The sequence below is a fragment of the Scyliorhinus torazame genome, chromosome 2 (genome assembly GCF_047496885.1).
Source record: "Scyliorhinus torazame isolate Kashiwa2021f chromosome 2, sScyTor2.1, whole genome shotgun sequence".
NCBI lineage: Eukaryota > Metazoa > Chordata > Chondrichthyes > Carcharhiniformes > Scyliorhinidae > Scyliorhinus > Scyliorhinus torazame.
In genome coordinates this window covers 275,289,791-276,443,223 of record NC_092708.1, presented here as the reverse complement: position 1 = coordinate 276,443,223, position 1,153,433 = coordinate 275,289,791, and the positions used below count along the sequence as shown (strand labels likewise).

Genomic DNA, 1,153,433 nt, shown 5'->3' with positions numbered 1-1,153,433 from the left:
GTTCCCCCCATTCCCCTTCACACTCTACACTCTCCATTCCCCTTCACACCTTGACAGTCCCCTCATTCCCCTTCACACCGCAAAACTCCCATTCCCCTTCACACCTCGACACTCCCCATTCCCCCTCACACCTCTACACTCACCCCATTCCCCTTCACACCTCTACACTGCCAACATTCCCCTTCACATTCTATACTCCCCCTTCCCCTTCACACTCCCCATTCCCCTTCACACTCTACACTCCCCATTCCCCTGCACACCTCTACACCCCCCATGGTCCTTCACACCTCTACACTCCCCATTCCCCTTCAAACTCTACACTCCCCATTCCCCTACACACCTCTACATTCCCCCCATTCCCCTTCACACTGCTACACTCCCCCCATTTCCCTTCACACCTCTGCACACCCCCATTCCCCTTCACACTCTACACTTTCCCCTTCACATTCTACATTCCCCCCATTCCCCTTCACACTTCTACACTCACCCCATCCCCCTTCACATTCTACACTCCCCATTCCCATTCCCCTTCACACTGCTACACTCCCCCATTCCCCCTCGCACCTCTACACTCCCCCATTCCCCTTCACACCTCTACACTCCCCCATTCCCCTTCACACCTTGACACTCCCCCCATTCTCCTTCACACCGCAAAACCCCCATTCCCCTTCACACCTCGACACTCCCCATTCCCCCTCACACCTCTACACTCCCCCCATTTCCCCTTCACACCTCTACACTGCCAACATTCCCCTTCACATTCTACACTCCCCCATTCCCCATCACACCTCTACAGTCCCCATTCCCCTTCACACCGCTACACTCCTCCCAATCCCGTTCACACCGCTACACGCCCCCCCAATCCATTTCACACTCTACTCACCCCCATTCCCTTTCACACTCTACACTCCCCCAATCCCCTTCACACTCTACACTCTCCCCATTCCCCTTCACTTTCTACACTCCCCCCATTCCCCTTCACGTCGCTACACTCCTCATTCCTCCTACACCTCTACACTTCCTCCATTCCCCTTCACAGCTCTACACCCCCACACCCCCTTCACACTCTACACTCCCCCCATTCCCTTTCACACTCTACTCTCGCCATTCCCCTTCACATACTACACTCCCCATTCCCCTTCTCACCTCTAAACTCCCCCATTCCCCTTCACACCTCTACACTCCCCACCCCCCCCCCATTCCCCTTCACATTCTACACCCCCCCCAATTCCCTTTCACATTCTGCACTCCCGATTACCCTTCACACCGCTACACTCCCCATTCCCCTTCACACTGATACACTCCCCATTCCCCTTCACACCGCCACACTCCCCATTCCCCTTCACACTCTACACTCCCCATTCTCCTGCACACCGCTACACCCCCCATTGTCCTTCACACTGCTACACTCCCCGCCCCATTCCCCTTCACACTCTACACTCCCCCCATTTCCCTTCACATTCTACACTCCCCATTCCACTTCACACCGCTCCACTCATCCAATCCCCCTCACACCACTACACTCCCCATTCCCCTTCACACCGCTACATTCCCCATTCCGTGGGGCAGCACGGTAGCATTGTGGATAGCACAATTGCTTCACAGCTTCAGGGTCCCAGGCTCGATTCCCGCTTGGGTCACTGTCTGCACATCCTCCCACTTGTGTGCGTGGGTTTCCTCCGGGTGCTCCGGTTTCCTCCCACAGTCCAAGGATGTGCAGGTTACGTGGATTGGCCATGATAAATTGCCCTTATTGTCCAAAATTGCTCTTAGTGTTGGGTGGGGTTACTGGGTTATGGGGTTAGGGTGGAGGTGTTGACCTTGACCTTGACCTTGGGTAGGGTGCTCTTTCCAAGAGCCGGTGTAGACTCGATGGGCCGAATGGCGGCCTCCTGCACGGTAAATTCTATGATAATCTATGATTCCCCTTCAGAGCTCTACACTCCCAATTCCAGTTCACAGCTCTACACTCCCCCCATTCCCCTTCACACCTCTACATTCCCCATTCCCCTTCACAATGCTACACACCCATTCTCCTTCACACCTCTCCACTCCCCCCAATCCCCTTCACATTCTACAGTCCCCCATCCCCCTTCAGACCTCTACACTCCCCATTCCCCTTCACGCCTCTGCACTCCTCCCAATCCCCTTCACACCGCTACACGCCCCCCAATCCCCCTCACACCTCTACACTCCCCTATTCCCCTTCACACTCTACACTCCCCCCAATCCCCTTCAGACCCTACACTCTCCCCAGACCCCTTCACATTCTACACTCCCCCCCCCATACCCCTTCACATCGCTACACTCCCCATTCCCCTTCACACCTCTACACTCCCTCCATTCCCCTTCACAGCTCTACACCCCCCATTCCCCTTCACACTCTACACTCCCCCCATTCCTTTTCACATTCTGCACTCCCCATTCCCCTTCACATTCTACACCCTCCCCCATTCCCTTTCACATTCTGCACTCCCGATTACCCTTCACACTGCTACACACCCCACATTCTCCTTCACACTCTACACTTCCCCCATTCCCCTTCACATTCTACAATCCACATTCCCCTTCACACCTCTACACTCCCCCCATTCCCATTCACTCTTCTACACTCACCCCATCCCCCTCACATTCTACACTCGCCATTCCCATTCCCCTTCACACCGCTACACTCCCCCATTGCCCTTCACAACTCTACACTCCCCCATTCCCCTTCACACCGCTACACTCCACATTCGTCTTCACACCTCTACACTCCCCCTTCCCCTTCGCACCGCTGCATTGCCACCAATCCCATTCACACCGCTACACTCCCATTCCCCTTCACACCTCTGCACTCCCCCCATTCCCCTTCACACCTCGACACTCCCATTCCCCTTCACACAGCTACACTCCACCCAATCCCCTTCACACCGGTACACTCCCATTCCCCTTCACACCGCTACACTCCCATTCGCCTTCACACCTCTACACTCCGCCCATTCCCCTTCACACTCTACATTCCCCTTCACACTCTACACTCCCCCATTACCCTTCACACCTCTACACTCTCCCATTCCCCTTAACACCGCTACATTCTTCCCAATCCCCTTCACACCGCTACACGCCCCCCATTCCCCTTCACAGCTCTACACTCCCCCCATCCGCTTCACAATATACACTCCCAATTCCCCTTCAAACTCTACACTCCCCATTCCCCTTCACACCTCTACACTCCCCATTCCCCTTCACACCTCTACATTCCCCATTCCCCTTCACACCGCTACACTCCCCCATTGCCCTTCACAACTCTACACTCCCCCATTCCCCTTCACACCGCTACACTCCACATCCGTCTTCACACCTCTACACTCCCCCTTCCCCTTCGCACCGCTGCATTGCCACCAATCCCATTCACACCGCTACACTCCCATTCCCCTTCACACCTCTGCACTCCCCCCATTCCCCTTCACACCTCGACACTCCCATTCCCCTTCACACAGCTACACTCCACCCAATCCCCTTCACACCGGTACACTCCCATTCCCCTTCACACCGCTACACTCCCATTCGCCTTCACACCTCTACACTCCGCCCATTCCCCTTCACACTCTACATTCCCCTTCACACTCTACACTCCCCCATTACCCTTCACACCTCTACACTCTCCCATTCCCCTTAACACCGCTACATTCTTCCCAATCCCCTTCACACCGCTACACGCCCCCCATTCCCCTTCACAGCTCTACACTCCCCCCATCCGCTTCACAATATACACTCCCAATTCCCCTTCAAACTCTACACTCCCCATTCCCCTTCACACCTCTACACTCCCCATTCCCCTTCACACCTCTACATTCCCCATTCCCCTTCACACCGCTACACTCCCCCATTGCCCTTCACTACTCTACACTCCCCCATTCCCCTTCACACCGCTACACTCCACATTCGTCTTCACACCTCTACACTCCCCCTTCCCATTCGCACCGCTGCATTGCCACCAATCAAATTCACACCGCTACACTCCCATTCCCCTTCACACCTCTGCACTCCCCCCATTCCCCTTCACACCTCGACACTCCCATTCCCCTTCACACAGCTACACTCCACCCAATCCCCTTCACACCGGTACACTCCCATTCCCCTTCACACCGCTACACTCCCATTCCCCTTCACACCTCTACACTCCGCCCATTCCCCTTCACACTCTACATTCCCCTTCACACTCTACACTCCCCGATTACCTTTCACCTCTCTACACTCTCCCATTCCCCTTAACACCGCTACATTCCTCCCAATTCCCTTCACACCGCTACACGCCCCCCATTTCCCTTCACAGCTCTACACTCCCCCCATCCGCTTCACAATATACACTCCCAATTCCCCTTCAAACTCTACACTCCCCATTCCCCTTCACACCTCTACACTCCCCATTCCCCTTCACACCTCTACATTCCCCATTCCCCTTCACAATGCTACACTCCCATTCCCCTTCACACCTCTCCACTCCCCCCATTCCCCTTCACATTCTACAGGCCCCCCATTCCCCTTCAGACCGCTATACTCCCTATTCCCCTTCACACCGCTCCACTCGCCCATTCCCCCTCACACCTCTACACTCCCCCATTCCTCTTCACACCTCTACACTCCCCCATTCCCCTTCACACTCTACACTCCCATTCCCCTTCACACCACGACACTCCCCCCATTCCCCTTTGCACTCTACATTCCCCATTCCCCTTCACACCTCTACACACCCCCATTCCCCTTCACACTCTACACTATACCCTTCACATTCTACACTCCCCCCATTCCCCTTCACACTCTACACTCCCCCCATTCCCCTTCACATTCTACACTCCCCCCATTCCCCTTCACATTCTACATTCCACATTCCCCTTCACACCTCTACATTCCCCCCATTCCCCTTCACACTTCTACACTCCCCCCATCCCCCTTCACATTCTACACTCCCCATTCCCATTCCCCTTCACACCGCTGCACACCCCCATTTCCCCTCGCACTTCTAAATTCCCCCATTCCCCTTCACACCACTACACTCCCCCATTCCCCTTCACACCTTGACACTCCCTTCATTCCCCTTCACACCGCAAACTCCCATTCCCCTTCACACCTCGACACTCCCCATTCCCCCTCACATCTCTACACTCCCCTCATTCCCCTTCACACCGCTACACTCCTCCCAATCCCATGCACACCGCTACACTCCTCCCAATCCCGTTCACACCGCTACACTCCACATTCCTCTTCACACCTCTACACTCCTCATTCCCCTTCACACCGCTACACTCCCATTCCCCTTTACACCTCTACGCTCCCCCCATTCCCCTTCACATTCTACACTCCCCCCACTCCCCTTCACACCGCTACACTTCCCCCATACCCCCTCACACCTCCACACTCCCCCAATTCCCCTTCACACCTCTACACTCTCTCCATTCTCCTTCACACCGCTGCATTCCCGTTCCACTTCACACTCTACATGCCCGTCATTCCACTTCACTCTACACTTTCCCCAATCCCATTCACATTCTACACTCCAAATTCCCATTCCCCTTCACACCTCTACACTCCCCCATTCCCCTTCACACCTCTACACTGCCCATTCCCCTTCACACCACGACACTGCCCATTCCCCTTCACTCCTCGACACTCCCCATTCCCCTTCACACTCTACACACCCCCCATTCCTCTTCACTCCGCTACACTCCATTCCCCTTCACACCTCAACACTCCCACTTTTCCCCTTCACACTCGACACTCCCCATTCCCCTTCACACTCTACACTCTCCCATTCCCCTTCACACCTCTACACTCCCCCATTCCCCTTCACACCACTACACTCCCATTCCCATTCACACTTCTACACTCCCCCATTCCCCTTCACACCACTACACTACCCATTCCCCTTCACACCTCTACACTCCCCATTCCCCTTCACACTGCTACTCTCCACCCAGTCCCCTTCACACCGCTACACGCCCCCCAATCCTGTTCACACTCTACACTCCCCCCAATCCCCTTCACACTCTACGCTCTCCCCATTCCCCTTCACATTCCACACTCCCCCATTCCCCTTCACATCGCTACACTCCCCCATTCCCCCTCGCACCTCTACACTCCCCCATTCCCCTTCGACCTCTACACTCCCCCATTCCCCTTCACACCACGACACTCCCCCCATTCTCCTTCACACCGCTACACTCCCATTCCCCTTCGCACCTCTACACTCCCCCACTCCCCTTCGCACCTCTAAACTCCCAACATTCCCCTTCACATTCTACACTCCCCATTCCCCTTCACACCGCTCCACTCATCCAATCCCCCTCACACCTCGACACTCCCCCATTCCCCTTCACAACTCTACGCTCCCCCAATCCCCTTCACACCACTACATTCCCCCCATTCCCCTTCACACTCTACACTCCCCATTCCCCGTCACACCTCTACACTCCCCATTCCCCTTCACACCTCTACACACCCCCATTCTCCTTCACACTCTGCACTTTCCCCTTCACATTCTACACTCCCCCCATTCCCCTTCACACTCTACACTCCCCCCATTCCTCTTCTCATTCTACACTCCCCCCATTCCCCTTCACATCCTACATTCCACATTCCCCTTCACACCTCTACATTCCCCCCATTCCCCTTCACACTTCTACACTCCCTCCATCCCCCTTCACATTCTACACTCCCCATTCCGCTACACACCCCCATTCCGACTCGCACCTCTACATTCCCCCATTCCCCTTCACACCTCTACACTCCCCCATTCCCCTTCACACCTTGACACTCCCCTCATTCCCCTTCACACCGCAAAACTCCCATTCCCCTTCACACCTCGACACTCCCCATTCCCCCTCACACCTCTACACTCACCCCATTCCCCTTCACACCTCTAGACTCCCCATTCCGCTTCACAGCTCGACACTCCCCCATTCCCCTTCACACCTCTACATTCCCCCCATTCCCCTTCACACTTCTACACTCCCCCCATCCCCCTTCACATTCTACACTCCCCACTCCAATTCCCCTTCACACCGCTACACTCCCCCATTCCCCCTCACACCTCCACACACCCCGCCTTCCCCTCCACACTCTACACCTCCCTCCCATTCTCCTTCACATTCTGCACTTCCCATTCCCCTTCACACCTCTACACTCCCCCCATTCCCCTTCACACTCTACACTCACCCTATCCTCCTTCACAATCTACACTCCACATTCCCATTCCCCTTCACACCGCTCCACTCCCCCATTCCCCCTCAAACCTCTACACTCCCCCATTCCTCTTCACACCTCTCGACTCCCGCAATCCCTTCACACCACTCCCCATTCCCCTTCACACCTCGACACTCCCCATTCCCCTTCACACTCTACACTCCCCCCATTCCCCTTCACATTCTACATTGCACATTCCCCTCCACACCTCAACATTCCCCCCATTCCCCTTCACACTTCTACACTCCCACCATCCCCCTTCACATTCTACACTCCCCATTCCCATTCCGCAACACACCCCCAGTCCCCCTCACACCTCTACATTCCCCCATTCCCCTTCACACCTCTACACTCCCCCATTCCCCTTCACACCTTGACATTCCCCTCATTCCCCTTCACACCGCAAAACTCCCATTCCCCTTCACACCTCGACACTCCCCATTCCCCCTCACACCTCTCCACTCACCCCATTCCCCTTCACACCTCTACACTGCCAACATTCCCCTTCACATTCTATACTCCCCCTTCCCCTTGACATCGCCACACTTCCCATTCCCCTTCACACTCTACACTCCCCATTCCCCTGCACACCGCTGCACCCCCCATGGTCCTTCACACCTCTACGCTCCCCATTCCCCTTGAAACTCTACACTCCACATTCCCCTACACACCTCTACACTCCCCATTCCCCTTCACACTTGTACACTCCCCCCATTCCCCTTCACACTCTACCCTCCCCCCATTTCCCTTCACATTCTACACTCCCCATTCCCCTTCACACCGCTCCACTCATCCAACCCCCCTCACACATCGACACTCCCCCATTCCCCTTCACACCTCTACGCTCCCCCATTCCCTTTCACACCACTACATTCCCCCCATTCCCCTTCACACTCTACACTCCCCATTCCCCTTCACACCTTGACACTCCCCTCATTCCCCTTCACACCGCAAAACTCCCATTCCCCTTCACACCTCGACACTCCCCATTCCCCCTCACACCTCTACACTCACCCCATTCCCCTTCACACCTCTACACTGCCAACATTCCCCTTCACATTCTATACTCCCCCTTCCCCTTCACACCGCCACACTCCCCATTCCCCTTCACACTCTACACTCCCCATTCCCCTGCATACCTCTACACCCCCCATGGTCCTTCACACCTCTACACTCCCCATTTCCCTTCAAACTCTACACTCCCCATTCCCCTACACACCACTACATTCCCCATTCCCCTTCACACTGCTACACTCCCCCCATTTCCCTTCACACTCTACACTCCCCCCATTTCCCTTCACATTCTACACTCCCCATTCTCCTTCACTCCGCTCCACTCATCCATTCCCCCTCACACTTCGACACTCCCCCATTCCCCTTCACACCTCTACGCTCCCCCATTCCCCTTCAAACCACTACACTCCCCATTCCGCTTCACAGCTCGACACTCCCCCATTCCCCCTCACACCTCCACACTCCCCGCATTCCCCTCCACACTTCTACACTCACCCTATCCTCGTTCACATTCTACACTCCCCATTCCCATTCCCCTTCACACCGCTCCACTCTCCCATTGCCCCTCGCACCTCTCCACTCCCCATTCCCCTTCACACCTCTACACTCCCCCATTCCCTTCACACCACTACACTCCCCATTCCCCTTCACACCTCGACACTCCCCATTCCCCTTCACACTCCACACTCCCCCCATCCCCCTTCACACCGCTACACTCCCATTCCCCTTCACACCTCTACACTCCCCCCATTCCCCTTCACACTCTACACTCCCCATTCCCCTTCACACCTCTACACACCCCCATTCCCCTTCACACTCTACACTTTCCCCTTCACATTCTACATTCCCCCCATTCCCCTTCACACTTCTACATTCACCCCATCCCCCTTCACATTTTACACTCCCCATTCCCATTCCCCTTCACACTGCTACACTCCCCCATTCCCCCTCGCACCTCTACACTCCCCCATTCCCCTTCACACCTCTGCACTCCCCCATTCCCCTTCACACCTTGACACTCCCCCCATTCCCCTTCACACCGCAAAACCCCCATTCCCCTTCACACCTCGACACTCCCCATTCCCCCTCACACCTCTACACTCCCCCCATTTCCCCTTCACACCTCTACACTGCCAACATTCCCCTTCACATTCTACACACCCCCATTCCCCATCACACCTCTACAGTCCCCATTCCCCTTCACACCGCTACACTCCTCCCAATCCCGTTCACACCGATACACGCCCCCCCAATCCATTTCACACTCTACTCACCCCCATTCCCTTTCACACTCTACACTCCCCCAATCCCCTTCACACTCTACACTCTCCCCATTCCCCTTCACTTTCTACACTCCCCCCATTCCCCTTCACATCGCTACACTCCTCATTCCCCCTACACCTCTACACTTCCTCCATTCCCCTTCACAGCTCTACACCCCCACTCCCCTTCACACTCTACACTCCCCCCCATTCCCTTTCACACTCTACTCTCGCCATTCCCCTTCACATACTACACTCCCCATTCCCCTTCTCACCTCTACACTCCCCCATTCCCCTTCACACCTCTACACTCCCCACCCCCCCCATTCCCCTTCACATTCTACACCCCCCCCAATTCCCTTTCACATTCTGCACTCCCGATTACCCTTCACACCGCTACACTCCCCATTCCCCTTCACACTGATACACTCCCCATTCCCCTTCACACCGCCACACTCCCCATTCCCCTTCACACTCTACACTCCCCATTCTCCTGCACACCGCTACACCCCCCATTGTCCTTCACACTGCTACACTCCCCCCCCCCCATTCCCCTTCACACTCTACACTCCCCCCATTTCCCTTCACATTCTACACTCCCCATTCCACTTCACACCGCTCCACTCATCCATTCCCCTTCACACCGCTACATTCCCCATTCCGTGGGGCAGCACGGTAGCATTGTGGATAGCACAATTGCTTCACAGCTTCAGGGTCCCAGGCTCGATTCCATCTTGGGTCACTGTCTGCACATCCTCCCACTTGTGTGCGTGGGTTTCCTCCGGGTGCTCCGGTTTCCTCCCACAGTCCAAGGATGTGCAGGTCACGTGGATTGGCCATGATAAATTGCCCTTATTGTCCAAAATTGCTCTTAGTGTTGGGTGGGGTTACTGGGTTGTGGGGTTAGGGTGGAGGTGTTGACCTTGACCTTGACCTTGGGGAGGATGCTCTTTCCAAGAGCCGGTGTAGACTCGATGGGCCGAATGGCAGCCTCCTGCACGGTAAATTCTATGATAATCTATGATTCCCCTTCAGAGCTCTACACTCCCAATTCCACTTCACAGCTCTTCACTCCCCCATTCCCCTTCACACCTCTACATTCCCCATTCCCCTTCTCACCTCTACACTCCCCATTCCCCTTCACACCTCTACATTCCCCATTCCCCTTCACAATGCTACACACCCATTCTCCTTCACACCTCTCCACTCCCCCCAATTCCCTTCACATTCTACAGTCCCCCATTCCCCTTCAGACCACTACACTCCCCATTCCCCTTCACGCCTCTACACTCCTCCCAATCCCCTTCACAACGCTACACGCCCCCCAATCCCCCTCACACCTCTACACTCCCCCATTCCCCTTCACACTCTACACTCCCTCCAATCCCCTTCAGACCCTACACTCTCCCCAGACCCCTTCACATTCTACACTCCCCCCCCCCATACCCCTTCACATCGCTACACTCTCCCCCCCCATACCCCTTCACATCGCTACACTCCCCATTCCCCTTCACACCTCTACACTCCCTCCATTCCCCTTCACAGCTCTACACCCCCCATTCCCCTTCACACTCTACACTCCCCCCATTCCTTTTCACATTCTGCACTCCCCATTCCCCTTCACATTCTACACCCTCCCCCATTCCCTTTCACATTCTGCACTCCCGATTACCCTTCACACTGCTACACACCCCACATTCTCCTTCACACTCTACACTCCCCCCATTCCCCTTCACATTCTACACTCCACATTCCCCTTCACACCTCGACACTCCCCCCATTCCCATTCACTCTTCTACACTCACCCCATCCCCCTTCACATTCTACACTCGCCATTCCCATTCCCCTTCACACCGCTACACTCCCCCATTGCCCTTCACAACTCTACACTCCCCCATTCCCCTTCACACCGCTACACTCCCCCATTCCCCTTCGCACCGCTGCATTGCCACCAATCCCATTCACACCGCTACACTCCCATTCCCCTTCACACCTCTGCACTCCCCCCATTCCCCTTCACACCTCGACACTCCCATTCCCCTTCACACCGCTACACTCCACCCAATCCCCTTCACACCGGTACACTCCCATTCCCCTTCACACCGCTACACTCCCATTCCCCTTCACACCTCTGCACTCCGCCCATTCCCCTTCACACTCTACATTCCCCTTCACACTCTACACTCCCCCATTCCCTTCACACCTCTACACTCTCCCATTCCCCTTAACACCGCTACATTCCTCCCAATCCCCTTCACACCGCTACACGCCCCCCATTCCCCTTCACAGCTCTACACTCCCCCCATCCGCTTCACAATATACACTCCCAATTCCCCTTCAAACTCTACACTCCCCATTCCCCTTCACAGCTCTACACTCCCCATTCCCCTTCACACCTCTACATTCCCCATTCCCCTTCACAATGCTACACTCCCATTCCCCTTCACACTGCTACACTCCCGTTCCCCTTCACACCTCTACACTCCCCCCATTCCCCTTCACACTCTACACTCCCCATTCCCCTTCACACCTCTACACTCCCCATTCCCCTTCACACCTCCACACCCCCATTCCCCTTCACACTCTGCACTTTCCCCTTCACATTCTACACTCCCCCCATTCCCCTTCACAATCTACACTCCCCCCATTCCCCTTCACATTCTACACTCCCCCCATTCCCCTTCACATTCTACATTGCACATTCCCCTCCACACCTCAACATTCCCCCCATTCCCCTTCACACTTCTACACTCCCACCATCCCCCTTCACATTCTACACTCCCCATTCCCATTCCGCAACACACCCCCAGTCCCCCTCACACCTCTACATTCCCCCATTCCCCTTCACACCTCTACACTCCCCCATTCCCCTTCACACCTTGACATTCCCCTCATTCCCCTTCACACCGCAAAACTCCCATTCCCCTTCACACCTCGACACTCCCCATTCCCCCTCACACCTCTCCACTCACCCCATTCCCCTTCACACCTCTACACTGCCAACATTCCCCTTCACATTCTATACTCCCCCTTCCCCTTGACATCGCCACACTTCCCATTCCCCTTCACACTCTACACTCCCCATTCCCCTGCACACCGCTGCACCCCCCATGGTCCTTCACACCTCTACGCTCCCCATTCCCCTTGAAACTCTACACTCCACATTCCCCTACACACCTCTACACTCCCCATTCCCCTTCACACTTGTACACTCCCCCCATTCCCCTTCACACTCTACCCTCCCCCCATTTCCCTTCACATTCTACACTCCCCATTCCCCTTCACACCGCTCCACTCATCCAACCCCCCTCACACATCGACACTCCCCCATTCCCCTTCACACCTCTACGCTCCCCCATTCCCTTTCACACCACTACATTCCCCCCATTCCCCTTCACACTCTACACTCCCCATTCCCCTTCACACCTTGACACTCCCCTCATTCCCCTTCACACCGCAAAACTCCCATTCCCCTTCACACCTCGACACTCCCCATTCCCCCTCACACCTCTACACTCACCCCATTCCCCTTCACACCTCTACACTGCCAACATTCCCCTTCACATTCTATACTCCCCCTTCCCCTTCACACCGCCACACTCCCCATTCCCCTTCACACTCTACACTCCCCATTCCCCTGCATACCTCTACACCCCCCATGGTCCTTCACACCTCTACACTCCCCATTTCCCTTCAAACTCTACACTCCCCATTCCCCTACACACCACTACATTCCCCATTCCCCTTCACACTGCTACACTCCCCCCATTTCCCTTCACACTCTACACTCCCCCCATTTCCCTTCACATTCTACACTCCCCATTCTCCTTCACTCCGCTCCACTCATCCATTCCCCCTCACACTTCGACACTCCCCCATTCCCCTTCACACCTCTACGCTCCCCCATTCCCCTTCAAACCACTACACTCCCCATTCCGCTTCACAGCTCGACACTCCCCCATTCCCCCTCACACCTCCACACTCCCCGCATTCCCCTCCACACTTCTACACTCACCCTATCCTCGTTCACATTCTACACTCCCCATTCCCATTCCCCTTCACACCGCTCCACTCTCCCATTGCCCCTCGCACCTCTCCACTCCCCATTCCCCTTCACACCTCTACACTCCCCCATTCCCTTCACACCACTACACTCCCCATTCCCCTTCACACCTCGACACTCCCCATTCCCCTTCACACTCCACACTCCCCCCATCCCCCTTCACACCGCTACACTCCCATTCCCCTTCACACCTCTACACTCCCCCCATTCCCCTTCACACTCTACACTCCCCATTCCCCTTCACACCTCTACACACCCCCATTCCCCTTCACACTCTACACTTTCCCCTTCACATTCTACATTCCCCCCATTCCCCTTCACACTTCTACATTCACCCCATCCCCCTTCACATTTTACACTCCCCATTCCCATTCCCCTTCACACTGCTACACTCCCCCATTCCCCCTCGCACCTCTACACTCCCCCATTCCCCTTCACACCTCTGCACTCCCCCATTCCCCTTCACACCTTGACACTCCCCCCATTCCCCTTCACACCGCAAAACCCCCATTCCCCTTCACACCTCGACACTCCCCATTCCCCCTCACACCTCTACACTCCCCCCATTTCCCCTTCACACCTCTACACTGCCAACATTCCCCTTCACATTCTACACACCCCCATTCCCCATCACACCTCTACAGTCCCCATTCCCCTTCACACCGCTACACTCCTCCCAATCCCGTTCACACCGATACACGCCCCCCCAATCCATTTCACACTCTACTCACCCCCATTCCCTTTCACACTCTACACTCCCCCAATCCCCTTCACACTCTACACTCTCCCCATTCCCCTTCACTTTCTACACTCCCCCCATTCCCCTTCACATCGCTACACTCCTCATTCCCCCTACACCTCTACACTTCCTCCATTCCCCTTCACAGCTCTACACCCCCACTCCCCTTCACACTCTACACTCCCCCCCATTCCCTTTCACACTCTACTCTCGCCATTCCCCTTCACATACTACACTCCCCATTCCCCTTCTCACCTCTACACTCCCCCATTCCCCTTCACACCTCTACACTCCCCACCCCCCCCATTCCCCTTCACATTCTACACCCCCCCCAATTCCCTTTCACATTCTGCACTCCCGATTACCCTTCACACCGCTACACTCCCCATTCCCCTTCACACTGATACACTCCCCATTCCCCTTCACACCGCCACACTCCCCATTCCCCTTCACACTCTACACTCCCCATTCTCCTGCACACCGCTACACCCCCCATTGTCCTTCACACTGCTACACTCCCCCCCCCCCATTCCCCTTCACACTCTACACTCCCCCCATTTCCCTTCACATTCTACACTCCCCATTCCACTTCACACCGCTCCACTCATCCATTCCCCTTCACACCGCTACATTCCCCATTCCGTGGGGCAGCACGGTAGCATTGTGGATAGCACAATTGCTTCACAGCTTCAGGGTCCCAGGCTCGATTCCATCTTGGGTCACTGTCTGCACATCCTCCCACTTGTGTGCGTGGGTTTCCTCCGGGTGCTCCGGTTTCCTCCCACAGTCCAAGGATGTGCAGGTCACGTGGATTGGCCATGATAAATTGCCCTTATTGTCCAAAATTGCTCTTAGTGTTGGGTGGGGTTACTGGGTTGTGGGGTTAGGGTGGAGGTGTTGACCTTGACCTTGACCTTGGGGAGGATGCTCTTTCCAAGAGCCGGTGTAGACTCGATGGGCCGAATGGCAGCCTCCTGCACGGTAAATTCTATGATAATCTATGATTCCCCTTCAGAGCTCTACACTCCCAATTCCACTTCACAGCTCTTCACTCCCCCATTCCCCTTCACACCTCTACATTCCCCATTCCCCTTCTCACCTCTACACTCCCCATTCCCCTTCACACCTCTACATTCCCCATTCCCCTTCACAATGCTACACACCCATTCTCCTTCACACCTCTCCACTCCCCCCAATTCCCTTCACATTCTACAGTCCCCCATTCCCCTTCAGACCACTACACTCCCCATTCCCCTTCACGCCTCTACACTCCTCCCAATCCCCTTCACAACGCTACACGCCCCCCAATCCCCCTCACACCTCTACACTCCCCCATTCCCCTTCACACTCTACACTCCCTCCAATCCCCTTCAGACCCTACACTCTCCCCAGACCCCTTCACATTCTACACTCCCCCCCCCCATACCCCTTCACATCGCTACACTCCCCCCCCCCATACCCCTTCACATCGCTACACTCCCCATTCCCCTTCACACCTCTACACTCCCTCCATTCCCCTTCACAGCTCTACACCCCCCATTCCCCTTCACACTCTACACTCCCCCCATTCCTTTTCACATTCTGCACTCCCCATTCCCCTTCACATTCTACACCCTCCCCCATTCCCTTTCACATTCTGCACTCCCGATTACCCTTCACACTGCTACACACCCCACATTCTCCTTCACACTCTACACTCCCCCCATTCCCCTTCACATTCTACACTCCACATTCCCCTTCACACCTCGACACTCCCCCCATTCCCATTCACTCTTCTACACTCACCCCATCCCCCTTCACATTCTACACTCGCCATTCCCATTCCCCTTCACACCGCTACACTCCCCCATTGCCCTTCACAACTCTACACTCCCCCATTCCCCTTCACACCGCTACACTCCCCCATTCCCCTTCGCACCGCTGCATTGCCACCAATCCCATTCACACCGCTACACTCCCATTCCCCTTCACACCTCTGCACTCCCCCCATTCCCCTTCACACCTCGACACTCCCATTCCCCTTCACACCGCTACACTCCACCCAATCCCCTTCACACCGGTACACTCCCATTCCCCTTCACACCGCTACACTCCCATTCCCCTTCACACCTCTGCACTCCGCCCATTCCCCTTCACACTCTACATTCCCCTTCACACTCTACACTCCCCCATTCCCTTCACACCTCTACACTCTCCCATTCCCCTTAACACCGCTACATTCCTCCCAATCCCCTTCACACCGCTACACGCCCCCCATTCCCCTTCACAGCTCTACACTCCCCCCATCCGCTTCACAATATACACTCCCAATTCCCCTTCAAACTCTACACTCCCCATTCCCCTTCACAGCTCTACACTCCCCATTCCCCTTCACACCTCTACATTCCCCATTCCCCTTCACAATGCTACACTCCCATTCCCCTTCACACCTCTCCACTCCCCCCAATCCCCTTCACATTCTACAGGCCCCCCATTCCCCTTCAGACCGCTATACTCCCTATTCCCCTTCACACCGCTCCACTCGCCCATTTCCCCTCACACCTCTACACTCCCCCATTCCTCTTCACACCTCTACACTCCCCCATTCCCTTCACACCACTCCCCATTCGCCTTCACACCTCGACACTCCCCATTCCCCTTCACACTCTACACTCGCCCCATTCCCCTTCACACCGCTACACTCCCATTCCCCTTCACACCACGACACTCCCCCCATTCCCCTTCGCACTCTACACTTTCCCCTTCACATTCTACACTCCCCCCATTCCCCTTCACACTCTACACTCCCCCCATTCCCCTTCACATTCTACACTCCCCCCATTCCCCTTCACATTCTACATTCCACATTCCCCTTCACACCTCTACATTCCCCCCATTCCCCTTCACACTTCTACACTCCCCCCATCCCCCTTCACATTCTACACTCCCCATTCCCATTCCCCTTCACACCGCTGCACACCCCCATTTCCCCTCGCACTTCTAAATTCCCCCATTCCCCTTCACACCTCTACACTCCCCCATTCCCCTTCACACCTTGACACTCCCTTCATTCGCCTTCACACCGCAAAACTCGCATTCCCCTTCACACCTCTACACTCCCCATTCCCCTTCACATTCTACACTCCCCCTTCCCCTTCACACCGCTACACTCCTCCCAATCCCATGCACACCGCTACACTTCTCCCAATCCCGTTCACACCGCTGCACTCCACATTCCTCTTCACACCTCTGCACTCCCCATTCCCCTTCACACCGCTACACTCCCATTCCCCTTTACACCTCTACGCTCCCCCCATTCCCCTTCACATTCTACACTCCCCCCACTCCCCTTCACACCGCTACACTTCCCCCATACCCCCTCACACCTCCACACTCCCCCAATTCCCCTTCACACCTCTACATTCTCTCCATTCTCCTTCACACCGCTGCATTCCCGTTCCACTTCACACTCTACATGCCCGTCATTCCCCTTCACTCTACACTTCCCCCAATCCCCTTCACATTCTACACTCCCCATTCCCATTCCCCTTCACACCTCTACACTCCCCCATTCCCCTTCACACCTCTACACTGCCCATTCCCCTTCACACCACGACACTGCCCATTCCCCTTCACTCCTCGACACTCCCCATTCCCCTTCACACTCTACACACCCCCCATTCCTCTTCACTCCGCTACACTCCATTCCCCTTCACACCTCAACACTCCCACCATTCCCCTTCACACTCTACACTCCCCATTCCCCTTCACACTCTACACTCTCCCATTCCCCTTCACACCTCTACACTCCCCCATTCCCCTTCCACCACTACACTCCCATTCCCATTCACACCTCTACACTCCCCCATTCCCCTTCACACCACTACACTACCCATTCCCCTTCACACCTCTACACTCCCCATTCCCCTTCACACTGCTACTCTCCACCCAGTCCCCTTCACACCGCTACACGCCCCCCAATCCCGTTCACACTCTACACTCCCCCCAATCCCCTTCACACTCTACGCTCTCCCCATTCCCCTTCACATTCTACACTCCCCCCATTCCCCTTCACATCGCTACACTCCCCCATTCCCCCTCGCACCTCTACACTCCCCCATTCCACTTCACTTTCTACACTCCCCCCCATTCCCCTTCACATCGCTACACTCCTCATTCCCCCTAGACCTCTACACTTCCTCCATTCCCCTTCACAGCTCTACACCCCCACTCCCCTTCACACTCTACACTCCCCCATTCCCCTTCGCACCGCTGCATTGCCACCAATCCCGTTCACACCGCTACACTCCCATTCCCCTTCACACCGCTACACTCCCATTCCCCTTCACACCTCTACACTCCCCCCATTCCCCTTCACACTCTACACTCCCCATTCCCCTTCACACTCTACACTCCCCCATTACCCTTCACACCACTACACTCCCCCATTACCCTTCACACCACTACACTCCCCCATTCCCCTTCACACCGCTACACGCCCCCCAAACCCCTTCACACTCTGCACTCCCCCAATCCCCTTCACACTCTACACTCCCCCAATCCCCTTCACACCCTACACACTCCCCATTCCTCTTCACATTCTACACTTCCCCCCCCCCATTCTCCTTCACATCGCTACACTCCCCATTCCCCTTCACACCTCTACACTCCCCATTCCTCTTCACACCTCTACATTCCCCATTCCCCTTCACAATGCTGCACTCCCATTCCACTTCACACCTCTCCACTCCCCCCATTTCCCTTCACATTCTACACTCCCCATTCTCCTTCACACCGCTCCACTCATCCATTCCCCCTCACACCTCGACGCTCCCCCATTCCCCTTCACACCTCTACATTCCCCCCATTCCCCTTCACACCTCTACGCTCCCCCATTCCCCTTCACACCACTACACTCCCCATTCCGCTTCACAGCTCGACACTCCCCCATTCCCCTTCACACCTCTACATTCCCCCCATTCCCCTTCACACTTCTACACTCCCCCATTCCCCCTCGCACCTCTACACTCCCCCATTCCCCTTCGACCTCTACACTCCCCCATTCCCCTTCACACCACGACACTCCCCCCATTCTCCTTCACACCGCTACACTCCCATTCCCCTTCGCATCTCTACACTCCCCCATTCCCCTTCGCACCTCTAAACTCCCAACATTCCCCTTCACATTCTACACTCCCTCATTCCCCTTCACACCTCTACACTCCCCATTCCCCTTCACACCTCTACACTCCACCCATTCCCCTTCACACCGCTACACTCCCATTCCCCTTCACACCGCTACACTCCCCTCAATCCCCTTCACACTGCTTCCCGCCCCCCAATCCACTTCACACTCTCCACACCCCCATTCCCTTTCACAGTCTACACTCCCCCCAATCCCCTTCACACTCTACACTCCCCCCATTACCCTTCACATCGCTACACTCCTCATTCCCCCCACACCTCTACACTTCCTCCATTCTCCTTCACAGCTCTACAACCCCTACTCCCCTTCACATTCAACACTCTCTATTCCCCTTCTCACCTCTACATTCCCCCATTCCCCTTCACACCTCTACACTCCCCACCCCCACATTCCCCTTCACATTCTACACCCCCCGCCATTCCCTTTCACATTCTGCACTCCCGATTACCCTTCACACCGCTACACTCCCCATTCCCCTTCACACTGCTAACACTCCCCATTCCCCTTCACACCGCCACACTCCCCATTCCCCTGCACACCGCTACAACCCCCATGGTCCTTCACACCTCTACACTCCCTATTCCCCTTCAAACTCTACACTCCCCATTCCCCGACACACCTCTACATACCCATTCCCCTTCACACTGCTACACTCCCTCCATTCCCCTTCACACTCTACACTCCCCCCATTTCCCTTCACATTCTACACTCCCCATTCCCCTTCACACCGCTCCACTCATCTATTCCCCCTCACACCACTACACTCCCCATTCCGCTTCACAGCTCGACACTCCCCATTCCCCATCACAACACTACACTCCCCCATTCCCCTTCACACCTCTGCACTCCCCCACCATTCCCCTTCACGCCTCTACACTCCCCATTCCCCTTCACACCGCTACATTCCCCATTCCGTGGGGCAGCACGGTAGCATTGTGGGTAGCACAATTGCTTCACAGCTTCAGGGTCCCAGGTTCGATTCCCGCTTGGGTCACTGTCTGCACATCCTCCCACGTGTGTGCGTGGGTTTCCTCCGGTTGCTCCGGTTTCCTCCGACAGTCCAAGGATGTGCAGTTTAGGTGGATTGGCCATGATAAATTGCCCTTATTGTCCAAAATTGCTGTTAGTGTTGGGTAGGGTTACTGGGTTATGGGGTAAGGGTGGAGGTGTTGACCTTGACCTTGGGTAGGGTGCTCTTTCCAAGAGCCGGTGTAGACACAATGGTCCGAATGGCCTCCTTCTGCACTGTAAATTCTATGATAATCTATAATTCCACGTCACAGCTCTACACTCCCCCCATTCCCCTTCACAATATACACTCCTCATTCCCCTTCACACCTCTACATCCCCATTCCCCTTCACACCTCTACATTCCCCATTCCCCTTCACACCTCTACACTCCCCATTCCCCTTCAAAGTCTACACTCCCCATTCCCCTTCACACCTCTACACTCCCCATTCCCCATCACACCTCTACACTCCCCATTCCCCTTCACACCTCTCCAGTCCCCCCATTCCCCTTCACATTCTACAGGCCCCCCATTCCCCTTCACATCGCTACACTCCCCAATCCCCTTCACACCTCTACACTCCCTCCATTCCTCTTCACAGCTCTACACCCCCCAATTCCCCTTCACTCTCTACACTCCTCCCAATCCCCTTCACACCGCTACACGCCCCCCAATCCCCTTCACTCTCTACACTCCCCAATCCCCCTTCACATTCTACAGTCCCCATTCCCATTCCCCTTCACACCGCTACACTCCCCCATGGCCCTTCACAACTCTACACTCCCCCAGTCCCCTTCACACCTCTACACTCCCCCATTCCCCTTCGCACCGCTGCATTGCCACCAATCCCGTTCACACCGCTACACTCCCATTCCCCTTCACACCGCTACACTCCCATTCCCCTTCACACCTCTACACTCCCCCCATTCCCCTTCACACTCTACACTCCCCATTCCCCTTCACACTCTACACTCCCCCATTACCCTTCACACCACTACACTCCCCCATTACCCTTCACACCACTACACTCCCCCATTCCCCTTCACACCGCTACACGCCCCCCAAACCCCTTCACACTCTGCACTCCCCCAATCCCCTTCACACTCTACACTCCCCCAATCCCCTTCACACCCTACACACTCCCCATTCCTCTTCACATTCTACACTTCCCCCCCCATTCTCCTTCACATCGCTGCACTCCCCATTCCCCTTCACACCTCTACACTCCCCATTCCTCTTCACACCTCTACATTCCCCATTCCCCTTCACAATGCTGCACTCCCATTCCACTTCACACCTCTCCACTCCCCCCATTTCCCTTCACATTCTACACTCCCCATTCTCCTTCACACCGCTCCACTCATCCATTGCCCCTCACACCTCGACACTCCCCCATTCCCCTTCACACCACTACGCTCCCCATTCCGCTTCACAGCTCGACACTCCCCCATTCCCCTTCACACCTCTACATTCCCCCCATTCCCCTTCACACTTCTACACTCCCCCATTCCCCCTCACACCTCCACACTCCCCGCATTCCCCTCCACACTCTACACCTCCCCCCATTCTCCTTCACATTCTACACTGCCCATTCCCCTTCACACCTCTACACTCCCCCCATTCCCCTTCACACTTCTACACTCACCCTATCCTCCTTCACATTCTACACTCCCCATTCCCATTCCCCTTCATACTGCTCCACTCTCCCATTCCCCCTCGCACCTCTCCACTCCCCATTCCCCTTCACACCTCTACACTCCCCCATTCCCTTCACACCACTACACTCCCCATTCCCCTTCACACCTCGGCACTCCCCATTCCCCTTCACACTCCACACTCCCCCCATTCCCCTTCACACCGCTACACTCCCATTCCCCTTCACACCACTACACTCCCCCCATTCCCCTTCACACTCTACACTCCCCCATTCCCCTTCACACCTCTACACTCCCCCATTCCCCTTCACACCTTGACACTCCCCCCATTCCCCTTCACACCGCAAAACCCCCATTCCCCTTCACACCTCGACACTCCCCATTCCCCCTCACACCTCTACACTCCCCCCATTTCCCCTTCACACCTCTACACTGCCAACATTCCCCTTCACATTCTACACTCCCCCATTCCCCATCACACCTCTACAGTCCCCATTCCCCTTCACACCGCTACACTCCTCCCAATCCCGTTCACACCGCTACACGCCCCCCCAATCCATTTCACACTCTACTCACCCCCATTCCCTTTCACACTCTACACTCCCCCAATCCCCTTCACACTCTACACTCTCCCCATTCCCCTTCACTTTCTACACTCCCCCCATTCCCCTTCACATCGCTACACTCCTCATTCCCCCTAGACCTCTACACTTCCTCCATTCCCCTTCACAGCTCTACACCCCCACTCCCCTTCACACTCTACACTCCCCCCATTCCCTTTCACACTCTACTCTCGCCATTCCCCTTCACATACTACACTCCCCATTCCCCTTCTCACCTCTACACTCCCCCATTCCCCTTCACACCTCTACACTCCCCACCCCCCCATTCCCCTTCACATTCTACACCCCCCCAAATTCCCTTTCACATTCTGCACTCCCGATTACCCTTCACACCGCTACACTTCCCATTCCCCTTCACACTGACACACTCCCCATTCCCCTTCACACCGCCACACTCCCCATTCCCCTTCACACTCTACACTCCCCATTCTCCTGCACACCGCTACACCCCCCATTGTCCTTCACACTGCTGCACTCCCCCCCCCCCCCCATTCCCCTTCACACTCTACACTCCCCCCATTTCCCTTCACATTCTACACTCCCCATTCCACTTCACACCGCTCCACTCATCCATTCCCCCTCACACCTCGACACTCCCCCATTCCCCTTCACACCTCGACGCTCCCCCATTCCCCTTCACACCGCTACATTCCCCATTCCGTGGGGCAGCACGGTAGCATTGTGGATAGCACAATTGCTTCACAGCTTCAGGGTCCCAGGCTCGATTCCCGCTTGGGTCACTGTCTGCACATCCTCCCACTTGTGTGCGTGGGTTTCCTCCGGGTGCTCCGGTTTCCTCCCACAGTCCAAGGATGTGCAGGTTTGTTGGATTGGCCATGATAAATTGCCCTTATTGTCCAAAATTGCTCTTAGTGTTGGGTGGGGTTACTGGGTTATGGGGTTAGGGTGGAGGTGTTGACCTTGACCTTGACCTTGGGTAGGGTGCTCTTTCCAAGAGCCGGTGTAGACTCGATGGGCCGAATGGCGGCCTCCTGCACGGTAAATTCTATGATAATCTATGATTCCCCTTCAGAGCTCTACACTCCAATTCCACTTCAAAGCTCTACACTCCCCCCATTCCCCTTCACACATCTACATTCCCCATTCCCCTTCTCACCTCTACACTCCCCATTCCCCTTCACACCTCTACATTCCCCATTCCCCTTCACAATGCTACACACCCATTCTCCTTCACACCTCTCCACTCCCCCCAATCCCCTTCACATTCTACAGTCCCCCATTCCCCTTCAGACCACTACACTCCCCATTCCCCTTCACGCCTCTGCACTCCCCATTCCCCTTCACACCGCTACACTCCTCCCAATCCCTTTCACACCGCTACACGCCCCCCAATCCGCCTCACACCTCTACACTCCCCCATTCCCCTTCACACTCTACACTCCCCCCAATCCCCTTCAGACCCTACACTCTCCCCAGACCCCTTCACATTCTACACTCCCCCCCCATACCCCTTCACATCGCTACACTCCCCATTCCCCTTCACACCTCTACACTCGCTCCATTCCCCTTCACAGCTCTACACCCCCCATTCCACTTCACACTCGACACTCCCCCCATTCCCCTTCACATTCTACACCCTCCCCCATTCCCTTTCACATTCTGCACTCCCGATTACCCTTCACACCGCTACACTCCCCCCAATCCCCTTCACACCGGTACACTCCCATTCCCCTTCATACCGCTACACTCCCATTCCCCTTACACTCTACACTCCGCCCATTCCCCTTCACACTCTACATTCCCCTTCACACTCTACACTCCCCCATTACCCTTCACACCTCTACACTCTCCCATTCCCCTTAACACCGCTACATTCCTCCCAATCCCCTTCACACCGCTACACGCCCCCCATTCCCCTTCACAGCTCTACACTTCCCCCATCCGCTTCACAATATACACTCCCAATTCCCCTTCAAACTCTACACTCCCCATTCCCCTTCACACCTCTACACTCCCCATTCCCCTTCACACCTCTACATTCCCCATTCCCCTTCACAATGCTACACTCCCATTCCTCTTCACACCTCTCCACTCCCCCCATTCCCCTTCACATTCTACAGGCCCCCCATTCCCCTTCAGACCGCTTTACTCCCTATTCCCCTTCACACCGCTCCACTCGCCCATTCCCCCTCACACCTCTACACTCCCCCATTCCTCTTCACACCTCTACACTCCCCCATTCCCTTCACACCACTCCCCATTCCCCTTCACACCTCGACACTCCCCATTCCCCTTCACACTCTACACTCCCCCTATTCCCCTTCACACCGCTACACTCCCATTCCCCTTCACACCTCGACACTCCCCCCATTCCCCTTCGCACTCTACACTCCCCATTCCCCTTCACACCTCTACACACCCCCATTCCCCTTCACACTCTACACTTTCCCCTTCACATTCTACACTCCCCCCATTCCCCTTCACACTCTACACTCCCCCCATTCCCCTTCACATTCTACACTCCCCCCATTCCCCTTCACATTCTACATTCCACATTCCCCTTCACACCTCTACATTCCCCCCATTCCCCTTCACACTTCTACACTCCCCCCATCCCCCTTCACATTCTACACTCCCCGTTCCCATTCCCCTTCACACCGCTGCACACCCCCATTTCCCCTCGCACTTCTAAATTCCCCCATTCCCCTTCACACCTCTACACTCCCCCATTCCCCTTCACACCTTGACACTCCCCTCATTCACCTTCACACCGCAAAACTCCCATTCCCCTTCACACCACTACACTCCCCCATTCCCCTTCACACCGCTACACGCCCCCCAAACCCCTTCACACTCTGCACTCCCCCAATCCCCTTCACACTCTACACTCCCCCAATCCCCTTCACACCCTACACACTCCCCATTCCTCTTCACATTCTACACTTCCCCCCCCATTCTCCTTCACATCGCTACACTCCCCATTCCCCTTCACACCTCTACACTCCCCATTCCTGTTCACACCTCTACATTCCCCATTCCCCTTCACAATGCTGCACTCCCATTCCACTTCACACCTCTCCACTCCCCCCATTTCCCTTCACATTCTACACTCCCCATTCTCCTTCACACCGCTCCACTCATCCATTGCCCCTCACACCTCGACACTCCCCCATTCCCCTTCACACCACTACGCTCCCCATTCCGCTTCACAGCTCGACACTCCCCCATTCCCCTTCACACCTCTACATTCCCCCCATTCCCCTTCACACTTCTACACTCCCCCATTCCCCCTCACACCTCCACACTCCCCGCATTCCCCTCCACACTCTACACCTCCCCCCATTCTCCTTCACATTCTACACTGCCCATTCCCCTTCACACCTCTACACTCCCCCCATTCCCCTTCACACTTCTACACTCACCCTATCCTCCTTCACATTCTACACTCCCCATTCCCATTCCCCTTCATACTGCTCCACTCTCCCATTCCCCCTCGCACCTCTCCACTCCCCATTCCCCTTCACACCTCTACACTCCCCCATTCCCTTCACACCACTACACTCCCCATTCCCCTTCACACCTCGGCACTCCCCATTCCCCTTCACACTCCACACTCCCCCCATTCCCCTTCACACCGCTACACTCCCATTCCCCTTCACACCACTACACTCCCCCCATTCCCCTTCACACTCTACACTCCCCCATTCCCCTTCACACCTCTACACTCCCCCATTCCCCTTCACACCTTGACACTCCCCCCATTCCCCTTCACACCGCAAAACCCCCATTCCCCTTCACACCTCGACACTCCCCATTCCCCCTCACACCTCTACACTCCCCCCATTTCCCCTTCACACCTCTACACTGCCAACATTCCCCTTCACATTCTACACTCCCCCATTCCCCATCACACCTCTACAGTCCCCATTCCCCTTCACACCGCTACACTCCTCCCAATCCCGTTCACACCGCTACACGCCCCCCCAATCCATTTCACACTCTACTCACCCCCATTCCCTTTCACACTCTACACTCCCCCAATCCCCTTCACACTCTACACTCTCCCCATTCCCCTTCACTTTCTACACTCCCCCCATTCCCCTTCACATCGCTACACTCCTCATTCCCCCTAGACCTCTACACTTCCTCCATTCCCCTTCACAGCTCTACACCCCCACTCCCCTTCACACTCTACACTCCCCCCATTCCCTTTCACACTCTACTCTCGCCATTCCCCTTCACATACTACACTCCCCATTCCCCTTCTCACCTCTACACTCCCCCATTCCCCTTCACACCTCTACACTCCCCACCCCCCCATTCCCCTTCACATTCTACACCCCCCCAAATTCCCTTTCACATTCTGCACTCCCGATTACCCTTCACACCGCTACACTTCCCATTCCCCTTCACACTGACACACTCCCCATTCCCCTTCACACCGCCACACTCCCCATTCCCCTTCACACTCTACACTCCCCATTCTCCTGCACACCGCTACACCCCCCATTGTCCTTCACACTGCTGCACTCCCCCCCCCCCCCATTCCCCTTCACACTCTACACTCCCCCCATTTCCCTTCACATTCTACACTCCCCATTCCACTTCACACCGCTCCACTCATCCATTCCCCCTCACACCTCGACACTCCCCCATTCCCCTTCACACCTCGACGCTCCCCCATTCCCCTTCACACCGCTACATTCCCCATTCCGTGGGGCAGCACGGTAGCATTGTGGATAGCACAATTGCTTCACAGCTTCAGGGTCCCAGGCTCGATTCCCGCTTGGGTCACTGTCTGCACATCCTCCCACTTGTGTGCGTGGGTTTCCTCCGGGTGCTCCGGTTTCCTCCCACAGTCCAAGGATGTGCAGGTTTGTTGGATTGGCCATGATAAATTGCCCTTATTGTCCAAAATTGCTCTTAGTGTTGGGTGGGGTTACTGGGTTATGGGGTTAGGGTGGAGGTGTTGACCTTGACCTTGACCTTGGGTAGGGTGCTCTTTCCAAGAGCCGGTGTAGACTCGATGGGCCGAATGGCGGCCTCCTGCACGGTAAATTCTATGATAATCTATGATTCCCCTTCAGAGCTCTACACTCCAATTCCACTTCAAAGCTCTACACTCCCCCCATTCCCCTTCACACATCTACATTCCCCATTCCCCTTCTCACCTCTACACTCCCCATTCCCCTTCACACCTCTACATTCCCCATTCCCCTTCACAATGCTACACACCCATTCTCCTTCACACCTCTCCACTCCCCCCAATCCCCTTCACATTCTACAGTCCCCCATTCCCCTTCAGACCACTACACTCCCCATTCCCCTTCACGCCTCTGCACTCCCCATTCCCCTTCACACCGCTACACTCCTCCCAATCCCTTTCACACCGCTACACGCCCCCCAATCCGCCTCACACCTCTACACTCCCCCATTCCCCTTCACACTCTACACTCCCCCCAATCCCCTTCAGACCCTACACTCTCCCCAGACCCCTTCACATTCTACACTCCCCCCCCATACCCCTTCACATCGCTACACTCCCCATTCCCCTTCACACCTCTACACTCGCTCCATTCCCCTTCACAGCTCTACACCCCCCATTCCACTTCACACTCGACACTCCCCCCATTCCCCTTCACATTCTACACCCTCCCCCATTCCCTTTCACATTCTGCACTCCCGATTACCCTTCACACCGCTACACTCCCCCCAATCCCCTTCACACCGGTACACTCCCATTCCCCTTCATACCGCTACACTCCCATTCCCCTTACACTCTACACTCCGCCCATTCCCCTTCACACTCTACATTCCCCTTCACACTCTACACTCCCCCATTACCCTTCACACCTCTACACTCTCCCATTCCCCTTAACACCGCTACATTCCTCCCAATCCCCTTCACACCGCTACACGCCCCCCATTCCCCTTCACAGCTCTACACTTCCCCCATCCGCTTCACAATATACACTCCCAATTCCCCTTCAAACTCTACACTCCCCATTCCCCTTCACACCTCTACACTCCCCATTCCCCTTCACACCTCTACATTCCCCATTCCCCTTCACAATGCTACACTCCCATTCCTCTTCACACCTCTCCACTCCCCCCATTCCCCTTCACATTCTACAGGCCCCCCATTCCCCTTCAGACCGCTTTACTCCCTATTCCCCTTCACACCGCTCCACTCGCCCATTCCCCCTCACACCTCTACACTCCCCCATTCCTCTTCACACCTCTACACTCCCCCATTCCCTTCACACCACTCCCCATTCCCCTTCACACCTCGACACTCCCCATTCCCCTTCACACTCTACACTCCCCCTATTCCCCTTCACACCGCTACACTCCCATTCCCCTTCACACCTCGACACTCCCCCCATTCCCCTTCGCACTCTACACTCCCCATTCCCCTTCACACCTCTACACACCCCCATTCCCCTTCACACTCTACACTTTCCCCTTCACATTCTACACTCCCCCCATTCCCCTTCACACTCTACACTCCCCCCATTCCCCTTCACATTCTACACTCCCCCCATTCCCCTTCACATTCTACATTCCACATTCCCCTTCACACCTCTACATTCCCCCCATTCCCCTTCACACTTCTACACTCCCCCCATCCCCCTTCACATTCTACACTCCCCGTTCCCATTCCCCTTCACACCGCTGCACACCCCCATTTCCCCTCGCACTTCTAAATTCCCCCATTCCCCTTCACACCTCTACACTCCCCCATTCCCCTTCACACCTTGACACTCCCCTCATTCACCTTCACACCGCAAAACTCCCATTCCCCTTCACACCTCGACACTCCCCATTCCCCCTCACATCTCTACACTCCCCCCATTCCCCTTCACACCTCTACACTGCCAACATTCCCCTTCACATTCTACACTCCCCCTTCCCCTTCACACCGCTACACTCCTCCCAATCCCATGCACGCCGCTACACTCCTCCCAATCCCGTTCACACCGCTACACTCCACATTCCTCTTCACACCTCTACACTCCCCATTCCCCTTCACACCGCTACACTCCCATTCCCCTTTCCACCTCTACGCTCCCCCCATTCCCCTTCACATTCTACACTCCGCCCACTCCCCTTCACACTGCTACACTTCCCCCATACCCCCTCACACCTCCACACTCCCCCAATTCCCCTTCACACCTCTACACTCTCTCCATTCTCCTTCACACCGTTGCATTCCCGTTCCACTTCACACTCTACATGCCCGTCATTCCCCTTCACTCTACACTTCCCCCAATCCCCTTCACATTCTACACTCCCCATTCCCATTCCCCTTCACACCTCTACACTCCCCCATTCCCCTTCACATCTCTGCACTGCCCATTCCCCTTCACACCACGACACTGCCCATTCCCCTTCACTCCTCGACACTCCCCATTCCCCTTCACACTCTACACACCCCCCATTCCTCTTCACTCCGCTACACACCATTCCCCTTCACACCTCGACACTCCCACCATTACCCTTCACACCGCTACACGCCCCCCAATCCCGTTCACACTCTACACTCCCCCCAATCCCCTTCACACTCTACGCTCTCCCCATTCCCCTTCACATTCTACACTCCCCACATTCCCCTTCACATCGCTACACTCCCCCATTCCCCTTCGACCTCTACACTCCCCCATTCCCCTTCACACCACGACACTCCCCCCATTCTCCTTCACACCGCTACACTCCCATTCCCCTTCGCACCTCTACACTCCCCCATTCCCCATCGCACCTCTAAACTCCCAACATTCCCCTTCACATTCTACACTCCCTCATTCCCCTTCAGACCTCTACACTCCCCATTCCCCTTCACACCTCTACACTCCACCCATTCCCCTTCACACCGCTACACTCCCATTCCCCTTCACACCGCTACACTCCCCTCAATCCCCTTCACACTGCTTCCCGCCCCCCAATCCACTTCACACTCTACACACCCCCATTCCCTTTCACACTCTACACTCCCCCCAATCCCCTTCACACTCTACACTCCCCCCCATTACCCTTCACATCGCTACACTCCTCATTCCCCCCACACCTCTAAACTTCCTCCATTCTCCTTCACAGCTCTACACCCCCTACTCCCCTTCACATTCTACACTCCCCATTCCCCTTCTCACCTCTACATTCCCCCATTCCCCTTCACACCTCTACACTCCCCACCCCCCCATTCCCCTTCACATTCTACACCCCCCGCCATTCCCTTTCACATTCTGCACTCCCGATTACCCTTCACACCGCTACACTCCCCATTCCCCTTCACACTGCTAACACTCCCCATTCCCCTTCACACCGCCACAATCCCCATTCCCCTGCACACCGCTACAACCCCCATGGTCCTTCACACCTCTACACTCCCCATTCCCCTTCAAACTCTACACTCCCCATTCCCCGACACACCTCTACATACCCATTCCCCTTCACACTGCTACACTCCCCCCATTCCCCTTCACAATCTACACTCCCCCCATTTCCCTTCACATTCTACACTCCCCATTCCCCTTCACACCGCTCCACTCATCTATTCCCCCTCACACCACTACACTCCCCATTCCGCTTCACAGCTCGACACTCCCCATTCCCCATCACAACTCTACACTCCCCCATTCCCCTTCACACCTCTACACTCCCCACCATTCCCCTTCACGCCTCTACACTCCCCATTCCCCTTCACACCGCTACATTCCCCATTCCGTGGGGCAGCACGGTAGCATTGTGGGTAGCACAATTGCTTCACAGCTTCAGGGTCCCAGGTTCGATTCCCGCTTGGGTCACTGTCTGCACATCCTCCCACGTGTGTGCGTGGGTTTCGTCCGGTTGCTCCGGTTTCCTCCGACAGTCCAAGGATGTGCAGTTTAGGTGGATTGGCCATGATAAATTGCACTTATTGTCCAAAATTGCTGTTAGTGTTGGGTAGGGTTACTGGGTTATGGGGTAAGGGTGGAGGTGTTGACCTTGACCTTGGGTAGGGTGCTCTTTCCAAGAGTCGGTGTAGACTCGATGGGCCGAATGGCCTCCTTCTGCACTGTAAATTCTATGATAATCTATAATTCCACGTCACAGCTCTACACTCCCCCCATTCCCCTTCACAATATACACTCCCCATTCCCCTTCACACCTCTACATTCCCCATTCCCCTTCACACCTCTACACTCCCCATTCCCCTTCACACCTCTACATTCCCCATTCCCCTTCACACCTCTACATTCCCCATTCCCCTTCACACCTCTACACTCCCCATTCCCCTTCAAACTCTACACTCCCCATTCCCCTTCACACCTCTACACTCCCCATTCCCCATCACAACTCTACACTCCCCATTCCCCTTCACACCTCTCCACTCCCCCCATTCCCCTTCACATTCTACAGGCCCCCCATTCCCCTTCAGACCGCTACACTCCCCATTCCCCTTCACACCTCTACACTCCCCAATCCCCTTCACACCGCTACACGCCCCCCAATCCCCTTCACACTCTACACTCCCCCATTCCCCTTCACACTCTACACTCCCCCCAATTCCCTTCACACCCTACACTCTCCCCATTCCCCTTCACATTCTACACTCCCCGCATTCCGCTTCACATCGCTGCACTCCCCAATCCCCTTCACACCTCTACACTCCCTCCATTCCTCTTCACAGCTCTACACCCCCCAATTCCCCTTCACACTCTACACTCCTCCCAATCCCCTTCACACCGCTACACGCCCCTCATTCCCCTTCACTCTCTACACTCCCCCATTCCCCCTTCACATTCTACAGTCCCCATTCCCATTCCCCTTCACACCGCTACACTCCCCCATGGCCCTTCACAACCCTACACACCCCCAGTCCCCTTCACACCTCTACACTCCCCCATTCCCCTTCGCACCACTGCATTGCCACCAATCCCGTTCACACCGCTACACTCCCATTCCCCTTCACACCACTACACTCCCCCCAATCCCCTTCACACCGCTACACTCCCATTCCCCTTCACACCGCTACACTCCCATTCCCCTTCACACCGCTACACTCCCATTCCCCTTCACACCGCTACACTCCCATTCCCCTTCACACCTCTACACTCCCCCCATTCCCCTTCACACTCTACACTCCCCATTCCCCTTCACACTCTACACTCCCCCATTACCCTTCACACCACTACACTCCCCCATTCCCCTTCACACTGCTACACGCCCCCCAATCCCCTTCACACTCTGCATTCCCCCATTCCCCTTCACACCGCTACATTCCCCATTCCGTGGGGCAGCACGGTAGCATTGTGGATAGCACAATTGCTTCACAGCTTCAGGGTCCCAGGTTCGATTCCCGCTTGGGTCACTGTCTGCACATCCTCCCACGTGTGTGCGTGGGTTTACTCCGGTTGCTCCGGTTTCCTCCGACAGTCCAAGGATGTGCAGTTTAGGTGGATTGGCCATGATAAATTGCCCTTATTGTCCAAAATTGCTGTTAGTGTTGGGTAGGGTTACTGGGTTATGGGGTAAGGGTGGAGGTGTTGACCTTGACCTTGGGTAGGGTGCTCTTTGAAGAGCCGGTGTAGACTCAATGGGCCGAATGGCCTCCTTCTGCACTGTAAATTCTATGATAATCTATAATTCCACGTCACAGCTCTACACTCCCCCCATTCCCCTTCACAATATACATTCCCCATTCCCCTTCACACCTCTACATTCCCCATTCCCCTTCACACCTCTACACTCCCCATTCCCCTTCAAACTCTACACTCCCCATTCCCCTTCACACCTCTACACTCCCCATTCCCCAGCACACCTCTACACTCCCCATTCCCCTTCACACCTCTCCAGTCCCCCCATTCCCCTTCACATTCTACAGGCCCCCCATTCCCCTTCACATCGCTACACTCCCCAATCCCCTTCACACCTCGACACTCCCTCCATTCCTCTTCACAGCTCTACACCCCCCAATTCCCCTTCACTCTCTACACTCCTCCCAATCCCCTTCACACCGCTACACGCCCCCCAATCCCCTTCACTCTCTCCACTCCCCCATCCCCCTTCACATTCTACAGTCCCCATTCCCATTCCCCTTCACACCGCTACACTCCCCCATGGCCCTTCACAACTCTACACTCCCCCAGTCCCCTTCACACCTCTACACTCCCCCATTCCCCTTCGCACCGCTGCATTGCCACCAATCCCGTTCACACCGCTACACTCCCATTCCCCTTCACACCGCTACACTCCCATTCCCCTTCACACCTCTACACTCCCCCCATTCCCCTTCACACTCTACACTCCCCATTCCCCTTCACACTCAACACTCCCCCATTACCCTTCACACCACTACACTCCCCCATTACCCTTCACACCACTACACTCCCCCATTCCCCTTCACACCGCTACATGCCCCCCAATCCCCTTCACACTCTGCACTCCCCCAAACCCCTTCACACTCTACACTCCCCCAATCCCCTTCACACCCTACACACTCCCCATTCCTCTTCACATTCTACACTCCCCCCCCCCCCCATTTTCCTTCACATCGCTACACTCCCCATTCCCCTTCACACCTCTACACTCCCCATTCCTCTTCACACCTCTACATTCCCCATTCCCCTTCACAATGCTACACTCCCATTCCACTTGACACCTCTCCACTCCCCCATTCCCCTTCACATTCTACACTGCCCATTCCCCTTCACACCTCTACACTCCCCCCATTCCTCTTCACAGTTCTACACTCCCCCTATCCCCCTTCACATTCTACACTCCACATTCCCATTCCCCTTCACACCGCTCCACTCCCCCCATTCCCCTTCACATTCTACAGGCCCCCCATTCCCCTTCAGACCGCTACACTCCCCATTCCCCTTCACACCTCTCCACTCCCCCCATTCCCCTTCACATTGTACAGGCCCCCCATTTCCCTTCGGACCGCTACACTCCCCATTCCCCTTCACACCGCGACACTCCCCCATTCCCCCTCACACCTCCACACTCCCCGCATTCCCCTTCACACTCTACACTTCCCCCCATTCTCCTTCACATTCTGCACTGCCCATTCCCCTTCACACCTCTACACTCCCCCATTCCCCTTCACAATGTACTCCCCATTCCCCTTCACACCGCTACATTCCCCATTCCCCTTCACACCTCTACATTCCCCATTCCCCTTCACACCTCTACACTCCCCATTCCCCTTCAAACTCTACATCCCCCATTCCCCTTCACACCTCTACACTCCCCATTCCCCTTCAAACTCTACACTCCCCATTCCCCTTCACACCTCTACACTCCCCATTCCCCATCACACCTCTACACTCCCCATTCCCCTTAACACCTCTCCACTCCCCCCATTCCCCTTCACATTCTACAGGCCCCCCATTCCCCTTCAGACCGCTACACTCCCAATTCCCCTTCACACCTCTACACTCCCCAATCCCCTTCACACCGCTACACGCCCCCCAATCCCCTTCACACTCTACACTCCCCCATTCCCCTTCACACTCTACAATCCCCCCAATTCCCGTCACACCCTACACTCTCCCCATTCCCCTTCACATTCTACACAGCCCATTCCCCTTCACACCTCTACACTCCCCCCCATTACCCTTCACAATGTGCTCCCCATTCCGCTTCACATCGCTACACTCCCCATTCCCCTTCACACCTCTACACTCCCTCCATTCCTCTTCACAGCTCTACATCCCCCCCCATTCCCCTTCACACTCTACACTCCTCCCAATCCCCTTCACACAGCTACACGCCCCCCAATCCCCTTCACACTCTACACTCCCCCCATCCCCCTTCACATTCTACAGTCCCCATTCCCATTCCCCTTCACACCGCTACACTCCCCCATGGCCCTTCACAACTCTACACTCCCCCAGTACCCTTCACACCGCTACACTCCACATTCCTCTTCACACCTCTACACTCCCCCATTCCCCTTCGCACCGCTGCATTGCCATCAATCACGTTCACACCGCTACACTCCCATTCCCCTTCACACCGCTACACTCCCCCCAATCCCCTTCACACCGCTACACTCCCATTCCCCTTCACACCGCTACACTCCCATTCCCCTTCACACCTCTACACTCCCCCCATTCCCCTTCACACTCTACACTCCCATTCCCCTTTCCACCTCTACGCTCCCCCCATTCCCCTTCACATTCTACACTCCGCCCACTCCCCTTCACACTGCTACACTTCCCCCATACCCCCTCACACCTCCACACTCCCCCAATTCCCCTTCACACCTCTACACTCTCTCCATTCTCCTTCACACCGCTGCATTCCCGTTCCACTTCACACTCTACATGCCCGTCATTCCCCTTCACTCTACACTTCCCCCAATCCCCTTCACATTCTACACTCCCCATTCCCATTCCCCTTCACACCTCTACACTCCCCCATTCCCCTTCACATCTCTGCACTGCCCATTCCCCTTCACACCACGACACTGCCCATTCCCCTTCACTCCTCGACACTCCCCATTCCCCTTCACACTCTACACACCCCCCATTCCTCTTCACTCCGCTACACACCATTCCCCTTCACACCTCGACACTCCCACCATTACCCTTCACACCGCTACACGCCCCCCAATCCCGTTCACACTCTACACTCCCCCCAATCCCCTTCACACTCTACGCTCTCCCCATTCCCCTTCACATTCTACACTCCCCACATTCCCCTTCACATCGCTACACTCCCCCATTCCCCTTCGACCTCTACACTCCCCCATTCCCCTTCACACCACGACACTCCCCCCATTCTCCTTCACACCGCTACACTCCCATTCCCCTTCGCACCTCTACACTCCCCCATTCCCCATCGCACCTCTAAACTCCCAACATTCCCCTTCACATTCTACACTCCCTCATTCCCCTTCAGACCTCTACACTCCCCATTCCCCTTCACACCTCTACACTCCACCCATTCCCCTTCACACCGCTACACTCCCATTCCCCTTCACACCGCTACACTCCCCTCAATCCCCTTCACACTGCTTCCCGCCCCCCAATCCACTTCACACTCTACACACCCCCATTCCCTTTCACACTCTACACTCCCCCCAATCCCCTTCACACTCTACACTCCCCCCATTACCCTTCACATCGCTACACTCCTCATTCCCCCCACACCTCTAAACTTCCTCCATTCTCCTTCACAGCTCTACACCCCCTACTCCCCTTCACATTCTACACTCCCCATTCCCCTTCTCACCTCTACATTCCCCCATTCCCCTTCACACCTCTACACTCCCCACCCCCCCATTCCCCTTCACATTCTACACCCCCCGCCATTCCCTTTCACATTCTGCACTCCCGATTACCCTTCACACCGCTACACTCCCCATTCCCCTTCACACTGCTAACACTCCCCATTCCCCTTCACACCGCCACAATCCCCATTCCCCTGCACACCGCTACAACCCCCATGGTCCTTCACACCTCTACACTCCCCATTCCCCTTCAAACTCTACACTCCCCATTCCCCGACACACCTCTACATACCCATTCCCCTTCACACTGCTACACTCCCCCCATTCCCCTTCACAATCTACACTCCCCCCATTTCCCTTCACATTCTACACTCCCCATTCCCCTTCACACCGCTCCACTCATCTATTCCCCCTCACACCACTACACTCCCCATTCCGCTTCACAGCTCGACACTCCCCATTCCCCATCACAACTCTACACTCCCCCATTCCCCTTCACACCTCTACACTCCCCACCATTCCCCTTCACGCCTCTACACTCCCCATTCCCCTTCACACCGCTACATTCCCCATTCCGTGGGGCAGCACGGTAGCATTGTGGGTAGCACAATTGCTTCACAGCTTCAGGGTCCCAGGTTCGATTCCCGCTTGGGTCACTGTCTGCACATCCTCCCACGTGTGTGCGTGGGTTTCGTCCGGTTGCTCCGGTTTCCTCCGACAGTCCAAGGATGTGCAGTTTAGGTGGATTGGCCATGATAAATTGCCCTTATTGTCCAAAATTGCTGTTAGTGTTGGGTAGGGTTACTGGGTTATGGGGTAAGGGTGGAGGTGTTGACCTTGACCTTGGGTAGGGTGCTCTTTCCAAGAGCCGGTGTAGACTCAATGGGCCGAATGGCCTCCTTCTGCACTGTAAATTCTATGATAATCTATAATTCCACGTCACAGCTCTACACTCCCCCCATTCCCCTTCACAATATACATTCCCCATTCCCCTTCACACCTCTACATTCCCCATTCCCCTTCACACCTCTACACTCCCCATTCCCCTTCAAACTCTACACTCCCCATTCCCCTTCACACCTCTACACTCCCCATTCCCCAGCACACCTCTACACTCCCCATTCCCCTTCACACCTCTCCAGTCCCCCCATTCCCCTTCACATTCTACAGGCCCCCCATTCCCCTTCACATCGCTACACTCCCCAATCCCCTTCACACCTCGACACTCCCTCCATTCCTCTTCACAGCTCTACACCCCCCAATTCCCCTTCACTCTCTACACTCCTCCCAATCCCCTTCACACCGCTACACGCCCCCCAATCCCCTTCACTCTCTCCACTCCCCCATCCCCCTTCACATTCTACAGTCCCCATTCCCATTCCCCTTCACACCGCTACACTCCCCCATGGCCCTTCACAACTCTACACTCCCCCAGTCCCCTTCACACCTCTACACTCCCCCATTCCCCTTCGCACCGCTGCATTGCCACCAATCCCGTTCACACCGCTACACTCCCATTCCCCTTCACACCGCTACACTCCCATTCCCCTTCACACCTCTACACTCCCCCCATTCCCCTTCACACTCTACACTCCCCATTCCCCTTCACACTCAACACTCCCCCATTACCCTTCACACCACTACACTCCCCCATTACCCTTCACACCACTACACTCCCCCATTCCCCTTCACACCGCTACATGCCCCCCAATCCCCTTCACACTCTGCACTCCCCCAAACCCCTTCACACTCTACACTCCCCCAATCCCCTTCACACCCTACACACTCCCCATTCCTCTTCACATTCTACACTCCCCCCCCCCCCATTTTCCTTCACATCGCTACACTCCCCATTCCCCTTCACACCTCTACACTCCCCATTCCTCTTCACACCTCTACATTCCCCATTCCCCTTCACAATGCTACACTCCCATTCCACTTGACACCTCTCCACTCCCCCATTCCCCTTCACATTCTACACTGCCCATTCCCCTTCACACCTCTACACTCCCCCCATTCCTCTTCACAGTTCTACACTCCCCCTATCCCCCTTCACATTCTACACTCCACATTCCCATTCCCCTTCACACCGCTCCACTCCCCCCATTCCCCTTCACATTCTACAGGCCCCCCATTCCCCTTCAGACCGCTACACTCCCCATTCCCCTTCACACCTCTCCACTCCCCCCATTCCCCTTCACATTGTACAGGCCCCCCATTTCCCTTCGGACCGCTACACTCCCCATTCCCCTTCACACCGCGACACTCCCCCATTCCCCCTCACACCTCCACACTCCCCGCATTCCCCTTCACACTCTACACTTCCCCCCATTCTCCTTCACATTCTGCACTGCCCATTCCCCTTCACACCTCTACACTCCCCCATTCCCCTTCACAATGTACTCCCCATTCCCCTTCACACCGCTACATTCCCCATTCCCCTTCACACCTCTACATTCCCCATTCCCCTTCACACCTCTACACTCCCCATTCCCCTTCAAACTCTACATCCCCCATTCCCCTTCACACCTCTACACTCCCCATTCCCCTTCAAACTCTACACTCCCCATTCCCCTTCACACCTCTACACTCCCCATTCCCCATCACACCTCTACACTCCCCATTCCCCTTAACACCTCTCCACTCCCCCCATTCCCCTTCACATTCTACAGGCCCCCCATTCCCCTTCAGACCGCTACACTCCCAATTCCCCTTCACACCTCTACACTCCCCAATCCCCTTCACACCGCTACACGCCCCCCAATCCCCTTCACACTCTACACTCCCCCATTCCCCTTCACACTCTACAATCCCCCCAATTCCCGTCACACCCTACACTCTCCCCATTCCCCTTCACATTCTACACAGCCCATTCCCCTTCACACCTCTACACTCCCCCCCATTACCCTTCACAATGTGCTCCCCATTCCGCTTCACATCGCTACACTCCCCATTCCCCTTCACACCTCTACACTCCCTCCATTCCTCTTCACAGCTCTACATCCCCCCCCATTCCCCTTCACACTCTACACTCCTCCCAATCCCCTTCACACAGCTACACGCCCCCCAATCCCCTTCACACTCTACACTCCCCCCATCCCCCTTCACATTCTACAGTCCCCATTCCCATTCCCCTTCACACCGCTACACTCCCCCATGGCCCTTCACAACTCTACACTCCCCCAGTACCCTTCACACCGCTACACTCCACATTCCTCTTCACACCTCTACACTCCCCCATTCCCCTTCGCACCGCTGCATTGCCATCAATCACGTTCACACCGCTACACTCCCATTCCCCTTCACACCGCTACACTCCCCCCAATCCCCTTCACACCGCTACACTCCCATTCCCCTTCACACCGCTACACTCCCATTCCCCTTCACACCTCTACACTCCCCCCATTCCCCTTCACACTCTACACTCCCATTCCCCTTTCCACCTCTACGCTCCCCCCATTCCCCTTCACATTCTACACTCCGCCCACTCCCCTTCACACTGCTACACTTCCCCCATACCCCCTCACACCTCCACACTCCCCCAATTCCCCTTCACACCTCTACACTCTCTCCATTCTCCTTCACACCGCTGCATTCCCGTTCCACTTCACACTCTACATGCCCGTCATTCCCCTTCACTCTACACTTCCCCCAATCCCCTTCACATTCTACACTCCCCATTCCCATTCCCCTTCACACCTCTACACTCCCCCATTCCCCTTCACATCTCTGCACTGCCCATTCCCCTTCACACCACGACACTGCCCATTCCCCTTCACTCCTCGACACTCCCCATTCCCCTTCACACTCTACACACCCCCCATTCCTCTTCACTCCGCTACACACCATTCCCCTTCACACCTCGACACTCCCACCATTACCCTTCACACCGCTACACGCCCCCCAATCCCGTTCACACTCTACACTCCCCCCAATCCCCTTCACACTCTACGCTCTCCCCATTCCCCTTCACATTCTACACTCCCCACATTCCCCTTCACATCGCTACACTCCCCCATTCCCCTTCGACCTCTACACTCCCCCATTCCCCTTCACACCACGACACTCCCCCCATTCTCCTTCACACCGCTACACTCCCATTCCCCTTCGCACCTCTACACTCCCCCATTCCCCATCGCACCTCTAAACTCCCAACATTCCCCTTCACATTCTACACTCCCTCATTCCCCTTCAGACCTCTACACTCCCCATTCCCCTTCACACCTCTACACTCCACCCATTCCCCTTCACACCGCTACACTCCCATTCCCCTTCACACCGCTACACTCCCCTCAATCCCCTTCACACTGCTTCCCGCCCCCCAATCCACTTCACACTCTACACACCCCCATTCCCTTTCACACTCTACACTCCCCCCAATCCCCTTCACACTCTACACTCCCCCCATTACCCTTCACATCGCTACACTCCTCATTCCCCCCACACCTCTAAACTTCCTCCATTCTCCTTCACAGCTCTACACCCCCTACTCCCCTTCACATTCTACACTCCCCATTCCCCTTCTCACCTCTACATTCCCCCATTCCCCTTCACACCTCTACACTCCCCACCCCCCCATTCCCCTTCACATTCTACACCCCCCGCCATTCCCTTTCACATTCTGCACTCCCGATTACCCTTCACACCGCTACACTCCCCATTCCCCTTCACACTGCTAACACTCCCCATTCCCCTTCACACCGCCACAATCCCCATTCCCCTGCACACCGCTACAACCCCCATGGTCCTTCACACCTCTACACTCCCCATTCCCCTTCAAACTCTACACTCCCCATTCCCCGACACACCTCTACATACCCATTCCCCTTCACACTGCTACACTCCCCCCATTCCCCTTCACAATCTACACTCCCCCCATTTCCCTTCACATTCTACACTCCCCATTCCCCTTCACACCGCTCCACTCATCTATTCCCCCTCACACCACTACACTCCCCATTCCGCTTCACAGCTCGACACTCCCCATTCCCCATCACAACTCTACACTCCCCCATTCCCCTTCACACCTCTACACTCCCCACCATTCCCCTTCACGCCTCTACACTCCCCATTCCCCTTCACACCGCTACATTCCCCATTCCGTGGGGCAGCACGGTAGCATTGTGGGTAGCACAATTGCTTCACAGCTTCAGGGTCCCAGGTTCGATTCCCGCTTGGGTCACTGTCTGCACATCCTCCCACGTGTGTGCGTGGGTTTCGTCCGGTTGCTCCGGTTTCCTCCGACAGTCCAAGGATGTGCAGTTTAGGTGGATTGGCCATGATAAATTGCCCTTATTGTCCAAAATTGCTGTTAGTGTTGGGTAGGGTTACTGGGTTATGGGGTAAGGGTGGAGGTGTTGACCTTGACCTTGGGTAGGGTGCTCTTTCCAAGAGCCGGTGTAGACTCGATGGGCCGAATGGCCTCCTTCTGCACTGTAAATTCTATGATAATCTATAATTCCACGTCACAGCTCTACACTCCCCCCATTCCCCTTCACAATATACACTCCCCATTCCCCTTCACACCTCTACATTCCCCATTCCCCTTCACACCTCTACATTCCCCATTCCCCTTCACACCTCTACACTCCCCATTCCCCTTCACACCTCTACATTCCCCATTCCCCTTCACACCTCTACATTCCCCATTCCCCTTCACACCTCTACACTCCCCATTCCCCTTCAAACTCTACACTCCCCATTCCCCTTCACACCTCTACACTCCCCATTCCCCATCACAACTCTACACTCCCCATTCCCCTTCACACCTCTCCACTCCCCCCATTCCCCTTCACATTCTACAGGCCCCCCATTCCCCTTCAGACCGCTACACTCCCCATTCCCCTTCACACCTCTACACTCCCCAATCCCCTTCACACCGCTACACGCCCCCCAATCCCCTTCACACTCTACACTCCCCCATTCCCCTTCACACTCTACACTCCCCCCAATTCCCTTCACACCCTACACTCTCCCCATTCCCCTTCACATTCTACGCTCCCCGCATTCCGCTTCACATCGCTGCACTCCCCAATCCCCTTCACACCTCTACACTCCCTCCATTCCTCTTCACAGCTCTACACCCCCCAATTCCCCTTCACACTCTACACTCCTCCCAATCCCCTTCACACCGCTACACGCCCCTCATTCCCCTTCACTCTCTACACTCCCCCATTCCCCCTTCACATTCTACAGTCCCCATTCCCATTCCCCTTCACACCGCTACACTCCCCCATGGCCCTTCACAACCCTACACACCCCCAGTCCCCTTCACACCTCTACACTCCCCCATTCCCCTTCGCACCACTGCATTGCCACCAATCCCGTTCACACCGCTACACTCCCATTCCCCTTCACACCACTACACTCCCCCCAATCCCCTTCACACCGCTACACTCCCATTCCCCTTCACACCGCTACACTCCCATTCCCCTTCACACCGCTACACTCCCATTCCCCTTCACACCGCTACACTCCCATTCCCCTTCACACCTCTACACTCCCCCCATTCCCCTTCACACTCTACACTCCCCATTCCCCTTCACACTCTACACTCCCCCATTACCCTTCACACCACTACACTCCCCCATTCCCCTTCACACTGCTACACGCCCCCCAATCCCCTTCACACTCTGCACTCCCCCATTCCCCTTCACACCGCTACATTCCCCATTCCGTGGGGCAGCACGGTAGCATTGTGGATAGCACAATTGCTTCACAGCTTCAGGGTCCCAGGTTCGATTCCCGCTTGGGTCACTGTCTGCACATCCTCCCACGTGTGTGCGTGGGTTTACTCCGGTTGCTCCGGTTTCCTCCGACAGTCCAAGGATGTGCAGTTTAGGTGGATTGGCCATGATAAATTGCCCTTATTGTCCAAAATTGCTGTTAGTGTTGGGTAGGGTTACTGGGTTATGGGGTAAGGGTGGAGGTGTTGACCTTGACCTTGGGTAGGGTGCTCTTTGAAGAGCCGGTGTAGACTCAATGGGCCGAATGGCCTCCTTCTGCACTGTAAATTCTATGATAATCTATAATTCCACGTCACAGCTCTACACTCCCCCCATTCCCCTTCACAATATACATTCCCCATTCCCCTTCACACCTCTACATTCCCCATTCCCCTTCACACCTCTACACTCCCCATTCCCCTTCAAACTCTACACTCCCCATTCCCCTTCACACCTCTACACTCCCCATTCCCCAGCACACCTCTACACTCCCCATTCCCCTTCACACCTCTCCAGTCCCCCCATTCCCCTTCACATTCTACAGGCCCCCCATTCCCCTCCACATCGCTACACTCCCCAATCCCCTTCACACCTCGACACTCCCTCCATTCCTCTTCACAGCTCTACACCCCCCAATTCCCCTTCACTCTCTACACTCCTCCCAATCCCCTTCACACCGCTACACGCCCCCCAATCCCCTTCACTCTCTACACTCCCCCATCCCCCTTCACATTCTACAGTCCCCATTCCCATTCCCCTTCACACCGCTACACTCCCCCATGGCCCTTCACAACTCTACACTCCCCCAGTCCCCTTCACACCTCTACACTCCCCCATTCCCCTTCGCACCGCTGCATTGCCACCAATCCCGTTCACACCGCTACACTCCCATTCCCCTTCACACCGCTACACTCCCATTCCCCTTCACACCTCTACACTCCCCCCATTCCCCTTCACACTCTACACTCCCCATTCCCCTTCACACTCAACACTCCCCCATTACCCTTCACACCACTACACTCCCCCATTACCCTTCACACCACTACACTCCCCCATTCCCCTTCACACCGCTACATGCCCCCCAATCCCCTTCACACTCTGCACTCCCCCAAACCCCTTCACACTCTACACTCCCCCAATCCCCTTCACACCCTACACACTCCCCATTCCTCTTCACATTCTACACTCCCCCCCCCCCCATTTTCCTTCACATCGCTACACTCCCCATTCCCCTTCACACCTCTACACTCCCCATTCCTCTTCACACCTCTACATTCCCCATTCCCCTTCACAATGCTACACTCCCATTCCACTTGACACCTCTCCACTCCCCCATTCCCCTTCACATTCTACACTGCCCATTCCCCTTCACACCTCTACACTCCCCCCATTCCTCTTCACAGTTCTACACTCCCCCTATCCCCCTTCACATTCTACACTCCACATTCCCATTCCCCTTCACACCGCTCCACTCCCCCCATTCCCCTTCACATTCTACAGGCCCCCCATTCCCCTTCAGACCGCTACACTCCCCATTCCCCTTCACACCTCTCCACTCCCCCCATTCCCCTTCACATTGTACAGGCCCCCCATTTCCCTTCGGACCGCTACACTCCCCATTCCCCTTCACACCGCGACACTCCCCCATTCCCCCTCACACCTCCACACTCCCCGCATTCCCCTTCACACTCTACACTTCCCCCCATTCTCCTTCACATTCTGCACTGCCCATTCCCCTTCACACCTCTACACTCCCCCATTCCCCTTCACAATGTACTCCCCATTCCCCTTCACACCGCTACATTCCCCATTCCCCTTCACACCTCTACATTCCCCATTCCCCTTCACACCTCTACACTCCCCATTCCCCTTCAAACTCTACATTCCCCATTCCCCTTCACACCTCTACACTCCCCATTCCCCTTCAAACTCTACACTCCCCATTCCCCTTCACACCTCTACACTCCCCATTCCCCATCACACCTCTACACTCCCCATTCCCCTTAACACCTCTCCACTCCCCCCATTCCCCTTCACATTCTACAGGCCCCCCATTCCCCTTCAGACCGCTACACTCCCAATTCCCCTTCACACCTCTACACTCCCCAATCCCCTTCACACCGCTACACGCCCCCCAATCCCCTTCACACTCTACACTCCCCCATTCCCCTTCACACTCTACAATCCCCCCAATTCCCTTCACACCCTACACTCTCCCCATTCCCCTTCACATTCTACACAGCCCATTCCCCTTCACACCTCTACACTCCCCCCATTACCCTTCACAATGTGCTCCCCATTCCGCTTCACATCGCTACACTCCCCATTCCCCTTCACACCTCTACACTCCCTCCATTCCTCTTCACAGCTCTACATCCCCCCCCATTCCCCTTCACACTCTACACTCCTCCCAATCCCCTTCACACAGCTACACGCCCCCCAATCCCCTTCACACTCTACCCTCCCCCCATCCCCCTTCACATTCTACAGTCCCCATTCCCATTCCCCTTCACACCGCTACACTCCCCCATGGCCCTTCACAACTCTACACTCCCCCAGTACCCTTCACACCGCTACACTCCACATTCCTCTTCACACCTCTACACTCCCCCATTCCCCTTCGCACCGCTGCATTGCCATCAATCACGTTCACACCGCTACACTCCCATTCCCCTTCACACCGCTACACTCCCCCCAATCCCCTTCACACCGCTACACTCCCATTCCCCTTCACACCGCTACACTCCCATTCCCCTTCACACCTCTACACTCCCCCCATTCCCCTTCACACTCTACACTCCCCATTCCCCTTCACACTCTACACTCCCCCATTCCCCTTCACACCGCTACACGCCCCCCAATCCCCTTCACTCTCTGCACTCCCCCATTCCCCTTCACACTCTACACTCCCCCAATCCCCTTCACACCCTACACTCTCCCCATTCCCCTTCACATTCTACACTCCCCCCCCCCCCATTCTCCTTCACATTGCTACACTCCCCATTCCCCTTCACACCTCTACACTCCCCATTCCTCTTCACACCTCTACATTCCCCATTCCCCTTCACAATGCTACACTCCCATTTCACTTCACACCTCTCCACTCCCCCCATTCCCCTTCACATTCTACAGGCCCCCCATTCCCCTTCAGACCGCGACACTCCCCATTCCCCTTCACACCGCTACACTCCCCCATTCCCCCTCACACATCCACACTCCCCGAATTCCCATTCGCACTCTACACTTCCCCCAATCTCCTTCACATTCTACACTGCCCATTCCCCTTCACACCTCTACACTCCCCACATTCCCCTTCACAGTTCTACACTCCCCCTATCCCCCTTCACATTCTACACTCCACATTCCCATTCCCCTTCACACCGCTCCACTCCCCATTCCCCTTCACACCTCGACACTACCCATTCCCCTTCACACTCTACACTCCCCCCATTCCCCTTGACACCGCGACACTCCCATTCCCCTTCACACCTCTACACACCCCATTCCCCTTCACACTCGACACTTTCCCCTTCACATTCTACACTCCACATTCCCCTTCACACCTCTACATTCCCGCCATTCCCCTTCACGCTTCTACACTCCCCCCATCCCCCTTCACATTCTGCACTCCCCATTCCCCTTCACACCGCTACACTCCCCCATTCCCCCTCGCACGTCTACATTCCCCCATTCCCCTTCACACCTCTACACTCCCCCATTCCCCTTCACACCTTGACACTCCCCTCATTCCCCTTCACACCGCAAAACTCCCATTCCCCTTCACACCTGGATACTCCCCATTCCCCCTCACACCTCTACACTGCCAACATTCCCCTTCACATTCTACACTCCCCCTTCCCCTTCACACCTCTGCAGTCCCCATTCCCCTTCACACCTCTACACTCCCCACTCCCCTTCACACTCTACACTCCCCCCATTCCCTTTCACACTCTACTCTCCCCATTCCCCTTCACATTCTACACTCTCCATTCCCCTTCTCACCTCTACACTCCCCCATTCCCCTTCACACCGCCACACTCCCCATTACCCTTCACACTCTACACTCCCCATTCCCCTGAACACCACTGCACTCCGCATTCCGCTTCACAGCTCGACACTCCCCATTCCCCATCACACCTCTACACTCCCCCATTCCCCCTCACACCTCTACACTTCCCATTCCCCTTCACGCCGCTACATTCCCCATTCCGTGGGGCTGCACGGTAGCATTGTGGATAGCACAATTGCTTCACAGCTTCAAGGTCCCAGGTTTGATTCCCGCTTGGGTCGCCGTCTGCACATCCTCCCACGTGTGTGCATGGGTTTCCTCCCACAGTCCAAGGATGTGCAGGTTAGGTGGATTGGCCATGATAAATTGCCCTTATTGTCCAAAATTGCTCTTAGTGTTGGGTGGGTTTACTGGGTTATGGGGTTAGGGTGGAGGTGTTGACCTTGACCTTGATAGGGTGCTCTTTCCAAGAGCCGGTGTAGACTCGATGGGCCGAATGGCCTCCTTCCGCACTGTAAATTCTATGATAATCTATGATTCCCCTTCAGAGCTCTACACTCCCCATTCCCCTTCACACTCTACACTCCCCATTCCCCTTCACACCTCTACACTCCCCATTCCCCTTCAAACTCTACACTCCCCATTCCCCTTCACACGTCACACTCCCCATTCCCCTTCACACTCTACACTCCCCATTCCCCTTCACACTCTACACTCCCCCAATCCCCTTCACACCCTACACTCTCCCCATTCCCCTTCACATTCTACACTCCCCCCCCCCCATTCTCCTTCACATTGCTACACTCCCCATTCCCCTTCACACCTCTACACTCCCCATTCCTCTTCACACCTCTACATTCCCCATTCCCCTTCACAATGCTACACTCCCATTTCACTTCACACCTCTCCACTCCCCCCATTCCCCTTCACATTCTACAGGCCCCCCATTCCCCTTCAGACCGCGACACTCCCCATTCCCCTTCACACCGCTACACTCCCCCATTCCCCCTCACACATCCACACTCCCCGAATTCCCATTCGCACTCTACACTTCCCCCAATCTCCTTCACATTCTACACTGCCCATTCCCCTTCACACCTCTACACTCCCCACATTCCCCTTCACAGTTCTACACTCCCCCTATCCCCCTTCACATTCTACACTCCACATTCCCATTCCCCTTCACACCGCTCCACTCCCCATTCCCCTTCACACCTCGACACTACCCATTCCCCTTCACACTCTACACTCCCCCCATTCCCCTTGACACCGCGACACTCCCATTCCCCTTCACACCTCTACACACCCCATTCCCCTTCACACTCGACACTTTCCCCTTCACATTCTACACTCCACATTCCCCTTCACACCTCTACATTCCCGCCATTCCCCTTCACGCTTCTACACTCCCCCCATCCCCCTTCACATTCTGCACTCCCCATTCCCCTTCACACCGCTACACTCCCCCATTCCCCCTCGCACGTCTACATTCCCCCATTCCCCTTCACACCTCTACACTCCCCCATTCCCCTTCACACCTTGACACTCCCCTCATTCCCCTTCACACCGCAAAACTCCCATTCCCCTTCACACCTGGATACTCCCCATTCCCCCTCACACCTCTACACTGCCAACATTCCCCTTCACATTCTACACTCCCCCTTCCCCTTCACACCTCTGCAGTCCCCATTCCCCTTCACACCTCTACACTCCCCACTCCCCTTCACACTCTACACTCCCCCCATTCCCTTTCACACTCTACTCTCCCCATTCCCCTTCACATTCTACACTCTCCATTCCCCTTCTCACCTCTACACTCCCCCATTCCCCTTCACACCGCCACACTCCCCATTACCCTTCACACTCTACACTCCCCATTCCCCTGAACACCACTGCACTCCGCATTCCGCTTCACAGCTCGACACTCCCCATTCCCCATCACACCTCTACACTCCCCCATTCCCCCTCACACCTCTACACTTCCCATTCCCCTTCACGCCGCTACATTCCCCATTCCGTGGGGCTGCACGGTAGCATTGTGGATAGCACAATTGCTTCACAGCTTCAAGGTCCCAGGTTTGATTCCCGCTTGGGTCGCCGTCTGCACATCCTCCCACGTGTGTGCATGGGTTTCCTCCCACAGTCCAAGGATGTGCAGGTTAGGTGGATTGGCCATGATAAATTGCCCTTATTGTCCAAAATTGCTCTTAGTGTTGGGTGGGTTTACTGGGTTATGGGGTTAGGGTGGAGGTGTTGACCTTGACCTTGATAGGGTGCTCTTTCCAAGAGCCGGTGTAGACTCGATGGGCCGAATGGCCTCCTTCCGCACTGTAAATTCTATGATAATCTATGATTCCCCTTCAGAGCTCTACACTCCCCATTCCCCTTCACACCTCTACACTCCCCATTCCCCTTCACACCTCTACACTCCCCATTCCCCTTCAAACTCTACACTCCCCATTCCCCTTCACACGTCACACTCCCCATTCCCCTTCACACTCTACACTCCCCATTCCCCTTCACACCTCTACACTCCCCATTCCCCTTCAAACTCTACACTCCCCATTCCCCTTCACACCTCTACACTCCCCATTCCCCTTCAAACTCTACACTCCCCATTCCCCTTCACACCACTACGCTCCCCATTCCCCTTCACACCACTACACTCCCCATTCACCTTCACACTGCTACACTCCCATTCCCCTTCACACCTCTACACTCCCCACATTCCCCTTCACAGTTCTACACTCCCCCTATCCCCCTTCACATTCTACACTCCACATTCCCATTCCCCTTCACACCGCTCCACTCCCCATTCCCCTTCACACCTCGACACTACCCATTCCCCTTCACACTCTACACTCCCCCCATTCCCCTTGACACCGCGACACTCCCATTCCCCTTCACACCTCTACACACCCCATTCCCCTTCACACTCGACACTTTCCCCTTCACATTCTACACTCCACATTCCCCTTCACACCTCTACATTCCCGCCATTCCCCTTCACGCTTCTACACTCCCCCCATCCCCCTTCACATTCTGCACTCCCCATTCCCCTTCACACCGCTACACTCCCCCATTCCCCCTCGCACGTCTACATTCCCCCATTCCCCTTCACACCTCTACACTCCCCCATTCCCCTTCACACCTTGACACTCCCCTCATTCCCCTTCACACCGCAAAACTCCCATTCCCCTTCACACCTGGATACTCCCCATTCCCCCTCACACCTCTACACTGCCAACATTCCCCTTCACATTCTACACTCCCCCTTCCCCTTCACACCTCTGCAGTCCCCATTCCCCTTCACACCTCTACACTCCCCACTCCCCTTCACACTCTACACTCCCCCCATTCCCTTTCACACTCTACTCTCCCCATTCCCCTTCACATTCTACACTCTCCATTCCCCTTCTCACCTCTACACTCCCCCATTCCCCTTCACACCGCCACACTCCCCATTACCCTTCACACTCTACACTCCCCATTCCCCTGAACACCACTGCACTCCGCATTCCGCTTCACAGCTCGACACTCCCCATTCCCCATCACACCTCTACACTCCCCCATTCCCCCTCACACCTCTACACTTCCCATTCCCCTTCACGCCGCTACATTCCCCATTCCGTGGGGCTGCACGGTAGCATTGTGGATAGCACAATTGCTTCACAGCTTCAAGGTCCCAGGTTTGATTCCCGCTTGGGTCGCCGTCTGCACATCCTCCCACGTGTGTGCATGGGTTTCCTCCCACAGTCCAAGGATGTGCAGGTTAGGTGGATTGGCCATGATAAATTGCCCTTATTGTCCAAAATTGCTCTTAGTGTTGGGTGGGTTTACTGGGTTATGGGGTTAGGGTGGAGGTGTTGACCTTGACCTTGATAGGGTGCTCTTTCCAAGAGCCGGTGTAGACTCGATGGGCCGAATGGCCTCCTTCCGCACTGTAAATTCTATGATAATCTATGATTCCCCTTCAGAGCTCTACACTCCCCATTCCCCTTCACACTCTACACTCCCCATTCCCCTTCACACCTCTACACTCCCCATTCCCCTTCAAACTCTACACTCCCCATTCCCCTTCACACGTCACACTCCCCATTCCCCTTCACACTCTACACTCCCCATTCCCCTTCACACTCTACACTCCCCCAATCCCCTTCACACCCTACACTCTCCCCATTCCCCTTCACATTCTACACTCCCCCCCCCCCCATTCTCCTTCACATTGCTACACTCCCCATTCCCCTTCACACTCTACACTCCCCATTCCCCTTCACACTCAACACTCCCCCATTACCCTTCACACCACTACACTCCCCCATTACCCTTCACACCACTACACTCCCCCATTCCCCTTCACACCGCTACATGCCCCCCAATCCCCTTCACACTCTGCACTCCCCCAAACCCCTTCACACTCTACACTCCCCCAATCCCCTTCACACCCTACACACTCCCCATTCCTCTTCACATTCTACACTCCCCCCCCCCCCATTTTCCTTCACATCGCTACACTCCCCATTCCCCTTCACACCTCTACACTCCCCATTCCTCTTCACACCTCTACATTCCCCATTCCCCTTCACAATGCTACACTCCCATTCCACTTGACACCTCTCCACTCCCCCATTCCCCTTCACATTCTACACTGCCCATTCCCCTTCACACCTCTACACTCCCCCCATTCCTCTTCACAGTTCTACACTCCCCCTATCCCCCTTCACATTCTACACTCCACATTCCCATTCCCCTTCACACCGCTCCACTCCCCCCATTCCCCTTCACATTCTACAGGCCCCCCATTCCCCTTCAGACCGCTACACTCCCCATTCCCCTTCACACCTCTCCACTCCCCCCATTCCCCTTCACATTGTACAGGCCCCCCATTTCCCTTCGGACCGCTACACTCCCCATTCCCCTTCACACCGCGACACTCCCCCATTCCCCCTCACACCTCCACACTCCCCGCATTCCCCTTCACACTCTACACTTCCCCCCATTCTCCTTCACATTCTGCACTGCCCATTCCCCTTCACACCTCTACACTCCCCCATTCCCCTTCACAATGTACTCCCCATTCCCCTTCACACCGCTACATTCCCCATTCCCCTTCACACCTCTACATTCCCCATTCCCCTTCACACCTCTACACTCCCCATTCCCCTTCAAACTCTACATTCCCCATTCCCCTTCACACCTCTACACTCCCCATTCCCCTTCAAACTCTACACTCCCCATTCCCCTTCACACCTCTACACTCCCCATTCCCCATCACACCTCTACACTCCCCATTCCCCTTAACACCTCTCCACTCCCCCCATTCCCCTTCACATTCTACAGGCCCCCCATTCCCCTTCAGACCGCTACACTCCCAATTCCCCTTCACACCTCTACACTCCCCAATCCCCTTCACACCGCTACACGCCCCCCAATCCCCTTCACACTCTACACTCCCCCATTCCCCTTCACACTCTACAATCCCCCCAATTCCCTTCACACCCTACACTCTCCCCATTCCCCTTCACATTCTACACAGCCCATTCCCCTTCACACCTCTACACTCCCCCCATTACCCTTCACAATGTGCTCCCCATTCCGCTTCACATCGCTACACTCCCCATTCCCCTTCACACCTCTACACTCCCTCCATTCCTCTTCACAGCTCTACATCCCCCCCCATTCCCCTTCACACTCTACACTCCTCCCAATCCCCTTCACACAGCTACACGCCCCCCAATCCCCTTCACACTCTACCCTCCCCCCATCCCCCTTCACATTCTACAGTCCCCATTCCCATTCCCCTTCACACCGCTACACTCCCCCATGGCCCTTCACAACTCTACACTCCCCCAGTACCCTTCACACCGCTACACTCCACATTCCTCTTCACACCTCTACACTCCCCCATTCCCCTTCGCACCGCTGCATTGCCATCAATCACGTTCACACCGCTACACTCCCATTCCCCTTCACACCGCTACACTCCCCCCAATCCCCTTCACACCGCTACACTCCCATTCCCCTTCACACCGCTACACTCCCATTCCCCTTCACACCTCTACACTCCCCCCATTCCCCTTCACACTCTACACTCCCCATTCCCCTTCACACTCTACACTCCCCCATTCCCCTTCACACCGCTACACGCCCCCCAATCCCCTTCACTCTCTGCACTCCCCCATTCCCCTTCACACTCTACACTCCCCCAATCCCCTTCACACCCTACACTCTCCCCATTCCCCTTCACATTCTACACTCCCCCCCCCCCATTCTCCTTCACATTGCTACACTCCCCATTCCCCTTCACACCTCTACACTCCCCATTCCTCTTCACACCTCTACATTCCCCATTCCCCTTCACAATGCTACACTCCCATTTCACTTCACACCTCTCCACTCCCCCCATTCCCCTTCACATTCTACAGGCCCCCCATTCCCCTTCAGACCGCGACACTCCCCATTCCCCTTCACACCGCTACACTCCCCCATTCCCCCTCACACATCCACACTCCCCGAATTCCCATTCGCACTCTACACTTCCCCCAATCTCCTTCACATTCTACACTGCCCATTCCCCTTCACACCTCTACACTCCCCACATTCCCCTTCACAGTTCTACACTCCCCCTATCCCCCTTCACATTCTACACTCCACATTCCCATTCCCCTTCACACCGCTCCACTCCCCATTCCCCTTCACACCTCGACACTACCCATTCCCCTTCACACTCTACACTCCCCCCATTCCCCTTGACACCGCGACACTCCCATTCCCCTTCACACCTCTACACACCCCATTCCCCTTCACACTCGACACTTTCCCCTTCACATTCTACACTCCACATTCCCCTTCACACCTCTACATTCCCGCCATTCCCCTTCACGCTTCTACACTCCCCCCATCCCCCTTCACATTCTGCACTCCCCATTCCCCTTCACACCGCTACACTCCCCCATTCCCCCTCGCACGTCTACATTCCCCCATTCCCCTTCACACCTCTACACTCCCCCATTCCCCTTCACACCTTGACACTCCCCTCATTCCCCTTCACACCGCAAAACTCCCATTCCCCTTCACACCTGGATACTCCCCATTCCCCCTCACACCTCTACACTGCCAACATTCCCCTTCACATTCTACACTCCCCCTTCCCCTTCACACCTCTGCAGTCCCCATTCCCCTTCACACCTCTACACTCCCCACTCCCCTTCACACTCTACACTCCCCCCATTCCCTTTCACACTCTACTCTCCCCATTCCCCTTCACATTCTACACTCTCCATTCCCCTTCTCACCTCTACACTCCCCCATTCCCCTTCACACCGCCACACTCCCCATTACCCTTCACACTCTACACTCCCCATTCCCCTGAACACCACTGCACTCCGCATTCCGCTTCACAGCTCGACACTCCCCATTCCCCATCACACCTCTACACTCCCCCATTCCCCCTCACACCTCTACACTTCCCATTCCCCTTCACGCCGCTACATTCCCCATTCCGTGGGGCTGCACGGTAGCATTGTGGATAGCACAATTGCTTCACAGCTTCAAGGTCCCAGGTTTGATTCCCGCTTGGGTCGCCGTCTGCACATCCTCCCACGTGTGTGCATGGGTTTCCTCCCACAGTCCAAGGATGTGCAGGTTAGGTGGATTGGCCATGATAAATTGCCCTTATTGTCCAAAATTGCTCTTAGTGTTGGGTGGGTTTACTGGGTTATGGGGTTAGGGTGGAGGTGTTGACCTTGACCTTGATAGGGTGCTCTTTCCAAGAGCCGGTGTAGACTCGATGGGCCGAATGGCCTCCTTCCGCACTGTAAATTCTATGATAATCTATGATTCCCCTTCAGAGCTCTACACTCCCCATTCCCCTTCACACTCTACACTCCCCATTCCCCTTCACACCTCTACACTCCCCATTCCCCTTCAAACTCTACACTCCCCATTCCCCTTCACACGTCACACTCCCCATTCCCCTTCACACTCTACACTCCCCATTCCCCTTCACACTCTACACTCCCCCAATCCCCTTCACACCCTACACTCTCCCCATTCCCCTTCACATTCTACACTCCCCCCCCCCCATTCTCCTTCACATTGCTACACTCCCCATTCCCCTTCACACCTCTACACTCCCCATTCCTCTTCACACCTCTACATTCCCCATTCCCCTTCACAATGCTACACTCCCATTTCACTTCACACCTCTCCACTCCCCCCATTCCCCTTCACATTCTACAGGCCCCCCATTCCCCTTCAGACCGCGACACTCCCCATTCCCCTTCACACCGCTACACTCCCCCATTCCCCCTCACACATCCACACTCCCCGAATTCCCATTCGCACTCTACACTTCCCCCAATCTCCTTCACATTCTACACTGCCCATTCCCCTTCACACCTCTACACTCCCCACATTCCCCTTCACAGTTCTACACTCCCCCTATCCCCCTTCACATTCTACACTCCACATTCCCATTCCCCTTCACACCGCTCCACTCCCCATTCCCCTTCACACCTCGACACTACCCATTCCCCTTCACACTCTACACTCCCCCCATTCCCCTTGACACCGCGACACTCCCATTCCCCTTCACACCTCTACACACCCCATTCCCCTTCACACTCGACACTTTCCCCTTCACATTCTACACTCCACATTCCCCTTCACACCTCTACATTCCCGCCATTCCCCTTCACGCTTCTACACTCCCCCCATCCCCCTTCACATTCTGCACTCCCCATTCCCCTTCACACCGCTACACTCCCCCATTCCCCCTCGCACGTCTACATTCCCCCATTCCCCTTCACACCTCTACACTCCCCCATTCCCCTTCACACCTTGACACTCCCCTCATTCCCCTTCACACCGCAAAACTCCCATTCCCCTTCACACCTGGATACTCCCCATTCCCCCTCACACCTCTACACTGCCAACATTCCCCTTCACATTCTACACTCCCCCTTCCCCTTCACACCTCTGCAGTCCCCATTCCCCTTCACACCTCTACACTCCCCACTCCCCTTCACACTCTACACTCCCCCCATTCCCTTTCACACTCTACTCTCCCCATTCCCCTTCACATTCTACACTCTCCATTCCCCTTCTCACCTCTACACTCCCCCATTCCCCTTCACACCGCCACACTCCCCATTACCCTTCACACTCTACACTCCCCATTCCCCTGAACACCACTGCACTCCGCATTCCGCTTCACAGCTCGACACTCCCCATTCCCCATCACACCTCTACACTCCCCCATTCCCCCTCACACCTCTACACTTCCCATTCCCCTTCACGCCGCTACATTCCCCATTCCGTGGGGCTGCACGGTAGCATTGTGGATAGCACAATTGCTTCACAGCTTCAAGGTCCCAGGTTTGATTCCCGCTTGGGTCGCCGTCTGCACATCCTCCCACGTGTGTGCATGGGTTTCCTCCCACAGTCCAAGGATGTGCAGGTTAGGTGGATTGGCCATGATAAATTGCCCTTATTGTCCAAAATTGCTCTTAGTGTTGGGTGGGTTTACTGGGTTATGGGGTTAGGGTGGAGGTGTTGACCTTGACCTTGATAGGGTGCTCTTTCCAAGAGCCGGTGTAGACTCGATGGGCCGAATGGCCTCCTTCCGCACTGTAAATTCTATGATAATCTATGATTCCCCTTCAGAGCTCTACACTCCCCATTCCCCTTCACACCTCTACACTCCCCATTCCCCTTCACACCTCTACACTCCCCATTCCCCTTCAAACTCTACACTCCCCATTCCCCTTCACACGTCACACTCCCCATTCCCCTTCACACTCTACACTCCCCATTCCCCTTCACACCTCTACACTCCCCATTCCCCTTCAAACTCTACACTCCCCATTCCCCTTCACACCTCTACACTCCCCATTCCCCTTCAAACTCTACACTCCCCATTCCCCTTCACACCACTACGCTCCCCATTCCCCTTCACACCACTACACTCCCCATTCACCTTCACACTGCTACACTCCCATTCCCCTTCACACCTCTACAATCCCCACATTCCCCTTCACAGTTCTACACTCCCCCTATCCCCCTTCACATTCTACACTCCACATTCCCATTCCCCTTCACACCGCTCCACTCCCCATTCCCCTTCACACCTCGACACTACCCATTCCCCTTCACACTCTACACTCCCCCCATTCCCCTTGACACCGCGACACTCCCATTCCCCTTCACACCTCTACACACCCCATTCCCCTTCACACTCGACACTTTCCCCTTCACATTCTACACTCCACATTCCCCTTCACACCTCTACATTCCCGCCATTCCCCTTCACGCTTCTACACTCCCCCCATCCCCCTTCACATTCTGCACTCCCCATTCCCCTTCACACCGCTACACTCCCCCATTCCCCCTCGCACGTCTACATTCCCCCATTCCCCTTCACACCTCTACACTCCCCCATTCCCCTTCACACCTTGACACTCCCCTCATTCCCCTTCACACCGCAAAACTCCCATTCCCCTTCACACCTGGATACTCCCCATTCCCCCTCACACCTCTACACTGCCAACATTCCCCTTCACATTCTACACTCCCCCTTCCCCTTCACACCTCTGCAGTCCCCATTCCCCTTCACACCTCTACACTCCCCACTCCCCTTCACACTCTACACTCCCCCCATTCCCTTTCACACTCTACTCTCCCCATTCCCCTTCACATTCTACACTCTCCATTCCCCTTCTCACCTCTACACTCCCCCATTCCCCTTCACACCGCCACACTCCCCATTACCCTTCACACTCTACACTCCCCATTCCCCTGAACACCACTGCACTCCGCATTCCGCTTCACAGCTCGACACTCCCCATTCCCCATCACACCTCTACACTCCCCCATTCCCCCTCACACCTCTACACTTCCCATTCCCCTTCACGCCGCTACATTCCCCATTCCGTGGGGCTGCACGGTAGCATTGTGGATAGCACAATTGCTTCACAGCTTCAAGGTCCCAGGTTTGATTCCCGCTTGGGTCGCCGTCTGCACATCCTCCCACGTGTGTGCATGGGTTTCCTCCCACAGTCCAAGGATGTGCAGGTTAGGTGGATTGGCCATGATAAATTGCCCTTATTGTCCAAAATTGCTCTTAGTGTTGGGTGGGTTTACTGGGTTATGGGGTTAGGGTGGAGGTGTTGACCTTGACCTTGATAGGGTGCTCTTTCCAAGAGCCGGTGTAGACTCGATGGGCCGAATGGCCTCCTTCCGCACTGTAAATTCTATGATAATCTATGATTCCCCTTCAGAGCTCTACACTCCCCATTCCCCTTCACACTCTACACTCCCCATTCCCCTTCACACCTCTACACTCCCCATTCCCCTTCAAACTCTACACTCCCCATTCCCCTTCACACGTCACACTCCCCATTCCCCTTCACACTCTACACTCCCCATTCCCCTTCACACTCTACACTCCCCCAATCCCCTTCACACCCTACACTCTCCCCATTCCCCTTCACATTCTACACTCCCCCCCCCCCCATTCTCCTTCACATTGCTACACTCCCCATTCCCCTTCACACCTCTACACTCCCCATTCCTCTTCACACCTCTACATTCCCCATTCCCCTTCACAATGCTACACTCCCATTTCACTTCACACCTCTCCACTCCCCCCATTCCCCTTCACATTCTACAGGCCCCCCATTCCCCTTCAGACCGCGACACTCCCCATTCCCCTTCACACCGCTACACTCCCCCATTCCCCCTCACACATCCACACTCCCCGAATTCCCATTCGCACTCTACACTTCCCCCAATCTCCTTCACATTCTACACTGCCCATTCCCCTTCACACCTCTACACTCCCCACATTCCCCTTCACAGTTCTACACTCCCCCTATCCCCCTTCACATTCTACACTCCACATTCCCATTCCCCTTCACACCGCTCCACTCCCCATTCCCCTTCACACCTCGACACTACCCATTCCCCTTCACACTCTACACTCCCCCCATTCCCCTTGACACCGCGACACTCCCATTCCCCTTCACACCTCTACACACCCCATTCCCCTTCACACTCGACACTTTCCCCTTCACATTCTACACTCCACATTCCCCTTCACACCTCTACATTCCCGCCATTCCCCTTCACGCTTCTACACTCCCCCCATCCCCCTTCACATTCTGCACTCCCCATTCCCCTTCACACCGCTACACTCCCCCATTCCCCCTCGCACGTCTACATTCCCCCATTCCCCTTCACACCTCTACACTCCCCCATTCCCCTTCACACCTTGACACTCCCCTCATTCCCCTTCACACCGCAAAACTCCCATTCCCCTTCACACCTGGATACTCCCCATTCCCCCTCACACCTCTACACTGCCAACATTCCCCTTCACATTCTACACTCCCCCTTCCCCTTCACACCTCTGCAGTCCCCATTCCCCTTCACACCTCTACACTCCCCACTCCCCTTCACACTCTACACTCCCCCCATTCCCTTTCACACTCTACTCTCCCCATTCCCCTTCACATTCTACACTCTCCATTCCCCTTCTCACCTCTACACTCCCCCATTCCCCTTCACACCGCCACACTCCCCATTACCCTTCACACTCTACACTCCCCATTCCCCTGAACACCACTGCACTCCGCATTCCGCTTCACAGCTCGACACTCCCCATTCCCCATCACACCTCTACACTCCCCCATTCCCCCTCACACCTCTACACTTCCCATTCCCCTTCACGCCGCTACATTCCCCATTCCGTGGGGCTGCACGGTAGCATTGTGGATAGCACAATTGCTTCACAGCTTCAAGGTCCCAGGTTTGATTCCCGCTTGGGTCGCCGTCTGCACATCCTCCCACGTGTGTGCATGGGTTTCCTCCCACAGTCCAAGGATGTGCAGGTCAGGTGGATTGGCCATGATAAATTGCCCTTATTGTCCAAAATTGCTCTTAGTGTTGGGTGGGTTTACTGGGTTATGGGGTTAGGGTGGAGGTGTTGACCTTGACCTTGATAGGGTGCTCTTTCCAAGAGCCGGTGTAGACTCGATGGGCCGAATGGCCTCCTTCCGCACTGTAAATTCTATGATAATCTATGATTCCCCTTCAGAGCTCTACACTCCCCATTCCCCTTCACACCTCTACACTCCCCATTCCCCTTCACACCTCTACACTCCCCATTCCCCTTCAAACTCTACACTCCCCATTCCCCTTCACACGTCACACTCCCCATTCCCCTTCACACTCTACACTCCCCATTCCCCTTCACACCTCTACACTCCCCATTCCCCTTCAAACTCTACACTCCCCATTCCCCTTCACACCACTACGCTCCCCATTCCCCTTCACACCACTACACTCCCCATTCACCTTCACACTGCTACACTCCCATTCCCCCTCACACCTCTACACTCCCCCCATTCCTCTTCACACCTCTACACTCCCCCATTCCACTTCACACCCTACATCCCACTCATTCCTTCACATTCTACAAGCCCCAATCTCATTCCCCTTTACACATCTACACTCCCCATTCCCATTCCCCTTCACACTCGACTCTACCCCCATTCCCCTTCACACCTCTACGCTCCCCCCATTCCCCTTCACAATCTGCACTCCCCATTCCCCTTCACGCCTCTACACTCTCCCCATTCCCCTTCACAATCTACACTCCCCCCATTCTCCTTCACACTCTATACTACCCCCATTCCCCTTCACAATCGACACTCCACATTCCCCTTCACACCTCTACACTCCCCCCATTCCCCTTCACACCTCTACGCTCCCACCATTCCCCTTCACACACTGCACTCCCCATTCCCCTTCACACCTCGTCACTCCCCCCATTCTCCTTCACACTCTATACTCCCTCCATTCCCCTTCACATTCGACACTCCACATTCCCCTTCACACCTCTACACTACCGCCATTCCCCTTCACACTTCTACACTCACCCCATCCCCATTCACATTCCCCTTCACACCGTTATATTCCCCCATTGCCCATCACACCTCTACACTCACCCATTCCCTTTCACACCGCTACACTCCCATTCCCATTCACACCTGGACACTCCCCATTCCCCCTCACACCTCTACACTCCCCCCATTCCACTTCACACCTCTACCCTCCGAACATTCCCCTTGACACCTCTGCACTCCCCATTCCCCTTCACACCGCTACACTCCCCCCAATCCCCTTCACACCGCTACCCTCCCATTCCCCTTCACACCTCTACACTCCCCCCATTCCCCTTCACACTGCGACACTTCCATTCCCCTTCACACCGCTACACTCCCCATTCCCCTTCACACCGCTACACTCCCCCCAATCCCCTTCACACCGCTACACTCCCATTCCCCTTCACACCTCTACACTCCCCCCATTCCCCTTCACACCGCGACACTTCCATTCCCCTTCACACTGCTACACTCCCCATTCCCCTTCTCACCACTACACTACCCCAATCCCCTTCACACCGCTACACTCCCATTCCCCTTCACACTCTACACTTCCCCCATTCTCCTTCACATTCTACACTGCCCATTCCCCTTCACACCTCTACACTCCCCACATTCCCCTTCACAGTTCTACACTCCCCCTATCCCCCTTCACATTCTACACTCCACATTCCCATTCCCCTTCACACCACTCCACTCCCCCATTCCCCCTCACACCTCTACACTCCCCCATTCCCCTTCACACCTCTACACTCCCCCATTCCCTTCACACCACTACACTCCCCATTCCCCTTCACACTCTACACTCCCCCCATTCCCCATCACACTATACACTCCCCATTCCCCTTCACATCTCTACACTCCCCATTCGCCTTCAAACTCCACTCCCCATTCCCCTTCACACCTCTACACTCCCCATTCCACTTCACACCGCTACACTCCCCCATTCCCCCTCACACCTCCACACTCCCCCCCATTCCTCTTCACACCTCTACACTCCCCATTCCCCTTCACACTGCTACACTCCCATTTTCCTTCACACCTCTACACACCCCCCATTCCCCTTCACTCCTCCACACTCCCCCCATTCCCCTTCACACCTCTACACTCTCCCCATTCCCCTTCACACCGCTACATTCCCGTTCCCCTTCACACCGCTACACACCCATTCCACTTCACACTCTACATCCCCCTCAATCCCGTTCACTCTACACTTCCCCCAATCCCCTTCACATTCTACGCTCCCCATTCCCCTTCACATCGCTCCACTCCCCCATTCCCCCTCACACCTCGACACTCCCCCATTCCCCTTCACACCACTACACTCCCCATTCCGCTTCACACTCAACACTCCCCCCATTCCCTTTCACACCGCTGCACTCACATTCCCCTTCACACCTCTACACTCCCCACATTCCCCTTCACACTCTACACTCCCCATTCCACTTCACACTCCACACTCCCCCATTCCCCTTCACACTCTACACTCTCCCCATCCCCCTTCACATTCTACACTCTCCATTCCCATTCCCCTTCACACCGCTACACGCCCCCAATCCCCTTCACACTCTACACTCCCCCCATTCCCCTTCACTCTCTACACTGCCCCCATTCCCTTTCACACTCTACTCCCCCATTCCCCTTCACATGCTACACTCCCCATTCCCCTTCTCACCTCTACACTACCCATTCCCCTTCACACTGCTGCACATCCTCCCATTCCCCATCACATTCTACACCCTCCCCCATTCTCTTTCACATTCTGCACTGCCGATTACCCTTCACACTGCTACACTCCCCATTCCCCTGCACACCGCTACACTCCCCATTGCCCTTCACACCTCTACACTCCCCATTCCCCTTCACACTGTTACACATCCCCCCATTCCCTTTCACACACTACACTCCCCCCATTCCCCTTCACACACTACACTCTCCCCATTGCCCTTCACACTCTACACTCCCCCATTCCCCTTCAGACCTCGACACTCCCCATTCCCCCTCACACCTCTACACTCCCCCCATTCCCCTTCACACCTCCACACTGCCAACATTCCCCTTCACATTCTACACTCACCCTTCCCCTTCACACCTCTCCAGTCCCCATTCCCCTTCACACCGCTATACTCCTCCCTATCCCGTTCGCACCGCTACACTCCTCCCAATCCCTTTCACACCGCTACACACCCCCCATTCCCCTGCACACTCGACACCCCCCCCATTCCCTTTCACACTCTACACTCACCCCAATCCCCTTCACACTCTACACTCTCCCCATTCCCCTTCACATTCTACACTCCCGCCATTCCCCTTCACATCGCTACACTCCTCATTCCCCTTCACATTCTATACTCCCCATTCCCCTTTTCACCTCTACACTCCCCCCCCCCCCATTCCCCTTTACATTCTACACCACCCCATTCCCTTTCACATTCTGCACTCCCGATTACCCTTCACACCGCTACACTCCCCATTCCCCTTCACACCGCCACACTCCCCATTCCCCCTCACACTCTACACTCCCCATTCCCCTGCACACCGCTACACCCCCCATTGCCCTTCACACCTCTGCACTCCCCATTCCCCTTCAAACTCTACACTCTCCCCACTCCCCTTCACACTCTACACACTCCCCATTCTCCTTCACATTCTACACTCCCCATTCCCCATCACACCTCTACACTCCCCATTCCCCTTCAAACTGCTCATTCCCCATTCCGTGGGGCAGCACGGTAGCATTGTGGATAGCACAATTGCTTCACAGCTCCAGGGTCCCAGGTTCGATTCCCGCTTGGGTCACTGTCTGCACATCCTCCCCCGTGTGTGCGTGGGTTTCCTCCGGGTGCTCCGGTTTCCTCCCACAGTCCAAGGATGTGCAGGTTAGGTGGATTGGCCATGATAAATTGCCCTTATTGTCCAAAATTGCTCTTAGTGTTGGGTGGGGTTACTGGGTTATGGGGATAGGGTGGAGGTGTTGACCTTGGGTAGGGTACTAGAGCCGGTGTAGACTCGATGGGCCGAATGGCCTCCTTCTGCACTGTAAATTCTATGATAATCTATGATTCACCTTCAGAGATCTACACTCCCAATTCCCCTTCACACTCCACACTCCCCATTCCCCTTCACTCTCTACACTCCCCCCATTCCCCATCACACTATACACTCCCCATTCCCCTTCACACCTCTACACTCCCCATTCCCCTTCAAACTCCACTCCCCATTCCCCTTTCACACCTCCACACTCCCCATTCCCCTTCACACCTCTACACTCCCCATTCACCTTCACACTGCTACACTCCCATTCCCCCTCACACCTCTACATTCCCCCCCCCATTCCTCTTCACACTTCTACACTCCCCATTCCCCTTCACACTGCTACATTCCCATTCCCCTTCACACCGCTACACTCCCATTCCCTTCACACCGCTACACCCCCATTTCCCTTCACACCTCTACACACACCCCATTCCCCCTCACTCCTCCACACTCCCCCCATTCCCCTTCACACCTCTACATTCTCCTCATTCCCCTTCACACCGTTACATTCCCGTTCCCCTTCACACCGCTACACACCCATTACACTTCACACTCTACATCCCCCTCAATCCCCTTCAGTCTACACATCCCCCAATCCCCTTCACATTCTACACTCCCCATTCCCCTTCACACCGCTCCACTCCCCCATTCCCCTTCACACTCTACACTCTCCCGATTCCCCTTCACATTCTACACTCCCGCCATTCCCCTTCACATGTCTGCACTCACCCCATCCCCCTTCACATTCTACACTCTCCTTTCCCATTCCCCTTCACACCGCTACACTCCCAACATTCCCCTTCACACCGCTACACTCCCATTCCCCTTCACACTTCGACACAACCCATTCCCCTTCACACCTCCAAACTCCCCCCATTCCCCTTCACAGCTCTACACTCCCCATTCCCCTTCACACCTCTACACTCCCATTCCCCTTCACACCTCTACACTCCCCATTCCCTTTCCACCGCTACACTCCCCCCCAATCCCCTTCACACTCTACACTAATCAATTCCCCTTCACATTCTACACTACATCCATTCCCCTTCACACTTTACACTCTCCCCATTCCCCTTCACACCTCCACACTCCGCCCATTCCCCTTCACAGCTCTACACCCCCATTCCCCTTCACATTCTACACTCCCCATTCCCCTTCACACTCTACACTCCCCCCATTCCCCTTCACACACTACACTCTACCCATTCCCCTTCACACGGCTTCACTCCCCCCATTTCCCTTCAAACTTCTACACCCCCCCATTTCCCATCACATTCTACACTCACCATTCCCCTTCACTCCGCTACACTCCCCATTCCACTTCACACTCCCCATTCCCCCTCACACCTCTACACTCCCCCCATTCCCCTTCACACCTCTACACTCCCTCATTCCCCTTCGCACCGCTGCACTCCTCCCAATCCCGTTCACACCGCTACACGCCCCCCAATCCCGTTCACACCGCTACACGCCCCCCAATCCCCTTCACACTCTACACACCCCCATTCCCCTTCACACTCTACACTCCCCCATTCCCCTTCACATTCTACACTCCCTCCATTCCCCTTCACATCGCTACACTCCTCATTCCCCCTCACACCTCTACACTTCCTTCATTCCCCTTCACAGCTCTACACCCCCACTCCCCTTCACACTCTACACTCCCCCCATTCCCTTTCACACTCTACTCTCCCCATTCCCCTTCACATTCTACACTCCCCATTCCCCTTCTCACCTCTACACTCCCCCCCCATTCCCCTTCACATTCAACACCCCCCATTCCCTTTCACATTCTGCACTCCCGATTACCCTTCACACCTCTACACTCCCCCATTCCCTTTCACACCGCTACACTCCCATTCCCATTCACACCTGGACACACCCCATTCCCCCTCACACCTCTACACTCCCCCCATTCCCCTTCACACCTCTACCCTCCGAACATTCCCCTTGACACCTCTGCACTTCCCATTCCCCTTCACACCGCTACACTCCCCCCAATCCCCTTCACACCGCTACACTCCCATTCCCCTTCACACTTCTACACTCCCCCCATTCCCCTTCACACCGCGACACTCCCAATCCCCTTCACACTGCTACACTCCCCATTCCCCTTCACACCGCTACACTCCCCATTGCCCTTCACACCTCTACACTCCCCATTCCCCTTCACACTGTTACACATCCCCCCATTCCCTTTCACACACTACACTCCCCCCATTCCCCTTCACACACTACACTCTCCCCATTGCCCTTCACACTCTACACTCCCCCATTCCCCTTCAGACCTCGACACTCCCCATTCCCCCTCACACCTCTACACTCCCCCCATTCCCCTTCACACCTCCACACTGCCAACATTCCCCTTCACATTCTACACTCCCCCTTCCCCTTCACACCTCTCCAGTCCCCATTCCCCTTCACACCGCTATACTCCTCCCTATCCCGTTCGCACCGCTACACTCCTCCCAATCCCTTTCACACCGCTACACACCCCCCATTCCCCTGCACACTCGACACCCCCCCCATTCCCTTTCACACTCTACACTCACCCCAATCCCCTTCACACTCTACACTCTCCCCATTCCCCTTCACATTCTACACTCCCGCCATTCCCCTTCACATCGCTACACTCCTCATTCCCCTTCACATTCTATACTCCCCATTCCCCTTTTCACCTCTACACTCCCCCCCCCCCATTCCCCTTTACATTCTACACCACCCCATTCCCTTTCACATTCTGCACTCCCGATTACCCTTCACACCGCTACACTCCCCATTCCCCTTCACACCGCCACACTCCCCATTCCCCCTCACACTCTACACTCCCCATTCCCCTGCACACCGCTACACCCCCCATTGCCCTTCACACCTCTGCACTCCCCATTCCCCTTCAAACTCTACACTCTCCCCACTCCCCTTCACACTCTACACACTCCCCATTCTCCTTCACATTCTACACTCCCCATTCCCCATCACACCTCTACACTCCCCATTCCCCTTCAAACTGCTCATTCCCCATTCCGTGGGGCAGCACGGTAGCATTGTGGATAGCACAATTGCTTCACAGCTCCAGGGTCCCAGGTTCGATTCCCGCTTGGGTCACTGTCTGCACATCCTCCCCCGTGTGTGCGTGGGTTTCCTCCGGGTGCTCCGGTTTCCTCCCACAGTCCAAGGATGTGCAGGTTAGGTGGATTGGCCATGATAAATTGCCCTTATTGTCCAAAATTGCTCTTAGTGTTGGGTGGGGTTACTGGGTTATGGGGATAGGGTGGAGGTGTTGACCTTGGGTAGGGTACTAGAGCCGGTGTAGACTCGATGGGCCGAATGGCCTCCTTCTGCACTGTAAATTCTATGATAATCTATGATTCACCTTCAGAGATCTACACTCCCAATTCCCCTTCACACTCCACACTCCCCATTCCCCTTCACTCTCTACACTCCCCCCATTCCCCATCACACTATACACTCCCCATTCCCCTTCACACCTCTACACTCCCCATTCCCCTTCAAACTCCACTCCCCATTCCCCTTTCACACCTCCACACTCCCCATTCCCCTTCACACCTCTACACTCCCCATTCACCTTCACACTGCTACACTCCCATTCCCCCTCACACCTCTACATTCCCCCCCCCATTCCTCTTCACACTTCTACACTCCCCATTCCCCTTCACACTGCTACATTCCCATTCCCCTTCACACCGCTACACTCCCATTCCCTTCACACCGCTACACCCCCATTTCCCTTCACACCTCTACACACACCCCATTCCCCCTCACTCCTCCACACTCCCCCCATTCCCCTTCACACCTCTACATTCTCCTCATTCCCCTTCACACCGTTACATTCCCGTTCCCCTTCACACCGCTACACACTTCACACTCTACATCCCCCTCAATCCCCTTCAGTCTACACATCCCCCTCAATCCCCTTCAGTCTACACATCCCCCAATCCCCTTCACATTCTACACTCCCCATTCCCCTTCACACCGCTCCACTCCCCCATTCCCCTTCACACTCTACACTCTCCCGATTCCCCTTCACATTCTACACTCCCGCCATTCCCCTTCACATGTCTGCACTCACCCCATCCCCCTTCACATTCTACACTCTCCTTTCCCATTCCCCTTCACACCGCTACACTCCCAACATTCCCCTTCACACCGCTACACTCCCATTCCCCTTCACACTTCGACACAACCCATTCCCCTTCACACCTCCAAACTCCCCCCATTCCCCTTCACAGCTCTACACTCCCCATTCCCCTTCACACCTCTACACTCCCATTCCCCTTCACACCTCTACACTCCCCATTCCCTTTCCACCGCTACACTCCCCCCCAATCCCCTTCACACTCTACACTAATCAATTCCCCTTCACATTCTACACTACATCCATTCCCCTTCACACTTTACACTCTCCCCATTCCCCTTCACACCTCCACACTCCGCCCATTCCCCTTCACAGCTCTACACCCCCATTCCCCTTCACATTCTACACTCCCCATTCCCCTTCACACTCTACACTCCCCCCATTCCCCTTCACACACTACACTCTACCCATTCCCCTTCACACGGCTTCACTCCCCCCATTTCCCTTCAAACTTCTACACCCCCCCATTTCCCATCACATTCTACACTCACCATTCCCCTTCACTCCGCTACACTCCCCATTCCACTTCACACTCCCCATTCCCCCTCACACCTCTACACTCCCCCCATTCCCGTTCACACCTCTACACTCCCTCATTCCCCTTCGCACCGCTGCACTCCTCCCAATCCCGTTCACACCGCTACACGCCCCCCAATCCCGTTCACACCGCTACACGCCCCCCAATCCCCTTCACACTCTACACACCCCCATTCCCCTTCACACTCTACACTCCCCCATTCCCCTTCACATTCTACACTCCCTCCATTCCCCTTCACATCGCTACACTCCTCATTCCCCCTCACACCTCTACACTTCCTTCATTCCCCTTCACAGCTCTACACCCCCACTCCCCTTCACACTCTACACTCCCCCCATTCCCTTTCACACTCTACTCTCCCCATTCCCCTTCACATTCTACACTCCCCATTCCCCTTCTCACCTCTACACTCCCCCCCCATTCCCCTTCACATTCAACACCCCCCATTCCCTTTCACATTCTGCACTCCCGATTACCCTTCACACCTCTACACTCCCCCATTCCCTTTCACACCGCTACACTCCCATTCCCATTCACACCTGGACACACCCCATTCCCCCTCACACCTCTACACTCCCCCCATTCCCCTTCACACCTCTACCCTCCGAACATTCCCCTTGACACCTCTGCACTTCCCATTCCCCTTCACACCGCTACACTCCCCCCAATCCCCTTCACACCGCTACACTCCCATTCCCCTTCACACTTCTACACTCCCCCCATTCCCCTTCACACCGCAACACTCCCAATCCCCTTCACACTGCTACACTCCCCATTCCCCTTCACACCGCTACACTCCCCCAATCCCCTTCACACCGCAACACTCCCATTCCCCTTCACACCTCTACACTCCCCCCATTCCCCTTCACACCGCGACACTCCCATTCCCCTTCACACTGCTACACTCCCCATTCCCCTTCACACCGCTACACACCCCCCAATCCCCTTCGCACCGCTACACTCCCATTCCCCTTCACACCTCTACACTCCCCCCATTCCCCTTCACACTGCTACACTCCCATTCCCCTTCACACCTCTACTCTCCCCCCATTCCCCTTCACACCGCTACACTCCCATTCCCCTTCACACCGCTACACTCCCATTCCCCTTCACACCTCTACACTCCCCCCATTCCCCATCACACTATACACTCCCCATTCCCCTTCACACCTCTACACTCCCCATTCCCCTTCAAACTCCACTCCCCATTCCCCTTTCACACCTCCACACTCCCCATTCCCCTTCACACCTCTACACTCCCCATTCACCTTCACACTGCTACACTCCCATTCCCCCTCACACCTCTACATTCCCCCCCCCCATTCCCCTTCACACTTCTACACTCCCCATTCCCCTTCACACTGCTACATTCCCATTCCCCTTCACACCGCTACACTCCCATTCCCTTCACACCGCTACACTCCCATTTCTCTTCACACCTCTACACACACCCCATTCCCCCTCACTCCTCCACACTCCCCCCATTCCCCTTCATACCTCTACATTCTCCTCATTCCCCTTCACACCGTTACATTCCCGTTCCCCTTCACACCGCTACACACCCATTACACTTCACACTCTACATCCCCCTCAATCCCCTTCAGTCTACACTTCCCCCATTCCCCTTCACATTCTACACTCCCGCCATTCCCCTTCACAGGTCTGCACTCACCCCATCCCCCTTCACATTCTACACTCTCATTTCCCATTCCCCTTCACACCGCTACACTCCCAACATTCCCCTTCACACCGCTACACTCCCATTCCCCTTCACACCTCGACACAACCCATTCCCATTCACACCTCCAAACTCCCCCCATTCCCCTTCACAGCTCTACACTCCCCATTCCCCTTCACACCTCTACACTCCCATTCCCCTTCACACCTCTACACTCCCCATTCACTTTCCACCGCTACACTCCCCCCCCAATCCCCTTCACACTCTACACTAACCAATTCCCCTTCACATTCTACACTACATCCATTCCCCTTCACACCTCCACACTCCGCCCATTCCCCTTCACAGCTCTACACCCCCATTCCCCTTCACATTCTACACTCCCCATTCCCCTTCACTCCGCTACACTCCCCATTCCACTTCACACTCCCCATTCCCCCTCACACCTCTACACTCCCCCCATCCCCTTCACACCTCTACACTGCCAACATTCCCCTTCACATGCTACACTCCCCCTTCCCCTTCACACCTCTACACTCCCTCATTCCCCTTCGCACCGCTGCACTCCTCCCAATCCCGTTCACACCGCTGCACGCCCCCCAATCCCCTTCACACTCTACACACCCCCATTCCCCTTCACACTCTACACTCCCCCATTCCCCTTCACATTCTACACTCCCTCCATTCCCCTTCACATCGCTACACTCCTCATTCCCCCTCACACCTCTACACTTCCTTCATTCCCCTTCACAGCTCTACACCCCCCACTCCCCTTCACACTCTACACTCCCCCCATTCCCTTTCACACTCTACTCTCCCCATTCCCCTTCACATTCTACACTCCCCATTCCCCTTCTCACCTCTACTCTCCCCCCCATTCCCCTTCACATTCAACACCCCCCATTCCCTTTCACATTCTGCACTCCCGATTATCCTTCACACCTCTACACTCCCCCATTCCCTTTCACACCGCTACTCTCCCATTCCCATTCACACCTGGACACACCCCATTCCCCCTCACACCTCTACACTCCCCCCATTCCCCTTCACACCTCTACCCTCCAAACATTCCCCTTGACACCTCTGCACTCCCCATTCCCCTTCACACCGCTACACTCCCCCCAATTCCCTTCACACCGCTACACTCCCATTCCCCTTCACACCTCTACACTCCCCCCATTCCCCTTCACACCGCGACACTCCCATTACCCTTCACACTTCTACACTCCCCATTCCCCTTCACACCGCTCCACACCCCCCAATCCCCTTCGCACCGCTACACTCCCATTCCCCTTCACACTGCTACACTCCCCATTCCCCTTCACACCGCTACACTCCCCCCAATCCCCTTCACACCGCAACACTCCCATTCCCCTTCACACCTCTACACTCCCCCCATTCCCCTTCACACCGCGACACTCCCATTCCCCTTCACACTGCTACACTCCCCATTCCCCTTCACACCGCTACACACCCCCCAATCCCCTTCGCACCGCTACACTCCCATTCCCCTTCACACCACCACACTCCTCCCATTCCCCTTCACACCGCTACACTCCCATTCCCCTTCACACCGCTACACTCCCATTCCCCTTCACACCTCTACACTCCTCCACCATTCCCCTTCACACCTCTACACTCCCCATTCCCCTTCACACCGCTCATTCCCCATTCCGTGGGGCAGCACGGTTACATTGTGGATAGCACAATTGCTTCACAGCTCCAGGGTCCCAGGTTCGATTACCGCCAGGGTCTCTGTCTGCACATCCTCCCCCGTGTGTGCGTGGGTTTCCTCCGGGTGCTCCGGTTTCCTCCGACAGTCCGAGGATGTGCAGGTTAGGTGGATTGGCCATGATAAATTGCCCTTATTGTCCAAAATTGCTCTTAGTGTTGGGTGGGGTTACTGGGCTATGGGGATAGGGTGGAGGTGTTGACCTTGGGTAGGGTGCTCTTTCCAAGAGCCGGTGTAGACTCGATGGGCCGAATGGCCTCCTTCTGCACTGTAAATTCTATGATAATCTATGATTCACCTTCAGAGCTCTACTCTCCCCATTCCACTTCACACGTCCCACTCCCCATTCCTCTTCACACTCCACACTCCCACCATTCCCCTTCACACCTCTGCACTCCCCATTCCCCTTCACACTCCCCATTCCCCTTCACACTCCCCATTCCCCTTCACACTCTACACTCCCCCCATTCCCCATCACACTATACACTCCCCATTCCCCTTCACACCTCTACACTCCCCATTCCCCTTCAAACTCCACTCCCCATTCCCCTTTCACACCTCTACACTCCCCATTCCCCTTCACACCTCTACACTCCCATTCCCCCTCACACCTCTACATTCCCCCCATTCCCCTTCAGACCGCTACACTCTTCATTCCACTTCACACCGCTACACTTCCACATTCCCCCTCACACCTCCACACTCCCCCCCATTCCTCTTCACACCTCTGCACTCCCCATTCCCCTTCACACTGCTACATTCCCATTCCCCTTCACACCGCTACACTCCCATTCCCTTCACACCGCGACACTCCCATTTCTCTTCACACCTCCACACTCCCCCCATTCCCCTTCACACCACTACACTCCCATTCCCTTCACACCGCGACACTCCCATTTCTCTTCACACCTCCACACTCCCCCCATTCCCCTTCACACCTCTACACTCTCCCCATTCCACTTCACACCGCTACATTCCCGTTCCCCTTCACACCGCTACACACCCATTCCACTTCACACTCTACATCCACCTCAATCCCCTTCACTCTACATTTCCCCCAATGCCCTTCACATTCTACACTCCCCATTCCCCTTCACACTGCTCCACTCCCCCATTCCCCCTCACACCTCGACACTCCCCCATGCCCCTTCACACTTCTACACTCCCTCATTCCGTTTCACACCACTACACTCCCCATTACGCTTCACACTCGACACTCCCCCCATTCCCCTTCACACCGCTACACTCCCCCCATTCCCCTTCACAACTCTACACTCCCAACATTCCCCTTCACACCGCTACACTCCCATTCCCCTTCCCACCTCGACACAACCCATTCCCCTTCACACCGCTGCACTCCCCCCATTCCCCTTCACACCTCTACACTCCCCATTCCCCTTCACACCGCTACACTCCCATTCCCCTTCACACCTCGACACAACCCATTCCCCTTCACACCACTGCACTCCCCATTCCCCTTCAAACTCTACACTCCCATTCCCCCTCACACCTCTACACATTCCCCTTCACATTCTACACTCCCCCCATTCCCCTTCAGGCCGCTACACTCCACATTCCCCTTCACACCGCTACACTCCCCCATTCCCCCTCACACCTCCACACTCCCCATTCCCCTTCACACCGCTACACTCCCCCTTCAGAGCACAAAACTCCCCCCATTCCCCTTCACATTCTACACTCCACATTCCCCTTCACACCTCTACACTCCCCCCATTCCCCTTCACACTTCTACACTCACCGCATCCGCCTTCACATTCTAGATTTGGGGATTCTACAGTCCCCATTCCCATTCCCCTTCACACCGCTACACTCCCACCATTCCCCTTCACACCTCTGCACTCCCCATTCCACTTCACAGCTCTACACACCCCATTCCCCTTCACACTCTACACTCCCCATTCCCCTTCACTCTCTACACTCCCCCATTACCCTTCACACCTCTACACTCCCCCCATTCCCCTTCACACTGCTACACTCCCCCCATTCCCCTTCACACTCTACACTCTCCCCATTCCCCTTCACACTCTACACTCCCCCATACCCCTTCACACTCTACACTCTCCCCATTCCACTTCACACTCTACATTCTCCCCATTCCCATTCACATTCTACACTCCCCATTCCCCATCACACCTCTACACTCGCCCATTCCCCTTCACACCTCTACACTCCCCATTCCCCTTCACACCGCTACACTCCCCATTCCCCTTCAGAGCACTATACTCCCCATTCCCCTTCACACTCCACACTCCCCATTCCCCTTCACTCTCGACACTCCCACCATTCCCCTTCACACCTCTACACTCCCCCATTCCCCTTCACACCTCTAAACCCCCCCCATTCCCCTTCACACCTCTACACTCCCATTCCCCTTCACACCTCTACACTCCACATTCCCCTTCCACCGCTACACTCCCCCCAATTCCCTTCACACTCTACACTAACCCATTCCCCTTCACATTCTACACTACCCCCATTCCCCTTCACATTCTACACTCCCCCCATTCCCCTTCACAACGCTACATCCCAATCCCCTTCACACCTCGACACTCCGCCCATTCCCCTTCACAGCTCTACACCCCCATTCCCCTTCACACTCTACACTCCCCCCATTCCCCTTCGCTCTCTACTCTCCCCATTTCCCTTCACATTCTACACTCCCCATTACCCTTCACACTCTACACTCCCCCCATTCCCCTTCACACACTACACTCTCCCCATTTCCCTTCACATTCCACACTCGCCATTCCCCTTCACTCCGCTACACTCCCCATTCCCCTTCACACCTCTACACTCCCCATTCCCCTTCACACCTCTACACTCCCCATTCCCCTTCACACCTCTACACTCCCCATTGCCCTTCACACCTCTACACCCCCATTCCCCTTCAAACTGTACACTCCCCATTCCCCTTCACACCTCTACACTCCCCATTCCCCTTCACACAACTACACTCCCCTTTCCCCTTCACACCTCTACTCTCCCCCATTCCCCTTCACACCTCTACGCTCCCCCCATTCCCCTTCACACTCTCCACTCTCCCCATTCCCCTTCACACCTTTTCACTCCCCCATTCCCTTTCACACCGCTACATTCCCTTTCCCCTTCACACCGCTGCACTCCCATTCCACCTCACACTCTCCACCCCCCTCATTCCCCTTCACACTCTACACTTCCCCCCATTCCCCTTCACATTCTACACCCCCCATTCCACTTCACACCGCTACACTCCCCATTCCCCTTCACACCGCCACAATCCCCATTCCCCTTCACACCACTACACTCCCCATTCCCTTTCAAACTCTACACTCCCCATTCCGCTTCACACCCTACACTCCCTCCATTCCCCTTCACATTCTACACTCCCTCCCGCCCCCATTCCTTTTCACACCTCTATGACGAATGTGATATAGAATGGTTACTTTAGAGATATTAGTTAATGTAATGTAGAGATAGGCCAGTCTAATTCTGGTGAGTTCACAGACAAAGAATTTCAGACCGCATGGCAAAGCAAGGAGGAGGTGTGTCCACCAAAGGAGGAGAAAAGGATGCTGGGTAATAGGGGCCAGAGGAAGGGATTGGAAGTGAGCCAATCAGAATATATCAACAGGTCAGGAGGGATATAGGATGACCTATGGGAATCGTGTATGTGAAACCTGATGCCATTTGAATGTATCAGTACAGACTCCTTTGTTCTACAGCCTCACTTGATTCCAGAAGTGTATGAAGCAGGATGTGCTTTGTGCTCCTGAGAATTGAGGAAAGCTTGCAAGCTAAATAAAATAACTAATGCTGTACCTGCAAATCCATCTCGACTTTTATTGACGCAAGACTGACGGGTAAAGAAACTTGGGATTTAACAATTGGTGCCGAAACCCGGGATTTCTCATAACTGTTCTGACCAACTGCGAAATCAGAATTAGACTGATTATGAACAGGAGGATGGGGAAAAAGGGCCCACAATGTACAGCTGGAAAACGAGCACGCATTGATTTTCCCCCTCTTCTTATCGTCTGATTAGTCTGGTCACTCGCGGTTGGTACGGAAAGATCGTCTCGACGAAATCAAAGGTCAGTCTGGGGATTAGAAATGTAATTGATGGGATTTCATATTGTTGATTCGGCTTGGGTTAGGTTTTGGGTTGATGGGACATCGAAAATGATGATTCAATTCCAAGTATAAGTGTTTTTATGGCTGATGGTACTTCAGTAGTGAAGGTTCAGTCCAGTATAAGTGTTTTTATGGCTGATGGGACTTCAGTAGTGAAGGTTCAGTCCAGTATAAGTGTTTTTAAATCTGAAGATGATTCAATTCCATGTGTGAGTGTTTTAAATCTATAGTTGATTAAGCTAAAATTGTACCCTTGGACTGTAGTGGCGAAAAACGCAGTTCTGAGGACTAGTTGAGATTATGGGGAATTCCTTGGATAGCACAAATGATCCAGGCATGCCACTGCAAATATTATGCGATATGTATCCGGATAAAGCAAAGGATTTCAGGAAAATGTCAGCAATGTTAAGAAGCAAAATGGGGGATGAATGGCCACTAGGGGGCACCAAAGACCTAGAGATTATTAAGAAAATCCAGGGACACATCTGGAAAAAGAGTCAAAGTATGAAAGCAAAAGAATTAATTGGATTATGGAGGCAATATTGTCAAGAGGAAAGAGATAAGATCATGTTATCAAGTTGGCAGGACAATGCCCTTAAAATGGGAATTCCAATTCGTGAACAGGGTAACCAAAAAACATTACAGGTCTCGAAAAAGGAATGTGCATTCAAAAAACGCGCAAGTAGAGACAGGAAAGGCACGGGTCAAACAAAAGATGAGCTACGTAGTTCAATGGCTGGCCTTGAATTGACAGAAAATGATAAATTCAATAATTTAGAAATGTCACTAAAAGTTCCGACTGCACCTGTAGCATTGTCTGCACTAATTCCAGAACCACCAGAGTATAATCATTTATATCCAGTCACTGCTCCCCAGATTCCAATCATGCAAGTAACTCAAGCCCTTTTGGGTGATAGTGTGGGTCCTGATTTACCATCTTCACTATCAGTAGAGAAAGAGGAGCTCTGTTCCGCAGCCCAGTTAGCTCTAGGACCAGATCTCGGACAGCGAGAGAAGGGCTTGATCCTAACCAGAAACAATTAAGCATACCACCTAAATCCCTCCAAACCAAGGAGAAACCGCAAATTTCGAGAACAAAGGGAGCTGCAACAGATGATTTTGAAGAGAAAGAACTCCCTCTAGTGACAGGGAGAGACGTCGAAGTCTTGGAAGAACCAGAGGAAATAGCTAGAGTGCCCCCTGGTGAGATTCGGAGACAGTTGCCGATTAGAAAGATACCAAACCCGGACGCGGTGACTGCAGGGGCCCAACCCACGATAGACGTTTACTTCCCATGGACACCCAGTGAGATGATGGCTATTATGGCTACAATCCCAGATAGAAAAAAATCTCCTGCTGCTTTCGTGGATTCCTTGAGAACTACCATCTCAATTTATCAAGCTGATTCAAGGGACCTCTGGGCCCTAGTCCAGCAGGTTTTAACCCCAGCAGAGTACCGCAATTATCTTAATCACTTGAATTATGCTAGCCACGCCGCACTTCAGCAAGCCTATGCGTTAGACGACGATAGAAGGACACAGATCCTGAATGCGTTGAATAGCACATTTCAAAAGCCCATAAATCTTTCTGTTATCTTAGACCTAAAACCTAAGAAGATTGAAGAGCCAGAGGAATTTCTGGAGCGTTTTAATGAAATCTACTGTGGGCAGTCAGGCGACTTGCTATATCAAAATGGTCGGAATTCCCCTCAATATTGTGCTATGTTAATGCATTGCCTACCACCTTCTGTGGCTACTGCTGTGAAATGTAATAACATGAATTGGACAGAGAACGACCCTTCCCAGATGGCAAGGGCAGTCAGATTCTTTGGAAGGAGGGTGTAGGCCAGGAAGGAGGCTCAGTTACAAAGGTTAAGACTGAGTATGTAATGAAAAAGGATGATCTGCGACCCCAACAAGCGGCAGAAATGGTAGTTTACCAGCAGGAGCCCCAATATTGTGACTTTGGGTGGGTGGATCAGCGAGGGGGAGGATACCAAACCCACCCAAAGGGACCCTCAGCTCCTTTTTATGGCCCACCGTATGCATCAACAGCTTTACAACCGCTGCCCCCTCTGGGAGAAGAGGACGGGGCAGATACAGAGGGAGCAATGCATGTTTTAATTGCGGCTGTGCAGATCACTGGCAACAGGAATGCCCCTTTAAAAGACAGGCAGCAGAAGGAGATTATCCGACCCAAAGGAGGGGGTACCCACCAAGGGGAGGACAGACGAGATACACTGACTTCTCCCAGGCAAACACTTTCCCAACACAGGATTGACTAGCTAATTTAGTCATAAGGACTCTCCAATCGGACAGGGAACCTATTATCTCTCTGCAGTGAGGAGATCAACATCACTCATTTGTAATCGACACTGGAGCAGCCATGTCTTCTGTGCAATCAGAACTTCGACTACCACTATCCGACCACATGCAGAATTTGTCGTGGTTCCAAGGACAGGTGTGTGAGTATCCTATTTCTGAACCTGTGACAGTCACTTACGAGAATATGTCTGCAGATCATCGGTTTGTAGTGACTACTGGATTGGACTGTAACTTGTTGGCTCGAGATTTACTGTGTATCTTCCAGCTACAACTAGAGTGCGGAGACGAGGGGGTAACGGTTAAATCATGGAGGATGAGACAACAGTGCTATATTTCTATCACCCCACAGTGGTGGACGTTAGACATTGAACATTCACTGCATCACGTTACCCTGGCCTATGACAGAACTGGACAAAACAGGGAGTTGGAGGACAAATACCGGCCATTAATTGGGACCGAATGGCCAGTCAAGGTTACAGCCACAGTCACGGGAAAAGAAGGTACAGCCAATTTTGTTACAATATCACCACATTTATGGCCACAGTCAGCTTCGGTAAGCCCTCATATTACACGTCAGGTCCACGACCAGTACCATGCCAGGGATCTGGGGCAAATGGTAAGGAGGGCAGTGGATCATTCGGATCCAACAGAGTACGCACTTCAAGTCATGCCGGACGGCACTGCCATAAAATATTTTGAGGTCCCTGAAACAATTAACACTCGACTGCAGCATCACTGGGGACATGATGTTTTGGAATATGTCAATCCACAGGTCTGGGCGGAATACCCATCACAAGTGGGAAAGACAAATGTTACACCTATTAAGGTAACGATTAAGGATCATGTAAAGCTACCTTCCATTCGGCAATACCCCCTGAAATCCCAAGCTGCTCTGTTTATCGACAAATTAATTCAAGAGCTGTTGCAACAGGGTATTTTGGTCCCTTGCCAATCAGAATGTAACACCCCCATACTTGCTGTGCCTAAACCAGCCAAACCAGACCAGTACCGATTAGTACAGGATTTACGTTCAATCAATGCCATTGTACAGCCGTTACATGCTCTCGTCCCAAACCCTGCCCACATACTGGCTCAAATTCCAGCTCAAGCCCGGGTCTTCGCCATAATTGACCTTCAGCACGCCTTCTTTGCCCTCCCACTTGCAACTGAAAGCCAATATTTGTTTGCCTTCACTTACAATGGACAGCAGTATACCTGGACCCGACTGCCACAGGGGTTCGTCAACTCACCTACACTCTTCTCCAGATGTCTGCAGACCCAACTCCAGGCCTTGACATTGGAGCATGGTTCCACTCTAGTGCAGTATGTAGATGACATATTGGTGGCAAGTCCTGACAAGCCCAGTAATAGGGATGATGTGATCCAATTATTGAACCACCTATCCTCGTTGGGTTATGTTGTCTCACAAGCAAATGTCTTGGTGGCTCAGAGAAAGGTTAAGTTCTTAGGAGTTTTACTTACAGCCACAGAAAGAAGTCTCGAACCCAGTAGGATTGAACCAATATGCCAATTCCCCGCCCCTACAATAGCCAATGAGGTTCGTCATTGGCTGGGTATGGTGAATTATTGTCGGCAGTGGATACCAAACATCGCTGTCTATACAAAGCTGCTGACGCCTTACACTAGTGAAGAGGGGAACTTTACTCTCACCACCGAGGCACTCGAGGCCTTCCGTTGCCTGAAGCAGGCCTTGTTACAAGCACCGGCCCTCGGGAGGCCCTTGTACGACCGACCATTCCAGATATACTGTACTGTTCTGGAAGGATGTTCAACAGCGGTACTCACCCAGCAACATGGGGACAAGCACCAGTAGCATATTACTCTTCCAAACTCGACCCAGTGGCGTTGGGCCACCCTGTTTGCACCCAGATCTTGGCAGCGATATACAATAGTTTGCAGGTTGCTGCCAATATCACTCTCCAACAGGATATTACGGTGTATAGCTCCCACTCGGTAATCGCACTATTGGGGCAACTGCAGACTCAGCATCTTACCGCAGCTCGTCAGAATAGGTATGAGATATACCTTTTGAACATTCCACGTCTGACATTTAAATATTGTACCACTATCAATCCAGCCTGTTTTCTTAGCGGTCCCCCTGTCCATGAGGACGCACCTGGTCACGACTGTTTAGCCTTGATTCAGGAAACTACCACAATAAGGGACGATCTGAGTGATATTCCGTTAGAACAACCTGACATGTTGATGGCAGTGCATTAGTAAGCCCCACTGGCCGGAGACTGTCCGGTTATGCAATTGTAGAACAAGATGGTCTGATTCTAGAAGCGGCAGCTTTCCAGGCCCCTTATTCAGCTCAACAAGCCAAACTTTTTGCCCTCACCCGTGCATGTATACTTGGGGTAGATCGTCGGGTAAATATTTACACTGACTCCCAATATGCTTTCGGGGTAGTTCATGACTTCGGACAACTCTGGAAGAATAGGGGATTCCTTACCTCGGCAGGCACGGAAATATTCCACCGGGGTTTAGTTAATGACCTACTGCAGGCCCTCCTTCTGCCAGCGCAGATTTCCGTTATTAAATGCGCTGCCCACACAAATGGTAAGACCCCAGTTGACTTTGGTAATGAACGAGCAGATTGTGCAGCGCGGACAGCCGCGCAAATTCAGCAAGTGATGGTGCCTAAAATGTTAAGTCAGACTAAACGATCTACTATAAATATGTCTGCTTCTGACAAGTCAATGCCAACCATCCAAGACGTCATAAGGTTACAGGAGGACGCTCCTGAGAGTGATAAACAAATGTGGAAATGGTTAGGTTGTACATATGATTCTGTTTCCTCTTTATGGACCACGCCAGCACATCAGACTTGTATGTCTGATCTACTGGCTTTATGGGTCATCGAATGTGTACACTTTGCAACTCATTGTGGGGCTCGAGGGACTAGTGATTTGTTGCTGGACACTTGGTGGCACCCTAAAATGCAGGGGTTGGCCCAGAGTATCAGTAATCGGTGGTTGATTTGTCAGCAATATATCACCGGAAAAGGTATCCCTTGTGGGTTGGGGCAAACCCCGTTGCCCAGTGGTCCCTTTGAGACGCTCCAAATGGATTACATTGAGTTGGAAAGCTGTCAATGTTATAAATATATTTTGGTCATTGTGGATGTGTTCAGCAGATGGGTCGAGGCGTATCCGACTATCGATAATAAAGCTGCTACTGTGGTTAAAGCCTTGATGCGGGAAATCATTCCCCGGTACGGTATACCAGCTCAGTTAAGTTCTGATAATGGGCCTCATTTTATTGGACAAATTAACAAGGAGTTTTGCTCCCAGTTGGGCATACGCCAGCAGTTACACTGTGCTTACAGACCGCAGGCGGCCGGGTTGGTTGAGAGACACAATCAGACCCTCAAAACTAAATTGGCTAAATTAAGAGCAGACACGGGACTGACATGGCTTAAGTTGCTCCCCGTTGCCCTCTTCCAGCTGCGGGTTACACCTGCGGGACCAGCCCGGCTCTCTCCTGCCGAGATTCTTTATGGCAGGCCTCTCAGAACTCCCTGGAGCCTGTAGGTTCCCAGACTGGTTCAGTTTCACCATATGACTGAAGAGATGACCACCTAAGTTCTAGCCCTCACGCAGGTGCTCAAGGAGCTCCATGGCCAGGTCCGCGCGGCTCACCAGCCATCGCCCCCAGTACCTAGCTCACTTTCAGTCCAGCCCGGCAGTTATGTCATGGTCAAAAATTGGACGAGGAAGGGATCGGAGCTGCGATGGGACGGGCCCTTCCAAGTTCTCCTTACCACCCCCACAGCAGTTAAAGTGGAGGGGCGAAGTGCTTGGGTCCACCTTCATCACTGTAAATTGAGTCCATCTCCACTACTGTAAAAGGTTGGATACTAACCTGCCTCCCTTCTCCAGTGCTATTTTACAGGTGTGGAGCATGATGGGGTGGCTACGCACCGTCTGTGTGATATTTGGCCTCACTTCGTTTGGAGTGTTATTGGCGACGGACATGGAAAAGGGGAATATTAACTACATTTGTAACCCCAACCAATAGATTACATAGAACATACAGTGCAGAAGGAGGCCATTCGGCCCATCGAGTCTGCACCGACCCCCATTAATCCCTCACTTCCACCCTATCCCCGCAACCCAATAACCCCTCCCAACCCTTATGGACACTACGGGCAATTTTTAGCATGGCCAATCCACCTAACCTGCACGTCTTTGGACTGTGGGAGGAAACCGGAGCACCCGGAGGAAACCCACGCAGACACGGGGAGAACGTGCAGACTCCGCACAGACAGTGACCCAGCGGGGAATCGAACCTGGGACCCTGGCGCTGTGAAGCCACAGTGCTATCCACTTGTGCTACCGTGCTGCCCAATCTACAAGGATACATCACCTATGCAAAGGTGATGTTCTTCGCTGCCCCCATATACGAGGATATGGTATCGACTCATGGAAGATCGTCAAAGTTAAGGAGAATGCAGGACTCATGAAGCAATTGCACCGGTCCCGGCGATGGGAAGGGAACATTATATGGACATTGTCTTGTTTTTGGAATACATGTAAATTTGATTTTGGATGTGTTAAGATTGGTGCAATAAAGGTAACATCAGGCCGTCAGGAGAGCGTAGGAAGAGGCTATGAGAAAGAGAGAGGGGCTAGAGAGAGGACGGGGCGTGTGAGAAGGGAAGTACAGCTCGAACGTAGGTTACCGGGAGATACACTTAAGTTAGTTAAAGGCCAAACTGAGGAAAACCTGGGTAGTATGAATCTCTTCTACCAGATTTACCACCGCTTGTATGGCCACGGACGGGTTGTCTGCTACCCGAACCCCGCAGCGGTGTCTAGGTTATTTTCTGTTTCACCGCTTTGGGGCACTCCCCAAACGGTGGTTCATTGTCAGCATTCCGAGCCACTGCCCGAGCAAGTCACTCTTCCTTACGATCCGGGTTCAGCACCACCGGCTATTTGCCTTCCCCTTCCTCGGGATAATTCCCATTCACAGTATGATAGGCTGCAACGGTGGAGGGTGTAGATACCTAGCCACTTCACTCCCAATAGGGATTCCCGGTCGTACGAGAATTGTTTCAGCAGTGAAGGATACGGCTGTTTGCTGGTAGAGGTGGAAACGAATATAACATGTCTGTTCCCCACTTGTACGGACAGGAGGTGCCATATCACCCAGGCGTCTGGCCAATGCGTTTGTTACAACACCACTTGCGTTCCATTGAACGCCGGCCTCCAGCTCCTTTGTGGCTGGGCGAATGTCTCTCATATCACTGTTGGGACTAGGGCTTTCCGCATTGCTTGGCGGCCCGAATGAGCGTTTCAAAGCTGGATAAACTGGGCTACTGGGGGATCCTTACGCAACCGATATACTGATTGTGATGCTAGCCTGCACACGGAGCAAGGATACTACTTTTTATTTAATGGCACAGCGACCAATGTTTTGTCACCCCCATTTCCCCGCCAAATTGCTATTGGGACTCTAGTCCCTACCACAGTCCCCTGCCCTTCGGCGTGGATGCTGCATAATTAGTTAGCACGCCGGGCAGTCTCGGCTGAATTTTGCGAGAACTGGAAAAAACCTCAGGTTCTCGCACCCAACCGGGGCCACTCAACCGGGTGGGGGATTCTGAGCGTCTTGACACTGGGAGGTGTGGGGGGTTCCTTGGCTGTCAGCAGTAGGCATTATTTTATTTGTGGCCTTACCATCTTGGGAAATGAAACCTTGGGAGCCCTTGGGGCAATAACCAAGGAATTGTCTCAGCTACGGTTGTTTGCAATGCAGAACCGGTATGCTCTTGACTCTCTTCTGGCCCGTGAGGGTGGGGTATGCGCCATAGTGCAGGGCAAGTGTATCATGGGAGTTCAGGACTTGACCGCTAACATCACTAAATTTATGGATCACATACGGGATCACCTGGACGGAATGCAGTATCCTGGCTCTTGGGGTAACTGGGGATTTGGAGGTTGGAAGGACTGGTTGATAAATATGGCCATGTATTTAGTGGTGGCTGTCGGCTGCATCTTTGTGGGCCTAGCCATCCTTAAATATGTGATGGGTAGAATGCGGGGTGCACTGGAACAGATCAACGCCCCTAAAATCTTAACTGTTAAAATCCATGAGGGAACAGCAGATGATGGGGGGCTAAGCCAGGAATTGGAAATGCAGCGACGGATCTTTTTAGATGAGGAACCGTAGCTATGGATTAGATAGTTCGGTTATCATGGAATGATAATAGGAGGGAATGACGAATGTGATATAAAATAGTTACTTTAGAGATGTTAGTTACTGTAATGTAGAGGTAGGCCAGTCTCATTCTGGTGAGTTCACAGACAAAGGATTTCAGACCGCATGGCAAAGCAAGGAGGAGGTGTGTCCACCAAAGGAGGAGAAAAGGATGCTGGGTAATAGGGGCCAGAGGAAGGGATTGGAAGTGAGCCAATCGGAATATATCAACAGGTCAGTAGGGATATAGGATGCCCTATGGGAATCGTGTATGTGAAACTTGATGCCATTTGAATGTATCAGTACAGACTCCTTTGTTCTACAGCCTCACTTGATTCCAGAAGTGTACGAAGCAGGATGTGCTTTGTGCTCATGAGAATTGAGGAAAGCTTGCAAGCTAAATAAAATAACTAATGCTGTACCTGCAAATCCATCTCGACTTTTATTGAGGCCAGACAGACGGGTAAAGAAACTTGGGATTTAACACCTACACCCCCATTCCCCTTCACACCTCTACACCCCCCATTTCCCCTCGCGCCTCTACACTCCCCCCGTTCCCCTTCAGACCTCTACACCCCCCATTCCCCTTCACACTCTACACTCGCCCCATTCCCCTTCACATTCTACACTCCCCATTCCTGTTCACATCCTACATTCCCCTTCACCCCTCTACACTCCCCCATTCCCCTTCACACCTCTACACTTCCCCCCATCCCCTTTCACATTCTGCACCCCCGATTCCCCTTCACACCGCTACACTCCCCATTCCCCTTCACACTCCCCATTCCCCTTCACACTGCTACACTCCCCATTCCCCTTCACACTCACCATTCCCCTTCGCACTGAACACTCCCCATTCCCCTTCACACTCCCCATTCCCCTTCACACTGCTACACTCCCCATTCCCCTTCACACTCACCATTCCCCTTCACATTCTGCACTCCCCATTCCCCTTCACACCACTATACTCCCCATTCCCCTTCACACTCTCACTCCCCCATTCCTCTTAACACTCTACACTCTCCCGATGCCCCTTCACACTCTGCACTCTCCCCATTCCCCTTCACACACCCCCATTCCCCTTCACATTCTACACCCGCCCCCCATTCCCTTCACATTCTACACTCCCCATTCCCCTTCACACCACTACACTCCCCATTCCCCTTCACACCTCTACACTCCCCATTCCCCTTCACACCACTATACTCCCCATTCCCCTTTACACCTATACACTCCCCATTCCCCTTCACATCTCTACACTCCCTTCCCCTTCACACTCTACACTCCCCATTCCCCTTCACACCTCTACCCTCCCCCCATTTCCCTCCACACTCCACACTCCCCATTCCCCTTCACATTCTACACTCCCCATTCCCTTTCACACCTCTACATTCCCCCCCATTCCCCTTCACATTCTACGCTCCCCATTCCACTTCACACCTCTACACTCCCCTCCCCCCCATTCCCTTTCATGCTCCCCATTCCCCTTAACACCTCTCCACCCCCCATTACCTTCTCACTCTACACTCCCACCCCACATTCCCCTTCATCACTCTACACTCCCCCATTTGCCCTCACACATCTACACTCCCCCATTCCCCTTCACATCGCTACACTCCCCCATTTGCCCTCACACATCTACACTCTCCCCATTCCCCTTCACACCTCTACACTCCGCATTCCCCTTCACACCGCTACACTCCCCATTCCCCCTCACACCTCTACACTCCCCCATTCCCCTTCACATTCTACACTCCCCCCCCCCCCATCCCGCTTCACATTCTATACTCCTCCCCCCCCCCCCCCCATTCCCCTTCACATTCTGCACTCCCCATTCCCCTTCACACTGCTACACTCCCCATTCCCAATTCCCACCTCTACTCCCCCCATTCCCGGTCAAATTCTACACTCCCGCCATTCCCCTTCACAACTCTACACTCCCCCCATTCCCCTTCACACTCTACGCTCCCCCCATTCCCCTACAAACTCTACAGTCTTCCCATTCCCCTTCTCATTCTACACTCCCCATTCCCCTTCACACTCTACACGCCCCCATTCCTCATCACATTCTACACTCCCCATTCCCCTTCACACCTATACACTCCCCCATTCCCTTCACATTCTACACTCCCCCATTCAACTTCACACGCTACTCACCCCATTCCCCTTCACATCGCTACACTCCCCCATTCCCCCTGAGACCTCTACACTCTCCCGATTCCCCTTCACATTCTACACTTCCCCCATTCCGCTTCACACCTCTACACTCCCCCCCATTCCCCTTCACATTCTACACTCCTCCCCCCCATTCCCCTTCACCCCTCTACACTCCCCCATTCACCTTCACACCGCTACACTCCCCATTCCTATTCACACCGCTACACTCCCCATTCCCCTTCGCACTCCACACTCCCCATTCCCCTTCACATTCTACACTCCCCATTCCCCTTCACACCTCTACATTCCCCCCCATTCCCCTTCACATTCTACGCTCCCCATTCCACTTCACACCTCTACACTCCCCTCCCCCCCATTCCCTTTCATGCTCCCTATTCCCCTTAACACATCTCCACCCCCATTACCTTCTCACTCTACACTCCCACCCCACATTCCCCTTCATCACTCTACACTCCCCCATTTGCCCTCACACATCTACACTCCCCCATTCCCCTTCACATCGCTACACTCCCCCATTTGCCCTCACACATCTACACTCTCACCATTCCCCTTCACACCGCTACACTCCCCATTCCCCCTCACACCTCTACACTCCCCCATTCCCCTTCACACCTCCACACACCCACTCCCCTTCACACCTCTACACTCTCCCCTTTCCCCTTCACATTCTACACTTCCCCCATTCCGCTTCACAGCTCTACACTCCCCCCCCATTCCCCTTCACATTATACAGTCCTCCCCCCATTCCCTTTCACATTCTACACTCCCCATTCACCTTCACACCGCTACACTCCCCATTCCTATTAACACCGCTACACTCCCAATTCCCCTTCGCACTCTACACTCCCCATTCCCCTTCACATTCTACACTCCCCATTCCCCTTCACAACTCCACATTCCCCATTCCCCTTCACACTCTACACTCCCCATTCCCCTTCACATTCTACACTCCCCATTCCCCTTCACACCTCTACACTCCCCATTCCCCTTCACACCTCTACACTCCCCATTCCCATACATACTTCTACGCTCCCCCATTCCCCTTCACATTCTACACTCCCCATAGCCCTTCACACTCTACACTCCCCCCCCATTCCCCTTCACATTCTACACTCCTCCCCCATTCCCCTTCACATTCTACACTCCCCCCCCCCATTCCCCTTCACATTCTGCACTCCCCATTCAACTTCAAACACTACACTCCCCCATTCCTCTTAACACTCTACACTCTCCCTATTCCCCTTCACACTCTACACTCCCCCCATTCCTCTTCACACTCTACACTCTCCCTATTCACCTTCACACTCTACACTCTCCCCATTCCCTCATTCCCCTTCACATTCTACACATCCCCCCAATTCCCCTTCACATTCTGCACTCCCCATTCCCCTACACATCGCTACACAACCCATTCCCCTTCACACTGTTACAGTCCCCATTCCCCTTTACAATCTAAACTCCCCATTCCCCTTCACACCGCTACACTCCCCATTCCCCTTCACACCTCTGCACTCCACATTCCCCTTCAAACTCTACACTCCACATTCCCCTTCAAACTCTACACTCCCCATTCCCCTTCACACCACAACACTTCCCATTCCCCTTCACACCTCTATACCCGCATTCCCCCTCACACCTCTACACTCCCCCCATTCCCCTTCACACTCTACAATATTCCCATTGCCCTTCACACTCTCCACTCTCCCCATTCCCCTTCACACTCTACACTCTCCATTCCCCTTCACACCTCTACACCCCCCCATTCCCCTTCACACTCTACACTTTCCCCATTCCGCTTCACATTCTACACTCCCCCCATTCCCCTTCGCACTCTACACTCCCCCATTCCCCTTCACATTGTACACTCCACATCCCCTTCACACCTGTACATTCCCCCCATTCGCCTTCACACTTCTATACTCCCCCCATTCCCCTTCACATTCTACACTCCCCATTCCCATTCCCCTTCACACCACTACACTCCCCCATTCCCCCTCGCACCTCTACACTCCCCCATTCCCCTTCACACTCGACACTCCCCCCATTCTCCTTCACACCACTACACTTCCATTCCCCCTCACACCTCAACACTCCCCATTCCCCCTCACACCTCTACACTATCCCCATTCCCCTTCACACCTCTACACTACCAACATTCCCCTTCACATTCAACACTCCCCCATTCCCCTTCACACCTCTACACTCTCCATTCCCCTTCACACCGCTACACTCCTCCCAATCCTCTTCACACCGCTACACGACCCCCAATCCCCTTCACACTCTGGACTCCCCCATTCCCCTTCACACTCTACACTCCCCCCAATCCCCTTCACATCGCTACACTCCCCATTCCCCTTCACAACTCTACACTCCCTCCATTCCCCTTCACAGCTCTACACCCCCCATTCCCCTTCACTCTCTACACTCCCCCATTCCCTTTCACACTCTACTCTCCCCATTCCCCTTCACATTCTACACACCCCCATTCCCCTTCAAACCACTGCACTCCCCATTCCCCTTCACACCTCGACACTCGCCATTCCCCTTCACACTCTACACTCCCCCATTCCCCTTCACACCGCTACACTCCCATTCCCCTTCACACTTCAACACTCCCCCCATTCCCCTTCACACTCTACACTCTCCATTCCCCTTCACACCTCTACACACCCCCATTCCCCTTCACACTCTACACTTTCCCCATTCCCCTTCACACCTCTACACTTCCATTCCCCAGCACACCTCAACACTCCCCATTCCCCCTCACACCTCTACACTACCCCATTCCCCTTCACACCTCTACACTCCCCCATTCCCCTTCACACCGCTACACTCCCATTCCCCTTCACACTTCTACACTCCCCCCATTCCCCTTCACACTCTACACTCACCATTCCCCTTCACACCTCTACACACCCCCATTCCCCTTCACACTCTACACTCCCCCATTCCCCTTCACACTCTACACTCCCCCCAATCCCCTTCACACCGCTACACTCTCCCCATTCCCCTTCACATTCTCCACTACCCCCCCCATTCCCCTTCACATCGCTACACTCCCCATTCCCCTTCACACCTCTACACTCCCTCCATTCCCCTTCACAGCTCTACACCCCCCATTCCCCTTCACACTCTACACTCCCCCCATTCCCTTTCACACTCTACTCTCCCCATTCCCCTTCACATTCTACACACCCCCATTCCCCTTCAAACCTCGACACTCCACATTCCCCTTCACACTCTACACTCCCCCCATTCCCTTTCACACTCTACTCTCCCCATTCCCCTTCACATTCTACACACCCCCATTCCCCTTCACACCACTGCACTCCCCATTCCCCTTCACACCTCGACACTCCACATTCCCCTTCACACTCTACACTCTGCACTCCCCCATTCCCCTTCACACTCTACACTCCCCCCAATCCCCTTCACACCGCTACACTCTCCCCATTCCCCTTCACATTCTCCACTCCCCCCCCCATTCCCCTTCACAGCTCTACACCCCCCATTCCCCTTCACACTCTACACTCCCCCCATTCCCCTTCACACCGCTACACTCCCATTCCCCTTCACACTTCTACACTCCCCCCAATCCCCTTCACACTCTACACTCTCCATTCCCCTTCACACCTCTACACACCCCCATTCCCCTTCACACTCCACACTCCCCCATTCCCCTTCACATTCTACACTCCACATCCCCTTCACACCTCTACATTCCCCCCATTCGCCTTCACACTTCTATACTCCCCCCATCCCCCTTCACATTCAACACTCCCCATTCCCATTCCCCTTCACACCGCTACACTCCCCCATTCCCCCTCGCACCTCTACACTCCCCCATTCCCCTTCACACTCGACACTCCCCCCATTCTCCTTCACACCTCAACACTCCCCATTCCCCCTCACACCTCTACACTACCCCAATTCCCCTTCACACCTCTACACTACCAACATTCCCCTTCACATTCAACACTCCCCCATTCCCCTTCACACCGCTACACTCCTCCCAATCCCCTTCACACCGCTACACGCCCCCCAATCCCCTTCACACTCTGCACTGCCCCATTCGCCTTCACACTCTCCACTCCCCCCAATCCCCTTCACACCGCTACACTCTCCCCATTCCCCTTCACATTCTCCACTCCCCCCCCATTCCCCTTCACATCGCTACACTCCCCATTCCCCTTCACACCTCTACACTCCCTCCATTCCCCTTAACAGCTCTACACCCCCATTCCCCTTCACACTCTACACTCCCCCCATTCCCTTTCACACTCTACTCTCCCCATTCCCCTTCACATTCTACACTCCCCCATTCCCCTTCACACCACTATACTCCCCATTCCCCTTCACACCTCGACACTCGCCATTCCCCTTCACACTCTACACTCCCCCATTCCCCTTCACACCACGACACTCCCCATTCCCATTCACACCTCGACACTCCCCATTCCCCTTCACACTCTTCACTCCCCCATTCCCCTTCACACCGCTACACTCCCATTCCCCTTCACACTTCTACACTCCCCCCATTCCCCTTCACACTCTACACTCTCCATTCCCCTTCACACCTCTACACACCCCCATTCCCCTTCACACTCCACACTTTCCCCATTCCCCTTCACATTCTACACTTCCCCCATTCCCCTTCACATTCTACACTCCCCCCATTCCCCTTCGCACTCTACACTCCCCCATTCCTCTTCACATTCTACACTCCACATTCCCTTCACACCTCTACATTCCCCCCATTCGCCTTCACACTTCTATACTCCCCCCATCCCCCTTCACATTCTACACTCCACATTCCCTTCACACCTCTACATTCCCCCCATTCGCCTTCACACTTCTATACTCCCCCCATCCCCCTTCACATTCTACACACCCCATTCCCATCCCCCTTCACACCCCTACACTCCCCCATTCCCCCTCGCACCTCTACACACCCCCATTCCCCTTCACACTCGACACTCCCCCCATTCTCCTTCACACCACTACACTTCCATTCCCCTTCACACCTCAACACTCCCCATTCCCCCTCACACCTCTACACTACCCCCATTCCCCTTCACACCTCTACACTACCAACATTCCCCTTCACATTCAACACTCCCCCATTCCCCTTCACACCTCTACACTCCCCATTCCACTTCACAGCACTACACTCCCCCAGTCCCCTTCACAATATACACTCCCCGTTCCCCTTCACAGCTCTACACTCCCCATTCCCCATCAAACTCTACACTCCCCATTCCCCTTCACACCTCTACACTCCCCCCATTCCCTTTCACACCTCTACACTCCCCCCATTCTCCTTCACATTCAACACTCCCCCCATTCCCCTTCACACTTCTGCACTCCCCCCATTCCCCTTCACGCTCTACACTCCCCCAATCCCCTTCACACCTCGACACTCCCCATTCCCCCTCACACCTCTACACTCCCCCCAATCCCCTTCACACCTCTACACTCCCAACATTCCCTTTCACATTCCACACTCCCCCATTCCCCTTCACACCTCTACACTCCCCATTCCCCTTCACACCGCTACACGCCCCCCAATCCCCTTCTCACTCTACGCTCCCCCATTCCCCTTCACACTCTACACTCCCCCCAATCCCCTTCACACCCTACACTCTTCCCATTCCTCTTCACATTCTACACTCCCGCCCCCCCATTCCCCTTCACATCGCTACACTCCCCATTCCCCTTCACAACTCTACACTCCCCCCATCCCCCTTCACACTCTACTCTCCCCATTCCCTTTCACATTCTGCACTCCCCATTCCCCTTCTCACTGCTACACTCCCCACATTCTCCTTCACACTCTACACTCCCCCCCCATTCCCCTTCACATCGCTACACTCCCCATTCCCCTTCACACCTCTACACTCCCTCCATTCCCCTTCACAGCTCTACACCCCCCATTCCCCTTCACACTCTACACTCCCCCCATTCCCTTTCACACTCTACTCTCCCCATTCCCCTTCACATTCTACACACCCCCATTCCCCTTCACACCACTACACTCCCCATTCCCCTTCACACCTCGACACTCCACATTCCCCTTCACACTCTACACTCCCCCCATTCCCTTTCACACTCTACTCTCCCCATTCCCCTTCACATTCTACACACCCCCATTCCCCTTCACACCACTGCACTCCCCATTCCCCTTCATACCTCGACACTCCACATTCCCCTTCACACTCTACACTCTGCACTCCCCCATTCCCCTTCACACTCTGCACTCCCCCCAATCCCCTTCACATCGCTACACTCCCCATTCCCCTTCACAACTCTACACTCCCCCCATCCCCCTTCACACTCTACTCTCCCCATTCCCTTTCACATTCTGCACTCCCCATTCCCCTTCTCACTGCTACACTCCCCACATTCTCCTTCACACTCTACACTCCCCCCCCATTCCCCTTCACATCGCTACACTCCCCATTCCCCTTCACACCTCTACACTCCCTCCATTCCCCTTCACAGCTCTACACCCCCCATTCCCCTTCACACTCTACACTCCCCCCATTCCCTTTCACACTCTACTCTCCCCATTCCCCTTCACATTCTACACTCCCCCATTCCCCTTCACACCACTACACTCCCCATTCCCCTTCACACCTCGACACTCCACATTCCCCTTCACACTCTACACTCCCCCCATTCCCTTTCACACTCTACTCTCCCCATTCCCCTTCACATTCTACACACCCCCATTCCCCTTCACACCACTGCACTCCCCATTCCCCTTCACACCTCGACACTCCACATTCCCCTTCACACTCTACACTCTGCACTCCCCCATTCCCCTTCACACTCTACACTCCCCCCAATCCCCTTCACACCGCTACACTCTCCCCATTCCCCTTCACATTCTCCACTCCCCCCCCATTCCCCTTCACATTCTACACTCCACATTCCCTTCACACCTCTACATTCCCCCCATTCGCCTTCACACTTCTATACTCCCCCCATCCCCCTTCACATTCTACACTCCACATTCCCTTCACACCTCTACATTCCCCCCATTCGCCTTCACACTTCTATACTCCCCCCATCCCCCTTCACATTCTACACACCCCATTCCCATCCCCCTTCACACCCCTACACTCCCCCATTCCCCCTCGCACCTCTACACACCCCCATTCCCCTTCACACCACTACACTTCCATTCCCCTTCACACCTCAACACTCCCCATTCCCCCTCACACCTCTACACTACCCCCATTCCCCTTCACACCTCTACACTACCAACATTCCCCTTCACATTCAACACTCCCCCATTCCCCTTCACACCTCTACACTCCCCATTCCACTTCACAGCACTACACTCCCCCAGTCCCCTTCACAATATACACTCCCCGTTCCCCTTCACAGCTCTACACTCCCCATTCCCCATCAAACTCTACACTCCCCATTCCCCTTCACACCTCTACACTTCCCCCTATTCCCTTTCACACCTCTACACTCCCCCCATTCTCCTTCACATTCAACACTCCCCCCATTCCCCTTCACACTTCTGCACTCCCCCCCCATTCCCCTTCACACTCTACACTCCCTCAATCCCCTTCACACCTCGACACTCCCCATTCCCCCTCACACCTCTACACTCCCCCCAATCCCCTTCACACCTCTACACTCCCAACATTCCCTTTCACATTCCACACTCCCCCATTCCCCTTCACACCTCTACACTCCCCATTCCCCTTCACACCGCTACACGCCCCCCAATCCCCTTCTCACTCGACGCTCCCCCATTCCCCTTCACACTCTACACTCCCCCCAATCCCCTTCACACCCTACACTCTCCCCATTCCTCTTCACATTCTACACTCCCGCCCCCCCATTCCCCTTCACATCGCTACACTCCCCATTCCCCTTCACAACTCTACACTCCCCCCATCCCCCTTCACACTCTACTCTCCCCATTCCCTTTCACATTCTGCACTCCCCATTCCCCTTCTCACTGCTACACTCCCCACATTCTCCTTCACACTCTACACTCCCCCCCCATTCCCCTTCACATCGCTACACTCCCCATTCCCCTTCACACCTCTACACTCCCTCCATTCCCCTTCACAGCTCTACACCCCCCATTCCCCTTCACACTCTACACTCCCCCCATTCCCTTTCACACTCTACTCTCCCCATTCCCCTTCACATTCTACACACCCCCATTCCCCTTCACACCACTACACTCCCCATTCCCCTTCACACCTCGACACTCCACATTCCCCTTCACACTCTACACTCCCCCCATTCCCTTTCACACTCTACTCTCCCCATTCCCCTTCACATTCTACACACCCCATTCCCCTTCACACCACTGCACTCACCATTCCCCTTCACACCTCGACACTCCACATTCCCCTTCACACTCTACACTCCCCCCAATCCCCTTCACACCGCTACACTCTCCCCATTCCCCTTCACATTCTCCACTCCCCCCCCCCCATTCCCCTTCACATCGCTACACTCCCCATTCTCCTTCACACCTCTACACTCCCTCCATTCCCCTTCACAGCTCTACACCCCCCATTCCCCTTCACACTCTACACTCCCCCCATTCCCCTTCACACCGCTACACTCCCATTCCCCTTCACACTTCTACACTCCCCCCAATCACCTTCACACTCTACACTCTCCATTCCCCTTCACACCTCTACACACCCCCATTCCCCTTCACACTCTACACTCCCCCATTCCCCTTCACATTCTACACTCCCCCATTCCCCTTCACACCACTACACTCCCCATTCCCCTTCACACCTCTACACTCCCCCATTCCCCTTCACACCGCTACACTCCCATTCCCCTTCACACTTCTACACTACCCCCATTCCCCTTCACACTCTACACTCTCCATTCCCCTTCACACCTCTACACACCCCCATTCCCCTTCACACTCTACACTTTCCGCATTCCCCTTCACACCTCTACACTTCCATTCCCCTGCACACCTCAACACTCCCCCATTCCCCTTCACACCTCTACACTCCCCATTCCCCTTCACACCGCTACACTCCTCCCAATCCCCTTCACACCGCTACACGCCCCCCAATCCCCTTCACACTCTGCACTCCCCCATTCCCCTTCACACTCTACACTCCCCCCAATCCCCTTCACACCGCTACACTCTCCCCATTCCCCTTCACATTCTCCACTCCCCCCCCCATTCCCCTTCACATCGCTACACTCCCCATTCCCCTTCACACTTCTACACTCCCTCCATTCCCCTTCACAGCTCTACACCCCCCATTCCCCTTCACACTCTACACTCCCCCCATTCCCTTTCACACTCTACTCTCCCCATTCCCCTTCACATTCTACACACCCCCATTCCCCTTCACACCACTACACTCCCCATTCCCCTTCACACCTCGACACTCCACATTCCCCTTCACACTCTACACTCCCCCATTCCCCTTCACACCGCTACACTCTCCATTCCCCTTCACACCTCTACACACCCCCATTCCCCTTCACACTCTACACTTTCCCCATTCCCCTTCACACCTCTACACTCCCTCCATTCCCCTTCACAGCTCTACACCCCCCATTCCCCTTCACACTCTACACTCCCCCATTCCCCTTCACATTCTACACTCCCCCATTCCCCTTCACATCACTACACTCCCCATTCCCCTTCACACCTCGACACTCCCCATTCCCCGTCACACTCTACACTCCCCCATGCCCCTTCACACCACTACACTCCCCATTCCCATTCACACCTCGACACTCCCCATTCCCCTTCACACTCTTCACTCCCCCCATTCCCCTTCACACCGCTACACTCCCATTCCCCTTCACACTTCTACACTCCCCCCAATCCCCTTCACACTCTACACTCTCCATTCCCCTTCACACCTCTACACACCCCCATTCCCCTTCACATTCTACACTCCACATCCCCTTCACACCTCTACATTTCCCCCATTCGCCTTCACACTTCTATACTCCCCCATCCCCCTTCACATTCAACACTCCCCATTCCCATTCCCCTTCACACCGCTACACTCCCCCATTCCCCCTCGCACCTCTACACTCCCCCATTCCCCTTCACACTCGACACTCCCCCCATTCTCCTTCACACCTCAACACTCCCCATTCCCCCTCACACCTCTACACTACCCCAATTCCCCTTCACACCTCTACACTACCAACATTCCCCTTCACATTCAACACTCCCCCATTCCCCTTCACACCGCGACACTCCTCCCAATCCCCTTCACACCGCTACACGCCCCCCAATCCCCTTCACACTCTGCACTCCCCCATTCGCCTTCACACTCTACACTCCCCCCAATCCCCTTCACACCGCTACACGCTCCCCATTCCCCTTCACATCGCTACACTCCCCATTCCCCTTCACACCTCTACACTCCCTCCATTCCCCTTAACAGCTCTACACCCCCCATTCCCCTTCACACTCTACACTCCCCCCATTCCCTTTCACACTCTACTCTCCCCATTCCCCTTCACATTCTACACTCCCCCATTCCCCTTCACACCACTACACTCCCCATTCCCCTTCACAACTCGACACTCGCCATTCCCCTTCACACTCTACACTCCCCCATTCCCCTTCACACCACGACACTCCCCATTCCCATTCACACCTCGACACTCCCCATTCCCCTTCACACTCTTCACTCCCCCATTCCCCTTCACACCGCTTCACTCCCATTCCCCTTCACCTTCTACACTCCCCCATTCCCCTTCACACTCTACACTCTCCATTCCGCTTCACACCTCTACACACCCCCATTCCCCTTCACACTCCACACTTTCCCCATTCCCCTTCACATTCTACACTCCCCCCATTCCCCTTCACATTCTACACTCCCCCCATTCCCCTTCGCACTCTACACTCCCCCATTCCCCTTCACATTCTACACTCCACATTCCCTTCACACCTCTACATTCCCCCCATTCGCCTTCACACTTCTATACTCCCCCCATCCCCCTTCACATTCTACACTCCACATTCCCTTCACACCTCTACATTCCCCCCATTCGCCTTCACACTTCTATACTCCCCCCACCCCCCTTCACATTCTACACACCCCATTCCCATCCCCCTTCACACCCCTACACTCCCCCATTCCCTCTCGCACCTCTACACACCCGCATTCCCCTTCACACTCGACACTCCCCCCATTCTCCTTCACACCACTACACTTCCATTCCCCTTCACACCTCTACACTCCCCCATTCCCCTTCACACTCGACACTCCCCCCATTCTCCTTCACAGCTCAACACTCCCCATTCCCCCTCACACCTCTACACTACCCCAATTCCCCTTCACACCTCTACACTACCAACATTCCCCTTCACATTCAACACTCCCCCATTCCCCTTCACACCGCTACACTCCTCCCAATCCCCTTCACACCGCTACACGCCCCCCAATCCCCTTCACACTCTGCACTCCCCCATTCGCCTTCACACTCTCCACTCCCCCCAATCCCCTTCACACCGCTACACTCTCCCCATTCCCCTTCACATTCTCCACTCCCCCCCCCATTCCCCTTCACATCGCTACACTCCCCATTCCCCTTCACACCTCTACACTCCCTCCATTCCCCTTAACAGCTCTACACCCCCCATTCCCCTTCACACTCTACACTCCCCCCATTCCCTTTCACACTCTACACTCCCCATTCCCCTTCACATTCTACACTCCCCCATTCCCCTTCACACCACTATACTCCCCATTCCCCTTCACACCTCGACACTCGCCATTCCCCTTCACACTCTACACTCCCCCATTCCCCTTCACACCACGACACTCCCCATTCCCATTCACACCTCGACACTCCCCATTCCCCTTCACACTCTTCACTCCCCCATTCCCCTTCACACCGCTACACTCCCATTCCCCTTCACACTTCTACACTCCCCCCATTCCCCTTCACACTCTACACTCTCCATTCCCCTTCACACCTCTACACACCCCCATTCCCCTTCACACTCCACACTTTCCCCATTCCCCTTCACATTCTACACTCCCCCCATTCCCCTTCACATTCTACACTCCCCCCAATCCCCTTCGCACTCTACACTCCCCCATTCCCCTTCACATTCTACACTCCACATTCCCTTCACACCTCTACATTCCCCCCATTCGCCTTCACACTTCTATACTCCCCCCATCCCCCTTCACACCTCTACACTCCACATTCCCGTCACACCTCTACATTCCCCCCATTCGCCTTCACACTTCTATACTCCCCCCATCCCCCTTCACATTCTACACACCCCATTCCCATCCCCCTTCACACCACTACACTCCCCCATTCCCCCTCGCACCTCTACACACCCCCATTCCCCTTCACACTCGACACTTCCCCCATTCTCCTTCACACCACTACACTTCCATTCCCCTTCACACCTCAACACTCCCCATTCCCCCTCACACCTCTACACTACCCCCATTCCCCTTCACACCTCTACACTACCAACATTCCCCTTCACATTCAACACTCCCCCATTCCCCTTCACACCTCTACACTCCCCATTCCACTTCACAGCACTACACTCCCCCAGTCCCCTTCACAATATACACTCCCCGTTCCCCTTCACAGCTCTACACTCCCCATTCCCCATCAAACTCTACACTCCCCATTCCCCTTCACACCTCTACACTCCCCCCATTCCCTTTCACACCTCTACACACCCCCCATTCTCCTTCACATTCAACACTCCCCCCATTCCCCTTCACACTTCTGCACTCCCCCCATTCCCCTTCACACTCTACACTCCCCCAATCCCCTTCACACCTCGACACTCCCCATTCCCCCTCACACCTCTACACTCCCCCCAATCCCCTTCACACCTCTACACTCCCAACATTCCCTTTCACATTCCACACTCCCCCATTCCCCTTCACACCTCTACACTCCCCATTCCCCTTCACACCGCTACACGCCCCCCAATCCCCTTCTCACTCTACGCTCCCCCATTCCCCTTCACACTCTACACTCCCCCCAATCCCCTTCACACCCTACACTCTCCCCATTCCTCTTCACATTCTACACTCCCGCCCCCCCATTCCCCTTCACATCGCTACACTCCCCATTCCCCTTCACAACTCTACACTCCCCCCATCCCCCTTCACACTCTACTCTCCCCATTCCCTTTCACATTCTGCACTCCCCATTCCCCTTCTCACTGCTACACTCCCCACATTCTCCTTCACACTCTACACTCCCCCCCCCATTCCCCTTCACATCGCTACACTCCCCATTCCCCTTCACACCTCTACACTCCCTCCATTCCCCTTCACAGCTCTACACCCCCCATTCCCCTTCACACTCTACACTCCCCCCATTCGCCTTCACACTTCTATACTCCCCCCACCCCCCTTCACATTCTACACACCCCATTCCCATCCCCCTTCACACCCCTACACTCCCCCATTCCCTCTCGCACCTCTACACCCCCGCATTCCCCTTCACACTCGACACTCCCCCCATTCTCCTTCACACCACTACACTTCCATTCCCCTTCACACCTCTATACTCCCCCATTCCCCTTCACACTCGACACTCCCCCCATTCTCCTTCACACCTCAACACTCCCCATTCCCCCTCACACCTCTACACTACCCCAATTCCCCTTCACACCTCTACACTACCAACATTCCCCTTCACATTCAACACTCCCCCATTCCCCTTCACACCGCTACACTCCTCCCAATCCCCTTCACACCGCTACACGCCCCCCAATCCCCTTCACACTCTGCACTCCCCCATTCACCTTCACACTCTCCACTCCCCCCAATCCCCTTCACATCGCTACACTCTCCCCATTCCCCTTCACATTCTCCACTCCCCCCCCCCCCATTCCCCTTCACATCGCTACACTCCCCATTCCCCTTCACACCTCTACACTCCCTCCATTCCCCTTAACAGCTCTACACCCCCCATTCCCCTTCACACTCTACACTCCCCCCATTCCCTTTCACACTCTACACTCCCCATTCCCCTTCACATTCTACACTCCCCCATTCCCCTTCACACCACTATACTCCCCATTCCCCTTCACACCTCGACACTCGCCATTCCCCTTCACACTCTACACTCCCCCATTCCCCTTCACACCACGACACTCCCCATTCCCATTCACACCTCGACACTCCCCATTCCCCTTCACACTCTTCACTCCCCCATTCCCCTTCACACCGCTACACTCCCATTCCCCTTCACACTTCTACACTCCCCCCATTCCCCTTCACACTCTACACTCTCCATTCCCCTTCACACCTCTACACACCCCCATTCCCCTTCACACTCCACACTTTCCCCATTCCCCTTCACATTCTACACTCCCCCCATTCCCCTTCACATTCTACACTCCCCCCAATCCCCTTCGCACTCTACACTCCCCCATTCCCCTTCACATTCTACACTCCACATTCCCTTCACACCTCTACATTCCCCCCATTCGCCTTCACACTTCTATACTCCCCCCATCCCCCTTCACACCTCTACACTCCACATTCCCGTCACACCTCTACATTCCCCCCATTCGCCTTCACACTTCTATACTCCCCCCATCCCCCTTCACATTCTACACACCCCATTCCCATCCCCCTTCACACCCCTACACTCCCCCATTCCCCCTCGCACCTCTACACACCCCCATTCCCCTTCACACTCGACACTCCCCCCATTCTCCTTCACACCACTACACTTCCATTCCCCTTCACACCTCAACACTCCCCATTCCCCCTCACACCTCTACACTACCCCCATTCCCCTTCACACCTCTACACTACCAACATTCCCCTTCACATTCAACACTCCCCCATTCCCCTTCACACCTCTACACTCCCCATTCCACTTCACAGCACTACACTCCCCCAGTCCCCTTCACAATATACACTCCCCGTTCCCCTTCACAGCTCTACACTCCCCATTCCCCATCAAACTCTACACTCCCCATTCCCCTTCACACCTCTACACTCCCCCCATTCCCTTTCACACCTCTACACTCCCCCCATTCTCCTTCACATTCAACACTCCGCCCATTCCCCTTCACACTTCTGCACTCCCCCCATTCCCCTTCACACTCTACACTCCCCCAATCCCCTTCACACCTCGACACTCCCCATTCCCCCTCACACCTCTACACTCCCCCCAATCCCCTTCACACCTCTACACTCCCAACATTCCCTTTCACATTCCACACTCCCCCATTCCCCTTCACACCTCTACACTCCCCATTCCCCTTCACACCGCTACACGCCCCCCAATCCCCTTCTCACTCTACGCTCCCCCATTCCCCTTCACACTCTACACTCCCCCCAATCCCCTTCACACCCTACACTCTCCCCATTCCTCTTCACATTCTACACTCCCGCCCCCCCATTCCCCTTCACATCGCTACACTCCCCATTCCCCTTCACAACTCTACACTCCCCCCATCCCCCTTCACACTCTACTCTCCCCATTCCCTTTCACATTCTGCACTCCCCATTCCCCTTCTCACTGCTACACTCCCCACATTCTCCTTCACACTCTACACTCCCCCCCCCCATTCCCCTTCACATCGCTACACTCCCCATTCCCCTTCACACCTCTACACTCCCTCCATTCCCCTTCACAGCTCTACACCCCCCATTCCCCTTCACACTCTACACTCCCCCCATTCCCTTTCACACTCTACTCTCCCCATTCCCCTTCACATTCTACACACCCCCATCCCCTTCACACCACTACACTCCCCATTCCCCTTCACACCTCGACACTCCACATTCCCCTTCACACTCTACACTCCCCCCATTCCCTTTCACACTCTACTCTCCCCATTCCCCTTCACATTCTACACACCCCCATTCCCCTTCACACCACTGCACTCCCCATTCCCCTTCACACCTCGACACTCCACATTCCCCTTCACACTCTACACTCTGCACTCCCCCATTCCCCTTCACACTCTACACTCCCCCCAATCCCCTTCACACCGCTACACTCTCCCCATTCCCCTTCACATTCTCCACTCCCCCCCCCCATTCCCCTTCACATTCTACACTCCACATTCCCTTCACACCTCTACATTCCCCCCATTCGCCTTCACACTTCTATACTCCCCCCATCCCCCTTCACATTCTACACACCCCATTCCCATCCCCCTTCACACCCCTACACTCCCCCATTCCCCCTCGCACCTCTACACACCCCCATTCCCCTTCACACTCGACACTCCCCCCATTCTCCTTCACACCACTACACTTCCATTCCCCTTCACACCTCAACACTCCCCATTCCCCCTCACACCTCTACACTACCCCCATTCCCCTTCACACCTCTACACTACCAACATTCCCCTTCACATTCAACACTCCCCCATTCCCCTTCACACCTCTACACTCCCCATTCCACTTCACAGCACTACACTCCCCCAGTCCCCTTCACAATATACACTCCCCGTTCCCCTTCACAGCTCTACACTCCCCATTCCCCATCAAACTCTACACTCCCCATTCCCCTTCACACCTCTACACTCCCCCCATTCCCTTTCACACCTCTACACTCCCCCCATTCTCCTTCACATCCTACACTCTCCCCATTCCCCTTCACATTCTCCACTCCCCCCCCCATTCCCCTTCACATTCTACACTCCACATTCCCTTCACACCTCTACATTCCCCCCATTCGCCTTCACACTTCTATACTCCCCCCATCCCCCTTCACATTCTACACACCCCATTCCCATCCCCCTTCACACCCCTACACTCCACCATTCCCCCTCGCACCTCTACACACCCCCATTCCCCTTCACACTCGACACTCCCCCCATTCTCCTTCACACCACTACACTTCCATTCCCCTTCACACCTCAACACTCCCCATTCCCCCTCACACCTCTACACTACCCCCATTCCCCTTCACACCTCTACACTACCAACATTCCCCTTCACATTCAACACTCCCCCATTCCCCTTCACACCTCTACACTCCCCATTCCACTTCACAGCACTACACTCCCCCAGTCCCCTTCACAATATACACTCCCCGTTCCCCTTCACAGCTCTCCACTCCCCATTCCCCATCAAACTCTACACTCCCCATTCCCCTTCACACCTCTACACTCCCCCCATTCCCTTTCACACCTCTACACTCCCCCCATTCTCCTTCACATCCAACACTCCCCCCATTCCCCTTCACACTTCTGCACTCCCCCCCATTCCCCTTCACACTCTACACTCCTCCAATCCCCGTCACACCTCGACACTCCCCATTCCCCCTCACACCTCTACACTCCCCCCAATCCCCTTCACACCTCTACACTCCCAACATTCCCTTTCACATTCCACACTCCCCCATTCCCCTTCACACCTCTACACTCCCCATTCCCCTTCACACCGCTACACGCCCCCCAATCCCCTTCTCACTCTACGCTCCCCCATTCCCCTTCACACTCTACACTCCCCCCAATCCCCTTCACACCCTACACTCTCCCCATTCCTCTTCACATTCTACACTCCCGCCCCCCCATTCCCCTTCACATCGCTACACTCCCCATTCCCCTTCACAACTCTACACTCCCCCCATCCCCCTTCACACTCTACTCTCCCCATTCCCTTTCACATTCTGCCCTCCCCATTCCCCTTCTCACTGCTACACTCCCCACATTCTCCTTCACACTCTACACTCCCCCCCCATTCCCCTTCACATCGCTACACTCCCCATTCCCCTTCACACTTCTACACTCCCTCCATTCCCCTTCACAGCTCTACACCCCCCATTCCCCTTCACACTCTACACTCCCCCCATTCCCTTTCACACTCTACTCTCCCCATTCCCCTTCACATTCTACACACCCCCATTCCCCTTCACACCACTACACTCCCCATTCCCCTTCACACCTCGACACTCCACATTGCCCTTCACACTCTACACTCCCCCCATTCCCTTTCACACTCTACTCTCCCCATTCCCCTTCACATTCTACACACCCCCATTCCCCTTCACACCACTGCACTCACCATTCCCCTTCACACCTCGACACTCCGCATTCCCCTTCACACTCTACACTCCCCCCAATCCCCTTCACAGCTCTACACCCCCCATTCCCCTTCACACTCTACACTCCCCCCATTCCCTTCACACTCTACACTCCCCCATTCCCCTTCACATTCTACACTCTCCCCATTCCCCTTCACATTCTCCACTCCCCCCCCCCCATTCCCCTTCACATCGCTACACTCCCCATTCCCCTTCACACCTCTACACTCCCTCCATTCCCCTTCACAGCTCTACACCCCCCATTCCCCTTCACACTCTACACTCCCCCCATTCCCCTTCACACCGCTACACTCCCATTCCCCTTCACACTTCTTCACTCCCCCCAATCACCTTCACACTCTACACTCTCCATTCCCCTTCACACCTCTACACACCCCCATTCCCCTTCACACTCTACACTCCCCCATTCCCCTTCACATTCTACACTCCCCCATTCCCCTTCACACCACTACACTCCCCATTCCCCTTCACACCTCTACACTCCCCCATTCCCCTTCACACCGCTACACTCCCATTCCCCTTCACACTTCTACACTCCCCCCATTCCCCTTCACACTCTACACTCTCCATTCCCCTTCACACCTCTACACACCCCCATTCCCCTTCACACTCTACACATTCCCCATTCCCCTTCACACCTCTACACTTCCATTCCCCTGCACACCTCAACACTCCCCCATTCCCCTTCACACCTCTACACTCCCCATTCCCCTTCACACCGCTACACTCCTCCCAATCCCCTTCACACCGCTACACGCCCCCCAATCCCCTTCACACTCTGCACTCCCCCATTCCCCTTCACACTCTACACTCCCCCCAATCCCCTTCACACCGCTACACTCTCCCCATTCCCCTTCACATTCTCCACTCCCCCCCATTCCCCTTCACATCGCTACACTCCCCATTCCCCTTCACACCTCTACACTCCCTCCATTCCCCTTCACAGCTCTACACCCCCCATTCCCCTTCACACTCTACACTCCCCCCATTCCCTTTCACACTCTACTCTCCCCATTCCCCTTCACATTCTACACACCCCCATTCCCCTTCACACCACTACACTCCCCATTCCCCTTCACACCTCGACACTCCACATTCCCCTTCACACTCTACACTCCCCCATTCCCCTTCACACCGCTACACTCTCCATATCGCTTCACACCTCTACACACCCCCATTCCCCTTCACACTCTACACTTTCCCCATTCCCCTTCACACCTCTACACTCCCTCCATTCCCCTTCACAGCTCTACACCCCCCATTCCCCTTCACACTCTACACTCCCACATTCCCCTTCACATTCTACACTCCCCCATTCCCCTTCACACCACTACACTCCCCATTCCCCTTCATACCTCGACACTCCCCATTCCCCGTCACACTGTACACTCCCCCATGCTCCTTCACACCACTACACTCCCCATTCCCCTTCACACCTCGACACTCCCCATTCCCCTTCACACTCTTCACTCCCCCCATTCCCCTTCACACCGCTACACTCCCATTCCCCTTCACACTTCTACACTCCCCCCATTCCCCTTCACACTCTACACTCTCCATTCCCCTTCACACCACTACACACCCCCATTCCCCTTCACATTCTACACTCCACATCCCCTTCACACCTCTACATTCCCCCCATTCGCCTTCACACTTCAATACTCCCCATTCCCATTCCCCTTCACACCGCTACACTCCCCCATTCCCCCTCGCACCTCTACACTCCCCCATTCCCCTTCACACCTCAACACTCCCCATTCCCCCTCACACCTCTACACTACCCCCATTCCCCTTCACACCTCTGCACTACCAACGTTCCCCTTCACATTCAACACTCCCCCATTCCCCTTCACACCTCGACACTCCCCATTCCCCTACACACCGCTATACTCCTCCCATTCCCCTTCACACGCTAAATCACCCATTCCCCTTCACACTCTACTCTCCCCATTCCGCTTCACATTCTACACTCCCCCATTCCCCATCACACCTCTACACTCCCCCCCATTCCCCTTCACATTCTACACCCCCCCCATTCCCTTCACACCGCTACACTCCTCCCAATCCCCTTCACACCGCTACACGCCCCCAAATCCCCTTCACACTCTGCACTCCCCCCAATCCCTTTCACACCCTACACTCTCCCCATTCCCCTTCACATCGCTACACTCCCCATTCCCCTTCACACCTCTACACTCCCTCCATTCCCCTTCACAGCTCTACACCCCCCATTCCCCTTCACACTCTACACTCCCCCCATTCCCTTACACACTCTAGTCTCCCCATTCCCCTTCACACCTCTACACTCCCAACATTCCCTGTCACATTCCACACTCCCCCATTCCCCTTCACACCTCTGCACTCCCCAATCCCCTTCACACTCTACACTCCCCATTCCCCTTCGCACCGCTACACTCCCCCATTCCCGCTCGCACCTCTACACTCCCCATTCCCCTTCACACCTCAACACTCCCCATTCCCCTTCACACAGCTACACGCCCCCCAATCCCCTTCACACTCTGCACTCCCCCATTCCCCTTCACACTCTACACTCCCCCCAATCCCCTTCACACCCTACACTCTCCCCATTCCCCTTCACATTCTACACTCCCCCAACCCCCATCCCCTTCACATCGCTACACTCCCCATTCCCCTTCACACCTCTACACTCCCCCCATCCCCCTTCACACTCTACTCTCCCCATTCCCTTTCACATTCTGCACTCCCCATTCCCCTTCTCACTGCTACACTCCCCACATTCTCCTTCACACTCTACACTCCCCCCCCCCCATTCCCCTTCACATCGCTACACTCCCCATTCCCCTTCACACCTCTACACTCCCTCCATTCCCCTTCACAGCTCTACACCCCCCATTCCCCTTCACACTCTACACTCCCCCCATTCCCTTTCACACTCTACTCTCCCCATTCCCCTTCACATTCTACACACCCCCATTCCCCTTCACACCACTACACTCCCCATTCCCCTTCACACCTCGACACTCCACATTCCCCTTCACACTCTACACTCCCCCCATTCCCTTTCACACTCTACTCTCCCCATTCCCCTTCACACTCTACTCTCCCCATTCCCCTTCACATTCTACACACCCCCATTCCCCTTCACACCACTGCACTCCCCATTCCCCTTCACACCTCGACACTCCACATTCCCCTTCACACTCTACACTCTGCACTCCCCCATTCCCCTTCACACTCTACACTCCCCCCAATCCCCTTCACACCGCTGCACTCTCCCCATTCCCCTTCACATTCTCCACTCCCCCCCCATTCCCCTTCACATCGCTACACTCCCCATTCCCCTTCACACCGCTACACTCCTCCCAATCCCCTTCACACTCTACACTCCCCATTCCCCTTCACACTCTAAATCACCCATTCCCCTTCACACTCTACTCTCCCCATTCCGCTTCACATTCTACACTCCCCCATTCCCCATCACACCTCTACACTCCCCCCCATTCCCCTTCACATTCTACACCCCCCCCCCATTCCCTTCACACCGCTACACTCCTCCCAATCCCCTTCACACCGCTACACGCCCCCAAATCCCCTTCACACTCTGCACTCCCCCCAATCCCTTTCACACCCTACACTCTCCCCATTCCCCTTCACATCGCTACACTCCCCATTCCCCTTCACACCTCTACACTCCCTCCATTCCCCTTCACAGCTCTACACCCCCCATTCCCCTTCACACACTACACTCCCCCCATTCCCTTTCACACTCTAGTCTCCCCATTCCCCTTCACACCTCTACACTCCCAACATTCCCTCTCACATTCCACACTCCCCCATTCCCCTTCACACCTCTGCACTCCCCAATCCCCTTCACACTCTACACTCCCCCATTGCCCTTCACACTCTGCACTCCCCCATTCCCCTTCACACCCTACACTCTCCCCATTCCTCTTCACATTCTACACTCCCCCCATTCCCCTTCACACCTCTACACTCCCTCCATTCCCCTTCACAGCTCTACACCCCCCATTCCCCTTCACACTCTACACTCCCCCCATTCCCCTTCACACCGCTACACTCCCATTCCCCTTCACACTTCTACACTCCCCCCAATCACCTTCACACTCTACACTCTCCATTCCCCTTCACACCTCTACACACCCCCATTCCCCTTCACACTCTACACTCCCCCATTCCCCTTCACATTCTACACTCCCCCATTCCCCTTCACACCACTACACTCCCCATTCCCCTTCACACCTCTACACTCCCCTATTCCCCTTCACACCGCTACACTCCCATTCCCCTTCACACTTCTACACTCCCCCCATTCCCCTTCACACTCTGCACTCCCCCATTCCCCTTCACACTCTACACTCCCCCCAATCCCCTTCACACCGCTACACTCTCCCCATTCCCCTTCACATTCTCCACTCCCCCCCCCCATTCCCCTTCACATCGCTACACTCCCCATTCCCCTTCACACCTCTACACTCCCTCTATTCCCCTTCACAGCTCTACACCCCCCATTCCCCTTCACACTCTACACTCCCCCCATTCCCTTTCACACTCTACTCTCCCCATTCCCCTTCACATTCTACACACCCCCATTCCCCTTCACACCACTACACTCTCCATTCCCCTTCACACCTCTACACACCCCCATTCCCCTTCACACTCTACACTTTCCCCATTCCCCTTCACACCTCTACACTCCCTCCATTCCCCTTCACAGATCTACACCCCCCATTCCCCTTCACACTCTACACTCCCCCATTCCCCTTCACATTCTACACTCCCCCATTCCCCTTCACACCACTACACTCCCCATTCCCCTTCACACCTCGACACTCCCCATTCCCCGTCACACTCTACACTCCCCCATGCCCCTTCACACCACTACACTCCCCATTCCCCTTCACACCTCGACACTCCCCATTCCCCTTCACACTCTTCACTCCCCCCATTCCCCTTCACACTCTACACTCTCCATTCCCCTTCACACCTCTACACACCCCCATTCCCCTTCACATTCTACACTCCACATCCCCTTCAAACCTCTACATTCCCCCCATTCACCTTTTCACTTCTATACTCCCCCATCCCCCTTCACATTCAACACTCCCCATTCCCATTCCCCTTCACACCTAAACACTCCCCCATTCCCCCTCGCACCTCTACACTCCCCCATTCCCCTTCACACTCGACACTCCCCCCATTCTCCTTCACACCTCAACACTCCCCATTCCCCCTCACACCTCTACACTACCCCAATTCCCCTTCACACCTCTACACTACCTACATTCCCCTTCACATTCAACACTCCCCCATTCCCCTTCACACCGCTACACGCCCCCCAATCCCCTTCACACTCTGCACTCCCCCATTCGCCTTCACATTCTACACTCCCCCATTCCCCTTCACACCACTACACTCCCCATTCCCCTTCACAACTCGACACTCGCCATTCCCCTTCACACTCTACACTCCCCCATTCCCCTTCACACCACGACACTCCCCATTCCCATTCACACCTCGACACTCCCCATTCCCCTTCACACTCTTCACTCCCCCATTCCCCTTCACACCGCTTCACTCCCATTCCCCTTCACCTTCTACACTCCCCCCATTCCCCTTCACACTCTACACTCTCCATTCCCCTTCACACCTCTACACACCCCCATTCCCCAACACACTCCACACTTTCCCCATTCCCCTTCACATTCTACACTCCCCCCATTCCCCTTCACATTCTACACTCCCCCCATTCCCCTTCGCACTCTACACTCCCCCATTCCCCTTCACATTCTACACTCCACATTCCCTTTACACCTCTACATTCCCCCCATTCGCCTTCACACTTCTATACTCCCCCCATCCCCCTTCACATTCTACACTCCACATTCCCTTCACACCTCTACATTCCCCCCATTCGCCTTCACACTTCTATACTCCCCCCATCCCCCTTCACATTCTACACACCCCATTCCCATCCCCCTTCACACCCCTACACTCCCCCATTCCCTCTCGCACCTCTACACACCCCCATTCCCCTTCACACTCGACACTCCCCCCATTCTCCTTCACACCACTACACTTCCATTCCCCTTCACACCTCAACACTCCCCATTCCCCCTCACACCTCTACACTACCCCCATTCCCCTTCACACCTCTACACTCCCCATTCACTTCACAGCTCTACACTCCCCCAGTCCCCTTCACAATATACACTCCCCGTTCCCCTTCACAGCTCTACACTGCCCATTCCCCATGAAACTCTACACTCCCAATTCCCCTTCACACCTCTAAACTCCCCCCATTCCCTTTCACACCTCTACACTCCCCCCATTCTCCTTCACATTCAACACTCCCCCCCCATTCCCCTTCACACTTCTACACTCCCCCCCCATTCCCCTTCACACTCTACACTCCCCCCCCATTCCCCTTCACATCGCTACACTCCCCATTCCCCTTCACATTCTACACACCCCCATTCCCCTTCACACCACAACACTCCCCATTCCCCTTCACACCTCGACACTCCACAGTCCCCTTCACACTCTACACTCCCCCATTCCCTTTCACACTCTACTCTCCGCATTCCCCTTCACATTCTACACACCCCCATTCCCCTTCACACCACTGCGCTCCCCATTCCCCTTCACACCTCGACACTCCACATTCCCCTTCACACTCTACACTCTGCACTCCCCCATTCCCCTTCACACTCTACACTCCCCCCAATCCCCTTCACACCGCTACACTCTCCCCATTCCCCTTCACATTCTCCACTCCCCCCCATTCCCCTTCACATCGCTACACTCCCCATTCCCCTTCACACCTCTACACTCCCTCCATTCCCCTTCACAGCTCTACACCCCCCATTCCCCTTCACACTCTACACTCCCCCCATTCCCCTTCACATTCTACACTCCCCCCATTCCCCTTCACACCGCTACACTCCCATTCCCCTTCACACTTCTACACTCCCCCCAATCACCTTCACACTCGACACTCTCCATTCCCCTTCACACCTCTACACACCCCCATTCCCCTTCACACTCTACACTCCCCCATTCCCCTTCACATTCTACACTCCCCCATTCCCCTTCACACCACTACACTCCCCATTCCCCTTCACACCTCTACACTCCCCCATTCCCCTTCACACCGCTACACTCCCATTCCCCTTCACACTTCTACACTCCCCCCATTCCCCTTCACACTCTACACTCTCCATTCCCCTTCACACCTCTACACACCCCCATTCCCCTTCACACTCTACACTTTCCCCATTCCCCTTCACACCTCTACACTTCCATTCCCCTGCACACCTCAACACTCCCCCATTCCCCTTCACACCTCTACACACCCCATTCCCCTTCACACCGCTACACTCCTCCCAATCCCCTTCACACCGCTACACGCCCCCCAATCCCCTTCACACTCTGCACTCCCCCATTCCCCTTCACACTCTACACTCCCCCCAATCCCCTTCACACCGCTACACTCTCCCCATTCCCCTTCACATTCTCCACTCCCCCCCCCCATTCCCATTCACATCGCTACACTCCCCATTCCCCTTCACACCTCTACACTCCCTCCATTCCCCTTCACAGCTCTACACCCCCCATTCCCCTTCACACTCTACATTCCCCCCATTCCCTTTCACACTCTACTCTCCCCATTCCCCTTCACATTCTACACACCCCCATTCCCCTTCACACCACTACACTCCCCATTCCCTTCACACCTCGACACTCCACATTCCCCTTCACACTCTGCACTCCCCCATTCCCCTTCACACCGCTACACTCTCCATTCCCCTTCACACTCTACACACCCCCATTCCCCTTCACACCTCTACACTCCCTCCATTCCCCTTCCCAGCTCTACACCCCCCATTCCCCTTCACACTCTACACTCCCCCATTCCCCTTCACATTCTACACTCCCCCATTCCCCTTCACACTCTACACTCCCCCAATCCCCTTCAAACCTCGACACTCCCCATTCCCCCTCACACCTCTACACTCCCCCCATTCCCCTTCACACCTCTACACTCCCAACATTCCCTTTCACATTCCACACTCCCCCATTCCCCTTCACACCTCTACACTCCCCATTCCCCTTCACACCGCTACACGCCCCCCAATCCCCTTCACACTCTACGCTCCCCCATTCCCCTTCACACTCTACACTCCCCCCAATCCCCTTCACACCCTACACTCCCCATTCACTTCACAGCTCGACACTCCCCCAGTCCCCTTCACAATATACACTCCCCGTTCCCCTTCACAGCTCGACACTCCCCCATTCCCCTTCACACTCTACACTCCCCCCAATCCCCTTCAAACCCTACACTCTCCCCATTCCTCTTCACATTCTACACTCCCGCCCCCCCATTCCCGTTCACATCGCTACACTCCCCATTCCCCTTCACAACTCTACACTCCCCCCATCCCCCTTCACACTCTACTCTCCCCATTCCCTTTCACATTCTGCACTCCCCATTCCCCTTCTCACTGCTACACTCCCCACATTCTCCTTCACACTCTACACTCCCCCCATTCCCCTTCACATTCTACACTCCACATTCCACTTCACACCTCTACACTCCCCCCATTCCCCTTCACACTTCGATACTCCCCCCATCCCCCTTCACATTCTACACTCCCCATTCCCATTCCCCTTTGCACCGCTACACTGCCCCATTCCCGCTCGCACCTCTACACTCCCCCATTCCCCTTCACACTCGACACTCCCCCCATTCCCCTTCACACCACTACACTTCCATTCCCCTTCACACCTCAATACTCCCCATTCCACCTCCACACTACCCCCATTCCCCTTCACACCTCTACACTACCAACATTCATCTTCACATTCAACACTCCCCCATTCCCCTTCACACCTCTACACTCCCCATTCCCCTTCACACCGCTACACTCCTCCCAATCCCCTTCACACCGCTACACGCCCCCCAATCCCCTTCACACTCTGCACTCCCCCATTCCCCTTCACACTCTACACTCCCCCCAATCCCCTTCAGACTCTACACTCCCCCATTCCCCTTCACACCGCTACACTCCCATTCCCCTTCACACTTCTACACTCCCCCCAATCCCCTTCACACTCTACACTCTCCATTCCCCTTCACACCTCTACACACCCCCATTCCCCTTCACACTCTACACTTTCCCCATTCCCCTTCACACTCTACACTCCCACATTCCCCTTCACACTCTACACTTTCCCCATTCCCCTTCACACTCTACACTCCCACATTCCCCTTCACATTCTACACTCCCCCATTACCCCTTCACACCACTACACTCCCCATTCCCCTTCATACCTCGACACTCCCCATTCCCCGTCACACTGTACACTCCCCCATGCCCCTTCACACCACTACACTCCCCATTCCCCTTCACACCTCGACACTCCCCATTCCCCTTCACACTCTTCACTCCCCCCATTCCCCTTCACACCGCTACACTCCCATTCCCCTTCACACTTCTACACTCCCCCCATTCCCCTTCACACTCTACACTCTCCATTCCCCTTCACACCACTACACACCCCCATTCCCCTTCACATTCTACACTCCACATCCCCTTCACACCTCTACATTCCCCCCATTCGCCTTCACACTTCAATACTCCCCATTTCCATTCCCCTTCACACCGCTACACTCCCCCATTCCCCCTCGCACCTCTACACTCCCCCATTCCCCTTCACACCTCAACACTCCCCATTCCCCCTCACACCTCTACACTACCCCCATTCCCCTTCACACCTCTGCACTCCCCAATCCCCTTCACACTCTACACTCCCCCATTCCCCTTCACATTCTGCACTCCCCCATTCCCCTTCACACCCTACACTCTCCCCATTCCTCTTCACATTCTACACTCCCCCCCCCATTTCCCTTCACATCGCTACACTCCCCATTCCCCCTCGCACCTCTACACTCCCCCATTCCCCTTCACACCTCAACACTCCCCATTCCCCCTCACACCTCTACACTACCCCCATTCCCCTTCACACCTCTGCACTACCAACGTTCCCCTTCACATTCAACACTCCCCCATTCCCCTTCACACTCTACACTCCCCATTCCCCTTCACACTCTACTCTCCCCATTCCGCTTCACATTCTACACTCCCCCATTCCCCATCACACCTCTACACTCCCCCCCATTCCCCTTCACATTCTACACCCCCCCCATTCCCTTCACACCGCTACACTCCTCCCAATCCCCTTCACATCGCTACACTCCCCATTCCCCTTCACACCTCTACACTCCCTCCATTCCCCTTCACAGCTCTACACCCCCCATTCCCCTTCACACTCTACACTCCCCCCATTCCCTTTCACACTCTAGTCTCCCCATTCCCCTTCACACCTCTACACTCCCAACATTCCCTGTCACATTCCACACTCCCCCATTCCCCTTCACACCTCTGCACTCCCCAATCCCCTTCACACTCTACACTCCCCCATTCCCCTTCACATTCTGCACTCCCCCATTCCCCTTCACACCCTACACTCTCCCCATTCCTCTTCACATTCTACACTCCCCCCCCCATTTCCCTTCACATCGCTACACTCCCCATTCCCCTTCACACCTCTACACTCCCTCCATTCCCCTTCACAGCTCTGCACCCCCATTCCCATTCACACTCAACACTCCCCCCATTGCCTTTCACACTCTACTCTCCCCATTCCCCTTCACATTCTACACTCCCCATTCCCCTTCTCACCTCTACACTCCCCCATTCCCCATCACACCTGTACACTGCCCCCCCATTCCCCTTCACATTCTACACCCTCCCCCAATCCCTTTCACATTCTGCACTCCCGATTACCCTTCACACTGCTACACTCCCCACATTCTCCTTCACACTCTACACTCCCCCCATTCCCCTTCACATTCTACACTCCACATTCCCATTCACACCTCTACACTCCCCCCATTCCCCTTCACACTTCTATACTCCCCCCATCCCCCTTCACATTCTACACTCCCCATTCCCATTGCCCTTCGCACCGCTACACTCCCCCATTCCTGCTCGCACCTCTACACTCCCCCATTCCCCTTCACACTCGACACTCCCCCCATTCTCCTTCACACCACTACACATCCATTCCCCTTCACACCTCAACACTCCCCATTCCCCTTCACACAGCTACACGCCCCCAATCCCCTTCACACTCTGCACTCCCCCATTCCCCTTCACACTCTACACTCCCCCCAATCCCTTTCACACCCTACACTCTCCCCATTCCCCTTCACATTCTACACTCCCCCACCCCCCCATTCCCCTTCACATCGCTACACTCCCCATTCCCCTTCACACCTCTACACTCCCCATTCTTCTTCACACCGCTACACTTCTCCCAATCCCCTTCACACCGCTACACGCCCCCCAATCCCCTTCACACTCTGCACTCCCCCATTCCCCTTCACACTCTACACTCCCCCCAATCCCCTTCACACCCTACACTCTCCCCATTCCCCTTCACATTCTACACTCCCCCCCCATTCCCCTTCACATCGCTACACTCCCCATTCCCCTTCACACCTCTACACTCTTTCCATTCCCCTTCACAGCTCGACACCCCCCATTCCCCTTCACACTCTACACTCCCCCCATTCTCTTTCACACTCTACTCTCCCCATTCCCCTTCACATTCTACACGCCCCCATTCCCCTTCGCACCACTACACTCCCCCATTCCCCTTCACACCTCTACACTCCCCCCATTCTCCTTCACACCGCTACACTCCCATTCCCCCTCACACCTCGACACTCCCCATTCCCCCTCACACCGCTACACTCCCCCCATTCCCCTTCGAACCGCTACACTCCCCCCATTCCCCTTCACATTCTACACTCCTTCATTCCCCTTCACACCTCTACACTCCCCAATCCCCTTCACACTGCTACACATCCCCCCTTCCCCTTGACTCTCTACACTCCCCCCATTCCCCTTCACACTCTACACTCTCCCCATTCCCCTTCACACTCTACACTCCCCCATTCCCCTTCACACTCTACACTCTCCCCATTCCCCTTCACATTCTACACTCCACAATCCCCATCACATTCTACACTCCCCATTCCACTTCACAGCTCTACACTCCCCCAGTCCCCTTCACAGCTCTGCAGCCCCATTCCCCTTCATACTCTACACTCTCCCCATTCCCCTTCACACTCTACACTCCCCCAGTCCCCTTCACAGCTCTACACTCCCCCCATTCCCCTTCACAATATACACTCCCCATTCCCCTTCAAAATCTACACTCCCCATTCCCCTTCACACCTCTACACTCCCCATTCCCCTTCAGACCGCTACACTCCCCATTCCCCTTCACACCGCTCCACTCCCCCATTCCCCCTCACACCTCTACACTCCCCCATTCCCTTCACACCACTACACTCCCCATTCCCCTTCACACCTCGACATTCCCCTTCACACTCCCGCCATTCCCCTTCACACCGCTGCACTCCCATTCCCCTTCTCACCTGTACACTCCCCCCATTCCCCTTCACACTCTACACTCCCCATTCCCCTTCACACCTCTACACACCCCCATTCCCCTTCACACTCAACACTCCCCCCATTCCCCTTCACACTCTACACTCCCCCCATTCCCCTTCACACTCTACACTCCACATTCCCCTTCACACCTCTACATTCCCCCCATTCCCCTTCACACTTCTACACTCCCCCTATCCCCCTTCGCATTCTACACACCCCATTCCCATTCCCCTTCACACTGCTACACTCCCCCATTCTCCCTCACACCTCCACACTCCCCACATTCCCCTTCACACTCTACACTTCCCCCCCATTCTCCTTCACATTCTACACTGCCCATTCCCCTTCACACCTCTACACTCCCCCCATTCCCCTTCACACTTCTACACTCACCCCATCCCCCTTCACAGCTCTACACTCCCCAATCCCCTGCACACCTCTACACTCCCTCCATTCCCCTTCACAGCTCTACACCCCCAATTCCCCTTCACACTCTACACTCCCCCCATTCCCTTTCACACTCTACTCTCCCATTCCGCTTCACATTCTACACTCCCCCATTCCCCATCACACCTCTACACTCCCCCCCCATTCCCCTTCACATTCTACACCCCCCCCATTCCCCTTCACACCGCTACACTCCTCCCAATCCCCTTCACACCGCTACATGCCCCCCAATCCCCTTCACACTCTACACTCCCCCCAATCCCCTTCACACCCTACACTCTCCCCATTCCCCTTCACATCGCTACACTCCCCATTCCCCTTCACACCGCTACACTCCCTCCATTCCCCTTCACAGCTCTACACCCCCCATTCCCCTTCACACTCTACACTCCCCCCATTCCCTTTCACATTCGACACTCCCCCCCCATTCCCCCTCACACCTCTACACTCCCCCCATTCCCCTTCACACCTCTACACTCCCATCATTCCCTTTCACATTCCACACTCCCCCATTCCCCTTCACACCCCTACACTCCCCAATCCCCTTCACACTCTACACTCCCCCATTCCTCTTCACATTCTACACTCCCCCCCCCATTTACCTTCACATCGCTACACCCCCCCATCCCCTTCACACTCTACACTCCCCCATTCCTCTTCACATTCTACACTTCCCCCCCCCATTTACCTTCACATCGCTACACTCCCCAATCCCCTTCACACCTCTACACTCCCTCCATTCCCCTTCACAGCTCTACACCCCCATTCCCCTTCACACTCTACACTCCCCCCATTGCCTTTCACACTCTACTCTCCCCATTCCCCTTCACATTCTACACTCCCCATTCCCCTTCTCACCTCTACACTCCCCCATTCCCCATCACACCTATACACTGCCCCCCCATTCCCCTTCACATTCTACACCCTCCCCCATTCCCTTTCACATTCTGCACTCCCGATTACCCTTCACACTGCTACACTCCCCACATTCTCCTTCACACTCTACACTCCACCCATTCCCCTTCACATTCTACACTCGACATTCCCCTTCACACCTCTACACTCCCCCCATTCCCCTTCACACTTCTATACTCCCCCCATCCCCCTTCACATTCTACACTCCCCATTCCCATTCCCCTTCGCACCGCTACACTCCCCCATTCCCGCTCGCACCTCTACACTCCCCCATTCCCCTTCACACTCGACACTCCCCCCATTCTCCTTCACACTACTACACTTCCAATCCCCTTCACACCTCAACACTCCCCATTCCCCCTCACACCTCTACACTGCCCCCATTCCCCTTCACACCTCTACACTCCCCATTCCCCTTCACACTCTACACTCCCCCCAATCCCCTTCAAACCCTACACTCTCCCCATTCCCCTTCACATTCTACACTCCCCCCCCTCCCAATCCCCTTCACACCGCTACACGCCCCCCAATCCCCTTCACACTCTGCACTCCCCCATTCCCCTTCACACTCTACACTCCCCCCAATCCCCTTCACACCCTACACTCTCCCCATTCCCCTTCACATTCTACACTCCCCCCCCCCATTCCCCTTCACATCGCTACACTCCCCATTCCCCTTCACACCTCTACACTCCCTCCATTCCCCTTCACAGCTCTACACCCCTCATTCCCCTTCACACTCTACACTCCCCCCATTCTCTTTCACACTCTACTCTCCCCATTCCCCTTCACATTCTACACTCCCCCATCACACCTCTACACTCCCCCCCCCATTCCCCGTCACACCGCTACACTCCTCCCAATCCCCTTCACACCGCTACACGCCCGCCAATCCCCTTCACACTCTACACTCTCCCCATTCCCCTTCACACTCTACAGCCCCCCCAATCCCCTTCACACCCTACACTCTCCCCATTCCCCTTCACATTCAACACCACCCCCCCCCCCATTCCCCTTCACATCGCTACACTCCCCATTTCCCTTCAAACATCTGCACTCCCTCCATTCCCCTTCACACTCTACACTCCCCCCATTCCCTTTCACTCTCTACTCTCCCCATTCCCCTTCACATTCTACACCGCCCCCATTCCCTTTGACATTCTGCACTCCCGATTGCCCTTCACACTGCTATACTCCCCACATTCTCCTTCACACTCTACACTCACCCCATCCACCTTCACATTCTACACTCCACATTCCCATTCCCCTTCACACCGCTACACTCACCTATAGCCCTTCACACCTCTACACTCCCCCATTCCCCTTCACACCGCTACACTCCACATTCCTCTTCACGCCTCTACACTCCCTCCCCATTCCCCTTCGCACCGCTACACTGCCACCAATCCCCTTCACACCACTACACTCCCATTCCCCTTCACACCTCTACACTCCTCCCAGTCCCATTCACACCGCTACAGGCCCCCCAATCCCGTTCACACTCTACACTCCCCCCAATCCCCTTCACACTCTACGCTCACCCCATTCCCCTTCACATTCTACACTCCCCCCATTCCCCTTCACACCGCTACACTCCCCCATTCCCCCTCGCACCTCTACACGCCCCCATTCCCCTTCGCACCTCTACACTCCCCCATTCCCCTTCACACCTCTACACTTCCCCCATTCTCCTTCACACCGCTACACTCCCATTCCCCTTCACACCTCGACACTCCCCATTCCCCCTCACACCTCTACACTCCCCCCATTCCCCTTCGCACCGCTACACACCCCCCATTCCCCTTCACATTCTACACTCCTTCATTCCCCTTCACACCTCTACACTCCCCAATCCCCTTCAACCTGCTACACATACCCCCTTCCCCTTCACTCTCTACACTCCCCCCATTCCTCTTCACACTCTACACTCTCCCCATTCCCCTTCACACTCTACACTCCCCCCATTCCCCTTCATACTCTACACTCTCCCCATTCCCCTTCACATTCTACACTCCCCAATCCCCATCACATTCTACACTCCCCCAGTCCCCTTCACAGCTCTACACTCCCCCCATTCCCCTTCACAATATACACTCCCCATTCCCCTTCAAAATCTACACTCCCCATTCCCCTTCACACCTCTACACTCCCCATTCCCCTTCAGACCGCTACACTCCCCATTCCCCTTCATAACGCTCCACTCCCCCATTACCTTCACACCACTACACTCCCCATTCCCCTTCACACCTCTACACTCCCCCCATTCCCCTTCACACTCTACACTCCCCATTCCCCTTCACACCTCTACACACCCCCATTCCCCTTCACACTCAACACTCCCCCCATTCCCCTTCACACTCTACACTCCCCCCCATTCCCCTTCACACCGCTACACTCCCCCATTCCCTTCACACCTCTACACTCCCCCATTCCCCTTCACACCTTGACACTCCCCCCATTCCCCTTCACACCGCAAATCTCCCATTCCCCTTCACACCTCGACACTCCCCATTCCCCCTCACACCTCTACACTCCCCCCATTCCCCTTCACACCTCTACAGTTCCCATTCCCATTCACACCGCTACACTCCTCCCAATCCCGTTCACAGCGCTACACGCCCCCCAATCCACTTCACACTCTACACACCCCCATTCCCCTTCACACTCTACACTCCCCCCAATCCCCTTCACACTCTACACTCTCCCCATTCCCCTTCACATTCTACACTCCCCCCATTCACCTTCACATCACTTCACTCCTCATTCCCCCCACACCTCTACACTTCCTCCATTCCCCTTCACAGCTCTACACCCCCCACTCCCCTTCACACTCTACACTCCCCCCATTCCCTTTCACACTCTACTCTCCCCATTCCCCTTCACATTCTACACTCCCCATTCCCCTTCACACCTCTACACTCCCCACCCCCCCATTCCCCTTCACATTCTACACCACCCCCCATTCCCTTTCACATTCTGCACTCCCGATTACCCTTCTCACCGCTACACTCCCCATTCCCCTTCACACTGCTACACCTCCGCCCTAACCCCATAACCCAGTAACCCCACCCAATACTAAGAGCAATTCACACACTTTCCAAGAGCCGGTGTAGACTTGATGGGCCGAATGGCCTCCTTCTGCACTGTAAATTCTATGATAATCTATGATTCCCCTTCAGAGCTCCACACTCCCAATTCCACTTCACAGCGATACACTCCCCCCATTCCCCTTCACAATATACACTCCCCATTCCCCTTCAAACTCTACACTCCCCATTCCCCTTCACACCTCTATACTCCACATTCCCCTTCACATCTCTACACTCCCCATTCCCCTTCCCACCTCTACATTCCCCATTCCCCTTCACAATGCTACACACCCATTCCCCTTCACACCTCTCCACTCCCCCCAATCCCCTTCACATTCTACAGGCCCCCCATTCCCCTTCAGACCGCTACACTCCCCATTCCCCTTCACACCTCCACACTCCCCATTCCCCTTCAGACCGCTACACTCCTCCCAAACCCCTTCAAACCGCTACACGCCCCCATTCCCCCTCACACCTCTACACTCCCACATTCCCTTCACACCACTACACTCCCCATTCCCCTTCACACCTCTACACTCCCCCATTCACTTCACACTCTACACTCCCCATTCCCCTTCACACCTCTACACACCCCCATTCCCCTTCATACTCAACACTCCCCCCATTCCCCTTCACACTCTACACTCCCCCCATTCCCCTTCACACTCTACACTCCCCATTCCCCTTCACACTCTGCACTCCCCCATTACCCTTCACACCTCTACACTCCCCCCATTCCCCTTCATACTCTGCACATCCCATTGCCCTTCACACTCTACACCCCATTCCCCTTCACTCCTCTCCACTCCCTATTCCCCTTCACACCTCTACACTCCCCATTCCCCTTCACACTGCTACACTCCCCCCATTCCCCTTCACGCTGCTACACTCCCCCCATACCCCTTCACATTCTACACTCTCCCCATTCCACTTCACACTCTACATTCTCCCCATTCCCCTTCACATTCTACACTCCCCATTCCCCATCACACCTCTACACTCCCCCATTCCCCTTCACACCTCTACACTCCCCATTCCCCTTCACACCGCTACACTCACCATTCCCCTTCAGAGCACAACACTCCCCATTCCCCTTCACACTCCACACTCACCATTCCCCTTCACACCTCTACACACCCCCATTCCCCTTCACACTCTACACTTTCCCCTTCACATTCTACATTCCCCCCATTCCCCTTCACACTTCTACACTCCCCACATCCGCCTTCGCATTCTACACTCCCCATTCCCATTCCCCTTCACACCGCTACACTCCCCCATTCCCCCTCACACCTCTACACTCCCCCATTCCCTTCACACCACTACACTCCCCATTCCCCTTCACACCTCTACACTCCCCCCATTCCCCTTCACACTCTACACTCCCCATTCCCCTTCACACCTCTACACACCCCCATTCCCCTTCAAACTCAACACTCCCCCCATTCCCCTTCACAATCTACACTCCCCCCATTCCCCTTCACACTCTACACTCCCCATTCCCATTCCCCTTCACACCGCTACACTCGCCCATTCCCCCTCACACCTCTACACTCCCCCATTCCCTTCACACCACTACACTCCCCATTCCCCTTCACACCTCTACACTCCCCCCATTCCCCTTCACACTCTACACTCCCCATTCCCCTTCACACCTCTACACACCCCCATTCCCCTTCACACTCAACACTCCCCCCATTCCCCTTCACACTCTACACTCCCCCCATTCCCCTTCACACTCTACACTCCCCATTCCCCTTCACACTCTACACTCCCCCATTACCCTTCACACCTCTACACTCTCCCCATTACCCTTCACACCTCTACACTCTCCCCATTCCCCTTCATACTCTGCACACCCCATTGCCCTTCACACTCTACACCCCATTCCCCTTCACTCCTCTCCACTCCCTATTCACCTTCACACCTCTACACTCCCCATTCCCCTTCACACTGCTACATTCTCCCCATTCCCCTTCACGCTGCTACACTCCCCCCATACCCCTTCACACTCTACACTCTCCCCATTCCACTTCACACTCTACATTCTCCCCATTCCCCTTCACATTCTACACTCCCCATTCCCCATCACACCTCTACACTCCCCCATTCCCCTTCACACCTCTACACTCCCCATTCCCCTTCACACCGCTACACTCACCATTCCCCTTCAGAGCACAACAATCCCCATTCCCCTTCACACTCCACACTCACCATTCCCCTTCACACCTCTACACACCCCCATTCCCCTTCACACTCTACACTTTCCCCTTCACATTCTACATTCCCCCCATTCCCCTTCACACTTCTACACTCCCCACATCCCCCTTCGCATTCTACACTCCCCATTCCCATTCCCCTTCACACCGCTACACTCCCCCATTCCCCCTCGCACCTCTACACTCCCCCATTCCCATCACACCTCTACACTTCCCCATTCCCCTTCACACCTTGACACTCCCCCCATTCCCCTTCACACCGCAAATCTCCCATTCCCCTTCACACCTCGACACTCCCCATTCCCCCTCACACCTCTACACTCCCCCCATTCCCCTTCACATTCTACACTCCCCCTTCCCCTTCACACCTCTACAGTTCCCATTCCCATTCACACCGCTACACTCCTCCCAATCCCGTTCACACCGCTACACGCCCCCAATCCCCTTCACACTCTACACTCTCCCCATTCCCCTTCACATCACTACACTCCTCATTCCCCCCACACCTCTACACTTCCTCCATTCCCCTTCACAGCTCTACACCCCCCACTCCCCTTCACACTCTACACTCCCCCCATTCCCTTTCACACTCTACTCTCCCCATTCCCCTTCACATTCTACACTCCCCATTCCCCTTCACACCTCTACACTCCCCACCCCCCCCCCCCATTCCCCTTCACATTTTACACCACCCCCCATTCCCTTTCACATTCTGCACTCCCGATTACCCTTATCACCGCTACACTCCCCATTCCCCTTCACACTGCTACAGCTCCACCCTAACCCCATAACCCAGTAACCCCACCCAATACTAAGAGCAATTCACACACTTTCCAAGAGCCGGTGTAGACTCGATGGGCCGAATGGCCTCCTTCTGCACTGTAAATTCTATGATAATCTATGATTCCCCTTCAGAGCTCCACACTCCCAATTCCACTTCACAGCGATACACTCCCCCCATTCCCCTTCACAATATACACTCCCCATTCCACTTCAAACTCTACACTCCCCATTCCCCTTCACACCTCTACACTCCACATTCCCCTTCACATCTCTACACTCCCCATTCCCCTTCCCACCTCTACATTCCCCATTCCCCTTCACAATGCTACACACCCATTCCCCTTCACACCTCTCCACTCCCCCCAATCCCCTTCACATTCTACAGGCCCCCCATTCCCCTTCAGACCGCTACACTCCCCATTCCCCTTCACACCTCTACACTCCCCATTCCCCTTCACACCGCTACACTCCTCACAAACCCCTTCAAACCGCTACACGACCCCAATCCCCTTCACACTCTACACTCCCCCATTCCCCTTCTCACTCTACACTCCCCCCAATCCCCTTCACACCCTACACTCTCCCCATTCCCCTTCACATTCTACACTTCCCCCCCCCCATTCCCCTTCACATCACTACACTCCCCATTCCCCTTCACACCTCTCCACTTCCTCCATTCCCCTTCACAGCTCTACAGCCCCCATTCCCCTTCACACTCGACACTCCTCCCATTCCCTTTCACACTCTACTCTCCCCATTCCCCTTCACATTCTACACACCACATTCCCCTTCTCACCTCTACACTCCCCATTCCCCTTCTCACCTCTACACTCCCCCATTCCCCATCAGACCTCTACACTGCCCCCCCATTCCCCTTCACATTCTACACCCTCCCCCATTCCCTTTCACATTCTGCACTCCCGATTACCCATCACACTGCTACACACCCCACATTCTCCTTCACACTCGACACTCACCCCATTCCCCTTCACATTCTACACTCCACATTCCCCTTCACACCTCTACACTCCCCCCATTCCCCTTCACACTTCTGCACTCACCCCATCCCCCTTCACATTCTACAGTCCCCATTCCCATTCCCCTTCACACCGCTACACTCCCCCATTGCCCTTCACAACTCTACACTCCCCCATTCCCCTTCACACCGCTACACTCCACATTCCTCTTCACACCTCTACACTCCACATTCCTCTTCACACCTCGACACTCACCCATTCCCCTTCGCACCGCTGCATTGCCACCAATCCCATTCACACTGCTACACTCCCATTCCCCTTCACACCTCTACACTCCCCCCATTTCCCTTCACACCGCTACACTCCCATTCCCCTTCACACCGCTACACTCCCCCCAATCCCCTTCACACCGCTACACTCCCATTCCCCTTCACACCTCTACACACCCCCATTCCCCTTCACACTCTACACTCCCCCCAATCCCCTTCACACTCTACACTCTCCCCATTCCCCATCACATTCTACACTCCCGCCATTCCCCTTCACACTCTACACTCCCCCATTCCCCTTCACACTCTCCGCTCCCCCCAATCCCCTTCACACCCTACACTCCCCCCAATCCCCTTCACACTCTACACTCCCCCATTCCCCTCACATTTCTACACTCCCCATTCCCCTTCACACCTCTACATTCCCCATCTCCCTTCACAATGCTACACACCCATTCCCCTTCACACCGCTACACGCCCCCCAATCCCCTTCACACCGCTACACGCCCCCCAATCCCCTTCACACTCTACACTCCCCCATTCCCCTTCACACTCTACACTCCCCCCAATCCCCTTCACACCCTACACTCTCCCCATTCCCCTTCACATTCTACACTCCCGCCCCCACCATTCCCCTTCACATCGCTACACTCACCATTCCCCTTCACACCTCTACACGCACCCCATTCCCCTTCACAGCTCTACACTCCCCCCTTGCCCCTTCACAATATACACTCCCCATTCCCCGTCAAACTCTACACTCCCCATTCCCCTTCACACCTCTACACCCCCCCATTCCCCTTCACATTCTACACTCCCCATTCCCCTTCACACTCTACACTCCCCACATTCCCCTTCACAATGCTACACTCCCATTCGCTTTCACACCTCTCCACTCCCCCATTCCCCTTCACATTCTACAGGACCCCATTCCCCTTCAGACCGCTACACTCCCCATTCCCCTTCACACCGCGACACTCCCCCATTCCCTCTCACACCTCCACACTCCCCGCATTCCCCTTCACACTCTACACTTCTCCCCCATTCCCCTTCAGATTCTACACTGCCCATTCCCCTTCACAACTCTACACTCCCCCCATTCCCCTTCACACTTCTACACTCCCCCTATCCCCCTTCACATTCTACACTCCACATTCCCATTCCCCTTCACACCGCTGCACTCCCCCATTCCCCCTCAAACCTCTACACTCCCCATTCCCCTTCACACTCTACACTCCCCCCATTCCCCTTCACACTGCTACACTCCCGTTCCCCTTCACACCTCTACACTCCCCCCATTCCCCTTCACACTCTACACTCCCCATTCCCCTTCACACCTCTACACTCCCCATTCCCCTTCACACCTCTACACACCCCCATTCCCCTTCACACTCTGCACTTTCCCCTTCACATTCTACACTCCCCCCATTCCCCTTCACAATCTACACTCCCCCCATTCCCCTTCACATTCTACACTCCCCCCATTCCCCTTCACATTCTACATTCCACATTCCCCTTCACACCTCTACATTCCCCCCATTCCCCTTCACACTTCTACACTCCCCCCATCCCCCTTCACATTCTACACTCCCCATTCCCATTCCGCAACACACCCCCATTCCCCCTCGCACCTCGACATTCCCCCATTCCCCTTCACACCTTGACACACCCCTCATTCCCCTTCACACCGCAAAACTCCCATTCCCCTTCACACCTCGACACTCCCCATTTCCCCTCACACCTCTGCACTCACCCCATTCCCCTTCACACCTCTACACTGCCAACATTCCCATTCACATTCTATACTCCCCCTTCCCCTTCACACCGCCACACTCCCCATTCCCCTTCACACTCCACACTCCCCATTCCCCTGCACACCGCTACACCCCGCATGGTCCTTCACACCTCTACACTCCCCATTCCCCTTCAAACTCTACACTCCCCATTCCCCTACACACCTCTATACTCCCCATTCCCCTTCACACTGCTACACTCCCCCCATTCCCCTTCACACTCTACACTCCCCATTCCCCTTCACACCGCTCCACTCATCCAATCCCCCTCACTCCTCGACACTCCCCCATTCCCCTTCACACCTCTACGCTCCCCCATTCCGCTTCACAGCACTACATTCCCCCCATTCCCCTTCACACTTCTACACTCCCCCCATCCCCCTTCACATTCTACACTCCACATTCCCATTCCCCTTCACACCGCTACACTCCCCCATTCCCCCTCACACCTCCACACTCCCCGCATTCACCTCCACACTCTACACTTCCCCCCCCCCATTCCCCTTCACACACTACATTCCCCCCATTTCCCTTCACATTCTACACTCCCCATTCTCCTTCACACCGCTCCACTCATTTATTCCCCCTCACACCTCGATACTGCCCCATTCCCCTTCACACCTCTACATTCCCCCCATTCCCCTTCACACTTCTACGCTCCCCCCATCCCCCTTCACATTCTACACTCCCCACTCCCATTCCCCTTCACACCGCTACAGTCCCCCATTCCCCCTCACACCTCCACACTCCCCGCATTCCCCTCCACACTCTACACCTCCCCATTCTCCTTCACATTCTACACTGCCCATTCCCCTTCACACCTCTACACTCCCCCCATTCCCCTTCACACTTCTACCGTGGGCAGCACGGTAGCACAAGTGGATAGCACTGTGGCTTCACAGCGCCAGGGTCCCAGGTTCGATTCCCCGCTGGGTCACTGTCTGTGCGGAGTCTGCACGTTCTCCCCGTGTCTGCGTGGGTTTCCTCCGGGTGCTCCGGTTTCCTCCCACAGTCCAAAGACGTGCAGGTTAGGTGGATTGGCCATGCTAAAAATTGCCCGTAGTGTCCATAAGGGTTGGGAGGGGTTATTGGGTTGCGGGGATAGGGTGGAAGTGAGGGATTAATGTGGGTCGGTGCAGACTCGATGGGCCGAATGGCCTCCTTCTGCACTGTATGTTCTATGTAATCTATGTAATCTATACACTCACCCTATCCTCCTTCACATTCTACACTCCCCATTCCCATTCCCCTTCACACCGCTCCACTCTCCCATTCCCCCTCGCACCTCTACACTCCCCATTCCCCTTCACACCTCTACACTCCCCCATTCCCTTCACACCACTACACTCCCCATTCCCCTTCACACCTCGACACTTCCCATTCCCCTTCACACTCCACACTCCCCCCATTCCCCTTCACACCGCTACACTCCCATTCCGCTTCACACCTCTACACTCCCCCCATTCCCCTTCACACTCTACACTCCCCATTCCCCTTCACACCTCTACACACCCCCATTCCCCTTCACACTCTACACTTTCCCCTTCACATTCTACATTCCCCCCATTCCCCTTCACACTTCTACACTCACCCCATCCCCCTTCACATTCTACACTCCCCATTCCCATTCCCCTTCACACTGCTACACTCCCCCATTTCCCCTCGCACCTCTACACTCCCCCATTCCCCTTCACACCTCTACACTCCCCCATTCCCCTTCACACCTTGACACTCCCCCCATTCCCCTTCACACCGCAAAACTCCCATTCCCCTTCACACCTCGACACTCCCCATTCCCCCTCACACCTCTACACTCCCCCCATTTCCCCTTCACACCTCTACACTGCCAACATTCCGCTTCACATTCTACTCTCCCCCATTCCCCATCACACCTCTACAGTCCCCATTCCCCTTCACACCGCGACACTCCTCCCAATCCCGTTCACACCGCTACACGCCCCCCCAATCCATTTCACACTCTACACACCCCCATTCCCTTTCACACTCTACACTCCCCCAATCCCCTTCACACTCTACACTCTCCATGTTCCCCTTCACTTTCTACACTCCCCCCATTCCCCTTCACATCGCTACACTCCTCTTTCCCCCTACACCTCTACAGTTCCTCCATTCCCCTTCACAGCTCTACACCCCCACTCCCCTTCACACTCTACACTCCCCCCATTCCCTTTCACACTCTACTCTCCCCATTCCCCTTCACATACTACACTCCCCATTCCCCTTCTCACCTCTACACTCCCCCATTCCCCTTCACACCTCTACACTCCCCACCCACCCATTCCCCTTCACAATCTACACCCCCCCCCATTCCCTTTCACATTCTGCACTCCCGATTACCCTTCACACCGCTACACTCCCCATTCCCCTTCACACTGCTACACTCCCCATTCCCCTTCACACCGCCACACTCCCCATTCCCCTTCACACTCTACACTCCCCATTCTCCTGCACACCGCTACACCCCCCATTGCCCTTCACACTGCTACACTCCCCCCCCCCCATTCCCCTTCACACTCTACACTCCCCCCATTTCCCTTCACATTCGACACTCCCCATTCCCCTTCGCACCACTCCACTCATCCATTCCCCCTCACACCTCGACACTCCCCCATTCCCCTTCACACCTCTACGCTCCCCCATTCCCCTTCACACCACTACACTCCCCATTCCGCTTCACAGCTCGACACTCCCCATTCCCCATCACAACTCTACACTCCCCCATTCCCTTTCACACCTCTACACTCCCCCACCATTCCCCTTCACACCTCTGCACTCCCCATTCCCCTTCACACCGCTACATTCCCCATTCCGTGGGGCAGCACGGTAGCATTGTGGATAGCACAATTGCTTCACAGCTTCAGCGTCCCAGGCTTGATTCCCGCTTGGGTCACTGTCTGCACATCCTCTCACGTGTGTGCGTGGGTTTCCTCCGGGTGCTCCGGTTTCCTCCCACAGTCCAAGGATGTGCAGGTTAGGTGGATTGGCCATGATAAATTGCCCTTATTGTCCAAAATTGCTCTTAGTGTTGGGTGGGGTTACTGGGTTATGGGGTTAGGGTGGAGGTGTTGACCTTGACCTTGACCTTGGGTATGGTGCTCTTTCCAAGAGCCGGTGTAGACTCGATGGGCCGAATGGCGGCCTCCTACACGGTAAATTCTATGATAATCTATGATTCCCCTTCAGAGCTCTACACTCCCAATTCCACTTCACAGCTCTACACTCCCCCCATTCCCCTTCACACCTCTACATTCCCCATTCCCCTTCTCACCTCTACACTCCCCATTCCCCTTCAAACTCTACACTCCCCATTCCCCTTCACACCACTACACTCCCCATTCCCCTTCACAATGCTACACACCCATTCCCCTTCACACCTCTACATTCCCCATTCCCCTTCACACCTCTACATTCCCCATTCTCCTTCACACCTCTCCACTCCCCCCAATCCCCTTCACATTCTACAGTCCCCCATTCCCCTTCAGACCACTACACTCCCCATTCCCCTTCACACCTCTACACTCCCCATTCCCCTTCACACCGCTACACCCTCCCCAATCCCCTTCAGACCCTACACATCCCCAGACCCCTTCACATTCTACACTCCCCCCCCCCATTCCCCTTCACATCGCTACACTCCCCATTCCCCTTCACACCTCTACACTCCCTCCATTCCCCTTCACAGCTCTACACCCCCCATTCCCCTTCACACTCTACACTCCCGCCATTCCCTTTCACATTCTGCACTCCCCATTCCCCTTCACATTCTACACCCTCCCCCATTCCCTTTCACATTCTGCACTCCCGATTACCCTTCACACTGCTACACCCCCCACATTCTCCTTCACACTCTACACTCCCCCCATTCCCCTTCACTCTTCTACACTCACCCCATCCCCCTTCACATTCTACACTCGCCATTCCCATTCCCCTTCACACCGCTACACTCCCCCATTGCCCTTCACAACTCTACACTCCCCCATTCCCCTTCACACCGCTACACTCCACATTCGTCTTCACACCTCTACACTCCCCCATTCCCCTTCGCACCGCTGCATTGCCACCAATCCCATTCACACCGCTACACTCCCATTCCCCTTCACACCTCTACACTCCCCCCATTCCCCTTCACACCGCGACACTCCCATTCCCCTTCACACCGCTACACTCCCATTCCCCTTCACACCTCTACACTCCACCCATTCCCCTTCACACTCTACATTCCCCTTCACACTCTACACTCCCCCATTACCCTTCACACCTCTACACTCTCCCATTCCCCTTAACACCGCTACATTCCTCCCAATCCCCTTCACACCGCTACACGCCCCCCAATCCCCTTCACACACTTCACTCCCCCCCCCCCCATTCCCCTGCACATCGCTACACTCCCCATTCCGCTTCACACCTCTACACTCCCCCCATTCCCCTTCACAGCTCTACACTCCTCCCATCCGCTTCACAATATACACTCCCAATTCCCCTTCAAACTCTACACTCCCCATTCCCCTTCACACCTCTACACTCCCCATTCCCCTTCACACCTCTACATTCCCCATTCCCCTTCACAATGCTACACTCCCATTCCCCTTCACACCTCTCCACTCCCCCCATTCCCCTTCACATTCTACAGGCCCCCATTCCCCTTCAGACCGCTATACTCCCTATTCCCCTTCACACCGCTCCACTCGCCCATTCCCCCTCACACCTCTACACTCCCCCATTACTCTTCACACCTCTACACTCCCCCATTCCCTTCACACCACTCCCCATTCCCCTTCACACCTCGACACTCCCCATTCCCCTTCACACTCTACACTCCCCCCATTCCCCTTCACACCGCTACACTCCCATTCCCCTTCACACCTCTACACTCCCCCCATTCCCCTTCGCACTCTACACTCCCCATTCCCCTTCACACCTCTTCACACCCCCATTCCCCTTCACACTCTACACTTTCCCCTTCACATTCTACACTCCCCCCATTCCCCTTCACACTCTACACTCCCCCCATCCCCCTTCACATTCTACACTCCCCATTCCCATTCCCCTCACACCGCTGCACACCCCCATTCCCCCTCGCACCTCTAAATTCCCCCATTCCCCTTCACACCTCTACACTCCCCCATTCCCCTTCACACCTTGACACTCCCCTCATTCCCCTTCACACCGCAAAACTCCCATTCCCCTTCACACCTCGACACCCCCCATTCCCCGTCACACCTCTACACTCCCCCCATTCCCCTTCACACCTCTACACTGCCAACATTCCCCTTCACATTCTACACTCCCCCTTCCCCTTCACACCGCTACACTCCTCCCAATCCCATGCACACCGCTACACTCCTCCCAATCCCGTTCACACCGCTACACTCCACATTCCTTTTCGCACCTCTACACTCCCCATTCCCCTTCACACCGCTACACTCCCATTCCCCTTTACACCACTACGCTTCCCCCATTCCCCTTCACATTCTACACTCCCCCTACTCCCCTTCACACCGCTACACTTCCCCCATACCCCCTCACACCTCCACATTCCCCCAATTCCCCTTCACACCTCTACACTCTCTCCATTCTCCTTCACACCGCTGCATTCCCGTTCCCATTCACACCTCTACACTCCCCCCATTCCCTTCACACTCTACACACCCTATTCCCCTTCACACTCTGCACTCCCCATTCCCCTTCACACTGCTACTCTCCTCCCAGTCCCCGTCACACCGCTACACGCCCCCCAATCCCGTTCACACTCTACACTCCCCCCAATCCCCTTCACACTCTACGCTCTCCCCATTCCCCTTCACATTCTACACTCCCCCCATTCCCCTTCACATCGCTACACTCCCCCATTCCCCCTCGCACCTCTACACTCCCCCATTCCCCTTCGCACCTCTACACTCCCCCATTCCCCTTCACACCACGACACTCCCCCCATTCTCCTTCACACCGCTACACTCCCCCCAATCCCCTTCACACTCTACACTCCCTCCATTCCCCTTAATGCTCTGCAGTCCCCATTCCCCCTCGCACCTCTCCACTCCACCATTCCCCTTCACACCTCTACACTCCCCCATTCCCCTTTACACCTCAACACTCCCCCATTCCCCTTCACACCGCCACACTACCCATTCCCCTTCACACCTCTACACTCCCCATTCCCCTTCACACTGTTACTTTCCTCCCAGTCCCCGTCACACCGCTACACGCCCCCCAATCCCGTTCACACTCTACACTCCCCCCAATCCCCTTCACACTCTACGCTCTCCCCATTCCCCTTCACATTCTACACTCCCCCAATTCCCCTTCACATCGCAACACTCCCCCATTCCCCCTCGCACCTCTACACTCCCCAATTCCCCTTCGCACCTCTGCACTCCCCCATTCCCCTTCACACCACGACACTCCCCCCATTCTCCTTCACACCGCTACACTCCCATTCCCCTTCGCACCTATACACTCCCCCATTCCCCTTCGCACCTCTAAACTCCCAACATTCCCCTTCACATGCTACACTCCCTCATTCCCCTTCACACCGCTACACTCCCCTCAATCCCCTTCACACTGCTTCCCGCCCCCCAATCCACTTCACACTCTACACACCCCCATTCCCTTTCACACTCTACACTCCCCCCAATCCCCTTCACACTCTACACTCCCCCCATTCCCCTTCACATCCCTACACACCTCATTCCCCCCACACCTCTACACTTCCTCCATTCTCCTTCACAGCTCTACACCCCCTACTCCCCTTCACATTCTACACACCCCATTCCCCTTCTCACCTCTACATTCCCCCATTCCCCTTCACACCTCTACACTCCCCACCCTCCCATTCCCCTTCACATTCTATACCCCCCGCCATTCCCTTTCACATTCTGCACTCCCGATTACCCTTCACACCGCTACACTCCCCATTCCCCTTCACACTGCTAACACTCCCCATTCCCCTTCACACCGCCACACTCCCCATTCCCCTTCACACTCTACACTCCCCATTCCCCTGCACACCGCTACAACCCCCATGGTCCTTCACACCTCTACACTCCCCATTCCCCTTCAAACTCTACACTCGCCATTCCCCGACACACCTCTACATACCCATTCCCCTTCACACTGCTACACTCCCCCCATTCCCCTTCACACTCTGCACTCCCCCCATTTCCCTTCACATTCTACACTCCCCATTCCCCTTCACACCGCTCCACTCATCTATTCCCCCTCACACCTCGACACTCCCCCATTCCCCTTCACACCACTACGCTCCCCCATTCCCCTTCACACCACTACACTCCCCATTCCGCTTCACAGCGCGACACTCCCCATTCCCCATCGCAACTCTACACTCCCCCATTCCCCTTCACACCTCTACACTCCCCCACCATTCCCCTTCACACCACTACACTCCCCATTCCCCTTCACACCGCTATATTCCCCATTCCGTGGGGCAGCACGGTAGCATTGTGGATAGCACAATTGCTTCACAGCTTCAGGGTCCCAGGTTCGATTCCCGCTTGGGTCACTGTCTGCACATCCTCCCACGTGTGTGCGTGGGTTTCCTCCGGTTGCTCCGGTTTCCTCCCACAGTCCAAGGATGTGTAGTTTAGGTGGATTGGCCATGATAAATTGCCCTTATTGTCCAAAATTGCTGTTAGTGTTGGGTAGGGTTACTGGGTTATGGGTTAGGGTGGAGGTGTTGACCTTGACCTTGGGTAGGGTGCTCTTTCCAAGAGCCGGTGTGGACTCGATGGGCCGAATGGCCTCCTTCTGCACTGTAATTTCTATGATAATCTATAATTCCACGTCACAGCTCTACACTCCCCCCATTCCCCTTCACAATATACACTCCCCATTCCCCTTCACACCTCTACATTCCCCATTCCCCTTCACACCTCTACATTCCCCATTCCCCTTCACACCTCTACACTCCCCATTCCCCTTCAAACTCTACACTCCCCATTCCCCTTCACACCTCTACACTCCCCATTCCCCATCACACCTCTACACTCCCCATTCCCCTTCACACCTCTTCACACCCCCATTCCCCTTCACACTCTACACTTTCCCCTTCACATTCTACACTCCCCCCATTCCCCTTCACACTCTACACTCCCCCCATCCCCCTTCACATTCTACACTCCCCATTCCCATTCCCCTCACACCGCTGCACACCCCCATTCCCCCTCGCACCTCTAAATTCCCCCATTCCCCTTCACACCTCTACACTCCCCCATTCCCCTTCACACCTTGACACTCCCCTCATTCCCCTTCACACCGCAAAACTCCCATTCCCCTTCACACCTCGACACCCCCCATTCCCCGTCACACCTCTACACTCCCCCCATTCCCCTTCACACCTCTACACTGCCAACATTCCCCTTCACATTCTACACTCCCCCTTCCCCTTCACACCGCTACACTCCTCCCAATCCCATGCACACCGCTACACTCCTCCCAATCCCGTTCACACCGCTACACTCCACATTCCTCTTCACACCTCTACACTCCCCATTCCCCTTCACACCGCTACACTCCCATTCCCCTTTACACCACTACGCTTCCCCCATTCCCCTTCACATTCTACACTCCCCCTACTCCCCTTCACACCGCTACACTTCCCCCATACCCCCTCACACCTCCACATTCCCCCAATTCCCCTTCACACCTCTACACTCTCTCCATTCTCCTTCACACCGCTGCATTCCCGTTCCCATTCACACCTCTACACTCCCCCCATTCCCTTCACACTCTACACACCCTATTCCCCTTCACACTCTGCACTCCCCATTCCCCTTCACACTGCTACTCTCCTCCCAGTCCCCGTCACACCGCTACACGCCCCCCAATCCCGTTCACACTCTACACTCCCCCCAATCCCCTTCACACTCTACGCTCTCCCCATTCCCCTTCACATTCTACACTCCCCCCATTCCCCTTCACATCGCTACACTCCCCCATTCCCCCTCGCACCTCTACACTCCCCCATTCCCCTTCGCACCTCTACACTCCCCCATTCCCCTTCACACCACGACACTCCCCCCATTCTCCTTCACACCGCTACACTCCCCCCAATCCCCTTCACACTCTACACTCCCTCCATTCCCCTTAATGCTCTGCAGTCCCCATTCCCCCTCGCACCTCTCCACTCCACCATTCCCCTTCACACCTCTACACTCCCCCATTCCCCTTTACACCTCAACACTCCCCCATTCCCCTTCACACCGCCACACTACCCATTCCCCTTCACACCTCTACACTCCCCATTCCCCTTCACACTGTTACTTTCCTCCCAGTCCCCGTCACACCGCTACACGCCCCCCAATCCCGTTCACACTCTACACTCCCCCCAATCCCCTTCACACTCTACGCTCTCCCCATTCCCCTTCACATTCTACACTCCCCCAATTCCCCTTCACATCGCAACACTCCCCCATTCCCCCTCGCACCTCTACACTCCCCAATTCCCCTTCGCACCTCTGCACTCCCCCATTCCCCTTCACACCACGACACTCCCCCCATTCTCCTTCACACCGCTACACTCCCATTCCCCTTCGCACCTATACACTCCCCCATTCCCCTTCGCACCTCTAAACTCCCAACATTCCCCTTCACATGCTACACTCCCTCATTCCCCTTCACACCGCTACACTCCCCTCAATCCCCTTCACACTGCTTCCCGCCCCCCAATCCACTTCACACTCTACACACCCCCATTCCCTTTCACACTCTACACTCCCCCCAATCCCCTTCACACTCTACGCTCCCCCCATTCCCCTTCACATCGCTACACACCTCATTCCCCCCACACCTCTACACTTCCTCCATTCTCCTTCACAGCTCTACACCCCCTACTCCCCTTCACATTCTACACTCCCCATTCCCCTTCTCACCTCTACATTCCCCCATTCCCCTTCACACCTCTACACTCCCCACCCTCCCATTCCCCTTCACATTCTATACCCCCCGCCATTCCCTTTCACATTCTGCACTCCCGATTACCCTTCACACCGCTACACTCCCCATTCCCCTTCACACTGCTAACACTCCCCATTCCCCTTCACACCGCCACACTCCCCATTCCCCTTCACACTCTACACTCCCCATTCCCCTGCACACCGCTACAACCCCCATGGTCCTTCACACCTCTACACTCCCCATTCCCCTTCAAACTCTACACTCGCCATTCCCCGACACACCTCTACATACCCATTCCCCTTCACACTGCTACACTCCCCCCATTCCCCTTCACACTCTGCACTCCCCCCATTTCCCTTCACATTCTACACTCCCCATTCCCCTTCACACCGCTCCACTCATCTATTCCCCCTCACACCTCGACACTCCCCCATTCCCCTTCACACCACTACGCTCCCCCATTCCCCTTCACACCACTACACTCCCCATTCCGCTTCACAGCGCGACACTCCCCATTCCCCATCGCAACTCTACACTCCCCCATTCCCCTTCACACCTCTACACTCCCCCACCATTCCCCTTCACACCACTACACTCCCCATTCCCCTTCACACCGCTATATTCCCCATTCCGTGGGGCAGCACGGTAGCATTGTGGATAGCACAATTGCTTCACAGCTTCAGGGTCCCAGGTTCGATTCCCGCTTGGGTCACTGTCTGCACATCCTCCCACGTGTGTGCGTGGGTTTCCTCCGGTTGCTCCGGTTTCCTCCCACAGTCCAAGGATGTGTAGTTTAGGTGGATTGGCCATGATAAATTGCTCTTATTGTCCAAAATTGCTGTTAGTGTTGGGTAGGGTTACTGGGTTATGGGTTAGGGTGGAGGTGTTGACCTTGACCTTGGGTAGGGTGCTCTTTCCAAGAGCCGGTGTGGACTCGATGGGCCGAATGGCCTCCTTCTGCACTGTAATTTCTATGATAATCTATAATTCCACGTCACAGCTCTACACTCCTCCCATCCGCTTCACAATATACACTCCCAATTCCCCTTCAAACTCTACACTCCCCATTCCCCTTCACACCTCTACACTCCCCATTCCCCTTCACACCTCTACATTCCCCATTCCCCTTCACACCTCTACATTCCCCATTCCCCTTCACACCTCTACACTCCCCATTCCCCTTCAAACTCTACACTCCCCATTCCCCTTCACACCTCTACACTCCCCATTCCCCATCACACCTCTGCACTCCCCATTCCCCTTCACACCTCTCCACTCCCCCCATTCCCCTTCACATTCTACAGGCCCCCCATTCCCCTTCAGACCGCTACACTCCCCATTCCCTTCACACCTCTACACTCCCCATTCCCCTTCACACCGCTACACTCCCCCCATTCCCCTTCACATTCCACAGGCCCCCCATTCCCCTTCAGACCGCTACACTCCCCATTCCCCTTCACACCTCTACACTCCCCAATCCCCTTCACACCACTACACGCCCCCAACCCCCTTCACACTCTACACTCCCCCATTCCCCTTCACACTCTACACTCCCCCCAATTCCCTTCACACCCTACACTCTCCCCATTCCCCTTCACATTCTACACTCCACGCATTCCGCTTCACATCGCTACACTCTCCATTCCCCTTCACACATCTACACTCCCTCCATTCCTCTTCACTGCTCTACACCCCCCCATTCCCCTTCACACCTCTACACTCCCCCATTCCCCTTCGCACCGCTGCATTGCCACCAATCCCGTTCACACCGCTACACTCCCTTTCCCCTTCACACCTCTACACTCCCATTCCCCTTCACACTGCTACACTCCCCCCATTCCCCTTCAGACCGCTACACTCCCCATTCCCCTTCACACCGCTACACTCCCCCATTCCCCTTCACACCTCTACACTCCCCCCATTCCCCTTCACATTCTACAGGCCCCCCATTCCCCTTCAGACCGCTACACTCCCCATTCCCCTTCACACCTCTACACTCCCCCCATTCCCCTTCACATTCTACAGGCCCCCCATTCCCCTTCAGACCGCTACACTCCCCATTCTCCTTCACACCTCTGCACTCCCCATTCCCCTTCACACCGCTACACTCCCCCCATTCCCCTTCACATTCTACAGGCCCCCCATTCCCCTTCAGACCGCTACACTCCCCATTCCCCTTCACACCTCTACACTCCCCAATCCCCTTCACACCGCTACACACGCCCCCCAATCCCCTTCACACTCTACACTCCCCCATTCCCCTTCACACTCTACACTCCCCCCAATTCGCTTCACACCCTACACTCTCCCCATTCCCCTTCACATTCTGCACTCCCCGCATTCCGCTTCACATCGCTACACTCCCCATTCCCCTTCACACCTCTACACCCCCCCATTCCCCTTCACACTCTACACTCCTCCCAATCCCCTTCACACCGCTACACGCCCCCCCAATCCCCTTCACTCTCTACACTCCCCCATTCCCCTTCACACTCTACACTCCCCCCATCCCCCTTCACATTCTACATTCCCCATTCCCATTCCCCTTCACACCGCTACACTCCCCCATGGCCCTTCACAACTCTACACTCCCCCAGTCCCCATCACACCTCTCCACTCCCCCCATTCCCCTTCACATTCTACAGGCCCCCCATTCCCCTTCAGACCGCTACACTCCCCATTCTCCTTCACACCTCTGCACTCCCCATTCCCCTTCACACCGCTACACTCCCCCCATTCCCCTTCACATTCTACAGGCCCCCCATTCCCCTTCAGACCGCTACACTCCCCATTCCCCTTCACACCTCTACACTCCCCAATCCCCTTCACACCGCTACACGCCCCCCAATCCCCTTCACACTCTACACTCCCCCATTCCCCTTCACACTCTACACTCCCCCCAATTCGCTTCACACCCTACACTCTCCCCATTCCCCTTCACATTCTGCACTCCCCGCATTCCGCTTCACATCGCTACACTCCCCATTCCCCTTCACACCTCTACACCCCCCCATTCCCCTTCACACTCTACACTCCTCCCAATCCCCTTCACACCGCTACACGCCCCCCCAATCCCCTTCACTCTCTACACTCCCCCATTCCCCTTCACACTCTACACTCCCCCCAGCCCCCTTCACATTCTACATTCCCCATTCCCATTCCCCTTCACACCGCTACACTCCCCCATGGCCCTTCACAACTCTACACTCCCCCAGTCCCCATCACACCTCTCCACTCCCCCCATTCCCCTTCACATTCTACAGGCCCCCTATTCCCCTTCAGACCGCTACACTCCCCATTCCCTTCACACCTCTACACTCCCCATTCCCCTTCACACCGCTACACTCCCCCCATTCCCCTTCACATTCTACAGGCCCCCCATTCCCCTTCAGACCGCTACACTCCCCATTCCCCTTCACACCTCTACACTCCCCAATCCCCTTCACATCGCTACACTCCCCATTCCCCTTCACACCTCTACACTCCCTCCATTCCTCTTCACAGCTCTACACCCCCCCCATTCCCCTTCACTCTCTACACTCCCCCCATCCCCCTTCACATTCTACACTCCCCATTGCCATTCCCCTTCACACCGCTACACTCCCCCATGGCCCTTCACAACTCTACACTCCCCCAGTCCCCTTCACACCTCTACACTCCCCCATTCCCCTTCGCACCGCTGCATTGCCACCAATCCCGTTCACACCGCTACACTCCCATTCCCCTTCACACCGCTACACTCCCCCCAATCCCCTGCACACCGCTACACTCCCATTCCCCTTCACACCGCTACACTCCCATTCCCCTTCACACCTCTCCACTCCCCCCATTCCCCTTCACATTCTACAGGCCCCCCATTCCCCTTCAGACCGCTACACTCCCCATTCCCCTTCACACCGCTACACTCCCCCATTCCCCCTCACACCTCCACACTCCCCGCATTCCCCTTCACACTCTACACTTCCCCCCATTCTCCTTCACATTCTACACTGCCCATTCCCCTTCACACCTCTACACTCCCCACATTCCTCTTCACAATTCTACACTCCCCCTATCCCCCTTCACATTCTACAGGCCCCCCATTCCCCTTCAGACCGCTACACTCCCCATTCCCCTTCACACCTCTCCACTCCCCCCATTCCCCTTCACATTCTACAGGCCCCCCATTTCCCTTCAGACCGCTACACTCCCCATTCCCCTTCACACCGCTACACTCACCCATTCCCCCTCACACCTCCACATTCCCCGCATTCCCCTTCACACTCTACACTTCCCCCCCATTCTCCTTCACATTCTACACTGCCCATTCCCCTTCACACCTCTACACTCCCCACATTCCTCTTCACACCTCCACACTCCCCCTATCCCCCTTCACATTCTACAGGCCCCCCATTCCCCTTCAGACCGCTACACTCCCCATTCCTCTTCACACCGCTACACTCCCCCATTCCCCCTCACACCTCCACACTCCCCGCATTCCCCTTCACACTCTACACTTCCCCCCATTCTCCTTCACATTCTACACTGCCCATTCCCCTTCACACCTCTACACTCACCCTACCCCCCTTCACATTCTACACTCCACATTCCCATTCCCCATCACACCGCTCCACTCCCCCCATTCTCCTTCACATTCTACAGGCCCCCCATTCCCCTTCAGACCGCTACACTCCCCATTCCCCTTCACACCTCTACACTCCCCCCATTCCCCTTCACAATATACACTCCCCATTCCCCTTCACACCTCTACACTCCCCATTCCCCATCACACCTCTACACTCCCCATTCCCCTTCACACCTCTCCACACCCCCCATTCCCCTTCCCATTCTACAGGCTCCCCATTCCCCTTCAGACCGCTACACTCCCCATTCCCCTTCACACCTCTGCACTCCCCATTCCCCTTCACACCGCTACACTCCCCCCATTCCCCTTCACATTCTACAGGCCCCCCATTCCCCTTCAGACCGCTACACTCCCCATTCCCCTTCACACCTCTACACTCCCCAATCCCCTTCACACCGCAACACGCCCCCCTATCCCCTTCACACTCTACACTCCCCCATTCCCCTTCACACTCTACACTCCCCCCAATTCGCTTCACACCCTACACTCTCCCCATTCCCCTTCACATTCTGCACTCCCCGCATTCCGCTTCACATCGCTACACTCCCCATTCCCCTTCACACCTCTACACTCCCCATTCCCCTTCACACCTCTACACTCCCTCCATTCCTCTTCACAGCTCTACACCCCCCCATTCCCCTTCACACACTACACTCCTCCCAATCCCCTTCACACCGCTACAGGGCCCCCAATCCCCTTCACTCTCTACACTCCCCCATTCCCCTTCACACTCTACACTCCCCCCATCCCCCTTCACATTCTACATTCCCCATTCCCATTCCCCTTCACACCGCTACACTCCCCCATGTTCCTTCACAACTCTACACTCCCCCAGTCCCCATCACACCTCTCCACTCCCCCCATTCCCCTTCACATTCTGCAGGCCCCCCATTCCCCTTCAGACCGCTACACTCCCCATTCCCCTTCACACCTCTACACTCCCCAATCCCCTTCACATCGCTACACTCCCCATTCCCCTTCACACCTCTACACTCCCTCCATTCCTCTTCACAGCTCTACACCCCCCCATTCCCCTTCACTCTCTACACTCCCCCCATCCCCCTTCACATTCTACAGTCCCCATTCCCATACCCCTTCACACCGCTACACTCCCCCATGGCCCTTCACAACTCTACACTCCCCCAGTCCCCTTCACACCTCTACACTCCCCCATTCCCCTTCGCACCGCTGCATTGCCACCAATCCCGTTCACACCGCTACACTCCCATTCCCCTTCACACCGCTACACTCCCCCCATTCCCCTTCACACCGCTACACTCCCATTCCCCTTCACACCTCTCCACTCCCCCCATTCCCCTTCACATTCTACAGGCCCCCCATTCCCCTTCAGACCGCTACACTCCCCATTCCCCTTCACACCGCTACACTCCCCCATTCCCCCTCACACCTCCACACTCCCCGCATTCCCCTTCACACTCTACACTTCCCCCCATTCTCCTTCACATTCTACACTGCCCATTCCCCTTCACACCTCTACACTCACCCTACCACCCTTCACATTCTACACTCTACATTCCCCCAATTCCCCATCACACCGCTCCACTCCCCCCATTCTCCTTCACATTCTACAGGCCCCCCATTCCCCTTCAAACCTCTACACTCCCTCCATTCCTCTTCACAGCTCTACACCCCCCCATTCCCCTTCACACTCTACACTCCTCCCAAACCCCTTCACACCGCTACACGCCCCCCAATCCCCTTCACACTCTACACTCCCCCCATCCCCCTTCACATTCTACATTCCCCATTCCCATTCCCCTTCACACCGCTACACTCCCCCATGGCCCTTCACAACTCTACACTCCCCCAGTCCCCATCACACCAATACACTCCACATTCCTCTTCACACCTCTACACTCCCCCATTCCCCTTCGCACAGCTGCATTGCCACCAATCCCGTTCACACCGCTACACTCCCATTCCCCTTCACACCGCTACACTCCCCCCAATCCCCTTCACACTTCTGCACTCCCATTCCCCTTCACACCGCTACACTCCCATTCCCCTTCACACCTCTACACTCCCCCCATTCCCCTTCACACTCTACACTCCCCATTCCCCTACACACTCTACACTCCCCCATTACCCTTCACACCACTACACTCCCCCATTACCCTTCACACCACTACACTCCCCCAATCTCCTTCACACCGCTACACGCCCCCCAATCCCCTTCACACTCTGCACTCCCCCATTCCCCTTCACACTCTACACTCCCCCGATCCCCTTCGCACCCTACACTCTCCCCATTCCCCTTCAAATTCTACACACCGCCCCCCCCCATTCTCCTTCACATCGCTACACTCCCCATTCCCCTTCACACCTCTACACTCCCCATTCCTCTTCACACCTCTACATTCCCCATTCCCCTTCACAATGCTACACTCCCATTCCACTTCACACCTCTCCACTCCCCCCATTCCCCTTCACATTCTACAGTTCCCCCCATTCTCCTTCAGACCGCTACACTCCCCATTCCTCTTCACACCTCTCCACTCCCCCATTCCCCTTCACATTCTACAGGCCCCCCATTCCCCTTCAGACCGCTACACTCCCCATTCCCCTTCACACCGCGACACTCCCCCATTCCCCCTCACACCTCCACACTCCCCGCATTCCCGTTCACACCTCTACACTCCCCACATTCCCCTTCACAGTTCTACACTCCCCCTATCCCCTTCACATTCTACACTCCCCCCATTCCCCTTCACACCGCGACACTCCCATTCCCCTTCACACCTCTACACACCCCATTCCCCTTCACATTCTACACTTTCCCCTTCACATTCTACACTCCCCCCATTCCCCTTCATACTCTACACTCCCCCCATTCCCCTTCACATTCTAGACTCCCCCCATTCCCCTTCACATTCTACATCCCACTCATTCCCCTTCACATTCTACACTCCCCATTCCCCTTCACACCTCTACACTCGCCCCATTCCCCTTCACACGTCTACACTCCCCGCATCCCCCTTCACATTCTACACGCCCCATTCTCATTCCCCTTCACACATCTACACTCCCCATTCCCATTCCCCTTCACACTCGACTCTACCCCCATTCCCCTTCACACCTCTACGCTCCCCCCATTCCCCTTCACAATCTGCACTCCCCATTCCCCTTCACACCTCTACACTCTCCCCATTCCCCTTCACAATCTACACTCCCCCCCATTCTCCTTCACACTCTATACTCCCCCCATTCTCCTTCACATTCGACACTCCACATTCCCCTTCACACCTCTACACACCCGCCATTCCCCTTCACACTTCTACACTCGCCCCATCCCCCTTCACATTCTCGAGTCCCCATTCACATTCCCCTTCACAGCGCTACACTCCCCCATTGCCCTTCACACCTCTACACTCCCCCATTCCCCTTCACACCGCTACACTCCCATTCCCATTCACACCACGACACTCCCTATTCCCCCTCACACCGCTACACTCCCCACCCATTCCCCTTCACACCTCTACCCTCCGAACATTCCCCTTGACACCTCTACACTCCCCATTCCCCTTCACACCTCGACACAACCCATTCCCCTTCACAGCTCCACACTCCCCAAACCCCTTCACACCTCTACACTCCCATTCCCCTTCACACCTCTACACTCCCCATTCTCCTTCCATCGCTACACTCCCCCCAATCACCTTCACACTCTACACTAACCCATTCCCCTTCACATTCTACACTACCCCCATTCCCCTTCACACTCTACACTCTCCCCATTCCTCTTCACATTCTACACTACCCCCATTCCCCTTCACACCTCTGCACTCCCCATTCCACTTCACCGCTCTACACTCCCCCATTCCCCATCACACTATACACTCCCCATTCCCCTTCACACCTCTACACTCTCCATTCCCCTTCAAACTCTACACTCCCCATTCCCCTTCACACCTCTACACTCCCCACATTCCCCTTCACACGTCTACACTCCCCGCATCCCCCTTCACATTCTACACGCCCCATTCTCATTCCCCTTCACACATCTACACTCCCCATTCCCATTCCCCTTCACACTCGACTCTACCCCCATTCCCCTTCACACCTCTATGCTCCCCCCATTCCCCTTCACAATCTGCACTCCCCATTCCCCTTCACACCTCTACACTCTCCCCATTCCCATTCACAATCTACACTCCCCCCATTCTCCTTCACACTCTATACTCCCCCCATTCCCCTTCACATTCGACACTCCACATTCCCCTTCACACTTCTACACTCGCCCCATCCCCCTTCACATTCTAGAGTCCCCATTCACATTCCCCTTCATACCGCTACACTCCCCCATTGCCCTTCCATCTCTACTCTCCCCCATTCCCCTTCACACCGCTACACTCCACATTCCTCTTCACACATCTGCACTCCCCCCATTCCCTTTCACACCGCTACACTCCCATTCCCCTTCACACCTCGACACTCCGAACATTCCCCTTGACACCTCTACACTCCCCATTCCCCTTCACACCTCTACACTCCCATTCCCCTTCACACCTCTACACTCCCCATTCTCCTTCCATCGCGACACTCCCCCCAATCACCTTCACACTCTACACTAACCCATTCCCCTTCACAATCTACACCACCCCCATTCCCCTTCACACTCTACACTCTCCCCATTCCTCTTCACATTCTACACTCCCCATTCCCCTTCACACCTCTACACTCCCCCCATTCTCCTTCACATTCTACACTCCCCCAGTCTCCTTCACAAGTCTACACTCCCCGCATCCCCCTTCACATTCTACACTCCCCATTCCCATTCCCCTTCACACTCTACTCTACCCCCATTCCCCTTCACACCTCTACGCTCCCACCATTCCCCTTCACACTCTGCACTCACCATTCCCCTTCACACCTCGTCACTCCCTCCATTCCCCTTCACATTCGACACTCCACATTCCCCTTCACAGCTCTACACTACCGCCATTCCCCTTCACACTTCTACACTCACCCCATCCCCATTCACATTCCCCTTCACACCGCTACATTCCCCCATTGCCCATCACACCTCTACACTCACCCATTCCCTTTCACACCGCAACACTCCCATTCCCATTCACACCTGGACACTCCCCATTCCCCTTCACACCTCTACCCTCCGAACATTCCCCTTGACACCTCTGCACTTCCCATTCCCCTTCACACCGCTACACTCCCCCCAATCCCCTTCACAACGCTACCCTCCCATTCCTCTTCACACCTCTAAACTCCCCCCATTCCCCTTCAGACCGCTACACTCCCATTCCACTTCACACCGCTACACTCCCCCTTTTCCCCTCACACCTCCACACTCTCCCCCCCATTCCTCTTCACACCTCTACACTCCCCATTCCCCTTCACACTGCTACACTCCCATTTCCCTTCACACCTCTACACACCCCCTATTCCCCTTCACTCCTCCACACTCCCCCCATTCCCCTTCACACCACTACACTCTCCCCATTCCCCTTCACACCGCTACATTCCCGTTCCCCTTCACACCGCTACACACCCATTCCACTTCACACTCTACATCCCCCTCAATCCCCTTCACTCTACACTTCCCCCAATCCCCTTCACATTCTACACTCCCCATTCCCCTTCACATCGCTCCACTCCCCCATTCCCCCTCACACCTCGACACTCCCCCAATCCCCTTCACACCACTACACTCCCCATTCCGCTTCACACTCGACACTCCCCCCATTCCCCTTCACACCGCTACACTCCCATTCCCCTTCACACCTCTACACTCCCCCCATTCCCCTTCACACCGCTACACTCCCATTCCCCTTCACACCTCTACTATCCCCCCATTCACCTTCACACCGCTACACTTCCCATTCCCCTTCACACCGCTACACTCCCCCCAATCCCCTTCACACTGCTACACTCCCATTCCCCTTCACACCTCAACACTCCCCCCATTCCCCTTCACACCGCGACACTCCCATTCCCCTTCACACTGCTACACTCCCCATTCCCCTTCACACCGCTACACTCCCCCCAATCCCCTTCACACCGCTACGCTCCCATTCCCCTTCACTCTCTGCACTCCCCCCATTCCCCATCACACTATACACTCCCCATTCCCCTTCACACCTCTACACTCCCCATTCCCCTTCAAACTCCACTCCTCATTCCCCTTTCACACCTCTATACTCCCCATTCCCCTTCACACCTCTACACTCCCCATTCACCTTCACACTGCTACACTCCCATTCCCCCTCACACCTCTACATTCCCCCAATTCCCCTTCAGACCGCTACACTCCCATTCCACTTCACACCGCTACACTCCCCCATTTCCCCTCACACCTCCACACTCTCCCCCCATTCCTCTTCACACCTCTACACTCCCCCATTCCCCCTCACACCTCCACACTCTCCCCCCCATTCCTCTTCACACCTCTACACTCCCCCATTCCCCCTCACACTGCTACACTCCCATTTCCCTTCACACCTCTACACACCCCCCATTCCCCTTCACTCCTCCACACTCCCCCCATTCCCCTTCACAACTCTACACTCTCCACATTCCCCTTCACACCGCTACATTCCCGTTCCCCTTCACACCGCTACACACCCATTCCACTTCACACTCTACATCCCCCTCAATCCCCTTCACTCTACACTTCCCCCAATCCCCTTCACATTCTACACTCCCCATTCCCCTTCACATCGCTCCACTCCCCCATTCCCCCTCACACCTCGACACTCCCCCAATCCCCTTCACACCACTACACTCCCCATTCCGCTTCACACTCGACACTCCCCCCATTCCCCTTCACACCGCTACACTCCCATTCCCCTTCACACCTCTACACTCCCCACATTCCCCTTCACACTCTACACTCCCCATTCCACTTCACACTTCACACTCCCCCATTCCCCTTCACACTCTACACTCTCCCCATTCCCTTTCACATTCTACACTCCCGCCATTCCCTTCACACGTCTACACTCACCCCATCCCCCTTCACATTCTACACTCTCCATTCCCATTCCCCTTCACACCGCTACACGCCCCCAATCCCCTTCACACTCTACACTCCCCCATTCCCCTTCACTCTCTACACTGCCCCCATTCCCTTTCACATTCTACACTGCCGATTACCCTTCACACTGCTACACTCCCCATTCCCCTGCACACCGCTACACTCCCCATTGCCCTTCACACCTCAACACTCCCCATTCCCCTTCACACCTCTACACTCCCCATTCCCCTTCACACTGTTACACATCCCCCCATTCCCCATCACAATCTACACTCCCCCCATTCCCCTTCACACACTACACTCTCCCCTTTCCCCTTCACACTCTACACTCCCCCATTCCCCTTCAGACCTCGACACTCCCCATTCCCCCTCACACCTCTACACTCCCCCCATTCCCCTTCACACCTCTACACTGCCAACATTCCCCTTCACATTCTACACTCCCCCTTCCCCTTCACACCTCTCCAGTCCCCATTCCCCTTCACACCGCTATACTCCTCCCAATCCCGTTCACACCGCGACACCCCCCCCAATCCCCTGCACACTCTACACACCCCCATTCCCTTTCACACTCTACACTCACCCCAATCCCCTTCACACTCTACACTCTCCCCATTCCCCTTCACATTCCACACTCCCGCCATTCCCCTTCACATCGCTACACTCCTCATTCCCCCTCACACCTCGACACTCCCCCATTCTCTTTCACACTCTACTCTCCCCATTCCCCTTCACATTCTATACTCCCCATTCACCTTTTCACCTCTACTCTCCCCCCCCAATCCCCTTCACATTCTACACCATCCCATTCCCTTTCACATTCTGCACTCCCGATTACCCTTCACACCGCTACACTCCGCATTCCCCTTCACAACGCCACACTCCCCATTCCCCCTCACACTCTACACTCCCCATTCCCCTGCACACCGCTACACCCCCCATTGCCCTTCACACCTCTGCACTCCCCATTCCCCTTCAAACTCTACACTCCCCCCATTCCCCTTCACACTCTACACTCTCCCCACTCCCCTTCACATTCTACACTCTCCCAGTCCCCTTCACACGTCTACACTCCCCATTCCCATTCCCCTTCACACTCTACTCTACCCCCATTTCCCTTCACACCTCTATGCTCCCACCATTCCCCTTCACACTCTGCACTCCCCATTCCCCTTCACACCTCGACACTCCCCCCATTCTCCTTCACACTCTATACTCCCCCCATTCCCCTTCACATTCGACACTCCACATTCCACTTCACACCTCTACACTACCGCCATTCCCCTTCACACGTCTACACTCACCCCATCCCCCTTCACATTCTAAAGTCCCCATTCACATTCCCCTTCACACCGCTACACTCCCCCATTGCCCTTCACACCGCTACACACCCCCCAATCCCCTTCACACCGCTACACTCCCATTCCCCTTCACACGTCTACACTCACCCCATCCCCCTTCACATTCTAAAGTCCCCATTCACATTCCCCTTCACACCGCTACACTCCCCCATTGCCCTTCACACCGCTACACACCCCCCAATCCCCTTCACACCGCTACACTCCCATTCCCCTTCACACCTCTACACTCCCCCCATTCCCCTTCACACCGCTACACTCCCATTCCCCTTCACACCTCTACTCTCCCCCCATTCCCCTTCACACCGCTACACTCCCATTCCCCTTCACACCGCTACACTCCCATTCCCCTTCACACCTCTACACTCCTCCACCATTCCCCTTCACACCTCTACACTCCCCATTCCCCTTCACACCGCTCATTCCCCATTCCGTGGGGCAGCACGGTAGCATTGTGGATAGCACAATTGCTTCACAGCTCCAGGGTCCCAGGTTCGATTCCCGCTTGGGTCACTGTCTGCACATCCTCCCCCGTGTGTGCGTCGGTTTCCTCCGGGTGCTCCGGTTTCCTCCCACAGTCCGAGGATGTGCAGGTTAGGTGGATTGGCCATGATAAATTGCCCTTATTGTCCAAAATTGCTCTTAGTGTTGGGTGGGGTTACTGGGTTATGGGGATAGGGTGGAGGTGTTGACCTTGGGTAGGGTGCTCTTTCCAAGAGCCGGTGTAGACTCGATGTGCCGAATGGCCTCCTTCTGCACTGTAAATTCTATGATAATCTATGATTCACCTTCAGAGCTCCACACTCCCCATTCCCCTTCACACTCCCCATTCCTCTTCAAACTCCACTCCCCATTCCCCTTTCACACCTCCACACTCCGCATTCCCCTTCACACCTCTACACTCCCCATTCCCCTTCAAACTCTACACTCCCCCCATTCCCCTTCACACTCTACACTCTCCCCATTCCCCTTCACACTCTACACTCTCCCCATTCCCCTTCACATTCTACACTCCCCATCACACCTCTACACTCCCCCATTCCCCTTCACACCTCTACAGTCCCCCACCATTCCCCTTCACACCTCTACACTCCCCATTCCCCTTCACACCACTACATTCCCCATTCCGTGGGGCAGCACGGTAGCATTGTGGATAGCACAATTGCTTCACAGCTTCAGGGTCCCAGGCTCGATTCCCGCTTGGGTCACTGTCTACACATCCTCCCACGTGTGTGCGTGGGTTTCCTCCGGGTGCTCTGGTTTCCTCCCACAGTCCAAGGATGTGCGGGTTAGGTGGATTGGCCATGATAAATTGCCCTTATTGTCCAAAATTGCTCTTAGTGTTGGGTGGGGTTACTGGGTTATGGGGTTAGGGTGGAGGTGTTGACCTTGACCTTGGGTAGGGTGCTCTTTCCAAGAGCCGGTGTAGACTCGAAGGGCCGAATGGCCTCCTTCTGCACTGTAAATTCTATGATAATCTATGATTCCCCTTCAGAGCTCTACACTCCCCATTCCCCTTCACACTCCCCATTCCCCTTCACACGTCACACTCCCCATTCCTCTTCACACTCTACACTCCGACAATTCCCCTTCACACCTCTGCACTCCCCATTCCCCATCACACTATACACTCCCCATTCCCCTTCATACCTCTACACTCCCCATTCCCCTTCACACCTCTACACTCCCCATTCCCCTTCAAACTCTACACTCCCCATTCCCCTTCACACCTCTACACTCCCCATTCCCCTTCAAACTCTACACTCCCCATTCCCCTTCACACCTCTGCACTCCCGATTCACCTTCACACTGCTACACTCCCATTACGCCTCACACCTCTACACTCTCCCCCATTCCCCTTCACATTCTACACTCTCCCAGTCCCCTTCACACGTCTACACTCCCCATTCCCATTCCCCTTCACACTCTACTCTACCCCCATTTCCCTTCACACCTCTATGCTCCCACCATTCCCCTTCACACTCTGCACTCCCCATTCCCCTTCACACCTCTACACTCCCCCCATTCTCCTTCACACTCTATACTCCCCCCATTCCCCTTCACATTCGACACTCCACATTCCACTTCACACCTCTACACTACCGCCATTCCCCTTCACACGTCTACACTCACCCCATCCCCCTTCACATTCTAAAGTCCCCATTCACATTCCCCTTCACACCGCTACACTCCCCCATTGCCCTTCACACCTCTACACTCCCCCATTCCCTTTCACACCGCTACACTCCCATTCCCCTTCACACCTCGACACTCCCCATTCCCACTCACACATCCACACTCCCCCATTCCCCTTCACACCTCACCCTCCGAACATTCCCCTTGACACCTCTGCACTCCCCCTATTCCCCTTCACAACTCTACACTCCCAACATTCCCCTTCACACCGCTACACTCCCATTCCCCTTCACACCTCGACACAACCCATTCCCCTTCACACCTCTACACTCCCCCCATTCCCCTTCACAGCTCAACACTCCCCCATTCCCCTTCACACCTCTACACTACCCATTCCCCTTCACATTCTACACTACACCCATTCCCCTTCACACTCTACACTCTCCCCATTCCCTTTCACATTCTACACTACCCACATTACCCTTCACATTGCTACACTCCCCAATCCCCTTCACACCTCCACACTCCGCCCATTCCCCTTCACACTCTACACTCCCCCCATTCCCCTTCACATTCTACGCTCCCCATTCTCCTTCACACCTCTACACTCCCACCATTCCCCTTCACACCTCTGCACTCCCCATTCCACTTCACAGCTCTACACTCCCCCATTCCCCATCACACTATACACTCCCCATTCCCCTTCACACCTCTACACTCTCCATTCCCCTTCAACCTCTGCACTCCCCATTCCCCTTCACATCTCTACACTCCCCATTCCCCTTCACACCTCTACACTCCCGATTCACCTACACACTGCTACACTCCCATTCCCACTCACACCTCTACACTCCCACCATTCCCCTTCACACCTCTGCACTCCCCATTCCCCTTCACAATCTACACTCCCACCATTCCCCTTCACACCTCTGCACTCCCCATTCCACTTCACAGCTCTCCACTCCCCCATTCCCCATCACACTATACACTCCCCATTCCCCCTCACTCCTCTACACTCCCCCATTCCCCTTCACACCTCTACCCTCCGAAAATTCCCCTTGACACCTCTGCACTCCCCCTATTCCCTTCACAACTCTACACTCCCAACATTCCCCTTCACACCGCTACACTCCCATTCCCCTTCACACCTCGACACAACCCATTCCCCTTCACTCCTCTACAGTCCCCCCATTTCCCTTCACAGCTCTACACTCCCCATTCCCCTTCACACCTCTACACTCCCATTCCCCTTCACACCTCTACACTCCCCATTCCCCTTCACATCGCTACACTCCCCAATCCCCTTCACACCTCCACACTCCGCCCATTCCCCTTCACAGCTCTACACTCCCCATTCCCCTTCACATTCTACACTCCCCATTCCCCTTCACACTATACACTCCCCATTCCCCTTCACACCAATACACTCTCCATTCCCCTTCAAACTCTACACTCCCCATTCCCCTTCACACCAATACACTCTCCATTCCCCTTCAAACTCTACACTCCCCATTCCCCTTCACACCTCTACACTCCCCCCATTCTCCTTCACATTCTACACTCCCCCAGTCTCCTTCACACGTCTACACTCCCCGCATCCCCCTTCACATTCTGCACTCCCCATTCTCATTCCCCTTCACACATCTACACTCCCCATTCCCATTCCCCTTCACACTCTACTCTACCCCCATTCCCCTTCACACCTCTATGCTCCCACCATTCCCCTTCACACTCTGCACTCCCCATTCCCCTTCACACCTCGACACTCCCCCCATTCTCCTTCACACTCTATACTCCCCCCATTCCCCTTCACATTCGACACTCCACATTCCACTTCACACCTCTACACTACCGCCATTCCCCTTCACACGTCTACACTCACCCCATCCCCCTTCACATTCTAAAGTCCCCATTCACATTCCCCTTCACACCGCTACACTCCCCCATTGCCCTTCACACCGCTACACACCCCCCAATCCCCTTCACACCGCTACACTCCCATTCCCCTTCACACGTCTACACTCACCCCATCCCCCTTCACATTCTAAAGTCCCCATTCACATTCCCCTTCACACCGCTACACTCCCCCATTGCCCTTCACACCGCTACACACCCCCCAATCCCCTTCACACCGCTACACTCCCATTCCCCTTCACACCTCTACACTCCCCCCATTCCCCTTCACACCGCTACACTCCCATTCCCCTTCACACCTCTACTCTCCCCCCATTCCCCTTCACACCGCTACACTCCCATTCCCCTTCACACCGCTACACTCCCATTCCCCTTCACACCTCTACACTCCTCCACCATTCCCCTTCACACCTCTACACTCCCCATTCCCCTTCACACCGCTCATTCCCCATTCCGTGGGGCAGCACGGTAGCATTGTGGATAGCACAATTGCTTCACAGCTCCAGGGTCCCAGGTTCGATTCCCGCTTGGGTCACTGTCTGCACATCCTCCCCCGTGTGTGCGTCGGTTTCCTCCGGGTGCTCCGGTTTCCTCCCACAGTCCGAGGATGTGCAGGTTAGGTGGATTGGCCATGATAAATTGCCCTTATTGTCCAAAATTGCTCTTAGTGTTGGGTGGGGTTACTGGGTTATGGGGATAGGGTGGAGGTGTTGACCTTGGGTAGGGTGCTCTTTCCAAGAGCCGGTGTAGACTCGATGGGCCGAATGGCCTCCTTCTGCACTGTAAATTCAATGATAATCTATGATTCACCTTCAGAGCTCCACACTCCCCATTCCCCTTCAAACTCCACTCCCCATTCCCCTTTCACACCTCCACACTCCGCATTCCCCTTCACACCTCTACACTCCCCATTCCCCTTCAAACTCTACACTCCCCCCATTCCCCTTCACACTCTACACTCTCCCCATTCCCCTTCACACTCTACACTCTCCCCATTCCCCTTCACATTCTACACTCCCCATCACACCTCTACACTCCCCCATTCCCCTTCACACCTCTACAGTCCCCCACCATTCCCCTTCACACCTCTACACTCCCCATTCCCCTTCACACCACTACATTCCCCATTCCGTGGGGCAGCACGGTAGCATTGTGGATAGCACAATTGCTTCACAGCTTCAGGGTCCCAGGCTCGATTCCCGCTTGGGTCACTGTCTACACATCCTCCCACGTGTGTGCGTGGGTTTCCTCCGGGTGCTCTGGTTTCCTCCCACAGTCCAAGGATGTGCGGGTTAGGTGGATTGGCCATGATAAATTGCCCTTATTGTCCAAAATTGCTCTTAGTGTTGGGTGGGGTTACTGGGTTATGGGGTTAGGGTGGAGGTGTTGACCTTGACCTTGGGTAGGGTGCTCTTTCCAAGAGCCGGTGTAGACTCGAAGGGCCGAATGGCCTCCTTCTGCACTGTAAATTCTATGATAATCTATGATTCCCCTTCAGAGCTCTACACTCCCCATTCCCCTTCACACTCCCCATTCCCCGTCACACGTCACACTCCCCATTCCTCTTCACACTCTACACTCCGACAATTCCCCTTCACGCCTCTGCACTCCCCATTCCACTTCACAGCTCTACACCCCCCATTCCCCTTCACACTCTACACTCCCACCATTCCCCTTCACACCTCTGCACTCCCCATTCCCCATCACACTATACACTCCCCATTCCCCTTCATACCTCTACACTCCCCATTCCCCTTCACACCTCTACACTCCCCATTCCCCTTCAAACTCTACACTCCCCATTCCCCTTCACACCTCTGCACTCCCGATTCACCTTCACACTGCTACACTCCCATTACGCCTCACACCTCTACACTCTCCCCCATTCCCCTTCACATTCTACACTCTCCCAGTCCCCTTCACACGTCTACACTCCCCATTCCCATTCCCCTTCACACTCTACTCTACCCCCATTTCCCTTCACACCTCTATGCTCCCACCATTCCCCTTCACACTCTGCACTCCCCATTCCCCTTCACACCTCTACACTCCCCCCATTCTCCTTCACACTCTATACTCCCCCCATTCCCCTTCACATTCGACACTCCACATTCCACTTCACACCTCTACACTACCGCCATTCCCCTTCACACGTCTACACTCACCCCATCCCCCTTCACATTCTAAAGTCCCCATTCACATTCCCCTTCACACCGCTACACTCCCCCATTGCCCTTCACACCTCTACACTCCCCCATTCCCTTTCACACCGCTACACTCCCATTCCCCTTCACACCTCGACACTCCCCCCATTCCCCTTCACACCTCTACACTCCCCCATTCCCCTTCACACCTCGACACTCCCCCCATTCCCCTTCACACCTCTACACTCCCCCATTCCCTTTCACACCGCTACACTCCCATTCCCCTTCACACCTCGACACTCCCCCCATTCCCCTTCACACCTGGACACTCCCCATTCCCACTCACACATCCACACTCCCCCATTCCCCTTCACACCTCACCCTCCGAACATTCCCCTTGACACCTCTGCACTCCCCCTATTCCCCTTCACAACTCTACACTCCCAACATTCCCCTTCACACCGCTACACTCCCATTCCCCTTCACACCTCGACACAACCCATTCCCCTTCACACCTCTACACTCCCCCCATTCCCCTTCACAGCTCTACACTCCCCATTCCCCTTCACACATCTACACTCCCTTTCCCCTTCACACCTCTACACTACCCATTCCCCTTCACATTCTACACTACACCCATTCCCCTTCACACTCTACACTCTCCCCATTCCCTTTCACATTCTACACTACCCACATTACCCTTCACATTGCTACACTCCCCAATCCCCTTCACACCTCCACACTCCGCCCATTCCCCATCACACTCTACACTCCCCCCATTCCCCTTCACATTCTACGCTCCCCATTCTCCTTCACACTCTACACTCCCACCATTCCCCTTCACACCTCTGCACTCCCCATTCCACTTCACAGCTCTACACTCCCCCATTCCCCATCACACTATACACTCCCCATTCCCCTTCACACCTCTACACTCTCCATTCCCCTTCAACCTCTGCACTCCCCATTCCCCTTCACATCTCTACACTCCCCATTCCCCTTCACACCTCTACACTCCCGATTCACCTACACACTGCTACACTCCCATTCCCACTCACACCTCTACACTCCCACCATTCCCCTTCACACCTCTGCACTCCCCATTCCCCTTCACAATCTACACTCCCACCATTCCCCTTCACACCTCTGCACTCCCCATTCCACTTCACAGCTCTCCACTCCCCCATTCCCCATCACACTATACACTCCCCATTCCCCCTCACTCCTCTACACTCCCCCATTCCCCTTCACACCTCTACCCTCCGAAAATTCCCCTTGACACCTCTGCACTCCCCCTATTCCCTTCACAACTCTACACTCCCAACATTCCCCTTCACACCGCTACACTCCCATTCCCCTTCACACCTCGACACAACCCATTCCCCTTCACTCCTCTACAGTCCCCCCATTCCCCTTCACACCTCTACACTCCCATTCCCCTTCACACTCTACACTCTCCCCATTCCCCTTCACATTCTACACTACACCCATTCCCCTTCACACCTCTACACTCCCATTCCCCTTCACACCTCTACACTCCCCATTCCCCTTCACATCGCTACACTCCCCAATCCCCTTCACACCTCCACACTCCGCCCATTCCCCTTCACAGCTCTACACTCCCCATTCCCCTTCACATTCTACACTCCCCATTCCCCTTCACACTTCACACTCCCCATTCCCCTTCACAGCTCTACACTCCCCCATTCCCCATCACACTATACACTCCTCATTCCCCTTCACACCAATACACTCCCCATTCCCCTTCACACCAATACACTCTCCATTCCCCTTCAAACTCTACACTCCCCATTCCCCTTCACACCTCTACACTCCCCCCATTCTCCTTCACACGTCTACACTCCCCGCATCCCCCTTCACATTCTGCACTCCCCATTCTCATTCCCCTTCACACATCTACACTCCCCATTCCCATTCCCCTTCACACTCTACTCTACCCCCATTCCCCTTCACACCTCTATGCTCCCACCATTCCCCTTCACACTCTGCACTCCCCATTCCCCTTCACACCTCGACACTCCCCCCATTCTCCTTCACACTCTATACTCCCCCCATTCCCCTTCACATTCGACACTCCACATTGCCCTTCACACCTCTACACTACCGCCATTCCCCTTCACACTTCCACACTCACCCTATCCCCCTTCACATTCTAAAGTCCCAATTCACATTCCCATTCACACCGCTACATTCCCCCATTGCCCTTCACACCTCTACACTCCCCCATTCCCTGTCCCACCGCTACACTCCCATTCCCATTCACACCTGGACACTCCCCATTCCCCCTCACACCTCTACACTCCCCCCATTCCCCTTCACACCTCTACCCTCCGAACATTCCCGTTGACACCTCTGCACTCCCCATTCCCCTTCACACCGCTACACTCCCCCCAATCCCCTTCACACCGCTACACTCCCATTCCTCTTCACACCTCTACACTCCCAATCCCCTTCACACTGCTACACTCCCCATTCCCCTTCACACCGCTACACTCCCCCCAATCCCCTTCACACCGCAACACTCCCATTCCCCTTCACACCTCTACACTCCCCCAATTCCCCTTCACACCGCGACACTCCCATTCCCCTTCACACTGCTACACTCCCCATTCCCCTTCACACCGCTACACACCCCCCAATCCCCTTCACACCGCTACACTCCCATTCCCCTTCACACCTCTACACTCCCCCCATTCCCCTTCACACCGCTACACTCCCATTCCCCTTCACACCGCTACACTCCCATTCCCCTTCACACCTCTACACTCCTCCACCATTCCCCTTCACACCTCTACACTCCCCATTCCCCTTCACACCGCTCATTCCCCATTCCGTGGGGCAGCACGGTAGCATTGTGGATAGCACAATTGCTTCACAGCTCCAGGGTCCCAGGTTCGATTCCCGCTTGGGTCACTGTCTGCACATCCTCCCCCGTGTGTGCGTCGGTTTCCTCCGGGTGCTCCGGTTTCCTCCCACAGTCCGAGGATGTGCAGATTAGGTGGATTGGCCATGATAAATTGCCCTTATTGTCCAAAATTGCTCTTAGTGTTGGGTGGGGTTACTGGGTTATGGGGATAGGGTGGAGGTGTTGACCTTGGGTAGGGTGCTCTTTCCAAGAGCCGGTGTAGACTCGATGGGCCGAATGGCCTCCTTCTGCACTGTAAATTCTATGATAATCTATGATTCACCTTCAGAGCTCTACACTCCCCATTTCCCGTCACACTCCACATTCCCCTTCACTCTCTACACTCCCCCCATTCCCCATCACACTATACACTCCCCATTCCCCTTCACACCTCTAAACTCCCCATTCCCCTTCAAACTCCACTCCCCATTCCCCTTTCACACCTCCACACTCCGCATTCCCCTTCACACCTCTACACTCCCCATTCACCTTCACACTGCTACACTCCCATTCCCCCTCACACCTCGACATTCCCCACCCCATTCCTCTTCATACTACTACACTCCCCATTCCCCTTCACACTGCTACATTCCCATTCCCCTTCACACCGCTACACTCCCATTCCCTTCACACCGCTACACTCCCATTTCCCTTCACACCGCTACACTCCCATTTCCCTTCACACCTCTACACACCCCCCATTCCCCCTCACTCCTCCACACTCCCCCCATTCCCCTTCACACCTCTACACTCTCCTCATTCCCCTTCACACCGTTACATTCCCGTTCCCCTTCACACCGCTACACACCCATTCCACTTCACACTCTACATCCCCCTCAATCCCCTTCAGTCTACACTTCCCCCAATCCCCTTCTACACTCCCCATTCCCCTTCACACCGCTCCACTCCCCCATTCCCCTTCACACTCTACACTCTCCCGATTCCCCTTCACATTCTACACTCCCGCCATTCCCCTTCACACGTCTGCACTCACCCCATCCCCCTTCATATTCTGCACTCTCCTTTCCCATTCCCCTTCACACCGCTACACTCCCCCATTCCCCCTCACACCTCTACACTCCCCTATTCCTCTTCACACCTCTACACTCCCCTCATTCCCCTTCACACCGCTACACTCCCATTCCCCTTCACACCTCGACACAACCCATTCCCCATCACACCTCTGCACTCCCCCCATTCCCCTTCACAACTCTACACTCCCAACATTCCCCTTCACACCGCTACACTCCCATTCCCCTTCACACCTCGACATAACCCATTCCCCTTCCACTGCTACACTCCCCCATTCCCCTTCACACCTCCACACTCCCCCCATTCCCCTTCACAGCTCTACACTCCCCATTCCCCTTCACACCTCTACACTCCCATTCCCCTTCACACCTCTACACTCCCCATTCCCCTTCCACTGCTACACTCCCTCCCAATCCCCTTCACACTCTACACTAACCAATTCCCCTTCACACTCTACACTCCCCCCATTCCCCTTCACACACTACACTCTCCCCATTCCCGTTCACTCCGCTACACTCCCCATTCCACTTCACACTCCCCATTCCCCCTCACACCTCTACACTCCCCCCATTCCCCATCACACCTCTACACTGCCAACATTCCCCTTCACATTCCACACTCCCCCTTCCCCTTCACACCTCTACACTCGCCCATTCCCCATCACACTATACACTCCCCATTCCCCTTCACACCTCTACACTCTCCATTCCCCTTCAACCTCTACACTCCCCATTCCCCTTCACACCTCTACACTCCCCAATCCCCTTCACACCTCTACACTCACGATTCACCTACACACTGCTACACTCCCATTCCCCCTCACACCTCTACACTCCCACCATTCCCCTTCACACCTCTGCACTCCCCATTTCCCTTCACACTCTACACTCCCACCATTCCCCTTCACACCTCTGCACTCCCCATTCCACTTCACAGCTCTACACTCCCCCATTCCCCATCACACTGTACACTCCCCATTCCCCCTCACTCCTCTACACTCCCCCATTCCCCTTCAACCTCTGCACTCCCCATTCCCCTTCACACCTCTACACTCCCAACATTCCCCTTCACACCGCTACACTCCCATTCCCCTTCACACCTCGACACAACCCATTCCCCTTCACACCTCTACACTCCCCATTCCCCTTCCATCGCTACACTCCCCCCAATCCCCTTCACACTCTACACTAACCCATTCCCCTTCAAATTCTACACTACCCCCATTCCCCTTCACATCGCTACACTCCCCAATCCCCTTCACACCTCCACACTCCGCCCATTCCCCTTCACATTCTACACTCCCCATTCCCCTTCACACTCTACACTCCCCCATTCCCCATCACACTATACACTCCCCATTCCCCTTCACACCAATACACTCTCCATTCCCCTTCAAACTCTACACTCCCCATTCCCCTTCACACCTCTACACTCCCCATTCCCCTTCACACCTCTACACTCCCGATTCACCTACACACTGCTACACTCCCATTCCCCCTCACACCTCTACACTCCCCCCATTCTCCTTCACATTCTACACTCCCCCAGTCTCCTTCACACGTCTACACTCCCCGCATCCCCCTTCACATTCTACACTGCCCATTCTCACTCCCCTTCACACATCTACACTCCCCATTCCCATTCCCCTTCACACTCTTCTCGACCCCCATTCCCCTTCACACCTCTACGCTCCCGCCATTCCGCTTCACACACTGCACTCCCCATTCCCATTCACACCTCGACACTCCCCCCATTCTCCTTCACACTCTATACTCCCCCCATTCCCCTTCACATTCGACACTCCACATTGCCCTTCACACCTCTACACTACCGCCATTCCCCTTCACACCTATACACTCCCCCCATTCCCCTTCACTCCGCTACACTCCCATTCCCCTTCACACCTCTACTCTCCCCCCATTCCCCTTCACACCGCTGCACTCCCATTCCCCTTCACACCGCTACACTCCCATTCTCCTTCACACCTCTACACTCCCATTCCCCTTCACACCTCTACACTCCTCCACCATTCCCCTTCACACCTCTACACTCCCCATTCCCCTTCACACCGCTCATTCCCCATTCCGTGGGGCAGCACGGTAGCATTGTGGATAGCACAATTGCTTCACAGCTCCAGGGTCCCAGGTTCGATTCCCGCTTGGGTCACTGTCTGCACATCCTCCCCCGTGTGTGCGTGGGATTCCTCCGGGTGCTCCGGTTTCCTCCCACAGTCCGAGGATGTGCAGGTTAGGTGGATTGGCCATGATAAATTGCCCTTATTGTCCAAAATTGCTCTTAGTGTTGGGTGGGGTTACTGGGTTATGGGGATAGGGTGGAGGTGTTGACCTTGGGTAGGGTGCTCTTTCCAAGAGCCGGTGTAGACTCGATGGGCCGAATGGCCTCCTTCTGCACTGTAAATTCTATGATAATCTATGATTCACCTTCAGAGCTCTACACTCCCCATTCCCCTTCACACTCCACTCCCCATTCCTCTTCACACTCTACACTCCCCATTCCCCTTCACTCTCTACACTCCCCCCATTCCCCATCACACTATACACTCCCCATTCCCCTTCACACCTCTACACTCCCCATTCCCCTTCAAACTCCACTCCCCATTCCCCTTTCACACCTCCACACTCCTCATTCCCCTTCACACCTCTACACTCCCCATTCACCTTCACACTGCTACACTCCCATTCCCCCTCACACCTCTACATTCCCTCCCCCCATTCCTCTTCACACTTCTACACTCCCCATTCCCCTTCACACTGCTACATTCCCATTCCCCTTCACACCGCTACACTCCCATTCCATTCACACCGCTACACTCCCATTTCCCTTCACACCGCTACACTCCCATTTCCCTTCACACCTCTGCACACCCCCCATTCCCCCTCACTCCTCCACACTCCCCCCATTCCCCTTCACACCTCTACACTCTCCTCATTCCCCTTCACACCGTTACATTCCCGTTCCCCTTCACACCGCTACACACCCATTCCACTTCACACTCTACATCCCCCTCAATCCCCTTCAGTCTACACTTCCCCCAATCCCCTTGACATTCTACACTCCCCATTCCCCTTCACACCGCTCCACTCATCCATTCCCCTTCACACTCTACACTGTCCCGATTCCCCATCACATTCTACACTCCCGCCATTCCCCTTCACACGTCTGCACTCAGCCCATCCCCCTTCACATTCTACACTCTCCTTTCCCATTCCCCTTCACACCGCTACACTCCCCTATCCCCCCTCACACCTCTACACTCCCCCATTCCCCTTCACACCTCTACACTCCCCTCATTCCCCTTCACACCGCTACACTCCCATTCCCTTTCACACCTCGACACAACCCATTCCCCATCACACCTCTGCACTCCCCCCATTCCCCTTCACAACTCTACACTCCCAACATTCCCCTTCACACCGCTACACTCCCATTCCCCTTCACACCTCGACACAACCCATTCCCCTTCACACCTCCACACTCCCCCCATTCCCCTTCACACCTCTACACTCCCCATTCCCCTTCACACCTCTACACTCCCATTCCCCTACCCACCTCTACACTCCCCATTCCCCTTCCACCGCTACACTCCCCATTCCCCTTCAGAGCACTACACTCCTCATTCCCCTTCACACATCAACACTCCCATTCCCCTTCACACCTCTACACTCCCCATTCCCCTTCCACCACGACACCCCCCCCCAATCCCCTTCACACTCTACACTAACCAATTCCCCTTCACATTCTACACTACCCCCATTCCCCTTCACACTCTACACTCTCCCCATTCCCCTTCCCATTCTACACTACCCCCATTCCCCTTCACATCGCTACACTCCCCAATCCCCTTCACACCTCCGATCCAATTATTGAACCACCTATCCTCGTTGGGTTATGTTGTCTCACAAGCAAATGTCTTGGTGGCTCAGAGAAAGGTTAAGTTCTTAGGAGTTTTACTTACAGCCACAGAAAGAAGTCTCGAACCCAGTAGGATTGAACCAATATGCCAATTCCCCGCCCCTACAATAGCCAAGGAGGTTCGTCATTGGCTGGGTATGGTGAATTATTGTCGGCAGTGGATACCAAACATCGCTGTCTATACAAAGCTGCTGACGCCTTACACTAGTGAAGAGGGGAACTTTACTCTCACCACCGAGGCACTCGAGGCCTTCCGTTGCCTGAAGCAGGCCTTGTTACAAGCACCGGCCCTCGGGAGGCCCTTGTACGACCGACCATTCCAGATATACTGTACTGTTCTGGAAGGATGTTCAACAGCGGTACTCACCCAGCAACATGGGGACAAGCACCAGTAGCATATTACTCTTCCAAACTCGACCCAGTGGCGTTGGGCCACCCTGTTTGCACCCAGATCTTGGCAGCGATATACAATAGTTTGCAGGTTGCTGCCAATATCACTCTCCAACAGGATATTACGGTGTATAGCTCCCACTCGGTAATCGCACTATTGGGGCAACTGCAGACTCAGCATCTTACCGCAGCTCGTCAGAATAGGTATGAGATATACCTTTTGAACATTCCACGTCTGACAATTAAATATTGTACCACTATCAATCCAGCCTGTTTTCTTAGCGGTCCCCCTGTCCATGAGGACGCACCTGGTCACGACTGTTTAGCCTTGATTCAGGAAACTACCACAATAAGGGACGATCTGAGTGATATTCCGTTAGAACAACCTGACATGTTGATGGCAGTGCATTAGTAAGCCCCACTGGCCGGAGACTGTCCGGTTATGCAATCATAGATCAGGATGGTCTGATTCTAGAAGCGGCAGCTTTCCAGACCCCTTATTCAGCTCAACAAGCCGAACTTTTTGCCCTCACCCGTGCATGTATACTTGGGGTAGATCGTCGGGTAAATATTTACACTGACTCCCAATATGCTTTCGGGGTAGTTCATGACTTCGGACAACTCTGGAAGAATAGGGGATTCCTTACCTCGGCAGGCACGGAAATATCCCACCGGGTTTAGTTAATGACCTACTACAGGCCCTCCTTATGCCCGCGCAGATTTCCATTATTAAATGCGCTGCCCACACAAATGGTAAGACCCCAGTTGACGTTGGTAATGAACGAGCAGATTGTGCAGCGCGGACAGCCGCGCAAATTCAGCAAGTGATGGTGCCTAAAATGTTAAGTCAGACTAAACGATCTACTATAAATATGTCTGCTTCTGACAAGTCAATGCCAACCATCCAAGACGTCATAAGGTTACAGGAGGACGCTCCTGAGAGTGATAAACAAATGTGGAAACGGTTAGGTTGTACATATGATTCTGTTTCCTCTTTATGGACCACGCCAGCACATCAGACTTGTATGTCTTATGTACTGGCTTTATGGGTCATCGAATGTGTACACTTTGCAACTCATTGTGGGGCTCGAGGGACTAGTGATTTGTTGCTGGACACTTGGTGGCACCCTAAAATGCAGGGGTTGGCCCAGAGTATCAGTAATCGGTGGTTGATTTGTCAGCAATATAACACCGGAAAAGGTATCCCTTGTGGGTTGGGGCAAACCCCATTGCCCAGTGGTCCCTTTGAGACGCTCCAAATGGATTACATTGAGTTGGAAAGGTGTCAACGTTATAAATATGTTTTGGTCATTGTGGATGTGTTCAGCAGATGGGCCGAGGCGTATCCGACTATCGATAATAAAGCTGCTACTGTGGTTAAAGCCTTGATGCGGGAAATCATTCCCCGGTACGGTATACCAGCTCAGTTAAGTTCTGATAATGGGCCTCATTTTATTGGACAAATTAACAAGGAGTTTTGCTCCCAGTTGGGCATACGCCAGCAGTTACACTGTGCTTACAGACCGCAGGCGGCCGGGTTGGTTGAGAGACACAATCAGACCCTCAAAACTAAATTGGCTAAATTAAGAGCAGACACGGGACTGACATGGCTTAAGTTGCTCCCCGTTGCCCTCTTCCAGCTGCGGGTTACACCTGCGGGACCAGCCCGGCTCTCTCCTGCCGAGATTCTTTATGGCAGGCCTCTTAGAACTCCCTGGAGCCTGCAGGTTCCCAGACTGGTTCAGTTTCATCAGATGACTGAAGAGATGACCACCTATGTTCTAGCCCTCACGCAGGTGCTCAAGGAGCTCCATGGCCAGGTCCGCGTGGCTCACCAGCCATCGCCCCCAGTACCTAGCTCACTTTCAGTCCAGCCCGGCAGTTATGTCATGGTCAAAAATTGGACGAGGAAGGGGTCGGAGCCGCGATGGGACGGGCCCTTCCAAGTTCTCCTTACCACCCACACAGCAGTTAAAGTGGAGGGGCGAAGTGCTTAGGCCCACCTTCATCACTGTAAATTGAGTCCATCTCCACTACTGTAAAAGGTTGGATACTAACCTGCCTCCCTTCTCCAGTGCTATTTTACAGGTGTGGAGCATGATGGGGTGGCTACGCACCGTCTGTGTGATATTTGGCCTCACTTCGTTTGGAGTGTTATTGGCGACGGACATGGAAAAGGGGAATATTAACTACATTTGTAACCCCAACCAATCTACAAGGATACATCACCTATGCAAAGATGATGTTCTTCGCTGCCCCCATATACGAGGATATGGTATCGACTCATGGAAGATCGTCAAAGTTAAGGAGAATGCAGGACTCATGAAGCAATTGCACCGGTCCCGGCGATGGGAAGGGAACATTATATGGACATTGCCTTGTTTTTGGAATACATGTAAATTTGATTTTGGATGTGTTAAGATTGGTGCAATAAAGGTAACATCAGGCCGTCAGGAGAGCGTAGGAAGAGGCTATGAGAAAGAGAGAGGGGCTAGAGAGAGGACGGGGCGTGTGAGAAGGGAAGTACAGCTCGAACGTAGGTTACCGGGAGATACACTTAAGTTAGTTAAAGGCCAAACTGAGGAAAACCTGGGTAGTATGAATCTCTTCTACCAGATTTACCACCGCTTGTATGGCCACGGACGGGTTGTCTGCTACCCGAACCCCGCAGCGGTGTCTAGGTTATTTTCTGTTTCACCGCTTTGGGGCACTCCCCAAACGGTGGTTCATTGTCAGCATTCCGAGCCACTGCCCGAGCAAGTCACTCTTCCTTCCGATCCGGGTTCAGCACCACCGGCTATTTGCCTTCCCCTTCCTCGGGATAATTCCCATTCACAGTATGATAGGCTGCAACGGTGGAGGGTGTAGATACCTAGCCACTTCACTCCCAATAGGGATTCCCGGTCGTACGAGAATTGTTTCAGCAGTGAAGGATACGGCTGTTTGCTGGTAGAGGTGGAAACGAATATAACATGTCTGTTCCCCACTTGTACGGACAGGAGGTGCCATATCACCCAGGCGTCTGGCCAATGCGTTTGTTACAACACCACTTGCGTTCCATTGAACGCCGGCCTCCAGCTCCTTTGTGGCTGGGCGAATGTCTCTCATATCACTGTTGGGACTAGGGCTTTCCGCATTGCTAGGCGGCCCGAATGAGCGTTTCAAAGCTGGATAAACTGGGCTACTGGGGGATCCTTACGCAACCGATATACTGATTGTGATGCTAGCCTGCACACGGAGCAAGGATACTACTTTTTATTTAATGGCACAGCGACCAATGTTTTGTCACCCCCATTTCCCCGCCAAATTGCTATTGGGACTCTAGTCCCTACCACAGTCCCCTGCCCTTCGGCGTGGATGCTGCATAATCAGTTAGCACGCCGGGCAGTCTCGGCTGAAATTTGCGAGAACTGGAAAAAACCTCAGGTTCCCGCACCCAACCGGGGCCACTCAGCCGAGTGGGGGATTCTGAGCGTCTTGACACTGGGAGGTGTGGGGGGTTCCTTGGCTGTCAGCAATAGGCATTATTTTATTTGTGGCCTTACCATCTTGGGAAATGAAACCTTGGGAGCCCTCTGGGCAATAACCAAGGAATTGTCTCAGCTACGGTTGTTTGCAATGCAGAACCGGTATGCTCTTGACTCTCTTCTGGCCCGTGAGGGTGGGGTATGCGCCATAGTGCAGGGCAAGTGTATCATGGGTGTTCAGGACTTGACCGCTAACATCACTAAATTTATGGATCACATACGGGATCACCTGGACGGAATGCAGGATCCTGCCCCTTGGGGTAACTGGGGATTTGGAGGTTGGAAGGACTGGCTAATAAATATGGTCATGTATTTAGTGGTGGCTGTCGGCTGCATCTTTGTGGGCCTAGCCATCCTTAAATATGTGATGGGTAGAATGCGGGGTGCACTGGAACAGATCAACGCCCCTAAAATCTTAACTGTTAAAATCCATGAGGGTGCAGCAGATGAGGGGGGGCTAAGCCAGGAATTGGAAATGCAGCGACGGATCTTTTTAGATGAGGAACCGTAGCTATGGATTGGATAGTTCGGTTATCATGGAATGATAATAGGAGGGAATGACAAATGTGATATAAAATAGTTACTTTAGAGATATTAGTTACTGTAATGTAGAGGTAGGCCAGTCTCATTCTGGTGAGTTCACAGACAAAGGATTTCAGACCGCATGGCAAAGCAAGGAGGAGGTGTGTCCACCAAAGGAGGAGAAAAAGATGCTGGGTAATAGGGGCCAGAGGAAGGGATTGGAAGTGAGCCAATCAGAATATATCAACAGGTCAGGAGGGATATAGGATGACATATGGGAATCGTGTATGTGAAACTTGATGCCATTTGAATGTATCAGTACAGACTCCTTTGTTCTACAGCCTCACTTGATTCCAGAAGTCTACGAAGCAGGATGTGCTTTGTGCTCCTGAGAATTGAGGAAAGCTTGCAAGCTAAATAAAATAACTAATGCTGTACCTGCAAATCCATCTCGACTTTTATTGAGGCCAGACAGACGGGTAAAGAAACTTGGGATTTAACACCTACACCCCCATTCCCCTTCACACCTCTACACCCCCCATTCCCCCTCGCACCTCTACACTCCCCCCGTTCCCCTTCACACCTCTACACCCCCCATTCCCCTTCACACTCTACACTCCCCATTCCCGTTCACATCCTTCATTCCCCTTCACCCCTCTACACTCCCCCATTCCCCTTCACACCTCTACACTCCCCATTCCCCTTCACACCACTATACTCCCCATTCCCCTTTACACCTATACACTCCCCATTCCCCTTCACATCTCTACACTCCATTCCCCTTCACACTCTACACTCCCCATTCCCCTTCACACCTCTACACTCCCCCCATTTCCCTTCACACTCCACACTCCCCATTCCCCTTCACATTCTACACTCCCCATTCCCCTTCACACCTCTACATTCCCCCCCATTCCCCTTCACATTCTACGCTCCCCATTCCACTTCACACCTCTACACTCCCCCCCCCCCCATTCCCTTTCATGCTCCCCATTCCCCTTAACACCTCTACACCCCCATTACCTTCTCACTCTACACTCACACCCCACATTCCCCTTCATCACTCTACACTCCCCCATTTGCCCTCACACATCTACACTCCCCCCATTCCCCTTCACATCGCTACACTCCCCCATTTGCCCTCACACATCTACACTCTCCCCATTCGCCTTCACACCTCTACACTCCGCATTCCCCTTCACACAGCTACACTCCCCATTCCCCCTCACACCTCTACACTCCCCCTTTCCACTTCACACCTCTACACTCCTCCCATTCCCCTTCGCATTCTACACTCCCCATTCCCGTTCACATCCTACATTCCCCTTCACCCCTCTACACTCCCCCATTCCCCTTCACACCTCTACACTCCCCATTCCCCTTCACACCACTATACTCCCCATTCCCCTTTACACCTATACACTCCCCATTCCCCTTCACATCTCTACACTCCCTTCCCCTTCACACTCTACACTCCCCATTCCCCTTCACACCTCTACACTCCCCCCATTTCCCTTCACACTCCACACTCCCCATTCGCCTTCACATTATACACTCCCCATTCCCCTTCACACCTCTACATTCCCCCCCCCCCCATTCCACTTCACATTCTACGCTCCCCATTCCACTTCACACCTCTACACTCCCCCCCCATTCCCTTTCATGCTCCCCATTCCCCTTAACACCTCTACACCCCCATTACCTTCTCACTCTACACTCCCACCCCACATTCCCCTTCATCACTCTACACTCCCCCATTTGCCCTCACACATCTACACTCCCCCCATTCCCCTTCACATTCTACACTCCCCATTCCCCTTCACAACTCCACATTCCCCATCCCCCTTCACACTCTACACTCTCCCTATTCCCCTTCACACTCTACACTCCCCCCATTCCTCTTCACACTCTACACTCTCCCTATTCCCCTTCACACTCTACACTCCCCCCATTCCTCTTCACACTCTACACTCTCCCTATTCCCCTTCACACTCTACACTCTCCCCATTCCCCCATTCCCCTTCACAACTCCACATTCCCCATTCCCCTTCACACTCTACACTCCCCATTCCCCTTCACATTCTACACTCCCCATTCCCCTTCACACCACAACACTTCCCATTCCCCTTCACAGCTCTATACCCGCATTCCCCCTCACACCTCTACGCTCCCCCCATTCCCCTTCACACTCTACAATCCCCCCATTGCCATTCACACTGTCCACTCTCCCCATTCCCCTTCACGTTCTACACTGCCCATTCCCCTTCACACCTCTACACTCCGCCATTCCCCTTCACACCGCTACACTCCCATTCCACTTCACATTCTATACCCCCAATTCCACTTCACACCTCTACACTCCCCATTCCCCTTCACACCGGCACACTCCCCATTCCCCTTCACACTCTCCACTTCCCCCCCTTTCCCCTTCACATTCTACACCCCCAATTCCACTTCACACCTCTACACTCCCCATTCCCCTTCAATCTCTACACTCCCCATTCCCCTACACACCTCGACACGCCCCATTCCCCTTCACACTGCTACACGCCCCCCATTCCCCTTCACACTCTACACTCCCCCATTCCCCTTCACACTCTACACTCCCCCCATTCCCCTTCACATTCTACACTCCCCATTCCTCATCACAAACTCTACACTCCCCCATTCCCCTTCACACCTCTACACTCCCCCACCATTCCCCTTCACACCTCTACACTCCCCATTCCCCTTCACACCGCTACATTCCCCGTTCCGTGGGCAGGCACGGTAGCATTGTGGATAGCACAATTGCTTCACAGATTCAGGTCCCAGGTTCGATTCCCGCTTGGGTCACTGTCTGCACATCCTCCCTCGTGTGTGCATGGGTTTCCTCCCACAGTCCAAGGATGTGCAGGTTAGGTGGATTGGCCATGATAAATTGCCCTTATTGTCCACAATTGCTCTTAGTGTTGGGTGGGGTTACTGGGTTATGGGGTAAGGGTGGAGGTGTTGACCTTGACCTTGACCTTGGGTAGGGTGCTCTTTCCAAGAGCCGGTGTAGACTCGATGGGCCGAATGGCCTCCTTCTGCACTGTAAATTCTATGATAATCTACGATTCCCCTTCACAGCTCTACACTCCCCATTCCCCTTCAAACTCTACACTCCCCATTCCCCTTCACACCTCTACACTCCCCATTCCCCTTCACACCTCTACACTCCCCATTCCCCTTCACACCTCTACACTCCCCATTCACCTTCACACTGCTACACTCCCATTCCCCCTCACACCTCTACACTCCCCCCATTCCCCTTCACATTCTACACTCCCCCCATTCCCCTTCAGACCGCTACACTCCACATTCCCCTTCACACCGCTACACTCCCCCATTCCCCCTCACACCTCAACACTCCCCCCATTCCTCTTCACACCCCCCATTCCCCTTCACACCACCACACTCCCATTCCCCCTCACACCTCTACACTCCCCCCATTCCCCTTCACACTCTACACTCTCCCCATTCCCCTTCACACTGCTACATTCCCATTCCCCTTTACACCGCGACACTCCCATTTCACTTCACACTCTACATCCCCCTCATTCCCCTTCACATTCTACACTCCCCATTCTCATTCCCCTTCACACATATACACTCCCCATTCTTATTCCCCTTCACACATCGACACTCCCCATTCTTATTCCCCTTCACACTCGACTCTCTCCCCATTCCCCTTCACACCTCTACGCTACCACCATTCCCCTTCACACTCTGCACTCCCCATTCCCCTTCACACTTCTACACTCCCCCCATCCCCCTTCACACCTCTACACTCCCCCATTCCCCTTCACATCACTACACTCCCCATTCCGCTTCACAGCTCGACATTCCACATTCCCCTTCACACTCTACACTCCCCCCCATTCCCCTTCACACCACTACACTCCCATTCTCCTTCACATCTCTGCACTCCCCCATTCCCCTTCACACCTCTACACTCCCCATTCACCTTCACACTGCTACACTCCCATTCCCCTTCACATTCTACACTCCCCCCATTCCCCTTCAGACCGCTACACTCCACATTCCCCTTCACACCGCTACACTCCCCCATTCCCCCTCACACCTCCACACTCCCCCCATTCCTCTTCACACCCCCATTCCCCTTCACACCGCCACACTCCCATTCCCCCTCACACCTCTACACTCCCCCCATTCCCCTTCACACTCTACACTCTCCCCATTCCCCTTCACACTGCTACATTCCCATTCCCCTTTACACCGCGACACTCCCATTTCACTTCACACTCTACATCCCCCTCATTCCCCTTCACATTCTACACTCCCCATTCTTATTCCCCTTCACACATCGACACTCCCCATTCTTATTCCCCTTCACACTCGACTCTCTCCCCATTCCCCTTCACACCTCTACGCTACCACCATTCCCCTTCACACTCTGCACTCACCATTCCCCTTCACACTACTACACTCCCCCCATCCCCCTTCACACCTCTACACTCCCCCATTCCCCTTCACATCACTACACTCCCCATTCCGCTTCACAGCTCGACACTCCACATTCCCCTTCACACTCTACACTCCCCCCCATTCCCCTTCACACCACTACACTCCCATTCTCCTTCACATCTCTGCACTCCCCCATTCCCCTTCACATGTCTACACTCCCCGCATCCCCTTCACCTTCTACACTCCCCATTCTCATTCCCCTTCACACATCTACACTCCCCATTCTTATTCCACTTCACACTCTACTCTACCCCCATTCCCCTTCACACCTCTACGCTACCACCATTCCCCTTCACACTCTGCACTCCCCATTCCCCTTCACACTTCTACACACCCCCCATCCCCCTTCACACCTCTACACTCCCCATTCCGCTTCACAGCGCAACACTCCCCATTCTACTTCACACTCTACACTCCCCCCCCCCTTTCCCCTTCACAGCACTACACTCCCATTCCCCTTCACACCTCTACACTCCCCACATTCCCCTTCAGACTCTACACTCCCCATTCCACTTCACACTCTACACTCCCCCCATTCCCCTTCACACTCTACACTCTCCCCACTCCCCTTCACACTCTACACTCTCCCCATTCCCCTTCACATTCGACACTCCCCATTCCCCATCACAAATTCTACACTCCCCCATTCCCCTTCACACCTCTACACTCCCCCACCATTCCCCTTCACACCTCTACACTCCCCATTCCCGTTCACACCGCTACATTCCCCGTTCCGTGGGGCAGCACGGTAGCATTGTGGATAGCACAATTGCTTCACAGCTTCAGGTCCCAGGTAGGATTCCCGCTTGGGTCACTGTCTGCACATCCTCCCACGTGTGTGCATGGGTTTCCTTCCACAGTCCAAGCATGTGCAGGTTAGGTGGATTGGCCATGATAAATTGCCCTTATTGTCCACAATTGCTCTTAGTGTTGGGTGGGGTTACTGGGTTATGGGGTTAGGGTGGAGGTGCTGACCTTGACCTTGACCTTGGGTGGGGTGCTCTTTCCAAGAGCCGGTGTAGACTCGATGGGCCGAATGGCCTCCTTCTGCACTGTAAATTCTATGATAATCTACGATTCCCCTTCAGAGCTCTACACTCCCCATTCCCCTTCACACGTCACACTCCCCATTCCTCTTCACACTCTACACTCCCCATTCCCCTTCACACCTCTACACTCCCCATTCACCTTCACGCCTTTGCACTCCCCATTCCACTTCACAGCTCTACACTCCCCATTCCCCTTCAAACTCTACACTCCCCATTCCCCTTCACACCTCTACACTCCCCATTCCCCTTCACACCTCTACACTCCCCATTCACCTTCACACTGCTACACTCCCCCATTCCCCCTCACACCTCTACACTCCCCATTCACCTTCACACCTCTACACTCCCCCATTCCCCTTCACACCGCCACACTGCCTATTCTCCTTCACACTCTACACTCTCCCCATTCCCCTTCACACTGCTACATTCCCATTCCCCTTTACACCGCTACACTCCCATTTCACTTCACACTCTACATCCCCCTCATTCCCCTTCACACTCTACACTTCCCACCAATCCCCTTCACATTCTACACTCCCCATTCACCTTCACACCTCTGCACACCCCCATTCCCCTTCACATGTCTACACTCCCCACATCCCCCTTCACATTCTACACTCCCCATTCTTATTCCCCTTCACACATCGACACTCCCCATTCTTGTTCCCCTTCACACTCTACTCTACCCCCATTCCCCTTCACACCTCTACGTTACCACCATTCCCCTTCACACTCTGCACTCCCCATTCCCCTTCACACTTCTACACTCCCCCCATCCCCCTTCACACCTCTACACTCCCCCATTCCCCTTCACACCACTACACTCCCCATTCCGCTTCACAGCTCGACACTCCCCATTCCACTTCACACTCTACACTCCCCCCCATTCCCCTTCACACCACTACACTCCCATTCCCCTTCACACCTCTACACTCCCCACATTCCCCTTCACACTCTACACTCCCCATTCCACTTCACACTCTACACTCCCGCCATTCCCCTTCACACATCCTCACTCACCCCATCCCCCTTCACATTCTACACTCTCCATTCCCATTCCCCTTCACACCGCTACACTCTCCCATTCCCCTTCACACCTCTACAGTCCCCCATTCCCCTTCACACCTCTACACTCCCCCCATTCCCCTTCACAACTCTACACTGCCAACATTCCCCTTCACTCCTCTACACTTCCCCCCCATTCCCCTTCACACCTCTACACTCCCCATTCCCCTTCATACCGCTACACTCCTCCCAATTCCCTTCACACCGATATACTCCCCCATTCCCCATCACACTCTACACTCCCCCCATTCCCCTTCACATTCTACACTACCCCCATTCCCCTTCACACACTACACTCTCCCCATTCCCCTTCACATTGTACACTCCCCATCACAAACTCTACACTCCCCCATTCCCCTTCACACCTCTACACTCCCCCACCATTCCCCTTCACACCTCTCCACTACCCCCAGTCCCCTTCACACACTACACTCTCCCCATTCCCCTTCACATTGTACACTCCCCATCACAAACTCTACACTCCCCCATTCCCCTTCACACCTCTACACTCCCCCACCATTCCCCTTCACACCTCTACACTCCCCATTCCCCTTCACACCGCTACATTCCCCGTTCTGTGGGGAGGCACGGTAGCATTTTGGATAGCACAATTGCTTCACAGCTTTGATTCCCGCTTGGGTCACTGTCTGCACATCCTCCCACGTGTGTGCATGGGTTTCCTCCCACATTCCAAGGATGTGCAGGTTAGGTGAATTGGCCATGATAAATTGCCCTTATTGTCCACAATTGCTCTTAGTGTTGGGTGGGATTACTGGGTTCTGGGGTTAGGGTGGAGGTGTTGACCTTGACCTTGACCTTGGGTAGGGTGCTCTTTCCAAGAGCCGGTGTAGACTCGATGGGCCGAATGGCCTCCTTCTGCACTGTAAATTCTATGATAATCTACGATTCCCCTTCACAGCTCTACACTCCCCATTCCCCTTCAAACTCTACACTCCCCATTCCCCTTCACACCTCTACACTCCCATTCCCCTTCACACTGCTACACTCCCATTCCCCCTCACACCTCTACACTCCCCCCATTCCCCTTCACATTCTACACTCCCCCCATTCCCCTTCAGACCGCTACACTCCACATTCCCCTTCACACCGCTACACTCCCCCATTCCCCCTCACACCTCCACACTCCCCCCATTCCTCTTCACACCCCCCATTCCCCTTCACACCGCCACACTCCCATTCCCCCTCACACCTCTACACTCCCCCCATTCCCCTTCACACTCTACACTCTCCCCATTCCCCTTCACACTGCTACATTCCCATTCCCCTTTACACCGCGACACTCCCATTTCACTTCACACTCTACATCCCCCTCATTCCCCTTCTCACTCTACACTTCCCACCAATCCCCTTCACATTCTACACACCCCATTCCCCTTCACACCTCTACACTCCCCCATTCCCATTCACATGTCTACACACCCCGCATCCCCCTTCACATTCTACACTCCCCATTCTCATTCCCCTTCACACATATACACTCCCCATTCTTATTCCCCTTCACACATCGACACTCCCCATTCTTATTCCCCTTCACACTCTACTCTCTCCCCATTCCCCTTCACACCTCTGCGCTACCACCATTCCCCTTCACACTCTGCACTCCCCATTCCCCTTCACACTTCTACACTCCCCCCATTCCCCTTCACACCACTACACTCCCCATTCCGCTTCACAGCTCGACACTCCACATTCCCCTTCACACTCTACACTCCCCCCCCATTCCCCTTCACACCACTACACTCCCATTCTCCTTCACATCTCTGCACTCCCCCATTCCCCTTCACATGTCTACACTCCCCACATCCCCTTCACCTTCTACACTCCCCATTCTCATTCCCCTTCACACATCTACACTCCCCATTCTTATTCCCCTTCACACATCTACACTCCCCATTCTTATTCCCCTTCACACTTCTACACTCCCCCCATCCCCCTTCACACCTCTACACTCCCCATTCCGCTTCACAGCGCAACACTCCCCTTTCCCCTTCACACCACTACACTCCCATTCCCCTTCACAGCTCTACACTCTCCCCATTCCCCTTCACACTCTACACTCTCCACATTCCCCTTCACACTCTACACTCCCCATTCCACTTCACACTCTACACTCCCCCCATTCCCCTTCACACTCTACACTCTCCCCACTCCCCTTCACACTCTACACTCTCCCCATTCCCCTTCACATTCGACACTCCCCATTCCCCATCACAAATTCTACACTCCCCCATTCCCCTTCACACCTCTACACTCCCCCACCATTCCCCTTCACACCTCTACACTCCCCATTCCCGTTCACACCGCTACATTCCCCGTTCCGTGGGGAGGCACGGTAGCATTGTGGATAGCACAATTGCTTCACAGCTTCAGGTCCCAGGTAGGATTCCCGCTTGGGTCACTGTCTGCACATCCTCCCACGTGTGTGCATGGGTTTCCTCCCACAGTCCAAGGATGTGCAGGTTAGGTGGATTGGCCATGATAAATTGCCCTTATTGTCCACAATTGCTCTTAGTGTTGGGTGGGGTTACTCGGTTATGGGGTTAGGGTGGAGGTGTTGACCTTGACCTTGACCTTGGGTGGGGTGCTCTTTCCAAGAGCCGGTGTAGACTCGATGGGCCAAATGGCCTCCTTCTGCACTGTAAATTCTATGATAATCTACGATTCCCCTTCACACCTCTACACTCCCCATTCTTCTTCACACTCTACACTCCCCATTCCCCTTCACACTCTACACTCCGACAATTCCCCTTCACGCCTCTGCACTCCCCATTCCACTTCACAGCTCTACACTCCCCATTCCCCATCACACTATACACTCCCCATTCCTCTTCACCCCTCTACACTCCCCATTCCCCTTCAAACTCTACACTCCCCATTCCCCTTCACACCTCTACACTCCCCATTCCCCTTCACACCTCTACACTCCCCATTCACCTTCACACTGCTACACTCCCCCATTCCCCCTCACACCTCCACACTCCCCTCATTCCTCTTCACACCTCTACACTCCCCCATTCCCCTTCACACCGCCACACTGCCTATTCTCCTTCACACTCTACACTCTCCCCATTCCCCTTCACACTGCTACATTCCCATTCCCCTTTACACCGCTACACTCCCATTTCACTTCACACTCTACATCCCCCTCATTCCCCTTCACACTCTACACTTCCCACCAATCCCCTTCACATTCTACACTCCCCATTCACCTTCACACCTCTACACACCCCCATTCCCCTTCACACTCTGCACTCCCCATTCCCCTTCACACCACTACACTCCCCATTCCGCTTCACACTCTACACTCCCCCCCCATTCCCCTTCACACCACTACACTCCCATTCCCCTTCACACCTCTACACTCCCCACATTCCCCTTCACACTCTACACTCCCCATTCCACTTCACACTCTACACTCCCCCATTCCCCTTCACACTCTTCACTCTCCCCATTCCCCTTCACATTCTACACTCCCGCCATTCCCCTTCACACATCCTCACTCACCCCATCCCCCTTCACATTCTACACTCTCCATTCCCATTCCCCTTCACACCGCTACACTCTCCCATTCCCCTTCACACCTCTACAGTCCCCCATTCCCCTTCACACCTCTACACTCCCCCCATTCCCCTTCACACCGCGACACTCCCATTCCCCTTCACACCTCGACACAAGCCATTCCCCTTCTCCCCTCTGCACTCCCCCCATTCCCCTTCACAACTCTACACTGCCAACATTCCCCTTCACTCCTCTACACTTCCCCCCCATTCCCCTTCACGCCTCTACACTCCCCATTCCCCTTCATACCGCTACACTCCTCCCAATTCCCTTCACACCGATATACTCCCCCATTCCCCATCACACTCTACACTCCCCCCATTCCCCTTCACACATCCTCACTCACCCCATCCCCCTTCACATTCTACACTCTCCATTCCCATTCCCCTTCACACCGCTACACTCTCCCATTCCCCTTCACACCTCTACAGTCCCCCATTCCCCTTCACACCTCTACACTCCCCCCATTCCCCTTCACACCGCGACACTCCCATTCCCCTTCACACCTCGACACAAGCCATTCCCCTTCTCCCCTCTGCACTCCCCCCATTCCCCTTCACAACTCTACACTGCCAACATTCCCCTTCACTCCTCTACACTTCCCCCCCATTCCCCTTCACGCCTCTACACTCCCCATTCCCCTTCATACCGCTACACTCCTCCCAATTCCCTTCACACCGCTACACTCCCCCATTCCCCATCACACTCTACACTCCCCCCATTCCCCTTCACATTCTACACTACCCCCATTCCCCTTCACACACTACACTCTCCCAATTCCCCTTCACATTGTACACTCCCCATTCCCCTTCACACCTCTACACTCCCCCATTCCCCTTCACACCTCTACACTCCCCCACCATTCCCCTTCACACCTCTACACTCCCCATTCCCCTTCACACCGCTACATTCCCCGTTCTGTGGGGAGGCACGGTAGCATTTTGGATAGCACAATTGCTTCACAGCTTTGATTCCCGCTTGGGTCACTGTCTGCACATCCTCCCACGTGTGTGCATGGGTTTCCTCCCACATTCCAAGGATGTGCAGGTTAGGTGAATTGGCCATGATAAATTGCCCTTATTGTCCACAATTGCTCTTAGTGTTGGGTGGGATTACTGGGTTCTGGGGTTAGGGTGGAGGTGTTGACCTTGACCTTGACCTTGGGTAGGGTGCTCTTTCCAAGAGCCGGTGTAGACTCGATGGGCCGAATGGCCTCCTTCTGCACTGTAAATTCTATGATAATCTACGATTCCCCTTCACAGCTCTACACTCCCCATTCCCCTTCAAACTCTACACTCCCCATTCCCCTTCACACCTCTACACTCCCCATTCCCCTTCACACCTCTACACTCCCATTCCCCTTCACACTGCTACACTCCCATTCCCCCTCACACCTCTACACTCCCCCCATTCCCCTTCACATTCTACACTCCCCCCATTCCCCTTCAGACCGCTACACTCCACATTCCCCTTCACACCGCTACACTCCCCCATTCCCCCTCACACCTCCACACTCCCCCCATTCCTCTTCACACCCCCCATTCCCCTTCACACCGCCACACTCCCATTCCCCCTCACACCTCTACACTCCCCCCATTCCCCTTCACACTCTACACTCTCCCCATTCCCCTTCACACTGCTACATTCCCATTCCCCTTTACACCGCGACACTCCCATTTCACTTCACACTCTACATCCCCCTCATTCCCCTTCTCACTCTACACTTCCCACCAATCCCCTTCACATTCTACACACCCCATTCCCCTTCACACCTCTACACTCCCCCATTCCCATTCACATGTCTACACACCCCGCATCCCCCTTCACATTCTACACTCCCCATTCTCATTCCCCTTCACACATATACACTCCCCATTCTTATTCCCCTTCACACATCGACACTCCCCATTCTTATTCCCCTTCACACTCTACTCTCTCCCCATTCCCCTTCACACCTCTGCGCTACCACCATTCCCCTTCACACTCTGCACTCCCCATTCCCCTTCACACTTCTACACTCCCCCCATTCCCCTTCACACCACTACACTCCCCATTCCGCTTCACAGCTCGACACTCCACATTCCCCTTCACACTCTACACTCCCCCCCCATTCCCCTTCACACCACTACACTCCCATTCTCCTTCACATCTCTGCACTCCCCCATTCCCCTTCACATGTCTACACTCCCCACATCCCCTTCACCTTCTACACTCCCCATTCTCATTCCCCTTCACACATCTACACTCCCCATTCTTATTCCCCTTCACACATCTACACTCCCCATTCTTATTCCCCTTCACACTTCTACACTCCCCCCATCCCCCTTCACACCTCTACACTCCCCATTCCGCTTCACAGCGCAACACTCCCCTTTCCCCTTCACACCACTACACTCCCATTCCCCTTCACACCTCTACACTCTCCACATTCCCCTTCACACTCTACACTCCCCATTCCACTTCACACTCTACACTCCCCCCATTCCCCTTCACACTCTACACTCTCCCCACTCCCCTTCACACTCTACACTCTCCCCATTCCCCTTCACATTCGACACTCCCCATTCCCCATCACAAATTCTACACTCCCCCATTCCCCTTCACACCTCTACACTCCCCCACCATTCCCCTTCACACCTCTACACTCCCCATTCCCGTTCACACCGCTACATTCCCCGTTCCGTGGGGAGGCACGGTAGCATTGTGGATAGCACAATTGCTTCACAGCTTCAGGTCCCAGGTAGGATTCCCGCTTGGGTCACTGTCTGCACATCCTCCCACGTGTGTGCATGGGTTTCCTCCCACAGTCCAAGGATGTGCAGGTTAGGTGGATTGGCCATGATAAATTGCCCTTATTGTCCACAATTGCTCTTAGTGTTGGGTGGGGTTACTCGGTTATGGGGTTAGGGTGGAGGTGTTGACCTTGACCTTGACCTTGGGTGGGGTGCTCTTTCCAAGAGCCGGTGTAGACTCGATGGGCCAAATGGCCTCCTTCTGCACTGTAAATTCTATGATAATCTACGATTCCCCTTCACACCTCTACACTCCCCATTCTTCTTCACACTCTACACTCCCCATTCCCCTTCACACTCTACACTCCGACAATTCCCCTTCACGCCTCTGCACTCCCCATTCCACTTCACAGCTCTACACTCCCCATTCCCCATCACACTATACACTCCCCATTCCTCTTCACCCCTCTACACTCCCCATTCCCCTTCAAACTCTACACTCCCCATTCCCCTTCACACCTCTACACTCCCCATTCCCCTTCACACCTCTACACTCCCCATTCACCTTCACACTGCTACACTCCCCCATTCCCCCTCACACCTCCACACTCCCCTCATTCCTCTTCACACCTCTACACTCCCCCATTCCCCTTCACACCGCCACACTGCCTATTCTCCTTCACACTCTACACTCTCCCCATTCCCCTTCACACTGCTACATTCCCATTCCCCTTTACACCGCTACACTCCCATTTCACTTCACACTCTACATCCCCCTCATTCCCCTTCACACTCTACACTTCCCACCAATCCCCTTCACATTCTACACTCCCCATTCACCTTCACACCTCTACACACCCCCATTCCCCTTCACACTCTGCACTCCCCATTCCCCTTCACACCACTACACTCCCCATTCCGCTTCACACTCTACACTCCCCCCCCATTCCCCTTCACACCACTACACTCCCATTCCCCTTCACACCTCTACACTCCCCACATTCCCCTTCACACTCTACACTCCCCATTCCACTTCACACTCTACACTCCCCCATTCCCCTTCACACTCTTCACTCTCCCCATTCCCCTTCACATTCTACACTCCCGCCATTCCCCTTCACACATCCTCACTCACCCCATCCCCCTTCACATTCTACACTCTCCATTCCCATTCCCCTTCACACCGCTACACTCTCCCATTCCCCTTCACACCTCTACAGTCCCCCATTCCCCTTCACACCTCTACACTCCCCCCATTCCCCTTCACACCGCGACACTCCCATTCCCCTTCACACCTCGACACAAGCCATTCCCCTTCTCCCCTCTGCACTCCCCCCATTCCCCTTCACAACTCTACACTGCCAACATTCCCCTTCACTCCTCTACACTTCCCCCCCATTCCCCTTCACGCCTCTACACTCCCCATTCCCCTTCATACCGCTACACTCCTCCCAATTCCCTTCACACCGATATACTCCCCCATTCCCCATCACACTCTACACTCCCCCCATTCCCCTTCACACATCCTCACTCACCCCATCCCCCTTCACATTCTACACTCTCCATTCCCATTCCCCTTCACACCGCTACACTCTCCCATTCCCCTTCACACCTCTACAGTCCCCCATTCCCCTTCACACCTCTACACTCCCCCCATTCCCCTTCACACCGCGACACTCCCATTCCCCTTCACACCTCGACACAAGCCATTCCCCTTCTCCCCTCTGCACTCCCCCCATTCCCCTTCACAACTCTACACTGCCAACATTCCCCTTCACTCCTCTACACTTCCCCCCCATTCCCCTTCACGCCTCTACACTCCCCATTCCCCTTCATACCGCTACACTCCTCCCAATTCCCTTCACACCGCTACACTCCCCCATTCCCCATCACACTCTACACTCCCCCCATTCCCCTTCACATTCTACACTACCCCCATTCCCCTTCACACACTACACTCTCCCAATTCCCCTTCACATTGTACACTCCCCATTCCCCTTCACACCTCTACACTCCCCATTCCCCTTCACACCTCTACACTCCCCATTCCCCTTCACGCCACTACATTCCCCGTTCCGTGGGGAGGCACAGTAGCATTTTGGATAGCACAATTGCTTCACAGCTTCGATTCCCGCTTGGGTCACTGTCTGCACATCCTCCCTCGTGTGTGCATGGGTTTCCTCCCACAGTCCAAGGATGTGCAGGTTAGGTGGATTGGCCATGATAAATGCCCTTATTGTCCACAATTGCTCTTAGTGTTGGGTGGGATTACTGGGTTATGGGGTTAGGGTGGAGGTGTTGACCTTGACCTTGGGTAGGGTGCTCTTTCCAAGAGCCGGTGTAGACTCGATGGGCCGAATGGCCTCCTTCTGCACTGTAAATTCTATGATAATCTACGATTCCCCTTCACAGCTCTACACTCCCCATTCCCCTTCACACCTCTACACTCCCCATTCCCCATCACACCTCTACACTCCCCATTCACCTTCACACTGCTACACTCCCATTCCCCCTCACACCTCTACACTCCCCCCATTCCCCTTCACATTCTACACTCCCCCCATTCCCCTTCAGACCGCTACACTCCACATTCCCCTTCACACCGCTACACTCCCCCATTCCCCCTCACACCTCCACACTCGCCCCATTCCTCTTCACACCCCCCATTCCCCTTCACACCGCCACACTCCCATTCCCCCTCACACCTCTACACTCCCCCCATTCCCCTTCACACTCTACACTCTCCCCATTCCCCTTCACACTGCTACATTCCCATTCCCCTTTACACCGCGACACTCCCATTTCACTTCACACTCTACATCCCCCTCATTCCCCTTCTCACTCTACACTTCCCACCAATCCGCTTCACATTCTACACTCCCCATTCCCCTTCACACCTCTACACTCCCCCATTCCCCTTCACATGTCTACACTCCCCGCATCCCCCTTCACATTCTACACTCCCCATTCTCATTCCCCTTCACACATATACACTCCCCATTCTTATTCCCCTTCACACATCGACACTCCCCATTCTTATTCCCCTTCACACTCTACTCTCTCCCCATTCCTCTTCACACCTCTGCGCTACCACCATTCCCCTTCACACTCTGCACTCCCCATTCCCCTTCACACTTCTACTCTCCCCCCATTCCCCTTCACACCACTACACTCCCCATTCCGCTTCACAGCTCGACACTCCACATTCCCCTTCACACTCTACACTCCCCCCCATTCCCCTTCACACCACTACACTCCCATTCTCCTTCACATCTCTGCACTCCCCCATTCCCCTTCACATGTCTACACTCCCCGCATCCCCTTCACCTTCTACACTCCCCATTCTCATTCCCCTTCACACATCTACACTCCCCATTCTTATTCCCCTTCACACATCTACACTCCCCATTCTTATTCCCCTTCACACTTCTACACTCCCCCCATCCCCCTTCACACCTCTACACTCCCTATTCCGCTTCACAGCGCAACACTCCCCTTTCCCCTTCACACCACTACACTCCCATTCCCCTTCACACCTCTACACTCTCCACATTCCCCTTCACACTCTACACTCCCCATTCCACTTCACACTCTACACTCCCCCCATTCCCCTTCACAATCTACACTCTCCCCACTCCCCTTCACACTCTACACTCTCCCCATTCCCCTTCACATTCGACACTCCCCATTCCCCATCACAAATTCTACACTCCCCCATTCCCCTTCACACCTCTACACTCCCCCACCATTCCCCTTTACACCTCTACACTCCCCATTCCCGTTCACACCGCTACATTCCCCGTTCCGTGGGGAGGCACGGTAGCATTGTGGATAGCACAATTGCTTCACAGCTTCAGGTCCCAGGTAGGATTCCCGCTTGCGTCACTGTCTGCACATCCTCCCACGTGTGTGCATGGGTTTCCTCCCACAGTCCAAGGATGTGCAGGTTAGGTGGATTGGCCATGATAAATTGCCCTTATTGTCCACAATTGCTCTTAGTGTTGGGTGGGGTTACTCGGTTATGGGGTTAGGGAGGAGGTGTTGACCTTGACCTTGACCTTGGGTGGGGTGCTCTTTCCAAGAGCCGGTGTAGACTCGATGGGCCGAATGGCCTCCTTCTGCACTGTAAATTCTATGATAATCTACGATTCCCCTTCAGAGCTCTACACTCCCCATTCCCCTTCACACTCTACACTCCCCATTCCTCTTCACACTCTACACTCCCACAATTCCCCTTCACGCCTCTGCACTCCCCATTCCCCATCACACTATACACTCCCCATTCCTCTTCACCCCTCTACACTCCCCATTCCCCTTCAAACTCTACACTCCCCATTCCCCTTCACACCTCTACACTCCCCATTCCCCTTCACACCTCTACACTCCCCATTCACCTTCACACTGCTACACTCCCCCATTCCCCCTCACACCTCCACACTCCCCCCATTCCTCCTCACACCTCTACACTCCCCCATTCCCCTTCACACCGCCACACTGCCTATTCTCCTTCACACTCTACACTCTCCCCATTCCCCTTCACACTGCTACATTCCCATTCCCCTTTACACCGCTACACTCCCATTTCACTTCACACTCTACATCCCCCTCATTCCCCTTCACACTCTACACTTCCCACCAATCCCCTTCACATTCTACACTCCCCATTCACCTTCACACCTCTACACACCCCCATTCCCCTTCACATGTCTACACTCCCCGCATCCCCCTTCACATTCTACACTCCCCATTCTCATTCCCTTTCACACATCGACACTCCCCGTTCTTGTTCCCCTTCACACTCTACTCTACCCCCATTCCCCTTCACACCTCTACGCTACCACCATTCCCCTTCACACTCTGCACTCCCCATTCCCCTTCACACCACTACACTCCCCATTCCGCTTCACAGCTCGCCACTCCCCATTCCACTTCACACTCCACACTCCCCCCCCATTCCCCTTCACACCACTACACTCCCATTCCCCTTCACACCTCTACACTCCCCACATTCCCCTTCACACTCTACACTCCCCATTCCACTTCACACTCTACACTCCCCCATTCCCCTTCACACTCTTCACTCTCCCCATTCCCCTTCACATTCTACACTCCCGCCATTCCCCTTCACACATCCTCACTCACCCCATCCCCCTTCACATTCTACACTCTCCATTCCCATTCCCCTTCACACCGCTACACTCTCCCATTCCCCTTCACACCTCTACAGTCCCCCATTCCCCTTCACACCTCTACACTCCCCCCATTCCCCTTCACACCGCGACACTCCCATTCCCCTTCACACCTCGGCACAAGCCATTCCCCTTCTCCCCTCTGCACTCCCCCCATTCCCCTTCACAACTCTACACTGCCAACATTCCCCTTCACTCCTCTACACTTCCCCCCCATTCCCCTTCACGCCTCTACACTCCCCATTCCCCTTCATACCGCTACACTCCTCCCAATTCCCTTCACACCTCAACACTCCCCCATTCCCCTTCACACCACTACACTCCCCATTCCGCTTCACAGCTCGACACTCCACATTCCCCTTCACACTCTACACTCCCCCCCATTCCCCTTCACACCACTACACTCCCATTCTCCTTCACAGCTCTACACTCCCCCATTCCCCTTCACATGTCTACATTCCCCGCATCCCCTTCACCTTCTACACTCCCCATTCTCATTCCCCTTCACACCTCTACACTCCCCATTCTTATTCCCCTTCACACATCTACACTCCCCATTCTTATTCCACTTCACACTCTACTCTACCCCCATTCCCCTTCACACCTCTACACTCCCATTCCCCTTCACACCTTTACACTCCCCACATTCCCCTTCACACTCTACACTCCCCATTCCACTTCACACTCTACACTCCCCCATTCCCCGACACACTCTTCACTCTCCCCATTCCCCTTCACATTCTACACTCCCGCCATTCCCCTTCACACGTCTACACTCACCCCATCCCCCTTCACATTCTACACTCTCCATTCCCATTCCCCTTCACACCGCTACACTCCCCCCATTCCCCTTCACACCGCGACACTCCCATTCCCCTTCACACCTCGACACAAGCCATTCCTCTTCTCACCTCTGCACTCCCCCCATTCCCCTTCACAACTCTACACTGCCAACATTCCCCTTCACTCCTCTACACTTCCCCCCCATTCCACTTCACACCTCTACACTCCCCATTCCCCTGCACACCGCTACACTCCTCCCAATTCCCTTCACACCGATATACTCCCCCATTCCCCATCACACTCTACACTCCCCCCATTCCCCTTCACATTCTACACTACCCCCATTCCCCTTCACACTCTACACTCTCCCCATTCCCCTTCACATTCTACACTCCACCCATTCCCCTTCACATCGCTACACTCCCCAATCTCCTTCACAACTCCACACTCCGCCCATTCCCCTTCTCAGCTCTCCACCCCCATTCCCCTTTACACTCTAAACTCCCCCCATTCCCCTTCACACTCTACTCTCCCCATTCCCTTTCACATTCTACACCCCCATTCCCCTTCACACTCTACTCTCCCCATTCCCCTTCACACCTCTACACTCCCCATTCCCCTTCACACTGCTGCACTCCCCCCATTCCCCTTCACACTATTCACTCTCACCATTCTCTTTCACACCTCTACACTCCCCATTGCCCTTCACACCTCTACACCCCTCATTCCCCTTCAAACTCTACACTCCCCATTCCCCTTCACACCTCTACACTCCCCATTCCCCTTTACACCGCTACATTCCCCATTCCGTGGGGAGGCACGGTAGCATTGTGGATAGCACAATTGCTTCACAGCTTCAGGGTCCCAGGTTCGATTCCCGCTTGGGTCACTGTCTGCACATCCTCCCACGTGTGTGCATGGGTTTCCTCCCACAGTCCAAGGATGTGCAGGTTAGGTGGATTGGCCATGATAAATTGCCCTTATTGTCCACAATTGCTCTTAGTGTTGGGTGGGATTACTCTACTCTCCCCATTCCCCTTCACACTGCTACACTCCCCCCATTTCCCTCCAAACTTCTACACACACCCCCATTTCCCTTCACATTCTACACTCCCCATTCCCCTTCACACCTCTACACTCCCCATTCCCCTTCACACCTCTACACTCCCCATTCCCCTTCACACTGCTGCACTCCCCCCGATTTTGGCGTGAGAACAGCTGGTGAGTCAGTTTCAGCGGGAGCATTGCTGAAGTGGTTGCTGGGAGGTAAGTCTGTCCTTTAAAAGCACTTGTCTTTGCAGGGGCAGGCCAGTCGATTTCGGCGGGAGAACAGCTGGTGAGTGAGATTCAGCGTGAGCATTGCGGAAGTGGTTGCTGGGAGGTAAGTCAACCTTTAAAAGCACTTGTCTTTGCAGGGGCAGGCCAGTCGTTTTCGGCGTGAGAACAGCTGGTGAGTCAGTTTCAGCGGGAGCATTGCGGAAGGAGGTTGCTGGGAGGTAAGTCAACCTTTAAAAGCACTTGTCTTTGCAGGGGCAGGCCAGTCGATTTCGGCGTGAGAACAGCTGGTGAGTCAGTTTCAGCGGGAGCATTGCGGAAGGAGGTTGCTGGGAGGTAAGTCAACCTTTAAAAGCACTTGTCTTTGCAGGGGCAGGCCAGTCGATTTTGGCGTGAGAACAGCTGGTGAGTCAGTTTCAGCGGGAGCATCGCGGAAGGAGGTTGCTGGGAGGTCAGTCAACCTTTAAAAGCACTTGTCTTTGCAGGGGCAGGCCAGTCGATTTTGGCGTGAGAACAGCTGGTGAGTCAGTTTCAGCGGGAGCATTGCGGAAGGAGGTTGCTGGGAGGTAAGTCAACCTTTAAAAGCACTTGTCTTTGCAGGGGCATGCCAGTCGATTTTGGCGTGAGAACAGCCGGTGAGTCAGTTTCAGCGGAGGCATCGCGGAAGGAGGTTGCTGGGAGGTAAGTCAACCTTTAAAAGCACTTGTCTTTGCAGGGGCAGGCCAGTCGAATTTGGCGTGAGAACAGCTGGTGAGTGAGTTTCAGTGGGAGCATTGCGGAAGTGGTTGCTGGGAGGTAAGTCTGTCCTTTAAAAGCACTTGTCTTTGCAGGGGCAGGCCAGTCGATTTCGGCGTGAGAACAGCTGGTGAGTCAGTTTCAGCGGGAGCATTGCGGAAGGAGGTTGCTGGGAGGTAAGTCAACCTTTAAAAGCACTTGTCTTTGCAGGGGCAGGCCAGTCGATTTTGGCGTGAGAACAGCTGGTGAGTCAGTTTCAGCGGGAGCATTGCGGAAGAAGGTTGCTGGGAGGGAAGTCAACCTTTAAAAGCACTTGTCTTTGCAGGGGCAGGCCAGTCGATTTTGGCGTGAGAACAGCTGGTGAGTTAGTTTCAGCGGGAGCATTGCGAAGGAGGTTGCTGGGAGGTAAGTCAACCTTTAAAAGCACTTGTCTTTGCAGGGGCAGGCCAGTCGATTTTGGCGTGAGAACAGCTGGTGAGTCAGTTTCAGCGGGAGCATTGCGGAAGGAGGTTGCTGGGAGGTAAGTCAACCTTTAAAAGCACTTGTCTTTGCAGGGGCAGGCCAGTCGATTTCGGCGGCGTGAGAACAGCTGGCTGGTTAGTCAATTTCAGCAGGAGCTGAAAATTTTTCTTTTTTTTTTAAATTAGTTTTTTAGGTGGGAACAGGACGTCGACCCGCGGACGTCTGGGAAGACCCTCACCAATAAATTCTGGTGGAGAGGAAACCCGAGACACTACACGTGTAGTGTCTCCCACCCGCCTCCTCCTCTAACCTAATAATAAAACCCATTGGTCTGAGGTAAGTACCATATTTTATTATATTATTATTATTTTTTATAAAAATTTAATTTAGTTGTTAGCCAGATCTTGGTAGAAGGTTAGAGGAATGGCAGGGAAGGGAGTGCAATGTTCCTCCTGCAGGATGTTTGAGGTGAGGGATGCAGTTAGTGTCCCTGCTGATTTTACCTGCAGGAAGTGCTGCCATCTCCAGCTCCTCCAAGACCGAGTTAGGGAACTGGAGCTGGAGTTGGAAGAACTTCGGATCATTCGGGAGGCAGAAGGGGTCACAGATAGCAGCTTCAGGGAATTAGTTACACCAAAGATTGGAGATAGGTGGGTAACTGTAAGAGGGACTGGGAAAAAGCAGTCAGTGCAGGGATCCCCTGCGGTCGTTCCCCTGAGAAACAAGTATACCGCTTTGGATTCTTGTGGGGGGGACGACTTACCAGGGGTAAGCCATGGGGTACGGGCCTCTGGCACGGAGTCTGTCCCTGTTGCTCAGAAGGGAAGGGGGGAGAGGAGCAGAGCATTAGTAATTGGGGACTCGATAGTCAGGGGCACAGATAGGAGATTTTGTGGGAGCGTGAGAGACTCACGTTTGGTATGTTGCCTCCCAGGTGCAAGGGTACGTGATGTCTCGGATCGTGTTTTCCGGGTCCTTAGGGGGAGGGGGAGCAGCCCCAAGTCGTGGTCCACATTGGCACTAATGACATAGGTAGGAAAGGGGACAAGGATGTCAGGCAGGCTTTCAGGGAGCTAGGATGGAAGCTCAGAACTAGAACAAACAGAGTTGTTATCTCTGTGTTGTTGCCCGTGCCACGTGATAGTGAGATGAGGAATAGGGAGAGAGAGCATTTAGACACGTGGCTACAGAGATGGTGCAGGCGGGAGGGATTCAGATTTTTGGATAACTGGGGCTCTTTCTGGGGAAGGTGGGACCTCTACAGACAGGATGGTCTACATCTGAACCTGAGGGGCACAAATATCCTGGGGGGGAGATTTGTTAGTGCTCTTTGGGGGGGTTTAAACTAATGCAGCAGGGGCATGGGAACCTGGATTGTAGTTTTAGGGTAAGGGAGAATGAGAGTATAGAGGTCAGGAGCACAGATTTGACGTCGCAGGAGGGGGCCAGTGTTCAGGTAGGTGGTTTGAAGTGTGTCTACTTCAATGCCAGGAGTATACGAAACAAGGTAGGGGAACTGGCAGCATGGGTTGGTACCTGGGACTTCGATGTTGTGGCCATTTCGGAGACATGGATAGAGCAGGGACAGGAATGGATGTTGCAGGTTCTGGGGTTTAGGTGTTTTAGTAAGCTCAGAGAAGGAGGCAAAAGAGGGGGAGGTGTGGCGCTGCTAGTCAAGAGCAGTATTACGGTGGCGGAGAGGATGCTAGATGGGGACTCTTCTTCCGAGGTAGTATTGGCTGAAGTTAGAAACAGGAAAGGAGAGGTCACCCTGTTGGGAGTTTTTTATAGGCCTCCTAATAGTTCTAGGGATGTAGAGGAAAGGATGGCGAAGATGATTCTGGATATGAGCGAAAGTAACAGGGTAGTTATTATGGGAGACTTTAACTTTCCAAATATTGACTGGAAAAGATATAGTTCGAGTACAATAGATGGGTCGTTTTTTGTACAGTGTGTGCAGGAGGGTTTCCTGAAACAATATGTTGACAGGCCAACAAGAGGCGAGGCCACGTTGGATTTGGTTTTGGGTAATGAACCAGGCCAGGTGTTGGATTTGGAGGTAGGAGAGCACTTTGGGGACAGTGACCACAATTCGGTGACGTTTACGTTAATGATGGAAAGGGATAAGTATACACCGCAGGGCAAGAGTTATAGCTGGGGGAAGGGCAATTATGATGCCATTAGACGTGACTTGGGGGGGATAAGGTGGAGAAGTCGGCTGCAAGTTTTGGGCAGACTGGATAAGTGGGGCTTGTTCAAGGATCAGCTACTGCGTGTTCTTGATAAGTATGTACCGGTCAGACAGGGAGGAAGGCGTCGAGCGAGGGAACCGTGGTTTACCAAGGAAGTGGAACCTCTTGTTAAGAGGAAGAAGGAGGCCTATGTGAAGATGAAGTGTGAAGTTTCGGTTGGGGCGATGGATAGTTACAAGGTAGCGAGGAAGGATCTAAAGAGAGAGCTAAGACGAGCAAGGAGGGGACATGAGAAGTATTTGGCAGGAAGGATCAAGGAAAACCCAAAAGCTTTCTATAGGTATGTCAGGAATAAGCGAATGACTAGGGAAAGAGTAGGACCAGTCAAGGACAGGGATGGGAAATTGTGTGTGGAGTCTGAAGAGATAGGCGAGATACTAAATGAATATTTTTCGTCAGTATTCACTCAGGAAAAAGATAATGTTGTGGAGGAGAATGCTGAGCCCCTGGCTAATAGAATAGATGGCATTGAGGTACGTAGGGAAGAGGTGTTGGCAATTCTGGACAGGCTGAAAATAGATAAGTCCCCGGGACCTGATGGGATTTATCCTAGGATTCTATGGGAGGCCAGTGAAGAGATTGCTGGACCTTTGGCTTTGATTTTTATGTCATCATTGGCTACAGGAATAGTGCCAGAGGACTGGAGGACAGCAAATGTGGTCCCTTTGTTCAAAAAGGGGAGCAGAGACAACCCCGGCAACAATAGACCGGTGAGCCTCACGTCTGTAGTGGGTAAAGTCTTGGAGGGGATTATAAGAGACAAGATTTATAATCATCTAGATAGGAATAATATGATCAGGGATAGTCAGCATGGCTTTGTGAAGGGTAGGTCATGCCTCACAAACCTTATTGAGTTCTTTGAGAAGGTGACTGAACAGGTAGACGAGGGTAGAGCAGTTGATGTGGTGTATATGGATTTCAGCAAAGCGTTTGATAAGGTTCCCCACGGTAGGCTATTGCAAAAAATACGGAGGCTGGGGATTGAGGGTGATTTAGAGATGTGGATCAGAAATTGGCTAGCTGAAAGAAGACAGAGGGTGGTGGTTGATGGGAAATGTTCAGAATGGAGTACAGTCACAAGTGGAGTACCACAAGGATCTGTTCTGGGGCCGTTGCTGTTTGTCATTTTTATCAATGACCTAGAGGAAGGCGCAGAAGGGTGGGTGAGTAAATTTGCAGACGATACTAAAGTCGGTGGTGTTGTCGATAGTGTGGAAGGATGTAGCAGGTTACAGAGGGATATAGATAAGCTGCAGAGCTGGGCTGAGAGGTGGCAAATGGAGTTTAATGTAGAGAAGTGTGAGGTGATTCAATTTGGAAGCAATAACTGGAATGCGGAATATTTGGCTAATGGTAAAGTTCTTGAAAGTGTGGATGAGCAGAGGGATCTAGGTGTCCATGTACATAGATCCCTGAATGTTGCCACCCAGGTTGATAGGGTTGTGAAGAAGGCCTATGGAGTGTTGGCCTTTATTGGTAGAGGGATTGAGTTCCGGAGTCGGGAGGTCATGTTGCAGCTGTACAGAACTCTGGTACGGCCGCAATTGGAGTATTGCGTACAGTTCTGGTCACCGCATTATAGGAAGGACGTGGAGGCTTTGGAGCGGGTGCAGAGGAGATTTACCAGGATGTTGCCTGGTATGGACGGAAAATCTTATGAGGAAAGGCTGATGGACTTGAGGTTGTTTTCGTTGGAGAGAAGAAGGTTAAGAGGAGATTTAATAGAGGCATACAAAATGATCAGGGGGTTGGATAGGGTGGACAGTGAGAGCCTTCTCCCGCGGATGGATATGGCTGGCACGAGGGGACATAACTTTAAACTGAGGGGTAATAGATACAGGACAGAGGTAGGTTCTTCACGCAAAGAGTAGTGAGGCCGTGGAATGCCCTACCTGCTACAGTAGTGAACTCGACAACATTGACGGCATTTAAAAGTTTATTGGATAAACAAACGGATGATAATGGCATAGTGTAGGTTAGATGGCTTTTGTTTCGGTGCAACATCGTGGGCCGAAGGGCCTGTACTTCGCTGTATTGTTAAAAAAAAAAAATTCCCCTTCACACTCTTCACTATCACCATTCTCCTTCACACACAACACTCTCCCCATTCCCCTTCACGCTGCTACACTCCCCCCATTTCCCTTCAAACTTCTACACCCCCCGCCCATTTCCCTTCACATTCTGCACTCCCCATTCCCCTTCACATCGCTACACTCCCCATTCCCCTTCACACCGCTACAGTCCCCATTCCCCTTTACAATCTAAACTCCCCATTCCTCTTCACACCGCTACACTCCCCATTGCCCTTCACACCTCTGCACTCCACATTCCCCTTCAAACTCTACACTCCCCATTCCCCTTCACACCACGACACTTCCCATTCCCCTTCACACCTCTATACCCGCATTCCCCCTCACACCTCTACAATCCCCACATTCCCCTTCACACTCTCCACTCTCCCCATTCCCCTTCACATTCTACACTCCGCCATTCCCCTTCACACCGTTGCACTCCCCATTCCCCTTCACACCGCCACACTCACCATCCCCCTTCACACCTCTACACTCCCCATTCCCCTTCAATCTCTACACTCCCCATTCCCCTTCACACCACTACCCTCCCCATTCCCCTTTACACTCCACATTCCCCTTCACATTCTACACTTCCCCCCCCCGCACCCCGCCTCCATTACTCTTCACACCTCTATACCCCCATTCCCCTTCACGCCTCTAACCTTCCACCCCCCCATTCTCCTTCACATTCTACACTCCCCCCATTCTCTTTCACATTCTGCACCACCGATTCCCTTTCACACCGCCACATTCCCATTCCCTTTCACACCGCTACACTCCCCATTCCTCTTCACACCGCCACACTCCCCATTCCCCTTCACGACTCCACATTCCCCATTTCCCTTCGCACTCTACACCCCCCATTCCCCTTCTCATTCTACACTCCCTCCATTCCCCTTCACACCGCTACACCCCCCATTCCCGTTCACATCCTAGACTCCCCATTCCCCTTCACCCCTCTACACTCCCCCATTCCCCTTCACGCCTCTACCCTTCCCCCCCCATTCCCTTTCACATTCTGCACCCCCGATTCCCCTTCACACCGCCACACTCTCCATTCCCCTTCGCACTCTACACTCCCCATTCCCCTTCACCTTCTACAGTCCCCATTCCCCTTCGCACTCTACACTTTCCCCATTCCTCTTCACACTCTACACTCCCCCCATTCCCCTACATACTCTACACTCTCCCCAATCCCCTTCACATTCTACACTCCCCATTCCCATTCACACCTCTACACTCCCCATTCCCCTTCACACCTCTACACGCCCCATTCCCATACACACTTCTACACTCCCCCATTCCCCTTCACATTCTACACTCCCCAATTCCCCTTCACACCGCTACACCACCCCCATTCCCCTTCACATCACTACATTCCTCCCAATCCCCTTCACACTGCTGCACTCCCCATTCCCCTTAACATCTCTACACCCCCATTCCCCTTCACACCTCTACACGCCCCCCATTCCCCTTCACATTCTACACTCTCCATTCCCCTTCACACCTCTACACACCCCCATTCCCCTTCACACTCTATACTTTCCCCTTCACATTCTACACTTCCCCCATTCCCCTTCACACTCTACATTCCCCCCATTTCCCTTCACATTCTACACTCCACATTCCCCTTCACACCTCTACATTGCCCCCATTCCCCTTCACACCTCGACACTCCCCCCATTCCCCTTCACACCTCGACACTCCCCCCATTCCCCTTCACACCTCTGCACTCCCCATTCTCCCTCACACCTGTACACTCACCCCATTCCCCTTCACACCGCTACACTCCCCATTCCCCTTCACATTCTACACTCCCTCTTCCCCTTCACACCTCTACAGTCCCCATTCCCCTTCACAACTCTACACTCCTCCCAATCCCGTTCACACCGCTATACTCCCCCCAATCCCCTTCACACTCTACACTCCCCCATTCCCCTTCACATTCTACACTCCCGCCATTCCCCTTCACACTCTACACTCCCCCATTCCCCTTCACACCTCTACAGTCCCCATTCCCCTTCACAACTTTACACCCCCCATTCCCCTTCACACCTCTACACTCCCCATTCCCCTTCACACCGCTACACTCCTCCCAATCCACTTCACACCGCTACACACCCCCCAATCCCCTTCACACTCTACACACCCCCAATCCCCTTCACACTCTACACTCCCCCCAATCCCCTTCACACCCTACACTACCCCCATTCCCCTTCACATCGCTACACTCCTCATTCCCCCTCACACCTCTACACTTCCTTCATTCCCCTTCACACACTACACTCCACCCATGCCCTTTCACACTCTACTCTCCCATTCCTCTTCACATTCTACACTCCCCATTCCCCTTCTCACCTCGACACTCCCCCATTCCCCTTCACACCTCTACACTCCCCCCCCCCCATTTCCCTTCACATTCTACACCCCCTCCATTCCCTTTCACATTCTGCACCACCGATTATCCTTCACACCACTACACTCCCCATTCCCCTTCACACCGCCACACTCCCCATTCCCCCTCACACTCTACACTCCCCATTTCCCTGCACGCCGCTACACCCCCCATTGGGCTTCACACCTCTACACTCCCCATTCCCCTTCAAACTCTACACTCCCCATTCCCCTACACACCTCTACACGCCCCATTCCCCTTCACACTGCTACACTCCTCCCATTCCCCTTCACACTCTACACTCCCCCCATTCCCCTTCACACTCTACACTCCCCCCATTCCCCTTCACACCGCTACATTCCCCATTCCATGGGGAGGCACGGTAGCATTGTGGATAGCACAATTGCTTCACAGCTTCAGGGTCCCAGGTTCGATTCCCGCTTGGGTCACTGTCTGCACATTCTCCCACATGTGTGCGTGGGTTTCCTCCCACAGTCCAAGGATGTGCAGGTTAGGTGGATTGGCTATGATAAATTGCCCTTATTGTCCAAAATTGCTCTAAGTGTTGGGTGGTGTTACTGGGTTCTGGGGTTAGGGTGGAGGTGTTGACCTTGACCTTGGGTAGGGTGCTCTTTCCAAGAGCCGGTGTAGACTCGATGGGCCGAATGGTCTCCTTATGCACTGTAAATTCTATGATAATCTACGATTCCCCTTCAGAGCTCTACACTCCCCATTCCCCTTCACACTCCCCATTCCCCTTCACACTCTACACTCCCCATTCCTCTTCACACTCTACACTCGCACCATTCCCCTTCACACCTCTGCACTCCCCCCATTCCCCTTCACACTACACACTCCCCATTCCCCTTCACACTCCCCATTCCCCTTCACACTCTACACTCCCACCATTCCCCTTCACGCCTCTGCACTCCCTATTCCACTTCACAGCTCTACACTCCCCCATTCCCCATCACACTATACACTCCCCATTCCCCTTCACACCTCTACACTCCCCATTCCCCTTCACACCTCTACACTCCCCATTCCCCTTCACACAATTGCACTCCCCCCATTCCCCTTCACACTATTCACTCTCACCATTCTCCTTCACACCTCTACACCCCCATTGCCCTTCATACCTCTACACCCCCCATTCCCCTTCAAACTCTTCACTCCCCATTCTCCTTCACACCTCTACACTCCCCATTCCCCTTCACACAACTGCACTACCCAGTCCCCTTCACACCTCTACACTCCCCCATTCCCCTTCACACCTCTACACTCCCCCAATTCCCCTTCACACTCTACACTCCCCCCATTATCCTTCACACTCTACTCTCTCCCCATTCCCCTTAACGCTCTACACTCTCCCCATTCCCCTTCACATTCTACACTCCCCATTCCCCATCACACCTCTACACTCCCCCATTCCAATTCACACCTCTACACTCCCCCACCTTTTCCCCTTCACACCTCTACACTCCCCATTCCCCCTCACACCGCTACACTCCCCATTCCCCTTCACACTGCTACACTCCCCATTCCCCTTCACACCGCTACACTCCCCATTCCTCTTCAGAGCTCTACACTCCCCATTCCCCTTCACACTCTACACTCTCCCCATTCCCCTTCACACACTACACTCGCCCCATTCCCCTTCACACTGCTACACTCCCCCCATTTCCCTTCAACCTTCTATCCCCCCCATTTCCCTTCACATTCTACACTCCCCATTCCCCTTCACTCTGCTACACTCCCCATTCCACTTCACACTCCCCTTTCCCCTTCACACCGATACACTCCCCATTCCACTTCACACTCCCCATTCCCCTTCACACCTCTGCACTCCCCATTCTTCTTCACACCTCTGCACTCCCCATTCCCCTTCACACAATTGCACTCCCCCCATTCCCCTTCACACTATTCACTCTCACCATTCCCCTTCACACCTCTACACTCCCCCATTCCCCTTCACACCGCTACACCACCCCCATTCCCCTTCACATCACTACATTCCTCCCAATCCCCTTCACACCCCTACACTCCCCATTCCCCTTAATATCTCTACACCCCCCATTCCCCTTCACACTCCCAATACCCTTTCAGACCACGACACTCCCCAATCCCACCTCTACGCCCCCCATTCCCCTTCACACTATTCACTCTCACCATTCCCCTTCACACCTCTACACTCCCCCATTCCCCTTCACACCGCTACACCACCCCCATTCCCCTTCACATCACTACATTCCTCCCAATCCCCTTCACACCCCTACACTCCCCATTCCCCTTAATATCTCTACACCCCCCATTCCCCTTCACACTCCCAATACCCTTTCAGACCACGACACTCCCCAATCCCACCTCTACGCCCCCCATTCCCCTTCACACTCTACACTCGCCGCATTCCCCTTCACACCTCTACACTCCCGCATTCCCCTTCACACTCTAAACTCCTCCCATTTCCCTACATACTCTACACTCTCCCCATTCCCCTTCACACTCTACACACTCCCCATTCCCCTTCACATTCTACACTCCCCATTCCCCTTCACACTTCTACACTCACCCCCCCATTCCCCTTCACACCGCTCCACTCCCCCATTCCCCCTCCCACCTCTACACTCCCCATTCCCCATCACACCTCTACCCCCCCATTCCCCCTCACACCTCTACACCCCCATTCCTCTTTACACTCTACACTCCCCATTCCCCTACACACTCTACACTCCCCCATTCTCCTACACACTCTACATTCTCCCCAATCCCCTTCACATTCTACACTCCCCCATTCCCCTTCACACCGCTACACCACCCCCATTCCCCTTCACATCACTACACTCCTCCCAATCCCCTTCACACCGCTGCTCTCCCCATTCCCCTTAACACCTCTACACCCCCCATTCCCCTTCACACCCTACATAGAACATAGAACGATACAGCGCAGTACAGGCCCTTCGGCCCACGATGTTGCACCGAAACAAAAGCCATCTAACCTACACTATGCCCTTATCATCCATATGCTTATCCAATAAACTTTTAAATGCCCTCAATGTTGGTGAGTTCACTACTGTTGCAGGTAGGGCATTCCACGGCCTCACCACTCTTTGCGTAAAGAACCTACCTCTGACCTCTGTCCTATATCTATTACCCCTCAGTTTAAAGCTATGTCCCCTCGTGCTAGCCATTTCCATCTGCGGGAGAAGGCTCTCACTGTCCACCCTATCTAACCCCCTGATCATTTTGTATGCCTCTATTAAGTCTCCTCTTAACCTTCTTCTCTCTAACGAAAACAACCTTAAGTCCATCAGCCTTTCCTCATAAGATTTTCCCTCCCTACCAGGCAACATCCTGGTAAATCTCCTCTGCACCCGCTCCAAAGCTTCCACGACCTTCCTACAATGCGGTGACCAGAACTGTACGCAATACTCCAAATGCGGCCGTACCAGAGCTTTGTACAGCTGCAACATGACCTCATGACTCCGGAACTCAATCCCTCTACCAATAATGGCCAACACTCCATAGGCCTTCTTCACAACCCTATCAACCTGGGTGGCAACTTTCAGGGATCTATGTACATGGACACCTTGATCCCTCTGCTCACCCACACTTTCAAGAACTTTACCATTAGCCAAATATTCCGCATTCCTGTTATTCCTTCCAAAGTGAATCACCTCACACTTCTCTACATTAAACTCCATTTGCCACCTCTCAGCCCAGCTCTGCAGCTTATCTATATCCCTCTGTAACCTGCTACATCCTTCCACACTGTCGGCAACACCACCGACTTTAGTGTCGTCTGCAAATTTACTCACCCACGCTTCTGCGCCTTCCTCTAGGTCATTGATAAAAATGACAAACAGCAACGGCCCCAGAACAGATCCTTGTGGTACTCCACTTGTAACTGAACTTTACACTCCCCCTATTCCCCTTCACACTCCACACTCCCCGTACTCTTTCACACCGCTACACTCCGAAATCCCACCTCTACGCCCCCCCATTCCCCTTCATGCTCCCCATTCCCCTTAACACCTCTACACCCCCCATTCCCCTTCACACTCTTAACTCCCCCATTCCCCTGCACATTCTACACTCCCCCCATTCCCCTGCATATTCTACACTCCCCCCATTCCCCTTCACACTCTACACTCACCCCATTCACATCGCTACACTCCCCCATTACCCCTCTCACATCTACACTCCCACCCACCCCCATTCCCCCTCACACCTCTACACTCGCCCCCCCCCATTCCCCTTCACATTCTGCACTCCCCATTCCCCTTCACACCGCCACACGCTCCATTCCCACCTCTACTCCCCCCATTTCCCTTCACACTCTACACTCCCCCCATTCCCCTACACACTCTACTCCCCCCATTCCCCTACACACTCTACACTCCCCATTCCCCTTCACATTCTACACTGCCCATTCCCCTTCACATCTCTACACTCACCCCCCCATTCCTCTTCACATTCTACGCTCCCCATCCCCCTTCACACCTCTACGTCCCATCCGCCCCATTCCCCTTCATGCTCCGCATTCCCCTTAACACCTCTACACTCCCCCATTCCCCTTCACACCACTACACTCTCCCATTCCCCCTCACATCTCTACACTCACCCCATTCCCCTTCACATTCTACACTCCCCATTCCCCTTCACACCTCTACACTCCCCCATTCCCCTTCACACCTCTACACTCTCCCATTCGCCCTCACATCTCTACACTCACCCCATTCCCCTTCACATTCTACACTCCCCCCATTCCGCCTCACACCTCTCACTCCCCCCATTCCCCGTCACATTCTACACACCTCCCCCCTATTCCCCTTCACATTCTGCACTCCCCATTCCCCTTCACACCGCCACACTCCCCATTCAACTTCAAACTCTACACACCCCATTCCCCTTCACACCACTATACTCCCCATTCCCCTTCACACCACTACACTCCCCATTCACCTTCACACCTCGACACTCCGCATTCCCCTTCACACCTCTACACTCCGCATTCCCCTTCTCACCTCTGCACTCCCCATTCCCCTTCACATCTCTACACTCCCTTCCCCTTCACATTCTACACTCCCCATTCCCCTTCAAACATCAACACTCCCCCCCATTCCCCTTCACATTCTACGCTCCCGTTCCACTTCACACCTCTACACTCCCCCCCCTTCCCCTTCATGCTCCCCATTCCCTTTAACACCTCTACACCCCGCATTCCCCTTCACACTCTACACTCCCCCCCATTCCCCTTCACACTCTACACTCAACCCATTCCCCTTCACATCGCTACACTCCCCCATTTGCCCTCACATATCTGCACTCCCCCCATTCCCCTTCAACCTCTACTCTCCCCATTCCCCCTCACACATCTACACTCCCGATTCCCCTTCACACCGCTACACTCCCCATTCCCCCTCACACCGCGAGACTCCCCATTCCACTTCACACTCTACACTCCCCCATTCCCCGTCACACTCTCCCGATTCCCCTTCACACTCTACACTCTCCCCATTCCCCTTCACACTGTACACTCTCCCAATTGTCCTTCACATTCTACACTCCCCATTCCCCTTCACACCTCTACACTCTCCCCATTCCCCTTCACATTCTACACCCGCCCCCCATTCCCCTTCCCATTCTACACTCCCCATTCCCCTTCACACCTCTACACTCCCTTCCCCTTCACATCTCTACACTCCCTTCCCCTTCACACTCTACACTCCCCATTCCCCTTAACACCTCTTCACTTCCCCCATTTCCCTTCACACTCCACACTCCCCATTCCCCTTCACACCACTACACTCCCCATTCCCCTTCACACCTCGACACTCCGCATTCCCCTTCACACCTCTAGACTCCCCCCATTCCCCTTCACACCTCTACACTCCCTTCCCCTTCACACTCTACACTCCCCATTCCCCTTCACACCACTACCCTCCCCATTCCCCTTCACACTTTACACGCCCCCATTCCCCTTCACATTCTACACTCCCCCCATGCACCTTCACCCTCTACACTCACCCCATTCCCTTTCACATCGCTACACATTCCCCATTCCGCTTCACACCTCTACTCTTCTCCCCCCCCATTTCTCTTCACACCGCCACACACCCCATTCCCCTTCGCACTCTACACTCCACATTCCCCTTCACATTCTACACTCCCCATTCCCCTTCACAACTCCACATTCCCCATTCCCCTTCACACTCTACACTCCCCATTCCCCTTCACATTCTACACTCCCCATTCCCCTACACATTCTACATTCCCCCCATTCCCCTTCACATTCTATACTCTCCCCATCCCCCTTCACACTCTACACTCCCCCGTTCCCCTTCACATTCTACACTCCCCATTCCCCTTCACATTCTACACTCCCCCGTTCCCCTTCACATTCTACACCACCCCCATTCCCCTTCACATCACTACATTCCTCCCAATCCCCTTCACACCCCTACACTCCCCATTCCCCTTAACATCTCTACACCCCCATTCCCCTTCACACTCCCAATAGCCTTTCACACCACGACACTCCCCAATCCCGCCTCCACGCCCCCCATTACCCTTCACACTCTACACTCCCCGCATTCCACTTCACACCTCTACACTCCCCCCATTACCCTACACATTCTACACTCTCCCATACCCCTTCACACTCTACACTCACCCCATTCCCCTTCACACCTCTACACTCCCCCGTTCCCCTTCACACCTCTACACTCCCACCATTCCCCTTCACACTCTCTACTTCCCCCCCCCCCATTCCCCTTCACATTCAACACCCCCCATTCCCCTTCACACCTCTACACTCCCCATTCCCCTTCAAACTCTACACTCCCCATTCCCCTTCACACCACTACCCTCCCCATTCCCCTTCACACTAAACACACCCCCATTCCCCTTAACATTCTACACTCCCCCGTTCCCCTTCACATTCTACACTCCCCATTCCCCTTCACACTCTACACTCCCCCATTCCCCATTTCCCTTCACACTCAACACTCCCCCATTCCCCTTCACATTCTACACTACACCCCCCACACCCGCCCCCATTCCACTTCACACCTCTACACCCCCATTCCCCATCACACCTCTACACGCCCTCCATTCCCCTTCACTCCTCTACACCTCCCATTCCCCTTCACACTCTACACACCTCCATTCCCCTTCACACTCTACACTCTCCCCATTCCCGTTCACATCCTACACTCCCCATTCCCCTTCACACTCAACACTCCCCCATTCCCCTTCACATTCTACACTACCCCCCCCCACTCCACTTCACACCTCTACACCCCCATTCCCCATCACACTCTACACTCTCCCCATTCCCGTTCACATCCTACACTCCCCATTCCCCTTCACCCCGCTTCACTCCCCCATTCCCCTTCACGCCTCTATACTTCCCCCCCCCCATTCTCCTTCACATTCTACACCCCCCCATTCCCTTTCACATTCTGCACCCCCGATTCCCCTTCACACCGCTACACTCCCCATTTCTCTTCACACCGCCACACACCCCATTCCCCTTCACATTCTACACTCACCATTCCCCTTCGCACTCTACACTCCACATTCCCCTTCACATTCTACACTCCCCATTCCCCTTCACAACTCCACATTCCCCATTCCCCTTCACACTCTACACTCCCCATTCCCCTTCACATTCTATACTCCCCATTCCCCTTCACACCTCGACACTCACCATTCCCCTTCACACCTCTACACTCCCCATTCCCCTGCACACTCTACACTCCCCCATTCCCCTTCACATTCTACACTCCCCATTCCCCTTCACACCTCTACACTCTCCCCATTCCCCTTCACATGCTACACCCGCCCCCATTCCCCTTCCCATTCTACACTCCCCATTCCCCTTCACACCTCTACACTCCCTTCCCCTTCACATCTCTACACTACCTTCCCCTTCACACTCTACACTCCCCATTCCCCTTCACACCACTACACTCCCCATTCCGCTTCACACCTCAACACTCCGCATTCCCCTTCACACATCTACACTCCGCATTCCCCTTCTCACCTCTGCACTCCCCACTCCCCTTCACATCTCTACACTCCCTTCCCCTTCACACTCCACACTCCCCATTCCCCATCACATTCTAGACTCCCCATTCCCCTTCAAACATCTACACTCCCCCCATTCCCCTTCACATTCTACGCTCCCCATTCCACTTCACACCTCTACACTCCCCCACTTCCCCTTCATGCTCCCCATTCCCTTTAACACCTCAACACCCCGCATTCCCCTTCACACTCTACACTCCCCCCAATTCCCCTTCACACTCTACATTCACCCCATTCCCCTTCATATCGCTACACTCCCCCATTTGCCCTCACATATCTGCACTCCCCCATTCCCCTTCACACCTCTACACTCCCCATTCCCCTTCACACCGCTGCTCTCCCCATTCCCCCTCACACATCTACACTCCCGATTCCCTTTCACATTCTACACTCCCCATTCCCCTTCACACTCTACACTCCCACATTCCCCATTCCCCTTCACACTCAACACTCCCCCATTCCCCTTTACATTCTACACTACCCCACCCCCACTCCACTTCACACCTCTACACCCCCATTCCCCATCACACCTCTACACTCCCTCCATTCCCCATCACACCTCTACACTCCCCATTCCCCTTCACACCGCTACTCTCCCCACTCCCCCTCACACATCTACACTCCCGATTCCCCTTCACACCGCTACACTCCCCATTCCACATCACACCGCGAGACTCCCCATTCCACTTCACACTCTACACTCCCCCATTCCCCTTCACACTCTCCCGATTCCCCTTCAAACCTCTACAATCCCCCCCCATTCCCCTTCACACTCTACACTCACCCGACTCCCGTTCACATCGCTACACTCCCCCATTTGCCCTCACATATCTACACTCGCCCCATTCCCCTTCACACCTCTACACTCCCCATTCCCCTTCACACCGCTACACTCCCCATTCCCCCTCACACATCTACACTCCCGATTCCCCTTCACACCGCTACACTCCCCATTCCCCCTCACACCGCGAGAGTCCCCATTCCCCTTCACACCTCTACACTCTCCCCTTTCCCCTTCACATTCTACACTCCCACCATTCCGCTTCACACCTCTACACCCCGGACCCCATTCCCCTTCACATTCTACACTCGACCCCCCCCCCATTCCCCTTCACACTGCTACACTCCCCATTCCCACCTCTACACTCCCCATTCCCACCTCTACTGCCCCCATTTCCCTTCAAACTCTACACTCCCGCAATTCCCCTTCACACCTCTCCACTCCCCCCATTCCCCTTCACACTCTACACTCCCCCCATTCCCCTTCACACTCTACACTCCCCCCATTCCCCTTCACACTCTACACTCCCCCCATTCCCCTTCACACGTCTACACTCCCCATTCCCCTTCACACCACTACACTCCCCATTCACATACACACTTCTACACTCCCCCATTCCCCTTCACATTCTACACTCACCCCATCCCCCTTCACACTCTACACTCCCCCCCATTCCCCTTCACACCTCTACACTCCCCCCATTCCCCTTCACATTCTACACTCACCCCATTCCCCTACACAATCTACACTCCCCCATTCTCCTACACACTCTCCACTCTCCCCATTCCCCTTCACATTCTACACTCCCCCATTCCCCTTCACACCGCTACACCACCCCCATTCCCCTTCACATCACTACACTCCCCCATTCCCCTTCACACCTCTACACTCCCCCATTCCCCTTCACACCTCTACACTCACCCCATTCCCCTTCACATTCTACACTCCCCCCATTCCACTTCACACCTCTACACTCCCCCCCCATTGCCTTCACATTCTACACTCACCCCATTCCCCTACACAATCTACACTCCCCCATTCCCCTTCACACCGCTACACCACCCCCATTCCCCTTCACATCACTACACTCCCCCATTCCCCTTCACACCTCTACACTCCCCCATTCCCCTTCACACCTATACACTCCCCCATTCCCCTTCACACCTCTACACTCACCCCATTCCCCTTCACATTCTACACTCTCCCCATTCCCCTTCACATTCTAGACTACCCACCCCCACACCCGCCCCCATACCACTTCACACCTCTACACCCCCATTCCCCTTCACACCTCTACACTCCCTCCATTCCCCTTCACACCTCTACACCCCCCATTCCCCTTCACACTCTACAATCCCCCATTCCCCTTCACGCCTCTATACTTCCTCCCCCATTCTCCTTCACATTCTACACCCCCCCATTTCCCTTTCACATTCTGCACTCCCGATTCCCCTTCACACCGCTACACTCCCCATTTCTCTTCACACCGCCACACACCCCATTCCCCTTCACACTCTCCACTCCCCATTCCCCTTCACACTCTACACTCCCCATTCCCGTTCACATTCTACACTCCCCATTCCCCTTCACATTCTACACTCCCCATTCCCCTTCACATTCTACACTCCCCCGTTCCCCTTCACATTCTACACTCCCCATTCCCCTTCACAGTCTACACTCCCCATTCCCCTTCACATTCTACACTCCCCATTCCCCTTCACATTCTACACTCCCCATTCCCCTTCACATTCTACACTCTCCCCATCCCCTTCACACTCTACACTTCCCATTCCCCTACACAATCTACACTCCCCCATTCTCCTACACACTCTCCACTCTCCCCATTCCCCTTCACATTCTACACTCCCCCATTCCCCTTCACACCGCTACACCACCCCCATTCCCCTTCACATCACTACACTCCCCCATTCCCCTTCACACCTCTACACTCCCCCATTCCCCTTCACACCTCTACACTCACCCCATTCCCCTTCACATTCTACACTCCCCCCATTCCACTTCACAACTCTACACTCCCCCCCATTCCCTTCACATTCTACAATCCTCCCCCCCCATTCCCCTTCACACCTCTACACTCCCCATTCCCCTTCACACCTCTACACGCCGCCATTCCCCTTCACACCGTTACATTGCCATTCCCCTTCACACGGCTACACTCCCATTCCACTTCACACTCTACACCCCCCTCATTCCCCTTCACACTCTCCACTTCCCCCCCATTCCCCTTCACATTCTACACCCCCCATTCCCCTTCACACCTCTACACTCCCCATTCCCCTTCAAACTCTACACTCCCCATTCCCCTTCACACCAGTACCCTCCCCATTCCCCATTCCCATTCACACTCAACACTCCCCCAATCCCCTTCACATTCTACACTCCCCCCCCACCCTGCCCCCATTCCACTTTACACCTCTACACCCCCATTCCCCTTCACACCTCTACACTCCCTCCATTCGCCTTCACACCTCTACACCCCACATTCCCCTTCACACTCTACACTCCCCCCTTCCGCTTCACACTGTACACTCTCCCCATTCCCGTTCACGCCTCTACACTTCCGCCCCCCCATTCTCCTTCACATTCTACACCCCCCCCATACCCTTTCACATTCTGCACCTCCGATTCCCCTTCACACCGTTACACTCCCCATTTCTCTTCACACCGCTACACACCCCATTCCCCTTTGCACTCTACACTCCCCATTCCCCTTCACATTCTACACTCCCCATTCCCCTTCACACCTCTACACTCCCCATTCCCCTTCACACCACTACACTCCCCATTCCCATACACACTTCTACACTCCCCCATTCCCCTTCACATTCTACACTCCCGATTCCCCTCCACACTCTACACTCCCCCATTCCCCTGCACATACTACATTCCCCCATTCCCCTTCACATTCCAGACTCACCCCATCCCCCTTCACACTCTACACTCCCCATTCCCCTACACAATCTACACTCCCCCATTCTCCTACACACTCGACACTCTCCCCATTCCCCTTCACATTCTAGACTACCCACCCCCACACCCGCCCCCATTCCACTTCACACCTCTACACCCCCATTCCCCTTCACACCTCTACACTTCCTCCATTCCCCTTCACACCTCTACACCTCCCATTCCCCTTCACACTCTACACTCCCCCATTCCCCTTCACCCCTCTTCACTCCCCCATTCCCCTTCACGCCTCTATACTTCCTCCCCCATTCTCCTTCACATTCTACACCCCGATTCCCCTTCACACCGCTACACTCCCAATTTCTCTTCACACCGCCACACACCCCATTCCCCTTCACATTCTACACTCCCCATTCTCCTTCACATTCTACACTCCCCATTCCCCTTCACAACTCCACATTCCCCATTCCCCTTCACACTCTACACTCCCCATTCCCCTTCACACTCTACACTCCCCATTCCCCTTCACATTCTACACTCCCCATTCCCCTTCACATTCTACACTCCCCATTCCCCTTCACATTCTACACTCCCCCGTTCCCCTTCACATTCTACACTCCCCATTCCCCTTCACACTCTACACTCCCCCATTCCCCTACACATTCTACATTCCCCCCATTCCCCTTCACATTCTACACTCTCCCCATCCCCCTTCACACTCTACACTTCCCATTCCCCTACACAATCTACACTCCCCCATTCTCCTGCACACTCTCCACTCTCCCCATTCCCCTTCACATTCTACACTCCCCCATTCCCCTTCACACCGCTACACCACCCCCATTCCCCTTCACATCACTACACTCCCCCATTCCCCCTCACACCTCTACACTCCCCCATTCCCCTTCACACCTCTACACTCCCCCATTCCCCTTCACACCTCTACACTCACCCCATTCCCCTTCACATTCTACACTCCCCCCATTCCACTTCACACCTCTACACTCCCCCCCCTTTCCCTTCACATTCTACAATCCTCCCCCCCCATTCCCCTTCACACTGGTACACTCCCCATTCCTCTTCACACCTCTCCACTCCCCCCATTCCCCTTCACACTCTACACTCCCCCCATTCCCCTACACATTCTACACTCCCCATTCCCCTTCACACCACTATACTCCCCCCACAGTCCCCTTCACATTCTACGCTCCCCATTCCACTTCACACATCTATACTACCCCCATTCCCCTTCCCATTCTACCCTCCCCCTATTCCCCTTCCCATTCTACACTCTCCATCCCCCTTCACTCCTCTACACTCCCCCATTCCCCCTCACACCTCCACACTCCCCCATACCCCTTCACACCTATACACTCCCCATTCCACTTCACACCGCTACACGCCCCGTTCCCCCTCACACATCTACACTCCCCCATTCCCCTTCACATTCTACACTCCCCATTCCCCTACACACTCTACACTCCCCCATTCCCCTACACACTCTACACTCCCCCATTCCCCTACACATTCTACATTCCCCCCATTCCCCTTCACATTCTACACTCTCCCCATCCCCCTTCACACTCTACACTCCCCATTCCCCTACACAATCTACACTCCCCCATTCTCCTACACGCTCTGCACTCTCCCCATTCCCCTTCACATTCTACACTCCCCCATTCCCCTTCACACCGCTACACCACCCCCATTCCCCTTCACATCACTACATTCCTCCCAATTCCCTTCACACCGCTACACTCCCCATTCCCCTTAACATCTTTACACCCCCCATTCCCCTTCACACTCCCCATACCCTTTCACACCACGACACTCCCCAATCCCACCTCTACGCCCCCCATTTCCCTTCACTCTCTCCACTCCCCCATTCCCCTTCACACCTCTACACTCACCCCATTCTCCTTCACATCGCTACACTCCCCCATTCCCCCTCACACATCTACACTCCCCCTATTCCCCTTCACACCTCTACCCTCCCCATTCCCCTTCACACCGCTACACTCCCCATTCCCCCTCACACCTCTACACTCCCCCATTCCCCTTCACACCTCTACACGCTCCCCATTCCCCTTCACATTCTACACTCCCCCCATTCCGCGTCACACCTCTACACTCCCCCCATTCCCCTTCACATTCTGCACTCCCCATTCCCCTTAACACCGCTACACTCCGCATTCCCCTTCACACCACCACACTCCCCATTGCCACCTCTACTCTCCCCATTCCCCTTCACACTCTACACTACCCCCATTCCCCTTCACGCTCTACACTCTCCCCATTCCCCTTCACATTCTACACTCCCCATTCCCCTTCACACCAGTACCCTCCCCATTCCCCATTCCCATTCACACTCAACACTCCCCCATTCCCCTTCACATTCTACACTCCCCCCCCACCCCGCCCCCATTCCACTTTACACCTCTGCACCCCCATTCCCCTTCACACCTCTACCCTCCCTCCATTCGCCTTCACACCTCTACACCCCCCATTCCCCTTCACACTCTACACTCCCCCTTCCCCTTCACACTGTACACTCTCCCCATTCCCGTTCACATCCTACACTCCCCCATTCCCCTTCACGCCTCTACACTTCCGCGCCCCCCCCATTCTCCTTCATATTCTACACTCCCCATTCCCCTTCACACCTCTACACTCCCCATTCCCCTTCACACCACTACACTCCCCACTCCACACACTTCTACACTCCCCCATTCCACTTCACATTCTACACTCCCGATTCCCCTACACACTCTACACTCCCCCATTCCCCTACACATACTACTTTCCCCCCATTCCCCTTCACATTCTACACTCTCCCCATCCCCCTTCACACTCTACACTCCCCATTCCCCGACACAATCTACACTCCCGCATTCTCCTACACACTCTCCACTCGCCCCATTCCCCTTCACATTCTACACTCCCCCATTCCCCTTCACAATGCTACACCACCCCCATTCCCCTTCACATCACTACATTCCTCCCAATCCCCTTCACACCGCTACACTCCCCATTCCCCTTAACATCTCTACACCCCCCATTCCCCTTCACACTCCCCATACCCTTTCACACCACGACACTCCCCAATCCCACCTCTACGCCCCCCATTCCCCTTCACACCTCTGCACTCACCCCATTCCCCTTCACATCGCTACACTCCCCCATTCCCCCTCACACATCTACACTCCCCCCATTCCCCTTCACACCTCTACACTCCCCATTCCCCTTCACACCTCTACACTCCCCCATTCCCCCTCACACATCTACACTCCCCCCATTCCCCTTCACACCGCTACACTCCCCATTCCCCCTCACACCTCTACACTCCCCCATTCCCCTTCATACATCTACACTCCCCCATTCCCCTTCCCACCTCTACACTCTCCCCATTCCCCTTCACATACTACACACCCCCATTCCGCATCACACCTCTACACTCCCCCCCCATTCCCCTTCACATTCTACACTCTCCATTCCCCTTAACACCGCTACACTCCACATTCTCCTTCATATTCTACACGCCCCATTCCCCTTCACATCTCTACACTCCCCGCCCCCCCCATTCCCCTTCACATTCTCCGCTCCCCATCCCCCTTCACACCTCTACACTCCCCCCCCCCACCCATTCCACTAAACGCTCCTCATTCCCCTTAACACCTCTACACTCACCCCATTCCCCTTCACATCGCTACACTCCCCCATTCCCCAACACACCTGGACACTCCCCCCATTCCCCTTCACACCTCTGCACTCCCCCATTCCCCTTCACACCTCTACTCTCCCCCCATTCCCCTCCACATTCTACACTCCCCCCATTCCCCTTCACACCTCTACACTCCCCATTCCCCTTCACACCGCAACACTCCCCATTCCCCCTCACACCTCTGCACTCCCCCATTCCCCATCACACCTCTACACTCACCCATTCCCCTTCACACCACTACACTCCCCCCATTCCCCCTCACACCTCTACACTCCCCCATTCCGCTTCACACCACTACACTCCCCATTCCGCTTCACACCGCTACACTCCCCCCATTCCCCTACACATTCTACACTCCCCATTCCCCTTCACACCTCTACACTCCCCCCACAGTCCCCTTCACATTCTACGCTCCCCATTCCACTTCACACATCTACAGTACCCCCATTCCCCTTCCCATTCAACACTCCCCCCATTCCCCTTCCCATTCTACACTCCCCATCCCCCTTCACACCTCTACACTACCCCATTCCCCCTCACACGTCCACACTCCCCCCATACCCCTTCACACCTATACACTCCCCCATTCCCCCTCACACCTCCACACTCCCCCCATACCCCTTCACACCTCTACACTCCCCCATTCCCCTTCACACCTCTATACTCCCCCCATTCCCCTCCACATTCTACACTCCCCCCATTCCCCTTCACACCTCTACACTCCCCATTCCCCTTCACACCGCTACACTCCCCATTCCCCCTCACACCTCGACACTCCCCCATTCCCCATCACACCTCTACACTCCCCCATTCCCCTTCACACCTCTACACTCTCCCCATTCCCCCTCACACCTCTACACTCCCCCCCCATTCCCCTTCACACCTCTACACTCCCCATTCCCCTTCACACCGCTACACTCCCCATTACCCCTCACACCTCTACACTTCCCCCATTCCCCTTCACACCTCTAAACTCCCCCATTCCCCTTCACATTCTACACTCCCCCATTCCACTTCTCACCTCTACACTCCCCCCCATTCCCTTCACATTCTACACTCCTCCCCCCCCATTCCCCTTCACACCTCTACACTCCCCCATTCCCCTTCACACTCTACACTCCCCCCATTCCCCTACGCATTCTACACTCCCCATTCCCCTTCACACCTCTACACTCCCCATTCCCCTTCACACTCTACACTCCCCCCATTCCCCTTCCCATTCTACACTCCCCATTCCCCTTCGCACTCTACACTCCACATTCCCCTTCACATCTCTACACTCCCCCCCCCCCCCCCATTCCACTTCACATTCTACGCTCCCCATCCCCCTTCACACCTCTACACTCCCCCCCCCATTCCACTAAACGCTCCTCATTCCCCTTAACACCTCTACACTCACCCCATTCCCCTTCACATCGCTACACTCCCCCATTCCCCAACACACCTGGACACTCCCCCCATTCCCCTTCACCCCTCTACACTCCCCCATTCCCCTTCACACCTCTACTCTCCCCCCATTACCCTCCACATTCTACACTCCCCCCATTCCCCTTCACACCTCTACACTCCCCATTCCCATTCACACCGCAACACACCCCATTCCCCCTCACACCTCTGCACTCCCCCATTCCCAATCACACCTCTACACTCACCCATTCCCCTTCACACCACTACACTCTCCCCATTCCCCCTCACACCTCTACACTCCCCCCATTCCCCTTCACACCACTACACTCCCCATTCCCCTTCACACCGCTACACTCCCCCCATTCCCCTACACATTCTACACTCCCCATTCCCGTTCACACCTCTTCACTCCCCCCACAGTCCCCTTCACATTCTACGCTCACCATTCCACTTCACACATCTACAGTACCCCCATTCCCCTTCCCATTCAACACTCCCCCCATTCCCCTTCCCATTCTACACTCCCCATCCCCCTTCACACCTCTACACTCCCCCATTCCCCCTCACACCTCCACACTCCCCCCATACCCCTTCACACCTATACACTGCCCCATTCCCCCTCACACCTCCACACTCCCCCCATACCCCTTCACACCTCTACACTCCCCCATTCCCCTTCACACCTCTACACTCCCCCATTCCCCTCCACATTCTACACTCCCCACATTCCCCTTCACACCTCTACACTCCCCATTCCCCTTCACACCGCTACACTCCCCATTCCCCCTCACACCTCGACACTCCCCCATTCCCCATCACACCTCTACACTCCCCCATTCCCCTTCACACCTCTACACTCTCCCCATTCCCCTTCACGCCTCTACACTCCCCCCCCATTCCCCTTCACACCTCTACACTCCCCATTTCCCTTCACACCGCTACACTCCCCATTACCCTTCACACCTCTACACTTCCCCCATTCCCCTTCACACCTCTAAACTCCCATATTCCCCTTCACATTCTACACTCCCCCATTCCACTTCACACCTCTACACTATCCCCCCCCATTCCCTTCACATTCTACACTCCTCCCCCCCATTCCCCTTCACACTAATAGACTCCCCATTCCCCTTCACACCTCTACACTCACCCCATTCCCCTTCACACTCTACACTCCCCCCATTCCCCTACGCATTCTACACTCCCCATTCCCCTTCACACCTCTACACTCCCCATTCCCCTTCACACTCTACACTCCCCCCATTCCCCTTCCCATTCTACACTCCCCCCATTCCCCTTCCCATTCTACACTCCCCATCCCCCTTCACACCTCTACACTCCCCCATTCCCCCTCACACCTCCACACTCCCCCCATACCCCTTCACACCTATACACTCCCCATTGCACTTCACACCGCTACACACCCCGTTCCCCCTCACACCTCTACACTCCCCCATTCCCCTTCAAACCACTACACTCCCCCATTCCCCTTCACACATCTACACTCCACCCATTCCCCTCCACATTCTACACTCCCCCATTCCCCTTCACACCTCTACACTCCCCATTCCCCTTCACACCGCTACACTCCCCCATTCCCCTTCACACCTCTACTCTCCCCATTCCCCTTCACATTCTACACTCCCCCCATTCCACTTCACACCTCTACTCTTCCCCCCCCATTCCCCTTCACATTCTACACTCCTCCCCCCATTCCCCTTCACATTCTGCATTCCTCATTCCCCATTACCACCTCTACACTCCCCATTCCCACCTCTACATTCCCCATTCCCACCTCTACTCCCCCCTTCCCCTTCACACTGTACACTCTCCCCATTCCCGTTCACATCCTACACTCCCCCATTCCCCTTCACGCCTCTACAATTCCGCCCCCCCCCATTCTCCTTCACATTCTACACCCCCCCATTCCCTTTCACATTCTGCACCTCCGATTCCCCTTCACACCGCTACACTCCCCATTTCTCTTCACACCGCTACACACCCCATTCCCCTTCGCACTCCACACTCCCCATTCCCCTTCACAACTCCACATTCCCCATTCCCCTTCACATTCTACACTCCCCATTCCCCTTCACACCACTGCACTCCCCATTCCCATACACACTTCTACACTCCCCCATTCACCTTCACAGTCTACACTCCCGATTCCCCTACACACTCTACACTTCCCCATTCCCCTACACATACTACATTCCCCCCATTCCCCTTCACATTCTACACTACCCCCCCCACACCCGCTCCCATTCCACTTCACAACTCTACACCCCCATTCCCCTTCACACCTCTACACTCCCTCCATTCCCCTTCACACCTCTACACCCCCCATTCCCCTTCACACTCTACACTCCCCCATTCCCCTTCACACTCTCCACTCTCCCCATTCCCGTTCACATCCTACACTCCCCATTCCCCTTCACCCCTCTTCACTCCCCCATTCCCCTTCATGCCTCAATACTTCCTCCCCCATTCTCCTTCACATTCTACACCCTCCCATTCCCTTTCACATTCTGCATCCCCGATTCCCCTTCACACCGCTACACTCCCCATTTCTCTTCACACCGCCACACACCCCATTCCCCTTCACATTCTACACTCCCCATTCCCATACACACTTCGACACTCCCCCATTCACCTTCACATTCTACACTCCCGATTCCCCATACAAACTCTACACTCCCCATTTCCCTTCACAACTCTACACTCCCCATTCCCCTTCACACTTCTACACTCCCCCGTTCCCCTTCACATTCTACACTCCCCATTCCCCTACACACTCTACACTCCCCCATTCCCCTACACATTCTACATTCCCCCCATTCCCCTTCACTTTCTACACTCCCCCATTCTCCTTCACACCGCTACACCACCCCCATTCCCCTTCACATCACTACATTCCTCCCAATACCCTTCACACCACGACACTCCCCAATCCCACCTCTACGCTCCCAATTTCCCATCACTCTCTACACTCCACCATTCCCCTTCACACCTCCACACTCACCCCATTCCCCTTCACATCGCTACACTCCCCCATTCCCCCTCACACATCTGCACTCCCCCCATTCCCCTTCACACCTCTAAACTCCCCATTCCCCTTCACACCGCTACACTCCCCATTCCCCCTCACACCTCTACACTCCCCCATTCCCCTTCACACTTCTACACTCCCCCATTCCCCTTCACACCTCTACACGCTCCCCATTCCCCTTCTCATTCTACACTCCCCCAAATTCCCCTTCCCATTCTACACTCCCCATCCCCCTTCACACCTCTACACTCCCCATTGCCCTTCACACCGCTACACTCCCCCATTCCCCTTTTCAGCTCTACTCTCCCCATTCCCCTTCACATTCTACACTCCCCCCATTCCGGGTCACACCTCTACACTCCCCCCCCCCATTCCCCTTCACATTCTACACTCCTCCCCCCATTCCCCTTCACATTCTGCACTCCCCATTCCCCTTAACACCGCTACACTCCGCATTCCCCTTCACACTGCCACACTCCCCATTGCCACCTCTACTCTCCCCATTCCCCTTCACACTCTACTCTCCCCCCATTCCCCTTCACCCTCTGCACTCCCCCCATTTCCCTACACACTCTACACTCTCCCCATCCCCCTTCACATTCTACACTCCCCATTCCCCTTCACATCTCTACACTCCCCCCCCATTCTCCTTCACATTCTACGCTCCCCATCCCCCTTCACACCTCTACACTCCCCCACCCCCCTATTCCCCTAAACGCTCCTCATTCCCCTTAACACCTCTACACTCACCCCATTCCCCTTCACATCGCTACACTCCCCCATTCCCCCTCACACCACGACACTCCCCCCATTCCCCTTCACACCTCTACACTCCCTATTCCCCTTCACACCGCTACACTCCCCGTTCCCCCTCACACCTCTACACTCCCCCATTCCCCATCACACCTCTACACTCCCCCCATTCCCCTCCACATTCTACACTCCCCCCACTCCCCTTCACACCTCTACACTCCCCATTCCCCTTCACACCGCTACACTCCCCATTCCCCCTCACACCTTTACACTCCCCCATTCCCCATCACACCTCTACACTCCCCCATTCCCCTTCACACCTCTACACTCTCCCCATTCCCCCTCACACCTCTACAGTCCCCCCATTCCCCTTCACACCTCTACACTCCCCATTCCCCTTCACACCGCTACACTCCCCGTTCCCCCTCACACCTCTACACTCCCCCATTCCCCTTCACACCTCTAAACTCCCCCATTCCCCTTCACACCTCTACACTCCCCCCACTCCCCTCCACATTCTACACTCCCCCCATTCCCCTTCACACCTCTACACTGCCCATTCCCCTTCACACCTCTACACTCCCCATTCCCCTTCACACCGCTACACTCCCCGTTCCCCCTCACACCTCTACACTCCCCCATTTCCCTTCACACCTCTAAACTCCCCCATTCCCCTTCACACCTCTACACTCCCCCCATTCCCATCCACATTCTACACTCCCCCCATTCCCCTTCACACCTCTACACTGCCCATTTCCCTTCACACCGCTACACTCCCCATTCCCCTTCACACCTCTACACTCCCCCATTTCCCTTCACACCTCTAAACTCCCCCATTCCCCTTCACACCTCTACACTCCCCCCATTCCCATCCACATTCTACACTCCCCCATTCCACATCACACCTCTACACTCCCCCCCCCCCCATTCCCTTCACATTCTACACTCTCCCCATTCCCCTTCCCATTCTACACTCCCCCTATTCCCCTTCCCATTCTACACTCCCCATCCCCCTTCACACCTCTACACTCCCCCATTCCCCCTAACACCTCCACACTCCCCCCATACCCCTTCACACCACTACACTCCCCATTCCCCTTCACACCGCTACACTCCCCCATTCCCCTTCACACCTCTACACTCCCCCCACAGTCCCCTTCACATTCTACGCTCCCCATTCCACTTCACACATCTACACTACCCCCATTCCCCTCCACATTCTACACTCCCTCCATTCCCCTTCACACCTCTACACTGCCCATTCCCCTTCACACCGCTACACTCCCCATTCCCCCTCACACCTCTACACTCCCCCATTCCCCTTGACACCTCTACACTCCCCCATTCCCCTTCACACCTCTACACTCCCCCATTCCCCTTCACACCTCTACACTCTCCCCATTCCCCTTCACATTCTACACTCCCCCCATTCCACTTCTCACCTCTACACTCCCCCCCCCCCCCATTCCCTTCACATTCTACACTCCTCCTCCCCCATTCCCCTTCACACTGGTACACTCCCCATTCCCCTTCACACCTCTACACTCCCCCCATTCCCCTTCACACTCTACACTCCCCCCATTCCCCTACACATTCTACACTCCCCATTCCCCTTCACACCTCTACACTCCCCCCACAGTCCCCTTCACATTCTACGCTGCCCATTCCACTTCACACATCTACACTACCCCCATTCCCGTTCACATCCTACACTCCCCATTCCCCTTCACCCCTCTTCACTCCCCCATTCCCCTTCACGCCTCTATACTTCCCCCCCCATTCTCCTTCACATTCTACACCCCCCCCATTCCATTTCACATTCTGCACCCCCGATTCCCCTTCACACCGCTACACTCCCCATTTCTCTTCACACCGCCACACACCCCATTCCCATTCACATTCTCCACTCCCCATTCCCCTTCGCACTCTACACTCCACATTCCCCTTCACATTCTACACACCCCATTCCCCTTCACACCTCTACACTCCCCCATTCCCCTTCACACCTCTACACTCTCCCCATTCCCCTTCACATTCTACACTCCCCCCATTCCACTTCTCACCTCTACACTCCCCCCCCCCATTCCCTTCACATTCTACACTCCTCCTCCCCCATTCCCCTTCACACTGGTACACTCCCCATTCCCCTTCACACCGCTACACCACCCCCATGCCCCTTCACATCACTACATTCCTCCCAGTCCCCTTCACACCGCTACACTCCCCATTCCCCTTAACATCTCTACACCCCCCATTCCCCTTCACACTCCCAATACCCTTTCACACCACGACACTCCCCAATCCCACCTCTACGCCCCCCATTCCCCTTCACACCTCAACACTCCCCCCCCCATTCCCCTTCACATTCTACACTCAGCCCATTCCCCTTCAAACTCCACACACCCGCCATTCCCCTTCACACCTCTACACTCTCCCCATTCCCCTCACACCTCTTCACTCCCCCATTCCCCTTCACACCTCTACACTCCCCCCATTCCCCTTCACACCTATACACCCCCCCCCCCCCATTCCCTTCACATTCTACACTCCCCCCCCCCCCCATTCCCCTTCAGACTGGTACACTCCCCATTCCCCTTCACACCTCTACACTCCCCCCATTCCCCTTCACACTCTACACTCCCCCCATTCCCCTACACATTCTACACTCCCCATTCCCCGTCACACCTCTACACTCCCCCATTCCCCCACACACCTCCACACTCCCCCCATTCCCCTTCGCACTCTACACTCCCCATTCCCCTTCACATTCTACACTCCCCATTCCCCTTCGCACTCTACACTCCACATTCCCCTTCACATTCTACACTCCCCATTCCCCTTCACAACTCCACATTCCCCATTCCCCTTCACACTCTACACTCCCCATTCCCCTTCACATTCTACACTCCCCATTCCTCTTCACATTCTACACTCCCCATTCCCCTTCAAATTCTACACTCCCCCGTTCCCCTTCGCACACTACACTCCACATTCCCCTTCACATTCTACACTCCCCATTCCCCTTCACAACTCCACATTCCCCATTCCCCTTCACACTCTACACTCCCCATTCCCCTTCACATTCTACACTTCCCATTCCCCTTCACATTCTACACTCCCCATTCCCCTACACATTCTACATTCCCCCCATTCCCCTTCACATTCTACACGCCCCATTCCACTACACAATCTACACTCCCCCATTCTCCTGCACACTCTACACTCTCCCCATTCCCCTTCACATTCTACACTCCCCCATTCCCCTTCACACCGCTACACAACCCCCATTCCCCTTCACATCACTACATTCCTCCCAATTACCTTCACACCCCTACACTCCCCATTCCCCTTAAGATCTCTACATCCCCCAGTCCCCTTCACACTCCCAATACACTTTCACACCACGACACTCCCCAATCCCACCTCTACGCCCCCATTCCCCTTAACACTCTACACTCCCCGCATTCCCCTTCACACCTCTACACTCCCCCCATTCCCCTTCACATTCTACACTCCCCATACCCCTTCACACTCTACACTCACCCCATTCCCCTTCAAACTCTACACTCCCGCCATTCCCCTTCACACCTCTACACTCCCCCCATTCCCCTTCACACCTCTACACTCCCCCATTCCCCTTCACACCTCTACACTCCCCCCATTCCCCTTCACACTCTCCACTTCCCCCCCCATTCCCCTTCACACTCTACACTCACTCCATTCCCCTTCACACCTCTTCACTCCCCCCATTCCCCTTCACACCTCTTCACTCGCCCATTCCCCTTCACACCTCTGGGTGTGAATGGGGGGAGTGCCCCCCATTCCCCTTCATATTCTACACCCCCCATTCCCCTTCACACCTCTACACTCCCCATTCCCCTTCAAACTCTACACTCCCCATTCCCCTTCACACTCTACACTCACCCCATTCCCCTTCAAACTCTACACTCCCCCCATTCCCCTTCACACCTCTACACTCCCCCCATTCCCCTACACACACTCTACACTCTCCCCATTCCCCTTCACACTTTACACGCCCCCATTCCCCTTCACATTCTACACTCCCCCCATGCACCTTCACACTCTACACTCACCCCATTCCCCTTCACATTGCTACACATCCCCCATTCCGCTTCACACCTCTACACTCCCCCCCCCCCATTTCCCTTCACATTCTACACTCCTCCCCCCATTCCCCTTCACATTCTACACTCCTCCCCTCCCCATTCCCCTTCACACCGCTACGCTCCCCATTCGACTTCAAACACTACACTCTCCCTATTCCCCTTCACACTCTACACTCCCCCCATTCGCCTTCACACTCTACACTCTCCCTATTCCCCTTCACACCTCTACACTCCCCCATTCCCCTTCCGACCTCTACACTCCCCCACCCCCCATTTTCCTTCACATACTACACATCCCCCCATTCCCCTTCACATTCTGCACTCCCCATTCCCCTTCACACCGCTACACTCCCCATTCCCCTTCACACCGCTACAATCCCCCCATTCCCCTTCACAGCTCTACACACCCATTCCCCTTCACACTCTACAATTCCCCCATTCCACTTCACACTCTCCACTCTCCCCATTCCCCTTCACATTCTACACCGCCCATTCCCCTTCACACATCTACATGCCGCCATTCCCCTTCACACCGCTACATTCGCATTCCCCTTCACACCGCTACACTCCCATTCCACTTCACACTCTACACCCACCTCATTCCCCTTCACACTCTCCACTTCCCCCCCATTCCCCTTCACATTCTACACCCCCCATTCCCCTTCACACCTCTACACTCCCCATTCCCCTTCAAACTCCACACACCCGCCATTCCCCTTCACACCTCTACACTCTCCCCATTCCCCTCACACCTCTTCACTCCCCCATTCCCCTTCACATTCTACACTCCCCCCATGCACCTTCACACTCTACACTCACCCCATTCCCCTTCACATCGCTACACATCCCCCATTCCGCTTCACATCTCTACACTTCCCCCCCCCCCCCATTTCCCTTCACATTCTACACTCCTCCCCTCCCCATTCCCCTTCACACCGCTACGCTCCCCATTCGACTTCAAACACTACACTCCCCCATTCCTCTTCACACTCTACACTCTCCCTATTCCCCTTCACACTCTACACTCCCCCCATTCGCCTTCACACTCTACACTCTCCCTATTCCCCTTCACACTATACACTCCTCCCATTCCTCTTCACACTCTACACTCTCCCTATTCCCCTTCACACCTCTACACTCCCCCATTCCCCTTCCGACCTCTACACTCTCCCACCCCCCATTTTCCTTCACATACTACACATCCCCCCATTCCCCTTCACATTCTGCACTCCCCATTCCCCTTCACACCGCTACACTCCCCATTCCCCTTCACACCGCTACACTCCCCATTCCCCTTCACACCTCTACAATCCCCACTCCCCTTCACACCTCGACACCACGCCATTCCCTTTCACACCTCTGCACCCGCATTCCCCCTCACACCTCTACACTCCCCCCATTCCCCTTCACAGCTCTACACACCCATTCCCCTTCACACTCTACAATTCCCCCATTCCACTTCACACTCTCCACTCTCCCCATTCCCCTTCACATTCTACACCGCCCATTCCCCTTCACACATCTACATGCCGCCATTCCCCTTCACACCGCTACATTCGCATTCCCCTTCACACCGCTGCACTCCCATTCCACTTCACACTCTACACCCACCTCATTCCCCTTCACACTCTCCACTTCCCCCCCATTCCCCTTCACATTCTACACCCCCCATTCCCCTTCACACCTCTACACTCCCCATTCCCCTTCAAACTCTACACTCCCCATTCCCCTTCACACCAGTACCCTCCCCATTCCCCATTCCCCTTCACATCTCTACACTCCACCCCCCATTCCCCTTCACATTCTCCGCTCCCCATCCCCCTTCACACCTCTACACTCCCCCCCCCATTCCCCTAAACGCTCCTCATTCTGCTTAACACCTCTACACTCACCCCATTCCCCTTCACATCGCTACACTCCCCCATTCCCCCTCACACCTCGACACTCCCCCATTCCCCTTCACACCTCTACACTCCCTATTCCCCTTCACACCACTACACTCCCCCATTCCCCTTCACACCTCTACATTCCCCCATTCCCCTTCACACCTCTACACTCCCCCCATTCCCCTCCACATTCTACACTCCCCCCATTCCCCTTCACACCTCTACACTCCCCCCCATTCCCCTCCACATTCTACACTCCCCCCATTCCCCTTCACACCTCGACACTCCCCATTCCCCTTCACACCGCTACACTCCCCATTCCCCCTCACACCTCGACACTCCCCCATTCCCCTTCACACCTCTACACTCCCTATTCCCCTTCACACCACTACACTCCCCCATTCCCCTCCACATTCTACACTCCCCATTCCCCTTCACACCTCTACACTCCCCCCCATTCCCCTTCACACCTCTACACTCCCCATTCCCCTTCACACCGCTACACTCCCCGTTCCCCCTCACACCTCTACACTCCCCCATTCCCCTTCACACCTCTAAACTCCCCCATTCCCCTTCACACCTCTACACTCGCCCCATTCCCCTCCACATTCTACACTCCCTCCATTCCCCTTCACACTCTACACTGCCCATTCCCCTTCACACCGCTACACTCCCCATTCCCCTTGACACCTCTACACTCCCCCATTCCCCTTGACACCTCTACACTCCCCCATTCCCCTTCACACCTCTACACTCCCCCATTCCCCTTCACACCTCTACACTCTCCCCATTCCCCTTCACATTCTACACTCCCCCCATTCCACTTCACACCTCTACACTCCCCCCCCCCCCATTCCCTTCACATTCCACACTCCTCCCCCCCATTCCCCTTCACACTGGTACACTCCCCATTCCCCTTCACACCTCTACACTCCCCCCATTCCCCTTCACACTCTACACTCCCCCCATTCCCCTACACATTCTACACTCCCCATTCCCCTTCACACCTCTACACTCCCCCCACAGTCCCCTTCACATTCTACGCTCCCCATTCCACTTCACACATCTACACTACCCCATTCCCCTTCCCATTCTACACTCCCCCCATTCCCCTTCCCATTCTACGCTCCCCATCCCCCTTCACACCTCTACACTCCCCCATTCCCCCTCACACCTCCACACTCCTCCCATACCCCTTCATACCTATACACGGCCCATTCCACTTCACACCGCTACACGCCCCGTTCCCCCTCACACCTCTACACTCCCCCCATTCCCCTCCACATCTCTACACTCCACCCTCCATTCCCCTTCACACCTCTACACTCCCCATTCCCCTTCACACCGCTACACTCCCCATTCCCCCTCACACCTCTACACTCCCCCATTCCCCATCACACCTCTACACTCCCCCATTCCCCTTCAACAAAGAACAAAGAAATGTACAGCACAGGAACAGGCCCTTAGGCCCTCCAAGCCCGTGCCGACCATACTGCCCGACTAAACTACAATTTTCTACACTTCCTGGGTCCGTATCCTTCTATTCCCATCCTATTCATATATTTGTCAAGATGCCCCTTAAATGTCCCTATCGTCCCTGCTTCCACTACCTCCTCCGGTAGCGAGTTCCAGGTACCCACTACCCTCTGCGTAAAAAACTTGCCTCGTACATCTACTCTAAACCTTGCCCCTCTCACCTTAAACCTATGCCCCCTAGTAATTGACCCCTCTACCCTGGGGAAAAGCCTCTGACTATCCACTCTGTCTATGCCCCTCATAATTTTGTATACCTCTATCAGGTCGCCCCTCAACCTTCTTCGTTCCAGTGAAAACAAACCGAGTTTATTCAATCGCTCCTCATAGCTTATGCCCTCCATATCAGGCAACATTCTGGTAAATCTCTTCTGCACCCTCTCTAAAGCCTCCACATCCTTCTGGTAGTGTGGCGACCAGAATTGAACACTATACTCCAAGTGTGGCCTAACTAAGGTTCTGTACAGCTGCAACATGACTTGCCAATTCTTATACTCAATGCCCTGGCCAATGAAGGCAAGCATGCCGTATGCCTTCTTGACTACCTTCTCCACCTGTGTTGCCCCTTTCAATGACCTGTGGACCTGTACTCCGAGATCTCTTTGACTTTCAATACTCTTGAGGGTTCCACCATTCACTGTATATTCCCTACCTGCATTAGACCTTCCAAAATGCATTACCTCACATTTGTCCGGATTAAACTCCATCTGCCATCTCTCCGCCCAAGTCTCCAGACAATCTAAATCCTGCTGTATCCTCAGACAGTCCTCATCGCTATCCGCAATTCCACCAACCTTTGTGTCATCTGCAAACTTACTAATCAGACCAGTTACATTTTCCTCCAAATCATTTATATATACTACAAAGAGCAAAGGTCCCAGCACTGATCCCTGTGGAACACCACTGGTCACAGCCCTCCAATTAGAAAAGCATCCCTCCATTGCTACCCTCTGCCTTCTATGGCCTAGCCAGTTCTGTATCCACCTTGCCAGTTCACCCCTGATCCCGTGTGACTTCACCTTTTGTACTAGTCTACCATGAGGGACCTTGTCAAAGGCCTTACTGAAGTCCATATAGACAACATCTACTGCCCTACCTGCATCAATCATCTTAGTGACCTCCTCGAAAAACTCTATCAAGTTAGTGAGACACGACCTCCACTTCACAAAACCGTGCTGCCTCTCACTAATACGTCCATTTGCTTCCAAATGGGAGTAGATCCTGTCTCTAAGAATTCTCTCCAGTAATTTCCCTACCACTGAAGTAAGGCTCACCGGCCTGTAGTTCCCGGGATTGTCCTTGCTACCCTTCTTAAACAGAGGAACAACATTGGCTATTCTCCAGTCCTCCGGGACATCCCCTGAAGACAGCGAGGATCCAAAGATTTCTGTCAAGGCCTCAGCAATTTGACATTCTACGCTCCCCATTCCACTTCACACCGCTACACTCCGCCATTCCCCTTCACATTCTACACTCTCCCCATTCTCCTTCACACTCTACACTCCCCCATTCCCCTTCACACTCTACACTCCCGCATTCCCCTTCACATTCTACACTCTCCCCATTCTCCTTCACAATCTACACTCCCCATTCCCCTTCACACTCTACACTCCCCCATTCCCCTTCACATTCGACACTCGCCCCATTCCGCTTCACACCTCTACACTCCCCCCCCAATTACCCTTCACATTCTACACTCATTCCCCCCCCCATTCCCCTTCACATTCTGCACTCCCCATTCCCCTTCAAACTGCTACACTCCCTATTCCCACCACTACACTCCCCCATTCCCCTTCACACTTCTACACTCTCTCCATTCCCCTTCACACCTCTACACTCCTCCCCCCCCCCATTCCCCTTCACACTGGTACACTCCCCATTCCCCTTCACACCTCTACACTCCCCCCATTCCCCTTCACACTCTACACTCCCCCCATTCCCCTACACATTCTACACTCCCCATTCCCCTTCACACCTCTACACTCCCCCCACAGTCCCCTTCACATTCTACGCTCCCCATTCCACTTCACACATCTACACTACCCCCATTCCCCTTCCCATTCTACAATCCCCCCATTCCCTTTCCCATTCTACACTCCCCCCATTCCCTTTCCCATTCTACACTCCCCATCCCCCTTCACACCTCTACACTCCCCCATTCCCGCTCACACCTCCACACTCCCCCCATTCCCCTTCACACTCTACACTCCCCATTCCCCTTCACATTCTACACTCCACATTCCCCTTCACATTCTACACTCCCCATTCCCCTTCACAACTCCACATTCCCCATTCCCCTTCACACTCTACACTCCCCATTCCCCTTCACATTCTACACTCCCCATTCCCCTTCACATTCTACACTCCCCATTCCCCTACACATTCTACATTCCCCCCATTCCCCTTCACATTCTACACGCCCCATTCCCCTACACAATCTACACTCCCCCATTCTCCTACACACTCTACACTCTCCCCATTCCCCTTCACATTCTACACTCCCCCATTCCCCTTCACACCGCTACACCACCCCCATTCCCCTTCACATCACTACATTCCTCCCAATCCCCTTCACACCCCTACACTCCCCATTCCCCTTAACATCTCTACACCCCCCAGTCCCCTTCACACTCCCAATACACTTTCACACCACGACACTCCCCAATCCCACCTCTATGCCCCCATTCCCCTTCACACTCTACACTCCCCGCATTCCCCTTCACACCTCTACACTCCCCCCATTCCCCTTCACATTCTACACTCCCCATACCCCTTCACACTCTACACTCACACCATTCCCCTTCAAACTCTACACTCCCGCCATTCCCCTTCACACCTCTACACTCCCCCCATTCCCCTTCACACCTCTACACTTCCCCATTCCCCTTCACACCTCTACACTCCCCCCATTCCCCTTCACACTCTCCACTTCCCCCCCATACCCCTTCACATTCAACACCCCCCATTCCCCTTCACACCTCTTCACTCGCCCATTCCCCTTCACACCTCTGGGTGTGCATGGGGGGAGTGCCCCCCATTCCCCTTCATATTCTACAGTCCCCATACCCCTTCACACTCTACACTCACCCCATTCCCCTTCAAACTCTACACTCCCCCCATTCCCCTTCACACCTCTACACACCCCCATGCACCTTCACACTCTACACTCTCCCTATTCCCCTTCACACTCTACACTCCCCCCATTCGCCTTCACACTCTACACTCTCCCTATTCCCCTTCACACTATACACTCCCCCCATTCCTCTTCACACTCTACACTCTCCCTATTCCCCTTCACACCTCTTCACTCCCCCATTCCCCTTCCGACCTCTACACTCCCCCACCCCCCATTTTCCTTCACATACTACACATCCCCCCCCATTCCCCTTCACATTCTGCACTCCCCATTCCCCTTGACACCGCTACACTCCGCATTCCCCTTCACACCGCTACACTCCCCATTCCCCTTCACACCTCTACAATCCCCAATCCCCTTCACACCTCTACACCACCCCATTCCCTTTCACACCTCTACACCCGCATTCCCCCTCACACCTCTACACTCCCCCCATTCCCCTTCACAGCTCTACACACCCATTCCCCTTCACACTCTACAATTCCCCCATTCCACTTCACACTCTCCACTCTCCCCATTCCCCTTCACATTCTACACCGCCCATTTCCCTTCACACCTCTACATGCCGCCATTCCCCTTCACACCGCTACATACGCATTCCCCTTCACACCGCTACACTCCCATTCCACTTCACACTCTACACCCACCTCATTCCCCTTCACACTCTCCACTTCCCCCCATTCCCCTTCACATTCTACACCCCCCATTCCCCTTCACACTCTACACTCCCCCCATTCCCCTTCACATTCTACACTCCCCCCCCCCTCCATGATTCCCCTTCACACCTCTACACACCCATTCCCTTCACACCTCTACACCCCCCATTCCCCCTCACACCTCTACACTCCCTCATTCCCCTTCACACCTCTACACCCCCCATTCCCCTTCACACTCTACACTCCCCCCTTCCCCTTCACACTGTACACTCTCCCCATTCCCGTTCACACCTCTACACCCCCATTCCCCTTCACACCTCTACACTCCCTCCATTCCCCTTCACACCTCTACACCCCCCATTCCCCTTCACACTCTACACTCCCCCATTCCCCTTCACACTCTACACTCCCCCATTCCCCTTCACGCCTCTACACTTCCGCCCCCTATTCTCCTTCACATTCTACACCCCTCCATTCCCTTTCACATTCTGCACCTCCGATTCCCCTTCACACCACTACACTCCCCATTTCTCTTCACACCGCTACACACCCCATTCCACTTCGCACTCTACACTCCCCCCATTCCCCTTCACATTCTACACTCCCCATTCCCCTTCGCACTCTACACTCCGCATTCTCCTTCATATTCTACACGCCCCATTCCCCTTCAAACTCCACATTCCCCATTCCCCTTCACACTCTACACTCCCCATTCCCCTTCACATTCTACACTCCCCATTCCCCTTCACATTCTACACTCCCCATTCCCATTCAGACCTCTACACTCCCAATTCCCCTTCACACCACTACACTCCCCATTCGTATACACACTTCTACACTCCCCCATTCCCCTTCACATTCTACACTCCCGATTCCCCTACACACTCTACACTCCCCCATTCCCCTACACATACTACATTACCCCTATTCCCCTTCACATTCTACACTCTCCCCATCGCCCTTCACACTCTACACTCCCCATTCCCCTTCACACTCTACACTCCCCCCATTCCCCTTCACATTCTACACTCCCGATTCCCCTACACACTCTACACTTCCCATTCCCCTTCACACTCTACACTCCCCATTCCCCTTCAAACTCTACACTCCCCATTCCCCTTCACACCAGTACCCTCCCCATTCCTCATTCCCCTTCACACTCTACACTCCCCCCATTCCCCTTCACATTCTACACTCCCCCCCCCTCCATGATTCCCCTTCACACCTCTACACACCCATTCCCTTCACACCTCTACACCCCCCATTCCCCCTCACACCTCTACACTCCCTCATTCCCCTTCACACCTCTACACCCCCCATTCCCCTTCACACTCTACACACCCCCCTTCCCCTTCACACTGTACACTCTCCCCATTCCCGTTCACATCCTACACTCCCCCATTCCCCTTCACGCCTCTACACTTGCGCCCCCTATTCTCCTTCACATTCTACACCCCCCCATTCCCTTTCACATTCTGCACCTCCGATTCCCCTTCACACCACTACACACCCCATTCCACTTCGCACTCTACACTCCCCAATCCCCTTCACACTCTACACTCCCCATTCCCCTACACAATCTACACTCCCCCATTCTCCTACACACTCTACACTCTCCCCATTCCCCTTCACATTCTACACGCCCCCATTCCCCTTCACACCGCGACACCACCCCCATTCCACTTCACATCACTACATTCCTCCCAATCCCCTTCACACCGCTACACTCCCCATTCCCCTTAACATCTCTACACCCCCCATTCCCCTTCACACTCCCCATACCCTTTCACACCACGACACTCCCCAATCCCACCTCTACGCCCCCATTCTCCTTCACTCTCTAGACTCCCCCATTCCCCTTCACACATCTACACTCCCCCCATTCCGCTTCACACCTCTACATTCCCCATTCCCCTTCACACCGCTACACTCCCCAGTCCCCCTCACACCTCTACACTCCCCCATTCCCCTTCACACCTTTACACTGCCCCATTCCCCCTCAGACATCTACACTCCCCCCATTCCCCTTCACACCTCTACACTCCCCATTCCCCTTCACACCTCTACACACTCCCCATTCCCCTTCACATTCTACACTCCCCCCATTCCGCGTCACACCTCTACACTCCTCACATTCCCCTTCACATTCTACACTCCTCCCCCCATTCCCCTTCACATTCTGCACTCCCCATTCCCCTTAACACCGCTACACTCCGCATTCCCCTTCACACCGCCACACTCCCCATTGCCACCTCTACTCTCCCCATTCCCCTTCACACTCTACACTCCCCCCATTCCCCTTCACATTCTACACTCCCCATTACCCTTCACATCGCTACACTCCCCCATTCCCCCTCACACCTCGACACTCCCCCCATTCCCCTTCACACCTCTACACTCCCTATTCCCCTTCACACCGCTGCACTCCCCGTTCCCCCTCACACCTCTACACTCCCCCATTCCCCTTCACACCTCTACACTCCCCCCATTCCCCTCCACATTCTACACTCCCCCCATTCCCCTTCACACCTCTATACTCCCCATTCCCCTTCACACCGCTACACTCCCCATTCCCCCTCACACCTCTACTCTCCCCCATTCCCCATCATACCTCTACACTCCCCCATTCCTCTTCACACCTCTACACTCTCCCCATTCCCCTCACACCTCTACACTCCCCCCATTCACCATCACACATCTACACTCCCCATTCCCCTTCACACCGCTACACGCCCCGTTCCCCCTCACACCTCTACACTCCCCCATTCCCCTTCACATCTCTAAACTCCCCCATTCCCCTTCACACCTCTCCACTCCCCCATTCCCCTTGACACCTCTACACTCCCCCATTCCCCTTCACACCTCTACACTCCCCCAATCCCCTTCACACCTCTACACTCTCCCCATTCCCCTTCACAATCTACACTCCCCCCATTCCATTTCACACCTCTAAACTCCCCCCCATTCCCTTCACATTCTACACTCCTCCCCCCCATTCCCCTTCATACTGGTACACTCCCCATTCCCCTTCACACCTCTACACTCCCGCCATTCACCTTCACACTCTACACTCCCCCCATTCCCCTACACATTCTACACTCCCCATTCCCCTTCACACCTCTACACTCCCCCCACATTCCCCTTCACACCTCTACACTCCCCCCACAGTCCCCTTCACATTCTACGCTCCCCATTCCACTTCACACATCTACACTACCCCCATTCCCCTTCCCATTCTACACTCCCCCCCATTCCCCTTCCCATTCTACACTCCCCATCCCCCTTCACACCTTTACACTCCCCCATTCCCCCTCACACCTCCACACTCCCCCCATACCCCTTCACACCTATACACTCCCCATTCCACTTCACACCGCTACATGCCCCGTTCCCCCTCACACCTCTACACTCCCCCATTCCCCTTCACATTCTACACTCCCCCATTCCCCTTCACACCGCTACACCACCCCCATGCCCCTTCACATCACTACATTCCTCCCAATCCCCTTCTCACCGCTACACTCCCCATTCCCTTTAACATCTCTACACCCCCCATTCCCCTTCACACTCCCAATACCCTTTCACACCACGACACTCCCCAATCCCAGCTCTACGCCCCCCATTCCCCTTCACACTCTACACTACCCCCATTCCCCTTCTCACCTCTACACTCCCCCGATTACCCTTCACATTCTACACTCACCCCATTCCCCTTCAAACTCTACACTCCAGCCATTCCCCTTCACACCTCTACACTCCCCCCATTCCCCTTCACACTCTACACTCCCCCCATTCCCCTTCACATTCTACACTCCCGATTCCCCTACACACTCTACACTTCCCATTCCCCTTCACACTCTACACTCCCCATTCCCCTTCAAACTCTACACTCCCCATTCCCCTTCACACCAGTACCCTCCCCATTCCTCATTCCCCTTCACACTCTACACTCCCCCCATTCCCCTTCACATTCTACACTCCCCCCCCCTCCATGATTCCCCTTCACACCTCTACACACCCATTCCCTTCACACCTCTACACCCCCCATTCCCCCTCACACCTCTACACTCCCTCATTCCCCTTCACACCTCTACACCCCCCATTCCCCCTCACACCTCTACACTCCCTCATTCCCCTTCACACCTCTACACCCCCCATTCCCCTTCACACTCTACACTCCCCCCTTCCCCTTCACACTGTACACTCTCCCCATTCCCGTTCACACCTCTACACCCCCATTCCCCTTCACACCTCTACACTCCCTCCATTCCCCTTCACACCTCTACACCCCCCATTCCCCTTCACACTCTACACTCCCCCATTCCCCTTCACACTCTACACTCCCCCATTCCCCTTCACGCCTCTACACTTCCGCCCCCTATTCTCCTTCACATTCTACACCCCTCCATTCCCTTTCACATTCTGCACCTCCGATTCCCCTTCACACCACTACACTCCCCATTTCTCTTCACACCGCTACACACCCCATTCCACTTCGCACTCTACACTCCCCCCATTCCCCTTCACATTCTACACTCCCCATTCCCCTTCGCACTCTACACTCCGCATTCTCCTTCATATTCTACACGCCCCATTCCCCTTCAAACTCCACATTCCCCATTCCCCTTCACACTCTACACTCCCCATTCCCCTTCACATTCTACACTCCCCATTCCCCTTCACATTCTACACTCCCCATTCCCATTCAGACCTCTACACTCCCAATTCCCCTTCACACCACTACACTCCCCATTCGTATACACACTTCTACACTCCCCCATTCCCCTTCACATTCTACACTCCCGATTCCCCTACACACTCTACACTCCCCCATTCCCCTACACATACTACATTACCCCTATTCCCCTTCACATTCTACACTCTCCCCATCGCCCTTCACACTCTACACTCCCCATTCCCCTTCACACTCTACACTCCCCCCATTCCCCTTCACATTCTACACTCCCGATTCCCCTACACACTCTACACTTCCCATTCCCCTTCACACTCTACACTCCCCATTCCCCTTCAAACTCTACACTCCCCATTCCCCTTCACACCAGTACCCTCCCCATTCCTCATTCCCCTTCACACTCTACACTCCCCCCATTCCCCTTCACATTCTACACTCCCCCCCCTCCATGATTCCCCTTCACACCTCTACACACCCATTCCCTTCACACCTCTACACCCCCCATTCCCCCTCACACCTCTACACTCCCTCATTCCCCTTCACACCTCTACACCCCCCATTCCCCTTCACACTCTACACCCCCCCCTTCCCCTTCACACTGTACACTCTCCCCATTCCCGTTCACATCCTACACTCCCCCATTCCCCTTCACGCCTCTACACTTGCGCCCCCTATTCTCCTTCACATTCTACACCCCCCCATTCCCTTTCACATTCTGCACCTCCGATTCCCCTTCACACCACTACACACCCCATTCCACTTCGCACTCTACACTCCCCAATCCCCTACACAATCTACACTCCCCCATTCTCCTACACACTCTACACTCTCCCCATTCCCCTTCACATTCTACACGCCCCCATTCCCCTTCACACCGCGACACCACCCCCATTCCACTTCACATCACTACATTCCTCCCAATCCCCTTCACACCGCTACACTCCCCATTCCCCTTAACATCTCTACACCCCCCATTCCCCTTCACACTCCCCATACCCTTTCACACCACGACACTCCCCAATCCCACCTCTACGCCCCCATTCTCCTTCACTCTCTAGACTCCCCCATTCCCCTTCACACATCTACACTCCCCCCATTCCGCTTCACACCTCTACATTCCCCATTCCCCTTCACACCGCTACACTCCCCAGTCCCCCTCACACCTCTACACTCCCCCATTCCCCTTCACACCTCTACACTGCCCCATTCCCCCTCAGACATCTACACTCCCCCCATTCCCCTTCACACCTCTACACTCCCCATTCCCCTTCACACCTCTACACACTCCCCATTCCCCTTCACATTCTACACTCCCCCCATTCCGCGTCACACCTCTACACTCCTCACATTCCCCTTCACATTCTACACTCCTCCCCCCATTCCCCTTCACATTCTGCACTCCCCATTCCCCTTAACACCGCTACACTCCGCATTCCCCTTCACACCGCCACACTCCCCATTGCCACCTCTACTCTCCCCATTCCCCTTCACACTCTACACTCCCCCCATTCCCCTTCACATTCTACACTCCCCATTACCCTTCACATCGCTACACTCCCCCATTCCCCCTCACACCTCGACACTCCCCCCATTCCCCTTCACACCTCTACACTCCCTATTCCCCTTCACACCGCTGCACTCCCCGTTCCCCCTCACACCTCTACACTCCCCCATTCCCCTTCACACCTCTACACTCCCCCCATTCCCCTCCACATTCTACACTCCCCCCATTCCCCTTCACACCTCTATACTCCCCATTCCCCTTCACACCGCTACACTCCCCATTCCCCCTCACACCTCTACTCTCCCCCATTCCCCATCATACCTCTACACTCCCCCATTCCTCTTCACACCTCTACACTCTCCCCATTCCCCTCACACCTCTACACTCCCCCCATTCACCATCACACATCTACACTCCCCATTCCCCTTCACACCGCTACACGCCCCGTTCCCCCTCACACCTCTACACTCCCCCATTCCCCTTCACATCTCTAAACTCCCCCATTCCCCTTCACACCTCTCCACTCCCCCATTCCCCTTGACACCTCTACACTCCCCCATTCCCCTTCACACCTCTACACTCCCCCAATCCCCTTCACACCTCTACACTCTCCCCATTCCCCTTCACAATCTACACTCCCCCCATTCCATTTCACACCTCTAAACTCCCCCCCATTCCCTTCACATTCTACACTCCTCCCCCCCATTCCCCTTCATACTGGTACACTCCCCATTCCCCTTCACACCTCTACACTCCCGCCATTCACCTTCACACTCTACACTCCCCCCATTCCCCTACACATTCTACACTCCCCATTCCCCTTCACACCTCTACACTCCCCCCACATTCCCCTTCACACCTCTACACTCCCCCCACAGTCCCCTTCACATTCTACGCTCCCCATTCCACTTCACACATCTACACTACCCCCATTCCCCTTCCCATTCTACACTCCCCCCCATTCCCCTTCCCATTCTACACTCCCCATCCCCCTTCACACCTTTACACTCCCCCATTCCCCCTCACACCTCCACACTCCCCCCATACCCCTTCACACCTATACACTCCCCATTCCACTTCACACCGCTACATGCCCCGTTCCCCCTCACACCTCTACACTCCCCCATTCCCCTTCACATTCTACACTCCCCCATTCCCCTTCACACCGCTACACCACCCCCATGCCCCTTCACATCACTACATTCCTCCCAATCCCCTTCTCACCGCTACACTCCCCATTCCCTTTAACATCTCTACACCCCCCATTCCCCTTCACACTCCCAATACCCTTTCACACCACGACACTCCCCAATCCCAGCTCTACGCCCCCCATTCCCCTTCACACTCTACACTACCCCCATTCCCCTTCTCACCTCTACACTCCCCCGATTACCCTTCACATTCTACACTCACCCCATTCCCCTTCAAACTCTACACTCCAGCCATTCCCCTTCACACCTCTACACTTCCCCCCATTCCCCTTCACACTCTACACTCCCCCCATTCCCCTTCACATTCTACACTCCCGATTCCCCTACACACTCTACACTTCCCATTCCCCTTCACACTCTACACTCCCCATTCCCCTTCAAACTCTACACTCCCCATTCCCCTTCACACCAGTACCCTCCCCATTCCTCATTCCCCTTCACACTCTACACTCCCCCCATTCCCCTTCACATTCTACACTCCCCCCCCCTCCATGATTCCCCTTCACACCTCTACACACCCATTCCCTTCACACCTCTACACCCCCCATTCCCCCTCACACCTCTACACTCCCTCATTCCCCTTCACACCTCTACACCCCCCATTCCCCTTCACACTCTACACACCCCCCTTCCCCTTCACACTGTACACTCTCCCCATTCCCGTTCACATCCTACACTCCCCCATTCCCCTTCACGCCTCTACACTTGCGCCCCCTATTCTCCTTCACATTCTACACCCCCCCATTCCCTTTCACATTCTGCACCTCCGATTCCCCTTCACACCACTACACACCCCATTCCACTTCGCACTCTACACTCCCCATTCCCCTTCACATTCTACACTCCCCATTCCCCTTCGCACTCTACACTCCCCATTCCCCATCACAACTCCACATTCCCCATTCCCCTTCACACTCTACACTCCCCATTCTCCTTCGCACTCTACACTCCCCATTCCCCATCACAACTCCACATTCCCCATTCCCCTTCACACTCTACACTCCCCATTCCCCTTCACATTCTACACTCCCCATTCCCCTTCAGACCTCTACACTCCCAATTCCCCTTCACACCACTACACTCCCCATTCCCATACACACTTCTACACTCCCCCATTCCCCTTCACATTCTACACTCCCGATTCCCCTACACACTCTACACTCCCCAATCCCCTACACAATCTACACTCCCCCATTCTCCTACACACTCTACACTCTCCCCATTCCCCTTCACACTCTACACTCCCCAATCCCCTACACAATCTACACTCCCCCATTCTCCTACACACTCTACACTCTCCCCATTCCCCTTCACATTCTACACTCCCCCCATCCCCCTTCACACTCTACACTCCCCAATCCCCTACACAATCTACACTCCCCCATTCTCCTACACACTCTACACTCTCCCCATTCCCCTTCACATTCTACACTACCGCCCCCCCACACCCGCCCCCATTCCACTTCACACCTCTACACCCCCATTCCCCTTCACACCTCTACACTCCCTCCATTCCCCTTCACACCTCTACACCCCCCATTGCCCTTCACACTCTACACTCCCCCATTCCCCTTCACACTCTACACTCTCCCCATTCCCGTTCACATCCTACACTACCCATTCCCCCTTCACACCTCTCTACTTCCCCCCCCCATTCTCCTTCACATTCTACACCCCCCCATTCCCTTTCACATTCTGCACCCCCGATTCCCCTTCACACCACTACACTCCCCATTTCTCTTCACACCGCCACACACCCCATTCCCCTTCACATTCTACACTCCCCATTCCCCTTCACACCTCTACACTCCCCCATTCCCCTACACATTCTACATTCCCCCCATTCCCCTTCACATTCTACACTCTCCCCATCCCCTTCACACTCTACACTCCCCATTCCCCTACACAATCTACACTCCCCCATTCTCCTACACACTCTACACTCTCCCCATTCCCCTTCACATTCTACACGCCCCCATTCCCCTTCACACCGCGACACCACCCCCATTCCACTTCACATCACTACATTCCTCCCAATCCCCTTCACACCGCTACACTCCCCATTCCCCTTAACATCTCTACACCCCCCATTCCCCTTCACACTCCCCATACCCTTTCACACCACGACACTCCCCAATCCCACCTCTACGCCCCCATTCTCCTTCACTCTCTAGACTCCCCCATTCCCCTTCACACATCTACACTCCCCCCATTCCGCTTCACACCTCTACATTCCCCATTCCCCTTCACACCGCTACACTCCCCAGTCCCCCTCACACCTCTACACTCCCCCATTCCCCTTCACACCTCTACACTGCCCCATTCCCCCTCAGACATCTACACTCCCCCCATTCCCCTTCACACCTCTACACTCCCCATTCCCCTTCACACCTCTACACACTCCCCATTCCCCTTCACATTCTACACTCCCCCCATTCCGCGTCACACCTCTACACTCCTCACATTCCCCTTCACATTCTACACTCCTCCCCCCATTCCCCTTCACATTCTGCACTCCCCATTCCCCTTAACACCGCTACACTCCGCATTCCCCTTCACACCGCCACACTCCCCATTGCCACCTCTACTCTCCCCATTCCCCTTCACACTCTACACTCCCCCCATTCCCCTTCACATTCTACACTCCCCATTACCCTTCACATCGCTACACTCCCCCATTCCCCCTCACACCTCGACACTCCCCCCATTCCCCTTCACACCTCTACACTCCCTATTCCCCTTCACACCGCTGCACTCCCCGTTCCCCCTCACACCTCTACACTCCCCCATTCCCCTTCACACCTCTACACTCCCCCCATTCCCCTCCACATTCTACACTCCCCCCATTCCCCTTCACACCTCTATACTCCCCATTCCCCTTCACACCGCTACACTCCCCATTCCCCCTCACACCTCTACTCTCCCCCATTCCCCATCATACCTCTACACTCCCCCATTCCTCTTCACACCTCTACACTCTCCCCATTCCCCTCACACCTCTACACTCCCCCCATTCACCATCACACATCTACACTCCCCATTCCCCTTCACACCGCTACACGCCCCGTTCCCCCTCACACCTCTACACTCCCCCATTCCCCTTCACATCTCTAAACTCCCCCATTCCCCTTCACACCTCTCCACTCCCCCATTCCCCTTGACACCTCTACACTCCCCCATTCCCCTTCACACCTCTACACTCCCCCAATCCCCTTCACACCTCTACACTCTCCCCATTCCCCTTCACAATCTACACTCCCCCCATTCCATTTCACACCTCTAAACTCCCCCCCATTCCCTTCACATTCTACACTCCTCCCCCCCATTCCCCTTCATACTGGTACACTCCCCATTCCCCTTCACACCTCTACACTCCCGCCATTCACCTTCACACTCTACACTCCCCCCATTCCCCTACACATTCTACACTCCCCATTCCCCTTCACACCTCTACACTCCCCCCACATTCCCCTTCACACCTCTACACTCCCCCCACAGTCCCCTTCACATTCTACGCTCCCCATTCCACTTCACACATCTACACTACCCCCATTCCCCTTCCCATTCTACACTCCCCCCCATTCCCCTTCCCATTCTACACTCCCCATCCCCCTTCACACCTTTACACTCCCCCATTCCCCCTCACACCTCCACACTCCCCCCATACCCCTTCACACCTATACACTCCCCATTCCACTTCACACCGCTACATGCCCCGTTCCCCCTCACACCTCTACACTCCCCCATTCCCCTTCACATTCTACACTCCCCCATTCCCCTTCACACCGCTACACCACCCCCATGCCCCTTCACATCACTACATTCCTCCCAATCCCCTTCTCACCGCTACACTCCCCATTCCCTTTAACATCTCTACACCCCCCATTCCCCTTCACACTCCCAATACCCTTTCACACCACGACACTCCCCAATCCCAGCTCTACGCCCCCCATTCCCCTTCACACTCTACACTACCCCCATTCCCCTTCTCACCTCTACACTCCCCCGATTACCCTTCACATTCTACACTCACCCCATTCCCCTTCAAACTCTACACTCCAGCCATTCCCCTTCACACCTCTACACTCCCCCCATTCCCCTTCACACCTCTTCACTCCCCCATTCCCCTTCACACCTCTACACTCCCCCCATTCCCCTTCATATTCTACACTCCACATACCCCTTCACACTCTACACTCACCCCATTCCCCTACACACACTCTACACTCTCCCCATTCCCCTTCACACTTTACACGCCCCCATTCCCCTTGACATTCTACACTCCCCCCATGCACCTTCACACTCTACACTCACCCCATTCCCCTTCACATCGCTACACATCCCCCCATTCCGCTTCACACCTCTACACTCCCCCCCCCCCCCATTTCCCTTCACATTCTACACTCCTCCCCCCCCATTCCCCTTCACACCGCTACGCTCCCCATTCGACTTCAAACACTACACTCCCCCATTCCTCTTCACACTCTACACTCTCCCTATTCCCCTTCACACTCTACACTCCCCCCATTCGCGTTCACACTCTACACTCTCCCTATTCCCCTTCACACTCTGCACTCCCCCATTCCTCTTCACACTCTACACTCTCCCATTCCCCTTCACATTCTGCACTCCCCATTCCCCTTCACACCGCTACACTCCCCATTCCCCTTCACACCGCTACACTCCCCATTTTCCTTCACACCTCTGCACTCCACATTCCCCTTCAAATTCTACACTCCCCATTCCCCTTCACACCACGACACTTCCCATTCCCCTTCACACCTCTACAATCCCCACTCCCCTTCACACCTCTACACCCCCCCATTCCCCTTCACACCTCTACACCCGCATTCGCCCTCACACCTCTACAATCCCCCCATTCCCCTTCACCCTCTCCACTCTCCCCATTCCCTTTCACACTCTCCACTCTCCCCATTCCCCTTCACATTCTACACCGCCCATTCCCCTTCACACCTCTACACTCACCCATTCCCCTTCACACCTCTACACGCCGCCATTCCCCTTCACACCGCTACATTCCCATTCCCCTTCCCACCGCTACACTCCCATTCCACTTCACACTCTACACCCCCCTCATTCCCCTTCACACTCTCCACTTCCCCCCCATTCCACTTCACATTCTACACCCCCCATTCCCCTTCACACCTCTACACTCCCATTCCACTTCACACTCTACACCCCCCTCACTCCCCTTCACACTCTCCACTTCCCCCCATTCCCCTTCACATTCTACACCCCCCATTCCCCTTCACACAAGTACTCTCCCCATTCCCCATTCCCATTCACACTCAACACTCCCCCATTCCCCTTCACATTCTACACTCCCCCCCGACCCCGCCCCCATTCCACTTTACACCTCTACACTCCCCCCATTCGCCTTCACACCTCTCCACCCCCCATTCCCCTTCAAACGCTACACTCCACCCATTCCCCTCCACATTCTACACTCACCCCATTCCCCTTCACATTCTACAGCCCCCATTCTACTTCACACTATACACTCCCCCCATTCCCTTTCACACCTCTACACTCCCCCCATTCCCCTTCACACTCTACACTGCCCCCACACCCCTTCACACCTCTACACTCCCCCCATTCCCCTTCACACCTCTACATTCCCCCCATTCCCCTTCACACTCTACACTCCCCCCATTCCCCTACACATTCTGCACTCTCCCCATTCCCCTTCACATTCTACACTCCCCATTCACCTTCACACTCTACACTCCCGCATTCCCCTTCACATTCTACGCTCCCCATTCCACTTCACACCGCTACACTCCGCCATTCCCCTTCACATTCTACACTCCCCCATTCCCCTTCACATTCTACACCGCCCAATCCCCGTCACACCTCTACACGCCGCCATTCCCCTTCACACCGCTACATTCCCATTCCCCTTCACACCGCTACACTCCCATTCCACTTCACACTCTACACCCCCCTCATTCCCCTTCACACTCTCCACTTCCCCCCCATTCCCCTTCACATTCTACACCCCCCATTCCCCTTCACACCTCTACACTCCCCATTCCCCTTCACATTCTACACCCCCCATTCCCCTTCACACCTCTACACTCCCCATTCCCCTTCACATTCTACACTCCCCCCATTCCCCTTCAAACCTCTACACCCCCCATTCCCCTTCACACTCTACACTCCACCCATTCCCCTCCACATTCTACACTCCCCCCATTCCCCTTCACACCTCTACTCTCCCCATTCCCCTTCACATTCTACACTCCCCCCATTCCACTTCACACCTCTACAATCCCCCCCCATTCCCCTTCACATTCTACACTCCTCCCCCATTCCCCTTCACATTCTGCACTCCTCATTCCCCTTCACACCTCTACACTTCCCCCCCATTCCCCTTGACATTCTACACTCCCCCCATGCACCTTCACACTCTACACTCACCCCATTCCCCTTCACATCGCTACACATCCCCCATTCCGCTTCACACCTCTATACTCCCCCCCCCCCATTTCCCTTCACATTCTACACTCCTCCCCCCCCATTCCCCTTCACATTCTACACTCCTCCCCTCCCCATTCCCCTTCACACCGCTACGCTCCCCATTCGACTTCAAACACTGCACTCCCCCATTCCTCTTCACACTCTACACTCTCCCTATTCCCCTTCACACTCTACACTCCCCCCATTCGCGTTCACACTCTACACTCTCCCTATTCCCCTTCACACTCTACACTCCCCCATTCCCCTTCACATTCTACACTCTCCCAATTCTCTTTCAGAATCTACACTCCCCATTCCCCTTCACACTCTACACTCCCCCATTCCTCTTCACATACTACACTCCCCCCATTCCGCTTCACACATCTACACTCCCCCCCCCATTACACTTCATATTCTACACTCGTCCCCCCCATTCCCCTTCACATTCTGCACTCCCCATTCCCCTTCACACTGCTACACTCCCCATTTCCACCTCTACACCCCCCATTCCCCTTCACACTCTACACTCCCCCCATTCCCTTTCACACCTCTACACTCCCCCCATTCCCCTTCACACTCTACACTCCCCCCATTCCCCTTCACACATCTACACTCCCCCCATTCCCCTTCACATTCTACACTCCCCCATTCCCCTTCACACTCTACACTCCCCCATTCCCCTTCACATTCTACACTCTCCCCATTCCTCTTCACACTCTACACTCCCCATTCCCCTTCACACCTCTACACTCCCCCCATTTCCCTTCACACTCCACACTCCCCATTCCCCCTCACACGTCTGCACTCCCCATTCATCTTCACACCTCTACGCCCCCATTCCCCTTCACATTCTACACTCCCCCCATTCCCCTTCACACCTCTACACTCCCCCATTCCCCTTCACACTCTAAACTCCCCCCATTCCGCTACACATTCTAAACGCTCCCCATTCCCCTTCACATTCTACACTCCTCATTCCCCTTCACACTCTAGACTCCCGAATTCCCCTTTACATTCTACACTCCCCATTCCCCTTCACAGCTCTACACTCCCCCGCCCCCCCCAGTCCCCTTCACATTCTACGCATCCCACTCCACTTCACTTTCTACACTCTCCCCATTCTCCTTCACACTCTACACACTCTCCCCATTCCCATTCAAATTCTACACTCCCCATTCCCCTTCACACTCTGCACTCCACATTCCCCTTCACATTCTACACTCCTCGTTCACCTTCACAACTCCACATTCCCCATTCCCCTTCACACTCTACACTCCCCATTCCGCTTCACATTCTACACTCCCCATTCCCCTTCACACCTCTACACTCCCCATTCCCCTTCACACTTCTACACTCCCCCGTTCCCCTTCACATTCTACACTCCCCATTCCCCTACACACTCTACACTCCCCCATTCCCCTACACATTCTACATTCCCCCCATTCCCCTTCACATTCTACACTCCCCATTCCCCTACACAATCTACACTCCCCCATTCTCCTGTACACCGCTACACCACCCCCATTCCCCTTAACATCTCTACACCCCCCATTCCCCTTCACACTCCCCATACCCTTTCACACCATGACACTCCCCAATCCCACCTCTACGCCCCCCCATTCCCCGTCACTCTCTACACTCCCCCATTCCCCCTCACACCTCTACACTCCCCCATTCCCCTTCACACCTCTACACTCTCCCATTCCCCCTCACACCTTTACACTCTCCCATTCCCCCTCACACCTCTACTCTCCCCATTCCCCTTCACACCTCTACACTGCCCATTCCCCCTCACACCTCAACACTCCCCCATTCCCCTTCACACCTCTACTCTCCCCATTCCCCTTCACATTCTACAGTCCCCCCATTCCGCCTCACACCTCTGCACTCCCCCCATTCCCCGTCACATTCTACACTCCTCCCCCACCCATTCCCCTTTACACTCTACACTCCCCATTCCCCTTCACACCGCTACACTCCCCATTCTCCTTCACACCTCTACACTCCCCATTCCCCTTCACACCACTATACTCCCCATTCCCCTTCACACCTCTACACACCCTTCCCCTTTACAATCTACACTCCCCCATTCCCCTTCACAGTCTACACTGCCCCCATTCCGCTTCACACCTCTACACTCCCCCACATTCTCCTTCACATTCTACACTCCTCCCCCCATTCCCCTTCACATTCTGCACTCCTCCCCCACCCATTCCCCTTTACACTCTACACTCCCCATTCCCCTTCACACCGCTACACTCCCCATTCCCCTTCACACCTCTACACCTCTACACCCCCCATTCCTCTTCACACTCTACACTCTCCACATTCCCCTTCACATTCTGCACTCCCCATTCCCCTACACACTCTGCACTCCCCATTCCCCTTCACACCGCTACACTCCCCATTCACACTCGCGCCGCTACACTCCCCATTCCCCTTCACACCTCTACACTCCACCCCCATTCCCCTTCACATTCTACGCTCCCCATTCCACTTCACACCTTTACACCCCCCATTCCCCTTCACACTCTACACTCCCCCCATTCCCCTGCACATTCTACACTCCCCCCATTCCCCTTCACATCGCTACACTCCTCATTCCCCTTCACACCGCTACACTTCCCATTACCCCTCACACCTCTACACTCCCCCCATTCCCCTTCACACCTCTACACTCCCCCATTCCCCTTCACAGTCTACACTGCCCCCATTCCGCTTCACACCTCTACACTCCCACACATTCCCCTTCACATTCTACACTTCTCCCCCCATTTCCCTTCACATTCTGCACTCCCCATTCCCCTTCACACCGCTACACTCCCCATTCCCACCACTACACTCCCCATTCCCACCTCTACCCCCCCTATTCCCCTTCAGTCTCTGCACACCTCTACACTCCCTTGCCCTTCACACTCTACACTCTCCCCTTCACATTCTACACCCCCCATTACCCTTCACACTCTACACTCCCCCCATTCCCCTTCACACTCTACACTCACCCCATTCCCCTTCACATCGCTACACTCGCCCATTCCCCCTCACACCTCTACTCTCCCCATTACCCTTCACACCTCTACACTCCCCATTCCCCTTCACACCTCCACCCCCCATTCCCCTTCACATTCTACACTCCCCATTCCCCTTCACACCTCCACCCCCCCATTCCCCTTCACACACCACACTCCCCATTCCCCTTCACACCTCTAACCCCACCCCCCATTCCCCTACACACCTCTACCCCTCCCCGGATTCCCCTTCACACTCCACACACCCCATTCCCCTTCACACCTCTACACTCCCTTCCCCTTCAGACTCCACACTCCCCATTCCCCTTCACACCTCTACATTCCCCATTCCCCTTCACACTCCCCATTCCCTCTCACACCGCTACACTCGCTCCATTCCCCTTCGCACCTCTAACCGCCATTCCCCTTCATACTCCCCATTGCCCTTGACACCTCTACACCCCCCATTACCCTTCACACTCTACACTCCCCCCATTCCCTTTCACACTTAACACTCCCCAAACCCCTTCACCCCTCTACACTCCCCCATTCCCCTTCACATTCTACACTTTCCCCCCCCCCGCCCCCATTCCCCTTCACACCTTGACACCCCATTCCCCTACACACCTCTACACCCCCCATTACCCTTCACACTCTACACTCCCCCCCATTCCCCTTCACGCTCCCCATTCCCCTTAACACCTCTACACCCCCATTATCCTTCACACTCTACACTCCCCCCATTCCCCTTCACACTCTACACTCCACCATTCCCCTTCTCACCGCTACACTGCCCATTCCCCCTCACACCTCGACACTCCCCCCATTCCCCTTCACACCTCTACACTCCCCCCATTCCCCTTCACACCTCGACACTCCCCCATTCCCCCTCACACCTCTACACTCCCCATTATCCTTCACACTCTACACTCCCCCCATTCCCCTTCACACCTCGACACTCCCCCATTCCCCCTCACACCTCTACACTCCCCATTATCCTTCACACTCTACACTCCCCCCATTCCCCTTCACACCTCTACACTCTCCATTCCCCTTCACACCGCTACACTGCCCATTCCCCCTCACACCTCTACACTCCCCCATTCCCCTTCACACCTCTACACTCTCCCATTCCCCCTCACACCTCTACTCTCCCCCCACTCCCCGTCACATTTTACACTCCTCCCCCACCCATTCCCCTTTACACTCTACACTCCCCATTCCCCTTCACACCGCTACACTCCCCATTCCCCTTCACCCTCTACACGCTCCCCTTCACACTCTACACTCCCCCATTCCCATTCACACCTCTCCACTCTCCCATTCCCCCTCACACTTCTACTCCCCCCATTCCCCTTCACATTCTACACTCCCCCCATTCCCCTTCACACTCTACACTCCCCCATTCCCATTCACACCTCTCCACTCTCCCATTCCCCCTCACACTTCTACTCTCCCCATTCCTCTTCACATTCTACACTCTCCCCATTCCCCTTCACACCTCTACACTCTCCCATTCCCCCTCACACCTCTACTCTCCCCATTCCCCTTCACACCTCTACACTCTCCCATTCCCTCTCACACTTTTACTCTCCCCATTCCCCTTCACATTCTACAGTCCCCCCATTCCGCCTCACACCTCTACACTCCCCCCATTCCCCTTTCCACTCTACACTCCCCATTCCCCCTCACACTTCTACACTCCCCATTCCCCTTCACATTCTACACTCCCCTCCATTCCGCCTCACACCACCACACTCATCCCATTCCCCGTCACATTCAACACTCCTCCCCCACCCATTCCCCTTTACACTCTACACTCCCCATTTCCCTTCACACCGCTACACTCCCCATTCCCCTTCACACTCTACACTCTCCCCTTCACATTCTACACTCCCCATTCCCCATCACACCTCTACACTCCCCCCCACCCATTCCCCTTCACGCTCCCCATTCCCCTGAACACCTCTACACCCCCCATTACCCTTCACACTCTACACTCCCCCCATTCCCCTTCACACTCTACGCTCACCCCATTCCCCTTCACATCGCTACACTCCCCATTCCCCTTCACACCGCTACACTCCCCATTCCCCCTCACACATCTACACTCTCCCATTCCCCCTCACACCTCTACTCTCCCCCATTCCCCTTCACACCTCTACTCTCCCCATTCCCCTTCATATTCTACAGTCCCCCCATTCCGCCTCACACTTCTGCACTCCCCCCATTCCCCGTCACATTCTACACTCCTCCCCCACCCATTCCCCTTTACACTCTACACTCCCCATTCCCCTTCACACCGCTACACTCCCCATTCTCCTTCACACCTCTACACTCCCCATTCCCCTTCACACCACTATACCCCCCATTCCCCTTCACACCTCTACACACCCTTCCCTTTTACAATCTACACTCCCCATTCCCCTTCACACCACTACACTCCCCCTATTTCCCTTCACACTCCACACTCCCCATTCCCCTGCTCACTCTACACTCCACATTCCCCTTCACACCTCGACACTCCCCATTCCCCTTCAAACTCCACACTCCCCATACCCCTTCACACCGCTACACTCCCCATTCCCCTTCACACCTCTACACCCCCCAATCCTCTTCACACTCTACACTCTCCACATTCCCCTTCACATTCTGCACTCCCCATTCCCCTGCACACTCTGCACTCCCCATTCCCCTTCACACCACTACACTCCCCATTCCCACTCGCGCCGCTACACTCCCCATTCCCCTTCACACCTCTACACTCCACCCCCATTCCCCTTCACACTCTACACTCCCCCCATTCCCCTGCACATTCTACACTCCCCCCATTCCCCTTCACATCGCTACACTCCCCCATTTCCCCTTCACACCTCTACACTCCTCATTCCCCTTCACACCGCTACACTTCCCATTACCCCTCACACCTCTCCACTCCCCCCATTCCCTTTCACACCTCTACACTCCCCCATTCCCCTTCACAGTCTACACTGCCCCCATTCCGCTTCACACCTCTACACTCCCCCACATTCCCCTTCACATTCTACACTCCTCCCCCCATTCCCCTTCACATTCTGCACTCCCCATTCCCCTTCACACCGCTACACTCCCCATTCCCACCACTACACTCCCCATTCCCACCTCTACCCCCCCTATTCCCCTTCAGTCTCTGCACACCTCTACACTCCCTTGCCCTTCACACTCTACACTCTCCCCTTCACATTCTACACCCCCCATTACCCTTCACACTCTACACCCCCCCATTCCCCTTCACACTCTACACTCCCCCCATTCCCCTTCACACTCTACACTCACCCCATTCCCCTTCACATCGCTACACTCGCCCATTCCCCCTCACACCTCTACTCTCCCCATTACCCTTCACACCTCTACACTCCCCATTCCCCTTCACACCTCCACCCCCCATTCCCCTTCACATTCTACACTCCCCATTCCCCTTCACACCTCCACCCCCCCATTCCCCTTCACACACCACACTCCCCATTCCCCTTCACACCTCTAACCCCACCCCCCATTCCCCTACACACCTCTACCCCTCCCCGGATTCCCCTTCACACTCCACACACCCCATTCCCCTTCACACCTCTACACTCCCTTCCCCTTCAGACTCCACACTCCCCATTCCCCTTCACACCTCTACATTCCCCATTCCCCTTCACACTCCCCATTCCCTCTCACACCGCTACACTCGCTCCATTCCCCTTCGCACCTCTAACCCCCATTCCCCTTCATACTCCCCATTGCCCTTGACACCTCTACACCCCCCATTACCCTTCACACTCTACACTCCCCCCATTCCCTTTCACACTTAACACTCCCCAAACCCCTTCACCCCTCTACACTCCCCCATTCCCCTTCACATTCTACACTTTCCCCCCCCCGCCCCCATTCCCCTTCACACCTTGACACCCCATTCCCCTACACACCTCTACACCCCCCATTACCCTTCACACTCTACACTCCCCCCCATTCCCCTTCACGCTCCCCATTCCCCTTAACACCTCTACACCCCCATTATCCTTCACACTCTACACTCCCCCCATTCCCCTTCACACTCTACACTCCACCATTCCCCTTCTCACCGCTACACTGCCCATTCCCCCTCACACCTCGACACTCCCCCCATTCCCCTTCACACCTCTACACTCCCCCCATTCCCCTTCACACCTCGACACTCCCCCATTCCCCCTCACACCTCTACACTCCCCATTATCCTACACACTCTACACTCCCCCCATTCCCCTTCACACCTCGACACTCCCCCATTCCCCCTCACACCTCTACACTCCCCATTATCCTTCACACTCTACACTCCCCCCATTCCCCTTCACACCTCTACACTCTCCATTCCCCTTCACACCGCTACACTGCCCATTCCCCCTCACACCTCTACACTCCCCCATTCCCCTTCACACCTCTACACTCTCCCATTCCCCCTCACACCTCTACTCTCCCCCCACTCCCCGTCACATTTTACACTCCTCCCCCACCCATTCCCCTTTACACTCTACACTCCCCATTCCCCTTCACACCGCTACACTCCCCATTCCCCTTCACCCTCTACACGCTCCCCTTCACACTCTACACTCCCCCATTCCCATTCACACCTCTCCACTCTCCCATTCCCCCTCACACTTCTACTCCCCCCATTCCCCTTCACATTCTACACTCCCCCCATTCCCCTTCACACTCTACACTCCCCCATTCCCATTCACACCTCTCCACTCTCCCATTCCCCCTCACACTTCTACTCTCCCCATTCCTCTTCACATTCTACACTCTCCCCATTCCCCTTCACACCTCTACACTCTCCCATTCCCCCTCACACCTCTACTCTCCCCATTCCCCTTCACACCTCTACACTCTCCCATTCCCTCTCACACTTTTACTCTCCCCATTCCCCTTCACATTCTACAGTCCCCCCATTCCGCCTCACACCTCTACACTCCCCCCATTCCCCTTTCCACTCTACACTCCCCATTCCCCCTCACACTTCTACACTCCCCATTCCCCTTCACATTCTACACTCCCCTCCATTCCGCCTCACACCACTACACTCATCCCATTCCCCGTCACATTCAACACTCCTCCCCCACCCATTCCCCTTTACACTCTACACTCCCCATTTCCCTTCACACCGCTACACTCCCCATTCCCCTTCACACTCTACACTCTCCCCTTCACATTCTACACTCCCCATTCCCCATCAGACCTCTACACTCCCCCCCACCCATTCCCCTTCACGCTCCCCATTCCCCTGAACACCTCTACACCCCCCATTACCCTTCACACTCTACACTCCCCCCATTCCCCTTCACACTCTACACTCCCCCCATTCCCCTTCACACTCTACGCTCACCCCATTCCCCTTCACATCGCTACACTCCCCATTCCCCTTCACACCGCTACACTCCCCATTCCCCCTCACACATCTACACTCTCCCATTCCCCCTCACACCTCTACTCTCCCCCATTCCCCTTCACACCTCTACTCTCCCCATTCCCCTTCATATTCTACAGTCCCCCCATTCCGCCTCACACCTCTGCACTCCCCCCATTCCCCGTCACATTCTACACTCCTCCCCCACCCATTCCCCTTTACACTCTACACTCCCCATTCCCCTTCACACCGCTACACTCCCCATTCTCCTTCACACCTCTACACTCCCCATTCCCCTTCACACCACTATACCCCCCATTCCCCTTCACACCTCTACACACCCTTCCCTTTTACAATCTACACTCCCCATTCCCCTTCACACCACTACACTCCCCCTATTTCCCTTCACACTCCACACTCCCCATTCCCCTGCTCACTCTACACTCCACATTCCCCTTCACACCTCGACACTCCCCATTCCCCTTCAAACTCCACACTCCCCATACCCCTTCACACCGCTACACTCCCCATTCCCCTTCACACCTCTACACCCCCCAATCCTCTTCACACTCTACACTCTCCACATTCCCCTTCACATTCTGCACTCCCCATTCCCCTGCACACTCTGCACTCCCCATTCCCCTTCACACCACTACACTCCCCATTCCCACTCGCGCCGCTACACTCCCCATTCCCCTTCACACCTCTACACTCCACCCCCATTCCCCTTCACACTCTACACTCCCCCCATTCCCCTGCACATTCTACACTCCCCCCATTCCCCTTCACATCGCTACACTCCCCCATTTCCCCTTCACACCTCTACACTCCTCATTCCCCTTCACACCGCTACACTTCCCATTACCCCTCACACCTCTCCACTCCCCCCATTCCCTTTCACACCTCTACACTCCCCCATTCCCCTTCACAGTCTACACTGCCCCCATTCCGTTTCACACCTCTACACTCCCCCACATTCCCCTTCACATTCTACACTCCTCCCCCCATTCCCCTTCACATTCTGCACTCCCCATTCCCCTTCACACCGCTACACTCCCCATTCCCACCACTACACTCCCCATTCCCACCTCTACCCCCCCTATTCCCCTTCAGTCTCTGCACACCTCTACACTCCCTTGCCCTTCACACTCTACACTCTCCCCTTCACATTCTACACCCCCCATTACCCTTCACACTCTACACCCCCCCATTCCCCTTCACACTCTACACTCCCCCCATTCCCCTTCACACTCTACACTCACCCCATTCCCCTTCACATCACTACACTCCACCATTCCCCTTCACACCGCTACACTGCCCACTCCCCCTCACACCTCTACACTCCACCCATTCCCCTTCACACCTCTACACTCCCTCATTCCCCTTCACACCTCTACACTCTCCCATTCGCCCTCACACCTCTACACTCCCCATTCCCCTTCACATTCTACACTCTCCCATTCCCCCTCACACCTCTACTCTCCCCATTCCCCTTCACACCTCTACACTCCACCCCCATTCCCCTTCACACTCTACACTCCCCCCATTCCCCTGCACATTCTACACTCCCCCCATTCCCCTTCACATCGCTACACTCCCCCATTTCCCCTTCACACCTCTACACTCCTCATTCCCCTTCACACCGCTACACTTCCCATTACCCCTCACACCTCTCCACTCCCCCCATTCCCTTTCACACCTCTACACTCCCCCATTCCCCTTCACAGTCTACACTGCCCCCATTCCGCTTCACACCTCTACACTCCCCCACATTCCCCTTCACATTCTACACTCCTCCCCCCATTCCCCTTCACATTCTGCACTCCCCATTCCCCTTCACACCGCTACACTCCCCATTCCCACCACTACACTCCCCATTCCCACCTCTACCCCCCCTATTCCCCTTCAGTCTCTGCACACCTCTACACTCCCTTGCCCTTCACACTCTACACTCTCCCCTTCACATTCTACACCCCCCATTACCCTTCACACTCTACACACCCCCATTCCCCTTCACACTCTACACTCCCCCCATTCCCCTTCACACTCTACACTCACCCCATTCCCCTTCACATCACTACACTCCACCATTCCCCTTCACACCGCTACACTGCCCACTCCCCCTCACACCTCTACACTCCACCCATTCCCCTTCACACTCTACACTCCCCATTCCCCTTCACACACTACACTCCCCATTCCCCTACACATTCTACACTCCCCCCTTTCCCTTCACACCGCTACACTCCCCATTCCCCTTCAAACCTCCACCCCCCATTCCCCTTCACATTCTACACTCCCAATTCCCCTTCACACCTCCACCCCCCATTCCCCTTCACACTCCACACTCCCCATTCCCCTTCACACCTCTAACCCCACCCCCCCATTCCCCTTCACACTCCACACACCCCATTCCCCTTCACACCTCTACCCCTCCCCGCATTCCCCTTCACATTCCACACTCCCCATTCCCCTTCAATCCTCTACATTCCCCATTCCCCTTCACATTCCACATTCCCTCTCACACCGCTACACTCGCTCCATTCCCCTTCGCACCTCTAACCCCCATTCCCCTTCACAATCCCTATTGCCCAATCCCCATTACCCAAATCATATAAATGATTTGGAGGAAAATGTAACTGGTCTGATTAGTAAGTTTGCAGACGACACAAAGGTTGGTGGAATTGCGGATAGCGATGAGGACTGTCTGAGGATACAGCAGGATTTAGATTGTCTGGAGACTTGGGCGGAGAGATGGCAGATGGAGTTTAACCTGGACAAATGTGAGGTAATGCATTTTGGAAGGGCTAATGCAGGTAGGGAATATACAGTGAATGGTAGAACCCTCAAGAGTATTGAAAGTCAAAGAGATCTAGGAGTACAGGTCCACAGATCACTGAAAGGGGCTACACAGGTGGAGAAGGTAGTCAAGAAGGCATACGGCATGCTTGCCTTCATTGGCCGGGGCATTGAGTATAAGAATTGGCAAGTCATGTTGCAGCTGTATAGAACCTTAGTTAGGCCACACTTGGAGTATAGTGTTCAATTCTGGTCGCCACACTACCAGAAGGATGTGGAGGCTTTAGAGAGGGTGCAGAAGAGATTTACCAGAATGTTGCCTGGTATGGAGGGCATAAGCTATGAGGAGCGATTGAATAAACTCGGTTTGTTCTCACTGGAACGAAGGAGGTTGAGGGGCGACCTGATAGAGGTATACAAAATTATGAGGGGCATAGACAGAGTGGATAGTCAGAGGCTTTTCCCCAGGGTAGAGGGGTCAATTACTAGGGGTCATAGGTTTAAGGTGAGAGGGGCAAAGTTTAGAGTAGATGTACGAGGCAAGTTTTTTACGCAGAGGGTAGTGGGTGCCTGGAACTCACTACCGGAGGAGGTAGTGGAGGCAGGGACGATAGGGACATTTAAGGGGCATCTTGACAAATATATGAATAGGATGGGAATAGAAGGATACGGACCCAGGAAGTGTAGGAGATTGTAGTTTAGTCGGGCAGTATGGTCGGCACGGGCTTGGAGGGCCGAAGGGCCTGTTCCTGTGCTGTACATTTCTTTGTTCTTTGTTCTTTGTATTCCCCTTTACACCTCGACACTCCCCCAATTCCCCTTCACACTCCACACTCCCCATTCCCCTTCACACACTATACTCCCCCCATTCCCATTCACATTCTACCCCCCGCCCCCATTCCCTTTCACACTCTACACTCCCCATTCCCCTTCACCCCTCTACACTCCCCCATTCCCGTTCACGTTCTACACTTTCCCCCATTCCCCTACTCTACACTCTCCCCATTCCCCTTCACATTCTACACTCCCCATTCCCCTTCCCAACTCTACACTAACCCCCCCCCCATTCCCCTTCATGCTCCCCATTCCTCTTAACATCTCTACAACCCCCATTACCCTTCACAGTCTACACTCCCCCATTCCCCTTCACACCTCTACACTCTCCCATTCCCCCTCACACCCCTACTCTCCCCATTCCCCTTCACATTCTACATTCCCCCATTCCGCCTCACACCTCGACACTCTCCCATTCCCCCTCACACCTCTACTCTCCTCATTCCCCTTCTCACCGCTACACTGCCCATTCCCCCTCACACCTCTACACTCCCCCATTCCCCTTCACACCTCTACACTCTCCCATTCCCCCTCACACTTCTACTCTACCCATTCCTCTTCACATTCTACACTCCCCCCATTCCGCCTCACACCTCTACACTCCCCCCATTCCCCGTCACATTCTACACTCCTCCCCCACCCATTCCCCTTTACACTCTACACTCCCCATTCCCCTTCACACCGCTACACTCCCCATTCTCCTTCACACCTCTACACTCCCCATTCCCCTTCACACCACTATACTCCCCATTCCCCTTCACACCTCTACACACCCTTCCCCTTTACAATCTACACTCCCCATTCCCCTTCACATTCTACACTCTCCCATTCCCCCTCACACCTCTACTCTCCCCATTCCCCTTCACACCTCTACACTCCACCCCCATTCCCCTTCACACTCTACACTCCCCCCATTCCCCTGCACATTCTACACTCCCCCCATTCCCCTTCACATCGCTACACTCCCCCATTTCCCCTTCACACCTCTACACTCCTCATTCCCCTTCACACCGCTACACTTCCCATTACCCCTCACACCTCTCCACTCCCCCCATTCCCTTTCACACCTCTACACTCCCCCATTCCCCTTCACAGTCTACACTGCCCCCATTCCGCTTCACACCTCTACACTCCCCCACATTCCCCTTCACATTCTACACTCCTCCCCCCATTCCCCTTCACATTCTGCACTCCCCATTCCCCTTCACACCGCTACACTCCCCATTCCCACCACTACACTCCCCATTCCCACCTCTACCCCCCCTATTCCCCTTCAGTCTCTGCACACCTCTACACTCCCTTGCCCTTCACACTCTACACTCTCCCCTTCACATTCTACACCCCCCATTACCCTTCACACTCTACACACCCCCATTCCCCTTCACACTCTACACTCCCCCCATTCCCCTTCACACTCTACACTCACCCCATTCCCCTTCACATCACTACACTCCACCATTCCCCTTCACACCGCTACACTGCCCACTCCCCCTCACACCTCTACACTCCACCCATTCCCCTTCACACCTCTACACTGCCCATTCCCCTTCACACCTCTACACTCTCCCATTCCCTCTCACACTTCTACTCTCCCCATTCCCCTACACATTCTACACTCCCCCCTTCACACCGCTACACTCCCCATTCCCCTTCATACCTCCACCCCCCATTCCCCTTCACATTCTACACTCCCCATTCCCCTTCACACCTCCACCCCCCCATTCCCCTTCACACTCCACACTCCCCATTCCCCTTCACACCTCTAACCCCACCCCCCATTCCCCTTCACACTCCACACACCCCATTCCCCTTCACACCTCTACCCCTCCCCGCATTCCCCTTCACACTCCACACACCCCATTCCCCTTCACACCTCTACACTCCCCATTCCTTCACACTCCACACTCCCCATTCCCCTTCACACCTCTACATTCCCCATTCCCCTTCACATTCCCCATTCCCTCTCACACCGCTACACTCGCTCCATTCCCCTTCGCACCTCTAACCCCCATTCCCCTTCACACTACCCATTGCCCTTTACACCTCTACTGTCCCCCAATTCCCCTTCACACGCCACACTCCCCATTCCCCTTCACACACTATACTCCCCCCATTCCCCTTCACATTCTACCCCCCTGCCCCCATTCCCCTTCACACATCGACACCGCCATTCCCCTTCAAACCTGTACACCCCCCATTCCCCTTCAAACTCTACACTCCCCCCATTCCCTTTCACACTCTACACTCCCCATTCCCCTTCACCCCTCTACACTCCCCCATTCCCCTTCACATTCTACACTTCCCCCCCCCCGCCCCCATTCCCCTTCACACCTCGACACCCCCATTCCCCTTCACACCTCTACACCCCCCATTACCCTTCACACTCTACACTCTCCCCTTTCCCCTTCACATTCTACACTCCCCATTCCCCTTCACACCTCTACACTCCCCCCCCATTCCCCTTCATGCTCCCCATTCCCCTTAACACCTCTACACTCCCCCCATTCCCCTTCACACTCTACACTCTCCATTCCCCTTCACAACGCTACACTGCCCATTCCCCCTCACACCTCTACACTCCCCCCTTTCCCCTTCACATTCTACACTCCCCCCATTCCGCCTCACACCTCTACACTCACCCCATTCCCCTTCACATCGCGACACTCCCCATTCCCCTTCACACCGCTACACTGCCCATTCCCCCTCACACCTCTACTCTCCCCATTCCCCTTCACATTCTACACTCCCCCCCCATTCCGCCTCACACCTCTACACTCCCCCCATTCCCCTTCACACCTCTACACTCCCCCATTCCCCTTCAAACCTCTACGCTCTCCCATTCCCTCTCACACTTCTACTCTCCCCATTCCCCTTCACATTCTACACTCCCTCCATTCCGCCTCACACCTCTACACCTCTACACTCCCCCCATTCCCCTTCACACTATACACTCCCCATTCCCCTTCACATCGCTACACTCCCCCATTCCCCTTCACACCTCTACACTCTCCCATTCCCTCTCACACTTCTACTCTCCCCATTCCCCTTCACATTCTACAGTCCCCCCATTCCGCCTCACACCTCTACACTCCCCCCATTCCGCGTCACATTCTACACTCCTCCCCCACGCATTCCCCTTTACACTCTACACTCCCCATTCACCTTCATACCGCTACACTCCCCATTCTCCTTCACACCTCTACACTCCCCATTCCCCTTCACACCACTATACTCCCCATTCCCCTTCACACCTCTACACACCCTTCCCCTTTACAATCTACACTCCCCATTCCCCTACACACTCTTCACTCCCCATTCCCCTTCATGCCGCTACACACCCCATTCCCCCTCGCGCCTCTACACTCCCCGCCTTTCCGCTTCACACCTCTGCACTCCCCATTCCCATACACACTTCTACACTCCCCCATTCCCCTTCACACTCTACACTCCCCATTCCCCTTCACACACTACACTCCCCATTCCCCTACACATTCTACACTCCCCCCTTTCCCTTCACACCGCTACACTCCCCATTCCCCTTCAAACCTCCACCCCCCATTCCCCTTCACATTCTACACTCCCAATTCCCCTTCACACCTCCACCCCCCATTCCCCTTCACACTCCACACTCCCCATTCCCCTTCACACCTCTAACCCCACCCCCCCATTCCCCTTCACACTCCACACACCCCATTCCCCTTCACACCTCTACCCCTCCCCGCATTCCCCTTCACATTCCACACTCCCCATTCCCCTTCAATCCTCTACATTCCCCATTCCCCTTCACATTCCACATTCCCTCTCACACCGCTACACTCGCTCCATTCCCCTTCGCACCTCTAACCCCCATTCCCCTTCACAATCCCTATTCCCCTTTACACCTCGACACTCCCCCAATTCCCCTTCACACTCCACACTCCCCATTCCCCTTCACACACTATACTCCCCCCATTCCCATTCACATTCTACCCCCGCCCCCATTCCCTTTCACACTCTACACTCCCCATTCCCCTTCACCCCTCTACACTCCCCCATTCCCGTTCACGTTCTACACTTTCCCCCATTCCCCTACTCTACACTCTCCCCATTCCCCTTCACATTCTACACTCCCCATTCCCCTTCCCAACTCTACACTAACCCCCCCCCCCCATTCCCCTTCATGCTCCCCATTCCTCTTAACATCTCTACAACCCCCATTACCCTTCACAGTCTACACTCCCCCATTCCCCTTCACACCTCTACACTCTCCCATTCCCCCTCACACCCCTACTCTCCCCATTCCCCTTCACATTCTACATTCCCCCATTCCGCCTCACACCTCGACACTCTCCCATTCCCCCTCACACCTCTACTCTCCTCATTCCCCTTCTCACCGCTACACTGCCCATTCCCCCTCACACCTCTACACTCCCCCATTCCCCTTCACACCTCTACACTCTCCCATTCCCCCTCACACTTCTACTCTACCCATTCCTCTTCACATTCTACACTCCCCCCATTCCGCCTCACACCTCTACACTCCCCCCATTCCCCGTCACATTCTACACTCCTCCCCCACCCATTCCCCTTTACACTCTACACTCCCCATTCCCCTTCACACCGCTACACTCCCCATTCTCCTTCACACCTCTACACTCCCCATTCCCCTTCACACCACTATACTCCCCATTCCCCTTCACACCTCTACACACCCTTCCCCTTCACACTCTACACTCCCCATTCCCCTTCACACCTCTACACTCCCCCCATTTCCCTTCACACTCCGCACTCCCCATTCACTTTCACATTCTACACTCCCCATTTCCCCTCACACCTCTACACTCCCCCCCATTCCCCTTCACATTCTACGCTCCCCATTTCACTTCACACCTCTACACTCCCCCCCCCTCCATTCCCCTTCATGCTCCCCATTCCCCTTAACACCTCTCCATCCCCCATTCCCCTTCACACTCTAAACTCCCCCCATTTCCCAGCACATTCTACACTCCCCCCATTCCCCTTCACACTCTACACTCCAATATTCCCTCTCACACATCTACACTCGCCCCATTCCCCCTCACACCTCTACACTCTCCCATTCCCTCTCACAACCCTACTCTCCCCATTCCCCTTCACATTCTACATTCCCCCATTCCGCCTCACACCTCTACACTCACCCATTCCCCCTCACACCTCTACTCTCCCCATTCCCCTTCACATTCTACACTCCCACCATTCCCCTTCACATTCTGCAATCTCCCCCCCCATCCCCCATTCCCCTTCACACCTCGACACCCCCATTCCCCTTCACACCTCTACACACCCCATTTACCCTCACACCTCTACACTCCCCCCATTCCCCTTTACACTCTACACTCCAACCATTCCCCTTCACACTCTACACTCCCCATTCCCCTTCACATCCTACATTCCCCATTCCCCTCCACCCCTCTACACTCCCCCATTCCCTTCACAACTCTACATTCCCCATTCCCCTTCACAACTCTACACTCCCCATTCCCCTTCACACTCCACACTCCCCATACCCTTTCACACCGCTACACTCCCCAATCCCACCTCTACGCCCCCCATTCCCCTTCACATTCTACACTCCCCCCATTCCCCTTCACACATCTACACTCCTCCCCCCATTCCCCTTCACATTCTACGCTCCCCATTCCACTTCACACCTCTACACTTCCCCCCCCATTCCCCTTCATGCTCCCCATTCCCCTTAACACCTCTACACCCCCATTCCACTTCACACGTCTACACCCCACATTCCCCTTCACACTCTACACTCCCCCCATTCCCCTTCACACCTCTATACTTCCCCCCCCATTCCCCGTCACATTCGACACCCCCCCCATTCCCTTTCACATTCTGCACCACCGATTCCCCTTCACAACTCTACATTCCCCATTCCCCTTCACACTCCAAACTCCCCATACCCTTTCACACCGCTACACTCCCCAATCCCACCTCTACGCCCCCCATTCGCCTTCACACTCTACACTCCCCTCCCCATTCCCCTTCACATTCTACGCTCCCCATTCCACTTCACACCTCTACACTCCCCCCCCATTCCCCTTCATGCTCCCCATTCCCCTTAGCACCTCTATACCCCACATTCACCTTCACATTCTACACTCCCCCATTCCCCTGCACATTCTACACTCCCCCCATTCCCCTTCACACTCTACACTCACCCCATTCCCCTTCACACTCTACACTCACCCCATTCCCCTTCACATCGCTACACTCCCCCATTTCCCCTCACACATCTACACTCCCCCATTCCACTTCCCACTCTCCACTCTCACTATTGCCCTTCACACTCTACACTCCCCCCCCCCCACTCCCCTTCACATTCTCCTCTCCTCCCCCCCATTCCCCTTCACATTCTACACTCCTCCCCCCCTTCACATTCTCCACTCCCCATTCCCCTTCACACCGCTACACTCCCCATACACCTTCACACCGCCACACTCCCCATTCGACTTCAAACTCTACACTCCCCCATTCCTCTTCACACTCTACACTCCCCCATTCCCCTTCACACCGCTACACTCCCCATTCCCCTTCACACCGCTACAGTCCCCATTCCCCTTCACACCTCTGCACGCCACATTCCCCTTCAAACTCTACACTCCCGATTCCCCTTCACACCACGACACTTCCCATTCCCCTTCACACCTCTACACCCCTCCCCATTCCCCTTCACACCTCTACACTCCCCATTCCCCTTCAAACACTAGACTCCCCATTCCCCTTCAGACCTCTGCACTCACCCCCCCACTCCCCTTCACACCTCTGCACCCCCCATTCCCCTTCACACCGTTACACTCCCCATTCCCCTTCACACCGTTACACTCCCCATTCCCCTTCACACCGCCACACTCCCCATTCCCCTTCACACTCTCCACTCCCCCCATTCCCCTTCACATTCTACACTCCCCCCCCGCCCCGATTCCCCTTCACACCACTACACACCCATTGCCCTTCACACCTCTACACCCCCCATTCCCCCTCATACCTCTACACTCCCCCCATTCCCCTTTACACCTCTACACCCCCCATTCCCCTTCGCACTCTACACTCCCCATTCCCCTTCACGTACTAAACTCCCCATTTCCCTTCACACCTCTACACCCCCCATTCCCCTTCACGTCCGACACTCCCCCATTCCCCTTCACACCTCTACACTTCCCCCCCATTCCATTTCACATTCTGCACCCCCGATTCCCCTTCACACCGCTACACTCCCCATTCCTCTTCACAGCGCTACACTCGCATTCCCCTTCACACCGCCACACTCCCCATTCCCCTTCGCACTCTACACTCCCCATTCCCCTTCACATCCTACACTCCCCATTCCCCCTCGCACTCTACACTCCCCATTCCCCTTCACATTCTACACTCCCCATTCCCCTTCACATCCTACACGCGCCATTCCCCTTCGCCCTCTACACTCCACATTCCCCTTCACAACTCTACATTCCCCATTCCTCTTCACACTCTACATGCCCCATTCTCCTTCACACTCTACACTCGCCATTCCACTTCACACTCTACAGTCGCCCCATTCTCCTTCACACCTCTACCCCCCCATTCCCCTTTACATTCTACACTCCCCATTTCCCTTCACACCTCTACACGCCCCCATTACCATTCGCACTCTACACTCCCCTACATACACTACACTCTCCCCATTCCCCTTGACGTTCTACACTCCCCATTCCCCTTCACATCTCTACACTCCCCCCCCCATTCCACTTCACACCTCTACACTCCCGCCCCCCATTCCCCTTCACGCTCCCCATTCCCCTTAACACCTCTACACCCCCCATTCCCCTTCACACTCTACACTCCCCCATTTCCCTTCAAACACCCACATTCCCCTTCACATTCTACACCCACCCCCCATTCCACTTCACATTCTACACTCCCCATTCCCCTTCACAACTCTACACCTCCACCCGCCCCCCATTCCCCTTAGCACCTCGACACCCCCCATTCCCCTTCACACTCCACACTCCCCCCATTCCCCTGCACATTCTACACTCCCCCCATTCCCCTTCACATCGCTACACTTCCCCATTCCCCCTCACACATCTACACTCCCCTATTCCCCTTCACACCTCTACACTCCCCATTCCCCTTCACACCACTACATTCCCCATCACACTCTACACTCCCCCCATTTCCCTTCACACTCCACACTCCCCGTTCCCCTTCACACTCTGCACTCCCCCATTCCCCTTCACTCCTCTACACCCCCATTCCCCTTCACACTCTACACTCCCCCCATTCCCCTGGACATTCTTCACTCCCCCCATTCCCCTTCGCACTCTACATTCACCCCATTCTCCTTCACATCGCTACACTCCCCCATTTCCCCTTCACACCTCTACACTCCCCCCTTTTCCCTTCACACTCCACACTCCCCATTCCCCTTCACACTCTACACTCCCCCATTCCCCCTCACACGTCTACACTCCCCCCATTCCCCTTCACACCCCCACCCCCCATTCCCCTTCACATTCTACACTCCCCATTCCCCTTCACACCTCAACACCCCCATTCCCATTCAAACCTCTACACCCCCCATTCCCCTTCACACTCTACACTCCCCCCATTCCCTTTCACACTCTACACTCCCCATTCCCCTTCACGTCCTAAACTCCCTAATTCCCTTCACACCTCTACACCCCCCATTCCCCTTCACGTCCTACACTTCCCCCCCATTCCATTTCACATTCTGCACCCCTGATTCCCCTTCACACCGCTGCACTCCCCATTCCTCTTCACACCGCTACACTCCCCATTCCCCTTCACACCGCCACACTCCCCATTCCCCTTCGCACTCTACACTCCCCATTCCCCTTCACATCCTACACTCCCCATTCCCCTTCACATCCTACACTCCCCATTCCCCTTGACGTTCTACACTCCCCATTCCCCTTCACATCTCTACACTCCCCCCCCATTCCACTTCACACATCTACACTCCCGCCCCCCATTCCCCTTCATGCTCCCCATTCCCCTTAACACCTCTACACCCCCATTCCCCTTCACACTCTACACTCCCCCATTTCCCTTCACACCTCTACACTCCCCATTCCCCTTCAAACTCTACACTCCCCTTTCCCCTTCACACCTCTACCCGCCCCCCCATTCCCCTTCACACTCCACACTCCCCATACCCTTTCACACTCTGCACTCCCCCATTCCGCCTCACACGTCTAAACTCCCCCATTCCCCTTCACTCCTCCACCCCCCCCATTCCCCTTCACTCCTCTACACCCCCATTCCCCTTCATACTCTACACTCCCCATTACCCTTCACACCTCTACCCCCCCATTCCTTCACACTCCACACTCCCCATTCCCCTTCACACTCCCCCATTCCCACTCACACCTCTACACTCACCCCATTCCCCTTCAGACTCTACACTCCCCATTCCCCTTCACACCTCTACACTCCCCCAATTCCCCTTCACACTCCACACTCCCCATACCCTTTCACACCGCTACACTCCCCAATCCCACCTCTACGCCCCCCATTCCCCTTCACACTCTACACTCCCCCTATTTCCCTTCACACTCCACACTCCGCATTCCCCTTCACACTCTACGCTCCCCCATTCCCCTTCACACCTCCACCCCCCCATTCCATTTCACACTCCACACTCCCCATTCCCCCTCCCACCTCTACACTCCCCATTCCCCTTCACACCTCTACCCCCCCATTCCCCTTCACATTCTACACTCCCCCCATTCCGCCTCACACCTCTACACTCTCCCATTCCCCCTCACACCTCTACTCTCGTCATTCCCCTTCATACCGCTACACTCCCCATTCCCCTTCACACCACTACACTCCCCATTCCCACCTCTACACTCCCCATTCCCCTTCAGTCTCTGCACTCCCCCCATTCCCCTTCACACCTCTACACTCCCCCCATTCCCCTACACTACATTCTCCCCATTCTCCTTCACATTCTACACTCCCCATTCCCCTTCACACCGCTACATTCCCCATTCCCACCACTACACTCCCCATTCCCACCTCTACCTCCCCCCCTATTCCTCTTCAGTCTCTACACTCTCCCCTTCACATTCTACACCCCCCATTACCCTTCACACTCTACACTCCCCCATTCCCCTTCACACCTGTATCCCCTCATTCCCCTTCACTCTCTACACTCTCCCCTTCACATTCTACACCCCCCATTACCCTTCACACTCTACACTCCCCCATTCCCCTTCACACTCTACACTCCCCCCATTCCCCTTCACACTCTACACTCACCCCATTCCCCTTCACATCGCTACACTCCACCATTCCCCTTCACACCGCTACACTGCCCACTCCCCCTCACACCTCTACACTCCCCCCATTTCCCTTCACACCTCTACACTCCCCCCATTCCCCTTCACACCTCTACACTCCCCATTCCCCTTCACATCGCTACACTGCCCATTCCCCCTCACACCTCTACACTCCCCATTCCCCTTCACATTCTACACTCCCCCATTCCGCCTCACACCTCTACACTCCCCCCATTCCCCGTCACATTCTACACTCCTCCCCCACCCATTCCCCTTTACACTCTACACTCCCCATTCCCCTTCACACCGCTACACTCCCCATTCCCCTTCACACCTCTACACTCCCCATTCCCCTTCACACCACTATACTCCCCATTCCCCTTCACACCTCTGCACACCCTTCCCCTTTACAATCTACACTCCCCATTCCCCTTCACACCTCTACACTCCCCCTATTTCCCTTCACACTCCACACTCCCCATTCCCCTACATACTCTACACTCCCCATTCCCCTTCATACCGCTACACACCCCATTCCACCTCGCGCCTCTACACTCCCCGCCTTTCCCCTTCACACCTCTACACTCCCCAAACCCCGACACATTCTACACTCCCCCCATCACACCGCTACACTCCCCATTCCCCTTCACACCTTCGCCCCCCATTCCCCTTCACATTCTACACTCCCCATTCCCCTTCACACCTCCACCCCCCCATTCCCCTTCACACTCCACACTCCCCATTCCGTTCACACCTCTAACCCCACCCCCCATTCCCCTTCACACTCCACACACCCCATTCCCTTCACACCTCTACCCCTCCCCGCATTCCCCTTCACACTCCACACACCCCATTCCCCTTCACACTCGACACTCCCCATTCCCCTTCGCACCTCTAACCCCATTCCCCTTCACACTATCCATTGCCCTTTGCACACTATACTCCCCCCATTCCCCTTCACATTCTACCCCCCTGCCCCCATTCCCCTTCACACATCGACACCGCCATTCCCCTTCAAACCTCTACACCCCCCATTCCCCTTCACACTCTACACTCCCCCCATTCCCTTTCACACTCTACACTCCCCAATCCCCTTCACCCCTCTACACTCCCCCATTCCCCTTCACATTCTAGACTTCCCCCCCCCCGCCCCATTCCCCTTCACACCTCGACACCCCCATTCCCCTTCACACCTCTACACCCCCCATTACCCTTCACGCTCTACACTCTCCCCTTTCCCCTTCACATTCTACACTCCCCATTCCCCTTCACACCTCTACACTCCCCCCCCATTCCCCTTCATGCTCCCCATTCCCCTTAACACCTCTGCACCCCCAGTACCCTTCACACTCTACACTCCCCCCATTCCCCATCACACTCTACACTCACCCCATTCCCCATCACACTCTACACTCACCCCATTCCCCTTCACATCGCTACACTCCACCATTCCCCTTCTCACCGCTACACTGCCCATTCCCCCTCACACCTCGACACTCCCCCATTCCCCTTCACAACTCTACACTCCCCCCATTCCACCTCACACCTCTACACTCCCCCATTCCCCTTCACATCTCTACACTCTCCCATTCCCCCACACACTTCTACTCTCCCCATTCCCCTTCACATTCTACACTCCCTCCATTCCGCCTCACACCTCTACACCTCTACACTCCCCCCATTCCCCTTCACACCTCTGCACACCCAATTCCCCCTCACACCACTACACTCCCCATTCCCCCTCACACCTCTACTCTCCCCCCATTCCCCTTCACACTCTACACTCTCCCCTTTCCCCTTCACATTCTACACTCCCCATTCCCCTTCCCACCTCTACACTACCCCCCCCCCCATTACCCTTCACAATCTACACTCCCCCCCATTCCCCTTCACACTCTAGACTCACCCCATTCCCCTTCACACTTCTACACTCTCCATTCCCCTTCACACCGCTACAATGCCCATTCCCCCTCACACTTTTACTCTCCCCATTCCCCTTCACATTCTACAGTCCCCCCATTCCGCCTCACACCTCTACACTCCCCCCATTCCCCGTCACATTCTACACTCCTCCTCCACCCATTCCCCTTTACACTCTACACTCCCCATTCCCCTTCACACCGCTACACTCCCCATTCCCCTTCACACCTCTACACACCCTTCCCCTTTACAATCTACACTCCCCATTCCCCTTCACACCTCTACACTCCCCCTATTTCCCTTCACACTCCACACTCCCCATTCCCCTACACACTCTACACTCCCCATTCCCCTTCATACCGCTACACACCCCATTCCACCTCGCGCCTCTACACTCCCCGCCTTTCCGCTTCACACCTCTACACTCCCCATTCCCATACACACTTCTACACTCCCCCATTCCCCTTCACACTCTACACTCCCCATTCCCCTTCACACTCTACACTCTACACTCCCCATTCCCCTACACATTCTACACTCCCCCTTTCCCTTCACACCGCTACACTCCCCATTCCCCTTCACACCTCCACCCCCCATTCCCCTTCACATTCTACACTCCCCATTCCCCTTCACACCTCCAACCCCACATTCCCCTTCCCACTCCACACTCCCCATTCCCCTTCACACCTCTACCCCCACCCCCCCATTCCCCTTCACACTCCACACACCCCATTCCCCTTCACACCTCTACACTCCCTTCCCCTTCACTCTCTACACTCCCCATTCCCCTTCACACCTCTACATTCCCCATTCCCCTTCACATTCCCCATTCCCTCTCACACCGCTACACTTGCTCCATTCCCCTTCGCACCTCTAACCCCCATTCCCCTTCACACTCCCCATTCGCCTTTACACCTCGACACTCCCCCAATTCCCCTTCACACTCCACACTCCCCATTCCCCTTCACACACTATACTCCCCCCGTTCCCCTTCACATTCTACCCCCCGCCCCCAACCCCTTTCACACTCTACACTCCCCATTCCCCTTCACCCCACTACACTCCCCCATTCCCGTTCACGTTCTACACTTCCCCCCCCCCCCGCCCCCATTCCCCTTCACACCTCTACACACCCAATTCCCCTTCACACCTCTACACACCCCATTCCCCCTCACACCTCTACACTCCCCCCATTCGCCTACACTACACTCTCCCCATTCCCCTTCACATTCTACACTCCCCATTCCCCTTCACACCTCTAACCCATCATTCCCCTTCACACTCTACACTCTCCCCTTTCCCCTTCACATTCTACACTCCCCATTCCCTTTCCCACCTCTTCACTACCGCCCCCCCCCATTCCCATTCATGCACCCCATTCCCCTTAACATCTCTACAACCCCCATTACCCTTCACAGTCTACACTCCCCCCATTCCGCTTCACACTCTCGACTCACCCCATTCCCCCTCACTCTCTACACTCCCCCATTCCCCTTCACACTTCTACACTCTCCATTCCCCTTCACACCGCTACAATGCCCATTCCCCCTCACGCCTCTACTCTCCCCATTCCCCTTCACATTCAACATTCCCCCATTCCGCCTCACACTTCGACACTCTCCCATTCCCCCTCACACCTCTACTCTCCTCATTCCCCTTCACACCGCTACACTGCCTATTCCCCCTCACACCTCTACACTCCCCCATTCCCCTTCACACCTCTACACTCTCCCATTCCCCCTCACACTCCTCCCCCACCCATTCCCCTTTACACTCTACACTCCCTATTCCCCTTCACACCGCCACGCTCCCCATTCAACTTCAAACTCTACACTCCCCATTACACCACTACACTTCCGATTCCCCATAACACTGTACACTCTCCCCATTCCCCTTCACATTCCACAGTCCCCATTCCCCTTCACACCTCTACACTCTCCCCATTCTCCTTCACATTCCACACTCCCCATTCCCCTTCACACCTCTACACTCCCCATTCCCCTTCAAACTCTACACTCCCCATACCCCTTCACACCTCTACCCCCTCCATTCCCCTTCACACTCCACACTCCCCATTCCCCTTCACACTGCTACACTCCCCATTCCCCTTCACACCTCTACACACCCCATTCCTCTTCACACTCTACACTCTCCACATTCCCCTTCACATTCTGCACTCCCCATTCCCCTACACACTCTGCACTCCCCATTCCCCTTCACACCGCTACACTCCCCATTCCCCCTCGCGCCTCTACACTCCCCCCATTCTCCTTCACACTCCACACTCCCCATTCTCCTTCACACCTCTAACCCCACCCCCTCTACAGTCCCCATTCCCATACACACTTCTACACTCCCCATTCCCCTTCACACCTCTACACTCACGCCCATTCCCCTTCACACCGCTCCACTACCCCTCCCACCTCTACACTCCCCCTTCCCCTTCACATCTCTACCCCCCCATTCCCCTACACATTCTACACTCCCCATTCCCCTTCACACCTCTACACTCCCCCATTCCCCTTCACACCTCTACACCCCCCCCATTCCCCTTCACGTTCTACACTCTCCCCATTCCCCTACACACTGTTCACTCGCCCAATCTCCTACACACTCTACACTCTCCCCATTCCCCTTCACATTCTACACTCCCCCCATTCCCCTTCACACCTCTACACTCCCCCATTCCCCTTCACACCTCTACACTCCCCCCATTCCCCTTCACACCTCTACACTCCCCCATTCCCCTTCACACCTCTACACTCTCCCATTCCCTCTCACACTTCTACTCTCCCCATTCCCCTTCACATTCTACACTCCCCCCCCATTCCGCCTCACACCTCTACACTCCCCCCATTCCCCGTCACATTCTACACTCCTCCCCCACCCATTCCCCTTTACACTCTACACTCCCCATTCCCCTTCACACCGCTACACTCCCCATTCTCCTTCACACCTCTACACTCCCTATTCCCCTTCACACCACTATACTCCCCATTCCCCTTTACAATCTACACTCCCCATACCCCTTCACACCTCTACACTCCCCCTATTTCCCTTCACACTCCACACTCCCCATTCCCCTACATACTCTACACTCCCCATTCCCCTTCATACCGCTACACACCCCATTCCCCCTCGCGCCTCTACACTCCCCGCCTTTCCCCTTCACACCTCTACACTCCCCATTCCCCTACACATTCTACACTCCCCCCTTCACACCGCTACACTCCCCATTCACCTTCACACCTCCACCCCCAATTCCCCTTCACATTCTACACTCCCCATTCCCCTTCACACCTCCACCCCCCCATTCCCCTTCACACTCCACACTCCCCATTCTCCTTCACACCTCTAACCCCACCCCCCATTCCCCTTCACACTCCACACACCCCATTCCCCTTCACACCTCTACCCCTCCCCGTTTTCCCCTTCACACTCCACACACCCCATTCCCCTTCACACCTCTACACTCCCTTCCCCTCCACACTCTACACTCCCCATTCCCCTTTACACCTCTACATTCCCCATTCCCTCTCACACCGCTACACTCACTCCATTCCCCTTCGCACCTCTAACCCCCATTTCCCTTCACACTACCCATTGCCCTTCACATTCTACCCCTCTGCCCCCATTCCCATTCACACATCGGCACCGCCATTCCCCTTCACCCCTCTACACTCCCCCATTCCCCTTCACATTCTACACTTCCCCCCCCCCGCCCCCATTCCCCTTCACACCTCGACACCCCCATTCCCCTTCACACCTCTACACCCCCCATTACCCTTCACACTCTGCACTCTCCCCTTTCCCCTTCACATTCTACACTCCCCATTCCCCTTCACACCTCTACACTCCCCCCCCCCATTCCCCTTCATGCTCCCCATTCCCCTTAACACCTCTACACCCCCCATTACCCTTCACACTCTACACTCCCCCCATTCCCCTTCACACTCTACACTCACCCCATTCCCCTTCACATCGCTACACTCCACCATTCCCCTTCTCACCGCTACACTGCCCATTCCCCCTCACACCTCTACACTCCCCCCATTCCCCTTCACACCTCTACACTCCCCCATTCCCCCTCACACTTCTACACTCCCCCCATTCCCCTTCACACCTCTACACTCTCCATTCCCCCTCACACCGCTACACTGCCCATTCCCCCTCACACCTCTACACTCCCCCATTCCCCTTCACAACTCTACACTCTCCCATTCCCCCTCACACCTCTTCTCTCCCCATTCCCCTTCACATTCTACACTCCCCCCATTCCCCCTCACACCTCTACACTCCCCCATTCCCCTTCACACATCTACACTCTCCCATTCCCCTTCACATTCTACACTCCCCTCATTCCCCTTCACATTCTACACTCCCCCAATCCCCTTCACACCGCTACACTCCCAATTCCCCTTAACACCTCTACACCCCCCATTCCCCTTCACACTCCACACTCCCCATACCCTTTCACACCGCTACACTCCCCAATCTCACCTCTACGCCCCCCATTCCCCTTCACACATCTACACTCCCCATTTCCCTTCACACTCTACACTCCCCATTCCCCTTCACACTCTACACTCCCCCCATTCCCCTGCACATTCTACACTCCCCCATTCCCATTCACACTCTACACTCTCCATTCCCCTTCACACCGCTACACTGCCCATTCCCCCTCACACCTCTACACTCTCCCATTCCCCCTCACACCTCTACTCTCCCCATTCCCCTTCACATTCTACACTCCCCCCATTCCCCCTCACACCTCTACACTCCCCCATTCCCCTTCACACCTCTACACTCTCCCATTCCCCCTCACACTTCTACTCTACCCATTCCCCTTCACATTCTACACTCCCCTCATTCCCCTTCACATTCTACACTCCCCCAATCCCCTTCACACCGCTACACTCCCAATTCCCCTTAACACCTCTACACCCCCCATTCCCCTTCACACTCCACACTCCCCCCATTCCCCTTCACACATCTACACTCCCCCCATTCCCCTTCACATTCTACACTCCCCATTTCCCTTCACACCTCTACACTCCCCCCCCCGCCATTCCCCTTCACATTCTACGCTCGCCATTCCACTTCACACCTCTACACCCCCCATTCCCCTTCACACTCTACACTCCCCCCATTCCGCTGCACATTCTACACTCCCCCATTCACACTCTACACTCCCCCCATTTCCGCTTCACACCTCTACACTCCCCATTCCCCTTCACACCGCTACACTTCCCATTACCCCTCACACCTCTACACTCCCCCATTCCCTTTCACACCTCTACACTCCCCCATTCCCCTTCACACCTCTACACTCTCCCCATTCCCCTTCACAGTCTACACTCCCCCCATTCCGCTTCACACCTCTACACTCCCCCACATTCCCCTTCACATTCTTCACTTCTCCCCCCATTCCCCTTCACATTCTGCACTCCCCATTCCCCTTCACACCGCTACACTCCCCATTCACACATCTACACTCCCCATTCCCACCACTACACGCCCCCCCATTCCCCTTCAGTCTCTACACTCACCCCATTCCCCTTCACACCTCTACACTCCCTTCCCCTTCACACTCTACACTCCCCCATTCCCCGACACTACACTCTCCCCCTTCCCCTTCACATTCTGCACTCCCCATTCCCCTTCACACCTCTACACCCCCCCCCCCCATTCCCCTTCACGCTCCCCATTCCCCTTCACACCTCTTCACCCCCATTACCCTTCACACTCTACATTCCCCCCATTCCCCTTCACACTCTACACTCCCCCATTCCCCTTCACACTCTAGACTCACCCCATTCCCCTTCACATCGCTACACTCCACCATTCCCCTTCACACCGCTACACTGCCCATTCCCCCTCACACCTCTACACTCCCCCCATTCCCCTTCACACATCTACACTCCCCATTCCCCTTCACACCGCTACACTGCCCATTCCCCCTCACACCTCTACACTCCCCCATTTCCCTTCACACCTCTACACTCTCCCATTCCCTCTCACACTTCTACTCTCCCCATTCCCCTTCACATTCTACACTCACCCCATTCCGCCTCACACCTCTACACTCCCCCCATTCCCCGTCACATTCTACACTCCTCCCCCACCCATTCCCCTTTACACTCTACACTCCCCATTCCCCTTCACACCGCTACACTCCCCATTCTCCTTCACACCTCTACACTCCCCCCATTCCCCTTCACACCTCTACAGCCCCCATTCCCCTTCACACTCTACACTCCCCCATTCCCCTTCACACCTCTACATTCCCCATTCCCCTTCACACTCCACACTCCCCATACCCTTTCACAACGCTACATGCCCCCCCATTCCCCTTCACACCTCTACACTCCGCATTCCCCTTCAAACTCTAGACTCCCCATTCCCCTTCAGACATCTACACTCCTCCCCCCCCCCATTCCCCTTCACATTCTACACTCCCCCCCCATTCCCCTTCATGCTCCCCATTCCCCTTAGCACCTCTAAACCCACCATTCCCCTTCACATTCTACGCTCCCCCCATCCCCCTGCACATTCTACACTCCCCCCATTCCCCTTCACACTCTACACTCACCCCATTACCCTTCACATCGCTACACTCCCCCATTCCACCTCACACATCTACACTCCCCCGTTCCCCTTCACACCTCTACACTCCCCATTCCCCTTCACACTCTACACTCCCCACTCCCCTTCACACTGTACACTCTCCCCATTCCCCTTCACATTCTACACTCTCCATTGTCCTTCACACCTCTACACTCCCCCCATTCCCCTTCACACCTCTACAGCCCCCATTCCCCTTCACACTCTACACTCCCCCCATTCCCCTTCACACCTCTACATTCCCCATTCCCCTTCACACTCCACACTCCCCATACCCTTTCACAACGCTACATGCCCCCCCATTCCCCTTCACACCTCTACATTCCGCATTCCCCTTCAAACTCTAGACTCCCCATTCCCCTTCAGACCTCTACACTCCCCCCCCATTCCCCTTCACATTCTACTCTTCCCCCATTCGGCTTCACACCTCTACACTCCCCCACTCCCCATTCCCCTCCACATTCTACTCTCCTCCCCCCCCATTCCCCTTCACATTCTACACTCCTCCCCCCCTTCACATTCTGCACTCCCCATTCCCCTTCACACCACTACACTCCCGATTCCCCTTCACACCGCCACACTCCCCATTCGACTCCAAACTCTACACTCCCCATTCCCCTTCACACCACTATACTCCCCATTCCCCTTCACACTCTACACTCCCCACTCCCCTTCACACTGTACACTCTCCCCATTCCCCTTCACATTCTACACTTTCCCCCACCCCTGCCCCCATTCCCCTTCAAACCTCGACACCCCCATTCCCCTTCACACCTCTACACACCCAATTCCCCCTCACACCTCAACACTCCCCATTCCCCTTCACACCTCTACACTCCCCCCCCCATTCCCCTTCACGCTCCCCATTCCCCTTAACACCTCAAGAACCCCCATTACCCTTAACACTCTACACTCCCCCATTCCCCTTCACACTCTAGACTCACCCCATTCCCCTTCTCACCGCTACACTGCTCATTCCCCCTCACACCTCTACACTCCCCCCATTCCCCTTCACACTTCTACACTCTCCATTCCCCTTCACACGGCTACACTGCCCATTCCCCCTCACACCTCTACACTCTCCCATTCCCCCTCACACCTCTACTCCCCCCATTCCGCCTCACACCTCGACACTCCCCCCATTCCCCTCACACCTCAACTCTCCCCATTCCCCTTCACACCGCTACACTGCCCATTCCCCCTCAAACTTCTACTCTCCCCATTCCCCTTCACACCGCTACACTCGCTCCATTCCCCTTCGCACCTCCAACCCCCATTCCCCTTCACACTCCCCATTCCCCTTTACACCTCTACACTCCGCCAATTCCCCTTCACACTCCACACTCCCCATTCCCCTTCACATACTATACTCCCCCCATTCCCCTTCACATTCTACCCCCTGCCCCCATTCCCTTTCAAACCTCGACACCCCCATTCCCCTTCACACCTCTACACACCCAATTCCCCCTCACACCTCAACACTCCCCATTCCCCTTCACACCTCTACACTCCCCCCCCATTCCCCTTCACGCTCCCCATTCCCCTTAACACCTCAAGAACCCCCATTACCCTTAACACTCTACACTCCCCCATTCCCCTTCACACTCTAGACTCACCCCATTCCCCTTCACACCGCTACACTCCACCATTCCCCTTCTCACCGCTACACTGCCCATTCCCCCTCACACCTCTACACTCCCCCCATTCCCCTTCACACTTCTACACTCTCCATTCCCCTTCACACGGCTACACTGCCCATTCCCCTTCACATTCTACACTCCCCCCATTCCGCCTCACACCTCGACACTCTCCCATTCCCCCTCACACCTCTACTCTCCTCATTCCCCTTCACACCGCTACACTGCCCATTCCCCCTCACACCTCTACACTCCCCCATTCCCCTTCACACCTCTACACTCTCCCATTCCCCCTGACACTTCTACTCTACCCATTCCCCTTCACACTCTACACTCCCCCCATTCCTCCTCACACCTCTACACTCCCCCCATTCCCGTCACATTCTACACTCCTCCCCCACCCATTCCCCTTTACACTCTACACTCCCCATTCCCCTTCTCACCGCCACGCTCCCCATTCAACTTCAAACTCTACACTCCCCATTACACCACTACACTCCCCATTCCCCTTCACATTCCAGACTCCCCATTCCCCTTCACACCTCTACACTCCCCATTCCCCTTCAAACTCTACACTCCCCATACCCCTTCACACCTCCAGCCCCTCCATTCCCCTTCACACTCCACACACCCCATTCCCCTTCACACTGCTACACTCCCCATTCCCCTTCACACCTCTACACCCCCCATTCCTCTTCACACTCGACACTCTCCACATTCCCCTTCACATTCTGCACTCCCCATTCCCATACACACTCTGCACTCCCCATTCCCCTTCACACCGCGACACTCCCCATTCCCCCTCGTGCCTCTACACTCCCCCCATTCCCCTTCACACCTCTACAGTCCCCATTCCCATACACACTTCTACACTCCCCATTCCCCTTCACACCTCTACACTCACCCCCCATTCCCCTTCACACCGCTCCACTACCCCTCCCACCTCTACACTCCCCATTCCCCTTCACACCTCTACCCCCCCCCCCCATTCCCCTTCACACTCTACACTCCACATTCCCCTACACACTCTACATTCCCCCATTCCCCTACACATTCTACACTCCCCATTCCCCTTCACACCTCTACACTCCCCATTCCCCTTCAAACTCTACACTCCCCATACCCCTTCACACCTCCAGCCCCTCCATTCCCCTTCACACTCCACACACCCCATTCCCCTTCACACTGCTACACTCCCCATTCCCCTTCACACCTCTACACCCCCCATTCCTCTTCACACTCTACACTCTCCACATTCCCCTTCACATTCTGCACTCCCCATTCCCATACACACTCTGCACTCCCCATTCCCCTTCACACCGCGACACTCCCCATTCCCCCTCGTGCCTCTACACTCCCCCCATTCCCCTTCACACCTCTACAGTCCCCATTCCCATACACACTTCTACACTCCCCATTCCCCTTCACACCTCTACACTCACCCCCCATTCCCCTTCACACCGCTCCACTACCCCTCCCACCTCTACACTCCCCATTCCCCTTCACACCTCTACCCCCCCATTCCCCTTCACACTCTACACTCCACATTCCCCTACACACTCTACATTCCCCCATTCCCCTACACATTCTACACTCCCCATTCCCCTTCACACCACTACACTCCCCCATTCCCCTTCACACCTCTACACCCCCCCCATTCCCCTTCACGTTCTACACTCTCCCCATTCCCCTACACACTGTTCACTCGCCCATTCGCCTACACACTCTACACTCTCCCCATTCCCCTTCACATTCTACACTCCCCCAATCCCCTTCACACCGCTACACTCCCAATTCCCCTTAACACCTCTACACCCCCCATTCCCCTTCACACTCCACACTCCCCATACCCTTTCCCACCGCTGCACTCCCCAATCTCACCTCTACGCCCCCCATTCCCCTTCACACACCACACTCCCCCCATTCTCCTTCACACCTCTACACTCCCCCCATTCCCCTTCACATTGTACACTCCCCATTTCCCTTCACACCTCTACACTCCCCCCCCCCCATTCCCCTTCACATTCTACGCTCGCCATTCCACTTCACACCTCTACACTCCCCCATTCCCCTTCACACTCTACACTCCCCCCATTCCCCTGCACATTCTACACTCCCCCATTCACATTCACACTCTACACTCACCCCATTCCCCTTCACATCGCTACACTCCCCCATTTCCCCTTCACACCTCTACACTCCATATTCCCCTTCACACCGCTACACTTCCCATTACCCCACACACCTCTACACTCCCCCATTCCCTTTCACACCTCTACACTCCCCCATTACCCTTCACACTCTACATTCCCCCCATTACCCTTAACACTCTACACTCCCCCATTCCCCTTCACACTCTAGACTCACCCCATTCCCCTTCACACCGCTACACTCCACCATTCCCCTTCTCACCGCTACACTGCCCATTCCCCCTCACACCTCTACACTCCCCCCATTCCCCTTCACACTTCTACACTCTCCATTCCCCTTCACACGGCTACACTGCCCATTCCCCTTCACATTCTACACTCCCCCCATTCCGCCTCACACCTCGACACTCTCCCATTCCCCCTCACACCTCTACTCTCCACATTCCCCTTCACACCGCTACACTGCCCATTCCCCCTCACACCTCTACACTCCCCCCATTCCCCTTCACACCTCTGCACTCCCCATTCCCCTTCACACCGCTGCACTGCCCATTCACCCTCACACCTCTACACTCCCTCATTCCCCTTCACACCTCTACACTCTCCCATTCCCCCTCACACCTCTACTCTCCCCATTCCCCTTCACACCTCGACACCGCCCATTCCCCCTCACACCTCTACACTCTCCCCATTCCCCTTCACATTCTACACTCCCCATTCCCCTTCACACCTCTACCCCATCACTCCCCTTCACACTCTACACTCTCCCCTTCACATTCTGCACTCCCCATTCCCCTTCACACCTCTACACTTCCCCCCCCATTCCCCTTCACGCTCCCCATTCCCCTTAACACCTCGACACCCCCCATTAACCTTCACACTCTACATTCCCCCCATTCCCCTTCACACTGCTACACTCCCCATTCCCCTTCACATTCTACACTCCCCCCATTCTGCCTCACACCTCTACACTCCCCCCATTCCCCGTCACATTCTACACTCCTCCCCCACCCATTCCCCTTTACACTCTACACTCCCCATTCCCCTTCACACCGCTACACTCCCCATTCTCCTTCACACCTCTACACTCCCCCCATTCCCCTTCACACCTCTACACCCCCCATTCCCCTTCACACTCTACACTCCCCATACCCTTTCACAACGCTACACTCCCCAATCCCACCTCTATGCCCCCCCATTCACCTTCACACCTCTACACTCCGCATTCCCCTTCAAACTCTAGACTCCCTATTCCACTTCAGACCTCTCCACTCCCCCCCCATTCCCCTTCACATTCTACCCTCCCCCCCCTTCTCATTCACCTTCACACCTCTACACTCCCCCCCCATTCCCCTTCATGCTCCCCATTCCCCTTAGCACCTCTACACCCCCCATTCCCCTTCACATTCTACGCTCCCCCGATTCCCCAGCACATTCTACACTCCCCCATTCCCCTTCACACTCTACACTCACCCCATTCCCCTTCACATCGCTACACTCCCCCATTCCACCTCACACATCTACACTCCCCATTCCCCTTCACACCTCTACACCCCCCCCATTCCCCTTCACGTTCTACACTCTCCCCATTCCCCTACACACTGTTCACTCGCCCATTCTCCTACACACTCTGCACTCTCCCCATTCCCCTTCACATTCTACACTCCCCCCATTCCCCTTCACATTCTGCACTCCCCATTCCCCTTCACACCTCGACACTCCCCCCCCCCCCATTCCCCTTGACATTCTACGCTCGCCATTCCACTTCACACCTCTGCACCCCCCATTCCCATTCACAGTCTACACTCCCCCCATTCCCCTGCACATTCTACACTCCCCCCATTCCCCTTCACACTCTACACTCACCCCATTCCCCTTCACATCGCTACACTCCCCCATTTCCCCTTCACACCTCTACACTCCCCATTCCCCTTCACACCGCTACACTTCCCATTACCCCTTCACACCTCTACACTCCCCCACATTCCCCTTCACATTCTGCACTTCTCCCCCCATTCCCCTTCACATTCTGCACTCCCCATTCCCCTTCACACCGCTACACTCCCCATTCCCACCTCTACACTCCCCATTCCCACCTCTACCCCCACCCCCCATTCCCCTTCAGTCTCTACACTCGCCCCATTCCTCTTCACACCTCTACACTCCCTTCCCCTTCACACTCTACACTCCCCCCATTTCGCTACACTACACTCTCCCCATTCCCCTTCACATTCTACACTCCCCATTCCCCTTCACACCTCTTCCCCCTCATTCCCCTTCACACTCTACACTCTCCCCTTCACATTCTGCACTCCCCATTCCCCTTCACACCTCTACACTCCCCCCCCCCCCATTCCGCTTCACGCTCCCCATTCCCCTTAACACCTCTACACCCCCCATTCCCCTTCACATTCTACTCTCCCCCCATTCCCCTGCACATTCTACACTCCCCCCATTCCCCTTCACACTCTACACTCACCCCATTCCCCTTCACATTCTACTCCCCTCCCCCCCCATTCCCCTTCACATTCTACACTCCTCCCCGCCTTCACATTCTGCACTCCCCATTCCCCTTCACACCACTACACTCCCCATTCCCCTTCACACCGCCACACTCCCCATTCGACTTCAAACTCTACACTCCCCATTCCTCTTCCCACTCTACACTCTCACTATTCCCCTTCACACTCTACACTCTCCCCATTCCCCTTCACACCGCTACACTCCCCATACCCCTTCACACCGCCACACTGCCCATTCGACTTCAAACTCTACACTCCCCATTCCCCTTCACACCACTATACTCCCCATTCCCCTTCACACTCTACACTCCCCACTCACCTTCACACTGTACACTCTCCCCATTCCCCTTCACAGTCTACACTCCCCATTCCCCTTCACACCTCTACACTCCCCCATTCCCCATCACACTCTACACTCCCCCCATTCCCCTTCACACTCTACACTCCCCCCATTCCCCTTCACACTTTACACTCACTCCATTCCCCTTCACATCGCTACACTCCACCATTCCCCTTCACACTGCTACACTGCCCATTCCCCCTCACACCTCTACACTCCCCCCATTCCCCTTCACACCTCTACACTCCCCATTCGCCTTCACACCGCTACACTGCCCATTCCCCCTCACACCTCTACACTCCCCCATTCCCCTTCACACCTCTACACTCTCCCATTCCCCCTCACACCTCTACTCTCCCCATTCCCCTTCACACCTCTACACTGCCCATCCCCCCTCACGCCTCTACACTCCCCCATTCCCCTTCACACCTCTACACTCTCCCATTCCCTCTTACACTTCTACACTCCCCATTCCCCTTCACATTCTACACTCCCCCCATTCCGCCTCACACCTCTACACTCCCCCCATTCCCCTTTACACTCTACACTCCCCATTCCCCTTCACACCGCTACACTCTCCATTCTCCTTCACACCTCTACACTCCCCATTCCCCTTCACACCACTATACTCCCCATTCCCCTTCACACCTCTATACACCCTTCCCCTTTACAATCTACACTCCCCATTCCCCTTCACACCTCTACACTCCCCCTATTTACCTTCACACTCCACACTCCCCATTCCCCTACACACTCTACACTCCCCATTCCCCTTCATACCGCTACAAACCCCATTCCCCCTCGCTCCTCTACACTCCCCGCCTTTCCGCTTCACACCTCTACACTCCCCATTCCCATACACACTTCTACACTCCCCCATTCCCCTTCACACTCTACACGCCCCATTCAACAAAGAACAAAGAACAAAGAAATATACAGCACAGGAACAGGCCCTTCGGCCCTTCAGCCCGTGCCGACCATACTGCCCGACTAAACTACAATCTTCTCCACTTCCTGGGTCCGTATCCTTCTATTCCCATCCTATTCATATATTTGTCAAGATGCCCCTTAAATGTCCCTATCGTCCCTGCTTCCACTACCTCGTCCGGTAGTGAGTTCCAGGCACCCACTACCCTCTGCGTAAAAAACTTGCCTCGTACATCTACTCTCAACCTTGCCCCATTCCCCGACACATTCTACACTCCCCCTTTCCCTTCACACCGCTACAATCCCCATTCCCCTTCACACCTCCACCCCTCATTCCCCTTCACATTCTACACTCCCCATTCACCTCCACACCTCCACACCCCCATTCCCCTTCACACTCCACACACCCCATTCCCCTTCACACTCCACACACCCCATTCCCCTTCACACCTCTACACTCCCTTCCCCTTCACTCTCTACACTCCCCATTCCCCTTCACATTCCCCATTCCCTCTCACACCGCTACACTCGCTCCATCCCCTTCGCACCTCCAACCCCCATTCCCCTTCACACTCCCCAATCCCCTTCACACCTCTCCACTCCACCAATTCCCCTTCACACTCCACACTCCCCATTCCCCTTCACATACTATACTCCCCCCATTCCCCTTCACATTCTACCCCCCCGCCCCCATTCCCTTTCACACTCTACACTCCCCATTCCCCTTCACCCCTCTACACTCCCCCATTCCCCTTCACATTCTACACTTACCCCCCCCGCCCCATTCCCCTTCACACCTCGACACCCCCATTCCCCTTCACACCTCTACACACCCAATTCCCCCTCACACCTCTACACTCCCCCCATTCCCCTACACTACACTCTCCCCTTTCCCCTTCACATTCTACATTCCCCTTCACACCTCTACACTCCCCCCCCCCATCCCCCTTCACGCTCCCCATTCCCCTTAACACCTCTAGAACCCCCATTACCCTTAACACTCTACACTCCCCCATTCCCCTTCACACTCTAGACTCACCCCATTCCCCTTCACATCGCTACACTCCACCATTCCCCTTCTCACCGCTACACTGCCCATTCCCCCTCACACCTCTACACTCCCCCATTCCCTTTCACACCTCTACACTCTCCCATTCCCCCTCACACCTCTACTCTCCCCATTCCCCTTCACATTCTACACTCCCCCCATTCCGCCTCACACCTCGACACTCTCCCATTCCCCCTCACACCTCTACACTGCCCATTCCCCCTACACACTCTGCACTCCCCATTCCCCTTCACACCGCTCCACTACCCCTCCCACCTCTACACTCCCCATTCCCCTTCACACCTCTACCCCCCATTCCCCTTCACACTCTACACTCCACATTCCCCTACACATTCTACACTCCCCATTCCCCTTCACACCTCTACATTCCCCCATTCCCCTTCACACCTCTACACCCCCCCCATTCCCCTTCACGTTCTACACTCTCCCCATTCCCCTACACACTGTTCACTCGCCCATTCTCCTACACACTCTGCACTCTCCCCATTCCCCTTCACATTCTACACTCCCCCAATCCCCTTCACACCGCTACACTCCCAATTCCCCTTCACACCTCTACACTCCCCATACCCTTTCACACCGCTACACTCCCCAATCCCACCTCTACGCTCCCCCCCATTCCCCTTCACATTCTACACTCCCCATTCCCCTTCACACCTCTACACTCCCCCCCCATTCCCCTTCACATTCTACGCTCCCCATTCCACTTCACACCTCTGCACCCCCCATTCCCCTTCACATTCTACACTCCCCCCATTCCCATGCACATTCTACACTCCCCCCATTCCCCGTCACACTCTACACTCACCCCATTCCCCTACACACCGCTACACTGCCCATTCCCCCTCACACCTCTACACTCCCTCATTCCCCTTCACACCTCTACACTCTCCCATTCCCTCTCACACTTCTACTCTCCCCATTCCCCTTCACATTCGACACTCCCCCCATTCTGCCTCACACCTCTACACTCCCCCCATTCCCCGTCACATTCTACACTCCTCCCCCACCCATTCCCCATCACACGTCTACTCTCCCCATTCCCCTTCACAATCTACACTCCCCCCATTCCGTCTCACACCTCTACACTCTCCCATTCCCCCTCACACCTCTACGCTCCCCATTCCCCTTCACACCTCTACACTCCCCCCCCATTCCCCGTCACATTCTACACTCCTCCCCAACCCATTCCCCTTTACACTCTACTCTCCCCATTCCCCTTCACACCGCTACACTCCCCATTCCCCTTCACACCGCCACGCTCCCCCTTCAACTTCAAACTCTACACTCCCCATCTTCAAACTCTACACTCCCCATTACACCACTACACTCCCCATTCCCCATAACACTGTACACTCTCCCAATTCCCCTTCACATTCCACACTCCCCATTCAACTACACACTCTGCACTCCCCATTCCCCTTCACACCTCTACGGTCCCCACTCCCATACACACCTCTACACTCACCCCCCATTCCCCTTCACACCGCTCCACTACCCCTCCCACCTCTACACTCCCCATTCCCCTTCACACCTCTACCCCCCATTCCCCTTCACACTCTACATTCCACATTCCCCTACACACTCGACATTCCCCCATTCCCCTACACATTCTACACTCCCCATTCTCCTTCACATTCTACACTCCCCCATTCCCCTTCACACCTCTACACCCCCCCCATTCCCCTTCACGTTCTACACTCTCCCCATTCCCCTACACACTGTTCACTCGCCCATTCTCCTACACACTCTGCACTCTCCCCATTCCCCTTCACATTCTACACTCCCCCATTCCCCTTCACATTCTACACTCCCCCAATCCCCTTCACACCGCTACACTCCCAATTCCCCTTAACACCTCTACACCCCACATTCCCCTTCACACTCCACACACCCCATACCCTTTCACATCGCTACACTCCCCAATCCCACCTCTACGCCCCACCCATTCCCCTTCACAATCTACACTCCCCCCATTCCCCTGCACATTCTACAATCCCCCCATTCCCCTTCACACTCTACACTCACCCCATTCCCCTTCACAATCTACACTCACCCCATTTCCCCTTCACACCTCTACACTACCCCCATTCCCTTTCACACCTCTACACTCCCCCATTCCCCTTCACACCTCTACACTCTCCCCATTCCCCCTCACAGTCTGCACTCCCCCCATTCCGCTTTACACCTCTACACTCCCACACATTCCCCTTCACATTCTACACTTCTCCCCCCATTCCCCTCCACATTCTGCACTCCCCATTCCCCTTCACACCGCTACACTGCCCATTCCCCCTCACACCTCTACACTCCCTCATTCCCCTTCACACCTCTACACTCTCCCATTCCCCCTCACACCTCTACTCTCCCCATTCCCCTTCACATTCTACACTCCTCCCATTCCGCCTAACACCTCTACACTCTCCCATTCCCCTTCACACCTCTACTCTCCCCATTCCCCTTCACACCTCTACACTCCCCATTCCCCTTCACACTGCTACACTCCCCCCCCCATTCCCTTTCACATTCTGCACCCCCGATTCCCCTTCACAACTCTACATTCCCCATTCCCCTTCACACTCCACACTCCCCATACCCTTTCACACCGCTACATCCCCAATCCCACCTCTATGCCCCTCCATTCCCCTTCACACCTCTACACTCCCCATTCCCCTTCAAACTCTAGACTCCCCCCCATTCACCTTCACATTCTACACTCCCCCCCCCCCTCCCATTCACCTTCACACCTCTACACTCCCCCCCCCCATTCCCCTTCATGCTCCCCATTCCCCTCAGCACCTCTACACCCCCCATTTCCCTTCACATTCTACACTCCCCCATTCCCCTGCACATTCTACACTCCCCCCATTCCCCTTCACACACTACACTCACCCCATTCACCTTCACATCGGTACACTCCCCCATTCCCCCTCACACATCTACACTCCCCCGTTCCCCTTCACACCTCTACACTCCCCATTCCCCTTCACACCACTACACTCCCCATTTCCCCTCTGACCTCTACACTCCCCCCATTCCCCTTCACATTCTACTCTCCTCCACCCCATTCCCCTTCACATTCTACACTCCTCCCCCCTTCACATTCTGCACTCCCCATTCCCCTTCACACCGCTGCACTCCCCATTGCCCTTCACACCGCCACACTCCCCATTCGACTCCAAACTCTACACTCCCCCATTCCCCTTCACACCTCTACACTCCCCCATTCCCCTTCAGTCATCTACAACCCCCCCCATTCCCCTTCACACTCCCCAGACCCTTTCACACCGCTACACTCCCCAATCCCACCTCTACGCCCCCCCATTCCCCTTCACACTCTACACTCCCCCCATTCCCCTTCACACCTCTACACTCCCCCCATTCCCCTTCACATTCGACACTCCCCATTCCCCTTCACACCTCTACACTCCCCCCATTCCCCTTCACATTCTACGCTCCCCATTCCACTTCACACCTCTGCACCCCCCATTCCCCTTCACACTCTACACTCCCCCCATTCCCCTGCACATTCTACACTCCCCCCATTCCCCTTCACACTCTACACTCACCCCATTCCCCTTCACATCGCTACACTCCCCCATTTCCCCTTCACACCTCTACACTCCCCATTCCCCTTCACACCGCTACACTTCCCATTACCCCATACACGTCTACACTCCCCCCATTCCCTTTCACACCTCTACACTCCCCCATTTCCCCTTCACACCTCTACACTCCCCCATTTCCCTTCACACCGCTACACTTCCCATTACCCCTCACACCTCTACACTCCCCCCATTCCCTTTCACACCTCGACACTCCCCCATTCCCCTTCACACCTCTGCACTCTCCCCATTCCCCTTCAGAGTCTACACTCCCCCCATTCCGCATCACACCTCTACACTCCACCACATTCCCCTTCACATTCTACACTTCTCCCCCCATTCCCCTTCACATTCTGCACTCCCCATTCCCCTTCACACCGCTACACTCCCCATTCCCACCTCTACGCTCCCCATTCCCACCTCTACCCCCACCCCCCATTCCCCTTCAGTTTCTACACTCGCCCCATTCCTCTTCACACCTCTACACTCCCTTCCCCTTCACACTCTACACTCCCCCCATTCCCCTACACGACACTCTCCCCATTCCCCTTCACATTCTACACTCCCCATTCCCCTTCACACCTCTACCCCCTCATTCCCCTTCACACTCTACACTCTCCCCTTCACATTCTGCACTCCCCATTCCCCTTCACACCTCTACACTCCCCCCCCCCATTCCGCTTCACGCTCCCCATTCCCCTTTACACCTCTACACCCCCCATTACCCTTCACACTCTACATTCCCCCCATTCCCCTTCACACTCTACACTCCCCCCATTCCCCTTCACACTCTACACTCACCCCATTCCCCTTCACATCGCTGCACTCCACCATTCCCCTTCACACCGCTACACTCCCCATTCCCCTTCACACCACTATACTCCCCATTCCCTCTCACACCTCTACACTCCCCATTCCCCTTCACACCACTACACTGCCCATTCCCCCTCACACCTCTACTCTCCCCATTCCCCTTCACACTCTACACTCTCCCATTCCCCCTCACACCTCTACTCTCCCCATTCCCCTTCATACCTCTACACTCCCCCCATTCCCCTTCACACCGCTACACTCCCCATTCCCCTTCACACCGCCACGCTCCCCATTCAACTTCAAACTCTACAATCCCCATTCCCCTTCACACCTCTACACTCCCCCCCCCCCCATTCCCCTTCACATTCTACGCTCCCCATTCCACTTCACACCTCTGCACCCACATTCCCCTTCACACTCTACACTCCCCCCATTCCCCTGCACATTCTACACTCCCCCCATTCCCCTTCACAGTCTACACTCACCCCATTCCCCTTCACATCGCTACACTCCCCCATTTCCCCTTCACACCTCTACACTCCCCATTCCCCTTCACACCGCTACACTTCCCATTACCCCATACACCTCTACACTCCCCCCATTCCCCTTCACACCGCTACACTGCCCATTCTCCCTCACACCTCTACACTCCCTGATTCCCCTTCACATTCTACACTCTCCCATTCCCCCTCACACCTCTACACTCCCTCATTCCCCTTCACATCGCTACACTCCCCCATTTCCCCTTCACACCTCTACACTCCCCATTCCCCTTCACACCGCTACACTTCCCATTACCCCATACACCTCTACACTCCCCCCATTCCCCTTCACACCTCTACACTGCCCATTCCGCCTCACACTTCTACCCTCCCCCATTTCCCCTTCACACCTCTACACTCCCCATTCCCCTTCACACCGCTACACTGCCCATTCCCCCTCACACCTCTACACTCCCTCATTCCCCTTCACACCTCTACACTCTCCCATTCCCTCTCACACTTCTACTCTCCCAATTCCCCTTCACATTCTACACTCCCCCCATTCCCCGTCACATTCTACATTCCTCCCCCACCCATTCCCCTTTACACTCTACACTCCCAATTCCCCTTCACACCGCTACACTCCCCATTCTCCTTCACACCTCTACACTCCCCATTCCCCTTCACACCTCTACACTCCCCATTCCCCTTCACACCTCTACACTCTCCCATTCCCTCTCACACCTCTACACTCCCCATTCCCCTTCACACCGCTACACTGCCCATTCCCCATCACACCTCTACACTCCCTCATTCCCCTTCACACCTCTACACTCTCCCATTCCCCCTCACACTTCTACTCTCCCCATTCCCCTTCACACTCTCCACTCCCCCCATTCTGTTTCACACCTCTACACTCCCCCCATTCCCCGTCACATTCTACATTCCTCCCCCACCCATTCCCCTTTACACTCTACACTCCCAATTCCCCATCACACCGCTACACTCTCCCATTCCCTCTCACACCTCTACACTCCCCATTCCCCTTCACACCGCTACACTGCCCATTCCCCATCACACCTCTACACTCTCCCATTCCCCCTCACACCTCTACTCTCCCCATTCCCCTTCACACCTCTACACTCCCCCCATTCCCCGTCACATTCTACACTCCTCCTCCACCCATTCCCCTTTACACTCCACACTCCCCATTCCCCTTCACACCGCTACACTCCCCATTCCCTTCACACCGCCACGCTCCCCATTCAACTTCAAACTCTACACTCCCCATTACACCACTACACTCCACATTCCCCATAACACTGTCCACTCTCCCCATTCCCCTTCACATTCCACACTCCCCATTCCCCTTCACACCTCTACACTCCCCATTCCCCTTCAAACTCTACACTCCCCATGCCCCTTCACACCTCTACCCTCTCCATTCCCCTTCACACTCCACACTCCCCATTCCCCTTCACACTGCTACACTCCCCATTCCCCTTCACACCTCTACACCCCCATTCCTCTTCACACTCTACACTCTCCACATTCCCCTTCACATTCTGCACTCCCCATTCCCCTACACACTCTGCACTCCCCATTCCCCTTCACACCGCTACACTCCCCATTCCCCCTCGCGCCTCCACACTCCCCCCATTCCCCTTCACACCTCTACACTCACCCCCCATTCCCCTTCACACCGCTCCACTACCCCTCCCACCTCTACACTCCCCATTCCCCTTCACACCTCTACCCCCCATTCCCCTTCACACTCTACACTCCACATTCCCCTACACACTCTACATTCCCCCATTCCCCTACACATTCTACACTCCCCATTCCCCTTCACACCTCTACACTCCCCCATTCCCCTTCACACCTCTACACCCCCCCATTCCCCTTCACGTTCTACACTCTCCCCATTCCCCTACACACTGTTCACTCGACCATTCTCCTACACACTCTGCACTCTCCCCATTCCCCTTCACATTCTACACTCCCCCCATTCCCCTTCACATTCTACACTCCCCAATCCCCTTCACACCGCTACACTCCCAATTCCCCTCTACACCCCCCCCCCCATTCCCCTTCACGTTCTACACTCTCCCCATTCCCCTACACACTGTTCACTCGCCCATTCTCCTACAAACTCTGCACTCTCCCCTTTCCCCTTCACATTCTACACTCCCCCCATTCCCCTTCACATTCTACACTCCCCCAATCCCCTTCACACCGCTACACTCCCAATTCCCCTTAACACCTCTACACCCCCCATTCCCCTTCACACTCCACACTCCCCATACCCTTTCACACCGCTACACTCCCCAATCCCACCTCTACGCCCCCCCCATTCCCCTTCACATTCTACACTCCCCCAATCCCCTTCACACCGCTACACTCCCAATTCCCCTTAACACCTCTACACTCCCCATTCCCCTTCACACCTCTACTCTCCCCATTCCCCTTCACATTCTACACTCCCCCCATTCCGCCTCACACCTCTACACTCTCCCATTCCCCCCCACACCTCTACTCTCCCCATTCCCCTTCACACCTCTACACTCCCCATTCCCCTTCACACCGCTACACTCCCGATTCCCCTTCACACCTCTACACCCCCCATTCCCCTTCACACTCTACACTCCCCCATTCCCCTTCACACCTCTACACTCCCCTCCCCCCATTCCCTTTCACATTCTGCACCCCCGATTCCCCTTCACAACTCTACATTCCCCATTCCCCTTCAAACTCTAGACTCCCCATTCCCCTTCAGACCTCTACACTCCCCCCCATTCCCCTTCACATTCTACACTCCCACATCCCTCCCATTCACCTTCACACCTCTACACTCCCCCCCCATTCCCCTTCATGCTCCCCATTCCCCTCAGCACCTCTACACCCCCCATTCCCCTTCACATTCTACACTCCCCCATTCCCCTGCACATTCTACACTCCCCCCATTCCCCCTCACACATCTACACTCCCCCGTTCCCCTTCACACCTCTACACTCCCCATTCCCCTTCACACCACTACACTCCCCATTTCCCCTCTGACCTCTACACTCCCCCAATTCCCCTTCACATTCTACACTCCTCCCCCCTTCACATTCTGCACTCCCCATTCCCCTTCACACCGCCACACACCCCATTCGACTTCAAACTCTACACTCCCCCATTCCCCTTCAGTCATCTACATCCCCCCCCATTCCCCTTCACACTCCACACTCCCCATACCCTTTCACACCGCTACACTCCCCAATCCCACCTCTACGCCCCCCCATTCCCCTTCACACTCTACACTCCCCCCATTCCCCTTCACACCTCTACACTCCCCCCATTCCCCTTCACATTCTACACTCCCCATTCCCCTTCACACCTCTACACTCCCCCCCATTCCCCTTCACATTCTACGCTCCCCATTCCACTTCACACCTCTGCACCCCCCATTCCCCTTCACACTCTACACTCCCCCCATTCCCCAGCACATTCTACACTCCCCCCATTCCCCTTCACACTCTACACTCACCCCATTCCCCTTCACATCGCTACACTCCCCCATTTCCCCTTCACACCTCTACACTCCCCATTCCCCTTCACACCGCGACACTTCCCATTACCCCTCACACCTCTACACTCCCCCCATTCCCTTTCACACCTCTACACTCCCCCATTCCCCTTCACACCTCTACAATCTCCCCATTCCTCTTCACACCTCTACACTCCCCCACATTCCCCTTCACATTCTACACTTCTCCCCCATTCCCCTTCACATTCTGCACTCCCCATTCCCCTTCACACCGCTACACTCCCATTCCCACCTCTACACTCCCCATTCCCACCTCTACCCCCACCCCCCATTCCCCTTCAGTTTCTACACTCGCCCCATTCCTCTTCACACCTCTACACTCCCTTCCCCTTCACACTCTACACTCCCCCCATTCCCCTACACGACACTCTCCCCATTCCCCTTCACACCTCTACCCCCTCATTCCCCTTCACACTCTACACTCTCCCCTTCACATTCTGCACTCCCCATTCCCCTTCACACCTCTACACTCCCCCCCATTCCGCTTCACGCTCCCCATTCCCCTTAACACCTCTACACCCCCCATTACCCTTCACACTCTACATTCCCCCCATTCCCCTTCACACTCTACACTCCCCCCATTCCCCTTCACACACGACACTCACCCCATTCCCCTTCACATCGCTACACTCCACCATTCCCCTTCACACCGCTACACTGCCCATTCCCCCTCACACCTCTACACTCCCCCCATTCCCCTTCACACCTCTACACTCCCCATTCCCCTTCACACCGCTACACTGCCCATTCCCCCTCACACCTCTACTCTCCCCATTCCCCTTCACATTCTACACTCCCTCCATTCCGCCTCACACCTCTACACTCTCCCATTCCCCCTCACACCTCTACTCTCCCCATTCCCCTTCACACCTCTACACTGCCCATTCCCCCTCACACCTCTACACTCCCCCATTCCCCTTCACACCTCTACACTCTCCCATTCCCTCTCACACTTCTACTCTCCCCATTCCCCGTCACATTCTACACTCCTCCCCCACCCATTACCCTTTACACTCTACACTCCCCATTCCCCTTCACACCGCTACACTCCCCATTCCCCTTCACACCTCTACACTCCCCCATTCCCCTTCACACCTCTACACCCCCCCCATTCCCCTTCACGTTCTACACTCTCCCCATTCCCCTACACACTGTTCACTCGCCCATTCTCCTACACACTCTGCACTCTCCCCATTCCCCTTCACATTCTACACTCCGCCCATTCCCCTTCAGATTCTTCACTCCCTTAATCCCCTTAACACCGCTACACTCCCAATTCCCCTTAACACCTCTACACCCCCCATTCCCCTTCACGCTCCAGACTCCCCATACGCTTTCACACCGCTACACTCCCCAATCCCACCTCTACGCCCCCCCATTCCCCTTCACACTCTCCAGTCCCCCCATTCCCCTTCACACCTATACACTCCCCACATTCCCCTTCGAATTATACACTCCCCATTCCCCTTCACACCTCTACACTCCCCCCCCCATTCCCCTTCACATTCTACGCTCCCCATTCCACTTCACACCTCTGCACCCCCCATTCCCCTTCACACTCTACACTCCCCCATTCCCCTGCACATTCTACACTCTCCCCATTCCCCTTCACACTCTACACTCACCCCATTCCCCTTCACATCGCTACACTCCCCCATTTCCCCTTCACACCTCTACACTCCCCATTCCCCTTCACACCGCTACACTTCCCATTACCCCATACACCTCTACACTCCCCCATTCCCTTTCACACCTCTACACTCCCCCATTCCCCTTCACACCTCTACACTCTCCCCATTGCCCCTCACAGTCTACACTCCCCCCATTCCGTTTCACACCTCTACACTCCCACACATTCCCCTTCACATTCTACACTTCTCCCCCCATTCCCCTTCACATTCTGCACTCCCCATTCCCCTACACACCGCTACACTCCCCATTCCCACCTCTACACTCCCCATTCCCACCTCTACCCCAACCCCCCATTCCCCTTCAGTCTCTACACTCACCCCATTCCTCTTCACACCTCTACACTCCCTTCCCCTTCACACTCTACACTCCCCCCATTCCCCTACACTACACTCTCCCCATTCCCCTTCACATTCTACACTCCCCATTCCCCTTCACACCTCTACCCCCTCATTCCCCTTCACACTCTACACTCTCTAAAGAGAGAGCTAAGACGAGCAAGGAGGGGACATGAGAAGTATTTGGCAGGAAGGATCAAGGAAAACCCAAAAGCTTTCTATAGGTATGTCAGGAATAAGCGAATGACTAGGGAAAGAGTAGGACCAGTCAAGGACAGGGATGGGAAATTGTGTGTGGAGTCTGAAGAGATAGGCGAGATACTAAATGAATATTTTTCGTCAGTATTCACTCAGGAAAAAGATAATGTTGTGGAGGAGAATGCTGAGCCCCAGGCTAATCGAATAGAAGACATTGAGGTACGTAGGGAAGAGGTGTTGGCAATTCTGGACAGGCTGAAAATAGATAAGTCCCCGGGACCTGATGGGATTTATCCTAGGATTCTATGGGAGGCCAGGGAAGAGATTGCTGGACCTTTGGCTTTGATTTTTATGTCATCATTGGCTACAGGAATAGTGCCAGAGGACTGGAGGACAGCAAATGTGGTCCCTTTGTTCAAAAAGGGGAGCAGAGACAACCCCGGCAACTATAGACCGGTGAGCCTCACGTCTGTAGTGGGTAAAGTCTTGGAGGGGATTATAAGGGACAAGATTTATAATCATCTAGATAGGAATGATATGATCAGGGATAGTCAGCATGGCTTTGTGAAGGGTAGGTCATGCCTCACAAACCTTATTGAGTTCTTTGAGAAGGTGACTGAACAGGTAGACGAGGGTAGAGCAGTTGATGTGGTGTATATGGATTTCAGCAAAGCGTTTGATAAGGTTCCCCACGGTAGGCTATTGCAAAAAATACGGAGGCTGGGGATTGAGGGTGATTTAGAGATGTGGATCAGAAATTGGCTAGCTGAAAGAAGACAGAGGGTGGTGGTTGATGGGAAATGTTCAGAATGGAGTACAGTCACAAGTGGAGTACCACAAGGATCTGTTCTGGGGCCGTTGCTGTTTGTCATTTTTATCAATGACCTAGAGGAAGGCACAGAAGGGTGGGTGAGTAAATTTGCAGATGATACTAAAGTCGGTGGTGTTGTCGATAGTGTGGAAGGATGTAGCAGGTTACAGAGGGATATAGATAAGCTGCAGAGCTGGGCTGAGAGGTGGCAAATGGAGTTTAATGTAGAGAAGTGTGAGGTGATTCACTTTGGAAGGAATAACAGGAATGCGGAATATTTGGCTAATGGTAAAGTTCTTGAAAGTGTGGCTGAGCAGAGGGATCTAGGTGTCCATGTACATAGATCCCTGAAAGTTGCCACCCAGGTTGATAGGGTTGTGAAGAAGGCCTATGGAGTGTTGGCCTTTATTGGTAGAGGGATTGAGTTCCGGAGTCGGGAGGTCATGTTGCAGCTGTACAGAACTCTGGTCCGGCCGCATTTGGAGTATTGCGTACAGTTCTGGTCACCGCATTATAGGAAGGACGTGGAGGCTTTGGAGCGGGTGCAGAGGAGATTTACCAGGATGTTGCCTGGTATGGAGGGAAAATCTTATGAGGAAAGGCTGACGGCTTGAGGTTGTTTTCGTTGGAGAGAAGAAGGTTAAGAGGAGACTTAATAGAGGCATACAAAATGATCAGGGGGTTGGATAGGGTGGACAGTGAGAGCCTTCTCCCGCGGATGGATATGGCTGGCACGAGGGGACATAACTTTAAACTGAGGGGTAATAGATATAGGACAGAGGTCAGAGGTAGGTTCTTTACGCAAAGAGTAGTGAGGCCGTGGAATGCCCTACCTGCTACAGTAGTGAACTCGCCAACATTGAGGGCATTTAAAAGTTTATTGGATAAACATATGGATGATAATGGCATAGTGTAGGTTAGATGGCTTTTGTTTCGGTGCAACATCGTGGGCCGAAGGGCCTGTACTGCGCTGTATTGTTCTATGTTCTATGTTCTATGTTCTCCCCTTCACATTCTGCACTCCCCATTCCCCTTCACACCTCTACACTCCCCCCCCCATTCCCCTTCACGCTCCCCATTCCCCTTAACACCTCTACACCCCCCATTACCCTTCACACTCTACATTCCCCCCCATTCCCCTTCACACTCTACACTCCCCCCATTCCCCTTCACACTCTACACTCACCCCATTCCCCTTCACATCGCTACACTCCACCATTCCCCTTCACACCGCTACACTGCCCATTCCCCCTCACACTTCTACACTCCCCCCATTCCCCTTCACACCTCTACTCTCCCCATTCCCCTTCACATTCTACACTCCCCCCATTCCGCCTCACACCTCTACACTCTCCCATTCCCCCTCACACCTCTACTCTCCCCATTCCCCTTCACACCTCTACACTCCCCATTCCCCTTCACACCGCTACACTCCCGATTCCCCTTCACACCTCTACACCCCCATTCCCCTTCACACTCTACACTCCCCCATTCCCCTTCACACCTCTACACCCCCCATTCCCCTTCACACTCTACACTCCCCCATTCCCCCTCACACCTCTACCCTTCCCCCCCCCCCCATTCCCTTTCACATTCTGCACCCCCGATTCCCCTTCACAACCCAACATTCCCCATTCCCCTTCACACTCCACACTCCCCACACCCTTTCACACCGCAACACTCCCCAATCCCACCTCTATGCCCCCCATTCCCCTTCACACCTCTACACTCCCCATTCCCCTTCAGACCTCTACACTCCCCCCCCCCATTCCCCTTCACATTCTACACTCCCCCCCCCTCCCATTCACCTTCACACCTCTACACTCACCCCCATTCCCCTTCATGCTCCCCATTCCCCTCAGCACCTCTACACCCCCCATTCCCCTTCACATTCTACACTCCCCCATTCCCCTGCACATTCTACACTCCCCCCATTCCCCTTCACACTCTACACTCACCCCATTCCCCTTCACATCGCTACACTCCCCCATTCCCCCTCACACATCTACACTCCCCCGTTCCCCATCACACCTCTACACTCCCCATTCCCCTTCACACCACTACACTCCCCATTTCCCCTCTGACCTCTACACTCCCCCCATTCCCCTTCACATTCTACTCTGCCCATTCCCCTTCACACCTCTAAACTCCCCCATTCCCCTTCACACCTCTACACCCCCCCATTCCCCTTCACATTCTATACTCTCCCCATTCCCCTACACACTGTTCACTCGCCCATTCTCCTACACACGCTACACTCTCCCCATTCCCCTTCACATTCTACACTCTCCCCATTCCCCTTCACATTCTACACTCCCCCCATTCCCCTTCACATTCTAGACTCCCCCAATCCCCTTCACACCGCTACACTCCCAATTCCCCTTAACACCTCTACACCCCCCCCATTCCCCTGCACATTCCACATTCCCCATACCCTTTCACACCGCTACACTCCCCAATCCCACATCTACGCCCCCCCATTCCCCTTCACACTCAACACTCCCCCCATTCCCCTTCACACCTCTACACTCCCCCCCATTCCCCTTCACACCTCTACACTCCCCCCCATTCCCCTTCACATTCTACGCTCCCCATTCCACTTCACACCTCTACACCCCCCATTCCCCTTCACACTCTACACTCCCCCCATTCCCCTGCACATTCTACACTCCCCCCATTCCCCTTCACACTCTACACTCACCCCATTCCCCTTCACATCGCTACACTCCCCCATTTCCCCTTCACACCTCTACACTCCCCATTCCCCTTCACACCGCTACACTTCCCATTACCACTCATACCTCTACACTCCCCCCATTCCCTTTCACACCTCTACACTCCCCCACATTCCCCTTCACATTCTACACTCCTCCCCCCATTCCCCTTCACATTCTGCACTCCCCATTCCCCTTCACACCGCTACACTCCCCATTCCCAACTCTACTCTCCCGATTCCCACCTCTACCCCCCCCCATTCCCCTTCAGTCTCTACACTCCCCCCATTCCCCTTCACACCTCTACACTCCCTTCCCCTTCACACTCTACACTCCCCCCATTCCCCTACACTACACTCTCCCCATTCCCCTTCACACCTCTACACTCCCCCCTCCATTCCCCTTCACGCTCCCCATTCCCCTTAACACGTCTACACCCCCCCATTACCCTTCACACTCTACACTCCCCCCATTCCCCTTCACACTCTACACTCACCCCATTCCCCTTCACATCGCTACACTCCCCATTCCCCTTCACACCGCTACACTCTCCCCCCCCATTCCCCCTCACACCTCTACTCTCCCCATTCCCCTTCACCTTCTACACTCTCCCATTCCCCCTCACACCTCTACTCTCCCCATTCCCCTTCACACTGCTACACTGCCCATTCCCCCTCACACCTCTACACTCCCCCATTCCCCTTCACACCTCTACACTCTCCCATTCCCCCTCACACTTCTACTCTCCCCATTCCCCTTCACATTCTACACTCCCGCCATTCCGCCTCACACCTCTACACTCCTCCCCCACCCATTCCCCTTTACACTCTACACTCCCCATTCCCCTTCACACTCTACACTCCCCATTCTCCTTCACACCTCTACACTCCCCATTCCCCTTCACACCGCCACACTCCCCATTCAACTTCAAACTCTACACTACCCATTACACCACTACACTCCCCATTCCCCAAAACACTGTACACTCTCCCCATTCCCCTTCACATTCTACATTCCCCATTCCCCTTCACACTCTACACTCCCCCATTCCCTCTCACACCTCTACCCCCCATTCCCCTTTACTCTCTACATTCCCCATTCCCCTTCACACTCTACATTCCGCATTCCCCTTCACGCTCTACACTCCCCCATTCCCTCTCACACCTCTACCCCCCATTCCCCTTTACTCTCCCCATTCCCCTCCACACTCCTCCAATTCCCCTTCACACTCTACACTCCTCCCCCCATTCCCCTTCACATTCTGCACTCCCCATTCCCCTTCACACCGCTACACTCCCCATTCCCAACTCTACACTCCCGATTCCCAACTCTACCCCCCCCATTCCCCTTCAGTCTCTACACTCCCCCCATTCCCCTTCACACCTCTACACTCCCCCCATTCCCCTACACTACACTCTCCCCATTCCCCTTCACATTCTACACTCCCCATTCCCCTTCACACCTCTACCCCCTCATTCCCCTTCACACTCTACACTCTCCCTTTCACATTCTACACTCCCCATTCCCCTTCACACCTCTACACCCCCCCCTCCATTCCCCTTCACGCTCCCCATTCCCCTTAACACCTCTACACCCCCCCATTACCCTTCACACTCTACACTCCCCCCATTCCCCTTCACATTCTACACTCTCCCATTCCCCCTCACACCTCTACTCTCCCCATTCCTCTTCACACCGCTACACTGCCCATTCCCCCTCACACCTCTACACTCCCCCATTCCCCTTCACACCTCTACACTCCCCCCATTCACCTTCACATTCTACACTCCCCCCATTCCGCCTCACACCTCTACACTCACCCCATTCCCCTTAACACCTCTACACCCCCCCCATTACCCTTCACACTCTACACTCCCCCCATTCCCCTTCACATTCTACACTCCCCCATTCCCCTTCACACCTCTACACTCTCCCATTCCCCCTCACACCTCTACTCTCCCCATTCCCCTTCACACTCTACACTCCCCATTCCCCTTCACACCTCTTCTCCGCCCAATGTCCCTTCACACCTCTATACCCCAGCCCCGTCACACCTCTACATTCCTAAGTGCCCTTCACACCTCTACACCTCAATGCCCCTTCACACCTGCACAGGCCTCACTTAACCTGCAACCCACACTCCTCTAAAAATGTCAAGACCTTGATGGAATTTGTCACCCCTATTCCGAACTTCCTTTGGCTTGTCCACAGTGAATTGAATAAAGGTGCAACAGGTACAATAAAACAACTTTCAGGTTAACTGGAGAAGCACAGAACTGCGCTTACATACAACATGCTTCCTCTCATGATAGTGAGAAATGTTGCATGTACAGAAAGCCGGAAAACTATTTAATTGAAGGAGCAGCGGCAAGTAGACCTTGGGGACAGGAACCTGTGAGGAACTCCTTCCAGCCACACATCCTGTCCCCAATGATGCTGATCAGCTTCTCCAATGACAGGCTTGCAACCTCTTTTACTTGCTGTTGCTGTGAAGCAGAGGTGGCGGATAAAGAGAACCCGAGGCTCGAGCCCTCACTCACCTTCAGGCAACGGAGAGCACTGCACCTGCCCGAGTGGTTGGTGAGTGAGTAACTGGTATTGGGGACTGTGTCTAAATAGCTGAAGTTAAAAAAACGTATTATTTGGTGGGGAAAGTATTACTTCTAGATTCTAGAAAAGTTGTACATTTTTACTTTTAAGACACGTCAGGTGAGGACAGCTGAGTGGAATCTGTCGCCTGACACATGTGGGACTCTTGAACATTACCAGTGTCCGAGATAACCACATATGTCCCAGCTGCAGAAACTAGAGCTCCGGGTTTCGGAGCTTGAGCAGTGGCTGGCGACACTGTGAAACATACACAAGGCTTGATGCGACATGAAAAGCAGATTTAGGGAGGGTGGCCACACCTTTGCTCAAAGGACAAGAGGAAAAAAGGAAATGGGTGACCACCAGGCAGTCCAAGAAAAACTGGCAGGTAGTGCAGGAGTCCCCTGGGGTCCCGCTCACAAATCGGTATTGCATTTTGGAAACTGGTGGTACCTCAGAGGAGTGCAGTCAGAGCCAAGCTTCCGGCACCATAAGTGGCTTCACTGTACAGTGGGGGAGGGAGGAGGGGGAGGGGTTGGAAAGAGACGAAAGGAAGACCAATAGGTATAGGGGATTCATTAGTCGGGAAGCAGACAGGTTTTTCTGCAGCCAAAGATGTGACTCTAGGATGGTGTGTTGCCTCCCTGGTGCCAGGGTCAGAGATGTCACTGAACAGCTGCAGGGCATCCTGAAGGGAGAGGTCAAAAAGTCAGAGGGTGCAGTAACATGATACAAGTAGAATGCAAGATGAGGGGCTGGAGTCTCCGCCGGCGGGATGCTCCGTTTTGCCGGTATGCAGCCCCACAATGGGAAACCCCATTGACCAGCTGGTGTAACGGAGCATCCCGCCGGCGGGGTGAAACGGAAATTTGGCAAGGTGGGGGGCGGAGAATCCAGCCGAATGTCTTGCATCAAGAATTCAGGGAGCTAGGCAGTAGATTAAAAAACAGGATTTCTAAGGTTGCAATCTCTGCATTACTGTCGATGCCATATGCTAGCGAGTATAGAAATAGGAAAATAGGGCAGATGGATGTGTGGCTCAAGAATTGGTGCAGGAGGGAGGGTTCTAGATTCATGAATCACTGCGATCGTTTCTGGGGAAGGTGGGACATTAGATGAGGGACTGTCTGCACCAGAACCACATTGGGACTAACATCCTTGCATGTCGGGTTTGCTAGTGCTGTTGGGAGGAGTTAAAACTAGTTTGGCAGGGGCGCGACACAGAGTATTAGTAAAACGGAGACATTATCATGCTAAAGGAAGCAAGTCCAGAGTGACTTCAGCTATATTGAATGTCAAGAAAATAAAACAAGGCTGGATGGTCTTTATGCTCGGAATGTAAAGATAAGACTGATGAGTAAAGGGTGTGGATTGACACGTGAAATTGTGACATTGTTGTCATCACAGAGAGATGGTTATGGGATGGGCAGGACTGGCAATATAACATTCTGGGGTATAGGATCTTTAGGCGCGACAGAGGATGGTGTAAAAAGGGTGACGGTGTTGCACTATTAATTAAGGAATCAATTATTGCAATGAGGAGAGATGATATCTTGGAAGATCTTCAAACAGGCTTTATGGGTAGAACTTATGAGTCAATGGGAAATAGAGTAGCACCGGAGCGGGGGGCGGGCGGGTGCGGTTGCACAGTGGTCAGTACTGCTGCCTCACAGCAACAAGGACCCAGGTTTGATTCTAGCCTGGGTGACTTTGTACGTTCTCCCTATGTCTGCATGTGTTTTAGCACGGTAGCATTGTGGATAGCACAATTGCTTCACAGCTCCATGGTCCCAGGTTCGATTCCGGCTTGGGTCATTGTCTGTGCGGAGTCTGCACGTCCTCCCCGTGTCTGCGTGGGTTTCCTCTGGGTGCTCCGGTTTCCTCCCACAGTCCAAAGATGTGCGGGTTAGGTGAATTGGCCAATGATAAATTGCCCTTAATGTCCAAATTTCCCTTGGTGTTGGGTGGAGGTGTTGAGTTTGGGTAGGGTGCTCTTTCCAAGAGCCGGTGCAGACTCAGGGGGCCGAATGGCCTCCTTCTGCACTGTAAATTCAATGATAATCTATCATTAATCTAGGACAAAGGTTCGGCACAACATCGTGGGCCGAAGGGCCTGTTCTGTGCTGTATTTTCTATGTTCTATGTTCCTCCGGATGCTCCGGTTTCTTCCCCCAGTCCAAAGATGTGCAGGTTAGGTGGATTTGCTATGCTAAATTTCCCCTTAGTGTCCAAAAGAAAAAGATTAGGTGGGGTTACAAGGCTGAGACAAGGCAGTGGGACTGGGTAGGGTGCTCTTTCAGAAGGTTGGTGTCGACTGGATGGGCCAAATGATCTCCTTCTGCACTGTAGGGATTCTATGAGAGGATCAGATATGTAGACACTTTACAGAAGTGTGTAAGAATAATAATCAGGTAATTTTACTAGGGGATTTCAACTTCCCCAACATAAATCTGAGGCGGATTTCTTGAAATGTATTCAGGGGTGTTTTTTGTCTCAATATGTAGAAGGTCGAACAAGCGACGGAGCAGTGCTGGGTCTGGATCTGGGGAAGGAAGCCAGACAAATGTTCAATGTGGCAGTGAGGGAGTATTTTAGTAATAGCAACCGCAACACTTTCACGTTTGTTGTGGACAAGAAAAAGGATGGCCTGCAAAAGACTGTTTTGGATTGGGGCAAGGCAGATTTTACTAAAATAAGGCAGGATCTGGCCAATGTTCACTGGAAATGGCTGTTTGAAGGAAAACCTGCAGTGGAGGGCATTCAGAAAGGAAAGGGGAGTACAGGTCCAACATGTTCCCTATGGGGGAAATGTTAGAGCAACAATAAGTTCAGGGAACCCTGGATGTCTTGGACAATCTAGGACTGGATAAAGAAGAAAAGGAAGGTCCAAACGGAGAAATTCAACTGAGGCCCTAGAGGAATATAGGAAATGCAAGAGGGAACTTAAGAAAGTAATTAGAAGAGCAAAAAGGAGGCACAAAAAAGGACTTGCAAATAAGATTAGGAAGAACCCCCAAGATATTCTATAAAACATTAAGGGGAAGAGGTTAACCAGGAAAAGATTAAGGCTCATTAGAGACCAAATGGCAATCTTTGTGTGAAACCGCAGGACATTGCTAGGTTGTTAAATGAATACTTCTCATCAGTCTTCACTCAGGGGGATATCAGTACGTCATTCAGGAAATGGGATTGTGAGGACCTTGAGCAGTTTGACATAGAAAGTGAGGAGGTATTGGAGGCTCTGACTGGCTTAAAAAGGCAACTCCCCAGGCCCAAATGAATTGCATCCCAGGCTGCTGTGGGAGATGAGGCAGGAGATTGCAGGGGCTCTGACGCAAGTTTTTAATTCCTCTCTGACCATGGGGGGGGGGGGGGGGGTGAAGTGCCAGAGGTCAAGAGAACAGCTAAGTTGTTCCACTTTTCAAGAAGGGTGGTTGAGATAAACCAGGGAATTACAGACCAGTGAGTCTCCCATCAACGGCAGGGAAACTATTGGAAAAAAAATCTGAAGGAGAGAATTAATTTCCACTTGGAAAAGCATGGGTTGATTCGGGATAGTCAGCATGGCTTTGTCAGAGGGAGGTTATGATGAACAAATTTGATAGAAATTTTTGATAAAGTGATCGAATGTGTGGATGAAGGAAGTGTGGTTGATGTAGTTTATGTGGATTTTAGCAAAGTCTTTGACAAGGTCCCACATGGGAGATTGATTGAGAAGGTTGAAACACATGGAATTCAAGAAAACCTGTCAAGATTGATCCAAAACTGGCTTAGTAAAGGACACAAAGGGAGGTGGTAGAAGGCAATTTGAGTAACTGGAGGCCGGTGTCCAGCACCTGACCACAGGGATCAATGCTGGGTGCCTTATTATTTGTTCGATACATAAATGATATAGACGAGAAAGTGGGGGGAATGATAAGTAAGTTTGCAGACGGCACCAAGATTGGTAAGGTGGTTAACAGTGATGAAGAGGGTTGTAGGGTACAAGAAGACATAGATGGGTTGGTCAGATGGACAGAACAGTAGCAGATGCTATTGATAAGTGTGAGGTGATGCACTTTGGAAGAAGAAACAGGACAAGGGAGTATGGAAACCTGGAATGACCGGACACTAGAAATCTCAGCGGAACAGATAGGTCTTCACAATCTTGTTCAGAGATCCATGAAGGTGGCAGAGCAGGTGAATGGGGTAATTAAGAAGGCATATGCGACACTTGCCTTTATCAGTCGTAGCATAGACTATAAGAGCAAGGCGGTTGGAACTGTACAGAACATTGGTTAGGCCACAGCTGGAGTATTGTGTGCAGTTCTGGTCACCTCACTATGGGAAGAATGTGATTGCACTGGAGGGGTACAGAGGAGATTCACCAGGATGTTGCCTGGGATGGAGCATGAGAGCTATAAGGAGAGACTGGATAGGCTTGGTTTGTTTTCTGTAGAGCAGAGAAGACGGATTGTTTTCTGTAGAGCCGAAGAGACGGAGGGGGATATGATTGAGGTGTGTTAGAATATGAAGAGTTTGGACAGGATAAATAGGAAACAGCTGTTCCTCTTGGTTGAGGGATCAATCACAAGGGGGCATAGTTTTAGGGTGAGAGGCAGGAGATTCCAACAGGATTTGAGAAAAACAAATTTCACTGAGGGTGAGAATCTGGAATGCATTGCCTGGGAAGATAGTGAAGGCTATCACAACCGTTAAAAAACAATTGGATGAGCAGTTGAAACACCATTACATTCAAGGATATGGGACAAATGCTGGTAAGTGGATTAGCTCGAGATTAGGGGTAGTTATTGTTACATAGAAAAATACAACACAGAACAGGCCCTTTGGCCCACGATGTTGTGCCGAACCTTTGTCCTAGATTAATCATAGATTATCATAGAATTTACAGTGCAGAAGGAGGCCACCCGGCCCATCGAATCTGCACCGGCTCCTGGAAAGAGCACCCCACCCAAACCCAACACCTCCACCTTATCCCCACAACCCAGCAACCCCACCCAACACTAAGGGCAATTTATCACGGCCAATCCACCTAACCTGCACATCTTTGGACTGTGGGAGGAAACCGGAGCACCCGGAGGAAACCCACGCAGACACGGGGAGGACGTGCAAACTCCGCACAGTCAGTGACCCAAGCCGGAATGGAACCTGGGACCCTGGAGCTGTGAAGCAATTGTGCTATCCACAATGCTACCGTGCTACCCTTAAGAACAAATTAATCTACACTATATCATTCTACCTTAATCCATGTACCTATCCAATAGCTGCTTGAAGGTCCCTAATGTTTCCGACTCACCTACTTCCACAGGCAGTGCATTCCATGCCCCCACTACTCTCTGGGTAAAGAACCTACCTCTGACATCATTCCATCATTCACCTTAAATTTATGTCCCCTTGTAATGGTTTGTTCCACCCGGGGAAAAAGTCCGACTGGACTGTCTACTTTATCTATTCCCCTGATCATCTTATAAACCTCTATCAAGTCGCCCCTCATCCTTCTCCGTTCTAATGAGAAAAGGCCTAGCACCCTCAACCTTTCCTCGTAAGACCTACTCTCCATTCCAGGCAACATCCTGGTAAATCTCCTTTGCACCTTTTCCAAAGCTTCCATATCCTTCCTAAAATGAGGTGACCAGAACTGTACACAGTACTCCAAATATGGCCTTACCAAAGTTTTGTACAGCTGCATCATCACCTCACGGCTCTTAAATTCAATCCCTCTGTTAATGAACACTAGCACACCATAGGCCTTCTTCACAGCTCTATCCACTTGAGTGGCAACTTACAAAGATGTATGAACATAGACCCCAAGATCTCTCTGCACATTGCCAAGAACTCTCCGTTAACCCTGTATTCCGCATTCATATTTGTCCTTCCAAAATGGACAACCTCACACTTTTCAGGGTTAAACTCCATCTGCCACTTCTCAGCCCAGTTCTGCATCCTATCTATGTCTCTTTGCAGCCGACAACAGCCCTCCTCACTATCCACAGCCCCACCAATCTTCGTATCGTCTGCAAATTTACTGACCCACCCTTCAACTCCCTCATCCAAGTCATTAATGAAAATCACAAACAGCAGAGGACCCAGAACTGATCCCTGCGGTACGCCACTGGTAACTGGGCTCCAGGCTGAATATTTGCCATCCACCACCACTCTCTGACTTCTATCGGTTAGCCAGTTTGTTATCCAACTGGCCAAATATCCCACTATCCCATGCCTCCTTACTTTCTGCATAAGCCTACCATGGGGAACCTAATCAAATGCCTTACTAAAATCCATGTACACTACATCCACTGCTTTACCTTCATCCACATGCTTGGTCACCTCCTCAAAGAATTCAATAAGACTTGTAAGGCAAGACCTACCCCTTACAAATCCGTGCTGACTATCCCTAATCAAGCAGTGTCTTTCCTGGTGCTCAGTAATCCTATCCGTCAGTGACCTTTCCATTACTTTGCCTATCACCGAAGTAAGACTAACTGGCCTGTAATTCTCAGGGTTATCCCTAGTCCCTTTTTTGAACAGGGGCACAACATTCGCCACTCTCCAATCCCCTGGTACCACCCCTGTTGACAGTGAGGACAAAAAGATCATTGCCAATGGCTCTGCAATTTCACCTCTTGCTTCCCATAGAATCCTTGGATATATCCTATGTTCTATATCCCGTCAGGCCTGGGGAACTTATCTATCCTCAAGTTTTTCAAAATGCCCAACACATCTTCCTTCCTAACAAGTATTTCCTCGAGCTTACCAGTCTGTTTCACACTGTCCTCTCCAACAATATGGCCCCTCTCATTCGTAAATACAGAAGAAAAGTACTCATTCAAGACCTCTCCTATCTCTTCAGACTCATAGAACATAGAACAATACAGCGCAGTACAGGCCCTTCGGCCCACGATGTTGCACCGAAACAAAAGCCATCTAACCTACACTATGCCATTATCATCCATATGTTTATCCAATAAACTTTTAAATGCCCTCAATGTTGGCGAGTTCACTACTGTAGCAGGTAGGGCATTCCACGGCCTCACTACTCTTTGCGTAAAGAACCTACCTCTGACCTCTGTCCTATATCTATTACCCCTCAGTTTAAAGTTATGTCCCCTCGTGCCAGCCATATCCATCCGCGGGAGAAGGCTCTCACTGTCCACTGAATCCAACCCCCTGATTATTTTGTATGCCTCTATTAAGTCTCCTCTTAACCTTCTTCTCTCCAACGAAAACAACCTCAAGTCCATCAGCCTTTCCTCATAAGATTTTCCCTCCATACCAGGCAACATCCTGGTAAATCTCCTCTGCACCCGCTCCACAGCCTCCACGTCCTTCCTATAATGCGGTGACCAGAACTGTACGCAATACTCCAAATGCGGCCGTACCAGAGTTCTGTACAGCTGCAACATGACCTCCCGACTCCGGAACTCAATCTCTCTACCAATAAAGGCCAACACTCCAAAGGCCTTCTTCACAACCCTATCAACCTGGGTGGCAACTTTCAGGGATCTATGTACATGGACACCTAGATCCCTCTGCTCATCCACACTTTCAAGAACTTTACCATTAGCCAAATATTCCGCATTCCTGTTATTCCTTCCAAAGTGAATCACCTCACACTTCTCTACATTAAACTCCATTTGCCACCTCTCAGCCCAGCTCTGCAGCTTATCTATATCCCTCTGTAACCTGCTACATCCTTCCACACTATCGACAACACCACCGACTTTAGTATCGTCTGCAAATTTGCTCACCCACCCTTCTGCGCCTTCCTCTAGGTCATTGATAAAAATGACAAACAGCAACGGCCCCAGAACAGATCCTTGTGGTACTCCACTTGTGACTGTACTCCATTCTGAACATTTCCCATCAACCACCACCCTCTGTCTTCTTTCAGCTAGCCAATTTCTGATCCACATCTCTAAATCACCCTCAATCCCCAGCCTCCGTATTTTTTGCAATAGCCTACCGTGGGGAACCTTATCAAATGCTTTGCTGAAATCCATATACACCACATCAACTGCTCTACCCTCGTCTACCTGTTCAGTCACCTTCTCAAAGAACTCAATAAGGTTTGTGAGGCATGACCTACCCTTCACAAAGCCATGCTGACTATCCCTGATCATATTATTCCTATCTAGATGATTATAAATCTTGTCTCTTATAATCCCCTCCAAGACTTTACCCACTACAGACGTGAGGCTCACCGGTCTATAGTTGCCGGGGTTGTTTCTGCTCCCCTTTTTGAACAAAGGGACCACATTTGCTGTCCTCCAGTCCTCTGGCACTATTCCTGTAGCCAATGATGACATAAAAATCAAAGCCAAAGGTCCAGCAATCTCTTCCCTGGCCTCCCAGAGAATCCTAGGATAAATCCCATTAGGTCCCGGGGACTTATCTATTTTCAGCCTGTCCAGAATTGCCAACACCTCTTCCCTACGTACCTCAATGCCATCTATTCTATTAGCCTGGGGTTCAGCATTCTCCTCCACAACATTATCTTTTTCCTGAGTGAATACTGACGAAAAATATTCATTTAGTATCTCGCCTATCTCTTCAGACTCCACACACAATTTCCCATCCCTGTCCTTGACTGGTCCTACTCTTTCCCTAGTCATTCGCTTATTCCTGACATACATAGAACATAGAACAATACAGCGCAGTACAGGCCCTTCGGCCCACGATGTTGCACCGAAACAAAAGCCATCTAACCTACACTATGCCATTATCATCCATATGTTTATCCAATAAACTTTTAAATGCCCTCAATGTTGGCGAGTTCACTACTGTAGCAGGTAGGGCATTCCACGGCCTCACTACTCTTTGCGTAAAGAACCTACCTCTGACCTCTGTCCTATATCTATTACTCCTCAGTTTAAAGTTATGTCCCCTCGTGCCAGCCATATCCATCCGCGGGAGAAGGCTCTCACTGTCCACCCTATCCAACCCCCTGAAGTTTCTATAGTTGCCGGGGTTGCCTCTGCTCCCCTTTTTGAACAAAGGGACCACATTTGCTGTCCTCCAGTCCTCTGGCACTATTCCTGTAGCCAATGATGACATAAAAATCAAAGCCAAAGGTCCAGCAATCTCTATTACCTATAGAAAGCTTTTGGGTTTTCCTTGATCCTTCCTGCCAAATACTTCTCATGTCCCCTCCTTGCTCGTCTTAGCTCTCTCTTTAGATCCTTCCTCGCTACCTTGTAACTATCCATTGCCCCAACTGAAACTTCACACCTCATCTTCACATAGGCCTCCTTCTTCCTCTTAACAAGAGATTCCACTTCCTTGGTAAACCACGGTTCCCTCGCTCGACGCCTTCCTCCCTGTCTGACCGGTACATACTTATCAAGAACACGCAGTAGCTGATCCTTGAACAAGCCCCACTTATCCAGTGTGCCCAACACTTGCAGCCTACTTCTCCACCTTATCCCCCCCAAGTCACGTCTAATGGCATCATAATTGCCCTTCCCCCAGCTATAACTCTTGCCCTGCGGTGTATACTTATCCCTTTCCATCATTAACGTAAACGTCACCGAATTGTGGTCACTGTCCCCAAAGTGCTCTCCTACCTCCAAATCGCAACACCTGGCCTGGTTCATTACCCAAAACCAAATCCAACGTGGCCTCGCCTCTTGTTGGCCTGTCAACATATTGTTTCAGGAAACCCTCCTGCACACACTGTACAAAAAACGACCCAACTATTGTACTCGAACTTTATCTTTTCCAGTCAATATTTGGAAAGTTAAAGTCTCCCATAATAACTACCCTGTTACTTTCGCTCTTATCCAGAATCATCTTCGCCATCCTTTCCTCTACATCCCTAGAACTATTAGGAGGCCTATAAAAAACTCCCAACAGGGCGACCTCTCCTTTCCTGTTTCTAACTTCAGCCCATACTACCTCGGAAGAAGAGTCCCCATCTAGCATCCTCTCCGCCACCGTAATACTGCTCTTGACTAGCAGCGCCACACCTCCCCCTCTTTTGCCTCCTTCTCTGAGCTTACTAAAACACCTAAACCCCGGAACCTGCAACATCCATTCCTGTCCCTGGTTTATCCATGTCTCCGAAATGGCCACAACATCGAAGTCCCAGGTACCAACCCATGCTGCCAGTTCCCCTACCTTGTTTCGTATACTCCTGGCATTGAAGTAGACACACTTCAAACCACCTACCTGAACACTGGCCCCCTCCTGCGACGTCAAATCTGTGCTCCTGACCTCTATACTCTCATTCTCCCTTACCCTAAAACTACAATCCAGGTTCCCATGCCCCTGCTGCATTAGTTTAAACCCCCCCCAAAGAGCACTAACAAATCTCCCCCCCAGGATATTTGTGCCCCTCAGGTTCAGATGTAGACCATCCTGTCTGTAGAGGTCCCACCTTCCCCAGAAAGAGCCCCAGTTATCCAAAAATCTGAATCCCTCCCGCCTGCACCATCCCTGTAGCCACGTGTTTAAATGCTCTCTCCCCCTATTCCTCATCTCACTATCACGTGGCACGGGCAACAACCCAGAGATAACAACTCTGTTTGTTCTAGTTCTGAGCTTCCATCCTAGCTCCCTGAAAGCCTGCCTGACATCCTTGTCCCCTTTCCTACCTATGTCGTTGGTGCCAATGTGGACCACGACTTGGGGCTGCTCCCCCTCCCCCCTAAGGACCCGGAAAACACGATTCGAGACATCACGTACCCTTGCACCTGGGAGGCAACATACCAAACGTGAGTCTCTCACGCTCCCACAAAATCTCCTATCTGTGCCCCTGACTATCGAGTCCCCAATTACTAATGCTCTGCTCCTCTCCCCCCTTCCCTTCTGAGCAACAGGGACAGACTCCATGCCAGAGGCCCGTACCCCATGGCTTACCCCTGGTAAGTCCCCCCCCCCCCCCACAAGTATCCAAAGCGGTATACTTGTTTCTCAGGGGAACGACCGCAGAGGATCCCTGCACTGACTGCTTTTTCCCAGTCCCTCTTACAGTTACCCACCTATCTCCAATCTTTGGTGTAACTAATTCCCTGAAGCTGCTATCTATGACCCCTTCTGCCTCCCGAATGATCCGAAGTTCTTCCAACTCCAGTCGATTTCGGCGGGAGAACAGCTGGTGAGTCAGTTTCAGCGGGAGCAGTGCGGAAGTGGTTGCTGGGAGGTAAGTCTGTCCTTTAAAAGCACTTGTCTTTGCAGGGGCAGGCCAGTCGATTTCGGCGGGAGAACAGCTGGTGAGTCAGTTTCAGCGGGAGCAGTGCGGAAGTGGTTGCTGGGAGGTAAGTCTGTCCTTTAAAAGCACTTGTCTTTGCAGGGGCAGGCCAGTCGATTTTGGCGGGAGTGGAGCTGGCTGGTTAGTCAATTTCAGCAGGAGCTGAGATTTTTAAAAAAAAATTAGTGGTTTTAGGCGGGAACAGGAAGTCGACCCGCGGAAGACCCTCACCAATAAATTCTGGTGGAGAGGAAACCCGAGACACTACACGTGTAGTGTCTCCCACCCGCCCTCCTCCTCTAACCTAATAATAAAACCCATTGGTCTGAGGTAAGTACCATATTTTATTATATTATTATTATTTTTTAGCCAGATCTTGGTAGAAAGTTGGAGGAATGGCAGGGAAGGGAGTGCAATGTTCCTCCTGCAGGATGTTTGAGGTGAGGGATGCAGTTAGTGTCCCTGCTGATTTTACCTGCAGGAAGTGCTGCCATCTCCAGCACAATCTCCATCTCAATACACAATCTCCCGCTACTGTCCTTGATCGGACCTACCCTCGCTCTAGTCATTCTCATATTTCTCACATATGTGTAAAAGGCCTTGGGGTTTTCCTTGATCCTACCTGCCAAAGATTGTTCATGCACTCTTTTAGCTCTCCTAATCCCTTTCTTCAGTTCCCTCCTGGCTATCTTGTTGGTGCAGATTCGATGAGCCCAAGGGCCTTTTCTGTGCTGTACGACTCTGACTTTAAAGGCAGAAGCTATGCTTGGAAGAGCAGCAAGGGCAAGATGTAGGGAATCTATTCTTGAGGAGACGGTCCCTTTTCCCTCCTTTTTCATTTACCCATCATGTATTGCACTGATCAAGACTGGCACATGCTCAACTGCAGGCAGTCATTATTGACCTAACTTTATTTACATCTTCCAAACAGAGACGGCAGCTCAAATCTTACAATATTTAACACTTCCCCCCCCCCTCACCCCACTTAAAAAATCTGTACATTAAAATGTAAAATGGTACATTATTTCCCAGAGTACAATACCATGAAACTAATTTCAACAATACCTGAAATTTAACAGGATGGGTAGCATATTTGTTTTTACTGTAATCAAAACCAAAACATATATGACATAAATTCTATGCAAAAAAACAAAAAATCTTTTAACAGCTGTATGTGTGTAACAAAAATATCATTTGCAAGGAATAGCGAACATTTTTTCTTCATCCTTATATACTTTCAATTAACTCATCTGGCTACTTTCTCTACTTCCATTAGTTTGACTTTGTTCTCTCATCATCTCTGACTTTGACAACCAACTCCATTTAATGGTTTGGGATGGTGACATTGATTTGTCCTCATCAAAAGACCCTGACTCACTTTGCTCTATTGATGTATTCTGTAATACCCACAACTTTCAGTTTCTTTTTGACTTTCACTTTCTTTAAAACGGTTAGTTTGGGCAGTATTTGAATGAGAAGAGGTTTCTCCTGTTCTTCTTTTGTCAGATTTCCTTTAAAACAAATGAGCGATATGAACACTTATGATCTCTCTCCGATCTTCACTAGATCTGTGAATGTACCTCGTCTCTTTCCAACAACTCCAATCATATACTTCTCACCATCTTTGTGGTTCTGCACCATGGCCTTCTGACCAGCACTGCCTTGTGTATCATGACTCATCTTCACTTTGTCTTACATTTAGATTACTATGTTATTGACATCAGGCTCAAGTAAACTGAATCTCATCCTAGGAGTATGTTTAAACACTAACTAGCGAGTTGGGTAACCTGTGCAGTTATTCTGTACGAGAGCAGGATATTGTTCAGCCTGTGTTGAGGAGAAACATGGAAATTCCAGTCTGGTTTCTCACCTAGCAAATATATCTGCAAAGACCTCTTCACAATCTGTACACTTCTCAGCACGATGCTGGGTGATTTAACAGTGATATCATAGTGTGTTTAACTCCATTTTTCCTCAGAAATATTTCAACCTTTTCTGATGTAAACTGTGGGCCATTATCTGACACTAACTGGAATTTATTTGGCAACTTAGAAATTGCAAATCAACTTTTCAAAACCTCCATAGCTTTGGCACTTTTGGTATTTGGCAGAGACTCAACATTTATTCATTTGCTGCAGCTTGTGGCCAAAACAAAACACTCTTTCCCTTCCACTTAAAGAAATCAACATGCACTGCATTCCTTAAACTCCACATTGTTAACCCAAATTTGACCAGTTTACATGAAGATTAAATGCTCTCATAATTTTCTTGGTTCAGTTTAATCATATTTTCTTCAGCCACTTCCTTCCCATCAGGGAGATTCAGTTTCCTCCAACTACCAATGACAGGCAACTGGATAAATCATCATATTCCACTAACTTCACCTAATGCTGGAATACTGTTATCGGAATAATTTGGCAGATTTACATCAGTTCTTTCTGAGATTGTAAACACAGCTGCAGCTGTATCAATGATGAAAATAGTAATGTCCAACTTTCATTTTCACTGTAGGTGCTGGAATTATATCTTCACCTCTTTTACTCTCATCTTCCATGTGCTGCTTTTCTTGGTCTGACTGATCTTCCTGCTCGACGACATCAACTTCTTCTATATCCATCATAAGTACATTTTTGAGGATCTCCAGACTATTGAATTAGCTTTGGGTTTACCAAGGCTTCGATCTGGTGCATGTTGTGACCTGGAGGTTCATTACAACCAGGAGCATGACTGTTCCCGCTACTCTCCATGCTGTCTGCATAGGACTGACATTCCCACAGGCATAGCACTTTGAGTTTAAATGGTTGGTAGCTATCACACCAACAGCGGTCTCTAAATTTTCGACTCTGTGACTATCCTGTCCAAGAGAGTTGTGCGATTTTGGAACTTTCTGCCTCAGAAGGTGGTAAAGTGGGGCTCACTGAATATTTTTAAAGCAGAGGGACATAGATTGGTCTTGGGCACAGTAATTAAAAATTATTGGTGGTAGATGAGGAACATGGAATACAGATCAGCCATGGTTTGATTGAATAGCAGAGCAAGCCCGAGGGACCAAATGGCCTACTTCTGCTCCTATGTTGTATGTTCTAATGGCTGTGGCCTCATCACAGGCCTCCTTCCATATCAGCTCACTGCTTTTAATCAGCCAAATGTGGAACCCTTGTTTGTAATAACACCCATTCCCATTGTTAAGATTAAATCCTCCCATTGTCCTATATACTTTGTGCCATTTTATCAATTATGTACAATGCTGACTCACTGTGTACCTGCTCAAACTTCCTCAAAATCAACTTTAGGAGTCCCAAAAATGTTTCACAATGTTCTTCAGTCCTTAAATTCTCAAATGAAATATAAAAGAAAATTCCATCCCAGCCTCATCACCATCTTTCTGTTGCATATCACATTGAGTAAGACTGACACATCCTCAATTGTAAGCAGCCATTATTGAACAAACTTTATTAACAGCTCCCAACAGAGGGGACAATGTGACAAAATACTCAGATTTTATAATATACTAACCACACCCATCTCTTTGAAACGTCAAGTATCTTGGAGTATTTCATTCCCAATCTTTGTCACTCTGCACTCTGTTGGTAATTAGATCAAATCAATTCACCAATTCTGTTTCGAATGCTTTATGCATTCAAATAATGCGTCTTTAGCTTTAATTATTTTCCATTTTCCCAATGTTTCATTTGTCACTAATGCCCAACTTTACCGTTGCAAAGTTTTCTGTTCCTGTCTGACCCACTCTGCTTACTTTTACCCAAAGCGTTACTCTGCTCTATAGCCTCAACATTTCTTTGATTATATTTGCATTTACCCTCTCCTGAACTCTCCCACCCCTTTTAAAAGTTTGCTAAAATAAGACCGTTACCCCTGACGAGGTCTTGCAGATTAGTTTGCCTATAGACATGCTGTTCTGGTGCAACACAGTAACCTTTGCCCATTTCTTTTTCCTATTTAATTTCTTTTTAAAAAAAAAAATTTTTTTTTTAGAATACCCAATTATTTTTTCCAATTAAGGGGCAATTTATTGTGGCCAAACCACCTACTGCATATCTTTGGGGTGTGGGGTTGAGACCCATGCAGACACGGGGAGAATATGCAAACTACACACGGACATTCCTGTTTAATTTCGAACTGATTTTTAAAAAACGTGTTTTAAAAAGATGTAGCACATGTCTACCATAAAACAAAAGCAAAATAGATGCTGGAAATCTGACGTATAAACAAAGTGCTGGGAATACTCAGTAGGTCTGGCAGCATCTGTGGAGTGTGAAACAGAGTCAAATAGGACTCTTCTCCATATATTTCCACAGTATTTTGCTTTTATGCAATAAAACATTCACACTCGCCCACTCAATCTTAAGCAGGAACTATATGCAAATTACATAAATTTCACTAATTGTAATGCTTAAGGTTTGCTGTGTACAATATGTTTAATTACTCTGGCCGAAAATGTATAATCTGCCAAAATATTAACAAACCTGTTATAATCCACTAAAATTTAACCAAGCAGTTCATTGGTTAGTTTAATTTACAACTAACCAGCAGAACTCAATATTCCATTCAGAATATCATTTTAAATCACTGGCTGTGCATCCCTCTTGTAAACACAACATGTTTCTCACTGATATTTTCAAAATACAATTAGTTGTCACTGCTGGGGTAAGGATAGAAAAACATACAGAAGTTTACAACCTTTTCTCTTCAATATACTGATTAATCTGCCAAATCTCTCATTATTGAAGGATCTGCCTTGGAACAGGTGACGTGCAATCATTTTTCTTGGCACTGTATGAGAAGTGATACAGATCTTGTCTGACTGCCATCAACAGTCCAGGTACACCACCTCTCCCTCCCAATTGTGAAGAAAAAGCTACATTGGGAATTGAGTCATTGGAAGCAGAATAAGGAGATGGAATTGTTCGAAGGAGGCAACCATCATGTAGACTCCAGATTCGTGTGTAGCAATCCTGTCCAACTGAAAAATAAATAGAAATAATGAAATAAATCAATGCTGTTAGACAGAGCCCCTAGCTACTAGATATATCCCGAGCAACAACAGCGTTCATTAACTTTTTCCAGAATATTTCTTAGTTACTATCTTGATATCAAAGTAGACTTTGATTCTATTGATCCTGACGTTTTGGTTTGGAGACCTGGTGACAGTTTGGGATATTGTCTTTTGAAATAAAAACAGAAAATGCTGGAAATACTCAGCAAGTCATCTGTGCATCAGCGTGGACAGAAATCCTTCAGGTTAATCACATTTTATTAGAATGAAAGGCCAAGCTGAATTGTTAACTTTGTTTTTCTCTCCACAGGTGCTGCCTAACCGGAGTATTCCCATCATTTTCTGTTTTCATTTCAGATTTCCAGTCTTTTGTTTTTGTATAGACTTTGGTTCTGGGCCTTTCCTGGGAGATATCTGCTGCTGGCAGTTATCATTTGCAGGAGTTGTGTATCCTCATCCTGTGAAATAGACTAAGCCTGTATAATATATTTGCAGGATCTCAAACATCTAACATTATTTTTAAATTTTAAATAATCTGTAGGTTTAAATAAGTAGATAAGGACAAAGAGAATGCTGAATGTTACTTTGCGTTTTGAGTCCATCAAGAATCACAGAGTGGCAAAGTAACCAATATTTAGCTGCAACAAACTTTTCGCAAGCACGTGTTGATCAGTTTATTTTAATTTCACCAGCACAGGGAAAAATGTGAAATTGGCAGAATCCTGTCTGGAATTAGCTTCAGCACCAGTAATCAAGTATGGTCCACGTCATTCACTGGTCAGGGTGCCAGAGCAGTAGTGTCAAGTCAGACTCAAGGGGCTGAAAGAGTGGGAGAGCACAATTGACTTGCTCCCCCATCCCCCCCCCCAAAAAACTAAGGGGCTGCCGCCCGTCTTAATTGTTAATGTATTTCACTGGTTCTTGGCATTTTAAAAGGGTATATAAATAGGAGATAGCTGGGATACTCAGTGTTGGAGAAGTACGAGACTGAATAAAGTCATTAAACTCTCTTGGTAAACTTGGTTTTGAGTTCACAGCCAGCCTGGGTTCTGTTAAAATGAAACTCCCTAATCAGCAAAAATAATTTAGTGTCATCACAGAACAGGAGGCAATTCAGCTCCTCTGTAGTTCGATCTAGTCAGTCCCATTCCCCCACACCATCTCTATGGATTTGCAAGTTTATTTCCCCTCAAGCATTCATCCAAATTCCTTTTGAAATCATTGTCTCCACTTCCACCACCCTTTGTAGGCAGAGTTCCAGGTCATTACCATTTGCTGTGCAAACATTGTTCTTCCTCACATTCCCCCCTTATCTCTTGCCTAGAATCTTAAATCTCTGACCACTAGTCCTTTTACTATCAGCTAATAAGAACAAGTTCTCCTCGTCTAACTAATCCAAATACATTATCTCAACCACCTCCATCAAAATCTCCCCTCAACCTCCTTTGCTTCATTGAGAACTTCCTAAATTCCCCACCTAAATCTTATGAGGAAAGGCTGATGGACTTGAGGTTGTTTTCGTTGGAGAGAAGAAGGTTAAGAGGAGACTTAATAGAGGCATACAAAATGATCAGGGGGTTAGATAGGGTGGACAGTGAGAGCCTTCTCCCGCGGATGGATATGGCTGGCACGAGGGGACATAACTTTAAACTGAGGGGTAATAGATATAGGACAGAGGTCAGAGGTAGGTTCTTTACGCAAAGAGTAGTGAGGCCGTGGAATGCCCTACCTGCAACAGTAGTGAACTCGCCAACATTGAGGGCATTTAAAAGTTTATTGGATAAACATATGGATGATAATGGCATAGTGTAGGTTAGATGGCTTTTGTTTCGGTGCAACATCGTGGGCCGAAGGGCCTGTACTGCGCTGTATCGTTCTATGTTCTAACATGGTAGCTAAAATCTCTCATTCCTGGAACTATTCTGGTTAATCTACTTCAAATCCTTCCTCAATGTATGGTGACCAGAATTGGCTGCAATACTTTCCAGTGTAAATACAGAGCTTTATAATAGTTCATCATAGCTTCTCTCCTTTTCTCCCAGCCTGCTGTATCTGTTCCCCAACAGTTTATTGCCCAGGCTACTGCTCATCACACCCTGCCAATTAAAGTACTTTCCAATTATCCATACCACCATCTCTGCCACTCAGCCAATTTCCTAACCAAATCAAAAGTTTGCATTCAATTCTTTGAGCTTTGGGGCAGCACGTTGGCGCAGTGGTTAGCACTTCTGTCTCACGCGCCAAGGACCTCGGGTTCGATACCGACCCCGGATCGCTGTCCGTGGGGAGTTTGCACATTCTCCCCGTGTCTGTGTGGGTCTCACCCCCCACAACACAAAGATATGCAGGGTAGGTGGATTTGCCACACTAAATTGGCCCAAATTGGCCCTTAATTGGAAATTTAAAAAAATTCTTTGAGCTTCAACTTTTGGAGCTTCAACTTTAGCTAATAATCTCTTTCTCAAATGCCTTCTAAAGGATCGTATATAAATTCTACGACCAGGACAGGAGGAGTGTGCAGTTATTCTATTCCACAGGCTGCCATTCACTAACCAAAATGGCCAATCGTTTACTTTTACTATTGCTAGATCCTGAAGAGAGATTTTAACACGCTACTTTCAATAAACGCAGAATAATTGATTTATTATGAAATGCAGCTTCATTTTTAACAAAAACAAGTTGCAAAATTGGTAAACATACAATTTGTAATCTGGAAATGTATCAATTTGCTCAGAACCTCACTGTCTCTCCCCCCAGTTCTGTATCTACCTTCTCATTCTCTTGTGTGAAGAGACGCAACCACTAACCTTTCCACAAGGTCAGACTTCTCCCATCGGATCCCGGGACCAACCAGAAGCAGCAGCTGAACAAGGAAGTGAGGGAAACGCGGCGGTCTGTAGGTGAGACTGAAACAACGCAATTTCAAGTCTCCTTTCCCCAGCGTAATCCTGGCAAACGTCCAAGCGATCGAAAACAAGTTCGACGAGCTTAATGCTAGACTTACCTCTCAGAGGGAAGTCAGAGGCTGCTGTGAGCTGTTTCAAGGAGACATGGCTCACCCCTGCTTCACCGGACTATGCCATACAACCTGACAGCTTCTCAATAAACCAGATGGACCGCACGGCGTAATGGGATAAAGCAAAGGGTGGAGGGGCTTGCCTCCTCATCAACTCCTGGTGATTGGACGTGACGACCCTGGCAAACCACTGCTCCCCGGACCTGGAATAGCTGACAGTAAAGTGCTGCCCGTGCTCCCTAATGAAGGCCAGGTCTGCGGCGTGTTATGGGCGAGGGTTTAGAGAACCCCAACATGTATCATGGAGTTCACCTGACCCACAACTTTTACGAGATTGTGGTATGGGGAGCACACGGCCCACTCTACAGGTGTGGTACAGCAGAAATGGAAAAGTATTTTTTAAAGCAAAACAATGTTTATTCTATGAACTCAAGTTAACCTTTTTAAAACATACAGTGAGCATCTTAGCAACCATTAACTCAAATAAAACCCCCAAAGAATACAACACTAAGTAATGCTTAATAACTTCCCAAACATCCAGAAGACAAAAAAACACCTTTTACCAGAAGCACATTAGGTTTACATTCACTACTGAGAACATTTATAATTCTGAATTCACGAAATGTTCAAGAGATAGCCTTTTGATGGCAGAGAGAACAGCAGTACACCTGCTTGGTCTGGCTTCAGCTCCAACACTGAAAACAAAACTAAAACACACCCTGCAGCAAACAGCCTAAAATGAAAGTAAAAAGCTGAGACACCCCAGCTCCACCCACTCTCTGACATCACTGCAGTAGTAAACACCCATTTCTTAAACACCTATTTCTTAAAGGTACTCTCACATGACACCACCCCCAAAGAAAAAAAAATAAACCGTCAACTTCAAGATGGTTTCATTTTTCACCTATTCACTATCCTTGAACAAATGCACACATTAAATATACTTTTTTGTTTCAAAAGACAACATACGCATACAGGTATAATAATATAGTCCATTTTTTTTCGTTCTTCTTCCTCCAACTGAAACTGCTTCCATTCATCACATTCGTGACAAAACACGGCTATCACGTTTTCTCGTCCTGCCACATGTACTATTGTTAAATGAAATGGCTGCAACAATAAACTCCAGCGAAACAGTCTTGCATTGTTATTCCGGAATCGCTCCAAAAACGGCAACGGATTATGATCAGTATATATAACGGTGTCAGATGGATTGCTGGTCACATAAATGTGGAAATGTTGCAAAGCCAGCATCAAACCCAATCGTGGAATACTTTTTCTGGTGAGAATTCAATTTCTTTGAAAAATAACCAATAGACCGCTCTAGCCCTTCGTCGCCATCTTGTATAAGCACCGCACCTACACCCACATCACTCGCATCAACCGCCACTTTGAATGGTTTTGTATAATTTGGGATGGCTAACACAGGAGCAGTGGGTAACACAGCCTTCAGGCCGTCAAATGCCTGTTGACACTCCACTGTCCACTGGAAATTGTTACGCTTCTTGAGCAAGTCCGTCAGTGGAGCGACCACACTGCTAAAATTTAGTACAAATTTCTGGTAAAATCTACTCCTACCAAGAAATCGCATTATTTCCCGTCGTGTCGAGGGTATCGGAAAGTCCCCAATAACTTTTGTTATCACATCCCGTGGGACCATTCGACCCTGTCCGACTGTATGGCCAAGGAAAGTGACTTGGGCTTTTCCAAATTCACTTTTGGCTAGGTTGATCACCAAACCCGCCTCCTAAAGTCGATCGAATAACTCCATCAGATGTTTTAAATGTTCTTTCCATGTCTGGCTGAAAATTACCAGATCGTCGATGTATACCGCACAATTGGGTAATCCTGAAACAACTTTGTTAGTTAACCATTGAAATGTGGCTGGGCGTTTCATGCCAAATGGCATAACTTTGAATTGGTATAAACCATCTGGAGTCACAAAAGATGAAATCTCCTTCCCCCTTTCGGATAAAGGTACCTGCCAGTAACCTTTAAGTAAATCCAGTTTGGAAATAAAAGCTGATTGCCCACCTTCTCAATGCAATCCTCCAAACGTGGGATAGGATAAGAGTCCGTTCTTGTAACTGCATTAACCTTTCTATAGTCCACACACAACTGTTGGGTACCATCTGGTTTTGGTACCATCACTATGGGTGAGCTCCATTGTCTGCAACCCACTTCAATTATGTCATACTTAAGCATACTCTCAATCTCTTTGTTAACCTGTGCCAATTTTAAAGGGTTAAGTCTGAATGGATGTTGTTTGATTAGAACAGCATTTCCCACATCTACATTATGTATAGCCATTTTAGTACTTCCCAATTTATCTCTACAAACTTGCCCACATGATATCAATAACTCTTTCAGGTCAGTCCGTTTTTCCTCTGGAAGGTAACTCAACAATTTATCCCAATTTTTAAGAACATCTTCATTTTCCAATTTAATTTGAGGTAAGTCACATTCACAGTCATCTGGATTTGGTTCGTCACTTTGAGTCAGAATCATTAAAACCTCCTCTTTTTTCTCTCCTTCCCTTTCAAAGTACCTTTTAAGCATATTCACATGACACACTTGGTGAGTGTTCCTTCTATCTTGTGTTTCTACCACATAATTCACCTAACTTAATTTCATTTCAATCTGATAAAGTCCACAAAACCTTGCTTTTAACGGTTCACCTACCACTGGTAACAATACTAAAACTTTATCTCCACTGGCAAAACTACGAACTTTGGATTTCTTGTCCGCTACCCGGTTCATCACATTTTATGCAACATTTAAATATTGTCTAGCCAATTCACCTGCTCTATTTAATCGTTCCCTAAAATTTGACACGTAATCCAATAATGTAATTTCCGATTTCTCACTCAACAATTTTTCCTCAATCAATTTAAGTGGTCCTCTTACCTCATGACCAAAAATTAGTTCAAAGAGACTAAATTTGGTTGACTCATGAGGTGCATCCCTAATTGCAAACAGTATGAATGGAATTCCTTTATCCCAATCTTCTGGATAAATCTTGACAATAAGCCCTCAACATTGTCTTCAATATCTGATGCCACCTTTCTAACGTTCCCTGCGATTCGGGATGGTATGCTGTTGATTTAAATTGTTTTATTCCTAAGCTACCCATAACTTCTTTGAATAACCTTGAGGTAAAATTCGATCCTCGAACCGATTGTATTTCTGTGGGTAGTCCATATCTAGTAAAGAATTCAAGTAATTCCTCCACAATATTTTTAGCGGTAATATTACGTACTGGAGTCGGCTTTGGAAACCTAGTCGACACATCCATTTTGGTCAAAAGATATTGATTCCCACTTTTTGTTTTAGGAAGCGGTCCTACGCAATCAATTAGGACCCTTGTAAAAGGTTCCGCAAATGCTGGAATGGGTATTGAGGGCGCTGGTTTTATCACTGCTTGGGGTTTCCCTATCACTTGACATGGGTGACATGATTGACAAAATTTAACTTCATCTTTATGTAGTCCAGGCCAATAAAAATGTTTTTGTATTTTAGCTTGAGTTTTCCTTATTCCCAAATGACCTCCCACTTGTACCTCATGTGCAACTCGCAACATCGCCTTTCTATACCCTACTGGCAATACTACTTGATGCGCTTCTGCCCACTTTTCGTCTGCCTGCATATGTAAAGGTCTCCATTTTGTCATCAAGACATCACTTTTACGACAATAACACTCTGGTATACACTCAAATTCCTCTTCCGTGTATGCTTTCTAATACATCTTTCTGTTGTAACTCTGCCAATTTTCCTGAACTAAAAATATCCGCCTCATCCTCCACCTGTTCTTGTTCTTTTTCAACCATCTGATCAAAAATCGTTTCTGATAATTGCACTTCAACTTCATCTTCACTTTTTGATTTATCCTCTTGTCTTAACCTGCGACTTTGCGACCTTGTTACTACACAATCCGGAAAAATCCCAGGATATTCGTCCTTCATCCTTTCAGTTGTTGGATTTTCCTCTGGCTTATCAACCTCAGTATGCATCACTCCCACCTGTGATCCAGCTATGTCATTACCCAAGATAAACTGTATTCCAGGGCAAGATAGTTTCTCTATTACTCCTACTACCACTACACCACTCTTCACTGGACCTTCCAACCGTACCTTATATAATGAAACACTACTCCTCTCACCCTGAATTACACATATTACCACCTTTTCTGGCAACATTCTTCCCAAACTACATAACTCCTCATCTCTTACCATTAAAGATTGACTAGCTCCCGTATCTCTTAAAATTGTGACTTCTTTACCTGCTCCTCCTGATACACATGAGTAAACTTTACCCACACAAGTAGATTCTTTCAAGAGATCTGGCACCTTCTTATCAATCATCTCTGGATCAGGCTGTACAATCTTTTGCACCTCCTTCGCTTCACTTGGGCTTTCCTTTACCACTTTAACAAACCCCACTGTATTATCCTGTTTTACCACATCAGCCTTCCCAGTGCTTTTCTTCAACCACCAACACTGTGACTTTACATGGCCTAGTTTATTACAGTGAAAACATTTGAAATTTTTCATTTCTTTTCAACTCTCCTGGATTTCTTTTTTAATCTGAGGTACACTCTCCTTATTATCTCCCGTCAGATCACCTTTACCACTTGAGTATTTCTCATGTCCCCAGTTTCTATCCCTCACTGGCTGAAACTGATGTCGGAAACCAAGCTTTGATTTATGAGCTAATTCATAATCATCTGCCATTTCTGCTGCTCATCTCGCAGTTTTAACCCTCTGTTCTTCCACATGAGTTCTCACTACATCAGGAATTGAATTTTTAAACTCCTCCAAAAGTATAATTTCTCTGAAAGCTTCATACGTTTGGTCTATTTTCAAAGCCCTTTTCCACCTAGCAAAATTACTCTGTTTGATCCTTTCAAACTCCATGTATGTTTTACCAAATTGGTTCCTTACATTTCTAAACTAGTTCATATGCACCCAAGATGGATTTTTTCACCTCCTCATACGTCTCAGATACCTCCTCTGGTAGTGATACAAACACGTCACTAGCCCTACCTACCAGCTTTGTTTAAACAGTAATACCCACATGTCCTGTGGCCATTTCATTTGTTTAGCCACCTTCTCAAATGAAATGAAATAGGCTTCCACCTTCGTCTCGTCAAACCTTGGCAATGCTTGGACATATTTAAATAGATCCCCACCAAGCCTTCGACTTTGACGCTCTTTCTCACGATCCTCATCACTATCATCCAACTGTATGTTTCCCTTTACGTCTGCCAATTTTAACTGACTGTCATGTTTGTTTCATGGCCATTTTCTGAAGCCAATCCAATAGACTTTTATCCCCCCTTGAGCCCCCAATTTGTTATGGCCCAGGGTTTAGAGAACCCCAAAGTGTATCATGGAGTTCACCTGACCCACAACTTTTAATAGATTGTTGTATGGGGAGCACACGGCCCACTCTACAGGTGTGGTACAGCAGAAATGGAAAAGTATTTTTTAAAGCAAAACAATGTTTATTCTATGAACTCAAGTTAACCTTTTTAAAACATACAGTGAACATCTTAGCAACCATTAATTCAAGTACAACCCCCAAAGAATACAACACAAAGTAATGCTTAATAACTTCCCAAACAACATCCAGAAGACAAAAGAAACACCTTTTAACAGAAGCACGTTAGGTTTACATTCACTACTGAGAACATTTATAATTCTGAATTCACCAAATGATCAAGAGATAGTTTTTTCATGGCAGAGAACAGCAGTGGACCTGCTTTGTCTGGCTTCAGCTCCAACACTAAAACAAAACCAAATAAACAGACACATCCAAGCTTCTCTCAAAGTGAAACTAAAACACACCCTGCAGCAAACAGCCTAAAACGAAAGTAAAAAGCTGACAGACAGCCCAGCTCCACCCATACTCTGACATCACTGATAAACACCCATTTCTTTTTGATAAACAATTTTATGAAGACATTTTGGCACAATAACCAACAATAATATAAAACAGTGTGCAAAAAACAATCGTTATAGTGCAAGAAACCTGACAAATGTGATATAAAATAGTTACTTTAGAGATACTAGTTAATGTAATGTAGAAATAAGCCACTTTGATTCTGGCAGTTAGGGAGAAAGGGATTTGAGACCGCATGGAAAAAGCAGGAAGAGGTGTGTCTATGAGAGTGATGCTGCATTGATAGGGGCCAGAGAAAGGGATTGGAAGTGAGCCAATCAGAATAGATCGAACAGGTCAGGAGGGATATAGGCTGACCTATGGGCGTCGAGTATGTGAAACTTGATACCATTTGAATTGATTTGCAGAGATCCCTTTGTTTCTTTGTTCATTCGCTTTCTGGGATATAGGAAATGAATCAAGCTTGCAAGCTAAATAAATAACTTCTTTTTACGTGCGAATCCATCTCAACTTTTATTGAGGCCAGACTGACAGAGAAAGAAATTTGGGAATCAACATTTGGTGCCGAAAACCGGGATTTCTCAGGGCGATCCTGATCCAACTGCGAAATCAGAATTAGACTGATTATGAACAGGAGGAAGGGGAACAAAGGGCCCTCAATGTAGAACTGGAAAACGACCGCGCATTGATTGTTCCCCTCTTCTTATCGTCTGATTAGTCTGGTCACTCGCGGTTGGCACAGAAAGACCGCCTCAACGAAATCACAGGTCAGTCTGGGGATTAGCAATTTAATTGATGGGATTTCATATTGTTGTTTCGGCTTGGGTTAGGGTTTTGGGTTGATGGGACATCTCAAATGATGATTCAATTCCAAGTATAAGGGTTCAGAGGCTGATGTGACTTCATTAATGAAGGTTCAGTCTATTATATGGGTTCAGAGGCTGATGTGACTTCATTAATGAAGGTTCAGTCTATTATATGGGTTCAGGGGCTGATGTGACTTCATTAATGAAGGTTCAGTCCAGTATAACTGTTTTTAAATCTGAAGATGGTTCAACTCTATGTGTGAGTGTTTTAAATATATAGTTGATTAAGCTAAAATTGTCTCCTTGGACTGTATTGGCGGAAAACGCAGTTCCGAGGTCTAGTTGAGATTGTGAGGAATGCTGCATATTGGTTGAAGCAGAAGTCTCTCAAAGGGTTAACAGCAGCAGGCGAAGTTGAAAACAGACAGTGCTTCTCACTCAGGCTTTGAGATAACAGCAGCAGCCGTAGTGTAATCGGATACCTTTCCTTTGAGTCAGTGAACACCAGCAAAGTTACGTTTTGAATTAATTAAAGGAAACCAGTGGGTTTCTCCACCTCTTTGATGAAAGTTATTATTTTCGAAAGCAATTGATTGAAATTGCCAGAATATTAAGTTTTACTTACTTGAAATAAGGTTTATCTCATTTTATCTGGAGATTAATAGAAACTTAAAGAAGATCATGGACACCATTTTAAAAAGTGTCAATCTGGAGATGATAGTTGATTTTGCTAATACTTATGTGTATGTAAAAGAAAAAAAAAAAACTTGTTAAAAGAAAAATTGTTAAGATAAAGAAATAATTAAGTTGTAAATGTTATACAAGTTTGTGTTAAGCAAATTGTAAATTTAGTTCTGAGTTGAGATCAGAGCTAAGCTTGCAAGTTGCAGTAATTCAATTTGAATTTTCAAACATTTTTAAGTTTAAAAAAAAAAGAGAGCAAACAGAGAAAAGAAGGACACAGATCTTGAATGCGTTGAATAGCACATTTCAAAGGCCCATAAATCTTTCTGTTATCTTAGACTTAAAACCTAGGAAGATTGAAGAGCCAGAGGAATTTCTGGAGCGTTTTAATGAAATCTACCGGGGGCAGTCAGGCGATTTGCTGTATCAAAATGGTCAGAATTCCCCTCAATACTGTGCTATGTTAATGCATTGCCTACCACCTTCTGTGGTTACTGCTGTGAAATGTAATAACATGGATTGGACAGAGAACGACCCTTCCCAGATGGCAAGGGCAGTCAGATTTTACTGGAAGGAGGGTGTAGGCCAAGAAGGAGGCTCAGTTACAAAGGTTAAGAATGAAAGAATGTAATGAAAAAGGATGATCTGCGACCCCAACAAGCGGCAGAAATGGTAGTTTACCAGCAGGAGCTCCAATATAGTGACTTTGGGTGGGTGGATCAGCGAAGAGGAGGAAGAGACATCCAGTTTCCTATATCCCAGAAAGCGAATGAACAAAGAAACAAAGGGATCTCTGCAAATCAATTCAAATGGTATCAAGTTTCACATACTCGACGCCCATAGGTCAGCCTATATCCCTCCTGACCTGTTCGATCTATTCTGATTGGCTCACTTCCAATCCCTTTCTCTGGCCCCTATCAATGCAGCATCACTCTCATAGACACACCTCTTCCTGCTTTTTCCATGCGGTCTCAAATCCCTTTCTCCCTAACTGCCAGAATCAAAGTGGCTTATTTCTACATTACATTAACTAGTATCTCTAAAGTAACTATTTTATATCACATTCGTCAAACCCAGCTCCCCTCCCACAAGGACCAGCCTAACTAACCCCTTAACCTACGTTACCCTGACCCCCCCACCCCCGCTGATGATTAATTTTCCGCGAAGAAGTCGATAAATGGTTGCCACCTCCAGGTGAACCCATACAGTGAACCTCTCAAAGCGAACTTAATCTTCTCCAGATCGAGAAAGCTCGCCATTTCCGACAGCCAGGCCTCCGGCTTCGGAGGTTTTGCGTCCCTCCAAGCCAGCAGAATTCGTCGTCGGGCTACCAGGGAAGCAATGGCCAAAACGTCAGCCTCTCTCTCCTCCTGGACTCCCGGGTCCTCCGAAGCCCCCAAAACAGCCACTTCTGGACTCATCACCACCCCTGTTTTCAGTACCCGGGACATAACATCCGCGAACCCCTGCCAGTACCCCCTGAGTTTTGGGAATGCCCAAAACATGTGGACATGGTTCGCCGGCCCTCCCGAACATCTGGCGCACCTGTCCTCCAATACGAAAAATTTACTCACCCGGGACACTGTCATGTAGGCCCGGTGGACGACGTTAAATTGAATCAGGCTGAGCCTGGCGCATGTTGCAGTCGCGTTTACCTTGCTCAATGCCTCCGCCCACAAACCCTCTTCTATCTCACCTCTGAGCTCCTCTTCCCACTTAAGCTTCAGCTCCTCGGTCTGTGACTCCTCTGCTCCTATAAGTTCTTTATCTAGATCCGAGACCCTCCCCTCCCCCACCCATCCACTGGACACTACCCTGTCCTGGATCCCCCCGAGTGGCAGGCGTGGGCAAGATGGAATCTGTCTGCGTAGAAAGTCCCGCACCTGCAGGTACCTGAACTCATTCCCTCTCGCCAGCCCAAATTTCTCCTCTAATGCCCTCATGCTCGGGAAGCTCCCTTCCAAGAACAAATCCCCATCCTCTCAATCCCCTCCCTCCGCCATGCTCGGAACCCACCGTCCATATTCCCCGGGGCAAACCGGTGATTGTCGCAAATTGGGGACCAAACCGTGCTCCCATTCCCCCCACTTGCCTCCTCCATTGGCCCCAGGTCCACAAAGTCGCCACCACTATGGGGCTGGTGGAGTACCGTGGTGGCGGGAGTGGCAGGGGCGCCGTAACCAGGGCCGCCAAACTGGTCCCCCTACACGAAGCGGCCTCCATTTGCCCCCAAACCGACCCCGCACCTATGATCCGCTTCCTTATCGTAGCTATGTTGGCCGCCCAGTAGTAATTACTAAAGTTTGGCAGCGCCAGCCCCCCTTCCTCTCGGTTCCCCTCGAGCATCACCCTCTTCACCCGCGGGGACTTTCCCGCCCACACAAATCCCATAGTCATTTTATTAGCCTTCTTGAAAAAAGACCGCAGAATGAAAATGGTGAGACACTGGAAAACAAACAGGAATCTCGGGAAGATCGTCATTTTAACCGTCTGCACTCTCCCCGCTAGTGTCAGTGGGAGCACATCCCACCTCCGGAACTCAGCTCTCATTTGCTCCACCAACCGAGACAAGTTCAACTTGTGCAGACGGCCCCAGTCCCGCGCCACCTGTATCCCTAAGTATCTAAAACTGTTTTCCACTAACCTGAACGGCAGCCCCCTCAACCTATGCTCCTGGCCCCTCGCCTGGACTACAAACAACTCACTCTTTGCCATGTTCAGTTTGTACCCTGAGAACCGGCCCAATTCCTTCAGGATTCCCATGATTTCATCCATCTCAGCCACTGGATCCGTGATGTATAAGAGCAGGTTGTCGGCGTACAATGAAACTCTGTGTTCCACCACCCCCCGTACCAGCCCCTAGAAGCTCTTAGGGCAATTGCCAGCGGCACTATTGCTAACGCAAACAGCAGTGGGGAGAGGGGACACCCCTGCCTTGTCCCACGGTACAGTCTGAAATAGTCAGATGTCGTTCGATTCGTCCTCACACTCGCCTCCGGAGCCTGGTACAACAGTCTGACCCATTCGATAAAGCCCTCCCCGAACCCAAAACATCCCAGCACCTCCCACAGATAGTCCCACTCAACCCGGTCGAAAGCCTTCTCGGCATCCATTGCCACAACTACCTCTACCTCCTTACTCTCCGGGGGCATCATAATCACATTCAGCAGACTTCTTAGGTTGGCCACCAGCTGCCTGCCCTTGGCGAACCCGGTTTGATCTTCCATTATGACGTCTGGCACGCAGTCCACAATCCTAGCCGCCAAGTGCTTGGCCAGAATTTTAGCATCTACGTTGAGCAGAGAGATCGGCCTATAGGACCCACATGCCTCTGGGTCTTTGTCCCGTTTCAATATCAGGGAGCTGGTGACCTGTGACATCGTCGGGGGTAACACCCCTCTGTCTCTTGCCTCATTAAAAACCCTAACCAGCACCAGCCCCACTATCTCTGAGAACGTTTTGTAAAACTCCACCGGATACCCATCCGGCCCCAGGGCTTTACCCGATTGCATGGCCCTCAAGCTCACCAATATTTCTTCAGTCCTGACTGGGGCCCCCAACCCGTCTACCAATCCCCTGCCCACTTTTGGGAAGGTCAGTTCATCCAGAAAGCGTCTCATCCCCTCCGGCCCCGCGGGGGGTTCCGAGGTGTAAAGCTTACTATAGAAGTCCCTGAACACCTTGTTCAGCCCTGCCGGATCTCCTACCAAGTTTCCCCCCCCCCCCCCCCGTCGATACCTTCCCTATTTCCCAGGTCGCCTCCCTATTCCTCAGTTGCTGTGCCAGCATTCTACTGGCTTTCTCCCCGTGCTCGTAAATCGCACCCCTTGCCTTCCTAAGCTGCTCCACAGCCTTACCTGTGGACAACACCCCAAACTCAGTCTGTAGCCTTCGTCGTTCCCTTAATAGCTCTGCCCTCGGGGTCTCCGCGTATCTCCGGTCTGTCTGTAAGGTCTCCCATACCAGTCGGTCCATTTCTGCTCTATCCGTGCTGTCCCTATGTGTTCTAATCGAAATCAGCTCCCCTCTCACTACCGCCTTCAGCGTTTCCCACAGCACCGCCGCTGAGACTTCTCCTGTGTCATTGGCCTGCAGGTAGTTTTGCATACATTTCCTCACCCTCTCCCACACCGCCTCTTCCGTCAACAAACCGACCTCCAGCCTCCATTGAGGACGCTGAAAACTTTCCTTGCAGAGCTGCAGATCAACCCAGTGCGAGGCATGGTCCGAAATAGCAATCGCCGAATATTCTACGCCCGTCAACCCCGCTAACAAATCCTTGCTCATGATGAAAAAAATCAATTCGGGAATACACCTTATGGATATGTGAATAGAACAAAAACTCCCTCCCCATCGGCCGACTAGCCCTCCATGGATCAGCCCCCCCCCCCCCATTTGCTCCATGAACCCCCTCAGTTCTTTTGCCATTTCCTGCATCTTACCCGTTCTTGAGCACGACCGGACTAGGCCGGGGTCAAGGACTGTGTTAAAATCCCCTCCCATAATCAGCCTGTGCGAGTCCAGGTCAGGTATCTTCCCCAGCAGTCTCTTAATAAAATCCACATCATCCCACTTTGGGGCATGTACATCATCCCCTCAAGCTTGCCACTCACCATGACAAATTTGCCTCCCCCATCCGAGATTGTGCTGCCCGCCTCAAATTGCACCCGTTTGTTGACCAAAATCGCGACCCCCCCTGGTTTTAGTGTCCAGCCCCGAGTGGAAGATCTGGCTAATCCAGCCCTTCCTCAATCTGACTTGGTCAGCTACTTTCAGATTATCATAGATTATCATAGAATTTACAGTGCAGAAGGAGGCCATTCGGCCCAACGAGTCTGCACCGGCTCTTGGAAAGAGCACCCTACCCAAGGGCCACACCTCCACCCTATCCCCATAACCCAGTAACCCCACCCTACACCAAGGGCAATTTTGGACACTATGGGCAATTTAGCATGGCCAATCCACCTAACCCGCACACCTTTGGACTGTGGGAGGAAACCGGAGCACCCGGAGGAAACCCACGCACACACGGGGAGGATGTGCAGACTCCGCACAGATAGTGACCCAAGCCAGAATCGAACCTGGGACCCTGGAGCTGTGAAGCATTTGTGCTATCCACAATGCTATCGTGCTGCCCACAGGATGAGTTTCCTGAAGTTTACCACGTCAACTTTCAGCGCACTCAGATGCGCGAACACACGTGCCCTCTTTACTGGCCCGTTTAACCCTCTGACGTTCCAGGTGATCAGCCTGGTTGAGGGGCACTGTGCCCCCCCCACCCATCAATCAGCCATCCCCTTTCTTGGGGCCGCCCCCAGCCCCTGTGTCGCGCTTCCCCTGGCCCGCCTCCTGCAGCCCCCACCTCCGACCTCTCGCACCCAAGACCCTCCCGAGTCAGCAGAACAACTCCCCCCACCCGCCCCCCCAAACACAACAACACCCTGGAACCTAACCCCTGCCATAAACTAACTAAATACACCCCCCCCCCCCCCCCACCTGGCTTCCGTAGACCAGCTCACCCAGCTAGCCTGGTGACTCTCTACTCCGGCGCCAATAAGTCCCCCACCTTTTGTTCCCCCTGACCCATTCCCCCCCACCCCCCCCACCCATCAGCACCACTTCCCCAAACCAGCCATCCTCGAGCAATTGCTCTGAAAAGAAACAAACAAAACGAGAAACAAAGAGAACCCCAACGCGAGTGCAAATCAAATAAAACAGAATAAGTAATAGGCACTTCCAACCCCCCGATCCGAACACAAAGAGCCCCCAGCACCACATACCTTAACCTCCCTCTTTTATGATAAACACCCATTTCTTAACGGTACATTTCTTAAACACCCATTTCTTAAGGTACTCTCACATGACAGGCGTTCAAGACAGGCAACCCTGACCTATACAAGAAATCTAGGTACGACGTCCGCAAAGTCATCGGGATGCCAAGAGACTATACCAAACTAAGCTCGAGTCACAGACTAACGACATGGACTCTCGCCAGTTGTGGCAAGGCTTAAACAACATAACAGGCTGCAAAGCAAAGTCGAGTAGAATCTCTGGCAGCAGTGCACCCCTTCCCACTGAACTCAATGCATTCTATGCTTGTTTCGAGCAGGAAACTAACAAACCATTTTTAACTGCCCCAGCAGCCTCGGACACACCCATACCTACCATCACAGCTTCCAAAGTCCAACCCGGGCGGGGGCCTCCACGTGGCCATCGGAGCCTGGCAGAACAGGGTCCACGTGGTCTAGCCGGGGTGGAAAGTTGGGGGGAAGGAACCGAGGTTGGGAGGAGGAGTTTTACAAGAGGCAGTGGATGGAAGGAGCTGGAGACTTGTGGGGGGGTGGGTGTACAACTCTTGGGTATCATGTACGGTACTCTTTCAGAGGCTGGATGGCGTTGAGTGTAGGGGGGGAGGGGGAGTGGACTCTATAGGTCAATGGGCGGTCCCGGACTCCTTTTTCTTTTTCTCCTTTGTTTTTTGTTTTCACCGTGGGAGGGTTTGGTTTATTGGACGCATATATTGTGGGCCGTTGTTTGGGGTGGTGGGAGGATTGGTCATTGGTATTGTTAAGGGGATTGATTTTGTATTTGTTACCATTTACTGTTTATGGGTGGGGTGTAAATTTTTGAAGGAAAATGTGAAAATGTAGAATAAAATTTTTTAAAAAAAGATACTACAGAGAGTCGTGAACTCAGCTCAGTCCATTACGCGAAACCACCTCCCATCCATTGATTCTGCCTACACCTCCTGCTGCCTTGGGAAAGGGGGCAGAATAATCAAAGACCAACCCCCATACGGGTTATTCTCTCTTCCAACCTCTTCCATTGGGCAGAAGATAAAAAAGTCTGAGAACAAGCATTAACGGGTTCAAAAACAGTTTCTTCCCCGCTGTTACCAGACTCCTGAATGACCCTCTTATGGACTGAACTGATCTCTCCACACACTTCACTACTGAGTAGTACGACACTCTGTATGCTTCATCCGATGTCTGTGACTATGTATTTGCATTGTGTATCTATTGTATGTCCTATGTTTTTTCATGTATGGAATGATCTGTCTGGACGGTAGGCAGAACAATACTTTTCACTGTACCTCGGTACACGTGACAATAAACACAAATCCAAAGACAGTTATGAAGTATTCGTTCAACACCCTACCAATGTCCTCTGGCTCCACCCACAGATTTCCGCATTGGTCCCTAATGGGCCCTGCTCTTTCCCTGGTTTCCTCTTCCCATTGATGTACTTATAGAATATTTTGGGGTTTCCCCGACTTTTACCAGCCAGAGCTTTCTCATGTCTCCTCTTTGGGTCCAAGTGTTTTCAGACAATCAGCAGGATCTCGTGTTCAGCCACCCTACACTTTATATAGTGCCTAGCATTTTCCCAACAACAGATAATGGATAATTGGTCAATATAATTCACTGGTTTCTCTCTTGTCATCTTTTCTAAACAGCAGAGTGACATGCACGATTTTCCAATCTAACAGAACAGTTCCCAAATTGGGAGAACATTGAAGGATTATGGATACAGTATCTGCGATGTTTTCACTTATTTTGTTTAATACCCTGACCCTGGGGTGAAACTATCTGGTCCTGGCGATCTGTCATTCTTTAGTGCCATTATTTTTTTAATTATTGCAATCTTGCTTATGTTAATCATGTTGATATCCTGTCCCTGATTAAATATTAGTTTCCTTGGGATATATTTAGGGGAGGCAATGGTGTAGTGGTATTGTCACTGGATTAGTAACCCAGACACCCAGGAGATTCTCTGGGGACCCGGATTCGAATCCCACCTTGGCAGATGCTGAAATTTGAATTCAATAAACTATCTGGAATTAGTTTATGATGACCATGAAACCGTAAGAATAATAATCTTTATTATTGTCACGAGTTGGCTTACATTAACACTGCATTGAAGTACTGTGAAAATCCCCCATTCGCCACACTCCGGCGCCTGTTTGGGGGGACAGAGGGAGAATTCAGAATGTCCAACTCACCTAACAGATCGTCTTTTGGGACTGGTGGGAGGAAACCGGAGCACCCAGAGGAAGCCCACGCAGACACGGGGAGAACGTGTAGACTCTGCACAGACAGTGACCCAAGCTGGGAATCGAACCTGGGTCCCTGGCGCTGTGAAGCAACAGTGCTAACCACTGTGCTAACGTGCCACCCATTCCTTTGGGGAAGAAAATCTGTCATCCTTATCTGGTTTGGTCTAAATGTGACTCCAAACCCACAGCAATATGGTCGACTCTTGCAATAATAAAGATTATTATTATGAAATGGCAAACCACTCAGTTCAAGGGCAATTCGGGGTGGGCAATAAATGCTGGCCCAGCAGTTGACACCCACATCCCCTAAATAATCTTTAAAAATAATTTTACCTAACTTTGTGTCATCAGCAAATTTGTCAACCACCTCATCCATCCCTTCACCCAAGTCATTTACATGAATTTTAAACGGTTGAGGTCTCAGCACTGATCCCTGTGGCACACCACTCGTTACATTTTGTCAACCTGTAAAAGACCCAATCATGCCTTCCTCCTGCTTCCCATTAGCCAACCAATCTTCTATCTTTTATTTTCTGCAATAACCTTTGATGTCGCTATTTTATCAAATGTCTTCTGGAAAGTTCACCGATCACTCCTGTGCAATTGACCTACATTGGCTCCCATATCAGCAACTAAATTAGGATTTTTAAAAAAACACTGCTTTCAAATCCTTTCACGGCCTCTCTCTTACCACCTGTGATCTTCTTTAGTCCCATTACCTGTGACCTGGTCACTAAGCTCTGAAAATCCCTCCATTCATCTCTTTGGCTTTCTACTTTGCTTTCCTTCTTCAAAACATTTCTTACCTCTTTGACCAAGTTTATGATCGTATATACTAATATCTCCTTATTTGCCTTGGTGTCAAATTTTGTTTTATAATGCCCATGAAATGCCTTGGGATATTTAATTTGATTAAAGTTTTGGAAATGCTTTTAATACTTCTCTTGTCAGACAGTCCTTTAATTCATAAATATAGCGAGGATAAAAGCAAATTACGGCAGATGCTGGAATCCAAAACAAAAACAGAAAATGCTGGAAAATCTCAGCAGGTCTGACAGCATCTGTGGAGAGAGAACAGAGCTAACTTTGATTCTGGATGATTCTTTGTCAAAGCTGGAGAGAACTGAAAATGGGGTACACTGTTGTGGGGGGAGGGTGGTGGCTTGGAGCAGTGCGGCTGGATAGAGGGCGATAGGTGGAGATTGACAAAGATGTCACGGACAGAAAGACAAAGGGAATGTAAATAGTGGTGATAATGATGAAGAAGACTGCTGATAGTGGCACATTAAAAGATCAGAATGTGTTAATGGCAGAACAGGGGTGAGCAGTGTGTCAAAGGACAAAGTGGAACAGTAAACCAATGTCCCTAGTAGGGTGGGGGAGACAATTATGAGGGAAAAACGGATTGATGGAAGAAATGAAAATAAATTGATCAGAAATAAAAATGGGGTGAAGGTGGAGAAGAGAGTTCACAGTCTGAAGTTGTTAAACTCAATGTTAAATCCGGAAGGCTTTAATGTGCCTAATTGGGAGATGAGGTGCTGTTCCTCAAGTTTGCGCTGGGCTTCACTGGAACAATACAGCAGGCCAAGGATGGAAATGTGGACATGACAGCAGGATGGTGAGTTGAAATTGCAAGTGTCAGGAAAGTCAGAGTCCGGCTTGCGGACGGACCGGAGGTGCTCTGCAAAGTGGTCACCTAGTCTGCGTTTAGTCTCTCCAAAGCAGAGTAGACTGCACTGGGAGCAGCAAATGCAATAGACCAGGTTGAAGGAGGTGCACATAAAGCGTTGCCTCACCTGAAAAGAGTGTTTAGGCTCTTGGATGGTGAGCAGGGAGGAGGTAAAAAGACAGGTGTTGCGCATTCTGCAATTGCATGGGAAGGTGCCGTGGGAAGAGAGTGATGGAAGTGTGCATTAGGGTTTCCTAAAGGCAACAGCCCCTATGGAATATTGACAAGGGAAGTGAGGGGAAGATGTGTTTGGTGGTGGTATCATGCTGGATTGGCGGAACTGGCAGAGGATCCTTTGAATGCAGAGGCTGGTGGAGTGAGAAGTGAGGACAATGGGAACCATATCCTGGCTCTGGGAAGGAGGGGAAGGGATGAGAGCTGAGGTGTGGGAGATGGATTGGACACGGTTGAGAGCCCTGTCAACCACAGTGGGTGGGAAACCATGATTAAGGAAGGAAGACATGTCAGCAGCACAGTTTTGGAAAGTGACATCAATACAGAGAGGATGTTCTGCCTACTGCTACTGTGCCAACTAGGTTTCACTGCTGCCTCAATAAAATTTGCCAATTCTTTCACAAATTATTGTGGATTAATAGTATTTTATAGTTTGATACATTTTTAATTTGTATTTAAAATTTACACGCTGCAGTGGCATTTCAGAAAGAAATATACACTTAGCTAATTTAATCAATTATGTAAATTAGATCCTGGATATTGGTTTCTGACAGAGAAAGCTTCGGTTGGCATTACATACTCCATGGGCGTGATTCTCCGCTCCCGCGACTAAGTGCCCACGACGTCGAGGTTCACGACGGCGCGAAACGGCCCCGATCTCGACCGATTCAGGGGCCGAGAATGGGCTAGGATCGGGGCCGCGAGAAACTCGGAGGGCGTGTCGCGAAAGCAGCGTCGTCAGCGTGCGCGCCGGGCATTGGCGCCGCGTAAATGACACGGCCAGTGCCGTGTAACTGGCGTCACCCACGCATTGGCCGGCGCCAACCCGCGCATGCGTGGTTACTGTCCTCCCCGAGGCCGCCCCGCAAGAAGATGTCGGATGGATCTTGCGGGGCGGGGAGGAAAGGAGGTCCTCCTTCAGAGAGGCCGGCCCGCCGATCAGTGGGCACCGATCGCGGGCCAGAACCCATTTGAGGCCCCCCCCCCCACCCGGTGCAGGAACCCCCTTCCCCCGCCCCCCACAGGCCGTTCCCCCAGCGTTCCCGCGCTGTTCCATCCGGCAGCGACCAGGTGTGGACAGCGCCGGTGGGAACCCGTCGTATTCGGCAGGCCGCTCGGTCCATCCGGGCCGGAGAATAGCAGGGATAGCGGAGAATCGCCATTTTTGGTGTCTCGGGCGATTCTCCGGCCTGCGCCGCGCAGAACACGACGGGGCCGTTCTTGCCGCTTGGGTGAATCGCTGGAGGGCGGCGGACCGGCGTCGCGTGGAAAAATGGCGCGCCAGGCGATTCTCCCAACCGGCGCGGGAGCGGAGGATCGCATCCCATACATATAGATTTTCCAGCATTCAGCCAAATCTTTAAAAACTGTCCTTTCGCAGAAGGGGGAAAATAAGCAAAAGAAAGCACTTACCAGCTAAAAGAATACCCTCTTCTTCATGAACATGAATTGGGAGATAAGCATGTTCATTCTGATGACCTTCATACTGTTTGATACATCTTGCAGTTCTCAAGTCCCAAAGTTTAATCTGAAAGAGACAGCACATGATGAATATCAAATTTACGATTGCTAGTACTGCAAGCCATTTTAAAAGGGAAAGATGTTCTACATCGGCGATCACTCGCCAAGGAGTATGATTGTTCATCTAATAAATTATGTCTTACTGGTCATGGGTTCTGATGAGCCCGATCCTAGAGCCACACCCTTGACCACACATTTGGCAGAGGTTTCTGGGAGCTGGGACCAATCCTTGGACTCGAGATCGCTGGTATTCCTTTCTCAGGCTCCTTTTTTTCCTGGGCCTCCTCATCCGGTGTCATAGAACATAGAACGATACAGCGCAGTACAGGCCCTTCGGCCCACGATGTTGCACCGAAACAAAAGCCATCTAACCTACACTATGCCATTATCATCCATATGTTTATCCAATAAACTTTTAAATGCCCTCAATGTTGGCGAGTTCACTACTGTTGCAGGTAGGGCATGCCACGGCATCACTACTCTTTGCGTAAAGAACCTACCTCTGACCTCTGTCCTATATCTATTACCCCTCAGTTTAAAGCTATGTCCCCTCGTGCCAGCCATTTCCATCCGCGGGAGAAGGCTCTCACTGTCCACCCTATCTAACCCCCTGATCATTTTGCATGCCTCTATTAAGTCTCCTCTTAACCTTCTTCTCTCCAACGAAAACAACCTCAAGTCCATCAGCCTTTCCTCATAAGATTTTCCCTCCATACCAGGCAACATCCTGGTAAATCTCCCCGCTCCAAAGCCTCCACGTCCTTCCGATAATGCGGTGACCAGAACTGTACGCAATACTCCAAATGCGGCCGTACCAGAGTTTTGTACAGCTGCAACATGACCTCCTGACTCCGGAACTCAATCCCTCTACCAATAAAGGCCAACACTCCATAGGCCTTCTTCACAACCCTATCAACCTGGGTGGCAACTTTCAGGGATCTATGTACAGGGACACCTAGATTCCTCTGCTCATCCACACTTCCAAGAACTTTACCATTAGCCAAATATTCCGCATTCCTGTTATTCCTTCCAAAGTGAATCACCCTCACACTTCTCTACATTAAACTCCATTTGCCACCTCTCAGCCCAGCTCTGCAGCTTATCTATATCCCTCTGTAACCTGCTACATCTTTCCACACTGTCGACAACACCACCGACTTTAGTGTTGTCTGCAAATTTAGTCACCCACCCTTCTGCGCCCTCCTCTAGGTCATTGATAAAAATGACAAACAGCAACGGCCCCAGAACAGATCCTTGTGGTACTCCACTTGTAACTGAACTCCATTCTGAACATTTCCCATCAACTATGTCCTGGAAGAATTGTCTCTCTTCCATCAGGAGGTTCCTCCAAGTAGGTCTTTTCTGAGCGAGGGTCTCCCAGGAGTTGACATCTTTGTTGCAGTTTTTGAGGCAAGACTTCAGGGTGTCTTTGAAGTGCTGCCTTCGTTCTCCTTTTGTTCAAGAGCCTTCCTTGAGCTGGGCAAGAAGATTTGCTTTGGCAGTCGTGACTCTGACTTCCTAAGCATGTGGTCGGCACAGCTGAGTTGGTTTCGGATGATCATGACCTCTATGCTGATGCTCTTGGCTCCTTCAAGGATGATGATGTTAGTACACTGTCCTCCCAGCTGATGCGAAGAATCCGTCTCAAACAGCTTCGATGGTACCTCTCCAAGGCTTTGAGATGGCATCATAGATACATAGAAGATAGGAGCAGGAGGAGGCCTTTTGGCCTTTCGAGCCTGCTCCACCATTCATCACGATCATGGCTGATCATCCAACTTAATAGCCTATTCCTGCTTTCTCCCCATAGCCTTTGATCCCATTCTCCCCAAGTGCTATATCCAGCCGCCTCTTGAATATATTCAAAGTTTTAGCATCAACTATTTCCTGTGGTAATGAATTCCACAGGCTCATCACTCTTTGGGTGAAAAAACGTCTCCTTATCTCTGTCTGAAATGGTTTACCCTGAATCCTCAGACTGTGACCCCTGGTTCTGGACACACCCATCATTGGTAACATCACTCCATGCTGTCTCGTCCTGTTAGAATTTTATAAGTCTCTATGAGGTGCCCCGTCATTCTTCTTGGGGGGATCCCTGCAGGACCCACTAGTCACCGCCTGCCACTTAGAAAGAAAATCTCATTTATTCCTACTCTGTTTCTTATCTGCTAACCAATTCTCAGTCCATGCCATTATATCATCCCCAACTACCTCTGCACTCATGCTGTTTCAATCTCTCGACTGACTCTCCTCTCTCTGTTTTTAATCACCCTGTTATATTCTTTGTTGTAGCCTCAAAGTGAAAGAATCAGGTGGTACATCGAGTTCGTATAACATAGTGTAAGGGGTTTATTTACAAGTTGCTGCTCAAACAGTATACAATGGTGAACTCCACAAAAAACCGTGAAACAATGATGACATCATTGCATTACACGTGACACTGCCCCAGCCAGTGGTGTTACTTTGTTACCCTAGCACTCACATAAACCTCCTGACTGCCTCTCCACTCGCGCTATTTACAATGCCCCCTCTTTTGCTCTATTTTCAATCACCTGCCTGCTTCTCGATTCACCTGCTTTCAATCTCCCGACCTTCTCTCCTCTTCCTGTTTTCAATCTCCCGACCTTCTCTCCTCTCCCTGTTTTCAATCTCCAGACTCTCCTCTCCGTTTTCAATCTCCAGACTGACTCTTCCTGTTTTCAATCTCCCGACCTTCTCTCCGCTCCGTTTTCAGAATCCAGGCTGACTCTTCCTGTTTTCAATCTCCAGACTGACTCTCCCTGTTTTCAATCTCCAGACTGACTCTCCCTGACCATCCTTTGTTTCTCCCCTGTCTTCACTACTACCACCTGCGCTCTCCAGGGACTATTGCTGGCCTGGATTATGCCCTCCTTTAGTAGCCGCTGGACTTCGGACCGAATGAAGGTCCGGTCCTGGGCGCTGTACCGTCTGCTCCTAGTGGCGATGGGTTTGCAATCCGGGGTAAGGTTCGCAAACAAGGATGGGGGTTGCACCTTGAGGGTTGCGAGGCCGCAGATGGTGAGTGGGGGTATGGGGCCGCCGAATTTAAACGTAAGGCTCTGTAGATTACATTGGAAATCTAATCCCAGCAAGGTGGGGGCACAGAGTTGGTGAAGGACGTTAAGTTTGTAGTTTTTGAACTCCCTCCCCTGCACCGTTAGGGTAACTATGCAGAATCCCTGGATCTGTACGGAGTGGGATCCTGCAGCTAGGCAAATCTTGTGCGCTGGGATAGGTGGTCAAGGAACAGCGTCTTACCGTGTCGGGGTGTATAAAGCTTTCCGTGCTCCCGGAGTCGACTAGGCATGGCGCCTCGTGGCCGTTAATTAGGACCGTTGTCGTCTGGAGTGTCCGGGGCCGAGCCTGATCGAGCGTAACCGAAGCGAGCCGTGGTTGTAGTAGTGGGGTGGGGTCCGTTGTTGCCGTCCAAGATGGCGTCGGGGATGGACAAAATGGCCGCCCCCATACATCGCACGTGGCTGGGGGTCACAAGATGGCGGCGGGGGTGGACAAAATGGCCGCCCCCATGCGTTGTACAGGTTGGGGGCGGTCCAAGATGGCGGCGCCCCTCGTGGTGGTCGGGACCCAAAATGGCGGCGTCTGCGGGTCGCACAACGGCGCCCCTTCTCCCCTCGTGGTGGTCGGGACCCAAAATGGCGGCGTCTGCGGGTCGCACATGGTGTGCTGGGGGGTCTGGGGAGTGCTGGGACCGCGAGCGCTAGGACCGCGCGGAGCTCCCTCACCGCGAGCGCTAGGACCGCGAGCGCTCGGACCCGCGGAGCTCCCTCACCAGGGACAGCGGTGGTCGGGGTCCAAGTAGGTGGCGCCGGCGGCTCAGGCGTGGGGCGCGGGGCGGGGGTGAGGGTGGCGTTAGGGACGCGAAAAACCCCCTCCTCTCCGTGGAGAGTGTTGGCCGGGACCCAAAGCGGTAGCGCCGGCGGCGGGTCGTACATGGGCTGCGGGGAGGGGGGTTGGGGAGCGTAGGCGGCGTGCAGGGCTCCCAGTTCTCCCGGGACCGCGGTGGTCGGGAACCAGAGCGGCTGCGCCTGCGGGTCGCACATGGCGTGCTGGGGGGGGTTGGGACGCATAGACTGCTTGTAGGGCTCCCTGTGGCCCCGGGACGGCGGCGACCTCGCGGGATCGGCACACCACCGCATAATGGCCCTTTTCCCCGCAACTTTTGCAGATGGCTGCGCGGGCCGGACAGCGCTGTCGGGGGTGTTTCGCCTGGCCGCAGAAATAACAGCGGGCGCCCCCGGTGCGACTCGGCGTTTGGACTGCGCAAGCCTGTGGGGTGTCCGGGGGGGGGGGGGTTTGCCGCGACGGGTACGTACGGGGCCCAATGGCCTGCCGCGCGGTCGGGGCCGTAGGCGCGGGTATTACGCGCGGCCACGTCTAGGGAGGCTGCTAGGGCCCGTGCCTCTGAGAGTCCGAGCGACTCTTTTTCTAGAAGTCTTTGGCGGATTTGGGAGGATTGCATACCTGCCACAAAAGCGTCGAGCATTAGCATGTCCGTGTGTTCGTTTGCATTCACCGACGGGCAGCTGCAGGCTCGTCCCAAAATCAGTAGAACTCGTCCATCGATTCTCCGGGAGCTTGCCGTCTTGTCGCGAGCTGGTAGCGAGCGTAGATTTGGTTAACTGGGCGAACGTAGAGACTTCTGAGTGCTGTGAACGCCGTCTGGAAATCGTCGGTGTCTTCAATGAGGGTGAAAATCTCCGTGCTCACCCTCGAGTGCAGGACCTGCAGTTTTTGTTCGTCTGAGACTCGGCCGGTGGTCGTTCTGATGTAGGCCTCGAAGCAAGTCTGCCAGTGTTTGAAGGCTGCTGCCGCATTCACTGCGTGGGGGCTGATCCTCAGGCATTCTGGAATGATCCTGAGCTCCATAGTCCTTTTTAGGCACGCTTAATAAATTGTAGCGCACAAAGACTCCATGAGATGAATAGAGTGAAGTCGATGAGGCTTTATTAAGCGTGTCTGTTCCCCAGCAGCTCGATAGTAAACTGGCCTGCGGGGGAAGACACCGGCTTCTTATACTCCGCCTTCAGGGGTCAACGGCCAACCAGGACCCGGGATCTGTCAGCCAATGACATTAGGGCTTCCAGTCCCACATGACCCCCAATACATACTACCACACAATCTCTAGATCGACTCTCCCTGTTTTCAATCTCCAGACCGACTCTCCCTGTTTTCAATCTCCAGACCGACTCTCCGTTTTCAATCTCCAGACTGACTCTCCCTGTTTTCAATCTCCAGACCGACTCTCCCTGTTTTCAATCAGCGGTGCGCAGGGGCCTTCTGGGAGGTGAGTACTTACTTTAAAAAGCCTTGCCTTTACAGGAGCAGCCCTTCGGATTTTGGCGGCAGCGGTGCGCAGGGGCCTTCTGGGAGGTGAGTACTTACTTTAAAAAGCCGTACCTTTACAGGAGCAGCCCTTCGGATTTCGGCGGCAGCGGTGCGCAGGGGCCTTCTTGGAGGTGAGTAGTGTATTTAAAAGCCTCACCTTTACAGGGGCAGCCCTTTGGATTTCGGCGGCAGCGGTGCGCAGGGGCCTTCTGGGAGGTGAGTACTTACTTTAAAAAGCCTTGCCTTTACAGGAGCAGCCCTTCGGATTTCGGCGGCAGCGGTGCGCAGGGGCCTTCTGGGAGGTGAGTACTTACTTTAAAAAGCCGTACCTTTACAGGAGCAGCCCTTCGGATTTCGGCGGCAGCGGTGCGCAGGGGCCTTCTTGGAGGTGAGTAGTGTATTTAAAAGCCTTGCCTGGACCCGTGTCTGTTCTTCTTTTCTGTTTTATTTGTTTTTATATAAGGCGGGAACCGGAAGTTCGACCAGCGGACCTCTGGGAAGTCCCCCCCCCACCCCCCCCCAACTAATAAATTCTGGTGGAGAGGAAACCCGAGACACTACACGTGTAGTGTCTCCCACCCGCCCTCCTCCTCTAACCTAATAATAAGACCCATTGGTGTAAGGTAAGTGCCATATTATATTATTATTATATTATTAGCATTGTGCAGGTCAAGGTTCGGAGGTGGAGGAGCAGACTCTGTCAGCGAGAGAACCTGAGAACATCTAAGACACTCAGAAGGTAAGAAGGTAAGTAAGTTATTTTTACTTTTATACCTTTTTTCAAATTGTGTGTGTCGGGGGGAAACTAAAGTGACATCACAGAAAAGCTGTGGCCAGAGTGGCTGGTTGGGATTCTAACCTAAATTTAAAAAAAATTTGAGTATTTGGGAACTAATTAAACATAATAACTTAATTATAATTTAGAGGATATCTAAGCCAGAGATTGGAGAGTATTATAGTTAGCTATCGCATTTCTATTAGAAATCTAGTGCTAGGAAACAGATAGTTGACAGTAACTTTGAAATTTAAAAAAAAGTATTCAAAAAAAAAGACAAATTTTAATTAATTGACGCAATGTCAGTTAGAGGGGTGCTGTGCTCTGACTGTGAGATGTGGCAGGTCCGGGAGGCTTCCAGCGGCCCGGATGGCTTCATCTCCAGAAAGTGCACCCAACTGGAGCTCCTCACAGACCGCATGGTTCGGTTGGAGCAGCAATTGGATGCACTTAGGAGCATGCAGGTGGCGGAAAGCGTCATAGATCGCAGTTATGTAAATGTGGTCACACCCAAGGTGCAGGCAGAGAAATGGGTGATCACCAGAAAGGGCAGGCAGTCAGTGCAGGAATCCCCTGTGGTTGTCCCCCTCTCGAACAGATATACCCCTTTGGATACTGTCGGGGGGGATAGCCTATCAGGGGAAAACAGCAGCAGCCAGAGCAGTGGCACCACGGCTGGCTCTGATGTTCAGCAGGGAGGGTCAAAGCGCAGAAGAGTAATAGTAATAGGGGACTCTATAGTCAGGGGCACAGATAGGCGCTTCTGTGGACGTGAAAGAGACTCCAGGATGGTATGTTGCCTCCCTGGTGCCAGGGTCCAGGATGTCTCCGAACGGGTAGAGGGAATCCTCAAGGGGGAGGGCAAACAGGCAGAGGTCATTGTACATATTGGTACTAACGACATAGGCAGGAAGGGGCATGAGGTCCTGCAGCAGGAGTTCAGGGAGCTGGGCAGAAAGTTAAAAGACAGGACCTCTAGGGTTGTAATCTCGGGATTACTCCCTGTGCCACGTGCCAGTGAGGCTAGAAATAGGAAGATAGAGCAGATAAACACGTGGCTAAACAGCTGGTGTAGGAGGGAGGGTTTCCATTATCTGGACCACTGGGAGCTCTTCCGGGGCAGGTGTGACCTGTATAAGAAGGACGGGTTGCATCTAAACCGGAGAGGCATAAATATCCTGGCCGCGAGATTTGCTAGTGTCACACGGGAGGGTTTAAACTAGTATGGCAGGGGGGTGGGCACGGGAGCAATAGGTCAGAAGGTGAGAGCATTGAGGGAGAACTAGGGAATAGGGACAGTGTGGCTCTGAGGCAGAGCAGACGGGGAGAAGTTGCTGAACACAGCGGGTCTGGTGGCCTGAAGTGCATATGTTTTAATGCAAGGAGCATTACGGGTAAGGCAGATGAACTTAGAGCTTGGATTACTACTTGGAACTATGATGTTGTTGCCATTACAGAGACCTGGTTGAGGGAAGGGCAGGATTGGCAGCTAAACGTTCCAGGATTTAGATGTTTCAGGCGGGATAGAGGGGGATGTAAAAGGGGAGGTGGAGTTGCGCTACTTGTTCGGGAGAATATCACAGCTGTACTGCGAGAGGACACCTCAGAGGGCAGTGAGGCTATATGGGTAGAGATCAGGAATAAGAAGGGTGCAGTCACAATGTTGGGGGTATACTACAGGCCTCCCAACAGCCAGATAGAGGAGCAGATAGGTAGACAGATTTTGGAAAAGAGTAAAAACAACAGGGTTGTGGTGATGGGGGACTTCAACTTCCCCAATATTGACTGGGACTCACTTAGTGCCAGGGGCTTAGACGGGGCGGAGTTTGTAAGGAGCATCCAGGAGGGCTTCTTAAAACAATATGTAAACAGTCCAACTAGGGAAGGGGCGGTACTGGACCTGGTATTGGGGAATGAGCCCGGCCAGGTGGTAGATGTTTCAGTAGGGGAGCATTTCGGTAACAGTGACCACAATTCAGTAAGTTTTAAAGTACTGGTGGACAAGGATAAGAGTGGTCCGAGGATGAATGTGCTAAATTGGGGGAAGGCTAATTATAACAATATTAGGCGGGAACTGAAGAACATAGATTGGGGGCGGATGTTTGAGGGCAAATCAACATCTGACATGTGGGAGGCTTTCAAGTGTCAGTTGAAAGGAATACAGGACCGGCATGTTCCTGTGAGGAAGAAAGATAAATACGGCAATTTTCGGGAACCTTGGATGACGAGTGATATTGTAGGCCTCGTCAAAAAGAAAAAGGAGGCATTTGTCAGGGCTAAAAGGCTGGGAACAGATGAAGCCTGCGTGGCATATAAGGAAAGTAGGAAGGAACTTAAGCAAGGAGTCAGGAGGGCTAGAAGGGGTCACGAAAAGTCATTAGCAAATAGGGTTAAGGAAAATCCCAAGGCTTTTTACACGTACATAAAAAGCAAGAGGGTAGCCAGGGAAAGGGTTGGCCCACTGAAGGATAGGCAAGGGAATCTATGTGTGGAGCCAGAGGAAATGGGCGAGGTACTAAATGAATACTTTGCATCAGTATTCACCAAAGAGAAGGAATTGGTAGATGTTGAGTCTGGAGAAGGGGGTGTAGATAGCCTGTGTCACATTGTGATCCAAAAAGACGAGGTGTTGGGTGTCTTAAAAAATATTAAGGTAGATAAGTCCCCAGGGCCTGATGGGATCTACCCCAGAATACTGAAGGAGGTTGGAGAGGAAATTGCTGAGGCCTTGACAGAAATCTTTGGATCCTCGCTGTCTTCAGGGGATGTCCCGGAGGACTGGAGAATAGCCAATGTTGTTCCTCTGTTTAAGAAGGGTAGCAAGGATAATCCCGGGAACTACAGGCCGGTGAGCCTTACGTCAGTGGTAGGGAAATTACTGGAGAGAATTCTTAGAGACAGGATCTACTCCCATTTGGAAGCAAATGGACGTATTAGTGAGAGGCAGCACGGTTTTGTGAAAGGGAGGTCGTGTCTCACTTACTTGATAGAGTTTTTCGAGGAGGTCACTAAGATGATTGATGCAGGTAGGGCAGTAGATGTTGTCTATATGGACTTCAGTAAGGCCTTTGACAAGGTCCCTCATGGTAGACTAATACAAAAGGTGAAGTCACACGGGATCAGGGGTGAACTGGCAAGGTGGATACAGAACTGGCTAGGCCATAGAAGGCAGAGGGTAGCAATGGAGGGATGCTTTTCTAATTGGAGGGCTGTGACCAGTGGTGTTCCACAGGGATCAGTGCTGGGACCTTTGCTCTTTGTAGTATATATAAATGATTTGGAGGAAAATGTAACTGGTCTGATTAGTAAGTTTGCAGACGACACAAAGGTTGGTGGAATTGCGGATAGCGATGAGGACTGTCTGAGGATACAGCAGGATTTAGATTGTCTGGAGACTTGGGCGGAGAGATGGCAGATGGAGTTTAATCTGGACAAATGTGAGGTAATGCATTTTGGAAGGTCTAATGCAGGTAGGGAATATACAGTGAATGGTAGAACCCTCAAGAGTATTGAAAGTCAAAGAGATCTAGGAGTACAGGTCCACAGGTCATTGAAAGGGGTAACACAGGTGGAGAAGGTAGTCAAGAAGGCATACGGCATGCTTGCCTTCATTGGCCGGGCATTGAGTATAAGAATTGGCAAGTCATGTTGCAGCTGTATAGAACCTTAGTTAGGCCACACTTGGAGTATAGTGTTCAATTCTGGTCGCCACACTACCAGAAGGATGTGGATGCTTTAGAGAGGGTGCAGAAGAGATTTACCAGAATGTTGCCTGGTATGGAGGGCATAAGCTATGAGGAGCGGTTGAATAAACTCGGTTTGTTCTCACTGGAACGAAGGAGGTTGAGGGGCGACCTGATAGAGGTATATAAAATTATGAGGGGCATAGACAGAGTGGATAGTCAGAGGCTTTTCCCCAGGGTAGAGGGGTCAATTACTAGGGGGCATAGGTTTAAGGTGAGAGGGGCAAGGTTTAGAGTAGATGTACGAGGCAAGTTTTTTACGCAAAGGGTAGTGGGTACCTGGAACTCGCTACCGGAGGAGGTAGTGGAAGCAGGGACGATAGGGACATTTAAGGGGCATCTTGACAAATATATGAATAGGATGGGAATAGAAGGATACGGACCCAGGAAGTGTAGCAGATTGTAGTTTAGTCGGGCAGTATGGTCGGCACGGGCTTGGAGGGCCGAAGGGCCTGTTCCTGTGCTATACATTTCTTTGATCTTTGTTATTTGTTTGTTCAGACTGACTCTCCCTGTTTTCAATCTCCAGACTCTCCTCTCCCTGTTTTCAATCTCCAGACCGACTCTCCGTTTTCAATCTCCAGACTGACTCTCCGTGTTTTCAATCTCCAGACTGACTCTCCCTGTTTTCAATCTCCAGAGTGACTCTCCCTGTTTTCAATCTCCAGACTGACTCTCCCTGTTTTCAATCTCCAGACTCTCCTCTCCCTGTTTTCAATCTCGAGACCGACTCCCCGTTTTCAATCTCCAGACCGAATCTCCCTGTTTTCAATCTCCAGAGTGACTCTCCCTGTTTTCAATCTCCAGACTGACTGTCCCTGTTTTCAATCTCCAGACTGACTCTCCCTGTTTTCAATCTCCAGACCGACTCTCCTCTCCCTGTTTTCAATCTCCAGACTGACTCTCCCTGTTTTCAATCTCCAGACTGCCTCTCCCTGTTTTCAATCTCCAGACTGACTCTCCCTGTTTTCAATCTCTAGATCGACTCTCCCTGTTTTCAATCTCCAGACTAACTCTCCCTGTTTTCAATCTCCAGACCGACTCTCCTCTCCCTGTTTCAATCTCCAGAGTGACTCTCCCTGTTTTCAATCTCCAGACTGACTCTCCCTGTTTTCAATCTCCAGACTGACTCTCCCTGTTTTCAATCTCCAGACTCTCCTCTCCCTGTTTTCAATCTCGAGATCGACTCTCCCTGTTTTCAATCTCCAGACTGACTCTCCCAGTTTTCAATCTCAAGACACTCCTCTCACTGTTTTCAATCTCCAGACTGACTCTCCCTGTTTTCAATCTCCAGACGGACTCTCCCTGTTTTCAATCTCCAGACTCTCCTCTCCCTGTTTTCAATCTCCAGACCGACTCTCCCTGTTTTCAATCTCCAGACCGACTCTCCCTGTTTTCAATCTCCAGAGTGACTCTCCCTGTTTTCAATCTCCAGACTCTCCTCTCCCAGTTTTCAATCTCTCGATCGACTCTCCCTGTTTTCAATCTCCAGACTGACTCTCCCTGTTTTCAATCTCCAGACCGACTCTCCCTGTTTTCAATCTCCAGACTGACTCTCCCGGTTTTCAATCTCCAGACTGACTCTCCCTGTTTTCAATCTCCAGACTGACTCTCCCTGTTTTCAATCTCTAGATCGACTCTCCCTGTTTTCAATCTCCAGACTGACTCTCCCTGTTTTCAATCTCCAGAGTGACTCTCCCTGTTTTCAATCTCCAGACTCTCCTCTCCCAGTTTTCAATCTCTAGATCGACTCTCCCTGTTTTCAATCTCCAGACTGACTCTCCCTGTTTTCAATCTCCAGGCTGACTCTCCCTGTTTTCAATCTCCAGACTGACTCTCCCTGTTTTCAATCTCCAGACTGACTCTCCCTGTTTTCAATCTCCAGACCGACTCTCCCTGTTTTCAATCTCCAGACTGACTCTCCCTGTTTTCAATCTCCAGACTGACTCTCCCTGTTTTCAATCTCTAGATCGACTCTCCCTGTTTTCAATCTCCAGACTGACTCTCCCTGTTTTCAATCTCCAGACTGACTCTCCCTGTTTTCAATCTCCAGACCGACTCTCCTTTTTCAATCTCCAGACTGACTCTCCCTGTTTTCAATCTCCAGACTGACTCTCCCTGTTTTCAATCTCCAGACCAACTCTCCCTGTTTTCAATCTCCAGACTGACTCTCCCTGTTTTCAATCTCCAGACTCTCCTCTCCCTGTTTTCAATCTCCAGACTGACTCTCCCTGTTTTCAATCTCCAGAGTGACTCTCCCTGTTTTCAATCTCCAGACTGACTCTCCCTGTTTTCAATCTCCAGACTGACTCTCCCTGTTTTCAATCTCCAGACCGACTCTCCCTGTTTTCAATCTCCAGACTGACTCTCCCTGTTTTCAATCTCCAGAGTGACTCTCCCTGTTTTCAATCTCCAGACTGACTCTCCCTGTTTTCAATCTCCAGACTGACTCTCCCTGTGTTCAATCTCCAGGCTGACTCTCCCAGTTTTCAATGTCCAGACCGACTCTCCCAGTTTTCAATCTCCAAACTGACTCGCTGTTTTCAATCTCATGACCGACTCACCTCTCCCTGTTTTCAATCTCCAGACCGACTCTCCCTGTTTTCAATCTCCAGACTGCACTCCCTGTTTTCAATCTCCAGACTGGCTCGCCCTGTTTTCAATCTCCAGACTGACTCTCCCTGTTTTCAATCTGCAGACTAACTCTCCCTGTTTTCAATCTCCAGACCGACTCTCCGTTTTCAATGTCCAGACCGACTCTCCCTGTTTTCAATCTCCAGACTCTCCTCTCCCTGTTTTCAATCTCTAGATCGACTCTCCCTGTTTTCAATCTCCAGACTGACTCTCCCTGTTTTCAATCTCCAGACCGACTCTCTTCTCCCTGTTTTCAATCTCAGGAGTGACTCTCCCTGTTTTCAATCTCCAGACTGACTCTCCCTGTTTTCAATCTCCAGACTGACTCTCCCTGTTTTCAATCTCCAGACTGACTCTCCCTGTTTTCAATCTCCAGACTGACTCTCCCTGTTTTCAATCTCCAGACTCTCCTCTCCCTGTTTTCAATCTCCAGACCGACTCTCCCTGTTTTCAATCTCCAGACTGACTCTCCCTGTTTTCAATCTCCAGAGTGACTCTCCCTGTTTTCAATCTCCAGACTCTCCTCTCCCAGTTTTCAATCTCTCGATCGACTCTCCCTGTTTTCAATCTCCAGACTGACTCTCCCTGTTTTCAATCTCCAGGCTGACTCTCCCTGTTTTCAATCTCCAGACTGACTCTCCCTGTTTTCAATCTCCAGACTGACTCTCCCTGTTTTCAATCTCCAGACTGACTCTCCCTGTTTTCAATCTCCAGAAGGACTCTCCCTGTTTTCAATCTCCAGACTGACTCTCCCTGTTTTCAATCTCCAGACTCTCCTCTCCCTGTTTTCAATCTCCAGACCGACTCTCCCTGTTTTCAATCTCCAGACTGACTCTCCCTGTTTTCAATCTCCAGACTGACTCTCCCTGTTTTCAATCTCCAGACTCTCCTCTCCCTGTTTTCAATCTCCAGACCGACTCTCCCTGTTTTCAATCTCCAGACTGACTCTCCCTGTTTTCAATCTCCAGAGTGACTCTCCCTGTTTTCAATCTCCAGACTCTCCTCTCCCAGTTTTCAATCTCTAGATCGACTCTCCCTGTTTTCAATCTCCAGACTGACTCTCCCTGTTTTCAATCTCCAGACCGACTCTCCCTGTTTTCAATCTCCAGACTGACTCTCACTGTTTTCAATCTCCAGACCGACTCTCCCTGTTTTCAATCTCCAGACTGACTCGCCCTGTTTTCAATCTCCAGACTGACTCTCCCTGTTTTCAATCTCCAGACCGACTCTCCGTTTTCAATGTCCAGACCGACTCTCCCTGTTTTCAATCTCCAGACTCTCCTCTCCATGTTTTCAATCTCTAGATCCACTCTCCCTGTTTTCAATCTCCAGACTGACTCTCCCTGTTTTCAAACTCCAGACCGACTCTCCCTGTTTTCAATCTCCAGACTCTCCTCTCCCTGTTTTCAATCTCCAGACCGACTCTCCCTGTTTTCAATCTCCAGACTCTCCTCTCCCTGTTTTCAATCTCCAGACTGACTCTCCCTGTTTTCAATCTCCAGACCGACTCTCCCTGTTTTCAATCTCCAGACCGACTCTCCCTGTTTTCAATCTCCAGACTGACTCTCCCTGTTTTCAATCTCCAGACTGACTCTCCCTGTTTTCAATCTCCAGACTGACTCTCCCTGTTTTCAATCTCCAGACTCTCCTCTCCCTGTTTTCAATCTGCAGACCGACTCTCCCTGTTTTCAATCTCCAGACTGACTCTCCCTGTTTTCAATCTCCAGAGTGACTCTCCCTGTTTTCAATCTCCAGACTCTCCTCTCCCAGTTTTCAATCTCTAGATCGACTCTCCCTGTTTTCAATCTCCAGACTGACTCTCCCTGTTTTCAATCTCCAGGCTGACTCTCCCTGTTTTCAATCTCCAGACTGACTCTCCCTGTTTTCAATCTCCAGACTGACTCTCCCTGTTTTCAATCTCCAGACCGACTCTCCCTGTTTTCAATCTCCAGACTGACTCTCCCGGTTTTCAATCTCCAGACTGACTCTCCCTGTTTTCAATCTCTAGATCGACTCTCCCTGTTTTCAATCTCCAGACTGACTCTCCCCGTTTTCAATCTCCAGAGTGACTCTCCCTGTTTTCAATCTCCAGACTCTCCTCTCCCAGTTTTCAATCTCTAGATCGACTCTCCCTGTTTTCAATCTCCAGACTGACTCTCCCTGTTTTCAATCTCCAGGCTGACTCTCCCTGTTTTCAATCTCCAGACTGACTCTCCCTGTTTTCAATCTCCAGACTGACTCTCCCTGTTTTCAATCTCCAGACCGACTCTCCCTGTTTTCAATCTCCAGACTGACTCTCCCTCTTTTCAATCTCCAGACTGACTCTCCCTGTTTTCAATCTCTAGATCGACTCTCCCTGTTTTCAATCTCCAGACTGACTCTCCCTGTTTTCAATCTCCAGACTGACTCTCCCTGTTTTCAATCTCCAGACCGACTCTCCGTTTTCAATCTCCAGACTGACTCTCCCTGTTTTCAATCTCCAGACTGACTCTCCCAGTTTTCAATCTCCAGACTCTCCTCTCCCTGTTTTCAATCTCCAGACTGACTCTCCCTGTTCTCAATCTCCAGAGTGACTCTCCCTGTTTTCAATCTCCAGACTGACTCTCCCTGTTTTCAATCTCCAGACACTCCTCTCCCGGTTTTCAATCTCCAGACCGACTCTCCGTTTTCAATCTCCAGACCGACTCTCCCTGTTTTCAATCTCCAGAGTGACTCTCCCTGTTTTCAATCTCCAGACTGACTCTCCCTGTTTTCAATCTCCAGACTGACTCTCCCTGTTTTCAATCTCCAGGCTGACTCTCCCAGTTTTCAATGTCCAGACCGACTCTCCCAGTTTTCAATCTCCAAACTGACTCCCTGTTTTCAATCTCATGACCGACTCTCCTCTCCCTGTTTTCAATCTCCAGACCGACTCGCCCTGTTTTCAATCTCCAGACTGCACTCCCTGTTTTCAATCTGCAGACTAACTCTCCCTGTTTTCAATCTCCAGACCGATTCTCCGTTTTCAATGTCCAGACCGACTCTCCCTGTTTTCAATCTCCAGACTCTCCTCTCCCTGTTTTCAATCTCTAGATCGACTCTCCCTGTTTTCAATCTCCAGACTGACTCTCCCTGTTTTCAATCTCCAGACCGACTCTCTTCTCCCTGTTTCAATCTCAGGAGTGACTCTCCCTGTTTTCAATCTCCAGACTGACTCTCCCTGTTTTCAATCTCCAGACTGACTCTCCCTGTTTTCAATCTCCAGACTGACTCTCCCTGTTTTCAATCTCCAGAGTGACTCTCCCTGTTTTCAATCTCCAGACTGACTCTCCCTGTTTTCAATCTCCAGACTCTCCTCTCCCTGTTTTCAATCTCCAGACTGACTCTCCCTGTTTTCAATCTCCAGACCGACTCTCCGTTTTCAATCTCCAGACTGACTCTCCCTGTTTTCAATCTCCAGACTGACTCTCCCTGTTTTCAATCTCCAGACCAACTCTCCCTGTTTTCAATCTCCAGACTGACTCTCCCAGTTTTCAATCTCCAGACTCTCCTCTCCCTGTTTTCAATCTCCAGACTGACTCTCCCTGTTTTCAATCTCCAGAGTGACTCTCCCTGTTTTCAATCTCCAGACTGACTCTCCCTGTTTTCAATCTCCAGACACTCCTCTCCCGGTTTTCAATCTCCAGACCGACTCTCCGTTTTCAATCTCCAGACCGACTCTCCCTGTTTTCAATCTCCAGAGTGACTCTCCCTGTTTTCAATCTCCAGACTGACTCTCCCTGTTTTCAATCTCCAGACTGACTCTCCCTGTTTTCAATCTCCAGGCTGACTCTCCCAGTTTTCAATGTCCAGACCGACTCTCCCAGTTTTCAATCTCCAAACTGACTCCCTGTTTTCAATCTCATGACCGACTCTCCTCTCCCTGTTTTCAATCTCCAGACCGACTCGCCCTGTTTTCAATCTCCAGACTGCACTCCCTGTTTTCAATCTGCAGACTAACTCTCCCTGTTTTCAATCTCCAGACCGATTCTCCGTTTTCAATGTCCAGACCGACTATCCCTGTTTTCAATCTCCAGACTCTCCTCCCCCTGTTTTCAATCTCTAGATCGACTCTCCCTGTTTTCAATCTCCAGACTGACTCTCCCTGTTTTCAATCTCCAGACCGACTCTCTTCTCCCTGTTTTCAATCTCAGGAGTGACTCTCCCTGTTTTCAATCTCCAGACTGACTCTCCCTGTTTTCAATCTCCAGACTGACTCTCCCTGTTTTCAATCTCCAGACTGACTCTCCCTGTTTTCAATCTCCAGAGTGACTCTCCCTGTTTTCAATCTCCAGACTGACTCTCCCTGTTTTCAATCTCCAGACTCTCCTCTCCCTGTTTCCAATCTCCAGACCGACTCTTCCTGTTTTCAATCTCCAGACCGACTCTCCCTGTTTTCAATCTCCAGAGTGTCTCTCCCTGTTTTCAATCTCCAGACTCTCCTCTCCCAGTTTTCAATCTCTCGATCGACTCTCCCTGTTTTCAATCTCCAGACTGACTCTCCCTGTTTTCAATCTCCAGACCGACTCTCCCTGTTTTCAATCTCCAGACTGACTCTCCCGGTTTTCAATCTCCAGACTGACTCTCCCTGTTTTCAATCTCCAGACTGACTCTCCCTGTTTTCAATCTCTAGATCGACTCTCCCTGTTTTCAATCTCCAGACTGACTCTCCCTGTTTTCAATCTCCAGAGTGACTCTCCCTGTTTTCAATCTCCAGACTCTCCTCTCCCAGTTTTCAATCTCAAGATCGACTCTCCCTGTTTTCAATCTCCAGACTGACTCTCCCTGTTTTCAATCTCCAGGCTGACTCTCCCTGTTTTCAATCTCCAGACTGACTCTCCCTGTTTTCAATCTCCAGACTGACTCTCCCTGTTTTCAATCTCCAGACCGACTCTCCCTGTTTTCAATCTCCAGACTGACTCTCCCTGTTTTCAATCTCCAGACTGACTCTCCCTGTTTTCAATCTCTAGATCGACTCTCCCTGTTTTCAATCTCCAGACTGACTCTCCCTGTTTTCAATCTCCAGACTGACTCTCCCTGTTTTCAATCTCCAGACCGACTCTCCTTTTTCAATCTCCAGACTGACTCTCCCTGTTTTCAATCTCCAGACTGACTCTCCCTGTTTTCAATCTCCAGACCAACTCTCCCTGTTTTCAATCTCCAGACTGACTCTCCCTGTTTTCAATCTCCAGACTCTCCTCTCCCTGTTTTCAATCTCCAGACTGACTCTCCCTGTTTTCAATCTCCAGAGTGACTCTCCCTGTTTTCAATCTCCAGACTGACTCTCCCTGTTTTCAATCTCCAGACTGACTCTCCCTGTTTTCAATCTCCAGACCGACTCTCCCTGTTTTCAATCTCCAGACTGACTCTCCCTGTTTTCAATCTCCAGAGTGACTCTCCCTGTTTTCAATCTCCAGACTGACTCTCCCTGTTTTCAATCTCCAGACTGACTCTCCCTGTGTTCAATCTCCAGGCTGACTCTCCCAGTTTTCAATGTCCAGACCGACTCTCCCAGTTTTCAATCTCCAAACTGACTCGCTGTTTTCAATCTCATGACCGACTCTCCTCTCCCTGTTTTCAATCTCCAGACCGACTCTCCCTGTTTTCAATCTCCAGACTGCACTCCCTGTTTTCAATCTCCAGACTGACTCGCCCTGTTTTCAATCTCCAGACTGACTCTCCCTGTTTTCAATCTGCAGACTAACTCTCCCTGTTTTCAATCTCCAGACCGACTCTCCGTTTTCAATGTCCAGACTGACTCTCCCTGTTTTCAATCTCCAGACTGACTCTCCCTGTTTTCAATCTCCAAACTGACTCTCCTTGTTTTCAATCTCATGACCGACTCTCCTCTCCCTGTTTTCAATCTCCAGACCGACTCTCCCTGTTTTCAATCTCCAGACTGCACTCCCTGTTTTCAATCTCCAGACTGACTCTCCCTGTTTTCAATCTCCAGACCGACTCTCCCTGTTTTCAATCTCCAGACTGACTCGCCCTGTTTTCAATCTCCAGACTGACTCTCCCTGTTTTCAATTCCAGACTAACTCTCCCTGTTTTCAATCTCCAGACCGACTCTCCGTTTTCAATGTCCAGACCGACTCTCCCTGTTTTCAATCTCCAGACTCTCCTCTCCCTGTTTTCAATCTCCAGATTGACTCTCCCTGTTTTCAATCTCCAGACTGACTCTCCCTGTTTTCAATCTCCAGACCGACTCTCGTCTCCCTGTTTTCAATCTCAGGAGTGACTCTCCCTGTTTTCAATCTCCAGACTGACTCTCCCTGTTTTCAATCTCCAGACTGACTCTCCCTGTTTTCAATCTCCAGAGTGACTCTCCCTGTTTTCAATCTCCAGACTGACTCTCCCTGTTTTCAATCTCCAGACTCTCCTCTCCCTGTTTTCAATCTCCAGACTGACTCTCCCTGTTTTCAATCTCCAGACTGACTCTCCCTGTTTTCAATCTCCAGAGTGACTCTCCCTGTTTTCAATCTCCAGACTCTCCTCTCCCAGTTTTCAATCTCTCGATCGACTCTCCCTGTTTTCAATCTCCAGACTGACTCTCCCTGTTTTCAATCTCCAGGCTGACTCTCCCTGTTTTCAATCTCCAGACTGACTCTCCCTGTTTTCAATCTCCAGACCGACTCTCCCTGTTTTCAATCTCCAGACCGACTCTCCCTGTTTTCAATCTCCAGACTGACTCTCCCTGTTTTCAATCTCCAGACTGACTCTCCCTGTTTTGAATCTCCAGACTGACTCTCCCTGTTTTCAATCTCCAGACTGACTCACCCTGTTTTCAATCTCCGGACTGACTCTCCCTGTTTTCAATCTCCAGACTGACTCTCCCTGTTTTCAATCTCCAGACCGACTCTCCCTGTTTTCAATCTCCAGACCGACTCTCCCTGTTTTCAATCTCCAGACTGACTCTCCCTGTTTTCAATCTCCAGACCGACTCTCCCAGTTTTCAATCTCCAGACTGACTCTCCCTGTTTTCAATCTCCAGACCGACTCTCCCTGTTTTCAATCTCCAGACTGACTCTCACTGTTTTCAATCTCCAGACCGACTCTCCCTGTTTTCAATCTCCAGACTGACTCGCCCTGTTTTCAATCTCCAGACTGACTCTCCCTGTTTTCACTCTCCAGACCGACTCTCCGTTTTCAATGTCCAGACCGACTCTCCCTGTTTTCAATCTCCAGACTCTCCTCTCCCTGTTTTCAATCTCTAGATCCACTCTCCCTGTTTTCAATCTCCAGACTGACTCTCCCTGTTTTCAAACTCCAGACCGACTCTCCCTGTTTTCAATCTCCAGACTCTCCTCTCCCTGTTTTCAATCTCCAGACCGACTCTCCCTGTTTTCAATCTCCAGACTCTCCTCTCCCTGTTTTCAATCTCCAGACTGACTCTCCCTGTTTTCAATCTCCAGACCGACTCTCCCTGTTTTCAATCTCCAGACCGACTCTCCCTGTTTTCAATCTCCAGACTGACTCTCCCTGTTTTCAATCTCCAGACTGACTCTCCCTGTTTTCAATCTCCAGACTGACTCTCCCTGTTTTCAATCTCCAGACTCTCCTCTCCCTGTTTTCAATCTGCAGACCGACTCTCCCTGTTTTCAATCTCCAGACTGACTCTCCCTGTTTTCAATCTCTAGATCGACTCTCCCTGTTTTCAATCTCCAGACTGACTCTCCCTGTTTTCAATCTCCAGGCTGACTCTCCCTGATTTCAATCTCCAGACTGACTCTCCCTGTTTTCAATCTCCAGACTGACTCTCCCTGTTTTCAATCTCCAGACCGACTCTCCCTGTTTTCAATCTCCAGACTGACTCTCCCGGTTTTCAATCTCCAGACTGACTCTCCCTGTTTTCAATCTCTAGATCGACTCTCCCTGTTTTCAATCTCCAGACTGACTCTCCCTGTTTTCAATCTCCAGAGTGACTCTCCCTGTTTTCAATCTCCAGACTCTCCTCTCCCAGTTTTCAATCTCTAGATCGACTCTCCCTGTTTTCAATCTCCAGACTGACTCTCCCTGTTTTCAATCTCCAGGCTGACTCTCCCTGTTTTCAATCTCCAGACTGACTCTCCCTGTTTTCAATCTCCAGACTGACTCTCCCTGTTTTCAATCTCCAGACCGACTCTCCCTGTTTTCAATCTCCAGACTGACTCTCCCTGTTTTCAATCTCCAGACTGACTCTCCCTGTTTTCAATCTCTAGATCGACTCTCCCTGTTTTCAATCTCCAGACTGACTCTCCCTGTTTTCAATCTCCAGACTGACTCCCTGTTTTCAATCTCCAGACCGACTCTCCGTTTTCAATCTCCAGACTGACTCTCCCTGTTTTCAATCTCCAGACTGACTCTCCCTGTTTTCAATCTCCAGACCAACTCTCCCTGTTTTCAATCTCCAGACTGACTCTCCCAGTTTTCAATCTCCAGACTCTCCTCTCCCTGTTTTCAATCTCCAGACTGACTCTCCCTGTTTTCAATCTCCAGAGTGACTCTCCCTGTTTTCAATCTCCAGACTGACTCTCCCTGTTTTCAATCTCCAGACACTCCTCTCCCGGTTTTCAATCTCCAGACCGACTCTCCGTTTTCAATCTCCAGACCGACTCTCCCTGTTTTCAATCTCCAGAGTGACTCTCCCTGTTTTCAATCTCCAGACTGACTCTCCCTGTTTTCAATCTCCAGACTGACTCTCCCTGTTTTCAATCTCCAGGCTGACTCTCCCAGTTTTCAATGTCCAGACCGACTCTCCCAGTTTTCAATCTCCAAACTGACTCCCTGTTTTCAATCTCATGACCGACTCTCCTCTCCCTGTTTTCAATCTCCAGACCGACTCGCCCTGTTTTCAATCTCCAGACTGCACTCCCTGTTTTCAATCTGCAGACTAACTCTCCCTGTTTTCAATCTCCAGACCGATTCTCCGTTTTCAATGTCCAGACCGACTCTCCCTGTTTTCAATCTCCAGACTCTCCTCTCCCTGTTTTCAATCTCTAGATCGACTCTCCCTGTTTTCAATCTCCAGACTGACTCTCCCTGTTTTCAATCTCCAGACCGACTCTCTTCTCCCTGTTTTCAATCTCAGGAGTGACTCTCCCTGTTTTCAATCTCCAGACTGACTCTCCCTGTTTTCAATCTCCAGACTGACTCTCCCTGTTTTCAATCTCCAGACTGACTCTCCCTGTTTTCAATCTCCAGAGTAACTCTCCCTGTTTTCAATCTCCAGACTGACTCTCCCTGTTTTCAATCTCCAGACTCTCCTCTCCCTGTTTTCAATCTCCAGACTGACTCTCCCTGTTTTCAATCTCCAGACCGACTCTCCGTTTTCAATCTCCAGACTGACTCTCCCTGTTTTCAATCTCCAGACTGACTCTCCCTGTTTTCAATCTCCAGACCAACTCTCCCTGTTTTCAATCTCCAGACTGACTCTCCCAGTTTTCAATCTCCAGACTCTCCTCTCCCTGTTTTCAATCTCCAGACTGACTCTCCCTGTTTTCAATCTCCAGAGTGACTCTCCCTGTTTTCAATCTCCAGACTGACTCTCCCTGTTTTCAATCTCCAGACACTCCTCTCCCGGTTTTCAATCTCCAGACCGACTCTCCGTTTTCAATCTCCAGACCGACTCTCCCTGTTTTCAATCTCCAGAGTGACTCTCCCTGTTTTCAATCTCCAGACTGACTCTCCCTGTTTTCAATCTCCAGGCTGACTCTCCCAGTTTTCAATGTCCAGACCGACTCTCCCAGTTTTCAATCTCCAAACTGACTCCCTGTTTTCAATCTCATGACCGACTCTCCTCTCCCTGTTTTCAATCTCCAGACCGACTCGCCCTGTTTTCAATCTCCAGACTGCACTCCCTGTTTTCAATCTGCAGACTAACTCTCCCTGTTTTCAATCTCCAGACCGATTCTCCGTTTTCAATGTCCAGACCGACTCTCCCTGTTTTCAATCTCCAGACTCTCCTCTCCCTGTTTTCAATCTCTAGATCGACTCTCCCTGTTTTCAATCTCCAGACTGACTCTCCCTGTTTTCAATCTCCAGACCGACTCTCTTCTCCCTGTTTTCAATCTCAGGAGTGACTCTCCCTGTTTTCAATCTCCAGACTGACTCTCCCTGTTTTCAATCTCCAGACTGACTCTCCCTGTTTTCAATCTCCAGACTGACTCTCCCTGTTTTCAATCTCCAGAGTGACTCTCCCTGTTTTCAATCTCCAGACTGACTCTCCCTGTTTTCAATCTCCAGACTCTCCTCTCCCTGTTTCCAATCTCCAGACCGACTCTCCCTGTTTTCAATCTCCAGACCGACTCTCCCTGTTTTCAATCTCCAGAGTGACTCTCCCTGTTTTCAATCTCCAGACTCTCCTCTCCCAGTTTTCAATCTCTCGATCGACTCTCCCTGTTTTCAATCTCCAGACTGACTCTCCCTGTTTTCAATCTCCAGACCGACTCTCCCTGTTTTCAATCTCCAGACTGACTCTCCCGGTTTTCAATCTCCAGACTGACTCTCCCTGTTTTCAATCTCCAGACTGACTCTCCCTGTTTTCAATCTCTAGATCGACTCTCCCTGTTTTCAATCTCCAGACTGACTCTCCCTGTTTTCAATCTCCAGAGTGACTCTCCCTGTTTTCAATCTCCAGACTCTCCTCTCCCAGTTTTCAATCTCAAGATCGACTCTCCCTGTTTTCAATCTCCAGACTGACTCTCCCTGTTTTCAATCTCCAGGCTGACTCTCCCTGTTTTCAATCTCCAGACTGACTATCCCTGTTTTCAATCTCCAGACTGACTCTCCCTGTTTTCAATCTCCAGACCGACTCTCCCTGTTTTCAATCTCCAGACTGACTCTCCCTGTTTTCAATCTCCAGACTGACTCTCCCTGTTTTCAATCTCTAGATCGACTCTCCCTGTTTTCAATCTCCAGACTGACTCTCCCTGTTTTCAATCTCCAGACTGACTCTCCCTGTTTTCAATCTCCAGACCGACTCTCCTTTTTCAATCTCCAGACTGACTCTCCCTGTTTTCAATCTCCAGACTGACTCTCCCTGTTTTCAATCTCCAGACCAACTCTCCCTGTTTTCAATCTCCAGACTGACTCTCCCTGTTTTCAATCTCCAGACTCTCCTCTCCCTGTTTTCAATCTCCAGACTGACTCTCCCTGTTTTCAATCTCCAGAGTGACTCTCCCTGTTTTCAATCTCCAGACTGACTCTCCCTGTTTTCAATCTCCAGACTGACTCTCCCTGTTTTCAATCTCCAGACCGACTCTCCCTGTTTTCAATCTCCAGACTGACTCTCCCTGTTTTCAATCTCCAGAGTGACTCTCCCTGTTTTCAATCTCCAGACTGACTCTCCCTGTTTTCAATCTCCAGACTGACTCTCCCTGTGTTCAATCTCCAGGCTGACTCTCCCAGTTTTCAATGTCCAGACCGACTCTCCCAGTTTTCAATCTCCAAACTGACTCGCTGTTTTCAATCTCATGACCGACTCTCCTCTCCCTGTTTTCAATCTCCAGACCGACTCTCCCTGTTTTCAATCTCCAGACTGCACTCCCTGTTTTCAATCTCCAGACTGACTCGCCCTGTTTTCAATCTCCAGACTGACTCTCCCTGTTTTCAATCTCCAGACCGACTCTCCGTTTTCAATGTCCAGACCGACTCTCCCTGTTTTCAATCTCCAGACTCTCCTCTCCCTGTTTTCAATCTCTAGATCGACTCTCCCTGTTTTCAATCTCCAGACTGACTCTCCCTGTTTTCAATCTCCAGACCGACTCTCTTCTCCCTGTTTTCAATCTCAGGAGTGACTCTCCCTGTTTTCAATCTCCAGACTGACTCTCCCTGTTTTCAATCTCCAGACTGACTCTCCCTGTTTTCAATCTCCAGACTGACTCTCCCTGTTTTCAATCTCCAGACTGACTCTCCCTGTTTTCAATCTCCAGACTCTCCTCTCCCTGTTTTCAATCTCCAGACCGACTCTCCCTGTTTTCAATCTCCAGACTGACTCTCCCTGTTTTCAATCTCCAGAGTGACTCTCCCTGTTTTCAATCTCCAGACTCTCCTCTCCCAGTTTTCAATCTCTCGATCGACTCTCCCTGTTTTCAATCTCCAGACTGACTCTCCCTGTTTTCAATCTCCAGGCTGACTCTCCCTGTTTTCAATCTCCAGACTGACTCTCCCTGTTTTCAATCTCCAGACCGACTCTCCCTGTTTTCAATCTCCAGACCGACTCTCCCTGTTTTCAATCTCCAGACTGACTCTCCCTGTTTTCAATCTCCAGACCGACTCTCCCTGTTTTCAATCTCCAGACCGACTCTCCCTGTTTTCAATCTCCAGACCGACTCTCCCTGTTCTCAATCTCCAGGCTGACTCTCCCTGTTTTCAATCTCCAGACTGACTCTCCCTGTTTTCAATCTCCAGACCGACTCTCCCTGTTTTCAATCTCCAGACCGACTCTCCCTGTTTTCAATCTCCAGACCGACTCTCCCTGTTCTCAATCTCCAGACTGACTCTCCCTGTTTTCAATCTCCAGACTGACTCTCCCTGTTTTCAATCTCCAGACTGACTCTCCCTGTTTTCAATCTCCAGGCTGACTCTCCCTGTTTTCAATCTCCAGACTGACTCTCCCTGTTTTCAATCTCCAGACTGACTCTCCCTGTTTTCAATCTCCAGGCTGACTCTCCCTGTTTTCAATCTCCAGACTGACTCTCCCTGTTTTCAATCTCCAGACCGACTCTCCCTGTTTTCAATCTCCAGACCGACTCTCCCTGTTTTCAATCTCCAGACTGACTCTCCCTGTTTTCAATCTCCAGACTGACTCTCCCTGTTTTCAATCTCCAGACTGACTCACCCTGTTTTCAATCTCCAGACCGACTCTCCCTGTTTTCAATCTCCAGACTGACTCTCCCTGTTTTCAATCTCCAGACTGACTCTCCCTGTTTTCAATCTCCAGACCGACTCTCCGTTTTCAATCTCCAGACCGACTCTCCCTGTTTTCAATCTCCAGACCGACTCTCCCTGTTTTCAATCTCCAGACCGACTCTCCCTGTTTTCAATCTCCAGACTGACTCTCCCTGTTTTCAATCTCCAGACTGACTCTCCCTGTTTTCAATCTCCAGACTGACTCTCCCTGTTTTCAATCTCCAGACCGACTCTCCCTGTTTTCAATCTCCAGACTGACTCTCCCTGTTTTCAATCTCCAGACTGACTCTCCCTGTTTTCAATCTCCAGACTGACTCTCCCTGTTTTCAATCTCCAGACCGACTCTCCCTGTTTTCAATCTCCAGACTGACTCTCCCTGTTTTCAATCTCCAGACTGACTCTCCCTGTTTTCAATCTCCAGACCGACTCTCCCTGTTTTCAATCTCCAGACCGACATTCCTCTCGCTGTTTTCAATTTCCAGACCGACCCTCCTCCCACTGTTCTCAATCTCCCATCTACCTCTCCATTCACGCTGTGTTTCAATCTCCCAACTACCTCGCCATTCACGCTGTGTTTCAATCTCCCACTACCTCTCGATTCACGCTGTGTTTCAATCTTCGGACTGCCTTTACTCTCGCGCTGTGTTTTAGGCACCGAAGAGTCAATGAAAGAGCAAACTGGTAGGCAGTGGCTTAGTTGTATTGTCACCGGACTAGTAAATCAGAGTTCCAGAGAAATGCTCTGGTGACCCAGGTTCAAATCCTGCCACTGTAGATGGTGAAATTTGAATTCAATAAAAATCTGGCATCAAAAGTCTAATGATGACCATGAAATCATTGTCGATTGTCGTAAAAATCCATCTGGTTCACCAATGTCCTTTAGAGAATGAAATCTGTCGTCCTTACCTGGTCTGGCCTGCATGTGACTCCAGGCCCACAGCAATGTGCTTGACTCTTAACTGCCCCTCAAGGGCAATTAGGGATGGACAATAAATGCTGGCACAGCCTGCAACGCCCATGTTCCATGAACGAATAAAAAAAAGTAGGAAACAGGTGCTTTGTAGCAAAGTAATAATGTGATAAACCAGGTATTAAATGACTTTGTATATTGAGTGAGCTGAAGCCAAAGAATATTTTTTTAATTTTTTAAAAGACTGAACAACAGTATTTTAAGTGATAGCTGAATACTTGCATCTTCCCATTTACAAAGCTATCAGGGTGAAGTCAGGCTGTGTAGAAGCAGCCTACCAGAGACCATCAATTTAAACGAATATGAAAGACCCATCTCCTGAACCATGTGGAAAATACCCAGACATAACCTATGCATTCAGGGGCTTTGGATCAAGCCGTTAAACTTAATCACTTTGGACAATAGACCCCAGCTGAGAAGAGGTCTTCACGTAATCTAATCACTTCAAACTTTAAAAGAAAAATGTATTTTAAAATGTAATTTACTAATTAATTGACGCAATGTCAATTAGCGGGGTGCAGTGCTCTGACTGTGAGATGTGGCAGGTCCGGGAGGCTTCCAGCGGCCCGGATGGCTTCATCTCCTGAAAGTGCACCCAACTGGAGCTCCTCACAGACCGCATGGTTCAGTTGGAGCAGCAGTTGGATGCACTTAGGAGCATGCAGGTGGTGGAAAGCGTCATAGATAGCAGTTATATAAATGTGGTCACACCCAAGGTGCAGGCAGAGAAATGGGTGACCACCAGAAGGGCAGGCAGTCAGTGCAGGAATCCCCTGTGGTTGTCCCCCTCTTCAACAGGTATACCCCGTTAGATACTGTCGGGGGGGAATAGCCTTTCAGGGGAAAACAGCAGCAGCCAGAGCAGTGGCACCACGGCTGGCTCTGATGTTCAGCAGGGAGGTTCAAAGCGCAGAAGAGCAATAGTCATAGAAGACTCGATAGTCAGGGGCACAGATATGCGCTTCTGTGGACGCTATAAAGACTCCAGGATGGTATGTTGCCTCCCTGGTGCCAGGATTCAGGATGTCTCAGAACGGGTAGCGGGCATCCTGAAGGGGGGAGGGCAAACAGGCAGAGGTTGTGGTACATATTGGTACTAACGACATAGGCAGGAAGGGGGATGAGGCCCTGCAGCAGGAGTTCAGGGAGCTAGGCAGAAAGTTAAAAGACAGGACCTCAAGGGTTGTGATCTTGGGATTACTCCCTGTGTCAGTGAGGCTAGAAATAGGAAGATAGAGCAGCTAAACACCTGGCTAAACAGCTGATGTAGGAGGGTGGGTTTCAGTTTTCTGGACCACTGGGAGCTCTTCCGGGGCAGGTGTTACCTATATAGGAAGGACGGGTTTCACCTAAACTGGAGAGGCATAAATATCCTGGCCGCGAGGATTGCTAGTGTCACACGGGGGGGTTTAACCTAATATGGCAGGGGGGTGGGTACTGGAGCAATAGGTCAGAAGGTGCAAAATGTGAGGGAGAACTAGGAAATAGGGCCACAATGGCTCCGAGGAAGAGCAGACAGGGAGATGTTGCTGAAAACACTGGTGGCCTGAAGTGCATATGTTTCAATGCAAGAAGTATAACGGGTAAGGCAGATGAACTTAGAGCTTGGATTAGTACTTGGAACTATGATGTTGTTGTCATTACAGAGACCTGGTTGCGAGAAGGGCAGGATTGGCAGCTAAACATTCCAGGATTTAGATGTTTCAGGCGGGATAGAGGGGGATGTAAAAGGGGTGGAGGAGTTGCGCTACTGGTTAGGGAGAATATCACAGCTGTACTGCGGGAGGACACCTCGGAGGGCAGCGAGGCTATATGGGTAGAGATCAGGAATAAGAAGGGTGCAGTCACAATGTTGGGGGTTTACTACAGGCCTCCCAACAGCCAGCGGGAGATAGAGGAGCAGATAGGTCGACAGATTTTGGAAAGGAGTAAAAGCAACAGGGTTGTTTTGATGGGAGACTTTAACTTCCCCATTATTGACTGGGACTCACTTAGTGCTAGGGGCTTGGATGAGGCAGAGTTTGTAAGGAGCATCCAGGAGGGCTTCTTAAAACAATATGTAGATAGTCCAACTAGGGAAGGGGCTGTACTGGAAATGGTATTGGGGAATGAGCCCGGCCAGGTGGCAGATGTTTCAGTAGGGGAGTATTTCGGGAACAATTCAGTAAGTTTTAAAGTACTGGTGGACAAGGATAAGAGTGGTCCTAGGATGAATGTGCTAAATTGGAGGAAGGCTAATTATAACAATATTAGGTGGGAACTGAAGAACCTAGATTGGGGGCGGATGTTTGAGGGTAAGTCAACATCTGACATATGGGAGGCTTTCATAAGAACATAAGAACTAGGAACAGGAGTAGGCCATCTGGCCCCTCGAGCCTGCTCCGCCATTCAATGAGATCATGGCTGATCTTTGTGGACTCAGCTCCACTCTCCGGCCCGTACACCATATCCCCGAATCCCTTTATTCTTTAGAAAGGTATCTGTCTTTTTCTTAAAAACGTTTACTGGGCAAGGAATTCCAGAGATTCACAACCCTTTGGGTGAAGAAGTTCCTCCTAAACTCGGTCCTAAATCTACCTCCCCTTATTTTGAGGCTATGCCCCCTAGTTCTGCTTTCCCCGACCTGTGGAAACAACCTGCCCGCATCTATCCTATCTAGTCCCTTCATAATTTTATATGTTTCAATAAGATCCCCCCGCATCCTTCTAAACTCCAATGAGTACAGTCCCAGTCTACTCAACCTCTCGTCATACTAATCCCCTCAACTCTGGGATCAACCTAGTGAATCTCCTCTGCACTCTCTCCAGTGCCAATATGTCCTTTCTCAGGTAAGGAGACCAAAACTGAACACAATACTCCAGATGTGGCCTCACCAACACCTTATACAATTTCAGCATAACCTCCATAGTCTTGAACTCCATCCCTCAAGCAATGAAAGACAAAATTCGATTAGCCTTCTTAATCACCTGTTGCACCTGCACACCAACTTTTTGCGACTTGTGCATCAGCACACCCAGGTCCCTCTGCACAGCAGCATGTTTTAACATCTTACTGTTTAAATAATAATCCATTCTGCTGTTATTCCTCCCAAAATGGATAGCCTCACACTTGGCAGCATTGAATTCCATCTGCCAGACCCTAGCCCATTCACCTAACCTATCCAAATCCTTCTGCAGACTTCCGGTATCCTCTGCACATTTTGCTTTACCACTCACCTTAGTGTCGTCTGCAAACTTTGCCACATTGCACTTGGTCCCCAACTCCAAATCATCTATGTAAATTGTGAACAACTGCGGGCCCAACACTGATTCTTGAGGGACCCCACTAGTTACAGGTTGCCAACCAGAGAAACACCCATTTATCCCCACTCTCTGCTTTCTGTTAGTTAACCAATCCTCTACCCATGCTACCACTTTACCCTCAATGTCATGCATCTTTAGTTTATGCAGCAACCTTTTGTGTGGCACCTTGTCAAAAGCTTTCTGGAAATCCAGATATACCACATCCATTAGCTCCCCGTTATCTACTGCACTGGTAACGTCCTCAAAAAATTCTATCAAATTAGTCAGACACGACCTACCCTTTATGAACCCATGCTGCGTCTGCCCAATGGGACAATTTCCCTCCAGGTGCCCTGCTATTTCCTCCTGAATGATAGATTCCAGCATTTTCCCTACAACCGAAGTTAAGCTTACCGGCCTATAATTACCCGCTTTCTGCCAACCCCCTTTTTTAAACAGTGGTGTCACGTTTGCTACTTTCCAATCCTCTGGGACCACCCCAGAGTCTAGTGAATTTTGATAAATTATCACTAGTGCGTTTACAATTTCCCTAGCCATCTCTTTTAACACTCTGGGATGCATCCCATCAGGGCCAGGAGACTTGTCTACCTCTAGCCCCATTAGCTTGCCCAATACTGCCTCCTTAGTGATTACAATCATCTCAAGGTCCTCACCTATCATATCTTTATTTTCATCAGTCACTGGCATGTTATTTGTGTCTTCCACTATGAAGACTGACCCAAAAAACCTGTTCAGCTCCTCAGCCATTTCCCCGTCTCCTATTATTAAATCTCCCTTCTCACCTTCCAAAGGACCAATATTTACCTGAGCCACTCTTTTTTGTCTTATATATTTGTAGAAGCTTTTATTATCTGCTTTTATGTTCTGAGCAAGTTTACTTTCATAGTCTACCTTACTTTTCTTTATAGCTTTTTTAGTAGCTTTCCGTTGTCCCCTAAAGACGTCCCAGTCCTCTAGTCTCCCACTAATTTTTGCCACTTTGTATGTTTTTTCCTTCAATTTGATACTCTCCCTCACCTCCTTAGATATCCATGGTCGATTTTTCCCCTTTCTACCGTCTTTCTTTTTTGTCGGTATAAACCTTTCCTGAACACTGTGAAAGATCGCTCGGAAGGTTCTCCACTGTTCCTCAACTGCTTCACCATGAAGTCATTGCTCCCAGTCTACCATCTCTCATCCCATTGTAATCGCCTTAGTTTAAGCACAAAACACTAGTATTTGATTTTACCTTGTCATCCTCCAACTGTATTTTAAATTCCACCATATTGTGGTCGCTCCTTCCAAGAGGATCCCGAACTATGAGATCATTAATCAATCCTGCCTCATTGCACAGGACCAGATCCAGGACCGCTTGTTCCCTTGTAGGTTCCATTACATACTGTTCCAGGAAATTATCCCGGACACATTCTATAAACTCCTCCTCAAGGCTGCCTTTACCAACCTGGTTAAACCAATCGACATGCAGATTAAAATCTCCCATGATAACCGCTGTACCATTTCTACATGCATCCGTTATTTCTTTGCTTATTGCCTGCCCTACCATCCTGTTACTATTTGGTGGCCTATAGACTACTCCTATCAGTGACCTTTTCCCCTTACTATTCCCGATTTCCACCCAAATTGATTCAACCTTGTTCTCCATAGCACCAATACCATCCCTTACTATTGCCCGGATGCCATCCTTAAACAACAAAGCTACACCACCGCCCTTACCGTCCATTCTATCCTTTCGCATAGTCTGATAACCTTGGATATTTAACTCCCAGTCGTGACCATCTTTTAACCATGTTTCAGTAATGGCCACTAAATCATAGTCATTCACGATGATTTGCGCCATCAACTCATTCACCTTATTCCGTATACTACGAGCATTCAGGTAAAGTACACTTATGCTGTTTTTTATGTCTTTGTTATGAATCCTAACACCTTGATCAGTAACTTTTCGCAAATTATTTTTCCTCTTACCCTTTCTCCTAATTTTCCTCGTCTTTGAACCCATATCTCTACATAATAACCTGTCACGTAACCTGCTGCCTTGCTCTCCATTAACCATTATACTGTCCATAGCTTTACCCTTCCCTTCCCCACAACTTGCTAGTTTAAAGTCCTTGTGACCAACCTATTTATCCTATTCGCTAGAACACTGGTCCCAGAATGGTTCAGGTGAAGACCGTCCCAACGGTACAGGTCCCTCCTGCCCCAGTACTGATGCCAATGCCCCATGAAATGGAATCCCTCTTTCCTGCACCACTCCTTTAGCCACGTGTTAACTTCCCTAATTTTCTCAACCGTATGCCAATTGGCACGTGGCTCGGGTAGTAATCCAGAGACTATAACCCTGGAGGACCTGTTCTTTAATTTAGTTCCTAATGTTTGATAATCCCCAAACAGGTCCTCTTTCCTAGTCTTACCTATGTTGTTAGTCCCAACGTGGACCACAACAACTGGATCCTCCCCCTCCCTCTCCAAAATCCTTTCAAGCCGATCAGAGATGACCCTCACCCTGGCACCGGGCAGGCAACATACCATGCGGGACTCACGATCTGGCTTACAAAGGATGCCATCAATCCCCCTAATTATAGAATCCCCTACAACTACCACTTGTCTTTTTTCTCTCCCCTCTTGAATGGCTTCCTGTACCACGGTGCAGTGGTCAGTCAACGCATCCTTCCTACAGCCCTCTTCCTCATCCACACAGGGAGCAAGTACCTCATACCTGTTGGACAAGGTCAAGGGCTGAGGCTCCTCAACTCCTAAACTCAGGATCCCCCTACCTGCCTCCCTTGCAGTCACACCACTCTGTCCCTGACCACTGACCGAATTAACAGTACTTATTCTGCCAGGTGTGACTGCCTCCTGAAACAAAGCATCCAGGTAATTTTCCCCCTCCCTGATGTGCCGCAGTGTGTGCAGCTTGGTCTCCAGCTCATCAATTCTGAGCCAAAGTTCCTCGAGCAGCCAACACTTGCTGCAGATGTGGTCACTGACGGTCTCAATGGGATCCACCAGTTCCATCATCATACAGCAACAGCACATCACCTGTTCATTCAACTAGTTAATTCATTTAAATAATTTTTTTCATTTTTTTTTAATAGAACCTCAAGGATAAACCCGAACACCAACAAAAACCAGCCCTCTCTCGCCACTCACCCGAACTCAGTCACTCACCTAAACTCAGATGCACTCTGTTCCAATTAGCATTCCGTGTCTAAAGTCTCTCTGTGAACTCCCGCTGCTTTATGGACTCTCTCTCTGTGAACTCCCGCTGCTTTATGGACTCTCTCTCTGTGAACTCCCGCTGCTTTATGGACTCTCTGTGAACACCCGCTGCTTTATGGACTCTCTCTGTGAACTCCCGCTGCTTTCTGGACTCTCTCTCTGTGAACTCCTGCTGCTTTATGGACTCTCTCTGTGAACTCCCGCTGCTTTTTTCAAATGTCAGTTGAAAATAATTCAGGACCGGCATGTTCCTGTGAGGAAGAAGGATAAATATGGTGGATTTCGGGATCCTTGTGTAACGAGAGATATTGTAGGCCTCATCAAAAAGAAAAAGGAGGCATATGTCAGGGCTAGAAGGCTGGGAACAGATGAAGCTTGTGTGGAATATAAGGAAGGTAGGAAGGAACTTAAGCAAGGAGTCAGGAGGGCTAGAAGGAGTCACGAAAAGTCATTGGCAAATAGGGTTAAGGAAAATCCCAAGGCTTTTTATACATATATAAAAAGCAAGAGGGTAGCCAGGGAAAGGGTTGGCCCACGTGTAGTGTCTCCCACCCACCCTCCTCCTCTAACCTAATAATAAGACCCATTGGTGTAAGGTAAGTGCCATATTATATTATATATTATTAGCATTGTGCAGGCCAAGGATTGGAGGTGGAGGAGCAGTCTCTGTCAGCGAGAGAACCTGAGAACATCTCAGAAGGTAAGCAAGTGATTTTTACTTTTATACCTTTTTTCAAATTGTGTGTGTCGGGGGGGACAGAAAAGCTGTGACCTGAGTGGCTGGTTGGGATTCTAACCTAAATTTTTTTGACTATTTGGGAACTAATTAAACATAATAACTTAATTATAATTTAGAGGATATCTAAGCCAGAGATCGGAGGATATTATAGTTAGCTATCGCATTTCTATTAGAAATCTAGTGCTAGGAAACAGATAGTTGACAGTAACTTTGTAATTTAAAAAAAAAAAAAAGTATTTATAAAAAAAAGACAAATTTTAATTTTAATTAATTGACGCAATGTCAGTTAGAGGGGTGCTGTGCTCTGACTGTGAGATGTGGCAGGTCCGGGAGGCTTCCAGCGTCCTGGATGGCTTCATCTGCAGAAAGTGCACCCAACTGCAGCTCCTCACAGACCGCATGGTTCGGTTGGAGCAGCAATTGGATGCACTTAGGAGCATGCAGGTGGCGGAAAGCGTCATAGATCGCAGTTATGTAAGTGTGGTCACACCCAAGGTGCAGGCAGAGAAATGGGTGACCACCAGAAAGGGCAGGCAGTCAGTGCAGGAATCCCCTGTGGTTGTCCCCCTCTCGAACAGGTATACCCCTTTGGATACTGTCGGGGGGGATAGCCTATCAGGGGAAAACAGCAGCAGCCAGAGCAGTGGCACCACGGCTGGCTCTGATGTTCAGAAGGGAGGGTCAAAGCGCAGAAGAGTAATAGTTATAGGGGACTCTATAGTCAGGGGAACAGATAGGCGCTTCTGTGGACGTGAAAGAGACTCCAGGATGGTATGTTGCCTCCCTGGTGCCAGGGTCCAGGATGTCTCCGAACGGGTAGAGGGAATCCTGAAGGGGGAGGGCAAACAGGTAGAGGTCGTTGTACATATTGGTACTAACGACATAGGCAGGAAGAGGCATGAGGTCCTGCAGCAGGAGTTCAGGGAGCTAGGCAGAAAGTTAAAAGACAGGACCTCGAGGGTTGTAATCTCGGGATTACTCCCTGTGCCACGTGCCAGTGAGGCTAGAAATAGGAAGATAGAGCAGACAAACACGTGGCTAAACAGCTGGTGTAGGAGGGAGGGTTTCGGTTATCTGGAACACTGGGAGCTCTTCCGGGGCAGGTGTGACCTGTATAAGATGGACGGGTTGCATCTAAACCGGAGAGGCATAAATATCCTGGCCGCGAGATTTGCTAGTGTCACACGGGAGGGTTTAAACTAGTATGGCAGGGGGGTGGGCACGGGAGCAATAGGTCAGAAGGTGAGAGCGTTGAGGGAGAACTAGGGAATATGGACAGTGTGGCTCTGAGGCAGAGCAGACGGGGAGAAGTTGCTGAACACAGCGGGTCTGGTGGCCTGAAGTGCATATGTTTTAATGCAAGGAGCATTACGGGTAAGGCAGATGAACTTAGAGCTTGGATTAGTACTTGGAACTATGATGTTGTTGCCATTACAGAGACCTGGTTGAGGGAAGGGCAGGATTGGCAGCTAAACGTTCCAGGATTTAGATGTTTCAGGCGGGATAGAGGGGGATGTAAAAGGGGAGGCGGAGTTGCGCTACTTGTTCAGGAGAGTATCACAGCTATACAGCGAGAGGACACCTCAGAGGGCAGTGAGGCTATATGGGTAGAGATCAGGAATAAGAAGGGTGCAGTCACAATGTTGGGGGTATACTACAGGCCTCCCAACAGCCAGCGGGAGATAGAGGAGCAGATAGGTAGACAGATTTTGGAAAAGAGTAAAAACAACAGGGTTGTGGTGATGGGAGACTTCAACTTCCCCAATATTGACTGGGACTCACTTAGTGCCAGGGGCTTAGACGGGGCAGAGTTTGTAAGGAGCATCCAGGAGGGCTTCTTAAAACAATATGTAAACAGTCCAACTAGGGAAGAGGCGGTACTGGACCTGGTATTGGGGAATGAGCCCGGCCAGGTGGTAGATGTTTCAGTAGGGGAGCATTTCGGTAACAGTGACCACAATTCAGTAAGTTTTAAAGTACTGGTGGACAAGGATAAGAGTGGTCCGAGGATGAATGTGCTAAATTGGGGGAAGGCTAATTATAACAATATTAGGCGGGAACTGAAGAGCATAGATTGGGGGCGGATGTTTGAGGGCAAATCAACATCTGACATGTGGGAGGCTTTCAAATGTCAGTTGATAGGAATACAGGACAGGCATGTTCCTGTGAGGAAGAAAGACAAATACGGCAATTTTCGGGAACCTTGGATGACGAATGATATTGTAGGCCTCGTCAAAAAGAAAAAGGAGGCATTTGTCAGGGCTAAAAGGCTGGGAACAGACGAAGCCTGTGTGGCATATAAGGAAAGTAGGAAGGAACTTAAGCAGGGAGTCAGGAGGGCTAGAAGGGGTCATGAAAAGTCATTGGCAAATAGGGTTAAGGAAAATCCCAAGGCTTTTTACACTTACATAAAAAGCAAGAGGGTAGCCAGGGAAAGGGTTGGCCCACTGAAGGATAGGCAAGGGAATCTATGTGTGGAGCCAGAGGAAATGGGCGAGGTACTAAATGAATACTTTGCATCAGTATTCACCAAAGAGAAGGAATTGGTAGATGTTGAGTCTGGAGAAGGGGGTGTAGATAGCCTGGGTCACATTGTGATCCAAAAAGATGAGGTGTTGGGTGTCTTAAAAAATATTAAGGTAGATAAGTCCCCAGGGCCGGATGGGATCTACCCCAGAATACTGAAGGAGGCTGGAGAGGAAATTGCTGAGGCCTTGACAGAAATCTTTGGATCCTCGCTGTCTTCAGGGGATGTCCCGGAGGACTGGAGAATAGCCAATGTTGTTCCTCTGTTTAAGAAGGGTGGCAGGGATAATCCCGGGAACTACAGGCCGGTGAGCCTTACTTCAGTGGTAGGGAAATTACTGGAGAGAATTCTTCGAGACAGGATCTACTCCCATTTGGAAGCAAATGGACGTATTAGTGAGAGGCAGCACGGTTTTGTGAAGGGGAGGTCGTGTCTCACTAACTTGATCGAGTTTTTCGAGGAGGTCACTAAGATGATTGATGCAGGTAGGGCAGTAGATGTTGTCTATATGGACTTCAGTAAGGCCTTTGACAAGGTCCCTCATGGTAGACTAGTACAAAAGGTGAAGTCACACGGGATCAGGGGTGAACTGGCAAGGTGGATACAGAACTGGCTAGGCCATAGAAGGCAGAGGGTAGCAATGGAGGGATGCTTTTCTAATTGGAGGGCTGTGACCAGTGGTGTTCCACAGGGATCAGTGCTGGGACCTTTGCTCTTTGTAGTATATATAAATGATTTGGAGGAAAATGTAACTGGTCTGATTAGTAAGTTTGCAGACGACACAAAGGTTGGTGGAATTGCGGATAGCGATGAGGACTGTCTGAGGATACAGCAGGATTTAGATTGTCTGGAGACTTGGGCGGAGAGATGGCAGATGGAGTTTAACCTGGACAAATGTGAGGTAATGCATTTTGGAAGGGCTAATGCAGGTAGGGAATATACAGTGAATGGTAGAACCCTCAAGAGTATTGAAAGTCAAAGAGATCTAGGAGTACAGGTCCACAGATCACTGAAAGGGGCTACACAGGTGGAGAAGGTAGTCAAGAAGGCATACGGCATGCTTGCCTTCATTGGCCGGGGCATTGAGTATAAGAATTGGCAAGTCATGTTGCAGCTGTATAGAACCTTAGTTAGGCCACACTTGGAGTATAGTGTTCAATTCTGGTCGCCACACTACCAGAAGGATGTGGAGGCTTTAGAGAGGGTGCAGAAGAGATTTACCAGAATGTTGCCTGGTATGGAGGGCATAAGCTATGAGGAGCGATTGAATAAACTCGGTTTGTTCTCACTGGAACGAAGGAGGTTGAGGGGCGACCTGATAGAGGTATACACAATTATGAGGGGCATAGACAGAGTGGATAGTCAGAGGCTTTTCCCCAGGGTAGAGGGGTCAATTACTAGGGGGCATAGGTTTAAGGTGAGAGGGGCAAAGTTTAGAGTAGATGTACGAGGCAAGTTTTTTACGCAGAGGGTAGTGGGTGCCTGGAACTCACTACCGGAGGAGGTAGTGGAGGCAGGGACGATAGGGACATTTAAGGGGCATCTTGACAAATATATGAATAGGATGGGAATAGAAGGATACGGACCCAGGAAGTGTAGAAGATTGTAGTTTAGTCGGGCAGTATGGTCGGCACGGGCTTGGAGGGCCGAAGGGCCTGTTCCTGTGCTGTACATTTCTTTGTTCTTTTTGTTTGTTCACTGAAGGACAGGGGAGGGAATCTATGTCCAGAGGAAATGGGCGAGGTACTAATTGAATACTTTGCATCAGTATTCACCAAAGAGAAGGAATTGGTGGATGTTGAGTCTGGAGAAGGGTGTGTAGATAGCCTGGGTCACATTGAGATCCAAAAAGACGAGGTGTTGGGCGACTTGAAAAATATTAAGGTGGATAATTCGCCAGGGCCTGATGGAATCTATCCCAGAATACTGAAGGAGGCAAAAGGGGAAATTGCAGAGGCCTTGACAGAAATCTTTGTATCCTCACCGTCTTCAGGTGATGGCCCGGAGGACTGGAGAATAGCCAATGTTGTTCCTTTGTTTAAGAAGGGTAGCAAGGATAATCCAGGGAACTACAGGCCGGTGAGCCTTACGTCAGTGGTAGGAAGATTACTGGAGAGAGTTCTTCGAGACTGGATCTACTCCCATTTGGAAGCAAGGGGTCATATTAGCGAGAGGCAGCACAGTTTTGTGAAGGGGAGGTCGTGTCTCATTTTAACTTGATAAGAGTTTTTCGAGATCACAAAGATGATTGATGTAGGTAGGGCAGTGGATGTTGTCGATATGGACTTCAGTAAGGCCTTTGACAAGGTCCCTCATGCAGACTGGTACAAAAGGTGAAGTCACATGGGATCAGAGGTGAGCTGGCAAGATGGATACAGAACTGGCTTGGTCATCGAAGACAGAGAGCAGCAATAGAAGGGTGCTTTTCTGATTGGAGGGCTGTGACTAGTGCCACAGGGATCAGTGCAGGGACCTTTGCTGTTCGTAGTATATATAAATTATTTGGAGGAAAACGTAACTGGTCTGATTCGGAAGTTTGCGGACGACACAAAGGTTGGTGGAATTGCGGATAGTGATGAGGACTGTCAGAGGATACAGCGGGGTTTAGATCGTTTGGAGACTTGGGCGGCGAGATAGCAGATGGAGTTTAATCCGGACAAATGTGAGGTAATGCATTTTGGAAGGTCTATTACAGGTAGGGAATATACAGTGAATGGTAGAATCCTCAAGAGTATTGATAGTCAGAGAGATCTAGGTGTACAGGTCCACAGGTCACTGAAAGGAGCAACACAGGTGGAGAAGGTAGTCAAGAAGGCATACGGCATGCTTGTCTTCATTGGCCGGGGCATTGAGTATAAAAATTGGCAAGTCATGTTGCAGCTGTATAGAACCTTAGTTAGGCCACACTTGGAGTACAGTGTTCAATTCTGGTCGCCACACTACCAGAAGAATATGGAGGCTTTAGAGAGGGTGCAGGGTGCAGAAGAGATTTACCAGGATGTTGCCTGGTATAGAGGGCATTAGCTATGAGGAGAGGTTGAAAAAACTTGGTTTGTTCTCACTGGAACGAAGGAGGTTGAGGGGCGACCTGATAGGTCTACAAGATTATGAGGGGCATAGACAGAGTGGATAGTCAGAGACTTTTTCCCAGGTTAGAGGGGTCAATTACTAGGGGGCATAGGTTTAAGGTGCGAGGGGCAAGGTTTAGAGGAGATGTACGAGGTAAGTACTTTATACAGAGGGTAGTGGGTGCCTGGAACTCGCTGCCGGAGGAGGTGATGGAAAGCAGGGACGATAGTGACGTTTAAGGGGCATCTTGACAAATATATGAATAGAACATAGAACATAGAACATAGAAAATACAGCACAGAACAGGCCCTTCGGCCCACGATGTTGTGCCGAACCTTTGTCCTAGATTAATCATAGATTATCATTGAATCTACAGTGCAGAAGGAGGCCATTCGGCCCCCTGAGTCTGCACCAGCTCTTGGAAAGAGCACCCTACCCAAACTCAACACCTCCACCCAACACCAAGGGCAATTTGGACATTAAGGGCAATTTATCATTGGCCAATTCACTTAACCCGCACATCTTTGGACTGTGGGAGGAAACCGGAGCACCCGGAGGAAACCCACGCAGACACGGGGAGGACGTGCAGACTCCGCACAGACAATGACCCAAGCCGAAATCGAACCTGCGACCATGGATCTGTGAAGCAATTGTGCTATCCACAATGCTACCGTGCTGCCCTTAAGAACAAATAAATCTACACTATATAATTTTCCCGTAATCCATGTACCTATCCAACAGCTGCTTGAAGGTCACTAATGTTTCCGACTCAACTACTTCCACAGGCAGTGCATTCCATGCCCCCACTACTCTCTGGGTAAAGAACCTACCTCTGATATCCCTCCTATATCTTCCACCTTTCACCTTAAATTTATGTCCCCTTGTAATGGTGTGTTCCACCTGGGGAAAAAGTCTCTGACTGTCTACTCTATCTATTCCCCTGATCATCTTATAAACCTCTATCAAGTCGCCCCTCATCCTTCTCCGCTCTAATGAGAAAAGGCCTAGCACCCTCAACCTTTCCTCGTAAGACCTACTCTCCATTCCAGGCAACATCCTGGTAAATCTTCTTTGCACCTTTTCCAGAGCTTCCACATCCTTCCTAAAATGAGGCGACCAGAACTGTACACAGTACTCCAAATGTGGCCTTACCAAAGTTTTGTACAGCTGCATCATCACCTCACGGCTCTTAAATTCAATCCCTCTGTTAATGAACGCGAGCACACCATAGGCCTTCTTCACAGCTCTATCCACTTGAGTGGCAACTTTCAAAGATGTATGAACATAGACCCCAAGGTCTCTCTGCTCCTCCACAATGCCAAGAACTCTACCGTTAACCCTGTATTCCGCATTCATATTTGTCCTTCCAAAATGGACAACCTCACACTTTTCAGGGTTAAACTCCATCTGCCACTTCTCAGCCCAGCTCTGCATCCTATCTATGTCTCTTTGCAGCCGACAACAGCCCTCCTTACTATCCACAACTCCACCAATCTTCGTATCGTCTGCAAATTTACTGACCCACCCTTCAACTCCCTCATCCAAGTCATTAATGAAAATCACAAACAGCAGAGGACCCAGAACTGATCCCTGCGGTACACCACTGGTAACTGGGATCCAGGCTGAATATTTGCCATCCACCACCACTCTCTGACTTCTATCGGTTAGCCAGTTCGTTATCCAACTGGCCAAATTTCCCACTATCCCATGCCTCCTTACTTTGTGCAGAAGCCTACCATGGGGAACTTTATCAAATGCCTTACTAAAATCCATGTACACTACATCCACTGCTTTACCTTCATCCACATGCTTGGTCACCTCCTCAAAGAATTCAATAAGATTTGTAAGGCAAGACCTACCCCTCACAAATCCGTGCTGACTATCCCTAATCAAGCAGTGTCTTTCCAGATGCTCAGAAATCCTATCCTTCAGTACCCTTTCCATTACTTTGCCTACCACCGAAGTAAGACTAACTGGCCTGTAATTCCCAGGGTTATCCCTAGTTCCTTTTTTGAACAGGGGCACGACATTCGCCACTCTCCAATCCCCTGGTACCACCCCTGTTGACAGTGAGGACGAAAAGATAATTGCCAACGGCTCTGCAATTTCATCTCTTGCTTCCCATAGAATCCTTGGATATAACCCGTCAGGCCCGGGGGACTTGTCTATCCTCAAGTTTTTCAAAATGCCCAACACATCTTCCTTCCTAACAAGTATTTCCTCGAGCTTACCAATCTGTTTCACACTGTCCTCTCCAACAATATCGCCCCTCTCATTTGTAAATACAGAAGAAAAGTACTCATTCAAGACCTCGCCTATCTCTTCAGACTCAATACACAATCTCCCGCTACTGTCCTTGATCGGACCTACCCTCGCTCTAGTCATTCTCATATTTCTCACATATGTGTAAAAGGCCTTGGGGTTTTCCTTGATCCTACCCGCCAAAGATTGTTCATGCCCTCTCTTAGCTCTCCTAATCCCTTTCTTCAGTTCCCTCCTGGCTATCTTGTATCCCTCCAATGCCCTGTCTGAACCTTGTTTCCTCAGCCTTACATAAGTCACCTTTTTCCTCTTAACAAGACATTCAACCTCTCTTGTCAACCATGGTTCCCTCACTCGACCATCTCTTCCCTGCCTGACAGGGACATACATATCAAGGACACGTAGCACCTGTTCCTTGAACAAGTTCCACATTTCACTTGTGTCCTTCCCTGCCAGCCTATGTTCCCAACTTATGCACTTCAATTCTTGTCTGACAACATCGTATTTACCCTTCCCCCAATTGTAAACCTTGCCCTGTTGCACGTACCTATCCCTCTCCATTACTAAAGTGAAAGTCACAGAATTGTGGTCACTATCTCCAAAATGCTCCCCCACTAACAAATCTATCACTTGCCCTGGTTCATTACCCAGTACTAAATCCAATATTGCCCCTCCTCTGGTTGGACAATCTACATACTGTGTTAAAAGTAGGATGGGAAATAGAGGGATACGGACCCCGGAAGGGTAGAAGATTATAGTTTAGATGGGCAGCATGGTCGGCACAGGCTTGGAGGGCCGAAAGGCCTGTTTCTGTGCTGTAATTTTTTTGTTCATGTTCAAACTATGGACCTGGAATGAGGGTTCCACTGTTTGCTGTAACTATATTTGGAAACTACCCAATCTGTGAATGGAGGTCATGTGATAAGCAAGTTAACTCTGTGTTTTAAGAAATCGATTTCCAGGGTCAATGCGCAGAGAGGACATGAATTGGTAACAGCAGCAAGACGACTCATGGTTCAATTTCTCTCTTTCTAGCCATTTTGCTAGCATACCTTGCCTGTACTCTGACCAGTCAAACCAAGCAGGTAGCGAGCATCTTTAACATAAACCAAGCAGCTGCTGACTCTAGAAGACAGAAATCGCCCATCAACAGTTTAAATTGTCTCAACACAGAATCCAGAAAGCTCACCAAACTCAACCTCAAACCATCCAAGTCATCAATCTACAGGATCTGTTTTTGATTGACTTATTTTTGGGGCTCCGTCTTTATCACTTACTTGTGTGAGCAAGCATGTGCTTGCATGCATTATTCTGTGTGAGAATCTCTTAAATGCTTTCTATAGGTATGTCAGGAATAAGCGAATGACTAGGGAAAGAGTAGGACCAGTCAAGGACAGGGATGGGAAATTGTGTGGAGTCTGAAGAGATAGGCGAGATACTAAATGAATATTTTTCGTCAGTATTCACTCAGGAAAAAGATAATGTTGTGGAGGAGAATGCTGAACCCCAGGCTAATAGAATAGATGGCATTGAGGTACGTAGGGAAGAGGTGTTGGCAATTCTGGACAGGCTGAAAATAGATAAGTCCCCGGGACCTGATGGGATTTATCCTAGGATTCTCTGGGAGGCCAGGGAAGAGATTGCTGGACCTTTGGCTTTGATTTTTATGTCATCATTGGCTACAGGAATAGTGCCAGAGGACTGGAGGACAGCAAATGTGGTCCCTTTGTTCAAAAAGGGGAGCAGAGACAACCCCGGCAACTATAGACCGGTGAGCCTCACGTCTGTAGTGGGTAAAGTCTTGGAGGGGATTATAAGAGACAAGATTTATAATCATCTAGATAGGAATAATATGATCAGGGATAGTCAGCATGGCTTTGTGAAGGGTAGGTCATGCCTCACAAACCTTATTGAGTTCTTTGAGAAGGTGACTGAACAGGTAGACGAGGGTAGAGCAGTTGATGTGGTGTATATGGATTTCAGCAAAGCGTTTGATAAGGTTCCCCACGGTAGGCTATTGCAAAAAATACGGAGGCTGGGGATCGAGGGTGATTTAGAGATGTGGATCAGAAATTGGCTAGCTGAAAGAAGACAGAGGGTGGTGGTTGATGGGAAATGTTCAGAATGGAGTACAGTCACAAGTGGAGTACCACAAGGATCTGTTCTGGAGCCGTTGCTGTTTGTCATTTTTATCAATGACCTAGAGGAAGGCGCAGAAGGGTGGGTGAGTAAATTTGCAGACGATACTAAAGTCGGTGGTGTTGTCGATAGTGTGGAAGGATGTAGCAGGTTACAGAGGGATATAGATAAGCTGCAGAGCTGGGCTGAGAGGTGGCAAATGGAGTTTAATGTAGAGAAGTGTGAGGTGATTCACTTTGGAAGGAATAACAGGAATGCGGAATATTTGGCTAATGGTAAAGTTCTTGAAAGTGTGGATGAGCAGAGGGATCTAGGTGTCCATGTACATAGATCCCTGAAAGTTGCCACCCAGGTTGATAGGGTTGTGAAGAAGGCCTATGGAGTGTTGGCCTTTATTGGTAGAGGGATTGAGTTCCGGAGTCGGGAGGTCATGTTGCAGCTGTACAGAACTCTGGTACGGCCGCATTTGGAGTATTGCGTACAGTTCTGGTCACCGCATTATAGGAAGGACGTGGAGGCTTTGAAGCGGGTGCAGAGGAGATTTACCAGGATGTTGCCTGGTATGGAGGGAAAATCCTATGAGGAAAGGCTGATGGACTTGAGGTTGTTTTCGTTGGAGAGAAGAAGGTTAAGAGGAGACTTAATAGAGGCATACAAAATGATCAGGGGGTTGGATAGGGTGGACAGTGAGAGCCTTCTCCCACGGATGGATATGGCTGGCACGAGGGGACATAACTTTAAACTGAGGGGTAATAGATATAGGACAGAGGTCAGAGGTAGGTTCTTTACGCAAAGAGTAGTGAGGCTGTGGAATGCCCTACCTGCTACAGTAGTGAACTCGCCAACATTGAGGGCATAAAAAAATTTATTGGATAAACATATGGATGATAATGGCATAGTGTAGGTTAGATGGCTTTTGTTTCGGTGCAACATCGTGGGCCGAAGGGCCTGTACTGCGCTGTATTGTTCTATGTTCTATGTTCTATAATGCATGTGTGTGTGAGTTGAGCATTTTTTTTGTACCAGCAAAAATAAACTTTACTACCGGCCCCGGGTCACTATCCGTGTGGAGTTTACACATTCTCCCCATGTCTTTGTGGGTCTCACCCCCACTACCCTAAAAGATGTGCAGGTTAGGTGAACTGGCCAGGCTAAATTGCTCCTTAATTAGGAAAAAAAAATTGGGTACTCTAAATATATTTTTTTAAAACTTTACTATACAAGGTCAGAAAGTGAAAACAATTTACAATATTTATCTTGCGCTCTAACGTTCAGTTAATATAATGTACAGGCGAAAGAACAGGCAAACTACAGTTGAACACACCACACTAAAATGCAAATGCAACAACCCACCCAGGCATCAGTAAACACTGCGAGTCAACAAATCTCCCTGAAACTCTGTCCCTCTCAGCGGGATTCCAGACTTCACCATCAAAGATCTTATTTTGGAATTCTCTCTAAACGTTGCTCCAACTTGGACAGCATCAACGACGGCCCACCTCACAGAGCTTCTGTTCCCCAGGTTCCTGAGGCTGCACTCAAGCACTAGCCCTACCAACTTCAGCTCTGTGCCCAATGCCTCATGGCCTCACCAGCCTTTTGTTGCCTTCTTGGATATTCAGGGCTTTTGCTGAGCCCTCTGTTTTTACCAGGGCATCTCCTGAGTCTTCACTTAAAGTCTGCCAAACACGGTCCTTTTCTTAATGGGAGCTCTTTCTAAGCTCCTCCAAGTTTAATTAAACTGGAACCTTTTCCTGGGACTCTTCTTTTGAGACCTCTTCCAGTCTCCTGCCTGGGACACTTTTTAAAATTCTTTCATGGGATGTGGGCATCGCCTGCTGAGGCAGCATTTATTGCCCATCCTTAATTGTCTTTGAAATGAGTGGCTTTGCTAGGCCATTTCAGAGGGCATTTAAGAGTCAACCACATTGCTGTGGAGTCACAAGTAGGCCAGATTCCTTCCCTAAAGGACATTAGTGAGCAGATGGGGTTTTACAACAATTGACATGGTCATCATTGGACTTTTAATTCCAGATTTCTATTGACTTGAATTTCACCATCTACCGTGGTGTTATTAGGACCCTGGTCCCCAGAGCATTACCACCCGGCTCCCAAGACAAAGTTTGAAGGGATCACAGTAAAAGTAATAAACAAATGTAATTGTGACAGAAGGGAATGACAGCAAAATCGCAATAGGCAATGTACACTATCATACACGTTTCTGTAGTTAATGCAACCAAGCACATCATTTAGAAGCTATTGTAAATCTGTGAAATTGATTTGGAGTTGAAAAAAATTAGTAGCATACCATTACTTTAAAAAAAAAAAATTTAGAGTACCCAATTACTTTTTCCAATTAAGTGGCAATTTAGCATGGCCAATCCACCTACCCTGCACATCTTTGGGTTGCGGGGGTGAAACCCACGCAGACACGGGGAGTAGCATACCTTTCCAATCATGTCTGCAGCCATTAGATAATTTTCATCCTGCAAGAGCCGGATGGAGGTCACAGCAGAGTTATGGAAGATTGTAGCACCTCGCCAGCTCAGTCCTTTATGTGTTCGTTGTCTGACGTCTATGCTGAAAACCTCTCCCGATCGACAGCCATTATACAACACCGGAACCTGCAGAGACACCGCAATTTAAGATGTTATTTTGATCTCCATCAACCAGTGAAATAAATCCTGATAACATTTAATGCATGTATATGTGATAGAGAGACCTTTGGGGCGGAATTACAGTAGTTGATTGTAGTTCTGTTTTCTAATACTGTCACACCAGATCAAAATATAAGGTATGAAGTTCAGCAAAAAATCTACAATCATACAGAATAACACTCTTTAAACTTGGGGGGTTGAAGGAAATTACTATGTGCAGGCAACTAAAGAGCTAATTTGTGTAAAGTAAGATCCCACAAATAAGATGGTTGATCTGCTGTGTATTTTTAGTGATGCTGGGTGAAGGACACACTCCTTCAAATAGTGCATTGGATAAACTAAAAATTGTACCTCAATTAACACCTAATCCAAAAGCCTACAATCAATGCTGGGGTGTAGTGCTGACAAGTGACCAGCCATATAAATACTGTGGCTGCAAGAGCAGGCCAGAGTCTGGAACCACTGCAGCAAGTAACTCACTTCTCAACTCCCTAAAGCTTGTTCATCATTTCTTCGGCACAAACCAGGAGTGTGATGGAATACTCTCCCTTTGCAGCTCCAACAACACTCAAGAAGCTTGCCACCATCCAGGACAACACAGCACACTTGATTAACATTCCTTAAACATTAATTCTCTCCACCACAGGTGCATAATGGTTCATATGGGGATCACTCGCCAAGGTTTCATCAACAGCACCTTCCAAACCCATGACCTCTGCCACCCAAAACGAAAGGTGCAGGTGCATTGGAACATCACCACCTGCTAGCACACCTCAAAGTCACAAACCTGGAACTATATCGCTGTTCCTTCACTGTTGTTGAGCCAAAAACCTCTCCTTCCCTAACTGCACTGTGGGTATGCCTGCATCACATGGACTGTGGCATATTAAAAAAGTGGCTCACCAACATCTTAAGGCAAAACAAAATGGTCAATAAGCCATGTTGCTCTCGTTCCAGCAGACAAGAACAAAAGCCATAGTGCTGCAGGGTGTATGAAAATTACAAAAGGATTCTGTGCCATGTACACACTTGTCAACGGTGAATGAACAAGAAAGCAGAATTCACCCCTTTGACACACAAATGCTACAAATTGGAAACAAAAATGGAAAATCGTGGAACTAGACAGATCAGTTAACACCTGTGAAAAGTCACGCTAAAATTTCCATTGTGTATTCTTTACCAGAACGTAAGAATATTAATGCAAAACCTGTCTTTTCACTGTTAGTTGACCTGTTTGTTATTTCCTTTTCATAAAGGAAAGCCTCTGTACTTTAAATCCTTGCTTACCCTGCGCGCAAACTGTTGAGCAAGTACACTGCTGTTTGTTCTAAATGTCTGCTTTTGACCGGTTACAGCATCAGTCACAAAGACACAGTCCAACAAACCTAGGAAACAAAATGCAACAGATATGATTGTGACTTACTTAGTGAAAACTTACTTTTGTAACAGCAGCCCCTCTTCCAAAGTGGTACTTTTTGAGTGTACCGACAGTATTGTTGCCATTACAGGTTTAGGGGACAATTTCAATAGCTTCACAAAAATATGGCACAGATACAACCATAGAATTCCTACAGCGCAGAACATAGAAAATAGGAGGCTGTTCAGCCCATCAGGTCTGCACTGACCCTCTGAAAGAGCACCCTATCACGGCCCACAACGCCCCCGCAACCCCATGCAACCTACACATCCTTGGACACCAAGAGGCAATTTAGCATTGTCAATCCACCGAACCTGCACATCCTGGACTGAGGAACGAAACCGAAGCACCCAGAGGAAACCCACACAGACACGGGGAGAAAGTGCAAACTCCACACAGACAGTGGCCCAAGGCTGGAATTGAACTCAGGCTCCTGGCACTGAGGCAGCAGTGCTAACCACTGTGCCATGGTGCTATCCAACAGGCTTTTTTCTGTGCTATATCATTGTACCGTTACATAATTAATGAAGTTCGTTGAGTGGGCTAATAGTCTGTGTAATTGTTCTTAATAGTGCAATCCCCATGGGCTTTTACACAAGGTTGATTCCTAATTTTTCCAAAAAACAAGCCAAATCAGGTTAAAAGTTGACTATATTTGGCGGAGAAGGTGGAAATATCCAGCCCTCCATCAACATAACTTTATGCCTAGTTAGTAGGCATGCTTGGACAAGACAGGGTATATTTGGAAACAAATGGACTCATAAGCGATAGACAGCATGGTTTCGTGAAGGGTGCCTCACTAACTTGATCGAGTTTTTGAGGTGGTGACAAAAATGATTGATATGGGGAGGGTGGTGGATGTTGTTTACATGGACTTCAGTAAAGCCTTTGACAAGGCGCCTATGGCAGACTGGTACAAAAGTGGAAGTCACACGGGATCAGACTGCATCACGGTGGTAAGATGAATACAGAAAAGGATCGGTCACAGAAGGCAATGGGTAGCAGTAGAAGGGCGTTTTTCCGAATGGAAGGTTGTGACTAATGGTGTTCGACTGGGATCTACGCTTGGGACTCTGTTGTTTGTAGTGTACATAAACGATTTGGAGGAAACTGTAGTCTGATTAGTAAGTTTGTGGGTGACACCAAGGTTGGTGGAGTTGCAGATATCGTTAAGGATTGTCAGAAGATACAGCAGGATATAGATAGGTTGGTGACTTGGGCAGAGAAATGGCAAATGGAGTTTAATCCGGACAAATGTGTGGTATGCATTTTGGTAGGTCTAACATAGAGGGGAATATACTGTCAATGGTAAAACTCTTAGGAACATAGAAGGTCAGAGATATCTGGGCGTGCAGGTCCACAGATCTTTGAAGGTGGCAACACAAGTGGACAAGGTAGTCAAGAAAGCATACGGAATGCTTGCCTTCATTGGACGGGGCATCGAGTATAAAAACTGGCAAGTCATGCTGCAGCTGTTCAGAACCTTGGTAAGGCACACTTGGAATATTGTGCACAATTTTGGTCGCCACACTACCAGAAGGATGTGGAGGCTTTGGAGAGGGTGCAGAGGAGGTTTACCAGGATGTTGCCTGGTCTGAGGGTGCTAGCTATGTGGAGAGGCTGAATAGATTAGGACTGTTTATATTACAAAGACAGAGGTTGAGTGGTGACCTGACACAGGTCAACAAGATTATGAGGGGCATGGATAGAGTTGATGGGCAGGCACTCTTTCCCAGGGTGGAGGGGTCAGTCACCAGTAAACATCGGTTTAAGGTCCGTGGGGCAAAGTTTAGAGGAGATGTGCGAGGCAGGTTTTTTACGCAGAGGGTGGTGAATGCCTGGAACACGTTGCCAGGGGAGATTGTGGAAGCAGATACATTAACGGCATTCAAAGGGCATCTTGACAAACACATGGATAGGATGGGTACAGAGAGATACAGCACAAGGAAGTGCTGAGGGTTTTGGCAAAGGTTGGTATCATGACTGGTACAGGCTTGGAGGGCCGAAGGGCCTGTTCCTGTGCTGTATTGTTCTTTGTTGGTCCATTTTTCAATTCTTTTCAATGTATTTCACGAAGGGGCTGAGCAAATAAAAGAAAAAAAATCAAACATCCTCGAGATGACTCAAAGTGCACCATAACTTCATTTTTTTTTTACAAGTCAGATACATATCTTGTAGTTAAACATGAAATCTGAATTATGATCGCCCAAATTTTGTGTGAAGAGGCAATTACCATCAGATTCCTGCCTCATTCCTAATTTTCTGCACTGCAACGGGACTGCCCATTTCTGGACCAAGGGTTGGGGTAGGAGGGATATAGTTAGTTACTCAAGAGTGAGGAGTCAGAACTGTCCGAAGTCTCCGACTCAAACTAGAGGGTCCCAGGGAGCAGGGGAATTTCCCATCTGTAGTTCCAACCTCCTGGGCAATTCCCATGGAGTCAATGCAACGGAACCTCTGTGGGTTCCCAAAGCGCGTGTTGGATGGTACATCCGGACTCTGACTCGGAGGGGTAGGCTATTTGGCCGCTTGAGACCGCTCTGCCATTCAATAAGATGATGGCTGATCTGATTGTGCCTCAATTTTCCTGCTTGCCCCTGTATCCTTGAACTCTCTTGTCTATCAAAAATATGTCTAACTCAGGCTTGAATAGATTCAATAACCCATCCACCACTGGGGCAGAGACTTCCAAACATCACCGATCCCAGAGAAGAAATTCTTCCTAATCTTCGTCTTACTTGGAGACCCATTTATTTTGAAATTGTGCCCCCAGTTCTAGATTCCCCCAGGAGGAGTAATATTTTCTCAGCATCCTGTTAATAAAGCACTGTTAAGTTCCCTCAGAATCTTCTATGTTTCAATGAAATCATTTCTCATTCTTCTAAACTTCAATGAATATAGGCCCAACCTGCTCAATCGTTCCTCATTAGACAAACCAGGACATCAAAGTTGCCACAAGCAACACAAAAAAGAATAAACTAGTTAAAGTGGTTTCCATTAGCATTAGTTGGGGGTGGTGGAAATGTTTCACCAGGGTCCAAGGGGAAAGACTCATTGCTTTGGGCGACACAGTTGCACAATGGCTAGCACTGCTGCCTGACAGCGCCAGGGACCCAGGTTCGATTCCAATCTTGAGTGACTGTTTGTGTAGAGTCTATACATTCTCCCCATGTCTGTGTGGGTTTCTTCAGGGTGATCTGGTTTCCTCCCACAGTCCAAAGATGTGCAGGTTAAGTGGATTGGACATGCTAAATTGCCCCTTAGTGTTTATCATAGAATTTACAGTGCAGAAGGAGGCCATTCGGCCCATCGAGTCTGCACCGGCTCTTGGAAAGAGCACCCTACCCAAGGTCAACACCGCCACCCTATCCCCATAACCCAGTAACCCCACTCAACACGAAGGGCAATTTTGGACACTAAGGGCAATTTATCATGGCCAATCCACCTAACCTGCACATCTTTGGACTGTGGGAGGAAACCGGAGCACCCGGAGGAAACCCACGCACACACGGGGAGGATGTGCAGACTCCGCACAGACAGTGACCCAAGCTGGAATCGAACCTGGGACCCTGGAGCTGTGAAGCAATTGTGCTATCCACAAGGCTACCGTGCTGCCCCGTTTAACCGTTTAGGTGAGATTACGGGTTGCAGGTGAGTGGGCTAGGTAGGGTGCTCTTTCAGAGGGTCAGTGCAGGCATCCTTGGGCCGATTGGTCTGCTTCTGAACTGTATGGTTTCTAGGAGTTTCTTCAAACAGCAACAATATCCACCTGATTAGGCAGATGGGACCTTGTATAAATTGAATGGAAAACCGCACTTCTGACAACACTGCAATCCTAAACATTGTGTGTTGAAATTCTGCAATAGTTTCAATACATGATCTTCTGACTCAAGAATGAGTGTGCTAGCAAATAACCAAATAAGCTAAACTGAGATGGTAATGAAAAGTCCCATAACAATAACAAAATAATTTAGCAACAGCATCAAGTTACAGCCAAATTAAAACACATTTCTCTCACTATTTAACATTTGAGAATGGGTTACAAATGCTAGCTTTGCCACATCCCATGAAAGAATAAAGGAAAAAATCTTCTCAATGATTTCCCCACCGCAGACCTCCTCTTAAAGGTGCTGACTCATATTTGGGCACAGTTCCATGGGCACAGCAACCTTCCAGTATTTAGCCACTAAATGCATGTTAGCTTTAACATTTATCGTTTGTGCTATGCAACTGTGAGGGCCATCACAGCTGATTCATGTCCTTCCTGGACTTCCATATGGAGCTGGCAGAGAAAGGCGTCAACTATAAGGTGGTCAATTACAGTACAAAGTAACTCACAGAGATCAGTGATTAAATATTGGGTTTTGCTGGTAAGTGTAGCTCAGTAAATCAACTTAAAACAAATGCTAGTCTGGAAAATTCAGTCACATTGATTTCATTTAATGAACAGAATGTTCTATGGGTGGGAAAATCTCCACTGATTTGAACAAAAGTAAAATGATTGCAAGACACAAGGAAATGCAGATTTATATCGTCAAAAACTAAGAGCAACTGATTCACTGGTTAATGATTTGTTGACCCAACCTGTACTGAAGCACTTGTCAGCTTGTGGGTTGAGGCACCAGGCACAAGACCAGACCGTTGAACTCCTAAAGTTACACTGCATGCTTAGGTGATCCTCTGTAGGTATAATAAAACAGGAATTCATATAGATATTAAACACATTTACATAATTGTTACTAATTAAAATATAAAGCAGTTAAATACATGTAAAAGTGCAGCCCCAAGGAACAAATCCTGACGGAGGGGATATAGTTACAATATTAGCCAATAGGTAACTTTTTCCAGAGCATCTTGAATCATCTGTTACTGTATACTAATTTATTTTTCCAAAAATATACTTTATTCATAAAATACAATGATTTTACATTTTCACCAGAGAACAAGATGCACTCTGAGATGCTTCAGTTTAAAAAAATTTACAGTACACAATTTTTCCAATTAAGGGGCAATTTAGCGTGGCCAATTCACTTAACCTGCATATCTTTGGGTTGTGGGAGTGAGACCTACGCAGACACGGAGAGGTGTGCAAACTCCACACAGACAGTGACCCGGATCCTCTACGCCGTGAAGCAGCAGAGCTAGCCATTGCACCACCATGCCGCCCTTGAGGAGCTTCAGTTGAGGAACAAGAACATTACATACATTTCAATATATTAATTACAGGGAGTACAATTTGGTTCAGACTGTATACATCGTTCACGTTGCACTTTGCGGTGCCTCAATACAGTGGGACAGGCCAGCCAGAGTGAGTCTTAAACTTGGGAATTTGAAACAGAGTGGGAATTCGGTGCAGAGCGGGAAGAGGTGCTCTTTGCTTTTCCTCCTTGCTTTGTAATTTTTAAATTTTCAGAGAGGGGTCTTGCCCTGCTGCAGCTGAGGATACAAAGGAGACAGTTGATTGGTAAGCAGTGGGTAAGGTCAGTAAGTCTTTGCAACATTTATCACATAGTTGAAAATCCGTTTGTGGTTTATAAAGTAAGGGCTATATTTGGTAGTGACAAGGACAAGGAAAGAAGGGCCATACAGAATTGGATTTAATCTAATATCAAGCATATTCCAAAGGATTAATTTAAAGGGGTAAATCATAGTAGACAAGCTCAAAGCCTTGGTTTGCTCCTCTTGTTCCATGCGAGAGGCTGGGAACATTTCCAGTGCCCAGGACCAGCATGTGTGCAGGAAGTGTCTCCAGCTTCACCGGGAAGCCCGGGTTTCGGAGCTGGAGCAGCAGTTGGGGACACTGTGGAGCATCCGCGAGGTGGAGAATGTTGTGGATAGCATGTATAGAATGGTCGTCACACCGCAGGCTCAGACTCGGCAGGCAGGAAAGAGCAAGAGAGCTAGGCAGGCAGTGCAGGAATCTCCTATGGCAATTCTCCTGCAAAACAGATACACTACTTTGGATACTGTTGAGGGGAATTACCTCTCAGGAAAAGCAGCAACTGGCAGCACGGTGGTGCAGTGGTTAGCACTGCTGTCATGGCACCGAGGTCCCCGGTTCAATCCCGGTTCTGGGTCACTGTCCATGTGGAGTTTGCACATTCTCCCAGTGTATGCGTGGGTTTTGCCCCCACAACCCAAAGATGGGCAGGGTAGATGGATTGGCCACGCTTAATTGGCCCTTAATTGGAAAAAGTGAATTGGGTACTCTAAATTTATTTTTTAAAAAGGGGGAAAGTAGCAACAGACAAATTCATTGCACCAGGGTTGGTTCTCTAGAGGGAGGAGTAAAATGTGCAGGAATGCATTAGTTTTAGGGGATTCAATTATAAGGGGAATAGACAGATGGTTCTGTGGCTTCAAACGAGACTCCAAGATGGCATGCTGCCTCCCTGGTGCTAGGTCAAGGATGTCTCGGAGTGGTTGCAGAACATTCTGGAGGGGGAGGGTGAACAGCCAGTGGTCGTGGCACATGTCGGTACCTCTGACATAGGTTTAAAAAAGCGATTAGTTCCTAAAAGCCGAATATAGAGAATTAGGAAGAAAGTTGAGAAGCCGGACTTCAACGGTAGTGATCTCAGGATTACTAGTAGTGTCATGTGCTAGTCAGAGTAGAAATAGCAGGATATATTGGATAAATACGTGGCTGAAGAGATGGTGAGGGGAAAGATTTCAGATTCCAGGGGCATTGGGACCGGTTACACCTGGGCAGGACCAGGACTGATGTCCTAGGGGAGTATTTGATAGAGTGGTTGGGAAGGGTTAAAGTAAAATGGCAGGGGGGTGGGAACCTATGCAAGGACTCAGAGGAGGAGGAAACAAGGACAAAAAGAAAAGACAGAAAGGGAAATAAGAAAAGTGATAGGCAACCTTCCGGTGATGGTGATGTGCTGAGCAGTTGCACATCAGGTGGCTCTCCTCCAGAACACAACCAAATAGGTACTTTTGGTCGAATGTAGCCCGACAATTCTGACTTATTTCACCCACAAATAAGAAAGGAAGAGAATAGGAACAACATGCCAGCAAATGGGAGCTTGAGAGGCTGCAGAGAAGGCAGGAGCAGAGGAAAAGGCCAAGAGCAGCGGGTGAACACATCGGCGGACCTCCGAGGCGAGGGTTCCCTGGCCACCCCTGAAAGAGGGAGATCGACGACCCGAACTACGGCCTTCCCACCCTCCCCACGCCTGGAGATAGATGTGTCACTCTTTTATCTGAACCACAAGATGCGAGTACGTTCCTTGTATTGGACAAATGACCACACAACCAGTATGCTAGTTAAATTATTGTTTATTATTCAACATAGGCTTGGTTCTATGTGTAATAATCTACAGGCGGCTACTTATTAAACTACACCTAACAACTAAAATGACCTTTACTTAACTTCCAAGTGACTGGCTCTATGCAGGTTAGATAAGGCCTTTATCTGGATCCTCATGTGGATCGCAGGTCCTTGAACTTGGCTGGTCGATATGCTGCAGGTGGTCGGAGCAGAGGCCAGTCCCAAAAGAGACTAAATACTGGTGGCGCAGTTCTTCTTATCCCCCCATCTTTCGTGCTCTTCTGGGCGGTCCCAACTCGGGATCCAATGGATCGATAGGGTTTCGAACACCCTAATCGATTCTGGACAATTAGGGGCGGGTACCTCGATGGCTTGGGCGGGTCCTAGCTGCTATTGTCCAAGGCACGTATGCACTCCTATATAAGGTTAATAGGTGCCCCGAGTCTGCTACTTTTGCTATGTTTCGATCTGTGTCCCATTGTCCTGGGGAAATCGGTGATTGACCTTTCAGCAGGTGTGAGTTTCAGTTAGGTCTGGTTTCCCTCTGCACAATACACAGGGGCTGTGTACCGTCTGTACCAACCAGACCATAATTCCCATTATCCTTTGTGGGCGGCCATTTTAGATGGCCACATATGGAAGATGTTCCTGACAAAGGAACTGATGGCATTGAGGGAGGCGTAAAGTGGAGATCCAGTGGCGGTCAAGGTGGCAGTGACAGCGTAGTTCGACGGTGAAGAATGGGGAAGAAGCTGGAAGCTCAGGGTAGGACGATCCGAGAAATGGAAAAGGCGTCAACGGACAAGAGCATATGCAAATGCACCAATGCCAGTGCAAGGCAATAGAATCATAGAATTTACAATGCAGAAGGAGGCATTTCGGATCCTTCTGCACCGGCCCTTGGAAAGAGCACCCCCATTTAAGCCCACACCTCCAACTTATCCCCGTAACCCAGTAACCCCACCTAATAATCAGGGATTCCTGAATATTACTGATACACCATCAATTATGACACGACAGAGAGATCAAGTGAATGAAGGCTTTAATACGCAAAGAACTTAGCTAGCTAGAGACTTCAGTACAAACTGAGCGCCACCCATTGGATGCAACATTATATACAGCCCCGGGGAGACAGAGCCAGAGGCGGAGTCCACCGGGGTTCCAACCCAAGCCTTAAAGGCATATCACACTAAACCTTAAAGGCATATCACCTATCTGGTGAATACATTCACCACAATTACCAAAGCCAATATAGTGACAGGTACAATTCAAGCCACTCACTTTGGGGCATGACCATGATGTAGAGATGTAGAGTTGGACTGGGGTGAGCACAGCTTTGCTTCGAATCATAGCTTTCGGAGCACTGCTCCTTCCTCAGGTGAAAATGGAAGGAGCAATGCTCCGAAAGCTAGTGATTCGAAACAAACCTGTTGGACTTTAACCTGGTGTTGTAAGACTTCTTACTTTGGGGGATGGGACATAATCTTCATAAATACACTTTTACCCTTAGTTTGCACCCAATATACTCGTAAAAGGGGGCAATGCAGTGGTTAGCACCAACGCCAAACAGTGCCAGGGTCCCGGGTTTGATTCCTGGGTGTGGAGTTTACACTTTCTCCCCGTGTCTGCGTGGGTTTCTTCCAGTTTCCTCCCATAGTACAAAGATGTGCAAGTTAGGTGGATTGGGCATCCTTAGGGTGCGATTACAGGGTGAGGGATTGGGCCGAGAAAGTGTGGTCTTTCAAAAGGTCGGTGTAGACCCGATGGGCCGAATGGCCTCTTTCTGTACTGTAGGGGTTCTATGATTCTATGAAAATAGCGTCTAATTTGACTCCCCTACCCTCTACCCCCATTGCCCTCGTTTGTTGAATTATGAATTTGTTGAATTATGAATTCCATCTTCTCAAAAATTGTTTTTTTTTTAATCTAACTTTGAATGTTGCTGAAAACGCCACTGAAAGCAGTGTGTGTCCATAATTTAAAAACAATTTTCTGCACATGACTCAAGTTCAGAATATTGAAAAGATTTGTCATTTCCAATTCTAGTGTTAATTAGTTAATTGATCCAAATGGGGTCATTCATTGGTTATGGTGCTTCTGAAGTCCCCAATTCACCATTACGGGAGTGAAATCCAATTACTTTTCCAGGTGATTGTGGAATAAGTTTGCAACAGGAAAATTGGGGAAGAGGGTGTGAAAAATGTACGGCATAGATCACAGGGAATTTTGGCCCATTCTTGGAGTGATCTTACCAATGGTTTCTTTTAAAAAATGGTGATCTGCAGTCTGGAGGCAATTAAATTGACAGCACGTACTACTGAAGGAACAGCAGTCAAAGACGTGGCTTAACAGGGACACAGTTTTATGAGCACAATAACAGATTCTGCATTACATGGTATATTGCGGATCTTACAAAGCAGGGTATTAAGCAACTTACTGTAAGCATCACCGTTGGAGATCCACTAATAGCACATATAAATAAAGCTGACCACTTAATTGTAGTATTTAAAAAAACTTTTTTAAAATGCATCTTTTATCAATATTTGCAGTCTCCAAATTGGGTTTCGTGGAGCCCAAAACAAGGAGAGCGGATTCCAATTGCCCGCTAATTGTTCTTCCGAAGTTACAAACTCTTGGTAGAAATATTACTTTAAAAAAATTAAATAAAATTAAGGACTTTTAGAAAATCATTTGTTCTTTCAGACTCTCCTGGACTGGAAGACGATTTAAAACTCCATCAGCTAGGAACAATTGGGGAAAGACCAAAAAATGGAAAAGCTCAGCGAAGCAAAACCATTCAACTTCAAAAACAGCCTTTCAATATGATCATGGTTGATCCTCTATCTCAATGCCATATTCCTGCTTTCTCCCAATAAATTCTTGAAAAGATGATTCAGCTCTTTCTTGAATTCATTTTTAAAAGGCTGGAAAATCAGAAACTGCAGGCCCATGATCTTCCAACCAGTCGTTTCTACAAGCATCAGTCGACATGGAAAATGCCCAGCAAAACAAGTTCTTTACCAAGGACAGCCTGCCAGGAAGTGGGTAACTCAAGAAACTGTCTACTAATTTCTAAGTTCCAACAATCACCTGTGATCGTTCCTCTTAAGGTTTGTCAACACTGTCAGAATTTATGAACACCAGAAAACAACTCAAACCACTGTATTCGTATTAAAAATATTCCAGCATCAAATTTTTTCCCCCAGTTGTACCCATGCAAGAGATTATGTTAGTGCAGGTTGGCGGTTGTTCATCGATATTTATTTTCTTCCACAGCATATGAATGTTTCCTCAAAAGCAAGCCTTTTCAATCTCATTAGTGACCATCTGGTTGGATTAAGACTCCCTGGCTTGACACATTTCCCCACACTGATATCACTACTCCTGTGGGCATTATATTTTACATAAACTAAGTTGCACATGCATGTACTCAGCCCACGAATAAGGTGCAATGACAATTGCTGCTTTACTCTGTACATTCTTTCCAATCAAATATGCCAATTGACAGCTAATTTTTATTGGTACTTCAGCATTAGGTAGCAAGGTTGGAAATCTCAATGGCAAATTAGAGCTTGAACAAGCTGACTGAAATGCTGAGATCCGATCAGAGAGCTGAGTCCAGTCACGTTATATTAAACATCAATCATCATTTTGTGGAGGCACCCTTATCCAATGCCATGGAATCATTTTTACAGATTGTTAAAATGGTGAATTGAAATGTTTTTAACATGTCTTCAGGGAAAGATACCAAATTAAAGTGAGGCTCTGGTTTCACCGGCTGTGCGGCTTCTCACCTACATTCTTCACCAGACAGTGCGCAGCACACAAAATACAAGGAGGAAAAAATAGATCTTGAAAAAAATACAACTTATAACGTTCCAGTAGGTAAATGTATGGATATAATCCTTACCCGAGTTTGAATTACTGAAGATTGAAGCTGGAAGTAGGCTAATACATCCTGGGATGTCTGCATGACCCGAAAGGCAAAGCCTGGCATAGCACAGTTTAAGGAAAATTACCAAGCAAATCATTTAATTTATGGCAAAAGGTTCTACTGGAAATAATTTCCCAATTGAAAAATAAGCAGTTAATTCTGAATTTGTCAGTCACCACAACACCGCTTTATTCTGCCCCTCATTCTACATTCCTCTTTATTTTGTATAGTCACGTCTTTAAGACGCACCTGCTTTTTACCAATTACGTTCAATAAATGTCTATGTTCATTTTCTCTCCTCAGCACCTCATCATTTGTTACTTTTTCCGTCAGGCTGATCCTTTCCATTCTCCTCCAAACTCACATTTCAAAACTATTTAGAAGTTATTCTCCTCGAACAACCTAAACTGTATTGTTCAGGGCATGATTTCAAAATTTGCAGATGATACGAAGACTGAACAACATTGTCAACCGTAATAAGGATAGTCTTGAACTTCAAAGGGACATAGCCATGTTGTTGCCGACAAGTGGCAGACAAAGTCCAACGAGACCATTCATTCTGGCAGCAATAATATGGAGACAGTATAAAATAAAGGGAGAAACTCTAAAAGAGGTGCAGGAACAAAGGTATTTATGTACATTCAAGATGGCAGGACATATTGAATAACCAGTAATGAGGCATATGGTATGCTAGGCTTTAGAAAAAGGGGCATGAGGATTTGCTGAGGTGGAATAGTCTCCCCCTATCTTTGTTAGGCTGTGTACAAGCGGTCAAGATGAACATTTTGCCATGGTTCTTATTCATGTTCCAGAGCCTGCTGGTCTTTATACCGAAGTCATTTTTTATGGGGCATGAGGTTGATTTTGTCATTTATATGGGTGGGTAAAATGGCAAGGATTAGGAAGACGATGCGGGGCAGCACGGTGGTGCAATGGTCAGCACCGCTGCTTCACGGTGCAGATGTCCCAGGTTCGGTCCCGGCTCTGGGTCACTGTCCGTGTGGAGATTTCATATTCTCCCTGTGTTTGCGTGGGTTTTGCCACCACAACCCAAAGATGAGCAAGCTAGGTGGATTGGCCACGCTAAATTGCCCATTAATTGGAAAAAATGAATTGGGTACTCTAAAATTCATAAAAGAAAAGGAAGACGATGCTCCAAAGAGGGCAACAGTCGGAAGGTTTGGCCCTTCCGAACTTGCTATATTATTATTGGGCGGCGAAAGGCGAAAAGGTTTGGGGTTGGAGTAGAGAGTCGGAGACGGCGTTGGTGAAGTTGGAAGATAGTTTCTGTGAGGAGTCGGGGTTGCAGGTGCTGGAAATGGCACTGCTCCTGTTTACCCTAGGGAAGTGGTGGCAGCCACATTGAAAATTTGGAGGCAGTTTCAGCAGCACTTTAAATTGGGGGCAAGGACGAAGATGACGCTGATCAGATAGAACAATGGTTTGAGCCTGGAAGGATGGAAGCGAGGTCTCCGGGTTGGGCGGAACGAGGGCTGGCGGAAGTAAAGGATTTGTTTTTAGAAGGTCAATTAGCGACCTTGGAGGAGCTGAATGAAGTATGGGGCACCCAGGGAGTGGGGTTCAGGTGTGGGGCTTTGTAAAATAAGTCTGCCCGACCTTCCGGTGGCACCACCCTCCTCATTGTTGGAAGGAGTGTTGTCGGTGGTGGAGTTGGTTGGGGGGGGGGGGGAGTGGTTTGTCTCAGTGATCTATGGATGAATATTGGAGGACTCTGGAGGGGGTCAAAGCCAAGTGGGAGGAGGAGTTGTGTATGGAGCTGGAGGAGGGTTTGTGGTATGAAGTGCTGTGGAGAGTGAATACCTTAACCTCTTGTGCGAGGCTGGGGCTGGTTCAGTTAAAAGTGGTACATAGGGCGCACCTGACAAAGTCAAGGATGAGCCAGTTGTTTGAAGGGGTGGAGGATGTGTGGGAGGGGTCCAGCCAATGTCTATGTATTCTGGTCCTGCCCGAAGTTGGAGAAGTTTTGGGGGTAGTTCTTTAGCACCATGCTGATGATCTTACATGTGGACTTTGAATCCAATCCCCTGGGGGCCATATTCGGGGTGTCGGACTTGCCGAAGCGGCAGGCCGATGAGGGGCAGATGTGTTAGCTTTCACCTCGTTCACTGTTCGCAGGCAGGTTTTGTTGGGGTGGAGGTCAGTTTCTCCACCCTGTACCTCAATGTGGCTTGGGGATTTAATGGAGTTCTTGCACTTAGAAATGGTAAAATTCACTTTAAAAGGGGTAAGTGAGGGGTTCCATAAAAGATTGGGTTTGTTTATACTACATTTTGGAGAGCCGATTACCATCAACTGCTAGGGGGATGGGGACAATCGTTGAAGCTGGTGAACTAGGTCTAGTTAAAAGCCGTGCAGGTAGGTAGTCAGACCCCTAAAAAAGTAGCGCACGTAAACAAGTTCATAGGAGTTGCGTAGGTTCAAGAACAAACCGTGCAGAGATATCAGGGATAGAATGCTGTCAGGAAAAGATGATGTGGAGATGCTGGCGTTGGACTGGGGTGAGCACAGTAAGAAGTCTTACAACACCAGGTTAAAGTCCAACAGGTTTGTTTCAAACACTAGCTTTCGGAGCAGTGCTCCATTAACCTGAGGAAGGAGCAGTGCTCCGAAAGCTAATGTTTGAAACAAACCTGTTGGACTTTAACCTGGTGTTGTAAGACTTCTTACTGTCAGGAAAAGAGGAGGTGGGTACCATGAACTTTGATAAGGGAGCTAAGGCCTCCATCACAAGGTTTATAGCAGAATGTGGAAAGATGGGAGGAACCCCCGAGGAACAGAAGAGCTGATGGATAGGTCAGAAGAAGAATGTACAAAAGGGGGCGATTGGCCCAGCAGATAAGGAAGAGAAACTGTGCTAATCCAGAGGGTGTTCATGATTGAGAAATGGCAGAAGGCACGTAGAGGGGCTTTGAGAAAATAGTTGATGAAGTCCCAGGTATAGAAGCAAACTGGGGATGTAAAATATCAACTGCCCAAAAAGATTGAGGGGAAACTTTTCTAATACTTCGACTGAGATCAACATACTGGACCAACTGCTCCCGTTAGGCATCATATATTTTTTCTAATTATTTAATGAATCATATCTAAACTGTTGTTTCTTAATAAACTATCCTAACTAGTTGACTTCCCATTTAGATAATCGTGGTCTCTTAACCCAGTGTTTTTCAAAGTGGGGGTCGCGACCCGTGGGTGGGTCACGGGGGAATGCAAAACGGGTCGCCAAAATGTCTCCAAAAATGATCTCTGGGAATCGACGACCTTTCCCCCCATTTTCTCCCTGGATGAATTCTGGTTACAGTGCAGTGTGTGGCCAGATTAGGCTGATGTAGAGGCCTCCCTGGGTCACGCTTATAGTCACCGCCACTGATACAGCCTCCAGCAGCCACTGCCGTGTCTGCAGCAGCTGATCTGCCAAGTTAGTCAGCACCTGCACATACAACTGAAGAGTTTAAAAGAAAAAAAAATCAATTATCTTTAAATTTATTTCCTGCAGATACTCCTTCTGCACAACGTTGGTTTCCAGCAGTGTTTTGCACTTTATCTTCCAGGCCTGCACCCCCACCCAAAAACTGTGACTGCCGACTGGAATATCTATCCACGAATACCCCAGTCAGTAACTCATAGCCAGAGTACTGTCTTATACAGGATCTAGCTCAAGCAGATAATACCGGTGCCTCCTGTCGGGAACTCCCCACCTTTCAATTGGTCCATTTTCATAAAGCTGATTTATATTTGCCCCATTCTGAACCCACTCTGGGGCAATGGGTGTGGGTTTGGGAACTCCACCCATCCCATTTGGGGGGGGGGGGGGGGGGGGGGGGGGGAATACATCTGGTCAATGCAGATCATAGGAAGCACAGAGTCAATGATCACACAAAGAGACCGACTTCAGGGTTAACGTTCTGAATCGAATGCATGATTAATGTCTGCCATTGTTAGCATTGTCCATTAACCTTGAATTTCTGTTACCATTAACGTTGTCAGTGTTGGTTCAATTTCAGCAACAGTTAATCTTATTTTTTTTTGCAGAATTAGGCCACTCAGCCCATCGAGTCTGCTCCGCCATTCAATCATGGCAATATTTTTCTCATCTCCTTTCTCCTGCCTTCTCCCCCATAACCCCTGATCCCCTTACTGATCAAAAACCTATCTATCTGTCTTAAAAATACTCAGTGATTTGGCCTCCACAACCTTCTGCGGCAAAAAGCTCCACACATTCACCACCCTCTGGCTGAAGTAATTCCTCCTCATCTTTGTTTTAAAGGATCGTCCCTTTAGTCTGAGATGGTGGCCTCTGCTTCCAGGTTTTCCTACAAGTGGAAACATCTTCTCCACGTCCACTCCATCCAGGCCTCGCAGTATCCTGTAAGTTTCAATAAGATCCCCCCTCATCCTTCTAAACTTCAATGGGTACAGACCCAGTCCTCAACCGTTCCTCATACGACAAGCTCTTCATTCCAGGGATCATTCTTGTGAACCTCCTCTGCACCCTTTCCATCCTTCTTTAGGATACTCCATTACTCCAAATGGTGTCTGACCAGAGCCTTATGTAGCCTCAAAAGTACATCCCTGGTCTTGTATTGTAGCCCTCTCGACATGAATGCCAACATTGCATTTGTCTTCCTAACTGTCAACTGAACCTGCACGTTAATCTTAAGAGAATCGTGAACAAGGACTCCCAAGTCCCTTTGTGCTTCTGATTTCCTAAACATCTCCCCATTTAGAAAATAGGCTGTGCCTCCATTTCTCCTTCCAAAGTGCACACCTTTCCACATTGTATTCCATCTCCCACTTATTTGCCCACTCTCCTAGTCTGTTCAAGTCCTTCTGCAGCCTGCCTGCTTCCTCAATACTACCTGTCCCTCTACAGATCTTTGTATCATCTGCAAACGTAGCAACAGTATCTTCAGCTCCTTCTTCCAAATCATTAATGCATATTGTGGAATGTTGTGGTTCCAGCACAGACCCCTGAGGCACACCACTGGTCACCGGCTGCCATCCTGAAAAAGACCCCTTTATCCCCACTCTCTGCCTTCTGCCAGTCAGCCAATCCTCTATCCATGCCAGGATCTTACCCTGAACACCATGGGCTTTTAACTTATTTAACAGTCTCCTAGGCGGCACATTATCAAAGGCCTTCTGGAAATCTAAATAAATCATGTCCACTGGTTCTCGGGCTAAATCGCTGGCTTTGAAAACAGACCAAGGCAGGCCAGCAGCACGGTTCAATTCCCGTAACGGCGAAATAATTCCAGTCGATTTCGGCGGCGTGAGAGCAGCTGGTTAGTCAGTTTCAGCGGGAGCATTGCGGAAGGAGGGTGCTGGGAGGTAAGTCAACCTTTAAAAGCACTTCTCTTTGCAGGGGCAGGCCAGTCGATTTCGGCGGCGTGAGAGCAGCTGGTTAGTCAGTTTCAGCGGGAGCATTGCGGAAGGAGGGTGCTGGGAGGTAAGTCAACCTTTAAAAGCACTTCTCTTTGCAGGGGCAGGCCAGTCGATTTCGGCGGCGTGAGAGCAGCTGGTTAGTCAGTTTCAGCGGGAGCATTGCGGAAGGAGGGTGCTGGGAGGTAAGTCAACCTTTAAAAGCACTTCTCTTTGCAGGGGCAGGCCAGTCGATTTCGGCGGCGTGAGAGCAGCTGGTTAGTCAGTTTCAGCGGGAGCATTGCGGAAGGAGGGTGCTGGGAGGTAAGTCAACCTTTAAAAGCACTTCGCTTTGCAGGGGCAGGCCAGTCGATTTCGGCGGCGTGAGAGCAGCTGGTTAGTCAGTTTCAGCGGGAGCATTGCGGAAGGAGGGTGCTGGGAGGTAAGTCAACCTTTAAAAGCACTTCTCTTTGCAGGGGCAGGCCAGTCGATTTCGGCGGCGTGAGAGCAGCTGGTGAGTCAGTTTCAGCGGGAGCTGAGACTTTTTCTCTTTTCTTTAAATTAGTTTTTTAGGCGGGATCAGGAAGTCGACCCGCGGACGTCTGGGAAGACCCTCACCAATAAATTCTGGTGGAGAGGAAACCCGAGACACTACACGTGTAGTGTCTCCCACCCGCCCTCCTCCTCTAACCTAATAATAAGACCCATTGGTCTGAGGTAAGTACCATATTTTTATTATATTATTATTATTTTTTATAAAAATTTAATTTAGTTGTTAGCCAGATCTTGGTAGAAAGTTAGAGGAATGGCAGGGAAGGGAGTACAATGTTCCTCCTGCAGGATGTTTGAGGTGAGGGATGCAGTTAGTGTCCCTGCTGATTTTACCTGCAGGAAGTGCTGCCATCTCCAGCTCCTCCAAGACCGAGTTAGGGAACTGGAGCTGGAGTTGGAAGAACTTCGGATCATTCGGGAGGCAGAAGGGGTCATAGATAGCAGCTTCAGGGAATTAGTTACACCAAAGATTGGAGATAGGTGGGTAACTGTAAGAGGGACTGGGAAAAAACAGTCAGTGCAGGGATCCCCTGCGGTCGTTCCCCTGAGAAACAAGTATACCGCTTTGGATACTTGTGGGGGGGACGACTTACCAGGGGTAAGCCATGGGGTACGGGCCTCTGGCACGGAGTCTGTCCCTGTTGCTCAGAAGGGAAGGGGGGAGAGGAGCAGAGCATTAGTAATTGGGGACTCTATAGTCAGGGGCACAGATAGGAGATTTTGTGGGAGCGTGAGAGACTCACGTTTGGTATGTTGCCTCCCAGGTGCAAGGGTACGTGATGTCTCGGATCGTGTTTTCCGGGTCCTTAGGGGGAGGGGGAGCAGCCCCAAGTCGTGGTCCACATTGGCACCAACGACATAGGTAGGAAAGGGGACAAGGATGTCAGGCAGGCTTTCAGGGAGCTAGGATGGAAGCTCAGAACTAGAACAAACAGAGTTGTTATCTCTGGGTTGTTGCCCGTGCCACGTGATAGTGAGATGAGGAATAGGGAGAGAGAGCATTTAAACACGTGGCTACAGGGATGGTGCAGGCGGGAGGGTTTCAGATTTTTGGATAACTGGGGCTCTTTCTGGGGAAGGTGGGACCTCTACAGACAGGATGGTCTACATCTGAACCTGAGGGGCACAAATATCCTGGGGGGGAGATTTGTTAGTGCTCTTTGGGGGGGTTTAAACTAATGCAGCAGGGGCATGGGAACCTGGATTGTAGTTTTAGGGTAAGGGAGAATGAGAGTATAGAGGTCAGGAGCACAGATTTGACGTCGCAGGAGGGGGCCAGCGTTCAGGTAGGTGGTTTGAAGTGTGTCTACTTCAATGCCAGGAGTATACGAAACAAGGTAGGGGAACTGGCAGCGTGGGTTGGTACCTGGGACTTCGATGTTGTGGCCATTTCGGAGACATGGATAGAGCAGGGACAGGAATGGATGTTGCAGGTTCCGGGGTTTAGGTGTTTTAGTAAGCTCAGAGAAGGAGGCAAAAGAGGGGGAGGTGTGGCGCTGCTAGTCAAGACCAGTATTACGGTGGCGGAGAGGATGCTAGATGGGGACTCTTCTTCCGAGGTAGTATTGGCTGAAGTTAGAAACAGGAAAGGAGAGGTCACCCTGTTGGGAGTTTTTTATAGGCCTCCTAATAGTTCTAGGGATGGAGAGGAAAGGATGGCGAAGATGATTCTGGATATGAGCGAAAGTAACAGGGTAGTTATTATGGGAGACTTTAACTTTCCAAATATTGACTGGAAAAGATATAGTTCGAGTACAATAGATGGGTCGTTTTTTGTACAGTGTGTGCAGGAGGGTTTCCTGAAACAATATGTTGACAGGCCAACAAGAGGCGAGGCCACGTTGGATTTGGTTTTGGGTAATGAACCAGGCCAGGTGTTGGATTTGGAGGTAGGAGAGCACTTTGGGGACAGTGACCACAATTCGGTGACGTTTACGTTAATGATGGAAAGGGATAAGTATACACCGCAGGGCAAGAGTTATAGCTGGGGGAAGGGCAATTATGATGCCATTAGACGTGACTTGGGGGGGATAAGGTGGAGAAGTAGGCTGCAAGTGTTGGGCACACTGGATAAGTGGGGCTTGTTCAAGGATCAGCTACTGCGTGTTCTTGATAAGTATGTACCGGTCAGACAGGGAGGAAGGCGTCGAGCGAGGGAACCGTGGTTTACCAGGGAAGTGGAATCTCTTGTTAAGAGGAAGAAGGAGGCCTATGTGAAGATGAAGTGTGAAGTTTCGGTTGGGGCGATGGATAGTTACAAGGTAGCGAGGAAGGATCTAAAGAGAGAGCTAAGACGAGCAAGGAGGGGACATGAGAAGTATTTGGCAGGAAGGATCAAGGAAAACCCAAAAGCTTTCTATAGGTATGTCAGGAATAAGCGAATGACTAGGGAAAGAGTAGGACCAGTCAAGGACAGGGATGGGAAATTGTGTGTGGAGTCTGAAGAGATAGGCGAGATACTAAATGAATATTTTTCGTCAGTATTCACTCAGGAAAAAGATAATGTTGTGGAGGAGAATGCTGAGCCCCAGGCTAATAGAATAGATGGCATTGAGGTACGTAGGGAAGAGGTGTTGGCAATTCTGGACAGGCTGAAAATAGATAAGTCCCCGGGACCTGATGGGATTTATCCTAGGATTATATGGGAGGCCAGGGAAGAGATTGCTGGACCTTTGGCTTTGATTTTTATGTCATCATTGGCTACAGGAATAGTGCCAGAGGACTGGAGGACAGCAAATGTGGTCCCTTTGTTCAAAAAGGGGAGCAGAGACAACCCCGGCAACTATAGACCGGTGAGCCTCACGTCTGTAGTGGGTAAAGTCTTGGAGGGGATTATAAGGGACAAGATTTATAATCATCTAGATAGGAATGATATGATCAGGGATAGTCAGCATGGCTTTGTGAAGGGTAGGTCATGCCTCACAAACCTTATTGAGTTCTTTGCGAAGGTGACTGAACAGGTCGACGAGGGTAGAGCAGTTGATGTGGTGTATATGGATTTCAGCAAAGCGTTTGATAAGGTTCCCCACGGTAGGCTATTGCAAAAAATACGGAGGCTGGGGATTGAGGGTGATTTAGAGATGTGGATCAGAAATTGGCTAGCTGAAAGAAGACAGAGGGTGGTGGTTGATGGGAAATGTTCAGAATGGAGTACAGTCACAAGTGGAGTACCACAAGGATCTGTTCTGGGGCCGTTGCTGTTTGTCATTTTTATCAATGACCTAGAGGAAGGCACAGAAGGGTGGGTGAGTAAATTTGCAGATGATACTAAAGTCGGTGGTGTTGTCGATAGTTTGGAAGGATGTAGCAGGTTACAGAGGGATATAGATAAGCTGCAGAGCTGGGCTGAGAGGTGGCAAATGGAGTTTAATATAGAGAAGTGTGAGGTGATTCACTTTGGAAGGAATAACAGGAATGCGGAATATTTGGCTAATGGTAAAGTTCTTGAAAGTGTGGATGAGCAGAGGGATCTAGGTGTCCATGTACATAGATCCCTGAAAGTTGCCACCCAGGTTGATAGGGTTGTGAAGAAGGCCTATGGAGTGTTGGCCTTTATTGGTAGAGGGATTGAGTTCCGGAGTCGGGAGGTCATGTTGCAGCTGTACAGAACTCTGGTACGGCCGCATTTGGAGTATTGCGTACAGTTCTGGTCACCGCATTATAGGAAGGACGTGGAGGCTTTGGAGCGGGTGCAGAGGAGATTTACCAGGATGTTGCCTGGTATGGAGGGAAAATCTTATGAGGAAAGGCTGACGGACTTGAGGTTGTTTTCGTTGGAGAGAAGAAGGTTAAGAGGAGACTTAATAGAGGCATACAAAATGATCAGGGGGTTGGATAGGGTGGACAGTGAGAGCCTTCTCCCGCGGATGGATATGGCTGGCACGAGGGGACATAACTTTAAACTGAGGGGTAATAGATATAGGACAGAGGTCAGAGGTAGGTTCTTTACGCAAAGAGTAGTGAGGCCGTGGAATGCCCTACCTGCTACAGTAGTGAACTCGCCAACATTGAGGGCATTTAAAAGTTTATTGGATAAACATATGGATGATAATGGCATAGTGTAGGTTAGATGGCTTTTGTTTCGGTGCAACATCGTGGGCCGAAGGGCCTGTACTGCGCTGTATTGTTCTATGTTCTATGTTCTATGTAACAGCCTCCCCGAACAGGCGCCGGAATGTGGCGACTAGGGGCTTTTCACAGTAACTTCATTTGAAGCCTACTCGTGACAATAAACAATTTCATTTCATTCCTTTGTTACTTCCTCAAAGAACGCTAACAGATTTGTCAGTCATGACCTCCCCTTAACAAAGCCGTGCTGACTCAGTCCTATTTTATCATGCACTTCCAAGTACTCTGCGATCTCATCGTAAGTAATGGACTCTAAAATCTTACCAATGACTGAAGTCAGGCTAACGGGCCTATAATTTCTCCTCTTCTGCCTCCCTCCCTTCTTAAACAGCGGTGTTACATTAGCCACTTTCCAGTCCTCTGGGTCCCTTCCGGCCTCCAGTGATTCCTGAAAGTTCACCACCAATGCCTCCACAACCTCCTCAGCTGTCTCTTTTAGAACCCTGGGGTGTAATCCATCTGGTCCAGGTGATTTATCCACCTTCAGATCTTTCAGTTTCCCCAGAACCTTCTCCTTAGTAATGGTCACTGCACTCACCTCTGCCCTGTGATTCTCCTGGAGCTCTGGCATCCCACTGGTGTCTTCCAACGTGAAGACTGATGTAAAGTAACTATTCAGTTCCTCTGCCATTTCTTTGTTTCCTATCATGTCCAATGTCTATTTTTACCTCGGGGATTAAAACAAGTCCATCACAAAAAGCAGTCACAATAATTTACAAACTTTCATTTCACAACTGGATTTGTAATGAAGAGATTATGTTGAACCATTGAGCTGAATGTTTTGAGGAGGTAACTAACATGTGTTTGTGGATGTGGTCTAAATGGACAAAGGCTCTGGACAGAAGATCCATATGAAAGTGCTTAGAATTGGAGGTAACCTTGTGCCATGAGTAAACTTTTTTCTGGGAGGTAGGAGAGGAATTCAGAATAATGGGATCATAGAATTATCATAGAATTTGCAGTGCAGAAGGAGGCCACTCGACCCATCGAGTCTGCGCCGGCTCTTAGAAAGGGCATTCCACTTAAGCTGACACCTCCACCCTACCCCCGTAAACCAGTAACCCCACCAAACCTAAGGGCAATTTATTATGGCCAATCCACTTAACCTGCACATCTTTGGACTATGGGAGGAAACCGGAGCACCCGGATGAAACATGGGGAGAACGTGCAGACTCCGCACAGACAATGACCCAGCCAGGAATCAAACCTGGGAACCTGGAGCTGAGAAGCAACTGTACTAACCACTGTGCTGCCCCCAGCATATGTGACTATCTATGATCTGCATGGCTCTGCATCGCGGCATCAACATTTTTGCCACACTTATTAATGAAGACCCATATATGATTCAGTGTCAACTGCAAACTTGGATATGCAGTTGCCATTAAAAATGCTAGAACATAGAATCTACAGTGCAGAAGGAGGCCTTTCGGCCCATCGATTCTGCACCGACCCACTTAAGCCCTCACTTCCACCCTATCCCCGTAACCCAATAACTGAATAACCCCTCCTAACCTTGTTGGTCACTCAGGGCAATTTATCATGGCCAATCCACCTAACCTGCACGTCTTTGGACTGTGGGAGGAAACCGGAGCACCGGGAGGAAACCCACACAGACACGGGGAGAACGTGCAGACTCCGCACAGACAGTGACCCAGCGAGGAATCGAACCTGGGAATGAACCAGGGCAAGTGATAGATTTGTTAGTGGGGGAGCATTTTGGAGATAGTGACCACAATTCTGTGAGTTTCACTTTAGTAATGGAGAGGGATAGGTGGAGCAACAGGGCAAGGTTTACAATTGGGGGAAGGGTAAATATGATGGTGTCAGACAAGAACTGAAGTGCATAAGTTGGGAACATAGGCTGTCAGGGAAGGACACAATTGAAATATGGAACTCGTTCAAGGAACAGATACTACGTGTCCTTGAGGGAACCATGGTTGACAAGAAAGGTTGAATGTCTTGTTAAGAGGAAGAAGGATACTTATGTAAGGCTGAGGAAACAAGGTTCAGACAGGGTGCTGGAGGGATACAAAATAGCCAGGAGGGAACTGAAGAAAGGGAGTAGGAGAGCTAAGAGAGGGCATGAAAAATCGTCGGCGGGTAGGGTCAAGGAAAATCCCAAGGCCTTTTACACACGTGAGAAATATGAGAATGACTAGAGCGAGGGTAGATCCGATCAAGGACAGTAGCGGGAGATTGTGTATGGAGTCTGAAGAGATAGGAGAGGTCTTGAACGAGTATTTTTCTTCAGTATTTATGAATGAGAGGGGCCATATTGTTGGAGAGGACAGCGTGAAACAGACTGGCAAGACTCGAGGAGATACTTGTTAGGAAGGAAGATGTGTTGGGCATTTTGAAAAACTTGAAGATAGACAAGTCCCCCGGGCCTGGCGGGATATATCCAAGAATTCTATGGGAAGCAAGAGATGAAATTGCAGAGCCGTTGGCAATGATCTTATCGTCCTCACTGTCAACAGTGGTGGTACCAGGGGATTGGAGAGTGGCGAATGTCATGCCCCTGTTCAAAAAAGGGAATAGGGATAACCCTGGGAATTACAGGCCAGTTAGTCTTACTCGGTAGTAGGCAAAGTAATGGAAAGGGTACTGAGGGATAGGATTCTGAGCATCTGGAAAGACACTGCATGATTAGGGATAGTCAGCACGGATTTGTGAGGGGTAAGTCTTGCCTCATAAGTCTTATTGAATTCTTTGAGGAGGTGACCAAGCACGTGGGTGAAGGTAAAGCAGTGGATGTAGTGTACATGGATTTTAGTAAGGCATTTGATAAGGTTCCCCATGGTAGGCTGATGCAGAAAGTAAGGAGGCATGGGATAGTGTGGAATTTGGCCAGTTGGATAACGACCTGGCTAACCGATAGAAGTCAGAGAGTGGTGGTGGATGGCAAATATTCAGCCTGGAGCCCAGTTACCAGTGGCGTACCGTAGGGATCAATTCTGGGTCCTCTACTGTTTGTGATTTTCATTAATGACTTGGATCAGGGAGTTGAAGGGTGGGTCAGTAAATTTGCAGGCGATACGAAGATTGGTGGAGTTGTGGATAGTGAGGAGGGCTGTTGTCGGCTACAAAGAGACATAGATAGGATGCAGAGCTGGGCTGAGAAGTGGCAGATGGCGTTTAACCCTGAAAAGTGTGAGGTTGTCCATTTTGGATGGACAAATATGAATGCGGAACACAGGGTTAACTGTAGGGTTCTTGGCAATGTGGAGGAGCAGAGAGATCTTGGGGTCTATGTTAATAGATCTTTGAAAGTTGCCACTCAAGTGGATAGAGCTGTGAAGAAGGCCTATGGTGCGCTAGCGTTCATTCGCAGAGGGACTGAATTTAAGAGCCGTGAGGTGATGATGCAGCTGTACAAAACCTTGGTAAGGATATATTTGGAGTACTGTGTGCAGTTCTGGTCGCCTCATTTTAGGAAGGATGTGGAAGCTTTGGAAAAGGTGCAAAGAAGATTTATCAGGCTGTTGCCTGGAATCTTGCATGGTCTTACAAGGAAAGGTTGAGGGTGCTAGGCCTTTTCTCATTAGAATGGAGAAGGATGAGGGGTGACTTGATAGAGGTTCATAGGATGATCAGGGGAATAGATAGAGTAGATAGTCAGAGACTTTTTCCTCGGGTGGAACAAACCATTACAAGGGGACATAAATTTAGGGTGAATGGTGGAAGATATGGGGGGGGATGTCAGAGGTAGGTTCTTCACCCAGAGAGTAGTGGGGGGCATGGAATGCACTGCCTGTGGAAGTAGTTGAGTCGGAAACATTAGGGACCTTCAAGCGGCTATTGGATAGGTTCATGGATTACGGCTGGGGTGTAGATTGATTTGTTCTTAATCTAGGACAAAAGTTCGGCACAACATCGTGGGCCGAAGGGCCTGTTCTGTGCTGTATATTCCATGTTCTAAATAGGGAGTGTGTTGTGGACAATGGCTCTTTCAGAGGCTCTGAAGTTGTTGGGGGTGGAGACGGTCACACATCGTACCTTACGGACAGAGACTAAAAGCAGACTGTTAGATTTGGCAAACACATTGCAGTTAACATTAGCTGACAAAATGAGAAAAGGTGAGGTAATTATGGCGGTGGCTCAGCATTTAAAGCTGCCTGAAATACAGTTTAACTCATTGGAAAGGGCAAAAATTCAGTTACAGATCATGCAACTTGAACATGAGAAAGAATTAAAGCAGCTTGAATATGAAAGAGAGAGAGAGGAAAGAGAGAGAGAGAGAAAAAGAGAGAGAGAGGAAAAAGAAAGAGTGAGAGGGAAAAAGAAAGAGAGAGAGAGGGGGAAAAGAAAGAGAGAGATAGAGAGGACTAAGAAAAGGAGAGTGAAGAAAGGAGAAAAGAACGAATAGCCCTAGCAGCACAAAAAGAAAGAGAAAGGGAGATACAGATCAGGGAAACGGTAAAGAGAGAGAGTTTGAACTTCAGAAAATGGCCAGGAAACAAGACGCTCAGTTAAAATTGGCAGACGTAAAGGGAAATGTACGGTTTGAGGGATGAGGATAGTGAGAAAGAGCGTCAAAGTCAAAGGCTTGGTGGGAATCTATTTAAATATGTCCAAGCATTGCCAAGGTTTGATGAGAAGGAGGTAGAAGCCTTTTTCATTTGATTTGAGAAGGTAGCTAAACAAATGAAATGGCCAGAGGACATGTGGGTATTACTGATTCAAGCCATGCTGGTAGGTAGGGCTAGTGAAGTGTTTGCATCACTACCGGAGGAGGTATCTGGGACATATGGGGAGGGGACAAAATCCATCTTGGGTGCATACGAACTAGTGCCTGAAGCCTACAGACAAAGGTTTAGAAATTTAAGGAAAGAATTTGGTCAAACATACATGGAGTTTGAAAGGCTCAAACGGTAATTTTGCTAGGTGGATAAGGGCTTTGATAATAGACCAAACGTATGAAGCTGTCAGAGAAATTATACTTTTGGAGGAGTTTAAAAATTCAATTCCCGATGTAGTGAGAACTCATCTGGAAGAGCAGAGGGTTAAAACTGCGAGATTAGCAGCAACAATGGCAGATGATTATGAATTAGTTCATAAATCAAAGCTTGTTTTCCAACATCAGTTTCAGCCTGTGAGGGATAGAAACTGGGGACATGAGAAATACTCAAGTGGTAAAGGTAAAAGTGATCTGATGAGAGATAATAAGGAGAGTGTACCTTAGACTAAAAAAGAAATCCAGGAGGGTGGAAGAGACATGAAAAGTTTAAAATGTTTTCACTGTAATAAACTAGGCCATGTAAAGCCACAGTGTTGGTGGCTGATGTGGTAAAACAGGATAAGACAGTGAGTTTGATAAAGTGGTAAAGGAAAGGCCAAGTGAAGCGAAGGAGGTGCAAAAGATTGTACAGCCTGATCAAGAGGTGATTGATAAGAAGGTGGCAGATCTCTTTAAATAATTTACTTGTGTGGGTAAAGTTTACTCATGGATATCAGGAGGAGCAGGTAAAGAAGTCACAATTTTAAGAGATACGGGAGCTAGTCAATCTTTAATGGTAATAGATGAGGAGTTATGTAGTTTGGGAAGGATATTGCCAGAAAAGGTGGTAATATGTAGAATTCAGGGTGAGAGGAGTAGTGTTCCATTATATAAGGTAAGGTTGGAAAGTCCAGTGAAGAGTGGTGTAGTGGTAGTAGGAGTAATAGAGAAACTATCTTGTCCAGGAATTGTTTACCTTGGGGAATGATATAGCTGGATCGCAGATGGGAGAGATGCCTACTGTGGTGGATAAGCCAGTGGAAAATCAGTATCCTGTGATTTTTCCGGATTGTGTAGTGACAAGGTCGCAAAGTTACAGGTTAAAGACAAGAGGAGAAATCAAAGAGTGAAGATGAAGTTGAAGTGCCATTATCAGAAACGATTTTTGATCAGATGGTTGAAAAAGAACAAGAACAGGTGGTGGATGAGGCGGATATTTTTAGTTCAGGAAAATTGGCGGAGTTACAACAGAACGATTTAGAAATAAAACAGATGTATCAGAAATCATATACGGAAGAGGAATCTTAGTGTATACCAGAGTGTTATTATCGCAAAAGTGATGTCTTGATGAGAAAATGGAGACCTTTACATATGCAGGCGGATGAAAAGTGGGCAGAAGTTCATCAAGTAGTTTTGCCGGTAGGGTACAGAAAGGAGGTGTTGAGAGTTGCACATGAGGTACTAGTGGGAGGTCATTTGGGAATAAGGAAAACTCAAGCTAAAATACAAAAACGTTTTTATTGGCCTGGACTACATAAAGATGTAGTTAAATTTTGTCAGTCTTGTCACACATGTAAAGTGATAGGGAAACCTCAAGCAGTGATAAAACCAGCGCCCTTATACCCATTCCAGCATTGGAGGAACCTTTTAAAAGGGTCCTAATTGATTGCGTAGAACCGCTTCCTAAAACAAAAAGTGGGAATCAATATCTTTCGACGATAATGGATGTGTCTACTAGGTTTCCAGAGGCCATTCCAGTACGTAATATTACAGCTAAAAAGATTGTGGAGGAGTTACTTAAATTCTTTACTAGATATGGACTACCCACAGAAATACAATCGGATCAAGGATCAAATTTTACCTCAAGGTCTTTCAAAGAAGTTATGGATAGCTTAGAAATAAAACAATTTAAATCAACTGCGTACCATCCAGAATCGGAGGGAGCGTTAGAAAGGTGGCATCAGCCATTAAAGACAATGTTGAGGGCTCATTGTCACTATTATCTAGAGGATTGGGATAAAGGAAATCCATTCGTACTGTTTGCAATTCGGGATGCACCTAATGAGTCAACCAAATTCAGTCCTTTTCAACTAACTTTTGGTCATGAGGTAAGAGGACCACTTCAATTGATTGAGGAAAAATTGGTGAGTGAGAAATCGGAAATTATCATCATTGGATTACGTGTCAAATTTTAGGGAACGATTAAATAGAGCAGGGGAATTGGCTAGACAACATTTAAAAGTTGCACAAAATGTGATGAAACGGGTAGCGGACAAGAAATCCAAAGGTCGTAGTTTTGCCAGTGGAGATAAAGTCATAGTATTGTTACCAGTGGTTTTGTGGACCTTATCAGATTGAAAGGAAATTAACTGAGGTGAATTATGTGGTTAAAAACACCAGATAGAAGGAAGACTCACTGAGTGTGTCACATGAATATGCTTGAAAGGTACTTTGAAAGGGAAGGAGAGAAAAAAAAGGTTTTAATGATTCCAACTCAAAGTGTTGAACCAAATCCAGATGACATACCTCAAATTAAATTGGAAAATGAGGATGTTCTTAAAAATTGGGACAAATTGTTGAGTTGCCTTCCAGAGGAAAAACGGACTGACCTGAGTTATTGATATCACATGGGCAAGTTTGTAGAGATAAATTGGGAAGTACTAGATTGGCTATACATGATGTAGATGTGGAAAATGCTGTTCCAATCAAACAACATCCATTCAGACTTAACCCTTTAAAATTGGCACAGGTTAACAAAGAGATTGAGAGTATGCTTAAGTATGGCATAATTGAAGTGGGTTGCAGCCAATGGAGCTCACCCATAGTGATGGTACCAAAACCAGATGGTACCCAACAGTTGTGTGTGGACTATAGAAAGGTTAATGCAGTTACAAGAATGGACTCTTATCCTATCCGACGTTTGGAGGATTGCATTGAGAAAGTGGGACAATCAGCTTTTATTTCTAAACTGGATTTACTTAAAGGTTACTGGCAGGTACCTTTATCCGAAAGGGTGAAGGAGATTTCAGCTTTTGTGACTCCAGATGGTATATATCAATTCAAAGTTATGCCATTTAGCATGAAAAACACTCCAGCCACATTTCAACGGTTAACTAACAAAGTCGTTTCAGGATTACCCAATTGTGCGGTATACATCGACGATCCGGTAATTTTCAGCCAGACATGGAAAGAACATTTAAAACATCTGATGGAGTTATTCGATTGACGTGTTTGGTGATAAACCTAGCCAAAGTTATTTTGGAAAAGCCCAAGTCACTTTCCTTGGCCATCGAATCTGACAGGGTCGAATGGTCACACGGGAAAACCAACAGTTATTGAGGAGTTTCCGATACCCTCGATACAAAGGGAAATAATGCGATTTCTTGGCATGAGTGGGTTTGATCGATCATTTGTGTCAACTTTTTGTAGCATTGTTGCTCCACTGAAGGGCTTGCTGAAGAAGCGTAAAAAATTTCAGTGGACAGTGGACTTTCAACAGGCATTTGACTGCCTGAAAGCTGTGATAACCAATGCTCCTGTGTTGGAGAATTACAAGGGACTCTGCGATCAGATTGAACTAAAGTATCTGACTTTAAAGAGAAATGCTGAGGCGTAGAGAAATGGATGGATCGTGCAAAGACCTTCTTGTTCAAAGCGACTGTCAATCGAGAAGGATTCCAGTTGGAGGAAGAAAGAAAAATGGACTATATTATTATACCTCTTTGCGTGTGTTGTTTTTTTAAAACGAAAAAGTATATTTACTGTGTGCATTTCTTAAAGGATAGTGAAAAGGTGAAAAATGAAACCATCTTGAAGTTGATGGTTTATTTTTTTTCTTAGGGGGAGGTGTCACGTGAGAGTACCTTTAAGAAATGGGTGTGTATATAAATATCTGTAGTGATAGTACCTTTAAATAATGGGTGTTTATTACGGCAGTGATGTCAGAGAGTGGGTGGATCTGGGCTGTCTGTCAGCTTTTTACTTTCGCTTTTGGCTTTTTGCTGCAGGGTAGGTTTGGTTTCATTTTAGTTTTGGAGAAGCTGAAATCACAGCAGGATGTGTGTGAATCTCTGCAAGCTTATGAATGTCCATTTGCTGATTTCATCGTGGTAACTGTTCTCAAAAGTGAATTTAAACCTGATCTTTGTGTTAAAAGGGTCTTTTGTCTTCTGAATGTTGTTTGGGAATTTATTAAGAATTACTTAGTGTTGTATTCTTTGGGGGTTGTATCTGAATTGATGGTTGCTAAGATGTTCACTGCATGTTGTAAAAAGGTTAACTTGAGTTCATAGAATAAACATTGTTTTGCTTTAAAAAATACTTTTCCATTTCTGCTGTACCACACCTGTAGAGTGGGCCGTGTGCTCCCCATACCACAATCTATTAAAAGTTGTAGGTCAGGTGAACTCCATGATACACTTTGGGGTTCTCTAAACCCTGGCCCAGAATAAAGGATACAAAATATGAGAATCACAGCCAGATAGCGATGCCCAGCAAATGGATGTCCCCTGAAAAATTAGAAATATTTTGCAAATTAAAAACATTTCTCTTACTTTGTTAAATAGCCTCGCACAACACAGGTTAGAAGTGTAACATTCCATTTATTATTGAGGACAGCTGTAATACAATAATCTGAACACTTGTCAGATTTTTATCCACTAAATGAGTTGGTAATCTGTGTGTCAACCCTGCCCGACTGTTTGGGAGAAGATCAATTGTGCAGTATCATAAAACCACCTTATACGAGCTGCATTTTCCATGACTAAGTCCATGGTGTATTATTCTTCATCAAAGCTCAAATGATCAAATCCAGTGCCTACCCTTCCTTCTCCAGGACATTTATGGTTTAGTTCCTTTCAAGGAGTCTGACGAACAAGGTAGATGAGTTGAAGATACAAATTAAAACATGGGGATATTATGTAATTGCTGTCACTGAGGCATGGTGAGAGAGGGGCAGGATTAGCAGCTCAATATTCCAGGATACAGGATCTTCAGGCGAGATAGACAAGGAGGTAAAAGTGGAGGGGGTGTCTCACATTTGATCAGGGAATCAATTACAGCAGTAAGGAGGGACGTCATCTTTGAAGACTCTTCAACTGAAATCATATGGCTAGAACTTAAAAACCAAAAAGAGTGTTTGTTGGCCCCCTTACAGTCCGAGAGAAATAGAAGATTATTATGGAAAAGGACAAGGATGGGCCTGAGCTCAATGTTTTAAACTGGGGGAAGGCCGATTTTAATAAGATCAGCTATGATATGGCCAGATATCATATGGGGCGGGTTTCTCTCAGCCTAGGCCGGGCCGAAGAATCGCCGGGACGGGCGTGAATCGCGCGACACTGCCCCGATGCCGGTCCGCTGATTCTCCGGAGAGCGAAGAATCGCCGGCGTTGGCGCCAGTCAGAGACCGCTCCATGCGCCCCCCCCCCCCCCCGCCCCCCCCCCCCGGCGATTCTTGGCCCGGGATGGGCAGAGCGGCCAGGCAAAAAAAAACGAGTCCCGCCAGAGCCGGTCACACCTGGTCTAACCCGGCGGGACCTCGGCGTGGATGCATCCAGGGGCGGCCTGGTGGTAGCGGGCGGGAGGGGCCTCTGTTGTGGCCTGGTCTGCGATCGTGGTCTACCGATCAGCGGCCCACCGATCAGCGGCCCGGCCTCTCGGGCTGGGGACCTCTTTTGTTCCATGCCGGCACCTGTAGCCCTACGCCATGTTGCTTCGGGGGCAGTGCGGCGAAGAGAGCCACTGCGCGTCGCCGGTCCCACTGCGCATGCGCAGACCCGCGGCGCCCATCTGACGCCGGGATCGGCAGGTGGAGCGGCGTGGGTCGCTCCATTGTCCTGCTGGCCCCTTGTAGGGGTCAGATTTGCTGCTCCTGAGGCCATGTTGACGCCGTCGAGAAACACGGCGGCGTCAACACTTACCCTCCAGATCAGAGAATCCCTCCCCCTATGGAGGCGATTGGGGGCTTTTCACAGTAACTTCATACTTGTGACAATAAAAGGTTATTATTATTTAATATCAACCTGTTCGAGTCTATTAGCCTGGTTCACGCTGTTCTCATGAGCATCAAGGTCCCTCTCTCTCGTAAATACTGAAGCAAAATATTCATTTAGGGCCGCCCCCATCTCCTCAGACTCCAGGCACAAGTTCCCTCCACTATCCCTGATCGGCCCTGCTCTCACTCTGATCATTCTCTTATTTCTCACATAACTGTAGAACGCCTTGGGGTTTTCCCTAATCCTTCACGCCAGGGCTTTTTCATGCCCCCTTCTAGCTCCCCTAAGTCCATTTTTGAGTTCCTTCCTCGCTACCTTGTAACCCTCTAGAGCCGTGCCAGATCCTTGTTTCCTCAACCTCACGTAAGCTTCCTTCTTCCTCTTGACCAGAAGCTCCACTTCTCTTGTCATCCAAGGCTCCTTCACCTTACCATTCCTTCCTCGTCTCAGTGGGACAAAACTATCCAGCACTCGCAGCAAGTGCTCCTTAAACAATCCCCACATTACAAAGAACAAAGAAATGTACCGCACAGGAACTGGCCCTTCGGCCCTCCAAGCCCGTGCCGACCATGCTGCCCGACTAAACTACAATCTTCTACACTTCCTGGGTCCGTATCCCTCTATTCCCATCCTATTCATGTATTTGTCAAGATGCCCCTTAAATGTCACTATCGTCCCTGCTTCCACCACCTCCTCCGGTAGCGAGTTCCAGGCACCCACTACCCTCTGCGTAAAAAACTTGCCTCGTACATCTACTCTAAACCTTGCCCCTCTCACCTTAAACCTATGCCCCCTAGTAATTGACCCCTCTACCCTGGGGAAAAGCCTCTGACTATCCACTCTGTCTATGCCCCTCATAATTTTGTAGACCTCTATCAGGGCTCCCCTCAACCTCCTTCATTTCAGTGAGAACAAACCGAGTTTATTCAACCGCTCCTCATAGCTAATGCCCTCCATACCAGGCAACATTCTGGAAAATCTCTTCTGCACCCTCTCTAAAGCCTCCACATCCTTCTGGTAGTGTGGCGACCAGAATTGAACACTATACTCCAAGTGTGGCCTGGTCTGCATTTCCCCAAGAACAACTGTTCCCACTTAATGCTCCTCAGCTCCTGTCTAATAACAGTATAATTTCCCTTCCCCCAATTAAGTACCTTCCCATACTGTCTGTTCCTATCCCTCTCCATGACTATGGTAACGGCCAAGGAGTTGTGGTCACTATCACCGAAATGCTCTCCCACCGAGACATCTGACACCTGGCCTGGTTCGTTGCCAAGCACCAAATCCAATATGGCCTCCCCCCCTAGTTGGCCTATCTACATATTGAGTCAGGAATCCTTCCTGTACACACCTGACAAAATTTGCTCCAAACCATTTGCAGCAAGGAGGTTCCAGACAATATTAGTCACCCATGACAACAACTCTGTTACTTCTGCACTTTTCCAAGGTCTGCCGCCCAATCTGTTCCTCCATCTCTCTGCTGCTATTGGGGGGACTATAGAAAACTCCCAATAAAGTGACTGCCTCGTTCTTGTTTCTGATTTCCACCCATTCTGACTCAGTAGACAAACCCTCCTCAACTACCTCCTTTTCTGCAGCTGTGATGCACTCCTTAATTAACAGTGCCACACCCCCTCCTCTTTTACCTCCCTCCCTATTCTTCTTAAAACATCTAAACCCCGGAACATCTAACAACCGTTCCTGCCCCTGTGAAATCCCTGACTCCGTAATGGCCACAACATCGTAGTTCCAAGTACTGGTCCATGCTCTTAAGTTCATCTCCCTTATTCCTGACACGCCTTGCGTTGAAACAAGACACACTTTAACCCAATCCACTGAGTGCAACTTTGCCCTATCAACTGTCTATCCTTCCTCTCAGACTTGCTGCATACTATATCCAGAGATCACTACTCTGCTGGTCCAGCTCTTTAGCTTCCAACCTAACTCCCTAAATTCACTTTTTAGATCCTCATCCCTTTTCTTAGCTATGTCGTTGGTGCCTATGTGCACCACGACTTCTGGTTGCTCCCCCTCCCCCTTAAGAATCCTGTAGACTCGATCCGAGACATCCCTGACCCTGGCATCCGGTAAGCAACGTACCTTCTGGGAGTCTCGTTCGCGACCACAGAATCTCCTATCTATTCCCCTAACCATTGAGTCTCCTATCACTGTTGCTTTTCTATTCTTCTGAGTCACAGAGTCAGACTCAGTGCCAGAGACCTGGCTGCTAGGGTCTTCCCCCGGTAGGTCATCCCCCCCAACAGCATCCAAAACGGTATCCTTGTTTCGAAGGGGAACGGCCACAGGGGATCCCTGCACAGTCTGCCCGTTCGTTTTCCTTCCCTTGATTGTAACCCAGCTACTCTTGTCCTGTACCTTGGGTGTGGCTACCTCCCTGTAACTCCTCTCTATCACCCCCTCTGCCTCCCGGATGATCCGTAATTGCTTCACTCCAGTTCCCTAAACCGGTGTCTGAGGAGCTGGAGTTGGGTGCACTTCCCGCAGATGTAGTCAGTGGGGACACCAGTGGTGTCCCTCAGCACCAACATTCTACAGGAGGAGCATGCAATTGCCCTAGCCTCCATCCCCTCCGATCTGAATTCCCAAAGAGATTTAAAAGAAAAAAAAAGATTCATCCCCCTTTAGGCCCTTTAAAAAAAAATTTAAAAAAAAAATATATATACTGCTGCGTCTCTCTCAAGTGAACCCTCTAAAATAAAGGAAAATCCTAAGTTGCTTTACAAGTAGATTAAGGATAAAAGGATAACAAGGAAAAGAGTAGGGCCCATTAAGGACCACAGTGCTAATTGTGTGTGGGGGCGGAGGACGAAAAGTAGGGTTCTAAATGAATACTTTGTGTTGGTGTTCACTCGTGAGAGGGACGGTGCAGGTATAGAAATCAGGGAGAAGGATGGTGATAAAATTAAAGAGATAACATAGGCAGAGAGGAGGTTCTGAATGGTCTGGCAGGCTTAAAAGTAGGCACATCTCCAGAGCCAGATAAAATGTATCTCAGGCAAGGGAGGAAATAGCAAGGGTGCTGGCAATAATTTTTAATTCCTCTCTGGCCACAGGAGAGGTGCAGGGGGACTGGAGGAAAGACAATGTGGTACCATTATTCAAGAAGGGGGGGGAGGGATAAACCAGGAACGTACAGGCCAGTCAGTTTAACCTCAGTGGTGGAGAAACAATTGGAAGTAATTCTGAGGGACAGAATTAATCTGCATTTGGAGAGGCAAGAATTAATCAAAAACAGTCAGCATGGCTTTGTTGAGGGGAAGTTATGTCTGACCAACTTGATTGAATTTTTCAATGAGGTGACCAGGTGTTTAGATGAGAGAAATGCATTTGATGTAATCTACTTGGTCTTCAGCAAGGCTTTTGATGGCAGACTGATAGCGAAGCCCATGGGATCCAAGGAAGTTTGGCAAATTGGATCCAGAATTGGCTGAGTGGCAGGAGGCAGAGGGCGATGGCCAAGGGGATTTTTTCTGACTGGAAGCCTGTGTCCAGTGGGGTCCCGCAGGGATCCGTATTGGGGTCCTTGCTGTTTGTGGTTTATTTAAATGATTTAGACATGAATGTAAGAGGGTTGATCAGTAAGTTTGCAGATGATACGAAAATTGGTGGGGTGGTAAATAGTGAGGAGATTACAGGAGGATATAGACAGGCTGGTCAGATGGGCTGATCAGTGGCAAATGGAATTCAATCCGGATAAGTGTGAGGTGATGCACTTTGGCAGGACAAATAAGCCAAGGGAATACATGATAAATGGCAGGACCCTGGGAAGCACCGAGGATCAGAGGGATCAATGGTATATTTGCCTTTATTAGCTGAGGCATAGAGTTTAAGAGCAGGGAGGTTATGTTGGATATGTGTAAAACGTTGGTGAGTTCACAGCTAGAGTATTGTGTGCAGTTCTGGAATCCACATTGTAGGTGGGATGTGATAGCACCATGGGTGCAGAGAAACCAGGATGTTTCCTGGGCGGGAGAGTTTTAGTTAAGAGGAGAGATTGGAGAGACTGAGGTTGTTTTCCTTGGAGCAGAGGAGACTGAGGGGGGACATGATTGAGATGTGTAAAATTATGAGGGGCACTGATAGATTAGACAGAAGAAACATTTCCCCTGGATGGAGGGATCAATGACCGGAGGAATAGATTTAAGTTAAGGAGCAGGAGGTTTAGAGGGGATGCGAGGGAAAACCTTTTCACCGAGAGGATGGTGGAAGTCTGGAACTCACTGTCTGAAGAGGCAGAGACCCTCACAACATTTAATAATTATTTAGGTGTACCCTAGCCATGGCATACAAGGCCATGGGCCAGGTATTGGAAAAAGGAATTCGAAAAGTTATGTGGTTGCTTTTGACCAGCGCAGGTGTGATGGGCAGAAGGGTCTTTTCTGTGCTGGGGACCTCCATGATTCCAGATGGTAATAGAAGTGACTGGAGTAAACTGTTGAACCCCAAGCCAGGGTGACAGCTTTAAGTTGAAACTGTAGAATGAAATAAGAAAGCTGACTAGTCAGGGATCAACTACCAGAGGTGAGATTTTAACCTACCAGAAATTGATTGGGATAATAATGTCTTGTTATCAATAACATAGATGAAAGAATTAAGAGTGAATTTCCAAGTTTGCTAAGAGTACTAGGTAATGCAATAAGCGGAAAGTTACGAAGGGGGTTAAAAATTGATTGGGAAAATCTGGAGCAGGAATTGTGAGGTTAATCACTAGAAATTAGTGGCCACCTACAAGACATAGTTTCAAGTCTTAATAGAATGTTAGCCTTCACTTCAAGGGGACTGGAATCTAAAGGAGTGGAAGTGATGTTATAACAGCACAGAGCTCTGGTGAGACCACACCTATAATACTGCATTAATCACAGGGCTCCACAACTCAACCACAATGATGCCAGGACTAAATAGATTAAATTATGACAGGCAGCACAGTGGCGCAGTGGTTAGCACAACTGCCTCATGGCGTCAAGGACCTGGGTTCGATCCCAGCTCTGGGTCACCGTCCATGTGGAGTTTTTATATTCTCCCCGTGTCTGCGTGGGTCTCATCACCACAACCCAAAGATGTGCAGAACAGGTGGTTTGGTGACACTAAATTGTCCGTTAATTGGGAAAAAATGAATTGGGTACTTTGAGTTCACACAAAATTTTATTATCATGGAATTTACAATGCAGGAGGCCATTTTGTTTCTTTGTTTGTTTTGTTTATTGTCACGTGTACCGAGGTACAGTGAAAAGTATGTTTCTGTGAGCAGCTCAAACAGATCATTAAGTACATGAAAAAAGAAAATAAAAATAAAATACATAATAGGGCCACGCAAGGTACATAATGTAAATAAATTAACACCGGCATCGGGTGAAGCATACAGGAGTGTAGTATTAATCAGGTCAGTCCATAAGAAGGTCGTTTAGGAGTCTGGTAACAGCGGGGAAGAAGCTGTTTTTGAGTCTGTTCGTGCGTGTTCTCAGACTTTTGTATCTGCTGCCCGATGGAAGAAGTTGGAAGTGTGAGTCGAGTTTGCACCGGCCCTTGGAAAGAGCACCCTACCTAAGCCCACACCTCCACCCTATCCCCGGAACCCAGTAACCCCACTTAACCTTTTTGGACACTAAGGGCAATTTAGCTTGGCCAATCCACCCAACCTGGACATCTTTGGCCTGTCGGAGAAAACCACGCAGACACGAGGAGAACGTGCAGACTCTGCACAGATAATGACCCAAGCTGAGAATCGAACCTGGACCCTGGAGTTGTGAAACAACAGTGCTAACCACTGTGCTACCATGCCGCCCAAAGTCAATGACAGGAGTGGGAAGCTAGGTTAGTTCTTTCTGATGATTGAAGTGAAGATAAATGAATTCCTCTTGAACAAGAGGTATAACCTTAAAATAGAACTAAGTCATTCAGGAGTGATGGAAGGAGCTACTTATTACAGAAAAGGTAGTGGTTATCTGGAACTTTCTCTCCCAATGAGCTGTTCAGGTTGGGGGTCAACTGAACATTTCAAAACCGAGAGATAGATTATTGAAAAACCTGAAACTCTGTTTCTCTTCCCACAAATGCAAATTGACCTGCTGAATATTTCCAGAATTTCCTGTTTACAATTTCAGATTTCCCAAATCTGCCTTGAGAAAGTGCTGGCTTCCTGAACTGCTGTGGCCCATACGGTGTAGTTACACTCATAGGCCGGGATTCTCTAAAAACGCGGCTAAGTATTGATGCCGACGTAAACACCGGAGTGCTTCACGCCAGCGTCAACAGGCCCCTTGGCTCAGCGATTCTGTAGCGCACAGGGGGCCAGCACGGTGCTGGAGTGCTCTGCACTGCTCCAGCTGCCATACGTGGCCCTGCACTGCTCACTGCGGGTCCGCACATGTGCGCGGCGACTGGCCTCGGGTCCCGCATGTGTGCGGCGGCCGCTTCCGCACTGGATCCGTGCAACATGGCGGAGCCACACAGCGCGCCAGTGCGGAAGAAGGTAGGCCCCCCCCCCCAAATCGCCCGCGCCCGCCGATCGGTGGCCCCCGATTGCGGGCCTGGCTGTCGTGGAGGCACCCCCCCCCCCCGCCCCCCGGAGACTGATCCCCCGCCCCCTATCAGGACGGCCACCGCAGCCGCGATGCCGAGCTCCCGCCGGGTGGAATCATATGTGAACCACGCCGGTGGGAACTTGGCCGGTCGACCGCGGAGAATCGCCGTGAGGGCCTCTTTCAACGGCCCCCGACCGGCGCAACGTCGACCGCGCGCGACTGGCAGCGATTCTCCGGTCGCTGGAGAATCGCGTCCCGGCGTCGGACCCGATCATGGGTCTGAGGCCCCATTCTCTGCCCTCGCGCCGAATGCCATTTCGATGCGGAGGCTCGGAGAATCCTGGCCATAGTCCTGTTAGGAAGGGATGTTGACCCAGCGACAGTGAAGGAATGGTGATATAGTTCCAAGTCAGAATGGTGAGTGACTTGGGAGGGGAACTTGAAGGTGGTAGTGTTCCCATGATTCCGCTGTCCTATCCTTCTAGGTGGTAGAAGTAATGCGTTTGGTGAGTTGCTGCAGTGCATCTTGTACACTGCTGCCACTGTGCATCAGTGGTGGAAATAATGCATATTTAAAGTGATGTCAAGCAAGGGGTGTCAATCAAGCAGCACTACTTTATTCTGGATGGTGTTTAATTTCTTGATTGTCATTGGAACTGCAATCAACCAGGCAAATGGAGAGTATCCCATCACACTCCTGACTTTTAGGTGGTGACAGGTTTGGGGGCTGCAGCAGGAGGCGAGTTATTCACCCCAGAATTCCTAGTCTCTGACCTGATCTTGTAGCCACAGTATTTACATGATCTATCCAGTTCAGTTTCTGGTCAACTCAGCAATTGAATATCATGGGATGATGGTTGAGTTGTCTCTTGTTAGAGATGGCTACTGCCTGGCACTTGAGGCACAAATGTTACTTGCCACTTGTTGGCCCAAGCTTGGATAGTGTCCAGATCCTGCTGCATTTGGACACGGACTGCTTCAGGAACTGAGAAGTCGCGAATGGTGCAGTCATCAGTGAACAGTTCCATATCCCCACTTCTGACCTTACAATGGAGGGAAGGTCATTGATGAAACAGCTGAAGAGACTGAGCCAAGGACACTTCCCTAAGGGACTCGTGCAGTGATGTTCTGGAGCTGAGATGATTAACCTCCAATAACCAAAACCATTTTTGTTTTTGTTAGGTATGATGCCCTTTCCATCACTTTGCTGTCACCCTTCATCAGCTGGCATTATTGTCCTGGGAATTTATCTGCAAGCCTCATCCTCTTGATCAGGGAAGTAGTGAGGTGTGAAAAGTTTCAAGAGGGAGAAAATCCCTACTACCCTTTTATTACCCCATTATATGCAAATGAAAAAAGCCACAAGAATGTTCTGCACTTATTAACCAAATTTCTGAAGTTCTGAATTTCCATTTCAGTCATTTATAAATACATTTTAACCCGATTTAGCAACGAACCTTGCGATGTGTGAAATAGAGATTGTCGCAGATGTCCACAGAAATAAGTCTGTTTTCTTTCATATGCCCATCGAGATTTAGAATTCCATATTTATAGCCAGTTTCATCATTTTTTACAGCAAATATCCGTTTACAGTTCGTGTCTGCCTATCAAAAATAGCACATCACCATCAATTTTTGTTATGATTTAGCAAGTGAACAGGGTCATAGAATCATAGAAAATAAAAGCAAAATACTGCAGATGATGGAAATCTGAAATAAAAACAGAAAATGTGGGATAAACGCAGCAGGCCTGGCAGCATCTGTGGAGAGAAACATTTTGAATCTAAATGATCCTTCTACAGACTTGAAGCAAGGTAGAAATGTACAGAATTATATAGCTAGGGCAGCACGGTGGTGCAGTGGTTGGCACTGTTATCTCATGGCGCCGAGGTCCCAGGTTCGATCCCAGCTCTGGGTCATTGTCCGTGTGGAGTTTGCACATTCTCCCTGTGTTTGCATGGGTTTCACCCCCACAACACAAATATATGCAGGTTAGGTGGAAAAAATGAATTGGCTACTCTAAATTTTTATTTTTAAAAAAATGATTATATAGCTGGAAGGGGTGTGGTGAGGGGGAGGGAGGGTACAGAGGGTGGGTGGCAAAGAGTGGGACAGAATTGAAGACCAGGGATAGATCCCAGCAAAGGAGATAGGGACAAATTTGCCATGGGCATCAGTCAAAAGGGAGCCATTAAGGGATGAAGAGTGCTAATGGTGGCAAAAGGTGCGATAACAGAATGTGTTAATGGGAGCAACTGAGCAGCCAGGGATAGGTGGCCAAGTGAGGGAGGGGTGGGGTTGTGCTGGGGCAGGCCAATGAGCTGAAAAACAACAGAAAACAAACTACAAAAAAGCTGTAACGTGCGAAAGCGGAAGATGAGATGTTGTCCTTCCAGTTTGCTTGGGCATCATGGAGCATTGCAGCAGGCCAAGGATGGACATGTGGGCATGAGAGCAAGATGCAGAGTTGAAAGGGCAGAGGGGATTTACTACAATAGAAGGGCAGAGGATGAGGGCAGAGGTGGGGAAGATGGGTCAGGCATAGTTGAGAGCCCTGTCAGCCACAGTTGGGGAGGGGAATCCTTACTGGAGGAAAAAAGGCAGACATGTCAGAAGTGTTGATTTGAAGGTGGTATCATGGGAACAAATATGGCAGAGACGGAGAAACTGGGAGAATCGAATGGAGTCCTTTAATTTGTCATGGACACAAGAGAAATGTAAGTGAAATTAAGGGATGAAGACTGAATCATAAAAGTTATTTACGGCACATGTGTGGGCTATTCAGCCGATCAAGTCCATGCTGGCTCCCCAGGGAGTAAGCCGGTCAGCCCTTCAACGCAGCCTGACAAGTTAATTCCCTTCAAGTGCTCACTCATTCATCGTCTCTGCTTCCACCACCCATATGAACAGTGTGAGTTCCAAGTCATTATCACTTGCTGCATAAATATTTTTTACATTCTCCCTGTATCGCTCTGTCCAAAATCTTAAATCTGTGTCCTCTGGTCCTTGTACCATTAGTTCATAGGAACAGTTGCCCTTGTTTTCCTGATCTAAGCCCATCATAACGTTGTATACTTCTATCAATTTTCTTTGTTTCAAGGAGAACAAACCTTGCCTTTCCAAGCTAACCTTGTAACTAAACCTCCCCCCACTCCCCAGCCCTTCCAATTCCCTGGAACTATTCTAGTAAATCCCCTCTGCACCCTCTCAAGGATCATCACATCTTTCTGAAAGTATGGCAGAACTGGACACAATAATCTAACTGGGACCCACCAGAGCTTTTCAATATGTCCTGCCACCTCAAAGAGTAAATACTTGCTGTGATTTTAAAATATTTCAGGCACTGCAATACAATTCAGCATTATGCATGTATCGGTAGGAAATTCTTAGTACAGAGGTGCAACTGGGGGACAGGATAGCACTCATCATTTTAGAATAGTACATTTATATCAATGAATTATGATCAAACAGTACTACGAGACCAGTAAGACAGAAATAGGCAAGAAAAAGTTTTGTAATCAAAACTTTATATATATTATGGTTTACATGTATTGGGTTATTCATGAAGGCTCCACCTTCTCAACCTTGCCCCTCACCTGAGGTGTGGTGATCCTCGGGTTAAATCACCACCAGTCAGTTTTCCCCTGCAAAGGATAAAGCAGCCTATGGTCATCTGGGACTATGGTGACTTATTACATCGATTGTACATCGCTTGACCGGCCTCAGCTCATCTGCACCTGAAACACTCATCCAAGCCTTTGTTACCTCTAAACTTGACCATTTCATCATACTCCTGGCTGGCCTCCCAAGGTCTGTCTTCTGAAATTCTGTGGCCCTTGTCCTAATTTGCATCAAATTCTATTCACCCATCATCTCCAAGGTAAATTATTGACTTACTTTGGCTCCGAGTCTGGGAATGCCTTGTGCATCACTAAATTTAATCACTCCACCTTTGGTGGCCATTCTTTCAAATGCCAAAGCCAAAGGTTCCAGAATTTCCTCCTTAAACCTCTCCACAGTGGTTAGCACTGCTACCTCACAGCATTAGGGGGTTGGGTTCAATTGGGTTGACTGTCTGTGCGGAGTTTGCACTTTCTCCCTGTGTCTGTGTGGATTTCCTCCGGGTGCTCCGTCTTTCCTCCCACAGTCCAAAGATGTGCAGATCAGGTGGATTGGCCGTGCTAAACTGCCCCTTGGTGTCCCAAAACGTGCAGGTTGGGGGGGTGGCGTTGCAGGGGAGTGGACCTCGGTAGAGTTTTTTCAGAGGGCCGGTGTAGATACAATGGGCCAAATGGACTCCTCCTGTCTGAAGGAATTCTAATTTAAATTCCCAATGTTGCCATTACCTCTCTACCTTTCTGCCTTGAAGATATTCCTTAAATCCTACTTCTTTGACCAAGCTTCTTTTTGATCACCCTTTCAAATATCTTGTGGTTTGGTGACAATTGTGTTTAATAATACTGCTCTGAAGCACAAATTGTTGTTGTAGTTTATGACTTGTACACTATTGCTATGCGATATGATCTAACAATTTACTTGAATTGTAACTTCAAGCGAGAACCAGGCGAAATACAACAGATGGAGAGGGAAAGCTAAGAAGGAACAAGGCTGGCAAAGTGAAAATATGAGAATAGAACGGCAGTTAATATGAAAGGTACTGAAAAATCTTCTACTGGCATGTAAATAGTAAGCAGGTAATAAAGTGTAGAGTGGTTCTGATTAGAGGCAAAGGGCAAGCCTAGAATACATAATAATACCGAGGCACAAGCCATCTGGACCATTTGACCTATCCACTCTAACCACAGTCTTTCTCTACCATTCTGAATGAGGATCTGTTTAATAAGGAAGAGTAACCTGATGAAATATCAGTAGAAGCTGAGTTATAGAGAGGATAAAGTGAAAATTCAGAGACAGGAGGTACTGGAAATTGTAGCCACTTAAAATGGCCAACTCCCGATTCAAAATGGCGAACGGCAAAGGCTGATGGGAAAGTCAGCCACCAAGACACAAACCAGCAGCTGCAGGTTGGCTGTGTATTTACCTCTGGAAAGGCCAGACAAGATCGATACCAGCAACCATCAGCATAACAAAACACCAGCCATCTGCATACTAATGAGCAATCCCCGGGAACAATAAGCAACATTTAGACACACAAAGCAAAACCAGACTCTTCGGCGCCAGCAGAAGCCTACACAAAAGGAGGTGAACGAGCACCCCAAGACCGCCCATCGATCAGGGAACCGCTCCAGCATTGGAGAAAATCGAACCAAGCAATTGGGACAAAGTTCAATCACTTGGGACCAGGTACAGGGTCCGCCCCGAAAGGCGGGAAGCCCCTGGGGGCTATAAGAAATTAGCCACAAGTTCAAAATCGCTCTCTTCACTCTTCAACAGCTCCTCTTCAGCTCTTCTTCCTGCCCGGGTCACCCAGCAACAACGAACCAACATTGACCGTGACCGGAGCAGTGAAGATCGAAACCATAAGTCTTAATTCAACGCTCGCTATGAGATAGGCGCTCCTAGCTACCAATCCGTACCAACTTCGAATCCCGCAGGCTCAGAACACGAACGAAAGGCCATTTATTTCCCTGACCTGGTGGGCCAGTTCCAAGTTAAGTATAGGCCTGTTAGTTGTAGAAGTAGCTTAAACGTAGAATTTGTGCATGAGTAGCGATTACTGTGTATAATAAATGTGCTTTGATTTAAACCTTACGAATCAGTGTATTGGATTATTGATCATTACTCGGACTTGAACCACGTGGCGGTATCATAAAGATACCTGGCGACTCAAGAGCAAAGGTAATAAAACAGAGCAATTAAACGAAGGCAAAGTTAGCAACAAAATGCATCCAGGGTCGTTAAAAGATGTGGGGCTACAGATAGCTGAAGGACTTGGCACAACCTTCCAATCTTCTCTGGGCACGGGGAAAGTGCCAGAAAATTGGAGAGTGACAAATGTGACACCCTTATTCAAGAAAGTTATAAAGACAGTCCCCGCAATTAGAGGCCAGTTAGTTCAACATCAATAGTGGCTAAGGATTTAGGAACAACAATCAGGGAAAACATATCAAAGGATATGTGTAGAGGTTTGATTTAATTGAGCATAGTCACAAAGGATTTTGTAAAAGACAGACTGTGGGTGTGATTCTCCGGCTGCGTTGTGCTTTCGCTTGCGTGCAACGTGGTTGGTGAATGTCGGGTGAGGCTTCCAGAGAGCCTCCCGACTGCCTATGCGCCTCACGAGATTCCCCAAAGTCCAGCAAGGCGCCACGACCTGCATGCCCGGGATCCACAGGCCTCCCTCGATTCTTCGACTTCCCAGGGAGGCTGCAGCCAGACACTGATCAGTGCTGGTCCACACAAACGTGGACCAGGCGCAATGGCACCTGGGGGGTCTCCAGGTCCATCAGAGACCCCTGGGTGGTCAGGATAAGTACAGGGTGACTCCCTGGCCCTCCGCTGGAACGTGGGCACTTCGGTACTGCCCGGCTGGTACCTTGGTACTGCCATTATGGCACTGCCAAGCCAGCAGGAGTACTGCCTGGATGCCAGTGGAAGAGTGCCGGAGTGCCAGGGTGGCAATGCCAAGGGCCGGGGCGAGGAGGGCCATGCCCATGAAATGAGGGTGGAGAAGGGGTTTGAAGGGTGGGGGAGTGCAAGGCAGGTAAGTAGGGGCCTCCGGGAGGTTGAGTGGCTGATGGGTGTGGGTCCTAGAAGGAAGTGGGAGCTGCAAGGGGGCTTGGGGGTCTGAAGAGGGGGGACCCCCAGGGACCTCATAGCAGGGTGTCCTCACTTGGGGGGGGGGGGGGTAGTGTCCATACGGGTGAGAGGTTTGGGGGACCCACAAGCTCACTTAGAAATTGGGGCACCCTTTCAAAATGGCAATCTGAGTTCAGCTCTCCAGTGCTAAAAAAACTTCTGAATGTAGGCTAAACTGGTGAGAAACTCCCCAGGGCCCAGAAAAGTGACTAAGTGTCATTGAATAGCGGTCAGGAACTTGCCGGCAGAGCAGGCGATAAATTCCCTGAAAAACCCGTCACAAATTAACTTTGACATTTTTTGGAGAATCGCGGCGCCCTGTGCTTCACCAAAATAAATTACTTTTACTTTTTTTTGAAGTAGCAAAGGAGGTCGCTGAAAGGAATACTACAGATGTTGTTGACTTGAATTTAACAAAGTATTTGACAAAGAATCACAGATTAACAAAATTGTGCCGATGGAATAGGAGGGTCAGTGTCAATTTGGAAAAACAATTGTCTCCAGAACAAGAGGCGACAAGTCATGGTAAATGGTTAATGTTGAGACTGAAGGATAGTGCTCTTCCCCAATGGTCAGAGCTTGATTATATCTGATACATGTAAATGACTTGGACATTGGAATACAGAGTAAAACTTCAACATTTTCTGATGTTATGAAAATGTGACAAGTGATAAACCTTGAGGATCATGCTAATCGATTGCAAATCGATAAAGATAAGTCAGCAGAATGGCCAGACTTTTGGCAGATTGAATACAATAAAGAGAAGTGTGAGGTGATGCATTTTGGCAGAAAGGATAGGGATAGGCAACATAGCACAGTTCTAAAGAATGCGCAGGGACGGAACAAACTGGGAGTTCATGTGCACCTATGAAGGGCATATTGAGAGAATGATAAGCAAAGCTTATGGGATACTGGGCTTCATAAATAAGGCATTGATTACAAAGGCTGGGGTTATTCTCCTTAAAGCAGAGGTGATTGATGGGAGATTTGTTGCCGATTATGACAGGTTTAGATAAAGTAGTGGATAAAAGCAAATTACTGCGGATGCTGGAATCCGAAACAAAAGAGAAAATGCTGGAAAATCTCAGCAAGTCTTGCAGCATCTGTAGGGAGAGAAAAGAGCTAACGTTTTGAGTCCAATGACTCTTTGTCAAAGCTGGGACAAAGAGTCATCGGACTCGAAATGTTAGCTCTTTTCTCTCCCTACAGATGCTGCCAGACTTGCTGAGATTTTCCAGCATTTTCTCCTTTGTTTAGATAAAGTAGACAAGGACAAACTGTTTACATTAGCTAATGGTACGAGGACAAGGTGACACAGATTCAAGGGTTTGGGCAAGAGACACGGGGCAATGCAAGGAACATTTTTGGACAGTAAGTGGTTTTTGTAGGAAGAGTATGGCATATATATGTATAATATATGAGTGTCATGGATCTGCCCAGAAACAGGTCTGCCCAGTAATAGGTGGAAATCTGCCTAGTGACAGCAGTAAAATGAATGTAACAAGGCATGACGGGATACGATCTGCCCAGTAACAGGTGTATTGGGTCTTCCCAGCAACAGATACTAACCCAATGACAACAGTAGTCAGCATTCAAAAGGCATAATAAGATGTGATTTTAAAAGTACTGACATGCAGGTGTCTAAGCAAATGATACATAGTTGCCAGTACCCTCAGAAGCTGAGAGGCATTTTACACCTAATAGCCAGGGAGGCAGATTATATCTAACAGCCTGCGACCAGTCTCTAATCTAATAGCCAGTAAAGAAGCCTGACCTGGAAAAAAGCTCCAGAAGCACAGGTACAGAGGAAGAATTGCCAAGAAAAAAGCTCCAAAGGCTTGAAATCTGAAGATAGTGATTTAAAATTCCTTAATGCAGCAGAAGGCTACATTGCACTTCCTTGAGAAGTCCAGCTTCAAACCCCAGAACACAGAGTCATCATAGAAAGTGGAGCTAGGGCAGCACGGTGGCACAGTGGTTAGCATTGCTGCCTCACGGCGCTGAGGTCCCAGGTTCGATTCCGGCCCTGGGTCACTGTCTGTGTGGAGTTTGCACATTCTCCCCGTGTTTGAGTGGGTTTCACCCCACAACCCAAAGATGTGCAAGGTAGGTCAATTTGGCATGCAAAATTGCCCCTTAATTGGAAAAAATGAATTAGGTACTCCAAATTTAAAAAAAAAAAGAAAGTGTAGCTAAATGTTTAAAAATTCCAGACTACAGCAAGTCCTGTGAAATCTTTAAACATTTCAGTGTTAAAAAAAGCAATTGCTAAAAACTCGATTCCGAAGTCAGCATCGGAGTTCACAGAGAGAAAAAGAATTGATCAAATGCTCCAGGAGAATTGCAACTTTATGATCTCAGCTCTAAAGTCAAGCAAAAGCAAGGAATCAACACATTCGCAACTTTAAACATGAACTCTGTAGGCAGCTGTTCCAAGCTGCCATTTTTGAGACTTTCCTTTCAAGTTGTGCACAATCGCCATTGTAATGGAGACCTGCAAACCTGGCAAATACAGGAAATCCCTTCATCTAACAATGACACCATTTTGAAACTCAAAAAGCTCTTAAAAGCAGAATCTATACTTTTAAATGTTTAACCACTGATCAGAATTCCATTCATTCAGAAATATTTGGACTCGCATTGAAAACAGCGCGAGTGGAGAGAGAGCCGGGACATTGAAAACAGCGCGAGTGGAGAGTGAGCCGGGACATTGAAAAGAGCGCGAGAGGAGAGAATGCCGGGATATTGAAAACAGCGCGAGAGGAGAGTGAGCCAGGACAGCGAAAACAGCGCGAGAGGAGAGAAAGCCGGGACATTGAAAACAGCGCGAGAGGAGAGAAAGCCGGGAGATTTAAAAAGCGCGAGAGGAGAGAAATCCGGGACAGAGAAAACAGCGCGAGTGGAGAGTGAGCCGGGACATTGAAAACAGTGCGAGAGGAGAGAAAGCCGGGATATTGAAAACAGCGCGAGTGGAGAGAGAGCCGGGACATTGAAAACAGCGCGAGAGGAGAGAAAGCCAGGATATTGAAAACAGCGCGAGTGGAGAGAGAGCCGGGATATTGAAAACAGCACGAGAGGAGAGAAAGCCGGGACAGTGAAAACAGCGCGAGAGGAGAGAAAGCCAGGACAGTGAAAACAGCGCGAGTGGAGAGAGAGCCGGGACAGTGAAAACAGCGCGAGAGGAGAGAAAGCCGGGATATTGAAAACAGCGCGAGAAGAGAGAGAGAGTCGGGACATTGAAAACAGCGCGAGAGGAGAGAAAGCCGGGATATTGAAAACAGCGCGAGTGGAGAGAAAGCCGGGATATTGAAAACAGCGGGAGTGGAGAGAGAGCCGGGACATTGAAAACAGCGCGAGAGGAGAGAAAGCCGGGATATTGAAAACAGCGCGAGTGGAGAGAGAGCCGGGACATTGAAAACAGCGCGAGAGGAGAGAAAGCCGGGATATTGAAAACAGCGCGAGTGGAGAGAGAGCCGGGATATTGAAAATAGCACGAGAGGAGAGAAAGCCGGGACAGTGAAAACAGCGCGAGAGGAGAGAAAGCCGGGACAGTGAAAACAGCGCGAGTGGAGAGTGAGCCGGGACATTGAAAACAGCGCGAGAGGAGAGTGAGCCAGGACAGCGAAAACAGCGCGAGAGGAGAGAAAGCCGGGACATTGAAAACAGCGCGAGAGGAGAGAAAGCCGGGAGATTTAAAAAGCACGAGAGGAGAGAAAGCCGGGACAGTGAAAACAGCGCGAGAGGAGAGAAAGCCGGGACATTGAAAACAGCGCGAGAGGAGAGTGAGCCAGGACAGCGAAAACAGCGCGAGAGGAGAGAAAGCCGGGACATTGAAAACAGCGTGAGAGGAGAGAAAGCCGGGAGATTTAAAAAGCGCGAGAGGAGAGAAAGCCGGGACAGTGAAAACAGCGCGAGAGGAGAGAAAGCCGGGACATTGAAAACAGTGCGAGAGGAGAGAAAGCCGGGATATTGAAAACAGCGCGAGTGGAGAGTGAGCCGGGACATTGAAAACAGTGCGAGAGGAGAGAAAGCCGGGACAGTGAAAACAGCGCGAGAGGAGAGAAAGCCAGGACAGTGAAAACAGCGCGAGTGGAGAGAGAGCCGGGATATTGAAAACAGCGCGAGAAGAGAGAGAGAGTCGGGACATTGAAAACAGCGCGAGAGGAGAGAAAGCCGGGATATTGAAAACAGCGCGAGTGGAGAGAAAGCCGGGATATTGAAAACAGCGGGAGTGGAGAGAGAGCCGGGGTATTGAAAACAGCACGAGAGGAGAGAAAGCCGGGACAGTGAAAACAGCGCGAGAGGAGAGAAAGCCGGGACAGTGAAAACAGCGCGAGTGGAGAGTGAGCCGGGACATTGAAAACAGCGCGGGAGGAGAGTGAGCCGGGATATTGAAAACAGTGCAAGAAGAGAGAAAGCTGGGACATTGAAAACAGCGCGAGAGGAGAGAAAGCCGGGACATTGAAAACAGCGCGAGTGGAGAGTGAGCCGGGACATTGAAAACAGCGCGAGAGGAGAGAAAGTTGGGACATTGAAAACAGCGCGAGAGGAGAGAAAGCCGGGACAGCGAAAACAGCGCGGGAGGAGAGTGAGCCGGGACATTGAAAACAGCGCGAGAGGAGAGAAAGCCGGGATATTGAAAACAGCGCGAGAGGAGAGAAAGCCGGGACATTGAAAACAGCGCGAGAGGAGAGAAAGCCGGAACAGTGAAAACAGCGCGAGTGGAGAGTGAGCCGGGACATTGAAAACAGCGCGAGTGGAGAGTGAGCCGGGACATTGAAAACAGCGCGAGTGGAGAGTGAGCCAGGACAGCGAAAACAGCGCGAGAGGAGAGAAAGCCGGGACATTGAAAACAGCGCGAGTGGAGAGAAAGCCGGGACAGTGAAAACAGCGCGAGTGGAGAGAAAGCCGGGAGATTTAAAAAGCGCGAGAGGAGAGAAAGCCGGGACAGTGAAAACAGCGGGAGAGGAGAGAAAGCCGGGACACTGAAAACAGCGCAAGAAGAGAGAGAGAGTCGGGACATTGAAAACAGCGCGAGAGGAGAGAAAGCCGGGATATTGAAAACAGCGCGAGTGGAGAGTGAGCCGGGACATTGAAAACAGCGCGGGAGGAGAGTGAGCCGGGACATTGAAAACAGCGCGAGAGGAGAGAAAGCCGGGATATTGAAAACAGCGCGAGAGGAGAGAAAGCCGGGACATTGAAAACAGCGCGAGAGGAGAGAAAGCCGGGACATTGAAAACAGCGCGAGAGGAGAGAAAGCGGGGCAATGAAAACAGCGCGAGTGGAGAGTGAGCCGGGACATTGAAAACAGCGCGAGAGGAGAGAAAGCCGGGACAGTGAAAACAGCGCGAGTGGAGAGTGAGCCGGGACATTGAAAACAGCGCGAGAGGAGAGTGAGCCAGGATAGCGAAAACAGCGCGAGAGGAGAGAAAGCCGGGACATTGAAAACAGCGCGAGAGGAGAGAAAGCCGGGAGAATTAAAAAGCGCGAGAGGAGAGAAAGCCGGGACAGTGAAAACAGCGGGAGAGGAGAGAAAGCCGGGACATTGAAAACAGCGCAAGAAGAGAGAGAGAGTCGGGACATTGAAAACAGCGCGAGAGGAGAGAAAGCCGGGACATTGAAAACAGCGCGAGTGGAGAGTGAGCCGGGACATTGAAAACAGCGCGGGAGGAGAGTGAGCCGGGACATTGAAAACAGCGCGAGAGGAGAGAAAGCCGGGATATTGAAAACAGCGCGAGAGGAGAGAAAGCCGGGATATTAAAAACAGCGCGAGAGGAGAGAAAGCCGGGATATTGAAAACAGCGCGAGAGGAGAGAAAGCCGGGACATTGAAAACAGCGCGAGAGGAGAGAAAGCCGGGACATTGAAAACAGCGCGAGAGGAGAGAAAGCCGGGACATTGAAAACAGCGCGAGAGGAGAGAAAGCCGGGACATTGAAAACAGCGCGAGAGGAGAGAAAGCCGGGACAGTGAAAACAGCGCGAGTGGAGAGTGAGCCGGGACATTGAAAACAGCGCGAGAGGAGAGTGAGCCAGGACAGCGAAAACAGCGCGAGAGGAGAGAAAGCCGGGACATTGAAAACAGCGCGAGAGGAGAGGAAGCCGGGAGATTTAAAAAGCGCGAGAGGAGAGAAAGCCGGGACAGTGAAAACAGCGCGAGAGGAGTGAAAGCCGGGACATTGAAAACAGTGCGAGAGGAGAGAAAGCCGGGATTTTTAAAACAGCGCGAGTGGCGAGTGAGCCGGGACATTGAAAACAGCGCGAGAAGAGAGAGAGAGTCGGGACATTGAAAACAGCGCGAGAGGAGAGAAAGCCGGGACATTGAAAACAGTGCGAGAGGAGAGAAAGCCGGGATATTGAAAACAGCGCGAGTGGAGAGAGAGCCGGGACATTGAAAACAGCGCGAGAGGAGAGAAAGCCAGGATATTGAAAACAGCGCGAGTGGAGAGAGAGCCGGGATATTGAAAACAGCACGAGAGGAGAGAAAGCCGGGACAGTGAAAACAGCGCGAGCGGAGAGAAAGCCGGGACAGTGAAAACAGCGCGAGTGGAGAGAGAGCCGGGACATTGAAAACAGCGCGAGTGGAGAGAAAGCCGGGATATTGAAAACAGCGGGAGTGGAGAGAGAGCCGGGACATTGAAAACAGTGCGAGAGGAGAGAAAGCCGGGATATTGAAAACAGCGCGAGTGGATAGAGAGCAGGGACATTGAAAACAGCGCGAGAGGAGAGAAAGCCGGGATATTGAAAACAGCGCGAGTGGAGAGAGAGCCGGGATATTGAAAACAGCACGAGAGGAGAGAAAGCCGGGACAGTGAAAACAGCGCGAGAGGAGAGAAAGCCGGGACATTGAAAACAGCGCGAGTGGAGAGTGAGCCGGGACATTGAAAACAGCACGAGAGGAGAGAAAGCAGAGACACTGAAAACAGTGCGAGAAGAGAGAAAGCTGGGACATTGAAAACAGCGCGAGAGGAGAGAAAGCCGGGAGATTGAAAACAGCGCAAGAGGAGAGTGAGCCGGGATATTGAAAACAGCGCGAGAGGAGAGAAAGCCGGGACATTGAAAACAGCACGAGAGGAGAGAAAGCCGGGACATTGAAAACAGAGCGAGAGGAGAGAAAGCCGGAACATTGAAAACAGCGCGAGTGGAGAGAGAGAGCCGGGACATTGAAAACAGCGCGAGAAGAGAGAAAGCTGGGACATTGAAAACAGCGCGAGAGGAGAGAAAGCCGGGACAGTGAAAACAGCGCGAGAGGAGAGAAAGCCGGGATATTGAAAACAGCGCGAGTGGAGAGAGAGCCGGGACATTGAAAACAGCGCGAGAGGAGAGAAAGCCGGGACATTGAAAACAGCGCGAGTGGAGAGTGAGCCGGGACATTGAAAACAGCGGGAGAGGAGAGAAAGCCGGGACAGTGAAAACAGCGCGAGAGGAGAGAAAGCCGGGACAGTGAAAACAGCGCGAGTGGAGAGAAAGCCGGGACAGTGAAAACAGCGCGAGTGGAGAGTGAGCCGGGACATTGAAAACAGCGCGAGAGGAGAGTGAGCCAGGATAGCGAAAACAGCGCGAGAGGAGAGAAAGCCGGGACATTGAAAACAGCGCGAGAGGAGAGAAAGCCGGGAGATTTAAAAAGCGCGAGAGGAGAGAAAGCCGGGACAGTGAAAACAGCGGGAGAGGAGAGAAAGCCGGGACATTGAAAACAGCGCGAGAAGAGAGAGAGAGTCGGGACATTGAAAACAGCGCGAGAGGAGAGAAAGCCGGGACATTGAAAACAGCGCGAGTGGAGAGTGAGCCGGGACATTGAAAACAGCGCGGGAGGAGAGTGAGCCGGGACATTGAAAACAGCGCGAGAGGAGGGAAAGCCGGGATATTGAAAACAGCGCGAGAGGAGAGAAAGCCGGGATATTAAAAACAGCGCGAGAGGAGAGAAAGCCGGGATATTGAAAACAGCGCGAGAGGAGAGAAAGCCGGGACATTGAAAACAGCGCGAGAGGAGAGAAAGCCGGGACATTGAAAACAGCGCGAGAGGAGAGAAAGCCGGGACATTGAAAACAGCGCGAGAGGAGAGAAAGCCGGGACATTGAAAACAGCGCGAGAGGAGAGAAAGCCGGGACAGTGAAAACAGCGCGAGTGGAGAGTGAGCCGGGACATTGAAAACAGCGCGAGAGGAGAGTGAGCCAGGACAGCGAAAACAGCGCGAGAGGAGAGAAAGCCGGGACATTGAAAACAGCGCGAGAGGAGAGGAAGCCGGGAGATTTAAAAAGCGCGAGAGGAGAGAAAGCCGGGACAGTGAAAACAGCGCGAGAGGAGTGAAAGCCGGGACATTGAAAACAGTGCGAGAGGAGAGAAAGCCGGGATTTTTAAAACAGCGCGAGTGGAGAGTGAGCCGGGACATTGAAAACAGCGCGAGAAGAGAGAGAGAGTCGGGACATTGAAAACAGCGCGAGAGGAGAGAAAGCCGGGACATTGAAAACAGTGCGAGAGGAGAGAAAGCCGGGATATTGAAAACAGCGCGAGTGGAGAGAGAGCCGGGACATTGAAAACAGCGCGAGAGGAGAGAAAGCCAGGATATTGAAAACAGCGCGAGTGGAGAGAGAGCCGGGATATTGAAAACAGCACGAGAGGAGAGAAAGCCGGGACAGTGAAAACAGCGCGAGCGGAGAGAAAGCCGGGACAGTGAAAACAGCGCGAGTGGAGAGAGAGCCGGGACAGTGAAGACAGCCCGAGAGGAGAGAAAGCCGGGACATTGAAAACAGCGCGAGTGGAGAGAAAGCCGGGATATTGAAAACAGCGGGAGTGGAGAGAGAGCCGGGACATTGAAAACAGTGCGAGAGGAGAGAAAGCCGGGATATTGAAAACAGCGCGAGTGGATAGAGAGCAGGGACATTGAAAACAGCGCGAGAGGAGAGAAAGCCGGGATATTGAAAACAGCGCGAGGGGAGAGAGAGCCGGGATATTGAAAACAGCATGAGAGGAGAGAAAGCTGGGACATTGAAAACAGCGCGAGAGGAGAGAAAGCCGGGACATTGAAAACAGCGCGAGAGGAGAGTGAGCCGGGATATTGAAAACAGCGCGAGAGGAGAGAAAGCCGGGACATTGAAAACAGCGCGAGAGGAGAGAAAGCCGGGACATTGAAAACAGAGCGAGAGGAGAGAAAGCCGGGACATTGAAAACAGCGCGAGTGGAGAGAGAGAGCCGGGACTTTGAAAACAGCGCGAGAAGAGAGAAAGCTGGGACATAGAAAACAGCACGAGAGGAGAGAAAGCCGGGACAGTGAAAACAGCGCGAGAGGAGAGAAAGCCGGGATATTGAAAACAGTGCGAGTGGAGAGAGAGCCGGGACATTGAAAACAGCGCGAGAGGAGAGAAAGCCGGGACATTGAAAACAGTGCGAGTGGAGAGTGAGCCGGGACATTGAAAACAGCGGGAGAGGAGAGAAAGCCGGGACAGTGAAAACAGCGCGAGAGGAGAGAAAGCCGGGACAGTGAAAACAGCGCGAGAGGAGAGAAAGCCGGGACAGTGAAAACAGCGCGAGAGGAGAGAAAGCCGGGACATTGAAAACAGCGCGAGAGGAGAGAAAGCCGGGACAGTGAAAACAGCGCGAGAGGAGAGAAAGCCGGGACATTGAAAACAGCGCGAGAGGAGAGAAAGCCGGGACAGTGAAAACAGCGGGAGAGGAGAGAAAGCCGGGACAGTGAAAACAGCGCGAGAGGAGAGAAAGCCGGGATATTGAAAACAGCGCGAGAGGAGAGAAAGCCGGGACAGTGAAAACAGCGCGAGAGGAGAGAAAGCCGGGATATTGAAAACAGCGCGAGTGGAGAGAGAGCCGGGACATTGAAAACAGCGCGAGAGGAGAGAAAGCCGGGACATTGAAAACAGCGCGAGTGGAGAGTGAGCCGGGACATTGAAAACAGCGGGAGAGGAGAGAAAGCCGGGACAGTGAAAACAGCGCGAGAGGAGAGAAAGCCGGGACAGTGAAAACAGCGGGAGAGGAGAGAAAGCCGGGACATTGAAAACAGCGCGAGAGGAGAGTGAGCCAGGATAGCGAAAACAGCGCGAGAGGAGAGAAAGCCGGGACATTGAAAACAGCGCGAGAGGAGAGAAAGCCGGGAGATTTAAAAAGCGCGAGAGGAGAGAAAGCCGGGACAGTGAAAACAGCGGGAGAGGAGAGAAAGCCGGGACATTGAAAACAGCGCGAGAAGAGAGAGAGAGTCGGGACATTGAAAACAGCGCGAGAGGAGAGAAAGCCGGGACATTGAAAACAGCGCGAGTGGAGAGTGAGCCGGGACATTGAAAACAGCGCGGGAGGAGAGTGAGCCGGGACATTGAAAACAGCGCGAGAGGAGGGAAAGCCGGGATATTGAAAACAGCGCGAGAGGAGAGAAAGCCGGGATATTAAAAACAGCGCGAGAGGAGAGAAAGCCGGGATATTGAAAACAGCGCGAGAGGAGAGAAAGCCGGGACATTGAAAACAGCGCGAGAGGAGAGAAAGCCGGGACATTGAAAACAGCGCGAGAGGAGAGAAAGCCGGGACATTGAAAACAGCGCGAGAGGAGAGAAAGCCGGGACATTGAAAACAGCGCGAGAGGAGAGAAAGCCGGGACAGTGAAAACAGCGCGAGTGGAGAGTGAGCCGGGACATTGAAAACAGCGCGAGAGGAGAGTGAGCCAGGACAGCGAAAACAGCGCGAGAGGAGAGAAAGCCGGGACATTGAAAACAGCGCGAGAGGAGAGGAAGCCGGGAGATTTAAAAAGCGCGAGAGGAGAGAAAGCCGGGACAGTGAAAACAGCGCGAGAGGAGTGAAAGCCGGGACATTGAAAACAGTGCGAGAGGAGAGAAAGCCGGGATTTTTAAAACAGCGCGAGTGGAGAGTGAGCCGGGACATTGAAAACAGCGCGAGAAGAGAGAGAGCCGGGATATTGAAAACAGCACGAGAGGAGAGAAAGCCGGGACAGTGAAAACAGCGCGAGCGGAGAGAAAGCTGGGACAGTGAAAACAGCGCGAGTGGAGAGAGAGCCGGGACAGTGAAGACAGCCCGAGAGGAGAGAAAGCCGGGACATTGAAAACAGCGCGAGTGGAGAGAAAGCCGGGATATTGAAAACAGCGGGAGTGGAGAGAGAGCCGGGACATTGAAAACAGTGCGAGAGGAGAGAAAGCCGGGATATTGAAAACAGCGCGAGTGGATAGAGAGCAGGGACATTGAAAACAGCGCGAGAGGAGAGAAAGCCGGGATATTGAAAACAGCGCGAGGGGAGAGAGAGCCGGGATATTGAAAACAGCACGAGAGGAGAGAAAGCTGGGACATTGAAAACAGCGCGAGAGGAGAGAAAGCCGGGACATTGAAAACAGCGCGAGAGGAGAGTGAGCCGGGATATTGAAAACAGCGCGAGAGGAGAGAAAGCCGGGATATTGAAAACAGTGCGAGTGGAGAGAGAGCCGGGACATTGAAAACAGCGCGAGAGGAGAGAAAGCCGGGACATTGAAAACAGTGCGAGTGGAGAGTGAGCCGGGACATTGAAAACAGCGGGAGAGGAGAGAAAGCCGGGACAGTGAAAACAGCGCGAGAGGAGAGAAAGCCGGGACAGTGAAAACAGCGCGAGAGGAGAGAAAGCCGGGACAGTGAAAACAGCGCGAGAGGAGAGAAAGCCGGGACATTGAAAACAGCGCGAGAGGAGAGAAAGCCGGGACAGTGAAAACAGCGCGAGAGGAGAGAAAGCCGGGACATTGAAAACAGCGCGAGAGGAGAGAAAGCCGGGACAGTGAAAACAGCGGGAGAGGAGAGAAAGCCGGGACAGTGAAAACAGCGCGAGAGGAGAGAAAGCCGGGATATTGAAAACAGCGCGAGAGGAGAGAAAGCCGGGACAGTGAAAACAGCGCGAGAGGAGAGAAAGCCGGGATATTGAAAACAGCGCGAGTGGAGAGAGAGCCGGGACATTGAAAACAGCGCGAGAGGAGAGAAAGCCGGGACATTGAAAACAGCGCGAGTGGAGAGTGAGCCGGGACATTGAAAACAGCGGGAGAGGAGAGAAAGCCGGGACAGTGAAAACAGCGCGAGAGGAGAGAAAGCCGGGACAGTGAAAACAGCGGGAGAGGAGAGAAAGCCGGGACATTGAAAACAGCGCGAGAGGAGAGTGAGCCAGGATAGCGAAAACAGCGCGAGAGGAGAGAAAGCCGGGACATTGAAAACAGCGCGAGAGGAGAGAAAGCCGGGAGATTTAAAAAGCGCGAGAGGAGAGAAAGCCGGGACAGTGAAAACAGCGGGAGAGGAGAGAAAGCCGGGACATTGAAAACAGCGCGAGAAGAGAGAGAGAGTCGGGACATTGAAAACAGCGCGAGAGGAGAGAAAGCCGGGACATTGAAAACAGCGCGAGTGGAGAGTGAGCCGGGACATTGAAAACAGCGCGGGAGGAGAGTGAGCCGGGACATTGAAAACAGCGCGAGAGGAGGGAAAGCCGGGATATTGAAAACAGCGCGAGAGGAGAGAAAGCCGGGATATTAAAAACAGCGCGAGAGGAGAGAAAGCCGGGATATTGAAAACAGCGCGAGAGGAGAGAAAGCCGGGACATTGAAAACAGCGCGAGAGGAGAGAAAGCCGGGACATTGAAAACAGCGCGAGAGGAGAGAAAGCCGGGACATTGAAAACAGCGCGAGAGGAGAGAAAGCCGGGACATTGAAAACAGCGCGAGAGGAGAGAAAGCCGGGACAGTGAAAACAGCGCGAGTGGAGAGTGAGCCGGGACATTGAAAACAGCGCGAGAGGAGAGTGAGCCAGGACAGCGAAAACAGCGCGAGAGGAGAGAAAGCCGGGACATTGAAAACAGCGCGAGAGGAGAGGAAGCCGGGAGATTTAAAAAGCGCGAGAGGAGAGAAAGCCGGGACAGTGAAAACAGCGCGAGAGGAGTGAAAGCCGGGACATTGAAAACAGTGCGAGAGGAGAGAAAGCCGGGATTTTTAAAACAGCGCGAGTGGAGAGTGAGCCGGGACATTGAAAACAGCGCGAGAAGAGAGAGAGCCGGGATATTGAAAACAGCACGAGAGGAGAGAAAGCCGGGACAGTGAAAACAGCGCGAGCGGAGAGAAAGCTGGGACAGTGAAAACAGCGCGAGTGGAGAGAGAGCCGGGACAGTGAAGACAGCCCGAGAGGAGAGAAAGCCGGGACATTGAAAACAGCGCGAGTGGAGAGAAAGCCGGGATATTGAAAACAGCGGGAGTGGAGAGAGAGCCGGGACATTGAAAACAGTGCGAGAGGAGAGAAAGCCGGGATATTGAAAACAGCGCGAGTGGATAGAGAGCAGGGACATTGAAAACAGCGCGAGAGGAGAGAAAGCCGGGATATTGAAAACAGCGCGAGGGGAGAGAGAGCCGGGATATTGAAAACAGCACGAGAGGAGAGAAAGCTGGGACATTGAAAACAGCGCGAGAGGAGAGAAAGCCGGGACATTGAAAACAGCGCGAGAGGAGAGTGAGCCGGGATATTGAAAACAGCGCGAGAGGAGAGAAAGCCGGGACATTGAAAACAGCGCGAGAGGAGAGAAAGCCGGGACATTGAAAACAGAGCGAGAGGAGAGAAAGCCGGGACATTGAAAACAGCGCGAGTGGAGAGAGAGAGCCGGGACATTGAAAACAGCGCGAGAAGAGAGAAAGCTGGGACATAGAAAACAGCACGAGAGGAGAGAAAGCCGGGACAGTGAAAACAGCGCGAGAGGAGAGAAAGCCAGGACAGTGAAAACAGCGCGAGTGGAGAGAGAGCCGGGACAGTGAAAACAGCGCGAGAGGAGAGAAAGCCGGGATATTGAAAACAGCGCGAGAAGAGAGAGAGAGTCGGGACATTGAAAACAGCGCGAGAGGAGAGAAAGCCGGGATATTGAAAACAGCGCGAGTGGAGAGAAAGCCGGGATATTGAAAACAGCGGGAGTGGAGAGAGAGCCGGGGTATTGAAAACAGCACGAGAGGAGAGAAAGCCGGGACAGTGAAAACAGCGCGAGTGGAGAGTGAGCCGGGACATTGAAAACAGCGAGAGAGGAGAGGGAGCCGGGATATTGAAAACAGCGCGAGAGGAGGCGCGAGAGGAGAGAAAGCCGGGACATTGAAAACAGTGCGAGAAGAGAGAAAGCTGGGACATTGAAAACAGCGCGAGAGGAGAGAAAGCCGGGACATTGAAAACAGCGCGAGTGGAGAGTGAGCCGGGACATTGAAAACAGCGCGAGAGGAGAGTGAGCCGGGATATTGAAAACAGCGCGAGAGGATAGAAAGCCGGGACATTGAAAACAGCGCGAGTGGAGAGTGAGCCGGGACATTGAAAGCAGCGCGAGAGGAGAGTGAGCCGGGATATTGAAAACAGCGCGAGAGGAGGGAAAGCCGGGACATTGAAAACAGCGCGAGAGGAGAGAAAGCCGGGACATTGAAAACAGAGCGAGAGGAGAGAAAGCCGGGACATTGAAAACAGCGCGAGAAGAGAGAAAGCTGGGACATTGAAAACAGCGCGAGAGGAGAGAAAGCCGGGACATTGAAAACAGCGCGAGAGGAGAGAAAGCCAGGATATTGAAAACAGCGCGAGTGGAGAGAGAGCCGGGACATTGAAAACAGCGCGAGAGGAGAGAAAGCCAGGAAATTGAAATCAGCGCGAGTGGAGAGAAAGCCGGGACATTGAAAACAGCGCGAGAAGAGAGAAAGCTGGGACATTGAAAACAGCGCGAGAGGAGAGAAAGCCGGGACATTGAAAACAGCGCGAGAGGAGAGAAAGCCGGGACAGTGAAAACAGCGCGAGAGGAGAGAAAGCCGGGACAGTGAAAACAGCGCGAGAGGAGAGAAATCCGGGACATTGAAAACAGCGCGAGAGGAGAGAAAGCCGGGACAGTGAAAACAGCGGGAGAGGAGAGAAAGCCGGGACATTGAAAACAGCGGGAGAGGAGAAAGAGCCGGGACATTGAAAACAGCGCGAGAGGAGAGAAAGGCGGGATATTGAAAACAGCGCGAGAGGAGAGAGAGCCGGGACATTGAAAACAGCGCGAGTGGAGACTGAGCCGGGACAGTGAAAACAGCGGGAGAGGAGAGAAAGCCGGGACATTGAAAACAGTGCGAGAGGAGAGTGAGCCGGGACAGTGAAAACAGCGCGAGAGGAGAGAAAGCCGGGACATTGAAAACAGCGCGAGAGGAGAGAAAGCCGGGATATTGAAAACAGCGCGAGTGGAGAGTGAGCCGGGACAGCGAAAACAGCGCGGGAGGAGAGTGAGCCGGGACATTGAAAACAGCGCGAGAGGAGAGAAAGCCGGGATATTGAAAACAGCGCGAGAGGAGAGAAAGCCGGGACATTGAAAACAGCGCGAGAGGAGAGAAAGCCGGAACAGTGAAAACAGCGCGAGTGGAGAGTGAGCCGGGACATTGAAAACAGCGCGAGTGGAGAGTGAGCCGGGACATTGAAAACAGCGCGAGTGGAGAGTGAGCCAGGACAGCGAAAACAGCGCGAGAGGAGAGAAAGCCGGGACATTGAAAACAGCGCGAGTGGAGAGAAAGCCGGGACAGTGAAAACAGCGCGAGTGGAGAGTGAGCCGGGACATTGAAAACAGTGCGAGAGGAGAGTGAGCCAGGACAGCGAAAACAGCGCGAGAGGAGAGAAAGCCGGGAGATTTAAAAAGCGCGAGAGGAGAGAAAGCCGGGACAGTGAAAACAGCGGGAGAGGAGAGAAAGCCGGGACAGTGAAAACAGCGCAAGAAGAGAGAGAGAGTCGGGACATTGAAAACAGCGCGAGAGGAGAGAAAGCCGGGACATTGAAAACAGCGCGAGTGGAGAGTGAGCCGGGACATTGAAAACAGCGCGGGAGGAGAGTGAGCCGGGACATTGAAAACAGCGCGAGAGGAGAGAAAGCCGGGATATTGAAAACAGCGCGAGAGGAGAGAAAGCCGGGACATTGAAAACAGCGCGAGAGGAGAGAAAGCCGGGACATTGAAAACAGCGCGAGAGGAGAGAAAGCCGGGACAGTGAAAACAGCGCGAGTGGAGAGTGAGCCGGGACATTGAAAACAGCGGGTGAGGAGAGAAAGCCGGGACATTGAAAACAGCGCGAGAGGAGAGAAAGCCGGGACAGTGAAAACAGCGCGAGAGGAGAGAAAGCCGGGATATTGAAAACAGCGCGAGTGGAGAGAAAGCCGGGACAGTGAAAACAGCGCGAGTGGAGAGACAGCCGGGACAGTGAAAACAGCGCGAGTGGAGAGTGAGCCGGGACATTGAAAACAGCGCGAGTGGAGAGTGAGCCGGGACAGTGAAAACAGCGCGAGTGGAGAGACAGCCGGGACAGTGAAAACAGCGCGAGTGGAGAGTGAGCCGGGACATTGAAAACAGCGCGAGAGGAGAGTGAGCCAGGATAGCGAAAACAGCGCGAGAGGAGAGAAAGCCGGGACATTGAAAACAGCGCGAGAGGAGAGAAAGCCGGGAGATTCAAAAAGCGCGAGAGGAGAGAAAGCCGGGACAGTGAAAACAGCGGGAGAGGAGAGAAAGCCGGGACATTGAAAACAGCGCGAGAAGAGAGAGAGAGTCGGGACATTGAAAACAGCGCGAGAGGAGAGAAAGCCGGGACATTGAAAACAGCGCGAGTGGAGAGTGAGCCGGGACATTGAAAACAGCGCGGGAGGAGAGTGAGCCGGGACATTGAAAACAGCGCGAGAGGAGAGAAAGCCGGGATATTGAAAACAGCGCGAGAGGAGAGAAAGCCGGGATATTGAAAACAGCGCGAGAGGAGAGAAAGCCGGGACATTGAAAACAGCGCGAGAGGAGAGAAAGCCGGGACATTGAAAACAGCGCGAGAGGAGAGAAAGCCGGGACATTGAAAACAGCGCGAGAGGAGAGAAAGCCGGGACATTGAAAACAGCGCGAGAGGAGAGAAAGCCGGGACAGTGAAAACAGCGCGAGTGGAGAGTGAGCCGGGACATTGAAAACAGCGCGAGAGGAGAGAAAGCCGGGACATTGAAAACAGCGCGAGAGGAGAGGAAGCAGGGAGATTTAAAAAGCGCGAGAGGAGAGAAAGCCGGGACAGTGAAAACAGCGCGAGAGGAGAGAAAGCCGGGACATTGAAAACAGTGCGAGAGGAGAGAAAGCCGGGATATTGAAAACAGCGCGAGTGGAGAGTGAGCCGGGACATTGAAAACAGCGCGAGAAGAGAGAGAGAGTCGGGACATTGAAAACAGCGCGAGAGGAGAGAAAGCCGGGACATTGAAAACAGTGCGAGAGGAGAGAAAGCCGGGATATTAAAAACAGCGCGAGTGGAGAGAGAGCCGGGACATTGAAAACAGCGCGAGAGGAGAGAAAGCCAGGATATTGAAAACAGCGCGAGTGGAGAGAGAGCCGGGATATTGAAAACAGCACGAGAGGAGAGAAAGCCGGGACAGTGAAAACAGCGCGAGAGGAGAGAAAGCCGGGACAGTGAAAACAGCGCGAGTGGAGAGAGAGCCGGGACAGTGAAGACAGCGCGAGAGGAGAGAGAGCCGGGACATTGAAAACAGCGCGAGTGGAGAGAAAGCCGGGATATTGAAAACAGCGGGAGTGGAGAGAGAGGCGGGACATTGAAAACAGTGCGAGAGGAGAGAAAGCCGGGATATTGAAAACAGCGCGAGTGGATAGAGAGCAGGGACATTGAAAACAGCGCGAGAGGAGAGAAAGCCGGGATATTGAAAACAGCGCGAGTGGAGAGAGAGCCGGGATATTGAAAACAGCACGAGAGGAGAGAAAGCCGGGACAGTGAAAACAGCGCGAGAGGAGAGAAAGCCGGGACATTGAAAACAGCACGAGTGGAGAGTGAGCCGGGACATTGAAAACAGCACGAGAGGAGAGAAAGCAGGGACATTGAAAACAGTGCGAGAAGAGAGAAAGCTGGGACATTGAAAACAGCGCGAGAGGAGAGAAAGCCGGGACATTGAAAACAGCGCGAGAGGAGAGTGAGCCGGGATATTGAAAACAGCGCGAGAGGAGAGAAAGCCGGGACATTGAAAACAGCGCGAGAGGAGAGAAAGCCGGGACATTGAAAACAGAGCGAGAGGAGAGAAAGCCGGGACATTGAAAACAGCGCGAGTGGAGAGAGAGAGCCGGGACATTGAAAACAGCGCGAGAAGAGAGAAAGCTGCGACATTGAAAACAGCGCGAGAGGAGAGAAAGCCGGGACAGTGAAAACAGCGCGAGAGGAGAGAAAGCCGGGATATTGAAAACAGCACGAGTGGAGAGAGAGCCGGGACATTGAAAACAGCGCGAGAGGAGAGAAAGCCGGGACATTGAAAACAGCGCGAGTGGAGAGTGAGCCGGGACATTGAAAACAGCGGGAGAGGAGAGAGAGCCGGGACAGTGAAAACAGCGCGAGAGGAGAGAAAGCAGGGACAGTGAAAACAGCGCGAGAGGAGAGAAAGCCGGGACAGTGAAAACAGCGCGAGAGGAGAGAAAGCCGCGACATTGAAAACAGCGCGAGAGGAGAGAAAGCCGGGACAGTGAAAACAGCACGAGAGGAGAGAAAGCCGGGACATTGAAAACAGCGCGAGAGGAGAGAAAGCCGGGACAGTGAAAACAGCGGGAGAGGAGAGAAAGCCGGGACATTGAAAACAGCGGGAGAGGAGAGAAAGCCGGGACATTGAAAACAGCGCGAGAGGAGAGAATGCCGGGACAGTGAAAACAGCGGGAGAGGAGAGAAAGCCGGGACATTGAAAACAGCGGGAGAGGAGAGAGAGCCGGGACATTGAAAACAGCGCGAGAGGAGAGAAAGCCGGGACATTGAAAACAGTGCGAGAGGAGAGAAAGCCGGGATATTGAAAACAGCGCGAGTGGAGAGTGAGCCGGGACATTGAAAACAGCGGGAGAGGAGAGAGAGCCGGGACAGTGAAAACAGCGCGAGAGGAGAGAAAGCCGGGACATTGAAAACAGTGCGAGAGGAGAGAAAGCTGGGACAGTGAAAACAGCGCGAGAGGAGGGAAAGCCGGGACATTGAAAACAGCGCGAGTGGAGAGTGAGCCGGGACAGCGAAAACAGCGCGGGAGGAGAGTGAGCCGGGGCATTGAAAACAGCGCGAGAGGAGAGAAAGCCGGGACATTGAAAACAGCGCGAGAGGAAAGAAAGCCGGGACAGTGAAAACAGCGCGAGAGGAGAGAAAGCCGGGACATTGAAAACAGCGCGAGAGGAGAGAAAGCCGGGCCAGTGAAAACAGCGCGAGAGGAGAGAAAGCCGGGACATTGAAAACAGAGCGAGAGGAGAGAAAGCCGGGATATTGAAAACAGCGCGAGTGGAGAGTGAGCCGGGACAGCGAAAACAGCGCGGGAGGAGAGTGAGCCGGGGCATTGAAAACAGCGCGAGAGGAGAGAAAGCCGGGACATTGAAAACAGCGCGAGAGGAAAGAAAGCCGGGACAGTGAAAACAGCGCGAGAGGAGAGAAAGCCGGGACATTGAAAACAGCGCGAGAGGAGAGAAAGCCAGGATATTGAAAACAGCGCGAGTGGAGAGAGAGCCGGGATATTGAAAACAGCACGAGAGGAGAGAAAGCCGGGACAGTGAAAACAGCGCGAGAGGAGAGAAAGCCGGGACAGTGAAAACAGCGCGAGTGGAGAGAGAGCCGGGACAGTGAAGACAGCGCGAGAGGAGAGAAAGCCGGGACATTGAAAACAGCGCGAGTGGAGAGAAAGCCGGGATATTGAAAACAGCGGGAGTGGAGAGAGAGCCGGGACATTGAAAACAGTGCGAGAGGAGAGAAAGCCGGGATATTGAAAACAGCGCGAGTGGATAGAGAGCAGGGACATTGAAAACAGCGCGAGAGGAGAGAAAGCCGGGATATTGAAAACAGCGCGAGTGGAGAGAGAGCCGGGATATTGAAAACAGCACGAGAGGAGAGAAAGCCGGGACAGTGAAAACAGCGCGAGAGGAGAGAAAGCCGGGACATTGAAAACAGCGCGAGTGGAGAGTGAGCCGGGACATTGAAAACAGCCCGAGAGGAGAGAAAGCAGGGACATTGAAAACAGTGCGAGAAGAGAGAAAGCTGGGACATTGAAAACAGCGCGAGAGGAGAGAAAGCCGGGACACTGAAAACAGCGCGAGAGGAGAGAAAGCCGGGACATTGAAAACAGAGCGAGAGGAGAGAAAGCCGGGACATTGAAAACAGCGCGAGTGGAGAGAAAGCCGGGCCAGTGAAAACAGCGCGAGAGGAGAGAAAGCCGGGACATTGAAAACAGCGCGAGAGGAGAGAAAGCCGGGACATTGAAAACAGCGCGAGTGGAGAGTGAGCCGGGACATTGAAAACAGCGCGAGAGGAGAGTGAGCCAGGATAGCGAAAACAGCGCGAGAGGAGAGAAAGCCGGGACATTGAAAACAGCGCGAGAGGAGAGAAAGCCGGGAGATTCAAAAAGCGCGAGAGGAGAGAAAGCCAGGACAGTGAAAACAGCGGGAGAGGAGAGAAAGCCGGGACATTGAAAACAGCGCGAGAAGAGAGAGAGAGTCGGGACATTGAAAACAGCGCGAGAGGAGAGAAAGCCGGGACATTGAAAACAGCGCGAGTGGAGAGTGAGCCGGGACATTGAAAACAGCGCGGGAGGCGAGTGAGCCGGGACATTGAAAACAGCGCGAGAGGAGAGAAAGCCGGGATATTGAAAACAGCGCGAGAGGAGAGAAAGCCGGGATATTGAAAACAGCGCGAGAGGAGAGAAAGCCGGGACATTGAAAACAGCGCGAGAGGAGAGAAAGCCAGGACATTGAAAACAGCGCGAGAGGAGAGAAAGCCGGGACATTGAAAACAGCGCGAGAGGAGAGAAAGCCGGGACATTGAAAACAGCGCGAGAGGAGAGAAAGCCGGGACAGTGAAAACAGCGCGAGTGGAGAGTGAGCCGGGACATTGAAAACAGCGCGAGAGGAGAGTGAGCCAGGACAGCGAAAACAGCGCGAGAGGAGAGAAAGCCGGGACATTGAAAACAGCGCGAGAGGAGAGGAAGCAGCGAGATTTAAAAAGCGCGAGAGGAGAGAAAGCCGGGACAGTGAAAACAGCGCGAGAGGAGAGAAAGCCGGGACATTGAAAACAGTGCGAGAGGAGAGAAAGCCGGGATATTGAAAACAGCGCGAGTGGAGAGTGAGCCGGGACATTGAAAACAGCGCGAGAAGAGAGAGAGAGTCGGGACATTGAAAACAGCGCGAGAGGAGAGAAGGCCGGGACATTGAAAACAGTGCGAGAGGAGAGAAAGCCGGGATATTAAAAACAGCGCGAGTGGAGAGAGAGCCGGGACATTGAAAACAGCGCGAGAGGAGAGAAAGCCAGGATATTGAAAACAGCGCGAGTGGAGAGAGAGCCGGGATATTGAAAACAGCACGAGAGGAGAGAAAGCCGGGACAGTGAAAACAGCACGAGAGGAGAGAAAGCCGGGACAGTGAAAACAGCGCGAGTGGAGAGAGAGCCGGGACAGTGAAGACAGCGCGAGAGGAGAGAGAGCCGGGACATTGAAAACAGCGCGAGTGGAGAGAAAGCCGGGATATTGAAAACAGCGGGAGTGGAGAGTGAGCCGGGACATTGAAAACAGCGGGAGAGGAGAGAGAGCCGGGACAGTGAAAACAGCGCGAGAGGAGAGAAAGCCGGGACATTGAAAACAGTGCGAGAGGAGAGAAAGCTGGGACAGTGAAAACAGCGCGAGAGGAGGGAAAGCCGGGACATTGAAAACAGCGCGAGTGGAGAGTGAGCCGGGACAGCGAAAACAGCGCGGGAGGAGAGTGAGCCGGGGCATTGAAAACAGCGCGAGAGGAGAGAAAGCCGGGACATTGAAAACAGCGCGAGAGGAAAGAAAGCCGGGACAGTGAAAACAGCGCGAGAGGAGAGAAAGCCGGGACATTGAAAACAGCGCGAGAGGAGAGAAAGCCGGGCCAGTGAAAACAGCGCGAGAGGAGAGAAAGCCGGGACATTGAAAACAGAGCGAGAGGAGAGAAAGCCGGGATATTGAAAACAGCGCGAGTGGAGAGTGAGCCGGGACAGCGAAAACAGCGCGGGAGGAGAGTGAGCCGGGGCATTGAAAACAGCGCGAGAGGAGAGAAAGCCGGGACATTGAAAACAGCGCGAGAGGAAAGAAAGCCGGGACAGTGAAAACAGCGCGAGAGGAGAGAAAGCCGGGACATTGAAAACAGCGCGAGAGGAGAGAAAGCCAGGATATTGAAAACAGCGCGAGTGGAGAGAGAGCCGGGATATTGAAAACAGCACGAGAGGAGAGAAAGCCGGGACAGTGAAAACAGCGCGAGAGGAGAGAAAGCCGGGACAGTGAAAACAGCGCGAGTGGAGAGAGAGCCGGGACAGTGAAGACAGCGCGAGAGGAGAGAAAGCCGGGACATTGAAAACAGCGCGAGTGGAGAGAAAGCCGGGATATTGAAAACAGCGGGAGTGGAGAGAGAGCCGGGACATTGAAAACAGTGCGAGAGGAGAGAAAGCCGGGATATTGAAAACAGCGCGAGTGGATAGAGAGCAGGGACATTGAAAACAGCGCGAGAGGAGAGAAAGCCGGGATATTGAAAACAGCGCGAGTGGAGAGAGAGCCGGGATATTGAAAACAGCACGAGAGGAGAGAAAGCCGGGACAGTGAAAACAGCGCGAGAGGAGAGAAAGCCGGGACATTGAAAACAGCGCGAGTGGAGAGTGAGCCGGGACATTGAAAACAGCCCGAGAGGAGAGAAAGCAGGGACATTGAAAACAGTGCGAGAAGAGAGAAAGCTGGGACATTGAAAACAGCGCGAGAGGAGAGAAAGCCGGGACACTGAAAACAGCGCGAGAGGAGAGAAAGCCGGGACATTGAAAACAGAGCGAGAGGAGAGAAAGCCGGGACATTGAAAACAGCGCGAGTGGAGAGAAAGCCGGGCCAGTGAAAACAGCGCGAGAGGAGAGAAAGCCGGGACATTGAAAACAGCGCGAGAGGAGAGAAAGCCGGGACATTGAAAACAGCGCGAGTGGAGAGTGAGCCGGGACATTGAAAACAGCGCGAGAGGAGAGTGAGCCAGGATAGCGAAAACAGCGCGAGAGGAGAGAAAGCCGGGACATTGAAAACAGCGCGAGAGGAGAGAAAGCCGGGAGATTCAAAAAGCGCGAGAGGAGAGAAAGCCAGGACAGTGAAAACAGCGGGAGAGGAGAGAAAGCCGGGACATTGAAAACAGCGCGAGAAGAGAGAGAGAGTCGGGACATTGAAAACAGCGCGAGAGGAGAGAAAGCCGGGACATTGAAAACAGCGCGAGTGGAGAGTGAGCCGGGACATTGAAAACAGCGCGGGAGGCGAGTGAGCCGGGACATTGAAAACAGCGCGAGAGGAGAGAAAGCCGGGATATTGAAAACAGCGCGAGAGGAGAGAAAGCCGGGATATTGAAAACAGCGCGAGAGGAGAGAAAGCCGGGACATTGAAAACAGCGCGAGAGGAGAGAAAGCCAGGACATTGAAAACAGCGCGAGAGGAGAGAAAGCCGGGACATTGAAAACAGCGCGAGAGGAGAGAAAGCCGGGACATTGAAAACAGCGCGAGAGGAGAGAAAGCCGGGACAGTGAAAACAGCGCGAGTGGAGAGTGAGCCGGGACATTGAAAACAGCGCGAGAGGAGAGTGAGCCAGGACAGCGAAAACAGCGCGAGAGGAGAGAAAGCCGGGACATTGAAAACAGCGCGAGAGGAGAGGAAGCAGCGAGATTTAAAAAGCGCGAGAGGAGAGAAAGCCGGGACAGTGAAAACAGCGCGAGAGGAGAGAAAGCCGGGACATTGAAAACAGTGCGAGAGGAGAGAAAGCCGGGATATTGAAAACAGCGCGAGTGGAGAGTGAGCCGGGACATTGAAAACAGCGCGAGAAGAGAGAGAGAGTCGGGACATTGAAAACAGCGCGAGAGGAGAGAAGGCCGGGACATTGAAAACAGTGCGAGAGGAGAGAAAGCCGGGATATTAAAAACAGCGCGAGTGGAGAGAGAGCCGGGACATTGAAAACAGCGCGAGAGGAGAGAAAGCCAGGATATTGAAAACAGCGCGAGTGGAGAGAGAGCCGGGATATTGAAAACAGCACGAGAGGAGAGAAAGCCGGGACAGTGAAAACAGCACGAGAGGAGAGAAAGCCGGGACAGTGAAAACAGCGCGAGTGGAGAGAGAGCCGGGACAGTGAAGACAGCGCGAGAGGAGAGAGAGCCGGGACATTGAAAACAGCGCGAGTGGAGAGAAAGCCGGGATATTGAAAACAGCGGGAGTGGAGAGAGAGCCGGGACATTGAAAACAGTGCGAGAGGAGAGAAAGCCGGGATATTGAAAACAGCGCGAGTGGATAGAGAGCAGGGACATTGAAAACAGCGCGAGAGGAGAGAAAGCCGGGATATTGAAAACAGCGCGAGTGGAGAGAGAGCCGGGATATTGAAAACAGCACGAGAGGAGAGAAAGCCGGGACAGTGAAAACAGCGCGAGAGGAGAGAAAGCCGGGACATTGAAAACAGCACGAGTGGAGAGTGAGCCGGGACATTGAAAACAGCACGAGAGGAGAGAAAGCAGGGACATTGAAAACAGTGCGAGAAGAGAGAAAGCTGGGACATTGAAAACAGCGCGAGAGGAGAGAAAGCCGGGACATTGAAAACAGCGCGAGAGGAGAGTGAGCCGGGATATTGAAAACAGCGCGAGAGGAGAGAAAGCCGGGACATTGAAAACAGCGCGAGAGGAGAGAAAGCCGGGACATTGAAAACAGAGCGAGAGGAGAGAAAGCCGGGACATTGAAAACAGCGCGAGTGGAGAGAGAGAGCCGGGACATTGAAAACAGCGCGAGAAGAGAGAAAGCTGCGACATTGAAAACAGCGCGAGAGGAGAGAAAGCCGGGACAGTGAAAACAGCGCGAGAGGAGAGAAAGCCGGGATATTGAAAACAGCACGAGTGGAGAGAGAGCCGGGACATTGAAAACAGCGCGAGAGGAGAGAAAGCCGGGACATTGAAAACAGCGCGAGTGGAGAGTGAGCCGGGACATTGAAAACAGCGGGAGAGGAGAGAGAGCCGGGACAGTGAAAACAGCGCGAGAGGAGAGAAAGCAGGGACAGTGAAAACAGCGCGAGAGGAGAGAAAGCCGGGACAGTGAAAACAGCGCGAGAGGAGAGAAAGCCGCGACATTGAAAACAGCGCGAGAGGAGAGAAAGCCGGGACAGTGAAAACAGCACGAGAGGAGAGAAAGCCGGGACATTGAAAACAGCGCGAGAGGAGAGAAAGCCGGGACAGTGAAAACAGCGGGAGAGGAGAGAAAGCCGGGACATTGAAAACAGCGGGAGAGGAGAGAAAGCCGGGACATTGAAAACAGCGCGAGAGGAGAGAATGCCGGGACAGTGAAAACAGCGGGAGAGGAGAGAAAGCCGGGACATTGAAAACAGCGGGAGAGGAGAGAGAGCCGGGACATTGAAAACAGCGCGAGAGGAGAGAAAGCCGGGACATTGAAAACAGTGCGAGAGGAGAGAAAGCCGGGATATTGAAAACAGCGCGAGTGGAGAGTGAGCCGGGACATTGAAAACAGCGGGAGAGGAGAGAGAGCCGGGACAGTGAAAACAGCGCGAGAGGAGAGAAAGCCGGGACATTGAAAACAGTGCGAGAGGAGAGAAAGCTGGGACAGTGAAAACAGCGCGAGAGGAGGGAAAGCCGGGACATTGAAAACAGCGCGAGAGGAGAGAAAGCCGGGATATTGAAAACAGCGCGAGTGGAGAGTGAGCCGGGACAGCGAAAACAGCGCGGGAGGAGAGTGAGCCGGGGCATTGAAAACAGCGCGAGAGGAGAGAAAGCCGGGACATTGAAAACAGCGCGAGAGGAAAGAAAGCCGGGACAGTGAAAACAGCGCGAGAGGAGAGAAAGCCGGGACATTGAAAACAGCGCGAGAGGAGAGAAAGCCGGGCCAGTGAAAACAGCGCGAGAGGAGAGAAAGCCGGGACATTGAAAACAGAGCGAGAGGAGAGAAAGCCGGGATATTGAAAACAGCGCGAGTGGAGAGTGAGCCGGGACAGCGAAAACAGCGCGGGAGGAGAGTGAGCCGGGGCATTGAAAACAGCGCGAGAGGAGAGAAAGCCGGGACATTGAAAACAGCGCGAGAGGAAAGAAAGCCGGGACAGTGAAAACAGCGCGAGAGGAGAGAAAGCCGGGACATTGAAAACAGCGCGAGAGGAGAGAAAGCCAGGATATTGAAAACAGCGCGAGTGGAGAGAGAGCCGGGATATTGAAAACAGCACGAGAGGAGAGAAAGCCGGGACAGTGAAAACAGCGCGAGAGGAGAGAAAGCCGGGACAGTGAAAACAGCGCGAGTGGAGAGAGAGCCGGGACAGTGAAGACAGCGCGAGAGGAGAGAAAGCCGGGACATTGAAAACAGCGCGAGTGGAGAGAAAGCCGGGAATTTGAAAACAGCGGGAGTGGAGAGAGAGCCGGGACATTGAAAACAGTGCGAGAGGAGAGAAAGCCGGGATATTGAAAACAGCGCGAGTGGAGAGAGACCCGGGATATTGAAAACAGCGCGAGAGGAGAGAAAGCCGGGACAGTGAAAACAGCGCGAGAGGAGAGAAAGCCGGGACATTGAAAACAGCGCGAGTGGAGAGTGAGCCGGGACATTGAAAACAGCACGAGAGGAGAGAAAGCAGGGACATTGAAAACAGTGCGAGAAGAGAGAAAGCTGGGACATTGAAAACAGCGCGAGAGGAGAGAAAGCCGGGACACTGAAAACAGCGCGAGAGGAGAGAAAGCCGGGACATTGAAAACAGAGCGAGAGGAGAGAAAGCCGGGACATTGAAAACAGCGCGAGTGGAGAGGGAGAGCCGGGACATTGAAAACAGCGCGAGAAGAGAGAAAGCTGGGACATTGAAAACAGCGCGAGAGGAGAGAAAGCCGGGACAGTGAAAACAGCGCGAGAGGAGAGAAAGCCGGGATATTGAAAACAGCGCGAGTGGAGAGAGAGCCGGGACATTGAAAACAGTCAAAGCCGGGACAGCGAAAACAGCGCGGGAGGGGAGTGAGCCGGGGCATTGAACACAGCGCGAGAGGAGAGAAAGCCGGGACAGTGAAAACAGCGCGAGAGGAGAGAAAGCCGGGACAGTGAACACAGCGCGAGAGGAGAGAAAGCCGGGACAGTGAAAACAGCGCGAGAGGAGAGAAAGCCGGGACATTGAAAACAGCGCGAGAGGAGAGAAAGCCGGGACAGTGAAAACAGCGCGAGAGGAGAGAAAGCCGGGAAATTGAAAACAGCGCGAGAGGAGAGAAAGCCGGGACAGTGAAAACAGCGGGAGAGGAGAGAAAGCCGGGACATTGAAAACAGCGCGAGAGGAGAGAATGCCGGGACAGTGAAAACAGCGGGAGAGGAGAGAAAGCCGGGACATTGAAAACAGCGCGAGAGGAGAGAAAGCCGGGACATTGAAAACAGTGCGAGAGGAGAGAAAGCCGGGATATTGAAAACAGCGCGAGTGGAGAGTGAGCCGGGACATTGAAAACAGCGGGAGAGGAGAGAGAGCCGGGACAGTGAAAACAGCGCGAGAGGAGAGAAAGCCGGGATATTGAAAACAGCGCGAGAGGAGAGAAAGCCGGGACATTGAAAACAGTGCGAGAGGAGAGAAAGCTGGGACAGTGAAAACAGCGCGAGAGGAGGGAAAGCCGGGACATTGAAAACAGCGCGAGAGGAGAGAAAGCCGGGATATTGAAAACAGCGCGAGTGGAGAGTGAGCCGGGACAGCGAAAACAGCGCGGGAGGAGAGTGAGCCGGGGCATTGAAAACAGCGCGAGAGGAGAGAAAGCCGGGACATTGAAAACAGCGCGAGAGGAAAGAAAGCCGGGACAGTGAAAACAGCGCGAGAGGAGAGAAAGCCGGGACATTGAAAACAGCGCGAGAGGAGAGAAAGCCGGGCCAGTGAAAACAGCGCGAGAGGAGAGAAAGCCGGGACATTGAAAACAGAGCGAGAGGAGAGAAAGCCGGGATATTGAAAACAGCGCGAGTGGAGAGTGAGCCGGGACAGCGAAAACAGCGCGGGAGGAGAGTGAGCCGGGGCATTGAAAACAGCGCGAGAGGAGAGAAAGCCGGGACATTGAAAACAGCGCGAGAGGAAAGAAAGCCGGGACAGTGAAAACAGCGCGAGAGGAGAGAAAGCCGGGACATTGAAAACAGCGCGAGAGGAGAGAAAGCCAGGATATTGAAAACAGCGCGAGTGGAGAGAGAGCCGGGATATTGAAAACAGCACGAGAGGAGAGAAAGCCGGGACAGTGAAAACAGCGCGAGAGGAGAGAAAGCCGGGACAGTGAAAACAGCGCGAGTGGAGAGAGAGCCGGGACAGTGAAGACAGCGCGAGAGGAGAGAAAGCCGGGACATTGAAAACAGCGCGAGTGGAGAGAAAGCCGGGATATTGAAAACAGCGGGAGTGGAGAGAGAGCCGGGACATTGAAAACAGCGCGAGAGGAGAGAAAGCCGGGACATTGAAAACAGAGCGAGAGGAGAGAAAGCCGGGACATTGAAAACAGCGCGAGTGGAGAGAGAGAGCCGGGACATTGAAAACAGCGCGAGAAGAGAGAAAGCTGCGACATTGAAAACAGCGCGAGAGGAGAGAAAGCCGGGACAGTGAAAACAGCGCGAGAGGAGAGAAAGCCGGGATATTGAAAACAGCACGAGTGGAGAGAGAGCCGGGACATTGAAAACAGCGCGAGAGGAGAGAAAGCCGGGACATTGAAAACAGCGCGAGTGGAGAGTGAGCCGGGACATTGAGAACAGCGGGAGAGGAGAGAGAGCCGGGACAGTGAAAACAGCGCGAGAGGAGAGAAAGCAGGGACAGTGAAAACAGCGCGAGAGGAGAGAAAGCCGGGACAGTGAAAACAGCGCGAGAGGAGAGAAAGCCGCGACATTGAAAACAGCGCGAGAGGAGAGAAAGCCGGGACAGTGAAAACAGCACGAGAGGAGAGAAAGCCGGGACATTGAAAACAGCGCGAGAGGAGAGAAAGCCGGGACAGTGAAAACAGCGGGAGAGGAGAGAAAGCCGGGACATTGAAAACAGCGGGAGAGGAGAGAAAGCCGGGACATTGAAAACAGCGCGAGAGGAGAGAATGCCGGGACAGTGAAAACAGCGGGAGAGGAGAGAAAGCCGGGACATTGAAAACAGCGGGAGAGGAGAGAGAGCCGGGACATTGAAAACAGCGCGAGAGGAGAGAAAGCCGGGACATTGAAAACAGTGCGAGAGGAGAGAAAGCCGGGATATTGAAAACAGCGCGAGTGGAGAGTGAGCCGGGACATTGAAAACAGCGGGAGAGGAGAGAGAGCCGGGACAGTGAAAACAGCGCGAGAGGAGAGAAAGCCGGGACATTGAAAACAGTGCGAGAGGAGAGAAAGCTGGGACAGTGAAAACAGCGCGAGAGGAGGGAAAGCCGGGACATTGAAAACAGCGCGAGAGGAGAGAAAGCCGGGATATTGAAAACAGCGCGAGTGGAGAGTGAGCCGGGACAGCGAAAACAGCGCGGGAGGAGAGTGAGCCGGGGCATTGAAAACAGCGCGAGAGGAGAGAAAGCCGGGACATTGAAAACAGCGCGAGAGGAAAGAAAGCCGGGACAGTGAAAACAGCGCGAGAGGAGAGAAAGCCGGGACATTGAAAACAGCGCGAGAGGAGAGAAAGCCGGGCCAGTGAAAACAGCGCGAGAGGAGAGAAAGCCGGGACATTGAAAACAGAGCGAGAGGAGAGAAAGCCGGGATATTGAAAACAGCGCGAGTGGAGAGTGAGCCGGGACAGCGAAAACAGCGCGGGAGGAGAGTGAGCCGGGGCATTGAAAACAGCGCGAGAGGAGAGAAAGCCGGGACATTGAAAACAGCGCGAGAGGAAAGAAAGCCGGGACAGTGAAAACAGCGCGAGAGGAGAGAAAGCCGGGACATTGAAAACAGCGCGAGAGGAGAGAAAGCCAGGATATTGAAAACAGCGCGAGTGGAGAGAGAGCCGGGATATTGAAAACAGCACGAGAGGAGAGAAAGCCGGGACAGTGAAAACAGCGCGAGAGGAGAGAAAGCCGGGACAGTGAAAACAGCGCGAGTGGAGAGAGAGCCGGGACAGTGAAGACAGCGCGAGAGGAGAGAAAGCCGGGACATTGAAAACAGCGCGAGTGGAGAGAAAGCCGGGATATTGAAAACAGCGGGAGTGGAGAGAGAGCCGGGACATTGAAAACAGTGCGAGAGGAGAGAAAGCCGGGATATTGAAAACAGCGCGAGTGGATAGAGAGCAGGGACATTGAAAACAGCGCGAGAGGAGAGAAAGCCGGGATATTGAAAACAGCGCGAGTGGAGAGAGAGCCGGGATATTGAAAACAGCACGAGAGGAGAGAAAGCCGGGACAGTGAAAACAGCGCGAGAGGAGAGAAAGCCGGGACATTGAAAACAGCGCGAGTGGAGAGTGAGCCGGGACATTGAAAACAGCACAAGAGGAGAGAAAGCAGGGACATTGAAAACAGTGCGAGAAGAGAGAAAGCTGGGACATTGAAAACAGCGCGAGAGGAGAGAAAGCCGGGACATTGAAAACAGCGCGAGAGGAGAGTGAGCCGGGATATTGAAAACAGCGCGAGAGGAGAGAAAGCCGGGACACTGAAAACAGCGCGAGAGGAGAGAAAGCCGGGACATTGAAAACAGAGCGAGAGGAGAGAAAGCCGGGACATTGAAAACAGCGCGAGTGGAGAGGGAGAGCCGGGACATTGAAAACAGCGCGAGAAGAGAGAAAGCTGGGACATTGAAAACAGCGCGAGAGGAGAGAAAGCCGGGACAGTGAAAACAGCGCGAGAGGAGAGAAAGCCGGGATATTGAAAACAGCGCGAGTGGAGAGAGAGCCGGGACATTGAAAACAGCGCGAGAGGAGAGAAAGCCGGGACATTGAAAACAGCGCGAGTGGAGAGTGAGCCGGGACATTGAAAACAGCGGGAGAGGAGAGAAAGCCGGGACAGTGAAAACAGCGCGAGAGGAGAGAAAGCCGGGACAGTGAAAACAGCGCGAGAGGAGAGAAAGCCGGGACATTGAAAACAGTGCGAGAGGAGAGAAAGCCAGGATATTGAAAACAGCGCGAGTGGAGAGTGAGCCGGGACATTGAAAACAGCGGGAGAGGAGAGAGAGCCGGGACAGTGAAAACAGCGCGAGAGGAGAGAAAGCCGGGACATTGAAAACAGTGCGAGAGGAGAGAAAGCTGGGACAGTGAAAACAGCGCGAGAGGAGGGAAAGCCGGGACATTGAAAACAGCGCGAGAGGAGAGAAAGCCGGGATATTGAAAACAGCGCGAGTGGAGAGTGAGCCGGGACAGCGAAAACAGCGCGGGAGGAGAGTGAGCCGGGGCATTGAAAACAGCGCGAGAGGAGAGAAAGCCGGGACATTGAAAACAGCGCGAGAGGAAAGAAAGCCGGGACAGTGAAAACAGCGCGAGAGGAGAGAAAGCCGGGACATTGAAAACAGCGTGAGAGGAGAGAAAGCCAGGATATTGAAAACAGCGCGAGTGGAGAGTGAGCCGGGACAGCGAAAACAGCGCGGGAGGAGAGTGAGCCGGGGCATTGAAAACAGCGCGAGAGGAGAGAAAGCCGGGACATTGAAAACAGCGCGAGAAGAAAGAAAGCCGGGACAGTGAAAACAGCGCGAGAGGAGAGAAAGCCGGGACATTGAAAACAGCGCGAGAGGAGAGAAAGCCAGGATATTGAAAACAGCGCGAGTGGAGAGAGAGCCGGGATATTGAAAACAGCACGAGAGGAGAGAAAGCCGGGACAGTGAAAACAGCGCGAGAGGAGAGAAAGCCGGGACAGTGAAAACAGCGCGAGTGGAGAGAGAGCCGGGACAGTGAAGACAGCGCGAGAGGAGAGAAAGCCGGGACATTGAAAACAGCGCGAGTGGAGAGAAAGCCGGGATATTGAAAACAGCGGGAGTGGAGAGAGAGCCGGGACATTGAAAACAGTGCGAGAGGAGAGAAAGCCGGGATATTGAAAACAGCGCGAGTGGATAGAGAGCAGGGACATTGAAAACAGCGCGAGAGGAGAGAAAGCCGGGATATTGAAAACAGCGCGAGTGGAGAGAGAGCCAGGATATTGAAAACAGCACGAGAGGAGAGAAAGCCGGGACAGTGAAAACAGCGCGAGCGGAGAGAAAGCCGGGACATTGAAAACAGCGCGAGTGGAGAGTGAGCCGGGACATTGAAAACAGCACGAGAGGAGAGAAAGCAGGGACATTGAAAACAGTGCGAGAAGAGAGAAAGCTGGGACATTGAAAACAGCGCGAGAGGAGAGAAAGCCGGGACATTGAAAACAGCGCGAGAGGAGAGTGAGCCGGGATATTGAAAACAGCGCGAGAGGAGAGAAAGCCGGGACACTGAAAACAGCGCGAGAGGAGAGAAAGCCGGGACATTGAAAACAGAGCGAGAGGAGAGAAAGCCGGGACATTGAAAACAGCGCGAGTGGAGAGGGAGAGCCGGGACATTGAAAACAGCGCGAGAAGAGAGAAAGCTGGGACATTGAAAACAGCGCGAGGGGAGAGAAAGCCGGGACAGTGAAAACAGCGCGAGAGGAGAGAAAGCCGGGATATTGAAAACAGCGCGAGTGGAGAGAGAGCCGGGACATTGAAAACAGCGCGAGAGGAGAGAAAGCCGGGACATTGAAAACAGCGCGAGTGGAGAGTGAGCCGGGACATTGAAAACAGCGGGAGAGGAGAGAAAGCCGGGACAGTGAAAACAGCACGAGAGGAGAGAAAGCCGGGACAGTGAAAACAGCGCGAGAGGAGAGAGAGCCGGGACAGTGAAAACAGCGCGAGAGGAGAGAAAGCCGGGACATTGAAAACAGCGCGAGAGGAGAGAAAGCCGGGACAGTGAAAACAGCGCGAGAGGAGAGAAAGCCGGGACATTGAAAACAGCGCGAGAGGAGAGAAAGCCGGGACAGTGAAAACAGCGGGAGAGGAGAGAAAGCCGGGACATTGAAAACAGCGCGAGAGGAGAGAATGCCGGGACAGTGAAAACAGCGGGAGAGGAGAGAAAGCCGGGACATTGAAAACAGCGGGAGAGGAGAGAGAGCCGGGACATTGAAAACAGCGCGAGAGGAGAGAAAGCCGGGACATTGAAAACAGTGCGAGAGGAGAGAAAGCCGGGATATTGAAAACAGCGCGAGTGGAGAGTGAGCCGGGACATTGAAAACAGCGGGAGAGGAGAGAGAGCCGGGACAGTGAAAACAGCGCGAGAGGAGAGAAAGCCGGGACATTGAAAACAGTGCGAGAGGAGAGAAAGCTGGGACAGTGAAAACAGCGCGAGAGGAGGGAAAGCCGGGACATTGAAAACAGCGCGAGAGAGAAAGCCGGGATATTGAAAACAGCGCGAGTGGAGAGAGAGCCGGGATATTGAAAACAGCACGAGAGGAGAGAAAGCCGGGACAGTGAAAACAGCGCGAGCGGAGAGAAAGCCGGGACATTGAAAACAGCGCGAGTGGAGAGTGAGCCGGGACATTGAAAACAGCACGAGAGGAGAGAAAGCAGGGACATTGAAAACAGTGCGAGAAGAGAGAAAGCTGGGACATTGAAAACAGCGCGAGAGGAGAGAAAGCCGGGACATTGAAAACAGCGCGAGAAGAGAGTGAGCCGGGATATTGAAAACAGCGCGAGAGGAGAGAAAGCCGGGACACTGAAAACAGCGCGAGAGGAGAGAAAGCCGGGACATTGAAAACAGAGCGAGAGGAGAGAAAGCCGGGACATTGAAAACAGCGCGAGTGGAGAGGGAGAGCCGGGACATTGAAAACAGCGCGAGAAGAGAGAAAGCTGGGACATTGAAAACAGCGCGAGAGGAGAGAAAGCCGGGACAGTGAAAACAGCGCGAGAGGAGAGAAAGCCGGGATATTGAAAACAGCGCGAGTGGAGAGAGAGCCGGGACATTGAAAACAGCGCGAGAGGAGAGAAAGCCGGGACATTGAAAACAGCGCGAGTGGAGAGTGAGCCGGGACATTGAAAACAGCGGGAGAGGAGAGAAAGCCGGGACAGTGAAAACAGCGCGAGAGGAGAGAAAGCCGGGACAGTGAAAACAGCGCGAGAGGAGAGAGAGCCGGGACAGTGAAAACAGCGCGAGAGGAGAGAAAGCCGGGACATTGAAAACAGCGCGAGAGGAGAGAAAGCCGGGACAGTGAAAACAGCGCGAGAGGAGAGAAAGCCGGGACATTGAAAACAGCGCGAGAGGAGAGAAAGCCGGGACAGTGAAAACAGCGGGAGAGGAGAGAAAGCCGGGACATTGAAAACAGCGCGAGAGGAGAGAATGCCGGGACAGTGAAAACAGCGGGAGAGGAGAGAAAGCCGGGACATTGAAAACAGCGGGAGAGGAGAGAGAGCCGGGACATTGAAAACAGCGCGAGAGGAGAGAAAGCCGGGACATTGAAAACAGTGCGAGAGGAGAGAAAGCCGGGATATTGAAAACAGCGCGAGTGGAGAGTGAGCCGGGACATTGAAAACAGCGGGAGAGGAGAGAGAGCCGGGACAGTGAAAACAGCGCGAGAGGAGAGAAAGCCGGGACATTGAAAACAGTGCGAGAGGAGAGAAAGCTGGGACAGTGAAAACAGCGCGAGAGGAGGGAAAGCCGGGACATTGAAAACAGCGCGAGAGGAGAGAAAGCGGGGATATTGAAAACAGCGCGAGTGGAGAGTGAGCCGGGACAGCGAAAACAGCGCGGGAGGAGAGTGAGCCGGGGCATTGAAAACAGCGCGAGAGGAAAGAAAGCCGGGACAGTGAAAACAGCGCGAGAGGAGAGAAAGCCGGGACATTGAAAACAGCGCGAGAGGAGAGAAAGCCGGGACAGTAAAAACAGCGCGAGAGGAGAGAAAGCCGGGACATTGAAAACAGAGCGAGAGGAGAGAAAGCCGGGATATTGAAAACAGCGCGAGTGGAGAGTGAGCCGGGACAGCGAAAACAGCGCGGGAGGAGAGTGAGCCGGGGCATTGAAAACAGCGCGAGAGGAGAGAAAGCCGGGACATTGAAAACAGCGCGAGAGGAAAGAAAGCCGGGACAGTGAAAACAGCGCGAGAGGAGAGAAAGCCGGGACATTGAAAACAGCGCGAGAGGAGAGAAAGCCGGGACATTGAAAACAGCGCGAGTGGAGAGTGAGGCGGGACAGTGAAAACAGCGGGAGAGGAGAGAAAGCCGGGACATTGAAAACAGTGCGAGAGGAGAGTGAGCCGGGACAGTGAAAACAGCGCGAGAGGAGAGAAAGCCGGGACATTGAAAACAGCGCGAGAGGAGAGAAAGCCGGGATATTGAAAACAGCGCGAGTGGAGAGTGAGCCGGGACAGCGAAAACACCGCGGGAGGAGAGTGAGCCGGGACATTGAAAACAGCGCGAGAGGAGAGAAAGCCGGGATATTGAAAACAGCGCGAGAGGAGAGAAAGCCGGGACATTGAAAACAGCGCGAGAGGAGAGAAAGCCGGAACAGTGAAAACAGCGCGAGTGGAGAGTGAGCCGGGACATTGAAAACAGCGCGAGTGGAGAGTGAGCCGGGACATTGAAAACAGCGCGAGTGGAGAGTGAGCCAGGACAGCGAAAACAGCGCGAGAGGAGAGAAAGCCGGGACATTGAAAACAGCGCGAGTGGAGAGAAAGCCGGGACAGTGAAAACAGCGCGAGTGGAGAGTGAGCCGGGACATTGAAAACAGCGCGAGAGGAGAGTGAGCCAGGACAGCGAAAACAGCGCGAGAGGAGAGAAAGCCGGGAGATTTAAAAAGCGCGAGAGGAGAGAAAGCCGGGACAGTGAAAACAGCGGGAGAGGAGAGAAAGCCGGGACAGTGAAAACAGCGCAAGAAGAGAGAGAGAGTCGGGACATTGAAAACAGCGCGAGAGGAGAGAAAGCCGGGACATTGAAAACAGCGCGAGTGGAGAGTGAGCCGGGACATTGAAAACAGCGCGGGAGGAGAGTGAGCCGGGACATTGAAAACAGCGCGAGAGGAGAGAAAGCCGGGATATTGAAAACAGCGCGAGAGGAGAGAAAGCCGGGACATTGAAAACAGCGCGAGAGGAGAGAAAGGCGGGACATTGAAAACAGCGCGAGAGGAGAGAAAGCCGGGACAGTGAAAACAGCGCGAGTGGAGAGTGAGCCGGGACATTGAAAACAGCGCGAGAGGAGAGAAAGCCGGGACATTGAAAACAGCGCGAGTGGAGAGAGAGAGCCGGGACATTGAAAACAGCGCGAGAAGAGAGAAAGCTGGGACATTGAAAACAGCGCGAGAGGAGAGAAAGCCGGGACATTGAAAACAGCGCGAGAGCAAAGAAAGCCGGGACAGTGAAAACAGCGAGAGAGGAGAGAAAGCCGGGACATTGAAAACAGCGCGAGAGGAGAGAAAGCCGGGACAGTGAAAACAGCGCGAGAGGAGAGAAAGCCGGGACATTGAAAACAGAGCGAGAGGAGAGAAAGCCGGGACAGTGAAAACAGCGGGAGAGGAGAGAAAGCCGGGACAGTGAAAACAGCGCGAGAGGAGAGAAAGCCGGGACATTGAAAACAGCGCGAGTGGAGAGTGAGCCGGGACATTGAAAACAGCGCGAGAGGAGAGAAAGCTGGGACATTGAAAACAGCACGAGAGGAGAGAAAGCCGGGACAGTGAAAACAGCGCGAGAGGAGAGAAAGCCGGGATATTGAAAACAGCGCTAGTGGAGAGAGAGCCGGGACATTGAAAACAGCGCGAGAGGAGAGAAAGCCGGGACATTGAAAACAGCGCGAGTGGAAAGTGAGCCGGGACATTGAAAACAGCGGGAGAGGAGAGAAAGCCGGGACAGTGAAAACAGCGCGAGAGGATAGAAAGCCGGGACAGTGAAAACAGCGCGAGAGGAGAGAAAGCCGGGACAGTGAAAACAGCGCGAGAGGAGAGAAAGCCGGGACATTGAAAACAGCGCGAGAGGAGAGAAAGCCGGGACAGTGAAAACAGCGCGAGAGGAGAGAAGGCCGGGACATTGAAAACAGCGCGAGAGGAGAGAAAGCCGGGACAGTGAAAACAGCGGGAGAGGAGAGAAAGCCGGGACATTGAAAACAGCGCGAGAGGAGAGAATGCCGGGACAGTGAAAACAGCGGGAGAGGAGAGAAAGCCGGGACATTGAAAACAGAGCGAGAGGAGAGAAAGCCGGGACATTGAAAACAGCGCGAGAGGAGAGAAAGCCGGGACAGTGAAAACAGCGCGAGAGGAGAGAAAGCCGGGATATTGAAAACAGCGCGAGTGGAGAGTGAGCCGGGACAGCGAAAACAGCGCGGGAGGAGAGTGAGCCGGGGCATTGAAAACAGCGCGAGAGGAGAGAAAGCCGGGATATTGAAAACAGCGCGAGAGGAGAGAGAGCCGGGACATTGAAAACAGCGCGAGAAGAGAGAAAGCTGGGACATTGAAAACACGCGAGAGGAGAGAAAGCCGGGACATTGAAAACAGCGCGAGAGGAGAGAAAGCCGGGACAGTGAAAACAGCGCGAGAGGAGAGAAAACCGGGACATTGAAAACAGCGCGAGAGGAGAGAAAGCCGGGACATTGAAAACAGAGCGAGAGGAGAGAAAGCCGGGACAGTGAAAACAGCGCGAGAGGAGAGAAAGCCGGGACATTGAAAACAGCGCGAGTGGAGAGTGAGCCGGGACATTGAAAACAGCGCGAGAGGAGAGAAAGCCGGGACATTGAAAACAGCGCGAGAGGAGAGAAAGCTGGGACATTGAAAACAGCGCGAGAGGAGAGAAAGCCGGGACAGTGAAAACCGCGCGAGAGGAGAGAAAGCCGGGACAGTGAAAACAGCGCGAGTGGAGAGTGAGCCGGGACATTGAAAACAGCGCAAGAGGAGAGAAAGCTGGGACATTGAAAACAGCGCGAGAGGAGAGAAAGCCGGGACAGTGAAAACCGCGCGAGAGGAGAGAAAGCCGGGATATTGAAAACAGCGCGAGTGGAGAGAAAGCCGGGACGTTGAAAACAGCGCGAGTGGAGAGTGAGCCGGGACATTGAAAACAGCGGGAGAGGAGAGAAAGCCGGGACAGTGAAAACAGCGCGAGAGGAGAGTGAGCCGGGACAGTGAAAACAGCGCGAGAGGAGAGAAAGCCGGGACAGTGAAAACAGCGCGAGAGGAGAGAAAGCCGGGACATTGAAAACAGCGCGAGAGGAGAGAAAGCCGTGACAGTGAAAACAGCGCGAGAGGAGAGAAAGCCGGGACATTGAAAACAGCGCGAGAGGAGAGAAAGCCGGGACAGTGAAAACAGCGCGAGAGGAGAGAAAGCCGGGACATTGAAAACAGAGCGAGAGGAGAGAAAGCCGGGACAGTGAAAACAGCGCGAGAGGAGAGAAAGCCGGGACATTGAAAACAGCGCGAGAAGAGAGAAAGCCGGGACATTGAAAACAGCGCGAGAGGAGAGAATGCCGGGACAGTGAAAACAGCGGGAGAGGAGAGAAAGCCGGGACATTGAAAACAGCGGGAGAGGAGAAAGAGCCGGGACATTGAAAACAGCGCGAGAGGAGAGTGAGCCGGGATATTGAAAACAGCGCGAGAGGAGAGAAAGCCGGGACATTGAAAACAGCGCGAGAGGAGAGAAAGCCGGGACATTGAAAACAGAGCGAGTGGAGAGAAAGCCGGGACATTGAAAACAGCGCGAGTGGAGAGAGAGAGCCGGGACATTGAAAACAGCGCGAGAAGAGAGAAAGCTGGGACATTGAAAACAGCGCGAGAGGAGAGAAAGCCGGGACATTGAAAATAGCGCGAGAGGAAAGAAAGCCGGGACATTGAAAACAGCGCGAGAGGAGAGAAAGCCGGGACAGTGAAAACAGCGCGAGAGGAGAAAAAGCCGGTATATTGAAAACAGAGCGAGAGGAGAGAAAGCCGGGACAGTCAAAACAGCGGGAGAGGAGAGAAAGCCGGGACAGTGAAAACAGCGCGAGAGGAGAGAAAGCCGGGACATTGAAAACAGCGCGAGTGGAGAGTGAGCCGGGACATTGAAAACAGCGCGAGAGGAGAGAAAGCTGGGACATTGAAAACAGCGCGAGAGGAGAGAAAGCCGGGACAGTGAAAACAGCGCGAGAGGAGAGAAAGCCGGGATATTGAAAACAGCGCGAGTGGAGAGAGAGCCGGGACATTGAAAACAGCGCAAGAGGAGAGAAAGCCGGGACATTGAAAACAGCGCGAGTGGAGAGTGAGCCGGGACATTGAAAACAGCGGGAGAGGAGAGAAAGCCGGGACAGTGAAAACAGCGCGAGAGGAGAGAAAGCCGGGACAGTGAAAACAGCGCGAGAGGAGAGAAAGCCGGGACAGTGAAAACAGCGCGAGAGGAGAGAAAGCCGGGACATTGAAAACAGCGCGAGAGGAGAGAAAGCCGGGACAGTGAAAACAGCGCGAAAGGAGAGAAAGCCGGGACATTGAAAACAGCGCGAGAGGAGAGAAAGCCGGGACAGTGAAAACAGCGGGAGAGGAGAGAAAGCCGGGACATTGAAAACAGCGCGAGAGGAGAGAATGCCGGGACAGTGAAAACAGCGGGAGAGGAGAGAAAGCCGGGACATTGAAAACAGCGGGAGAGGAGAGAGAGCCGGGACATTGAAAACAGCGCGAGAGGAGAGAAAGCCGGGACATTGAAAGCAGTGCGAGAGGAGAGAAAGCCGGGATATTGAAAACAGCGCGAGTGGAGAGTGAGCCGGGACATTGAAAACAGCGGGAGAGGAGAGAGAGCCGGGACAGTGAAAACAGCGCGAGAGGAGAGAAAGCCGGGACATTGAAAACAGTGCGAGAGGAGAGAAAGCCGGGACAGTGAAAACAGCGCGAGAGGAGGGAAAGCCGGGACATTGAAAACAGCGCGAGAGGAGAGAAAGCCGGGATATTGAAAACAGCGCGAGTGGAGAGTGAGCCGGGACAGCGAAAACAGCGCGGGAGGAGAGTGAGCCGGGACATTGAAAACAGCGCGAGAGGAGAGAAAGCCGGGATATTGAAAACAGCGCGAGAGGAGAGAGAGCCGGACATTGAAAACAGCGCGAGAAGAGAGAAAGCTGGGACATTGAAAACAGCGCGAGAGGAGAGAAAGCCGGGACATTGAAAACAGCGCGAGAGGAGAGAAAGCCGGGACAGTGAAAACAGCGCGAGAGGAGAGAAAACCGGGACATTGAAAACAGCGCGAGAGGAGAGAAAGCCGGGATATTGAAAACAGCGCGAGAGGAGAGAAAGCCGGGACAGTGAAAACAGCGGGAGAGGAGAGAAAGCCGGGACATTGAAAACAGAGCGAGAGGAGAGAAAGCCGGGACATTGAAAACAGCGCGAGAGGAGAGAAAGCTGGGACATTGAAAACAGCGCGAGAGGAGAGAAAGCCGGGACAGTGAAAACCGCGCGAGAGGAGAGAAAGCCGGGACAGTGAAAACAGCGCGAGTGGAGAGTGAGCCGGGACATTGAAAACAGCGCAAGAGGAGAGAAAGCTGGGACATTGAAAACAGCGCGAGAGGAGAGAAAGCCGGGACAGTGAAAACCGCGCGAGAGGAGAGAAAGCCGGGTCGTTGAAAACAGCGCGAGTGGAGAGTGAGCCGGGACATTGAAAACAGCGGGAGAGGAGAGAAAGCCGGGACAGTGAAAACAGCGCGAGAGGAGAGTGAGCCGGGACAGTGAAAACAGCGCGAGAGGAGAGAAAGCCGGGACAGTGAAAACAGCGCGAGAGGAGAGAAAGCCGGGACATTGAAAACAGCGCGAGAGGAGAGAAAGCCGGGACAGTGAAAACAGCGCGAGAGGAGAGAAAGCCGGGACATTGAAAACAGCGCGAGAGGAGAGAAAGCCGGGACAGTGAAAACAGCGCGAGAGGAGAGAAAGCCGGGACATTGAAAACAGAGCGAGAGGAGAGAAAGCCGGGACAGTGAAAACAGCGCGAGAGGAGAGAAAGCCGGGACATTGAAAACAGCGCGAGAAGAGAGAAAGCCGGGACAGTGAAAACAGCGGGAGAGGAGAGAAAGCCGGGACATTGAAAACAGCGCGAGAGGAGAGAATGCCGGGACAGTGAAAACAGCGGGAGAGGAGAGAAAGCCGGGACATTGAAAACAGCGGGAGAGGAGAGAGAGCCGGGACATTGAAAACAGCGCGAGAGGAGAGTGAGCCGGGATATTGAAAACAGCGCGAGAGGAGAGAAAGCCGGGACATTGAAAACAGCGCGAGAGGAGAGAAAGCCGGGACATTGAAAACAGAGCGAGTGGAGAGAAAGCCGGGACATTGAAAACAGCGCGAGTGGAGAGAGAGAGCCGGGACATTGAAAACAGCGCGAGAAGAGAGAAAGCTGGGACATTGAAAACAGCGCGAGAGGAGAGAAAGCCGGGACATTGAAAACAGCGCGAGAGAAAAGAAAGCCGGGACATTGAAAACAGCGCGAGAGGAGAGAAAGCCGGGACAGTGAAAACAGCGCGAGAGGAGAAAAAGCCGGGACATTGAAAACAGAGCGAGAGGAGAGAAAGCCGGGACAGTCAAAACAGCGGGAGAGGAGAGAAAGCCGGGACAGTGAAAACAGCGCGAGAGGAGAGAAAGCCGGGACATTGAAAACAGCGCGAGTGGAGAGTGAGCCGGGACATTGAAAACAGCGCGAGAGGAGAGAAAGCTGGGACATTGAAAACAGCGCGAGAGGAGAGAAAGCCGGGGCAGTGAAAACAGCGCGAGAGGAGAGAAAGCCGGGATATTGAAAACAGCGCGAGTGGAGAGAGAGCCGGGACATTGAAAACAGCGCGAGAGGAGAGAAAGCCGGGACATTGAAAACAGCGCGAGTGGAGAGTGAGCCGGGACATTGAAAACAGCGGGAAAGGAGAGAAAGCCGGGACAGTGAAAACAGCGCGAGAGGAGAGAAAGCCGGGACAGTGAAAACAGCGGGAGAGGAGAGAAAGCCGGGACAGTGAAAACAGCGCGAGAGGAGAGAAAGCCGGGACATTGAAAACAGCGCGAGAGGAGAGAAAGCCGGGACAGTGAAAACAGCGCGAGAGGAGAGAAAGCCGGGACATTGAAAACAGCGCGAGAGGAGAGAAAGTCGGGACAGTGAAAACAGCGGGAGAGGAGAGAAAGCCGGGACATTGAAAACAGCGCGAGAGGAGAGAATGCCGGGACAGTGAAAACAGCGGGAGAGGAGAGAAAGCCGGGACATTGAAAACAGCGGGAGAGGAGAGAGAGCCGGGACATTGAAAACAGCGCGAGAGGAGAGAAAGCCGGGACATTGAAAGCAGTGCGAGAGGAGAGAAAGCCGGGATATTGAAAACAGCGCGAGTGGAGAGTGAGCCGGGACATTGAAAACAGCGGGAGAGGAGAGAGAGCCGGGACAGTGAAAACAGCGCGAGAGGAGAGAAAGCCGGGACATTGAAAACAGTGCGAGAGGAGAGAAAGCCGGGACAGTGAAAACAGCGCGAGAGGAGGGAAAGCCGGGACATTGAAAACAGCGCGAGAGGAGAGAAAGCCGGGATATTGAAAACAGCGCGAGTGGAGAGTGAGCCGGGACAGCGAAAACAGCGCGGGAGGAGAGTGAGCCGGGACATTGAAAACAGCGCGAGAGGAGAGAAAGCCGGGATATTGAAAACAGCGCGAGAGGAGAGAGAGCCGGGACATTGAAAACAGCGCGAGAAGAGAGAAAGCTGGGACATTGAAAACAGCGCGAGAGGAGAGAAAGCCGGGACATTGAAAACAGCGCGAGAGGAGAGAAAGCCGGGACAGTGAAAACAGCGCGAGAGGAGAGAAAACCGGGACATTGAAAACAGCGCGAGAGGAGAGAAAGCCGGGACATTGAAAACAGAGCGAGAGGAGAGAAAGCCGGGACAGTGAAAACAGCGCGAGAGGAGAGAAAACCTGGTACAGTGAAAACAGCCCGAGTGGAGAGTGAGCCGGGACACTGAAAACAGCGCGAGAGGAGAGAAAGCCGGGACATTGAAAACAGCGCGAGAGGAGAGAAAGCTGGGACATTGAAAACAGCGCGAGAGGAGAGAAAGCCGGGACAGTGAAAACCGCGCAAGAGGATAGAAAGCCGGGACAGTGAAAACAGCGCGAGTGGAGAGTGAGCCGGGACATTGAAAACAGCGCGAGAGGCGAGAAAGCTGGGACATTGAAAACAGCGCGAGAGAAGAGAAAGCCGGGACAGTGAAAACCGCGCGAGAGGAGAGAAAGCCGGGATATTGAAAACAGCGCGAGAGGAGAGAAAGCCGGGGCATTGAAAACAGAGCGAGAGGAGAGAAAGCCGGGACAGTGAAAACAGCGCGAGTGGAGAGAAAGCCGGGACATTGAAAACAGCGCGAGTGGAGAGTGAGCCGGGACATTGAAAACAGCGGGAGAGGAGAGAAAGCCGGGACAGTGAAAACAGCGCGAGAGGAGAGTGAGCCGGGACAGTGAAAACAGCGCGAGAGGAGAGAAAGCCGGGACAGTGAAAACAGCGCGAGAGGAGAGAAAGCCGGGACATTGAAAACAGCGCGAGAGGAGAGAAAGCCGGGACAGTGAAAACAGCGCGAGAGGAGAGAAAACCGGGACATTGAAAACAGGGCGAGAGGAGAGAAAGCCGGGACATTGAAAACAGAGCGAGAGGAGAGAAAGCCGGGACAGTGAAAACAGCGCGAGAGGAGAGAAAACTGGGACATTGAAAACAGCGCGAGAGGAGAGAAAGCCGGGACATTGAAAACAGAGCGAGAGGAGATAACGCCGGGACAGTGAAAACAGCGCGAGAGGAGAGAAAGCCGGGACATTGAAAACAGCGCGAGTGGAGAGTGAGCCGGGACATTGAAAACAGCGCGAGAGGAGAGAAAGCTGGGACATTGAAAACAGCGCGAGAGGAGAGAAAGCCGGGACAGTCAAAACCGCGCGAGAGGAGAGAAAGCCGGGATATTGAAAACAGCGCGAGTGGAGATTGAGCCGGGACATTGAAAACAGCGCGAGAGGAGAGAAAGCCGGGACATTGAAAACAGCGCGAGTGGAGATTGAGCCGGGACACTGAAAACAGCGCGAGAGGAGAGAAAGCCGGGACATTGAAAACAGCGCGAGAGGAGAGAGAGAGCCGGGACATTGAAAACAGCGCGAGAGGAGAGAAAGCCAGGACATTGAAAACAGCGCGAGTGGAGAGAACGCCGGGACATTGAAAACAGCGCGAGAGGAGAGAAAGCCAGGACATTGAAAACAGCGCGAGAGGAGAGAGAGAGCCGGGACATTGAAAACAGCGCGAGAGGAGAGAAAGCCGGGACAGTGAAAACAGCGCGAGTGGAGAGAACGCCGGGACATTGAAAACAGCGCGAGAGGAGAGAAAGCCGGGATATTGAAAACAGCGCGAGAGGAGAGAAAGCCGGGATATTGAAAACAGCGCGAGAGGAGAGAAAGCCGGGACATTGAAAACAGCGCGAGTGGAGAGAAAGCCGGGACAGTGAAAACAGCGCGAGAGGAGAGAAAGCCGGGACATTGAAAACAGCGCGAGAGGAGAGAAAGCCGGGACAGTGAAAACAGCGCGAGTGGAGAGTGAGCCGGGACATTGAAAACAGCGCGAGAGGAGAGAAAGCCGGGACATTGAAAACAGCGTGAGTGGAGAGAAAGCCGGGACATTGAAAACAGCGCGAGAGGAGAGAAAGCCGGGATATTGAAAACAGCGCGAGTGGAGAGAAAGCCGGGACATTGAAAACAGCGCGAGAGGAGAGAAAGCCGGGACATTGAAAACAGCGCGAGAGGAGAGAAAGCCGGGACAGTGAAAACAGCGCGAGAGGAGAGAAAGCCGGGATATTGAAAACAGCGCGAGAGGAGAGAAAGCCGGGACAGCGAAAACAGCGCGAGAGGAGAGAAAGCCGGGACATTGAAAACATCGCGAGTGGAGAGAGAGTCGGGATATTGAAAACAGCGCGAGAGGAGAGAAAGCCAGGACAGTGAAAACAGCGCGAGAGGAGAGAAAGCCGGGATATTGAAAACAGCGCGAGAGGAGAGAAAGCCGGGACAGTGAAAACAGCGCGGGAGAGGAGAGAGAGCCGGGACAGTGAAAACAGCGCGAGAGGAGAGAAAGCCGGGATATTGAAAACAGCGCGAGAGGAGAGAAAGCCGGGACATTGAAAACAGCGCGAGTGGAGAGAAAGCCGGGAAATTGAAAACAGCGCGAGAGGAGAGAAAGCCGGGACATTGAAAACAGCGCGAGAGGAGAATGAGCCGGGACATTGAAAACAGCGGGAGAGGAGAGAAAGCCGGGACATTGAAAGAGATTTAAAACGCGCGGGAGATTTAAAAAGCGCAGGAGGAAAGAGAGCCGGGACATTGAAAACAGCGCGTGAGGAGAGCGAGCCGGGAGATTTAAAAAGCGCAGGAGCTGCGAGTCAGAGCGGAGATTTTAAAAGATTGCGGCCTAGTTTCGGGAGCCGTTCGGAGGAAGAGCAGTCTCTGTCAGGGAGAGAACCTGAGAACATCTAAGACACTCAGAAGGTAAGAAGGTAAGAAAGTGATTTTTACTCATTTTTACTTTTATACCTTTTTCAAATTGTGTGTCGGGGGGAAACTGAAGTGACATCACAGAAAAGCTGTGACCTGAGTGGCTGGTTGGGAATCTACACTAAATTTAAAAAAATTAAGCTTTGGTAACTAATTAAACATAATTACTTAATTATAATTTAGAGGGGTATCTAAGACAGAGATCGGAGAGTACTATATTTAGCTTTCGCATTTATATTAGAAATCTAGTGCTAGGAAACAGATAGTTAACAGTAACTTTAAAAAAAATATATTAAAAATTTGTTTAAACTTTTAATTTTAATTAATTGACGCAATGTCAGTTAGAGGGGTCCAGTGCTCTGACTGTGAGATGTGGCAGGTCCGGGAGGCTTCCAGCGTCCCGGATGGCATCATCTGCAGAAAGTGCACCCAACTGGAGCTCCTCACAGACCGCATGGCTCGGTTGGAGCAGCAATTGGATGCACTTGGGAGCATGCAGGTGGCGGAAAGCGTCATAGATCGCAGTTATATAAATGTGGTCACACCCAAGGTGCAGGCAGAGAAATGGGTGACCACCAGAAAGGGCAGGCAGTCAGTGCAGGAATCCCCTGTGGTTGTCCCCCTCTCGAACAGATACTGTTCCCTTTGGATACTGTCAGGGGGGGGGGGGGGGGGGGAATAGCCTATCAGGGGAAAACAGCAGCAGCCAGAGCAGTGGCACCACGGCTGGCTCTGATGTTCAGAAGGGAGGGTCAAAGCGCAGAAGAGCAATAGTAATACTATAGAGTAATATTGCTCTATAGTCAGGGGCACAGATATGCGTTTCTGTGGACGTGAAAGAGACTCCAGGATGGTATGTTGCCTCCCTGGTGCCAGGGTCCAGGATGTCTCCGAACGGGGAGAGGGCATCCTGAAGGGGGAGGGCAAACAGGCAGAGGTCGTTGTACATATTGGTACTAACGACATAGGCAGGAAGGGGCAAGAGGTCCTGCAGCAGGAGTTCAGGGAGCTAGGCAGAAAGTAAAAAGACAGGTTGTAATCTCGGGATTACTCCCTGTGCCACGTGCCAGTGAGGCTAGAAATAGGAAGATAGAGCAGCTAAACACGTGGCTAAACAGCTGGTGTAGGAGGGAGGGTTTCCGTTATCTGGACCACTGGGAGCTCTTCCGGGGCAGGTGTGACCTATATAAGAAGGACGGGTTGCATCTAAACTGGAGAGGCATAAATATCCTGGCCGCGAGGTTTGCTAGTGTCACACGGAAGGGTTTAAACTAGTATGGCAGGGGGGTGGGCACGGTAGCAATAGGTCTGAAGGTGAGAGCATTGAGGGAGAATTAGGGAATAGGGACAGTGGGGTTCTGAGGCAGAGCAGACAGGGAGAAGTTGCTGAACACAGCGGGTCTGGTGGCCTGAAGTGCATATGTTTTAATGCAGGAAGTATTACGGGTAAGGCAGATGAACTTAGAGCTTGGATTAGTACTTGGAACTATGATGTTGTTGCCATTACCTGGTTGAGGGAAGGGCAGGATTGGCAGCTAAACGTTCCAGGATTTAGATGTTTCAGGCGGGATAGAGGGGGATGTAAAATGGGTGGCGGAGTTGCGCTACTGATTAGGGAGAATATCACAGCTGTACTGCGGGAGAACACCTCAGAGGGCAGTGAGGCTATATAGGTAGAGATCAGGAATATGGGTCACATTAAGATGCAGACACAATGCTGGGGGTTTACTACAGGCCTCCCAACAGCCAGCGGGAGATAGAGGAGCAGGTAGATAGACAGATTTTGGAAAAGAGTAAAAACAACAGGGTTGTGGTGATGGGAGACTTCAAATTCCCCAATATTGACTGGGACTCACTTAGTGCCAGGGGCTTAGACGGGGCGGAGTTTGTCAGGAGCATCCAGGAGGGCTTCTTAAAACAATATGTAGACAGTCCAACTAGGGAAGGGGCGGTACTGGACCTGGTATTGGGGAATGAGCCCGGCCAGGTGGTAGATGTTTCTGTCGGGGAGCATTTCGGGAACAGTGACCACAATTCAGTAAGTTTTAAAGTGCTGGTGGACAAGGATAAGAGTGGGCCTAGGATGAATGTGCTAAATTGGGGGAAGGCTAATTATAACAATATTAGGCGGGAACTGAAGAACATAGATTGGGGGCGGATGTTTGAGGGCAAATCAACATCTGACATGTGGGAGGCTTTCAAGTGTCAGTTGAAAGGAATTCAGGACTGGCATGTTCCTGTGAGGAAGAAGGATAAATACGGCAATTTTCGGGAACCTTGGATAACGAGAGATATTGTAGGCCTCGTCAAAAAGAAAAAGGAGGCATTTGTCAGGGCTAAAAGGCTGGGAACAGACGAAGCCTGTGTGGAATATAAGGAAAGTAGGAAGGAACTTAAGCAAGGAGTCAGGAGGGCTAGAAGGGGTCACAAAAAGTCATTGGCAAATAGGGTTAAGGAAAATCCCAAGGCTTTTTACACGTACATAAAAAGCAAGAGGGTAGCCAGGGAAAGGGTTGGCCCACTGAAGGATAGGCAAGGGAATCTATGTGTGGAGCCAGAGGAAATGGGCGAGGTACTAAATGAATACTTTGCATCAGTATTCACCAAAGAGAAGAAATTGGTCGATGTTGAGTCTGGAGAAGGGTGTGTAGATAGCCTGGGTCACATTGAGATCCAAAAAGACGAGGTGTTGGGTGTCTTAAAAAATATTAAGGTAGATAAGTCCCCGGGGCCTGATGGGATCTACCCCAGAATACTGAAGGAGGCTGGAGAGGAAATTGCTGAGGCCTTGACAGAAATCTTTGGATCCTCACTGTCTTCAGGTGATGTCCCGGAGGACTGGAGAATAGCCAATGTTGTTCCTCTGTTTAAGAAGGGTAGCAAGGATAATCCAGGGAACAACAGGCCGGTGAGCCTTACTTCAGTGGTAGGGAAATTACTGGAGAGAATTCTTCGAGACAGGATCTACTCCCATTTGGAAGCAAATGGACGTATTAGTGAGAGGCAGCATGGTTTTATGACGGGGATGTCGTGTCTCACTAACTTGATAGAGTTTTTCGAGGAGGTCACTAAGATGATTAATACAGGTAGGGCAGTGGGTGTTGTCTATATGGACTTCAGTAAGGCCTTTGACAAGGTCCCTCATGGTAGACTAGTACAAAAGGTGAAGTCACACGGGATCAGGGGTGAGCTGGCAAGGTGGATACAGAACTGGCTAGGTCATAGAAGGCAGAGAGTAGCAATGGAAGGATGCTTTTCTAATTGGAGGGCTGTGACCAGTGGTGTTCCACAGGGATCAGTGCTGGGACCTTTGCTGTTTGTAGTATACATAAATGATTTGGAGGAAAATGTAACTGATCTGATTAGTAAGTTTGCAGACGACACAAAGGTTGGTGGAATTGCGGATAGCGATGAGGACTGTCAGAGGATACAACAGGATTTAGATTGTTTGGAGACTTGAGCGGAGAGATGGCAGATTGAGTTTAATCCGGACAAATGTGAGGTAATGCATTTTGGAAGGTATAATGCAGGTAGGGAATATACAGTGAATGGTAGAACCCTCAAGAGTATTGCAAGTCAAAGAGATCTAGGAGTACAGGTCCACAGGTCACTGAAAGGGCCAACACAGGTGGAGAAGGTAGTCAAGAAGGCATACAGCATGCTTGCCTTCATTGGCCGGGGCATTGAGTATAAGAATTGGCAAGTCATGTTGCAGCTGTATAGAACCTTCGTTAGACCACACTTGGAGTATAGTGTTCAATTCTGGTCGCCACACTACCAGAAGGATGTGGAGGCTTTAGAGAGGGTGCAGAAGAGATTTACCAGAATGTTGCCTGGTATGGAGGGCATTAGCTATGAGGAGCGGTTGAATAAACTCGGTTTGTTCTCACTGGAACGAAGGAGGTTGAGGGGCGACCTGAGTGGATAGTCAGAGGCTTTTCCCCAGGGTAGAGGGGTCAATTACTAGGGGGCATCGGTTTAAGGTGAGAGGGGCAAGGTATAGAGTAGATGTACGAGGCAAGTTTTTTACGCAGAGGGTAGTGGGTGCCTGGAACTCGCTACCGTAGGAGGTGGTGGAAGCAGGGACGATAGTGACATTTAAGGGGCATCTTGACAAATACATGAATAGGATGGGAAGAGGGGGATACGGACCCAGGAAGTGTAGAAGATTGTAGTTTAGTCAGGCAGCTGGTCGGCACGGGCTTGGAGGGCCGAAGGGCCTGTTCCTGTGCTGTACATTTCTTTGTTCTTTGTACAAAATTATGAGGGGCATAGACAGAGTGGATAGTCAGAGGCTTTTCCCCGGGGTAGAGGGGTCAATTACTAGGGGGCATAGGTTTAAGGTGAGAGGGGCAAGGTGTAGAGTAGATGTACGAGGCAAGTTTTTTACGCAGAGGGTAGTGGGTGCCTGGAACTCGCTACCGGAGGTGGTGGTGGAAGCAGGGACGATAGTGACATTTAAGGGGCATCTTGACAAATACATGAATAGGATGGGAATAGAGGGATACAGACCCAGGAAGTGTAGAAGATTGTAGTTTAGTCGGGCAGCATGGTCATAACGGGCTTGGAGGGCCAAAGGGCCTGTTCCTGTGCTGTACATTTCTTTATTCTTATCCAAGGGCCAAATCGAACAAGAAATTTGACATCCTTGAGAAGAGAATTTCTAAACTACTGGAGTACATCAGATCTAGGTAGAATGTCAGTGGGAGTCCATTGTAATACCTTTTTATATTGGTGAACATAAGGCAAGGCCATTGATGAATCCTCAATCAGCTTTGCTGAAATACTAAAATCTTTTGATAAATATTTTAAATCTTCAAGCTGTAAAGCATACAGAGCTTCAAAAGAGGGATTGGAAACCCCCAATAAAGCTACAAAAAGGTAATTTATCCGAGAAACTCACATGAGGTTGCAAGAGAGGCAAAGAACTCTTCTCCCCTCCGCCCCCAACAAGATCAGCCGGTGCGTGTCCTGGTCCGGTATCTTCCAGGACTCGCCTCATACACTCCACATCATCCCACTTTGGGGCATAAATGTTCTGCAGCACCACTCCCACTCGCCATCACAAATCTATCCCCAGGGTCCGTCACTATGCTCCCCATCGTAAAGGACACCCTCTTAACAACCAGCACTACCAGCCCCTTGTCTTCATATCGAGCCCCAAGTGAAACATCTGTCCCACCCATCCCTTCCTCGGCCTCATCTGATCCACCACTTTCAAATGAGTCTCTTGCAAAAACACAACGTCCTTGTTCATACTCCTCAAATGTGTGAACAGATGCGGTCTCCTAATCAGCCCATCTAATCCCCGAATATTCCATGAAATCAGCTAGGTCGAGGGGCGGGCGGGGAAAGAGTCTCGGTCTTCCCTCCGGTCAGCCATATCTCCACTTTAACCAGCTCACCAGGCCCACATCCCGTACCTCCTTAGGGTCTCCCGAAGATAATTGCCGCCATCACCCCTTAAACAACTGCGCCACACCAACGGCATCCACGTCAACAGCCCACGCCTGCTCCCACCCATTCTGCCATCCCTAACAGAGAAAAAGGGAAAGAAAACCACCCCCCAAAATAGATCTACCCCCCCCCACTTCACTCCTGTTAAGTAGCCTATCCGCTAGCATGGTGACTCTCATTCGAGGAAACTGTCTTCACTCAAACCCCCTCCAATCCCTCATACCCACTCCTCCACATGCCCACTTTAACTCACAACCCAATAACCCACATGATATAAAACATGGTGCAAAATTCAAACCGGCCAAAAAAAAACAACACTCCCTCCACTGGTTCCTCCAAAGTTCTTACAAGTCCCCACCTCCAAGGATTCGCAAAACCCTCCTCTGGCGTGTCCACGTAGAACTCCTGGCTCTGGTATGTGGCCCACAACCGAGCTGGATACAGCACCCAAACTTCACCCCTTCCTTGAAACAGGACCGTTTTGACTCTGTTGAACCCAACCTGGCACATAGCCAGCTCCATACCCAGATCCGGGTGGACCCGAATCACATTCCCTTCCCAGGTGCATTTCCTCATCTCCGTCGCCCACCGCAGAATCTTCTCCTTGTCCAGATATCTGTGCATTCGTACAGCCATCGCCCTCGGCTACTCCCCCGGCTTTGGCCTCCTCATCAGTGACCCGAGCGCTCAATCCACCTCGGGGTGGGGGTGGGAGGGGTGGGGTCGAAGACCACCTTCCCAACCAGCTTCCCAAGCATGCTTGCTACATACTTTGTGGCCTGCATTCCCTCAGTGCCTTCGGACAACCCCACAATCCGGAGATTGTGCCTCTTCAACCGATTCTCCAAACTGTCCATTTTCTCCTTCAATTTCCTTTGGCCCTCTGCCACCAGCGTAATCTCTGCCTCTATCAAGGCCAGCTGGTCCTCATGGTCCACCACCAACTCTTCCACATTTTGGAGCGACGCACTATGTTCCTCCAACCTGGGTTCCACTCTCTTGATGGCTGCCCGATTCAGGTCTGCCACCTTAGCCAGGTCCTCTGAGGCCTCCTGCCTTTACTGCTGGAACTTTGCCGTCTAAACCTCCAACTTTTCCGTGGACCACTGAGATGACAAAGACGTCACAGAGCTCTCTGCCATCTTTCCTTCTGTCCCACTTCGCGAAAGCTCCTGGTCTGACTGTTGCCCCTTTACAGTTGCATTCCTTGGTTGATAGGGCTGAGACATACCCACCCGAAGGAGAATCCTGAACTCTGTCTGTTCCTGTACTTTGTATCAGAAAACACCCCCGTGAACAAAAGCAGGAGCCACCAAATATGCGACCACTCACTCCATGACCGCCACCCGAAATCCGCAATCTCATCCTTAACAATGGACTCTAAAATCTTACCAACGACTGAAGTCAGGCTAACCGGCCTATAATTTTCTGTCTTCTGCCTCACTCCCTTCTTAAACAGCGGTGTTCCAGTCCCCTGGGACCCTCCCTGTCTCCAGTGATTCCTGAAAGATCATTACCAATGCGTACACAATCTCCTCAGCTATCTCCTTCTGAACCCGGTCCAGGTGATTTATCCACCTTCAGACCTTTTAGTTTCCCCAGCACCATCTTCTTAGTGATGGCCACTGCACTCACCTCTGCCCCCTAACTTTCTTGACGTTCTGGTATCCCGTTGGTATCTTCCACTGTGAAGACTGACGCAAAGTACCTATTCAGTACCTGCCATTTCTTTGTTACCCATTACTGCTTGTCCAGCCACATTTTCCAGTGGTCCAAAGTCCATTCTTGCCTTTTATAAATTGAAAAAAATTATTGCAATCTTGTTATATTACTAGTTAGCTTCCACTCATATTTCATCTTCTCCCCCCTTATTGCTTTTTTAGTTGTCCTCTGCTTGCTTTTAAAGGCTTCCCACTAATCCTCGCCGCATTATATGCGGCCCCGACTTCCCTCATCAGCCATAGTTGCCTCCTCCTCTCCTTAGCATGTTTCCGTTGTGCCTCCAGAATAATCCCCAAAAAGCTCCTGCCATTGCTGTTCCACGGTCTTCCCTGCGAGGCCCATTTCCGATCAACTCTGGACAGCTCCTCCCTCATTTGTAGTTACCCTTTTAATTGTAATACCGTTACATCTGATTCCAGCTTCTCCCTCTCACATTGCAGGGTAAATTTGATCATATTGTGGTCATTGATTTATAAGGGTTCCTTCACCTTAAGTTCCCTAATTAAGTCTGCCCATTACACATCACCAAATCCAGAATTGCCTGTTCCCTAGTGGGCTCTGTCACAAGCTGCTCCAATAAACCATCTCGCAGACATTTCACACATTCCTTTTCTTGGGATCCGCTACCAACCTGATTTTCCCAGTTCATCTGCATATTGAAGTCCCCCATGATTATTGTAATATTGTCTTTTTTTACATGCCTTTTCTATCTCCTGATTTATTTTCTGCCCCCCATCCTGACTACTGCTAGGGCACCTGTACATAACTCCTATCAGGGCATTTTTTCCTCAACTCTACTCACAGAGATTCTACATCTTCCGACCCTACATCGCTTCTTGCTATTGATTTAATTTAATTCTTTACGATCAAAGTAACCCCGCCCTCTCTGTCCATCTGCTTGCCCTTTCAATAGGACACAAATCCTTATTTTGATCCCAGCCCTGATCCCCTTGCAGCCACGTCTCTGTGATGCCCACAACATCGTGCCCGCCAATTTCAATGTGCACAACAAGATAATTTACCTTGTTTCGAATACTGCGCGCATTTAGGTATAGCACCCTCAGTCCTGTGTTGACCGCACCCCTTCTCATAATTGTCACCTTATCTGCTATGCCTGAAGTTTCCTGCTGCTTTCCACACTCTGTGCTATTATTTGTTCTGGAAACTTTACTAACCTCTCCTTCCCCCTCACTTCCCTTTAACTAGTTTCAAGTTCTCGTCATTAACCTGCATTCCTACCTTCTCCTTTAGCTTTCATTTTCTAATTTTCCATACAAATGAACCTACAAACCCTCACCCCCACAACGTATCTCTCCTTCTTTCAGTGCTTTTGAGTGCTTTTTACTCAAAGGTACTGTACCGAAAAGACTCGCTCAACATTCTCCATGCCTACATACATAATATCTTTCTACGCTAAACATCATCAGCCAGCCAAACTGCTGAACATGGGCGGAATCTTACCAAAAAATAGCAAAGCATCAGTCCCGGCAAGAAAAAGAGAGTATATATCTCGGAATCTTGCGCCTCTTAGTAAAAAACAAGCGAGTGGGTGTAGATAACAGCACCAGTGTGGTGAGTTAGGTACTCCTAGAAACGGGTACCGGTTTCAATTGGGGCACCACCTTTAAAGGGTGGCCCAACCAACACTGCAGCTGAATGGCATCCAGGCCAGATCATTGAGAACTCGGGGCTCTTCCCCGCCCCCCCCCCCCCCCCCCCCCCCACCACCACCTCCAGTCACTGCCAGCAGATTCCCCTCCCAACGTCTGCTCTCCCCTTTGCCCCCGACCCCGTGGGACTCCCAGTAGGGTCCTGCCCTGGCACTACCCCCTGGCATAGGTCATAGGTTGGCACTGCCTGTGCCAGTGGTGGTGCCTGGGCTCTGCCTGGGCATGTCCCTCTGCACCCCCCAGAAAGATTCCTCGACTGCCATATGCCTGGCCAGGCTTGGGTGTCAATGACGGCTGTTCGACGTCTCACTCAAGAGTGGGAGGGTGAGGTGTGGGGGTGCAGAGAAGGTGCTCCCTAATGACATGGTAATGTATTAAAAATAGGTTCCTGGCTCCCCATGGTACAATTCTCACTACTGCACCGGAGAGGGGGGGAAATTCCAAAATCCGATCATGCCGGACATCATCCCGTTTTTCGGTTCTCTCTGGATTTTGAGCCCATGCCAAGTTTCTCACAGATGGAGAGAGAGGACTCAAAATTGCCCCACTGCGTTGTCTGAAAACGTGCAGGTCATTCCCTCACTATCCTACACCTAGATCAGTAAGGTTAATAGTAAATAGCAATGGCCCAACATTGATTCCATCGGGACACCACTAGTCAACGTTCTCTAATCAGATCCCAATCCATTTATAATTACTTGCTGCCTGCAGGACCTCCAGCCAGTTCTCAATCCAGCACAATAAATTGCTATCAATATCAGAACCTCCATTCTTGTTGAGCAATCGCCTGTATTGTACCTAATCAAAAGCTTTTTGTATTTCTTAGTAGATGATATTTACCAAGGTCTAGTTAAGACTAGATATCCTGGGCTGGATTCTCCACCCCGCCGCGCCACATTTCTGTTTTACCCCGCTGGCCGGTCAATGGGGTTTCCCATTGTGGGGCTGCCTCACGCCGTCGGGAAACTCCCAGGCTGCCGGCAAAACGGAGCATCCCACCGGCGGAGAATCCAGCCCCCTTTCTTTGACAAAAGAAAAGTACAGTAGATGCTGGAAAACTGAAGTAAATACAGCAGGTGCTGGAAAAATTCAGCAAGTCTGGCAGCGTCTCTGGAGAGAAAAACAGTGTTAAACTTTCGAGTTCAATATGACTCTTCTTCGGAATGCTAATCTACTAAAACCATATTGGGTGTCCCAATATGTGTTTCTCTGTTTAGGTAGTTATATAACGCATCCCTAATAATTCCATGAAGTCGCTTCCCTAATTTCCAACGCTAAACTAATGGGTCTATAATTACCAATATCTGACTTTACCTACTGTTTTAAATATTAGAGCTACATTATTTCTAAATAGTTGAGTCTCCCCAATGGGCAAAAAACTACATGGGCGGGATTCTCGCAGCCCAGGCCGGGCCGGAGAATCGTCGGGCCGGGCATGAATCACGCGACGCCGCCCGATGCCAGTCCGCCGATTCTCTGGAGAGCGGAGAATCGGCGCCGGTTGGGGGCTGCTGTATGGCCCCCCCCCCCCCCCCGCGACTCTCGGACCGGGATGGGCCGAGCGGCCACGCACAAAAACCCGAGTCCTGCCGGCGCCATTCACCATTCACACCTGGTCTTACCCGGAGGGACCTCGGCGTGGATGCATCCGGGGGCGGCCTGGTGGGGTGGGAGCCTCCGCTGTGGCCTGGCCCGCGTTCGGGGCCGACCAATCGGCGGGCCGGCCTCTCGGGCTGGGGCCTCTTTTGTTCCGCGCCAGCCCCTGTAGCCCTACACCGTGTTGTGTCGGGGCTGGCACAGCGAATGGAGCCACTGCGCATAGGCGAGTTCGTGCCAGTCCCACTGCGCATACGCGCATTTGGCGCCGGTCCCACTGCGCATGCGCAGACCCGCGGCACCCATCTGACGCCGGGATCGGCAGCTGGAGCGGCGTGGGTCGCTCCAGTGCCGTGCTGGCCCCCTGTAGGGGTCAGAATCGCTGCTCCTGAGGTCATGTTTACGCGAAGGCGTTTACGACGGCGTCAACACTTAGCCTCAGGATTAGAGAATCCCGCCCCATATTATATTACTTTTGAAGAGTTTCATGAATTAGAATTCAGCTATTAAACAAGGCTGCCAATAACGTCTTCTCAAAGAACGCTTAGTTATCTTCTATTCCCATGTTTGATTTACAATAGTGACATAGAACAGAGCAAGCCTGTATCCAATAGGTAAATCAGCCCTATTTGTTCAGTAAAGCCCAAACCACACTGAGGCCCTTCAATGCATTTTGCTAGTTGCTGGCTTCCAAATATCAAAGCTTAGAACATAGAACAGTACAGCACAGTACAGGCCCTTCGGCCCACGGTGTTGTGCCGAACTAGTCTGAAACTAAGATCAAATCAACCTACTCCCAATCTTTCTAGTGCAGTCCATATGCATATCCAATAATCGCTTGAAAGTTCCTAAAGTGTTCTACTCCACTACCATAGCTGGGAGTGCGTTCCACGCCCCAACCACTCTCTGAGTAAAGAACCTACCTCTGACATCCCTCCTACATCTTCCACCGTGAACCTTATAGTTATGCCCCCGTGTAACAGCTACATCCACCCGAGGAAAAAGTCGCTGAACGTCCACTCTATCTATCCCTCTCATCATCTTATACACCTCAATTAAGTCACCTCTCATCCTCCTTCGCTCCAATGAGAAAAGCCCTAGCTCCCTCAACCTTTCCTCATAAGACCTACCCTCAAATCCAGGCAGCATCCTGGTAAATCTACTTTGCACCCTTTCCAATGCTTCCACATCCTTCCAATAATGAGGTGACCAGAACTGCACTCAATACTCCAAATGTGGTCTAACCAAGGTCTTGTATAGTTGCAGCATAATCTCACGGCTCTTAAAAACTCAATCCCCCTGTTAATAAATGCTAACACACTATAGGCTTTCTTCACGGCTCTATCCACTTGGTGGCAACTTTCCGAGATCTATGGACATGAACTCCGAGATCTCTCTGCTCCTCCACATACTTCAGAACTCTGCCGTTAACCCTGTAATCCGCATTCAAATTTGTCCTACCAAAATGAATCACCTCACACTTATCAGGGTTAAACTCCATCTGCCACTTTTCAGCCCAGCTCTGAACAACAAAGAAATGTACAGCACAGGAACAGGCCCTTCGGCCCTCCAAGCCCATGCTGACCATGCTGCCCGACTAAACTACAATCTTCTACACTTCCTGGGTCCGTATCCCTCTATTCCCATCCTATTCATGTATTTGTCAAGATGCCCCTTAAATGTCACTATCGTCCCCGCTTCCACCACCTCCTCCGGTAGCGAGTTCCAGGCACCCACTACCCTCTGCGTAAAATCTTGCCTCGTACATCTACTCTAAACCTTGCTCCTCTCACCTTAAACTTATGCCCCCTAGTAATTGACCCCTCTACCCTGGGGAAAAGCCTCTGACTATCCACTCTGTCTATGCCTCTCATAATTTTGTATACCTCTATCAGGTCTCCCCTCAACCTCCTTCGTTCCAGTGAGAACAAACCGAGTTTATTCAACCGCTCCTCATAGCTAATGCCCTCCATACCAGGCAACATTCTGGTAAATCTCTTCTGCACCCTCTCTAAAGCCACCACATCCTTCTGGTAGTGTGGCAACCAGAATTGAACACTATACTCCAAGTGTGGCCTAACTAAGGCTCTATACAGCTGCAACATGACTTGCCAATTCTTATACTCAATGACCCGGCCAATGAAGGCAAGCATGCCGTATGCCTTCTTGACTACCTTCTCCACCTGTGTTGCCCCTTTCAATGACCTGTGGACCTGTACTCCTAGATCACTTTGACTTTCAATACTCGAGGGTTCTACCATTCACTGTATATTCCCTACCTGCATTAGACCTTCCAAAATGCATTACCTCACATTTGTCCGGATTAAACCCCATCTGCCATCTCTCCGCCCAAGTCTCCAAACAATCTAAATCCTGCTGTATCCTCCGACAGTCCTCATCGCTATCCGCAATTCCACCAACCTTTGTGTCGTCTGCAAACTTACTAATCAGACCAGTTACATTTTCTTCCAAATCATTTATATATACTACAAAGAGCAAAGGTCCCAGCACTGGTCCCTGTGGAACACCACTGGTCACAGCCCTCCAATGAGAAAAGCATCCTTCCATTGCTACTCTCTGCCTTCTATGGCCTAGCCAGTTCTGTATCCACCTTGCCAGCTCACCCCTGATCCCGTGTGACTTCACCTTTTGTACTAGTCTACCATGAGGGACCTTGTCAAAGGCCTTACTGAAGTCCATATAGACAACATCCACTGCCCTACCTGCATCAATCATCTTAGTGACCTCCTCGAAAAACTCTATCAAGTTAGTGAGACACGACCTCCCCTTCACAAAACCGTGCTGCCTCTCACTAATACGTCCATTTGCTTCCAAATGGGAGTAGATCCTGTCTCGAGGAATTCTCTCCAGTAATTTCCCTACCACTGAAGTAAGGCTCACCGGCCTGTAGTTCCCGGGATTATCCTTGCTACCCTTCTTAAACAGAGGAACAACATTGGCTATTCTCCAGTCCTCCGGGACATCCCCAGAAGACAGCGAGGATCCAAAGATTTCTGTCAAGGCCTCAGCAATTTCCTCTCCAGCCTCCTTCAGTATTCTGGGGTAGATCCCATCAGGCCCCGGGGACTTATCTACCTTAATATTTTTTAAGACACCCAACACCTCGTCTTTTTGGATCTCAATGTGACCCAGGCTATCTACACACCCTTCTCCAGACTCAACATCTACCAATTTCTTCTCTTTGGTGAATACTGATGCAAAGTATTCATTTAGTACCTCGCCCATTTCCTCTGGCTCCACACATAGATTCCCTTGCCTATCCTTCAGTGGGCCAACCCTTTCCCTGGCTACCCTCTTGCTTTTTATGTACGTGTAAAAAGCCTTGGGATTTTCCTTAACCCTATTTGCCAATGACTTTTCGTGACCCCTTCTAGCCCTCCTGACTCCTTGCTTAAGTTCCTTCCTACTTTCCTTATATTCCACGCAGGCTTCGTCTGTTCCCAGCCTTTTAGCCCTGACAAATGCCTCCTTTTTCTTTTTGACGAGGCCTACAATATCTCTCGTCATCCAAGGTTCCCGAAAATTGCCGTATTTATCCTTCTTCCTCACAGGAACATGCCGGTCCTGAATTCCTTTCAACTGCCACTTGAAAGCCTCCCACATGTCAGATGTTGATTTGCCCTCAAACATCCGCCCCCAATCTATGTTCTTCAGTTCCCGCCTAATATTGTTATAATTAGCCTTCCCCCAATTTAGCACATTCATCCTAGGCCCACTCTTATCCTTGTCCACCAGCACTTTAAAACTTACTGAATTGTGGTCACTGTTCCTGAAATGCTCCCCTACTGAAACATCTACCACCTGGCCGGGCTCATTCCCCAATACCAGGTCCAGTACCGCCCCTTCCCTAGTTGGACTGTCTATATATTGTTTTAAGAAGCCCTCCTGGATGCTCATTACAAACTCCGCCCCGTCTAAGCCCCTGGCACTAAGTGAGTCCCAGTCAATATTGGGGAAGTTGAAGTCTCCCATCACCACAAACCTGTTGTTTTTACTCTTTTCCAAAATCTGTCTACCTATCTGCTCCTCTATCTCCCGCTGGCTGTTGGGAGGCCTGTAGTAAACCCCCAACATTGTGACTGCACCCTTCTTATTCCTGATCTCTACCCATATAGCCTCACTGCCCTCTGAGGTGTCCTCTCGCAGTACAGCTGTGATATTCTCCCGAACCAGTAGCGCAACTCCGCCTCCCCTTTTACATCCCCCTCTATCCCGCCTGAAACATCTAAATCCTGAAACGTTTAGCTGCCAATCCTGCCCTTCCCTCAACCAGGTCTCTGTAATGGCAACAACATCATAGTTCCAAGTACTAATCCAAGCTCTAGGTTCATCTGCCTTACCCGTAATACTTCTTGCATTAAAACATATGCACTTCAGGCCACCAGACCCGCTGTGTTCAGCAACTTCTCCTTGTCTGCTCTGCCTCAGAGCCACACTGTCCCTATTCCCTCGTTCTCCCTCAATGCTCTCACCTTCTGACCTATTGCTCCCGTGCCCACCCCCCTGCCATACTAGTTTAAACCCTCCCGTGTGACACTAGCAAACCTCGCGGCCAGGATATTTATGCCTCTCCGGTTTAGATGCAACCCGTCCTTCTTATACAGGTCACACCTGCCCCGGAAGAGCTCCCAGTGGTCCAGATAATGGAAACCCTCCCTCCTACACCAGCTGTTTAGCCACGTGTTTAGCTGCTCTTTCTTCCTATTTCTAGCCTCACTGGCACGTGGCACAGGGAGTAATCCCGAGATTACAACCCTCGAGGTCCTGTCTTTTAACTTTCTGCCTAGCTCCCTGAACTCCTGCTGCAGGACCTCATGCCCCTTCCTGCCTATGTCGTTAGTACCAATATGTACAACGACCTCTGCCTGTTTGCCCTCCCCCTTCAGGATGCCCTCTACCCGCTCGGAGACATCCTGGCCCCGCCCCAGGGAGGCAACATACCATCCTGGAGTCTCTTTCACGTCCACAGAAGCGCCTATCTGTGCCCCTGACTATAGAGTCCCCTATTACTATTACTCTTCTGCGCTTTGACCCTCCCTTCTGAACATCAGAGCCAGCCGTGGTGCCACTGCTCTGGCTACTGCTGTTTTCCCCTGATAGGCTATCCCCCCCGACAGTATCCAAAGGGGTATATCTGTTCAAGAGGGGGACAACCACAGGGGATTCCTGCACTGACTGCCTGCCCTTTCTGGTGGTCACCCATTTCTCTGCCTGCACCTTGGGTGTGACCACATTTACATAACTGCGATCTATGACGCTTTCCGCCACCTGCATGCTCCTAAGGCTGCATCCTATCAATGTCTCTTTGCAGCCTATAACAGCCCTCCACATTATCCACTACTCCACCAATCTTGGTGTCATCAGCAAATTTACTAACGCAATCTTCAACTCCATCATCCAAGTCATTGATAAAAATCACAAATAGCAGAGGACCCAACACTGATCCCTGTGGTACACCGCTGGTGACTGGGCTCCAGGATCAAAATTTACCATCTACCACCACCCTCTGTCTTCTATGTGACAGCCAGTTACTGATCCAATCGGCCAAATTTTCCTCTATGCCATGCTTCCTTACTTTCTGCATGAGCTGACCATGGGGTACCTTATCAAACGCCTTACTAAAATCCATGTATACGACATCAACTGCTCTACCTTCATCTATGTACTTGGTTACCTCCTCAAAGAATACAATCAAACTTGTGAGGCAAGGCTTGCCCCTCACAAATCCGTGCTGACTATCCTGGATTAAGCTGTATCTTTCCAAATGATCATAAATCCTATCCCTCAGGACCCTTTCCAATAATTTATCTATGACCGAAGTGAGACTAACTGGCCTATAATTACCTATTCCCTTTCTTGAACAAGGGGACAACATTCACCTCTCTCCAGTCTTCTGGCACTATTCCTGTAGACAGTGAGGACATAAAGATCAAAGCCAAAGGCTCTGCAATCTCATCCCTCGCCTCCCAAAGAATCCTAGGATATATGCCATCAGGCCCAGGGGACTTATCTATCCTCAGGCTTCTCAAAATTTCTAACACACCTTCCTTCCGAATATCTACCTCCTCCAGCCTACCAGCCTGTATCGCACTATCCTCCTCAACAACATGGCCCCTCTCCTTGGTGAACACTGAAGAAAAGTATTCATTTAGGGCCTCTCCTATATCTTCAGACTCCATACATGTTCCCACTACTGTCCTTGACTTTGATCATTCTTTTATTCCTCACATAAGTGTAAAAAGCCTTGATCCTACCCGCCAAGGACTTCTCATGCCCCCTCCTAACTCTCCTGAGCCCTTTCTTGAGCTCCTTCCCTGCTATCTTGTATCCCTCAAGTGCTCTAACTGAACCTTGTTTTCTCATCCTTACATAAGCCCCCTTCTTCCTCTTGACAAGACATTCAACCTCTTTTGTAAACCATGGTTCCCTCACTCGACCATTTCCTCCCTGCCTGGCAGGGACATACATATCAAGGACACGCAGTATTTGCTCCTTGAACAAGCTCCACATCTCAGTTGTGCCTATCCCTGACAGTTCCTGTTTCAATCTTATGCTCCCCAATTCTTGCCTAATCGCATCATAATTACCCTTCCCCCCCAGTTATAAACCTTGCCCTGCCGTATATGCCTATCCCTCTCCATTGCTATCGTGAAAGTCACCGAATTCTGGTCACTATTTCCAAAGTGCTCTCCCACAGCCAAATCTAACACTTGGCCCAGTTCATTACCCAGTACCAAATCCAATGTGGCCCCGCCTCTTGTCGGTCTATCCACATATTGTGTGAGGAAACCCTCCTGCACACACTGGATACAAACAGCCCCATCCAAACTATTCAAATTATAGTGGTTCCAATCAATATTTGGAAAGTTAGTCACCCACGACAACTACCCTGTGACTACCGCACCTATCCAAAATCTGCATTGCAATCTTTTCCTCCACATCTCTGTTACTGTTTGGGGGCCTATAGAAAACTCCTAACAAAGTGACTGCTCCTTTCCTATTTCTAACTTCAGCCCACACTACCTCAGTGGACAGATCTTCTTCAAACTGTCTTTCTGCAGCCATTATACTATCCTTGATTAACAATGCTACTCCTCCACCTCTTTTACCACCTTCCCGCAGGTGAACTCAGCAAGGCCACTGATGGTGTCCCTCACCTCGAACATCCTGCAGGAGGAACATTGCACTGCCCTCTCTGCCATCCCTTCCATTTATCCACTTGATAATTACAGAGAGAAAAACAAACAAACCTGTTTTTCACACTCCCCGCAGGTTAGAGGTGGTGGAAGGGTGGAGAGAGGAAAAGGAAAAAGCTAACCTCACCAACTCACCACACAGTCTTTTTTTTTGGGTTAGAGGAGGAAGATGGGTGGGAGACACCACCTGTGTAGTGTCTCTCCCCTGTTCAAATCTCTGGCTCCTCTTAGCCAACTATTTCTGAGCTAGAAAGCAAAAACATTATGTTCAGTCTCATACTTACCAAAATCATTTTGAAACTGCTGTTACTGGAAGAATCTGAACTGTGAACCTCCAATTTATTCCTTCTCATTGCACTGATCTTGAGTTCTTGGGAAAACCTGTCAATAATGTCAAGTTATTGTGGTGGAAATGGTTAACTATATTTTCTTTTAAATAGTGATTACTGTTAAACCTCAATATTATTAACTCAAAGAAGGATGAACTTTTTCAGGGAGATACCTAAAAAGGACTGACAGATAATTAAAATATCATGAACAGAAAATAACCAAACAAGGGCAATTGGAATGCTGGTCTTTATAATCAAGAGAACCACATTCAAGGGGATGGAAGTCATGCTTCAGCTATACCTCACTGGCAGTTCTAGGCTTCACACATTGGGAAGGATATATTGGTCTTGGAGGGAGTGAAGTGTAGATTTACAAGAATCATACCTGATCTCCAAGAGTAAAATTATATTTTAAAAAGTTAAGAGAAACACAAAGGATAGGACAGGGTAGGATTCATAGAAACCATTTCCTTTAGCTAAGGAGTCTACAAGCGTCAAGGTGGCACAGTGGTTAGCAGTACTGCCTCAAGGCACTGAGGATCCGGGTCCAATCCCGGCCCTGGATCACTGCCCGTGTGGAGTTTACACATTCTCCCCGTGTTAGCATGGGCTCATCCCCACAACCCAAAGATATGCAGATGATGTGGATTGTAAATTACCCCTTAATTGGAAAAAAAATAAATTGGCTGCTGTAAATTTATTTTTAAAAAAGCTAAGGAGTTTAGGACTAAGGGACACAATCTAAAAATTAGAGCCAGGCCTTTCAGGATTGAAATTAGGAACATTTCTACACCTATAAACTGTTTAAAAATGTAAACCTCTTCAGCAAACAGCAACTGATCAACTGTTAATTTGAAAACTGAGATTGATAGATTTGTGTTAGCCAAAGATATTAAAGGATAGAGGGCAAAGGTGGTATATGGAGTTAGGTCACAGATAAGTAATGATCTCATTGAGTGACGGAACAGGTTTGAGGAGTTAAATGGCCTCCTCTTATTCCTTTGTTCCTACTGCTAGAATTAGGAAAGAAATGTTAATACAGAAACTGCACAGAAAAACTGAAAATGAAAATAAAAAGAATGTATGAGGATATATTAACAAATAACACAAAATGAAGTTTTTTATAAACATATGAACAATAAACAATGTCAAAAGAAAGGGTATGGCAGATTAACGGTCAAATAAAAAATCTTGGAGGCAGAGGGCCCAGTTAGGGTACTGAACGAGCGCTTTACATCTGTCTTCACTAAAGAAGATGATGCCAATGACACATTAAACTCGGAGGCCGCAAGGAAATTAGATGGAATAGAAATAGATAAAGAGGAGGCACTTAAAAGGCTGGAACCTCTCAAAGTAGAGAAGTCACTCAAATCAGAAGGGATGGGCTGTAGTGGGAGCGGCAGGTTGGCCAAGTGCAGCATATCCCTCTAAGGGTTTGGAGACAGGGAGAGAGAGAAATTGCAGGAAAAACCAATCATAATCTCACAGGACGTAACAGCATTACTCATGGACAGCAATCGAGAATGGACCCCACATTTATCTTCCTACCTATCCTAGAGGTTCTAAAGGGCAATTGTGACACCCAACTTGGGTTGCAGCTGATACAAGCTCAGGAGCTAAAGCTGGAAATTCCTAGGTGTGTATGACTGACTAGCAGTCAACTTTGTAAGTACCTCCTAAATTAATCAGCGGTTAAGGGCCAATTTATAATTGCACTTCTGATCAGAGTACAGGTGATTAAAATGTAAAACCTGGCTTGAAAATTATAGCATTTTAGTCCTGTGGATTCATCTTTCCGAAGACATGTCCCTGAAATTTATTTTGTTTTCACTTATTTCTCACTCCTTAATGCCACTCTTGCAGTGTTTGACTGGCTGCTCAAGACTAATTCTCACTATCCTTCTAAATGGCATTTGATACAGTGTCGCACAACAGACATGTGGGCAAAGTTATAGCTCATGGAATAAAACGGAGATGAGAAACATTGGAATGCAATTGGCTGAGTGACGGAAACTGAGTAGTTAATAGATGTTTTTTACGCTGACGTATGGTTTGTGGTTGAATTTCCAGGTGTCAGTGTTGGGACCCTTGCTTATCCTGTTATAGAACAAAGAAAATTACAACAAAGGAACAGGCTCTTTTGCCCTCCAAGCCTCCACCGACCATGCTGCCTGTCTGAACCAAAACCCTCTCCCCTTCCCGGGACCACATCTCTCTATTCCCATCCTATTCGTGTATTTGTCACAACGTCCCTTAACAGTCATTATCGTCCCTGCTTCCACCACCTCCCCTGGCAGTGAGTTCCAGCCTCCCACCATCCTCTGTGTAAAAAGACTTGCTTACTAAATTTCCTTTAACCTTGCCCCTTGCACCTTAAACCTATGCCCCTAGTAATTAACTCTTCCACCCTGGGAAAAAGCTTCTGACTATCCATCTGTCCATGTACCTCATAATTTTGTAGACTTCGATCAGGTTGCCCCTCAACCTCCGTCGTTCCAGTGAGAACAAACCAAGTTTCTCCAACCTCTCCTCATAGCTAATGCCCTCCATACCAGGCAACATCCTGGTAAATCTTTTCTGTACCCTCTCCAAAGCCTCCATAACCTTCTGGTAGTGTGGCAACCAGAATTGAACACTATATTCCAAGTGCGGCCTAACTAAGGTTCTATATATATATATATCAATCATTCATATTTTGGTGTGCAGGGTACAATTTCAAAATTTGCAGATGATAAAAAACTTGGATGCATTGCAAACTGTGAAGAGGATAATGTGAAACTTCAAAAGGACATAGACAGGTTGGTGGAATGGGCAGGCAGGTGAAGTTCAATGCAGGGAATTAGGAAGTGACATATTTTGGTAGGAAGAACCAGAATAATAGTGGACCAGGGTCCAAGAGCAAGGGGGTTATGTATATAAGACACATGTTCAACCTCAGTTGGACTACTGCTTCCAGGTCTGGGTGTCACAATTTAGGGAGGACGCAGAAAAGATTCACAAGAATGGCTCCAGGGATCAGGCACTTCAGTTATAAAGAACAAACAAAGAACAAAGAAATGTACAGCACAGGAACAGGCCCTTCGGCCCTCCAAGCCCGTGCCGACCATGCTGCCCGACTAAACTACAATCTTCTACACTTCCTGGGTCCGTATCCCTCTATTCCCAACCTATTCATGTATTTGTCAAGATGCCCCTTAAATGTCACTATCGTCCCTGCTTCCACCACCTCCTCCGGCAGCGAGTTCCAGGCACCCACTACCCTCTGCGTAAAACACTTGCCTCGTACATCTACTCTAAACCTTGCCCTTTGCACCTTAAACCTATGCCCCCTAGTAATTGACCCCTCTACCCCAGGGAAAAGCCTCTGACTATCCACTCTGTCTATGCCCCGCATAATTTTGTAGACCTCTATCAGGTCGCCCCTCAACCTCCTTCGTTCCAGTGAGAACAAACCGAGTTTATTCAACCGCTCCTCATAGCTAATGCCCTCCATACCAGGCAACATTCTGGTAAATCTCTTCTGCACCCTCTCTAAAGCCTCCACATCCTTCTGGTAGTGTGGCGACCAGAATTGAACACTGTACTCCAAGTGTGGCCTAACTAAAGTTCTATACAGCTGCAACATGACTTGCCAATTCTTATACTCAATGCCCCGGCCAATGAAGGCAAGCATGCCGTATGCCTTCTTGACTACCTTCTCCACCTGTGTTGCCCCTTTCAGTGACCTGTGGACCTGTACTCCTAGATCTCTTTGACTTTCAATACTCTTGAGGGTTCTACCATTCACTGTATATTCCCTACCTGCATTAGACCTTCCAAAATGCAAGAGGGATTGGAGAAGTTAGAGTCATAGAGTGTTCGAGGGCTACAGAAGGAAAAAGGCCCTTTGGCCAATCGGGTCTGCGCTGGTCAAAAACAACCAGCTAACTATTCTAATCCCATTTCCCAGCAATTGGCCCACAGTCTTGCAGCCTTGGCATACAAATGTTATGAGAGTCTCGGCCTCCACCACTCTTTCAGGCAGTGAGTTCCAGACTCCCTCCACCCTCTGGGTGAAAAGGTTTTCCTCACATCCCCTCTAAACCTCCTTTCACTTACCTTAAATCTATGCTCTCTGGTCATAGATCCCTCCACCAAGGGGAAACTTTTCTTCCCATCTATTCTATCAATGCCTCTCACAATTTTATGCAATTCAATCAGGTATCTCCTCTGCTCCAAGGAAAACAACCCAGTGTATTCAATCTCTCTTCATAGCTAAAGCTCTCCAGCCCAGGCAACATTTTGGTAAATCTCCTCTGCACTCTTTCCAGTGCGATCACATCCCCCCTATAACGTGGATTCCAGAACTGCACACACCCTAGCTGTGGCCTAATCAATGTTTTATATATTTCCAGCATAACCGCCCTGCTCTTAAACAATATGTCTCAGCTAATAAAGACAAGTATACCATATGCCTTCTTTTTGCTTTACGTTTTATGTAGGGAAAGCACGGTAGCATAGTGGTTAGCACAATGGCTTCAAAACGCCAGGGTCCCAGGTTCGATTCCCGGCATGGGTCACTGTCTGTGTAGAGTCTGCACATTCTCCCTGTGTCTGCGTCGGTTTCCTCCGGGTGCTCCGGTTTCCTCCCACAAGTCCCGAAAGACATACTGTTAGGTGAATTGGACATTCTGATACCCTCTTGGTACCCTCAGTGTACACGAGCAGGCGTCGGAATGTGGCGACTAGGGGCTTTTCACAGTAACTTAATTGCAGTGTTAATGTAAGCCTATTTGTGACAATAAAGATTATTATTATTTATTAGTTTAAGTTGTTACACAACCAAAACAGTTATCACCTAAAGTGAAAAGGGCGTTTACAAATACATCAAGATTCCACCATTCCTCATCCTTACCTTTTGAATTTCATTTGATGCATTTTAATGAATTTTAATGACCCTCATCAATACACACATTTGGCTGATAACAAACAAACGTTTTGGTGGTGCCAGTCTCAACTGGGCTTGCTGAATCAGAGTGACCAATGGTGATATTCACTTCTTTAATATTTTACTTGCAGCCTTGGGCGTTTTGAGGGGTTATTCTTCATAACACCCTTGATCACACCTACACCCACAGTTTGTCTCATGTCACAGGCAGTGAAACGACCAAGAGGTAGGTATTCAAAGAGGCTCGCCACACACATGGGCTTGGTTGGAGTCATATCTACGATGGCTGCATCTTCAGACTGAACAAATTTTGGACTAACTTCCAACTTCTTGCCAGAACGACGATCAATTTTCTCCTTTAAGTGATTTGCAGTATGACAATCAAGTACTGGGGCAGAGCCAGCACAAATTTGTCCAAGGTGGTTCAGGATAATAACCTGTGCAACAAAGGCAGGTGTTTCCATTGGTGGATCTACTTTGCTGTCACCGGTAACATTACCCCAACGCACTTCTTGAATGGAAATGTTCTTCACATTGAAACAAATGTTATCATCAGGTAAGGCTTCCAAAAGGGCTTCATGATGCATTTCGTATGCAAAGCAAAATCCTCCGTCATTTTCGCCAACTCCAGCGTGTCCGGTCGAGATAATCTAGTCCACTCCTCCACCATACCCAATTCCTCTCCCATCACCCATGGCACCGTCCCATGCAATCGCAGAAGGTGTAATACCTGCCAATTTACCTCTTTCATGCTTAACATTCCAGGCCCATAACACTCATTAGAGGTTAAGCACCATTTCACCTCTTTCAATTTGGTCCATTGCATTCGCTGCTCCTAATGTGGTCACCTCTGTATCGGAGAGATCAAACACAGACTGGATGATCACTTTGCTGAGCACCTTCGGTCTGAACACATTCAGGACCCTGACCTTCCCGTTGTTTGCCATTTCAACACAAGACTCTGCTCTCATGCCCACATGTATGTCCTTGGCCTGCTGCAATGTTCTAGTGAAGCTCAAAGCAAACTGGAGGAACAGCATCTTCCGGTTACTCACACTACAGCCTTCCGGTCTCGACATCGAACATAGAACATTACAGCGCAGTACAGGCCCTTCGGCCCTCGATGTTGCGCCGACCTGTGAAACCACTCTAAAGCCCATCTACACTATTCCCTTATCATCCATATGTTTATCCAATGACCATTTAAATGCCCTTAATGTTGGCGAGTCCACTACTGTTGCAGACAGGGCATTCCACGCCTTACTACTCTCTGAGTAAAGAACCTACCTCTGACATCTGTCCTATATCTATCTCCCCTCAATTTAAAGCTATGTCCCCTCGTGCTAGACATCACCATCCGAGGAAAAAGGCTCTCACTGTCCACCCTATCCAATCCTCTGATCATCTTGTGTGCCTCAATTAAGTCACCTCTTAAGCTTCTTCTCTCTAACAAAAACAGCCTCAAGTCCCTCAGCCTTCCCTCATAAAATCTTCCCTCCATACCAGGCAACATCCTGGTAAATTTCCTCTGCACCCTTTCCAATGCTTCCACATCCTTCCTATAATGCGGCGACCAGAATTGCACGCAATGCTCCAAATGCGGCCGCACCAGAGTTTTGTACAGCTGCAACATGACATCATGGCTCCAAAACTCAATCCCTCTACCAATAAAAGCTAACACACCGTACGCCTTCTTAACAACCCTCTCAACCTGGGTGGCAAGTTTCAGGGATCTATGTACATGGACACCGAGATCTCTCTGCTCATCCACACTGCCAAGAATCTTACCATTAGCCCAGTACTCTGTCTTCCTGTTATTCCTTCCAAAATGAATCACCTCACACTTTTCTGCATTAAACTCCATTTGCCACCTCTCAGCCCAGCGCTGCAGCTTATCTATGTCCCTCTGTAACTTGTAACATCCTTCCGCACTGTCCACAACTCCACTGACTTTAGTGTCATCTGCAAATTTACTCACCCATCCTTCTACACCCTCCTCCAGGTCATTTATAAAAATGACTAACAGCAGTGGCCCCAAAACAGTTCCTTGGGGTGCACCACTAGTAACTGGACTCCAGGCTGAATATTTCCCATCAACCACCACCCTTTGTCTTCTTCCAGCTAGCCAATTTCTGATCCATCCTGCTAAATCACCCTGAATCCCATGCCTCCGTATTTTCTGCAATAGCCTATCGTGGGGAACCTTACCAAACGCTTTACTGAAATCCATATACACCACATCAACTGCTTTACCCTCGTCCACCTGTTTGGTCACCTTCTCAAAGAAGTCAATAAGGTATGTGAGGCACAACCTACCCTTCACAAAACGGTGTTGACTATCTCTAATCAAATTATTCCTTTCCAGATGATTATGCATCCTATCTCTTATAAACCTTTCCAAGACTTTGCCCGCAACAGAAGTAAGACTCACTGGCCTATAGTTACCGGGGTTGTCTCTATTCCCCTTCTTGGACAAGGGGACAATATTTGCTATCCTCCAGTCTTCTGGCACTATTCCTGTAGACAATGATGACATAACGATCAAAGCCAAAGGTTCAGCAATCTCCTCCCTAGCTTCCCAGAGAATCCTAGGATAAATCCCATCCGACCCAGGGGACTTATCTATTTTCACACTTTCCAGAATTGCTAACACCTCCTCCTTATGAACCACAAGCCCTTCTTTTCTAGTAGCCTGTATCTCGTATTCTCCGCGACAACATTGTCTTTTTCCTGTGCGAATACTGACGGAAAATATGCATTTAGCACCTCTCCTGTCTCCTCGGACTCCAAACACAACTTCCCACTACTGTCCTTGACTGGCCCTACTCTTACCCTAGTCATTCTTTTATTCCTGACAGATCTATGGAAAGCTTTAGGGTTATCCTTGATCCTACCTGCCAAAGACTTCTCATGTCCCCTCCTGGCTCTTCTTAGCTCTCTCTTTAGGTCCTTCCTAGCTAACTTGTAACTCTCGAGCGCCCTAACTGAACCTTCACGTCTCATCTTTACATAAGCCTCCTTCTTCCTAATGACAAGTGATTCAACTACTTTAGTAGACCACGGTTCCCTCGCTCGACCACTTCCTCCCTGCTTGACAGGTACATACTTACCAAGGACACGCAGTATCTGCTCCTTGAACAAGTTCCACATTTCAATTGTGCCCATCCCCTGCAGTTTCCCTCCCCATCCGATGCATCCTAAGTCTTGCCTCATCGCATCGTAATTGCCTTTCCCCCAGATATAACTCTTGCCCTGCGGTATATACCTATCCCTTTCCATCGCTAAAGTAAGCGTAATCGAATTGTGGTCACTATCACCAAAGTGCTCACCTACCTCCAAATCTAACACCTGTCCTGGTTCATTACCCAGTACCAAATCCAATATGGCCTCGCCTCTCGTTGGCCTATCTACATACTGTGTCAGGAAACTCTCCTGCACACATTGGACAAAAACGGACCCTCTTAAGTACTCGAACTATAGCGTTTCCAGTCAATATTTGGAAAGTTAAAGTCCCCCATAACAATTACCCTGTTACTTTCGCTCCTATCCAGAATCAGCTTTGCAATCCTTTCCTCTACATCTCTGGAACTTTTCGGAGGCCTATAGAAAACTCCTAACAGGGTGACCTCTCCTTTCCTGTTTCTAACCTCAGCCCATACCACCTCAGTAGACGAGTCCTCATCAAACGTCCTTTCTGCCACCATAATACTGTCCTTGACTAACAATACCACCCCTCCCCCTCTTTTACCACCTTCCCTGAGCTTACTGAAATATTTAAACCCCGGCACCTGCAACAACCATTCCTGTCCCTGCTCTATCCATGTCTCCGAAATGGCCACAACATCGAAGTCCCAGGTACCAACCCATGCCGCAAGTTCACCCACCTTATTCCGGATGCTGCTGGCATGGAAGTAGACACATTTTAAACCATCTTCCTGCCTGCCGGTACACTCCTGCAACTTTGAAACCTTACTCATGACCTTATTACTCTCAACCTCCTGTAGACTGGAGCTACAATTCAGGTTCCCAACCCCCTGCTGAACTAGTTTAAACCCTTCCAAAGAGCATTCGCAAATTTCGCCCCCAGGATATTGGTACCCCTCTGGTCCAGGTGTAGACCATCCCGTTTGTCGAGGTCCCACCTACCCCAGAATGAGCCACAATTATCCAGGTATCTGAAACCCTCCCTCCTGCATCATCCCTGTAGTCACATGTTTAACTGCTCTCCCTCCCTATTCCTCGTCTCGCTAGCACGTGGCACAGGTAACAATCCAGAGATAATAACTCTGTTTGTTCTAGATCTAAGTTTCCACCCTAGCTCCCTGAACTCCTGCCTTACATCCCTATCCCCTTTCCTCCCTATGTCATTGGTGCCTATGTGGACCACGACTTGGGGCTGCTCCCCCTCCCCCTTAAGGATCCCGAAAACACGATCCGAGACATCGCGGACCCTGGCAACACACGAATCGCGAGTCTCTCTCGTTCCCACATAATCTCCTATCTATCCCCCTAACTGTGGAGTCTCCAATGACTAATGCTCTACTCCTCTCCCCCCTTCCCTTCTGAGCAACAGGGACAGACTATGTGCCAGAGACCTGTACCCCATGGCTTACCCATGGTAAGTTGTCCCCCCCAACAGTATCCAAAGCAGTATACTTGTTACTAAGGGGAACGACCACAGGGGATCCCTGTACTGACTGCTTCCTCCCAGCTCCTCTCACCGTCACCCATCCATCTTTAGTCTTCGGAGTAACTACATCCCTGAAGCTTCTATCTATGACCACCTCTGCCTCCCGAATGATCCGAAGTTCATCCAGCTCCAGTTCCCTAATACGGTTTCTGAGGAGCTGGAGGTAGGTGCACTTCCCACAGGTGAAATCAGCAGGGACACTGACGGTGTCCCTTACTTCAAACATTCTGCAGGAGAAACATTGCACTGCCTTCCCTGCCATCCCCTCTAGATAAAACCCTCTCGACATCGAATTCAACAACTTCAGATGATTAGCTCTACCCCACCTCGACCCACTTCATCCCATTTCATTTTAACTGTCTTTTACCATTTCTTTCTTTAAATATATTTCCCCCCCCCCGCCATCTTATCCACCTTTCCTTACCCTTTCTCCACTTTGCTTCCCCCTTCCCCCTCCCCACACATCTACATCTGTCACAGTTTACCCCCTGATGTTAGTTTCTCTGCCTTCATACCTTTTGTTCTCTCTGGGGACTGCCATTAGCACTCTTTCCCCTTAGTTTCTGTGGCTATTAGCACCCCTTTTCCCTGGGGTTCTGTGGCTATGACTCATCTTTCATTCTCATCACAGTATAAATATTTCACACTGTCTCTGCCTTTTAGCTTTGACAAAGGGTCATCTGGACCCAAAACATTAGCTCTTTTCTCTCCTTATGATGCTGCCAGACCTGCTGAGATTTTCCAGCATTTTCTCTTTGGTTTTGTGATGCATTTCCACCGATTTCACTTCAGTGACATAATTAGCAGGAGCAAATTGCTCCACCATACCAGAGACCACTGCGGAATGAGGTCACGTACAACTGACTCAAGAACAGCTTCTTCCCTACTGCCATCAGACCTTTGAATGGACCTACCTCGTATTAAGTTGATCTTTTCTCTACACCTTGCTGTAACTGTAACATTATATTCTGCAGTCTCTCCTTCCTTCCCTATATACGGTATGCATGGTTTGTACAGCATGCAAGAAACAATACTTTTCACTGTATACTAACACGTGACAATAATAAATCAAATCAAATCAAACCACGTTTCATAACACCGGTCTCAACACGACCCACTGGTACTGTACCAATACCACCAATCTTGTAGACATCTTGCAAGGGGAGACAAAGTGGTTTGCTTACAGGGCATTCTGGGGGATGAATGTTGTCCAGGGCCTCCAAAAAAGTGTGTCCAGTGACTTTGCCAACTTTCTTAGTAACCGCCCAACCTTTGAACCAGGATATATTTGAACTGGTTTCCAGCATATTGTCGCCATTCCAACCAGAGATGGTGACAAAAGCTGGATTGTAGCCTATCTTTTTGATATATGTGGTGACTTCCTTTGTGATTTCCTCATATCGTTTTGCGTTGTACGGTGGCTCAGTTGAGTCCATCTTGTTGATACCAATAATGAGCTGCTTCATCAGCTGTGAAGGCCAACAGGGTATGCTCTCTAGTTTGTCCATTCTTTGATATACCAGCTTCAAACTCACCCACACCGCAGCAACAATCAGCACAGCACAGTCAGCCTGCAATGTTCCAGTAATCATATTCTTGATAAAGTCCCTGTGTCCAGGGGCATCAATGATGATGATGTAATACTTTGAAGGTTTTCCAGAGAGAGAGGTCTGTGGTAATACCACGTTCACGTTCACCCTTCAGCTTATCCAAGACCCAGGCATGTTTGAAGGATCCTTTGCCCATCTCAGCTGCTTCCTTTCCAAATTTCTCAATGGTTCTCTTATCAATTTCACCACATTTGTAAATGAGATGGCCAGTGGTTGTAGATTTGCCGGAGTTGACATGTCCAATGACAACAATGTTGATGTGCACCTTTTCCTTGCCCATTTTCAAGTCGGCATGAATTTGTTCAGCGGTGGAGTTGCAAACCTCCCTTCAGTTGACTTGGGGGACTTAAGGCCATATGCCTTCTTAACCACTGTATCTACCTGCTCTGCCATCTTAAAGGACCAGTGTACATGCACACCAAGGTTTGTCTGATCCTCGCTGCTTCCCAGGGTCCTGCCGTTTATCATGTATTCCCTTGCCTTGTTTGTCCTGTCCAAGTGCATTACCTCACAAGCATCTGGATTGAATTCCATTTGCCACTGATCAGCCCACCTGACTACCCCATCTTTATCCTCCTTTAATCTAAGGCTATCCTCCTCACTATTTACCACCCCATATCATCCGTGAACTTACTGAGCAACCCTCCTACATTCATGTCTAAAGCATTTATATAAACTACAAATCGCAAGGGCTCCTTGCCTGACCTCACTGGACACTGGCTTCCAGTCAGAAATATACTCCTCGATTATCACTCTCTGCTTCCTGCCACTCAGCCAATTCAGAGTCCAATTTGCCAAATTGCCTGGGATCCCATGGGCTTCGCTATCCTTCGCTATCAGTCTCCCATATGGGACCTTATCAAAAGCCTTGCTGAAGTCCAAGTAGACTACTTCAAATGCATCTCCCTCATCTACGCAATTGGTCACCTCATCGAAAAATTCAATCAAGTTGGTCAGACATGATCTCCCCATAACAAAACCATGCTGACTGTTCCTGATTAATTCTTGCCACTTTAAATGCAGATTAATTCTGTCCATCAGAATTGCTTCCAATCAGAGAACAAAGAACAAAGAAATGTACAGCACAGGAACAGGCCCTTCGGCCCTCCAAGCTCGTGCCGACCATGCTGCCCGACTAAACTACAATCTTCTACACTTCCTGGGTCCGTATCCCTCTATTACCACCCTATTCATGTATTTGTCAAGATGCCCCTTAAATGTCACTATCGTCCCTGCTTCCACCACCTCCTCCGGTAGCGAGTTCCAGGCACCCACTACCCTCTGTGTAAAAAACTTGCCTCGTACATCTACTCTAAACCTTTCCCCTCTCACCTTAAACCTATGCCCCCTAGTAATTGACCCCTCTACCCTGGGGAAAAGCCTCTGACTATCCACTCTGTGCCCCTCATAATTTTGTAGACCTCTATCAGGTCGCCCCTCAACCTCCGTCGTTCGAGTGAGAACAAACCGAGTTTATTCAACCGCTCCTCATAGTTAATGCCCTCCATACCAGGCAACATTCTGGTAAATCTCTTCTGCACCCTCTCTAAAGCCTCCACATCCTTCTGGTAGTGTGGCGACCAGAATTGAACACTATACTCCAAGTGTGGCCTAACTAATTTTCTATACAGCTGCAACATGACTTGTCAATTCTTATACTCAATGCCCCGGCCAATGAAGGCAAGCATGCCGTATGCCTTCTTGACTACCTTCTCCACCTGTGTTGCCCCTTTCAGTGACCTGTGGACCTGTACTCCTAGATCTCTACTATTCACTGTATATTCCCTACCTGCATTAGACCTTCCAAAATGCATGACCTCACATTTGACCGGATTAAACTCCATCTGCCATCTCTCCGCCCAAGTCACCAAACAATCTAAATCCTGCTGTATCCTCTGACAGTCCTCATCGCTATCCGCAATTCCACTAACCTTTGTGTCGTCTGCAAACTTACTAATCAGACCAGTTAAATTTTCCTCCAAATGACTTATATATACTACAAACAGCAAAGGTCCCAGCACTGATCCCTGCGGAACACCACTGGTAACAGTCCTCCAATTAGAAAAGCCTCCTTCCATTGCTAATCTCTGCCTTCTATGACCTAGCCAGTTCTGTATCCACCTTGCCAGCTCACCCCTGATCTCGTGTGACTTCACCTTTTGTACTAGTCTACCATGAGGGACCTTGTGAAAGGCCTTACTGAAGTCCATATAGACAACATCCACTGCCCTACCTGCATCAATCATCTTTGTGACCTCCTCGGAAAACTCTATCAAGTTAGTGAGACACGACCTCCCCTTCACAAAACCATGCTGCCTCTCACTGTGTAAAAAACGATCAGAGGTGATCGTCTCCCTAGACGCAGAAAAGGCCTTCGAAAGGGTCGAATGGAAATACCTCAGAGGTACTGGAGCGGTTTGGGCTTGGAACAGGGTTCACCTCCTGGGTAAAACTCCTATACAACATTCCCATGGGGAGCATATGGACCAACAACACCAACTCCTGATACTTCGAGCTGCACAGGGGCACCAGACAAGGATGCCCACTGTCCCCCCTGCTGTTCGCTCTAGCGATCAAACCATTAGCAGTTGCTCTCAGAGCAGCAAAAAGCTGGAGGGGGATCCAAAGGGGCGGCAGAGAGCACAGAGTCTCATTCTATGCAGATGACCTGCTCCTCTACATTTCGGACCCACAAAGCAGCATGGACGGAATCATCGTGCTGCTGAAAGAGTTTGGCACCTTCTCGGGCTACGAACTCAACATGAGCAAAAGCGAAATCTTCCCGGTACACACTCAAGGAGGGGGGCAGCATTAACGGGACTCCCGTTTAAACAAACCCGATTCAAATTCCGCTACCTGGGGATCCAAATAGCCCATGACTGGAAAGAGATCCACAAATCAGGGGGATAGATAGTATCCTTTGTGAGCAGGATAAAGAGTCCCACATGGTATGTTGCCTGCCCGGTGCTAGGGTGCGGGACATCTCTGACCGGCTTGAAAGGATACTGGAGAGGGAGGGGGAGGATCCAGTTGTTGTGGTCCATGTCGGTACCAACAACATAGGCAAGTCTAGAAAAGATGACCTGGTTTGAGATTATAAAGAGCTAGGATTCAAATTAAAAAACAGGTCCTCAAGGGTCATAATCTCCGGATTACTGCCCAAGCCACGTGCAAATTGGCATAGGGAGGCAAGAATAAGGGAAGTTAACACGTGGCTGAAAGAGTGGTGTGGGAAAGAGGGGTTCCTTTTCATGGGACACTGGCATCAGTTTTGGGACAGGGGGGACCTATACCGTTGGGATGGTCTCCACCTGAACCGAGCTGGGATCAGTGTTCTGGCGAAAAGAGTAAATAGGGTGGTCAATAGGACTTTAAACTAGAGATTGGGGGGGAAGGGAAAGTCAGGGAACCAAGAGGTGAAGTGATCTGTGGGAAGCGTAGCTGCTTAGGAATACAAAAAAGCACGAAAAGACATAACTCAGGAGAGGTTACGATAGTCCCCATCCCACAAAATATGACACAGTGTATGGAAAGGCTCAGTAAACCAAGGTCCGCCACACTAAGAAAACAAAAAGGGACGCCCAACAGGGAATTAAAGGTGCTATATTTAAATGCGCGCAGTGTACGGAACAAGGTAGATGAGCTTGTGGCCCAGATTGTGACTGGCAGGTATGATGTGGTAGGCATCACAGAGATGTGGTTGCAGGGGGTTCAGGACTGGCATTTAAACATCCAGGGATTCACAACCTATTGAAAAGACAGAGATGTGGGCAGAGGGGGCGGGGTTGCCTTGTTAATTAGGAATGAAATTAAATCAATAGCACTAAACGACATAGGGTCAGATGATGTGGAGTCTGTGTGGGTAGAGTTGAGGAACCACAAAGGCAAAAATAACCATAATGGGAGTTATGTACAGGCCTCCTAACAGTGGTCAGGACCAGGGGCACAAAATGCACCACAAAATAGAAAGTGCATGTCAGAAAGGCAAGGTCACAGTGATCATGGGGGACTTCAATATGCAGGTGGACTGGGTAAATAATGCTGCCAGTGGACCCAAGGAAAGGGAATTCATTGAATGTTTCCAGGAGGGCTTTTTGGAACAGCTTGTGATGGAGCCCACGAGGGAACAGGCCATTCTGGACTTGGTGTTATGTAATGAGCCAGACTTGATTAAAGATCTTAAAGTAAGGGAACACTTAGGAGGCAGTGATCATAATATGGTAGAATTCAATCTGCAATTTGAAAGAAAGAAGGTAGAATCAGATGTAAAGGTGTTACAGTTAAATAAAGGTAACTACAGGGGCATGAGGGAGGAACTGACGAAAATCGACTGGGAGCAGAGCCTCGTGGGAAAGACAGTAGAACAGCAATGGCAGGAGTTTCTGGGAGTAATTGAGGACACAGTACAGAGGTTCATCCCAAAGAAAAGAAAGGTTATCAGAGGGGGGATTAGGCAGCCATGGCTGACAAAGGAAGTTAGGGAATGCATCAAAGCAAAAGAGAAAACCTATAATGTGGCAAAGAGTAGTGGGAAGTCAGAAGATTGGGAAGGCTACAAAAACAAACAGAAGATAACAAAGAGAGAAATAAGGAAAGAGAGGATCAATTATGAAGGTAGGCTAGCCAGTAACATTAGGAATGATAGTAAAAGTTTCTTTAAATACATTAAAAACAAACGGGAGGCAAAAGTCGACATTGGGCCGCTCCAAAATGACGCTGGTAATCTAGTGATGGGAGACAAGGAAATAGCTGAGGAACTAAATAAGTACTTTGCGTCAGTCTTCACAGTAGAAGACATGAGTAATATCCCAACAATTCAGGAATGTCAGGGAGCAGAGTTGAATATGGTAGCCATCACAAAGGAGAAAGTGCTAGAGAAACTAAGAGGTCTAGAAATTGATAAATCTCCGGGCCCAGATGGGCTACAGAGCTCTAAAGGAGATAGCTGAAAAAATAGTGGAGGCTTTAGTTATGATCTTTCAAAAGTCACTGGAGTCAGGGAAAGTCCCAGAGGATTGGAAAATCGCTGTTGTAACCCCCCTGTTCAAGAAGGGAACAAGGAAAAAGATGGAAAATTATAGGCCAATTAGCCTAACCTCGGTTGTTGGCAAGATTCTAGAATCCATTGTTAAGGATGAGCTTTCTAAATTCTTGGAAGTGCAGGGTCGGATTAGGACAAGTCAGCATGGATTTAGTAAGGGGAGGTCGTGCCTGACAAACCGGTTATAGAGTTCTTTGTAGAGATAACAAATAGGTTAGACCAAGGAGAGCCAATGGATGTTATCTATCTTGACTTCCAAAAGGCCTTTGATAAGGTGCCTCACGGGAGACTGCTAGGTAAAATAAGGGCCCATGGTATTCGAGGCAAGGTACTAACATGGATTGACGATTGGCTGTCAGGCAGAAGGCAGAGAGTTGGGATAAAAGGTTCTTTTTCGGAATGGCAACCGATGACGAGTGGTGTACCGCAGGGTTCAGTGTTGGGGCCACAGCTGTTCTCTTTATATATTAACGATCTAGATGACGGGACTGGGGGCATTCTGGCTAAGTTTGCCGATGATACAAAGATAGATGGAGGGGCAGGTAGGTATGGAAGAGGTGGGGAGGCTGCAGAAAGATTTAGACAGTTTAGGAGAGTGGTCCAAGAAATGGCTGATGAAATTCAACGTGGGCAAGTGCGAGGTCTTGCACTTTGGAAAAAAGAATAGAGGCATGGACTATTTTCTAAACGGTGACAAAATTCATAATGCTGAAGTGCAAAGGGACTTGGGAGTCCTAGTCCAGGATTCTCTAAAGGTAAACTTGCAGGTTGAGTCCGTAATTAAGAAAGCAAATGCAATGTTGTCATTTATCTCAAGAGGCTTGGAATATAAAAGCAGGGATAGGGTGGACGTAGGGAAGTTGTTTCCATTAGCAGGGGAGACTAGGACCCGGGGGCACAGCCTTAGAATAAAAGGGAGTCACTTTAGAACAGAGATGAGGAGGAATTTCTTCAGCCAGAGAGTGGGTGGTCTGTGGAATTCATTGCCACAGAGGGCGGTGGAGGCCGGGACGTTGAGTGTCTTTAAGACAGAAGTTGATAAATTCTTGATTTCTCGAGGAATTAAGGGCTATGGAGAGAGAGCGGGTAAATGGAGTTGAAATCAGCCATGATTGAATGGTGGAGTGGACTCGATGGGCCGAATGGCCTTACTTCCGCTCCTATGTCTTATGGTCTTAACACATTCCCACTCTCCCTCGCGGGGAGAGTCCAGACGGTCAAAATGAACGTGCCGCCCAGGTACCTCTTCCTACTTAGATCCATCCCGATCTGCATCCCCAAGGCCTTTTTCAAAGCACTAGACGAACAGCCATCCCAAACCTACAATTCCACCACTGGCGGCGACAGCCGAGCGAATAAGGGGATGGATCAAGGAGCCAGAAGCCAAGTGGGTGCGTGCAGAAGAGGCCTCCGGCAAGGGGACCTCCCTCCGGGCCCTCGCCATGGTGGCCCTCCCATCCCCACCCAAAAAACACTCCAGCAGCCCGGTGGTGATAGCCACCCTCCAGTCCTGGAGCCAACTACGGCAGCAATTTGGCCTGACCAAAATGTCGGACAAAGCTCCCATCTGCAACAACCATGGGCGGGATTCTCCGACCCCACGCCGGGTCGGAGAATCGCCGGGGGGCGGCGTGAATCCCGCCCCCGCCGGCTTCTCTGGCGCCTGGGATTTGGCGGGGGCGGGAATCGCGCCGCGCCGGTCGGGGCCGATGGAGCGATGGGCCGAGTGGGCGCCCGTTTTTGGCCGGTCTCGCCGGCGTATGTTACGACAGGTATTTACTGGCGGGACCTGACTCCGCGGGCGGCCTCCAGGTCCTCAGGGAGAGCGCAGGGGGATCTGACCCCGGGGGGTGCCCCCATGGTGGCCTGGCCCGCGATCGGAGCCCACCGATCCATGGGCGGGCCTGTGCCGTGGGGGCACTCTATTCCTCCGCTCCGGCTGATGTAACAGTCCACGATGGCCAACGCGGAGATGAACCCCCCCTGCGCATGCGCTGGGATGACGCCAGCACACGCTGCGCATGCGCCAACTCACGCTGGCCTAGCCCCTGAAGGTGCAGAGGATTCCGCACCTTAGGGGCGGCCCGACAACGGAGTGGTTCACGGCACTCCTTCGCGCTGGAGTTGCCCGCCCTGCCGGTGTCTGAAGAATCCCGCCCATAGGTTCACACCAGCGCTGACTGACGCCACCTTTAAAAAGTGGGGACAAAACGGAGGGACACTGACAGTCAGGGACCTATACACGGACTGCAGGATCGCAACAGTGGACGAACTGACAGAGAAATTCCAGCTCGCCAGAGGAAATGACCTAAGGTACCTGCAACTCAAAACCTTCCTACGAAAGGAGACAAGGACGTATCCACAACTGTCACGACAGACATTACTGGAAGAGTTACTGGACCCAAGCATCCTAGATAAAGGGAACTGTAGCGACATGTATGAACGGCTGGTAGAAAGGGCCGACACCGTACTGGACGCAACAAGAAAGAAATGGGAGGAAGACCTGGGGATTGAAATAGGGTGGGGACTGTGGAGCGAAGCACTGCAAAGGATCAACTCCACCTCCACGTGCGCAAGCCTCAGCCTGATGCAACATAAAGTGGTACATAGAGCCCACTTAACAAGAACTCATATGAGTAGGTTCTTCCCAGAGGTGGAGAATAGATGTGAACGGTGCCAAGGAGGCCCGGCCAACCACGTCCACATGTTCGGATCTTGCCCCAGACTTGGGGTTGTACTGGACAGCCTTCTTCGAGGCAATGTTCAAAGTGGTGGGGATGAGGGTGGAGCCATGTCCAGAAATGGCAGTCTTCGGGGTATCAGACCAGCCAGGTCTATTCCTGGGGAGAAGGGCGGACGCCCTTGCCTCCCTGATCACCCGCCATAGAATCCTGTTCGGCTGGCGGTCAACAGCACCACCCAAAGCTGCAGACTGGCTGTCCGACCTCTCGGAATCTCTCCAAATGGAGAAAATCAAATTTGCCATCCGAGGGTCAGACGACGGCTTCCACAGAAAGTGGGAGCCATTCACCCAATTGTTCCGAGACCTGTTTGCGGCCAACAAACAAGCAGAAGAATAGCCAGGTAGCCAAGAAACAGGGGAAAGTGGCCGAGGCGGGGGAGGGAGGGATAGATCGGGTAGGGGGGGGGATAGCAGCTAAACCTAAGAGAAAAGAAAGGCGAACCACAGGAGAAGGGAAGGGGGGGGGAGAAGGGGGCAGATGGGGGGGAAGAGGGAGGAGACAGGGAACAATAGAGGGGACCCAGTGAGGTGGAGGGGAGGCAAGGGAATGACAGCCGGAAGGAGGGCACAGGGAACGATAACAAACTTGGTTTCTACAGGAGCAGAGAACAAAGAAAATCTGGGCGATAGACGGGACGAACGGCTGAAGCGGAGATGATCGTGAGACGACAACGGCAGCGAAAACCGTGCGGGAGAAGCAAGCGACAACACCAATACCAGATCCATTCGTGTATTGCCCTCTATAATTGTTCTGTAATTGTTTCCCTGGGCCCAAATGTACATGTACCCGCCCAGTTCTCCCCCCGCCCCCCCCCCCCCCCCCCCCACAAACAGATGCCTACTTATGTGCTAAAAACAATATTGCCAATTGTACAGAGCTGCTGTTGGTGAGCTAGCACATAATACCCTACCATTCTAACTTTTTGTTGTTCATCTTGTTTTTTTGTGCGTGTTCCCTTCTCTTCTATGTATATATATATTTATATATATATGCATGTATTCTATTTTGTGTACATAACGGTAAATATACTTTGTTGAAAAACCCAATAAAAAACATTTATATAAAAAAAAGAATTGCTTCCAATAGTTTCTCCCCAACTGAGGTTAAACTGACTGGCCTGTACTTTCCTGGTTTATCCCTTCCTCCCTTCTTGAATAATGGTACCACATTGTCTCTCCTCCAGTCCCCCTGCACCTCTCCTGTGGCCAGAAAGGAATTGAAAATTATTGCCAGCACCTTTGCTATTTCATCCCTTGCCTCACTCAACAGCCTGAGATACATTTCATCTGGCCATGGAGATTTGCCTACTATTAAGCCTGACAGACCATTCAGAACCTCCTCTCTGTCTATATTAATTTATTTGATTTTTATCACCGTCCTTCTACCTGATTGCTATATCAACACCAGTCCTCCACTATTGAACACCGACAGAAAGTATTCATTTAAAACTCTACCCTCTTCCTCCAGCTCCACACACAAATTGTCACTGTGGTCCTTAATGGGCCCTACTCTTTCCCTGATTATCCTTTTTCGCTTAATGTACTTTCCTTTATTTTACCTGCCAGTATCCTTTTTGCTCTCCTAATTTCCTTTTAAGTTCCCTTTTGCGTATTCTATACACCTCTAGGACTTCTGCTGTTTTGAGCCCTTGACATTTGCCATGAGCCTCCTTTTTCTCCTGATCCAATGCTGTATATCCCTTAATAGCCAGGATTCATTGGATTTGTTGGGCCCAACTTTTTTTTGATTGGAACATTTTGGCCCTGTCCTCTCCCTATTTCCTTCTTGAATGTGCCCCACTGTTCTGTCACAGATTTACCTAAAAGCTCCCAGTCCACCCTGTCCAAATCATATCTGATCTTATTAAAATCGGCTTTCCACCAGTTTAGAACTTCAGGTTATGACTGCTTCCCTTGGAGAAAAGAAGGTTGGTTGAGGAGAGATTTGATCAAGGTATTCAAAATCATGAGGAGTCTGGACAGAGTAGATAGGGAGAAATTACTTCCACTCATGAAGGGACCGAGAACGACAGGGCAGTTTAAAGTAATTGGCAAAAAAAAAGTGGAGATGAGAAAAAATGTTTACACACAGTGAGTGGTTAGGATCCAGAATGCACTGCCTGTGTGTGTGGTGGAGGTAGGTTCAATCGAGGCATTGAAAGGGGAAGTAAGCTGTTATCTGAAAAGGAAGAATGTGCTGGTTTACGATGAGAAGGTGGGAGAGTGGCACTAAGTGAAGATCTTATTCAGAGAACTGCTGCAGACATGATGGGCTGAATGGCCTCCTTCCACACTGTAACAAATCTGTGATTCACCAAGTAGTAAATGATGCAGTGGTATGGATTTTATACACACATAGTAGATTGTGCAGCACTACGGACCTCATATAATACAGTAGATGACGCAGTACTGTGGTCCTTATTTCACATACAGCAGTGTCCGCACAGTTGACAGTACGGTCACAACATTGTGGGTCAAGGCTCACTCAGATCTAAGGAGTTACAATACAACATTGCATTATTGAAGGTACAGTTGTTCGATGGGGTGTAAAGCCCTAGTTTGCCTGCTCTGATGGACACTAAAAATCTCAATACTATTTGCTGATCAGGAGTTATTCAAGCATAGCAGCCAACCTACATCATCAAAACACATGAACTGTTTACTCATCACGTTCTCACTTGTGGAATGTCAATCTGCACAAAGCAGCTTCCTTGTTTGTCTCCATCTCAACAATATCAACCATCAAAATACCTGAGATTTTTAAATATTTATTCTGCATAGATGGTACTATTGGAATGGCTAGAATTCCACAGGACCATAGAATCCCTACACTGAAGAGGGCCATTCGGCCCATCAAGTCTGCGCTGATCCCCTGAAAGAGCACTCTGCCCTGCATGTCTTTGGACTGTGGGAGGAAACCCACGCTGACACAGGGAGAACCTGCAAACTCCACACAGTCACCAAGGCTGGAATTGAACCTGGATCCCTGGCACTGTGAGGCAGCAATGCCAACCACTGAGTCGGCCTAACATCACAGGGTGGTGATGGGGCTTCTGGCTTGAGTAATCGTTTGATACACCACAATAGCTTGCCTGAACTATTCCTGGCAGTTAAAAGTCAACCACTGGCTCAGAGATCATTGGTATTTTCACAACAATCTGACAACTTCATCACCAGTTTCTCTGGTATTTACACCTTTTATTATTTTTAAAAATAAATTTAGAGTACCCAATTATTGCTTTTCCAATTAAAGGACAATTTAGTGTGGCCAATCTACCTTCCCTACACATCTTTGAGTTGTGGGGGTGAAACCCATGCAGACACGCAGGCCGCAGTGCTGACCACTGCGCCACTATGCCGCCCTACAAATTTTATTTAGACAAAAAATGAATTTAAACTTAAGTCAGAATCCCAAACTGCCATGGTAGTATTTTAATTCACATTCTTTGGATATCATGTCCAGTAACAAAGCTTGTACACTCCCATTTCCTTCAGTATATTCCAAGTTGTGATAATGCTCAAGTCCTTTCTGACTTCTTGCCAGTATGAAACTACAGCACCAACATCATGGGATAAAGACTTTGGAAACTACTGGTTCAACAATATTAGCCAAGGACAGTGAGGAACAGAAAGGAAAGGGGTAAACATGAGAAAAGATTAAAGAGGTCAATGCATAACAATGTGAATATTTTTCCCACTGTGCAAGAACTCAGTGGAGCTGAAGACAAAATAATGCACATTTATTCAAATTTATGAAATAGATGCAAAGATTTTTCAAAGATGCTTTTATGGGGAAGCTAGATAAGAACTGGGGAGGGAGAAAAGAAATAGAAGCATATGTTGATGGGGTTAGAGGAAATAGAATGGGAGGAAGTTCTAAAGAAGCATAAATACTGTTGTGGATTTGCTGGGCTGATTAGCCTGTTTCTGTGTTAGTGTGTGTAATATGCAAATTGTTTTAATATAACCTGCTTACCGCAAATATGATGCTGAGTTCATTAATCCAAAATGTCTTTTCTGTAGAAGCATGGTGAAGTTCATACCCATTCTAGCAACCCGCTGTTTAAAAAAAAACAAGTTAGGACTCCACTGATCAAGCAGTCACACAGGGCTTCATTCAAAAGCTGGTAACTGGTCAATTGGCAAAGGCATCATCTGCAACTTTACTTGGGTAAAGACAAACTTTGTGTCATTGGTCGTATAAGGTTCACCTCCTCAGTATAATTAGAACACCCGAACTCAAGGATAAAATGTTAACGTGATAGGAGTTGGAGTCAGCCCGTTGATCCTTGGAGGCTATTTCACCATTCAATAAGATCATAGAAACATAGAAAATAGGAGGCCATTCGGCCCTTCAAACCTGTTCCGCCATTCATTATGATCATGGTAGATTTCTACCTCCACTTTTCCCAAATCCCTTAATTCCCTTAGTGCCAAATCTACCAACCTCTGTCCTGACTATCCTCACAGATATCTGAGGCAGAGATTTCCAAACATTCACATCCCTGTGAGTGAAAAAGATTCTTGGTCCTATATCTCAGTCCTACATGGATGACTCCTTTTTTAAAAAAAATATATATTTTATTGAAAATTTTTCGATCACATTTTTTCCCCCTTACACATCAAACATAACAAAAAAGAAAATTTAACAGTGAACAAATAGCTAATCAACATGGTAAACTAATCATTTAACATAAACTAAAACTTTCCACCCCCCCCCCCCCCCCACCCTCCTCCCCCCTGGGTTGCTGCTGCTGGTCATCTGTCTTCCCTCTAACGTTCCCCTAGGTAGTCGAGGAATGGCTGCCACCGCCTGGTGAACCCTTGAGCCGATCCTCTCAGCGCAAACTTCATCTGCTCCAGTTTTATGAACCCCGCCATATCGTTTATCCAGGCCTCCAGTCCGAGGGGTTTCGCTTCCTTCCACATGAGTAGAATCCTACGCCGGGCTACTAGGGACGCAAAGGCCACAACGTCGGCCTCTTTCGCCTCCTGCACTCCCGGCTCATCCGCAACTCCAAATAAAGCTAGCCCCCAGCCTGGTTTGACCCGGACCTTCGCCAACTTCGAAATCACTCCCGTCACTCCCTTCCAATACCCCTCCAGTGCCGGGCACGACCAAAACATATGTGCGTGGTTTGCCGGGCTTCCGCCGCACCTCCCACACTTGTCCTCCACTCCAAAGAACCTGCTTAATCTTTCTCCCGTTATGTGTGGAAGAGGAATTTACCCTGCTTAGGGCATCAGCCCACATACCCTCCTCTATCTCCTCCCCTAGCTATTCTTCCCACTTTCCTTTTAATTCGCCCACCAGCTCCTCCCCCTCTTCCCTCATCTCTCGGTATATCTCTGACACCTTGCCCTCCCCGACCCACACCCCCGAAAGCACTCTGTCCTGGATCCCCTGTGCCGGGAGCAGCGGAAATTCCCTCACCTGTTGTCTTGTGAACCTGCATATATCTAAGGAAGTTTCCCCGGGGCAACTTATACTTTTCCTCCAATGCTCCCAAGCTCGCAAACGTCCCCTCTATAAATAAATCTCCCACCCTCCTAATTCCCAACTGGTGCCAGGTCTGAAATCCTCCATCCATCCTTCCTGGGGCAAACCTGTGATTGTTCCTGATTGGGGACCCCACCAGGGCTCCCCGCGCACCTCTCTGTCGCCTCCATCGTCCCCAAATATTCAATGTTGCCGCCACCACTGGGTTTGTGGTAAACCTTTTTGGTGAGAGCGGTAGCGGCGCCGTCACTAGCGCCTCTAGGCTCGTCCCTTTACAGGACTTTCTCTCCAGTCTTTTCCACGCCGCTCCCCCTCCCTCCATCATCCATTTACGAATCATCGCCACATTGGCGGCCCAATAGTTGTCGCCCAAATTCGGTAGCGCCAATCCTCCTCTGTCTCTGCTACGTTGTAGGAACCCCCTCCTTACCCTCGGGACTTTCCCTGCCCACACGAAGCTCGTGATGCTCCTGTCTATTTTTTAAAAAAAGGTCTTAGTGATTAGTATAGGGAGACATTGAAATACAAATAAGAGCCTCGGGAGGACCATCATCTTAATTGCCTGCACTCTGCCCGCCAATGACAGAGGCTGCATGTCCCACCTCTTGAAGTCCTCCTCCATTTGTTCTACCAATCTTGTCAGATTAAGTCTGTGTAAGGTTCCCCAGCTCCTAGCGATCTGAATCCCCAGGTATCGGAAGTTTCTTTCCACTTTCCTTAGAGGCAGGCCTTCTATCGCTCTACTCTGGTCCCCAGGGTGTATCACGAATAGTTCACTCTTCCCCATGTTAAGCCTATATCCCAAGAAATCTCCGAACTCCCTCAATATCTGCATGACCTCTGTCATCCCCCCCACTGGGTCCGTCACATACAACAGTAGGTCATCCGCGTATAGCGACACTCGGTGTTTTTCTCCCCCTCTAATCACCCCTCTCCATTTCCTGGAGTCTCTCAACGCCATGGCCAGAGGTTCAATTGCCAACGCGAACAACAATGGAGATAGCGGGCATCCCTGTCTTGTTCCCCTATATAGTCGGAAATACTCCGATCTTTGCCGACCCGTGACTACACTTGCCGTTGGGGCCCCATAAAGGAGTTTGACCCAGCTAATAAACCCGTTCCCGAACCCAAACCTCCTTAGCACCTCCCATAAGTACTCCCACTCCACCCTATCAAATGCCTTCTCTGCATCCATTGCCGCCACTATCTCTGCCTCCCCCTCCACTGGGGGCATCATTATCATCCCTAATAGTCGTCGCACATTGACATTCAGTTGTCTCCCCTTTACGAACCCTGTCTGGTCTTCGTGCACCACCCCCGGGACACAGTCCTCTATCCTCGATGCCAGTACCTTTGCCAACAATTTGGCGTCCACATTCAATAATGAAATAGGTCTATAGGACCCGCACTGCAACGGATCTTTATCCTGCTTCAGAATTAGCGATATTGTCGCCTCCGACATTGTCGGGGGTAAAGTCCCTCCTTCCCTGGCCTCATTAAACGTCCTCACCAACAGCGGGGCCAACAAGTCCACGTATTTTCTATAAAATTCCACCGGGAACCCGTCTGGTCCCGGAGCCTTCCCTGCTTGCATATTCCCCAGCCTCTTAATAACCTCGTCCACCCCAATCGGTGCCCCCAGGCCTTCCACCTCCTGCTCCTCCACCCTCGGGAACCTCAATTGATCCAGGAACTGCTGCATCCCCTCCTCTCCCTCCTCTCCCTCCGGGGGTTGGGACCTATACAGTCCTTCATAAAAGGTCTTGAACACCTCGTTTATCTTCCCTGCTCTCCGCACTGTAGCTCCCTTTTCGTCTCTAATTCCCCCTATCTCCCTCGCCGCTGTCCTCTTTCGCAGCTGATGGGCCAGCAGCCGACTAGCCTTTTCCCCATATTCATTCCTCCTCCCCTGTGCCTTCCTCCACAGCACCTCCGCCCTTCTGGTGGTCAAAAGGTCGAATTCCGTCTGGAGTCGTCTTCTCTCCCTGTACAGTCCCTCCTCCGGGGTCTCCGCAAATTCCCTGTCCACCCTTAAAATCTCCCCCAGTAATCTTTCCCTTTACTTGGTCTCTGTTTTCCCTTTGTGGGCCCTAATGGAGATCATCTCTCCTCTGACCACCGCTTTTAGTGCTTCCCATACCACTCCCACTCGGACCTCCCCGTCGTCATTGGCCTCCAGGTACCTCTCAATACATCCCCGCACTCTTCCACACACTCCCTCATCCGCCATCAATCCCACATTTAATCGCCAGAGTGCTCGCTGCTCCCTTTCCTCTCCTAGTTCCAGGTCCACCCAGTGTGGGGCATGGTCCGAAACCGCTATGGCTGAATACTCAGCTTCTTCCACCCTTGAGATCAACGACCTTCCCAGAACAAAAAAATCTATCCGGGAGTACACTTTCTGGACATGGGAGAAGAAGGAGAACTCCCTGGCCCTCGGTCTAAGAAATCGCCATGGATCCACTCCCCCCATTTGGTCCATAAACCCCTTGAGCACCTTGGCTGCTGCCGGCCTTCTTCCGGTCTGAGATCTGGATCTATCTAACCCTGGGTCCAGCACGGTGTTGAAGTCCCCTCCCAATATCAAGTTTCCTACCTCCAGGTCCGGTATACGACCCAACATCCATCTCATAAATCCCGCATCGTCCCAATTCGGGGCATATACATTAACCAGCACGACCTCCATTCCCTCCAGCCTGCCACTCACCATTACATATCTACCTCCGCTATCTGCTACAATGCTCCTTGCTTCAAATGCTACCCGTTTCCCCACCAATATGGCCACCCCTCTATTCTTTGCATCTAGTCCTGAGTGGAACACCTGTCCCACCCATCCTTTCCTTAACCTAACTTGGTCCGCCACCTTCAGGTGCGTCTCCTGGAGCATAGCCACGTCTGCCCTTAGTCCTTTCAAGTGCGCGAGCACTCGGGCCCTTTTAATCGGTCCATTCAGGCCTCTCACGTTCCACGTGATCAGCCTCACTAGGGGGCTACCTGCCCCCTTCCCGTGTCGACTAGCCATCACCTTCTCTAGGCCAGTCCCGTATCCCACCTCCGCGCTCCCACTCGCTCCCCAGCCGTCGCATTCCATCCCCGTCCACCCACTCTTTAGCCATTTCCTCTTTGATTTCCGCAGCAGCCACCCAGTTATCTCCCCCCTCCTCCCCCCCCGCTAGATCCCCTTCTAGCGTGATTGCTCCCCCCATATTACTTCCGCAAGTCAGCTGACTTCAACTGACCCCGGCTACTCCTGCTCCCTCCTTGACCCCCCCGTGTGGGGTACTCCCATCTGCCTTGCACCACCACGCGGAGCTCTGTCACCTGGGTCCTTTGTGCCTCCTTGAGCCCCTCAATTGCCTGTAGCATCGGGGTCAGCACCTCCCTCTTTAGTAGCTCCACACACCGTCTCAAGAATTCGTCTTGCTCGGGCCCCCATGTCGCCTGGGCTTTCTCCGCTGCCATCTTGTGCCTTCTCCCTTTCTGTCCCTATCTTTGAGGATTCCTCGCGCTGCAGCCGCCGCCGCCGATATTTTCCTCTTTCGTTGGGGGGGGGGGAGGGGGGGGACGACGACTCCCTATTCACTCACCCCACACCGGGTTTCGTCGCGCGAAAATGTCCCGTTGGGGCTCTTAAAAGAGCCCGAAGGTCCGTTGGAGCTGGAGCCGCCGAAACGTGCAGCTTAGCTAGTCATCGCCGCAACCGGAAGTCCATGGATGATGCCTTATTCTAAGACTGTGACTCTGTATTCTATATTCTGCAGACAGGGAAAGCAGTCTCCCATAAGTCCTATCAAGCCCCTTAATATAACATTTCAATGCAATTCTTTTAAACTCCAGGGATTCGCTGACTAGACCAGCATTTACTGCCAATCACTAACAGCCCTCGAGAAGGTGATAGTGAGATGCCTTATTGAAATACTGCAGTTCATGTGGTGTAGGTACACTCATAGTGCTGTTAGGGATGGAGTTTCAGGATATTGACCGAGCGACAGTGAAGGAACGATGATATATTTCCAAGTTAAGATGGTGTGTGGTTTGGAGGGAATTTGCAAGTGGTGGTGTTCCCATGCATCTGCTGCCCTTGTCCTTCCAGATAGTGGCAGTCGCCAGTTTGGAAGGTTCTGTCGAAGGAGTGCCTACAGTCCATTCTGTAAATGGTACACACTGCTGCCACTGTGCATCCGGTGACGGGGATGTGCTGACGCAAGAAAGGTGGCTCTTCTTGAAGTTGGAATTTGGCACTTTTAGCCCCAAAGCAGGTTACTAATTTTGCAAACACTTCCTTCATCTTCCTTCAAGATCACCACAGCTACCGAAAAATGCCTGCAAACAATTCCAGGGGCCTGAAAGACAGCAGGATCATCAAGAGCCTGGAAAGGAAGGATAGGGCGACGGCGAGCATAAGGAGTGGGATGGAGCGGGCTGTACCCAAACAGGGCCGGGTTGCCGTGGCATTTCTCGGACTACCCCCCAATAAGCGAGTGGATTGACCTCCTAACACAGGAGCTCCTAAAGCACAGAGACGCCATCATGCTAGAGATTATTAACGGTGAAGGTGGCGGTTGCGGGCGCCCTGTCCCCCTTCAAGGTGGTGCTGGAAAAGACAGAGCAATGGCTGAAGGAGCAGGAGGCAACCATCAGGGAGCTGGAGAAGGCAGCAACCAACCAGACCAACTGGATCGCCTCACTGGAGATGGAGGTGGCAAGGTTGGTGGTGACGCTGAAGGGTCGGTCGAGGACCAGGTCACAACGCCAGAATCTCCGCATTGTGGGCCTACCAGAAGGCATGGAGGGCAGGAGCCCCATGGAGTATGTGACTCAGATGCTGGGGAAACTGGTCAGGGGGAGAACCTCCCCAAAACCCCAAAGGTAGACAGAGCCCACCGGTCACTCCGGCCAAGGCCGAAAATGAGAGAGCAGCCCCGAGCTGCACCAGTACCAAAACGGAGGAGATTCTGAACTGGACAAGGCACACACGGTCCTGTAAGTGGGAGGGACACTCGATCTGTGCGTACCAAGACATTGGAGTACACCTGGCCAAGCACCCAGCTGTATTCAACACAACTAAGGCAGCCCTATTCAAGAGCAAGGTGTGGCTTGGGATGCTGTATTCGGCCAAGCTCTGGGTAACCTTCAAGGCAAAGGAGTATTACTTTAACCTTTCAGGGGAAGGAGTATTACTTCACTGCAACTGCTGAAGCAGACAGATTTGTGCGCAGGCACTGGCTGGGAAGGCAGCAGCAACAGCATTGAATCTGAACTTCTTTAAAAAAGGACAATTGGACGGGATAGAACTGCCTCATTTTCTGTCTGCTACGAGGAAGGAGGGGGTGAGAGCAGTACCATGCGAAGAGTGGGGAGAAGGAGGAGGGGGGTGGGGGGTGGGGGGGGAAGGAACACAGCATGTAAAGGAAGGTAAAGATCGCTCCGGGGTCGGCGAAGGGGGGGGACATGGCACAGCTCCCGAGGAGGAAGAAAGTTCCTGGCAGAGGGGGGGTTTGGACAAAACTCTGGATAGGGGGTTGGAACAGGGTGTAGAACGCTGGCTACGACAAGGCACACATGGCAACAGCAGCAAGAAGAATGCCATCTTAGATGATCCCCAAACGAAAGTGAACCCCGGAGTACAGGGGCCCGTCCACATGGCAGTTATGGTGACAACGGCCATCTTGGATGGCCCCTGAACAAAGGGAAACCCCAGAGTGCAGGGGCTCAGCCGCTTGGTGAATATGGCGACAATGGCCAACTTGGTGGCCCACAAACAAAGGGAAACCCTGGCACATCCACAAGGTAAGTATGGTTGACCCAGCAGGAGGGATGGGGGGGCAGAAATCCCCATTAGGATAGTCACCTGGAAGGGACTGAGCGGCCCAGTGAAAGGATCCAGAACTTTCGCCCATTTGAAAAGTGTGAGGACCAATGTTATCTTCCTCCAAGATATGTACCTGAGGGAGAAGGACTGACCGCAGGTTAGAAAGAGCTGGGTAGGGCAGACATACCAATCATATTCCGGGACAAGGGCTCGGGGGGGACCATTCTGGTTAACAAGACGACTGCCTTCAAGGCGACAAAGAAGGTCAGAGACCCAGGGGGACAGTATGTCATGGTTAGCCGTGTCCTAGATGGAGCATCAGTGGTTCTCGGAAATCAAGAGTTGAACACCTTCATGGAGCAGATGGGGGCAGTGGACTCCTGGAGGTTCACGCACCCAGGGGAGAAGAGTTCTCCTTCTTCTCTCAGGTACACAGGGTCTACTCCAGGATCAACTTCTTTGTCGTGGGTATAGCAGTGCTTCCAGGGATAATAAAAGCGGGGTAATCCCACAATCGTAATCTCCGACCATGCTCCACACTACGTGGATGTGAGATTGGAGATGGACCAGGCACACCGCCTCCCCATGGAGGATGAACACAGCCCTCCTGGCCGATAAAGCATTCTGTGAACAGATATCACCAGCCTTAGATGGGTACGTTACCAAGAACCAGAATGGAAAGGTCTCACCCTCCACGTTCAAGGAGACACTGAAGGAGGTGAAAAAGGGGGAAATTATTGCATTCAAGGCATGTAAACATAGAACATAGAACATAGAACAATACAGCGCAGTACAGGCCCTTCGGCCCACGATGTTGCACCGAAACAAAAGCCATCTAACCTACACTATACCATTATCATCCATATGTTTATCCAATAAACTTTTAAATGCCCTCAATGTTGGCGAGTTCACTACTGTAGCAGGTAGGGCATTGCACGGCCTCACTACTCTTTGCGTAAAGAACCTACCCCTGACCTCTGTCCTATATCTATTACCCCTCAGTTTAAGGTTATGTCCCCTCGTGCTAGCCATTTCCATCCGCGGGAGAAGGCTCTCACTGTCCACCCTATCTAACCCTCTGATCATTTTGTATGCCTCTATTAAGTCTCCTCTTAACCTTCTTCTCTCTAACGAAAACAACCTCAAGTCCATCAGCCTTTCCTCATAAGATTTTCCCTCCATACCAGGCAACATCCTGGTAAATCTCCTCTGCACCCGTTCCAAAGCCTCCATGTCCTTCCTATAATGCGGTGACCAGAACTGTACGCAATACTCCAAATGCGGCCGTACCAGAGTTCTGTACAGCTGCAACATGACCTCCTGACTCCGGAACTCAATCCCTCTACCAATAAAGGCCAACACTCCATAGGCCTTCTTCACCACCCTATCAACCTGGGTGGCAACTTTCAGGGATCTATGTACATATCCCTCTGCTCATCCACACTTTCAAGAACTTTTCCATTAGCCAAATATTCCACATTCCTGTTTTTCCTTCCAAAGTGAATCACCTCACACTTCTCTACATTAAACTCCATTTGCCACCTCTCAGCCCAGCACTGCAGCTTATCTATATCCCTCTGTAACCTGCTACTTCCTTCCACACTATCGACAACACCACCGACTTTAGTGTCGTCTGCAAATTTACTCACCCACCCTTCTGCGCCTTCCTCTAGGTCATTGATAAAAATGACAAACAGCAACGGCCCCAGAACAGATCCTTGTGGTACTCCACTTGTGACAGAACTCCATTCTGTCACATTTCCCATCAACCACCACCCTCTGTCTTCTTTCAGCTAGCCAATTTCTGATCCACATCTCTAAATCACCCTCAATCCCCAGCCTCCGTATTTTCTGCAATAGCCTACCGTGGGGAACCTTATCAAACGCTTTGCTGAAATCCATATACACCACATCAACTGCTCTACCCTCGTCTACCTGTTCAGTCACCTTCTCAAAGAACTCGATAAGGTTTGTGAGGCATGACCTACCCTTCACAAAGCCATGCTGACTATCCCTGATCATATTATTCCTATCTAGATGATTATAAATCTTGTCTCTTATAATCCCCTCCAAGACTTTACCCACTACAGACGTGAGGCTCACCGGTCTATAGTTGCCGGGGTTGTCTCTGCTCCCCTTTTTGAACAAAGGGACCACATTTGCTATCCTCCAGTCCTCTGGCACTATTCCTGTATCCAATGATGATATAAAAATCAAAGCCAATGGTCCAGCAATCTCTTCCCTGGCCTCCCAGAGAATCCTAGGATAAATCCCATCAGGTCCCGGGGACTTATCTATTTTCAGCCTGTCCAGAATTGCCAACACCTCTTCCCTACGTACCTCAATGCCATCTAATCTATTTACCTGGAGCTCAGCATTCTCCTCCACAACATTATCTTTTTCCTGAGTGAATACTGACGAAAAATATTCATTTAGTATCTCGCCTATCTCTTCAGACTCTACACACAATTTCCCATCCCTGTCCTTGACTGGTCCTACTCTTTCCCTCGTCATTCGCTTATTCCTGACATACCTATAGAAAGCTTTTGGGTTTTCCTTGACCCTTCCTGCCAAATACTTCTCATGTCCCCTCCTTGCTCGTCTTAGCTCTCTCTTTAGATCCTTCCTCGCTACCTTGTAACTATCCATCGCCCCAACTGAAACTTCACACCTCATCTTCACATAGGCCTCCTTCTTCCTCTTAACAAGAGATTCCACTTCTTTGGTAAACCACGGTTCCCTCGCTCGGCACCTTCCTCCCTGCCTGACCGGTACATACTTATCAAGAACACGCAGTAGCTGATCCTTGAACAAGCTCCACTTATCCAGTGTGTCCAACACTTGCAGCCTACTTCTCCACCTTATCCCCCCCAAGTCACGTCTAATGGCATCATAATTGCCCTTCCCCCAGCTATAACTCTTGCCCTGCGGTGTATACTTATCCCTTTCCATCCTTAACGTAAACGTCACCGAATTGTGGTCACTGTCCCCAAAGTGCTCACCTACCTCCAAATCCAACACCTGGCCTGGTTCATTACCCAAAACCAAATCCAATGTGGCCTCGCCTCTTGTTGGCCTGTCAACAAACTGTGTCAGGAAACCCTCCTGCACACACTGTACGAAAAACGACCCATCGAATGTACTCGAACTATATCTTTTCCAGTCAATATTTGGAAAGTTAAAGTCTCCCATAATAACTACCCTGTTACTTTCGCTCTTATCCAGGATCATCCTCGCCATCCTTTCCTCTACATCCCTAGAACTATTTGGAGGCCTATAGAAGACTCCCAACAGTGTGACCTCTCCTTTCATGTTTCTAACCTCAGCCCATACTACCTCGGAAGATGAGTCCCCATCTAGCATCCTCTCCGCCCCGTAATACTGCTCTTCACTAGCAGCGCCACACCTCCCCCTCTTTTGCCTCCTTCTCTGAGCTTACTAAAACACCTAAACCCAGGAACCTGCAACATCCATTCCTGTCCCTGCTCTATCCATGTCTCCGAAATGGCCACAACATCGAAGTCCCAGGTACCAACCCATGCTGCCAGTTCCCCTACCTTATTTCGTATACTCCTGGCATTGAAGTAGACACACTTCAAACCACCTACCTGAACACTGGCCCCCTCCTGCGACGTCAAATCTGAGCTCCTGACCTCTATACTCTCATTCTCCCTTACCCTAAAACTACAATCCAGGTTCCCATGCCCCTGCTGCATTAGTTTAAACCCCCCCAAGATAGGAAGGCGAGGGCGGCTAGGCAAAAGCTGCTCGACTCCATACTGGAGGTAGACCGGCGGTACACCACGGCTCCAACCATGAAACTACTGATGGAGAGGGAAACGCTACAAATGGACTTTAACCTGCTCTCCACTGGGAAAGCAGTGCACCAGCTCTGCCAGACATGAGCATGGAGCCAAAGCCAGCCGCCTGCTGGCCCACCAGCTGGGAAAGCAGGCAACCACAAGGGAAATAGCCCAAGTAAAAGACAGAAGCGGCAAGCTGGTCCCAGGGCCAGAGCAGATCAATGAAGCCTCTGCAATCTTCCACTGGGAGCTGGATACCTCCGAGCCCCCAGTGGGGGACTCGCAGATTAAGCGTTCCTCGACAGCTGGATATGCCGATCTTGGGGGAAGATACAGATGGGACCTGGAAGCACCATTCGAACTGGGGGAAGCCATGAAGGTGGGAAGGCGCTGGGGCCTGATGGATTTCTGGTGAACGTCTAGAAACAATTTGCACCAGCAATGGCCCCGACCTGTAGGAGATGTTCGCAGAATCACTAGCAAGGGGAACCCTGCCACCAACGCTGGCTGAAGCCTCAATAATGCTGATCCCCTAAAAAGACAAAGATCCAATGGAGAGCGGGTCCTATAGACTCATCTCACTCCTTAACAGCGAAGCTAAAATCCCAATGATCGCCCTTCAGTACATCCTCAGGACAAAACTGAGTCTCCAACTCCTCCCTTCTCTTTCTCCACCACTGGGAAGAACAACCCATCTAGAAACTCCAACATGTCTGCCTCACTGCCTCTGACCTATAGAGATCCTTGTAAAAAAAACTCAAATGATGCACTGCCCTCCAACAGGGCAGAGACCAAGCTGCCTAATCTTTATGATCTCCCAGGAAGCTGCCTGCCACCTCATCTGATGAGCCAAAGGACAGCCTGCCTTCTCCCTGTACTCTGAAACCATCCCCCTCGAGCGCTACAGCTGGCCCACCGCCTTCCCTGTGGACACCAGATCAAACTGCATTTGCAGCTGCTTCCTAGTTTCCAGCACCCGGAGTAGGGTCCTACTAATCGGAGTTGCCAGCAAACTCCGGAGTAGGATCCAAATAGCGGTGATCCATCTCCAAAATCTCACCCACCAGTCGCTACTATTCCGCCCTCACCATCCAATCTAAATGTGCCTTATAGATTACCTCCCCACCTTACAACCTGCTAAAGGGCCTCTCACAACGTGGAGGGAAAGACCCCCCCACCTTCCCTCCCATCTGCTCTCTAAAGGCCAGAACCGCCTTCTCCACTCCTGATAGAGCCAAAGATGTAGACCTGGACCGGTCCACTTTAGGATCCAGTACACAATTAAAGTCCCCTCCCAGAACAACCGGTGCGTAACTAGATCGGAATGGATGCCAACAGATTCTTAATAAAAGCCAAATCATCCCAAATGTCATCCCAATAGACATTTACCATTATCACCAAAATACCCGCTAGAGACCTACTGACCACCACGTACCTACCATTAGGATCCGCCACAATCCTGGTGACCGATAAGGGGACCCGCTTATTAACCAAAATTGCCGCACCTCGGACCCCGTTATCAAAGCCGGAGTGAAACACATGTCCCACCCAGCCCCTCCGCAGTCTGGTCTGATCTCTTACCCATAATGAATCTCCTGCAAATGCACCACATCAGCATTTTAGATTCCTTAGGTGAGCAAAATCTCTTGACCGCTTCACGAGGCCACTCAACATTCTTACGTTCCAGGTGACCAACCAAATTGGAACGAGGCCACTCAACACTCTTACGTTCCAGGTGACCAACCAAATTGGAGTCTTCAGCGACATCCCCCCCCCCGCGTGTAAACAAAGAAAGTCCTATCAGCACCATCAGCAAACTAACCCTCTCCCCACTTGCACTTAACATCCCACCCAAATACGAAAACTGAAACCAAACCCCCCCCAAGCCCCAACCCAGAAGCTAAGCCTCCCAAACCTGATCAAACCGGTTCAACAGCTGCAGCTCCACCCCCCCCCCCCAACCATCTCACTCGTTTGTTAGCCTTGTTTATTGCTAGCGGGGCAGTCTCCCCCTCCCCCAGGACAAAGAAAAAGATAATGACATAGCCCACCTAGAGGATAAAACAGTCCTCATAGTACTGTCCTCATCATAAAAATCCCCCATCAACTCCATATACAGAAAAATAAATGTAATCACGACTTTATACATTACTTCCCAACACCCTTCCCAACCCACATACATCAAAGATCTTATACGACACATTCAACTAGCCCCAATTTCATCCTTTTCAATGCAGGTATCCGCTTCCCCGGTTCCTCAAAGTAATAGTCCTTTAACTTACGTGTGACCCGCAACCTTGCCGGATATACCAATCCAAACCAAACTCCTTTCTCTTACAGAACGGCCTTAACCTAATTAAAGGCTGCCTGCTTCGTCAGCTCTGACCCCACGTCCCGGTAAATCCTCAAGAGGTTTCCTTCACACTTCAAGTTATGGTGTTCTTGTGCCAACTTCAGAACCCTCTCCTTCTCCCTAAAGCTGTGGAAGCGAATAATGATCGCTCGAGGTGGCTCGATCAGCTGAGGAGTCTGCCTAAGTGTCCGAGATGAGCTCTATCCAGCTCCAGACGTGACGCGAGACCATCCTCACCCATCATTCTCCAAACATCTGCGACAAATATTCAGTGGGATTCAGGCCCTGCACCCCCTCCTGCAACCCAACGACTCTGAGGTTTTCGAGATCATCGACCTTAGCCTTCAATCTCTTCGTCACATCGGCCACCACCGCGGCTTCCAACAACACAAGCTGATCAACTTGCCTCGTCCGCCACACCCTCCAGCACCGCACCATGCTTCTTTACTGCCTCAATGGTTTTCTCAAGTTTCGCCCGGATAGGGCTCAGTGCTTCCTCCACCGACACCAACTTTTATTGCTTGCCGAAGTGTTTTTAAGCTCCTTTGTGAGCACATGCAAGAACATGTCTGTTGTTTTGTGGACAATGCCGCAGCCATTTTCCCTGTTGGTAAACTGCACAAAGTGCAGGGACGATAGTGACATTTAAGGGGCATCTTGACAAATACATGAATAGGATGGGACTAGAGGGATACGGACCCAGGAAGTGTAGAAGATTGTAGTTTAGTCGGGCAGCGTGGTCGGCATGGGCTTGGAGGGCCGAAGGGCCTGTTCCTGTGCTGTACATTTCTTTGTTGTTTGTTTGTTTGTTTGTTGTCTCCGAGTCCACCGAAGAATTGTCTTCTGTGGGTTTTTGCTTCCTTTTCTTTTTGGCATGTGTTCTGTGTGGGGACATTGTATTATCGATCCAGAATGCTTTCCAGCAAGAATCTCCTGAAAGATCGGGCAAAAGGAACTTAAAAACGCAGATCATGGTCGGAGCAACCTCGTGCATGACCTCCCCTCACATGCCATCATCAGCAGTCCTGAAATGTCATTGATGATGCAATCACCAGCGAATGTCCCCACTTCTGACCTTATGATCGAAGGAAGGTCATTATGAAGCAGTTGAAGATGGTTGGGCCCAGGCCACAACCCTCAGGAATGACCCAGGACTCCAACAACCACAGCCATCTTTCTTTGTGCCAGGAATGATACTAACCAGGGAGTGTTTTCCCTGGTTCCCATTGACTTTAGTTTTGCTGGTGCTCCTTAGTGCCATACTCGGACAAAAGAGCTAAACTCCAGAGGTAAGGTGAGTGTGACTGCCCTTGACAGCAAGGCGGCATTTGACCATGTTTGAACCAAGGCTGTAATGAGGTCAGGAACTGAATGACCCTGGGGGAGCTCAAACTGGATGTCAGTGAACAGGTTATTGCTGAGTAAGTGTTGCTAGATAGCACTGTGATGGCCCCTTCCATCACTTTGCTGATGATCGAGAGTAGGCTGGAGGGGTGGTAATTGGCCGGGTTGAATTTGTCCTGATTTTTGTGGATAGGATATACCTGGACAATTTACCACATTGCCGGGTAGATGCCAGTTTTGTAGATGTATGGGGCAGTACGGTGGCACAGTGGTTAGCATTGCTACCTACGGCGCTGAGGACCCGGGTTCAAATCCCGGCCCTGGGTCGCTGTCCGTGTGGAGTTTGCACGTTCTCCCAGTGGGTTTCACCCCCACAACCCAAAGATGTGCAGGGTAGGTGGATTGGCCATGCTAAATTGTCCCTTAATTGGAAAAAATAATTGGGTACTCTAAATTTATTTTTAAAAAGCATTGTAGATGTACTGGAACAGCTTGTCTAGGGGCGTGGCAAGTTCTTGTGCACATGTTGAGTACAATTATGCTGTTGATAGACCACAGCACCTCATGGATGCACGGTCTCGAGTTACTAAATCTGTTTTAAATCAATCCCATTTAGCACATTGGTTGAGCCACACACATGATGGAGGGTATCTCCAATGTGAAGGCGGAGCGTTGTCTCAACAAGGGCTATGCGGTGGTCATGCCTACCAATACTGTCATAAAGGCCTGCTCTGCTCAATCTCTTCTCGTAGAACAGTCCACTCATCCCAGGAAGCAGATTCATCACAGAGTAGTGGGGGCATGGAATGCACTGCCTGTGGAAGTAGTTGAGTCAGAAACATTAGGGACCTTCAAGCAGCTATTGGATAGGTACATGGATTACGGTAGAATGATATAGTGTAGATTAATTTGTTCTTAAGGGCAGCATGGTAGCATTGTGGATAGCACAATTGCTTCACAGCTCCAGGGTCCCAGGTTCGATTCCGGCTTGGGTCACTGTCTGTGTGGAGTCTGCACATCCTCCCAGTGTGTGCGTGGGTTTCCTCCGGGTGCTCTGGGTTCCTCCCACAGTCCAAAGATGTGCAGGTTAGGTGGATTGGCCATGATAAATTGCCCTTAGTGTTGGGTGGAGGTGTTGACCTTGGGTGGGGTGCTCTTTCCAGGAGCCGGTGCAGACTCAATGGGCCGAATGGCCTCCTTCTGCACTGTAAATTCTATGATAATCTATGATTAATCTAGGACAAAGGTTCGGCACAACATTGTGGGCCGAAGGGCCTGTTCTGTGCTGTATTTTTCTATGTTCTATGTTCTAGTCAAGTGAGCCTTCATTACACTCCCTCTCATGCAGCTATATCCTTCCGTAGACAAGGAGGCTAAAATTGTACGTCATATTCCAGATCTTATCAAGGTTCTATATAAAAGTGTAAGACTCTTGTACTCCAATCCCTTGGGAGTAAAAACTAACATACCATTTGCTTTCCTAAATACTTGCTGCACCTGCATGTTAACTTTGCGATTCGTGTACATAGAATATAGAACGATACAGCGCAGTACAGGCCCTTCGGCCCACGATGTTGCACCGAAACAAAGGCCATCTAACCTACACTATGCCATTATCATCCATATGTTTATCCAATAAACTTTTAAATGCCCTCAATGTTGGCGAGTTCACTACTGTAGCAGGTAGGGCATTCCACGGCCTCACTACTCTTTGCGTAAAGAACCTACCTCTGACCTCTGTCCTATATCTATTACCCCTCAGTTTAAAGCTATGTCCCCTCGTGCCAGCCATTTCCATCCGCGGGAGAAGGCTCTCACTGTCCACCCTATCTAACCCTCTGATCATTTTGTATGCCTCTATTAAGTCTCCTCTTAACCTTCTTCTCTCCAACGAAAACAACCTCAAGTCCATCAGCCTTTCCTCATAAGATTTTCCCTCCATACCAGGCAACATCCTGGTAAATCACCTCTGCTCCAAAGCCTCCACGTCCTTCCTATAATGCGGTGACCAGAACTGTACGCAATACTCCAAATGCGGCCGTACCAGAGTTCTGTACAGCTGCAACATGACCTCCTGACTCCGGAACTCAATCCCTCTACCAATAAAGGCCAACACTCCATAGGCCTTCTTCACAACCCTATCAACCTGGGTGGCAACTTTCAGGGATCTATGTACATGGACACCTAGATCCCTCTGCTCATCCACACTTCCAAGAACTTTACCATTAGCCAAATATTCTGCATTCCTGTTATTCCTTCCAAAGTGAATCACCTCACACTTCTCTACATTAAACTCCATTTGCCACCTCTCAGCCCAGCTCTGCAGCTTATCTATATCCCTCTGTAACCTGCTACATCCTTCCACACTATCGACAACACCACCGACTTTAGTATCGTCTGCAAATTTACTCACCCACCCTTCTGCGCCTTCCTCTAGGTCATTGATAAAAATGACAAACAGCAACGGCCCCAGAACAGATCCTTGTGGTACTCCACTTGTAACTGAACTCCATTCTGAACATTTCCCATCCACCACCACCCTCTGTCTTCTTTCAGCTCGCCAATTTCTGATCCACATCTCTAAATCACCCTCAATCCCCAGCCTCCATATTTTCTGCAATAGCCTACCGTGGGGAACCTTATCAAACGCTTTGCTGAAATCCATATACACCACATCAACTGCTCTACCCTCGTCTACCTGTTCAGTCACCTTCTCAAAGAACTCGATAAGGTTTGTGAGGCATGAACTACCCTTCACAAAGCCATGCTGACTATCCCTGATCATATTATTCCTATCTAGATGATTATAAATCTTGTCTCTTATAATCCCCTCCAAGACTTTACCCACTACAGACGTGAGGCTCACCGGTCTATAGTTGCCGGGGTTGTCTCTGCTCCCCTTTTTGAACAAAGGGACCACATTTGCTATCCTCCAGTCCTTTGGCACTATTCCTGTAGCCAATGATGACATAAAAATCAAAGCCAAAGGTCCAGCAATCTCTTCCCTGGCCTCCCAGAGAATCCTAGGATAAATCCCATCAGGACCCAGGGACTTATCTATTTTCAGCCTGTCCAGAATTGCCAACACCTCTTCCCTACATACCTCAATGCCATCTATTCTAATAGCCTGGTATATACCCAGGTATTTCTGAATACCAACGTCTCCCAGCAACTCAGCATTTAAAATATACTCTATTGTTCCCATGTCACATTCGACTCTTGCCCACTCACTTATCATATTTATATCACTTTGCAGACTCCTTGCATCCAATTCATACCTTACTTTCCTACCTAACTTTATATTGTCAGAAAAATGAATACATTCTCAGTCCTGTGGGTTGGTCTATTGATATAGGTTGTTAAACAACTGAGACCCAAGTACTGATCCTTGTAGTGCACCTTGTAGTTATAGCCTACTCAACTGCAAATTACCCATTTTATCTGTTAACATCATCACACATAAATAAAAAGATAGAAACTAAGTGCAGGAAGAGGCCATTTGGCCCCTTGAGCCTGCATTCATTCATTCATTCATTCTGATCATGGCTGATCATCCAACTCAATAGTCTAATCCTGCTTTCCCCCATATCCTTTGATTCCCTTCACCTTACGTGCTATTTCTAACTGCTCCTTGAAAACATACAACGTTTTGGCCTCAACTACTTCCTGTGGTAACGAATTCCACAGGCCGACCGACCACTCTCTGGGTGAAGATATTTAGAACATAGAACATAGAAAATACAGCACAGAACAGGCCCTTCGGCCCACGATGTTGTGCCGAACCTTTGTCCTAGATTAATCATAGATTATCATTGAATTTACAGTGCAGAAGGAGGCCATTCGGCCCTTTGAGTCTGCACCGGCTCTTGGAAAGAGCACCCTACCCAAACTCAACACCTCCACCCAACACCAAGGGCAAGTTTGGACATTAAGGGCAATTTATCATTGGCCAATTCACCTAACCTGCACATCTTTGGACTGTGGGAGGAAACCGGAGCTCCCGGAGGAAACCCACGCAGACACGGGGAGGACATGCAGACTCCGCACAGACAGTGACCCAAGCCGGAATCGAACCTGGGACCCTGGAGCTGTGAAGCAATTGTGCTATCCACAATGCTACCGTGCTGCCCCGTATTTCTCCTCATCTCTGTCCTAAATGGTCTACCCTGTATCGTCAGACTGTGACCCCTGGTTCTGGACTCGCCCATCATCAGGAACATCCTCCCTGCATCTACCCTGTACAGTCCTGTTAGAATTTTAAAGGTTTCTATGAGATCCGCCTCATTCTTCTGAACTCCAGCAAACGATTCAATCTCTCCTCATACGTCAGTCCCACCATCATAGGAATCAGTCTGGTAAACCTTCGCTGCACTCCTTCCATCGGGCAGGAGATACAAAAGTCGGAGAACACGCACGAGCAGGTTCAAGAACAGTTTCTTCCCCGCTGTTACCAGACCCCTAAACGACCCTCTTATGGACTGACCTGATTAACACTACATCCCTGTGTGCTTCACCCGTTGCCAGAGTCTATGTATTTACATTGTGCACCTTGTGTTGCCCTATTGTGCATTTTCTTTTCTTTTCTGTTCATGTACTTAATGATCTGTTGAGATGCTCGCAGAAAAATACTTTTCACTGTACCTCAGTACACGTGACAAAAAACAAATTCAAATCCAAAATCCAATCTGGAGCAAGAAATCGCGTTCGGCGCGGGGGGCTGAGAATTGATGTCCCCGACCGAATCAGGCCTGGCGCTTCTCCGGAGAATCGCTCGCCCGCGAAATACGCCGCGTAGCTGGGGGGCCACTGCTAGAGGCCCTCCCAGCGATACTCCAATCCCGACCGGCCGAGTTTCCGACGGCGTGGAAATAATGCGGCCGCCCTGGTGGGGGGGCGGGGGGATCAAGCACCGGGGGGGCCTTATGGGCCGCCGGATCAGCGATCGGGCCTGTCCGATGCAGCGGCGCGTGGCCGATCGGGGGGCCGAGTTTGTTGGTCTTGGTCCGCGGTCCAAGTCCACCATGACGCTCTGTGCGGCCGCTGGAGGCCGCCGCCATGCGCACGCGGATTCGGAACTGGAAGTGCGGTGGCCCGTATCCGCAGCCAATGCTGCGTGCAGCTCCCTGGGTCCCTGCTAGCCCCCTGCAGGTAAGTGAATAGCCATTTATTTTTGCAGGAAACTGGGGAGTGAACCGCCAGCGTTTTTACACCGGCGTGGAGGCATCGCCCCATTTTTGAAGAATCTAGCCCATCCTTACTCAGATATGGAGACCAAAGCTTAATACAATATTCCGGGTGTGGCTTCACCAAACCCTGTATAATTGTAGCAAGAAATCCTGCTCCTGTACTCGAAACCTCTCCAACATAACATCTGCCTCCTTCACCGTCTGCAGACCCTGCATGTTTATCTTCAGTGACTGGTGTGTGAGGACACCCAGGTCGCGTTGCACATTCCCCTCTCCTAATTTATGGCCATTCAGCTAATAGTCTGCCTTTTCGTTTTTGCTACCAGGATAACCTCGCATTTCTCCAAATTATACTGCATCTGCTATTCATTTGCCCACTCACTCAGCTTGTGCAAATCGCACTGAAGGATCTCTGCATCCTCCTCAGCTCACCCTCCCACCCAACTTGGTGTCATCTGCAAATTTGGAGATATTACATTTTGTTCCCTCATCTAAATCATTAATATATATTGTGAATAGCTGGGGTTCTAGCACCGATCCCTCCGGTACCCCACTGGTCACTGCCTGCCAATTTGAAAAAGACCCGTTAATTCCAACTCTTTGTTTCCTGTCTACCAACCAGTTTTCTATCCATCTCAATACACTATCCCATATCCCATGCACTTTAATTTTACACACTAGTCCCTTATGCGGGACTTTGTCAAAAGCCTTCTGAAAATCCAGACATACCACGTCCACTGGCTCCCACTCGTCAATTCTACTAGTTACATCCTTGAAGAATTCCAGTAGATTTGTCAAGCATGGTGACTCTGTCCGATCCTGCCACTATTTTCCAAGTGCTCTGCTATAGAATCTTTGATAGATATATATGTCCACATTTCTCCGAAAACCATTTTGTAAAATACAAGTCTAATTACCCCACTTTTAGCATCTTCCTCCAACATCTTCAATCGTTTTTCTTCCATTTCCCTTTGTTTAATTGTCTCCCATGTAAGAGGGTTACAGTTGTTGTGTCCAGGCAATAGCCTAAAATATCTGTCCTTTTTTTGATCATAGTAAAATCCAGGTAGCTCTAAAACAAAAAGACCCGTTACTAAACAGTATGAACAGTTAAATTTCTGCATCCAAACATGCACAGCTTTTCAAACCCCAATGGTATTCAATCAACATCCTTACGAGGCACCCCAAGGAGAAATAAAGAAACAAAAATGCTTAAAAACTCAGTAGATATGTCAGCATCTTTTGTGGACAGAGAAACAGAGTTAACGTTTCAAGTTCATATGACTCCTCTTCAGAGCTCAGAGTTCAGAATGTAGTTTTTCCAGCATTTCCGGGGGTTTCTGCTGTTATTGCCCTGAGAGGAAAGCTTGGTGGGATCAATATGATCATTTGAAGGATTGGAAATCTGGCTCAGGAATATGAACAAAGGAGGACTGGCAAAATGGGCTGACACATGGCAGGTGGAATGTGACATTAGAGAAGTGCGAAGTAATTCATATTGGTAGGGAGAATGAGAAGAGGCAATATGAACTGAATGGTACAATTTTAATGGAATGCAACAATAGAGAAACCTGTTATAACACACTACATTTTCATAAAACATGTATATACAGTTTGAGCATTCCTTATCCGAAATGCTTGGGGCCGAGTGTGTATCGGATTTTGGAATATAATGTGCACCTGCAATGCACGTTGGGAACAGCTCACTGTGGCGCGCGTTGGGAGTGGAGCATGTGCGCCGCGCATTGGGAACGAAGCACGTGCAGCGCATGAAGGGAACGGCGAATGTGTGGCACGCGTTGGGAACGGCGAACGTGTGGCACGCGTTGGGAACGGCGCATGTGAGGCGTGTATTGGTTACGGAGTACGTGCAGTGCACGTTGGGAACAGGACACGTGCGACGTGCGTTGGGAATAGAGCATATGCTGCACATTGCGAACAGAGCACATGTGGTGCCCGATGGGAGCGGCGAATGTGTGACACGCATTGGGAACGGTGCACGTATTGGGAATGGCGCATGGGCGGCATGCATTGGGAGCAGCGCACGTGCGTCCCGCGTTGGGAACGGCGCACGTGTGGCGTGCATTTTCTGATCTTCACCTCTCTCTATTTCTCCCCAACCTAAATTCACAACCCCTTCTTCCTACCGCCCAATGGACCACTATTCCAAATCAAACATCACGCCACTGTTCCAGCACTGGCCTCACCTCCTCTGGAGATCTTCCCTCCATAGCTTCCCACTTCATAGTCCCTCGATTCTATACAGCCCACTTCCACTTCCTTTCCAATATCCATAACCAGGACTGTCTTGATGGATCTTTTTTTAAATAAAAAAAAAATTTGAGTACCCAGTTATTTTTTTTCCCAATTAAGGGGCAATTTAGCATGGCCAATCCACCTAACCTGCACATCTTTGGGTTGTGGGGGTGAAACCCACGCAGACACGTGCCGAATGTGCAAACTCCACACAAATGTCGTGTAGACCTATCATTTCAGTTTGTTCCTGCCCCACTGAACTTATTCCTTCTTAACTTAACTCTATTTTTTTCGCTCCTTGCCCAATCTCCTCTCACCTACATCTGTGATTCTTCTGATTCCCTACATATTTTCACCATTTTCCAATTTCCTGGCCCCAACTTCCTCCTCTTCACTATGGATGCCCAATCTCTCCACCTCCATCTTCATCTCCCACGCGGAAGCTTTGAGGGCTTTCTTCCTTGAACAGAAACTGAAACAGTCACCATCAGCCTCCCTCGCCCAGCTCTCATCAAACAATTTCTGCTTTAACTTGTCTCACTTCCCCCAAATACAAGGTGTTATGGGTACTCGCATGGGCCCAAGTTATGCCTGTCTTTTTGTGGGGTATATGGATCATTCCTTTTTTCGGTCCTACATTTTCTGGCACATATGGTGCTGCTTCTTGCTCCTGCCAGGCACAGGAACAATTAATCAATTTTTCTTCAAATTTACACCCTTTTCTCACCATTGTATGGTCCATCGCCGACACTTTCCTTCCCTTCCTCAACTTCTATCTCCATTTCTGGGGGTAGACAGTGTAAGGGCCTCAGACTAAACATTCAGAAAATTAAGGTTGTTTACCAGTCTGCTCCTACCACACTACACTGTCCCCAGGCCATCAAGGTTCATGGCAAGCCCATGGACAACATGGACCATTTCCCATACTTCCGGAGCCTCCTCTCGGCATGAACAGAACATCGATTTTAATGCACTAACTCAGCCTTCGGATGCCTGAGGAACAGCGTTCGAAAACCAAGACCTCAAACCCAGCACCAAGCTCTTGGTCCACAGAGCAGCGATGGTCCGCACCCTCCTGTATGCATCGGAAACATGGACAATGTACAGCAGGTACCTCAAGCCCCTGGAGAGATATCATTAATGTTGCCATCGCAAAATCCTGAAAATCCACTGACAGGATAGGAGTACCAACGTGAGTTTCCTCTCCCAGGCCAATATCCCCAGTATCTAGGCACTGGTCACACACCAGTTGCGACGGACGGGCCATCTTGTCCGATACAGAGCAAGGCTTGCAGCGCGGGTTCAATTCCCGTACCAGTTGAGGTTATTCATACGGTTGGGATTATTCATGAAGACCCCGCCTTCTCAACCTTGTCCCTCATCCTCAGGTTAAATCACCACCAGTCAGCACTCAAAGGGAAAAGTAGCCTATGGTCATCTGGGACTATGGTGACTTTACTTTACCCACTAATTCTAGAGTCACCCCAGAAGAGAAACATCCTCTCAGCATCTATTCTGTTAGGCCCCGCCTCAATATCTTATGTACCAATAAGATCACCTCTCATTACTCAAAATTTCAATGAGTAATTGCCCAACCTGCTGAATTAAACAACCACTTTATCCCAATAATCAACCTAGTGAAGCTTCTCTGAATGGCTTCCAATGCAAGTAATGCCTCTTTAGATAAGACCAAAACTGTACATAGTACAGTAAGTCCTCATCTGAAATTGTATTCATATCCTGAAAAGTGGATTCCTACAGAAATCAATGTTAAAACCAGAGTTAGGTTTCTTTGGATGTTTCTCACCCAGAAAAAACAATGTTCAGGTTTAAATAGTGCACCTAACTATTAATTTCAGCTGAAATAACTTGCAAAATAAATTAAGTCAAAAAATATAAATATTGCATGTCATGTACTTTGGGGATTTCTCAGCAGAAAATAAATAAATTATGCTGTTCTAAATGCCTACATTTATAAATAAAGTAGTCTTTAAAATAAACTAAACTTTAAAATGTAAAAAAAATACAATTTACTGTAAATTTGGATAAATCCAGTTTTCAATTAACTGGACAGCATCAATTTTGGTTGATGCAGGTAGCAGCTGAAGTTTATTTCAGATGTTACCTGCACCAATCAACCTCTGCCACTAGATGGGATTGCAGGGCTTCAGTACAAGCTCAGACCAGAAATGGGAGCGAGACGTCATGGAGCATCTGAAGAAGTGCAAGGTGGCAAGATGCGGAGACTTTAAAATAAGAATGGAGGGTGGGGACGGGAACCAGGGAGAAGAGGGACTTCAGTCGTGAGGAAGGGAGCAAAAGTGATGCAGAAATGTCTGTGCACATGCACAGAACAAGACATCTGTGGCAAATGGGATTGATGTGAAACTTGCCACATTAAACAGAGAAGTTGTCACTACTTTGTTAACAACATTAAAGCAAAACAATATTATGTGAGTCAATGGGGTCTTACTGTACTCTATATAATTTATAATACTCTGTACCTGTGTAGTAGCAAAGCTTCCCTGCTTTTATACTTTATTCTTCTTGCAATAAAGGCATTCCATTTGCCTACTTACAGAACACGGATGCTAACTGCTTTGTGATTCTTTTTTTAAAATTTTTTTACAGGATATGGGAGTCACTGGTTAGGTCAGCATTTATTGCCCATCCCTAGTTGCCCTTCAGAAGGTGGTTGTGAGTTGCCTTCTTGAACCGCTGCAGTCCTTGAGGTGCAGATGCACCCACTGTGCTTTAGGGAGAGAGTTCCAGGATGTTGCCTCAGTGACAGTGAAGGAGCGGCAATATATTTCCAAATCAGGGTGGTGAGTGACTTGGAGGGGAACCTCCAGGTAGTGGGGTTCCCATGTATTTGCTGCTCTTGTCCTTCTAGATGGTCGAGGTTTTGGAAGGTGTTGTCTAAGAAACCTTGGGAAGTTACTGCAGTGCATCTAGATGGTACACACGGCTGCCACTGTACTTCGGTGGTGGAGGGTTTGAATGTTTGTGGAAGGAGGAGCTTTGTCCTGGATCGTGTTGAGCTTCTTGAGTATTGTTGGAGTTGCACTCATCCAGGCAAGTGGAGTGTAGTCCTTTACACTCCTGACTTGTGCCTTGTAGATGGTGGACAGGCTTTGGGGGGTCAGGAGGTGAGTTACTTACTATTGGATTCCTAGTCTTTCATCTGGACTGTTAGCCACAGTATTAATGTGGTGAGTCCAGTTCAGTTTCTGATCAATGGTAACCAGGATGTTGATTGTGTGAGATTCAGCGATGGTAATGCCATTGAATGTCAAGGGGCAGTGGTTAGATCCTCTCTTGTAGGAGATGGTCATTGCCTGGCACTTGTGTGGCGCGAATGTAACTTGCCACTTGTCAGCCCAAGCCTAAATATTGTCCTGGTTTTGCTGCATTTGTACATGGACTGTTTCATTATCTGAGGAGTTGCGAATGGTACGGAACATTGTGCAGTCATCCGTAAACATCCCCACTTCTGACCTTATGATGGAAGGGAGGTCATTGTTGGAGCAGCTGAAGATGGTTGGGCCTAGGACCCTACCCTGAGGAACTCCTGCAGTGATGTCCTGGAGTTCAGATGATTGATCTCCAACCACCACAACAATCTTCCTTTGTGCTGGGTATGACTCCAACCAGCGGAGAGTTTTTCCCCTGATCCCCATTGACTCCAGTTTTACTAGGGATCCTTGATGCCATGCTGATTCAAATGCTGCATTGACGTCAAGGGCAGTCACTCTCACCTCACCTCTGGCATTCAGCTCTTTTGTCCATATTTGAACCAAGGCTGTAATGAGTGACCCTGGCGGAACCCATACTGAGCGTCCGTGAGCAGGTTATTGCTGAGTAAGTGCCACTTGTAATGGAAAATGGAGAAATGTGGCATTTGATCATGTAGCCTCAATATTTTCAGTCACTTGCCTACTTATTTAACACGGCGGTGTTGTTTTTGTTATTTTTATTAACCATAAGCAGTATTTTTCTTCATTTAAATCCTGGCGTCTTTAACCACATTGTGGGAGAGAAAAAAGATGTTTGACCATATTTTGTCTGTGGCTGTGTGTGGGGTCAACCCCAATGGCAGTTTTTTATGTTTAAAGGAAAGCTGGAGTGCGGGAAGCACACTCTAGTTAAAGGAGCTCAGAGTGCAGGAATCACATTCTGGGTGAGGCGAGACCAGAATACTGGAAACTTCTGGTTGAACGGGAGTGGAGGTTAGAAGGGAGGCTTCTAACCAGACTGAAATGTTGGAAGCTTGTTTTTGGTCTATGTGTGGGACGAACTTTACCTGCCGAGTGTAGTTAAGAAAGTCATGGGTGATTCACTTTGGGAGGAGATTCTGTGGATCGGGGGAACATATAACTCAGTTGGCTGCGAGTGTTAGTAGATGGAAGATACTAACCCTGAGTTAAAGTCTGCAGGACATCTTAATGCCAAGTGTTCAGTGTCCTGCATCCATTACTGGCAGAAGTAGGCCAAACAATAAATCATCCTTACAGTAAGGTAGATTGGGAGGAAAAATCCAGGGAAATAGGGATGCCTGGAAACCTTTTGGAAACCAATCAATCGACCCTGAACTAGAACAGGAAGATTTATGGTAACTGCCCACGACGGGCACTTATTCCTTAATTTCAGATCGCGACTGAAAGGGACCACCAGGAACAGAAATAAAAATCCGAAAAATGGCAATTAGGGTAGTCCTCTTGCCTTGGAGTACAGGTAAGAGAGAGGAAGAAATGGAACGAGAGTAGAAAAAATTGAAAGAGACGGGGAACTCCTGGATAGGGAGGCTTATCAAAATGGGGGGGGGGGGGTCTCAATTCTAGTTAGATTACCTAAAGCCTTGCAACAAAAGGATCCAGTGGGGATTCTTAAAGCACTGTGTGAATTTGCTTTCGAAAATGAAGCTGAGGCATTAATCTTATCTGGACAAAAACAGAAGCATGCGGCTGCTCAAGTGGGCAAAGTATGCTCTGGAATGGTTAAAATCATAGATAGCGAAGACATGAAAGAGATAATCCAAATACCCAGTGAACACAAAATTAAGTCCAAAATAGCAAGAGATTATAAAAAAGTTGCAAAACAATGAAACGCTGAAAATGAAAAAGGATGAGGAATCAGTTTTAGAATCCGATAACACTGTAAAAACAGTAGAACTTCAAACAAATGTGCCAAGTGAAAACAAAGATAAATGGGAGCAGATGAGAATTTTAAAGATACTAAACCGAGGAGGAAAGCAGGTACAATTAGTGGAAGGGGATTTTGTAACTGCAAAAGGGAATGTACAGGTGAATCCTTCCAATAAAGAAGGGAAGTTAGGAGTAGTAATATCGGGGATATTAGCACTCAAATTAAATCCGGAGCTACAGATAAAAATGGATGAAGAAATAGCAGAAATGATGACCTCGGGAGGTAGACCAAAGTCACTTTGAATGGACAATGCGTCGCACTTTAAAAATATTACCGTTATTAACTTTTGCGCAGACGGGAATAATAATAAATAAGGCAGTGAAATATGCGACTGAGAGTAATGGAGTGGCTGAGAGATCTGTAAGAAAAGTAAAAGATTGGATAATCAAAAATCAGAATGATAAAAGTTGGGATAGAGACATTAAAAGAATAGTATTTGATCTGAATAGTAATCTTGGGACCTCTATCTCTAAGGCACCAGGGGAACCGAGTGCATCAGGCCATTATCAAGTAGGAGAGGAAGTGTGGGTGAAGCTACCAACTAAAACCACAGGAAAGGTAATTAATGAAACCGTAAAAGAGAAAGACACAATCATTCAGAATTTGGGGGATCATACAGTTCAGTTAGAAAAGAATGGAATTTGGAGTAAAAGAAACTGTATTGGAACTAAGACATCTAACCCAGTCAAACAATAAAAGAAGAATTATGATACTCCATAGAAAACTATGGGCAGCAAGAGAAAGAAAAGGAGTTTGAGATTCTTCAAATCTCACACAGGGGTACAATAATAGAAAGAGAAGGCTTAAACGACCTTAAATTATATGATGTACATACATGAGAAAAAAGTCCAAGCCAGTAAAGAAAGAAAGAAAAAGAGATGATGGCAAAGAAAATCTGGAAATCCTGGAGAGGGCACTTCTGGAATATCCAGGCAAGAATAGAAAATGTAAATTAAGAATTAGGACCCTCTCCAACCTTGACCTGTTCGTTTGATTTTCAGATGGTGAGAAGGATACAAACCTATTTGTTTGAAGGGAGAGAAAGGACTACAATCAAGAGGGAAATTAGGATCAGGGTCGAAGAATGAATGGAAGTAATTAGGACAGAGAGTAGACTAGATTGTTTAAAATGGTGGGCAGTAATTTTAATGGGGATTACAGTAATTAGTTTGGGAATATTAGCATGGTTAATCGCATTAGGGAAATCAGGTGAAGTAATGGGATATGGAAAGATAGACACCAGGTTGAATCATATAGAACATTATAACAATAAGAACAAACACATTTTTAAATCATAAATTTTCAGGACATTCAGGAGATAGAACTTAACAACAGTATGCTAGGATTAACAGAGAGAGCGCCAGTAACAACATGCTCAGTAAAATATAGGGAGCACTTACAAAACAGCCCGAGATACATACTGAACCAATCAGATAGATTGAAGATTGTAAACAGTATGCGGGGAAAACTGATGATACTTGATGGAACCCCAGGAAAAGGCAAGTTAAAATAGGAAATGCACTATAAAGTAAAACCAACAGTAGGAAAATGAAAAAATTGACTAAATATTTGAAGAGAAGTAAATAACATAGCCAGAAATAAAGCTTCTCAATTTGGGAATAAACCTAAGTAGCAAATTACTTCTAAAGAATAAAACCTCCGGTCACCCATTCCTCCAGCGGAGCGAGCAGAGAGGGGAGCGATTTTTGGAGGGGAGAGCTGGAAGGTAAGCTGAGTTTTTGATTTTTAACTGACTTTTTCGGAGCTTTTTTTTCTCAGAGCAGCAGGGAACCGGAAGTCAGCCATGGGGAGAACTGGGAAGGTTTGTATTACCCAATAAATTTGAACGGTGAGGAAACCCGAGACACTACACGTGTAGTGTCTCCCACCTTCCCTCTTCCTCTAACCTAAAAAAAAAGACTCAGTGCTGTGAGCAGGTAAGCTATTTACTTTTTTTTCTTTCTTTTTTACTGGGAGACTAAGTAGAGGTGATCATAGAATTTACAGTGCAGAAGGAGGCCATTCGGCCCATCGAGTCAGCACCGGCTCTTGGAAAGAGCCCAAGATCAACACCTCCACCCTATCCCCATAACACAGGAACCCCACCCAACACTAAGGGCAATTTATCATGGCCAATCCACCTAATCTGCACATCTTTGGACTGTGGGAGGAAACCGGAGCACCCAGAGGAAACCCACGCACACACGTGGAGGATGTGCAGACTCCGCACAGACAGTGACCCAAGTCGGAATCGAACCTGGGACCCTGGAGCTGTGAAGCAATTGTGCTATCCACAATGCTACCGTGCTGCCCGTGGCAGCTAGGGCAGTGGAATGTTCCTCCTGCAGAATGTTCGAGGTAAGGGAGACCACCGGTGTCCTTGCTGACTTCACCTGTGGAAAGTGCAGCCATCTCCAGCTCCTCACAGACCGTGTTAGAGAATTGGAGCTGGAGCTGGATGAACTGAGGATCATTCGGGAAGCTGAGGGGTTGATAGATGGAAGCTACAGGGACATAATTACACCTGAGAACAAATGTAGCTGGGTAACAGTTAGAGGTGGGAAGAGGAGGAAGCAATCAGTGCAGGGATCCCGTGGTTGTTCCTCTCAACAATAAGACTACCGCTTTGGATACTGTTGGGAGGGATTACCTAGCAGGGATAGGCTGCAGTGACCGGGTCTCTGGCACAAGGTCCGGCTCTGGGGCTCAGAAGGGAAGGGGGGAGATTAGGAGAGCACTAGTTTTAGGGGACTCAATAGTTAGAGGTACAGACAGGCGGTTCTGTGGGCAGGGGTGAGACTCTCGGATGGTTTGTTGCCTCCCGGGTGCCAGGGTCCATGACATCTCGGATCGTGTCTTCAGGATGCTTAAGGGGGAGGGGGAGCAGCCAGAAGTCGTGGTAGAGGGATTGAGTTTCGGAGCCATGAGGTCATGTTGCAGCTGTACAAAACTCTGGTGCGGCTGCATTTGGAGTATTGCGTGCAATTCTGGTTGCCGCATTATAGGAAGGATGTGGAAGCATTGGAAAGGGTGCAGTGGAGATTTATCAGAATGGCGCCTGGTATGGAGGGAAGATCTTATGAGGAAAGGCTGTGGGACTTGAGGCTGTTTTCGTTAGAGAGAAGAAGGTTAAGAGGTGACTTAATTGAGGCAACAAAGAACAAAGAACAAAGAAATGTACAGCACAGGAACAGGCCCTTCGGCCCTCCAAGCCCGTGCCGACCATACTGCCCGACTAAACTACAATCTTCTACACTTCCTGGGTCCGTATCCTTCTATTCCCATCCTATTCATATATTTGTCAAGATGCCCCTTAAATGTCCCTATCGTCCCTGCCTCCACTACCTCCTCCGGTAGTGAGTTCCAGGCACCCACTACCCTCTGCGTAAAAAACTTGCCTCGTACATCTACTCTAAACTTTGCCCCTCTCACCTTAAACCTATGCCCCCTAGTAATTGACCCCTCTACCCTGGGGAAAAGCCTCTGACTATCCACTCTGTCTATGCCCCTCATAATTTTGTATACCTCTATCAGGTCGCCCCTCAACCTCCTTCGTTCCAGTGAGAACAAACCGAGTTTATTCAATCGCTCCTCATAGCTTATGCCCTCCAAACCAGGCAACATTCTGGTAAATCTCTTCTGCACCCTCTCTAAAGCCTCCACATCCTTCTGGTAGTGTGGCGACCAGAATTGAACACTATACTCCAAGTGTGGCCTAACTAAGGCTCCCGTGCCCACCCCCTTGCCATACTAGTTTAAACCCTCCCGTGTGACACTAGCAAATCTCGCGGCCAGGACATTTATGCCTCTCCGGTTTAGATGCAACCCGTCCATCTTATACAGGTCACAAGAGGCATACAAGATGATCAGAGGATTGGATAGGGTGGACAGTGAGAGCCTTTTTCCTCGGATGGTGATGTCTAGCACGAGGGGACATACCTTTAAATTGAGGGAAGATAGATATAAGACAGATGTCAGAGGTAGGTTCTTTCCTCAGAGAGTAGTAAGGGCTTGGAATGCCCTGCCTGCAACAGTAGTGGACTCGCCAACACTAAGGGCATTCAAATGGTCATTGGATAGACATATGGACGATAAGGGAATAGTGTAGATGGGCTTTAGAGTGGTTTCACAGGTCAGCGCAACATCGAGGGCCGAAGTGCCTGTACTGCGCTGTAATGTTCTATGTTCTATGTGGTGCACATTGGTACCAATGACGTAGGTAGGAAAAGGGGGTGGATGTAATAAACGAGTTCAGGGAATTAGGCTCGGAGTTAAAAGCCAGGGCAGACAGAGTTGTCATGTCTGGTTTGTTGCCGGTGCCACGTGATAGCGAGGCTAGGAATAGGGAGAGAGTGCAGTTGAACACATGGCTGCAGGAATGGTGCAGGAGGGAAGGCTTCAGGTATTTGGATAATTAGAGCGCATTCTGGGGAAGGTGGGACCTGTACAAGCAGGCGGGTTGCATCTGAACCTGAGGGGCACCAATATCCTGAGAGGGAGGTTTTCTAGTACTCTTCGGGAGGGGTTAAACTAATTTGGCAGGGGAATGGGAACGGGAACCGGATTTGTAGTCCAGCAACTAAGGTAGCCGATGTTCAGGACGTCAAAGCGTGTAGTGAGGGAGAGGGGAAGGTAACACTGACAAAGGAGAGTACTTGCAGGCACGGAGATGGGTTGAAGTGTATATACTTCAACGCAACAAGCATCAGGAATAAGGTGGGTGAACTTAAGGCATGGATCGGTACTTGGGACTACGATGTGGTGGCCATCACGGAAACCTGGATAGAAGAGGGGCAGAAATGGTTGTTGGAGGTTCCGAGTTATATATGTTTCAATAAGATTAGGGAGGGTGGTAAAAGAGGTGGGAGGTGGAAATGTTAATTAGAGATAGTATAACAGCTGCAGAAAGGCAGTTCGAGGAGGATCTGCCGACTGAGGTAGTATGGGTTGAAGTCAGAAATAGGAAAGGAGCAGTCACCTTGTTGGGAGTTTTCTATAGGTCCCCCAATAGCAGCAGAGATGTGGAGGAACAGATTGGGATACCGATTTTGGAAAGGTGCAGAAGTTACAGGGTTAGTAGTCATGGGTGACTTCAACTTCCCAAATATTGAGTGGAAACTCTTCAGATCAAATAGTTTGGATGGGGTGGTGTTTGTGCAGTGTGTCCAGGAAGCTTTTCTTCCAGAGTATGTAGATTGTCCGACCAGAGGGGAGGTCATATTGGATTTGGTACTTGGTAATGAACCAGGGTCAGTGATAGATTTGTTAGCGGGGGAGCATTTTGGACATAGTGACCACAATTCTGTGACTTTCACTTTAGAAATGGAGAGGGATAGGTGCGTGCAACAGGGCAAGGTTTACAATTGGGGGAAGGTTAAATACGATGCTGTCAGACAAGAAGTGAAGTGCATAAGTTGGGAACATAGGCTGTCAGGGAAGGACACAATTGAAATGTGGAACTTGTTCAAGGAACAGATACTATGTGTCCTTGATATGTATGTCCCTGTCAGGCAGGGAAGAGATGGTCAAGTGAGGGAACCATGGTTGACAAGAGAGGTTGAATGTCTTGTTAAGAGGAAGAAGGATACTTATATAAGGCTGAGGAAACAAGGTTCAGACAGGGCACTGGAGGGATACAAGATAGCCAGGAGAAAACTGAAGAAAGGGATTAGGAGAGCTAAGAGAGGGCATGAAAAATCTTTGGCGGGTAGGATCAAGGAAAACCCCAAGGCCTTTTACACATATGAGAAATATGACAATGACTAGAGCAAGGGTAAGTCCGATCAAGGACAGTAGCGGGAGATTGTGCATGGAGTTTGAAAGAGATAGGAGAGGTCTTGAACGAGTACTTTTCTTCAGTATTTACGAATGAGAGGGGCCATATTGTTGGAGAGGACAGTGTGAAACAGACTGGTAAACTCGAGGAGATACTTGTTAGGAAGGAAGATGTGTTGGGCATTTTGAAAAACTTGAGGATAGACAAGTCCCCCCAGGCCTGACGGGATATATCCAAGGATTCTATGGGGAGCAAGAGATGAAATTGCAGAGCCTTTGGCAATGATCTTTTCGTCCTCACTGTCAACAGGGGTGGTACCAGGGGATTGGAGAGTGGTGAATGTCGTGCCCCTGTTCAAAAAAGGGAATAGGGACAACCCTGGGAATTACAGGCCAGTTAGTCTTACTTCGGTGGTAGGCAAAGTCATGGAAAGGGTTCTGAGGGATAGGATTTCTGAGCATCTGGAAAGACATTGCTTGATTAGGGATAGTCAGCATGGATTTGTGAGGCGTAGGTCTTGCCTCACATGTCTCATTGAAATATTTAAGAGGTGACCAAGCACGTGGATGAAGGTAAAGCAGTGGATGTAGTGTACATGGATTTTAGTAAGGCATTTGATAAGGTTCCCCATGGTAGGCTTATGCAGAAAGTAAGGAGGCATGGGATAGTGGGAAATTTGGCCAGTTGGATAACAAACTAGCTAATCAATAGAAGTCAGAGAGTGGTGGTGGATGGCAAATATTCAGCCTGGAGCCCAGTTACCAGTGGCGTACTGCAGGGATCAGTTCTGGGTCCTCTGCTGTTTGTGATTTTCATTAATGACTTGGATGAGGGAGTTGAAGGGTGGGTCAGTAAATTTGCAAACGATACGAAGATTGGTGGAGTTGTGGATAGTGAGGAGACCTGTTGTCGGCTGCAAAGAGACATAGATAGGATGCAGAGCTGGGCTGAGAAGTGGCAGATGGATTTAACCCTGAAAAGTGTGAGGTTGTCCATTTTGGAAGGACAAATATGAATGCGGAATACAGGGTTAACAGTAGGGTTCTTGACAATGTGGAGGAGCAGAGAGATCTTGGGGTCTATGTTCATACATCTTTGAAAGTTGCCACTCAAGTGGATAGAGCTGTGAAGAAGGCCTATGGTGTGCTAGCGTTCATTAGCAGAGGGATTGAAGTTAAGAGCCGTGAGGTGATGATGCAGCTGTACAAAACCTTTGTAAGGCCACATTTGGAGTACTGTTTGCAGTTCTGGTCGCCTCATTTTAGGAAGGATGTGGAAGCTTTGGAAAAGGTGCAAAGAAGATTTACCAGGATGTTGCCTGGAATGGAGAGTATGTCTTACGAGGAAAGGTTGAGGGTGCTAGGCCTTTTCTCATTAGAACGGAGAAGGATGAGGGGAGACTTAATAGAGGTTTATAAGATGATCAGGGGAATAGATAGAGTAGACAGTCAGAGACTTTTTCCCTGGGTGGAACAAACCATTACAAGGGGACATGAATTTAAGGTGAAAGGTGGAAGATATAGGGGGGATGTCAGAGGTAGGTTCTTTACCCAGAGAGTAGTGGGGGCATGGAATGCACTGCCTGTGGAAGTAGTTGAGTCGGAAACATTAGGGACCTTCAAGCGACTATTGGATAGGTACATGGATTACGGTAGAATAATGGGGTGTAGATTAATTTGTTCTTAATCGAGGCCAAAAGTTCGGCACAACATCGTGGGCCGAAGGGCCTGTTCTGAGCTGTATTTTCTATGTTCTATGTTTGACTGCACATGTGTCCTAAATACCTTGAGGCCGTAACAATTATTTAAAAAAAAACCTTATGTATCTTTTAAGAATCGTTATGTATGAACGAAAAACAACTTAACATGGCTTGATATAAGAGATGCCAATTGATTGATGTTGTTAATACCGTGTGTGATTTGTACATGTGGATTAATGATTATAAGTGCTGGCTCATAAAGCACTTTAGTAAGACCATGAAATAATGTGTAAAAACATAGGACATAGAACAGTACGGCACAGTACAGGTCCTTCAATCCACGATATCGTGCCGACCATTTATCCTAATCTAAGATCAACCTAACCTACACCCCTTCAATTTACTGCTGTACATGTGCCTGTCTAAGAGTCGCTTAAATGTCCCCAATGACTCTGACTCCACCACCTCTGCTGGCAGTGCATTCCACCCACACACCACTCTCGGTGTAAAGAACCTACCTTTGACATCTCCCTATACCTTCCTCCAATCACCTTAAAATCATGTCCCCTCGTGACAGCCATTTCCCCACATGGGGAAAAGTCTCTGGCTATCCATGCCTCTCGTCACCTTGTACACCTCTATCAAATCACCTCTCTGCCTTCTTCGCTCCAGTGAGAAAAGCCCTAGCTCCCTCAACTTTTCTTCATAAGACATGCCCTCCAATCCAGGCAGCATCCTGGTAAATCTCCTCTCTACCCTCTCCAAAGCATCAACATCCTTCCTATAATGAGGCGACCAGAATATTCCAAGTGTAGTCTAACTAGAGTTTTATAAAGCTGCAGCAAAACCTCCCCGCTCTTAAACTCAATCCCTCTGTTAATGAAAGCAAACACACCATATACCTTCTTAACAACCCCATCAACCTTGGTGGCAACTTTGAGGGATCTATGTACGTGGACCCCAAGATCCCTCTGTTCCTCCACGCTTCCAAGAATCCTGCCTTTAACCCTATATTCAGCATTCAAATTCGACCTTCCAAACTGAATCACTTCACATTCATCAAGGTTGAACTCCATCTGCCACTTCTCAGCCCAGCTCTGCATCCTGTCAATGTCCTGTTGTAACCTGCAACAACCCTCAACACTATCTACAACTCCCCCAACCTTCGTGTCAACGGCAAACTTACTAACCCACCCTTCCACTTCCTCATCCAAGTCATTTATGAAAACCACAAAGAGCAGAGGTCCCAGAGCAGATCCTTGCGGGACACCAATGGTCACCGACCTCCAGGCGGAATACTTTCTATCCACTACCACTCGCTGTCTTCTTTCGGCCAGCCAATTCTATATCCAGACAACCAAATTTCTCTATATCCCATGCCCCCTAACTTTCTGAATGAGCCTATCATGGGGAACCTTCTCAAATGCCTCACTGAAATCCATATACACCTCATCCACTGCCCGACCTTCATCAATGTGTCTCATCACATCCTCAAAGAATTCAATGAGGCTTGTGAGGCATGACTTGCCCCTCACCAAGCCATCTTGAATCAAACTATGTTTTCCTAAATAATCATAAATCCTATCTCTCAGAATCCTTTCCAATATTTTGTTCACCACAGACACAAGAGTGATGGGTCTGTAATTCCCAGGGATTTCCCTATTCCCTTTCTTGAACAAGGGAACAACATTCGCCTCCCTCCAATCATCCGGTACTACTCCAATGGAGAGTGAGGACACAAAGATCTTCGCCAACGGCGCAGCAATCTCCTCCCTCACTTCCCGTAGTAACCTTGGGTATATCCCGTCAGGCACAAGGGGCTTATCTATCCAGATGCTTTTCAAAATTTCCAGCACATCCTCCTTCTTAATATCAACCTGTTCAAGTCTATTAACCTGGTTCACACTGTTCTCATGGGCAACAAGGTCCCTCTCTCTAGTGAATAGTGAAGTTCCTTCCACAATCCCTGATCGCCCCTACTCTCACTCTGATCATCCTCTTATTTCTCACATAAGTGTAGAACGCCTTGGGGTTTTACCTAATCCTTCCCGCCAGGGTTTTTTCATGCCCCCTTCTAGCTCTCCTCAGTCCACTTTTGAGTTCCTTCCTGGTTACCTTGTAACCCTCTAGAGCCAAATCAGAACCTTGCTTCCTCGACCTTACGTAAGCTTCCTTCTTCCTCTTGACTAGAAGCTCCACTTCTCTTGTCATCCAAGGCTCCTTCACCTTACCATTCCTTCCTCGTCTCAGTGGGACAAAGCTATTCAGCACTCACAGCAAGTGCTCCTTATAGAATCCCCATATTACTGTTGTGCATTTCCCCAAGAACAATTGTTCCCACTTTATGCTCCTCAGCTCCTGTCTAATAGCAGTATAATTTCCACTCGCCCAATTAAATACCTTTCCATAACTGTCTGTTCCTATCCCTCTCCATCACTATGGTAAAGGTCAAGGAGCTGTGGTCACTGTCACCAAAATGCTCTCCCACCGAGACATCTGACACCTGGCCTGGTTCATTGCCGAGCACCAAGTCCAATATGGCCTCCCCCCTAGTTGGCCTATCTACATATTGAGTCAAGAATCCTTCCTGTACACACCAGACAAAATCTGCTCCATCAAAACCATTTGCACTAAGGACGTTCCAGTCAATATTAGGGAATTTGAAGTCACCCATGACAACAACTCTGTTACTTCTGCACTTTTCCAAGGTCTGCCGCCCAACCTGTTCCTCCTTCTCTCTGCTGCTATTGTGGGGTCTATAGAAAATTCCCAATGAAGTGACTGCCTCTTTCTCGTTTCTGACTTCCACCCATGCTGACTCAGTAGACAAACCCTTCTCAACTACCTCCTTTTCTGCCGCTGTGGTGCACTCCCTAATTAACAGTGCCACGCCCCCTCCTCTTTTACCTCCCTCCCTATTCTACTGAAAACATCTAAACCCCAGAACATCTAACAACCATTCCTGCCCCTCTGAAATTCATGTCTCCATAATGGCCACAACATCGTAGTTCCAAGTACTGATCCATGCTCCAAGTTCACCTCCCTTATTCCTAACACTCCTTGCATTGAAACAGACACACTTTAACCCATTCCATTGAGTGCAACTTTTCCCTATCAACTGTCTATCCTTCCTCACAGACTTGCTGCATACTATTTCTGCCTGTTCAACAGCTACTCTATCCTCTGATCCATAGCTCTGGTTCCCATTCCCCTGCCAAACTAGTTTAAACCCTCCCGAAGAGCTCAAGCAAACCTCCCACCCAGGATATTGGTGCCCCTCCAGTTTAGGTACAATCCATCCTTCATGTACAGGTCCCACCTTCCCCAGACGACATCTCAATGATCCACATATCTGAAGCCTTCCCTCCTGCACAAGCCCTGTAGCCACGTGTTCAGCTGCACTCATTCTCTGTTCCTTGCCTCACTAGCACGTGGCACCGGTATCAATCCTGAGATCACTACTCTGCTTGTCCTGCTCTTTAGCTTCCAACCTAACTCCCTAAAATCACTTTTTAGATCCTCATCCCTTTTCTTAGATATGTCGTTGGTGCCTATGTGCATCATGACTTCTGGTTGCTCCCCCTCCCCCTTAAGAATCCTGTAGACTCAATCCGAGACATCCCTGGCACCCGGGAGGCAAGATACCTTCCGGGTGTCTTGTTCGCGACCACAGAATCTCCTATCCATTCCCCTAACCATTGAGTCTCCTATCACTATTGCTTTTCTATTCTCCCCCCTTCCCTTCTGAGCCACAGAGCCAGGCTCAGGGCCAGAGACCTGGCCACCAGGGTCTACCCCCAGTAGGTCATCCCTCCCCCAACAGCATCCAAAACGGTATACTTGTTTTGCAGGGGATCGGCCACGAGGGATCCCTGCACAGTCTGCCCGTTCGTTTTCCTTCCCTTGACTGTAACCCAGCTACTCTTGTCCTGTACCTTGGGTGTGGCTACCTCCCTGCAACTCCTCTCTATCACCCCCTCTGCCTCCCGGATGATCCGAAGTTCATCCAGCTCCAGTTCCCTAACACGGTCTCTGAGGAGCTGGAGTTGGGTGCACTTCCCACAGGTGTAGTCAGCGAGGACACGGGTGGTATCTCTCACCACCCACATCCTACAGGAGGAGCATGCAACTGCCCTAGCCTCCATCCCCTCTTATCTTACAAATAAATATTGTATTTATTTGTTGTTGAAGTTGTAAAGATTGATAGAAATGTGGAAAGCTGTAACACACAAGGTGTTTGTATAATTAACTACCAAGCAGTGTATTAAGGTCAGATTTGTATTTTTTTTACTTTGTATTTGTAATGGTTTAATGTGAAGACAATGAGATCCATTGGGGTAAACACCAAACAACTGGATGTCTTAAATATTTCAGGGCTAGTGGTAGGAACAAATGGGAGTTGTAAATACATGACATAGTCATCTATGAGACCAATAAATAAACAACCTTTTTGGTCACTGTTGAGTTGAGTGGCTTACTGATCCTAAGGGATACGAGGAGGCTTTTCCGGTGCTGCTATCCTGAGGAATTAATATGCCTTGGAGATAGTGAAACATGCGGCAAATGGCTATTGTGTTACCTTTCTGGACAGCTGCCACTATGATTCCAGGTGATTGCAAATAAGGCATAAGAATCACAAAATAATAAGTCATGTTTCAAATGCCAAGAGGGGGTGTAATGGAAAATGGAGAAATGTGGCATTTGATCATATAGCCTCAATATTTTCAGTCACTTGCCCACTTATTTAACACGGCGGTGTTGTTTTTGTTATTTTTATTAACTATAAGCAGTATTTTTCTTCATTTAAATCCTGGAGTCTTTAACCACGTTGTGGGAGAGTAAAAAGATGTTTGACCATATTTTGTCTGTGGGGTCAACCCCAATGGCATTTTTTAATGTTTATAAAATGAAAGTTTTATGCTTGGAAAGGGGCATGCGCTGGGACTCGCAGGGAGCAATTTTTCTTTTAAAAAAAACAGCAGTTGGCACCTGCACCTGTAGGGGCAGTTATTTTTTCAAATTAACGGCTGTTAAGGGCAGTTGAAGCTGCTGAGGGGATTCAGTTGGAGGAAGGCAGCCGGAGGGGAAGGTAGCCAGTGACTGAAGGAGAGAAAAGCCAACGGCAGGCAGAGGCTGAGTGAACGGCTCCATTGATTGAACGAGGTGCCACAGGCTAAGAAGAACAAAGTTGTGAAGAAACAAATAAAGTGCAGGAGGAAGAAAGGAGAAAAAATTGTGAGGCTAGATTTTAAAAAATCAAGCAGCCCAGAAGATAAATCTGAAGAGTCAAGAATGAAAGAAAAGATCTTGCGCATCCTTTTGAATAATGTTTTGTTCTTTTTAAAAAAATATATATTTTATTAAAATTTTTCAAACAACATTTTTTCGGTTTTTACAACTCAACAAGGGATTATACATTAACTGGTAAATAACATTATTTAAATAATATAGTGAACTAACAACAAAACTAAAAAGAAAAACAAATAGCAAAAACACAGAATAGTGCTCCCCCCCTCCCCCCCCCCCGGGTTGCTGCTGCTGTCATTTCTATCTTTTCCTTATCTTTCCGCGAGATAGTCAAGGAACGGTTGCCACCGCCTGGAGAACCCCTGAGCCGATCCTCTCAACGCAAATTTTATTCGTTCCAATCTTATGAACCCTGCCATGTCGTTTATCCAGGCCTCCACGCCTGGGGGGTTTCGCTTCCTTCCACATGAGTAGAATCCTACGCCGGGCTACTAGGGATGCAAAGGCCAAAATATCGGCCTCTTTCGCCTCCTGTACTCCCGGCTCTTCTGCAACCCCAAATATAGCTAACCCCCAGCCTGGCTTGACCCGGACCTTCACCACCTTTGAGATTATCCTTGCCACCCCCCCCAGAACTCATGCAGTGCCGGACACGACCAGAACATGTGTGTGTGGTTCGCCGAGTTTCCCGAGCACCTCCCGCACTTGTCCTCCACACCGAAAAATCTGCTCAGTCTTGCTCCCGTCATATGTGCTCTATGTAGGACCTTAAACTGAATCAGGCTAAGCCTGGCACACGAGGACGAGGAATTTACCCTACTTAGGGCATCCGCCCATAGCCCCTCCTCGATCTCTTCCCCCAGCTCTTCTTCCCATTTTCCCTTCAGCTCCTCGATCATCGCCTCCCCCTCATCTCCCGGTATATTTCGGACACTTTGCCCTCTCCAACCCATGCCCCCGAAATCACTCTATCCTGGATCCCCTGCGTCGGGAGCTGCGGAAATTCCCTCACCTGTTGCCTCGCAAATGCCCTCACTTGCATATACCGGAAGGCTTTCCCCGGGGGCAACTTATATTTTTCTTCTAGTGCTCCCAGACTTGCAAACGTCCCATCTATAAACAGGTCCCTCAGCTTCCTCATTCCTGCTCGCTGCCAACACTGGAACCCCCCATCCATCCTCCCTGGGACAAACCTGTGGTTATTCCTTATCGGGGACCACACCGAGGCACCCGTCACTCCCCTGTGTCGCCTCCACTGCCCCCAGACCCTCAAGGTTGCCACCACCACTGGGTTTGTGGTGTATCTTTTCGGGGAGAACGGCAGCGGCGCCGCCACCAGCGCTTTTAGGCTCGTTCCCTTACAGGACGCCATCTCCAGCTTCTTCCACGCTGCTCCCTCTTCCTCCCTCATCCATTTACAGACCATTGACACATTGGCGGCCCAATAGTAGTCGCTCATACTTGGCAGCGCCAGTCCCCCTCTGTCCCTACTGCGCTGCAGGAACCCCCTCTTTACTCTCGGGGTTTTTCCTGCCCACCCAAAGCTCCTGTCTATTTTTTAAAAAAAGGCCTTTGTGATCAGAATGGGGAGGCACTGAAACACGAAAAGAAACCTCGGGAGAACCACCATTTTAACTGCCTGCACTCTGCCCGCCAGCGACAGCGGCAGCGGCACCATATCTCACCTCTTAAAGTCCTCCTCCATCTGCTCTACCAGTCGCGTCAGGTTAAGTCTATGCAGGGTTCCCCAGTTCCTGGTCACCTGGATCCCCAGGTATCGGAAGTTCCTTTCCACTCTCCTCAGCGGCAGAGCATCTATCCCCCTTCCCTGTTCCCCGGGGTGCATTACAAAAAGCTCGCTCTTCCCCATATTTAGTTTGTATCCCGAGAACTCTCCAAACTCCCTCATTATCTGCATTACTTCTGGCATCCCCTCTACTGGGTCCGCAATGTATAGCAGTAGATCATCTGCGTAGAGCGGCATTCGGTGCTCCTCTCCCCCTCTAAGCACCCCCCTCCATTTCTTAGAATCCCTCAGCACTATGGCCAGTGGTTCAATTGCCAACGTGAACAGTAACGGGGACAGTGGACACCCTTGTCTTGTACCCCTATGTAGCCGAAAATACCCCGATCTTTGCAGGTTTGTGACTACGCTTGCCACCGGGGCTCCATACAAGAGTCTGACCCATCTAATAAACCCCTCACCGAACCCAAACCTCTTCAGCACCTCCCACAGGTAGTCCCACTCCACCCTATCGAATGCCTTCTCTGCATCCATCGCCGCCACTATCTCTGCCTCCCCCTCCGGTGGGGGCGTCATCATCACCCCCAGCAACCTTCGTACATTAACATTCAGTTGTCTCCCCTTTACAAACCCTGTCTGATCGTCATGCACCACCCCTGGGATGCAATCCTCTATCCTTGTCGCCATCACTTTTGCCAGCAGTTTGGCATCTACATTTAGGAGTGAGATAGGCCTGTATGACCCGCATTGCAGCGGGTCCTCATCTCGTTTCAGGATTAGCGATATCGTCGCCTCCAACATTGTCGGGGGTAGCATCCCCCTTTCCTTAGCCTCATTAAAGGTTCTCGCTAAGAGCGGGGCCAACAGATCCATATACTTCCTGTAGAATTCCACCGGAAACCCGTCTGGTCCCGGGGCCTTCCCTGCCTGCATGTTCCCCAGTCCTTTAATCACCTCATCCACCTCGATTGGCGCCCCCAGACCTGCCACCTCCTGCCCTTTCACCTTCGGAAACCTTAGCTGGTCCAGAAAGTGTAACATTCCTTCTTTTTTCCCCGGGGGTTGGGATTTATATAGCCTCTCATAAAGAACAAAGAACAAAGAACAAAGAAATGTACAGCACAGGAACAGGCCCTTCGGCCCTCCAAGCCCGCGCCGACCATACTGCCCGACTAAACTACAATCTTCTACACTTCCTGGGTCCGTATCCTTCTATTCCCATCCTATTCATATATTTGTCAAGATGCCCCTTAAATGTCCCTATCGTCCCTGCTTCCACTACCTCCTCCGGTAGCGAGTTCCAGGCACCCACTACCCTCTGCGTAAAAAACTTGCCTCGTACATCTACTCTAAACCTTGCCCCTCTCACCTTAAACCTATGCCCCCTAGTAATTGACCCCTCTACCCTGGGGAAAAGCCTCTGACTATCCACTCTGTCTATGCCCCTCATAATTTTGTAGACCTCTATCAGGTCGCCCCTCAACCTCCTTCGTTCCAGAGAGAACAAACCGAGTTTATTCAATCGCTCCTCATAGCTTATGCCCTCCATACCAGGCAACATTCTGGTAAATCTCTTCTGCACCCTCTCTAAAGCCTCCACATCCTTCTGGTAGTGTGGCGACCAGAATTGAACACTATACTCCAAGTGTGGCCTAACTAAGGTTCTATACAGCTGCAACATGACTTGCCAAATCTTATACTCAATGCCCCGTCCAATGAAGGCAAGCATGCCGTATGCCTTCTTGACTACCTTCTCCACCTGTGTTGCCCCTTTCAATGACCTGTGGACCTGTACTCCTAGATCTCTTTGACTTTCAATACTCTTGAGGGTTCTACCATTCACTGTATATTCCCTACCTGCATTAGCCCTTCCAAAATGCATTACCTCACATTTGTCCGGATTAAACTCCATCTGCCATCTCTCCGCCCAAGTCTCCAGACAGTCTAAATCCTGCTGTATCCTCAGACAGTCCTCATCGCTATCCGCAATTCCACCAACCTTTGTGTCGTCTGCAAACTTACTAATCAGACCAGTTACATTTTCCTCCAAATCATTTATATATACTACAAACAGCAAAGGTCCCAGCACTGATCCCTGTGGAACACCACTGGTCACAGCCCTCCAATTAGAAAAGCATCCCTCCATTGCTACCCTCTGCCTTCTATGGCCTAGCCAGTTCTGAATCCACCTTGCCAGCTCACCCCTGATCCCGTGTGACTTCACCTTTTGTACTAGTCTACCATGAGGGACCTTGTCAAAGGCCTTACTGAAGTCCATGTAGACAACATCCACTGCCCTACCTGCATCAATCATCTTAGTGACCTCCTCGAAAAACTCTATCAAGTTAGTGAGACACGACCTCCCCTTCACAAAACCGTGCTGCCTCTCACTAATACGTCCATTTGCTTCCAAATGGGAGTAGATCCTGTCTCGAAGAATTCTCTCCAGTAATTTCCCTACCACTGAAGTAAGGCTCACCGGCCTGTAGTTCCCGGGATTATCCTTGCTACCCTTCTTAAACAGAGGAACAACATTGGCTATTCTCCAGTCCTCCGGGACATCCCCTGAAGACAGCGAGGATCCAAAGATTTCTGTCAAGGCCTCAGCAATTTCCTCTCCAGCCTCCTTCAGTATTCTGGGGTAGATCCCATCAGGCCCTGGGGACTTATCTACCTTAATATTTTTTAAGACACCCAACACCTCGTCTTTTTGGATCACAATGTGACCCAGGCTATCTACACCCCCTTCTCCAGACTCAACATCTACCAATTCCTTCTCTTTGGTGAATACTGATGCAAAGTATTCATTTAGTACCTCGCCCATTTCCTCTGGCTCCACACATAGATTCCCTTGCCTATCTTTCAGTGGGCCAACCCTTTCCCTGGCTACCCTCTTGCTTTTTATGTAAGTGTAAAAAGCCTTGGGATTTTCCTTAACCCTATTTGCCAATGACTTTTCATGACCCCTTCTAGCCCTCCTGACTCCTTGCTTAAGTTCCTTCCTACTTTCCTTATATGCCACACAGGCTTCGTCTGTTCCCAGCCTTTTAGCCCTGACAAATGCCTCCTTTTTCTTTTTGACGAGGCCTACAATATCACTCGTCATCCAAGGTTCCCGAAAATTGCCGTATTTATCTTTCTTCCTCACAGGAACATGCCTGTCCTGTATTCCCTTCAACTGACACTTGAAAGCCTCCCACATGTCAGATGTTGATTTGCCCTCAAACATCCGCCCCCAATCTATGTTCTTCAGTTCCCGCCTAATATTGTCATAATTAGCCTTCCCCCAATTTAGCACATTCATCCTCGGACCACTCTTATCCTTGTCCACCAGTACTTTAAAACTTACTGAATTGTGGTCACTGTTACCGAAATGCTCCCCTACTGAAACATCTACCACCTGGCCGGGCTCATTCCCCAATACCAGGTCCAGTACCGCCCCTTCCCTAGTTGGACTGTTTACATATTGTTTTAAGAAGCCCTCCTGGATGCTCCTTACAAACTCTGCCCCGTCTAAGCCCCTGGCACTAAGTGAGTCCCAGTCAATATTGGGGAAGTTGAAGTCTCCCATCACCACAACCCTGTTGTTTTTACTCTTTTCCAAAATCTGTCTACCTATCTGCTCCTCTATCTCCCGCTGGCTGTTGGGAGGCCTGTAGTATACCCCCAACATTGTGACTGCACCCTTCTTATTCCTGATCTCTACCCATATAGCCTCACTGCCCTCTGAGGTGTCCTCTCGCAGTATAGTTGTGATATTCTCCCGAACAAGTAGCGCAACTCCGCCTCCCCTTTTACATCCCCCTCTATCCCGCCTGAAACATCTAAATCCTGGAACGTTTAGCTGCCAATCCTGCCCTTCCCTCAACCAGGTCTCTGTAATGGCAATAACATCATAGTTCCAAGTAGTAATCCAAGCTCTAAGTTCATCTGCCTTACCCGTAATGCTCCTTGCATTAAAACATATGCACTTCAGGCCACCAGACCCGCTGTGTTCAGCAACTTTTCCCCGTCTGCTCTGCCTCAGAGCCACACTGTCCCTATTCCCTAGTTCTCCCTCAATGCTCTCACCTTCTGACCTATTGCTCCCGTACCCACCCCCCTGCCATACTAGTTTAAAAGGTCTTGAACACCTCGTTCACTTTCCCTGCTCTCTGCTCCATATTTCCCGTTTCGTCCCTAACTCCCCCGATCTCTCTCACCGCCATCCTCTTCCGAAGTTGGTGGGCCAACTGCCGGCTCGCCTTTTCCCCATACTCATATTGCATCCCCTGTGCCTTCCTCCACTGTGTCTCTGCCTTTCCCGTGGTCAGCAGGTCAAACTCCGTCTGTAATCTTCGTCTTTCTCTGTATAGCCCTTCGTCTGGGGCCTCCGCATATTTTTTATCCACCCTCAAAATTTCCCCCACTAATCTCTCTCTTTGCCCTCTTGTTTCCACTTGTGGGCTCTGATGGGTATCAGCTCTCCTCTAACCACCGCCTTCAGCGCTTCCCATACTACCCCCACCTGAACCTCCCCATCGTCGTTGACCTCCAGGTATCGCTCAATACACCCCCTCACCCTTTCGCAGACCCCCTCGTCCGCTAGTAGTCCCATATCTAGTCGCCAGAGTGGGCGCTGCTCCCTTTCCTCTCCTAGTTCCAATTCCACCCAATGCGGGGCGTGGTCTGAAACGGCTATGGCCGAGTACTCCGTTCCTGCCACTTTCGGGATCAGTGCCCTTCCCAAAACGAAAAAGTCTATCCGGGAGTATACCTTATGGACGTGGGAGAAGAAAGAGAACTCTTTAGCCATCGGCCTGGCGAATCTCCACGGATCCACTCCCCCCATTTGTTCCATAAATCCCTTAAGCACCTTGGCCGCTGCCGGCCTTCTCCCAGTCCTGGATCTGGACCGGTCTAACCCTGGATCCAGCACTGTGTTAAAATCCCCCCCCCCATTACCAAATTTCCCACCTCCAGGTCCGGGATACATAGAACATAGAACATAGAAAATACAGCACAGAACAGGCCCTTCGGCCCACGATGTTGTGCCGAACCTTTGTCCTAGATTAATTATAGATTATTATTGAATTTACAGTGCAGAAGGAGGCCATTCGGCCCCCTGAGTCTGCACCGACTCTTGGAAAGAGCACCCTACCCAAACTCAACACCTCCACCCAACACCAAAGGCAATTTTGGACACTAAGGGCAATTTATCATGGCCAATCCACCTACCCTGCACATCTTTGGACTGTGGGAGGAAACTGGAGCACCCGGAGGAAACCCACGCAGACACGGGGAGGACGTGCAGACTCCGCACAGACAGTGACCCAAGCCGGAATCGAACCTGGGACCATGGAGCTGCAAAGCAATTGTGCTATCCACAATGCTACCGTGCTGCCCTTAAGAACAAATAAATCTACACTATATCATTTTACCGTAATCCATGTACCTATCCAATAGCTGCTTGAAGGTCCCTAATGTTTCCGACTCAACTACTTCCACAGGCAGTGCATTCCATGCCCCCACTACTCTCTGGGTAAAGAACCTACCTCTCATATCCCTCCTATATCTTCCACCTTTCACCTTAAATTTATGTCCCCTTGTAATGGTTTGTTCCACCCAGGGAAAAAGTCTCTGACTGTCTACTCTATCTATCCCCTTGATAATCTTATAAACCTCTATCAAGTCGCCCCTCATCCTTCTCCGTTCTAATGAGAAAAGGCCTAGCACCCTCAACCTTTCCTCGTAAGACCTACTCTCCATTCCAGGTAACATCCTGGTAAATCTTCTTTGCACCTTTTCCAAAGCTTCCACATCCTTCCTAAAATGAGGTGACCAGAACTGTACACAGTACTCCAAATGTGGCCTTACCAAAGTTTTGTACAGCTGCATCATCACCTCACGGCTCTTAAATTCAATCCCTCTGTTAATGAACGCGAGCACACCATAGGCCTTCTTCACAGCTCTATCCACTTGAGTGGCAACTTTCAAAGATGCATGAACATAGACCCCAAGATCTCTCTGCTCCTCCACATTGCCAAGAACTCTATCGTTAACCCTGTATTCCGCATTCATATTTTTCCTTCCAAAATGGACAACCTCACACTTTTCAGGGTTAAACTCCATCTGCCACTTCTCAGCCCAGCTCTGCATCCTATCTATGTCTCTTTGCAGCCGACAACAGCCCTCCTTACTATCCACAACTCCACCAATCTTCGTATCGTCTGCAAATTTACTGACCCACCCTTCAACTCCCTCATCCAAGTCATTAATGAAAATCACATTAATACGTGATACGTCCCAGCATTCGCTTCATGAATCCCGCGTCATCCCAGTTCGGGGCATATACATTCACCAGCACAACCGCCTCTCCCTGCAGTCTGCCTCACGCCATCACATATCTGCCCCCACTGTCCACCACTATATTCTTAGCCTCGAATGATACACGTTTCCCCACCAATATTGCCACCCCTCTGTTTTTTGCATCCAACCCCGAGTGGAATACCTGTCCCACCCATCCTTTTCTTAGTCTAACCTGATCCGCCACCTTCAGGTGCGTCTCCTGGAGCATGACTACGTCTGCCTTCAGTCTCTTTAAGTGCGCAAACACTTTTAAGCCTCTCACATTCCACGTGATCAGCCGGATTGGGGGGCCATTCACCCCCCCCCCCCTCGTCGACTAGCCATCTCCTTTTTTAGGCCATCTCCTCATCCAGGTCCCGCGCACCCGTCTGTCCCCCAGGCAGCGCCTTCCTGCCCCGATCACCTCATCTCTTACCAGCTCCCCCTTGCACTCAGCAGCAGCAACCCAGTTAAACCCCCCCACCCCCGCTAGATCCCCCTCTAGCTTGGTTACTCCCCCCATATTGCTTCCGGAAGTCAGCTAACTCTGGCTGACCTCGGCTTCCCCCGTTCACTCTTTGACCTCCCTGCGTGTGGGGCTCCCTTCCTTCCTGCGCCCGTTTTCCTGCTAAATACCCGCGCTTTCCTCTCGGCCACGCCCCTATGGCGCCGTTCCCTCATTCCCCTTCCCTGTCCCTTTTTCCACCGGCGCCCACTTTTCTTCGTGCCCCCCCCCCCCAATCGGGGGGGGGAAGAGAGAGAGAAATTCCCCGTCCAACATTGCTGTACAATAGCCCTCCCCTTTCCCCACTTTACATTCCTGTATCACCACCTCGCTGCTTCTCTCCAAACATCAAACTCTCAAATCTAGTCCAGTTTCTCTTCTTGGATGAATGTCCATGCCTCATCCGCCGTCTCGAAGTAGTGGTGCTTGCCTTGATGCGTGACCCACAATCACGCCGGCTGCAGCATCCCAAATTTTATTTTCTTCCTATGGAGCACCGCCTTGGCCCGGTTAAAGCTCGCCCTCCTTCTCGCCACCTCTGCACTCCAGTCCTGATACACACGTATCACCGCATTCTCCCATTTGCTACTCCGTGCCTTCTTGGCCCATCTCTCTGTCCGTTCAGCGATGGAACTTCACCACTATTGCTCATGGTGTTTCACCTGCCTTTGGTCTTCTCACGAGGACCCGGCACGCTCCCTCCACTTCCAGCCTCAGCTCCCATTAGCGTGTGGAGCATCGTGCTCACATAAGCCCCAACATCAGCTCCCTCTGCTCCTTCGGGGAGACCTAGAATCCGTAGGTTTTTCCTCCTCGAGCTGTTCTCCAGGGCTTCCAGCCTTTCTATGCACCTCTTGTGTAGTGCCTAGTGTGTCTCCGTTTTTACCACCAGGCCCTGTATCTCACCTTCATTCTCGGCTGCCTTTGCCTTCACTCCACGGAGCTCCATCGCCTGGACCTTTTGTGTTTCCTTCAGTCCCTCGATTGCCAGTAGCATCAGCGCCAGCACCTCTTTCTTGAGCTCCTCCACACATCGTCGGAGAAACTCCTGCTGGTCCGGGCCCCATACCATCTGGGCTCCATCCGCCGCCATCTTGCTTCTCCCTTCTCTTCTCTGCCGCTGCTCCAGAGGATCCTTCGCAATCTGGCCACTACCGCCGCTCCTTTCCATACACACCTGGGGGGACTCCTTCCTTCGTCACCCCACACTGGGTTAGGTCGAAAAAAATTCTGTTGGGGCTCCCGATAAGAGCCCAAAAGTCCGTTAGAACGGGAGCTGCCGAAACGTGCGGCTTAGCAGTGCATCACCGCAACCGGAAGTCCAATATTTTGTTCTTTTAATTTAAAGTTAAGTGAATAACCATTAATTAAGGTTATTACAAAGTTTATTTATTTTTCTTAAAATGCCTGACCCGTGAGTAGTGCTATTAAGTAATGAGTAAATAAAAGCTTCTCGGGGGATATGGGTTATACCGGCAATTCACTGATAAGGTTTGACCCGAATAGCACCCACCTATGTCTCTCTAGGAGTCAGGGATACAAGGGGATCCCTGTTGACCACACACAAAGATTTCTCGACCCTTTTTTGGTTTAGGGGGAGATTTCTCAGGATTTCTAGACCCTTTTGGTTCAAGGGAAGATTTCCTGGTAGTGGTTCAAATCCTTCACGCTTGATAGCACCATTGATGACTCCTTCCATCACTTTGCTGGTGATGGATAGTAGACTGATAGGGCGATAATTGGCTGAGTTGGATTTGTCCTATCGCTTGTGTACAGGACAAACCTGGGCAATTTTCCACATTGCCGGATAGATGCCAGTGTTATAGCTGTACTGGAAACAGCTTGGCTAGGTGTGCAGCAAGTTCTGGAGCACAAGTCTTCAGTACTATTGCCGGGATATTGTCAGGGCCCATAGCCTTTGCAGTATCCAGTGCCTTCAGCACTTGATATCACGTGGAGTGAATCATATTGGCTGAAGACAGACATTTGTGATGCTGGGGACCTCCAGAGGAGACCGAGATGGATCACACACTCAACACTTCTGGCTGAAGATTCATGTACGAGGATACCCAGATCCTTCTGTACCACAGCATTCTGTAGTCTCTCCCCATTTAAATAATATTTTGCATTTCTATTCTTCCTACCAAAATGGATAATCTCACATTTTCCCATACTTGGGTAAAAGTAATCACTGCATCATAGCATTTAGATTAGTAATGCCAAAGAACAAGAAACAAACTAAAATAGAACTTCAAAATTGGAAGAGGGCCAACTTGAAATGGAGTCCTTCCTCAATAGTCCATTCAAGAAAGAAGAGAAAGGACTAAAGGAGTGTATATATTTTATAAAATAAATATAGATACCCTTAAAGTTATTTCCAAAATTTTAAGAACAGGACAAAGACTAAAATGGTTGAATCTATGTCTGTAACCCTCAAACAAATAAGGCTCCCTGGCAGCATTGAGGAAACTCGCACCTCGTTATCTCTAAAGAGCCATGGAAGACTCCCTGAAGAACAAATTCAAAGAGAGTTATACAAAGGTCAGCCGCATTTCGTAACCCAGGCCAGCCAAATGGAGCCTGCTTGTCTGCTAAGACAGAGGGTCCCACCGCCGTCTATTCAATTCTTAATGGCCGAGTTATGGAACAATCTCAGGATCCCAGATGAGGGACACTCACCCTTTGTGAAAGACAGTTTGAAAGCTGGGAGTCATGTGACAAGGGCCTCAAGCTCGTATAACAAGAAATATTGCCTTCCTGTACTGAAAAATCTCAATTTGCCATTTTACCATCGAACAAACAGCAGAACAGAAAAGGAGTTCTGCCTCGATTGAATACCTGGCCCCATCTTCACTGTTTCTACTGGAACTTCTGTATCATAGCCTAGAAGCTGGGTTAATTTCTACATGCCTATCTCATTGTGCGAAGGCAACAGCCCAGAAAAATTAATTATCCAGCATTATTTTTCAGCTCTGTGAAGGAATACCTAATTGAACTTTGTGGTGGCATAGTGGTTAGTACTGCTGCCCCACAGTGCTGGGGACCCGGTTCAATTCCGGCCTCGGGCGACTGTATGTGCGGATTTTGTATGTTCTCCCAGTGTCTACGTGGGTTTCCTCCGGGTGCTCTGGTTTCCTCCTACAGTCCAAAGATGTGAGGGTTAGGTGGATTGGCCATGCTAAATTGTCGCTTAATGTCCAAGGATGTGCAGGTTAGTTCATTGGATTACGGGGATAGGGCAAGGTTGGGGCAGCACGGTGGTGCAGTGGTTAACACTGTTGCCTGCGGCGCTGAGGACCCGGGTTCAATCCCGTCCCTGGGTCACTGTTCGTGTGGAGTTTGCACATTCTCCCTGTGTCTGCGTGGGTTTCACCTCCACAACCCAAACATGTGCAGGATAGGTGGATTGGCCACACTAAATTGCCCCTTAATTGGAAAAAAAAATAATTGGGTACTCTAAATTTGAAAAAAGAAAGGATAGGGCAAGGTGGAGACTCTCATAAATGGCAGTGCTCATTCGAAGGGTTGGTGCAGACTCGATGGGCGGAATGGCCTCCTTTTGTATTGCAGGGATTCCATGATTCAACTCCGGAACACGGGTGAGACACATTTCCTTTTCTCTGTGGTCTTTGCACTGTAAATCGTTTTCTCCATCCTTCTTTTACTATTCGAATGCAAAGGAGGCAATATTGCAATCCTCTTACGTTTTGAGTGTGTGCAAATAAACCCCTTTGCGTTCATCATATCGCGAGTCTGCTGTGGGGTTATAAATAGAAATTAGATCACACCAAAGCCCAGGGGTTGGGAAATACACCACCGCTTAAAGGGGAAGGCAAACCAAAACACCTTCCTGTTTATCCATGGACAGTAAGATGAGAAATTAGTGCTGTTTAATTAACCCCCCTCCTGTTAGCAACAGGCCTAATGTTAAATTTTATTTGATAGCACTCCTGTCATAGTAGTAAAACAGCTCTTATCAAAGTCACGAATGACATTGCATGTGATTGCAACAAAAAACTATTCTCCCCTTTCCTTCTCGAACTGTCTGCAGCCTTTAGCACAATTGACCACACCATCACCCTCCAACATTTCTCTGCCATTGTCCAAAATGATCAAACTGTTTATCCAACAGCCAAGTGTGGATGAGCAGAAATCTCTTCCGATCAAACAATGGTAGACTGAAGGCCTCAGTCCCTGGTCCAACTCTGTTGTCTAGCTGCCAACTTCTTTCCTCTCCTTGACAACTGTCTGAGACTAAACCCAGTTTGTTCGAAATCTTTGTGTCATGTTTGATCACAAGATGAGCTTCCGACCACATATTCATGCTATCATTAAGACCACCTATTTTCATCTGCGTAATAGCACCCAAATTTGCCCCTGCCGCCGTTGAATTGCTGATACAAGTTGAATATTAATTGTGTTTAGTTGTATGCATATGGTGGGCATTAACTAGGGATTCACATATAAATAGACAAAGACTAAAACTGTGATAATTGTGATAGATGGTGTTTGCTTGTAATGTATAACTGAAAGTAAATATAGAAGTGTGCAAAGATTGGCCCCAGTTTTATCCTACACCAAAGTAGAACAGCTGAACCTTTGTTATCTCGGAGCTTGATTATGGTAATGCACTCTGGCTGCCCCCCCTCCCCCCTCTCCACCCACCCACCTTCTATCCTCTGTAAATTGAGCTAATCAAAAACTTTGCTGCCTTGGCCTGACTCACCTCCGTACTGTCTGATCTACATTGGTTTCTGGTAAAGCAATGGCATGATTTCAAAATGATCTTAATCAGTTTCAATTCAGGCCACTGTCTCACACCTCCCTATCTCTAAAATGTCCTCCACCACAATAATCCTCTGAGACAAGTGCACTCATCTAATTCCGCCATTTGAGAATTCCCGACTTTAATCACTACACTATTGGTGACTCATGCCTTCAGTTACTCAAGCCCTAACCTCTGGAATCCTAAAATTCTCTAAACCGCTCCTTCTTCCTTGAAGAAGCACCTTAAAACTTACCACTTTGATCAAAGCTTTGGTTGCCTGTCCTAATGTCACCTTAATGTACTTTAGTGTCAAACTTTGCTTTATAACACTCCTGTGAAGCATCTGATGTTTTATTACATGAAAGGATTGATATGAATACAAGTTTTCCCCACCTAATTGTCGCACCTTTCCTCTTCCCTTCAAAGTACTAACTGCTGGTAGGATAGTGTTGCACAAACAGCTGCAGATCTTTAGTACCAAGAGTCTTGTTTAAACCTTGGCAGTGAGTGTCACCAGGCTACAGATGAACAGGGAAGGGATTGCCGCTGAGCCCTGTCCTGACTATGGTGAAAGACTGTACATGCATATTTCCCTACAAAATGAATAAACTTGATCAAGAATGGACACCCTGACTGATTTTTCCCCTTCCTCAACTATTACTGGGTCCTAACTAAGATCAGCAAATGGTAGAACAAGCTAGGATTGAAACCAGAACATCTTCTCTTGGTATACACCAGGTGGTGTATGCCTTGCTATGACATCAGGAAAGTGACTATATAATTGTGTACAATTTGATTTGGTTCATAGGTTGCCAAAATCAGGAACTTGCAATACTTAAGGGAATGCATGGTAAGAGGGCAGAAAGTGGAATAGTACTTTGCATTTAAATAACACACCTATTGTATAATGAATATTATGCAAAGCAATCTACACATTAAGATTATGGTAATGCACTCTGGGGCGGATGCCCCCCCCCCCCCCCCCCCCCGCCGCCCCTTCTATCCTCTGTAAATTGAACGAATCAAAAACTTTGCTGCCTTGGCCTTACTCACCTCAGTGCTGTCTGATCTACATTGGTTTCTGGTAAAGCAGCCAGAGTGCATTGCCACAGCTAAGAGGTTTGCCGAGGTCCCATTGCTGTTAGAATTCTCAAACTGGTCTGACATCAACCCTCGCTGATTCCTATGTATTACGTCAAGATACTTTCCCATTGTAAATTAATCAAGGAGAGAGGCAACTTGAGATTCTCCATGGGGCCAGAAAATGGATGTCCTGTTTCAACAAATCTTTATATCACCGGGCCAAGGGTATTATTCACAAATTGTACAGTGGACTATCTTATAGACTACTCTTAAAGTTATTCAGGCGAATTATCTGAACATTCAGTGCTTTAGTTATTTCCCACTTTTTGTTTTATTTACTAAGAAATAAATTAACAAGAGCGGCACGGTGGCGCAGTGGTTAGCACTGCTGTCTCAGGGCACTGAGGATCCGGGTTCGATCCCGGCCCCAGGCCACTGTCCGTGTGGAGTTTGCACATTCTCCTTGGGTCTGCATGGGTCTCACCTCCACAACCCAAAGATGTGCAGAGTAGGTGGATTTGCTACGCTAAATTGTCCCTTAATTTAAAAAAAAAGAAATTACTAAGTTATTTTTCTTTTTTTTTAAAATTATATTTATTAAAGTTTTTTAACACAATTTTTCTCCCTTACAAACAATAACCCCCCCCCCCCGTAACAAAAGAAAAACGAGAAATCGCGCCGAGCAAGATATATACATGGCAAAATGATATATTTACACAGCTTTGTACACTGGCCCTCACCCGTACGTGCCAGTTTCCCCAACCCTTCATGTTATCTCTTGCTCATCCACCCTCCCAGGCAGTCCCCCCTTCCCCCCCCCCTCCCAGGACGTCCCCCCCCTTCCGCGCGTCCCCCCCCTTCCGCGCGCCCCCCCCCCCTTCCGCGCGCCCCCCCCACCCACCCCCCACCCGCAAGGTTGCTGCTGCTGCTGACCGACCTTCCTCTAACGCTCCGCGAGATAGTCTAGGAACGGTTGCCACCGCCTGTAGAACCCCTGCGCAGACCCTCTCAAGGCAAACTTAATCCTCTCCAACTTTATGAACCCAGCCATATCATTTATCCAGGCCTCCAGGTTGGGGGGGCTTCGCCTCCTTCCACATTAGCAAGATCCTTCGCCGGGCTACTAGGGACGCAAAGGCCAGAATGCCGGCCTCTTTCGCCTCCTGCACTTCCGGTTTGTCCACTACTCCAAATATTGCTAGCCCCCAGCTTGGCTTGACCCGGACTTTCACCACCTGAGATATTGCTCCCGCCACTCCTCTCCAGAACCCCTCCAGTGCCGGGCATGACCAAAACATATGGACATGGTTCGCCGGGCTCCCTGAGCACCTTCCACATCTGTCCTCTACCCCAAAGAACCTACTCAACCTCGCCCCCATCAAGTGCACTCTGTGGACCACCTTAAATTGTATCAGGCTGAGCCTGGCACATGAGGAGGAGGAATTAACCCTACCTAGGGCATCAGCCCACAGACCTTCCTCGATCTCCTCCCCCAGCTCCTCCTCTCATTTACCCTTCAACTCTTCTACCAGCGCTTCCCCCTCTTCTTTCAACTCCTGGTGTATTTCCGACACCTTGCCCTCCCCGACCCATACACCCGAGATCACCCTATCTTGAAATTCTTGTGCCGGGAGCAACGGGAATTCCCTCACCTGTCTCCTCACAAAAGCCCTCACCTGCATATATCTAAAGGCATTTCCCGGGGGTAACTCAAACTTCTCCTCCAGTGCCCCTAGGCTCGCAAACGTCCCGTCGATGAACAGGTCCCCCATTCTTCCAATCCCCGCCCGATGCCAGCTCTGGAACCCCCCGTCCATCTACCCCGGGACAAACCGGTGGTTACCCCTGATCGGGGACCACACCGATGCTCCCATTGCACCCCGGTGCTGTCTCCACTGCCCCAGATCCTTAGCGTTGCCGCCACCACCGGGCTCGTGGTATACTTTGTCGGCGAGAGCGGCAGCGGTGCCATCACCAACGCCCCCAGGCTCGTTCCTTTACAGGACGCCATCTCCATCCTCTTCCATGCCGCCCCCTCTCCCTCCATAACCCACTTGCAGATCATCGCCACATTTGCTGCCCAGTAGTAGCTCCCTAGGTTTGGCAGCGCCAACCCTCCTCGGTCCCTACTGCGGTCCAGGAACCCTCTCCTTACTCTCGGGGTCTTATTCGCCCACACAAACCCCATAATACTCCTGCCTACTCTCTTAAAAAAGGTCTTAGTGATCACGATGGGAAGGCACTGAAACACAAACAGAAACCTCGGAAGGACCACCATTTTGACCGACTGCACTCTACCCGCCAGCGAGAGCGGTAACATGTCCCATCTTTTGAAATCCTCCTCCATTTGCTCCACCAACCTCGTCAGATTCAGTTTATGTAGGGTCCCCCAACGCCTGGCTATCTGGATCCCCAGATACCGAAAGCTCCCCTCCGCCCTCCTCAGCGGTAGGTCCCCTATCCCTCTTTCTTGGTCCCCCGCCTGTAATACAAAAAGCTCACTCTTCCCTACATTGAGCTTATAGCCCGAAAACTCCCCAAACTCCCTTAGAGTCTGCATGACCTCCACCATCCCCTCCATTGGATCCGCCACGTACAGCAACAGGTCATCCGCATATAGCGACACCCGATGCTCTTCTCCCCCTCGGACCACCCCCCTCCATTTATTAGACTCCCTCAATGACATGGCCAATTGTTCGATCGCCAATGCGAACAACAAGGGGGACAGGGGGCACCCCTGCCTCGTCCCTCGGTACAGTCGAAAGTACTCCGACCTCCGCCGGTTCGTCACTACACTCGCCATCGGGGCTCTGTAAAGGAGCTTAACCCAATTGATAAACCCTACCCCGAACCCAAACCTACGCAGCACCTCCCAGAGGTACTCCCACTCTACTCGGTCAAAGGCCTTCTCCGCGTCCATAGCTGCCACTATCTCCACCTCTCCCTCCTCCGATGGCATCATTATCACGTTTAAGAGCCGCCGCACATTGGTGTTTAGTTGCCTGCCCTTTACAAATCCCATCTGGTCCTCGTGAATTACCCCTGGGACACAGTCCTCAATCCTCGTGGCCAGTACTTTTGCCAGCAACTTTGCATCCACATTGAGGAGCGAGATCGGCCGGTACGATCCACATTGCAGTGGGTCCTTGTCCTGCTTTAGGATCAAAGAAATTGTCGCTTCCGACATTGTCGGGGTCAGGGTCCCCTCCTCTCTTGCCTCATTAATGGTCCTCACCAGTAGCGGGGCCAACAGGTCTGCGTACTTCCTGTAGAACTCCACCGGGAATCCGTCCGGTCCCGGGGCCTTCCCCGCCTGCATGCTCCCCAAACCCTTGCTCAGCTCCTCCAACCCAATTGGTGCCCCCAAACCAGCCACTTCTTGCTCCTCCACCCTCAGGAATCTCAGCTGATCTAGGAATTGTCTCATCCCCTCTTCCCCCGCTGGGGGCTGGGATCTGTACAGCTCTTCATAAAAGGCCTTGAATACCTTGTTTACTTTCGTCGCACTCCGAACCGTGGCTCCCCTTCCATCTTTGACTCCCCCTATTTCCCTCGCTGCCATCCTCTTACGGAGCTGGTGTGCCAGCATCCGACTAGCCTTTTCCCCATACTCGTAGGTCGCCCCCTGCGCTTTCCTCCACTGTGCCTCCGCCTTCCCTGTGGTCAACAGGTCAAACTCCGTCTGGAGCCGTCGTCTTTCCCCAAGTAATCTTTCCTCCGGGGCCGCTGCGTATCTCCTGTCCACTCTCAAAATCTCCCCCACTAACCTCTCCCTTTCCATACCCTCTGTCTTCTCCCTATGAGCCCTAATGGAAATTAGCTTTCCCCTGATCACCGCCTTCAACGCCTCCCATACCACCCCCACCCACACCTCCCCGTTGTCGTTGGCCTCCAAGTACCTTTCGATACACCCCCTCACCTTCCCACACACCACCTCGTCCGCCAGCAGTCCCACATCCAGCCGCCACAACGGACGTTGGTCCCTCTCCTCTCCCAACTCCAGTTCCACCCAGTGCAGGGCATGGTCCGAAACGGCTATAGCCGAACACTCCGTCCCCCCCACCCTCGGGATGAGCGCCCTACCCAGAACAAAGAAATTTATCCGGGAGTAGGCTTTGTGTACATGGGAGAAGAAAGAAAATTCCCTGGCCTGCGGCCTTGCAAACCGCCATGGGTCCACTCCCCCCATCTGATCCATAAACCCCCGAAGTACCTTGGCCGCAGCCGGCCTCTTTCCAGTCCTTGATTTGTAGCGGTCCAGTGCTGGATCCAACACTGTATTGAAGTCCCCTCCCATTATCAGGCCTCCTATCTCCAGGTCCGGAATGCGCCCCAACATGCGCTTCATGAATCCTGCATCATCCCAGTTCGGGGCGTATACGTTTACCAACACCACCCACGTCCCTTGCAGCCTACCGCTCACCATTACATATCGCCCTCCATTGTCCGCTACAATAGTCTTGGCCTCAAATGACACCCGCTTTCCCACCAATATTGCCACCCCTCTACTCTTCGCGTCCAGTCCCGAGTGGAATACCTGTCCTACCCATCCCTTTCTTAACCTGACCTGGTCCGCCACCTTCAGATGTGTCTCTTGGAGCATGGCCACGTCAACCTTCAGTCCCTTTAAGTGCGCGAACACTCGAGCCCTCTTCACCGGCCCATTCAGGCCCCTCACATTCCACGTTATCAGCCGGATTGGAGGGGCTCTCACCCCCCCATGCCCCGCCGACTAGCCATCTCCTTTTCTGGGCCAGTCCCGTGTCCACGCCTCCCTCACCCTCCAGTCCCCCAGAGGGGGGACCCCCGTCCCGACCACCTCTTCTGTGTCCCATTCCCTTTCGGCCAGTGCAGCAGCGACCCTTTTTCCCTCCCCCCCGCTAGACCCCCGTCTAGCTTTTTTGCTCCCCCCATGTCACTCCCGTAAGTCAGCTGACGCCTGCTGACCCCGGCTTCCCCCGCCGTCCCATTGACCTCCCCGCGTGGGAGTCTCCCAATCCATATGCATTCCTTCGTTCCCCTTCCCGCCTTTCTTCCCACGCGCGGGAAAAAACCCCGTGCTTTCCAAAGCCGCTCCGCCCCCTCTGGCGCAGCTCCTGTCGTGGCCTTGTCTCTCTCCCCCAGCCCATGTAACATTTCCTGCTCGTGATTGACCCCCTATATACAACAACCATCACACATCAAACCCCAAAACATCCCCCCCACCCTCACAAACCCTCAGTTAGAGTCCAACTTTTTGGCTTGTACAAAGGTCCACGCCTCCTCAGGCGTTTCAAAGTAATAGTGTTGGCCCTTGTATGTGACCCACAGTCGCGCTGGCTGCAGCATTCCGAATTTCACTTCTTTCCGGTACAACGCCGCTTTGGCCCGGTTGAAACCCACTTTGCAACCTCCGTGCTCCAGTCCGGGTATATTCGGATCTCTGCCTTGTCCCACTTACTGCTCCGCTCCTTCTTGGCCCATCTCAGGACTCACTCTCTGTCCGTGAACCGGTGGAACCTCACCACCATCGCCCGTGGCGGCTCATTTGCCTGGGGCTTCTTCGCCAGCACCCGATGTGCCCCGTCCAACTCCAGCGGCCTCGAAGGGGCCTTCGTGCCCATCATCGTCTCGAGCATCGTGCTCGCGTATGCCCCGGCATCAGCCCCCTCCACTCCCTCAGGGAGACCCAGGATTCGCAGATTCTTTCTCCTCGACCTGTTCTCCAGGTCTTCGAGTCTTCCCGCCCACCTCTTGTGTAGCGCCTCGTTCTGCTCCACTCTCACCGCCAGGCCCACGAGCTCATCCTCGTTCTGACTGACTCTTTTCTGTACCTCCTGGATCTTAGCTTTGTGGGCCTTCTGCGTGATCCCAAGTCCTTCAATTGCCGAAAGCATAGGCGCCAACATCTCTTTGCGCATCTCCTCGCGCTGCTCCTCGAAGCAGCGCTTGATGAACTCCTGCAGCTCCCCATTGTCCCTGGCCGCCGCCATTTTGTTTTCTTTCCCTCGCTTCTCCCGTTGCTCCAGTGCCGCTCCTTTGGCCGTTACACTTCTGGTCCGTTTCATAGAAGTTGGCAGTGTTTGCTTCACCAGTCTGCCCCAAAAAGTCTATGGAAACTCCTGAAAAAGGTCTGAGAGTCGGTTCCAGACGGGAGCTGCCGAATGCGCGACCTACTCCTCCATGGCCGCCACCAGAAGCCTCGTCCCCGCCTCTTCAATGGCGTTGGTAGATCCTTTCACAGTTGTTCCCTCTGCTGCTAGAATTCACCTTTGATAGAGTCAAGTCAGATTGCAGCTTTAAGCTTGCCCTTCCCCCGCTTGCATGCTGGAAGATCTATTGCTGCAGATCAAGCCAAATCCTTCACTGTTTCTGCCAGGTCTGGCAGCCAAAAGACACAACATTCCTGGGGGACACCGTCAGGGGAATGCTGCAGTCTTCTTCCCACACCGGGGAATGTCAAACAAATGCCGTGGGGGCCCTGTAAAAGAGCCCAAAAGTCCGTTCCAAGCAGGAGCTGCCGAATATGCGACCTAGCTCTGCATAGCCGCACCCGGAACATGAAACTATTTTTCAATGCAACAATTGACTTTGAATTATCAACAGACATGTACACCACATAATATTGTGGAGATGCCGGTGCTGGACTGGGTGGGCACAGTAAGAAGTCTCACAACACCAGGTTAAAATCCAACAGGTTTATTTGAAACCATAAGCTTTCGGAGTGCTGTTGCTTCATCAGGTGAAGTGGAGGCAGGTTCACAATCACAGCATACATAAGAGACACTCAATTGCAAGATCATTGGCAGCACGATAGCACAGTGGTTAGCACTGTTGCTTCACAGCTCCAGGGTCCCAGGTTTGATTCTCGGCTCGGGTCACTGTCTGTGCGGAATCTGCACGTTCTCCTCGTGTCTGTGTGGGTTTCCTCCGGGTGCTCCGGTTTCCTCCCACAGTCCAAAAACGTGCTGTTAGGTAATCTGGACATTCTGAATTCTTCCTCTGTTTACCCGAACAAGGGCCGGAATGTGGTGACTAGGGGCTTTTCACAGTAATTTCATTGCAGTGTTAATGTAAGCCTACTTATGACAATAAAGATTAATAAATTCAAAATTACAGATTGGAATATGAAGAATGGTTGGAATGTGAGTCTTTACAGGTAAACAAATCTTTCCAGGAACAGACAGTGCGAGTGGAGTGAGTGACCTTGATTACCTGTGATTACCTGTTGGACTTTAACCTGATGTTGTGAGACTTCTTACTCTGCTCACCACAAAATATTGCCACATGTGTGTGTACTTACCTGGCACAGTCGACACTGAAGCACTGCTCGTTGATTTAGCTGTTGAACTACTTTGTTCACTCAATTCACTTGATGCACCAGGATCGGATCTCTGGTTCCTAAACATCATAATAAATTTAAGAAAGTTAGTAATAAGCACTGTGTCTTCACAGAATTACTTCAAATCCTCAAAATGTAACCAGTTTGACAAATAATACTAATGTCAGTCTAAACCTCAAAGAAATATACACAACAGGTATCTACAATGGTCTTTCTTCAAGTAAAATCCAGCTTCGTAGGTGAAGCAAACTTAGAGTGTAAAACAAAACTTACCACAAGGTGATTGCTTGCCTAATCAGCCAACTGATTCACTGATTTCCAGGTACTTGGATACGAGAGGTATCTTTACAGTCAAGAATTAACTGCGATATATGGGCATGTTAACAACGACAAACCTTTCACAAGCAGTGGATCAGGTTTCAAACCCCAACACATTAAGTTTGAGGGGCAAGAGGAAAAAGGAAGGAAGAAAATAGAGTTCTTTCCCAACATGCACTTCTCTTTATTCAAATCATAGACCAGTTGAACCTGTTGTGTCTGCGCCAGCCCTGCCAGAGCAACTCAGCTGGTCCCAACTCCTCCCTTTTCCTGCAATCCTGAAATTATTTTCTCTGAAGATAATTATCCAATTCCCTTTAAAACGCCATGATTAACTTTGCCTTCACTATGCTCTCAGGCAGTGCATTCCAATATCAGAAAGTGCGGAGCAAGCAGGTTATATAATAACTTTTATATGTCTGAGGTAAGTACCATATTTTATTATATTATTATTATTTTTTTATAAAAAATTTAATTTAGTTGTTAGCCAGATCTTGGTAGAAAGTTACAGGAATGGCAGGGAAGGGAGTGCAATGTTCCTCCTGCAGGATGTTTGAGGTGAGGGATGCAGTTAGTGTCCCTGCTGATTTTACCTGCAGGAAGTGCTGCCATCTCCAGCTCCTCCAAGACCGAGTTAGGGAACTGGAGCTGGAGTTGGAAGAACTTCGGATCATTCGGGAGGCAGAAGGGGGTCATAGATAGCAGCTTCAGGGAATTAGTTACACCAAAGATTGGAGATAGGTGGGTAACTGTAAGAGGGACTGGGAAAAAGCAGTCAGTGCAGGGATCCCCTGCGGTCGTTCCCCTGAGAAACAAGTATACCGCTTTGGATACTTGTGGGGGGGACGACTTACCAGGGGTAAGCCATGGGGTACGGGCCTCTGGCACGGAGTCTGTCCCTGTTGCTCAGAAGGGAAGGGGGGAGAGGAGCAGAGCATTAGTAATTGGGGACTCTATAGTCAGGGGCACAGATAGGAGATTTTGTGGGAGCGCGAGAGACTCACGTTTGGTATGTTGCCTCCCAGGTGCAAGGGTACGTGATGTCTCGGATCGTGTTTTCCGGGTCCTTAGGGGGAGGGGGAGCAGCCCCAAGTCGTGGTCCACATTGGCACTAACGACATAGGTAGGAAAGGGGACAAGGATGTCAGGCAGGCTTTCAGGGAGCTAGGATGGAAGCTCAGAACTAGAACAAACAGAGTTGTTATCTCTGGGTTGTTGCCCGTGCCACGTGATAGTGAGATGAGGAATAGGGAGAGAGAGCATTTAAACACGTGGCTACAGGGATGGTGCAGGCGGGATGGATTCAGATTTCTGGATAACTGGGGCTTTTTCTGGGGAAGGTGGGACCTCTACAAACAGGATGGTCTACATCTGAACCTGAGGGGCACAAATATCCTGGGGGGGAGATTTGTTAGTGCTCTTTGGGGGGGTTTAAACTAATGCAGCAGGGGCATGGGAACCTGGATTGTAGTTTTAGGGTAAGGGAGAATGAGAGTATAGAGGTAAGGAGCACAGATTTGACGTTGCAGGAGGGGGCCAGTGTTCAGGTAGGTGGTTTGAAGTGTGTCTACTTCAATGCCAGGAGTATACGAAATAAGGTAGGGGAACTGGCAGCATGGGTTGGTACCTGGGACTTCGATGTTGTGGCCATTTCGGAGACATGGATAGAGCAGGGACAGGAATGGATGTTGCAGGTTCCGGGGTTTAGGTGTTTTAGTAAGCTCAGAGAAGGAGGCAAAAGAGGGGGAGGTGTGGCGCTGCTAGTCAAGAGCAGTATTACGGGGCGGAGAGGATGCTAGATGAGGACTCTTCTTCCGAGGTAGTATGGGCTGAAGTTAGAAACAGGAAAGGAGAGGTCATCCTGTTGGGAGTTTTTTATAGGCCTCCTAATAGTTCTAGGGATGTAGAGGAAAGGATGGCGAAGATGATTCTGGATAAGAGCGAAAGTAACAGGGTAGTTATTATGGGAGACTTTAACTTTCCAAATATTGACTGGAAAAGATATAGTTCGAGTACAATAGATGGGTCGTTTTTTGTACAGTGTGTGCAGGAGGGTTTCCTGAAACAATATGTTGACAGGCCAACAAGAGGCGAGGCCACGTTGGATTTGGTTTTGGATAATGAACCAGGCCAGGTGTTGGATTTGGAGGTAGGAGAGCACTTTGGGGACAGTGACCACAATTCGGTGACATTTACGTGAATGATGGAAAGGGATAAGTATACACCGCAGGGCAAGAGTTATAGCTGGGGGAAGGGCAATTATGATGCCATTAGACGTGACTTGGGGGGGATAAGGTGGAGAAGTAGGCTGCAAGTGTTGGGCACACTGGATAAGTGGGGCTTGTTCAAGGATCAGCTACTGCGTGTTCTTGATAAGTATGTACCGGTCAGACAGGGAGGAAGGCGTCGAGCGACGGAACCGTGGTTTACCAAGGAAGTGGAATCTCTTGTTAAGAGGAAGAAGGAGGCCTATGTGAAGATGAGGTGTGAAGTTTCGGTTGGGGCGATGGATAGTTACAAGGTAGCGAGGAAGGATCTAAAGAGAGAGCTAAGACGAGCAAGGAGGGGACATGAGAAGTATTTGGCAGGAAGGATCAAGGAAAACCCAAAAGCTTTCTATAGGTATATCAGGAATAAGCGAATGACTAGGGAAAGAGTAGGACCAGTCAAGGACAGGGATGGGAAATTGTGTGTGGAGTCTGAAGAGATAGGCGAGATACTAAATGAATATTTTTCGTCAGTATTCACTCAGGAAAAAGATAATGTTGTGGAGGAGAATGCTGAGCCCCAGGCTAATAGAATAGATGGCATTGAGGTACGTAGGGAAGAGGTGTTGGCAATTCTGGACAGGCTGAAAATAGATAAGTCCCCGGGACCTGATGGGATTTATCCTAGGATTCTCTGGGAGGCCAGGGAAGAGATTGCTGGACCTTTGGCTTTGATTTTTATGTCATCATTGGCTACAGGAATAGTGCCAGAGGACTGGAGGACAGCAAATGTGGTCCCTTTGTTCAAAAAGGGGAGCAGAGACAACCCCGGCAACTATAGACCGGTGAGCCTCACATCTGTAGTGGGTAAAGTCTTGGAGGGGATTATAAGAGACAAGATTTATAATCATCTAGATAGGAATAATATGATCAGGGATAGTCAGCATGGCTTTGTGAAGGGTAGGTCATGCCTCACAAGCCTTATTGAGTTCTTTGAGAAGGTGACTGAACAGGTAGATGAGGGTAGAGCAGTTGATGTGGTGTATATGGATTTCAGCAAAGCGTTTGATAAGGTTCCCCACGGTAGGCTATTGTAAAAAATACGGAGGCTGGGGATTGAGGGTGATTTAGAGATGTGGATCAGAAATTGGCTAGCTGAAAGAAGACAGAGGGTGGTGGTTGATGGGAAATGTTCAGAATGGAGTACAGTCACAAGTGGAGTACCACAAGGATCTGTTCTGGGGCCGTTGCTGTTTGTCATTTTTATCAATGACCAAGAGGAAGGCGCAGAAGGGTGGGTGAGTAAATTTGCAGACGATACTAAAGTCGGTGGTGTTGTCGATAGTGTGGAAGGATGTAGCAGGTTACAGAGGGATATAGGTAAGCTGCAGAGCTGGGCTGAGAGGTGGCAAATGGAGTTTAATGTAGAGAAGTGTGAGGTGATTCACTTTGGAAGGAATAACAGGAATGCGGAATATTTGGCGAATGGTAAAGTTCTTGGAAGTGTGGATGAGCAGAGGGATCTAGGTGTCCATGTACATAGGTCCCTGAAAGTTGCCACCCAGGTTGATAGGGTTGTGAAGAAGGCCTATGGAGTGTTGGCCTTTATTGGTAGAGGGATTGAGTTCCGGAGTCGGGAGGTCATGTTGCAGCTGTACAGAACTCTGGTACGGCCGCATTTGGAGTATTGCGTACAGTTCTGGTCACCGCATTATAGGAAGGACGTGGAGGCTTTGGAGCGGGTGCAGAGGAGATTTACCAGGATGTTGCCTGGTATGGAGGGAAAATCTTATGAGGAAAGGCTGACGGACTTGAGGTTGTTTTCGTTGGAGAGAAGAAGGTTAAGAGGAGACTTAATAGAGGCATACAAAATGATCAGGGGGTTGGATAGGGTGGACAGTGAGAGCCTTCTCCCACGGATGGATATGGCTGGCACGAGGGGACATAGCTTTAAACTGAGGGGTAATAGATATAGGACAGAGGTCAGAGGTAGGTTCTTTACGCAAAGAGTAGTGAGGCCGTGGAATGCCCTACCTGCTACAGTAGTGAACTCGCCAACATTGAGGGCATTTAAAAGTTTATTGGATAAACATATGGATGATAATGGCATAGTGTAGGTTAGATGGCTTTTGTTTCGGTGCAACATCGTGGGCCGAAGGGCCTGTACTGCGTTGTATTGTTCTATGTTCTATATGGGGATAAGCTAAATAATTTTTCAAAAATACAGGGCTGAGGAAACAGCAGAGGATGAGGAATAATTGGATAGCTCGAACAAAGTAATGGTACATACATATTGGGTTGAATGGCCTCCCTCTGTGCGACATCATTCGCTGATTCTAAGAAAATGGCTTGACCGAGTGATTATTCTGCCCATTATCAGCACAGCAGCTCTTACACAAGCAACGTACAGTTTAAAGATCTGACTGAAAATGCCAAACTTTGAGGCCCTTTTATGGCAACAAGCAGTCGCAAAGTTTTACCTTCCCCTTTTTAAAAAATCTTTTTATTCTTCACATTTTCAACATTTATCATCAAATAAACAACAAAAGAAAAACAAAAACAAAACACGATAACAATCCCCCAGACACAACAACCCCTTCAATATACAATCCAATACGTCCATTTGTGAATTCCAGGTAAAAGTTAACAAAATAGTAAAACGGTATACCCGCCCCTTGCCCCCCTCAACGTTCAATGGCAACAAGTTCCAGTTAGTGCATCATAAACAGTCCCCAAGAACTCAAACTTCACCTTCTCAAGGTTCAGACATTCAAGTAGGTCCCCCCGCAACGCCGAGGCACAGGGCAGAGACCGGTCACCACCCAACAGGACCCGCCACCAGGCAATCAGCGAGGCGAAGGCTAAAAACTGCCCTTGCACCCGCCTGCAGCTTGGGCCAGTCCAACACCCCGAAAATAGCCTCGAAGGGACCCAGTTCCAAGTCTACATGCAGTACCCTCGAGATGATGCTAAAGACCTCCCTCCAATATCGCTACAGCTTCAGACAGAACCAGAACATATGTACATGGTTTGCGGAGCCCCTCCCACACCGCTCATAGGCATCCTCCACTCCAAAGAATTAGCTCATCCTCACCTTCGTGAGGTGCGCCCTATATACGACCTTCAGCTTCATCAGTCCCAACCTCGCACATGAGGTTGAGGAGTTCACTCTTTGTAGCACCTCAAGCCACAAACCTTCCTTCATTATCTCCACCAGCTCTTCTTCCCACTTGGCCTTAATCCCTTCCATTGAGACCCCATCCTCCTCCAGAATCTTCCTGCAAATTGCCAAACCACTCCTTTCTCCAATCCTCCTGCCGTCAAAACCTCTTCCAACAAGGAGGGGCAGGCACTATCGGGACGTTCGGAACCTCCCTTGCTGCAAATTCTTGGAGCTGCATGTACTGCACGGCAGCACAGTGGGTAGCACTGTTGCTTCACAGCTCCAGGGTCCAAGATTGGATTCCCGGCTTGGGTCACTGTCTGTGTGGAGTCTGCACGTTCTCCCAGTGTCTGTGTGGGTTTCCTCCGGGCGCTCCGGTTTCCTCCCAAGTCACGAAAGACGTGCTGTTAGATAATTTCGACATTCTGAATTCTCCCTCTGTGTACCCGAACAGGCGCCGGAATGTGGCGACTAGGGGATTTTCATAGTAACTTCATTTGCAGTGTTAATGTAAGCCTACTTGTGACAGTGGGGGGGGGCAGATTACACTGCCGACGGAGGGGGGGGGATTTTTGAAATGGAGGAGGATTGATGACGGTAGTTGCCCAAAGGCGGGCCAGGGGAGGTGCGGGACATGGGCCGCTGACTGGCCCAGGAGAGGTTATGGTTGATCGGCAGGGGAGGGGGGCGGGGTGCCCCCACCCCGTCCAAGCTGGTCACGTGGAATGTTCGGGGACTGAATGGGCCAGTCAAAAGGGCCTGTGTGTTCGTGCACTCGAGGCAACTAAAGGTGGACGTGGCTATGTTGCAGAAGACACATCTGAAGGTGGGGGACCAGATTAGGTTAAGGAAGGGATGGGTTGGGCAGGTATTCCATTCGGGGTTAGGCTTTAAAACGAAGGGGCTGGCGATCTTGGTTAATAAGTGGGTGGCATTCAAGATGGGGAATATAGAAGCGGACCGGGGGGGGGCAATATGTTATGGTTAGTGGGAAACTTGAGGGAATGGCCATGGTATTGGTAAATATATATGCCCCGAACTGGGATGGCGTTGAGTTTGTTAGACGGGTGTTGGGGAAGATCCCGGACCTAGTTTCACATCAACTGATTATGGGGGGAGATTTCAACACGGTCCTGGATCCAAGGCTGGATCGGTCAAGTTCCAGGTCTGGGAAGGTATCAGCTATGGCAAAGGAGCTTTGGGGGTTTATGGAGCGCATGGGGGGGGGGGGGGTTTGATCCATGGAGATTTGGGAGGCCGAGGAGTAAGGAGTTTTCATTCTACTCCCATGTGCACAAGGTGCATTGCCGGATAGACTTTTTTGTGTTGGACAAAACGATGTTGGCTGAAGTGGTAGATGCTGAATATTCAGCAATAGCGGTGTCAGACCACGCCCCGAACTGGGTGGACCTGCAAGTTAGTAAAGATGTGGGGCTGTTAGCGGAGGAGAAGGCGTGTGAGCGGGTGAGGGAGGCCATTCGGGGTTATATAAAGATCAATGACACAGGTGGGTTTCGGCTGGGGCGGTGTGGGAGGCACTGAAGGTGGTTATTAGGGGGGAACTTGTCTCAATTCGAGCCCATAAGGAGAAGGCTGAGTGGGCGGAGTTGGACAAGCTGGTAGGTGAATTTCTACAGGTAGGTAGGAGGTATGCGGAGTCTCCGAACGATGGGCTTCTGAAGGAGCGTCAGAGCCCGCAGCTGGTATTTGGGCTCCTGTCCACAGGTAAGGAGGAGGGACAGCTGAGGGGGATGTCTGAATATGAGGAAAAAGCCAGCAGGATGTTGGCGCATCAGCTGAGGATCCGGGAGGCGGCGAGAGAGATTGGGAAAGTAAGAGATACAGCGGGGGGAGGTGATTCTGGATCTGGCGGAGGGGGAATGATGTGTTTCAGGATTTTTACAGTGGATTGTATAAATCGGAACCCCCAACCAGGGAGGAGGGTATGGAGCGATTTCTGGGAGGGCTGGAGTTCCCGAGGATAGATGAGAAGTTGGTGGAGGAGTATGAGCCCCAATTGGGCTTTGGGAGGTTACAGACGAGTTGGGGGCAATGCAATCGGGTAAGGCCCCGGGACCTGACGGATACCCGGTGGAGTTCTATAAAAAGTTTTCTGGGCTGTTGGGGCCGCTCCTGGTAAAGGCTTTCAATGAGTCAAAGGAGAGGGGAGCTGGAAGCCGGGTTGTGGGAGAAGGCCCTGAGGAGAGTTAATGCATCCTCGTCGTGTGCCAGGCTTAGCCTGATCCAGTTCAAGATGGTCCACAGGGCTCATCGGACTGTGGTCCAATGAGCAGGTTTTTTGAGGAGGTTGAGGACTGATGTGGGAGGTGAGGGGGAGGTCCTGCGAACCATGTACATATGTTTTGGGCGTGTCCGAGGCTGAGGGGATTCTGGCAGGGATTTTCAGATGCAATGTCAAAGGTTCTGGAAGGAAGGGTGACTCCGAGTCCAAAGATGGCAATATTTGGAGTGTCAGAAGATCCGGGAAGTGCGGGAATTGTATATGTTATTGTGGGGTTTTTGCGTGTGTTGGATTGCTCTGTTGTGTAGAATGTTAAAATTATAAATGACTCAATAAAATGTTTTCTAAAAAAAAGCCGACTTGTGACAATAAAGATTACTTTACTGAAACCCTTCCCTTTGCCCCATAGAACATACAGTGCAGAAGTGCAGAAGGAGGCCATTCAGCCCCTCGAGTCTGCACCAACCCACTTAAGCCCTCACTTCCACTCTATCCCCTAACCCTATAACCCCTCCTAACATTTTTGGTCACGAAGGGCAATTTATCATGGCCAATCCACCGAAACTGCACGTCTTTGGACTGTGGGAGGAAACCGGAGCACCCGGAGGAAACCCACCCAGACACGGGGAGAACGTGCAGACTCCACACAGTGACCCAGCAGGGAATCGAACCTGGGACCCTGGCGCTGTGAAGCCACAGTGCTATTCACTTGTGCTACCGTGCTGCCCCTTGTGCTACCATGCTGCCCCAGTCCATACTTCTCCCCAAACTCTTCCGACCTCGCAAAACATTCCCCAGGAACTTGTCTTTTAATTGTTTTACCTTTCTCTTGACATGCGACTGTTGTGCTTTTGATATCTCTGTGAATTATGTCGTTGCCGATCTTGCCATCCAAATTGCCTATCACCATGCCACTTATTTCTCCTCATTTCTGTAACTATACAAAACATTCTCAGTTATGCATCAATAATAAATAGCACTATGACTTCATCAATATTCACCGCCCGCCAGAATTACTCTCCAATATTTGATGATTTTACCCATTTGGAATGTAAAGACCATCTCCTCAATGATCAAGAAGTACATTGGATGTGGGTGTTTGTACAAGGCCAGCATTCCTAATTGTTTGAGAAAATGGTGGTGAGCTGTCTTCTTGAACCGCTGCCATCCATGTGGCGTAGGTATACCCACTGTTTAAAAGGAAGCTCCAGGATTTGTGCGGGTGGGAGGGTAAGAGGCTCAGAATGGAAATGTTGAACAGATAATAATTCTAAACAAAATGGGACTGAGTAAAGCAATAGTCAGAAATTATGCTTTAGATATCACAAGTAAAGAGATAATTGAAAGATGCCAAGAGATTAAAGCACGAGAGACAAAGAAAAAACATTAAAGCTGCAGGACAGGTTAGGGTGTGGTCGAAATAAACATTTTTTAATACAAATTGACAGGATAGAAGAAATAAATTGGGCTATTTGGAGGCAGAAATTCAATTCTGAAAGTTATGACATGGCAACTGTGGTGATGTGCATCACTGTAAATACATGTAAGCTCGACAGACACTAGAGGGAGCACCAGAAACATCATACACACACACACTCAACCAATAGATAAGTTAGATAGGAGGCGACCAATGGACAGTCAAGATACACAAGGAGGTGACACGACCACAGGGGGGCATTACACCAACCCATACATAAAGGACACCACACACATGATCAGCCCCTTTGGCCAGTGGAGACAGTCAGTGAGGAGAGGCACAGGGTTGATTCGTTATCACACCCACCACGTGGAAGACAGCAGCTGGTTAGTCAGTTTAGGTAACTACAATAGGATTAGCAGTAGTGTCGAACTCAAGTTATAAAAGTGTACATAGTGTAAATAAATGAGTTGAAGTTATTTACACGTCTCGACCTTCCTTGACAAATGCAACACAAGGAAGCCGCTTATGTTACAAAGGAAACATAACAAAACAGCAACCATTACTGAGAAATGGCTGCATGTTAGTCAAGACTGGGAACTAAACAGACCAGGTTGTAAGATCAGCAGGAAAGATATGGAAAATGATTGTGGGGAAGCCTTGCTGATTAAGGATGAAATCAATTCAGCCATAAGAAAGCATATAATGAGGCACAGGCAGGAGAGACTTTGGGGTAGAATTAAGGAACACAAAAGGACTTAAGACTAAATTGGGACTTGTGGAGAGACTCCCCTGGTAGCAGCTGTGAAGCAGTAGATTGTCAGAGATCAACCAAGCATCAGCAAAGGTAGTGTTTTCAATGGGGGATTTAAATTTTCATATATTAGGTTAAGTGGAGGAGCACATCAAAAAGGTAGTGAATTTTGTGAGTGCGTCTGGGATAGTTTTCTGCAGGAATATATCCTAGAGCAGTGTTGTCCAATAAGCTCACCATTTGCCGTGTGTAACAAATCAGCTACAAACGCGTGTTGAATTGATGTTGTTCATTTTTAGAATCACACAAGACTATGTTAAAGTTACAGCAGTGGGTTCAAGTACAAGTATCACCTACTGGAGCTCTATTTGTTGCCAATCTCAATTGAGCAAAGAAGGAACTCCCTTCTGCAAATGCCAATTGATGTGAGGGAGAAATTAGAGAATGTGAAAGCTAGCTAGAAATATAAAAAGAGTTAAAAAGGAAAAGAGTAACTAAAGGACCCATTAGAGTCTGGGGAATTAATAATGGGAAATTAAGAAAAGGTGGTTGCTTTGAACAGATATTTTTCTGCCCTAACTGTAGCATCTGACATCTAGATGACATCTAGAACATGGAACATAGAACATTACAGCGCAGTACATGCCCTTCGGCCCTCGATGTTGCGCCGACCTGTGAAACCACTCTAAAGCCCATCTACACTATTCCCTTATTGTCCATATGTCTATTCAATGATCATTTGAATGTCAGAAATACTTGTAAATCAGGAGATGAAAGGGAGGAAGGAACTTAAGATCATTACAATCACCAGGGCAAGAGTATTAGAATTAAAGGCTGACACGTCACCAAGACCTGATGGACTTCATCCTAGGTCCTAGCAAGTGGCTGCATGAGTAGATGATGCATTGGTTGTAATTTTCCAAAAGTGCTTGGATTCTGGAAAGGTCACATCAGATTGGAAAATAACTCCTCTATTCAAGAAAGGAGGGAGGCAGAAAACAGAATCTATTATTAAGGAGGTTATAGCAGGACAGTAAGAAAATCTAAATGCAATCAGGCAGATTTGGGGGTTGGCAACTTGTAACTAGTGGAGAGCCACAGGGATCATGGCTCAGGCTTCAACTATTTGCAATTTATATTAATGACTTGGATTAAGGGACGGAAGGTATGATTACTAAATTTGCTGAAGACACAAAGATAGGTAGGAGAGTAAATCGTGAGGACATATTAGAGTTTACAAAGGGATTTAGATAGGTTAAGTCAATAGGCAAGAAAAATGGCAGATGGGAGTACAATTTGGGAAAATGTGAACTTGACAGGGAGAATAGAAAACTAACATTATTTAAATGGAGAAGATTGCAGAACTATGTGGTACAGAGGAATCTGGGTGTTCTGGTACACAAATCGCAAAAGGTTGGCACACGGCTACAGCAAATTATTTGGAAGATACATGGAAGATTGTCATTTATGGCAAGGGGAATGGATAGAAAAATAAAGAATAAAAGCAAAATACTGTGGATGCTGGAAATCTGAAATAAAAACAGAAAATGCATGATAAACTCAACAGATCTGGCAATATCTGCAGAGAGAGAAACAGAGTTAACGTTTCGAGTTCAGATGACTTCTTCAGGACTGAAGAAGGGTAGAGATGTGATGGATTATATAGTTGGGAGGTGGTAGAGAAGTTGGAGCAGAATAGGTTAAGAACGGTCATAGCTGAGGAGAGATTTGACAAAGATGACATGGACACTAGTCAAAGGAGTATTTGTAGCAGCACAAAGGACTAAAGAACATGCCAATTGTGGCAGAAAGGCAGAATGTGTTAACAGGAGAACAAAGGTCAGCGCTCAGTGAAAGCAAAACTAAAGAACAAGTGATGGTACATTGGGACAAATGAAGAAAACAAAAAAAGGGGTTGAGATGGAGAAGAAAGTTCACAGACTAAAGTTGTTGAACTCAATATTGAGTCCTGAGGGATGTAACCTGCCTAATCGGAAGATTAGGTGTTCCTCCAGTTTGCTTTGGGCATCACTAGAACATTGCAGCAGGCCAAGGCTCAACATGTAGGCATGAGGGTAAGATGGTGAGTTGAAATATTAAGTGAAATGCTTGCGGAGTGAGCGAAGGTGCTCCGCAAACCAGTTACCCAGTCTGCGTTTAGTCTCCCAATAAGGCAACATGGCGGCAGTGGTTGCCTCACAGCGCCAGGGACCCGGGTTCAATTCTGGCCTTGGGTGACTGTCTGTGTGGAGTTTGCACATCCCTCCGTATGTGTGGGTTTCCTCCGGGTGTCCCGGTTTCTTCCCATAGTCCAAAGATGTGCAGTTTAGGAGGGTTGGCCATGATACATGGCAACTTAGTGTCCAAAAGGTTAGATGGGGTTACTGGGTTACGTGGATAGGGTGGGGGGCGTGGGCCTAGATAGGGTGCTCTTTCAGAGGGTCTTGGTGCGCCAAATGCCTCCGTCTGCACTGTAGTAATTCTATGAAATTTCTCTGAAATATAGAGGAGCAGCAAATACAATAGACCAAATTGAAGGAAGTGCAAGTGAAATGCTGCTTCACCTGAAAGGAGTTTTTTTGGGCCAGAGACACCGAGAAGTCACCATAATCACCACCATAATCCCAGCCAAGCTCATATCAAAGCTTCAAAACCTAGGACTTGGCTCCCCACTCTGCAACTGGATCCTCAATTTTCTGACCAACAGACCACAATCAGTAAGAATGAACAACAACACCTCCTCCACAATAGTCCTCAACACCAGCACCCCGCAAGGCTGCATACTTAGCCCCCTACTCTACTCCCTGTACACACACGACTGCGTGGCAAAACTTGGTTCCAACTCCATCTACACGTTTGCTGACGATACGACCATAGTGGGCCAGATCTCGAATAACGATGAGTCCGAATACAGGAGGGAGATAGAGAACCTAGTGGAGTGGTGTAGTGACAACAATCTCTCCCTCAATGCCAGCAAAACTAAAGAGCTGGTAATTGACTTCAAGAAGCAAAGTACTGTGCACATCCCTGTCAGCATCAACGGGGCCGAGGTGGAGATGGTTAGCAGTTTCAAATTCCTAGGGGTGCACATCTCCAAAAATCTGTCCCGGTCCACCCACATCGACGCTACCACCAAGAAAGCACAATAGCGCCTATACTTCCTCAGGAAACTAAGGAAATTCGGCTTGTCCACATTGACTCTTGCCAACTTTTACAGATGCACCATAGAAAGCATCCTATCAGGCTGCATCACAGCCTGGTATGGCAACTGCTCGGGCCAGGACCGCAAGAAACTTCAGAGAATCGTGAACACCGCCCAGTCCATCACACAAACCTGCCTCCCATCCATTGACTCCATCTACACCTCCCGCTGCCTGGGGAAAGCGGGCAGTATAATCAAAGATCCCTCCCACCCGGCTTACTCATTCTTCCAACTTCTTCCATCGGGCAGGAGATACAGAAGTCTGAGAACACGCGCAGACTCAAAACAGCTTCTTCCCCACTGTCACCAGACTCCTAAATGATCCTCTTATGGACTGACTTCATTAACACTTACACCCTGTATGCTTCAACCGATGCCAATGCTTATGTAGTGACATTGTATATGTTGCGTTGCCCTATTATGTATTTTCTTTTATTCCCTTTTCTTCCATGTACTTAATGATCTGTTGAGCTGCTCGCAGAAAAATACTTTTCACTGTACCTCGGTACACGTGACAATAAACAAATCCAATCCAAGAAGGGAGCTGGTAAAAGGGCAGTTGTTGCACCTCTTGTGATTGCATGGGAAGGTTCAACACCTACCTCTTTATCAACCAACCAGCATTCTCCAGTGACCACTCTCTCCCTGACACTCTGGTCCACCCCTCCTTCTCTCCAACCCTTCATCCCCTTCCTACAGCACCTTAATTTTAAATGAGTGATAAATGTTTGATCGCAAACACTATTAAAGGATGTGGCGCAAAGTTGGGAATACAGAATTTGGTTGCTAATTAGCCATGATCTTTTTGAACACTGGTGCCTTACAGCACCAAGGACCCAGGTTTGTTCCGGCCTTGTGTGCCGGTCTGTGTGGAGTTTGCACTTTCTCCCCGTCTGCATGGGTTTCCTGCGGTTGCTCCCACAGTCCAAAGATGTACAGGTTAGGTGGACTGGTATGATCAATGCGCAAGGTTATGGAGATAGGGCCTAGGTACAGTGCTCTTTCGGAGGGTCAGTGCAGACTCGATGGGCCGAATGGCCTCATTCTACATGTAGTGATTCTATAATTCATGGACCTCCTCCATGTTTCTGAGTTATTTTTGTCATTTAATCTGTCCTGCCCTGAACCCGATCACAGATCTTCTCTTTTGGGTCCCCCCTCCCCCTCCCCCTTTCACTTGCTCAAAAACGATTATGTTTCTAATTTTTCCCGGTTCCCACATAAAGGACTCTTTCTCTCTAATTATCTGTCTAATGATGCTGCCAGACCTGCTGACTATTCCCAGCATTTTCTATGTTTATTGTAGATTTCTAGAATCTGGGTACTGCCCTTCCTTCAGCTGTCTAATGCCGCAGTCACACCTGCCGGACGGTGCCTTTCTTTCACCGTCACTGTCTCACCTGCTTCGTTTGACAGTGATCACCCACCATCAGCTTCCCAAGTCACAAGTACCGCTTCCACTTCCGGGTGAACGACCCGCAACTGCTGACGAGAAAGCGTTCAGGCTCGACGCTTGTGACCGCTGTGCGCTTGCTCGACGCGTGTGAACGATATGCGCGCGCTCGACGCTTGTGACCGCCGTGCGCATGTCCTGAGAGGCAACATGGAATCCATAATTGAAACAGAAAGTGCTGGAAATAGTCAGCCTGGCAGCATCTGTGGGCAGAGAAATAGCGTTTACATTGCAGGTCTGTGACCTTTTGTTAGAGCTGAGAAAGCGGCGAGAGATTAAATAACAAGAGGTTTGGGGCTGAATCTGCTGAGTGCCAAAGAACAAAGAAATGTACAGCACAGGAACAGGCCCTTCGGCCCTCCAAGCCCGTGCCGACCATGCTGCCCGACTAAACTACAATCTTCTACACTTCCTGGGTCCGTATCCTTCTATTCCCATCCTATTCATATATTTGTCAAGATGCCCCTTAAATGTCCCTATCGTCCCTGCTTCCACTACCTCCTCCGGTAGCGAGTTCCAGGCACCCACTACCCTCTGCGTAAAAAACTTGCCTCCTACATCTACTCTAAACTTTGCCCCTCTCACCCTAAACCTATGCCCCCTAGTAATTGACCCCTCTACCCTGGGGAAAAGCCTCTGACTATCCACTCTGTCTATGCCCCTCATAATTTTGTATACCTCTATCAGGTCGCCCCTCAACCTCCTTCGTTCCAGTGAGAACAAACCGAGTTTATTCAATCGCTCCTCATAGCTTATGCCCTCCATACCAGGCAACATTCTGGTAAATCTCTTCTGCACCCTCTCTAAAGCCTCCACATCCTTCTGGTAGTGTGGCGACCAGAATTGAACACTATACTCCAAGTGTGGCCTAACTAAGGTTCTATACAGCTGCAACATGACTTGCCAATTCTTATACTCAATGCCCCGGCCAATGAAGGCAAGCATGCCGTATGCCTTCTTGACTACCTTCTCCACCTGTGTAGCCCCTTTCAGTGATCTGTGGACCTGTACTCCTAGATCTCTTTGACTTTCAATACTCTTGAGGGTTCTACCATTCACTGTATATTCCCTACCTGCATTAGCCCTTCCAAAATGCATTACCTCACATTTGTCCAGGTTAAACTCCATCTGCCATCTCTCCGCCCAAGTCTCCAGACAATCTAAATCCTGCTGTATCCTCAGACAGTCCTCATCGCTATCCGCAATTCCACCAACCTTTGTGTCGTCTGCAAACTTACTAATCAGACCAGTTACATTTTCCTCCAAATCATTTATATATACTACAAAGAGCAAAGGTCCCAGCACTGATCCCTGTGGAACACCACTGGTCACAGCCCTCCAATTAGAAAAGCATCCCTCCATTGCTACCCTCTGCCTTCTATGGCCTAGCCAGTTCTGTATCCACCTTGCCAGTTCACCCCTGATCCCGTGTGACTTCACCTTTTGTACTAGTCTACCATGAGGGACCTTGTCAAAGGCCTTACTGAAGTCCATATAGACAACATCTACTGCCCTACCTGCATCAATCATCTTAGTGACCTCCTCGAAAAACTCTATCAAGTTAGCCGGATTGAAATTTCCCAGGCATTTCCCATGCAATGTGTTCCTTGTGTTGGGACTTCCGAGCTGTTCCTCAGCCCATCTTCCAGGGTACAATCATGGTGCAAAGCCAAGGGGGGTGCTAATAGGATAAGTAAAGATGCAAAAAATGTGTCTAGAGGAAGTGTGAGCGGTAGGGGAGCTGCTGCTGAAAGCAAAGGAAAAAGAGAAAATAAAATCTGATGTCACCCTAATATTGATGAATCCTTGTATGTTCTCAATGAAAGGACCGATTCCATGCGATGGTAAAAGTTCACTTTTGACTTTAATGTTGGGCAGTGTGGTTGACGATACACAATTTCTGACACTTCGATGAAACAATTCGGCCAACTGGCAAGTACAAAACGTAATAAACTTAGAAGATGTTAGAGTTGATTTAACGAAGAAAGCACATGGCAGAGGAGCATAGGTCAAGGACAGGCTTAGAGAGAGGGGACGAGGGAGAGGTAGGTGGTCCAAACAAAAGCTAACTTGCTGGGCACCTCTCTTTAAGGAGATGCTTATCTTTGGGTTAACCCTTGATTTGTCTCTTTGCCCGGATTGCCTAGCTAGATGTCCGTCAATTAGCTGATAAGGTTATCGGTATAGATTGGGTAGAATTTGCTTCAGGGTGATATCATTTCATTCAAGTTTGTACCTCTGTGTGTGCATCTTTTAAGGTATTGGAACGTGATCTCTTTAATGGTTTTGCCTGAGGAGATTGAAACTTGACTAATCTCTGTCTAGCACAGCTTCCCCTCGCTGGCTGTTTCTATGACTGCGAATGGCATTCTAGTATTAGTTGCATACCTTTTGTAAGATCAAATCAGACTGAATACACAAGCTTCTTAGTTTTGAAGACTACGTTTTCCCAGTTCAGAAATTTACTCAGAGTTTGTTCTTCAGTCAATGTCATGTGAGAGTACCTTTAAGAAATGGGTGTTTATAAATGGGTATGTATATAAATATCTGTAGTGAGAGTACCTTTAAGAAATGGGTGTTTATTACTGCAGTGATGTCAGAGAGTGGGTGAAGCTGGGCTGTCTGTCAGTTTTTTTACTTTGCTTTAGGCTTTTTGCTGCAGGGTGTGTTTGGTTTCATTTTCGTTTTGGAGAAGCTGCAATCACAGGCAGGATGTGTGTGAATCTCTGTAAGCTTATGAATGTCCATTTGCTGATTTCAACGTGGTAACTTCTCAGTAGTGAACTTAAATCTGAGGTGCTTCTGTTAAAAGGTGTTTTTAAGTCTTATGGATGTTAACAGGAAAGTAAGAATTACTTAGTGTTGTATTCTTTGGGGGTTGTATTTGAATTGATGGTTGCTAAGATGGTCACTGTATGTTGTAAAAAGGTTAACTTGAGTTCATAAAATAAACATTGTTTTGCTTTAAAAAATACTTTTCCATTTCTGCTGTACCACACCTGTAGAGTGGGCCGTATGCTCCCCATACCACAATCTATTAAAAGTTATGGGTCAGGTGAACTCCATGATACACTTTGGGGTTCTCTAAACCTTGGCCCATAACAAATTGAGATTTCTGCTGTAGCACACCTGTAGAGTGGGCCATGTGCTCCCCATACCACAATCTATTAAAAGTTGTGGGTCAGGTGAACTCCATGATACACTTTGGGGTTCTCTAAACCCTGGCCCATAACATCAATATCCTTTACTAAGGTAGCTGAGGCTTTCCTAATTAAAACATGATTCTTGATTGTAGGATTTCAACAAATCCCTCGAGTATCAAAACTTAGTTCTATTAACCAGCAAAGAAAAAATAAACAAAATGAGGGCAGAAGTTATGATCTATAATTATTGAACTCCGTGTTCAGTCCAAAATGTGCCTAATTGAAAGATGAGGTGCTGTCCACCAGCTTGCGCCGAACTCCATGAGAATGAAACAGGTAGCAGAGGACAAAACGGTCAGAGTGGGAGCAAGGTGGCTGGAAGAATTGCAAGCAAGAAGAACTTCAGACAAAGAACTGGTTTGCACTGAGTGCTGAATTTGGTGCATTTGAGTGCTATAGTGACAGTTTGGTGACTGAGGGAGTATAAGGGTTCATTTTTATCTAAAGTCTAGTCTTTTATTTAGTTAATTAACTTAAAAGTTGCTGTTTGGTTAAGAAGAAGGTTAATTTTCAATCAGCTTTAAACAAAGGTTCTACTTGTAGGTACTTGCTGGAGCTTGTTAATTAGTTAATTGGATTAGGCCAGTTTTCAGAGGCTAGATTCACAGTATAAAAGTGATCCACCTACAGTGCAGACTTTGTTTGCACTGAGTGCTGAATTTGGTTCATTTGAGTGCTATAGTGAGAGTTTGGTGACTGAGGGAGTGCTGAATTTGGTGCATTTGAGTGCTATAGTGAGAGTTTGGTGACTGAGGGAGTGCTGAATTTGGTGCATTTGAGTGCTATAGTGAGAGTTTGGTGACTGAGGGAGTGCTGAATTTGGTGCATTTGAGTGCTATAGTGAGAGTTTGGTGACTGAGGGAGTTAGGTGAGGAGGGAATAAGGTGCTCCTTTCATTTCATTTCCTACATTTCTGCAAAGAGCAAGAAGGGAGCCAGGAGTTTACAGAGAGTGCAGCTGACTGGGAGCAGAGTCGGAGGGCAGAGGTCCAGTTGGTCCACAGGGCAGCTATATTCTGTAAGGTAAGAGGGGATGGAGGCTAGGCCAGTTGCATGCTCCTGTAGGATGTGGGTGGTGAGGGATACCACCGGTGTCCCCGCTGACTATACCTGCGGGAAGTGCACCCAACTCCAGCTCCTCAAAGACCGTGTTAGGGAACTGGAGCTGAAGCTGGGTGAACTTCGGAACATTCGGGAGGCAGAGGGGGTGATAGAGAAGAGTTGCAGGGAGGTAACCACACCCAAGGTACAGGACAAGAGTAGCTGGGTTACAGTCAGTGGAAAGAAAACAAACAGGCAGGCAGTGCAGGGATCCCTCGTGGACGTTCCCCTTCAAAACAAGTATACCATTTTGGATGCTGTTGGGGGGATGACCTACCGGGGGAAAGCCCTAGCGGCCAGGTCTCTGACACTGAGTCTGGCTCTGGGGCTCAGAAGGGAAGGGGGGAGAATAGAAAAGCAATAGTAGTAGGAGATTCAATGGTTAGGGGAATAGATAGGAGATTCTGTGGTCGCGAGTGAGACTCCCGGAAGGTATGTTGCCTCCCGGGTGCCAGGGCCAGGTATGTCTCGGATCGTGTCTTCAGGATCCTTAAGGGGGAGGGGTAGCAGCCAGAAATCGTGGTGCACATTGGTACCAACGACGTAGGTAGGAAAAGGGGTTTGGAGGTAATAAACGAGTTTAGGGAGTTAGGCTGGAAGTTAAAAGCCAGGACAGACCGAGTTGTCATCTCTGGTTTGTTGCCGGTGCCACGTGATAGCGAGGCTAGGAATAGGGAGAGAGTGCAGTTGAACACGTGGCTGCAGGAATGGTGTAGGAGGGAGGGCTTCAGGTATTTGGATAATTGGAGAGCATTCTGGGGAAGGTGGGACCTGTACAAGCAGGACGGGTTGCATCTGAACCAGAGGGGCACCAATATCCTGAGAGGGAGGTTTTCTAGTACTCTTCGGGAGGGTTTAAACTAATTTGGCAGGGGAATGGGAACGGGAACCGGATTTGTAGTCCAGCAACTAAGGTAGCCGATGTTCAGGACGTCAAAGCGTGTAGTGAGGGAGAGGGGAAGGGAACACCGACAAAGGAGAGTACTTGCAGGCACGGAGATGGGTTGAAGTGTGTATACTTCAACGCAAGAAGCATCAGGAATAAGGTGGGTGAACTTAAGGCATGGATCGTTACTTGGGACTATGATGTGGTGGCCATCACGGAAACCTGGATAGAAGAGGGGCAGAAATGGTTGTTGGAGGTCCCTTGTTATAGATGTTTCAGTAAGATTAGGGAGGGTGGTAAAAGAGGTGGGGGGGGGGGGGGGTGGCATTGTTAATTAGAGATAGTATAACAGCTGCAGAAAGGCAGTTCGAGGAGTATCTGCCTACTGAGGTAGTATGGGTTGAAGTCAGAAATAGGAAAGGAGCAGTCACCTTGTTAGGAGCTTTCTATAGGCCCCCCCAATAGTAGCAGAGATGTGGAGGAATAGATTGGGAAACAGATTTTGGAAAGGTGCAGAAGTCACAGGGTAGTAGTCATGGGTGACTTCAACTTCCCAAACATTCAGTGGAAACTCTTTAGATCAAATAGTTTGGATGGGGTGGTGTTTGTGCAGTGTGTCCAGGAAGCTTTTCTAACAATTGTCCGACCAGAGGGGAGGCCATATTGGATTTGGTACTTGGTAATGAACCAGGGCAAGTGATAGATTTGTTAGTGGGGGAGCATTTTGGAGATAGTGACCACAATTCTGTGACTTTCACTTTAGTAATGGAGAGGGATAGGTGCGTGCAACAGGGCAAGGTTTACAATTGGGGGAAGGGTAAATACGATGTTGTCAGACAAGAATTGAAGTGCATAAGTTGGGAACATAGGCTGTCAGTGAAGGACACAAGTGAAATGTGGAACTTGTTCAAGGAACAGGTACTACGTGTCCTTGATATGTATGTCCCTGTCAGGCAGGGAAGAGATGGTCGAGTGAGGGAACCATGGTTGACAAGAGAGCTTGAATGTCCTGTTAAGAGGAAGAAGGAGATTTACGTAAGGCTGAGGAAGCAAGGTTCAGACAGGGCGCTGGAGGGATACAAGATAGCCAGGAGGGAACTGAAGAAAGGGAATAGGAGAGCTAATGACGAATGTGATATAAAATAGTTACTTTAGAGATATTAGTTACTGTAATGTAGAGATAGGCCAGTCTCATTCTGGTGAGTTCACAGACAAAGGATTTCAGACCGCATGGCAAAGCAAGGAAGAGGTGTGTCCACCAAAGGAGGAGAAAAGGATGCTGGGTAATAGGGGCCAGAGGAAGGGATTGGAAGTGAGCCAATCAGAATATATCAACAGGTCAGGAGGGATATAGGATGACCTATGGGAATCGTGTATGTGAAACCTGATGCCATTTGAATGTATCAGTACAGACTCCTTTGTTCTACAGCCTCACTTGATTCCAGAAGTGTACGAAGCAGGATGTGCTTTGTGCTCCTGAGAATTGAGGAAAGCTTGCAAGCTAAATAAAATAACTAATGCTGTACCTGCAAATCCATCTCGACTTTTATTGAGGCCAGACTGACGGGTAAAGAAATTTGGGATTTGACAATTGGTGCCGAAACCCGGGATTTCTCAAGACGGTTCTGACCAACTGCGAAATCAGAATTAGACTGATTATGAACAGGAGGATGGGGAAAAAGGGCCCACAATGTACAGCTGGAAAATGACCGCGCATTGATTTTTCCCCTCTTCTTATCGTCAGATTAGTCTGGTCACTCGCGGTTGGTACGGAAAGATCGTCTCGACGAAATCAAAGGTCAGTCTGGGGACTAGAAATTTAATTGATGGGATTTCATATTGTTGATTCGGCTTGGGTTAGGTTTTGGGTTGATGGGACATCTAAAATGATGATTCAATTCCAAGTATAAGTGTTTTTATGGCTGATGGGACTTCAGTAGTGAAGGTTCAGTCCAGTATAAGTGTTTTTATGGCTGATGGGACTTCAGTAGTCAAGGTTCAGTCCAGTATAAGTGTTTTTAAATCTGAAGATGATTCAATTCCATGTGTGAGTGTTTTAAATCTATAGTTGATTAAGCTAAAAAAAAATTTGTACCCTTGGACTGTAGTGGCGAAAAACGCAGTTCTGAGGACTAGTTGAGATTGTGGGGAATTGCTTGGATAAATTTCAAGTCAAGAACGTCCATACAGCTGGATGCTGCATATTGGTTGAAGCAGAAGTCTCTCAAAGGGTTAACAGCAGCAGCCAAAGTTAAAGACCACAGACAGTGCTTCTCACTCAGGCCTTGAGATAACAGCAGCAGCCTGTAGTGTAATCGGATACCTTTCCTTTGAGTCAGTGAACTCCAGCAAAGTTACGTTTTGAATTAATTAAAGGAAACCACCTCTTTGATAAAAGTTATTATTTTCGAAAGCAATTGATTGAAATTGCCAGAATCTTAAGTTTTACTTACTTGAAATAATGTTTATCTCATTTTATTTGTGAATTAATAGAAACTTAAAGAAGATCACTGACACCATTTTAAAAAGTGTAAATCTGGAGATGATAGTTGACTTTGCCAGCATTTTTGTGAATGTAAGAAAAACTTGTTAAAAGAAAAATTGTTAAGATAAAGAATTAATTAAGTTGTAAATGTTATACAAGTTGTGTTAAGCAAATCGTAAATTTAGTTCTGAGTTGAGATCAGAGCTAAGCTTGCAAGTTGCTGTAATTCAATTTGAATTTTCAAACATTTTTAAGTTTTAAAAGAACACTGTTAGAACCTTTTCAATCGTTTTGCCAAGAAAAAAAAACACGCAAGTAGAGACAGGAAAGTCTCGGGTCAAACAAAAGATGAGCTACGTAGTTCAATGGCTGGCCTTGAATTGACAGAAAATGATAAATTCAATAATTTAGAAATGTCATTAAAAGTTCCGACTGCACCTGTAGCATTGTCTGTACTAATTCCAGAACCACCAGAGTATAATAATTTATATCCAGTCACTGCTCCCCAGATTCCAATCATGCCAGTAACTCAAGCCCTTTTAGGTGATAGTGTGGGTCCTGATTTACCATCTTCACGATCAGTAGAGAAAGAGGAGCTCTGTTCCGCAAGCCCAGTTAGCTCTAGGACCAGATCTCGGACAGCAAGAGAAGGGCTTGATCCTAACCAGAAACAATTAAGCATACCACCTAAATCCCTCCAAACCAAAGGGAAACCGTAAATTTCAGAACAAAGGGAGCTGCAACAGATGATTTTGAAGAGAAAGAACTCCCTCTAGTGACAGGGAGTGATGTCGAAGTCTTGGAAGAACCAGAGGAAATAGCTAGAGTGCCCCCTGGTGAGACTCGGAGACAGTTGCCGATTAGGAAGATACCAATCACTTGAATTATGCTAGCCACGCCGCACTTCAGCAAGCCCATGCGTTAGACGACGATAGAAGGACACAGATCCTGAATGCGTTGAATAGCACATTTCAAAAGCCCATAAATCTTTCTGTTATCTTAGACCTAAAACCTAAGAAGATTGAAGAGCCAGAGGAATTTCTGGAGCGTTTTAATGAAATCTACCGTGGGCAGTCAGGCGACTTGCTGTATCAAAATGGTCAGAATTCCCCTCAATATTGTGCGACGTTAATGCATTGCCTACCACCTTCTGTGGCTACTGCTGTGAAATGTAATAACATGAATTGGACAGAGAACGACCCTTCCCAGATGGCAAGGGCAGACAGATTTTATTGGAAGGAGGGTGTAGGCCAGGAAGGAGACTCAGTTACAAAGGTTAAGACTGAGTATGTAATGAAAAAGGATGATCTGCGACCCCAACAAGCGGCAGAAATGGTAGTTTACCAGCAGGAGCCCCAATATTGTGACTTTGGGTGGGTGGATCAGCGAGGGGGAGGATACCAAACCCACCCAAAGGGACCCTCAGCTCCTTTTTATGGCCCACCGTATGCATCAACAGCTTTACAACCGCCGCCCCCTCTGAGGGGCCATTGGTCTACTGGAAGAAGAGGACGGGGCAGATATAGAGGGAACAATGCATGTTTTAATTGCGGCCGTGCAGATCACTGGCAACAGGAATGCCCCTTTAAAAGACAGGCAGCAGAAGAAGATTATCCGACCCAAAGGAGGGGGTACCCACCAAGGGGAGGACAGATGAGATACACTGACCTCTCCCAGGCAAACCGTTTCCCAACACAGGATTGACTAGCTAATTTAGTCATAGGGACTCTCCAATCGGACAGGGAACCTATTATCTCTCTGCAGATGGGAGATTAACATCACTCATTTGTAAACGACACTGGAGCAGCAATGTCTTCTGTGCAATCAGAACTTCGACTACCATTATCCGACCACACGCAGCAATTGTCGGGGTTCTAAGGACAGGTGTGTGAGTATCCTATTTCTGAACCTGTGACAGTCACTTACGAGAATAAGTCTGCAGATCATCAGTTTGTAGTGACTACTGGATTGGACTGTAATTTGTTGGCCCGAGATTTACTGTGTATCTTCCAGCTACAGCTAGAGTACGGAGACGAAGGGGTAACGGTCCAATCATGGAGGATGAGACAACAGTGCTATATTTCTATCACCCCCAGTGGTGGACGTTAGACATTGAACATTCACTGCATCACGTTACCCTGGCCTATGACAGAACCAGACAAAACAGGGAGTTGGAGGACAAATACCGGCCATTAATTGGGACCGAATGGCCAGTCAAGGTTACAGCCACAGTCACGGGAAAAGAAGGTACAGCCGATTTTGTTACAATATCACCACATTTATGGCCACAGTCAGCTTCGGTAAGCCCTCATAATACACGTCAGGTCCACGACCAGTACCATGCCAGGGATCTGGGGCAAATGATAAGGAGGGCAGTGGATCATTCGGATCCAACAGAGTACGCACTTCAAGTCATGCCGGACGGCACTGCCATAAAATATTTTGAGTTCCCTAAAACAATTAACACTTGACTGCAGCATCACTGGGGACATGATGTTTTGGAATATGTCAATCCACAGGTCTGGGCGAAATACCCATCACAAGTGGGAAAGACAAATGTTACACCTATAAAGGTAACGATTAAGGATCATGTAAAGCTACCTTCCATTCGGCAATACCTCCTGAAATCCCAAGCTGCTCCGTCTATAGACAAATTAATTCAAGAGCTGTTGCAACAGGGTATTTTGGTCCCTTGCCAATCAGAATGTAATACTTGCTGTTCCTAAACCAGCCAAACCAGACCAGTACCGATTAGTACAGGATTTACGTTCAATCAATGCCATCGCATAGCCGTTACATGCTCTCACCCTCCAACAGGATATTACGGTGTATAGCTCCCACTCGGTCATCGCACTACTGAGGCAACTGCAGACTCAGCATCTTACCGCAGCTCGTCAGAATAGGTATGAGGTATACCTTTTGAACAATCCACGTCTGACATTTAAACACTGTACCACTATCAATCCAGCCTGTTTTCTTAGTGGTCCCCCTGTCCATGAAGACGCACCTGGCCACGACTGTTTAGCCTTGATTCAGGAAACTACCACAATAAGGGATGATTTGAGTGACATTTCGTCAGAACAACCTGACATGATTATGTGTGGTCAAATATCCCACCGGGGTTTAGTTAATAACTTACTGCAGGCCCTTCTTATGACCGCTCAGATTTCCGTTATTAAATGCGCTGCCCACACAAATGGTAAGACCCCAGTTGACGTTGGTAATGAATAAGCAGATTGTGCAGCGCGGACAGCCGCGCAAATTCAGCAAGTGATGGTGCCTAAAATGTTAGGTCAGACTAAACGATCTACTATAAATATGTCTGCTTCTGACAAGTCTATGCCAACCATCCAAGACGTCATAAGGTTACAGGAGGACGCTCCTGAGAGTGATAAACAAATGTGGAAACGGTTAGGTTGTACATATGATTCTGTTTCCTCTTTATGGACCATGCCAGCACATCAGACTTGTATGTCTGATGTACTGGCTTTATGGGTCATCGAATGTGTACACTTTGCAACCCATTGTGGGGCTCGGGGGACTAGTGATTTGTTGCTGGACACTTGGTGGCACCCTAAAATGCAGGGGTTGGCCCAGAGTATCAGTAATCGGTGTTTGATTTGTCAGCAATATAACACCGGAAAAGGTATCCCTTGTGGGATGGGGCAAACCCAGTTGCCCAGTGGTCCCTTTGAGACGCTCCAAATGGATTACATTGAGTTGGAAAGGTGTCAATGTTATAAATATGTTTTGGTCATTGTGGATGGGTTCAGCAGATGGGTTGAGGCGTATCCGACTACCGATAATAAAGCTGCTACTGTGCTTAAAGTTCTGATGCGGGAAATCATTCCCCGGTACAGTAGACCAGCTCAGTTGAGTTCTGATAACGGGCCACATTTTCTTGGACAGATTAACCTGCCTCCCTTCTCCAGTGCTATTTTACAGGTGTGGAGCATGATGGGGTGGCTACGCACCGTCTGTGTGAAACTTGGCCTCACCTCGCTTGGAGTGTTATTGGCGACGGACATAGAAAAGGGGAATATTATCTATATTTGTAACCCCAACCAATCTACAAGGATACATCACCTATGCAAAGGTGATGTTCTTCGCTGCCCCCATATACGAAGACATGGTATCGACTCATGGAAGGTCGTCAAAGTTAAGGAGAATGCAGGAGTATTGAAGCAATTGCACCGGTCCCGGCGATGGGAAGGGAACATTATATGGACATTGCCTTGTTTTTGGAGTACATGTAAATTTGATTTTGGATGTGTTAAGATTGGTGCGATAAAGGTAACATCAGACCGTCAGGAGAGCGTAGGAAGAGATTGTGAGAGAGAGAGAGGGACGAGAGAAAGGACGGGGCGTGTGAGAAGGGAAGTACAGCTAGAACGTAGGTTATCGGGAGATACACTTAATTTAGTTAAAGGCCAAACTGAGGAAAACCTGGGTAGTATGAATCACTTCTACCAGATTTACCACCGCTTGTATGGCCACGGACGGGTTGTCTGCTACCCGAACCCCGCAGCGGTGTCTGGGTTATTTTCTGTTTCACCGCTTTGGGGCACTCCCCAAACGGTGGTTCATTGTCAGCGTTCCGAGCCACCGCCTGAGCAAGTCACTCTTTCTTACGATCCGGGTTCAGCACCACCGGCTATTTGCCTTCCCCTTCCTCGGGATAATTCCCATTCACAGTATGATAGGCTGCAACGGTGGAGGGCATATATACCTAGCCACTTCACTCCCAATAGAGATTCCCGGTCGCACGAGAATTGTTTCAGCAGTGAAGGATACGGCTGTTTGCTGGTAGAGGTGGAAACGAATATAACATGTCTGTTCCCCACCTGTACGGACAGGAGGTGCCATATCACCCAGGCGTCTGGCCAATGCGTTTGTTACAACACCACTTGCGTTCCATTGAACGCCGGCCTCCAGCTCCTTTGTGGCTGGGGGAATGTCTCTCATATCACTGTTGGGACGAGGGCTTTCCGCATTGCTAGGCGGCCCGAATGGGCGTTTCGAAGCTAGATAAACTGGGAGGTGTGGGGGGTTCCTTGGCTGTCAGCAATAGGAATTATTTTATTTGTGGCCTGACCATCTTGGGAAATGAAACCTTGGGAGCCCTCGGGGCAATAACCAAGGAATTGTCTCACTACGGTTGTTTGCAATGCAGAACCGGTATGCTCTTGACTATCTTCTGGCCCGTGAGGGTGGGGTATGCGCCATAGTGCAGGGCAAGTGTATCATGGGAGTTCAGGATTTGACCGCTAACATCACTAAATTTATGGATCACATACGGGATCACCTGGACGGAATGCAGGATCCTGGCGCTTGGGGTAACTGGGGATTTGGAGGTTGGAAGGACTGGTTGATAAATATGGTCATGTATTTAGTGGTAGCTATCGGCTGCATCTTTGTGGGCCCAGCCATCCTTAAATGTGTGATGGGTAGAATGCGGGGTACACTGGAACAGATCAACGCCCCTAAAATCTTAACTGTTAAAATCCATGAGGGTGCAGCAGATGAGGGGGGGCTAAGCCAGGAATTGGAAATGCAGCGACGGATCTTTTTAGATGAGGAACCGTAGCTATGGATTGGATAGTTCGGTTATCATGGAATGATAAAAGGAGGGAATGACGAATGTGATATAAAATAGTTACTTTAGAGATATTAGTTACTGTAATGTAGAGATAGGCCAGTCTCATTCTGGTGAGTTCACAGACAAAGGATTTCAGACCGCATGGCAAAGCAAGGAAGAGGTGTGTCCACCAAAGGAGGAGAAAAGGATGCTGGGTAATAGGGGCCAGAGGAAGGGATTGGAAGTGAGCCAATCAGAATATATCAACAGGTCAGGAGGGATATAGGATGACCTATGGGAATCGTGTATGTGAAACTTGATGCCATTTGAATGTATCAGTACAGACTCCTTTGTTCTACAGCCTCACTTGATTCCAGAAGTGTACGAAGCAGGATGTGCTTTGTGCTCCTGAGAATTGAGGAAAGCTTGCTAGCTAAATAAAATAACTAATGCTGTACCTGCAAATCCATCTCAACTTTTATTGAGGCCAGACTGACGGGTAAAGAAATTTGGGATTTGACACTAAGAGAGGGCATGAAAAACTTTGGCAGGTAGGATCAAGGAAAACCCCAAGGCCTTTTACACATATGTGAGAAATATGAGAATGACTAGAGCGAGGGTAGGTCCGATCAAGGACAGTAGCGGGAGATTGTGTATTGAGTCTGAAGAGATAGGAGAGGTCTTGAACGAGTACCTTTCTTCTGTATTTACAAATGAGAGGGGCCATATTGTTGGAGAGGACAGTGTGAAACAGACTGGTAAGCTTGAGGAAATACTTGTTCGGAAGGAAAATGTGTTGGGCATTTTGAAAAACTTGAGGATAACTCCTACAAGTCCCCCGGGCCTGACGGGATATATCCAAGGATTCTATGGGAAGCAAGAGATGAAATTGCAGAGCCGTTGGCAATGATCTTTTCGTCCTCACTGTCAACAGGGGTGGTACCAGGGGATTGGAGAGTGGCGAATGTCGTGCACCTGTTCAAAAAAGGGAATAGGGATAACCCTGGGAATTACAGGCCAGTTAGTCTTACTTCGGTGGTAAGCAAAGTAATGGAAAGGGTACTGAAGGATAGGATTTCTGAGCATCTGGAAAGACACTGCTTGATTAGGGATAGTCAGCACGGATTTGTGAGGGGTAGGTCTTGCCTTACAAGTCTTATTGAATTCTTTGAGGAGGTGACCAAGCATGTGGATGAAGGTAAAGCAGTGGATGTAGTGTACATGGATTTTAGTAAGGCATTTCATAGAATCATAGAAGTTTACAGCATGGAAACAGGCCCTTCGGCCCAACCAGTCCATGCCGCCCAGTTTTTACCATTAAGCTAGTCCCAGTTGCCCGCACTTGGCCCATAACCCTCTATGCCCATCTTACCCATGTAACTATCTAAATGATTTTTAAAAGACACAATTGTACCTGCCTCTACTACTACCTCTGGCAGCACATTCCAGACACTCACTGCCCTCTGAGTGAAGAAATTGCCCCTCTGGGCCCTTCTGAATCTCTCCCCTCTCACCTTAAACCTATGCCCTCTAGTTTTAGACTCCCCTACCTTTGGGAAAAGATGTTGACTATCTACCTTATCTATGCCCCTCATTATTTTATAGACCTCTATAAGATCACCCCTCAGCCTCCTACGCTCCAGGGAAAAAAGTCCCAGTCTATCCAGCCTCTCCTTATAACTCAAACCATCAAGTCCCGGTAACATCCTAGTAAATCTTTTCTGCACTCTTTCTAGTTTAATAATATCCTTTCTATAATAGGGTGACCAGAACTGCACACAGTATTCCAAGTGTGGCCGTACCAATGTCTTGTACAACTTCAACAAGACGTCCCAACTCCTGTATTCAATGTTCTGACCAATGAAACCAAGCATGCCGAATGCCTTCTTCACCACCCTGTCCACCTGCGACTCCACCTTCAAGGAGCTATAAACCTGTACTCCTAGATCTCTTTGTTCTATAACTCTCCCCAACGCCATACCATTAACTGAGTAGGTCCTGGCCTGATTTGATCTGCCAAAATGCATCACCTCACATTTATCTAAATTAAACTCCATCTGCCATTCGTCGGCCCACTGGCCTAATTGATCAAGATCCCGTTGCAATCCTAGATAACCTTCTTCACTATCCACTGTGCCACCAATCTTGGTGTCATCTGCAAACTTACTAACCATGCCTCCTAAATTCTCATCCAAATCATTAATATAAATCACAAATAACAGTGGACCCAGCACCGATCCCTGAGGCACACCACTGGTCACAGGCCTCCAGTTTGAAAAACAACCCTCTACAACCACCCTCTGTCTTCTGTCGTCCAGCCAATTTTGAATCCAATTGGCAACCTCACCCTGGATCCCGTGAGCTTTAACCTTCTGCAACAACCTACCAAGCGGTACCTTGTCAAAGGCTTTGCTAAAGTCCATGTAGACAACGTCTACTGCACTGCCCTCATCTACCTTCTTGGTCACCCCCTCAAAAAACTCAATCAAATTTGTGAGACATGATTTTCCACGCACAAAGCCATGCTGACTGCCCCGAATCAGTCCTTGCCTCTCTAAATGCTTGTAGATCCTGTCTCTCAGAATACCTTCTCGCAACTTACCTACTACGGACGTTAGGCTCACCGGTCTGTAGTTCCCAGGCTTTTCCCTGCTGCCCTTCTTAAACAAGGGCACAACATTCGCTACTCTCCAATCTTCAGGCACCTCACCTGTGGCTGCCGATGATTCAAATATCTCTGTTAGGGGACCTGCAATTTCCTCCCTAGCCTCCCACAACATCCTGGGATACATTTCATCAGGTCCCGGGGATATATCTACCTTGATGCGCTTTAAGACTTCCAGCACCTCCTCCTCTGTAATATGCACACTTCTCAAGACATCACTATTTATTTCCCTTAGTTTCCTAACATCCATGCCTTTCTCCGCCGTGAATACCGATGAGAAATATTCATTCAGGATCTCACCCAACTCTTGTGGCTCTGCACATAGATGTCCTTGTTGATCCTTAAGAGGCCCTACTCTGTCCCTAGTTACTCTTTTTCCCTTTATGTATCTGTAGAAGCTCTTTGGATTCTCCTTTGCATTATTTGCCAAAGCAATTTCATGTCCCCTTTTTGCCCTCCTGATTTCCCTCTTAACTTTATTTCGACAATCTCTATACTCTTCAAGGGATCCACTTGATCCCAGTTGTTTATGTACTTCATATGCCTCCTTCTTCTTTTTGACCAGAGTCTCAATATCTCGAGTCATCCAGGGTTCCCTCCTTCTACCAGCCTTGCCCTTCACTCTAAAGGGAATGTGCTTACCCTGAACCCAGGTTAATACATTTTTAAAAGCCTCCCATTTACCAGCCGTCCCTTTGCCTGCCAACAGTCTCCCCCAATCTACCTCTGAAAGTTCCTGTCTGATACCATCAAAACTGGCCTTGCCCCAATTAAGAATTTTAACTCTTGGGCCAGACCTATCATTCTCCATAGCTATCTTAAAACTAATGGAGTTATGGTCAATTGTCCCAAAGTGATCCCTCACTAACACTTCTGTCACTTGCCCTTCCTTATTTCCCAAGACGAGGTCAAGTTTTGCCCCCTCTCTAGTCGGTCCATCCACATACTGAATGAGAAATTCCTCCTGAATACACTCAACAAATTTCCCTCCATCCAAGCCCCTAATGCTATGGCTATCCCAGTCAATGTTGGGAAAGTTAAAGTCTCCGACTATTACCACCCTATTTTTCTTGCAGCTATCTGTAATCCCCTTACATATTTGCTCCTCAATTTCCCGCTGACTATTTGGGGGCCTGTAGTACAGTCCTATCAAGGTGATCTCTCCCTTCTTATTTTTCAGTTCCACCCATATAGACTCAGTGGGCGAACCCTCGGATATATCCCCTCTGAGTACTGCCGTGATGTTCTCCCTAATCAAAAACGCCACTCCCCCTCCTCTCTTACCTCCTGTTCTATCCTTTCTACAGCATCTGTAACCCGGAACATTGAGCTGCCAGTCCTGCCCCTCCCTTAGCCATGTTTCAGTCATAGCTATAATATCCCAGTCCCATGTGCCCATCCATGCCCTGAGTTCATCCGCTTTGCCCGTCAGGCCCCTTGCATTGAAATAAATGCAGTTTAATGTAGACTTTCCTTGCTCTCTGCCCTGCTTTCTCTGGTCATGCTTTACACACTCTCCCTTCCTGCCTTTTGTTTCCGTCCCCACTGACTTCCTACATCGGTTCCGATCCCCCTGCCACATTAGTTTAAACCCTCCCCAACTGCACTAGCAAACACCCCCCCCGAGAACATTGGTTCCGGTCCCACTCAGATGCAGACCTTCCGATTTGTACAGGTCCCACCTCCCCCAGAACCGGTTCCAATGTCCCTCTTGCACCATCTCTCAAGCCACGTATTCATCCTAGCTATCCTGTCATTCCTACTCTGACTATCACGTGGCACTGGTAGCAATCCTGAGATACCTTTGAGGTCCCACTTTTTAGTTTAACTCCTAACTCCCTAAATTCAGCTTGTAGGACCTCATCCCGTTTTCTACCTATATCGTTGGTGCCTATATGCACCACGACAGCTGGCTGTTCACCCACTCCCTCCAGAATGCCCTGTAGCCGCTCCGAGACATCCTTGACCCTTGCACCAGGGAGGCAACATACCAACCTGGATTCTCGTTTGCGTCCGCAGAAACGCCTGTCTATTCCCCTTACAATTGAATCCCCTATCACTTTGTCTGATTACACCACTGCTTTCCAAATGGCTGTGCTATGAAATCCTTGATAATGGACTCCAGCAACTTCCCTACTACTGACATTAGGCTCACTGATCCTTGTTTTCTCTCTACATCCCTTTTTGAATTGCAGGGTTGTATTAGCTACCCTCAAATCTTTAGGAACCATTCCAGAGTCCAAAGAACTTTGGAAAATGACCACCAACAGATCTACTATTTCTCGGGTCACTTCCTTAAACACTCTGGGATGAAGATTATCAAGCCCTGGAGATTTGTCCGCCTTCAATCCCATTAACTTCCCCCAAACCATTTCTATACTAACATTAATTTCCTTCAGCTCCTCACTAAAACTTGTGTTTCTCAAAACTTCCGGTACATTATTCATGTCTTCCTTTGTGAAGACAGAAGCAAAGTATGAATTTAGTTCCTCAGCCATTTCATTGTTTCCCGCTTTGAATTCCCCCATTTCTGACTGTAAGGGGCCTACATTAGATTTTATCAATCTTTTTCTCTTTACAAACCTATAGAAACTTTTACAGTCAGTTTTTATGTTTCCCGTTAGTTTACTTTCATATTGTATTTTCCCTTTCTTAATCAATCCCTTGGTCTGCCTTTGCTGAATTGTAACCTGTTCCCAAACCTTAGGTCTATTGCTTTTTCTTGCTAATTTCTTGCTAATATGTATACCTCTTCTTTACCTCTAATGCTATCTCTAATTTCCCTTGTCAGCCATAGTTTGGCCACAGTTCCCTTTCTACGCTTGGGCCAAATAGGAACTTTTGGAGTTCACCTATTCATTTCTTGAATACCTGCCATTGCCTGCCCTTCCTTTCAGTAATGTTTCCCAGTCCGCATATGTAAATGAGTAGAGCCCACCAAGCCATTTCCCTGATTTTGTCACAAAAGTCTTCATGGACTTCGGTGAGCTGGCATCGGCTAATTCCTTTGTTGGTGGGGACTTCAATTGTCACCTTAACCTCTGAATGGACAAACTCCCAGTAACCAGAAATCCTCCCACCCAACAGGTTAGGACTCAAGAGTTTGTGAGGAGGTGGGGTATTTGGTCTTGTGGAGAACACTTCATCCTGAGGATAAAGAATTCACTTTTTCTCTGCTCCTCATCAATGTTGACTGGAGCAATCCTGCACTTGGTGACCTCCTGCTCTATGAAATGAAATTAAAATCACTTATTGTCACAAGTAGGCTTCAAATTAAGCTACTGTGAAAAGCCCCTAGTCGCCACATTCCAGCGCCTGTTCAGGGAGACTATTACGGGAATTGAACCGTGCTGCTGGCCTGCCTTGGTCTGCTTTCAAAGCCAGCGATTTAGCCCTGTGCTAAACAGCCTCTTAGTATTGTGATCTCTGACAATGTTCCTATTATTCTGGAGTTTTTATTTGAGAGGCCTCTCACCCCGATCTAGGTAATGCGATTTGCTGTGTCTTTGCTCAGGGACTAATCCATTGCCACATTCTTTAAGAAGGAATTTGATCACTTTTATCCAGTCAATTCCCACTCTGATGTAAGTGCCTCCATCATCTCGCAAGGCTTATGCTAGGGGGCTAGTTATTTCTTATCTGGCCAACAAAAGGCATGAAATGCTGGAGCAGCAACATTGGTTGGAAGTAAAATTGGTCGAGGCAGAGAGGGAGTATGGTAGGAATCCTAACTCACTTGTTGTTTAGGGGGATTAATGCAGTTGATACATTGTTGGACTCCTTGCTGACTCAGTAGGCCAAGAGGAGTTTAAAGTTTGCAAAACAAAAGTTGTATGAATTCGGGAACAGAGTAGATCCTTGGCCTTTTTATTAGGAAGAGGGCGGACTCCAGGACTATCTTCTCAGTGCTAGATTCCAAGAGTAACAAAATGATTAAAACACAGGATATCAACAAAGCATTTAAGGGTTTTTATGCTAAGTTATACAAAATAGGCCACTCTGGGAAGGCATTGATATTTATGGAGTATTTATTTTCTTCCCCTAAGCTCCCAGCAATCTCTGAAGACCAAGGGTTGGTCCTGAACGCTCGTATCTCTAAAGGGGAAGTGGTTTTGCCCATGAGGGACCTTCAACCTGATAAGGCCCCAGGGCCTGATGGTTTTGGATGTGACTTGGCAGCAGTGCTTATAAACGATTATAGAAACTTTAGCCTCCAGTGAGGAATTAGACAGGGTGCCTCTTTTCCCTGTTACTGTTTACATTAGCTATAGAGACTTTGGCAGAGGTAATTAGATAAGATCCTTCAATTTTTGGGCTACACAGTGGGGGAAGCAGCATAAGGGATGGGATTTTCCGTTGGCTGATGGTGAAATCGGGAAACGTGATTGGGCGAAGAATGGTTTCCAACTCCAAAATTGCAACAATGTCGATTTGACGCCAAATTGCATTTCTCCGTCACCTCGACAGCAGTACGCATGTACAGTGACACTGTTTGCGTATCATTAGCAGGCCTGACCCTGTACTCTCCAGGCCTCCGCAATTCTCCACCTCTAATGAGCCACGTTCCCGAGGGCGCGGTTCACTTGTGCGTTTAAAAAGTGTGAAACCGGTGTTGTGGCTGATGAGGGCAGAGAGGAGGTAGGACACAAAGAGGCGTGACCGTGGGCTGCCGGTCCAGATACTGACTAGGCTGGCTGGGGTGGGGGGGGGGGGGGCCTGCCAGGGCTGGAGGAGAGGGAGATTGATGGGGGAACAGGCCGAGTGACTGGGGTCCCCCACCCCCCCCACCCCACGGGACTGGGGAGGTGTCAGCCATGGACCGCCATCACCGCGGCCTGCAAGACAGCCATATTGCTACGCACTCCACTGACCACCCACCTTGGCTCCTGGTTCTGCAGAATGACACCGGCCTTATGGGTGCCTCACCCCCACACCCCACCCTCCACCATACCTCTCAACCGAGCCGCCATCTACCGGCGGGGCTTCAGGCAACTCACCCATGGCAACTGTAGCCCCTGAAGGAGGCACCGGGCGTGTGCCATGGAGCATACTGCTTGCAAGGGCAGTGCCAGCCAACAGGTGCCAGGGCCAGCTGCCCCCAAGGTGCAGGCACTGACGGGACTGGGTGTGTGGGAATGTATGAATGTTTGTGGGCTTATGCAGAAAGTAAGGAGGCATTGGATAGTGGGAAATTTGGCCAGTTGGATAACGAACTGGCTAATCGATAGAAGTCTCAGAGAGTGGTGGTGGATGGCAAATATTCAGCCTGGAGCCCAGTTACCAGTGGCGTACCGCAGGGATCAGTTCTGGGTCCTCTGCTGTTTGTGATTTTCATTAATGACTTGGATGAGGGAGTTGAAGGGTGGTCAGTAAATTTGCAGATGATACGAAGATTGGTGGAGTTGTGGATAGTGAGGAAGGCTGTTGTCGGCTACAAAGAGACATAGATAGGATGCAGAGCTGGGCTGAGAAGTGGCAGATGGAGTTTAACCCTGAAAAGTGTGAGCTTGTCAATTTTGGAAGGACAAATATGAATGCGGAATACAGTATTAACGGTAGAGTTCTTGGCAATGTGGAGGAGCAGAGAGATCTTGGGGTCTATGTTCATACATCTTTGAAAGTTGCCACTCAAGTGGATAGAGCTGTGAAGAAGGCCTATGGTGTGGTAGCGTTCATTAACAGAGGGATTGCATTTAAGAGCCGTGAGGTGATGATGCAGCTGTACAAAACTTTGGTAAGGCCACATTTGGAGTATTGTGTACAGTTCTGGTCGCCTCATTTCAGGAAGGATGTGGAAGCTTTGGAAAAGGTGCAAAGGAGATTTACCAGGATATTGCCTGGAATGGAGAGTAGGTCCTACGAGGAAAGGTTGAGGGTGCTAGGCCTTTTCTCATTCGAACGGAGAAGGATGAGGGGTGACTTGATAGAGGTTTATAAGATGATCAGGGGAATAGATAGAGTAGACAGTCAGAGACTTTTTCCCCGGGTGGAACAAACCATTACAAGGGGACATAAATTTAAGGTGAATGGTGGAAGATATAGGGGGCATGGAATGCACTGCCTGTGGAAGTAGTTGAGTCGGAAACATTAGGGACCTTCAAGCGACTATTGGATAGGTACATGGATTACGGTAGAATGATGGGGTGTAGATGAACTTGTTCTTAATCGAGGACAAAAGTTCGGCACAACATCGTGGGCACGGTAGCATTGTGGATAGCACAGTTGCTTCACAGCTCCAGGGTCCCAGGTTCGATTCCGGCTTGGGTCACTGTCTGTGCGGAGTCTCCTCCCCGTGTGTGCGTGGGTTTCCTCCGGGTGCTCCGGTTTCCTCCCACAGTCCACAGATGTGCAGGTTAGGTGGATTGGCCATGATAAATTGCCCTTAATGTCCAAAATTGCCCTTAGTGTTGGGTGGAGGTGTTGACCTTGGGTAGGGTGCTCTTTCAAACAGCCGGTGCAGACTCGATGGGCCGAATGGCCTCCGTCTGCACTGTAAATTCTATGATAATCTATGATTAATCTCGGACAAAGGTTCGGCACAACATCGTGGGCCGAAGGGCCTGTTCTGTGCTTTATTTTTTCTATGTTCTAACTGCAAGCAGATTAAGTGCTGCAACCCATGTGATGGAGCATGCTATCTCTATGTGACCTTACGTGGCACAGGCAGCAAAAGACAAGGAGGGCCAAACAAACAGAATGACCAGCGTGACTACCGCAAAGGAGAAATGCAAACCTCCAGCCAGTGAAGCGTCCAGCCAATAGAATGAGACAAAGGAGGATAAGGGGAAGGGAAGGAGTGAGGCAGCAGACAGCTAAACACCCCCCCGTCTCTAAGCGGACCGAACCACTCATCAGAAGGCCAGTTTGAGGGGGCTTGATAGCTGTTGAGGAGGAACAGGAAGAAGGCGGAAAAGGACAAAGCCAACCCCCAAGTAAGCAGCAAGAGACCACTCCCATCCGGCACAGACAACTAGGGAAGCTGCACTTCAGATGAGGGTTAAAATGGGCATCGACAGAAGAAACTCTTAGGGAGTTGGAGGAGGAGACACCTAGGTTCCAGGGCATTGGAAACAACAATGTAACCAGTACATTCCAACCCCAAAGTGAGGAAACATGCGCGTTCTAGTTGCGTGAAGTCTGGAGCAGTGACGGCCCTGGAGGGGGCTGGATGGGAGAGATCATTCCAACAGAGGAAGTGGCGCCAATGGATGGAACAATTCCAATGGGGGTATTCCGGACAGTTTCCTCAGCCCATCCAAATTGAGACAATTTAAGGACGCTATGGGAATCCAGCAGCTGACAAATGGACTGAAACTGTCAAAGACAACGGGTGTGGTAAGCGCCGAGACATGTTAAAATGGGGATAAAGGTCGCTTCCATTAATACACGTAATAGTAAATCCACTATGCGCTTTATTGCCACCTTGGATTACCTTGCCAAGGCCAAAGGCGACCTGCTGTTCCTGCAGGAGTATTCGATACAGTGCCTCAGCTCCTACAGGCAGTGGGCATGTTGGTGGTCTCAGCGGCCATCAATCTGGTCAGGAGGAAATTACTCACGTTTCTCTGGCCTCGGTATTTTGCTGTGGGCGGGGGGCAACTTCACCATCTCTAAAGTTAAGCAGGTGGTGGGCGGGCGCCTCTTCAATGCAGCCATACTATACAAGAATGCTCCACTCTGGTTAATTAATGTCTATGCCTCGTCTCAAAACAGTGAGCAGCTGGCTGTCCTTCAGCTTCCACTGCTGCTTGCAATTTCCAGACCAGTCATTCTGGACGATGATTTCAACTGCATCATCGATGCGGCTGGACAATCCAGCACCAACAGAAGATTGGATGCCTCATCCAGACTCCTGATGGAAACAGTAAAAAATGCCAAGCTGTACAACATCTTCAGTGACCCTGCAGATGGATATATGGATATGCCGGGTGAGAACCAGTTGGGTCTACCCGCTCATGGATAAACTTTCTATTTGTGTCCCCAGCTCTCATGATCAGATCCACCATCATCAAGCCAATGTTCTTCTCTGACCACTGCCTCCTACTGGCTGACTGTCACCTATAGGAGGACCAGAGGGTTGGCGAAGGAACATGGAGTCTGAATGTGGAACCTTTGATACCAGAAAACATTGAGGGACTGAAGAAAAATTGTAAAGGTTACCTCTCATTGACTTCCTGACACACTGGTGGGAGACAAAAAAGGGAAACATTAAGATGTATTTCATCCTCAAAGGTGTTGCGAAGGCGAGAGAAAGGTGGGGTGAGATGTCCCGAATTCAGAAAAGCATGCAGAATCTGCTCCGGCTGCAGTCAATGGGGGTTGATGTCAAGGAGGATCTCTAGGAGATGCAGGGCCAACAAACCTCGCTCTTCGTCACGGAGACATCCAAGGTCATTTTCCGGCCCAGAGTCCGCTCTATGGAGCAGGTTGAGACATGCTCACATTTCTTCTTCCAAAAGGTACAATGTGAGCTCTCTGATCAGCAGCCTGAAGGATGAAGATGGCTCTGTAAAGTCATTGCAGTCTGACATTTTGAGGATCAGCAAATCCTTTTATGGCGGTCTGTATGACATGAAGCCCACAGACAGTACGAACTCCCAGTTCTTCCTGTCTTCTATCACAAGAGGTCCTAGAGGACAGCGAGTGCTAGTGCTCTTTGGGAGGGTTTAAACTAATGCAGCAGGGGCATGGGAACCTGGATTGTAGTTTTAGGGTAAGGGAGAATGAGAGTATAGAGGTCAGGAGCACAGATTTGACGTCGCAGGAGGGGGCCAGTGTTCAGGTGAAGTGTGTCTACTTCAATGCCAGGAGTATACGAAATAAGGTAGGGGAACTGGCAGCATGGGTTGGTACCTGGGCCTTCGATGTTGTGGCCATTTCGGAGACATGGATAGAGCAGGGACAGGAATGGATGTTGCAGGTTCCGGGGTTTAGGTGTTTTAGTAAGCTCAGAGAAGGAGGCAAAAGAGGGGGAGGTGTGGCGCTGCTAGTCAAGAGCAGTATTACGGTGGCGGAGCGGATGCTAGATGGGGACTCATCTTCCGAGGTAGTATGGGCTGAGGTTAGAAACATGAAAGGATAGGTCATACTGTTGGGAGTCTTCTATAGGCCTCCAAATAATTCTAGGGATGTAGAGGAAAGGATGGCGAGGATGATCCTGGATAAGAGCGAAAGTAACAGGGTAGTTATTATGGGAGACTTTAACTTTCCAAATATTGACTGGAAAAGATATAGTTCGAGTACATTAGATGGGTCGTTTTTTGTACAGTGTGTGCAGGAGGGTTTCCTGACACAATATGTTGACAGGCCAACAAGAGGCGAGGCCACGTTGGATTTGGTTTTGGGTAATGAACCAAGCCAGGTGTTGGATTTGGAGGTAGGAGAGCACTTTGGGGACAGTGACCACAATTCGGTGACGTTTACGTTAATGATGGAAAGGGATAAGTATGCACCGCAGGGCAAGAGTTATAGCTGGGGGAAGGGCAATTATGATGCCATTAGACGTGACTTGGGGGGGATAAGGTGGAGAAGTAGGCTGCAAGTGTTGGGCACACTGGATAAGTGGAGCTTGTTCAAGGATCAGCTACTGCGTGTTCTTGATAAGTATGTACCGGTCAGGAAGAAGGAGGCCTATGTGAAGATGAGGTGTGAAGTTTCAGTTGGGGCGATGGATAGTTACAAGGTAGCGAGGAAGGATCTAAAGAGAGAGCTAAGACGAGCAAGGAGGGGACATGAGAAGTATTTGGCAGGTAGGAACAAGGAAAACCCAAAAGCTTTCTATAGGTATGTCAGGAATAAGCGAATGACTAGGGAAAGAGTAGGACCAGTCAAGGACAGGGATGGGAAGTTGTGTGTAGAGTCTGAAGAGATAGGCGAGATACTAAATGAATATTTTTCGTCAGTATACACTCAGGAAAAAGATAATGTTGTGGAGGAGAATGCTGAGATCCAGGCTAATAGAATAGATAGCATTGAGGTACGTAGGGAAGAGGTGTTGGCAATTCTGGACAGGCTGAAAATAGATAAGTCCCCGGGTCCTGATGGGATTTATCCTAGGATTCTCTGGGAGGCCAGGGAAGAGATTGCTGGACCTTTAGCTTTGATTTTTATGTCATCATTGGCTACAGGAATAGTGCCAGAGGACTGGAGGATAGCAAATGTGGTCCCTTTCTTCAAAAAGGGAGCAGAGACAACCCCGGCAACTATAGACCGGTGAGCCTCACGTCTGTAGTGGGCAAAGTCTTGGAGGGGATTATAAGAGACAAGATTTATAATCATCTAGATAGGAATAATATGATCAGGGATAGTCAGCATGGCTTTGTGAAGGGTAGGTCATGCCTCACGAACCTTATCGAATTCTTTGAGAAGGTGACTGAACAGGTAGACGAGGGTAGAGCAGTTGATGTGGTGTATATGGATTTCAGCAAAGCGTTTGATAATGTTCCCCACGGTAGGCTATTGCAGAAAATACGGAGGCTGGGGATTGAGGGTGATTTAGAGATATGGATCAGAAATTGGCTAGCTGAAAGAAGACAGAGGGTGGTGGTTGATGGGAAATGTTCAGAATGAAGTTCAGTTACAAGTGGAGTACCACAAGGATCTGTTCTGGGGCCGTTGCTATTTGTCATTTTTATCAATGACCTAGAGGAAGGCGCAGAAGGGTGGGTGAGTAAATTTGCAGACGATACTAAAGTCGGTGGTGTTGTCGATAGTGTGGAAGGATGTAGCAGGTTACAGAGGGATATAGATAAGCTGCAGAGCTGGGCTGAGAGGTGGCAAATGGAGTTTAATGTAGAGAAGTGTGAGGTGATTCACTTTGGAAGGAATAACAGGAATGCGGAATATTTGGCTAATGGTAAAGTTCTTGGAAGTGTGGATGAGCAGAGGGATCTAGGTGTCCATGTACAGAGGTCCCTGAAAGTTGCCACCCAGGTTGATAGGGTTGTGAAGAAGGCCTATGGAGTGTTGGCCTTTATTGGTAGAGAGATTGAGTTCCGGAGTCAGGAGGTCATGTTGCAGCTGTACAGAACTCTGGTACGGCCGCATTTGGAGTATTGCGTACAGTTCTGGTCACCGCATTATAGGAAGGACGTGGAGGCTTTGGAGCGGGTGCAGAGGAGATTTACCAGGATGTTGCCTGGTATGGAGGGAAAATCTTATGAGGAAAGGCTGATGGACTTGAGGTTGTTTTCGTTGGAGAGAAGAAGGTTAAGAGGAGACTTAATAGAGGCATACAAAATGATCAGGGGGTTGGATAGGGTGGACAGTGAGAGCCTTCTCCCGCGGATGGATATGGCTGGCACGAGGGGACATAACTTTAAACTGAGGGGTAATAGATATAGGACAGAGGTCAGAGGTAGGTTCTTTACGCAAAGAGTAGTGAGGCCGCGGAATGCCCTACCTGCTACAGTAGTGAACTCACCAACATTGAGGGCATTTAAAAGTTTATTGGATAAACATATGGATGACAATGGCATAGTGTAGGTTAGATGGCTTTTGTTTCGGTGCAACATAGTGGGCCGAAGGGCCTGTACTGCGCTGTATCGTTCTATGTTCTATGAGTGGGCGAGCCTGGATAGACCACTAACTCTGGATGAGTTGACAAAGACCCTCAAATCCTTCAATAAGAGAAAACCCCCTGAGGCGATGGCTTCCCAGCTGAGTTGTATTCGGTTCTATAGGACTGGATTGGCCCTGACCTGCATGAGGTACATGAGAGTATACTCTGGCCGGGAGCACGGCAGAATCCACGAAGAAAGGCATCATTACCCTCATCTACAAGACGAAGGGGGAAAGGGAAGAAATTAGAAATCGGTGACCCATTTTACTGTTAAATGTGGACCATACAATTCTGTGCAAGATCTTCGGCAATCGGATCAAGTCTGCTCTGGAGTCAGTGATCCACCCTGAGCAGACATGCACCGTACTCGACAGGAAGATCTCTGATAGCCTCGCACTGCTCAGGGGTATGATTATGTGCGAGACAGGGACGTGGATACCTGCCTCATCAGCTTGGACCAGCAGAAGGCCTTTGTCAGAATATTGCATACCTACATGATGGATGTGCTCTCCAAAATGGGATTGGGGAAGGAATCTGCATTCGGATCCAACTGCTCTACACAAACATCAGTAGCACTGTTTCAATCAATGGGAGGAATCAGAAAGCTTTTTAATTAAAATCGGGTCTCGGTTCTTGGCCTGTTTGTGTGTTGTATAAAATCCTTTGCTGGGTCCATCAGGACGGATTTAAGCAGAAGTGGAGTGATGATCCCAGGCAGCGGAGGCACTCAAGTCAAAGCCTCAGGACGTGGACAACGTTACCGTCTTCTGCTGGGATCCACTGTTTGTGCACAGACAGATCAACATCTGCGGCCAATTCGAACTGGCCTCAGATGTCAAGGTGAATTGTGGCAAGAGCGAAGTGAAGTTCGTTGGGAACAGGGCTGACCGATCACTTGTCCTCTTCACCGTCGGGTCAGATAGCCTGAAGGTGCTGGAGATTTGGTTTGGAGGGATCAGGGCATGCATTAAAAGCTGGATGGGAGCAGCACGGCAGCAAAGTGGTTAGCACTGCTGCCTCAGGGCACCGAGGTTCGATCTCGGCTCTGGATCACTGTCCGTGTGGACTTTGCACATTCTCCCCGTGTTAGCGTGGATTTCGCCCCACAACCTAAATGATGTGCAAGTAGGTGGATTGGGCATATCTTTTTAACAGTAAAAAATATATAAAAGGCTAAACGGTACAAACACTAATTTTGTGTTGGAGAAACAGAGTACCCTCCCCTCAGTACAAACGTACAAGGGGAGATGGGTGGAATTCTCCCCCCCCCCCCCCCCCCCCCCCGCCGGGTGGGAGAATCGCCCGGGCGCCGCGCGAGTCCTACCACGACGCCCCGACGCCCGCACACGATTCTCCCACCCCCCCCAAAACGGCGAGGCGGGAATCACGGCTGGCCACTGGGAGAATCGCTGCTTGCCATTTGTAACGGGCGAGCGGCGATTCTCCGGCCCGGATGGGCCGAGCGGCCTGCCCAACACGACAGTTTTCCGCCGGCGCCGTCCACACCTGGTTGCTGCCGGCGGGAACAGCGCGGGAACGCTGGGGGGGGGGGGGGGCGGCCTGTGTGGGGGTGAGGGGGGTTCCTCAAAAGGGGTCTGGCCCGCGATCGGTGCAGCCGCGGGGAGGACGGCAACCGCGCATGCGCAGGTGACGTCATTTACGCGGCGCCACTTTTACGCGGCGCCAAGGCCCGGCGCCGCTCCTAGCCCCCCGGGGGCGGGAGAATAGGGGCTGGGAACGGCCTCCGACGCCGGAGTGAAACACTCCGGTTTTCACTCCGGCGTCGGGACTTGGTCTCCCGATGGGAGAATTGCGGCCAGGATACTCCGATTATTAAAACAGTTCACAACACAGTTGTACTAAAAAACAAACTGTACACGCACTAAACTTTACGCTGGAGAGACTAGATACCCTCACCTCTGTACCAACAGAAGCGAAAGGAAGGTGGTGGGGAGGGAGGGAGTCGGGGCGTTGGTGGAAAAAATGAATTGGGTACTCTTAAATTTTTTTAAAAACTGGATTGAACGAGTAGGTACAATGGACCAAAAGCTGGGTGTTTGGGAGCGATGCTCCTTCTCCATTGCAAGTAAAAACCTGGTCATCAGATGTGAGGCACTTTTAAAAAATATATATATATTTTTTTAAGAGTACCCAATTCTTTTTTCCAATTAAGTGACAATTTAGCGTGGCTAATCCACCTACCCTGCACATCTTTGGGTTGTGGGGGTGAGACCCATGCAGACACGGGGAGATTGTGCAAACCCCACATGGACAGTAACCCGGGGCCGGGATCGAACTCGGGTCCTCGCCGCTGTGAGGCAGCAGTGCTAACCACTGCGCCACCGTGCCACCCATTGGTGCGAGGCATTCTTGGTGTTGCTGTACATGGTGCAGCTCTGGTCCATTCTTCGCTGCTGCGTTGTGGCGATTACAAGCCATTTTACGCTTCACCTGGAGTCACAAATGGACCACGCTCAAACAGACGCAATGTACAAACCTCTAGATAAGGGGGGAGAAAATATGCACATCACCCTAATCCTGATGGCCATCTTTGTTTGTGGCTGCATCAAGCTATGCATAGACCCTCGGTACGCACACACCAAGTGTCACTAGGTTCGACCTGTTCCAGGTGTTAAGAAGGATGGGTGTGGCCATGCTGCTGCGGAAGGTTCAAGTAGTTGGACCATGCCATACCACCTGGCCCTCGTGGAAAGATTCATGCAGAGAAACCCTTTGACCATCAGTCTGTGGTCTGTGGCCTAGAGGCCCTTCAGGAAAAAGAGATGGAGGATCCTGTCAGATGGTTCCTGTGCAGACAGTCAAAGCCATTTGGAAGAATGCCTCACCAGCTAAACTTTCAAACAAGCACCAAGACCTAGTTTTATTGGTTGTGACAAAAGGCCCTCCCCGTCCGAACCTTCCTACACATCTGGAGTCTCACCTCATCCTCACTGTGGTGAGGAAGAGATCGTTGTCCACCTCCTCGTGAAATGTGCTTTTGCAAAGAAGGTCTGGAGAGAGCAGAGATGGTTTTTGTCGAGGTTCATCCCAAGCAGCTCCGTGATGCATAACTTTGTGCTCGACAGGCTTTTCCCAGACACACACACCGAGACAAACATCAGCTGTTGCGCCGGCGGGAACCTGTCGTGTTGGGCAGGCCACTCGGCCCATCCGGGCCGGAGAATCGCCGCTCGCCCATTACCAACGGCAAGCGGCGATTCTCCCAGCGGCCAGCCGTGATTCGCGCCGCGCCGGTTTGGGGGGGTGGGAGAATCGTGGCGGGACGGCGTGGGGGGGGGGGGAGAATTCCACCCATGATCTATGCAGACAACATCAAGTGCCTTTGCAGCATTTGTAACAACCATTTTGAAATGTCTGTAATGTTTCTTTCACTGTATTAAAGCACCTTAGAGTGCTAAGTGATGCAGAACTTGAATACGTTGCACTTTGTGTGATGGCCATTTTGAAATGTTTGTAACGATCTTTCAGATATTTTATGAATAAAGTATATTTTTGCAAAATAAAAAGCAAGGTGAATGGAAGCTAGAGTTTACACTTGAAAACTGAACAGAGGTGTTCCGCGAAGTGGTGTTTGGTCTCTCCAGTGTACAGGTTGCTACGAGCCCCTGGGCTAGGCCATGGTCAATTCCAGCCCCACTTGACCTGGAATCACAACACAATTGAAGTTAATAAATAATTCTTAGAAAAACACCCAAAATCTTTGGCCCTTGCCTGCCCAATAATTACAGTCACCAGGTTTGAAAATGTAAAAACAATTAATTTTAAAAACAATAACTATGATTAAATATGCAGGAAATTCAACAGGTTAACTATTGAAAGAAAAAACAATACAGCACAGGAACAGGCCCTTCGGCCCTCCAACCCTGTACCGGTCATAATACCACCGTTGGCCAAAACCCTCAGCACTTCCTAGTGCGGTATCCTTCTATACCCATCCATGTATTTGTCGAGATGCTTTTTGAACGCCGTTAATGTATCTGCTTCCACAACCTCCCCTGGCAACGCGTTCCAGGCACTCACTACCTTCTGTGTCAAAAACCTGCCTTGTACATCTCCTCTAAACTTTGCCCCACGGACCTTAAACCTATGCCCCCTGGTAACTGACCCCTCTACCCTGGGAGAGAATGCCTGCCCATCCACTCTATCCATGCCCCTCAATCTTATAGACCTCTATTGGGTCATCCCTCAACTTCCATCGGTCTAGTTTTAGATGAGAGGTGAGAGATACAAGAGACCAGAAGGGAAATGTCTTCACATAGAGGGTAGTGAGCATCTGGAACGGGCTGCCAGAGACACTTGTAGAGGCGGGTACAATTTTGTCCTTGAAAAAGCAGTTAGACAGTTACATGGGCAGGGTGGGTATAGAGGGAAATGGGCCAAATGTGGGCAAAGTGGACTAGCTTAGTGATAGAAACTGGGCGGCATGGACAAGCTGGGCCGAAGGGCCTGTTATGACTCTTTAATGAGAACAGTTCAAGTCTATTCAGTCTCTTCGCATAGCTAATACCCTCCAGACTAGGCAACATCCTGGTAGACCTCCTCTGCACCCTCTCCAAAGCCTCCACATCCTTTTGGTAGTGTGGCGACCGGAATTATGTGCAATATTCCAAGTACGGCCTTACCAAGGTTCTATACAACTGTAGCATGACTTGCCAGTTTTTATATTCGATGCCCTGTCTAATTAAGGCAAGCATTCCGTATGCTTTCTTGGCTACCTTGTCCACTTGTGTTGCCACCTTCAAAGATCTGTGGACCCTGTACGCCCAGATCTCTCTGACTTTCTGGGTGGGATTTTCCCAGCCCGGGGAGCGGAGAATCGGCGCTGGTGCATTTGGTGCAGTGCCGGTCGGGGGCCGCCGATTCTCGGCCCAGGATGGGCCGAGCGGCCGCTCTGAAAAGGCAGAGTCCCGCGCCGCCGTCCACACCTGGTTGCAGCCGGCAGGAACTCTGCGTGCAGGGTGGGGGGTGGCCTGTGGAGTGGGGGGAGGGGGGCTCTGACCCCGGGGGAGCCCACCGATCGGCGGGCCGGCCTCTCGCTCCCTGGGCCTATTTTCTTCTGCGCCGGCCCCTGAACTCCCGCGCCAAGTTGCGTCGGGGCCGGCGCGTTGAGGGAGCCCACCGCGCATGCGTGGGTTGGCGCAGGCCCCACTGCACATGCGCGGATCCTGCGGCGCACAGTTCACGCCGGGATGGGAGGCTGGAGCGGGTGAACCGCTCCTGCGCCATGCTAGACCCCTATAGGGGCCAGAATCGGTACTCCCAGCGGCCCGTTCACGCAGTTGTGATACGCGAGGGAGGGCGTTTCCGACGGCGTGGACACTCTGCCGCCAAATGGGAAAATCCCACCCTCTATATTCGTAAGAATTTTGCCATTTATGGTATATTTCCCCTCTATGTTAGACCTACCAAAATGCATTACCTCACATTTGTCCAGATTAAACTCCATTTGCCATTTCTCTGCCCAAGTCACCAACCTATCTATGTCCTGCTGTATCTTCTGACAATCCTGAACACTATCTGCCTCTCCACCAACCTGGTGTCATCTAATTCCGAAACCCCCCCTTACTTAAACGCCCCTCAACCTCCCAGTGTGTGCGTGGGTTTCCTCGGGGTGCTCCGGTTTCCTCCCACAGTCCAAAGATGTGCAGGTTAGGTGGATCGGCCATGCTAAATTGCCCTTAGTGTCTAAAATTGCCCTTAGTGTTGGGTGGGGTTACTGGGTTATGGGGACACCATTCCCAGACTGATTTAAAGCAATGCTGACTGCAGGACACCATTCCCAGACTGATTCCCAACAATGCTGATTGCAGGACATCATTCCCAGACTGATTCCCAACAATGCTGACTGCCGGACACCATTCCCAGACTGATTCACAGCAATGCTGACTGCAGAACACAATTCCCAGACTGATTCCCAGCAATGCTGACTGCAGGATATTATTCCCAGTCTGATTCCCAACAATGCTCGCTGCAGAACACCATTCCCAGACTGATTCCCAACATTGCTGAGTGCCGGACACCATTCCCAGACTGATTCGCAGCAATGCTCACTGCAGGATACCATTCCCAGACTGATTCGCAGCAATTCTGACTGCAGGAAACCGTTCCCAGACTGATTCCAGCAATTCTGACTCCAGGACACAATTCCCAGACTGATTCACAGCAAAGCTGACTGCAGAACACCATTCCTAGACAGATTCACATCAATGCTGAATGCAGAACACCATTCCCAGACTGATTCACAGCAAAGCTGACTGCAAGATACCATTCCCAGACTGATTCGCAGCAATGCTGACTGCAGGACACCATTCCCAGACTGATTCGCAGCAATGCTGACTCCAGGATACCATTCCCAGACTGATTCACAGCAATGCTGACCGTCGGACACCATTCCCAGACTGATTCACAGCTATGCTGACTGCCCGACACCATTCCCAGACTGATTCCAGCAATGCTGACTGCAGGATACCATTCCCAGACTGATTCGCATCAATGCCGACAGCAGGATACCATTCCCAGACTGATTCACAGCAAAGCTGACTGCAAGATACCATTCCCAGACTGATTCGCAGCAATGCTGACTGCAGGACACCATTCCCAGACTGATTCGCAGCAATGCTGACTCCAGGATACCATTCCGAGACTGATTCGCAGCAATGCTGACTGCAGGATACCATTCCCAGACTGATTCACAGCAATGCTGACTGTCGGACACCATTCCCAGACTGATTCACAGCTATGCTGACTGCCCGACACCATTCCCAGACTGATTCCAGCAATGCTGACTGCAGGATACCATTCCCAGACTGATTCGCATCAATGCCGACAGCAGGATACCATTCCCAGACTGATTCACAGCAAAGCTGACTGCAAGATACCATTCCCAGACTGATTCGCAGCAATGCTGACTGCAGGACACCATTCCCAGACTGATTCGCAGCAATGCTGACTCCAGGATACCATTCCCAGACTGATTCACAGCAATGCTGACCGTCGGACACCATTCCCAGACTGATTCACAGCTATGCTGACTGCCCGACACCATTCCCAGACTGATTCCAGCAATGCTGACTGCAGGATACCATTCCCAGACTGATTCGCATCAATGCCGACAGCAGGATACCATTCCCAGACTGATTCACAGCAAAGCTGACTGCAAGATAACATTCCCAGACTGATTCGCAGCAATGCTGACTGCAGGACACCATTCCCAGACTGATTCGCAGCAATGCTGACTCCAGGATACCATTCCGAGACTGATTCGCAGCAATGCTGACTGCAGGATACCATTCCCAGACTGATTCACAGCAATGCTGACTGTCGGACACCATTCCCAGACTGATTCACAGCTATGCTGACTGCCCGACACCATTCCCAGACTGATTCCAGCAATGCTCACTGCAGGATACCATTCCCAGACTGATTCGCATCAATGCCGACAGCAGGATACCATTCCCAGACTGATTCACAGCAAAGCTGACTGCAAGATACCATTCCCAGACTGATTCGCAGCAATGCTGACTGCAGGACACCATTCCCGGACGGATTTGCAGCAATGCTGACTGCAGGGACCATTCCCAGACTGATTCCCAACAATGCTGGCTGCAGAACACCATTCCCAGACTGATTCCCAACAATGCTGACTGCAGGACATCATTCCCAAACTGATTTCAGCAATGCTGACTGCAGGACACCATTCCCAGACTGAATCACAGCAATGCTGGCTGCAGAACACCATTCCCAGATTGATTCCCAACAATGCTGACCGCAGGACATCATTCCCAGACTGAATCACAGCAATGCTGACTGCAGGACACCATTCCCAGACTGATTCCAGCAATGCTGACTGCAGGACACCATTCCCAGACTGGTTCCAGCAATGCTGACTACAGGACATCATTCCCAGACTGATTCCCAGCAATGCTGACTGTGGGATACCATTCCCAGTCTGATTCCCAACAATGCTGGCTGCAGAACACCACTCCCAGACTGATTCCCAACAATGCTGACTGCCGGACACCATTCCCAGACTGATTCCCAACAATGCTGACTGCAGGACATCATTCCCAAACTGATTCCAGCAATGCTGACTGCAGGACACCATACCCAGATTGATTCCCAACAATGCTGACTGCAGAACTGCATTCCCAGATTGATTCCCAACAATGCTGATTGCAGGACACCACTCCAAGACTAATGCTGAACAATGCTGACTGCAGGACACCATTCCCAAACTGATTCCAGCAATGCTGCCGCAGGACACCATTCCCAGACTGCAGAAAGCCATTCCCAGACTGATTCACAGCAATGCTGACTGCAGGACACCATTCCCAGACTGGTTCCAGCAATGCTGACTGCAGAACACCATTCCCAGAAGGATTCCCAACAATGCTGACTGCAGGAAACAATTCCCAGACTGATTCCAGCAATTCTGACTGCAGGACATCATTCCCAGACAGATTCACAGCAATGCTGACTGCAGGACATCATTCCCAGACTGATTCACAGCAATGCTGACTGTCGGACACCATTTCCAGACTGATTCACAGCAATGCTGACTGCCGGACACCATTCCCAGACTGATTCGCAGCAATGCTGACTGCCAGACACCATTCCCAGACTGATTCCAGCAATGCTGACTGCAGGACATCATTCCCAGACTGATTCGCAGCAATGCTGACTGCAGGACACCATTCCCAGACTGATTCGCGGCAATGCTCACTGCAGGACACCATTCCCAGACTGATTCCCAATAATGCTGACTGCAGGACACCATTCTCAGACTGATTCACAGCAATGCTGACTGCAGGACACCATTCCCAGACTGATTCCCAACAATGCTGGCTGCAGAACACCATTCCCAGACTGATTCCCAACAATGCTGACTGCAGGACATCATTCCCAGACTGATTCACAGCAATGCTGACTGTCGGACACCATTCCCAGACTGATTCACAGCAATGCTGACTGCCGGACACCATTCCCAGACTGATTCCAGCAATGCTGACTGCAGGATACCATTCACAGACTGATTCGCAGCAATGCTGACTGCAGGATACCATTCCCAGACTGATTCACAGCAAAGCTGATTGCAGGATACCATTCCCAGACTGATTCGCGGCAATGCTCACTGCAGGATACCATTCCCAGACTGATTTGAAGCAAAGCTGGCTGCAGGATACCATTCCCAGACTAATTCGCAGCAATGCTGACTGCAGGATACCATTCCCAGACTGATTCGCAGCAATGCTGACTGCAGGATACCATTCCCAGACTGATTCACGGCAATGCTGACTGCAGGGGACCATTCCCAGACTGATTCCCAACAATGCTGGCTGCAGAACACCATTCCCAGATTGTTTCCCAACAATGCTGACTGCAGGACATCATTCCCAGACTGAATCACAGCAATGCTGACTGCAGGACACCATTCCCAGACTGATTCCAGCAATGCTGACTACAGGACATCATTCCCAGACTGATTCCCAGCAATGCTGACTGCAGGATACCATTCCCAGTCTGATTCCCAACAATGCTGGCTGCAGAACACCATTCCCAGATTGATTCCCAACAATGCTGATTGCAGAACACCATTCCCAGACTAATTCTGAACAATGCTGACTGCAGGACACCATTCCCAAACTGATTCCAGCAATGCTGACTGCAGTACACCATTCCCAGATTGATTCCAGCAATGCTGACTGCAGGACACCATTCCCAGACTGATTCCAGCAATGCTGACTACAGGACATCATTCCCAGACTGATTCCCAGCAATGCTGACTGCAGAACACCATTCCCAGACTGATTCCAGCAATGCTGACTACAGGACATCATTCCCAGACTGAATCACAGCAATGCTGACTGCAGGACACCATTCCCAGACTGATTCCAGCAATGCTGACTACAGGACATCATTCCCAGACTGATTCCCAGCAATGCTGACTGCAGGATACCATTCCCAGTCTGATTCCCAACAATGCTGGCTGCAGAACACCATTCCCAGACGGATTCCCAACAATGCTGACTGCAGAACTCCATTCTCAGATTGATTCCCCACAATGCTGACTGCAGAACACCATTCCCAGACTAATTCTGAACAATGCTGACTGCAGGACACCATTCCCAAACTGATTCCAGCAATGCTGACTGCAGGACACCATTCCCAGATTGATTCCAGCAATGCTGACTGCAGGACACCATTCCCAGATTGATTCCAGCAATGCTGACTGCAGGACACCATTCCCAGATTGATTCCAACAATGCTGACTGCAGGACTCCATCCCCAGACTGATTCCAGCAATGCTGACTGCAGGACACCATTCCCAGATTGATTCGCGGCAATGGTCACTGAAGGACACCATTCCCAGACTGATTCCCAATAATGCTGACTGCAGGACACCATTCCCAGACAGATTCACAGCAATGCTGACTGCAGGACACCATTCCCAGACTGATTCCTAACAGTGCTGGCTGCAGAATGCCATTCCCAGACTGATTCACAGCAATGCTGACTGCAGGACACCATTCCCAGACTGATTCCAGCAATGCTGACTGCAGGATACCATTCCCAGACTGATTCGCATCAATGCCGACAGCAGGATACCATTCCCAGACTGATTCACAGCAACGCTGACTGCAGGATACCATTCCCAGTCTGATTCGCAGCAATGCTGACTGCAGGACACCATTCCCAGACTGATTCGCAGCAATGCTGACTCCAGGATACCATTCCCAGACTGATTCGCAGCAATGCTGACTGCAGGGACCATTCCCAGACTGATTCCCAACAATGCTGGCTGCAGAACACCATTCCCAGACTGATTCCCAACAATGCTGACTGCAGGACATCATTCCCATACTGATTTCAGCAATGCTGACTGCAGGACACCATTCGCAGATTGATTCCCAACAATGCTGACCGCAGGACATCATTCCCAGACTGAATCACAGCAATGCTGACTGCAGGACACCATTCCCAGACTGATTCCAGCAATGCTGACTGCAGGACACCATTCCCAGACTGGTTCCAGCAATGCTGACTCCAGGACATCATTCCCAGACTGATTCCCAGCAATGCTGACTGCAGGATACCATTCCCAGTCTGATTCCCAACAATGCTGGCTGCAGAACACCATTCCCAGACTGATTCCCAACAATGCTGACTGCCGGACACCACTCCAAGACTAATGCTGAACAATGCTGACTGCAGGACACCATTCCCAAACTGATTCCAGCAATGCTGCCGCAGGACACCATTCCCAGACTGCAGAAAGCCATTCCCAGACTGATTCACAGCAATGCTGACTGCAGAACACCATTCCCAGAAGGATTCCCAACAATGCTGACTGCAGAACATCATTCCCAGATTGATTCCAGCAATGCTGACTGCAGGACACCATACCCAGACTGATTCCCAACAATGCTGACTGCAGGAAACAATTCCCAGACTGATTCCAGCAATTCTGACTGCAGGACATCATTCCCAGACAGATTCACAGCAATGCTGACTGCCAGACACCATTCCCAGACTGATTCCAGCAATGCTGACTGCAGGACATCATTCCCAGACTGATTCGCAGCAATGCTGACTGCAGGACACCATTCCCAGACTGATTCGCGGCAATGCTCACTGCAGGACACCATTCCCAGACTGATTCCCAATAATGCTGACTGCAGGACACCATTCCCAGACTGATTCACAGCAATGCTGACTGCAGAACACCATTCCCAGAAGGATTCCCAACAATGCTGACTGCAGAACATCATTCCCAGACAGATTCACAGCAATGCTGACTGCAGGACACCATTCCCAGACTGATTCCCAACAATGCTGGCTGCAGAACACCATTCCCAGACTGATTCCCAACAATGCTGACTGCTGGACACCATTCCCAGACTGATTCACAGCAATGCTGACTGCAGGACATCATTCCCAGACTGATTCACAGCAATGCTGACTGTCGGACACCATTCCCAGACTGATTCACAGCAATGCTGACTGCCGGACACCATTCCCGACTGATTCGCAGCAATGCTGACTGCCAGACCCCATTCCCAGACTGATTCCAGCAATGCTGACTGCAGGATACCATTCCCAGACTGATTCGCAGCAATGCTGACTGCAGGATACCATTCCCAGACTGATTCACAGCAAAGCTGATTGCAGGATACCATTCCCAGACTGATTCGCGGCAATGCTCACTGCAGGATACCATTCCCAGACTGATTCGAAGCAAAGCTGACTGCAGGATACCATTCCCAGACTAATTCGCAGCAATGCTGACTGCAGGATACCATTCCCAGACTGATTTGCAGCAATGCTGACTGCAGGATACCTTTCTCAGACTGATTCACGGCAATGCTGACTGCAGGGGACCATTCCCAGACTGATTCCCAACAATGCTGGCTGCAGAACACCATTCCCAGATTGATTCCCAACAATGCTGACTGCAGGACACCATTCCCAGACTGATTCCAGCAATGCTGACTACAGGACATCATTCCCAGACTGATTCCCAGCAATGCTGACTGCAGGATACCATTCCCAGTCTGATTCCCAACAATGCTGGCTGCAGAACACCATTCCCAGACGGATTCCCAACAATGCTGACTGCAGGATACCATTCCCAGTCTGATTCCCAACAATGCTGGCTGCAGAACACCATTCCCAGACGGATTCCCAACAATGCTGACTGCAGAACTCCATTCTCAGATTGATTCCCCACAATGCTGACTGCAGAACACCATTCCCAGACTAATTCTGAACAATGCTGACTGCAGGACACCATTCCCAAACTGATTCCAGCAATGCTGACTGCAGGACACCATTCCCAGATTGATTCCAGCAATGCTGACTGCAGGACACCATTCCCAGATTGATTCCAGCAATGCTGACTGCAGGACACCATTCCCAGATTGATTCCAACAATGCTGACTGCAGGACTCCATCCCCAGACTGATTCCAGCAATGCTGACTGCAGGACACCATTCCCAGATTGATTCGCGGCAATGGTCACTGAAGGACACCATTCCCAGACTGATTCCCAATAATGCTGACTGCAGGACACCATTCCCAGACAGATTCACAGCAATGCTGACTGCAGGACACCATTCCCAGACTGATTCCTAACAGTGCTGGCTGCAGAATGCCATTCCCAGACTGATTCACAGCAATGCTGACTGCAGGACACCATTCCCAGACTGATTCCAGCAATGCTGACTGCAGGATACCATTCCAAGACTGATTCGCATCAATGCCGACAGCAGGATACCATTCCCAGACTGATTCACAGCAACGCTGACTGCAGGATACCATTCCCAGTCTGATTCGCAGCAATGCTGACTGCAGGACACCATTCCCAGACTGATTCGCAGCAATGCTGACTCCAGGATACCATTCCCAGACTGATTCGCAGCAATGCTGACTGCAGGGACCATTCCCAGACTGATTCCCAACAATGCTGGCTGCAGAACACCATTCCCAGACTGATTCCCAACAATGCTGACTGCAGGACATCATTCCCATACTGATTTCAGCAATGCTGACTGCAGGACACCATTCGCAGATTGATTCCCAACAATGCTGACCGCAGGACATCATTCCCAGACTGAATCACAGCAATGCTGACTGCAGGACACCATTCCCAGACTGATTCCAGCAATGCTGACTGCAGGACACCATTCCCAGACTGGTTCCAGCAATGCTGACTCCAGGACATCATTCCCAGACTGATTCCCAGCAATGCTGACTGCAGGATACCATTCCCAGTCTGATTCCCAACAATGCTGGCTGCAGAACACCATTCCCAGACTGATTCCCAACAATGCTGACTGCCGGACACCACTCCAAGACTAATGCTGAACAATGCTGACTGCAGGACACCATTCCCAAACTGATTCCAGCAATGCTGCCGCAGGACACCATTCCCAGACTGCAGAAAGCCATTCCCAGACTGATTCACAGCAATGCTGACTGCAGAACACCATTCCCAGAAGGATTCCCAACAATGCTGACTGCAGAACATCATTCCCAGATTGATTCCAGCAATGCTGACTGCAGGACACCATACCCAGACTGATTCCCAACAATGCTGACTGCAGGAAACAATTCCCAGACTGATTCCAGCAATTCTGACTGCAGGACATCATTCCCAGACAGATTCACAGCAATGCTGACTGCCAGACACCATTCCCAGACTGATTCCAGCAATGCTGACTGCAGGACATCATTCCCAGACTGATTCGCAGCAATGCTGACTGCAGGACACCATTCCCAGACTGATTCGCGGCAATGCTCACTGCAGGACACCATTCCCAGACTGATTCCCAATAATGCTGACTGCAGGACACCATTCCCAGACTGATTCACAGCAATGCTGACTGCAGAACACCATTCCCAGAAGGATTCCCAACAATGCTGACTGCAGAACATCATTCCCAGACAGATTCACAGCAATGCTGACTGCAGGACACCATTCCCAGACTGATTCCCAACAATGCTGGCTGCAGAACACCATTCCCAGACTGATTCCCAACAATGCTGACTGCTGGACACCATTCCCAGACTGATTCACAGCAATGCTGACTGCAGGACATCATTCCCAGACTGATTCACAGCAATGCTGACTGTCGGACACCATTCCCAGACTGATTCACAGCAATGCTGACTGCCGGACACCATTCCCGACTGATTCGCAGCAATGCTGACTGCCAGACCCCATTCCCAGACTGATTCCAGCAATGCTGACTGCAGGATACCATTCCCAGACTGATTCGCAGCAATGCTGACTGCAGGATACCATTCCCAGACTGATTCACAGCAAAGCTGATTGCAGGATACCATTCCCAGACTGATTCGCGGCAATGCTCACTGCAGGATACCATTCCCAGACTGATTCGAAGCAAAGCTGACTGCAGGATACCATTCCCAGACTAATTCGCAGCAATGCTGACTGCAGGATACCATTCCCAGACTGATTTGCAGCAATGCTGACTGCAGGATACCTTTCTCAGACTGATTCACGGCAATGCTGACTGCAGGGGACCATTCCCAGACTGATTCCCAACAATGCTGGCTGCAGAACACCATTCCCAGATTGATTCCCAACAATGCTGACTGCAGGACACCATTCCCAGACTGATTCCAGCAATGCTGACTACAGGACATCATTCCCAGACTGATTCCCAGCAATGCTGACTGCAGGATACCATTCCCAGTCTGATTCCCAACAATGCTGGCTGCAGAACACCATTCCCAGACGGATTCCCAACAATGCTGACTGCAGGATACCATTCCCAGTCTGATTCCCAACAATGCTGGCTGCAGAACACCATTCCCAGACGGATTCCCAACAATGCTGACTGCAGAACTCCATTCTCAGATTGATTCCCCACAATGCTGACTGCAGAACACCATTCCCAGACTAATTCTGAACAATGCTGACTGCAGGACACCATTCCCAAACTGATTCCAGCAATGCTGACTGCAGGACACCATTCCCAGATTGATTCCAGCAATGCTGACTGCAGGACACCATTCCCAGATTGATTCCAGCAATGCTGACTGCAGGACACCATTCCCAGATTGATTCCAACAATGCTGACTGCAGGACTCCATCCCCAGACTGATTCCAGCAATGCTGACTGCAGGACACCATTCCCAGATTGATTCGCGGCAATGGTCACTGAAGGACACCATTCCCAGACTGATTCCCAATAATGCTGACTGCAGGACACCATTCCCAGACAGATTCACAGCAATGCTGACTGCAGGACACCATTCCCAGACTGATTCCTAACAGTGCTGGCTGCAGAATGCCATTCCCAGACTGATTCACAGCAATGCTGACTGCAGGACACCATTCCCAGACTGATTCCAGCAATGCTGACTGCAGGATACCATTCCCAGACTGATTCGCATCAATGCCGACAGCAGGATACCATTCCCAGACTGATTCACAGCAACGCTGACTGCAGGATACCATTCCCAGTCTGATTCGCAGCAATGCTGACTGCAGGACACCATTCCCAGACTGATTCGCAGCAATGCTGACTCCAGGATACCATTCCCAGACTGATTCGCAGCAATGCTGACTGCAGGGACCATTCCCAGACTGATTCCCAACAATGCTGGCTGCAGAACACCATTCCCAGACTGATTCCCAACAATGCTGACTGCAGGACATCATTCCCATACTGATTTCAGCAATGCTGACTGCAGGACACCATTCGCAGATTGATTCCCAACAATGCTGACCGCAGGACATCATTCCCAGACTGAATCACAGCAATGCTGACTGCAGGACACCATTCCCAGACTGATTCCAGCAATGCTGACTGCAGGACACCATTCCCAGACTGGTTCCAGCAATGCTGACTCCAGGACATCATTCCCAGACTGATTCCCAGCAATGCTGACTGCAGGATACCATTCCCAGTCTGATTCCCAACAATGCTGGCTGCAGAACACCATTCCCAGACTGATTCCCAACAATGCTGACTGCCGGACACCACTCCAAGACTAATGCTGAACAATGCTGACTGCAGGACACCATTCCCAAACTGATTCCAGCAATGCTGCCGCAGGACACCATTCCCAGACTGCAGAAAGCCATTCCCAGACTGATTCACAGCAATGCTGACTGCAGAACACCATTCCCAGAAGGATTCCCAACAATGCTGACTGCAGAACATCATTCCCAGATTGATTCCAGCAATGCTGACTGCAGGACACCATACCCAGACTGATTCCCAACAATGCTGACTGCAGGAAACAATTCCCAGACTGATTCCAGCAATTCTGACTGCAGGACATCATTCCCAGACAGATTCACAGCAATGCTGACTGCCAGACACCATTCCCAGACTGATTCCAGCAATGCTGACTGCAGGACATCATTCCCAGACTGATTCGCAGCAATGCTGACTGCAGGACACCATTCCCAGACTGATTCGCGGCAATGCTCACTGCAGGACACCATTCCCAGACTGATTCCCAATAATGCTGACTGCAGGACACCATTCCCAGACTGATTCACAGCAATGCTGACTGCAGAACACCATTCCCAGAAGGATTCCCAACAATGCTGACTGCAGAACATCATTCCCAGACAGATTCACAGCAATGCTGACTGCAGGACACCATTCCCAGACTGATTCCCAACAATGCTGGCTGCAGAACACCATTCCCAGACTGATTCCCAACAATGCTGACTGCAGGACACCATTCCCAGACTGATTCACAGCAATGCTGACTGCAGGACATCATTCCCAGACTGATTCACAGCAATGCTGACTGTCGGACACCATTCCCAGACTGATTCACAGCAATGCTGACTGCCGGACACCATTCCCGACTGATTCGCAGCAATGCTGACTGCCAGACCCCATTCCCAGACTGATTCCAGCAATGCTGACTGCAGGATACCATTCCCAGACTGATTCGCAGCAATGCTGACTGCAGGATACCATTCCCAGACTGATTCACAGCAAAGCTGATTGCAGGATACCATTCCCAGACTGATTCGCGGCAATGCTCACTGCAGGATACCATTCCCAGACTGATTCGAAGCAAAGCTGACTGCAGGATACCATTCCCAGACTAATTCGCAGCAATGCTGACTGCAGGATACCATTCCCAGACTGATTTGCAGCAATGCTGACTGCAGGATACCTTTCTCAGACTGATTCACGGCAATGCTGACTGCAGGGGACCATTCCCAGACTGATTCCCAACAATGCTGGCTGCAGAACACCATTCCCAGATTGATTCCCAACAATGCTGACTGCAGGACACCATTCCCAGACTGATTCCAGCAATGCTGACTACAGGACATCATTCCCAGACTGATTCCCAGCAATGCTGACTGCAGGATACCATTCCCAGTCTGATTCCCAACAATGCTGGCTGCAGAACACCATTCCCAGACGGATTCCCAACAATGCTGACTGCAGAATTCCATTCCCAGATTGATTCCCAACAATGCTGATTGCAGAACACCATTCCCAGACTAATTCTGAACAATGCTGACTGCAGGACACCATTCCCAAACTGATTCCAGCAATGCTGACTGCAGGACACCATTCCCAGATTGATTCCAGCAATGCTGACTGCAGGACACCATTCCCAGACTGATTCCAGCAATGCTGACTACAGGACATCATTCCCAGACTGATTCCCAGCAATGCTGACTGCAGGACACCATTCCCAGATTGATTCCAGCAATGCTGACTGCAGGACATCATTCCCAGACTGAATCACAGCAATGCTGACTGCAGGACACCATTCCCAGACTGATTCCAGCAATGCTGACTACAGGACATAATTCCCAGACTGATTCCCAGCAATGCTGACTGCAGGATACCATTCCCAGTCTGATTCCCAACAATGCTGGCTGCAGAACACCATTCCCAGACGGATTCCCAACAATGCTGACTGCAGAACTCCATTCTCAGATTGATTCCCAACAATGCTGATTGCAGAACACCATTCCCAGACTAATTCTGAACAATGCTGACTGCAGGACACCATTCCCAAACTGATTCCAGCAATGCTGACTGCAGGACACCATTCCCAGATTGATTCCAGCAATGCTGACTGCAGGACACCATTCCCAGATTGATTCCAGCAATGCTGACTGCAGGACACCATTCCCAGATTGATTCCAACAATGCTGACTGCAGGACTCCATCCCCAGACTGATTCCAGCAATGCTGACTGCAGGACACCATTCCCAGACTGATTCGCGGCAATGCTCACTGCAGGACACCATTCCCAGACTGATTCCCAATAATGCTGACTGCAGGACACCATTCCCAGACAGATTCACAGCAATGCTGACTGCAGGACACCATTCCCAGACTGATTCCTAACAGTGCTGGCTGCAGAATGCCATTCCCAGACTGATTCACAGCAATGCTGACTGGAGGACACCATTCCCAGACTGATTCACAGCAATGCTGTCTGTCGGACACCATTTCCAGACTGATTCACAGCAATGCTGACTGCCGGACACCATTCCCAGACTGATTCGCAGCAATGCTGGCTGCCAGACACCATTCCCAGACTGATTCCAGCAATGCTGACTGCAGGACATCATTCCCAGACTGATTCGCAGCAATGCTGACTGCAGAACACAATTCCCAGACGGATTCCCAGCAATGCTGACTGCAGGATATTATTCCCAGTCTGATTCCCAACAATGCTCGCTGCAGAACACCATTCCCAGACTGATTCCCAACATTGCTGAGTGCCGGACACTATTCCCAGACTGATTCGCAGCAATGCTCACTGCAGGATACCATTCCCAGACTGATTCGCAGCAATTCTGACTGCAGGAAACCATTCCCAGACTGATTCCAGCAATTCTGACTCCAGGACACAATTCCCAGACTGATTCACAGCAATGCTGACTGCAGAACACCATTCCTAGACAGATTCACATCAATGCTGAATGCAGAACACCATTCCCAGACTGATTTCCCAACAATGCTGACTGCAGGACACCATTCCCAGACTGATTCACAGCAAAGCTGACTGCAAGGTACCATTCCCAGACTGATTCGCAGCAATGCTGACTGCAGGACACCATTCCCAGACTGATTCGCAGCAATGCTGACTGCAGGATACCATTCCCAGACTGATTCACAGCAATGCTGACTGTCGGACACCATTCCCAAACTGATTCACAGCTATGCTGACTGCCCGACACCATTCCCAGACTGATTCGCAGCAATGCTGACTGCCAGACACCATTCCCAGACTGATTCCAGCAATGCTGACTGCAGGATACCATTCCCAGACTGATTCGCAGCAATGCTGACTGCAGGGACCATTCCCAGACTGATTCCCAACAATGCTGGCTGCAGAACACCATTCCCAGACTGATTCCCAACAATGCTGACTGCAGGACATCATTCCCAAACTGATTTCAGCAATGCTGACTGCAGGACACCATTCGCAGATTGATTCCCAACCATGCTGACTACAGGACATCATTCCCAGACTGATTCCCAGCAATGCTGACTGCAGGATACCATTCCCAGTCTGATTCCCAACAATGCTGGCTGCAGAACACCATTCCCAGACTGATTCCCAACAATGCTGACTGCCGGACACCATTCCCAAACTGATTCCAGCAATGCTGACTGCAGGACACAATGCCCAGATTGATTCCCAACAATGCTGACTGCAGGACACCATTCCCAGACTGATTCCCAACAATGCTGACTGCAGAACTGCATTCCCAGATTGATTCCCAACAATGCTGACTGCAGGACACCATTCCCAAACTGATTCCAGCAATGCTGCCGCAGGACACCATTCCCAGACTGCAGAAAGCCATTCCCAGACTGATTCACAGCAATGCTGACCGCAGGACATCATTCCCAGACTGATTCACAGCAATGCTGTCTGTCGGACACCATTTCCAGACTGATTCACAGCAATGCTGACTGCCGGACACCATTCCCAGACTGATTCCAGCAATGCTGACTGCAGGACATCATCCCAGACTGATTCGCAGCAATGCTGACTGCAGGACACCATTCCCAGACTGATTTGCGGCAATGCTCACTGCAGGACACCATTCCCAGACTGATTCCCAATAATGCTGACTGCAGGACACCATTCCTAGACTGATTTGCAGCAATGCTGACTGTCGGACACCATTCCCAGACTGATTCACAGCAATGCTGACTGCAGGATATCATTCCCAGACTGATTCACAGCAATGCTGACTGTCGGACACCATTCCCAGACTGATTCACAGCAATGCTGACTGCCGGACACCATTCCCAGACTGAATCGCAGCAATGCTGACTGCCAGACCCCATTCCCAGACTGATTCCAGCAATGCTGACTGCAGGACATCATTCCCAGACTGATTCGCAGCAATGCTGACTGCAGGATACCATTCCCAGACTGATTCGCATCAATGCTGACTGCAGGATACCATTCCCAGACTGATTCACAGCAAAGCTGATTGCAGGATACCACTCCCAGACTGATTCCAGCAATGCTGACTGCAGGACACCATTCCCAGACTGATCCGCGGCAATGCTCACTGCAGGACACCATTCCTAGACTGATTCACAGCAATGCTGACTGCACGACACCATTCCTAGACAGATTCACAGCAATGCTGACTGCAGAACACCATTCCTAGAAGGATTCCCAACAATGCTGACTGCAGAACATCATTCCCAGATTGATTCCAGCAATGCTGACTGCAGGACACCATACCCAGACTGATTCCCAACAATGCTGACTGCAGGACACCATACCCAGACTGATTCCCAACAATGCTGACTGCAGGACATCATTCCCAGACAGATTCACAGCAATGCTGACTGCAGGACACCATTCCCAGACTGACTCCCAACAGTGCTGGCTGCAGAAAACCATTCCCAGACTGATTCACAGCAATGCTGACTGCAGGACATCATTCCCAGACTGATTCACAGCAATGCTGACTGTCGGACACCATTTCCAGACTGATTCACAGCAATGCTGACTGCCGGACACCATTCCCAGACTGATTCGCAGCAATGCTGACTGCCAGACACCATTCCCAGACTGATTCCAGCAATGCTGACTGCAGGACATCATTCCCAGACTGATTCGCAGCAATGCTGACTGAAGGACACCATTCCCAGACTGATTCGCGGCAATGCTCACTGCAGCACACCATTCCCAGACTGATTCCCAATAATGCTGACTGCGGGACACCATTCCCAGACTGATTCACAGCAATGCTGACTGCAGGACACCATTCCTAGACAGATTCACAGCAATGCTGACTGCAGAACACCATTCCCAGAAGGATTCCCAACAATGCTGACTGCAGAACATCATTCCCAGACAGTTTCACAGCAATGCTGACTGCAGGACACCACTCCCAGACTGATTCCCAACAATGCTGGCTGCAGAACACCATTCCCAGACTGATTCCCAACAATGCTGACTGCTGGACACCATTCCCAGACTGATTCACAGCAATGCTGACTGTCGGACACCATTCCCAGACTGATTCACAGCAATGCTGACTGCCGGACACCATTCCCAGACTGATTCACAGCAATGCTGACTGTCGGACACCATTCCCAGACTGATTCACAACAATGCTGACTGCAGGACATCATTCCCAGACTGATTCACAGCAATGCTGACTGTCGGACACCATTCCCAGACTGATTCACAGCAATGCTGACTGCCAGACCCCATTCCCAGACTGATTCCAGCAATGCTGACTGCAGGACATCAGTCCCAGACTGATTCGCAGCAATGCTGACTGCAGGATACCATTCCCAGACTGATTCGCAGCAATGCTGACTGCAGGATACCATTCCCAGACTGATTCACAGCTAAGCTGATTGCAGGATACCATTCCCAGACTGATTCGCGGCAATGCTCACTGCAGGACACCATTCCCAGACTGATTCCCAATCATGCTGACTGCAGAACACCATTCCCAGACTGATTCCCAACAATGCTGACTGCAGGACACCATTCCTAGACAGATTCACAGCAATGCTGACTGCAGAACACCATTCCCAGAAGGATTCCCAACAATGCTGACTGCAGAACATCATTCCCAGATTGATTAAAGCAATGCTGACTGCAGGATACCATTCCCAGACTGATTCGCGGCAATGCTCACTGCAGGACACCATTCCCAGACTGATTCCCAATAATGCTGACTGCAGGACACCTTTCCCAGACTGATTCACAGCAATGCTGACTGCAGGACACCATTCCCAGAAGGATTCCCAACAATGCTGACTGCAGAACATCATTCCCAGACAGGTTCACAGCAATGCTGACTGCAGGACACCATTCCCAGACTGATTCACAGCAATGCTGACTGCAGGACACCATTCCCAGACAGGTTCACAGCAATGCTGACTGCAGGACACCATTCCCAGACTGATTCCCAACAATGCTGGCTGCAGAACACCATTCCCAGACTGATTCCCAACAATGCTGACTGCAGGATACCATTCCCAGACAGATTCGCATTAATGCTGACTGCAGGATACCATTCCCAGACTGATTCACAGCAAAGCTGATTGCAGGATACCATTCCCAGACTGATTCGCAGCAATGCTGACTGCAGGATACCATTCCCAGACTGATTCGAAGCAAAGCTGACTGCAGGATACCATTCCCAGACTAATTTGCAGCAATGCTGACTGCAGGATACCATTCCCAGACTGATTCGCAGCAATGCTGACTGCAGGATACCTTTCTCAGACTGATTCACGGCAATGCTGACTGCAGGGGACCATTCCCTGACTGATTCCCAACAATGCTGGCTGCAGAACACCATTCCCAGATTGATTCCCAACAATGCTGACTGCAGGACATCATTCCCAGACTGAATCACAGCAATGCTGACTGCAGGACACCATTCCCAGACTGATTCCAGCAATGCTGACTACAGGACATCATTCCCAGACTGATTCCCAGCAATGCTGACTGCAGGATACCATTCCCAGTCTGATTCCAGCAATGCTGACTACAGGACACCATTCCCAAACTGATTCCAGCAATGCTGACTGCAGGACACCATTCCCAGATTGATTCCAACAATGCTGACTGCAGGACACCATTCCCAAACTGTTTCCAGCAATGCTGACTGCAGGACACCATTCCCAGATTGATTCCAGCAATGCTGACTGCAGGACACCATTCCCAGATTGATTCCAGCAATGCTGACTGCAGGACACCATTCCCAGATTGATTCCAACAATGCTGACTGCAGGACTCCATCCCCAGACTGATTCCAGCAATGCTGACTGCAGGACACCATTCCCAGACTGATTCCCAATAATGCTGACTGCAGGACACCATTCCCAGACTGATTCACAGCAATGCTGACTGCAGAACACCATTCCCAGAAGGATTCCCAACAATGCTGACTGCAGAACATCATTCCCAGACAGATTCACAGCAATGCTGACTGCAGGACACCATTCCCAGACTGATTCCCAACAATGCTGGCTGCAGAACACCATTCCCAGACTGATTCCCAACAATGCTGACTGCAGGACACCATTCCCAGACTGATTCACAGCAATGCTGACTGCAGGACATCATTCCCAGACTGATTCACAGCAATGCTGACTGTCGGACACCATTCCCAGACTGATTCACAGCAATGCTGACTGCCGGACACCATTCCCGACTGATTCGCAGCAATGCTGACTGCCAGACCCCATTCCCAGACTGATTCCAGCAATGCTGACTGCAGGATACCATTCCCAGACTGATTCGCAGCAATGCTGACTGCAGGATACCATTCCCAGACTGATTCACAGCAAAGCTGATTGCAGGATACCATTCCCAGACTGATTCGCGGCAATGCTCACTGCAGGATACCATTCCCAGACTGATTCGAAGCAAAGCTGACTGCAGGATACCATTCCCAGACTAATTCGCAGCAATGCTGACTGCAGGATACCATTCCCAGACTGATTTGCAGCAATGCTGACTGCAGGATACCTTTCTCAGACTGATTCACGGCAATGCTGACTGCAGGGGACCATTCCCAGACTGATTCCCAACAATGCTGGCTGCAGAACACCATTCCCAGATTGATTCCCAACAATGCTGACTGCAGGACACCATTCCCAGACTGATTCCAGCAATGCTGACTACAGGACATCATTCCCAGACTGATTCCCAGCAATGCTGACTGCAGGATACCATTCCCAGTCTGATTCCCAACAATGCTGGCTGCAGAACACCATTCCCAGACGGATTCCCAACAATGCTGACTGCAGAATTCCATTCCCAGATTGATTCCCAACAATGCTGATTGCAGAACACCATTCCCAGACTAATTCTGAACAATGCTGACTGCAGGACACCATTCCCAAACTGATTCCAGCAATGCTGACTGCAGGACACCATTCCCAGATTGATTCCAGCAATGCTGACTGCAGGACACCATTCCCAGACTGATTCCAGCAATGCTGACTACAGGACATCATTCCCAGACTGATTCCCAGCAATGCTGACTGCAGGACACCATTCCCAGATTGATTCCAGCAATGCTGACTGCAGGACATCATTCCCAGACTGAATCACAGCAATGCTGACTGCAGGACACCATTCCCAGACTGATTCCAGCAATGCTGACTACAGGACATAATTCCCAGACTGATTCCCAGCAATGCTGACTGCAGGATACCATTCCCAGTCTGATTCCCAACAATGCTGGCTGCAGAACACCATTCCCAGACGGATTCCCAACAATGCTGACTGCAGAACTCCATTCTCAGATTGATTCCCAACAATGCTGATTGCAGAACACCATTCCCAGACTAATTCTGAACAATGCTGACTGCAGGACACCATTCCCAAACTGATTCCAGCAATGCTGACTGCAGGACACCATTCCCAGATTGATTCCAGCAATGCTGACTGCAGGACACCATTCCCAGATTGATTCCAGCAATGCTGACTGCAGGACACCATTCCCAGATTGATTCCAACAATGCTGACTGCAGGACTCCATCCCCAGACTGATTCCAGCAATGCTGACTGCAGGACACCATTCCCAGACTGATTCGCGGCAATGCTCACTGCAGGACACCATTCCCAGACTGATTCCCAATAATGCTGACTGCAGGACACCATTCCCAGACAGATTCACAGCAATGCTGACTGCAGGACACCATTCCCAGACTGATTCCTAACAGTGCTGGCTGCAGAATGCCATTCCCAGACTGATTCACAGCAATGCTGACTGGAGGACACCATTCCCAGACTGATTCACAGCAATGCTGTCTGTCGGACACCATTTCCAGACTGATTCACAGCAATGCTGACTGCCGGACACCATTCCCAGACTGATTCGCAGCAATGCTGGCTGCCAGACACCATTCCCAGACTGATTCCAGCAATGCTGACTGCAGGACATCATTCCCAGACTGATTCGCAGCAATGCTGACTGCAGAACACAATTCCCAGACGGATTCCCAGCAATGCTGACTGCAGGATATTATTCCCAGTCTGATTCCCAACAATGCTCGCTGCAGAACACCATTCCCAGACTGATTCCCAACATTGCTGAGTGCCGGACACTATTCCCAGACTGATTCGCAGCAATGCTCACTGCAGGATACCATTCCCAGACTGATTCGCAGCAATTCTGACTGCAGGAAACCATTCCCAGACTGATTCCAGCAATTCTGACTCCAGGACACAATTCCCAGACTGATTCACAGCAATGCTGACTGCAGAACACCATTCCTAGACAGATTCACATCAATGCTGAATGCAGAACACCATTCCCAGACTGATTTCCCAACAATGCTGACTGCAGGACACCATTCCCAGACTGATTCACAGCAAAGCTGACTGCAAGGTACCATTCCCAGACTGATTCGCAGCAATGCTGACTGCAGGACACCATTCCCAGACTGATTCGCAGCAATGCTGACTGCAGGATACCATTCCCAGACTGATTCACAGCAATGCTGACTGTCGGACACCATTCCCAAACTGATTCACAGCTATGCTGACTGCCCGACACCATTCCCAGACTGATTCGCAGCAATGCTGACTGCCAGACACCATTCCCAGACTGATTCCAGCAATGCTGACTGCAGGATACCATTCCCAGACTGATTCGCAGCAATGCTGACTGCAGGGACCATTCCCAGACTGATTCCCAACAATGCTGGCTGCAGAACACCATTCCCAGACTGATTCCCAACAATGCTGACTGCAGGACATCATTCCCAAACTGATTTCAGCAATGCTGACTGCAGGACACCATTCGCAGATTGATTCCCAACCATGCTGACTACAGGACATCATTCCCAGACTGATTCCCAGCAATGCTGACTGCAGGATACCATTCCCAGTCTGATTCCCAACAATGCTGGCTGCAGAACACCATTCCCAGACTGATTCCCAACAATGCTGACTGCCGGACACCATTCCCAAACTGATTCCAGCAATGCTGACTGCAGGACACAATGCCCAGATTGATTCCCAACAATGCTGACTGCAGGACACCATTCCCAGACTGATTCCCAACAATGCTGACTGCAGAACTGCATTCCCAGATTGATTCCCAACAATGCTGACTGCAGGACACCATTCCCAAACTGATTCCAGCAATGCTGCCGCAGGACACCATTCCCAGACTGCAGAAAGCCATTCCCAGACTGATTCACAGCAATGCTGACCGCAGGACATCATTCCCAGACTGATTCACAGCAATGCTGTCTGTCGGACACCATTTCCAGACTGATTCACAGCAATGCTGACTGCCGGACACCATTCCCAGACTGATTCCAGCAATGCTGACTGCAGGACATCATCCCAGACTGATTCGCAGCAATGCTGACTGCAGGACACCATTCCCAGACTGATTTGCGGCAATGCTCACTGCAGGACACCATTCCCAGACTGATTCCCAATAATGCTGACTGCAGGACACCATTCCTAGACTGATTTGCAGCAATGCTGACTGTCGGACACCATTCCCAGACTGATTCACAGCAATGCTGACTGCAGGATATCATTCCCAGACTGATTCACAGCAATGCTGACTGTCGGACACCATTCCCAGACTGATTCACAGCAATGCTGACTGCCGGACACCATTCCCAGACTGAATCGCAGCAATGCTGACTGCCAGACCCCATTCCCAGACTGATTCCAGCAATGCTGACTGCAGGACATCATTCCCAGACTGATTCGCAGCAATGCTGACTGCAGGATACCATTCCCAGACTGATTCGCATCAATGCTGACTGCAGGATACCATTCCCAGACTGATTCACAGCAAAGCTGATTGCAGGATACCACTCCCAGACTGATTCCAGCAATGCTGACTGCAGGACACCATTCCCAGACTGATCCGCGGCAATGCTCACTGCAGGACACCATTCCTAGACTGATTCACAGCAATGCTGACTGCACGACACCATTCCTAGACAGATTCACAGCAATGCTGACTGCAGAACACCATTCCTAGAAGGATTCCCAACAATGCTGACTGCAGAACATCATTCCCAGATTGATTCCAGCAATGCTGACTGCAGGACACCATACCCAGACTGATTCCCAACAATGCTGACTGCAGGACACCATACCCAGACTGATTCCCAACAATGCTGACTGCAGGACATCATTCCCAGACAGATTCACAGCAATGCTGACTGCAGGACACCATTCCCAGACTGACTCCCAACAGTGCTGGCTGCAGAAAACCATTCCCAGACTGATTCACAGCAATGCTGACTGCAGGACATCATTCCCAGACTGATTCACAGCAATGCTGACTGTCGGACACCATTTCCAGACTGATTCACAGCAATGCTGACTGCCGGACACCATTCCCAGACTGATTCGCAGCAATGCTGACTGCCAGACACCATTCCCAGACTGATTCCAGCAATGCTGACTGCAGGACATCATTCCCAGACTGATTCGCAGCAATGCTGACTGAAGGACACCATTCCCAGACTGATTCGCGGCAATGCTCACTGCAGCACACCATTCCCAGACTGATTCCCAATAATGCTGACTGCGGGACACCATTCCCAGACTGATTCACAGCAATGCTGACTGCAGGACACCATTCCTAGACAGATTCACAGCAATGCTGACTGCAGAACACCATTCCCAGAAGGATTCCCAACAATGCTGACTGCAGAACATCATTCCCAGACAGTTTCACAGCAATGCTGACTGCAGGACACCACTCCCAGACTGATTCCCAACAATGCTGGCTGCAGAACACCATTCCCAGACTGATTCCCAACAATGCTGACTGCTGGACACCATTCCCAGACTGATTCACAGCAATGCTGACTGTCGGACACCATTCCCAGACTGATTCACAGCAATGCTGACTGCCGGACACCATTCCCAGACTGATTCACAGCAATGCTGACTGTCGGACACCATTCCCAGACTGATTCACAACAATGCTGACTGCAGGACATCATTCCCAGACTGATTCACAGCAATGCTGACTGTCGGACACCATTCCCAGACTGATTCACAGCAATGCTGACTGCCAGACCCCATTCCCAGACTGATTCCAGCAATGCTGACTGCAGGACATCAGTCCCAGACTGATTCGCAGCAATGCTGACTGCAGGATACCATTCCCAGACTGATTCGCAGCAATGCTGACTGCAGGATACCATTCCCAGACTGATTCACAGCTAAGCTGATTGCAGGATACCATTCCCAGACTGATTCGCGGCAATGCTCACTGCAGGACACCATTCCCAGACTGATTCCCAATCATGCTGACTGCAGAACACCATTCCCAGACTGATTCCCAACAATGCTGACTGCAGGACACCATTCCTAGACAGATTCACAGCAATGCTGACTGCAGAACACCATTCCCAGAAGGATTCCCAACAATGCTGACTGCAGAACATCATTCCCAGATTGATTAAAGCAATGCTGACTGCAGGATACCATTCCCAGACTGATTCGCGGCAATGCTCACTGCAGGACACCATTCCCAGACTGATTCCCAATAATGCTGACTGCAGGACACCTTTCCCAGACTGATTCACAGCAATGCTGACTGCAGGACACCATTCCCAGAAGGATTCCCAACAATGCTGACTGCAGAACATCATTCCCAGACAGGTTCACAGCAATGCTGACTGCAGGACACCATTCCCAGACTGATTCACAGCAATGCTGACTGCAGGACACCATTCCCAGACAGGTTCACAGCAATGCTGACTGCAGGACACCATTCCCAGACTGATTCCCAACAATGCTGGCTGCAGAACACCATTCCCAGACTGATTCCCAACAATGCTGACTGCAGGATACCATTCCCAGACAGATTCGCATTAATGCTGACTGCAGGATACCATTCCCAGACTGATTCACAGCAAAGCTGATTGCAGGATACCATTCCCAGACTGATTCGCAGCAATGCTGACTGCAGGATACCATTCCCAGACTGATTCGAAGCAAAGCTGACTGCAGGATACCATTCCCAGACTAATTTGCAGCAATGCTGACTGCAGGATACCATTCCCAGACTGATTCGCAGCAATGCTGACTGCAGGATACCTTTCTCAGACTGATTCACGGCAATGCTGACTGCAGGGGACCATTCCCTGACTGATTCCCAACAATGCTGGCTGCAGAACACCATTCCCAGATTGATTCCCAACAATGCTGACTGCAGGACATCATTCCCAGACTGAATCACAGCAATGCTGACTGCAGGACACCATTCCCAGACTGATTCCAGCAATGCTGACTACAGGACATCATTCCCAGACTGATTCCCAGCAATGCTGACTGCAGGATACCATTCCCAGTCTGATTCCAGCAATGCTGACTACAGGACACCATTCCCAAACTGATTCCAGCAATGCTGACTGCAGGACACCATTCCCAGATTGATTCCAACAATGCTGACTGCAGGACACCATTCCCAAACTGTTTCCAGCAATGCTGACTGCAGGACACCATTCCCAGATTGATTCCAGCAATGCTGACTGCAGGACACCATTCCCAGATTGATTCCAGCAATGCTGACTGCAGGACACCATTCCCAGATTGATTCCAACAATGCTGACTGCAGGACTCCATCCCCAGACTGATTCCAGCAATGCTGACTGCAGGACACCATTCCCAGACTGATTCCCAATAATGCTGACTGCAGGACACCATTCCCAGACAGATTCACAGCAATGCTGACTGCAGGACACCATTCCCAGACTGATTCACAGCAATGCTGTCTGTCGGACACCATTTCCAGACTGATTCACAGCAATGCTGACTGTCGGACACCATTCCCAGACTGATTCGCAGCAATGCTGGCTGCCAGACACCATTCCCAGACTGATTCCAGCAATGCTGACTGCAGGACATCATTCCCAGACTGATTCGCAGCAATGCTGACTGCAGGACACCATTCCCAGACTCATTTGCGGCAATGCTCCCTGCAGGACACCATTCCCAGACTGATTCCCAATAATGCTGACTGCAGGACACCATTCCCAGACAGATTCACAGCAATGCTGACTGCAGGACACCATTCCCAGACTGATTCCTAACAGTGCTGGCTGCAGAAAGCCATTCCCAGACTGATTCACAGCAATGCTGACTGCAGGACACCATTCCCAGACTGATTCACAGCAATGCTGTCTGTTGGACACCATTTCCAGACTGATTCACAGCAATGCTGACTGCCGTACACCATTCCCAGACTGAATCGCAGCAATGCTGACTGCCAGACCCCATTCCCAGACTGATTCCAGCATTGCTGACTGCAGGACATCATTCCCAGACTGATTCGCAGCAATGCTGACTACAGGATACCATTCCCAGACTGATTCGCATCAATGCTGACTGCAGGATACCATTCCCAGACTGATTCACAGCAAAGCTGATTGCAGGATACCACTCCCAGACTGATTCCAGCAATGCTGACTGCAGGACACCATTCCCAGACTGATTCACAGCAATGCTGACTGCAGGACACCATTCCCAGACTGATTCCCAACAATGCTGACTGCAGAACATCATTCCCAGATTGATTCCAGCAATGCTGACTGCAGGACACCATACCCAGACTGATTCCCAACAATGCTGACTGCACGAAACAATTCCCAGACTGATTCCAGCAATTCTGACTGCAGGACATCATTCCCAGACAGATTCACAGCAATGCTGACTGCAGGACATCATTCCCAGACGGATTCCCAACAGTGCTGGCTGCAGAAAACCATTCCCAGACTGATTCACAGCAATGCTGACTGCAGGACATCATTCCCAGACTGATTCACAGCAATGCTGACTGTCGGACACCATTTCCAGACTGATTCACAGCAATGCTGACTGCCTGACACCATTCCCATACTGATTCCAGCAATGCTGACTGCAGGACATCATTCCCAGATTGATTTGCAGCAATGCTGACTGCAGGACACCATTCCCAGACTGATTTGCGGCAATGCTCACTGCAGGACACCATTCCCAGACTGATTCCCAATAATGCTGACTGCAGGACACCATTCCCAGCTGATTCACAGCAATGCTGACTGCAGGACACCATTCCTAGACAGATTCACAGCAATGCTGACTGCAGAACACCATTCCCAGAAGGATTCCCAACAATGCTGACTGCAGAACATCATTCCCAGACAGATTCACAGCAATGCTGACTGCAGGACACCATTCCCAGACAGATTTGCAGCAATGCTGACTGTCAGACACCATTCCCAGACTGATTCACAGCAATGCTGACTGCAGGACATCATTCCCAGACTGATTCACAGCAATGCTGACTGTCGGACACCATTCCCAGACTGATTCACAGCAATGCTGACTGCCGGACACCATTCCCGACTGATTCTCAACAATGCTGGCTGCAGAACACCATTCCCAGACTGATTCCCAACAATACTGACTGCAGGACATCATTCCCAGATTGATTCCCAATAATGCTGGCTGCAGAACACCATTCCCAGACTGATTCCAGCAATGCTGACTGCAGGACATCATTCCCAGACTGATTTGCAGCAATGCTGACTGCAGGATACCATTCCCAGACTGATTCCAGCAATGCTGACTGCAGGACACCATACCCAGACTGATTCCCAACAATGCTGTCTGCAGGAAACCATTCCCACACTGATTCCAGCAATTCTGACTGCAGGACATCATTCCCAGAAAATTTCACAGCGATGCTGACTGCAGGATACCTTTCCCTGACTGATTCTGAACAATGCTGACTGTAGGACTTCATTCCCAGACTGGTTCCCAACAATGCTGACTGCAGGACATCATTCCCAGACAGATTCACAGCAATGCTGACTGCAGGACACCATTCCCAGACTGATTCGCAGCAATGCTGACTGCAGGATATCATTCCCAGACTGATTTGCATCAATGCTGACTGCAGGATACCATTCCAAGACTGATTCACAGCAATGCTGACTGCAGGACACCATTCCCAGACTGATTCGCGGCAATGCTCACTGCAGGACACCATTCCCAGACTGATTCCCAATCATGCTGACTGCAGGACACCATTCCCAGACTGATTCACAGCAATGCTGACTGTCGGACACCATTCCCAGGCTGATTCACAGCAATGCTGACTGCAGGACACCATTCCTAGACAGATTCACAGCAATGCTGACTGCAGGACACCATTCCCAGACTGATTCCCAATAATGCTGACCGCAGGACATCATTCCCAGACTGATTCACAGCAATTCTGACTGCAGGATACCATTCCTAGACAGATTCACAGCAATGCTGACTGCAGAACACCATTCCTAGACAGATTCACAGCAATGCTGACTGCAGAACACCATTCCCAGAAGGATTCCCAACAATGCTGACTGCTGGACATCATTCCCAGACAGATCCACAGCAATGCTCACTGCAGGACACCATTCCCAGACTGATTCCCAACAATGCTGGTGCAGAACACCATTCCCAGACTGATTTGCTGCATTGCTGACTGTCGGACACCATTCCCAGACTGATTCACAGCAATGCTGACTGCAGGACGTCATTCCCAGACTGATTCACAGCAATGCTGACTGTCGGACACCATTCCCAGACTGATTCACAGCAATGCTGACTGCCGGACACCATTCCCAGACTGATTTGCAGCAATGCTGACTGCCAGACCCCATTCCCAGACTGATTCCAGCAATGCTGACTGCAGGACATCATTCCCAGACTGATTCTAGCAATGCTGACTGCAGGACACCATACCCAGACTGATTCCCAACAATGCTGACTGCAGGAAACCATTCCCAGACTGATTCCAGCAATTCTGACTGCAGGACATCATTCCCAGACAGAATCACAGCAATGCTGACTGCAGGACACCATTCCCAGACTGATTCCCAACAGTGTGGCTGCAGAAAACCATTCCCAGACTGATTCACAGCAATGCTGACTGCAGGACATCATTCCCAGACTCATTCACAGCAATACTGACTGTCGGACACCATTCCCAGACTGATTCACAGCAATGCTGACTGCCGGACACCATTCCCAGACTGATTTGCAGCAATGCTGACTGCCGGACACCATTCCCAGACTAATTCGCAGCAATGCTGACTGCCAGACCCCATTCCCATCCTGATTCCAGCAATGCTGACTGCAGGACATCATTCCCAGATTGATTCCAGCAATGCTGACTGCAGGACACCATACCCAGACTGATTCTCAACAATGCTGACTGCAGGAAACCATTCTCAGAGTGATTCCAGCAATTCTGACTGCAGGACATCATTCCCAGACAGAATCACAGCACTGCTGTTTGCAGGACACCATTCCCAGACTGATTCCCAACAGTGCTGGCTGCAGAAAACCATTCCCAGACTGATTCACAGCAATGCTGACTGCAGGACATCATTCCCAAACTGATTCACAGCAATGCTGACTGTCGGACACCATTCCCAGACTGATTCACAGCAATGCTGACTGCCGGACACCATTTCCAGACTGATTCGCAGCAATGCTGACTGCCAGACACCATTCCCAGACTGATTCCTGCAATGCTGACTTCAGGACATCATTCCCAGACTGATTCGCAGCAATGCTGACTGCAGGACACCATTCCCAGACTGATTCGCGGCAAGGCTCACTGCAGGACACCATTCCCAGCCTGATTCCCAATAATGCTGACTGCAGGACACCATTCCCAGACTGATTCACAGCAATGCTGACTGCAGGACACCATTCCTAGACAGATTCACAGCAATGCTGACTGCAAAACACCATTCCCAGAAGGATTCCCAACAATGCTGACTGCAGAACATCATTCCCAGACAGATTCACAGCAATGCTGCCTGCAGGACACCATTCCCAGACTGATTCCCAACAATGCTGGCTGCAGAACACCATTCCCAGACTGATTCCCAACAATGCTGACTGCTGGACACCATTCCCAGACTGATTTGTAGCAATGCTGACTGTCGGACACCATTCCCAGACTGATTCACAGCAATGCTGACTGCAGGACATCATTCCCAGACTGATTCATAGCAATGCTGACTGTCGGACACCATTCCCAGACTGATTGACTGGAATGCTGACTGCCGGACACCATTCCCAGACTGATTCGCAGCAATGCTGACTGCCAGACCCCATTCCCAGACTGATTCCAGCAATGCTGACTGCAGGACATCATTCCCAGACAGATTCGCAGCAATGCTGACTGCAGGATACCATTCCCAGACTGATTCACAGCAACGCTGATTGCAGGATACCATTCCCAGACTGATTCACAGCAATGCTGACTGCAGGATACCATTCCCAGATGATTTGCAGCAATGCTGACTGCAGGATACCATTCCCAGACTGATTCGCAGCAATGCTGACTGCAGGATACCATTCCCAGACTGATTCGCAGCAATGCTGACTGCAGGACATCATTCCCAGATTGATTCCAGCAATGCTGACTGCAGGACACCATACCCAGACTGATTCTCAACAATGCTGACTGTAGGACTTCATTCCCAGACTGGTTCCCAACAATGCTGACTGCAGGACATCATTCCCAGACAGATTCACAGCAATGCTGACTGCAGGACACCATTCCCAGACTGATTCGCAGCAATGCTGACTGCAGGATACCATTCCCAGACTGATTCGCATTAATGCTGACTGCAGGATACCATTCCCAGACTGATTCACAGCAAAGCTGATTGCAGGATACCATTCCCAGACTGATTCGCAGCAATGCTGACTGCAGGATACCATTCCCAGACTGATTCGAAGCAAAGCTGACTGCAGGATACCATTCCCAGACTAATTTGCAGCAATGCTGACTGCAGGATACCATTCCCAGACTGATTCGCAGCAATGCTGACTGCAGGATACCTTTCTCAGACTGATTCACGGCAATGCTGACTGCAGGGGACCATTCCCTGACTGATTCCCAACAATGCTGGCTGCAGAACACCATTCCCAGATTGATTCCCAACAATGCTGACTGCAGGACATCATTCCCAGACTGAATCACAGCAATGCTGACTGCAGGACACCATTCCCAGACTGATTCCAGCAATGCTGACTACAGGACATCATTCCCAGACTGATTCCCAGCAATGCTCACTGCAGGATACCATTCCCAGTCTGATTCCAGCAATGCTGACTACAGGACACCATTCCCAAACTGATTCCAGCAATGCTCACTGCAGGACACCATTCCCAGATTGATTCCAACAATGCTGACTGCAGGACACCATTCCCAAACTGTTTCCAGCAATGCTGACTGCAGGACACCATTCCCAGATTGATTCCAGCAATGCTGACTGCAGGACACCATTCCCAGATTGATTCCAGCAATGCTGACTGCAGGACACCATTCCCAGATTGATTCCAACAATGCTCACTGCAGGACTCCATCCCCAGACTGATTCCAGCAATGCTGACTGCAGGACACCATTCCCAGACTGATTCCCAATAATGCTGACTGCAGGACACCATTCCCAGACAGATTCACAGCAATGCTGACTGCAGGACACCATTCCCAGACTGATTCACAGCAATGCTGTCTGTCGGACACCATTTCCAGACTGATTCACAGCAATGCTGACTGTCGGACACCATTCCCAGACTGATTCGCAGCAATGCTGGCTGCCAGACACCATTCCCAGACTGATTCCAGCAATGCTGACTGCAGGACATCATTCCCAGACTGATTCGCAGCAATGCTGACTGCAGGACACCATTCCCAGACTCATTTGCGGCAATGCTCCCTGCAGGACACCATTCCCAGACTGATTCCCAATAATGCTGACTGCAGGACACCATTCCCAGACAGATTCACAGCAATGCTGACTGCAGGACACCATTCCCAGACTGATTCCTAACAGTGCTGGCTGCAGAAAGCCATTCCCAGACTGATTCACAGCAATGCTGACTGCAGGACACCATTCCCAGACTGATTCACAGCAATGCTGTCTGTTGGACACCATTTCCAGACTGAATCGCAGCAATGCTGACTGCCAGACCCCATTCCCAGACTGATTCCAGCATTGCTGACTGCAGGACATCATTCCCAGACTGATTCGCAGCAATGCTGACTACAGGATACCATTCCCAGACTGATTCGCATCAATGCTGACTGCAGGATACCATTCCCAGACTGATTCACAGCAAAGCTGATTGCAGGATACCACTCCCAGACTGATTCCAGCAATGCTGACTGCAGGACACCATTCCCAGACTGATTCACAGCAATGCTGACTGCAGGACACCATTCCCAGACTGATTCCCAACAATGCTGACTGCAGAACATCATTCCCAGATTGATTCCAGCAATGCTGACTGCAGGACACCATACCCAGACTGATTCCCAACAATGCTGACTGCACGAAACAATTCCCAGACTGATTCCAGCAATTCTGACTGCAGGACATCATTCCCAGACAGATTCACAGCAATGCTGACTGCAGGACATCATTCCCAGACGGATTCCCAACAGTGCTGGCTGCAGAAAACCATTCCCAGACTGATTCACAGCAATGCTGACTGCAGGACATCATTCCCAGACTGATTCACAGCAATGCTGACTGTCGGACACCATTTCCAGACTGATTCACAGCAATGCTGACTGCCTGACACCATTCCCATACTGATTCCAGCAATGCTGACTGCAGGACATCATTCCCAGATTGATTTGCAGCAATGCTGACTGCAGGACACCATTCCCAGACTGATTTGCGGCAATGCTCACTGCAGGACACCATTCCCAGACTGATTCCCAATAATGCTGACTGCAGGACACCATTCCCAGCTGATTCACAGCAATGCTGACTGCAGGACACCATTCCTAGACAGATTCACAGCAATGCTGACTGCAGAACACCATTCCCAGAAGGATTCCCAACAATGCTGACTGCAGAACATCATTCCCAGACAGATTCACAGCAATGCTGACTGCAGGACACCATTCCCAGACAGATTTGCAGCAATGCTGACTGTCAGACACCATTCCCAGACTGATTCACAGCAATGCTGACTGCAGGACATCATTCCCAGACTGATTCACAGCAATGCTGACTGTCGGACACCATTCCCAGACTGATTCACAGCAATGCTGACTGCCGGACACCATTCCCGACTGATTCTCAACAATGCTGGCTGCAGAACACCATTCCCAGACTGATTCCCAACAATACTGACTGCAGGACATCATTCCCAGATTGATTCCCAATAATGCTGGCTGCAGAACACCATTCCCAGACTGATTCCAGCAATGCTGACTGCAGGACATCATTCCCAGACTGATTTGCAGCAATGCTGACTGCAGGATACCATTCCCAGACTGATTCCAGCAATGCTGACTGCAGGACACCATACCCAGACTGATTCCCAACAATGCTGTCTGCAGGAAACCATTCCCACACTGATTCCAGCAATTCTGACTGCAGGACATCATTCCCAGAAAATTTCACAGCGATGCTGACTGCAGGATACCTTTCCCTGACTGATTCTGAACAATGCTGACTGTAGGACTTCATTCCCAGACTGGTTCCCAACAATGCTGACTGCAGGACATCATTCCCAGACAGATTCACAGCAATGCTGACTGCAGGACACCATTCCCAGACTGATTCGCAGCAATGCTGACTGCAGGATATCATTCCCAGACTGATTTGCATCAATGCTGACTGCAGGATACCATTCCAAGACTGATTCACAGCAATGCTGACTGCAGGACACCATTCCCAGACTGATTCGCGGCAATGCTCACTGCAGGACACCATTCCCAGACTGATTCCCAATCATGCTGACTGCAGGACACCATTCCCAGACTGATTCACAGCAATGCTGACTGTCGGACACCATTCCCAGGCTGATTCACAGCAATGCTGACTGCAGGACACCATTCCTAGACAGATTCACAGCAATGCTGACTGCAGGACACCATTCCCAGACTGATTCCCAATAATGCTGACCGCAGGACATCATTCCCAGACTGATTCACAGCAATTCTGACTGCAGGATACCATTCCTAGACAGATTCACAGCAATGCTGACTGCAGAACACCATTCCTAGACAGATTCACAGCAATGCTGACTGCAGAACACCATTCCCAGAAGGATTCCCAACAATGCTGACTGCTGGACATCATTCCCAGACAGATCCACAGCAATGCTCACTGCAGGACACCATTCCCAGACTGATTCCCAACAATGCTGGTGCAGAACACCATTCCCAGACTGATTTGCTGCATTGCTGACTGTCGGACACCATTCCCAGACTGATTCACAGCAATGCTGACTGCAGGACGTCATTCCCAGACTGATTCACAGCAATGCTGACTGTCGGACACCATTCCCAGACTGATTCACAGCAATGCTGACTGCCGGACACCATTCCCAGACTGATTTGCAGCAATGCTGACTGCCAGACCCCATTCCCAGACTGATTCCAGCAATGCTGACTGCAGGACATCATTCCCAGACTGATTCTAGCAATGCTGACTGCAGGACACCATACCCAGACTGATTCCCAACAATGCTGACTGCAGGAAACCATTCCCAGACTGATTCCAGCAATTCTGACTGCAGGACATCATTCCCAGACAGAATCACAGCAATGCTGACTGCAGGACACCATTCCCAGACTGATTCCCAACAGTGTGGCTGCAGAAAACCATTCCCAGACTGATTCACAGCAATGCTGACTGCAGGACATCATTCCCAGACTCATTCACAGCAATACTGACTGTCGGACACCATTCCCAGACTGATTCACAGCAATGCTGACTGCCGGACACCATTCCCAGACTGATTTGCAGCAATGCTGACTGCCGGACACCATTCCCAGACTGATTCGCAGCAATGCTGACTGCCAGACCCCATTCCCATACTGATTCCAGCAATGCTGACTGCAGGACATCATTCCCAGATTGATTCCAGCAATGCTGACTGCAGGACACCATACCCAGACTGATTCTCAACAATGCTGACTGCAGGAAACCATTCTCAGAGTGATTCCAGCAATTCTGACTGCAGGACATCATTCCCAGACAGAATCACAGCACTGCTGTTTGCAGGACACCATTCCCAGACTGATTCCCAACAGTGCTGGCTGCAGAAAACCATTCCCAGACTGATTCACAGCAATGCTGACTGCAGGACATCATTCCCAAACTGATTCACAGCAATGCTGACTGTCGGACACCATTCCCAGACTGATTCACAGCAATGCTGACTGCCGGACACCATTTCCAGACTGATTCGCAGCAATGCTGACTGCCAGACACCATTCCCAGACTGATTCCTGCAATGCTGACTTCAGGACATCATTCCCAGACTGATTCGCAGCAATGCTGACTGCAGGACACCATTCCCAGACTGATTCGCGGCAAGGCTCACTGCAGGACACCATTCCCAGCCTGATTCCCAATAATGCTGACTGCAGGACACCATTCCCAGACTGATTCACAGCAATGCTGACTGCAGGACACCATTCCTAGACAGATTCACAGCAATGCTGACTGCAAAACACCATTCCCAGAAGGATTCCCAACAATGCTGACTGCAGAACATCATTCCCAGACAGATTCACAGCAATGCTGCCTGCAGGACACCATTCCCAGACTGATTCCCAACAATGCTGGCTGCAGAACACCATTCCCAGACTGATTCCCAACAATGCTGACTGCTGGACACCATTCCCAGACTGATTTGTAGCAATGCTGACTGTCGGACACCATTCCCAGACTGATTCACAGCAATGCTGACTGCAGGACATCATTCCCAGACTGATTCATAGCAATGCTGACTGTCGGACACCATTCCCAGACTGATTGACTGGAATGCTGACTGCCGGACACCATTCCCAGACTGATTCGCAGCAATGCTGACTGCCAGACCCCATTCCCAGACTGATTCCAGCAATGCTGACTGCAGGACATCATTCCCAGACAGATTCGCAGCAATGCTGACTGCAGGATACCATTCCCAGACTGATTCACAGCAACGCTGATTGCAGGATACCATTCCCAGACTGATTCGCAGCAATGCTGACTGCAGGATACCATTCCCAGATGATTTGCAGCAATGCTGACTGCAGGATACCATTCCCAGACTGATTCGCAGCAATGCTGACTGCAGGATACCATTCCCAGACTGATTCGCAGCAATGCTGACTGCAGGACATCATTCCCAGATTGATTCCAGCAATGCTGACTGCAGGACACCATACCCAGACTGATTCTCAACAATGCTGATTGTAGGACTTCATTCCCAGACTGGTTCCCAACAATGCTGACTGCTGGACATCATTCCCAGACAGATTCACAGCAATGCTCACTGCAGGACACCATTCCCGGACTGATTCCCAACAATGCTGGTGCAGAACACCATTCCCAGACTGATTTGCAGCATTGCTGACTGTCGGACACCATTCCCAGACTGATTCACAGCAATGCTGACTGCAGGACGTCATTCCCAGACTGATTCCAGCAATGCTGACTGCAGGACATCATTCCCAGACTGATTCTAGCAATGCTGACTGCAGGACACCATACCCAGACTGATTCCCAACAATGCTGACTGCAGGAAACCATTCCCAGACTGATTCCAGCAATTCTGACTGCAGGACATCATTCCCAGACAGAATCACAGCAATGCTGACTGCAGGACACCATTCCCAGACTGATTCCCAACAGTGTGGCTGCAGAAAACCATTCCCAGACTGATGCACAGCAATGCTGACTGCAGGACATCATTCCCAGACTCATTCACAGCAATACTGACTGTCGGACACCATTCCCAGACTGATTCACAGCAATGCTGACTGCCGGACACCATTCCCAGACTGATTTGCAGCAATGCTGACTGCCGGACACCATTCCCAGACTGATTCGCAGCAATGCTGACTGCCAGACCCCATTCCCAGACTGATTCCAGCAATGCTGACTGCAGGACATCATTCCCAGATTGATTCCAGCAATGCTGACTGCAGGACACCATACCCAGACTGATTCTCAACAATGCTGACTGCAGGAAACCATTCCCAGAGTGATTCCAGCAATTCTGACTGCAGGACATCATTCCCAGACAGAATCACAGCAATGCTGTTTGCAGGACACCATTCCCAGACTGATTCCCAACAGTGCTGGCTGCAGAAAACCATTCCCAGACTGATTCACAGTAATGCTGACTGCAGGACATCATTCCCAAACTGATTCACAGCAATGCTGACTGCCGGACACCATTTCCAGACTGATTCGCAGCAATGCTGACTGCCAGACACCATTCCCAGACTGATTCCAGCAATGCTGACTTCAGGACATCATTACCAGACTGATTCGCAGCAATGCTGACTGCAGGACACCATTCCCAGACTGATTCGCGGCAAGGCTCACTGCAGGACACCATTCCCAGCCTGATTCCCAATAATGCTGACTGCAGGACACCATTCCCAGACTGATTCACAGCAATGCTGACTGCAGGACACCATTCCTAGACAGATTCACAGCAATGCTGACTGCAGAACACCATTCCCAGAAGGATTCCCAACAATGCTGACTGCAGAACATCATTCCCAGACAGATTCACAGCAATGCTGCCTGCAGGACACCATTCCCAGACTGATTCCCAACAATGCTGGCTGCAGAACACCATTCCCAGACTGATTCCCAACAATGCTGACTGTCGGACACCATTCCCAGACTGATTCACAGCAATGCTGACTGTCGGACACCATTCCCAGACTGATTGACTGGAATGCTGACTGCCGGACACCATTCCCAGACTGATTCGCAGCAATGCTGACTGCCAGACCCCATTCCCAGACTGATTCCAGCAATGCTGACTGCAGGACATCATTCCCAGACAGAATCGCAGCAATGCTGACTGCAGGATACCATTCCCAGACTGATTCACAGCAAAGCTGATTGCAGGATACCATTCCCAGACTGATTCGCAGCAATGCTGACTGCAGGCTACCATTCCCAGATGATTTGCAGCAATGCTGACTGCAGGATACCATTCCCAGACTGATTCGCAGCAATGCTGACTGCAGGATACCATTCCCAGACTGATTCGCAGCAATGCTGACTGCAGGACATCATTCCCAGATTGATTCCAGCAATGCTGACTGCAGGACACCATACCCAGACTGATTCTCAACAATGCTGACTGCAGGAAACCGTTCCCAGAGTGATTCCAGCAATTCTGACTGCAGGACATCATTCCCAGACAGAATCACAGCAATGCTGTTTGCAGGACACCATTCCCAGACTGATTCCCAACAGTGCTGGCTGCAGAAAACCATTCCCAGACTGATTCACAGCAATGCTGACTGCAGGACATCATTCCCAAACTGATTCACAGCAATGCTGACTGTCGGACACCATTCCCAGACTGATTCACAGCAATGCTGACTGCCGGACACCATTTCCAGACTGATTCGCAGCAATGCTGACTGCCAGACACCATTCCCAGACTGATTCCAGCAATGCTGACTTCAGGACATCATTCCCAGACTGATTCGCAGCAAGGCTCACTGCAGGACACCATTCCCAGCCTGATTCCCAATAATGCTGACTGCAGGACACCATTCCCAGACTGATTCACAGCAATGCTGACTGCAGGACACCATTCCTAGACAGATTCACAGCAATGCTGACTGCAGAACACCATTCCCAGAAGGATTCCCAACAATGCTGACTGCAGAACATCATTCCCAGACAGATTCACAGCAATGCTGCCTGCAGGACACCATTCCCAGACTTATTCCCAACAATGCTGACTGCTGGACACCATTCCCAGACTGATTTGTTGCAATGCTGACTGTCGGACACCATTCCTAGACTGATTCACAGCAATGCTGACTGCAGGACATCATTCCCAGACTGATTCACAGCAATGCTGACTGTCGGACACCATTCCCAGACTGATTGACTGGAATGCTGACTGCCGGACACCATTCCCAGACTGATTCGCAGCAATGCTGACTGCCAGACCCCATTCACAGACTGATTCCAGCAATGCTGACTGCAGGACATCATTCCCAGACTGATTCGCAGCAATGCTGACTGCAGGATACCATTCCCAGATGATTTGCAGCAATGCTGACTGCAGGATACCATTCCCAGACTGATTCGCAGCAATGCTGACTGCAGGATACCATTCTCTGACTGTTTCACGGCAATGCTGACTGCAGGGGACCATTCCCAGACTGATTCTCAACAATGCTGGCTGCAGAACACCATTCCCAGACTGATTCCCAACAATGCTGACTGCAGGACATCATTCCCAAACTGATTCCAGCAATGCTGACTGCAGGATACCATTCCCAGATTGATTCCCAACAATGCTGACTGCAGGTCACCATTCCCAGACTAATTCACGGCAATGCTGACTGCAGGACACCATACCCAGATTGATTCCCAACAATGCTGACTGCAGGACACCATTCCCAGACGGATTCCCAACAATGCTGACTGCAGAACTACATTCCCAGATTGATTCCCAACAATGCTGATTGTAGGACACCATTCCCAGACTAATTCTGAACAATGCTGACTGCAGGACACCATTCCCAAACTGATTCCAGCAATGCTGACTGCCAGACACCATTCCCAGACTGATTCACAGCAATGCTGACTGCAGGACACCATTCCTAGACAGATTCACAGCAATGCTGACTGCAGAACACCATTCCCAGAAGGATTCCCAACAATGCTGGCTGCAGAACACCATTCCCAGACTGATTTGCAGCAATGCTGACTGTCGGACACCATTCCCAGACTGATTCACAGCAATGCTGACTGCAGGACATCATTCCCAGACTGATTCCAGCAATGCTGACTGCAGGACATCATTCCCAGACAGATTCGCAGCAATGCTGACTGCACGATACCATTCCCAGACTGATTCGCATCAATGCTGACTGCAGGACACCATTCCCAGACTGATTCCCAACAATACTGACTGCAGGACATCATTCCCAGATTGATTCCCAATAATGCTGGCTGCAGAACACCATTCCCAGACTGATTCCCAACAATGCTGACTGCAGGACATTATTCCCAGACTGAATCACAGCAATGCTGACTGCAGGACACCATTCTCAGACTGATTCTCAACAATGCTGGCTGCAGAACACCATTCCCAGACTGATTCCCAACAATGCTGACTGCAGGACATCATTCCCAAACTGATTCCAGCAATGCTGACTGCAGGACACCATTCCCAGACTGATTCCCAACAATGTTGACTGCCGGACATCAATCCCAAACTGATACCAGCAATGCTGACTGCAGGACACCATACCCAGATTGATTCCCAACAATGCTGACTGCAGAACTACATTCCCAGATTGATTCCCAACAATGCTGATTGCAGGACACCATTCCCAGACTAATTCTGAACAATGCTGACTGCATGACACCATTCCCAAACTGATTCCAGCAATGCTGACGGCAGGACACCATTCCCAGATTGATTCCAACAATGCTGACTGCAGGACACCATTCCCAAACTGATTCCAGCAATGCTGACTGCAGGACACCATTCCCAGATTGATTCCAGCAATGCTGACTGCAGGACACCATTCCCAGATTGATTCCAGCAATGCTGACTGCAGGACTCCATTCCCAGACTGATTTGCAGCAATGCTGACGGCAGGACACCATTCCCAGACTGATTCCCAATAATGCTGACCGTCGGACACCATTCCAAGACTGATTCACAGCAATGCTGACTGCAGGACATCATTCCCAGACTGATTCAGAGCAATGCTGACTGTCGGACCCATTCCCAGACTGATTCACAGCAATGCTGACTGCCAGACCCCATTCCCAGACTGATTCCAGCAATGCTGACTGCAGGACATCATTCCCAGACTGATTTGCAGCAATGCTGACTGCAGGATACCATTCCCAGACTGATTTGCATCAATGCTGACTGCAGGATACCATTCCCAGACTGGTTCGCAGCAAAGCTGATTGCAGGATACCATTCCCAGACTGATTCGCAGCAATGCTGACTGCAGGACACCATTCCCAGACTGATTCGCAGCAATGCTGACTGCAGGATACCATTCCCAGACTGATTCGCAGCAATGCTGACTGCAGGACACCATTCCCAGACGGATTCCCAACAATGCTGACTGCAGAACTCCATTCCCAGATTGATTCCCAACAATGCTCTTTGCAGGGGCAGGCCAGTCGATTTTGGCGGCGTGAGAGCAGCTGGTTAGTCAATTTCAGCGGGAGCATTGCGGAAGGAGGTTGCTGGGAGGTAAGTCAACCTTTAAAAGCACTTCTCTTTGCAGGGGCAGGCCAGTCGATTTCGGCGGGAGAACAGCTGGTGAGTGGTGAGTCAGTTTCAGCGGGAGCATTGCGGAAGGAGGTTGCTGGGAGGTAAGTCAACCTTTAAAAGCACTTCTCTTTGCAGGGGCAGGCCAGTCGATTTCGGCGGGAGAACAGCTGGTGAGTGGTGAGTCAGTTTCAGCGGGAGCATTGCGGAAGGAGGTTGCTGGGAGGTAAGTCAACCTTTAAAAGCACTTCTCTTTGCAGGGGCAGGCCAGTCGATTTCGGCGGCGTGAGAGCAGCTGGTTAGTCAATTTCAGCGGGAGCATTGCGGAAGGAGGTTGCTGGGATGTAAGTCAACCTTTAAAAGCACTTCTCTTTGCAGGGGCAGGCCAGTCGATTTCGGCGGCGTGAGAGCAGCTGGTTAGTCAGTTTCAGCGGGAGCATTGCGGAAGGAGGTTGCTGGGAGGTAAGTCAACCTTTAAAAGCACTTCTCTTTGCAGGGGCAGGCCAGTCGATTTCGGCGGCGTGAGAGCAGCTGGTTAGTCAGTTTCAGCGGGAGCATTGCGGAAGGAGGTTGCTGGGAGGTAAGTCAACCTTTAAAAGCACTTCTCTTTGCCGGGGCAGGCCAGTCGATTTCGGCGGCGTGAGAGCAGCTGGTGAGTCAATTTCAGCGGGAGCATTGCGGAAGGAGGTTGCTGGGAGGTAAGTCAACCTTTAAAAGCACTTCTCTTTGCAGGGGCAGGCCAGTCGATTTCGGCGGCGTGAGAGCAGCTGGTTAGTCAATTTCAGCGGGAGCATTGCGGAAGGAGGTTGCTGGGCGGTAAGTCAACCTTTAAAAGCACTTCTCTTTGCAGGGGCAGGCCAGTCGATTTCGGCGGGAGTGGAGCAGCTGGTTAGTCAGTTTCAGCGGGAGCATTGCGGAAGGAGGTTGCTGGGAGGTAAGTCAACCTTTAAAAGCACTTCTCTTTGCAGGGGCAGGCCAGTCGATTTCGGCGGCGTGAGAGCAGCTGGTTAGTCAGTTTCAGCGGGAGCATTGCGGAAGGAGGTTGCTGGGAGGTAAGTCAACCTTTAAAAGCACTTCTCTTTGCAGGGGCAGGCCAGTCGATTTCGGCGGCGTGAGAGCAGCTGGTGAGTCAATTTCAGCGGGAGCATTGCGGAAGGAGGTTGCTGGGAGGTAAGTCAACCTTTAAAAGCACTTCTCTTTGCAGGGGCAGGCCAGTCGATTTCGGCGGCGTGAGAGCAGCTGGTTAGTCAATTTCAGCGGGAGCATTGCGGAAGGAGGTTGCTGGGCGGTAAGTCAACCTTTAAAAGCACTTCTCTTTGCAGGGGCAGGCCAGTCGATTTCGGCGGGAGTGGAGCTGGCTGGTTAGTCAATTTCAGCAGGAGCTGAGAATTTTTCTTTTTTTTTTTTTTAAATTAGTTTTTTAGGCGGGATCAGGAAGTCGACCCGCGGACGTCTGGGAAGACCCTCACCAATAAATTCTGGTGGAGAGGAAACCCGAGACACTACACGTGTAGTGTCTCCCACCTGCCCTCCTCCTCTAACCTAATAATAAAACCCATTGGTCTGAGGTAAGTACCATATTTTTATTATATTATTATTATTTTTTATAAAAATTTAATTTAGTTGTTAGCCAGATCTTGGTAGAAAGTTAGAGGAATGGCAGGGAAGGGAGTGCAATGTTCCTCCTGCAGGATGTTTGAGGTGAGGGATGCAGTTAGTGTCCCTGCTGATTTTACCTGCAGGAAGTGCTGCCATCTCCAGCTCCTCCAAGACCGAGTTAGGGAACTGGAGCTGGAGTTGGAAGAACTTCGGATCATTCGGGAGGCAGAAGGGGTCATAGATAGCAGCTTCAGGGAATTAGTTACACCAAAGATTGGAGATAGGTGGGTAACTGTAAGAGGGACTGGGAAAAAACAGTCAGTGCAGGGATCCCCTGCGGTCGTTCCCCTGAGAAACAAGTATACCGCTTTGGATACTTGTGGGGGGGACGACTTACCAGGGGTAAGCCATGGGGTACGGGCCTCTGGCACGGAGTCTGTCCCTGTTGCTCAGAAGGGAAGGGGGAGAGGAGCAGAGCATTAGTAATTGGGGACTCTATAGTCAGGGGCACAGATAGGAGATTTTGTGGGAGCGTGAGAGACTCACGTTTGGTATGTTGCCTCCCAGGTGCAAGGGTACGTGATGTCTCGGATCGTGTTTTCCGGGTCCTTAGGGGGAGGGGGAGCAGCCCCAAGTCGTGGTCCACATTGGCACCAACGACATAGGTAGGAAAGGGGACAAGGATGTCAGGCAGGCTTTCAGGGAGCTAGGATGGAAGCTCAGAACTAGAACAAACAGAGTTGTTATCTCTGGGTTGTTGCCCGTGCCACGTGATAGTGAGATGAGGAATAGGGAGAGAGAGCATTTAAACACGTGGCTACAGGGATGGTGCAGGCGGGAGGGTTTCAGATTTTTGGATAACTGGGGCTCTTTCTGGGGAAGGTGGGACCTCTACAGACAGGATGGTCTACATCTGAACCTGAGGGGCACAAATATCCTGGGGGGGAGATTTGTTAGTGCTCTTTGGGGGGGTTTAAACTAATGCAGCAGGGGCATGGGAACCTGGATTGTAGTTTTAGGGTAAGGGAGAATGAGAGTATAGAGGTCAGGAGCACAGATTTGACGTCGCAGGAGGGGGCCAGCGTTCAGGTAGGTGGTTTGAAGTGTGTCTACTTCAATGCCAGGAGTATACGAAACAAGGTAGGGGAACTGGCAGCGTGGGTTGGTACCTGGGACTTCGATGTTGTGGCCATTTCGGAGACATGGATAGAGCAGGGACAGGAATGGATGTTGCAGGTTCCGGGGTTTAGGTGTTTTAGTAAGCTCAGAGAAGGAGGCAAAAGAGGGGGAGGTGTGGCGCTGCTAGTCAAGAGCAGTATTACGGTGGCGGAGAGGATGCTAGATGGGGACTCTTCTTCCGAGGTAGTATTGGCTGAAGTTAGAAACAGGAAAGGAGAGGTCACCCTGTTGGGAGATTTTTTATAGGCCTCCTAATAGTTCTAGGGATGTAGAGGAAAGGATGGCGAAGATGATTCTGGATATGAGCGAAAGTAACCGGGTAGTTATTATGGGAGACTTTAACTTTCCAAATATTGACTGGAAAATATATAGTTCGAGTACAATAGATGGGTCGTTTTTTGTACAGTGTGTGCAGGAGGGTTTCCTGAAACAATATGTTGACAGGCCAACAAGAGGCGAGGCCACGTTGGATTTGGTTTTGGGTAATGAACCAGGCCAGGTGTTGGATTTGGAGGTAGGAGAGCACTTTGGGGACAGTGACCACAATTCGGTGACGTTTTCGTTAATGATGGAAAGGGATAAGTATACACCGCAGGGCAAGAGTTATAGCTGGGGGAAGGGCAATTATGATGCCATTAGACGTGACTTGGGGGGGTTAAGGTGGAGAAGTAGGCTGCAAGTGTTGGGCACACTGGATAAGTGGGGCTTGTTCAAGGATCAGCTACTGCGTGTTCTTGATAAGTATGTACCGGTCAGACAGGGAGGAAGGCGTCGAGCGAGGGAACCGTGGTTTACCAAGGAAGTGGAATCTCTTGTTAAGAGGAAGAAGAAGGCCTATGTGAAGATGAAGTGTGAAGTTTCGGTTGGGGCGATGGATAGTTACAAGGTAGCGAGGAAGGATCTAAAGAGAGAGCTAAGACGAGCAAGGAGGGGACATGAGAAGTATTTGGCAGGAAGGATCAAGGAAAACCCAAAAGCTTTCTATAGGTATGTCAGGAATAAGCGAATGACTAGGGAAAGAGTAGGACCAGTCAAGGACAGGGATGGGAAATTGTGTGTGGAGTCTGAAGAGATAGGCGAGATACTAAATGAATATTTTTCGTCAGTATTCACTCAGGAAAAAGATAATGTTGTGGAGGAGAATGCTGAGCCCCAGGCTAATAGAATAGATGGCATTGAGGTACGTAGGGAAGAGGTGTTGGCAATTCTGGACACGCTGAAAATAGATAAGTCCCCGGGACCTGATGGGATTTATCCTAGGATTCTATGGGAGGCCAGGGAAGAGATTGCTGGACCTTTGGCTTTGATTTTTATGTCATCATTGGCTACAGGAATAGTGCCAGAGGACTGGAGGACAGCAAATGTGGTCCCTTTGTTCAAAAAGGGGAGCAGAGACAACCCCGGCAACTATAGACCGGTGAGCCTCACGTCTGTAGTGGGTAAAGTCTTGGAGGGGATTATAAGGGACAAGATTTATAATCATCTAGATAGGAATAATATGATCAGGGATAGTCAGCATGGCTTTGTGAAGGGTAGGTCATGCCTCACAAACCTTATTGAGTTCTTTGAGAAGGTGACTGAACAGGTAGACGAGGGTAGAGCAGTTGATGTGGTGTATATGGATTTCAGCAAAGCGTTTGATAAGGTTCCCCACGGTAGGCTATTGCAAAAAATACGGAGGCTGGGGATTGAGGGTGATTTAGAGATGTGGATCAGAAATTGGCTAGCTGAAAGAAGACAGAGGGTGGTGGTTGATGGGAAATGTTCAGAATGGAGTACAGTCACAAGTGGAGTACCACAAGGATCTGTTCTGGGGCCGTTGCTGTTTGTCATTTTTATCAATGACCTAGAGGAAGGCGCAGAAGGGTGGGTGAGTAAATTTGCAGACGATACTAAAGTCGGTGGTGTTGTCGATAGTGTGGAAGGATGTAGCAGGTTACAGAGGGATATAGATAAGCTGCAGAGCTGGGCTGAGAGGTGGCAAATGGAGTTTAATGTAGAGAAGTGTGAGGTGATTCACTTTGGAAGGAATAACAGGAATGCGGAATATTTGGCTAATGGTAAAGTTCTTGAAAGTGTGGATGAGCAGAGGGATCTAAGTGTCCATGTACATAGATCCCTGAAAGTTGCCACCCAGGTTGATAGGGTTGTGAAGAAGGCCTATGGAGTGTTGGCCTTTATTGGTAGAGGGATTGAGTTCCGGAGTCGGGAGGTCATGTTGCAGCTGTACAGAACTCTGGTCCGGCCGCATTTGGAGTATTGCGTACAGTTCTGGTCACCGCATTATAGGAAGGACTGGAGGCTTTGGAGCGGGTGCAGAGGAGATTTACCAGGATGTTGCCTGGTATGGAGGGAAAATCTTATGAGGAAAGGCTGACGGACTTGAGGTGGTTTTCGTTGGAGAGAAGAAGGTTAAGAGGAGACTTAATAGAGGCATACAAAATGATCAGGGGGTTGGATAGGGTGGACAGTGAGAGCCTTCTCCCGCGGATGGATATGGCTGGCACGAGGGGACATAACTTTAAACTGAGGGGTAATAGATATAGGACAGAGGTCAGAGGTAGGTTCTTTACGCAAAGAGTAGTGAGGCCGTGGAATGCCCTACCTGCTACAGTAGTGAACTCGCCAACATTGAGGGCATTTAAAAGTTTATTGGATAAACATATGGATGATAATGGCATAGTGTAGGTTAGATGGCTTTTGTTTCGGTGCAACATCGTGGGCCGAAGGGCCTGTACTGCGCTGTATTGTTCTATGTTCTATGTTCTATAATGCTGATTGCAGGACACCATTCCCAGACTAATTCTGAACAATGCTGACTGCAGGACACCATTCCCAAACTGTTTCCAGCAATGCTGACGGCAGGACACCATTCCCAGATTGATTCCAACAATGCTGACTGCAGGACACCATTCCCAGATTGATTCCAGCAATGCTGACTGCAGTACACCATTCCCAGATTGATCCCAACAATGCTGACTGCAGGACTCCATCCCCAGACTGATTTGCAGCAATGCTGACTGCAAAACACCATTCCCAGACTGATTCTAGCAATTCTGACTGCAGGACATCATTCCCAGACAATTTCACAGCAATGCTGACTGCAGGATACCTTTCCCTGACTGATTCACAGCAATGCTGACTGCAGGACATCATTCCCAGACTGATTCTGAACAATGCTGACTGTAGGACTTCATTCCCAGACTGATTCCCAACAATGCTGACTGCAGGACACCATTCCCAGACTGATTCCCAATAATGCTGACTGCACGACACCATTCCTAGACAGATTCACAGCAATGCTGACTGCAGAACACCATACCCAGATTGATTCCAGCAATGCTGACTGCAGGACACCATACCCAGACTGATTCCCAACAATGCTGACTGCAGGACACCATTCCCAGACTGATTCCAGCAATTCTGACTGCAGGACATCATTCCCAGACTGATTCACAGCAATGCTGACTGCAGGACACCATTCCCAAAGTGATTCCAGCAATGCTGACTGCAGGACACCATTCCCAGATTGATTCCAGCAATGCTGACTGTACGACACTATTCCCAGATTGATTCCAATAATGCTGACTGCAGGACACCATCGCCCGACTGATTCCAGCAATGCTGACTGTAGGACTTCATTCCCAGACTGATTCCCAACAATGCTGACTGCAGGACACCATTCCCAGACTGATTCCCAATAATGCTGACTGCAGGACACCATTCCCAGACAGATTCACAGCAATGCTGACTGCACGACACCATTCCTAGACAGATTCACAGCAATGCTGACTGCAGAACACCATTCCCAGAAGGATTCCCAACAATGCTGACTGCAGAACTTCATTCCCAGATTGATTCCAGCAACGCTGACTGCAGGACACCATACCCAGACTGATTCCCAACAATGCTGACTGCAGGAAACCATTCCCAGACTGATTCCAACATTGCTGACTGCAGGACATCATTCCCAGACAGATTCACAGCAATGCTGACTGCAGGACACCATTCCCAGACTGATTCCCAACAATGCTGGCTGCAGAACACCATTCCCAGACTGATTCCCAACAATGCTGACTGCAGGACACCATTCCCAGACTGAATTGCAGCAATGCTGACTCTCGGACACCATTCCCAGACTGATTCACAGCAATGCTGACCGCAGGACATCATTCCCAGACTGAATTGCAGCAATGCTGACTGTCGGACACCATTCCCAGACTGATTCACAGCAATGCTGACTGCAGGACACCATTCCTAGACAGATTCTCAGCAATGCTGACTGCAGAACACCATTCCCAGAAGGATTCCCAACAATGCTGACTGCAGAACATCATTCCCAGATTGATTCCAGCAACGCTGACTGCAGGACACCATACCCAGACTGATTCCAAACAATGCTGACTGCAGGAAACCATTCCCAGACTGATTCCAGCAATTCTGACTGCAGGACATCATTCCCAGACAGATTCACAGCAATGCTGACTGCAGGACGCCATTCCCAGACAGATTCACAGTAATGCTGACTGCAGAACACCATTCCCAGATTGATTCCAGCAACGCTGACTGCAGGACACCATACCCAGACTGATTCCCAACAAAGCTGACTGCAGGAAACCATTCCCAGACTAATTCCAGCAATTCTGACTGCAGGACATCATTCCCAGACAGATTCACAGCAATGCTGACTGCAGGACACCATTCCCAGACTGATTTCCAACAATGCTGGCTGCAGAACACCATTCCCAGACTGATTCCCATCAATGCTGACTGCAGGACACCATTCCCAGACTGAATTGCAGCAATGCTGACTGTCGGACACCATTCTCAGACTGATTCACAGCAATGCTGACCGCAGGACATCATTCCCAGACGGATTCGCAGCAATGCTGACTGCCAGACACCATTCCCTAACTGATTCCAGCAATGCTGACTGCAGGACATCATTCCCAGACTGATTTGCAGCAATGCTGACTGCAGGATACCATTCCCAGACTGATTCGCATCAATGCTGACTGCAGGATACCATTCCCAGACTGATTCGCATCAATGCTAACTGCAGGATACCATTCCCAGACTGATTTGCAGCAATGCTGACTGCAGGATACCATTCCCAGACTGATTCGCATCAATGCTGACTGCAGGATACCATTCCCAGACTGATTCACAGCAATGCTGACTGCAGGATACCATTCTCAGACTGATTCGCAGCAATGCTGACTGCAGAATACCATTCAAGAAGAGGAGAGCCGGTCGGAAGATTGAAAACAGGAAGAGTCAGTCTGGAGTTTGAAAACAGGGAGAGTCGGTCTGGAGATTGAAAACAAGAAGAGGAGAGCAGGCCGGGAGATTGAAAACAGGAATAGTCAGTCTGGAGATTGAAAACAGGGAGCCTCGGGAGCAATTACATCACAGCCAGCAGGTAAGTGATTGGCTTGTGACTGGTAAGTGATTTCTCTCTCTTTGACTTTCTCTTAGCTGTGTAGTGTAGTTCAAATTTAACTTTAATTAAAATTTAACAGGAGAGCTCAGACCCATGTCATGCTCCTCTTGTGAGATGTGGCAAGTCAGGGACCCTTCTGGTGTCCCTGACTCCTTCATCTGCAAGAAGTGTGTCCAACTGCAGCTCCTGTTAGACCGCTTCACGGCTCTGGAGCTGCGGATGGGCTCACTTTGGAGCATCCGCGATGCTGAGGAAGTTGTGGATAGCACATTCAGTGAGTTGGTCACACCGCAGATTAAAATTACTGAGGCAGATAGGGAATGGGTGACCAACAGACAGAGGAAGAGTAGGAAGGCAGTGCAGGGATCCCCTGCGGTCATCTCCCTCCAAAACAGATTTGCCGTTTTGGAAACTGTTGGGGGAGATGGCTCACCAGGGGAAGGTGGCAGCAGCCAGGTTCATGGCACCGTAGCTGGCTCTGCTGCACAGAAGGGCGGGAAAAAGAGTGGCAGAGCTATAGTGATAGGGGATTCAATTGTAAGGGGAATAGACAGGCGTTTCTGTGGACGCAAACGAGAATCCAGGTTGGTATGTTGCCTCCCTGGTGCAAGGGTCAAGGATGTCTCGGAGCGGCTGCAGGGCATTCTGGAGGGAGTGGGTGAACAGCCAGCTGTCGTGGTGCATATAGGCACCAACGATATAGGTAAAAAACGGGATGAGGTCCTACAAGCTGAATTTAGGGAGTTAGGAGTTAAACTAAAAAGTGGGACCTCAAAGGTATCTCAGGATTGCTACCAGTGCCACGTGATAGTCAGAGTAGGAATGACAGGATAGCTAGGATGAATATGTGGCTTGAGAGATGGTGCAAGAGGGAGGGTTTCAAATTCCTGGGACATTGGGACCGGTTCTGGGGGAGGTGGGACCTGTACAAATCGGACGGTCTGCATCTGGGTGGGACCGGAACCAATGTTCTCGGGGGTGTGTTTGCTAGTGCAGTTGGGGAGGGTTTAAACTAATGTGGCAGGGGGATGGGAACCGATGTAGGAAGTCAGTGGGGACAGAAACAAAAGGCAGGAAGGGAGAGGTTGTAAAGCATGACCAGAGAAAGCAGGGCAGAGAGCAAGGAAGGTCTACATTAAACTGCATTTATTTCAATGCAAGAGGCCTGACGGGCATAGCGGATGAACTCAGGGCATGGACGGGCACATGGGACTGGGATATTATAGCTATGGCTGAAACATGGCTAAGGGAGGGGCAGGACTGGCAGCTCAATGTTCCGGGGTACAGATTGTATAGAAAGGATCGAACAGGAGGTAAGAGAGGAGTAGGAGTGGCGTTTTTCATTAGGGAGAACATCACGGCAGTACTTAGAGGGGATATATCCGAGGGTTCGCCCACTGAGTCTATATGGGTGGAACTGAAAAATAAGGAGGGAGAGATCACCTTGGTAGGACTGTACTACAGGCCCCCAAATAGTCAGCGGGAAATTGAGGAGCAAATATGTAAGGAGATTGCAGATTGCTGCAAGAATAATAGGGTGGTAGTAGTAGGGGACTTTAACTTTCCCAACATTGACTGGGACAGCCATAGCATTAGGGGCTTGGATGGAGGGAAATTTGTTGAGTGTATTCAGGAGGAATTTCTCATTCAGTATGTGGATGGACCGACTAGAGAGGGGGCAAAACTTGACCTCGTCTTGGGAAATAAGGAAGGGCAAGTGACACAAGTGTTAGTGAGGGATCACTTTGGGACAAGTGACCATAACTCCATTAGTTTTAAGATAGCTATGGAGAATGATAGGTCTGGCCCAAGAGTTAAAATTCTTAATTGGGGCAAGGCCAATTTTGATGGTATCAGACAGGAACTTGCAGAGGTAGATTGGGGGAGACTGTTGGCAGGCAAAGGGACGGCTGGTAAATGGGAGGCTTTTAAAAATGTGTTAACCAGGGTTCAGGGTAAGCACATTCCCTTTAGAGTGAAGGGCAAGGCTGGTAGAAGTAGGGAACCCTGGAAGACTCGAGATATTGAGACTCTGGTCAAAAAGAAGAAGGAGGCATATGAAGTACATAAACAACTGGGATCAAGTGGATCCCTTGAAGAGTATAGAGCTTGTCGAAATAAAGTTAAGAGGGAAATCAGGAGGGCAAAAAGGGGACATGAAATTGCTTTGGCAAATAATGCAAAGGAGAATCCAAAGAGCTTCTACAGATACATAAAGGGAAAAAGAGTAACTAGGGACAGAGTAGGGCCTCTTAAGGATCAACAAGGACATCTATGTGCAGAGCCACAAGAGTTGGGTGAGATCCTGAATGAATATTTCTCATCAGTATTCACGGTGGAGAAAGGCATGGATGTTAGGAAACTAAGGGAAATAAATAGTGATGTCTTGAGAAGTGTGCATATTACAGAGGAGGTGGTGCTGGAAGTCTTAAAGCGCATCAAGGTAGATAAATCCCCGGGACCTGATGAAATGTATCCCAGGATGTTGTGGGAGGCTAGGGAGGAAATTGCGGGTCCCCTAACAGAGATATTTGAATCATCGGCAGCCACAGGTGAGGTGCCTGAAGATTGGAGAGTGGCGAATGTTGTGCCCTTGTTTAAGAAGGGCAGCAGGGAAAAGCCTGGGAACTACAGACCGGTGAGCCTAACGTCTGTAGTAGGTAAGTTGCTAGAAGGTATTCTGAGAGACAGGATCTACAAGCATTTAGAGAGGCAAGGACTGATTCGGGGCAGTCAGCATGGCTTTGTGCGTGGAAAATCATGTCTCACAAATTTGATTGAGTTTTTTGAGGGGGTGACCAAGAAGGTAGATGAGGGCAGTGCAGTAGACGTTGTCTACATGGACTTTAGCAAAGCCTTTGACAAGGTACCGCACGGTAGGTTGTTGCAGAAGGTTAAAGCTCACGGGATCCAGGGTGAGGTTGCCAATTGGATTCAAAATTGGCTGGACGACAGAAGACAGAGGGTGGTTGTAGAGGGTTGTTTTTCAAACTGGAGGCCTGTGACCAGTGGTGTGCCTCAGGGATCGGTGCTTGGTCCACTGTTATTTGTGATTTATATTAATGATTTGGATGAGAATTTAGGAGGCATGGTTAGTAAGTTTGCAGATGACACCAAGATTGGTGGCACAGTGGATACTGAATAAGGTTATCTAGGATTACAACGGGATCTTGATCAATTAGGCCAGTGGGCCGACGAATGGCAGATGGAGTTTAATTTAGATAAATGTGAGGTGATGCATTTTGGCAGATCGAATCAGGCCAGGACCTACTCAGTTAATGGTATGGCGTTGGGGAGAGTTATAGAACAAAGAGATCTAGGAGTACAGGTTTATAGCTCCTTGAAGGTGGAGTCGCAGGTGGACAGGGTGGTGAAGAAGGCATTCGGCATGCTTGGTTTCATTGGTCAGAACATTGAATACAGGAGTTGGGACGTCTTGTTGAAGTTGTACAAGACATTGGTACGGCCACACTTGGAATACTGTGTGCAGTTCTGGTCACCCTATTATAGAAAGGATATTATTAAACTGGAAAGAGTGCAGAAATGATTTACTAGGATGTTCCCAGGACTTGATGGTTTGAGTTATAAGGAGAGGCTGGATAGACTGGGACTTTTTTCCCTGGAGCGTAGGAGGCTTAGGGGTGATCTTATAGAGGTCTATAAAATAATGAGGGGCAGAGATAAGGTAGATAGTCAACATCTTTTCCCAAAGGTAGGGGAGTCTAAAACTAGAGGGCATAGGTTTAAGGTGAGAGGGGAGAGATTCAGAAGGGCCCAGAGGGGCAATTTCTTCACTCAGAGGGTAGTGAGTGTCTGGAATGGGCTGCCAGAGGTAGTAGTAGAGGCGGGTACAATTGTGTCTTTTAAAAAACATTTAGATAGTTACATGTGTAAGATGGGTATAGAGGGTTATGGGCCAAGTGCGGGGAACTGGGACTAGCTTAATGGTAAAAACTGGGCGGCATGGACTGGTTGGGCCGAAGGGCCTGTTTCCATGCTGTAAACTTCTAAGATTCTATGATTCTAGGGAGAGTCGGTCTGGAGATTGAAAACAGGGAGTAAGTCTGGAGATTGAAAACAGGGAGAGTCAGTCTGGAGATTGAAAACAGGGAGAGTCAGTCTGGAGATTGAAAACAGGGAGAGTCGATCTAGAGACTGAAAACAGGGAGAGTCACTCTGGAGATTGAAAACAGGAAGAGTCACTCTGGAGATTGAAAACAGGGAGAGTCACTCTGGAGATTGAAAACAGGGAGAGTCAGTCTGGAGATTGAAAACAGGGAGAGGACAGTCGGTCTGGAGATTGAAAACAGGGAGAGTCGGTCTGGAGATTGAAAACAGGGAGAGTCGGTCTGGAGATTGAAAAGAGGGAGAGTCGGTCTGGAGATTGAAAACAGGGAGAGTCGATCTAGAGATTGAAAACAGGGAGAGTCAGTCTGGAGATTGAAAACTAGGAGAGTCAGTCTGGAGATTGAAAACAGGGAGAGTCAGTCTGGAGATTGAAAACAGGGAGAGTCGGTCTGGAGATTGAAAACTGGGAGAGTCGGTCTGGAGATTGAAAACTGGGAGAGTCGGTCTGGAGATTGAAAACTGGGAGAGTCGGTCTGGAGATTGAAAACAGGGAGAGTCGGTCTGGAGATTGAAAACTGGGAGAGTCGGTCTGGAGATTGAAAACTGGGAGAGTCGGTCTGGAGATTGAAAACAGGGAGAGTCGGTCTGGACATTGATAACAGGGAGAGTCGGTCTGCAGATTGATAACAGGGAGAGTCGGTCTGCAGATTGAAAACTGGGAGAGTCAGTCTGGAGATTGAAAATAGGGAGTGTCGGTCTGGAGATTGAAAATAGGGAGAGTCGGTCTGGAGATTGAAAACTGGGAGAGACAGTCTGGAGATTGAAAACAGGGAGAGTCAGTCTGGAGATTGAAAACAGGGAGAGTCAGTCTGGAGATTGAAAACAGGGAGAGTCAGTCTCGAGATTGAAAACAAGGAGAGTCGGTCTGGAGATTGAAAACAGGGAGAGTCGGTCTGGAGATTGAAAACAGGGAGAGTCGGTCTGGAGATTGAAAACTGGGAGAGTCGGTCTGGAGATTGAAAACTGGGAGAGTCGGTCTGGAGATTGAAAACAGGGAGAGTCAGTCTGGAGATTGAAAACAGGGAGAGTCGGTCTGGAGATTGAAAACAGGGAGAGTCGGTCTGTAGATTGAAAACGGAGAGGAGAGTCAGTCTGGAGATTGAAAACAGGGAGAGTCGGTCTGGAGATTGAAAACAGGGAGAGTCGGTCTGGAGATTGAAAACAGGGAGAGTCAGTCTGGAGATTGAAAACAGGGAGAGTCGGTCTGGAGATTGAAAACAGGGAGAGGAGAGCAGGTCGGGAGATTGACAACAGGGAGAGTCTGTCTGGAGATTGAAAACAGGGAGAGTCGGTCTGGAGATTGAAAACTGGGAGAGTCAGTCTGGAGATTGAAAACAGGGAGAGGAGAGCAGGTCGGGAGATTGACAACAGGGAGAGTCGGTCTGGAGATTGAAAACAGGGAGAGTCAGTCTGGAGATTGAAAACGGAGAGAGTCAGTCTGGAGATTGAAAACAGGGAGAGGAGAGTCTGGAGATTGAAAACAGAGAGAGTCAGTCTGGAGATTGAAAACAGGGAGAGTCGGTCTGGAGATTGAAAACAGGGAGAGTCAGTCTGGAGATTGAAAACAGGGAGAGTCGGTCTGGAGATTGAAAACAGGAAGAGGAGAGCAGGTCGGGAGATTGAAAACAGGCAGAGTCAGTCTGGAGATTGAAAACAGGGAGAGTCGGTCTGGAGATTGAAAACTGGGAGAGGAGAGCAGGTCGGGAGATTGACTACAGGGAGAGTCTGTCTGGAGATTGAAAACAGGGAGAGTCAGTCTGGAGATTGAAAACAGGGAGAGTCAGTCTGGAGATTGAAAACAGGGAGAGTCGGTCTGGAGATTGAAAACAGGGAGAGTCAGTCTGGAGATTGAAAACAGGGAGAGTCGGTCTGGAGATTGAAAACGGAGAGGAGAGTCAGTCTGGAGATTGAAAACAGGGAGAGTCGGTCTGGAGATTGAAAACAGGGAGCGTCGGTCTGGAGATTGAAAACAGGAAGAGTCAGTCTGGAGATTGAAAACAGGGAGAGTCAGTCTGGAGATTGAAAACCGGGAGAGTCAGTCTGGAGATTGAAAACAGGGAGAGTCGGTCTGGAGATTGAAAACTGGGAGAGTCAGTCTGGAGATTGAAAACAGGGAGAGTCAGTCTGGAGATTGAAAACGGAGAGAGTCAGTCTGGAGATTGAAAACAGGGAGTGGAGAGTCTGGAGATTGAAAACAGAGAGAGTCAGTCTGGAGATTGAAAACAGGGAGAGTCAGTCTGGAGATTGAAAACAGGGAGAGTCAGTCTGGAGATTGAAAACAGGGAGAGTCAGTCTGGAGATTGAAAACAGGGAGATTCGGTCTGGAGATTGAAAACAGGAAGAGGAGAGCAGGTCGGGAGATTGAAAACAGGAAGAGTCGGTCTGGAGATTGAAAACAGGGAGAGTCAGTCTGGAGATTGAAAACTGGGAGAGTCAGTCTGGAGATTGAAAACAGGGAGAGGAGAGCAGGTCGGGAGTTTGAAAACAGTAAGAGTCAGTCTGGAGATTGAAAACAGGGAGAGTCGGTCTGGAGATTGAAAGCAGGGAGAGTCAGTCTGGGATTGAAAACAGGGAGAGTCGGTCTGGAGATTGAAAACAGGGAGAGTCGGTCTGGAGATTGAAAACAGGGAGAGTCGGTCTGGAGATTGAAAACAGGGAGAGTCTGTCTGGAGATTGAATACAGGGAGAGGAGAGTCGGACTGGAGATTGAAAACAGGGAGAGTCAGTCTGGAGATTGAAAACAGGGAGAGGAGAGTCGGTCTGGAGATTGAAAACAGGGAGAGTCAGTGTGGAGATTGAAAACCGGGAGAGTCAGTCTGGAGATTGAAAACCGGGAGAGTCAGTCTGGAGATTGAAAACCGGGAGAGTCAGCCTGGAGATTGAAAACAGGGAGAGTCGGTCTGGAGATTGAAAACAGGGAGAGTCGGTCTGGAGATTGAAAACAGGGAGAGTCAGTCTGGGGATTGAAAACAGGGAGAGTCAGTGTGGAGATTGAAAACAGGGAGAGTCAGTCTGGAGATTGAAACCAGGGAGAGTCAGTCTGGAGATTGAAACCAGGGAGAGTCGGTCTGGAGATTGAAAACAGGGACAGTCGGTCTGGAGATTGAAAACAGGGAGACTCGGTCTGGAGATTGAAAACAGGGAGACTCGGTCTGGAGATTGAAAACAGGGAGAGTCGGTCTGGAGATTGAAAACGGGGAGAGTCGGTCTGGAGATTGAAAACAGGGAGAGTCTGTCTGGATTTTGAAAACAGGGAGAGGAGAGTCTGGAGATTGCAAACAGGGAGAGTCTGTCTGGAGATTGAAAACAGGGAGAGTAGGTCTGGAGATTGAAAACGGGGAGAGTCAGTCTGGAGATTAAAAACAGGGAGAGGAGAGTCAGTCTGGAGATTGAAAACACGGAGCGTCAGTCTGGAGATTGAAAACAGGGAGAGTCAGTCTGGAGATTGAAAACAGGGAGAGTCAGTCTGGAGATTGAAAACAGGGAGAGTCGGTCTGGAGATTGAAAACAGGGATAGTCGGTCTGGAGATTGATAACAGGGAGAGTCGGTCTGGAGATTGAAAACAGGAAGAGGAGAGCAGGTCTGGAGATTGAAAACAGGTAGAGACAGTCTGGAGATTGAAAACAGGGAGAGTCAGTCTGGAGATTGAAAACAGGGAGAGTCGGTCTGCAGATTGAAAACAGGGAGAGTCAGTCTGGAGATTGAAAACAGGGAGAGTCGGTCTGGAGATTGAAAACAGGGAGAGGAGAGCAGGTCGGGAGATTGAAAACAGGGAGAGTCAGTCTGGAGATTGAAAACGGAGAGTCGGTCTGGAGATTGAAAACAGGGAGAGGAGAGTCTGGAGATTGAAAACAGGGAGAGTCAGTCTGGAGATTGAAAACAGGGAGAGTCAGTCTGGAGATTGAAAACAGGGAGAGGAGAGTCTGGAGATTGAAAACAGGGAGAGTCTGTCTGGAGATTGAAAACAGGGAGAGTCGATCTAGAGATTGAAAACAGGGAGAGGAGAGTCTGGAGATTGAAAACAGGGAGAGTCGGCCTGGAGATTGAAAACAGGGAGAGTCAGTGTGGAGATTGAAAACAGGGAGAGTCGATCTGGAGATTGAAAACAGGGAGAGTCAGTCTGGAGATTGAAACCAGGGAGACTCGGTCTGGAGATTGAAAACAGGGTGAGTCAGTCTGGAGATTGAAAACGGAGAGTCGGTCTGGAGATTGAAAACAGGGAGAGTCAGTCTAGAGATTGAAAACAGGGAGAGTCAGTCTGGAGATTGAAAACAGGGAGAGTCGGTCTGGAGATTGAAAACAGGGAGAGTCAGTCTGGAGATTGAAAACAGGGAGAGTCAGTCTGGAGATTGAGAACAGGGAGAGTCGGTCTGGAGATTGAAAACAGGGAGAGGAGAGTCTGGAGATTGAAAACAGGGAGAGTCGATCTAGAGATTGAAAACAGGGAGAGTCGGTCTGGAGATTGAAAACAGGGATAGTCGGTCTGGAGATTGATAACAGGGAGAGTCGGCCTGGAGATTGATAACAGGGAGAGTCGGTCTGGAGATTGAAAACAGGGAGAGTCGGTCTGGAGATTGATAACAGGGAGAGTCGGTCTGGAGATTGAAAACAGGAAGAGGAGAGCAGGTCGGGAGATTGAAAACAGGGAGAGTCAGTCTGGAGATTGAAAACGGAGAGTCGGTCTGGAGATTGAAAACAGGGAGAGGAGAGTCTGGAGATTGAAAACAGGGAGAGTCAGTCTGGAGATTGAAAACAGGGAGAGTCAGTCTGGAGATTGAAAACAGGGAGAGGAGAGTCTGGAGATTGAAAACAGGGAGAGTCTGTCTGGAGATTGAAAACAGGGAGAGTCGATCTAGAGATTGAAAACAGGGAGAGTCAGTCTGGAGATTGAAAACAGGGAGAGTCGATCTGGAGATTGAAAACAGGGAGAGTCAGTCTGGAGATTGAAACCAGGGAGACTCGGTCTGGAGATTGAAAACAGGGTGAGTCAGTCTGGAGATTGAAAACGGAGAGTCGGTCTGGAGATTGAAAACAGGGAGAGTCAGTCTAGAGATTGAAAACAGGGAGAGTCAGTCTGGAGATTGAAAACAGGGAGAGTCGGTCTGGAGATTGAAAACAGGGAGAGTCAGTCTGGAGATTGAAAACAGGGAGAGTCGGTCTGGAGATTGAAAACAGGGAGAGTCGGTCTGGAGATTGAAAACAGGGAGAGTCAGTCTGGAGATTGAAAACAGGGAGAGTCGGTCTGGAGATTGAAAACAGGGAGAGTCAGTCTGGAGATTGAAAACAGGGAGAGTCAGTCTGGAGATTGAAAACAGGGAGAGTCGGTGTGGAGATTGAAAACAGGGAGAGTCGATCTAGAGATTGAAAACAGGGAGAGGAGAGTCTGGAGATTGAAAACAGGGAGAGTCGGTCTGGAGATTGAAAACAGGGAGAGTCAGTCTGGAGATTTAAAACAGGGAGAGTCGATCTGGAGATTGAAAACAGGGAGAGTCGGTCTGGAGATTGAAAACAGGGTGAGTCAGTCTGGAGATTGAAAACGGAGAGTCGGTCTGGAGATTGAAAACAGGGAGAGTCAGTCTAGAGATTGAAAACAGGGAGAGTCAGTCTGGAGATTGAAAACAGGGAGAGTCGGTCTGGAGATTGAAAACAGGGAGAGTCAGTCTGGAGATTGAAAACAGGGAGAGTCGGTCTGGAGATTGAAAACAGGGAGAGTCAGTCTGGAGATTGAAAACAGGGAGAGTCGGTCTGGAGATTGAAAACAGGGAGAGTCAGTCTGGAGATTGATAACAGGGAGAGTCGGTCTGGAGATTGAAAACAGGAAGAGGAGAGCAGGTCGGGAGATTGAAAACAGGCAGAGTCGGTCTGCAGATTGAAAACAGGGAGAGTCAGTCTGGAGATTGAAAACAGGGAGAGTCGGTCTGGAGATTGAAAACAGGGAGAGTCACTCTGGAGATTGAAAACAGGGAGAGTCGGTCTGGAGATTGAAAACAGGGAGAGCCGGTCTGGAGATTGAAAACAGGGATAGTCGGTCTGGAGATTGATAACAGGGAGAGTCGGTCTGGAAATTGATAACAGGGAGAGTCGGTCTGGAGATTGAAAACAGGGAGAGTCGGTCTGGAGATTGATAACAGGGAGAGTCGGTCTGGAGATTGAAAACAGGAAGAGGAGAGCAGGTCGGGAGATTGAAAACAGGGAGAGTCAGTCTGGAGATTGAAAACGGAGAGTCGGTCTGGAGATTGAAAACAGGGAGAGGAGAGTCTGGAGATTGAAAACAGGGAGAGTCAGTCTGGAGATTGAAAACAGGGAGAGTCAGTCTGGAGATTGAAAACAGGGAGAGGAGAGTCTGGAGATTGAAAACAGGGAGAGTCTGTCTGGAGATTGAAAACAGGGAGAGTCGATCTAGAGATTGAAAACAGGGAGAGGAGAGTCTGGAGATTGAAAACAGGGAGAGTCAGTCTGGAGATTGAAACCAGGGAGACTCGGTCTGGAGATTGAAAACAGGGTGAGTCAGTCTGGAGATTGAAAACGGAGAGTCGGTCTGGAGATTGAAAACAGGGAGAGTCAGTCTAGAGATTGAAAACAGGGAGAGTCAGTCTGGAGATTGAAAACAGGGAGAGTCGGTCTGGAGATTGAAAACAGGGAGAGTCAGTCTGGAGATTGAAAACAGGGAGAGTCGGTCTGGAGATTGAAAACAGGGAGAGTCGGTCTGGAGATTGAAAACAGGGAGAGTCAGTCTGGAGATTGAGAACAGGGAGAGTCGGTCTGGAGATTGAAAACAGGGAGAGGAGAGTCTGGAGATTGAAAACAGGGAGAGTCGATCTAGAGATTGAAAACAGGGAGAGGAGAGTCTGGAGATTGAAAACAGGGAGAGTCCGTCTGGAGATTGAAAACAGGGAGAGTCAGTCTGGAGATTTAAAACAGGGAGAGTCGATCTGGAGATTGAAAACAGGGAGAGTCGGTCTGGAGATTGAAAACAGGGTGAGTCAGTCTGGAGATTGAAAACGGAGAGTCGGTCTGAAAATTGAAAACAGGTAGAGTCAGTCTAGAGATTGAAAACAGGGAGAGTCAGTCTGGAGATTGAAAACAGGGAGAGTCGGTCTGGAGATTGAAAACAGGGAGAGTCAGTCTGGAGATTGAAAACAGGGAGAGTCAGTCTGGAGATTGAAAACAGGGAGAGTCGGTCTGGAGATTGAAAACAGGGAGAGTCGATCTAGAGATTGAAAACAGGGTGAGTCGATCTGGAGATTGAAAACAGGGAGAGTCGGTCTGGAGATTGAAAACAGGGAGAGTCAGTCTGGAGATTGAAAACAGGGAGAGTCGGTCTGGAGATTGAAAACAGGAAGAGGAGAGCAGGTCGGGAGATTGAAAACAGGGAGAGTCAGTCTGGAGATTGAAAACGGAGAGTCGGTCTGGAGATTGAAAACAGGGAGAGGAGAGTCTGGAGATTGAAAACAGGGAGAGGAGAGTCTGGAGATTGAAAACAGGGAGAGTCAGTCTGGAGATTGAAAACAGGGAGAGTCAGTCTGGAGATTGAAAACAGGGAGAGGAGAGTCTGGAGATTGAAAACAGTGGGAGTCTGTCTGGAGATTGAAAACAGGGAGAGTCGGTCTGGAGATTGAAAACAGGGAGAGTCAGTCTGGAGATTGAAAACAGGGAGAGTCGATCTGGAGGTTGAAAACAGGGAGAGTCAGTCTGGAGATTGAAAACAGGGAGACTCGGTCTGGAGATTGAAAACAGGGTGAGTCAGTCTGGAGATTGAAAACGGAGAGTCGGTCTGGAGATTGAAAACCGGGAGAGTCAGTCTAGAGATTGAAAACAGGGAGAGTCAGTCTGGAGATTGAAAACAGGGAGAGTCAGTCTGGAGATTGAAAACAGGGAGAGTCAGTCTGGAGATTGAAAACAGGGAGAGTCAGTCTGGAGATTGAAAACAGGGAGAGTCAGTCTGGAGATTGAAAACTGGGAGAGTCAGTCTGGAGATTGAAAACAGGGAGAGTCAGTCTGGAGATTGAAAACAGGGAGAGAAGAGCAGGCCGGGAGATTGAAAACAGGGAGAGTCTGTCTGGAGATTGAAAACAGGGAAAGTCGGTCTGGAGATTGAAAACAGGGAGAGTCTGTCTGGAGATTGAAAACAGGGAGAGTCAGTCTGGAGATTGAAAACAGGGAGAGTCAGCCTGGAGATTGAAAACTGGGAGAGTCAGTCTGGAGATTGAAAACAGGGAGAGTCAGTCTGGAGATTGAAAACAGGGAGAGAAGAGCAGGTCGGGAGATTGAAAACAGGGAGAGTCTGTCTGGAGATTGAAAACAGGGAAAGTCGGTCTGGAGATTGAAAACAGGGAGAGTCGGTCTGGAGATTTAAAACAGGGAGAGTCAGTCTGGAGATTGAAAACAGGGAGAGTCAGTCTGGAGATTGAAAACAGGGAGAGTCAGTCTGGAGATTGAAAACAGGGAGAGTCAGTTTGGAGATTGAAAACAGGGAGAGACAGTCTGGAGATTGAAAACAGGGAGAGTCGGTCTGGAGATTGAAAACAGGGAGAGTCGGTCTGGAGATTCAAAACGGAGAGTCAGTCTGGAGATTGAAAACAGGGAGAGTCGGTCTGCAGATTGAAAACAGGGAGAGTCAGTCTGGAGATTGAAAACAGGGAGAGTCAGTCTGGAGATTGAAAACAGGGAGAGTCAGTCTGGAGATTGAAAACAGGGAGAGTCAGCCTGGAGATTGAAAACTGGGAGAGTCAGTCTGGAGATTGAAAACAGGGAGAGTCAGTCTGGAGTTTGAAAACAGGGAGAGAAGAGCAGGTCGGGAGATTGAAAACAGGGAGAGTCTGTCTGGAGATTGAAAACAGGGAAAGTCGGTCTGGAGATTGAAAACAGGGAGAGTCGGTCTGGAGATTGAAAACAGGTAGAGTCAGTCTGGAGATTGAAAACAGGGAGAGTCAGTCTGGAGATTGAAAACAGGGAGAGTCAGTCTGGAGATTGAAAACAGGGGGAGTCAGTTTGGAGATTGAAAACAGGGAGAGACAGTCTGGAGATTGAAAACAGGGAGAGTCAGTCTGGAGATTGAAAACGGAGAGTCGGTCTGGAGATTGAAAACAGGGAGAGGAGAGTCTGGAGATTGAAAACAGGGAGAGTCAGTCTGGAGATTGAAAACAGGGAGAGTCAGTCTGGAGATTGAAAACAGGGAGAGGAGAGTCTGGAGATTGAAAACAGGGAGAGTCTGTCTGGAGATTGAAAACAGGGAGAGTCGATCTAGAGATTGAAAACAGGGAGAGGAGAGTCTGGAGATTGAAAACAGGGAGAGTCGGTCTGGAGATTGAAAACAGGGAGAATCAGTCTGGAGATTGAAAACAGGGAGAGTCGATCTGGAGATTGAAAACAGGGAGAGTCAGTCTGGAGATTGAAAACAGGGAGACTCGGTCTGGAGATTGAAAACAGGGTGAGTCAGTCTGGAGATTGAAAATGGAGAGTCCATCTGGAGATTGAAAACAGGGAGAGTCAGTCTAGAGATTGAAAACAGGGAGAGTCAGTCTGGAGATTGAAAACAGGGAGAGTCGGTCTGGAGATTGAAAACAGGGAGAGTCGGTCTGGAGATTGAAAACAGGGAGAGTGAGTCTGGAGATTCAAAACGGAGAGTCAGTCTGGAGATTGAAAACAGGGAGAGTCGGTCTGCAGATTGAAAACAGGGAGAGTCAGTCTGGAGATTGAAAACAGGGAGAGTCAGTCTGGAGATTGAAAACAGGGAGAGTCAGTCTGGAGATTGAAAACAGGGAGAGTCAGCCTGGAGATTGAAAACTGGGAGAGTCAGTCTGGAGATTGAAAACAGGGAGAGTCAGTCTGGAGATTGAAAACAGGGAGAGAAGAGCAGGTCGGGAGATTGAAAACAGGGAGAGTCTGTCTGGAGATTGAAAACAGGGAAAGTCGGTCTGGAGATTGAAAACAGGGAGAGTCGGTCTGGAGATTGAAAACAGGTAGAGTCAGTCTGGAGATTGAAAACAGGGAGAGTCAGTCTGGAGATTGAAAACAGGGAGAGTCAGTCTGGAGATTGAAAACAGGGAGAGTCAGTTTGGAGATTGAAAACAGGGAGAGACAGTCTGGAGATTGAAAACAGGGAGAGTCAGTCTGGAGATTGAAAACAGGGAGAGTCGGTCTGGAGATTGAAAACAGGGTTAGTCGGTCTGGAGATTGATAACAGGGAGAGTCGGTCTGGAGATTGAAAACAGGTAGAGGAGAGCAGGTCGGGAGATTGAAAACAGGGAGAGTCAGTCTGGAGATTGAAAACGGAGAGTCGGTCTGGAGATTGAAAACAGGGAGAGTCAGTCTGGAGATTGAAAAAAGGGAGAGTCGGTCTGGAGATTGATAACAGGGAGAGTCGGTCTGGAGATTGAAAACAGGAAGAGGAGAGCAGGTCGGGAGATTGAAAACAGGGAGAGTCAGTCTGGAGATTGAAAACGGAGAGTCGGTCTGGAGATTGAAAACGGAGAGTCAGTCTGGAGATTGAAAACAGGGAGAGTCGGTCTGGAGATTGAAAACAGGGAGAGTCAGTCTGGAGATTGAAAACAGGGAGAGTCAGTCTGGAGATTGAAAACAGGGAGAGTCGGTCTGGAGATTGAAAACAGGGAGAGTCGGTGTGGAGATTGAAAACAGGGAGAGTCGATCTAGAGATTGAAAACAGGGAGAGGAGAGTCTGGAGATTGAAAACAGGGAGAGTCGGTCTGGAGATTGAAAACAGGGAGAGTCAGTCTGGAGATTGAAAACAGGGAGAGTCGATCTGGAGATTGAAAACAGGGAGAGTCGGTCTGGAGATTGAAAACAGGGAGAGTCAGTCTGGAGATTGAAAACGGAGAGTCAGTCTGGAGATTGAAAACAGGGAGAGAAGAGCAGGTCGGGAGATTGAAAACAGGGAGAGTCGGTCTGGAGATTGAAAACAGGGAGAGTCGGTCTGGAGATTGAAAACAGGGAGAGTCGGTCTGGAGATTGAAAACAGGGAGAGTCAGTCTGGAGATTGAAAACAGGGAGAGTCAGTCTGGAGATTGAAAACAGGGAGAGTCAGTCTGGAGATTGAAAACAGGGAGAGTCAGTCTGGAGATTGAAAACAGGGAGAGTCGATCTAGAGATTGAAAACAGGGTGAGTCGATCTGGAGATTGAAAACAGGGAGAGTCGGTCTGGAGATTGAAAACAGGGAGAGTCAGTCTGGAGATTGAAAACAGGGAGAGTCGGTCTGGAGATTGAAAACAGGAAGAGGAGAGCAGGTCGGGAGATTGAAAACAGGGAGAGTCAGTCTGGAGATTGAAAACGGAGAGTCGGTCTGGAGATTGAAAACAGGGAGAGGAGAGTCTGGAGATTGAAAACAGGGAGAGGAGAGTCTGGAGATTGAAAACAGGGAGAGTCAGTCTGGAGATTGAAAACAGGGAGAGTCAGTCTGGAGATTGAAAACAGGGAGAGGAGAGTCTGGAGATTGAAAACAGTGGGAGTCTGTCTGGAGATTGAAAACAGGGAGAGTCGGTCTGGAGATTGAAAACAGGGAGAGTCAGTCTGGAGATTGAAAACAGGGAGAGTCGATCTGGAGGTTGAAAACAGGGAGAGTCAGTCTGGAGATTGAAAACAGGGAGACTCGGTCTGGAGATTGAAAACAGGGTGAGTCAGTCTGGAGATTGAAAACGGAGAGTCGGTCTGGAGATTGAAAACCGGGAGAGTCAGTCTAGAGATTGAAAACAGGGAGAGTCAGTCTGGAGATTGAAAACAGGGAGAGTCAGTCTGGAGATTGAAAACAGGGAGAGTCAGTCTGGAGATTGAAAACAGGGAGAGTCAGTCTGGAGATTGAAAACAGGGAGAGTCAGTCTGGAGATTGAAAACTGGGAGAGTCAGTCTGGAGATTGAAAACAGGGAGAGTCAGTCTGGAGATTGAAAACAGGGAGAGAAGAGCAGGCCGGGAGATTGAAAACAGGGAGAGTCTGTCTGGAGATTGAAAACAGGGAAAGTCGGTCTGGAGATTGAAAACAGGGAGAGTCTGTCTGGAGATTGAAAACAGGGAGAGTCAGTCTGGAGATTGAAAACAGGGAGAGTCAGCCTGGAGATTGAAAACTGGGAGAGTCAGTCTGGAGATTGAAAACAGGGAGAGTCAGTCTGGAGATTGAAAACAGGGAGAGAAGAGCAGGTCGGGAGATTGAAAACAGGGAGAGTCTGTCTGGAGATTGAAAACAGGGAAAGTCGGTCTGGAGATTGAAAACAGGGAGAGTCGGTCTGGAGATTTAAAACAGGGAGAGTCAGTCTGGAGATTGAAAACAGGGAGAGTCAGTCTGGAGATTGAAAACAGGGAGAGTCAGTCTGGAGATTGAAAACAGGGAGAGTCAGTTTGGAGATTGAAAACAGGGAGAGACAGTCTGGAGATTGAAAACAGGGAGAGTCGGTCTGGAGATTGAAAACAGGGAGAGTCGGTCTGGAGATTCAAAACGGAGAGTCAGTCTGGAGATTGAAAACAGGGAGAGTCGGTCTGCAGATTGAAAACAGGGAGAGTCAGTCTGGAGATTGAAAACAGGGAGAGTCAGTCTGGAGATTGAAAACAGGGAGAGTCAGTCTGGAGATTGAAAACAGGGAGAGTCAGCCTGGAGATTGAAAACTGGGAGAGTCAGTCTGGAGATTGAAAACAGGGAGAGTCAGTCTGGAGTTTGAAAACAGGGAGAGAAGAGCAGGTCGGGAGATTGAAAACAGGGAGAGTCTGTCTGGAGATTGAAAACAGGGAAAGTCGGTCTGGAGATTGAAAACAGGGAGAGTCGGTCTGGAGATTGAAAACAGGTAGAGTCAGTCTGGAGATTGAAAACAGGGAGAGTCAGTCTGGAGATTGAAAACAGGGAGAGTCAGTCTGGAGATTGAAAACAGGGGGAGTCAGTTTGGAGATTGAAAACAGGGAGAGACAGTCTGGAGATTGAAAACAGGGAGAGTCAGTCTGGAGATTGAAAACGGAGAGTCGGTCTGGAGATTGAAAACAGGGAGAGGAGAGTCTGGAGATTGAAAACAGGGAGAGTCAGTCTGGAGATTGAAAACAGGGAGAGTCAGTCTGGAGATTGAAAACAGGGAGAGGAGAGTCTGGAGATTGAAAACAGGGAGAGTCTGTCTGGAGATTGAAAACAGGGAGAGTCGATCTAGAGATTGAAAACAGGGAGAGGAGAGTCTGGAGATTGAAAACAGGGAGAGTCGGTCTGGAGATTGAAAACAGGGAGAATCAGTCTGGAGATTGAAAACAGGGAGAGTCGATCTGGAGATTGAAAACAGGGAGAGTCAGTCTGGAGATTGAAAACAGGGAGACTCGGTCTGGAGATTGAAAACAGGGTGAGTCAGTCTGGAGATTGAAAATGGAGAGTCCATCTGGAGATTGAAAACAGGGAGAGTCAGTCTAGAGATTGAAAACAGGGAGAGTCAGTCTGGAGATTGAAAACAGGGAGAGTCGGTCTGGAGATTGAAAACAGGGAGAGTCGGTCTGGAGATTGAAAACAGGGAGAGTGAGTCTGGAGATTCAAAACGGAGAGTCAGTCTGGAGATTGAAAACAGGGAGAGTCGGTCTGCAGATTGAAAACAGGGAGAGTCAGTCTGGAGATTGAAAACAGGGAGAGTCAGTCTGGAGATTGAAAACAGGGAGAGTCAGTCTGGAGATTGAAAACAGGGAGAGTCAGCCTGGAGATTGAAAACTGGGAGAGTCAGTCTGGAGATTGAAAACAGGGAGAGTCAGTCTGGAGATTGAAAACAGGGAGAGAAGAGCAGGTCGGGAGATTGAAAACAGGGAGAGTCTGTCTGGAGATTGAAAACAGGGAAAGTCGGTCTGGAGATTGAAAACAGGGAGAGTCGGTCTGGAGATTGAAAACAGGTAGAGTCAGTCTGGAGATTGAAAACAGGGAGAGTCAGTCTGGAGATTGAAAACAGGGAGAGTCAGTCTGGAGATTGAAAACAGGGAGAGTCAGTTTGGAGATTGAAAACAGGGAGAGACAGTCTGGAGATTGAAAACAGGGAGAGTCAGTCTGGAGATTGAAAACAGGGAGAGTCGGTCTGGAGATTGAAAACAGGGTTAGTCGGTCTGGAGATTGATAACAGGGAGAGTCGGTCTGGAGATTGAAAACAGGTAGAGGAGAGCAGGTCGGGAGATTGAAAACAGGGAGAGTCAGTCTGGAGATTGAAAACGGAGAGTCGGTCTGGAGATTGAAAACAGGGAGAGTCAGTCTGGAGATTGAAAAAAGGGAGAGTCGGTCTGGAGATTGATAACAGGGAGAGTCGGTCTGGAGATTGAAAACAGGAAGAGGAGAGCAGGTCGGGAGATTGAAAACAGGGAGAGTCAGTCTGGAGATTGAAAACGGAGAGTCGGTCTGGAGATTGAAAACGGAGAGTCAGTCTGGAGATTGAAAACAGGGAGAGTCGGTCTGGAGATTGAAAACAGGGAGAGTCAGTCTGGAGATTGAAAACAGGGAGAGTCAGTCTGGAGATTGAAAACAGGGAGAGTCGGTCTGGAGATTGAAAACAGGGAGAGTCGGTGTGGAGATTGAAAACAGGGAGAGTCGATCTAGAGATTGAAAACAGGGAGAGGAGAGTCTGGAGATTGAAAACAGGGAGAGTCGGTCTGGAGATTGAAAACAGGGAGAGTCAGTCTGGAGATTGAAAACAGGGAGAGTCGATCTGGAGATTGAAAACAGGGAGAGTCGGTCTGGAGATTGAAAACAGGGAGAGTCAGTCTGGAGATTGAAAACGGAGAGTCAGTCTGGAGATTGAAAACAGGGAGAGAAGAGCAGGTCGGGAGATTGAAAACAGGGAGAGTCGGTCTGGAGATTGAAAACAGGGAGAGTCGGTCTGGAGATTGAAAACAGGGAGAGTCGGTCTGGAGATTGAAAACAGGGAGAGTCAGTCTGGAGATTGAAAACAGGGAGAGTCAGTCTGGAGATTGAAAACAGGGAGAGTCAGTCTGGAGATTGAAAACAGGGAGAGTCAGTCTGGAGATTGAAAACAGGGAGAGTCGGTCTGGAGATTGAAAACAGGGAGAGTCGGTGTGGAGATTGAAAACAGGGAGAGTCGATCTAGAGATTGAAAACAGGGAGAGGAGAGTCTGGAGATTGAAAACAGGGAGAGTCGGTCTGGAGATTGAAAACAGGGAGAGTCAGTCTGGAGATTGAAAACAGGGAGAGTCGATCTGGAGATTGAAAACAGGGAGAGTCGGTCTGGAGATTGAAAACAGGGAGAGTCAGTCTGGAGATTGAAAACAGGGAGAGTCGGTCTGGAGATTGAAAACAGGAAGAGGAGAGCAGGTCGGGAGATTGAAAACAGGGAGAGTCAGTCTGGAGATTGAAAACGGAGAGTCGGTCTGGAGATTGAAAACAGGGAGAGGAGAGTCTGGAGATTGAAAACAGGGAGAGGAGAGTCTGGAGATTGAAAACAGGGAGAGTCAGTCTGGAGATTGAAAACAGGGAGAGTCAGTCTGGAGATTGAAAACAGGGAGAGGAGAGTCTGGAGATTGAAAACAGTGGGAGTCTGTCTGGAGATTGAAAACAGGGAGAGTCGGTCTGGAGATTGAAAACAGGGAGAGTCAGTCTGGAGATTGAAAACAGGGAGAGTCGATCTGGAGGTTGAAAACAGGGAGAGTCAGTCTGGAGATTGAAAACAGGGAGACTCGGTCTGGAGATTGAAAACAGGGTGAGTCAGTCTGGAGATTGAAAACGGAGAGTCGGTCTGGAGATTGAAAACCGGGAGAGTCAGTCTAGAGATTGAAAACAGGGAGAGTCAGTCTGGAGATTGAAAACAGGGAGAGTCAGTCTGGAGATTGAAAACAGGGAGAGTCAGTCTGGAGATTGAAAACAGGGAGAGTCAGTCTGGAGATTGAAAACAGGGAGAGTCAGTCTGGAGATTGAAAACTGGGAGAGTCAGTCTGGAGATTGAAAACAGGGAGAGTCAGTCTGGAGATTGAAAACAGGGAGAGAAGAGCAGGCCGGGAGATTGAAAACAGGGAGAGTCTGTCTGGAGATTGAAAACAGGGAAAGTCGGTCTGGAGATTGAAAACAGGGAGAGTCTGTCTGGAGATTGAAAACAGGGAGAGTCAGTCTGGAGATTGAAAACAGGGAGAGTCAGCCTGGAGATTGAAAACTGGGAGAGTCAGTCTGGAGATTGAAAACAGGGAGAGTCAGTCTGGAGATTGAAAACAGGGAGAGAAGAGCAGGTCGGGAGATTGAAAACAGGGAGAGTCTGTCTGGAGATTGAAAACAGGGAAAGTCGGTCTGGAGATTGAAAACAGGGAGAGTCGGTCTGGAGATTTAAAACAGGGAGAGTCAGTCTGGAGATTGAAAACAGGGAGAGTCAGTCTGGAGATTGAAAACAGGGAGAGTCAGTCTGGAGATTGAAAACAGGGAGAGTCAGTTTGGAGATTGAAAACAGGGAGAGACAGTCTGGAGATTGAAAACAGGGAGAGTCGGTCTGGAGATTGAAAACAGGGAGAGTCGGTCTGGAGATTCAAAACGGAGAGTCAGTCTGGAGATTGAAAACAGGGAGAGTCGGTCTGCAGATTGAAAACAGGGAGAGTCAGTCTGGAGATTGAAAACAGGGAGAGTCAGTCTGGAGATTGAAAACAGGGAGAGTCAGTCTGGAGATTGAAAACAGGGAGAGTCAGCCTGGAGATTGAAAACTGGGAGAGTCAGTCTGGAGATTGAAAACAGGGAGAGTCAGTCTGGAGTTTGAAAACAGGGAGAGAAGAGCAGGTCGGGAGATTGAAAACAGGGAGAGTCTGTCTGGAGATTGAAAACAGGGAAAGTCGGTCTGGAGATTGAAAACAGGGAGAGTCGGTCTGGAGATTGAAAACAGGGAGAGTCAGTCTGGAGATTGAAAACAGGGAGAGTCAGTCTGGAGATTGAAAACAGGGGGAGTCAGTTTGGAGATTGAAAACAGGGAGAGACAGTCTGGAGATTGAAAACAGGGAGAGTCAGTCTGGAGATTGAAAACAGGGAGAGTCGGTCATGGAGATTGAAAACAGGGAGAGTCGGTCTGGAGATTGATAACAGGGAGAGTCGGTCTGGAGATTGAAAACAGGTAGAGGAGAGCAGGTCGGGAGATTGAAAACAGGGAGAGTCAGTCTGGAGATTGAAAACGGAGAGTCGGTCTGGAGATTGAAAACAGGGAGAGTCAGTCTGGAGATTGAAAAAAGGGAGAGTCGGTCTGGAGATTGATAACAGGGAGAGTCGGTCTGGAGATTGAAAACAGGAAGAGGAGAGCAGGTCGGGAGATTGAAAACAGGGAGAGTCAGTCTGGAGATTGAAAACGGAGAGTCGGTCTGGAGATTGAAAACGGAGAGTCAGTCTGGAGATTGAAAACAGGGAGAGTCGGTCTGGAGATTGAAAACAGGGAGAGTCAGTCTGGAGATTGAAAACAGGGAGAGTCAGTCTGGAGATTGAAAACAGGGAGAGTCGGTCTGGAGATTGAAAACAGGGAGAGTCGGTGTGGAGATTGAAAACAGGGAGAGTCGATCTAGAGATTGAAAACAGGGAGAGGAGAGTCTGGAGATTGAAAACAGGGAGAGTCGGTCTGGAGATTGAAAACAGGGAGAGTCAGTCTGGAGATTGAAAACAGGGAGAGTCGATCTGGAGATTGAAAACAGGGAGAGTCGGTCTGGAGATTGAAAACAGGGAGAGTCAGTCTGGAGATTGAAAACGGAGAGTCAGTCTGGAGATTGAAAACAGGGAGAGAAGAGCAGGTCGGGAGATTGAAAACAGGGAGAGTCGGTCTGGAGATTGAAAACAGGGAGAGTCGGTCTGGAGATTGAAAACAGGGAGAGTCGGTCTGGAGATTGAAAACAGGGAGAGTCAGTCTGGAGATTGAAAACAGGGAGAGTCGGTCTGGAGATTGAAAACAGGGAGAGTCGGTGTGGAGATTGAAAACAGGGAGAGTCGATCTAGAGATTGAAAACAGGGAGAGGAGAGTCTGGAGATTGAAAACAGGGAGAGTCGGTCTGGAGATTGAAAACAGGGAGAGTCAGTCTGGAGATTGAAAACAGGGAGAGTCGATCTGGAGATTGAAAACAGGGAGAGTCGGTCTGGAGATTGAAAACAGGGAGAGTCAGTCTGGAGATTGAAAACAGGGAGAGTCGGTCTGGAGATTGAAAACAGGAAGAGGAGAGCAGGTCGGGAGATTGAAAACAGGGAGAGTCAGTCTGGAGATTGAAAACGGAGAGTCGGTCTGGAGATTGAAAACAGGGAGAGGAGAGTCTGGAGATTGAAAACAGGGAGAGGAGAGTCTGGAGATTGAAAACAGGGAGAGTCAGTCTGGAGATTGAAAACAGGGAGAGTCAGTCTGGAGATTGAAAACAGGGAGAGGAGAGTCTGGAGATTGAAAACAGTGGGAGTCTGTCTGGAGATTGAAAACAGGGAGAGTCGGTCTGGAGATTGAAAACAGGGAGAGTCAGTCTGGAGATTGAAAACAGGGAGAGTCGATCTGGAGGTTGAAAACAGGGAGAGTCAGTCTGGAGATTGAAAACAGGGAGACTCGGTCTGGAGATTGAAAACAGGGTGAGTCAGTCTGGAGATTGAAAACGGAGAGTCGGTCTGGAGATTGAAAACCGGGAGAGTCAGTCTAGAGATTGAAAACAGGGAGAGTCAGTCTGGAGATTGAAAACAGGGAGAGTCAGTCTGGAGATTGAAAACAGGGAGAGTCAGTCTGGAGATTGAAAACAGGGAGAGAAGAGCAGGTCGGGAGATTGAAAACAGGGAGAGTCGGTCTGGAGATTGAAAACCGGGAGAGTCAGTCTAGAGATTGAAAACAGGGAGAGTCAGTCTGGAGATTGAAAACAGGGAGAGTCAGTCTGGAGATTGAAAACTGGGAGAGTCAGTCTGGAGATTGAAAACAGGGAGAGTCAGTCTGGAGATTGAAAACAGGGAGAGAAGAGCAGGTCGGGAGATTGAAAACAGGGAGAGTCTGTCTGGAGATTGAAAACAGGGAAAGTCGGTCTGGAGATTGAAAACAGGGAGAGTCTGTCTGGAGATTGAAAACAGGGAGAGTCAGTCTGGAGATTGAAAACAGGGAGAGTCTGTCTGGAGATTGAAAACAGGGAGAGTCGGTCTGGAGATTGAAAACAGGGAGAGTCAGTCTGGAGATTGAAAACAGGGAGAGTCAGCCTGGAGATTGAAAACTGGGAGAGTCAGTCTGGAGATTGAAAACAGGGAGAGTCAGTCTGGAGATTGAAAACAGGGAGAGAAGAGCAGGTCGGGAGATTGAAAACAGGGAGAGTCTGTCTGGAGATTGAAAACAGGGAAAGTCGGTCTGGAGATTGAAAACAGGGAGAGTCGGTCTGGAGATTTAAAACAGGGAGAGTCAGTCTGGAGATTGAAAACAGGGAGAGTCAGTCTGGAGATTGAAAACAGGGAGAGTCAGTCTGGAGATTGAAAACAGGGAGAGTCAGTTTGGAGATTGAAAACAGGGAGAGACAGTCTGGAGATTGAAAACAGGGAGAGTCGGTCTGGAGATTGAAAACAGGGAGAGTCGGTCTGGAGATTGAAAAAAGGGAGAGTCGGTCTGGAGATTGATAACAGGGAGAGTCGGTCTGGAGATTGAAAACAGGAAGAGGAGAGCAGGTCGGGAGATTGAAAACAGGGAGAGTCGGTCTGGAGATTTAAAACAGGGAGAGTCAGTCTGGAGATTGAAAACAGGGAGAGTCAGTCTGGAGATTGAAAACAGGGAGAGTCAGTCTGGAGATTGAAAACAGGGAGAGTCAGTTTGGAGATTGAAAACAGGGAGAGACAGTCTGGAGATTGAAAACAGGGAGAGTCAGTTTGGAGATTGAAAACAGGGAGAGTCAGTCTGGAGATTGAAAACGGAGAGTCGGTCTGGAGATTGAAAACAGGGAGAGGAGAGTCTGGAGATTGAAAACAGGGAGAGGAGAGTCTGGAGATTGAAAACAGGGAGAGTCAGTCTGGAGATAGTAAACAGGGAGAGTCAGTCTGGAGATTGAAAACAGGGAGAGGAGAGTCTGGAGATTGAAAACAGTGGGAGTCTGTCTGGAGATTGAAAACAGGGAGAGTCGGTCTGGAGATTGAAAACAGGGAGAGTCAGTCTGGAGATTGAAAACAGGGAGAGTCGATCTGGAGGTTGAAAACAGGGAGAGTCAGTCTGGAGATTGAAAACAGGGAGACTCGGTCTGGAGATTAAAAACAGGGTGAGTCAGTCTGGAGATTGAAAACGGAGAGTCGGTCTGGAGATTGAAAACCGTGAGAGTCAGTCTAGAGATTGAAAACAGGGAGAGTCAGTCTGGAGATTGAAAACAGGGAGAGTCAGTCTGGAGATTGAAAACAGGGAGAGTCAGTCTGGAGATTGAAAACAGGGAGAGTCAGTCTGGAGATTGAAAACTGGGAGAGTCAGTCTGGAGATTGAAAACAGGGAGAGTCAGTCTGGAGATTGAAAACAGGGAGAGAAGAGCAGGTCGGGAGATTGAAAACAGGGAGAGTCTGTCTGGAGATTGAAAACAGGGAAAGTCGGTCTGGAGATTGAAAACAGGGAGAGTCTGTCTGGAGATTGAAAACAGGGAGAGTCAGTCTGGAGATTGAAAACAGGGAGAGTCTGTCTGGAGATTGAAAACAGGGAGAGTCGGTCTGGAGATTGAAAACAGGGAGAGTCGGTCTGGAGATTGAAAACAGGGAGAGTCGGTCTGGAGATTGAAAACAGGGAGAGTCGATCTGGAGATTGAAAACAGGGAGAGTCGTTCTGGAGATTGAAAACAGGGAGAGTCAGTCTGGAGATTGAAAACAGGGAGAGTTAGTCTGGAGATTGAAAACAGGGAGAGTCAGTCTGGAGATTGAAAACAGGGAGAGTCAGTCTGGAGATTGAAAACAGGGAGAGTCAGTCTGGAGATTGAAAACAGGGAGAGTCAGTCTGGAGATTGAAAACAGGGAGAGTCGGTATGGAGATTGAAAACAGGGAGAGTCAGTCTGGAGATTGAAAACAGGGAGAGTCAGTCTGGAGATTGAAAACAGGGAGAGTCAGTCTGGAGATTGAAAACAGGGAGAGTCGGTCTGGAGATTGATAACAGGGAGAGTCGGTCTGGAGATTGAAAACAGGAAGAGGAGAGCATGTCGGGAGATTGAAACCAGGGAGAGTCGGTCTGGAGATTGAAAACAGGGAGAGTCGGTCTGGAGATTGAAAACAGGGATCGTCGGTTTGGAGATTGATAACAGGGTGAGTCGGTCTGGAGATTGAAAACAGGAAGAGGAGAGCAGGTCGGGAGATTGAAAACAGGGAGAGTCAGTCTGGAGATTGAAAACGGAGAGTCGGTCTGGAGATTGAAAACAGGGAGAGTCAGTCTGGAGATTGAAAACAGGGAGAGTCGGCCTGGAGATTGATAACAGGGAGAGTCGGTCTGGAGATTGAAAACAGGAAGAGGAGAGCAGGTCGGGAGATTGAAAACAGGGAGAGTCTGTCTGGAGATTGAAAACAGGGAAAGTCGGTCTGGAGATTGAAAACAGGGAGAGTCTGTCTGGAGATTGAAAACAGGGAGAGTCAGTCTGGAGATTGAAAACAGGGAGAGTCTGTCTGGAGATTGAAAACAGGGAGAGTCGGTCTGGAGATTGAAAACAGGGAGAGTCGGTCTGGAGATTGAAAACAGGGAGAGTCGGTCTGGAGATTGAAAACAGGGAGAGTCGATCTGGAGATTGAAAACAGGGAGAGTCGTCCTGGAGATTGAAAACAGGGAGAGTCAGTCTGGAGATTGAAAACAGGGAGAGTCAGTCTGGAGATTGAAAACAGGGAGAGTCAGTCTGGAGATTGAAAACAGGGAGAGTCAGTCTGGAGATTGAAAACAGGGAGAGTCAGTCTGGAGATTGAAAACAGGGAGAGTCAGTCTGGAGATTGAAAACAGGGAGAGTCGGTATGGAGATTGAAAACAGGGAGAGTCAGTCTGGAGATTGAAAACAGGGAGAGTCAGTCTGGAGATTGAAAACAGGGAGAGTCAGTCTGGAGATTGAAAACAGGGAGAGTCGGTCTGGAGATTGATAACAGGGAGAGTCGGTCTGGAGATTGAAAACAGGAAGAGGAGAGCATGTCGGGAGATTGAAACCAGGGAGAGTCGGTCTGGAGATTGAAAACAGGGAGAGTCGGTCTGGAGATTGAAAACAGGGATCGTCGGTTTGGAGATTGATAACAGGGTGAGTCGGTCTGGAGATTGAAAACAGGAAGAGGAGAGCAGGTCGGGAGATTGAAAACAGGGAGAGTCAGTCTGGAGATTGAAAACGGAGAGTCGGTCTGGAGATTGAAAACAGGGAGAGTCAGTCTGGAGATTGAAAACAGGGAGAGTCGGCCTGGAGATTGATAACAGGGAGAGTCGGTCTGGAGATTGAAAACAGGAAGAGGAGAGCAGGTCGGGAGATTGAAAACAGGGAGAGTCAGTCTGGAGATTGAAAACGGAGAGTCGGTCTGGAGATTGAAAACAGGGAGAGGAGAGTCTGGAGATTGAAAACAGGGAGAGTCAGTCTGGAGATTGAAAACAGGGAGAGTCAGTCTGGAGATTGAAAACAGGGAGAGGAGAGTCTGGAGATTGAAAACAGGGAGAGTCGGTCTGGAGATTGAAAAAGGGAGAATCAGTCTGGAGATTGAAAACAGGGAGAGTCGATCTGGAGATTGAAAACAGGGAGAGTCAGTCTGGAGATTGAAAACAGGGAGACTCGGTCTGGAGATTGAAAACAGGGTGAGTCAGTCTGGAGATTGAAAACGGAGAGTCGGTCTGGAGATTGAAAACAGGGAGAGTCAGTCTAGAGATTGAAAACAGGGAGAGTCAGTCTGGAGATTGAAAACAGGGAGAGTCGGTCTGGAGATTGAAAACAGGAAGAGTCAGTCTGGAGATTGAAAACAGGGAGAGTCGGTCTGGAGATTGAAAACAGGGAGAGTCGGTCTGGAGATTGAAAACAGGGAGAGTCAGTCTGGAGATTGAAAACAGGGAGAGTCGGTCTGGAGATTGAAAACAGGGAGAGTCAGTCTGCAGATTGAAAACAGGGTGAGTCAGTCTGGAGATTGAAAACGGAGAGTCGGTCTGGAGATTGAAAACAGGGAGCTTCAGTCTAGAGATTGAAAACAGGGAGAGTCAGTCTGGAGATTGAAAACAGGGAGAGTCGGTCTAGAGATTGAAAACAGGGAGAGTCAGTCTGGAGATTGAAAACAGGGAGAGTCAGTCTGGAGATTGAAAACAGGGAGAGAAGAGCAGGTCGGGAGATTGAAAACAGGGAGAGTCTGTCTGGAGATTGAAAACAGGGAAAGTCGGTCTGGAGATTGAAAACAGGGAGAGTCTGTCTGGAGATTGAAAACAGGGAGAGTCAGTCTGGAGATTGAAAACAGGGAGAGTCTGTCTGGAGATTGAAAACAGGGAGAGTCGGTCTGCAGAGTGAAAACAGGGAGAGTCAGTCTGGAGATTGAAAACAGGGAGAGTCAGTCTGGAGATTGAAAACAGGGAGAGTCAGCCTGGAGATTGAAAACTGGGAGAGTCAGTCTGGAGATTGAAAACAGGGAGAGTCAGTCTGGAGATTGAAAACAGGGAGAGAAGAGCAGGTCGGGAGATTGAAAACAGGGAGAGTCTGTCTGGAGATTGAAAACAGGGAAAGTCGGTCTGGAGATTGAAAACAGGGAGAGTCGGTCTGGAGATTTAAAACGGGGAGAGTCGGTCTGGAGATTGAAAACAGGGAGAGTCAGTCTGGAGATTGAAAACAGGGAGAGTCAGTCTGGAGATTGAAAACAGGGAGAGTCAGTTTGGAGATTGAAAACAGGGAGAGACAGTCTGGAGATTGAAAACAGGGAGAGTCGGTCTGGAGATTGAAAACAGGGAGAGTCGGTCTGGAGATTGAAAAAAGGGAGAGTCGGTCTGGAGATTGATAACAGGGAGAGTCGGTCTGGAGATTGAAAACAGGAAGAGGAGAGCAGGTCGGGAGATTGAAAACAGGGAGAGTCAGTCCGGAGATTGAAAACGGAGAGTCGGTCTGGAGATTGAAAACAGGGAGAGTCAGTCTGGAGATTGAAAAAAGGGAGAGTCGGTCTGGAGATTGATAACAGGGAGAGTCGGTCTGGAGATTGAAAACAGGAAGAGGAGAGCAGGTCGGGAGATTGAAAACAGGGAGAGTCAGTCTGGAGATTGAAAACAGGGAAAGTCGGTCTGGAGATTGAAAACAGGGAGAGTCTGTCTGGAGATTGAAAACAGGGAGAGTCAGTCTGGAGATTGAAAACAGGGAGAGTCTGTCTGGAGATTGAAAACAGGGAGAGTTGGTCTGCAGATTGAAAACAGGGAGAGTCAGTCTGGAGATTGAAAACAGGGAGAGTCAGTCTGGAGATTGAAAACAGGGAGAGTCAGCCTGGAGATTGAAAACTGGGAGAGTCAGTCTGGAGATTGAAAACAGGGAGAGTCAGTCTGGAGATTGAAAACAGGGAGAGTCAGCCTGGAGATTGAAAACTGGGAGAGTCAGTCTGGAGATTGAAAACAGGGAGAGTCAGTCCGGAGATTGAAAACGGAGAGTCGGTCTGGAGATTGAAAACAGGGAGAGTCAGTCTGGAGATTGAAAAAAGGGAGAGTCGGTCTGGAGATTGATAACAGGGAGAGTCGGTCTGGAGATTGAAAACAGGAAGAGGAGAGCAGGTCGGGAGATTGAAAACAGGGAGAGTCAGTCTGGAGATTGAAAACGGAGAGTCGGTCTGGAGATTGAAAACAGGGAGAGGAGAGTCTGGAGATTCAAAACAGGGAGAGGAGAGTCTGGAGATTGAAAACAGGGAGAGTCAGTCTGGAGATTGTAAACAGGGAGAGTCAGTCTGGAGATTGAAAACAGGGAGAGGAGAGTCTGGAGACTGAAAACAGTGGGAGTCTGTCTGGAGATTGAAAACAGGGAGAGTCGGTCTGGAGATTGAAAACAGGGAGAGTCAGTCTGGAGATTGAAAACAGGGAGAGTCGATCTGGAGGTTGAAAACAGGGAGAGTCAGTCTGGAGATTGAAAACAGGGAGACTCGGTCTGGAGATTGAAAACAGGGTGAGTCAGTCTGGAGATTGAAAACGGAGAGTCGGTCTGGAGATTGAAAACCGTGAGAGTCAGTCTAGAGATTGAAAACAGGGAGAGTCAGTCTGGAGATTGAAAACAGGGAGAGTCAGTCTGGAGATTGAAAACAGGGAGAGTCAGTCTGGAGATTGAAAACTGGGAGAGTCAGTCTGGAGATTGAAAACAGGGAGAGTCAGTCTGGAGATTGAAAACAGGGAGAGAAGAGCAGGTCGGGAGATTGAAAACAGGGAGAGTCTGTCTGGAGATTGAAAACAGGGAAAGTCGGCCTGGAGATTGAAAACAGGGAGAGTCTGTCTGGAGATTGAAAACAGGGAGAGTCAGTCTGGAGATTGAAAACAGGGAGAGTCTGTCTGGAGATTGAAAACAGGGAGAGTCGGTCTGGAGATTGAAAACAGGGAGAGTCGGTCTGGAGATTGAAAACAGGGAGAGTCGGTCTGGAGATTGAAAACAGGGAGAGTCGATCTGGAGATTGAAAACAGGGAGAGTCAGTCTAGAGATTGAAAACAGGGAGAGTCAGTCTGGAGATTGAAAACAGGGAGAGTCAGTCTGGAGATTGAAAACAGGGAGAGTCAGTCTGGAGATTGAAAACAGGGAGAGAAGAGCAGTTCGGGAGATTGAAAACAGGGAGAGTCTGTCTGGAGATTGAAAACAGGGAAAGTCGGTCTGGAGATTGAAAACAGGGAGAGTCTGTCTGGAGATTGAAAACAGGGAGAGTCAGTCTGGAGATTGAAAACAGGGAGAGTCTGTCTGGAGATTGAAAACAGGGAGAGTCGGTCTGCAGATTGAAAACAGGGAGAGTCAGTCTGGAGATTGAAAACAGGGAGAGTCAGTCTGGAGATTGAAAACAGGGAGAGTCAGCCTGGAGATTGAAAACTGGGAGAGTCAGTCTGGAGATTGAAAACAGGGAGAGTCAGTCTGGAGATTGAAAACAGGGAGAGAAGAGCAGGTCGGGAGATTGAAAACAGGGAGAGTCTGTCTGGAGATTGAAAACAGGGAAAGTCGGTCTGGAGATTGAAAACAGGGAGAGTCGGTCTGGAGATTTAAAACAGGGAGAGTCAGTCTGGAGATTGAAAACAGGGAGAGTCAGTCTGGAGATTGAAAACAGGGAGAGTCAGTCTGGAGATTGAAAACAGGGAGAGTCAGTTTGGAGATTGAAAACAGGGAGAGACAGTCTGGAGATTGAAAACAGGGAGAGTCGGTCTGGAGATTGAAAACAGGGAGAGTCGGTCTGGAGATTGAAAAAAGGGAGAGTCGGTCTGGAGATTGATAACAGGGAGAGTCGGTCTGGAGATTGAAAACAGGAAGAGGAGAGCAGGTCGGGAGATTGAAAACAGGGAGAGTCAGTCCGGAGATTGAAAACGGAGAGTCGGTCTGGAGATTGAAAACAGGGAGAGTCAGTCTGGAGATTGAAAAAAGGGAGAGTCGGTCTGGAGATTGATAACAGGGAGTGTCGGTCTGGAGATTGAAAACAGGAAGAGGAGAGCAGGTCGGGAGATTGAAAACAGGGAGAGTCAGTCTGGAGATTGAAAACGGAGAGTCGGTCTGGAGATTGAAAACAGGGAGAGGAGAGTCTGGAGATTGAAAACAGGGAGAGGAGAGTCTGGAGATTGAAAACAGGGAGAGTCAGTCTGGAGATTGTAAACAGGGAGAGTCAGTCTGGAGATTGAAAACAGGGAGAGGAGAGTCTGGAGATTGAAAACAGGGAGAGAAGAGCAGGTCGGGAGATTGAAAACAGGGAGAGTCTGTCTGGAGATTGAAAACAGGGAAAGTCGGTCTGGAGATTGAAAACAGGGAGAGTCGGTCTGGAGATTTAAAACAGGGAGAGTCAGTCTGGAGATTGAAAACAGGGAGAGTCAGTCTGGAGATTGAAAACAGGGAGAGTCAGTCTGGAGATTGAAAACAGGGAGAGTCAGTTTGGAGATTGAAAACAGGGAGAGACAGTCTGGAGATTGAAAACAGGGAGAGTCGGTCTGGAGATTGAAAACAGGGAGAGTCGGTCTGGAGATTGAAAAAAGGGAGAGTCGGTCTGGAGATTGATAACAGGGAGAGTCGGTCTGGAGATTGAAAACAGGAAGAGGAGAGCAGGTCGGGAGATTGAAAACAGGGAGAGTCAGTCCGGAGATTGAAAACGGAGAGTCGGTCTGGAGATTGAAAACAGGGAGAGTCAGTCTGGAGATTGAAAAAAGGGAGAGTCGGTCTGGAGATTGATAACAGGGAGAGTCGGTCTGGAGATTGAAAACAGGAAGAGGAGAGCAGGTCGGGAGATTGAAAACAGGGAGAGTCAGTCTGGAGATTGAAAACGGAGAGTCGGTCTGGAGATTGAAAACAGGGAGAGGAGAGTCTGGAGATTGAAAACAGGGAGAGGAGAGTCTGGAGATTGAAAACAGGGAGAGTCAGTCTGGAGATTGTAAACAGGGAGAGTCAGTCTGGAGATTGAAAACAGGGAGAGGAGAGTCTGGAGATTGAAAACAGTGGGAGTCTGTCTGGAGATTGAAAACAGGGAGAGTCGGTCTGGAGATTGAAAACAGGGAGAGTCAGTCTGGAGATTGAAAACAGGGAGAGTCGATCTGGAGGTTGAAAACAGGGAGAGTCAGTCTGGAGATTGAAAACAGGGAGACTCGGTCTGGAGATTGAAAACAGGGTGAGTCAGTCTGGAGATTGAAAACGGAGAGTCGGTCTGGAGATTGAAAACCGTGAGAGTCAGTCTAGAGATTGAAAACAGGGAGAGTCAGTCTGGAGATTGAAAACAGGGAGAGTCAGTCTGGAGATTGAAAACAGGGAGAGTCAGTCTGGAGATTGAAAACAGGGAGAGTCAGTCTGGAGATTGAAAACTGGGAGAGTCAGTCTGGAGATTGAAAACAGGGAGAGTCAGTCTGGAGATTGAAAACAGGGAGAGAAGAGCAGGTCGGGAGATTGAAAACAGGGAGAGTCTGTCTGGAGATTGAAAACAGGGAAAGTCGGTCTGGAGATTGAAAACAGGGAGAGTCTGTCTGGAGATTGAAAACAGGGAGAGTCAGTCTGGAGATTGAAAACAGGGAGAGTCTGTCTGGAGATTGAAAACAGGGAGAGTCGGTCTGGAGATTGAAAACAGGGAGAGTCGGTCTGGAGATTGAAAACAGGGAGAGTCGGTCTGGAGATTGAAAACAGGGAGAGTCGATCTGGAGATTGAAAACAGGGAGAGTCGTTCTGGAGATTGAAAACAGGGAGAGTCAGTCTGGAGATTGAAAACAGGGAGAGTCAGTCTGGAGATTGAAAACAGGGAGAGTCAGTCTGGAGATTGAAAACAGGGAGAGTCAGTCTGGAGATTGAAAACAGGGAGAGTCAGTCTGGAGATTGAAAACAGGGAGAGTCGGTATGGAGATTGAAAACAGGGAGAGTCAGTCTGGAGATTGAAAACAGGGAGAGTCAGTCTGGAGATTGAAAACAGGGAGAGTCAGTCTGGAGATTGAAAACAGGGAGAGTCAGTCTGGAGATTGAAAACAGGGAGAGTCGGTCTGGAGATTGATAACAGGGAGAGTCGGTCTGGAGATTGAAAACAGGAAGAGGAGAGCATGTCGGGAGATTGAAACCAGGGAGAGTCGGTCTGGAGATTGAAAACAGGGAGAGTCGGTCTGGAGATTGAAAACAGGGATCGTCGGTTTGGAGATTGATAACAGGGTGAGTCGGTCTGGAGATTGAAAACAGGAAGAGGAGAGCAGGTCGGGAGATTGAAAACAGGGAGAGTCAGTCTGGAGATTGAAAACGGAGAGTCGGTCTGGAGATTGAAAACAGGGAGAGTCAGTCTGGAGATTGAAAACAGGGAGAGTCGGCCTGGAGATTGATAACAGGGAGAGTCGGTCTGGAGATTGAAAACAGGAAGAGGAGAGCAGGTCGGGAGATTGAAAACAGGGAGAGTCAGTCTGGAGATTGAAAACGGAGAGTCGGTCTGGAGATTGAAAACAGGGAGAGGAGAGTCTGGAGATTGAAAACAGGGAGAGTCAGTCTGGAGATTGAAAACAGGGAGAGTCAGTCTGGAGATTGAAAACAGGGAGAGGAGAGTCTGGAGATTGAAAACAGGGAGAGTCGGTCTGGAGATTGAAAAAGGGAGAATCAGTCTGGAGATTGAAAACAGGGAGAGTCGATCTGGAGATTGAAAACAGGGAGAGTCAGTCTGGAGATTGAAAACAGGGAGACTCGGTCTGGAGATTGAAAACAGGATGAGTCAGTCTGGAGATTGAAAACGGAGAGTCGGTCTGGAGATTGAAAACAGGGAGAGTCAGTCTAGAGATTGAAAACAGGGAGAGTCAGTCTGGAGATTGAAAACAGGGAGAGTCGGTCTGGAGATTGAAAACAGGAAGAGTCAGTCTGGAGATTGAAAACAGGGAGAGTCGGTCTGGAGATTGAAAACAGGGAGAGTCGGTCTGGAGATTGAAAACAGGGAGAGTCAGTCTGGAGATTGAAAACAGGGAGAGTCGGTCTGGAGATTGAAAACAGGGAGAGTCAGTCTGCAGATTGAAAACAGGGTGAGTCAGTCTGGAGATTGAAAACGGAGAGTCGGTCTGGAGATTGAAAACAGGGAGCTTCAGTCTAGAGATTGAAAACAGGGAGAGTCAGTCTGGAGATTGAAAACAGGGAGAGTCGGTCTAGAGATTGAAAACAGGGAGAGTCAGTCTGGAGATTGAAAACAGGGAGAGTCAGTCTGGAGATTGAAAACAGGGAGAGAAGAGCAGGTCGGGAGATTGAAAACAGGGAGAGTCTGTCTGGAGATTGAAAACAGGGAAAGTCGGTCTGGAGATTGAAAACAGGGAGAGTCTGTCTGGAGATTGAAAACAGGGAGAGTCAGTCTGGAGATTGAAAACAGGGAGAGTCTGTCTGGAGATTGAAAACAGGGAGAGTCGGTCTGCAGATTGAAAACAGGGAGAGTCAGTCTGGAGATTGAAAACAGGGAGAGTCAGTCTGGAGATTGAAAACAGGGAGAGTCAGCCTGGAGATTGAAAACTGGGAGAGTCAGTCTGGAGATTGAAAACAGGGAGAGTCAGTCTGGAGATTGAAAACAGGGAAAGAAGAGCAGGTCGGGAGATTGAAAACAGGGAGAGTCTGTCTGGAGATTGAAAACAGGGAAAGTCGGTCTGGAGATTGAAAACAGGGAGAGTCGGTCTGGAGATTTAAAACAGGGAGAGTCGGTCTGGAGATTGAAAGCAGCGAGAGTCAGTCTGGAGATTGAAAACAGGGAGAGTCAGTCTGGAGATTGAAAACAGGGAGAGTCAGTTTGGAGATTGAAAACAGGGAGAGACAGTCTGGAGATTGAAAACAGGGAGAGTCGGTCTGGAGATTGAAAACAGGGAGAGTCGGTCTGGAGATTGAAAAAAGGGAGAGTCGGTCTGGAGATTGATAACAGGGAGAGTCGGTCTGGAGATTGAAAACAGGAAGAGGAGAGCAGGTCGGGAGATTGAAAACAGGGAGAGTCAGTCCGGAGATTGAACAGGGAGAGTCAGTCCGGAGATTGAAAACGGAGAGTCGGTCTGGAGATTGAAAACAGGGAGAGTCAGTCTGGAGATTGAAAAAAGGGAGAGTCGGTCTGGAGATTGATAACAGGGAGAGTCGGTCTGGAGATTGAAAACAGGAAGAGGAGAGCAGGTCGGGAGATTGAAAACAGGGAGAGTCAGTCTGGAGATTGAAAACAGGGAAAGTCGGTCTGGAGATTGAAAACAGGGAGAGTCTGTCTGGAGATTGAAAACAATGAGAGTCAGTCTGGAGATTGAAAACAGGGAGAGTCTGTCTGGAGATTGAAAACAGGGAGAGTCGGTCTGCAGATTGAAAACAGGGAGAGTCAGTCTGGAGATTGAAAACAGGGAGAGTCAGTCTGGAGATTGAAAACAGGGAGAGTCAGCCTGGAGATTGAAAACTGGGAGAGTCAGTCTGGAGATTGAAAACAGGGAGAGTCAGTCTGGAGATTGAAAACAGGGAGAGTCAGCCTGGAGATTGAAAACTGGGAGAGTCAGTCTGGAGATTGAAAACAGGGAGAGTCAGTCCGGAGATTGAAAACGGAGAGTCGGTCTGGAGATTGAAAACAGGGAGAGTCAGTCTGGAGATTGAAAAAAGGGAGAGTCGGTCTGGAGATTGATAACAGGGAGAGTCGGTCTGGAGATTGAAAACAGGAAGAGGAGAGCAGGTCGGGAGATTGAAAACAGGGAGAGTCAGTCTGGAGATTGAAAACGGAGAGTCGGTCTGGAGATTGAAAACAGGGAGAGGAGAGTCTGGAGATTGAAAACAGGGAGAGGAGAGTCTGGAGATTGAAAACAGGGAGAGTCAGTCTGGAGATTGTAAACAGGGAGAGTCAGTCTGGAGATTGAAAACAGGGAGAGGAGAGTCTGGAGACTGAAAACAGTGGGAGTCTGTCTGGAGATTGAAAACAGGGAGAGTCGGTCTGGAGATTGAAAACAGGGAGAGTCAGTCTGGAGATTGAAAACAGGGAGAGTCGATCTGGAGGTTGAAAACAGGGAGAGTCAGTCTGGAGATTGAAAACAGGGAGACTCGGTCTGGAGATTGAAAACAGGGTGAGTCAGTCTGGAGATTGAAAACGGAGAGTCGGTCTGGAGATTGAAAACCGTGAGAGTCAGTCTAGAGATTGAAAACAGGGAGAGTCAGTCTGGAGATTGAAAACAGGGAGAGTCAGTCTGGAGATTGAAAACAGGGAGAGTCAGTCTGGAGATTGAAAACTGGGAGAGTCAGTCTGGAGATTGAAAACAGGGAGAGTCAGTCTGGAGATTGAAAACAGGGAGAGAAGAGCAGGTCGGGAGATTGAAAACAGGGAGAGTCTGTCTGGAGATTGAAAACAGGGAAAGTCGGTCTGGAGATTGAAAACAGGGAGAGTCTGTCTGGAGATTGAAAACAGGGAGAGTCAGTCTGGAGATTGAAAACAGGGAGAGTCTGTCTGGAGATTGAAAACAGGGAGAGTCGGTCTGGAGATTGAAAACAGGGAGAGTCGGTCTGGAGATTGAAAACAGGGAGAGTCGGTCTGGAGATTGAAAACAGGGAGAGTCGATCTGGAGATTGAAAACAGGGAGAGTCGTTCTGGAGATTGAAAACAGGGAGAGTCAGTCTGGAGATTGAAAACAGGGAGAGTCAGTCTGGAGATTGAAAACAGGGAGAGTCAGTCTGGAGATTGAAAACAGGGAGAGTCAGTCTGGAGATTGAAAACAGGGAGAGTCAGTCTGGAGATTGAAAACAGGGAGAGTCAGTCTGGAGATTGAAAACAGGGAGAGTCGGTATGGAGATTGAAAACAGGGAGAGTCAGTCTGGAGATTGAAAACAGGGAGAGTCAGTCTGGAGATTGGAAACAGGGAGAGTCAGTCTGGAGATTGAAAACAGGGAGAGTCAGTCTGGAGATTGAAAACAGGGAGAGTCGGTCTGGAGATTGATAACAGGGAGAGTCGGTCTGGAGATTGAAAACAGGAAGAGGAGAGCAGGTCGGGAGATTGAAACCAGGGAGAGTCGGTCTGGAGATTGAAAACAGGGAGAGTCGGTCTGGAGATTGAAAACAGGGATCGTCGGTTTGGAGATTGATAACAGGGTGAGTCGGTCTGGAGATTGAAAACAGGAAGAGGAGAGCAGGTCGGGAGATTGAAAACAGGGAGAGTCAGTCTGGAGATTGAAAACGGAGAGTCGGTCTGGAGATTGAAAACAGGGAGAGTCAGTCTGGAGATTGAAAACAGGGAGAGTCGGCCTGGAGATTGATAACAGGGAGAGTCGGTCTGGAGATTGAAAACAGGAAGAGGAGAGCAGGTCGGGAGATTGAAAACAGGGAGAGTCAGTCTGGAGATTGAAAACGGAGAGTCGGTCTGGAGATTGAAAACAGGGAGAGGAGAGTCTGGAGATTGAAAACAGGGAGAGTCAGTCTGGAGATTGAAAACAGGGAGAGTCAGTCTGGAGATTGAAAACAGGGAGAGGAGAGTCTGGAGATTGAAAACAGGGAGAGTCGGTCTGGAGATTGAAAAAGGGAGAATCAGTCTGGAGATTGAAAACAGGGAGAGTCGATCTGGAGATTGAAAACAGGGAGAGTCAGTCTGGAGATTGAAAACAGGGAGACTCGGTCTGGAGATTGAAAACAGGGTGAGTCAGTCTGGAGATTGAAAACGGAGAGTCGGTCTGGAGATTGAAAACAGGGATAGTCAGTCTAGAGATTGAAAACAGGGAGAGTCAGTCTGGAGATTGAAAACAGGGAGAGTCGGTCTGGAGATTGAAAACAGGGAGAGTCAGTCTGGAGATTGAAAACAGGGAGAGTCGGTCTGGAGATTGAAAACAGGGAGAGTCGGTCTGGAGATTGAAAACAGGGAGAGTCAGTCTGGAGATTGAAAACAGGGAGAGTCGGTCTGGAGATTGAAAACAGGGAGAGTCAGTCTGCAGATTGAAAACAGGGTGAGTCAGTCTGGAGATTGAAAACGGAGAGTCGGTCTGGAGATTGAAAACAGGGAGCTTCAGTCTAGAGATTGAAAACAGGGAGAGTCAGTCTGGAGATTGAAAACAGGGAGAGTCGGTCTAGAGATTGAAAACAGGGAGAGTCAGTCTGGAGATTGAAAACAGGGAGAGTCAGTCTGGAGATTGAAAACAGGGAGAGAAGAGCAGGTCGGGAGATTGAAAACAGGGAGAGTCGGTCTGGAGATTGAAAACAGGGAGAGTCAGTCTGGAGATTGAAAACAGGGAGAGTCGATCTGGAGGTTGAAAACAGGGAGAGTCAGTCTGGAGATTGAAAACAGGGAGACTCGGTCTGGAGATTGAAAACAGGGTGAGTCAGTCTGGAGATTGAAAACGGAGAGTCGGTCTGGAGATTGAAAACCGTGAGAGTCAGTCTAGAGATTGAAAACAGGGAGAGTCAGTCTGGAGATTGAAAACAGGGAGAGTCAGTCTGGAGATTGAAAACAGGGAGAGTCAGTCTGGAGATTGAAAACAGGGAGAGTCAGTCTGGAGATTGAAAACTGGGAGAGTCAGTCTGGAGATTGAAAACAGGGAGAGTCAGTCTGGAGATTGAAAACAGGGAGAGAAGAGCAGGTCGGGAGATTGAAAACAGGGAGAGTCTGTCTGGAGATTGAAAACAGGGAAAGTCGGTCTGGAGATTGAAAACAGGGAGAGTCTGTCTGGAGATTGAAAACAGGGAGAGTCAGTCTGGAGATTGAAAACAGGGAGAGTCTGTCTGGAGATTGAAAACAGGGAGAGTCGGTCTGGAGATTGAAAACAGGGAGAGTCGGTCTGGAGATTGAAAACAGGGAGAGTCGGTCTGGAGATTGAAAACAGGGAGAGTCGATCTGGAGATTGAAAACAGGGAGAGTCGTTCTGGAGATTGAAAACAGGGAGAGTCAGTCTGGAGATTGAAAACAGGGAGAGTCAGTCTGGAGATTGAAAACAGGGAGAGTCAGTCTGGAGATTGAAAACAGGGAGAGTCAGTCTGGAGATTGAAAACAGGGAGAGTCAGTCTGGAGATTGAAAACAGGGAGAGTCGGTATGGAGATTGAAAACAGGGAGAGTCAGTCTGGAGATTGAAAACAGGGAGAGTCAGTCTGGAGATTGAAAACAGGGAGAGTCAGTCTGGAGATTGAAAACAGGGAGAGTCAGTCTGGAGATTGAAAACAGGGAGAGTCGGTCTGGAGATTGATAACAGGGAGAGTCGGTCTGGAGATTGAAAACAGGAAGAGGAGAGCATGTCGGGAGATTGAAACCAGGGAGAGTCGGTCTGGAGATTGAAAACAGGGAGAGTCGGTCTGGAGATTGAAAACAGGGATCGTCGGTTTGGAGATTGATAACAGGGTGAGTCGGTCTGGAGATTGAAAACAGGAAGAGGAGAGCAGGTCGGGAGATTGAAAACAGGGAGAGTCAGTCTGGAGATTGAAAACGGAGAGTCGGTCTGGAGATTGAAAACAGGGAGAGTCAGTCTGGAGATTGAAAACAGGGAGAGTCGGCCTGGAGATTGATAACAGGGAGAGTCGGTCTGGAGATTGAAAACAGGAAGAGGAGAGCAGGTCGGGAGATTGAAAACAGGGAGAGTCAGTCTGGAGATTGAAAACGGAGAGTCGGTCTGGAGATTGAAAACAGGGAGAGGAGAGTCTGGAGATTGAAAACAGGGAGAGTCAGTCTGGAGATTGAAAACAGGGAGAGTCAGTCTGGAGATTGAAAACAGGGAGAGGAGAGTCTGGAGATTGAAAACAGGGAGAGTCGGTCTGGAGATTGAAAAAGGGAGAATCAGTCTGGAGATTGAAAACAGGGAGAGTCGATCTGGAGATTGAAAACAGGGAGAGTCAGTCTGGAGATTGAAAACAGGGAGACTCGGTCTGGAGATTGAAAACAGGATGAGTCAGTCTGGAGATTGAAAACGGAGAGTCGGTCTGGAGATTGAAAACAGGGAGAGTCAGTCTAGAGATTGAAAACAGGGAGAGTCAGTCTGGAGATTGAAAACAGGGAGAGTCGGTCTGGAGATTGAAAACAGGAAGAGTCAGTCTGGAGATTGAAAACAGGGAGAGTCGGTCTGGAGATTGAAAACAGGGAGAGTCGGTCTGGAGATTGAAAACAGGGAGAGTCAGTCTGGAGATTGAAAACAGGGAGAGTCGGTCTGGAGATTGAAAACAGGGAGAGTCAGTCTGCAGATTGAAAACAGGGTGAGTCAGTCTGGAGATTGAAAACGGAGAGTCGGTCTGGAGATTGAAAACAGGGAGCTTCAGTCTAGAGATTGAAAACAGGGAGAGTCAGTCTGGAGATTGAAAACAGGGAGAGTCGGTCTAGAGATTGAAAACAGGGAGAGTCAGTCTGGAGATTGAAAACAGGGAGAGTCAGTCTGGAGATTGAAAACAGGGAGAGAAGAGCAGGTCGGGAGATTGAAAACAGGGAGAGTCTGTCTGGAGATTGAAAACAGGGAAAGTCGGTCTGGAGATTGAAAACAGGGAGAGTCTGTCTGGAGATTGAAAACAGGGAGAGTCAGTCTGGAGATTGAAAACAGGGAGAGTCTGTCTGGAGATTGAAAACAGGGAGAGTCGGTCTGCAGATTGAAAACAGGGAGAGTCAGTCTGGAGATTGAAAACAGGGAGAGTCAGTCTGGAGATTGAAAACAGGGAGAGTCAGCCTGGAGATTGAAAACTGGGAGAGTCAGTCTGGAGATTGAAAACAGGGAGAGTCAGTCTGGAGATTGAAAACAGGGAAAGAAGAGCAGGTCGGGAGATTGAAAACAGGGAGAGTCTGTCTGGAGATTGAAAACAGGGAAAGTCGGTCTGGAGATTGAAAACAGGGAGAGTCGGTCTGGAGATTTAAAACAGGGAGAGTCGGTCTGGAGATTGAAAGCAGCGAGAGTCAGTCTGGAGATTGAAAACAGGGAGAGTCAGTCTGGAGATTGAAAACAGGGAGAGTCAGTTTGGAGATTGAAAACAGGGAGAGACAGTCTGGAGATTGAAAACAGGGAGAGTCGGTCTGGAGATTGAAAACAGGGAGAGTCGGTCTGGAGATTGAAAAAAGGGAGAGTCGGTCTGGAGATTGATAACAGGGAGAGTCGGTCTGGAGATTGAAAACAGGAAGAGGAGAGCAGGTCGGGAGATTGAAAACAGGGAGAGTCAGTCCGGAGATTGAACAGGGAGAGTCAGTCCGGAGATTGAAAACGGAGAGTCGGTCTGGAGATTGAAAACAGGGAGAGTCAGTCTGGAGATTGAAAAAAGGGAGAGTCGGTCTGGAGATTGATAACAGGGAGAGTCGGTCTGGAGATTGAAAACAGGAAGAGGAGAGCAGGTCGGGAGATTGAAAACAGGGAGAGTCAGTCTGGAGATTGAAAACAGGGAAAGTCGGTCTGGAGATTGAAAACAGGGAGAGTCTGTCTGGAGATTGAAAACAATGAGAGTCAGTCTGGAGATTGAAAACAGGGAGAGTCTGTCTGGAGATTGAAAACAGGGAGAGTCGGTCTGCAGATTGAAAACAGGGAGAGTCAGTCTGGAGATTGAAAACAGGGAGAGTCAGTCTGGAGATTGAAAACAGGGAGAGTCAGCCTGGAGATTGAAAACTGGGAGAGTCAGTCTGGAGATTGAAAACAGGGAGAGTCAGTCTGGAGATTGAAAACAGGGAGAGTCAGCCTGGAGATTGAAAACTGGGAGAGTCAGTCTGGAGATTGAAAACAGGGAGAGTCAGTCCGGAGATTGAAAACGGAGAGTCGGTCTGGAGATTGAAAACAGGGAGAGTCAGTCTGGAGATTGAAAAAAGGGAGAGTCGGTCTGGAGATTGATAACAGGGAGAGTCGGTCTGGAGATTGAAAACAGGAAGAGGAGAGCAGGTCGGGAGATTGAAAACAGGGAGAGTCAGTCTGGAGATTGAAAACGGAGAGTCGGTCTGGAGATTGAAAACAGGGAGAGGAGAGTCTGGAGATTGAAAACAGGGAGAGGAGAGTCTGGAGATTGAAAACAGGGAGAGTCAGTCTGGAGATTGTAAACAGGGAGAGTCAGTCTGGAGATTGAAAACAGGGAGAGGAGAGTCTGGAGACTGAAAACAGTGGGAGTCTGTCTGGAGATTGAAAACAGGGAGAGTCGGTCTGGAGATTGAAAACAGGGAGAGTCAGTCTGGAGATTGAAAACAGGGAGAGTCGATCTGGAGGTTGAAAACAGGGAGAGTCAGTCTGGAGATTGAAAACAGGGAGACTCGGTCTGGAGATTGAAAACAGGGTGAGTCAGTCTGGAGATTGAAAACGGAGAGTCGGTCTGGAGATTGAAAACCGTGAGAGTCAGTCTAGAGATTGAAAACAGGGAGAGTCAGTCTGGAGATTGAAAACAGGGAGAGTCAGTCTGGAGATTGAAAACAGGGAGAGTCAGTCTGGAGATTGAAAACTGGGAGAGTCAGTCTGGAGATTGAAAACAGGGAGAGTCAGTCTGGAGATTGAAAACAGGGAGAGAAGAGCAGGTCGGGAGATTGAAAACAGGGAGAGTCTGTCTGGAGATTGAAAACAGGGAAAGTCGGTCTGGAGATTGAAAACAGGGAGAGTCTGTCTGGAGATTGAAAACAGGGAGAGTCAGTCTGGAGATTGAAAACAGGGAGAGTCTGTCTGGAGATTGAAAACAGGGAGAGTCGGTCTGGAGATTGAAAACAGGGAGAGTCGGTCTGGAGATTGAAAACAGGGAGAGTCGGTCTGGAGATTGAAAACAGGGAGAGTCGATCTGGAGATTGAAAACAGGGAGAGTCGTTCTGGAGATTGAAAACAGGGAGAGTCAGTCTGGAGATTGAAAACAGGGAGAGTCAGTCTGGAGATTGAAAACAGGGAGAGTCAGTCTGGAGATTGAAAACAGGGAGAGTCAGTCTGGAGATTGAAAACAGGGAGAGTCAGTCTGGAGATTGAAAACAGGGAGAGTCAGTCTGGAGATTGAAAACAGGGAGAGTCGGTATGGAGATTGAAAACAGGGAGAGTCAGTCTGGAGATTGAAAACAGGGAGAGTCAGTCTGGAGATTGGAAACAGGGAGAGTCAGTCTGGAGATTGAAAACAGGGAGAGTCAGTCTGGAGATTGAAAACAGGGAGAGTCGGTCTGGAGATTGATAACAGGGAGAGTCGGTCTGGAGATTGAAAACAGGAAGAGGAGAGCAGGTCGGGAGATTGAAACCAGGGAGAGTCGGTCTGGAGATTGAAAACAGGGAGAGTCGGTCTGGAGATTGAAAACAGGGATCGTCGGTTTGGAGATTGATAACAGGGTGAGTCGGTCTGGAGATTGAAAACAGGAAGAGGAGAGCAGGTCGGGAGATTGAAAACAGGGAGAGTCAGTCTGGAGATTGAAAACGGAGAGTCGGTCTGGAGATTGAAAACAGGGAGAGTCAGTCTGGAGATTGAAAACAGGGAGAGTCGGCCTGGAGATTGATAACAGGGAGAGTCGGTCTGGAGATTGAAAACAGGAAGAGGAGAGCAGGTCGGGAGATTGAAAACAGGGAGAGTCAGTCTGGAGATTGAAAACGGAGAGTCGGTCTGGAGATTGAAAACAGGGAGAGGAGAGTCTGGAGATTGAAAACAGGGAGAGTCAGTCTGGAGATTGAAAACAGGGAGAGTCAGTCTGGAGATTGAAAACAGGGAGAGGAGAGTCTGGAGATTGAAAACAGGGAGAGTCGGTCTGGAGATTGAAAAAGGGAGAATCAGTCTGGAGATTGAAAACAGGGAGAGTCGATCTGGAGATTGAAAACAGGGAGAGTCAGTCTGGAGATTGAAAACAGGGAGACTCGGTCTGGAGATTGAAAACAGGGTGAGTCAGTCTGGAGATTGAAAACGGAGAGTCGGTCTGGAGATTGAAAACAGGGATAGTCAGTCTAGAGATTGAAAACAGGGAGAGTCAGTCTGGAGATTGAAAACAGGGAGAGTCGGTCTGGAGATTGAAAACAGGGAGAGTCAGTCTGGAGATTGAAAACAGGGAGAGTCGGTCTGGAGATTGAAAACAGGGAGAGTCGGTCTGGAGATTGAAAACAGGGAGAGTCAGTCTGGAGATTGAAAACAGGGAGAGTCGGTCTGGAGATTGAAAACAGGGAGAGTCAGTCTGCAGATTGAAAACAGGGTGAGTCAGTCTGGAGATTGAAAACGGAGAGTCGGTCTGGAGATTGAAAACAGGGAGCTTCAGTCTAGAGATTGAAAACAGGGAGAGTCAGTCTGGAGATTGAAAACAGGGAGAGTCGGTCTAGAGATTGAAAACAGGGAGAGTCAGTCTGGAGATTGAAAACAGGGAGAGTCAGTCTGGAGATTGAAAACAGGGAGAGAAGAGCAGGTCGGGAGATTGAAAACAGGGAGAGTCTGTCTGGAGATTGAAAACAGGGAAAGTCGGTCTGGAGATTGAAAACAGGGAGAGTCTGTCTGGAGATTGAAAACAGGGAGAGTCAGTCTGGAGATTGAAAACAGGGAGAGTCTGTCTGGAGATTGAAAACATGGAGAGTCGGTCTGCAGATTGAAAACAGGGAGAGTCAGTCTGGAGATTGAAAACAGGGAGAGTCAGTCTGGAGATTGAAAACTGGGAGAGTCAGTCTGGAGATTGAAAACAGGGAGAGTCAGTCTGGAGATTGAAAACAGGGAGAGAAGAGCAGGTCGGGAGATTGAAAACAGGGAGAGTCTGTCTGGAGATTGAAAACAGGGAAAGTCGGTCTGGAGATTGAAAACAGGGAGAGTCGGTCTGGAGATTGAAAACAGGGAGAGTCGGTCTGGAGATTGAAAACAGGGAGAGTCAGTCTGGAGATTGAAAACAGGGAGAGTCAGTCTGGAGATTGAAAACAGGGAGAGTCAGTTTGGAGATTGAAAACAGGGAGAGACAGTCTGGAGATTGAAAACAGGGAGAGTCGGTCTGGAGATTGAAAACAGGGAGAGTCGGTCTGGAGATTGAAAAAAGGGAGAGTCGGTCTGGAGATTGATAACAGGGAGAGTCGGTCTGGAGATTGAAAACAGGAAGAGGAGAGCAGGTCGGGAGATTGAAAACAGGGAGAGTCAGTCCGGAGATTGAAAACGGAGAGTCGGTCTGGAGATTGAAAACAGGGAGAGTCAGTCTGGAGATTGAAAAAAGGGAGAGTCGGTCTGGAGATTGATAACAGGGAGAGTCGGTCTGGAGATTGAAAACAGGAAGAGGAGAGCAGGTCGGGAGATTGAAAACAGGGAGAGTCAGTCTGGAGATTGAAAACAGGGAAAGTCGGTCTGGAGATTGAAAACAGGGAGAGTCTGGAGATTGAAAACAGGGAGAGTCAGTCTGGAGATTGAAAACAGGGAGAGTCTGTCTGGAGATTGAAAACAGGGAGAGTCGGTCTGCAGATTGAAAACAGGGAGAGTCAGTCTGGAGATTGAAAACAGGGAGAGTCAGTCTGGAGATTGAAAACAGGGAGAGTCAGCCTGGAGATTGAAAACTGGGAGAGTCAGTCTGGAGATTGAAAACAGGGAGAGTCAGTCTGGAGATTGAAAACAGGGAGAGAAGAGCAGGTCGGGAGATTGAAAACAGGGAGAGTCTGTCTGGAGATTGAAAACAGGGAAAGTCGGTCTGGAGATTGAAAACAGGGAGAGTCGGTCTGGAGATTTAAAACAGGGAGAGTCGGTCTGGAGATTGAAAACAGGGAGAGTCAGTCTGGAGATTGAAAACAGGGAGAGTCAGTCTGGAGATTGAAAACAGGGAGAGTCAGTTTGGAGATTGAAAACAGGGAGAGACAGTCTGGAGATTGAAAACAGGGAGAGTCGGTCTGGAGATTGAAAACAGGGAGAGTCGGTCTGGAGATTGAAAAAAGGGAGAGTCGGTCTGGAGATTGATAACAGGGAGAGTCGGTCTGGAGATTGAAAACAGGAAGAGGAGAGCAGGTCGGGAGATTGAAAACAGGGAGAGTCAGTCCGGAGATTGAAAACGGAGAGTCGGTCTGGAGATTGAAAACAGGGAGAGTCAGTCTGGAGATTGAAAAAAGGGAGAGTCGGTCTGGAGATTGATAACAGGGAGAGTCGGTCTGGAGATTGAAAACAGGAAGAGGAGAGCAGGTCGGGAGATTGAAAACAGGGAGAGTCAGTCTGGAGATTGAAAACGGAGAGTCGGTCTGGAGATTGAAAACAGGGAGAGGAGAGTCTGGAGATTGAAAACAGGGAGAGGAGAGTCTGGAGATTGAAAACAGGGAGAGTCAGTCTGGAGATTGTAAACAGGGAGAGTCAGTCTGGAGATTGAAAACAGGGAGAGGAGAGTCTGGAGATTGAAAACAGTGGGAGTCTGTCTGGAGATTGAAAACAGGGAGAGTCGGTCTGGAGATTGAAAACAGGGAGAGTCAGTCTGGAGATTGAAAACAGGGAGAGTCGATCTGGAGGTTGAAAACAGGGAGAGTCAGTCTGGAGATTGAAAACAGGGAGACTCTGTCTGGAGATTGAAAACAGGGTGAGTCAGTCTGGAGATTGAAAACGGAGAGTCGGTCTGGAGATTGAAAACAGGGTGAGTCAGTCTGGAGATTGAAAACGGAGAGTCGGTCTGGAGATTGAAAACCGTGAGAGTCAGTCTAGAGATTGAAAACAGGGAGAGTCAGTCTGGAGATTGAAAACAGGGAGAGTCAGTCTGGAGATTGAAAACAGGGAGAGTCAGTCTGGAGATTGAAAACAGGGAGAGTCAGTCTGGAGATTGAAAACTGGGAGAGTCAGTCTGGAGATTGAAAACAGGGAGAGTCAGTCTGGAGATTGAAAACAGGGAGAGAAGAGCAGGTCGGGAGATTGAAAACAGGGAGAGTCTGTCTGGAGATTGAAAACAGGGAAAGTCGGTCTGGAGATTGAAAACAGGGAGAGTCTGTCTGGAGATTGAAAACAGGGAGAGTCAGTCTGGAGATTGAAAACAGGGAGAGTCGTTCTGGAGATTGAAAACAGGGAGAGTCAGTCTGGAGATTGAAAACAGGGAGAGTCAGTCTGGAGATTGAAAACAGGGAGAGTCAGTCTGGAGATTGAAAACAGGGAGAGTCAGTCTGGAGATTGAAAACAGGGAGAGTCAGTCTGGAGATTGAAAACAGGGAGCTTCAGTCTGGAGATTGAAAACAGGGAAAGTCGGTCTGGAGATTGAAAACAGGGAGAGTCTGTCTGGAGATTGAAAACAATGAGAGTCAGTCTGGAGATTGAAAACAGGGAGAGTCTGTCTGGAGATTGAAAACAGGGAGAGTCGGTCTGCAGATTGAAAACAGGGAGAGTCAGTCTGGAGATTGAAAACAGGGAGAGTCAGTCTGGAGATTGAAAACAGGGAGAGTCAGCCTGGAGATTGAAAACTGGGAGAGTCAGTCTGGAGATTGAAAACAGGGAGAGTCAGTCTGGAGATTGAAAACAGGGAGAGTCAGCCTGGAGATTGAAAACTGGGAGAGTCAGTCTGGAGATTGAAAACAGGGAGAGTCAGTCCGGAGATTGAAAACGGAGAGTCGGTCTGGAGATTGAAAACAGGGAGAGTCAGTCTGGAGATTGAAAAAAGGGAGAGTCGGTCTGGAGATTGATAACAGGGAGAGTCGGTCTGGAGATTGAAAACAGGAAGAGGAGAGCAGGTCGGGAGATTGAAAACAGGGAGAGTCAGTCTGGAGATTGAAAACGGAGAGTCGGTCTGGAGATTGAAAACAGGGAGAGGAGAGTCTGGAGATTGAAAACAGGGAGAGGAGAGTCTGGAGATTGAAAACAGGGAGAGTCAGTCTGGAGATTGTAAACAGGGAGAGTCAGTCTGGAGATTGAAAACAGGGAGAGGAGAGTCTGGAGACTGAAAACAGTGGGAGTCTGTCTGGAGATTGAAAACAGGGAGAGTCGGTCTGGAGATTGAAAACAGGGAGAGTCAGTCTGGAGATTGAAAACAGGGAGAGTCGATCTGGAGGTTGAAAACAGGGAGAGTCAGTCTGGAGATTGAAAACAGGGAGACTCGGTCTGGAGATTGAAAACAGGGTGAGTCAGTCTGGAGATTGAAAACGGAGAGTCGGTCTGGAGATTGAAAACCGTGAGAGTCAGTCTAGAGATTGAAAACAGGGAGAGTCAGTCTGGAGATTGAAAACAGGGAGAGTCAGTCTGGAGATTGAAAACAGGGAGAGTCAGTCTGGAGATTGAAAACTGGGAGAGTCAGTCTGGAGATTGAAAACAGGGAGAGTCAGTCTGGAGATTGAAAACAGGGAGAGAAGAGCAGGTCGGGAGATTGAAAACAGGGAGAGTCTGTCTGGAGATTGAAAACAGGGAAAGTCGGTCTGGAGATTGAAAACAGGGAGAGTCTGTCTGGAGATTGAAAACAGGGAGAGTCAGTCTGGAGATTGAAAACAGGGAGAGTCGGTCTGGAGATTGAAAACAGGGAGAGTCGGTCTGGAGATTGAAAACAGGGAGAGTCGGTCTGGAGATTGAAAACAGGGAGAGTCGGTCTGGAGATTGAAAACAGGGAGAGTCGATCTGGAGATTGAAAACAGGGAGAGTCGTTCTGGAGATTGAAAACAGGGAGAGTCAGTCTGGAGATTGAAAACAGGGAGAGTCAGTCTGGAGATTGAAAACAGGGAGAGTCAGTCTGGAGATTGAAAACAGGGAGAGTCAGTCTGGAGATTGAAAACAGGGAGAGTCAGTCTGGAGATTGAAAACAGGGAGAGTTAGTCTGGAGATTGAAAACAGGGAGAGTCGGTATGGAGATTGAAAACAGGGAGAGTCAGTCTGGAGATTGAAAACAGGGAGAGTCAGTCTGGAGATTGGAAACAGGGAAAGTCAGTCTGGAGATTGAAAACAGGGAGAGTCAGTCTGGAGATTGAAAACAGGGAGAGTCGGTCTGGAGATTGATAACAGGGAGAGTCGGTCTGGAGATTGAAAACAGGAAGAGGAGAGCAGGTCGGGAGATTGAAACCAGGGAGAGTCGGTCTGGAGATTGAAAACAGGGAGAGTCGGTCTGGAGATTGAAAACAGGGATCGTCGGTTTGGAGATTGATAACAGGGTGAGTCGGTCTGGAGATTGAAAACAGGAAGAGGAGAGCAGGTCGGGAGATTGAAAACAGGGAGAGTCAGTCTGGAGATTGAAAACGGAGAGTCGGTCTGGAGATTGAAAACAGGGAGAGTCAGTCTGGAGATTGAAAACAGGGAGAGTCGGCCTGGAGATTGATAACAGGGAGAGTCGGTCTGGAGATTGAAAACAGGAAGAGGAGAGCAGGTCGGGAGATTGAAAACAGGGAGAGTCAGTCTGGAGATTGAAAACGGAGAGTCGGTCTGGAGATTGAAAACAGGGAGAGGAGAGTCTGGAGATTGAAAACAGGGAGAGTCAGTCTGGAGATTGAAAACAGGGAGAGTCAGTCTGGAGATTGAAAACAGGGAGAGGAGAGTCTGGAGATTGAAAACAGGGAGAGTCGGTCTGGAGATTGAAAAAGGGAGAATCAGTCTGGAGATTGAAAACAGGGAGAGTCGATCTGGAGATTGAAAACAGGGAGAGTCAGTCTGGAGATTGAAAACAGGGAGACTCGGTCTGGAGATTGAAAACAGGGTGAGTCAGTCTGGAGATTGAAAACGGAGAGTCGGTCTGGAGATTGAAAACAGGGAGAGTCAGTCTAGAGATTGAAAACAGGGAGAGTCAGTCTGGAGATTGAAAACAGGGAGAGTCGGTCTGGAGATTGAAAACAGGGAGAGTCAGTCTGGAGATTGAAAACAGGGAGAGTCGGTCTGGAGATTGAAAACAGGGAGAGTCGGTCTGGAGATTGAAAACAGGGAGAGTCAGTCTGGAGATTGAAAACAGGGAGAGTCGGTCTGGAGATTGAAAACAGGGAGAGTCAGCCTGCAGATTGAAAACAGGGTGAGTCAGTCTGGAGATTGAAAACGGAGAGTCGGTCTGGAGATTGAAAACAGGGAGCTTCAGTCTAGAGATTGAAAACAGGGAGAGTCAGTCTGGAGATTGAAAACAGGGAGAGTCGGTCTAGAGATTGAAAACAGGGAGAGTCAGTCTGGAGATTGAAAACAGGGAGAGTCAGTCTGGAGATTGAAAACAGGGAGAGAAGAGCAGGTCGGGAGATTGAAAACAGGGAGAGTCTGTCTGGAGATTGAAAACAGGGAAAGTCGGTCTGGAGATTGAAAACAGGGAGAGTCTGTCTGGAGATTGAAAACAGGGAGAGTCAGTCTGGAGATTGAAAACAGGGAGAGTCTGTCTGGAGATTGAAAACAGGGAGAGTCGGTCTGCAGATTGAAAACAGGGAGAGTCAGTCTGGAGATTGAAAACAGGGAGAGTCAGTCTGGAGATTGAAAACAGGGAGAGTCAGCCTGGAAATTGAAAACTGGGAGAGTCAGTCTGGAGATTGAAAACAGGGAGAGTCAGTCTGGAGATTGAAAACAGGGAGAGAAGAGCAGGTCGGGAGATTGAAAACAGGGAGAGTCTGTCTGGAGATTGAAAACAGGGAAAGTCGGTCTGGAGATTGAAAACAGGGAGAGTCGGTCTGGAGATTTAAAACAGGGAGAGTCGGTCTGGAGATTGAAAACAGGGAGAGTCAGTCTGGAGATTGAAAACAGGGAGAGTCAGTCTGGAGATTGAAAACAGGGAGAGTCAGTTTGGAGATTGAAAACAGGGAGAGACAGTCTGGAGATTGAAAACAGGGAGAGTCGGTCTGGAGATCGAAAACAGGGAGAGTCGGTCTGGAGATTGAAAAAAGGGAGAGTCGGTCTGGAGATTGATAACAGGGAGAGTCGGTCTGGAGATTGAAAACAGGAAGAGGAGAGCAGGTCGGGAGATTGAAAACAGGGAGAGTCAGTCCGGAGATTGAAAACGGAGAGTCGGTCTGGAGATTGAAAACAGGGAGAGTCAGTCTGGAGATTGAAAAAAGGGAGAGTCGGTCTGGAGATTGATAACAGGGAGAGTCGGTCTGGAGATTGAAAACAGGAAGAGGAGAGCAGGTCGGGAGATTGAAAACAGGGAGAGTCAGTCTGGAGATTGAAAACAGGGAAAGTCGGTCTGGAGATTGAAAACAGGGAGAGTCTGGAGATTGAAAACAGGGAGAGTCAGTCTGGAGATTGAAAACAGGGAGAGTCTGTCTGGAGATTGAAAACAGGGAGAGTCGGTCTGCAGATTGAAAACAGGGAGAGTCAGTCTGGAGATTGAAAACAGGGAGAGTCAGTCTGGAGATTGAAAACAGGGAGAGTCAGCCTGGAGATTGAAAACTGGGAGAGTCAGTCTGGAGATTGAAAACAGGGAGAGTCAGTCTGGAGATTGAAAACAGGGAGAGAAGAGCAGGTCGGGAGATTGAAAACAGGGAGAGTCTGTCTGGAGATTGAAAACAGGGAAAGTCGGTCTGGAGATTGAAAACAGGGAGAGTCGGTCTGGAGATTTAAAACAGGGAGAGTCGGTCTGGAGATTGAAAACAGGGAGAGTCAGTCTGGAGATTGAAAACAGGGAGAGTCAGTCTGGAGATTGAAAACAGGGAGAGTCAGTTTGGAGATTGAAAACAGGGAGAGACAGTCTGGAGATTGAAAACAGGGAGAGTCGGTCTGGAGATTGAAAACAGGGAGAGTCGGTCTGGAGATTGAAAAAAGGGAGAGTCGGTCTGGAGATTGATAACAGGGAGAGTCGGTCTGGAGATTGAAAACAGGAAGAGGAGAGCAGGTCGGGAGATTGAAAACAGGGAGAGTCAGTCCGGAGATTGAAAACGGAGAGTCGGTCTGGAGATTGAAAACAGGGAGAGTCAGTCTGGAGATTGAAAAAAGGGAGAGTCGGTCTGGAGATTGATAACAGGGAGAGTCGGTCTGGAGATTGAAAACAGGAAGAGGAGAGCAGGTCGGGAGATTGAAAACAGGGAGAGTCAGTCTGGAGATTGAAAACGGAGAGTCGGTCTGGAGATTGAAAACAGGGAGAGGAGAGTCTGGAGATTGAAAACAGGGAGAGGAGAGTCTGGAGATTGAAAACAGGGAGAGTCAGTCTGGAGATTGTAAACAGGGAGAGTCAGTCTGGAGATTGAAAACAGGGAGAGGAGAGTCTGGAGATTGAAAACAGTGGGAGTCTGTCTGGAGATTGAAAACAGGGAGAGTCGGTCTGGAGATTGAAAACAGGGAGAGTCAGTCTGGAGATTGAAAACAGGGAGAGTCGATCTGGAGGTTGAAAACAGGGAGAGTCAGTCTGGAGATTGAAAACAGGGAGACTCTGTCTGGAGATTGAAAACAGGGTGAGTCAGTCTGGAGATTGAAAACGGAGAGTCGGTCTGGAGATTGAAAACAGGGTGAGTCAGTCTGGAGATTGAAAACGGAGAGTCGGTCTGGAGATTGAAAACCGTGAGAGTCAGTCTAGAGATTGAAAACAGGGAGAGTCAGTCTGGAGATTGAAAACAGGGAGAGTCAGTCTGGAGATTGAAAACAGGGAGAGTCAGTCTGGAGATTGAAAACAGGGAGAGTCAGTCTGGAGATTGAAAACTGGGAGAGTCAGTCTGGAGATTGAAAACAGGGAGAGTCAGTCTGGAGATTGAAAACAGGGAGAGAAGAGCAGGTCGGGAGATTGAAAACAGGGAGAGTCTGTCTGGAGATTGAAAACAGGGAAAGTCGGTCTGGAGATTGAAAACAGGGAGAGTCTGTCTGGAGATTGAAAACAGGGAGAGTCAGTCTGGAGATTGAAAACAGGGAGAGTCGTTCTGGAGATTGAAAACAGGGAGAGTCAGTCTGGAGATTGAAAACAGGGAGAGTCAGTCTGGAGATTGAAAACAGGGAGAGTCAGTCTGGAGATTGAAAACAGGGAGAGTCAGTCCGGAGATTGAAAACAGGGAGAGTCAGTCTGGAGATTGAAAACAGGGAGAGTCGGTCTGGAGATTGAAAAAATGGAGAGTCGGTCTGGAGATTGATAACAGGGAGAGTCGGTCTGGAGATTGAAAACAGGAAGAGGAGAGCAGGTCGGGAGATTGAAAACAGGGAGAGTCAGTCCGGAGATTGAAAACGGAGAGTCGGTCTGGAGATTGAAAACAGGGAGAGTCAGTCTGGAGATTGAAAAAAGGGAGAGTCGGTCTGGAGATTGATAACAGGGAGAGTCGGTCTGGAGATTGAAAACAGGAAGAGGAGAGCAGGTCGGGAGATTGAAAACAGGGAGAGTCAGTCTGGAGATTGAAAACGGAGAGTCAGTCTGGAGATTGAAAACAGGGAGAGGAGAGTCTGGAGATTGAAAACAGGGAGAGGAGAGTCTGGAGATTGAAAACAGGGAGAATCAGTCTGGAGATTGTAAACAGGGAGAGTCAGTCTGGAGATTGAAAACAGGGAGAGTCAGTCTGGAGATTGAAAACAGGGAGAGGAGAGTCTGGAGATTGAAAACAGTGGGAGTCTGTCTGGAGATTGAAAACAGGGAGAGTCGGTCTGGAGATTGAAAACAGGGAGAGTCAGTCTGGAGATTGAAAACAGGGAGAGTCGATCTGGAGGTTGAAAACAGGGAGAGTCAGTCTGGAGATTGAAAACAGGGAGACTCTGTCTGGAGATTGAAAACAGGGTGAGTCAGTCTGGAGATTGAAAACGGAGAGTCGGTCTAAAGATTGAAAACAGGGTGAGTCAGTCTGGAGATTGAAAACGGAGAGTCGGTCTGGAGATTGAAATCCGTGAGAGTCAGTCTAGAGATTGAAAACAGGGAGAGTCAGTCTGGAGATTGAAAACAGGGAGAGTCAGTCTGGAGATTGAAAACAGGGAGAGTCAGTCTGGAGATTGAAAACAGGGAGAGTCAGTCTGGAGATTGAAAACTGGGAGAGTCAGTCTGGAGATTGAAAACATGGAGAGTCAGTCTGGAGATTGAAAACAGGGAGAGAAGAGCAGGTCGGGAGATTGAAAACAGGGAGAGTCTGTCTGGAGATTGAAAACAGGGAAAGTCGGTCTGGAGATTGAAAACAGGGAGAGTCTGTCTGGAGATTGAAAACAGGGAGAGTCAGTCTGGAGATTGAAAACAGGGAGAGTCGTTCTGGAGATTGAAAACAGGGAGAGTCAGTCTGGAGATTGAAAACAGGGAGAGTCAGTCTGGAGATTGAAAACAGGGAGAGTCAGTCTGGAGATTGAAAACAGGGAGAGTCAGTCTGGAGATTGAAAACAGGGAGAGTCGGTCTGGAGATTGAAAAAAGGGAGAGTCGGTCTGGAGATTGATAACAGGGAGAGTCGGTCTGGAGATTGAAAACAGGAAGAGGAGAGCAGGTCGGGAGATTGAAAACAGGGAGAGTCAGTCCGGAGATTGAAAACGGAGAGTCGGTCTGGAGATTGAAAACAGGGAGAGTCAGTCTGGAGATTGAAAAAAGGGAGAGTCGGTCTGGAGATTGAAAACAGGGAGAGTCGGTCTGGAGATTGAAAACAGGGAGAGTCAGTCTGGAGATTGATAACAGGGAGAGTCGGTCTGGAGATTGAAAACAGGAAGAGGAGAGCAGGTCGGGAGATTGAAAACAGGGAGAGTCAGTCTGGAGATTGAAAACGGAGAGTCGGTCTGGAGATTGAAAACAGGGAGAGGAGAGTCTGGAGATTGAAAACAGGGAGAGGAGAGTCTGGAGATTGAAAACAGGGAGAGTCAGTCTGGAGATTGTAAACAGGGAGAGTCAGTCTGGAGATTGAAAACAGGGAGAGGAGAGTCTGGAGATTGAAAACAGTGGGAGTCTGTCTGGAGATTGAAAACAGGGAGAGTCGGTCTGGAGATTGAAAACAGGGAGAGTCAGTCTGGAGATTGAAAACAGGGAGAGTCGATCTGGAGGTTGAAAACAGGGAGAGTCAGTCTGGAGATTGAAAACAGGGAGACTCTGTCTGGAGATTGAAAACAGGGTGAGTCAGTCTGGAGATTGAAAACGGAGAGTCGGTCTGGAGATTGAAAACCGTGAGAGTCAGTCTAGAGATTGAAAACAGGGAGAGTCAGTCTGGAGATTGAAAACAGGGAGAGTCAGTCTGGAGATTGAAAACAGGGAGAGTCAGTCTGGAGATTGAAAACAGGGAGAGTCAGTCTGGAGATTGAAAACTGGGAGAGTCAGTCTGGAGATTGAAAACAGGGAGAGGCAGTCTGGAGATTGAAAACAGGGAGAGAAGAGCAGGTCGGGAGATTGAAAACAGGGAGAGTCTGTCTGGAGATTGAAAACAGGGAAAGTCGGTCTGGAGATTGAAAACAGGGAGAGTCTGTCTGGAGATTGAAAACAGGGAGAGTCAGTCTGGAGATTGAAAACAGGGAGAGTCTGTCTGGAGATTGAAAACAGGGAGAGTCGGTCTGGAGATTGAAAACAGGGAGAGTCGGTCTGGAGATTGAAAACAGGAAGAGGAGAGCAGGTCGGGAGATTGAAAACAGGGAGAGTCAGTCCGGAGATTGAAAACGGAGAGTCGGTCTGGAGATTGAAAACAGGGAGAGTCAGTCTGGAGATTGAAAAAAGGGAGAGTCGGTCTGGAGATTGATAACAGGGAGAGTCGGTCTGGAGATTGAAAACAGGAAGAGGAGAGCAGGTCGGGAGATTGAAAACAGGGAGAGTCAGTCTGGAGATTGAAAACGGAGAGTCGGTCTGGAGATTGAAAACAGGGAGAGGAGAGTCTGGAGATTGAAAACAGGGAGAGGAGAGTCTGGAGATTGAAAACAGGGAGAGTCAGTCTGGAGATTGTAAACAGGGAGAGTCAGTCTGGAGATTGAAAACAGGGAGAGGAGAGTCTGGAGATTGAAAACAGTGGGAGTCTGTCTGGAGATTGAAAACAGGGAGAGTCGGTCTGGAGATTGAAAACAGGGAGAGTCAGTCTGGAGATTGAAAACAGGGAGAGTCGATCTGGAGGTTGAAAACAGGGAGAGTCAGTCTGGAGATTGAAAACAGGGAGACTCTGTCTGGAGATTGAAAACAGGGTGAGTCAGTCTGGAGATTGAAAACGGAGAGTCGGTCTGGAGATTGAAAACAGGGTGAGTCAGTCTGGAGATTGAAAACGGAGAGTCGGTCTGGAGATTGAAAACCGTGAGAGTCAGTCTAGAGATTGAAAACAGGGAGAGTCAGTCTGGAGATTGAAAACAGGGAGAGTCAGTCTGGAGATTGAAAACAGGGAGAGTCAGTCTGGAGATTGAAAACAGGGAGAGTCAGTCTGGAGATTGAAAACTGGGAGAGTCAGTCTGGAGATTGAAAACAGGGAGAGTCAGTCTGGAGATTGAAAACAGGGAGAGAAGAGCAGGTCGGGAGATTGAAAACAGGGAGAGTCTGTCTGGAGATTGAAAACAGGGAAAGTCGGTCTGGAGATTGAAAACAGGGAGAGTCTGTCTGGAGATTGAAAACAGGGAGAGTCAGTCTGGAGATTGAAAACAGGGAGAGTCGTTCTGGAGATTGAAAACAGGGAGAGTCAGTCTGGAGATTGAAAACAGGGAGAGTCAGTCTGGAGATTGAAAACAGGGAGAGTCAGTCTGGAGATTGAAAACAGGGAGAGTCAGTCTGGAGATTGAAAACAGGGAGAGTCAGTCTGGAGATTGAAAACAGGGAGAGTCGGTCTGGAGATTGAAAAAATGGAGAGTCGGTCTGGAGATTGATAACAGGGAGAGTCGGTCTGGAGATTGAAAACAGGAAGAGGAGAGCAGGTCGGGAGATTGAAAACAGGGAGAGTCAGTCCGGAGATTGAAAACGGAGAGTCGGTCTGGAGATTGAAAACAGGGAGAGTCAGTCTGGAGATTGAAAAAAGGGAGAGTCGGTCTGGAGATTGATAACAGGGAGAGTCGGTCTGGAGATTGAAAACAGGAAGAGGAGAGCAGGTCGGGAGATTGAAAACAGGGAGAGTCAGTCTGGAGATTGAAAACGGAGAGTCAGTCTGGAGATTGAAAACAGGGAGAGGAGAGTCTGGAGATTGAAAACAGGGAGAGGAGAGTCTGGAGATTGAAAACAGGGAGAGTCAGTCTGGAGATTGTAAACAGGGAGAGTCAGTCTGGAGATTGAAAACAGGGAGAGTCAGTCTGGAGATTGAAAACAGGGAGAGGAGAGTCTGGAGATTGAAAACAGTGGGAGTCTGTCTGGAGATTGAAAACAGGGAGAGTCGGTCTGGAGATTGAAAACAGGGAGAGTCAGTCTGGAGATTGAAAACAGGGAGAGTCGATCTGGCGGTTGAAAACAGGGAGAGTCAGTCTGGAGATTGAAAACAGGGAGACTCTGTCTGGAGATTGAAAACAGGGTGAGTCAGTCTGGAGATTGAAAACGGAGAGTCGGTCTGGAGATTGAAAACAGGGTGAGTCAGTCTGGAGATTGAAAACGGAGAGTCGGTCTGGAGATTGAAAACCGTGAGAGTCAGTCTAGAGATTGAAAACAGGGAGAGTCAGTCTGGAGATTGAAAACAGGGAGAGTCAGTCTGGAGATTGAAAACAGGGAGAGTCAGTCTGGAGATTGAAAACAGGGAGAGTCAGTCTGGAGATTGAAAACTGGGAGAGTCAGTCTGGAGATTGAAAACATGGAGAGTCAGTCTGGAGATTGAAAACAGGGAGAGAAGAGCAGGTCGGGAGATTGAAAACAGGGAGAGTCTGTCTGGAGATTGAAAACAGGGAAAGTCGGTCTGGAGATTGAAAACAGGGAGAGTCAGTCTGGAGATTGAAAAAAGGGAGAGTCGGTCTGGAGATTGATAACAGGGAGAGTCGGTCTGGAGATTGAAAACAGGAAGAGGAGAGCAGGTCGGGAGATTGAAAACAGGGAGAGTCAGTCTGGAGATTGAAAACGGAGAGTCGGTCTGGAGATTGAAAACAGGGAGAGGAGAGTCTGGAGATTGAAAACAGGGAGAGGAGAGTCTGGAGATTGAAAACAGGGAGAGTCAGTCTGGAGATTGTAAACAGGGAGAGTCAGTCTGGAGATTGAAAACAGGGAGAGGAGAGTCTGGAGATTGAAAACAGTGGGAGTCTGTCTGGAGATTGAAAACAGGGAGAGTCGGTCTGGAGATTGAAAACAGGGAGAGTCAGTCTGGAGATTGAAAACAGGGAGAGTCGATCTGGAGGTTGAAAACAGGGAGAGTCAGTCTGGAGATTGAAAACAGGGAGACTCTGTCTGGAGATTGAAAACAGGGTGAGTCAGTCTGGAGATTGAAAACGGAGAGTCGGTCTGGAGATTGAAAACCGTGAGAGTCAGTCTAGAGATTGAAAACAGGGAGAGTCAGTCTGGAGATTGAAAACAGGGAGAGTCAGTCTGGAGATTGAAAACAGGGAGAGTCAGTCTGGAGATTGCAAACAGGGAGAGTCAGTCTGGAGATTGAAAACTGGGAGAGTCAGTCTGGAGATTGAAAACAGGGAGAGGCAGTCTGGAGATTGAAAACAGGGAGAGAAGAGCAGGTCGGGAGATTGAAAACAGGGAGAGTCTGTCTGGAGATTGAAAACAGGGAAAGTCGGTCTGGAGATTGAAAACAGGGAGAGTCTGTCTGGAGATTGAAAACAGGGAGAGTCAGTCTGGAGATTGAAAACAGGGAGAGTCTGTCTGGAGATTGAAAACAGGGAGAGTCGGTCTGGAGATTGAAAACAGGGAGAGTCGGTCTGGAGATTGAAAACAGGGAGAGTCAGTCTGGAGATTGAAAACAGGGAGAGTCGGTATGGAGATTGAAAACAGGGAGAGTCAGTCTGGAGATTGAAAACAGGGAGAGTCAGTCTGGAGATTGAAAACAGGGAGAGTCGGTCTGGAGATTGAAAACAGGGAGAGTCGGTGTGGAGATTGAAAACAGGGAGAGTCGATCTAGAGATTGAAAACAGGGAGAGGAGAGTCTGGAGATTGAAAACAGGGAGAGTCGGTCTGGAGATTGAAAACAGGGAGAGTCAGTCTGGAGATTGAAAACAGTGAGAGTCGATCTGGAGATTGAAAACAGGGAGAGTCGGTCTGGAGATTGAAAACAGGGAGAGTCAGTCTGGAGATTGAAAACGGAGAGTCAGTCTGGAGATTGAAAACAGGGAGAGAAGAGCAGGTCGGGAGATTGAAAACAGGGAGAGTCGGTCTGGAGATTGAAAACAGGGAGAGTCGGTCTGGAGATTGAAAACAGGGAGAGTCGGTCTGGAGATTGAAAACAGGGAGAGTCAGTCTGGAGATTGAAAACAGGGAGAGTCAGTCTGGAGATTGAAAACAGGGAGAGTCAGTCTGGAGATTGAAAACAGGGAGAGTCGGTCTGGAGATTGAAAACAGGGAGAGTCGGTGTGGAGATTGAAAACAGGGAGAGTCGATCTAGAGATTGAAAACAGGGAGAGGAGAGTCTGGAGATTGAAAACAGGGAGAGTCGGTCTGGAGATTGAAAACAGGGAGAGTCAGTCTGGAGATTGAAAACAGGGAGAGTCGATCTGGAGATTGAAAACAGGGAGAGTCGGTCTGGAGATTGAAAACAGGGAGAGTCAGTCTGGAGATTGAAAACAGGGAGAGTCAGTCTGGAGATTGAAAACAGGGAGAGAAGAGCAGGTCGGGAGATTGAAAACAGGGAGAGTCTGTCTGGAGATTGAAAACAGGGAGAGTCGGTCTGGAGATTGAAAACAGGGAGAGTCAGTCTGGAGATTGAAAACGGAGAGTCAGTCTGGAGATTGAAAACAGGGAGAGTCGGACTGGAGATTGAAAACAGGGAGAGTCACTCTGGAGATTGAAAACAGCGAGAGTCGGTCTGGAGATTGAAAACAGGGAGAGTCAGTCTAGAGATTGAAAACAGGGAGAGTCAGTCTGGAGATTGAAAACGGGGAGAGAAGAGCAGGTCGGGAGATTGAAAACAGGGAGAGTCTGTCTGGAGATTGAAAACAGGGAGAGTCGGTCTGGAGATTGAAAACAGGGAGAGTGAGTCTGGAGATTCAAAACGGAGAGTCAGTCTGGAGATTGAAAACAGGGAGAGTCGGTCTGCAGATTGAAAACAGGGAGAGTCAGTCTGGAGATTGAAAACAGGGAGAGTCAGTCTGGAGATTGAAAACAGGGAGAGTCAGCCTGGAGATTGAAAACTGGGAGAGTCAGTCTGGAGATTGAAAACAGGGAGAGTCAGTCTGGAGATTGAAAACAGGGAGAGAAGAGCAGGTCGGGAGATTGAAAACAGGGAGAGTCTGTCTGGAGATTGAAAACAGGGAAAGTCGGTCTGGAGATTGAAAACAGGGAGAGTCGGTCTGGAGATTGAAAACAGGGAGAGTCAGTCTGGAGATTGAAAACAGGGAGAGTCAGTCTGGAGATTGAAAACAGGAAGAGGAGAGCAGGTCGGGAGATTGAAAACAGGGAGAGTCAGTCTGGAGATTGAAAACGGAGAGTCGGTCTGGAGATTGAAAACAGGGAGAGGAGAGTCTGGAGATTGAAAACAGGGAGAGGAGAGTCTGGAGATTGAAAACAGGGAGAGTCAGTCTGGAGATTGAAAACAGGGAGAGTCAGTCTGGAGATTGAAAACAGGGAGAGGAGAGTCTGGAGATTGAAAACAGTGGGAGTCTGTCTGGAGATTGAAAACAGGGAGAGTCGGTCTGGAGATTGAAAACAGGGAGAGTCAGTCTGGAGATTGAAAACAGGGAGAGTCGATCTGGAGGTTGAAAACAGGGACAGTCAGTCTGGAGATTGAAAACAGGGAGACTCGGTCTGGAGATTGAAAACAGGGTGAGTAAGTCTGGAGATTGAAAACGGAGAGTCGGTCTGGAGATTGAAAACCGGGAGAGTCAGTCTAGAGATTGAAAACAGGGAGAGTCAGTCTGGAGATTGAAAACAGGGAGAGTCAGTCTGGAGATTGAAAACAGGGAGAGTCAGTCTGGAGATTGAAAACAGGGAGAGTCAGTCTGGAGATTGAAAACAGGGAGAGTCAGTCTGGAGATTGAAAACTGGGAGAGTCAGTCTGGAGATTGAAAACAGGGAGAGTCAGTCTGGAGATTGAAAACAGGGAGAGAAGAGCAGGTTGGGAGATTGAAAACAGGGAGAGTCTGTCTGGAGATTGAAAACAGGGAAAGTCGGTCTGGAGATTGAAAACAGGGAGAGTCTGTCTGGAGATTGAAAACAGGGAGAGTCAGTCTGGAGATTGAAAACAGGGAGAGTCTGTCTGGAGATTGAGAACAGGGAGAGTCGGTCTGCAGATTGAAAACAGGGAGAGTCAGTCTGGAGATTGAAAACAGGGAGAGTCAGTCTGGAGATTGAAAACAGGGAGAGTCAGCCTGGAGATTGAAAACTGGGAGAGTCAGTCTGGAGATTGAAAACAGGGAGAGTCAGTCTGGAGATTGAAAACAGGGAGAGAAGAGCAGGTCGGGAGATTGAAAACAGGGAGAGTCGGTCTGGAGATTGAAAACAGGGAGAGTCGGTCTGGAGATTTAAAACAGGGAGAGTCAGTCTGGAGATTGAAAACAGGGAGAGTCAGTCTGGAGATTGAAAACAGGGAGAGTCAGTCTGGAGATTGAAAACAGGGAGAGTCAGTTTGGAGATTGAAAACAGGGAGAGACAGTCTGGAGATTGAAAACAGGGAGAGTCGGTCTGGAGATTGAAAACAGGGAGAGTCAGTCTGGAGATTGAAAACAGGGAGAGTCAGTCTGGAGATTGAAAACTGGGAGAGTCAGTCTGGAGATTGAAAACAGGGAGAGTCAGTCTGGAGATTGAAAACAGGGAGAGAAGAGCAGGTCGGGAGATTGAAAACAGGGAGAGTCTGTCTGGAGATTGAAAACAGGGAAAGTCGGTCTGGAGATTGAAAACAGGGAGAGTCTGTCTGGAGATTGAAAACAGGGAGAGTCAGTCTGGAGATTGAAAACAGGGAGAGTCTGTCTGGAGATTGAAAACAGGGAGAGTCGGTCTGGAGATTGAAAACAGGGAGAGTCGGTCTGGAGATTGAAAGCAGGGAGAGTCGGTCTGGAGATTGAAAACAGGGAGAGTCGATCTGGAGATTGAAAACAGGGAGAGTCGTTCTGGAGATTGAAAACAGGGAGAGTCAGTCTGGAGATTGAAAACAGGGAGAGTCAGTCTGGAGATTGAAAACAGGGAGAGTCAGTCTGGAGATTGAAAACAGGGAGAGTCAGTCTGGAGATTGAAAACAGGGAGAGTCAGTCTGGAGATTGAAAACAAGGAGAGTCAGTCTGGAGATTGAAAACAGGGAGAGTCAGTCTGGAGATTGAAAACAGGGAGAGTCAGTCTGGAGATTGAAAACAGGGAGAGTCAGTCTGGAGATTGAAAACAGGGAGAGTCGGTCTGGAGATTGATAACAGGGAGAGTCGGTCTGGAGATTGAAAACAGGAAGAGGAGAGCAGGTCGGGAGATTGAAAACAGGGAGAGTCGGTCTGCAGATTGAAAACAGGGAGAGTCAGTCTGGAGATTGAAAACAGGGAGAGTCGGTCTGGAGATTGAAAACAGGGAGAGTCAGTCTGGAGATTGAAAACAGGGAGAGTCGGTCTGGAGATTGAAAACAGGGATCGTCGGTCTGGAGATTGATAACAGGGTGAGTCGGTCTGGAGATTGAAAACAGGAAGAGGAGAGCAGGTCGGGAGATTGAAAACAGGGAGAGTCAGTCTGGAGATTGAAAACGGAGAGTCGGTCTGGAGATTGAAAACAGGGAGAGTCAGTCTGGAGATTGAAAACAGGGAGAGTCGGCCTGGAGATTGATAACAGGGAGAGTCGGTCTGGAGATTGAAAACAGGAAGAGGAGAGCAGGTCGGGAGTTTGAAAACAGGGAGAGTCAGTCTGGAGATTGAAAACGGAGAGTCGGTCTGGAGATTGAAAACAGGGAGAGGAGAGTCTGGAGATTGAAAACAGGGAGAGTCAGTCTGGAGATTGAAAACAGGGAGAGTCAGTCTGGAGATTGAAAACAGGGAGAGGAGAGTCTGGAGATTGAAAACAGGGAGAGTCTGTCTGGAGATTGAAAACAGGGAGAGTCGATCTAGAGATTGAAAACAGGGAGCGGAGAGTCTGGAGATTGAAAACAGGGAGAGTCGGTCTGGAGATTGAAAACAGGGAGAATCAGTCTGGAGATTGAAAACAGGGAGAGTCGATCTGGAGATTGAAAACAGGGAGAGTCAGTCTGGAGATTGAAAACAGGGAGACTCGGTCTGGAGATTGAAAACAGGGTGAGTCAGTCTGGAGATTGAAAATGGAGAGTCCATCTGGAGATTGAAAACAGGGAGAGTCAGTCTAGAGATTGAAAACAGGGAGAGTCAGTCTGGAGATTGAAAACAGGGAGAGTCGGTCTGGAGATTGAAAACAGGGAGAGTCAGCCTGGAGATTGAAAACTGGGAGAGTCAGTCTGGAGATTAAAAACAGGGAGAGTGAGTCTGGAGATTCAAAACGGAGAGTCAGTCTGGAGATTGAAAACAGGGAGAGTCGGTCTGCAGATTGAAAACAGGGAGAGTCAGTCTGGAGATTGAAAACAGGGAGAGTCAGTCTGGAGATTGAAAACAGGGAGAGTCAGTCTGGAGATTGAAAACAGGGAGAGTCAGCCTGGAGATTGAAAACTGGGAGAGTCAGTCTGGAGATTGAAAACAGGGAGAGTCAGTCTGGAGATTGAAAACAGGGAGAGAAGAGCAGGTCGGGAGATTGAAAACAGGGAGAGTCTGTCTGGAGATTGAAAACAGGGAAAGTCGGTCTGGAGATTGAAAACAGGGAGAGTCGGTCTGGAGATTGAAAACAGGTAGAGTCAGTCTGGAGATTGAAAACAGGGAGAGTCAGTCTGGAGATTGAAAACAGGGAGAGTCAGTCTGGAGATTGAAAACAGGGAGAGTCAGTTTGGAGATTGAAAACAGGGAGAGACAGTCTGGAGATTGAAAACAGGGAGAGTCAGTCTGGAGATTGAAAACAGGGAGAGTCGGTCTGGAGATTGAAAACAGGGAGAGTCGGTCTGGAGATTGATAACAGGGAGAGTCGGTCTGGAGATTGAAAACAGGAAGAGGAGAGCAGGTCGGGAGATTGAAAACAGGGAGAGTCAGTCTGGAGATTGAAAACGGAGAGTCGGTCTGGAGATTGAAAACAGGGAGAGTCAGTCTGGAGATTGAAAAAAGGGAGAGTCGGTCTGGAGATTGATAACAGGGAGAGTCGGTCTGGAGATTGAAAACAGGAAGAGGAGAGCAGGTCGGGAGATTGAAAACAGGGAGAGTCAGTCTGGAGATTGAAAACGGAGAGTCGGTCTGGAGATTGAAAACGGAGAGTCAGTCTGGAGATTGAAAACAGGGAGAGTCGGTCTGGAGATTGAAAACAGGGAGAGTCAGTCTGGAGATTGAAAACAGGGAGAGTCAGTCTGGAGATTGAAAACAGGGAGAGTCGGTCTGGAGATTGAAAACAGGGAGATTCGGTGTGGAGATTGAAAACAGGGAGAGTCGATCTAGAGATTGAAAACAGGGAGAGGAGAGTCTGGAGATTGAAAACAGGGAGAGTCGGTCTGGAGATTGAAAACAGGGAGAGTCAGTCTGGAGATTGAAAACAGGGAGAGTCAGTCTGGAGATTGAAAACAGGGAGACTCGGTCTGGAGATTGAAAACAGGGTGAGTCAGTCTGGAGATTGAAAACGGAGAGTCGGTCTGGAGATTGAAAACCGGGAGAGTCAGTCTAGAGATTGAAAACAGGGAGAGTCAGTCTGGAGATTGAAAACAGGGAGAGTCAGTCTGGAGATTGAAAACAGGGAGAGTCAGTCTGGAGATTGAATACAGGGAGAGTCAGTCTGGAGATTGAAAACTGGGAGAGTCAGTCTGGAGATTGAAAACAGGGAGAGTCAGTCTGGAGATTGAAAACAGGGAGAGAAGAGCAGGTCGGGAGATTGAAAACAGGGAGAGTCTGTCTGGAGATTGAAAACAGGGAAAGTCGGTCTGGAGATTGAAAACAGGGAGAGTCTGTCTGGAGATTGAAAACAGGGAGATTCAGTCTGGAGATTGAAAACAGGGAGAGTCTGTCTGGAGATTGAAAACAGGGAGAGTCGGTCTGGAGATTGAAAACAGGGAGAGTCGGTCTGGAGATTGAAAACAGGGAGAGTCGGTCTGGAGATTGAAAACAGGGAGAGTCGGTCTGGAGATTGAAAACAGGGAGAGAAGAGCAGGTCGGGAGATTGAAAACAGGGAGAGTCTGTCTGGAGATTGAAAACAGGGAAAGTCGGTCTGGAGATTGAAAACAGGGAGAGTCTGTCTGGAGATTGAAAACAGGGAGAGTCAGTCTGGAGATTGAAAACAGGGAGAGTCTGTCTGGAGATTGAAAACAGGGAGAGTCGGTCTGGAGATTGAAAACAGGGAGAGTCGGTCTGGAGATTGAAAACAGGGAGAGTCGGTCTGGAGATTGAAAACAGGGAGAGTCAGTCTGGAGATTGAAAACAGGGAGAGTCAGTCTGGAGATTGAAAACAGGGAGAGTCAGTTTGGAGATTGAAAACAGGGAGAGTCAGTCTGGAGATTGAAAACAGGGAGAGTCAGTCTGGAGATTGAAAACAGGGAGAGTCAGTCTGGAGATTGAAAACAGGGAGAGTCGGTATGGAGATTGAAAACAGGGAGAGTCAGTCTGGAGATTGAAAACAGGGAGAGTCAGTCTGGAGATTGAAAACAGGGAGAGTCAGTCTGGAGATTGAAAACAGGGAGAGTCAGTCTGGAGATTGAAAACAGGGAGAGTCAGTCTGGAAATTGAAAACAGGGAGAGTCAGTCTGGAGATTGAAAACAGGGAGAGTCGGTCTGGAGATTGAAAACAGGGAGAGTCAGTCTGGAGATTGAAAACAGGGAGAGTCAGTCTGGAGATTGAAAACAGGGAGAGTCAGTCTGGAGATTGAAAACAGGGAGAGTCAGTCTGGAGATTGAGAACAGGGAGAGTCGGTCTGGAGATTGATAACAGGGAGAGTCGGTCTGGAGATTGAAAACAGGAAGAGGAGAGCAGGTCGGGAGATTGAAAACAGGGAGAGTCGGTCTGCAGATTGAAAACAGGGAGAGTCAGTCTGGAGATTGAAAACAGGGAGAGTCGGTCTGGAGATTGAAAACAGGGAGAGTCAGTCTGGAGATTGAAAACAGGGAGAGTCGGTCTGGAGATTGAAAACAGGGATCGTCGGTCTGGAGATTGATAACACGGTGAGTCGGTCTGGAGATTGAAAACAGGAAGAGGAGAGCAGGTCGGGAGATTGAAAACAGGGAGAGTCAGTCTGGAGATTGAAAACGGAGAGTCGGTCTGGAGATTGAAAACAGGGAGAGTCAGTCTGGAGATTGAAAACAGGGAGAGTCGGCCTGGAGATTGATAACAGGGAGAGTCGGTCTGGAGATTGAAAACAGGAAGAGGAGAGCAGGTCGGGAGATTGAAAACAGGGAGAGTCAGTCTGGAGATTGAAAACGGAGAGTCGGTCTGGAGATTGAAAACAGGGAGAGGAGAGTCTGGAGATTGAAAACAGGGAGAGGAGAGTCTGGAGATTGAAAACAGGGAGAGTCAGTCTGGAGATTGAAAACAGGGAGAGGAGAGTCTGGAGATTGAAAACAGGGAGAGTCTGTCTGGAGATTGAAAACCGGGAGAGTCGATCTAGAGATTGAAAACAGGGAGAGGAGAGTCTGGAGATTGAAAACAGGGAGAGTCGGTCTGGAGATTGAAAACAGGGAGAATCAGTCTGGAGATTGAAAACAGGGAGAGTCGATCTGGAGATTGAAAACGGGGAGAGTCAGTCTGGAGATTGAAAACAGGGAGACTCGGTCTGGAGATTGAAAACAGGGTGAGTCAGTCTGGAGATTGAAAATGGAGAGTCCATCTGGAGATTGAAAACAGGGAGAGTCAGTCTAGAGATTGAAAACAGGGAGAGTCAGTCTGGAGATTGAAAACAGGGAGAGTCGGTCTGGAGATTGAAAACAGGGAGAGTCAGTCTGGAGATTGAAAACAGGGAGAGTGAGTCTGGAGATTCAAAACGGAGAGTCAGTCTGGAGATTGAAAACAGGGAGAGTCGGTCTGCAGATTGAAAACAGGGAGAGTCAGTCTGGAGATTGAAAACAGGGAGAGTCAGTCTGGAGATTGAAAACAGGGAGAGTCAGTCTGGAGATTGAAAACAGGGAGAGTCAGTCTGGAGATTGAAAACAGGGAGAGTCAGTCTGGAGATTGAAAACAGGGAGAGTCAGTCTGGAGATTGAAAACAGGGAGAGAAGAGCAGGTCGGGAGATTGAAAACAGGGAGAGTCTGTCTGGAGATTGAAAACAGGGAAAGTCGGTCTGGAGATTGAAAACAGGGAGAGTCGGTCTGGAGATTGAAAACAGGTAGAGTCAGTCTGGAGATTGAAAACAGGGAGAGTCAGTCTGGAGATTGAAAACAGGGAGAGTCAGTCTGGAGATTGAAAACAGGGAGAGTCAGTCTGGAGATTGAAAACAGGGAGAGACAGTCTGGAGATTGAAAACAGGGAGAGTCAGTCTGGAGATTGAAAACAGGGAGAGTCGGTCTGGAGATTGAAAACAGGGAGAGTCGGTCTGGAGATTGATAACAGGGAGAGTCGGTCTGGAGATTGAAAACAGGTAGAGGAGAGCAGGTCGGGAGATTGAAAACAGGGAGAGTCAGTCTGGAGATTGAAAACGGAGAGTCGGTCTGGAGATTGAAAACAGGGAGAGTCAGTCTGGAGATTGAAAAAAGGGAGAGTCGGTCTGGAGATTGATAACAGGGAGAGTCGGTCTGGAGATTGAAAACAGGAAGAGGAGAGCAGGTCGGGAGATTGAAAACAGGGAGAGTCAGTCTGGAGATTGAAAACGGAGAGTCGGTCTTGAGATTGAAAACGGAGAGTCAGTCTGGAGATTGAAAACAGGGAGAGTCGGTCTGGAGATTGAAAACAGGGAGAGTCAGTCTGGAGATTGAAAACAGGGAGAGTCAGTCTGGAGATTGAGAACAGGGAGAGTCGGTCTGGAGATTGAAAACAGGGAGAGTCGGTGTGGAGATTGAAAACAGGGAGAGTCGATCTAGAGATTGAAAACAGGGAGAGGAGAGTCTGGAGATTGAAAACAGGGAGAGTCGGTCTGGAGATTGAAAACAGGGAGAGTCAGTCTGGAGATTGAAAACAGGGAGAGTCGATCTGGAGATTGAAAACAGGGAGAGTCGGTCTGGAGATTGAAAACAGGGAGAGGAGAGTCTGGAGATTGAAAACAGGGAGAGTCGGTCTGGAGATTGAAAACAGGGAGAGTCAGTCTGGAGATTGAAAACAGGGAGAGTCGATCTGGAGATTGAAAACAGGGAGAGTCGGTCTGGAGATTGAAAACAGGGAGAGGAGAGTCTGGAGATTGAAAACAGGGAGAGTCGGTCTGGAGATTGAAAACAGGGAGAGTCAGTCTGGAGATTGAAAACAGGGAGAGTCGATCTGGAGATTGAAAACAGGGAGAGTCGGTCTGGAGATTGAAAACAGGGAGAGTCAGTCTGGAGATTGAAAACGGAGAGTCAGTCTGGAGATTGAAAACAGGGAGAGAAGAGCAGGTCGGGAGATTGAAAACAGGGAGAGTCGGTCTGGAGATTGAAAACAGGGAGAGTCGGTCTGGAGATTGAAAACAGGGAGAGTCGGTCTGGAGATTGAAAACAGGGAGAGTCCGTCTGGAGATTGAAAACAGGGAGAGTCAGTCTGGAGATTGAAAACAGGGAGAGTCAGTCTGGAGATTGAAAACAGGGAGAGTCGGTCTGGAGATTGAAAACAGGGAGTCGGTGTGGAGATTGAAAACAGGGAGAGTCGATCTAGAGATTGAAAACAGGGAGAGGAGAGTCTGGAGATTGAAAACAGGGAGAGTCGGTCTGGAGATTGAAAACAGGGAGAGTCAGTCTGGAGATTGAAAACAGGGAGAGTCGATCTGGAGATTGAAAACAGGGAGAGTCGGTCTGGAGATTGAAAACAGGGAGAGTCAGTCTGGAGATTGAAAACAGGAAGAGTCGGTCTGGAGATTGAAAACAGGAAGAGGAGAGCAGGTCGGGAGATTGAAAACAGGGAGAGTCAGTCTGGAGATTGAAAACGGAGAGTCGGTCTGGAGATTGAAAACAGGGAGAGGAGAGTCTGGAGATTGAAAACAGGGAGAGGAGAGTCTGGAGATTGAAAACAGGGAGAGTCAGTCTGGAGATTGAAAACAGGGAGAGTCAGTCTGGAGATTGAAAACAGGGAGAGGAGAGTCTGGAGATTGAAAACAGTGGGAGTCTGTCTGGAGATTGAAAACAGGGAGAGTCGGTCTGGAGATTGAAAACAGGGAGAGTCAGTCTGGAGATTGAAAACAGGGAGAGTCGATCTGGAGGTTGAAAACAGGGAGAGTCAGTCTGGAGATTGAAAACAGGGAGACTCGGTCTGGAGGTTGAAAACAGGGTGAGTCAGTCTGGAGATTGAAAACGGAGAGTCGGTCTGGAGATTGAAAACCGGGAGAGTCAGTCTAGAGATTGAAAACAGGGAGAGTCAGTCTGGAGATTGAAAACAGGGAGAGTCAGTCTGGAGATTGAAAACAGGGAGAGTCAGTCTGGAGATTGAAAACAGGGAGAGTCAGTCTGGAGATTGAAAACAGGGAGAGTCAGTCTGGAGATTGAAAACTGGGAGAGTCAGTCTGGAGATTGAAAACAGGGAGAGTCAGTCTGGAGATTGAAAACAGGGAGAGAAGAGCAGGTCGGGAGATTGAAAACAGGGAGAGTCTGTCTGGAGATTGAAAACAGGGAAAGTCGGTCTGGAGATTGAAAACAGGGAGAGTCTGTCTGGAGATTGAAAACAGGGAGAGTCAGTCTGGAGATTGAAAACAGAGAGAGTCTGTCTGGAGATTGAAAACAGGGAGAGTCGGTCTGCAGATTGAAAACAGGGAGAGTCAGTCTGGAGATTGAAAACAGGGAGAGTCAGTCTGGAGATTGAAAACAGGGAGAGTCAGCCTGGAGATTGAAAACTGGGAGAGTCAGTCTGGAGATTGAAAACAGGGAGAGAAGAGCAGGTCGGGAGATTGAAAACAGGGAGAGTCTGTCTGGAGATTGAAAACAGGGAAAGTCGGTCTGGAGATTGAAAACAGGGAGAGTCGGTCTGGAGATTTAAAACAGGGAGAGTCAGTCTGGAGATTGAAAACAGGGAGAGTCAGTCTGGAGATTGAAAACAGGGAGAGTCAGTCTGGAGATTGAAAACAGGGAGAGTCAGTTTGGAGATTGAAAACAGGGAGAGACAGTCTGGAGATTGAAAACAGGGAGAGTCGGTCTGGAGATTGAAAACAGGGAGAGTCGGTCTGGAGATTCAAAACGGAGAGTCAGTCTGGAGATTGAAAACAGGGAGAGTCGGTCTGCAGATTGAAAACAGGGAGAGTCAGTCTGGAGATTGAAAACAGGGAGAGTCAGTCTGGAGATTGAAAACAGGGAGAGTCAGTCTGGAGATTGAAAACAGGGAGAGTCAACCTGGAGATTGAAAACTGGGAGAGACAGTCTGGAGATTGAAAACAGGGAGAGTCAGTCTGGAGATTGAAAACAGGGAGAGTCAGTCTGGAGATTGAAAACAGGGAGAGAAGAGCAGGTCGGGAGATTGAAAACAGGGAGAGTCTGTCTGGAGATTGAAAACAGGGAAAGTCGGTCTGGAGATTGAAAACAGGGAGAGTCTGTCTGGAGATTGAAAACAGGGAGAGTCAGTCTGGAGATTGAAAACAGGGAGAGTCGGTCTGGAGATTGAAAACAGGGAGAGTCAGTCTGGAGATTGAAAACAGGGAGAGTCGGTCTGGAGATTGAAAACAGGGATCGTCGGTCTGGAGATTGATAACAGGGTGAGTCGGTCTGGAGATTGAAAACAGGAAGAGGAGAGCAGGTCGGGAGATTGAAAACAGGGAGAGTCAGTCTGGAGATTGAAAACGGAGAGTCGGTCTGGAGATTGAAAACAGGGAGAGTCAGTCTGGAGATTGAAAACAGGGAGAGTCGGCCTGGAGATTGATAACAGGGAGAGTCGGTCTGGAGATTGAAAACAGGAAGAGGAGAGCAGGTCGGGAGTTTGAAAACAGGGAGAGTCAGTCTGGAGATTGAAAACGGAGAGTCGGTCTGGAGATTGAAAACAGGGAGAGGAGAGTCTGGAGATTGAAAACAGGGAGAGTCAGTCTGGAGATTGAAAACAGGGAGAGTCAGTCTGGAGATTGAAAACAGGGAGAGGAGAGTCTGGAGATTGAAAACAGGGAGAGTCTGTCTGGAGATTGAAAACAGGGAGAGTCGATCTAGAGATTGAAAACAGGGAGCGGAGAGTCTGGAGATTGAAAACAGGGAGAGTCGGTCTGGAGATTGAAAACAGGGAGAATCAGTCTGGAGATTGAAAACAGGGAGAGTCGATCTGGAGATTGAAAACAGGGAGAGTCAGTCTGGAGATTGAAAACAGGGAGACTCGGTCTGGAGATTGAAAACAGGGTGAGTCAGTCTGGAGATTGAAAATGGAGAGTCCATCTGGAGATTGAAAACAGGGAGAGTCAGTCTAGAGATTGAAAACAGGGAGAGTCAGTCTGGAGATTGAAAACAGGGAGAGTCGGTCTGGAGATTGAAAACAGGGAGAGTCAGCCTGGAGATTGAAAACTGGGAGAGTCAGTCTGGAGATTAAAAACAGGGAGAGTGAGTCTGGAGATTCAAAACGGAGAGTCAGTCTGGAGATTGAAAACAGGGAGAGTCGGTCTGCAGATTGAAAACAGGGAGAGTCAGTCTGGAGATTGAAAACAGGGAGAGTCAGTCTGGAGATTGAAAACAGGGAGAGTCAGTCTGGAGATTGAAAACAGGGAGAGTCAGCCTGGAGATTGAAAACTGGGAGAGTCAGTCTGGAGATTGAAAACAGGGAGAGTCAGTCTGGAGATTGAAAACAGGGAGAGAAGAGCAGGTCGGGAGATTGAAAACAGGGAGAGTCTGTCTGGAGATTGAAAACAGGGAAAGTCGGTCTGGAGATTGAAAACAGGGAGAGTCGGTCTGGAGATTGAAAACAGGTAGAGTCAGTCTGGAGATTGAAAACAGGGAGAGTCAGTCTGGAGATTGAAAACAGGGAGAGTCAGTCTGGAGATTGAAAACAGGGAGAGTCAGTTTGGAGATTGAAAACAGGGAGAGACAGTCTGGAGATTGAAAACAGGGAGAGTCAGTCTGGAGATTGAAAACAGGGAGAGTCGGTCTGGAGATTGAAAACAGGGAGAGTCGGTCTGGAGATTGATAACAGGGAGAGTCGGTCTGGAGATTGAAAACAGGAAGAGGAGAGCAGGTCGGGAGATTGAAAACAGGGAGAGTCAGTCTGGAGATTGAAAACGGAGAGTCGGTCTGGAGATTGAAAACAGGGAGAGTCAGTCTGGAGATTGAAAAAAGGGAGAGTCGGTCTGGAGATAGATAACAGGGAGAGTCGGTCTGGAGATTGAAAACAGGAAGAGGAGAGCAGGTCGGGAGATTGAAAACAGGGAGAGTCAGTCTGGAGATTGAAAACGGAGAGTCGGTCTGGAGATTGAAAACGGAGAGTCAGTCTGGAGATTGAAAACAGGGAGAGTCGGTCTGGAGATTGAAAACAGGGAGAGTCAGTCTGGAGATTGAAAACAGGGAGAGTCAGTCTGGAGATTGAAAACAGGGAGAGTCGGTCTGGAGATTGAAAACAGGGAGATTCGGTGTGGAGATTGAAAACAGGGAGAGTCGATCTAGAGATTGAAAACAGGGAGAGGAGAGTCTGGAGATTGAAAACAGGGAGAGTCGGTCTGGAGATTGAAAACAGGGAGAGTCAGTCTGGAGATTGAAAACAGGGAGAGTCAGTCTGGAGATTGAAAACAGGGAGACTCGGTCTGGAGATTGAAAACAGGGTGAGTCAGTCTGGAGATTGAAAACGGAGAGTCGGTCTGGAGATTGAAAACCGGGAGAGTCAGTCTAGAGATTGAAAACAGGGAGAGTCAGTCTGGAGATTGAAAACAGGGAGAGTCAGTCTGGAGATTGAAAACAGGGAGAGTCAGTCTGGAGATTGAATACAGGGAGAGTCAGTCTGGAGATTGAAAACTGGGAGAGTCAGTCTGGAGATTGAAAACAGGGAGAGTCAGTCTGGAGATTGAAAACAGGGAGAGAAGAGCAGGTCGGGAGATTGAAAACAGGGAGAGTCTGTCTGGAGATTGAAAACAGGGAAAGTCGGTCTGGAGATTGAAAACAGGGAGAGTCTGTCTGGAGATTGAAAACAGGGAGAGTCAGTCTGGAGATTGAAAACAGGGAGAGTCTGTCTGGAGATTGAAAACAGGGAGAGTCGGTCTGGAGATTGAAAACAGGGAGAGTCGGTCTGGAGATTGAAAACAGGGAGAGTCGGTCTGGAGATTGAAAACAGGGAGAGTCGGTCTGGAGATTGAAAACAGGGAGAGAAGAGCAGGTCGGGAGATTGAAAACAGGGAGAGTCTGTCTGGAGATTGAAAACAGGGAAAGTCGGTCTGGAGATTGAAAACAGGGAGAGTCTGTCTGGAGATTGAAAACAGGGAGAGTCAGTCTGGAGATTGAAAACAGGGAGAGTCTGTCTGGAGATTGAAAACAGGGAGAGTCGGTCTGGAGATTGAAAACAGGGAGAGTCGGTCTGGAGATTGAAAACAGGGAGAGTCGGTCTGGAGATTGAAAACAGGGAGAGTCGATCTGGAGATTGAAAACAGGGAGAGTCGTTCTGGAGATTGAAAACAGGGAGAGTCAGTCTGGAGATTGAAAACAGGGAGAGTCAGTCTGGAGATTGAAAACAGGGAGAGTCAGTTTGGAGATTGAAAACAGGGAGAGTCAGTCTGGAGATTGAAAACAGGGAGAGTCAGTCTGGAGATTGAAAACAGGGAGAGTCAGTCTGGAGATTGAAAACAGGGAGAGTCGGTATGGAGATTGAAAACAGGGAGAGTCAGTCTGGAGATTGAAAACAGGGAGAGTCAGTCTGGAGATTGAAAACAGGGAGAGTCAGTCTGGAGATTGAAAACAGGGAGAGTCAGTCTGGAGATTGAAAACAGGGAGAGTCAGTCTGGAAATTGAAAACAGGGAGAGTCAGTCTGGAGATTGAAAACAGGGAGAGTCGGTCTGGAGATTGAAAACAGGGAGAGTCAGTCTGGAGATTGAAAACAGGGAGAGTCAGTCTGGAGATTGAAAACAGGGAGAGTCAGTCTGGAGATTGAAAACAGGGAGAGTCAGTCTGGAGATTGAGAACAGGGAGAGTCGGTCTGGAGATTGATAACAGGGAGAGTCGGTCTGGAGATTGAAAACAGGAAGAGGAGAGCAGGTCGGGAGATTGAAAACAGGGAGAGTCGGTCTGCAGATTGAAAACAGGGAGAGTCAGTCTGGAGATTGAAAACAGGGAGAGTCGGTCTGGAGATTGAAAACAGGGAGAGTCAGTCTGGAGATTGAAAACAGGGAGAGTCGGTCTGGAGATTGAAAACAGGGATCGTCGGTCTGGAGATTGATAACAGGGTGAGTCGGTCTGGAGATTGAAAACAGGAAGAGGAGAGCAGGTCGGGAGATTGAAAACAGGGAGAGTCAGTCTGGAGATTGAAAACGGAGAGTCGGTCTGGAGATTGAAAACAGGGAGAGTCAGTCTGGAGATTGAAAACAGGGAGAGTCGGCCTGGAGATTGATAACAGGGAGAGTCGGTCTGGAGATTGAAAACAGGAAGAGGAGAGCAGGTCGGGAGATTGAAAACAGGGAGAGTCAGTCTGGAGATTGAAAACGGAGAGTCGGTCTGGAGATTGAAAACAGGGAGAGGAGAGTCTGGAGATTGAAAACAGGGAGAGGAGAGTCTGGAGATTGAAAACAGGGAGAGTCAGTCTGGAGATTGAAAACAGGGAGAGGAGAGTCTGGAGATTGAAAACAGGGAGAGTCTGTCTGGAGATTGAAAACCGGGAGAGTCGATCTAGAGATTGAAAACAGGGAGAGGAGAGTCTGGAGATTGAAAACAGGGAGAGTCGGTCTGGAGATTGAAAACAGGGAGAATCAGTCTGGAGATTGAAAACAGGGAGAGTCGATCTGGAGATTGAAAACAGGGAGAGTCAGTCTGGAGATTGAAAACAGGGAGACTCGGTCTGGAGATTGAAAACAGGGTGAGTCAGTCTGGAGATTGAAAATGGAGAGTCCATCTGGAGATTGAAAACAGGGAGAGTCAGTCTAGAGATTGAAAACAGGGAGAGTCAGTCTGGAGATTGAAAACAGGGAGAGTCGGTCTGGAGATTGAAAACAGGGAGAGTCAGTCTGGAGATTGAAAACAGGGAGAGTGAGTCTGGAGATTCAAAACGGAGAGTCAGTCTGGAGATTGAAAACAGGGAGAGTCGGTCTGCAGATTGAAAACAGGGAGAGTCAGTCTGGAGATTGAAAACAGGGAGAGTCAGTCTGGAGATTGAAAACAGGGAGAGTCAGTCTGGAGATTGAAAACAGGGAGAGTCAGTCTGGAGATTGAAAACAGGGAGAGTCAGTCTGGAGATTGAAAACAGGGAGAGTCAGTCTGGAGATTGAAAACAGGGAGAGAAGAGCAGGTCGGGAGATTGAAAACAGGGAGAGTCTGTCTGGAGATTGAAAACAGGGAAAGTCGGTCTGGAGATTGAAAACAGGGAGAGTCGGTCTGGAGATTGAAAACAGGTAGAGTCAGTCTGGAGATTGAAAACAGGGAGAGTCAGTCTGGAGATTGAAAACAGGGAGAGTCAGTCTGGAGATTGAAAACAGGGAGAGTCAGTCTGGAGATTGAAAACAGGGAGAGACAGTCTGGAGATTGAAAACAGGGAGAGTCAGTCTGGAGATTGAAAACAGGGAGAGTCGGTCTGGAGATTGAAAACAGGGAGAGTCGGTCTGGAGATTGATAACAGGGAGAGTCGGTCTGGAGATTGAAAACAGGTAGAGGAGAGCAGGTCGGGAGATTGAAAACAGGGAGAGTCAGTCTGGAGATTGAAAACGGAGAGTCGGTCTGGAGATTGAAAACAGGGAGAGTCAGTCTGGAGATTGAAAAAAGGGAGAGTCGGTCTGGAGATTGATAACAGGGAGAGTCGGTCTGGAGATTGAAAACAGGAAGAGGAGAGCAGGTCGGGAGATTGAAAACAGGGAGAGTCAGTCTGGAGATTGAAAACGGAGAGTCGGTCTTGAGATTGAAAACGGAGAGTCAGTCTGGAGATTGAAAACAGGGAGAGTCGGTCTGGAGATTGAAAACAGGGAGAGTCAGTCTGGAGATTGAAAACAGGGAGAGTCAGTCTGGAGATTGAGAACAGGGAGAGTCGGTCTGGAGATTGAAAACAGGGAGAGTCGGAATGGAGATTGAAAACAGGGAGAGTCGATCTAGAGATTGAAAACAGGGAGAGGAGAGTCTGGAGATTGAAAACAGGGAGAGTCGGTCTGGAGATTGAAAACAGGGAGAGTCAGTCTGGAGATTGAAAACAGGGAGAGTCAGTCTGGAGATTGAAAACGGAGAGTCAGTCTGGAGATTGAAAACAGGGAGAGAAGAGCAGGTCGGGAGATTGAAAACAGGGAGAGTCGGTCTGGAGATTGAAAACAGGGAGAGTCGGTCTGGAGATTGAAAACAGGGAGAGTCGGTCTGGAGATTGAAAACAGGGAGAGTCCGTCTGGAGATTGAAAACAGGGAGAGTCAGTCTGGAGATTGAAAACAGGGAGAGTCAGTCTGGAGATTGAAAACAGGGAGAGTCGGTCTGGAGATTGAAAACAGGGAGTCGGTGTGGAGATTGAAAACAGGGAGAGTCGATCTAGAGATTGAAAACAGGGAGAGGAGAGTCTGGAGATTGAAAACAGGGAGAGTCGGTCTGGAGATTGAAAACAGGGAGAGTCAGTCTGGAGATTGAAAACAGGGAGAGTCGATCTGGAGATTGAAAACAGGGAGAGTCGGTCTGGAGATTGAAAACAGGGAGAGTCAGTCTGGAGATTGAAAACAGGAAGAGTCGGTCTGGAGATTGAAAACAGGAAGAGGAGAGCAGGTCGGGAGATTGAAAACAGGGAGAGTCAGTCTGGAGATTGAAAACGGAGAGTCGGTCTGGAGATTGAAAACAGGGAGAGGAGAGTCTGGAGATTGAAAACAGGGAGAGGAGAGTCTGGAGATTGAAAACAGGGAGAGTCAGTCTGGAGATTGAAAACAGGGAGAGTCAGTCTGGAGATTGAAAACAGGGAGAGGAGAGTCTGGAGATTGAAAACAGTGGGAGTCTGTCTGGAGATTGAAAACAGGGAGAGTCGGTCTGGAGATTGAAAACAGGGAGAGTCAGTCTGGAGATTGAAAACAGGGAGAGTCGATCTGGAGGTTGAAAACAGGGAGAGTCAGTCTGGAGATTGAAAACAGGGAGACTCGGTCTGGAGGTTGAAAACAGGGTGAGTCAGTCTGGAGATTGAAAACGGAGAGTCGGTCTGGAGATTGAAAACCGGGAGAGTCAGTCTAGAGATTGAAAACAGGGAGAGTCAGTCTGGAGATTGAAAACAGGGAGAGTCAGTCTGGAGATTGAAAACAGGGAGAGTCAGTCTGGAGATTGAAAACAGGGAGAGTCAGTCTGGAGATTGAAAACAGGGAGAGTCAGTCTGGAGATTGAAAACTGGGAGAGTCAGTCTGGAGATTGAAAACAGGGAGAGTCAGTCTGGAGATTGAAAACAGGGAGAGAAGAGCAGGTCGGGAGATTGAAAACAGGGAGAGTCTGTCTGGAGATTGAAAACAGGGAAAGTCGGTCTGGAGATTGAAAACAGGGAGAGTCTGTCTGGAGATTGAAAACAGGGAGAGTCAGTCTGGAGATTGAAAACAGAGAGAGTCTGTCTGGAGATTGAAAACAGGGAGAGTCGGTCTGCAGATTGAAAACAGGGAGAGTCAGTCTGGAGATTGAAAACAGGGAGAGTCAGTCTGGAGATTGAAAACAGGGAGAGTCAGCCTGGAGATTGAAAACTGGGAGAGTCAGTCTGGAGATTGAAAACAGGGAGAGAAGAGCAGGTCGGGAGATTGAAAACAGGGAGAGTCTGTCTGGAGATTGAAAACAGGGAAAGTCGGTCTGGAGATTGAAAACAGGGAGAGTCGGTCTGGAGATTTAAAACAGGGAGAGTCAGTCTGGAGATTGAAAACAGGGAGAGTCAGTCTGGAGATTGAAAACAGGGAGAGTCAGTCTGGAGATTGAAAACAGGGAGAGTCAGTTTGGAGATTGAAAACAGGGAGAGACAGTCTGGAGATTGAAAACAGGGAGAGTCGGTCTGGAGATTGAAAACAGGGAGAGTCGGTCTGGAGATTCAAAACGGAGAGTCAGTCTGGAGATTGAAAACAGGGAGAGTCGGTCTGCAGATTGAAAACAGGGAGAGTCAGTCTGGAGATTGAAAACAGGGAGAGTCAGTCTGGAGATTGAAAACAGGGAGAGTCAGTCTGGAGATTGAAAACAGGGAGAGTCAACCTGGAGATTGAAAACTGGGAGAGACAGTCTGGAGATTGAAAACAGGGAGAGTCAGTCTGGAGATTGAAAACAGGGAGAGTCAGTCTGGAGATTGAAAACAGGGAGAGAAGAGCAGGTCGGGAGATTGAAAACAGGGAGAGTCTGTCTGGAGATTGAAAACAGGGAAAGTCGGTCTGGAGATTGAAAACAGGGAGAGTCGGTCTGGAGATTGAAAACAGGTAGAGTCAGTCTGGAGATTGAAAACAGGGAGAGTCAGTCTGGAGATTGAAAACAGGGAGAGTCAGTCTGGAGATTGAAAACAGGGAGAGTCAGTTTGGAGATTGAAAACAGGGAGAGACAGTCTGGAGATTGAAAACAGGGAGAGTCAGTCTGGAGATTGAAAACAGGGAGAGTCGGTCTGGAGATTGAAAACAGGGAGAGTCGGTCTGGAGATTGATAACAGGGAGAGTCGGTCTGGAGATTGAAAACAGGTAGAGGAGAGCAGGTCGGGAGATTGAAAACAGGGAGAGTCAGTCTGGAGATTGAAAACGGAGAGTCGGTCTGGAGATTGAAAACAGGGAGAGTCAGTCTGGAGATTGAAAAAAGGGAGAGTCGGTCTGGAGATTGATAACAGGGAGAGTCGGTCTGGAGATTGAAAACAGGAATAGGAGAGCAGGTCGGGAGATTGAAAACAGGGAGAGTCAGTCTGGAGATTGAAAACGGAGAGTCGGTCTGGAGATTGAAAACGGAGAGTCAGTCTGGAGATTGAAAACAGGGAGAGTCGGTCTGGAGATTGAAAACAGGGAGAGTCAGTCTGGAGATTGAAAACAGGGAGAGTCAGTCTGGAGATTGAAAACAGGGAGAGTCGGTCTGGAGATTGAAAACAGGGAGAGTCGGTGTGGAGATTGAAAACAGGGAGAGTCGATCTAGAGATTGAAAACAGGGAGAGTCAGTCTGGAGATTGAAAACAGGGAGAGTCGATCTGGAGATTGAAAACAGGGAGAGTCGGTCTGGAGATTGAAAACAGGGAGAGTCAGTCTGGAGATTGAAAACGGAGAGTCAGTCTGGAGATTGAAAACAGGGAGAGAAGAGCAGGTCGGGAGATTGAAAACAGGGAGAGTCGGTCTGGAGATTGAAAACAGGGAGAGTCGGTCTGGAGATTGAAAACAGGGAGAGTCGGTCTGGAGATTGAAAACAGGGAGAGTCAGTCTGGAGATTGAAAACAGGGAGAGTCAGTCTGGAGATTGAAAACAGGGAGAGTCAGTCTGGAGATTTAAAACAGGGAGAGTCGGTCTGGAGATTGAAAACAGGGAGAGTCGGTGTGGAGATTGAAAACAGGGAGAGTCGATCTAGAGATTGAAAACAGGGAGAGGAGAGTCTGGAGATTGAAAACAGGGAGAGTCGGTCTGGAGATTGAAAACAGGGAGAGTCAGTCTGGAGATTGAAAACAGGGAGAGTCGATCTGGAGATTGAAAACAGGGAGAGTCGGTCTGGAGATTGAAAACAGGGAGAGTCAGTCTGGAGATTGAAAACAGGGAGAGTCGGTCTGGAGATTGAAAACAGGAAGAGGAGAGCAGGTCGGGAGATTGAAAACAGGGAGAGTCAGTCTGGAGATTGAAAACGGAGAGTCGGTCTGGAGATTGAAAACAGGGAGAGGAGAGTCTGGAGATTGAAAACAGGGAGAGGAGAGTCTGGAGATTGAAAACAGGGAGAGTCAGTCTGGAGATTGAAAACAGGGAGAGTCAGTCTGGAGATTGAAAACAGGGAGAGGAGAGTCTGGAGATTGAAAACAGTGGGAGTCTGTCTGGAGATTGAAAACAGGGAGAGTCGGTCTGGAGATTGAAAACAGGGAGAGTCAGTCTGGAGATTGAAAACAGGGAGAGTCGATCTGGAGGTTGAAAACAGGGAGAGTCAGTCTGGAGATTGAAAACAGGGAGACTCGGTCTGGAGATTGAAAACAGGGTGAGTCAGTCTGGAGATTGAAAACGGAGAGTCGGTCTGGAGATTGAAAACAGGGAGAGTCAGTCTAGAGATTGAAAACAGGGAGAGTCAGTCTGGAGATTGAAAACAGGGAGAGTCAGTCTGGAGATTGAAAACAGGGAGAGTCAGTCTGGAGATTGAAAACAGGGAGAGTCAGTCTGGAGATTGAAAACAGGGAGAGTCAGTCTGGAGATTGAAAACTGGGAGAGTCAGTCTGGAGATTGAAAACAGGGAGAGTCAGTCTGGAGATTGAAAACAGGGAGAGAAGAGCAGGTCGGGAGATTGAAAACAGGGAGAGTCTGTCTGGAGATTGAAAACAGGGAAAGTCGGTCTGGAGATTGAAAACAGGGAGAGTCTGTCTGGAGATTGAAAACAGGGAGAGTCAGTCTGGAGATTGAAAACAGGGAGAGTCTGTCTGGAGATTGAAAACAGGGAGAGTCGGTCTGCAGATTGAAAACAGGGAGAGTCAGTCTGGAGATTGAAAACAGGGAGAGTCAGTCTGGAGATTGAAAACAGGGAGAGTCAGCCTGGAGATTGAAAACTGGGAGAGTCAGTCTGGAGATTGAAAACAGGGAGAGAAGAGCAGGTCGGGAGATTGAAAACAGGGAGAGTCTGTCTGGAGATTGAAAACAGGGAGAGTCAGTCTGGAGATTGAAAACAGGGAGAGACAGTCTGGAGATTGAAAACAGGGAGAGTCAGTCTGGAGATTGAAAACAGGGAGAGTCGGTCTGGAGATTGAAAACAGGGAGAGTCGGTCTGGAGATTGATAACAGGGAGAGTCGGTCTGGAGATTGAAAACAGGTAGAGGAGAGCAGGTCGGGAGATTGAAAACAGGGAGAGTCAGTCTGGAGATTGAAAACGGAGAGTCGGTCTGGAGATTGAAAACAGGGAGAGTCAGTCTGGAGATTGAAAAAAGGGAGAGTCGGTCTGGAGATTGATAACAGGGAGAGTCGGTCTGGAGATTGAAAACAGGAAGAGGAGAGCAGGTCGGGAGATTGAAAACAGGGAGAGTCAGTCTGGAGATTGAAAACGGAGAGTCGGTCTTGAGATTGAAAACGGAGAGTCAGTCTGGAGATTGAAAACAGGGAGAGTCGGTCTGGAGATTGAAAACAGGGAGAGTCAGTCTGGAGATTGAAAACAGGGAGAGTCAGTCTGGAGATTGAAAACAGGGAGAGTCGGTCTGGAGATTGAAAACAGGGAGAGTCGGTGTGGAGATTGAAAACAGGGAGAGTCAGTCTGGAGATTGAAAACAGGGAGAGTCAGTCTGGAGATTGAAAACAGGGAGAGTCAACCTGGAGATTGAAAACTGGGAGAGACAGTCTGGAGATTGAAAACAGGGAGAGTCAGTCTGGAGATTGAAAACAGGGAGAGTCAGTCTGGAGATTGAAAACAGGGAGAGAAGAGCAGGTCGGGAGATTGAAAACAGGGAGAGTCTGTCTGGAGATTGAAAACAGGGAAAGTCGGTCTGGAGATTGAAAACAGGGAGAGTCGGTCTGGAGATTGAAAACAGGTAGAGTCAGTCTGGAGATTGAAAACAGGGAGAGTCAGTCTGGAGATTGAAAACAGGGAGAGTCAGTCTGGAGATTGAAAACAGGGAGAGTCAGTTTGGAGATTGAAAACAGGGAGAGACAGTCTGGAGATTGAAAACAGGGAGAGTCAGTCTGGAGATTGAAAACAGGGAGAGTCGGTCTGGAGATTGAAAACAGGGAGAGTCGGTCTGGAGATTGATAACAGGGAGAGTCGGTCTGGAGATTGAAAACAGGTAGAGGAGAGCAGGTCGGGAGATTGAAAACAGGGAGAGTCAGTCTGGAGATTGAAAACGGAGAGTCGGTCTGGAGATTGAAAACAGGGAGAGTCAGTCTGGAGATTGAAAAAAGGGAGAGTCGGTCTGGAGATTGATAACAGGGAGAGTCGGTCTGGAGATTGAAAACAGGAATAGGAGAGCAGGTCGGGAGATTGAAAACAGGGAGAGTCAGTCTGGAGATTGAAAACGGAGAGTCGGTCTGGAGATTGAAAACGGAGAGTCAGTCTGGAGATTGAAAACAGGGAGAGTCGGTCTGGAGATTGAAAACAGGGAGAGTCAGTCTGGAGATTGAAAACAGGGAGAGTCAGTCTGGAGATTGAAAACAGGGAGAGTCGGTCTGGAGATTGAAAACAGGGAGAGTCGGTGTGGAGATTGAAAACAGGGAGAGTCGATCTAGAGATTGAAAACAGGGAGAGTCAGTCTGGAGATTGAAAACAGGGAGAGTCGATCTGGAGATTGAAAACAGGGAGAGTCGGTCTGGAGATTGAAAACAGGGAGAGTCAGTCTGGAGATTGAAAACGGAGAGTCAGTCTGGAGATTGAAAACAGGGAGAGAAGAGCAGGTCGGGAGATTGAAAACAGGGAGAGTCGGTCTGGAGATTGAAAACAGGGAGAGTCGGTCTGGAGATTGAAAACAGGGAGAGTCGGTCTGGAGATTGAAAACAGGGAGAGTCAGTCTGGAGATTGAAAACAGGGAGAGTCAGTCTGGAGATTGAAAACAGGGAGAGTCAGTCTGGAGATTTAAAACAGGGAGAGTCGGTCTGGAGATTGAAAACAGGGAGAGTCGGTGTGGAGATTGAAAACAGGGAGAGTCGATCTAGAGATTGAAAACAGGGAGAGGAGAGTCTGGAGATTGAAAACAGGGAGAGTCGGTCTGGAGATTGAAAACAGGGAGAGTCAGTCTGGAGATTGAAAACAGGGAGAGTCGATCTGGAGATTGAAAACAGGGAGAGTCGGTCTGGAGATTGAAAACAGGGAGAGTCAGTCTGGAGATTGAAAACAGGGAGAGTCGGTCTGGAGATTGAAAACAGGAAGAGGAGAGCAGGTCGGGAGATTGAAAACAGGGAGAGTCAGTCTGGAGATTGAAAACGGAGAGTCGGTCTGGAGATTGAAAACAGGGAGAGGAGAGTCTGGAGATTGAAAACAGGGAGAGGAGAGTCTGGAGATTGAAAACAGGGAGAGTCAGTCTGGAGATTGAAAACAGGGAGAGTCAGTCTGGAGATTGAAAACAGGGAGAGGAGAGTCTGGAGATTGAAAACAGTGGGAGTCTGTCTGGAGATTGAAAACAGGGAGAGTCGGTCTGGAGATTGAAAACAGGGAGAGTCAGTCTGGAGATTGAAAACAGGGAGAGTCGATCTGGAGGTTGAAAACAGGGAGAGTCAGTCTGGAGATTGAAAACAGGGAGACTCGGTCTGGAGATTGAAAACAGGGTGAGTCAGTCTGGAGATTGAAAACGGAGAGTCGGTCTGGAGATTGAAAACAGGGAGAGTCAGTCTAGAGATTGAAAACAGGGAGAGTCAGTCTGGAGATTGAAAACAGGGAGAGTCAGTCTGGAGATTGAAAACAGGGAGAGTCAGTCTGGAGATTGAAAACAGGGAGAGTCAGTCTGGAGATTGAAAACAGGGAGAGTCAGTCTGGAGATTGAAAACTGGGAGAGTCAGTCTGGAGATTGAAAACAGGGAGAGTCAGTCTGGAGATTGAAAACAGGGAGAGAAGAGCAGGTCGGGAGATTGAAAACAGGGAGAGTCTGTCTGGAGATTGAAAACAGGGAAAGTCGGTCTGGAGATTGAAAACAGGGAGAGTCTGTCTGGAGATTGAAAACAGGGAGAGTCAGTCTGGAGATTGAAAACAGGGAGAGTCTGTCTGGAGATTGAAAACAGGGAGAGTCGGTCTGCAGATTGAAAACAGGGAGAGTCAGTCTGGAGATTGAAAACAGGGAGAGTCAGTCTGGAGATTGAAAACAGGGAGAGTCAGCCTGGAGATTGAAAACTGGGAGAGTCAGTCTGGAGATTGAAAACAGGGAGAGAAGAGCAGGTCGGGAGATTGAAAACAGGGAGAGTCTGTCTGGAGATTGAAAACAGGGAGAGTCAGTCTGGAGATTGAAAACAGGGAGAGACAGTCTGGAGATTGAAAACAGGGAGAGTCAGTCTGGAGATTGAAAACAGGGAGAGTCGGTCTGGAGATTGAAAACAGGGAGAGTCGGTCTGGAGATTGATAACAGGGAGAGTCGGTCTGGAGATTGAAAACAGGTAGAGGAGAGCAGGTCGGGAGATTGAAAACAGGGAGAGTCAGTCTGGAGATTGAAAACGGAGAGTCGGTCTGGAGATTGAAAACAGGGAGAGTCAGTCTGGAGATTGAAAAAAGGGAGAGTCGGTCTGGAGATTGATAACAGGGAGAGTCGGTCTGGAGATTGAAAACAGGAAGAGGAGAGCAGGTCGGGAGATTGAAAACAGGGAGAGTCAGTCTGGAGATTGAAAACGGAGAGTCGGTCTTGAGATTGAAAACGGAGAGTCAGTCTGGAGATTGAAAACAGGGAGAGTCGGTCTGGAGATTGAAAACAGGGAGAGTCAGTCTGGAGATTGAAAACAGGGAGAGTCAGTCTGGAGATTGAAAACAGGGAGAGTCGGTCTGGAGATTGAAAACAGGGAGAGTCGGTGTGGAGATTGAAAACAGGGAGAGTCGATCTAGAGATTGAAAACAGGGAGAGGAGAGTCTGGAGATTGAAAACAGGGAGAGTCGGTCTGGAGATTGAAAACAGGGAGAGTCGATCTGGAGATTGAAAACAGGGAGAGTCGGTCTGGAGATTGAAAACAGGGAGAGTCAGTCTGGAGATTGAAAACGGAGAGTCAGTCTGGAGATTGAAAACAGGGAGAGAAGAGCAGGTCGGGAGATTGAAAACAGGGAGAGTCGGTCTGGAGATTGAAAACAGGGAGAGTCGGTCTGGAGATTGAAAACAGGGAGAGTCGGTCTGGAGATTGAAAACAGGGAGAGTCCGTCTGGAGATTGAAAACAGGGAGAGTCAGTCTGGAGATTGAAAACAGGGAGAGTCAGTCTGGAGATTGAAAACAGGGAGAGTCGGTCTGGAGATTGAAAACAGGGAGTCGGTGTGGAGATTGAAAACAGGGAGAGTCGATCTAGAGATTGAAAACAGGGAGAGGAGAGTCTGGAGATTGAAAACAGGGAGAGTCGGTCTGGAGATTGAAAACAGGGAGAGTCAGTCTGGAGATTGAAAACAGGGAGAGTCGATCTGGAGATTGAAAACAGGGAGAGTCGGTCTGGAGATTGAAAACAGGGAGAGTCAGTCTGGAGATTGAAAACAGGAAGAGTCGGTCTGGAGATTGAAAACAGGAAGAGGAGAGCAGGTCGGGAGATTGAAAACAGGGAGAGTCAGTCTGGAGATTGAAAACGGAGAGTCGGTCTGGAGATTGAAAACAGGGAGAGGAGAGTCTGGAGATTGAAAACAGGGAGAGGAGAGTCTGGAGATTGAAAACAGGGAGAGTCAGTCTGGAGATTGAAAACAGGGAGAGTCAGTCTGGAGATTGAAAACAGGGAGAGGAGAGTCTGGAGATTGAAAACAGTGGGAGTCTGTCTGGAGATTGAAAACAGGGAGAGTCGGTCTGGAGATTGAAAACAGGGAGAGTCAGTCTGGAGATTGAAAACAGGGAGAGTCGATCTGGAGGTTGAAAACAGGGAGAGTCAGTCTGGAGATTGAAAACAGGGAGACTCGGTCTGGAGGTTGAAAACAGGGTGAGTCAGTCTGGAGATTGAAAACGGAGAGTCGGTCTGGAGATTGAAAACCGGGAGAGTCAGTCTAGAGATTGAAAACAGGGAGAGTCAGTCTGGAGATTGAAAACAGGGAGAGTCAGTCTGGAGATTGAAAACAGGGAGAGTCAGTCTGGAGATTGAAAACAGGGAGAGTCAGTCTGGAGATTGAAAACAGGGAGAGTCAGTCTGGAGATTGAAAACTGGGAGAGTCAGTCTGGAGATTGAAAACAGGGAGAGTCAGTCTGGAGATTGAAAACAGGGAGAGTCAGTCTGGAGATTGAAAACAGGGAGAGAAGAGCAGGTCGGGAGATTGAAAACAGGGAGAGTCTGTCTGGAGATTGAAAACAGGGAAAGTCGGTCTGGAGATTGAAAACAGGGAGAGTCTGTCTGGAGATTGAAAACAGGGAGAGTCAGTCTGGAGATTGAAAACAGAGAGAGTCTGTCTGGAGATTGAAAACAGGGAGAGTCGGTCTGCAGATTGAAAACAGGGAGAGTCAGTCTGGAGATTGAAAACAGGGAGAGTCAGTCTGGAGATTGAAAACAGGGAGAGTCAGCCTGGAGATTGAAAACTGGGAGAGTCAGTCTGGAGATTGAAAACAGGGAGAGTCAGTCTGGAGATTGAAAACAGGGAGAGAAGAGCAGGTCGGGAGATTGAAAACAGGGAGAGTCTGTCTGGAGATTGAAAACAGGGAAAGTCGGTCTGGAGATTGAAAACAGGGAGAGTCGGTCTGGAGATTTAAAACAGGGAGAGTCAGTCTGGAGATTGAAAACAGGGAGAGTCAGTCTGGAGATTGAAAACAGGGAGAGTCAGTCTGGAGATTGAAAACAGGGAGAGTCAGTTTGGAGATTGAAAACAGGGAGAGACAGTCTGGAGATTGAAAACAGGGAGAGTCGGTCTGGAGATTGAAAACAGGGAGAGTCGGTCTGGAGATTCAAAACGGAGAGTCAGTCTGGAGATTGAAAACAGGGAGAGTCGGTCTGCAGATTGAAAACAGGGAGAGTCAGTCTGGAGATTGAAAACAGGGAGAGTCAGTCTGGAGATTGAAAACAGGGAGAGTCAGTCTGGAGATTGAAAACAGGGAGAGTCAACCTGGAGATTGAAAACTGGGAGAGACAGTCTGGAGATTGAAAACAGGGAGAGTCAGTCTGGAGATTGAAAACAGGGAGAGTCAGTCTGGAGATTGAAAACAGGGAGAGAAGAGCAGGTCGGGAGATTGAAAACAGGGAGAGTCTGTCTGGAGATTGAAAACAGGGAAAGTCGGTCTGGAGATTGAAAACAGGGAGAGTCGGTCTGGAGATTGAAAACAGGGAGAGTCGGTCTGGAGATTGAAAACAGGTAGAGTCAGTCTGGAGATTGAAAACAGGGAGAGTCAGTCTGGAGATTGAAAACAGGGAGAGTCAGTCTGGAGATTGAAAACAGGGAGAGTCAGTTTGGAGATTGAAAACAGGGAGAGACAGTCTGGAGATTGAAAACAGGGAGAGTCAGTCTGGAGATTGAAAACAGGGAGAGTCGGTCTGGAGATTGAAAACAGGGAGAGTCGGTCTGGAGATTGATAACAGGGAGAGTCGGTCTGGAGATTGAAAACAGGTAGAGGAGAGCAGGTCGGGAGATTGAAAACAGGGAGAGTCAGTCTGGAGATTGAAAACGGAGAGTCGGTCTGGAGATTGAAAACAGGGAGAGTCAGTCTGGAGATTGAAAAAAGGGAGAGTCGGTCTGGAGATTGATAACAGGGAGAGTCGGTCTGGAGATTGAAAACAGGAATAGGAGAGCAGGTCGGGAGATTGAAAACAGGGAGAGTCAGTCTGGAGATTGAAAACGGAGAGTCGGTCTGGAGATTGAAAACGGAGAGTCAGTCTGGAGATTGAAAACAGGGAGAGTCGGTCTGGAGATTGAAAACAGGGAGAGTCAGTCTGGAGATTGAAAACAGGGAGAGTCAGTCTGGAGATTGAAAACAGGGAGAGTCGGTCTGGAGATTGAAAACAGGGAGAGTCGGTGTGGAGATTGAAAACAGGGAGAGTCGATCTAGAGATTGAAAACAGGGAGAGTCAGTCTGGAGATTGAAAACAGGGAGAGTCGATCTGGAGATTGAAAACAGGGAGAGTCGGTCTGGAGATTGAAAACAGGGAGAGTCAGTCTGGAGATTGAAAACGGAGAGTCAGTCTGGAGATTGAAAACAGGGAGAGAAGAGCAGGTCGGGAGATTGAAAACAGGGAGAGTCGGTCTGGAGATTGAAAACAGGGAGAGTCGGTCTGGAGATTGAAAACAGGGAGAGTCGGTCTGGAGATTGAAAACAGGGAGAGTCAGTCTGGAGATTGAAAACAGGGAGAGTCAGTCTGGAGATTGAAAACAGGGAGAGTCAGTCTGGAGATTTAAAACAGGGAGAGTCGGTCTGGAGATTGAAAACAGGGAGAGTCGGTGTGGAGATTGAAAACAGGGAGAGTCGATCTAGAGATTGAAAACAGGGAGAGGAGAGTCTGGAGATTGAAAACAGGGAGAGTCGGTCTGGAGATTGAAAACAGGGAGAGTCAGTCTGGAGATTGAAAACAGGGAGAGTCGATCTGGAGATTGAAAACAGGGAGAGTCGGTCTGGAGATTGAAAACAGGGAGAGTCAGTCTGGAGATTGAAAACAGGGAGAGTCGGTCTGGAGATTGAAAACAGGAAGAGGAGAGCAGGTCGGGAGATTGAAAACAGGGAGAGTCAGTCTGGAGATTGAAAACGGAGAGTCGGTCTGGAGATTGAAAACAGGGAGAGGAGAGTCTGGAGATTGAAAACAGGGAGAGTAGAGTCTGGAGATTGAAAACAGGGAGAGTCAGTCTGGAGATTGAAAACAGGGAGAGTCAGTCTGGAGATTGAAAACAGGGAGAGGAGAGTCTGGAGATTGAAAACAGTGGGAGTCTGTCTGGAGATTGAAAACAGGGAGAGTCGGTCTGGAGATTGAAAACAGGGAGAGGAGAGCAGGTCGGGAGATTGAAAACAGGGAGAGTCAGTCTGGAGATTGAAAACAGGGAAAGTCGGTCTGGAGATTGAAAACAGGGAGAGTCTGTCTGGAGATTGAAAACAGGGAGAGTCAGTCTGGAGATTGAAAACAGGGAGAGTCTGTCTGGAGATTGAAAACAGGGTGTGTCGGTCTGCAGATTGAAAACAGGGAGAGTCAGTCTGGAGATTGAAAACAGGGAGAGTCAGTCTGGAGATTGAAAACAGGGAGAGTCAGCCTGGAGATTGAAAACCGGGAGAGTCAGTCTGGAGATTGAAAACAGGGAGAGTCAGTCTGGAGATTGAAAACAGGGAGAGAAGAGCAGGTCGGGAGATTGAAAACAGGGAGAGTCTGTCTGGAGATTGAAAACAGGGAAAGTCGGTCTGGAGATTGAAAACAGGGAGAGTCGGTCTGGAGATTTAAAACAGGGAGAGTCGGTCTGGAGATTGAAAACAGGGAGAGTCAGTCTGGAGATTGAAAACAGGGAGAGTCAGTCTGGAGATTGAAAACAGGGAGAGTCAGTTTGGAGATTGAAAACAGGGAGAGACAGTCTGGAGATTGAAAACAGGGAGAGTCGGTCTGGAGATTGAAAACAGGGAGAGTCGGTCTGGAGATTCAAAAAAGGGAGAGTCGGTCTGGAGATTGATAACAGGGAGAGTCGGTCTGGAGATTGAAAACAGGAAGAGGAGAGCAGGTCGGGAGATTGAAAACAGGGAGAGTCAGTCCGGAGATTGAAAACGGAGAGTCGGTCTGGAGATTGAAAACAGGGAGAGTCAGTCTGGAGATTGAAAAAAGGGAGAGTCGGTCTGGAGATTGATAACAGGGAGAGTCGGTCTGGAGATTGAAAACAGGAAGAGGAGAGCAGGTCGGGAGATTGAAAACAGGGAGAGTCAGTCTGGAGATTGAAAACGGAGAGTCGGTCTGGAGATTGAAAACAGGGAGAGGAGAGTCTGGAGATTGAAAACAGGGAGAGGAGAGTCTGGAGATTGAAAACAGGGAGAGTCAGTCTGGAGATTGTAAACAGGAAGAGTCAGTCTGGAGATTGAAAACAGGGAGAGGAGAGTCTGGAGATTGAAAACAGTGGGAGTCTGTCTGGAGATTGAAAACAGGGAGAGTCGGTCTGGAGATTGAAAACAGGGAGAGTCAGTCTGGAGATTGAAAACAGGGAGAGTCGATCTGGAGGTTGAAAACAGGGAGAGTCAGTCTGGAGATTGAAAACAGGGAGACTCTGTCTGGAGATTGAAAACAGGGTGAGTCAGTCTGGAGATTGAAAACGGAGAGTCGGTCTGGAGATTGAAAACAGGGTGAGTCAGTCTGGAGATTGAAAACGGAGAGTCGGTCTGGAGATTGAAAACCGTGAGAGTCAGTCTAGAGATTGAAAACAGGGAGAGTCAGTCTGGAGATTGAAAACAGGGAGAGTCAGTCTGGAGATTGAAAACAGGGAGAGTCAGTCTGGAGATTGAAAACAGGGAGAGTCAGTCTGGAGATTGAAAACTGGGAGAGTCAGTCTGGAGATTGAAAACAGGGAGAGTCAGTCTGGAGATTGAAAACAGGGAGAGAAGAGCAGGTCGGGAGATTGAAAACAGGGAGAGTCTGTCTGGAGATTGAAAACAGGGAAAGTCGGTCTGGAGATTGAAAACAGGGAGAGTCTGTCTGGAGATTGAAAACAGGGAGAGTCAGTCTGGAGATTGAAAACAGGGAGAGTCGTTCTGGAGATTGAAAACAGGGAGAGTCAGTCTGGAGATTGAAAACAGGGAGAGTCAGTCTGGAGATTGAAAACAGGGAGAGTCAGTCTGGAGATTGAAAACAGGGAGAGTCAGTCTGGAGATTGAAAACAGGGAGAGTCAGTCTGGAGATTGAAAACAGGGAGAGTCGGTCTGGAGATTGAAAAAAGGGAGAGTCGGTCTGGAGATTGATAACAGGGAGAGTCGGTCTGGAGATTGAAAACAGGAAGAGGAGAGCAGGTCGGGAGATTGAAAACAGGGAGAGTCAGTCCGGAGATTGAAAACGGAGAGTCGGTCTGGAGATTGAAAACAGGGAGAGTCAGTCTGGAGATTGAAAAAAGGGAGAGTCGGTCTGGAGATTGATAACAGGGAGAGTCGGTCTGGAGATTGAAAACAGGAAGAGGAGAGCAGGTCGGGAGATTGAAAACAGGGAGAGTCAGTCTGGAGATTGAAAACGGAGAGTCGGTCTGGAGATTGAAAACAGGGAGAGGAGAGTCTGGAGATTGAAAACAGGGAGAGGAGAGTCTGGAGATTGAAAACAGGGAGAGTCAGTCTGGAGATTGTAAACAGGGAGAGTCAGTCTGGAGATTGAAAACAGGGAGAGGAGAGTCTGGAGATTGAAAACAGTGGCAGTCTGTCTGGAGATTGAAAACAGGGAGAGTCGGTCTGCAGATTGAAAACAGGGAGAGTCAGTCTGGAGATTGAAAACAGGGAGAGTCGATCTGGAGGTTGAAAACAGGGAGAGTCAGTCTGGAGATTGAAAACAGGGAGACTCTGTCTGGAGATTGAAAACAGGGTGAGTCAGTCTGGAGATTGAAAACGGAGAGTCGGTCTGGAGATTGAAAACCGTGAGAGTCAGTCTAGAGATTGAAAACAGGGAGAGTCAGTCTGGAGATTGAAAACAGGGAGAGTCAGTCTGGAGATTGAAAACAGGGAGAGTCAGTCTGGAGATTGAAAACAGGGAGAGTCAGTCTGGAGATTGAAAACAGGGAGAGTCAGTCTGGAGATTGAAAACAGGGAGAGTCGGTATGGAGATTGAAAACAGGGAGAGTCAGTCTGGAGATTGAAAACAGGGAGAGTCAGTCTGGAGATTGAAAACAGGGAGAGTCAGTCTGGAGATTGAAAACAGGGAGAGTCAGTCTGGAGATTGAAAACAGGGAGAGTCGGTCTGGAGATTGATAACAGGGAGAGTCGGTCTGGAGATTGAAAACAGGAAGAGGAGAGCATGTCGGGAGATTGAAACCAGGGAGAGTCGGTCTGGAGATTGAAAACAGGGAGAGTCGGTCTGGAGATTGAAAACAGGGATCGTCGGTTTGGAGATTGATAACAGGGTGAGTCGGTCTGGAGATTGAAAACAGGAAGAGGAGAGCAGGTCGGGAGATTGAAAACAGGGAGAGTCAGTCTGGAGATTGAAAACGGAGAGTCGGTCTGGAGATTGAAAACAGGGAGAGTCAGTCTGGAGATTGAAAACAGGGAGAGTCGGCCTGGAGATTGATAACAGGGAGAGTCGGTCTGGAGATTGAAAACAGGAAGAGGAGAGCAGGTCGGGAGATTGAAAACAGGGAGAGTCAGTCTGGAGATTGAAAACGGAGAGTCGGTCTGGAGATTGAAAACAGGGAGAGGAGAGTCTGGAGATTGAAAACAGGGAGAGTCAGTCTGGAGATTGAAAACAGGGAGAGTCAGTCTGGAGATTGAAAACAGGGAGAGGAGAGTCTGGAGATTGAAAACAGGGAGAGTCGGTCTGGAGATTGAAAAAGGGAGAATCAGTCTGGAGATTGAAAACAGGGAGAGTCGATCTGGAGATTGAAAACAGGGAGAGTCAGTCTGGAGATTGAAAACAGGGAGACTCGGTCTGGAGATTGAAAACAGGGTGAGTCAGTCTGGAGATTGAAAACGGAGAGTCGGTCTGGAGATTTGAAACAGGGAGAGTCAGTCTAGAGATTTAAAACAGGGAGAGTCAGTCTGGAGATTGAAAACAGGGAGAGTCGGTCTGGAGATTGAAAACAGGGAGAGTCAGTCTGGAGATTGAAAACAGGGAGAGTCGGTCTGGAGATTGAAAACAGGGAGAGTCGGTCTGGAGATTGAAAACAGGGAGAGTCAGTCTGGAGATTGAAAACAGGGAGAGTCGGTCTGGAGATTGAAAACAGGGAGAGTCAGTCTGCAGATTGAAAACAGGGTGAGTCAGTCTGGAGATTGAAAACGGAGAGTCGGTCTGGAGATTGAAAACAGGGAGCTTCAGTCTAGAGATTGAAAACAGGGAGAGTCAGTCTGGAGATTGAAAACAGGGAGAGTCGGTCTAGAGATTGAAAACAGGGAGAGTCAGTCTGGAGATTGAAAACAGGGAGAGTCAGTCTGGAGATTGAAAACAGGGAGAGAAGAGCAGGTCGGGAGATTGAAAACAGGGAGAGTCTGTCTGGAGATTGAAAACAGGGAAAGTCGGTCTGGAGATTGAAAACAGGGAGAGTCTGTCTGGAGATTGAAAACAGGGAGAGTCAGTCTGGAGATTGAAAACAGGGAGAGTCTGTCTGGAGATTGAAAACAGGGAGAGTCGGTCTGCAGATTGAAAACAGGGAGAGTCAGTCTGGAGATTGAAAACAGGGAGAGTCAGTCTGGAGATTGAAAACAGGGAGAGTCAGCCTGGAGATTGAAAACTGGGAGAGTCAGTCTGGAGATTGAAAACAGGGAGAGTCAGTCTGGAGATTGAAAACAGGGAGAGAAGAGCAGGTCGGGAGATTGAAAACAGGGAGAGTCTGTCTGGAGATTGAAAACAGGGAAAGTCGGTCTGGAGATTGAAAACAGGGAGAGTCGGTCTGGAGATTTAAAACAGGGAGAGTCGGTCTGGAGATTGAAAACAGGGAGAGTCAGTCTGGAGTGTGAAAACAGGGAGAGTCAGTCTGGAGATTGAAAACAGGGAGAGTCAGTTTGGAGATTGAAAACAGGGAGAGACAGTCTGGAGATTGAAAACAGGGAGAGTCGGTCTGGAGATTGAAAACAGGGAGAGTCGGTCTGGAGATTGAAAAAAGGGAGAGTCGGTCTGGAGATTGATAACAGGGAGAGTCGGTCTGGAGATTGAAAACAGGAAGTGGAGAGCAGGTCGGGAGATTGAAAACAGGGAGAGTCAGTCCGGAGATTGAAAACGGAGAGTCGGTCTGGAGATTGAAAACAGGGAGAGTCAGTCTGGAGATTGAAAAAAGGGAGAGTCGGTCTGGAGATTGATAACAGGGAGAGTCGGTCTGGAGATTGAAAACAGGAAGAGGAGAGCAGGTCGGGAGATTGAAAACAGGGAGAGTCAGTCTGGAGATTGAAAACAGGGAAAGTCGGTCTGGAGATTGAAAACAGGGAGAGTCTGTCTGGAGATTGAAAACAGGGAGAGTCAGTCTGGAGATTGAAAACAGGGAGAGTCTGTCTGGAGATTGAAAACAGGGAGAGTCGGTCTGCAGATTGAAAACAGGGAGAGTCGATCTGGAGATTGAAAACAGGGAGAGTCAGTCTGGAGATTGAAAACAGGGAGAGTCAGCCTGGAGATTGAAAACTGGGAGAGTCAGTCTGGAGATTGAAAACAGGGAGAGTCAGTCTGGAGATTGAAAACAGGGAGAGTCAGCCTGGAGATTGAAAACTGGGAGAGTCAGTCTGGAGATTGAAAACAGGGAGAGTCAGTCCGGAGATTGAAAACGGAGAGTCGGTCTGGAGATTGAAAACAGGGAGAGTCAGTCTGGAGATTGAAAAAAGGGAGAGTCGGTCTGGAGATTGATAACAGGGAGAGTCGGTCTGGAGATTGAAAACAGGAAGAGGAGAGCAGGTCGGGAGATTGAAAACAGGGAGAGTCAGTCTGGAGATTGAAAACGGAGAGTCGGTCTGGAGATTGAAAACAGGGAGAGGAGAGTCTGGAGATTGAAAACAGGGAGAGGAGAGTCTGGAGATTGAAAACAGGGAGAGTCAGTCTGGAGATTGTAAACAGGGAGAGTCAGTCTGGAGATTGAAAACAGGGAGAGGAGAGTCTGGAGACTGAAAACAGTGGGAGTCTGTCTGGAGATTGAAAACAGGGAGAGTCGGTCTGGAGATTGAAAACAGGGAGAGTCAGTCTGGAGATTGAAAACAGGGAGAGTCGATCTGGAGGTTGAAAACAGGGAGAGTCAGTCTGGAGATTGAAAACAGGGAGACTCGGTCTGGAGATTGAAAACAGGGTGAGTCAGTCTGGAGATTGAAAACGGAGAGTCGGTCTGGAGATTGAAAACCGTGAGAGTCAGTCTAGAGATTGAAAACAGGGAGAGTCAGTCTGGAGATTGAAAACAGGGAGAGTCAGTCTGGAGATTGAAAACAGGGAGAGTCAGTCTGGAGATTGAAAACTGGGAGAGTCAGTCTGGAGATTGAAAACAGGGAGAGTCAGTCTGGAGATTGAAAACAGGGAGAGAAGAGCAGGTCGGGAGATTGAAAACAGGGAGAGTCTGTCTGGAGATTGAAAACAGGGAAAGTCGGTCTGGAGATTGAAAACAGGGAGAGTCTGTCTGGAGATTGAAAACAGGGAGAGTCGGTCTGGAGATTGAAAACAGGGAGAGTCGGTCTGGAGATTGAAAACAGGGAGAGTCGGTCTGGAGATTGAAAACAGGGAGAGTCGATCTGGAGATTGAAAACAGGGAGAGTCGTTCTGGAGATTGAAAACAGGGAGAGTCAGTCTGGAGATTGAAAACAGGGAGAGTCAGTCTGGAGATTGAAAACAGGGAGAGTCGGTCTGGAGATTGAAAACAGGGAGAGTCGGTCTGGAGATTCAAAAAAGGGAGAGTCGGTCTGGAGATTGATAACAGGGAGAGTCGGTCTGGAGATTGAAAACAGGAAGAGGAGAGCAGGTCGGGAGATTGAAAACAGGGAGAGTCAGTCCGGAGATTGAAAACGGAGAGTCGGTCTGGAGATTGAAAACAGGGAGAGTCAGTCTGGAGATTGAAAAAAGGGAGAGTCGGTCTGGAGATTGATAACAGGGAGAGTCGGTCTGGAGATTGAAAACAGGAAGAGGAGAGCAGGTCGGGAGATTGAAAACAGGGAGAGTCAGTCTGGAGATTGAAAACGGAGAGTCGGTCTGGAGATTGAAAACAGGGAGAGGAGAGTCTGGAGATTGAAAACAGGGAGAGGAGAGTCTGGAGATTGAAAACAGGGAGAGTCAGTCTGGAGATTGTAAACAGGAAGAGTCAGTCTGGAGATTGAAAACAGGGAGAGGAGAGTCTGGAGATTGAAAACAGTGGGAGTCTGTCTGGAGATTGAAAACAGGGAGAGTCGGTCTGGAGATTGAAAACAGGGAGAGTCAGTCTGGAGATTGAAAACAGGGAGAGTCGATCTGGAGGTTGAAAACAGGGAGAGTCAGTCTGGAGATTGAAAACAGGGAGACTCTGTCTGGAGATTGAAAACAGGGTGAGTCAGTCTGGAGATTGAAAACGGAGAGTCGGTCTGGAGATTGAAAACAGGGTGAGTCAGTCTGGAGATTGAAAACGGAGAGTCGGTCTGGAGATTGAAAACCGTGAGAGTCAGTCTAGAGATTGAAAACAGGGAGAGTCAGTCTGGAGATTGAAAACAGGGAGAGTCAGTCTGGAGATTGAAAACAGGGAGAGTCAGTCTGGAGATTGAAAACAGGGAGAGTCAGTCTGGAGATTGAAAACTGGGAGAGTCAGTCTGGAGATTGAAAACAGGGAGAGTCAGTCTGGAGATTGAAAACAGGGAGAGAAGAGCAGGTCGGGAGATTGAAAACAGGGAGAGTCTGTCTGGAGATTGAAAACAGGGAAAGTCGGTCTGGAGATTGAAAACAGGGAGAGTCTGTCTGGAGATTGAAAACAGGGAGAGTCAGTCTGGAGATTGAAAACAGGGAGAGTCGTTCTGGAGATTGAAAACAGGGAGAGTCAGTCTGGAGATTGAAAACAGGGAGAGTCAGTCTGGAGATTGAAAACAGGGAGAGTCAGTCTGGAGATTGAAAACAGGGAGAGTCAGTCTGGAGATTGAAAACAGGGAGAGTCAGTCTGGAGATTGAAAACAGGGAGAGTCGGTCTGGAGATTGAAAAAAGGGAGAGTCGGTCTGGAGATTGATAACAGGGAGAGTCGGTCTGGAGATTGAAAACAGGAAGAGGAGAGCAGGTCGGGAGATTGAAAACAGGGAGAGTCAGTCCGGAGATTGAAAACGGAGAGTCGGTCTGGAGATTGAAAACAGGGAGAGTCAGTCTGGAGATTGAAAAAAGGGAGAGTCGGTCTGGAGATTGATAACAGGGAGAGTCGGTCTGGAGATTGAAAACAGGAAGAGGAGAGCAGGTCGGGAGATTGAAAACAGGGAGAGTCAGTCTGGAGATTGAAAACGGAGAGTCGGTCTGGAGATTGAAAACAGGGAGAGGAGAGTCTGGAGATTGAAAACAGGGAGAGGAGAGTCTGGAGATTGAAAACAGGGAGAGTCAGTCTGGAGATTGTAAACAGGGAGAGTCAGTCTGGAGATTGAAAACAGGGAGAGGAGAGTCTGGAGATTGAAAACAGTGGCAGTCTGTCTGGAGATTGAAAACAGGGAGAGTCGGTCTGGAGATTGAAAACAGGGAGAGTCAGTCTGGAGATTGAAAACAGGGAGAGTCGATCTGGAGGTTGAAAACAGGGAGAGTCAGTCTGGAGATTGAAAACAGGGAGACTCTGTCTGGAGATTGAAAACAGGGTGAGTCAGTCTGGAGATTGAAAACGGAGAGTCGGTCTGGAGATTGAAAACCGTGAGAGTCAGTCTAGAGATTGAAAACAGGGAGAGTCAGTCTGGAGATTGAAAACAGGGAGAGTCAGTCTGGAGATTGAAAACAGGGAGAGTCAGTCTGGAGATTGAAAACAGGGAGAGTCAGTCTGGAGATTGAAAACAGGGAGAGTCAGTCTGGAGATTGAAAACAGGGAGAGTTGGTATGGAGATTGAAAACAGGGAGAGTCAGTCTGGAGATTGAAAACAGGGAGAGTCAGTCTGGAGATTGAAAACAGGGAGAGTCAGTCTGGAGATTGAAAACAGGGAGAGTCAGTCTGGAGATTGAAAACAGGGAGAGTCGGTCTGGAGATTGATAACAGGGAGAGTCGGTCTGGAGATTGAAAACAGGAAGAGGAGAGCATGTCGGGAGATTGAAACCAGGGAGAGTCGGTCTGGAGATTGAAAACAGGGAGAGTCGGTCTGGAGATTGAAAACAGGGATCGTCGGTTTGGAGATTGATAACAGGGTGAGTCGGTCTGGAGATTGAAAACAGGAAGAGGAGAGCAGGTCGGGAGATTGAAAACAGGGAGAGTCAGTCTGGAGATTGAAAACGGAGAGTCGGTCTGGAGATTGAAAACAGGGAGAGTCAGTCTGGAGATTGAAAACAGGGAGAGTCGGCCTGGAGATTGATAACAGGGAGAGTCGGTCTGGAGATTGAAAACAGGAAGAGGAGAGCAGGTCGGGAGTTTGAAATCAGGGAGAGTCAGTCTGGAGATTGAAAACGGAGAGTCGGTCTGCAGATTGAAAACAGGGAGAGGAGAGTCTGGAGATTGAAAACAGGGAGAGTCAGTCTGGAGATTGAAAACAGGGAGAGTCAGTCTGGAGATTGAAAACAGGGAGAGGAGAGTCTGGAGATTGAAAACAGGGAGAGTCGGTCTGGAGATTGAAAAAGGGAGAATCAGTCTGGAGATTGAAAACAGGGAGAGTCGATCTGGAGATTGAAAACAGGGAGAGTCAGTCTGGAGATTGAAAACAGGGAGACTCGGTCTGGAGATTGAAAACAGGGTGAGTCAGTCTGGAGATTGAAAACGGAGAGTCGGTCTGGAGATTTGAAACAGGGAGAGTCAGTCTAGAGATTGAAAACAGGGAGAGTCAGTCTGGAGATTGAAAACAGGGAGAGTCGGTCTGGAGATTGAAAACAGGGAGAGTCAGTCTGGAGATTGAAAACAGGGAGAGTCGGTCTGGAGATTGAAAACAGGGAGAGTCGGTCTGGAGATTGAAAACAGGGAGAGTCAGTCTGGAGATTGAAAACAGGGAGAGTCGGTCTGGAGATTGAAAACAGGGAGAGTCAGTCTGCAGATTGAAAACAGGGTGAGTCAGTCTGGAGATTGAAAACGGAGAGTCGGTCTGGAGATTGAAAACAGGGAGCTTCAGTCTAGAGATTGAAAACAGGGAGAGTCAGTCTGGAGATTGAAAACAGGGAGAGTCGGTCTAGAGATTGAAAACAGGGAGAGTCAGTCTGGAGATTGAAAACAGGGAGAGTCAGTCTGGAGATTGAAAACAGGGAGAGAAGAGCAGGTCGGGAGATTGAAAACAGGGAGAGTCTGTCTGGAGATTGAAAACAGGGAAAGTCGGTCTGGAGATTGAAAACAGGGAGAGTCTGTCTGGAGATTGAAAACAGGGAGAGTCAGTCTGGAGATTGAAAACAGGGAGAGTCTGTCTGGAGATTGAAAACAGGGAGAGTCGGTCTGCAGATTGAAAACAGGGAGAGTCAGTCTGGAGATTGAAAACAGGGAGAGTCAGTCTGGAGATTGAAAACAGGGAGAGTCAGCCTGGAGATTGAAAACTGGGAGAGTCAGTCTGGAGATTGAAAACAGGGAGAGTCAGTCTGGAGATTGAAAACAGGGAGAGAAGAGCAGGTCGGGAGATTGAAAACAGGGAGAGTCAGCCTGGAGATTGAAAACTGGGAGAGTCAGTCTGGAGATTGAAAACAGGGAGAGTCAGTCTGGAGATTGAAAACAGGGAGAGAAGAGCAGGTCGGGAGATTGAAAACAGGGAGAGTCTGTCTGGAGATTGAAAACAGGGAAAGTCGGTCTGGAGATTGAAAACAGGGAGAGTCGGTCTGGAGATTTAAAACAGGGAGAGTCGGTCTGGAGATTGAAAACAGGGAGAGTCAGTCTGGAGTGTGAAAACAGGGAGAGTCAGTCTGGAGATTGAAAACAGGGAGAGTCAGTTTGGAGATTGAAAACAGGGAGAGACAGTCTGGAGATTGAAAACAGGGAGAGTCGGTCTGGAGATTGAAAACAGGGAGAGTCGGTCTGGAGATTGAAAAAAGGGAGAGTCGGTCTGGAGATTGATAACAGGGAGAGTCGGTCTGGAGATTGAAAACAGGAAGTGGAGAGCAGGTCGGGAGATTGAAAACAGGGAGAGTCAGTCCGGAGATTGAAAACGGAGAGTCGGTCTGGAGATTGAAAACAGGGAGAGTCAGTCTGGAGATTGAAAAAAGGGAGAGTCGGTCTGGAGATTGATAACAGGGAGAGTCGGTCTGGAGATTGAAAACAGGAAGAGGAGAGCAGGTCGGGAGATTGAAAACAGGGAGAGTCAGTCTGGAGATTGAAAACAGGGAAAGTCGGTCTGGAGATTGAAAACAGGGAGAGTCTGTCTGGAGATTGAAAACAGGGAGAGTCAGTCTGGAGATTGAAAACAGGGAGAGTCTGTCTGGAGATTGAAAACAGGGAGAGTCGGTCTGCAGATTGAAAACAGGGAGAGTCGATCTGGAGATTGAAAACAGGGAGAGTCAGTCTGGAGATTGAAAACAGGGAGAGTCAGCCTGGAGATTGAAAACTGGGAGAGTCAGTCTGGAGATTGAAAACAGGGAGAGTCAGTCTGGAGATTGAAAACAGGGAGAGTCAGCCTGGAGATTGAAAACTGGGAGAGTCAGTCTGGAGATTGAAAACAGGGAGAGTCAGTCCGGAGATTGAAAACGGAGAGTCGGTCTGGAGATTGAAAACAGGGAGAGTCAGTCTGGAGATTGAAAAAAGGGAGAGTCGGTCTGGAGATTGATAACAGGGAGAGTCGGTCTGGAGATTGAAAACAGGAAGAGGAGAGCAGGTCGGGAGATTGAAAACAGGGAGAGTCAGTCTGGAGATTGAAAACGGAGAGTCGGTCTGGAGATTGAAAACAGGGAGAGGAGAGTCTGGAGATTGAAAACAGGGAGAGGAGAGTCTGGAGATTGAAAACAGGGAGAGTCAGTCTGGAGATTGTAAACAGGGAGAGTCAGTCTGGAGATTGAAAACAGGGAGAGGAGAGTCTGGAGACTGAAAACAGTGGGAGTCTGTCTGGAGATTGAAAACAGGGAGAGTCGGTCTGGAGATTGAAAACAGGGAGAGTCAGTCTGGAGATTGAAAACAGGGAGAGTCGATCTGGAGGTTGAAAACAGGGAGAGTCAGTCTGGAGATTGAAAACAGGGAGACTCGGTCTGGAGATTGAAAACAGGGTGAGTCAGTCTGGAGATTGAAAACGGAGAGTCGGTCTGGAGATTGAAAACCGTGAGAGTCAGTCTAGAGATTGAAAACAGGGAGAGTCAGTCTGGAGATTGAAAACAGGGAGAGTCAGTCTGGAGATTGAAAACAGGGAGAGTCAGTCTGGAGATTGAAAACTGGGAGAGTCAGTCTGGAGATTGAAAACAGGGAGAGTCAGTCTGGAGATTGAAAACAGGGAGAGAAGAGCAGGTCGGGAGATTGAAAACAGGGAGAGTCTGTCTGGAGATTGAAAACAGGGAAAGTCGGTCTGGAGATTGAAAACAGGGAGAGTCTGTCTGGAGATTGAAAACAGGGAGAGTCGGTCTGGAGATTGAAAACAGGGAGAGTCGGTCTGGAGATTGAAAACAGGGAGAGTCGGTCTGGAGATTGAAAACAGGGAGAGTCGATCTGGAGATTGAAAACAGGGAGAGTCGTTCTGGAGATTGAAAACAGGGAGAGTCAGTCTGGAGATTGAAAACAGGGAGAGTCAGTCTGGAGATTGAAAACAGGGAGAGTCGGTCTGGAGATTGAAAACAGGGAGAGTCGGTCTGGAGATTCAAAAAAGGGAGAGTCGGTCTGGAGATTGATAACAGGGAGAGTCGGTCTGGAGATTGAAAACAGGAAGAGGAGAGCAGGTCGGGAGATTGAAAACAGGGAGAGTCAGTCCGGAGATTGAAAACGGAGAGTCGGTCTGGAGATTGAAAACAGGGAGAGTCAGTCTGGAGATTGAAAAAAGGGAGAGTCGGTCTGGAGATTGATAACAGGGAGAGTCGGTCTGGAGATTGAAAACAGGAAGAGGAGAGCAGGTCGGGAGATTGAAAACAGGGAGAGTCAGTCTGGAGATTGAAAACGGAGAGTCGGTCTGGAGATTGAAAACAGGGAGAGGAGAGTCTGGAGATTGAAAACAGGGAGAGGAGAGTCTGGAGATTGAAAACAGGGAGAGTCAGTCTGGAGATTGTAAACAGGAAGAGTCAGTCTGGAGATTGAAAACAGGGAGAGGAGAGTCTGGAGATTGAAAACAGTGGGAGTCTGTCTGGAGATTGAAAACAGGGAGAGTCGGTCTGGAGATTGAAAACAGGGAGAGTCAGTCTGGAGATTGAAAACAGGGAGAGTCGATCTGGAGGTTGAAAACAGGGAGAGTCAGTCTGGAGATTGAAAACAGGGAGACTCTGTCTGGAGATTGAAAACAGGGTGAGTCAGTCTGGAGATTGAAAACGGAGAGTCGGTCTGGAGATTGAAAACAGGGTGAGTCAGTCTGGAGATTGAAAACGGAGAGTCGGTCTGGAGATTGAAAACCGTGAGAGTCAGTCTAGAGATTGAAAACAGGGAGAGTCAGTCTGGAGATTGAAAACAGGGAGAGTCAGTCTGGAGATTGAAAACAGGGAGAGTCAGTCTGGAGATTGAAAACAGGGAGAGTCAGTCTGGAGATTGAAAACTGGGAGAGTCAGTCTGGAGATTGAAAACAGGGAGAGTCAGTCTGGAGATTGAAAACAGGGAGAGAAGAGCAGGTCGGGAGATTGAAAACAGGGAGAGTCTGTCTGGAGATTGAAAACAGGGAAAGTCGGTCTGGAGATTGAAAACAGGGAGAGTCTGTCTGGAGATTGAAAACAGGGAGAGTCAGTCTGGAGATTGAAAACAGGGAGAGTCGTTCTGGAGATTGAAAACAGGGAGAGTCAGTCTGGAGATTGAAAACAGGGAGAGTCAGTCTGGAGATTGAAAACAGGGAGAGTCAGTCTGGAGATTGAAAACAGGGAGAGTCAGTCTGGAGATTGAAAACAGGGAGAGTCAGTCTGGAGATTGAAAACAGGGAGAGTCGGTCTGGAGATTGAAAAAAGGGAGAGTCGGTCTGGAGATTGATAACAGGGAGAGTCGGTCTGGAGATTGAAAACAGGAAGAGGAGAGCAGGTCGGGAGATTGAAAACAGGGAGAGTCAGTCCGGAGATTGAAAACGGAGAGTCGGTCTGGAGATTGAAAACAGGGAGAGTCAGTCTGGAGATTGAAAAAAGGGAGAGTCGGTCTGGAGATTGATAACAGGGAGAGTCGGTCTGGAGATTGAAAACAGGAAGAGGAGAGCAGGTCGGGAGATTGAAAACAGGGAGAGTCAGTCTGGAGATTGAAAACGGAGAGTCGGTCTGGAGATTGAAAACAGGGAGAGGAGAGTCTGGAGATTGAAAACAGGGAGAGGAGAGTCTGGAGATTGAAAACAGGGAGAGTCAGTCTGGAGATTGTAAACAGGGAGAGTCAGTCTGGAGATTGAAAACAGGGAGAGGAGAGTCTGGAGATTGAAAACAGTGGCAGTCTGTCTGGAGATTGAAAACAGGGAGAGTCGGTCTGGAGATTGAAAACAGGGAGAGTCAGTCTGGAGATTGAAAACAGGGAGAGTCGATCTGGAGGTTGAAAACAGGGAGAGTCAGTCTGGAGATTGAAAACAGGGAGACTCTGTCTGGAGATTGAAAACAGGGTGAGTCAGTCTGGAGATTGAAAACGGAGAGTCGGTCTGGAGATTGAAAACCGTGAGAGTCAGTCTAGAGATTGAAAACAGGGAGAGTCAGTCTGGAGATTGAAAACAGGGAGAGTCAGTCTGGAGATTGAAAACAGGGAGAGTCAGTCTGGAGATTGAAAACAGGGAGAGTCAGTCTGGAGATTGAAAACAGGGAGAGTCAGTCTGGAGATTGAAAACAGGGAGAGTTGGTATGGAGATTGAAAACAGGGAGAGTCAGTCTGGAGATTGAAAACAGGGAGAGTCAGTCTGGAGATTGAAAACAGGGAGAGTCAGTCTGGAGATTGAAAACAGGGAGAGTCAGTCTGGAGATTGAAAACAGGGAGAGTCGGTCTGGAGATTGATAACAGGGAGAGTCGGTCTGGAGATTGAAAACAGGAAGAGGAGAGCATGTCGGGAGATTGAAACCAGGGAGAGTCGGTCTGGAGATTGAAAACAGGGAGAGTCGGTCTGGAGATTGAAAACAGGGATCGTCGGTTTGGAGATTGATAACAGGGTGAGTCGGTCTGGAGATTGAAAACAGGAAGAGGAGAGCAGGTCGGGAGATTGAAAACAGGGAGAGTCAGTCTGGAGATTGAAAACGGAGAGTCGGTCTGGAGATTGAAAACAGGGAGAGTCAGTCTGGAGATTGAAAACAGGGAGAGTCGGCCTGGAGATTGATAACAGGGAGAGTCGGTCTGGAGATTGAAAACAGGAAGAGGAGAGCAGGTCGGGAGTTTGAAATCAGGGAGATTCAGTCTGGAGATTGAAAACGGAGAGTCGGTCTGGAGATTGAAAACAGGGAGAGGAGAGTCTGGAGATTGAAAACAGGGAGAGTCAGTCTGGAGATTGAAAACAGGGAGAGTCAGTCTGGAGATTGAAAACAGGGAGAGGAGAGTCTGGAGATTGAAAACAGGGAGAGTCGGTCTGGAGATTGAAAAAGGGAGAATCAGTCTGGAGATTGAAAACAGGGAGAGTCGATCTGGAGATTGAAAACAGGGAGAGTCAGTCTGGAGATTGAAAACAGGGAGACTCGGTCTGGAGATTGAAAACAGGGTGAGTCAGTCTGGAGATTGAAAACGGAGAGTCGGTCTGGAGATTTGAAACAGGGAGAGTCAGTCTAGAGATTGAAAACAGGGAGAGTCAGTCTGGAGATTGAAAACAGGGAGAGTCGGTCTGGAGATTGAAAACAGGGAGAGTCAGTCTGGAGATTGAAAACAGGGAGAGTCGGTCTGGAGATTGAAAACAGGGAGAGTCGGTCTGGAGATTGAAAACAGGGAGAGTCAGTCTGGAGATTGAAAACAGGGAGAGTCGGTCTGGAGATTGAAAACAGGGAGAGTCAGTCTGCAGATTGAAAACAGGGTGAGTCAGTCTGGAGATTGAAAACGGAGAGTCGGTCTGGAGATTGAAAACAGGGAGCTTCAGTCTAGAGATTGAAAACAGGGAGAGTCAGTCTGGAGATTGAAAACAGGGAGAGTCGGTCTAGAGATTGAAAACAGGGAGAGTCAGTCTGGAGATTGAAAACAGGGAGAGTCAGTCTGGAGATTGAAAACAGGGAGAGAAGAGCAGGTCGGGAGATTGAAAACAGGGAGAGTCTGTCTGGAGATTGAAAACAGGGAAAGTCGGTCTGGAGATTGAAAACAGGGAGAGTCTGTCTGGAGATTGAAAACAGGGAGAGTCAGTCTGGAGATTGAAAACAGGGAGAGTCTGTCTGGAGATTGAAAACAGGGAGAGTCGGTCTGCAGATTGAAAACAGGGAGAGTCAGTCTGGAGATTGAAAACAGGGAGAGTCAGTCTGGAGATTGAAAACAGGGAGAGTCAGCCTGGAGATTGAAAACTGGGAGAGTCAGTCTGGAGATTGAAAACAGGGAGAGTCAGTCTGGAGATTGAAAACAGGGAGAGAAGAGCAGGTCGGGAGATTGAAAACAGGGAGAGTCTGTCTGGAGATTGAAAACAGGGAAAGTCGGTCTGGAGATTGAAAACAGGGAGAGTCGGTCTGGAGATTTAAAACAGGGAGAGTCGGTCTGGAGATTGAAAACAGGGAGAGTCAGTCTGGAGTGTGAAAACAGGGAGAGTCAGTCTGGAGATTGAAAACAGGGAGAGTCAGTTTGGAGATTGAAAACAGGGAGAGACAGTCTGGAGATTGAAAACAGGGAGAGTCGGTCTGGAGATTGAAAACAGGGAGAGTCGGTCTGGAGATTGAAAAAAGGGAGAGTCGGTCTGGAGATTGATAACAGGGAGAGTCGGTCTGGAGATTGAAAACAGGAAGTGGAGAGCAGGTCGGGAGATTGAAAACAGGGAGAGTCAGTCCGGAGATTGAAAACGGAGAGTCGGTCTGGAGATTGAAAACAGGGAGAGTCAGTCTGGAGATTGAAAAAAGGGAGAGTCGGTCTGGAGATTGATAACAGGGAGAGTCGGTCTGGAGATTGAAAACAGGAAGAGGAGAGCAGGTCGGGAGATTGAAAACAGGGAGAGTCAGTCTGGAGATTGAAAACAGGGAAAGTCGGTCTGGAGATTGAAAACAGGGAGAGTCTGTCTGGAGATTGAAAACAGGGAGAGTCAGTCTGGAGATTGAAAACAGGGAGAGTCTGTCTGGAGATTGAAAACAGGGAGAGTCGGTCTGCAGATTGAAAACAGGGAGAGTCGATCTGGAGATTGAAAACAGGGAGAGTCAGTCTGGAGATTGAAAACAGGGAGAGTCAGCCTGGAGATTGAAAACTGGGAGAGTCAGTCTGGAGATTGAAAACAGGGAGAGTCAGTCTGGAGATTGAAAACAGGGAGAGTCAGCCTGGAGATTGAAAACTGGGAGAGTCAGTCTGGAGATTGAAAACAGGGAGAGTCAGTCCGGAGATTGAAAACGGAGAGTCGGTCTGGAGATTGAAAACAGGGAGAGTCAGTCTGGAGATTGAAAAAAGGGAGAGTCGGTCTGGAGATTGATAACAGGGAGAGTCGGTCTGGAGATTGAAAACAGGAAGAGGAGAGCAGGTCGGGAGATTGAAAACAGGGAGAGTCAGTCTGGAGATTGAAAACGGAGAGTCGGTCTGGAGATTGAAAACAGGGAGAGGAGAGTCTGGAGATTGAAAACAGGGAGAGGAGAGTCTGGAGATTGAAAACAGGGAGAGTCAGTCTGGAGATTGTAAACAGGGAGAGTCAGTCTGGAGATTGAAAACAGGGAGAGGAGAGTCTGGAGACTGAAAACAGTGGGAGTCTGTCTGGAGATTGAAAACAGGGAGAGTCGGTCTGGAGATTGAAAACAGGGAGAGTCAGTCTGGAGATTGAAAACAGGGAGAGTCGATCTGGAGGTTGAAAACAGGGAGAGTCAGTCTGGAGATTGAAAACAGGGAGACTCGGTCTGGAGATTGAAAACAGGGTGAGTCAGTCTGGAGATTGAAAACGGAGAGTCGGTCTGGAGATTGAAAACCGTGAGAGTCAGTCTAGAGATTGAAAACAGGGAGAGTCAGTCTGGAGATTGAAAACAGGGAGAGTCAGTCTGGAGATTGAAAACAGGGAGAGTCAGTCTGGAGATTGAAAACTGGGAGAGTCAGTCTGGAGATTGAAAACAGGGAGAGTCAGTCTGGAGATTGAAAACAGGGAGAGAAGAGCAGGTCGGGAGATTGAAAACAGGGAGAGTCTGTCTGGAGATTGAAAACAGGGAAAGTCGGTCTGGAGATTGAAAACAGGGAGAGTCTGTCTGGAGATTGAAAACAGGGAGAGTCGGTCTGGAGATTGAAAACAGGGAGAGTCGGTCTGGAGATTGAAAACAGGGAGAGTCGGTCTGGAGATTGAAAACAGGGAGAGTCGATCTGGAGATTGAAAACAGGGAGAGTCGTTCTGGAGATTGAAAACAGGGAGAGTCAGTCTGGAGATTGAAAACAGGGAGAGTCAGTCTGGAGATTGAAAACAGGGAGAGTCAGTCTGGAGATTGAAAACAGGGAGAGTCAGTCTGGAGATTGAAAACAGGGAGAGTCAGTCTGGAGATTGAAAACAGGGAGAGTCAGTCTGGAGATTGAAAACAGGGAGAGTCGGTATGGAGATTGAAAACAGGGAGAGTCAGTCTGGAGATTGAAAACAGGGAGAGTCAGTCTGGAGATTGAAAACAGGGAGAGTCAGTCTGGAGATTGAAAACAGGGAGAGTCAGTCTGGAGATTGAAAACAGGGAGAGTCGGTCTGGAGATTGATAACAGGGAGAGTCGGTCTGGAGATTGAAAACAGGAAGAGGAGAGCAGGTCGGGAGATTGAAACCAGGGAGAGTCGGTCTGGAGATTGAAAACAGGGAGAGTCGGTCTGGAGATTGAAAACAGGGATCGTCGGTTTGGAGATTGATAACAGGGTGAGTCGGTCTGGAGATTGAAAACAGGAAGAGGAGAGCAGGTCGGGAGATTGAAAACAGGGAGAGTCAGTCTGGAGATTGAAAACGGAGAGTCGGTCTGGAGATTGAAAACAGGGAGAGTCAGTCTGGAGATTGAAAACAGGGAGAGTCGGCCTGGAGATTGATAACAGGGAGAGTCGGTCTGGAGATTGAAAACAGGAAGAGGAGAGCAGGTCGGGAGATTGAAAACAGGGAGAGTCAGTCTGGAGATTGAAAACGGAGAGTCGGTCTGGAGATTGAAAACAGGGAGAGGAGAGTCTGGAGATTGAAAACAGGGAGAGTCAGTCTGGAGATTGAAAACAGGGAGAGTCAGTCTGGAGATTGAAAACAGGGAGAGGAGAGTCTGGAGATTGAAAACAGGGAGAGTCGGTCTGGAGATTGAAAAAGGGAGAATCAGTCTGGAGATTGAAAACAGGGAGAGTCGATCTGGAGATTGAAAACAGGGAGAGTCAGTCTGGAGATTGAAAACAGGGAGACTCGGTCTGGAGATTGAAAACAGGGTGAGTCAGTCTGGAGATTGAAAACGGAGAGTCGGTCTGGAGATTGAAAACAGGGAGAGTCAGTCTAGAGATTGAAAACAGGGAGAGTCAGTCTGGAGATTGAAAACAGGGAGAGTCGGTCTGGAGATTGAAAACAGGGAGAGTCAGTCTGGAGATTGAAAACAGGGAGAGTCGGTCTGGAGATTGAAAACAGGGAGAGTCGGTCTGGAGATTGAAAACAGGGAGAGTCAGTCTGGAGATTGAAAACAGGGAGAGTCAGTCTGGAGATTGAAAACAGGGAGAGTCGGTCTGGAGATTGAAAACAGGGAGAGTCAGTCTGCAGATTGAAAACAGGGTGAGTCAGTCTGGAGATTGAAAACGGAGAGTCGGTCTGGAGATTGAAAACAGGGAGCTTCAGTCTAGAGATTGAAAACAGGGAGAGTCAGTCTGGAGATTGAAAACAGGGAGAGTCGGTCTAGAGATTGAAAACAGGGAGAGTCAGTCTGGAGATTGAAAACAGGGAGAGTCAGTCTGGAGATTGAAAACAGGGAGAGAAGAGCAGGTCGGGAGATTGAAAACAGGGAGAGTCTGTCTGGAGATTGAAAACAGGGAAAGTCGGTCTGGAGATTGAAAACAGGGAGAGTCTGTCTGGAGATTGAAAACAGGGAGAGTCAGTCTGGAGATTGAAAACAGGGAGAGTCTGTCTGGAGAATGAAAACAGGGAGAGTCGGTCTGCAGATTGAAAACAGGGAGAGTCAGTCTGGAGATTGAAAACAGGGAGAGTCAGTCTGGAGATTGAAAACAGGGAGAGTCAGCCTGGAGATTGAAAACTGGGAGAGTCAGTCTGGAGATTGAAAACAGGGAGAGTCAGTCTGGAGATTGAAAACAGGGAGAGAAGAGCAGGTCGGGAGATTGAAAACAGGGAGAGTCTGTCTGGAGATTGAAAACAGGGAAAGTCGGTCTGGAGATTGAAAACAGGGAGAGTCGGTCTGGAGATTTAAAACAGGGAGAGTCGGTCTGGAGATTGAAAACAGGGAGAGTCAGTCTGGAGATTGAAAACAGGGAGAGTCAGTCTGGAGATTGAAAACAGGGAGAGTCAGTTTGGAGATGGAAAACAGGGAGAGACAGTCTGGAGATTGAAAACAGGGAGAGTCGGTCTGGAGATTGAAAACAGGGAGAGTCGGTCTGGAGATTGAAAAAAGGGAGAGTCGGTCTGGAGATTGATAACAGGGAGAGTCGGTCTGGAGATTGAAAACAGGAAGAGGAGAGCAGGTCGGGAGATTGAAAACAGGGAGAGTCAGTCCGGAGATTGAAAACGGAGAGTCGGTCTGGAGATTGAAAACAGGGAGAGTCAGTCTGGAGATTGAAAAAAGGGAGAGTCGGTCTGGAGATTGATAACAGGGAGAGTCGGTCTGGAGATTGAAAACAGGAAGAGGAGAGCAGGTCGGGAGATTGAAAACAGGGAGAGTCAGTCTGGAGATTGAAAACAGGGAAAGTCGGTCTGGAGATTGAAAACAGGGAGAGTCTGTCTGGAGATTGAAAACAGGGAGAGTCAGTCTGGAGATTGAAAACAGGGAGAGTCTGTCTGGAGATTGAAAACAGGGAGAGTCGGTCTGCAGATTGAAAACAGGGAGAGTCGATCTGGAGATTGAAAACAGGGAGAGTCAGTCTGGAGATTGAAAACAGGGAGAGTCAGCCTGGAGATTGAAAACTGGGAGAGTCAGTCTGGAGATTGAAAACAGGGAGAGTCAGTCTGGAGATTGAAAACTGGGAGAGTCAGTCTGGAGATTGAAAACAGGGAGAGTCAGTCCGGAGATTGAAAACGGAGAGTCGGTCTGGAGATTGAAAACAGGGAGAGTCAGTCTGGAGATTGAAAAAAGGGAGAGTCGGTCTGGAGATTGATAACACGGAGAGTCGGTCTGGAGATTGAAAACAGGAAGAGGAGAGCAGGTCGGGAGATTGAAAACAGGGAGAGTCAGTCTGGAGATTGAAAACGGAGAGTCGGTCTGGAGATTGAAAACAGGGAGAGGAGAGTCTGGAGATTGAAAACAGGGAGAGGAGAGTCTGGAGATTGAAAACAGGGAGAGTCAGTCTGGAGATTGTAAACAGGGAGAGTCAGTCTGGAGATTGAAAACAGGGAGAGGAGAGTCTGGAGACTGAAAACAGTGGGAGTCTGTCTGGAGATTGAAAACAGGGAGAGTCGGTCTGGAGATTGAAAACAGGGAGAGTCAGTCTGGAGATTGAAAACAGGGAGAGTCGATCTGGAGGTTGAAAACAGGGAGAGTCAGTCTGGAGATTGAAAACAGGGAGACTCGGTCTGGAGATTGAAAACAGGGTGAGTCAGTCTGGAGATTGAAAACGGAGAGTCGGTCTGGAGATTGAAAACCGTGAGAGTCAGTCTAGAGATTGAAAACAGGGAGAGTCAGTCTGGAGATTGAAAACAGGGAGAGTCAGTCTGGAGATTGAAAACAGGGAGGGTCAGTCTGGAGATTGAAAACTGGGAGAGTCAGTCTGGAGATTGAAAACAGGGAGAGTCAGTCTGGAGATTGAAAACAGGGAGAGAAGAGCAGGTCGGGAGATTGAAAACAGGGAGAGTCTGTCTGGAGATTGAAAACAGGGAAAGTCGGTCTGGAGATTGAAAACAGGGAGAGTCTGTCTGGAGATTGAAAACAGGGAGAGTCAGTCTGGAGATTGAAAACAGGGAGAGTCTGTCTGGAGATTGAAAACAGGGAGAGTCGGTCTGGAGATTGAAAACAGGGAGAGTCGGTCTGGAGATTGAAAACAGGGAGAGTCGGTCTGGAGATTGAAAACAGGGAGAGTCGATCTGGAGATTGAAAACAGGGAGAGTCGTTCTGGAGATTGAAAACAGGGAGAGTCAGTCTGGAGATTGAAAACAGGGAGAGTCAGTCTGGAGATTGAAAACAGGGAGAGTCAGTCTGGAGATTGAAAACAGGGAGAGTCAGTCTGGAGATTGAAAACAGGGAGAGTCAGTCTGGAGATTGAAAACAGGGAGAGTCAGTCTGGAGATTGAAAACAGGGAGAGTCGGTATGGAGATTGAAAACAGGGAGAGTCAGTCTGGAGATTGAAAACAGGGAGAGTCAGTCTGGAGATTGAAAACAGGGAGAGTCAGTCTGGAGATTGAAAACAGGGAGAGTCAGTCTGGAGATTGAAAACAGGGAGAGTCGGTCTGGAGATTGATAACAGGGAGAGTCGGTCTGGAGATTGAAAACAGGAAGAGGAGAGCAGGTCGGGAGATTGAAACCAGGGAGAGTCGGTCTGGAGATTGAAAACAGGGAGAGTCGGTCTGGAGATTGAAAACAGGGATCGTCGGTTTGGAGATTGATAACAGGGTGAGTCGGTCTGGAGATTGAAAACAGGAAGAGGAGAGCAGGTCGGGAGATTGAAAACAGGGAGAGTCAGTCTGGAGATTGAAAACGGAGAGTCGGTCTGGAGATTGAAAACAGGGAGAGTCAGTCTGGAGATTGAAAACAGGGAGAGTCGGCCTGGAGATTGATAACAGGGAGAGTCGGTCTGGAGATTGAAAACAGGAAGAGGAGAGCAGGTCGGGAGATTGAAAACAGGGAGAGTCAGTCTGGAGATTGAAAACGGAGAGTCGGTCTGGAGATTGAAAACAGGGAGAGGAGAGTCTGGAGATTGAAAACAGGGAGAGTCAGTCTGGAGATTGAAAACAGGGAGAGTCAGTCTGGAGATTGAAAACAGGGAGAGGAGAGTCTGGAGATTGAAAACAGGGAGAGTCGGTCTGGAGATTGAAAAAGGGAGAATCAGTCTGGAGATTGAAAACAGGGAGAGTCGATCTGGAGATTGAAAACAGGGAGAGTCAGTCTGGAGATTGAAAACAGGGAGACTCGGTCTGGAGATTGAAAACAGGGTGAGTCAGTCTGGAGATTGAAAACGGAGAGTCGGTCTGGAGATTGAAAACAGGGAGAGTCAGTCTAGAGATTGAAAACAGGGAGAGTCAGTCTGGAGATTGAAAACAGGGAGAGTCGGTCTGGAGATTGAAAACAGGGAGAGTCAGTCTGGAGATTGAAAACAGGGAGAGTCGGTCTGGAGATTGAAAACAGGGAGAGTCGGTCTGGAGATTGAAAACAGGGAGAGTCAGTCTGGAGATTGAAAACAGGGAGAGTCAGTCTGGAGATTGAAAACAGGGAGAGTCGGTCTGGAGATTGAAAACAGGGAGAGTCGGTCTGCAGATTGAAAACAGGGTGAGTCAGTCTGGAGATTGAAAACGGAGAGTCGGTCTGGAGATTGAAAACAGGGAGCTTCAGTCTAGAGATTGAAAACAGGGAGAGTCAGTCTGGAGATTGAAAACAGGGAGAGTCGGTCTAGAGATTGAAAACAGGGAGAGTCAGTCTGGAGATTGAAAACAGGGAGAGTCAGTCTGGAGATTGAAAACAGGGAGAGAAGAGCAGGTCGGGAGATTGAAAACAGGGAGAGTCTGTCTGGAGATTGAAAACAGGGAAAGTCGGTCTGGAGATTGAAAACAGGGAGAGTCTGTCTGGAGATTGAAAACAGGGAGAGTCAGTCTGGAGATTGAAAACAGGGAGAGTCTGTCTGGAGAATGAAAACAGGGAGAGTCGGTCTGCAGATTGAAAACAGGGAGAATCAGTCTGGAGATTGAAAACAGGGAGAGTCAGTCTGGAGATTGAAAACAGGGAGAGTCAGCCTGGAGATTGAAAACTGGGAGAGTCAGTCTGGAGATTGAAAACAGGGAGAGTCAGTCTGGAGATTGAAAACAGGGAGAGAAGAGCAGGTCGGGAGATTGAAAACAGGGAGAGTCTGTCTGGAGATTGAAAACAGGGAAAGTCGGTCTGGAGATTGAAAACAGGGAGAGTCGGTCTGGAGATTTAAAACAGGGAGAGTCGGTCTGGAGATTGAAAACAGGGAGAGTCAGTCTGGAGATTGAAAACAGGGAGAGTCAGTCTGGAGATTGAAAACAGGGAGAGTCAGTTTGGAGATTGAAAACAGGGAGAGACAGTCTGGAGATTGAAAACAGGGAGAGTCGGTCTGGAGATTGAAAACAGGGAGAGTCGGTCTGGAGATTGAAAAAAGGGAGAGTCGGTCTGGAGATTGATAACAGGGAGAGTCGGTCTGGAGATTGAAAACAGGAAGAGGAGAGCAGGTCGGGAGATTGAAAACAGGGAGAGTCAGTCCGGAGATTGAAAACGGAGAGTCGGTCTGGAGATTGAAAACAGGGAGAGTCAGTCTGGAGATTGAAAAAAGGGAGAGTCGGTCTGGAGATTGAAAACAGGAAGAGGAGAGCAGGTCGGGAGATTGAAAACAGGGAGAGTCAGTCTGGAGATTGAAAACAGGGAAAGTCGGTCTGGAGATTGAAAACAGGGAGAGTCTGTCTGGAGATTGAAAACAGGGAGAGTCAGTCTGGAGATTGAAAACAGGGAGAGTCTGTCTGGAGATTGAAAACAGGGAGAGTCGGTCTGCAGATTGAAAACAGGGAGAGTCAGTCTGGAGATTGAAAACAGGGAGAGTCAGTCTGGAGATTGAAAACAGGGAGAGTCAGCCTGGAGATTGAAAACTGGGAGAGTCAGTCTGGAGATTGAAAACAGGGAGAGGAGAGTCTGGAGATTGAAAACAGGGAGAGAAGAGCAGGTCGGGAGATTGAAAACAGGGAGAGTCTGTCTGGAGATTGAAAACAGGGAAAGTCGGTCTGGAGATTGAAAACAGGGAGAGTCGGTCTGGAGATTTAAAACAGGGAGAATCGGTCTGGAGATTGAAAACAGGGAGAGTCAGTCTGGAGATTGAAAACAGGGAGAGTCAGTCTGGAGATTGAAAACAGGGAGAGTCAGTTTGGAGATTGAAAACAGGGAGAGACAGTCTGGAGATTGAAAACAGGGAGAGTCGGTCTGGAGATTGAAAACAGGGAGAGTCGGTCTGGAGATTGAAAAAAGGGAGAGTCGGTCTGGAGATTGATAACAGGGAGAGTCGGTCTGGAGATTGAAAACAGGAAGAGGAGAGCAGGTCGGGAGATTGAAAACAGGGAGAGTCAGTCCGGAGATTGAAAACGGAGAGTCGGTCTGGAGATTGAAAACAGGGAGAGTCAGTCTGGAGATTGAAAAAAGGGAGAGTCGGTCTGGAGATTGATAACAGGGAGAGTCGGTCTGGAGATTGAAAACAGGAAGAGGAGAGCAGGTCGGGAGATTGAAATCAGGGAGAGTCAGTCTGGAGATTGAAAACGGAGAGTCGGTCTGGAGATTGAAAACAGGGAGAGGAGAGTCTGGAGATTGAAAACAGGGAGAGGAGAGTCTGGAGATTGAAAACAGGGAGAGTCAGTCTGGAGATTGTAAACAGGGAGAGTCAGTCTGGAGATTGAAAACAGGGAGAGGAGAGTCTGGAGATTGAAAACAGTGGGAGTCTGTCTGGAGATTGAAAACAGGGAGAGTCGGTCTGGAGATTGAAAACAGGGAGAGTCAGTCTGGAGATTGAAAACAGGGAGAGTCGATCTGGAGGTTGAAAACAGGGAGAGTCAGTCTGGAGATTGAAAACAGGGAGAGTCTGTCTGGAGATTGAAAACAGGGAGAGTCGGTCTGGAGATTGAAAATAGGGAGAGTCGGTCTGGAGATTGAAAACAGGGAGAGTCGGTCTGGAGATTGAAAACAGGGAGAGTCGATCTGGAGATTGAAAACAGGGAGAGTCGTTCTGGAGATTGAAAACAGGGAGAGTCAGTCTGGAGATTGAAAACAGGGAGAGTCAGTCTGGAGATTGAAAACAGGGAGAGTCAGTCTGGAGATTGAAAACAGGGAGAGTCAGTCTGGAGATTGAAAACAGGGAGAGTCAGTCTGGAGATTGAAAACAGGGAGAGTCGGTATGGAGATTGAAAACAGGGAGAGTCAGTCTGGAGATTGAAAACAGGGAGAGTCAGTCTGGAGATTGAAAACAGGGAGAGTCAGTCTGGAGATTGAAAACAGGGAGAGTCAGTCTGGAGATTGAAAACAGGGAGAGTCGGTCTGGAGATTGATAACAGGGAGAGTCGGTCTGGAGATTGAAAACAGGAAGAGGAGAGCAGGTCGGGAGATTGAAAAAAGGGAGAGTCGGTCTGGAGATTGAAAACAGGGAGAGTCGGTCTGGAGATTGAAAACAGGGATCGTCGGTCTGGAGATTGATAACAGGGTGAGTCGGTCTGGAGATTGAAAACAGGAAGAGGAGAGCAGGTCGGGAGATTGAAAACAGGGAGAGTCAGTCTGGAGATTGAAAACGGAGAGTCGGTCTGGAGATTGAAAACAGGGAGAGTCAGTCTGGAGATTGAAAACAGGGAGAGTCGGCCTGGAGATTGATAACAGGGAGAGTCGGTCTGGAGATTGAAAACAGGAAGAGGAGAGCAGGTTGGGAGATTGAAAACAGGGAGAGTCAGTCTGGAGATTGAAAACGGAGAGTCGGTCTGGAGATTGAAAACAGGGAGAGTCGGTCTGGAGATTGAAAACAGGGAGAGTCAGTCTGGAGATTGAAAACAGGGAGAGTCGGTCTGGAGATTGAAAACAGGGAGAGTCGGTCTGGAGATTGAAAACAGGGAGAGTCAGTCTGGAGATTGAAAACAGGGAGAGTCGGTCTGGAGATTGAAAACAGGGAGAGTCAGTCTGCAGATTGAAAACAGGGTGAGTCAGTCTGGAGATTGAAAACGGAGAGTCGGTCTGGAGATTGAAAACAGGGAGCTTCAGTCTAGAGATTGAAAACAGGGAGAGTCAGTCTGGAGATTGAAAACAGGGAGAGAAGAGCAGGTCGGGAGATTGAAAACAGGGAGAGTCTGTCTGGAGATTGAAAACAGGGAAAGTCGGTCTGGAGATTGAAAACAGGGAGAGTCTGTCTGGAGATTGAAAACAGGGAGAGTCAGTCTGGAGATTGAAAACAGGGAGAGTCTGTCTGGAGATTGAAAACAGGGAGAGTCGGTCTGCAGATTGAAAACAGGGAGAGTCAGTCTGGAGATTGAAAACAGGGAGAGTCAGTCTGGAGATTGAAAACAGGGAGAGTCAGCCTGGAGATTGAAAACTGGGAGAGTCAGTCTGGAGATTGAAAACAGGGAGAGTCAGTCTGGAGATTGAAAACAGGGAGAGAAGAGCAGGTCGGGAGATTGAAAACAGGGAGAGTCTGTCTGGAGATTGAAAACAGGGAAAGTCGGTCTGGAGATTGAAAACAGGGAGAGTCGGTCTGGAGATTTAAAACAGGGAGAGTCGGTCTGGAGATTGAAAACAGGGAGAGTCAGTCTGGAGATTGAAAACAGGGAGAGTCGGTCTGGAGATTTAAAACAGGGAGAGTCGGTCTGGAGATTGAAAACAGGGAGAGTCAGTCTGGAGATTGAAAACAGGGAGAGTCAGTCTGGAGATTGAAAACAGGGAGAGTCAGTTTGGAGATTGAAAACAGGGAGAGACAGTCTGGAGATTGAAAACAGGGAGAGTCGGTCTGGAGATTGAAAACAGGGAGAGTCGGTCTGGAGATTGAAAAAAGGGAGAGTCGGTCTGGAGATTGATAACAGGGAGAGTCGGTCTGGAGATTGAAAACAGGAAGAGGAGAGCAGGTCGGGAGATTGAAAACAGGGAGAGTCAGTCCGGAGATTGAAAACGGAGAGTCGGTCTGGAGATTGAAAACAGGGAGAGTCAGTCTGGAGATTGAAAAAAGGGAGAGTCGGTCTGGAGATTGATAACAGGGAGAGTCGGTCTGGAGATTGAAAACAGGAAGAGGAGAGCAGGTCGGGAGATTGAAAACAGGGAGAGTCAGTCTGGAGATTGAAAACGGAGAGTCGGTCTGGAGATTGAAAACAGGGAGAGGAGAGTCTGGAGATTGAAAACAGGGAGAGGAGAGTCTGGAGATTGAAAACAGGGAAAGTCAGTCTGGAGATTGTAAACAGGGAGAGTCAGTCTGGAGATTGAAAACAGGGAGAGGAGAGTCTGGAGATTGAAAACAGTGGGAGTCTGTCTGGAGATTGAAAACAGGGAGAGTCGGTCTGGAGATTGAAAACAGGGAGAGTCAGTCTGGAGATTGAAAACAGGGAGAGTCGATCTGGAGGTTGAAAACAGGGAGAGTCAGTCTGGAGATTGAAAACAGGGAGACTCTGTCTGGAGATTGAAAACAGGGTGAGTCAGTCTGGAGATTGAAAACGGAGAGTCGGTCTGGAGATTGAAAACCGTGAGAGTCAGTCTAGAGATTGAAAACAGAGAGAGTCAGTCTGGAGATTGAAAACAGGGAGAGTCAGTCTGGAGATTGAAAACAGGGAGAGTCAGTCTGGAGATTGAAAACTGGGAGAGTCAGTCTGGAGATTGAAAACAGGGAGAGTCAGTCTGGAGATTGAAAACAGGGAGAGAAGAGCAGGTCGGGAGATTGAAAACAGGGAGAGTCTGTCTGGAGATTGAAAACAGGGAAAGTCGGTCTGGAGATTGAAAACAGGGAGAGTCTGTCTGGAGATTGAAAACAGGGAGAGTCAGTCTGGAGATTGAAAACAGGGAGAGTCTGTCTGGAGATTGAAAACAGGGAGAGTCGGTCTGGAGATTGAAAACAGGGAGAGTCGGTCTGGAGATTGAAGACAGGGAGAGTCGGTCTGGAGATTGAAAACAGGGAGAGTCGATCTGGAGATTGAAAACAGGGAGAGTCGTTCTGGAGATTGAAAACAGGGAGAGTCAGTCTGGAGATTGAAAACAGGGAGAGTCAGTCTGGAGATTGAAAACAGGGAGAGTCAGTCTGGAGATTGAAAACAGGGAGAGTCAGTCTGGAGATTGAAAACAGGGAGAGTCAGTCTGGAGATTGAAAACAGGGAGAGTCAGTCTGGAGATTGAAAACAGGGAGAGTCGGTCTGGAGATTGAAAACAGGGAGAGTGAGTCTGGAGATTGAAAACGGAGAGTCACTCTGGAGATTGAAAACAGGGAGAGTCGGTCTGCAGATTGAAAACAGGGAGAGACAGTCTGGAGATTGAAAACAGGGAGAGTCAGTCTGGAGATTGAAAACAGGGAGAGTCAGTCTGGAGATTGAAAACAGGGAGAGTCAGTCTGGAGATTGAAAACTGGGAGAGTCAGTCTGGAGATTGAAAACAGGGAGAGTCAGTCTGGAGATTGAAAACAGGGAGAGAAGAGCAGGTCGGGAGATTGAAAACAGGGAGAGTCTGTCTGGAGATTGAAAGCAGGGAAAGTCGGTCTGGAGATTGAAAACAGGGAGAGTCTGTCTGGAGATTGAAAACAGGGAGAGTCGGTCTGGAGATTGAAAACAGGGAGAGTCAGTCTGGAGATTGAAAACAGGGAGAGTCGATCTGGAGATTGAAAACAGGGAGAGTCGGTCTGGAGATTGAAAACAGGGAGAGTCAGTCTGGAGATTGAAAACAGGGAGAGTCAGTCTGGAGATTGAAAACAGAGAGAGTCAGTCTGGAGATTGAAAACAGGGAGAGTCAGTCTGGAGATTGAAAACAGGGAGAGTCAGTTTGGAGATTGAAAACAGGGAGAGACAGTCTGGAGATTGAAAACAGGGAGAGTCGGTCTGGAGATTGAAAACAGGGAGAGTCAGTCTGGAGATTGAAAATAGGGAGAGTCAGTCTGGAGATTGAAAACAGGGAGAGTCAGTCTGGAGATTCAAAACGGAGAGTCAGTCTGGAGATTGAAAACAGGGAGAGTCGGTCTGCAGATTGAAAACAGGGAGAGTCAGTCTGGAGATTGAAAACAGGGAGAGTCAGTCTGGAGATTGAAAACAGGGAGAGTCAGTCTGGAGATTGAAAACAGGGAGAGTCAGCCTGGAGATTGAAAACTGGGAGAGTCAGTCTGGAGATTGAAAACAGGGAGAGTCAGTCTGGAGATTGAAAACGGGGAGAGAAGAGCAGGTCGGGAGATTGAAAACAGGGAGAGTCTGTCTGGAGATTGAAAACAGGGAAAGTCGATCTGGAGATTGAAAACAGGGAGAGTCTGTCTGGAGATTGAAAACAGGGAGAGTCAGTCTGGAGATTGAAAACAGGGAGAGTCTGTCTGGAGATTGAAAACAGGGAGAGTCGGTCTGGAGATTGAAAACAGGGAGAGTCGGTCTGGAGATTGAAAACAGGGAGAGTCGGTCTGGAGATTGAAAACAGGGAGAGTCGATCTGGAGATTGAAAACAGGGAGAGTCGGTCTGGAGATTGAAAACAGGGAGAGTCAGACTGGAGATTGAAAACAGGGAGAGTCAGTCTAGAGATTGAAAACAGGGAAAGTCGGTCTGGAGATTGAAAACAGGGAGAGTCTGTCTGGAGATTGAAAACAGGGAGAGTCAGTCTGGAGATTGAAAACAGGGAGAGTCTGTCTGGAGATTGAAAACAGGGAGAGTCGGTCTGGAGATTGAAAACAGGGAGAGTCGGTCTGGAGATTGAAAACAGGGAGAGTCAGTCTGGAGATTGAAAACAGGGAGAGTCGATCTGGAGATTGAAAACAGGGAGAGTCGGTCTGGAGATTGAAAACAGGGAGAGTCAGTCTGGAGATTGAAAACACGGAGAGTCAGTCTGGAGATTGAAAACAGGGAGAGTCAGTCTGGAGATTGAAAACAGGGAGAGTCAGTTTGGAGATTGAAAACAGGGAGAGTCAGTCTGGAGATTGAAAACAGGGAGAGTCAGTCTGGAGATTGAAAACAGGGAGAGTCAGTCTGGAGATTGAAAACAGGGAGAGTCGGTCTGGAGATTGATAACAGGGAGAGTCACTCTGGAGATTGAAAACAGGAAGAGGAGAGCAGGTCGGGAGATTGAAAACAGGGAGAGTCGGTCTGGAGATTGAAAACAGGGAGAGTCGGTCTGGAGATTGAAAACAGGGAGAGTCAGTCTGGAGATTGAAAACAGGGAGAGTCAGTCTGGAGATTGAAAACAGGGAGAGTCGGTGTGGAGATTGAAAACAGGGAGAGTCGATCTAGAGATTGAAAACAGGGAGAGGAGAGTCTGTAGATTGAAAACAGGGAGAGTCGGTCTGGAGATTGAAAACAGGGAGAGTCAGTCAGGAGATTGAAAACAGGGAGAGTCGATCTGGAGATTGAAAACAGGGAGAGTCGGTCTGGAGATTGAAAACAGGGAGAGTCAGTCTGGAGATTGAAAACAGGGAGAGTCAGTCTGGAGATTGAAAACAGGGAGAGAAGAGCAGGTTGGGAGATTGAAAACAGGAAGAGTCAGTCTGGAGATTGAAAACAGGGAGAGTCAGTCTGGAGATTGAAAACAGGGAGAGTCAGTTTGGAGATTGAAAACAGGGAGAGACAGTCTGGAGATTGAAAACAGGGAGAGTCGGTCTGGAGATTGAAAACAGGGAGAGTCAGTCTGGAGATTGAAAATAGGGAGAGTCAGTCTGGAGATTGAAAACAGGGAGAGTCAGTCTGGAGATTCAAAACGGAGAGTCAGTCTGGAGATTGAAAACAGGGAGAGTCGGTCTGCAGATTGAAAACAGGGAGAGTCAGTCTGGAGATTGAAAACAGGGAGAGTCAGTCTGGAGATTGAAAACAGGGAGAGTCAGTCTGGAGATTGAAAACAGGGAGAGTCAGCCTGGAGATTGAAAACTGGGAGAGTCAGTCTGGAGATTGAAAACAGGGAGAGTCAGTCTGGAGATTGAAAACGGGGAGAGAAGAGCAGGTCGGGAGATTGAAAACAGGGAGAGTCTGTCTGGAGATTGAAAACAGGGAAAGTCGATCTGGAGATTGAAAACAGGGAGAGTCTGTCTGGAGATTAAAAACAGGGAGAGTCAGTCTGGAGATTGAAAACAGGAGAGTCTGTCTGGAGATTGAAAACAGGGAGAGTCGGTCTGGAGATTGAAAACAGGGAGAGTCGGTCTGGAGATTGAAAACAGGGAGAGTCGGTCTGGAGATTGAAAACAGGGAGAGTCGATCTGGAGATTGAAAACAGGGAGAGTCGGTCTGGAGATTGAAAACAGGGAGAGTCAGACTGGAGATTGAAAACAGGGAGAGTCAGTCTAGAGATTGAAAACAGGGAAAGTCGGTCTGGAGATTGAAAACAGGGAGAGTCTGTCTGGAGATTGAAAACAGGGAGAGTCAGTCTGGAGATTGAAAACAGGGAGAGTCTGTCTGGAGATTGAAAACAGGGAGAGTCGGTCTGGAGATTGAAAACAGGGAGAGTCGGTCTGGAGATTGAAAACAGGGAGAGTCAGTCTGGAGATTGAAAACAGGGAGAGTCGATCTGGAGATTGAAAACAGGGAGAGTCGGTCTGGAGATTGAAAACAGGGAGAGTCAGTCTGGAGATTGAAAACACGGAGAGTCAGTCTGGAGATTGAAAACAGGGAGAGTCAGTCTGGAGATTGAAAACAGGGAGAGTCAGTTTGGAGATTGAAAACAGGGAGAGTCAGTCTGGAGATTGAAAACAGGGAGAGTCGGTCTGGAGATTGAAAACAGGGAGAGTCGGTCTGGAGATTGAAAACAGGGAGAGTCAGTCTGGAGATTGAAAACAGGGAGAGTCAGTCTGGAGATTGAAAACAGGGAGAGTCAGTCTGGAGATTGAAAACAGGGAGAGTCGGTCTGGAGATTGATAACAGGGAGAGTCACTCTGGAGATTGAAAACAGGAAGAGGAGAGCAGGTCGGGAGATTGAAAACAGGGAGAGTCGGTCTGGAGATTGAAAACAGGGAGAGTCGGTCTGGAGATTGAAAACAGGGAGAGTCAGTCTGGAGATTGAAAACAGGGAGAGTCAGTCTGGAGATTGAAAACAGGGAGAGTCGGTGTGGAGATTGAAAACAGGGAGAGTCGATCTAGAGATTGAAAACAGGGAGAGGAGAGTCTGTAGATTGAAAACAGGGAGAGTCGGTCTGGAGATTGAAAACAGGGAGAGTCAGTCAGGAGATTGAAAACAGGGAGAGTCGATCTGGAGATTGAAAACAGGGAGAGTCGGTCTGGAGATTGAAAACAGGGAGAGTCAGTCTGGAGATTGAAAACAGGGAGAGTCAGTCTGGAGATTGAAAACAGGGAGAGAAGAGCAGGTTGGGAGATTGAAAACAGGAAGAGTCTGTCTGGAGATTGAAAACAGGGAGAGTCGGTCTGGAGATTGAAAACAGGGAGAGTGAGTATGGAGATTGAAAACGGAGAGTCACTCTGGAGATTGAAAACAGGGAGAGTCGGTCTGCAGATTGAAAACAGGGAGAGACAGTCTGGAGATTGAAAACAGGGAGAGTCAGTCTGGAGATTGAAAACAGGGAGAATCAGTCTGGAGATTGAAAACAGGGAGAGTCAGTCTGGAGATTGAAAACTGGGAGAGTCAGTCTGGAGATTGAAAACAGGGAGAGTCAGTCTGGAGATTGAAAACAGGGAGAGAAGAGCAGGTCGGGAGATTGAAAACAGGGAGAGTCTGTCTGGAGATTGAAAGCAGGGAAAGTCGGTCTGGAGATTGAAAACAGGGAGAGTCTGTCTGGAGATTGAAAATAGGGAGAGTCGGTCTGGAGATTGAAAACAGGGAGAGTCAGTCTGGTGATTGAAAACAGGGAGAGTCGATCTGGAGATTGAAAACAGGGAGAGTCGGTCTGGAGATTGAAAACAGGGAGAGTCAGTCTGGAGATTGAAAACAGGGAGAGTCAGTCTGGAGATGGAAAACAGAGAGAGTCAGTCTGGAGATTGAAAACAGGGAGAGTCAGTCTGGAGATTGAAAACAGGGAGTGTCAGTTTGGAGATTGAAAACAGGGAGAGACAGTCTGGAGATTGAAAACAGGGAGAGTCGGTCTGGAGATTGAAAACAGGGAGAGTCAGTCTGGAGATTGAAAATAGGGAGAGTCAGTCTGGAGATTGAAAACAGGGAGAGTCAGTCTGGAGATTGAAAACAGGGAGAGTCGGTCTGGAGATTGAAAACAGGGAGAGTCGGTCTGGAGATTGATAACAGGGAGAGTCGGTCTGGAGATTGAAAACAGGAAGAGGAGAGCAGGTCGGGAGATTGAAAACAGGGAGAGTCGGTCTGGAGATTGAAAACAGGGAGAGTCAGTCTGGAGATTGAAAACAAGGAGAGTCGGTCTGGAGATTGAAAACAGGGAGAGTCAGTCTGGAGATTGAAAACAGGGAGAGTCGGTCTGGAGATTGAAAACAGGGAGAGTCGGTCTAGAGATTGATAACAGGGAGAGTCGGTCTGGAGATTGAAAACAGGAAGAGGAGAGCAGGTCGGGAGATTGAAAACAGGGAGAGTCAGTTTGGAGATTGAAAACGGAGAGTCGGTCTGGAGATTGAAAACAGGGGAGTCACTCTGGAGATTGAAAACAGGGAGAGTCGGTCTGGAGATTGATAACAGGGAGAGTCGGTCTGGAGATTGAAAACAGGAAGAGGAGAGCAGGTCGGGAGATTGAAAACAGGGAGAGTCAGTCTGGAGATTGAAAACGGAGAGTCGGTCTGGAGATTGAAAACAGGGAGAGGAGAGTCTGGAGATTGAAAACAGGGAGAGTCAGTCTGGAGATTGAAAACAGGGAGAGTCAGTCTGCAGATTGAAAACAGGGAGAGGAGAGTCTGGAGATTGAAAACAGGGAGAGTCTGTCTGGAGATTGAAAACAGGGAGAGTCGATCTAGAGATTGAAAACAGGGAGAGGAGAGTCTGGAGATTGAAAACAGGGAGAGTCGGTCTGGAGATTGAAAACAGGGAGAGTCAGTCTGGAGATTGAAAACAGGGAGAGTCAGTCTGGAGATTGAAAACTGGGAGAGTCAGTCTGGATATTGAAAACAGGGAGAGTCAGTCTGGAGATTGAAAAAAGGGAGAGTCTGTCTGGAGATTGAAAACAGGGAAAGTCGGTCTGGAGATTGAAAACTGGGAGAGTCTGTCTGGAGATTGAAAACAGGGAGAGTCAGTCTGGAGATTGAAAACAGGGAGAGTCAGTCTGGAGATTGAAAACAGGGAGAGAAGAGCAGGTCGGGAGATTGAAAACAGGGAGGGTCAGTCTGGAGATTGAAAACAGGGAGAGGAGAGTCTGCAGATTGAAAACAGGGAGAGTCTGTCTGGCGATTGAAAACAGGGAGAGGAGAGTCTGGAGATTGAAAACAGGGAGAGTCTGTCTGGAGATTGAAAACAGGGAGAGTCGGTCTGGAGATTGAAAACAGGGAGAGTCTGTCTGGAGATTGAAAACAGGGAGAGTCACTCTGGACTTTGAAAACAGGGAGAGTCAGTCTGGAGATTGAAAACAGGGAGAGGAGAGTCTGGAGATTGAAAACAGGGAGAGTCTGTCTGGAGATTGAAAACAGGGAGAGTCGGTCTGGAGATTGAAAACAGGGAGAGTCACTCTGGAGATTGAAAACAGGGAGAGTCAGTCTGGAGATTGAAAACAGGGAGGGAAGAGCAGGTCGGGAGATTGAAAACAGGGAGTGTCAGTCTGGAGATTGAAAACAGGGAGAGTCGGTCTGGAGATTGAAAACAGGGAGAGTCACTCTGGAGATTGAAAACAGGGAGAGTCTGTCTGGAGATTGAAAACAGGGAGAGTCACTCTGGACTTTGAAAACAGGGAGAGTCAGTCTGGAGATTGAAAACAGGTAGAGGAGTGTCTGGAGATTGAAAACAGGGAGAGTCTGTCTGGAGATTGAAAACAGGGAGAGTCGGTCTGGAGATTGAAAACAGGGAGAGTCACTCTGGAGATTGAAAACAGGGAGAGTCAGTCTGGAGATTGAAAACAGGGAGAGTCAGTCTGGAGATTGAAAACAGGGAGAGTCGGTCTGGAGATTGAAAACAGGGAGAGTCGGTCTGGAGATTGAAAACAGGGAGAGTCGGTCTGGAGATTGAAAACAGGGAGAGTCAGTCTGGAGATTGAAAACAGGGAGAGTCGGTCTGGAGATTGAAAACTGGGAGAGTCGGTCTGGAGATTGAAAACAGGGAGAGTCAGTCTGGAGATTGAAAACAGGGAGAGGAGAGTCTGGAGATTGAAAACAGGGCGAGTCAGTCTGGAGATTGAAAACAGGGAGAGGAGAGTCTGGAGATTGAAAACAGGGAGAGGAGAGTCTGGAGATTGAAAACAGGGAGAGTCTGTCTGGAGATTGAAAACAGGGAGAGTCGATCTAGAGATTGAAAACAGGGAGAGGAGAGTCTGGAGATTGAAAACAGGGAGAGTCGGTCTGGAGATTGAAAACAGGGAGAGTCAGTCTGGAGATTGAAAACAGGGAGAGTCGGTCTGGAGATTGAAAACAGGGAGAGTCAGTCTGGAGATTGAAAACAGGGAGAGTCGGTCTGGAGATTGAAAACAGGGAGAGTCAGTCTGGAGATTGAAAACAGGGAGAGTCAGTCTGGAGATTGAAAACAGGGAGAGAAGAGCAGGTCGGGAGATTGAAAACAGGGAGGGTCAGTCTGGAGATTGAAAACAGGGAGAGGAGAGTCTGCAGATTGAAAACAGGGAGAGTCTGTCTGGCGATTGAAAACAGGGAGAGGAGAGTCTGGAGATTGAAAACAGGGAGAGTCTGTCTGGAGATTGAAAACAGGGAGAGTCGGTCTGGAGATTGAAAACAGGGAGAGTCTGTCTGGAGATTGAAAACAGGGAGAGTCACTCTGGACTTTGAAAACAGGGAGAGTCAGTCTGGAGATTGAAAACAGGGAGAGGAGAGTCTGGAGATTGAAAACAGGGAGAGTCTGTCTGGAGATTGAAAACAGGGAGAGTCGGTCTGGAGATTGAAAACAGGGAGAGTCACTCTGGAGATTGAAAACAGGGAGAGTCAGTCTGGAGATTGAAAACAGGGAGGGAAGAGCAGGTCGGGAGATTGAAAACAGGGAGTTTCAGTCTGGAGATTGAAAACAGGGAGAGAAGAGCAGGTCTGGAGATTGAAAACAGGGAGAATCAGTCTGGAATTTGAAAACAGGAAGAGGAGAGCAGGTCTGGAGATTGAAAACAGGGAGAGTCGGTCTGGAGATTGAAAACAGGGAGAGTCAGTCTGGAGATTGAAAACAGGGAGAGTCAGTCTGGAGATTGAAAACAGGGAGAGTCGGTCTGGAGATTGAAAACTGGGAGAGTCGGTCTGGAGATTGAAAACAGGGAGAGTCAGTCTGGAGATTGAAAACAGGGAGAGTCAGTCTGGAGATTGAAAACAGGGAGAGTCAGTCTGGAGATTGAAAACAGGGAGAGTCAGTCTGGAGATTGAAAACTGGGAGAGTCAGTCTGGAGATTGATAACAGGGAGAGTCGGTCTGGAGAATGAAAACAGGAAGAGGAGAGCAGGTCGGGAGATTGAAAACAGGAAGAGTCAGTCTGGAGATTGAAAACAGGGAGAGTCGGTCTGGAGATTGAAAACAGGGAGAGTCGGTCTGGAGATTGAAAACAGGGAGAGTCGGTCTGGAGATTGAAAACAGGGAGAGTCGGTCTGGAGATTGAAAACAGGGAGAGTCGGTCTGGAGATTGAAAACAGGGAGAGTCAGTCTGGAGATTGAAAACAGGGAGAGTCGGTCTGGAGATTGAAAACAGGGAGAGTCAGTCTGGAGATTGAAAACAGGGAGAGTCAGTCTGGAGATTGAAAACAGGGAGAGTCGGTCTGGAGATTGAAAACTGGGAGAGTCGGTCTGGAGATTGAAAACAGGGAGAGTCAGTCTGGAGATTGAAAACAGGGAGAGTCAGTCTGGAGATTGAAAACAGGGAGAGTCAGTCTGGAGATTGATAACAGGGAGAGTCGGTCTGGAGAATGAAAACAGGAAGAGGAGAGCAGGTCGGGAGATTGAAAACAGGAAGAGTCAGTCTGGAGATTGAAAACAGGGAGAGTCGGTCTGGAGATTGAAAACAGGGAGAGTCGGTCTGGAGATTGAAAACAGGGAGAGTCGGTCTGGAGATTGAAAACAGGGAGAGTCGGTCTGGAGATTGAAAACAGGGAGAGTCAGTCTGGAGATTGAAAACAGGGAGAGTCGGTCTGGAGATTGAAAACAGGGAGAGTCAGTCTGGAGATTGAAAACAGGGAGAGTCAGTCTGGAGATTGAAAACAGGGAGAGTCGGTCTGGAGATTGAAAACTGGGAGAGTCGGTCTGGAGATTGAAAACAGGGAGAGTCGGTCTGGAGATTGAAAACAGGGAGAGTCAGTCTGGAGATTGAAAACAGGGAGAGTCAGTCTGGAGATTGATAACAGGGAGAGTCGGTCTGGAGAATGAAAACAGGAAGAGGAGAGCAGGTCGGGAGATTGAAAACAGGAAGAGTCAGTCTGGAGATTGAAAACAGGGAGAGTCGGTCTGGAGATTGAAAACAGGGAGAGTCGGTCTGGAGATTGAAAACAGGGAGAGTCGGTCTGGAGATTGAAAACAGGGAGAGTCAGTCTGGAGATTGAAAACAGGGAGAGTCGATCTAGAGATTGAAAACAGGGAGAGGAGAGTCTGGAGATTGAAAACAGGGAGAGTCTGTCTGGAGATTGAAAACAGGGAGAGTCGATCTAGAGATTGAAAACAGGGAGAGGAGAGTCTGGAGATTGAAAACAGGGAGAGTCGGTCTGGAGATTGAAAACAGGGAGAGTCAGTCTGGAGATTGAAAACAGGGAGAGTCAGTCTGGAGATTGAAAACTGGGAGAGTCAGTCTGGAGATTGAAAACAGGGAGAGTCAGTCTGGAGATTGATAACAGGGAGAGTCGGTCTGGAGAATGAAAACAGGAAGAGGAGAGCAGGTCGGGAGATTGAAAACAGGAAGAGTCAGTCTGGAGATTGAAAACAGGGAGAGTCGGTCTGGAGATTGAAAACAGGGAGAGTCGGTCTGGAGATTGAAAACAGGGAGAGTCGGTCTGGAGATTGAAAACAGGGAGAGTCGGTCTGGAGATTGAAAACAGGGAGAGTCGGTCTGGAGATTGAAAACAGGGAGAGTCAGTCTGGAGATTGAAAACAGGGAGAGTCGGTCTGGAGATTGAAAACAGGGAGAGTCAGTCTGGAGATTGAAAACAGGGAGAGTCAGTCTGGAGATTGAAAACAGGGAGAGTCGGTCTGGAGATTGAAAACTGGGAGAGTCGGTCTGGAGATTGAAAACAGGGAGAGTCAGTCTGGAGATTGAAAACAGGGAGAGTCAGTCTGGAGATTGAAAACAGGGAGAGTCAGTCTGGAGATTGATAACAGGGAGAGTCGGTCTGGAGAATGAAAACAGGAAGAGGAGAGCAGGTCGGGAGATTGAAAACAGGAAGAGTCAGTCTGGAGATTGAAAACAGGGAGAGTCGGTCTGGAGATTGAAAACAGGGAGAGTCGGTCTGGAGATTGAAAACAGGGAGAGTCGGTCTGGAGATTGAAAACAGGGAGAGTCGGTCTGGAGATTGAAAACAGGGAGAGTCAGTCTGGAGATTGAAAACAGGGAGAGTCGGTCTGGAGATTGAAAACAGGGAGAGTCAGTCTGGAGATTGAAAACAGGGAGAGTCAGTCTGGAGATTGAAAACAGGGAGAGTCGGTCTGGAGATTGAAAACTGGGAGAGTCGGTCTGGAGATTGAAAACAGGGAGAGTCAGTCTGGAGATTGAAAACAGGGAGAGTCAGTCTGGAGATTGAAAACAGGGAGAGTCAGTCTGGAGATTGATAACAGGGAGAGTCGGTCTGGAGAATGAAAACAGGAAGAGGAGAGCAGGTCGGGAGATTGAAAACAGGAAGAGTCAGTCTGGAGATTGAAAACAGGGAGAGTCGGTCTGGAGATTGAAAACAGGGAGAGTCGGTCTGGAGATTGAAAACAGGGAGAGTCGGTCTGGAGATTGAAAACAGGGAGAGTCAGTCTGGAGATTGAAAACAGGGAGAGTCGATCTAGAGATTGAAAACAGGGAGAGGAGAGTCTGGAGATTGAAAACAGGGAGAGTCTGTCTGGAGATTGAAAACAGGGAGAGTCGATCTAGAGATTGAAAACAGGGAGAGGAGAGTCTGGAGATTGAAAACAGGGAGAGTCGGTCTGGAGATTGAAAACAGGGAGAGTCAGTCTGGAGATTGAAAACAGGGAGAGTCAGTCTGGAGATTGAAAACTGGGAGAGTCAGTCTGGAGATTGAAAACAGGGAGAGTCAGTCTGGAGATTGAAAACAGGGAGAGAAGAGCAGGTCGGGAGATTGAAAACAGGTAGAGACTGTCTGGAGATTAAAAACAGGGAAAGTCGGTCTGGAGATTGAAAACAGGGAGAGTCTGTCTGGAGATTGAAAACAGGGAGAGTCAGTCTGGAGATTGAAAACAGGGAGAGTCTGTCTGGAGATTGAAAACAGGGAGAGTCGGTCTGGAGATTGAAAACAGGGAGAGTCGGTCTGGAGATTGAAAACAGGGAGAGTCGGTCTGGAGATTGAAGGCAGGGAGAGTCGATCTGGAGATTGAAAACAGGGAGAGTCGGTCTGGAGATTGAAAACAGGGAGAGTCGGTCTGGAGATTGAAAACAGGGAGAGTCGGTCTGGAGATTGAAAACAGGGAGAGTCGGTCTGGAGATTGAAGGCAGGGAGAGTCGATCTGGAGATTGAAAACAGGGAGTGTCAGTCTGGAGATTGAAAACAGGGAGAGAAGAGCAGGTCTGGAGATTGAAAACAGGGAGAGTCAGTCTGGAATTTGAAAACAGGAAGAGGAGAGCAGGTCGGGAGATTGAAAACAGGGAGAGTCGGTCTGGAGATTGAAAACAGGGAGAGTCGGTCTGGAGATTGAAAACAGGGAGAGTCAGTCTGGAGATTGAAAACAGGGAGAGTCAGTCTGGAGATTGAAAACAGGGAGAGTCGGTCTGGAGATTGAAAACTGGGAGAGTCGGTCTGGAGATTGAAAACAGGGAGAGTCAGTCTGGAGATTGAAAACAGGGAGAGGAGAGTCTGGAGATTGAAAACAGGGAGAGTCAGTCTGGAGATTGAAAACAGGGAGAGTCGGTCTGGAGATTGAAAACAGGGAGAGTCAGTCTGGAGATTGAAAACAGGGAGAGTCAGTCTGGAGATTGAAAACAGGGAGAGTCGGTCTGGAGATTGAAAACTGGGGGAGTCGGTCTGGAGATTGAAAACAGGGAGAGTCAGTCTGGAGATTGAAAACAGGGAGAGTCAGTCTGGAGATTGAAAACAGGGAGAGTCAGTCTGGAGATTGAAAACAGGGAGAGTCAGTCTGGAGATTGGTAACAGGGAGAGTCGGTCTGGAGAATGAAAACAGGAAGAGGAGAGCAGGTCGGGAGATTGAAAACAGGAAGAGTCAGTCTGGAGATTGAAAACAGGGAGAGTCGGTCTGGAGATTGAAAACAGGGAGAGTCGGTCTGGAGATTGAAAACAGGGAGAGTCGGTCTGGAGATTGAAAACAGGGAGAGTCAGTCTGGAGATTGAAAACAGGGAGAGTCGGTCTGGTGATTGAAAACAGGGAGAGTCAGTCTGGAGATTGAAAACAGGGAGAGTCAGTCTGGAGATTGAAAACAGGGAGAGTCGGTCTGGAGATTGAAAACTGGGAGAGTCCGCCTGGAGATTGAAAACAGGGAGAGTCAGTCTGGAGATTGAAAACAGGGAGAGTCAGTCTGGAGATTGATAACAGGGAGAGTCGGTCTGGAGAATGAAAACAGGAAGAGGAGAGCAGGTCGGGAGATTGAAAACAGGAAGAGTCAGTCTGGAGATTGAAAACAGGGAGAGTCGGTCTGGAGATTGAAAACAGGGAGAGTCGGTCTGGAGATTGAAAACAGGGAGAGTCGGTCTGGAGATTGAAAACAGGGAGAGTCGGTCTGGAGATTGAAAACAGGGAGAGTCAGTCTGGAGATTGAAAACAGGGAGAGTCAGTCTGGAGATTGAAAACAGGGAGAGTCAGTCTGGAGATTGAAAACAGGGAGAGTCAGTCTGGAGATTGAAAACAGGGAGAGTCAGTCTGGAGATTGGTAACAGGGAGAGTCGGTCTGGAGAATGAAAACAGGAAGAGGAGAGCAGGTCGGGAGATTGAAAACAGGAAGAGTCAGTCTGGAGATTGAAAACAGGGAGAGTCGGTCTGGAGATTGAAAACAGGGAGAGTCGGTCTGGAGATTGAAAACAGGGAGAGTCGGTCTGGAGATTGAAAACAGGGAGAGTCCGTCTGGAGATTGAAAACAGGGAGAGTCGGTCTGGAGATTGAAAACAGGGAGAGTCAGTCTGGAGATTGAAAACAGGGAGGGTCAGTCTGGAGATTGAAAACAGGGAGAGTCGGTCTGGAGATTGAAAACTGGGAGAGTCCGTCTGGAGATTGAAAACAGGGAGAGTCAGTCTGGAGATTGAAAACAGGGAGAGTCAGTCTGGAGATTGATAACAGGGAGAGTCGGTCTGGAGAATGAAAACAGGAAGAGGAGAGCAGGTCGGGAGATTGAAAACAGGAAGAGTCAGTCTGGAGATTGAAAACAGGGAGAGTCGGTCTGGAGATTGAAAACAGGGAGAGTCGGTCTGGAGATTGAAAACAGGGAGAGTCGGTCTGGAGATTGAAAACAGGGAGAGTCAGTCTGGAGATTGAAAACAGGGAGAGTCAGTCTGGAGATTGAAAACAGGGAGAGCCAGTCTGGAGATTGAAAACAGGGAGAGTCAGTCTGGAGATTGAAAACAGGGAGAGTCGATCTAGAGATTGAAAACAGGGAGAGGAGAGTCTGGAGATTGAAAACAGGGAGAGTCTGTCTGGAGATTGAAAACAGGGAGAGTCGATCTAGAGATTGAAAACAGGGAGAGGAGAGTCTGGAGATTGAAAACAGGGAGAGTCGGTCTGGAGATTGAAAACAGGGAGAGTCAGTCTGGAGATTGAAAACAGGGAGAGTCAGTCTGGAGATTGAAAACTGGGAGAGTCAGTCTGGAGATTGAAAACAGGGAGAGTCAGTCTGGAGATTGAAAACAGGGAGAGAAGAGCAGGTCGGGAGATTGAAAACAGGTAGAGTCTGTCTGGAGATTGAAAACAGGGAAAGTCGGTCTGGAGATTGAAAACAGGGAGAGTCTGTCTGGAGATTGAAAACAGGGAGAGTCAGTCTGGAGATTGAAAACAGGGAGAGTCTGTCTGGAGATTGAAAACAGGGAGAGTCGGTCTGGAGATTGAAAACAGGGAGAGTCGGTCTGGAGATTGAAAACAGGGAGAGTCAGTCTGGAGATTGAAGGCAGGGAGAGTCGATCTGGACATTGAAAACAGGGAGAGTCGGTCTGGAGATTGAAAACAGGGAGAGTCAGTCTGGAGATTGAAAACAGGGAGAGTCAGTCTGGAGATTGAAAGCAGGGAGAGTCAGTCTGGACATTGAAAACAGGGAGAGTCAGTCTGGAGATTGAAAACAGGGAGAGTCAGTCTGGAGATTGAAAACAGGGAGAGTCAGTCTGGAGATTGAAAACAGGGAGAGTCAGTCTGGAGATTGAAAACAGGGAGAGTCAGTCTGGAGATTGAAAACAGGGAGAGTCGGTCTGGAGATTGAAAACAGGGAGAGTCGGAAAACAGGGAGAGTCGATCTGGAGATTGAAAACAGGGAGAGTCGGTCTGGAGATTGAAAACAGGGAGAGTCGGTCTGGAGATTGAAAACTGGGAGAGTCCGTCTGGAGATTGAAAACAGGGAGAGTCAGTCTGGAGATTGAAAACAGGGAGAGTCAGTCTGGAGATTGATAACAGGGAGAGTCGGTCTGGAGAATGAAAACAGGAAGAGGAGAGCAGGTCGGGAGATTGAAAACAGGAAGAGTCAGTCTGGAGATTGAAAACAGGGAGAGTCGGTCTGGAGATTGAAAACAGGGAGAGTCGGTCTGGAGATTGAAAACAGGGAGAGTCGGTCTGGAGATTGAAAACAGGGAGAGTCAGTCTGGAGATTGAAAACAGGGAGAGCCAGTCTGGAGATTGAAAACAGGGAGAGTCAGTCTGGAGATTGAAAACAGGGAGAGTCGATCTAGAGATTGAAAACAGGGAGAGGAGAGTCTGGAGATTGAAAACAGGGAGAGTCTGTCTGGAGATTGAAAACAGGGAGAGTCGATCTAGAGATTGAAAACAGGGAGAGGAGAGTCTGGAGATTGAAAACAGGGAGAGTCGGTCTGGAGATTGAAAACAGGGAGAGTCAGTCTGGAGATTGAAAACAGGGAGAGTCAGTCTGGAGATTGAAAACTGGGAGAGTCAGTCTGGAGATTGAAAACAGGGAGAGTCAGTCTGGAGATTGAAAACAGGGAGAGAAGAGCAGGTCGGGAGATTGAAAACAGGTAGAGTCTGTCTGGAGATTGAAAACAGGGAGAGTCGGTCTGGAGATTGAAAACAGGGAGAGTCGGTCTGGAGATTGAAAACAGGGAGAGTCAGTCTGGAGATTGAAGGCAGGGAGAGTCGATCTGGACATTGAAAACAGGGAGAGTCGGTCTGGAGATTGAAAACAGGGAGAGTCAGTCTGGAGATTGAAAACAGGGAGAGTCAGTCTGGAGATTGAAAGCAGGGAGAGTCAGTCTGGACATTGAAAACAGGGAGAGTCAGTCTGGAGATTGAAAACAGGGAGAGTCAGTCTGGAGATTGAAAACAGGGAGAGTCAGTCTGGAGATTGAAAACAGGGAGAGTCAGTCTGGAGATTGAAAACAGGGAGAGTCAGTCTGGAGATTGAAAACAGGGAGAGTCGGTCTGGAGATTGAAAACAGGGAGAGTCGGAAAACAGGGAGAGTCGATCTGGAGATTGAAAACAGGGAGAGTCGGTCTGGAGATTGAAAACAGGGAGAGTCGGTCTGGAGATTGAAAACTGGGAGAGTCCGTCTGGAGATTGAAAACAGGGAGAGTCAGTCTGGAGATTGAAAACAGGGAGAGTCAGTCTGGAGATTGATAACAGGGAGAGTCGGTCTGGAGAATGAAAACAGGAAGAGGAGAGCAGGTCGGGAGATTGAAAACAGGAAGAGTCAGTCTGGAGATTGAAAACAGGGAGAGTCGGTCTGGAGATTGAAAACAGGGAGAGTCGGTCTGGAGATTGAAAACAGGGAGAGTCGGTCTGGAGATTGAAAACAGGGAGAGTCAGTCTGGAGATTGAAAACAAGGAGAGCCAGTCTGGAGATTGAAAACAGGGAGAGTCAGTCTGGAGATTGAAAACAGGGAGAGTCGATCTAGAGATTGAAAACAGGGAGAGGAGAGTCTGGAGATTGAAAACAGGGAGAGTCTGTCTGGAGATTGAAAACAGGGAGAGTCGATCTAGAGATTGAAAACAGGGAGAGGAGAGTCTGGAGATTGAAAACAGGGAGAGTCGGTCTGGAGATTGAAAACAGGGAGAGTCGGTCTGGAGATTGAAAACAGGGAGAGTCAGTCTGGAGATTGAAAACAGGGAGAGGAGAGTCTGGAGATTGAAAACAGGGAGAGTCAGTCTGGAGATTGAAAACAGGGAGAGTCGGTCTGGAGATTGAAAACAGGGAGAGTCAGTCTGGAGATTGAAAACAGGGAGAGTCAGTCTGGAGATTGAAAACAGGGAGAGTCGGTCTGGAGATTGAAAACTGGGGGAGTCGGTCTGGAGATTGAAAACAGGGAGAGTCAGTCTGGAGATTGAAAACAGGGAGAGTCAGTCTGGAGATTGAAAACAGGGAGAGTCAGTCTGGAGATTGAAAACAGGGAGAGTCAGTCTGGAGATTGAAAACTGGGAGAGTCAGTCTGGAGATTGAAAACAGGGAGAGTCAGTCTGGAGATTGAAAACAGGGAGAGAAGAGCAGGTCGGGAGATTGAAAACAGGTAGAGACTGTCTGGAGATTGAAAACAGGGAAAGTCGGTCTGGAGATTGAAAACAGGGAGAGTCTGTCTGGAGATTGAAAACAGGGAGAGTCAGTCTGGAGATTGAAAACAGGGAGAGTCTGTCTGGAGATTGAAAACAGGGAGAGTCGGTCTGGAGATTGAAAACAGGGAGAGTCGGTCTGGAGATTGAAAACAGGGAGAGTCGGTCTGGAGATTGAAGGCAGGGAGAGTCGATCTGGAGATTGAAAACAGGGAGAGTCGGTCTGGAGATTGAAAACAGGGAGAGTCGGTCTGGAGATTGAAAACAGGGAGAGTCGGTCTGGAGATTGAAAACAGGGAGAGTCGGTCTGGAGATTGAAGGCAGGGAGAGTCGATCTGGAGATTGAAAACAGGGAGTGTCAGTCTGGAGATTGAAAACAGGGAGAGAAGAGCAGGTCTGGAGATTGAAAACAGGGAGAGTCAGTCTGGAATTTGAAAACAGGAAGAGGAGAGCAGGTCGGGAGATTGAAAACAGGGAGAGTCGGTCTGGAGATTGAAAACAGGGAGAGTCGGTCTGGAGATTGAAAACAGGGAGAGTCAGTCTGGAGATTGAAAACAGGGAGAGTCAGTCTGGAGATTGAAAACAGGGAGAGTCGGTCTGGAGATTGAAAACTGGGAGAGTCGGTCTGGAGATTGAAAACAGGGAGAGTCAGTCTGGAGATTGAAAACAGGGAGAGGAGAGTCTGGAGATTGAAAACAGGGAGAGTCAGTCTGGAGATTGAAAACAGGGAGAGTCGGTCTGGAGATTGAAAACAGGGAGAGTCAGTCTGGAGATTGAAAACAGGGAGAGTCAGTCTGGAGATTGAAAACAGGGAGAGTCGGTCTGGAGATTGAAAACTGGGGGAGTCGGTCTGGAGATTGAAAACAGGGAGAGTCAGTCTGGAGATTGAAAACAGGGAGAGTCAGTCTGGAGATTGAAAACAGGGAGAGTCAGTCTGGAGATTGAAAACAGGGAGAGTCAGTCTGGAGATTGGTAACAGGGAGAGTCGGTCTGGAGAATGAAAACAGGAAGAGGAGAGCAGGTCGGGAGATTGAAAACAGGAAGAGTCAGTCTGGAGATTGAAAACAGGGAGAGTCGGTCTGGAGATTGAAAACAGGGAGAGTCGGTCTGGAGATTGAAAACAGGGAGAGTCGGTCTGGAGATTGAAAACAGGGAGAGTCAGTCTGGAGATTGAAAACAGGGAGAGTCGGTCTGGTGATTGAAAACAGGGAGAGTCAGTCTGGAGATTGAAAACAGGGAGAGTCAGTCTGGAGATTGAAAACAGGGAGAGTCGGTCTGGAGATTGAAAACTGGGAGAGTCCGCCTGGAGATTGAAAACAGGGAGAGTCAGTCTGGAGATTGAAAACAGGGAGAGTCAGTCTGGAGATTGATAACAGGGAGAGTCGGTCTGGAGAATGAAAACAGGAAGAGGAGAGCAGGTCGGGAGATTGAAAACAGGAAGAGTCAGTCTGGAGATTGAAAACAGGGAGAGTCGGTCTGGAGATTGAAAACAGGGAGAGTCGGTCTGGAGATTGAAAACAGGGAGAGTCGGTCTGGAGATTGAAAACAGGGAGAGTCGGTCTGGAGATTGAAAACAGGGAGAGTCAGTCTGGAGATTGAAAACAGGGAGAGTCAGTCTGGAGATTGAAAACAGGGAGAGTCAGTCTGGAGATTGAAAACAGGGAGAGTCAGTCTGGAGATTGAAAACAGGGAGAGTCAGTCTGGAGATTGGTAACAGGGAGAGTCGGTCTGGAGAATGAAAACAGGAAGAGGAGAGCAGGTCGGGAGATTGAAAACAGGAAGAGTCAGTCTGGAGATTGAAAACAGGGAGAGTCGGTCTGGAGATTGAAAACAGGGAGAGTCGGTCTGGAGATTGAAAACAGGGAGAGTCGGTCTGGAGATTGAAAACAGGGAGAGTCCGTCTGGAGATTGAAAACAGGGAGAGTCGGTCTGGAGATTGAAAACAGGGAGAGTCAGTCTGGAGATTGAAAACAGGGAGGGTCAGTCTGGAGATTGAAAACAGGGAGAGTCGGTCTGGAGATTGAAAACTGGGAGAGTCCGTCTGGAGATTGAAAACAGGGAGAGTCAGTCTGGAGATTGAAAACAGGGAGAGTCAGTCTGGAGATTGATAACAGGGAGAGTCGGTCTGGAGAATGAAAACAGGAAGAGGAGAGCAGGTCGGGAGATTGAAAACAGGAAGAGTCAGTCTGGAGATTGAAAACAGGGAGAGTCGGTCTGGAGATTGAAAACAGGGAGAGTCGGTCTGGAGATTGAAAACAGGGAGAGTCGGTCTGGAGATTGAAAACAGGGAGAGTCAGTCTGGAGATTGAAAACAGGGAGAGTCAGTCTGGAGATTGAAAACAGGGAGAGCCAGTCTGGAGATTGAAAACAGGGAGAGTCAGTCTGGAGATTGAAAACAGGGAGAGTCGATCTAGAGATTGAAAACAGGGAGAGGAGAGTCTGGAGATTGAAAACAGGGAGAGTCTGTCTGGAGATTGAAAACAGGGAGAGTCGATCTAGAGATTGAAAACAGGGAGAGGAGAGTCTGGAGATTGAAAACAGGGAGAGTCGGTCTGGAGATTGAAAACAGGGAGAGTCAGTCTGGAGATTGAAAACAGGGAGAGTCAGTCTGGAGATTGAAAACTGGGAGAGTCAGTCTGGAGATTGAAAACAGGGAGAGTCAGTCTGGAGATTGAAAACAGGGAGAGAAGAGCAGGTCGGGAGATTGAAAACAGGTAGAGTCTGTCTGGAGATTGAAAACAGGGAAAGTCGGTCTGGAGATTGAAAACAGGGAGAGTCTGTCTGGAGATTGAAAACAGGGAGAGTCAGTCTGGAGATTGAAAACAGGGAGAGTCTGTCTGGAGATTGAAAACAGGGAGAGTCGGTCTGGAGATTGAAAACAGGGAGAGTCGGTCTGGAGATTGAAAACAGGGAGAGTCAGTCTGGAGATTGAAGGCAGGGAGAGTCGATCTGGACATTGAAAACAGGGAGAGTCGGTCTGGAGATTGAAAACAGGGAGAGTCAGTCTGGAGATTGAAAACAGGGAGAGTCAGTCTGGAGATTGAAAGCAGGGAGAGTCAGTCTGGACATTGAAAACAGGGAGAGTCAGTCTGGAGATTGAAAACAGGGAGAGTCAGTCTGGAGATTGAAAACAGGGAGAGTCAGTCTGGAGATTGAAAACAGGGAGAGTCAGTCTGGAGATTGAAAACAGGGAGAGTCAGTCTGGAGATTGAAAACAGGGAGAGTCGGTCTGGAGATTGAAAACAGGGAGAGTCGGAAAACAGGGAGAGTCGATCTGGAGATTGAAAACAGGGAGAGTCGGTCTGGAGATTGAAAACAGGGAGAGTCGGTCTGGAGATTGAAAACTGGGAGAGTCCGTCTGGAGATTGAAAACAGGGAGAGTCAGTCTGGAGATTGAAAACAGGGAGAGTCAGTCTGGAGATTGATAACAGGGAGAGTCGGTCTGGAGAATGAAAACAGGAAGAGGAGAGCAGGTCGGGAGATTGAAAACAGGAAGAGTCAGTCTGGAGATTGAAAACAGGGAGAGTCGGTCTGGAGATTGAAAACAGGGAGAGTCGGTCTGGAGATTGAAAACAGGGAGAGTCGGTCTGGAGATTGAAAACAGGGAGAGTCAGTCTGGAGATTGAAAACAGGGAGAGCCAGTCTGGAGATTGAAAACAGGGAGAGTCAGTCTGGAGATTGAAAACAGGGAGAGTCGATCTAGAGATTGAAAACAGGGAGAGGAGAGTCTGGAGATTGAAAACAGGGAGAGTCTGTCTGGAGATTGAAAACAGGGAGAGTCGATCTAGAGATTGAAAACAGGGAGAGGAGAGTCTGGAGATTGAAAACAGGGAGAGTCGGTCTGGAGATTGAAAACAGGGAGAGTCAGTCTGGAGATTGAAAACAGGGAGAGTCAGTCTGGAGATTGAAAACTGGGAGAGTCAGTCTGGAGATTGAAAACAGGGAGAGTCAGTCTGGAGATTGAAAACAGGGAGAGAAGAGCAGGTCGGGAGATTGAAAACAGGTAGAGTCTGTCTGGAGATTGAAAACAGGGAGAGTCGGTCTGGAGATTGAAAACAGGGAGAGTCGGTCTGGAGATTGAAAACAGGGAGAGTCAGTCTGGAGATTGAAGGCAGGGAGAGTCGATCTGGACATTGAAAACAGGGAGAGTCGGTCTGGAGATTGAAAACAGGGAGAGTCAGTCTGGAGATTGAAAACAGGGAGAGTCAGTCTGGAGATTGAAAGCAGGGAGAGTCAGTCTGGACATTGAAAACAGGGAGAGTCAGTCTGGAGATTGAAAACAGGGAGAGTCAGTCTGGAGATTGAAAACAGGGAGAGTCAGTCTGGAGATTGAAAACAGGGAGAGTCAGTCTGGAGATTGAAAACAGGGAGAGTCAGTCTGGAGATTGAAAACAGGGAGAGTCGGTCTGGAGATTGAAAACAGGGAGAGTCGGAAAACAGGGAGAGTCGATCTGGAGATTGAAAACAGGGAGAGTCGGTCTGGAGATTGAAAACAGGGAGAGTCGGTCTGGAGATTGAAAACTGGGAGAGTCCGTCTGGAGATTGAAAACAGGGAGAGTCAGTCTGGAGATTGAAAACAGGGAGAGTCAGTCTGGAGATTGATAACAGGGAGAGTCGGTCTGGAGAATGAAAACAGGAAGAGGAGAGCAGGTCGGGAGATTGAAAACAGGAAGAGTCAGTCTGGAGATTGAAAACAGGGAGAGTCGGTCTGGAGATTGAAAACAGGGAGAGTCGGTCTGGAGATTGAAAACAGGGAGAGTCGGTCTGGAGATTGAAAACAGGGAGAGTCAGTCTGGAGATTGAAAACAAGGAGAGCCAGTCTGGAGATTGAAAACAGGGAGAGTCAGTCTGGAGATTGAAAACAGGGAGAGTCGATCTAGAGATTGAAAACAGGGAGAGGAGAGTCTGGAGATTGAAAACAGGGAGAGTCTGTCTGGAGATTGAAAACAGGGAGAGTCGATCTAGAGATTGAAAACAGGGAGAGGAGAGTCTGGAGATTGAAAACAGGGAGAGTCGGTCTGGAGATTGAAAACAGGGAGAGTCGGTCTGGAGATTGAAAACAGGGAGAGTCAGTCTGGAGATTGAAAACAGGGAGAGGAGAGTCTGGAGATTGAAAACAGGGAGAGTCAGTCTGGAGATTGAAAACAGGGAGAGTCGGTCTGGAGATTGAAAACAGGGAGAGTCAGTCTGGAGATTGAAAACAGGGAGAGTCAGTCTGGAGATTGAAAACAGGGAGAGTCGGTCTGGAGATTGAAAACTGGGGGAGTCGGTCTGGAGATTGAAAACAGGGAGAGTCAGTCTGATGATTGAAAACAGGGAGAGTCAGTCTGGAGATTGAAAACAGGGAGAGTCAGTCTGGAGATTGAAAACAGGGAGAGTCAGTCTGGAGATTGGTAACAGGGAGAGTCGGTCTGGAGAATGAAAACAGGAAGAGGAGAGCAGGTCGGGAGATTGAAAACAGGAAGAGTCAGTCTGGAGATTGAAAACAGGGAGAGTCGGTCTGGAGATTGAAAACAGGGAGAGTCGGTCTGGAGATTGAAAACAGGGAGAGTCGGTCTGGAGATTGAAAACTGGGAGAGTCGGTCTGGACATTGAAAACTGGGAGAGTCAGCCTGGAGATTGAAAACAGGGAGAGTCAGTCTGGAGATTGAAAACAGGGAGAGTCGGTCTGGTGATTGAAAACAGGGAGAGTCAGTCTGGAGATTGAAAACAGGGAGAGTCAGTCTGGAGATTGAAAACAGGGAGAGTCGGTCTGGAGATTGAAAACTGGGAGAGTCCGCCTGGAGATTGAAAACAGGGAGAGTCAGTCTGGAGATTGAAAACAGGGAGAGTCAGTCTGGAGATTGATAACAGGGAGAGTCGGTCTGGAGAATGAAAACAGGAAGAGGAGAGCAGGTCGGGAGATTGAAAACAGGAAGAGTCAGTCTGGAGATTGAAAACAGGGAGAGTCGGTCTGGAGATTGAAAACAGGGAGAGTCGGTCTGGAGATTGAAAACAGGGAGAGTCGGTCTGGAGATTGAAAACAGGGAGAGTCGGTCTGGAGATTGAAAACAGGGAGAGTCAGTCTGGAGATTGAAAACAGGGAGAGTCAGTCTGGAGATTGAAAACAGGGAGAGTCAGTCTGGAGATTGAAAACAGGGAGAGTCAGTCTGGAGATTGAAAACAGGGAGAGTCAGTCTGGAGATTGGTAACAGGGAGAGTCGGTCTGGAGAATGAAAACAGGAAGAGGAGAGCAGGTCGGGAGATTGAAAACAGGAAGAGTCAGTCTGGAGATTGAAAACAGGGAGAGTCGGTCTGGAGATTGAAAACAGGGAGAGTCGGTCTGGAGATTGAAAACAGGGAGAGTCGGTCTGGAGATTGAAAACAGGGAGAGTCCGTCTGGAGATTGAAAACAGGGAGAGTCGGTCTGGAGATTGAAAACAGGGAGAGTCAGTCTGGAGATTGAAAACAGGGAGGGTCAGTCTGGAGATTGAAAACAGGGAGAGTCGGTCTGGAGATTGAAAACTGGGAGAGTCCGTCTGGAGATTGAAAACAGGGAGAGTCAGTCTGGAGATTGAAAACAGGGAGAGTCAGTCTGGAGATTGATAACAGGGAGAGTCGGTCTGGAGAATGAAAACAGGAAGAGGAGAGCAGGTCGGGAGATTGAAAACAGGAAGAGTCAGTCTGGAGATTGAAAACAGGGAGAGTCGGTCTGGAGATTGAAAACAGGGAGAGTCGGTCTGGAGATTGAAAACAGGGAGAGTCGGTCTGGAGATTGAAAACAGGGAGAGTCAGTCTGGAGATTGAAAACAGGGAGAGTCAGTCTGGAGATTGAAAACAGGGAGAGCCAGTCTGGAGATTGAAAACAGGGAGAGTCAGTCTGGAGATTGAAAACAGGGAGAGTCGATCTAGAGATTGAAAACAGGGAGAGGAGAGTCTGGAGATTGAAAACAGGGAGAGTCTGTCTGGAGATTGAAAACAGGGAGAGTCGATCTAGAGATTGAAAACAGGGAGAGGAGAGTCTGGAGATTGAAAACAGGGAGAGTCGGTCTGGAGATTGAAAACAGGGAGAGTCAGTCTGGAGATTGAAAACAGGGAGAGTCAGTCTGGAGATTGAAAACTGGGAGAGTCAGTCTGGAGATTGAAAACAGGGAGAGTCAGTCTGGAGATTGAAAACAGGGAGAGAAGAGCAGGTCGGGAGATTGAAAACAGGTAGAGTCTGTCTGGAGATTGAAAACAGGGAAAGTCGGTCTGGAGATTGAAAACAGGGAGAGTCTGTCTGGAGATTGAAAACAGGGAGAGTGAGTCTGGAGATTGAAAACAGGGAGAGTCTGTCTGGAGATTGAAAACAGGGAGAGTCGGTCTGGAGATTGAAAACAGGGAGAGTCGGTCTGGAGATTGAAAACAGGGAGAGTCAGTCTGGAGATTGAAGGCAGGGAGAGTCGATCTGGACATTGAAAACAGGGAGAGTCGGTCTGGAGATTGAAAACAGGGAGAGTCAGTCTGGAGATTGAAAACAGGGAGAGTCAGTCTGGAGATTGAAAGCAGGGAGAGTCAGTCTGGACATTGAAAACAGGGAGAGTCAGTCTGGAGATTGAAAACAGGGAGAGTCAGTCTGGAGATTGAAAACAGGGAGAGTCAGTCTGGAGATTGAAAACAGGGAGAGTCAGTCTGGAGATTGAAAACAGGGAGAGTCAGTCTGGAGATTGAAAACAGGGAGAGTCGGTCTGGAGATTGAAAACAGGGAGAGTCGGAAAACAGGGAGAGTCGATCTGGAGATTGAAAACAGGGAGAGTCGGTCTGGAGATTGAAAACAGGGAGAGTCGGTCTGGAGATTGAAAACTGGGAGAGTCCGTCTGGAGATTGAAAACAGGGAGAGTCAGTCTGGAGATTGAAAACAGGGAGAGTCAGTCTGGAGATTGATAACAGGGAGAGTCGGTCTGGAGAATGAAAACAGGAAGAGGAGAGCAGGTCGGGAGATTGAAAACAGGAAGAGTCAGTCTGGAGATTGAAAACAGGGAGAGTCGGTCTGGAGATTGAAAACAGGGAGAGTCGGTCTGGAGATTGAAAACAGGGAGAGTCGGTCTGGAGATTGAAAACAGGGAGAGTCAGTCTGGAGATTGAAAACAGGGAGAGCCAGTCTGGAGATTGAAAACAGGGAGAGTCAGTCTGGAGATTGAAAACAGGGAGAGTCGATCTAGAGATTGAAAACAGGGAGAGGAGAGTCTGGAGATTGAAAACAGGGAGAGTCTGTCTGGAGATTGAAAACAGGGAGAGTCGATCTAGAGATTGAAAACAGGGAGAGGAGAGTCTGGAGATTGAAAACAGGGAGAGTCGGTCTGGAGATTGAAAACAGGGAGAGTCAGTCTGGAGATTGAAAACAGGGAGAGTCAGTCTGGAGATTGAAAACTGGGAGAGTCAGTCTGGAGATTGAAAACAGGGAGAGTCAGTCTGGAGATTGAAAACAGGGAGAGAAGAGCAGGTCGGGAGATTGAAAACAGGTAGAGTCTGTCTGGAGATTGAAAACAGGGAGAGTCGGTCTGGAGATTGAAAACAGGGAGAGTCGGTCTGGAGATTGAAAACAGGGAGAGTCAGTCTGGAGATTGAAGGCAGGGAGAGTCGATCTGGACATTGAAAACAGGGAGAGTCGGTCTGGAGATTGAAAACAGGGAGAGTCAGTCTGGAGATTGAAAACAGGGAGAGTCAGTCTGGAGATTGAAAGCAGGGAGAGTCAGTCTGGACATTGAAAACAGGGAGAGTCAGTCTGGAGATTGAAAACAGGGAGAGTCAGTCTGGAGATTGAAAACAGGGAGAGTCAGTCTGGAGATTGAAAACAGGGAGAGTCAGTCTGGAGATTGAAAACAGGGAGAGTCAGTCTGGAGATTGAAAACAGGGAGAGTCGGTCTGGAGATTGAAAACAGGGAGAGTCGGAAAACAGGGAGAGTCGATCTGGAGATTGAAAACAGGGAGAGTCGGTCTGGAGATTGAAAACAGGGAGAGTCGGTCTGGAGATTGAAAACTGGGAGAGTCCGTCTGGAGATTGAAAACAGGGAGAGTCAGTCTGGAGATTGAAAACAGGGAGAGTCAGTCTGGAGATTGATAACAGGGAGAGTCGGTCTGGAGAATGAAAACAGGAAGAGGAGAGCAGGTCGGGAGATTGAAAACAGGAAGAGTCAGTCTGGAGATTGAAAACAGGGAGAGTCGGTCTGGAGATTGAAAACAGGGAGAGTCGGTCTGGAGATTGAAAACAGGGAGAGTCGGTCTGGAGATTGAAAACAGGGAGAGTCAGTCTGGAGATTGAAAACAAGGAGAGCCAGTCTGGAGATTGAAAACAGGGAGAGTCAGTCTGGAGATTGAAAACAGGGAGAGTCGATCTAGAGATTGAAAACAGGGAGAGGAGAGTCTGGAGATTGAAAACAGGGAGAGTCTGTCTGGAGATTGAAAACAGGGAGAGTCGATCTAGAGATTGAAAACAGGGAGAGGAGAGTCTGGAGATTGAAAACAGGGAGAGTCGGTCTGGAGATTGAAAACAGGGAGAGTCAGTCTGGAGATTGAAAACAGGGAGAGTCAGTCTGGAGATTGAAAACTGGGAGAGTCAGTCTGGAGATTGAAAACAGGGAGAGTCAGTCTGGAGATTGAAAACAGGGAGAGAAGAGCAGGTCGGGAGATTGAAAACAGGTAGAGTCTGTCTGGAGATTGAAAACAGGGAAAGTCGGTCTGGAGATTGAAAACAGGGAGAGTCTGTCTGGAGATTGAAAACAGGGAGAGTCAGTCTGGAGATTGAAAACAGGGAGAGTCTGTCTGGAGATTGAAAACAGGGAGAGTCGGTCTGGAGATTGAAAACAGGGAGAGTCGGTCTGGAGATTGAAAACAGGGAGAGTCAGTCTGGAGATTGAAGGCAGGGAGAGTCGATCTGGAGATTGAAAACAGGGAGAGTCGGTCTGGAGATTGAAAACAGGGAGAGTCAGTCTGGAGATTGAAAACAGGGAGAGTCAGTCTGGAGATTGAAAGCAGGGAGAGTCAGTCTGGACATTGAAAACAGGGAGAGTCAGTCTGGAGATTGAAAACAGGGAGAGTCAGTCTGGAGATTGAAAACAGGGAGAGTCAGTCTGGAGATTGAAAACAGGGAGAGTCAGTCTGGAGATTGAAAACAGGGAGAGTCAGTCTGGAGATTGAAAACAGGGAGAGTCGGTCTGGAGATTGAAAACAGGGAGAGTCGGAAAACAGGGAGAGTCGATCTGGAGATTGAAAACAGGGAGAGTCGGTCTGGAGATTGAAAACAGGGAGAGTCAGTCTGGAGATTGAAAACAGGGAGAGTCAGTCTGGAGATTGAAAACAGGGAGAGAAGTGCAGGTCGGGAGATTGAAAACAGGGAGAGTCGGCCTGGAGATTGAAAACAGGGAGAGTCAGTCTGGAGATTGAAAACGGAGAGTCAGTCTGGAGATTGAAAACAGGGAGAGTCGGTCTGCAGATTGAAAACAGGGAGAGTCAGTCTGGAGATTGAAAACAGGGAGAGTCAGTCTGGAGATTGAAAACAGGGAGAGTCAGTCTGGAGATTGAAAACAGGGAGAGTTAGTCTGGAGATTGAAAACTGGGAGAGTCAATCTGGAGATTGAAAACAGGGAGAGTCAGTCTGGAGATTGAAAACAGGGAGAGAAGAGCAGGTCGGGAGATTGAAAACAGGGAGAGTCTGTCTGGAGATTGAAAACAGGGAAAGTCGGTCTGGAGATTGAAAACAGGGAGAGTCTGTCTGGAGATTGAAAACAGGGAGAGTCAGTCTGGAGATTGAAAACAGGGAGAGTCAGTCTGGAGATTGTAAACAGGGAGAGTCGGTCTGGAGATTGAAAACAGGGAGAGTCGGTCTGGAGATTGAAAACAGGGAGAGTCAGTCCGGTGATTGAAAACAGGGAGAGTCGATCTGGAGATTGAAAACAGGGAGAGTCGGTCTGGAGATTGAAAACAGGGAGAGTCAGTCTGGAGATTGAAAACAGGGAGAGTCAGTCTGGAGATTGAAAGCAGGGAGAGTCAGTCTGGAGATTGAAAACAGGGAGAGTCTGTCTGGAGATTGAAAACAGGGAGAGTCGGTCTGGAGATTGATAACAGGGAGAGTCGGTCTGGAGATTGAAAACAGGAAGAGGAGAGCAGGTCGGGAGATTGAAAACAGGGAGAATCGGTCTGGAGATTGAAAACAGGGAGAGTCAGTCTGGAAATTGAAAACAGGGAGAGTCGGTCTGGAGATTGAAAACAGGGAGAGTCAGTCTGGAGATTGAAAACAGGGAGAGTCGGTCTGGAGATTGAAAACAGGGTGAGTCGGTCTGGAGATTGATAACAGGAAGAGGAGAGCAGGTCGGGAGATTGAAAACAGGGAGACTCAGTCTGGAGATTGAAAACGGAGAGTCGGTCTGGAGATTGAAAACAGGGAGAGTCAGTCTGGAGATTGAAAACAGGGAGAGTCGGTCTGGAGATTGATAACAGGGAGAGTCGGTCTGGAGATTGAAAACAGGAAGAGGAGAGCAGGTCGGGAGATTGAAAACAGGGAGAGACGACCTGGAGATTGAAAACAGGGAGAGGAGAGTCTGGAGATTGAAAACAGGGAGAGTCAGTCTGGAGATTGAAAACAGGGCGAGTCAGTCTGGAGATTGAAAACAGGGAGAGGAGAGTCTGGAGATTGAAAACAGCGAGAGTCTGTCTGGAGATTGAAAACAGGGAGAGTCGATCTAGAGATTGAAAACAGGGAGAGGAGAGTCTGGAGATTGAAAACAGGGAGAGTCGGTCTGGAGATTGAAAACAGGGAGAGTCAGTCTGGAGATTGAAAACAGGGAGAGTCGGTCTGGAGATTGAAAACAGGGAGAGTCAGTCTGGAGATTGAAAACAGGGAGAGTCGGTCTGGAGATTGAAAACAGGGAGAGTCAGTCTGGAGATTGAAAACAGGGAGAGTCAGTCTGGAGATTGAAAACAGGGAGAGAAGAGCAGGTCGGGAGATTGAAAACAGGGAGGGTCAGTCTGGAGATTGAAAACAGGGAGAGGAGAGTCTGGAGATTGAAAACAGGGAGAGTCTGTCTGGCGATTGAAAACAGGGAGAGGAGAGTCTGGAGATTGAAAACAGGGAGAGTCTGTCTGGAGATTGAAAACAGGGAGAGTCGGTCTGGAGATTGAAAACAGGGAGAGTCTGTCTGGAGATTGAAAACAGGGAGAGTCACTCTGGACTTTGAAAACAGGGAGAGTCAGTCTGGAGATTGAAAACAGGGAGAGGAGAGTCTGGAGATTGAAAACAGGGAGAGTCTGTCTGGAGATTGAAAACAGGGAGATTCGGTCTGGAGATTGAAAACAGGGAGAGTCACTCTGGAGATTGAAAACAGGGAGAGTCAGTCTGGAGATTGAAAACAGGGAGAGGAGAGTCTGGAGATTGAAAACAGGGAGAGTCTGTCTGGAGATTGAAAACAGGGAGAGTCGGTCTGGAGATTGAAAACAGGGAGAGTCACTCTGGAGATTGAAAACAGGGAGAGTCAGTCTGGAGATTGAAAACAGGGAGAGAAGAGCAGGTCGGGAGATTGAAAACAGGGAGTGTCAGTCTGGAGATTGAAAACAGGGAGAGAAGAGCAGGTCTGGAGATTGAAAACAGGGAGAGTCAGTCTGGAGATTGAAAACAGGGAGAGTCGGTCTGGAGATTGAAAACAGGGAGAGTCGGTCTGGAGATTGAAAACTAGGAGAGTCGGTCTGGAGATTGAAAACAGGGAGAGTCAGTCTGGAGATTGAAAACAGGGAGAGTCGGTCTGGAGATTGAAAACTAGGAGAGTCGGTCTGGAGATTGAAAACAGGGAGAGTCAGTCTGGAGATTGAAAACAGGGAGAGTCAGTCTGGAGATTGAAAACAGGGAGAGTCAGTCTGGAGATTGAAAACAGGGAGAGTCAGTCTGGAGATTGATAACAGGGAGAGTCGGTCTGGAGAATGAAAACAGGAAGAGGAGAGCAGGTCGGGAGATTGAAAACAGGAAGAGTCAGTCTGGAGATTGAAAACAGGGAGAGTCGGTCTGGAGATTGAAAACAGGGAGAGTCGGTCTGGAGATTGAAAACAGGGAGAGTCGATCTGGAGATTGAAAACAGGGAGAGCCAGTCTGGAGATTGAAAACAGGGAGAGTAAGTCTGGAGACTGAAAACAGGGAGAGTCGATCTAGAGATTGAAAACAGGGAGAGTCAGTCTGGAGATTGAAAACAGGGAGAGTCGGTCTGGAGATTGAAAACAGGGAGAGTCAGTCTGGACATTGAAACCTGGGAGAGTCGGTCTGGAGATTGAAACAGGGAGAGTCAGTCTGGAGATTGAAAACAGGGAGAGTCGGTCTGGAGATTGAAAACAGGGGGAGTCAGTCTGGAGATTGAAAACTGGGAGAGTCGGTCTGGAGATTGAAAACAGGGAGAGTCAGTCTGGAGATTGAAAACAGGGAGAGTCGTTCTGGAGATTGAAAACAGGGAGAGTCAGTCTGGAGATTGAAAACAGGGAGAGTCGGTCTGGAGATTGAAAACAGGGGGAGTCAGTCTGGAGATTGAAAACTGGGAGAGTCGGTCTGGAGATTGAAAACAGGGAGAGTCAGTCTGGAGATTGAAAACAGGGAGAGTCGTTCTGGAGATTGAAAACAGGGAGAGTCAGTCTGGAGATTGAAAACAGGGAGAGTCGGTCTGGAGATTGAAAACAGGGAGAGTCAGTCTGGAGATTGAAAACAGGGAGAGGAGAGTCTGGAGATTGAAAACAGGGAGAGTCAGTCTGGAGATTGAAAACAGGGAGAGACGGTCTGGAGATTGAAAACAGGGAGAGTCAGTCTGGAGATTGAAAACAGGGAGAGTCAGTCTGGAGATTGAAAACAGGGAGAGTCGATCTGGAGATTGAAAACAGGGAGAGTCGGTCTGGAGATTGAAAACAGGGAGAGTCAGTCTGGAGATTGAAAACAGGGAGAGTCAGTCTGGAGATTGAAAACAGGGAGAGAAGAGCAGGTCGGGAGATTGAAAACAGGGAGAGTCTGTCTGGAGATTGAAAACTGGGAGAGTCGGTCTGGAGATTGAAAACAGGGAGAGTCAGTCTCGAGATTGAAAACGGAGAGTCAGTCTGGAGATTGAAAACAGGGAGAGTCAGTCTGCAGATTGAAAACAGGGAGAGTCAGTCTGGAGATTGAAAACAGGGAGAGTCAGTCTGGAGATTGAAAACAGGGAGAGTCAGTCTGGAGATTGAAAACTGGGAGAGTCAGTCTGGAGATTGAAAACAGGGAGAGTCAGTCTGGAGATTGAAAACAGGGAGAGTCACTCTGGAGATTGAAAACTGGGAGAGTCAGTCTGGAGATTGAAAACAGGGAGAGTCGGTCTGGAGATTGAAAACTGGGAGAGTCAGTCTGGAGATTGAAAACAGGGAGAGTCGGTCTGGAGATTGAAAACAGGAAGAGGAGAGCAGGTCGGGAGATTGAAAACAGGGAGAGTCGACCTGGAGATTGAAAACAGGGAGAGGAGAGTCTGGAGATTGAAAACAGGGAGAGTCAGTCTGGAGATTGAAAACAGGGCGAGTCAGTCTGGAGATTGAAAACAGGGAGAGGAGAGTCTGGAGATTGAAAACAGGGAGAGTCTGTCTGGAGATTGAAAACAGGGAGAGTCGATCTAGAGATTGAAAACAGGGAGAGGAGAGTCTGGAGATTGAAAACAGGGAGAGTCGGTCTGGAGATTGAAATCAGGGAGAGTCAGTCTGGAGATTGAAAACAGGGAGAGTCGGTCTGGAGATTGAAAACAGGGAGAGTCAGTCTGGAGATTGAAAACAGGGAGAGTCGGTCTGGAGATTGAAAACAGGGAGAGTCAGTCTGGAGATTGAAAACAGGGAGAGTCAGTCTGGAGATTGAAAACAGGGAGAGAAGAGCAGGTCGGGAGATTGAAAACAGGGAGGGTCAGTCTGGAGATTGAAAACAGGGAGAGGAGAGTCTGGAGATTGAAAACAGGGAGAGTCTGTCTGGCGATTGAAAACAGGGAGAGGAGAGTCTGGAGATTGAAAACAGGGAGAGTCAGTCTGGAGATTGAAAACAGGGAGAGGAGAGTCTGGAGATTGAAAACAGGGAGAGTCTGTCTGGAGATTGAAAACAGGGAGAGTCGGTCTGGAGATTGAAAACAGGGAGAGTCAGTCTGGAGATTGAAAACAGGGAGAGAAGAGCAGGTCGGGAGATTGAAAACAGGGAGTGTCAGTCTGGAGATTGAAAACAGGGAGAGAAGAGCAGGTCTGGAGATTGAAAACAGGGAGAGTCAGTCTGGAATTTGAAAACAGGAAGAGGAGAGCAGGTCGGGAGATTGAAAACAGGGAGAGTCGGTCTGGAGATTGAAAACAGGGAGAGTCGGTCTGGAGATTGAAAACAGGGAGAGTCAGTCTGGAGATTGAAAACAGGGAGAGTCAGTCTGGAGATTGAAAACAGGGAGAGTCGGTCTGGAGATTGAAAACTGGGAGAGTCGGTCTGGAGATTGAAAACAGGGAGAGTCAGTCTGGAGATTGAAAACAGGGAGAGTCAGTCTGGAGATTGAAAACAGGGAGAGTCAGTCTGGAGATTGAAAACAGGGAGAGTCAGTCTGGAGATTGAAAACAGGGAGAGGCAGTCTGGAGATTGATAACAGGGAGAGTCGGTCTGGAGAATGAAAACAAGAAGAGGAGAGCAGGTCGGGAGATTGAAAACAGGAAGAGTCAGTCTGGAGATTGAAAACAGGGAGAGTCGGTCTGGAGATTGAAAACAGGGAGAGTCGGTCTGGAGATTGAAAACAGGGAGAGTCGGTCTGGAGATTGAAAACAGGGAGAGTCAGTCTGGAGATTGAAAACAGGGAGAGTCAGTCTGGAGATTGAAAACAGGGAGAGCCAGTCTGGAGATTGAAAACAGGGAGAGTCAGTCTGGAGATTGAAAACAGGGAGAGTCGGTTTTGAGATTGAAAACAGGGAGAGTCAGTCTGGAGATTGAAAACTGGGAGAGTCGGTCTGGAGATTGAAAACAGGGAGAGTCAGTCTGGAGATTGAAAACAGGGAGAGGAGAGTCTGGAGATTGAAAAGAGGGAGAGTCTGTCTGGAGATTGAAAACAGGGAGAGTCGGTCTGGAGATTGAAAACAGGGAGAGTCTGTCTGGACATTGAAACCTGGGAGAGTCGGTCTGGAGATTGAAAACAGGGAGAGTCAGTCTGGAGATTGAAAACAGGGAGAGTCGGTCTGGAGATTGAAAACAGGGAGAGTCAGTCTGGAGATTGAAAACTGGGAGAGTCGGTCTGGAGATTGAAAACAGGGAGAGTCAGTCTGGAGATTGAAAACAGGGAGAGGAGAGTCTGGAGATTGAAAAGAGGGAGAGTCTGTCTGGAGATTGAAAACAGGGAGAGTCGTTCTGGAGATTGAAAACAGGGAGAGTCAGTCTGGAGATTGAAAACAGGGAGAGTCGGTCTGGAGATTGAAAACAGGGGGAGTCAGTCTGGAGATTGAAAACTGGGAGAGTCGGTCTGGAGATTGAAAACAGGGAGAGTCAGTCTGGAGATTGAAAACAGGGAGAGTCGTTCTGGAGATTGAAAACAGGGAGAGTCAGTCTGGAGATTGAAAACAGGGAGAGTCGGTCTGGAGATTGAAAACAGGGAGAGTCAGTCTGGAGATTGAAAACAGGGAGAGGAGAGTCTGGAGATTGAAAACAGGGAGAGTCAGTCTGGAGATTGAAAACAGGGAGAGACGGTCTGGAGATTGAAAACAGGGAGAGTCAGTCTGGAGATTGAAAACAGGGAGAGTCAGTCTGGAGATTGAAAACAGGGAGAGTCGGTCTGGAGATTGAAAACAGGGAGAGTCGGAAAACAGGGAGAGTCGATCTGGAGATTGAAAACAGGGAGAGTCGGTCTGGAGATTGAAAATAGGGAGAGTCAGTCTGGAGATTGAAAACAGGGAGAGTCAGTCTGGAGATTGAAAACAGGGAGAGAAGAGCAGGTCGGGAGATTGAAAACAGGGAGAGTCTGTCTGGAGATTGAAAACTGGGAGAGTCGGTCTGGAGATTGAAAACAGGGAGAGTCAGTCTCGAGATTGAAAACGGAGAGTCAGTCTGGAGATTGAAAACAGGGAGAGTCAGTCTGCAGATTGAAAACAGGGAGAGTCAGTCTGGAGATTGAAAACAGGGAGAGTCAGTCTGGAGATTGAAAACAGGGAGAGTCAGTCTGGAGATTGAAAACAGGGAGAGTCAGTCTGGAGATTGAAAACTGGGAGAGTCAGTCTGGAGATTGAAAACAGGGAGAGTCAGTCTGGAGATTGAAAACAGGGAGAGTCACTCTGGAGATTGAAAACTGGGAGAGTCAGTCTGGAGATTGAAAACAGGGAGAGTCGGTCTGGAGATTGAAAACAGGGAGAGTCGGTCTGGAGATTGAAAACAGGGAGAGTCAGTCTGGAGATTGAAAACAGGGAGAGTCGGTCTGGAGATTGAAAACAGGGAGAGGAGAGTCTGGAGATTGAAAACAGGGAGAGTCTGTCTGGAGATTGATAACAGGGAGAGGAGAGTCTGGAGATTGAAAACAGGGAGAGTCAGTCTGGAGATTGAAAACAGGGAGAGAAGAGTCTGGAGATTTAAAACAGGGAGAGTCGGTCTGGAGATTGAAAACAGGGAGAGTCAGTCTGGAGATTGAAAACAGGGAGAGTCGGTCTGGAGATTGAAAACAGGGAGAGTCAGTCTGGTGATTGAAAACAGGGAGAGTCGGTCTGGAGATTGAAAACAGGGAGAGTCAGTCTGGAGATTGAAAAAAGGGAGAGTCGGTCTGGAGATTGAAAACAGGGAGAGTCAGTCTGGAGATTGAAAACAGGGAGAGTCGGTCTGGAGATTGAAAACAGGGAGAGTCAGTCTGGAGATTGAAACAGGGAGAGTCGGTCTAGAGATTGAAAACAGGGAGAGTCAGTCTGGAGATTGAAAACAGGGAGAGGAGAGTCTGGAGATTGAAAACGGGGAGAGTCTGTCTGGAGATTGAAAACAGGGAGAGGAGAGTCTGGAGATTGAAAACAGGGAGAGTCTGTCTGGAGATTGAAAACAGGGAGAGGCGGTCTGGAGATTGAAAACAGGGAGAGTCAGTCTGGAGATTGAAAACAGGGAGAGTCAGTCTGGAGATTGAAAACAGGGAGAGCCAGTCTGGAGATTGAAAACAGGGAGAGTCAGTCTGGAGATTGATAACAGGGAGAGTCGGTCTGGAGATTGAAAACAGGGAGAATCGGTCTGGAGATTGATAACAGGAAGAGGAGAGTCTGGAGATTGAAAACAGGGAGAGTCAGTCTGGAGATTGAAAACAGGGAGAGTCGGTCTGGAGATTGAAAACAGGGAGAGTCCCTCTGGAGATTGAAAACAGGGTGAGTCAGTCTGGAGATTGAAAACAGGGAGAGTCAGTCTGGAGATTGAAAACAGGGAGAGTCGGTCTGGAGATTGAAAACAGGGAGAGTCGGTCTGGAGATTGAAAACAGGGAGAGTCGGTCTGGAGATTGAAAACAGGGAGAGTCAGTCTGGAGATTGAAAACAGGGAGAGTCAGTCTGGAGATTGAAAACAGGGAGAGCCAGTCTGGAGATTGAAAACAGGGAGAGTCAGTCTGGAGATTGAAAACAGGGAGAGTCGGTCTGGAGATTGAAAACAGGGAGAGTCAGTCTGGAGATTGAAAACTGGGAGAGTCGGTCTGGAGATTGAAAACAGGGAGAGTCAGTCTGGAGATTGAAAACAGGGAGAGGAGAGTCTGGAGATTGAAAAGAGGGAGAGTCGGTCTGGAGATTGAAAACAGGGAGAGTCAGTCTGGAGATTGAAAACAGGGAGAGTCGGTCTGGAGATTGAAAACAGGGAGAGTCAGTCTGGAGATTGAAAACTGGGAGAGTCGGTCTGGAGATTGAAAACAGGGAGAGTCAGTCTGGAGATTGAAAACAGGGAGAGGAGAGTCTGGAGATTGAAAAGAGGGAGAGTCTGTCTGGAGATTGAAAACAGGGAGAGGAGAGTCTGGAGATTGAAAACAGGGAGAGTCAGTCTGGAGATTGAAAACAGGGAGAGGAGAGTCTGGAGATTGAAAACAGGGAGAGTCGGTCTGGAGATTGAAAACAGGGAGAGTCAGTCTGGAGATTGAAAACAGGGAGAGTCGGTCTGGAGATTGAAAACAGGGAGAGTCAGTCTGGAGATTGAAAACAGGGAGAGTCGGTCTGGAGATTGAAAACAGGGAGAGGAGAGTCTGGAGATTGAAAACAGGGAGAGTCTGTCTGGAGATTGATAACAGGGAGAGGAGAGTCTGGAGATTGAAAACAGGGAGAGTCAGTCTGGAGATTGAAAACAGGGAGAGGAGAGTCTGGAGATTTAAAACAGGGAGAGTCGGTCTGGAGATTGAAAACAGGGAGAGTCAGTCTGGAGATTGAAAACAGGGAGAGTCGGTCTGGAGATTGAAAACAGGGAGAGTCAGTCTGGTGATTGAAAACAGGGAGAGTCGGTCTGGAGATTGAAAACAGGGAGAGTCAGTCTGGAGATTAAAAACAGGGAGAGGAGAGTCTGGAGATTGAAAAAAGGGAGAGTCGGTCTGGAGATTGAAAACAGGGAGAGTCAGTCTGGAGATTGAAAACAGGGAGAGTCGGTCTGGAGATTGAAAACAGGGAGAGTCAGTCTGGAGATTGAAAACAGGGAGAGGAGAGTCTGGAGATTGAAAACGGGGAGAGTCTGTCTGGAGATTGAAAACAGGGAGAGGAGAGTCTGGAGATTGAAAACAGGGAGAGTCTGTCTGGAGATTGAAAACAGGGAGAGGCGGTCTGGAGATTGAAAACAGGGAGAGTCAGTCTGGAGATTGAAAACAGGGAGAGTCAGTCTGGAGATTGAAAACAGGGAGAGCCAGTCTGGAGATTGAAAACAGGGAGAGTCAGTCTGGAGATTGATAACAGGGAGAGTCGGTCTGGAGATTGAAAACAGGGAGAATCGGTCTGGAGATTGATAACAGGAAGAGGAGAGTCTGGAGATTGAAAACAGGGAGAGTCAGTCTGGAGATTGAAAACAGGGAGAGTCGGTCTGGAGATTGAAAACAGGGAGAGTCCCTCTGGAGATTGAAAACAGGGAGAGTCAGTCTGGAGATTGAAAACAGGGTGAGTCAGTCTGGAGATTGAAAACAGGGTGAGTCAGTCTGGAGATTGAAAACAGGGAGAGTCAGTCTGGAGATTGAAAACAGGGAGAGTCAGTCTGGAGATTGAAAACAGGGAGAGTCGGTCTGGAGATTGAAAACTGGGAGAGGAGAGTCTGGAGATTGAAAACAGGGAGAGTCGGTCTGGAGATTGAAAACAGGGAGAGTCGGTCTGGAGATTGAAAACAGGGTGAGTCGGTCTGGAGATTGAAAACTGGGAGAGAAGAGTCTTGTGATTGAAAACAGGGAGAGTCGGTCTGGAGATTGAAAACAGGGAGAGGAGAGCAGGTCGGCAGATTGAAAACAGGGAGAGTCTGTCTGGAGATTGAAAACAGGGAGAGTCGGTCTGGAGATTGAAAACAGGAAGAAGAGAGCCGGTTGGGAGATTGAAAACAGGAAGAGTCAGTCTGGAGATTGAAAACAGGGAGAGTCGGTCTGGAGATTGAAAACAGGGAGAGGAGAGCAGTTCGGGAGATTGAAAACAGGGAGAGTCTGTCTGGAGATTGAAAACAGGGAAAGTCGGTCTGGAGATTGAAAACAGGGAGAGTCTGTCTGGAGATTGAAAACAGGGAGAGTCAGTCTGGAGATTGAAAACAGGGAGAGTCTGTCTGGAGATTGAAAACAGGGAGAGTCGGTCTGGAGATTGAAAACAGGGAGAGTCGGTCTGGAGATTAAAACAGGGAGAGTCAGTCTGGAGATTGAAAACAGGGAGAGTCGATCTGGAGATTGAAAACAGGGAGAGTCAGTCTGGAGATTGAAAACAGGGAGAGTCAGTCTGGAGATTGAAAACAGGGAGAGTCAGTCTGGAGATTGAAAACAGGGAGAGAAGAGCAGGTCGGGAGATTGAAAACAGGGAGGGTCAGTCTGGAGATTGAAAACAGGGAGAGGAGAGTCTGGAGATTGAAAACAGGGAGAGTCTGTCTGGCGATTGAAAACAGGGAGAGGAGAGTCTGGAGATTGAAAACAGGGAGAGTCTGTCTGGAGATTGAAAACAGGGAGAGTCGGTCTGGAGATTGAAAACAGGGAGAGTCTGTCTGGAGATTGAAAACAGGGAGAGTCAGTCTGGAGATTGAAAACAGGGAGAGTCAGTCTGGAGATTGAAAACTGGGAGAGTCAGTCTGGAGATTGAAAACAGGGAGAGTCAGTCTGGAGATTGAAAACAGGGAGAGTCACTCTGGAGATTGAAAACTGGGAGAGTCAGTCTGGAGATTGAAAACAGGGAGAGTCGGTCTGGAGATTGAAAACAGGGAGAGTCGGTCTGGAGATTGAAAACAGTGAGAGTCAGTCTGGAGATTGAAAACAGGGAGAGTCGGTCTGGAGATTGAAAACAGGGAGAGGAGAGTCTGGAGATTGAAATCAGGGAGAGTCTGTCTGGAGATTGATAACAGGGAGAGGAGAGTCTGGAGATTGAAAACAGGGAGAGTCAGTCTGGAGATTGAAAACAGGGAGAGGAGAGTCTGGAGATTTAAAACAGGGAGAGTCGGTCTGGAGATTGAAAACAGGGAGAGTCAGTCTGGAGATTGAAAACAGGGAGAGTCGGTCTGGAGATTGAAAACAGGGAGAGTCAGTCTGGTGATTGAAAACAGGGAGAGTCGGTCTGGAGATTGAAAACAGGGAGAGTCAGTCTGGAGATTAAAAACAGGGAGAGGAGAGTCTGGAGATTGAAAAAAGGGAGAGTCGGTCTGGAGATTGAAAACAGGGAGAGTCAGTCTGGAGATTGAAAACAGGGAGAGTCGGTCTGGAGATTGAAAACAGGGAGAGTCAGTCTGGAGATTGAAACAGGGAGAGTCGGTCTAGAGATTGAAAACAGGGAGAGTCAGTCTGGAGATTGAAAACAGGGAGAGGAGAGTCTGGAGATTGAAAACGGGGAGAGTCTGTCTGGAGATTGAAAACAGGGAGAGGAGAGTCTGGAGATTGAAAACAGGGAGAGTCTGTCTAGAGATTGAAAACAGGGAGAGGCGGTCTGGAGATTGAAAACAGGGAGAGTCAGTCTGGAGATTGAAAACAGGGAGAGTCAGTCTGGAGATTGAAAACAGGGAGAGCCAGTCTGGAGATTGAAAACAGGGAGAGTCAGTCTGGAGATTGATAACAGGGAGAGTCGGTCTGGAGATTGAAAACAGGGAGAATCGGTCTGGAGATTGATAACAGGAAGAGGAGAGTCTGGAGATTGAAAACAGGGAGAGTCAGTCTGGAGATTGAAAACAGGGAGAGTCGGTCTGGAGATTGAAAACAGGGAGAGTCCCTCTGGAGATTGAAAACAGGGTGAGTCAGTCTGGAGATTGAAAACAGGGAGAGTCAGTCTGGAGATTGAAAACAGGGAGAGTCAGTCTGGAGATTGAAAACAGGGAGAGTCGGTCTGGAGATTGAAAACAGGGAGAGAAGAGCAGGTCGGGAGATTGAAAACAGGGAGTGTCAGTCTGGAGATTGAAAACAGGGAGAGAAGAGCAGGTCTGGAGATTGAAAACAGGGAGAGTCAGTCTGGAATTTGAAAACAGGAAGAGGAGAGCAGGTCGGGAGATTGAAAACAGGGAGAGTCGGTCTGGAGATTGAAAACAGGGAGAGTCGGTCTGGAGATTGAAAACAGGGAGAGTCAGTCTGGAGATTGAAAACAGGGAGAGTCGGTCTGGAGATTGAAAACAGGGAGAGTCGGTCTGGAGATTGAAAACTGGGAGAGTCGGTCTGGAGATTGAAAACAGGGAGAGTCAGTCTGGAGATTGAAAACAGGGAGAGTCAGTCTGGAGATTGAAAACAGGGAGAGTCAGTCTGGAGATTGAAAACAGGGAGAGTCAGTCTGGAGATTGAAAACAGGGAGAGTCAGTCTGGAGATTGATAACAGGGAGAGTCGGTCTGGAGAATGAAAACAAGAAGTGGAGAGCAGGTCGGGAGATTGAAAACAGGAAGAGTCAGTCTGGAGATTGAAAACAGGGAGAGTCGGTCTGGAGATTGAAAACAGGGAGAGTCGGTCTGGAGATTGAAAACAGGGAGAGTCGGTCTGGAGATTGAAAACAGGGAGAGTCAGTCTGGAGATTGAAAACAGGGAGAGTCAGTCTGGAGATTGAAAACAGGGAGAGCCAGTCTGGAGATTGAAAACAGGGAGAGTCAGTCTGGAGATTGAAAACAGGGAGAGTCGGTCTGGAGATTGAAAACAGGGAGAGTCAGTCTGGAGATTGAAAACTGGGAGAGTCGGTCTGGAGATTGAAAACAGGGAGAGTCAGTCTGGAGATTGAAAACAGGGAGAGGAGAGTCTGGAGATTGAAAAGAGGGAGAGTCTGTCTGGAGATTGAAAACAGGGAGAGTCGGTCTGGAGATTGAAAACAGGGAGAGTCTGTCTGGACATTGAAACCTGGGAGAGTCGGTCTGGAGATTGAAAACAGGGAGAGTCAGTCTGGAGATTGAAAACAGGGAGAGTCGGTCTGGAGATTGAAAACAGGGAGAGTCAGTCTGGAGATTGAAAACTGGGAGAGTCGGTCTGGAGATTGAAAACAGGGAGAGTCAGTCTGGAGATTGAAAACAGGGAGAGGAGAGTCTGGAGATTGAAAAGAGGGAGAGTCTGTCTGGAGATTGAAAACAGGGAGAGGAGAGTCTGGAGATTGAAAACAGGGAGAGTCAGTCTGGAGATTGAAAACAGGGAGAGGAGAGTCTGGAGATTGAAAACAGGGAGAGTCGGTCTGGAGATTGAAAACAGGGAGAGTCAGTCTGGAGATTGAAAACAGGGAGAGTCGGTCTGGAGATTGAAAACAGGGAGAGTCAGTCTGGAGATTGAAAACAGGGAGAGTCGGTCTGGAGATTGAAAACAGGGAGAGGAGAGTCTGGAGATTGAAAACAGGGAGAGTCTGTCTGGAGATTGATAACAGGGAGAGGAGAGTCTGGAGATTGAAAACAGGGAGAGTCAGTCTGGAGATTGAAAACAGGGAGAGGAGAGTCTGGAGATTTAAAACAGGGAGAGTCGGTCTGGAGATTGAAAACAGGGAGAGTCAGTCTGGAGATTGAAAACAGGGAGAGTCGGTCTGGAGATTGAAAACAGGGAGAGTCAGTCTGGTGATTGAAAACAGGGAGAGTCGGTCTGGAGATTGAAAACAGGGAGAGTCAGTCTGGAGATTAAAAACAGGGAGAGGAGAGTCTGGAGATTGAAAAAAGGGAGAGTCGGTCTGGAGATTGAAAACAGGGAGAGTCAGTCTGGAGATTGAAAACAGGGAGAGTCGGTCTGGAGATTGAAAACAGGGAGAGTCAGTCTGGAGATTGAAACAGGGAGAGTCGGTCTAGAGATTGAAAACAGGGAGAGTCAGTCTGGAGATTGAAAACAGGGAGAGGAGAGTCTGGAGATTGAAAACGGGGAGAGTCTGTCTGGAGATTGAAAACAGGGAGAGGAGAGTCTGGAGATTGAAAACAGGGAGAGTCTGTCTGGAGATTGAAAACAGGGAGAGGCGGTCTGGAGATTGAAAACAGGGAGAGTCAGTCTGGAGATTGAAAACAGGGAGAGTCAGTCTGGAGATTGAAAACAGGGAGAGCCAGTCTGGAGATTGAAAACAGGGAGAGTCAGTCTGGAGATTGATAACAGGGAGAGTCGGTCTGGAGATTGAAAACAGGGAGAATCGGTCTGGAGATTGATAACAGGAAGAGGAGAGTCTGGAGATTGAAAACAGGGAGAGTCAGTCTGGAGATTGAAAACAGGGAGAGTCGGTCTGGAGATTGAAAACAGGGAGAGTCCCTCTGGAGATTGAAAACAGGGAGAGTCAGTCTGGAGATTGAAAACAGGGTGAGTCAGTCTGGAGATTGAAAACAGGGTGAGTCAGTCTGGAGATTGAAAACAGGGAGAGTCAGTCTGGAGATTGAAAACAGGGAGAGTCAGTCTGGAGATTGAAAACAGGGAGAGTCGGTCTGGAGATTGAAAACTGGGAGAGGAGAGTCTGGAGATTGAAAACAGGGAGAGTCGGTCTGGAGATTGAAAACAGGGAGAGTCGGTCTGGAGATTGAAAACAGGGTGAGTCGGTCTGGAGATTGAAAACTGGGAGAGAAGAGTCTTGTGATTGAAAACAGGGAGAGTCGGTCTGGAGATTGAAAACAGGGAGAGGAGAGCAGGTCGGCAGATTGAAAACAGGGAGAGTCTGTCTGGAGATTGAAAACAGGGAGAGTCGGTCTGGAGATTGAAAACAGGAAGAAGAGAGCCGGTTGGGAGATTGAAAACAGGAAGAGTCAGTCTGGAGATTGAAAACAGGGAGAGTCGGTCTGGAGATTGAAAACAGGGAGAGGAGAGCAGTTCGGGAGATTGAAAACAGGGAGAGTCTGTCTGGAGATTGAAAACAGGGAAAGTCGGTCTGGAGATTGAAAACAGGGAGAGTCTGTCTGGAGATTGAAAACAGGGAGAGTCAGTCTGGAGATTGAAAACAGGGAGAGTCTGTCTGGAGATTGAAAACAGGGAGAGTCGGTCTGGAGATTGAAAACAGGGAGAGTCGGTCTGGAGATTAAAACAGGGAGAGTCAGTCTGGAGATTGAAAACAGGGAGAGTCGATCTGGAGATTGAAAACAGGGAGAGTCAGTCTGGAGATTGAAAACAGGGAGAGTCAGTCTGGAGATTGAAAACAGGGAGAGTCAGTCTGGAGATTGAAAACAGGGAGAGAAGAGCAGGTCGGGAGATTGAAAACAGGGAGGGTCAGTCTGGAGATTGAAAACAGGGAGAGGAGAGTCTGGAGATTGAAAACAGGGAGAGTCTGTCTGGCGATTGAAAACAGGGAGAGGAGAGTCTGGAGATTGAAAACAGGGAGAGTCTGTCTGGAGATTGAAAACAGGGAGAGTCGGTCTGGAGATTGAAAACAGGGAGAGTCTGTCTGGAGATTGAAAACAGGGAGAGTCACTCTGGACTTTGAAAACAGGGAGAGTCAGTCTGGAGATTGAAAACAGGGAGAGGAGAGTCTGGAGATTGAAAACAGGGAGAGTCTGTCTGGAGATTGAAAACAGGGAGAGTCGGTCTGGAGATTGAAAACAGGGAGAGTCACTCTGGAGATTGAAAACAGGGAGAGTCAGTCTGGAGATTGAAAACAGGGAGAGAAGAGCAGGTCGGGAGATTGAAAACAGGGAGTGTCAGTCTGGAGATTGAAAACAGGGAGAGAAGAGCAGGTCTGGAGATTGAAAACAGGGAGAGTCAGTCTTGAATTTGAAAACAGGAAGAGGAGAGCAGGTCGGGAGATTGAAACCAGGGAGAGTCGGTAAGGAGATTGAAAACAGGGAGAGTCGGTCTGGAGATTGAAAACAGGGAGAGTCAGTCTGGAGATTGAAAACAGGGAGAGTCAGTCTGGAGATTGAAAACAGGGAGAGTCAGTCTGGAGATTGAAAACAGGGAGAGTCAGTCTGGAGATTGAAAACAGGGAGAGTCAGTCTGGAGATTGATAACAGGGAGAGTCGGTCTGGAGAATGAAAACAAGAAGAGGAGAGCAGGTCGGGAGATTGAAAACAGGAAGAGTCAGTCTGGAGATTGAAAACAGGAAGAGTCGGTCTGGAGATTGAAAACAGGGAGAGTCGGTCTGGAGATTGAAAACAGGGAGATTCGGTCTGGAGATTGAAAACAGGGAGAGTCAGTCTGGAGATTGAAAACAGGGAGAGTCAGTCTGGAGATTGAAAACAGGGAGAGCCAGTCTGGAGATTGAAAACAGGGAGAGTCAGTCTGGAGATTGAAAACAGGGAGAGTCGATCTAGAGATTGAAAACAGGGAGAGTCAGTCTGGAGATTGAAAACAGGGAGAGTCGGTCTGGAGATTGAAAACAGGGAGAGTCAGTCTGGACATTAAAACCTGGGAGAGTCGGTCTGGAGATTGAAAACAGGGAGAGTCAGTCTGGAGATTGAAAACAGGGAGAGTCGGTCTGGAGATTGAAAACAGGGAGAGTCAGTCTGGAGATTGAAAACTGGGAGAGTCGGTCTGGAGATTGAAAACAGGGAGAGTCAGTCTGGAGATTGAAACCAGGGAGAGGAGAGTCTGGAGATTGAAAACAGGGAGAGTCTGTCTGGAGATTGAAAACAGGGAGAGGAGAGTCTGGAGATTGAAAACAGGGAGAGTCAGTCTGGAGATTGAAAACAGGGAGAGGAGAGTCTGGAGATTGAAAACAGGGAGAGTCGGTCTGGAGATTGAATACAGGGAGAGTCAGTCTGGAGATTGAAAACAGGGAGAGTCGGTCTGGAGATTGAAAACAGGGAGAGTCAGTCTGGAGATTGAAAACAGGGAGAGTCGGTCTGGAGATTGAAAACAGGGAGAGTCAGTCTGGAGATTGAAAACAGGGAGAGGAGAGTCTGGAGATTGAAAAAAGGGAGAGTCAGTCTGGATATTGAAAACAGGGAGAGACGGTCTGGAGATTGAAAACTGGGAGAGTCGGTCTGGAGATTGAAAACAGGGAGAGTCAGTCTGGAGATTGAAAACAGGGAGAGTCAGTCTGGAGATTGAAAACAGGGAGAGTCAGTCTGGAGATTGAAAACAGGGAGAGTCAGTCTGGAGATTGAAAACAGGGAGAGTCAGTCTGGAGATTGAAAACAGGGAGAGTCAGTCTGGAGATTGAAAACAGGGAGAGTCGGTCTGGAGATTGAAAACAGGAAGAGGAGAGCAGGTCGGGAGATTGAAAACAGGAAGAGTCAGTCTGGAGATTGAAAACAGGGAGAGCCAGTCTGGAGATTGAAAACAGGGAGAGTCAGTCTGGAGATTGAAAACAGGGAGAGTCGATCTAGAGATTGAAATCAGGGAGAGGAGAGTCTGGAGATTGAAAACAGGGAGAGTCGGTCTGGAGATTGAAAACAGGGAGAGTCAGTCTGGAGATTGAAAACAGGGAGAGTCGGTCTGGAGATTGAAAACAGGGAGAGTCAGTCTGGAATTTGAAAACTGGGAGAGTCGGTCTGGAGATTGAAAACAGGGAGAGTCAGTCTGGAGATTGAAAACAGGGAGAGGAGAGTCTGGAGATTGAAAACAGGGAGAGTCTGTCTGGAGATTGATAACAGGGAGAGGAGAGTCTGGAGATTGAAAACAGGGAGAGTCAGTCTGGAGATTGAAAACAGGGAGAGGAGAGTCTGGAGATTGAAAACAGGGAGAGTCGGTCTGGAGATTGAAAACAGGGAGAGTCTGTCTGGACATTGAAAACAGGGAGAGTCGTTCTGGAGATTGAAAACAGGGAGAGTCAGTCTGGTGATTGAAAACAGGGAGAGTCGGTCTGGAGATTGAAAACAGGGAGAGTCAGTCTGGAGATTGAAAACAGGGAGAGTCGGTCTGGAGATTGAAAACAGGGAGAGTCGGTCTGGAGATTGAAAACAGGGAGAGTCAGTCTGGAGATTGAAAACAGGGAGAGTCGGTCTGGAGATTGAAAACAGGGAGAGTCGGTCTGGAGATTGAAAACAGGGAGAGTCAGTCTGGAGATTGAAACAGGGAGAGTCGGTCTGGAGATTGAAAACAGGGAGAGTCAGTCTGGAGATTGAAAACAGGGAGAGGAGAGTCTGGAGATTGAAAACGGGGAGAGTCTGTCTGGAGATTGAAAACAGGGAGAGGAGAGTCTGGAGATTGAAAACAGGGAGAGTCTGTCTGGAGATTGAAAACAGGGAGAGTCGGTCTGGAGATTGAAAACAGGGAGAGTCTGTCTGGAGATTGAAAACAGGGAGAGTCAGTCTGGAGATTGAAAACAGGGAGAGGAGAGTCTGGAGATTGAAAACAGAGAGAGTCTGTCTGGAGATTGAAAACAGGGAGAGTCGGTCTGGAGATTGAAAACAGGGAGAGTCACTCTGGAGATTGAAAACAGGGAGAGTCAGTCTGGAGATTGAAAACAGGAAGAGGAGAGTCCGGAGATTGAAAACAGGGAGAGTCGGTCTGGAATTTGAAAACAGGAAGAGGAGAGCAGGTCGGGAGATTGAAAACAGGGAGAGTCGGTCTGGAGATTGAAAACAGGGAGAGGCGGTCTGGAGATTGAAAACAGGGAGAGTCAGTCTGGAGATTGAAAACAGGGAGAGTCAGTCTGGAGATTGAAAACAGGGAGAGCCAGTCTGGAGATTGAAAACAGGGAGAGTCAGTCTGGAGATTGATAACAGGGAGAGTCGGTCTGGAGATTGAAAACAGGAAGAGGAGAGTCTGGAGATTGAAAACAGGGAGAGTCAGTCTGGAGATTGAAAACAGGGAGAGTCGGTCTGGAGATTGAAAACAGGGAGAGTCACTCTGGAGATTGAAAACAGGGAGAGTCGGTCTGGAGATTGAAAACTGGGAGGGTCGGTCTGGAGATTGAAAACAGGGAGAGTCGGTCTGGAGATTGAAAACAGGGAGAGTCGGTCTGGAGATTGAAAACAGGGAGAGTCAGTCTGGAGATTGAAAACAGGGAGAGTCAGTCTGGAGATTGAAAACAGGGTGAGTCAGTCTGGAGATTGAAAACAGGGTGAGTCAGTCTGGAGATTGAAAACAGGGAGAGTCAGTCTGGAGATTGAAAACAGGGAGAGTCAGTCTGGAGATTGAAAACAGGGAGAGTCGGTCTGGAGATTGAAAACAGGGAGAGTCGGTCTGGAGATTGAAAACTGGGAGAGGAGAGTCTGGAGATTGAAAACAGGGAGAGTCGGTCTGGAGATTGAAAACAGGGAGAGTCAGTCTGGAGATTGAAAACAGGGAGAGTCGGTCTGGAGATTCAAAACTGGGTGAGGAGAGTCTGGAGATTGAAAACAGGGAGAGTCGGTCTGGAGATTGAAAACAGGGTGAGTCGGTCTGGAGATTGAAAACTGGGAGAGAAGAGTCTTGTGATTGAAAACAGGGAGAGTCGGTCTGGAGATTGAAAACAGGGAGAGGAGAGCAAGTCGGCAGATTGAAAACAGGGAGAGTCTGTCTGGAGATTGAAAACAGGGAGAGTCGGTCTGGAGATTGAAAACAGGAAGAGGAGAGCAGGTTGGGAGATTGAAAACAGGAAGAGTCAGTCTGGAGATTGAAAACAGGGAGAGTCGGTCTGGAGATTGAAAACAGGGAGAGGAGAGCAGGTCGGGAGATTGAAAACAGGGAGAGTCTGTCTGGAGATTGAAAACAGGGAAAGTCGGTCTGGAGATTGAAAACAGGGAGAGTCTGTCTGGAGATTGAAAACAGGGAGAGTCAGTCTGGAGATTGAAAACAGGGAGAGTCTGTCTGGAGATTGAAAACAGGGAGAGTCGTTCTGGAGATTGAAAACAGGGAGAGTCGGTCTGGAGATTGAAAACAGGGAGAGTCAGTCTGGAGATTGAAAACAGGGAGAGTCGATCTGGAGATTGAAAACAGGGAGAGTCAGTCTGGAGATTGAAAACAGGGAGAGTCAGTCTGGAGATTGAAAACAGGGAGAGTCAATCTGGAGATTGAAAACAGGGAGAGTCAGTCTGGAGATTGAAAACAGGGAGAGTCGGTCTGGAGATTGAAACAGGGAGAGTCAGTCTGGAGATTGAAAACAGGGAGAGTCAGTCTGGAGATTGAAAACAGGGAGAGTCAGTCTGGAGATTGAAAACAGGGAGAGTCGGTCTGGAGATTGAAAACAGGGAGAGTCGGTCTGGAGATTGATAACAGGGAGAGTCTGTCTGGAGATTGAAAACAGGGAGAGTCGGTCTGGAGATTGAAAACAGGGAGAGTCACTCTGGAGATTGAAAACAGGGAGAGTCAGTCTGGAGATTGAAAACAGTGAGAGAAGAGCAGGTCGGGAGATTGAAAACAGGGAGTGTCAGTCTGGAGATTGAAAACAGGGAGAGAAGAGCAGGTCTGGAGATTGAAAACAGGGAGAGTCAGTCTTGAATTTGAAAACAGGAAGAGGAGAGCAGGTCGGGAGATTGAAACCAGGGAGAGTCGGTAAGGAGATTGAAAACAGGGAGAGCCGGTCTGGAGATTGAAAACAGGGAGAGTCAGTCTGGAGATTGAAAACAGGGAGAGTCAGTCTGGAGATTGAAAACAGGGAGAGTCAGTCTGGAGATTGAAAACAGGGAGAGTCAGTCTGGAGATTGAAAACAGGGAGAGTCAGTCTGGAGATTGATAACAGGGAGAGTCGGTCTGGAGAATGAAAACAAGAAGAGGAGAGCAGGTCGGGAGATTGAAAACAGGAAGAGTCAGTCTGGAGATTGAAAACAGGAAGAGTCGGTCTGGAGATTGAAAACAGGGAGAGTCGGTCTGGAGATTGAAAACAGGGAGATTCGGTCTGGAGATTGAAAACAGGGAGAGTCAGTCTGGAGATTGAAAACAGGGAGAGTCAGTCTGGAGATTGAAAACAGGGAGAGCCAGTCTGGAGATTGAAAACAGGGAGAGTCAGTCTGGAGATTGAAAACAGGGAGAGTCGATCTAGAGATTGAAAACAGGGAGAGTCAGTCTGGAGATTGAAAACAGGGAGAGTCGGTCTGGAGATTGAAAACAGGGAGAGTCAGTCTGGACATTAAAACCTGGGAGAGTCGGTCTGGAGATTGAAAACAGGGAGAGTCAGTCTGGAGATTGAAAACAGGGAGAGTCGGTCTGGAGATTGAAAACAGGGAGAGTCAGTCTGGAGATTGAAAACTGGGAGAGTCGGTCTGGAGATTGAAAACAGGGAGAGTCAGTCTGGAGATTGAAACCAGGGAGAGGAGAGTCTGGAGATTGAAAACAGGGAGAGTCTGTCTGGAGATTGAAAACAGGGAGAGGAGAGTCTGGAGATTGAAAACAGGGAGAGTCAGTCTGGAGATTGAAAACAGGGAGAGGAGAGTCTGGAGATTGAAAACAGGGAGAGTCGGTCTGGAGATTGAAAACAGGGAGAGTCTGTCTGGAGATTGAAAACAGGGAGAGTCGGTCTGGAGATTGATAACAGGGAGAGTCAGTCTGGTGATTGAAAACAGGGAGAGTCGGTCTGGAGATTGAAAACAGGGAGAGTCAGTCTGGAGATTGAAAACAGGGAGAGGAGAGTCTGGAGATTGAAAACAGGGAGAGTCGGTCTGGAGATTGAAAACAGGGAGAGTCAGTCTGGAGATTGAAAACAGGGAGAGTCGGTCTGGAGATTGAAAACAGGGAGAGTCAGTCTGGAGATTGAAACAGGGAGAGTCGGTCTGGAGATTGAAAACAGGGAGAGGCAGTCTGGAGATTGAAAACAGGGAGAGGAGAGTCTGGAGATTGAAAACAGGGAGAGTCAGTCTGGAGATTGAAAACAGGGAGAGTCAGTCTGGAGATTGAAAACAGGGAGAGTCAGTCTGGAGATTGAAAACAGGGAGAGCAAGTCCGGAGATTGAAAACAGGGAGAGTCGGTCTGGAATTTGAAAACAGGAAGAGGAGAGCAGGTCGGGAGATTGAAAACAGGGAGAGTCGGTCTGGAGATTGAAAACAGGGAGAGGCGGTCTGGAGATTGAAAACAGGGAGAGTCAGTCTGGAGATTGAAAACAGGGAGAGCCAGTCTGGAGATTGAAAACAGGGAGAGTCAGTCTGGAGATTGAAAACAGGGAGAGTCGATCTAGAGATTGAAATCAGGGAGAGGAGAGTCTGGAGATTGAAAACAGGGAGAGTCGGTCTGGAGATTGAAAACAGGGAGAGTCAGTCTGGAGATTGAAAACAGGGAGAGTCGGTCTGGAGATTGAAAACAGGGAGAGTCAGTCTGGAGATTGAAAACTGGGAGAGTCGGTCTGGAGATTGAAAACAGGGAGAGTCAGTCTGGAGATTGAAAACAGGGAGAGGAGAGTCTGGAGATTGAAAACAGGGAGAGTCTGTCTGGAGATTGATAACAGGGAGAGGAGAGTCTGGAGATTGAAAACAGGGAGAGTCAGTCTGGAGATTGAAAACAGGGAGAGGAGAGTCTGGAGATTGAAAACAGGGAGAGTCGGTCTGGAGATTGAAAACAGGGAGAGTCTGTCTGGACATTGAAAACAGGGAGAGTCGGTCTGGAGATTGAAAACAGGGAGAGTCAGTCTGGTGATTGAAAACAGGGAGAGTCGGTCTGGAGATTGAAAACAGGGAGAGTCAGTCTGGAGATTGAAAACAGGGAGAGGAGAGTCTGGAGATTGAAAACAGGGAGAGTCGGTCTGGAGATTGAAAACAGGGAGAGTCAGTCTGGAGATTGAAAACAGGGAGAGTCGGTCTGGAGATTGAAAACAGGGAGAGTCAGTCTGGAGATTGAAACAGGGAGAGTCGGTCTGGAGATTGAAAACAGGGAGAGTCAGTCTGGAGATTGAAAACAGGGAGAGGAGAGTCTGGAGATTGAAAACGGGGAGAATCTGTCTGGAGATTGTAAACAGGGAGAGGAGAGTCTGGAGATTGAAAACAGGGAGAGTCTGTCTGGAGATTGAAAACAGGGAGAGTCGGTCTGGAGATTGAAAACAGGGAGAGTCTGTCTGGAGATTGAAAACAGGGAGAGTCAGTCTGGAGATTGAAAACAGGGAGAGGAGAGTCTGGAGATTGAAAACAGGGAGAGTCTGTCTGGAGATTGAAAACAGGGAGAGTCGGTCTGGAGATTGAAAACAGGGAGAGTCACTCTGGAGATTGAAAACAGGGAGAGTCAGTCTGGAGATTGAAAACAGGAAGAGGAGAGTCCGGAGATTGAAAACAGGGAGAGTCGGTCTGGAATTTGAAAACAGGAAGAGGAGAGCAGGTCGGGAGATTGAAAACAGGGAGAGTCGGTCTGGAGATTGAAAACAGGGAGAGGCGGTCTGGAGATTGAAAACAGGGAGAGTCAGTCAGGAGATTGAAAACAGGGAGAGTCAGTCTGGAGATTGAAAACAGGGAGAGCCAGTCTGGAGATTGAAAACAGGGAGAGTCAGTCTGGAGATTGATAACAGGGAGAGTCGGTCTGGAGATTGAAAACAGGAAGAGGAGAGTCTGGAGATTGAAAACAGGGAGAGTCAGTCTGGAGATTGAAAACAGGGAGAGTCGGTCTGGAGATTGAAAACAGGGAGAGTCACTCTGCAGATTGAAAACAGGGAGAGTCGGTCTGGAGATTGAAAACTGGGAGGGTCGGTCTGGAGATTGAAAACAGGGAGAGTCGGTCTGGAGATTGAAAACAGGGAGAGTCGGTCTGGAGATTGAAAACAGGGAGAGTCAGTCTGGAGATTGAAAACAGGGAGAGTCAGCCTGGAGATTGAAAACAGGGTGAGTCAGTCTGGAGATTGAAAACAGGGTGAGTCAGTCTGGAGATTGAAAACAGGGAGAGTCAGTCTGGAGATTGAAAACAGGGAGAGTCAGTCTGGAGATTGAAAACAGGGAGAGTCGGTCTGGAGATTGAAAACAGGGAGAGTCGGTCTGGAGATTGAAAACTGGGAGAGGAGAGTCTGGAGATTGAAAACAGGGAGAGTCGGTCTGGAGATTGAAAACAGGGAGAGTCAGTCTGGAGATTGAAAACAGGGAGAGTCGGTCTGGAGATTCAAAACTGGGTGAGGAGAGTCTGGAGATTGAAAACAGGGAGAGTCGGTCTGGAGATTGAAAACAGGGTGAGTCGGTCTGGAGATTGAAAACTGGGAGAGAAGAGTCTTGTGATTGAAAACAGGGAGAGTCGGTCTGGAGATTGAAAACAGGGAGAGGAGAGCAGGTCGGCAGATTGAAAACAGGGAGAGTCTGTCTGGAGATTGAAAACAGGGAGAGTCGGTCTGGAGATTGAAAACAGGAAGAGGAGAGCCAGTCTGGAGATTGAAAACAGTAAGAGTCAGTCTGGAGATTGAAAACAGGGAGAGTCGGTCTGGAGATTGAAAACAGGGAGAGGAGAGCAGGTCGGCAGATTGAAAACAGGGAGAGTCTGTCTGGAGATTGAAAACAGGGAAAGTCGGTCTGGAGATTGAAAACAGGGAGAGTCTGTCTGGAGATTGAAAACAGGGAGAGTCAGTCTGGAGATTGAAAACAGGGAGAGTCTGTCTGGAGATTGAAAACAGGGAGAGTCGGTCTGGAGATTGAAAACAGGGAGAGTCGGTCTGGAGATTGAAAACAGGGAGAGTCGGTCTGGAGATTGAAACAGGGAGAGTCAGTCTGGAGATTGAAAACAGGGAGAGTCAGTCTGGAGATTGAGAACAGGGAGAGTCAGTCTGGAGATTGAAAACAGGGAGAGTCGGTCTGGAGATTGAAAACAGGGAGAGTCGGTCTGGAGATTGATAACCGGGAGAGTCGGTCTGGAGATTGAAAACAGGAAGAGGAGAGCAGGTCGGGAGATTGAAAACAGGGAGAGTCTGTCTGGAGATTGAAAACAGGGAGAGTCAGTCTGGAGATTGAAAACAGGGAGAGTCGGTCTGGAGATTGAAAACAGGGAGAGTCAGTCTGGAGATTGAAAACAGGGAGAGTCGGTCTGGAGATTGAAAACAGGGAGAGTCAGTCTGGAGATTGAAAACAGGGAGAGTCGGTCTGGAGATTGATAACAGGGAGAGTCGGTCTGGAGATTGAAAACAGGAAGAGGAGAGCAGCTCGGGAGATTGAAAACAGGGAGAGTCAGTCTGGAGATTGAAAACGGAGAGTCGGTCTGGAGATTGAAAACAGGGAGAGGCGGTCTGGAGATTGAAAACAGGGAGATGCAGTCTGGAGATTGAAAACAGGGAGAGTCAGTCTGGAGATTGAAAACAGGGAGAGTCAGTCTGGAGATTGAAAACAGGGAGAGGAGAGTCTGGAGATTGAAAACAGGGAGAGTCGGTCTGGAGATTGAAAACAGGGAGAGTCTGTCTGGAGATTGAAAACAGGGAGAGTCGGTCTGGAGATTGATAACAGGGAGAGTCAGTCTGGTGATTAAAAACAGGGAGAGTCGGTCTGGAGATTGAAACCAGGGAGAGTCAGTCTGGAGATTGAAAACAGGGAGAGGAGAGTCTGGAGATTGAAAACAGGGAGAGTCGGTCTGGAGATTGAAAACAGGGAGAGTCAGTCTGGAGATTGAAAACAGGGAGAGTCGGTCTGGAGATTGAAAACAGGGAGAGTCAGTCTGGAGATTGAAACAGGGAGAGTCGGTCTGGAGATTGAAAACAGGGAGAGTCAGTCTGGAGATTGAAAACAGGGAGAGGAGAGTCTGGAGATTGAAAACGGGGAGAGTTTGTCTGGAGATTGAAAACAGGGAGAGGAGAGTCTGGAGATTGAAAACAGGGAGAGTCTGTCTGGAGATTGAAAACAGGGAGAGTCGGTCTGGAGATTGAAAACAGGGAGAGTCTGTCTGGAGATTGAAAACAGGGAGAGTCAGTCTGGAGATTGAAAACAGGGAGAGGAGAGTCTGGAGATTGATAACAGGGAGAGTCTGTCTGGAGATTGAAAACAGGGAGAGTCGGTCTGGAGATTGAAAACAGGGAGAGTCACTCTGGAGATTGAAAACAGGGAGAGTCAGTCTGGAGATTGAAAACAGGGAGAGAAGAGCAGGTCGGGAGATTGAAAACAGGGAGAGTCTGTCTGGAATTTGAAAACAGGAAGAGGAGAGCAGGTCGGGAGATTGAAATCAGGGAGAGTCGGTCTGGAGATTGAAAACAGGGAGAGGCGGTCTGGAGATTGAAAACAGGGAGAGTCAGTCTGGAGATTGAAAACAGGGAGAGTCAGTCTGGAGATTGAAAACAGGGAGAGCCAGTCTGGAGATTGAAAACAGGGAGAGTCAGTCTGGAGATTGATAACAGGGAGAGTCGGTCTGGAGATTGAAAACAGGGAGAGTCGGTCTGGAGATTGAAAACAGGAAGAGGAGAGTCTGGAGATTGAAAACAGGGAGAGTCAGTCTGGAGATTGAAAACAGGGAGAGTCGGTCTGGAGATTGAAAACAGGGAGAGTCACTCTGGAGATTGAAAACAGGGAGAGTCGGTCTGGAGATTGAAAACTGGGAGGGTCGGTCTGGAGATTGAAAACAGGGAGAGTCGGTCTGGAGATTGAAAACAGGGAGAGTCGGTCTGGAGATTGAAAACAGGGAGAGTCAGTCTGGAGATTGAAAACAGGGAGAGTCAGTCTGGAGATTGAAAACAGGGTGAGTCAGTCTGGAGATTGAAAACAGGGTGAGTCGGTCTGGAGATTGAAAACAGGGAGAGTCAGTCTGGAGATTGAAAACAGGGAGAGTCGGTCTGGAGATTGAAAACAGGGAGAGTCGGTCTGGAGATTGAAAACAGGGAGAGGAGAGCAGGTCGGGAGATTGAAAACAGGGAGAGTCTGTCTGGAGATTGAAAACAGGGAAAGTCGGTCTGGAGATTGAAAACAGGGAGAGTCTGTCTGGAGATTGAAAACAGGGAGAGTCAGTCTGGAGATTGAAAACAGGGAGAGTCTGTCTGGAGATTGAAAACAGGGAGAGTCGGTCTGGAGATTGAAAACAGGGAGAGTCGGTCTGGAGATTGAAAACAGGGAGAGTCAGTCTGGAGATTGAAAACAGGGAGAGTCGATCTGGAGATTGAAAACAGGGAGAGTCAGTCTGGAGATTGAAAACAGGGAGAGTCAGTCTGGAGATTGAAAACAGGGAGAGTCAGTCTGGAGATTGAAAACAGGGAGAGTCAGTCTGGAGATTGAAAACAGGGAGAGTCGGTCTGGAGATTGAAACAGGGAGAGTCAGTCTAGAGATTGAAAACAGGGAGAGTCAGTCTGGAGATTGAAAACAGGGAGAGTCAGTCTGGAGATTGAAAACAGGGAGAGTCGGTCTGGAGATTGAAAACAGGGAGAGTCAGTCTGGAGATTGAAAACAGGGAGAGTCAGTCTGGAGATTGAAAACAGGGAGAGTCGGTCTGGAGATTGAAAACAGGGAGAGTCGGTCTGGAGATTGAAAACTGGGAGAGGAGAGTCTGGAGATTGAAAACAGGGAGAGTCGGTCTGGAGATTGAAAACAGGGAGAGTCAGTCTGGAGATTGAAAACAGGGAGAGTCGGTCTGGAGATTGAAAACTGGGTGAGGAGAGTCTGGAGATTGAAAACAGGGAGAGTCGGTCTGGAGATTGAAAACAGGGTGAGTCGGTCTGGAGATTGAAAACTGGGAGAGAAGAGTCTTGTGATTGAAAACAGGGAGAGTCGGTCTGGAGATTGAAAACAGGGAGAGGAGAGCAGGTCGGCAGATTGAAAACAGGGAGAGTCTGTCTGGAGATTGAAAACAGGGAGAGTCGGTCTGGAGATTGAAAACAGGGAGAGGAGAGCAGGTCGGGAGATTGAAAACAGGGAGAGTCTGTCTGGAGATTGAAAACAGGGAAAGTCGGTCTGGAGATTGAAAACAGGGAGAGTCTGTCTGGAGATTGAAAACAGGGAGAGTCAGTCTGGAGATTGAAAACAGGGAGAGTCTGTCTGGAGATTGAAAACAGGGAGAGTCGGTCTGGAGATTGAAAACAGGGAGAGTCGGTCTGGAGATTGAAAACAGGGAGAGTCAGTCTGGAGATTGAAAACAGGGAGAGTCGGTCTGGAGATTGAAAACAGGGAGAGTCGGTCTGGAGATTGATATTCATATATAAAACAGGGAGAGTCGGTCTGGAGATTGAAAACTGGGAGGGTCGGTCTGGAGATTGAAAACAGGGAGAGTCGGTCTGGAGATTGAAAACAGGGAGAGTCGGTCTGGAGATTGAAAACAGGGAGAGTCAGTCTGGAGATTGAAAACAGGGAGAGTCAGTCTGGAGATTGAAAACAGGGAGAGTCAGTCTGGAGATTGAAAACAGGGAGAGTCAGTCTGGAGATTGAAAACAGGGAGAGTCGGTCTGGAGATTGAAAACAGGGAGAGTCGGTCTGGAGATTGAAAACTGGGAGAGGAGAGTCTGGAGATTGAAAACAGGGAGAGTCGGTCTGGAGATTGAAAACAGGGAGAGTCAGTCTGGAGATTGAAAACAGGGAGAGTCGGTCTGGAGATTGAAAACTGGGAGAGTCGGTCTGGAGATTGAAAACAGGGAGAGTCGGTCTGGAGATTGAAAACAGGGTGAGTCGGTCTGGAGATTGAAAACTGGGAGAGGAGAGTCTTGAGATTGAAAACAGGGAGAGTCGGTCTGGAGATTGAAAACAGGGAGAGGAGAGCAGGTCGGGAGATTGAAAACAGGGAGAGTCTGTCTGGAGATTGAAAACAGGGAGAGTCGGTCTGGAGATTGAAAACAGGAAGAGGAGAGCAGGTTGGGAGATTGAAAACAGGAAGAGTCAGTCTGGAGATTGAAAACAGGGAGAGTCGGTCTGGAGATTGAAAACAGGGAGAGGAGAGCAGGTCGGGAGATTGAAAACAGGGAGAGTCTGTCTGGAGATTGAAAACAGGGAAAGTCGGTCTGGAGATTGAAAACAGGGAGAGTCTGTCTGGACATTGAAAACAGGGAGAGTCAGTCTGGAGATTGAAAACAGGGAGAGTCTATCTGGAGATTGAAAACAGGGAGAGTCGGTCTGGAGATTGAAAACAGGGAGAGTCGGTCTGGAGATTGAAAACAGGGAGAGTCAGTCTGGAGATTGAAAACAGGGAGAGTCAGTCTGGAGATTGAAAACAGGGAGAGTCAGTCTGGAGATTGAAAACAGGGAGAGTCGGTCTGGAGATTGAAAACAGGGAGAGTCGGTCTGGAGATTGAAAACAGGGAGAGTCGGTCTGGAGATTGATAACAGGGAGAGTCGGTCTGGAGATTGAAAGCAGGAAGAGGAGAGCAGGTCGGGAGATTGAAAACAGGGAGAGTCAGTCTGGAGATTGAAAACGGAGAGTCGGTCTGGAGATTGAAAACAGGGAGAGTCAGTCTGGAGATTGAAAACAGGGAGAGTCGGTCTGGAGATTGATAACAGGGAGAGTCGGTCTGGAGATTGAAAACAGGAAGAGGAGAGCAGGTCGGGAGATTGAAAACAGGGAGAGTCAGTCTGGAGATTGAAAACGGAGAGTCGGTCTGGAGATTGAAAACAGGGAGAGGAGAGTCTGGAGATTGAAAACAGGGAGAGTCAGTCTGGAGATTGAAAACAGGGAGAGTCAGTCTGGAGATTGAAAACAGGGAGAGGAGAGTCTGGAGATTGAAAACAGGGAGAGTCTGTCTGGAGATTGAAAACAGGGAGAGTCGATCTAGAGATTGAAAACAGGGAGAGGAGAGTCTGGAGATTGAAAACAGGGAGAGTCGGTCTGGAGATTGAAAACAGGGAGAGTCAGTCTGGATATTGAAAACAGGGAGAGTCGGTCTGGAGATTGAAAACAGGGAGAGTCAGTCTGGAGATTGAAAACAGGGAGAGTCGGTCTGGAGATTGAAAACAGGGAGAGTCCGTCTGGAGATTGAAAACAGGGAGAGTCTGTCTGGAGATTGAAAACAGGGAGAGAAGAGCTGGTCGGGAGATTGAAAACAGGGAGGGTCAGTCTGGAGATTGAAAACAGGGAGAGTCGGTCTGGAGATTGAAAACAGGGAGAGTCTGTCTGGAGATTGAAAACAGGGAGAGGAGAGTCTGGAGATTGAAAACAGGGAGAGTCTGTCTGGAGATTGAAAACAGGGAGAGTCGGTCTGGAGATTGAAAACAGGGAGAGTCTGTCTGGAGTTTGAAAACAGGGAGAGTCACTCTGGAGATTGAAAACAGGGAGAGTCAGTCTGGAGATTGAAAACAGGGAGAGGAGAGTCTGGAGATTGAAAACTGGAAGAGTCTATCTGGAGATTGAAAACAGGGAGAGTCGGTCTGGAGATTGAAAACAGGGAGAGTCACTCTGGAGATTGAAAACAGGGAGAGTCAGTCTGGAGATTGAAAACAGGGAGAGAAGAGCAGGTCGGTAGATTGAAAACAGGGAGTGTCAGTCTGGAGATTGAAAACAGGGAGAGAAGAGCAGGTCTGGAGATTGAAAACAGGGAGAGTCAGTCTGGAATTTGAAAACAGGAAGAGGAGAGCAGGTCTGGAGATTGAAAACAGGGAGAGTCGGTCTGGAGATTGAAAACAGGGAGAGTCAGTCTGGAGATTGAAAACAGGGAGAGTCAGTCTGGAGATTGAAAACAGGGAGAGTCGGTCTGGAGATTGAAAACTGGGAGAGTCGGTCTGGAGATTGAAAACAGGGAGAGTCAGTCTGGAGATTGAAAACAGGGAGAGTCAGTCTGGAGATTGAAAACAGGGAGAGTCAGTCTGGAGATTGAAAACAGGGAGAGTCAGTCTGGAGATTGAAAACAGGGAGAGTCAGTCTGGAGATTGATAACAGGGAGAGTCGGTCTGGAGATTGAAAACAGGGAGAGTCAGTCTGGAGATTGAAAACAGGGAGAGAAGAGCAGGTCGGTAGATTGAAAACAGGGAGTGTCAGTCTGGAGATTGAAAACAGGGAGAGAAGAGCAGGTCTGGAGATTGAAAACAGGGAGAGTCAGTCTGGAATTTGAAAACAGGAAGAGGAGAGCAGGTCTGGAGATTGAAAACAGGGAGAGTCGGTCTGGAGATTGAAAACAGGGAGAGTCAGTCTGGAGATTGAAAACAGGGAGAGTCAGTCTGGAGATTGAAAACAGGGAGAGTCGGTCTGGAGATTGAAAACTGGGAGAGTCGGTCTGGAGATTGAAAACAGGGAGAGTCAATCTGGAGATTGAAAACAGGGAGAGTCAGTCTGGAGATTGAAAACAGGGAGAGTCAGTCTGGAGATTGAAAACAGGGAGAGTCAGTCTGGAGATTGAAAACAGGGAGAGTCAGTCTGGAGATTGATAACAGGGAGAGTCGGTCTGGAGATTGAAAACAGGAAGAGCAGAGCAGGTCGGGAGATTGAAAACAGGAAGAGTCAGTCTGGAGATTGAAAACAGGGAGTGTCGGTCTGGAGATTGAAAACTGGGAGAGTCGGTCTGGAGATTGAAAACAGGGAGAGTCGGTCTGGAGATTGAAAACAGGGAGAGTCAGTCTGGAGATTGAAAACAGGGAGAGTCAGTCTGGAGATTGAAAACAGGGAGAGCCAGTCTGGAGATTGAAAACAGGGAGAGACAGTCTGGAGATTGAAAACAGGGAGAGTCGATCTAGAGATTGAAAACAGGGAGAGGAGAGTCTGGAGATTGAAAACAGGGAGAGTCGGTCTGGAGATTGAAAACAGGGAGGGTCAGTCTGGAGATTGAAAACTGGGAGACTCGGTCTGGAGATTGAAAACAGGGAGAGTCAGTCTGGAGATTGAAAACAGGGAGAGGAGAGTCTGGAGATTGAAAACAGGGAGAGTCTGTCTGGAGATTGAAAACAGGGAGAGTAGAGTCTGGAGATTGAAAACAGGGAGAGTCAGTCTGGAGATTGAAAACAGGGAGAGGAGAGTCTGGAGATTGAGAACAGGGAGAGTCGGTCTGGAGATTGAAAACAGGGAGAGTCAGTCTGGAGATTGAAAACAGGGAGAGTCGGTCTGGAGATTGAAAACAGGGAGAGTCAGTCTGGAGATTGAAAACAGTGAGTGTCGGTCTGGAGATTGAAAACAGGGAGAGTCAGTCTGGAGATTGAAAACAGGGAGAGGAGAGTCTGGAGATTGAAAACAGGGAGAGTCGGTCTGGAGATTGAAAACAGGGAGAGTCAGTCTGGAGATTGAAAACAGGGAGAGTCGGTCTGGAGATTGAAAACAGGGAGAGTCGGTCTGGAGATTGAAAACAGGGAGAGTCAGTCTGGAGATTGAAAACAGGGAGAGGAGAGTCTGGAGATTGAAAACAGGGGAGTCTGTCTGGAGATTGAAAACAGGGAGAGGAGAGTCTGGAGATTGAAAACAGGGAGAGTCTGTCTGGAGATTGAAAACAGGGAGAGTCGGTCTGGAGATTGAAAACAGGGAGAGTCTGTCTGGAGATTGAAAACAGGGAGAGTCAGTCTGGAGATTGAAAACAGGGAGAGGAGAGTCTGGAGATTGAAAACAGGGAGAGTCTGTCTGGAGATTGAAAACAGGGAGAGTCGGTCTGGAGATTGAAAACAGGGAGAGTCACTCTGGAGTTTGAAAACAGGGAGAGTCAGTCTGGAGATTGAAAACAGGGAGAGAAGAGCAGGTCGGGAGATTGAAAACAGGGAGAGTCGGTCTGGAGATTGAAAACAGGGAGAGTCAGTCTGGAGATTGAAAACAGGGAGAGTCGGTCTGGAGATTGAAAACAGGGAGAGTCAGTCTGGAGATTGAAAACAGGGAGAGTCGGTCTGGAGATTGAAAACAGGGAGAGTCAGTCTGGAGATTGAAAACAGGGAGAGGAGAGTCTGGAGATTGAAAACAGGGGAGTCTGTCTGGAGATTGAAAACAGGGAGAGGAGAGTCTGGAGATTGAAAACAGGGAGAGTCTGTCTGGAGATTGAAAACAGGGAGAGTCGGTCTGGAGATTGAAAACAGGGAGAGTCTGTCTGGAGATTGAAAACAGGGAGAGTCAGTCTGGAGATTGAAAACAGGGAGAGGAGAGTCTGGAGATTGAAAACAGGGAGAGTCTGTCTGGAGATTGAAAACAGGGAGAGAAGAGCTGGTCGGGAGATTGAAAACAGGGAGGGTCAGTCTGGAGATTGAAAACAGGGAGAGTCAGTCTGGAGATTGAAAACAGGGAGAGTCGGTCTGGAGATTGAAAACAGGGAGAGTCAGTCTGGAGATTGAAAACAGGGAGAGGAGAGTCTGGAGATTGAAAACAGGGGAGTCTGTCTGGAGATTGAAAACAGGGAGAGGAGAGTCTGGAGATTGAAAACAGGGAGAGTCTGTCTGGAGATTGAAAACAGGGAGAGTCGGTCTGGAGATTGAAAACAGGGAGAGTCTGTCTGGAGATTGAAAACAGGGAGAGTCAGTCTGGAGTTTGAAAACAGGGAGAGGAGAGTCTGGAGATTGAAAACAGGGAGAGTCTGTCTGGAGATTGAAAACAGGGAGAGTCGGTCTGGAGATTGAAAACTGGGAGAGTCACTCTGGAGATTGAAAACAGGGAGAGTCAGTCTGGAGATTGAAAACAGGGAGAGAAGAGCAGGTCGGGAGATTGAAAACAGGGAGAGTCGGTCTGGAGATTGAAAACAGGGAGAGTCGGTCTGGAGATTGAAAACAGGGAGAGTCAGTCTGGAGATTGAAAACAGGGAGAGTCAGTCTGGAGATTGAAAACAGGGAGAGCCAGTCTGGAGATTGAAAACAGGGAGAGTCAGTCTGGAGATTGATAACAGGGAGAGTCGGTCTGGAGATTGAAAACAGGGAGAGTCGGTCTGGAGATTGAAAACAGGGAGAGTCGGTCTGGAGATTGAAAACAGGGAGAGTCGGTCTGGAGATTGAAAACAGGGAGAGTCAGTCTGGAGATTGAAAACAGGGAGAGTCAGTCTGGAGATTGAAAACAGGGTGAGTCAGTCTGGAGATTGAAAACTGTGAGAGGAGAGTCTGGAGATTGAAAACAGGGAGAGTCGGTCTGGAGATTGAAAACAGGGAGAGTCAGTCTGGAGATTGAAAACAGGGAGAGTTGGTCTGGAGATTGAAAACAGGGAGAGTCACTCTGGAGATTGAAAACAGGGAGAGTCAGTCTGGAGATTGAAAACAGGGAGAGCCAGTCTGGAGATTGAAAACAGGGAGAGACAGTCTGGAGATTGAAAACAGGGAGAGTCGATCTAGAGATTGAAAACAGGGAGAGTCGGTCTGGAGATTGAAAACAGGGAGGGTCAGTCTGGAGATTGAAAACTGGGAGACTCGGTCTGGAGATTGAAAACAGGGAGAGTCAGTCTGGAGATTGAAAACAGGGAGAGGAGAGTCTGGAGATTGAAAACAGGGAGAGTCTGTCTGGAGATTGAAAACAGGGAGAGTAGAGTCTGGAGATTGAAAACAGGGAGAGTCAGTCTGGAGATTGAAAACAGGGAGAGGAGAGTCTGGAGATTGAGAACAGGGAGAGTCGGTCTGGAGATTGAAAACAGGGAGAGTCAGTCTGGAGATTGAAAACAGGGAGAGTCGGTCTGGAGATTGAAAACAGGGAGAGGAGAGTCTGGAGATTGAAAACAGGGAGAGTCGGTCTGGAGATTGAAAACAGGGAGAGTCAGTCTGGAGATTGAAAACAGGGAGAGTCGGTCTGGAGATTGAAAACAGGGAGAGTCAGTCTGGAGATTGAAAACAGGGAGAGTCGGTCTGGAGATTGAAAACAGGGAGAGTCAGTCTGGAGATTGAAAACAGGGAGAGGAGAGTCTGGAGATTGAAAACAGGGGAGTCTGTCTGGAGATTGAAAACAGGGAGAGGAGAGTCTGGAGATTGAAAACAGGGAGAGTCTGTCTGGAGATTGAAAACAGGGAGAGTCGGTCTGGAGATTGAAAACAGGGAGAGTCAGTCTGGAGATTGAAAACAGGGAGAGTCGGTCTGGAAATTGAAAACAGGGAGAGTCAGTCTGGAGATTGAAAACAGGGAGAGGAGAGTCTGGAGATTGAAAACAGGGGAGTCTGTCTGGAGATTGAAAACAGGGAGAGGAGAGTCTGGAGATTGAAAACAGGGAGAGTCTGTCTGGAGATTGAAAACAGGGAGAGTCTGTCTGGAGATTGAAAACAGGGAGAGTCGGTCTGGAGATTGAAAACAGGGAGAGTCTGTCTGGAGATTGAAAACAGGGAGAGTCAGTCTGGAGATTGAAAACAGGGAGAGGAGAGTCTGGAGATTGAAAACAGGGAGAGTCTGTCTGGAGATTGAAAACAGGGAGAGTCGGTCTGGAGATTGAAAACAGGGAGAGTCACTCTGGAGATTGAAAACAGGGAGAGTCAGTCTGGAGATTGAAAACAGGGAGAGAAGAGCATGTCGGGAGATTGAAAACAGGGAGAGTCGATCTAGAGATTGAAAACAGGGAGAGTCGGTCTGGAGATTGAAAACAGGGAGGGTCAGTCTGGAGATTGAAAACTGGGAGACTCGGTCTGGAGATTGAAAACAGGGAGAGTCAGTCTGGAGATTGAAAACAGGGAGAGTAGGTCTGGAGATTGAAAACAGGGAGAGCCAGTCTGGAGATTGAAAACAGGGAGAGTCAGTCTGGAGATTGATAACAGGGAGAGTCGGTCTGGAGATTGAAAACAGGGAGAGTCGGTCTGGAGATTGAAAACAGGAAGAGGAGAGTCTGGAGATTGAAAACAGGGAGAGTCAGTCTGGAGATTGAAAACAGGGAGAGTCGGTCTGGAGATTGAAAACAGGGAGAGTCACTCTGGAGATTGAAAACAGGGAGAGTCGGTCTGGAGATTGAAAACAGGGAGAGTCGGTCTGGAGATTGAAAACAGGGAGAGTCGGTCTGGAGATTGAAAACAGGGAGAGTCAGTCTGGAGATTGAAAACAGGGAGAGTCAGTCTGGAGATTGAAAACAGGGTGAGTCAGTCGGGAGATTGAAAACTGTGAGAGGAGAGTCTGGAGATTGAAAACAGGGAGAGTCGGTCTGGAGATTGAAAACAGGGAGAGTCAGTCTGGAGATTGAAAACAGGGAGAGTCGGTCTGGAGATTGAAAACAGGGAGAGTCGGTCTGGAGATTGAAAACTGGGAGAGGAGAGCTGGAGATTGAAAACAGGGAGAGTTGGTCTGGAGATTGAAAACAGGGTGAGTCGGTCTGGAGATTGAAAACTGGGAGAGGAGAGTCTTGAGATTGAAAACAGGGAGAGTCGGTCTGGAGATTGAAAACAGGGAGAGGAGAGCAGGTCGGGAGATTGAAAACAGGGAGAGTCTGTCTGGAGATTGAAAACAGGGAGAGTCGGTCTGGAGATTGAAAACAGGAAGAGGAGAGCAGCTTGGGAGATTGAAAACAGGAAGAGTCAGTCTGGAGATTGAAAACAGGGAGAGTCGGTCTGGAGATTGAAAACAGGGAGAGGAGAGCAGGTCGGGAGATTGAAAACAGGGAGAGTCTGTCTGGAGTTTGAAAACAGGGAGAGGAGAGTCTCGAGATTGAAAACAGGGAGAGGGAGAAGGTCGGGAGATTAAAAACAGGAAGAGGAGAGAAGGTCGGGAGATTGAAAGCAGGTGAATCGAGAAGCAGGCAGGTGATTGAAAATAGAGCAAATGAGATGGCATTGAAAACAGCGCGAGTGGAGAGGCAGTCAGGAGGTTTATGTGAGTGCTCAGGTAACAACGTAACACCACTGGCTGGGGCAGTGTCACGTGTAATGCAATGATGTCATCATTGTTTCACGGTTTTTTGTGGAGTTCACCATTGTATACTGTTTGAGCAGCAACTTGTAAATAAACCCCTTACACTATGTTATACAAACTCGATGTACCACCTGATTCTTTCACTTTGAGGCTACAACAAAGAATATAACAGGGTGATTAAAAACAGAGAGAGGAGAGTCAGTCGAGAGATTGAAACAGCATGAGTGCAGAGGTAGTTCGGGATGATATAATGGCATGGACTGAGAATTGGTTCGCAGATAAGAAACAGAGTAGGAATAAATGAGATTTTCTTTCTAAGTGGCAGGCGGTGACTAGTGGGTCCTGCAGGGATCCCCCCAAGAAGAATGACGGGGCACCTCATAGAGACTTATAAAATTCTAACAGGACGAGACAGCATGGAGTGATGTTACCAATGATGGGTGTGTCCAGAACCAGGGGTCACAGTCTGAGGATTCAGGGTCAACCATTTCAGACAGAGGTGAGGAGACGTTTTTTCACCGAAAGAGTGATGAGCCTGTGGAATTCATTACCACAGGAAATAGTTGATGCTAAAACTTTGAATATATTCAAGAGGCGGCTGGATATAGCACTTGGGGAGAATGGGATCAAAGGCTATGGGGAGAAAGCAGGAATAGGCTATTAAGTTGGATGATCAGCCATGATCGTGATGAATGGTGGAGCAGGCTCGAAAGACCAAAAGGCCTCCTCCTGCTCCTATCTTCTATGTATCTATGACGCCATCTCAAAGCCTTGGAGAGGTACCATCGAAGCTGTTTGAGACGGATTTGTCGCATCAGCTGGGAGGACAGTGTACTAACGTCATCATCCTTGAAGGAGCCAAGAGCATCAGCATAGAGGTCATGATCATCCGAAACCAACTCAGCTGTGCCGACCACATGCTTAGGAAGTCAGAGTCACGACGGCCAAAGCAAATCTTCTTGCCCAGCTCAAGGAAGGCTCTTGAACAAAAGGAGGACGAAGGCAGCACTTCAAAGACACCCTGAAGTCTTGCCTCAAAAACCGCAACATGGATGTCAACTCCTGGGAGACCCTCGCTCAGAAAAGACCTACTTGGAGGAACCTCCTGATGGAAGAGAGACAATTCTTCCAGGACACCTGACAGGACGAGGAGGCCCAGGAAAAAAAGGAGCCTGAGAAAGGAATACCAGCGATCTCGAGTCCAAGGGTCGGTCCCAGCCCCCAGAAACCTCTGCCAAATGTGTGGTCAAGGGTGTGGCTCTAGGATCGGGCTCATCAGAACCCATGACCAGTAAGACATAATTTATTAGATGAACAATCATACTCCTTGGCGAGTGATCGCCGATGTAGAACATCTTTCCCTATTAAAATGGCTTTGCAATCGTGAATTTGATATTCATCATGTGCTGTCTCTTTCAGATTAAACTTTGGGACTTGAGAACTGCAAGATGTATCAAACAGTATGGAGGTCATCAGAATGAACATGCTTATCTCCCAATTCATGTTCATGAAGAAGAGGGTATTCTTTTAGCTGGTAAGTGCTTTCTTTTGCTTATTTTCCCCCTTCTGCGAAAGGACAGTTTTTAAAGATTTGGCTGAATGCTGGAAAATCTATATGTATGGGGCGCGATTCTCCGCTCCCACGCTGGCTGGGAGAATCGCCTGGCGCGCCATTTTTCCATGCAACGCCGGTCCGACACTCTCCCGCGATTCACCCAAGCGGCAAGAACGGCCCCGTCGTGTTCTGCGCGGCGCAGGCCGGAGAATCGCCCGAGACACCAAAAATGGTGATTCTCCGCTATCCCTGCTATTATCCGGCCCGGATGGGCCGAGCATCCTGCCGAATATGACGGGTTCCCACCGGCGCTGTCCACACCTGGTCACTGCCGGCGGGAACAGCGCGGGAACGCTGGGGGAACGGCCTGTGGGGGGGGAGGGGGTTTCCTGCACCAAGGGGGGCCTCAAATGGGGTCTGGCCCGCGATCGGTGCCCACCGATCGGCGGGCCGGCCTCTCTGAAGGAGGACCTCCTTTCCTCCCCGCCCCGCAAGATCCATCCGACATCTTCTTGCGGGGCGGCCTCGGGGAGGACAGCATGCGCGGGTGCCGCCAGTTACGCGGCACCGGCCGTGTCATTTACGCGGTGCCGCTTTTACGCGGCGCCAATGCCCGGCGCGCACGCTGACGACGCTGCTTTCGCGACACGCCCTCCGAGTTTCTCGCGGCCCCGATCCTAGCCCATTTTCGGGCCCTGAATCGGTCGAGATCTGGGCCGTTTCGCGGCGTCGTGAACCTCGACGGCGTGGGCACTTAGTCGCGGGAGCGGAGAATCACGCCCATGGAGTATGTAATGCCAACCAAAGCTTTCTCTGTCAGAAACCAATATCCAGGATCTAATTTACATAATTGATTAAATTGGCTAAGTGTATATTTCTTTCTGAAATGCCACTGCAGTGTGTAACTTTTAAATACAAATTAAAAATGTATCAAACTATAAAATACTATTAATCCACAATAATTTGGGAAAGAATTGGCAAATTTTATTGAGGCAGCAGTGAAACCTAGTTGGCACAGTAGCAGTAGGCAGAACATCCTCTCTGTATTGATGTCACTTTCCAAAACTGTGCTGCTGACATGTCTTCCTTCCTTAATCATGGTTTCCCACCCACTGTGGTTGACAGGGCTCTCAACCGTGTCCAACCCATCTCCCACACCTCTGCTCTCATCCCTTCCCCTCCTTCCCAGAGCCAGGATAGGGTTCCCATTGTCCTCACTTCTCACTCCACCAGCCTCTGCATTCAAAGGATCCTCTGCCAGTTCCGCCAATCCAGCATGATACCACCACCAAACACATCTTCCCCTCACTTCCCTTGTCAATATTCCATAGGGGCTGTTGCCTTTAGGAAACCCTAGTGCACACTTCCATCACTCTCTTCCCACGGCACCTTCCCATTCAATTGCAGAATGCGCAACACCTGTCTTTTTACCTCCTCCCTGCTCACCATCCAAGAGCCTAAACACTCTTTTCAGGTGAGGCAACGCTTTATGTGCACCTCCTTCAATCTGGTCTATTGCATTTGCTGCTCCCAGTGCAGTCTACTCTGCATTGGAGAGACTAAACGCAGACTAGGTGACCACTTTGCAGAGCACCTCCGGTCCGTCCGCAAGCCGGACTCTGACTTTCCTGACACTTGCAATTTCAACTCACCATCCTGCTGCCATGTCCACATTTCCATCCTTGGCCTGCTGTATTGTTCCAGTGAAGCCCAGCGCAAACCTGAGGAACAGCACCTCATCTCCCAATTAGGCACATTAAAGCCTTCCGGATTTAACATTGAGTTTAACAACTTCAGACTGTGAACTCTCTTCTCCACCTTCACCCCATTTTTATTTCTTATCAATTTATTTTCATTTCTTCCATCAATCTGTTTTTCCCTCATAATTGTCTCCCCCACCCTACTAGGGACATTGGTTTCCTGTTCCAAGTTGTCCTTTGACACACTGCTTACCCCTGTTCTGCCATTAACACATTCTGATCTTTTAATGTGCCACTATCAGCAGTCTTCTTCATCATTATCACCACTATTTATATTCACTTTGTCTTTCTGTCCGTGACATCTTTGTCAATCTCCACCTATCGCCCTCTATCCAGCCGCACTGCTCCAAGCCACCACCCTCCCCCCACAACAGTGTACCCCATTTTCAGTTCTCTCCAGCTTTGACAAGGAATCATCCAGAGTCAAAGTTAGCTCTGTTCTCTCTCCACAGATGCTGTCAGACCTGCTGAGATTTTCCAGCATTTTCTGTTTTTGTTTTGGATTCCAGCATCTGCCGTAATTTGCTTTTATCCTCACTATATTTATGAATTAAAGGACTGTCTGACAAGAGAAGTATTAAAAGCATTAACAAAACTTTACTCAAATTAAATATCCCAAGGCATTTCATGGGCAGTATAAAACAAAATTTGACACCAAGGCAAATAAGGAGATATTAGTATATACGATCATAAACTTGGTCAAAGAGGTAAGAAATGTTTTGAAGGAGGAAAGCAAAGTAGAAAGCCAAAGAGATGAATGGAGGGATTTGCAGAGCTTAGTGACCAGGTCACAGGTAATGGGACTAAAGAAGATCACAGGTGGTAAGAGAGAGGCCGTGAAAGGATTTGAAAGCAGTGTTTTTTTAAAAATCCTAATTTAGTTGCTGATATGGGAGCCAATGTAGGTCAATTGCACAGGAGTGATCGGTGAACTTTCCAGAAGACATTTGATAAAATAGCGACATCAAAGGTTATTGCAGAAAATAAAAGATAGAAGATTGGTTGGCTAATGGGAAGCAGGAGGAAGGCATGATTGGGTCTTTTACTGGTTGACAAAATGTAACGAGTGGTGTGCCACAGGGATCAGTGCTGAGACCTCAACCGTTTAAAATTCATGTAAATGACTTGGGTGAAGGGATGGATGAGGTGGTTGACAAATTTGCTGATGACACAAAGTTAGGTAAAATTATTTTTAAAGATTATTTAGGGGATGTGGGTGTCAACTGCTGGGCCAGCATTTATTGCCCACCCCGAATTGCCCTTGAACTGAGTGGTTTGCCATTTCATAATAATAATCTTTATTATTGCAAGAGTCGACCATATTGCTGTGGGTTTGGAGTCACATTTAGACCAAACCAGATAAGGATGACAGATTTTCTTCCCCAAAGGAATGGGTGGCACGTTAGCACAGTGGTTAGCACTGTTGCTTCACAGCGCCAGGGACCCAGGTTCGATTCCCAGCTTGGGTCACTGTCTGTGCAGAGTCTACACGTTCTCCCCGTGTCTGCGTGGGCTTCCTCTGGGTGCTCCGGTTTCCTCCCACCAGTCCCAAAAGACGATCTGTTAGGTGAGTTGGACATTCTGAATTCTCCCTCTGTCCCCCCAAACAGGCGCCGGAGTGTGGCAAATGGGGGATTTTCACAGTACTTCAATGCAGTGTTAATTTAAGCCAACTCGTGACAATAATAAAGATTATTATTCTTATGGTTTCATGGTCATCATCATACTTTTAATTCCAGATAGTTTATTGAATTCAAATTTCAGCATCTGCCAAGGTGGGATTCGAATCCGGGTCCCCAGAGAATCTCCTGGGTGTCTGGGTTACTAATCCAGTGACAATACCACTACACCATTGCCTCCCCTAAATATATCCCAAGGAAACTAATATTTAATCAGGGACAGGATATCAACATGATTAACATAAGCAAGATTGCAATAATTAAAAAAATAATGGCACTAAAGAATGACAGATCGCCAGGACCAGATAGTTTCACCCCATGGTCAGGGTATTAAACAAAATAAGTGAAAACATCGCAGATACTGTATCCATAATCCTTCAATGTTCTCCCAATTTGGGAACTGTTCTGTTAGATTGGAAAATCGTGCATGTCACTCTGCTGTTTAGAAAAGATGACAAGAGAGAAACCAGTGAATTATATTGACCAATTATCCATTATCTGTTGTTGGGAAAATGCTAGGCACTATATAAAGTGTAGGGTGGCTGAACACGAGATCCTGCTGATTGTCTGAAAACACTTGGACCCAAAGAGGAGACATGAGAAAGCTCTGGCTGGTAAAAGTAGGGAAAACCCCAAAATATTCTATAAGTACATCAATGGGAAGAGGAAACCAGGGAAAGAGCAGGGCCCATTAGGGACCAATGCGGAAATCTGTGGGTGGAGCCAGAGGACATTGGTAGGGTGTTGAACGAATACTTCATAACTGTCTTTGGATTTGTGTTTATTGTCACGTGTACCGAGGTACAGTGAAAAGTATTGTTCTGCCTACCGTCCAGACAGATCATTCCATACATGAAAAAACATAGGACATACAATAGATACACAATGCAAATACATAGTCACAGACATCGGATGAAGCATACAGAGTGTCGTACTACTCAGTAGTGAAGTGTGTGGAGAGATCAGTTCAGTCCATAAGAGGGTCATTCAGGAGTCTGGTAACAGCGGGGAAGAAACTGTTTTTGAACCCGTTAATGCTTGTTCTCAGACTTTTTTATCTTCTGCCCAATGGAAGAGGTTGGAAGAGAGAATAACCCGTATGGGGGTTGGTCTTTGATTATTCTGCCCCCTTTCCCAAGGCAGCAGGAGGTGTAGGCAGAATCAATGGATGGGAGGTGGTTTCGCGTAATGGACTGAGCTGAGTTCACGACTCTCTGTAGTATCTTTTTTTAATTTTATTCTACATTTTCACATTTTCCTTCAAAAACTTACACCCCACCCACAAACAGTAAATGGTAACAAATACAAAATCAATCCCCTTAACAATACCAATGACCAATCCTCCCACCACCCCAAACAACGGCCCACCTGTCAATATATGCATCCAATAAACCAAACCCTCCCACGGTGAAAACAAAAAACAAAGGAGAAAAAGATAAAGGAGTCCGGGACCGCCCATGGTCACCATTGACCTATAGAGTCCACTCCCCCTCCCCCCCTACACTCAACGCCATCCAGCCTCTGAAAGAGTACCGTACATGATACCCAAGAGTTGTACACCCACCCCCCCACAAGTCTCCAGCTCCTCCCGTCCACTGCCTCTTGTAAAACTCCTCCTCCCAACCTCGGTTCCTTCCCCCCAACTTTCCACCCCGGCTAGACCACGTGGACCCTGTTCTGCCAGGCTCCGATGGCCACGTGGAGGCCCCCGCCCGGGTCCCTTTCCCCTTGCCCAGCCCTAGGAAAGCCCAGAGATCCCCTTTTAGCACACACACCCCGCATATCCACCTATACCCCAAAGAGCACTCATTTCGAGTGAAAGTCCCATCCCTTCCCTTGTCCAAATATATACAACATTGGCTCCTTTAGCCCCTACACCCGCACGCAGTGAAACAAAAAAGAAGAAAATACAGTCATGAGGTTACATCGGCACATGGCCATTCCCCAATTTGTCAGTTCTGCCAGTCCTTCTGCCTTCGCAAACTCCTCCGCTGCTTCCGGCGTTCCAAAATAAAAGTTCCTGAGCTTATAAGTCACCCTCAACTTCGCTGGATATACAATGCCGCACTGCACCTTGCTAATGTACAGTGCCCTCTTCACCCGGTTGAAGGCAGCCCGCCTCCCCACCACCTCCACCGTAAAGTCCTGGTATACACGTATACCAGCTCCAGCCCACTGCACCACCCGCTTCTGCTTGGCCCAGCTCAGGACCTTCTCCTTCACACTGTACCTACGGAAGCACAGAGTCACTGCCCTTGGTGGCTCACTCGCCTTTGGTACAGGCCTCCACGACCGATGAGCCCGATCCAGTTCATATCCAGTTCATATCCCCCTCCCCCAACAGTTTTGCCAGCATCGCGGCAAAATACTCAGTCGGCTTCGGTCCTACAACTCCTTCGGGCAGCCCCACAATCCTCAAATTCTGTCGCCTGGATCTATTTTCCAGGTCTACCATTTTTCCTCGCAGATCCTTGTTAATGTCCATCACCTTCCGCATCTCCTTCCCCATCGAGGCAAGTTGATCACCGTGCTGCAATAACGTCTCCCCCACTTCCTTCAGCGCCTCCCTTTGCTCTCGCACCTACGCCACTGCGCTTGCCACCGCCGTCATCACCAGGGAAATCGCCTCCTCCACCAGCACACTCAAAACCTCCCTCATCTCCTTCCTCACCATCTCCATGCATTTTGCAAACTGCCTTTCGAATTCCGCACCCATCACCTTAGTTATTTCTTCAGCTGTAAGCAATGCGGCCTCCCCTGGTGCTCCAGCCTCAATTTTCTTTACTGACCACGGGGTGAGCTTTCCACTCCCCGACGGACTTTCAGCCGCTTTTTTCACGGCCGTTATTTTGCTGGTCTTCGACATTCCCCTCCTCTGTGCTGTCTCCCGACTTTTACTGCCTTCGCTGGCCCTAGGACCGGGCGTTAACCCCCGACAATGCCGTTCCCGAAAGGGAGCCCTCCCAACGCGCGGCTGCCTCCCGCCCGCCGTCACCGGAAGTCCCTCTCTGTAGTATCTTACGGCCCTGGACCGAGCAGTTGCCATACCAGGCTGTGATGCAGCCAGATAGGATGCTTTCAATGGTGCATTTGTAAAAATTGGTAAGAGTCAATGTGGACATGCTGAACTTCCTTAGTTTCCTTGGTCGTAGCGTCGGCAGATTGTCGGTGATGTTCACACCTAGGAATTTGAAGCTGTCAATCATCTCCACCTCAGCACCATTAATGCAAACGGGTGTGTATGATACTTTGCTTCCTGAAGTCTGATGTAGGAGTCCTCAAAATGCTCCAGGGATGAGTGTACGGCCTGGGAGATGGCGGTATGCGGATTGCAGTGGATCTAGGCATTCTGGGAATATGGAGTTGATGTGTCTCATGACCAACCTCTCGAATTACTTCATAATGATAGATGTCAAGCTGGTAGTCATTGAGGCACGTTGCCTGGTTCTTCTTTGGCACCGATATGATGGTGGTCTTGAAGCAGTGGGAACCTCGGAACGGAATAGGGAGATGTTGAAGATGTCCAAAAACACACCCGCCAGTTGGTCCGCGCATGACCAGGGACTCAGTCAAGATCCGTTGCTTTCCAAGGGTTCACTTTCAAAAAGGCCGATCTGACTTTGGAAGCTGTGATGGTAGGTATGGGTGTGTCCGAGGCTGCTGGGGCAGTTAAAAATGGTTTGTTAGTTTCCTGCTCGAGACAGGCATAGAATGCATTGAGTTCAGCGGGAAGGGGTGCACTGCTGCCAGAGATTCTACTCGACTTTGCTTTGCAGCCTGTTATGTTGTTTAAGCCTTGCCACAACTGGCGAGAGTCCATGTCGTTAGTCTGTGACTCGAGCTTAGTTTGGTATAGTCTCTTGGCATCCCGATGACTTTGCGGACGTCGTACCTAGATTTCTTGTATAGGTCAGGGTTGCCTGTCTTGAACGCCTGTCATGTGAGAGTACCTTAAGAAATGGGTGTTTAAGAAATGTACCGTTAAGAAATGGGTGTTTATCATAAAAGAGGGAGGTTAAGGTATGTGGTGCTGGGGGCTCTTTGTGTTCGGATCGGGGGGTTGGAAGTGCCTATTACTTATTCTGTTTTATTTGATTTGCACTAGCGTTGGGGTTCTCTTTGCTTCTCGTTTTGTTTGTTTCTTTTCAGAGCAATTGCTCGAGGATGGCTGGTTTGGGGAAGTGGTGCTGATGGGTGGGTGGGGGGGGGGGGTGGGGGGAATGGGTCAGGGGGAACAAAAGATGGGGGACTTGTTGGCGCCGGAGTAGAGAGTCACCAGGCTAGCTGGGTGAGCTGGTCTACGGAGGCCAGGTGGGGGGTGTGTATTTAGTTAGTTTATGGCAGGGGTTAGGTTTCAGGGTGTTGTTGTTCGGGGGGGGGGGTAGTTGTTCTGCTGACTAGGGAGGGTCTTGGGTGCGAGAGGTTGGAGGTGGGGGCTGCAGGAGGCGGGCCAGGGGAAGCGCGACACAGGGGCTGGGGGCGGCCCCAAGAAAGGGGATGGCTGATTGACGGGTGCTGATGGGTGGGGGGGGAATGGGTCAGGGGGAACGATAGGTGGGAGACTTGTTGGCGCCGGAGTAGAGAGTCACCAGGCTAGCTGGGTGAGCTGGTCTACGGAAGCCAGGTGGGGGGTGTGTATTTAGTTAGTTTATGGCAGGGGTTAGGTTCCAGGGTGTTGTTGTTCGGGGGGGAGGGGGGGGAGTTGTTCTGCTGACTAGGGAGGGTCTTGGGTGCGAAAGGTCGGAGGTGGGGGCTGCAGGAGGCGGGCCAGGGGAAGCGCGACACAGGGGCTGGGGGCGGCCCCAAGAAAGGGGATGGCTGATTGACGGGGGGGGGGGGGGGGCACGGTGCCCCTCAACCAGGCTGATCACCTGGAACTGTAGAAGCCAAGTATTTCAAATACAACTAGTATAGGTAAAAGATAGCTGTTTAAGCATAAATGTTGAGCCCCAGTTTTAAATACCCATTTATACAGCATAATTCACTTTTACTGAAGTCCGTTGTTCTGGCAAATGCATATTTTCAAGATAATGACACTGTCTTGTGCTAATTGTCAAGGTCAAGGGATTGAATACACAGCACCATTGTTCACAATGCAGATAACAGCTAGGTCAGAAAAGCTGATGTTGCACATTGAAGATGGACGGCTTGCCATCAAATCAAATGTGTTTGAGTCTAACCCAAACCAATTAGGATTATATTGGGGTGTAATTAGACGATTTAAGACAGATATGAAAGTGTATAACTGAAAAAGTTTCTCCCGGCCATTTTAGGTTAGGTTGGGTTAGGTTGGGTTAGGTTAGGTTAGGTTTAGTTTTTAGTGTGTTGTCTGTGGTGTATTGTCTTTGGGGGGGTGTTGTGCTGTGTTGTCTTTCTGTTAGTTTAGTGTTTTTTGCCTTTGATTCTAGTCTCCATTTTAGTTTATGTCTTTTGGGGGTTGTCAGTCTAACAGTCTGTGTCAGTGATGTTAGTCCACTTTTGACTTTGAGTTTGAGTTTAGCTGAAGATTAGCTTTCTCTCTCTCTTCATGTTTCATTGCCAGACTTTGACCTTTAAAAAGTTACTTTCGAGCTGTCTGCCTAAGCAAAGAAAGATAATGTCTGTAATTCTCTGAAAGCTTCGAATTGTCTACGAATTGCCTTTTAAATGACTTTCAAATTGTAATCAAGCGACTACAAATAAAACAATTCTTTTTGGCACCTGAGGAGTTTATACTGCAAATTTCTGCTGAGTTCCAGTATTCGCAAAGTGCTACTGATAACCGAATAGCAGAGATGATATAAATTCCTTCAACTTTACACAGTCGAATAATACAAGGAATCGAACAACTTAACACAGTCTACAAATATTACAAATCTTATAACTTGTCGTATTGCGCCAGGACTTGATTCATCAACTAAGTTTCCCCCAAACTTGGCGTAGTTCGACAGGTTAAGATCCCATAAATTATAGTTTCTTTCATCTTGGCGAGCCAGCCAGGAGTCGAACCTAGAATCTTCTGATTACAAGTTATTCCTTATAAATTAAAGATTCCTTCATTTTGGCGTAGTCAGGCAGTCGGGGGGGGAGTACTGAACGACCTTCGGAGGCCCAGGTGACGACGGAAAGCTTCGAAGATAATCGGAGGAGGTCGGGAACCTTCGGGAAGCTTCGGAGATAATCGGAGGAGGCCCAGAAGACAGCCGGAACCCACGGCTAGACTGGGGTAAGAAATATCTTTTTCACCCATTAAAAGTCTTAAAGCCGCATCAATCAGTACTTCGACCCTTGAAAAGAACATTTTTTATAGACTGTGTTAAATAAATCAAGTGCCAGTCGGTCGGTCAGACTATCAGACGTGACTGGAAGATGAGTCACTGCAGTAACTAAAATAAAACGTCAGTCAGCGATCAAGAAAAGTTATGGCTGATCCTAATCAAAGTGTAGATTCAGAGCCTTTAGCAGACAGAAAATTACTCCCCACTACATCCAAGGGGGGTGCTGGAATACCAGATGTTTCTGTTGAAGATATGTTGGGGGATTGTAGATCTTTCACTCGTAGACATTTTAACCTATGTGAAACCTCAAAAAAAATTGAATCAAAGTATGATATCCCCAGAGGACAGTGGTCCTTCAATAATATCAAGAGAGCATGGGGAAAATGCACACGATTACACGGTGCAGAACGTGTAAAATGGTCCCTGGTAATTACGGGACAGATACACAGTCAGCAAGAGATCATTGTTAAAAATAAAAGTGATCATCAGCTTCAGTCCACTAAAGACCAACTAAGTGCAGTTCTTGAAGATTTGCAAGATGCAAAATCCAAACTTGAGCATTATGATGAAATTAGAACAGATTTGCAAAATAAAACCTCTGAACTCCAGCAGTTAAATGTTCAAATCGCAGAATTTCAAAATCAAGTTTTTAAAGTGGAGTCAGAATTCCAAAATCAAGTTTTTAAAATGGAGTCAAAATACCAACGGCTGCAATTAAATACTGAACGAAGTGATGATGAGTATAGGTCTACTAAAAGGCAATTAATTACAGTTGTTGAAGAATTGCAAGATGCAAAATCCAAACTTGAAACAGATTTGCAAGATGCAAAATCCAAACTTGAGCATTCTGATGAAATTAAAACAGATTTGCAAGTTGCAAAATCCAAACTTGAAACAGAATTGCAAGTTGCAAAATCCAAACTTGAAACAGAATTGCAAGTTGCAAAATCCAAACTTGAGCATTATGATGAAATTAGAACAGATTTGCAAAACAAAACCTCTGAACTCCAGCAATTTCAAATCCAAGTTTTTAAAGTGGAGTCAAAATACCAACAGTTGCAATTAACTACTGAGCGAAGCGATGATGAGTATAGGTCCACTAAAAAACAATTAATTACAGTTGTTGAAGAATTGCAAGATGCAAAATCCAAACTTGAAACAGATTTGCAAGATGCAAAATCCAAACTTGAGCATTCTGACGAAATTAAAACAGAATTGCAAGATGCAAAATCCAAACTTGAAACAGATTTGCAAGATGCAAAATCCAAACTTGAGCATTCTGATGAAATTAAAACAGAATTGCAAGATGCAAAATCCAAACTTGAAACAGATTTGCAAGATGCAAAATCCAAACTTGAGCATTCTGATGAAATTGAAACAGAATTGCAAGATGCAAAATCCAAACTTGAAACTGATTTGCAAGATGCAAAATCCAAACTTGAGCATTATGATGAAATTAAAACAGAATTGCAAGATGCAAAATCCAAACTTGAGCATTATGATGAAATTAAAACAGATTTGCAAGTTGCAAAATCCAAACTTGAGCATTATGATGAAATTAAAACAGAATTGCAAGATGCAAAATCCAAACTTGAAACAGAATTGCAAGTTGCAAAATCCAAACTTGAGCATTATGATGAAATTAAAACAGATTTGCAAGATGCAAAATCCAAACTTGAAACAGAATTGCAAGATACAAAATCCAAACTTGAATATTATGATGAAATTAAAACAGATTTGCAAGTTGCAAAATCCAAACTTGAGCATTATGATGAAATTAAAACAGAATTGCAAGATGCAAAATCCAAACTTGAAACAGAACTGCAAGATGCAAAATCCAAACTTGAGCATTCTGATGAAATTAAAACAGGTTTGCAAGTTGCAAAATCCAAACTTGAGCATTATGATGAAATTAAAACAGATTTACGAGTTGCAAAATCCAAACTTGAGCATCATGATGAAATTAAAACAGATTTGCAAAACAAAACCTCTGAACTCCAGCAGTTATCTTTTCAAATAACAGAATTCCAAAATCAAGTCTTTGAAGTGGAGTCAAAATACCGACAATTGCAATTAAAAACTGAGCGAATTGAACTTGAAAATTGCAAGTTAGTGAAAGAAAGATGTGTTTTAGAAAGAAATATAACCAGCGTGACTGAACATTGTAATTCTTTGACAAACATGCTTTCTGTACAAAAGATTGAACAAACTCAGAAAGCAGTCCAAGCCACCCACCTAGTGGCACAATCGGCAATTGCACAGCCGAGATCAATTGTTAAAAATAAATCATTTTCTCTGTCGGATGAATCAGACGAAGATAGTGTTCCTACAATACAAAATACTAAAGCAATTCGACTAGCCCCTTTAAAACGCAAACGGGTTAGAGTTGGAAGCAAAAAAATAGAAGAAGATGGTGAAACTATCACTAGAAACATATTTGACCACCAATGGGTTCATGAACAAATTGATCCTTCTAAAATTGACGAATGGTCCAAGGGTCTTCCACACCCTAAAAAGGGTGGTAAGATCACATGGGATGGAATTCACAGATTACAAGCCATTTACAGTCTCCACCCATTTAATGGAGTACAAATTCTGACTATCATGCTAGGTACTCGTATAAGTTCAACCCTTAGAAATGAAGTAGAAGTTGCCCTTGGAGACGATTTGCAAAATTTAGAAGGTGGTTGGCTAACAATCAAGAATTGGCTATTACAATTTCGCCCCCCCGAGGACCAATTGGTCTAAGATCACAGCTTGCTTTCAAAAAAAGAATGAAGATATTCAGGATTTTGAGGAAAGATTTTTACGTACTTGGATGGAATATTCAGGGGTGACACTCGACCAGGAAAATGACACATGGGATGCAAGCACTTTAAGTCCATTAAAAACGGCTTTTATAGCCGGTGTTAAACCTGAAGTTTCTGCTGCTTTGAATTTGGTTTTACCAGCTTGGGCCACAGCTGGCACATACCGAGACATAGTTGACCGATGCATTCAGATAGATCGTGGTTTGCACAATCAGGCAACTTTTAACACTGCAGCTGCTCAAATGCAGCCTATCGCTCAAATCCAGCCCATGTTACCTGCTGCTCCAGCGGCGGCTGTTGCAGCACCTGCAGGAATATCAGCAGTAACTACAATTTCACCACCGGCGCCAGGGCAAACATGTACCCTTGCTCCATTAAAATCACGTAAGAAAATACCACAATGTCTTTCCTGTGGTAGAGTAGGACACTGGATGGCAAAATGCTATCAAAAACAACGGATGGATTCAAGAGATGATAATGAAGTAGACCATGTTCACTACAATACATCTCCACCTCGTGGTCAACCATGTAACACGTACCAACAAGACACACCCAGTTTGGCTTCTGGTCAGCAACACTGGCTAAGCAACTACAACCATGGTTTGCTTTTACAGTTAATCAACAACAGTATCATAATAGCCCAACTGTTTACCACATGGCTTTACAGAATCATCTCAGGCAACTGCCTGTTCGGCCTTCCACCATTATCCAATATGAAGATTATGTTCTGATAACCTCTATCAATAAAGATGATCATGACAAAGATTTACGGATGGTCTTGAACCACCTCAGTACTAACAACAGTCACAAAGCTAGCTTTCACAAAGCACAAATTGCCCAGAAAGATGTTTGCTTGGGACAGAAAATTTCCAAACGAAAAAGGGAACTTACTCAGAAGAGAACGGCTGCCATCAAAGCAGCTAAAGAACCCTCAATGTATCGCTAAAAAGTTGCCAAGAACTGTCAACTTAAGAAAACTGTCATTCTGAACGTTGCTTTATTAATTTAAAGAAATTAACATATCTTGTTAGCTGTGTTTCCTTTAACAGAATCGACAAATTCATCTACAGAAAATCAAGATACAGCACAAGATTGGTTCAGTTATATATTTAATAAGTTATTGTATTTGATATTTTAAAATAAATGTTTGGAATTAGCCTGGAAATTAAAACTTCAAACAATGTGGAAGCTGGTTTAAAAAAAAACCAACAATCTTTGATTAAAAGCCAAAAGAACAGGTTGTTCAAAGAAATTTGATAACGGGAATTTGGCAGCAATCCAACTTTTACTCCCAGTCCATTTGAGTGACAAAAAAAAAGTTTAAAGATGCGAATGGCATCATTCCAAGCTATACGCCTCTTTTGTCTCTGTAAGAAAATTAACCCTTTCAACAAGCTTTTGTGTATTATCCAGAAGATGTCAAAGACTTGACATCAATTTTGATAATCATTTTACCATTTATTACTAGATCATATGTTCAACTTTCATTGTATAATAATTTTAATAATTATTTTGAAATGCCTGTTGCAATGTTAATTCCATTTTATTGTTTAAAACTGCAATGATTCTTTGCGTTTTTACCTATCCTATCGCATTAATGATGTATTTTAATCTTTCCTGATATATCTCAATTTTTCGATTTATCAAAGGGCCGACTGTACAAAGAACAAAGAACAAAGAAATGTACAGCACAGGAACAGGCCCTTCGGCCCTCCAAGCCCGCGCCGACCATACTGCCCGACTAAACTACAATCTTCTACACTTCCTGGGTCCGTATCCTTCTATTCCCATCCTATTCATATATTTGTCAAGATGCCCCTTAAATGTCCCTATCGTCCCTGCTTCCACTACCTCCTCCGGTAGCGAGTTCCAGGCACCCACTACCCTCTGCGTAAAAAACTTGCCTCGTACATCTACTCTAAACCTTGCCCCTCTCACCTTAAACCTATGCCCCCTAGTAATTGACCCCTCTACCCTGGGGAAAAGCCTCTGACTATCCACTCTGTCTATGCCCCTCATAATTTTGTAGACCTCTATCAGGTCGCCCCTCAACCTCCTTCGTTCCAGAGAGAACAAACCGAGTTTATTCAATCGCTCCTCATAGCTTATGCCCTCCATACCAGGCAACATTCTGGTAAATCTCTTCTGCACCCTCTCTAAAGCCTCCACATCCTTCTGGTAGTGTGGCGACCAGAATTGAACACTATACTCCAAGTGTGGCCTAACTAAGGTTCTATACAGCTGCAACATGACTTGCCAATTCTTATACTCAATGCCCCGTCCAATGAAGGCAAGCATGCCGTATGCCTTCTTGACTACCTTCTCCACCTGTGTTGCCCCTTTCAATGACCTGTGGACCTGTACTCCTAGATCTCTTTGACTTTCAATACTCTTGAGGGTTCTACCATTCACTGTATATTCCCTACCTGCATTAGCCCTTCCAAAATGCATTACCTCACATTTGTCCGGATTAAACTCCATCTGCCATCTCTCCGCCCAAGTCTCCAGACAATCTAAATCCTGCTGTATCCTCAGACAGTCCTCATCGCTATCCGCAATTCCACCAACCTTTGTGTCGTCTGCAAACTTACTAATCAGACCAGTTACATTTTCCTCCAAATCATTTATATATACTACAAACAGCAAAGGTCCCAGCACTGATCCCTGTGGAACACCACTGGTCACAGCCCTCCAATTAGAAAAGCATCCCTCCATTGCTACCCTCTGCCTTCTATGGCCTAGCCAGTTCTGAATCCACCTTGCCAGCTCACCCCTGATCCCGTGTGACTTCACCTTTTGTACTAGTCTACCATGAGGGACCTTGTCAAAGGCCTTGTAGAAGCCAAGTATTTCAAATACAACTAGTATAGGTAAAAGATAGCTGTTTAAGCATAAATGTTGAGCCCCAGTTTTAAATACCCATTTATACAGCATAATTCACTTTTACTGAAGTCCGTTGTTCTGGCAAATGCATATTTTCAAGATAATGACACTGTCTTGTGCTAATTGTCAAGGTCAAGGGATTGAATACACAGCACCATTGTTCACAATGCAGATAACAGCTAGGTCAGAAAAGCTGATGTTGCACATTGAAGATGGACGGCTTGCCATCAAATCAAATGTGTTTGAGTCTAACCCAAACCAATTAGGATTATATTGGGGTGTAATTAGACGATTTAAGACAGATATGAAAGTGTATAACTGAAAAAGTTTCTCCCGGCCATTTTAGGTTAGGTTGGGTTAGGTTAGGTTAGGTTTAGTTTTTAGTGTGTTGTCTGTGGTGTATTGTCTTTGGGGGGGTGTTGTGCTGTGTTGTCTTTCTGTTAGTTTAGTGTTTTTTGCCTTTGATTCTAGTCTCCATTTTAGTTTATGTCTTTTGGGGGTTGTCAGTCTAACAGTCTGTGTCAGTGATGTTAGTCCACTTTTGACTTTGAGTTTGAGTTTAGCTGAAGATTAGCTTTCTCTCTCTCTTCATGTTTCATTGCCAGACTTTGACCTTTAAAAAGTTACTTTCGAGCTGTCTGCCTAAGCAAAGAAAGATAATGTCTGTAATTCTCTGAAAGCTTCGAATTGTCTACGAATTGCCTTTTAAATGACTTTCAAATTGTAATCAAGCGACTACAAATAAAACAATTCTTTTTGGCACCTGAGGAGTTTATACTGCAAATTTCTGCTGAGTTCCAGTATTCGCAAAGTGCTACTGATAACCGAATAGCAGAGATGATATAAATTCCTTCAACTTTACACAGTCGAATAATACAAGGAATCGAACAACTTAACACAGTCTACAAATATTACAAATCTTATAACTTGTCGTATTACGCCAGGACTTGATTCATCAACTAAGTTTCCCCCAAACTTGGCGTAGTTCGACAGGTTAAGATCCCATAAATTATAGTTTCTTTCATCTTGGCGAGCCAGCCAGGAGTCGAACCTAGAATCTTCTGATTACAAGTGATTCCCAGTTCCTATAAATTAAAGTTTCCTTCAAACGTCAGAGGGTTAAACGGGCCAGTAAAGAGGGCACGTGTGTTCGCGCATCTGAGGGCGCTGAAAGTGGACGTGGTAATACTTCAGGAGACTCATCTGAAAGTAGCTGACCAGGTCAGATTAAGGAAGGGCTGGATTGGCCAGGTCTTCCACTCGGGGCTGGACACTAAAACCAGGGGGGGTCACGATTTTGGTCAACAAACGGGTGCAATTTGAGGCGCAGCGCAATCTCGGATGGGGGAGGCAGATTTGTCATGGTGAGTTGCAAGCTTGAGAGGATGAGGGTTGGTCAATGTACATGCCCCAAAGTGGGATGATGTGGAGTTTATTAACTGCTGGGGAAGATACCTGACCTGGACTCGCACAGGCTGATTATGGGAGGGGATTTTAACACAGTCCTTGACCCCGGCCTAGACCGGTCGTGCTCAAGAACGGGTAAGATGCAGGCAATGGCGAAAGAACTGAGGGGGTTCATGGAGCAAATGGGGGGGGCTGATCCATGGAGGGCTAGTCGGCCGACGGGGAGGGAGTTTTTGTTCTATTGACATGTCCATAAGATGTATTCCCGAATTTTCATCATGAATGAAGATTCTTTGCTGCCAGTCCGGATGAAATGATCAGTCGAACACCTCGTTACTTTAACATATGTTTATTTCTCGGCCGGGGCTAAAACCACTGTATCTCTTGAGAGTTACAACAGCAAGCCAAAATCAATACATCTAACAGCAGTTCTTATACAATTTTGGTTCATTGCTGAGGGCAGCCCCCTCGCATTTCTATCTGTGCTTTCAGCTCAATTATAATTCAGCCCCCTCAATTATAATTATCTTTAAGCCTAGTGCACCCATTCCCAAGGCCGTTACTGCAATTTGTCTGGTACAATTAACAAGTGATTACAGCTTGCTACCAAAAGCCTGTCTTGACATTTCTTCACACAAAGCTTTATCTAACATTTTGTTTTTCCCATAAAGTTCCAATCCATCTTGAGCCAAACTCTCATTGATCCATCATCAGCCAAACTCTCATGAGCAGGGATTTGTTAGCGGGGGTGACGGGCGTAGAATATTCGGCGATCGCTATTTCGGACCATGCCTCGCACTGTGTTGATCTGCAGCTCTGCAAGGAAAGTTTTCAGCGTCCTCAATGGAGGTTGGAGGTCGGTTTGTTGGCGGACGAGGCGGTGTGTGAGAGGGTGAGGAAATGTTTGCAAAACTACCTGCAGGCCAATGACACAGGAGAAGTCTCAGCGGCGGTGCTCTGGGAAGCGCTGAAGGCGGTGGTGAGAGGGGAGCTGATTTCGATTGGAACACATAGGGACAGGATGGACAGGGCAGAAATGGACCGACTGATAAGGGAGATCATACAGACAGACAGGAGATACGCGGAGACCCTGAGGGCAGAGCTATTAAGGGAACGACGAAGGCTACAGACTGAGTTTGGGGTGTTGTCCACAGGTAAGGCTGTGGAGCAGCTTAGGAAGGCGAGGGGTGCGATTTACGAGCACGGGGAGAAAGCCAGTAGAATGCTGGCACAGCAACTGAGGAAGAGGGAAGTGGCCAGGGAAATAGGGAAGGTAGCCAACGGTGGGGGAGAAACTTGGTAGGACATCCGGCGGGGCTGAACAAGGTGTTCAGGGACTTCTATAGTAAGCTTTACTCCTCGGAACCCCCCGCGGGGCCGGAGGGGATGAGACGCTTTCTGGATGAACTGACCTTCCCAAAAGTGGGCAGGGGATTGGTAGACGGGTTGGGGGCCCCAGTCAGGACCGAAGAAATATTGAGGGGCTTGAGGGCCATGCAATCGGGTAAAGCCCTGGGGCCGGATGGGTATCCAGTGGAGTTTTACATAAAGTTCTCAGAGATAGTGGGGCTGGTGCTGGTTAGGGTTTTTAATGAGGCAAGAGACAGAGGGGTGTTACCCCCGACGATGTCACAGGTCACCAGCTCCCTGATATTGAAACGGGACAAAGACCCAGAGGCATGTGGGTCCTATAGGCCGATCTCTCTGCTCAACGTAGATGCTAAAATTCTGGCCAAGCACTTGGCGGCTAGGATTGTGGACTGTGTGCCAGACGTCATAATGGAAGATCAAACCGGGTTCGCCAAGGGCAGGCAGCTGGTGGCCAACCTAAGAAGTCTGCTGAATGTGATTATGATGCCCCCGGAGAGGAAGGAGGTAGAGGTAGTTGTGGCAATGGATGCCGAGAAGGCTTTCGACCGGGTTGAATGGGACTATTTGTGGGAGGTGCTGGGATGTTTTGGGTTCGGGGAGGGCTTTATCGAATGGGTCAGACTGTTGTACCAGGTTCCGGAGGCGAGTGTGAGGACGAATAGAACGACATCTGACTATTTCAGACTGTACCGTGGGACAAGGCAGGGGTGTCCCCTCTCCCCACTGCTGTTTGCGTTAGCAATAGTGCCGCTGGCAATTGCCCTAAGAGCTTCTAGGGGCTGGTGGGGGGGGTGGAACACAGAGTTTCATTGTACGCCGACAACCTGCTCTTATACATCACGGATCCAGTGGCTGAGATGGATGAAATCATGGGAATCCTGAAGGAATTGGGCCGGTTCTCAGGGTACAAACTGAACATGGCAAAGAGTGAGTTGTTTGTAGTCCAGGCGAGGGGCCAGGAGCATAGGTTGAGGGGGCTGCCGTTCAGGTTAGTGGAAAATAGTTTTAGATACTTAGGGATACAGGTGGCGCGGGACTGGGGCCGTCTGCACAAGTTGAACTTGTCTCGGTTGGTGGAGCAAATGAGGGCTGAGTTCCGGAGGTGGGATGTGCTCCCCCTGACACTAGCGGGGAGAGTGCAGACGGTTAAAATGACGATCTTCCCGAGATTCCTGTTTGTTTTCCAGTGTCTCACCATTTTCATTCCACGGTCTTTTTTCAAGAAGGTTAATAAAATGACTATGGGATTTGTGTGGGCGGGAAAGTCCCCGCGGGTGAAGAGGGTGATGCTCGAGGGGAACCGAGAGGAAGGGGGGCTGGCGCTGCCAAACTTTAGTAATTACTACTGGGCGGCCAACATATCTATGATAAGGAAGCGGATCGTGGGTGCGGGGTCGGTTTGGGGGCAAATGGAGGCCACTTCATGTAGGGGGACCAGTTTGGCGGCCCTGGTTACGGCGCCCCTGCCGCTCCTGCTGGCACAGTACTCCACCAGCCCTATAGTGGTGGCGACTTTGTGGACCTGGGGCCAATGGAGAAGGCAAGTGGGGGGAATGGGAGCATCGGTTTGGTCCCCAATTTGCGACAATCACCGGTTTGCCCCGGAGAATATGGACGGTCGGTTCCGAGCATGGCGGAGCGAGGGGATTGAGAGGATGGGGATTTGTTCTTGGAAGGGAGCTTCCCGAGCATGAGGGCATTAGAGGAGAAATTTGGGCTGGCGAGAGGGGATGGGTTCAGGTACCTGCAGGTGCGGGACTTTCTACGCAGACAGATTCCATCTTACCCACACCTGCCACTCGGGGATCCAGGACAGGGTAGTGTCCAGTGGATGGGTGGGGGAGGGGAGGGTCTCGGATATAGGTAAAGAACTTATAGGAGCGGAGGAGTCACAGACCGAGGAGCTGAAGCTTAAGTGGGAAGAGGAGCTCGGAGGTGAGGTAGAAGAGGGTTTGTGGGCGGAGGCATTGAGCAAGGTAAACGCGACTGCAACATGCGCCAGGCTCAGCCTGATTCAATTTAAGGTCGTCCACTGGGCCCACATGACAGTGGCCCGGATGAGTAAATTTTTCGGATTGGAGGACAGGTGCGCCAGATGTTCGGGAGGGCCGGCGAACCATGTCCACATGTTTTGGGCATGCCCAAAACTCAGGGGGTAGTGGCAGGGGTTCGCGGATGTTATGTCCCGGGTACTGAAAACAGGGGTGGTGATGAGTCCAGAGGTGGCTGTTTTTGGGGTTTCGGAGGATCTGGGAGTCCAGGAGGAGAGAGAGGCTGACGTTTTGGCCATTGCTTCCCTGGTAGCCCGGCGACGAATTCTGCTGGCATGGAGGGACGCAAAACCTCCGAAGCCGGAGGCCTGGCTGTCGGAAATGGCGAGCTTTCTCAATCTGGAGAAGATTAAGTTCGCTTTGAGAGGTTCACTGTATGGGTTCACCTGGAGGTGGCAACCATTTATCGACTTCTTTGCGGAAAAGTAATCGTCAGCGGGGGTGGCGGGGTTAGGGTAACGTAGGTTAGGGGGTTAGTTAGGCTGGTCCTTGTGGGAGGGGAGCTGGGTTTCTTGCACTATAACGATTGTTTTTTGCACACTGTTTTATATTATCGTTGTTTATTGTGTCAAAATGTCTTAATAAAATTGTTTATCAAAAAGAAATGGGTGTTTATCAGTGATGTCAGAGTGTGGGTGGAGCTGGGCTGTCTGTCAGCTTTTTACTTTCGTTTTAGGCTGTTTGCTGCAGGGTGTGTTTTAGTTTCACTTTGAGAGAAGCTTGGATGTGTCTGTTTATTTGGTTTTGTTTTCAGTGTTGGAGCTGAAGCCAGACAAAGCAGGTCTACTGCTGTTCTCTGCCATGAAAAGACTATCTCTTGATCATTTGGTGAATTCAGAATTATAAATGTTCTCAGAAGTGAATGTAAACCTAATGTGCTTCTGTTAAAAGGTGTTTCTTTTGTCTTCTGGATTTTGTTTGGGAAGCTTTTAAGCATTACTTTGTGTTGTATTCTTTGGGGGTTGTATTTGAATTAATGGTTACTAAGATGTTCACTGTATGTTTTTAAAAGGGGAACTTGAGTTCATAGAATACACATTGTTTTGCTTTAAAAAATACTTTTCCATTTCTGCTGTACTACACCTGTAGAGTGGGCCGTGTGCTCCCCATACCACAATCTATTAAAAGTTGTGGGTCAGGTGAACTCCATGGTACACTTTGGGGTTCTCTAAACCCTGGCCCATAACAAATTGGGGGCTCAAGGGGGGATAAAAGTCTATCTATTGGATTGGCTTCAGAAAATGGCCATAAAACAAACATGACAATCAGTTAAAATTGGCAGACGTAAAGGGAAACGTACAGTTGGATGATACTGATGAGGATAGTGAGAAAGAGCGTCAAAGTCGAAGGCTTGGTGGGGATCTATTTAAATATATCCAAGCGTTGCCAAGGTTTGACGAGACGAAGGTGGAAGCCTATTTCATTTCATTTGAGAACATAGAACAATACAGCGCAGTACAGGCCCTTCGGCCCACGATGTTGCACCGAAACAAAAGCCATCCAACCTACACTAAGCCATTATCATCCATATGTTTATCCAATAAACTTTTAAATGCCCTCAATGTTGGCGATTTCACCACTGTAGCAGGTAGGGCATTCCACGGCCTCACTACTCTTTGCGTAAAGAACCTACCTCTGACCTCTGTCCTATATCTATTACCCCTCAGTTTAAAGTTATGTCCCCTCGTGCCAGCCATATCCATCCGCGGGAGAAGGCTCTCACTGTCCACCCTATCCAACCCCCTGATCATTTTGTATGCCTCTATTAAGTCTCCTCTTAACCTTCTTCTCTCCAACGAAAACAACCTCAAGTCCGTCAGCCTTTCCTCATAAGATTTTCCCTCCATACCAGGCAACATCCTGGTAAATCTCCTCTGCACCCGCTCCAAAGCCTCCACGTCCTTCCTATAATGCGGTGACCAGAACTGTACACAATACTCCAAATGCGGCCGTACAGCTGCAACATGACCTCCCGACTCCGGAACTCAATCCCTCTACCAATAAAGGCCAACACTCCATAGGCCTTCTTCACAACCCTATCAACCTGGGTGGCAACTTTCAGGGATCTATGTACATGGACACCTAGATCCCTCTGCTCATCCACACTTTCAAGAACTTTACCATTAGCCAAATATTCCGCATTCCTGTTATTCCTTCCAAAGTGAATCACCTCACACTTCTCTACATTAAACTCCATTTGCCACCTCTCGGCCAAGCTCTGCAGCTTATCTATATCCCTCTGTAATCTGCTACATCCTTCCACACTATCGACAACACCACCGACTTTAGTATCGTCTGCAAATTTACTCACCCACCCTTCTGCGCCTTCCTCTAGGTCATTGATAAAAATGACAAACAGCAACGGCCCCAGAACAGATCCTTGTGGTACTCCACTTGTGACTGTACTCCATTCTGAACATTTCCCATCAACCACCACCCTCTGTCTTCTTTCAGCTAGCCAATTTCTGATCCACATCTCTAAATCACCCTCAATCCCCAGCCTCCGTATTTTTTGCAATAGCCTACCGTGGGGAACCTTATCAAACGCTTTGCTGAAATCCATATACACCACATCAACTGCTCTACCCTCGTCTACCTGTTCAGTCACCTTCTCAAAGAACTCAATAAGGTTTGTGAGGCATGACCTACCCTTCACAAAGCCATGCTGACTATCCCTGATCATATTATTCCTATCTAGATGATTATAAATCTTGTCTCTTATAATCCCCTCCAAGACTTTACCCACTACAGACGGGAGGCTCACCGGCCTATAGTTGCCGGGGTTGTCTCTGCTCCCCTTTTTGAACAAAGGGACCACATTTGCTGTCCTCCAGTCCTCTGGCACTATTCCTGTAGCCAATGATGACATAAAAATCAAAGCCAAAGGTCCAGCAATCTCTTCCCTGGCCTCCCATAGAATCCTAGGATAAATCCCATCAGGTCCCGGGGACTTATCTATTTTCAGCCTGTCCAGAATTGCCAACACCTCTTCCCTACGTACCTCAATGCCATCTATTCTATTAGCCTGGGGCTCAGCATTCTCCTCCACAACATTATCTTTTTCCTGAGTGAATACTGACGAAAAATATTCATTTAGTATCTCGCCTATCTCTTCAGACTCCACACACAATTTCCCATCCCTGTCCTTGACTGGTCCTACTCTTTCCCTAGTCATTCGCTTATTCCTGACATACCTAGAGAAAGCTTTTGGGTTTTCCTTGATCCTTCCTGCCAAATACTTCTCATGTCCCCTCCTTGCTCGTCTTAGCTCTCTCTTTAGATCCTTCCTCGCTACCTTGTAACTATCCATCGCCCCAACCGAAACTTCACACTTCATCTTCACATAGGCCTCCTTCTTCCTCTTAACAAGAGATTCCACTTCCTTGGTAAACCACGGTTCCCTCGCTCGACGCCTTCCTCCCTGTCTGACCGGTACATACTTATCAAGAACACGTAGTAGCTGATCCTTGAACAAGCCCCACTTATCCAGTGTGCCCAACACTTGCAGCCTACTTCTCCACCTTATCCCCCCCAAGTCACGTCTAATGGCATCATAATTGCCCTTCCCCCAGCTATAACTCTTGCCCTGCGGTGTATACTTATCCCTTTCCATCATTAACGTAAACGTCACCGAATTGTGGTCACTGTCCCCAAAGTGCTCTCCTACCTCCAAATCCAACACCTGGCCTGGTTCATTACCCAAAACCAAATCCAACGTGGCCTCGCCTCTTGTTGGCCTGTCAACATATTGTTTCAGGAAACCCTCCTGCACACACTGTACAAAAAACGACCCATCTATTGTACTCGAACTATATCTTTTCCAGTCAATATTTGGAAAGTTAAAATCTCCCATAATAACTACCCTGTTACTTTCGCTCATATCCAGAATCATCTTCGCCATCCTTTCCTCTACATCCCTAGAACTATTAGGAGGCCTATAAAAAACTCCCAACAGGGTGACCTCTCCTTTCCTGTTTCTAACTTCAGCCCATACTACCTCGGCAGAAGAGTCCCCATCTAGCATCCTCTCCGCCACCGTAATACTGCTCTTGACTAGCAGCGCCACACCTCCCCCTCTTTTGCCTCTTTCTCTGAGCTTACTAAAACACCTAAACCCCGGAACCTGCAACATCCATTCCTGTCCCTGCTCTATCCATGTCTCCGAAATGGCCACAACATCGAAGTCCCAGGTACCAACCCACGCTGCCAGTTCCCCTACCTTGTTTCGTATACTCCTGGCATTGAAGTAGACACACTTCAAACCACCTACCTGAACACTGGCCCCCTCCTGCGATGTCAAATCTGTGCTCCTGACCTCTATACTCTCATTCTCCCTTACCCTAAAACTACAATCCAGGTTCCCATGCCCCTGCTGCATTAGTTTAAACCCCCCCAAAGAGCACTAACAAATCTCCACCCCAGGATATTTGTGCCCCTCAGGTTCAGATGTAGACCATCCTGTCTGTAGAGGTCCCACCTTCCCCAGAAAGAGCCCCAGTTATCCAAAAATCTGAATCCCTCCCGCCTGCACCATCCCTGTAGCCACGTGTTTAAATGCTCTCTCTCCTTATTCCTCATCTCACTATCACGTGGCACGGGCAACAACCCAGAGATAACAACTCTGTTTGTTCTAGTTCTGAGCTTCCATCCTAGCTCCCTGAAAGCCTGCCTGACATCCTTGTCCCCTTTCCTACCTATGTCGTTGGTGCCAATGTGGACCACGACTTGGGGCTGCTCCCCCTCCCCCTAAGGACCCGGAAAACACGATCCGAGACATCACGTACCCTTGCACCTGGGAGGCAACATACCAAACGTGAGTCTCTCACGCTCCCACAAAATCTCCTATCTGTGCCCCTGACTATAGAGTCCCCAATTACTAATGCTCTGCTCCTCTCCCCCCTTCCCTTCTGAGCAACAGGGACAGACTCCGTGCCAGAGGCCCGTACCCCATGGCTTACCCCTGGTAAGTCGTCCCCCCCACATGTATCCAAAGCGGTATACTTGTTTCTCAGGGGTACGACCGCAGGGGATCCCTGCACTGACTGTTTTTTCCCAGTCCCTCTTACAGTTACCCACCTATCTCCAATCTTTGGTGTAACTAATTCCCTGAAGCTGCTATCTATGACCCCTTCTGCCTCCCGAATGATCCGAAGTTCTTCCAACTCCAGCTCCAGTTCCCTAACTCGGTCTTGGAGGAGCTGGAGATGGCAGCACTTCCTGCAGGTAAAATCAGCAGGGACACTAACTGCATCCCTCACCTCAAACATCCTGCAGGAGGAACATTGCACTCCCTTCCCTGCCATTCCTCCAACCTTCTACCAAGATCTGGCTAAAAAATAATAATAATATAATAAAATATGGTACTTACCTCAGACCAATGGGTTTTATTATTAGGTTAGAGGAGGAGGGCGGGTGGGAGACACTACACGTGTAGTGTCTCGGGTTTCCTCTCCACCAGAATTTATTGGGGAGGGTCTTCCCAGACGTCCGCGGGTCGACTTCCTGTTCCCGCCTAAAAAACTAATTTAAAATTAAAAAAAAGAAAAATTCTCAGCTCCTGCTGAAACTGACTCACCACTCACCAGCTGTTCTCACGCCGCCGAAATCGACTGGTCTGCCCCTGCAAAGACAAGTGCTTTTAAAGGTTGACTTACCTCCCAGCAACCTCCTTCCGCAATGCTCCCGCTGAAACTGACTCACCACTCAGCAGCTGTTCTCACGCCGCCGAAATCGACTGGCCTGCCCCTGCAAAGACAAGTGCTTTTAAAGGTTGACTTACCTCCCAGCAACCTCCTTCCGCAATGCTCCCGCTGAAACTGACTCACCACTCACCAGCTGTTCTCACGCCGCCGAAATCGACTGGCCTGCCCCTGCAAAGACAAGTGCTTTTAAAGGTTGACTTACCTCCCAGCAACCTCCTTCCGCAATGCTCCCGCTGAAACTGACTCACCACTCACCAGCTGTTCTCACGCCGCCAAAATCGACTGGCCTGCCCCTGCAAAGACAAGTGCTTTTAAAGGTTGACTTACCTCCCAGCAACCTCCTTCCACAATGCTCCCGCTGAAACTGACTCACCACTCACCAGCTTTTCTCACGCCGCCGAAATCGACTGGCCTGCCCCTGCAAAGACAAGTGCTTTTAAAGGTTGACTTACCTCCCAGCAACCTCCTTCCGCAATGCTCCCGCTGAAACTGACTCACCACTCACCAGCTGTTCTCACGCCGCCAAAATCGACTCAAGAAGATGGCTAAACAAATGAACTGGCCACAGGACATGTGGGTATTACTGTTTAAACAAAGCTGGTAGGTAGGGCTAGTGACGTGTTTGTATCACTACCAGAGGAGGTATCTGAGACGTATGAGGAGGTGAAAAAATCCATCTTAGGTGCATATGAACTAGTTTAGAAATTTAAGGAACAAATTTGGTAAAACATACATGGAGTTTGAAAGGATCAAACAGAGTAATTTTGATAGGTGGATAAGGGCTTTGAAAATAGACCAAACGTATGAAGCTTTCAGAGAAATTATACTTTTGGAGGAGTTTAAAAATTCATTTCCTGATGTAGTGAGAACTCATGTGGAAGAGCAGAGGGTTAAAACTGTGAGATGAGCAGCAGAAATGGCAGATGATTATGAATTAGCTCATAAATCAAAGCTTGGTTTCCGACATCAGTTTCAGCCTGTGAGGGATAGAAACTGGGGACATGAGAAATACTCAAGTGGTAAAGGGAAAGGTGATCTGATGGGAGATAATAAGGAGAGTGTACCTCAGATTAAAAAAGAAATCCAGGAGAGTTGAAAAGAAATGAAAATTTTCAAATGTTTTCACTGTAATAAACTAGGCCATGTAAAGTCACAGTGTTGGTGGTTGAAGAAAAGCACTGGGAAGGCTGATGTGGTAAAACAGGATAAGACAGTGGGGTTTGTTAAAGTGGTAAAGGAAAGCCCAAGTGAAGCGAAGGAGGTGCAATAGATTGTACAGCCTGATCAAGAGGTGATTGATAAGAAGGTGCCAGATCTCTTGAAAGAATTTACTTGTGTGGGTAAAGTTTACTCATGTGTATCAGGAGGAGCAGGTAAAGAAGTCACAATTTTAAGAGATACGGGAGCTAGTCAATCTTTAATAGTAAGAGATGAGGAGTTATGTAGTTTGGGAAGAATGTTGCCAGAAAAGGTGGTAATATGTGGAATTCAGGGTGAGAGGAGTAGTGTTCCATTATATAAGGTACGGTTGGAAGGTCCAGTGAAGAGTGGTGTAGTGGTAGTAGGAGTAATAGAGAAACTATCTTGCCCAGGAATACAGTTTATCTTGGGTAATGACATAGCTGGATCACAGGTGGGAGTGATGCCTACTGAGGTTGATAAGCCAGTGGAAAATCCAACAACTGAATGGATGAAGGATGAATATCCTGGGATTTTTCCGGATTGTGTAGTAACAAGGTCGCAAAGTCGCAGGTTAAGGCAAGAGGATTAATCAAAGAGTGAAGATGAAGTTGAAGTGCAATTATCAGAAACGATTTTTGATCAGATGGTTGAAAAAGAACAAGAACAGGTGGAGGATGAGGCGGATATTTTAGTTCAGGAAAATTGGCGGAGTTACAACAGAAAGATGTAGAAATAAAACTGATGTATTAGAAAGCATACACGGAAGAGGAATTTGAGTGTATACCAGAGTGTTATTGCCGTAAAAGTGATGTCTTGATGAGAAAATGGAGACCTTTACATATGCAGGCAGACGAAAAGTGGGCAGAAGCGCATCAAGTAGTATTGCCAGTAGGGTATAGAAAGGAGATGTTGCGAGATGCACATGAGGTACCAGTGGGAGGTCATTTGGGAATAAGGAAAACTCGAGCAAAAATACAAAAACATTTTTATTGGCCTGGACTACATAAAGATGAAGTTAAATTTTGTCAATCATGTCACACATGTCAAGTGATAGGGAAACCTCAAGCAGTGATAAAACCAGCGCCCTTAATACCCATTCCAGCATTTGCGGAACCTTTTACAAAGGTCCTAATTGATTGTGTAGGACCGCTTCCGAAAACAAAAAGTGGGAATCAATATCTTTTGACTATAATGGATGTTTCGACTAGGTTTCCAGAGGCGATTCCAGTATGTAATATTACAGCTAAAAATATTGTGGAGGAATTACTTGAATTCTTTACTAGATATGGACTACCCACAGAAATACAATCGGTTCGAGGATCGAATTTTACCTCAAGGTTATTCAAAGAAGTTATGGATAGCTTAGGAATAAAACAATTTAAATCAACTGCATACCATCCAGAATCGCAGGGAGCGTTAGAAAGGTGGCATCAGATATTGAAGACAATGTTGAGGGCTTATTGTCAAGATTTATCCAGAAGATTGGGATAAAGGAATTCCATTCATACTGTTTGCAATTAGGGATGCACCTCATGAGTCAACAGATTTAGTCTCTTTGAACTAATTTTTGGTCATGAGGTAAGAGGACCACTTAAATTGATTAAGGAAAAATTGGTGAGTGAGAAATCGGAAATTACATTATTGGATTACGTGTCAAATTTTAGGGAATGATTAAATAGAGCAGGTGAATTGGCTAGACAACATTTAAACGTTGCATAAAATGTGATGAAACGGGTAGTGGACAAGAAATCCAAAGTTTGTAGTTTTGCCAGTGGAGATAAAGTTTTAGTATTGTTACCAGTGGTAGGTGAACCGTTAAAAGCAAGGTTTTGTGGACCTTATCAGATTGAAATGAAATTAAGTTAGGTGAATTATGTGGTAGAAACACAAGATAGAAGGAACACTCACCAAGTGTGTCATGTGAATATGCTTAAAAGGTACTTTGAAAGGGAAGGAGAGAAAAAAGAGGAGATTTTAATGATTCTGACTCAAAGTGACGAACCAAAATCCAGATGACTGTGAATGTGACATACCTCAAATTAAATTGGAAAACGAAGATGTTCTTAAAAATTGGGATAAATTGTTGAGTTACCTTCCAGAGGAAAAACGGACTGACCTGAAAGAGTTATTGATATCATGTGGGCAAGTTTGTACAGATAAATTGGGAAGTACTAAAATGGCTGTACATAAGAACATAAGAACTAGGAACAGGAGTAGGCCATCTGGCCCCTCGAGCCTGCTCCGCCACTTAATGAGATCATGGCTGATCTTTGTGGACTCAGCTCCACTCTCCGGCCCGTACACCATATCCCCAAATCCCTTTATTCTTTAGAAAGGCATCTATCTTTTTCTTAAAAACGTTTAAAGAAGGAGCCTCAACTGCTTCACTGGGCAAGGAATTCCAGAGATTCACAACCCTTTGGGTGAAGAAGTTCCTCCTACACTCTGTCCTAAATCTACCTCCCCTTATTTTGAGGCTATGCCCCCTAGTTCTGCTTTTCCCGACCAGTGGAAACAACCTGCCCGCATCTATCCTATCCATTCCCTTCATAATTTTATATGTCTCAATAAGATCCCCCTGCATCCTTCTAAACTCCAATGAGTACAGTCCCAGTCTACTCAACCTCTCGTCATAATCTAATCCCCTCAACTCTGGGATCAACCTAGTGAATCTCCTCTGCACTCCCTCCAGTGCCAATATGTCCTTTCTCAGGTAAGGAGACCAAAACTGAACACAATACTCCAGATGCGGCCTCACCAACACCCTATATAATTGCAGCATAAACCTCACTAGTCTTGAACTCCATGCCTCTAGCAATGAAAGACAAAACTCGATTAGCCTTCTTAATCACCTGTTGCACCTGCACACCAACTTTTTGCGACTCGTGCACCAGCACACCCAGGTCCCTCTGCACAGCAGCATGTTTTAACATCTTACCGTTTAAATAATAATCCATTCTGCTGTTATTCCTCCCAAAATGGATACCCTCACACTTGGCAACATTGAATTTCATCTGCCAGACCCTACCCCATTCACCTAACCTATCCAAATCCTTCTGCAGACTTCCGGTATCCTCTGCACTTTTTATCCAAATCCTTCTGCAGACTTCCGGTATCCTCTGCACTTTTTGCTTTACCACTCATCTTAGTGTCGTCTGCAAACTTTGACACATTGCACTTGGTCCCCAACTCCAAATCGTCTATGTAAATTGTGAACAACTGCGGGCCCAACTACTGATCCTTGAGGGACCCACTAGTTACAGGTTCCCAACCAGAGAAAGACCCATTTATCCCCACTCTCTGCTTTCTGTTAGTTAACCAATCCTCTACCCATGCTACCACTTTACCCTCAATGCCATGCATCTTTAGTTTATGCAGCAACCTTTTGTGTGGCACCTTGTCAAAAGCTTTCTGGAAATCCAGATATACCACATCCATTGGCTCCCCGTTATCTACTGCACTGGTAACGGCCTCAAAAATTTCTACCAAATTAGTCAGACACGACCAACCCTTTGTGAACCCATGCTGCAACTGCCCAATGGGACAATTTCCCTCCAGGTGCCCCGCTATTTCCTCCTTAATGATAGATTCCAGCATTTTCCCTACAACCAAAGTTAAGCTTACCGGCCTATAATTACCCGCTTTCTGCCGACCTCCTTTTTTAAACAGTGGTGTCACGTTTGCTACTTTCCAATCCTCTGGGACCACCCCAGAGTCTAGTGAATTTTGATAAATTATCACTAGTGCGTTTACAATTTCCCTAGCCATCTCTTTTAACACTCTGGGATGCATCCCATTAGGGCCAGGAGACCTGTCTACCTTTAGTCCCATTAGCTTGCCCAATACTGCCTCCTTAGTGATTACAATCATCTCAAGGTCCTCACCTATCATATCCTTATTTCCATCAGTCACTGGCATGTTATTTGTGTCCTCCACTGTGAAGACTGACCCAAAAAACCTGTTCAGCTCCTCAGCCATTTCCCCGTCTCCTATGATTAAATCTCCCTTTTCATCTTCCAAAGGACCAATATTTACCTTAGCCACTCTTTTTTTATCTTATATATTTGTAGAAGCTTTTACTATCTGCTTTTATGTTCTGAGCCAGTTTACTTTCATAGTCTCCCTTACTCTTCTTTATGGCTTTTTTAGTAGCTTTCTGTTGTCCCCTAAAGACTTCCCAGTCCTCTAGTCTCCCACTAATTTTTGCCACTTTGTATGTTTTTTCCTTCAATTTGATACTCTCCCTCACCTCCTTAGATATCCACGGTCAATTTTTCCCCTTTCTACCGTCTTTCTTTTTTGTCGGTATGAACCTTTTCTGAACACTGTGAAAGATCGCTCGGAAGGTTCTCCACTGTTCCTCAACTGCTTCACCATGAAGTCTTTGCTCCCAGTCTACCTTAGCTAGTTCTTCTCTCATCCCATTGTAATTGCCTTAGTTTAAGCACAAAACACTAGTGTTTGATTTTACCTGGTCATCCTCCAACTGTATTTTAAATTCCACCATATTGTGGTCGCTCCTTCCAAGAGGATCCCGAACTATGAGATCATTAATCAATTCTGCCTCATTACACAGGACCAGATCTAGGACCGCTTGTTCCCTTGTAGGTTCCATTACATACTGTTCCAGGAAATTATCCCGGGCACATCCTATAAACTCCTCCTCAAGGCTGCCTTTACCAACCTGGTTAAACCAATCGATATGCAGATTAAAATCTCCCATGATAACCGCTGTACCATTTCTACATGCATCCGTCATTTCTTTGCTTATTGCCTGCCCTACCATCCTGTTACTATTTGGTGGCCTATAGACTACTCCTATCAGTGACCTTTTCGCCTGACTATTCCTGATTTCCACCCAAATTGATTCAACCTTGTCCTCCATAGCACCAATATCATCCCTTACTATTGCCCGGATGCCATCCTTAAACAACAAAGCTACACCACCGCCCTACCGTCCATTCTATCCTTTCGTATAGTCTGATACCCTTGGATATTTAACTCCCAGTCGTGACCATCTTTTAACTATGTTTCCGTAATGGCCACTAAATCATAGTGATTCACGATGATTTGCGCCATCAACTCATTTACCTTATTTCGTATACTACGAGCATTCAGGTAAAGTACACTTATGCTGTTTTTTATGTCTTTGTTATGAATCCTAACACCTTGATCAGTAACTTTTCGCAATTTATTTTTCCTCTTACCCTTTCTCCAAATTGTCCTTGTCTTTGAAGCCATATCTCTACATAATAACCTGTCACGTAACCTGCTGCCTTGATCTCCATTAACCATTATACTGTCCATAGCTTTACACTTCCCTTCCCCCCAACTTGCTAGTTTAAAGTCCTTGTGACCAACCTATTTATCCTATTCGCTAGAACACTGGTCCCAGAATGGTTCAGGTGAAGACCGTCCCAACGGTACAGGTCCCTCCTGCCCCAGTACTGATGCCAATGCCCCATGAAATGGAATCCCTCTTTCCCGCACCACTCCTTTAGTCACGCGGTAACTTCTCTAATTTTCTCAACCCTATGCCAATTGGCACGTGGCTCGGGTAGTAATCCAGAGATTATAACCCTGGAGGACTGTTCTTTAATTTAGTCCCTAGTGTTTGATAATCCCCAGACAGGTCCTCTTTCCTAGTCTTACCTATGTTGTTAGTCCCAACATGGACCACAACAACTGGATCCTCCCCCTCCCTCTCCAAAATCCTTTCAAGCCGATCAGAGATGTCCCTCACCCTGGCACCGGGCAGGCAACATACCATGCGGGACTCTCGATCTGGCTTACAAAGAATGCCATCAATCCCCCTAATTATAGAATCCCCTAGAACTACCACTTGTCTTTTTGCTCCCCCCTCTTGAATGGCTTCCTGTACCACGGTGCAGTGGTCAGTCAACGCATCCTCCCTACAGCCCTCTTCCTCATCCACACAGGGAGCAAGTACCTCATACCTGTTGGACAAGGTCAAGGGCTGAGGCTCCTCAACTCCTAAACTCAGGATCCCCCTACCTGCCTCCCTTGCAGTCACACCACTCTGTCCCTGACCACTGTGTGAATTAACAGTACTTATTCTACCGGGTGTGACTGCCTCCTGAAACAAAGTATCCAGGTAATGTTCCCCCTCCCTAATGTGCCGCAGTGTGTGCAGCTCGGTCTCCAGCTCATCAATTCTGAGCCGAAGTTCCTCGAGCAGCCAACACTTGCTGCAGATGTGAAAGAAAGAAGGTAGAATCAGATGTAAAGGTGTTACAGTTAAATAAAGGTAACTACAGGGGCATGAGGGAGGAACTGACGAAAATCGACTGGGAGCAGAGCCTAGTGGGAAAGACAGTAGAACAGCAATGGCAGGAGTTTCTGGGAGTAATTGAGGACACAGTACAGAGGTTCATCCCAAAGAAAAGAAAGGTTATCAGAGGGGGGATTAGGCAGCCATGGCTGACAAAGGAAGTTAGGGAATGCATCAAAGCAAAAGAGAAAGCCTATAATGTGGCAAAGAGTAGTGGGAAGTCAGAAGATTGGGAAGGCTACAAAAACAAACAGAGGATAACAAAGAGAGAAATAAGGAAAGAGACGATCAATTATGAAGGTAGGCTAGCCAGGAACATTAGGAATGATAGTAAAAGTTTCTTTAAATACATGAAAAACAAACGGGAGTCAAAAGTTGACATTGGGTCGCTCCAAAATGACGCTGGTAATCTAGTGACGGGAGACAAGGAAATAGCTGAGGAACTAAATAAGTACTTTGCGTCAGTCTTCACAGTAGAAGACATGAGTAATATCCCAACAATTCCAGAGAGTCAAGGGGCAGAGTTGAATATGGTAGCCATCACAAAGGAGAAAGTGCTAGAGAAACTAAGAGGTCTAAAAATTGATAAATCTCCGGGCCCAGATGGGCTACATCCTAGAGTTCTAAAGGAGATAGCTGAAGAAATAGTGGAGGCGTTAGTTATGATCTTTCAAAAGTCACTGGAGTCAGGGAAAGTCCCAGAGGATTGGAAAATCGCTGTTGTAACCCCCCTGTTCAAGAAGGGAACAAAGAAAAAGATGGAAAATTATAGGCCAATTAGCCTAACCTCGGTTGTTGGCAAGATTCTAGAATCCATTGTTAAGGATGAGATTTCTAAATTCTTGGAAGTGCAGGGTCGGATTAGGACAAGTCAGCATGGATTTAGTAAGGGGAGGTCATGCCTGACAAACCTGTTAGAGTTCTTTGAATAGATAACAAATAGGTGAGACCAAGGAGAGCCAATAGATGTTATCTATCTTGACTTCCAAAAGGCCTTTGATAAGGTGCATCACGGGAGACTGCTGAGTAAAATAAGGGCCCATGGTATTTGAGGCATGGATTGATGATTGGCTGTCAGGAAGAAGGCAGAGAGTTGGGATAAAAGGTTCTTTTTCGGAATAGCAACCGGTGACGAGTGGTGTCCCGCAGGGTTCAGTGTTGGGGCCACAGCTGTTCTCTTTATATATTAACGATCTAGATGACGGGACTGGGGGCATTCTGGCTAAGTTTGCCAATGATACAAAGATAGGTGGAGAGGCAGGTAGTATGGAGGAGGTGGGGAGGCTGCAGAAAGATTTAGACAGTTTAGGAGAGTGGTCCAAGAAATGGCTGATGAAATTCAACGTGGGCAAGTGCGAGGTCTTGCACTTTGGAAAAAAGAATAGAGGCATGGACTATTTTCTAAACGGTGACAAAATTCATAATGCTGAAGTGCAAAGGGACTTGGGAGTCCTAGTCCAGGATTCTCTAAAGGTTAACTTGCAGGTTGAGTCCGTAATTAAGAAAGCAAATGCAATGTTGTCATTCATCTCAAGAGCCTTGAAATATAAAAGCAGGGATGTACTTCTGAAGCTTTATAAAGCATTAGTTAGGCCCCATTTAGAATACTGTGAGCAATTTTGGGCCCCACACATCAGGAAGGACATACTGGCACTGGAGTGGGTCCAGCGGAGATTCACACGGATGATCCCAGGAATGGTAGGCCTAACATACGATGAACGTCTGAGGATCCTGGGATTATATTCATTGGAGTTTCGGAGGTTAAGGGGAGATCTAATAGAAACTTAGAAGATAATGAATGGCTTAGATAGGGTGGATGTAGGGAAGTTGTTTCCATTAGCAGGGGAGACTAGGACCCGGGGGCACAGCCTTAGAATAAAAGGGAGTCACTTTAGAACAGAGATGAGGAGAAATGTCTTCAGCCAGAGAGTGGTGGGGCTGTGGAAGTCATTGCCACAGAGGGCGGTGGAGGCCGGGACGTTGAGTGTCTTTAAGACAGTATTTGATAAATTCTTGATTTCTCGAGGAATTAAGGGCTATGGAGAGAGAGCAGGTAAATGGAGTTGAAATCAGCCATGATTGAATGGTGGAGTGGACTCGATGGGCCGAATGGCCTTACTTCCGCTCCTATGTCTTATGGTCTTATGGTCACTGACGGTCTCAATGGGATCCACCAGTTCCATCATCATACAGCAACAGCACATCACCTGTCCAGCCATATTCAACTAGTTAATTAATTTAAATATTTTTTTTAATTTTCTTTATAGAACCTCAAGGATAAACCCGAACACCAACAAAAACACAGCCACTCACCCGAACTCAGTCACTCACCTAAACTCAGATGCACTCTGTTCCAATCAGCACTCAGTGACTAAAGGCATTCCTGCCACACCTTTTGTGCATTTACCTCTCCCATCACTCCCGGCTCTCTCCTCCCGCGCTTTTTAAATCTCCCACTCTCTCCTCCGGCGCTGTTTTCGCTGTCCCGGCTCTCTCTGCTCCCGCGCTGTTTTCGCTGTCCCGGCTCTCTCCTCCCGTGCTTTTAAAATCTCCCGGCTCTCTCCTCCGGTGCTGTTTTCGCTGTTCCGGCTCTCTCTGCTCCCACGCTGTTTTCACTGTCCCGGCTCTCTCCTCCTGCGCTTTTAAAATCTCCCGGCTCTCTCCTCCGGCGCTGTTTTCGCTGTCCTGGCTCTCTGCTCCGGCGCTGCTTACATGATGTAGATGTGGGAAATGCTGTTCTAATCAAACAACATCCATACAGACTTAACCCTTTAAAATTGGCACAGGTTAACAAAGAGATTGAGAGTATGCTTAAAAATGGCATAATTAAAGTGAGTTGCAGACAATGGAGCTCACCCATAGTGATGGTACCAAAACCAGAGGGTACCCAATGGTTGTGTGTGGACTATAGAAAGGTTAATGCAGTTACAAAAACTGACTCTTATCCTATCCCACATTTGGAGGATTGCATTGAGAAGGTGGGCAATCAGCTTTTATTTCCAAACTGGATTTACTTAAAGGTTACTTTGTCCGAAAGGGGGAAGGAGATTTCACCTTTTGTGACTCCAGATGGTATATACCAATTCAAAGTTATGCTATTTGGCATGAAAAACGCACCAGCCACATTTCAACGGTCAATTAACAAAGTTGTTTCAGGATTACCCAATTGTGCGGTATACATCGACGATCTGGTAATTTTCAGCCAGACATGGACAGATCATTTGAAACATCTGATAGAGTTATTCGATCGACTTTAGGAGGCGGGTTTGGTGATAAACCGAGCCAAAAGTGAATTTAGAAAAGCCCAAGTCACTTTCCTTGGCCATACAGTCAGACAGGGTCGAATGGTCCCACGGGATGTGATAACAAAAGTTATTGGGGACGTTCCAATACCCTCGACACGACGGGAAATAATGCGATTTCTTGGTAGGAGTGGATTTTACCAGAAATTTGTACCGAATGTTAGCAGTGTGGTCGCTCCACTGACGGACTTGCTCAAGAAGCGTAACAAATTCCAGTGGACAGCGGTGAATCAACAGGCATTTGATGACCTGAAGGCTGTGTTACCCACTGCTCCTGTGTTAGCCATCCCAAATTATACAAAACCACTCAAAGTGGCGGTTGATGCGAGTGATGTGGGTGTAGGTGCGGTGCTTCTACAAGATGGCGACGAAGGGCTAGAGCGGCCTATTGGTTATTTTTCAAATAAATTGAATTCTCACCAGAAAAAGTATTCCACGATTGGGTTTGATGCTGGCTTTGCAACATTTCCACATTTATGTGACCAGCAATCCATCTGACACCGTTATATATACTGATCATAATCCGTTGACATTTTTGGAGCGATTCCGGAATAACAATGCAAGACTGTTTCGCTGGAGTTTATTGTTGCAGCCATTTCATTTAACAATAGTACATGTGGCAGGACGAGAAAACGTGATAGCCGTGTTTTGTCACGAATGTGATGAATGGAAGCAGTTTCAGTTGGAGGAAGAAGAACGAATAAAAATGGTCTATATTATTATATTTAAGAAATGGGTGTTTATCAGTGATGTCAGAGAGTGGGTGGAGCTGGGGTGTCTGTCAGCTTTTTACTTTCGTTTTAGGCTGTTTGCTGCAGGGTGTGTTTTAGTTTCGTTTTCAGTGTTGGAGCTGAAGCCAGACCAAGCAGGTGTACTGCTGTTCTCTCTGCCATCAAAAGGCTATCTCTTGAACATTTGGTGAATTCAGAATTATAAATGTTCTCAGTAGTGAATGTAAATCTAATGTGCTTCTGGTAAAAGGTGTTTTTTTGTCTTCTGGATGTTTGGGAAGTTATTAAGCATTACTTAGTGTTGTATTCTTTGGGGGTTTTATTTGAATTAATGGTTGCTAAGATGCTCACTGTATGTTTTAAAAAGGTTAACTTGAGTTCATAGAATAAACATTGTTTTGCTTTAAAAAATACTTTCCCATTTCTGCTGTACCACACCTGTAGAGTGGGCCGTGTGCTCCCCATACCACAATCTATTAACAGTTGTGGGTCAGGTGAACTCCATGATACACTTTGGGGTTCTGTAAACCCTCGCCCATAACACGCCGCAGACCTGGCCTTCATTAGGGAGCACGGGCAGCACTTTACTGTCAGCTGTTCCAGGTCCTGGGTCGTCACGTCCAATCACCAGGAGTTGATGAGGAGACAAGCCCCTCCATCCTTCGCTTTATCCCATTACACCGTGTGGTCCATCCGGTTTATTGAGAAGCTGTCAGGTTGTATGGCATAGTCCGGTGAAGCAGGGATGAGCCATGTCTCCTTGAAACAGTGCTCACAGCAGTCTCTGACTTCCCTCTGAGAGGTAAGTCTAGCGATAAGCTCGTCGAACTTGTTTTCGATCGCTTGGACGTTTGCCAGGATTATGCTGGGGAAAGGAGGCTTGTTTCAGTCTCACCTACAGACAGCCGCATTTCCCTCACTTCCTTGTTCAGCTGCTGCTTCTGGGTGGTCCTGAGGTCCGATGGGAGAAGTCTGACCTTGTGGAAAGGTTAGTGGTTGCGTCTCTTCACACAAGAGAATGAGAAGGTAGATACAGAACTGGGGGGAGAGACAGTGAGGTTCTGAGCAAATTGATACATTTCCAGATTACAAATTGTATGTTTACCAATTTTGCAACTTGTTTTTGTTAAAAATGAAGCTGCATTTCATAATAAATCAATTATTCTGAGTTTATTGAAAGTAGCGTGTTAAAATCTCTCTTCAGGATCTAGCAATAGTAAAAGTAAACGATTGGCCATTTTGGTTAGTGAATGGCAGCCTGTGGAATAGAATAACTGCACACTCCTCCTGTCCTGGTCGTAGAATTTATATACGATCCTTTAGAAGGCATTTGAGAAAGAGACTATTAGCTAAAGTTGAAGCTCCAAAAGTTGAAACTCAAAGAATTTTTTTAAATTTCCAATTAAGGGCCAATTTGGGCCAATTTAGTGTGGCAAATCCACCTACCCTGCATATCTTTGTGTTGTGGGGGGTGAGACCCACACAGACACGGGGAGAATGTGCAAACTCCCCACGGACAGCGATCCGGGGTCGGTATCGAACCCGAGGTCCTTGGCGCGTGAGACAGAAGTGCTAACCACTGCGCCAACGTGCTGCCCCGAAGCTCAAAGAATTGAATGCAAACTTTTGATTTGGTTAGGAAATTGGCTGAGTGGCAGAGATGATGGTATGGATAATTGGAAAGTACTTTAATTGGCAGGGTGTGATGAGCAGTAGCCTGGACTCAAAACGCAAAGTAACATTCAGCATTCTCTTTGTCCTTATCTACTTATTTAAACCTGCAGATTATTTAAAATTTAAAAATAATGTTAGATGTTTGAGATCCTGCAAATATATTATACAGGCTTAGTCTATTTCACAGGATGAGGATACACAACTCCTGCAAATGATAACTGCCAGCAGCAGATATGTCCCAGGAAAGGCCCAGAACCAAAGTCTATACAAAAACAAAAGACTGGAAATCTGAAATGAAAACAGAAAATGATGGGAATACTCCGGTTAGGCAGCACCTGTGGAGAGAAAAACAAAGTTAACAATTCAGCTTGGCCTTTCATTCTAATAAAATGTGATTAACCTGAAGGATTTCTGTCCACGCTGATGCACAGATGACTTGCTGAGTATTTCCAGCATTTTCTGTTTTTATTTCAAAAGACAATATCCCAAACTGTCACCAGGTCTCCAAACCAAAACGTCAGGATCAATAGAATCAAAGTCTACTTTGATATCAAGATAGTAACTAAGAAATATTCTGGAAAAAGTTAATGAACGCTGTTGTTGCTCGGGATATATCTAGTAGCTAGGGGCTCTGTCTAACAGCATTGATTTATTTCATTATTTCTATTTATTTTTCAGTTGGACAGGATTGCTACACACGAATCTGGAGTCTACATGATGGTTGCCTCCTTGGAACAATTCCATCTCCTTATTCTGCTTCCAATGACTCAATTCCCAATGTAGCTTTTTCTTCACAATTGGGAGGGAGAGGTGGTGTACCTGGACTGTTGATGGCAGTCAGACAAGATCTGTATCACTTCTCATACAGCGCCAAGAAAAATGATTGCACGTCACCTGTTCCAAGGCAGATCCTTCAATAATGAGAGATTTGGCAGATTAATCAGTATATTGAAGAGAAAAGGTTGTAAACTCTAAAAGGTTGTAAACAGAAAGTTAAAAAAAGGTATTTTTCTAATCTTACCCCAGCAGTGACAACTAATTGTATTTTGAAAATATCAGTGAGAAACATGTCATTTTTACAAGAGGGATGCACAGCCAGTGATTTAAAATGATATTCTGAATGGAATATTGAGTTATGCTGGTTAGTTGTAAATTAAACTAACCAATGAACTGTTTGGTTAAATTTAAGTGGATTATAAGAGGTTTGTTAATATTTTGGCAGATTATACATATTCGGCCAGAGTAATTAAACATATTGTACACAGCAAACCTCAAGCATTACAATTAGTGAAATTTATGTAATTTGCATATAGTTCCTGCTTAAGATTGAGTGGGCGAGTGTGAATGTTTTATTGCATAAAAGCAAAATACTGTGGAAATATATGGAGAAGAGTCCTATTTGACTCTGTTTCACACTCCACAGATGCTGCCAGACCTGCTGAGTATTCCCAGCACTTTGTTTATACGTCAGATTTCCAGCATCTATTTTGCTTTTGTTTTATGGTAGACATGTGCTCCATCTTTTTAAAACACGTTTTTTAAAAATCAGTTCGAAATTAAACAGGAATGTCCGTGTGTAGTTTGCATATTCTCCCCGTGTCTGCATGGGTCTCAACCCCACAACCCAAAGATATGCAGTAGGTGGTTTGGCCACAATAAATTGCCCCTTAATTGGAAAAAATAATTGGGTATTCTAAAAAAAAATTTTTTTTTTTTAAAGAAATTAAATAGGAAAAAGAAATGGGCAAAGGTTACTGTGTTGCACCAGAACAGCATGTCTATAGGCAAACTAATCTGCAAGACCTCGTCAGGGGTAACGGTCTTATTTTAGCAAACTTTTAAAAGGGGTGGGAGAGTTCAGGAGAGGGTAAATGCAAATATAATCAAAGAAATGTTGAGGCTATAGAGCAGAGTAACGCTTTGGGTAAAACTAAGCAGAGTGGGTCAGACAGGAACAGAAAACTTTAGAAAACGAAGATGGTGGTATTGCTGAGCGGAGTCGGAGATGGTGGTATTGCTGGGCGGAGTCCGGAGATGGTGGTATTGCTGAGCGGAGTCCGGAGATGGTGGTATTGCTGAGCGGAGTCCGGAGATGGTGGTATTGCTGGGCGGAGTCCGGAGATGGTGGTATTGCTGGGCGGAGTCCGGAGATGGTGGTATTGCTGGGCGGAGTCCGGAGATGGTGGTATTGCTGGGCGGAGTCCGGAGATGGTGGTATTGCTGGGCGGAGTCCAGAGATGGTGGTATTGCTGAGCGGAGTCCGGAGATGGTGGTATTGCTGGGCGGAGTCCAGAGATGGTGGTATTGCTGAGCGGAGTCCGGAGATGGTGATGTTGCTGGGCGGAGTCCGGAGATGGTGATGTTGCTGGGCGGAGTCCGGAGATGGTGGTGTTGCTGGGCGGAGTCCGGAGATGGTGGTATTGCTGAGCGGAGTCCGGAGATGGTGGTATTGCTGGGCGGAGTCCAGAGATGGTGGTATTGCTGAGCGGAGTCCGGAGATGGTGATATTGCTGGGCGGTGTCCGGAGATGGTGGTGTTGCTGAGCGGAGTCTGGAGATGGTGGTGTGGCTGAACGGAGTCTGGAGATGGTGGTGTTGCTGAGCGGAGTCTGGAGATGGTGGTATTGCTGAGCGGAGTCCGGAGATGGTGGTATTGCTGGGCGGAGTCCAGAGATGGTGGTATTGCTGAGCGGAGTCCGGAGATGGTGATATTGCTGGGCGGAGTCCAGAGATGGTGGTATTGCTGAGCGGAGTCCGGAGATGGTGGTATTGCTGGGCGGAGTCCAGAGATGGTGGTATTGCTGAGCGGAGTCCAGAGATGGTGATATTGCTGGGCGGTGTCCGGAGATGGTGGTGTGGCTGGGCGGAGTCCGAAGATCGTGGTGTTGCTGGGCAGAGTCTGGAGATGGTGGCGTTGCTGGGCGGAGTCCGGAGATCGTGGTGTTGCTGGGGAGAGTCTGTAGATGGTGGCGTTGCCGGGCAGAGTCCGGAGATGGTGGTGTTGCTGAGCGGAGTCCAGAGATGCTGGTGTTGCTGAGCGGAGTCCAGAGATGGTGGTGTTGCTGAGCGGAGTCCAGAGATGGTGGTGTTGCTGAGCGGAGTCCGGGAAATGGTGGTGTTGCTGAGCGGAGTCCGGAGATGGTGGTGTTGCTGAGCGGAGTCCAGAGATGGTGGTGTTGCTGAGCGGAGTCCGGGAAATGGTGGTGTTGCTGAGCGGAGTCCGGAGATGGTGGTGTTGCTGAGCGGAGTCCAGAGATGGTGGTGTTGCTGAGCAGAGTCCGGGAAATGGTGGTGTTGCTGAGCGGAGTCCGGAAATGGTGGCATTGCTGGGCGGAGTCCGCAGATGGTGGTATTGCTGAGCAGAGTCCAGAGATGGTGGTGTTGCTGAGCGGAGTCCGGGAAATGGTGGTGTTGCTGAGCGGAGTCCGGAGATGGTGGTGTTGCTGAGCGGAGTCCGGGAAATGGTGGTGTTGCTGGGCGGAGTCCGGAGATGGTGGTGTTGCTGAGCGGAGTCCGGGAAATGGTGGTGTTGCTGGGCAGAGTCTGGAGATGGTGGCGTTGCCGGGCAGAGTCCAGAGATGGTGGTGTTGCCGGGCAGAGTCCGGAGATGGTGGTGTTGATGGGCAGAGTCTGGAGATGGTGGCGTTGCTGGGCGGAATCTGGAGATCGTGGTGTTGCTGGGCGGAGTCCGGAGATCGTCGTGTTGCTGGGCGGAGTCCGGAGATGGTGGTGTTGCTGAGCAGAATCTGGAGATGGTGGCGTTGCTGGGCGGAGTCCGGAGATCGTGGTGTTGCTGGGCAGAATCTGGAGATGGTGGCGTTGCTGGGCGGAGTCCGGAAATGGTGGTGTTGCAGAGCGGAGTCCAGAGATGGTGGTGACACTCGGCGGAATCCAGAGATGGTGGTGTTGGTGAGCAGAGTCCAGGAATGGTGGTGTTGCTGGGCAGAGTCTGGAGATCGTGGTGTTGATGGGCAGAGTCTGCAGATGGTGGCGTTCCTGGGCGGAGTCTGGAGATGGTGGTGTGGCTGAACGGAGTCTGGAGATGGTGGTGTTGCTGAGCGGAGTCTGGAGATGGTGGTATTGCTGAGCGGAGTCCGGAGATGGTGGTATTGCTGGGCGGAGTCCAGAGATGGTGGTATTGCTGAGCGGAGTCCGGAGATGGTGATATTGCTGGGCGGAGTCCAGAGATGGTGGTATTGCTGAGCGGAGTCCGGAGATGGTGGTATTGCTGGGCGGAGTCCAGAGATGGTGGTATTGCTGAGCGGAGTCCGGAGATGGTCATATTGCTGGGCGGTGTCCGGAGATGGTGGTGTTGCTGAGCGGAGTCTGGAGATGGTGGTGTGGCTGAACGGAGTCTGGAGATGGTGGTATTGCTGAGCGGAGTCCGGAGATGGTGGTATTGCTGAGTGGAGTCTGGTGATGGTGGTATTGCTGAGCGGAGTCCAGAAATTGTGGCGTTGCTGGGTGGAGTCCAGGAATGGTGGTGTTGCTGGGCAGAGTCTGGTGATGGTGGTATTGCTGAGCGGAGTCCGGAAATTGTGGCGTTGCTGGGTGGAGTCCAGGAATGGTGGTGTTGCTGGGCGGAGTCCGGAGATGGTGGTGACGCTGAGCGGAGTCCGGAAATGGTGGCGTTGCCGGGCGGAGTCCAGAGATGGTGGTATTGCTGAGCGGAGTCCAGGGATCGTGGTTTTGCTGGGCAGAGTCCGGAGATGGTGGTATTGCTGAGCGGAGTCCTGGGATGGTGGTGTTAATGGGCAGAGTCCGAAGATGTTGGTGTGGCTGGGCGGAGTCCGAAGATCATGGTGTTGCTGGGCAGAGTCTGGAGATAGTGGCGTTGCTGGGCGGAGTCCGGAGATCGTGGTGTTGCTGGGGAGAGTCTGTAGATGGTGGCGTTGCCGGGCAGAGTCCGGAGATGGTGGTGTTGCTGAGCGGAGTCCAGAGATGCTGGTGTTGCTGAGCGGAGTCCAGAGATGGTGGTGTTGCTGAGCAGAGTCCAGAGATGGTGGTGTTGCTGAGCGGAGTCCGGGAAATGGTGGTGTTGCTGAGCGGAGTCCGGAGATGGTGGTGTTGCTGAGCGGAGTCCGGGAAATGGTGGTGTTGCTGGGCGGAGTCCGGAGATGGTGGTGTTGCTGGGCAGAGTCTGGAGATGGTGGCGTTGCCGGGCAGAGTCCAGAGATGGTGGTGTTGCCGGGCAGAGTCCGGAGATGGTGGTGTTGATTGGCAGAGTCTGGAGATGGTGGCGTTGCTGGGCGGAATCTGGAGATCGTGGTGTTGCTGGGCGGAGTCCGGAGATCGTCGTGTTGCTGGGCGGAGTCCGGAGATGGTGGTGTTGCTGAGCAGAATCTGGAGATGGTGGCGTTGCTGGGCGGAGTCCGGAGATCGTGGTGTTGCTGGGCAGAATCTGGAGATGGTGGCGTTGCTGGGCGGAGTCCGGAAATGGTGGTGTTGCAGAGCGGAGTCCAGAGATGGTGGTGACACTCGGCGGAATCCAGAGATGGTGGTGTTGGTGAGCAGAGTCCAGGAATGGTGGTGTTGCTGGGCAGAGTCTGGAGATCGTGGTGTTGATGGGCAGAGTCTGCAGATGGTGGCGTTGCTGGGCGTAGTCCGGAGATCATGGTGTTGCTGGGCGGAGTCCGAAGATCGTGGTGTTGCTGGGCAGAGTCTGGAGATGGTGGCGTTGCTGGGCGGAGTCCGGAGATGGTGGTATTGCTGGGCGGAGTCCGTAGATCGTGGTGTTGCTGGAGAGAGTCTGTAGATGGTGGCGTTGCCGGGCAGAGTCCGGAGATGGTGGTGTTGCTGAGCGGAGTCCAGAGATGCTGGTGTTGCTGAGCGGAGTCCAGAGATGGTGGTGTTGCTGAGCGGAGTCCAGAGATGGTGGTGTTGCTGAGCGGAGTCCGGGAAATGGTGGTGTTGCTGAGCGGAGTCCGGGAAATGGTGGTGTTGCTGAGCGGAGTCCGGAGATGGTGGTGTTGCTGAGCGGAGTCCAGAGATGGTGGTGTTGCTGGGCGGAGTCCGGGAAATGGTGGTGTTGCTGGGCGGAGTCCGCAGATAGTGGTATTGCTGAGCAGAGTCCAGAGATGGTGGTGTTGCTGAGCGGAGTCCGGAGATGGTGGTGTTGCTGAGCGGAGTCCGGAGATGGTGGCGTTGCTGGGCGGAGTCCGAAGATCGTGGTGTTGCTGAACGGAGTCTGGAGATGGTGGTATTGCTGAGCGGAGTCCGGAGATGGTGGTATTGCTGAGTGGAGTCTGTTGATGGTGGTATTGCTGAGCGGAGTCCAGAAATTGTGGCGTTCCTGGGTGGAGTCCAGGAATGGTGGTGTTGCTGGGCAGAGTCTGGTGATGGTGGTATTGCTGAGCGGAGTCCGGAAATTGTGGCGTTGCTGGGTGGAGTCCAGGAATGGTGGTGTTGCTGGGCAGAGTCTGGAGATGGTGGTGCTGCTGGGCGGAGTCCGGAGATAGTGGTGTTGCTGAGCGGAGTCCGGAAATGGTGGCGTTGCTGGCGGAGTCCAGAGATGGTGGTGATGCTGGCGGAGTCCGGAGATGGTGGCGTTGCTGGCGGAGTCCGGAGATGGTGGTGACGCTGAGCGGAGTCCGGAAATGGTGGCGTTGCCGGGCGGAGTCCAGAGATGGTGGTATTGCTGAGCGGAGTCCACGGATCGTGGTGTTGCTGGGCAGAGTCCGGAGATGGTGGTATTGCTGAGCGGAGTCCTGGGATGGTGGTGTTAATGGGCAGAGACCGGAGATGTTGGTGTGGCTGGGCGGAGTCCGAAGATCGTGGTGTTGCTGGGCAGAGTCTGGAGATGGTGGCGTTGCTGGGCGGAGTCCGGAGATCGTGGTGTTGCTGGGGAGGGTCTGTAGATGGTGGCGTTGCCGGGCAGAGTCCGGAGATGGTGGTGTTGCTGAGCGGAGTCCAGAGCTGGTGGTGTTGCTGAGCGGAGTCCAGAGATGGTGGTGTTGCTGAGCGGAGTCCGGGAAATGGTGGTGTTGCTGAGCGGAGTCCGGAGATGGTGGTGTTGCTGAGCGGAGTCCAGAGATGGTGGTGTTGCTGAGCAGAGTCCGGGAAATGGTGGTGTTGCTGAGCGGAGTCCGGAAATGGTGGCATTGCTGGGCGGAGTCCGCAGATGGTGGTATTGCTGAGCAGAGTCCAGAGATGGTGGTGTTGCTGAGCGGAGTCCGGGAAATGGTGGTGTTGCTGGGCGGAATCTGGAGATCGTGGTGTTGCTGGGCGGAGTCCGGAGATCGTCGTGTTGCTGGGCGGAGTCCGGAGATGGTGGTGTTGCTGAGCAGAATCTGGAGATGGTGGCGTTGCTGGGCGGAGTCCGGAGATCGTGGTGTTGCTGGGCAGAATCTGGAGATGGTGGCGTTGCTGGGCGGAGTCCGGAAATGGTGGTGTTGCAGAGCGGAGTCCAGAGATGGTGGTGACACTCGGCGGAATCCAGAGATGGTGGTGTTGGTGAGCAGAGTCCAGGAATGGTGGTGTTGCTGGGCAGAGTCTGGAGATCGTGGTGTTGATGGGCAGAGTCTGCAGATGGTGGCGTTGCTGGGCGTAGTCCGGAGATCATGGTGTTGCTGAGCGGAGTCCGGAGATGGTGGTATTGCTGGGCGGAGTCCAGAGATAGTGGTATTGCTGAGCGGAGTCCGGAGATGGTGATATTGCTGGGCGGTGTCCGGAGATGGCGGTGTTGCTGAGCGGAGTCTGGAGATGGTGGTGTGGCTGAACGGAGTCTGGAGATGGTGGTGTTGCTGAGCGGAGTCTGGAGATGGTGGTATTGCTGAGCGGAGTCCGGAGATGGTCATATTGCTGGGCGGTGTCCGGAGATGGTGGTGTTGCTGAGCGGAGTCTGGAGATGGTGGTGTGGCTGAACGGAGTCTGGAGATGGTGGTATTGCTGAGCGGAGTCCGGAGATGGTGGTATTGCTGAGTGGAGTCTGGTGATGGTGGTATTGCTGAGCGGAGTCCAGAAATTGTGGCGTTGCTGGGTGGAGTCCAGGAATGGTGGTGTTGCTGGGCAGAGTCTGGTGATGGTGGTATTGCTGAGCGGAGTCCGGAAATTGTGGCGTTGCTGGGTGGAGTCCAGGAATGGTGGTGTTGCTGGGCAGAGTCTGGAGATGGTGGTGCTGCTGGGTGGAGTCCGGAGATAGTGGTGTTGCTGAGCGGAGTCCGGAAATGGTGGCGTTGCTGGCGGAGTCCGGAGATGGTGGTGACGCTGAGCGGAGTCCGGAAATGGTGGCGTTGCCGGGCGGAGTCCAGAGATGGTGGTATTGCTGAGCGGAGTCCAGGGATCGTGGTGTTGCTGGGCAGAGTCCGGAGATGGTGGTATTGCTGAGCGGAGTCCTGGGATGGTGGTGTTAATGGGCAGAGTCCGGAGATGTTGGTGTGGCTGGGCGGAGTCCGAAGATCATGGTGTTGCTGGGCAGAGTCTGGAGATAGTGGCGTTGCTGGGCGGAGTCCGGAGATCGTGGTGTTGCTGGGGAGAGTCTGTAGATGGTGGGGTTGCCGGGCAGAGTCCGGAGATGGTGGTGTTGCTGAGCGGAGTCCAGAGATGGTGGTGTTGCTGAGCGGAGTCCGGGAAATGGTGGTGTTGCTGAGCGGAGTCCGGAGATGGTGGTGTTGCTGAGCGGAGTCCGGGAAATGGTGGTGTTGCTGGGCGGAGTCCGGAGATGGTGGTGTTGCTGGGCAGAGTCTGGAGATGGTGGCGTTGCCGGGCAGAGTCCAGAGATGGTGGTGTTGCCGGGCAGAGTCCGGAGATGGTGGTGTTGATTGGCAGAGTCTGGAGATGGTGGCGTTGCTGGGCGGAATCTGGAGATCGTGGTGTTGCTGGGCGGAGTCCGGAGATCGTCGTGTTGCTGGGCGGAGTCCGGAGATGGTGGTGTTGCTGAGCAGAATCTGGAGATGGTGGCGTTGCTGGGCGGAGTCCGGAGATCGTGGTGTTGCTGGGCAGAATCTGGAGATGGTGGTGTTGCTGGGCAGAGTCTGGAGATGGTGGCGTTGCTGAGCGGAGTCCGGAGATGGTGGTGTTGCTGAGCGGAGTCCGGGAAATGGTGGTGTTGCTGGGCGGAGTCCGGAGATGGTGGTGTTGCTGGGCAGAGTCCGGAGATGGTGGCGTTGCCGGGCAGAGTCCAGAGATGGTGGTGTTGCCGGGCAGAGTCCGGAGATGGTGGTGTTGATGGGCAGAGTCTGGAGATGGTGGCGTTGCTGGGCGGAATCTGGAGATCGTGGTGTTGCTGGGCGTAGTCCGGAGATTGTCGTGTTGCTGGGCGGAGTCCGGAGATGGTGGTGTTGCTGAGCAGAATCTGGAGATGGTGGCGTTGCTGGGCGGAGTCCGGAGATCGTGGTGTTGCTGGGCAGAATCTGGAGATGGTGGCGTTGCTGGGCGGTGTCCGGAAATGGTGGTGTTGCAGAGCGGAGTCCAGAGATGGTGGTGACACTCGGCGGAATCCAGAGATGGTGGTGTTGGTGAGCAGAGTCCAGGAATGGTGGTGTTGCTGGGCAGAGTCTGGAGATCGTGGTGTTGATGGGCAGAGTCTGCAGATGGTGGCGTTGCTGGGCGTAGTCCGGAGATCATGGTGTTGCTGAGCGGAGTCCGGAGATGGTGGTATTGCTGGGCGGAGTCCAGAGATAGTGGTATTGCTGAGCGGAGTCCGGAGATGGTGATATTGCTGGGCGGTGTCCGGAGATGGCGGTGTTGCTGAGCGGAGTCTGGAGATGGTGGTGTGGCTGAACGGAGTCTGGAGATGGTGGTGTTGCTGAGCGGAGTCTGGAGATGGTGGTATTGCTGAGCGGAGTCCGGAGATGGTCATATTGCTGGGCGGTGTCCGGAGATGGTGGTGTTGCTGAGCGGAGTCTGGAGATGGTGGTGTGGCTGAACGGAGTCTGGAGATGGTGGTATTGCTGAGCGGAGTCCGGAGATGGTGGTATTGCTGAGTGGAGTCTGGTGATGGTGGTATTGCTGAGCGGAGTCCAGAAATTGTGGCGTTGCTGGGTGGAGTCCAGGAATGGTGGTGTTGCTGGGCAGAGTCTGGTGATGGTGGTATTGCTGAGCGGAGTCCGGAAATTGTGGCGTTGCTGGGTGGAGTCCAGGAATGGTGGGGTTGCCGGGCAGAGTCCGGAGATGGTGGTGTTGCTGAGCGGAGTCCAGAGATGGTGGTGTTGCTGAGCGGAGTCCGGGAAATGGTGGTGTTGCTGGCGGAGTCCGGAGATGGTGGTGACGCTGAGCGGAGTCCGGAAATGGTGGCGTTGCCGGGCGGAGTCCAGAGATGGTGGTATTGCTGAGCGGAGTCCAGGGATCGTGGTGTTGCTGGGCAGAGTCCGGAGATGGTGGTATTGCTGAGCGGAGTCCTGGGATGGTGGTGTTAATGGGCAGAGTCCGGAGATGTTGGTGTGGCTGGGCGGAGTCCGAAGATCATGGTGTTGCTGGGCAGAGTCTGGAGATAGTGGCGTTGCTGGGCGGAGTCCGGAGATCGTGGTGTTGCTGGGGAGAGTCTGTAGATGGTGGGGTTGCCGGGCAGAGTCCGGAGATGGTGGTGTTGCTGAGCGGAGTCCAGAGATGCTGGTGTTGCTGAGCGGAGTCCAGAGATGGTGGTGTTGCTGAGCAGAGTCCAGAGATGGTGGTGTTGCTGAGCGGAGTCCGGGAAATGGTGGTGTTGCTGAGCGGAGTCCGGAGATGGTGGTGTTGCTGAGCGGAGTCCGGGAAATGGTGGTGTTGCTGGGCGGAGTCCGGAGATGGTGGTGTTGCTGGGCAGAATCTGGAGATGGTGGCGTTGCCGGGCAGAGTCCAGAGATGGTGGTGTTGCCGGGCAGAGTCCGGAGATGGTGGTGTTGATTGGCAGAGTCTGGAGATGGTGGCGTTGCTGGGCGGAATCTGGAGATCGTGGTGTTGCTGGGCGGAGTCCGGAGATCGTCGTGTTGCTGGGCGGAGTCCGGAGATGGTGGTGTTGCTGAGCAGAATCTGGAGATGGTGGCGTTGCTGGGCGGAGTCCGGAGATCGTAGTGTTGCTGGGCAGAATCTGGAGATGGTGGCGTTGCTGGGCGAAGTCCGGAAATGGTGGTGTTGCAGAGCGGAGTCCAGAGATGGTGGTGACACTCGGCGGAATCCAGAGATGGTGGTGTTGGTGAGCAGAGTCCAGGAATGGTGGTGTTGCTGGGCAGAGTCTGGAGATCGTGGTGTTGATGGGCAGAGTCTGCAGATGGTGGCGTTGCTGGGCGTAGTCCGGAGATCATGGTGTTGCTGGGCGGAGTCCGAAGATCGTGGTGTTGCTGGGCAGAGTCTGGAGATGGTGGCGTTGCTGGGCGGAGTCCGGAGATGGTGGTATTGCTGGGCGGAGTCCGTAGATCGTGGTGTTGCTGGAGAGAGTCTGTAGATGGTGGCGTTGCCGGGCAGAGTCCGGAGATGGTGGTGTTGCTGAGCGGAGTCCAGAGATGCTGGTGTTGCTGAGCGGAGTCCAGAGATGGTGGTGTTGCTGAGCGGAGTCCAGAGATGGTGGTGTTGCTGAGCGGAGTCCGGGAAATGGTGGTGTTGCTGAGCGGAGTCCGGGAAATGGTGGTGTTGCTGAGCGGAGTCCGGAGATGGTGGTGTTGCTGAGCGGAGTCCAGAGATGGTGGTGTTGCTGGGCGGAGTCCGGGAAATGGTGGTGTTGCTGGGCGGAGTCCGCAGATAGTGGTATTGCTGAGCAGAGTCCAGAGATGGTGGTGTTGCTGAGCGGAGTCCAGAGATGGTGGTGTTGCTGAGCGGAGTCCGGGAAATGGTGGTGTTGCTGGGCGGAGTCCGGAGATGGTGGCGTTGCTGGGCGGAGTCCGAAGATCGTGGTGTTGCTGGGCAGAGTCTGGAGATGGTGGCGTTGCTGGGCGGAGTCCGGAGATGGATATATTCCTGGGCGGGATCCGTAGATCGTGGTGTTGCTGGGGAGAGTCTGTAGATGGTGGCGTTGCCGGGCAGAGTCCGGAGATGGTGGTGTTGCTGGGCGGATTCCGGAGATCGTGGTGTTGATGGGCAGAGTCTGGAGATGGTGGCGTTGCTGGGCGGAATCCGGAGATCGTGGTGTTGCTGGGCGGAGTCCGGAGATCGTCGTGTTGCTGGGCGGAGTCCGGAGATGGTGGTGTTGCTGGGCGGAGTCCGGAGATCGTGGTGTTGCTGGGCAGAATCTGGAGATGGTGGCCTTGCTGGGCGGAGTCCGGAAATGGTGGTGTTGCAGAGCGGAGTCCAGAGATGGTGGTGACACTCGGCGGAATCCAGAGATGGTGGTGTTGCTGGGCAGAGTCTGGAGATCGTGGTGTTGATGGGCAGAGTCTGGAGATTGTGGCGTTGCTGGGCGTAGTCCGGAGATCATGGTGTTGCTGGGCGGAGTCCGGAGATGGTGGTGTTGCTGGGCGGAGTCCGGAGATGGTGGTGTTGCTGGGCGGAGTCCGGAGATGGTGGTGTTGCTGGGCGGAGTCTGGAGATGGTGGTGACGCTGGGCAGAGTCTGGAGATGGTGGTGCTGCTGAGCGGAGTCCGGAAATGGTGGTGTTGCTGAGCGGAGTCCGGAGATGGTGGTATTGCTGAGCGGAGTCCGGAGATGGTGGTGTTGCTGAGCGGAGTCCGGAGATGGTGGTATTGCTGAGCGGAGTCCGGAGATGGTGGTGTTGCTGAGCGGAGTCCGGAAAAGGTGGCGTTGCCGGGCGGAGTCCGGAGATGGTGGTATTGCTGAGCGGAGTCCGGAGATGGTTGTGTTGCTGGGAAGAGTCTGGAGATGGTTGTGTTGCTGGGCAAAGTCCGGAGATGGTGGCGTTGCTGGGCAGATTCCGGAGATGGCGGTATTGCTGAGCGGAGTCCGTAGATTGTGGTGTTGCTGAGCGGAGTCCGGACATGGTGGTGCTGCTGGGCGGAGTCTAGAGATGGTGGTGTTGCTGAGCGGAGTCCAGAAATGGTGGTGCTGCTGGGCGGAGTCCAGAGATGGTGGTGTTGCTGAGCGGAGTCCGGGAAATGGTGGTGTTGCTGGGCAGAGTCCGGAGATCGTGGTGTTGCTGAGCGGAGTCCGGAGATGGTGGTGTGGCTGGGCGGAGTCCGGAGATCGTGGTTTCCTGGGCAGATTCTGTAGATGGTGGCTTTGCTGGGCGGAGTCCGGAGTTTGTGGTGTTGCTGGAGGAGTCTGGAGATGGTGATGTTGCTGGGCGGAGTACAGAGATTGTGGTGTTGCTGGGGAAAGTCCGGAGATGGTGGCGTTGCTGGGCAGAGTCTGGAGATGGTGGCGTTGCTGGGCAGAGTCCGGAGATGGTGATATTGCTGAGCGCAGACCGTAGATGGTGGTGTTGCTGAGCGGAGTCCGGAAATGGTGGCGTTGCTGGGCGGTGTCCGGAGATCGTGGTGTTGTTGGGCGGAGTCCGTATATCGTGGTGTTGCTGGGGGTGTCCGGAGATGGGGGTGTTGCTGAGCGGAGTCTGGAGATGGTGGTATTGCTGAGCGTAGTCCGGAGATGGTGGTATTGCTGGGCGGAGTCCGGAGATGGTGGCATTGCTGAGCGGAGTCCGGAGATGGTGGTATTGCTGAGCGGAGTCCAGATATTGTGGCGTTGCTGGGTGGAGTCCAGGAATGGTGGTGTTGCTGGGCAGAGTCTGGAGATCGTGGTGTTGATGGGCAGAGTCTGCAGATGGTGGCGTTGCTGGGCGTAGTCCGGAGATCATGGTGTTGCTGAGCGGAGTCCGGAGATGGTGGTATTGCTGGGCGGAGTCCAGAGATAGTGGTATTGCTGAGCGGAGTCCGGAGATGGTGATATTGCTGGGCGGTGTCCGGAGATGGCGGTGTTGCTGAGCGGAGTCTGGAGATGGTGGTGTGGCTGAACGGAGTCTGGAGATGGTGGTGTTGCTGAGCGGAGTCTGGAGATGGTGGTATTGCTGAGCGGAGTCCGGAGATGGTCATATTGCTGGGCGGTGTCCGGAGATGGTGGTGTTGCTGAGCGGAGTCTGGAGATGGTGGTGTGGCTGAACGGAGTCTGGAGATGGTGGTATTGCTGAGCGGAGTCCGGAGATGGTGGTATTGCTGAGTGGAGTCTGGTGATGGTGGTATTGCTGAGCGGAGTCCAGAAATTGTGGCGTTGCTGGGTGGAGTCCAGGAATGGTGGTGTTGCTGGGCAGAGTCTGGTGATGGTGGTATTGCTGAGCGGAGTCCGGAAATTGTGGCGTTGCTGGGTGGAGTCCAGGAATGGTGGTGTTGCTGGGCAGAGTCTGGAGATGGTGGTGCTGCTGGGTGGAGTCCGGAGATAGTGGTGTTGCTGAGCGGAGTCCGGAAATGGTGGCGTTGCTGGCGGAGTCCGGAGATGGTGGTGACGCTGAGCGGAGTCCGGAAATGGTGGCGTTGCCGGGCGGAGTCCAGAGATGGTGGTATTGCTGAGCGGAGTCCAGGGATCGTGGTGTTGCTGGGCAGAGTCCGGAGATGGTGGTATTGCTGAGCGGAGTCCTGGGATGGTGGTGTTAATGGGCAGAGTCCGGAGATGTTGGTGTGGCTGGGCGGAGTCCGAAGATCATGGTGTTGCTGGGCAGAGTCTGGAGATAGTGGCGTTGCTGGGCGGAGTCCGGAGATCGTGGTGTTGCTGGGGAGAGTCTGTAGATGGTGGGGTTGCCGGGCAGAGTCCGGAGATGGTGGTGTTGCTGAGCGGAGTCCAGAGATGCTGGTGTTGCTGAGCGGAGTCCAGAGATGGTGGTGTTGCTGAGCAGAGTCCAGAGATGGTGGTGTTGCTGAGCGGAGTCCGGGAAATGGTGGTGTTGCTGAGCGGAGTCCGGAGATGGTGGTGTTGCTGAGCGGAGTCCGGGAAATGGTGGTGTTGCTGGGCGGAGTCCGGAGATGGTGGTGTTGCTGGGCAGAGTCTGGAGATGGTGGCGTTGCCGGGCAGAGTCCAGAGATGGTGGTGTTGCCGGGCAGAGTCCGGAGATGGTGGTGTTGATTGGCAGAGTCTGGAGATGGTGGCGTTGCTGGGCGGAATCTGGAGATCGTGGTGTTGCTGGGCGGAGTCCGGAGATCGTCGTGTTGCTGGGCGGAGTCCGGAGATGGTGGTGTTGCTGAGCAGAATCTGGAGATGGTGGCGTTGCTGGGCGGAGTCCGGAGATCGTAGTGTTGCTGGGCAGAATCTGGAGATGGTGGCGTTGCTGGGCGAAGTCCGGAAATGGTGGTGTTGCAGAGCGGAGTCCAGAGATGGTGGTGACACTCGGCGGAATCCAGAGATGGTGGTGTTGGTGAGCAGAGTCCAGGAATGGTGGTGTTGCTGGGCAGAGTCTGGAGATCGTGGTGTTGATGGGCAGAGTCTGCAGATGGTGGCGTTGCTGGGCGTAGTCCGGAGATCATGGTGTTGCTGGGCGGAGTCCGAAGATCGTGGTGTTGCTGGGCAGAGTCTGGAGATGGTGGCGTTGCTGGGCGGAGTCCGGAGATGGTGGTATTGCTGGGCGGAGTCCGTAGATCGTGGTGTTGCTGGAGAGAGTCTGTAGATGGTGGCGTTGCCGGGCAGAGTCCGGAGATGGTGGTGTTGCTGAGCGGAGTCCAGAGATGCTGGTGTTGCTGAGCGGAGTCCAGAGATGGTGGTGTTGCTGAGCGGAGTCCAGAGATGGTGGTGTTGCTGAGCGGAGTCCGGGAAATGGTGGTGTTGCTGAGCGGAGTCCGGGAAATGGTGGTGTTGCTGAGCGGAGTCCGGAGATGGTGGTGTTGCTGAGCGGAGTCCAGAGATGGTGGTGTTGCTGGGCGGAGTCCGGGAAATGGTGGTGTTGCTGGGCGGAGTCCGCAGATAGTGGTATTGCTGAGCAGAGTCCAGAGATGGTGGTGTTGCTGAGCGGAGTCCAGAGATGGTGGTGTTGCTGAGCGGAGTCCGGGAAATGGTGGTGTTGCTGGGCGGAGTCCGGAGATGGTGGCGTTGCTGGGCGGAGTCCGAAGATCGTGGTGTTGCTGGGCAGAGTCTGGAGATGGTGGCGTTGCTGGGCGGAGTCCGGAGATGGATATATTGCTGGGCGGGATCCGTAGATCGTGGTGTTGCTGGGGAGAGTCTGTAGATGGTGGCGTTGCCGGGCAGAGTCCGGAGATGGTGGTGTTGCTGGGCGGATTCCGGAGATCGTGGTGTTGATGGGCAGAGTCTGGAGATGGTGGCGTTGCTGGGCGGAATCCGGAGATCGTGGTGTTGCTGGGCCGAGTCCGGAGATCGTCGTGTTGCTGGGCGGAGTCCGGAGATGGTGGTGTTGCTGGGCGGAGTCCGGAGATCGTGGTGTTGCTGGGCAGAATCTGGAGATGGTGGCGTTGCTGGGCGGAGTCCGGAAATGGTGGTGTTGCAGAGCGGAGTCCAGAGATGGTGGTGACACTCAGCGGAATCCAGAGATGGTGGTGTTGCTGGGCAGAGTCTGGAGATCGTGGTGTTGATGGGCAGAGTCTGGAGATTGTGGCGTTGCTGGGCGTAGTCCGGAGATCATGGTGTTGCTGGGCGGAGTCCGGAGATGGTGGTGATGCTGGGCGGAGTCCGGAGATGGTGGTGTTGCTGGGCGGAGTCCGGAGATGGTGGTGTTGCTGGGCGGAGTCTGGAGATGGTGGTGACGCTGGGCAGAGTCTGGAGATGGTGGTGCTGCTGAGCGGAGTCCGGAAATGGTGGTGTTGCTGAGCGGAGTCCGGAGATGGTGGTATTGCTGAGCGGAGTCCGGAGATGGTGGTGTTGCTGAGCGGAGTCCGGAGATGGTGGTATTGCTGAGCGGAGTCCGGAGATGGTGGTGTTGCTGAGCGGAGTCCGGAAAAGGTGGCGTTGCCGGGCGGAGTCCGGAGATGGTGGTATTGCTGAGCGGAGTCCGGAGATGGTTGTGTTGCTGGGAAGAGTCTGGAGATGGTTGTGTTGCTGGGCAAAGTCCGGAGATGGTGGCGTTGCTGGGCAGATTCCGGAGATGGCGGTATTGCTGAGCGGAGTCCGTAGATTATGGTGTTGCTGAGCGGAGTCCGGACATGGTGGTGCTGCTGGGCGGAGTCTAGAGATGGTGGTGTTGCTGAGCGGAGTCCAGAAATGGTGGTGCTGCTGGGCGGAGTCCAGAGATGGTGGTGTTGCTGAGCGGAGTCCGGGAAATGGTGGCGTTGCTGGGCAGAGTCCGGAGATCGTGGTGTTGCTGAGCGGAGTCCGGAGATGGTGGTGTGGCTGGGCGGAGTCCGGAGATCGTGGTGTTCCTGGGCAGATTCTGTAGATGGTGGCTTTGCTGGGCGGAGTCCGGAGTTTGTGGTGTTGCTGGAGGAGTCTGGAGATGGTGATGTTGCTGGGCGGAGTACAGAGATTGTGGTGTTGCTGGGGAAAGTCCGGAGATGGTGGCGTTGCTGGGCAGAGTCTGGAGATGGTGGCGTTGCTGGGCAGAGTCCGGAGATGGTGATATTGCTGAGCGCAGACCGTAGATGGTGGTGTTGCTGAGCGGAGTCCGGAAATGGTGGCGTTGCTGGGCGGTGTCCGGAGATCGTGGTGTTGTTGGGCGGAGTCCGTATATCGTGGTGTTGCTGGGGGTGTCCGGAGATGGGGGTGTTGCTGAGCGGAGTCTGGAGATGGTGGTATTGCTGAGCGTAGTCCGGAGATGGTGGTATTGCTGGGCGGAGTCCGGAGATGGTGGCATTGCTGAGCGGAGTCCGGAGATGGTGGTATTGCTGAGCGGAGTCCAGATATTGTGGCGTTGCTGGGTGGAGTCCAGGAATGGTGGTGTTGCTGGGCAGAGTCTGGTGATGGTGGTATTGCTGAGCGGAGTCCGGAAATTGTGGCGTTGCTGGGTGGAGTCCAGGAATGGTGGTGTTGCTGGGCAGAGTCTGGAGCTGGTGGTGCTGCTGGGCGGAGTCCGGAGATAGTGGTGTTGCTGAGCGGAGTACGGAAATGGTGGCGTTGCTGGCGGAGTCCGGAGATGGTGGCGTTGCTGGGCGGAGTCCGGAGATGGTGGTGACGCTGAGCGGAGTCCGGAAATGGTGGCGTTGCTGGCGGAGTCCGGAGATGGTGATATTGCTGGGCGGAGTCCAGAGATGGTGGTGTTGCTGAGCGGAGTCCGGGAAATGGTGGTGTTGCTGAGCGGAGTCCGGAAATGGTGGCATTGCTGGGCGGAGTCCAGGAATGGTGGTGTTGCTGGGCAGAGTCTGGAGATGGTGGTGCTGCTGGGCGGAGTCCGGAGATAGTGGTGTTGCTGAGCGGAGTACGGAAATGGTGGCGTTGCTGGCGGAGTCCGGAGATGGTGGCGTTGCTGGGCGGAGTCCGGAAATTGTGGCGTTGCTGGGTGGAGTCCAGGAATGGTGGTGTTGCTGGGCAGAGTCTGGAGATGGTGGTGCTGCTGGGCGGAGTCCGGAGATAGTGGTGTTGCTGAGCGGAGTACGGAAATGGTGGCGTTGCTGGCGGAGTCCGGAGATGGTGGCGTTGCTGGGCGGAGTCCGGAGATGGTGGCGTTGCTGGCGGAGTCCGGAGATGGTGGTGACGCTGAGCGGAGTCCGGAAATGGTGGCGTTGCCGGGCGGAGTCCAGAGATGGTGGTATTGCTGAGCGGAGTCCAGGGATCGTGGTGTTGCTGTGCAGAGTCCGGAGATGGTGGTATTGCTGAGCGGAGTCCTGGGATGGTGGTGTTAATGGGCAGAGTCCGGAGATGTTCGTGTGGCTGGGCGGAGTCCGAAGATCGTGGTGTTGCTGGGCAGAGTCTGGAGATGGTGGTGTTGCTGAGCGGAGTCCGGAAATGGTGGCATTGCTGGGCAGAGTCCAGGAATGGTGGTGTTGCTGGGCAGAGTCTGGAGATGGTGGTGCTGCTGGGCGGAGTCCGGAGATAGTGGTGTTGCTGAGCGGAGTACGGAAATGGTGGCGTTGCTGGCGGAGTCCAGAGATGGTGGCGTTGCTGGGCGGAGTCCGGAAATTGTGGCGTTGCTGGGTGGAGTCCAGGAATGGTGGTGTTGCTGGGCAGAGTCTGGAGATGGTGGTGCTGCTGGGCGGAGTCCGGAGATAGTGGTGTTGCTGAGCGGAGTACGGAAATGGTGGCGTTGCTGGCGGAGTCCGGAGATGGTGGCGTTGCTGGGCGGAGTCCGGAGATGGTGGTGACGCTGAGCGGAGTCCGGAAATGGTGGCGTTGCCGGGCGGAGTCCAGAGATGGTGGTATTGCTGAGCGGAGTCCAGGGATCGTGGTGTTAATGGGCAGAGTCCAGAGATGTTGATGTGGCTGGGCGGAGTCTGAAGATCGTGGTGTTGCTGGGCGGAGTCCGGAGATGGTGGTATTGCTGGGCGGGGTCCGTAGATCGTGGTGTTGCTGGGGAGAGTCTGTAGATGGTGGCGTTGCCGGGCAGAGTCCGGAGATGGTGGTGTTGCTGAGCGGAGTCCAGAGATGCTGGTGTTGCTGAGCGGAGTCCAGAGATGGTGGTGTTGCTGAGCGGAGTCCAGAGATGGTGGTGTTGCTGAGCGGAGTCCGGGAAATGGTGATGTTGCTGAGCGGAGTCCGGAAATGGTGGCATTGCTGGGCGGAGTCCGCAGATGATGGTATTGCTGAGCAGAGTCCAGAGATGGTGGTGTTGCTGAGCGGAGTCCGGGAAATGGTGGTGTTGCTGGGCGGAGTCCGGAGATGGTGGCATTGCTGGGCGGAGTCCGGAGATGGTGGTGTTGCTGAGCGGAGTCCGGGAAATGGTGGTGTTGCTGGGCGGAGTCTGGAGATGATGGTATTGCTGGGCGGAGTCCGAAGATCGTGGTGTTGCTGGGCGGAGTCTGGAGATGGTGGTATTGCTGAGCGGAGTCCAGATATTGTGGCGTTGCTGGGTGGAGTCCAGGAATGGTGGTGTTGCTGGGCAGAGTCTGGTGATGGTGGTATTGCTGAGCGGAGTCCGGAAATTGTGGCGTTGCTGGGTGGAGTCCAGGAATGGTGGTGTTGCTGGGCAGAGTCTGGTGATGGTGGTATTGCTGAGCGGAGTCCGGAAATTGTGGCGTTGCTGGGTGGAGTCCAGGAATGGTGGTGTTGCTGGGCAGAGTCTGGAGCTGGTGGTGCTGCTGGGCGGAGTCCGGAGATAGTGGTGTTGCTGAGCGGAGTACGGAAATGGTGGCGTTGCTGGCGGAGTCCGGAGATGGTGGCGTTGCTGGGCGGAGTCCGGAGATGGTGGTGACGCTGAGCGGAGTCCGGAAATGGTGGCGTTGCTGGCGGAGTCCGGAGATGGTGATATTGCTGGGCGGAGTCCAGAGATGGTGGTATTGCTGAGCGGAGTCCAGGGATCGTGGTGTTGCTGTGCAGAGTCCGGAGATGGTGGTATTGCTGAGCGGAGTCCTGGGATGGTGGTGTTAATGGGCAGAGTCCGGAGATGGTGGTGTTGCTGGGCAGAGTCTGGAGATGGTGGTGTTGCTGAGCGGAGTCCAGAGATGGTGGCGTTGCTGGGCGGAGTCCGGAAATTGTGGCGTTGCTGGGTGGAGTCCAGGAATGGTGGTGTTGCTGGGCAGAGTCTGGAGATGGTGGTGCTGCTGGGCGGAGTCCGGAGATAGTGGTGTTGCTGAGCGGAGTACGGAAATGGTGGCGTTGCTGGCGGAGTCCGGAGATGGTGGCGTTGCTGGGCGGAGTCCGGAGTTGGTGGCGTTGCTGGCGGAGTCCGGAGATGGTGGTGACGCTGAGCGGAGTCCGGAAATGGTGGCGTTGCCGGGCGGAGTCCAGAGATGGTGGTATTGCTGAGCGGAGTCCAGGGATCGTGGTGTTGCTGTGCAGAGTCCGGAGATGGTGGTATTGCTGAGCGGAGTCCTGGGATGGTGGTGTTAATGGGCAGAGTCCGGAGATGTTCGTGTGGCTGGGCGGAGTCCGAAGATCGTGGTGTTGCTGGGCAGAGTCTGGAGATGGTGGTGTTGCTGAGCGGAGTCCGGAAATGGTGGCATTGCTGGGCGGAGTCCAGGAATGGTGGTGTTGCTGGGCAGAGTCTGGAGATGGTGGTGCTGCTGGGCGGAGTCCGGAGATAGTGGTGTTGCTGAGCGGAGTACGGAAATGGTGGCGTTGCTGGCGGAGTCCGGAGATGGTGGCGTTGCTGGGCGGAGTCCGGAAATTGTGGCGTTGCTGGGTGGAGTCCAGGAATGGTGGTGTTGCTGGGCAGAGTCTGGAGATGGTGGTGCTGCTGGGCGGAGTCCGGAGATAGTGGTGTTGCTGAGCGGAGTACGGAAATGGTGGCGTTGCTGGCGGAGTCCGGAGATGGTGGCGTTGCTGGGCGGAGTCCGGAGATGGTGGTGACGCTGAGCGGAGTCCGGAAATGGTGGCGTTGCCGGGCGGAGTCCAGAGATGGTGGTATTGCTGAGCGGAGTCCAGGGATCGTGGTGTTAATGGGCAGAGTCCGGAGATGTTGATGTGGCTGGGCGGAGTCCGAAGATCGTGGTGTTGCTGGGCGGAGTCCGGAGATGGTGGTATTGCTGGGCGGGGTCCGTAGATCGTGGTGTTGCTGGGGAGAGTCTGTAGATGGTGGCGTTGCCGGGCAGAGTCCGGAGATGGTGGTGTTGCTGAGCGGAGTCCAGAGATGCTGGTGTTGCTGAGCGGAGTCCAGAGATGGTGGTGTTGCTGAGCGGAGTCCAGAGATGGTGGTGTTGCTGAGCGGAGTCCGGGAAATGGTGATGTTGCTGAGCGGAGTCCGGAAATGGTGGCATTGCTGGGCGGAGTCCGCAGATGATGGTATTGCTGAGCAGAGTCCAGAGATGGTGGTGTTGCTGAGCGGAGTCCGGGAAATGGTGGTGTTGCTGGGCGGAGTCCGGAGATGGTGGCATTGCTGGGCGGAGTCCGGAGATGGTGGTGTTGCTGAGCGGAGTCCGGGAAATGGTGGTGTTGCTGGGCGGAGTCTGGAGATGATGGTATTGCTGGGCGGAGTCCGAAGATCGTGGTGTTGCTGGGCGGAGTCTGGAGATGATGGTATTGCTGGGCGGAGTCCGAAGATCGTGGTGTTGCTGGGCGGAGTCTGAAGATCGTGGTGTTGCTGGGGAGAGTCCGGAGATCGTGGTGTTGCTGGGGAGAGTCTGTAGATGGTGGCGTTGCTGGGCGGAGTCCGGAGATGGTGATATTGCTGATCGGAGTCTGAAGATCGTGGTGTTGCTGGGGAGAGTCTGTAGATCGTGGTGTTGCTGGGGAGAGTCTGTAGATCGTGGTGTTGCTGGGCAGAGTCTGGAGATGGTGGTGCTGCTGAGCGGAGTCCGGAAAAAGTGGCGTTGCCGGGCGGAGTCCGGAGATGGTGGGATTGCTGAGCGGAGTCCGGAGATGGCGGTATTGCTGAGCGGAGTCCGGAGATGGTGGTGTTGCTGAGCGGAGTCCGGAAAAGGTGGCGTTGCCGGGCGGAGTCCGGAGATGGTGGTATTGCTGAGCGGAGTCCGGAGATGGTTGTGTTGCTGGGAAGAGTCTGGAGATGGTTGTGTTGCTTGGCAGATTCCGGAGATGGCGGTATTGCTGAGCGGAGTCCGTAGATTGTGGTGTTGCTGAGCGGAGTCCAGAGATGGTGGCGTTGCTGGGCGGAGTGCGGAGATGGTGGTGTTGCTGAGCGGAGTCCGGAGATGGTGGTGTTGCTGAGCGGAGTCCGGAAATGGTGGTGCTGCTGGGCGGAGTCCAGAGATGGTGGTGTTGCTGAGCGGAGTCCGGAAATGGTGGTGCTGCTGGGCGGAGTCCAGAGATGGTGGTGTTGCTGAGCGGAGTCCGGGAAATGGTGGTGTTGCTGGGCAGAGTCCGGAGATCGTGGTGTTGCTGAGCGGAGTCCGGAGATGGTGGTGTGGCTGGGCGGAGTCCGGAGATCGTGGTGTTCCTGGGCAGATTCTGTAGATTGTGGCTTTGCTGGGCGGAGTCCGGAGTTTGTGGTGTTGCTGGAGGAGTCTGGAGATGGTGATGTTGCTGGGCGGAGTACAGAGATTGTGGTGTTGCTGGGCAAAGTCCAGAGATGGTGGCGTTGCTGGGCAGAGTCTGGAGATGGTGGCGTTGCTGGGCAGAGTCCGGAGATGGTGATATTGCTGAGCGCAGACCGTAGATGGTGGTGTTGCTGAGCGGAGTCCGGAAATGGTGGCGTTGCTGGGCGGAGTCCGTAGATCGTGGTGTTGCTGGGCGGTGTCCGGAGATCGTGGTGTTGCTGGGCGGAGTCCGTAGATCGTGGTGTTGCTGGGCGGAGTCCGTAGATCGTGGTGTTGCTGGGCGGTGTCCGGAGATCGTGGTGTTGCTGGGCAGAGTCTGTAGATGGTGGCGTTGCCGGGCAGAGTCCGGAGATGGTGGTATTGCTGAGCGGGGTCCGGGGATGGTGGTGTTGCTGGGCAGAGTCCGGAGATGGTGGCGTTGCTGGCGGAGTCCGGAGATGGTGGTGACGCTGAGCGGAGTCCGGAAATGGTGGCGTTGCCGGGCGGAGTCCAGAGATGGTGGTATTGCTGAGCGGAGTCCAGGGATCGTGGTGTTGCTGTGCAGAGTCCGGAGATGGTGGTATTGCTGAGCGGAGTCCTGGGATGGTGGTGTTAATGGGCAGAGTCCGGAGATGTTCGTGTGGCTGGGCGGAGTCCGAAGATCGTGGTGTTGCTGGGCAGAGTCTGGAGATGGTGGTGTTGCTGAGCGGAGTCCGGAAATGGTGGCATTGCTGGGCAGAGTCCAGGAATGGTGGTGTTGCTGGGCAGAGTCTGGAGATGGTGGTGCTGCTGGGCGGAGTCCGGAGATAGTGGTGTTGCTGAGCGGAGTACGGAAATGGTGGCGTTGCTGGCGGAGTCCAGAGATGGTGGCGTTGCTGGGCGGAGTCCGGAAATTGTGGCGTTGCTGGGTGGAGTCCAGGAATGGTGGTGTTGCTGGGCAGAGTCTGGAGATGGTGGTGCTGCTGGGCGGAGTCCGGAGATAGTGGTGTTGCTGAGCGGAGTACGGAAATGGTGGCGTTGCTGGCGGAGTCCGGAGATGGTGGCGTTGCTGGGCGGAGTCCGGAGATGGTGGTGACGCTGAGCGGAGTCCGGAAATGGTGGCGTTGCCGGGCGGAGTCCAGAGATGGTGGTATTGCTGAGCGGAGTCCAGGGATCGTGGTGTTAATGGGCAGAGTCCAGAGATGTTGATGTGGCTGGGCGGAGTCTGAAGATCGTGGTGTTGCTGGGCGGAGTCCGGAGATGGTGGTATTGCTGGGCGGGGTCCGTAGATCGTGGTGTTGCTGGGGAGAGTCTGTAGATGGTGGCGTTGCCGGGCAGAGTCCGGAGATGGTGGTGTTGCTGAGCGGAGTCCAGAGATGCTGGTGTTGCTGAGCGGAGTCCAGAGATGGTGGTGTTGCTGAGCGGAGTCCAGAGATGGTGGTGTTGCTGAGCGGAGTCCGGGAAATGGTGATGTTGCTGAGCGGAGTCCGGAAATGGTGGCATTGCTGGGCGGAGTCCGCAGATGATGGTATTGCTGAGCAGAGTCCAGAGATGGTGGTGTTGCTGAGCGGAGTCCGGGAAATGGTGGTGTTGCTGGGCGGAGTCCGGAGATGGTGGCATTGCTGGGCGGAGTCCGGAGATGGTGGTGTTGCTGAGCGGAGTCCGGGAAATGGTGGTGTTGCTGGGCGGAGTCTGGAGATGATGGTATTGCTGGGCGGAGTCCGAAGATCGTGGTGTTGCTGGGCGGAGTCTGGAGATGGTGGTATTGCTGAGCGGAGTCCAGATATTGTGGCGTTGCTGGGTGGAGTCCAGGAATGGTGGTGTTGCTGGGCAGAGTCTGGTGATGGTGGTATTGCTGAGCGGAGTCCGGAAATTGTGGCGTTGCTGGGTGGAGTCCAGGAATGGTGGTGTTGCTGGGCAGAGTCTGGTGATGGTGGTATTGCTGAGCGGAGTCCGGAAATTGTGGCGTTGCTGGGTGGAGTCCAGGAATGGTGGTGTTGCTGGGCAGAGTCTGGAGCTGGTGGTGCTGCTGGGCGGAGTCCGGAGATAGTGGTGTTGCTGAGCGGAGTACGGAAATGGTGGCGTTGCTGGCGGAGTCCGGAGATGGTGGCGTTGCTGGGCGGAGTCCGGAGATGGTGGTGACGCTGAGCGGAGTCCGGAAATGGTGGCGTTGCTGGCGGAGTCCGGAGATGGTGATATTGCTGGGCGGAGTCCAGAGATGGTGGTATTGCTGAGCGGAGTCCAGGGATCGTGGTGTTGCTGTGCAGAGTCCGGAGATGGTGGTATTGCTGAGCGGAGTCCTGGGATGGTGGTGTTAATGGGCAGAGTCCGGAGATGGTGGTGTTGCTGGGCAGAGTCTGGAGATGGTGGTGTTGCTGAGCGGAGTCCAGAGATGGTGGCGTTGCTGGGCGGAGTCCGGAAATTGTGGCGTTGCTGGGTGGAGTCCAGGAATGGTGGTGTTGCTGGGCAGAGTCTGGAGATGGTGGTGCTGCTGGGCGGAGTCCGGAGATAGTGGTGTTGCTGAGCGGAGTACGGAAATGGTGGCGTTGCTGGCGGAGTCCGGAGATGGTGGCGTTGCTGGGCGGAGTCCGGAGTTGGTGGCGTTGCTGGCGGAGTCCGGAGATGGTGGTGACGCTGAGCGGAGTCCGGAAATGGTGGCGTTGCCGGGCGGAGTCCAGAGATGGTGGTATTGCTGAGCGGAGTCCAGGGATCGTGGTGTTGCTGTGCAGAGTCCGGAGATGGTGGTATTGCTGAGCGGAGTCCTGGGATGGTGGTGTTAATGGGCAGAGTCCGGAGATGTTCGTGTGGCTGGGCGGAGTCCGAAGATCGTGGTGTTGCTGGGCAGAGTCTGGAGATGGTGGTGTTGCTGAGCGGAGTCCGGAAATGGTGGCATTGCTGGGCGGAGTCCAGGAATGGTGGTGTTGCTGGGCAGAGTCTGGAGATGGTGGTGCTGCTGGGCGGAGTCCGGAGATAGTGGTGTTGCTGAGCGGAGTACGGAAATGGTGGCGTTGCTGGCGGAGTCCGGAGATGGTGGCGTTGCTGGGCGGAGTCCGGAAATTGTGGCGTTGCTGGGTGGAGTCCAGGAATGGTGGTGTTGCTGGGCAGAGTCTGGAGATGGTGGTGCTGCTGGGCGGAGTCCGGAGATAGTGGTGTTGCTGAGCGGAGTACGGAAATGGTGGCGTTGCTGGCGGAGTCCGGAGATGGTGGCGTTGCTGGGCGGAGTCCGGAGATGGTGGTGACGCTGAGCGGAGTCCGGAAATGGTGGCGTTGCCGGGCGGAGTCCAGAGATGGTGGTATTGCTGAGCGGAGTCCAGGGATCGTGGTGTTAATGGGCAGAGTCCGGAGATGTTGATGTGGCTGGGCGGAGTCCGAAGATGGTGGTATTGCTGGGCGGGGTCCGTAGATCGTGGTGTTGCTGGGGAGAGTCTGTAGATGGTGGCGTTGCCGGGCAGAGTCCGGAGATGGTGGTGTTGCTGAGCGGAGTCCAGAGATGCTGGTGTTGCTGAGCGGAGTCCAGAGATGGTGGTGTTGCTGAGCGGAGTCCAGAGATGGTGGTGTTGCTGAGCGGAGTCCGGGAAATGGTGATGTTGCTGAGCGGAGTCCGGAAATGGTGGCATTGCTGGGCGGAGTCCGCAGATGATGGTATTGCTGAGCAGAGTCCAGAGATGGTGGTGTTGCTGAGCGGAGTCCGGGAAATGGTGGTGTTGCTGGGCGGAGTCCGGAGATGGTGGCATTGCTGGGCGGAGTCCGGAGATGGTGGTGTTGCTGAGCGGAGTCCGGGAAATGGTGGTGTTGCTGGGCGGAGTCTGGAGATGATGGTATTGCTGGGCGGAGTCCGAAGATCGTGGTGTTGCTGGGCGGAGTCTGGAGATGATGGTATTGCTGGGCGGAGTCCGAAGATCGTGGTGTTGCTGGGCGGAGTCTGAAGATCGTGGTGTTGCTGGGGAGAGTCCGGAGATCGTGGTGTTGCTGGGGAGAGTCTGTAGATGGTGGCGTTGCTGGGCGGAGTCCGGAGATGGTGATATTGCTGAGCGGAGTCTGAAGATCGTGGTGTTGCTGGGGAGAGTCTGTAGATCGTGGTGTTGCTGGGGAGAGTCTGTAGATCGTGGTGTTGCTGGGCAGAGTCTGGAGATGGTGGTGCTGCTGAGCGGAGTCCGGAAAAAGTGGCGTTGCCGGGCGGAGTCCGGAGATGGTGGGATTGCTGAGCGGAGTCCGGAGATGGCGGTATTGCTGAGCGGAGTCCGGAGATGGTGGTGTTGCTGAGCGGAGTCCGGAAAAGGTGGCGTTGCCGGGCGGAGTCCGGAGATGGTGGTATTGCTGAGCGGAGTCCGGAGATGGTTGTGTTGCTGGGAAGAGTCTGGAGATGGTTGTGTTGCTTGGCAGATTCCGGAGATGGCGGTATTGCTGAGCGGAGTCCGTAGATTGTGGTGTTGCTGAGCGGAGTCCAGAGATGGTGGCGTTGCTGGGCGGAGTGCGGAGATGGTGGTGTTGCTGAGCGGAGTCCGGAGATGGTGGTGTTGCTGAGCGGAGTCCGGAAATGGTGGTGCTGCTGGGCGGAGTCCAGAGATGGTGGTGTTGCTGAGCGGAGTCCGGAAATGGTGGTGCTGCTGGGCGGAGTCCAGAGATGGTGGTGTTGCTGAGCGGAGTCCGGGAAATGGTGGTGTTGCTGGGCAGAGTCCGGAGATCGTGGTGTTGCTGAGCGGAGTCCGGAGATGGTGGTGTGGCTGGGCGGAGTCCGGAGATCGTGGTGTTCCTGGGCAGATTCTGTAGATTGTGGCTTTGCTGGGCGGAGTCCGGAGTTTGTGGTGTTGCTGGAGGAGTCTGGAGATGGTGATGCTGCTGGGCGGAGTACAGAGATTGTGGTGTTGCTGGGCAAAGTCCAGAGATGGTGGCGTTGCTGGGCAGAGTCTGGAGATGGTGGCGTTGCTGGGCAGAGTCCGGAGATGGTGATATTGCTGAGCAGAGTCCAGAGATGGTGGTGTTGCTGAGCGGAGTCCAGAGATGGTGGTGTTGCTGAGCGGAGTCCGGGAAATGGTGGTGTTGCTGAGCGGAGTCCGGAGATGGTGGTGTTGCTGAGCGGAGTCCGGGAAATGGTGGTGTTGCTGGGCGGAGTCCGGAGATGGTGGTGTTGCTGGGCAGAGTCTGGAGATGGTGGTGTTGCTGAGCGGAGTCCGAAGATCGTGGTGTTGCTGGGCAGAGTCTGGAGATGGTGGCGTTGTTGGGCGGAGTCCACAGATCGTGGTGTTGCTGGGCGGTGTCCGGAGATCGTGGTGTTGCTGGGCAGAGTCTGGAGATGGTGGTGTTGCTGGGCGGAGTCTGGAGATGGCGGTGTTGCTGGGCAGAGTCTGGAGATGGTGGTGTTGCTGGGCAGAGTCTGGAGATCGTGGTGTTGATGGACAGAGTCCGGAGATGGTGGTATTGCTGAGCGGGGTCCGGGGATGGTGGTGTTGCTGGGCGGAGTCCGGAGATGGTGGTGTTGCTGAGCGGAGTCCGGAAATGGTGGCATTGCTGATCGGAGTCCAGAGATGGTGGTGATGCTGGGCGGAGTACGGAGGTGGTGGTGTTGCTGAGCGGAGTCCGGAGATCGTGGTTTTGCTGGCAGATTCTGGAGATGGTGGCATTGCTGGGCAGAGCCTGGAGATGATGGTGTTGCTGGGCAGAGTCCGGAGATCGTGGTGTTGCTGGGCGGAGTACGGAGGTGGTGGTCTGGCTGAGCGGAGTCCGGAGATCGTGGTTTTGCTGGCAGATTCTGGAGATGGTGGCATTGCTGGGCAGAGCCTGGAGATGATGGCGTTGCTGGGCAGAGTCCGGAGATCGTGGTGTTGCTGGGCGGAGTCCGGAGATGGTGGTATTGCTGAGCGGAGTCCGGAGATGGTGGTGTTGTTGAGCGGAGTCCGGAAATGGTGGTGTCGCTGAGCGGAGTCCGGAGATGGTGGTATTGCTGAGCGGAGTCCGGAGATCGTGGTGTTGATGGGCAGAGTCTGGAGATGGTGGCGTTGCTGGGCGGAATCCGGAGATCGTGGTGTTGCTGGGCGGAGTCCGGAGATCGTCGTGTTGCTGGGCGGAGTCCGGAGATGGTGGTCTTGCTGGGCGGAGTCCGGAGATCGTGGTGTTGCTGGGCAGAATCTGGAGTTCGTGGTGTTGCTGGGCAGAGTCTGGAGTTCGTGGTGTTGATGGGCGGAGTCCGGAGATCATGGTGTTGCTGGGCGGAGTCCCGAGATCGTGGTGTTGCTGGGCAGAATCTGGAGATGGTGGCGTTGCTGGGCGGAGTCCAGAAATGGTGGTGTTGGAGAGCAGAGTCCAGAGATGGTGGTGACACGAGGCGGTATCCAGAGATGGTCGTGTTGCTGAGCAGAGTCCAGGAATGGTGGTGTTGCTGGGCAGAGTCTGGAGATCGTGGTGTTGCTGGGCAGAGTCTGGAGTGAGTGGTGTTTCTGGGCAGAGTCTGGAGATCGTGGTGTTGATGGGCGGAGTCCGGAGATCTTGGTGTTGCTGGGCGGTGTCCGGAGATGTGGTGTTGCTGGGCAGAATCTGGAGATGGTGGCGTTGCTGGGCGGAGTCCGTAAATGGTGGTGTTGCAGAGCGGAGTCCAGAGATGGTGGTGACACTCGGCGGAATCCAGAGATGGTGGTGTTGCTGAGTAGAGTCCAGGAATGGTGGTGTTGCTGGGCAGAGTCTGGAGTTGGTGGTGTTGCTGGGCAGAGTCTGGAGATGGTGGCGTTGCTGGGCGTTGCTGGGCGGAGTCCGGAGATCATGGTGTTGCTGGGCGGAGTCCGGAGAACGTGGTGTTGCTAGGCGGAGTCCGGAGATGGTGGTGTTGCTGGGCGGAGTCTGGAGATGGTGGTGTTGCTGGGCGGAGTCTGGAGATGGCGGTGTTGCTGGGCAGAGTCTGGAGATGGTGGTGTTGCTGGGCAGAGTCTGGAGATCGTGGTGTTGATGGACAGAGTCTGGAGATGGTGGCGTTGCTGGGCGGAGTCCGGAGATCATGGTGTTGCTGGGGAGAGTCTGTAGATGGTGGTATTGCTGAGCAGAGTCCAGAGATGGTGGTGTTGCTGAGCGGAGTCCAGAGATGGTGGTGTTGCTGAGCGGAGTCCGGGAAATGGTGGTGTTGCTGAGCGGAGTCCGGAGATGGTGGTGTTGCTGAGCGGAGTCCGGGAAATGGTGGTGTTGCTGGGCGGAGTCCGGAGATGGTGGCGTTGCTGGGCGGAGTCCGGGAAATGGTGGTGTTGCTGGGCAGAGTCTGGAGATCGTGGCGTTGCTGGGCGGAGTCCGGAGGTCATGGTGTTGCTGGGCGGAGTCCGGAGAACGTGGTGTTGCTAGGCGGAGTCCGGAGATGGTGGTGTTGCTGGGCGGAGTCCGGAGATGGTGGTGTTGCTGGGCGGAGTCTGGAGATGGTGGTGTTGCTGGGCAGAGTCTGGAGATGGTGGTGTTGCTGGGCAGAGGCTGGAGATCGTGGTGTTGATGGACAGAGTCTGGAGATGGTGGCGTTGCTGGGCGGAGTCCGGAGATCATGGTGTTGCTGGGGAGAGTCTGTAGATGGTGGTATTGCTGAGCAGAGTCCAGAGATGGTGGTGTTGCTGAGCGGAGTCGGGAGATGGTGGTGTTGCTGAGCGGAGTCCGGGAAATGGTGGTGTTGCTGGGCGGAGTCCGGAGATGGTGGCGTTGCTGGGCGGAGTCCGAAGATCGTGCTGTTGCTGGGCAGAGTCTGGAGATGGTGGCGTTGCTGGGCGGAGTCCGGAGATGGTGATATTGCTGGGCGGGGTCCGTATATCGTGGTGTTGCTGGGGAGAGTCTGTAGATGGTGGCGTTGCCGGGCAGAGTCCGGAGATGGTGGTATTGCTGAGCGGAGTCGGGGGATGGTGGTGTTGCTGAGCGGAGTCCGGAGATGGTGGCGTTGCTGAGCGGAGTCCGGAAATGGTGGCATTGCTGGGCGGAGTCCGGAGATCGTGGCATTGCCGGGCGGAGTCCGGAGATGGTGGTGTTGCTGAGCGGAGTTCGGAGATCGTGGAGTTGCTGGGCAGATTCTGGAGATGGTGGTGTCGCTGGGCGTACTCCGGAGATCGTGGCATTGCCGGGCGGAGTCCGGAGATGGTGGTGTTGCTGAGCGGAGTTCGGAGATCGTGGTGTTGCTGGGCAGATTCTGGAGATGGTGGTGTCGCTGGGCATAGTCCGGAGATCGTGGTGTTGCTGAGCGGAGTCCGGAAATGGTGGCGTTGCTGGGCGGTGTCCGGAGATCGTGGTGTTGTTGGGCTGAGTCAGTAGATGGTGGCTTTGCTGGGCGGAGTCCGGAGATCGTGGTGTTGCTGGCGGAGTCTGGAGATGGTGGTATTGCTGGGCGGGGTCCGTAGATCGTGGTGTTGCTGGGGAGAGTCTGTAGATGGTGGCGTTGCCGGGCAGAGTCCGGAGATGGTGGTGTTGCTGAGCGGAGTCCAGAGATGCTGGTGTTGCTGAGCGGAGTCCAGAGATGGTGGTGTTGCTGAGCGGAGTCCAGAGATGGTGGTGTTGCTGAGCGGAGTCCGGGAAATGGTGATGTTGCTGAGCGGAGTCCGGAAATGGTGGCATTGCTGGGCGGAGTCCGCAGATGATGGTATTGCTGAGCAGAGTCCAGAGATGGTGGTGTTGCTGAGCGGAGTCCGGGAAATGGTGGTGTTGCTGGGCGGAGTCCGGAGATGGTGGCATTGCTGGGCGGAGTCCGGAGATGGTGGTGTTGCTGAGCGGAGTCCGGGAAATGGTGGTGTTGCTGGGCGGAGTCTGGAGATGATGGTATTGCTGGGCGGAGTCCGAAGATCGTGGTGTTGCTGGGCGGAGTCTGGAGATGATGGTATTGCTGGGCGGAGTCCGAAGATCGTGGTGTTGCTGGGCGGAGTCTGAAGATCGTGGTGTTGCTGGGGAGAGTCCGGAGATCGTGGTGTTGCTGGGGAGAGTCTGTAGATGGTGGCGTTGCTGGGCGGAGTCCGGAGATGGTGATATTGCTGAGCGGAGTCTGAAGATCGTGGTGTTGCTGGGGAGAGTCTGTAGATCGTGGTGTTGCTGGGGAGAGTCTGTAGATCGTGGTGTTGCTGGGCAGAGTCTGGAGATGGTGGTGCTGCTGAGCGGAGTCCGGAAAAAGTGGCGTTGCCGGGCGGAGTCCGGAGATGGTGGGATTGCTGAGCGGAGTCCGGAGATGGCGGTATTGCTGAGCGGAGTCCGGAGATGGTGGTGTTGCTGAGCGGAGTCCGGAAAAGGTGGCGTTGCCGGGCGGAGTCCGGAGATGGTGGTATTGCTGAGCGGAGTCCGGAGATGGTTGTGTTGCTGGGAAGAGTCTGGAGATGGTTGTGTTGCTTGGCAGATTCCGGAGATGGCGGTATTGCTGAGCGGAGTCCGTAGATTGTGGTGTTGCTGAGCGGAGTCCAGAGATGGTGGCGTTGCTGGGCGGAGTGCGGAGATGGTGGTGTTGCTGAGCGGAGTCCGGAGATGGTGGTGTTGCTGAGCGGAGTCCGGAAATGGTGGTGCTGCTGGGCGGAGTCCAGAGATGGTGGTGTTGCTGAGCGGAGTCCGGAAATGGTGGTGCTGCTGGGCGGAGTCCAGAGATGGTGGTGTTGCTGAGCGGAGTCCGGGAAATGGTGGTGTTGCTGGGCAGAGTCCGGAGATCGTGGTGTTGCTGAGCGGAGTCCGGAGATGGTGGTGTGGCTGGGCGGAGTCCGGAGATCGTGGTGTTCCTGGGCAGATTCTGTAGATTGTGGCTTTGCTGGGCGGAGTCCGGAGTTTGTGGTGTTGCTGGAGGAGTCTGGAGATGGTGATGCTGCTGGGCGGAGTACAGAGATTGTGGTGTTGCTGGGCAAAGTCCAGAGATGGTGGCGTTGCTGGGCAGAGTCTGGAGATGGTGGCGTTGCTGGGCAGAGTCCGGAGATGGTGATATTGCTGAGCAGAGTCCAGAGATGGTGGTGTTGCTGAGCGGAGTCCAGAGATGGTGGTGTTGCTGAGCGGAGTCCGGGAAATGGTGGTGTTGCTGAGCGGAGTCCGGAGATGGTGGTGTTGCTGAGCGGAGTCCGGGAAATGGTGGTGTTGCTGGGCGGAGTCCGGAGATGGTGGTGTTGCTGGGCAGAGTCTGGAGATGGTGGTGTTGCTGAGCGGAGTCCGAAGATCGTGGTGTTGCTGGGCAGAGTCTGGAGATGGTGGCGTTGTTGGGCGGAGTCCACAGATCGTGGTGTTGCTGGGCGGTGTCCGGAGATCGTGGTGTTGCTGGGCAGAGTCTGGAGATGGTGGTGTTGCTGGGCGGAGTCTGGAGATGGCGGTGTTGCTGGGCAGAGTCTGGAGATGGTGGTGTTGCTGGGCAGAGTCTGGAGATCGTGGTGTTGATGGACAGAGTCCGGAGATGGTGGTATTGCTGAGCGGGGTCCGGGGATGGTGGTGTTGCTGGGCGGAGTCCGGAGATGGTGGTGTTGCTGAGCGGAGTCCGGAAATGGTGGCATTGCTGATCGGAGTCCAGAGATGGTGGTGATGCTGGGCGGAGTACGGAGGTGGTGGTGTTGCTGAGCGGAGTCCGGAGATCGTGGTTTTGCTGGCAGATTCTGGAGATGGTGGCATTGCTGGGCAGAGCCTGGAGATGATGGTGTTGCTGGGCAGAGTCCGGAGATCGTGGTGTTGCTGGGCGGAGTACGGAGGTGGTGGTCTGGCTGAGCGGAGTCCGGAGATCGTGGTTTTGCTGGCAGATTCTGGAGATGGTGGCATTGCTGGGCAGAGCCTGGAGATGATGGCGTTGCTGGGCAGAGTCCGGAGATCGTGGTGTTGCTGGGCGGAGTCCGGAGATGGTGGTATTGCTGAGCGGAGTCCGGAGATGGTGGTGTTGTTGAGCGGAGTCCGGAAATGGTGGTGTCGCTGAGCGGAGTCCGGAGATGGTGGTATTGCTGAGCGGAGTCCGGAGATCGTGGTGTTGATGGGCAGAGTCTGGAGATGGTGGCGTTGCTGGGCGGAATCCGGAGATCGTGGTGTTGCTGGGCGGAGTCCGGAGATCGTCGTGTTGCTGGGCGGAGTCCGGAGATGGTGGTCTTGCTGGGCGGAGTCCGGAGATCGTGGTGTTGCTGGGCAGAATCTGGAGTTCGTGGTGTTGCTGGGCAGAGTCTGGAGTTCGTGGTGTTGATGGGCGGAGTCCGGAGATCATGGTGTTGCTGGGCGGAGTCCCGAGATCGTGGTGTTGCTGGGCAGAATCTGGAGATGGTGGCGTTGCTGGGCGGAGTCCAGAAATGGTGGTGTTGGAGAGCAGAGTCCAGAGATGGTGGTGACACGAGGCGGTATCCAGAGATGGTCGTGTTGCTGAGCAGAGTCCAGGAATGGTGGTGTTGCTGGGCAGAGTCTGGAGATCGTGGTGTTGCTGGGCAGAGTCTGGAGTGAGTGGTGTTTCTGGGCAGAGTCTGGAGATCGTGGTGTTGATGGGCGGAGTCCGGAGATCTTGGTGTTGCTGGGCGGTGTCCGGAGATGTGGTGTTGCTGGGCAGAATCTGGAGATGGTGGCGTTGCTGGGCGGAGTCCGTAAATGGTGGTGTTGCAGAGCGGAGTCCAGAGATGGTGGTGACACTCGGCGGAATCCAGAGATGGTGGTGTTGCTGAGTAGAGTCCAGGAATGGTGGTGTTGCTGGGCAGAGTCTGGAGTTGGTGGTGTTGCTGGGCAGAGTCTGGAGATGGTGGCGTTGCTGGGCGTTGCTGGGCGGAGTCCGGAGATCATGGTGTTGCTGGGCGGAGTCCGGAGAACGTGGTGTTGCTAGGCGGAGTCCGGAGATGGTGGTGTTGCTGGGCGGAGTCTGGAGATGGTGGTGTTGCTGGGCGGAGTCTGGAGATGGCGGTGTTGCTGGGCAGAGTCTGGAGATGGTGGTGTTGCTGGGCAGAGTCTGGAGATCGTGGTGTTGATGGACAGAGTCTGGAGATGGTGGCGTTGCTGGGCGGAGTCCGGAGATCATGGTGTTGCTGGGGAGAGTCTGTAGATGGTGGTATTGCTGAGCAGAGTCCAGAGATGGTGGTGTTGCTGAGCGGAGTCCAGAGATGGTGGTGTTGCTGAGCGGAGTCCGGGAAATGGTGGTGTTGCTGAGCGGAGTCCGGAGATGGTGGTGTTGCTGAGCGGAGTCCGGGAAATGGTGGTGTTGCTGGGCGGAGTCCGGAGATGGTGGCGTTGCTGGGCGGAGTCCGGGAAATGGTGGTGTTGCTGGGCAGAGTCTGGAGATCGTGGCGTTGCTGGGCGGAGTCCGGAGGTCATGGTGTTGCTGGGCGGAGTCCGGAGAACGTGGTGTTGCTAGGCGGAGTCCGGAGATGGTGGTGTTGCTGGGCGGAGTCCGGAGATGGTGGTGTTGCTGGGCGGAGTCTGGAGATGGTGGTGTTGCTGGGCAGAGTCTGGAGATGGTGGTGTTGCTGGGCAGAGGCTGGAGATCGTGGTGTTGATGGACAGAGTCTGGAGATGGTGGCGTTGCTGGGCGGAGTCCGGAGATCATGGTGTTGCTGGGGAGAGTCTGTAGATGGTGGTATTGCTGAGCAGAGTCCAGAGATGGTGGTGTTGCTGAGCGGAGTCGGGAGATGGTGGTGTTGCTGAGCGGAGTCCGGGAAATGGTGGTGTTGCTGGGCGGAGTCCGGAGATGGTGGCGTTGCTGGGCGGAGTCCGAAGATCGTGCTGTTGCTGGGCAGAGTCTGGAGATGGTGGCGTTGCTGGGCGGAGTCCGGAGATGGTGATATTGCTGGGCGGGGTCCGTATATCGTGGTGTTGCTGGGGAGAGTCTGTAGATGGTGGCGTTGCCGGGCAGAGTCCGGAGATGGTGGTATTGCTGAGCGGAGTCGGGGGATGGTGGTGTTGCTGAGCGGAGTCCGGAGATGGTGGCGTTGCTGAGCGGAGTCCGGAAATGGTGGCATTGCTGGGCGGAGTCCGGAGATCGTGGCATTGCCGGGCGGAGTCCGGAGATGGTGGTGTTGCTGAGCGGAGTTCGGAGATCGTGGAGTTGCTGGGCAGATTCTGGAGATGGTGGTGTCGCTGGGCGTACTCCGGAGATCGTGGCATTGCCGGGCGGAGTCCGGAGATGGTGGTGTTGCTGAGCGGAGTTCGGAGATCGTGGTGTTGCTGGGCAGATTCTGGAGATGGTGGTGTCGCTGGGCATAGTCCGGAGATCGTGGTGTTGCTGAGCGGAGTCCGGAAATGGTGGCGTTGCTGGGCGGTGTCCGGAGATCGTGGTGTTGTTGGGCTGAGTCAGTAGATGGTGGCTTTGCTGGGCGGAGTCCGGAGATCGTGGTGTTGCTGGCGGAGTCTGGAGATGGTGGTGTGCTGGGCGGAGTACAGAGATTGAGGTGTTGCTGGGCAGAGTCCAGAGATGGTGGCGTTGCTGGGCAGATTCCGCAGATGGTGGTATTGCTGAGCGGAGTCCGGAGATGGTGGTATTGCTGGGCGGAGTCCGGAGATGGTGGTATTGCTGAGCGGAGTCCGGAGATGGGGGTGCTGCTGGGCGAAGTCCAGAGATGGTGGTATTGCTGGGCGGAGTCCCGAGATGGTGGTATTGCTGAGAGGAGTCCGTATATGGTGGTGACGCTGGGCGGAGTCCGGAGATGGTGGTGCTGCTGAGGGCTGTCCAGAGATGGTGGTGTTGCTGAGCGGAGTCTGGTGATAGTGGTATTGCTGAGCAGAGTCCGGAGATCGTGGTGCTGCTGGGCAGAGTCCGGAGATTGTTTCGTTGCTGGGCGGAGTCCGGAGATGGTGGTGTTGCTGGGCGGAGTCCGGAGATGGTGGTGTTGCTGGGCAGAGTCCGGAGATGGGGGTGTGACTGGGCGGAGTCCGGAGATCGTGGTGTTGCTGGGCAGAGACTGGAGATGGTGTCATTGCTGGGCGGAGTCCGGAGATCGTGGTGTTGCTGGGCGGAGTCCGGAGATCGTGGTGTTGCTGAGCGGAGCTCGGAAATGGTGGCGTTGCTGGGCGGAGTCCACAGATCATGGTGTTGCTGGGCGGTGTCCGGAGATCGTGATGTTGCTGGCCAGAGTCTGTAGCTGGTGGCGTTGCCGGGCAGAGTCTGGAGATGGTGGTATTGCTGAGCGGGGTCCGGGGATGGTGGTGTTGCTGGGCGGAGTCCGGAGATGGTGGTGTTGCTGAGCGGAGTCCGGAAATGGTGGCATTGCTGAGCGGAGTCCAGAAATGGTAGAGTTGCTGGGCAGAGTCCGGAGATGGCGGTGATGCTGGGCGGAGTACGGAGGTGGTGGTGTTGCTGGGCGGAGTCTGGAGATCGTGGTGTTGCTGAGCGAAGTCCGGAGGTGGTGGTGTTGCTGAGCGGAGTCCGGAGATCGTGGTTTTGCTGGCAGATTCTGGAGATGGTGGCATTGCTGGGCAGAGCCTGGAGATGGTGGCGTTGCTGGGCAGAGTCCGGAGATCGTGGTGTTGCTGGGCGGAGTCCGGAGATGGTGGTATTGCTGAGCGGAGTCCGGAGATGGTGGTGTTGCTAAGCTGAGTTCGGAAATGGTGGTGTCGCTGAGCGGAGTCCGGAGATGGTGGTATTGCTGAGCGGAGTCCAGAGATGGTGGTGTTGCTGGGCGGAGTCCAGAGATGGTGGTGCTGCTGAGCGGAGTCCGGAAATGGTGGCGTTGCTGGGCGGAGTCCGGAGATCATGGTGTTGCTGGGCGGTGTCCGGATATGGTGGTGTTGCTGGCGGAGTCCAGAGATGGTGGTGTTGCTGGGCGGAGTCTGGAGTTGGTGGTGACGCTGGGCAGAGTCCGGAGATGGTGGTGTTGCTGAGCGGAGTCCGGGAAATGGTGGTGTTGCTGAGCGGAGTCCGGAAATGGTGGCATTGCTGGGCGGAGTCCGTAGATCGTGGTGTTGCTGGAGTGAGTCTGTAGATGGTGGCGTTGCTGGACGGAGTCCGGAGATCGTGGTGTTGCTGGGCGGATTCTGGAGATGGTGGTGTTGCTGGGCGGAGTCCGTAGATCGTGGTGTTGCTGGAGAGAGTCTGTAGATGGTGGCTTTGCTGGGTGGAGTCCAGAGATCGTGGTGTTGCTGGGCAGATTCTGGAGATGGTGGCGTTGCTGGGCAGAGTCCGGCGATGGTGCTGTTGCTGGGCGGTGTCCGGAGATCGTGGTGTTGCTGGGCAGATTCTGGAGATGGTGGCGTTGCTGGGCAGTGTCCGGAGATCGTGGTGTTGCTGGGCGGAGTCCGGAGATCGTGGTGTTGCTGGGCAGATTCTGGAGATAGTGGTGTCGCTGGGCATAGTCCGGAGATCGTGGTGTTGCTGAGCGGAGTCCGGAAATGGTGGCGTTGCTGGGCGGTGTCCGGAGATCGTGGTGTTGTTGGGCTGAGTCAGTAGATGGTGGCTTTGCTGGGCGGAGTCCGGAGATCGTGGTGTTGCTGGCGGAGTCTGGAGATGGTGGTGTGCTGGGCGGAGTACAGAGATTGAGGTGTTGCTGGGCAGAGTCCAGAGATGGTGGCGTTGCTGGGCAGATTCCGCAGATGGTGGTATTGCTGAGCGGAGTCCGGAGATGGTGGTATTGCTGGGCGGAGTCCGGAGATGGTGGTATTGCTGAGCGGAGTCCGGAGATGGGGGTGCTGCTGGGCGAAGTCCAGAGATGGTGGTATTGCTGGGCGGAGTCCCGAGATGGTGGTATTGCTGAGAGGAGTCCGTATATGGTGGTGACGCTGGGCGGAGTCCGGAGATGGTGGTGCTGCTGAGGGCTGTCCAGAGATGGTGGTGTTGCTGAGCGGAGTCTGGTGATAGTGGTATTGCTGAGCAGAGTCCGGAGATCGTGGTGCTGCTGGGCAGAGTCCGGAGATTGTTTCGTTGCTGGGCGGAGTCCGGAGATGGTGGTGTTGCTGGGCGGAGTCCGGAGATGGTGGTGTTGCTGGGCAGAGACTGGAGATGGTGTCATTGCTGGGCGGAGTCCGGAGATCGTGGTGTTGCTGGGCGGAGTCCGGAGATCGTGGTGTTGCTGAGCGGAGCTCGGAAATGGTGGCGTTGCTGGGCGGAGTCCACAGATCATGGTGTTGCTGGGCGGTGTCCGGAGATCGTGATGTTGCTGGCCAGAGTCTGTAGCTGGTGGCGTTGCCGGGCAGAGTCTGGAGATGGTGGTATTGCTGAGCGGGGTCCGGGGATGGTGGTGTTGCTGGGCGGAGTCCGGAGATGGTGGTGTTGCTGAGCGGAGTCCGGAAATGGTGGCATTGCTGAGCGGAGTCCAGAAATGGTAGAGTTGCTGGGCAGAGTCCGGAGATGGCGGTGATGCTGGGCGGAGTACGGAGGTGGTGGTGTTGCTGGGCGGAGTCTGGAGATCGTGGTGTTGCTGAGCGAAGTCCGGAGGTGGTGGTGTTGCTGAGCGGAGTCCGGAGATCGTGGTTTTGCTGGCAGATTCTGGAGATGGTGGCATTGCTGGGCAGAGCCTGGAGATGGTGGCGTTGCTGGGCAGAGTCCGGAGATCGTGGTGTTGCTGGGCGGAGTCCGGAGATGGTGGTATTGCTGAGCGGAGTCCGGAGATGGTGGTGTTGCTAAGCTGAGTTCGGAAATGGTGGTGTCGCTGAGCGGAGTCCGGAGATGGTGGTATTGCTGGGCGGAGTCCAGAGATGGTGGTGCTGCTGAGCGGAGTCCGGAAATGGTGGCGTTGCTGGGCGGAGTCCGGAGATCATGGTGTTGCTGGGCGGTGTCCGGATATGGTGGTGTTGCTGGCGGAGTCCAGAGATGGTGGTGTTGCTGGGCGGAGTCTGGAGTTGGTGGTGACGCTGGGCAGAGTCCGGAGATGGTGGTGTTGCTGAGCGGAGTCCGGGAAATGGTGGTGTTGCTGAGCGGAGTCCGGAAATGGTGGCATTGCTGGGCGGAGTCCGTAGATCGTGGTGTTGCTGGAGTGAGTCTGTAGATGGTGGCGTTGCTGGACGGAGTCCGGAGATCGTGGTGTTGCTGGGCGGATTCTGGAGATGGTGGTGTTGCTGGGCGGAGTCCGTAGATCGTGGTGTTGCTGGAGAGAGTCTGTAGATGGTGGCTTTGCTGGGTGGAGTCCAGAGATCGTGGTGTTGCTGGGCAGATTCTGGAGATGGTGGCGTTGCTGGGCAGAGTCCGGCGATGGTGCTGTTGCTGGGCGGTGTCCGGAGATCGTGGTGTTGCTGGGCAGATTCTGGAGATGGTGGCGTTGCTGGGCAGTGTCCGGAGATCGTGGTGTTGCTGGGCGGAGTCCGGAGATCGTGGTGTTGCTGGGCAGATTCTGGAGATAGTGGTGTCGCTGGGCATAGTCCGGAGATCGTGGTGTTGCTGAGCGGAGTCCGGAAATGGTGGCGTTGCTGGGCGGTGTCCGGAGATCGTGGTGTTGTTGGGCTGAGTCAGTAGATGGTGGCTTTGCTGGGCGGAGTCCGGAGATCGTGGTGTTGCTGGCGGAGTCTGGAGATGGTGGTGTGCTGGGCGGAGTACAGAGATTGAGGTGTTGCTGGGCAGAGTCCAGAGATGGTGGCGTTGCTGGGCAGATTCCGCAGATGGTGGTATTGCTGAGCGGAGTCCGGAGATGGTGGTATTGCTGGGCGGAGTCCGGAGATGGTGGTATTGCTGAGCGGAGTCCGGAGATGGGGGTGCTGCTGGGCGAAGTCCAGAGATGGTGGTATTGCTGGGCGGAGTCCCGAGATGGTGGTATTGCTGAGAGGAGTCCGTATATGGTGGTGACGCTGGGCGGAGTCCGGAGATGGTGGTGCTGCTGAGGGCTGTCCAGAGATGGTGGTGTTGCTGAGCGGAGTCTGGTGATAGTGGTATTGCTGAGCAGAGTCCGGAGATCGTGGTGCTGCTGGGCAGAGTCCGGAGATTGTTTCGTTGCTGGGCGGAGTCCGGAGATGGTGGTGTTGCTGGGCGGAGTCCGGAGATGGTGGTGTTGCTGGGCAGAGTCCGGAGATGGGGGTGTGACTGGGCGGAGTCCGGAGATCGTGGTGTTGCTGGGCAGAGACTGGAGATGGTGTCATTGCTGGGCGGAGTCCGGAGATCGTGGTGTTGCTGGGCGGAGTCCGGAGATCGTGGTGTTGCTGAGCGGAGCTCGGAAATGGTGGCGTTGCTGGGCGGAGTCCACAGATCATGGTGTTGCTGGGCGGTGTCCGGAGATCGTGATGTTGCTGGCCAGAGTCTGTAGCTGGTGGCGTTGCCGGGCAGAGTCTGGAGATGGTGGTATTGCTGAGCGGGGTCCGGGGATGGTGGTGTTGCTGGGCGGAGTCCGGAGATGGTGGTGTTGCTGAGCGGAGTCCGGAAATGGTGGCATTGCTGAGCGGAGTCCAGAAATGGTAGAGTTGCTGGGCAGAGTCCGGAGATGGCGGTGATGCTGGGCGGAGTACGGAGGTGGTGGTGTTGCTGGGCGGAGTCTGGAGATCGTGGTGTTGCTGAGCGAAGTCCGGAGATGGTGGTGTTGCTGAGCGGAGTCCGGAGATCGTGGTTTTGCTGGCAGAGCCTGGAGATGGTGGCGTTGCTGGGCAGAGTCCGGAGATCGTGGTGTTGCTGGGCGGAGTCCGGAGATGGTGGTATTGCTGAGCGGAGTCCGGAGATGGTGGTGTTGCTAAGCTGAGTTCGGAAATGGTGGTGTCGCTGAGCGGAGTCCGGAGATGGTGGTATTGCTGAGCGGAGTCCAGAGATGGTGGTGCTGCTGAGCGGAGTCCGGAAATGGTGGCGTTGCTGGGCGGAGTCCGGAGATCATGGTGTTGCTGGGCGGTGTCCGGATATGGTGGTGTTGCTGGCGGAGTCCAGAGATGGTGGTGTTGCTGGGCGGAGTCTGGAGTTGGTGGTGACGCTGGGCAGAGTCCGGAGATGGTGGTGTTGCTGAGCGGAGTCCGGGAAATGGTGGTGTTGCTGAGCGGAGTCCGGAAATGGTGGCATTGCTGGGCGGAGTCCGTAGATCGTGGTGTTGCTGGAGTGAGTCTGTAGATGGTGGCGTTGCTGGACGGAGTCCGGAGATCGTGGTGTTGCTGGGCGGATTCTGGAGATGGTGGTGTTGCTGGGCGGAGTCCGTAGATCGTGGTGTTGCTGGAGAGAGTCTGTAGATGGTGGCTTTGCTGGGTGGAGTCCAGAGATCGTGGTGTTGCTGGGCAGATTCTGGAGATGGTGGCGTTGCTGGGCAGAGTCCGGCGATGGTGCTGTTGCTGGGCGGTGTCCGGAGATCGTGGTGTTGCTGGGCAGATTCTGGAGATGGTGGCGTTGCTGGGCAGTGTCCGGAGATCGTGGTGTTGCTGGGCGGAGTCCGGAGATCGTGGTGTTGCTGGGCAGATTCTGGAGATCGTGGTGTTGCTGGGCAGAGTCTGGAGATAGTGGCGTTGCTGGGCGGTGTCCGGAGATCGTGGTGTTGATGGGCAGATTCTGGAGATCGTGGTATTGCTGGGCAGAGTCTGGAGATCGTGGTGTTGCTGGGCGGAGTCCGGAGTTCGTGGTGTTGCTGGGCGGAGTCCGGAGATCTTTGTGTTGCTGGGCAGTGTCCGGAGATCATGGTGTTGCTGAGCGGAGTCCGGAGATGGTGGTGTTGCTGGGCGGAGTCTGGAGTTGGTGGTGACGCTGGACGGACTCCGGAGATGGTGGTGTTGCTGAGCGGAGTCCGGAAAAGGTGGCGTTGCTGAGCAGAGTCCGGAGATGGTGGTATTGCTGAGCGGAGTCCAGAGATGGTGGTGACACTGGGAGGAGTCCGGAGATGGTGGTATTGCTGAGCGGAGTTCTGAAATTGTGGCGTTGCTGGACGGAGTCCGGAGATGGTGGTGTTGCTGGGCAGAGTCCGAAGATGGTGGTATCGCTGGGCGGACTCCGGAAATGGTGGCTTTGCTGAGCGGAGTCCGGAGATGGTGGCGTTGCCAGGCGGAGTCCGGAGATGGTGGCGTTGCCAGGCGGTGTCCCGAGATGGTGGAGTTGCTGGGCGGAGTCCAGGGATAGTGGTGTTGCTGAGCGGAGTCCGGAGATGGTGGTATCGCTGGGCGGACTCCGGAAATGGTGGCTTTGCTGAGCGGAGTCCGGAGATGGTGGCGTTGCCAGGCGGAGTCCGGAGATGGTGGCGTTGCCAGGCGGTGTCCCGAGATGGTGGAGTTGCTGGGCGGAGTCCAGGGATAGTGGTGTTGCTGAGCGGAGTCCGGAGATGGTGGTGTGGCTGAGCGGAGTCCGGAGATGGTGGTGTGGCTGGGCGGAGTCCGGAGATGGTGGTGTTGCTGAGCGGAGTCCGGAGATGGTGGTGTTGCTGAGCGGAGTCCGGAGATGGTGGTGCTGCTGAGCGGAGTCCGGAAATGGTGGCGTTGCTGGGCGGAGTCCGGAGATCATGGTGTTGCTGGGCGGTGTCCGGAGATGGTGGTGTTGCTGGGCGGAGTCCAGAGATGGTGGTGTTGCTGGGCGGAGTCTGGAGTTGGTGGTGACGCTGGACGGACTCCGGAGATGGTGCTGTTGCTGAGCGGTTTCTGGAGATGGTGGTGACGCTGGGCAGAGTCCAGAGATGGTGGTGTTGCTGAGCAGAGTCCGGAAATGGTGGCATTGCTGGGCGGAGTCCGGAGATCGTGGTGTTGCTGGGCAGAATCTGGAGTTCGTGGTGTTGCTGGGCAGAGTCTGGAGTTCGTGGTGTTGATGGGCGGAGTCCGGAGATCATGGTGTTGCTGGGCGGAGTCCCGAGATCGTGGTGTTGCTGGGCAGAATCTGGAGATGGTGGCGTTGCTGGGCGGAGTCCAGAAATGGTGGTGTTGGAGAGCAGAGTCCAGAGATGGTGGTGACACTAGGCGGTATCCAGAGATGGTCGTGTTGCTGAGCAGAGTCCAGGAATGGTGGTGTTGCTGGGCAGAGTCTGGAGATCGTGGTGTTGCTGGGCAGAGTCTGGAGTGAGTGGTGTTTCTGGGCAGAGTCTGGAGATCGTGGTGTTGATGGGCGGAGTCCGGAGATCTTGGTGTTGCTGGGCGGTGTCCGGAGATGTGGTGTTGCTGGGCAGAATCTGGAGATGGTGGCGTTGCTGGGCGGAGTCCGTAAATGGTGGTGTTGCAGAGCGGAGTCCAGAGATGGTGGTGACACTCGGCGGAATCCAGAGATGGTGGTGGTGCTGAGTAGAGTCCAGGAATGGTGGTGTTGCTGGGCAGAGTCTGGAGTTGGTGGTGTTGCTGGGCAGAGTCTGGAGATGGTGGCGTTGCTGGGCGGAGTCCGGAGATCATGGTGTTGCTGGGCGGAGTCCGGAGAACGTGGTGTTGCTAGGCGGAGTCCGGAGATGGTGGTGTTGCTGGGCGGAGTCTGGAGATGGTGGTGTTGCTGGGCGGAGTCTGGAGATGGCGGTGTTGCTGGGCAGAGTCTGGAGATGGTGGTGTTGCTGGGCAGAGTCTGGAGATCGTGGTGTTGATGGACAGAGTCTGGAGATGGTGGCGTTGCTGGGCGGAGTCCGGAGATCATGGTGTTGCTGGGGAGAGTCTGTAGATGGTGGTATTGCTGAGCAGAGTCCAGAGATGGTGGTGTTGCTGAGCGGAGTCCAGAGATGGTGGTGTTGCTGAGCGGAGTCCGGGAAATGGTGGTGTTGCTGAGCGGAGTCCGGAGATGGTGGTGTTGCTGAGCGGAGTCCGGGAAATGGTGGTGTTGCTGGGCGGAGTCCGGAGATGGTGGCGTTGCTGGGCGGAGTCCGGGAAATGGTGGTGTTGCTGGGCAGAGTCTGGAGATCGTGGCGTTGCTGGGCGGAGTCCGGAGGTCATGGTGTTGCTGGGCGGAGTCCGGAGAACGTGGTGTTGCTAGGCGGAGTCCGGAGATGGTGGTGTTGCTGGGCGGAGTCCGGAGATGGTGGTGTTGCTGGGCGGAGTCTGGAGATGGTGGTGTTGCTGGGCAGAGTCTGGAGATGGTGGTGTTGCTGGGCAGAGGCTGGAGATCGTGGTGTTGATGGACAGAGTCTGGAGATGGTGGCGTTGCTGGGCGGAGTCCGGAGATCATGGTGTTGCTGGGGAGAGTCTGTAGATGGTGGTATTGCTGAGCAGAGTCCAGAGATGGTGGTGTTGCTGAGCGGAGTCGGGAGATGGTGGTGTTGCTGAGCGGAGTCCGGGAAATGGTGGTGTTGCTGGGCGGAGTCCGGAGATGGTGGCGTTGCTGGGCGGAGTCCGAAGATCGTGCTGTTGCTGGGCAGAGTCTGGAGATGGTGGCGTTGCTGGGCGGAGTCCGGAGATGGTGATATTGCTGGGCGGGGTCCGTATATCGTGGTGTTGCTGGGGAGAGTCTGTAGATGGTGGCGTTGCCGGGCAGAGTCCGGAGATGGTGGTATTGCTGAGCGGAGTCGGGGGATGGTGGTGTTGCTGAGCGGAGTCCGGAGATGGTGGCGTTGCTGAGCGGAGTCCGGAAATGGTGGCATTGCTGGGCGGAGTCCGGAGATCGTGGCATTGCCGGGCGGAGTCCGGAGATGGTGGTGTTGCTGAGCGGAGTTCGGAGATCGTGGAGTTGCTGGGCAGATTCTGGAGATGGTGGTGTCGCTGGGCGTACTCCGGAGATCGTGGCATTGCCGGGCGGAGTCCGGAGATGGTGGTGTTGCTGAGCGGAGTTCGGAGATCGTGGTGTTGCTGGGCAGATTCTGGAGATGGTGGTGTCGCTGGGCATAGTCCGGAGATCGTGGTGTTGCTGAGCGGAGTCCGGAAATGGTGGCGTTGCTGGGCGGTGTCCGGAGATCGTGGTGTTGTTGGGCTGAGTCAGTAGATGGTGGCTTTGCTGGGCGGAGTCCGGAGATCGTGGTGTTGCTGGCGGAGTCTGGAGATGGTGGTGTGCTGGGCGGAGTACAGAGATTGAGGTGTTGCTGGGCAGAGTCCAGAGATGGTGCCGTTGCTGGGCAGATTCCGCAGATGGTGGTATTGCTGAGCGGAGTCCGGAGATGGTGGTATTGCTGGGCGGAGTCCGGAGATGGTGGTATTGCTGAGCGGAGTCCGGAGATGGGGGTGCTGCTGGGCGAAGTCCAGAGATGGTGGTATTGCTGGGCGGAGTCCCGAGATGGTGGTATTGCTGAGAGGAGTCCGTATATGGTGGTGACGCTGGGCGGAGTCCGGAGATGGTGGTGCTGCTGAGGGCTGTCCAGAGATGGTGGTGTTGCTGAGCGGAGTCTGGTGATAGTGGTATTGCTGAGCAGAGTCCGGAGATCGTGGTGCTGCTGGGCAGAGTCCGGAGATTGTTTCGTTGCTGGGCGGAGTCCGGAGATGGTGGTGTTGCTGGGCGGAGTCCGGAGATGGTGGTGTTGCTGGGCAGAGTCCGGAGATGGGGGTGTGACTGGGCGGAGTCCGGAGATCGTGGTGTTGCTGGGCAGAGACTGGAGATGGTGTCATTGCTGGGCGGAGTCCGGAGATCGTGGTGTTGCTGGGCGGAGTCCGGAGATCGTGGTGTTGCTGAGCGGAGCTCGGAAATGGTGGCGTTGCTGGGCGGAGTCCACAGATCATGGTGTTGCTGGGCGGTGTCCGGAGATCGTGATGTTGCTGGCCAGAGTCTGTAGCTGGTGGCGTTGCCGGGCAGAGTCTGGAGATGGTGGTATTGCTGAGCGGGGTCCGGGGATGGTGGTGTTGCTGGGCGGAGTCCGGAGATGGTGGTGTTGCTGAGCGGAGTCCGGAAATGGTGGCATTGCTGAGCGGAGTCCAGAAATGGTAGAGTTGCTGGGCAGAGTCCGGAGATGGCGGTGATGCTGGGCGGAGTACGGAGGTGGTGGTGTTGCTGGGCGGAGTCTGGAGATCGTGGTGTTGCTGAGCGAAGTCCGGAGATGGTGGTGTTGCTGAGCGGAGTCCGGAGATCGTGGTTTTGCTGGCAGATTCTGGAGATGGTGGCATTGCTGGGCAGAGCCTGGAGATGGTGGCGTTGCTGGGCAGAGTCCGGAGATCGTGGTGTTGCTGGGCGGAGTCCGGAGATGGTGGTATTGCTGAGCGGAGTCCGGAGATGGTGGTGTTGCTAAGCTGAGTTCGGAAATGGTGGTGTCGCTGAGCGGAGTCCGGAGATGGTGGTATTGCTGAGCGGAGTCCAGAGATGGTGGTGTTGCTGGGCGGAGTCCAGAGATGGTGGTGCTGCTGAGCGGAGTCCGGAAATGGTGGCGTTGCTGGGCGGAGTCCGGAGATCATGGTGTTGCTGGGCGGTGTCCGGATATGGTGGTGTTGCTGGCGGAGTCCAGAGATGGTGGTGTTGCTGGGCGGAGTCTGGAGTTGGTGGTGACGCTGGGCAGAGTCCGGAGATGGTGGTGTTGCTGAGCGGAGTCCGGGAAATGGTGGTGTTGCTGAGCGGAGTCCGGAAATGGTGGCATTGCTGGGCGGAGTCCGTAGATCGTGGTGTTGCTGGAGTGAGTCTGTAGATGGTGGCGTTGCTGGACGGAGTCCGGAGATCGTGGTGTTGCTGGGCGGATTCTGGAGATGGTGGTGTTGCTGGGCGGAGTCCGTAGATCGTGGTGTTGCTGGAGAGAGTCTGTAGATGGTGGCTTTGCTGGGTGGAGTCCAGAGATCGTGGTGTTGCTGGGCAGATTCTGGAGATGGTGGCGTTGCTGGGCAGAGTCCGGCGATGGTGCTGTTGCTGGGCGGTGTCCGGAGATCGTGGTGTTGCTGGGCAGATTCTGGAGATGGTGGCGTTGCTGGGCAGTGTCCGGAGATCGTGGTGTTGCTGGGCGGAGTCCGGAGATCGTGGTGTTGCTGGGCAGATTCTGGAGATAGTGGTGTCGCTGGGCATAGTCCGGAGATCGTGGTGTTGCTGAGCGGAGTCCGGAAATGGTGGCGTTGCTGGGCGGTGTCCGGAGATCGTGGTGTTGTTGGGCTGAGTCAGTAGATGGTGGCTTTGCTGGGCGGAGTCCGGAGATCGTGGTGTTGCTGGCGGAGTCTGGAGATGGTGGTGTGCTGGGCGGAGTACAGAGATTGAGGTGTTGCTGGGCAGAGTCCAGAGATGGTGGCGTTGCTGGGCAGATTCCGCAGATGGTGGTATTGCTGAGCGGAGTCCGGAGATGGTGGTATTGCTGGGCGGAGTCCGGAGATGGTGGTATTGCTGAGCGGAGTCCGGAGATGGGGGTGCTGCTGGGCGAAGTCCAGAGATGGTGGTATTGCTGGGCGGAGTCCCGAGATGGTGGTATTGCTGAGAGGAGTCCGTATATGGTGGTGACGCTGGGCGGAGTCCGGAGATGGTGGTGCTGCTGAGGGCTGTCCAGAGATGGTGGTGTTGCTGAGCGGAGTCTGGTGATAGTGGTATTGCTGAGCAGAGTCCGGAGATCGTGGTGCTGCTGGGCAGAGTCCGGAGATTGTTTCGTTGCTGGGCGGAGTCCGGAGATGGTGGTGTTGCTGGGCGGAGTCCGGAGATGGTGGTGTTGCTGGGCAGAGTCCGGAGATGGGGGTGTGACTGGGCGGAGTCCGGAGATCGTGGTGTTGCTGGGCAGAGACTGGAGATGGTGTCATTGCTGGGCGGAGTCCGGAGATCGTGGTGTTGCTGGGCGGAGTCCGGAGATCGTGGTGTTGCTGAGCGGAGCTCGGAAATGGTGGCGTTGCTGGGCGGAGTCCACAGATCATGGTGTTGCTGGGCGGTGTCCGGAGATCGTGATGTTGCTGGCCAGAGTCTGTAGCTGGTGGCGTTGCCGGGCAGAGTCTGGAGATGGTGGTATTGCTGAGCGGGGTCCGGGGATGGTGGTGTTGCTGGGCGGAGTCCGGAGATGGTGGTGTTGCTGAGCGGAGTCCGGAAATGGTGGCGTTGCTGAGCGGAGTCCAGAAATGGTAGAGTTGCTGGGCAGAGTCCGGAGATGGCGGTGATGCTGGGCGGAGTACGGAGGTGGTGGAGTTGCTGGGCGGAGTCTGGAGATCGTGGTGTTGCTGAGCGAAGTCCGGAGATGGTGGTGTTGCTGAGCGGAGTCCGGAGATCGTGGTTTTGCTGGCAGATTCTGGAGATGGTGGCATTGCTGGGCAGAGCCTGGAGATGGTGGCGTTGCTGGGCAGAGTCCGGAGATCGTGGTGTTGCTGGGCGGAGTCCGGAGATGGTGGTATTGCTGAGCGGAGTCCGGAGATGGTGGTGTTGCTAAGCTGAGTTCGGAAATGGTGGTGTCGCTGAGCGGAGTCCGGAGATGGTGGTATTGCTGAGCGGAGTCCAGAGATGGTGGTGTTGCTGGGCGGAGTCCAGAGATGGTGGTGCTGCTGAGCGGAGTCCGGAAATGGTGGCGTTGCTGGGCGGAGTCCGGAGATCATGGTGTTGCTGGGCGGTGTCCGGATATGGTGGTGTTGCTGGCGGAGTCCAGAGATGGTGGTGTTGCTGGGCGGAGTCTGGAGTTGGTGGTGACGCTGGGCAGAGTCCGGAGATGGTGGTGTTGCTGAGCGGAGTCCGGGAAATGGTGGTGTTGCTGAGCGGAGTCCGGAAATGGTGGCATTGCTGGGCGGAGTCCGTAGATCGTGGTGTTGCTGGAGTGAGTCTGTAGATGGTGGCGTTGCTGGACGGAGTCCGGAGATCGTGGTGTTGCTGGGCGGATTCTGGAGATGGTGGTGTTGCTGGGCGGAGTCCGTAGATCGTGGTGTTGCTGGAGAGAGTCTGTAGATGGTGGCTTTGCTGGGTGGAGTCCAGAGATCGTGGTGTTGCTGGGCAGATTCTGGAGATGGTGGCGTTGCTGGGCAGAGTCCGGCGATGGTGCTGTTGCTGGGCGGTGTCCGGAGATCGTGGTGTTGCTGGGCAGATTCTGGAGATGGTGGCGTTGCTGGGCAGTGTCCGGAGATCGTGGTGTTGCTGGGCGGAGTCCGGAGATCGTGGTGTTGCTGGGCAGATTCTGGAGATCGTGGTGTTGCTGGGCAGAGTCTGGAGATAGTGGCGTTGCTGGGCGGTGTCCGGAGATCGTGGTGTTGATGGGCAGATTCTGGAGATCGTGGTATTGCTGGGCAGAGTCTGGAGATCGTGGTGTTGCTGGGCGGAGTCCGGAGTTCGTGGTGTTGCTGGGCGGAGTCCGGAGATCTTTGTGTTGCTGGGCAGTGTCCGGAGATCATGGTGTTGCTGAGCGGAGTCCGGAGATGGTGGTGTTGCTGGGCGGAGTCTGGAGTTGGTGGTGACGCTGGACGGACTCCGGAGATGGTGGTGTTGCTGAGCGGAGTCCGGAAAAGGTGGCGTTGCTGAGCAGAGTCCGGAGATGGTGGTATTGCTGAGCGGAGTCCAGAGATGGTGGTGACACTGGGAGGAGTCCGGAGATGGTGGTATTGCTGAGCGGAGTTCTGAAATTGTGGCGTTGCTGGACGGAGTCCGGAGATGGTGGTGTTGCTGGGCAGAGTCCGAAGATGGTGGTATCGCTGGGCGGACTCCGGAAATGGTGGCTTTGCTGAGCGGAGTCCGGAGATGGTGGCGTTGCCAGGCGGAGTCCGGAGATGGTGGCGTTGCCAGGCGGTGTCCCGAGATGGTGGAGTTGCTGGGCGGAGTCCAGGGATAGTGGTGTTGCTGAGCGGAGTCCGGAGATGGTGGTATCGCTGGGCGGACTCCGGAAATGGTGGCTTTGCTGAGCGGAGTCCGGAGATGGTGGCGTTGCCAGGCGGAGTCCGGAGATGGTGGCGTTGCCAGGCGGTGTCCCGAGATGGTGGAGTTGCTGGGCGGAGTCCAGGGATAGTGGTGTTGCTGAGCGGAGTCCGGAGATGGTGGTGTGGCTGAGCGGAGTCCGGAGATGGTGGTGTGGCTGGGCGGAGTCCGGAGATGGTGGTGTTGCTGAGCGGAGTCCGGAGATGGTGGTGTTGCTGAGCGGAGTCCGGAGATGGTGGTGCTGCTGAGCGGAGTCCGGAAATGGTGGCGTTGCTGGGCGGAGTCCGGAGATCATGGTGTTGCTGGGCGGTGTCCGGAGATGGTGGTGTTGCTGGGCGGAGTCCAGAGATGGTGGTGTTGCTGGGCGGAGTCTGGAGTTGGTGGTGACGCTGGACGGACTCCGGAGATGGTGCTGTTGCTGAGCGGTTTCTGGAGATGGTGGTGACGCTGGGCAGAGTCCGGAGATGGTGGTGTTGCTGAGCAGAATCCGGGAAATGGTGGTGTTGCTGAGCGGAGTCCGGAAATGGTGGCATTACTGGGCGGAGTCCGTAGATCGTGGTGTTGCTGGGCAGAGTCCAGAGATGGTGGTGTTGCTGAGCAGAGTCCGGAAATGGTGGCATTGCTGGGCGGAGTCCATAGATCGTGGTGTTGCTGGAGAGAGTCTGTAGATGGTGGCGTTGCTGGGCGGAGTCCGGAGATCGTGGTGTTGCTGGGCGGAGTCCGGAGATCGTGGTGTTGCTGAGCGGAGCCCGGAAATGGTGGCGTTGCTGGGCGGAGTCCACAGATTGTGGTGTTGCTGGAGAGAGTCTGTAGATGGTGGCGTTGCTGGGCGGAGTCCGGAGATGGTGGTGTTGCTGAGCGGAGTCCGGAAATGGTGGCATTGCTGAGCGGAGTCCAGAAATGGTAGAGTTGCTGGGCAGAGTCCGGAGATGGTTCTGATGCTGGGCGGAGTCCAGAGATGGTGGTGATGCTGGGCGGAGTACAGAGGTGGTGGTGTTGCTGGGCGGAGTCTGGAGATCGTGGTGTTGCTGAGCGAAGTCCGGAGGTGGTGGTGTTGCTGAGTGGAGTCCGGAGATCGTGGTTTTGCTGGCAGATTCTGGAGATGGTGGCATTGCTGGGCAGAGCCTGGAGATGGTGGCGTTGCTGGGCAGAGTCCGGAGATCGTGGTGTTGCTGGGCGGAGTCCGGAGATGGTGGTATTGCTGAGCGGAGTCCGGAGATGGTGGTGTTGCTAAGCTGAGTTCGGAAATGGTGGTGTTGCTGAGCGGAGTCCGGAGATGGTGGTATTGCTGAGCGGAGTCCAGAGATGGTGGTGTTGCTGGGCGGAGTCCAGAGATGGTGGCGTTGCTGGGCGGATTCCGGAGATCGTGGTGTTGATGGGCAGAGTCTGGAGATGGTGGCGTTGCTGTGCGGAATCCGGAGATCGTGGTGTTGCTGGGCGGAGTCCGGAGATCGTGGTGTTGCTGAGCGGAGTCCGGAAATGGTGGCGTTGCTGGGCGGAGTCCGGAGATCATGGTGTTGCTGGGCGGTGTCCGGAGATGGTGGTGTTGCTGGGCGGAGTCTGGAGTTGGTGGTGACGCTGGGCAGAGTCCGGAGATGGTGGTGTTGCTGGGCGGAGTCCGTAGATCGTGGTGTTGCTGGAGTGAGTCTGTAGATGGTGGCGTTGCTGGACGGAGTCCGGAGATGGTGGTGTTGCTGTGCGGATTCTGGAGATGGTGGTGTTGCTGGGCGGCGTCCGTAGATCGTGGTGTTGCTGGAGAGAATCTGTAGATGGTGGCTTTGCTGGGCGGAGTCCAGAGATCGTGGTGTTGCTGGGCAGATTCTGGAGATGGTGGCGTTGCTGGGCAGAGTCTGGCGATGGTGCTGTTGCTGGGCGGTGTCCGGAGATCGTGGTGTTGCTGGGCAGATTCTGGAGATGGTGGCGTTGCTGGGCAGTGTCCGGAGATGGTGGTGTTGCTGGGCGGAGTCCGGAGATCGTGGTGTTGCTGGGCAGATTCTGGAGATCGTGGTGTTGCTGGGCAGAGTCTGGAGATAGTGGCGTTGCTGGGCGGTGTCCGGAGATCGTGGTGTTGCTGGGCAGATTCTGGAGATCGTGGTATTGCTGGGCAGAGTCTGGAGATCGTGGTGTTGCTGGACGGAGTCCGGAGTTCGTGGTGTTGCTGGGCGGAGTCCGGAGATCTTGGTGTTGCTGGGCAGTGTCCGGAGATCGTGGTGTTGCTGAGCGGAGTCCGGAAATGGTGGCGTTGCTGGGCGGAGTCCGGAGATCATGGGGTTGCTGGGCGGTGTCCGGAGATGGTGGTGTTGCTGGCGGAGTCCAGAGATGGTGGTGTTGCTGGGCGGAGTCTGGAGTTGGTGGTGACGCTGGACGGACTCCGGAGATGGTGGTGTTGCTGAGCGGAGTCTGGAAAAGGTGGCGTTGCTGAGCAGAGTCCGGAGATGGTGGTATTGCTTAGCGGAGTCCAGAGATGGTGGTGACACTGGGAGGAGTCCGGAGATGGTGGTATTACTGAGCGGAGTTCTGAAATTGTGGCGTTGCTGGACGGTGTCTGGAGATGGTGGTGTTGCTGGGCAGTGTCCGGAGATCGTGGTGTTGCTGGGCGGAGTCCGGAGATGGTGGTGGCGCTGGGCGGACTCCGGAAATGGTGGCTTTGCTGAGCGGAGTCCGGAGATGGTGGCGTTGCCAGGCGGAGTCCGGAGATGGTGGCGTTGCCAGGCGGTGTCCCGAGATGGTAGAGTTGCTGGGCGGAGTCCAGGGATGGTGGTGTTGCTGAGCGGAGTCCGGAGATGGTGGTGTTGCTGAGTGGAGTCCGAAGGTGGTGGTGACGCTGGACGGAGTCCGGAGATGGTGGTGTTGCTGAGCGGAGTCCAGGGATGGTGGTGTTGCTGAGCGGAGTCCGTAGATGGTGGTGTGGCTGAGCGGAGTCCGGAGATGAGGGTGTTGCTGAGCGGAGTCCGGAGATCGTGGTTTTGCTGGCAGATTCTGGAGATGGTGGCATTGCTGGGCAGAGCCTGGAGATGGTGGCGTTGCTGGGCAGAGTCCGGAGATCGTGGTGTTGCTGGGCGGAGTCCGGAGATGGTGGTATTGCTGAGCGGAGTCCGGAGATGGTGGTGTTGCTAAGCTGAGTTCGGAAATGGTGGTGTCGCTGAGCGGAGTCCGGAGATGGTGGTATTGCTGAGCGGAGTCCAGAGATGGTGGTGTTGCTGGGCGGAGTCCAGAGATGGTGGCGTTGCTGGGCGGAATCCGGAGATCGTGGTGTTGCTGGGCGGAGTCCGGAGATCGTGGTGTTGCTGAGCGGAGTCCGGAAATGGTGGCGTTGCTGGGCGGAGTCCGGAGATCATGGTGTTGCTGGGCGGTGTCCGGAGATGGTGGTGTTGCTGGGCGGAGTCTGGAGATGGTGGTGACGCTGGACGGAGTCTGGAGTTGGTGGTGATGCTGGGCAGAGTCCGGAGATGGTGGTGTTGCTGAGCGGAGTCCGGAGATGGTGGTGTTGCTGAGCGGAGTCCGGGAAATGGTGGTGTTGCTGAGCGGAGTCCGGAAATGGTGGCATTGCTGGGCGGAGTCCGGAGATCGTGGTGTTGCTGGGCGGAGTCCGGAGATGGTGGTGTTGCTGAGCGGAGTCCGGAGATGGTGGTGTTGCTGAGCGGAGTCCGGGAAATGGTGGCATTGCTGGGCGGAGTCCGTAGATCGTGGTGTTGCTGGAGTGAGTCTGTAGATGGTGGCGTTGCTGGACGGAGTCCGGAGATCGTGGTGTTGCTGGGCGGATTCTGGAGATGGTGGTGTTGCTGGGCGGAGTCCGTAGATCGTGGTGTTGCTGGAGAGAGTCTGTAGATGGTGGCTTTGCTGGGCGGAGTCCAGAGATCGTGGTGTTGCTGGGCAGATTCTGGAGATGGTGGCGTTGCTGGGCAGAGTCCGGCGATGGTGCTGTTGCTGGGCGGTGTCCGGAGATCGTGGTGTTGCTGGGCAGATTCTGGAGATGGTGGCGTTGCTGGGCAGTGTCCGGAGATCGTGGTGTTGCTGGGCGGAGTCCAGAGATCGTGGTGTTGCTGGGCAGATTCTGGAGATCGTGGTGTTGCTGGGCAGAGTCTGGAGATAGTGGCGTTGCTGGGCGGTGTCCGGAGATCGTGGTGTTGCTGGGCAGATTCTGGAGATCGTGGTATTGCTGGGCAGAGTCTGGAGATCGTGGTGTTGCTGGGCGGAGTCCGGAGTTAGTGGTGTTGCTGGGCGGAGTCCGGAGATCTTTGTGTTGCTGGGCAGTGTCCGGAGATCATGGTGTTGCTGAGCGGAGTCCGGAGATGGTGGTGTTGCTGGGCGGAGTCTGGAGTTGGTGGTGACGCTGGACGGACTCCGGAGATGGTGGTGTTGCTGAGCGGAGTCCGGAAATCGTGGTGTTGCTGGGCAGATTCTGGAGATGGTGGCGTTGCTGAGCGGAGTCCGGAAAAGGTGGCGTTGCTGAGCAGAGTCCGGAGATGGTGGTATTGCTGAGCGGAGTCCAGAGATGGTGGTGACACTGGGAGGAGTCCGGAGATGGTGGTATTGCTGAGCGGAGTCCGGAAATCGTGGTGTTGCTGGGCAGATTCTGGAGATGGTGGCGTTGCTGAGCGGAGTCCGGAAAAGGTGGCGTTGCTGAGCAGAGTCCGGAGATGGTGGTATTGCTGAGCGGAGTCCAGAGATGGTGGTGACACTGGGAGGAGTCCGGAGATGGTGGTATTGCTGAGCGGAGTTCTGAAATTGTGGCGTTGCTGGACGGAGTCCGGAGATGGTGGTGTTGCTGGGCAGAGTCCGAAGATGGTGGTATCGCTGGGCGGACTCCGGAAATGGTGGCTTTGCTGAGCGGAGTCCGGAGATGGTGGCGTTGCCAGGCGGAGTCCGGAGATGGTGGCGTTGCCAGGCGGTGTCCCGAGATGGTGGAGTTGCCGGGCGGAGTCCAGGGTTAGTGGTGTTGCTGAGCGGAGTCCGGAGATGGTGGTGTGGCTGAGCGGAGTCCGGAGATGGCGGTGTTGCTGGGCGGAGTCCGGAGATGGTGGTGTTGCTGAGCGGAGTCCGGAGATGGTGGTGTTGCTGAGCGGAGTCCGGAGATGGTGGTGTTGCTGGGCGGAGTCCGGAGATGGTGGTGCTGCTGAGCGGAGTCCGGAAATGGTGGTGCTGCTGAGCGGAGTCCGGAGATGGTGGTGCTGCTGAGCGGAGTCCGGAGATGGTGGTGACGCTCGGCGGTGTCCGGAGATGGTGGTGTTGCTGGGCGGAGTCCAGAGATGCTGGTGTTGCTGGGCGGAGTCTGGAGTTGGTGGTGACGCTGGACGGACTCCGGAGATGGTGCTGTTGCTGAGCGGTTTCTGGAGATGGTGGTGACGCTGGGCAGAGTCCGGAGATGGTGGTGTTGCTGAGCGGAGTCCGGAAATGGTGGCATTACTGGGCGGAGTCCGTAGATCGTGGTGTTGCTGGGCAGAGTCCAGAGATGGTGGTGTTGCTGAGCGGAGTCCGGAAATGGTGGCATTGCTGGGCGGAGTCCGTAGATCGTGGTGTTGCTGGGCGGAGTCCGGAGATCGTGGTGTTGCTGAGTGGAGCCCGGAAATGGTGGCGTTGCTGGGCGGAGTCCACAGATTGTGGTGTTGCTGGAGAGAGTCTGTAGATGGTGGCGTTGCTGGGCGGAGTCCGGAGAGCGTGGTGTTGCTGGGCGGAGTCCGGAGATGGTGGTGTTGCTGAGCGGAGTCCGGAAATGGTGGCATTGCTGAGCGGAGTCCAGAAATGGTAGAGTTGCTGGGCAGAGTCCGGAGATGGTTCTGATGCTGGGCGGAGTCCAGAGATGGTGGTGATGCTGGGCGGAGTACGGAGGTGGTGGTGTTGCTGGGCGGAGTCTGGAGATCGTGGTGTTGCTGAGCGAAATCCGGAGATGGTGGTGTTGCTGAGCGGAGTCCGGAGATCGTAGTTTTGCTGGCAGATTCTGGAGATGGTGGCATTGCTGGGCAGAGCCTGGAGATGGTGGCGTTGCTGGGCAGAGTCCGGAGATCGTGGTGTTGCTGGGCGGAGTCCGGAGATGGTGGTATTGCTGAGCGGAGTCCGGAGATGGTGGTGTTGCTAAGCTGAGTTCGGAAATGGTGGTGTTGCTGAGCGGAGTCCAGAGATGGTGGTGTTGCTGGGCGGAGTCCAGAGATGGTGGTGTTGCTGGGCGGAGTCCAGAGATGGTGGCGTTGCTGGGCGGATTCCGGAGATCGTGGTGTTGATGGGCAGAGTCTGGAGATGGTGGCGTTGCTGTGCGGAATCCGGAGATCGTGGTGTTGCTGGGCGGAGTCCGGAGATCGTGGTGTTGCTGAGCGGAGTCCGGAAATGGTGGCGTTGCTGGGCGGAGTCCGGAGATCATGGTGTTGCTGGGCGGTGTCCGGAGATGGTGGTGTTGCTGGCGGAGTCCAGAGATGGTGGTGTTGCTGGGCGGAGTCTGGAGTTGGTGGTGACGCTGGGCAGAGTCCGGAGATGGTGGTGTTGCTGGGCGGAGTCCGTAGATCGTGGTGTTGCTGGAGTGAGTCTGTAGATGGTGGCGTTGCTGGACGGAGTCCGGAGATCGTGGTGTTGCTGGGCGGATTCTGGAGATGGTGGTGTTGCTGGGCGGAGTCCGTAGATCGTGGTGTTGCTGGAGAGAGTCTGTAGATGGTGGCTTTGCTGGGCGGAGTCCAGAGATCGTGGTGTTGCTGGGCAGATTCTGGAGATGGTGGCGTTGCTGGGCAGAGTCCGGCGATGGTGCTGTTGCTGGGCGGTGTCCGGAGATCGTGGTGTTGCTGGAGTGAGTCTGTAGATGGTGGCGTTGCTGGACGGAGTCCGGAGATCGTGGTGTTGCTGGGTGGATTCTGGAGATGGTGGTGTTGCTGGGCGGAGTCCGTAGATCGTGGTGTTGCTGGAGAGAGTCTGTAGATGGTGGCTTTGCTGGGCGGAGTCCAGAGATCGTGGTGTTGCTGGGCAGATTCTGGAGATGGTGGCGTTGCTGGGCAGAGTCCGGCGATGGTGCTGTTGCTGGGCGGTGTCCGGAGATCGTGGTGTTGCTGGGCAGATTCTGGAGATGGTGGCGTTGCTGGGCAGTGTCCGGAGATGGTGGTGTTGCTGGGCGGAGTCCGGAGATCGTGGTGTTGCTGGGCAGATTCTGGAGATCGTGGTGTTGCTGGGCAGAGTCTGGAGATAGTGGCGTTGCTGGGCGGTGTCCGGAGATCGTGGTGTTGCTGGGCAGATTCTGGAGATCGTGGTATTGCTGGGCAGAGTCTGGAGATCGTGGTGTTGCTGGACGGAGTCCGGAGTTCGTGGTGTTGCTGGGCGGAGTCCGGAGATCTTGGTGTTGCTGGGCAGTGTCCGGAGATCGTGGTGTTGCTGAGCGGAGTCCGGAAATGGTGGCGTTGCTGGGCGGAGTCCGGAGATCATGCTGTTGCTGGGCGGTGTCCGGAGATGGTGGTGTTGCTGGCGGAGTCCAGAGATGGTGGTGTTGCTGGGCGGAGTCTGGAGTTGGTGGTGACGCTGGACGGACTCCGGAGATGGTGGTGTTGCTGAGCGGAGTCCGGAAAAGGTGGCGTTGCTGAGCAGAGTCCGGAGATGGTGGTATTGCTGAGCGGAGTCCAGAGATGGTGGTGACACTGGGAGGAGTCCGGAGATGGTGGTATTGCTGAGCGGAGTTCTGAAATTGTGGCGTTGCTGGACGGAGTCCGGAGATGGTGGTGGCGCTGGGCGGACTCCGGAAATGGTGGCTTTGCTGAGCGGAGTCCGGAGATGGTGGCGTTGCCAGACGGAGTCCGGAGATGGTGGCGTTGCCAGGCGGTGTCCCGAGATGGTGGAGTTGCTGGGCGGAGTCCAGGGATGGTGGTGTTGCTGAGCGGAGTCCGGAGATGGTGGTGTTGCTGAGTGGAGTCCGAAGGTGGTGGTGACGCTGGACGGAGTCCGGAGATGGTGGTGTTGCTGAGCGGAGTCCAGGGATGGTGGTGTTGCTGAGCGGAGTCCGTAGATGGTGGTGTGGCTGAGCGGAGTCCGGAGATGGTGGTGTTGCTGAGCGGAGTCCGGAGATGGTGGTGCTGCTGAGCGGAGTCCGGAAATGGTGGTGTTGCTGGGCGGAGTCCGGAGATCATGGTGTTGCTGGGCGGTGTCCGGAGATGGTGGTGTTGCTGGCGGAGTCCAGAGATGGTGGCGTTGCTGGGCGGAGTCTGGAGTTGGTGATGACGCTGGACGGACTCCGGAGATGGTGGTGTTGCTGAGCGGTTTCTGGAGATGGTGGTGACGCTGGGCAGAGTCCGGAGATGGTGGTGTTGCTGAGCGGAATCCGGGAAATGGTGGTGTTGCTGAGCGGAGTCCGGAAATGGTGGCATTACTGGGCGGAGTCCGTAGATCGTGGTGTTGCTGGGCAGAGTCCAGAGATGGTGGTGTTGCTGAGCGGAGTCCGGAAATGGTGGCATTGCTGGGCGGATTCTGGAGATCGTGGTGTTGCTGGAGAGAGTCTGTAGATGGTGGCGTTGCTGGACGGAGTCCGGAGATCGTGGTGTTGCTGAGCGGATTCTGGAGATGGTGGTGTTGCTGGGCGGAGTCCGTAGATCGTGGTGTTGCTGGAGAGAGTCTGTAGATGGTGGCTTTGCTGGGCGGAGTCCAGAGATCGTGCTGTTGCTGGGCAGATTCTGGAGATGGTGGCGTTGCTGGGCAGAGTCCGGCGATGGTGCTGTTGCTGGGCGGTGTCCGGAGATCGTGGTGTTGCTGGGCAGATTCTGGAGATGGTGGCGTTGCTGGGCAGTGTCCGGCGATCGTGGTGTTGCTGGGCGGAGTCCGGAGGTCGTGGTGTTGCTGAGCAGATTCTGGAGATCGTGGTGTTGCTGGGCAGAGTCTGGAGATAGTGGCGTTGCTGGGCGGTGTCCGGAGATCGTGGTGTTGCTGGGCAGATTCTGGAGATGGCGGCGTTGCTGGGCAGAGTCCGGCGATGGTGCTGTTTCTGGGCGGTGTCCGGAGATCGTGGTGTTGCTGGGCAGATTCTGGAGATGGTGGCGTTGCTGGGCAGTGTCCGGAGATCGTGCTGTTGCGGGGCAGATTCTGGAGATCGTGGTGTTGCTGGGCAGAGTCTGGAGATCGTGGTGTTGCTGGGCGCAGTCCGGAGATCGTGGTGTTGCTGAGCGGAGTCCGGAAATGGTGGCGTTGCTGGGCGGAGTCCGGAGATCATGCTGTTGCTGGGCGGTGTCCGGAGATGGTGGTGTTGCTGGCGGAGTCCAGAGATGGTGGTGTTGCTGGGCGGAGTCTGGAGTTGGTGGTGACGCTGGACGGACTCCGGAGATGGTGGTGTTGCTGAGCGGAGTCCGGAAAAGGTGGCGTTGCTGAGCAGAGTCCGGAGATGGTGGTATTGCTGAGCGGAGTCCAGAGATGGTGGTGACACTGGGAGGAGTCCGGAGATGGTGGTATTACTGAGCGGAGTTCTGAAATTGTGGCGTTGCTGGACGGAGTCCGGAGATGGTGGTGGCGCTGGGCGGACTCCGGAAATGGTGGCTTTGCTGAGCGGAGTCCGGAGATGGTGGCGTTGCCAGACGGAGTCCGGAGATGGTGGCGTTGCCAGGCGGTGTCCCGAGATGGTGGAGTTGCTGGGCGGAGTCCAGGGATGGTGGTGTTGCTGAGCGGAGTCCGGAGATGGTGGTGTTGCTGAGTGGAGTCCGAAGGTGGTGGTGACGCTGGACGGAGTCCGGAGATGGTGGTGTTGCTGAGCGGAGTCCAGGGATGGTGGTGTTGCTGAGCGGAGTCCGTAGATGGTGGTGTGGCTGAGCGGAGTCCGGAGATGGTGGTGTTGCTGAGCGGAGTCCGGAGATGGTGGTGCTGCTGAGCGGAGTCCGGAAATGGTGGTGTTGCTGGGCGGAGTCCGGAGATCATGGTGTTGCTGGGCGGTGTCCGGAGATGGTGGTGTTGCTGGCGGAGTCCAGAGATGGTGGCGTTGCTGGGCGGAGTCTGGAGTTGGTGATGACGCTGGACGGACTCCGGAGATGGTGGTGTTGCTGAGCGGTTTCTGGAGATGGTGGTGACGCTGGGCAGAGTCCGGAGATGGTGGTGTTGCTGAGCGGAATCCGGGAAATGGTGGTGTTGCTGAGCGGAGTCCGGAAATGGTGGCATTACTGGGCGGAGTCCGTAGATCGTGGTGTTGCTGGGCAGAGTCCAGAGATGGTGGTGTTGCTGAGCGGAGTCCGGAAATGGTGGCATTGCTGGGCGGATTCTGGAGATCGTGGTGTTGCTGGAGAGAGTCTGTAGATGGTGGCGTTGCTGGACGGAGTCCGGAGATCGTGGTGTTGCTGAGCGGATTCTGGAGATGGTGGTGTTGCTGGGCGGAGTCCGTAGATCGTGGTGTTGCTGGAGAGAGTCTGTAGATGGTGGCTTTGCTGGGCGGAGTCCAGAGATCGTGCTGTTGCTGGGCAGATTCTGGAGATGGTGGCGTTGCTGGGCAGAGTCCGGCGATGGTGCTGTTGCTGGGCGGTGTCCGGAGATCGTGGTGTTGCTGGGCAGATTCTGGAGATGGTGGCGTTGCTGGGCAGTGTCCGGCGATCGTGGTGTTGCTGGGCGGAGTCCGGAGGTCGTGGTGTTGCTGAGCAGATTCTGGAGATCGTGGTGTTGCTGGGCAGAGTCTGGAGATAGTGGCGTTGCTGGGCGGTGTCCGGAGATCGTGGTGTTGCTGGGCAGATTCTGGAGATGGCGGCGTTGCTGGGCAGAGTCCGGCGATGGTGCTGTTTCTGGGCGGTGTCCGGAGATCGTGGTGTTGCTGGGCAGATTCTGGAGATGGTGGCGTTGCTGGGCAGTGTCCGGAGATCGTGCTGTTGCGGGGCAGATTCTGGAGATCGTGGTGTTGCTGGGCAGAGTCTGGAGATCGTGGTGTTGCTGGGCGCAGTCCGGAGATCGTGGTGTTGCTGAGCGGAGTCCGGAAATGGTGGCGTTGCTGGGCGGAGTCCGGAGATCATGGTGTTGCTGGGCAGTGTCCGGAGATGGTGGTGTTGCTGGCGGAGTCCAGAGATGGTGGTGTTGCTGGGCGGAGTCTGGAGTCGGTGGTGACGCTGGACGGACTCCGGAGATGGTGGTGTTGCTAAGCGGAGTCCGGAAAAGGTGGCGTTGCTGAGCGGAGTCCGGAGATGGTGGTATTGCTGAGCGGAGTCCAGAGATGGTGGTGACGCTGGGCGGAGTCCGGAGATGGTGGTGTTGCTGGGCATGGTCCGAAGATGGTGGTATCGCTGGGCGGACTCCGGAAATGGTGGCTTTGCTGAGCGGAGTCCGGAGATGGTGGCGTTGCCAGGCGGAGTCCGGAGATGGTGGCGTTGCCAGGCGGTGTCCCGAGATGGTGGAGTTGCTGGGCGGAGTCCAGGGATGGTGGTGTTGCTGAGCGGAGTCCGGAGATGGTGATGTTGCTGAGCGGAGTCCGGAGGTGGTGGTGACGCTGGACGGAGTCCGGAGATGGTGGTGTTGCTGAGCGGAGTCCAGGGATGGTGGTGTTGCTGAGCGGAGTCCGTAGATGATGGTGTGGCTGAGCGGAGTCCGGAGATGGTGGTGTTGCTGAGCGGAGTCCGGAGATGGTGGTGTTGCTGAGCGGAGTCCGGAGATGGTGGTGCTGCTGAGCGGAGTCCGGAGATGGTGGTAACGCTGGGCGGACTCCGGAGATGGTGGTGTTGCTGAGCGGAGTCCGGAGATGGTGGTATTGCTGAGCGTAGTTCGGAGATGGTGGTGTTGCTGGGCGTAGTCCGGAGCTCGTGGAGTTGCTGGGCAGAGTCCGGAGATGATGGTATCGCTGGGCGGAGTCCGGAGATCGTGGTGTTGCTGGGCAGAGTCCGGAGATGGTGGTGTTGCTGAGCGGAGTCCGGAAATGGTGGCATTGCTGGGCGGATTCTGGAGATCGTGGTGTTGCTGGAGAGAGTCTGTAGATGGTGGCGTTGCTGGACGGAGTCCGGAGATCGTGGTGTTGCTGAGCGGATTCTGGAGATGGTGGTGTTGCTGGGCGGAGTCCGTAGATCGTGGTGTTGCTGGAGAGAGTCTGTAGATGGTGGCTTTGCTGGGCGGAGTCCGGAGATCGTGGTGTTGCTGGGCAGATTCTGGAGATGGTGGCGTTGCTGGGCAGAGTCCGGCGATGGTGCTGTTGCTGGGCGGTGTCCGGAGATCGTGGTGTTGCTGGGCAGATTCTGGAGATGGTGGCGTTGCTGGGCAGTGTCCGGAGATCGTGGTGTTGCTGGGCGGAGTCCGGAGGTCGTGGTGTTGCTGGGCAGATTCTGGAGATCGTGGTGTTGCTGGGCAGAGTCTGGAGATAGTGGCGTTGCTGGGCGGTGTCCGGAGATCGTGGTGTTGCTGGGCAGATTCTGGAGATGGCGGCGTTGCTGGGCAGAGTCCGGCGATGGTGCTGTTGCTGGGCGGTGTCCGGAGATCGTGGTGTTGCTGGGCAGATTCTGGAGATGGTGGCGTTGCTGGGCAGTGTCCGGAGATCGTGCTGTTGCTGGGCAGATTCTGGAGATCGTGGTGTTGCTGGGCAGAGTCTGGAGATCGTGGTGTTGCTGGGCGGAGTCCGGAGATCGTGGTGTTGCTGAGCGGAGTCCGGAAATGGTGGCGTTGCTGGGCGGAGTCCGGAGATCATGGTGTTGCTGGGCGGTGTCCGGAGATGGTGGTGTTGCTGGCGGAGTCCAGAGATGGTGGTGTTGCTGGGCGGAGTCTGGAGTCGGTGGTATTGCTGAGCGGAGTCCAGAGATGGTGGTGACGCTGGGCGGAGTCCGGAGATGGTGGTGTTGCTGGGCAGGGTCCGAAGATGGTGGCATTGCTGGGCGGAGTCCGTAGATCGTGGTGTTGCTGGAGAGAGTCTGTAGATGGTGGCGTTGCAGGGCGGAGTCCGGAGATCGTGGTGTTGCTGGGCGGAGTCCGGAGATCGTGGTGTTGCTGAGCGGAGTCCGGAAATGGTGGCTTTGCTGAGCGGAGTCCGGAGATGGTGGCGTTGCCAGGCGGAGTCCGGAGATGGTGGCGTTGCCAGGCGGTGTCCCGAGATGGTGGAGTTGCTGGGCGGAGTCCAGGGATGGTGGTGTTGCTGAGCGGAGTCCGTAGATGGTGGTGTGGCTGAGCGGAGTCCGGAGATGGTGGTGTTGCTGAGCGGAGTCCGGAGATGGTGGTGTTGCTGAGCGGAGTCCGGAGATGGTGGTGCTGCTGAGCGGAGTCCGGAGATGGTGGTGCTGCTGAGCGGAGTCCGGAGATGGTGGTAACGCTGGGCGGACTCCGGAGATGGTGGTGTTGCTGAGCGGAGTCCGGAGATGGTGGTATTGCTGAGCGTAGTCCGGAGATGGTGGTGTTGCTGGGCAGAGTCCGGAGATGATGGTATCGCTGGGCGGAGTCCGGAGATCGTGGTGTTGCTGGGCAGAGTCCGGAGATGGTGGTGTTGCTGAGCGGAGTCCGGAAATGGTGGCATTGCTGGGCGCAGACCGTAGATCGTGGAGTTGCTGGAGAGAGTCTGTAGATGGTGGCGTTGCTGGGCCGAGTCCGGAGATCGTGATGTTGCTGGGCGGATTCTGGAGATGGTGGTGACGCTGGGCAGAGTCCGGAGATGGTGGTGTTGCTGGGCGGAGTCCGGAGATGGTGGTATTGCTGAGCGGAGTCCGGGAAATGGTGGTGTTGCTGAGCGGAGTCCGGAAATGGTGGCATTGCTGGGCGGAGTCCGTAGATCGTGGTGTTGCTGGGCAGAGTCCTTAGATGGTGGTGTTGCTGAGCGGAGTCCGGAAATGGTGGCATTGCTGGGCGGAGTCCGTAGATCGTGGTGTTGCTGGAGAGAGTCTGTAGATGGTGGCGTAGCAGGACAGAGTCCGGAGATCGTGGTGTTGCTGGGCGGATTCTGGAGATGGTGGTGTTGCTGGGCGGAGTCCGTAGATCGTGGTGTTGCTGGAGAGAGTCTGTAGATGGTGGCTTTGCTGGGCGGAGTCCGGAGATCGTGGTGTTGCTGGGCAGATTCTGGAGATGGTGGCGTTGCAGGGCAGAGTCCGGCGATGGTGCTGTTGCTGGGCGGTGTCCGGAGATCGTGGTGTTGCTGGGCAGATTCTGGAGATGGTGGCGTTGCTGGGCAGTGTCCGGAGATCGTGGTGTTGCTGGGCGGAGTCCGGAGATCGTGGTGTTGCTGGGCAGATTCTGGAGATCGTGGTGTTGCTGGGCAGAGTCTGGAGATAGTGGCGTTGCTGGGCGGTGTCCGGAGATCGTCGTGTTGCTGGGCAGATTCTGGAGATCGTGGTGTTGCTGGGCACAGTCTGGAGATCGTGGTGTTGCTGGGCGGAGTCCGGAGATCGTGGTGTTGCTGGGCGGAGTCCGGAGATCTTGGTGTTGCTGGGCGGAGTCCGGAGATCATGGTGTTGCTGAGCAGAGTCCGGAGATTGTGTCGATGCTGGGCGGAGACCGGAGATCGTGGTGTTGCTGGGCGGAGTCCCCAGATCGTGGTGTTGCTGGGCAGAGTCCGGAGATCATGGTGTTGCTGGAGAGAGTCTGTAGATGGTGGCGTGGCTGGGCGGAGTCCGGAGATCGTGGTGTTGCTGGGCGGAGTCCGGAGATCGTGGTGTTGCTGGGCGGTGTCCGGAGATCGTGGTGTTGCTGGGCAGACTCCGGAAATGGTGGCTTTGCTGAGCGGAGTCCGTAGATGGTGGCGTTGCCAGGCGGAGTCCGGAGACGGTGGCGTTGCCAGGCGGTGTCCCGAGATGGTGGAATTGCTGGGCGGAGTCCAGGGATGGTGGTGTTGCTGAGCGGAGTCCGGAGATGGTGGAGTTGCTGAGCGGAGTCCGGAGATGGTGGTGTTGCTGAGCGGAGTCCGGAGATGGTGGTGCTGCTGAGCGGAGACCGGAGATGGTGGTGCTGCTGAGCGGAGTCCGGAGATGGTGGTAACGCTGGGCGGACTCCGGAGATGGTGGTGTTGTTGAGCGGAGTCCGGAGATGGTGGTATTGCTGAGCGTAGTCCGGAGATGGTGGTGTTGCTGGGCATAGTCCGGAGCTCGTGGTGTTGCTGGGCAGAGTCCGGAGATGATGGTATCGCTGGGCGGAGTCCGGAGATCGTGGTGTTGCTGGGCAGAGTCCGGAGATGGTGGTGTTGCTGAGCGGAGTCCGGAAATGGTGGCATTGCTGTGCGCAGACCGTAGATCGTGGAGTTGCTCGAGAGAGTCTGTAGATGGTGGCGTTGCTGGGCCGTGTCCGGAGATCGTGATGTTGCTGGGCGGATTCTGGAGATGGTGGTATTGCTGAGCGGAGTCCGGGAAATGGTGGTGTTGCTGAGCGGAGTCCGGAAATGGTGGCATTGCTGGGCGGAGTCCGTAGATCGTGGTGTTGCTGGGCAGAGTCCTTAGATGGTGGTGTTGCTGAGCGGAGTCCGGAAATGGTGGCATTGCTGGGCGGAGTCCGTAGATCGTGGTGTTGCTGGAGAGAGTCTGTAGATGGTGGCGTAGCAGGACAGAGTCCGGAGATCGTGGTGTTGCTGGGCGGATTCTGGAGATGGTGGTGTTGCTGGGCGGAGTCCGTAGATCGTGGTGTTGCTGGAGAGAGTCTGTAGATGGTGGCTTTGCTGGGCGGAGTCCGGAGATCGTGGTGTTGCTGGGCAGATTCTGGAGATGGTGGCGTTGCTGGGCAGAGTCCGGCGATGGTGCTGTTGCTGGGCGGTGTCCGGAGATCGTGGTGTTGCTGGGCAGATTCTGGAGATGGTGGCGTTGCTGGGCAGTGTCCGGAGATCGTGGTGTTGCTGGGCGGAGTCCGGAGATCGTGGTGTTGCTGGGCAGATTCTGGAGATCGTGGTGTTGCTGGGCAGAGTCTGGAGATAGTGGCGTTGCTGGGCGGTGTCCGGAGATCGTCGTGTTGCTGGGCAGATTCTGGAGATCGTGGTGTTGCTGGGCACAGTCTGGAGATCGTGGTGTTGCTGGGCGGAGTCCGGAGATCGTGGTGTTGCTGGGCGGAGTCCGGAGATCTTGGTGTTGCTGGGCGGAGTCCGGAGATCATGGTGTTGCTGAGCAGAGTCCGGAGATTGTGTCGATGCTGGGCGGAGTCCGGAGATCGTGGTGTTGCTGGGCGGAGTCCCCAGATCGTGGTGTTGCTGGGCAGAGTCCGGAGATCATGGTGTTGCTGGAGAGAGTCTGTAGATGGTGGCGTGGCTGGGCGGAGTCCGGAGATCGTGGTGTTGCTGGGCGGAGTCCGGAGATCGTGGTGTTGCTGGGCGGTGTCCGGAGATCGTGGTGTTGCTGGGCAGACTCCGGAAATGGTGGCTTTGCTGAGCGGAGTCCGTAGATGGTGGCGTTGCCAGGCGGAGTCCGGACACGGTGGCGTTGCCAGGCGGTGTCCCGAGATGGTGGAATTGCTGGGCGGAGTCCAGGGATGGTGGTGTTGCTGAGCGGAGTCCGGAGATGGTGGTGTTGCTGAGCGGAGTCCGGAGATGGTGGTGCTGCTGAGCGGAGACCGGAGATGGTGGTGCTGCTGAGCGGAGTCCGGAGATGGTGGTAACGCTGGGCGGACTCCGGAGATGGTGGTGTTGTTGAGCGGAGTCCGGAGATGGTGGTATTGCTGAGCGTAGTCCGGAGATGGTGGTGTTGCTGGGCATAGTCCGGAGCTCGTGGTGTTGCTGGGCAGAGTCCGGAGATGATGGTATCGCTGGGCGGAGTCCGGAGATCGTGGTGTTGCTGGGCAGAGTCCGGAGATGGTGGTGTTGCTGAGCGGAGTCCGGAAATGGTGGCATTGCTGTGCGCAGACCGTAGATCGTGGAGTTGCTCGAGAGAGTCTGTAGATGGTGGCGTTGCTGGGCCGAGTCCGGAGATCGTGATGTTGCTGGGCGGATTCTGGAGATGGTGGTGACACTGGGCAGAGTCCGGAGATTGTGGTGTTGCTGGGCGTTTTCTGGAGATGGTGCTGTTGCTGAGCGGTTTCTGGAGATGGTGGTGACCCTGGGCAGAGTCCGGAGATGGTGGTGTTGCTGAGCGGAGTCCGGAAATGGTGGCGTTGCCGGGCGGAGTCCGGAGATGGTGGTATTGCTGAGCGGAGTCCGGGAAATGGTGGTGTTGCTGAGCGGAGTCCGGAAATGGTGGCATTGCTGGGCGGAGTCCGTAGATCGTGGTGTTGCTGGGCAGAGTCCATAGATGGTGGTGTTGCTGAGCGGAGTCCGGAAATGGTGGCATTGCTGGGCGGAGTCCGTAGATCGTGGTGTTGCTGGAGAGAGTCTGTAGATGGTGGCTTTGCTGGGTGGAGTCCGGAGATCGTGGTGTTGCTGGGCAGATTCTGGAGATGGTGGCGTTGCTGGGCAGAGTCCGGCGATGGTGCTGTTGCTGGGCGGAGTCCGGAGATCGTGGTGTTGCTGGGCAGATTCTGGAGATCGTGGTGTTGCTGGGCAGAGTCAGGAGATAGTGGCGTTGCTGGGCGGTGTCCGGAGATCGTGGTGTTGCTGGGCAGATTCTGGAGATCGTGGTGTTGCTGGGCAGAGTCTGGAGATCGTGGTGTTGCTGGGCGGAGTCCGGAGATCGTGGTGTTGCTGGGCAGTGTCCGGAGATCGTGGTGTTGCTGAGCAGAGTCCGGAGATTGTGTCGATGCTGGGCGGAGTCCGGAGATCGTGGTGTTGCTGGGCGGAGTCCCCAGATCGTGGTGTTGCTGGGCGGAGTCCGGAGATCGTGGTGTTGCTGGGCGGAGTCCGGAAATCGTGGTGTTGCTGGGCAGATTCTGGAGATGGTGGCGTTGCTGGGCAGAGTCCGGCGATGGTGCTGTTGCTGGGCGGTGTCCGGAGATCGTGGTGTTGCTGGGCAGACTCCGGAAATGGTGGCTTTGCTGAGATGAGTCCGGTGATGGTGGCGTTGCCAGGCGGAGTCCGGAGATGGTGGCGTTGCCAGGCGGTGTCCCGAGATGGTGGAGTTGCTGGGCGGAGTCCAGGGATGGTGGTGTTGCTGAGCGGAGTCCGGAGATGGTGGTGTTGCTGAGCGGAGTCCGGAGGTGGTGGTGACGCTGGACGGAGTCCGGAGATGGTGGTGTTGCTGAGCGGAGTCCAGGGATGGTGGTGTTGCTGAGCGGAGTCCGGAGATGGTGGTGTTGCTGAGCGGAGTCCGGAGATGGTGGTGCTGCTGAGCGGAGTCCGGAGATGGTGGTGTTGCTGAGCGGAGTCCGGAGATGCGGGTATTGCTGAGCGTAGTCCGGAGATGGTGGTGTTGCTGAGCGGAGTCCGGAGATGGTGGTGTTGCTGAGCGGAGTCCGGAGATGGTGGTGCTGCTGAGCGGAGTCCGGAGATGGTGGTGTTGCTGAGCGGAGTCCGGAGATGCGGGTATTGCTGAGCGTAGTCCGGAGATGGTGGTGTTGCTGGGCGCAGTCCGGAGCTCGTGGTGTTGCTGGGCAGAGTCCGGAGATGATGGTATCGCTGGGCGGAGTCCGGAGATCGTGGTGTTGCTGGGCAGAGTCCGGAGATGGTGGTGTTGCTGAGCGGAGTCCGGAAATGGTGGTGTTGCTGGGCGCAGTCCGTAGATCGTGGAGTTGCTCGAGAGAGTCTGTAGATGGTGGCGTTGCTGGGCCGAGTCCGGAGATCGTGATGTTGCTGGGCGGATTCTGGAGATGGTGGTGACGCTGGGCATAGTCCGGTGATGGTGGTGTTGCTGGGCGTTTTCTGGAGATGGTGGTGACGCTGGGCAGAGTCCGGAGATGGTGGTGTTGCTGAGCGGAGTCCGGAAATGGTGGCGTTGCCGGGCGGAGTCCGGAGATGGTGGTATTGCTGAGCGGAGTCCGGGAAATGGTGGTGTTGCTGAGCGGAGTCCGGAAATGGTGGCATTGCTGGGCGGAGTCCGTAGATCGTGGTGTTGCTGGGCAGAGTCCAGAGATGGTGGTGTTGCTGGAGAGAGTCTGTAGATGGTGGCGTAGCTGGACGGAGTCCGGAGATCGTGGTGTTGCTGGGCGGATTCTGGAGATGGTGGTGTTGCTGGGCGGAGTCCGTAGATCGTGGTGTTGCTGGAGAGAGTCTGTCGATGGTGGCTTTGCTGGGCGGAGTCCGGAGATCGTGGTGTTGCTGGGCAGATTCTGGAGATGGTGGCGTTGCTGGGCAGAGTCCGGCGATGGTGCTGTTGCTGGGCGGTGTCCGGAGATCGTGGTGTTGCTGGGCAGATTCTGGAGATGGTGGTGTTGCTGGGCAGTGTCCGGAGATCGTGGTGTTGCTGGGCGGAGTCCGGAGATCGTGGTGTTGCTGGGCAGATTCTGGAGATCGTGGTGTTGCTGGGCAGAGTCTGGAGATAGTGGCGTTGCTGGGCGGTGTCCGGAGATCGTAGTGTTGCTGGGCAGATTCTGGAGATCGTGGTGTTGCTGGGCAGAGTCTGGAGATCGTGGTGTTGCTGGGCGGAGTCCGGACATCGTGGTGTTGCTGGGCGGAGTCCGGAGATCTTGGTGTTGCTGGGCAGTGTCCGGAGATCGTGGTGTTGCTGAGCAGAGTCCGGAGATTGTGTCGATGCTGGGCGGAGTCCGGAGATCGTGGTGTTGCTGGGCGGAGTCCCCAGATCGTGGTGTTGCTGGGCAGAGTCCGGAGATCATGGTGTTGCTGGAGAGAGTCTGTAGATGGTGGCGTGGCTGGGCGGAGTCCGGAAATCGTGGTGTTGCTGGGCGGAGTCCGGAGATCGTGGTGTTGCTGGGCGGAGTCCGGAAATCGTGGTGTTGCTGGGCAGATTCTGGAGATGGTGGCGTTGCTGGGCAGAGTCCGGCGATGGTGCTGTTGCTGGGCGGTGTCCGGAGATCGTGGTGTTGCTGGGCAGACTCCGGAAATGGTGGCTTTGCTGAGCGGAGTCCGGTGATGGTGGCGTTGCCAGGCGGAGTCCGGAGATGGTGGCGTTGCCAGGCGGTGTCCCGAGATGGTGGAATTGCTGGGCGGAGTCCAGGGATGGTGGTGTTGCTGAGCGGAGTCCGGAGATGGTGGAGTTGCTGAGCGGAGTCCGGAGATGGTGGTGTTGCTGAGCGGAGTCCGGAGATGGTGGTGCTGCTGAGCGGAGTCCGGAGATGGTGGTGCTGCTGAGCGGAGTCCGGAGATGGTGGTAACGCTGGGCGGACTCCGGAGATGGTGGTGTTGTTGAGCGGAGTCCGGAGATGGTGGTATTGCTGAGCGTAGTCCGGAGATGGTGGTGTTGCTGGGCAGAGTCCGGAGATGATGGTATCGCTGGGCGGAGTCCGGAGATCATGGTGTTGCTGGGCAGAGTCCGGAGATGGTGGTGTTGCTGAGCGGAGTCCGGAAATGGTGGCATTGCTGGGCGCAGACCGTAGATCGTGGAGTTGCTCGAGAGAGTCTGTAGATGGTGGCGTTGCTGGGCCGAGTCCGGAGATCTTGATGTTGCTGGGCGGATTCTGGAGATGGTGGTGACACTGGGCAGAGTCCGGAGATTGTGGTGTTGCTGGGCGTTTTCTGGAGATGGTGGTGACGCTGGGCAGAGTCCGGAGATGGTGGTGTTGCTGAGCGGAGTCCGGAAATGGTGGCGTTGCCGGGCGGAGTCCGGAGATGGTGGTATTGCTGAGCGGAGTCCGGGAAATGGTGCTGTTGCTGAGCGGAGTCCGGAAATGGTGGCATTGCTGGGCGGAGTCCGTAGATCGTGGTGTTGCTGGGCAGAGTCTGTAGATGGTGGCGTTGCTGGGCAGAGTCCGGCGATGGTGCTGTTGCTGGGCGGAGTCCGGAGATCGTGGTGTTGCTGGGCAGATTCTGGAGATGGTGGCTTTGCTGGGTGGAGTCCGGAGATCGTGGTGTTGCTGGGCAGATTCTGGAGATGGTGGCGTTGCTGGGCAGAGTCCGGCGATGGTGCTGTTGCTGGGCGGAGTCCGGAGATCGTGGTGTTGCTGGGCAGATTCTGGAGATCGTGGTGTTGCTGGGCAGAGTCAGGAGATAGTGGCGTTGCTGGGCGGTGTCCGGAGATCGTGGTGTTGCTGGGCAGATTCTGGAGATCGTGGTGTTGCTGGGCAGAGTCTGGAGATCGTGGTGTTGCTGGGCGGAGTCCGGAGATCGTGGTGTTGCTGGGCGGAGTCCGGAGATCTTGGTGTTGCTGGGCAGTGTCCGGAGATCGTGGTGTTGCTGAGCAGAGTCCGGAGATTGTGTCGATGCTGGGCGGAGTCCGGAGATCGTGGTGTTGCTGGGCGGAGTCCCCAGATCGTGGTGTTGCTGGGCGGAGTCCGGAGATCGTGGTGTTGCTGGGCGGAGTCCGGAAATCGTGGTGTTGCTGGGCAGATCCTGGAGATGGTGGCGTTGCTGGGCAGAGTCCGGCGATGGTGCTGTTGCTGGGCGGTGTCCGGAGATCGTGGTGTTGCTGGGCAGACTCCGGAAATGGTGGCTTTGCTGAGATGAGTCCGGTGATGGTGGCGTTGCCAGGCGGAGTCCGGAGATGGTGGCGTTGCCAGGCGGTGTCCCGAGATGGTGGAGTTGCTGGGCGGAGTCCAGGGATGGTGGTGTTGCTGAGCGGAGTCCGGAGATGGTGGTGTTGCTGAGCGGAGTCCGGAGGTGGTGGTGACGCTGGACGGAGTCCGGAGATGGTGGTGTTGCTGAGCGGAGTCCAGGGATGGTGGTGTTGCTGAGCGGAGTCCGGAGATGGTGGTGTTGCTGAGCGGAGTCCGGAGATGGTGGTGCTGCTGAGCGGAGTCCGGAGATGGTGGTGTTGTTGAGCGGAGTCCGGAGATGCGGGTATTGCTGAGCGTAGTCCGGAGATGGTGGTGTTGCTGAGCGGAGTCCGGAGATGGTGGTGTTGCTGAGCGGAGTCCGGAGATGGTGGTGCTGCTGAGCGGAGTCCGGAGATGGTGGTGTTGCTGAGCGGAGTCCGGAGATGCGGGTATTGCTGAGCGTAGTCCGGAGATGGTGGTGTTGCTGGGCGCAGTCCGGAGCTCGTGGTGTTGCTGGGCAGAGTCCGGAGATGATGGTATCGCTGGGCGGAGTCCGGAGATCGTGGTGTTGCTGGGCAGAGTCCGGAGATGGTGGTGTTGCTGAGCGGAGTCCGGAAATGGTGGTGTTGCTGGGCGCAGTCCGTAGATCGTGGAGTTGCTCGAGAGAGTCTGTAGATGGTGGCGTTGCTGGGCCGAGTCCGGAGATCGTGATGTTGCTGGGCGGATTCTGGAGATGGTGGTGACGCTGGGCATAGTCCGGTGATGGTGGTGTTGCTGAGCGGAGTCCGGAAATGGTGGCGTTGCCGGGCGGAGTCCGGAGATGGTGGTATTGCTGAGCGGAGTCCGGGAAATGGTGGTGTTGCTGAGCGGAGTCCGGAAATGGTGGCATTGCTGGGCGGAGTCCGTAGATCGTGGTGCTGCTGGGCAGAGTCCGGAGATGGTGGTGTTGCTGAGCGGAGTCCGGAAATGGTGGCGTTGCCGGGCGGAGTCCGGAGATGGTGGTATTGCTGAGCGGAGTCCGGGAAATGGTGGTGTTGCTGAGCGGAGTCCGGAAATGGTGGCATTGCTGGGCGGAGTCCGTAGATCGTGGTGTTGCTGGGCAGAGTCCAGAGATGGTGGTGTTGCTGGAGAGAGTCTGTAGATGGTGGCGTAGCTGGACGGAGTCCGGAGATCGTGGTGTTGCTGGGCGGATTCTGGAGATGGTGGTGTTGCTGGGCGGAGTCCGTAGATCGTGGTGTTGCTGGAGAGAGTCTGTCGATGGTGGCTTTGCTGGGCGGAGTCCGGAGATCGTGGTGTTGCTGGGCAGATTCTGGAGATGGTGGCGTTGCTGGGCAGAGTCCGGCGATGGTGCTGTTGCTGGGCGGTGTCCGGAGATCGTGGTGTTGCTGGGCAGATTCTGGAGATGGTGGTGTTGCTGGGCAGTGTCCGGAGATCGTGGTGTTGCTGGGCGGAGTCCGGAGATCGTGGTGTTGCTGGGCAGATTCTGGAGATCGTGGTGTTGCTGGGCAGAGTCTGGAGATAGTGGCGTTGCTGGGCGGTGTCCGGAGATCGTAGTGTTGCTGGGCAGATTCTGGAGATCGTGGTGTTGCTGGGCAGAGTCTGGAGATCGTGGTGTTGCTGGGCGGAGTCCGGACATCGTGGTGTTGCTGGGCGGAGTCCGGAGATCTTGGTGTTGCTGGGCAGTGTCCGGAGATCGTGGTGTTGCTGAGCAGAGTCCGGAGATTGTGTCGATGCTGGGCGGAGTCCGGAGATCGTGGTGTTGCTGGGCGGAGTCCCCAGATCGTGGTGTTGCTGGGCAGAGTCCGGAGATCATGGTGTTGCTGGAGAGAGTCTGTAGATGGTGGCGTGGCTGGGCGGAGTCCGGAAATCGTGGTGTTGCTGGGCGGAGTCCGGAGATCGTGGTGTTGCTGGGCGGAGTCCGGAAATCGTGGTGTTGGGGCAGATTCTGGAGATGGTGGCGTTGCTGGGCGGTGTCCGGAGATCGTGGTGTTGCTGGGCGGAGTCCGGAAAAGGTGGCGTTGCTGAGCAGAGTCCGGAGATGGTGGTATTGCTGAGCGGAGTCCAGAGATGGTGGTGACACTGGGAGGAGTCCGGAGATGGTGGTATTACTGAGCGGAGTTCTGAAATTGTGGCGTTGCTGGACGGAGTCCGGAGATGGTGGTGGCGCTGGGCGGACTCCGGAAATGGTGGCTTTGCTGAGCGGAGTCCGGAGATGGTGGCGTTGCCAGACGGAGTCCGGAGATGGTGGCGTTGCCAGGCGGTGTCCCGAGATGGTGGAGTTGCTGGGCGGAGTCCAGGGATGGTGGTGTTGCTGAGCGGAGTCCGGAGATGGTGGTGTTGCTGAGTGGAGTCCGAAGGTGGTGTTGACGCTGGACGGAGTCCGGAGATGGTGGTGTTGCTGAGCGGAGTCCAGGGATGGTGGTGTTGCTGAGCGGAGTCCGTAGATGGTGGTGTGGCTGAGCGGAGTCCGGAGATGGTGGTGTTGCTGAGCGGAGTCCGGAGATGGTGGTGCTGCTGAGCGGAGTCCGGAAATGGTGGTGTTGCTGGGCGGAGTCCGGAGATCATGGTGTTGCTGGGCGGTGTCCGGAGATGGTGGTGTTGCTGGCGGAGTCCAGAGATGGTGGCGTTGCTGGGCGGAGTCTGGAGTTGGTGATGACGCTGGACGGACTCCGGAGATGGTGGTGTTGCTGAGCGGTTTCTGGAGATGGTGGTGACGCTGGGCAGAGTCCGGAGATGGTGGTGTTGCTGAGCGGAATCCGGGAAATGGTGGTGTTGCTGAGCGGAGTCCGGAAATGGTGGCATTACTGGGCGGAGTCCGTAGATCGTGTTGTTGCTGGGCAGAGTCCAGAGATGGTGGTGTTGCTGAGCGGAGTCCGGAAATGGTGGCATTGCTGGGCGGATTCTGGAGATCGTGGTGTTGCTGGAGAGAGTCTGTAGATGGTGGCGTTGCTGGACGGAGTCCGGAGATCGTGGTGTTGCTGAGCGGATTCTGGAGATGGTGGTGTTGCTGGGCGGAGTCCGTAGATCGTGGTGTTGCTGGAGAGAGTCTGTAGATGGTGGCTTTGCTGGGCGGAGTCCAGAGATCGTGGTGTTGCTGGGCAGATTCTGGAGATGGTGGCGTTGCTGGGCAGAGTCCGGCGATGGTGCTGTTGCTGGGCGGTGTCCGGAGATCGTGGTGTTGCTGGGCAGATTCTGGAGATGGTGGCGTTGCTGGGCAGTGTCCGGAGATCGTGGTGTTGCTGGGCGGAGTCCGGAGGTCGTGGTGTTGCTGAGCAGATTCTGGAGATCGTGGTGTTGCTGGGCAGAGTCTGGAGATAGTGGCGTTGCTGGGCGGTGTCCGGAGATCGTGGTGTTGCTGGGCAGATTCTGGAGATGGCGGCGTTGCTGGGCAGAGTCCGGCGATGGTGCTGTTTCTGGGCGGTGTCCGGAGATCGTGGTGTTGCTGGGCAGATTCTGGAGATGGTGGCGTTGCTGGGCAGTGTCCGGAGATCGTGCTGTTGCGGGGCAGATTCTGGAGATCGTGGTGTTGCTGGGCAGAGTCTGGAGATCGTGGTGTTGCTGGGCGCAGTCCGGAGATCGTGGTGTTGCTGAGCGGAGTCCGGAAATGGTGGCGTTGCTGGGCGGAGTCCGGAGATCATGGTGTTGCTGGGCGGTGTCCGGAGATGGTGGTGTTGCTGGCGGAGTCCAGAGATGGTGGTGTTGCTGGGCGGAGTCTGGAGTCGGTGGTGACGCTGGACGGACTCCGGAGATGGTGGTGTTGCTAAGCGGAGTCCGGAAAAGGTGGCGTTGCTGAGCGGAGTCCGGAGATGGTGGTATTGCTGAGCGGAGTCCAGAGATGGTGGTGACGCTGGGCGGAGTCCGGAGATGGTGGTGTTGCTGGGCAGGGTCCGAAGATGGTGGTATCGCTGGGCGGACTCCGGAAATGGTGGCTTTGCTGAGCGGAGTCCGGAGATGGTGGCGTTGCCAGGCGGAGTCCGGAGATGGTGGCGTTGCCAGGCGGTGTCCCGAGATGGTGGAGTTGCTGGGCGGAGTCCAGGAATGGTGGTGTTGCTGAGCGGAGTCCGGAGATGGTGATGTTGCTGAGCGGAGTCCGGAGGTGGTGGTGACGCTGGACGGAGTCCGGAGATGGTGGTGTTGCTGAGCGGAGTCCAGGGATGGTGGTGTTGCTGAGCGGAGTCCGTAGATGGTGGTGTGGCTGAGCGGAGTCCGGAGATGGTGGTGTTGCTGAGCGGAGTCCGGAGATGGTGGTGTTGCTGAGCGGAGTCCGGAGATGGTGGTGTTGCTGGGCGTAGTCCGGAGCTCGTGGAGTTGCTGGGCAGAGTCCGGAGATGATGGTATCGCTGGGCGGAGTCCGGAGATCGTGGTGTTGCTGGGCAGAGTCCGGAGATGGTGGTGTTGCTGGGCAGAGTCTGGAGATAGTGGCGTTGCTGGGCGGTGTCCGGAGATCGTAGTGTTGCTGGGCAGATTCTGGAGATCGTGGTGTTGCTGGGCAGAGTCTGGAGATCGTGGTGTTGCTGGGCGGAGTCCGGACATCGTGGTGTTGCTGGGCGGAGTCCGGAGATCTTGGTGTTGCTGGGCAGTGTCCGGAGATCGTGGTGTTGCTGAGCAGAGTCCGGAGATTGTGTCGATGCTGGGCGGAGTCCGGAGATCGTGGTGTTGCTGGGCGGAGTCCCCAGATCGTGGTGTTGCTGGGCAGAGTCCGGAGATCATGGTGTTGCTGGAGAGAGTCTGTAGATGGTGGCGTGGCTGGGCGGAGTCCGGAAATCGTGGTGTTGCTGGGCGGAGTCCGGAGATCGTGGTGTTGCTGGGCGGAGTCCGGAAATCGTGGTGTTGGGGCAGATTCTGGAGATGGTGGCGTTGCTGGGCGGTGTCCGGAGATCGTGGTGTTGCTGGGCGGAGTCCGGAAAAGGTGGCGTTGCTGAGCAGAGTCCGGAGATGGTGGTATTGCTGAGCGGAGTCCAGAGATGGTGGTGACACTGGGAGGAGTCCGGAGATGGTGGTATTACTGAGCGGAGTTCTGAAATTGTGGCGTTGCTGGACGGAGTCCGGAGATGGTGGTGGCGCTGGGCGGACTCCGGAAATGGTGGCTTTGCTGAGCGGAGTCCGGAGATGGTGGCGTTGCCAGACGGAGTCCGGAGATGGTGGCGTTGCCAGGCGGTGTCCCGAGATGGTGGAGTTGCTGGGCGGAGTCCAGGGATGGTGGTGTTGCTGAGCGGAGTCCGGAGATGGTGGTGTTGCTGAGTGGAGTCCGAAGGTGGTGTTGACGCTGGACGGAGTCCGGAGATGGTGGTGTTGCTGAGCGGAGTCCAGGGATGGTGGTGTTGCTGAGCGGAGTCCGTAGATGGTGGTGTGGCTGAGCGGAGTCCGGAGATGGTGGTGTTGCTGAGCGGAGTCCGGAGATGGTGGTGCTGCTGAGCGGAGTCCGGAAATGGTGGTGTTGCTGGGCGGAGTCCGGAGATCATGGTGTTGCTGGGCGGTGTCCGGAGATGGTGGTGTTGCTGGCGGAGTCCAGAGATGGTGGCGTTGCTGGGCGGAGTCTGGAGTTGGTGATGACGCTGGACGGACTCCGGAGATGGTGGTGTTGCTGAGCGGTTTCTGGAGATGGTGGTGACGCTGGGCAGAGTCCGGAGATGGTGGTGTTGCTGAGCGGAATCCGGGAAATGGTGGTGTTGCTGAGCGGAGTCCGGAAATGGTGGCATTACTGGGCGGAGTCCGTAGATCGTGTTGTTGCTGGGCAGAGTCCAGAGATGGTGGTGTTGCTGAGCGGAGTCCGGAAATGGTGGCATTGCTGGGCGGATTCTGGAGATCGTGGTGTTGCTGGAGAGAGTCTGTAGATGGTGGCGTTGCTGGACGGAGTCCGGAGATCGTGGTGTTGCTGAGCGGATTCTGGAGATGGTGGTGTTGCTGGGCGGAGTCCGTAGATCGTGGTGTTGCTGGAGAGAGTCTGTAGATGGTGGCTTTGCTGGGCGGAGTCCAGAGATCGTGGTGTTGCTGGGCAGATTCTGGAGATGGTGGCGTTGCTGGGCAGAGTCCGGCGATGGTGCTGTTGCTGGGCGGTGTCCGGAGATCGTGGTGTTGCTGGGCAGATTCTGGAGATGGTGGCGTTGCTGGGCAGTGTCCGGAGATCGTGGTGTTGCTGGGCGGAGTCCGGAGGTCGTGGTGTTGCTGAGCAGATTCTGGAGATCGTGGTGTTGCTGGGCAGAGTCTGGAGATAGTGGCGTTGCTGGGCGGTGTCCGGAGATCGTGGTGTTGCTGGGCAGATTCTGGAGATGGCGGCGTTGCTGGGCAGAGTCCGGCGATGGTGCTGTTTCTGGGCGGTGTCCGGAGATCGTGGTGTTGCTGGGCAGATTCTGGAGATGGTGGCGTTGCTGGGCAGTGTCCGGAGATCGTGCTGTTGCGGGGCAGATTCTGGAGATCGTGGTGTTGCTGGGCAGAGTCTGGAGATCGTGGTGTTGCTGGGCGCAGTCCGGAGATCGTGGTGTTGCTGAGCGGAGTCCGGAAATGGTGGCGTTGCTGGGCGGAGTCCGGAGATCATGGTGTTGCTGGGCGGTGTCCGGAGATGGTGGTGTTGCTGGCGGAGTCCAGAGATGGTGGTGTTGCTGGGCGGAGTCTGGAGTCGGTGGTGACGCTGGACGGACTCCGGAGATGGTGGTGTTGCTAAGCGGAGTCCGGAAAAGGTGGCGTTGCTGAGCGGAGTCCGGAGATGGTGGTATTGCTGAGCGGAGTCCAGAGATGGTGGTGACGCTGGGCGGAGTCCGGAGATGGTGGTGTTGCTGGGCAGGGTCCGAAGATGGTGGTATCGCTGGGCGGACTCCGGAAATGGTGGCTTTGCTGAGCGGAGTCCGGAGATGGTGGCGTTGCCAGGCGGAGTCCGGAGATGGTGGCGTTGCCAGGCGGTGTCCCGAGATGGTGGAGTTGCTGGGCGGAGTCCAGGGATGGTGGTGTTGCTGAGCGGAGTCCGGAGATGGTGATGTTGCTGAGCGGAGTCCGGAGGTGGTGGTGACGCTGGACGGAGTCCGGAGATGGTGGTGTTGCTGAGCGGAGTCCAGGGATGGTGGTGTTGCTGAGCGGAGTCCGTAGATGGTGGTGTGGCTGAGCGGAGTCCGGAGATGGTGGTGTTGCTGAGCGGAGTCCGGAGATGGTGGTGTTGCTGAGCGGAGTCCGGAGATGGTGGTGTTGCTGGGCGTAGTCCGGAGCTCGTGGAGTTGCTGGGCAGAGTCCGGAGATGATGGTATCGCTGGGCGGAGTCCGGAGATCGTGGTGTTGCTGGGCAGAGTCCGGAGATGGTGGTGTTGCTGGGCAGAGTCTGGAGATAGTGGCGTTGCTGGGCGGTGTCCGGAGATCGTAGTGTTGCTGGGCAGATTCTGGAGATCGTGGTGTTGCTGGGCAGAGTCTGGAGATCGTGGTGTTGCTGGGCGGAGTCCGGACATCGTGGTGTTGCTGGGCGGAGTCCGGAGATCTTGGTGTTGCTGGGCAGTGTCCGGAGATCGTGGTGTTGCTGAGCAGAGTCCGGAGATTGTGTCGATGCTGGGCGGAGTCCGGAGATCGTGGTGTTGCTGGGCGGAGTCCCCAGATCGTGGTGTTGCTGGGCAGAGTCCGGAGATCATGGTGTTGCTGGAGAGAGTCTGTAGATGGTGGCGTGGCTGGGCGGAGTCCGGAAATCGTGGTGTTGCTGGGCGGAGTCCGGAGATCGTGGTGTTGCTGGGCGGAGTCCGGAAATCGTGGTGTTGGGGCAGATTCTGGAGATGGTGGCGTTGCTGGGCGGTGTCCGGAGATCGTGGTGTTGCTGGGCGGAGTCCGGAAAAGGTGGCGTTGCTGAGCAGAGTCCGGAGATGGTGGTATTGCTGAGCGGAGTCCAGAGATGGTGGTGACACTGGGAGGAGTCCGGAGATGGTGGTATTACTGAGCGGAGTTCTGAAATTGTGGCGTTGCTGGACGGAGTCCGGAGATGGTGGTGGCGCTGGGCGGACTCCGGAAATGGTGGCTTTGCTGAGCGGAGTCCGGAGATGGTGGCGTTGCCAGACGGAGTCCGGAGATGGTGGCGTTGCCAGGCGGTGTCCCGAGATGGTGGAGTTGCTGGGCGGAGTCCAGGGATGGTGGTGTTGCTGAGCGGAGTCCGGAGATGGTGGTGTTGCTGAGCGGAGTCCAGGGATGGTGGTGTTGCTGAGCGGAGTCCGTAGATGGTGGTGTGGCTGAGCGGAGTCCGGAGATGGTGGTGTTGCTGAGCGGAGTCCGGAGATGGTGGTGCTGCTGAGCGGAGTCCGGAAATGGTGGTGTTGCTGGGCGGAGTCCGGAGATCATGGTGTTGCTGGGCGGTGTCCGGAGATGGTGGTGTTGCTGGCGGAGTCCAGAGATGGTGGCGTTGCTGGGCGGAGTCTGGAGTTGGTGATGACGCTGGACGGACTCCGGAGATGGTGGTGTTGCTGAGCGGTTTCTGGAGATGGTGGTGACGCTGGGCAGAGTCCGGAGATGGTGGTGTTGCTGAGCGGAATCCGGGAAATGGTGGTGTTGCTGAGCGGAGTCCGGAAATGGTGGCATTACTGGGCGGAGTCCGTAGATCGTGTTGTTGCTGGGCAGAGTCCAGAGATGGTGGTGTTGCTGAGCGGAGTCCGGAAATGGTGGCATTGCTGGGCGGATTCTGGAGATCGTGGTGTTGCTGGAGAGAGTCTGTAGATGGTGGCGTTGCTGGACGGAGTCCGGAGATCGTGGTGTTGCTGAGCGGATTCTGGAGATGGTGGTGTTGCTGGGCGGAGTCCGTAGATCGTGGTGTTGCTGGAGAGAGTCTGTAGATGGTGGCTTTGCTGGGCGGAGTCCAGAGATCGTGGTGTTGCTGGGCAGATTCTGGAGATGGTGGCGTTGCTGGGCAGAGTCCGGCGATGGTGCTGTTGCTGGGCGGTGTCCGGAGATCGTGGTGTTGCTGGGCAGATTCTGGAGATGGTGGCGTTGCTGGGCAGTGTCCGGAGATCGTGGTGTTGCTGGGCGGAGTCCGGAGGTCGTGGTGTTGCTGAGCAGATTCTGGAGATCGTGGTGTTGCTGGGCAGAGTCTGGAGATAGTGGCGTTGCTGGGCGGTGTCCGGAGATCGTGGTGTTGCTGGGCAGATTCTGGAGATGGCGGCGTTGCTGGGCAGAGTCCGGCGATGGTGCTGTTTCTGGGCGGTGTCCGGAGATCGTGGTGTTGCTGGGCAGATTCTGGAGATGGTGGCGTTGCTGGGCAGTGTCCGGAGATCGTGCTGTTGCGGGGCAGATTCTGGAGATCGTGGTGTTGCTGGGCAGAGTCTGGAGATCGTGGTGTTGCTGGGCGCAGTCCGGAGATCGTGGTGTTGCTGAGCGGAGTCCGGAAATGGTGGCGTTGCTGGGCGGAGTCCGGAGATCATGGTGTTGCTGGGCGGTGTCCGGAGATGGTGGTGTTGCTGGCGGAGTCCAGAGATGGTGGTGTTGCTGGGCGGAGTCTGGAGTCGGTGGTGACGCTGGACGGACTCCGGAGATGGTGGTGTTGCTAAGCGGAGTCCGGAAAAGGTGGCGTTGCTGAGCGGAGTCCGGAGATGGTGGTATTGCTGAGCGGAGTCCAGAGATGGTGGTGACGCTGGGCGGAGTCCGGAGATGGTGGTGTTGCTGGGCAGGGTCCGAAGATGGTGGTATCGCTGGGCGGACTCCGGAAATGGTGGCTTTGCTGAGCGGAGTCCGGAGATGGTGGCGTTGCCAGGCGGAGTCCGGAGATGGTGGCGTTGCCAGGCGGTGTCCCGAGATGGTGGAGTTGCTGGGCGGAGTCCAGGGATGGTGGTGTTGCTGAGCGGAGTCCGGAGATGGTGATGTTGCTGAGCGGAGTCCGGAGGTGGTGGTGACGCTGGACGGAGTCCGGAGATGGTGGTGTTGCTGAGCGGAGTCCAGGGATGGTGGTGTTGCTGAGCGGAGTCCGTAGATGGTGGTGTGGCTGAGCGGAGTCCGGAGATGGTGGTGTTGCTGAGCGGAGTCCGGAGATGGTGGTGTTGCTGAGCGGAGTCCGGAGATGGTGGTGTTGCTGGGCGTAGTCCGGAGCTCGTGGAGTTGCTGGGCAGAGTCCGGAGATGATGGTATCGCTGGGCGGAGTCCGGAGATCGTGGTGTTGCTGGGCAGAGTCCGGAGATGGTGGTGTTGCTGAGCGGAATCCGGAAATGGTGGCATTGCTGGGCGGATTCTGGAGATCGTGGTGTTGCTGGAGAGAGTCTGTAGATGGTGGCGTTGCTGGACGGAGTCCGGAGATCGTGGTGTTGCTGAGCGGATTCTGGAGATGGTGGTGTTGCTGGGCGGAGTCCGTAGATCGTGGTGTTGCTGGAGAGAGTCTGTAGATGGTGGCTTTGCTGGGCGGAGTCCGGAGATCGTGGTGTTGCTGGGCAGATTCTGGAGATGGTGGCGTTGCTGAGCGGAGTCCGGAAATGGTGGCGTTGCCGGGCGGAGTCCGGAGATGGTGGTATTGCTGAGCGGAGTCCGGGAAATGGTGGTGTTGCTGAGCGGAGTCCGGAAATGGTGGCATTGCTGGGCGGAGTCCGTAGATCGTGGTGTTGCTGGGCAGAGTCCAGAGATGGTGGTGTTGCTGGAGAGAGTCTGTAGATGGTGGCGTAGCTGGACGGAGTCCGGAGATCGTGGTGTTGCTGGGCGGATTCTGGAGATGGTGGTGTTGCTGGGCGGAGTCCGTAGATCGTGGTGTTGCTGGAGAGAGTCTGTCGATGGTGGCTTTGCTGGGCGGAGTCCGGAGATCGTGGTGTTGCTGGGCAGATTCTGGAGATGGTGGCGTTGCTGGGCAGAGTCCGGCGATGGTGCTGTTGCTGGGCGGTGTCCGGAGATCGTGGTGTTGCTGGGCAGATTCTGGAGATGGTGGTGTTGCTGGGCAGTGTCCGGAGATCGTGGTGTTGCTGGGCGGAGTCCGGAGATCGTTGTGTTGCTGGGCAGATTCTGGAGATCGTGGTGTTGCTGGGCAGAGTCTGGAGATAGTGGCGTTGCTGGGCGGTGTCCGGAGATCGTAGTGTTGCTGGGCAGATTCTGGAGATCGTGGTGTTGCTGGGCAGAGTCTGGAGATCGTGGTGTTGCTGGGCGGAGTCCGGACATCGTGGTGTTGCTGGGCGGAGTCCGGAGATCTTGGTGTTGCTGGGCAGTGTCCGGAGATCGTGGTGTTGCTGAGCAGAGTCCGGAGATTGTGTCGATGCTGGGCGGAGTCCGGAGATCGTGGTGTTGCTGGGCGGAGTCCCCAGATCGTGGTGTTGCTGGGCAGAGTCCGGAGATCATGGTGTTGCTGGAGAGAGTCTGTAGATGGTGGCGTGGCTGGGCGGAGTCCGGAAATCGTGGTGTTGCTGGGCGGAGTCCGGAGATGGTGGTGTTGCTGAGCGGAGTCCGGAGATGGTGGTGCTGCTGAGCGGAGTCCGGAGATGGTGGTGCTGCTGAGCGGAGTCCGGAGATGGTGGTGTTGCTGAGCGGAGTCCGGAGATGCGGGTATTGCTGAGCGTAGTCCGGAGATGGTGGTGTTGCTGGGCGCAGTCCGGAGCTCGTGGTGTTGCTGGGCAGAGTCCGGAGATGATGGTATCGCTGGGCGGAGTCCGGAGATCGTGGTGTTGCTGGGCAGAGTCCGGAGATGGTGGTGTTGCTGAGCGGAGTCCGGAAATGGTGGTGTTGCTGGGCGCAGTCCGTAGATCGTGGAGTTGCTCGAGAGAGTCTGTAGATGGTGGCGTTGCTGGGCCGAGTCCGGAGATCGTGATGTTGCTGGGCGGATTCTGGAGATGGTGGTGACGCTGGGCATAGTCCGGTGATGGTGGTGTTGCTGAGCGGAGTCCGGAAATGGTGGCGTTGCCGGGCGGAGTCCGGAGATGGTGGTATTGCTGAGCGGAGTCCGGGAAATGGTGGTGTTGCTGAGCGGAGTCCGGAAATGGTGGCATTGCTGGGCGGAGTCCGTAGATCGTGGTGCTGCTGGGCAGAGTCCGGAGATGGTGGTGTTGCTGAGCGGAGTCCGGAAATGGTGGCGTTGCCGGGCGGAGTCCGGAGATGGTGGTATTGCTGAGCGGAGTCCGGGAAATGGTGGTGTTGCTGAGCGGAGTCCGGAAATGGTGGCATTGCTGGGCGGAGTCCGTAGATCGTGGTGTTGCTGGGCAGAGTCCAGAGATGGTGGTGTTGCTGGAGAGAGTCTGTAGATGGTGGCGTAGCTGGACGGAGTCCGGAGATCGTGGTGTTGCTGGGCGGATTCTGGAGATGGTGGTGTTGCTGGGCGGAGTCCGTAGATCGTGGTGTTGCTGGAGAGAGTCTGTCGATGGTGGCTTTGCTGGGCGGAGTCCGGAGATCGTGGTGTTGCTGGGCAGATTCTGGAGATGGTGGCGTTGCTGGGCAGAGTCCGGCGATGGTGCTGTTGCTGGGCGGTGTCCGGAGATCGTGGTGTTGCTGGGCAGATTCTGGAGATGGTGGTGTTGCTGGGCAGTGTCCGGAGATCGTGGTGTTGCTGGGCGGAGTCCGGAGATGGTGGTGGCGCTGGGCGGACTCCGGAAATGGTGGCTTTGCTGAGCGGAGTCCGGAGATGGTGGCGTTGCCAGACGGAGTCCGGAGATGGTGGCGTTGCCAGGCGGTGTCCCGAGATGGTGGAGTTGCTGGGCGGAGTCCAGGGATGGTGGTGTTGCTGAGCGGAGTCCGGAGATGGTGGTGTTGCTGAGTGGAGTCCGAAGGTGGTGTTGACGCTGGACGGAGTCCGGAGATGGTGGTGTTGCTGAGCGGAGTCCAGGGATGGTGGTGTTGCTGAGCGGAGTCCGTAGATGGTGGTGTGGCTGAGCGGAGTCCGGAGATGGTGGTGTTGCTGAGCGGAGTCCGGAGATGGTGGTGCTGCTGAGCGGAGTCCGGAAATGGTGGTGTTGCTGGGCGGAGTCCGGAGATCATGGTGTTGCTGGGCGGTGTCCGGAGATGGTGGTGTTGCTGGCGGAGTCCAGAGATGGTGGCGTTGCTGGGCGGAGTCTGGAGTTGGTGATGACGCTGGACGGACTCCGGAGATGGTGGTGTTGCTGAGCGGTTTCTGGAGATGGTGGTGACGCTGGGCAGAGTCCGGAGATGGTGGTGTTGCTGAGCGGAATCCGGGAAATGGTGGTGTTGCTGAGCGGAGTCCGGAAATGGTGGCATTACTGGGCGGAGTCCGTAGATCGTGTTGTTGCTGGGCAGAGTCCAGAGATGGTGGTGTTGCTGAGCGGAGTCCGGAAATGGTGGCATTGCTGGGCGGATTCTGGAGATCGTGGTGTTGCTGGAGAGAGTCTGTAGATGGTGGCGTTGCTGGACGGAGTCCGGAGATCGTGGTGTTGCTGAGCGGATTCTGGAGATGGTGGTGTTGCTGGGCGGAGTCCGTAGATCGTGGTGTTGCTGGAGAGAGTCTGTAGATGGTGGCTTTGCTGGGCGGAGTCCAGAGATCGTGGTGTTGCTGGGCAGATTCTGGAGATGGTGGCGTTGCTGGGCAGAGTCCGGCGATGGTGCTGTTGCTGGGCGGTGTCCGGAGATCGTGGTGTTGCTGGGCAGATTCTGGAGATGGTGGCGTTGCTGGGCAGTGTCCGGAGATCGTGGTGTTGCTGGGCGGAGTCCGGAGGTCGTGGTGTTGCTGAGCAGATTCTGGAGATCGTGGTGTTGCTGGGCAGAGTCTGGAGATAGTGGCGTTGCTGGGCGGTGTCCGGAGATCGTGGTGTTGCTGGGCAGATTCTGGAGATGGCGGCGTTGCTGGGCAGAGTCCGGCGATGGTGCTGTTTCTGGGCGGTGTCCGGAGATCGTGGTGTTGCTGGGCAGATTCTGGAGATGGTGGCGTTGCTGGGCAGTGTCCGGAGATCGTGCTGTTGCGGGGCAGATTCTGGAGATCGTGGTGTTGCTGGGCAGAGTCTGGAGATCGTGGTGTTGCTGGGCGCAGTCCGGAGATCGTGGTGTTGCTGAGCGGAGTCCGGAAATGGTGGCGTTGCTGGGCGGAGTCCGGAGATCATGGTGTTGCTGGGCGGTGTCCGGAGATGGTGGTGTTGCTGGCGGAGTCCAGAGATGGTGGTGTTGCTGGGCGGAGTCTGGAGTCGGTGGTGACGCTGGACGGACTCCGGAGATGGTGGTGTTGCTAAGCGGAGTCCGGAAAAGGTGGCGTTGCTGAGCGGAGTCCGGAGATGGTGGTATTGCTGAGCGGAGTCCAGAGATGGTGGTGACGCTGGGCGGAGTCCGGAGATGGTGGTGTTGCTGGGCAGGGTCCGAAGATGGTGGTATCGCTGGGCGGACTCCGGAAATGGTGGCTTTGCTGAGCGGAGTCCGGAGATGGTGGCGTTGCCAGGCGGAGTCCGGAGATGGTGGCGTTGCCAGGCGGTGTCCCGAGATGGTGGAGTTGCTGGGCGGAGTCCAGGGATGGTGGTGTTGCTGAGCGGAGTCCGGAGATGGTGATGTTGCTGAGCGGAGTCCGGAGGTGGTGGTGACGCTGGACGGAGTCCGGAGATGGTGGTGTTGCTGAGCGGAGTCCAGGGATGGTGGTGTTGCTGAGCGGAGTCCGTAGATGGTGGTGTGGCTGAGCGGAGTCCGGAGATGGTGGTGTTGCTGAGCGGAGTCCGGAGATGGTGGTGTTGCTGAGCGGAGTCCGGAGATGGTGGTGTTGCTGGGCGTAGTCCGGAGCTCGTGGAGTTGCTGGGCAGAGTCCGGAGATGATGGTATCGCTGGGCGGAGTCCGGAGATCGTGGTGTTGCTGGGCAGAGTCCGGAGATGGTGGTGTTGCTGAGCGGAGTCCGGAAATGGTGGCATTGCTGGGCGGATTCTGGAGATCGTGGTGTTGCTGGAGAGAGTCTGTAGATGGTGGCGTTGCTGGACGGAGTCCGGAGATCGTGGTGTTGCTGAGCGGATTCTGGAGATGGTGGTGTTGCTGGGCGGAGTCCGTAGATCGTGGTGTTGCTGGAGAGAGTCTGTAGATGGTGGCTTTGCTGGGCGGAGTCCGGAGATCGTGGTGTTGCTGGGCAGATTCTGGAGATGGTGGCGTTGCTGAGCGGAGTCCGGAAATGGTGGCGTTGCCGGGCGGAGTCCGGAGATGGTGGTATTGCTGAGCGGAGTCCGGGAAATGGTGGTGTTGCTGAGCGGAGTCCGGAAATGGTGGCATTGCTGGGCGGAGTCCGTAGATCGTGGTGTTGCTGGGCAGAGTCCAGAGATGGTGGTGTTGCTGGAGAGAGTCTGTAGATGGTGGCGTAGCTGGACGGAGTCCGGAGATCGTGGTGTTGCTGGGCGGATTCTGGAGATGGTGGTGTTGCTGGGCGGAGTCCGTAGATCGTGGTGTTGCTGGAGAGAGTCTGTCGATGGTGGCTTTGCTGGGCGGAGTCCGGAGATCGTGGTGTTGCTGGGCAGATTCTGGAGATGGTGGCGTTGCTGGGCAGAGTCCGGCGATGGTGCTGTTGCTGGGCGGTGTCCGGAGATCGTGGTGTTGCTGGGCAGATTCTGGAGATGGTGGTGTTGCTGGGCAGTGTCCGGAGATCGTGGTGTTGCTGGGCGGAGTCCGGAGATCGTGGTGTTGCTGGGCAGATTCTGGAGATCGTGGTGTTGCTGGGCAGAGTCTGGAGATAGTGGCGTTGCTGGGCGGTGTCCGGAGATCGTAGTGTTGCTGGGCAGATTCTGGAGATCGTGGTGTTGCTGGGCAGAGTCTGGAGATCGTGGTGTTGCTGGGCGGAGTCCGGACATCGTGGTGTTGCTGGGCGGAGTCCGGAGATCTTGGTGTTGCTGGGCAGTGTCCGGAGATCGTGGTGTTGCTGAGCAGAGTCCGGAGATTGTGTCGATGCTGGGCGGAGTCCGGAGATCGTGGTGTTGCTGGGCGGAGTCCCCAGATCGTGGTGTTGCTGGGCAGAGTCCGGAGATCATGGTGTTGCTGGAGAGAGTCTGTAGATGGTGGCGTGGCTGGGCGGAGTCCGGAAATCGTGGTGTTGCTGGGCGGAGTCCGGAGATCGTGGTGTTGCTGGGCGGAGTCCGGAAATCGTGGTGTTGGGGCAGATTCTGGAGATGGTGGCGTTGCTGGGCAGAGTCCGGCGATGGTGCTGTTGCTGGGCGGTGTCCGGAGATCGTGGTGTTGCTGGGCAGACTCCGGAAATGGTGGCTTTGCTGAGCGGAGTCCGGTGATGGTGGCGTTGCCAGGCGGAGTCCGGAGATGGTGGCGTTGCCAGGCGGTGTCCCTAGATGGTGGAGTTGCTGGGCGGAGTCCAGGGATGGTGGTGTTGCTGAGCGGAGTCCGGAGATGGTGGTGTTGCTGAGCGGAGTCCGGAGGTGGTGGTGACGCTGGACGGAGTCCGGAGATGGTGGTGTTGCTGAGCGGAGTCCAGGGATGGTGGTGTTGCTGAGCGGAGTCCGTAGATGGTGGTGTGGCTGAGCGGAGTCCGGAGATGGTGGTGTTGCTGAGCGGAGTCCGGAGATGGTGGTGCTGCTGAGCGGAGTCCGGAGATGGTGGTGCTGCTGAGCGGAGTCCGGAGATGGTGGTGTTGCTGAGCGGAGTCCGGAGATGCGGGTATTGCTGAGCGTAGTCCGGAGATGGTGGTGTTGCTGGGCGCAGTCCGGAGCTCGTGGTGTTGCTGGGCAGAGTCCGGAGATGATGGTATCGCTGGGCGGAGTCCGGAGATCGTGGTGTTGCTGGGCAGAGTCCGGAGATGGTGGTGTTGCTGAGCGGAGTCCGGAAATGGTGGTGTTGCTGGGCGCAGTCCGTAGATCGTGGAGTTGCTCGAGAGAGTCTGTAGATGGTGGCGTTGCTGGGCCGAGTCCGGAGATCGTGATGTTGCTGGGCGGATTCTGGAGATGGTGGTGACGCTGGGCATAGTCCGGTGATGGTGGTGTTGCTGAGCGGAGTCCGGAAATGGTGGCGTTGCCGGGCGGAGTCCGGAGATGGTGGTATTGCTGAGCGGAGTCCGGGAAATGGTGGTGTTGCTGAGCGGAGTCCGGAAATGGTGGCATTGCTGGGCGGAGTCCGTAGATCGTGGTGCTGCTGGGCAGAGTCCGGAGATGGTGGTGTTGCTGAGCGGAGTCCGGAAATGGTGGCGTTGCCGGGCGGAGTCCGGAGATGGTGGTATTGCTGAGCGGAGTCCGGGAAATGGTGGTGTTGCTGAGCGGAGTCCGGAAATGGTGGCATTGCTGGGCGGAGTCCGTAGATCGTGGTGTTGCTGGGCAGAGTCCAGAGATGGTGGTGTTGCTGGAGAGAGTCTGTAGATGGTGGCGTAGCTGGACGGAGTCCGGAGATCGTGGTGTTGCTGGGCGGATTCTGGAGATGGTGGTGTTGCTGGGCGGAGTCCGTAGATCGTGGTGTTGCTGGAGAGAGTCTGTCGATGGTGGCTTTGCTGGGCGGAGTCCGGAGATCGTGGTGTTGCTGGGCAGATTCTGGAGATGGTGGCGTTGCTGGGCAGAGTCCGGCGATGGTGCTGTTGCTGGGCGGTGTCCGGAGATCGTGGTGTTGCTGGGCAGATTCTGGAGATGGTGGTGTTGCTGGGCAGTGTCCGGAGATCGTGGTGTTGCTGGGCGGAGTCCGGAGATCGTGGTGTTGCTGGGCAGATTCTGGAGATCGTGGTGTTGCTGGGCAGAGTCTGGAGATAGTGGCGTTGCTGGGCGGTGTCCGGAGATCGTAGTGTTGCTGGGCAGATTCTGGAGATCGTGGTGTTGCTGGGCAGAGTCTGGAGATCGTGGTGTTGCTGGGCGGAGTCCGGACATCGTGGTGTTGCTGGGCGGAGTCCGGAGATCTTGGTGTTGCTGAGCAGTGTCCGGAGATCGTGGTGTTGCTGAGCAGAGTCCGGAGATTGTGTCGATGCTGGGCGGAGTCCGGAGATCGTGGTGTTGCTGGGCGGAGTCCCCAGATCGTGGTGTTGCTGGGCAGAGTCCGGAGATCATGGTGTTGCTGGAGAGAGTCTGTAGATGGTGGCGTGGCTGGGCGGAGTCCGGAAATCGTGGTGTTGCTGGGCGGAGTCCGGAGATCGTGGTGTTGCTGGGCGGAGTCCGGAAATCGTGGTGTTGCTGGGCAGATTCTGGAGATGGTGGCGTTGCTGAGCGGAGTCCGGAAAAGGTGGCGTAGCTGAGCAGAGTCCGGAGATGGTGGTATTGCTGAGCGGAGTCCAGAGATGGTGGTGACACTGGGAGGAGTCCGGAGATGGTGGTATTACTGAGCGGAGTTCTGAAATTGTGGCGTTGCTGGACGGAGTCCGGAGATGGTGGTGGCGCTGGGCGGACTCCGGAAATGGTGGCTTTGCTGAGCGGAGTCCGGAGATGGTGGCGTTGCCAGACGGAGTCCGGAGATGGTGGCGTTGCCAGGCGGTGTCCCGAGATGGTGGAGTTGCTGGGCGGAGTCCAGGGATGGTGGTGTTGCTGAGCGGAGTCCGGAGATGGTGGTGTTGCTGAGTGGAGTCCGAAGGTGGTGGTGACGCTGGACGGAGTCCGGAGATGGTGGTGTTGCTGAGCGGAGTCCAGGGATGGTGGTGTTGCTGAGCGGAGTCCGTAGATGGTGGTGTGGCTGAGCGGAGTCCGGAGATGGTGGTGTTGCTGAGCGGAGTCCGGAGATGGTGGTGCTGCTGAGCGGAGTCCGGAAATGGTGGTGTTGCTGGGCGGAGTCCGGAGATCATGGTGTTGCTGGGCGGTGTCCGGAGATGGTGGTGTTGCTGGCGGAGTCCAGAGATGGTGGCGTTGCTGGGCGGAGTCTGGAGTTGGTGATGACGCTGGACGGACTCCGGAGATGGTGGTGTTGCTGAGCGGTTTCTGGAGATGGTGGTGACGCTGGGCAGAGTCCGGAGATGGTGGTGTTGCTGAGCGGAATCCGGGAAATGGTGGTGTTGCTGAGCGGAGTCCGGAAATGGTGGCATTACTGGGCGGAGTCCGTAGATCGTGGTGTTGCTGGGCAGAGTCCAGAGATGGTGGTGTTGCTGAGCGGAGTCCGGAAATGGTGGCATTGCTGGGCGGATTCTGGAGATCGTGGTGTTGCTGGAGAGAGTCTGTAGATGGTGGCGTTGCTGGACGGAGTCCGGAGATCGTGGTGTTGCTGAGCGGATTCTGGAGATGGTGGTGTTGCTGGGCGGAGTCCGTAGATCGTGATGTTGCTGGAGAGAGTCTGTAGATGGTGGCTTTGCTGGGCGGAGTCCAGAGATCGTGGTGTTGCTGGGCAGATTCTGGAGATGGTGGCGTTGCTGGGCAGAGTCCGGCGATGGTGCTGTTGCTGGGCGGTGTCCGGAGATCGTGGTGTTGCTGGGCAGATTCTGGAGATGGTGGCGTTGCTGGGCAGTGTCCGGAGATCGTGGTGTTGCTGGGCGGAGTCCGGAGGTCGTGGTGTTGCTGAGCAGATTCTGGAGATCGTGGTGTTGCTGGGCAGAGTCTGGAGATAGTGGCGTTGCTGGGCGGTGTCCGGAGATCGTGGTGTTGCTGGGCAGATTCTGGAGATGGCGGCGTTGCTGGGCAGAGTCCGGCGATGGTGCTGTTTCTGGGCGGTGTCCGGAGATCGTGGTGTTGCTGGGCAGATTCTGGAGATGGTGGCGTTGCTGGGCAGTGTCCGGAGATCGTGCTGTTGCGGGGCAGATTCTGGAGATCGTGGTGTTGCTGGGCAGAGTCTGGAGATCGTGGTGTTGCTGGGCGCAGTCCGGAGATCGTGGTGTTGCTGAGCGGAGTCCGGAAATGGTGGCGTTGCTGGGCGGAGTCCGGAGATCATGGTGTTGCTGGGCGGTGTCCGGAGATGGTGGTGTTGCTGGCGGAGTCCAGAGATGGTGGTGTTGCTGGGCGGAGTCTGGAGTCGGTGGTGACGCTGGACGGACTCCGGAGATGGTGGTGTTGCTAAGCGGAGTCCGGAAAAGGTGGCGTTGCTGAGCGGAGTCCGGAGATGGTGGTATTGCTGAGCGGAGTCCAGAGATGGTGGTGACGCTGGGCGGAGTCCGGAGATGGTGGTGTTGCTGGGCAGGGTCCGAAGATGGTGGTATCGCTGGGCGGACTCCGGAAATGGTGGCTTTGCTGAGCGGAGTCCGGAGATGGTGGCGTTGCCAGGCGGAGTCCGGAGATGGTGGCGTTGCCAGGCGGTGTCCCGAGATGGTGGAGTTGCTGGGCGGAGTCCAGGGATGGTGGTGTTGCTGAGCGGAGTCCGGAGATGGTGATGTTGCTGAGCGGAGTCCGGAGGTGGTGGTGACGCTGGACGGAGTCCGGAGATGGTGGTGTTGCTGAGCGGAGTCCAGGGATGGTGGTGTTGCTGAGCGGAGTCCGTAGATGGTGGTGTGGCTGAGCGGAGTCCGGAGATGGTGGTGTTGCTGAGCGGAGTCCGGAGATGGTGGTGTTGCTGAGCGGAGTCCGGAGATGGTGGTGCTGCTGAGCGGAGTCCGGAGATGGTGGTAACGCTGGGCGGACTCCGGAGATGGTGGTGTTGCTGAGCGGAGTCCGGAGATGGTGGTATTGCTGAGCGTAGTTCGGAGATGGTGGTGTTGCTGGGCGTAGTCCGGAGCTCGTGGAGTTGCTGGGCAGAGTCCGGAGATGATGGTATCGCTGGGCGGAGTCCGGAGATCGTGGTGTTGCTGGGCAGAGTCCGGAGATGGTGGTGTTGCTGAGCGGAGTCCGGAAATGGTGGCATTGCTGGGCGGATTCTGGAGATCGTGGTGTTGCTGGAGAGAGTCTGTAGATGGTGGCGTTGCTGGACGGAGTCCGGAGATCGTGGTGTTGCTGAGCGGATTCTGGAGATGGTGGTGTTGCTGGGCGGAGTCCGTAGATCGTGGTGTTGCTGGGCAGATTCTGGAGATGGTGGCGTTGCTGGGCAGAGTCCGGCGATGGTGCTGTTGCTGGGCGGTGTCCGGAGATCGTGGTGTTGCTGGGCAGATTCTGGAGATGGTGGCGTTGCTGGGCAGTGTCCGGAGATCGTGGTGTTGCTGGGCGGAGTCCGGAGGTCGTGGTGTTGCTGGGCAGATTCTGGAGATCGTGGTGTTGCTGGGCAGAGTCTGGAGATAGTGGCGTTGCTGGGCGGTGTCCGGAGATCGTGGTGTTGCTGGGCAGATTCTGGAGATGGCGGCGTTGCTGGGCAGAGTCCGGCGATGGTGCTGTTGCTGGGCGGTGTCCGGAGATCGTGGTGTTGCTGGGCAGATTCTGGAGATGGTGGCGTTGCTGGGCAGTGTCCGGAGATCGTGCTGTTGCTGGGCAGATTCTGGAGATCGTGGTGTTGCTGGGCAGAGTCTGGAGATCGTGGTGTTGCTGGGCGGAGTCCGGAGATCGTGGTGTTGCTGAGCGGAGTCCGGAAATGGTGGCGTTGCTGGGCGGAGTCCGGAGATCATGGTGTTGCTGGGCGGTGTCCGGAGATGGTGGTGTTGCTGGCGGAGTCCAGAGATGGTGGTGTTGCTGGGCGGAGTCTGGAGTCGGTGGTATTGCTGAGCGGAGTCCAGAGATGGTGGTGACGCTGGGCGGAGTCCGGAGATGGTGGCATTGCTGGGCGGAGTCCGTAGATCGTGGTGTTGCTGGAGAGAGTCTGTAGATGGTGGCGTTGCTGGGCGGAGTCCGGAGATCGTGGTGTTGCTGGGCGGAGTCCGGAGATCGTGGTGTTGCTGAGCGGAGTCCGGAAATGGTGGCTTTGCTGAGCGGAGTCCGGAGATGGTGGCGTTGCCAGGCGGAGTCCGGAGATGGTGGCGTTGCCAGGCGGTGTCCCGAGATGGTGGAGTTGCTGGGCGGAGTCCAGGGATGGTGGTGTTGCTGAGCGGAGTCCGTAGATGGTGGTGTGGCTGAGCGGAGTCCGGAGATGGTGGTGTTGCTGAGCGGAGTCCGGAGATGGTGGTGTTGCTGAGCGGAGTCCGGAGATGGTGGTGCTGCTGAGCGGAGTCCGGAGATGGTGGTGCTGCTGAGCGGAGTCCGGAGATGGTGGTAACGCTGGGCGGACTCCGGAGATGGTGGTGTTGCTGAGCGGAGTCCGGAGATGGTGGTATTGCTGAGCGTAGTCCGGAGATGGTGGTGTTGCTGGGCAGAGTCCGGAGATGATGGTATCGCTGGGCGGAGTCCGGAGATCGTGGTGTTGCTGGGCAGAGTCCGGAGATGGTGGTGTTGCTGAGCGGAGTCCGGAAATGGTGGCATTGCTGGGCGCAGACCGTAGATCGTGGAGTTGCTGGAGAGAGTCTGTAGATGGTGGCGTTGCTGGGCCGAGTCCGGAGATCGTGATGTTGCTGGGCGGATTCTGGAGATGGTGGTGACGCTGGGCAGAGTCCGGAGATGGTGGTGTTGCTGGGCGGAGTCCGGAGATGGTGGTATTGCTGACCGGAGTCCGGGAAATGGTGGTGTTGCTGAGCGGAGTCCGGAAATGGTGGCATTGCTGGGCGGAGTCCGTAGATCGTGGTGTTGCTGGAGAGAGTCTGTAGATGGTGGCGTAGCAGGACAGAGTCCGGAGATCGTGGTGTTGCTGGGCGGATTCTGGAGATGGTGGTGTTGCTGGGCGGAGTCCGTAGATCGTGGTGTTGCTGGAGAGAGTCTGTAGATGGTGGCTTTGCTGGGCGGAGTCCGGAGATCGTGGTGTTGCTGGGCAGATTCTGGAGATGGTGGCGTTGCTGGGCAGAGTCCGGCGATGGTGCTGTTGCTGGGCGGTGTCCGGAGATCGTGGTGTTGCTGGGCAGATTCTGGAGATGGTGGCGTTGCTGGGCAGTGTCCGGAGATCGTGGTGTTGCTGGGCGGAGTCCGGAGATCGTGGTGTTGCTGGGCAGATTCTGGAGATCGTGGTGTTGCTGGGCAGAGTCTGGAGATAGTGGCGTTGCTGGGCGGTGTCCGGAGATCGTCGTGTTGCTAGGCAGATTCTGGAGATCGTGGTGTTGCTGGGCACAGTCTGGAGATCGTGGTGTTGCTGGGCGGAGTCCGGAGATCGTGGTGTTGCTGGGCGGAGTCCGGAGATCTTGGTGTTGCTGGGCGGAGTCCGGAGATCATGGTGTTGCTGAGCAGAGTCCGGAGATTGTGTCGATGCTGGGCGGAGTCCGGAGATCGTGGTGTTGCTGGGCGGAGTCCCCAGATCGTGGTGTTGCTGGGCAGAGTCCGGAGATCATGGTGTTGCTGGAGAGAGTCTGTAGATGGTGGCGTGGCTGGGCGGAGTCCGGAGATCGTGGTGTTGCTGGGCGGAGTCCGGAGATCGTGGTGTTGCTGGGCGGTGTCCGGAGATCGTGGTGTTGCTGGGCAGACTCCGGAAATGGTGGCTTTGCTGAGCGGAGTCCGTAGATGGTGGCGTTGCCAGGCGGAGTCCGGAGACGGTGGCGTTGCCAGGCGGTGTCCCTAGATGGTAGAATTGCTGGGCGGAGTCCAGGGATGGTGGTGTTGCTGAGCGGAGTCCGGAGATGGTGGAGTTGCTGAGCGGAGTCCGGAGATGGTGGTGTTGCTGAGCGGAGTCCGGAGATGGTGGTGCTGCTGAGCGGAGACCGGAGATGGTGGTGCTGCTGAGCGGAGTCCGGAGATGGTGGTAACGATGGGCGGACTCCGGAGATGGTGGTGTTGTTGAGCGGAGTCCGGAGATGGTGGTATTGCTGAGCGTAGTCCGGAGATGGTGGTGTTGCTGGGCATAGTCCGGAGCTCGTGGTGTTGCTGGGCAGAGTCCGGAGATGGTGGTGCTGCTGAGCGGAGTCCGGAGATGGTGGTGTTGCTGAGCGGAGTCCGGAGATGCGGGTATTGCTGAGCGTAGTCCGGAGATGGTGGTGTTGCTGAGCGGAGTCCGGAGATGGTGGTGTTGCTGAGCGGAGTCCGGAGATGGTGGTGCTGCTGAGCGGAGTCCGGAGATGGTGGTGTTGCTGAGCGGAGTCCGGAGATGCGGGTATTGCTGAGCGTAGTCCGGAGATGGTGGTGTTGCTGGGCGCAGTCCGGAGCTCGTGGTGTTGCTGGGCAGAGTCCGGAGATGATGGTATCGCTGGGCGGAGTCCGGAGATCGTGGTGTTGCTGGGCAGAGTCCGGAGATGGTGGTGTTGCTGAGCGGAGTCCGGAAATGGTGGTGTTGCTGGGCGCAGTCCGTAGATCGTGGAGTTGCTGGGCGGATTCTGGAGATGGTGGTGACGCTGGGCATAGTCCGGTGATGGTGGTGTTGCTGGGCGTTTTCTGGAGATGGTGGTGACGCTGGGCAGAGTCCGGAGATGGTGGTGTTGCTGAGCGGAGTCCGGAAATGGTGGCGTTGCCGAGCGGAGTCCGGAGATGGTGGTATTGCTGAGCGGAGTCCGGGAAATGGTGGTGTTGCTGAGCGGAGTCCGGAAATGGTGGCATTGCTGGGCGGAGTCCGTAGATCGTGGTGTTGCTGGGCAGAGTCCAGAGATGGTGGTGTTGCTGGAGAGAGTCTGTAGATGGTGGCGTAGCTGGACGGAGTCCGGAGATCGTGGTGTTGCTGGGCGGATTCTGGAGATGGTGGTGTTGCTGGGCGGAGTCCGTAGATCGTGGTGTTGCTGGAGAGAGTCTGTCGATGGTGGCTTTGCTGGGCGGAGTCCGGAGATCGTGGTGTTGCTGGGCAGATTCTGGAGATGGTGGCGTTGCTGGGCAGAGTCCGGCGATGGTGCTGTTGCTGGGCGGTGTCCGGAGATCGTGGTGTTGCTGGGCAGATTCTGGAGATGGTGGTGTTGCTGGGCAGTGTCCGGAGATCGTGGTGTTGCTGGGCGGAGTCCGGAGATCGTGGTGTTGCTGGGCAGATTCTGGAGATCGTGGTGTTGCTGGGCAGAGTCTGGAGATAGTGGCGTTGCTGGGCGGTGTCCGGAGATCGTAGTGTTGCTGGGCAGATTCTGGAGATCGTGGTGTTGCTGGGCAGAGTCTGGAGATCGTGGTGTTGCTGGGCGGAGTCCGGACATCGTGGTGTTGCTGGGCGGAGTCCGGAGATCTTGGTGTTGCTGGGCAGTGTCCGGAGATCGTGGTGTTGCTGAGCAGAGTCCGGAGATTGTGTCGATGCTGGGCGGAGTCCGGAGATCGTGGTGTTGCTGGGCGGAGTCCCCAGATCGTGGTGTTGCTGGGCAGAGTCCGGAGATCATGGTGTTGCTGGAGAGAGTCTGTAGATGGTGGCGTGGCTGGGCGGAGTCCGGAAATCGTGGTGTTGCTGGGCGGAGTCCGGAGATCGTGGTGTTGCTGGGCGGAGTCCGGAAATCGTGGTGTTGCTGGGCAGATTCTCGAGATGGTGGCGTTGCTGGGCAGAGTCCGGCGATGGTGCTGTTGCTGGGCGGTGTCCGGAGATCGTGGTGTTGCTGGGCAGACTCCGGAAATGGTGGCTTTGCTGAGCGGAGTCCGGTGATGGTGGCGTTGCCAGGCGGAGTCCGGAGATGGTGGCGTTGCCAGGCGGTGTCCCGAGATGGTGGAATTGCTGGGCGGAGTCCAGGGATGGTGGTGTTGCTGAGCGGAGTCCGGAGATGGTGGAGTTGCTGAGCGGAGTCCGGAGATGGTGGTGTTGCTGAGCGGAGTCCGGATATGGTGGTGCTGCTGAGCGGAGTCCGGAGATGGTGGTGCTGCTGAGCGGAGTCCGGAGATGGTGGTAACGCTGGGCGGACTCCGGAGATGGTGGTGTTGTTGAGCGGAGTCCGGAGATGGTGGTATTGCTGAGCGTAGTCCGGAGATGGTGGTGTTGCTGGGCAGAGTCCGGAGATGATGGTATCGCTGGGCGGAGTCCGGAGATCATGGTGTTGCTGGGCAGAGTCCGGAGATGGTGGTGTTGCTGAGCGGAGTCCGGAAATGGTGGCATTGCTGGGCGGAGTCCGTAGATCGTGGTGTTGCTGGGCAGAGTCCTTAGATGGTGGTGTTGCTGAGCGGAGTCCGGAAATGGTGGCATTGCTGGGCGGAGTCCGTAGATCGTGGTGTTGCTGGAGAGAGTCTGTAGATGGTGGCGTAGCAGGACAGAGTCCGGAGATCGTGGTGTTGCTGGGCGGATTCTGGAGATGGTGGTGTTGCTGGGCGGAGTCCGTAGATCGTGGTGTTGCTGGAGAGAGTCTGTAGATGGTGGCTTTGCTGGGCGGAGTCCGGAGATCGTGGTGTTGCTGGGCAGATTCTGGAGATGGTGGCGTTGCTGGGCAGAGTCCGGCGATGGTGCTGTTGCTGGGCGGTGTCCGGAGATCGTGGTGTTGCTGGGCAGATTCTGGAGATGGTGGCGTTGCTGGGCAGTGTCCGGAGATCGTGGTGTTGCTGGGCGGAGTCCGGAGATCGTGGTGTTGCTGGGCAGATTCTGGAGATCGTGGTGTTGCTGGGCAGAGTCTGGAGATAGTGGCGTTGCTGGGCGGTGTCCGGAGATCGTCGTGTTGCTAGGCAGATTCTGGAGATCGTGGTGTTGCTGGGCACAGTCTGGAGATCGTGGTGTTGCTGGGCGGAGTCCGGAGATCGTGGTGTTGCTGGGCGGAGTCCGGAGATCTTGGTGTTGCTGGGCGGAGTCCGGAGATCATGGTGTTGCTGAGCAGAGTCCGGAGATTGTGTCGATGCTGGGCGGAGTCCGGAGATCGTGGTGTTGCTGGGCGGAGTCCCCAGATCGTGGTGTTGCTGGGCAGAGTCCGGAGATCATGGTGTTGCTGGAGAGAGTCTGTAGATGGTGGCGTGGCTGGGCGGAGTCCGGAGATCGTGGTGTTGCTGGGCGGAGTCCGGAGATCGTGGTGTTGCTGGGCGGTGTCCGGAGATCGTGGTGTTGCTGGGCAGACTCCGGAAATGGTGGCTTTGCTGAGCGGAGTCCGTAGATGGTGGCGTTGCCAGGCGGAGTCCGGAGACGGTGGCGTTGCCAGGCGGTGTCCCTAGATGGTAGAATTGCTGGGCGGAGTCCAGGGATGGTGGTGTTGCTGAGCGGAGTCCGGAGATGGTGGAGTTGCTGAGCGGAGTCCGGAGATGGTGGTGTTGCTGAGCGGAGTCCGGAGATGGTGGTGCTGCTGAGCGGAGACCGGAGATGGTGGTGCTGCTGAGCGGAGTCCGGAGATGGTGGTAACGCTGGGCGGACTCCGGAGATGGTGGTGTTGTTGAGCGGAGTCCGGAGATGGTGGTATTGCTGAGCGTAGTCCGGAGATGGTGGTGTTGCTGGGCATAGTCCGGAGCTCGTGGTGTTGCTGGGCAGAGTCCGGAGATGGTGGTGCTGCTGAGCGGAGTCCGGAGATGGTGGTGTTGCTGAGCGGAGTCCGGAGATGCGGGTATTGCTGAGCGTAGTCCGGAGATGGTGGTGTTGCTGAGCGGAGTCCGGAGATGGTGGTGTTGCTGAGCGGAGTCCGGAGATGGTGGTGCTGCTGAGCGGAGTCCGGAGATGGTGGTGTTGCTGAGCGGAGTCCGGAGATGCGGGTATTGCTGAGCGTAGTCCGGAGATGGTGGTGTTGCTGGGCGCAGTCCGGAGCTCGTGGTGTTGCTGGGCAGAGTCCGGAGATGATGGTATCGCTGGGCGGAGTCCGGAGATCGTGGTGTTGCTGGGCAGAGTCCGGAGATGGTGGTGTTGCTGAGCGGAGTCCGGAAATGGTGGTGTTGCTGGGCGCAGTCCGTAGATCGTGGAGTTGCTGGGCGGATTCTGGAGATGGTGGTGACGCTGGGCATAGTCCGGTGATGGTGGTGTTGCTGGGCGTTTTCTGGAGATGGTGGTGACGCTGGGCAGAGTCCGGAGATGGTGGTGTTGCTGAGCGGAGTCCGGAAATGGTGGCGTTGCCGGGCGGAGTCCGGAGATGGTGGTATTGCTGAGCGGAGTCCGGGAAATGGTGGTGTTGCTGAGCGGAGTCCGGAAATGGTGGCATTGCTGGGCGGAGTCCGTAGATCGTGGTGTTGCTGGGCAGAGTCCAGAGATGGTGGTGTTGCTGGAGAGAGTCTGTAGATGGTGGCGTAGCTGGACGGAGTCCGGAGATCGTGGTGTTGCTGGGCGGATTCTGGAGATGGTGGTGTTGCTGGGCGGAGTCCGTAGATCGTGGTGTTGCTGGAGAGAGTCTGTCGATGGTGGCTTTGCTGGGCGGAGTCCGGAGATCGTGGTGTTGCTGGGCAGATTCTGGAGATGGTGGCGTTGCTGGGCAGAGTCCGGCGATGGTGCTGTTGCTGGGCGGTGTCCGGAGATCGTGGTGTTGCTGGGCAGATTCTGGAGATGGTGGTGTTGCTGGGCAGTGTCCGGAGATCGTGGTGTTGCTGGGCGGAGTCCGGAGATCGTGGTGTTGCTGGGCAGATTCTGGAGATCGTGGTGTTGCTGGGCAGAGTCTGGAGATAGTGGCGTTGCTGGGCGGTGTCCGGAGATCGTAGTGTTGCTGGGCAGATTCTGGAGATCGTGGTGTTGCTGGGCAGAGTCTGGAGATCGTGGTGTTGCTGGGCGGAGTCCGGACATCGTGGTGTTGCTGGGCGGAGTCCGGAGATCTTGGTGTTGCTGGGCAGTGTCCGGAGATCGTGGTGTTGCTGAGCAGAGTCCGGAGATTGTGTCGATGCTGGGCGGAGTCCGGAGATCGTGGTGTTGCTGGGCGGAGTCCCCAGATCGTGGTGTTGCTGGGCAGAGTCCGGAGATCATGGTGTTGCTGGAGAGAGTCTGTAGATGGTGGCGTGGCTGGGCGGAGTCCGGAAATCGTGGTGTTGCTGGGCGGAGTCCGGAGATCGTGGTGTTGCTGGGCGGAGTCCGGAAATCGTGGTGTTGCTGGGCAGATTCTGGAGATGGTGGCGTTGCTGGGCAGAGTCCGGCGATGGTGCTGTTGCTGGGCGGTGTCCGGAGATCGTGGTGTTGCTGGGCAGACTCCGGAAATGGTGGCTTTGCTGAGCGGAGTCCGGTGATGGTGGCGTTGCCAGGCGGAGTCCGGAGATGGTGGCGTTGCCAGGCGGTGTCCCGAGATGGTGGAATTGCTGGGCGGAGTCCAGGGATGGTGGTGTTGCTGAGCGGAGTACGGAGATGGTGGAGTTGCTGAGCGGAGTCCGGAGATGGTGGTGTTGCTGAGCGGAGTCCGGAGATGGTGGTGCTGCTGAGCGGAGTCCGGAGATGGTGGTGCTGCTGAGCGGAGTCCGGAGATGGTGGTAACGCTGGGCGGACTCCGGAGATGGTGGTGTTGTTGAGCGGAGTCCGGAGATGGTGGTATTGCTGAGCGTAGTCCGGAGATGGTGGTGTTGCTGGGCAGAGTCCGGAGATGATGGTATCGCTGGGCGGAGTCCGGAGATCATGGTGTTGCTGGGCAGAGTCCGGAGATGGTGGTGTTGCTGAGCGGAGTCCGGAAATGGTGGCATTGCTGGGTGCAGACCGTAGATCGTGGAGTTGCTCGAGAGAGTCTGTAGATGGTGGCGTTGCTGGGCCGAGTCCGGAGATCGTGATGTTGCTGGGCGGATTCTGGAGATGGTGGTGACACTGGGCAGAGTCCGGAGATTGTGGTGTTGCTGGGCGTTTTCTGGAGATGGTGGTGACGCTGGGCAGAGTCCGGAGATGGTGGTGTTGCTGAGCGGAGTCCGGAAATGGTGGCGTTGCCGGGCGGAGTCCGGAGATGGTGGTATTGCTGAGCGGAGTCCGGGAAATGGTGGTGTTGCTGAGCGGAGTCCGGAAATGGTGGCATTGCTGGGCGGAGTCCGTAGATCGTGGTGTTGCTGGGCAGAGTCTGTAGATGGTGGCGTTGCTGGGCAGAGTCCGGCGATGGTGCTGTTGCTGGGCGGAGTCCGGAGATCGTGGTGTTGCTGGGCAGATTCTGGAGATGGTGGCTTTGCTGGGTGGAGTCCGGAGATCGTGGTGTTGCTGGGCAGATTCTGGAGATGGTGGCGTTGCTGGGCAGAGTCCGGCGATGGTGCTGTTGCTGGGCGGAGTCCGGAGATCGTGGTGTTGCTGGGCAGATTCTGGAGATCGTGGTGTTGCTGGGCAGAGTCAGGAGATAGTGGCGTTGCTGGGCGGTGTCCGGAGATCGTGGTGTTGCTGGGCAGATTCTGGAGATCGTGGTGTTGCTGGGCAGAGTCTGGAGATCGTGGTGTTGCTGGGCGGAGTCCGGAGATCGTGGTGTTGCTGGGCGGAGTCCGGAGATCTTGGTGTTGCTGGGCAGTGTCCGTAGATCGTGGTGTTGCTGAGCAGAGTCCGGAGATTGTGTCGATGCTGGACGGAGTCCGGAGATCGTGGTGTTGCTGGGCGGAGTCCCCAGATCGTGGTGTTGCTGGGCGGAGTCCGGAGATCGTGCTGTTGCTGGGCGGTGTCCGGAGATCGTGGTGTTGCTGGGCAGACTCCGGAAATGGTGGCTTTGCTGAGATGAGTCCGGTGATGGTGGCGTTGCCAGGCGGAGTCCGGAGATGGTGGCGTTGCCAGGCGGTGTCCCGAGATGGTGGAGTTGCTGGGCGGAGTCCAGGGATGGTGGTGTTGCTGAGCGGAGTCCGGAGATGGTGGTGTTGCTGAGCGGAGTCCGGAGGTGGTGGTGACGCTGGACGGAGTCCGGAGATGGTGGTGTTGCTGAGCGGAGTCCAGGGATGGTGGTGTTGCTGAGCGGAGTCCGGAGATGGTGGTGTTGCTGAGCGGAGTCCGGAGATGGTGGTGCTGCTGAGCGGAGTCCGGAGATGGTGGTGTTGTTGAGCGGAGTCCGGAGATGCGGGTATTGCTGAGCGTAGTCCGGAGATGGTGGTGTTGCTGAGCGGAGTCCGGAGATGGTGGTGTTGCTGAGCGGAGTCCGGAGATGGTGGTGCTGCTGAGCGGAGTCCGGAGATGGTGGTGTTGCTGAGCGGAGTCCGGAGATGCGGGTATTGCTGAGCGTAGTCCGGAGATGGTGGTGTTGCTGGGCGCAGTCCGGAGCTCGTGGTGTTGCTGGGCAGAGTCCGGAGATGATGGTATTGCTGGGCGGAGTCCGGAGATCGTGGTGTTGCTGGGCAGAGTCCGGAGATGGTGGTGTTGATAAGCGGAGTCCGGAAATGGTGGTGTTGCTGGGCGCAGTCCGTAGATCGTGGAGTTGCTCGAGAGAGTCTGTAGATGGTGGCGTTGCTGGGCCGAGTCCGGAGATCGTGATGTTGCTGGGCGGATTCTGGAGATGGTGGTGACGCTGGGCATAGTCCGGTGATGGTGGTGTTGCTGAGCGGAGTCCGGAAATGGTGGCGTTGCCGGGCGGAGTCCGGAGATGGTGGTATTGCTGAGCGGAGTCCGGGAAATGGTGGTGTTGCTGAGCGGAGTCCGGAAATGGTGGCATTGCTGGGCGGAGTCCGTAGATCGTGGTGCTGCTGGGCAGAGTCCGGAGATGGTGGTGTTGCTGAGCGGAGTCCGGAAATGGTGGCGTTGCCGGGCGGAGTCCGGAGATGGTGGTATTGCTGAGCGGAGTCCGGGAAATGGTGGTGTTGCTGAGCGGAGTCCGGAAATGGTGGCATTGCTGGGCGGAGTCCGTAGATCGTGGTGTTGCTGGGCAGAGTCCGGAGATGGTGGTGTTGCTGGAGAGAGTCTGTAGATGGTGGCGTAGCTGGACGGAGTCCGGAGATCGTGGTGTTGCTGGGCGGATTCTGGAGATGGTGGTGTTGCTGGGCGGAGTCCGTAGATCGTGGTGTTGCTGGAGAGAGTCTGTCGATGGTGGCTTTGCTGGGCGGAGTCCGGAGATCGTGGTGTTGCTGGGCAGATTCTGGAGATGGTGGCGTTGCTGGGCAGAGTCCGGCGATGGTGCTGTTGCTGGGCGGTGTCCGGAGATCGTGGTGTTGCTGGGCAGATTCTGGAGATGGTGGTGTTGCTGGGCAGTGTCCGGAGATCGTGGTGTTGCTGGGCGGAGTCCGGAGATCGTGGTGTTGCTGGGCAGATTCTGGAGATCGTGGTGTTGCTGGGCAGAGTCTGGAGATAGTGGCGTTGCTGGGCGGTGTCCGGAGATCGTAGTGTTGCTGGGCAGATTCTGGAGATCGTGGTGTTGCTGGGCAGAGTCTGGAGATCGTGGTGTTGCTGGGCGGAGTCCGGACATCGTGGTGTTGCTGGGCGGAGTCCGGAGATCTTGGTGTTGCTGGGCAGTGTCCGGAGATCGTGGTGTTGCTGAGCAGAGTCCGGAGATTGTGTCGATGCTGGGCGGAGTCCGGAGATCGTGGTGTTGCTGGGCGGAGTCCCCAGATCGTGGTGTTGCTGGGCAGAGTCCGGAGATCATGGTGTTGCTGGAGAGAGTCTGTAGATGGTGGCGTGGCTGGGCGGAGTCCGGAAATCGTGGTGTTGCTGGGCGGAGTCCGGAGATCGTGGTGTTGCTGGGCGGAGTCCGGAAATCGTGGTGTTGCTGGGCAGACTCCGGAAATGGTGGCTTTGCTGAGCGGAGTCCGGTGATGGTGGCGTTGCCAGGCGGAGTCCGGAGATGGTGGCGTTGCCAGGCGGTGTCCCTAGATGGTGGAGTTGCTGGGCGGAGTCCAGGGATGGTGGTGTTGCTGAGCGGAGTCCGGAGATGGTGTTGTTGCTGAGCGGAGTCCGGAGGTGGTGGTGACGCTGGACGGAGTCCGGAGATGGTGGTGTTGCTGAGCGGAGTCCAGGGATGGTGGTGTTGCTGAGCGGAGTCCGTAGATGGTGGTGTGGCTGAGCGGAGTCCGGAGATGGTGGTGTTGCTGAGCGGAGTCCGGAGATGGTGGTGTTGCTGAGCGGAGTCCGGAGATGGTGGTGCTGCTGAGCGGAGTCCGGAGATGGTGGTGCTGCTGAGCGGAGTCCGGAGATGGTGGTGTTGCTGAGCGGAGTCCGGAGATGTGGGTATTGCTGAGCGTAGTCCGGAGATGGTGGTGTTGCTGGGCGCAGTCCGGAGCTCGTGGTGTTGCTGGGCAGAGTCCGGAGATGATGGTATCGCTGGGCGGAGTCCGGAGATCGTGGTGTTGCTGGGCAGAGTCCGGAGATGGTGGTGTTGCTGAGCGGAGTCCGGAAATGGTGGTGTTGCTGGGCGCAGTCCGTAGATCGTGGAGTTGCTCGAGAGAGTCTGTAGATGGTGGCGTTGCTGGGCCGAGTCCGGAGATCGTGATGTTGCTGGGCGGATTCTGGAGATGGTGGTGACGCTGGGCATAGTCCGGTGATGGTGGTGTTGCTGAGCGGAGTCCGGAAATGGTGGCATTGCCGGGCGGAGTCCGGAGATGGTGGTATTGCTGAGCGGAGTCCGGGAAATGGTGGTGTTGCTGAGCGGAGTCCGGAAATGGTGGCATTGCTGGGCGGAGTCCGTAGATCGTGGTGCTGCTGGGCAGAGTCCGGAGATGGTGGTGTTGCTGAGCGGAGTCCGGAAATGGTGGCGTTGCCGGGCGGAGTCCGGAGATGGTGGTATTGCTGAGCGGAGTCCGGGAAATGGTGGCGTTGCTGAGCGGAGTCCGGAAATGGTGGCATTGCTGGGCGGAGTCCGTAGATCGTGGTGTTGCTGGGCAGAGTCCAGAGATGGTGGTGTTGCTGGAGAGAGTCTGTCGATGGTGGCTTTGCTGGGCGGAGTCCGGAGATCGTGGTGTTGCTGGGCAGATTCTGGAGATGGTGGCGTTGCTGGGCAGAGTCCGGCGATGGTGCTGTTGCTGGGCGGTGTCCGGAGATCGTGGTGTTGCTGGGCAGATTCTGGAGATGGTGGTGTTGCTGGGCAGTGTCCGGAGATCGTGGTGTTGCTGGGCGGAGTCCGGAGATCGTGGTGTTGCTGGGCAGATTCTGGAGATCGTGGTGTTGCTGGGCAGAGTCTGGAGATAGTGGCGTTGCTGGGCGGAGTCCGGACATCGTGGTGTTGCTGGGCGGAGTCCGGAGATCTTGGTGTTGCTGGGCAGTGTCCGGAGATCGTGGTGTTGCTGAGCAGAGTCCGGAGATTGTGTCGATGCTGGGCGGAGTCCGGAGATCGTGGTGTTGCTGGGCGGAGTCCCCAGATCGTGGTGTTGCTGGGCAGAGTCCGGAGATCATGGTGTTGCTGGAGAGAGTCTGTAGATGGTGGCGTGGCTGGGCGGAGTCCGGAAATCGTGGTGTTGCTGGGCGGAGTCCGGAGATCGTGGTGTTGCTGGGCGGAGTCCGGAAATCGTGGTGTTGCTGGGCAGATTCTGGAGATGGTGGCGTTGCTGGGCAGAGTCCGGCGATGGTGCTGTTGCTGGGCGGTGTCCGGAGATCGTGGTGTTGCTGGGCAGACTCCGGAAATGGTGGCTTTGGTGAGCGGAGTCCGGAGATGGTGGCGTTGCCAGGCGGTGTCCCGAGATGGTGGAGTTGCTGGGCGGAGTCCGGAGATCGTGCTGTTGCTGGGCGGTGTCCGGAGATCGTGGTGTTGCTGGGCAGACTCCGGAAATGGTGGCTTTGCTGAGATGAGTCCGGTGATGGTGGCGTTGCCAGGCGGAGTCCGGAGATGGTGGCGTTGCCAGGCGGTGTCCCGAGATGGTGGAGTTGCTGGGCGGAGTCCAGGGATGGTGGTGTTGCTGAGCGGAGTCCGGAGATGGTGGTGTTGCTGAGCGGAGTCCGGAGGTGGTGGTGACGCTGGACGGAGTCCGGAGATGGTGGTGTTGCTGAGCGGAGTCCAGGGATGGTGGTGTTGCTGAGCGGAGTCCGGAGATGGTGGTGTTGCTGAGCGGAGTCCGGAGATGGTGGTGCTGCTGAGCGGAGTCCGGAGATGGTGGTGTTGTTGAGCGGAGTCCAGAGAAGCGGGTATTGCTGAGCGTAGTCCGGAGATGGTGGTGTTGCTGAGCGGAGTCCGGAGATGGTGGTGTTGCTGAGCGGAGTCCGGAGATGGTGGTGCTGCTGAGCGGAGTCCGGAGATGGTGGTGTTGCTGAGCGGAGTCCGGAGATGCGGGTATTGCTGAGCGTAGTCCGGAGATGGTGGTGTTGCTGGGCGCAGTCCGGAGCTCGTGGTGTTGCTGGGCAGAGTCCGGAGATGATGGTATTGCTGGGCGGAGTCCGGAGATCGTGGTGTTGCTGGGCAGAGTCCGGAGATGGTGGTGTTGATAAGCGGAGTCCGGAAATGGTGGTGTTGCTGGGCGCAGTCCGTAGATCGTGGAGTTGCTCGAGAGAGTCTGTAGATGGTGGCGTTGCTGGGCCGAGTCCGGAGATCGTGATGTTGCTGGGCGGATTCTGGAGATGGTGGTGACGCTGGGCATAGTCCGGTGATGGTGGTGTTGCTGAGCGGAGTCCGGAAATGGTGGCGTTGCCGGGCGGAGTCCGGAGATGGTGGTATTGCTGAGCGGAGTCCGGGAAATGGTGGTGTTGCTGAGCGGAGTCCGGAAATGGTGGCATTGCTGGGCGGAGTCCGTAGATCGTGGTGCTGCTGGGCAGAGTCCGGAGATGGTGGTGTTGCTGAGCGGAGTCCGGAAATGGTGGCGTTGCCGGGCGGAGTCCGGAGATGGTGGTATTGCTGAGCGGAGTCCGGGAAATGGTGGTGTTGCTGAGCGGAGTCCGGAAATGGTGGCATTGCTGGGCGGAGTCCGTAGATCGTGGTGTTGCTGGGCAGAGTCCGGAGATGGTGGTGTTGCTGGAGAGAGTCTGTAGATGGTGGCGTAGCTGGACGGAGTCCGGAGATCGTGGTGTTGCTGGGCGGATTCTGGAGATGGTGGTGTTGCTGGGCGGAGTCCGTAGATCGTGGTGTTGCTGGAGAGAGTCTGTCGATGGTGGCTTTGCTGGGCGGAGTCCGGAGATCGTGGTGTTGCTGGGCAGATTCTGGAGATGGTGGCGTTGCTGGGCAGAGTCCGGCGATGGTGCTGTTGCTGGGCGGTGTCCGGAGATCGTGGTGTTGCTGGGCAGATTCTGGAGATGGTGGTGTTGCTGGGCAGTGACCGGAGATCGTGGTGTTGCTGGGCGGAGTCCGGAGATCGTGGTGTTGCTGGGCAGATTCTGGAGATCGTGGTGTTGCTGGGCAGAGTCTGGAGATAGTGGCGTTGCTGGGCGGTGTCCGGAGATCGTAGTGTTGCTGGGCAGATTCTGGAGATCGTGGTGTTGCTGGGCAGAGTCTGGAGATCGTGGTGTTGCTGGGCGGAGTCCGGACATCGTGGTGTTGCTGGGCGGAGTCCGGAGATCTTGGTGTTGCTGGGCAGTGTCCGGAGATCGTGGTGTTGCTGAGCAGAGTCCGGAGATTGTGTCGATGCTGGGCGGAGTCCGGAGATCGTGGTGTTGCTGGGCGGAGTCCCCAGATCGTGGTGTTGCTGGGCAGAGTCCGGAGATCATGGTGTTGCTGGAGAGAGTCTGTAGATGGTGGCGTGGCTGGGCGGAGTCCGGAAATCGTGGTGTTGCTGGGCGGAGTCCGGAGATCGTGGTGTTGCTGGGCGGAGTCCGGAAATCGTGGTGTTGCTGGGCAGACTCCGGAAATGGTGGCTTTGCTGAGCGGAGTCCGGTGATGGTGGCGTTGCCAGGCGGAGTCCGGAGATGGTGGCGTTGCCAGGCGGTGTCCCTAGATGGTGGAGTTGCTGGGCGGAGTCCAGGGATGGTGGTGTTGCTGAGCGGAGTCCGGAGATGGTGTTGTTGCTGAGCGGAGTCCGGAGGTGGTGGTGACGCTGGACGGAGTCCGGAGATGGTGGTGTTGCTGAGCGGAGTCCAGGGATGGTGGTGTTGCTGAGCGGAGTCCGTAGATGGTGGTGTGGCTGAGCGGAGTCCGGAGATGGTGGTGTTGCTGAGCGGAGTCCGGAGATGGTGGTGTTGCTGAGCGGAGTCCGGAGATGGTGGTGCTGCTGAGCGGAGTCCGGAGATGGTGGTGCTGCTGAGCGGAGTCCGGAGATGGTGGTGTTGCTGAGCGGAGTCCGGAGATGTGGGTATTGCTGAGCGTAGTCCGGAGATGGTGGTGTTGCTGGGCGCAGTCCGGAGCTCGTGGTGTTGCTGGGCAGAGTCCGGAGATGATGGTATCGCTGGGCGGAGTCCGGAGATCGTGGTGTTGCTGGGCAGAGTCCGGAGATGGTGGCGTTGCTGGGCCGAGTCCGGAGATCGTGATGTTGCTGGGCGGATTCTGGAGATGGTGGTGACGCTGGGCATAGTCCGGTGATGGTGGTGTTGCTGAGCGGAGTCCGGAAATGGTGGCATTGCCGGGCGGAGTCCGGAGATGGTGGTATTGCTGAGCGGAGCCCGGGAAATGGTGGTGTTGCTGAGCGGAGTCCGGAAATGGTGGCATTGCTGGGCGGAGTCCGTAGATCGTGGTGCTGCTGGGCAGAGTCCGGAGATGGTGGTGTTGCTGAGCGGAGTCCGGAAATGGTGGCGTTGCCGGGCGGAGTCCGGAGATGGTGGTATTGCTGAGCGGAGTCCGGGAAATGGTGGCGTTGCTGAGCGGAGTCCGGAAATGGTGGCATTGCTGGGCGGAGTCCGTAGATCGTGGTGTTGCTGGGCAGAGTCCAGAGATGGTGGTGTTGCTGGAGAGAGTCTGTCGATGGTGGCTTTGCTGGGCGGAGTCCGGAGATCGTGGTGTTGCTGGGCAGATTCTGGAGATGGTGGCGTTGCTGGGCAGAGTCCGGCGATGGTGCTGTTGCTGGGCGGTGTCCGGAGATCGTGGTGTTGCTGGGCAGATTCTGGAGATGGTGGTGTTGCTGGGCAGTGTCCGGAGATCGTGGTGTTGCTGGGCGGAGTCCGGAGATCGTGGTGTTGCTGGGCAGATTCTGGAGATCGTGGTGTTGCTGGGCAGAGTCTGGAGATAGTGGCGTTGCTGGGCGGAGTCCGGACATCGTGGTGTTGCTGGGCGGAGTCCGGAGATCTTGGTGTTGCTGGGCAGTGTCCGGAGATCGTGGTGTTGCTGAGCAGAGTCCGGAGATTGTGTCGATGCTGGGCGGAGTCCGGAGATCGTGGTGTTGCTGGGCGGAGTCCCCAGATCGTGGTGTTGCTGGGCAGAGTCCGGAGATCATGGTGTTGCTGGAGAGAGTCTGTAGATGGTGGCGTGGCTGGGCGGAGTCCGGAAATCGTGGTGTTGCTGGGCGGAGTCCGGAGATCGTGGTGTTGCTGGGCGGAGTCCGGAAATCGTGGTGTTGCTGGGCAGATTCTGGAGATGGTGGCGTTGCTGGGCAGAGTCCGGCGATGGTGCTGTTGCTGGGCGGTGTCCGGAGATCGTGGTGTTGCTGGGCAGACTCCGGAAATGGTGGCTTTGGTGAGCGGAGTCCGGAGATGGTGGCGTTGCCAGGCGGTGTCCCGAGATGGTGGAGTTGCTGGGCGGAGTCCAGGGATGGTGGTGTTGCTGAGCGGAGTCCGGAGATGGTGGTGTTGCTGAGCGGAGTCCGGAGGTGGTGGTGACGCTGGACGGAGTCCGGAGATGGTGGTGTTGCTGAGCGGAGTCCAGGGATGGTGGTGTTGCTGAGCGGAGTCCGGAGATGGTGGTGTGGCTGAGCGGAGTCCGGAGATGGTGGTGTTGCTGAGCGGAGTCCGGAGATGGTGGTGTTGCTGAGCGGAGTCCGGAGATGGTGGTGCTGCTGAGCGGAGTCCGGAGATGGTGGTGCTGCTGAGCGGAGTCCGGAGATGGTGGTAACGCTGGGCGGACTCCGGAGATGGTGGTGTTGCTGAGCGGAGTCCGGTGATGGTGGTATTGCTGAGCGTAATCCGGAGATGGTGGTGTTACTGGGCGTAGTCCGGAGCTCGTGGTGTTGCTGGGCAGAGTCCGGAGATGATGGTATCGCTGGGCGGACTCCGGAAATGGTGGCTTTGCTGAGCGGAGTCCGGAGATGGTGGCGTTGCCAGGCGGAGTCCGGAGATGGTGGCGTTGCCAGGCGGTGTCCCGAGATGGTGGAGTTGCTGGGCGGAGTCCAGGGATGGTGGTGTTGCTGAGCGGAGTCCGGAGATGGTGATGTTGCTGAGCGGAGTCCGGAGGTGGTGGTGACGCTGGACGGAGTCCGGAGATGGTGGTGTTGCTGAGCGGAGTCCAGGGATGGTGGTGTTGCTGAGCGGAGTCCGTAGATGGTGGTGTGGCTGAGCGGAGTCCGGAGATGGTGGTGTTGCTGAGCGGAGTCCGGAGATGGTGGTGTTGCTGAGCGGAGTCCGGAGATGGTGGTGCTGCTGAGCGGAGTCCGGAGATGGTGGTAACGCTGGGCGGACTCCGGAGATGGTGGTGTTGCTGAGCGGAGTCCGGAGATGGTGGTATTGCTGAGCGTAGTTCGGAGATGGTGGTGTTGCTGGGCGTAGTCCGGAGCTCGTGGAGTTGCTGGGCAGAGTCCGGAGATGATGGTATCGCTGGGCGGAGTCCGGAGATCGTGGTGTTGCTGGGCAGAGTCTGGAGATAGTGGCGTTGCTGGGCGGTGTCCGGAGATGGTGGTGTTGCTGAGCGGAGTCCGGAAATGGTGGCATTGCTGGGCGGATTCTGGAGATCGTGGTGTTGCTGGAGAGAGTCTGTAGATGGTGGCGTTGCTGGACGGAGTCCGGAGATCGTGGTGTTGCTGAGCGGATTCTGGAGATGGTGGTGTTGCTGGGCGGAGTCCGTAGATCGTGGTGTTGCTGGAGAGAGTCTGTAGATGGTGGCTTTGCTGGGCGGAGTCCGGAGATCGTGGTGTTGCTGGGCAGATTCTGGAGATGGTGGCGTTGCTGGGCAGAGTCCGGCGATGGTGCTGTTGCTGGGCGGTGTCCGGAGATCGTGGTGTTGCTGGGCAGATTCTGGAGATGGTGGCGTTGCTGGGCAGTGTCCGGAGATCGTGGTGTTGCTGGGCGGAGTCCGGAGGTCGTGGTGTTGCTGGGCAGATTCTGGAGATCGTGGTGTTGCTGGGCAGAGTCTGGAGATAGTGGCGTTGCTGGGCGGTGTCCGGAGATCGTGGTGTTGCTGGGCAGATTCTGGAGATGGCGGCGTTGCTGGGCAGAGTCCGGCGATGGTGCTGTTGCTGGGCGGTGTCCGGAGATCGTGGTGTTGCTGGGCAGATTCTGGAGATGGTGGCGTTGCTGGGCAGTGTCCGGAGATCGTGCTGTTGCTGGGCAGATTCTGGAGATCGTGGTGTTGCTGGGCAGAGTCTGGAGATCGTGGTGTTGCTGGGCGGAGTCCGGAGATCGTGGTGTTGCTGAGCGGAGTCCGGAAATGGTGGCGTTGCTGGGCGGAGTCCGGAGATCATGGTGTTGCTGGGCGGTGTCCGGAGATGGTGGTGTTGCTGGCGGAGTCCAGAGATGGTGGTGTTGCTGGGCGGAGTCTGGAGTCGGTGGTATTGCTGAGCGGAGTCCAGAGATGGTGGTGACGCTGGGCGGAGTCCGGAGATGGTGGCATTGCTGGGCGGAGTCCGTAGATCGTGGTGTTGCTGGAGAGAGTCTGTAGATGGTGGCGTTGCTGGGCGGAGTCCGGAGATCGTGGTGTTGCTGGGCGGAGTCCGGAGATCGTGGTGTTGCTGAGCGGAGTCCGGAAATGGTGGCTTTGCTGAGCGGAGTCCGGAGATGGTGGCGTTGCCAGGCGGAGTCCGGAGATGGTGGCGTTGCCAGGCGGTGTCCCGAGATGGTGGAGTTGCTGGGCGGAGTCCAGGGATGGTGGTGTTGCTGAGCGGAGTCCGTAGATGGTGGTGTGGCTGAGCGGAGTCCGGAGATGGTGGTGTTGCTGAGCGGAGTCCGGAGATGGTGGTGTTGCTGAGCGGAGTCCGGAGATGGTGGTGCTGCTGAGCGGAGTCCGGAGATGGTGGTGCTGCTGAGCGGAGTCCGGAGATGGTGGTAACGCTGGGCGGACTCCGGAGATGGTGGTGTTGCTGAGCGGAGTCCGGAGATGGTGGTATTGCTGAGCGTAGTCCGGAGATGGTGGTGTTGCTGGGCAGAGTCCGGAGATGATGGTATCGCTGAGCGGAGTCCGGAGATGGTGATGTTGCTGAGCGGAGTCCGGAGGTGGTGGTGACGCTGGACGGAGTCCGGAGATGGTGGTGTTGCTGAGCGGAGTCCAGGGATGGTGGTGTTGCTGAGCGGAGTCCGTAGATGGTGGTGTGGCTGAGCGGAGTCCGGAGATGGTGGTGTTGCTGAGCGGAGTCCGGAGATGGTGGTGTTGCTGAGCGGAGTCCGGAGATGGTGGTGCTGCTGAGCGGAGTCCGGAGATGGTGGTAACGCTGGGCGGACTCCGGAGATGGTGGTGTTGCTGAGCGGAGTCCGGAGATGGTGGTATTGCTGAGCGTAGTTCGGAGATGGTGGTGTTGCTGGGCGTAGTCCGGAGCTCGTGGAGTTGCTGGGCAGAGTCCGGAGATGATGGTATCGCTGGGCGGAGTCCGGAGATCGTGGTGTTGCTGGGCAGAGTCCGGAGATGGTGGTGTTGCTGAGCGGAGTCCGGAAATGGTGGCATTGCTGGGCGGATTCTGGAGATCGTGGTGTTGCTGGAGAGAGTCTGTAGATGGTGGCGTTGCTGGACGGAGTCCGGAGATCGTGGTGTTGCTGAGCGGATTCTGGAGATGGTGGTGTTGCTGGGCGGAGTCCGTAGATCGTGGTGTTGCTGGAGAGAGTCTGTAGATGGTGGCTTTGCTGGGCGGAGTCCGGAGATCGTGGTGTTGCTGGGCAGATTCTGGAGATGGTGGCGTTGCTGGGCAGAGTCCGGCGATGGTGCTGTTGCTGGGCGGTGTCCGGAGATCGTGGTGTTGCTGGGCAGATTCTGGAGATGGTGGCGTTGCTGGGCAGTGTCCGGAGATCGTGGTGTTGCTGGGCGGAGTCCGGAGGTCGTGGTGTTGCTGGGCAGATTCTGGAGATCGTGGTGTTGCTGGGCAGAGTCTGGAGATAGTGGCGTTGCTGGGCGGTGTCCGGAGATCGTGGTGTTGCTGGGCAGATTCTGGAGATGGCGGCGTTGCTGGGCAGAGTCCGGCGATGGTGCTGTTGCTGGGCGGTGTCCGGAGATCGTGGTGTTGCTGGGCAGATTCTGGAGATGGTGGCGTTGCTGGGCAGTGTCCGGAGATCGTGCTGTTGCTGGGCAGATTCTGGAGATCGTGGTGTTGCTGGGCAGAGTCTGGAGATCGTGGTGTTGCTGGGCGGAGTCCGGAGATCGTGGTGTTGCTGAGCGGAGTCCGGAAATGGTGGCGTTGCTGGGCGGAGTCCGGAGATCATGGTGTTGCTGGGCGGTGTCCGGAGATGGTGGTGTTGCTGGCGGAGTCCAGAGATGGTGGTGTTGCTGGGCGGAGTCTGGAGTCGGTGGTATTGCTGAGCGGAGTCCAGAGATGGTGGTGACGCTGGGCGGAGTCCGGAGATGGTGGCATTGCTGGGCGGAGTCCGTAGATCGTGGTGTTGCTGGAGAGAGTCTGTAGATGGTGGCGTTGCTGGGCGGAGTCCGGAGATCGTGGTGTTGCTGGGCGGAGTCCGGAGATCGTGGTGTTGCTGAGCGGAGTCCGGAAATGGTGGCTTTGCTGAGCGGAGTCCGGAGATGGTGGCGTTGCCAGGCGGAGTCCGGAGATGGTGGCGTTGCCAGGCGGTGTCCCGAGATGGTGGAGTTGCTGGGCGGAGTCCAGGGATGGTGGTGTTGCTGAGCGGAGTCCGTAGATGGTGGTGTGGCTGAGCGGAGTCCGGAGATGGTGGTGTTGCTGAGCGGAGTCCGGAGATGGTGGTGTTGCTGAGCGGAGTCCGGAGATGGTGGTGCTGCTGAGCGGAGTCCGGAGATGGTGGTGCTGCTGAGCGGAGTCCGGAGATGGTGGTAACGCTGGGCGGACTCCGGAGATGGTGGTGTTGCTGAGCGGAGTCCGGAGATGGTGGTATTGCTGAGCGTAGTCCGGAGATGGTGGTGTTGCTGGGCAGAGTCCGGAGATGATGGTATCGCTGGGCGGAGTCCGGAGATCGTGGTGTTGCTGGGCAGAGTCCGGAGATGGTGGTGTTGCTGAGCGGAGTCCGGAAATGGTGGCATTGCTGGGCGCAGACCGTAGATCGTGGAGTTGCTGGAGAGAGTCTGTAGATGGTGGCGTTGCTGGGCCGAGTCCGGAGATCGTGATGTTGCTGGGCGGATTCTGGAGATGGTGGTGACGCTGGGCAGAGTCCGGAGATGGTGGTGTTGCTGGGCGGAGTCCGGAGATGGTGGTATTGCTGAGCGGAGTCCGGGAAATGGTGGTGTTGCTGAGCGGAGTCCGGAAATGGTGGCATTGCTGGGCGGAGTCCGTAGATCGTGGTGTTGCTGGGCAGAGTCCTTAGATGGTGGTGTTGCTGAGCGGAGTCCGGAAATGGTGGCATTGCTGGGCGGAGTCCGTAGATCGTGGTGTTGCTGGAGAGAGTCTGTAGATGGTGGCGTAGCAGGACAGAGTCCGGAGATCGTGGTGTTGCTGGGCGGATTCTGGAGATGGTGGTGTTGCTGGGCGGAGTCCGTAGATCGTGGTGTTGCTGGAGAGAGTCTGTAGATGGTGGCTTTGCTGGGCGGAGTCCGGAGATCGTGGTGTTGCTGGGCAGATTCTGGAGATGGTGGCGTTGCTGGGCAGAGTCCGGCGATGGTGCTGTTGCTGGGCGGTGTCCGGAGATCGTGGTGTTGCTGGGCAGATTCTGGAGATGGTGGCGTTGCTGGGCAGTGTCCGGAGATCGTGGTGTTGCTGGGCGGAGTCCGGAGATCGTGGTGTTGCTGGGCAGATTCTGGAGATCGTGGTGTTGCTGGGCAGAGTCTGGAGATAGTGGCGTTGCTGGGCGGTGTCCGGAGATCGTCGTGTTGCTAGGCAGATTCTGGAGATCGTGGTGTTGCTGGGCACAGTCTGGAGATCGTGGTGTTGCTGGGCGGAGTCCGGAGATCGTGGTGTTGCTGGGCGGAGTCCGGAGATCTTGGTGTTGCTGGGCGGAGTCCGGAGATCATGGTGTTGCTGAGCAGAGTCCGGAGATTGTGTCGATGCTGGGCGGAGTCCGGAGATCGTGGTGTTGCTGGGCGGAGTCCCCAGATCGTGGTGTTGCTGGGCAGAGTCCGGAGGTCATGGTGTTGCTGGAGAGAGTCTGTAGATGGTGGCGTGGCTGGGCGGAGTCCGGAGATCGTGGTGTTGCTGGGCGGAGTCCGGAGATCGTGGTGTTGCTGGGCGGTGTCCGGAGATCGTGGTGTTGCTGGGCAGACTCCGGAAATGGTGGCTTTGCTGAGCGGAGTCCGTAGATGGTGGCGTTGCCAGGCGGAGTCCGGAGACGGTGGCGTTGCCAGGCGGTGTCCCTAGATGGTAGAATTGCTGGGCGGAGTCCAGAGATGGTGGTGTTGCTGAGCGGAGTCCGGAGATGGTGGAGTTGCTGAGCGGAGTCCGGAGATGGTGGTGTTGCTGAGCGGAGTCCGGAGATGGTGGTGCTGCTGAGCGGAGACCGGAGATGGTGGTGCTGCTGAGCGGAGTCCGGAGATGGTGGTAACGCTGGGCGGACTCCGGAGATGGTGGTGTTGTTGAGCGGAGTCCGGAGATGGTGGTATTGCTGAGCGTAGTCCGGAGATGGTGGTGTTGCTGGGCATAGTCCGGAGCTCGTGGTGTTGCTGGGCAGAGTCCGGAGATGGTGGTGCTGCTGAGCGGAGTCCGGAGATGGTGGTGTTGCTGAGCGGAGTCCGTAGATGCGGGTATTGCTGAGCGTAGTCCGGAGATGGTGGTGTTGCTGAGCGGAGTCCGGAGATGGTGGTGTTGCTGAGCGGAGTCCGGAGATGGTGGTGCTGCTGAGCGGAGTCCGGAGATGGTGGTGTTGCTGAGCGGAGTCCGGAGATGCGGGTATTGCTGAGCGTAGTCCGGAGATGGTGGTGTTGCTGGGCGCAGTCCGGAGCTCGTGGTGTTGCTGGGCAGAGTCCGGAGATGATGGTATCGCTGGGCGGAGTCCGGAGATCGTGGTGTTGCTGGGCAGAGTCCGGAGATGGTGGTGTTGCTGAGCGGAGTCCGGAAATGGTGGTGTTGCTGGGCGCAGTCCGTAGATCGTGGAGTTGCTGGGCGGATTCTGGAGATGGTGGTGACGCTGGGCATAGTCCGGTGATGGTGGTGTTGCTGGGCGTTTTCTGGAGATGGTGGTGACGCTGGGCAGAGTCCGGAGATGGTGGTGTTGCTGAGCGGAGTCCGGAAATGGTGGCGTTGCCGGGCGGAGTCCGGAGATGGTGGTATTGCTGAGCGGAGTCCGGGAAATGGTGGTGTTGCTGAGCGGAGTCCGGAAATGGTGGCATTGCTGGGCGGAGTCCGTAGATCGTGGTGTTGCTGGGCAGAGTCCAGAGATGGTGGTGTTGCTGGAGAGAGTCTGTAGATGGTGGCGTAGCTGGACGGAGTCCGGAGATCGTGGTGTTGCTGGGCGGATTCTGGAGATGGTGGTGTTGCTGGGCGGAGTCCGTAGATCGTGGTGTTGCTGGAGAGAGTCTGTCGATGGTGGCTTTGCTGGGCGGAGTCCGGAGATCGTGGTGTTGCTGGGCAGATTCTGGAGATGGTGGCGTTGCTGGGCAGAGTCCGGCGATGGTGCTGTTGCTGGGCGGTGTCCGGAGATCGTGGTGTTGCTGGGCAGATTCTGGAGATGGTGGTGTTGCTGGGCAGTGTCCGGAGATCGTGGTGTTGCTGGGCGGAGTCCGGAGATCGTGGTGTTGCTGGGCAGATTCTGGAGATCGTGGTGTTGCTGGGCAGAGTCTGGAGATAGTGGCGTTGCTGGGCGGTGTCCGGAGATCGTAGTGTTGCTGGGCAGATTCTGGAGATCGTGGTGTTGCTGGGCAGAGTCTGGAGATCGTGGTGTTGCTGGGCGGAGTCCGGACATCGTGGTGTTGCTGGGCGGAGTCCGGAGATCTTGGTGTTGCTGGGCAGTGTCCGGAGATCGTGGTGTTGCTGAGCAGAGTCCGGAGATTGTGTCGATGCTGGGCGGAGTCCGGAGATCGTGGTGTTGCTGGGCGGAGTCCCCAGATCGTGGTGTTGCTGGGCAGAGTCCGGAGATCATGGTGTTGCTGGAGAGAGTCTGTAGATGGTGGCGTGGCTGGGCGGAGTCCGGAAATCGTGGTGTTGCTGGGCGGAGTCCGGAGATCGTGGTGTTGCTGGGCGGAGTCCGGAAATCGTGGTGTTGCTGGGCAGATTCTGGAGATGGTGGCGTTGCTGGGCAGAGTCCGGCGATGGTGCTGTTGCTGGGCGGTGTCCGGAGATCGTGGTGTTGCTGGGCAGACTCCGGAAATGGTGGCTTTGCTGAGCGGAGTCCGGTGATGGTGGCGTTGCCAGGCGGAGTCCGGAGATGGTGGCGTTGCCAGGCGGTGTCCCGAGATGGTGGAATTGCTGGGCAGAGTCCAGGGATGGTGGTGTTGCTGAGCGGAGTCCGGAGATGGTGGAGTTGCTGAGCGGAGTCCGGAGATGGTGGTGTTGCTGAGCGGAGTCCGGAGATGGTGGTGCTGCTGAGCGGAGTCCGGAGATGGTGGTGCTGCTGAGCGGAGTCCGGAGATGGTGGTAACGCTGGGCGGACTCCGGAGATGGTGGTGTTGTTGAGCGGAGTCCGGAGATGGTGGTATTGCTGAGCGTAGTCCGGAGATGGTGGTGTTGCTGGGCAGAGTCCGGAGATGATGGTATCGCTGGGCGGAGTCCGGAGATCATGGTGTTGCTGGGCAGAGTCCGGAGATGGTGGTGTTGCTGAGCGGAGTCCGGAAATGGTGGCATTGCTGGGCGCAGACCGTAGATCGTGGAGTTGCTCGAGAGAGTCTGTAGATGGTGGCGTTGCTGGGCCGAGTCCGGAGATCGTGATGTTGCTGGGCGGATTCTGGAGATGGTGGTGACACTGGGCAGAGTCCGGAGATTGTGGTGTTGCTGGGCGTTTTCTGGAGATGGTGGTGACGCTGGGCAGAGTCCGGAGATGGTGGTGTTGCTGAGCGGAGTCCGGAAATGGTGGCGTTGCCGGGCGGAGTCCGGAGATGGTGGTATTGCTGAGCGGAGTCCGGGAAATGGTGGTGTTGCTGAGCGGAGTCCGGAAATGGTTGCATTGCTGGGCGGAGTCCGTAGATCGTGGTGTTGCTGGGCAGAGTCTGTAGATGGTGGCGTTGCTGGGCAGAGTCCGGCGATGGTGCTGTTGCTGGGCGGAGTCCGGAGATCGTGGTGTTGCTGGGCAGATTCTGGAGATGGTGGCTTTGCTGGGTGGAGTCCGGAGATCGTGGTGTTGCTGGGCAGATTCTGGAGATGGTGGCGTTGCTGGGCAGAGTCCGGCGATGGTGCTGTTGCTGGGCGGAGTCCGGAGATCGTGGTGTTGCTGGGCAGATTCTGGAGATCGTGGTGTTGCTGGGCAGAGTCAGGAGATAGTGGCGTTGCTGGGCGGTGTCCGGAGATCGTGGTGTTGCTGGGCAGATTCTGGAGATCGTGGTGTTGCTGGGCAGAGTCTGGAGATCGTGGTGTTGCTGGGCGGAGTCCGGAGATCGTGGTGTTGCTGGGCGGAGTCCGGAGATCTTGGTGTTGCTGGGCAGTGTCCGGAGATCGTGGTGTTGCTGAGCAGAGTCCGGAGATTGTGTCGATGCTGGGCGGAGTCCGGAGATCGTGGTGTTGCTGGGCGGAGTCCCCAGATCGTGGTGTTGCTGGGCGGAGTCCGGAGATCGTGGTGTTGCTGGGCGGAGTCCGGAAATCGTGGTGTTGCTGGGCAGATTCTGGAGATGGTGGCGTTGCTGGGCAGAGTCCGGCGATGGTGCTGTTGCTGGGCGGTGTCCGGAGATCGTGGTGTTGCTGGGCAGACTCCGGAAATGGTGGCTTTGCTGAGATGAGTCCGGTGATGGTGGCGTTGCCAGGCGGAGTCCGGAGATGGTGGCGTTGCCAGGCGGTGTCCCGAGATGGTGGAGTTGCTGGGCGGAGTCCAGGGATGGTGGTGTTGCTGAGCGGAGTCCGGAGATGGTGGTGTTGCTGAGCGGAGTCCGGAGGTGGTGGTGACGCTGGACGGAGTCCGGAGATGGTGGTGTTGCTGAGCGGAGTCCAGGGATGGTGGTGTTGCTGAGCGGAGTCCGGAGATGGTGGTGTTGCTGAGCGGAGTCCGGAGATGGTGGTGCTGCTGAGCGGAGTCCGGAGATGGTGGTGTTGTTGAGCGGAGTCCGGAGATGCGGGTATTGCTGAGCGTAGTCCGGAGATGGTGGTGTTGCTGAGCGGAGTCCGGAGATGGTGGTGTTGCTGAGCGGAGTCCGGAGATGGTGGTGCTGCTGAGCGGAGTCCGGAGATGGTGGTGTTGCTGAGCGGAGTCCGGAGATGCGGGTATTGCTGAGCGTAGTCCGGAGATGGTGGTGTTGCTGGGCGCAGTCCGGAGCTCGTGGTGTTGCTGGGCAGAGTCCGGAGATGATGGTATTGCTGGGCGGAGTCCGGAGATCGTGGTGTTGCTGGGCAGAGTCCGGAGATGGTGGTGTTGATAAGCGGAGTCCGGAAATGGTGGTGTTGCTGGGCGCAGTCCGTAGATCGTGGAGTTGCTCGAGAGAGTCTGTAGATGGTGGCGTTGCTGGGCCGAGTCCGGAGATCGTGATGTTGCTGGGCGGATTCTGGAGATGGTGGTGACGCTGGGCATAGTCCGGTGATGGTGGTGTTGCTGAGCGGAGTCCGGAAATGGTGGCGTTGCCGGGCGGAGTCCGGAGATGGTGGTATTGCTGAGCGGAGTCCGGGAAATGGTGGTGTTGCTGAGCGGAGTCCGGAAATGGTGGCATTGCTGGGCGGAGTCCGTAGATCGTGGTGCTGCTGGGCAGAGTCCGGAGATGGTGGTGTTGCTGAGCGGAGTCCGGAAATGGTGGCGTTGCCGGGCGGAGTCCGGAGATGGTGGTATTGCTGAGCGGAGTCCGGGAAATGGTGGTGTTGCTGAGCGGAGTCCGGAAATGGTGGCATTGCTGGGCGGAGTCCGTAGATCGTGGTGTTGCTGGGCAGAGTCCGGAGATGGTGGTGTTGCTGGAGAGAGTCTGTAGATGGTGGCGTAGCTGGACGGAGTCCGGAGATCGTGGTGTTGCTGGGCGGATTCTGGAGATGGTGGTGTTGCTGGGCGGAGTCCGTAGATCGTGGTGTTGCTGGAGAGAGTCTGTCGATGGTGGCTTTGCTGTGCGGAGTCCGGAGATCGTGGTGTTGCTGGGCAGATTCTGGAGATGGTGGCGTTGCTGGGCAGAGTCCGGCGATGGTGCTGTTGCTGGGCGGTGTCCGGAGATCGTGGTGTTGCTGGGCAGATTCTGGAGATGGTGGTGTTGCTGGGCAGTGTCCGGAGATCGTGGTGTTGCTGGGCGGAGTCCGGAGATCGTGGTGTTGCTGGGCAGATTCTGGAGATCGTGGTGTTGCTGGGCAGAGTCTGGAGATAGTGGCGTTGCTGGGCGGTGTCCGGAGATCGTAGTGTTGCTGGGCAGATTCTGGAGATCGTGGTGTTGCTGGGCAGAGTCTGGAGATCGTGGTGTTGCTGGGCGGAGTCCGGACATCGTGGTGTTGCTGGGCGGAGTCCGGAGATCTTGGTGTTGCTGGGCAGTGTCCGGAGATCGTGGTGTTGCTGAGCAGAGTCCGGAGATTGTGTCGATGCTGGGCGGAGTCCGGAGATCGTGGTGTTGCTGGGCGGAGTCCCCAGATCGTGGTGTTGCTGGGCAGAGTCCGGAGATCATGGTGTTGCTGGAGAGAGTCTGTAGATGGTGGCGTGGCTGGGCGGAGTCCGGAAATCGTGGTGTTGCTGGGCGGAGTCCGGAGATCGTGGTGTTGCTGGGCGGAGTCCGGAAATCGTGGTGTTGCTGGGCAGACTCCGGAAATGGTGGCTTTGCTGAGCGGAGTCCGGTGATGGTGGCGTTGCCAGGCGGAGTCCGGAGATGGTGGCGTTGCCAGGCGGTGTCCCTAGATGGTGGAGTTGCTGGGCGGAGTCCAGGGATGGTGGTGTTGCTGAGCGGAGTCCGGAGATGGTGGTGTTGCTGAGCGGAGTCCGGAGGTGGTGGTGACGCTGGACGGAGTCCGGAGATGGTGGTGTTGCTGAGCGGAGTCCAGGGATGGTGGTGTTGCTGAGCGGAGTCCGTAGATGGTGGTGTGGCTGAGCGGAGTCCGGAGATGGTGGTGTTGCTGAGCGGAGTCCGGAGATGGTGGTGTTGCTGAGCGGAGTCCGGAGATGGTGGTGCTGCTGAGCGGAGTCCGGAGATGGTGGTGCTGCTGAGCGGAGTCCGGAGATGGTGGTGTTGCTGAGCGGAGTCCGGAGATGTGGGTATTGCTGAGCGTAGTCCGGAGATGGTGGTGTTGCTGGGCGCAGTCCGGAGCTCGTGGTGTTGCTGGGCAGAGTCCGGAGATGATGGTATCGCTGGGCGGAGTCCGGAGATCGTGGTGTTGCTGGGCAGAGTCCGGAGATGGTGGTGTTGCTGAGCGGAGTCCGGAAATGGTGGTGTTGCTGGGCGCAGTCCGTAGATCGTGGAGTTGCTCGAGAGAGTCTGTAGATGGTGGCGTTGCTGGGCCGAGTCCGGAGATCGTGATGTTGCTGGGCGGATTCTGGAGATGGTGGTGACGCTGGGCATAGTCCGGTGATGGTGGTGTTGCTGAGCGGAGTCCGGAAATGGTGGCATTGCCGGGCGGAGTCCGGAGATGGTGGTATTGCTGAGCGGAGTCCGGGAAATGGTGGTGTTGCTGAGCGGAGTCCGGAAATGGTGGCATTGCTGGGCGGAGTCCGTAGATCGTGGTGCTGCTGGGCAGAGTCCGGAGATGGTGGTGTTGCTGAGCGGAGTCCGGAAATGGTGGCGTTGCCGGGCGGAGTCCGGAGATGGTGGTATTGCTGAGCGGAGTCCGGGAAATGGTGGCGTTGCTGAGCGGAGTCCGGAAATGGTGGCATTGCTGGGCGGACTCCGGAGATGGTGGTGTTGCTGAGCGGAGTCCGGAGATGGTGGTATTGCTGAGCGTAGTTCGGAGATGGTGGTGTTGCTGGGCGTAGTCCGGAGCTCGTGGAGTTGCTGGGCAGAGTCCGGAGATGATGGTATCGCTGGGCGGAGTCCGGAGATCGTGGTGTTGCTGGGCAGAGTCCGGAGATGGTGGTGTTGCTGAGCGGAGTCCGGAAATGGTGGCATTGCTGGGCGGATTCTGGAGATCGTGGTGTTGCTGGAGAGAGTCTGTAGATGGTGGCGTTGCTGGACGGAGTCCGGAGATCGTGGTGTTGCTGAGCGGATTCTGGAGATGGTGGTGTTGCTGGGCGGAGTCCGTAGATCGTGGTGTTGCTGGAGAGAGTCTGTAGATGGTGGCTTTGCTGGGCGGAGTCCGGAGATCGTGGTGTTGCTGGGCAGATTCTGGAGATGGTGGCGTTGCTGGGCAGAGTCCGGCGATGGTGCTGTTGCTGGGCGGTGTCCGGAGATCGTGGTGTTGCTGGGCAGATTCTGGAGATGGTGGCGTTGCTGGGCAGTGTCCGGAGATCGTGGTGTTGCTGGGCGGAGTCCGGAGGTCGTGGTGTTGCTGGGCAGATTCTGGAGATCGTGGTGTTGCTGGGCAGAGTCTGGAGATAGTGGCGTTGCTGGGCGGTGTCCGGAGATCGTGGTGTTGCTGGGCAGATTCTGGAGATGGCGGCGTTGCTGGGCAGAGTCCGGCGATGGTGCTGTTGCTGGGCGGTGTCCGGAGATCGTGGTGTTGCTGGGCAGATTCTGGAGATGGTGGCGTTGCTGGGCAGTGTCCGGAGATCGTGCTGTTGCTGGGCAGATTCTGGAGATCGTGGTGTTGCTGGGCAGAGTCTGGAGATCGTGGTGTTGCTGGGCGGAGTCCGGAGATCGTGGTGTTGCTGAGCGGAGTCCGGAAATGGTGGCGTTGCTGGGCGGAGTCCGGAGATCATGGTGTTGCTGGGCGGTGTCCGGAGATGGTGGTGTTGCTGGCGGAGTCCAGAGATGGTGGTGTTGCTGGGCGGAGTCTGGAGTCGGTGGTATTGCTGAGCGGAGTCCAGAGATGGTGGTGACGCTGGGCGGAGTCCGGAGATGGTGGCATTGCTGGGCGGAGTCCGTAGATCGTGGTGTTGCTGGAGAGAGTCTGTAGATGGTGGCGTTGCTGGGCGGAGTCCGGAGATCGTGGTGTTGCTGGGCGGAGTCCGGAGATCGTGGTGTTGCTGAGCGGAGTCCGGAAATGGTGGCTTTGCTGAGCGGAGTCCGGAGATGGTGGCGTTGCCAGGCGGAGTCCGGAGATGGTGGCGTTGCCAGGCGGTGTCCCGAGATGGTGGAGTTGCTGGGCGGAGTCCAGGGATGGTGGTGTTGCTGAGCGGAGTCCGTAGATGGTGGTGTGGCTGAGCGGAGTCCGGAGATGGTGGTGTTGCTGAGCGGAGTCCGGAGATGGTGGTGTTGCTGAGCGGAGTCCGGAGATGGTGGTGCTGCTGAGCGGAGTCCGGAGATGGTGGTGCTGCTGAGCGGAGTCCGGAGATGGTGGTAACGCTGGGCGGACTCCGGAGATGGTGGTGTTGCTGAGCGGAGTCCGGAGATGGTGGTATTGCTGAGCGTAGTCCGGAGATGGTGGTGTTGCTGGGCAGAGTCCGGAGATGATGGTATCGCTGGGCGGAGTCCGGAGATCGTGGTGTTGCTGGGCAGAGTCCGGAGATGGTGGTGTTGCTGAGCGGAGTCCGGAAATGGTGGCATTGCTGGGCGCAGACCGTAGATCGTGGAGTTGCTGGAGAGAGTCTGTAGATGGTGGCGTTGCTGGGCCGAGTCCGGAGATCGTGATGTTGCTGGGCGGATTCTGGAGATGGTGGTGACGCTGGGCAGAGTCCGGAGATGGTGGTGTTGCTGGGCGGAGTCCGGAGATGGTGGTATTGCTGAGCGGAGTCCGGGAAATGGTGGTGTTGCTGAGCGGAGTCCGGAAATGGTGGCATTGCTGGGCGGAGTCCGTAGATCGTGGTGTTGCTGGGCAGAGTCCTTAGATGGTGGTGTTGCTGAGCGGAGTCCGGAAATGGTGGCATTGCTGGGCGGAGTCCGTAGATCGTGGTGTTGCTGGAGAGAGTCTGTAGATGGTGGCGTAGCAGGACAGAGTCCGGAGATCGTGGTGTTGCTGGGCGGATTCTGGAGATGGTGGTGTTGCTGGGCGGAGTCCGTAGATCGTGGTGTTGCTGGAGAGAGTCTGTAGATGGTGGCTTTGCTCGGCGGAGTCCGGAGATCGTGGTGTTGCTGGGCAGATTCTGGAGATGGTGGCGTTGCTGGGCAGAGTCCGGCGATGGTGCTGTTGCTGGGCGGTGTCCGGAGATCGTGGTGTTGCTGGGCAGATTCTGGAGATGGTGGCGTTGCTGGGCAGTGTCCGGAGATCGTGGTGTTGCTGGGCGGAGTCCGGAGATCGTGGTGTTGCTGGGCAGATTCTGGAGATCGTGGTGTTGCTGGGCAGAGTCTGGAGATAGTGGCGTTGCTGGGCGGTGTCCGGAGATCGTCGTGTTGCTGGGCAGATTCTGGAGATCGTGGTGTTGCTGGGCACAGTCTGGAGATCGTGGTGTTGCTGGGCGGAGTCCGGAGATCGTGGTGTTGCTGGGCGGAGTCCGGAGATCTTGGTGTTGCTGGGCGGAGTCCGGAGATCATGGTGTTGCTGAGCAGAGTCCGGAGATTGTGTCGATGCTGGGCGGAGTCCGGAGATCGTGGTGTTGCTGGGCGGAGTCCCCAGATCGTGGTGTTGCTGGGCAGAGTCCGGAGATCATGGTGTTGCTGGAGAGAGTCTGTAGATGGTGGCGTGGCTGGGCGGAGTCCGGAGATCGTGGTGTTGCTGGGCGGAGTCCGGAGATCGTGGTGTTGCTGGGCGGTGTCCGGAGATCGTGGTGTTGCTGGGCAGACTCCGGAAATGGTGGCTTTGCTGAGCGGAGTCCGTAGATGGTGGCGTTGCCAGGCGGAGTCCGGAGACGGTGGCGTTGCCAGGCGGTGTCCCTAGATGGTAGAATTGCTGGGCGGAGTCCAGGGATGGTGGTGTTGCTGAGCGGAGTCCGGAGATGGTGGAGTTGCTGAGCGGAGTCCGGAGATGGTGGTGTTGCTGAGCGGAGTCCGGAGATGGTGGTGCTGCTGAGCGGAGACCGGAGATGGTGGTGCTGCTGAGCGGAGTCCGGAGATGGTGGTAACGCTGGGCGGACTCCGGAGATGGTGGTGTTGTTGAGCGGAGTCCGGAGATGGTGGTATTGCTGAGCGTAGTCCGGAGATGGTGGTGTTGCTGGGCATAGTCCGGAGCTCGTGGTGTTGCTGGGCAGAGTCCGGAGATGATGGTATCGCTGGGCGGAGTCCGGAGATCGTGGTGTTGCTGGGCAGAGTCCGGAGATGGTGGTGTTGCTGAGCGGAGTCCGGAAATGGTGGCATTGCTGTGCGCAGACCGTAGATCGTGGAGTTGCTCGAGAGAGTCTGTAGATGGTGGCGTTGCTGGGCCGAGTCCGGAGATCGTGATGTTGCTGGGCGGATTCTGGAGATGGTGGTGACACTGGGCAGAGTCCGGAGATTGTGGTGTTGCTGGGCGTTTTCTGGAGATGGTGCTGTTGCTGAGCGGTTTCTGGAGATGGTGGTGACCCTGGGCAGAGTCCGGAGATGGTGGTGTTGCTGAGCGGAGTCCGGAAATGGTGGCGTTGCCGGGCGGAGTCCGGAGATGGTGGTATTGCTGAGCGGAGTCCGGGAAATGGTGGTGTTGCTGAGCGGAGTCCGGAAATGGTGGCGTTGCTGGGCGGAGTCCGTAGATCGTGGTGTTGCTGGAGAGAGTCTGTAGATGGTGGCTTTGCTGGGTGGAGTCCGGAGATCGTGGTGTTGCTGGGCAGATTCTGGAGATGGTGGCGTTGCTGGGCAGAGTCCGGCGATGGTGCTGTTGCTGTGCGGAGTCCGGAGATCGTGGTGTTGCTGGGCAGATTCTGGAGATCGTGGTGTTGCTGGGCAGAGTCAGGAGATAGTGGCGTTGCTGGGCGGTGTCCGGAGATCGTGGTGTTGCTGGGCAGATTCTGGAGATCGTGGTGTTGCTGGGCAGAGTCTGGAGATCGTGGTGTTGCTGGGCGGAGTCCGGAGATCGTGGTGTTGCTGGGCAGTGTCCGGAGATCGTGGTGTTGCTGAGCAGAGTCCGGAGATTGTGTCGATGCTGGGCGGAGTCCGGAGATCGTGGTGTTGCTGGGCGGAGTCCCCAGATCGTGGTGTTGCTGGGCGGAGTCCGGAGATCGTGGTGTTGCTGGGCGGAGTCCGGAAATCGTGGTGTTGCTGGGCAGATTCTGGAGATGGTGGCGTTGCTGGGCAGAGTCCGGCGATGGTGCTGTTGCTGGGCTGTGTCCGGAGATCGTGGTGTTGCTGGGCAGACTCCGGAAATGGTGGCTTTGCTGAGATGAGTCCGGTGATGGTGGCGTTGCCAGGCGGAGTCCGGAGATGGTGGCGTTGCCAGGCGGTGTCCCGAGATGGTGGAGTTGCTGGGCGGAGTCCAGGGATGGTGGTGTTGCTGAGCGGAGTCCGGAGATGGTGGTGTTGCTGAGCGGAGTCCGGAGGTGGTGGTGACGCTGGACGGAGTCCGGAGATGGTGGTGTTGCTGAGCGGAGTCCAGGGATGGTGGTGTTGCTGAGCAGAGTCCGGAGATGGTGGTGTTGCTGAGCGGAGTCCGGAGATGGTGGTGCTGCTGAGCGGAGTCCGGAGATGGTGGTGTTGCTGAGCGGAGTCCGGAGATGCGGGTATTGCTGAGCGTAGTCCGGAGATGGTGGTGTTGCTGAGCGGAGTCCGGAGATGGTGGTGTTGCTGAGCGGAGTCCGGAGATGGTGGTGCTGCTGAGCGGAGTCCGGAGATGGTGGTGTTGCTGAGCGGAGTCCGGAGATGCGGGTATTGCTGAGCGTAGTCCGGAGATGGTGGTGTTGCTGGGCGCAGTCCGGAGCTCGTGGTGTTGCTGGGCAGAGTCCGGAGATGATGGTATCGCTGGGCGGAGTCCGGAGATCGTGGTGTTGCTGGGCAGAGTCCGGAGATGGTGGTGTTGCTGAGCGGAGTCCGGAAATGGTGGTGTTGCTGGGCGCAGTCCGTAGATCGTGGAGTTGCTGGGCGGATTCTGGAGATGGTGGTGACGCTGGGCATAGTCCGGTGATGGTGGTGTTGCTGGGCGTTTTCTGGAGATGGTGGTGACGCTGGGCAGAGTCCGGAGATGGTGGTGTTGCTGAGCGGAGTCCGGAAATGGTGGCGTTGCCGGGCGGAGTCCGGAGATGGTGGTATTGCTGAGCGGAGTCCGGGAAATGGTGGTGTTGCTGAGCGGAGTCCGGAAATGGTGGCATTGCTGGGCGGAGTCCGTAGATCGTGGTGTTGCTGGGCAGAGTCCAGAGATGGTGGTGTTGCTGGAGAGAGTCTGTAGATGGTGGCGTAGCTGGACGGAGTCCGGAGATCGTGGTGTTGCTGGGCGGATTCTGGAGATGGTGGTGTTGCTGGGCGGAGTCCGTAGATCGTGGTGTTGCTGGAGAGAGTCTGTCGATGGTGGCTTTGCTGGGCGGAGTCCGGAGATCGTGGTGTTGCTGGGCAGATTCTGGAGATGGTGGCGTTGCTGGGCAGAGTCCGGCGATGGTGCTGTTGCTGGGCGGTGTCCGGAGATCGTGGTGTTGCTGGGCAGATTCTGGAGATGGTGGTGTTGCTGGGCAGTGTCCGGAGATCGTGGTGTTGCTGGGCGGAGTCCGGAGATCGTGGTGTTGCTGGGCAGATTCTGGAGATCGTGGTGTTGCTGGGCAGAGTCTGGAGATAGTGGCGTTGCTGGGCGGTGTCCGGAGATCGTAGTGTTGCTGGGCAGATTCTGGAGATCGTGGTGTTGCTGGGCAGAGTCTGGAGATCGTGGTGTTGCTGGGCGGAGTCCGGACATCGTGGTGTTGCTGGGCGGAGTCCGGAGATCTTGGTGTTGCTGGGCAGTGTCCGGAGATCGTGGTGTTGCTGAGCAGAGTCCGGAGATTGTGTCGATGCTGGGCGGAGTCCGGAGATCGTGGTGTTGCTGGGCGGAGTCCCCAGATCGTGGTGTTGCTGGGCAGAGTCCGGAGATCATGGTGTTGCTGGAGAGAGTCTGTAGATGGTGGCGTGGCTGGGCGGAGTCCGGAAATCGTGGTGTTGCTGGGCGGAGTCCGGAGATCGTGGTGTTGCTGGGCGGAGTCCGGAAATCGTGGTGTTGCTGGGCAGATTCTGGAGATGGTGGCGTTGCTGGGCAGAGTCCGGCGATGGTGCTGTTGCTGGGCGGTGTCCGGAGATCGTGGTGTTGCTGGGCAGACTCCGGAAATGGTGGCTTTGCTGAGCGGAGTCCGGTGATGGTGGCGTTGCCAGGCGGAGTCCGGAGATGGTGGCGTTGCCAGGCGGTGTCCCGAGATGGTGGAATTGCTGGGCGGAGTCCAGGGATGGTGGTGTTGCTGAGCGGAGTCCGGAGATGGTGGAGTTGCTGAGCGGAGTCCGGAGATGGTGGTGTTGCTGAGCGGAGTCCGGAGATGGTGGTGCTGCTGAGCGGAGTCCGGAGATGGTGGTGCTGCTGAGCGGAGTCCGGAGATGGTGGTAACGCTGGGCGGACTCCGGAGATGGTGGTGTTGTTGAGCGGAGTCCGGAGATGGTGGTATTGCTGAGCGTAGTCCGGAGATGGTGGTGTTGCTGGGCAGAGTCCGGAGATGATGGTATCGCTGGGCGGAGTCCGGAGATCATGGTGTTGCTGGGCAGAGTCCGGAGATGGTGGTGTTGCTGAGCGGAGTCCGGAAATGGTGGCATTGCTGGGCGCAGACCGTAGATCGTGGAGTTGCTCGAGAGAGTCTGTAGATGGTGGCGTTGCTGGGCCGAGTCCGGAGATCGTGATGTTGCTGGGCGGATTCTGGAGATGGTGGTGACACTGGGCAGAGTCCGGAGATTGTGGTGTTGCTGGGCGTTTTCTGGAGATGGTGGTGACGCTGGGCAGAGTCCGGAGATGGTGGTGTTGCTGAGCGGAGTCCGGAAATGGTGGCGTTGCCGGGCGGAGTCCGGAGATGGTGGTATTGCTGAGCGGAGTCCGGGAAATGGTGGTGTTGCTGAGCGGAGTCCGGAAATGGTGGCATTGCTGGGCGGAGTCCGTAGATCGTGGTGTTGCTGGGCAGAGTCTGTAGATGGTGGCGTTGCTGGGCAGAGTCCGGCGATGGTGCTGTTGCTGGGCGGAGTCCGGAGATCGTGGTGTTGCTGGGCAGATTCTGGAGATGGTGGCTTTGCTGGGTGGAGTCCGGAGATCGTGGTGTTGCTGGGCAGATTCTGGAGATGGTGGCGTTGCTGGGCAGAGTCCGGCGATGGTGCGGTTGCTGGGCGGAGTCCGGAGATCGTGGTGTTGCTGGGCAGATTCTGGAGATCGTGGTGTTGCTGGGCAGAGTCAGGAGATAGTGGCGTTGCTGGGCGGTGTCCGGAGATCGTGGTGTTGCTGGGCAGATTCTGGAGATCGTGGTGTTGCTGGGCAGAGTCTGGAGATCGTGGTGTTGCTGGGCGGAGTCAGGAGATCGTGGTGTTGCTGGGCGGAGTCCGGAGATCTTGGTGTTGCTGGGCAGTGTCCGGAGATCGTGGTGTTGCTGAGCAGAGTCCGGAGATTGTGTCGATGCTGGGCGGAGTCCGGAGATCGTGGTGTTGCTGGGCGGAGTCCCCAGATCGTGGTGTTGTTGGGCGGAGTCCGGAGATCGTGGTGTTGCTGGGCGGAGTCCGGAAATCGTGGTGTTGCTGGGCAGATTCTGGAGATGGTGGCGTTGCTGGGCAGAGTCCGGCGATGGTGCTGTTGCTGGGCGGTGGCCGGAGATCGTGGTGTTGCTGGGCAGACTCCGGAAATGGTGGCTTTGCTGAGATGAGTCCGGTGATGGTGGCGTTGCCAGGCGGAGTCCGGAGATGGTGGCGTTGCCAGGCGGTGTCCCGAGATGGTGGAGTTGCTGGGCGGAGTCCAGGGATGGTGGTGTTGCTGAGCGGAGTCCGGAGATGGTGGTGTTGCTGAGCGGAGTCCGGAGGTGGTGGTGACGCTGGACGGAGTCCGGAGATGGTGGTGTTGCTGAGCGGAGTCCAGGGATGGTGGTGTTGCTGAGCGGAGTCCGGAGATGGTGGTGTTGCTGAGCGGAGTCCGGAGATGGTGGTGCTGCTGAGCGGAGTCCGGAGATGGTGGTGTTGTTGAGCGGAGTCCGGAGATGCGGGTATTGCTGAGCGTAGTCCGGAGATGGTGGTGTTGCTGAGCGGAGTCCGGAGATGGTGGTGTTGCTGAGCGGAGTCCGGAGATGGTGGTGCTGCTGAGCGGAGTCCGGAGATGGTGGTGTTGCTGAGCGGAGTCCGGAGATGCGGGTATTGCTGAGCGTAGTCCGGAGATGGTGGTGTTGCTGGGCGCAGTCCGGAGCTCGTGGTGTTGCTGGGCAGAGTCCGGAGATGATGGTATTGCTGGGCGGAGTCCGGAGATCGTGGTGTTGCTGGGCAGAGTCCGGAGATGGTGGTGTTGCTGAGCGGAGTCCGGAAATGGTGGTGTTGCTGGGCGCAGTCCGTAGATCGTGGAGTTGCTCGAGAGAGTCTGTAGATGGTGGCGTTGCTGGGCCGAGTCCGGAGATCGTGATGTTGCTGGGCGGATTCTGGAGATGGTGGTGACGCTGGGCATAGTCCGGTGATGGTGGTGTTGCTGAGCGGAGTCCGGAAATGGTGGCGTTGCCGGGCGGAGTCCGGAGATGGTGGTATTGCTGAGCGGAGTCCGGGAAATGGTGGTGTTGCTGAGCGGAGTCCGGAAATGGTGGCATTGCTGGGCGGAGTCCGTAGATCGTGGTGCTGCTGGGCAGAGTCCGGAGATGGTGGTGTTGCTGAGCGGAGTCCGGAAATGGTGGCGTTGCCGGGCGGAGTCCGGAGATGGTGGTATTGCTGAGCGGAGTCCGGGAAATGGTGGTGTTGCTGAGCGGAGTCCGGAAATGGTGGCATTGCTGGGCGGAGTCCGTAGATCGTGGTGTTGCTGGGCAGAGTCCAGAGATGGTGGTGTTGCTGGAGAGAGTCTGTAGATGGTGGCGTAGCTGGACGGAGTCCGGAGATCGTGGTGTTGCTGGGCGGATTCTGGAGATGGTGGTGTTGCTGGGCGGAGTCCGTAGATCGTGGTGTTGCTGGAGAGAGTCTGTCGATGGTGGCTTTGCTGGGCGGAGTCCGGAGATCGTGGTGTTGCTGGGCAGATTCTGGAGATGGTGGCGTTGCTGGGCAGAGTCCGGCGATGGTGCTGTTGCTGGGCGGTGTCCGGAGATCGTGGTGTTGCTGGGCAGATTCTGGAGATGGTGGTGTTGCTGGGCAGTGTCCGGAGATCGTGGTGTTGCTGGGCGGAGTCCGGAGATCGTGGTGTTGCTGGGCAGATTCTGGAGATCGTGGTGTTGCTGGGCAGAGTCTGGAGATAGTGGCGTTGCTGGGCGGTGTCCGGAGATCGTAGTGTTGCTGGGCAGATTCTGGAGATCGTGGTGTTGCTGGGCAGAGTCTGGAGATCGTGGTGTTGCTGGGCGGAGTCCGGACATCGTGGTGTTGCTGGGCGGAGTCCGGAGATCTTGGTGTTGCTGGGCAGTGTCCGGAGATCGTGGTGTTGCTGAGCAGAGTCCGGAGATTGTGTCGATGCTGGGCGGAGTCCGGAGATCGTGGTGTTGCTGGGCGGAGTCCCCAGATCGTGGTGTTGCTGGGCAGAGTCCGGAGATCATGGTGTTGCTGGAGAGAGTCTGTAGATGGTGGCGTGGCTGGGCGGAGTCCGGAAATCGTGGTGTTGCTGGGCGGAGTCCGGAGATCGTGGTGTTGCTGGGCGGAGTCCGGAAATCGTGGTGTTGGGGCAGATTCTGGAGATGGTGGCGTTGCTGGGCGGTGTCCGGAGATCGTGGTGTTGCTGGGCAGACTCCGGAAATGGTGGCTTTGCTGAGCGGAGTCCGGTGATGGTGGCGTTGCCAGGCGGAGTCCGGAGATGGTGGCGTTGCCAGGCGGTGTCCCTAGATGGTGGAGTTGCTGGGCGGAGTCCAGGGATGGTGGTGTTGCTGAGCGGAGTCCGGAGATGGTGGTGTTGCTGAGCGGAGTCCGGAGGTGGTGGTGACACTGGACGGAGTCCGGAGATGGTGGTGTTGCTGAGCGGAGTCCAGGGATGGTGGTGTTGCTGAGCGGAGTCCGTAGATGGTGGTGTGGCTGAGCGGAGTCCGGAGATGGTGGTGTTGCTGAGCGGAGTCCGGAGATGGTGGTGTTGCTGAGCGGAGTCCGGAGATGGTGGTGCTGCTGAGCGGAGTCCGGAGATGGTGGTGCTGCTGAGCGGAGTCCGGAGATGGTGGTGTTGCTGAGCGGAGTCCGGAGATGCGGGTATTGCTGAGCGTAGTCCGGAGATGGTGGTGTTGCTGGGCGCAGTCCGGAGCTCGTGGTGTTGCTGGGCAGAGTCCGGAGATGATGGTATCGCTGGGCGGAGTCCGGAGATCGTGGTGTTGCTGGGCAGAGTCCGGAGATGGTGGTGTTGCTGAGCGGAGTCCGGAAATGGTGGTGTTGCTGGGCGCAGTCCGTAGATCGTGGAGTTGCTCGAGAGAGTCTGTAGATGGTGGCGTTGCTGGGCCGAGTCCGGAGATCGTGATGTTGCTGGGCGGATTCTGGAGATGGTGGTGACGCTGGGCATAGTCCGGTGATGGTGGTGTTGCTGAGCGGAGTCCGGAAATGGTGGCATTGCCGGGCGGAGTCCGGAGATGGTGGTATTGCTGAGCGGAGTCCGGGAAATGGTGGTGTTGCTGAGCGGAGTCCGGAAATGGTGGCATTGCTGGGCGGAGTCCGTAGATCGTGGTGCTGCTGGGCAGAGTCCGGAGATGGTGGTGTTGCTGAGCGGAGTCCGGAAATGGTGGCGTTGCCGGGCGGAGTCCGGAGATGGTGGTATTGCTGAGCGGAGTCCGGGAAATGGTGGCGTTGCTGAGCGGAGTCCGGAAATGGTGGCATTGCTGGGCGGAGTCCGTAGATCGTGGTGTTGCTGGGCAGAGTCCAGAGATGGTGGTGTTGCTGGAGAGAGTCTGTAGATGGTGGCGTAGCTGGACGGAGTCCGGAGATCGTGGTGTTGCTGGGCGGATTCTGGAGATGGTGGTGTTGCTGGGCGGAGTCCGTAGATCGTGGTGTTGCTGGAGAGAGTCTGTCGATGGTGGCTTTGCTGGGCGGAGTCCGGAGATCGTGGTGTTGCTGGGCAGATTCTGGAGATGGTGGCGTTGCTGGGCAGAGTCCGGCGATGGTGCTGTTGCTGGGCGGTGTCCGGAGATCGTGGTGTTGCTGGGCAGATTCTGGAGATGGTGGTGTTGCTGGGCAGTGTCCGGAGATCGTGGTGTTGCTGGGCGGAGTCCGGAGATCGTGGTGTTGCTGGGCAGATTCTGGAGATCGTGGTGTTGCTGGGCAGAGTCTGGAGATAGTGGCGTTGCTAGGCGGAGTCCGGACATCGTGGTGTTGCTGGGCGGAGTCCGGAGATCTTGGTGTTGCTGGGCAGTGTCCGGAGATCGTGGTGTTGCTGAGCAGAGTCCGGAGATTGTGTCGATGCTGGGCGGAGTCCGGAGATCGTGGTGTTGCTGGGCGGAGTCCCCAGATCGTGGTGTTGCTGGGCAGAGTCCGGAGATCATGGTGTTGCTGGAGAGAGTCTGTAGATGGTGGCGTGGCTGGGCGGAGTCCGGAAATCGTGGTGTTGCTGGGCGGAGTCCGGAGATCGTGGTGTTGCTGGGCGGAGTCCGGAAATCGTGGTGTTGCTGGGCAGATTCTGGAGATGGTGGCGTTGCTGGGCAGAGTCCGGCGATGGTGCTGTTGCTGGGCGGTGTCCGGAGATCGTGGTGTTGCTGGGCAGACTCCGGAAATGGTGGCTTTGCTGAGCGGAGTCCGGAGATGGTGGCGTTGCCAGGCGGTGTCCCGAGATGGTGGAGTTGCTGGGCGGAGTCCAGGGATGGTGGTGTTGCTGAGCGGAGTCCGGAGATGGTGGTGTTGCTGAGCGGAGTCCGGAGGTGGTGGTGACGCTGGACGGAGTCCGGAGATGGTGGTGTTGCTGAGCGGAGTCCAGGGATGGTGGTGTTGCTGAGCGGAGTCCGTAGATGGTGGTGTGGCTGAGCGGAGTCCGGAGATGGTGGTGTTGCTGAGCGGAGTCCGGAGATGGTGGTGTTGCTGAGCGGAGTCCGGAGATGGTGGTGCTGCTGAGCGGAGTCCGGAGATGGTGGTGCTGCTGAGCGGAGTCCGGAGATGGTGGTAACGCTGGGCGGACTCCGGAGATGGTGGTGTTGCTGAGCGGAGTCCGGAGATGGTGGTATTGCTGAGCGTAATCCGGAGATGGTGGTGTTACTGGGCGTAGTCCGGAGCTCGTGGTGTTGCTGGGCAGAGTCCGGAGATGATGGTATCGCTGGGCGGAGTCCGGAGATCGTGGTGTTGCTGGGCGGATTCTGGAGATGGTGGTGTTGCTGGGCGGAGTCCGTAGATCGTGGTGTTGCTGGAGAGAGTCTGTCGATGGTGGCTTTGCTGGGCATAGTCCGGTGATGGTGGTGTTGCTGGGCATTTTCTGGAGATGGTGGTGACGCTGGGCAGAGTCCGGAAATGGTGGCGTTGCCGGGCGGAGTCCGGAGATGGTGGTATTGCTGAGCGGAGTCCGGGAAATGGTGGTGTTGCTGAGCGGAGTCCGGAAATGGTGGCATTGCTGGGCGGAGTCCGTAGATCGTGGTGTTGCTGGGCAGAGTCCAGAGATGGTGATGTTGCTGAGCGGAGTCCGGAGATGGTGGCATTGCTGGGCGGAGTCCGTAGATCGTGGTGTTGCTGGAGAGAGTCTGTAGAGGGTGGCTTTGCTGGGCGGAGTCCGGAGATCGTGGTGTTGCTGGGCAGATTCTGGAGATGGTGGCGTTGCTGGGCAGAGTCCGGCGATGGTGCTGTTGCTGGGCGGTGTCCGGAGATCGTGGTGTTGCTGGGCAGATTCTGGAGATGGTGGCGTTGCTGGTCAGTGTCCGGAGATCGTGGTGTTGCTGGGCGGAGTCCGGAGATCGTGGTGTTGCTGGGCAGATTCTGGAGATCGTGGTGTAGCTGGGCAGAGTCTGGAGATAGTGGTGTTGCTGGGCGGTGTCCGGAGATCGTGGTGTTGCTGGGCAGATTCTGGAGATCGTGGTGTTGCTGGGCAGAGTCTGGAGATCGTGGTGTTGCTGGGCGGAGTCCGGAGATCGTGGTGTTGCTGGGCGTAGTCCGGAGATCTTGGTGTTGCTGGGCAGTGTCCGGAGATCGTGGTGTTGCTGAGCAGAGTCCGGAGATGCGGGTATTGCTGAGCGTAGTCCGGAGATGGTGGTGTTGCTGGGCGCAGTCCGGAGCTCGTGGTGTTGCTGGGCAGAGTCCGGAGATGATGGTATCGCTGGGCGGAGTCCGGAGATCGTGGTGTTGCTGGGCAGAGTCCGGAGATGGTGGTGTTGCTGAGCGGAGTCCGGAAATGGTGGTGTTGCTGGGCGCAGTCCGTAGATCGTGGAGTTGCTCGAGAGAGTCTGTAGATGGTGGCGTTGCTGGGCCGAGTCCGGAGATCGTGATGTTGCTGGGCGGATTCTGGAGATGGTGGTGACGCTGGGCATAGTCCGGTGATGGTGGTGTTGCTGAGCGGAGTCCGGAAATGGTGGCATTGCCGGGCGGAGTCCGGAGATGGTGGTATTGCTGAGCGGAGTCCGGGAAATGGTGGTGTTGCTGAGCGGAGTCCGGAAATGGTGGCATTGCTGGGCGGAGTCCGTAGATCGTGGTGCTGCTGGGCAGAGTCCGGAGATGGTGGTGTTGCTGAGCGGAGTCCGGAAATGGTGGCGTTGCCGGGCGGAGTCCGGAGATGGTGGTATTGCTGAGCGGAGTCCGGGAAATGGTGGCGTTGCTGAGCGGAGTCCGGAAATGGTGGCATTGCTGGGCGGAGTCCGTAGATCGTGGTGTTGCTGGGCAGAGTCCAGAGATGGTGGTGTTGCTGGAGAGAGTCTGTAGATGGTGGCGTAGCTGGACGGAGTCCGGAGATCGTGGTGTTGCTGGGCGGATTCTGGAGATGGTGGTGTTGCTGGGTGGAGTCCGTAGATCGTGGTGTTGCTGGAGAGAGTCTGTCGATGGTGGCTTTGCTGGGCGGAGTCCGGAGATCGTAGTGTTGCTGGGCAGATTCTGGAGATGGTGGCGTTGCTGGGCAGAGTCCGGCGATGGTGCTGTTGCTGGGCGGTGTCCAGAGATCGTGGTGTTGCTGGGCAGATTCTGGAGATGGTGGTGTTGCTGGGCAGTGTCCGGAGATCGTGGTGTTGCTGGGCGGAGTCCGGAGATCGTGGTGTTGCTGGGCAGATTCTGGAGATCGTGGTGTTGCTGGGCAGAGTCTGGAGATAGTGGCGTTGCTAGGCGGAGTCCGGACATCGTGGTGTTGCTGGGCGGAGTCCGGAGATCTTGGTGTTGCTGGGCAGTGTCCGGAGATCGTGGTGTTGCTGAGCAGAGTCCGGAGATTGTGTCGATGCTGGGCGGAGTCCGGAGATCGTGGTGTTGCTGGGCGGAGTCCCCAGATCGTGGTGTTGCTGGGCAGAGTCCGGAGATCATGGTGTTGCTGGAGAGAGTCTGTAGATGGTGGCGTGGCTGGGCGGAGTCCGGAAATCGTGGTGTTGCTGGGCGGAGTCCGGAGATCGTGGTGTTGCTGGGCGGAGTCCGGAAATCGTGGTGTTGCTGGGCAGATTCTGGAGATGGTGGCGTTGCTGGGCAGAGTCCGGCGATGGTGCTGTTGCTGGGCGGTGTCCGGAGATCGTGGTGTTGCTGGGCAGACTCCGGAAATGGTGGCTTTGCTGAGCGGAGTCCGGAGATGGTGGCGTTGCCAGGCGGTGTCCCGAGATGGTGGAGTTGCTGGGCGGAGTCCGGAGATGGTGGTGTTGCTGAGCGGAGTCCGGAGGTGGTGGTGACGCTGGACGGAGTCCGGAGATGGTGGTGTTGCTGAGCGGAGTCCAGGGATGGTGGTGTTGCTGAGCGGAGTCCGTAGATGGTGATGTGGCTGAGCGGAGTCCGGAGATGGTGGTGTTGCTGAGCGGAGTCCGGAGATGGTGGTGTTGCAGAGCGGAGTCCGGAGATGGTGGTGCTGCTGAGCGGAGTCCGGAGATGGTGGTGCTGCTGAGCGGAGTCCGGAGATGGTGGTAACGCTGGGCGGACTCCGGAGATGGTGGTGTTGCTGAGCGGAGTCCGGAGATGGTGGTATTGCTGAGCGTAATCCGGAGATGGTGGTGTTACTGGGCGTAGTCCGGAGCTCGTGGTGTTGCTGGGCAGAGTCCGGAGATGATGGTATCGCTGGGCGGAGTCCGGAGATCGTGGTGTTGCTGGGCGGATTCTGGAGATGGTGGTGTTGCTGGGCGGAGTCCGTAGATCGTGGTGTTGCTGGAGAGAGTCTGTCGATGGTGGCTTTGCTGGGCATAGTCCGGTGATGGTGGTGTTGCTGGGCGTTTTCTGGAGATGGTGGTGACGCTGGGCAGAGTCCGGAAATGGTGGCGTTGCCGGGCGGAGTCCGGAGATGGTGGTATTGCTGAGCGGAGTCCGGGAAATGGTGGTGTTGCTGAGCGGAGTCCGGAAATGGTGGCATTGCTGGGCGGAGTCCGTAGATCGTGGTGTTGCTGGGCAGAGTCCAGAGATGGTGATGTTGCTGAGCGGAGTCCGGAGATGGTGGCATTGCTGGGCGGAGTCCGTAGATCGTGGTGTTGCTGGAGAGAGTCTGTAGAGGGTGGCTTTGCTGGGCGGAGTCCGGAGATCGTGGTGTTGCTGGGCAGATTCTGGAGATGGTGGCGTTGCTGGGCAGAGTCCGGCGATGGTGCTGTTGCTGGGCGGTGTCCGGAGATCGTGGTGTTGCTGGGCAGATTCTGGAGATGGTGGCGTTGCTGGTCAGTGTCCGGAGATCGTGGTGTTGCTGGGCGGATTCCGGAGATCGTGGTGTTGCTGGGCAGATTCTGGAGATCGTGGTGTAGCTGGGCAGAGTCTGGAGATAGTGGTGTTGCTGGGCGGTGTCCGGAGATCGTGGTGTTGCTGGGCAGATTCTGGAGATCGTGGTGTTGCTGGGCAGAGTCTGGAGATCGTGGTGTTGCTGGGCGGAGTCCGGAGATCGTGGTGTTGCTGGGCGTAGTCCGGAGATCTTGGTGTTGCTGGGCAGTGTCCGGAGATCGTGGTGTTGCTGAGCAGAGTCCGGAGATTGTGTCGATGCTGGGCGGAGTCCCCAGATCGTGGTGTTGCTGGGCAGAGTCCGGAGATCATGGTGTTGCTGGAGAGAGTCTGTAGATGGTGGCGTGGCTGGGCGGAGTCCGGAGATCGTGGTGTTGCTGGGCGAAGTCCGGAGATCGTGGTGTTGCTGGGCGGAGTCCGGAAATCGTGGTGTTGCTGGGCAGATTCTGGAGATTGTGGCGTTGCTGGGCAGAGTCCGGAGATGGTGGTGCTGCTGTGCGGATTCCAGAGATGGTGGTATTGCTGGGCGTAGTCCGGGTTGGTGGTGTTGCTGGGTGGAGTCCCGAAATGTTGGTGACGCTGGGCAGTGTCCGGAGATCGTGGTGTTGCTGGGCAGAGTCTGTAGATGGTGGCGTGGCTAGGCGGAGTCCGGAGATCGTGGTGTTGCTGGGCAGAGTCCGGAGATCGTGGTGTTGCTGGAGAGAGTCTGTAGATGGTGGCGTGGCTAGGCGGAGTCCGGAGATCGTGGTGTTGCTGGGCAGATTCTGGAGATGGTGGCGTTGCTGGGCAGTGTCCGGAGATCGTGGTGTTGCTGGGCGGAGTCTGGAGATCGTGGTGTTGCTGGGCAGATTCTGGAGATCGTGGTGTTGCTGGGCGGAGTCCGGAGATCGTGGTGTTGCTGGGCAGAGTCTGGAGATAGTGGCGTTGCTGGGCGGTGTCCGGAGATCGTGGTGTTGCTGGTCAGATTCTGGAGATCGTGGTCTTGCTGGGCAGAGTCTGGAGATCGTGGTGTTGCTGGGCGGAGTCCGGAGATCGTGGTGCTGCTGGGCGTAGTCCGGAGATCATGGTGTTGCTGGGCAGTGTCCGGAGATCGTGGTGTTGCTGAGCAGAGTCCGGAGATTCTGTCGATGCTGGGCGGAGTCCGGAGATCGCGGTGTTGCTGGGCGGAGTCCCCAGATCGTGTTGTTGCTGGGCAGAGTCCGGAGATCATGGTGTTGCTGGAGAGAGTCTGTAGATGGTGGCGTGGCTGGGCGGAGTCCGGAGATCGTGGTGTTGCTGGGCGCAGTCCGGAGATCGTGGTGTTGCTGGGCGGAGTCCGGAAATCGTGGTGTTGTTGCGCAGATTCTGGAGATGGTGGCGTTACTGGGCAGAGCCTGGAGATTGTGTCGTTGCTGGGCGGAGTCCGGAGATCGTGGTGTTGCTGGGCAGATTCTGGAGATGGTGGCGTTGCTGGGCGGAGTCCGGAGATCGTGGTGTTGCTGGGCAGATTCCGGAGATGGTGGCGTTGCTGGGCAGAGCCTGGAGATTGTGTCGTTGCTGGGCGGAGTCCGGAGATCGCGGTGTTGCTGGGCGGAGTCCGGAGATCGTGATGTTGCTGGGCGGATTCCAGAGATGGTGGTATTGCTGGGCGTAGTCCGAGTTGGTGGTGTTGCTGTGTGGAGTCCCGAAATGTTGGTGACGCTGGGCGGAGTCCGGAGTTGGTGGTGTTGCTGGGCAGAGTCTGGAGATCGTGGCGTTGCTGGGCGTAGTCCGGAGATCTTGGTGTTGCTGGGCAGTGTCCGGAGATCGTGGTGTTGCTGAGCAGAGTCCGGAGATTGTGTCGATGCTGGGCGGAGTCCGGAGATCGTGGTGTTGCTGGGCGGAGTCCCCAGATCGTGGTGTTGCTGGGCAGAGTCTGGAGATCATGGTGTTGCTGGGCAGAGTCCGGAGATCGTGGTGTTGCTGGGCGGAGTCCGGAGATCGTGGTGTTGCTGGGCGGAGTCCGGAAATCGTGGTGTTGCTGGGCAGATTCTGGAGATGGTGGCGTTGCTGGGCAGAGTCCGGCGATGGTGCTGTTGCTGGGCGGTGTCCGGAGATCGTGGTGTTGCTGGGCAGATTCTGGAGACGGTGGCGTTGCTGGGCAGTGTCCGGAGATCGTGGTGTTGCTGGGCGGATTCCGGAGATCGTGGTGTTGCTGGGCAGATTCTTGAGATCGTGGTGTTGCTGGGCAGAGCCCGGAGATGGTGCTGTTGCTGGGCGGAGTCCGGAGATCGTGGTGTTGCTGGGCAGATTCTTGAGATCGTGGTGTTGCTCGGCGGAGTCCGGAGATCGTGGTGTTGCTGAGCGGAGTCCGGAAATGGTGGCGTTGCAGGGCGGAGTCCGGAGATCATGGTGTTGCTGGGCGGTGTCCGGAGATGGTGGTGTTCCTGGCGGAGTCCAGAGATGGTGGTGTTGCTGGGCGGAGTCTGGAGTTGGTGGTGACGCTGGACGGACTCCGGAGATGGTGGTGTTGCTGAGCGGAGTCCGGAAAAGGTGGCGTTGCTGAGCGGAGTCCGGAGATGGTGGCGTTGCTGAGCGGAGTCCAGAGATGGTGGTGACACTGGGAGGAGTCAGGAGATGGTGGTGTTGCTGAGCGGAGTTCTGAAATTGTGGCGTTGCTGGACGGTGTCCGGAGATGGTGGTGTTGCTGGGCAGAGTCCGAAGATGGTGGTGACGCTGGGCGGACTCCGGAAATGGTGGCTTTGCTGAGCGGAGTCCGGAGATGGTGGCGTTGCCAGGCGGAGTCCGGAGATGGTGGCGTTGCCAGGCGGTGTTCCGAGATGGTGGAGTTTCTGGGCGGAGTCCAGGGATGGTGGTGTTGCTGAGCGGAGTCCGGAGATGGTGGTGTTGCTGAGCGGAGTCCGGAGGTGGTGGTGACGCTGGACGGAGTCCGGAGATGGTGGTGTTGCTGAGCGGAGTCCAGGGATGGTGGTGTTGCTGAGCGGAGTCCGTAGATGGTGGTGTGGCTGAGCGGAGTCCGGAGATGGTGGTGTTGCTGAGCGGAGTCCGGAGATGGTGGTGTTTCTGGGCGGAGTCCGGAGATGGTGGTGCTGCTGAGCGGTGTCCGGAGATGGTGGTGCTGCTGAGCGGAGTCCGGAGATGGTGGTAACGCTGGGCGGACTCCGGAGATGGTGGTGTTGCTGGGCGTAGTCCGGAGCTCGTGGTGTTGCTGGGCAGAGTCCGGAGATGATGGTATTGCTGGGCGGAGTCCGGAGATTGTGTCGATGCTGGGCGGAGTCCGGAGATCGTGGTGTTGCTGGGCGGAGTCCCCAGATCGTGGTGTTGCTGGGCAGAGTCCGGAGATCATGGTGTTGCTGGAGAGAGTCTGTAGATGGTGGCGTGGCTAGGCGGAGTCCGGAGATCGTGGTGTTGCTGGGCGGAGTCCGGAGATCGTGGTGTTGCTGGGCGGAGTCCGGAAATCGTGGTGTTGCTGGGCAGATTCTGGAGATGGTGGCGTTGCTGGGCAGAGTCCGGCGATGGTGCTGTTGCTGGGCGGTGTCCGGAGATCGTGGTGTTGCTGGGCAGTTTCTGGAGATGGTGGCGTTGCTGGGCAGTGTCCGGAGATCGTGGTGTTGCTGGGCGGAGTCCGGAGATCGTGGTGTTGCTGGGCAGATTCTTGAGATCGTGGTGTTGCTGGGCAGAGTCTGGAGATGGTGGCGTTGCTGGGCGGTGTCCGGAGATCGTGGTGTTGCTGGGCAGATTCTGGAGATCGTGGTGTTGCTGGGCAGAGTCTGGAGATGATGGTGTTGCTGGGCGGAGTCCGGAGATCGTGGTGTTGCTGAGCGGAGTCCGGAAATGGTGGCGTTGCTGGGCGGAGTCCGGAGATCATGGTGTTGCTGGGCAGTGTCCGGAGATGGTGGTGTTCCTGGCGGAGTCCAGAGATGGTGGTGTTGCTGGGCGGAGTCTGGAGTTGGTGGTGACGCTGGACGGACTTCGGAGATGGTGGTGTTGCTGAGCGGAGTCCGGAAAAGGTGGCGTTGCTGAGCGGAGTCCGGAGATGGTGGTATTGCTGAGCGGAGTCCAGAGATGGTGGTGACACTGGGAGGAGTCCGGAGATGGTGGTATTGCTGAGCGGAGTTCTGAAATTGTGGCGTTGCTGGACGGAGTCCGGAGATGGTGGTGTTGCTGGGCAGAGTCCGAAGATGGTGGTGACGCTGGGCGGACTCCGGAAATGGTGGCTTTGCTGAGCGGAGTCCGGAGATGGTGGCATTGCCAGGCGGTGTCCCGAGATGGAGGAGTTGCTGTGCGGAGTCCAGGGATGGTGGTGTTGCTGAGCGGAGTCCGGAGATGGTGGTGTGGCTGAGCGGAGTCCGGAGATGGTGGTGTTGCTGAGCGGAGTCCGGAGATGGTGGTGCTGCTGAGCGGAGTCCGGAGATGGTGGTGCTGCTGAGCGGAGTCTGGAGATGGTGGTGTTGCTGAGCGGAGTCCGGAGATGGTGGTGTTGCTGAGCGGAGTCCAGGGATGGTGGTGTTGCTGAGCGGAGTCCGTAGATGGTGGTGTGGCTGAGCGGAGTCCGGAGATGGTGGTGTTGCTGAGCGGAGTCCGGAGATGGTGGTGCTGCTGAGCGGAGTCCGGAGATGGTGGTGCTGCTGAGCGGAGTCCGGAGATGGTGGTAACGCTGGGCGGACTCCGGAGATGGTGGTGTTGCTGGGCAGAGTCCGGAGATGGTGGTGTTGCTGAGTGGAGTCCGGAAAGGGTGGCGTTGCTGGGCGCAGTCCGTAGATCGTGGAGTTGCTCGAGAGAGTCTGTAGATGGTGGCGTTGCTGGGCCGAGTCCGGTGATCGTGATGTTGCTGGGCGGATTCTGGAGATGGAGGTGACGCTGGGCAGAGTCCGGAGATGGTGGTGTTGCTGGGCGGTTTCTGGAGATGGTGGTGACCCTGGGCAGAGTCCGGAGATGGTGGTGTTGCTGAGCGGAGTCCGGAAATGGTGGCGTTGCCGGGCGGAGTCCGGAGATGGTGGTATTGCTGAGCGGTGTCCGGGAAATGGTGGTGTTGCTGAGCGGAGTCCGGAAATGGTGGCATTGCTGGGCGGAGTCCGTAGATCGTGGTGTTGCTGGGCAGAGTCCAGAGATGGTGGTGTTGCTGAGCGGAGTCCGGAAATGGTGGCATTGCTGGGCGGAGTCTGTAGATCGTGGTGTTGCTGGAGAGAGTCTGTAGATGGTGGCGTTGCTGGACGGAGTCCGGAGATCGTGGTGTTGCTGAGCGGATTCTGGAGATGGTGGTGTTGCTGGGCGGAGTCCGTAGATCGTGGTGTTGCTGGAGAGAGTCTGTAGATGGTGGCTTTGCTGGGCGGTGTCCGGAGATCGTGGTGTTGCTGGGCAGATTCTGGAGATGGTGGCGTTGCTGGGCAGAGTCCGGCGATGGTGCTGTTGCTGGGCAGTGTCCGGAGATCGTGGTGTTGCTGGGCAGATTCTGGAGATGGTGGCGTTGCTGGGCAGTGTCCGGAGATTGTGGTGTTGCTGGGCTGAGTCCGGAGATCGTGATGTTGCTGGGCAGATTCTTGAGACCGTGGTATTGCTGGGCAGAGTCCGGAGATCGTGGTGTTGCTGGGCAGATTCTGGAGATCGTGGTGTTGCTGGGCGGAGTCCGGAGATCGTGGTGTTGCTGAGCAGAATCCGGAGATTGTGTCGATGCTGGGCGGAGTCCGGAGATCGTGGTGTTGCTGGGCGGAGTCCCCAGATCGTGGTGTTGCTGGGCAGAGGCCGGAGATAATGGTGTTGCTGGAGAGAGTCTGTAGATGGTGGCGTGGCTGGGCGGAGTCCGGAGATCGTGGTGTTGCTGGGCGGAGTCCGGAGATCGTGGTGTTGCTGGGCGGAGTCCGGAAATCGTGGTGTTGCTGGGCAGATTCTGGAGATGGTGGCGTTGCTGGGCAGAGTCCGGCGATGGTGCTGTTGCTGGGCGGTGTCCGGAGATCGTGGGGTTGCTGGGCAGATTCTGGAGATGGTGGCGTTGCTGGGCAGTGTCCGGAGATCGTGGTGTTGCTGGGCGGAGTCCGGAGATCGTGGGGTTGCTGAGCGGAGTCCGGAAATGGTGGCGTTGCTGGCCGGAGTCCGGAGATCGTGGTGTTGCTGAGCAGAGTCTGTAGATGGTTGCTTTGCTAGGCGGAGTCCGGAGATCGTGGTGTTGCTGGCGGAGTCCAGAGACGGTGGTGTTGTCTGGAGATCGTGGTGTTGCTGGGCAGAGTCTGTAGATGGTGGCTTTGCTAGGCGGAGTCCGGAGATGGTGGTATTGCTGAGCGGAGTCCGTAGTATGTTGTGTTGCTGGCGGAGTCCGGAGATGGTGGAGACGCTGGGCAGAGTCCGGAGATGGTGGCGTTGCTGGGCAGAGTCCGGAGATTGTGGTATTCCTGAGTGGAGTCCGGAAATGGTGGTGTTGCCGAGCGGAGTCCGGAGATCGTGGTATTGCTGGGCGGAGTCCGGAGATCGTGGTGTTGCTGGGCAGAGTCCCCAGATCGTGGTGTTGCTGGGCAGAGTCCGGAGATGGTGGCGTTGCTGGGCGGATTCTGGAGATGGTGGTGTTGCTGGGCGGAGTCCGTAGATCGTGGTGTTGCTGGAGAGAGTCTGTAGATCGTGGTGTTGCTGGGCGGAGTCCGGAGATCGTGGTGTTGCTGGGCAGATTCTGGAGGTGGTGGCGTTGCTGGGCAGAGTCCGGAGATCGTGGTGTTGCTGGGCGGAGTCCGGAGATCGTGGTGTTGCTGGGCAGAGTCTGGAGATAGTGGCGTTGCTGGGCGGTGTCCGGAGATCGTGGTGTTGCTGGGCAGAGTCTGGAGATCGTGGTGTTGCTGGGCGGAGTCCGGAGATCATGGTGTTGCTGGGCGGAGTCCCCAGATCGTGGTGTTGCTGGGCAGAGTCCGGAGATCATGGTGTTGCTGGAGAGAGTCTGTAGATGGTGGCATGGCTGGGCGGAGTCCGGAGATCGTTGTGTTGCTGGGCGGAGTCCGGAGATCGTGGTTTTGCTGGGCGGAGTCCGGAAATCGTGGTGTTGCTGGGCAGATTCTGGAGATGGTGGCGTTGCTGGGCAGAGTCCGGCGATGGTGCTGTTGCTGGGCGGTGTCCGGAGATCGTGGTGTTGCTGGGCAGATTCTGGAGATGGTGGCGTTGCTGGGCAGTGTCCGGAGATCGTGGTGTTGCTGGGCGGAGTCTGGAGATCATGGTGTTGCTGGGCGGAGTCCGGAGATCGTGGTGTTGCTGAGCGGAGTCCGGAAATGGTGGCGTTGCTGGCCGGAGTCTGGAGATCGTGGTGTTGCTGGGCAGAGTCTGTAGATGGTGGCTTTGCTAGGCGGAGTCCGGAGATGGTGGTATTGCTGAGCGGAGTCCGTAGGATGTTGTGTTGCTGGCGGAGTCCGGAGATGGTGGAGACGCTGGGCAGAGTCCGGAGATTGTGGTATTCCTGAGTGGAGTCCGGAAATGGTGGTGTTGCGAGCGGAGTCCGGAGATCGTGGTATTGCTGGGCGGAGTCCGGAGATCGTGGTGTTGCTGGGCAGAGTCCCCAGATCGTGGTGTTGCTGGGCAGAGTCCGGAGATGGTGGCGTTGCTGGGCGGATTCTGGAGATGGTGGTGTTGCTGGGCGGAGTCCGTAGATCGTGGTGTTGCTGGAGAGTCTGTAGATCGTGGTGTTGCTGGGCGGAGTCCGGTGATCGTGGTGTTGCTGGGCAGATTCTGGAGATGTTGGCGTTGCTGGGCAGAGTCCGGCGATGGTGCTGTTGCTGGGCGGTGTCCGGAGATCGTGATGTTGCTGGGCAGAGTCTGGAGATAGTGGCGTTGCTGGGCGGTGTCCGGAGATCGTGGTGTTGCTGGGCAGATTCTGGAGATCGTGGTGTTGCTGAGCAGAGTCTGGAGATCGTGGTGTTGCTGGGCGGAGTCCGGAGATCGTGGTGTTGCTGGGCGTAGTCCGGAGATCTTGGTGTTGCTGGGCAGTGTCCGCAGATCGTGGTGTTGCTGAGCAGAGTCCGGAGATTGTGTCGATGCTGGGCGGAGTCCGGAGATCGTGGTGTTGCTGGGCGGAGTCCCCAGATCGTGGTGTTGCTGGGCAGAGTCAGGAGATCATGGTGTTGCTGGAGAGAGTCTGTAGATGGTGGCGTGGCTGGGCGGAGTCCGGAGATCGTGGTGTTGCTGGGCGGAGTCCGGAGATCGTGGTGGTGCTGGGCGGAGTCCGGAGATCCTGGTGTTGCTGGGCAGAGTCCGGAGATCCTGGTGTTGCTGGGCGGAGTCCGGAGATGGTGGTGTTGCTGGCCGGAGACGGTAGATCGTGGTGCTGCTGGGCAGAGTCCAGAGATGGTGGTGTTGCTGAGCGGAGTCCGGAAATGGTGGCATTGCTGGGCGGAGTCCGTAGATCGTGGTGTTGCTGGAGAGAGTCTGTAGATGGTGGCGTTGCTGGGCAGAGTCCGGAGATCGTGGTGTTGCTGGGCGGATTCTGGAGATGGTGGCTTTGCTGGGCGGAGTCCGGAGATCGTGGTGTTGCTGGGCGGAGTCCAGAGATGGTGGTGTTGTCGGGCAGAGTCCGGAGATGGTGGTATTGCTGAGCGGAGTCCGTAGAATGTTGTGTCGCTGGCGGAGTCCGGAGATGGTGGTGACGCTGGGCAGAGTCCGGAGATGGTGGCGTTGCTGGGCAGAGTCCGGAGATTGTGGTATTCCTGAGCGGAGTCCGGAAATGGTGGTGTTCCTGAGCGGAGTCCGGAGATGGTGGTGGTGCTGAGCGGAGTCCGGAAATGGTGGTGTTGCTTAGCGGAGTCCGGAGATGGTGGTATTGCTGAGCGGAGTCCGGAGATAGTGTCGATGCTGGGCGGAGTCCGGAGATCGTGGTGGTGCTGGGCGGAGTCCGGAGATCCTGGTGTTGCTGGGCAGAGTCCGGAGATCCTGGTGTTGCTGGGCGGAGTCCGGAGATGGTGGTGTTGCTGGGCGGAGTCCCCAGATCGTGGTGTTGCTGGGCAGAGTCTGGAGATGGTGGCATTGCTGGGCAGAATCCGGAGATCGTGGTGTTGCTGGAGAGAGTCTGTAGATGGTGGCGTTGGTGGGCGGAGTCCGGAGATCGTGGTGTTGCTTGGCAGAGCCTGGAGATTGTGTCGTTGCTGGACGGAGTCCGGAGATCGTGGTGTTGCTGTGCGGAGTCCGGAGATCGTGGTGTTGCTGGGCAGATTCTGGAGATGGTGGCGTTGCTGGGCGGAGTCCGGAGATCGTGGTGTTACTGGGCAGATTCTGGAGATGGTGGCGTTGCTGGGCGGAGTCCGGAGATGGTGGTGCTGCTGTGCGGATTCCAGAGATGGTGGTATTGCTGGGCGTAGTCCGGGTTGGTGGTGTTGCTGGGTGGAGTCCCGAAATGTTGGTGACGCTGGGCGGAGTCCAGAGTTGGTGGTGTTGCTGGGCAGAGTCTGGAGATCGTGGCGTTGCTGGGCGTAGTCCGGAGATCTTGGTGTTGCTGGGCAGTGTCCGGAGATCGTGGTGTTGCTGAGCAGAGTACGGAGATTGTGTCGATGCTGGGCGGAGTCCGGAGATCGAGGTGTTGCTGGGCGGAGTCCCCAGATCGTGGTGTTGCTGGGCAGAGTCCGGAGATCATGGTGTTGCTGGAGAGAGTCTGTAGATGGTGGCGTGGCTAGGCGGAGTCCGGAGATCGTGGTGTTGCTGGGCAGATTCTGGAGATGGTGGCGTTGCTGGGCAGTGTCCGGAGATCGTGGTGTTGCTGGGCAGAGTCCGGAGATCGTGGTGTTGCTGGGCGGAGTCCGGAGATCATGGTGTTGCTGGGCGGAGTCCGGAAGTCGTGGTGTTGCTGGGCAGATTCTGGAGATGGTGGCGTTGCGGGGCAGAGTACGGCGATGGTGCTGTTGCTGGGCGGTGTCCGGAGATCGTGGTGTTGCTGGGCAGATTCTGGAGATGGTGGCGTTGCTGGGCAGTGTCCAGAGATCGTGGTGTTGCTGGGCGGAGTCCGGAGATCGTGGTGTTGCTGGGCAGATTCTTGAGATCGTGGTGTTGCTGGGCAGAGTCTGGAGATGGTGGCGTTGCTGGGTGGTGTCCGGAGATCGTGGTGTTGCTGGGCAGATTCTGGAGATCGTGGTGTTGCTGGGCAGAGTCTGGAGATCGTGGTGTTGCTGAGCGGAGTCCGGAAATGGTGGCGTTGCTGGGCGGAGTCCGGAGATCATGGTGTTGCTGGGCGGTGTCCGGAGATGGTGGTGTTGCTGGGCGGAGTCTGGAGATGGTGGTGACGCTGGACGGACTCCGGAGATGGTGGTGTTGCTGGGCGGAGTCCGGAAAAGGTGGCGTTGCTGAGCGGAGTCCGGAGATGGTGGTATTGCTGAGCGGAGTCCAGAGATGGTGGTGACACTGGGAGGAGTCCGGAGATGGTGGTATTGCTGAGCGGAGTTCTGAAATTGTGGCGTTGCTGGACGGAGTCTGGAGATGGTTGTGTTGCTGAGCGGAGTCCGGAGATGGTGGTGTTGCTGAGCGGAGTCCGGAGATGGTGGTGACGCTGGGCGGAGTCCGGAGATGGTGGTGCTGCTGAGCGGAGTCCGGATATGGTGGTGCTGCTGAGCAGAGTCCGGAGATGGTGGTGACGCTGGGCGGACTCCGGAGATGGTGGTGTTGCTGAGCGGAGTCCGGAGATGGTGGTATTGCTGAGTGCAGTCCGGAGATGGTGGTGTTGCTGGGCATAGTCCGGAGCTCGTGGTGTTGCTGGGCAGAGTCCGGAGATGATGGTATTGCTGGGCGGAGTCCGGAGATCGTGTTGTTGCTGGGCAGAGTCCGGAGATGGTGGTGTTGCTGAGCGGAGTCCGGAAATGGTGGCGTTGCTGGGCAGAGTCCGTAGATCGTGGTGTTGCTGGAGAGAGTCTGTAGATGGTGGCGTTGCTGGGCCGAGTCCGGAGATCGTGATGTTGCTGGGCGGATTCTGGAGATGGTGGTGACGCTGGGCAGAGTCCGGAGATCGTGGTGTTGCTGGGCAGGTTCTGGAAATGGTGGCGTTGCTGGGCAGAGTCCGGCGATGGTGCTGTTGCTGGGCAGATTCTCGAGATCGTGGTGTTGCTGGGCAGAGTCTGGAGATAGTGGCGTTGCTGGGCGGTGTCCGGAGATCGTGGTGTTGCTGGGCAGATTCTGGAGATCGTGGTGTTGCTGGGCAGAGTCTGGAGATCGTGGTGTTGCTGGGCGGAGTCCGGAGATCGTGGTGTTGCTGGGCGTAGTCCGGAGATCTTGGTGTTGCTGGGCAGTGTCCGGAGATCGTGGTGTTGCTGAGCAGAGTCCGGAGATTGTGTCGATGCTGGGCGGCGTCCGGAGATCGTGGTGTTGCTGGGCGGAGTCCCCAGATCGTGGTGTTGCTGGGCAGAGTCAGGAGATCATGGTGTTGCTGGAGAGAGTCTGTAGATGGTGGCGTGGCTGGGCGGAGTCCAGAGAACGTGGTGTTGCTGGGCGGAGTCCGGAGATCGTGGTGGTGCTGGGCGGAGTCCGGAGATCCTGGTGTTGCTGGGCAGAGTCCGGAGATCCTGGTGTTGCTGGGCGGAGTCCGGAGATGGTGGTGTTGCTGGCCGGAGACCGTAGATCGTGGTGCTGCTGGGCAGAGTCCAGAGATGGTGGTGTTGTCGGGCAGAGTCCGGAGATGGTGGTATTGCTGGGTGGAGTCCGTAGATCGTGGTGTTGCTGGTGAGAGTCTGTAGATGGTGGCATTGCTGGGCAGAGTCCGGAGATCGTGGTGTTGCTGGGCGGATTCTGGAGATGGTGGCTTTGCTGGGCGGAGTCCGGAGATCGTGGTGTTGCTGGGCGGAGTCCAGAGATGGTGGTGTTGTCGGGCAGAGTCCGGAGATGGTGGTATTGCTATGTGGAGTCCGTAGAATGTTGTGTCGCTGGCGGAGTCCGGAGATGGTGGTGACGCTGGGCAGAGTCCGGAGATGGTGGCGTTGCTGGGCAGAGTCCGGAGATTGTGGTATTCCTGAGCGGAGTCCGGAAATGGTGGTGTTGCTGAGCACAGCCCGGAGATGGTGGGGGTGCTGAGCGAAGTCCGGAAATGGTGGTGTTGCTGAGCGGAGTCCGGAGATGGTGGTATTGCTGAGCGGAGTCCCCAGATCGTGGTGTTGCTGGGCAGAGTCAGGAGATCATGGTGTTGCTGGAGAGAGTCTGTAGATGGTGGCGTGGCTGGGCGGAGTCCGGAGATCGTGGTGTTGCTGGGCGGAGTCCGGAGATCGTGGTGGTGCTGGGCGGAGTCCGGAGATCCTGGTGTTGCTGGGCAGAGTCCGGAGATCCTGGTGTTGCTGGGCGGAGTCCGGAGATGGTGGTATTGCTGGGTGGAGTCCGTAGATCGTGGTGTTGCTGGAGAGAGTCTGTAGATGGTGGCGTTGCTGGGCAGAGTCCGGAGATCGTGGTGTTGCTGGGCGGATTCTGGAGATGGTGGCTTTGCTGGGCGGAGTCCGGAGATCGTGGTGTTGCTGGGCGGAGTCCAGAGATGGTGGTGTTGTCGGGCAGAGTCCGGAGATGGTGGTATTGCTATGCGGAGTCCGTAGAATGTTGTGTCGCTGGCGGAGTCTGTAGATGGTGGCTTTCCTAGGCGGAGTCCGGAGATGGTGGTATTGCTGAGCGGAGTCCGGAGGATGTTGTGTTGCTGGCGGAGTCCGGAGATGGTGGAGACGCTGGGCAGAGTCCGGAGATTGTGGTGTTGCTGGCGGAGTCCAGAGATGGTGGTGTTGCTGGGCGGAGTCTGGAGATGGTGGTGACGCTGGACGGACACCGGAGATGGTGGTGTTGCTGGGCGGAGTCCGGAAAAGGTGGCGTTGCTGAGCGGAGTCCGGAGATGGTGGTATTGCTGAGCGGAGTCCGGAGATGGTGGTGACGCTGGGCGGAGTCCGGAGATGGTGGTGCTGCTGAGCGGAGTCCGGATATGGTGGTGCTGCTGAGCGGAGTCCGGAGATGGTGGTGACGCTGGGCGGACTCCGGAGATGGTGGTGTTGCTGAGCGGAGTCCGGAAATGGTGGCGTTGCTGGGCAGAGTCCGTAGATCGTGGTGTTGCTGGAGAGAGTCTGTAGATGGTGGCGTTGCTGGGCCGAGTCCGGAGATCGTGATGTTGCTGGGCGGATTCTGGAGATGGTGGTGACGCTGGGCAGAGTCCGGAGATCGTGGTGTTGCTGGGCAGGTTCTGGAAATGGTGGCGTTGCTGGGCAGAGTCCGGCGATGGTGCTGTTGCTGGGCAGATTCTCGAGATCGTGGTGTTGCTGGGCAGAGTCTGGAGATAGTGGCGTTGCTGGGCGGTGTCCGGAGATCGTGGTGTTGCTGGGCAGATTCTGGAGATCGTGGTGTTGCTGGGCAGAGTCTGGAGATCGTGGTGTTGCTGGGCGGAGTCCGGAGATCGTGGTGTTGCTGGGCGTAGTCCGGAGATCTTGGTGTTGCTGGGCAGTGTCCGGAGATCGTGGTGTTGCTGAGCAGAGTCCGGAGATTGTGTCGATGCTGGGCGGCGTCCGGAGATCGTGGTGTTGCTGGGCGGAGTCCCCAGATCGTGGTGTTGCTGGGCAGAGTCAGGAGATCATGGTGTTGCTGGAGAGAGTCTGTAGATGGTGGCGTGGCTGGGCGGAGTCCAGAGAACGTGGTGTTGCTGGGCGGAGTCCGGAGATCGTGGTGGTGCTGGGCGGAGTCCGGAGATCCTGGTGTTGCTGGGCAGAGTCCGGAGATCCTGGTGTTGCTGGGCGGAGTCCGGAGATGGTGGTGTTGCTGGCCGGAGACCGTAGATCGTGGTGCTGCTGGGCAGAGTCCAGAGATGGTGGTGTTGTCGGGCAGAGTCCGGAGATGGTGGTATTGCTGGGTGGAGTCCGTAGATCGTGGTGTTGCTGGTGAGAGTCTGTAGATGGTGGCATTGCTGGGCAGAGTCCGGAGATCGTGGTGTTGCTGGGCGGATTCTGGAGATGGTGGCTTTGCTGGGCGGAGTCCGGAGATCGTGGTGTTGCTGGGCGGAGTCCAGAGATGGTGGTGTTGTCGGGCAGAGTCCGGAGATGGTGGTATTGCTATGTGGAGTCCGTAGAATGTTGTGTCGCTGGCGGAGTCCGGAGATGGTGGTGACGCTGGGCAGAGTCCGGAGATGGTGGCGTTGCTGGGCAGAGTCCGGAGATTGTGGTATTCCTGAGCGGAGTCCGGAAATGGTGGTGTTGCTGAGCACAGCCCGGAGATGGTGGGGGTGCTGAGCGAAGTCCGGAAATGGTGGTGTTGCTGAGCGGAGTCCGGAGATGGTGGTATTGCTGAGCGGAGTCCCCAGATCGTGGTGTTGCTGGGCAGAGTCAGGAGATCATGGTGTTGCTGGAGAGAGTCTGTAGATGGTGGCGTGGCTGGGCGGAGTCCGGAGATCGTGGTGTTGCTGGGCGGAGTCCGGAGATCGTGGTGGTGCTGGGCGGAGTCCGGAGATCCTGGTGTTGCTGGGCAGAGTCCGGAGATCCTGGTGTTGCTGGGCGGAGTCCGGAGATGGTGGTATTGCTGGGTGGAGTCCGTAGATCGTGGTGTTGCTGGAGAGAGTCTGTAGATGGTGGCGTTGCTGGGCAGAGTCCGGAGATCGTGGTGTTGCTGGGCGGATTCTGGAGATGGTGGCTTTGCTGGGCGGAGTCCGGAGATCGTGGTGTTGCTGGGCGGAGTCCAGAGATGGTGGTGTTGTCGGGCAGAGTCCGGAGATAGTGGTATTGCTATGCGGAGTCCGTAGAATGTTGTGTCGCTGGCGGAGTCTGTAGATGGTGGCTTTCCTAGGCGGAGTCCGGAGATGGTGGTATTGCTGAGCGGAGTCCGTAGGATGTTGTGTTGCTGGCGGAGTCCGGAGATGGTGGAGACGCTGGGCAGAGTCCGGAGATTGTGGTATTCCTGAGTGGAGTCCGGAAATGGTGGTGTTGCGAGCGGAGTCCGGAGATCGTGGTATTGCTGGGCGGAGTCCGGAGATCGTGGTGTTGCTGGGCAGAGTCCCCAGATCGTGGTGTTGCTGGGCAGAGTCCGGAGATGGTGGCGTTGCTGGGCGGATTCTGGAGATGGTGGTGTTGCTGGGCGGAGTCCGTAGATCGTGGTGTTGCTGGAGAGAGACTGTAGATCGTGGTGTTGCTGGGCGGAGTCCGGTGATCGTGGTGTTGCTGGGCAGATTCTGGAGATGTTGGCGTTGCTGGGCAGAGTCCGGCGATGGTTCTGTTGCTGGGCGGTGTCCGGAGATCGTGGTGTTGCTGGGCAGAGTCTGGAGATAGTGGCGTTGCTGGGTGGTGTCCGGAGATCGTGGTGTTGCTGGGCAGATTCTGGAGATCGTGGTGTTGCTGAGCAGAGTCTGGAGATCGTGGTGTTGCTGGGCGGAGTCCGGAGATCGTGGTGTTGCTGGGCGTAGTCCGGAGATCTTGGTGTTGCTGGGCAGTGTCCGGAGATCGTGGTGTTGCTGAGCAGAGTCCGGAGATTGTGTCGATGCTGGGCGGAGTCCGGAGATCGTGGTGTTGCTGGGCGGAGTCCCCAGATCGTGGTGTTGCTGGGCAGAGTCAGGAGATCATGGTGTTGCTGGAGAGAGTCTGTAGATGGTGGCGTGGCTGGGCGGAGTCCGGAGATCGTGGTGTTGCTGGGCGGAGTCCGGAGATCGTGGTGGTGCTGGGCGGAGTCCGGAGATCCTGGTGTTGCTGGGCAGAGTCCGGAGATCCTGGTGTTGCTGGGCGGAGTCCGGAGATGGTGGTGTTGCTGGCCGGAGACCGTAGATTGTGGTGCTGCTGGGCAGAGTCCAGAGATGGTGGTGTTGCTGAGCGGAGTCCGGAAATGGTGGCATTGCTGGGCGGAGTCCGTAGATCGTGGTGTTGCTGGAGAGAGTCTGTAGATGGTGGCGTTGCTGGGCAGAGTCCGGAGATCGTGGTGTTGCTGGGCGGATTCTGGAGATGGTGGCTTTGCTGGGCGGAGTCCGGAGATCGTGGTGTTGCTGGGCGGAGTCCAGAGATGGTGGTGTTGTCGGGCAGAGTCCGGAGATGGTGGTATTGCTGAGCGGAGTCCGTAGAATGTTGTGTTGCTGGCGGAGTCCGGAGATGGTGGTGACGCTGGGCAGAGTCCGGAGATGGTGGCGTTGCTGGGCAGAGTCCGGAGATTGTGGTATTCCTGAGCGGAGTCCGGAAATGGTGGTGTTGCTGAGCGGAGTCCAGAGATGGTGGTGGTGCTAAGCGGAGTCCGGAAATGGTGGTGTTGCTGAGCGGAGTCCGGAGATAGTGTCGATGCTGGGCGGAGTCCGGAGATCGTGGTGGTGCTGGGCGGAGTCCGGAGATCCTGGTGTTGCTGGGCAGAGTCCGGAGATCCTGGTGTTGCTGGGCGGAGTCCGGAGATGGTGGTGTTGCTGGGCGGAGTCCCCAGATCGTGGTGTTGCTGGGCAGAGTCTGGAGATGGTGGCATTGCTGGGCAGAATCCGGAGATCGTGGTGTTGCTGGAGAGAGTCTGTAGATGGTGGCGTTGCTGGGCGGAGTCCGGAGATCGTGGTGTTGCTTGGCAGAGCCTGGAGATTGTGTCGTTGCTGGACGGAGTCCGGAGATCGTGGTGTTGCTGTGCGGAGTCCGGAGATCGTGGTGTTGCTGGGCAGATTCTGGAGATGGTGGCGTTGCTGGGCGGAGTCCGGAGATCGTGGTGTTGCTGGGCAGATTCTGGAGATGGTGGCGTTGCTGGGCAGAGCCTGGAGATTGTGTCGTTGCTGGGCGGAGTCCGGAGATCGTGGTGTTGCTGGGCGGAGTCCGGAGATCGTGGTGTTGCTGGGCAGATTCTGGAGATGGTGGCGTTGCTGGGCGGAGTCCGGAGATCGTGGTGTTGCTGGGCAGATTCTGGAGATTGTGGCGTTGCTGGGCAGAGTCCGGAGATGGTGGTGCTGCTGTGCGGATTCCAGAGATGGTGGTATTGCTGGGCGTAGTCCGGGTTGGTGGTGTTGCTGGGTGGAGTCCCGAAATGTTGGTGACGCTGGGCGGAGTCCAGAGTTGGTGGTGTTGCTGGGCAGAGTCTGGAGATCGTGGCGTTGCTGGGTGTAGTCCGGAGATCTTGGTGTTGCTGGGCAGTGTCCGGAGATCGTGGTGTTGCTGAGCAGAGTACGGAGATTGTGTCGATGCTGGGCGGAGTCCGGAGATCGAGGTGTTGCTGGGCGGAGTCCCCAGATCGTGGTGTTGCTGGGCAGAGTCCGGAGATCATGGTGTTGCTGGAGAGAGTCTGTAGATGGTGGCGTGGCTAGGCGGAGTCCGGAGATCGTGGTGTTGCTGGGCAGATTCTGGAGATGGTGGCGTTGCTGGGCAGTGTCCGGAGATCGTGGTGTTGCTGGGCAGAGTCCGGAGATCGTGGTGTTGCTGGGCAGATTCTGGAGATCGTGGTGTTGCTGGGCGGAGTCCGGAGATCGTGGTGTTGCTGGGCGGAGTCCGGAGATCGTGGTGTTGCTGGGCAGATTCTTGAGATCGTGGTGTTGCAGGGCAGAGTCTGGAGATGGTGGCGTTGCTGGGTGGTGTCCGGAGATCATGGTGTTGCTGGGCAGATTCTGGAGATCGTGGTGTTGCTGGGCAGAGTCTGGAGATCGTGGTGTTGCTGAGCGGAGTCCGGAAATGGTGGCGTTGCTGGGCGGAATCCGGAGATCATGGTGTTGCTGGGCGGTGTCCGGAGATGGTGGTGTTGCTGGCGGAGTCCAGAGATGGTGGTGTTGCTGGGCGGAGTCTGGAGATGGTGGTGACGCTGGACGGACACTGGAGATGGTGGTGTTGCTGGGCGGAGTCCGGAAAAGGTGGCGTTGCTGAGCGGAGTCCGGAGATGGTGGTATTGCTGAGCGGAGTCCGGAGATGGTGGTGACGCTGGGCGGAGTCCGGAGATGGTGGTGCTGCTGAGCGGAGTCCGGATATGGTGGTGCTGCTGAGCGGAGTCCGGAGATGGTGGTGACGCTGGGCGGACTCCGGAGATGGTGGTGTTGCTGAGCGGAGTCCGGAGATGGTGGTATTGCTGAGTGCAGTCCGGAGATGGTGGTGTTGCTGGGCATAGTCCGGAGCTCGTGGTGTTGCTGGGCAGAGTCCGGAGATGATGGTATTGCTGGGCGGAGTACGGAAATGGTGGCGTTGCTGGGCGGAGTCCGTAGATCGTGGTGTTGCTGGAGAGAGTCTGTAGATGGTGGCGTTGCTGGGCCGAGTCCGGAGATCGTGATGTTGCTGGGCGGATTCTGGAGATGGTGGTGACGCTGGGCAGGTTCTGTAAATGGTGTCGTTGCTGGGCAGAGTCCGGCGATGGTGCTGTTGCTGGGCGGTGTCCGGAGATCGTGGTGTTGCTGGGCAGATTCTGGAGATGGTGGCGTTGCTGGGCAGTGTCCGGAGATCGTGGTGTTGCTGGGCGGAGTCCGGAGATCGTGGTGTTGCTGGGCAGATTCTCGAGATCGTGGTGTTGCTGGGCAGAGTCTGGAGATAGTGGCGTTGCTGGGCGGTGTCCGGAGATCGTGGTGTTGCTGGGCAGATTCTGGAGATCGTGGTGTTGCTGGGCAGAGTCTGGAGATCGTGGTGTTGCTGGGCGGAGTCCGGAGATCGTGGTGTTGCTGGGCGTAGTCCGGAGATCTTGGTGTTGCTGGGCAGTGTCCGGAGATCGTGGTGTTGCTGAGCAGAGTCCGGAGATTGTGTCGATGCTGGGCGGAGTCCGGAGATCGTGGTGTTGCTGGGCGGAGTCCCCAGATCGTGGTGTTGCTGGGCAGAGTCAGGAGATCATGGTGTTGCTGGAGAGAGTCTGTAGATGGTGGCGTGGCTGGGCGGAGTCCGGAGAACGTGGTGTTGCAGGGCGGAGTCCGGAGATCGTGGTGGTGCTGGGCGGAGTCCGGAGATCCTGGTGTTGCTGGGCAGAGTCCGGAGATCCTGGTGTTGCTGGGCGGAGTCCGGAGATGGTGGTGTTGCTGGCCGGAGACCGTAGATCGTGGTGCTGCTGGGCAGAGTCCAGAGATGGTGGTGTTGTCGGGCAGAGTCCGGAGATGGTGGTATTGCTGGGTGGAGTCCGTAGATCGTGGTGTTGCTGGAGAGAGTCTGTAGATGGTGGCGTTGCTGGGCAGAGTCCGGAGATCGTGGTGTTGCTGGGCGGATTCTGGAGATGGTGGCTTTGCTGGGCGGAGTCCGGAGATCGTGGTGTTGCTGGGCGGAGTCCAGAGATGGTGGTGTTGTCGGGCAGAGTCCGGAGATGGTGGTATTGCTATGCGGAGTCCGTAGAATGTTGTGTCGCTGGCGGAGTCCGGAGATGGTGGTGACGCTGGGCAGAGTCCGGAGATGGTGGCGTTGCTGGGCAGAGTCCGGAGATTGTGGTATTCCTGAGCGGAGTCCAGAAATGGTGGTGTTGCTGAGCGGAGTCCGGAGATCGTGGTATTGCTGGGCGGAGTCCGGAGATGGTGGCGTTGCTGGGCACAGCCCGGAGATGGTGGGGGTGCTGAGCGAAGTCCGGAAATGAACAACAAAGAACAAAGAAATGTACAGCACAGGAACAGGCCCTTCGGCCCTCCAAGCCCGTGCCGACCATACTGCCCGACTAAACTACAATCTTCTACACTTCCTGGGTCCGTATCCTTCTATTCCCATCCTATTCATATATTTGTCAAGATGCCCCTTAAATGTCCCTATCGTCCCTGCCTCCACTACCTCCTCCGGTAGTGAGTTCCAGGCACCCACTACCCTCTGCGTAAAAAACTTGCCTCGTACATCTACTCTAAACTTTGCCCCTCTCACCTTAAACCTATGCCCCCTAGTAATTGACCCCTCTACCCTGGGGAAAAGCCTCTGACTATCCACTCTGTCTATGCCCCTCATAATTTTGTATACCTCTATCAGGTCGCCCCTCAACCTCCTTCGTTCCAGTGAGAAATGGTGGTGTTGCTGAGCGAAGTCCCCAGATCGTGGTGTTGCTGGGCAGAGTCAGGAGATCATGGTGTTGCTGGAGAGAGTCTGTAGATGGTGGCGTGGCTGGGCGGAGTCCGGAGATCGTGGTGTTGCTGCGCGGAGTCCGGAGATCGTGGTGGTGCTGGGCGGAGTCCGGAGATCGTGGTGTTGCTGGGCAGATTCTCGAGATCGTGGTGTTGCTGGGCAGAGTCTGGAGATAGTGGCGTTGCTGGGCGGTGTTCGGAGATCGTGGTGTTGCTGGGCAGATTCTGGAGATCGTGGTGTTGCTGGGCAGAGTCTGGAGATCGTGGTGTTGCTGGGCGGAGTCCGGAGATCGTGGTGTTGCTGGGCGTAGTCCGGAGATCTTGGTGTTGCTGGGCAGTGTCCGGAGATCGTGCTGTTGCTGAGCAGAGTCCGGAGATTGTGTCGATGCTGGGCGGAGTCCGGAGATCGTGGTGTTGCTGGGCGGAGTCCCCAGATCGTGGTGTTGCTGGGCAGAGTCAGGAGATCATGGTGTTGCTGGAGAGAGTCTGTAGATGGTGGCGTGGCTGGGCGGAGTCCAGAGAACGTGGTGTTGCTGGGCGGAGTCCGGAGATCGTGGTGGTGCTGGGCGGAGTCCGGAGATCCTGGTGTTGCTGGGCAGAGTCCGGAGATCCTGGTGTTGCTGGGCGGAGTCCGGAGATGGTGGTGTTGCTGGCCGGAGACCGTAGATCGTGGTGCTGCTGGGCAGAGTCCAGAGCTGGTGGTGTTGTCGGGCAGAGTCCGGAGATGGTGGTATTGCTGGGTGGAGTCCGTAGATCGTGGTGTTGCTGGTGAGAGTCTGTAGATGGTGGCGTTGCTGGGCAGAGTCCGGAGATCGTGGTGTTGCTGGGCGGATTCTGGAGATGGTGGCTTTGCTGGGCGGAGTCCGGAGATCGTGGTGTTGCTGGGCGGAGTCCAGAGATGGTGGTGTTGTCGGGCAGAGTCCGGAGATGGTGGTATTGCTATGTGGAGTCCGTAGAATGTTGTGTCGCTGGCGGAGTCCGGAGATGGTGGTGACGCTGGGCAGAGTCCGGAGATGGTGGCGTTGCTGGGCAGAGTCCGGAGATTGTGGTATTCCTGAGCGGAGTCCGGAAATGGTGGTGTTGCTGAGCACAGCCCGGAGATGGTGGGGGTGCTGAGCGAAGTCCGGAAATGGTGGTGTTGCTGAGCGGAGTCCGGAGATGGTGGTATTGCTGAGCGGAGTCCCCAGATCGTGGTGTTGCTGGGCAGAGTCAGGAGATCATGGTGTTGCTGGAGAGAGTCTGTAGATGGTGGCGTGGCTGGGCGGAGTCCGGAGATCGTGGTGTTGCTGGGCGGAGTCCGGAGATCGTGGTGGTGCTGGGCGGAGTCCGGAGATCCTGGTGTTGCTGGGCAGAGTCCGGAGATCCTGGTGTTGCTGGGCGGAGTCCGGAGATGGTGGTATTGCTGGGTGGAGTCCGTAGATCGTGGTGTTGCTGGAGAGAGTCTGTAGATGGTGGCGTTGCTGGGCAGAGTCCGGAGATCGTGGTGTTGCTGGGCGGATTCTGGAGATGGTGGCTTTGCTGGGCGGAGTCCGGAGATCGTGGTGTTGCTGGGCGGAGTCCAGAGATGGTGGTGTTGTCGGGCAGAGTCCGGAGATGGTGGTATTGCTATGCGGAGTCCGTAGAATGTTGTGTCGCTGGCGGAGTCTGTAGATGGTGGCTTTCCTAGGCGGAGTCCGGAGATGGTGGTATTGCTGAGCGGAGTCCGTAGGATGTTGTGTTGCTGGCGGAGTCCGGAGATGGTGGAGACGCTGGGCAGAGTCCGGAGATTGTGGTATTCCTGAGTGGAGTCCGGAAATGGTGGTGTTGCGAGCGGAGTCCGGAGATCGTGGTATTGCTGGGCGGAGTCCGGAGATCGTGGTGTTGCTGGGCAGAGTCCCCAGATCGTGGTGTTGCTGGGCAGAGTCCGGAGATGGTGGCGTTGCTGGGCGGATTCTGGAGATGGTGGTGTTGCTGGGCGGAGCCCGTAGATCGTGGTGTTGCTGGAGAGAGTCTGTAGATCGTGGTGTTGCTGGGCGGAGTCCGGTGATCGTGGTGTTGCTGGGCAGATTCTGGAGATGTTGGCGTTGCTGGGCAGAGTCCGGCGATGGTGCTGTTGCTGGGCGGTGTCCGGAGATCGTGGTGTTGCTGGGCAGAGTCTGGAGATAGTGGCGTTGCTGGGCGGTGTCCGGAGATCGTGGTGTTGCTGGGCAGATTCTGGAGATCGTGGTGTTGCTGAGCAGAGTCTGGAGATCGTGGTGTTGCTGGGCGGAGTCCGGAGATCGTGGTGTTGCTGGGCGTAGTCCGGAGATCTTGGTGTTGCTGGGCAGTGTCCGGAGATCGTGGTGTTGCTGAGCAGAGTCCGGAGATTGTGTCGATGCTGGGCGGAGTCCGGAGATCCTGGTGTTGCTGGGCGGAGTCCGGAGATGGTGGTGTTGCTGGCCGGAGACCGTAGATTGTGGTGCTGCTGGGCAGAGTCCAGAGATGGTGGTGTTGCTGAGCGGAGTCCGGAAATGGTGGCATTGCTGGGCGGAGTCCGTAGATCGTGGTGTTGCTGGAGAGAGTCTGTAGATGGTGGCGTTGCTGGGCAGAGTCCGGAGATCGTGGTGTTGCTGGGCGGATTCTGGAGATGGTGGCTTTGCTGGGCGGAGTCCGGAGATCGTGGTGTTGCTGGGCGGAGTCCAGAGATGGTGGTGTTGTCGGGCAGAGTCCGGAGATGGTGGTATTGCTGAGCGGAGTCCGTAGAATGTTGTGTCGCTGGCGGAGTCCGGAGATGGTGGTGACGCTGGGCAGAGTCCGGAGATGGTGGCGTTGCTGGGCAGAGTCCGGAGATTGTGGTATTCCTGAGCGGAGTCCGGAAATGGTGGTGTTGCTGAGCGGAGTCCAGAGATGGTGGTGGTGCTAAGCGGAGTCCGGAAATGGTGGTGTTGCTGAGCGGAGTCCGGAGATAGTGTCGATGCTGGGCGGAGTCCGGAGATCGTGGTGGTGCTGGGCGGAGTCTGGAGATCCTGGTGTTGCTGGGCAGAGTCCGGAGATCCTGGTGTTGCTGGGCGGAGTCCGGAGATGGTGGTGTTGCTGGGCGGAGTCCCCAGATCGTGGTGTTGCTGGGCAGAGTCTGGAGATGGTGGCATTGCTGGGCAGAATCCGGAGATCGTGGTGTTGCTGGAGAGAGTCTGTAGATGGTGGCGTTGCTGGGCGGAGTCCGGAGATCGTGGTGTTGCTTGGCAGAGCCTGGAGATTGTGTCGTTGCTGGACGGAGTCCGGAGATCGTGGTGTTGCTGGGCGGAGTCCGGAGATCGTGTTGTTGCTGGGCAGATTCTGGAGATGGTGGCGTTGCTGGGCAGAGCCTGGAGATTGTGTCGTTGCTGGGCGGAGTCCGGAGATCGTGGTGTTGCTGGGCGGAGTCCGGAGATAATGGTGTTGCTGGGCAGATTCTGGAGATGGTGGCGTTGCTGGGCGGAGTCCGGAGATCGTGGTGTTGCTGGGCAGATTCTGGAGATTGTGGCGTTGCTGGGCAGAGTCCGGAGATGGTGGTGCTGCTGTGCGGATTCCAGAGATGGTGGTATTGCTGGGCGTAGTCCGGGTTGGTGGTGTTGCTGGGTGGAGTCCCGAAATGTTGGTGACGCTGGGCGGAGTCCAGAGTTGGTGGTGTTGCTGGGCAGAGTCTGGAGATCGTGGCGTTGCTGGGCGTAGTCCGGAGATCTTGGTGTTGCTGGGCAGTGTCCGGAGATCGTGGTGTTGCTGAGCAGAGTACGGAGATTGTGTCGATGCTGGGCGGAGTCCGGAGATCGAGGTGTTGCTGGGCGGAGTCCCCAGATCGTGGTGTTGCTGGGCAGAGTCCGGAGATCATGGTGTTGCTGGAGAGAGTCTGTAGATGGTGGCGTGGCTAGGCGGAGTCCGGAGATCGTGGTGTTGCTGGGCAGATTCTGGAGATGGTGGCGTTGCTGGGCAGTGTCCGGAGATCGTGGTGTTGCTGGGCAGAGTCCGGAGATCGTGGTGTTGCTGGGCAGATTCTGGAGATCGTGGTGTTGCTGGGCGGAGTCCGGAGATCGTGGTGTTGCTGGGCGGAGTCCGGAGATCGTGGTGTTGCTGGGCGGAGTCCGGAAGTCGTGGTGTTGCTGGGCAGATTCTGGAGATGGTGGCGTTGCGGGGCAGAGTACGGCGATGGTGCTGTTGCTGGGCGGTGTCCGGAGATCGTGGTGTTGCTGGGCAGATTCTGGAGATGGTGGCGTTGATGGGCAGTGTCCAGAGATCGTGGTGTTGCTGGGCGGAGTCCGGAGATCGTGGTGTTGCTGGGCAGATTCTTGAGATCGTGGTGTTGCTGGGCAGAGTCCGGAGATCCTGGTGTTGCTGGGCGGAGTCCGGAGATGGGGGTGTTGCTGGGCGGAGTCCCCAGATCGTGGTGTTGCTGGGCAGAGTCTGGAGATGGTGGCATTGCTGGGCAGAATCCGGAGATCGTGGTGTTGCTGGAGAGAGTCTGTAGATGGTGGCGTTGCTGGGCGGAGTCCGGAGATCGTGGTGTTGCTTGGCAGAGCCTGGAGATTGTGTCGTTGCTGGACGGAGTCCGGAGATCGTGGTGTTGCTGTGCGGAGTCCGGAGATCGTGGTGTTGCTGGGCAGATTCTGGAGATGGTGGCGTTGCTGGGCGGAGTCCGGAGATCGTGGTGTTGCTGGGCAGATTCTGGAGATGGTGGCGTTGCTGGGCAGAGCCTGGAGATTGTGTCGTTGCTGGGCGGAGTCCGGAGATCGTGGTGTTGCTGGGCGGAGTCCGGAGATCGTGGTGTTGCTGGGCAGATTCTGGAGATGGTGGCGTTGCTGGGCGGAGTCCGGAGATCGTGGTGTTGCTGGGCAGATTCTGGAGATTGTGGCGTTGCTGGGCAGAGTCCGGAGATGGTGGTGCTGCTGTGCGGATTCCAGAGATGGTGGTATTGCTGGGCGTAGTCCGGTTTGGTGGTGTTGCTGGGTGGAGTCCCGAAATGTTGGTGACGCTGGGCGGAGTCCAGAGTTGGTGGTGTTGCTGGGCAGAGTCTGGAGATCGTGGCGTTGCTGGGCGTAGTCCGGAGATCTTGGTGTTGCTGGGCAGTGTCCGGAGATCGTGGTGTTGCTGAGCAGAGTACGGAGATTGTGTCGATGCTGGGCGGAGTCCGGAGATCGAGGTGTTGCTGGGCGGAGTCCCCAGATCGTGGTGTTGCTGGGCAGAGTCCGGAGATCATGGTGTTGCTGGAGAGAGTCTGTAGATGGTGGCGTGGCTAGGCGGAGTCCGGAGATCGTGGTGTTGCTGGGCAGATTCTGGAGATGGTGGCGTTGCTGGGCAGTGTCCGGAGATCGTGGTGTTGCTGGGCAGAGTCCGGAGATCGTGGTGTTGCTGGGCAGATTCTGGAGATCGTGGTGTTGCTGGGCGGAGTCCGGAGATCGTGGTGTTGCTGGGCGGAGTCCGGAGATCGTGGTGTTGCTGGGCGGAGTCCGGAAGTCGTGGTGTTGCTGGGCAGATTCTGGAGATGGTGGCGTTGCGGGGCAGAGTACGGCGATGGTGCTGTTGCTGGGCGGTGTCCGGAGATCGTGGTGTTGCTGGGCAGATTCTGGAGATGGTGGCGTTGCTGGGCAGTGTCCAGAGATCGTGGTGTTGCTGGGCGGAGTCCGGAGATCGTGGTGTTGCTGGGCAGATTCTTGAGATCGTGGTGTTGCTGGGCAGAGTCTGGAGATTGTGGCGTTGCTGGGTGGTGTCCGGAGATCGTGGTGTTGCTGGGCAGATTCTGGAGATCGTGGTGTTGCTGGGCAGAGTCTGGAGATCGTGGTGTTGCTGAGCGGAGTCCGGAAATGGTGGCGTTGCTGGGCGGAGTCCGGAGATCATGGTGTTGCTGGGCGGTGTCCGGAGATGGTGGTGTTGCTGGCGGAGTCCAGAGATGGTGGTGTTGCTGGGCGGAGTCTGGAGATGGTGGTGACGCTGGACGGACACCGGAGATGGTGGTGTTGCTGGGCGGAGTCCGGAAAAGGTGGTGTTGCTGAGCGGAGTCCGGAGATGGTGGGATTGCTGAGCGGCGTCCAGAGATGGTGGTGACACTGGGAGGAGTCCGGAGATGGTGGTATTGCTGAGCGGAGTTCTGAAATTGTGGCGTTGCTGGACGGAGTCTGGAGATGGTTGTGTTGCTGAGCGGAGTCCGGAGATGGTGGTGTTGCTGAGCGGAGTCCGGAGATGGTGGTGACGCTGGGCGGAGTCCGGAGATGGTGGTGCTGCTGAGCGGAGTCCGGATATGGTGGTGCTGCTGAGCGGAGTCCGGAGATGGTGGTGACGCTGGGCGGACTCCGGAGATGGTGGTGTTGCTGAGCGGAGTCCGGAGATGGTGGTATTGCTGAGTGCAGTCCGGAGATGGTGGTGTTGCTGGGCATAGTCCGGAGCTCGTGGTGTTGCTGGGCAGAGTCCGGAGATGATGGTATTGCTGGGCGGAGTCCGGAGATCGTGTTGTTGCTGGGCAGAGTCCGGAGATGGTGGTGTTGCTGAGCGGAGTACGGAAATGGTGGCGTTGCTGGGCGGAGTCCGTAGATCGTGGTGTTGCTGGAGAGAGTCTGTAGATGGTGGCGTTGCTGGGCCGAGTCCGGAGATCGTGATGTTGCTGGGCGGATTCTGGAGATGGTGGTGACGCTGGGCAGGTTCTGTAAATGGTGTCGTTGCTGGGCAGAGTCCGGCGATGGTGCTGTTGCTGGGCGGTGTCCGGAGATCGTGGTGTTGCTGGGCAGATTCTGGAGATGGTGGCGTTGCTGGGCAGTGTCCGGAGATCGTGGTGTTGCTGGGCGGAGTCCGGAGATCGTGGTGTTGCTGGGCAGATTCTCGAGATCGTGGTGTTGCTGGGCAGAGTCTGGAGATAGTGGCGTTGCTGGGCGGTGTCCGGAGATCGTGGTGTTGCTGGGCAGATTCTGGAGATCGTGGTGTTGCTGGGCAGAGTCTGGAGATCGTGGTGTTGCTGGGCGGAGTCCGGAGATCGTGGTGTTGCTGGGCGTAGTCCGGAGATCTTGGTGTTGCTGGGCAGTGTCCGGAGATCGTGGTGTTGCTGAACAGAGTCCGGAGATTGTGTCGATGCTGGGCGGAGTCCGGAGATCGTGGTGTTGCTGGGCGGAGTCCCCAGATCGTGGTGTTGCTGGGCAGAGTCAGGAGATCATGGTGTTGCTGGAGAGAGTCTGTAGATGGTGGCGTGGCTGGGCGGAGTCCGGAGAACGTGGTGTTGCTGGGCGGAGTCCGGAGATCGTGGTGGTGCTGGGCGGAGTCCGGAGATCCTGGTGTTGCTGGGCAGAGTCCGGAGATCCTGGTGTTGCTGGGCGGAGTCCGGAGATGGTGGTGTTGCTGGCCGGAGACCGTAGATCGTGGTGCTGCTGGGCAGAGTCCAGAGATGGTGGTGTTGTCGGGCAGAGTCCGGAGATGGTGGTATTGCTGGGTGGAGTCCGTAGATCGTGGTGTTGCTGGAGAGAGTCTGTAGATGGTGGCGTTGCTGGGCAGAGTCCGGAGATCGTGGTGTTGCTGGGCGGATTCTGGAGATGGTGGCTTTGCTGGGCGGAGTCCGGAGATCGTGGTGTTGCTGGGCGGAGTCCAGAGATGGTGGTGTTGTCGGGCAGAGTCCGGAGATGGTGGTATTGCTATGCGGAGTCCGTAGAATGTTGTGTCGCTGGCGGAGTCCGGAGATGGTGGTGACGCTGGGCAGAGTCCGGAGATGGTGGCGTTGCTGGGCAGAGTCCGGAGATTGTGGTATTCCTGAGCGGAGTCCAGAAATGGTGGTGTTGCTGAGCGGAGTCCGGAGATCGTGGTATTGCTGGGCGGAGTCCGGAGATGGTGGCGTTGCTGGGCACAGCCCGGAGATGGTGGGGGTGCTGAGCGAAGTCCGGAAATGGTGGTGTTGCTGAGCGGAGTCCCCAGATCGTGGTGTTGCTGGGCAGAGTCAGGAGATCATGGTGTTGCTGGAGAGAGGCTGGAGAGAGTCTGTAGATGGTGGCGTGGCTGGGCGGAGTCCGGAGATCGTGGTGTTGCTGCGCGGAGTCCGGAGATCGTGGTGGTGCTGGGCGGAGTCCGGAGATCCTGGTGTTGCTGGGCAGAGTCCGGAGATCCTGGTGTTGCTGGGCAGAGTCCGGAGATGGTGGTGTTGCTGGCCGGAGACCGTAGATCGTGGTGCTGCTGGGCAGAGTCCAGAGATGGTGGTGTTGTCGGGCAGAGTCCGGAGATGGTGGTATTGCTGGGTGGAGTCCGTAGATCGTGGTGTTGCTGGAGAGAGTCTGTAGATGGTGGCGTTGCTGGGCAGAGTCCGGAGATCGTGGTGTTGCTGGGCGGATTCTGGAGATGGTGGCTTTGCTGGGCGGAGTCCGGAGATCGTGGTGTTGCTGGGCGGAGTCCAGAGATGGTGGTGTTGTCGGGCAGAGTCCGGAGATGGTGGTATTGCTATGCGGAGTCCGTAGAATGTTGTGTCGCTGGCGGAGTCCGGAGATGGTGGTGACGCTGGGCAGAGTCCGGAGATGGTGGCGTTGCTGGGCAGAGTCCGGAGATTGTGGTATTCCTGAGCGGAGTCCAGAAATGGTGGTGTTGCTGAGCGGAGTCCGGAGATCGTGGTATTGCTGGGCGGAGTCCGGAGATGGTGGCGTTGCTGGGCACAGCCCGGAGATGGTGGGGGTGCTGAGCGAAGTCCGGAAATGGTGGTGTTGCTGAGCGGAGTCCCCAGATCGTGGTGTTGCTGGGCAGAGTCAGGAGATCATGGTGTTGCTGGAGAGAGGCTGGAGAGAGTCTGTAGATGGTGGCGTGGCTGGGCGGAGTCCGGAGATCGTGGTGTTGCTGCGCGGAGTCCGGAGATCGTGGTGGTGCTGGGCGGAGTCCGGAGATCCTGGTGTTGCTGGGCAGAGTCCGGAGATCCTGGTGTTGCTGGGCAGAGTCCGGAGATGGTGGTGTTGCTGGCCGGAGACCGTAGATCGTGGTGCTGCTGGGCAGAGTCCAGAGATGGTGGTGTTGTCGGGCAGAGTCCGGAGATGGTGGTATTGCTGGGTGGAGTCCGTAGATCGTGGTGTTGCTGGAGAGAGTCTGTAGATGGTGGCGTTGCTGGGCAGAGTCCGGCGATCGTGGTGTTGCTGGGCGGATTCTGGAGATGGTGGCTTTGCTGGGCGGAGTCCGGAGATCGTGGTGTTGCTGGGCGGAGTCCAGAGATGGTGGTGTTGTCGGGCAGAGTCCGGAGATGGTGGTATTGCTATGCGGAGTCCGTAGAATGTTGTGTCGCTGGCGGAGTCCGGAGATGGTGGTGACGCTGGGCAGAGTCCGGAGATGGTGGCGTTGCTGGGCAGAGTCCGGAGATTGTGGTATTCCTGAGCGGAGTCCGGAAATGGTGGTGTTGCTGAGCGGAGTCCGGAGATCGTGGTATTGCTGGGCGGAGTCCGGAGATGGTGGCGTTGCTGGGCACAGCCCGGAGATGGTGGTGGTGCTGAGCGAAGTCCGGAAATGGTGGTGTTGCTGAGCGGAGTCCGGAGATGGTGGTGTTGCTGGGCGGAGTCCCCAGATCGTGGTGTTGCTGGGCAGAGTCTGGAGATGGTGGCATTGCTGGGCAGAATCCGGAGATCGTGGTGTTGCTGGAGAGAGTCTGTAGATGGTGGCGTTGCTGGGCGGAGTCCGGAGATCGTGGTGTTGCTTGGCAGAGCCTGGAGATTGTGTCGTTGCTGGACGGAGTCCGGAGATCGTGGTGTTGCTGTGCGGAGTCCGGAGATCGTGGTGTTGCTGGGCAGATTCTGGAGATGGTGGCGTTGCTGGGCGGAGTCCGGAGATCGTGGTGTTGCTGGGCAGATTCTGGAGATGGTGGCGTTGCTGGGCAGAGCCTGGAGATTGTGTTGTTGCTGCGCGGAGTCCGGAGATCGTGGTGTTGCTGGGCGGAGTCCGGAGATCGTGGTGTTGCTGGGCAGATTCTGGAGATGGTGGCGTTGCTGGGCGGAGTCCGGAGATCGTGGTGTTGCTGGGCAGATTCTGGAGATTGTGGCGTTGCTGGGCAGAGTCCGGAGATGGTGGTGCTGCTGTGCGGATTCCAGAGATGGTGGTATTGCTGGGCGTAGTCCGGGTTGGTGGTGTTGCTGGGTGGAGTCCCGAAATGTTGGTGACGCTGGGCGGAGTCCAGAGTTGGTGGTGTTGCTGGGCAGAGTCTGGAGATCGTGGCGTTGCTGGGCGTAGTCCGGAGATCTTGGTGTTGCTGGGCAGTGTCCGGAGATCGTGGTGTTGCTGAGCAGAGTACGGAGATTGTGTCGATGCTGGGCGGAGTCCGGAGATCGAGGTGTTGCTGGGCGGAGTCCCCAGATCGTGGTGTTGCTGGGCAGAGTCCGGAGATCATGGTGTTGCTGGAGAGAGTCTGTAGATGGTGGCGTGGCTAGGCGGAGTCCGGAGATCGTGATGTTGCTGGGCAGATTCTGGAGATGGTGGCGTTCCTGGGCAGTGTCCGGAGATCGTGGTGTTGCTGGGCGGAGTCCGGAGATCGTGGTGTTGCTGGGCAGATTCTGGAGATCGTAGTGTTGCTGGGCGGAGTCCGGAGATCGTGGTGTTGCTGGGCGGAGTCCGGAGATCGTGGTGTTGCTGGGCGGAGTCCGGAAGTCGTGGTGTTGCTGGGCAGATTCTGGAGATGGTGGCGTTGCGGGGCAGAGTCCGGCGATGGTGCTGTTGCTGGGCGGTGTCCGGAGATCGTGGTGTTGCTGGGCAGATTCTGGAAATGGTGGCGTTGCTGGGCAGTGTCCAGAGATCGTGGTGTTGCTGGGCGGAGTCCGGAGATCGTGGTGTTGCTGGGCAGAGTCTGGAGATGGTGGCGTTGCTGGGTGGTGTCCGGAGATCGTGGTGTTGCTGGGCAGATTCTGGAGATCGTGGTGTTGCTGGGCAGAGTCTGGAGATCGTGGTGTTGCTGGGCGGAGTCCGGAGATCGTGGTGTTGCTTGGCGGTGTCCGGAGATGGTGGTGTTGCTGGCGGAGTCCAGAGATGGTGGTGTTGCTGGCGGAGTCCAGAGATGGTGGTGTTGCTGGGCGGAGTCTGGAGATGGTGGTGACGCTGGACGGACTCCGGAGATGGTGGTGTTGCTGAGCGGAGTCCGGAAAAGGTGGCGTTGCTAAGCGGAGTCCGGAGATGGTGGTATTGCTGAGCGGAGTCCAGAGATGGTGGTGACACTGGGAGGAGTCCGGAGATGGTGGTATTGCTGAGCGGAGTTCTGAAATTGTGGCGTTGCTGGACGGTGTCTGGAGATGGTGGTGTTGCTGGGCGGAGTCCAGGGATGGTGGTGTTGCTGAGCGGAGTCCGGAGATGGTGGTGTGGCTGAGCGGAGTCCGGAGATGATGGTGACGCTGGGCGGAGTCCGGAGATGGTGGTGCTGCTGAGCGGAGTCCGGATATGGTGGTGCTGCTGAGCGGAGTCCGGAGATGGTGGTGACGCTGGGCGGACTCCGGAGATGGTGGTGTTGCTGAGCGGAGTCCGGAGATGGTGGTATTGCTGAGTGCAGTCCGGAGATGGTGGTGTTGCTGGGCGTAGTCCGGAGCTCGTGGTGTTGCTGGGCAGAGTCCGGAGATGATGGTATTGCTCGGCGGAGTCCGGAGATCGTGGTGTTGCTGGGCAGAGTCCGGAGATGGTGGTGTTGCTGAGCGGAGTCCGGAAATGGTGGCATTGCTGGGCGGAGTCCGGAGATCGTGGTGTTGCTGGAGAAAGTCTGTAGTTGGTGGCGTTGCTGGGCCGAGTCCGGAGATCGTGATGTTGCTGGGCGGATTCTGGAGATGGTGGTGACGCTGGGCAGAGTCCGGAGATCGTGGTGTTGCTGGGCAGGTTCTGGAGATGGTGGCGTTGCTGGGCAGAGTCCGGCGATGGTGCAGTTGCTGGGCGGTGTCCGTAGATCGTGGTGTTGCTGGGCAGATTCTGGAGATGGTGGCGTTGCTGGGCAGTGTCCGGAGATCGTGGTGTTGCTGGGCGGAGTCCGGAGATCGTGGTGTTGCTGGGCAGATTCTCGAGATCGTGGTGTTGCTGGGCAGAGTCTGGAGATAGTGGCGTTGCTGGGCGGTGTCCGGAGATCGTGGTGTTGCTGGTCAGATTCTGGAGATCGTGGTGTTGCTGGGCAGAGTCTGGAGATCGTGGTGTTGCTGGGCGGAGTCCGGAGATCGTGGTGCTGCTGGGCGTAGTCCGGAGATCTTGGTGTTGCTGGGCAGTGTCCGGAGATCGTGGTGTTGCTGAGCAGAGTCCGGAGATTGTGTCGATGCTGGGCGGAGTCCGGAGATCGCGGTGTTGCTGGGCGGAGTCCCCAGATCGTGTTGTTGCTGGGCAGAGTCCGGAGATCATGGTGTTGCTGGAGAGAGTCTGCAGATGGTGGCGTGGCTGGGCGGAGTCCGGAGATCGTGGTGTTGCTGGAGAGAGTCTGTAGATGGTGGCGTGGCTGGGCGGCGTCCGGAGATCGTGGTGTTGCTGGGCGGAGTCCGGAGATCGTGGTGTTGCTGGGCGGAGTCCGGAAATCGTGGTGTTGCTGGGCAGATTCTGGAGATGGTGGCGTTGCTGGGCAGAGTCCGGCGATGGTGCTGTTGCTGGGCGGTGTCCGGAGATCGTGGTGTTGCTGGGCAGATTCTGGAGATGGTGGCGTTGCTGGGCAGTGTCCGGAGATCGTGGTGTTGCTGGGCGGAGTCCGGAGATCGTGGTGTTGCTGGGCAGATTCTTGAGATCGTGGTGTTGCTGGGCAGAGTCTGGAGATGGTGGCGTTGCTGGGCGGTGTCCGGAGATCGTGGTGCTGCTGAGCAGAGTCTGGAGATCGTGGTGTTGCTGGGCAGAGTCTGGAGATCGTGGTGTTGCTGGGCGGAGTCCGGAGATCGTGGTGTTGCTGAGCGGAGTCCGGAAATGGTGGCGTTGCTGGGCGGAGTCCGGAGATCATGGTGTTGCTGGGCGGTGTCAGGAGATGGTGGTGTTGCTGGCGGAGTCCAGAGATGGTGGTGTTGCTGGGCGGAGTCTGGAGATGGTGGTGACGCTGGACGGACTCCGGAGATGGTGGTGTTGCTGAGCGGAGTCCGGAAAAGGTGGCGTTGCTGAGCGGACTCCGGAGATGGTGGTATTGCTGAGCGGAGTTCTGAAATTGTGGCGTTGCTGGACGGAGTCCGGAGATGGTTGTGTTGCTGGGCAGAGTCCGAAGATGGTGGTGACGCTGGGCGGACTCCGGAGATGGTGGCTTTGCTGAGCGGAGTCCGGAGATGGTGGCGTTGCCAGGCGGAGTCCGGAGATGGTGGCGTTGCCAGGCGGTGTCCCGAGATGGTGGAGTTGCTGGGCGGAGTCCAGGGATGGTGGTGTTGCTGAGCGGAGTCCGGAGATGGTGGTATTGCTGAGCGTAGTCCGGAGATGGTGGTGTTGCTGGGCGTAGTCCGGAGATGATGGTATTGCTGGGCAGAGTCCGGAGATGATGGTATTGCTGGGCAGAGTCCGGAGATGATGGTGTTGCTGTGCGGATTCCAGAGATGGTGGTATTGCTGATCGTAGTCCGGGTTGGTGGTGTTGCTGGGTGGTGTCCCGAAATGTTGGTGACGTTGGGCGGAGTCCGGAGTTGGTGGTGTTGCTGGGCAGAGTCTGGAGATCGTGGCATTGCTGGGCGTAGTCCGGAGATCGTGGTGTTGCTGGGCAGTGTCCGGAGATCGTGGTGTTGCTGGGCGGAGTCCGGAGATTGTGTCGATGCTGGGCAGAGTCCGGAGATGGTGGTGTTGCTGGGCGGAGTCCAGAGATGGTGGTATTGCTGATCGTAGTCCGGGTTGGTGGTGTTGCTGGGTGGTGTCCCGAAATGTTGGTGACGTTGGGCGGAGTCCGGAGTTGGTGGTGTTGCTGGGCAGAGTCTGGAGATCGTGGCATTGCTGGGCGTAGTCCGGAGATCGTGGTGTTGCTGGGCAGTGTCCGGAGATCGTGGTGTTGCTGGGCAGAGTCCGGAGATTGTGTCGATGCTGGGCAGAGTCCGGAGATGGTGGTGTTGCTGGGCGGAGTCCCCAGATCGTGGTGTTGCTGGGCAGAGTCTGGAGATGGTGGCATTGCTGGGCAGAATCCGGAGATTGTGGTGTTGCTGGAGAGAGTCTGTAGATGGTGGCGTTGCTGGGCGGAGTCCGGAGATTGTGGCGTTGCTGGGCAGAGTCCGGAGATGGTGGTGCTGCTGTGCGGATTCCAGAGATGGTGGTATTGCTGAGCGTAGTCCGGGTTGGTGGTGTTGCTGGGTGGAGTCCCGAAATGTTGGTGACGCTGGGCAGTGTCCGGAGATCGTGGTGTTGCTGAGCGGAGTCTGGAGATGGTGGCGTTGCTGGGCAGAGTCCGGCGAAGGCGCTGTTGCTGGGCGGTGTCCGGAGATCGTGGTGTTGCTGGGCAGATTCTGGAGATGGTGGCGTTGCTGGGCAGTGTCCGGAGATCGTGGTGTTGCTGGGCAGATTCTGGAGATCGTGGTGTTGCTGGGCAGAGTCTGGAGATGGTGGTGACGCTGGGCAGAGTCCGGAGATCGTGGTGTTGCTGGGCAGATTCTGGAGATGGTGGCGTTGCTGGGCAGAGTCCGGCGAAGGCGCTGTTGCTGGGCGGTGTCCGGAGATCGTGGTGTTGCTGGGCAGATTCTGGAGATGGTGGCGTTGCTGGGCAGTGTCCGGAGATCGTGGTGTTGCTGGGCAGATTCTGGAGATCGTGGTGTTGCTGGGCAGAGTCTGGAGATGGTGGCGTTGATGGGCGGGGTCCGGAGATCGTGGTGTTGCTGGGCAGATTCTGGAGATCGTGGTGTTCCTGGGCAGAGTCTGGAGATCGTGGTGTTGCTGGGCGGAGTCCGGAGATCGTGTTGTTGCTGAGCGGAGTCCGGAAATGGTGGCGTTGCTGGGCGGAGTCCGGAGATCATGGTGTTGCTGGGCGGTGTCCGGAGATCGTGGTGTTGCTGGCGGAGTCCGGAGATGGTGGTGTTGCTGGGCGGAGTCTGGAGATGGTGGTATTGCTGAGCGGAGTCCAGAGATGGTGGTGACGCTGGGCGGAGTCCGGAGATGGTGGTATTGCTGAGCGGAGTTCTGAAATTGTGGCTTTGCTGGACGGAGTCCGGAGATGGTGGTGTTGCTGGGCAGAGTCCGAAGATGGTGGTGACGCTGGGCGTACTCCGGAGATGGTGGCTTTGCTGAGCGGAGTCCGGAGATGGTGGCGTTGCTGGGCGTACTCCGGAGATGGTGGCTTTGCTGAGCGGAGTCCGGAGATGGTGGCGTTGCCAGGCGGAGTCCGGAGATGGTGGCTTTGCCAGGCTGTGTCCGGAGATGGTGGAGTTGCCGGGCAGAGTCCGGAGATGGTGGCGTTGCTGGGCGGTGTCCGGAGATCGTGGTGCTGCTGGGCAGATTCTGGAGATCGTGGTGTTGCTGGGCGGAGTCCGGAGATCGTGGTGTTGCTGAGCGGAGTCCGGAAATGGTGGCGTTGCTGGGCGGAGTCCGGAGATCATGGTGTTGCTGGGCGGTGTCAGGAGATGGTGGTGTTGCTGGCGGAGTCCAGAGATGGTGGTGTTGCTGGGCGGAGTCTGGAGATGGTGGTGACGCTGGACGGACTCCGGAGATGGTGGTGTTGCTGAGCGGAGTCCGGAAAAGGTGGCGTTGCTGAGCGGACTCCGGAGATGGTGGTATTGCTGAGCGGAGTTCTGAAATTGTGGCGTTGCTGGACGGAGTCCGGAGATGGTTGTGTTGCTGGGCAGAGTCCGAAGATGGTGGTGACGCTGGGCGGACTCCGGAGATGGTGGCTTTGCTGAGCGGAGTCCGGAGATGGTGGCGTTGCCAGGCGGAGTCCGGAGATGGTGGCGTTGCCAGGCGGTGTCCCGAGATGGTGGAGTTGCTGGGCGGAGTCCAGGGATGGTGGTGTTGCTGAGCGGAGTCCGGAGATGGTGGTATTGCTGAGCGTAGTCCGGAGATGGTGGTGTTGCTGGGCGTAGTCCGGAGATGATGGTATTGCTGGGCAGAGTCCGGAGATGATGGTATTGCTGGGCAGAGTCCGGAGATGATGGTGTTGCTGTGCGGATTCCAGAGATGGTGGTATTGCTGATCGTAGTCCGGGTTGGTGGTGTTGCTGGGTGGTGTCCCGAAATGTTGGTGACGTTGGGCGGAGTCCGGAGTTGGTGGTGTTGCTGGGCAGAGTCTGGAGATCGTGGCATTGCTGGGCGTAGTCCGGAGATCGTGGTGTTGCTGGGCAGTGTCCGGAGATCGTGGTGTTGCTGGGCGGAGTCCGGAGATTGTGTCGATGCTGGGCAGAGTCCGGAGATGGTGGTGTTGCTGGGCGGAGTCCAGAGATGGTGGTATTGCTGATCGTAGTCCGGGTTGGTGGTGTTGCTGGGTGGTGTCCCGAAATGTTGGTGACGTTGGGCGGAGTCCGGAGTTGGTGGTGTTGCTGGGCAGAGTCTGGAGATCGTGGCATTGCTGGGCGTAGTCCGGAGATCGTGGTGTTGCTGGGCAGTGTCCGGAGATCGTGGTGTTGCTGGGCAGAGTCCGGAGATTGTGTCGATGCTGGGCAGAGTCCGGAGATGGTGGTGTTGCTGGGCGGAGTCCCCAGATCGTGGTGTTGCTGGGCAGAGTCTGGAGATGGTGGCATTGCTGGGCAGAATCCGGAGATTGTGGTGTTGCTGGAGAGAGTCTGTAGATGGTGGCGTTGCTGGGCGGAGTCCGGAGATTGTGGCGTTGCTGGGCAGAGTCCGGAGATGGTGGTGCTGCTGTGCGGATTCCAGAGATGGTGGTATTGCTGAGCGTAGTCCGGGTTGGTGGTGTTGCTGGGTGGAGTCCCGAAATGTTGGTGACGCTGGGCAGTGTCCGGAGATCGTGGTGTTGCTGAGCGGAGTCTGGAGATGGTGGCGTTGCTGGGCAGAGTCCGGCGAAGGCGCTGTTGCTGGGCGGTGTCCGGAGATCGTGGTGTTGCTGGGCAGATTCTGGAGATGGTGGCGTTGCTGGGCAGTGTCCGGAGATCGTGGTGTTGCTGGGCAGATTCTGGAGATCGTGGTGTTGCTGGGCAGAGTCTGGAGATGGTGGTGACGCTGGGCAGAGTCCGGAGATCGTGGTGTTGCTGGGCAGATTCTGGAGATGGTGGCGTTGCTGGGCAGAGTCCGGCGAAGGCGCTGTTGCTGGGCGGTGTCCGGAGATCGTGGTGTTGCTGGGCAGATTCTGGAGATGGTGGCGTTGCTGGGCAGTGTCCGGAGATCGTGGTGTTGCTGGGCAGATTCTGGAGATCGTGGTGTTGCTGGGCAGAGTCTGGAGATGGTGGCGTTGATGGGCGGGGTCCGGAGATCGTGGTGTTGCTGGGCAGATTCTGGAGATCGTGGTGTTCCTGGGCAGAGTCTGGAGATCGTGGTGTTGCTGGGCGGAGTCCGGAGATCGTGTTGTTGCTGAGCGGAGTCCGGAAATGGTGGCGTTGCTGGGCGGAGTCCGGAGATCATGGTGTTGCTGGGCGGTGTCCGGAGATCGTGGTGTTGCTGGCGGAGTCCGGAGATGGTGGTGTTGCTGGGCGGAGTCTGGAGATGGTGGTATTGCTGAGCGGAGTCCAGAGATGGTGGTGACGCTGGGCGGAGTCCGGAGATGGTGGTATTGCTGAGCGGAGTTCTGAAATTGTGGCTTTGCTGGACGGAGTCCGGAGATGGTGGTGTTGCTGGGCAGAGTCCGAAGATGGTGGTGACGCTGGGCGTACTCCGGAGATGGTGGCTTTGCTGAGCGGAGTCCGGAGATGGTGGCGTTGCTGGGCGTACTCCGGAGATGGTGGCTTTGCTGAGCGGAGTCCGGAGATGGTGGCGTTGCCAGGCGGAGTCCGGAGATGGTGGCTTTGCCAGGCTGTGTCCGGAGATGGTGGAGTTGCCGGGCAGAGTCCGGAGATGGTGGAGTTGTTGGGCGGAGTCCAGGGATGGTGGTGTTGCTGAGCGGAGTCCGGAGATTGTGGCGTTGCCGGGCAGAGTCCGGAGATGGTGGTTTTGCTGGGCGGAGTCCGGAGATGGTGGTGCTGCTGAGCAGAGTCCGGAGATGGTGGTGACGCTGGGCGGAGTCCGTAGATGGTGGTGTTGCTGAGCGGAGTCCGGAGATGGTGGTGACGCTGGGCGGAGTCCGGAGATGGTGGTGACGCTGAGCGGAGTCCGGAGATGGTGGTGACGCTGGGCGGAGTCCGGAGATGGTGGTGCTGCTGAGCGGAGTCCGGAGATGGTGGTGACGCTGGGCGGACTCCGGAGATGGTGGTGTTGCTGGGCGTAGTCCGGAGATGGTGGTATTGCTGAGCGGAGTCCGGAGATGTTGGTGTTGCTGGGCGTAGTCCGGAGCTCGTGGTGTTGCTGGGCAGAGTCCGGAGATGGTGGTGTCGCTGAGCGGAGTCCGGAAATGGTGGCGTTGCTGGGCGGAGTCCGTAGATCGTGGTGTTGCTGGAGAGAGTCTGTAGATGGTGGCGTTGCTGGGCCGAGTCCGGAGAGCGTGATGTTGCTGTGCGGATTCTGGAGATGGTGGTGACGCTGGGCGGAGTCCGGAGATCGTGATGTTGCTGTGCGGATTCTGGAGATGGTGGTGACGCTGGGCAGAGTCCGGAGATCGTGGTGTTGCTGGGCAGATTCTGGAGATGGTGGCGTTGCTGGGCAGTGTCCGGAGATCGTGTTGTTGCTGGGCAGATTCTGGAGATCGTGGTGTTGCTGGGCAGAGTCTGGAGATGGTGGCGTTGATGGGCGGTGTCCGGAGATCGTGGTGTTGCTGGGCAGATTCTGGAGATCGTGGTGTTCCTGGGCAGAGTCTGGAGATCGTGGTGTTGCTGGGCGGAGTCCGGAGATCGTTGTGTTGCTGAGCGGAGTCCGGAAATGGTGGCGTTGCTGGGCGGAGTCCGGAGATCATGGTGTTGCTGGGCGGTGTCCGGAGATCGTGGTGTTGCTGAGCGGAGTCCGGAGATGGTGGTATTGCTGAGCGGAGTTCTGAAATTGTGGCTTTGCTGGACGGAGTCCGGAGATGGTGGTGTTGCTGGGCAGAGTCCGAAGATGGTGGTGACGCTGGGCGTACTCCGGAGATGGTGGCTTTGCTGAGCGGAGTCCGGAGATGGTGGCGTTGCCAGGCGGAGTCCGGAGATGGTGGCTTTGCCAGGCGGTGTCCGGAGATGGTGGAGTTGCTGGGCGGAGTCCAGGGATGGTGGTGTTGCTGAGCGGAGTCCGGAGATTGTGGCGTTGCCGGGCAGAGTCCGGAGATGGTGGTTTTGCTGGGCGGAGTCCGGAGATGGTGGTGACGCTGGGCGGAGTCCGGAGATGGTGGTGACGCTGGGCGGAGTCCGGAGATGGTGGTGCTGCTGAGCGGAGTCCGGAGATGGTGGTGACGCTGGGCGGACTCCGGAGATGGTGGTGTTGCTGGGCGTAGTCCGGAGGTGGTGGTATTGCTGAGCGTAGTCCGGAGCTCGTGGTGTCGCTGAGCGGAGTCCGGAAATGGTGGCGTTGCTGGGCGGAGTCCGTAGATCGTGGTGTTGCTGGAGAGAGTCTGTAGATGGTGGCGTTGCTGGGCGGAGTCCGGAGATCGTGATGTTGCTGTGCGGATTCTGGAGATGGTGGTGTTGCTGAGCGGAGTCCGGAAATGGTGGCGTTGCTGGGCGGAGTCCGTAGATCGTGGTGTTGCTGGGCAGAGTCCAGAGATGGTGGTGTTGCTGAGCGGAGTCCGGAAATGGTGGCGTTGCTGGGCGGAGTCCGTAGATCGTGGTGATGCTGGGCAGAGTCCAGAGATGGTAGTGTTGCTGAGCGGAATCAGGAAATGGTGGCATTGCTGGGCGGAGTCCGTAGATCATGGTGTTGCTGGAGAGAGTCTGTAGATGGTGGCTTTGCTAGGCGGAGTCCGGAGATCGTGGTGTTGCTGGCGGAGTCCAGAGACGGTGGTGTTGTCCGGAGATCGTGGTGTTGCTGGGCAGAGTCTGTAGATGGTGGCTTTCCTAGGCGGAGTCCGGAGATGGTGGTATTGCTGAGCGGAATCCGTAGAATGTTGTGTTGCTGGCGGAGTCCGGAGATGGTGGTGACGCTGGGCGGACTCCGGAGATGGTGGTGTTGCTGGGCGTAGTCCGGAGATGGTGGTATTGCTGAGCGGAGTCCGGAGATGTTGGTGTTGCTGGGCGTAGTCCGGAGCTCGTGGTGTTGCTGGGCAGAGTCCGGAGATGGTGGTGTCGCTGAGCGGAGTCCGGAAATGGTGGCGTTGCTGGGCGGAGTCCGTAGATCGTGGTGTTGCTGGAGAGAGTCTGTAGATGGTGGCGTTGCTGGGCGGAGTCCGGAGATCGTGATGTTGCTGTGCGGATTCTGGAGATGGTGGTGACGCTGGGCAGAGTCCGGAGATCGTGGTGTTGCTGGGCAGATTCTGGAGATGGCGGCGTTGCTGGGCAGAGTCCGGCGAAGGCGCTGTTCCTGGGCGGTGTCCGGAGATCGTGGTGTTGCTGGGCAGATTCTGGAGATGGTGGCGTTGCTGGGCAGTGTCCGGAGATCGTGTTGTTGCTGGGCAGATTCTGGAGTTCGTGGTGTTGCTGGGCAGAGTCTGGAGATGGTGGCGTTGATGGGCGGTGTCCGGAGATCGTGGTGTTGCTGGGCAGATTCTGGAGATCGTGGTGTTCCTGGGCAGAGTCTGGAGATCGTGGTGTTGCTGGGCGGAGTCCGGAGATCGTTGTGTTGCTGAGCGGAGTCCTGAAATGGTGGCGTTGCTGGGCGGAGTCCGGAGATGGTGGTATTGCTGAGCGGAGTTCTGAAATTGTGGCTTTGCTGGACGGAGTCCGGAGATGGTGGTGTTGCTGGGCAGAGTCCGAAGATGGTGGTGACGCTGGGCGGACTCCGGAGATGGTGGCTTTGCTGAGCGGAGTCCGGAGATGGTGGCGTTGCCAGGCGGAGTCCGGAGATGGTGGCTTTGCCAGGCGGTGTCCGGAGATGGTGGAGTTGCTGGGCGGAGTCCAGGGATGGTGGTGTTGCTGAGCGGAGTCCGGAGATTGTGGCGTTGCCGGGCAGAGTCCGGAGATGGTGGTTTTGCTGGGCGGAGTCCGGAGATGGTGGTGACGCTGGGCGGAGTCCGGAGATGGTGGTGACGCTGGGCGGAGTCCGGAGATGGTGGTGCTGCTGAGCGGAGTCCGGAGATGGTGGTGACGCTGGGCCGACTCCGGAGATGGTGGTGTTGCTGGGCGTAGTCCGGAGATGGTGGTATTGCTGAGCGTAGTCCGGAGCTCGTGGTGTCGCTGAGCGGAGTCCGGAAATGGTGGCGTTGCTGGGCGGAGTCCGTAGATCGTGGTGTTGCTGGAGAGAGTCTGTAGATGGTGGCGTTGCTGGGCGGAGTCCGGAGATCGTGATGTTGCTGTGCGGATTCTGGAGATGGTGGTGTTGCTGAGCGGAGTCCGGAAATGGTGGCGTTGCTGGGCGGAGTCCGTAGATCGTGGTGTTGCTGGGCAGAGTCCAGAGATGGTGGTGTTGCTGAGCGGAGTCCGGAAATGGTGGCGTTGCTGGGCGGAGTCCGTAGATCGTGGTGATGCTGGGCAGAGTCCAGAGATGGTAGTGTTGCTGAGCGGAATCAGGAAATGGTGGCATTGCTGGGCGGAGTCCGTAGATCATGGTGTTGCTGGAGAGAGTCTGTAGATGGTGGCTTTGCTAGGCGGAGTCCGGAGATCGTGGTGTTGCTGGCGGAGTCCAGAGACGGTGGTGTTGTCCGGAGATCGTGGTGTTGCTGGGCAGAGTCTGTAGATGGTGGCTTTCCTAGGCGGAGTCCGGAGATGGTGGTATTGCTGAGCGGAATCCGTAGAATGTTGTGTTGCTGGCGGAGTCCGGAGATGGTGGCGTTGCTGGGCAGAGTCCGGAGATTGTGGTATTCCTGAGTGGAGTCCGGAAATGGTGGTGTTGCCGAGCGGAGTCCGGAGATCGTGGTATTGCTGGGCGGAGTCCGGAGATCGTGGTGTTGCTGGGCAGAGTCCCCAGATCGTGGTGTTGCTGGGCAGAGACCGGAGATGGTGGTGTTGCTGGGCACAGCCCGGAGATGGTGGTGTTGCTGAGCGGAGTCCGGAAATGGTGGTGTTGCTGAGCGGAGTCCGGAGATCGTGGTGTTGCTGGGCAGAGTCCCCAGATCGTCGTATTGCTGGGCAGAGTCCGGAGATGGTGGCGTTGCTGGGCACAGCCCGGAGATGGTGGTGTTCATGAGCGGAGTCCGGAAATGGTGGTGACGCTGGGCGGAGTCCGGAGATGGTGGTGTTGCTGGGCGTAGTCCGGAGATGGTGGTGACGCTGGGCGGAGTCCGGAGATTGTGGCGTTGCCGGGCAGAGTCCGGAGATGGTGGTTTTGCTGGGCGGAGTCCGGAGATCGTGGTGTTGCTGGGCAGAGTCCCCAGATCGTGGTATTGCTGGGCAGAGTCCGGAGATGGTGGCGTTGCTGGGCACAGCCCGGAGATGGTGGTGTTGCTGAGCGGAGTCCGGAAATGGTGGTATTGCTGAGCGGAGTCCGGAGATGGTGGTGACGCTGAGCGGAGTCCGGAGATGGTGGTAACGCTGGGCGGACTCCGGAGATGGTGGTGTTGCTGAGCGGAGTCCGGAGATGGTGGTATTGCTGAGCGTAGTCCGAAGATGGTGGTGTTGCTGGGCGTAGTCCGGAGCTCGTGGTGTTGCTGGGCAGAGTCCGGAGATGGTGGTGACGCTGGGCGTACTCCGGAGATGGTGGCTTTGCTGAGCGGAGTCCGGAGATGGTGGCGTTGCCAGGCGGAGTCCGGAGATGGTGGGTTTGCCAGGCGGTGTCCGGAGATGGTGGAGTTGCTGGGCGGAGTCCAGGGATGGTGGTGTTGCTGAGCGGAGTCCGGAGATTGTGGCGTTGCCGGGCAGAGTCCGGAGATGGTGGTTTTGCTGGGCGGAGTCCGGAGATGGTGGTGCTGCTGAGCAGAGTCCGGAGATGGTGGTGACGCTGGGCGGAGTCCGTAGATGGTGGTGTTGCTGGGCGTAGTCCGGAGATGGTGGTGACGCTGGGCGGAGTCCGGAGATGGTGGTGCTGCTGAGCGGAGTCCGGAGATGGTGGTGACGCTGGGCGGACTCCGGAGATGGTGGTGTTGCTGGGCGTAGTCCGGAGATGGTGGTATTGCTGGGCGTAGTCCGGAGCTCGTGGTGTTGCTGGGCAGAGTCCGGAGATGGTGGTGTCGCTGGGCAGAGTCCGGAGATGGTGGTGTTGCTGAGCGGAGTCCGGAAATGGTGGCGTTGCTGGGCGGAGTCCGTAGATCGTGGTGTTGCTGTGCGGATTCTAGAGATGGTGGTATTGCTGAGCGTAGTCCGGGTTGGTGGTGTTGCTGGGTGGTGTCCCGAAATGTTGGTGACGTTGGTCGGAGTCCGGAGTTGGTGGTGTTGCTGGGCAGAGTCTGTAGATGGTGGCTTTCCTAGGCGGAGTCCGGAGATGGTGGTATTGCTGAGCGGAGTCCGTAGAATGTTGTGTTGCTGGCAGAGTCCGGAGATGGTGGCGTTGCTGGGCAGAGTCCGGAGATTGTGGTATTCCTGAGTGGAGTCCGGAAATGGTGGTGTTGCCGAGCGGAGTCCGGAGATCGTGGTATTGCTGGGCGGAGTCCGGAGATCGTGGTGTTGCTGGGCAGAGTCCCCAGATCGTGGTGTTGCTGGGCAGAGACCGGAGATGGTGGCGTTGCTGGGCACAGCCCGGTGATGGTGGTGTTGCTGAGCGGAGTCCGGAAATGGTGGTGTTGCTGAGCGGAGTCCGGAGATCGTGGTGTTGCTGGGCAGAGTCCCCAGATCGTGGTGTTGCTGGGCAGAGACCGGAGATGGTGGCGTTGCTGAGCACAGCCCGGAGATGGTGGTGTTGCTTGGCAGAGCCTGGAGTTTCTGTCGTTACTGGGCGGAGTCCGGAGATCGTGGTGTTGCTGGGCGGAGTCCGGAGATCGTGGTGTTGCTAGGCGGATTCCAGAGATGGTGGTATTGCTGAGCGTAGTCCGGGTTGGTGGTGTTGCTGGGTGGAGTCCCGAAATGTTGGTGACGCTGGGCAGAGTCCGGAGATCGTGGTGTTGCTGAGCGGAGTCTGGAGATCGTGGTGTTGCTGGGCAGAGTCTGGAGATAGTGGCGTTGCTGGGCAAAGTCCGGAGATGGTGGTATTGCTGGGTGGAGTCCGGAGATGGTGGCGTTGCTGGGCAAAGTCCGGAGATGGTGGTATTGCTGAGCGTAGTCCGGGTTGGTGGTGTTGCTGGGTGGAGTCCCGAAATGTTGGTGACGCTGGGCAGAGTCCGGAGATCGTGGTGTTGCTGGGCAGATTCTGGAGATGGCGGCGTTGCTGGGCAGTGTCCGGAGATCGTGGTGTTGCTGGGCAGATTCTGGAGATCGTGGTGTTGCTGGGCAGAGTCTGGAGATGGTGGCGTTGTTGGGCGGTGTCCGGAGATCGTGGTGTTGCTGGGCAGATTCTGGAGATCGTGGTGTTGCTGGGTGGAGTCCGGAGATCGTGGTGTTGCTGAGCGGAGTCCGGAGATCATGGTGTTGCTGGGCGGTGTCCGGAGATCGTGGTGTTGCTGGCGGAGTCCGGAGATGGTGGTGTTGCTGGGCGGAGTCTGGAGATGGTGGTATTGCTGAGCGGAGTCCAGAGATGGTGGTGACACTGGGAGGAGTCCGGAGATGGTGGTATTGCTGAGCGGAGTTCTGAAATTGTGGCTTTGCTGGACGGAGTCCGGAGATGGTGGTGTTGCTGGGCAGAGTCCGAAGATGGTGGTGACGCTGGGCGTACTCCGGAGATGGTGGCTTTGCTGAGCGGAGTCCGGAGATGGTGGCGTTGCCAGGCGGAGTCCGGAGATGGTGGCTTTGCCAGGCGGTGTCCGGAGATGGTGGAGTTGCTGGGCGGAGTCCAGGGATGGTGGTGTTGCTGAGCGGAGTCCGGAGATTGTGGCGTTGCCGGGCAGAGTCCGGAGATGGTGGTTTTGCTGGGCGGAGTCCGGAGATGGCGGTGCTGCTGAGCAGAGTCCGGAGATGGTGGTGACGCTGGGCGGAGTCCGTAGATGGTGGTGTTGCTGGGCGTAGTCCGGAGATGGTGGTGACGCTGGGCGGAGTCCGGAGATGGTGGTGCTGCTGAGCGGAGTCCGGAGATGGTGGTGACGCTGGGCCGACTCCGGAGATGGTGGTGTTGCTGGGCGTAGTCCGGAGATGGTGGTATTGCTGAGCGTAGTCCGGAGCTCGTGGTGTCGCTGAGCGGAGTCCGGAAATGGTGGCGTTGCTGGGCGGAGTCCGTAGATCGTGGTGTTGCTGGAGAGAGTCTGTAGATGGTGGCGTTGCTGGGCGGAGTCCGGAGATCGTGATGTTGCTGTGCGGATTCTGGAGATGGTGGTGTTGCTGAGCGGAGTCCGGAAATGGTGGCGTTGCTGGGCGGAGTCCGTAGATCGTGGTGTTGCTGGGCAGAGTCCAGAGATGGTGGTGTTGCTGAGCGGAGTCCGGAAATGGTGGCGTTGCTGGGCGGAGTCCGTAGATCGTGGTGATGCTGGGCAGAGTCCAGAGATGGTAGTGTTGCTGAGCGGAATCAGGAAATGGTGGCATTGCTGGGCGGAGTCCGTAGATCATGGTGTTGCTGGAGAGAGTCTGTAGATGGTGGCTTTGCTAGGCGGAGTCCGGAGATCGTGGTGTTGCTGGCGGAGTCCAGAGACGGTGGTGTTGTCCGGAGATCGTGGTGTTGCTGGGCAGAGTCTGTAGATGGTGGCTTTCCTAGGCGGAGTCCGGAGATGGTGGTATTGCTGAGCGGAATCCGTAGAATGTTGTGTTGCTGGCGGAGTCCGGAGATGGTGGCGTTGCTGGGCAGAGTCCGGAGATTGTGGTATTCCTGAGTGGAGTCCGGAAATGGTGGTGTTGCCGAGCGGAGTCCGGAGATCGTGGTATTGCTGGGCGGAGTCCGGAGATCGTGGTGTTGCTGGGCAGAGTCCCCAGATCGTGGTGTTGCTGGGCAGAGACCGGAGATGGTGGTGTTGCTGGGCACAGCCCGGAGATGGTGGTGTTGCTGAGCGGAGTCCGGAAATGGTGGTGTTGCTGAGCGGAGTCCGGAGATCGTGGTGTTGCTGGGCAGAGTCCCCAGATCGTCGTATTGCTGGGCAGAGTCCGGAGATGGTGGCGTTGCTGGGCACAGCCCGGAGATGGTGGTGTTCATGAGCGGAGTCCGGAAATGGTGGTGACGCTGGGCGGAGTCCGGAGATGGTGGTGTTGCTGGGCGTAGTCCGGAGATGGTGGTGACGCTGGGCGGAGTCCGGAGATTGTGGCGTTGCCGGGCAGAGTCCGGAGATGGTGGTTTTGCTGGGCGGAGTCCGGAGATCGTGGTGTTGCTGGGCAGAGTCCCCAGATCGTGGTATTGCTGGGCAGAGTCCGGAGATGGTGGCGTTGCTGGGCACAGCCCGGAGATGGTGGTGTTGCTGAGCGGAGTCCGGAAATGCTGGTATTGCTGAGCGGAGTCCGGAGATGGTGGTGACGCTGAGCGGAGTCCGGAGATGGTGGTAACGCTGGGCGGACTCCGGAGATGGTGGTGTTGCTGAGCGGAGTCCGGAGATGGTGGTATTGCTGAGCGTAGTCCGAAGATGGTGGTGTTGCTGGGCGTAGTCCGGAGCTCGTGGTGTTGCTGGGCAGAGTCCGGAGATGGTGGTGACGCTGGGCGTACTCCGGAGATGGTGGCTTTGCTGAGCGGAGTCCGGAGATGGTGGCGTTGCCAGGCGGAGTCCGGAGATGGTGGGTTTGCCAGGCGGTGTCCGGAGATGGTGGAGTTGCTGGGCGGAGTCCAGGGATGGTGGTGTTGCTGAGCGGAGTCCGGAGATTGTGGCGTTGCCGGGCAGAGTCCGGAGATGGTGGTTTTGCTGGGCGGAGTCCGGAGATGGTGGTGCTGCTGAGCGGAGTCCGGAAATGGTGGCGTTGCTGGGCGGAGTCCGTAGATCGTGGTGATGCTGGGCAGAGTCCAGAGATGGTAGTGTTGCTGAGCGGAATCAGGAAATGGTGGCATTGCTGGGCGGAGTCCGTAGATCATGGTGTTGCTGGAGAGAGTCTGTAGATGGTGGCTTTGCTAGGCGGAGTCCGGAGATCGTGGTGTTGCTGGCGGAGTCCAGAGACGGTGGTGTTGTCCGGAGATCGTGGTGTTGCTGGGCAGAGTCTGTAGATGGTGGCTTTCCTAGGCGGAGTCCGGAGATGGTGGTATTGCTGAGCGGAATCCGTAGAATGTTGTGTTGCTGGCGGAGTCCGGAGATGGTGGCGTTGCTGGGCAGAGTCCGGAGATTGTGGTATTCCTGAGTGGAGTCCGGAAATGGTGGTGTTGCCGAGCGGAGTCCGGAGATCGTGGTATTGCTGGGCGGAGTCCGGAGATCGTGGTGTTGCTGGGCAGAGTCCCCAGATCGTGGTGTTGCTGGGCAGAGACCGGAGATGGTGGTGTTGCTGGGCACAGCCCGGAGATGGTGGTGTTGCTGAGCGGAGTCCGGAAATGGTGGTGTTGCTGAGCGGAGTCCGGAGATCGTGGTGTTGCTGGGCAGAGTCCCCAGATCGTCGTATTGCTGGGCAGAGTCCGGAGATGGTGGCGTTGCTGGGCACAGCCCGGAGATGGTGGTGTTCATGAGCGGAGTCCGGAAATGGTGGTGACGCTGGGCGGAGTCCGGAGATGGTGGTGTTGCTGGGCGTAGTCCGGAGATGGTGGTGACGCTGGGCGGAGTCCGGAGATTGTGGCGTTGCCGGGCAGAGTCCGGAGATGGTGGTTTTGCTGGGCGGAGTCCGGAGATCGTGGTGTTGCTGGGCAGAGTCCCCAGATCGTGGTATTGCTGGGCAGAGTCCGGAGATGGTGGCGTTGCTGGGCACAGCCCGGAGATGGTGGTGTTGCTGAGCGGAGTCCGGAAATGCTGGTATTGCTGAGCGGAGTCCGGAGATGGTGGTGACGCTGAGCGGAGTCCGGAGATGGTGGTAACGCTGGGCGGACTCCGGAGATGGTGGTGTTGCTGAGCGGAGTCCGGAGATGGTGGTATTGCTGAGCGTAGTCCGAAGATGGTGGTGTTGCTGGGCGTAGTCCGGAGCTCGTGGTGTTGCTGGGCAGAGTCCGGAGATGGTGGTGACGCTGGGCGTACTCCGGAGATGGTGGCTTTGCTGAGCGGAGTCCGGAGATGGTGGCGTTGCCAGGCGGAGTCCGGAGATGGTGGGTTTGCCAGGCGGTGTCCGGAGATGGTGGAGTTGCTGGGCGGAGTCCAGGGATGGTGGTGTTGCTGAGCGGAGTCCGGAGATTGTGGCGTTGCCGGGCAGAGTCCGGAGATGGTGGTTTTGCTGGGCGGAGTCCGGAGATGGTGGTGCTGCTGAGCAGAGTCCGGAGATGGTGGTGACGCTGGGCGGAGTCCGTAGATGGTGGTGTTGCTGGGCGTAGTCCGGAGATGGTGGTGACGCTGGGCGGAGTCCGGAGATGGTGGTGCTGCTGAGCGGAGTCCGGAGATGGTGGTGACGCTGGGCGGACTCCGGAGATGGTGGTGTTGCTGGGCGTAGTCCGGAGATGGTGGTATTGCTGGGCGTAGTCCGGAGCTCGTGGTGTTGCTGGGCAGAGTCCGGAGATGGTGGTGTCGCTGGGCAGAGTCCGGAGATGGTGGTGTTGCTGAGCGGAGTCCGGAAATGGTGGCGTTGCTGGGCGGAGTCCGTAGATCGTGGTGTTGCTGTGCGGATTCTAGAGATGGTGGTATTGCTGAGCGTAGTCCGGGTTGGTGGTGTTGCTGGGTGGTGTCCCGAAATGTTGGTGACGTTGGTCGGAGTCCGGAGTTGGTGGTGTTGCTGGGCAGAGTCTGTAGATGGTGGCTTTCCTAGGCGGAGTCCGGAGATGGTGGTATTGCTGAGCGGAGTCCGTAGAATGTTGTGTTGCTGGCAGAGTCCGGAGATGGTGGCGTTGCTGGGCAGAGTCCGGAGATTGTGGTATTCCTGAGTGGAGTCCGGAAATGGTGGTGTTGCCGAGCGGAGTCCGGAGATCGTGGTATTGCTGGGCGGAGTCCGGAGATCGTGGTGTTGCTGGGCAGAGTCCCCAGATCGTGGTGTTGCTGGGCAGAGACCGGAGATGGTGGCGTTGCTGGGCACAGCCCGGTGATGGTGGTGTTGCTGAGCGGAGTCCGGAAATGGTGGTGTTGCTGAGCGGAGTCCGGAGATCGTGGTGTTGCTGGGCAGAGTCCCCAGATCGTGGTGTTGCTGGGCAGAGACCGGAGATGGTGGCGTTGCTGAGCACAGCCCGGAGATGGTGGTGTTGCTTGGCAGAGCCTGGAGTTTCTGTCGTTACTGGGCGGAGTCCGGAGATCGTGGTGTTGCTGGGCGGAGTCCGGAGATCGTGGTGTTGCTGGGCGGATTCCAGAGATGGTGGTATTGCTGAGCGTAGTCCGGGTTGGTGGTGTTGCTGGGTGGAGTCCCGAAATGTTGGTGACGCTGGGCAGAGTCCGGAGATCGTGGTGTTGCTGAGCGGAGTCTGGAGATCGTGGTGTTGCTGGGCAGAGTCTGGAGATAGTGGCGTTGCTGGGCAAAGTCCGGAGATGGTGGTATTGCTGGGTGGAGTCCGGAGATGGTGGCGTTGCTGGGCAAAGTCCGGAGATGGTGGTATTGCTGAGCGTAGTCCGGGTTGGTGGTGTTGCTGGGTGGAGTCCCGAAATGTTGGTGACGCTGGGCAGAGTCCGGAGATCGTGGTGTTGCTGGGCAGATTCTGGAGATGGCGGCGTTGCTGGGCAGTGTCCGGAGATCGTGGTGTTGCTGGGCAGATTCTGGAGATCGTGGTGTTGCTGGGCAGAGTCTGGAGATGGTGGCGTTGTTGGGCGGTGTCCGGAGATCGTGGTGTTGCTGGGCAGATTCTGGAGATCGTGGTGTTGCTGGGTGGAGTCCGGAGATCGTGGTGTTGCTGAGCGGAGTCCGGAGATCATGGTGTTGCTGGGCGGTGTCCGGAGATCGTGGTGTTGCTGGCGGAGTCCGGAGATGGTGGTGTTGCTGGGCGGAGTCTGGAGATGGTGGTATTGCTGAGCGGAGTCCAGAGATGGTGGTGACACTGGGAGGAGTCCGGAGATGGTGGTATTGCTGAGCGGAGTTCTGAAATTGTGGCTTTGCTGGACGGAGTCCGGAGATGGTGGTGTTGCTGGGCAGAGTCCGAAGATGGTGGTGACGCTGGGCGTACTCCGGAGATGGTGGCTTTGCTGAGCGGAGTCCGGAGATGGTGGCGTTGCCAGGCGGAGTCCGGAGATGGTGGCTTTGCCAGGCGGTGTCCGGAGATGGTGGAGTTGCTGGGCGGAGTCCAGGGATGGTGGTGTTGCTGAGCGGAGTCCGGAGATTGTGGCGTTGCCGGGCAGAGTCCGGAGATGGTGGTTTTGCTGGGCGGAGTCCGGAGATGGTGGTGCTGCTGAGCAGAGTCCGGAGATGGTGGTGACGCTGGGCGGAGTCCGTAGATGGTGGTGTTGCTGGGCGTAGTCCGGAGATGGTGGTGACGCTGGGCGGAGTCCGGAGATGGTGGTGCTGCTGAGCGGAGTCCGGAGATGGTGGTGACGCTGGGCGGACTCCGGAGATGGTGGTGTTGCTGGGCGTAGTCCGGAGATGGTGGTATTGCTGGGCGTAGTCCGGAGCTCGTGGTGTTGCTGGGCAGAGTCCGGAGATGGTGGTGTCGCTGGGCAGAGTCCGGAGATGGTGGTGTTGCTGAGCGGAGTCCGGAAATGGTGGCGTTGCTGGGCGGAGTCCGTAGATCGTGGTGTTGCTGGGCAGAGTCCAGAGATGGTGGTGTTGCTGAGCGGAGTCCGGAAATGGTGGCGTTGCTGGGCGGAGTCCGTAGATCGTGGTGATGCTGGGCAGAGTCCAGAGATGGTAGTGTTGCTGAGCGGAATCAGGAAATGGTGGCATTGCTGGGCGGAGTCCGTAGATCATGGTGTTGCTGGAGAGAGTCTGTAGATGGTGGCTTTGCTAGGCGGAGTCCGGAGATCGTGGTGTTGCTGGCGGAGTCCAGAGACGGTGGTGTTGTCCGGAGATCGTGGTGTTGCTGGGCAGAGTCTGTAGATGGTGGCTTTGCTAGGCGGAGTCCGGAGATGGTGGTATTGCTGAGCGGAGTCCGTAGAATGTTGTGTTGCTGGCGGAGTCCGGAGATGGTGGCGTTGCTGGGCAGAGTCCGGAGATTGTGGTATTCCTGAGTGGAGTCCGGAAATGGTGGTGTTGCCGAGCGGAGTCCGGAGATCGTGGTATTGCTGGGCGGAGTCCGGAGATCGTGGTGTTGCTGGGCAGAGTCCCCAGATCGTGGTGTTGCTGGGCAGAGTCCGGAGATGGTGGCGTTGCTGGGCACAGCCCGGAGATGGTGGTGTTGCTGAGCGGAGTCCGGAAATGGTGGTGTTGCTGAGCGGAGTCCGGATTTGGTGGTATTGCTGAGCGGAGTCCGGAGATCGTGGTGTAGCTGGGCAGTGTCCGGAGATCGTGGTGTTGCTGGGCGGAGTCCGGAGATTGTGTCGATGCTGGGCGGAGTCCGGAGATCGTGGTGGTGCTGGGCGGAGTCCCCAGATCGTGGTGTTGCTGGGCAGAGTCCGGAGATGGTGGCGTTGCTGGGCACAGCCCGGAGATGGTGGTGTTGCTGAGCGGAGTCCGGAGATCGTGGTGTTGCTGGGCAGAGTCCCCAGATCGTGGTATTGCTGGGCAGAGTCCGGAGATGGTGGCGTTGCTGGGCACAGCCCGGAGATGGTGGTGTTGCTGAGCGGAGTCCGGAAATGGTGGTGTTGCTGAGCGGAGTCCGGATTTGGTGGTATTGCTGAGCGGAGTCCGGAGATCGTGGTGTAGCTGGGCAGTGTCCGGAGATCGTGGTGTTGCTGGGCGGAGTCCGGAGATTGTGTCGATGCTGGGCGGAGTCCGGAGATTGTGTCGATGCTGGGCGGAGTCCGGAGATCGTGGTGGTGCTGGGCGGAGTCCGGAGATCCTGGTGTTGCTGGGCAGAGTCCGGAGATCATGGTGTTGCTGGACGGTGTCCGGAGATGGTGGTGTTGCTGGCGGAGTCCAGAGATGGTGGTGTTGCTGGGCGGAGTCTGGAGATGGTGGTGACGCTGGACGGACTCCGGAGATGGTGGTGTTGCTGAGCGGAGTCCGGAAAAGGTGGCGTTGCTGAGCGGAGTCCGGAGATGGTGGTATTGCTGAGCGGAGTCCAGAGATGGTGGTGACACTGGGAGGAGTCCGGAGATGGTGGTATTGCTGAGCGGAGTTCTGAAATTGTGGCGTTGCTGGACGGAGTCCGGAGATGGTGGTGTTGCTGGGCAGAGTCCGAAGATGGTGGTGATGCTGGGCGGACTCCGGAGATGGTGGCTTTGCTGAGCGGAGTCCGGAGATGGTGGCGTTGCCAGGTGGAGTCCGGAGATGGTGGCGTTGCCAGGCGGTGTCCCGAGATGGTGGAGTTGCTGGGCGGAGTCCAGGGATGGTGGTGTTGCTGAGCGGAGTCCGGAGATGGTGGTATTGCTGAGCGTAGTCCGGAGATGGTGGTGTTGCTGGGCGTAGTCCGGAGCTCGTGGTGTTGCTGGGCAGAGTCCGGAGATGATGGTATTGCTGGGCAGAGTCCGGAGATGGTGGTGTTGCTGTGCGGATTCCAGAGATGGTGGTATTGCTGAGCGTAGTCCGGGTTGGTGGTGTTGCTGGGTGGTGTCCCGAAATGTTGGTGACGTTGGGCGGAGTCCGGAGTTGGTGGTGTTGCTGGGCAGAGTCTGGAGATCGTGGCATTGCTGGGCGTAGTCCGGAGATCGTGGTGTTGCTGGGCAGTGTCCGGAGATCGTGGTGTTGCTGGGCAGAGTCCGGAGATTGTGTCGATGTTGGGCAGAGTCCGGAGATGGTGGTGTTGCTGGGCGGAGTCCCCAGATCGTAGTGTTGGTGGGCAGAGTCTGGAGATGGTGGCATTGCTGGCCAGAATCCGGAGATCGTGGTGTTGCTGGAGAGAGTCTGTAGATGGTGGCGTTGCTGGGCCGAGTCCGGAGATCGTGGTGTTGCTTGGCAGAGCCTGGAGATTCTGTCGTTACTGGGCGGAGTCCGGAGATCGTGGTGTTGCTGGGCGGAGTCCGGAGATGGTGGTGTTGCTGGGCAGAGTCCGGAGATGGTGGTGTTGCTGGGCGGAGTCTGGAGATGGTGGTGTTGCTGAGCGGAGTCCAGAGATGGTGGTATTGCTGAGCGGAGTTCTGAAATTGTGGCTTTGCTGGACGGAGTCCGGAGATGGTGGTGTTGCTGGGCAGAGTCCGAAGATGGTGGTGACGCTGGGCGTACTCCGGAGATGGTGGCTTTGCTGAGCGGAGTCCGGAGATGGTGGCGTTGCCAGGCGGAGTCCGGAGATGGTGGCTTTGCCAGGCGGTGTCCGGAGATGGTGGAGTTGCTGGGCGGAGTCCATGGATGGTGGTGTTGCTGAGCGGAGTCCGGAGATTGTGGCGTTGCCGGGCAGAGTCCGGAGATGGTGGTGCTGCTGAGCAGAGTCCGGAGATGGTGGTGACGCTGGGCGGAGTCCGGAGATGGTGGTGCTGCTGAGCAGAGTCCGGAGATGGTGGTGACGCTGGGCGTAGTCCGGAGATGGTGGTGACGCTGGGCGGAGTCCGGAGATGGTGGTGCTGCTGAGCGGAGTCCGGAGATGGTGGTGACGCTGGGCGGACTCCGGAGATGGTGGTGTTGCTGGGCGTAGTCCGGAGATGGTGGTGACGCTGGGCGGAGTCCGGCGATGGTGGTGCTGCTGAGCGGAGTCCGGAGATGGTGGTGACGCTGGGCGGACTCCGGAGATGGTGGTGTTGCTGGGCGTAGTCCGGAGATGGTGGTATTGCTGAGCGGAGTCCGGAGATGGTGGTGACGCTGGGCGGACTCCGGAGATGGTGGTGTTGCTGGGCGTAGTCCGGAGATGGTGGTATTGCTGAGCGGAGTCCGGAGAAGTTGGTGTTGCTGGGCGTAGTCCGGAGCTCGTGGTGTTGCTGGGTAGAGTCCGGAGATCGTGGTGTTGCTGGGCAGAGTCCGGAGATGGTGGTGTCGCTGAGCGGAGTCCGGAAATGGTGGCGTTGCTGGGCGGAGTCCGGACATCGTGGTGTTGCTGGAGAGAGTCTGTAGATGGTGGCGTTGCTGGGCGGAGTCCGGAGATCGTGATGTTGCTGTGCGGATTCTGGGGATGGTGGTGACGCTGGGCAGAGTCCGGAGATGGTGGCTTTGCTGGGCGGAGTCCGGAGATCGTGGTGTTGCTGGAGAGAGTCTGTAGATGGTGGCTTTGCTGGGCGGAGTCCGGAGATCGTGGTGTTGCTGGCGGAGTCCAGAGACGGTAGTGTTGTCCGGAGATCGTGGTGTTGCTGGGCAGAGTCTGTAGATGGTGGCTTTGCTAGGCGGAGTCCGGAGATGGTGGTATAGCTGAGCGGAGTCCGGAAATGGTGGTGTTGCTGGACAGAGTCCGGAGATTGTGGTATTCCTGAGTGGAGTCCGGAAATGGTGGTGTTGCCGAGCGGAGTCCGGAGATCGTGGTATTGCTGGGCGGAGTCCGGAGATCGTGGTGTTGCTGGGCAGAGTCCCCAGATCGTGGTGTTGCTGGGCAGAGTCCGGAGATGGTGTCATTGCTGGGCACAGCCCGGAGATGGTGGTGTTGCTGAGCGGAGTCCGGAAATGGTGGTGTTGCTGAGCGGAGTCCGGATTTGGTGGTATTGCAGAGCGGAGTCCGGAGATCGTGGTATTGCTGGGCAGTGTCCGGAGATCGTGGTGTTGCTGGGCGGAGTCCGGAGATTGTGTCGATGCTGGGCGGAGTCCGGAGATCGTGGTGGTGCTGGGCGGAGTCCGGAGATCCTGGTGTTGCTGGGCGGAGTCCGGAGATCCTGGTGTTGCTGGGCGGAGTCCGGATATCGTTGTGGTGCTGGGCGGAGTCCGGAGATGGTGGTGTTGCTGGCCGGAGTCCGTAGATCGTGGTGTTGCTGGGCAGATTCTGGAGATCCTGGTGTTGCTGGGCAGAGTCCGGAGATCGTGGTGTTGCTGGGCAGATTCTGGAGATGGTGGCGTTGCTGGGCAGTGTCCGGAGATCGTGGTGTTGCTGGGCGGAGTCCGGAGATCGTGGTGTTGCTGGGCAGATTCTGGAGATCGTGGTGTTGCTGGGCGGAGTCCGGAAATCGTGGTGTTGCTGGGCAGATTCTGGAGATGGTGGCGTTGCGGGGCAGAGTCCGGCGATGGTGCTGTTGCTGCGCGGTGTCAGGAGATCGTGCTGTTGCTGGGCAGATTCTGGAGATGGTGGCGTTGCTGGGCAGTGTCCGGAGATCGTGGTGTTGCTGAGCGGAGTCCGGAGATCGTGGTGTTGCTGGGCAGATTCTTGAGATCGTGGTGTTGCTGGGCAGAGTCTGGAGATGGTGGCGTTGCTGGGTGGTGTCGGAGATCGTGGTGTTGCTGGGCAGATTCTGGAGATCGTGGTGTTGCTGGGCAGAGTCTGGAGATCGTGGTGTTGCTGGGCGGAGTCCGGAGATCGTGGTGTTGCTGAGCGGAGTCCGGAAATGGTGGTGTTGCTGGGCGGTGTCCGGAGATGGTGGTGTTGCTGGCGGAGTCCAGAGATGGTGGTGTTGCTGGGCGGAGTCTGGAGATGGTGGTGACGCTGGACGGACTCCGGAGATGGTGGTGTTGCTGAGCCGAGTCCGGAAAAGGTGGCGTTGCTGAGCGGAGTCCGGAAATGGTGGTGTTGCTGAGCGGAGTCCGGAGATCGTGGTGTTGCTGGGCAGAGTCCCCAGATCGTGGTGTTGCTGGGCAGAGACCGGAGATGGTGGCGTTGCTGAGCACAGCCCGGAGATGGTGGTGTTGCTTGGCAGAGCCTGGAGTTTCTGTCGTTACTGGGCGGAGTCCGGAGATCGTGGTGTTGCTGGGCGGAGTCCGGAGATCGTGGTGTTGCTAGGCGGATTCCAGAGATGGTGGTATTGCTGAGCGTAGTCCGGGTTGGTGGTGTTGCTGGGTGGAGTCCCGAAATGTTGGTGACGCTGGGCAGAGTCCGGAGATCGTGGTGTTGCTGAGCGGAGTCTGGAGATCGTGGTGTTGCTGGGCAGAGTCTGGAGATAGTGGCGTTGCTGGGCAAAGTCCGGAGATGGTGGTATTGCTGGGTGGAGTCCGGAGATGGTGGCGTTGCTGGGCAAAGTCCGGAGATGGTGGTATTGCTGAGCGTAGTCCGGGTTGGTGGTGTTGCTGGGTGGAGTCCCGAAATGTTGGTGACGCTGGGCAGAGTCCGGAGATCGTGGTGTTGCTGGGCAGATTCTGGAGATGGCGGCGTTGCTGGGCAGTGTCCGGAGATCGTGGTGTTGCTGGGCAGATTCTGGAGATCGTGGTGTTGCTGGGCAGAGTCTGGAGATGGTGGCGTTGTTGGGCGGTGTCCGGAGATCGTGGTGTTGCTGGGCAGATTCTGGAGATCGTGGTGTTGCTGGGTGGAGTCCGGAGATCGTGGTGTTGCTGAGCGGAGTCCGGAGATCATGGTGTTGCTGGGCGGTGTCCGGAGATCGTGGTGTTGCTGGCGGAGTCCGGAGATGGTGGTGTTGCTGGGCGGAGTCTGGAGATGGTGGTATTGCTGAGCGGAGTCCAGAGATGGTGGTGACACTGGGAGGAGTCCGGAGATGGTGGTATTGCTGAGCGGAGTTCTGAAATTGTGGCTTTGCTGGACGGAGTCCGGAGATGGTGGTGTTGCTGGGCAGAGTCCGAAGATGGTGGTGACGCTGGGCGTACTCCGGAGATGGTGGCTTTGCTGAGCGGAGTCCGGAGATGGTGGCGTTGCCAGGCGGAGTCCGGAGATGGTGGCTTTGCCAGGCGGTGTCCGGAGATGGTGGAGTTGCTGGGCGGAGTCCAGGGATGGTGGTGTTGCTGAGCGGAGTCCGGAGATTGTGGCGTTGCCGGGCAGAGTCCGGAGATGGTGGTTTTGCTGGGCGGAGTCCGGAGATGGCGGTGCTGCTGAGCAGAGTCCGGAGATGGTGGTGACGCTGGGCGGAGTCCGTAGATGGTGGTGTTGCTGGGCGTAGTCCGGAGATGGTGGTGACGCTGGGCGGAGTCCGGAGATGGTGGTGCTGCTGAGCGGAGTCCGGAGATGGTGGTGACGCTGGGCCGACTCCGGAGATGGTGGTGTTGCTGGGCGTAGTCCGGAGATGGTGGTATTGCTGAGCGTAGTCCGGAGCTCGTGGTGTCGCTGAGCGGAGTCCGGAAATGGTGGCGTTGCTGGGCGGAGTCCGTAGATCGTGGTGTTGCTGGAGAGAGTCTGTAGATGGTGGCGTTGCTGGGCGGAGTCCGGAGATCGTGATGTTGCTGTGCGGATTCTGGAGATGGTGGTGTTGCTGAGCGGAGTCCGGAAATGGTGGCGTTGCTGGGCGGAGTCCGTAGATCGTGGTGTTGCTGGGCAGAGTCCAGAGATGGTGGTGTTGCTGAGCGGAGTCCGGAAATGGTGGCGTTGCTGGGCGGAGTCCGTAGATCGTGGTGATGCTGGGCAGAGTCCAGAGATGGTAGTGTTGCTGAGCGGAATCAGGAAATGGTGGCATTGCTGGGCGGAGTCCGTAGATCATGGTGTTGCTGGAGAGAGTCTGTAGATGGTGGCTTTGCTAGGCGGAGTCCGGAGATCGTGGTGTTGCTGGCGGAGTCCAGAGACGGTGGTGTTGTCCGGAGATCGTGGTGTTGCTGGGCAGAGTCTGTAGATGGTGGCTTTCCTAGGCGGAGTCCGGAGATGGTGGTATTGCTGAGCGGAATCCGTAGAATGTTGTGTTGCTGGCGGAGTCCGGAGATGGTGGCGTTGCTGGGCAGAGTCCGGAGATTGTGGTATTCCTGAGTGGAGTCCGGAAATGGTGGTGTTGCCGAGCGGAGTCCGGAGATCGTGGTATTGCTGGGCGGAGTCCGGAGATCGTGGTGTTGCTGGGCAGAGTCCCCAGATCGTGGTGTTGCTGGGCAGAGACCGGAGATGGTGGTGTTGCTGGGCACAGCCCGGAGATGGTGGTGTTGCTGAGCGGAGTCCGGAAATGGTGGTGTTGCTGAGCGGAGTCCGGAGATCGTGGTGTTGCTGGGCAGAGTCCCCAGATCGTCGTATTGCTGGGCAGAGTCCGGAGATGGTGGCGTTGCTGGGCACAGCCCGGAGATGGTGGTGTTCATGAGCGGAGTCCGGAAATGGTGGTGACGCTGGGCGGAGTCCGGAGATGGTGGTGTTGCTGGGCGTAGTCCGGAGATGGTGGTGACGCTGGGCGGAGTCCGGAGATTGTGGCGTTGCCGGGCAGAGTCCGGAGATGGTGGTTTTGCTGGGCGGAGTCCGGAGATCGTGGTGTTGCTGGGCAGAGTCCCCAGATCGTGGTATTGCTGGGCAGAGTCCGGAGATGGTGGCGTTGCTGGGCACAGCCCGGAGATGGTGGTGTTGCTGAGCGGAGTCCGGAAATGCTGGTATTGCTGAGCGGAGTCCGGAGATGGTGGTGACGCTGAGCGGAGTCCGGAGATGGTGGTAACGCTGGGCGGACTCCGGAGATGGTGGTGTTGCTGAGCGGAGTCCGGAGATGGTGGTATTGCTGAGCGTAGTCCGAAGATGGTGGTGTTGCTGGGCGTAGTCCGGAGCTCGTGGTGTTGCTGGGCAGAGTCCGGAGATGGTGGTGACGCTGGGCGTACTCCGGAGATGGTGGCTTTGCTGAGCGGAGTCCGGAGATGGTGGCGTTGCCAGGCGGAGTCCGGAGATGGTGGGTTTGCCAGGCGGTGTCCGGAGATGGTGGAGTTGCTGGGCGGAGTCCAGGGATGGTGGTGTTGCTGAGCGGAGTCCGGAGATTGTGGCGTTGCCGGGCAGAGTCCGGAGATGGTGGTTTTGCTGGGCGGAGTCCGGAGATGGTGGTGCTGCTGAGCGGAGTCCGGAAATGGTGGCGTTGCTGGGCGGAGTCCGTAGATCGTGGTGATGCTGGGCAGAGTCCAGAGATGGTAGTGTTGCTGAGCGGAATCAGGAAATGGTGGCATTGCTGGGCGGAGTCCGTAGATCATGGTGTTGCTGGAGAGAGTCTGTAGATGGTGGCTTTGCTAGGCGGAGTCCGGAGATCGTGGTGTTGCTGGCGGAGTCCAGAGACGGTGGTGTTGTCCGGAGATCGTGGTGTTGCTGGGCAGAGTCTGTAGATGGTGGCTTTCCTAGGCGGAGTCCGGAGATGGTGGTATTGCTGAGCGGAATCCGTAGAATGTTGTGTTGCTGGCGGAGTCCGGAGATGGTGGCGTTGCTGGGCAGAGTCCGGAGATTGTGGTATTCCTGAGTGGAGTCCGGAAATGGTGGTGTTGCCGAGCGGAGTCCGGAGATCGTGGTATTGCTGGGCGGAGTCCGGAGATCGTGGTGTTGCTGGGCAGAGTCCCCAGATCGTGGTGTTGCTGGGCAGAGACCGGAGATGGTGGTGTTGCTGGGCACAGCCCGGAGATGGTGGTGTTGCTGAGCGGAGTCCGGAAATGGTGGTGTTGCTGAGCGGAGTCCGGAGATCGTGGTGTTGCTGGGCAGAGTCCCCAGATCGTCGTATTGCTGGGCAGAGTCCGGAGATGGTGGCGTTGCTGGGCACAGCCCGGAGATGGTGGTGTTCATGAGCGGAGTCCGGAAATGGTGGTGACGCTGGGCGGAGTCCGGAGATGGTGGTGTTGCTGGGCGTAGTCCGGAGATGGTGGTGACGCTGGGCGGAGTCCGGAGATTGTGGCGTTGCCGGGCAGAGTCCGGAGATGGTGGTTTTGCTGGGCGGAGTCCGGAGATCGTGGTGTTGCTGGGCAGAGTCCCCAGATCGTGGTATTGCTGGGCAGAGTCCGGAGATGGTGGCGTTGCTGGGCACAGCCCGGAGATGGTGGTGTTGCTGAGCGGAGTCCGGAAATGCTGGTATTGCTGAGCGGAGTCCGGAGATGGTGGTGACGCTGAGCGGAGTCCGGAGATGGTGGTAACGCTGGGCGGACTCCGGAGATGGTGGTGTTGCTGAGCGGAGTCCGGAGATGGTGGTATTGCTGAGCGTAGTCCGAAGATGGTGGTGTTGCTGGGCGTAGTCCGGAGCTCGTGGTGTTGCTGGGCAGAGTCCGGAGATGGTGGTGACGCTGGGCGTACTCCGGAGATGGTGGCTTTGCTGAGCGGAGTCCGGAGATGGTGGCGTTGCCAGGCGGAGTCCGGAGATGGTGGGTTTGCCAGGCGGTGTCCGGAGATGGTGGAGTTGCTGGGCGGAGTCCAGGGATGGTGGTGTTGCTGAGCGGAGTCCGGAGATTGTGGCGTTGCCGGGCAGAGTCCGGAGATGGTGGTTTTGCTGGGCGGAGTCCGGAGATGGTGGTGCTGCTGAGCAGAGTCCGGAGATGGTGGTGACGCTGGGCGGAGTCCGTAGATGGTGGTGTTGCTGGGCGTAGTCCGGAGATGGTGGTGACGCTGGGCGGAGTCCGGAGATGGTGGTGCTGCTGAGCGGAGTCCGGAGATGGTGGTGACGCTGGGCGGACTCCGGAGATGGTGGTGTTGCTGGGCGTAGTCCGGAGATGGTGGTATTGCTGGGCGTAGTCCGGAGCTCGTGGTGTTGCTGGGCAGAGTCCGGAGATGGTGGTGTCGCTGGGCAGAGTCCGGAGATGGTGGTGTTGCTGAGCGGAGTCCGGAAATGGTGGCGTTGCTGGGCGGAGTCCGTAGATCGTGGTGTTGCTGTGCGGATTCTAGAGATGGTGGTATTGCTGAGCGTAGTCCGGGTTGGTGGTGTTGCTGGGTGGTGTCCCGAAATGTTGGTGACGTTGGTCGGAGTCCGGAGTTGGTGGTGTTGCTGGGCAGAGTCTGTAGATGGTGGCTTTCCTAGGCGGAGTCCGGAGATGGTGGTATTGCTGAGCGGAGTCCGTAGAATGTTGTGTTGCTGGCAGAGTCCGGAGATGGTGGCGTTGCTGGGCAGAGTCCGGAGATTGTGGTATTCCTGAGTGGAGTCCGGAAATGGTGGTGTTGCCGAGCGGAGTCCGGAGATCGTGGTATTGCTGGGCGGAGTCCGGAGATCGTGGTGTTGCTGGGCAGAGTCCCCAGATCGTGGTGTTGCTGGGCAGAGACCGGAGATGGTGGCGTTGCTGGGCACAGCCCGGTGATGGTGGTGTTGCTGAGCGGAGTCCGGAAATGGTGGTGTTGCTGAGCGGAGTCCGGAGATCGTGGTGTTGCTGGGCAGAGTCCCCAGATCGTGGTGTTGCTGGGCAGAGACCGGAGATGGTGGCGTTGCTGAGCACAGCCCGGAGATGGTGGTGTTGCTTGGCAGAGCCTGGAGTTTCTGTCGTTACTGGGCGGAGTCCGGAGATCGTGGTGTTGCTGGGCGGAGTCCGGAGATCGTGGTGTTGCTGGGCGGATTCCAGAGATGGTGGTATTGCTGAGCGTAGTCCGGGTTGGTGGTGTTGCTGGGTGGAGTCCCGAAATGTTGGTGACGCTGGGCAGAGTCCGGAGATCGTGGTGTTGCTGAGCGGAGTCTGGAGATCGTGGTGTTGCTGGGCAGAGTCTGGAGATAGTGGCGTTGCTGGGCAAAGTCCGGAGATGGTGGTATTGCTGGGTGGAGTCCGGAGATGGTGGCGTTGCTGGGCAAAGTCCGGAGATGGTGGTATTGCTGAGCGTAGTCCGGGTTGGTGGTGTTGCTGGGTGGAGTCCCGAAATGTTGGTGACGCTGGGCAGAGTCCGGAGATCGTGGTGGTGCTGGGCAGATTCTGGAGATGGCGGCGTTGCTGGGCAGTGTCCGGAGATCGTGGTGTTGCTGGGCAGATTCTGGAGATCGTGGTGTTGCTGGGCAGAGTCTGGAGATGGTGGCGTTGTTGGGCGGTGTCCGGAGATCGTGGTGTTGCTGGGCAGATTCTGGAGATCGTGGTGTTGCTGGGTGGAGTCCGGAGATCGTGGTGTTGCTGAGCGGAGTCCGGAGATCATGGTGTTGCTGGGCGGTGTCCGGAGATCGTGGTGTTGCTGGCGGAGTCCGGAGATGGTGGTGTTGCTGGGCGGAGTCTGGAGATGGTGGTATTGCTGAGCGGAGTCCAGAGATGGTGGTGACACTGGGAGGAGTCCGGAGATGGTGGTATTGCTGAGCGGAGTTCTGAAATTGTGGCTTTGCTGGACGGAGTCCGGAGATGGTGGTGTTGCTGGGCAGAGTCCGAAGATGGTGGTGACGCTGGGCGTACTCCGGAGATGGTGGCTTTGCTGAGCGGAGTCCGGAGATGGTGGCGTTGCCAGGCGGAGTCCGGAGATGGTGGCTTTGCCAGGCGGTGTCCGGAGATGGTGGAGTTGCTGGGCGGAGTCCAGGGATGGTGGTGTTGCTGAGCGGAGTCCGGAGATTGTGGCGTTGCCGGGCAGAGTCCGGAGATGGTGGTTTTGCTGGGCGGAGTCCGGAGATGGTGGTGCTGCTGAGCAGAGTCCGGAGATGGTGGTGACGCTGGGCGGAGTCCGTAGATGGTGGTGTTGCTGGGCGTAGTCCGGAGATGGTGGTGACGCTGGGCGGAGTCCGGAGATGGTGGTGCTGCTGAGCGGAGTCCGGAGATGGTGGTGACGCTGGGCGGACTCCGGAGATGGTGGTGTTGCTGGGCGTAGTCCGGAGATGGTGGTATTGCTGGGCGTAGTCCGGAGCTCGTGGTGTTGCTGGGCAGAGTCCGGAGATGGTGGTGTCGCTGGGCAGAGTCCGGAGATGGTGGTGTTGCTGAGCGGAGTCCGGAAATGGTGGCGTTGCTGGGCGGAGTCCGTAGATCGTGGTGTTGCTGGGCAGAGTCCAGAGATGGTGGTGTTGCTGAGCGGAGTCCGGAAATGGTGGCGTTGCTGGGCGGAGTCCGTAGATCGTGGTGATGCTGGGCAGAGTCCAGAGATGGTAGTGTTGCTGAGCGGAATCAGGAAATGGTGGCATTGCTGGGCGGAGTCCGTAGATCATGGTGTTGCTGGAGAGAGTCTGTAGATGGTGGCTTTGCTAGGCGGAGTCCGGAGATCGTGGTGTTGCTGGCGGAGTCCAGAGACGGTGGTGTTGTCCGGAGATCGTGGTGTTGCTGGGCAGAGTCTGTAGATGGTGGCTTTGCTAGGCGGAGTCCGGAGATGGTGGTATTGCTGAGCGGAGTCCGTAGAATGTTGTGTTGCTGGCGGAGTCCGGAGATGGTGGCGTTGCTGGGCAGAGTCCGGAGATTGTGGTATTCCTGAGTGGAGTCCGGAAATGGTGGTGTTGCCGAGCGGAGTCCGGAGATCGTGGTATTGCTGGGCGGAGTCCGGAGATCGTGGTGTTGCTGGGCAGAGTCCCCAGATCGTGGTGTTGCTGGGCAGAGTCCGGAGATGGTGGCGTTGCTGGGCACAGCCCGGAGATGGTGGTGTTGCTGAGCGGAGTCCGGAAATGGTGGTGTTGCTGAGCGGAGTCCGGATTTGGTGGTATTGCTGAGCGGAGTCCGGAGATCGTGGTGTAGCTGGGCAGTGTCCGGAGATCGTGGTGTTGCTGGGCGGAGTCCGGAGATTGTGTCGATGCTGGGCGGAGTCCGGAGATCGTGGTGGTGCTGGGCGGAGTCCCCAGATCGTGGTGTTGCTGGGCAGAGTCCGGAGATGGTGGCGTTGCTGGGCACAGCCCGGAGATGGTGGTGTTGCTGAGCGGAGTCCGGAGATCGTGGTGTTGCTGGGCAGAGTCCCCAGATCGTGGTATTGCTGGGCAGAGTCCGGAGATGGTGGCGTTGCTGGGCACAGCCCGGAGATGGTGGTGTTGCTGAGCGGAGTCCGGAAATGGTGGTGTTGCTGAGCGGAGTCCGGATTTGGTGGTATTGCTGAGCGGAGTCCGGAGATCGTGGTGTAGCTGGGCAGTGTCCGGAGATCGTGGTGTTGCTGGGCGGAGTCCGGAGATTGTGTCGATGCTGGGCGGAGTCCGGAGATTGTGTCGATGCTGGGCGGAGTCCGGAGATCGTGGTGGTGCTGGGCGGAGTCCGGAGATCCTGGTGTTGCTGGGCAGAGTCCGGAGATCATGGTGTTGCTGGACGGTGTCCGGAGATGGTGGTGTTGCTGGCGGAGTCCAGAGATGGTGGTGTTGCTGGGCGGAGTCTGGAGATGGTGGTGACGCTGGACGGACTCCGGAGATGGTGGTGTTGCTGAGCGGAGTCCGGAAAAGGTGGCGTTGCTGAGCGGAGTCCGGAGATGGTGGTATTGCTGAGCGGAGTCCAGAGATGGTGGTGACACTGGGAGGAGTCCGGAGATGGTGGTATTGCTGAGCGGAGTTCTGAAATTGTGGCGTTGCTGGACGGAGTCCGGAGATGGTGGTGTTGCTGGGCAGAGTCCGAAGATGGTGGTGATGCTGGGCGGACTCCGGAGATGGTGGCTTTGCTGAGCGGAGTCCGGAGATGGTGGCGTTGCCAGGTGGAGTCCGGAGATGGTGGCGTTGCCAGGCGGTGTCCCGAGATGGTGGAGTTGCTGGGCGGAGTCCAGGGATGGTGGTGTTGCTGAGCGGAGTCCGGAGATGGTGGTATTGCTGAGCGTAGTCCGGAGATGGTGGTGTTGCTGGGCGTAGTCCGGAGCTCGTGGTGTTGCTGGGCAGAGTCCGGAGATGATGGTATTGCTGGGCAGAGTCCGGAGATGGTGGTGTTGCTGTGCGGATTCCAGAGATGGTGGTATTGCTGAGCGTAGTCCGGGTTGGTGGTGTTGCTGGGTGGTGTCCCGAAATGTTGGTGACGTTGGGCGGAGTCCGGAGTTGGTGGTGTTGCTGGGCAGAGTCTGGAGATCGTGGCATTGCTGGGCGTAGTCCGGAGATCGTGGTGTTGCTGGGCAGTGTCCGGAGATCGTGGTGTTGCTGGGCAGAGTCCGGAGATTGTGTCGATGTTGGGCAGAGTCCGGAGATGGTGGTGTTGCTGGGCGGAGTCCCCAGATCGTAGTGTTGGTGGGCAGAGTCTGGAGATGGTGGCATTGCTGGCCAGAATCCGGAGATCGTGGTGTTGCTGGAGAGAGTCTGTAGATGGTGGCGTTGCTGGGCCGAGTCCGGAGATCGTGGTGTTGCTTGGCAGAGCCTGGAGATTCTGTCGTTACTGGGCGGAGTCCGGAGATCGTGGTGTTGCTGGGCGGAGTCCGGAGATGGTGGTGTTGCTGGGCAGAGTCCGGAGATGGTGGTGTTGCTGGGCGGAGTCTGGAGATGGTGGTGTTGCTGAGCGGAGTCCAGAGATGGTGGTATTGCTGAGCGGAGTTCTGAAATTGTGGCTTTGCTGGACGGAGTCCGGAGATGGTGGTGTTGCTGGGCAGAGTCCGAAGATGGTGGTGACGCTGGGCGTACTCCGGAGATGGTGGCTTTGCTGAGCGGAGTCCGGAGATGGTGGCGTTGCCAGGCGGAGTCCGGAGATGGTGGCTTTGCCAGGCGGTGTCCGGAGATGGTGGAGTTGCTGGGCGGAGTCCATGGATGGTGGTGTTGCTGAGCGGAGTCCGGAGATTGTGGCGTTGCCGGGCAGAGTCCGGAGATGGTGGTGCTGCTGAGCAGAGTCCGGAGATGGTGGTGACGCTGGGCGGAGTCCGGAGATGGTGGTGCTGCTGAGCAGAGTCCGGAGATGGTGGTGACGCTGGGCGTAGTCCGGAGATGGTGGTGACGCTGGGCGGAGTCCGGAGATGGTGGTGCTGCTGAGCGGAGTCCGGAGATGGTGGTGACGCTGGGCGGACTCCGGAGATGGTGGTGTTGCTGGGCGTAGTCCGGAGATGGTGGTGACGCTGGGCGGAGTCCGGCGATGGTGGTGCTGCTGAGCGGAGTCCGGAGATGGTGGTGACGCTGGGCGGACTCCGGAGATGGTGGTGTTGCTGGGCGTAGTCCGGAGATGGTGGTATTGCTGAGCGGAGTCCGGAGATGGTGGTGACGCTGGGCGGACTCCGGAGATGGTGGTGTTGCTGGGCGTAGTCCGGAGATGGTGGTATTGCTGAGCGGAGTCCGGAGAAGTTGGTGTTGCTGGGCGTAGTCCGGAGCTCGTGGTGTTGCTGGGTAGAGTCCGGAGATCGTGGTGTTGCTGGGCAGAGTCCGGAGATGGTGGTGTCGCTGAGCGGAGTCCGGAAATGGTGGCGTTGCTGGGCGGAGTCCGGACATCGTGGTGTTGCTGGAGAGAGTCTGTAGATGGTGGCGTTGCTGGGCGGAGTCCGGAGATCGTGATGTTGCTGTGCGGATTCTGGGGATGGTGGTGACGCTGGGCAGAGTCCGGAGATGGTGGCTTTGCTGGGCGGAGTCCGGAGATCGTGGTGTTGCTGGAGAGAGTCTGTAGATGGTGGCTTTGCTGGGCGGAGTCCGGAGATCGTGGTGTTGCTGGCGGAGTCCAGAGACGGTAGTGTTGTCCGGAGATCGTGGTGTTGCTGGGCAGAGTCTGTAGATGGTGGCTTTGCTAGGCGGAGTCCGGAGATGGTGGTATAGCTGAGCGGAGTCCGGAAATGGTGGTGTTGCTGGACAGAGTCCGGAGATTGTGGTATTCCTGAGTGGAGTCCGGAAATGGTGGTGTTGCCGAGCGGAGTCCGGAGATCGTGGTATTGCTGGGCGGAGTCCGGAGATCGTGGTGTTGCTGGGCAGAGTCCCCAGATCGTGGTGTTGCTGGGCAGAGTCCGGAGATGGTGTCATTGCTGGGCACAGCCCGGAGATGGTGGTGTTGCTGAGCGGAGTCCGGAAATGGTGGTGTTGCTGAGCGGAGTCCGGATTTGGTGGTATTGCAGAGCGGAGTCCGGAGATCGTGGTATTGCTGGGCAGTGTCCGGAGATCGTGGTGTTGCTGGGCGGAGTCCGGAGATTGTGTCGATGCTGGGCGGAGTCCGGAGATCGTGGTGGTGCTGGGCGGAGTCCGGAGATCCTGGTGTTGCTGGGCGGAGTCCGGAGATCCTGGTGTTGCTGGGCGGAGTCCGGATATCGTTGTGGTGCTGGGCGGAGTCCGGAGATGGTGGTGTTGCTGGCCGGAGTCCGTAGATCGTGGTGTTGCTGGGCAGATTCTGGAGATCCTGGTGTTGCTGGGCAGAGTCCGGAGATCGTGGTGTTGCTGGGCAGATTCTGGAGATGGTGGCGTTGCTGGGCAGTGTCCGGAGATCGTGGTGTTGCTGGGCGGAGTCCGGAGATCGTGGTGTTGCTGGGCAGATTCTGGAGATCGTGGTGTTGCTGGGCGGAGTCCGGAAATCGTGGTGTTGCTGGGCAGATTCTGGAGATGGTGGCGTTGCGGGGCAGAGTCCGGCGATGGTGCTGTTGCTGCGCGGTGTCAGGAGATCGTGCTGTTGCTGGGCAGATTCTGGAGATGGTGGCGTTGCTGGGCAGTGTCCGGAGATCGTGGTGTTGCTGAGCGGAGTCCGGAGATCGTGGTGTTGCTGGGCAGATTCTTGAGATCGTGGTGTTGCTGGGCAGAGTCTGGAGATGGTGGCGTTGCTGGGTGGTGTCGGAGATCGTGGTGTTGCTGGGCAGATTCTGGAGATCGTGGTGTTGCTGGGCAGAGTCTGGAGATCGTGGTGTTGCTGGGCGGAGTCCGGAGATCGTGGTGTTGCTGAGCGGAGTCCGGAAATGGTGGTGTTGCTGGGCGGTGTCCGGAGATGGTGGTGTTGCTGGCGGAGTCCAGAGATGGTGGTGTTGCTGGGCGGAGTCTGGAGATGGTGGTGACGCTGGACGGACTCCGGAGATGGTGGTGTTGCTGAGCCGAGTCCGGAAAAGGTGGCGTTGCTGAGCGGAGTCCGGAGATGGTGGTATTGCTGAGCGGAGTCCAGAGATGGTGGTGACACTGGGAGGAGTCCGGAGATGGTGGTGTTGCTGGGCAGATTCTGGAGATAGTGGTGTTGCTGGGCAGAGTCTGGAGATCGTGGTGTTGCTGGGCGGAGTCCGGAGATCGTGGTGTTGCTGAGCGGAGTCCGGAAATGGTGGCGTTGCTGGGCGGAGTCCGGAGATCATGGTGTTGCTGGGCGGTGACCGGAGATCGTGGTGTTGCTGGCGGAGTCGAGAGATGGTGGTGTTGCTGGGCGGAGTCCGGAGATGGTGGCGTTGCTGGGCAGATTCCGGAGATCATGGTGTTGCTGGGCGGTGTCCGGAGATCGTGGTGTTGCTGGCGGAGTCCAGAGATGGTGGTGTTGCTGGGCGGAGTCCAGAGATCGTGGTGTTGCTGGGCAGACTCTGGAGATGGTAGCGTTGCTGGGCAGAGTCCGGAGATGGTGGTGCTGCTGTGCGGATTCCAGAGATGGTGGTATTGCTGACCGCAGTCCGGGTATGGTGGTGTTGCTGGGTGGAGTCCCGAAATGTTGGTGACGCTGGGCGGAGTCCGGAGTTGGTGGTGTTGCTGGGCAGAGTCTGGAGATAGTGGCGTTGCTGGGCGTAGTCCGGAGATCGTGGTGTTGCTGGGCAGTGTCCGGAGATCGTGGTGTTGCTGGGCAGAGTCCGGAGATTGTGTCGATGCTGGGCGGAGTCCGGAGATCGTGGTGTTCCTGGGCGGAGTCCCCAGATCGTGGTGTTGCTGGGCAGAGTCCGGAGATCGTGGTGTTGCTGGAGACAGTCTGTAGATGGTGGCGTTGCTGGGCGGAGTCCGGAGATCGTGGTGTTGCTGGGCGGTTCCCGGAGATCGTGGTGTTGCTTGGCAGATTCTGGAGATGGTGGCGTTGCTGGGCGGAGTCCGGAGATCGTGGTGTTGCTGGGCGGAGTCCGGAGATCGTGGTGTTGCTGGGCAGATTCTGGAGATGGTGGCGTTGCTGGGCAGAGTCCGGAGATCGTGCTGTTGCTGGGCGGAGTCCCCAGATCGTGGTGTTGCTGGGCGGTGTCCGGAGATCATGGTGTTGCTGGGCAGATTCTGGAGATCGTGGTGTTGCTGGGCAAAGTCTGGAGAACGTTTTGTTGCTGGGCGGAGTCCGGAGATCATGGCGTCGCTGAGCGGAGTCCGGAAACGGTGGCGTTGCTGGGCAGTGTCCGGAGATGATGGCGTTTCTGGGCAGAGTCTGGAGATGCTGGTGTTGCTGAGCGGACTCTGAAAATGGTGGCGTTGCTGGCGGAGTCCGGAGATGGTGGTGTTGCTGAGCGGAGTCCGGAGATGGTGGTGTTGTTGAGCGGAGTCCGGAGATGGTGGTGTTGCTGAGCGGAGTCCGGAGATGGTGGTGTTGCTGAGCGGAGATCGTGGTGTTGCTGGGCGGAGTCTAGAGATGGTGGTGTTGCTGAGCGGAGTCCGGAGATGGTGGTGTTGCTGAGCGGAGTCCGGAGATGATGGTGTTGCTGGCGGAGTCCGGAGATGGTGGTGTTGCTGAGCGGAGATCGTGGTGTTGCTGGGCGGAGTCTAGAGATGGTGGTGTTGCTGAGCGGAGTCCGGAGATGGTGGTGTTGCTGAGCGGAGTCCGGAGATGATGGTGTTGCTGGCGGAGTCCGGAGATGATGGTGTTGCTGGCGGAGTCCGGAGATCGTGGTGTTGCTGGGCGGAGTCTAGAGATGGTGGTGACTCTGGGCAGATTCCGGAATGGTGGCGTTGCTGAGCGAAGTCCGGAGATTGTGGTATTGCTGAGCGGAGTCCGGAGATGGTGGTATTGCTGAGCGGAGTCCGGAGATGGTGGTATTGCTGAGCGGAGTCCGGAAATGGTGGTATTGCTGGGCGGAGTCCGGAGATGGTGGTATTTCTGAGCGGAGTCCGGAGATGGTGGTGACGCTGGGCGGAGTCCGGAGATGGTGGTATTGCTGAGGGCTGTCCAGAGAAGGTGGTGTTGCCTGGCGGAGTCTGGTGATGGTGGTATTGCTGTGCGGAATCCGGAGATGGTGGTATTACTGAGCGGAGTCCGGAGATGGTGGTGACGCTCGGCGGAGTCCAGAGATGGTGGTGTTGCTGAGCAGAGTCCAGGAATGGTGGTGTTGCTGTGCAGTGTCTGGAGATGGTGGTGTTGCTGAGCGGAGTCCGGAAATGATGGCGTTGCTGGACGGAGTCTGGAGATGGTATAAGGCGGGAACCGGAAGTTCGACCCGCGGACTTCTGGGAAGGTCCCCCCCCCCTCCCAACCAATAAATTCTGCGGGAGAGGAAACCCGAGACACTACATGTGTAGTGTCTCCCACCCGCCCTCCTCATCTAACCTAATAATAAGACCCATTGGTGTGAGGTAAGTGCCATATTATATTATTATTTTTTTTAAATTTATTTATTAACCAGAACTTGGTTGGAAGTTAGAGGGATGGCAGGGAAGGTAGTGCAATGCTCCTCCTGCAGGATGTTTGAGGTGAGGGATGCCGTTAGTGTCCCTGCTGATTTTACCTGCAGGAAGTGCTGCCATCTCCAGCTCCTCCAAGACCGAGTTAGGGAACTGGAGCTGGAGTTGGATGAACTTCGGTTTATTCGGGAGGCAGAAGGGGTCATAGATAGCCGCTTCAGGGAATTAGTTACACCAAAGATTGGAGATAGATGGGTAACTGTAAGAGGGACTGGGAAAAAGCAGTCAGTGCAGGGATCCCCTGCGGTCGTTCCCCTGAGTAACAAATATACCGCTTTGGGTACTTGTGTGGGGTGGGGGGACTTACCAGGGGTAAGCCATGGTGTACGGGACTCTGGCACGGAGTCTGTCCCTGTTGCTCAGAAGGGAAGGGGGGAGAGGAGCAGAGCATTGGTAATTGGGGACTCTATAGTCAGGGGCACAGATAGGAGATTTTGTGGGAGCGTGAGAGACTCACGTTTGGTATGTTGCCTCCCAGGTGCAAGGGTACGTGATGTCTCGGATCGTGTTTTCCGGGTCCTTAAGGGGGAGGGGGAGCAGCCCCAAGTCGTGGTCCACATTGGCACTAACGACATAGGTAGGAAAGGGGACAAGGATGTCAGGCAGGCTTTCAGGGAGCTAGGATGGAAGCTCAGAACGAGAACAAACAGAGTTGTTATCTCTGGGTTGTTGCCCGTGCCACGTGATAATGAGATGAGGAATAGGGAGAGAGAGCAATTAAACACGTGGCTACAGGGATGGTGCAGGCGGGAGGGATTCAGATTTCTGGATAGCTGGGGCTCTTTCTGGGGAAGGTGGGACCTCTACAGACAGGATGGTCTACATCTGAACCTGACGGCACAAATATCCTTGGGGGGGGGAGATTTGTTGGTGCTCTTTGGTGGGGTTTAAACTAATGTAGCAGGGGCATGGGAACCTGGATTGTAGTTTTAGGGTACGAGAGATTGAGAGTATGGAGGTCAGGAGCACAGACCTGACTTTGCAGGAGGGGGCCAGTGTTCAGGTAGGTGGTTTGAAGTGTGTCTACTTCAATACCAGGAGTATACGAAATAAGGTAGGGGAACTGGCAGCATGGGTTGGTACCTGGGACTTCAATGTTGTGGCCATTTCGGAGACATGGATAGAGCAGGGACAGGAATGGTTGTTGCAGGTTCCGGGGTTTAGGTGTTTTAGTAAGCTCAGAGAAGGAGGCAAAAGAGGGGGAAGTGTGGTGCTGCTAGTCAAGAACAGTATTACGGTGGCGGAGAGGATGCTAGATGGGGACTCTTCTTCATAGATTATCATAGAACTTACAGAGCAGAAGGAGGCCATTCGGCCCATCGAGTCTGCACAGGCTCTTGGAAAGAGCACCCTACCCAAGGTCAACACCGCCACCCTATCCCCGTAACCCCACCTAACACTAAGGGCAATTTTGGACACTAAGGGCAATTTATCGTGGCCAATCCACCTAACCCGCACATCTTTGGACTGTGGGAGGAAACCGGAGCACCCGGAGGAAACCCACGCACACACGGGGAGGATGTGCAGACTCCGCACATACAGTTACCCAAGCCAGAATCGAACCTGGGACCCTGGAGCTGTGAAGCAATTGTGCTATCCACAAGGCTACCGTGCTGCCCCAAGGTAGTATGGGCTGAGGTTAGAAACAGGAAAGGAGAGGTCACCCTGTTGGGAGTTTTCTATAGGCCTCCTAATAGTTCTAGGGATGTAGAGGAAAGGATGGCGAAGATGATTCTGGATAAGAGCGAAAGTAACAGGATAGTTATTATGGGAGACTTTTACTTTCCAAATATTGACTGGAAAAGATATAGTTTGAGTACATTAGGTGGGTCGTTTTTTGTACAATGTGTGCAGGAGGGTTTCCTGACACAATATGTTGACAGGCCAACAAGAGGCAAGGCCATTGGATTTGGTGTTGGGTAATGAACCAGGCCAGGTGTTGGATTTGGAGGTAGGAGAGCACTTTGGGGACAGTGACCACAATTCGGTGACGTTTACGTTAGTGATGGAAAGGGATAAGTATACCCCGCAGGGCAAGAGTTATAGCTGGGGGAAGGGCAATTATAATGCCATTAGACATGACTTGGGAGGGGTAGGTTGGAGAAGTAGGCTGCAAGTGTTGGGCACACTGGATATGTGGTGCTTGTTCAAGGAACAGCTACTGCGTGTTCTTGATAAGTACGTACCGGTCAGGCAGGGAGGAAGGCGTCGAGCGAGGGAACCGTGGTTTACCAAAGAAGTGGAATCTCTTGTTAAGAGGAAGAAGGAGGCCTATGTGAAGATGAGGTGTGAAGTTTCAGTTGGGGCGCTTGATAGTTACAAGGTAGCGAGGAAGAATCTAAAGAGAGAGCTAAGACGAGCAAGGAAGGGACATGAGAAGTATTTGGCAGGTAGGATCAAGGAAAACCCAAAAGCTTTCTCTAGGTATGTCAGGAATAAAAGAATGACTAGGGTAAGAGTAGGGCCAGTCAAGGACAGGGATGGGAAGTTGTGTGTGGAGTCTGAAGAGATAGGCGAGATACTAAATGAATATTTTTCGTCGGTATTCACTCAGGAAAAAGAGAATATTGTGGAGGAGAATGCTGAGACCCAGGCTATTAGAATAGATGGCATTGAGGTACGTAGGGAAGAGGTCTTGGCAATTCTGGACAGGCTGAAAATAGATAAGTCCCCGGGGCCTGATGGGATTTATCCTAGGATTCTCTGGGAAGCCAGGGAAGAGATTGTTGAGCCTTTGGCTTTGATTTTTATGTCATCATTGGCTACAGGAATAGTGCCAGAGGACTGGAGGATAGCAAATGTGGTCCCTTTGTTTAAGAAGGGGAGTAGAGACAACCCCGGCAACTATAGACCGGTGAGCCTCACGTCGGTTGTGGGTAAAGTCTTGGAGGGGATTATAAGAGACAAGATTTATAATCATCTAGATAGGAATAATATGATTAGGGATAGTCAGCATGGCCTTGTGAAGGGGAGATCATGCCTCACAAACCTTATCGAGTTCTTTGAGAAGGTGACTGAACAGGTAGACGAGGGTAGAGCAGTTGATGTGGTGTATATGGATTTCAGTAAAGCGTTTGATAAGGTTCCCCACGGTAGGCTATTGCAGAAAATACGGAGGCTGGGGATTGAGGGTGATTTAGAGAAGTGGATCAGAAATTGGCTAGCTGAAAGAAGACAGAGGGTGGTGGTTGATGGGAAATGTTCAGAATGGAGTTCAGTTACAAGTGGAGTACCACAAGGATCTGTTCTGGGGCCGTTGCTGTTTGTCATTTTTATCAATGACCTAGAGGAGGGCGCAGAAGGGTGGGTGAGTAAATTTGCAGACAACACTAAAGTCGGTGGTGTTGTCGACAGTGCGGAAGGATGTAGCAGATTACAGAGGGACATACATACGCTGCAGAGCTGGGCTGAGAGGTGGCAAATGGAGTTTAATGTAGAGAAGTGGGAGGTGGTTCACTTTGGAAGGAATAACAGGAATGCGGAATATTTGGCTAATGGTAAAATTCTTGAAAGTGTGGATGAGCAGAGGGATCTCGGTGTCCATGTACATAGATCCCTGAAAGTTGCCACCCAGATTGATAGGGTTGTGAAGAAGGCCTATGGAGTGTTGGCCTTTATTGGTAGAGGGATTGAGTTCCGCAGTCATGAGGTCATGTTGCAGCTGTACAAAACTCTGGTACGGCCGCATTTGGAGTATTGTGTACAGTTCTGGTCCCCTCATTATAGGAAGGACGTGGAAGCTTTGGAACGGGTGCAGAGGAGATTTACCAGGATGTTGCCTGGTATGGAGGGAAAATCTTATGAGGAAAGGCTGATGGACTTGAGGTTGTTTTCGTTAGAGAGAAGAAGGTTAAGAGGAGACTTAATAGAGGCATACAAAATGATCAGGGGGTTAGATAGGGTGGACAGTGAGAGCCTTCTCCCGCGGATGGAAATGGCTGGCACGAGGGGACATAGCTTTAAACTGAGGGGTAATAGATATAGGACAGAGGTCAAAGGTAGGTTCTTTACGCAAAGAGTGGTGAGGCCGTGGAATGCCCTACCTGCAATAGTAGTGAACTCGCCAACATTGAGGGCATTTAAAAGTTTATTGGATAAGCATATGGATGATAATGGCATAGTGTAGGTTAGATGGTTTTTGTTTTTTGACTTCCCATGTCGGTGCAACATCGTGGGTCGAAGGGCCTGTACTGCGCTGTATCGTTCTATGTTCTATGGTGGTGTTACTGAGTGGATTCTGGAAATGGTGGCGTTGCCGGGCGGAGTCCGGAGATCGTGGCGTTGCTGGGCGGAGTCCGGAGATCGTGGTGTTGCTGGGCAGAGTCCGGAGATCGTGGTGTTGCTGGGCGGACTCCTGATGCATGCACAGACACTGTAATTGGCTGGAAACTTCCATTTCTGCTGGACTGATTTGCATTAACGTGGGACCTTCCACATATTACTCTCATACTGATCTCGCTATCAGAGATTTGACCGAGATAAGCACAATGTATCTAGACATTTTGGGTTTGGATTTGTTTATTGTGACGTGTACCAAGGTCCAGTGAAAAGTATTGTTTTGCCTATGGACAGATTATTCCATGCATGGGGAAAAAAAGGACATATATAAATGCAGAATGTAAATACATAGACACATGCATCGGGTGAAGCATACAGAGTGCAGTACTGTTCAGTAGAGAATATTCGTGAAGAGATCAGTTCAGTCAATAAGAGGGTCATTCAGGAGTCTGGAAACAGCGGGGAAGAAGATGTTTTTGAACCTGTTAGTGCCTGTTCTCAGACTTTTGTATCTCCTGCTCGATGGAAGAAAGAATAAATCGGTGGGAGCGGTCTTTGATTATCCTGCCTGCTTTCCCAAGGCAGCGGGAGGTGTAGATAGTCAATGGACGGGAGGCGGTTTCGTGTGATGGACTGGACATACCTAGAATTGTTACACTGTTTAATCCCTAGTGTAACCAAGTCATTCCCAGAATAACTTAGCCCACCAGCTGTACACATACCCTCAACCACTCCCCAGCCCAACTGCCACCATCCACAAACCCAACCAACATCCCACCGAACTTGACTTCCCACCACCACACACCCCCAACCCCACTGCCCACCCCTCTGACCTAACTCGCCATACCCGTAACCTGACCACATACCAAACCTGACCCAGTTACGCACACCCTCCAAACCTCTGGACCAACTACCCCACCCCAACCCAAGTACCAAACCCCTAACACTACCCAACCACTTACCCCAGTCCAAATATCCACCCACCCACAAACCCCTGGAACAATATCCCACACCCAGGACCCAAATATCCACGTCGCTCGAGGGACTCAACTACCCATCGGTTTCCATCCAACCAACTAGCCCCTCCCCCGACCAGCCATCACCCTGACCCCACCATCCAGACTACCGACTCCCACTCACTAACCCCACTGAAGAATTTGAGACCTTTATAAAGTTACCTGAATATGGCAACTGATTACATTGAAAAGGGATATTTGCTCTGTGCTGCTCGTTTTTCCAAGGCTTTTCCTGGGTCACTGCCTTCGTTGTTCCACCCAGAACATCGGAAGTCCTAACTGAAAGGGTGAGAACACATAGTGATCTCCACAGTCAGCAGCAATCTGCACAGCATCTCCATTGATTGGAAGATCTGACCCTTTACATTTCAAATCATAGAATGTACAGTGCAGAAGAAGGCCATTTGGCCCATCTAGTCTGCACCAGCCCTTAGGAAAGCCCATGCCTCCACCCTACTCCCGTAACCCAGCAACCCCATCTAACCTTTTTGGACACGAAGGGCAATTTATCATGGCCAATCCACCTAACCTGCACATCTTTGGACTGTAGGAGGAAACCAGAGAACCCGGAGGAAACCCACGCACACACGGGGAGAACATGCAGACTCCGCACAGACAGTGCTTGCTTTGAAAAGTCCTTGTGCCCCACAGTAAACCAGCACATACTAGTATACCCAGAGGAGAAACAAAAGATCATAAGAAGGAGAAGATATCAAATCAGCCTCTCCAAATCTTTCCATCTAACTGAAGTCTTTCAAAGCTGGTACCATTCTAACATGCTGTCCAAGGTCTTGACATCATTCCTAAAAGCATTCAAGACAGTTTCCTGGAACAACATGTCATGGAAGCAATTAGGGAAGCAATTATTTTAGATCGCATTTTATGTAATAGGAAACGGTTAGCTAACAATGTCAGAGTAAGAGCTCCTCCAGGAAAGAGCGATCATAATGTGATGGAATTTCATACTGTGTTTGATAGTAACACACATGGGTCTGAAACTAGAGTCTTAAGTTTAAATTAAGCAAATCACATTTGTTTGAGGCATATGTTGGCCAAGCCCTGTCTTCACACTGTGGATTTCAGTCATCGTGTTGTGTGACACTACCACTTTAAAATGAGATCCAATAAAGGCTATGGGCCCTGACAATATCCCAGTTGAAGTACTAATACTTGTGCTCCAGAACTATCGTTCGCCAAGCCAAGCTGTCCCAATACAACTTCTTTACGCAAAGAGTGGTGAGGCCGTGGAATGCCCTACCTCCAACAGTAGTGAACGCACCAACATTGAGGGCATTTAAAAGTTTATTGGATAAGCATATGGATGATAATAGCATAGTGTAGGTTAGATGGCTTTTGTTTCGGTGCAACATCGTGGGCCGAAGGGCCTGTACTGCGCTGTATCGTTCTATGTTCTAACTACAACACTGTATCTATGTGGAAAATTGCTTGAGTATATCCTGTCCACAAAAAGCAGGACAAATCTACTCTGGCCAATTATCATCCCATCAGTCTACTCTTAATAGAAATGTTGTGGTATTGTCATCAGGTAACAATACAATTTCAGTCAGTCACTATTCGTTACTGACAGAATCAAAGATCCACCCGCCTCTCATTTCTGCTCTGTCAATAACACTGCCCCTCGGTTTTCACTCCAAATCCCTTGGTTCCCCTCTTCTCCATTTCCTGGTTTCTTCTCTTTCCAACCCCTCAGTTTACTTCTGCCTCATAGCTTGGTTTCCCTTCCCAATCCTTCATTTCCTCCCTGGCTCTCCCTCAGTTTCCCCTATTCCTAAACCTCTGTTGCCTGCTTGCCAGCTTCCCCCCTCTCCCCCGCTGACTCGCTATTTCCCTCTGTTCCACCAGTTTGCCATGGCACAGCTTGTAAGTGGTACTCCAAGCTGACACAAAACCACGAGAAAAGGTACTCAACAACAGGGACCCCAAGCATTAAGATAAAGGCAGTTCATGGATATCACATGATCAGATGTCATATGGTTGTAATTTCACATGGTCAGACTATCACATGGCCAAATCGAACCAGAGTTGAGTGCGTAACTTTTGGCGAAGCATATGGCTGAAATTAAATTAATTGAAGTTCCTGCTTTTTGAATCTTTAAGCCAAGATTCCCAGGCTCTCTGATTTGAATGCATATTCTGTCTGTATTTACTAGTGTTTGTAGCAATGGTAACCAAACAAAGTACAAACAAATGGTTTCAGATATTTGCTTTGGGTGTGGGCCCACACACAGCAGTTACTAGGGAACATAGCTATAAACAGTTTCACCTTTGAACATTTGCATTGAACCATTAAGAATAGAACATTCTGGGGAAAGGATATGGAAAGAACAGAAAGTTTTGTATTTATATAGCACCTTAGGAAGGCTCAAAACACTTTCATCACCATTGGCATATTTGTCAAATGGAGTCACTGTTGTAAGATCATGGACTTACAGAATTGTTGTTGCCAGAAGGAGACCATTTTGCCCATCGTGTATGCACTACTCTCCAAATGACCTTTATGACTTTTTAAAATATTTTTTATTCTCCTTTTTCACATTTTCTTCCAGAGTTACACCCACCAACAAACAATCAACAGTAACAAATACAATGTCAATCCCCTTATCAACAACAACAATCCCATCTTCCCACCAACCCCCAAACAACTGCCCACATGTCAACACAAACATCAAATACAAAAGAAATCAGGATTCACCCAGAGTCACCGTGAACATACACAGTCCCCTACCAACACCCCCTCCCTAATATTCGATGCTTTCCAATTCTTGAAAGTGCATAATGAATAACGCCCATGAATTGTAGAACCCCTCCATCCTACCATTCAGTTCAAACTTCACCTTCTCAAGAATGAAAAATTTCAGCAGGTCCCCCCGCCACACCAGAGCACAAGGTGGAGAGGTTGCTCTCCATCCCAACAGGATCCGCCTTCGGACAATCAGCGAGGCGAAGGCTACAACATCTGCCGCCTCACCCGTTTCCAGCCCCAGCTGGTCCAACACCCTGAATATGGCCCCCCGAGGGCCCGGGTCCAGTTTCACGTGCACCACTTTAGAGACCCTAAAAACCTCCTTCCAGTAATCCTCCAGCTTTGGGCAGGACCAAGACATATGAATGGGTTTGCAGTCCCCCCCCCCCCCCCCCCAACGTTCACATACATCTTCTACCCCTTCCAGGAGCCAGCTCATCCTCGCTTTTGTGAGGTGTGCTCTATATACCACCTTCAGCGGTATCAGCCCCAACCTCGCGCATGTGGTGGAAGCATTCATTCTCTGGAGCACCTCACACCAGAACTCCCCTCCATACCCTCTCCCAACTCTTCCTCCCATGTTGCTTTGATCCCTTCCAGCGGTGCCTTCTCCTTTTCCAAAATAACCTTGTAAACCTCCGGCACGACTGATGCACTATCAATTACGACGAGACGAGAGTAGAGAGTAATCGAGGCTTTATTAAGCAGAGATGTGTGGCCTCCTGCCGCTGCTACCAGAATGGGAGAAGCTCGGTGTGCACACACATGTATACTCCGCCTACTGGGCGGAGCCAGTAGGCAGTGATCTACCCCCGTACCTGTAGTACAGGAGCCTTACCATATTACCTCTAATAACAACTATTGTACAATCAGTGGTGACTACCACATTCATCCCCTGTTGAAAAAGAGTCCAGTGGGGGTGGTGGAAAAAAATTTACAGGTTTGTGAAAATTTTAAGTTTACAGTCTGGTGAAAATTTACAAATTCAGCCGGTCGGATGCCTTGATCCTCCGCTGTGAGCGCCGTGGTCCCGGTGGTGATGCAGGCGGCGACTTGGTGTGTGGGTGGGGATCCAGCTGGTGCCAGGACCCTGAGGGAGACTGTGTCCTGGCGGCCGTCGGGGTACGCCACGTAGGCATACTGGGGGTTTGCATGAAGTAGTTGTACCCTTTTGACCAACGGGTCCGCCTTGTGGATCCGCATGTGTTTGCGGAGGAGAATGGGTCCTGGAGCTGCCAGCCACTTTGTGAGCGAAACCCCGGAGGTGGACATCCTAGGGAAGGCAACGAGACGTTCATGGGAGGTTTCATTAGTCGCAGTGCAGAGTAACGATCGAATGGAGTGGAGCGCGTCAGGGAGGACCACCTGCCAGCGGGAGACCGGGAGGTTTTTAGACCACAGGGCCAGCAGGACGGCCTTCCAGACCGTCCCATTCTCCCTCTCCACCTGCCCGTTTCCCCAGGGGTTGTAGCTGGTCGTCCTGCTCTAGGCAATGCCTTTGCCGAGCAGGAACTGACGCAGCTCATCACTCATAAAGGAAGATCCCCGGTCACTGTGGACGTAAGCAGGGAAACCGAACAGGGCAAAGATGCTATTGAGGGCTTTGATGACTGTGGCAGATGTCTTTTCGGGGGATGACGAAGGGGAATCTGGAGTATTCACCGACCACATTCAGGAAGTACGTGTTTATGTCGGTGGAGGGGAGGGGCCCTATGAAGTTCATGCTGAGGCATTCAAAGGGGCGGGAGGCCTTCAGGTGTGCTCGGTCTGGCCGGTAGAACTGCGGTTTGCACTCCGCGCAGACCTGCAGTCTCTGGTGACAGCCCTGACCTCCGCAATGGAGTAGGGCAGGTTGCGGGCCTTTATGAAGTGAAAGAACCGGGTGATCCCTGGGTGACAGAGACCATCGTGTAGGGCCCGGAGTCGGTCCACTTGTGCGCTGGCACATGTACCGCGGGATAGGGCATCGGGGGGGCTTGTTGAGCTTCCCGGGGCGATACAAAATCTCGTAATTGTAGGTGGAGAGCTCGATCCTCCACCTTAAGATTTTATCATTTTTGATCTTGCCCTGCTGTGTATTATTAAACATGAAGGCAACCGACCGTTGGTCAGTGAGGAGAGTGAATCTCCTGCCGGCCAGGTAATGCCTCCAATGCCGCACAGCTTCCACAAAGGCTTGGGCCTCCTTTTCAACAGAGTAGTGTCGAATTTCAGAGACATGGAGGGTGCGGGAAAAGAATGCCACGGGTCTGCCTGCCTGGTTGAGAGTGGCGGCCAGAGCGACGTCCAATGCATCGCTCTCCACCTGAAAGGGGAGGGTCTCGTCAACCGCGTGCATCGTGGCCTTGACGATGTCCGCCTTGATGCAGTTAAAGGCTTGGCGGGCTTCAGCCGTCAGGGGAAAAACTGTGGAGTGGATGAGTGGGCGGGCCTTGTCCGCATAGTTAGGGACCCACTGGGCATAATAGGAGAAAAACCCCAGGCATCGTTTCAGGGCCTTTGGGCAGTGGGGAAGGGGGAGTTCCATGAGGGGGCGCATGCGGTCGGGGTCGGGCCCTCGAACTCCATTTTCCACAACATAGGGATTGAGGGAGATTTCGAGATGTGGATCAGAAATTGGCTAGCTGAAAGAAGACAGAGGGTGGTGGTTGATGGGAAATGTTCAGAATGGAGTTCAGTTACAAGTGGCGTACCACAAGGATCTGTTCTGGGGCCGTTGCTGTTTGTCATTTTTATCAATGACCTAGAGGAGGGCGCAGAAGGGTGGGTGAGTAAATTTGCAGACAACACTAAAGTCGGTGGTGTTGTCGACAGTGTGGAAGGATGTAGCAGGTTACAGAGGGATATAGATAAGCTGCAGAGCTGGGCTGAGAGGTGGCAAATGGAGTTTAATGTAGAGAAGTGTGAGGTGATTCACTTTGGAAGGAATAACAGGAATGTGGAATATTTGGCTAATGGTAAAGTTCTTGGAAGTGTGGATGAGCAGAGGGATCTAGGTGTCCATGTACATAGATCCCTGAAAGTTGCCACCCAGGTTGATAGGGTTGTGAAGAAGGCCTATGGAGTGTTGGCCTTTATTGGTAGAGGGATTGAGTTCCGGAGTCAGGAGGTCATGTTGCAGCTGTACAAAACTGGTACGGCCGCATTTGGAGTATTGCGTACAGTTCTGGTCACCGCATTATAGGAAGGACGTGGAGGCTTTGGAGCGGGTGCAGAGGAGATTTACCAGGATGTTGCCTGGTATGGAGGGAAAATCTTATGAGGAAAGGCTGATGGACTTGAGGTTGTTTTCGTTGGCGAGAAGAAGGTTAAGAGGAGACTTAATAGAGGCATACAAAATGATCAGGGGGTTAGATAGGGGGATGGAAATGGCTGGCACGAGGGGACATAGCTTTAAACTGAGGGGTAATAGATATAGGACAGAGGTCAGAGGTAGGTTCTTTACGCAAAGAGTGGTGAGGCCATGGAATGCCCTACCTTCAACAGTAGTGAACTCGCCAACATTGAGGGCATTTAAAAGTTTATTGGATAAACATATGGATGATAATGGCATAGTGTAGGTCAGGTGGCTTTTGTTTCGGTGCAACATCGTGGGCCGAAGGGCCTGTACTGCGCTGTATCGTTCTATGTTCTATAGCCAAGAATGGCTAAGTGGTTGGTGCGGAACACGCACTTCTCCTTATTGTACATGAGGTTAAGGAGTTTAGCGGTCTGAAGAAATTTGAAGGGGTTAGCGTCATGGTCCTGCTGGTCGTGGCCGCAGATGGTGACGTTATCTAGGTACGGGAAGGTGGCCCGCAGTCCGTACCAGTCAACCATTCGGTCCATCTCACGTTGGAAGACCGAGATCCCGTTAGTGACGCCGAAAGGAACCCTAAGGAAGTGGTAAAGGTGGCCGTCTGCTTCGAACGCAGTGTATTGGCGGTCCGCCTTGCGGATGGGGAGCTGGTGGTCGGCAGATTTCAGGTCCACTGTGGAGAAGACCCGGTACTGTGCAATCTGATTCACCATATCAGATATGTGTGGGAGGGGGTATGTGTCGAGCTGCGTGTACCGATTGATGGTCTGACTGTAGTCAAGGACCATCCTGTGTTTCTCCCCATTCTTTACTACTACCACGTGGGCTCTCCAGGAGCTGTTGTTGGCCTCAATGATGCCTCTGACCTGATGAAGGTCCTGTCCTGGGCACTGTACCGTCTGCTCCTGGTGGCAATGGGTTTGCAATCCGGGGTGAGGTTTGCAAACAGGGAAGGTGGGTCGACCTTAAGGGTCATGAGGCCGCATACGGTGAGGGGTGGTAGGGGTCCACTGAATTTTAGAGTTAGGCTTTGGAGGTTGCACTGGATGTCAAGGTCGAGTAGCAAGGCAGCGCAAAGGTTGGGGAGGACGTAGAACCGGAAGTTGCTGAACTCTACGCCCTGGACGGTGAGGGTGGCGATGCAGTACCCCCCGGATTTCCACGGAATGGGATCCGGAGACCAGGGAGATTCGTTGGGTAATGGGGTGTACCGCGAGGGAGCAGCGCCTTACCGTATCGGGGTGGGTGAAGCTTTCCATGCTCCTGGAGTCAAGAAGGCAAGATGTCTTGTGCCCATCGACTTTCACCGTCGCTGTTGCGGGGTTGTGCGGCCGGAGCTGGTCGAGCGTGATGGAGGCGAGCTGCGGCTGGTGCTGGTAGGCCCTGGGCTGGTCGGCAGCGGTGGCAGGCGATGAACGGCCAGATCAAGTGCCCAACGAGCAGGGGTCTTGAGGCGCCGTCCAAAATGGTGGTGAAGATGGCGGCGCCCACGGGGCGTACATGGTGGGCGGCGTTAAAGATGGCGCCGCCCACGGGCCGCACGTGGTCTGCTGGGAGGAAGATGGCGGCGCCCATGGGCCGCGCGTGGTCTGTGGGGACGAAAATGGCGGCGCCCACGGGTCGCACGTGGGGGGTGCAGGAACACTGGGCCTAGATATAGCAGCGATCGACCGGGCCTGGCACACAGCAGCGAAATGTCCCTTCCCGCAGGTGTTGCAGTTTGCACTCCGCGCCGGGCAGCGCTGCCGGGTGTGCTTTGCTTTCCCACAGAAATAACCCCGGGGTTGGCCCGTGCCGTGCTGGCATCGGTAGTGAAGTCGCCGGTGCGGGCGGAGGCATTGTCTCCGGGAGCGTGTCTTCTGGGGTTTCACTCCTGTGGGTCGGAGAAGGAGGAATGGCGGGTGGGAGGGGGTGCGGGTGCCATGTAGGGGCGGGGGCGTTGGTCAGCGTAGGTTGGGCGGGGTAAGATGGGGTGGCGGTGGTAGTGGAACCTGCGGGTGCCAGGTCCCGGAGGGAGACCGTATCCTGTCGGCCGTCGGGGTGTTCGATGTATGCGTACTGGGGGTTGGAGTGTAGGAGTTGGACCCTCTCAACCAGGAGGTCGGACTTATGGCTTCTGACGTGTTTGCGGAGCAGGACGGGCCCCGGTGTCTTCAGCCAGGACGGAAGCGAGGCCCCGGAGGTGAATTTCCTGGGGAAAACGAATATAGTGGGCGCAACGATCGAGAAGATGCGTTTGTCTTTCAGTACACTTGGCCTCCCCGAGGTTCTAGTCACGGACATCAGCACTCCTTTCACAAAGAACAAAGAAAGAACAAAGAAAAGTACAGCACAGGAACAGGCCCTTCGGCCCTCCAAGCCTGCGCCAACCATGCTGACCGTCTGAACTAAAATCTTCTAAAAGAACAAGAACAAGTGAGGAGTTACAAAGAACAAAGAAATGTACAGCACAGGAACAGGCCCTTCGGCCCTCCAAGCCCGTGCCGACCATGCTGCCCGACTAAACTATAATCTTCTACACTTCCTGGGTCCATATCCCTCTATTCCCATCCTATTCATGTATTTGTCAAGATGCCCCTTAAATGTCACTATCGTCCCTGCTTCCACCACCTCCTCCGGTAGCGAGTTCCAGGCACCCACTACCCTGTGCGTAAAAAACTTGCCTCGTACATCTACTCTAAACCTTGCCCCTCTCACCTTAAACCTATGCCCCCTAGTAATTGACCCCTCTACCCTGGGGAAAAGCCTCTGACTATCCACTCTGTCTATGCCCCTCATAATCTTGTAGACCTCTATCAGGTCTCCCCTCAACCTCCTTCATTCCAGTGAGAACAAACCGAGTTTATTCAACCGCTCCTCATAGCTAATGCCCCCCATACCAGGCAACATTCTGGTAAATCTCTTCTGCACCCTCTCTAAAGCCTCCACATCCTTCTGGTAGTGTGGCGACCAGAATTGAACACTATACTCCAAGTGTGGCCTAACTAAGGTTCTATACAGCTGCAACATGACTTGCCAATTCTTATACTCAATGCCCCGGCCAATGAAGGCAAGCATGCCGTATGCCTTCTTGACTACCTTCTCCACCTGTGTTGCCCCTTTCAATGACCTGTGGACCTGTACTCCTAGATCTCTTTGACTTTCAATACTCTTGAGGGTTCTACCATTCACTGTATATTCCCTACCTGCATTAGACCTTCCAAAATGCATTACCTCACATTTGTCTGGATTAAACTCCATCTGCCATCTCTCCGCCCAAGTCTCCAAACAATCTAAATCCTGCTGTACCCTCTGACAGTCCTCATCGCTATCCGCAATTCCACCAACCTTTGTGTCGTCTGCAAAGTTACTAATCAGACAAGTTACATTTTCCTCCAAATCATTTATATATACTACAAAGAGCAAAGGTCCCAGCACTGATCCCTGTGGAACACCACTGGTCACAGCCCTACAATTAGAAAAGCATCCTCCCATTGCTACTCTCTGCCTTCTATGACCTAGCCAGTTCTGTATCCACCTTGCCAGCTCACCCCTGATCCCGTGTGACTTCACCTTTTGTACTAGTCTACCATGAGGGACCTTGTCAAAGGCCTTACTGAAGTCCATATAGACAACATCCACTGCCCTACCTGCATCAATCATCTTAGTGACCTCCTCGAAAAACTCTATCAAGTTAGTGAGACACGACCTCCCCTTCACAAAACCATGCTGCCTCTCACTAATACGTCCATTTGCTTCCAAATGGGAGTAGATCCTGTCTCGAAGAATTCTCTCCAGTAATTTCCCTACCACTGAAGTAAGGCTCACCGGCCTGTAGTTCCCTGGATTATCCTTGCTACCCTTCTTAAACAGAGGAACAACATTGGCTATTCTCTAGTCTTCCGGGACATCCCCTGAAGACAGTGAGGGTCCAAAGATTTCTGTCAAGGCATCAGCAATTTCCTCTCCAGCCTCCTTCAGTATTCTGGGGTAGATCCCATCAGGCCCTGGGGACTTATCTACCTTAATATTTTTTAAGACACCCAACACCTCGTCTTTTTGGATCTCAATGTGACCCAGGCTATCTACACACCCTTCTCCAGACTCAACATCTACCAATTTCTTCTCTTTGGTGAATACTGATTCAAAGTATTCATTTAGTACCTCGCCCATTTCCTCTGGCTCCACACATAGATTCCCTTGCCTATCCTTCAGTGGGCCAGCCCTTTCCCTGGCTACCCTCTTGCTTTTTATGTACGTGTAAAAAGCCTTGGGATTTTCCTTAACCCTATTTGCCAATTACTTTTCATGACCCCTTCTAGCCCTCCTGACTCCTTGCTTAAGTTCCTTCCTACTTTCCTTATATTCCACGCAGGCTTCGTCTGTTCCCAACTTTTTAGCCCTGACAAATGCCTCCTTTTTCTTTTTGACGAGGCCTACAATATCTCTCGTTATCCAAGGTTCCCGAAAATTGCCGTATTTATCCACTTGAAAGCCTCCCACATGTCAGATGTTGATTTGCCCTCAAACATCCGCCCCCAATCTATGTTCTTCAATTCCCGCCTAATATTGTTATAATTAGCCTTCCCCCAATTTAGCACATTCATCCTAGGACCACTCTTATCCTTGTCCACCAGTACTTTAAAACTTACTGAATTGTGGTCACTGTTACCGAAATGCTCCCCTACTGAAACATCTACCACCTGGCCGGGCTCATTCCCCAATACCAGGTCCAGTACCGCCCCTTCCCTAGTTGGACTGTCTACATATTGTTTTAAGAAGCCCTCCTGGATGCTCCTTACAAACTCCGCCCCGTCTATGCCCCTGGCACTAAGTGAGTCCCAGTCAATATTGGGGAAGTTGAAGTCTCCCATCACCACAACCCTGTTGTTTTTACTCTTTTCCAAAATATGTCTACCGATCTGCTCCTCTATCTCCCGCTGGCTGTTGGGAGGCCTGTAGTAAACCCCCAACATTGTGACTGCACCCTTCTTATTCCTGATCTCTACCCATATAGCCTCAATGCCCTCTGAGGTGTCCTCCCGCAGTACAGCTGTGATATTCTCCTGAACCAGTAGCGCAACTCCGCCTCCCCTTTTACATCCCCCTCTATCCCGCCTGAAACATCTAAATCCTGGAACGTTTAGCTGCCAATCCTGCCCTTCCCTCAACCATGTCTCTGTAATGGCAACAACATCATAGTTCCAAGTATTAATCCAAGCTCTAAGTTCATCTGCCTTATCCGTAATACTTCTTGCATTAAAACATACGCACTTCAGGCCACCAGACCCGCTGTGTTCAGCAACCTCTCCCTGTCTGCTCTGCCTCAGAGCCCCACTGGCCCTATTCCCTAGTTCTCCCTCAATGCTCTCACCTTCTGACCTATTGCTCCCGTGCCCACCCCCCTGCCATACTAGTTTAAACCCTCCCGTGTGACACTAGCAAACCTCGCGGCCAGGATATTTATGCCTCTCCGGTTTAGATGCAACCCGTCCTTCTTATATAGGTCACACCTGCCCCGGAAGAGCTCCCAGTGGTCCAGATAACGGAAACCCTCCCTCCTACACCAGCTGTTTAGCCACGTGTTTAGCTGCTCTATCTTCCTATTTCTAGCCTCACTGGCACGTGGCACAGGGAGTAATCCCGAGATTACAACCCTAGAGGTCCTGTCTTTTAACTTTCTGCCTAGCTCCCTGAACTCCTGCTGCAGGACCTCATGCCCCTTCCTGCCTATGTCGTTAGTACCAATATGTACAACGACCTCTGCCTGTTTGCCCTCCCCCTTCAGGATGCCCTCTACCCGTTCGGAGACATCCTGGACCCTGGCACCAGGGAGGCAACATACCATCCTGGAGTCTCTTTCACGTCCACAGAAGCGCCTATCTGTGCCCCTGACTATAGAGTCCCCTATTACTATTGCTCTTCTGCGCTTTGACCCTCCCTTCTGAACATCAGAGCCAGCCGTGGTACCACTGCTCTGGCTGCTGCTGTTTTCCCCTGATAGGCTATCCCCCCCGACAGTAGCCAAAGGGGTATACCTGTTCGAGAGGGGGACAACCACAGGGGATTCCTGCACTGACTGCCTGCCCTTTCTGGTGGTCACCCATTTCTCTGCCTGCACCTTGGGTGTGACCACATTTACATAACTGCGATCTATGACGCTTTCCGCCACCTGCATGCTCCTAAGTGCATCCAATTGCTGCTCCAACCGAACCATGCGGTCTGTGAGGAGCTCCAGTTGGGTGCACTTTCTGCAGATGAAGCCATCCGGGACGCTGGAAGCCTCCCGAACCTGCCACATCTCACAGTCAGAGCACTGCACCCCTCTAACTGACATTGCGTCAATTAAGTAAAATTAAAATTTTAAATGTTTTTTAAAAATTTTTAATATATATATTTTTTAATTTCAAAGTTACTGTTAACTATCTGTTTCCTAGCACTAGATTTCTAATAGAAATGCGAAAGCTAAATATAGTACTCTCTGATCTCTGGCTTAGATACCCCTCTAAATTACAATTAAGTAGAACATAGAACATAGAGAATACAGCACAGAACAGGCCCTTCGGCCCACGATGTTGTGCCGAACCTTTGTCCTAGATTAATCATAGATTATCATTGAATTTACAGTGCAGAAGGAGGCCATTCGGCCCCCTGAGTCTGCACCGGCTCTTGGAAAGAGCACCCTACCCAAACTCAACACCTCCACCCAACACCAAGGGCAATTTTGGACACTCAGGGCAATTTATCATGGCAATCCACCTACCCTGCACATCTTTGGACTGTGGGAGGTAACCGGAACACCCGGAGGAAACCCACTCAGACACGGGGAGGATGTGCAGACGCCGCACAGACAGTGACCCAAGCCGGAATCGAACCTGGGACCCTGGAGCTGTGAAGCAATTGTGCTATCCACAATACTACCGTGCTGCCCTTAAAAACAAATAAATCTACACTATATCATTTTACCGTAATCCATGTACCTATCCAATAGCTGCTTGAAGGTCCCTAATGTTTCCGATTAAACTACTTCCACAGGCAGTGCATTCCATGCCCCCACTACACTCTGGGTAAAGAACCTACCTCTGATATTCCTCCTATATCTTCCACCTTTCACCTTAAATTTATGTCCCCTTGTAATGGTTTGTTCCACCCGGGGAAAAGGTCTCTGACTGTCTACTCTATCTATTCCCCTGATCATCTTATAAACCTCTATCAAGTCGCCCCTCGTCCTTCTCCGTTCTAATGAGAAAAGGCCTAGCACCCTCAACCTTTCCTCGTAAGACCTACTCTCCATTCCAGGTAACATCCTGGTAAATCTTCTTTGCACCTTTTCCAAAGCTTCCACATCCTTCCTAAAATGAGGTGACCAGAACTGTACACAGTACTCCAAATATGGCCTTACCAAAGTTTTGTACACCTGCATCATCACCTCACGGCTCTTAAATTCAATCCCTCTGTTAATGAACGCGAGCACACCATAGGCCTTCTTCACAGCTCTATCCACTTGAGTGGCAACTTTCAAAGATGTCTGAACATAGACCCCAAGATCTCTCTGCTCCTCCACATTGCCAAGAACTCTACCGTTAACCCTGTATTCCGCATTCATACTTGTCCTTCCAAAATGGACAACCTCACACTTTTCAGGGTTAAACTCCATCTGCCACTTCTCAGCCCAGCTCTGCATCCTATCTATGTCTCTTTGCAGCCGACAACCGCCCTCCTTACTATCCACAACTCCACCAATCTTCATATCGTCTGCAAATTTACTGACCCACCCTTCAACTCCCTCATCCAAGTCATTAATGAAAATCACAAAAGCAGAGGACCCAGAACTGATCCCTGCGGTACGCCACTGGTAACTGGGATCCAGGCTGAATATTTGCCATCCACCACCACTCTCTGACTTCTATCGGTTAGCCAGTTCGTTATCCAACTGGCCAAATTTCCCACTATCCCATGCCTCCTTACTTTCTGCAGAAGCCTACCATGGGGAACCTTATCAAATGCCTTACTAAAATCCATGTACACTACATCCACTGCTTTACCTTCATCCACATGCTTGGTCACCTCCTCAAAGAATTCAATAAGATTTGTAAGGCAAGACCTACCCCTCACAAATCCGTGCTGACTATCCCTAATCAAGCAGTGTCTTTCCAGATGCTCAGAAATCCTATCCTTCAGTACCCTTTCCATTACTTTGCCTACCACCAAAGTAAGACTAACTGGCCTGTAATTCCCACGGTTATCCCTAGTCCCTTTTTTGAACAGGGGCACGACATTCGCCACTCTCCAATCCCCTGGTACCACCCCTGTTGACAGTGTGGACGAAAAGATCATTGCCAACGGCTCTGCAATTTCATCTCTTGCTTCCCATAGAATCCTTGGATATATCCCGTCAGGCCCGGGGGACTTGTCTATCCTCAGGTTTTTCAAAATGCCCAACACATCTTCCTTCCTAACAAGTATTTCCTCGAGCTTACCAGTCTGTTTCACACTGTCCTCTCCAACAATATCGCCCCTCTCATTTGTAAATACAGAAGAAAAGTACTCGTTCAAGACCTCTCCTATCTCTTCAGACTCAATACACAATCTCCCGCTACTGTCCTTGATCGGACCTACCCTCGCTCTAGTCATTCTCATATTTCTCACATATGTGTAAAAGGCCTTGGGGTTTTCCTTGATCCTACCCGCCAAAGATTGTTCATGCCCTCTCTTAGCTCTCCCAATCCCTTTCTTCAGTTCCCTCCTGGCAATCTTGTATCCCTCCAATGCCCTGTCTGAACCTTGTTTCCTCAGCCTTAGATAAGTCTCCTTTTTCCTCTTAACAAGACATTCAACCTCTCTTGTCAACCATGGTTCCCTCACTCGACCATCTCTTCCCTGCCTGACAGGGACATACATATCAAGGACACGTAGTACCTGTTCCTTGAACAAGTTCCACATTTCACTTGTGTCCTTCCCTGACAGCCTATGTTCCCAACTTATGCACTTCAATTCTTGTCTGACAACATCGTATTTACCCTTCCCCCAATTGTAAACCTTGCCCCATTGCACGCACCTATCCCTCTCCATTACTAAAGTGAAAGTCACAGAATTGTGGTCACTATCTCCAAAATGCTCCCCCACTAACAAATCTATCACTTGCCCTGGTTCATTACCAAGCACTAAATCCAATATTGCCCCTCCTCTGGTCGGACAATCTACATACTGTGTTAGAAAAGCTTCCTGGACACACTGCACAAACACCACCCCATCCAAACTATTTGATCTAAAGAGTTTCCACTCAATGTTTGGGAAGTTAAAGTCACCCATGACTACTACCCTGTGACTTCTGCACCTTTCCAAAATCTGTTTCCCAATCTGTTCCTCCACATCTCTGCTACTATTGGGGGGGCCTATAGAAAACTCCTAACATGGTGACTGCTCCTTTCCTATTTCTGACTTCAACCCATACTACCTCATTAGGGTGATACTCCTCAAACTGCCTTTCTGCAGCTGTTATACTATCTCTAATTAACAATGCCACGCCCCCACCTCTTTTACCACCCTCCCTAATCTTATTGAAACATCTATAACCAGGGACCTCCAACAACCATTTCTGCCCCTCTTCTATCCAAGTTTCCGTGATGGCCACCACATCGTAGTCCCAAGTACCGATCCATGCCTTAAGTTCACCCACCTTATTCCTGATGCTTCTTGCGTTGAAGTATACACACTTCAACCCATCTCCGTGCCTGCAAGTACTCTCCTTTGTCAGTGTTCCCTTCCCCACTGCCTCATTACACGCTTTGGCGTCCTGAATATCGGCTACCTTAGTTGCTGGACTACAAATCTGGCTCCCATTCCCCTGCCAAATTAGTTTAAACCCTCCCGAAGAGTACTAGAAAACCTCCCTCCCAGGATATTGGTGCCCCTCTGGTTCAGATGCAACCCGTCCTGCTTGTACAGGTCCCACCTTCCCCAGAATGCGCTCCAATTATCCAAATACCTGAAGCCCTCCCTCCTACACCATTCCTGCAGCCACGTGTTCAACTGCACTCTCTCCCTATTCCTAGCCTCACTATCACGTGGCACCGGCAACAAACCAGAGATGACAACTCTGTCTGTCCTGGCTTTTAACTTCCAGCCTAACTCCCTAAACTTGTTTATTATCTCCACACCCCTTTTCCTACCTATGTCGTTGGTACCAATGTGCACCACGACTTCTGGCTGCTCGCCCTCCCCCTTAAGGATCCTGAAGACACGATCCGAGACATCCCTGACCCTGGCACCCGGGAGGCAACATACCTTCCGGGAGTCTCACTCGCGACCACAGAATCTCCTATCTATTCCCCTAACCATTGAATCTCCTACAACTATTGCTTTTCTATTCTATTCTCCCCCCTCTCCCTAAGTAATTATGTTTAATTAGTTACCAATGCTTAATTTTTTTAATTTAGTGTAGATTCCCAACCAGCCACTCAGGTCACAGCTTTTCTGTGATGTCACTTCAGTTTCCCCCGACACACAATTTGAAAAAGGTATAAAAGTAAAAATGAGTAAAAATTACTTACTTACCTTCTTACCTTCTGAGTGTCTTAGATGTTCTCAGGTTTTCTCCCTGACAGAGACTGCTCCTCCACCTCCGAACCTTGACCTCAACAAAGCTAATAATATAATATAATAATAATATAATATGGCACTTACCTCACACCAATGGGTCTTATTATTAGGTTAGAGGAGGAGGGCGGGTGGGAGACTCTACACGTGTAGTGTCTCGGGTTTCCTCTCCACCAGAATTTATTGGTTGGGGGGGGGGGGGGTCTTCCCAGAAGTCCGCGGGTCGAAAAAAATAAAACAGAAAAGAAGTATTTTTTTAAAAGGATAAACTTACCTCCCAGAACTCGCCAACATTGAGGGCATTTAAAAGTTTATTGGATAAACATATGGATGATAATGGCATAGTGTAGGTTGGATGGCTTTTGTTTCGGTGCAACATCGTGGGCCGAAGGGCCTGTACTGCGCTGTATTGTTCTATGTTCTATGTTCTAAATCACTTGCTCCCGCTGAAATCGACTGGCCTGTTCCTGTGAAGGTAAGTGTTTTTAAAGGATAAACCTACCTCCCAGAAATCACTTGCGCACCGCTCCCGCTGAAATCGACTGGCCTGCTCCTGTGAAGGTAAGTGTTTTTAAAGGATACACTTACCTCCCTGAAATCACTTGCGCACCGCTCCCGCTGAAATCGACTGGCCTGTTCCTGTGAAGGTAAGTTTTTTTAAAGGATAAACTTACCTCCCAGAAATCACATGCGCACCGCTCCCGCTGAAATCGACTGGCCTGCTCCTGTGAAGGTAAGTGTTTTTAAAGGATACACTTACCTCCCTGAAATCACTTGCGCACCGCTCCCGCTGAAATCGACTGGCCTGCTCCTGTGAAGGTAAGTGTTTTTAAAGGATACGAGGTTCATGAAGGTGATCGGCTTACGCCATATTAGCACTGCTCCATACCACTCGGCTTCCACTGGGTTAGCGAGCTACAGTACAGACGTTCAAACGGGACCTAAAGAAACAGTCTTCGCGGTCTATGGACACTAGACTGGCTCTTTTTTTGTATTCATATCCGACCACTCCACATACGGTGACTGGGGTAGCTCCCGCGGAACTCCTAATGGGCCGGAAACTTTGCACCCTCCTTAGCATGGTTTTCCGGACATTGGCGCAAAAGTACGCCACACTCAAGAATGGCAGGGGCATGTCCTTTCTCAGCATCGGCCGATTCGGCAGTTTGCGACTGGTGACCCGGTTTTCGTTCAAAATTTTGCTGGTGGTGCCCCGTGAGTCCCTGGCGTTATCTTTCACTGATCTATCTCTTACCTATCTCTTACCCAGGTGCCCCCAGGGTCCAGCGCAAGCATGTAGACCACGTTCTGTCCGAAAGGCTGCCACTTTTGCCCAGGTTAAGTTTGTAGCCTGAAAAGGTTCCAAACTCTTTCAGGGTCTGAAGTATTGCCTTCTTTCCTCCCTGTGGCTTTAAGACATAGAGGATCAGGTCATCTGCATAGAGTGAAACTCTGTGCTCTTTGTCTCCTCTCTGGATTCCTTTCCAGCTTTTCACATCCCACAATGCTATCGCCAGGAGTTCGGTCGCTAACGTCTTGCTCCTCTCTGTAGCTGGAAGTATTCAGAGATGGTGGTGTTCGTTTGAATGCTCACTTTGGGAGCATTGTACAGGAGCTTCACCGAGGCGGTGACCCCGCTCCTAGCCCAAACCGTTCCAGTACCTTGAGTAGGCAGTTCCAATCGACTCTGTCGAAGACCTTTTCTGTGTCCAGGAAGACGATCACCTTTGGTGTTCTCTCCCGGGTGGGGGGGGGGGGGGGGGGGGGGGGGGGGCGGGTGTCAGCAGCCGCCTGATGTTCGTTGTGAGCTGCCTACCCTTCACAAAGCTCGTTTGGTCCTCTGCGACCACCTCCGGTACGCAGCTCTCCAGTCTTTTGGCCAGGACCTTTGCAAGTATTTTTGCGTTCCCATTCAGCAGTGAAATGGGTCTCTATGTTCCGCATTCCGACAGGTCTTTATCTTTTTTGGCTATCAGTGAATTTGTGGCCTGCGCTAGCGTGGGCCCGTTGCCAGTGAGTCCATGGACATGTCCCATAGGTGTGGGGCCAGGATTGGTGCAGATGTTTTGTAGAAGTCCACCTGGAACCCGTTGGGCTCGGGTTCCTTCCCCGCCTGCATGGAGCTGATGCTCGCCATGATTTCTCGCAGATCTATTCTCCCCCCTTCTGTCTTCCCCAAAGCTGGTAGTTCCAGCCCGTCTAGGAACTGTTTCCTCCCCGCATCCCCGTTGGGGGGGGGGGGGTCAGAGATGTACATCCCAGGTTGAAGGTGTCAAATGCCCGATTGACCTCCATTGGTTCTGTTACCAGTCTGCCTCTGCTATCCTTGATCTGCATTATTTCCCTCGTGGCTGCCTGCTTTCTCAGCTGGTGAGCCAATAGGCGGCCAGCCTTGTCTCCGTGTTCATAGAAGGTACCCCGTGTCTGGGGGAGTTGGTACACTGCTTTCCTGGTGGATAGCAGGTTAAAGTTCATTTGCAGCCTTTTCCTCTCCACCAGCAGCTCCACGGTCGGGCCTCAGAGTATTTTCTGTCGACTGATGGAGTCCACCAGTTGTTGCCTGGCCACCCTCTCCTCCCTATCTCTGCTTGCCTTGTAGGCTATGATCTCTCGTCTAATCACGGCCTTCAGTGCCTCCCAAAACGTGGAGGATGAGACCTCCCCGTTTTGGTTGTTACTAATGTAATCGCCTATGACCCGCAATGTTTTTTGGCAGAAGGCCTTGTCGGCCAGGAGCTCTGTGTCCAGCCTCCACGTGGGGCGTTGGGCACGGCCTGTCTCCAACCTCACATCCATATAGTGTGGAGCGTGGTCAGAGATGGCGATCGCAGAGTATTCCGCTCCCGTGATCCCTGGAAGCACCGATTTCCCCACTGCAAAGAAGTCGATATGGGTGTACACCTTGTGCACTTGTGAGAAGTATGAGAATTCCTTTTCTCCTGGGTGTAGGAACCTCCATGGGTCCACCGGCCCCATCTGCTCCATAAAAGCACTTAGTTCCCCAGCCATGCCAGACTTTTTCAGATATGTTTGGTTGTGAAAGAGTCTAACCATCACAGCGTGTTAATGGTGAACAAGTGACAGAGCAATAAATGAAAGGATTTGCATTAAATTGCTCCTTCCACAACCTCAGATAACCCACTGTTCTTTACAGCCAATGAAGTATCTTTGAAGTGTAGTTGCTGTTGTAATGCAGCAAACGTTATAGCCACTTTGTGCACGGGTTCCCAGAAATAGCTATGCAATCACCTGCTTTAGTGATTTTGATTGAGGGTCGGTGCAGACCCGATGGGACAAATGACATCTTCTGCAAGATAGGGGTTCTATGATTCTATGATAAATATTGGTCACAACATTGGGGAGAACCCTCTGCTGTTCTACAAAATAGTGCTGAGGGATTATTTGCATCCATCAAAGGTGACAGAAAGGGCCTCAGGTTAATCTCTCATCTGAATTTGAGATACCCTCTGTACTGAACTGGGAATGTCACCCTGGGTGTCATGCCCAAATCTCTAGAACGCACAACCTTCCAACTCTGGGGTGAGTGTGCAAAAAATGAAGGACAGTCAGAGCATTTTTCTAAAAAAAGAGGCAGAGGGGCAATGGCTGGCCCAATGTTGAGAACTGACTGAAGGAGATGCTCAGCCTTCAGCAATACAGACAGTGAGTACATCAAACTGTACTTTTCATTCTAGACATTCCTTTGGATTGAGGGTGATTTGCTTCCACTCCAGTTCAATGAGTTCTGGGAAGGTTGATAAGTCCAATGCACCATCTGCAGACTCTGCCATATGTGGGGTGGGTGGAGCATGGGGTGAGTTGTTGGGAGATTTGTGTGCCCTCTCTGATAACTTAATTTCACTTCTGCACATTCCCCACAAAGTCTCAGATGTGTTTGGTGTCTTCCTGAATAAACCTTATCCATTTTGTTCAGATACAAGCCAGGGTCTCTAACGAGTCAGAGGGTATTTTTGACCTCTTCAGGGATACTTTGAGGGTATCCTAAAATGTTTTGCTGTCTTTGTGGCAATTTCCTGTTGCAACCAAATTCCAAGTAGGGCAGTTGCTTGAGGAGTTTGGTGTCAGGGACGCGAATGACATGTGCCACCCAGTGGAACTGGATTTGAGTGATTAGTGCCTTCATGTTGAGTAACTTGGCTGGGAGAGAGCACTGCTGTTCTTGTCACCAGGTTTGGAATATCTTGCGAAGGATATCCAAGTCTCCAAAGCATATTGTAGCACCAAGATCACTGCCACCCATTAAACCATGATCTTAGATCCTGGTCCTCAAATACTCTCTTCCTCAGTCGGCCGAAGGCTGAGCTGACACATTGGAGGCAACGTGTTGTCTAAGTCTGCCTTTGTCAAGAGGAGTTTCATAAGATATGGCAAGTGGTCCACGTTTTCCACAGTCCCACTGTGATCTTCATTAATGTTGTGCTGTGGGGACTGGTTAGAAGTGGACCTTCATTTTCCAGATCATTTCCAGGAAATTAGAGATGCGTGCAGTAAGGGTGCAGCAGTTATTATGGGTGACTTCAATCTGAATATTGATTGTGTTAATCAAACTGGTAGCAATGCAATGGAGGAGGATTTCCTGGAATGTATAAAGGGATGGTTTTCTCAACTAATATATTGAGGAACCAACTAGAGAGCAGGCTATCATAGACTGGATATTGTTCAATGAGAGATGATTAATTAGCAAAGTTGTGGAGCGAGATCCTTTAGGGAAGAGTGACCATAATATGGTAGAATTCTTCATTAAGATGGAGACTGACACAGTTAGGTCTGAGACTAGGATCTTGAACTTAAAGAAAGCTAACTTTGATGGTATGAGATGTGCATTGGCTAGGATAAATTGACAAAAGATATTAAAGGATTGACGGTGGATAGGCAATGGCAGATATTTAAAGAACACATGGATGAACTTCAACAATTGTACATCCCTGTCTGGTGCAAGAATAAGACGGTAAGGTGGCTCAACCATGGCTAACAAGGGAAATCAGGGATAGTGTTAAAGCCAAAGGGGAGGCAGATAAATTGGCCAGAAAAAGCAACAAGCCTGAGGACTGGGAGAAATTTAAAATTCTCGGCAGAGGAGGACAAAGAATTTAATTTGGAAGGGGAAAATAGAATACGAGAGTAAGCTTGCAGAAAACGTAAAAACTGACTGCGAAAGCTTCTAGAGATATGTGAAGAGAAAAAGACTGGTGAAGACAAATGTTAGAATCAGGTGAATTCATAATGGGCAACAAAGAAATGACAGACCAGTTGAGCAAATACTTTGGATCTGTCTTCACTGAGGTAAACACAAATAACCTTCCGGAGATACTAGGTGACAGAGGGTCTAGCATGAAGGGAGGAACTGAAGAAAATCCTTGTAAGTCAGGAAATTGTATTGGAGAAATTGTTGGGATTAAAACCCGATAAGTCCCCAGAGCCTGATGTTCTGCATCCCAGAGCACTTAAGGAAGTGGCCCTAGAAATAGTAGACACATTGGTGATCATTTTCCAGCATTCTATAGACTCTGGAAGAGTTCTAATGGATTGGAGGAAAGCTAATGTAACCTCATTTTTAAAAAGGAGAGAGAGAAAACAGGGAATTATGAACTAGTTTGCCTGACATCGGTGGTGGGGAAAATGCTGGAGTCAATTGTTAAGGATGAAATAACTGAGCATTTGGAATGCATGGATTCACTAAAGGGAAAACATGCTTGACAAATTTTCTGGAATATTTTTGAGACGGGGCAGTAGAGTGGACAATGGTGAACCAGTGGATGTTGTGTATCTCGACTTTCAAAAGGCATTTGACAAAGTCCCACACAAGAGATTAGTGAGCAAAATTAAAGTTCATGGTATTGGGGATAATGTATTGACGTGGATAGATAACTGGTTGGCAGACAGGAAATAGAGAGTGGGAATAAACGGATCCTTTTCAGAGTGGCAGGCAGTGACTAATGGGGTACCACAAAGCTCAGTGCTGGGACCCCAGCTGTTCACAATATACATTAATGATTTGGACAAAGGAATTACATGCAATATCTCCAAATTTTCAGACGACACTAAGCTGTATGGCAGTGTGCTGTGAAGAAGATGCAAAGAGGCTGCAGGGTGGCTTGGACAGGCTGGCTGAGTGGGCAAATACTTGGCAAATGCAATATAATGTGGGTAAATGTGAGGTTATCCACTTTGGTGGCAAAAACAGGAAGGCAGATTATTATCTGAATGATGGTAGTTTAGGAAAATGGGAAGTGCAACGAGACCTGGGTGTCATGGTGGGACAGTCACTGAAAGTTGGTAGGCAGGTACAGCAGGTGGTGAGGAAGTTAATGACATACTAGCCTTCATAGCGAGAGGATTTGAGTATAGTAGTAGGGATGTCTTGCTGTAGTTCTATCGAGCCTTGGTGAAGCCACACCTTGAGCATTGTGTGCAGTTTTGGTCTCCTAGTTTGAGGAAGGATATTCTTGCTATTGAGGGTGTCCAGCGAAAGTTCACCAGACTAATTCCCGGGACGGCAGGACTGACATATGAAGAAAGACTGGATCGACTGAGCTTGTACTCACTGGAGTTTAGAAGAATGAGAGAGGCTCTCATAAAAACACATAAAATCCTGATGTGACTGGGCAGGCTAGATGTGGGAAGAATGTTCCCAATGTTGGGGACGTCCAGAATTAGGGGTCACAGCCTAAGAATAAGGGGTAAGCTATTCAGGACTGAGATGAGGAAGAACTTCTCTCAGAGAGTTGTGAACTTGTGGAATTCTCTACCACAGAAAGCAGTTGGGGCCAGTTTGTTGGATATATTCAAGAGGGAGCTGGACTAGCCCTTGCGGCTAAAGGGATCAAGGGATATGGAGAGAAAGCGGAAGTGGGATACTTGAATTTGCATTATCATCCATGATCATATTGAATGGTGGTGCAAGCTTGAAGGCCTATTCCTGCACCTATTCTCTATGTTTCTGTGTTTAACAAATTTCTATTTTCTCATTTGTCCAGAGAAGGAGTTGACACTAACCTGGAGCTCAGTATCTGAGTGACACAAGCATCATCTGCATATGAGGTCGGATTGAACACTTTCTTGTTGGTCTGTATTTCAATCCCAGATCAGACCCCAACAGTAGGATATTGGACCAAAACCCCAATATTTTAGTTTATTTGAAAGACTGCAGAATGAAGGATTCGCTTCAGGAGTGATTGCATTAAGAAAAGGGCTTGGTTCTTTTTAAAACAAAACTTAATATAACTACAATATTAAACTTTTTAACTTCACACCCAAAAAGAACAGCTTATAATTTACACCTTAAACACTACTACTCAATTTCCTATAAAAGTCAGTTTTCAAATTTCTTTGCTTGGGACCCATTTTTACCAACCGGCCATCTTTCAGGACACACACCGGCCGACCTTCGCAATCCACAATGGCTGACCTTCGTGACCCACGCCGGCTGACCTTCAGGACCCATACTGGCTGACCTTCGTGACCCACGCCACCTGACCTTCACAACGCATGTTGGCCAACCTTCATGACCCACGTGGGCCAACCCAGTCGACCTTCACGACCCACGCTGCATCCGTTGAAAAAAATAGAGGTTTGTCCTCGAACTCGCCATGTTTAGTTTTCAAATGTCTTTAAAGTTTTGAGGGTTTTAAACTTTCATTCGCCAGTGCTTCCTTGCATATAACACACATGAACTTTGAACCTGATTTGCAGTGGAACATTTAATAACCCCTTAAAGTAATCATCTTTATACTGCTTTGTTCCTGGTTTCAGCTTCTTCTTCATGGGTTGTTCGCCACTAAATCTCCAAGGACACCCCCAGGCAAACCACTATGCATTAGGGCAGTATGGTAGCACAGTGGTTAGCACAGTTGCTTCACAGCTCCAGGGTCCCAGGTTCTATTCTGGACTTGGGTCACTGTCTGTGCGGAGTCTGCACATTCTCCCCATGTCTGCGTGGGTTTCCTCCGGGTGCTCCGGTTTCCTCCCACAGTCCAAAGATGTGTGGGTTAGGTGAATTGGCCATGCTAAATTGCCCTTAGGTTGGGTGGGGTTGATGGGTTATGGGAATAGAGTGGAGGTGGGCTTAGGTAGGGTGTTGTTTCCAAGAGCCGGTGCAGACTCGATGGGCCAAGTGGCCTCCTTCTCTACTATAAATTCTATGATTAGCCCAGGCTGAAAAACATATTCCTTCAGGGGCTGGTTTAGCACAAGGCTAAATCGCTGGCTTTGAAGGCAGGTCAACAGCATGGTTCAATTCCCCTTCCAGCCTCCCTGAACAGGCGCTGGAATTTGGCGACTAGGGGCTTTTCACAGTAACTTCATTTGAAGCCTACTTGTAACAATAAGCGATTTTCATTTCATTTCTTCAATTTCACCTGCTGGCTCCTAAAACCCTGCAGAAGATAATTTTTTTAAACAAACACATACTAACCCCAGGCTTTTAACCCTTAAATTGCTGATTCCATTTATAATCTAATTTTCATGACACCTTCCAAGCGTCACATCTGTACATTCTCTCCATGCGTGTGAAGCAGGGAAGATGGAGAAGAGAGTTGGCGCAATGACAATCAAAGTGTTAAGCAGACAATCCACTCTCTTGGTAACTGCTCCGAATTGACAGCAATTCTCTTCCTTTACCACTTGAAATGGAAAAGCCTTTTGGCAATGTGAAAAGTGTTTAATCTGGTAGTTTCCAATATTCTGTCATTTCCCCATCTGTAGCCCCACACTAACCATTTCCTCCCACAGTTTATCAGTTTCTGGGCAGTGCCCACACTTTGCAACCTGACTGGAGATTCAACTTTTTTTTCAGCCTTAAAATGTTGTCAGAACCTTAGAAAAGGATCTGATAAAATCTGCTCTTAATCGGGTTGTGTTCAGGATGTGGTAGTTTAGCTCTGCCGATTCTCCTATCTATAAACAGTCAGACAGAGTCCATTATAGGGTTCCGTGTGCAATTGGGATGGTCCATTCTCCCTCCGTGTGCAACCTTCCGCCTGCGGAAACATATAAATTGACTTGTGCAGCGAGAGAGAGAGCGAGAGTCCAGGTACGGTGTGAACTGCAAACATCGAGCAAGTGAATCTTGGATTAACCATGCCCAAGTGTCCCAGGTGTAATAAAGAGGTGTATTTTGGTGAGCAATCTCGTTTTCAATTTTCTAAAACTTAGAAATGAGTCACATTATTTTCTTAAGTGTAATTTTATGACTTCCTCATACTTGGAACGGAGACAGTTCATAGTTTAAGGCGCAAGGGCTGTTCTATCTCTTTCCAGCCGAACTCTACGATACCGCAACGTGAACTTTTAATAATTTGAACGCTTGTTAAATAATACAGAAATATGTCATTGTCCTGTTAGAGTATCCAGTAGAGATTAGTGATTTTAGAATGCCTCGGGCTGTGCTGCTAATTGATATTTCTCATTAGGTAGGGGTGGGTTGGTGACTCATGTTTCTCCAGATTCAACTTTTTTTTGAGCCTTAAAATGTCGTTAGTAGCTTAGAAAATGATCTGATAAAAATCTGCTCTGAATCGGGTTGGACTCAGGATGTGGCATTTAGCTTCCTTTGTGAGACTGAATGTGAGGGCTGGGGCTCTTTCAGTTAGAGCTGCAGATTCTTCCATCTGTAAACAGATACAGAGTACATTGACTATAGGGCGTTGTAACCGCGCCCTCTTGAAATGAAATGAAAATCGCTTATTGTCACAAGTAGGCTTCAAATGAAGTTACTGTGAAAAGCCCCTAGTCGCCACATTCCAGCACCTGTTCGGGAGGCTGGTACGGGAATTGAACCGTGCTGCTGGTCTGCCTTCAAAGCCAGCAATTTAGCTCTGTGCTAACACAGCCCCTTGTAGCCAATCATGAACTATCTTAATGAAAGATTTTGTATTTGAATTCCTACAATGCAGAAGGGCCCCATCAAGTCTGCACAGACCCTCCGAAAGAGCACCCTACCGAGGCCCACTCATAATAATAATCATAATCTTTATTAGTGTCACAAGTAGGCTGACATTAACACTGCAATGAAGTTACTGTGAAAATCCCCTAGTTGCCACACCCCCCGCGCCTGTTCGGGTACACTGAGGGAGAATTCAGAATGTCCAAATTACCTAACAAGCATGTCTTTGGACTGTGGGAGGAAACTGGAGCACCCGGAGGGAAACCCACGCAGACACAGGGAGAACGTGCAGACTCCGCACAGATAGTGACCCAAGTCGGGAATTGATCCTGGGATACTGATGTTGTGAAGCAACAGTGCTAACCACTGTTACAGTGCTGCATCCTCCGCCCAATCCCCGTAACCCCACCTAACCTGCACATATTTTGACACGAGGGAGCAATTGCATATCCAACCCTACTTTGTGTAAACTTACTTCATAATTTAACCTTTGGGATCCAGGTATCATTCTATTAAATCAATACTGCAGCCTGTCCAAGGCTGATACTGCTCACAGTACTCCCAAGTTTGAACTGAGCAAGGCTTTGCACAGTTTAAGTATAACCTATTTAAATTCTCATTCTCTAACCCATTCACCCACCCATCTGCTTCACCTTGCAATCCGCATTATCATTGTTGTTGCACAGAAGATTCAGGCCATTATTTTCTGTACCTTTTGATGACATTTTAATGATCTACATATCTGAGCCTCCACTGTTCTATTTTTATTTACCATTTAGAACGTACTCTGTTCTACCCTTTTTAAGTCCAAAGTGGATGGCCTCACATTTGCCACGTTTTGCCCATGTACTTAATTAATCACTATCTCTTGCATTTTGCAGCCTTGTTAAAACTGTCTTGCTATGTTTAATGATTTATGAATCTATCTCCAGATCCCTCTGTTCCTCTATCCTATTTAAACTGTGTATGGCTTCCTTATTCTTCCAGCCAAAAATGAACTGCCTCACATTTACCTAGATGGAAATTCATGTGTTATTTACATGTCCATTCTACAAGTATATTCATGTATTATTGTTGCAGTCCTCTTCAGTGTTAACTACAAACCTCAAATTCTGCTTCTTTCCAGTGTCTGTGACAGCCCCAGTACCAAGGTCTGCTCTGGTAGCATTTATGTTTTGGTTTTATTTTAGCTTAACTGACTGGGTAGTATCATAGAATTAACAGTGCAGAATGAGGCCATTCGGCCCATCGAGTCTGCAGCGGCCCTTGGAAAGCATACCCTACTTAAGCCCACACCTCCATCCTATCCCTGTAACCCAGTATCCCCACCGAACCTTTTTTGGACACTAAGGGCATTTTAGCATGGCCAATCCACCTAACCTGCACATCTTTGGACTGTGGGAGGAAACCGGAGGAAACCACGCAGACACGGGGAGAACATGCAGACTCCGCACAGACAGTGACCCAAGCCGGGTAGCAAACTTGGGACCCTGGAGCTGTGAAGCAACAGTGCTAACCACTGTGCCACCCAATATCCACTGAATTTGCATCTCACTCACAATTACAGAGCGTAAAAACTGCTTGATACCTGACCTCCTGGGTTCCTGACAGGTGGGCTTAGGTGAAATGTAAGTCCTCTGTTTATTTGGATCCTTCTCATTGACTCGCAACAAGGGGCTGATGACGAAAATGGTCCTCGACCTCTCCTCATGCAAAGGGTTTGTTCTTCCCTCGGACTATGGCTCTTTCAAATCAAACAAAACTACTCAAAATCTCCCAATGTGTAGCATTTTAAACTTTGTTCAAATGTTTCTATTGCAAGGAGCTGTTGTCCATTTTGTTATAAAAGAGTTTATTTGTCACATTGCATTATTTTCTTCTCAGCTGAAAAAGTGTCATCCCTGGGAAAGGACTGGCATAAATTCTGCTTGAAGTGTGAAAAATGCAAGAAAGTCTTGATACCTGGCTCTTTCGCTGAAGTAAGTTGTCTCGTAATTTGTCTCCTTACCCCAAACTGTACTAATTTTGTCCTTTCCTTTTTAAAAAGAGATGCTTATCTTGTGTTGTCTTGTTGCAGCATGGTGGAAAGCCTTACTGCAGCACTCCATGCTATGGTGCTCTCTTTGGACCAAAAGGTGAGACATCTATTTCCACACATTTGACTGCCTGATCCTTAAAGTTGGATAGGAAAAAGTTACTTTAATCAAATGGGCTAGAATACAAAGGAATGAAAGTTGTGTTTCGACTGAAGACAGACTCCATCTGGCGAACTGTGCTGAGTTCTGTGCTTGGAAGGAGTGCAGTGTAGTTTGAGCAGAATGATACTGGGTTAAATAGTTAAACTATGAGGACAGACTGAATAAATTAGGCTTTTATTCCATTGTGTATTGAATATTTGAGGGGTGATCTAATTTAGGGGTTTGAAATGGTTAAAGGATTTGATAGGGTGGATCAAGGAAATACTATTTTCACTGATGGAAGTGTCCAGAACCAAAGGACGTATAGCAATAAAATTAGAAGTAGGTTGTGAATGCATTGAAATCAGGAAAGGTTTTTGCGTTGTTATGGCACTCTGGGCGGCACAGTGGTTAGCATTGCTGTCTCACAGTGTCAGGGACCTGGGTGTTCAATTCTTGGGTCACTGTCTGTGCGGAGTTTGCACGTTCTCCCCGTGTCTGTGTGGGTTTCCTCCGGGTACTCCGGTTTCCTCCCACCGTCCAAAGATGTGCAGGTTAGGTACATTGGTCATGTTAAATTGCCCCTTAGTGTCCAGGGATGTGCAGGTTAGGTTATGGGGTAGCAGGGATAGGGCGGAATGTAAGGGGGGTGTAAATGGGTAGCTCTAAGGGTCAGTGCAGATTTAATGGGCCGAATGGTCTCCTTCTGCACTGTAGGATTCCATGATTCTATTCTATGATTCTACTGCATGGTCAATTCCAGCACCACTTGACCCAAAGACACAGTTTAAAGTAGCTCTTAATTTTAAAAATACCCAAAGTCTTCAGCAGACCAATGACTACAATCACCAGGTTTGTGAATTTAAACACAATTAACTTGTATGAATAACAATAACTATAATTAAATTGGCAGCAAATACAACTGGTTAATTATTACCTCATTTCTAACCTCACCCCCCCCCCCCCCCCCCCCCCCCCCCACTTTAACTCACCCCACCCTCTATATACACCCACAAGACAGAAAATCACAGAGGGGTGTAAAAATAATACTAAAAGTAAAGGGATAAGTGCCTCTGTTTCAGATGGACATCTTCCAGGTCGATCTTTCTTCTGACTAGGCCTCCAGTTGGATGTAGTTTGTAATGGTTGTCACTGTAGACTCATCAGGGTATCGAGACTTCTTTGCTGGCCCAGAACCAGCAGCCAGGAAGAAAGAGAGAGAGCAACACAGAGCCTCTCCTCTCAGCGTCCAGGAGGTTTCTCCTGGATTCGCTAAAAAAAACTCCACCAGGCAGGACCTAATCACTGTCTGTTGCTGAGCAAAATACAGTCCCTGGCCAATCCATTGGCCCCCAGCCAACCAACCAAACTGAATCCCTCCAATCTCTCGGGTGCCATAAAGTCAAAGTTCTTCTGTTCAAAATCTGAATCTTCATAGCATATCTTGCAAATGTTGAGTTCCTCACTTCCCCTGCTTAACTTAAAGGTATGTCTCCATTAAAGATCCATGGGCCAAAAACAATATCAACAAATAAAAGATGTAGGAAATGGCAGCACGGTAGCATTGTGGATAGCACAATTGCTTCACAGCTCCAGGGTCCCAGGTTCGCTTCCGGCTTGGGTCACTGTCTGTGCGGAGTCTGCACATCCTCCCCGTGTGTGCGTGGGTTTCCTCCGGGTGCTCCGGTTTCCTCCCACAGTCCAAAGATGTGCAGGTTAGGTGGATTGGCTATGCTAAATTGCCCTTAGTGTCCAAAATTGCCCATAGTGTTGGGTGGGGTTGCTGGGTTATGGGGATAGGGTGAAGGTGTGGACCTTGGGTAGGTTGCTCTTTCCAAGAGCTGGTGCAGACTCGATGGGCCAAATGGCCTCCTTCTGCACTGTAAATTCTATGAAATCTATGAAATAAGGGAATCAACAGGAAGGGCCCTTGCAACACAAAGGGTAATAGAAATCTGGAACTCTCACCTTCAGAAGCTTGTGTAAAACCTGAGCTTTCAAGACTGGGTTTGAGGAACTGAAAACATTCTCTTGTTCCCAATAATCCAAAAGGTTTTTCCAGTCAATCACTGCTGCAGTGTCTAGAATGGCGAGGGTGCTAGGTGATAATCCAGTGTTGGATAACTTGATGGGTTTCAGCTACAAAACCAAAATCATTCCCCCAACCCTCATATCGCCCTTCAAAGCACACATTTCACGGCTATTTCTAAAAAGCATGTCTAACAAAATCCCAAACCACCTCAAATGCCAGATAACACTTAAAGATAGAGCTAGAAAGCTAGAGAATGTGGAAAGAAGACTCCCATTTCTTTTGCACTTTTCACATCTTCGGAATGTCCAAAACCACTTCACAGCTGGTGAAGTATTTAGTCACTATTGTATTGTAGGAAATGCAACAACCAATTTACGCTCAGCAAGTCCCCTAATAATAATAATCATGTTTATTGTCACAAATAGGCTTATATTAACACTGCAATGAAGTTACTGTGAAAAGCCCCTAGTCGCCACATTCCGGTGCCTGTTCGGGTACACAGAGGGAGAATTCAGAATGTCCAAATTACCTAACAGCAGGTCTCTCGGTACTTGTGGCAGGAAGCCGGAGCACCCGGAGATACGGGGAGAGCGTGCTAACTCCGCACAGATAGTGAGCCAAGCCGCGAATCAAACCTGGGACCATAACGCTGTGAAGCAACAGTGCTAATCACTGTGCTACCATGCCACCCATAGAAAATAGAAGAGCAACTTTCAGTTGCGGCTATGCGGAGCTAAGCCGCACGTTCGGCAGCTCCCGCTTGGAACGGACTTTTGGACTCTTCAGGGCCCCCAACGGCATTTTTTCAACATTTCCTGGTGTGGGAAGAAGACTGCAACATTCCCCCGACAGTGTATGGCTTGGAGCGGGGCGACTAAAAAAGTGGTGGTGAAGCCAAAGAAAGTGCGAGGGAAGAAGAGCAAGATGGTGACGGGCGGGGACCAGGCAGCGTGGATGTAGTGGGCGCAGGAGCAGCAGGAGGTTATCCGGCGCTGCTTCAGGGAGCTCAAGGCGGACCTGCTGGAGCCGATGAAGGCTTCTATTGATAAGCTGCTGGAGACCCAGACGGCCCAGGGGGTGGCGATCCGCGAGGTCCGATAAAAGATCTGTTAACGAGGACGAGATCTTGGGCCTAGCAGTAAAGGTGGAGGCGCACAAGGTGCTCCACAAGAAATGGCAGGAATGGTTCGAGGAGATGGAGAATCGGTCAATGCGGAAGAATATGTGGATCCTGGGCCTCCCGGAGGGCTGGAGGGGTTGGATGTGGGGGCCTATGTGGTCATCATGTTAAATTCGCTGATGGGAGCGGGATCCTTCCAGGGGCCCCTGGAGCTGGAAGGGGCTCATAGAGTGTTGGCGAGGAGGCCCAAGGCTAACCAGCCGCCGCGGGTGGTGCTGGTGCGGTTCCATCGGTTCGTCGATCGGGAGTGCGTACTCAGGTGGGCCAAGAAAGTGAGGAGCAGCAGGTGGGAGAATGCGGAGGTTCGAATATATCAGGACTGGAGCGCAGAGGTGGCGAAGAAGAGGGCCGGGTACAACCGGGCGAAGGCGGTGCTGCACAGGAAGGGGGTGAAGTTTGGCATGTTGCAGCCGGCGCGACTGTGGGTCACCTACAAGGACCGGCACCATTATTTTGAGTCCCCGGAGGAGGCATGGGCCTTTGTTCAGGCTGAGAAGCTGGACACAAACTGAGGGTTGGGATGGGGGTCAGGTGTGGGGATGGTCGGGGATTGTTGTTGTTGTGTTACATTTTGAGGGGGGGTTCTTTGTTCTTGTTTATTTTTGGTTCGGTGTGTGTGGTTAGGGTGGGTTGGGCACTGTTTTGGTTGGGTCTGTCAGGTGGGCTCTTGGAGGGGGGCAAGTAAACGGAGTAGGGGGTGGATGGCCGGTAGGGGGGGATGGGGCCCCGCGGGGGAGGGGGAGGGGGAGGCCAGAGTCGGGGGTGAGGAGACTGTGCCAGAGGAGGTGGGGCCGGGCAGGTGGAAAGTCCGGGCTTTTTCCCGCGTGGAAGGCTGGAGGAGGCGGGGCCGGGGCGGGGAAGCGCGGGTTTTTTCCCGCGCTTGGGATGGAAGGGGGAGGCGGAGAGCCTGCGGGTGGGTAGGGGAAGGGGAAGTCCCACAATGGGAGGGGCCGAAGGAGAGGCGGGAGCGGCCCGCGTCAGCAGGAGTCAGCTGACTTGCGGGAGTGCAATGGGGGGAGCAATGCATCTAGGAGGGGACCTAGCTTGGGGGTGGGCGGCGGGGGGGGGTGCAGAGGGGGGAACCGGGTTTCTGCTGGTATGGTCAAGGGGGAGCTGGAGCGACTAGAGGGGGTTGGGACGGGGGTCTGCCGCCGTGAAGAACGGGCCGGGCGTGGGGCGCGTGGCTGGCTGAGGAGGCGTTATGGCTAGTCGGCGGGGGAGGGGGGCGGGTAGCCCGCTGATCTGGCTGATAACCTGGAATGTAAGGGGACTGAACGGGCTGATTAAGCGGGCCCGGGTGTTCGCGCACCTGAAGGGGCTGAAGGCGGATGTGGTCATGCTCCAGGAGACACACCTGAAGGTGGCAGACCAGGTAAGATTGAGGAAGGGGTGGGTAGGCCAGGTGTTTCATTCGGGGCTGGATGCCAAAAATCGGGGGTGGCGATCTTGGTGGGAAAGAGAGTGTGGTACGAGGCGTTGAGCATTGTGACAGACAATGGCGGCAGGTACGTAATGGTAAGTGGTAAGCTGCCAGGGGAGAGGGTGGTGCTGGTCAACGTGTACGCCCCGAACTGGGACAATGCGGGTTTTATGCGGCACATGTTGGGTCAGATCCCGGACTTGGAAGTGGGGGGCCTGATAATGGCGGGGGGGGGGGGGGACTTTAACGCAGTGCTGTATCCGGCACTGGATCACACCAGGTCTAGGACGGGTAGGAGGCCGGCGGCTAAAGTGCTGAGGGGGTTTATGGACCAGATGGGAGGGGTGGACCCTTGGAGATTTGCAAGGCCAGGGGCTAGGGAATTTTCATTCTTCTCGCACGTTCACAAGGCCTATTCCCGGATCAACTTTTTTGTTATGAGCAGGGCGCTGATTGCGAGTGTAGAGGATACCGACTACTCGGCGATAGCCATTTCGGATCACGCCCCGCATTGGGTAGACCTAGAGCTGGGGGAGGAGAGGGACCAGCGCCCATTGTGGCGCTTGGAAGTGGGACTGTTGGCGGACGAGGAGGTGAGCGAGCGGGTCCGAGGAAGCATAGAGAGATACCTGGAGGCCAACGATAACGGGGAGGTCCGAGTGGGGATGGTATGAGAGGCGCTGAAGTCGGTGGTTAGGGGAGAGCTGATCTCCATTAGGGCCCACAAGGAGCGGAGGGAGCAGGGGGAGAGGGAGAGGTTGGTGGGGGAGATGGTGAGGGTAGACAGGAGGTATGCGGAGGTGCCTGAGGAGGGACTGTTGAGGGAGAGGCGTAGCCTCCAGGCCGAATTCGACCTGTTGACCACCAGGAAGGCGGAGGTGCAGTGGAGGAAGTCCCAGGGGCAATTTATGAATATGGGGAAAAGGCAAATCGGATGCTGGCGCATCAGCTTCGGAAGCGGGACGCAGTTAGGGAGATCGGGGGAGTTAAGGATAGGGGAGGGAGTGTGGTGCGGAGTGGGGTTGGCATCAATGGGGTCTTCGGGGACTTTTATGAGGAACTGTATTGGTCCGACCCCCCACTGGAGTTAGGAGGGATGGGCCGCTTTCTGGACCAACTAAGGTTCCCGAAGGTGAAGGAGGGACTGGTGGCGGGATTAGGGGCCCCGATTGGGCTGGAGGAGCTGACCAAAGGGATAGGGAGCATGCAGGCGGGGAAGGCACCGGGGCCGGACGGTTTCCCGGTCGAATTTTACAAGAGATATGTGGACCTGTTGGGCCTGTTGCTGGTTAGGACCTTCAATGAGGCAAGGGAGGGGGGGGCCTTGCCCCCGACGATGTCCCGGGCACTGATCTCCTTGATCCTGAAGCGGGACAAGGATCCCCTGCAGTGTGGGTCTTACAGGCCGATTTTGTTGTTAAATGTAGATGCCAAGGTGCTGGCGAAGGTCTTAGCCACGAGAATTGAGGATTGGGTGCCGCAGGTCATCCACGAAGACCAGACGGGGTTCGTGAAGGGGAGGCAGTTGAACGCGAATGTGCGGAGGCTCCTGAACGTTATTATGATGCCGGCGAGGGAGGGGGAGGCGGAGATAGTGGTGGCGATGGACGCTGAGAAGGCCTTCTATAGGGTAGAGTGGGGGTACTTGTGGGAGGTGCTGAAGAGGTTCGGGTTTGGGGAGGGGTTCGTCAGGTGGGTTAGGCTGTTGTACGAGGTCCCAATGGCGAGTGTGGCCACGAACAAGAGGGGGCCTGAGTACTTTCGGTTGCATCGAGGGACGAGGCAGGGGTGTCCCCTGTCCCACCTGCTCTTCGCACTGGCGATTGAACCCCTGGCTATGGCACTGAGAGAGTCGAGGAACTGGAGGGGGTTGGTGCGGGGTGGGGAGGAGCATAGGGTGTCGCTCTATGCGGATGACTTGCTGCTATATGTGGCGGACCCGGTGGGGGGAATGCCGGAGGTAACGAGGATCCTCAGGGAGTTCGGGGATTTCTCCGGGTACAAGCTCAACATGGGAAGAGCGAGTTGTTCGTGGGTCACCAAGGGGACCAGGAGAGGGGGATTGGCGAGCTCCCACTAAAAAGGGCGGAGAGGAGCTTCAGGTACCTGGGGGTCCAGGTGGCCAGGAGCTGGGGGGCCCTGCATAGACTTAATTTCACGAGGCTGGTGGAGCAAATGGAGGAGGAGTTTAAGAGGTGGGACGCGTTGCCGCTGTCCCTGGCGGGTAGGGTGCAGTCAGTCAAGATGACAGTGCTCCCAAGGTTTTTGTTCCTGTTCCAGTGCCTCCCCATTCTTATCCCGAAGGCCTTCTTTAGGCAGGTCAACAGGAGCATAACGGGGTTTGTGTGGGCGCGAGGGATTCCGAGGGTGGGAAGGGTGTTCCTGCAACGGAGTAGGGATTGGGTGGGGCTGGCGCTGCCCAACTTCTGCGGGTACTACTGGGCCCCCAATGCGGCGATGGTGCGCAAGTGGGTGATGGAGGGGGGGGGGGCGGCATGGAAGAGGCTGGAGACGGCGTCTTGTGAGGGTACGAGTCTGGAGGCGCTGGCAACGGCGCCGCTGCTGCTCCCTCCAATGAGGTATACCACGAGCCTGGTAGTGGCGGCTACCCATAAAATTTGGGGGCAATGGAGGCGGGACAGGGGGGAAGTGGGGGCCTTGGTGTGGGCCCCGATACAGGGGAACCACCGGTTTGTCCCAGGGAGAATAGATGGAGGGTTTTCGGGGTGGCACAGGGCAGGGATAAGAAGGTTGGGGGAACTGTTTGTCGATGGGAAGTTTGCGAGCCTGGGTGAGCTGGAGGAGAAGTACGGGCTCCCCCCGGGAAACACCTTTAGGTATCTACAGGTAAGAGCGTTTGCCAGGCGGTAAGTGGTGGAATTCCTGCTGCTGCCGCCACGCACGGTACAGGACAGGGTGCTCTCGGGGGTGTGGGTTGGAGAGGGGAAGATCTCGGCAACGTACCAAGTGATGCAGGAGGGGGACTCGGACTCGGTGGAGGAGCTGAAAGATAAGTGGGAGGAGGAGTTGGGGGAGGAGATCAAGGAGGGGACGTAGGCAGATGCCCTAGGGAGGGTGAACTCTTCCTCTTCGTGCGCGAGGCTCAGCCTCATACAGTTTAAGGTGCTGCACAGGGCACACATGACCGGGACAAGGATGAGCCGGTTTTTTGGCGTTGAGGAGAGGTGTGTTAGGTGCTCAGGGAGCCCAGCAAACCACACCCATATGTTCTGGGCATGCCCAGCGCTGGAGGAATTTTGGATGGGCGTATCGAGGACGGTGTCGAGGGTGGTAGGATCCAGGGTCAAACCGGGCTGGGGGCTCGCAATATTTGGGGTTGGAGAGGAGCAGGAGTGCAGGAGGCGAAAGAGGCCGGAATTCTGGCCTTTGCGTCCCTGGCAGCCCGGCGAAGGAAATGAAAATCGCTTATTGGCACAAGTAGGCTTCAAATGAAGTTACTGTGAAAAGCCCCTAGTCGCCACATTCCGGCGCCTGTTCGGGGAGGCTGGTACGGGATTCTTCTTCAGTGGAAAGATGTGAGGCCCCCAAGCGTGGAATCCTGGATCAACGATATGGCGGGGTTTATTAAATTGGAGAGGGTGAAATTTGCCTTAAGGGGATCGGTCCAAGGGTTTTTCAGGCGGTGGCAACCGTTCATAGACTTCCTGGCAGAACGGTAGACAATGGTCAGCAGCAGCAGCAACCCGGGGGGGAGAGGGGGTGGCGCGGGGGGGAGAGGGGGGTGGCGCGGGGGGGAGAGGGGGTGGCGCGGGGGGGAGAGGGGGTGGCGCGGGGGGGAGAGGGGGTGGCGCGGGGGGGAGAGGGGGTGGCGCGGGGGGGAGAGGGGGTGGCGCGGGGGGGAGAGGGGGTGGCGCGGGGGGGAGAGGGGGTGGCGCGGGGGGGAGAGGGGGTGGCGCGGGGGGGAGAGGGGGTGGCGCGGGGGGGAGAGGGGGTGGCGCGGGGGGGAGAGGGGGTGGCGCGGGGGGGAGAGGGGGTGGCGCGGGGGGGAGAGGGGGTGGCGCGGGGGGGAGAGGGGGTGGCGCGGGGGGGAGAGGGGGTGGCGCGGGGGGGAGAGGGGGTGGCGCGGGGGGGAGAGGGGGTGGCGCGGGGGGGAGAGGGGGTGGCGCGGGGGGGAGAGGGGGTGGCGCGGGGGGGAGAGGGGGTGGCGCGGGGGGGAGAGGGGGTGGGTAGAGGGGGTGGCGCGGGGGGGAGAGGGGGTGGCGCGGGGGGGAGAGGGGGTGGCGCGGGGGGGAGAGGGGGTGGCGCGGGGGGAGAGGGGGTGGCGCGGGGGGGAGAGGGGGTGGCGCGGGGGGGAGAGGGGGTGGCGCGGGGGGGAGAGGGGGTGGCGCGGGGGGGAGAGGGGGTGGCGCGGGGGGGAGAGGGGGTGGCGCGGGGGGGAGAGGGGGTGGCGCGGGGGGGAGAGGGGGTGGCGCGGGGGGAGAGGGGGTGGCGCGGGGGGAGAGGGGGAGGCGCGGGGGGAGAGGGGGAGGCGCGGGGGGAGAGGGGGTGGCGCGGGGGGAGAGGGGGAGAGGGGGAGGCGCGGGGGGAGAGGGGGAGGCGCGGGGGGAGAGGGGGAGGCGCGGGGGGAGAGGGGGAGGCGCGGGGGGAGAGGGGGAGGCGCGGGGGGAGAGGGGGAGGCGCGGGGGGGAGAGGGGGAGGCGCGGGGGGGAGAGGGGGAGGCGCGGGGGGAGAGGGGGAGGCGCGGGGGGAGGGGGAGAGGGGAGGCGCGGGGGGAGAGGGGGAGGCGCGGGGGGAGAGGGGGAGGCGCGGGGGGAGAGGGGGAGGCGCGGGGGGAGAGGGGGAGGCGCGGGGGGAGAGGGGAGGCGGGGGGGAGAGGGGAGGTGGGGGGGAAAGGGGGGCGGGGGGAAGAGGGGGGGCGGGGTGAGGCGGGGGGAGAGGGTGGGCGGGGTGAGGCGGGGGAGAGGGTGGGCGGGGGGAGAGGGTGGGCGGGGTGAGGCGGTGGAGAGGGTGGGCGGGGGGGAGAGGATGGACGGGGGGGAGAGGGTGGGTGGGGGGGAGAGGGTGGGCGGGGGGGAGAGGGTGGGCGGGTGGGAGGGAGGCGTGGGGGAGAGGGTGGGCGGGGGGCAGAGGGTGGGCGGGGGGGGAGAGGGTGGGCGGGGCGGGGGGCAGAGGGTGGGCGGGGGGCAGAGGGTGGGCGGGGGGGGAGAGGGTGGGCGGGGGGGGAGGGAGGGAGGCGAGGGGGGGAGGGAGGGGGATGGAGGAGAGGGAGGCGGGGGGAGGGAGGCGGGGGGGAGGGAGGGGGGAGGGAGGGGGGAGGGGGAGAGGGGGAGGGGTGAGAGGAGGGGAGGGGGAGGGAGGAGGGAGGGGGAGGATTCTATTATATTTTTGTTTGTCTATACTGGGGGATCTGAGGGGGTGTATATATTTGCTATGTTTGCCATGTGTTTTGGCGGGTGTTAATTTATTATTTATGTATAGGGGAGGGGGGCACTGGGTTTTGTTTTGTTTAGTATTTAATTCTATTGAGTTCCTTTTACATTTTGTTGTTGATATTATGTGAAAACTTTAATAAAAATTATTTAAAAAAAAGAAAATAGAAGAGCACCCAAATAAAAATAAAAAATAGTGTTGTTGGTTGAGGGATAAATATTGGCTAGGACATTGAGGAGAAGTTCCCCTGGTTCTTCCTTTAAATAGTGCCACAGGATCTTACACTCTTAAGAGGGCAGATGGGACTTTAGTTTAATATCATCCAAAAGACACAGGTAGAAGTTCCCATTGTTACACAGGGGCTAAGGTTGGGAAAAATCCATCCTGATTTCAGCAATGTGACCTAAACTATGGTGTTGTTGCCATTACAGAGACCTGGTTGAGGGAAGGGCAGGATTGGCAGCTAAACATTCCAGGATTTAGATGTTTCAGGCGGGATAGAGGGGGATGTAAAAGGGTTGGCGGAGTTGCGCTACTGGTGAAGGAGAATATCACAGCTGTATTACGGGAGGACTCCTCAGAGGGCAGTGAGGCTATATGGGTAGAGATCAGGAATAAGAAGGGTGCAGTCACAATGTTGGGGGTTTACTACTGGCCTCCCAACAGCCAGCGGGAGATAGAGGAACAGATAGGTAGACAGATTTTGGAAAAGAGTAAAAACAACAGGGTTGTGGTGATGGGAGACTTCAACTTCCCCAATATTGACTGGGACTCACTTAGTGCCAGGGGCTTAGACGGGGCAGAGTTTGTAAGGAGCATCCAGGAGGGCTTCTTAAAACAATATGTAGACAGTCCAATTAGGGAAGGGGCGGTACTGGACCTGGTATTGGGGAATGAGCCCGGCCAAGTGGTAGAAGTTTCAGTAGGGGAGCATTCCGGTAACAGTGACCACAATTCAGTAAGTTTTAAAGTGCTGGTGGACAAGGATAAGAGTGGTCCGAGGGTGAATGTGCTAAATTGGGGGAAGGCTAATTATAACAATATTAGGTGGGAACTGAGGAACCTAGATTGGGGGCGGATGTTTGAGGGTAAATCAATATCTGACATGTGAGAGGCTTTCAAGTGACAGTTGAAAGGAATTCAGGACTGGCATGTTCCTGTAAGGAAGAAGGATATATACGGCAATTTTCAGGAACCTTGGATAACGAGAGACATTGTAGGCCTCGTCAAAAAGAAAAAGGAGGCATTTGTCAGGGCTAAAAGGCTGGGAACAGACGAAGCCTGTGTGGAATATAAGGAAAGTAGAAAGGAACTTAAGCAAGGAGTCAGGAGGGCTAGAAGGGGTCACGAAAAGTCATTGGCAAATAGGGTTAAGGAAAATCCCAAGGCTTTTTACACGTACATAAAAAGCAAGAGGGTAGCCAGGGAAAGGGTTGGCCCACTGAAGGATAGGCAAGGGAATCTATGTGTGGAGCCAGAGGAAATGGGCGAGGTACTAAATGAATACTTTGCATCAGTATTCACCAAAGAGATCGTGTTTTCCGGGTCCTTAGGGGGGAGGGGGAGCAGCCCCAAGTCGTGGTCCACATTGGCACCAACGACATAGGTAGGAAAGGGGACAAGGATGTCGGGCAGGCTTTCAGGGAGCTTGGATGGAAGCTCAGAACTAGAACAAACAGAGTTGTTATCTCTGGGTTGTTGCCCGTGCCACGTGATAGTGAGATGAGGAATAAGGAGAGAGAGCATTTAAACACGTGGCTACAGGGATGGTGCAGGCGGGAGGGATTCAGATTTTTGGATAACTGGGGCTCTTTCTGGGGAAGGTGGGACCTCTACAGACAGGATGGTCTACATCTGAACCTGAGGGGCACAAATATCCTGGGGGGGAGATTTGTTAGTGCTCTTTGGGGGGGTTTAAACTAATGCAGCAGGGGCATGGGAACCTGGATTGTAGTTTTAGGGTAAGGGAGAATGAGAGTATAGAGGTCAGGAGCACAGATTTGACATCGCAGGAGGGGGCCAGTGTTCAGGTAGGTGGTTTGAAGTGTGTCTACTTCAATGCCAGGAGTATACGAAACAAGGTAGGGGAACTGGCAGCGTGGGTTGGTACCTGGGACTTCAATGTTGTGGCCATTTCGGAGACATGGATAGAGCAGGGACAGGAATGGATGTTGCAGGTTCCGGGGTTTAGGTGTTTTAGTAAGCTCAGAGAAGGAGGCAAAAGAGGGGGAGGTGTGGCGCTGCTAGTCAAGAGCAGTATTACGGTGGCGGAGAGGATGCTAGATGGGGACTCTTCTGCCGAGGTGGTATGGGCTGAAGTTGGAAACAGGAAAGGAGAGGTCACCCTGTTGGGAGTTTTTTATAGGCCTCCTAATAGTTCTAGGGATGTAGAGGAAAGGATGGCGAAGATGATTCTGGATATGAGCGAAAGTAACAGGGTAGTTATTATGGGAGATTTTAACTTTCCAAATATTGACTGGAAAAGATATAGTTCGAGTACAATAGATGGGTCGTTTTTTGTACAGTGTGTGCAGGAGGGTTTCCTGAAACAATATGTTGACAGGCCAACAAGAGGCGAGGCCACGTTGGATTTGGTTTTGGGTAATGAACCAGGCCAGGTGTTGGATTTGGAGGTAGGAGAGCACTTTGGGGACAGTGACCACAATTCGGTGACGTTTACGTTAATGATGGAAAGGGATAAGTATACACCGCAGGGCAAGAGTTATAGCTGGGGGAAGGGCAATTATGATGCCATTAGACGTGACTTGGGGGGGATAAGGTGGAGAAGTAGGCTGCAAGTGTTGGGCACACTGGATAAGTGGGGCTTGTTCAAGGATCAGCTACTGCGTGTTCTTGATAAGTATGTACCGGTCAGACAGGGAGGAAGGCGTCGAGCGAGGGAACCGTGGTTTACCAAGGAAGTGGAATCTCTTGTTAAGAGGAAGAAGGAGGCCTCTGTGAAGATGAAGTGTGAAGTTTCGGTTGGGGCGATGGATAGTTACAAGGTAGCGAGGAAGGATCTAAAGAGAGAGCTAAGACGAGCAAGGAGGGGACATGAGAAGTATTTGGCAGGAAGGATCAAGGAAAACCCAAAAGCTTTCTATAGGTATGTCAGGAATAAGCGAATGACTAGGGAAAGAGTAGGACCAGTCAAGGACAGGGATGGGAAATTGTGTGTGGAGTCTGAAGAGATAGGCGAGATACTAAATGAATATTTTTCGTCAGTATTCACTCAGGAAAAAGATAATGTTGTGGAGGAGAATGCTGAGCCCCAGGCTAATAGAATAGATGGCATTGAGGTACGTAGGGAAGAGGTGTTGGCAATTCTGGACAGGCTGAAAATAGATAAGTCCCCGGGACCTGATGGGATTTATCCTAGGATTCTATGGGAGGCCAGGGAAGAGATTGCTGGACCTTTGGCTTTGATTTTTATGTCATCATTGGCTACAGGAATAGTGCCAGAGGACTGGAGGACAGCAAATGTGGTCCCTTTGTTCAAAAAGGGGAGCAGAGACAACCCCGGCAACTATAGGCCGGTTTGCCTCACGTCTGTAGTGGGTAAAGTCTTGGAGGGGATTATAAGAGACAAGATTTATAATCATCTAGATAGGAATAATATGATCAGGGATAGTCAGCATGGCTTTGTGAAGGGTAGGTCATGCCTCACAAACCTTATTGAGTTCTTTGAGAAGGTGACTGAACAGGTAGACGAGGGTAGAGCAGTTGATGTGGTGTATATGGATTTCAGCAAAGCGTTTGATAAGGTTCCCCACGGTAGGCTATTGCAAAAAATACGGAGGCTGGGGATTGAGGGTGAT

General features: G+C 52.1%; 3 protein-coding genes and 1 pseudogene across 10 annotated transcripts in view; 2 read left to right on the top strand and 2 right to left on the bottom strand.

Moving 5' to 3' along the window:
• Window positions 1-312,659: 312,659 nt before the first annotated feature.
• Window positions 312,660-594,748, bottom strand: LOC140398912 (DDB1- and CUL4-associated factor 4-like). 3 transcript variants are annotated; one of them, XM_072487889.1, is made up of 14 exons: window positions 594,633-594,748; window positions 588,682-588,796; window positions 579,891-579,988; window positions 538,916-539,070; window positions 517,977-518,059; window positions 494,945-495,041; window positions 426,396-426,542; window positions 416,859-416,908; window positions 397,601-397,680; window positions 390,996-391,091; window positions 386,282-386,379; window positions 384,785-384,961; window positions 338,575-338,689; window positions 312,660-316,759 (listed from the first exon to the last, which is right to left on the bottom strand). In XM_072487889.1, the coding sequence occupies exons 2-14, from the start codon at window positions 588,786-588,788 to the stop codon at window positions 316,518-316,520; spliced, it is 1,545 nt and encodes a 514-aa protein (XP_072343990.1). In that variant the 5' UTR covers window positions 588,789-588,796; window positions 594,633-594,748; the 3' UTR covers window positions 312,660-316,517. The 3 variants fall into 3 exon arrangements, with proteins under 3 accessions (XP_072343990.1, XP_072344000.1, XP_072344009.1); XM_072487899.1 differs by lacking the exons at window positions 588,682-588,796; window positions 594,633-594,748 and adding exons at window positions 540,206-540,315; window positions 580,203-580,367; XM_072487908.1 differs by lacking the exon at window positions 426,396-426,542.
• LOC140398926 (elongation factor 1-alpha 1-like) lies at window positions 499,931-506,503 on the bottom strand (annotated as a pseudogene).
• Window positions 594,749-594,809: 61 nt separating the features above from the next.
• On the top strand, window positions 594,810-898,904 carry LOC140398892 (uncharacterized). 5 transcript variants are annotated; one of them, XR_011937599.1, is made up of 6 exons: window positions 594,810-594,920; window positions 601,619-601,672; window positions 858,887-859,001; window positions 868,511-868,666; window positions 873,178-873,297; window positions 898,802-898,904. XR_011937599.1 is itself a non-coding variant. In XM_072487851.1 (4 exons), exon 4 carries the CDS (start codon window positions 868,863-868,865, stop codon window positions 871,464-871,466), a length of 2,604 nt encoding a protein of 867 aa, XP_072343952.1. In that variant the 5' UTR covers window positions 594,810-594,920; window positions 601,619-601,672; window positions 858,887-859,001; window positions 868,511-868,862; the 3' UTR covers window positions 871,467-873,146. The 5 variants fall into 5 exon arrangements, 3 of the variants coding, with proteins under 3 accessions (XP_072343952.1, XP_072343962.1, XP_072343969.1); XR_011937600.1 differs by lacking the exons at window positions 601,619-601,672; window positions 868,511-868,666 and adding an exon at window positions 676,436-676,658 and having other exon boundaries at window positions 594,823-594,920; XM_072487851.1 differs by lacking the exons at window positions 873,178-873,297; window positions 898,802-898,904 and having other exon boundaries at window positions 868,511-873,146.
• Window positions 898,905-1,136,477: 237,573 nt separating this feature from the next.
• crip1 (cysteine-rich protein 1) overlaps window positions 1,136,478-1,153,433 on the top strand; it is a 22,857-nt gene continuing 5,901 nt past the window's right edge. Inside the window, exons 1-3 of one of the 2 annotated variants that reach the window (XM_072487829.1) lie at window positions 1,136,478-1,136,650; window positions 1,139,300-1,139,394; window positions 1,139,493-1,139,550. In XM_072487829.1, coding sequence (XP_072343930.1) covers window positions 1,136,611-1,136,650; window positions 1,139,300-1,139,394; window positions 1,139,493-1,139,550 — 193 coding nt within the window. In that variant the 5' untranslated portion in view covers window positions 1,136,478-1,136,610. The remainder of the gene's footprint in view (window positions 1,136,651-1,139,299; window positions 1,139,395-1,139,492; window positions 1,139,551-1,153,433) is intronic. The other variant, XM_072487837.1, reaches the window with a different exon arrangement.

Excerpts from the sequence above, each read along its gene's own strand:
- LOC140398912 (XM_072487889.1), bottom strand. The coding sequence starts at position 588,788 with ATGAGGAGAAATAAGTGGCATGGTGATAGGCAATTTGGATGGCAAGAT. Across the intron at positions 384,962-386,281 it reads CTCAACAGTTTGCGCGCAGG|GTTCCGGTGTTGTATAATGG; the intron begins GTAAGCAAGGAT and ends GTGTCTCTGCAG. Across the intron at positions 338,690-384,784 it reads CTGCAGACATGATTGGAAAG|ATTAAACTTTGGGACTTGAG; the intron begins GTATGCTACTCC and ends TGTCTCTTTCAG.
- LOC140398892 (XM_072487851.1), top strand. The coding sequence starts at position 868,863 with ATGGCTGATCCTAATCAAAGTGTAGATTCAGAGCCTTTAGCAGACAGA.